The sequence below is a fragment of the Spermophilus citellus genome (genome assembly GCF_964194105.1).
Source record: "Spermophilus citellus genome assembly, chromosome: 18".
NCBI classification, from domain to species: domain Eukaryota; kingdom Metazoa; phylum Chordata; class Mammalia; order Rodentia; family Sciuridae; genus Spermophilus; species Spermophilus citellus.
In genome coordinates this window covers 33,936,980-34,992,034 of record NC_138200.1, presented here as the reverse complement: position 1 = coordinate 34,992,034, position 1,055,055 = coordinate 33,936,980, and the positions used below count along the sequence as shown (strand labels likewise).

The 1,055,055-nt window shown below is 37.3% G+C and overlaps 5 protein-coding genes and 2 pseudogenes across 10 annotated transcripts; 5 read left to right on the top strand and 2 right to left on the bottom strand.

The window, feature by feature from the left end:
- Positions 1-380,436: 380,436 nt before the first annotated feature.
- PHKB (phosphorylase kinase regulatory subunit beta) lies at positions 380,437-603,951 on the bottom strand. Of its 2 annotated transcripts, none has more exons than XM_081273845.1 (31): positions 603,795-603,951; positions 578,861-578,950; positions 576,623-576,761; positions 573,486-573,585; positions 567,623-567,730; positions 558,090-558,170; positions 527,454-527,569; positions 498,974-499,037; positions 483,187-483,282; positions 481,769-481,966; positions 477,772-477,829; positions 477,072-477,149; positions 474,941-475,099; positions 462,932-463,026; positions 430,196-430,251; positions 429,577-429,670; positions 425,069-425,152; positions 424,533-424,637; positions 423,132-423,214; positions 422,834-422,924; positions 419,242-419,303; positions 418,993-419,155; positions 417,798-417,879; positions 415,654-415,711; positions 413,385-413,475; positions 410,385-410,587; positions 399,133-399,267; positions 393,657-393,786; positions 384,121-384,228; positions 382,044-382,184; positions 380,437-381,435 (listed from the first exon to the last, which is right to left on the bottom strand). In XM_081273845.1, exons 1-31 carry the CDS (start codon positions 603,868-603,870, stop codon positions 381,298-381,300), a joined length of 3,282 nt encoding a protein of 1,093 aa, XP_081129971.1. In that variant the 5' UTR covers positions 603,871-603,951; the 3' UTR covers positions 380,437-381,297. The 2 variants fall into 2 exon arrangements, with proteins under 2 accessions (XP_081129971.1, XP_081129970.1); XM_081273844.1 differs by lacking the exon at positions 413,385-413,475 and adding an exon at positions 414,441-414,531 and having other exon boundaries at positions 380,438-381,435.
- Positions 603,952-603,967: 16 nt separating this feature from the next.
- ITFG1 (integrin alpha FG-GAP repeat containing 1) lies at positions 603,968-860,614 on the top strand. Of its 2 annotated transcripts, XM_081273851.1 has the most exons (18): positions 603,968-604,389; positions 606,075-606,147; positions 609,109-609,254; positions 610,672-610,729; positions 611,969-612,043; positions 641,830-641,924; positions 694,906-694,967; positions 701,579-701,660; positions 728,891-728,985; positions 731,164-731,336; positions 772,473-772,623; positions 774,344-774,452; positions 792,355-792,398; positions 802,492-802,570; positions 852,911-853,035; positions 853,695-853,777; positions 856,982-857,099; positions 859,191-860,614. In XM_081273851.1, exons 1-18 carry the CDS (start codon positions 604,182-604,184, stop codon positions 859,248-859,250), a joined length of 1,836 nt encoding a protein of 611 aa, XP_081129977.1. In that variant the 5' UTR covers positions 603,968-604,181; the 3' UTR covers positions 859,251-860,614. The 2 variants fall into 2 exon arrangements, with proteins under 2 accessions (XP_081129977.1, XP_081129976.1); XM_081273850.1 differs by lacking the exons at positions 852,911-853,035; positions 853,695-853,777; positions 856,982-857,099; positions 859,191-860,614 and adding an exon at positions 841,873-842,187 and having other exon boundaries at positions 604,049-604,389.
- A 9,750-nt stretch (positions 860,615-870,364) lies between these two features.
- NETO2 (neuropilin and tolloid like 2) lies at positions 870,365-937,440 on the top strand. 2 transcript variants are annotated; one of them, XM_081274693.1, is made up of 9 exons: positions 870,365-870,508; positions 888,625-888,681; positions 891,140-891,280; positions 891,916-892,164; positions 896,316-896,339; positions 896,444-896,571; positions 906,684-906,912; positions 934,157-934,270; positions 935,410-937,440. In XM_081274693.1, exons 1-9 carry the CDS (start codon positions 870,475-870,477, stop codon positions 935,988-935,990), a joined length of 1,557 nt encoding a protein of 518 aa, XP_081130819.1. In that variant the 5' UTR covers positions 870,365-870,474; the 3' UTR covers positions 935,991-937,440. The 2 variants fall into 2 exon arrangements, with proteins under 2 accessions (XP_081130819.1, XP_081130818.1); XM_081274692.1 differs by having other exon boundaries at positions 896,316-896,360.
- A 19,383-nt stretch (positions 937,441-956,823) lies between these two features.
- On the top strand, positions 956,824-958,006 carry LOC308638083 (magnesium transporter NIPA2-like; annotated as a pseudogene). Its single transcript has one exon. The product of its transcript is annotated as a magnesium transporter NIPA2-like (transcript).
- Positions 958,007-996,438: 38,432 nt separating this feature from the next.
- Positions 996,439-997,560, top strand: LOC308637872 (la-related protein 1B-like; annotated as a pseudogene). Its single transcript has 3 exons — positions 996,439-996,536; positions 996,684-996,831; positions 996,954-997,560. The product of its transcript is annotated as a la-related protein 1B-like (transcript).
- Positions 997,561-1,014,783: 17,223 nt separating this feature from the next.
- On the bottom strand, positions 1,014,784-1,015,076 carry LOC308637648 (small ribosomal subunit protein uS14-like). Its single transcript, XM_081274233.1, has one exon. The coding sequence runs from the start codon at positions 1,015,060-1,015,062 to the stop codon at positions 1,014,892-1,014,894; it is 171 nt and encodes a 56-aa protein (XP_081130359.1). The 5' UTR covers positions 1,015,063-1,015,076; the 3' UTR covers positions 1,014,784-1,014,891.
- A 15,793-nt stretch (positions 1,015,077-1,030,869) lies between these two features.
- On the top strand, positions 1,030,870-1,054,161 carry DNAJA2 (DnaJ heat shock protein family (Hsp40) member A2; the record flags this gene model as incomplete). Its single annotated transcript, XM_081274720.1, has 10 exons — positions 1,030,870-1,030,887; positions 1,037,275-1,037,595; positions 1,039,108-1,039,167; positions 1,039,481-1,039,704; positions 1,043,145-1,043,225; positions 1,043,461-1,043,594; positions 1,046,235-1,046,431; positions 1,050,480-1,050,624; positions 1,051,709-1,051,836; positions 1,052,393-1,054,161. The coding sequence occupies 10 exons, from the start codon at positions 1,030,870-1,030,872 to the stop codon at positions 1,052,582-1,052,584; spliced, it is 1,500 nt and encodes a 499-aa protein (XP_081130846.1). The 3' UTR covers positions 1,052,585-1,054,161.
- Positions 1,054,162-1,055,055: the final 894 nt, after the last annotated feature.

Genomic DNA, 1,055,055 nt, shown 5'->3' with positions numbered 1-1,055,055 from the left:
AGATATTCCAATTTCCACACTGTTTCTTCTCATAGATCTTCATTGTCTTCTCCCTTGACTCTGTAATACTCCTACACAATCATTCACCAAATGAAAGATTTTCTTTCCAACCTCAAGGTTTGCTATGATGGATGCAGGAAAGATGCATTCCCAGTAACCCAGGAGTGAGTTCTGTTAATTCATGGTGACATTTGGGGCGGGGGGATAAAAGTATAAAATCTATTGAACATTGTGTAATATTTGCCGAGGGGAACACCCCAGTTCTGGATAGTTCCATGCTGCACCCTTCATTCTGTTCCCCTTCTGAGTCTTCATAAGTGTTCTCTAGTCAGGGTTCTGTGGAGGAACAGAATTCACAGGAAGAGTATAATTATAAAAAGGGAATTTATTAGATTGGATTACATGACCAGAAGCTGGATAGTCCACAGTGGCCATCTGCAGTCTGGAGAGTTGGGGGAACCAGTAGCTGGGCAGTCCAAGAGGCTGAAGCCCTAGAACAAGAGGGATCAATAGTGCTACCCTAGTCCAAGCCCTAAGCCTTCTGGAGAATCACTGGCAGAGTCTGCTTTGTCAAGAGTGAAGAAGTGTCGGATATCCTCAGATGACCTCAGCAGCAATCAAGAATCCCTTCAAGAAGAGTGGAGTTGCATTTGCTGTTGCTTCCTGGTTCTTCCAATTTTTCATTCCATCCAAGCCACCATCCTACTGGATGGTGCTGCCCAGGCTTAGGGAGGGTCTCCATTTCAGTTGGCTATCGCACACTTCAATCATTCCTAGACACACCCTCATTGACACACCCATAAGCCTCTCAATCATCCGTGACTCTTAATCCAATCAAGTGAACAATTGAAATTGACCATTTTAGTCTCATACTTCCCCCATCCTTCCAAATGTGGAGGAAGGCAGTACCTGACACGTGAGCATTCAAGAAACACTCGTGGCAACCCAAATGGCAACACCTGATGAGCTCAAACACAAGCAGAGCCTGGTGGGTTCCCCTTCCAGGTACGTTTGCATGTTAAGGTTTAAAGGAGAAATGCTGAGATTTCTAGTAGATAAGAGCCAGGATGGTAAGGGGGGTTTAGGGGCTTATGTCCAACAGATCTTTCTCCAGTTTACCTCTGGCCAGGCCCTGAGCAGGTGAGGCCAGCACTCCTGGGCCCAGGCAGAGCTCCCAGTCTGGTGAGTGTGTTAAAGCTCCAGCTCAGGCAGTTCAGCATGTTGCGTGTGCTCTCAGGAAGGATGTGGCTGAAAAGGTCATGAGTAAGGGGGTTCCTTTTGTGGGCATCTCCAGGCCAAATGTGGACTCCCTGTAAAGTGGCACAGTGTAATTTTACACCATCAGAACTTCCCCCCATGATGTGTGACCCTGTTCTGAGGTCATCAAACCCACATCCCCAGGGCAGGCTGAGTGCAGCCAGCACCTTCTTGGATGTCCGGTGACCCACGTGATAAGTCTACTAGACCTGTTGGTCCCTGTCAGTCATGGGAATCCATACCAATTGTGTGGTGTGGGGGAGGATGCTTGATTTTGTACCAACCTGGCACCATCCAGGCAATCAGCCCCTGATTTCAAGGTGTATCCGTGAGGACAAAGGTAAGCTGCAATGATCCCTGTTGCTCATTCAGAAGCCTTGAGGGATGAATCACCTCCTACGGCTCCTTTCCTGCCCACTCTTTTGGCTGGTACTGGCAGGAAAGAATACTGATATCGATCCCGACATCTGCTGAGCCTTTGCAGTGTGCCAGACACCGTGATAAGCATTTTTTCATGAATCATTTCACTGAATCCTTACCTCACCCCATGAGATGGAAGCTAAGGTTCATTGAGGTTAGGAGCTTAGCTACAGGCATGCAGGAAGAAAGGCACAGACAGAGGATTTGAACCCATCCACTGGGACTCCAGGGGCCCTGCTCCTGACCCTCCACAATAGAGCCTCTCCTGTCCTTTCCCCTGGACCTGTCACAGGGATGGTGATGGCTGTCAGCATCACACGTGGGGGACAGTGACTTTTGGAGAGGTGGCTGTTTGCATGTAGACCATGGAACAGTTTTAGTGAACCCCCACCCTGACCCCGACCACAGCTTATCACTGCAAAGTCAGCCAGGGAGAGATGATGTCAAATAATAATAACCAAGATTTACCCAGGGCTCCTCAACAAACAGGCTCTCCTCACTCAATCCCTGCCACATCCCCAAAGTCCTTACCTACTAGGTCGGAATGTTGCTGTTCCTCACATGTTGAAACCCAAGCACCAGAGCAATAGTGTTGAGAGATGGCTTCTTTGGGAGTGGCTCACGTCATGAGTACAGAGCTTCATGAAAGAGGCTCAAAGGAGTTGTCTACCACTTCCACCCTGGGAGGACACATCCAAGGCACCATGTGTAAAGCAGAGCCCTCAATGGATGCCACCTTCCAGCTTCCAGAACTAAGAGCAATACATTTCTGTTTTCATAAATTACCTAATGTAGGGTGTTTTGTTATAGAAGCTCAAGTGGACTAAGCAGTACCAGTGTTATCTTCATACTACTGATGAAGAAACTGAGAAATAACATGTCAAGCTCACCTTGAAAGCCAGTGCTGTTAAATCCCATATAAAAATTGCTGGAAATCTGAGATTCTCCAGGTGAGAAAGAGCAGCATTCAGGGTCAGAAAGCCTATGTTTTGGTCAGAATGGGCCCAGCTCCACCGCAGTAACAAATGAACCCAGATCTCAGGGTTCAGCGATGGCTATGTTTCCTATCCTCTTCAGCTGTGGTTCAGGCTTAACATCTGTCTCTGGCCATCACCACTCTTGTGGGAGAGGGCAGACAGGGCATGGCAATCAGAAGTGACACATGCCAGCCAGGCATGGTGGTGCACACCTGTATTCCCAGAAACTCAGGAGGCTGAGGCAGGAGGTTCACAAGTTCTAGGCTAGTCTGGGCAACTTAGCAAGACCTGTCAAAAAAAAAAAAAAAAAAAAAAAGGAAGGGGATGTAGTTCAATGATAGAGCTACCTGGGTTCAATCCCAGTACTGAATTAAAAAAAGGAGGAGACATATATCACTTTGTCATATGTCACATTTCATGGGCAAAACAAGTCACATGGTCACTTCTGAGTTCAAGAGCATGTCAATATGTTTGTGGCAAGGGAGTTGTGTTTATATATGTCACCTGCAGGGAGGAACACGACACCCAAGAGCCACACTTCATCCTGCAGGAAATTGTATGATCCTTCTCTTTGGAAGGCCAGCAAATAGTCTGAACAATATTACAACCTACCAAAACCTGGGCTTGGGTCTTGGTTCTGCCACTTGAGTGACTATGTGATCTGGGAAAAGCAGTTTGCCTTCTCTGAGCTTCTGAATTCTCACCTGTAAATTTTGAGGTTTAGACTGAGTACCAAAGTCATTTCAGTCATAAATTTCATTTAGGAGAAACAAAAAGGAGGTAGAAGAACAATTTATAGAGCATTATGCTCTATAAATTGTTCTTCTACCTCCGTTTTGTTCAGAGGAATTACAGTGTCCCCTCAATGTAATTATTTTCTTAAATGTTAAATTTGTTAAGTTGAACAAAGTTTAGCCAAGTTCTGGGTCTTCCCTTACCATCGGCTTTGAGGATCAGGAAATAAGAAATTCTTTGGAAATTTCTTCTCATTTATTTTGCTGTGCTCTGACTTCCTCTGCCTTTTGGGTGATCCTGAGCTCAGTGTCATGAATTATAACCTCTTCAATATTCTTTATCTGCTGCCAACAGAGAATGGAGGAAGCCACTGACATTGTTGTTATAAATTAGTAACCAATGGCCTGTGACATGGTTCACAGTCATTGGATCCTGTGTTTGAGGGTAGCTGGTACGGAGCAAGGGTAAGTAAATGACAGCCCACGGGCCAGATCCAGGCAGCCACCTGTTTTTATAAAGTTTTATTGGAACGCAACCATGCTTGCTGACTCATTATCTATGACAGCTTCCACATTCCAAAGACAGAGTTAAGTGATTGTGACCAAATGTACAACCTCAAAGCCAAAAATGTTTGCTGTCCTAATCCTTTACAGAATGAGTATGTCAACTCCTAATTTCAGCCTTGGCACGTGATAGGAGTCACGTGGGAGGAGAGTCTGCTGGCTCACGGTCGTGGCTTCTGCTGAATAGCTTTGTTCTGTGGACTCTGAAGCTATGGCAGCCATCTTGTGCTATGAAGGAAGGGGACAGATGGGCGAAACAAGTTCTTCCTTATGACACTGAGTGGCTGAGTTGCCAAACCCATAGTCATCCTACCTCTTGCCTTGAGATGTTTCGAGAGGAAACATTTTCCTTAATGATTGAGCCAGCTTAACGTGGGCTTGCTGTTACTTGCAGCATCCTGCAAAGATGCTGACCTTGACCTGAGCTTCCTCAGAGCTACGATCCCCACCCGGGAGCCCAGGAGTTAAGTCATATTCCTCCAACTTAGATGGGGTCCAAACAATTATTAGTTCACATCCATTTCTCCTCATTCCATCTATGAATATTTTCCTTCCCTACAGCCCCAGATCAGAAGGACTCTAAATTCACACATTTTATTCTTGCAATAAATTTATTTGTTATTCAGAACAAATCTGAAATCAGCCGGGAATTGTTGGTAAAAACTGTTCTTTGCTAAGAAGCTGGAATGACTTTGGCCTGAATGGAATGATTTAAAATGAATTGAAAAAATGCAGGAGGTCAGTTTGGGGTCAGAGGGATGATCAAAGAAATCACTTTTCTTTGGGCCATGTATAGAAGGTCACCTCTGGGTGAGGCTAAATCGAGCACTAAAATCTTCAAATAAATGCTGATTTCCATGGAGAGGTCCTGCCTGACTTCATAATGTGCATGCTCCTGGCTCCTGCTGAAAAGTCGTGGCTCTGGTGGGACCAGCATTAAAGGGCCAGACCAACCCAGTTTCTTCCAGTTTACCATAAGGCACAGCTGAGCCAGGCTGATCTTTACCTTCAGCTCCAAGAGCATCTGGAGCTCTGGGCCTTCTTTACCTTGAAAGAAATACACCCAAAGGACCCTAAGTTTGAATTGTGGCAATTGTTTTGCATTTAAAAAAATCTATTTTATGGTAAAATATATATGACATGAAATTTATCATTTTAAGTGTGCAGTTTAATAGCTTTAACTACCTCGGCAGTGTCATGCACCACCACCATTATCCATCTCCAGAACTTTTTCATCTTCTCAGACTGAAACTCTGTATTCGTTAAACTCCCCATCCCTCTCGGCAAACTCCTGGCACTGTGGTTTAAATGTCCTGACCAAAACTCATGATGAAATGTTATCCCCATGGTGAGGAGGGACCGATGGGACTTGTAAGAAGTCCTAGGTCAGGAGATCTCCATCCTCATGAAAGGATCAGTTCATTCATGGATTAGTAGATTAATGGGTTCTCTCAGAGTGAGTCTGTTACAAAGTCAGTTTGATTTTGCCTCTTGTGGGTGTGCCTCTTACTATGTGATACCCTGAATTGCCCAGGGTCAGTGTGGAGTCCTTGCCACCCCTTGACTTTGGACCTCCTGGCCTGCAGAACTGTGAGCTGAATAAACCTCCATCCTTTATAAATTTCTTAGTCTCTAGTATCTTGTTACAGCTAGTTCGGTCTCAATAAACTTGAGTACTCTAGGTGCCTCATATAAGCGGAATCATATAATATTTGTCCTTTTGTGTCTGGCTTATTTCAGTTAGCATAACATCTTCAAGGTTCACCCAAGTGGCAGCACATATTAGAATTTCATTTCTTTCTAAGGCCTTCCTAATAAGTGTGAAGTGTTTCTCATTGTGATTTTGATTTGCATTTCCCTAACGACAAGTGGCATTGCATATCTCTCTGTGTGCTTATTGGTCTTGCACTTCTTTTAGAGAGAAATTTAATATAGCATTCTTGAAGGGACGTTCTCACTATGTCAATATGGGCAGGAACTTAGAGATTCTGTTAGCCATGGGCTTAGCACCTGGCAGACATCATATTGTTAAGTCCTTAAAACAACTCTTGAGATAGTAATGATCCTTCCTGTTTACTCAGGGAGATTGTGCACCTTCTCAAATTTACCCAGATCGTATGTAGAAGAACCTGAATTCTTACACCAGAGATGACTATCTTACTCCAGTCTCTTCACTTTACAGATCAGAAACTAAGGCATAGAAAGCCTCAAGTTTGTCCAACTTCATTCAAAGAGTGATGGGGGGAAGATTAGGATACAGAATTCCAATTTAGTGCTGTGCCCACAATGTTCCTTTGTATCAGACTGTTTGACCCAAGGCCTAACCGTAAAGGAAATAAAAGTAATAACCCTTTCACCCTAGGCAACCTCTGCTGTTATTAGAGAAATTACCCAAAAGTGTCAAAAAGCATGCAGTAAAATGCCAGAGTTTGGAGTGTAAGATTGGGGTTGAGCTCCTTCATTCATTCTTCCATCTCTTTGTTCATTCACTCATTCAGTATTTAACTTGACCATTGACCCTTTTGATTCTTCCTTCTACTTAGAAAGGGAGGGAATGGGGCCAAGGGTGGAGCTCAGTCATGGAGAGTTTTCCCTACATGCCTGAGGCCCTGGGTTTGATTCCTAGGAGCTCTAATAAGGGTTGGCGGGGAGAGGAATGAGTGAAAGTTGGAAGAAATGAGAAACCTTCTGGAAGCAACCAACATCCTTGTAGGACAAGTGGGAGCCAGAAGGTGATGAGTGTTGGGAATGGTGCTCCTGGATCCTAGTTGGGGAAAGCATCTGAACAAGACCGGAAGGGAAAATGAACCAGGTTGAGGGAGACAGGCAGTAACTGCCTAACTAGGACTGAGGAATATTTGGAAAATTTTCGGGTGCTTTGCTTTCTGGATCTCCAAACACAGTTGGTGACCACTGATGGCTTGGATACAATTGGTGATGGGAGAATAGTTTGTCGTGGACATAATTAGGGTAGGCGCTTGGGAGGAACCCATTAGCAACAAAGGGAGTCTGGCCAAGGAAAAGCCCAGACAATCCCCCTGCAGTAGAGCCAACTACGCTCCAGGGGAGAGAACTGGGGTCAGTTAGTTCCACCATATCACACCTCCCAGGACAGGAAGTGTATCCTGAGGGCAAATACTGATAGTGACATGCAGGGGTCCTGTTTGCCCATCCCTAATGGTACATTCTTCCCCTGTGAGCAGGAAGCTCTTTCCTGGGCTTGCAATGGACAAGACAGGAGAGCCAAGTTCCCTCTGGCACATCTATTTAAACTGTTTGCCTCTTTAGTTCTGCAATTGGTACATCAAAGATCATCTGCATAGCAGGATCATTTAGGAAATGGTGAGGCCACTCTGTGCAGAGAGCACATTTGGCTTGGCAACCAAATGGGTTCTTTGGTAAGTGGTCATAATGGCACTGCAACCCTTATCAAATTCCTCGGTTTTTCTCTGACATGGGGATTTTAGAGCCAAGTGTCCTCATTCTAAGCAAAGGCAACACGTTCATCTGGACTGACGAACTGCAGAGCTGGGAAGCGGGACATAAAGAAGAAACCATGGGCTTCGGGTTTCTAATAAACCCTGCCAACCATTCTCTGCCCAATCCCTCTATTGATGGCTGGTGTGTTTCAGTGTACTTCTGCTGTCCATGGTCACCACTTTAATTCTTCTCAGGCCTCCTGAAGCCAGAGTACCCCATACACAATGGATGGCAGCCATGCCTAGAAGTTTACATTCTTCCAGGGGAGCTCTGAGCAGATAGGCTCAGCTCCCTGAAGTATGATTGACACTTTCAGTTCCTCTGTGGGTTCAGGCTGAAGTTAGCCTTTGCAGGACTTTGTTGAAATTGTCCTTTTTCTCTTCTTTGACCTGTTTCTCTCTGGTCCTTCCAGATCTTCCCTGAGAGCACTTCCTTTTGATTAATCACAAGCCTATAAATCTTCATCTCAGGGTTTGTTTCTGGGAAATCTGCCCCATCATAGGGATATCAAAGAAATATGTACACCAACTCAAACCCGTCATTTCCAAGTCTCCAGCAACTCTTTGTGGGCCACCTCTCAACTATTCTTGGTCTAGAACCTGGGACATTCAGGTGAGGCTGACTCCCCTAATGCTGGGCTGGGGATCTAGACCATGTCAGTCAGGGTGTCACATCTCTGTGGTGCCTCAAGAGGTTTGGGCTGGACAAATGACCTAGAGTGGGCCAATAAGAGTCAAAAACAAGACTTGAGATACCATTAACCCAGTCAGTCCCAAGTTTTCAACTCTGCAAACATAATAATTATTTCAAAGTTATTATAAGTGGTGTATCTGTTGTTCAATTTAAGTTTTAATAGGTGTTCCAGGGCTGGGGATGTGGCTCAAGTGGTAGCGCGCTCGCCTGGCATGCGTGCGGCCCGGGTTCGATCCTCAGCACCACATACAAACAAAGATGTTGTGTCCGCCGAGAACTAAAAAATGAATATTAAAAATTCTCTCTTTCTCTCTCTCACTCTCTCTCCTCTCTCACTCTCTCTCCTCTCTCACTCTCTCTTTAAAAAAAAAAAAAAATAGGTGTTCCATATCTGGGATGGTGGGACAAGATGGATTCAAGGGGAATGCATTCTTCTTGAATGGTAGATAATTCAGACTCTTAAGTTTCAAGCTTCCAGATGTTATTTTTACTATCACAAGAAGAGAGATTGCCCAAGAATGAAGCCAACACAGAAGAAGCAGAGTTGACACGTGGATCTCACAGTATGCTCTGGGTACTCCCTCATTTCCTTCCTGACAGTATAGTCCTTATTGGTGGATGTATTAGTCAGCTTTCCACCATAATAACAAAATGCCAGAGACAATTTAGGAAGAGAAAAGTTTCATTTTGGATCACAGTTTTGGAGGTTCCAGTTCATGACTGGTTGGCCCTGTTGCTTTGGGCCTGTGGTAAGGCAGCATCTCATGGAGGGAGTACATGACAGAGCAAAATTCCTTGCAAGAATTTGGTCAGAAAACAAAGAGAGGAAGAAGAAAACAGGGTCCCACTATCCCTTTCAAGGGCATGTCCTGAGTGACCTAAGGAGTTCCCACTAGTCCCCTACCCCAAAGTCCCATCACATCCCAGTAGGATCACCCTGAGGGCAAAGGCTTTAAAACATGTGCCTTTGCAGGACATTCAAGGTCCATACATATAACAGTGGGCTTGCTGTTGATGGTATGCCCCAGGATGCTTTAGAGTTTCCTAAACCCCAAAGTACCAATATGCCCCACTGAGCCAGAGTCATGCTGAATTAGACTGAAGGACCCTCTAGTCCCAGCCCCTGGGGCCAGGCTGGGAACTAAATGCTATTTCAGACCCAGGCTTCCTCTGAGCAAAACTTCCTCCTGTCAATCAGTCCATGAGTCATAGCTTGGGCACAGGGAGTCCCCCTGCTACATTGCCCCATTAAAACTTAAATAATGAAACAGTTATTTGATGCTTGACATCATCAAGACACTATTTTAAGAGTTTTGCTTGGATTACCTCATTTAATTCTCCTAACAGCTCCAAGAATATGAGCTGCTGTTATCTGCTCTTTGCTGATGGAGACACTGAGTACTGTTGTGTGAATTAGGTTTTAAAATTAATATGTTGAAACTTAATCCCAAATGCCCTTATCTTATATTAACAGGTGGGGCCTTCAGGAGAGGACTATGTCATGAGGACAGAGCCCTCATTTATGGGATTAGTACCCTTATAAAGGAGGCCTGAAGGAGTTTGTTTTCTCTTTCTGTCATTTGAGGACACATAGGAAGCCCCATCTACGGGGACTTTGTCCTTGGCAGATGCCAGATCTTCTGGCATCCTGATCTTGGACTTCCCAGCCTCCAGAACTGTGAGCAATACATTTCTGTTGTTTATAAATTACCTAGATTTTATGATAGCAGCCTGAGCAGATGAAGACCCTGAGATAAAGGCAGGTTGGGTAACTTGCATTTTGAAAGTACCATTAAATATTTTCCACACTTTAACATCTTTGATCTCCTTTGATTATCACAATAATTTTTTGGAATTAATTTATAATTCAAAAAAATTCAAAGCATAAAATGTTGAAAGAAATCGTCCATGGATGAACCATGATTCTCAAGTCAGTGTTCATTCAGAGGAACACAGAAGCTCAGAGTCGGAGGAAATCGAAACCATGCAGTTCCAACTGCTTGTTTAGCTAGAGGAGAGACAGAGCCTTGAGGAAGAGACAGGTTTGCCTAAAAGTGAGTTGAGCAAGTCAAAGTCTGGGGTTTCCATCTTCTCAGTTCTTTTAGTCAGACATGTTTATTGAACAATGTATGATCCTCCCTCCCTCCCTCTCTGTCTACCTATCTATCACACACACACACACACACACACACACACACACACACACACACATCTCACCTCCTCCCTCACCACCCTAAGATGGTCTTCCTCTAAATTCATAGGAAACAGAGGATCCACACTAACTCCAGTTCCTCTAATAAGCTAGATAGTTTTGGGGTTCAAACCAAAATGGCTAGGAGTCTTCCAGGTTTCCCTGAAATTTTAAGGGAAGAAAAGTCAATGAGAGAGCCAAATATATGAACAAGAAGCCAACATTCCCAAGGAGTGATGGGGCTCCTCTGTCCCACAGGGCTGCCTGGAGGACTCTTGTCTATTTCTGCTCTGGATAGATTTGGAGGATCTTCGAGAGCAAAGCCAGAGGAGGATTAGAGTGGAGCGCTTTATCAGCCACAAGGACAGGCAGCTGAGCTGTCCAGCCAGCAGGTCCAGCAGGCCATCACTGGCACAGAAAAGACACAGTGACTGCTTGGAGAGAGAGTGCAGACAAGATGAGCTCGAGAGAGAGCGCAGACAAGGTGAGCTCGTAGGAGAAGGTCAGAAGGAGAAACCCAGGGAAATCAAGACTCTCCGCTGCTCTGGAGGAATAATAAGGTCAGCAGAGGTGATGCAAATTCCAGCCACTAAGGCAACCCCTCCCCTCTCCCTTCTGAAAAGCTAACACGTGGGGGTTGAGGCGCATCTCCTGAGTCAGTCTGCAGCACAAGTAGAATTAATGAAGGCAATAGCATTGAAATGCATTGTATTAATAGACGCAAGCAGAAAATAAGTTAAAATGACTTTCATAAATGAGTCCAAACTAGGATCATAAAGAAGATGCATTGAATAATAGGTGCAGGGGTGGTAGGGGGAGGAGGTGTCGGGGAGGGTGCGAAGACATTGAGAAATGATTACCCAAAGTTATTTATTTGAAGCCCAGGCGACAGCAACCCCAGAGATGAACTATCTGATTAAACTGAAACATGAAAACATGGCAGTAATTCAAGGGACTGGCACCAGAGAGAAGAATGAGACCAAAGGAAAATTTGAAAATCAAGAAAGTAAAGATTGTGCGTGCCGCTACCTAATGGTATTCTGCAGCCCTGTGCAAAGTGGAGTCGCCAGGGTCATGGTTCCACTGGGGAAGGTCAGTGATGGATGCAGTGTCAGAGAAGCACCGTCCAGTCAGCTTCTGGCACCTGTAATACAGATGGAAGTTTGACAGTGACAGTGACTCTAGAGGAAGAAAGCCAGGACCAGTCAGCCTGCTCTCAAAGAATTTGCAAGGAAATATGGATGTAACATGAGTCTTTCCTATGGCCCCAGGCTTCAGAGTTTCCCATGAATCAATTGGAGCCCAAGCAATGAAATCTCAGGCCAGATACTGTGGTTTGGTGGCTTTGCCACAGTTGTACCAGAAAAGGCAGGGGAAATGATGTTCCTATAGTAGCAGGTAGTGGTCTCACCAAACACTCCATCTCCTCTCCCCACCATTCCCAGCCCCCTTGCCATTGGGGAAGGGATTTTTGCAAGTACCTTATAATCTTGGTTAACAGATTTAAGTGGAAGTGACACACTGGCAGAGCTGATGCATGGGAAGGTCAGCATAAAACCCTCTAGATGTCTCTTCCCCTGCTTTAGCCACAGGGGGCATTTCAAATGGTAGAACCCCCATCATCCTGAGCTCCTGAGTAGGTATATGGAGAAAAAACCCCTTCCTCTCCTTATTCCTACCACTAGCTGACCTGAATAGAACAAGGTGATATGCATCAAAAATAAATCTATGATGTGTCAAATCTTTGTTGTGTTGAGATATTATTATAGCAGTGTGTTCCTACATATTCTGTCTAAAAACTCCACCTAACACTTACCAGTTACTATATAAGTTGATACCTGCAAAATAATTATGGCATCAGCAAGCTCTTTTAAGATTTGACTATTTAAGTTCAGTGATAATTTATCGAAAAGGTAATAAGTTCCAGGGATTATACTAACCCAGGACTATTGAGATGAATAAGATTCAGAACTTTTCCATCCAACTGTGAGGCAAGTTCATGGGTACATAATAATGATACATAGTGTGAGAAGTTTTACTGTATTGGGATCAAACATTCTATGGGGAAACCAAAGAGCTTAATTCCAGAAGTTTAAGGGGTAGGAAGAGGATCAGGAAGACTGTACAGAGGCAGCACTCTTTGAGCTGAGTTTTGGAGGATGTGTACAGATAAATGTATTGGGTAAAGAAGGTTTGATGTACATTTAAGTCAGAAGATAGAGGAAGATCTAATCATCTTCCTCTTGCTTCTCTTCTGAGCCTACTTACCTCCTATATATACTTTAAAATCATCACAGGGATCTGGGTGCAGTGACACACACTTGTAATCCCAATGACTCTGGAGGATGAGGCAGGAGGATTGCAAGTTGGAGGCTAGAATAAGCAATTTAGAGAGGCCCTAGGCAATTTAGTGAGACCCTGTCTAAAATTTTAAAAAAAGAAGAAAGAAAAAAGGGCTGGGGAATGTAGCTCAGCGGTAAAGTGCTTCCTGGGTTCAATGCCCACTCCCCACTCCCCTAATCCTTAACCTCTCACCCCAGCCAAAATCATCTCCGGCTTTTCCTGGAAGCCTTTCCCACCTCTGTGTCCCCTCTTCCAATGCCCAGGGTGGCGCATGCAAACTCCAAATCTCTACCTCTGCAACACCCAGCCCTCTGACCTAGCAATATTTTGTCATTCTGCCCAGGTTTCTCTGTCTTCCCCATTGTGTTGGAACCTCTTTATGGAAGAGACTGTCACTGTATTCCCAGTGCCCAGTAGAGGTCTTGGTCCACAGTGAAAAAAGTAAATAAAAACTGGAAAAATGAGAAATTCAACCCAAAACAACAAGATTTCATCACAGGCTTAAGGAATTTTGTTTTGTTTTGTTTTGTTTCAGCTTTTAGAAGTAATGAGGAGGAAAGTAATGGAGAGGGAGGGCTGCACAAAACAGACATCCAGGGGCAAAGAGAAAGTGCAGCCCAGTTGAGGAAAAAATCAGCTGAGCCAGAAGAAGACCGACCTTTACAAGTACAAGGAGGAACAGCAATTCAGTGAGGGAAGGTCATGGAGGCCCATGAGCTATTGACTTTGTTAAATCATTAGTGGATTGGCTATTGACCAGAAAATAGCATCTTTCTTCCTTATGATTTCTAATTTATCCAAGAGCCTCTCTGGCTTTCTGGAATTTCTGTTAACACATTTCAGTGTTTCAATGGTAAATTCCAAGTGTCAGAGTTTTTATTGACATTTCCCCCAGGCTGAGACCTAAAGCTGATCCTGTATCTAGCAATCAACAAATACTTGATGAGCCCTTGTTATGGACTAGATGTAGTGCTGCGAGTAGTGGGGTCTCTGTGATAGACAGCACACAGAGGAGGGCCCATCTGCCAGAGGAGACAGACAGACTACACTGTCTGATGACCCCCAGGAGGGGAGGAAGGGTGCAGAGCACACTCAGCTAACTCCAAGCATCAAGGAGACAGGGAGTGGAGTCGGGTGGTGCTGGTGAATTAACATAGGGGAGAAGAGATCTTAAGGATCAATAACAATGGAAGTCAAGCTCTGTCCTCAAGTCCAAAGAGGAAGTTCAGGGCCAGAAATTAGAGAACTGTCAAAAAGCCAGAAGTCAGAAAAGCCTGAGCAGAGTTGACAGTGAGGAACAATAGCAGGAGGAGAGAGATGACCTAAGACCGCTGTGAACTAGGCGGGGAGTCCCAGTGCCCAGTTGAATTGGCTGCTGCCATACATTTTGTGGGTGGGTGGATTTGTCTAAAGGCTCAGAATCTGGGTGTACATCTGTTTAACTTTTTAGGCCATGATCCACAAAACCCAGACCCAAGGTGGGTTTGAAGTCAAGATTGAGTCCAGTCCAGCAATCATGAGTAATTGCAAAAGCAAGCACTCCTGAACTTGGTGGACATTTTTCAAACACAAGGCGGGCCTACGTGGATATCAGCCAGGCTTAGCTCATTCCTGTTTTCTTTCTCATCCATTTTGCTCATCAGTTATTGCCATAGCTCTGAACATATTTTTCCCCAGCAAATGCTCTGAAAAACTTATCTTCCCAGCTCTGCTCTCCAGGCCTTTTGTATTTCTCTTCTGCCGCAGTCTGGCTGGGCACAATTCAGGAGCCACTTGTCAAAAGAAACGAACTTTATTTTTAGAACACACACACCAAACCACACAGCTCCTCAGGAAAAACCCTCAGAGCCCAACTGCCACCACCAGCTTCCCACAAGCCTCTCAACCTCCTCCACCCCTCCTGCTCTTGAGGCCAATTGGCTGGGTTGCATGGGCGGAGCCAAAAAAAGTCCCCCAATGAGGAGCTCCGTGGTCTGAAAGGGCAGGGAAACAGCCCAATGAGCATCACCGCAGAGGAGCCAATCAGTTGGCAGCTAGAAGTTTGCTGGCAGCTGGAAGTTTGCTGGGGCCCCTTCAGCTGTGGCTCTCAACACTCTTCCTTTCTCCAGATTCTGAATCTCAAGAGCTGGTTTGCCAAGCAGAGACCCTCTCAGAAGGTCAGAGGAAGCCCCAGAAAGGATGTTCTTTAGTGGGTCGGAAATCAGGAAAGACTGGAAACTTCCACCTTTTAAACATTTTATCCCATCCCATGTGGAACAGGTCACCAAATGCCAAACATGACAAAAACATGAGTGCTGTTCAGACATCAAGTATTGAATCTACTCAGGAAGAGCACAGCGCTGTCCTGGGACAGCACTAGGGGGTGTTGTTCCATGGGCAAGATCAAGTCTCCCAGTCCACGCAGCTGCCTCGTGTCTCTATGATTATCAGACTCCAAGTATAGGTTAGACCCAGGGTTTCAAGGTTGATTTCCTCCTCACTGATTCAACAGCTTCAACCAACCTTATTAAAAACCTCAGCTTTGATGGCAGGACACACGCTAGATTTTCCTCCTACAGAATGATCCTATTTTGGAACCTCACAGGCGCCGCGTTGCTTGAATACTTTCCAGGTTTGGAATCAATCCTGCTCGAGCCGGGTTGTCGAGAAAAAGGTCCCCAGCTATCTTCCATTCATTTCAGATGCTAAATTTCCTGACATAATGGCCCAATCCTGAGGTGACTCTGCCTCTGATTCACAGCTTGAGGAAATTGGCACCATTTCCTTACAGGCAGAAGCAGAGCAGAAGGGTAATGCCCTCACAGGCAGCTAAAGTATACATTTTTTTTTGTATGTATGAAGTATGAATCCACTAGAAATTAGTCCAATTCCCATGCCACACTTGAAATATGAGAACTAGAATTCAAAGCAGGCCCAGAACAGCAGATGAACCCGTCAAATGCCTATCAGTCACTTCCCAGCAGACTGGGTCTTTGAGAGGATGCTCCCCTGGGGAAGTCCCAACTCTGGGTATTTCTAGGTCCCTGGTCGATACTGTTCCTTCCTTGCACCCTGGTTATCCATCTCATCCTTGACTTCTTCCCTCTCAAGAACTCTGCAACAGGCTTGCGTCCCACCCAGGTATTAGGGAGTTCTAGCCCACCAAGAGGGACTATGAGAAAAGGCTGCTCAGTCAAACACAGTTGGGAAGGGCCTCGGTCTCCATTCTTGGAGACTTACAACTCAAGTTGGCTGTGTCTGAGTTTAAGTTCCCCAAGAGCATTTACTGAGACAAAAATTCCTGATCCCTGGAAGGTGTGGGAAATGAGAGAGGGAAGGAGAATCAGTCAAGAAAGGATTTCTTCTGTGGTCAGTTATCACTGTGAACTGAAGGTTAGTCTCACTGGGAAATCCTGGCAGCACCTCGGTATCATCCCACCCAAAGGGCAGTGGAAGGGGGCTGGGGTAGTTCACATCAGCTCCTGACCCTCTTTGGTTGAGAACTTCTCCAGAGAAGTGTTAATTTCCAGATGCTTCTTGCTTACCAAGGTGGGCCAGGGGGCAGGGGGAGCAAAGTGGGCTTCACAGGCCAGACAAAGCCCTTGGGAAAGAAATGCAGATGCTGATGGTGGGAATGGGGACACTGTGCAGTGCAGTGCCACCCACCCCTGACACACAGTCTCCTGGACAACCCACAACCCTTCCCAGGAGTGTGTGGGGGAGTGTGCGTAGGGGGCCTCCCTCTGCCCCTGGCAACCAGAAATCCTGGGCTGGTAGTGTGAGGTGTGGGGGGCTGACCTTGACTTCTACAGACATGTCTGAGGAGGGCAGATGCCCAATCCCTCCCCAGTCCCTCCCCAATAAATATTTCATTATGGGAGAGAAGAAGCAGTTGCTAGGCTCCCAGACAGCCTCTCTCTGCCGTCCGGCAATATGGATGGACACTGTCAAAGTTTATGAACCCAGCATTTTCAAAACATATTTGACCACAGGACTTTTTTTTTTTTCTCTTTTTCCAAAGCATGCCAATTTATATACTGTGACAAATGTTGGAGAAGTCTGGTTCAAATACTTAGTAGGCAGACACATAAACCAAAAGTTGAATGTGATGGATATGTTCTAAGAACTGGGAATTTTTAGCTGGGAGGAAAGAAGATTAAGAAGTCATGAGAGAGGAAGGAAAGTCTATGAAGTGTTATCAGGCAGGGGAGCAGTCTGTCTTGGCCTTGACCTTGAAAACCAGTGGACAGACCTGGTGAAAGGAAGAAGATGGTAATAATCAGTACAATGTGCCACAGTCTGGCTGGGCACAATTCACCAGCCACTTGTCAAGCAGAAACGAACTTTATTTTTAGAACACACAAGCTGCACCACAGGAGGTCTTCAGGAATTCCCTCAGAGCCCAACTGCCACCACCTCCTTCCTGCAAGCATCTCAACCCCCACTCCTCCAGCTCTTGAGGCCGATTGGCTGGGTCGTGTGGGTGGAGCCAAAAGAGTCCCCCAATGAGCAGCTCCGTGGTCTGAAAGGGCAGGGAAATAGCCCAATGAGCATCACTGCAGAGGAGCCAATCAGCTGGCAGCTGGAAGTTTTCTGGGGCCGCAGTGAGCCAATCAGCTGGAAGTTTGCTGGGGCCCCTTCGGCTATGGCTCTCAACAACAGTGAACTTTCCAGCTTTCAGGCATTTCAGCAGCTTAAGGACTTCTCCAGGTAAGTGGGAGGACATTCCAGTTCTGAGAGTGATTCTTCCTCCAGATGTGGGAGGGCAGGAAAGGAGGGGAAGCCAGGGTACTTCTTCCCTAATCTCTGTTTTCTTGGCATGGCTACCACTAGTTATGTCTCTTGACTCCCCACAGGAAGACTCTGCCATGATTAGCTTCTGATAAGGACCTCAGAGTCTGGACTTTAGGCAAAAGATGGAACACTTACCACAATTCACCAACTAAATATTTTATTTGCTCATCAGCAGAACTTGGTCCACAACTATACATTTGTTCATTGACTGAGGGGAGCTCTACCCTTTCCATAGAATTGGGGTAGGAGGAGGGGAAGGGGAAGTAGGCACCCAAGGTCCCAAAGTCTTCACCTGGTGTGGCAAAGACCATTCTCTACCATTATGGTAAAGTCCCACAAGAGACTCATCCTGCACTGAGCTCCCCAGCCCTGCCCCCAGCCTCCAGATTGCCAAGGAGGGAGGCAACTCTCCAGGCTTTTAATTCAAAATATTGTGTTCTTTTCCTCTTGATAAAAAGAATAGTTGTCTTTTGTTCAAAAAGTCAGAAAAATGGATTAGCCCCTTGGGTGCTTGCAGATTTGGTTTATATTAATCTTCCAAAGATGTGTTGAGAATGTGAAGAAAGCAAAATCCAGATAAATAATCAAAAGAAATCAGGCACTTGCCAGAAAAAATATTTTTTTTTTTCCAAAAGCAAGCAAATCAAATTCCCTGAATCCCAGCAGCATTTCCCTCCTGCTCTATCCCAGCAGAATGGCTGGATAGGCAGCATGGTTTCCAGGACCTTCTAATTCAGGTTACACAGTGCCTTCTGACACTTAGCAAGTGAGAACGCCCTTCTGCATTTTAATTCTCCCAATGAGACAATGATTGTCTTGGCTCCGGGGGAGACGGGTGTATTTCAGGAAGTGGGAAAGAAGCTCTGCGTGTCAATTACTTGTCTTTCTCTCAGATTCATTTTCATTCCCTGCATTCTCTGTTTCACTCATTGTCGCAGGAAACTACATTTCCCAGCCTCCCTTGCTCCTTGGGTGAGCTAAGAGGAGGAGAAAATCCAGAGTATTTCTTCCCATCTCTCTGAGCTTACTATGTCAGTGGCTGTGGCTGTGTCTCCTCCATGGCTTCTGCTTCCACTGGAAAGCCCCTTCTTGCATGGTCCTGGATTCTTCCCAGTTTTCACTCCGACCTGGATTGTGTGGTACCATCTCTTCCTAACTTCCCTCCAGTGAAGTGACTTCCTGCTGTTGCTAATTTCTGGCTCACCTCACGGTCCTCTGCCTGGCTTCTTGGCTCTTCAGGTCTTGTCATCACACATTCCCCATATTAAGCTGCTTCAGTTTGGAAGATCTGGAATAGTTTCTGCTTTCCTGACTGGATCCTGATTAATGTACTGGTCTGTCTTGTGAGACAGGCACACACACACACACACACAAAAACCAATCCCCATTACCCTCAATGAAAAGGCGATTTCCCCAAATAATGTGTGAAACAGAAGCCAGGCTGTGAGAAACAAGGATTTGGGACAACCTCATGACCATGCAAGAGTCACAGTAGACCTTCAATGCCACAATTCCCAGAATTTCCCTCTGCCCAGGGCTGGGGTTGTGGCTCAGTGGTACAGTACTTGCCTCATATGTGTGAGGCCCTGGGTTCGATCCTCAGCACCACATAAAAATAAATAAGCTAAACGAAGGTATTGTGTCCATCTACAACTAGGGAAAAAATTAAAAATAAATTCCCTCTGCACTAATCTAGAAAGTTCTAGGATTGTTACTATTACTTAGTATTATTATCCTATTTTACAAATATAGAAACCAAAGTTTGGAGGTGATACTTTCCCAAGGCACAGCTTAAGCTCAGGCTGTCTAACTCCAGGGCATCTACTCCTGGCCATTATACTATTTTGATCCCCTGACATGGTCTCCACGTGGTTCCCAAAATAAGAACTGACCAAGCCCCTCTATTCCAGATCTGTTCGGACCTGCCCTGGTTTCTTCTGGCTTTAAATAGAAATTGGGCTAAATAAGAAGAAAAGCACACTCCATTTTTGCATCTCAAATCTCATTTGACTTCGAACCAAAATAAGTCCTAAATCAGATCTGCTATAAAATTATAGAAACAGCCTCAAGTTTCTGAATGGTTAGACTGTAATTATGGGCCCCCCTTTCTAGATGAAGATGCAATCTCCAGTCCTCCCACTGGCTTCCCATGTGTATGTACTCAAGGCCTTTGCGAGATGCTGAGTGAGGGTAGGTTGGGGCCTGCCCAAGGAACAGAGCAAAGCTCATCATCACACCTCGAAGGAACAGGGCCATAACTTTAGCCTCAGTAGTCAGTGTCTCCAAACAACTGGTGACAACCATTGACCTAAACTCTCTTTCTTCCAAGAAGGTTTCAGGCCACAGACTAAAAAGACTGTGTCCCTGCCTGTTCCCTGTGAGCCAGACCTCATTAAGAAAAGAACCTCGTTGTGTCCGAATTTCCTCCAAATGACAAATTAACTAAGCTTTTTATAAACAGTGGCCTTGGGGATGAGGAGGAACTGGGTTATTCCCAGTGCATCTGCTCCTCTGATGCAGGAAGTCTGTGGTCTGTATGGAGGGACTGCAAAGGCTCCAGGTACCCATTATGGAAGAAAAGAATCTGCAAAGATTCAACTGGAGTTGACCTTATTTCTTGTTGGGGAACTTCTGCCTGGTGCTGAGATGAGCAATGTACAAAGGAATTTATTTCAGGTTTTTATCATCAGCAGCATCGTCATTATCAATATTAATTATTTTTGGTCCCAAACACTATTTTTTATCTGATGGGTTAGACACTTTCTTATGGTAGCCATATAGATTTGGAGCAATTAATATAAAATTTGGATCCACATCTGGATTCAAGTCAATCAGCCAAACATCCATCAACCCTCCTCTGGGTTTCTGTGATGTGGTAACCCACTGATTCTCAAGCCTGGCTGCACATTGGAATCATATAAAACATAGCAGTGTCTGGGCCTCACATCAGATCGACTAAATCCAAATCTCTGGTTGTGGAACCTATATTTTTAAAAAAATTTCCTCTGGAGATTCTAATGTCAGCCACAGTTGAGAAGAGCTATAATATAAACTGTACTAGGAACTATGGAGATTTTAGAAATCTTTTCTCATGACCTCTAGTTACTTACTGCCTCATTAGGGAAATAAGATGTAGTTAAATAACTAAATATAAATGTGTGTGTGTGTGTGTGTGTGTGTGTATAATATAATGGGTGAAGACAATTCAAAACAACAATTCAAATAAGACAATAATGCCTAAAAAAGCATGAGAGAGAGAGAGAGAGAGATATCAGAAATGGGGAGTTGAGGGTAGGTGAGAATATTAAGAGTATTAGAAAGAAAAGGAAATGGAGGAGGAACTTAGAGGGGAGGCAGAGAGCAGTTGAATCATTCCAGGTAGAACCATTTTCAATGGTTTTAGAAATGAACATTAAATCTGTTTTGTTTTGGAAGCAGCAGATAGACCAAGAATGTATTAACTAGTGCATCAATAAGGAGAAGATAAAAAAAAAGATATGTAAAAAAAATCTGGATATGTAAATATTCTTGACTGTAGTGACAGTTTCAATATATATATATCAAAACATTATGTTCTAATCTTAAATTTTTTTAAAAAGTAGGTTGGGCCACCTGCAAATGGCCTTGATTGCTACCCAAGATGCTTGACTTCTATTTTTGTAGGAAGAGCTATTGACTTTTGATTTCTGGGCAGAAAAGTGACAAGATGCAGAGGTTTTAAGTTTTTGTTCATTGGGGGATTTTCGATGTATGAAATGTAGTGCGGATTGGAGGAAGGGAAGGAACTGGGGAAAGAAAGGAGGTGAGAACGTGTATCAGCTCAAACAACATGGTTAAGCACAAAAGATATTCTGGATGCCACAAGGATGTCTTTCCCCTGGGATGGCTTCATTCTCAAACAATGGGAGTGGCCCTGAGGACCCCAACACTTCAATCTACCGCCTTGAAAATCGCAGCAGAATTGAGGACACATTCTTTCCAACAGGCCAAATCCCTTCCTCCTACCATCTTTTTTTTTGTATAAAAAATTATTGGCACACAGCCATGTCCACTTGTTTATGTATTGTCTATGGCTGCTTCTGAGTTACAGCCAGAGCTGTGGTTTCTACAGAGACCATATGGCCTGCAAAGCCTAAAATATTTACTATCTGGGCCTTTACAGAAAAAAGTTTGCCAACCCTAGCACAATGAGCTGCGTCCACAAGAGCAAAGCCTTTAGTTAGAGTCACTGTAATATTTCCAGGCCTGGAACAATGCCTGGTTGATGGTAGGCATCCAATAAATATTTTTGGAATGAATATTTTTTGGAATAAATAATAAAGGGGAATTATGTGATTTAAAGACCAGATGTAAGAATTTGAACCACTGAGAGCGTCAACACTTAGAGGGAATTGGCTTGAGGGACATTAGGAGGAAAGGAGAGTTGAGAAGAGGCCATGTCTCAGGAACTCAGTGACAGTGGCGGAGAAGGTCCAAGGCCAGGAAGTTCAAGAAGAGGTTTATAGATCTAGCTGTTGGGAGGACACTGGTGCACTTCCCAAGAGCCATTTCAGGAAATGCGGCCTGCAGAAGGACAAAGACATGGTAACAACTACCATGTGCTACATTTTGGGGCTTGGGCAAAGCAAAAGCTCAGCAAAGGTATAATGGGAAAGGGTGCCATCTTAAAATGCTTGGGTCTTTTGGGACCTTGGCTTGGAAGTTGACCCCTGAGTTCCCAGCCTGTTTGTTCTGATATCCATCCTTCAAATGGAGGAAAAGTGTGTGCCACACACATTCCAAGTTCACATATTGTTTAAAGGACCTGCTGATCCTTTATTGACTCACTCACATTTCACCTGCGCCCCCCCCCCCCCCCCCCCGACCCAGAGCTCCAGGCTTTCCCCGTGGGCTTAGCATCTTCTGAGGCTTGGATAATAAGCTCCAGGGGAATTGCTCTGTATGTTCTATGAGAGTTTAAAGCAAAAAGTGTAGGGCTAAATTTATTTATTTATTTATTTCTTCCGCTCTTTCTCTTCTGGGAGCTTAAATCAAAGTTCTCTTCTGCCAAGGTTATCAGAGTATATTAATTGATGCCCAAATTGCCCAGCTCAGTTTGAATGTGTGAATCAGTTCAAACCTTTGCAGAGTCAGCTAATGGCAGGATCAAGAGTTACAGTTCCATTCCTGGGTCAATTCCCTTCTAAAGGAATTATTTCCATGCTGGTTTTCTCCACATGAGTCTGAAGTGAGATAAGGTGCTAGGGTTTGAATGTCCCCACCAAAACTGTTGAAGCTTAATCCCTGCTGTGAGTATTAAGAGGTGGGACCAGTGGGACTTTGAATCATGAGGGATAGCTTCATGAATGGGAATCCCATTTGTGGATTAGGGAATTAATGGGTCATTTATTAAAGCCAGTTTGGCTCTGTCTCTTTTTTTTTTTTTAAATTGGTTGTTCAAAACCTTACAAAGCTCTTGACATATCATATTTCATGCATTAGCTACAAGTGAGTTATGAACTCCCATTTTTACCCCAAATACAGATTGCAGAATCACATCGGTTACACATCCACATTTTTACATAATGCGATACTAGTAACTGTTGTATTCTGCTACCTTTCCTATCCTCTACTATCCCCCCTTCCCTCCCCTCCCATCTTCTCTCTCTACCCCATCTACTGTAATTCATTTCTCTCCTTGTTTATTTTCCAATTCCCCTCACAACCTCTTATATGTAATTTTGTATAACAGTGAGGGTCTCTCTCCATTTCCATGCAATTCCCCTTTTCTCTCCCTTTCCCTCCCACCTCATGTCTCTGTTTAATGTTAATCTTTTCTTCCTGCTCTTCCTCCCTTCTCTATTCTTAGTTGCTCTCATTATATCAAAGAAGACATTTGGTATTTGTTTTTTAGGGATTGGCTAGCTTCACTAAGCATAATCTGCTCTAGTGCCATCCATTTCCCTGCGAATTCCATGATTTTGTCATTTTTTAGTGCTGCGTGGCTCTGTCTCTTGTATGCATTCCTCTTGCTACGTGACACCCTATATTACCTCAGAACTCTGAAAAGAGTCCTCATAAACAAGAAGGCCCTCATCAGATACAGCCTCCTAACCCTGTACTTTCCTGTTGCCAGAACTGTAAAGAATAAACTTCTTTTCTTTAGAAAGCACCTAGCCTCAGGTATTCTGTCATAGCAATGGAAAACAGACTAAGACAGCTTGGTGAGGGAATCATCTATCACAGTCTCAATGCTCAGAAGGTATTCAAAGATTTATTTCCCCTCTCTTCCCAGACTGTGAGGAGGCTGGTGCCTCCAACTATCCTTTGATTCTATGCTGGGGGATTGTGAGAGAGCTGACTATTTAGATTTTCTTTGAGGGAATGCAATTGTGGCATAAATTCATTACCTGAGCTTAGGTATAGGGAGATTCTCTAAGGATGTGGTTTCATTTAGGTTTTCTTTAAGAAGAGTTGCTCAAGCTGTCATAGAAATGAGGAGTATGAGGTTTTGTTAATTCATTCCTTGGAAAGAGAGAAGCCATTCTGCTGCTTAATAAAGGGCTTTCTCGAGGATGCTGTCCTGTTTCTCTCACCTTGGCTGGTGGTGACCACCTGTGAGGTGGTGGGGATAGAAGCAGAGGTGTGAGCCCCTGGGTGAGGCCACCCCTCACTCTCTGGCAGATAATTCTTCTGGATAAAGATTAAGTCAGAACTGGGCTCCAGTGGCATGGGGCACACTGGACCAGTAGACCTGGGAACTGGCTGAGAATAGCCCTCTCCCTGTCTACACCCCGTGTCTCCCCGACCCCCATTAGTGTCGAGGGTTTTGGAGGTGGGACGGTTTGAGGCTCCTATTAACGTCTGAAGACATATTTAGAATCTAAACCCTGAAGCCTTCCTCCTGGGATCCTGCTGCAGTGGTGACTGTTCAGCTTGTTTCCACTAGGGGCTGCTGTGGTCAGGGAGTGGCCCCAAGAGCCGAGCTGTTTACCAAGAGGGAAAAAGAAAAAGACAAAGAGAAATTATTTCAGTTCATGACTAATTTTGTGATTTCAGAAGATTTGGCTGGTGTGCTTGGCCCCTGCCCTCATTTTGCAAGTATGTGACTCCTTTCTTACACAATGGCCCTGCCAAGATGGCTTCATCAGAAGGTCCCTTATATTTGACCCGCAGGCCTTTTTGTTGACAGGTGCAGGCTTCTGTGGCTGATAGGAACTGGGCTCTATGCTTCATGTCCAACACAGTACTTAGGGAGAAATAGCTCTTCCTTCTGGGCAGCTCTTCTGAGGTTTCAGATGAGAATTGAATCTCAATGACGAGTCCGGAGTAACAGACAAAGAGGAGGACAAACTAGACGGGGGAGGCAAGGTGTCTTCAGCACATTCTCTGGATTCTGTAAATCTCCATCAGGCTAAGACTAAGAAAAGGAACTACTGGTGCTTTGATTGAATCCTAGTCAGAATTTATTGAGCACCTACTATGTGCAGAGTCCCTTACATCAGTTAACAGGATCTCCATAAGCTTTCTTTGGAAGAACTGGGTTAGAAATTTGGTGGAGGGGTAGAGGAAGAGTTGGGAGACTTTTGAAAGCGGGAATCACAGGAGCTAAGAGTGTAAGAAAAGCTTGTAGATTACAGCTATTTAATTTACCAGTAAATAGAAACTGGATGAGGGAAAGAGTGAATTAAAGGGTGGGATGCAATCCTTTCTTTATTTGCTGTGTCTAGAAAACATGAAAGCTGGAGAAATGAATCCCTGCTGAAGTGTGATTTCCTCCATGTTGCTAAAAGGTCACGGTGGCATTGTTATTCTTTATTATTTTTGTCATTCTTATCTTGGATATTTTTTGCTAGTATGAACAATTGACCACAAGGGACATGCATCATCGCTTATCAATTTAGCCCTTTTCAATCTGAAACAAGGCAAAACAACAACATAAACTATTCCTTGATGATGGAAAATAGACCTGAAATCAGTGGCATTAATAATTGGGCTTCATGCCTTAGTGTTTTGGCCTGGGCAGTGTGGCACTCTTGCGATTTGGCTCCAGGAGAGGATCTATAATTTTTGTGAGGACAGAATCCAGGCAGGACTTCTGCACTTGCTGTCTGTAGCTCTCTCCTGGGAACAGACAATGCTAGAGGAAAACAAAGCAAAATCAAAACAACCCAGAGTCATCATAACTCGATCTCCCTGTGCAGCTTCGATCTGGGCAAGCTTGGCCCCCAGGATTTCTGGACACAGAGGCAAGGTGGGACCTGTGAGTTGAAGGATATAGGACAGATTGGAAAATGCCTATGTCCATTAGGAAGCTTCTTTCTCTCTTTTGACCCTTCCTCTAATGGCAGGTGAATGGGCATTTAGGAAAAATATATAGAATGAGCACATAGTAGGTGCTCAAGAAATGCAATTCCCTCCTTCTCCTTTTCCTCTTTCTCTAACCACAGCTGTCAATTCAGTGATCTCTGGAGAGAAAGAACTGGCTTTCTACCTTACAACTCTTGCCCCTTGGTTAGGAAAGATAGTGTGCTCAGTTTATGTAGCTGGAGGACAATTTCCTTGGGCTTTTCAGGGTCAGGTGGGGGAACAGCATCAGAATGAATGTGGAAAATCTAGACAGAAAGCTGATCACCAGAGAAACAAACCTAATAGAGAAGCTATGGGAGTACAAAGACCTCATTTTACTGAGAGTAGCTCTGGGTGTTTTGTGGATTCTGCCTGAGTAATGTATTTCCTGCTTGTAAAGCATTTGACAGGTTTAAGATGCATCAAACTGAGCAGATTTGTTGTGAAATGCAGTACACATATGCTGAGTATTTTAGTAGACTCATAGGCACCAGGCATGCTTTTTCTTCTGGTGTGAGAATACAGAGACACATGACTCCCTTTCATTCCATCACAGTTCCCAGCAGAGATCTCTGCATTTACATAAATATAAAAATAAATGTGTATGCCTGGAAATCAGAGCCTACCAGATTTCTCAATGTTGTCTTTTTTTTTTTTTTAAATGGGAGGCTCAGCATTCATGAGTCTTTGATGGAAGTGACCCAAAATGATTATTGATGTTAACCTCTTCAATGATTTTTCTTGTACATCCTCCCTGCCCAAAGGGTGGTCCCCAAACATCAGGATCAGCATCACTTGGAAGCCCATTGACAGGGCAGAATATCAGCTCCACCCTAAACATGGTTCAGTGGTTTGAAGGTGTCCCCCCCAAAGCATGTGTTGGAAACCCAATTCCCCAATGCACCAGTGTTGGGAGCTGGGTCCTGGGGGGAGGTGTTTAGGTCAGGAGAACATCACCCTCATGGATGGATTAATGTTGATATAAGAGCTTGAGGTTGGGAGGTTGACCTCTTGCTTTCTCTCTTGCCCATGTGATGCCTTCTTAGAAGAGGCCCTCTCCAGATGTTCCCCAAGTCTCAAACTTCTTAGAACTATAAGAAATACATTTCTCTTATTTAAAATAAATAACCCTATCCATGGTGTTCTGCTATAGCAACACAAAATGGACCAAGACGTCTAATGAATCAGAATCTGCTTTTTATCCAGACTCCCAGGAGATTCAAGAGCACACTGAAATATGAGAAGCGCTCTTCTCCTTCAGCTCTGACAGATGCCACCCTCCTTCCCCAGAGACAGCCAGCTTTCTGAAACTTTCCTACTTATTAGCTATTATTGAGCTTTCTGGAGCAGCCTGTAATAAACTAGCCCTCTCTTCTCTAAGTAAGACAATTAATTCACTCACACAACAAATATTTGTGGCATGCCTGCTTGGAGCTAAGTTTTGGTGGGCAAGTAAAGACATATGGGAAGAGAGCGGCTCTGTGTCCCATCGCTATCCCTTCTCCAGGATTCCAACAAATCCATCCAGTTCTCAAATGACACAGCTCCCAGATCTCTCCATCATTCTTCCTCAGCTCATCCAAGTTGTCAAAGTAATTCTTTCAACATTAACTCATCCGGAAAGTATTTATTGAGTCTCTCTTAAAATCTGGCACTTAAACAAGACCATCTATTTCTAATGTAGCCTGAAAAATGAAGAGTTTAGGAGGAGTTTTACTTCTGTGGTCTGCACAGATTTGTCCGGAGGTCTCCAGTGTAAGTCCATCTCTATCTCTAACCAGCTGTGTGACATGGTGAGTAAGGAGGTTATTTTACTTCTCTGGACATCTTCAGCATGGAATAAGGCCATCAGCATACATTACCAAACTCCCTTAGGAACTGTATTTTATTCCCAGTGTCATGAAAGAGAAAAAAAGAAACATTACTACATCATAGCAGTGGTCCCTCTCACTCGCTTTCCCACCTTAGTTAGTGAGCCCCCAGCGCCGGGTTCACCCAGCAGTGACCACAGCATACTCAGCATCTGCTGCGTATCTTATGTTGCTGTGGCCTTACCCATTTTGTCTTTCTCATCTCTGTTTTGCAAGCAGCCTTTTTAAGAAGGAGGAAATGAATAGAGTCAAATAAAAACTTTTTTTCCACTTAACACCATAGCAACGAGCAACTCTCCTTCTCCACAGACAACTCTTCTTTCTCTCACAGCAAGAGGAGAAAGAGGAGGGAATCAGAAAATCCACAGCCTTGGGGAGGCTTCCTTGCCTTGCCCCGAGGGGGGCGGGGAGGGGACGACAGTCTGACTAGACAGGAGGACAGAGACTGCGAGGAAGTGGGCTCCCGGGTGTGGTTTACAGAGGCTGAGCGCCAGGCCACTCCGGTGAGGACGCTGGAAAAATTGGCAAAGGCATGTTTATGGGCAGCTCCGGGCATGGATGAGGCTCCTGCGCAGAATCCGAGGGTAAAGGCTTCAGCCTTGATTCCCAGATGTTTCCTAGACAGGTTCTTTTAAGCATTGCTTTGCCACAAGCAGCAGACATAATTAAAGGGTAGCCCTTCTGCAGGACACCTGCCGCTCTGTGGGTGCAGGGAATGTTTTGGGGGGGGGGAAGTGACACCTTCAACAAGCTTTGTGAGAGACAGGCTCTCTGGAATATTCTTACACAAAGCCTCTGTCTTTTTCCCTGAGGCAACCCCAGCTTAATGCAACTTTTAGACCCAGGATGTCCCTTGGGACAGGAACGCCTCTGCTTGGCTCCTGCTTGGTCTGTTCCTACTACTGTCATAAAATATCACAGACTGGGTGATTTATAAACAATAGAGATTTATTTCTCAAAGTTCTGGAAGTGAACAAATCCAAGATCAAGGTCCTGGAAGATTCAGGTTCCTATACCGTTCAGAGGGGATGAAAGCTGTGTCCTCACAGGGCAAAAGGGACTGAAGGGTTGGGCAGCTCTCTGGAGGGTACTAATTCCATTCAAAAAGATGGAGCTCTCTTGTCCTAATCATCTTCCAAAGGCCCCATCTCTTAATGCTGTCACCTTGGAGTTTAAGTTCTAACACGAATTTTGGAGGGACGTATATATTCAAGCCTTAGTGTTAGTAGCCAACAATCAATCACCCCAGACATCTAGGAGCTTTTCACTGTGATTTGATCATGAGTGCTAAGCATCTGCTGAATTCAAGATCTGCTCACCTATAGCTGCATGACCCAAGAAGGATCTGTTCCTCCCTTCTCTTTTGCTAATTCCTTGGATTTCTGATTAGGTCCTCTCTGACTAAGTATGAGACTGGAGTTTTGCAAAGATGATAAATTCTACCAACCACTTTGCATCAGGGTTCTGGACTGCATACAACAGAAAGCAACTTCGCTTTTTATATAAATGGAGATTTATTTTTAAAAAAGACACAACAGGCAGGACCTGTTACATCAGGTGTGGATGCCATGGCTACTTTCACCCCCACCATGATGAATGGCCTTCAACCACTGACATCTTTGCTTTCAGTACTTTATTAAGATTCGAAGTCTAGGGAAAGAGTGCTCTTCTCCAGGCCACCTGGCATGTTAGGATCCCTTAGTCTCGGAAGTAAGAGGTGGATCATCTGAAATTATTTTGCACCAAGACTACCCCCAGTAGGGAGAGGCAGAAGGTAATTCACCAGTAAGAAAGTGTCAGGCTATTGTGAAGGGCAGAGGTGCCAGGTAGAAGACATGATGGTGTCCATTACATGGATGGCCCCAGCCACCGTCTTGCCAAAGGCAAGCACAAGAAAAGTAAGTTGTTTAAACTTTCTGAGTTTTATCATCTTTGTCTTTTTTTCCCCCTTATTTCATTTGTCTGTTGACAATACCAGAGGCAGCATCACATAGAAAGTCCCCCTGGATTAACATGTGCCTCCAGCCTGCCATTTCCCAGCTTGGTGTCCTCTTCCATGAAATGAGCCTAGTTTTGTCAGCCCGGCAGGGTGGCTGTGAGGACTGAATGAGGGAACGGGTATGAGTGTTCTTGAAGAGCAGAGCACGTCTCGTAATTGAGAGATATTAAGCTTGCTCTGAATGGGCCAGCTGTGCTGATCATCAGCTTTTCATTTCCTCCCAGCCTCACCGTCCCCTTTCATTTGCTCTTGCTCTGATTTGTTTATTTAGTTAGTTGTACCCTGCTTTATTCCTCTGAGGGTTTGGCTTTCAGGTGGCAGAGTTTTCTCCCCAGTTTCCTGGCAGGCTGATTTTGGCTCACATCCTGGCCTCTGTCATTTCACCGGGCCCTTTGTCCTCTTCCTTTGGATTCCAAGTGCAGCTGATCCAAAAACAGGGACAGGTGCGGGTTGACTCTCTGCTGGGCAGCCTTTCCTCAATACCCACAAAGAACCCGGGGACATTTTCCTCCTGCAGAGGACCCTTCCTCTCCCCCACAACCCTCTCCTCTTCCTCCTCTTCCTAGTTCTCCTCCATCTGTCTGTATTTGGACCACTGTAGCCTCGCAGGCTGAGATACTGTCAGCAACTCTCCTCCTTTCTCAGGGTCTGGACGTAACATCCTTTCCTAACCTATTAGACGCCAACAAGATGTCATTCAGCTGTAGTGGTACAAAAAGAGACTCTCAACAGGAAAGCATTCTGAGAAAATAACGCCCCCCATCCTCTGCTGGGTCCCCTTGAAGAAAAAAACCCAACAACAAAATAAAACTGAGCAAGAGAGAATTCAAAATAAAGAATGAAGGGTAGAGAAGACATGGGAAAGTGAACACTGGAGTCACTTAAATATAAACCAGAACTAAATAAATTGGAAATTACAGTTATGGAATGGCTTGCCCATGTCATGAACCTTGGAAATTAAAAAATAAAAACAACAACAATTAAATTAAACAACAAAAGTACTAACAAAAATAGGAGGGAATATTTAGATAGCTAAAAACAAAGACTTCAACTTTTTTGTTTCTAAAAATTTGTGATTTTTTTATACCTTTAGTTTATTTATTTATTATTTATTATTTATACCTTTAGTTTATTTATTTATCTGTGGTGCTAAGGATCAAACCCAATGCCCCACACATGGTAGGCAAGCGCTCTATAACTGAGCTACAGCCCCAGCCCAAGACTTCAACTTTTAAAATTTAATTGTCATCACTATTTTGAACTAATAGGGCCCTCTGAAAATTAATACCTCTGGTGGTACAGAAACTTTTACTTGAAATTTATAAATTCTTTCAGTTTAAAGTCAACCTTCCCCATTTAATTCAAGTAAAATTAAATTTATTTAATTATTATTAAAATAGTATATATAGCATCATTCACTTCCTAAACATGTATTTTAATGGATTTATCTGGCCTTTCATCTGTATGTATTCAAAAGAGAGATGTTTGGAATTATATTTTGTAACTTTCAAAATATTCACATTATTTTAATGACATCTATTTTGGGGGGGTTAAGTTTGGGGTAATTCTTTTACTTTCTTTATAGATTTGGCATTACTTTAATTCTTTATGGTAAACTCAGACTAATTAGAAATTATAATCATTACTCTCAAAAACAGCGGCCTAAAGAACTCCAGGGGCAGAGGTTGTAGCTCAGCAGTAGAGCACTCGCCTCGAACATGTGAGGCCCTGGGTTCGATCCTCAGCACCACATAAAAATAAATCAATAAAATAAAGGTATTGTGTCAACTACAACTAAAAAATGTTTATATATATAAAAAAAGAACAATGTCTCCAGCACGGGCAGGATGGTGCACACCTGTAATCCCAGCAGCTCAAGGGCTGAGGCAGGAAGAAGTTCAAAGCCAACCTCAGCAACTGAGTGAGACCCTGTTTCTAAATAAAATATGAAAAGGGCTGGGGATGTGGCTCAGTGGTTAAGCACCCCAGGGCTCAATCCCAGTACAAAACAAAACAGAAAAACAAGGACTCTCAGTTAATTGGGAAAATATGCTGTAGGAACGAATAATTTAACATGTATTCTTAGGAGTAACAGACTCTATTATTCATATCTATATAGATTCTCTCTTTTTTTATATGTGTGTGTGTGTGTATCCTGCTGATTTAATTCAGAACAAGTTTTTAATTGTTTTATTACACAGAAAAATGGCCACTGTGATATTTCCATATGTGCCTACATCATGAATTGATTGTATCCATCCGCCTTTCTTGTACATTTACCCCAACTCCCAACCCCTTCCCAGTCCCCAACTAACCCTCTTCTACTTTCAGGTTGACTTTTTATTGATTAGCTTTCTTCTTTAGTTTTCACATGGGTCTGGCAACATGGTTCAGTGGCAGAGCACTTGCCCAGTTTCCACAAGACAGGCAACATGGGATATTTGTCTCTTTGGGGTCTGGCTTATTTTGCTTTATATTATGTCCTCCAGTTCCATCCACTTTGCTGAAAATGACACGATTTCCCTTTTCCTTATGGCTAAATAATAATTCATTTTTTACACACGCACACACACGCACACATGCATGCACACACATGATATTTTCTTTATCCATTCATCAGTTGGGGAGTACCTTGCGTGATTTCATGTCTCAGCTATCATGAAAAGTGCTTCAGTGAACAAGGGCATGCAGGTATCTCTTTTGTATTCTGATTTTATTTTCTTTGGATGTATATATTTATCCATGAATGGCATGGCTGGGTCATATGGTAGTTCTGTTTTACAGTTTTGAGGAAGCTCCATACTGTCTCCCATAGTGACTATGTACATTTCCACCAACAGTGTGTAGATTTTCCTCCCCTCTACTATATATATATATATATATATATATATATATATATAGATATATATATATATATATATATATATATAGATAGATATAGAGAGATATAGAGAGATATAGAGAGATATAGAGAGAGATATAGATATAGAGAGATATAGATATATATATAGATAGATAGATATAGTAGAGGGGAGGAAAATTAATATAAAATATATTAATATATATTATATATATTAATAATAGCCATATTTTCTTTTTGTACCAAGGATTGAACCTAGAGGCATTTAACCACTGAGCCACCCCCAGCCCTCTTTCTGTATTTAGAGAACATGGTCTTGGTGAGTTGCTCAGAGCCTTGCTAAGTTGCTAAGGCTGGCTTTGAACTTGTGATACTCCTGCCTCAGTCTCCCATGCCACTGTGATTATAAGTGTATGCCACCATGCCTGACCCTTATAATAGCCATTTTAACTATGACGTGGTATCTCATTTTTGTTTTGATTTTTATTACCCAGATGGCTAATGATATTGAACATTTTTTATAGATGTATTGGCTATTTGCATGTTTTGTTTTGAGAAGTATCTATTCATATTGTTTGCCCATTTTTATTGGATTATATTGTTGTAAACTTTTTTGCATCCTTAATTCTTTTTGGATATTAACCGTCTATCAGATGAAAAGCTGGCAATGTCATTCTCCCGTTCTATAAGTTTCTTCAGATTGTTTCTTTGCATTGCAGAAGCTTTTTAGTTTGATAGAATCCCATTTGTGAATTTTTGCTTTTGTTTCTTGGGTTTGGGGAGTCCAAAAATCTTTGCCTATACCAATCTCTTACAGCGTTTCCCCTTCCATTAGTTTCAGAGTTTCAGTCTTAAATTAAGGTCTTTGATCCATTGTTGAGTTGATTTCTGTACAAGGCAAAAGTTTGGGGTCTAGTTTTAATCTTCTACATGTGAATACATAGTTTTCCCAGGACCATTTTTTTGAAGAGGCTGTCTTTTCTCCAATGTATGTTTTTAGAAACTTGGCTGAGAATCAATTGGTTGTAGATGCACGAATTTATACATAGTTTCTCTATTCTGTTCCTTTAGACTTTGCAGATACATTGTATATGTTTATGTATTTGATGCATTTGAGATAGAGTCTTGCTATGTTGTCCAGGCTGGGCTTGAACTTCTGCCTCAGCCTCCTGAATCAGACACATGTTTTTTTAAGTTGAAAGATTTCCAATTTGGAAACTTCTCCACATATTATTGTGGGCTATGTTTTAGTTGAGGTATGACATCCAAGCTTTCTTAACCCAGGTTGGGGTGCAGAGTTGGTGATCAGATTTGGAATAGGGGATACAGAATGAACTTTCCGTGTTAAAGGCAAATTAATTTATTATGATCAATACTGTCAGCAAAGCAAAAAGAGAATACACAATGAATAAATGATGTAAAGGAAGGGCTGAAGGAAAGACTGCTGTCAGAGCTAGAGCAAGCTTAACACTGTGACTTAGGGCCCTGTTTATAATGCCTCGACCACTGCCAGTTTGGGCTTGATATAGTGACAGCCCCAAGCTTTAAGACTCTCTCTTGTTCAAGTTATTGTTCCCTGGGTGGCAATTTTTACGCTCTCAATTCAGGGACAGTGAGCTAAGAGGAAGTGAGTTGTGGGAGAAAGGCTAGGCCTTTGAAAAATCTTTGAAAAATCAGAGCGGTAATATGCTACTTTCCTGAATCCCCAGTCCCCACTAAGGAAAAACAGTGGGGACAATTGATAATGCAGGACCCACCATCAACATGGGTAGTTTAAAATTTTAATTGATCCAGGCAAATTGCATTTCTCCAAATCTATGCCAAATTCATTCTGACCTGAGCCCAGACTCTGCTAACACTAAAGCCCTAATATTTAGCCAGGGACTTTAAATTTATGCCAAAAAGCAAGGAACAAATGACCCATGTGCCCTGTCCATTTCTACTGAATCCATGGGAGATCAGATCGCTTGCTAAAAAAAACTCAGCGAAAATATACATTTGATTTACCCATGGAAAAATGCATGACTGTGTTTTCTGTATATTTTAATATAAATTGTATCACACTATATATGTGTACACAAGCACATATAAAAAGTCTAAAAATATGACTTCCTAACATTGATAACCTTAGGGAGAAAGGAGGGAGCCAAGGTTATTGGAGAACAAAGGGACTTTGACAAGGGGACATCTGTAATGTTCTCATCTCTTTATCTTCCTTTTGTTCTTCTTTTTTTATATCTTTTTTTATTGGTTGTTCAAAACATTACAAAGCTCATGACATATCATCTTTCATACATTTGATTCAAGTGAGTTATGAACTCCCATTTTTACCCCAAATACAAATTGCAGAATCACATCAGTTACACATTCACATTTTTACATAATGCCATATTAGTGACTGTTGTATTCTACTGCCTTTCCTATCCCCTACTATCCCCCCTCCTCTCCCCTCCCATCTTCCCTCTCTACCTCATCTGCTGTTGTTCAGTTCTCTCCCTTGTTTTTCCCCCCCTTTCCCCTCACAACTTCTTGTATGTGATTTTGTATAACATTGAGGGTTTCCTTCCGTTTCCATGCAATTTCCCTTCTCTCTCCCTTTCCCTCCCACCACTCGTCTCTGTTTAATGTTAATCTTTTCCTCATGCTCTTCCTCCCTGCTCAGTTCTTAGTTTCTCTCCTTAAATCAAAGAAGACATTTGGCATTTGTTTTTTAAGGATTGGCTAGCTTCACTTAGCATAATCTGCTCTAATGCCATCCATTTCCCTGCAAATTCCATGATTTTGTCATTTTTTTAGTGCTTCGTAATACTCCATTGTGTATAAATGCCACATTTTTTTTATCCAGTCATCTATTGAAGGGCATCTAGGTTGGTTCCACAGTCTAGCTATTGTGAATTGTGCTGCTATGATCATTGATGTGGCAATTATCCCTATAGTACGCTCTTTTAAGGTCTTCAGGGAATAGTCCGAGAAGGGTGATACCTGGGTCAAATGGTGGTTCCATTCCCAGCTTTGCCAGGAATCTCCATACTGCTTTCCAAATTGGCCGAACCAATTTGCAGTCCCACCAGCAATGTACAAGAGTACCCTTTTCCCCACATCCTCGCCAGCACTTGTTGTTGACTTCATAATGGCTGCCAATCTTACTGGAGTGAGATGGAATCTTAGGGTGGTTTTGATTTGCATTTCTCTGACTGCTAGAGATGGTGAGCATTTTTTCATGTACTTGTTGATTGATTGTAGGTCCTCCTCTGAGAAGTGTCTGTTCAGGTCCTTGGCCCATTTGTTGATTGGGTTATTTGTTATATTATTGTTTAATGTTTTGAGTTCTTTGTATACTCTGTATATTTATGGCTCTATCTGAAGTGTGAGGAGTAAAAATTTGTTCCCAGGATGTAGGCTCTGATTTGATATCAAGCTCTTTGATCCATTTTGAGTTAACCTTTGTGCATGGTGAGAGAAAGGGGTTCAGCTTCATTTTGTTGCATATGGATTTCCAGTTTTCCCAGCACCATTTGTTGAAGATGCTATCCTTCCTCCATTGCATGCTTTTAGCCCCTTTATCAAATATAAGAAAGTTGTAATTTTGTGGATTGGTCTCTGTGTCCTCTATTCTGTACCATTGGTCGACCTGCCTGTTTTGGTACCAGTACCATGCTGTTTTTGTTACTATTGCTCTGTAGTACAGTTTGAAATCTGGTATCGCTATACCTCTAGATTCACACTTCCTGCTTAGAATTGCTTTTGCTATTCTGGGTCTTTTGTTTTTACATAAGTATTTCATGATTGCTTTATCTATTTCTACAAGAAATGCCTTTGGGATTTTGATTGGCATTGCATTGAACCTGTAGAGAACTTTGGGTAATATCGCCATTTAGATGATGTTAGTTCTGCCTATTCATGAACAGGGTATATTTTTCCATCTTCTAAGATCTTCTATTTCTCTCTTTAGGGTTCTGTAGTTTTCATTGTATAAATCTTTCATCTCTTTTGTTAGGTTGATTCCCAAGTATTTTATTTTTTTTTGAGGATATTGTGAATGGAGTGGTTTTCCTCATTTCCATTTCAAAAGTTTTGTTGCTGATATACAGGAATGCCTTTGATTTATGCATGTTGATTTTAAATCCTGCCACTTTGCTGAATTCATTTATTAATTCTAGTAGTTTCTTTGTAGACCCTTTTGGATCTTCCAGGTATAGAATCATGTCGTCAGCAAATAGTGATAATTTAAGTTCTTTTTTTCCTATTTTTATGCCTTTAATTTCTTTTGTCTGTCTAATTGCTCTGGCTAGTATTTCAAGAACTAAATTGAATAGAAGTGGTGAGAGAGGGTATCCCTGTCTTGTTCCAGATTTTAGAGGGAATGCCTTCAGTTTTTCTCCATTTAGGATGATGCTAGCCTGAGGCTTAGCATATATAGCTTTTACAATGTTGAGGTAAGTTCCTGTTATCCCTAGTTTTTCTAATGTTTTGAACATAAAGGGATGCTGTACTTTGTCAAATGCTTTTTCTGCATCTGTCGAGATGATCATATGGTTCTTATCTTTAAGTCTATTGATGTGGTGAATAACATTTATTGATTTCCATATATTGAACCAGCCTTGCATCCCAGGGATGAATCCTACTTGATCATGGTGCACAATTTTTTTGATGTGCTTTTGTATTCGATTCGCCAGGATTTTATTGAGGATTTTTGCATCTAGGTTCATTAGAGATATTGGTCTGTAGTTTTCTTTCTTTGAAGTGTCTTTGTCTGGTTTCAGGATCAGGGTGATGTTGGCCTCATAGAATGAATTTGGAAGAGCTCCTTCTTTTTCTGTTTCTTGAAATAGCTTGAAAAGTATTGGTATTAATTCTTCTTTGAAGGTTTTGTAAAACTCCACTATATACCCATCCGGTCCAGGGCTTTTCTTGGTTGGTAGTCTTTTGATGGCTTCTTCTATTTCTTCCTTTGTTATTGGTCTGTTTAAATTGTGTGTGTCTTCCTGACTCAATCTGGGCAGATAATATGACTTAAGAAATGTATTGATATCTTCACTATCTTCTATTTTACTGGAATATAGGGTTTCAAAATACTTTCTAATTATCTTCTGTATTTCTGTAGTGTCTGTTGTGATATTGCCTTTTTCATCCCATATGTTAGTAATTTGAGTTCTCTCTCTTCTTCTCTTCATTAGCATGGCTAAGGGTCTGTCAATCTTATTTATTTTTTCAAAGAACCAACTTTTAGTTTTATCAATTTTTTCAATGGTTTTTTTTGTTTCGATTTCGTTGATTTCCGCTCTGGATTTTAATTATTTCTTGTCTTCTACTACATTTGCTGTTGTTTTGCTCTTCCTTTTCTAGGGTTTTGAGGTGTAGTGTGAGTTCATTTATTTGTCGTTTTTTTCTTTTTTTAAGGAATGAACTCCAGGAAATGAATTTCCCTCTTAAAACTGCTTTCATTGGGGCTGGGGATGTGGCTCAAGCGGTAGCGCGCTCGCCTGGCATGCGTGCGGCCCGGGTTCGATCCTCAGCACCACATACCAACAAAGATGTTGTGTCTGCCGAGAACTAAAAAAATAAATATTAAAAAAATTTCCTCTCTCTCTCTCTCTCCTTCTCCTCTTTCTTTAAAAAAAAAAAAAAAAAACTGCTTTCATTGTGTCCCATAGATTCCGGTATGTTGTGTCTGTATTGTCATTTATCTCTAAGAATTTTTTTATTTCCTCCTTTATGTCTTCTGTAACCCATTGATCATTCAGTAACATATTGTTCATTTTCCAGGTGATGTAGGATTTTCCCTTCCTTCTTTTATCATTGATTTCCAGTTTCATTCCATTATGATCAGATATGGTGCATGGCATTATCTCCACACCTTTATATTTACTAAGAGTAGCACTATGGCATAATATATGGTCTATCTTTGAGTAGGATCCATGTGCTGCTGAGAAGAACATTTATCCACTTGACGATGGTTGATATATTCTATATATGTCGGTTAAGTCTAGGATATTGATTGTGTTATTGAGTTCTATAGTTTCTTTATTCAGCTTTTGTCTAGAGGATCTGTCTAATGGCGAGAGCGGTGTGTTGAAGTCACCCATAATTATTGTGTTGTGGTCTATTTGACTCTTGAACTTGAGGAGAGTTTGTTTTATGAACGTTGCAGCACCATTGTTTGGTGCATACAAATTGATAAGTGTTATGTCTTGCTGGTGGATGGTTCCTTTTAACAGTATATAGTGTCCTTCTTTATCCCTTTTGATTAACTTAGGTTTGAAGTTGATTTTATTCGATATGAGTATAGCCACTCCTGCTTGCTTCTGAGGGCCATGTGAGTGGTATGATTTTTCCCAACCTTTCACCTTCAGCCTGTGTATGTCTTTTCCTATCATATGAGTCTCCTGAAGGCAGCATAATGTTGGATTTGTTTTTTTAATCCAGGTTACTAGCCTATGTCTCTTGATTGGTGAATTTAAGCCATTAACATTTAAGGTTACAATTGAAATATGGTTTGTACTTCCAGTCATGTTTATTTATTTATTTATTTTAGTTTGGCTAGTTTTTCCTCTTTGGTTATTTTTCTCCCCCTTTACTGAGATACCTCCCACTGTTAGTTTTGGGCACTATTTTTCAATTCCTCTTCTTGTAGTATTTTGCTCAAAATGCTTTGTAGTGCTGGTTTTCTGGCTGCGAATTCTTTTAGCTTTTGTTTATCATGAAATATTTTAATTTCATTGTCAAATCTGAAGCTTAATTTTGCTGGATACAGTATTCTTGGTTGGAATCCATTATTTTTCAGCGTTTGAAATACGTTGTTCCAGGATCTTCTCGCTTTCAAAGTCTGTGATGAAAAATCAGTCGTTAACCTAATTGGTTTACCCCTGAATGTAATCTGCCTCCTTTCTCTCGTAGCTTTTAATATTCTCTCCTTGTTCTGTATGTTGGCTATCTTCATAATTATATGTCTTGGAGTTGGTCTATTACGGTTTTGAATGTTTGGGGTCCTGTAGGCTTCCAGGATTTGGCAATCCATTCCATCTTTCATCTCTGGGAAGTTTTCTAGGATTGTTTCATTTAATAGGTTGCCCATTTCTTTGGTTTGAACCTCTATACCTTCTTCTATCCCAATGACTCTCAAGTTTGGTTTTTTTATGACATCCCATATCTCTTGGATAGATTGATCGTGAGATTTAAGCATCCTTTCTGTGTTGATTATATTCTTTTCAAGTTGATAAACTTTGTCTTCATTATCTGATGTTCTGACTTCTACTTGATCTAGTCTATTTGTAATATTCTCGTTTGAGTTTTTAATTTGCTTTATGGTTTCCTACATTTCTAGGATTACTGTTTGATTTTTTTAAAATATCTATCTCCTGGTAAAGCTTGTTCTTTGCCATTTGAATTTGTTTGTTTAATTCTTTTTCAAAATATACTTTCATTGCTTGGACTTGCTGTCTCATGTCTTCTCTAATATTCCGTTCCATCTGAGTTAGGTATGCCTTGAGTTCTTTCCCTGTCCATGTTTCTGATGCTTCTAGGTCCTCCTGTAGATTTAAGTTGTCCTGCATTGTTTGTAATCCTTTTTTCCCTTGTTTTTTCATGTTGTTCATGTTACTTTCCAGCTCTGTTTGACTGCTGTGTTTCTGCTTTCTCCTATAAATTTGTTTTGGTTTTGTATATCTCTGTTGTCTCTCCTTTGTGGTGGTAGACTATGCCTAGAAATGTTGGGCTTTATTGTACTTTAAAGTTGATTCATTCAATTCATAAAAGGCTTCCAGATTCTGTATGCATATAGTGATTTGTTGTTTGTTCTTAGGACTTTATGTTTAGGTTAGGTGCTATGATGGTATGAGGGTTAATATGTCTTGGCTACTTTAGAAGATTGCTCTACTGAAGGGGGATACTAACAGGAGATTGGATCACGGTGTTGGTAGTAGCTAGGTATTTAGGAGCCCAATAGACAGCCTCGAAACATTCACCTATTTGCATTTAGACAATTACACGTAATGGAAGACGTAATGCTTGGGATGAAAGTTGGGGGGGTAGGGGAAGGAAGGTGCTCTTAAAAAGAAAGAAGGAGAGAGAGAGAGATAGATTAGAGGAGAATGCAAAGAACAATAAAACTTGAAACGGGAAAGAAAGAAAGAAAGAAAGAAAGAAAGAAAGAAAGAAAGAAAGAAAGAAAGAGGGAGAAAAGAACAGAGAGAGAAGAAAAAAAAGAAAGAAGAAAAAATTGAAGTCTTAGAGATGCATTTTCTTCTCTTCCAGTAAGCGGAGCTGTGCCCTCTGAGGCAAGCTTCTGCCGTCTACCTGCCAATAGCAATTCCTGTAAGGCATCTCCTGGTAGTCTCTCAGACTTGTCAGTCCAGAGCCATTTCACTTCTCTGGCCCTTCCCCCCCCTTCCTCCTGTCAGCCAGCCAGGTCCTGTTCACCGGAAGCGGTTCCCCAAAGATCTAGTTACACTTGCAGCCCCTCTGCGCGTCCCATTTAAGCCCCAGTGCTGTGGTAAACTGGCGGCTAAGACCTTGGGAGTCGCCACTGGTGATATGGAGGGTTGGGGATCGGGACTCCCCTCTGCTTCCCTTCAGACACGCCCCTGGAGAGATCCCTGAGGTTTCCTGGCTGCTTGTATCTGGATGGGGTGGGAGTCACACACCTGCTAAAGTGGATTCCGCTGGGAAGGAATTCAGTCGGCCAAACTCCGGTGACGTCACCTCTCTGCTATGGCGGACCCCAGGCTCCTTGCCGGAGTGTCCTAAGGGAGGGGTGGGACTGGTCTGTCCCCGGTTGGCCTCAGCTCCCGGCTCACTATTTCATGATGGCTTGGCTAGAGACCTCTTCCTACCAAGCTGTGTCTCAGGAGGCTAGCCGCCCAGTCACCGTGGCTGCAGGCAGGTGGCCGCGCCATGTCTCGCGGATAGCAGCTGGCGGATCTGAACCTCTGTGTCTTGTGGTGGGGATTCACTCATCTGAGGCAAACTGTCACCTCCAAAAATCCTAGTAACTCCCGACCGGTCTCTCTTCAGTGGGATTTTGCTAGGAGATTCTCAGCAGGTAGAATCTAAGCGTATCTAAGCATTTCTATGCGTCTCTCTGACCCCATCACTGAGGGGGTACTGAAAGCACTGCCTCTCTGCCCGCCGCCATGTTGGATTGCCTTTTGTTCTTCTTTTTGATGAAATAGTCACACTTTACCTTCATGACTAGAAATGACTTTTAAGGATTTAGGAATAATGCTCTCCAGAAAAAAATCTAATAGAGCTCAGTGACCCATTTAATAATTGCCTCATCAAATTGCTTCTTCAGATGTTTTAAAAACAGTTTTTCACTTAGTAGCTATTTTGTGAAGCAGCTGATTTCTAAATGGTTCCTGGGATGAATGAAAACACCAAAGTTGGGTGGGCTTTGGTCTGATGTTTTCACCTGAAAAAATATTACTTGTAGCTAGGAAGAACAAGGGACATGTCTGTGAGTGGCACATAGTAACCACTCAACAAAATGTTGAGTGAATGAAATGGATGATGGGCAGGTGAGTGGATAGATGGATGAGAGATGGATGGACCCATTGGTGGATAGATGGGTGGTGAATGGATAAATGGGTGAATCTGATGTAAGAGACAATCAGTTGTTAGATTAAGGGTGACTTTTATCCCAGGTTATATAAATTTTGAATACACATGAAAATTTACACACATTCTCACTTCCTTTTGGCCAACAGCTAGATTTGATAGAGGCAGTGTTTCTTGTCTTTAAAAAAAATCATCAGATTGAGAGGTTGGTCTAATACTAAATTGAAGCTGAGAGTGTGTAGGGGTGCAACTAGGGAACAATGAACTGTTTTCTTCTCTCTCAAAGAAATGAAGGGAAAACAGACAAATAAGCAGTGAAATCATTTAGAAATGTAGCGGGGTAATTACACAAGTCACAGGGAGAACAATGGTGCCCAGAGGGGCAGCAAAGCAGTCAGGAAAACCGAGTCTCCTGCATAAATATGGGTTGTTATTCTGAAAGAGGCAGTGGAAGGAGACAGATGGCCACTGGCAGCCAAGTTTGCAGCCACCCCAAATATGATAATAGGACCAATAATCCTATTAAAAAGAAGCAAGAGGCTCATCTCCTGGTCAGCAGGTGAAATCAGAAGAGAAGCAGCCAGTTTGGCTTGACAAGAGTGACGTCTTTTCCTAAATGATCACCTACTTCCTTCAGTTTCCACTTCCCAGCTCAGGGTTACTGCCCTCTCCTCCCCACAGTGGCTCTTTATATATATATATATATATATATATATATATATATATATATATATATATATATATATATAAAATAGCTTCAGGTGGGTAGAAAAATAAAGATGGAATGAGAAGCATGAAATGTTCATTCTGGTTTTCTACTACCCACCGACCCCATCCCAGCCCCTCAGGCGCTGGGGGGGGGGACACCTTTTTTCTCTGTGTTCTAGAAGGTTTTCAGCAGGCATCTTGCCAGAAAACACCTCTGGATTTTTTTCAACAGAGAATTTTTGAGGCCACAGTTTGAAAAGTTTAGTGTCGTGGATGTGATGCCCCCGGGGCTTCTGGCTTTCCAGGAGTTGCTGAGGCTGGAAATGAGTGGAAACCAGAGGGAAGGGGGGCTGCCTGTTCCTACAACCATCTGAAGAGGGCAGACTGAGGCTCTGGGTGGAAACAAGGAGGAAAGAAATGAAGTGGCCCCACCCCACCCAGAGGCTGGCGGTGATTGACTTAGAAAGTGCCATATACGCGTCTCTGCTTAAAACACATTCTGTCAAACTTGTTTTTCTGCGCCTTGAAAAATTCTGTCAAATGCCATAAGCCATGCTGTCAGGAAAACTGTTTTTAACTGCCGGATCCTTGGCTTTGGCTTTTTCTTCTTTAGAGCATTAGCCCTCTTCTTTGGCTTTGGGCCAGGTAGGATGGAGGAAATGGATGCTCTAGTTTGTCATCACAATGATTAAATGTGCCATTTGGTGACACACTCAGTAAGTCATGGGCCTCAGACTCATGTGCCTGCAGGGGCCAGGCAGGTTACACAAATGAACAAAGCAGGTCTCAGGGGACTTCACAGAGGTGGATTGTCCTTGTCCCACCTGAGTGGGTAACCTGGTCCTCAGCTCCTGAAGACTGCTGACCAGTGTTGCCAGATCAGCAGATCTGTTCATCTGTGTCAAAAACAACAACTACCTCACCCTTTATAGTTTCCTGAGTTTTATTTCTTTGGGGTCTTTGTTCAACTTGCAGTAATCATCCTTGTGGTAAAGCTGTGTTATCCTCCATGTTTTAGAGAACTGTTTCTTTCTTTCTTTTTTAATTCTATGCTGTTAAATTTTGGGGGACCAAAGACTATATTATCTCACTCTCCACAATAACTTATCCAAAGATTGGCACTTAATTCAGGCAGAGCCAATCCTAGAATCCCCCTCTCCTGTCCACAGTGATTGGTCAGGGGCTGGGCATGTGACCCTTGTTGACCAATCAGCATGCTTTACAGTTCGTTCTTTATGTTTTTTTAATTAGTGCTTGGGAGCAAGAGAATTCTTTTTCATTGAAGCTGCAAGGATGACAACAGCTAAAGAATAATTGGTAAACTCAACACTAGCCCTACAGAAAAAGCCGGTCCAAGGCCACTATGGAAACACTCAGGAGATCACAGAGTCCTGAGGGGGCCAAATTCCCAGCCTCAGCCATCTCAGAGAATAGGCCCCTTCCTGCTGTTTTCAAGGACTTGTCTTGTGAGGAAAGAAACGCCTTTTTTTTTTGCCTAAGGATTTTGAATTGAGCTTCTATCACTTGTAACACAGGAAACCCTGACAGATAACTGGATTCCGACTGCTTGGGTTCAGACTGCACCTGGCGCCTGCTAACTGTGATATCTTGAGGAAAGCCCATTAACCTCTTTGCCGTAGTTTCCTCAGCTGAACAACAGGAAAGATCATAGAACCTCTCTCTTAGGGATATTGTGAAGATTAAAAGGGTCCATGTGTGTAACACAAACAGGACACAAGTGTTGTCATCCGAGTGTGGGCAAGTGTCAAAACATGATTAAATTCCTCAGAGAGAGGGTCCAATATGACTGAAGGGCCACTTTTGCCAAAAGACAATTTGAAACCCAAAAGATGATTTCTCTCATTTCAGATTCTCACTTTACCCAGAAGCATAGCAATTTTTCTGTGTAAGGAGAGGTTTCTCTTTTTTTTCTTCCCCGGAAAGAAAGAAGAGAGAGAGAGAGAGAGAGAGAGAGAGAGAACTTTATGCAATCAAATTCATGTTACATCAAGAAATTAGAAGACAAACTAGACAGGAGCTCTAGAACAAGGCAGAATTCATTAATATTCTGAGAGGGCTGGAAAGTCGAAGAGATAGTGGAGTCATTATAAGACATTAAAACACCCACCGCAAAGAGAAGTTACTAATGGGTGAGTGTAGGTATAATTTAATGCTTGCATTTATGAGAAAATCCAGGAAATGACAGGTCTGTAATTTTGACTTCAGTTAAGAAGAGGTAATGGAAGTGCTGTTCAGGCTTAGAGCAGCACAATGCTGTGAAAGTTATTATTTAATTAGGGACTGTAAGCACAGATTCAAATGAGGGAAGAGCTCTCATTTTGCATTCGGTAGGTTCATGGGCACAGCAAAGAAACGAAGAGGCAGCAGAGCAGTGAGCACTACCAACTTCTCCAAGAGAGCCTAGGTGAAACCCAGCTCAGAGTGAAAATCTGGGGCCTTGAGTCCAAGGAAACCTTCCTGTAACCTGCCTTCAACTTTGGGGGCTTGCTGCCAGTCTTATTTTCTAGAATAGGAAGGCGGAGAACACAGCTGAGCATATTTTAGGGACTGACCTGAAAGGGGAAGGAATTAAACGAATGTCAAAGGGGATTGCAGTTTTGATAAGAATCAGAAACTAATGGGAGATCATTGGGGGGAGGCTTTGGAGTCAGGGTGTGGTGTTTCCCCTGTTGGTGATTGCTACCCTGAAACAATTCCATAGCAGTGGGGTAGGCAGGCCATGTAGGTATGACTCTATGCCTCCTGGTTTCCCCCCAGCTACCTCCACAATACTACATTTCACTGTGAGTTATACTGGCATTAACAAACTGTCATGGAAGTTTTCGGTATTATAGTCCCTTAGGAATTTCATGACAAATTCATGATGCCCGGGAAGCCTTCTAAATTAAAATGATAAGGGAAAGCAGATAGAATACCCAGAAACTAAGGGCTATGTCTGACCACCATTTTTTCCTGGGATGGACTTAGAGAGTCAATCAGAATCTGACTGGGGGACATCGTGGGGAATGTGATCCATGGATGAGTCCCGTTGGTGCCTGACAACCTGGTCTGATTGCAAACTTCAAAGCCTTGTGCCCCAAAGTATTTCTAGGTTTCCCTTGAGGACATCAATCTTAATTCAGACCACAGAGTGTCTCTTTTGTAGTGCTTCTATCTTTGCATAATCGTCAATTTAATACTCAGGTTATCCCTGCAGGATGTGGTCAAGTGCAGACACGCAGAATTATCTGCACCAGATGACACGGATTCCTGTCCCAACCCCAGCCCTGATTCTGATGATCTTGGCAACTCACTTTTCACTCTCTAAGCCATATTCCTTACTTAAAAGAAGTGAAGGGTGGTAAGCCTGCAATGTCTCTTTTAGCTTTAAAGTTCTACAAAATAATTCCTTTCTGCAGGAGAAAGAGAAAGTATACAGTGTGAATTAGATGGAAATGTGTTTGGGGGAAGGCAGATTTAATAATGAATGAAATGTGGACCGAGAAGGCCAGGCAGTGAAACCAAGTCCAGGATGGTGGGAAGCCAGGAGGATGAGTAGAATGTGGTCCTGGGGAAGTTGGAGGCAGGGAAAGTGAGGAGCTCTGAGGAGGTAGAAGAAATGAAGCAAACAGGGATTCTATACTAAGCTGGCTTATTTTTCTAACCAAGGTTGTTTTTTTTTTTTTTTTTTTTTTTTTTTTGGTTTTGTTTTTGCTGTTTTTTAGTACTGGGGATTGAACCCAGGGGCACTTTACCACTGAGCTACATTCCCAGGCCTTTTAATATTTTATTTTGAGACAGGTTCTTGCTAAGTTGCTGAGGCTGGCCTCACCTTGTGATTCTCTTGCCGCAGCCTCCTGAGTTGCTGGGATTCATCTCCCTCCAGCATTCTGGACAGGTCCAGCTTCTCTCAGAACTCTCAGTGTCTCCTCACATCCTGGAGCATAAACTCTAAAATCCACACGGAGTTTCCAATCTTTCCAGACGTCTCGCTAACCTGCCTTTGGCAAAGGCTGAGTATGTTATTCTTTCTCTACTGTTCCTGAAACTTCTCCCATTATCCATTCTTCCTGGAAAATCCTTCATCTTCCTTTCTGTTGAGGAAAATATCCTTATTTATCGAGATCTATGATACCATCTCTGACTCTAGAATTATTTTATCCATCAGATCCTGCAGGGTTTTCAGGAGACGATGTTGGTAGACGAGATAGACCTAATCAGCTCCCAAACAGTAAAAGTACAAAATCAAAATAATATTTTTTTTAAAAAGTTCATTCAAATATTTTGAACAACAAAATGTTCTATTTAATACTGGAACTTGGAAATTTTAATATGACTGATGTGTCTTGGGGTGGGGTCTTCAAAGGGAAGAATATCTATGGCCTACCTGTCTCTCAGGAGAAGACCTTGCTGAGAGCCATAGTTAGAGGGTTCTCTCTCCTTGCTTCTCTAAAACAGAGAAGCTATTTCTGTCACACCACTAATTTCATTCTACTCTGTGTCAAATTGTCTACTGTTGCCTCCTAGACTATAAGCTTTGTGGGGGCTGGGCTGCCATTCTAGTGAGGGGTCCTGATTAGCATAGGGGCATAGGAGAACAACCATGTTTTTCAAATCAGATTCCAGGTTTCTATATTGTAATAATTCAGATGATCTGACTATATCAAAGCAGTATTACCTTTGCACCAGGAAATAGATGGGGGACCTGAGCCCTGTGCTCACCTCAATTATTTTAGCCACCTGGCAATTGCAGGCTCTCAGTCTGGGAAAACTCCTGTCTCTCACCTTTTGTAACTCCTCTTCCTCCTCTTCATACCTAGCAGTGTCTTGCAAAGTGCAAAGCTTTAACATGTATTTGTTGAGTAAACAAATCATTACAGGGTTTGGAGCTCGATGTCCCTACAATTCATTGTCATAATCAGACCTTGAGATGTGCAAAGGAAACTTTAGCCATTTACTAATGACACTATTTTCTCTCTCCAGCTGGCTGAGGGAAGGAACCTAATAACAAGCTATGTGGAGTATAATTGGATCATTTTACTGAAAATGATCACAGCAGTAGCAAATTATATCTGTATGATGGATCTTCAGCATTACCCATTTTTTTTAGTCAAATTCGTAGGCAAATTATTGTCTTAACTCCAAAACGATGTATCCAAAGATTTGTTAATGTGAGAGTCAGATGTAATGGAAAACTGTAATGAAACATAAACTGAAAGCAAGATGAATGTGGACCGTCTAGGGCTTCCCATTTTTTCTCTTTTATCAAACAAAATGAATCTTCACTCGTAAATTGATAAAAAGAAAAAAACCTTTGCAAGACAAGAAATTCAGCTGAAAGGAATACAGAGAAGCCTAAGCATGGTTGATTAGAGATTTAGAAGCCATTGTTTCTGAACTGACATTTTGAACTTGTTTCTGAGACCCAAGCTACAAAGGTCAGGTTTGAGATACATGTTCAAAAATATGCCACTCCACAGCCTCAGATGTGGAATTTAAGGTGATATTTTCAGCAAAATGGCTAGATTTTGTCAACATAGATGAGCATCTCAACTGTCCAGCCAGACTGCAAGCCACCACCAGCGGAGGGCAGGGGGCTGTCTCCCCATATGACTTCACTTCCTGCCATGGCACCTTGTGTATAAATTGCACCAGAATATTTATGATGACCTAGTTAGTAAGCACACTTATTTGCCCTTCAATGCAGCAAATTTTCATGCAACCCTCTTTCTAAGGGTTGCGACTTCGAACATCTGGACGGGCCACAGAATAATGAGTAGATATATAAGGAGAGACTTTGTCATTAATAATTCACACAGGGAGAAAATTATAATTGGAGAAAACTCAATCTCGATGGCATGAGTAAGTTTCTATAGAGAGGCAGTGGAAAGGCTGGTCATGGGAAATGAGCTGATGCCTCAAATCAAGTGTAGTTGTTCTGTTCCAGAGTTAGGATATGACCTGTGGAATACTCAAATCAAGGAAATAGTGAACTTGACTATATTAGATAACTGCTCTATCATTAGTTTACAAGTCAACAGTGTGCCCAGTAATTATCTTTTAAGCATGAAGTGTGCTTTTAGTTTTTGACAACACAGTCACTGAAACCAATAGTCATTGAGGTTTAGACCAATGAAGGGACATGGACATATTTTTTTAAATAATGTCCTCCCACCTGCATCCAGCAGTGTCCAGGGGAGGAGGGAACTTCCCCACCAGGGTCCTGTGGTTCTTCTGTTATAGTCCAATGTTCTTTTAAAAATCTTGCATTAGTGGTTGTTGTTAGAAGGTAACGTGGTCATTTATTCTCCGTCTGATCCTTGGGTTTTACTTCCTGTTTCCCACATCAGCCCTCATCAAGGGTCATTTCGGGAGCCTCAGTCAGTCGCCAACCTTCCAGGTCTCCTTCATTCAAAAATGTGTGCCTTGCACTGGGCTGTGGCTCACTGGTAGAGTGCTTGCCTTGCACATGTGAGCACTAGGTTCAGTCCTCAGCACCACATAAAATAAACAAAGGTGTTGCATTTATCTACAACTAAAAAAAAGTACGTTTTACCCAACTGTCATTCTGTGCTTTGCTTATGGGGTGGACAGGATCTCTGCTTTGTCCTCTGAGAGCTCAAGACCTCCCTGGGGGAAAAAAGCTCTAGCAGGAGATATTCCTTTAATAAGCAGGTATTTGTTGAGCATCTACTACATGCCAGCTCAATGCCTGATTCTGGAGATTCTGTGGCAAATGAAACAGAGGCTCATGGAGACATTTAGTCTAGAGCGGAGCTGGCTAAGAGAAAAGGAGGTGAGTCATGTATGTAATTTGAAGTTTGATAAGAAGTAAAAGCAAACAGGTGAATCGCCATCTAGCCTAACTGGAAGCCTAATACTGGGGTCACAAAATCTGACTCTTCCAATAACTTAAGAAAATGACAAAGAAAGCACACAAACACACAGAAGTACCTTTTCAAAATCCGTGACGGCTCTCTCCTTAAAGATCCATGGAAAGAGAGAGAGACACTAGAATTCTTTATTCTTATATGGGGATCCCACAAGGGGAGGTTCCATGGAACATTCTATCCCTAAAAGAGCAAAAGGGTAGGATTACAAAGGAGCAGGTGAGTGTAGCTCAACCCCAGCAGGTGACGCCTACACCTGGAGCCACGCCATGTTATCCGAGCTGGGGTAACACCCAAGTTACTGAAGAACACAATAATCATTCAGGACCCCAGGGCATCAGGACTTAAAGGCATGTTCATCCAGGGCCGCTCCCCACAAAATTAGTTTTAATAATCTCTTTTATTTAACCCAACATATTATCATTTCACCACATGACCAGGACTTTCACATTGATTTTTTTCACACTCTTTGAATTCCAGTATGTACTTTGCACTCTTGATTCAGACTGGCCACACTTCAAGTGTTTAGCAGCTACACATGGCCAGTGGCTACTACCTTGGACAGTGGAGATATAGAGAAATAAGTGACAGTGGGAGTAAGGGACCCACACCTGTGCAGAGGAACAAGGGCAAGGAAGCCTGCTTAGAGGTGAGCAGGGAGGCCGGGTGAGCCGGGCTTCAGGGCTGGGAGTTGAGAGATGGCATAAGCATCAGCAGATGGAACATCACTGTGGGGCCAGGAGTCAGCTCAGCCAGATTGATGGGGTTGTCGTATGGGGAAGAGGTGCTAGAATGCCACAAATCATCTCAGCCACAAGAAGCATTCTGAAAGGAGAAAAACAGCTGTAGGTTTAGAGGTGTGGCCTCTGACTACTGATTCATTTTTTTATTTATGCAAAAATATTTATTGCACATCTACTATGTTCCAGGAACTGTGAATGTGGGTGGTAGTAATGAATAAGATGTTTAAGGTCCCTTCCCCATAGAAACTGCACTATACTGAGGGAGCAGGGAATAAACAAGCCATAAATAAACAGTTTCTGATAATAGATGTATGATGGGTGGAGAAGAAGCAGGTTGAGGTGATAGGTTGATTGTGGGGGGGCATTCTCCATCTGCCCCTGTGCACCACTCCCCCTGTCTCTCTGCCCTGCAGAGCACCCTGGGAGGCTGAACTCAATGTAGCACAGATTATAGAGAAATAAAGAGACACAATGACTGAATGCCACGTGGTAGCCTGGATTGGATCATGGAATAGAGTAAAAATCCAAATAAAGTCTGGAGTTCAGTTAATAGCATTGCATCCATGTTCATTTCTTGGTTTTGATCATTGCAATGTGCTTATATAAGATGCAATGTTAGGAAGGTTGGATGGAAGTTATGTGGGAACTCCATCTTTGCAACTCATAAGGCTATAATTATTTTAAAATCAAAAAAGTTAAAAAAAAAACAACGTATGGTCCGTGATGAAAATACATGCAACAGCAAGAAATTTGCATTTAGCCACATCCACAAGAGAATAATACCAAACCACAGGAAAATTTTAATAGCATCATTTCTACACTGCGGGGTATTTTCTGTTTAAAATCCAGCTGTACTAGCAAGGCTGCTTTGGTGCAGGCATTGTTAAGTACCTCCTCAGAGCTCTCCTTCCTACCAAGACGCCCCTGGACACAAGGCAGGGGGATGAATCCACCCACCTGTGCCTCCCACTCTCTATATCACCCAGTGAGCTAAGGAGCTCAGGTTTTGCCTCTTGAGCCTCAGTGGTTCCATCTGTAAAATGGGGGGGGTTGGGCTGTGGAATCTCTTTGGCTCTTTGGGTTTAGATGTTGAGCTCTGAATGCAGATACACTGGATGATAATCATAACCCAAAGGCACTGGGGACCCAGCACAAACAGCAAGAAAGTTTCTTCTACTTCTTACCTTGGTGGATCCCCCTGGTAAGAGGCAATACTAATAACAACTATAGGACAGGTGACATCAACTAAACTCTTGCTGTGTGCTGGGCACTAGGCTAAGCACTTTCCTTGTATTAACTTACTGAATCCTCACCATGACTATCATTTGCATCATCCCCATTTTATAGATGAGAGAGCTGAGGCACAAGAAGGTGAAGGGGAGTGCTTGCAGTTCCATCATGACCTCCCTATTAATATACAATGAGCATGAGTTGTCCTGTGCCTGGAAGGAGCAGGGGCGAGGGGACTGGACAAGATGACGGAAATGGGAGGTGATCTAGAAGCTCACAAAGTGGGCCCCATGCCTGCCCCCTGGTGTTTTCCTGCTTTGTACCCAGAACCTAGGGGGTGCTTCATGCTCAGGCTGGATCTGGATCTGGCTCAGGAGCCCTTGGAGGAAGGAGCACTGTAGCAACTTCTCCAGAATCCCTTGCAGCTGCCGCCTCCCAGGGACTGAGGAGGCTATCCGTCTCCCACATGGATTCCCTCCTACCTCCTGGTGTCTCCTCCCCGCCTGGCTCTTTATGGATGGTGTGTGCTCGAGCGGGCACACAATTCATTTATTTTGTTTTCTCTATTGGTTTTACGAAAATTACAAAGTGATAAATGCTCATTATAAAAATAATTCAGAGTAGCACAGAAATGTATGATGGAAGAAGTGAAAGCCTCCCCACTCCTGCCCCTGTATCTCTATTCCCTGTTCCAAATCCCACTTTCTGGGGTAGTCACAGCAAGTAGGCATTTTCTGAGAATGTGGCACCAAGAAAAAAAAATTGTTTTTTTTACATCAAATATAGGCTCCACGAGAACAAGGACTGTGTCTGTCTGGCCCACGATTATAATCCCAGGAGTGGGTCTGACCTATAGTGAGTTGGCCAGTCGTGCTTTGAATGTAAACTGACTGGTGAATGAATGGTTTGCTTTGCAAATCCTCCTTCCCTCCCTCCCTCCCTCCCTCCCTCCCTTCCTTCCTTCCTTCCTTCCTTCCTTCCTTCCTTCCTTCCTTCCTTTCTTCCTTCCTTCTTTCCCATGAAACAAAATGGCTGTATCATGGGCATTACTTCGTATCAGAGCTACAGACCTACTTCAATCTTTATTAGGGGCTGCCAAGCACTCCATAATTCAGATATACAAATTGGACTGGCTCCTTATTAACAAACCCTTGGGTATTTTGCAGTATTTCTGTTACAAACATGGTGCAATGTACCCTCTTGCACATGTATTTTAATGCACCCAAGTGAGTCATGAAGATTCTCTGCAGGGGAGCTTCTGAGTAGGAAGGTACAATGGAACTTAAATTTGATGATGTTAAGGGACCTCTTAGGATCTGGGCAAGGGTCTGCAGGGCTTTGAGACCACAGCCTCTTTCTGAGAGGGTTAGTCCAGCATCTCTCTGTGCAGCTTGTGTTGGGGCTTACATGGAGAACCAGTTTCTTCTTTAGGAGTCCACCCTGATGATCAGCAGGAGGCTTTGGAGCCAGACAAGGGTCTTTCTACCTGGATATTTAGGACTCTTTCTAGTAACCTTTACTCCAAGTACTTGTGGTTTTCCAAATATCTTCACTTGCATTAGCTTCTTTGGATCTTACGAATCCTTGATATGCAGGCTGAAAAGCTAATCGTATCCCCATTTTACAGAAGAGGCCAATGACAGCCCAAGGTCACCCACTTGTCACATTTGTCCCTTTTCAGCAGGAGAGAAAGTAATTATGCTCAGTAACTGGTAGGAATATCATCAGAATCAGATAGTGCAATTTTTGTGTGAAAATATCTATAGTGTGTTTAAGAGGTAACTTGTCTTAGAACAAAAAGAAAGTAAAACCCATGTGGTCTTAAACATATAATAAGTTCCATGGGTCCCCAAACAGCTCCTCAGAAGAGACTGCACAGTTGGAGAAGAGATTTCAGCAAATGGAAACAAGGCTGCAGAAATCCCCATAAAACATGTTTTGGAGCCTTCTCAGCTTGAGACTTGGGACAACTAAAATATTATCTCATATAAAGAGACCAACATGGATTTGAAAATTAGTTGCCTTTGTTAAGATTGGTTTTCCATTCTGTTAAATTAGTTCATTTAATTATCCTGGTTAGAGGGCTTGAGAGCATCAGCAGCAATAACACCTAAACACAGAGGGGACACTATGTTTTACTGAGATCTCTTTGGGGAATCCCTCCCTCATTCTTCATCCAAAAGTCAACCCTAGGATTTTGCAGGAGCAAACAGCCCACTCGGGACTGCTGAGCTGGAAGTTAGTAATTCTGGAGCCACTGGCCACCCTCTGAAGCTCCCTGATAATGAGGACCTTGTCATGGAAAGTAGGCTGCACCTGCAGAAAGACAAAGCCCCTGTATCTAGCTGTTCCTGAAACCAAACTCTTTGGAATTTCCAGTCAAGAGAGTTAATAAATTTCTTTTTATCTTCATCATGAAAGGATTACTCATTAAGATGTTGTACTATAAAATGTTAAACATAAATAGAATAATAATTGGCTTTTGATGGTAATTTTTAAATGGAAGTATAATTTATATACACAATATTTATAGATCTTAGGGGTACAATTCATTAATGTTTGATGTACACCCCTGTCAAGACAGAAGGATTCCATCACCTCCAGGAAGATCCTGTGCGCACCTTCCGATTCAATCTCTTCTCATCTCCCACCTCACAGGCAACCACTGTTGATTAGTATTGCCTATTCTAGAACTTTCTATCAGTGAACTCATATGTACAATATGTTCTCATTTGTGTCAAACTTGTTTCACTCAGCATGTTCTGAAGTTGACCTACATACTTGTAAGTATATCTAACATTTTTTAATACTCCCGATGATGCAGGCACCATATTTGGGTTACATTCTTCAGATCTTTGTTATATTCCCAGGGAGTGTTGTTAATATCTCCATTTTGCAGATAGAAAAACTAAGGCTTAAATAGGTTAAGTAACTTGCTTAGGATCGTATTACTAGTGAGTCTGTCATAGTTGGAGTTCAGGTGTCTGATTCTAGAGACTGAGGCCCAATGATTCAGGGGTTCTGTCTCCTGTTCTGGGCAGGTCAGACACTGAGGGAGGTAATAGGTCATTAACCACCTCACTCACAACATGCTTGGCCCCCAACTTCTCCTTCTTGTTCTGTTTTTCATCTCCTTGCATCTGGGCTGAAATCTCATCTTCTATTCCACTCTGGAGGGAGGCACCTTCGCTGGTGCCCCAGATGAATCAGCTTAGGGGAGGGAGAACAGAGGGCACAGGGGGCTGTGACTGCCCACGGCCTGGTGAGTTACGGCTCCATCTTCCCTCTGAGTGATGACTGTGTGCAAAACCTGACTCATAAATATAGTTACATTTCTGGGCCTGTCTACAGAAAGAAAGATTATCTACAGCTGTAAAAAGGGTAAGGTGAAGTTTAAAAAAAAAACTGCCACCCAGATAACCCGAATTATACAAAAGCCTTTTCCATCTAAGTTGACACCTGATTCAAAACGGAATTTTTTCTGAAGGGCGCAGTGAAGCTATTAGTCATGACTTACAGAGACGTCCTAGAGCTGAGTCTAACTGCACCTTTGGCAAAGCCTATCAGATGCAGTTGACAGCAGCCCACAGGTCAAAGGGTGACCAGCATTACTCAGCAGTAATGAAGGATGGAACAACAGCAGCCATTTAGAAGGCAAAACCCCTGCTTCTGGTATCCAGGGCTCCTTCTACACCCTCTCCACCTACATCAGCCTAAACTCCTGGAGATTGGCACCAGGAAAAGACCCTTAGGGGTCTCCAGGAAAGGGGAGGTAGAGGGAAACAACAGGCAACTATGGACAAATGAAATCAAGGGGGTGACAGGGTAGGACAATAGCTCCTTTTTATGGCCTTGAAGGACATAGAATATTTCCTGGCTGTGTGATCAGGAGCAAGTTGCTTAATCTCTCTGTGGCCACTGTTGCTTTGGCTGTAAAATCGGCACAATGATGGCACCTATCAAGTTGTGAGGAATAACTGATTCAATAAATTACGTAGCACTCTTTCTGATAATAAGTACTCAACGCACGTTTACTGTTTTGCTATGACTTTTATTGCTGTCATTGGGACCGTGGGAGGAACATTTCAGTGTGGGAGCCTGTCGATGCAGATTCTCATCTCGACGCCACCACTAACTTGCTCTGTGTTCTTGAGCAACTCATTTCCTCTTTCTGGGTCTCAATTTTTCCCTATCTACAAAGCCCAAGTGCCCTTCCAGCTTGAGTACTTACTCCCTATACTTCTTGGAAGGAGAGCTTTCAAGAAAGACCTTCCAGCTCTCCTCCCTGCTCCGACTCACTTGTCCTCAACACCTGAAGCTGGGTGAAGATGTCAGCAACCCCCGCACATCAAAAATGAGAATCTGGGGCAGCTTGGAGCCTGGTTCAGAGGACCCTTTCTCCAAAATAGAAAGGCATTTGTTGCCTGCCTCCCTGAAGACGATGCTCTAAGTCATACTGTCCAAATCCTTGCTCAGGCACTGACTGAGTGCTTGACCTTGGTTGCTTAACCTCCAGGAGCTCCAGATTCCTCTTCTGCAAAGTGGGGGTAACAGTAACCACTAGCCCAGACAGTGATGAGAAGAGCAAGTATGATTTTCAATTAAAGAATTTTGTACCATGCCTGGCTCAAAATAAGTGGTTAGTCATGTTAATATTATTAAGATGATGATCTTCATGATGATTCTTTTTCTTTCTAATCCTGAGTCTCGGGCACAAGCGCACACAGTCTGGGAAAGCAGCTTCTTCCTTCACTGCTCCGGGGAGCGGTCTGGTTTAGCTGGTTCCTCGTGGGCACACGAACACACACACATTCATATGTGCATTCACACGTACTCTCAACATTCACGCCCCCTTTCCCAGACTGTTTGGCTCCAAGAAGCACCTGAACCGAGGCAAGGAGCTGGTGTCTGGCTTCTGGTTGGAACACAGTGAGTTGCAGGCCACGCTGGGCGATTGCTGCAGGTTCTCCAGCAATTTCAGCTGCTCAGTAAACACAGCCTGTGAGTCAGGAGTGGGTAAACTGTGAGCTCAGACCTGTGTTTAAGATCATCCTTGGACGGGAGTTGGCAGTCAGAGAACCAAGCATGTAATTTTCGATTAGTGCATCACAAGCCTCCAGGTTTGCCTAGGCCACGGCAGTCACGCCTGGAATTTGTTTTGCAACTGGCTGTAGTTTGAAAGCAAACAGGCCCTGGGCTTTATGCAAGGAAGGGAAATATGGGAGGATTTCTGAGGCCACCCACCTCTCTCTCCCTTTCCCTCTTTCTCTTTCATTCTGTTTTTCTTTTACACACACACACACACACACACACACACACACACACACATAACCATATGGTGGGAATAATTTCCCTTTCCTCACTGTACACTGGGATTCCTCGCCCCATGTAGGCTTCCTTTCTTCTTCTTTCAGGGCACATTCTCCTCTTTCTTTGGGCCTGGTTTTATTTCCACCTCTGCTTTATCTGGCCTTCAATCCTCAAATGATCACACCTGGGTGCACATGCCATTTCTATCAAAATGGCAGCGGTAATCATGAAGATAATTACCTGCAGTGGTCATGTCTATTTGCCAAGCATGAGCTGAGTTTCTTACCTGACATTATTTCACTGACTGTTCAAAGCAGTCCTTGGAGATTGGGTTCTACAAACATTATTCCTGCCTTGAAAATAAGGGAAAAAATCTGGATTAAGGAACTGAAGGAAATTAGTTAAACTTTCTACAGCAGTGGCTTGGAATGTGGGAGCTGGAAACATGCTAGTCTGACTCCAGAATCCAAGTTCTTAACCCCTGCGCTTCAGTGTCTTAAGGGATCACCTGTAATTTTTGACAATATTTTTGATCTTGGCTTTAAACTCATGAAATCATTTTAGTGTGTGTGAACACCCTTAAAAACAGCCTACACTAGACTACCATAGGGAATGTCAAAGTGCCTCATCCATGCTAAGGACAAGTATTATTTTAGGACAGTTTTCTTTCAGTTTGACATGTATGGGTTTACAACATAAAGTGTATTTTCCAAGTTTAATCATAATCAAAATCAGTTTGAAGGCCTCAAGTCTATGAGCTCCCTCTGGGGAAACAGACTGAATGTTCAAAGTTGAAATTCTGCCCATCTTCTTCCTTGCCTTCCCTAATTATAATAATACTAATGGCAATGAATGGTGTCTCATGGCTATGAGGGAGGTGAATCTGCTTATCACATCATAAAGTGTTGGGTCTGAATGAGTTCCAGGTTGATTTTAACTTTTGCTGAGTAGGTTTGTTAACATATTAGTGGGAGGGCAGAGAGGGAAGCTGGGTGTTCAGGGACCACCAACACAGCTCAGGGGGAGATTCCCATCTTTCTTTCCTGTGGCTGCTGCTGCCTGCCAGGCCCCAGGGTATCATTTCTTCCAATTAAAATCTCAGTGCCCAGAGGTTAACTGCTTAGGTGATAGAGATGGAAATGCTTGCAATCCTTGAGAGGATTTAGTCCTGTCAGCCTTTCCAAGACAAGGGAGGTCTAGCCTTGACCTCAATTCATCCCTCTCACGAGCTGGCTCTCAGCTTCCCAGGAGAGTTGGGATAAGTCTGCTGGCACAGACCCTTAGGATGTTGCACATCTGTACATTCATAGGTCAAAGAAGCTTTGGGTCTTATTCCCGAGACAATCTGTGGGACCGTACCACCAGTGCTAAGAATAGTGACAAACCTCTGAGGTTGCACAGGCCCTTTCTTCTAAAAAAATTCAAGGTAAAAATTGCTTCAGATGTTGGGCTCATTTCTTCCAAGGTCATGGTGCCGGGTCTTGATATTGGGGTGGGGTGAAATAATTGGAAAGTTCTGGCCCTGATTACCTGCAGACGAGTTGGGGTCAAATTTATCTTCTCCTTGGTTTCCTAAACCTTCTCATCTGATTTCTGACTTCCCAGCCCTGTTTTCATGACCACCTCCCCAAAGAGCCTTGTCAGACACTTTTTTCTCATTGCTTTCCACGCTCCTTCTTCCCATGAAATGTTAAGAGCTCAGATACATCGTCTGTCTATTCAAGTCCTATAGGTATCTGTTTTTATACATAAAGAGTAATGTTTTTTGCACTACCTCTACCAGGCCAAATTTTGCCCCCTTGGTGGTGACTTTATCCTGCTTGAGAATGCATGCTCCAGAGAAAGAAAGGGAACTGAGATCGCCCAGTTTCGGGCTTTCCAGCCTTCCAGGCCCCAGAGTGTCATTTCTTCCAATTAAAATCTCAATGCTCAGAGGTTAACTGCTTAGGTGATAGGAATGCAAATGCTTGCAATCCTTGTGAGGATTTAGAACCATCGTAGCACCTCCTTGGAAGGCAAGGCGGCTTATTGCAAGGGCATATTGCAAGTAAAGGGCTTAGCACACTGTTTGGCACAAATTAAGCCCTTGTAAGGACTATTGCATCATTATTTATGAGAATCACAGTAGTTAATGTTTGTTGGGGGGTTACTGTATGATGGGATTTAGAGCTTTTCATAAATTCAGTGACTTAATTCTCATAATGACCCTGTGAGTTAGGGACTGTTTTTGTCATCATTTTACCAGAAAAGAAAAATCAAGGCACGGCCAAGTTGACTTATCCAAAGTGGCACAGCCATTTAGTGGCCAAGCCAGAATTTGAATCCAGAGAGTTGTTCTCCTGAGTTATTACCCTTGATCATGATGTTATGTGTATTACTCACATAATACAATATTAGTATGAATTCTAGAATTAATACTTCAACCTTTTCAACAATGGCTAATGGCTAAAACTATGGCTTCAAATAAGTTCTAGCCTCTGTGAGCAATTGTTAGGATTTGGGAAATGAACAAATTCTTCCATCCCAGGCACAGTTGCCCCAACAACTGACAAGTGTCATTATTGAGGGTAAAATTTTTTGAGTTCTCACTTCCCAGCCTGAGTAAATTACTAAGGCCTCTGCAACAACCATTCCTCCTCTTTGGAATCAAGATGGCATGGAGCGTGGGATGCTGCTGTGGAGATGTGTGTTGCTATGGCAGCGGCTCATGCCTCTTTCCCACCCTCTCCGAGGTGCTCTGACACAGGCAGAGGTTTCTATGGTAACAAGGATAGTGGAGGGTCCATGAAGAAAGGACTTGTGTGTGTTCTGACATGGGAAGAATTAAAAATGAATTCAGGGCATTTGGAGGGCTACCCTACCATATGTCAAAGAGAATAATCCCAGCAAGTGGAGTATCCACCAACCCAGACTTTCTTAGCTGATTCTCCCTTAAAAGTTCACCTTTTGTCTTTTTTTTAATATATATATATATATATATATATATATAGGCTATTTAAGACTTCAGAAAATAAGATGAAGAGGTGGAAATCATAGCTGAGGGTGAATTGTCAGGGGTGCATAATTCAATTACTATGCAGGCAACAGACCTACAAATAACTTTAAACATGGTTCCAGATCTCTCAGAGAAGTGACAAAGGATGAAGGGATTGATGCTCTGTCCTGTTTGAAGCTGCTTAATGCCCAGTCGAGGAAAACCATTTCCACTGACTGACAGCTCTGCCCTGCAGGCTACTGGGCCCTCAAAGCCCTCAACTTTTCTGCTGCCAGGAAGGCTGGGATGCCCCCCTCAGCTCCCCCACAGGTCCATGGCTGGTGAAACCCAGAAATCTAAGTTCACATATCAACATTCACTTTGTCCTCTGCGTGCTTTAAAGGCAACAGGAAATGTGGAAAGAAAGCCCCATTTCTGTCAGCCCACTGTTTTAAGAGCAGGCTTAGTGGAATGACCTAGGCAGGGGTCACTGTGTTTCAGCTCCTCCTGGGTCCACCCATGGGACAAGAGATGGAATGTAATAGCTACTGCTTATTAAGAATTCACTATTTGTTAGACACAGTTCTAGGCAATTAGCTTATATTGATTCCCAACACCCTGAGGAGATAATACTATATTGTCCCCATTTTACAGGTGAGGAAACAGGCATAGAGAGCTTCAGCAACTTACTCAAAGCCTCCCACAGAGCTAGGATTCAAACCACACATCAGAATCCTGGACCAGGGCTGGATCCAGAAGAAGTCAAATGAGTATATGCACAGAAAGCTGGGCAGAAAGGGAACTCACAGCCAGAAGTGGGAACAGTATTAAGGCCCTTTCAGTGACAAAAACCCAACTCAGGCAGTCAGAAGGAACAAAAGTAATGTGGGGGCTCATGATACAGAGATGCCCACAGGCACATTTAACGTAAGTGGGTCCAGATCCTCAGTCCCTCAGCTCAGGTCAGCTCGGGCTCCTTCCTTTGTTTCATCCTTGCAATCTGCACAGGTGGTGGCAAAGGTGTCTCTGGCAGCTTCCGAGTGGCATTCTGCCAGGCTTAACTCCAGGAGAACAAGAAGACCCAGTTCCCTAGCTCCTCATCATTCCAGGCCAGTCTCAAAGTGGACAATGTTGGTATGTTTGGTTCTATTTGGGTCACATACTAATTTCATACCAACCATCTTGTTGATGCTGTATCCCGTCCGCCAAACCTGGGTCATGTGCCCAACTTAGCTTCCATAGGGGGACACTGAGCATTAATTAGGGGTGTCTCCAAGTGAAAATCAGAATGTCATGAGCAGAAGAAAAGGGCATGGGTGCTGGGCAAGGCAGAACCCGCAGCCATGGTTAACGCTTGCTTTCTGGTATATACAGAGAAATGGGGGGTGACTAGACACTGTTAGCCAAACCCTGCATGGATTGCTGCTTTCCCTTGGAGTCCTTAGCTTGCTAAGACACAGATATGAGCCAGTCTGTCTTCCCTAGGAGAGAGTCCAGACAGCGGGAGCTGTCCCACACTGGTCTCTCCCAGGCACTTCCCCCTTCTGCACTTGCTGAGACACCACCCTCATCTCTTGGTCCCTGCTCTCTCCCCCACCTGCACTGGCAGCCCCTCATTATGCTCACCCTCTGTATCTCTCACCCACCTCTTTTCACATTCACCTCACTCAGGCTCTTCCATTAGAGATGCCTCAAATCTTTCATCTTCCTTTTGCTGCCTGACCTTCTTCTGGCATTTTCCCTCTGTCATTAAAAACCAAAGCCCCGCTTCTCCTCTGACTTCTATGCTTTCTTTGTGGTCTTGGTCCAGGCACATGGGAGCCCAGCAGCTTTGCTTGATGGGTCTCTGAGCATTTTGAAGCATGTGTTTTAGAGAACTGAGATTCGGGGGAGATTAAACATCTCTCTGGGTTTTACAGCTGAGGGAACACAGTAGCAGAGCAGCCTTTAATGCCAAGTTTGTCTCTTTGCTCTCAGTCCATACTTTATTGAGTCTTTGTTTCTTTGAACTTCCACACAATCTCATGGATACTTTGCTGTCAGGACCTGTCTCCTCCTCTGATCCCTAGGGTCCTCAGGTAATGGGAATCAAGACACATTTGTTTGGTTGGAAGAATTATTGAAGGTTTTATTGTCCACAGGATCCTTCACTTAATGCGAATCAGAGTGTTCAGAAATGATGCTGACTCTGAAAGGCCACAGGACAGGAGGGGATTTCTATGGTCTCAATGTGTCTCCTAGGAAATTCAGACACTGGAGCCCTTGATGTGCTGATATTTAGAGCTGGGATCTGTGAAAGGTAGTTAGGTTTAGATGAGATCACGAGGATAGTGCCCTCATTGTGGGATTAGTTCCTCTTATAGGCAGAGGAAGACACAAGAACTCTTCCTTTCCATGAGCATACACTGAAGAAAGGATGTGTGAGCACACAGCGAGAAGGCGCCATCTAGGAACCAGGAATGGAGCCTCTACCAGACACGGATGTGCCAGCAGCTTATCTTGGATCCCTCAACCTCCAAAACTGTGAGAAATGAATATCTGTTGCTTAAGTCACCTGGTCCATGGTGTTTTATTGTGGTGGCCCTAACAGACTCAGACAGTTATTGGAAGAGACTTACCTTCCTTCTTTGTTCAGAGAGCTCAGGTGAGCCATGATCAAATCTCTTGGAGATTGATGCCAAACATTGAAGCCTTCAATTCTTTTTTTATTGTATTTTTAAATTTTTATTTGTTCTTTTAAAATATACACAACAGCAGAGTATATTTTGACATATTATACATACATGTAGCATAACTTATTCTAACGAGGATCCCATTCTTGTGGTTGTACACGATGTGGAGTTTTACTGGTGGTATCTTCATATAGGAGCATACTGTCTTTCCAAGCCTTCAGTTTTTTATTCCATGTACCAGATAAGGAGAATCATAAAAATTTTGCTTTTCTCATATAAGGTCATCATTAGAGCTGTTGAATAGACATTTTTCATTCTCCAGGTACAAATGTAGGGTTGCACTTCAGCATCCCATTGGAGTTAGGTGTGCATGGTGAGACTTTAACCAATTAAATGTGTATGATCTCTTCCGGGTGGAAGCTCTAAGAGCTGGTGTGTGATTGATTGTGTCCTCTCTTCCTCTTTTTCTCACAAGTGCCAGCATTAAGATGACAGCTGTTCATTCCATCAGCCTGGGTCTTGGAGTAAAGAGAGATGAAGCAGATCTTACCCCCTCACACATACCCTGCCTCTGATCTGCTTTGTGCCATGAATGTGATGGAAAGTTTTGTCATTATAAACCAGTGAGATTTGTAGTTGTTTATTTTTGTAGCATAACCCAGCCAATCCTAAATGATGGTCAAGTGGATCAAAGCCTGAAGGAAAATTTGCCCAATAGAGATTTCTCAACTTCATCAGCCTAGAAGATTCACCACCTCTTCAGATGACTCCACCCTAATCTTTTAGGCCCAGGGACTTTCTTTGACCAGAGCATGTTCAGAAGCCCCTCTCAAACACATCATACCTTCATCCTCCATAGAACTTGTCAAAATCTGATATAATCTTGCTTAATTTCTTCCTCTCTGGAGGCAAAGGTTGTGCACTACTGTATCATTAGGACTCAGGCTTCTGCCTAGTATCTGGGACTTCAATAAAGTTGGTTGAATGGATAAATAGCAAAGGCAGTCAGAAAGAAAACCTTTATGTATGTATGTGTCCATTCAGAGCCATTTGGTGGAAGATGATTCTAGAAGCAAATGGGAGGTTGGCAAAACTTGGAACTTCTCCCTTCTTCAAACTCATTTTTAGTACTATTTCGATATCAGACTCCATTAGAGTTCGAATACTGTATCTCACTAGTTCATTGCCCCAGTTCCTCCCCTCTGAAAACGTGTCCTGACCTCCAGTGGGCTTATTATTTGGATACCCACAAATCTCTGCTAGAGCTTGCACACTGCTTTGTGCTGAGTCACGTGTTTATGGCCCTTGGACAGCCAGATCCTAGAGGAAAGAGACTGACTGCACTTTCAGGGGCTCTCACTTTAAAGGTTCTGGTTGAAGGAGTGAACTGTCTCCTGTTGACGGTGATCATTTCCCCTGTGTGAGTTTGGTCACTCCAGAAAAATTAGAGGAAGGAGGCTTGGGGACAGTAGTTTGTTTTCTCCTTTTCCTGTGCCAAGCCTGTAGTAAATGTTTGATGAATATTGATTGATTTCCTTTTCCTTAGTCAGCACTCCCCATGATCTGCTTTTCTCATTGTACATGGAGGAAAGGAACTTGAAGTTGGTGGTCAACTTACTGTAAACTCCATGAGCAGGGTCTTGGGGCTTCTTAGAGGAAAAAGTGCATTACAAGTGTAGGTTACCACATATTGATAATACAGTGGCCTTATTCTCAAAATTTCTAAGTCCTGAATTACAACACTGTGTCTGAATAAAGATTTTGTGTTAAGTTCAAGTGTGCAAAGTCATTTTGGAGTTAAAGTTCACATGCCCAATAAACATTAGCCAAATGAGTAAAGGAATAAATGGAAAAATTAAATTTTTCCATCTCCTCTGCAAATGACATCAAGAAAATCAATTACACCCAGGATGGAATCTCTTAATTTTCTAAAACTCTTCTGGAACATCAAAATATTCTTCAAACAGAATCTGAAACAAACGGATTCTCTCCCTTGGTTTGAGATCTTGCTGTGAAGCTCTTATTAGAAATTCTCATAAAATGGCAGAAAGATCTTGGTCACTTCTGTCATGCACATAAATGGCACTCAGCACATGAGTGACTGGGGTCGGTTACCATCTTACCATTAATGTCTTCCTCACGAGTAGCTCTATGCTCTACACGGTGCAAACTTGTGCTTCAGGAGGCTTTCTTGTTGATATAATCCCTGCTCTCACTAAACCACTGGGGGAGAGAAACATGCAAATAAAGTACAGTGGATATCAAAGAGGAAATGACTAACTGCCTGGTTACAGTCAAACATGGATTTGAAAGGGATGTTTAAAACACAATAATGCATCATTTATACAACACTATTGGAGTATGAGGTATTCCATAAGTGAATTTTCCATGGAACTGAATTTACCACTGTTATTATATAAACTTTTAAAATGTTAACCATTTTGTATGGAAACATTCCCAAAGTGTATTATAGAATTTTTCTTTAAAGGTAAACTAACACATAACCTTTCTCTGAAGATTCATGGTTACCATTATTTTAATTTTATTTTATTTGAAGTACTGAGGGTCAAATTCAGGGCTTTGTGAGTGCTAGCAAAGTGCTGTACCACTGAGCTAATCTCCAGACCTTTTTATTTTTTTAATTTTTTTAGAGCTATTTTTTTATTGGATGTTCACAACATTACAAAGCTCATGACAAATCATATTTCATAGATTAGAATCAATTGGGTTATGAACTCCCATTTTTACCCCAAATACAGATTGCAGAATCACATCGGTTACACATCACATTTTTACATACTGCCATATTAGTGACTGTTGTATTCTGCTACCTTTTCTATCCTCTACTATCCCCCCTCCCCTCCCCTCCCATCTTCTCTCTCTACCCCATCTACTGTAATTCATTTCCCTCCATGTTTGTTATCCCATTCCCCTCGTAAACTCTTATATGTAATTTTGTATAACAATGAGGGTCTCCCTCCATTTCCATGTGATTTCCCTTTTTTCTCCCTTTCCCTCCCATCTCATGTCTCTGTTTAATGCTAATCTTTTCTTCCTGCTCATCCACCCTGTTCTGTTCTTAGTTGCTCTCATTATATCAAAGAAGACATTTGGTATTTGTTTTTTAGGGATTGGCTAGCTTCACTAAGCATAATCTGCTCTAGTGCCATCCATTTCCCTGCGAATTCCATGATTTTGTCATTTTTTAGTGCTGCATAATACTCCATGGTGTATAAATGCCACATTTTTTTTATCCGTTCATCTATTGAAGGGCATCTGGGTTGATTCCACAGTCTAGCAATTGTGAATTGTGCTGCTATGAACATCGATGTGGCAGTATCCCTGTAGTGTGCTCTTTTAAGGTCTTCAGGAAATAGTCCGAGTAGGGCAATAGCTGGGTCAAATGGTGGTTCCATTCCCAGCTTTCCTAGGAATCTCCATACTGTTTTCCAAATTGGCCGCACCCGTTTGAAGTCTCACCAGCAGTGTACAAGAGTACCCTTTTCCCCACATCCTCGCCAGCACTTGTTGTTGTTTGACTTCATCATGGCTGCCAATCTTACTGGGGTGAGGTGGTATCTTAGGGTGGTTTTGATTTGCATTTCCTTGACTGCTAGAGATGGTGAGCATTTTTTCATGTACTTGTTGATTGATTGTATGTCCTCCTCTGTGAAGTGTTTGTTCATGTCCTTGGCCCATTTGTTGATTGGGTTGTTTGTTTTCTTATTGTCTAATTTTTTGAGTTCTTTGTATACTCTGGATATTAGGGCTCCATCTGAAGTGTGAGGAGTAAAAATTTGTTCCCAGGATGTAGGCTCCCTATTTACCTCTCTTATTGTTTCCCTTGCTGAGAAAAAACTTTTCAAGGGGAACCTCCACTTCTGCAGACACACCTCTATTCCTCTGTAATGGAGGGTTTATACCTAGTTAGATTTAAGTGGGATAAGAGAAGAGTTTAAATCCACTCTTAGCTAGTAGTATAATCAGCCCTCAAGTCTCAAAGTATCCAGTTTTGTTTCTCTAATTTAATTCTAAGTGTCAGGTTGGTGTTAGATGCTGATCAAGGTAAATGGAGAGTTGCCCTACACATTTATTCACTTAAAGAAGAATTTTGTAGACTGCAAAATCTAGATGGCAATTGTATTCAAAACTTACTTGAAGCACAGTCTACTCACCCCTGACCTTTCATTTAGATTGGATGTGTTTTTCTAACAGAGAAGGAGATTCCAGAATGGATGAAATCTTTCTTTTTATAATCCTGGGGGTATAGCTGCAAGGCTCTGGTCATGCCATCTTATGCTGGACCCATTTGAAGGAGCCAAGTCAAAGTCAGGCAATTGTTAGTGGGATTCTACCCTTAGGGGAGATAACTTCTGAGAGTCATTAAAGTGTGTGGGAAACTAATGATTTGGTGGTGGTTCTTTTTCAGCTTTGGCTTAACTCTGATTCTACCACTCATTTTATGGTTAATTTAACACTTAAAAACTTCATATAATACAAGGGTAAATTTTGGTTCTGTGGAAAATTCACTTATGGAATACCTCATTCTCCAACTGTGTCATTTAAAACTGTGTCATTTTAATGATCTTATTTTACCATGAAAAAAAAAAGAAAAAAAAAAAGAAAGGGATGTTTAAACTGAATTTTGCATGAAGAACAGGGGAGCATATTTCAGTTAATTGAGATATGGCTGCAAGAACAGGGATGTGGAACAGCATAGTACTTTTGGGGGAATAGCATATGGTTCAACATTACTGGGGAACAGGGTATTTCCATGCTACCTTCAATCTGCTTTTCTTATAGTTTTTTCAGCATGAAGCACCAAACACATTTGCACATACTAAAAATTGTGCACACGCACACTTGATAGCATTGACCTAAAACATACATGATGCATTTCTAATGTTCCATGAAGTCTGTTTGAAAGGCTTTGGACTTACTTACAAATGTGCACACATGGGACCAATCTTGATGCTTATATTTGGCACCTCCATTCTGCCTGTGAAACTAAAGGAAGTATACCTGGATCTTGGTTCACAGAAATACTGGGAAAATACCTTGGCAAATAAAATGTCTGCCTTGTTTAAATCCAAGGCAGTTACCTTTGTTTTCAGCAAAACCATGAGCAGAAAAGCAAACTGGCCTGTTCTGGAGAAAAGAAAGCCAAATACTGAGATTTAAACTTAGTGGCAGCCTGAGGACAGAGATAGTGCCATGGCACCCGCCCTGAGCAACTTAGTGAGGCCCTGTCTTAAAATAAGGAAAAAAAATAGGTAAAAAATATAAAAAGGGCTGGGGACATAACTCAGGGGTTAAGTACCCTTGGGTTCAATTCCGGTAGCAGAAAAAAAAGAAAAGTAGGTTGTAACTGCATTACAGGTTTCTTTCCTTGAAAAGCAACCAAGTAGAGTTTGTTATCTAGTAACTCAACCGTTATAACCTGCTATTCCCTGAAAAAGAGAGGGATCTGAGGACTGAGATAGAAGGTTAGGAGAAGTTCCATAACTCAAAGGGAGCCAGGGACTATACCAGGGTGATCAGAGGAGGTTGATACCAACGAGACTTAGGAGCTAAGGTGACTATTTCATAATATTTCATAAGGTGTCTATTTCATAATTGTGTCCATGTCCATTTCAGAGGCATTTGTAAGGAGCCGTTCTAAACCTTAAATAACTTCTGCTGGAGGTATTGACCATCCTGAAAAGGTGAATCACATTTCCCCAGGGCTAGTAATAGATGAACTCCCATGAATGTAGAGTCTTTTGACAAGGAACAGGGGACAAGCAAGGGCAGGTTGGGGCTCGGCCAGGCCACCCTCAGCACTGGGAGTATGAGCAGAGTTGGCATCGGCAGGCCAACTGGTTCCAGCAGAGAGTGCTGGCAGTGTTATCAGAGAATCCGGATTGGAATGCTCAGAGAGAAACTATTTTAATTTTTTTTTCTGTGCTGTACAGTCTCATGAATCTCACCTTCTCTCAAAGTCCAGCAGCCCGCATTGGAGTGATGGTGATTTATTTCAATTCTGTTTTTATTAATAGCTTCTCATATTTGGTCAAATCAAATCATTTTTGGTGTTGCCCAGAATGTTAATATTTTTTTATTGGTTGTTCAAAACCTTACAAAGCTCTTGACATATCATAATTCATGCATTAGCTTCAAGTGAGTTATGAACTCCCATTTTTACCCCAAATACAGATTGCAGAATCACATCGGTTACGCGTCCGCATTTTTACATAATGCCATACTACTAACTGCTGTATTCTGCTACCTTTCCTATCCTCTACTATCCCCCCTCCCCTCTCCTCCCATATTCTCTTTCTATCCCATCTACTGTAATTCATTTCTCTCCTTGTTTGTTTTGCAATTCCCCTCACAACCTCTTATATGTAATTTTGTATAACAGTGAGGGTCTCTCTCCATTTCCATGCAATTCCCCTTTTCTCTCCCTTTCCCTCCCACCTCATGTCTCTGTTTAATGTTAATCTTTTCTTCCTGCTCTTCCTCCCTGCTCTATTCTTAGTTGATCTCATTATATCAAAGAAGACATTTGGTATTTGTTTTTTAGGGATTGGCTAGCTTCACTAAGCATAATCTGCTCTAGTGCCATCCATTTCCCTGTGAATTCCATGATTTTGTCATTTTTTAGTGCTGCGTAATACTCCATGGTGTATAGATGCCACATTTTTTAATCCATTCATCCATTGAAGGGCATATGGGTTGGTTCCACAGTCTAGCTATTGTGAATTATGCTGCTGTGAACATCGATGTGGCAGTATCCCTGTAGTACGCTCTTTTAAGGTCTTCAGGGAATAGTCCGAGAAGGGCAATAGCTGGGTCAAATGGTGGTTCCATTCCCAGCTTTCCCAGGAATCTCCATACTGCTTTCCAAATTGGCCGAACCAATTTGCAGTCCCACAAGCAATGTACAAGAGTATCCTTTTCCCCACATCCTCTCCAGCACTTGTTGTTGTTTGACTTCATAATGGCTGCCAATCTTACTGGAGTGAGATGGAATCTTAGGGTGGTTTTGATTTGCATTTCTCTGACTGCTAGCGATGGTGAGCATTTTTTCATGTACTTGTTGATTGATTGTATGTCCTCCTCTGAGAAGTGTCTGTTCAGGTCCTTGGCCCATTTGTTGATTGGGTTATTTGTTGTCTTATTCTCTAATATTTTGAGTTCTTTGTATACTCTGTATATTATGGCTCTATCTGAAGTGAGAGGAGTAAAAATTTGTTCCCATGATGTAGGCTCCCTATTTACCTCTCTTATTGTTTCTCTTGATGTGAAAAAACTTTATAGTTTAAGTAAGTCCCATTTGTTGATTCTAGTTATTAACTCTTGTGCTATGGGTGTCCTATTAAGGAATTTGGAGCCCGACACCACAATCTGTAGATCGGAGCCAACTTTTTCTTCTATCAGACGCAGAGTCTCTGATTTGATATCAAGGTCCTTGATCCATTTTGAGTTAACTTTTGTGCATGGTGAGAGGAGGGGATTCAGTTTCATTTTGTTGCATATGGATTTCCAGTTTTCCCAACACCATTTGTTGAAGATGCTATCCTTCCTCCATTGCATGCTTTTAGCCCCTTTATCAAATATAAGATAGTTGTAACTTTGTGGATTAGTCTCTGTGTCCTCTATTCTATACCATTGGTCCACCCGCCTGTTTTGGTACCAGTACCATGCTGTTTTTGTTACTATTGTTCTGTAATAAAGTTTGAAATCTGGTATCGCTATACCGCCTGATTCACACTTCCTGCTTAGAATTGCTTTTGCTATTCTGTGTCTTTTATTTTTCCATATGAATTTCATGATTGCTTTATCTATTTCTACAAGCAGTGCCATTGGGATTTTGATTGGCATTGCATTAAACCTATAGAGAACTTTTGGTAATATTGCCATTTTGATGATGTTAGTTCTGCCTATCCATGAACAGGGTATATTTTTCCATCTTCTAAGATCTTCTTCTACTTCTCTCTTTAGTTTTCTGTAGTTTTCATTGTATAAATCTTTCACCTCTTTTGTTAGGTTGATTCCCAAGTATTTTATTTTTTTTTTGAGGATATTGTGAATGGAGTGGTTTTCCTCATTTCCATTTCAGAAGTTTTGTCGCTGATATACAGAAATGCCTTTGATTTATGCGTGTTGATTTTATATCCTGCCACTTTGCTGAATTCATTTATTAGTTCTAGTAGTTTCTTTGTAGACCCTTTTGGGTCTTCTAGGTATAGAATCATGTCATCCACAAATAGTGATAATTTAAGTTCTTCTTTTCCAATTTTTATGCCTTTAATTTCTTTCGTCTGTCTAATTGCTCTGGCCAGTGTTTCAAGAACTATATTGAATAGAAGTGGTGATAGAGGGCATCCCTGTCTTGCTCCAGATTTTAGAGGGAATGCCTTCAATTTTTCTCCATTCAGAATGATGCTAGCCTGAGGTTTAGCATAGATAGCTTTTACAATGTCAAGGTAAATTCCTGTTATCCCTAGTTTTTCTAATGTTTTGAACATAAAGGGATGCTGTACTTTGTCGAATGCTTTTTCTGCATCTATTGAGATGATCATATGGTTCTTATCTTTAAGTCTATTGGTGTGTTGAATAACATTTATTGATTTCCATATATTGAACCATCCTTGCATCCCAGGGATGAATTCTACTTGATCATGGTGCACAATTTTTTTGATGTGCCTTTGTATCCGATTCGCCAGAATTTTATTGAGGATTTTTGCATCTAGGTTCATCAGAGATATTGGTCTGTAGTTTTCTTTCTTTGAGTTGTCTTTGTCTGGTTTCGGAATCAATGTGATGTTGGCCTCATAGAATGAATTTGGAAGAGCTCCCTCTTTTTCTATTTCCTGAAATAACTTGAAAAGTATTGGTATTAATTCTTCTTTAAAGGTTTTGTAAAACTCCACTGTGTACCCATCCGGTCCTGGGCTTTTCTTGGTTGGTAGTCTTTTGATGGCTTCTTCTATTTCATCCATTGATATTGGTCTGTTCAAATTGTGTGTATCCTCCTGACTCAGTCTGGGCAAATCATGTCTTAAGAGATTTATCGATATCTTCACTATCTTCTATTTTATTGGAATATAGGTTTTCAAAATAATTTCTAATTGTCTTCTGTATTTCTGTAGCATCTGTTGTGATATCGCCTTTTTCATCCCGTATGTTAGTAATTTGAGTTCTCTCTCTTCTTCTCTTCATTGGCATGGCTAAGGGTCTGTCAATCTTGTTTATTTTTTCGACGAACCAACTTTTAGTTTTGTTAATTTTTTCAATAGTTTCTTTTGTTTCAATTTCGTTGATTCCGCTCTGATTTTAATTATTTCTTTCCTTCTGCTGCATTTGCTGTTGTTTTGCTCTTCCTTTTCTAGGGCTTTGAGATGAAGTGTGAGCTCATTTAATTGTTGGTTTTTCCTTTTTTTGAGGAATGACCTCCAGGCGATGAATTTCCCTCTTAAAACTGCTTTCATTGTGTCCCATAGATTCCGATAAGTTGTGTCTGTATTTTGATTTATCTCTAAGAATTTTTTGATTTCCTCCTTTATGTCTTCTGTAACCCCTTGATCATTCAGTAACATTGTTCATTTTCCATGTGATATTGGATTTTCCCTTCCTTCTTTTATCATTGATTTCCAGTTTCATTCCATTATGATCAGATAAAATGCATGGTATTATCTCCACCCCTTTATATTTACTGAGGGTTGCCCTATGGCATAATATATGGTCTATTTTTGAGAAGGATCCATGTGCTGCTGAGAAAAAAGTATATCCACTTGATGATGGTTGATATATTCTATATATGTCAGTTACGTCTAGGTTATTGATTGTGATATTGAGTTCTATAGTTTCTTTATTCAACTTTTGTTTGGAGGATCTGTCCAATGGTGAGAGAGGTGTGTTGAAGTCACCCATAATTATTGTGTTGTGGTCTATTTGATTCTTGAACTTGAGGAGAATTTGTTTTATGAACTTCGTAGCACCATTATTTGGTGCATAAATATTGATAATTGTTATATCTTGTTGTTGAATGGTTCCTTTTAACAGTATATAATGTCCTTCCTTATCCCTTTGGATTAACTTAGTCTTGAAGTCGATTTTATTCGATATGAGGATGGCCACCCCTGCTTGCTTACGAGGACCATGTGCGTGGTATATTTTTTCCCATCCTTTAACCTTCAGCCTGTGTATGTCTTTTCCAGTCAGATGTGTCTCCTGGAGGCAGCATATTGTTGGATTTGTTTTTTTAATCCATGTTACCAGCCTATGTCGCTTTATTGGAGTGTTTAAACCAGTAACGTTTAGAGTTACTTTTGATATATGGTTTGTACTTCCAGCCATGTTTGATTATTTATCTCTTTTTTTTTAATTTAGTTTGTTTCTCCATGGTTAGCTTTCCCCCCTCCATCTGTCTTTACTGAGGTACTTCCCACTGTTGGCTTTTGTTATTGTTTTTCATTTCTTCCTCATTTAGTGTTTTGTTCAAGATGCTTTGTAATGCTGGTTTTCTGGCTGCAAATTCTTTTAGCTTTTGTTTATCATGAAAGATTTTTATTTTGTTGTCGTACCTGAAGCTTAATTTTGCTGGATACAGAATTCTTGGTTGGCATCCATTGTCTTTCAGTGTTTGAAATACGTTGTTGCAGGATCTTCTCGCTTTCAGCGTCTGTGATGAATAATCCGTTGTTAACCTTATTGGTTTACCCCTGAATGTAATCTGCCTCCTTTCTCTTGTAGCTTTTAATATTTTCTCTTTGTTCTGTATATTGGATATCTTCATAACAATGTGTCTTGGCGTTGGTCTACTGTGATTTTGTATGCTCGGGGTCCTGTATGCATCAACAATTTGTATATCCATTTCCTTTTTTATTTCTGGAAAGTTTTCTGTAATTATTTCATTTAGTAGGTTACTCATTCCCTTGGTTTGAATGTCTATCCCTTCCTCTATCCCGATGACTCGTAAATTTGGTTTTTTTTATGTTATCACATATCTCTTGGATGTTTCTCTCGTGATTTTTAACCAGCCTATCTGAGTTGGCTAGACTCTTTTCAATGATATATTTTGTCTTCATTATCTGATGTTCTGGCTTCTACTTGCTCCACTCTATTAGTGTTACTCTCATTTGAGATTTTAATTTGGTTTATAATTTCCTTCATTTCTAAGATTATTGTTTGATTCTTTTTTATAATCTCTATCTCCTGATAAAGATGCTTAACTTCTTCTTTTATCTGTTTATGTAATTCATTCTCAATGTGTTCTTTCGCTGCTTGAATTTGCTGTCTCGTATCCTCTTTAAGGTTCCATTCCATCTGTCTAAGGTATTCCTTGAGTTCTTTATATGGCCATTTTTCTGATGACTCTATATCCTCCTGAATATTTAGGCTGTCCTGCATTGTTTGTACTCCTTTTCTTCCTTGTTTTTTCATACTGCTCATGTTGCTTCTTGTTCTGTTTGACTGCTGAGTTACTGTTTACTCCTATAAATTTATTTGATGCTTGGGAGGAAAGGTATTAGCAGGGAAGGGAAGAAGTCACCAAAGAGAATGAGAGTAAGCAGGTAGAATTCAAGGAAGGGGGAATAAGAGAATTGAAAAGAAATAAAAAGACAGAAGAAAAGAAGAAAGAAAAAAATGAGAAAAAAATAGAAAATTAAAAAGAATTAAAAAAATAATAATAGTAGTAATAAAAATGAGAATTAAAATTAAAAAATAAAATAAAATAAAATAAAATGAATTAAAAATTTTTTTTTAAAAAACAACAACAACCAAAAAAAAAAAAATTAATAAATGCTGTCTTAGAGTTCGATTCACTATTCTTCCAGTAGGTGGAGCTGTGCCCACCAGGCTAAGCTTCTCCTCTCAGTAGGCGGGAGCCTGTCACTGTGCAGCAGCTCTTCCTCCCGGACTGGGCGGGTCTCCAATCCTGAGTGCCTAGGGCCTTCTCTTGTGTCTAGTCACTTCCCCACTTTTCCTCGAGCTAGGCCCTGCTCACCACAATACTGGCTACATGTAGGTCTGCTGCTCCTGTGAGCCCTGTTTTTATTAACACCTGGGCACACTCTCCCTGTTTGCCATTCCCTCGGACCCTAAGTTTGTAGAGCTTGGGTCTGAGAACCCCCAGCGAATTTGCTTGCCCTCTGGTAGCCACGCCCCTGGAAGCTGGTGCAAGAGACCTCAGTTGTCAGTGGGAGCGGTAGCTGGGAGTTCCGTGCCACTCCTGATTCCCCCGTGGGGGCAGGGCTGTTCAAAGAGCCGGGTGGGGGCCCGTTTGCCGTGTGGGCGGGGCCTTTTGCAGAGCCGGGTGGGCGGGGCCCGTTCACCGTGTGGGCGAGGCTTTTCGCAGAGCCCGGTGGGGGGGGTCGTCATTTGCAGTGCCGAACTGGCGGGGGGGGGTCGTTTGTAGCGCCGAACCGCCAGAGGCAGTTCACAGAGCCAGGCTGGCGGGGGCCCAGGCAGGCAGCGGCCGTTAGTACATTCGCTGCGACGCGTGGGCAGTGGCAGTTCGCCGGCGGCCAGCGGGATTGTGCCCCTGCTCCGCGTTGCTGAGATTCATTCGTCTGGGACAAACTGACCCCTCCAATAGACTTACTAATTCCCGGCAGGTCTCCTTTCAGCGGAATTTTGCTAGAAGTTTCTCAGCAGGTCGCATGTAGGTGTATTAATGGGTCTCTCTGATCCCATTACTGCGGAGGCATTGAAAGTGCTGCCTCCTCGCCGGCCGCCCAGAATGCATTCTTCCCAGAATGTTAATATGAAGCAAAAGCAGAGAAGCTGGCTTGTCAGGGACAGAGACACATATGCTTATATCTTAAAGTCAAAGGACTTTATAGAATTTACACTTTGCACTTTAAAACGTCTTCTGCATTTAGCTCTGGAAAAGAAATGTGTTGCTGTGAGCTGCTCTACTGCTCCCCCCACCCCACCGCCCCACTGCTTTTTCTACATCCCTTAAAACTCAAACTCACCTTTTCCACAATATTTTATTAAAATCTTTTTCTATTCACCTCTTTTGGGGGATTTTCCATCTCTACAAGTCAATTCCCTTTAAATAAGTCTCGAAGATTTGTATATTTTTAAATAGTATATTTGGAAAAGAAAGGGATTTGTCAGTTTATTGATAAGAGTATTATACACACAAACACAAAATATTTTGGGGTCTGGAAGACAAAGCTCTGCATTTGGTATTGCTAGATCTTTTCAACACAATCGGCAACTCAAGTTTTCTTTATTGAAATCCTGCCTTTGTGGATTGTGTTGCTTCTGGCTCAGCCCTTGGAAAGGGCTCACCAAAGCAGGAGATGATGTACTGCGGTATCTCCCTTATCACCCCCAGTCAGCCAGTGTGTTCAGGAGGCTGCAGTTGGAAGGGGATGTGTTGTATGGATCAGGACCAGATTGTGTCCATTAGAAGGTACTCCCTCGGATTGCAGCTACACAAAAGGATTTTTTAAATTGAGCTGTGATCAAAGCCTCTTTCCCTTGCTCTTAATGGGACCCAAGTCCAGACTGAAGGCCTCCCTCCCTCAAATGTACATCTGCTTAGGCAACTGTTCATTATCTCTGCTGGTTGAGGCCGGCAGCAGAGCCGAGGTCCCCACATCATTTATACATGACTTTGGAAGGAAGTGAATGAGTTTGGTTTTGATAGAGCCAATTTATTTTCTGGATTACTCGCCATTGCTGAACCTAATAGACTCCATGTTATTAAAATGAGGCCACACAGGCAGGGATGACCAACAAAGGGGTCTAGATGGGCAGGGAAGAGTCAGACTGGTGATAGAAAAGTTTCAAGTTCAGACACACAGCTGATGTGAAGAAAATAATTGACAGTGAACCCATAGCAAGTGGGGGAGATGTGTTTTTATTTTGTTCTTCTCAGAACACGCTTTTTTTAAAAAAAAATGTGGTAAAATGCACATAATATAAAATTTTCCATCTGAACCATTTTTAAGTGTATCATTCTGTAGCGCTAAGCACATCCACATTGCTATGCAACAAATCTCCAGAACTCTTCATCTTGTGACACTGAAACTCGGTGCCTATTAAACAACCCCTCACTCTCCTTCCCCGGATCCTGGCAACTATTTTTCTACTCTCTGTCTTCTCAGAGCATTTTATTCATGTATTTTATTAATTTGTTTTTCAGTGCTGGGTATCAAACCCAGGGCTTTGCACTTCTGAACAAACCCTCTTACCCCTGAGCTGCTTCCTTAGTCCCTAAGGGGTATTTTAAGTGCCTGTGCTATTTAGGGATTTTTCATAAGTAACAGAAGTCCTGGGAGTTGTTAATAAAGGGAATCCAAGGGAGGCTAAGCAGTCAGCCATAACAAAAGCAGGAATGGACCTCCTTGAGGAGGCCAGGCTTCAAATGCCATCAAACTCCTGCTTATCCTGTAACTTGTTTCTTTCTAGCATGGACTCCATCTCCCCCTTGGCAGAGGGGCTTCCTCTGCAGAGAACATGGAGATGAGCAGCTCCATATTAGCTTCATCCCCCAGAGAGACATTGAATTGACAAGCTCTTTGACTCTAATATAAATTCCTCAGGAAGGGACTCACTGAGTCCAGGGGATCAGAGGCCCAGACTTGGACCCATTAGCCATGATCAGAATGGTAAGGTTATTGTCGCTGGCCTAGCTTAAGTCAGGTGCCAATCAACTATGGCTAGGGGAGGAGGGACATGTAACATCATGGCTTCCATGGAAACCATATGGGTAAAGGGAGAAGCTGAAGGAGTTCCCAGCAAAAAAGGTCAGCGGTGCTGGTCAGATGTTACAGAAGGTATTATGCCTTTTACTTCCTCTTCCTCCATCACCTGACCACATATCTCAAAGCCACCTATGCACTGCTTTGCTCCCACCCTGTCATGTGACATCCTTCTCCAGGAGATGCCCCTTCTCTGGATATTGAAGACAATGAGGTCATCATCTTCATGAGGCTTGGCACATGTGCACGCTGCTCTCTCTCCCTCTGTCTCTCCAGCAAAAGATTATCTGTTAGGATTTTAAAGTGTGATTTTTCTGTAATGGTATCCTTGTGTTTTACAAAAGAGACAAAAGATCAAAAATTTTTAAAGGCTCTTGACCCCAAATTCACAGCTCACGGTGGAATTCGAGGCATCTGGTCACCTAATCTCCCTTCTCTGAGCCCGCCCAGCAGCGCTTCCCAGTTGGAGCAGACACGGAGTCATTGGCAAGAAGACAGAGGGAGGTTTTCTCCTCATTCTTGTTATTATCCTAATTCCCTTGTTTTGTGACATTTAACTAGGCGGGCTCCATCTGCGTTTTTATATCGGTCAGATTATCCTTCCCTTTAAAAAATTGTCTCAGCATTTGGGCTGAGCAGATTTACAGGCAGGCAAACACTTCATCTCCCCAGCATATTAGCTGAAAAGTAAAATCCAACTGTGTGCTGGGAGTCCTCCATTCCAGGCTGGCTAGGCTGTAAATCAGCTGCATCCGTGTCCCCATAGGGATCCCCAGAGAAACATTGTGTTCACCTGCCTCTCAAGGTAGATCAAAGGCCTACCAGGGTGTCTACATGAGAGCCTATGTAAAGGAGCACCAGGCTGGGTCAATCCCTCGTGCATTTTAAAGACTATTAGCCTCAACTGGTGTTTCCAAAGATGCTTTCAAGGTCTGCTGCTCAGTCTGAGGCTGTGAAGCACCATGCACAACTCTGCATAGAATAGTTTTTAAAAAGCACTTACACTGCCACAAGTATTGCCCCAGGCTTTCCTGTCTAAATAGGAAGAATCATAGCATCTAGTGTCAAGGAATATTTAATGAGTTAGGGTTGGTAATAGCCAGAATGAATGAAAAAAATCATTTATTGAGCACTTACTATGTACTCATAGTGCCAAAGAATGTGCTCAGAGAAGCACAAGATGTGATCTGCACTTCGAAGAGGCTCACGGTGTACCATAGTGGAGTAGTTAGCAGAGAAAAGATTTATTTTGGCTCACGGATACAGAAGTTTCCGGGTATAGGCGCCTGGCTCCATTGCTCTGGGCCCGAGGAGCAGCAGAACATTTTGGCAGAAGGGCATGGTGGAAGAAAACTGATTAGCTGATGGCAGCCAGAAAGTAGATAGAGAGAGAGAGTAAGGGCTGGGGACAAGAACAGACTTCCAGGGCCCACTCCCAGTGTCCTACTTCCTCAAGCTAGGCCCCACCTCCCAATAGCCCATTCAGCTCAATGGATTAACCCACTGATGAGGTCAGAGCCCTCAGGGTTCAATCACTTTTCAGAAACCTTGCCTTTGAACAGTGTTCATTGGGGACCAAGCTGCCTTCAACACATGAGTTTTAGGGGTATACTTCATATCTAAACCATGACACAGACTAGTCTGGGGGACTTAAACTTGCACCGCTACTATTAGGAAAGAGCCTTGTTCTTTGTGTTTGATTTTTAGTAGGTAATATGGTGGTCTAGAGTGTCTGGTGGCCACATGCTTCCCCATTTTACAGTTGATGGAGCTAAAGTACAGAGAAGTAATTTATGTAAGGTTACAGAGTTAGCTGGAGGAAGAGCTGGCATTCAAATCCAAATAGCCTGGTTCCAGAATCCATGCTCTCCTAGCACGCCTCCCAAATAATCCAGACACCTCTCATTATCTTCCAATAAGGTGCTCTTTACCTCCTCCTAGCTCTTGATTCCAGGAAAAGGCCCCTTTCCAGACAGTCTCCCAAATGCTTCTAGGAACAATTATCTCTGGCTTTGGTGCATACCTGGATTAATAGGGCTGATCTTTAGGTAAAGAACCCAAGCACCACAAAAATAGCAAATAGCCCATTAGAGTGTCTAAAAGGATTCTTAACCTTCTTGGGTTTATATACATGCAAGAGTCATATATGTCAAGGTTATTGTGACTGCAAATGACAGAAATCAATTCAAATGAGGGGAAATTATTGGGTCCTGTAACTGTGCTAAAAGCAAAGATGTTCTCCAACTCCATTCTACATCATGTACAACCAGAAGAATGAGAAATTATACTCCATTATATATGATGTATCAAAGAACATTCTACTTTCATGTATAACTAATTAAAACAAATAAGAATAGTAATTTTTTTAAAAACAAGGATGTAATTTTAATAGGCTCATGGGTAACTGGAACCAGGGACAAAGCCTTTCATTTCTGTATTGTTCTCTGCCTCTTTCCTTATGTAGGTTTCGTTATCTCTGACCCCTGGTAAGCAACATAGCTGAAATTAGGTGTCACTTGACTTGAGAAGCCCCATCTTTACTCCTGCTCCAACTCAAAATATCCTAGAGAGAGATTGTAATTGCTACAGATTGTGGGCATATGTAATGCCTATATACTCCATCATATATAATGGAGTATAATGTCTCCTTCTTCTGATTGTACATGACGTAGAATGGAGTTGGAGAACAGCTTTGCTTTTAACAAAGTTACAGGACCCAATATTTTCCCCTCATTGCTGCTTCTTTGACTACCCTTGTGGCCATAGAAGCAGAAAACTGAGATCAGCAATATTTACAGAGGAGGAAGCTGATGTCCTCAGAAGAAGGCAGTATGAGGGGCAGACACAGCAAAGATGACTCAATAGAGACCCAAGAGAAGACCCTGGACCTACAGACTAGAACTGCATCTAAATGTTGGAGAACTGAGGATCTTATGTCAATAATTCAAAACAACACTGGCCTCAGGCTCAATTATCTGAATAGTTCATGGGAAATGTTTTGACCCAGGTAACCTGGAATGTTGCCTCCAATTTTTCTTTCTTTGGCTAGGAGTTAGTAATATAGCCCGTATTCCCATGCCCTACCAAGGAGAAAATTACTTTAGAAAATAAAAATAAGATATGAATTTCCTACTGGGAAACATAGAGCTCTGTGAGCCTGAGGTTTCTTCTGTTTCTAAATTTTAAAAAAGAAATAAAACATTAGATCAGATTGGTCTAGTTTAGGCTTCCTATGTCTAATATTAATTGTGCAAAACAGAAAATGCTCAAGTGGGCTTTCTAAAGCTATCCCCAACTCCAATTAAGCTCCTTTCAATCTGTCCTCTGCATAGATGCCAGGCTAATTTGCTTAAAACACTACTTCATTATGATTCTCCATAAATTCCTAGTGCTCAAAACTACACATAATGGGGCTCTCCCTAAGCCATTCTCATCTCCGACTACTCCATCTGGGATTGCTTCCTCAACCCTTCAAAGCCTTATGCTTATTCTCACCTGCTAGGAGCCACAAGCATATATACGATGTATGGCACCTTTGGTTGTAAAGTGACGCCAGCTAGCCACTGAGATGATTATGTTAAAATTTACATTCATATGCAAACTGGACTCCCGCTGTTCACCTTGGCCTGCTACCGGACTCAAGTTACGGGACTTTACGGGACTGCTGGAGAGTTCCCATTGGTTGGGGAAGGATAGTAGGAGGGAATTCCGGAGGAGGTCGGAGGAGACGGGGGGTTCCGGGACGCGCGGTTCCGGTCAGACACCCTCGTGGGAGGACCGGTTTTTGACTCGCTGGCGCGGAGAGTGTTAGCGGCTTTTTCAAAATAAAGTTTTGTTCCTGCTTCAGTGGCTCGTGATTCTGTGCCCAGCCAAGACTGCGGCAGGTAAGTTCATCTAATAGGAGACAAGAGGCCAGAGAACATCTCCGAGGAGTGGAACCTGTGGTAGTAACTAGTTTCCTCCATGGTCATCTCAGTAGCCCTGTTTGGCTTCTCAGATCCTCTGATACCTTTGTACCTTTGTGATGAGTACTTCCCCTGCCATATTAACTTCCCTTTATTTAGCTGCCTGTATGGATTCATTTTTTCCTATGTGGCCCTATCTGAATATGGGACCATCTCTCTAATTGCTTTCTTCTCTGACTTCTTGTAATAGACAATGCATATATTCATTTTTTTCAATAATATTTCTTAACTTCAAGAAAAAGGATTACAAGGGCTGGGATTGTAGCTCAGTGATAGGGTGCTTGCCTAGCATGCCTGAAGCATGGGGCTCAATCCTCAGCATCACATAAAAATAAATAAATAATATTAAAGTAAAAGCTAAGAAAAGATGGCATTATGTTTTAAAAAAAGGTACAGTCTGTACTATTTCAAGTAATATAAAATAATGAGCAATAAAAAGAGAGTTTCCTTCTCATTCTAGATGCATAGTCCTCTGTTTAAACTAGAATTAATATATTGTTTATCCCCCTGGAAATTTATATGCATGTCTATTTGTATGTTTTGAGCAATGGGAACATACTAATCACACAGTTCTGCAGTTTCCTAGTTTCTTTTAATAATATATTTTGGAGCGCTATCCTTAAGGGTATATTGTAGATCTACTTCAGCCTTTTATCAGCTTCCTAGAAATTCCTTGTATGGAGAACTGGTTTATTTAACTGTTCCCTATTGGTAATATTTATGTTGCTCCGTATTTTTTGCCATTATAAACTATTCATGTATGTTGACTTTGTATATAGTAACAATCTCAGTACACTCTTAAAGGAATTGTTGAGGCAAAAGGTGTGTACATTTGTATATATTAGACATGGCCAAATTGTCTCTCAAAGAAGTTGTACTATTTCATATTCCCACCAAGATTATGTTTAAACACTGTACCCACAACCTTTATAAAAATGTCTTCTTAAAAGTTTTATATTTACTAATCCAGTAGGTGAAAAATGCTGCCTCATCTCCAATTACTCAAATGGGATATCTTTTTGAGTATTTCAAAGCTTTTGTTTATTTTAATAAATATTTATTTGCTATATATTATTGTTGTCATTACTAATAAGCACTCCCAATTTTTCAGACTCTATGTACCGAACCCTGTGCTATGAGCTTTACATATGTCTTCTCCAAATTCAGCATGACTACAGGAAGATCTTGTTCTTGCTTTATATAGGGAGAAAATAGAAGCTAAGAGAGACCCAAATTCAGGGATTTGTTCAAGACCTCATAGTTGGGAGGTGAAAGAGCTGGAACCCTAACATAGAAGAATTTCTGATCTTTACACCATGCTATGTAATTCACTGAATTACAATTGACCTGGGAATGTTAATCTCCTATTTTCAATATGGCTGTCAACCTTTTCAACATCTTTAAGTAGGACAATGTCTTATACTGTTTGGTAAATGAATAAAGTGCTAAATACTCAATTAAAATCTCTTAATCCAATAGAATGTTGTTAGATACTACTTACCCACAACAGTGTTTTAGGAATTGTTGAAATGCTTTATAAATCACTACTTTTCTTCCTGTGACTGCAACTAAAATATGTTGGTTGAAGAGATGCATAAATGACTTTTTGGCTGTGTTTAAGCAGCCTTTCTGTTCTGAAGATGACCAATGAACTAGAAGATTGAAAATATACATATCCCATGAAGTCACAGTTATCTCATTCTGGATTCTCCAAATTCATCATTTATTGAAATTCTTGGATTTCACCTAAATCAGGCAGAACTCAGATGTAGAATGTCCTGCTGGACAGCCCGGACAGGTGCAGGGGTAAAGGAGGCAGCAATATCACACAGGTGGGAACCATGGTCCCTCCAGTTCAGAGCTCAGGGTACCCAGACTGACTCTGGAAAAATATTTGCACCTCTGCTATGAGAGTGGGGTGACCCCATCAGGAACCCTTGCATCCCGTGTGAGTCAGCAAGAAGCTCCTCATCCATAGATCTACATAAGTTAAACAATATATTGTCAGCCTCAGCCTCTGCTCAAGAATAAGAATGTCATATATTTACCACCTGTGTGTTTACTACAAGTCTTTATTGAATCTTTTCCTGAAAGACTGGGTGTTCAGGCTTCTTAAGTCTATTTCTGAAGTGTCTTAACTCTAAAAAATATTTAAAATTTTTATTTTTATATGAACTATTAACCTTATACCATCAGTCAGCCAATGCTACCATTGAGCCCCTGAACAAACTTCCACACTGCAGCAAATGTGAAGAAAACCATAAACAGGTCTGATAAGTGTTAGGAGGAAGATAAAAGAGAGAAATGGGATAGAGAGTGACTTGTGGACCTGTTTTAGGCAGGTGATGAAATAAAGCTTCTTTATAAAGGAAGTAGCAATTATATTGAAGTACAAATATCCAGTTGGAATACGGAAGAAACCTGAACAAGAAACTCTAAAGATCTAAAGGTTTAGAGCTTCACTGTCTGAAGTGGTAGCCTCTCAATAACAAAATTAAGTTAATTAAATTAAAATTTTAAGTCGGATTTAGAATCCAGTTGTCATATTCACTTTTTAGGTGCTCCCTAGCCTCATGTGAGTGACTGCTGTGTTGGATCAGCAAAGACGTACAGCATTTCCATCATCCCAGAAAGTTCTGTTGGGCAGCACTGAAGGAGCAAAGTTCAGGCAGAAGAAAAAAGATGAAAGCAAAGGCTAAGGTGGGAATTAATTTGGCGCTGTACTGAATGAAAAGAACTACAGTGGACTGAAGGAGGGAGAAGAGGTTAGTGTTAAGGAGCAGGTGAAGCATGCTCCTGAAGGTTGGGAAAGAAATCTAGGTTTTTAAGCTGAAAAACCAGCCTCTACCTCAGAACAAAGCCTGTCCAAGGAAGGGACATGACCTTTGTCCTTGAGCACTCCTAGGCACATTCCCACCCTGCTAAGTTGTTTATCTACAAATAACAGGAGAGATCTGCTGTGCCAGGTGTCCCTGACTCAGTCAGGCTAGGTGGGGACCCATAGCAGCCCCTAGCAGCCACCAATCAGCATGAGACAGGGAAATACCTGGGATGCCAGATGACCCCCCAGTAATTTATGTTGTTGGGAAATCATGTAATTCAGCACGAGAACCCCTCTTGGCTTAAACCAATCAGTTCAAACGAATCCCCCTCTCTTAGTAACCAATCACCCCTACCCAACTTGTTCCCACCAGTGAATGTGCTAATCATGTTTTAGAGTTGTTGTTTGATTTTCCCGCGATGTGTGATGATTTGCTAAGAGATGCTATGATGTATGTGGGTGATACCGCTGTTGACCGGTGACGAGTCCTTGCTTCCCCGATGTTGAAGAATAACACCAAAGAAGCACGCCGAGGCAAGGTCAGAGTAGAAATTAGAAGTTTATTAAAGGACAGCAGAAAAGACTTCTCCCGGAGGAAGAAGGGGACCCAAGAGGTGGAATCCGAGGAAGGGCTGTTGTCTCCCCTTTTTATAGTTTTGGTGATGGAATGTAGGTTGAAAGGCCCGAGGGGTGGGACACTTCTTTGTGATGGGCTATCTTTAAGTTTGCTGGGGGCTGTTCATTAACACTTCTTTGAGGTGGACTTTAGCCTAGGGCCTTTTCGGGACTTCGTCATCATTCCATGAATTGTCCTGTGTTTTCCCTGAGTCATTCCCAGCATGGCCTCCATTTTAGATTTTACTCGGTATTAGACCCAATTTACCTAACTACACTGACTACCTAACTTTAAATCTGGCTTCATGGGGGTCCCTGCCTTCTCCAAAGAATGTATAAAACTGCTGCAAACCCTGGGCTTGGGGCCTCTCAGGGTCACCAGTTGCTGTGTGCGTGCAGAGGACCGAGCTAGCTCCCAATAAACACCTCTTTGCTGCTTACATCGATCTTGGGTCTCTGGTGGTCTTTGGGGGGTCCCAAATTCGAGCATAACAAAGCCTGGTTGCTGTGGAAATCTACTGAGGCAGTTTTAAGCAGGAGGTACATATTCTGATTGTAATTAAGAAAGCACTTTCTGAATGTTTGGTGTTTGTTTTGGTTTGGTTTGGTTTAGTTTATAGTACTGGAGATTGGGCCAAGGGATGCTCTACCACTGAACTGAACTATATCCTGCACCCCACCTCCCAGCCCTTTTGATTCTGGTCTCCTTAAATTGCACAGTCTGTCCTTGAACTTGCAATCTCCTGACTCAGCCTCTTGAGTAGCTGAGACGACTGGCATGTTTCTCTGTGCCTGGTTGTTAATGGTTAATTTGAATTGTTGACTTGATTGGATTAAGAGAACCTGATGATTAAGAGGTTTATGGGTGTGTCAGTGAGGGTGTGTCTAGGAATGATTGGCACCTGAGATAGCTAACTGAAATGGAGACCCTCCCTAAGCATGAGCAGCACCCACCAGTGGGATGATGGCTTGGCTGTAATAAAAGTTGTAAGAACAAGGAAGTAGCTGTGGATGCAAGCTCAATTTTTCTTGAAGGAGTTCTTGATTGCTGCTGTGATCCTCTGAGGATATCGGACTCTCCATTCTTCACTCTTACAAAGCAGACTCTGTCAGTGATTATCCAGAAGCCTTCAGTCTCAGACTAGGGCAGCTGATCCCTCTTGTTTGGGTGCTTCAGTCTCTTGGACTGCATAGCTACTGGTTCTTTCAGCTCTCCAGCCTGTAGACGTCCACTGCGGACTATCCAGCTTCTGGTTGTATAAGCCAACCTAATAAGTCCTCTTCTTATAATTATACTTCCTATTGATTCTGTTCCTCTAGAGAACCCTAATACACCTGGCTATTTCTGAAGGTTTTGAGATAAAGAGTTCACATACCATTAATCCCAAATAAGTTTTTTATTTCTCTTTGAACAAGAAAGATTTTTATTTTAAAGATTTTTTTTTCTCAAAGTGAGTTTTTATTTTTGAGGGTTTTTTTTTGGGGGGGATTGTAATTTCACTGACATATCTCTTTACTACACTATGGTTTGAAACTGTGACCTAAAAAGCTTATAGTTTTAATAATTAATAAGGCTTTTATTGTTTGTTGGTACCAAGTAATGGACCAATTTTTTAAAAAAATGGTTTGAAAGCATAGGAAGAAAAAAAGAGGAGGGGTATGTGCTCTCTATTTACAGGATTCCAAATGTATTGCAAGACTGTTGATTTTAATCATGTTATTCATTCCATTCATACCCTTTTTTATTTTATTTATTTATTTAATTTGGGGGGGGTATCAGGGATTGAACTTAATTTTTTTTTAATTTAGAGACAGGGTCTCACTGAGTTGCTTAGCACTTCACCATGAGAAACCAGCTCTACCTGAAACAAAGCCTGTCCAAGGAAGGGGGCGTGATCCTTGTCATTGGAAAGACCCACAGAGCACTCCTAGGCACTTACCCACCCTGCTGAGTTTGTACAGGAGAGATCTGCTGGAGCCAGATGTCCCTGACTCAGGCTAGGTGAGGACCCATAGCAACCCCCTAGCAACCACCAATCGGCATGAGACAGGGAAAATATCTGGGATGCCAGATGACCCCCCAGTAGTTTATGGTGGTTGAAAACATGTTGGAAAAACCATGTAGTTCTGTTATGCTCGAATTCAGGGCCCCCCAAAAGACCACCAGAGACCAAGAAGGATGTACGCAGCAAAGAGGCGTTTATTGCAGGCTAGCTCGCTCCTCTGCACGCACACAGCAACTGGTGACGCTGAGAGACCCCGAGCCCAGGGTTTGCAGCAGTTTTATACACTCTTTGGGGAAGGAAGGGACTATACATACATCATAGCATCTCTTAGCAAATCATCACACACCGCGGGAAAATCATAAACAACTTTAAAACATGATTAACACATTTACTGGCGGGAACAAGTTGAGCAAGGGTGATTGGTTAGTACAAGAGGGGGATTCATTTGAACTGATTGGTTTAGGCCACAAGGGGTGTACATGCTAAACCACAGGGTTTCCCAACATGTTATCAACCACCATAAACTACTGGGAGGGTCATCTGGCATCCCAGGTATTTCCCTATCTCATGCTGATTGGTGGTTGCTAGGGGGTTGCTATGGGTCCTCACCTAGCCTGACTGAGTCAGGGACACCTGGCACAGCAGATCTCTCCTGTTATTTGTAGATAAACAACTTAGAAGGGTGGGTATGTGCCTAGGAGTGCTCTGTGGATCTTTCCAAGGACAAGGGTCATGCCCCCTTTCTTGGACAGGCTTTGCACTGAGGTAGAGGCTGGTTTTTCAGTTCAGCACGTACACCCCTCATGGCTTAAACCAATCAGTTCAAATGAATCCCCCTCTTGTACTAACCAATCACCCTTAGCCAACTTGTTCCCGCCAGTGAATGTGCTAATCATGTTTTAGAGTTGTTTTATGATTTTCCCACGGTGTGTGATGATTTGCTAAGAGATGCTATGATGTATGTGAATTCCCTGCCTTCCCCAAAGAGTATATAGAACTGCTGCAAACCCTGAGCTCGGGGCCTCTTAGCGTCATCAGTTGCTGTGTGCTCTCGGGGGACCAAGCTAGCTCACAATAAACACCTTTTTGCTGCTTACATCCATCTTGGTCTCTGGTGGTCTTTTGGGGGTCCCAAATTTGAGCATAACAACCATTGCTGAAGTTGGCTTTGAAGCTGGCTTTGAACTCGTGATCCTCCTGTCTCAGCCTCTTTGGCAGCTGGGATTACAGGTGTGTGCCACCATGCCCAGCCTATTTATGTCTTTTTAATGTTTTACTTGATCTGTCAAAGTCTGATGGGACTATGTCAAAGTCACATACCAATACTGATATGGTTCTCTCAAAATGTTTTTTATTCCTAAGCATTTTGTATACATATTCTCCTGCTTAGTTATTTGTTGTATACGGATTCATAATTCTAATTTTCTTCTTTGTCTACTATATTTTTTGCTAATGAAAAATTCTATTGCTAAAAAAAAAAAAAAGCTAATTATCTACTCACAACATTTCCGACATCAAATGTGTGGGGTTTTCCCACACCCAGCAATCCTCCGGCTCTCTTTAGGTACCCAAGGAGTGTCCTATAATTTAATTCAATTCTGATCCTAACCACCTGGAGTTAGCACAGTCCCCACAGGATAAGGTCTCAGTCCTACAAGACTGCCCCTATTCAGACATTCAGATCCAGACCTTAAACCTGAACCTCCTGAAGTTCTGATCAACCAGATGCAAATCAAGAGTTCCAATAACACCCTTCTCTGGTTTAAAAATGTGCCAGAATGACTCACAGAATTCAGAAGTCACTACTTATCTTTGCTTATTTAGTATACAGGACACAACTAAGAAATAGTATGGCAAGCTATGAGGGAGGTGGGGTGTGGAGTTTCCATGTCCTGTCTGGGTACACCACCGTCCTAGCACCTTCATGCGCTCACCAGTTCAGCAGTGCACCAAATTTAATTGTTCTAGTTTTTATAGAGCTTAATCCCAAACATCACTAACTCCTTTCTAGAAGTCCAACAGGCCATTCCAAGACTATCTAGGAGCCCTACCCTAAACTATTTCCTTAACATAGACTGAGGTGTGGGCTATAGGAACTCCCTATGAGTAACAAAAGACACTCTTGCCACTCCAAAAATTTTAGGAGTTTTGTGCCAGGAGTAGAGAGCAAAGACCAAAGGTATTTCTTATTCTACCTCATTCCTTCCAGTGCTTTCTGCCTATTACAGTCTCTATATTGATTGCATATTCATAACATGGGCTACTGTATTTGTTTAATCTTTCCTCTATGGATAGATATTTCAATCATTTCCCCTTTTTGCCATCATTAACGATGTTCTTTATCCTAAACCTCTTTAGGCATATTACTTTCAATTCTGCTCTGTTGATGAAGATGAAGAGAAAACATAAACCAATTTGTCTGATGATATTATAAGATGTTTCTATTAGGATCCTAAGGGATACGTGCAAAGCTTTTTAAAAATCAAACTTATTTTCCCCCTTGTTGATTCACCTCTATAGTGCCTGACACTTAGGAATCAATTTTACTACCATATCATCAAAACTAAAAGCAACAACATAAATTATGTTAGAAATTTAATACTAGGGATAAATGTACAGAATGATTCACCAGATAACTCAGGGCAGAATCAGAACAGAAGAAATCTTGAGGCAAATATAAAGACCACTTTGACATTTAATCCAACAGCCTAAAACTGTATGAGATCAAAGGGACTTTGAAATTACAGTTCCATATGGCTGCTGTTAGAAAAATCACCAGGGACTGTTATCGAGTTTGTTGAACACTACTTATAATAAAAAATTATAATGACCCAAGGACAGAGGAAAAATTATTGATTGCAAAGGTAGACACTCCATTGCTATAATTCAAATGGAATGACTGGCACATTTGTCACCCTGTGGAGAATGCCATGTCCAGGCTTTTCCCACCGAATTATTACGGGGGATTGGAGATTATTTGATAAAAAGCTGACAGGGAAGTACTTGGAGCAAAATAAGTGTCAGTAACACTCAGGGAAGCAGGTGTTGATGAATAAAACATGGCGGGAGTGGAGTACAATGAGGTGTGGAGATGATTTGGACATGCAGGGTGTGTGGATTGATTTGAGTGACACAGCCCATTCTGGGTGAAGAAAACTAAAACAATTGTAGGCTTCAAAAAGGAGACTTCCTGCCAGGGAATCTATCAATGAGATTTTTATTTTTGAAATATGACATTTCTTTTATAGTGATTCTGTCTTTTGAGATTCAACTCAGGTCAATGAAAAATTCAAGATGAGCATAGAAGTGGAGAAAGTCTCTGGCTCTGGAGAAAGTATCCATCACCTTTTTATTCTCAGATAAAATTCTATTAGACTCTCCCTTTGCCTCAGAAATTTCCATGGGTCTCTATGCTCAGGAACTGCCATGCCTATCACACACCATTAGGTGAGGGAAGCGGTTCCCCCCCAAAAAAAACTAACAGAAAACATAAATTCCAACCAAACTGTCTAATGTCCAATGACTTTGATGGAAAGAAATTTCTCTGATTTGGTGAAATCCATGTCGTTTTCTCATTTACGAATGTAAATTGCCTCTTTTTCTTACATAATTGAGTGAGTGTTATGGTTTGGTTTTGAGGTGTCCCCCAAAAGTTTATGTGTGAGACAATGCAAGAAAGTTTAGGGGTGAAATGATTGGGTTCTGAGATCCTTAACCCAATCAATGAATTTATCCCCTGGTAGGGATTAACTGAGTTGTAACTAAAGGCAAATAGGGTGTGGCTGAAGTAGGTGGGTCCTTGGGGACGTGCCTTTGGGGATTATATTTTGTCCTGCTGAAGAGAACTCTCTCTCTCTCTCTCTCTCTCTCTCTCTCTCTCTCTCTCTCTCTCTCTGCTGGTGTGATATCAGGAACTGCTTCCCTCCACCACACTCTTCTACAATGATATTCAGCCTCACCTTGAGCTTCAAGGAATGGAGTCCACCTCTATGGACTGGGACCTCTAAAACTGTGAGCCTCAAAATAAACTTTTCCTCCTCTTTTCTTGTCTGGTCTTTTGGTCACATCAGCAAAAAAGCCGAGTAAGACAGTTAGCAATCATTTATTTGCAAGGGCTAGGTGGTGGAGATACACATTTAAATTGGGGACTACCACAGTGCATGGACCATTCCAATCCTCAGGTAGTTCCATCATCTTTTCCAGCTATGGCTCCCAGGTATAAAGGATGAGTGAACTGAATAGATTAAAGGATTTTGTGGATTTTATACTCCATAGTACTAAGAGGCTCCTCATTACATAAATAACCATTTCCTTCTGAACTCAACTTCTGGCTACTCTCAATGTTGAAAAATCTTGAGCTATTTTGGTCAAAAAGCCTCAGATTTATTCCCAAAGGTACAGTTATATACTTCTTTTCAGCAATGTCAACACTGTTGGATTTCCAAACAGAAATAGTAAAAACAATGTGAACAGTAACCCACTTTCTCATACATATTACATCACATGATCCTTACAATACTCTTTTTATCCCAAGTGTATAGATGAAGAAAGCTAGGTCTTAAGACTAAATAATATGTCTGAGATTATACCGCCAGGTGCAGAAACCAGAGTTTGAACCCAATTGAACTGTGAATCGTGGTATTTCCATGAGACCTCACCACTTATAAAAGAAGGTGGACCGGGGCTGCAATAGCAATTGCTAAGTTTTATTGAGGAGTTTCTAATATGTCAGAATCTGCTAAGAGTTCAATGCATCAATTTCTTACCAAAAACTTGTTAGGAAAGAAGTATCATTGGTTCCATTTTGCAGGGGAGAAAACACACTTGGAGAGCCAGAACTCTGAACTGAGGATCAAAACAGGCAAGTCCAGTTAGTGCTGGAGTATAGGGCATAGGCCTCAGCTACAGAGGTCCCCAAGGACTAGGTACTTTCACCCACCTGAAGCTGTCAATCAAAGAGACAGAAGTGAGGGAAGGAAAGGAACTTTAATCAGTAGAAGACTGAGAAGACACGGGGCCCAGTGTCCTCAGATCTGTCTTTGAAACCAACATGAGCTTCAGATTTAAATAGGGAAAGGAACATAACTAGTGGATGAGAAGTATGCATGGGTCAGCAGTCTTGGTCAAACTGTGGTCTGGTTAATCATTATCTCAGGATTAGTCAGGCAGGGCTATGTCAGTAATAAGAAAGTTGTTGCCTGGAGGGTAATTTTGACTCTTGGCACAAGATATTTATCCTTCAGAACTGTTGTCCTGGAATCCATGGTGACCACAAGAAAAAATGACTCAGAACAAAGGAAATATATATGAAATAGGGGCAGAGGTGATGAGCTTTTATTCTGCTTTCAGTTACCCATCCAGCATCTGCAAGTGAAGAATCAGGGCTTTTTGCAAAAGCAGCCTCTAAGTCCTTGTTACATGGTCACTGAACCATGGAGTCATGCTGCCTCCCTCCCAGTAAAACAGCTGATTTTTACTGAGGAGTTTCTAATATGTCAGGATCTGCTAAGAGTTCAATGCATCAATTTCTTTTTTTTTTCTTTTTTTTTTTATTGGTTGTTCACAACATTACAAAGCTCTTGACATATCATATTTCATACATTAGATTGAAGTGGGTTATGAACCCCCAATTTTACCCCAAATGCAGATTGCAGAATCACATCGGTTACACATCCACAATTTTACATAATGCCCTATCAATGCATCAATTTCTTACCAAAAACTTGTTAGGAAAGAAGAATCACTACAATGCATTACAATGCAAGAAAGTTCAGAGGAGAAATGATTGGGTTGGGGGAGGAAGTCAGTGGTTTAACCTGCTCTCCAAAACACCACAAGGCATAGTGTTTTTCATTAAATTCTTCCCCAAGGGAAACTGATCTTACTCTCATAGACAGTTTCCTAAAGTGATGGTATGTTGGCACTGGTCCTGATAACATAAGCCTCACTGGTGCTGAGAACACAAGGCTGATATGTCTGTCTTAGACCACAGCCCTGTGGATACAACACAATCCAGTTCACCATTCCTCAAGGCGAAAACACCACAGTGGAGTTTGAGAGTTTCTAGAGAACTACAGAAACAGAAAACCAAATGATTAAAGGTTATTGAAAAAGCCTGGTGCATAACAGACCTATGGGGTTGGGAACAAGGAAGGTGGAGAAGAGACGTGGCCATGCTGGATGATGAATATTGCCTTGGTGACCAAACCCTGTTATAAGATGTATGGAATTCTCCAAGGCCTTTGAAAGAAAGTCTTATTCTCTAGTCTTGCCCTTTTTAAGACACGAGTCATCTAGCTTTATACTCTGCAAACCTCTTTGCCACGCCCTCTGTTCCCTGGTCATTCCCAGCTTCGTATATGGATAACTCTGGTATTTGGCTCCAGTGGACTGTTATGGTTTGGATCTGAGGTTTCCTACCAAAAGCTCATATGTGAGACAATGCAAGAAGGTTCAGAGGAGAAATGTTTGGGTTGTGAGAGTCTTAACCCAACCAGTGAATTAATCACAATAGGTATTAATTGATTGGTAACTGAAGCGGTTATGGTGTGGCAGGAGGAGGTGGGAATTGAGGATGTGGCTTTGGAGTATATATTTGTATCTGGCAAGTGGAGACCTCTCTCTCTGCTTTCTGATCAACATGTGAGCTACTTCCCTGTGCCATACTCTTCCGCCATGATGTCCTGCCTCACCTCGAGCCTCAAGAAATGGAGCTAGATTGAGACCTCTAAAACCATGAGCCCTTAAATAAGCTTTTCCTCCTCTACAGTTGTTCTGGTCGGGTCTTTTAGTCACAGCAGCATAAAAGCTGACTAAAACATGGACCATCCTTTCCCATGGCTCACCCCATCAGATCAGTGGGTTGAATGAAGAGCTCTCTGACTGCCCATGAAATTCTACCTTTTAAGTAGTTCAGTCAGCAATCCTCCACCCCACCACACCAATTCTTCAACCTCATGGAGATCCCTGGCCACTGACCCCTATCTTCTTTCTCCCTCTCCATCAGTCTCCTCTTTTCACTTCTCTCCCTATGTTTGACAGACTCTTAGAGTTATAGCTAGCACCAATGCTTCCCTTCCCTTCTGTCCTACAGAAGCATCTCCCCGGACTTGAGTCTCAGATGAATTTAACATCTACTCCTTCTGTTATATTTTGGATCTAAAAATGTCCCCTAAAGAGCTCATGTGTTAGGCAATTTAGGAATTTCAGATATGAAAAGATAGGACTAGGATAGCAGTAGCTTTATCAAGAGATTACTCCATTATTAAACTTTAATGGATTACAGAGTAGTAACTATAGCAGATGGGGCATATCTGGGGGAAATTGGTCACTAGAGAGATGACCTTGGACTACATCTTGTCCGTGGCTCCTTTCTCTCTCCCCTCCTCCTCCCATTCCACCCCCCACTTCTTCTCCCATGCCCTTCTGCCATGATGTTCTTCCTCACCTCAAGCCCAGTGCTATGGAGTTGGCTGACCATAGGCTGAAATGATGAGTCCAAAATAAACTTTTCCTTCTCTAAATTGTCCTTGTCAGATATTTTGGTAAAAGGGACAAAAAGTTGACTAACACACTCTTCCTGGCTGCATGTAGACTGCTGAGTACCACTACAGAAAATTACATAGGTGGGTCCTGTTGTCCCTCAGAAAATGCTACCCTAAAGTATGGCACTTTGGCATCCTAAGTGCTAAACAAAAGAAGCAGCCTCCAGGTCTCTCTGACCTACCCCAACTCTTCATCTTCCCAAAGCACACAGAAGAGCTTTCTCTGAAGGAATGCAATTATTGATTCTTCCTGGAACCAGAGAAGATTAACTGGCAGAAAAAGAGATTGAAAATCAAATATCACCCCCAGAGTCCAGGAAAAGTTTGTCTGAGGTTATTGTCTGCTCTTCAGCCCTGTTTGTCTCCCCTGAAAGTCAATTACTCTTCCTCTAAAATTGTCTACATCCCCTTCTTCTCTCTTCCCTATGAAGAGGGTGCTTAAGCTTCTCTCCATCTGTCCCCTCTTTGAGTATCATACATTGTGTGACTCCCTTGTGCTTGCATGTTAATACATTTGTATTCCTTTTCTCCTGTTAATCTGCCTATTGTCTGTTTGTTTCAGCAGACTCTATTTTTTTCCACTTTTTTTTATTGGTGCATTATAGTTGTACATAATGGTAGGATTTGTTGTTACACATTTGTACATACACATAATATAACAATATGTTTTGGCCAGTATTATTCCCTGGAATTTCCCCCTTTCCCTCTTCTCCTCCCTCTCTCTGGTCCCTCTCCACTATTCCACTGATCACCTTTCAATTTTCATGAACACCCCTCCCCCCGCCATCTTTATTTTCTTTTTTCCTCTCTAGCTTCCTCATTAGAGAAAACAAATGACCCTTGACCTTTGAGTTTGGCTTATTTCGCTTTATGTTATGTTCTCAAGCTCCATTAGTTCTCCTGCAAATGACATAATTTCATTTTTCTTTATGGCTGAATAAAACTCCATGGTGTATATATAACACATTTCTTTATCCATTCATCTGTCAATGGACATGTAGGCTGTTCCTGTAGTTTGGCTATTGTGGATTGTGCTGCTACAGGCATGGATATGCACGTATCACTATTGAATGATGACTTTAATTCTTTAGGACAAATACTGAGGATTGTATAGCTGGGTCATGTGGTGGTTCCATTCCTAAGCAGATCCAGTTTTAGAACCTGCAGAGGGGATACAGGACATTCCCTTGATGCCACTAGAAACTCAAGGTCATCCACCTCAACTCTTCAGGAAACCTACTGTTTTCTCAAGAAGTTCACATTTCTATTATTTTTGCACCTTTCTCATGTTCATAAGTCTCATATTCTCTTACCTCCTCACTTATCGCTTATCCTTGAAACCAAATACACAAAAGCTTCTTTTCTGGTACTACAGCATCTTCTCTTACCCCCTTCCATCTCTGTTTCAGGTAGGGACTTCTCTGGAAGATTGTGCTTGACTCATAAAAGCTGCCTCACCCAGAGATGCCAGGAAGGTTATGCACCCAACCCCACTTTCAAGAGAGTCACCAGTGGCGAATGACTGTCTAATGCAGGGAAATGGAAATCAGCCCTCTTTCTTCAGGAACAGACAAACTTTTTGAAAGCAATTCACACTCCAGAACTCTCCAAGGAATCAGGTCAAAACTCGCTCTCAGAAACCACAACATCCTGCTTCCCATACTCTCTTATACTTTTCCGGAGAACATTCCTTCATCAATTATTTGCACAAAAATCTCCAAATTGGGCTCTGGCTTACCTTTTTTTCTCCCTCCTTCCCTCCTGTTGGAATGGAGTGACCTCTGCCTGTATTCACCAATGCCTCCTCCTGTGCTCTGCAGCTTATGCTGTTCTGTCTTCTCTTGAACAATTAACAATCGTTTTTATTTTTATTGGATCCTTTCCATCAGGATTGAAATATGCTCAAGTTTCCCCTATCTTTTTTTTTTTTTTTAGAATTCTTTTTTTTTTTTTGAGAGAGAGAGAGAATTTTTTTAATATTTATTTTTTAGTTCTCGGCGGACACAACATCTTTGTTGGTATGTGGTGCTGAGGATCAAACCCAGGCCGCACACATGCCAGGCAAGCGCACTACCGCTTGAGCCACATCCCCAGCCCAGTTTCTCCTATCTTAAAACACAAACTTCCTTTAACCCATTTTGCTTACTAGCTATGGCCCCCACCCCACCCCACCTCCATCTTCTGTTCCATAACCAAACTTTAACATTAAATTGTTGAAGTTTTTTAAAAAATTTTTTCATGGTTACATGTTTCTCTTATTTGCAGAATATAGAGTCCACATCATGAGATTAGAGATTTTGGAAGGACTCAAGATATGGCCAGAAAGGAGCCCTTTAAGGAAGAGCCTGCCACTCTTGCTGTTATTTTGAGTTTTTCTGGCATACGAGCTGGTGTATACTGCCCCATGGTGCTGTTTACATGTACCTCCTCCATTTCCTCACCTCCTACTCCTTTCCCAACCCACTCCAATCTGGTCTCTTCCCCTGCCACTTCCCCTCTGACCTCCATGTTGCTAAATCTAATGGACACCTTTCAGTTTGCATTCTCACTTGATTTCTCTCATTCATGCCTTGGCACTTTCTCTTTTCCTGGGTTTCTCTATCTTTGTATTTCTCTTGCCCTTCTAGAAGTTCCTTTTTGGCTTTCTTTTCAATTCCTCTTTCTTTAAATATCCATTAAATGTTGGTATCATTCTGAGGTCTGCCTGGACCCTAATGGTTCTCACTCTGCACGCACCCTAAACAATCTTATGCATTTTCCAATCCTTTAATCACTGTCTCTGTACAACGGATTCCCAAATATCCAGCCCAGGCCTTTCCTCTGAACTCCAGATTCATATTCATCAGTCTTTGCCACATCTTCATATACATACTTCAAATATATCTTAAACAGAATGTGGCTAGAATTAAATGCATGATATTTCTACCCAAACTGCTCCCAAACTGCTCCCACTTCAGTCTTGATAGTCGTAAGGAATGGCACCACCACCCACATAATTTCTCAAGTCAATAATTTATGAGTCAGGTGCTATTCCTTTCCAACCTCGAATTCAATCCATCACCAAGTCCCACTAATCCGTTTTCTTAAATATTCCTTTCTACTCGTTCCCCCATGACAGTTTGTTAGTCGAGGCCATCATTATTTTCTGTCTCAAGTATTTCAACAATCTCTATCTCAACTGGGGGCTAGTTGTGGGAAACAGAAATCATTTTAAGTCTTTTAAGTGTGAAGAGATTTAATACAGGAAAGAAGGAGCTTGCACCATCCTGGAAGGACTGAAAAGCTCTGTGGACTAAGCTTCCCCTAATAACATCCAGAACAAAGCCACAGAACAGGCCCAGCAATGAAATAGATACCCTACCAGGACAATGCTTTTAAAAGCACAAAATCGATCATAAAATTCTTTTAAAACTCACTGGTAGTTTCCAATTGCTTTAAAAATACAATCCAAATTCCTCATCACAACCTACAGGTAGTGTTTATCATGTGCTTAGGAGATGCCCACACACTGTGCTAAGTGATTTTTGTGGGTTATCTCACTAATTACTCAAAATAAGCCTAAGAGTCAGGTATGTTATATAGTCTTTCAGATGGGCCCATTATAATTTAGGGAGGTTGAGTAACTTGCCCAAAGGCACCCACTTTGAAAGCATGACAATCAGACTTCCTGGCTCCCTAGTCTAAGCATTTAGCACTGCTTTACCATTGTTTCTGCAAGATAGACACCGATGATGTCTCCACTTCATTTCTTTCCACAGTTGCTCTCATTCCCTGTACTCCTCCCATCCTGGCTACCCTCAAGCCCTAGAAGATGTGCTCTCTCTTGCCTCCAATTTTTTTTTTTGTTTCCTTCTCTTCCTCCTCATTTTTCCTAGCTCGTGTCTATTTATCATTTGGGGCTACTCAAGCAAATACCACTCCCTCTGAGAAAGCCTCTCCTTGAGCCCTCAGTGCATGCAGAGTCTCCTGAGGATCCCCTCTAGGGTACTTCTTCTCCACATCACTGAAGCACTTCACACATACAAAGTATGCACAACATTATCGAATCAATCACCTAATGTTTGTCTTTCCTAGAAAACTGCATCATGACAGCAATTGTGCCTGTGTACTCTCTCCTAGGGACCTAGAACTTTGCCGGCCACAAAGTGGGCCCTCAATAAATATTTAGCAAGTGAACTCAGTATTAAGGGGGAAAGCAATCTTTAAAACATTATCTGAAATGAGAGTGCAAAAATATAAAAATATCTCAGCAAAAAGTGTAGGTAAGTTCCCATAAGGGAAAAAAAAACAGGGGTGTAGGCAGATGGATGTGCCGGAGGAAATAGGAAGTAAGGAATATTTGCAGGACTTCATCAACCTCCTGAGTTTATTTAGTTGCACAACACAGGGAAAACTGAAAGGGGACTATGATATAACTAGATTCCCATGCATAGCCCTGGTTCTCACCTTCTGCCCATTTTGAAACAAGGCTCAGGAATTCCAAACACCTGAGAATTAGATCTGAATCCACAGTGATATACTACCAGGAGATCAGAAATTTACATTTCACACTATGAGAAATATTTCACAAATATTCCTCTTACATATCCTTTCTCTCTTTCTCCAAAATCCTGTCCTGATGCCAATCAGTGGTCCCTTTCATTCTTTCAGAGTGGCCCCTCCACAGCCTCAGCATCCCCAGCCATGTCACACATGACCTATTGGTCCACCAAAGGATACCTGGGTTCTGTGTGTCCCTCTCTTCCTTTATTTAGGTAGGGCAGTGAGGTTCACTTCTTCAGGGAGTATCCGCACACTCAGTCTTTGGTCAATAATAAAGTCTCCTCCTAGGGATCCACTTCTCCTGGAAGGCTGGGTAGATTGAGAATATACTTGGGATATAAACCAGCGTCACTTTTGTCATTGATAATCTTTTATTCCTAGTATCATCATGATGTTATGGTTTGGATATAATGTATCCCCTCAAAACTTCTGTGTTAACAGAGATGAAATAATTAGATTATGAGAGTTATAACCTAGTTGGCCCATCTTCATTTGAGTAGACTAACTGGATGGTAACTGTAGGCAGGTGGGGGGTGGCTGGAGGAAATAGGTCATTGGAGTAGTTCCCTGGATGGATTCACCTTCCCTGCAGCTCCTTCCCTCATCTATCTCTCTGCTTCCTACCCTTCCACCATGAAATTCTGCCTCACCTGGAGCACTGAACTGTGGAGTCCGCCAACCATGGATGAACCTCTCAAACTGTGAGCCAAATAAACTTTTCCTCGTCTAAGTTGTTCTTGTCAGGTATTTTAGTCACAGTGATGAAAAGCTGACTAACACAAATGAACTCCCACATAAAAGGATGTGGGAATGTGTACCATGCCTGAGGTCTGAGGCCATATCTTGGTTGTAGAATGCCTGCCTGGCAGGTGCTAGGCCCTGGGTTCCATCCCTAGAATTATTATCACTTATTTAAAAAAGACATGCTTGAGTGACTCAGATTCTTGTGTGATGTAGAAAGGACACTGCCCCCTTTGCTCTTAATACTGAATCATGAGACTTAGTGCTCTAAGAAATAGAGTGAGAACCTTCCAAAGAGAAAATATAAGATGAAATGCCCCTCTGATCATGATGAAATGTGGTGGGAAGAAGTCAGGTGAAAATGTCCAACATGTGTCCCCAAGTTCTCCCTCAACGAATGGGAACTTTGCTGAAGTTGACAGCTAATTGGGAGCCAATATCATTGTGGGGCTGGAACTGAACAGTAGCATACTTCAGTGGGCATAACCTGGTGGGGAACTACGTCACCATGGCCACATCCACTGCAGCAACCCAGGTCGATGATGCAGCATTTCAGAGTGAAGGGTTAGAAGGACACCCTGTGGCGTATTCCTGGCTTTCTCGGTACTATGGATGGCAGGGGACCCAGAAATTTCCATATGTTCCTGTGGAAAAGATAGGTACAAAGAGGATCATTGGTGTACCAGAAGCCTGGGTCTGGAAGAGGGGGCCATCAAAGTGGGACTTCAATGACGAAAGGCAATGTCAGTGGTACCTATACAAACAGTATTTCAGCCATCAGACCAGCTCAACCACTCAACAGCAAGCCCTGGAAGAGGATAACACATCAAAGTGTCATGACCTCCATGCCAGAAAGACTTAAAGTTTTCCCCATTGTCGCGACCCCCTTGCCCGCAAGGAAGACGCAACACCGGGAATCTTCTTACAGCTGTTTATTCAAGCTCTCGAGAGTTCTTCTAATCTCCCAGAAGCCCCTCCCAGCCTTAATAAAGTATCCAAACACCCAATGCGAAGCTGCCACGTGGAGCTTTCTCGTAGGGTGTCAAAGAACCATGTGCCAACTCTCCCAAAGAAGGAGTTGTTTATCACAGACCACCACAAGGCCAGCGCCATCTTGTAATGGCGACCACAGTCCGCAGAAGCGGCTCGCCACAGTTCCCCCTTTCGTTTACTAAAAACAAAACAGGCAAGAGTAGAGGTGAATCGCCATTACTCATACGAAGCCTTCAACCAGGAACCTCATCAGACCCAAGCAGGTCAGGACGTTCCCACATGACCGTTATTGGCTGAATATGAAAACAGACACCACAAAGCTGTTAAGGCCCTGTGAGCTGGCCTCCTTGACGTGCATACAAATCAGGGCTGGATCCAAGCCCTGGGGGCCGGGGGGAATCCACTGCCAGCAGTTTTTTCCTTCTGTTTATAGCACGTCAAAGGGAATCAAGTAGCCCCTGTCTTAGGTCGTTCACTGCCCTTACATTGCTTACCCGTCTTTGGGGAGGCCCCATTCCCCTGTCTTAGGTTGCAGTGCAAGCGTGAAAGTTGCCCGTCTCTGGGTACTACAAGATCAGCTCGTTGTTGCCAAGGCGTTTAATGGTATCTACTCAGCCAGTCATGATTAGGTCTCTGAGGCTGAACTGTGGCTGTATAGAAATACAACGACAAACAAGTTGGCAACACCCTAAAAGAAAGGCACGGGTCATAGAGCGATAGAAAAGTACTAGCGTGGAAACCCATCTGTGTGCAATGGCAGTAAAGCCGGCAGAGTGCAAGGGCTTTCCAACACTAGGAGAATAACAAGGAAGGACATGTCGTTCCCAGTGCAATGTCCGTAAAACTTGGGGTGCAACGACCATGTCAAAGGTTTACTGTTTAATTTGTGCAAGCCAAACTTGAGGTGAGTTGCCAGTTTCCAAAGCTGCAAGTGCTTGTATAATCATAGCTTTATCGCGAGCATTGCGGGCCTTAAGGCGGCAGAGAAACCACAAGCAGAGAACCATACCGAAGCAACACATTGCGCCAAAAATGCCTACCCCCACCCACTCTTTAAAAAAGGAAAAGGCAGAAGATATCCAATCAGTGAATTGACCCAACGTTATGGGATCAACGTGGGTACTATTCAAGACAGCTATCTGGGTTAGTTGAGACTGGATCATGTCTTCCGCTGCCATGGACCAATTTCCGGCCAAGTATTCTCCGATGATACGGGAGGCATTCCTGGAATCATTAAATCTGACAGAGGTTATGCATAAATGTGCACGTTGATCAACACAGCCCAAAAGCACCAAATCAGCCAATTCTTCTACCTGAGCTTGGAGTAAATCTATTCTTTGGTTGGCAGCTAAGATCCCTGACAAAATATGTTGATTAATCGCATTTTGGGACTCAAGTATCATAGAAGTTTGTTGAACAACTTGATTAACGGAGGCAGCAGTCTGCACTTGATTGGCCATGGCCACTCCGGCCGCGACCGCTGCAGCAGCAGATACCGCCACGGCTGTCACTATAGCAGCTGTGATTCCAAAATCCCTGCGGACTCTAAGTAGCTCAACAATGGGGAATTTATCAGGGTCCGCAATAACTGGGATTGGAACAAAGGTTGGAATTTTCATAACCACTGCTACAGCCGAAGAACCATCCCAACATTCAGATAAGAAACAATTAACATTAAAACAATCCAGCATTTCTGACGAGGTGTCATTAGCCAAAAGGAGTAAGAACGGAGATTGAACACAAACCGCTGCAGGGGGCAATGTGGCATTATCCAACAGAGAGTTGAACGAAACAGATGTGAGTCTACTACCTCGCTCACTCTCGTAAACAGTGCCAGAAACATTAGCCAACCAACTTTTGGCTCCCAGCAATTGAGCCAGTGCAGAAATATCAGCTGAAGCCCCCTTTGTGTTGGAAATCAGCCATTGAAACCAGGACCAACCCACTCCTGTAGAGGAGTTGGCACTGTTGCTAAAGTCATAAACATACCTCTTAAGAGAGGGGGAAAGGGAGAAACCTTTAGCAACTTGACGTTTCTCCCAAGAATAATCCTGACAAGGCGTGAATGTTGGGGGGAAACCAAGATTAGGGGTACAGTAAGGAGAAGCCTTAAAATGAGTGGCATAAGGAAGTCCACTAGAATATGGGGGCATTGGAATTAGTACCTCGGAGATACTAGCCAAGGTAGTTATGGTTAAAGCAGAGCTATTTACGGAGGTTCCTGAGCCTGATTGTTCCCCTGAGACTACTTGGCCCAATACAGTACTGAGAATGCTCCCTGAGACTTGACTGGACTGCAATGGATTGTCCCAGTTAGTCAAATTCTTGGTCTTAAGACGGATACAATGAGCGTTCCCAAGGCTAAAACAAAACACTCCTGTGAGATTAACTTGAGATTGATTGTAAATGCGTTCCACGTCCCCTCTAGGAGAGGCACAGGGCGCAGACATCTCACACGAGGTAGAGAAAAGAGTGGGAAGGACACTGGAATTACCGTGAACCGGCATCGGCATTGGCCAAGCCCGTGCCACCGCCCACCATTGCATTGGTGTCGTCTGTGTCATCGGCATCAGCACCAGAGCCAGAGCACTCAGCAGAATGAAGATCCTCATCACGGGATTGCTGTGGTAATTCTTGTTGCTGAGTAGCTGGCGTCAGGACTCTTCTTGTCAGGCGTTCAGGGACCCACAATGGTTCCGTGCGATCCTGGGGAAAAACACATACGGATCCTCGTGCCCATGTCAGCACGGGGTCGGGGCCGTTCCATTGGCCCGTAAGAACATCTTTCCACTTAACATAGCCAATCACAGAGGGCTGAGGGAACACATGTCTATCGGCCGCAGAGCGACCATGAATATCCAAATTCAAAAAATTAATAGTAAAGAGAGCTAAGGACAAGCATTCTTTAGGAGTATGTCCAGCTCCTATTCCCCCTTTTTGTTTTTGTAAAGTTTCCTTTAAGGTGCGATGAGCACGCTCAACAATGCCTTGTCCTTGAGGATTGTAAGGCAGACCATGAGTAAGTTGCACTCCCATAGTAGAACAAAAGGACGTGAATTGTCTGCCAGTATAAGCAGGTCCATTGTCAGTCTTAAGGGACGTGGGCGCACCCCACGCCGCCCAGGCTTCCAGGCAATGAGTGATGACATTACGTGCCTTTTCTCCTGATAACGCAGAAGCATGAATAACTCCAGAGCACGTATCAACAGAAACATGGACATACTTGAGGTTACCAAAGTCAGGTATATGTGTCACATCCATTTGCCAGACAACCAGTGGCTTCAACCCCCGTGGGTTCACTCCATAAGTAGGGGGATGAAGAAATGTGACACAATGGGGACAGTGCAATACTATCTGCCGAGCATCTGCTCTAGAAATGGAAAAACGCCTGCGCAGTGTTAAAGCATTAACATGGAAATTTTGGTGAAACAATTTAGCCTCTTCTAAGGAGGAAGCCAAACAGATCAACTGACCTCGAGTGGCTGAGTCCGCACAGGCATTACCCTGTGATAATGGACCAGGGAGAGAGGTGTGAGCCCGGATGTGCATTGGATAAAAGGGAGCAGTGCGGCTACAGATAAGCTGTCGAAGCTGATTAAAGTAAGCAGATACATTACGGGCATCACTAATAGCTCCCACAGCCTCTAGGATTTTTAGTGCTTGCACCACATAGATGGAGTCCGAAATGAGATTAAAAGGAAAAGAACACTGTTTAAACACCTCAATAACAATTTGCAGTTCTACCCATTGTGGATTTCCAGGAGCAAATTGATGCTGGACAGGGGGAGAATCATTAATGACATAAGCTCCCATTCCAGACTTGGAACCATCAGTAAAAATATTAACAGCCCCCGGAATTGGACTGGATGAAGTTACTTTAGGGAAAATAATAGGATGTTCCTTAACAAAATGGAGTAACGGATGAGAAGGGTAATGATTATCAATATCCCCTTGAAACGAACAACATAGAATAGCCCAGTTATCTAGAGTAGCACACAAAACATTAAGTTGAGCTTTAGTATAGGGTATAATAAGAGAAGAAGGTGATTGTCCGAAAAATTGAATGCTTTGTTGAATCCCTTTAAGTGCTAATGCTGCAACAGCATCAGGATAATATTCTAAGGATTTTCCTGGGGATACATGTGGGTGTATCCATAGCAAAGGTCCATCTTGCCATAGTACTCCAGTAGGCTGCCGCATAGTGGCAAGCACACATAATTGAAAAGGTTTATCACTCTGGAGCCTGCATAAAGTGGCATGTTGTATAGCTTCTTCTACTGTCATAAGGGCCGCTCTAGCCTCTTTGGTGAGGCTACGAGGGGAAGTAAGATCTGGATCACCTTTAAGAGTAGCATACAAAGGCTGTAGTACAACATTAGAAATATGTAAATATCCTCGTATCCAATTAATATCTCCCAGCAGTTTCTGAAAATCATTTAGAGTTTGAAGATCCTGAGTTCGTATGGTGATTTTTTGTGGTTGTAATTTGTCATACCCAATTGTTGCTCCCAAATACTTAATAGAATCTCCTGTTTGAACCTTTTCAGGTGCTATATGCAGCCCACATTGTGCTAACAACTTCACGAGGTCGTCATAGGCCTCATGAACTGTTTGTTCTGATTTAGCAGCCAATAATACATCATCCATATAATGAATGATCTTGATGGAGGAGTACTTTTGTCTGAGGGGCACAAGTGTCTTCCCTACATACATCTGACACATTGTGGGACTATTAGCCATTCCCTGCGGCAACACTATCCACTCAAACCTTTGATCTGGTTCCTCGTGGTTACACGAGGGAAGGGTAAAGGCAAAACGCTGCGAGTCCTTAGGATGTAAAGGAATAGAAAAGAAACAGTCTTTAATGTCAATAACAATAATGTGCCAGCCTTGAGGAACAGAAGAGAGCAGAGGCAGCCCTCTCTGAATGGGCCCCATAGGTTGCATTTGAGCATTAACCGCTCGTAGATCATGCAGTAGGCGCCACTTCCCTGATTTTTTCCTAATGACAAATATGGGAGTATTCCATGGAGAAGTAGAGGGTTGGATGTGACCCAAGTCAAGTTGTTCTTTAACTAGAGCATGGGCTGCTGCCAGTTTAACCGAGGGAAGAGGCCACTGAGGCACCCAAACAGGCTCCTCGGTGAGCCATGTTATGGGTATTTGAGCCTCAGCGGCCCCTAGGAAAAACCCAGACCAAATCTGTCAAGCTTTTGATGACCTTGTACAGGATGCTTACGTCCCTGTGAATGTTTTCCTAGTCCTAAACCTGGCCTATACCCCATATTGTGCATAATTTGTTGGGACACTGGGGAATAGTCATTACTAAGAGTGAACCCCATGTCTTTCATCAGGTCACGGCCCCATAAAGAGATAGGTAAATTAAGTACATAAGGCTGAAAAGTACCATGATGTCCTTCCGGGTCCTTCCAGGAAAGATGTCTACAGCTAACCTGAGGAGCCTGGGCATATCCAAGTCCTCTCAGAGATTGATCAGAAGTCTGCACTGGCCATCCCTTAGACCAGTCCTTAAGTGCAATGATGCTACGATCTGCACCTGTATCAAGTAAGCCCACAATTGATTTACCTTCTATGCTTAATTCCAAAGTAGGGCGATTACTCATATCTAGTGACAAATAAGCACAATTCCCTCCGGTGGTACCAATCTCATTCCCTGTCCGTGACTTTGAGTCTGCAGGGAAATGATCATGTAAACTAGGCAAAACCAGTAATTGAGCAATCCGATCTCCTGGGGAGATGGACACAATGCCTTTTGGAGCTTCCACCATAACCTTTACTATCCCTACAGTATCAGGACTTATGACTCCAGGGAAAACATGAAGACCTTGCAAAATGGAAGATGCACGTCCAATTAGCAAACCTACAGTGCCAGGTGGTAGAGGCCCTTTGAACTCAGTTTCCACCAATTGGACTCCCATCTTAGGTGTTAACACGAGTCTGGAGGTGGAACAGAGGTCCAATCCCGCGGCACCTGTAGTGGCTCTCCGCGTTTCATGGGATGGCGTAGAGATGGCCATGTCTCGGGTTCGGGTGTGACATTCTCCACTGCCCCATATATTTGCGGGCCCTGGGGTCGGGGGCCCCGTCGGCCGTTTTTTGGCCCAGCTGAAATAAGCTGTCCATGGATGTCCCTCACTGATGTACACTCTTTTGCCCAATGCTTCCCCCTTTTGCACCTTGGACACAATCCCGGTGATCGAAGGCCAGTGGAAGGGCCACCGTGAGGAGGTCCAGTAAAATTGACATTTTTGGGACACTCACGTCTGATATGACCGGGTTGACCACAATGGAAGCATGTTCTGGCGGCAGGATTGCCCCCTTTTGCAATCCGAAGGACAGCAGCTGCAAGACCTGCATTAGTTAAAGGCCCTCCAATCTCTCTACACACTTTCATCCATACTTCTATGCCTTTGTTCTTATAAGGAGCGATTGCTGCTTTACATTCCTTGGTGCATTGCTCAAAGACCAATTGCTTAACAAGGGGCATGGCTCTATCAGGATCCCCAAAAATCTTTCCAGCAGCATCCACCATCCTTGCTACGAAATCTGAAAAGGGTTCTGTAGGGCCTTGTAAAATCTTGGTCAAATTACCAGACACTTCTCCTCTATTTGGAAGTGACTTCCATGCCCGAATGCAAATGTTATTAATTTGATCATATACCTCAGGAGGGAATCCTGTCTGTTGATTAGCAAATCTACCTTGCCCCAAAAGCATGTCCTTATCCCAATGAGGATGTCCTGCTGCATGGTTTTGGGCGGCCTGCTCTATTGCGCCCTCTAGCATAAATGCTCTCCAGTCCAAATACTTGCCCGGAGAAACACAAGCCCGAACAAGGCTAGCCCAATCAGAGGGAGTCATACAGAATCTAGACAGACTCTCCACCTGAGTTAATGTGAAGGCGGCATCCACCCCATAAGTGCGTACAGACTCTGCCAGGGTCTTCACAATTTTGAAATCTAAAGGCTCCGAAAATCTTCCCCTATTCTCATCCTGAAAAACTGGATAGGCAAGACCCATCTCAGCGTTAACAGCCTTCCATGTTTGAGCATGGAAAGCTCTCCCCGAAACACCCCCACCATACGGCGGTGGGTCCGGAGGATCACATTTCTTGAGCCCCGGTCTATCTTCGTTCCCTTCTCCAGCAGCTAAACTCCCTAGCTGGCGAGACAGCCTCCCAAGCTCCTCCTCCTCATCCTCCTCTTCTTCTGACCCGCTTCCACATGGGGGTGTGCGCAGCGCACTGAGATCTGGATACAAGCGTTTCCTCCCCTGCTTCTCGCTCCGCACGCTCCCATCCTCCCAAGATACCTCACCTTTTGTCAGAGATAATCGTCTCCTCCCCTGTTTCACGCTCCGCACACTCCCATCCTCCTGAGATATCGCACTGCCTGCTGTCTCCGATTTCTCCTCATGTAACTTTTCTAAAACCTCCTGTCCTTTAGCAAGTGCGTCATGACATCTGCCATCTGTGAGGCAACTACGGACTATCTTCCAAAGGGGAGTCACCCCACCCTCCAATATGTCCTGCTCACAAGCAAAGTCAAGATCCTTGCCCAATTTATCCCAACAAGGCATAGTAAGGCTGCCCGAATATGCAAACCACGGTGCAGCAACATCTACTTTCTGCAAAAATCTCTGTAAGATACTATGTTTCACTTTCAGGCCTTTGGAACGTAACAGGCCGTCTAGTGCCAGAAGAAGCGGGCTTGAAGATGTGACACCCATGACACAGCAACAGAACAGATACAGAGGACAAAACGAAAGTACACAGAAACAAAAGAAAAGTACACAGTGCAGCTGCAATAAAATATGAGGCTCTCTCTGTCTTTGTAGAGGAGCTGACTCCGCTTTGATTGCGGGTCCCACTAACCGGGACTATCAGGTCCCGCCCACCGGGACTATCGTGTCCCACTCACCGGGACTGTCGGGTCCCACCCACGGGGACTATGGGGTCCCACTTACCGGGACTGTTCAGTGCACCACCTCTGACGACTTGCAAGTTTTGATTTTCCCGGGTTTCGGCACCACTTGTCGCGACCCCCTTGCCCGCAAGGAAGACGCAACACCGGGAATCTTCTTACAGCTGTTTATTCAAGCTCTCGAGAGTTCTTCTAATCTCCCAGAAGCCCCTCCCAGCCTTAATAAAGTATCCAAACACCCAATGCGAAGCTGCCACGTGGAGCTTTCTCGTAGGGTGTCAAAGAACCATGTGCCAACTCTCCCAAAGAAGGAGTTGTTTATCACAGACCACCACAAGGCCAGCGCCATCTTGTAATGGCGACCACAGTCCGCAGAAGCGGCTCGCCACACCCCATACCAAGAAGTCAGACAGGAGGAGGAGAAAAGAAGCAAAGGCTTTGAATTGACCAAATATTTACCCAATATACATTGTCCTAAGCTAAAAGAGATTCTTTAAATGACTATAGTTGGAAAGATCACTATTTTGCAAGTTGGTCTCTCCAGCCAGAGAGTGTGAGCTCAACTCAACAGAGAAGACTGCAGAGCTCTGGAGGTCTAGCAGCCCAGAGTAGCTGGGGTTGCTCGAAGAGACCTAGTCCTCAGGACCAGTGCCTAAGTCACTGTGATATATCTGAGTGTCTGCATCGTCTCAACAAGGGTTCCAAGGAAGGACATGATTGAACTCCCCTCCTGACTCTACCTGAATAATCTGGTTACTAACAAACAGCAGGCCTCTTCAAATCCTCCAGGATAATTGCTGCTGGAGCTGGAAGGCTGCTAAAAACATGACCGTATGATTGTTTTTAACAGCGATTCCCCTCACATCCCAGCAGGTGGGAAGAGAAGCAGTCAGCGGCTGGTTCACATGGAGAACACAGCCAGCCGAAGACACCCAGCAGGACGGACAAGTGTTTGAGAAAGCCCTCAGGTTGCAGCCTGTCTATCCACAAAGGAGAAAATGACATTGAGCAAGGAAAGCCAAGACAGAGTGAGGAACCCAGCTACAGGCTTGGTTTTAATGTCCTTGCTGGATCTCTTGGTGGGGTCTTTAAGAAATGGTGGGTGATGGTAGGCGAGAGAGTAGGTACAGTTAGGAAGGGCTGAGTTGGTGGAAGGACTAGCCTGCCAAGAGCGGCATCTTTGGAAGTGCCACTTCAGCTGTTTAAATGCTATGGTTGGTTGTACAAATGATTGTTATCTCGAGGCCTAAATTCTGCTGATTCAATTGCTCTTATTTGGATTTTCGAATTATTCCTGACAAGATAATAAGTCTCTTTCAAAACATTAAATCGGATAAATCTCCCGGCTGGAGGTCTCGAGTTCGATTTAATTTTCTGCAGATTTTCTAAGGATCTAATGAGAAATCAAAATGAAAGAGCTTAATTGGAATTCCTCTAATTCCCCAATATGAGGTCCTGTGTTACAGAGTGTGAACGTGGACACACAGCAGGACATTTCCTTTCTCTCTCTCCCTCTCTCTTGCTCTCTCCCTCCCAGTTTAGCTAAGTCCCACTCCTGACCTTTAGACTGTCTTGCTAAACTTCACAGTCTATAAAAGGCTGAGCATTAATTATAGAGCTTGATTTTTGCTTGTTTCTGTGGCCAATTTTAATGCACTCCTCAGTTTTCTTTAGGACTATTTAAGGCTGTATGTTACGTTTTCAGCTGAGCTACATGGACATAGCAAATCAGATGGGAATTTTCAGAGCTGCTGTTCTGCAGAATTTGGAGGGCAAAGAATTGAGCTTGTAAAGTCCCCCAGAAAATTGTCCACCAAGATTGACTCCTTCAATTCTCAGGAACTTCCCCAGAAAAGTGCATTGGGCATCATTACTATACATACTAGTTAACATCTACTACTCTTTATTGAGCATTTACTTTGTTCTAAGCACTTTGCTAAGCCTTTGATATGCACGTTTCATTTAATCCATCTCCACACAGCATCCCAGTTGGGTAGATGCTGATTTCCCCCCACTGTAGAGATGAGCAAGTAGTCTCAGGGAGATGTAATTTATTTGAAGCCATACACTTAGTGAATGGTGCCTGCATTGTGGGAGGGAGAAATCATTTGGCTCTTGACCTGTGTGCCTCCCAAACTCTCATCGCCACTAGAATAGTTAACTAAACAACAAAAATATCACATTTAATGAGGCTCCAGGAGAGCTTGATATACCTTGAGACAACAGCACCATCTTCATCAAACGCCCACTACACACACATCCATAGACACTAACTCTTCAATTGCTTTCAGGACTTTTTCAGAGATGGGCAATGAGGCAGAAGGAAGGGAGAATGCTTTTATTTCCTGGAAAATGGGGCACAATTTTCTCACCAAAGAAGCTACTGTCACCAGTTCTGGGAGAGAGACTGACATGACAGTAACTAGCTTCATGCTCCCAGTATTACGAGAGAAGACAGAGGAATGACCTTAGCAGTTCTTGGCAAAGATCTCACCTCATTAGAGGTGCTATAGGTCACTTCAATGGTCCTGGGACAAATGGAGAGAGACTGCCTCACTAGAGAATCAGGTCAGCAGTCAAGGCACACCTACTCCAGGGCTTTATTTTCTCCTCTGCTTGTTACCAGGGATGCCAGTTTCACCTCCCAGAAAACAGATGCTTCTGTCACCTGATACTAGTGGCCATCCAAGATTAATGGAACCAAGAGGACAAATACCAGCCAGCCACTGCTTTGAGTTGTAATTTCAAGTAGGAGTTAGCTCTTGCCCTGTTAACTCCCTGACTTTTATCACTGGTCATGATGACACTGCAAAAGAGAAGCTCTGGCCAGAACTGTCTTCTAGACTGGGTTTGCTCACAAAATTTCACTATAAATCTCTGCCCCTTGCTTTTAAATCCACAGGCAAAGAGAGCAGGGAACTTCAGTTTAGGAGACAGTGGCTTGTTTGGTAAATGGGTAATGAAACTCAGAGGGCTCAGCGTCAGGCATCTGGAGCTGTAAGATCTGCAGCTCTTTCCTTTTTCAGTCCCACACCCTGATTTTTGTCCTCCACTGGCACAGAAGGAAAGTGAGATGCAAATAAGTTAAAGGGAAGCTCCTTTAGAAGTTCAACTGGGGTCGGTCCCTGGAATTTAAACTCCACAGGGAGAGAAGAGTTTTTTTTCTAGTTTCAAGTGTCTACCCAAGGAGCAACCAGAGAAGAAATAATTCAGAATATCAGCAGAGCAGGCAGGGAAGACACTCAGAGGGACACTGTCCTTCATGCCTGCGCTAGGATGCTCTGGGTTGGGGCTTGATAGCTCTGGGATTCAGGTCATGTTTGGGTCAAACTCCTTATGAGTCATTTATTTACATCTCCTAATTTCCAAAAGACACAAGGTAGCTTCCAACAACAACAACAACATCAAAAAATAAAACAAATACAAATTAAAAACCCCCCAAAAAACCAATAGAACAAAACAATGACAACAGCAATGTATGATAAACTAATGAAAACAAGGCTTCCCTGATAATAAAGAGGCATTGAAAGGGGGCAAAACAGAAAATATTAGAGTAGAAACCTTGGCTCCAATAAGTGGAAAATATTTCTTTGAGTTTCTGACATTCAAGGAGAAAAAGAAACTCTGGCAGATGCATGCTCTACAACATCTAATATTAAAAGCATAGCAAATTTGTTACAACACGGGAACACATAGCTTTACTCTGTTCTATGGCTATCCTCTGCCCTCATGCCCTGAGCAGAGGTCGGACAAAATGAGGTCTTAAAAGATTTGTTGGGTAAACCCACCTGCCTTAAACAAAACTTAATGTAGCCAAAATATACCCTCTCTCAAACTATGGATTCTCTGGTCATTTCTCTCATGGGGATGATAGAACACGTGTTTATTTCTTGATAAGCCCTCAGTAGGCTGAGGGTAGATATTAATTAATTTCATCAAAATATCCCCTGCAGGAGCAGAGAAACAGTTGTAGCAATAGCTGAAGTTCCCCCACTTCTGAGAAAGGAGTGAGGAGAGGTTAGTTATTATTTTCAAAGGTCTGGTTACAAGGGGATGTGATGGTGTTCTAGAAAACACTGAGATAGGAATCAGAATCCCTGGATTCTTGTTCTAGCCAGACATCTAACCTGTGTAATGTTGGACAAGTTTCTTCCCCTCTCTGATCAGCACCTTCTCCCTCTGTACCACGTGAACTCTAAAGATTAGAGTGACCTAGAGGAGCTTTCAAACTTGCACAGGTGTGGCCTCCTCCACAGACAGGCCAGAGGGGGAGCCCAGGCCTCAGTCTTGTTACCTTAGAAGATTCTCAAGTGCAGCCAGGATTGAGATCCCAGGATGGGGTTGTGTCTAAAAGATCTCTACAAAACCAGGCTTCCATGGAGACATTCTTATTCTTAGGGGTACCTCAGTTAATGATTCTCCTAGGCCTGGAGCCCTTTCTTACAGAGTTGGCTAGGTTAAAAAGAACAAACCAGGAAGCTTCTTATAAATCATGCAGAACAAGCAGCCTGCTTATGCAGCTGCAAGACAAAAATACCTCAGTGCACACGTCTCCCCCCCTTCCTGTTGATGATAAACAGCACCCTCTAATGCTGGGCACGAGCCCATCATCTATGACCTCACTCTCCCTCTCTGGCTGCCTGTCTTCCCACGTGGGCTCCCTCACATCACTTCATGCCATAGGTCCTTCCCCAGTAGATACAGAACAGGAACCTAGAGCAGCTTGAGTTAAACCTCAAGGACTGGCTGACAACATGGATTAAAAACACTAAATAGTTACTTCCAGTTGCATTTTGAGTAAACATTAATTTAGCATCTGTGTGGCAGGGGCTGAGTTAGGCTTACTGTACCATTTTAAATATTCTATTGGTATTTTTAGAAAGGAGGGGATACTCCCTCCCCTTCTCTCTGTGCATCACCACAAGCAAGCAACAAACAAGGAACAGATTTAGGAGGAGACTAGGTCCAATATTTCAGGGGGGCTTCTCAAATGGCCCTCAGGAATAACATCTTCCTAGGGACTTGGTTGAGGATGGAGTCCTCGAGATGGTCCTCTCCAGGAACTTGGGCCGCCAATGGCATCTGCAGGTACCCAGCGCCCACTTTGCTACAGCTGTAGCTGACCAGTAGGCTTACTTCCAATCCTTCACCCACATTTCTCAAATAATTTAGTTAAATTCAACCCTAACCTTTCATTCATAGGTCGAAGACTTTTGCATTAGTACTTTGCATTTTTTGTAACATTTGAAATTACGTAAGTGATATCAATATCCAGACCCTCCTACCTACTATGCCTCCTCTCTCCCTTCCCTAAACACTAACACTCTAGAAAATGGGGAAGTGCTATTAAAAAACACTTCTAACAAGAATTCATTAACATAGAATAAACACTAAATTATTGAAAGGCTTGTGGTTCCAGTATAGAATATAAACATATCACACGTTGATAATTGAAAAACAGTATATAACCAACAAAAATTGGGAGGTAAGAGGAGAAAGGAAATAAAATCAAAAGCAGGATAATACATAGTGGGATAGGGAGAGGAGCATGGGAAGAATAGATGAACTCTAGATAGGGCAGAGGGGTTAAAGAGTAAGGAAAAAGCATGGGGTTATTAATGATGGTTGAATGTGATGATCCTTACTATCCAAAGTACAGGTATGAAGGCATGAACTGGTGTTGTATACAAAATGTGTATATTTTGTATACAACCAGAGTTATGAAAAATTGTGCTCTATATGTGTAATAAGAATTGTAACGCATTCCACTGTCATATATAAATAAATTTTTAAAAAGCAAGATAATAGACTCATCTACCCTGAGAAGAGTCAAAAGACACTTCTAAAATTGAAATAGAATTAACAGCAGAGTTGAGTCAATCCTGAAAGATTTTCTAATAGAGTTTCTTGACTTTTTGAGAATTATGAATACATATAATTTTAAAAATGTTAAATAGGAGTTCAGAAATTCCTTCAGTTTTTTTTAATCAGTTCTTTCCCTTCTGTTGGATTCATGCAAAATTAAATGTAAATATTTTCACTTTAAAAAATGCATATAATATAATGCCATCCTCAAAGGAGTATTTCTCTCTTTTGCTCCATGTTTATTCATTCGGAGATGTCTGGGAATGTGTTTACTGAGTATCAAATACTAGCTGTTTCTAGACAGTGAGAATTTCATTTGTAGTTTCAATATCTGTGCTTTTCTGTCTTATTTGCATTTTTCGCCATGAGCATGTACTATATTTATATATTAAAAATTTAAGTCAAGGACTAGAAGTGGTTTCAAGATGAACTCAGAAATTATTATATGTGTGTGTGTGTGTGCATGCACATTTTTCTGGAGAGTGTGTCATATTTTCCTCCAGATTATCAGAAATGTTTACAACTCCATCCTGTGGCTTTTCGTTTCTCTCACCTTCCGTTCTTAACCTTTTGGATAATAACGTAGCTGTCAACCAAGTGCCAGGTCTTGACCACGAGTTTTGTTGTATAACTGTGCGGTCCTCACACAGCCTCTTTTGCACATTATGGAGAAGTGAGGAGGCCACAGAGCAGAAGTAGATCTAGTAATCTGAACCCAGCTCATCTGGGTCCAGAGTTTGCATTTGGTCTACAGCATTCTTCTATCTCAACCAGTGGGTTACTGGAAGTGGTTTATCAGCCTTTGAGAACCCACAATGTGCTGGCCATGGTTCAGGTCCTAGGGTCCCGGCCATGAGGATGTGACAAAACCCTTGCTTTCCCTGAGCTGATATTTTATAAACGGGCTTGACCCAGTTTCACATTTTGTTTTGTTTTTTCTTCATTGCCCCTAGCCTCGCCTGATGCTGTTGGGCAAAATGAAATATTAAATTTTTCTTTACTCAGTCCCATTTTCCCATTCATATTCCTTCTCTCCAGTTCTGATGCTCCTAATTTGTCACCATGGTCCTCAATTTGCTCTCCATTGTTTAAACAACTGTTCTACCTGCTCTGTTTCTATCCCCAAAGATTAGACATCTATAATATTTGGCACATTATTTTGATGCTGTCATCGATTATAGAATACCCGAAGCATGTTGGGCATGGTGTCAAGTGTGAGGGGAGATATATATATCATTTATATATATATATATATATATATATATATATATATATATATATATATATAAAGACATTTATATATAAAGACACAAGCTCTTTTTCACTTTGTAGGGACCTATATTTACAATTTATAGTGGGATTTGTTAAGTAAGCATAGAAGACTCTAAGACCCAAAAAATGCATCTCCAATGGTGGATTTTCAGGTACTTTAAAAGTCACGTTATATTGGAATCACATAAACTATCCAGGGGCTTGCTATAAATGCATATTCCCAAGCTCTATCTTCAGATATTCTATAGTTCCCAAGTGGTGGCCACGAGACTGCATATTCAGCAAGTTTTTCAGGGTCTGTGGACAATTTTTGAAAAGCACTGGTATATTGTAAGAATTTATTGAACACCTATGATAGGAATCTCCATGTCAAGGCTGCATTCATGATGATTCTGTCGAAGCACTGTTATACCCTATTGTGATTGCCAGTCTACCACCAGACAGGGGACTCACTCCTATTCATCTTTGTAGCCCAACTTTCTGGCATACAGAAACTTGGGTTACAAAGACATTTAGTAAATGTGCATCAAAGACAGAAAAATTAGCCCAATTCTACATTAGTCTCATATACATGCATGTGTCCATACACACATACACATACACACACACACACACACACACACACACACACACTATACACACACACACATCATCATCATCATCATTGTCATTACCCCTCTGTACTCACATGGGGAAGGCTGATCCAGCTCTGCCCCATGATAGGGAGCTCACAATGAATACATGTTTGGGCAATATGACAAGAAAGAAGACTTTCTACAGCCTTAACTGACTTGGCAGCTGGATAAAAGTATATTGCAAGGAGAAAATTAAACTCCTGATGCATTCCCATATCCATCAAGCAAAGAGTGAAATAAAGTAAGGAATGAATGAAACCTATAACAATGAAATTGAGCATCTTGGTGAAGGTCATAGAGCAAGTTGCTCAAATCTGGGACTAGAATTATAATGTTCTGGTGTTCTGATCAACCCTAAAAATATCCGAAAAAACTTTGATCTTATGCCACTATAGTAAAAGTATAATGATATATTAGTAAAAACCTAATATTCTGTATTGTAGAACTACATTTTCTAATTCTGCATACCAATGGATTATCTCATGATCATGCCACTATGGGAATTTCAGGACTGAATCAGTACCTCTGCATTAAAACAGAAAAATCTTGTTTGGGAGTTAAAGAAAATAATGTCCAGCAATGATATGTGTAAATAAAAAAATGGAAGAATAGAAAAGAGAGATAAAGAGTAAAAAGCAAGAAGAGAAAGAGAGAATAGAAGAAGAGAAGGAGAAGGAACAAGAGGAAAGGCAAAGAAGGAGGGGGAAAGAGAAGCAAGAATGGGTGACTTCTGAAGCCACACAGAGCTTCTTATTGGAAGTCAACTGCATTGTATACACAAGGGGTCACTTTATGATATTCGAAATCACAGGCAACAGGCTTCCACTAGTCCAAGGAACATCAAGATCAGATTTTTACCACATTTCCCTTATTCTAATTTACAATTTAGTGACATTGGTAAGACATAGAGTAACAATGACCCATTTTTATGGATTGCCCTAGGCTTCTGAGAGCTCATGATATGTTAATAGCCTATATCTCTCCATTCCAGAAAGCAGCCTAGAAGCACTATTTGTTTTTCTTCAGTTTGCAAGGCTTGTTTGAGACTACAAAAGAAGGCGGCCCTGATAATAGAAGAGATAAGGTAATTATTATGTTTAAACTGAGATGATCCATTTGTGAGCATGCCAGAATTTGTCTTAATTGAACAAATAAGGTTGCCACTATTGTGAACCCAGAGCATCTCTACAAGTGTTCCAAGTGTTTGAAACATGTTGCTCTGTAATTTATGTATTTGGGGGAAATATTTAAACATCATCTGAATCAATCTTCAAGTTAGAAAACAAACTCACTTTATCTTTTGAAAGGACCTCAGTTTCTTCATCTGTAAAATGACAGTACTGAACAAGTCAAAGTACATGTTTCATTCTAGTTCCAACATATCATAAGTCAATAAGAATATCTAGAAAGAGCAGTAAGTAGTCACAGACTCTCTGGTGCCAGGTCACATGCATCAAGTAAGAAATGAGAAAAATGACTCTCTTCTTTCCTTCAAGTTATCAACTTACAAATGCCGACCTTAACTACAAGTGTTTAAAGGAAATGCAGTCTACTTGCAAAGATGTATCTAAAAGTAGAGCCATTCCATTTCTTTCAGAATGGTGAAGGGTTAATTATAGGCAATGATGAATGACCTTTTATTTCCATGACTTTATCTCACCTCTAACCAAACCGCCATCCTCAATGAAAGTGTCACAAGGGTAGTAAAGTTTCCCAAGCTAAAAAAAAAAAAAAAAAAAAAAGAGGGGCAGGTTTTCTCAGACTTCCACAAGTGCTAATTACTCATAATGACAAGTCATTACCCAAATCCATTTCTGGAAAGTCATAAGGACTCCAGAGGTCAAAGCAGAAATGTCATCTCAGGATTCAGCAGGAGACTCTTTCAAATTAACCCTCAGCATACTCATATTTGCTACTCTCTTTTTTCCAGGAAGAGAAAAACAAATATAGAGGAAGGTTCAACCCCTTGGAGAAAGGAAACCCATTGGAGATTCAAGGTATGCACATGGGTTGGTGAGGGAGTGGTTGAGTTCCAGTTGAGGGCTCATATTAAGGAAGCCCTGCAGCATAACCTAAATTCCATGACATAACTGTGGCCTTCTGGGGAGAGGGAGTTGGGCAGCGGGGGACAGGACTCTCACACAAACAGAAATGCAGCTATCCAGAATTTGAAGGTGGGGATTTGGGAACATCAGAGCAACATCTCTCTTGGGGAGAGATGGGAAGAGGTGAAGAGGTTTGGCTGCTGATAGCAATGGATCTTATAAACAAATAGTTTATAATCTGGTTCCAAGAAGATTCCTATTCGTAAATTCACTTTTAGTTTCATTTATGTTTTCAATCATGCACTCAGTCGACAAATATTTTTTGAGTATCAGTCTTTTGACAATCATTGTTCCAGGTTCTAAGAACACAGTGGTGAATGAAATAGTACTCGGCCTCATTGAATTTCCAAAAGGAAAACAAACAGTAACTAAATAATCATGCAAATAAGAAAATATAATTAAATGACACACATTATTAAATACGCCGAAGAGAATGAACAAGGAAAGAAGATACAAAGTGAATATAAATTGAATAGACAATTTGATCGAGTCAAGAAAAAGGATGTGGATAGAAGGCAGAGTCATTCAGGTAGGTGGGGGATAAGTAGCAGTCCAGGGCAAAGGTTCTGAGATAGACCTTTGGAAAAGAGGCAAGGGAAAGAAAGAACTAAAAGGAACTGGGAAGAAAGGGCATGTGGTTGGGACCCAGGGCAAGTGCAAAGAGTGAAGGAAGCAGAGCTTGGAGGGGTGGGTGGGCATCTCTGGATTACCAAGTTCAGTTAGGAACAGAAGAGAGAACAGAAGGTAGGAGGCTGCACCCTTCCAAGCAGAGCGGATCAAGACTGGCACAGAGAAGCAGATCCCTAGAGTATCAGAGGTTGTCTGAGAAAGTAAATACCTGAATATATTATGGAGAGCTTTGTCAATGAGGTTTGGACCCCCACCCCCAATCCACTGGGAGGCCACTGAAGTATTTCAGATGGAGAGCGATAGGATCTGATTGTTTTTAGAGAACACACTGGGGATAAGTGGTAGAAATAAAAGAACAAAAAACTACACATAATAACACGGGGTATCTTAGAGAGATAACAAATTTAAAAAGCAACCCTGAAGATTACATACTGTGAGATACCATCTTTATAAGACTAAAGAACAAGCAAAAGTAGGCAGTGCATTCTTTGGGGATATAGATGATAGGAAAAAAAATATTTTTAAAAAGGGAAATATAAACATGACATTTTATGATAATGGTTTTATGTGGAAAAAGAAAAGGGGGGAAGGGTGGGGAACAGGGAGTTAACAGGTTGTGTTTCCTTAAGTTAAATGTTGGATGGTGGGTTTCTGAGTGTTCACTTTATAAATATAAATATTATTCTACACATATACATATGTATATATGATCATATGTATCAAATATTTTATTTAAGAGAAAAATGGTCATTCTGGCTACTGTATAGTGAATGGATTATTTTGGTGAGACAAGTTAGGGGCTGTTTTAGTCTCCCACATGAGAGAAAACCAACTTTTAATTGTACATATTCCAAGAGGCTGGAGATGGAGCCCGTAGCCCACTAGTCATACCTGCCTAACACCTGGCACCACTCTGCATATGTAGTCAATGATCAATACAATTTTATTCAATAAAATCATGCATTTGCAGGTAGAAAGAGCCATTAGGTACATTAAAAGTCAAGACATAGGCTCATGATGGTTGTTGAACTACCAGCTCCATGGCACACTCATTATCTGTCCCACTACACCCCCTCTTCCTGATTCTAGAAGACCCATCCTCACATCCTACAGGAGGTAACATCAAGGCAAAGTTTGACTGGAATAGGAATGCTTCAAGTTGGCTAATTCTTTCACTCTAATGACTCTTAAATACCAAACATAACAAAATTATCCTTTAAACTCTGTAGTCTTAATAGTTTATTACATATCTATATATGGATACCTAAACATACATGTGTAAATACATTTATTATTTATTTTGCATACATATCCTCTACATGATTATCTAATTCTATATGCTTATCTCCAATAACTCCATCAGCTCTTTAAGGGAAGTATTTAAGAGCTCACTCTCTCTCTCTCTCTCTGTGCAATATATAAAGTGTTGAGGTGAGCATATTGAGGTGCTGACCCCTCACTGTATAGAACATCAGAATTGATCCATATCTGTAGAAGCTGGATAGGCCTCTTCTCAACTGCTCTAGGCTGTGTGCTCTGTTAAAGAGAAGGACTTTTCCATAGATGAGTTGACTGTTAGACAAAGCCATTCAAGACAATTCCTGTATTATAAATTCTGACAGAAGACACACAGTGGTTGATTAGTGAATTTTCCTCTGATTCAGAGGCAGCAATTCCCAGCTCACTTGTTGCTAAGACATCTGGCCTCTTCTTATAGTTGTCCTGGATTCCTGCCACAATCTTATTTATTATTATCTGGGATATAGTCTGCAAATAAGAATATCAGAAATTTATTGCTGAGTGGAGGAGCTAAGATACAAGTTTTAGTCCTATGTCCAGAAACAAAAACAAAATAATCAGGATGTAGAATGCTGAGTGGATAGATGTTAGGAGGAAGCGAGATCGCCCGCTTGAGACCTCAGCTTGGTTACCAAATCCAGGTGGGAGCCTGTTAGAGGAATAACAGGAAGAGTTGGGGAACTGTTAGGAAATACCACATTCCAAAGTTCACATGCTGAAACAGAATAAGATTGACAGACTTGCCCTTAAATCAATTCTTTTTTTTACTTTATTTTTATTTGTTCGTTTTAGTTATATATGACAGTAGAGTATATTTTGACATATTTATGCAAACATGGAGTACCTCTTATTCTAACTAGGATACCAGTCTTTTGATGGTACATGATGTGGAGATTCACTGTGGTGTATTCATACATGAACATAGGGAAGTTCAGTCAGATTTATTCCACTGTCTTTCCTATTCCTGTCCCCTCTCCCTTCCCTTTATTCCCCTTTGTCTAATCTACTGAACTTCTCTTCTTCCCTCCCCCTTGTTCTGTGTTAGCATCCACATATCAGAGAGAACATTCAACCCTTTGAGTTTTTTGGGGGGGATTAGCTTATTTCACTTAGCATGATAGTCTCCAGTTCCATCCATTTACCGGAAAATGCCGTATTTCATTCTTCTTTGTGGCTGAGTAATATTCCATTGTGTATACATGCCACATTTTCTGTATCCATTCATCTGTTGAAGGGCATTTAGTTTGTTTCCATAGTTTAGCTGTTGAGAATTGTGCTGCTATAAACATTGATGCGGTTGTGTCACTGTAGTGTGCTGATTTTCAGACCTTTGGGTATAAATCAAGGAGTGGGATGACTGAGTCAAATGGTGGGTCCATTCCTAGTTTTCTAAAAAATCTCCATACTGCTTTCCAGAGTGGTTGCACCAATTTGCAGTCCCTGGCAATGTATGAATGTATCCTTTTCCCCACATCTTTGCCAACATTTATTTGTACTTGTATTCTTTTTTTTATGTATAACTGTATTTTATTATAAGCCATAGTGAAAATACTCCATGTCAGTATATGTAATATTTAAATGTTTAGAAAATACTGTACAAAGATAATACTTGTTTCTTTTCCATGATTACTGAGAGGTGGTGACAACAATTTAGATTCCATCTGGTGACTAGGTATGGTGGCAAAAAGAGGTGATACTGTTATCCCCATTTTATAGATGAGAAAACTGGCTTGAACACATTAACAAGTCAGTTTAAGTTTCCACAGATGCAAGCCAGAGCTCCTTATTAAATTTCTTACTTCATATATTTCCCACTTAACATTGCCATTGTGAAAGCTCTAAAATATTATCCTGGGTTCACTATGAATTGATTTAGAAAAAAACTTAAAGTGTTTTTAGCTTTAATGGTATATTCTGTAAGCCATAGGATTAAAGTGACTGCAGTGTAGGGAATAATCTAGAAAATTGCTCAAATCCAACATGTGTGTGTAGATGGAGCTTTTTAGAGTTTTTTTTTTTCGATAACTACATTTGCCAAACTGCTTGTATGTTCTAAGATTACTTATAGCTTCTCATTAAGTTTTTACCTTACTGGAAGGTGGGTGGTGGTGGTCTAGAGTGAGGGAAGAGAGGATTGTCCCTCTTGCAAGAGAAAACCTAAGGCTTACTTATATAGCACTACCTTCGGATTTCATCTTCTCTCATTGTTTTACACAGGGCCAAGCCAGTGTCGCTGAACAGTCTTTGCAACTGGTACACATACCACTTTCATTAAAGCATGTATAAAATTTCCTTAAGGATATAAAAAAGCTTTCATATTATGTTGCTTAGGATATTAGTATTTAGTCTTGTTAGCATTTACCCTTTACAAAATATCCTCACAAATAGTAGTGATCTTTTACTGGCCTAAAACACTAACTTCACTGGTGGACAAAGAGTATAGTACATATAGATGTAATTTTAAATGTCTTAATAACCAAATTTCTGTAGCCTTTTCTAGGAATAAGTTGTGTTCAGCAGAATGGATCAAAGCCAGAGAATTGTGCATAAGCACAACTACTACTTATATGGTATTACACACTTAATATTCATTGACTTTACACTTCATTACAACCTTGAAATCTTGGCCTTTTTTTTGTTTCTATTTTCATATATAGGATTCTGAATTTCAGAGAGGTTAGGTAACTTGTTTGATCTCAAAGAGCTAGAAAATTATTGAGCTGTGATTTGAAGTCAAGTGTATTTTGTTCTTAAACCCATGGTTTTCCCTACAACAAATATATCCATAGGAGCATTCAATGTTCCCCTGAGGAAATACTTTTTTTTTTTTTATTGGATGTTCACAACTTTACAAAGCTCATGACAAATCATATTTCATAAATTAGAATCAGTTGGGTTATGAACTCCCATTTTTTCCCAAATACAGATTGCAGAATCACATCGGTTACACATCACATTTTTACATACTGCCATAATAGTGACTGTTGTATTCTGCTACTTTTCCTATCCTCTACTATCCCCCCTCCCCTCCCCTCCCATCTTCTCTCTCTACCCCATCTACTGTAATTCATTTCCCTCCATGTTTGTTATCCCATTCCCCTCGTGTACTTGTATTCTTGATGATTGCCATTCTGACTGGAGTGAGATAGAATCTCAATGTAGTTTTAATCTGCATTTCTCTAATGGCTAGAGATGTTGAACATTCTTTCATATATTTGTTGACCATTCATATTTCTTCTTCTGTGAAGTGCCTGGTTCAGTTCCTTTGCCCAGTTATTGATTGTGTTGTTTGGTTTATTTTATGTATTTATTTTTTAGTTCTTTATATATCGTGTTGATTAATGCTCTATCTGGTTTTGGGGGGTTAGCTTACTTCACTTAGCATGATAGTCTCCAATTCCATCCATTTACTGGAATGGATGGCAAAGATTTTCTTCCATTCTGTAGGCTCTCTCTTTGCACTTGTGATGCAATTCCTATTAAAATTCTAATGATGTTCTTTGTAGAAATGGAAAAAGCAGTCATAGAGCTGGGATTGTGGCCCAATGATGAAGTGCTTGCCTTGTGGATGTGAGGCACTGGGTTCAATCCTCAGTGCCTCATAAAAATAGATAAATAAAACAATGGTGTTTTGTCCATCTACAACTAAAAAACATTTTTTAAAAGAAAAAAACAACCATGAAATTCATTTGGAAAAATAAGAGGACCACAATAGGCAAAGGAATCCTTATGAGAAAACTAAAACAGGAAGCATCACAATACTAGACTTTAAATTATACAGCAGAGCTATAACAAAAATAGCATGATACTGATCCCAAAACAGACATGAAGATCAATGTAACAGAACAGAAGGTACAGAGACAAATCCACATAAATACAGTAATCTCATATAAGACAAAGGTATATATTGGAGAAAAGATAGCCTTTTCAACAAGTAGTGCTGAGAAAACTGGAAATATATATGTAGCAGAATTAAATTTAACCTCTATCTCTCACCCTGAACAAAACTCAACACAAAGTGGATCAAGGACATAGACATTATCAAGGACATAGACATTAGACCAGGAACTCTGTGCCTACTAGAAGAAAACATAGGCCCAACTCTCCAACATCTTGGCTCGGGAACCAACTTCTTCAACAAGACTCCTAAAGTGCAAGATGTAAAATCGAGAATTAATAAATGAGACGGTATCAAACTAAAAAACTTCTTCACAGCAAAAGAAATACTCAAAAGAGCAAAGAGAGAGCCTTAAGTGAATTCTTAAGGGGCAGGAGTCTTCTTGAAGACCTTAAACACCTCTGGATTTGTTGTGTTTGTTGTGTTTTTGTGTGTGTGTGGATTTGTTGTTGTTTCCAAAATAAAAATTTGCTAGAGCATCTCCTAAGCTTTACATGCCAAGTACCACCTTTACATGTGGAGTCTCATTTAATCTGCACCATATGTACATGGCCTACCATTATTTCCCCATTTTGCAAATGAGGAGAGTGAGACTTCAGGTGAAATTATTTACCCAAGGTCACATAATTATTGGGAGAAAGGATTGGCAGAGATGGAGACAAGTTGAGCTGGATTTAGACAGTCTCTCATAGGTAAACTTCCCAGAATATATCCCTGAGCTTAGCAGATAAGCCTGTACCAACCCTAAAGCTAAGAATGACTCTGAAACCTTTAGAGAGGTTTGGCTACTCCGCTGAACATAGGCTGCCTACCTCTGTTCCCACCAACGTAACTTGCCTCAGTCTGGCTGGGCACAGAATCACGAGCCACTCAAGCAGGAACAAAACTTTATTTTTGAAAAAGCCGCCAATACTCCGTACGCGCCGGCAAGCCAAAAAACCGGTCCAACCACGCGCGCGTCTACCGGAACCGGGGGCCCTGACCTCCCCCGGAATTCCCTCCTACTATCCTTCCCCAACCAATGGGAACTCTCCATGAGTCCCGTAACATGAGTCCCGTAGCAGGCCAAGGTGAACAGCAGGAGTCCAATTTCCATATGAATGTAAATCTTAACATAATCATATCATCTCAATGGCTAGCTGGCGTCACCTTACAACCGAAAGTGCCATGCATCATATTATTTGCTTGTGGCTCCTAGCATCTGCCCCCTTCTGTTTAATTAAGCAACAGGGAATGTGGCTAGGGACCGTGCCTATTAGGTATGTCCAATTCAACATATGGTTCTTACCCGTCATCGGAAAACTGACCTCTAGGCATCAGCCTCCTGTCTTAGGTTGATACCACTGCAACTGAATCATACCCGTCACTGACTACCGGTCCAGTATATAGCCATACCTGTGGATAGGCCTATGCACCAGTGGAGGGGTGAGGTTCTTTGTCTCACTTCTGTTGGCCCCCAAATTTGACCTTGGTGCCAGTGGGGGGGTGAAGTTCTTTGCCTCACCTCAGTTGGCCCCCAAAATTAGACCATCACTAGTAGAAGGGAGGAGGATACAGAAATGCCACAACATCAAGTCAATAGACGGCTCTTTAGGAAAAATTGCATCACTGGTGACACTACAGCAAAGATACGCCAGCACTACCATAATTCACTGCATCAACAGATAGAGCACAATGCATACAAGTGATACATAGTCCAGGCAAGTTTTGTAAGCAGTTCAAAGTGGAGGAATCTATCAATATGTCCATTTCCTCCCAAAATAAATTGACTCAGTGATTGAGCATTACTTGTTGAGTTATTATTCACTGATGCATCAGTTTATACAGTTTGTTGTGATAATTACTGAAGAAGTTGTAGTTTGGTTTCATCTTTGTCTTCACTGGCACTGGGATGAAAATAGGGATTGACAATGATGTTAAGAAAAGAGAAAAAAAATGTAACATTTCAACAGGTATTAAGAAAACAATTTTTAGAACAATTTACATTACCCTGAACAGAATTATTAAATATAATGAAAGGGAAAGGTGAAAGTAAACAAACAGATCTGTTAACCTGCTTATTTGTACACATATTAAAACAGTCTTCAACAGCTGTTTACCCAAATTAAATTAAACCATTAAAATCACGTGAATAATAAAAAAATTTGGGATCCATATTTTTATGAGTGCTCCTCATATATGATATATGGACATACGCACATACAGACATACAACACAAAACAGAAATGTGCACACGTAACATACAACATATAAGACAATAGTAAAGGCCTTGTAGATTACCTAGGTGAAATCTCCATTGCATTGTTTAAAAACTCCATAGTCAAAAAATAAAACTGATCAGAAAAACATTAATTTATGTCTGTATGAGCTCAAAATTAAAATGGAACTTTATGATGTGGGAAAAGCAATAATAAAATAGATATTGAAAAAAGCATCCTGGTTGATCACTGTCGAAGATGTAAGAATAGCCAAGCTGGAGTTCTGGATATCAGCTGTTATGGATTTGAGTCAAATCATCTTCTTTTTCTGTAGAAATTGTTTTGGTTAATCTCTCTGGAATCCAAATCGGCTGCTGTTCCTCCTGTGGAAAAACACAGACAGAGCCCCGACTCCAGACTATCACTGGATCCGGACCTTTCCATTGTCCTGTTAGAATATCTTTCCAAAGTACCTTAGGCTTATGTACATTTTTTGGATACAAATGTCTTTCCGCAGCACTAAGTCCCGATGAATCCAAATTTAAAAAGTTTAGAGTAAAAAAGGTTATTTTAAGTTTATCTTTGGAGGATATATACCCCTTTCCAATTCCCTCCTTTTTTTTTTGTATTCTTTTTTTTTTATTTTATTGTTGGTTGTTCAAAACATTATATAGTTCTTAATATACCATATTTCACAGATTGATTCAAGTGGGTTATGAACTCCCATTTTTACCCCGTATACAGATTGCTGTGTCACATCAGTTACATTTCCATTGATTTACAAATTGCCTTTCTAGTGACTGATGTATTCTGCTGTCTATCCCATTCTCCACTGTCCCCTCACCCCTCCCCTCCCCTCCCCTCCCCTTCTCTCTCTCCATCCCCTCTACTATAAATCGTTTCTTCCACTTATATAATTTTTCTCCTACTCCTCCTTTCCTCTTATATGTAATTGTGTATAACCCTGAGGCTCACCTTCCAATTCCATGCAATTTCCCTTAACTCTCACTTATGGGCCAAGGACCTGAACAGACACTTCTCAGAGGAGGACATACAATCAATCAACAAGTACATGAAAAAATGCTCAACATCGCTAGCAGTCAGAGAAATGCAAATCAAAACCACCCTAAGATACCATCTCACTCCAGTAAGATTGGCAGCCATTAAGAAGTCCAACAACAACAAGTGCTGGCGAGGATGCGGGGAAATGGGTACACTTGTTCATTGTTGGTGGGACTGCAAAATGGTGCAGCCAATTTGGAAAGCAGTATGGAGATTTTTTGGAAAGCTGGGAATGGAACCTCCTTTTGTTTTAATAAGTACATTTTAATAGTTTGATGAGCTCTTTCAACTATGCCTTGTCCTTGTGGATTGTATGGAATTCCTGTTATGTGAGTAATGCCAAATGATGAGCAAAATTGTTTAAAAGAGGTGGAAGTATAACCAGGACCATTGTCCGTTTTTAACTGTTTTGGAACACCCACAGTGGCAAAATTTTGTAAGCAATGAGCTATAACATCTTTAGTTTTTTCTCCGGCATGAAGGGAGCCCATCAAAAATCCGGAAGAAGTATCAACTGTAACATGTAAATATTTTAATTTTCCAAATTCTGGCAAGTGTGTGACGTCCATCTGCCAAATATGGTTAGGTATCAGTCCTCTAGGATTGACTCCAAGATTAACTTGTGGTAAAAATGTCACACAATTTTGACATTGTTTTATTATATGTCTGGCTTGTTCTTTAGTTATTTTAAAATGCTTTTGTAAAGTATTAGCATTGACATGGAACCTTTTATGAAAATTTATAGCTTCTTCTATTGTGGAGAAAATATGTATGTCATGTGTAGATTTATCTGCTAGTTCATTGCCCAAACCAAGGGCTCCAGGCAATCCTGTATGTGCCCTGATATGTCCTATAAAGAATGGATCTTTTCTGTCCCAGATTAGACTTTGTATAGCGGAAAACAAAGAGAAAACAGTAGAAGAAGGTGAAATCCTACCAGCATCTTCAAGGGATACTATAGCATTAACTACATACTGACTATCAGAAAATAAATTAAATACAGAATCTTTAAATATCATAAAAGCTTGTAATACTGCATTAAGCTCTACCTTTTGAGCTCATTGTTTGGGTACTAAAAATGTAAAAGTTTGATCAGGAGTAACTACTGCTGCTGTACCATTGTTTGACCCATCAGTGAATATATTTGGAGCATTTATTTTTTTTAATATTTATTTATTTATTTATTTTAGTTTTCAGCGGACACAACATCTTTGTTTGTATGTGGTGCTGAGGATCGAACCCGGGCTGCACGCATGCCAGGTGAGCGCGCTACCGCTTGAGCCACATCCCCAGCCCTGGAGCATTTATGATAGGGGTTTTTCTTGTCATTTTTGGAAAAACTACAGGATGCTTAGACCAAAAAGACAACAAAGGATTAGATGGTAAGTGATTATCAAATGAAACACTAGTTTTACACATGATTATTGCCCAAGTATTTAACTCATTAGCTAACTCATCAATTTGATCCATAGTATATGGAGTAATAATTTTATTGGGAGAAATTCCAAATATACTCCCTTTGTTGTTTTTATTCCTTTGAGTATTAATTGTCCTACAGCCTCAGGATATCTAGTAAGAATAGTGTTAGGATAATAAGATAAATGTATCCACAATAATGGACCTTCTTGCCAAAATACTCCTGTAGGAAAATTTTTTGTTGGTAGTACAATAAATAATAAAGGCAAACTTATATCAATTCTATCCAAATGCATATTTTCCATATATGTTTCAATGATTTTTAATGCTTTTCTTGCTTCAGGCGTTAACATTCGGGGTGAATTTGGATCTGATGGACCTTTTAGAATATCAAATAAAGGTCCTAACTCTCTTGTTGGTATGCCTAGATAAGGCCTTATCCAATTTATGTCTCCCAATAACTTTTAAAAGTCATTAAGTGATTTGAGTTGATCTACTTGTATTTGAATTTTTGGTGGACGGACCATGGTTGAGGATAATAGAACTCCTAAATAATTAATTGGAAGATTTAATTGTACTTTATCTATTGCTATCTCTAGATTATAATTTTTCAATAAGTTTGTAAGTGTGGCATAACATTCTAGCAATGTGTTTTTATCTTTATGTGCCAATAACACATCATCCATATAGTGAAATATTTGTAGTTCAGGATTTTGATTTCTAAGTGGCTGGATTGCTTTATTAACATAAATTTGACACATAGTTGGGCTGTTAGCCATCCCTTGAGGGAGTACTTTCCATTCATATCTCTGATCAGGACCTTCATGATTCAGTGCAGGGATAGTAAATGCAAAATGTGGACTATCCTCGGGATGAATTGGAATTGAAAAGAAACAATCTTTAATATCTATAGCTAAAACATGCCAGGTTTTTGGTAAAGCAGACAATTGGGGAATCACTGATTGAGCAGGTCCCATAATAACCATCTCATTATTAATGGCTCTTAAATCTTGTAATAATCTCCATTTACCAGATTTCTTTTTAATGACAAAAATGGGAGTATTATGGGGGGATACAGAAGGTTGTATATGTCCTTCTGCTAATTGTTGTCTGACCAAGTCATGGGCTACTTGTATCTTTTCTTTAGTCAGGGGCCACTGAGGAACCCACACTGGTCTTTCTGATTTCCAAGTAATTTTGATTGTCTCAGTGGCCCTTTCTGAAAACCCAATCCATGTCTATTTATTTCTTGATCTATTTGAATAGGTGCTGTCATACCTTGTTCTTGTTCTCTTAATCTTTTTTCTTTCCTAAAGCCTTGTTTAGCCCTAGTAGTGGGTGCATTAGGATTGATGTTATTTGTTAATGTCAATTCTAATTGATCTAGGACATCTCGTCCCCATAAATTTACGGGAAGATGATCCAATACATAGGGCTGTATAGTTCCTTCACATCCTTCAGGATCCCTCCAATCTAATACCATAGCACTTCTATGGGGATTTGTTGCCACTCCTAGGCCTCGAAGTGTTTGAGTGGCTTGTTGTAATGGCCAATGTTTTGGCCATTCTTGACAAGATATGATGCTGAGGTCAGCACCTGTGTCCAGCAGCCCATTAAAGTCATGTCCTTGAATATTTAATTTTAGCATTGGGCGAGAATCTAAATTTAAAGACAGCATAGCCCAACAATCTACACCTGTGGAGCCTAATCCCTTGGAACCTCTTTCTACATTACAACTGGAAAATTTATCATGCAGGCTGGGTATTATTAATAATTGTGCTATTCTATCTCCTGGTGAAATTACTGATATACCTCTGGGAGAACTAGCTATAATTTTTATTTCACCCTCATAATCGGGATCAATTACCCCAGGACTTATCATAAGTCCTTTTAGTGTAGAAGAACTGCGTCCCAATAATAAGCCTACTGTTCCCTGGGGAAGAGGTCCTTTTACTCCTGTGGGAATGATTTGAACTCCCATCTCTGGAGTTAGTACTGCTCTGTCAGAGGCGCAGATGTCCAACCCTGTGCTCCCTCTAGTTTGTCTGATGAGGGATTTAATGGATAATGCGTCCTGGGCACTATCTTGATGGTGCTGCTGGGTTCCTCCATTGCCCCGTATATTTGTGGTTTTGGGCCCCAGGGCATTGGGCCCTCTAGTCCGTTTTTTGGCAATGGAGCCTGATACCTTTCTCCACGATATTGTGGGTAAACACTTGGTCCTTGTCCGTTTTTTGCTAACGGAATACCCTCTATGGTGGTTTGAGAACGGCATTCATTAGCCCAATGTTTCCCTCTATGGCATCGTGGGCAAATACCCCGTATTCTATTCCTTTGATACCTAGTTTTGTTAAACCCTCCTCTTATGGGGCAACTCCTTTTAAAATGTCCTGTTTGATTACAATTATAGCATGTTTTTGGCCTGGCATCTAAAGCCTGTTGTACTGCTGCTAAGACTTGCCCTTGTTCATTAATGTCTCTACATAATTTAATATATGTGTTTAAATCTTCATGTCTCCATGGTCTAATGACCTCTCTGCAGCAATGATTTGCTTGGTCATAAGCCAGTTGTTTTATAAATGGCATTGCCTGTTCTGTATTTCCAAATATTCTAGAGGCTGTCTGAATAAGCCTATCTACAAATTCAGCGTAAGGTTCATTAGTTCCTTGTATTACCTTAGATAATTGACCTTGTAAATCTCCATGCCCCTGTAAAGTTTTCCATGCCCTAACTGCATCTACAGCAATTTGTGCGTATACGCCAGGGTCATATTCAATTTGCTGTCTTTGACCCTCATAAGGTCCCTTTCCTAATAACATATCTAGATTTCTTTGAGGGTAACCGGCTTCTGCATTTCGCCTAGCTGTCTCCATGCAAAATTCCTCATTGGCAACCTTCCATAACAAATATTGTCCTCCATTTAGCACAGATCGACACATGTTAGCCCAATCTGCTGGTGTCATGTCCAAGTTGGTAACAGATTCGACCATGCTTACCGTGAAGGGAGCTTGCGGCCCATAGGTTGTTACAGCCTCCTTTAATTGCTTTACTGTTTTGAAATCTAAAGCACAGTGAATTAATTGCCCTCCTGCCTGCTCAAGTACAGGGCATGCTAATCTTTGGGGTCCTGCCTCAGAATTCCGTCCATCAACTATGGGAGTTGAGGGCCACTCAGCTGTAGATGGAGCTGTTGGTTGAATTACGCCCTCTGGTGATAGAACGGAGTTAGTAGCAGCCTCCTGTTGTAATTCTCCACCTGATGGCTGTTTTTCCTCTAAGCTTTCTTTCTTTAAATTTTCCTCTGTCTGACTAGCTTGAGAGACCCTTCTCTTTTGCTTGACCTAGCATTTTTTCTACCATAGTTTGGACCTCTAACAATTTACTTAACAGTTTTTCGGTTTGTTTTTTACTAGATTCTAATCTACTATAAAGGTAACGTAACCCAATAAGATAGGATAAAACAAAGCCGAAGCAGAATGAAACAAAAACGGAGCAGAGAATGGTTATATCAATTTTCTCTTTCTCAGGGCCGAATAACTTCAAACCTTGAGCCAACCATTTTTCCCAGTTCGCCTGAGAAAATTCTAGGGCTAGGGAGCTTGAAATAAAAACAAAATAAATCAAAACAAGAACACATTGTTTTTTGAAATGGTCACCCATTCTGTCGCCTTCCCTCAGGGGCGAGCAATTTTACTCACCTCTAAGTTTCAGGCGTTCCCCGTCCGGGCCACCAATTGCCTCAGTCTGGCTGGGCACAGAATCACGAGCCACTCAAGCAGGAACAAAACTTTATTTTTGAAAAAGCCGCCAATACTCTGTACGGCCAGCAAGCCAAAAACCGGTCCACCCACTCGCGCGTCTACCAGAACCGGGGCCCCCCCCACCTCCCCTGGAATTCCCTCCTACTATCCTTCCCCAACCAATGGGAACTCTCCAGGAGTCCCGTAACATGAGTCCCATAGCAGGCCAAGGTGAACAGCAGGAGTCCAATTTCCATATGAATGTAAATCTTAACATAATCATATCATCTCAATGGCTAGCTGGCATCACCTTACAACCGAAAGTGCCATGCATCATATTATTTGGTTGTGGCTCCTAGCAGTAACTGGTAAGTAGAATGATGTGTGAATTTCTTTTGTTCTGTGGCTATAAAAGTTTATGTAAATTCTTCCACAGTGGAACATTTCTTTCAGGATAATTTTGAATGGTCACTTATATTTGGTTCAGAGTAAACTATTTTCTTATTTCCTTTAAAAAATAAATCTAAAATAATAAATCTAGACAGTCTCACCCTCAAGCTATCATCTTAGGCAACAATTGATACTACTTTCAGGTGAAGCTTTGTCTTCAGGTCCCTTTAAGACTTCTGGACAATGTTCATATAAAAACTTTTAAAAATGAGTTTATGCTCATTTGACTTTGAAAACTGAACATTTTTTAGATAACTGGAGAGAGCCCAGGATTAGAACTACTGCTTTGGGCATGTCAAGGTTCCTCCTCCCTGAGTCCTCTTTGTAGGATTCAACGTCTCTGCTATAACCCTGCCCTCACCACTGTCAGGCCCTGGAGCTTGAAAGAGGACATCAGTGGCAGGCCTAGAAGACAGGGGAGGACAAGTCGAGGCATGATAACTCTGATTCTAAAACCCAAGGCCCCATAAAAATTCTATTTCTAAAGATTTATATTTCCCTTAAAGCCATGAGGAGTTGAGGTAGCTAAAAAAAAAAATCTACTTGTAAAGCAAATAGGATTATTGGATTGTGAAATTGAGAGCCATAAAATTTAGAACAATTTTATATAAAACTTCAACTTTTTTTTTTTTTTGTATTTCAAAGTAAAAGAGTCAGACAGCATCAAGTCAATTTGAATCTCAAAGGAGAAGTGGAACAAGGGTTTCTCTTGGCTGAGCAACTGAAAACCCACCCTGAGTAGGGGGTGACTTAGGTAAAACACCTGCTCCGAGGCAGAAGGCTGAACTTGTCCCTGATTCTTGCTGTCTACGGGTGAAGAGTAAACCCACCGTCTCCTATTTCCTAAATCTCTCAATGTCTGAGGAAGCCTCCTCTTTGTTTCTCCTGTGAAAAGCCTCTTTTAATTTCTGTGCCTCCTTGGGCCTCTTCACCACATGGCTCCCCAACTTCACACTTCACAAGGCCTCCTCAAGTATGACCTTTCTATGTGGTTCCTTTGTATTCAATTTCCTTTTCCATTTGAAGAGTGAGGGTTTTTTTTTTTTTTTTTTTTTTTTTTTTTGGTACAAGGGCAATTCCGGGGCTTCTCGTGTTTTCCCTGGTCCTAAGTAAGCGGTAGCTTAATGCAGTGATTATGATTTGAGTTTGAATCCTGAATCTGTGTGATGCTGAATAGGTTACTTGTCCTTTTCTTCTTCTGTAAAATAAGGATTAAATGGGCACAAAGCACTTAACCCGGTACCTAGCACATACAGGTATTTATCACACAGGAGCATTATTCATTATTATCTCGTATTGATTGGGAGGAATGACTTCGGGCCTGACACACAGCTGGGGCACTCTAATGGATGAGATCCCCACCCAGCCTCTCTGGGTCTGTACCTACCATTCCTCCCTTTTCAAAATGAGAAACTGAATCTTTCTTGCAACCACCCCCACCCCCACCCCCACCACTACAGCTCCTCTCCATCTGATTTGAGTGTGTATTACCATCTCATCACGATGCCACTTAGACCAGGCCTTCTGAATGCGAAGCCGCAGAAGGGGCTGGGCGCAGGCTGGGGCAGGGGACTGCCCCATTAACATTCAATCCATAATAGAGACCATTATCTTGGCAGCAAAATACCCCAGCCTGTAATGATGGGAGGAAATGGGGGTGGGTTACCAGAGCAACAGAAAGACTTGAGCTGCACGGTTTCTATGGCAACAGAGAGCAGGCACGAGAGCACTCTCCTTGTTCAAAAGATGGTTAGGCTCACCAGCAGCACCCGTGACTCATCAGGTGGATGGCGATGCAGAGGGCAAATTGGTGAAAGGGGTCCTCTCAGAATTTAGGACAGAATGCAGCCCGTGAAAGACCCAGTAACCCTTCAAGCTGACACCCAGAGTCTCTATTAGGAATCAGCCTTCCCTCTTTGGCTGAATAATTCCTCCCTTTTCCCTCAATTTTTATTTTATTTTTAAAAAGTCAATGATTGTTTATACTAAAAACAATAGTCCCCTCCCATAGGACACCTCCTCCCTCCCCTGAGGTCTGGAGGCAACAATCACTTTTAGGAACTTTAGCTGTATGCCCTGTATTTACTTCCATATTTTAAGTATTTTCATATAAAACACAATTTCCTATTAAAGTAAGAGGATAAAGCTCTCTCATACACCACCTCCCTTAAATGCGGCCTCCTAATATGATGGTATCACAATTTCTGAATAAATCCATATATATGGATTATGCTCTAACATTAAGGGCAGGCAAATATTGGCTGGCTGCTGAGTCAATTATGGAACTTCAAAGACATGATTTTGCTTGGGCAGGGGGTTGGAGTCAGAGGCAGACTTTCTTTTTGTTAATATTTTATTTTTGTTTAACATGAGTTAATTGTACCTAGTAATGGGGTACAGTGTGATATTCTAATACAAGCTGACAGTGTGCCCTGATCAAATCCAGCCTCCCTTTATTTACCCCTCACTTTCCACCCCTACCATCACTACTTTATATTCAGGTCAACACTTTTATGTTTTCACCCATGAGAAAGGACATACAGTACTTGTCTTTCTGTAGCTGGCTTATTTTACTTGACATAATGCCCTTCGGTTTCATCCTTTTTCTGGAGATGACAGGATTCCTCTTCACTGCAGAATAATATTCTATTGTGTGTATACACCACATTTTCTTTATCCATTCATCTATTGATTGGCACCTAGGCTGATTTCATCTCTTAGCTATTGGGAAGTGCTACAATCAACATGGGCATGCAGGTATCTCTTTGGTATGCTGATTTTATTTCCTTTGGCTGTATAATCATATGTGAGATTATTGGATTATATGGTATATCTATTTTTAGTTGCTTGAGGATCCTCCATACTGCTCTGCATAATGACTGGACTAATTTAAATTGTGTATGAGAGTTCCTTTTTCTCCATATCCTCACCAACAATTGTATTTGTTTATTTTTGATAATAACCATTCCCTGGCATGAGATGACACCTCAATATAGGGTTTTGTGTGTGTGTGTGTGTGTGTGTGTGTGTGTGTGTGTGTGTGTGTGGTGTGGTGTATTTACCAGGGATTGAACCCAGGGATGCATAACCACTGAGAAACATCCCCAGCCCACTTGTATATTTTATTTAGAGACATAGTCTCCCAAGTTGCTTAGGACCTCACTAAGTTGCTGAGGCTGGCTTTGAACTCATTATCTCCTGCCTCAACCACCCCAGCCACTGGGATTATAGGCATGCACCACCATGCCTGGCTCACTATAGTTTTAATTTGCATTTCCCAGATGACTAATGATATGATAATGATTTTTTCATAGATTTGTTGGCCATTCGTATTTCTCCTTTTGAGAGTGTATATTCTTTTTAAAATTGGATTACTTTTTTGTTGGTGTTGTTTTTAAGGTTTTTGCATTTCTTAAATATTCTGGATATTAATCCTTTGTCAGTTGGCAAATGTTTTCTCCCATTCTGTAGAGTGTCTCCTCACTCTGTAGATTATTTCCTTCACAGCATTTTAGTTTGATACAATCCCACACTTATCAATTTTTGCTTTTGTTCCCTGTGCTTTTGGGGTCATATCCAAAAAAATCGTTACCTATACTAATGTCTTGATGTATTTTCTGCTAGTCCTTTCATAGTTTCTGTTGTTACATTCAGGTCTTTCATCCATTTTGAGTTGTTTTTTTTGTACAGGATGAGAGATAGGAGCCAAGTTTCAATGTTCTGCACATGCATGTCCAGTTTTCCCAGCACCATTTATTGAAGAATCTGTTCCTTCTCCGATGTGGGTTTTGGGTGTCTCTGTCAGCAGTCAGACTTCCATCATCTCCTGGGTCCTGTTCTGGCACACCAGCCTTCCTCTGGGCTTGATGTCCCCGTCTCTGGAATCTGTTCAATTTCTCTAGAGAATTATCTCCAGCTTTGCAGCAATAGCACTGGAGACTGGAGGACTCTGCCTTAGTCTTACACAGGCTTCCACTTGATGCCCTTATTTCCTGCCTGCTGCCTCTTGCTCCCCTTCAGCAGTAGCTGAAGCCTTGGATCCCGGGCCTCTCTTCAGACCCTGGGGCTCCACCTTTCTTCCCACTGCCCTCTGCTGAACAATGAAGTTCTGAATCCCAGATGTCTTTTTTTTTTGGTATCGGGGATTGAACACAGGGGCACTTAACCACTGAGCCACATCCCCAGCCCTTTTTTGCATTTTATTTAAAGACAGGTCTCGCTGAGCTGCTTAGGCCCTCGATAAGTTGCTGAGACCGGCTTTGAACTCACAATCCACCCGCTTCAGACTCCCAAGCTGCTGGAATTATAAGTGTGCACCACCGTACCTTGGCTATAGATGTCTTCTGGGGTTGTCTAAAATGGAGTTGTATGCCTGGCTCTTACGCCCTTATTACTTTGAAGTGATTTTAATTCACAAGGGCAAACACACCTTTTGCCTTCCTCAATCTGGACATTTTCTTGAAAACCTTGGTTGCCTGAGAGGTAGCTTCCTCCAGGATGATTTTGCAAAGTGGCTAAATTATATAAAATACCTGAAATTTTTTAAAATTACAGTACCATTATTTTAAATGTACAACCACCTAAACCTATCCAGAGAATAATTTGATTTGAAAAAAAAATATTTTTAAGGATTTTTTTTTCTTAAAAAAAATTCTCTCTGGTACATTACAGTCAAAGAGAGGTGACTTTTACCTTTTGATTGAGCTCATTTTTGAGACTATCCTAGCAAAATAATTCAAGACAAGCGTTAAATGAGATTGATCATTGCTATATCAAGTATAATTGTGAAAAATGAAAATTAATCTAAACGTCCAATGAGAAGCAAACTGTGATATGTGAATGCAGTGGAATAATCTGTGAAATAGGGAAAGCATGCCATCGTACCAAGCGAAAGAAACTGGATGCAAAGTTGGCTTTATGCTCTGGTATTTAATACAAGTATTTAACTATCCATTATGATCACTGCATTGCAAATCTTCAACTGTAAAAGTGGGAGAGTTCAGATATGATTACATCTGTCTTATGAAAGACAATATAGTAAAGACGACCCCTCAGAGTTATCATGAGGATTAAAGAACATTCTTTAAAGACTTAGCTCATGCCTAACATATAGTCACTGGGCAATAAATGTTAGCTATTATTCCTGCTGTTGTTTGTATGCACTACACAGGTATATGTATAAAAGATATGGAATTATGTGTCTTACATTCCCATTTTTCTTTTTCCAGTATTTTTTTTTCAAAAAATAATAATCGATACATACACACACAAATATCCTCTGTAACAATGAAGAAACATTTATATTATAACCAAATTTTTGTAATCTTTGAGGACCTCTGACTCTTAGTGTAGAGCAGTGATTTTCAAAGTGGGGTTCCAGGACCAGAAACATTAGCATCATCCACAAAGTTGTTAGAAATGTGAATTCTTGGGCCCCAGACCAGACCCTCTGGATCAGAAACTGGTATAGGGACCAACAATCTGTGTTTTGAACAAGCCTCCAATGGGTTCTGGCACATGTTGAATGGTTTTTATCTTTGGGTGTACTTTAGATTCATTTTAGGAGATAAAATTAATGAATCCTGCTCCCACCCAGATTAATTAAATCAAATTCCTGGGTTGATGCTCCAGGGTTGGTCATTGTAGAAGACCAAGGTACCCTCATGCACAACCTAGACTGAGAACCACAGATTTAGAGATATCAATCTAAAAGGCCAAGTTAGATGGGAGGACCGGTAGTCTTACAGGCATTCTTTTTAATTTTATTCCACCATCTTTGGTTTCTATAAGATGCTCTTGGGCCTATTCTTTATTTTTAATTTTATTTTTTTGTTTTTTTAGGAGGACACAATATATTTTATTTTTATGTGGTGCTGAGAATCGAACCCAATGCCTCACGCATGCTAGGCAAACGCGCTACCACTTGAGCCACATCCCCAGCCCATTGAGCCTATTCTTAATGGATTTTAAAGCCAAGGAGGAAGAGGAACAATTGGTAAGCCTCTTTTGAGCCTCCAGACATGAGTGGACATACCTTGGAGATTAGAAAAAAAGAGATTTTTCATTTCTAGAGAGAAAAACAGGAAGAGTTTAATATGGTAATATAAACCAGTATGTCATGATTCTCCCTACATTTGAGAAAACTCCCTCTTTGTAAAGTGAGGTCTGGATACATTGTTTCCAAGGAAAACCTGGTGTTTTCATACCAGCCAGACTGGAGACAGTCTCAAATCCCCTGTTTTCTATTTATGCCTCCCTTTCCCTTTGAGATTCAATGTCCCATCAAAAATCCAAGGAAGTCCCTATAAGAATAAGTTTCAGGTCTCAGCAGATTTGCTGGGTTTCATCTTAGTGATTTTCTGACAAATTTCTACCAGAAAATGTCACAGAGATAAACACCCCTGGTTTATTTTATTCTCCTTTCCCTCTCAATTCCTCACTGTTTGCTTTTATCCCACTGAATGTTACATATTTTTATAATCCTTCTCAAATCCTGTTATAGAATTCGTTTGGGTAAAATAAATAAGAAGCTATAAAAGCCAATCAGTTATATTCTACATTTTCTGGGTTTTTTATTGAATCCTTCATTTATTCAATCAGTAAGCATTTATTCCTTTCATTTTAAGAAATTTCTATTGAGAATCTCTAAGTGCACTGTGAAAGCTACAGAAGAACATGAACTATAATGCTTTTCCTTAAGAAATTTATTTACCATTGTTAGTAGATAAAAGAGAAACATCAGAAACAAATGGACAAAAAACAGTATGTGATAAAATTCTGAGCTAAATACAATCAGCTGTGAGGGGGAACTAAGATGTATCCAGTGCTTACTACAAACCAGGCAGCAGGCTAGATGTTTTCTATACATTATCCCATGTGTTACTGGCCCAGCCCTCTGAGTGGGTGAAAAGGGCAGTCCAGACTCAGGGCTCAGATCCTGGGCATTGTGCTTGACCTCTCTGTGCCTTCAGGGAAAGATATGGATAATCACAAATCAGGAGAAGCAAGTTCACGTGGAACTTATATTTCAATATTCACTTTATCTTAATGACTGAATATTGACTGGCACATAGAAGCCGTTTATCATTTTGGGATGACATTTACTTCCATTTTAAAGGTAAGAAAACTGAGTTTGAGAGAGATTGGTATCACGTTATCCTGGCACAGCCACACACCAAAACCTCTGTGCTTTCTTCTCTTTGCTTGTAAAATCAAGTGCTAAAATAGCAAGGGTACCAAATGATTTGCTATTTTGTTTGCATTATACAAATTCTTACCAAACTGGAGATGGAACTCTACAAGCTCAGTTTTATTTACTTCTTGATTTTTAATAAATGTTGTATTATAAGAAATATTCAATTCCTCCTTGGCTAACACACCTACCCACACTTGCCATGGTATGAATTCTAAGCTCCCATAGGGTCCACTCAGTGGGCCTCCTGTGTCATTCCCCTCCAGCCCAAGGCAGACTCTCCCTCTTCCTGCCTCTCCTCTATATCACAAAAATCCACCTCTTTCTCCTCTTCCTCCTGTTCTTCCACTTCCCTGTCTTACACCTTCCCATACACCTGGGTCCTTTTCCCTGGAACCCTATCTCCCTCCCCCACCTGCTCCTTTCCACCTCTCAGAGGCCACATAGCCTCTCTGAGGACCTGGAACTGTATGTAGCACCTCACCTGTGTTATCTCATTGAGTCCTCAAAACCATCTTGATTTTATGATCCTTGCTTTCCAGATGAAGAAACTTGGGCTCATGGGGCTTAAGAAATGTGTGAGATACCCCACATCTAGAAACTAGAAGAGCTGACTCTAAACCACGCCTTGTGCTCACTGTGAATTCAGTGAGCACAAGAATGGAATTGTGCAGAGCTCCACATTCAGTTACTAATAGAGAAATCCTTCTGACAGAATTCTATGCCCTGATGGAACTTTCCTGCCCATTGCAAACCCAGTTTATACAATCAAAGAAACCCCAGTAAGGAGAGACTGCCATTGTGGCTTCTACGAAGACACTGATTAATAAGGAACAGGGACCACAGTGTCTCCCATCCCCATGCCAAACTTTCTGAGTAAGCTATCCCTTTTCCTCTCTATTTAAATCTAGAATCTAAGGTTCCATGGAAGCTAGTCTGGTCTAAACCTTAAATGGCTTGAGTTTCTTTCAGACTTCCTTTTTTTTTTTTTAATTTAAAATCATTGAGCTGGGTGCAGTGGTGCACACCCATAATCCCAGCAGCTCAGGAAGCTGAGGCAGGAGGATCACGAGTTGAAAGTCATCCTCAACAACAACATTGAGGTGCTTAGCAACTCAGTGAGACCCTGTCTCTAAATAAAATACAAAATAAGGCTGGGGATGTGGCTCAGTGGTTGAGAGCCGCTGAGTTCAATTTCCTGGTATCAAAAAAAAATCTTCATGGAGCACCTTTGATGTGTATGGTCACTGTGCTAGGTTCTGTGCTAGGTGCTGCAACAAAGTGATGAGTGAAAAGAGAGGGGGTCCCCACCCTCATGGCATGGAGTTAGGTAATCAAAGAGTCCCAGACATCATTATGAGTGCTATGGTCAAGTAGCACATGGCACTCTGACAGCGCTCACATGTGGACTTGATCCGTCCGGGAGGTGAGGGAAAGCCTTCCTTGAGGAAATGATAAATTAGCAAAGATCTGAACAAGAATGAACATTATCTAACATAAGGGAAAGGGTGGAGAAGGAAGAACCCAAAAACACAGGCAGAGGGAAGGCAAGGTGGGAGGCGTGGTTGGAAAGGCAGGAGGGGCCAAACGATGAATGGCCTTGTGCACAAGTTAAGGGTTTGAGTTTATCTTAAAACCAACTGGAAAACTCCAAATGTTTGGGGGCAGAAGGGAAATAATAAGATTTATGTTTCAGAAAGCTTATAACATGGGCTGGGGATGTGGCTCAAGTGGTAGCGCGCTCGCCTGGCATGCGTGCGGCCCGGGTTCGATCCTCAGCACCACATACAAACAAAGATGTTGTGTCCGCCGAGAACTAAAAAATAAATATTAAAAATTCTCTCTCACTCTCTCTCTCACTCTCCTCTCTCACTCTCTCTTAAAAAAAAAAAAAAGAAAGCTTATAACATGGGAAACAAATTGGAGTCATGGACAAAGCTGATCAATCGTCTCAGCCAGAAAGATGATGTGGGCCATGGTGCTGATGATAAAACTCTAACTAGTGGACCAATCTGAGATATTCAGGAGATAAAACTGTAGTGATCAATGATGGAGCAGATGGGAGCTGGTGAGAGGAAGACCTGTCAAGGGAAACTTCATTTGTGGAAATGAGAATCCTGAAAGAGAAAAACTTTGGGGGGGAAATTGGGGGGTTCAGATTTTAATATGCTAAGTTTGAGAAGCCTTTGACACATTCTCAGGGAGATGTCAGGAAGGCAGTTGGGAATATGAATTTAAGATTCAGGGGACAGGTTTGGGCTCTTCTAAGTAGAGGTTTGTGAGTCATCTGCCTCTAGAAGATAACCAAAAGCAGGGCACAGAGGAAATTTCTGAGAATAACGAATGTGAACAAAATAGGAACTAAGACTAAGTCTTGAGATCCCTTAATATTTCATGGCCAAAAATAACCTATGTAAAAACAGATTAATGGTCAGAGTGGCAAAAAAATAAAATCAGGAGAAGGAAGGGGATATTTCAAGGATGGTTTCACAGCATGGAGTTCTCTGGAATCTTCACCTGAGCTTTGCAGTGGAGTGAAGCCAAGAGCAATAGAAATTGCATCTGTTGTCATCAGTGAATTTCATGGGCACAAATGCCAGAAACCCAATGTTGCAGCCCCTTCCAAACACTAATAACCTTGGTATTGATATCTGGGTTCAAGCCAAGCTGCTTGAGAGGAAATCCACTCATATCGGTCCAACTAGCATTGCAATCCAGCAGAAGGGAAAAGGACAGAAGAATATAAATTTGTTGATAATCTTTGATCAAAGGGTCAAGTCAAGAAAGGGAGTAATTATCTGCAGCTGAAATCAAATCTCTCTTTCAACCAAAGGCTGTGAATTCCCAGGTGGATGCCATGTGCACCTAATGAAAAGTCCATCTGTTACAAGATGAATTGTGGCAAAGCTCTGAGAGCATCACAGCAGCGTATGACAAGACCACTTTGTCCTTTCAAGCATGTTATAAAGACTTGGGAAAAGCTTCATTTTGCACCTGACATTAAAGCACCATTAAAGGATTCTGAATACCCTCTCAAAGCCATGCAATTCCGAGGATGGCAGGAGTCATGAACTCATCCCATTACTTTTAGAGGGAGAGAAAACATAAAGAAAAGAACAAAGTTCTGTTTAAAGAACAGAAAAGCCCGGGAATGAAAGAGGAGGAATGCAACTGCCTGTGGAATTGCAGCTTAAAAATAGCACACAGTGGGCCTGGCGTCCTGTGAGGTCGCCACAGCTGTGAGGGCATCTGTGCTCAAACATGTTGTCATGTGGATATGAGGCTTGAGCCCTTCTTTCCCAAACTCTGGGTGCAGGCAATTACTACCATGCTGGGGTGGGTGGGGGGGCTTTCTGTCAGTCATGCTTCCTTTCTAGTTTGTTCTGAGGTTCCACAGTTCACACCCAATTCACACAATAATTGGACCTAACACTGCTTCTTGCCTTTGGATAGTTAATAAGCTTATCTTCCATGATGGAGCAAGGATAGAGGTTCCATAGTGGCAGTGCAGAGGGGTGCGGAGGGAAGGGAGGAATATCTGTTGCTGCACCAATCATGAATAATGATACAATGGCCGCCATCTATTAAGGGTCTACTGTTGGCCAGAGACTACAAAGCACTGTAGGTATGTTATCTCTATTCCTCCCAAGAACCCTGAAAATTAGGTATATGGTTTACTTCCATGTTACAAATAAGGAAATTAAGTCTATTTAATAAAGATTAAAATTGTCCATGGTCATCCAACCAGTAGGTGATGCATCCAACTTCAAAGCCCATCCTTCTTGGACCCTAGATTCATTTCTGGTCATGGATGCAGATAATAGGGAAAGGTATTGGAAAGTAAACCCAGTGGAAGGGACATCCATTGTTGTCTTCTCATTCACATCTATTGTCCCTTTTAGTGTCCCACCCTAGGTTCAATTGTGCTGGAAAGGAAATCTAGGTGCCTTTCTACTGTGAAAGTTAGGGAAGCTCCCACTATCAGATTTCTCCTCCATTCCCCATAGACATAGGAGATAGAGGATTGGTTTCTCGCATAATCTCAGGCAACAACAGTCTTTCTCCTGAGTTACTGACTTCTACTGAGTTCTATGAACAGAAGTAACCATATTAAGTGACCTTGATGGGAGGGTGGACCAATAGTTATGGTGGAAATGACACCGGACTGGTTCTAAAAATTGCCTTTGACTGACTTGGAATCTTCTGTTTTTAGCAAAATGGATACTTCATTTTGTAACCTAGTCATAATTCCTGGAAAAGTCCAAGCCACATGGACTTTTCCATGGAAAAAAAGTCCAGTCAGCATCCCCAGCTGAGCTCTCAGCTGCCAATTAGCACCAAGTGCCCAATCAGGAGTGCACCATCTTGGATGTCCAGCAGAGTGAACCCTTCAGATGATTGTGCTTCCAGAGAGATCCTAAGTGAGAATCTCCCATTCTGCCTGCAGAAATGTGAGGAATAATAAATTGTTGTTTTTAGCTAGTAAGTTTTGAGATGGTATGTTTTATAGTAATACATGACTGACACAGGCTGCCTGGAATTATGGTTGCTGGATGGAAGGAAAAATATTCTTATAATTTTGATAGATATTGCCAAATTCTGTTCCCTGGGCGATATACCAATTCACATTTCCAGCAAGGGTAGATGATAATAAATATGATATTCTGTAGCCAAGCTCCTCATATTTTTCATAGCTATAAGAAATCAAGGGCAGTCATTTATCAACTCCTAGCATTCATGATTTTAAAACTGTGGTCAAGAAAAAAAATATGGAAGAAAAGAAGGACAGGTTGTTTGGAATTTCTTTTAACTTATTCAAATATATTTTTATCCCATTAATCAATATATTGTGAAACTTCTTGCTGGTCAATTGTACTAATATTGGTGATAAAGGTAACTAAGCAATGGCTTCTAATTAAATCTAATTAGTGCAACAAATACTTGAGAGGTAATACTCTGTGCAAAACACTGAGGGTCACAGAGATGCCTAGACAGGAAGAAGCAGAATTGACAGTGTTTCCTGAATAACTCAGGCCTGCTTCCTCTTTTCTGCAAAATCAGAGAAACCCAACATTGCCTCAGCACCTTATTCTGAAAACTGGGCCATCTTATGTATTGGAATCTTTATCGCCATTGTCTATTTGAGGAATCGTCTCCCTTTCTTTTAGCTTTATTTCCTACCTCCTTTACAACACAACTCTGCCAGAAGTACAGTCCTGCAGTTTCTTCACATCTCAGAACTCTCCCAGGAGGGTTTCACTATCATAGGACATGTGGCTTCCAGACGTTGAGTTTCCTACATCTCTGAAAGAAAGATGGAAATTGAAGAAGTTGGGGCAAGGAAGAGGGTGATATCAGGAGGAAGAAGACGGGAAATGACAGGAAAAGAGATGGTCCCCACATCAGGAAATAGATGGCTCCTTCACTTAACACCAGTTGAAAAGTCTTTCCTGTACTTAGTAACTAGAGAATGTTGCAGGACCCAGAAAATGACACTCTGTCCTTGACCCCTAACCGTTGGTGTCCACGTTCTTGGTCTTCCTTTAACAAGAACCCCATTAGGCCAGTATCATGGACTGAGTATTTGAGTGGCCTTCCTTCCCTTCCACCCAAAATCAACCTTCAGCGTGATGGTGCTTGAAGTTGGAATCTTTGGGGGGAAATTAAGGTTAGATATGATTATGAGGATGTGGCCCTCATGATGGGATTAGTGGCCTAGGAAGAAGAGGATTTCTGATTCTACCTATCTATCTCTGTTTCTGTCTCTCTTTCCCCCTTCCTTCCCTTCATTCACACACTGATGAAAGTCCACGCGAGGACAAACCAAGAAAGACAGCCAGCCTCCAAGCCAGGAAGAGCTCTCAGCTGAACCCGATCATACTGACGCCCTGATCTCAGGCTTCCAGCCTCCAGAACTAGGAGAAAATAAATTTCTGTTGTTTAAAACCACCTGGTCTACTATATTTTGTTATGAAGTCCCCAGGCTGACTAAGTTTATCAATAATGCCCCCTGATGGGGGGTGTCGAGACACCCTGTTAGTAACCTTCTATCTGCTGAGCCTGTTGCCCTGTTCCTTGGCCACAAATCCCTGCTTGTCCTTGCTGTGTTCTGAGTGGAGCTCAACTTTTCTCCCCTATTACAATATCCTGATTTCTATAGCCTTTAAAAAATCATTTTTAATTATTTTAACAGGTATTACATTTTTTTTTCCTTGTGTAAGTGCACATTAAGACTGTGGAAAATTCTTTGTCTCCTTACATTTGGCAAAGTGTCATCTATCTTTAAATTCCAGTGTTACATTGTGGTTGTTTTTACACAGTTATCTCCTCTGAGCTCCTGGAAAGAAGCCTTTGGCTCCAAGTCTTTGTGTCCCCAGAATCAGGCACAGTCCTGTCACACAAAAGAGAAAGTTCATTCCAAGACTAGGAAATTTTTTTTAAAAAAAGGATTGGGGATGCAGCTCGGTAGCTAAGCAACCCTGGGTTCAACCAGCGGTACCAACAAACAAAACTATTCAGCTTAAAGGCTTCACTATAGAGTGGAGTCCTTAGGTTCAAGCACAAGGAAACCTTTCTGGGCTGAGAAAGTCGGAGAGGCTCCATGGAGTCTGGAGAGAGCTGAGGAAAGCAGAAGACAATGAGGGGGACCCTGCTGAATTGGGAGCAGCATTTAAAAAACGGGACACAGTGAAATAGCAAGGAGTCAAAGTCTCATCAAGCATCATTTGGTGTCTAGAAACAGCAACCCACTCAAAATGCGAGCAGTTTACTGTAAATAAACCATAACTCAATAAGTGGGTTTATTCTAAACCGATCTGATATCCAAGTTAGGGAAACTTGGTTGGCTGTTAAGAATAAAGCAAGGATTGGAACGCTAGAAAGATCCCCAACAGATGCCGTCCATCTTCACTGCTGTCTCCATGCCCCACTTCTCTCAGACCACCTTCATGGGTTCAAGTGGTCCAGTCTGGATGCCCCCAAGTTACCCCTGCAGGCCCCCAAGTCCACAAGACCTTCCACCTTACCTCTATAAATAACCGGTATCTCTGTAAGATGCCGAAGGTCTTTCCCATCCCCATCAGCTGGGCTTGTGGGAAGGAGGATTTCTAAGACTATGGGGATCTACTCCCAAGGTAGTGGAGGAGTGCTTTTCAGAGACCTGTGCTAGACAGAAGGACATATTAAGGAGACAAGAATGAAGGGATTATTTTGAGAATAAGTGAGGATGGACTCAGGTCATTGAAGGCTCAGGAAGGCAATGCACAGGATCTTTTAGGCAAGAGAGTCTGTGCTATAGAAATGAATTCATATTGGGCTCCAGGTTCCCTATGGGTGCATCATGCACCTCTACTAGAAATATGTTCCTAAGGATGAGGCCCAGAGAGAGCAATGCAGGGCTCATCTGCAAAACCCTTTTCTATGCAAAGAAATGCTGTTGTGAGTGGTTTAATGACCTGCCTCCTCTCATTAGAGGCTGCCTTTCCTCTCCACCCAGAGGAGCAGAGACCTCCACATCACCTGACTGCAGTGGCAGGTACATATTGAGATTTCCGGGCCTCCAGATGGGGCTGCACCGATTGGCCCTAATTGCCATTTTGAGAAGTGGAAAAGACCTGTCCACTTCCCAGACCTCCCTGGCCCCCCTGGGAGGTGCAGTGTCTTGCGTGCACCCTGGCTGCCTCTCCTGGAGATGGAGCATTCAAACAGCACCAGGAGGGCATAAGTGTGCTGAAGGGGAGCTGGCAGGGTGGGTGTTTAGCTGTCATGCCATCTTGGGGAACCATTGCATAGGTTACAACTCTGGCTGTAATTAACAGAGGCTCACTAGAGCGGGCATTGGCAAAAAGGAGAAATACCGAGAAGAATAAAGAAGTGTCTTAAGTTATCCACTGGGGAAGGCGCTTAGGGGCTTTTCCCTCTGCTCCTTATCTCTGAGTCTATCAGTATCCCTATTTCATTGTTTCTTCACTCAACAGAAACAGCCAACTGCACTTCCTTGTCCCTAAGGTAGCGATGCAGTTGTAAACAGATACAGGGTTAACATGGCCTCCATTCAACAGACAGCCTGGTGGAGCCTGCCATTTCTTAGTTCCCCTCTGTGTCTAATAGGAAGTCACTTACTGGTCCAGCTAGTATTGGCCATAGTGGACCGACCATCACTTGGCCTTTGGGGTGTGGCCATGCTGTATGAACATGACCCTATCACCTTGAGAAAGAAGCTGGGGTTGGGGGAGTAGGTGGGGAGGGCACAGTTATCAGAGAAGGAGTAATCACACAGTGAACTTGGAGACAGCCCTGAGGTTGTTCCCTGTGAACTCCTATATATAGGTTCTCGGTACACAAAATTCCATTCCTTAATGTCACCAGATGATTCTTTTGTGTTCCCCAAGCTTCAGTCATTCACAAACTGTCTTGAAAATTCTTGCCATCTGCAAGAACCATCTCTAGTTATCGACATACTTTTATTTTTTTAAAAATCAACTCACTGGTTTTACTTAAGTCAAATCTGGCTCTCACTTAAGCAGTATTAATCATAAAATGTTGGGCTTGGTGATTTTTTTAAATTATAGCATAGATTATAATTTGTGCACACCAGTAAATAAAAAGGGTTTGCCCATGAATTCCTGAAATAATTTCACATCTCCCAGTAACGTGAACACTGCACTTTGGGGCTATTGCCCTCAAATGGCTTTTAGTAAAAAAGAGTAGCATGAGGCAGGAGGATTGTGAGTTCAAAGCCAGTCTCAGCAATTTAGCGAAGCCCTAAGCAACTCAGTGAGACCCTGTCTCTAAATAAAATCCAAAATATAGGGCTGGGGATGTGGCTCAGGGGTGGAGTGCCCCTGAGTTCAATCCCCCAGTACCAAAAAATAAATAAAAATAAAAATAAAAAAGTAGCAAAGGATGGTGGTTCTTGAAGACAGGCTGAACTGAGTTCCAATTCCCTCTCAAAGCTATTCAATCTTTGGCAAATCATAAAACTCAATTAGCCTCAGTTTTTGCATGTGTAAAGCAGGGACACACACTTATGGTTTGGATCTGGGAGATCCCCCCCCCCCGCCCGCCAAAAAAAAAAAAAAAAAAAAAGCTTTCTTGTTGAAAGCATTGTCCCCAAGGCAGCAAGGTTCCAAGGCCAGGCTTTTAGAAATGATTGCATTGTGAGGACAGTGATCTTACCAGTGGATTAACCCAGGTAATGGTTAATAATCTGAATGGACTAGTGGGTGGTAACTATAAGCAGGAGGGGCATGGCTCTGGAAAGTAGGTCACTGGGAGCATGACCTTGGGGACTGAATCTGTCCTGACCCCTTCCTCCCTCCCCTTCCCTGCCTCCTGGATGCCATGAGCTGGGCAGCTTTCCTCCTCCAAACAATTCTGCCATGATGTATTTCTACCTTGGATCTTGTCGACCATGGACTGTGACCTGTGAAACCAGGAGCCAAAATACACTTTTCCTCTCCTAAGTTCTTCTTGTTGACTATTTTGGTCATAGAGATGTCAACTTGCCTCCAGTAGAATGGAGTTGGCCCAATGTCAATGTTTCAGGGGTTCCAAACCACAGATGTTTTTCAAGGATTCCTGAACTATCTTCATTGCTACCCTGCTAGGGTTTGAGCTTGAATGTTCCCCCAAAGGTCCATGTGTTCAAGGTTTTGATCCCAGCATGGTACTCTTGGGGAGATGGTGGAATGTTTGAGAGATGGGACCTAGTAGAAGTCCTTAGGTCATTGGGGTGTGCCCTCAAAGGGGATTTGGGGCCCAGGGCCCCTGCCCTATCCTCTCTTTTTTTGCTTAGACATGAAATGATTGTACTTATTCCTTCCTAAAGCAGCACCCCCAATGACCCCATCACCTCTCCCACTAGTCTCTACTTCTTTTTTTTTCTCTCAATCATGTACTCCCACTATGATATGCGGCCCTACCCTAGGCCCAAAACAACAGGGTCAACTGATCATAGACTGGACCTTCCAAAACCATGAGCTAAAATAAACACTTTTGCTTTATGAACTGATTATCTCAGGTATTTTGTTATAGTAACAGGGAGCTGACTAACATATCCACACAATTCAAAAATCATCCCTTTATCCCTGAAGGGGAACCAGGCTTCTGGGTGAAATTCCCCCAAGACAGCACAGGAATAGCTGTCCAGTCTAGTGGTCAAAGGGTGGGATTGGGCAGAGCCTGTTTTAAATACTAGTTGTACCATTTACCGGCTGAGCAAGCTTGGAAAAGTGCCTTAACTTCTCTGAGTTTCTGTTTCTTCCTCTGTAAAAATAATGACGGCGATACCTACTCCCAAACGGTTTTTGTGAGGATGAAATGAAACGGAGCTGGGCCTCCACAGTCTTTCATCTGTCTTTGTTCGCTCCCAGCAGTGTAACTGCAGCAGTCACCTGCCATTAGCCACCGTGACTGTGACATTCTCATATAGGCCTTGAAAAGAGTTGCTATTTCAGGGATGTGACAAGCTGAGCTGGCGGCTGGAGAGGGACTCCGTGGGAAAACAGGCCCGACCATCAGCTCCATGAGTTCTGACAGTAATGTGTCTAGCAATGAAAACAGTCATCATTTCCCACAGCAAGGGGAAAAAAGCATCTCCCAAACCTTTGTAAATGAGAAATAATTCATGCATGAAGAAAGTCATTCCAGGGAGATATTATTAAAATTCTGCCCTTTCTTGCTATTAGAACAAAATAGGCAGAAAGGGAGGAATAGGGAGTGCTGTACCTTCCAAATAAATAAGAAATCATTTCTCTTTAAAATTTGACCCCATTTTCCTTCTCATTCAAGATCACTAGAGAAAGGAAGAGATAGAAGATTCTAATCTACGCATGGAGACGCATTTTTGCTCTTATTTCTAAAGCCACAGGTGTGGTGGAGAGTGGGGTGGGGAGCCTTCTTTTCTGTTGAAGTACAAAGCTGACCCTCGTGGATTTGGCTTGAGGCAAGGAGAAAGGGGGAAATCTCCAAAATGAAGACACCTTTGGGGGAGCCAGATGGGATGCTAGAAGGAAGCTCCTTGAAAGAACTCAGGATTGGAGCCTCACGTTTTAATCAGGGCTACAGACTTGAATGACAAGGAAGTTAGGCTGATGTCTAAGCCCATTTTTTTTTCATTGCTGTAACAAAATACCTGGTGCTGGACAATGTATAAAGAAAGGAGGTTTATTTAAATGGCAGTTTGGGAGGTCAAGACCCTGCAGTTTCATTTGTTTGGCCTCTGGAAGTGATCACATGATGAGACAGAGAGCCAAAGAGTGGAGGTGAAGCCAGCCTTGCCATTTAATCATGATCTTCTCTTGAGAACTTACCAGGGTCCCACAACTAATTCTTTCCTAAAGCAGCACCCCCAATGACCCCATCACCCCTCTCACTAGTCTCTACTTCTGAAAGGTTCCACCACCTCCCGGCATTTCCACACTTTCCACCAAGCATCCAACACGTGAACTTTTGGCAGACACACTCAAACCACATCTAAAACACAGAAGCCCGTGAGTTAAATGAGTAAAGAACATAGCTGTACAGTCCATGCTCCTAAAAGGGGGTAGCTGCTACTCAACTCAGCCAGCCCCATGCCCATGTTGGAAAATAGACCCAGAATCTCCAGATCTTTCCATTTTCCCAGAGACAGCAAAACTATAGCTTTTTATTTACAATTTCTTTTTAGTTTACAATTCAAATACCTTTTAAACACTAACCCAGCTAAAATCAAACACAAACACACACACACACACACACACACACACACACACAGACCATTGAGTCTAGAAGAAACCACTTTGTGACCTCTGCTTTGCCCTTTCTTGCCTGGTCCACTGTCTCTATTCTGGAATGGTTCCAGACTCTTCCAATAATGCAGTCACACTGTGTCTTTCGAGAGCCCTGTCTTGTGACCCACGGCACAGCCCTGAATGACTCCTGTCCCTGTATCAATGGAGGGAAGATTGACAGCCACACCTGCCCACCCATGCTCTAGAATCATTTTTCCTCAAAAACACTCAATTTTTTTTTTCAGGAGAAACATTTTTCAATCTCAGATGTGTTCTCAGCCAGAATGTTCTCTTCCACACCGGCATAATCTACTATGACATCGCCTGCTTGCTTGACAAATGAGGAGACAGGGAGTTGACAATTTGGCCAGATTCCCAGCTGCAGGCCTGGCCCACTGCTACCTGGAGGATCCCCCTGGGGACCCCGGGGAGCTTGGGCCACCTCTCCCACCCTTCACTGATGGCTTGATACACAGCTCTCTCCAAGATGAAATGGTTTGGCCTTTTACTATAAATCTAAGAGCTCTATTTTTTTCCGTTTTAGTCATTTAAACATGCAGTCTTGAGATGGTTGCAGCCTCCCAGGAGGACGATGTGTTTTGACACCCATATTTAGGGCTGACATTAGAAGTCTCCTGGAGAAAAGTCTCCTGGAGAAATAAGCCATGGCATGAGATCCCTTGTGACTGGATGACACGCATACGTAACTGCTCACTGGCTCCACTTCTTCTTTCTTTAACTGACAAACATATTTGTGATACACACACACATACACACACACACACACACATACACATACTTTGTAGACTGGCTAAATCAAGCTCACTGACATGCACGTACACATACTTTGTAGACTGGCTAAATCAAGCTCACTGACATGCACGTTACCTCATATTCTTTTTACGTGTGTGGTGAGAACAGTTAGTCTACTCCTGAACAATATTCAAGTATTCACTCTATGGTTATTAACTCTGGTCATTGTGTTGTAGAGTACATCTCCTGAACTTATTCCTCCTATCTGAAATGTTGGCACAGCTTTTTACGAGGACTATTACACTAACACTTATTTAATACTTTAAATAAGACTTGGGCATCTCATGAAATATAAACTATTTGAGAACCCAAAGTGCCTCAGTAACCTTGACAGTAAAATAGAGCTAATAATGCTTATTCTTAAAGTCCTTACTGGGATGAGCTGAGAAAATGCATATCTAATATGTAGTTTTACAAGAGAAGAACAAATGTTGGTTCTCTTCTGTTTTATCACTTAGAAAATTTTAGCCCTGAATCGGTAGACCAAAGAGGAAGCAAGGATTATATTTATTATATTTTAAACTTTTAACAATAAAAATTTTAATTTAAACTGTTTAAACTTTGTTACCAGATTTTGCAAAAATATCTTTTCCTACAATCAGGGTTATCTTGGATTTATCATTTTTCTTCACTGGGATCCCAAAGTTCTCATGCTATTTCATTTGTCCTCCTAGGGTAACAACTAAGAGGATGCCCTTGAAGATGTGGTTTTTCCTTCTCTTTGTTTGAGTTGCTTATCTGTGAACAGGGAGACTTCAATGCTCTAGTGCCCAGAATTGGTGTGGGAAGGAAAGTGTAATAAACTATGTAAACGCACTTTAAATAAATATGAAAATGATGTTCGAGAGATATAAGAAGTTTGATTTCCCAGATCATTTGATATTTCCCAGAAGTCCCTTGTCCTTTCCTGACACATCTGGTGTGACTTTCAGGGAAAGCTTCTCAGCAGCAGCAGAGGGAACGAGACTCTTAAGACACTGAATTCTTCTCAGTAATAAAGCAGACCAGCAGGTGGGCCCTGGAGTAGGGAGCAGATAGACTGTCCTTGGTCAACCCTTCCTTGGTTCTTCTCTTTCTCTTGCATCCCACCCAGTGTCTCTCAAACCTTGTTGGCTTCCCCTTCAAAATGAATCCCAACTTGACCATTACCTACCACCTCAGTAGTGCAAGCCACTGTCTTCCATAACAGTCTCTTTACTGGTCTCTTCTTCCCCCTCTCTCCATATAATCTATTCTCAATGAAACAACCAGAGACATTTTTTTCACAATGTAAAACAGACCAGCCCCTCTCCCCAACTGCCTGCTCAGTTCTCAGCCCTCGGTTCCTCCACCTTCCTAAGACCAAAAGCCGGGTCCTGTGTGGACCTCACAGACCTGCCTGCACTGACCCCTGGCTCTCTGTCCGTCTCACTCCTGCAGCCACACAGCCCACAGAGCACTTTGTGTTCAACCCTACAGCAGCCCCACGAGCAGCAGATGCAGATATTTTACATTTATAGTTAATTTTACAGACAGAAAACATGATTTAGAGAAGTAAAGAGACCTCTCTTACATCACACAATTACACGTGGTAGAGTCGGGATTGGAATTCAAGCATCCCTTTGCATTGACCTTACTTCTTTATATATATGCCTATGGGATCTGCATCAGCAGATTACACCGACTTCAGGGAAAAATTATGTAAAATTTTTTTTTCTGTATTGAACATGTACAGACATTTTTCCCCCTTGTCATTATTCCCTAGAAAATAATGTGTAACAATTGTGTTATGATTTGGGTATGAGGTGTCCCCCAAAGCTCCTATGTTAATGTAGAAATGTTTGGAAGGGAAATGATTGGGTTAGGGTACTGCAAACTAAACAATTCCTCCTGGTGCGAATGCACTGACTGGGTAGTAACTGAAGGCAGGTGGGGTGTGGTTGGAGGAGGTACATCACTAGGGGCCAGCCCTGTTTCTGACCCCAGCAGTTTTCCTTTGCTGGGCCCTTCTGCCATGAGGTCCTGCCTCAGTTTGGGCCCAGGGCAATGGACTGAGAACTTTGAAACCATGAGCCCCAGATAAATTTTTTCCTTCTCTAAAATTGTTTTATTCAGGTCTTTTGGTCACAGCGATGCAAAGCGGACTAACACAAACTATTAACATAGTATTTCCGTTGTGTTAGGTATTAAAAGTCATCTAGAGCTAATTTAAAGTACATAGGCGGATTCCTGAAGATGGCGGCGGCGAAGGGAGTGCATCACCCCAGTGCGCCGCGTCACTGTGCCGGAGAAAGACGAGGAGAAACAGCTGAAGGCTATCTTGTTGGGAATTTCCAGTGAAATTGAGGTGCTCCAGAATCTAGTGGACGGATTTCCATCGCGCGAGGTTCGACTGCGGGGGCTCGGTCGCGGGCGATTTCTCCGCACGGAGGGTCGCATTGCCTGATCTGCGGACCGCCCCACAGCTGGAGTCTGCGGCGCGCTGGGAAGCAGCGAGGTGCCAGAGCGGGAGTGCAGCGATGCAGATTCTGGGGGCTCCTGCCAGTGGTGCAATGGCCGTGCTTAGTGCTGAGTTCCGGCTTTGAGTCAGAGGAGAGAAGCAGTCCAGTTCGATTCTCGACACCGGTCGGACCACGGAGGAGGACAGCAGCCACCATCTTGGAGAGCTGATGTAATCATCCCTGTTTTCTACTGATCTCAGCTCATTCAGCTACGGAACAGGTGATTTCAGGCTGGTATTTGCCTGCGTCTCGCAGACAGATCACTCAGGCTCGGGGCTGGAGAACCTGTGGAGAATACTCCTTGGGGCTCGCTCCTGGCAAGGCGTGCGCCGGGCTCTGAGCGGCCGGATTCTGGTTCCCCGGGCTGCTTTGGCCCAGGGCTGGGGAACCCACGGGGGTCGCTCCTTGGAGCCTGCTCCTAGGGGAGCGTGAGCCGGGATCAGAGAGGCCGGGTTCTGGCTCCCGAAGCTGCTTTGGCCCAGGGCTGGGGAACCTGCGGTGTCTGCTTCTCGGTCCGGGTCCTGCTGGGTGCTGTGGGGATCAGGGGGGCAGAGTGGAGCTGCCGCCTGCGCCCAGGGCAGGCCAAGTGACCCGCCGGCGTGGTATCATGACACCCCAACTGCAGATGGGGCCGAAGAGAGTAGTCGCCCACGCCTGGAACAGGACCAGCGACCCCACGGCGCGGTAACCAAGTCACCCCATTCGGAGTAGGGGCTGTGCAGAGCTGCCGTCTGAGCCTGCAAGGTAAGCAGACCTGCAACCCACTGGCAGGACAGGCCCGGTAGCCTGCCAGCGTGGTGGACAAGTAGCACCGAGGCAGTCACGTCACACTGGTTGGAGTGGGGGTGGAGCAGAGCCGCCGCCCATGTCCGGAAAAGGCCCAGCAACCTGTTGGAGAGGCAGTCAGGTACCCCCATTGGGAGTGGGAGCTGAGCAGAACTGCCACCCGAGCCCGCAAGGTAGGCAGACCTGCGACCCACCTGCGGAACAGGCCTAGAGGCCTGCCAGCGTGGTAGACACGTCACACCAATTGGAGTAGGGGCCGAGCAGAGCCGCTGCCCACATCCGGATCAGGACCAACGACCCAAGGGCGTGGTAGTTATGTCACCACAATTGGAGTGGGGGCAGAGCAGAGTTGCCACCCGCGCCCGCAGGGTGGGCAGACCTGCGACCGACCAGCGTGGTAGACAGATCACCCTAATTAGAGGAGGAGCACAGCCACTACCCACCCTGCAAGGGAGATTTCCCAACTATACAAGAGCAATATAAATAAATAGGGGGAAAATTTCAAAAACACAACAGTTTCACCAAGCAGAAAGAAACGCGAGCAGTGTGAAAAGACAAGGAAAGAAAGGACCACAAGCAATGCAGGTCAACTCAACTTTAGAAGAGATAATAGCTGCAACAGATGTAATGTCAGATAAAGAGTTCAGGATATACATGCTTCAGATGATCTGGAGTCTCAAGGAAGACATGAGACAGCAAAATCAGACAATGAAAGATCACATTGACAAGGAACTATATAAACAAATCCAGGAAGTAAAAGATCAATTTCACAGGGAGATAGAGGTAATAAAAAACAAACAAATAGAAATCCTGGAAATGCAGGAAGCAATAAACCAACTTAAAAACTCAATTGAGAATACCAGCAGAGTAGATCACTTAGAAGATAGAACATCAGACAATGAAGACAAAGTATTTCAGCTTGAAAAGAACATAGACAGCTCAGCAAGTCTGCTAAGAAACCATGAGCAGAACATCCAAGAAATATGGGATAACATTAAAAGACCAAACTTAAGAGTCATTGGGATACAGGAAGGCACAGAGCTCCAAACCAAAGGAATAAACAATCTATTCAATGAAATAATACGAGAAAACTTCCCAGACTTGAAGAATGAAACAGAATCCCAAATCCTAGAAGCCTACAGGATGCCGAATGTGCAAAATCATAAGAGATCCACACCTAGACACATTATAATGAAGATGTCCAATATACAGAATAAGGAGAGAATTTTAAAAGCTACAAGAGAAAGGAAGCAGATTACATTTCAGGGTAAACCAATCAGGATAACAGCTGATCTCTCAACACAGACTCTGAAAGCTAGAAGATCCTGGAATAACATATTTCAAACACTGAAAGAAAATGGGTTCCAACCAAGAATCGTGTATCCGGCGAAATTAAGCTTCAGGATGGAAGATGAAATTAAAACCTTCCACGATAAACAAAAGTTAAAAGAATTTGCAGCTAGAAAACCATCTCTTCAAAAAATCCTTGGCAAAACATTACAGGAAGAGGAAATGGAAAATAACAATGAAAACCAACAGTGGGAGGTAGGACAGTAAAGGGGGGAAAGCAATAAAAGAGGAAAACAAATCAGGTTTAGTAACATTAATAAACAAATATGGCTGGAAGAACAAACCATATCTCAATAATAACCCTAAATGTTAATGGCTTAAACTCACCAATTAAGAGACACAGGCTAGTTGAATGGATCACAAAACAAGACCCAACAATATGCTGCCTACAGGAGACGCATTTGATAAGAAAAGATATACATAGACTGAAGGTGAAAGGTTGGGAAAAATCATACCACTCATACGGACTGCGGAAACAAGCAGGAGTGTCCATACTCATATCTAATAAAATGGATTTCAAGCCAGAGTTAATCAAAAGGGATAAAGAGGGACACTACATACTGCTCAAGGGAACCATACACCAACAAGACATAACAATCATAAATATATATGCCCCAAACAATGGTGCAGCTATGTTCATCAAGCAAACTCTTCTCAAGTTCAAGAGTCTAATAGACCACCATACAATAATCATGGGAGACTTCAACACACCTCTCTCACCACTGGACAGATCTTCCAAACAAAAGTTAAATAAGGAAACTATAGAACTCAATAACACAATTAACAACCTAGACTTAATTGACATATATAGAATATACCACCCAACATCAAGTAGTTACACTTTTTTCTCAGCAGCACATGGCTCCTTCTCAAAAATAGATCATATATTATGTCACAGGGCAACTCTTAGACAATATAAAGGAGTAGAGATAATACCATGCATCTTATCTGATCATAATGGAATGAAACTGAAAATCAACGATAAAAGAAGGAAGGAAAAATCATGCATCACTTGGAGAATGAACAATAGGTTACTGAATGATCAATGGGTTTTAGAAGACATCAAGGAGGAAATTAAAAACTTCTTAGAATTAAATGAAAACACAGACACAACATATCGGAATCTATGGGACACATTGAAAGCAGTTCTAAGAGGAAAATTCATTGCTTGGAGTTCATTCCTTAAAAAAAGAAAAAACCAACAAATAAATGATCTCATACTTCATCTCAAAATCCTAGAAAAAGAAGAGCAAAACAACAGCAAAAGAAGTAGAAGGCAAGAAATAATAAAAATCAGAGCTGAAATTAATGAAATCGAAACAAAAGAAACAATTGAAAAAATTGACAAAACTAAAAGTTGGTTCTTTGAAAAAATAAATAAAATCGACAGACCCTTAGCCATGCTAACGAAGAGAAGAAGAGAGAGAACTCAAATTACTAGCATACGGGATGAAAAAGGCAATATCACAACAGACACTTCAGAAATACAGAAGATAATCAGAAATTATTTTGAATCCTTATACTCCAATAAAATAGAAGATAGTGAAGGCATAGGTAAATTTCTTAAGTCATATGATCTGCCCAGATTGAGTCAGGAGGATATAGACAACCTAAACAGACCAATAACAATAGAGGAAATAGAAGAAACCATCAAAAGATTACCAACTAAGAAAAGCCCAGGACCGGATGGGTATACAGCAGAGTTTTACAAAACCTTTAAAGAGGAACTAACACCAAAACTTTCCAAGCTATTTCAGGAAATAGAAAAAGAGGGAGAACTTCCAAATACATTCTACCAGGCCAACATCACCCTGATGCCTAAACCAGACAAAGACACTTCAAAGAAAGAAAACTACAGACCAATATCTCTAATGAACCTAGATGCAAAAATCCTCAATGAAATTCTGGCGAATCGAATTCAAAATCATATCAAAAAAATTATACACCATGATCAAGTAGGATTCATCCCTGGGATGCAAGGCTGGTTCAATATACGGAAATCAATAAATGTTATTCACCACATCAATAGACTTAAAAATAAGAACCATATGATCATCTCGATAGATGCAGAAAAAGCATTTGACAAAGTACAGCATCCCTTTATGTTCAAAACTCTAGAAAAATTAGGGATAACAGGATCATACCTCAACATTGTAAAAGCAATCTATGATAAGCCACAGGCCAGCATCATTCTGAATGGAGAAAAATTGAAGGCATTCCCTCTAAGATCTGGTACAAGACAGGGATGCCCTCTCTCACCACTTCTGTTCAACATAGTCCTCGAAACACTGGCCAGAGCAATTAGACAGATGAAAGAAATTAAAGGCATAAAAATAGGAAAAGAAGAACTTAAATTATCACTATTTGCAGATGACATGATTCTATACCTAGCAGACCCAAAAGGGTCTACAAAGAAACTATTAGAGCTAATAAATGAATTCAGCAAAGTGGCAGGATATAAAATCAACACGCATAAATCAAATGCATTCCTGTATATCAGCGACAAATCCTCTGAAACGGAAATGAGGACAACTACTCCATTCACAATATCCTCAAAATAATAAAATACTTGGGAATCAACCTAACAAAAGAGGTGAAAGACTTATACAATGAAAACTACAGAACCCTAAAGAGAGATATAGAAGAAGACCTCAGAAGATGGAAAAATATACCCTGTTCATGGATAGGCAGAACTAACATCATCAAAATGGCGATATTACCAAAAGTTCTCTATAAGTTCAATGCAATGCCAATCAAAATCCCAACAGCATTTCTTGTAGAAATAGATAAAACAATCATGAAATTCATATGGAATAATAAAAGACCCAGAATAGCAAAAACAATGCTAAGCAGGAAGTGTGAATCAGGCGGTATAGCGATACCAGACTTCAAACTATACTACAGAGCAATAGTAACAAAAACAGCATGGTACTGGTACCAAAACAGGCGGGTGGACCAATGGTACAGAATAGAGGACACAGTAACCAATCCACAAAACTACAACTATCTTATATTTGATAAAGGGGCTAAAAGCATACAATGGAGGAAGGATAGCATCTTCAACAAATGGTGTTGGGAAAACTGGAAATCCATTTGCATCAAAATGAAACTGAATCCCTTTCTCTCGCCATGCACAAAAGTCAACTCAAAATGGATCAAGGAGCTTGATATTAAATCAGAGACACAGCGTCTGATAGAAGAAAAAGTTGGCTATGATCTACATACTGTGGGGTCGGGCTCCAAATTCCTCAATAGGACACCCATAGTGCAAGAGTTAACAACTAGAATCAACAAATGGGACTTACTCAAACTAAAAAGTTTTTTCTCAGCAAGAGAAACAATAAGAGAGATAAACAGGGAGCCTACATCCTGGGAACAAATCTTTACTCCTCACACTTCAGATAGAGCCCTAATATCCAGAGAATACAAAGAACTCAAAAAATTAGACAATAAGATAACAAATAACCCAATCAACAAATGGGCCAAGGACCTGAACAGACACTTCTCAGAGGAGGACATACAATCAATCAATAAGTACATGAAAAAATGCTCACCATCTCTAGCAGTCAGAGAAATGCAAATCAAAACCACCCTAAGATACCATCTCACGCCAGTAAGGTTGGCAGCCATTTTGAAGTCCAACAACAACAAGTGCTGGAGAGGATGCGGGGAAAAGGGTACACTTGTTCATTGTTGGTGGGACTGCAAATTGGTGCAGCCAATTTGGAAAGCAGTATGGAGATTTCTTGGAAAGCTGGGAATGGAACCACCATTTGACCCAGCTATTCCCCTTCTCGGTCTATTCCCTAAAGACCTAATAAGAGCATGCTACAGGGACACTGCTACATTGATGTTCATAGCAGCACAATTCACGATAGCAAGATTGTGGAACCAACCTAGATGCCCTTCAATAGATGAATGGATAAAAAAAATGTGGCATTTATACACAATGGAGTATTACTCTGCATTAAAAAATGACAAAATCATAGAATTTGGAGGGAAATGGATGGCATTAGAGCAGATTATGCTAAGTGAAGCTAGCCACTCCTTAAAAAAACAAATGCCAAATGACTTCTTTGATATAAGGGGAGTAACTAAGGACAGGGTAGGGAGGAAGAGTTTGAGAAGAAGATTAACATTAAACAGGGATGAGAGGTGGGAGGGAAAGGGAGTGAGAAGGGAAATCGCATGGAAATGGAAGGTGATCCTCAGGGTTATACAAAATTACATATAAGAGGAAAGGAGGGGTAAGAGAAGAATAATACAAGTGGAAGAAATGATTTACATTAGAGGGGGTAGAGAGAGAAAAGGGGAGGGGAGGGGAGGAGAGGGGGGATAGTAGAGAATAGGATAGACAGCAGAATACATCAGACACTAGAATGGCAATATGTAAATCAATGGAAGTTTAACTGATGTGATACAGCAATCTGTATACGGGGTAAAAATGGGAGTTCATAACCCACTTGAATCAAACTGTGAAATATATATTAAGAACTATGTAATGTTTTGAACGACCAACAATAAAAAAATAAAATATAATAAAATAAAATAAAGTACATAGGCACAGACAAATGCTATACTGTTTTACACAAAGGACTTGAGCGTATGCAGATTTGGGTATTTGCAGAGGGTACCGGAGTCAATTACCAAGGAACATAAAGGGATAACTATATTTTATAAATTACTTCAAATCCACTTTGGATTTGATAGGGAAGGTAGAGGAAAAGCCACACTTTGGGGCCCAGGACCAATCATGTCTCTAGACCAAGATTCTCTGAAGGCCAGAAAAAATATTCAATTTGCTCATAATCAAGCTGGTAAAATCAGTCTAACTTATGTAACCAGGGTTTACACAATGTTTCAGGAATTTGCAGAGACAAAAGGAGAGAAGGCATATTTATATTTCCACCAGTAGAAAAATTCTGGCTAACCAGGCCAGCATTCAAGTTAACGGCACAGAAAATGTAGTTGAGCCATCAGAAAATGGTTTTAATGTCCAGTGTTTCTGCTATTGTGCTGCCATTAACATGATGTTAATGAAATGTAATAAAATGTGGCTTGAAAAGGAAACCCATCTGCTCTGAAACTTCAATTAATATGATTAAGATATAGCTTTTACACAATAAACTTGCATCTGATGCACATTCTATGCTTTATAGATTATTACAGCAGAGCTAATGCAGTCAGATGAAGTCAAGTTGTGCCCAATTAACATTTGCAGCCAGCTCCATAGCCCAGAGCCTTGCTGAGAAGAGGGAGCAAAAGTGCCCTGGGCTCAATTCCCTCCCTGAGTGGCAGGTCATCTCTGCTCTCCATTACTCTGGGAAGAATAGCACCCCGCCTTCTCCATCTTCTGTTTTCCTCCAGTTCACAGCATCCAGCAACACAGGACAGGCAGGGAAGGTGGCCATGACAATATACTTGTCCAAGAGACTGTAGGGCTCTGGGATCCAAAGAGGAGCTTCCACCTTGCTTCCACAAGGAGGGAGTGAAAGCTGGTTGGCTGCCTTCCTTTGCTCTCCTCTTTCAATATTCTACCATCACATTCAACAATTCCTGCTGAGCATCAGCTATGTGCAAGACAATAGGGGGAAAAGGAATGGATGCAAAGAAGAAAAAAAGTCATCCTTCCTCCTCAGGAAGCAGGGCGAGGCTTTAGGAGCAACACTGAATCACTATGCAAAGACCTGATATGGGTCTTAAATTCCTTCTCCCTTTCATCAAATTCCAGCAGAGTTCAGCTGGGCCTGGGAAAGATGGCTGATAGAGGAAGCAGAGAAGGAAGGTCAGTCTTTTGTTTCCTTCAGTAGGATAAATACATCACCCAAAATGCAGAAAACTGAAATGGACATCTGCCCCAACCTCAGTCCTTACAATTGAGAGGGGTTGACCCCACCCTGTCTGCACCCTTGTTTTGCACAGACGTGGCCAATAAAGGGCAGTCCATACCTCTGACCACAGTGATTCACTCAGGGATGTGCCCATGATCAGTACCTGCTCTGGGAACTATCGTAGAGAAGTACTCTCCTGCCACTGTGACTGCTAAGGCAGAGAACATAGTCCTAGAGCTGGTGGGCCCTGTTTGCCATCATGCGGGGAGCTTGCTGAGAAAGAAGCCAATCAAGGAAGGCAAAGCCAAGCCATGGGGAAAGACAGAGAGTCCCAAAGACACAGTTTAAGCATCGAGGTCCAGCTATGTCTGAAGGCAGTTACCCCTTTTCTACCCACTTGTCATATTTATGAATTCATCTTTTTAAATCTAATTTTAAGTTGGTCCTTAACAGATGAAGAAGTTCTAGCTGGTATCAAAATGGATACTACATAGGTACCAGAATTTTCAGAGCCCTGGTGCTGCAGAAGGGGCTTCCACAAATCTCAGGAATGTTGCAAAACTGAGCTGGGGCCTCTCAGTGGCCAGCTGATTATTTTGTCAGTGGGGTTCAATCAGAGGCTACAGCTTCACATAGCCTTTGTCCCCATTCTTATTCCCCTACCTCCTCCTCCCTTTTTCTTAAATCTGCCCCGGGGAAATATCCCAGTGACCTTCAAAACCCTTGCAGGGACCTGGCTCCAGTAGATTCACATTTTGTGTTCCCATTTTGGCCTCTACTCTCTCACTCAGTGACATTTTCAGAAGGTTGGAAGCCTGTAAGCCCCAAACCAACCTGGGCTGCCTTCCTTCACTAAGTTTTGCCCCACTCATGGCCTAGTGTTCAGGTGCGATGGCAAAACCAGACCTGGTTGTGAAATGAAATTACAAAAGCGTTACGGTAAGAAACCAGTGCCTCATTAACTCTGAGTCCCTGCCTTTTGGATTGTAAATAACTGCCCTAAGAGTCTGACTACTACTCCCTCTTGAAAGATAAAGGATGCTTGTTAAAAGAGCCCTTTCTTCTCGGTTTCTGTGAGCATGCTTGATGTTAGAGACCCTGTACAAGGCCTTTAGCCACATAGATTAGGAATTTTTTTTTTTTTAAAGAGGAAAAAGCCTCAATGATAGGATGGGTCTAAGATGATGTCAAATAACCTATAAATATTGTAAGGAACTTTGGATCAGGGCTCAGAATTTGGAGTTTTTCTTTCCTCTGGGCTTGCTGGTATAAAATCAAGTGTAGAGTTCTCCACCTCTCTGAGTGCTGCTTGCTGCTTCTCACCCAGTCTGTTTTTCAAAACACAGGCACTATTTCAGAGTAGGATAAAAAGGTAGACACAGTTCCCTTCAGCTTACCAGCCTTGCTGTTAACAGAGTGAGTGGGGGTGGCTGGGGACCATGGGATCTTACCTGAGGTCTGTGTTCTGGATCTATGGTTTCTATGACTGCCTTTGATTTTCTTTCAAACTCACATTGATATCTCTCAAAACTGAGTTAAGTTGGAAAATGTAGAAATAATGAAGGGATGATAAAAATTTTAATATCAAATAGACCTGAAAGCAAAACCTAGTTTTGTCTTACAAGCAGTGTGGCCTTCACATGTTTAGTTATGTCTTCCTCACACCTAAGTTTCCACCTTGGCAAAATGGTGACATCTTTCCAAGGTCATTGTTAGGATTCCAGGAAATTTATCTTAGGGCCTGTCACATTCTCAGCTTTCTGTAAACTCAGTTTTCATACTCCAGACACCACGCTTGGAGCTCTTTTATTTCACTATCACAAAATCTCTGTAGATGGCGTTATTATTCTTGACTCATAGGCAGGGCTATGTCAGTCAGACTCTTGGTTGCAAAATACAGGAACAGATTTGCTCTCTTAGACAAAAAGGAAATATAATTAAAGACTAACAGGGATCAAAGAATCATTGAGAGGTCAGAGGACCAAGCTTTGGGTGGGTTATGAGGCAGGACCTGTCTGGATGGCCTATGCTCCCTACCACCAGGGACAGGGATCTGACTCCTGACTGGCCCTTCCAGCTATTACCAGTCATCAAGGTCACAGAATAGAGCAACTGATTGACTGAATTTATATCAAATTACTGTCCCGTGGCTAAGATGAAGGTGGAGGGAAGATGGAGGAAAGATTTGAACCTCTGAGCCTTCAAGGTAAGAGGTGGGTACAGGAGTTGTCCTTCAAATTGTACCATGGAGTACCTCCCAAAAGGAGAGAAGGGAGGTAATAGAATAAAGCGTGTTTGATTAAGACAATCTCGAAATCCAGAGGATCCCTCAAAGGAAATAGAGACGTTTCATGTCTTACTTATTAAACACATGTACACAACACACACACACACAGACACACACACACACACACACACTCGTAGCAGACAATGATTATTTAAATCCATATTTTGACCTTCTCATCCTTTTATCTTTTCTTCTAGGCCAAAGTGAGGGGAGGCATGGTGGGCAGAGGCACCAAAAGGGATGTGGACATTGAATAGGTCAGATAATCCTCACCATTATATCAAGGAAGAGCTGTGGCTGGTCAAACCAGCCCAACTAAGAAGAGGTGGGAGGCTTTGTGGGCTGGGCTAGGAGTGGGAGAGTGTCTTCTTAAAACAGTAGGGGAAAAAAAAGAAACAGAGAAGAAATGCTGGTAGTGACATGGGCACAGAGTAGGAAGCAGAGCATTCCTGGGGTCCCAGGTCTGGACATTGACGACAAAGGTATTCAGTGCCCAGCGGGAGCAGGCTGCTCTGGAGGTGCTGAGTCAGTACAGCCTAGGGCAGATGCTCCTTCAAACACAGGAGCTCGTAAATCACATCTGACAGGGTGGGGGCTCTCTGCTGTGCACTACCTTTGTTTCAGGGACAGATGGCCACTGGAATATGCATGTGGAATTTGTGTGATTAGAGAACTACATATGCATGGTAGAGTGGTTATTAAGCCAGAGAGCTGAAATAAACACAAAAAGAGGTCATTTCTGCACCAACCCCCCTTGGGTCCCAGCAGTGCTTCCCAAACACAAGCTTTAGAATACCAATTGTATTGTTATTTAATGAAGCTTTCCTTTTATTCAGACTCACTTTTTTAATCCAAATAGATATATTTTGAAAGGGGATTTTAGATTTTCTGTTATCCGTCTGGCATATATGGAGCTTAGAAGTCATCAGTCTGTCCCAACAACAAATAAAAAGCTAAAAAAAAAAAAAAGGTCTTGAAAAATCAAGACCTTTTCTTAGACCCATAATAGAAGTAAGGCTTGTGTCAAACCTCTGCTAACCAAGTTGAAAACAGGTGAATTCAGATAATTAAAACCCACTACAGAAGAAACCCATGAGCTAAAACTTCCATGGGAGAGGTGTTTGGTAGGAAAACCTGAATCGTAATTTGATAAACTGCTAGAAGCTCAGTGTGGACAAGTCTGAGAATTCATCCAGTGGAACCTAGTCATAGGGGCCCCCACATTTTGTGAGTTTTCCCTTTAACTGTTCTACAGTGAATGTTGAGGGAAAAAAAATCCCCTTGTCCTTCCACCAGGAACAGGGGACAGTTAATCATTTTGAAGTGTTTTAGAGCATTGGATTCTTCTTAAAAAGTTCTACCTTCAAAGAAACTATTTTATAAAACTATTTTTGAATTTTTTTCAGAGCCTAATTGAGATAGGGGAAAGGAAACAGCCAACTCCAAATCCCTTTGACTTTTCACATGACTGGCAAGTGCTCCAATTCTCTATCCATCCTCACACACCTCAGACTGGGAGGAAGGACTGAGAAGCACTTGCACAATCTACAGTTGGAACTCGAGGTGGGGAGAGGTCCTAATAGCAACCAGCTTAGTTAACACAGGGATCTCTCTTCCCAAATACCCTTCTCCACTAACCGATGCTTTGGAGAAAGGCCAACACTAGAGATGGCCAATACTAAAGAGCCAGGAGAATCTTATGCCAGAAAGAAAATGCTTAGAGAATGATGGGGATATGTCAAAAGAAGACAGAATAGAGAGGCTTTCACAGGTCAAATCTGGGACAATTTGAGCATTGAAATAAATAACAAGAGTAAGAAATTATAATTAACTGAACAAAATAGCAATCTGGGAGTCCATTCAGATATAAATAAATAAAGAGGAAAATGAGAAAGCTTTTTTTCTCCGCAGAATGAATGATAGAATGCTAGAATTAGACATTCATTTGGCAACCACGAGAGTAATGATTAATTCATCTAAGAAACATCAATAGATGTTAAAACTAGTCCTTAAATTTGATGAGAGACAGAATATTTACATAGTATCAAAGTTCCTCACTATGAAATGCTTATTAATTACCAAGGATGAAAGGGTAGTTTTTCTTCATGTGGAGAAACTTGGCAGACTTCACCTTCGTCGAGTAATCAGAGTTAACATTAGCAGCAATGGTTCAAATCAGTGTGGTGCCATTCAATAGGATGCAAGAAGAGGAGCATTGCTTCTGTGACATTTCACCAAAGATTCAAAATCTGAATCTAATCATGAAGAAAGGTCAGACAAATGAAAATTGAAGGCCTAAGTCATGAAAGTCAAGTAAAGACTGAGAAATTGTTCCAGACTAAAGATAACCCAAGAGCTAGAACAACTTAATACAATGACTAATCCCAGGCTGCATTATTGTACTAGCATTGATTTGTGTAATTGGTGCAACACAAATAGGGTTGGTGTCTTCAGTAGCAACTTCCTAATTTTGATGGTTGCATTGTGCTTGTGAAGAGAATGTCCCCTGTTGATAAGAACTACACAGTTAAGCATTCAGGGGTGATAGGCATCGTATCAGCAACTTACTCTCTTATTCTGTAAATTTCTTAAAATTTTCTGAAAATTTGAAGTGGATTCAAAAAATTCTTAAATTATCTTTAGCATTTAAAAAGAAAGTAACTATAGAATAAATATAATACAAGCAAAATAATGTTATTTATCTAGCTAGATTTCATTGCCTGCCTAGGAAATGTAGAGCTGTTCTCTGTTTGAAATGGAGCTTAGCAAATGTTTAGAAAGCAAGTATTTGCTTATAACACCCTGAGAATTTCTGCGTCATAAGAGAGGGAAAGAAATTATAAAAGGGAATAATCTCATATGTTTACATGTTGTTTAATGCTCTATTTGTATATACCCCAAATAATTCCATGTATCACTTGTTGTGTTTGATCTACACTGGGGAACACTGGAAAACAATTTCTAAAGGACTTGCTTAATAAATGCTTATGCCTGAATAGATGCACAAGGATGGCCTGCTTTTGCAATATTCCACTAATTATTTCAATGAGAAGAATATAGGCAGAAAGAACACTGTTACTTGAACACCCCAGCTTATCTCCAGAATTGACCCCATTTATCTCAAGTCTTTCACATCTGATCAATGTAATGCTTAGTCTTCTCTTGATGCGCAGTCTTGGAAGCCCAGAGTGTCCTCTGGATGTGTTCTGAGATCCAGACTCCAGTATTCAGCTCCCTATTGGCATCTGGGTGTGTAAGTCCCACTGGCTTCTAAGTGAAACATTTTCTCTTCCCAATCCCAGCTCTCAAATCTGCTCTTCTCCTCCTCATCCTGCCATGGCCTCTTCCATCAGTTTCTCAAATCAGAATCTTGGAGAGCATTCTTGAGTCCATTAACTTCCTTTTTCCTTCCCTGTGGTTCCTCTCTATAGTCAAGTCCTGTGATTCTACCTCAAAATGCATTTTTGATACATCCACATTTCCCCATATCCACTGTCTTCAATCCAGCTCAAGCTCCTACAGTAGTACTTCCACCATTATCCCTCCAAATCATTATCCAAACTATAGCTGCATTGATATCTTTAAAAAGAATAAATCTGATAGAGCACTAATCTTTAGGATACATAAAGCACTCAAAAACCTTAACACCAAAAAACAAATAACCCAATCAATAAATGAGCCAAGGAACTGAGCAGACACTTCTCAGAAGAGGATATACAATCAATCAACAAACATGAAAAAATGTTCAACATCTCTAGCAATTAGAGAAATGAAAATCAAAACTACCCTAAGATTTCATCTCACTCCAGTCAGAATAGCAGCTATCAAGAATACAAACAACAATAAGTGTTGGCGAGGATGTAGGGGGAAAGGCACACTCAAACATTGCTGGTGGGACTGCAAATTGGTGCAACCAATCTGGAAAGCAGGACGGAGATTCCTTGAAAAACAGGGAATGGAACCACCATTTGACCCAGCTATCCCTCTCCTCGGTTTATACCCAGAAGACTTAAAAACAGCATACTACAGGGACACAGCCATATCAATGTTTATAGCAGCACAATTCACAATAGCTAAATTGGGGAACCAATACAGATGCCCTTCAGTAGATGAATGGATAGGGAAACTTTGGTATATATACACAATGGAACTACTCAGCACTAAAAGAGAATAAAATCATGGCATTTGCAGATAAATGGATGGAGTTGGAGAATATAATGCTAAGTGAAGGCCAAAAACCAAAGGCGGAATGTTTTCTCTGATAGGAGGATACTGACTCATAATGGTGATGGAGGGGGAACATGGGAGGAATGGAGGAACTTTAGACAAGGCAAAGCAGGTGGAGAGGAAGGGAGGGTGGAAGCGGGTAGTAATGATGGTGGAATGAGTTAGATATCATTACCCTAAGTACATGTATGAAGACATGAATGATGTGACTCTACTTTGTGTATAACCAGAGATGAAAAATTGTGCTCTATATGTGTAATATGAAATGAATTGCATTCTGCCATTGTGTATAATTAATTAGAATAAATAGTATAAAAAGGATAAATGTGATCTTGAAATGTAAGGGTTCTAACTATGGAAATGTACAAGACAGTGAGTTCTCTCTGGTTGCACAGAGCGATAACAGACAATGGGAGAGCAGTGTCTGAGATTGGGGTCTCTGATGACTTAATGGCTGTGACATGTTCGGTGCCTGGGAGAGTTTCTGTGCAAAGGTGCAGGATGCCTAGCTGCCACGGCAATGTCCCTCTATGAGGAGGCTCTATGATAGAGTCCTATCAGCCTCTACCTTGATCTCAGGCACTCAGCTCCTAGTAATAAAGGAACTCTCTTGCTAGACAACCACAATGTTTCACCAAGCTCCACTGCTCCTGAACCTGTCCACATAACAGTAACTTTAAACAATGGACTTGCTTGAGAACTACACAAAGCTCCTAACACTGCACATGGTAACTGTAGTGTGTAACTGAGGAATAAGCTGCAAAATGTTGCTAACTCTGTAACCTGCCTAATGATACAGTGAACAATAATATACTAATGGTGCCAATGACCTAATGTAACCTAATGGTATAAATAAAGCTGCAGCTTAGATGAGCAGCCATTTTTGCCTCTGCATCTTGCCTCTGTCTCCTTTTGAGTTCTTTACATTGGAGCTCTCTTCCATTAAACTCTTCAAAACTATGCCAGTGCAATAGCCTATTAGCACTTGTGACTATTTCAATTAGTTAAAATTAGATAAAAGTGAACATTCAGCTCTTCCATTGCACTAGCCACATTTCAAATACTCAATAGTTATGTGGCTAGTGGCTGTCATATTGGACAGCAAAGATTATGGAATATAGAAATTATCAGTTGGTGTTGCTTCAAAGTTTCTCACTGCTAATAGATAAAATCTGAATTTCTTGAGGAGCTCTACAGGGCATGGATCAGCACCCTTTCCTGCATCTCCCTCCACCAATCACCACATTTCAGTAACTGGACTTTTCATTTCCTCAAATAGATTGAAACCTTTGCTACCTTAAAACTTTAATTAGAGTGTTCTGCCTGCCTGGAACATCTCTCCCATTCTCTGAATCCCTAATTTCCCTCATCCTTAGGGTTTCATCTTAAATATTTGTCCATCAAAGAGGCCTTTCTTAATTCCCCAAAGTAAATAATTAAGCTGTTCTACACTTTTGGCTCCATGTTTTTCTTCTTCTGTGTTATCTATCATATCACAATTGTGATTTGTTTATCTGTTAGTTTAATATCTGTCCCCCTATCTTTGAAAGGAAAGAGTCCCTAATTTGTTTTTGTTTTGTTTTGTTTTGGTACCAGTGATTGAACCAAGGGGCACTTAACCCCTGAGTCACAACCCTAGCCCATTTGGTATTTATTTAGAGTCAGGGTCTAACTCAGTTGCTTAGGGTCTCACTAAGTTGCTGAGGCTGGCTTTGAACTCATGATTGTCCTGCCTCAGCCTCCCGAGCTGCTAGGGTTACAAGCATGCTCCACCGCACCCAGCAAGAGTCCCTAACTTTGAGTCATCGCTTTCTCTCTGTTGACTCACACAGTGCCTGGTACATAAAATTCACTCAGAGATTGTTTGCTGAAGTCGAGAGTGATTTTGTAGCAAGAGAACACTATAATCTACAGGTCTATTTGGGTGTCAGTCTGGGTATGGTGCAGTTTTTTGACCATCTTTCTCTTCTTAACCATAGACCTTTGTCTTCAAGATAAATATTTTCCACTGAGCCTCCAGGACACTTTCTCTCTTCACTTGACTTCAAAATCCAGTAACAGTTCCTCATCTGTGAAATGGGGATAAATCTTCGCTGCCTGGTGTCTGGGGCTTCACAAGTAGATCCTTTGAGAGCCCTCCCTGCCCCAGATTATAATTGCATCAACTCTGTCTGGGAGGCTGGTTTCTCCCACTGGCAAATTTGGAACTAAGTAGCCTACTACAGAGGTTAATTGCACAGAAAATGTAATTCGCAGACCATCAACTTTTTACCCCTCATGTTTCTGCTATTAGGCTGCCATTAATGCTTAGTTTTAAAATGTCCTAAAAGTATCAGGAAGGAAAGGAAAACAATGAGAAACCTAATACCTGAAGCACCCACCCATAAACTGGATCTGCTGTCGTGAAAAAGGGAGCGATATTGATGCCACCAGAGAGAAAGGATTAAACGCAGTGCTTGCCACACAGCTCCACGAAACAAATATTCTCTCCAATCACAATGGCTACCCCATAGGAGAAATGGGACCCGGGCAGGTCTCTTGCCTGGATTCATAAAACAGCAGAGTTGGAGGGAACATTGTGATCCTCAGGTCCAAGGGTGGTTGCTCACAGTTGCAGAAGCAAGTCCCACCTGGGGTCCCCACACTTGCAGTCCAGAGCCTTGCACAGCGCCGGGTACCAAGGGGCTAGAACCCGTTTCCCACACTGTTTCCTTATTGCCTTCTCTTTCCAAGGTGGCCCCGTTAGGAGTGAATGGCTAGGTACATGTGATCTCAATGCATCATCAGGTGTCAGGGGAAATCTTCAATCGAAACCCACCCTGAAGGCCTGACATTGGAATCAAATCAGAGTCCGAAGTGCTCCGTTTTTAAACTACACGCCCACATCAAACCTCTCTCTCTCATCTTCCAGGACTGATTTGTTTCTGGCCCAAATGAGTGAAAGCCTAAGGTCCCCACTTGGTCACAAATCTCCTCCATCATGACATACTTAGTGCAGGGACCAACTCTTTCCATCTACGCCCTTAGGACTGAGCTTGAGGCAGGGGCCAGGGCAGGAAAGGGGCCCTCTCAGACCACCACATCCATCCAACAGCCTCCCTGGTCTCCCACTCAGAAACAGAGGCTAGACAAAGAACAGTTGGTTCTTTCCCTTCCTCTTCTGAGTGATGGGGTTAGACCCGGGGGCTGAGTAAGAATGCCCAGAACATGGGAAAACATATTGGAATAACTTCCCTGCTGAGATCTTATTCATACAGGAAGGAAAATCAGTAAAGTTCTAGAGTGTAAAAAATGCAGTTTGGGAATCAGAGTCAAATTAGTTCCTGAGAGGACCCTGGGTCAGAGACTCCACAGGTGAGAAGTCACTAGTGAACCATTCTGTCCTGACTCCCTCCATTCCTCTCTCTCTCCTCTGTATCTCTCTGTCTCCTCTCTGTGTATCTTCTACACACACACACACACATACACACACACACCACTCTCATGGTACACTAAAACCTAGAAAATGACTGCTCCATTGAAGAAATCTAACCATTCTCTCAAAATAAATATAGTAGGATGCTTGGGCTATTTAGAAGGAACCACAGTGTGGTCAACCTGAACTCCGTTCTACCTACCACAGTCACAGGCTATAGGCAGACAGCTAGAATCCTTCATTCTGCTACATAAATGGCGGCTTCTCAATGGATTTCCTGATGCTGGCTTCTGAAAGTCATTGCCTGGGCCACCAGCAGGGCTGCTAATTGAAGAGCTGGGCAGGTTCTTTTCCTAAAAGTCAGGATGACATGTTGAAACCAGGCATGTTGCCGTTGCTCCCCACACATTCCTTTTGGAAAGCTTGCTCTTCACATAATCGAAACTTGCAAGGCGCAGCAGACAGAAGGCTGAAGGTCAAACGATAAATTCTAAGAGCTAAGACACGCTTTACTAACTCAACCCTGTGCCTCTGCTTATATAAGGCAAAGCTCCAGGAGTAAAGAACAGGACTCACAGACTCCGAAAGAGCTGGAGAATTTGGGTCAGGATTGAGGGAAAAATGTTCTCTGGCTGGGAAGTAGTTACTATTTATTGAATATTTACCATGTGCCAGACAGATGGGGGATGGATGGATGGATGGATGGATGGATGGATGGATGGATAGATAGACAAATGATAGTTTCATACCATAATACATATACATATATATGTGTGTGTATATATGTATATTATAAATATATGCATGCATATCTAGGTAGATAGGTATATTTCCCCCTTACTGATGAAAGAAAACCAAAGTTTAAAAGTGAAAAATGTTTGATAATTATATCAGTTTGACCTAGAATAGAACTGAAGGTGAAAACTTCAGTGCAGGTACCCAGGGTGTAGGAAAAGTGATACAAGGAAGGAGGAAGAATTAACACAAAGCGTGCCCTGTCATTGATCTGATTATTGCTATGGGCAACTGTGCTCCATCCCACTGACCCTCTCAGGAAGAGTGTAAGATACGCCTCAGAAATCCCCCCTCGGAGGATCAGAATAGTTGAGTATTAATCTCTTCCACTTCAGAGCTGTACCTGTGTGACACAGTGACTTATAACAAGAAATCTATTACCTACCTACCTATGTATTGTATATGTATATATGCATATGTGTGTTTATATATGCATATGTGTGTTTATATATGTATATGTGTGTGTGTATGTATATATATATATATATATATATATATATATATATATATATACATACACACACACATATTTCCCTGATTCCTAGCACAGAGTTCCTAAAACCCATATAATTTCCTCCGAAGTTCTCTCTTAAAACTTGAGAACTCCTAGCATGGGAAAAATGTGGCATTGTCTCCATAAAGACTTGACATCTTCCCCAAGAGCCAGACCTGTGGGAATGAGCTATAGGACTAATACCTAGGAATGATCGAGTACAAAGAGCCATGGGCTTTGGGGTTGGGAAGCCCACTGTCACAAGTTTTGGTGGCTTGGCATCATTCTGCCTCAGCCTATCTGTGGTTTTAGGTATAGGAATGGTGTTCACACATGGAGACAATATTCCCTCAGGACAAGCTACACCTTAATCTATCAACTTTTTTGCCTCTGGTGTCCTCCCAAAGTGGGTACCCTCTATGAGCTCACAGGCAGGTTGTATAAGTGTATAGCTGGGGAAAAAACCATTTCCTCCTACTATATACTCAACACAGACTCTGTGGCCAGTTGAGTGAGATTTTTTTCCCTCATTGATCATTTATTCAATACCAGTTGGGTGTCTTGTAATTCGATTCAATCCTGATGTGTCCTCCCTGAAGGAACAGTCAGATTCCACAGGCTAAGGTCTCAGACTGCCCTCAATCCACTTCAGAGGCCAATCTCAGGACTGGGCCTGGACTTTGGTTATAGATTGGGGAGTCCCATGGCTCCCTCTTTGGGTTCAACAGTCATTTGCTAGAACAGCTCAGAGAACACATAGAAACATTATTGTTTACCAGTGTATTATCGAGGATATTGCAAAGAATACAGATGAACAGCCTGATTAAGGGGTACACGGGGCAAGGTTTGTGGAAAGAGGCATGATGTTGCCAAGCTCCTGCTTGTTCAGTAACATGGAAAATTCACTGATCTCCATAGTTCAGAGATTTTTATTAAGGCTTCATCCCATAGGAATGATCAGTTAACTCAATTTCCAGCCCTTTGCCCCTTTCCAGAGAATGGGATGGGAATTAAAAGTTCAATACTATCATGGCTTGGTCATGATCAATGATCAGTTCCCATGAAAAAACCAAGATCACATCATTAGAACAAAACACACTCCTATCACCCAAGAAATTCCAAAAGTGCACTGTGTCAGGAACCAGGATGAACAAATGATATACCTAGCACTAGCACTTTTGCTTAGGATAACAAGAGTTTTAGGAGCTCAGTTACAAATCACAACATGATCTCTTTTAAGACATATTTTGTACATAAGAAATGAGTTATTTATCAATAGAATGTTCCATAAGCCAAGGGTAAATGGAAGAAAGTCATCATGGAAATGTCTGCACCAGATGGTAAATTACACAATTACACTTTGATGCTAAAGGAAATTCTAAAGTCCTCAACAAAATGGATGATGCCCACCCACATCAGTGAGGGCAGTCTTCATCATTATCTTCTTCTTCTCTTTCTCTCTCTCTCTTTTTTGGTACAGGAGGTTGAACCCAGGGATGTGTTACCACTGAGATACACCCCCAGTCTTTTTTTTGAGACAAGATATCACTAGGTTGCCTAGGCTGGCCTGAACTTACCATCTCCTGCTTCAGTCTCCCGAACTTCTGGGATTACTTAATCAATTCAAATGTTAATCTTTCTTCCAAAAACACCCTCATAGACACACTCAGAAATGTTTTATCAGCTCTCTGGGCATACCTCAAGAAAAGGATGAGGTCTCATGAAATTAGAAGGGAGACCAGTGGAATGGAGAAAAAGGAGTTGGGGTAGGGAATTAGGAGGAGAGGAAAAGGGAAGGTACAAGGGAATTAAATTGACCAAGATATGTTATGTGCATGCACAAATATATCATAATAAATCCTATTATTATGTATAATTATAATGCATCAATAAAAAATTAATTAATAAAAAAGTCACAATATTAACTATCACAGTGACTGAAAACAACCACTTACTCAGCTCTGCAGTCTGACTATTTAAGATGGGCGTGGCTGGATGGTTCTCCTATCTTGGGGAAAGTCACTTAAGCAAGTTGTGCAGGATTAGCTCATCTCTATTCCACATGATCACTCACCCTCCAGCAGACTAGCCTGGGATTAGTCTCATGAAAGCTGGCAGGATTCTAAAATTCAGAAGGGAAATATGCAAGTTCTCTCAAAGCTTAGGCTTAGAACTCACACAATTGTCACTTCCATTAAAGCAAGTCCCAAGGCCACACCAGACATTTTCTCCTTGACCTTTTTAGGGGAGAAGCTACAAATACTTAATTTTAGAATTAACACACGTATGATTATCTTCTAGAATTCCCCCTTTTGTATAAATGAGATAATAAGATTCAGAGTGGAGGGATAACTTAATCAGGGTCACAAAGCTTGTTAGAGGAGATGCCCCTATTCCCTACAATAGACTGATCCAACTAGACAATGTGGCAAAGGAATAAAACCGGTAAGAGCTGGGCACAGTGGTGCATACCTGTAATCCCAGCATTTGAGGGAGACTGAGGCAAGAGAATTGCAAGTTTGAGGCCAGCCTCAGAAATTTACTGAAACCTTGTCTCAAAATAAAAAATAGAAAGGGCTGGGGATATGGCTCAGTGGTAAAGCACTCCTATGTTCAATCCCCAAAAAACAAAAAAACAATGAGACTATCCATCAAGAGGGCAGGCTGAGTCACTGCGTTCAGAAAATTAAAACCTGTTTCATCTGCTTGCCAAAAGTAACTCAAGAAAAACTGCCCAGTTCATTCTCCAAGCCACAAAACTGCAATACTCCCTCAGTGAGTCCTTTCTTCATTGAGAATTAAATGACTTACAGCACAAAGCCTGTCATTACAGGCATCTTTTAAAGATCTCTTTAAGATAAATAACACAGGTATTGAAACACTCTGCTGTGAGCCAATTTGGGTTTTTCAAAACAGGAAGGAGACACAAGAGAAAAAAAAAATTCAGTAATGTTGTCATTTTTAGTTAATATACTGAGAAGAAGGTGGCAATTCATTGCATGCAACTTATCTTTGTTCTTTTGTGTACATTTTGATGAGCTTTCTTAAACTCCCTTGGTAAATAGCAGATATTATGGGCTCTTTATTAAAACTTGGGAGCAACTAAGCATAAAATGAAATACGACCAGTTTCCAACAAGCCTCACATTGCCATTAGTAGGAATGTCTCAACAACACAGGTTGTACTTGTAGATTTTGCTGACTTACACTTTTATATTTCACAGTTTTGATTTGGGATAAGAAAAAATAAGCCACCCATTAGGCAGAGTACATAATTCACAGCAAGAAACAACAAGGATCCTTAATATATGCTGCTCTGCAGCGTCTACAACCCTTAGCCACTGTCTCGATCTAACCTCAGGGTTAAAAAGGAGTGTGTGAGCGGTTTACAATATGTGTTTGCCCTTTTTTAAGCTTAAAAATTAATGCCACAGAGCAGTAAGAATGAATATTATAAGTAACCTTCTTCCATACATTTTCACCCCATTCATCTCCAATGCCATTCACCTCCCTTGAGTTAAATCACTGTTCATTCTTTACACTGTTGTGTTTCAATTCACTTTTTTACATTTAATCATATATCTTAGAGATTTTTCCACGCTGTCATATATAGATCAAAATTTTTTTTTCACAGCTGCACAATATTTCTTAAAATGGCAGTATCATAATTTTTTATCCTCCCCTGTTAAGGGGGATTATTTCTGATTTTTTTCAAATTATTGTTCCTAGTGATGCTACAGTGAATATTGTGTGTGTGTGTGTGTGTGTGTGTGTGAGAGAGAGAGAGAGAGAGAGAGAGAGAGAGAGAGAGAGAGAGAGAGAGAGAGAGATTGGGCTACTGCTAGAGTATTTCTGTAGTATAAATTTTTGAACTGAAATTTCTGGGAAAAGAGAAAAAACATGTCAAATTTCAGTAAGTTCTGTACAGTTGTCTTCCAGAAAGGCTCTGCAAATTATGTGTTGTTTTCAGTGCCGACCAGATGGGTTTTGGAAAGCCCCGGAGTCAGACAGGCAGGATTGACATCAAGCCTCCATCTCTTCCTTTGTGGTGACTTGGGAAGTCACTGGATCTCTATGTCTTGGTTTCCTCACTACAGATATAGGACTCATGCATTTCTCTAAAGATGTGTGAAAGGTTGAAATCATAATGACTTAAAATGGTGAATGCCTAGGCCATGATGGGTACTCAGCTTTCCCAAACAGTAACAATCCAGTTTTTTTTAAATTCCAATTTGTCATATATGACAGCAGAATGCATTACATTTCATATTACACATATAGAACACAATTTTTCATATCTCTAGTGGTGTAAGACCATTCATATCTTCATATATGTACTTAGAGTAATGATATCTATCTCATTTCACCGTCTTTTCTACCCCATGCTTCTCCCTTCCCCTTCCACCCCTTTGCCCTATCTAGAGTTTGTCTAATACTCCCATGCTCCCCACAACACATCCCCATTATGAATCAGCCTCCTTATATCAGAGAAAACATTAGGCATTTGGTTTTGTGGGATTGGATAACTTCACTTAGCATTATCTTCTCTAACTCTATCCATTTACCTGCAAATGCCATGATTTTATTCTCTTTTATTATTGCTGAATAATATTCCATTGTGTATATATACCACAGTTTCTTTATCCATTCATCTATTGAAGGGCATCTGGGTTGGTTCCACAGTTTATCTATTGTGAATTGTGCTGCCATAAACATTGATGTGTCTGTTTCCCTGTAGTATGCTGTTTTTAAGTCCTTTGGGTATAAACCGAGGAGAGGGATAGCTGGGTCAAATGGTGGTTCCATTCCCAGTTTTCCAAGGAATCTCCATTCTGCTTTCTAGATTGGCTGCACCAATTTGCAGTTCTACAAACAATGTATGAGTGTACATTTTCCCCCACATCCTCACCAACACTTATTGTTGTTTGTATTCTTAATAGCTGCCATTCTGACTGAAGTGAGATAAAATCTTAGAGTAGTTTTGATTTTCATTTTTCTAATTGCTAAAGATGTTGACCATTTTTTCATATATTTGTTGATTGATTGTATATCCTCTTCTGAGAAGTGACTGTTCAGTTCCTTGGCCCATTTATTCCCACAGATAGTACACTAATCTCTAGGATATACAAAGAACTCAAAAATCTTAACACCAAAAAAAAATCTAGTTTTTTAACCTCAATATAAATAAAAATATTCTGTCTGCAATACATACTCTAGGTCAATACCCAAAAGATGTGTGTGGAGTGATCTGAAATATGGACCTGAATATTGCACTTTTTAGCAAGCCTGAAAAGAGGTTCTGGTCTCTCTCTCTCTCTCTCTCTTCTCTCTCTCTCTCTCTCTCTCTCAAAGTGCAAGGGACACAATACCTTTTTTAAATTTAGTTTTATGTGGTGCTGAGAATCAAACCCAGCGCCTCACATGCACTAGGCAAGTGCTCTGCCACTGAGCTACTAGCCTAGCCCTGTTATAGTCTTTAAGAATTGTGTCTTTACTAGACAAGTCCCAATTCACTGATGACTGCTTCCTGCTAAATGGAATTCCATGTGTAAATAGATGGAATCTAACTTTATTCCTAGCTGTCTGCCTCTGTCCTTTCCAATATAAGAATTAGAATGAGTCAATGGTAGGGATGGACATACCCATGGCACAATTCCTAAACCAGTCCTTGGAACTCCACGGACTTCAAAAAGCATTTTTTTTTCTTAAATTTGGAAACAGAGAAAATCGTACATAATGTTTATTTTGAAACAGAGAAAATTGTACACAAGTTTACAACAATAATAATTTCTCTCAGAAAGTAATGATCCTGTAGTCAGCTGAAAGAAATGCCCTATTTAATCAAATCTAAGATACTAAGGAAGGTAATTGCTGTCACTTATAAGACATCTTCTTACTAATCTGCCAGGATTCCAACATGGCGGCGGGCGCAGAGAGATGAAGTCTCTGACCTCTTCAGCTGTGCGGGCATAGGGAGTCGTAAACAACCTAAATCTGTTTGCTCAGGATCACTAGGCAATGCTGAGCTGACGTGGATCTGGGGCGAACAGTCTGGGCCTCTCAGAACACACACTGCGCCCGGATCGGCTGAATTCAAGCTCCCGTTCGCCTGCTTCCCGCAGACAAACAGCTGTGACTCAGCACTAATCCATCCGGCTGAAACAATTGGTCAGCCCTTCTCATCCTACGGAGGTAAATGCCTACCAAGCCTTCATAGGTAGAGGCCACAGGTTTGAAACGGGGCTTGGGAGAGACAGTAAGGACCCACCCGTTGCATTGGTCGCCCGGCAAAGGGAAACGAGCTGTCGCCATTTGCAAGAGACACCACCATGGCAGAGAACTGACGTCATCAGACTGCGGCAGAGGAGATAACTTCATTGAAACCTGCGGCTACAGGTGTGTAATTCCCTAGCCTTCCCTCTCTACACATCGGGGAAACCTTAAGGGCCCCTCCCAGCTCTCCCGTAAGGGCCCCTCCCAGCTCTCCCGTGAGCACGATAGCCAGCCCGAGGGAATTAGAGGTGGCACGGGACCCGCGGTGCGGAACTACCGCTCCCACCAGGGCTGACTGCTGAGGCCTCTTGCACCAGCTACCAGGGGCGTGGCTACCGGAGGGCAAGTAAAATTCGCTGAGGATTCTCAGCCCCAAGCTCTACAAACTTAGGGTCTGAGGGAATGGCAAACTGGAAGAGTGTGCCCAGTCGTTCATGAAAACAGGGCTCCCGGGAGCAGCAGACCTGGCGTGTAGACAGTCTTGTGGTGAGCGGCACCTGTGAGAGGGGCCTGGCTAGAGGAAAAGTGGGAAGTGACTAGACACAAGAGGAGGCCCTAGGCACTCAGGATTGGAGACTCGCCCAGTCTGGGAGGAGCTGCTGCACAGTGATTGGTTCCCGCGTATTGACAGGAGAAACTTGGCCTGGTGGGCACAGCGCCACCTACTGGAAGAGAAGTTAATCAAACTCTAAGACTGCATTTATTAGTTTTTTTTTTCTTTTCTCTTTTTTTTTTGATTTGGGTTTTTCTTTCATTTTCATTTTTTTCTTGTTGTTTTTTTAAATTTTTTTTACAATTTTTTAAAAATTTTTTTCTTCTAATTTTAATTTTAACTTTTTTATTTTTTTAAATTTTTTTCTTTTTTCTTTTCTATTTTTTTCTTCTTTTGTCTTTTCATTTCTCTTATCCCCCCTTCCTTGAATTCTACCTGCTTACTCTCATTCTCTTTAGTGACTTCTTCCCTTCCCTTCTAATACCTTTCCTCCCAAGCATCAAATAAATTTATAGGAGTAAACAGTAACTCAGCAGTCAAACAGAACAAGAAGTAACATGAGCAGCTTCAAAAAGCAAGGAAGAAAAGGAGTACAAACAATGCAGGACAGCCTAAATATTCAGGAGGACCTAGAGTCATCAGAAAAAATGGTCATATAAAGAACTCAGGGAACACCTTAGACAGATGGAATGGAACCTTAAAGAGGATACAAGACAGCAAATTCAAGCAGCGAAAGAACACATTGAGAATGAATTACATAAACAGATAAAAGAAGAAGTTAAGCATCTTTATCAGGAGATAGAGATTATAAAAAATAATCAAACAATAATTCTAGAAATGAAGAAAACGATAAACCAAATTAAAAACTCAATTGAGAGTATCACTAACAGAGTGGAGCAAGTAGAAGCCAGAACGTCAGATAATGAAGACAAAATATATCATCTTGAAAAGAGTCTAGCCAACTCAGAAAGGCTGGTAAAAAATCATGAGAAAAACATCCAAGAGTTATGGGATAACATAAAAAAACCAAACTTACGAGTCATCGGGATAGAAGAAGGTACAGAGATTCAAACCAAGGAAATGAGTAACCTGCTGAATGAAATAATTACAGAAAACTTTCCAGAAATAAAAATGGAAACAGATATACAAATTCAAGATGCATACAGGACACCGAGCACACAAAATCACAGTAGACCAATGCCAAGACACATTGTTATAAAGATATCCAATATACAGAACAAAGAGAAAATATTAAAAGCTACAAGAGAAAGGAGACAGATTACATTCAGGGGTAAACCAATAAGGTTAACAACAGATTTTTCATCACAGACACTGAAAGCAAGAAGGTCATGGAACAATGTATTTCAAACACTGAAAGACAATGGATGCCAACCAAGAATTCTGTATCCAGCAAAATTAAGCTTCAGGTATGACAACAAAATAAAAATCTTTCATGATAAACAGACCAATATCAATGGATGAAATTGAAGAAGCCATCAAAAGACTACCAACCAAGAAAAGCCCAGGACCGGATGGGTATACAGTGGAGTTTTACAAAACCTTTAAGAAGAATTAATACCAATACTTTTCAAGTTATTTCACGAAACAGAAAAAGAGGGAGCTCTTCCAAATTCATTCTATGAGGCCAACATCACCCTGATTCCGAAACCAGACAAAGACACCTCAAAGAAAGAAAACTACAGACCAATATCTCTAATGAACCTAGATGCAAAAATCCTCAATAAAATTCTGGCGAATCGAATACAAAAACACATCAAAAAAATTGTGCACCACGATCAAGTAGGATTCGTCCCTGGGATGCAAGGATGGTTCAATATACGGAAATCAGTAAATGTTATTCACCACATCAATAGACTTAAAGATAAGAACCATATGATCATCTCGATAGACGCAGAGAAAGCATTCGACAAAGTACAGCATCCCTTTATGTTCAAAACATTAGAAAAACTAGGGATAACAGGAACTTACCTTGACATTGTAAAAGCTATCTATGCTAAGCCTCAGGCTAGCATCATTCTGAATGGACAAAAGTTAAAGGCATTCCCTCTAAAATCCGGAACACGACAGGGATGCCCTCTATCACCACTTCTATTCAATATAGTTCTCGAAACACTGGCCAGAGCAATTAGACAGACGAAAGAAATTAAAGGCATAAAAATTGGAAAAGAAGAACTTAAATTATCACTATTTGCAGATGACGTGATTCTATACCTAGAAGACCCAAAAGGGTCTACAAAGAAACTACTAGAACTAATAAATGAATTCAGCAAAGTGGCAGGATATAAAATCAACACGCATAAATCAAAGGCATTTCTGTATATCAGCGACAAAACTTCTGAAATGGAACTGAGGAAAAACACTCCATTCACAATATCCTCAAAAAAAATAAAATACTTGGGAATCAACCTAACAAAAGAGGTGAAAGATTTATACAATGAAAACTACAGAACCCTAAAGAGAGAAGTAGAAGAAGATCTTAGAAGATGGAAAAATATACCCTGTTCATGGATAGGCAGAACTAACATTATCAAAATGGCAATATTACCAAAAGTTCTATATAGGTTTAATGCAATGCCAATCAAAATCCCAACAGCATTTCTTGTAGAAATAGATAAAGCAATCATGAAATTCATATGGAAAAATAAAAGACCCAGAATAGCAAAAGCAATTCTAAGCAGGAAGTGTGAATCAGGCGGTATAGCGATACCAGATTTCAAACTATATTACAGAGCAATAGTGACGAAAACAGCATGGTACTGGTACCAAAACAGGCGGGTGGACCAATGGTATAGAATAGAGGACACAGAGACTAATCCACAAAGTTACAACTATCTTATATTTGATAAAGGGGCTAAAAGCATGCAATGGAGGAAGGATAGCATCTTCAACAAATGGTGTTGGGAAAACTGGAAATCCATATGCAACAAAATGAAACTGAATCCCTTTCTCTCACCATGCACAAAAGTTAACTCAAAATGGATCAAAGAGCTTGATATCAAATCAGAGACTCTGCATCTGATAGAAGAAAAAGTTGGCTACGATCTACATATTGTGGGGTCGGGCTCCAAATTCCTTAATAGGACACCCATAGCACAAGAGTTAATAACAAGAATCAACAAATGGGACTTAATTAAACTAAAAAGTTTTTTCTCAGCAAGAGAAACAATAAGAGAGGTAAATAGGGAGCCTACATCCTGGGAACAAATTTTTACTCCTCACACTTCAGATAGAGCCCTAATATCCAGAGTATACAAAGAACTCAAAAAATTAGACAATAAGATAACAAATAACCCAATCAACAAATGGGCCAAGGACCTGAACAGACACTTCTCAGAGGAGGACATACAATCAATCAACAAGTGCATGAAAAAATGCTCACCATCGCTAGCAGTCAGAGAAATGCAAATCAAAACCACCCTAAGATACCATCTCACTCCAGTAAGATTGGCAGCCACTATGAAATCAAACAACAAGAAGTGCTGGCGAGGATGTGGAGAAAAGGGTACACTTGTACATTGCTGGTGGGACTGCAAATTGGTGCGGCCAATTTGGAAAGCAGTTTGGAGATTCCTGGGAAAGCTGGGAATGGAACCACCATTTGACCCAGCTATTGCCCTTCTCGGACTATTCCCTGAAGACCTTAAAAGAGCATGCTACAGGGATACTGCCACATCGATGTTCATAGCAGCACAATTCACAATAGCTAGACTGTGGAACCAACCCAGATGCCCTTCAATAGATGAATCGATAAAAAAAATGTGGCATCTATACACAATGGAGTACTATGCAGCAATAAAAAATGACAAAATCATAGAATTTGCAGGGAAATGGATGGCACTAGAGCAGATTATGCTTAGTGAAGCTAGCCAATCCCCGAAAAACAAATACCAAATGGTCTTCTTTGATATAATGAGAGCAACTATGAACAGAGCAGGGAGGAAGAGTAGGAAGAAAAGATTAACATTAAACAGAGACATGAGATGGGAGGGAAAGGGAGAGAAAAGGGAAATTGCGTGGAAATGAAGGGAGACCCTCATTGCTATACAAAATTACATATAAGAGGTTGTGAGGGGAATGGGAAAATAAACAAGGAGAGAAATGAATTACAGTAGATGGGGTAGAGAGAGAAGATGGGAGGGGAGGGGAGGGGGGATAGTAGGGGATAGGAAAGGTAGCAGAATACAACAATTACTAATAGGGCATTATGTAAAGTTGTGGATGTGTAACCAACATGATTCTGCAATCTGCATTTGGGGTAAAATTGGGGGTTCATAACCCACTTCAATCTAATGTATGAAATATGATATGTCAAGAGCTTTGTAATGTTGTGAACAACCAATAAAAAAATAAATAAATGATTAAAATAGTCAAAAAAAAGAACTAAAAAAAATAAGACATCTTCTTTTGTAAGTAGCATTCTAATTTCAAAGATCTCAAAATATGAGAAAATCTCTGTCTTAGAATAGTTGAAATACTAAGATTTGTAGATGATATTTGACACGCCAGGGGGGAAATCCAAAATCATGTCCAACTACAAAACATGTTCACCAGGCCATCTTGAAAATTCTTTTGCAAAGATGATTCTCCCTTGGTTTGCTGAGCACCTAGATGAGTGTGGGTATTTAAGTTGGGGTGGAGGGGAGAGGGTAGGCAGACTCACTGGGCTTTATGGAGGATGAAACATTGTGGATTTCTGGGAGGAATCTCAGGAGCAAGAGGAGAGACATGGATTCTGGGTGAAGCAAGATCCATTAAACGCATACACTCATGCACACTCATACATATTTACATAAGTTTATCACTCAAACATTTATGCTGAAGTTTAAAAAACTAGATTTTTTTTCTTGTTAGGATGTTCCTTAGATGTGAGAAGTTCAATAAAAAGCTTTCTTCTTCTCCTTAGCAGATCCTAGGTCAAGTTGGCTTCTTTACACCCTCTATGTGAGTGGATTCTTTGAGGTGAGCTTGGGTTTAGTGTCCATTCCAGTGTTAAACAAAGACAGAATAATCTCAAGCTGAAGGAACAGAAGGATAAAAAATAGCCACCAACTGGTTCCCAATACCAGCAGGGAAATGGCATCAGAAGTTTGAAGTAGCTCACCTGACATGATTCAAGGTGTCTGAAGCCCTGCTGGAGAGCAGGTGCTCTTGAGTCCCTTCTGCTTCCAGATCTTGGGTTCCTTCCAAAATGAGTTAATCCTTCTCTAAGCAACAACGAATGTTTTACTCATTAAAATTTTAGCTATGGGGTAGAAGTTTCTGGACTCCAAGGGACCAAGGACACTCAGTGAATTATTCTACCATCCATGTTCCTATGAAAACACTATTAAACAATTTTAGTCACTGGCACAATGATTGCAGTCTTCTGTGAGAGCTCTCCCCTTCCCCTTGAATGTCCAAACAGCTGTGCTACCCCTGACCCCGGCAAAAAAAAAAAAAAAAAAAAAAAAGATGTGTCATCATGGAAACACGTTTGCTCACAATTGAGTCTCTGCTACAAAGGTGAGGCATGTTGAGCTCTCTTCTGACCCCTCTTAGAGGAAAATTGACCTGACATCTCTGTGAGTGGACATATCACTGTAATTTAGATGCGCTGCAATTCCTGGCACTCTGGGTGCCTCCAATTTAAGACTCAAACCATCTTAATAGACAGAACCAGATCCACAGATACTAATATTGAGCATGATTCTCAGCAATCATCCCAAAGGAGCCAAGCCATCAAGAAAACCTGTGCTGCCTTTGCAAATTAAATGCAATGCTTAATAGTTCATAGGAGGAAAATACAAAACCTGTAAACAGCTCCTTCAGGTTTAACAAGCTGTGGACTTAGCTGAATGTTTTCTGCAACTTGACAATCAGAAGTGACAACCACACAATGGGGTGTCAGTCTTCTTAGCAGATCCATTCTTTTCTCCGCTAATAAATGTGGGTGTCACATAGAATCCATTTCTTGTTTAATTTGCTGCAGCATAATACAGAACTAAATCACAAGCACCCCAGCAAGTTTCCAACATGCTCCCACAGATGAATAGACTCTGCAAAAAGACATGGGCCTGTGCCGAGTCCATTTTCTTGCCAGGAAGACAGTAAAAGAAAGAGAGAATTTGCTTCTAAACAGTTACCTCTAGTGGATCCATGTCTGTTTGCCTGGGGTTGCTTAGTCGTTGTTCAACTCTATGCACACTCAAAAGATTGCGTATATTTTAAGTACTTGGGCCCATAACCGAGCATGTAACCAAAGCAATCAAAATACAGAACATCAATCACCCCATAAGGTTCCCTTCTGCCTTTTTTACAGTCAGCTCCTCCCAAATCCACAGCCATAGAATATCACTGGTGTGTTTCTGTCACTGCAAATCACATTTCCCTTTTTTTACAGTTTAAAAAAAAATCAAACCATGTCATATTCAGTCTTTCACGTCTGTCTTTTTCGCTCAGCATAATGTCTGTAAAGTGCAGCCTTGTCATTGTGTATATCAGGAGTTTGTTTTTTGCTGAGTGGGTTCCATAGCATGGGTGTATCACCATTTGTTTATCCATTCATTGAGTGAGGGACATTTGGACTGTCTCCACTTTGGGCTATTATAAACAAATCCTCCATGACTATTATGCATAACTCTTTGTGGGGATGTATGTCTTCATTTCTCTTGGAGTAATTAAAGGAAAGTAGAATTGCTGGGTCATATTGTAAATGTATGTTTAACTTTACAAAAGATTGTTTGTTTTCCAGGGTTGTTGTACCTCTTTAATGTTTCATAACCTCAAAAACTCTTGGGATTGTTATTATTTTCAGCACATTCAGTGGATTTGAAGAGAGATCTCAATGTTGTTTTAATTTATATTTCCCCGAAGACTAATGATATTAAGCATCTTTTCGTGTGCTTTTTGGTTATTACCATGTAGTGTTTATTCAAATACTTTGTCCACTTTTTACACCTTTTATTATGTTGAGTGTGTTTGTGTGGGTGTGCAGGTGTGTGCACACATGCATTCCTTATATTCTGAATGCAATTCCTTTTCCAGATTGGTTTTATACATTATATATATAATTATAATATACAATTATATTATTAGTACAAAATTATATTATAATATTATATAATATTACAATATAATATTATATATAATTGTATACGATTATATATAATATACACATATATTATATATATGTAATATATGTCAAATATACATATATGTATATGTATTTTCTCCCAGTTTGTGAATTATCTTTTAAAATTCTTAATGATGTCTATAGTTCTTGTTGTTTTATGAATGGGCAGGCATTTTTCATTATGATAAAAATCCAAGTGTCAAGTTTTTAAACAACTACATTATGTGTAAAAGCAAAACTTGTTTAAAAAACTTTTGCCTACCCCCCCAAGATCATGAAGCCCTTTTTCTATGTTTTCTCATAGAAGTCCTATAGTTTCAGCTCTTGTGTTTAAATCTATAATCCTTTTAGAATTAATATTTTATTATAATGTAAAATGAGGATAGAAATTTTTCTGGGCTGGGGTTGTAGCTCAGTGGTAGAGCACTAACCTAGCACATCAAGGCACTGGGTTTGATCTTCAGCCCCACATGGAAATAAATTAAAAAATAAAGGTTAAAAAAAAGAAAACTTTTAAAAATTATACAGGATTTACAGCACAAGTTTTGAAAGGACTATATATTTCTCATTGAATTTCCTTATCTTCTTTGTTAAAAAGCAGTTGGCCGTGTGGGGGGGTTTTTTCCTAGACTGTTCTGTTTCACTGATGATGTGTCTATCTTTATGCCAGTGCCACATTGTCCTAATCACTGTGGCTTTATAATAGACTCTGAGTCCCCTAGTGTGTCTTGCAACTTTATTCATTTGAAAAACAAATTGAAGTTAATAAATTGATGGTAACATCAAACACACAAAATGCTTAGGAATAAATTTGACAAAATATGTGCGAGACAGGTACAATAATAACAGAAACACATTTCTGAAAGAACTATAAGACCTAAAATGGAGAGATCCGTGTTGCTGTGGGTTGAGAGTCTCGATGGTTATAGGATATCCATTCTCTCCAAGATTGATGAGAGGTTTTAATCATATAGATGCTGCGTTTTATCAAATGCTTTTTTCTCCATCTATTAAAAAATTCTACAGTTTTCCTCTTCATTTTTGTTAACATAGTAAATTATAAGAGGATTGTAGAATTAATTGATAATGATATTATAAAACCAGCCTAGCATTCCTGGGATAAACCCAACTTTGCCATGGTGCATTTTCTTTAAAAAAAAAATATATATATATATATATATATATATATATATATATATATTATTGGAATGAGGCTCCATGTCTGAAGTGCCGTCGAGGAAGCTGTGTGCCCTTGGCTGCGTGGCGGTCTGGTGGTTGAGGCTAGCGTTGGGACTTGAGGAAACAGCGCCTCTACAGCACTGGGTTCACCAAGTGGCAACTGCAGGAGCCAGAGGAGTTTTTCATCTCATCTAATACCCTGACCTGTTTGTATGGGAGGATCTTGCAGGATGCCTGAATTTGACCAAAGCCGGAGTGCAGATTTGGTTTCAGAAAAGAAGGGTTAAGTGGAAATGGCATCAGAGGGCACAAACGTTCAGAAATATGGGTCTTTTTGTACTGGGCACCCCTAAGGGCGTAATCATCAATGGGCCCTATAGTGCTGTCCTTGTTCTGGAACCTGCTTGAAGATATGTCCCTGTGATGCCACAGCCCTATGGACCCCCTGTGTTGCCTCTGGGACCCTGGCCACCCATGCCTCCCAGGTCACCCATGCCACCCAGGCTGCCTATGCCACCCAGGCCACCCATGATGCCTATGCCTCCCAGGCCACCTATAGCTCCCATTGGTCTAGCCCCAGTAAGTGTGGCATGGACCCCTGTCATCAATGGTTATTTCATAGGTCTCGTTTTGTAAAGCATGGTCTTCATGACAATTTTTCCAAAGTATTTTGATTTTGATATAAATTGTGCATAGCACAGCACCAAGTGTAATTCAGATTAGTTCATCAGATAACTGTTAAAGTGAATTTCACAAATGAGCAAAGTTTAGTGCTATATGTGTGTGTGAGTGTGTGTGTGTGTGTGTGTGTGTGTGTGTGTGTGTGTGGTTAATGTGGTTAAGGGTGAAGAGAGCTGATCCTGGATTATCTGAGAGAGCCCAATATAATTATAGGAACCTTCAAAAGCAGAGAACCATCCCCAGCCATGACCAGTGACCAAAGAGGGCGTCACAGACATGCAGTACTGCCGACTCTGAGGCTGCAGGAAGAGGCTCTGCACTTAAGAAGAGGTCACCCTTCAAAACTAAAAAAGACCAGGCAGCAGACTCTCCCCAAGAGCCTCGTGAAATATATATAGATATAGATATAGATGATATAGATATAGATATAAAATATTAAATTGTTGGATTAAATAGATACTTCATAAAAGACAATACAGAAGAGCCACAAACCAAGTAGAAAGATACTCAACATCAATAGTCTTCAGGGAAATGCAAATTTAAGTTGCAGCACAATACCATTTCCTACCCAGTAGAATGACGAACAATAAAAAGAAGAAAAATACCAAGGGTTGGCAAGGACATAGAGCAACTGGAACTCTGACGTGATGCTGAGGCTGTGTGTACAATGCTGCAGACTTTGGAAGCTCCTTATAACGTCAAACATACGCTTTCTGTATGACCCAGACATTCCACTCCTAGATATTTATTCAATAAAAGTAAAAATATATGCAACTGAAAGACTTGACACAAATATATGTATATGGCACTATTATTCATAATAGCCAATAGCTGTAAATAACCCAAATGTTCATCAAGTGAAGTGGTAAAAAAATTATGGTATATCCTCATGTACACAGTTAACGATATAAAGAAATTACACGCAATAACATTGAAAAATCACACGGTTATTAGGTTGGGACAGAAATCACATACAAAAGATGGTATTATTCTATTTATATGAATAGGTAGTATATAAGTATTATTCTATTTATATTCCTATTTATATTCTTCCCATTTGCTAAATCTTGGGCATTGTAGGAAATAATATATTCTATTTATATCAAATTTGAGAGCAGGCAAATTAATCAGCAGTGATGAATAGGAGGTAGTATTGAGGTGGCTAGAAGCTAACTGGGGAGATACATGAAGAAACTTTCTGGAAGGGAAGTTCTATGTCTTAATTGGGATGGTGGTTAGATATGTCAAAAAGTACACTACACAGGTCAGTAGCTTTATACTGAAACCTGTGAATTTTATTGTGTATAATCATATCTCAATAACATCGACTTAAATTTGACACATTAAATTTTGTAATTATCTATGTATTTGGTTGAATATGTCTTAATATATCTTACTCCCCATCAAGCTCCACAAAGCCAAGGACCATGTCTGCATTGCTCATCTCCAATCCCCAGGGCCCAGAAGGCCCAGGATTCAGCAAATGGGTGGGAGGTACCCAAGGAATATCTGTTTAAAAAAAAAAAATGAACTGACCGAGTGCAAGGTTGAATTCACCAAGCAAAGGGGCAAGCAGAGTTCAGGAGAAGAGAAATAACTTTGTGTCCTAAAGCTGTTGACTAAGGCACTGTGAAATAAGTGAGTTTGAAAACATCCTAGAATTTGGAGAGCTGGAGGATGGGAGAGATGGAATTCCTGGTGGAGCAAACTTCATGAATACAGACATCTTATTCCCAGCAGATGCAAAGGAAAGGAGACCCACTCCTACGCTCACTCCTCTAGCTACATCTAACTCCAAATCTAACCCCCAAATCCAGACCACTCTCTGTCTCTGCTGACCTGGGCCATGCAAAGCCGCGGGCAGATGCTGTGATAGAACAGCCCACCCACGCTGACAGCGGGGTGACTTTGAATGTTCTCACGGATGCTTCAGGAGGTCCTGATGCTTAATGGAGGTCCCAGGCCTGGGGCCTGCCACAAATGGGCTTCCAAGGGAGCTTCTCAGGTCTTCTCAGCACCGCATGCACCAGAGATGGCAAATTACAAGCTGAAAATTCATTACAATTGTGGAAAACCTGAATTTATTTAGACAAAGGCAGATGGAGGGGATGGATAATCTCGTTACATTTCAGCACACTCTGCTTTATTCAAAAGAAATGAAACATAACGCGTTATGCCTTCCTTTCTTTCCATCTGCTTTCCCTTGCCCGAGTTCAGGTTTATTATTAATATAATGAATTCATCTTGCCTCCCTCTCGATTCCATTAGCCTGTACTCCTAATTAAGTTTTGTTAGCGTTGTCCTTTTTAACAGCTCAGAAACTCTTCCTTCGATGTCGCTCTTTTCCCCAGACCTCAAACCACTTACACAGATGAACTGCTGCCACCAGGCATATAAAATGTCTTCATCAAATGATAATTTTTTCTCAAATGTTAAAAAATTATCTGGGCCCTTCTGTTCCCTCAAACAGCTCTGACTTGAAGGACAGATCCCACAGAGAATTGGGATCGACTCTTAACTGGAATTTTGGGAAGAGAAGGCGGGAGTCACCATTCTCTGATTTCAAGACCTTGACCTTGGTCAGCTCACTAGGAGCCAGATCATTAGTTTTCCCTGCGTCCTCACCCACTAGCATTTTGCTTTTTCTCATTTCCCCATATGGATGGGATGAATACAGAAAGTATCGAAAGATAAGCTCAGGGCTGGGGATGTGACTCAGTGGTAGAGTTCTTGCGTGGTTTCCATTTCTACCACTGCAAAAAGAAAAGTCCAGACCTAAAAGTCGGTAAAGACAGAAGAAAATATTGTAAAAAATGTGCTTAGAGGAATACACTGACTCTCCCGCCATCACTATACTCAATTCCATCTTCAAAGAGTTTAGAATTTCTAACATTCTAACATTTCTGTTCTCAACTCAGGCAGCTCTGGGAAATCAGATCAAGTAGGTGGAATGGCCCTCAACCGCTCTGGCCTCAGGAGTCTGTGTGTGGTTGTTGCAATCACTTTTCAGACTTCTTGCAAAACTTGGACCAACATTTCTTTAAGTCACATGTGTCTGCTTGAGAGAGAAAATCCTTTGTGGTTACAAGAACATGCTGTGGAATTGGACTCCTGCAGTCTAATCTTAGTTCTGCCCTTACCTACTAGAGCCAACTTAGTCAAGCTAATTCATGCCTCGGTTTCCTCATCTATAAAACACGGCTAAGGGTTCAAACCTACTTTGTGAAGTTATTGTGAAGATTTGATGTGAGAAAGTATGAACATCAGTCAGCGTGGTGCCTAGCACAAGTACTCAAAACAATGACTGTCATGACTAATGACAATTATGATCACTCTGGTACCTTTCAGGGGAATCCTCAGGTCTCCAAAGTTTGACCCAAAGAACTAGGGAAAGCAGCCTCAAATTCATGCCAAATATTAAAACAGCCAACAATTCTCTCTTAGGTCAGTCTCATGGGGTCTTCAACTGAGGATCTATTCTGATGGGGTTACTGAAGGTTCAGAAGTTTCAGTCCATTGTCAGCTGACTCCATTGCCCTAGGCCTGAGGAGACACAGAACATCATAACAGAGGGGGGAAATGGCATCTGGGAAGGAGAGAGAGAGAGAGAGAGAGAGAGAGAGAGAGAAGAGATCAGAGACAAAATATAACCCCAAGAGGTATACCCCCCACCCCCGGGACCTTCTTCCTTCAGTCACACTCTGGCTGCCTATAGGTACCACCCAGTTAGTTCATTCAGATTTTTAATCCATTGAATGAATTAATCTACTTTCAAAATCTAATCATTTCACCTCTGATTATTCTGTATTGTCTCATCCATGAGCTTTCAGGGGACATCTCCTGTCCAAATCATAACAACGGAGATTTGAGCATCATCATGATGGCCCACCGAGAAAGAAAGGCCCCAAAGAGGTTGATCTCCACTACCTTATTTCAACCCTCCTGGATCATGGTTATGTTTTTATCTAGAATTTCCTTCTTGGGGCATTGTAATCCTTAGGCCAGTATCAGTGGGCAAGGCTGGGATCAGCTTTCAGCATGGGTCAAGGGAGTCTGCTATTGATTGGTATTTTGAAAATCAGCAGGTAAGATCCATCCACCTCCCTTACACTCCTAAGACTTGGATCACAGAGAAGACAACCCAGTCTCTGGCCTTTCATTATAACTGACGCTGCTGACCTCTGAAGACAACAAGCTGTGGCAGCTCAGTCATTGAAGCCCTGATTAATGAGCTTTTCTGGAGCTCTGTAGTTGCCACCTGTCTTGTACCTTGAGCAAGACACCTCTCTGACCAGGCATTGTTCTTCCTCAAAACAGGGCCAGAGCAAGCTGCCCAGCTGACCCCTGAGGCCAGCATCTTCGGCGAGCAGCAGAATCACTCCCACCTTTATTACTCACTTTGAAACCTTCTGGAATGAACTCACATAAACCACGACTTGCAGAACTGGCCAGCGAATTTTTTTTTTTTTTTTATGACTCTGCTTCTGGGCTCTAAGGAGAACGCACATTTTCTCAAACTTAAATCTTCTAAATTGGAGTTGCCACCTTTAAAGGGTAATTTGACCTAATGTCCTTGCCGATCAAAGAAACTTCTTCTAAATGCAGAAGAAAAATTAACACCTTCCTTTTCAGACACTGGATGAAAGAGGCCACAAATAGGTCAGAATATTAGCTCAAATCTAATTGTTGGAGTCTTTTCAGTTTATGTTTATGGATGGAAAAACTGCACAATATCAATACCTTCTACCTCCTCAGGCTGCTTGTTTTCTCACTTGTCAATCAAGTGGATGTGCCTGGGAACCTTGAAATCCTCCAGGCTGAGCCTGCCTGCCCACCTACACAGACATGGCTGGTCCTGCTGGTCCAGAGAAGCCTTACTCTTGCAGAAACATCAACTCCAGAGCAGTTGGAGAGCCACCATAAAGGCAGGACAAAGTGTCACTACTATGTCCACCTGCACGTGAGCCTTTCTGCCCTAGGCTGTGCACTCAGCCAGGTCAGCCTGTGGGAGACAGAATGGAAATAAAAGAACACCTCTGACCTGGGAGAGTGTGCTATCTGTTGGGGACCCAGGGGACAGTCCTAGGGAAATGACTTTCAGACAGTAATGGCAAAAGAACAGGAGATCTAGGAGCCCAGAGCCAGACTTCCTGGGTTCAAACCCTGTGTCTTCATGTTAATGGTGACACCTTGGGGAGTGGCATGCCTTCTCTGTCCCTAAAACCTCCTGGGGTAGTTACAAGGACTAGAAAGCAGAATGTGTAAAATATTTGGAACACTCTTGATTTAAATGTTCTTATTCAAATCTAACCATGCTGCATCACTGTCCCGCCACACCTTCCCATGCAGGGGAACGAGGTCCAACCTCCCCTCACATAGCCTGAACACCCACCTTACCTCTGTCCACAGCCTCAGTTTCCCCCACTCTCCTCCTTGCTCACTCAGCCTGTCACACCAGCCTTCTTGCTGCTCAGATGCAGGGAACGTCCTCCTGCCTTGCTCCTCGGCTTTTCTGTCTTCCACCCAGAACACTGTTCCCAGCCCCCGCCCTCTCTCCATTCTCTTGACATAAGCCTTAACCTTGTTAACCAACACCGACCTGACCACTTTATCTGAAATAAGAATGAACCATCCTTGCCATCTCTCCTCCTGCCTTGCTTTATCTTTTTTATAGAATACCTCCTCCTGGAATTACATCATCTATTTGTTTTGTACTGTTCGCTATAGTATCCCCAGAGCTCAGAAGAATAGAAGTGAAGGTTTGCTGATGAACAAAGGATGTACCGGAACTCAACAAGCATTACCTGCCTCCATGAGTATGGCAGGTGTCTGGCGTGTCCTGCCTCCCCTGGCCCAGCCCATTTCTGCTTTCACCCACAGCTGGGTGGAGGGTCCCACAACAGCCTCCACTCACCTGTAGCTGGCTTCCTCTCATCTTGAGCACTCACAGGATTTTCTCCAAAGCTCTAGGATTACACCGGACCTGAACCCAAGCATTGTCCCTGAGTGTGAGGTTGATGTCCCCAGGGGAAAACCACAACCCACAGAGGAAGGAGCTGCTGTTGCTCAGTCTGTCCAGACTTCAGGAAGACAACCATAGACATTTTGTGGGCTTCTTGGGAAGTCCTGATAGAATCCAGGCCTTAGTGCAAATGGCAGGGATCCCAAAACCACATCTTCTTAGTGTCTTTTCCTCATTCTCTTTCTCGCTCACCCCAGCCTCTCTCATCGGCTCCCTGTGATCACCTCCTAAATAAAGGACCACCCCCAAGTCCTTGGAAAACACTGAGTGCTGAATCTAAAAGCCACCTGGAGCCGGAGGAGGTGTCCAGAGCATGACCAGGCTGTGCTAGGTGAGCAGAGAGGCCTCCTGGAGGAAGCAAACTCTTAATTTCTTTTCTGAAGAGAGGGATCTGGAATGGCAAATCAGAAGAGCCCTCTGGGGGTAGGGGTTTTTGTGTCATGCACAGCCTAGTTATGCCAGGACAGTGGGGTTGGTTGCAGAAAGGCCAAAGAAAGTATCCAAAGACAGCGTGGCAGACATATGGTTTATCAGGGAAAGCTTACCAGAAATCCGTGATTGCTCCAAGAATAGTTTAGTGATGACTGGCTGACTGATAGCACTTTGATCCCTCACAGTGTTTTGTCCAGTGGTGGCCAGCTGGACAGAGGACACTTTGTATTTTCATAGTGCCCTCAATCCTACACCCGTCCTCACACAGGAGTTTTATATGTTAGGTTGCAGAAGCCGTGACATCATCAGCTAGCTTGCTTAGTTTTGCTTGTATGGCCAGCGTCCCAAGGAGCAGCTGTCCTGGTGTGCATGCAAGAAAGTAGCTTTCCACAGATAATACTAACTTGTCTCAGTTCCCAGTGTGCATGACACCAAGCCAGTGTCCTTCAAGACAATACACATCTACACTCTCCAGTCCAGACTTGCTCTCATTGTTCCTTACCCTGGTGAGGTTTGAGGCAACAGAAAGGACACATCCAGGGACATGATGTCTTGCAGTCCCCTTTGCTTTGGGAATGATACAAGTTTTCAGCTCCCAAAACAGCCCAGAAGCTGAGTCCACACCGACAAGGTTTTGCCCTGGTAAGATGGTGACTGTGGCTGCTGGTCTTCCTGCTTTCCATCCTCAGCCCTTCCTCAGAGAGACAGGATTTATAAGAATGTTTTTGCCTTCCTAATGAAAATTTAGCCTTTCAAGTCTTATTAACTCTAATGGGGAAAAAATACCTCCATTTCTTCTTTTTCTGGAGGTAAAGCAATAATATTAAATGATCCAATTTACCCATTTCTAATACCACTCTGGTCACTAATGAAGATGCATCTGCAGCATAATGCGTGGTTCACACACAGGGCACCACTACTCGGATGAACAGCATGCAGATAGCTTTGTGCAGCAAGAAAACGTCTCCCGCAAATTAAATTTTTGTGAATCAGATATTGCTCTCCTCTGGACTCACATGATTGTTTAAGAATCATAGTTTCTATCTGGAGGGCCTTGACAGAAGTTTCCCCCATGTTCCACCTCTCCTCACAGCCAGGTGACTGATGGGCCATAATGAGAGACAAGGGAGATCTCCTTTGTGAGGGAGAATGTATGGGCTCTGGGCAAATAAGAATTCTTAGTACTGTGTAAATAATTGCTAACTGTAATAGTAATTAGAAATATAATACTTGCTTTGCTGGTGGTATCTCATCTCCACCATTCTTTGAGGTAAGCAATGCTATTATTGTCATTTTTTTCTAACCGGGAAGCCTAAGGCTAAGAACATTGCCTAGGGTCATGCAGCCAGACAATCTGAATGTGTCACAGGAACTGCATGCACCGGTGCATATCCCATTTACAATTGGGTACTAAAGGAGTTTGTTGTTTATTTTATACTTTATGCTCATTAATTCATTCACCTAATAACATTTGAACAACTATGAAGTGCCAGGTGCCACACAGGCCTGGTCAATAATTCTTACCTTTGACTCACAGTCTTTGGGTGCCACTTTATGTATTTCTACCTTATTTCACAGTAACCTTATCCCCCCACTCTGCGGATGAAGAAACTGAGGTGGAGAAATGTTTAGTTCACAAGTCAAGTCACATAGTTGACAGCTGAGTAGCAGGCTTGGAACTCAGACAGGTAGACCTCAGAGTTCCCTTCCCCACGTGGATGCTGTACCACCTCCCAAAGAGAAATGGGGACACAATTAAACCTGAATAAAGAAAATGCAGCATATATACCCAATGGAATATTATTCAGCCATAAAGAAGTATGAAATTATTGCATTTCCTGGTAAATACATAAAACTGGAGACTATAGTGCTAAGTGAAATAAGCCAATCCCAAAAAACCATGCTAACACACAATAAACCGGAGGGAGGGAAGAACAGAAGTTCATTGGATTAGACAAAAGGGAATGAAGGGAAGGGAGGAGGATGGGAATAGGAAAGATAGTAGAATGAATCATACATAACTTTCTGATTTGTTCATATATGAATACATGACCAATGAAACTCCACATCATGTACAATCACATGAATGGGATCCTAAATAATTATACTTCATGTATGTATGTCAAAATATACTCTACTGTTATGTATATCTAAAAAGAACAAATAATTTTTTTTAATTTCAAACCTGAGTCCTCTGATTACAAAACCCATTTTTGCTACTATGTCACACAAGATTCACATTTACATTTGCTTATACAGATGGATACACTAGTGGGTGCATTAGTAGATGTTCAGGGCATATTAAAATGGTAACCCCAGTTTATTTTTTTGGATGTTGTTGTTGAAGTCTTCTATCTGGTTTAGTGCCTATCACAAATGAGAATTATGATCCATGTTCTCCTGTGGGGCCAGGGCTTATTATAATTATTAGCATCTATTTATTATTTAAACTAGTGGTTTTCATTGTAAGATTTCCCACATATGGATACAACAGGCTTTGATCATACCCACTCTCCCTATGGCCCTGTCTTAGCCCCTCCTCTCCTCTCCCTGGTCCCCTTCTCCTTCCCTGATGGCCCCCTATACTTTCATGTCATATTTACACCACCCCACACACAGATTTCACATGAGAGAAAGCATTCAAGATTTGTCTTTCTGAGTCTGGCTTATTTCATTTAATAGGATGTCCATCCCATACATTTTCCTGCAAATGACATGATTTTATTCTTCATTATGGCTGAATAATACTTCTGTGTGCATATTTACTACAACTTCGTTATCCCTTCATCCATTGATAAAGATGGCATCTAGGCTGATTTCATCACTTGGATGCTGTGAATAGTGCCATAGTAAACAAGGGTATACAGGTATCTCTTTTGTATGCTGACTTTAATTCCTTCTTCTTTATTCCCAGGAGTGGGATAGCTGGATTGTAGGGTTGTTCTATTTTTGGTGTTTGGTTTCTATAGTGGCTGTACTAATTTACAAGCCTACCAACAGTGTATACAGTTTACTTTTTTTCTCTCTACATCCTCACCAGCGTTTTTATTTTTATTTTGTTTTCTTTGGTAATAGTCATTTTGACTGGGGTGAGATAAAGTATCAATGTAGTTTTGACTTGCATTTTCCTGATGGCTAACGATGTGGAGCAATTTTTTCCTATATTTATTGACCATTTGTCCTTCTTTTGAGGAGTATCTGTTCAGCTCATTTGCTCATTTATTGATTGGATTACTTGTTCCTTTGGTGTTGACTTCTTTGGGTTCTTTATGTATTCTAGATATTAATCCTCTGTCTAATGAGTAGCTGGCAATGATTTTCTCCCTTTCTGTGGATTGACTTCACTCTGCCAATTGCTTCCTTTGCTTTTTAATTTGATGCCATTCCATTTGCCAAGTCTTGCTATTATTTCTTGAGCTATTGGAGTCCTATTCAGGAAATAGTTACCTGTACCAGTATCTTGAACTGCCTCCCCGTCCACAGAGACAGCTATGAAGAATGAGCTGCAGTTTCAAAGTTTCAGTTCTTTGATTCATTTTGAGTTGATTTTTGCACAGGGTGAGAGAGAGGGATCTAGTTTCAATCTTCTACAGGTGGAAAGACATTGTCTGCTCTCCAACATATGTTTCTGACTGAAGGTGCTTGGATTCATCCCTAGGTTCTGTGCTCTATTCCATAGATGACCCCATGTTTTTTATGAACCTTTTGTTCCATTCTCCCTGGAGGCATGCTGTATTACAGTGAAAATAATGGTTTCAACAGATATCTGGGGAGAAAAAAAACTAATCCACATCAGAGAGAGATGCAAACCCAAACTTTGACCTGTTGAGGAGTGAATCTATATCCCAAGAACAAGGCATGAGAAATGAGGTGGTTCATTGAACTCAAGCCCTGTGCACTTGACCTTGTTTTGGATAAATCTTGTCCTACGAGCTATCAACTGCCTTGGTCATCCGAATTTTGTTGGCAGGTCTGCACATATTCCTCTCTGATTCAGCATCTATTGTAAACTCCAAGTGAGCTCCATTTCAAATGCTAAGACGGGAGGTGAACAAATCAAAGATGAAAAATTCATCTCCAAATATATTTATTTGCAATGATCCATAAGTCTAGTGTTGAAGGGAAACAGTTCTCTAAAAAGAAAGCTACCCATCACGATGTGAGTTGTCAGGAGGCTAACTCAACAGCAGAAGAGACACAGGATTTTCTGCATATTAAATGCGCAATCAAAGAGCCATCTGCCCCAGATGATAATGATGGAAATTGACAGACAATTCCATTAAGTATAATCTTCAAATTGAGACTTTCAGGAACATCATGCAAGAAGAGGGTATGTTAAAGATTTATTATGCTTATGAACTATTTTAGTACAATTATTCAAAACAGACTGAGAGTAAATTATTTTCTAAAATGTACTTGAAATGAGTGTGTACATTTAGGCTTTTAAAGTGTATGCATTTATTAAAGAACTCCCAACATCCTGGCATTTTATCTGGCAGGCAATTTGTGTTTTAAAATGTCAGCACAGTATTTCTTTGTTTAGGGATATTTTTTAAGCATTTCTTTAAGAAATGGAAAACAAAACATGACTGGTAATTTTGTAAAATTACATCTGGAAGGACGTTGAACTTGGAGATATTTTCTACTTGCTTTATAAGCAGAGTTATATGAAGCAGTGTAGGCCCTTGGTGTATTTGAAATCTTGATGGGAAATAAGACAGATGGGTACTCATATCTTCATAAACGATTGATAATGCCCTAATCTCAGGCTTTAGCCACACTTTTGTGCCATAATTCAGGCTAAAATTCACTCTTTTTCAATCTGTCCTCCCAGAAGTCCTTTGTTTCTGCAGAGAGATCCGCACATCTCCCATTACCACCTTTGCTCCCTGACTTTGATCTTGTAGGACTTCAGAGTAATGCAGCCTATTTTTCCCTACTTCTGAAGAGCCAGCCCTAAAGCCTTTGGATTTAATATGTACAATTGTGCTATTGAATCTGGTCCATGTGCATGCCCTCCCTTCTGAAAGCCTGTCCCTTTTCTTAGGGGAGACTGGGACCAGGGGGAGGAGAAAGGGCTGTGTGCTGTTTCTGCTCTTTCAGCCAAAAACACTCAGGAGACTCTTGTGCCATCCCATCCACAGCTCCTGCACTGTCAAGGAAAGGAGAACCGCTCTCAGGAAGAGGCCTTTCTGCAAAACTTTGGGGGGGGGGGCTTCTCACTGGCTCTAAAAGAAACTGTCCTATCATCAAATATCAGCTTCACCAGGAGAATGAAGAGGAAAAGTAAATTAGAGGCAGTTGTATCACAGAGACGGATATGAAGAATGAGCTGGATTATTAATTTTTTTGTTTAATATTTAACAAACCAAGGCTCTCCCCTTGCCAAAACTGCTCCCCAGGTGTGAGTCTGGCCCAGATGGAATGGGAGGTTTCTTTTCCCCACTGCACCATCTGATTTTTATTGTTTTCTTTGCAATCCTTGAAATGGCCATACACTCCAAATTGACTCTCTTCTCTGTCAATCCCAGTATACCAAAACTCGGCCTGTCCTTCACTCTGCCCTTGAGTTAAGTGCATTCCCAGCCATTGAAATAGTTCAGAGCACTTCCCACGGAGTTAGCAAGTCTCCTGATGACTTCAGATGCAGGGAAGTGACACAGGCTTGTGACCAAATCAGAGAAAGCTAATGGACACAATGCAGAATTCAATTGTGGAAACTGAGGCCCAGGAAAAAAAGCAACTGAACCAAGGTCAAAAGGTCACCATGCAGTAGTTCTGAGGTCAGTCAGCATGAGGTGAGAACGTGAGCTCTGGGGTCAGGCTACCAAGGCTTCAAGACTGGCTCTATTACTTGCTAGCTGGGTGTCCTCTTGGAGTCTCAGTTTTCCCACCTACAAAGTGGGAATAGTAATTGATATCTGCTGTGAGAATTCTGTGGGATAATATGAAATAGGGAAATAAAAAAATTTGTAGGGTTTAAGAAAAGAAAACCTTTTTTCTCTATCCTCTCAGATTGTATCAACTGGGGTCATGCATATCAAACCTACAAAAGACAGAATAATAGGAGACTAGGCTTACAAATTATATTCCTATTATTATTTTAATGTTTATATGTACTTAGGGTCTCACAGAAAGAAATAAATGAAAATAAAGAAGGGAAAACCCAAAGAATTCATTAGGCCTGAGAGCTTCCATCCCATTCTAACAAAAAGTAATAAATTTGTGGAGAACTGACAAGACATAAAGAAAGTGTTTAGGCTTTTAGCGGAGGTAAATTGCAGAGAGTTAAATAATACAGGAGAAATTAATGGAAGATAAAGGTTATTTCAGTAAGGTTCAAATAGGTGCCACCTCTAATGCTACAGTCATCTCATCCCCAGGCGGGAGAGTTGTATCACAGAGACGGATAGGAACAGCAGCTCCCTTCTACAAAGGGAAATTTATGACCTTGGCAGGCGGAAGGAGGGCAGTAGAGGGCTTTTCTTTCTCCTGCTGTTTCTCAATTCTCTTCTGCTCAAAATAATCCTCATGCCATATTTTGGGGCATATTTTGGGCAGCACGCTCCAATCCCCTTCAGGGTTAATGATCACACTAACTGATTAATCACAGAGCGGCTATCCACTGTCTAAAAAATTCTCTTTACCCAAACGTTGCTACTACAGAACTCAATTTTCCCTTTCACCCACATGGGATTTAGAGCTATTCTATCTCTAAAATTTTTATTCCCCCTATTTAAATTTGAGAACAAATACAAGTGCTGCTGCCTTCCCTTCTTCCCTGAGTACTCTTGGAGACATCAAACGGGGGATTTTCTTTTGCCCTTGGTGAGTTGACACATAAATAAGGAAAGGGAGGGGAGGGGTCAAGGAAAGGGAGGGGAGGGGGTCAAATAAGAAATGAAAAAGGAAAAGAACTTGAAAGGAAAGACATCAGGAGCAAGGGGGGGGGTCCATATGATCAAGCATCCCCATCCAGACAGAACTTTAAAATACCATTGAATGCAACCCTGCTTGTTACATCTGGGGAGACAGGCACAGGAGGGACAGGCATGGGGACAGAGACAGGTTATGAGCCCAGGATCCTGTTTTCCCAACTGCCTTTCTCTCTGTCCAGAACGTTCTTCATTCTGATCCACCCTCCCACACACCCTCTTGCTAGTTAATGTCCGGTGATTTGGAAATCTGGACTCACACATTTCTTCCTCAGTGTTCCCTGACCTATATGCTTCCAGGTTCTCCTGAGCGCTCTCTCGGAGCACCTGCCAGAGTCTGGCTTCCCACCTCCTCATCCTCCACCGAGGCCCAGGCCACACCATCTGCACCCCAGAACACAAGAGTCAGCCCAGCAGGGCAAACAGAGCATGTGTTCCCATACATGGGAAGCTTTTCATTCTAGCAAAGAAGCATCTTCATATGACTCATTCATAAAGCAACGGACAGAAATAGTTTCCATTCATGCATCTTTCAATAGCAAGATTCATTAAAGGGAATTCTGTTAATTGTGATGTTCGCTCCTGCAGAGTCAATGTGGCTTCTTCTCTCTAGTGGGCTCCCTCTTTCAAGGCACGTGCCAGAGAGGACAGAACTAATAAGCAAATTCCATGAATGGTTCTTGCTCTTTATTTTTTTTAACACTTGCTCTTATCACCCCAGACATATTTTATGTGTAACAAATTGATTAAAACATAAAACGAGGATTCACTTTCTGTTAGGCTCCGTGGTGCACAGTTATTGGGATGTAAAAAGATCCAAGTGGCTTAACTAAATCCCCAAAAAAATCCATCTCACACTGTCTTATCTTCAGCTCTAAAGTTTAAGCTCCTTGCTGAGAAGGGTGAAGAAAGAGAACTGACATTTATTGAGTTCCTACCATATGCCAAGTACTAGGAGAAGCAACTTTCATCACCAAATAGTCGGCAGATATTTGAATACCAAGGAATGGGGGGGAGGCTGAAAAGAAAATAATAATAACAAACAACTATCTGTTGTTGTGGATTTTGCATTCCAAGAGGAGACAGACAGGAGGCAAATACTTATATCACATAATGTCAGATAGGAATTATGGCTGGTAAGAGAAACAAAATAGGCTAAAGAGGGGCTGGGGATGTGGCTCAAGCGGTAACGTGCTCGCCTGGCATGCATGGGGCGCAGGGTTCGATCCCTGGCATCACATAAAAAATGAAGATGTTGTGTCCACCGAAAACTAAAAAATAAATAAATAAATAAAAATAGGTTAAAGAAATAGGGGCAATGGGAAAGCCAGACATGGTGGCCCATACCTGTAATCCCAGTGACTTGAGAGGCTGAGACAGGAGGATCACAAATTTGAGGCCAGCCTCAGCAAGTTACTAAGACCCTGTCTCAAAATAAAATATTAAAAGGGGGATGGGGATGTAGCTCAGTGGTTAAGCACCCAGTGGTTCGATCCCTAGTACCAAAAACAAAGAGAAAGAACAAAGGAAGGAAGGAAAGAAGGAAGGAAGGAAGGAGAGAAATAAAGAGAAAGAGAAGGAGCAGGAAGGAAGGAAGAAAGAAGGGAGATATTTTAGGCTAGAGAGCAGGAAAGGAGGAAAGGGTTCTCTAGGGGTGGCCCTGGAACAGTGCCTGAATGATGTGCAAAAAGGCTTGTCACTTGGAGGAAATGTCCTCATCAGAGGAAGTAACTAGTACATAGGCCCTGGTGGGGGAAGGTTTGGGGGTGGAAGAAGAAGCCAGCATATTGGGAGTACAAGACAGAGGTAACAGAGATACGCAAGTGCCAGCCCATGGATGCTATGAATGCTTCCAAATTTTGTAACAGCTGTCTGGAAGGTTTGAGTAAATCTGATTTACTTTGTAATTGGTTGCATCTCACTTCATCTTCAAAAGTTCCTTACAGATGAGCAGCACTAATCCTACTTTCCAGATGTAGGGATCAGGCATTGGAGATATTAAGCGTCTTGCCCACATTGTGGAGTTTGTACTTGGCAGCTTTGTGACTCCAACTCAAGAGGTGCTAAATCCAGACGCCCCAATTTTTACACCAATCCATGCCATCCGAGGACAGGAACTGGGCCATGCATGATCCTGAAATACCATCACAGTAGCCAGCCCATGGCTGCTGCCTGGTGGCTATTTTGTATATGAATACAAACACAGAAGCTCAACTCTGACAAATTCCTGGGGTGTGTTGCGCATTTGGGTCATAGAGGAGGCAGAAATGGAGAGCAAAAAGATATTTTTAAATATTTAAATATTCTTATTAGTTTTTGATAGACATTTATTTATTTATTTATTTGTTTATTTATTTATTTATTTATATATGGTGCTGAGAATCGAACCCAGTGCCTCACACATGCTAGGCAAGCACTCTACCACTGAGCCACAACCCCAGCCCAGTAAAAGGCTTTTTTCACAATCAAAAAGAAAATGGAAAAGAGAATTCAGATATGTTGAACTGTGTTCTGTTTGAAGTATCCTTGCTGGAAGAGACATGATTATTTTCTGGCATTTCAATTTTTTTTTACATTTTTTTTATTGGTTGTTCACAACATTACAAAGCTCTTGACATATTATATTTCATACATTAGATTGAAGTGGGTTATGAACTCCCCATTTTACCCCAAATGCAGATTCCAGAATCACGTCAGTTACACATCCACAATTTTACATAATGCACTAATAGTAATTGTAGTATTCTGCTACCTTTCCTATCCCCTACTATCCCCCCTCCCCTCCCCTCCCATCTTCTCTCTCTACCCCATCTACTGTAATTCATTTCTCTCTTTGTTTATTTTCCCATTCCCCTCACAACCTCTTATATGTAATTTTGTTTAGCAATGAGTGTCTCCCTTCATTTCCATGCAATTTCCCTTTTCTCTCTCTTTCCCTCCCATCTCAAGTCTCTGTTTAATGTTACTCTTTTCTTCCTACTCTTCCTCCCTGCTCTGTTCATACTTGCTCTCATTATATCAAAGAAGACATTTGGTATCTGTTTTTTAGGGTTTGGCTAGCTTCACTAAGCATAATCTGCTCTAATGCCATCCATTTCCCTGAAAATTCTATGATTTTGTCATTTTTTATTGCTGCATAGTACTCCATTGTGTATAGATGCCACATTTTTTTTATCCATTCATCTATTGAAGGGCATCTGGGTTGGTTCCACAGTCTAGCTATTGTGAATTGTGCTGCTATGAACATCGATGTGGCAGTGTCCCTGTAGCATGCTCTTTTAAGGTCTTCAGGGAATAGTCCGAGAAGGGCAATAGCCGGGTCAAATGGTGGTTCCATTCCCAGCTTTCCCAGGAATCTCCAAACTGCTTTCCAAATTGGCCGCACCAATTTGCAGTCCCACCAGCAATGTACAAGTGTACCCTTTTCTCCACATCCTCGCCAGCACTTGTTGTTGTTTGACTTCATAGTGGCTGCCAATCTTACTGGAGTGAGATGGTATCTTAGGGTGGTTTTGATTTGCATTTCTCTGACTGCTAGAGATGGAGAGCATTTTTTCATGTACTTGTTGATTGATTGTATATCCTCCTCTGAGAAGTGTCTGTTCAGGTCCTTGGCCCATTTGTTGATTGAGTTATTTGTTATCTTATTGTCCAATTTTTTGAGTTCTTTGTATACTCTGGATATTAGGGCTCTATCTGAAGTGTGAGGCGTAAAAATTAGTTCCCAGGATGTAGGCTCCCTATTTACCTCTCTTATTGTTTCTCTTGCTGAGAAAAAACTTTTAAGTTTAATTAAGTCCCATTTGTTGATTCTAGTTGTTAACTCTTGTGCTATGGGTGTCCTATTAAGGAATTTGGAGCCCGACCCCACAATCTGTAGATCGGAGCCAACTTTATCTTCTATCAGACGCAGAGTTTCTGATTTGATATCAAGCTCCTTGATCCATTTTGAGTTAACTTTTGTGCATGGCGAGAGAAAGGGATTCAGTTTCATTTTGTTGCATATGGATTTCCAGTTTTCCCAACACTATTTGTTGAAGATGCTATCCTTCCTCCATTGCATGCTTATAGCCCCTTTATCAAATATAAGATAGTTGTAACTTTGTGGGTTAGTCTCTGTGTCCTCTATTTTATACCATTGGTCCACCCGCCTGTTTTGGTACCAGTACCATGCTGTTTTTGTCACTATTGCTCTGTAATATACTTTGAAATCTGGTATCACTATACCGCCTGATTCACACTTCCTGCTTAGAATTGCTTTTGCTATTCTGGGTCTTTTATTTTTCCATATGAATTTCATGATTGCTTTATCTATTTCTACAAGAAATGCCATTGGGATTTTGATTGGCATTGCATTAAATCTATAGAGAACTTTTGGTAATATCGCCATTTTGATGATGTTAGTTCTGCCTGTCCATGAACAGGGTATATTTTTCCATCTTCTAAGATCTTCTTCTACTTCTCTCTTTAGGGTTCTGTAGTTTTCATTGTATAAATCTTTCACCTCTTTTGTTAGGTTGATTCCCAAGTATCTTATTTTTTGGGGGGATATTGTGAATGGAGTGTTTTTCCTCATTTCCATTTCAGAAGTTTTGTCGCTGATATACAGAAATGCCTTTGATTTATGCATGTTGATTTTATATCCTGCCACTTTGCTGAATTCCTTTATTAGTTCTAGTAGTTTCTTTGTAGACCCTTTTGGGTCTTCTAGGTATAGAATCATGTCATCTGCAAATAGTGATAATTTAAGTTCTTCTTTTCCAATTTTTATGCCTTTAATTTCTTTCATCTGTCTAATTGCTCTGGCCAGTGTTTCGAGAACTATATTGAATAGAAGTGGAGATAGAGGGCATCCCTGTCTTGTTCCGGATTTTAGAGGGAATGCCTTCAACTTTTGTCCATTCAGAATGATGCTAGCCTGAGGCTTAGCATAGATAGCTTTTACAATGTCAAGGTAAGTTCCTGTTATCCCTAGTTTTTCTAATGTTTTGAACATAAAGGCATGCTGTACTTTGTCGAATGCTTTCTCTGCATCTATCGAGATGATCATATGGTTCTTATCTTTAAGTCTATTGATGTGGTGAATAACATTTATTGATTTCCGTATGTTGAACCATCCTTGCATCCCAGGGATGAATCCTACTTGATCATGGTGCACTATTTTTTTGATGTGTTTTTGTATTCGATTCGCCAGAATTTTATTGAGGATTTTTGCATCTAGGTTCATTAGAGATATTGGTCTGTAGTTTTCTTTCTTTGAGGTGTCTTTGTCTGGTTTCGGGATCAGGGTGATGTTGGCCTCATAGAATGAATTTGGAAGAGCTCCCTCTTTTTCTATTTCCTGAAATAACTTGAAAAGTATTGGTATTAATTCTTCTTTAAAGGTTTTGTAAAACTCCGCTGTATACCCATCCGGTCCTGGGCTTTTCTTGGTTGGTAGTCTTTTGATGGCTTCTTCAATTTCATCTATTGATATTGGTCTGTTCAGATTGTCTATATCCTCCTGACTCAGTCTGGGCAAATCATATGACTTAAGAAATTTATCGATGTCTTCACTATCCTCTATTTTATTGGAATATAGATTTTCAAAATAATTTCTAATTGTCTTCTGTATTTCTGTAGCATCTGTTGTGATATTGCCTTTTTCATCCCGTATGTTAGTAATTTGAGTTCTCTCTCTTCTTCTCTTCGTTAGCATGGCTAAAGGTCTGTCGATCTTATTTATTTTTTCGAAGAACCAACTTTTAGTTTTGTTAATTTTTTCAATAGTTTCCTTTGTTTCAATTTCATTAATTTCCGCTCTGATTTTAATTATTTCTTGCCTTCTGCTACATTTGCTGTTGTTTTGCTCTTCCTTTTCTAGGGCTTTGAGTTGGAGTGTGAGCTCATTTATTTGTTGGTTTCTTCTTTTTTGAGGAATTACCACCAGGCGATGAACTTTCCTCTTAAAACTGCTTTCATTGTGTCCCATAGATTCCGATATGTTGTGTCTGTATTTTCGTTTATCTCTAAGAATTTTTTGATTTCCTCCTTTATGTCTTCTGTAACCCATTGATCATTCAGTAACATATTGTTCATTTTCCATGTGATGTAGGATTTTTCCTTCCTTCTTTTATCATTGATTTCCAGTTTCATTCCATTATGATCAGATAAAATGCATGGTATTATCTCCACCCCTTTATATTTACTGAGGGTTGCCCTATGGCATAATATATGGTCTATTTTTGAGAAGGATCCATGTGCTGCTGAGAAGAAAGTTTATCCATTTGATGATGGTTGATATATTCTATATAAGTCAGTTAAGTCTAGGTTATTGATTGTGGTATTGAGTTCTATAGTTTCTTTATTTAACTTTTGTTTGGAGAATCTGTCCAATGGTGAGAGAGGTGTGTTGAAGTCTCCCATAATTATTGTGTTGTGGTCTATTTGATTCTTGAACTTGAGGAGAATTTGTTTTGTGAATGTCGCAGCACCATTATTTGGTGCGTAAATATTGATAATTGTTATGTCTTGTTGGTGAATGGTTCCTTTTAACAGTATATAATGACCTTCTTTATCCCTTTTGATTAACTTAGTCTTGAAGTCGATTTTATTCGATATGAGGATGGCCACCCCTGCTTGCTTACGAGGACCATGTGCGTGGTATATTTTTTCCCATCCTTTCACCTTCAGCCTGTGTATGTCTTTTCCCATCAGATGTGTCTCCTGGAGGCAGCATATTGTTGGATTTGTTTTTTTAATCCATGATACCAGCCTATGTCGCTTTATTGGAGAGTTTAAGCCATTAACATTCAGAGTTACTATTGATATGTGGTTTGAACTTCCATCCATGTTTGATTGTTTATCCTTCTTTTAAAAAAATTTAGTTTGTCTCTCCATGATTGTCTTTCCCCTTGCCCTCTGTCTTTACCGAGGCACTTCCCACTGATGGTTTTGGTTATTGTTTTTCATTTCTTCCTCATGTAGTGTTTTGCTCAAAATGCTTTGCAATGCTGGTTTTCTGGCTGCAAATTCTTTTAACTTTTGTTTATCATGAAAGATTTTTATTTCGTTGTCATACCTGAAGCTTAATTTTGCTGGATACAGAATTCTTGGTTGGCATCCATTGTCTTTCAGTGTTTGAAATACATTGTTCCATGACCTTCTTGCTTTCAGTGTCTGTGATGAAAAATCCGTGGTTAACCGTATTGGTTTACCCCTAAATGTAATCTGTCTCCTTTCTCTTGTAGCTTTTAATATTTTCTCTTTGTTCTGTATATTGGATATCTTCATAACAATGTGTCTTGGCGTTGGTCTACTGTGATTTTGTGTGCTCGTTGTCCTGTATGCATCTTCAATTTGTATATCTGTTTCCTTTTTTATTTCTGGAAAGTTTTCTGTAATTATTTCATTCAGCAAGTTTCTCATTCCCTTGGTTTGAATCTCTGTACCTTCTTCTATCCCGATGACTCGTAAGTTCGGTTTCTTAATGTTATCTCATAATTCTTGGATGTTTTTCTCGTGATTTTTTACCAGCCTTTCTGAGTTGGCTAGACTCTTTTCAAGATGGTATATTTTGTCTTCATTATCTGATGTTCTGGTTTCTACCTGCTCCACTCTGTTAGTGATACTCTCAATTGTGTTTTTAATTTGGTTTATCGTTTCCTTCATTTCTAGAATTATTGTTTGATTATTTTTTATAATCTCTATCTCCTGATAAAGATGCTTAACTTCTTCTTTTATCTGTTTGTGAAATGCATTCTCAATGTGTTCTTTCGCTGCTTGAATTTGCTGTCTTGTATCCTCTTTAAGGTTCCATTCCATCTGTCTTAGGTGTTCCTTGAGTTCTTTATATGACCATTTTTCTGATGACTCTAGGTCCTCCTGAATATTTAGGCTGTCCTGCGTTGTTTGTACTCCTTTTCTTCCTTGTTTTTTGAAGCTGCTCATGTTGCTTCTTGTTCTGTTTGACTGCTGAGTTACTGTTTACTCCTATAAATTAGTTTGATGCTTGGGAGGAAAGGTATTTGAAGGGAAGGGAAGAAGTCTCTAAAGAGAATGAGAGTAGGCAGGTAGAATTCAAGAAAAAAGGGGGGATAAGAAAAATGAGAAGACTAAAGAAGAAAAAGAATAGGAACTAAAAAAGAAAAAGATTAAAAAAACAATAATAATAATAATAATTAAAAAAATTTAAATTTAAATTAGTAGAAAAAAAATTAAAAAAATATTTTGTAAAAAAAAAATTAATAAAACAACAAGAAAGAAAAAAATGAAAATGAAAGAAAAACCTAAATCAAAAAAAAAAAAAAAAGGAGAAAAGAAAAAGAAAAAAAAAACCTAATAAATGCAGTCTTAGAGTTTGATTAACTTCTCTTCCAGTAGATGGCGCTGTGCCCACCAGGTCAAGTTTCTCCTGTCAATACGCGGGAACCAATCACTGTGCAGCAGCTCCTCCCAGACTGGGCGAGTCTCCAATCCTGAGTGTCTAGGGCCTCCTCTTGTGTCTAGTCACTTCCCACTTTTTCTCTAGCCAGGCCCCTCTCACCACAATACTGGCTACACGCCAAGTCTGCTGCTCCCGGGAGCCCTGTTTTCATGAACGACTGGGCACACTCTTCCAGTTTGCCATTCCCTCAGACCCTAAGCTTGTAGAGTTTGGGGCTGAGAATCCTCGGCGGCTTTTACTTGCCCTCTGGTATCCACTTCCCCGTAGGTGGTGCAAGAGACCTCAGCAGTCAGCCCTGGTGGGAGCGGTAGTTCCGGAGCGGTAGTTCCGCTTGCGAGACCCGCACCACCTCTGATTCCCTCGGGCTGGCTGAAGCACTCACAGGAGAGCTGGGAGGGGCCCTTACTGGAGAGCTGGGAGGGGCTCTTAGAGTTTTCCCGATGTGTGGAGAGGCAAGGCTATGGGATCACACACCTGTTTCAACGAAGTTATCTCCTCCGCAGCAGTCTGATGACACGGTTTCCCTTTGCCGGGAGACTAATTCAACGGGTGGGTCCTTCTCTCCCAAGCCCCGTTTCAAACCTGTGGCCACTACTTATGAAGGCTCGGTAGGCATTTACCTTCGTATGATGTGAAGGGCTGACCAGTTGTTTCAGCGGGATGAATTAATGCCGAGTCATAGCTGTTTGTCTGCGGGAAGCAGGTGACCGGGAGTTTGAATTCAGCGGGTCAGAGCTCAGTGCGTGTTCTCGGATCACTTGGATTTTAAATTGTCGCTCATCTTATCAGCTGTTTCATATAATTCGGCAGCTCATTCGCGCGGTGAAGAGTCTGCTCTATGGTGCTCCGCGGGAGGCGGCGGCAGCAGCGGCGGCGGCAGCGGCGGCAGCCTTCGGGACCCCCGGGGAGGGGGTGCGGGTTGGGGGAGGGGAGGCGGCGCCTCAGGGCCGCGCGGTCTGGGTACCGGACACGCAGGAGAGCGGGCGGGGTGGGGGAAAGAAGTTGAGATCTAAATTTAGAGACTGAGCTTGGGAGGAGAGTCGGCTGGGGAGAAAGAAGCAAGGCGGAAAGGCAGAGAGGAGAAGGAGAAGGGGCTGAGGGAGCCGGGCGGCTCGGGCTGCAGCCTTACTGCTCGCGCTGAAGTCGTGCTGTACTCCCTTCACCTTGGCTGGATTAGTGGCTGATTCACTCCACCTAGGCCCCTTTCTTGACACGGTGCTGGGTTTTTGTCGACAGATCTCCTTTAATGATCTTTACCTCATCTTTTCAGACGCCGCGGCGCGGGGCTCAGAGCGGCTTACTCACTTCCCGCCGCCATCTTCAAGCCTCCAGAATTTTATTTTTAGATGCCTCTGAGGAATCCATGATGACAAGGATCCAGATGACTCTCAGGCCCAAGATGCGGGGTCTTTTTCTTTGGGGTTGCTATGACTGCTCCTCTGACCTTAAGGGCCTTTTTCTTTGGGGTCGCTGTGACGGCTCCTCTGACCTTAAGGGTCCGCTAAAATGTAGGTTTTTCACCAGTAATACCAAGATAATTTTTCATGCTTTTGTTGGTGCATGTCAAAATGTGCTGATACTGGCTTCTGCTTCATAAGCCCATCTCCAGTATTTGCCTTTTAATATTTTTTTTCCCCAGTAACTGTCAGATCAGGCAGGGCAGGCAGCAGCCAAAGGAGGCAGATTTAAAAGGGCCGCTGAACAGGCTTTATTGAGATATCACTCCCAGGCGGAACTCGATCAGACCCACAGAGGGGACAGGGGAAGGGTCTGAGGAGAAACCGCCTGGCATTTCAATTTTTACCCCATTTTATATTTTAAATTAGACCTTCTACAGAGACATCTGCGTGCCTGAACACACATCGACTCTGAAACAACCAGTGTGCTCTTCAGTCCCAGGGTCTATTTGGAAATCACATCCATTAAAATTGAGCTGAGTTTTGAGTTTCCTAATGGCTACTCATGCACATGCATCATGTCCAGATAAGTAAACTACAAAAGGATCTTGTGGTCTTTCTCCTTCCCATGCCAAAAACCCCACCAGGGAGCAGCACCCTGCTTCCTCTTTTTCCCAAGGGTAAACCGAGAGAGAGAAAAGACCATTTTCAGGTCAGTGCATACTATGCCCCACTGCCAACTCTGCCCCAGCCCCACCCAGCACCCCAGGCTAGTCCCATGCAGTCTTTCATGGAATAATGGTGAATAAGCACAGATGCTCCCATGTGCCAGACTCTTTCCTTGGCCGGAGGTGCCATGGCCCCAGGAGCAAGACTTGCCAGGGAGCAAGACTGAACACATCCTCATACAACCTGAAATCATGGAAGGGCACCAAAGGAAACAAACTGGAAGTTCTCAGGAGCTTCTAGCTGTATCCTGCCCTAGTCTGGGGTACAGGCATGGAGCCTTCTCCAATGAATAACATGGAAGGACCAAATGGCATTAAGAGGAGGTGACAGAGGAGCGTGCCAGGCTAGGAGCTTTAGAGGGGTGCTGGGAGACCTGAAGGAGGCTAGTGTGACCCGGGCGCAGTAGTGAGAGGACAGTGGGTAGGAGGCAGGGACTTTCAGGGGATGTCCTGGGAATCTCCCATGACACCCCCAGACACCCACCAACACTCCCTGGCAACAGGAGTGTTGGCTCAGCCTCCAGAGCCGACATCACAACAAACAAGTGAAAACAGACTCAGGAAAGCCTAAAAGCTCCCCGGTGTCTAGACACACAGTTCTGGAATCCTGCTAGGTGACATTCTAATCCTGCCAAGAAAGCCATTAGCATCACCTCCCCCGGGGAGAGGAACTCCAGGTGAGGCTCGAGGTGAACCTGGCCCGGAGAAGAGCCGCTTACATCCTGGGGCTCTGGGAACCTCTGAAATGAGAAGCAGTCATTAGCACAGCGAGTGGCCCTCATCCCTCCTTCCCCATAATAACACAGTCAACCAGAGGACGGAAAATCACCCTGACGACTCTCTATCTCCAAATTGCACTTTAGAGACAGGCTGCGGGAGGCAGACAGCCCCCGACTAGTCTTGCCAGCCAAGGACTCATAAATAACCCTGAAATACACAGTCTGACGGCAGCTTTGCTCTGTGGCTGGTAGCTTCTGCCCTCAGAAGGACCATGAATCGCAGGGCCTGACAAATGGCATCAGGAAAGTGGTGTCTGCCCAGTGGGTCGAGGACCTGCAAATTAACCCCAGGATGGTGCCGGCTCAAGCCAAGTCTAACCTCCAAGAAAGGAGCAGGTCTGGAGGAGAGGCCTCCCCAGCATCCAAGAATCAACCTCAACCCACCAAGGCCAGAGAAGAGCCATCCAGCCTCCGAGGGAGCTCTGTGATTCACAGGATCCAAGAAGGCAAATGAGATTTTTCTTTTTTCAAGTGGTGATTGAAAATGCTCATTAGGAGCGAGAATGTGCAGTGTTAAGTGAGCCCAATTGAAAGGTGCGAAATGTTCATAGTCTGCATTTTTCTTTCTCAGTCAAGAAACACTCTGAGATTTGCCAAAGCACTTTTGCAATCATTTGTAAATTGGTCTGCCAGCGCGTCTATGAGAATGTTAAATGACGAGAAGAAGAAATCAATATCTCATCGCTGACACGGGGGTGGGCATCCATGTGAAAAACAAGATCCGAAGCACCGATGGAAGGATGCAAAGATGTCGATCTCCTGGGATGAAAAAATAGTTAAGCAAAAGGTGACAGATTCCCTGCTAGAAAGACTGATCTAAATAACTAATGCAAGTAAATCAGCATAAGGCAGCTATAGATGTGGGGGCTTGTTGTAAAATTCAGATCTTGTCAGGGACTACTGATAAGAATTACATCAAATGAGATTATCAAGATTAAATTAGTTCACTCTTCAACAATAGTTGCAAAAAGTTTTTTTAAAAATATTTTTATTTGTTCTCATTACATAATACATTATGATACATAACAGCAGAATGTATTTTGACACGTCATCCATAAAGGGAGTATAACTTCTCTTTCGTCTGGTTGTACATGATGTAAAGCTATATAGTCATGTAATCATGTATGTACATAAGGTAATAATGTCCAATTCATTCTACTATCATTCCTACCCCTTTGACCCCTCCCCTCCCTTCACTTCCTTCTGTCTAGTCCAAAATACCTCCATTCTCCACCTCCTGTTGTGAATTAGCATATAAGAGGAAACATTTGGCCTTTGGTTCTTTGGAATTGATTTATTTTGCTTAGCATAATATTCTCCAGTTCCATCCATTTACTGGCAAATGCTATAATTTTATTCTTCTTTAAGCCTGAGTAATATTACATTGTGTATATATACCACAGTTTCTTTATCCATTCACCTGTTGAAGGGCACCTAGGTTGATTCCATAGTTTAGATATTGTGTCTTGAGGCACTTAAATATTGATGTGTAGTATGCTGATTTATACCTTTGGGTATAAACCTAGGAGTGGGATGACTGAGTCAAGCAAAAAAAAAATTGATGTGAGCAATAAAGAACATATTTGTGACATGAATAATGCAGAAAACACATAAAAATTTTTGGAAATGGGACATTTGTAGAGTTTAGTACAAAACCTGTTGTTCTAGGAGAGGCACCACATATGAGGGTAGGCACCTGCTATATGGAGCCAATAATTGTTAGCAATTATCAGGTATGGACTGTGTGTGTGCCAGTTATGTTGTGAATAGTTTTGTTTTATTATTGTTGTTTGTGCATTCACTCAAAGATCCCTCTAAGTATGAAGACTGTAATTTTGTAGATGTGGTAACTGTGGCCCAGAGAAGTTAACTATCTTCTCCAAAGTCACACAGAAAATCAGAGATGGGATTCCAGTTTCAGTTTCAGAGTTATTGTTATTTGATTCTACTTTTATAACTGTCAATCAGTTTGGCCTGGAAGAAAGGGAATTTGGGGGTGGGATGACTTAGCTGATGTTTCCACTAGAACAAGAAAGAAATAGCTGGAGAGCTTTACCTCAGCAAACTCTTTTTCTGGGGAGAGAGAAAACGGTCATCGTTTGGGGAATGCCACCACCAGGACCATCTTTTTCCATTTCAGAGGCTTCAAGATTTTGACTGGAACTTCCAAGAGAATCCTGGATTTTCTCTAAATACAGTTATATTTAGCTAAATAAACAAATTGGATAGCAAGGGAAAGAACAATCAGTTTCACATGTTTTTCTCAAGAAAAGGAAATTCAGCTAAGGAGTCATTCGAAATATTTTAAAATAATTACACAGCAACAAGCCCCAAAGCCAAAACATTCTTTTCAGTATGTTCTGACGTGTTTTGTGTTTCTACCTCTTAGAATCACAAATCAACCATCCCCTTCTCTGTTAGAGAAGCACAAATACTCCTCATTCTTATGGCCCATCCCTCTTAGCAAGTGAAGTATTCCCTGAAATATTTTTCTCAAACATTGCAAAAACCAGTGATCAGGTCCTTAAGAATAAAACAGGACTCCCCACCCCCCGCACCCCACCCCCCTGCTTTTTGGCTTGGAGTCTTATACCAGTATTTCTTTTCCCTTCTGTATAAATACAGGAGTAGAAATCTCCTTCCAAATAACAAATAGATCATTTTTTCTTATTTCACTGGAGAAGAAAGTTCTGGAGTAATTGTTGATACAACTCAAGCCAAATGATTCCACCAGTAGATGCCAGCGGTCCTATTTTCTGTGTCCTTAATGGACATGTGGCTTTCTCTCTCTCTCTCTCTCTCTCTCTCTCTCTCTCTCTCTCTCTCTCTCTCTCTCTTTAGTGGCTCCTTTGTTATCCAAACCTGCTGGCAGAGGATGAGGGTATTAAGTCTGTTAATTGTGTTTGGATGCCACCGTCCTCATATGTTGTGAGCCAAAGGAGGATGGTAACTTGGCTGGAGGAAAGGGTCTCCGGCAGGGGAAGGAGGATTAGATAGTTTTATAGAAAGGCAGTGAAAGAGAGCTCGCTGCTCCAGGGGGCCAGGTGTGAGCGGACGGGTGGCACTGAGAAGGCAGACCTGCCAGCCCAGGTGACCTCGCTCAGGGGGCTCCAGCCCTGGGCCTCGTGAAATCAGGGCACACTCCCCGCTCCTCGGAGTCTTTCTCTTCCACTTCTCCTCAGTTTCCTTAGTCATTCAGAAAACCTTTCTCCCCTCCCTCTGCCCCTTCCCGTCTCCGTCTCCTCTGTCTCTGTCTCTTTCTCTTCCCTCTCCCTTTTGTCACTAATGTCTTCTAGGATGCACTCCATTTGGCTGGCATTTCCCCCCCAGGGAATTGATGTGCAATCTTTTGTTCTTTGAAGCTGTTTTTGTTTCCAAGAGACAAAATACCTACTTTGTGTCATGTTCTCTTGTGTGTGACTAATGATTACAGAACAGTTATGAGCTGTACATTTGTATTCTTAGAAAGCTCAAATTAGTACCATTTTTAATATAACAATTGCATTAGCATGCAATGTTTGCACTTAAATCATAACTTGTGAAAGCAAATTAAAGGGCTTAAATTATAGATGTCCATTGACCACTAAACCATTAGAAAACAGAGACGAGTAATTCTCATTGCAAAACACTGCACTATTTTTGTTGCCTGTGAGATTCTAAGATGGCTTCCTCTGCCTTCTTTTTTTAAAAAGATCTTTATTTTATTTATTTATTTTTATGTGATGCTGAGGATCAAACCCAGTGCCTTGCACGTGCTAAAAGAGTGCTCTACCACTGAGCCACAACCCCAGCCACCCCCCCACCCTGCCCCCACTTCATCTGCCTTCTAAGAACAAGAAATATCTGGATGGACAGAAACAGCAAATATCAAGGCCGATCATCTCACTTGATCCCATTTCTGATACATAATCTAATTAGGAAAAAAGACAATATATAAATAACACACATTTGGTAAAACATAGCATTACTTTCTATATTGATTCTCTTGACATTTTGATAAACCAATTAATATTAGTGTGTTAGCTTTCTGTCACTGTGACATAATACCCATGATAATCAACATAAAAAGAGGAAAGGTTTACTATGGCTTACACTTTCAGAGGTTTTAGTCCATAGTTGCTTTTGGACTTATGGTGAGGCAGCATCTCATGACAAGAGCACATAGAAGAGGAAACTGTTTACCTCTTGATGTCTGGGAAACAAAGAGAGAGAGGGGAAGGGGTTGGGGCTTCAGTGTTCCCTTCAAGGAGACCTACCCAGTGATCTAACTTCCTTCTACTAGGCCTCACCTCTTAAAAATTCTCCCACATCCCCGTAGCACCATAGGCTGATGACCAAATCTTTTAACGCTTGGGCCTTTGCCACACTTATCCAAACATGGTACACTTATCTAAACCATAGTAATTGATCATAAAATAAATGGATTTTAAAACTATATACTTTTCTGAGCATGTTAGCATGCATCTACAGGTACAGCTACTGGGGATGTTGAGACAAAAGGATCACTTGAATCCAAGAGTTCAAGGCCAGCATGGGCAGCATAGCAAGACTCCATCTCAAAAAGAAAGAGAGAGAGAGAGAGAGAGAGAGAGAGAGAGAATGGGTGGATATTGGATTGGTCCATCAATAAGTGGTAAGTGGAGGGCTAGATGATGGATAGAGGAAGGGATGATGGATAGATGGGTTGATGGAAGGTGGATATGAGCAGACTCTTGCAGTTAGATCATCTGAGCAACATCATCAATAGGTTTGCTCATTTCCAATTAAACTAGGGCCTGCTCTGTGCAAGGGCATAAAGATGGTGGATGTTTTGCAACAGAGACATAGAAGATGTGGCCCATGCCCTCAAAAAAGTCTCAATCTCATTAGGAAATTAGACAATATAGACAATATATAAATAACAGCACACATGTGGTGAAACATAAAATTATATGGCAGAGACTGTTCCGAGAAAAGGAATTCCAAGGAAGGAATGGAACACTCAGAGGAGAGCTTGTCGGGGAGACCTGACTCAACAAGAGTTTAAAGAACAGATTAGGTTGGATGAGTGGGGAGAAGAAGCTGTTTCCCGAAAGTAAAAACTGACATGGTGGCACCAAGCTCTTTCTCTCCTACTAGTGGCTCTCCATTGTGCTACAGCTTTCAGCAGGAGGCGCTGTGGCTTCGTGTTTCCTTTAACTGTACACCAGCCCCTAGCACAGAGTCTTGCACAAATGAGCAGCTCAATTAATAAAAAGTGGATGAAAAAGTGGAATAATGAATGAAGAGTTAGACCCAAAGTCCCCGTGTGTGGTCTCTCCTTGGGATTCTTGGCATAAAATGACGTTCAACTAGATCTTTACATAGATCACACCAGACTAGATTTTTTTTCTTAGATAAAAGAGCCCTGAGAGTGAGTTTATCGTATGGATTAGTAATAGGATGATGAAATAGAACTTATGCTTTGGCGATAATGAAGACAAAATCAGTTTCTTTGCACTTTCCAACCGGAATCCTTTCATATTTGAAATGAAAAGAAAAGGGCCAAGGGGGAGAAATGGAACCATGCTTTGACACAATCTAAATTAAATAGCTTCACTCCCAGCTTTTTGGAAAAAAATCAAACCTAATAATATTTTGCCCACGGATTGTTCTTCAAGAGGATAATAACAAATCACTCCACTGGCTTTAGCCTTGCAACCAGCAACGTGCAGTAATTTAATTAGTTGATGTGCCATGTCAGAGATTTAGAGACTGCAATTGACTAGTCTGTGAAGTTAGAGGAAGCTCGACTGCGAAGAAGTATGACAGCCTGGAAGGTGACTTGTCTCAGGCAATGGTGACAGGATAATGGGGGCAAAGGAAAAATGTTGTATGTAGTCTCTGAGAAGATCTTGGCTGCCTCGGGGCCTTTGAATTTGGTGCTCCCTCTATTTTGAAGGCTATGCCCTTAGTTGGCCAGCCTCCCCTTATCTCCTCACTTCCCCCAGGAGACCTGCCCAAATGTCATCCCAGGAGAATTTTCCAGATCATTCTAGCCACTTTACTATCCCCTCTCCCATCATGATCTCTTTTACTCTATATCCCTTTCTCTATTTTTATTTTCTCCAGTAGCACTTATTATCACATGAAATAAATTGTTATTTGTCACTTCCTGGAAAACTAGAGGGGGTAAGAATCTTATCACTTGTCCATCACATTTGCTATCACTCAGGGCTAGAACAGTGCCTGGCACAGAAGGCCCTCAATATTTCTTTAACGAATGAGGGAATTAATTTATTGGGGTGTTGTTTTGCATATTTAAACCTCCTTAAAGAGCTAAGCTGAAAGCAAGAGCTACAGTAAGACTTGAAGTTAACCTTTACTGAATACCTCCTGTGTGAGGCGATCTATTAATTACCTTACATTTGTCAATTCATGAAATTCTCACAAGAATATGAAGTAAATAGTATTATTGTCCCTTTTGTACGTGGGCAAACTAGTGAAGTCAGCCTACTCCCTGTTGCAGAAGGATTCCATACAAGGGGGAACTATATTTAGGATCATCCTCTTAGAAGCCTTTGATGAAAGTAAAGAATCCACTTGAGTGAGATGATGATGATGATGATGGTGGTGGTGGTGGTGATGGTGGTGTGATGGTGATAATGATGAGGGTGAGGGTGATGATGAGATGATGATAGTGATGAGGATGATGATGGTGATGGTGATGGTGGTGATGATGGTGCTGGTGGTGATGATGGTGATAAGCTGACATACAAAGTATTTAGCATGGGTTGGGGTCTGTTCTAAGTGCATTACCTGTGTTAATTCATTCAGTCCTCATCACAGATTTATAAGGTAGATACTGATAATATCTTCATTTTACAGAAAAAGGAAAATGAGCCAGAGAGAAGTTAAATAAGTTATTCAATATCTTGTAGCTATTCAGTATCAAAGTGCCGCAGTCTGGCTGGGCACAATTCAGGAGCCACTTGTCAAAAGAAACTAACTTTATTTTTAGAACTACAAACGCCAAACAAAACAGCTCCTCAGGAAAAAACCCTCAGAGCCCAACTGCCACCACCGGCTTCCCCAAGCCTCTCACCCCCACACAAACCTCACCACCTCCCACAATCCTCCTGCTCTTCAGGCTGATTGGCTGGGTTGCGTGGGCGGAGCCAAAGAAGTCCCCTAATGAGCAGCTCCGTGGAGGAGCCAATCAGCTAGATGTTGCTGGGGCCGCTGTGAGCCAATCATCAGCCGGCAGCTGGAAGTTTGCTGGCAGCTGGAAGTTTGCTGGGGCCCCTTTGGCTGTGGCTCTCAACATCTCCCCTTCTCTGTTTAAACAACAAGCATGTGGCTTAGGGACCGTGCCTGCCTTAGGTTGTCCAATACTACATATGGTCCTTACCCGTCTTCGGATGAGCTGACCTCAGGGCATTAGCCTCCTGTCTTAGGTTGGTACCATTGTAATTGGATCTTACCCGTCATTGACTACCGGTCCAGTATACAGCCACACCTGTGGAGAGGTCTTTGTCATGACAAGCAGAAGGGAGGAAGATACACCAAGCCAATTGACGGCTCTTGTTGGAAAAATTGTACAACCGATGACATCATCAGTAAAAATACCCCAACACTACCACAAGTCACTGCACCAACAGATAGTTCACAATGCATACAAGTGAGTTCACAATGCATACAAGTGACACATAGTTTAGGCAAGTTCTGCAAGCAGTTCAGTGATGGCTATTGCAGAAACTGTAGATTAGTTTTATCTTTGTCTTCACCGGCACTGGGAAGAAGATAGGAATTTTAGCAATAATGGCTAAAGAAAAAATTATGTAACATTCCAGAAGGCACTAAAAGAAAACAATTTTCTTAACAATTTACATTATCTTGAAGAGAAAAGAAAACAATTTTCTTAACAATTTACATTATCTTGAAGAGAATTATTAAATATAATGAAAAGGAAAGGTGAAAGTAAACAAACAGATCTGTTAACCTTTTTTGTTTACATATTAAAACAATTCTTAACAGTTATTTACCCAATTTAAATTAAACCATTTAAATCACGTGAATAAAAAAAATATTTGGATCCATTTTTTCATGAGCGCTCATCATATATGATATATGGACATACGTACATTCAAACATATAACACAAAACACAAGTGTGCACACATAATATAATACATACAACACATAACATAATAGTAAAGGCCTTATAACTTTTTACAGGTGAAATCTCCATTGCAATGTTTAAAAACTCTATAGTCAAAAAAAAATAGAACTGATCAGCAAAACATTAACCTAGGTCTGTATGAGCTCAAAAAACAAAATAGAACTTTATGATATGGGAAAGGGAAATAATAAAATAGATATTGAAAAAAGCATCCTGGTTCTGTCGCAGATGTAAGGATAGCCAAATTGGAGTTTTGGATATCAGCTGTTATGGATTTGAGCCAAATCATCTTCTTTTTGGTCTGTAGAAATCACTTTAGTTAATCTCTCTGGAATCCAAATCGGCTGCTGTTCTCCCTGTGGAAATATACAAACAGGCCCCCCGACTCCAGACAATCACTGGGTCAGGACTTTAGTTAATCTCTCCGGAATCCAAATTGGCTGCTGTTCTTCCTGTGGAAACACACAAACAGACCCCGGACTCCAGACAATTACTGGGTCAGGACCTTTCCATTGTCCTCTTAGAATATCTTTCCAAAGTACCTTGGGCTTATGTACATTTTTTGGACACATATGCCTTTCTGCAGCACTAAGTCCTGATGAATCCAAATTTAAAAAGTTTAGAGTAAAAAGGGTTATTTTAAGTTTATCTTTGGGGAATATATACCCCTTCCCAATTCCGTCTTTTTGCTTTAATAAGTACATTTTAATAGTTTGATGAGCTCTTTCAACTATGCCTTGTCCCTGTGGATTGTATGGGATTCCTGTTATATGAGTACTGCCAAATGATGAGCAAAATTGTTTAAAAGAGGTAGAAGTATAACCAGGGGCATTATCTGTTTTTAACTGTTTTGGAATGCCCACAGTGGCAAAATTTTGTAAGCAATGAGCTATAACATCTTTAGTTTTTTCTCCGACATGAAGGGAGCCCATCAAAAATCCAGAAGAAGTATCAACTGTAACATGCAAATATTTTAATTTTCCAAATTCTAGCAAGTGTGTGACGTCCATCTGCCAAATATGGTTAGGTATTAATCCTCTAGGATTGACTCCAAGATTAACTTGTGGTAAAAAGGTCACACAATTTCGACATTGTTTTATTATTTGTCTAGCTTGTTCCTTAGTTATTTTAAAATGCTTTTGTAAAGTATTAGCATTGACATGGAACCTTTTATGAAAATTTATAGCTTCTTCTAGTGTAGAGAAAATATGTATGTCATGCGTAGTTTTATCTGCTAAATCATTGCCCAAACTAAGGGCTCCAGGCAATCCTGTATGTGCCCTGATATGTCCTACAAAGAATGGATATTTTCTGTCCCAGATTAAACTTTGTATAGTGGAAAACAAAGAGAAAACAGTAGAAGAAGGGGAAATCCTACCAGCATCTTCAAGGGATACTATAGCATTAACTATATACTGACTATCAGAAAATAAATTAAATACAGAATCTTTAAACATCACAAAAGCTTGTAATACTGCATTAAGCTCTACCTTTTGAGCTGATTGTTTGGGTACTAAAAATGTAAAAGTTTGATCAGGTGTAACTATTGCTGCTGTACCATTATTTGACCCATCAGTGAATATATTTGGAGCATTTATGATAGGTGTTTTTCTTGTCATTTTTGGAAAAATTACAGGATGCAATGACCAAAAAGACAATAAAGGATTAGATGGTAAGTGGTTATCAAATGAAACATTAGATTTGCACATGATTATTGCCCAAGTATTTAACTCATTAGCTAATTCATCAATTTGATTCATAGTATATGGAGTAATAATTTTATTGGGAGAAATTCCAAATACTCCCTTTGCTGTTTTTATTCCTTTGAGTATTAATTGTCCTACAGCCTCAGGATACCTAGTAAGAATAGTGTTAGGAGAATAAGATAAATGTATCCATAATAATGGACCTTCTTGCCAAAATACTCCTATAGGAATATTTTTTGTTGGTAGTACAATAAATAACAAAGGCAAACTTATATCAATTCTATCCAAATGCATGTTTTCCATATATGTTTCAATGATTTTTAATGCCTTTCTTGCTTCAGGCATTAACATTCGGGGTGAATTTGGATCTGATGGACCTTTTAGGATATCAAATAAAGGTCCCAATTCTCCTGTTGAAATACCTAGATAAGGCCTTATCCAATTTATGTCTCCTAATAACTTTTGAAAGTCATTAAGTGATTTGAGTTGATCTACTCGTATTTGAATTTTTAGTGGACGGACCATGGTTGAGGATAATAGAACTCCTAAATAATTAATTGGAAAATTTAATTGTACTTTATCTATTGCTATCTCTAGATTATAATTTTTTAATAAATTTGTAAGTGTGGCATAACATTCTAGCAATGTGTTTTTAGCTTTGTGTGCTAATAATACATCATCCATATAGTGAAATATTTGCAGTTCAGGATTTTGATTTCCAAGTGGCTGGATTACTTTGTTAACATAAATTTGACACATAGTTGGGCTGTTAGCCATCCCTTGAGGGAGTACTTTCCATTCATATCTCTGATCAGGACCTTCATGATTTAGTGCAGGGATAGTAAATGCAAAACGTGGACTATCCTCTGGATGAATTGGAATTGAAAAAAAACAATCTTTAATATCTATAACTAAAACATACCAAGATTTTGGCAAAGCAGACAATTGAGGAATCCCCGATTGAGCAGGTCCCATAATGACCATTTCATTATTAATGGCTCTTAAATCTTGCAGTAATCTCCATTTACCAGATTTCTTTTTGATGACAAAAATGGGAGTATTATGGGGAGATACACAAGGTTGTATATGTCCTTCCGCTAATTGTTGTTTGACCAGATCATGGGCTACTTGTATCTTTTCTTTAGTCAAGGGCCACTGAGGAACCCATACTGGTCTTTCTGATTTCCATGTAATTTTTATTGTCTCAGTGGCCCTTTGTGAAAATCCAACCCATGTCTGTCTGTTCCTTGATCTATTTGTATTGGTGCTGCTATACCTTGTTCTTGTTTTTCTAATCTTTTTCCTTTCCTATAACCTTGTCTAGCCATAATAGTGGGTGCATTTTGATTGATATTATTTGTTAATGTCAAACCTAATTGATCTAAGACATCTCGTCCCCATAAATTTACGCGAAGATGATCCAATACATATGGCTGTATAGTTCCTTCACATCCTTCAGGATCCTTCCAATCTAATACCATTGCACTTCTATCGGGATTAGTCGCCACTCCTAGGCCTCGAAGCATTTGAGTGGCTTGTTGTAATGGCCAATGTTTTGGCCATTCTTGACGAGAGATGATGCTAAGGTCTGCACCTGTATCCAGTAGCCCATTAAATTCATGTCCTTGAATATTTAGTTTTAGCATGGGGCGAGAATCTAAATTTAAAGAAAGCATAACCCAATCTACACCTGTGGAGCCTAAACCCTTGGAACCTCTTTCTACAGCATGACTGGAAAATTTATCATGTAGGCTTGGTATTATTAGTAACTGTGCTATTCTATCTCCTGGTGAAATTACTGATATACCCTCTGGAGAACTGGCTATAATTTTTATTTCACCTTCATAATCAGGATCAATTACCCCAGGACTTATCAAAAGTCCTTTTAGAGTAGAAGAGCTGCATCCCAAAATAAGCCTACTGTTCCTTTGGGAAGAGGTCCTTTTACCCCTGTGGGAATGATTTGAACTCCCATCTCTGGAGTTAGTACTGATCTGGTGGAGGCGCAGATGTCCAACCCTGCGCTCCCTCTGGTTTGTCTGATGAGGGATCTGATGGACAATGTGTCCTGGTCACTACCCTGATGGGGTTGCTGGGTTCCTCCAGTGCTCCGTATATTTGTGGTTTGGGGCCCCGGAGCACTGGGGCCCCCTGTCCATTTTTTGGCAACGGAGCCCGATGCCTTTCTCCACAATATCGTGGATAAACACTTGGTCCTTGTTCGTTTTTTGATAATGGAGTACCCTCTATGGTGGTTTGAGAACGGCATTCATTAGCCCAATGTAATGGAGTACCCTCTATGGTGGTTTGAGAACGGCATTCATTAGCCCAATGTCTCCCTCTACGGCATCGTGGGCAAATACCCGGTATTCTACTCCTTTGATACCTAGTTTTGTTAAACCCTCCTCCTATGGGGCAATTCCTTTTAAAGTTTACCTCCAGGGTCATATATAAATCCCACTAAAGAAAAAAGGGTGGGGGAGAAGGAAGGAAGGAAGGAAGGAAGGAAGGAAGGAAGGAAGGAAGGAAGGAAGGAAAGAAGGAAAGAAGGAAGGAAGGAAGGGAGGAAGGGAGGAAGGGAGGGAGGGAGGAATTGAAAGCCTGAACAACAGATGGGTATTGGGGCTGGGGTTGTGGCTCAGTGGTAAAGCATTTGCCTCACAGGTGTGAGGCACCGGGCTCAATTCTCAGCATCGCATATAAATAAATGAATAAAATAAAATTCCATCAACAACTTAAAAATTATTTTTTAAAAAAAGAGAGAGATGGGGATTGGAATCCACACCAGCCTCACAGGTCACAAGTAAGACCTGTCATCAGGCTGGGCTACAAAGGATGCAAAGATAAGAGATTTACTTTTTCCTGAACAAGCTGACACAATATTTACAGAAAACTGCTCTTACCAGAGGGGATTTTTATACCTAATAATCACTAGATAAGTGAAAAAAATTCATGCTCCACAGAATTAAAAACACTCTCCTGGGGGTGAGGGATGGAACAAGCAGTCTCTAAAATTAAAAAAAAAAAAGCACATGCTGGATAATCATTATGCTAAATAATGTACATGGAAAAACAAACAAACAAAAATGTCATCTAGTCCCTTGCATTTAGCTAAAGAAATTTTTTTGTTGAATGAGGTTCTTTTCCTTGCATCTAAGCTATTTCTTTTTCCACTTGAACTGCCTCAAAAAGAGTGAGTCAAAAAGAAAAGTTGCTGGGAATGGAATTCAATAATATTTAGGGAGAAGTGAAATTAAATATTATTTGATGCCTCAGTTCCTGGTTGGCAACACAGAAGTTGCAGGCAGGGGACTCGCTTGCCTAAGCTTCGGGAAGCATGCTTAATGGGTTGTGAATACTCTAGGTACTCACATCCATGTGCACAATGTGAGTGAAGAGCTGGGATAGAAGGGAAATAACCCAAAAAAAATTCTTCCAAGTCCTCTTTTATTGTTTTGCAGCAGAATAACCAACATAAAACATAAAAACAAATATTCAACTGTGCAAGAAGAGCTAATACTTAAGAACAAATGGGAGGCATGGCTCTTCTGTTTTAAATATATACTTAAATACAACTCGGATCCTGCCCACTTGTGGACTCTAGGTCTGGGTAGTGGAGCTCCTTCACCAGTGGACCTGTAATAATGTTATTTTTAACGTCTCTCTCCAGTAATTAATACATGGAATTGAGGTGACCACTATTAAACATGATCACAGTAAGCCTCTTTTCTAGAGCCTTCCCCAGCCCTCTATAGATATGATCTGACCTAGACAAAGATGATTGGGATTTCTGGAAGGTCAATGGTTCAGAGCAGTTAAGTATTCTACAGGGGTCTCTTGGTCCCCGTTGCCATGGAGGGCAACAAATGTGGTGAGATGACTTTCTTCAGCTTGTAGAACAGGTCCACTGGGAAGGCTCCCCCAAGCCTCTGAGGACGCTGGACCTCTCATCCTTGATGAAAGCTTCACCCCTCTCTTCTTTGAAAATCTTCCCCCCATGTTTGTCACTGCTGGTGTGCTTGATGTCACCTCCTTTTCAATATTATCCACAGTCACACAGTGAGAGAGGGGTAGGAGAAGACACCAGTGACCACGTACCATTTGACTATACCTTACAGGCCAAAGTAGACTTCCCTGTAGATGACGATTCCCTGCACAGAGACCCGGATTCCCAGATAAAGAGCTTGGACGCTGTTGGACTCAGGGATCGTCACCAGACAGTCTCCCAGTCTACCCCACTGGAAGTCTATTTCCCAGCATCAGTGGTCAGTAGACTTCTGGCTAACCCACAGGGTAGACCAAGGAGAGGGAGGTGGATCTAGCTGCACCTTGGAGGTCAGGATGCTGTCAAAATCCCTCCAGAACATGACCCAGCTAGAACACTCCTCAGTATTTCTCCTAAAGAATAACAGTCATCAAACCAGAGTGATACATGCATACCCATGTTTATAGCAACACAATTCACAATAGCCAAACTATAGAAGCAGCCTAAATGTCCATCAGTGGATGAATGGATAAAGAAAGTGTGGTATATATGTACACAATAGAGCTTTATTCAGCCATAAAGAATAATGAAATGGGGGGGGGCTGGGGTTGTGGCTCAGCAATAGAGCGCTCGCCTAGCACAATGGAAGGCCCTAGGTTCAGTCCTCAGCACCACATAAAAATAAATAAATAAAATAAAGATATTGTGTCGACTACAACTAAAAAAAAATATTTTAAAAAAAGAATAATGAAATGAGTTCATTTGCAGTAAAATGAATGGGACTTGAGAACTAGAATCTTAATAATTTAAATACTTACTCTTTGTTGAGCACTTTCAATGAGCCCAGAACTATACAAAGTGCTTTCTGATTATTCTATCATTTAGATTCTCACCAGACCATGAAAGAACTGAAGGAATTAGGATTCCAAAGGTGACAGGGATTTGCTCCAGCCTCGTAATTAATAAAGGGTGTGTCTGGGATGTGAACTGTGGCAGATCTCACTCCAGAACCGGTGTCCTTGGTCACCCTTACTGGAGGGGTTAAGAATCCTTTTGGAGTAGCTTTGGCTCTAGAAAGAGCTGGATTCAAGTGCCGCCCCTACATCTTACAGAATGAGGCCAGTTAAGAAGTGATTCCTCCAAATGAAGAGGTGGAAGAGAAGAGGGAATGGTGGGAGAAAGAACAGGCCCATCCCAACAGCCTACGTTCACTCATGACAGGGATTTGTTAACACTGTCACTTGTCTCCTCACAGTCTGCTCTGAGATGAGGGGAGATTCACGGGTAGTCAATGGACACCAGATGTGACGGCATCCTGAGAGCCCTGCAAATTAGGAAGAATTGTTTCCTAGATTGAAGACCCGAAAGACAGCCACATGCTGTTCAATGATATCCAAGGCCACTCTGCACTGGGAAGAGTGATTTGTCTCCTGCCTTCTTGAGTGACATCAGAGACGTAACGTTGGCAAAGACTGGAATGGGAAATGCCAGGCAGGTCAAATCAACCACAAGGTCTTTCTCTCAATCCCCTGTTTGGATGGAGTCCAGCATACTGTCTTAAGTTGGAAACCCCCAGAAACAAATCCTGAGACAATGATTACAGTATAAGTTGCTTATTTAGAAGATGGTGCCAGGAAAACTAGAGAGAAAAGAGCCCATACAGAGAGTATTCCTGAGCAGCTTTCACTGTGGGTGAAAGAACGAACAAAGCTTGTGGAGCAAATGCCCCTTTATTGAGGAAGAGCTCTGTATATTTATAGAGCCAGGGGTGGTTTGACAGTTGGCATGGGGTGCTTTTTGATTGGAGGGTAAGGATCAGGTGAGCCAGCAGGGCTAGTCTGATTGGTGGGTAGGATCAGGTGAGCCAGCAGGGCTCTGATTGGTGGGTAAGGATCATGTGAGCCAGCAGGATGGCTCTTCTTGGGGGATGGGGAAGTTAGTCTTTGGAGCAGGGGCCCAAAGAAGTTAGTCTTTGGGCGACTCCCAACAGTGGGCAACTTCAGTTTTGCTGAGGACCTTTGTCTTAGCCTTCGCCTAGAGTCAAGACATTCATCCCACCAACCCCCATTCATCTCTCTTTGAGAGTCGTTTCCAGGGGCAACTCCCAACATTTCTGCCCATTTATGGGTGGGCTGAGAATGCTCAGGGGGCCAGAGAAAGCACCAGGGGAAAGAAGTACAGGTGAGTGGGCTGGGGTTGTGGCTCAGTGGCAGAGCGCTTGCCTAGCATGCATGAGGCACTGGGTTCGATCCCCAGAACCACATAAAAATAAACAAATAAAATGAAAGTATTGTGTCCATCTACAACTAAAAAAGAAGAAAAAGAAGTATAGGTGAGTGCAGGCTGATGTGTACAGGAAGTGACTGTGCCCAGAGGAGGTGGATCAGGCACCAACAATGTCTCCTTATCCATTAGAAACTGTAGCAGCTGCTTAGCTCTAACCAATTTGTTGGCTCTGCAAGAATGTGGATCCAGTGCTCAAGAAAAACTACAAAACAAAATCTGTTTGGAAATCTCTACATTTTCAAATACGTTGGTGACAAATTAAAAAGTTTGAAAACTGTGTGCCCTAAACAAAGCTCATGTGCTGGCCCTGGTTTGTAGCTTCTGGTATCACAGTACCAATGTCACTGGGTGGTTTGGTAAAGCCCTTGTTCCTTTCTTCAAGGGATTCTTCCACCTGTCAATTCACAAGCCTTTTTTCACATCTTGGGGAAAGCTCATTTAGAGGTGCTACTGCAATAGATGGCATTTCAGGATTATCCTGAGAGGCAGAATTCAAAATGAAAGGCTTTGTTGAAGGTCTCATGGCAGATACAGAGTTCTGCCACTTTCTTCATCTTTTGCACCAAGACAATGAGTAGTTTTGTGACATTAGTTACCACCTCCTATGGGGGGAGTCCTCAGCAGAGGTAGCTGACTTCTCAGGAGCTTTTGGAGGGACTGGTTTCCCTTGTCTCTTTCCCTCCCCCACCATACAAAGGTGGAAATTTCTCATGGGTAGATGGCAGCTGTTAGTTGATAGTTCTCTAATAACTCACACCAGAGAATTCTGTTCTCACAGCCTTTCAAAAGCATTCTAAAAAGAAGGGTTTAACAGTAGCCATGTGAACAATAAAAATCACTGTGGTGATAAAAGTTATCTCCACTTTCAACTTCCAGAGAGGCCAGGGTCAGGGAATGAGAACCAGACTTGTTCGTTCATTCATTCATTCAACAGATAATTACTATTGTCAGCTGTATGCTGAAGAAGCCTTCAAGTGGAAACTCATTTATCACTTATCTACCTCTTCAGCCTCTCCCAGGTGGGGAGGGACAATTGCATCTTCTGATCACAGGAGGAAGTGGTTAGGTGACATCTCCATTGTTTACCCAGAAGTTCAACCTGAGTGAGACACAACTTTCTCAGTGGTTAGAGAGAAAGGTCTCCCAGCCAGGGAGAGTCACTGTTTCACAGCAAAGTAAGGCATTTTACCTTAAACATTAGTGTTGTGGGGCTGGGGTTGTAGCTCAGTGGTAGTGTTTGCCTAGCATATATCACTGGGTTTGATCCTCAGCACTACATAAAAATAAATAAATAAAATAAAGGTATTGTGTCCAAATATAACTAAAAAAATTTTTTTTAATTAGTATTGTGTTAATAAAAATAATTTTGAAGTGTAAAAAATTAGTATTATGAGATCAATCAAAGCCTATGTTTGGATGTTTCTTACAAAGGTACACTCAACAAATATCCATGCTGTTCAAAGATGTGAGGCCCAGAAAGGGTTATCTCAGCCACCCTTCATTTTACCAATGGGAAAATTGAAGTCCAAAAAGAGGAAGTGGCTTGTTAGAGGTTACCCAGCTAAGAAGCAGAAGGGAAATCTAGGCCTTAGTCCAAAGCACTCTCCACAACAAATCACAAAATGACCTTTCATAGGAGTGCTCTAGTTCATTGAATACATTCCAGCTGAGCACCTTTAGATGCATGATCCTTGGGTAAGTGCTTGGAACAAGTGCTTTCTTCAGATAAGCTTCCCACGTGCTTGGGAGTGATCTGGCTCAGGAGTTCTGAACGGGGTCTGGGGAACCTACGTAATATGGCAAGTGCCCGTGGATTATTCAGGGAGGCAGGTGAGCTTGTGAAATACAAGCCTGAATGGGAAGTAGTTCTTAAACAAAGCTGAGCATAACAATCCCTGAGCACACGTGCCCAGACTTTGCCTCCAGTGATATTTTATAATCATTTTACTATGTTTACTAAAGATTTCCTGGGTGAGCCTGATGCAGGCCATGTGCTTGGGAACTCCTGACATCATTGTTAAGATCACTGCTACAGATGCCAGGACACAGCTGGGTTTAAATCCCAACTCCCCAATTTCTAGTTGTGTGGCCTGGGGAAAAGTCACTCATCTCCTTCAAAGCACAGAGGATAATGTCAGTACAAGCTACCCAAGAAGGCTGTTGTGGGGAATCTGCAACAGGAAACGATCCATGTGGAACCTTGAGCTCAGTGCCTGGTACACAGGTGCACAACAAATGTTAGCTATTGTTTCTATTTTATGTAGTCTGGAAACCTAAACTCATCTGATAGCCTAAAACTCTATGTGAAGCTAAGGCCTAATGAAGGCAAATAACATTGGAAGAGAGCATGTAAGCAAACATTTTGTACTAGGCAGAAAATAAATGTTAAGAGCCGTATCAACAAGATCTTCAATACTGAAACTTAACTGAAAGCCTTTACCGTCTTGTGAAAACTTCCCTTCCCTTCTCCACATTTGAACTCTTTCTATACATCCCCTGCAACTGAGGGGCATTTCCTAGTAACTAGCATTCCAGCAAAGGAACAACTTGGAGGTTCCTTTGTATTCAAACCGAAGCACACACTGCTGATTTCTCGGAAAATCCCCAAATCTTCCAAGGTTATCCAAGAACACTGTGGAACTGGCAGAGATGTTCTGAATCAGCCTGCTTTTTTAGCAACTGCCCTGATTAGGGGTTACCGTGAGCCATTCATTTTGGTGTTCTGCAAAGAGATTATCCCATTCCAGGGGATAAGACTATTTCAAAGGAGCTAAAAAAAATAAACATACTTTCCCTGCATTAAAGCCTCTGCCTTCTTTGAACTTCTCATTTTTAGAATCTTCACTGATAAGGACAAATGCAATTTTCACCATCAGTGGATCTGAACAGACAATTACATTAAGGCAAATAAGACAGGGTGAGGTCAATGATGTAAATCACATTGTGTGCATCTAATGTGCAAACAAAATCCACAAATAAAAATGAACATCTTCAAAAAAACAGTCGACTTTTTTTTTTGCATCTAATCAGGACTCAATTTGCATAAACATTTCTTTTCCCATCACCTACATAAAATTACTTGCTGGCATTTGGAGATCTGGGGAGGGGAGAATTTGGCTAATTTTCAAAACATTTTCCCTAAGGAAATTGTTCAACCCTTTTAGAAAGGGCTTACAGGTGCCTAGCAAAGATATTGTCCTTATCCTCAGTGCTATAGCTTATCAAGTTTACAAGGTGATCTCATGGTTGTTTTTTATTTGGTCCTCACCAAACAAGCTTGAAAATTAGCATCGTTTCTTAAGCTTATAATGGAGAGAAATCTGAAGTTGCAAGAGATCCCACAGGAAGTGGCAGGGCTGGAGTGGGGCTCTTACTTTCCCCTGGAGCAGGCTGCATTTGATTCCAAAGTCTACCCAGGTGATGAGTATTAGCCAAACCAGTTGATTCTCAATGGCTTGATATTGTTGTAACCTCTGAGCATGGAGCTGAACAATGATTTTGAGTTCTGCAACGAAACAAGAAACTTGGAAAAGGGCAGCAGAGACTGCATTCAACCCAGCTGAGATTTACATATTTGCAAGTGCTGTTTGAGCCAGCCTAGCGGGGGAAGCAAAAGGCTAGGGATGCAGAATGAATTCCGTGTTGAGCTTTTGTTTTCAGGAAAAAGGCAAAGAAAGGATATTCAGGAAAGGAGTGTCAGAGAAACCATGGGGAGGGTCAGAGGGTGTGAGGCATGAAGGTACATGCAGAGAAAGACAACAGCCTGCTCTTTAAAACCTCCCCAGTACTTGGCGTCAAAGGGAATAGAAACAGGGCCCATGGTGGCTCAAAGGGCATTATTTGCAGGCTTCATCACACACAGCATTCAACACTCGATGAGGGCTTTGGATATTATCCAACATCTGGGTACACACGTGTCACAAAGCTAAGCAGCTCTCAGCAGACCACCCTCCCTCCGCTGCTTGATCTTTGACATGTTTCTGCCTCCTAAGGTTACTGACACGGCAGGTGAAGGGCACTTACACCGATTCTCTGTGGAAGAGGACAAGCCTGGTACCAGATAGGAGGGACTCAGATAAAGGTTCCCAGCTCAGGTTTCAGGGAGGCTTTGGTTTTTTCAAAGAAATTAAGGGGGGATCAAGAGAAGGTACAGCCAGAGCAATAATGCTATTTCTACTTTGTGTGTCATTTCCAGCTAGCAAAAGATAATAATAAGGGAGAAAATAACAAAAGGGCATCACTGTTGCAGGGCAGGCATTACAAACCTTTGCCCAGATACATACAAGGGCCCCTTCCTGCTCTGAGGTTCTAGGATTCCCCTGTTTCTGGCAAAAATGAGTCTGTTTCACTTCTCTAGCCCAGTGTTTTCCTAGAGTGGGATAAATGTATTAGTAGGGTTTTGTATGGCACTTGGAAAACTCCACTTTGATGGTCATGCACTTATGGCAAAATATCATTTTAAGAGCAACTTACACTGGTTTTGTATTTTTAATAGTGAAGTTAAATGCCTTTTTAAAATCAGTACATAGTTATACCTTTAGAAACGGAGTTGCTTTCATTATTAAGCCATTGTTAAGTCATAGTCCTGTTGGACATAGCAATGGCAAAAACCATGACCTCAGACTGACAACAGCTTGGGACTTGTCATGTGGACCTAGTTGGTAATCAGCCAAGCACCCACATGGAAGTCAGTGGAAGCTGAGGACGTCCCCCAGACCCATCAATGCTTAGGACCAATCACTGGGAAAGAGTGGCCACCACATGAAAATTTACAACTGCATACCTCCCTGTTCCAGGGCTGAGGACAAGCTAAAGAAATAAGTTACAAGAGGAGATGGCATAGCCAGAAGTACTCACCACAAAGGGTAGAGTGGGGGAGGAATCCTGGAGGGAAGGAAGGGATAAGTACCCCTTATGAGCTTGTGTCCCAGACAAACTCTGCCCTTTGCCAGGCTAATCTGTCTTGTCCTGTACCCCTGATGTCGAATTTGCCCCCACATTTTTTATGTTTTGCATGCCTAAAATGACCTCTCCCCCCCCCCACAATATTCCCAGAGCTCAACCCCCTCCTTCTCCCCCACGCCTTCCCCTCTCACTCCCTCTGCACTTCCCATGCACTACCCCAAACTACTTCACCCTGTTTTCCCCAGAGCAGGAAATGTACCCCGCGGCTGATGTGGGAGGTGATTTAAGGGCAAGCTGACTCAGCCTTAAGTTGAATCACAGAGTGAAAAAGCTACTTTTTTCTTGCTTCTACATCAGTTCATCTGATTTAATCAAGAAAAAGTCTCAGCTTGAAACTAATATGTATTCAACAAGTATGGTACTTGCAGATCTTACCCTTTAACAAAGCAGAGTCCTGGATCGGAATCTTCATCATGCTAAATATCCAACTAGAGTAACATTATTTTTCTTTTATTATATGTATTTTCTTTAAATTGAATTTATTTTAATTGATATATAAAAAGCATAAAACTATACATATTAACAGGGTAAAATGTGATTTTTGACACATGTGTATATTGGGTAATGTTTAAATCGGGTTAAACATAACTATCTTCACATTTTTTCCTTCTTTATGACGAAAACTTTCAAAAACTAAAGTACATTACTGTTATCTATAGTCACCCTACTGTGGGATAACAGCACACAGGAACTTGCTGCTCCTCCTAGCTGTGTCTTAGTGCCTCCTGATCACCCTTTCCCCATAGCTCCCCTCAGTCTCTGGTCACCCCCACTCCATTCTTAACTTCTATGAGATGGACTTTTTTAGATTCCACATATGAATGAGACCATGAGGAACTTGTCTTATTTCATTTAACATAATGATCTCCAGTTCCAGCCATGATGGATATATACCAAACTCCTTGAAAATGACAGGATTTAATTCTTCCCATGACTGAACAGGATTCCCAAGACTGAACAGGATTGTGTATGTGGACCACATTTTCTTTATCCATTCATCAGTTGATGGATACTAAGATTATTTCCATTTCTTGACTACTGTGAATACCCTTGCAGTGCTGAGGTCTCCTCAAACATCCTGATTTCATTTCTTTTTGGATATATACCAAATAGCAGAATTGCTTGCTGGATCATGTGGTGGTTCTATTGTTAATTTTTTGAGGATACTTCAAACTGTTTCCCACCATGGCTGTGCAAATTTACAATCCCGCCATTCCTGCAGTGTGCAAGCATTCCTTTTGCTCCTCATCCTCACCAGCACTTGTTATCTTTAGTCCTTTTGATAGTAATCATTCTTATTAGGAGGAGATGCTCTCTCACTGTGGTTATTAGACTTAGTGAGCTATTCTGGTTTTGCATTTGAAATAGTCATTAAATCAATGTCTTTAAACCAAAATGCAGAAAAGTTAAAGAAAATATGCACATAATAATACAGTATAAAGTATGGTTTGTGGAAATGGCAAATATTAGGAAACTGTATGACTAAATGAAGTTTGGAAGAAAATGGCCGGCATGAAAACAACATTGATCATGTTGTACACCTCCATCAGCACTCTCAGGTGACCAGGGGCGTAGATGAACAGTAATATTTTGAAAGGAATCTTTTTTCTTGAGCAGTACGTCTCAACAGTTGGGCTTAAAATATTCAGGAAACAATGCTGTAAATAGATGTGCTTTCATCCAAGCTTTGTTTTTGCACTTACAGAGCAGAGACAGAGTATGTTTAGTGTAATTTTTCAGGGCCCTAGGATTCCTGAAATGGTAAATGAGCATTGACTTTAACTAAAATCACTAGCTGTGTTAACTCCTAACAAGAGTCGGGCAGTCCTTTGAAGCCAGGCATTGACTCCTCCTCTCTGCTTGTGAAAGTCCTAGATGGCATCTTCTTTCAATACAAAGGTGCTCCCTCTGCACTTAAAATCTGCTGTCTGGTGTAGCTGCCTTCATCAGTTACCTCAGCTAGATCTTCTGGATAACTTGCTGCAGCTTCAACACCCGCCCTTGTACTTCTATGTTTTGAGGTGGCTTCCTTCCTTACACCTCATGAGCCAACAGCTATTAGGTTCATACTTTTCTTCTGCAACTTCATCACCTCTCTCAGCCTTAATTTACTTGAGGAGAGCTAGGGCCTTGATCTGGATTAGGCTTTGTTAAGGCTGGTTTGTCTTCTGTGCAATGTTTTCTTCATATCAGCGACAAGGCTGTTTTGCTTTCGATCATTCATATGCTCATTAGAGAACTCTTTCCTTGGTATTCCCAACTTGGCTACCTGTTTGGTACAGGGGTCTCACTTTCACCTTGTCTTGGCTTTTGACATACTTTCCTCAGTAAGTTCGACTATTTGAAGTTAGAGATGTGTGACTCTCTCCCTTTCACTTGAACACTTAGAGGCCATTGTCAGGTCATTTATTGGCCTAATTTCCATGTTATTTTTTTCCCTGGGAAGAATGAAGCCCCAACAGGAAAAGAAGGATGGGGAATGGACAGTCAGTGGGGCAGTCAGAACACACAACATTTTACCCACTAAGTTCACCATCTTCCATGGGCATGGTCTGTGGTGCCCCCAAACAATTATAATTGTAACATCAAAGATCATTGATCACAGTGCTCATAACAATCACCATAACAGATAGAATAATAATGAGAATGTTTGGAATATTGTAAGAATTACCAAAAATGTGACCATGAAAAAAATGTGACATGAAGTAAACACATGCTGTTAGAAAAATGGCACTGGTGGACTGTCCAACACAGGGTTGCCACCAATCTTTAATTTGTAAAAGGATGCAATATCTGCAAACCATAAAAAAGCAAAGTGCAATGAAATAAAGGATGCCTATATTATGGAATATTATGTGAATGATTTTTTGTAACATTATGATAAGCTCATACAACAGCCCTACATAATTTTCTATAATCCTGAAGGTGTTATATATATATATATATATATATATATATATATATATATATATGTGTGTGTGTGTGTGTGTGTGTGTGTGTGTGTGTGTATATATACTTTATATTTATATATATATAAACATATATGCATGTTTATAAATATCCACATATGTGTATAGCATGGAAGTTTTCCATTACTTATTAAATTCACTGGACTAAATTACTTTTGGGATTACATCTTTGATTGCCTTTTTCATTTCTTTCATGGCTATTGGTCTCCTCGGGTACTTTTCTAAACTCTAGTCCATTTCATTTTTGATTAATTTGTTTTCTATGTCATTAACAAATGTTTTTATTAACTTTATGTAGACTTTTACTTTCTTTGGTTTATCTTTCTACCCTTTCCAGTTTCTTACATTAGAGATGGGTTTCTTAGTTCATTTTCTGTTGCTATCATGCAATACTACAGTCTAGGTAATGTATAAAAATAAAAGGTTTATTTAGCTCACAGATCTGGAGGCTCAGTCCAAGAGCATGATGCCAGCATCTGCTAAGGGCCTCATGCTGTTTCATAACATGGCAGAGAACGTCACATGGTGAAAGAGAACAAGAGAAAGCACGAGAGAGCAAGAGAGAGAAACATGAGCAAGACAAAACCAAGGAAGCTGAATTCACTTGTATAAAAATCCACTCTTGAAATAACAACTCCACTCTCACAAGAAGTAGCTCACTCCCTTGACAACGGCATTAATCCTTTCATGAGGGTTCAGCCCTTAGATCTAATCACCTCCTTAAAGACACCACCTCCCAGCACTACCACATTGGAGATTGAACTTGAATGTGAGTTTTAGCAAGAACATTCAACCCCCAACATTAATATTCAATACTTTTCTGTTTCCTGTGAATGCATATAAAACTATATATTTTACTCCAAATACAACTTGGGCCATCTTTCATTGGTTTTGATTTGAGTTTTTATTATCGTTCATTTGTAACATCAATTTGGCCACCTTAGATGGTAAGTCTTTTTTTTTAAACATTTTTCTCTTCCACATATAAAATAAACAAAACACCTTAAGTTTCCTATTGGGATTTTAGTTGAGATTTTATAATCGGAAGTTTATAGTTTCATAGGGGAGGATTCATATTAAATTCCCTAAAACATAATATGTATCTCCATTTATTAGGATCTCCTTTTATGTCCATCTGTAAATTTTAGTGGTGCTTTTACAAAGGTCTTTTGCATCTTATTAAGTTAGCAGGTTCCTTTTGCTATTGTTAATGGGATCCTTTCCCTTTTGTTTTCTAATTGGTTATTAATGACACATACAATACGTAACAATTTTATTTGTCACTTTCATATTTGACACATTCTGAAATGATAGCTACTTGGTTTATTCATTTAGATTTTCTAGGTAATCAAACTATCTGCATACTATAGTACAAAGTAGGCGCTCAATAAACTTGCTGAATAAATGTCAATGTCTTAGCTTCCAAGAAGTATAGACAATCTTGTCCAATTTACACATCCCTCAAGAACCTTGTCCTTCATAAATCTCTCAACTTTTCCAAATACATTCTAACTTTTGTCTATTAATTCTTTGTACCACTATGATTTATTTGCCCACATTATTCAGTTATGCTCTGGTCTTAAATAATTTAGAAGAACCCAAATGCAAAGAATTCAAGCATAGCATTATCACAAATATTAGGGACTCAATAACAGATACTCCCATGTTTCCCTAATGACTTCTACATTGAATCTAAGCATCTGGAGTGGAAGTCAGTCATCTTTCCACTTTGCAAAAGGGTGCTGTGGGAAATGTCCTGCTTTGCTCTCTAAAAGCACACACTGACCTTTTGGCTCTACAAGCCCTTTCACACCCAGACTCTTCCCTCAGAGATGAGCAGAGAAAAAGAAATGCTGAAATTTGCCCTGGTGGCAACACCCACCCGGGAGGACATGAAAGATTTGAGAAATGTGAGCTGTCCTTCCAGAAACAGATTTGCTTTTTCTATATTTGATTTAAGCAATCCAAACTTTAAAAAATAAAATAAAATCAATGAGTACTAGGGAGGAGATAGGAGGCAGGAAAATGAGCCCTTTGAAAATTCCTCTGGAGAGCCAACTGCAGCCTATTAATATTAACACATGGTGCCTCAACCCTTGGATGCTTTTGGAGATTCACAGGCTGGCTCTCAGGAACCCTACTGTGATGGTTCTTTTTGAATGTTAGAAATAAGATCCACAGCCTCTAAGTTAGGCAAAAAAAAAAAAAAGAAAAGAAAAGAAAATGTCCATTTTCTTTTGTGCACACACTTTCACAGGAAGCTGCCTCCGGCATAGAAAGAGGAAAACTGAAAATTCTTAACAGGCTGTTCCTTGGCAAGGAAAATCCTTATTTAAGAATCTTTACAAAGTAAAGGAAGAACAGGAAACAATGAAATGAAGCTCAAATTCATCTTTGAATAATATTTCTTTCGAGATAGACTCAGTTATTGGTATTGCTTGGGTGGTGACTTGCAACCATTTATACTCGACGTAGTATAGTAAAAGCAGTAGACAACCTTAGGTCTAAACAACGACTGGAAGGAAGGAAGACTTCAAAAATTAGAAGAAAGGAAAATAAGTGCCTCAGCTACTCCCTTAAACACATTAGACTTCTTTTTGGAAATTCAGACTTGACCTTGAATACTAAGAGATTCTCACCTTTGAATGGGGTAGAACTTTAGGAGCAATAACTTGCTCGGGCACACTGCCGCATGTTGAGTCTTCTGAGAAGCCTGCTTGTTCTCACATCCCTGTCTGCTGAGGCTTCCCATCTCCTCTTAACCTGTTAACCGTTCCCAGTCCTTTGAGTTAGTTGACATGTCACTTCTTCCAATTTTCCCTTAGTCTTCCAGACACTGCAACTATCTCTGTCGTAGTACATATCACACCCAATTATAAATGTCCACTTTGCTTCCATTCAGTTTTCTACCCTTTCCCACTAAACTTCATGTCAGCTAACATCGAAGGCTACACACCTGATACAGTTCCGGGTACCTGATAAGAACTCTGTAAATATTTCTTGAATGAAGGAACAGAGTATAGACCTTCCATGGGCAAGAAGCAACCTTCCTGCCCTACGGCTGCATTTCTGTTCAAACTGAAAGCATTTTCAAGGTTAAATATATTCTTGGAGCCACATCTAATTGGCCAGCTTCCCAAACACTAAATTATTTAGTTCCAGGAGAAAGATTTTTCTTTTCCCTTGGCAAATATTTTCTCTTTTAAAGAAAACTGGATGAGGTGACTGTTGGAAGAAAATGAAACATTACCATGTAGCTGCAGAGATGTCCAAACACTGCCAAAGCTGTCCCACAGGTTTGCCCACTTGGGGAATATCTATAAATATTTTCTTCAGTTAGGCTATTAAGGTACAATTATCTTGAAAACACTTTCTAAATGTGAAGTTCACAAATGTTTGCTAATAATTCAATACCCTTCCTTTCTGTCCTTTCCAACACAATTGGATATGAAGGGCGTCCTTCATTTAAGACTGCATTAGAAAATTTTGTCTTTCTCTAGTTCAACTTTAGAGTTTGGTCAAAAGGATCACTAACTCTTAAATCAGGTGTATTAGTTTTCCAGGGCTATCATAGCAAAAGTCCACAGACTGTGTGGCTTAACCAATAAAAATTCATTTCTTCACTGTTCTGGAAGCCAGAAGTCTGAGATCAAGGTGTGGACAGAGTGCGTTTCTTATGAGAACTTTCTCCTTGGCTTGTAGATGGCTGTCTTCTCCTTGGGTCTCCACATTTTCTTTTCTTGTATATGTCTGTGTCCAAATTTCCTTTTCTTATACAGACTCCAGTTATCTTGGATTAGAATCCACTCTAATGACCTCATTCTAACTTGTCTCTTTAGTTAGTTGGGGGGGGGGGGACTGGGGATGAAGCTCAGTGGAAGAGCACTTGTTAAGCATACAGGAGGTACTGTGTTCAATCCCCAGCACCACTACTCAAGACCCCTGTTTCCAAATGCAGTAACATTCTGAGATACTAGGGAGAAGACTTCAGCATATAAATTTGGGAGCAAACAGTCCATAACATGAGGATACAATGTATTTCCTCAAATATTGGTGGAAGGAAATGAAAGACACAGCATCATAAAATCAATGGCTACTTTTTAGAATTTTTTAAATTTGTTCTTTATACTTATTCATGACAGTAGAATGTATTTTGACATATCATACATACATGGAGTATATATTCCCATTCTTGTGATTGTACATGACGTGGAGTCACACTGGTCGTGTATTCATACATGAACATAGGAAAGCTATGTCTGATTCATCTGTCTTTCCTATTCCCCTCCCCCCTCCCTTCTCTTCACTCGCCTTTGTCTAATCCAGTGAATTTCTACTTCTTTCAAGAGTGAAAATCTGGGGCTGAGAAGAGTAGCTCAGTGGTAGAGCACTTGCCCGGCATGCATTAGGCCCTGGGTTCCATTCCCAGCACTCAAAAGAAAGAAAAGGAGTGAAATCTATAATCTTTCAAAAACCTACGAGAAATGGAATCTGCCCATTCAACACTGGACAATTTTTAGTGGAAAGTCCTATGATAAGAAAAGCAGTAAATATTATTCTGTGATTTAAATCCCCTCTTCCCATCTGAGCAGAAACAAAATAACTGTAGTTTTCTTGTATTTTTATTTTAGTTTACCCATTCCTTTATATTTCCAAAATACCTGGAGTCTGAGGGCAAGGGGTGAAGCTGTCAGGGTCAGGTAAGGGGTGAAGCTGTCAGGGTCAGGTAAGGGGTGAACCAGCCTCTTCCCCACCTTGGTTACCCCTACTAGTAGCACATCGCTTCCCTCCAGGACTCAGGGGGTGGCTCTCTCCAAGGCAGAGAAAACAGGATGAAAAGTGATTTGGGGATGTTACAAATCACATCTGCCCTGACTTTGGTTAAACATGCCACCGATTGCTTTTAGGAAATAAACAGTGTTTAATAAGATAGCCCAAACCTGCCATCACTCTTCACCCAGACATGAGGGCTTTTTGTTTTGTTTTGTTCTTTATTTTTAATTCTTTGAGCAGATGGGAAAGCAGGCTGTTGGGACCATCATTTACTCTCACTTGACAACAGCAGGAAGATGAGCAAAGAAACATCAGAGGTGAACAGGGTGTGGTCCGGCAGAGGAAGTCCCTGGACTTTGCTGTGCCCTGTCTCATCTCCACTTAGAACATTCTCAGAACATGCTCAGAACATTGCTCCTGTTCTTGCTACTGAGTTCCTGACTTTTCCTAAATCATTGGATTGTTTGGGGGGGGGGGGTGGATTTTTCCCCCAGAATGATGTTGGATACTGTGAACATTTTCAATCTCTTGCCCAGTTTCTTTCTCAAACTCAACTCATATGTTCTGCTCCCTATTGGACATCTTCATTTCAATATCTATAGATACCCCAAATTCCGAATCCGACCCCTGATCCCCACAACTTGCTCTTGTCACAGGTGTCCCCATCTCAGCAGATGGCAGTTGCATTCTTCCAGTTACTTGGGCCAAAAATCTTGAAGTCACCTCTGATTCTTGTCTTTTTCTCACATTCCACATGCAACCTGTCTAGAAATGCTACAGGCTGTCCTCTCAAACTATATTCAGAATCTGACCTCTTACCACCTCCTGGCTGCAAACATCTTTTGCAGGATTTACTTCAACTGCCTCAAAACTGGCATCTCTCATCTCTTCTCTCATCCACTCTCCAGCAGCCAGAGTGCATCCTCCAAAATGAAAATCAGAGCCCGTCACTTCTCTGTTCAGATGCTCTAGGTCTCCCATTTAATTCACAGTAAAATCCAAAATCCCAGTGACAGCCCAGAAGAGCCCCCATGATTTGGGGCCCCCTTTTACTTCTCTGGTCTGCTCTGTTGCCACTCTCCCTATCACCCTATCTGCTCCTGCACACTGCCCTCCCTGTGACTCCTGGCACATGCCAACATGTGTCTGCCATCAAGAACTCTGGAGGAAGGTTCTTCCCTCAGATATCAAATCAACATGGCTAACCACTCATCGGCCTTGCTTTCCCTTCTCAGTGTGGCCTGTCCTGACCACTTTGGCATCCCCGATATCTTTGTCTTGCTCGCTTCTATTTTCTTCTGTATCTTCACATAGCTCACACATCCCATACCTTATTTTTTTTCCTGTGTTATCTGTTGTTTATTTGCCCACCAAGGCTTTTCCTTACCCTTCCTCAACAAGAGTACAAGGATCTTTGTTTTGTACTCTGAGATATCCAGCACCTGGAATAGTGCCTGGCACATATTAGATACTCAATAAATAGTTGCTCAATGAATAGTAACAATGAAGCATGTATTGTATCTTTCCAATGAGCCTTGGAATGAGCCTACTCTTGCTCACAAACAAAGCACACCAACTGAGAGAGGGCCCTTCTCAGTACACCATGACTTCAAAGGAGAACCTGATATACTTTTCTGCCTTGGGAAAAAAATGATCAAAAACAGAAAGAAAAATATATAGAATTTCTGCTCAGCCACATATCAAATTCAATGAACAGTGTGGGTCATTTCTGCCTTCCATGTTACTAGAAGTCAGTGAGAAAAGTCACTGGACTTGGAGCCAGGAAACTCAGCTGAGCTTATGTGATATGGCCTTGGAAACACACTAAACTTTCTTGGGCCTCAGTTTCCTCATCTGTAAAGCAGAATGAATAATCCCTGTACCTCAGAGTTGTGAAGATTAAATGGGATCATGAGTGCGAGTTGCCCAGCACAGCCTGGGACTATGAGACAGACCCACACACTCATTACAGTCAGAGTAGCCCACTCTTGGGGGAAAAATCGGTGCTCCAGCTCAAGTAACCCAGTTCAACACCCCACCACTGCTTACTTCTGTGCAAACTTGAGCACATCACCTGGCCCCTCTGAGCCTCCATTGTCTCATCCTTAATATGGAGATAGAGTTGCCTCTCCCAGAAGACAAGCAAAGGGATACCTGGGTATGTGCCTGGTGCATACAAAGTGCTCAATAAATATTTGCTGCTGCCGCTACTGGTACTTAATAAATATCATTTTTCTTCCCTTGATGAAAGCTCCAGAACATGAGCCAGACCATTCATTTTTTTTTCTCCTTTGATGTCAATAATGACAACCTGCCCCCGAAGCCTGGTTCACTGGGAACATTCTGATGGGATAACAAAAATGTGTTTCTTGGCTTTTCTGCAGCTCTAGTCCTATGACTCCTGGCCTGGAACTGTCAAAATAATCCTGAAACTCAGGCTTCATGCCAAACTCTCCTGGAGAGGGAGAGATTTAGCATGCACTCCTTCCTTTCTCCCTGCAAGGTCCCCACTCCATCCAATCCAGTTCTGAGGCAGAGGCACACTGCGTCAGCTGTGCATGAGTGATTTGGTAAAACAGGGTTTATTTTTACGTTAGCTTCCTTTGGCAGAGCCCAGGGTGGTGCATGAAGAAGGCTGGAGGGTAGAGATGTGTAAAATTGCTTCAGAAATATCTATAAGATGCCATCCTATGAGATGTCTCCAGGGTGCTCAGGGCAAGGGTTATGGCTGTGATGCCCTTGTAACTAACTTTATGAAACCCTGCATGTTGATCAGGAATCAGAGCAGCTGAGGACAGACAAGGACAGCAGTCTACCTTGAATGAGGTCTTTCAGGGTGATACGAGATGCTAGGGACAGCAGTGGGCTGCCAAACCTTGTTGTAGAATCATCACAGCTCCTTTGTCACTTCTGATCTTGATATGAATCTTGTAAAACAGAGACCCTCCTGCTTCTTAAGGCCTTTGAGTCAGAAATCTGTGAAAACAACTTGGCCCCATGCTCATGCAAGCACACCCTTCCCCTGGCCTCTGCTTCCCTGTTCTGACTGCAAAAGCTGGACCCTCCACAGAGCTGAATTGGACTCCTTTGCAAATCAGTGTGTTCCATCCATAAATAATCAGATGGATGAATGTAGATCTCTGATTGACACAAAATCATTTGTCCAAATTCCCAACAAGGACAGACATTAAAAATAGCTCATTGTCCTCCTCAAGTCCCCTTCCTGGATTTTGAGAGGTTGATATTGGGGGTCTTGGGTACAAGTGAAAGAAAACCAACTGAAATTGACCCAATCAAGAAAGGAGCCAGGCATGGTGGTGCCTGCCTGTAATCCCAGTGGCTCAGGAGGCTGAAACATGAGGATCATGAATTCAAAGCCTCAGCAAGTCAGCAAGACCCTAAGCAACTCAGTGAGACCCTGTCTCTAAATAAAATACAAAATAGGGCTGGGGATGTGGCTCAGTGGTTAAGTGCCCCTGGGCTCAATCCCTAGTACCAAAGAGAGAGAGAGAGAGAGAGAGAGAGAGAGAGAGAGAGAGAGAGAGAAAATAAAAAAGAAAAAAGTTTTAAAAAGAAAGGAGATAAACGGGTCCTCATGACTGAGAAGTTTATGGCTAGTTCAGCTTCAGGCACAGCTAGGTCCAAATGTCAAAAGCTGTTGCCAATCATCAGTGCCGCTATTTAGGCTCTGCTTTCTTCCATGTCCACCTCTCTCCCAGATGGGCTATTCTTCTCTGCTGCCACATGAGACTCCCAGTGCCGCAGTCTGGCTGGGCACAAATCATGAGCCACTGAAGCAGGAACAAACTTTATTTCCGATCTCCACCAGCACACTCCACACACGCTCCCAGGGAACTCTCCCAAACGCCACGCATGTGGCTCCTTCAGGAACCACCAACCGGAAATCCCTCCTCCGGCACTTCTCCAACCAATGCGAACTCTTCAGGAATCCCCGCGAGAGCTCAACCAGAACTCAACAGGGAACTCCGCCAGAACTCAAAAGTCATCATCTTAATGGCTCGCTGGCGTCACCTCTCAACCACTACTTCTGGCAAAAATGCCATGCGTCATCCCGACTTGGCTGTGGCCCTCAACATCCCAGTAACTCCAGTTCCATGTCTACATCTTCCAGGGGAAAGAGGATTTTTTCGGGGGCCAATATTGCCAGCAAAAGTTATGTTAAAGGGCATCCATGGACCTAACTGGCCCTGATTTGGTCTCATGCTTACCCATGAACAACCACAGTAGCTAGAGGCATATAATGTCCTCACACAATCCCCATTCTAATAGTAGTTATTAATTGTTGTCTCTGTGCAATACTTTACCTATTTTATTGCTATTGTCACACAATAATTACATATATCTATTTATTCTCCCTATTCTTCAGGTGGTAAGATAGGATCAACAAGGTTCAATAACTTGCCCCGAGTTTATGTCCTGAAATGGTAAATCTAAAATTTAAAAATCTTCACCCAGTTCTCTACCAGAGGGTTGAAATGGTTCATCTCCCTGCTGCCCTACAAGAAATAAACTTGCTCAGAGAATGTGCATCCATCCTACAAATATTTATTAGGCACCTGTGGTATGCCAGGCACTGGGTTGAGAAATGGGTAATGACTGGAGGCTTCGTGAGGGCATTTGGGCTCTAAAGGAACACTTTCCACTAGCCCCACCAGCCCCTTCCAGAACCTGACTTTGTTACAGGAGGACCCTGTCATCTTGAGAGTCATCAGGTATTCCTGGGTAATAGGACCTTTCCTAAGAGGAAGAAGTCACAGTTTGCAAATGATACCATACCTGTTTCTCCCACCTCCAGGAGCCCACCATCTAGAAGAGATAAAAATGAAAAGAAGGTCACAAACATGTTTGGTCCCAGGCATAGTTTATTTGGTCCATTGGTATTGTTTTCTTTTGACAATATTGAAAAGACAGAACATTTCTCATTCAGAGCCACATTTCTGTCTTCCCCTAAACCTATCAGGTATAGCAGTACTGAGCCCATATGCCCCCGTGGCACAGTGGGTAAGAACTGAAAAGGGGACTGGTGGCTGCTTCTGGGGAGGGAGTGTGCTCTCCAGTTTGCCTATTCCTTACATTCCCTATTGCCTTACACCCAGACCACTTTATCCATGAAAAGTGCTGAAAAGTACAAACAAGAGGCTAGGGACATACCAAAAAAGAAGAAATTAATTCCCTGGGTGGAAAAGGAGAAATCAAAAAAGAGATTCCAAGAAGAGATCAAATTTGAGCCAGGCCTAAATGATGAGCAGAATTTTATTAAACACAAAAGTCCCGTCAATACGTAAGATGAATTTTCCCACTAGTGTTGGGAAGGGGTTTACCAAGGTGAATGAAGGAGATGGAGAAAGACACAGGCAGAATGTTCACTGATGCTCTGGGACCTCAGCCTGCACAGCTCACACCACGATGCACAAGAGAGATGAAGGACCAGGTGGACTGAATTCTGTAGCACACCTAACACACCCAACCAGCCTCACTACAATGCTTAATTTGAGTTGTCAACTTGATTGGATTAAGAGATGCCAAAAATTAAGGGGCTTTGGGGTGTGTCTGGGAATGATTGGCATGTGGAATAGCCAACTGAAGTGGAGACCCTCCCTAAGTATGGGCAGCACCATCCAATAGGATAGTGGCTTGGATGGAATAAAAGTTGGAAGAACAAGGAAACAGCAGCAGATGGAAGCTTGATTCTTCTTGAACCTCTTCTTGATTACTGCTCTGATCGCCTGAGGATTTCACAATCTTGCTTCTTCATTCTTCCAAAGTGGACTCTGCCAGTGATTCTCCAAGAAGCCTTGGGTCTCGGACTAGGGTAGCACCATTGGTCCCTTTTGTTCTGGGCTTCAGCCTCTTGGACTGTGCTGCTACTGGTTCTTCCAGCTCTCCAGCCTGCAGAAGGCCATTGTGGACTATGCAGCTGCTGATCATGTAAGCCAGCCTACTAAGTCCCCCCCCCTTTTTTTTAAGATAGAGTGAGAGGAGAGAGAGAGAGAGAGAGAGAGAGAGAGAGAGAGAGAGAGAGAGAGAGAGAGAATTTTTTTTAATATTTATTTTTTAAGTTATCGACGGACACAACATCTTTGTTTGTATGTGGTGCTGAGGATCCAACCCGGGCCGCACGCATGCCAGGCGAGCGCGCTACCGCTTGAGCCACATCCCCAGCCCCTAAGTCCCCTTTTTATAATCATACTTCCTGTTAATTCTGTCCCTGACTAATACACTCACTGAGGCCTCAGGACAGGCATGGGAGCTCGTGGGTCCAGCACTGCAGTGGAGCAGCAGGCCAACCTACCCTGTGGACCTCAGGCTAGGCGCCAGGCTGGAAGCTGTGCTCCAAACTCAGCGGCACCTCATAATTATGACCACAACCTTGCCAGGCCTCGGGGGTGACACACTCTCTGCTAAGATCAGGGCCTCTTGCTGCTTCTTCCAACTTCTTTCCCTGGCTATCTCTTGAACCTTCAATGCTCAGTCACCTGATCCTGGCCACCAGCCTCTTCTCAGAACAGGGAGAAGTCCCCTAGTTGATTCTGAGTTCCCAGGGCTCTGTATTATCCTCCTTAGGCTGGGGCCATTGAGGTGGAGAGAGGGAAGACGGAAGTGAATAACAATATGTCCAGCTACCCTTTAAAGGTACTATAATCATCCCAACTTTCCAAAGAAGAAAACTGAAGCTCAGAGAAATTGATGACTTCCATTTCATCCCCCATCTATTGAGAATCACTTATGAGTCTTCCAGGATTTTATGGAATTTAGAAATCATATATGAAGGGCTGGCCTGGTGCCTTGTTTGTATTCATTTGTTTAAATAATTAGTGGACATCTGCTACACCCCAGGCAAGGTGCTTGGCCCACGGTGACATCACTCAACAAAGTAGGCATGTTTCCTGCCCTAGCGATTGTGTGTGCACACACGCTTGTGTGAGTGTCAGGGTTGGAAAAGTGGGGAGAATAAGTAACCACGTACAACCAGTGAGCAATTGGGCATCAGGGGCTTTCGGGGTGGAAGCTCACCAGAGAGATGAAGATCTTCAAGTTCTGGAAGGATGTGCCATCTCAACATGAGACTTACAAAACAAAGATATTCAGTGGGAAATTTATTCTGGACCCAAAAAATGTGCCTGGGTGAAAGGTAAGAAAGGAGAATGAAGAGGGGCAAGGAGTCTGGGTGAGGCAGACCTTTCTCCATTGTGCTAAAGGGGTTATATTTCATCCTAAGGGCTCTCTGAAGTTAAGTGAGGTGGGGAGAAGAGAGGTGGAGAGAGATGGGGAGTTCCATGCAATAACCTTGCAAGTGGTCCTTTGCCCCACCCCCACAGCTTATCTCAATTTAGCAGGTAAAGCAATCCTGTTAAAAATGTCCGTCAGATCATGTTAGCCCTCTGCTCAGTACTGTGCAATTGCTCTGCCTTTACCTCTGCATGAAAGCCAAACTCCTCACCAGGCCCTGTGACCTTGGTGACCTGGCCTGTCACCTCCCTGCTCTTGTTGGATAACACCCCCACCCCAAAACCCTACTGGTAGGAAGAATCCAGCCACACTGACCTCACTGTTCCCAGAATGTTGTGCCTCCCTGGAGGTTCCCCTCCAGCTGATACCTCTGCCTGGGATTCTCTTTCTTCTCCCCTCATCACCTTCACATCATTTTTTAAATCTTCCCAGTAAAATTTAAGATTGAAAATTGGCCCCACAATACCTCTAATACCTACCCCCTTTTATTTATGCTTTGCTTTGCTTTTTCTGTAACACATATCTTCTTACATATTGTCAAGCCTTCTGGCCAAACACCACCAGGAACACCAGGTGTTATAAAACACGTTCACTTTATTACTGTCGGAACAAAGGAGATCATATACCAGAGAGACCCCTGGGGTATCTCCTTCCTTACAATGCACTACTACACCTGTGTTCCTGGTGGTCTTTGGCCAGAGGCTGTTAACAAATACTATTTTTTTGTGTGCTATTTTTTTCTGCCTCCTTCCTAGCTTCAAGGAGGTAGAGATGTTTTGATTAGTCTGTTAACTGACATATTCAAAGTCCCTTAGAGCCATGTCTAATGTACACTAGAAGCCCAATTTCTATTTATTGAAGGAATTGCTTATTAATCCACTTGTGAACAGGGCTTGATAAGGGAAGGGATGAGTTACAGATGCCCTGAGAGGACTGATTTTGGTAACAAGATGGGCAGATGTGTCCCTGACATGAAGTAAACAGGAGTGGGCAGGTTTGCAGGATGGGTGGACTCAGAGGGGCATTGAGCAGCTTTATTTATTTACAGTCACAGAATCATTAGCCCATCAACCTGAATCAGCCTCACCCACAGTGAAAGCGATCACAATCCTCTTGGCCTCCCAGGCAGGCCTAAGCCCCCAACTAGCCTCCTCTGTACAGAACCAATAATACCATTATACCATATACAAAACACTGTGTTAAACATTGGACACAGATGGCCTTACCCAGTTAACGTTCCTATGATTTTGAAGATGAGGGAACTGAGGCGCAGAGAGGAGGGATAAGGTTTCCATGGCTGAGCTGGAATTGGAGTACAGATTGATCAACTCCAGAATCTAGACCATTCACAACATGCAGCAGCCATGAAGCAGAAGCCCAGAAAGGTGGGACTGAGGAGGTACCCAGCAAAGGTGACCTTGTGATGAAGCAAATGAAAGCTGTTTTTGTTTCTGTCTGTGAGGGAGGAGCTATTTGCAGCAAACTCTGCTCTGCATCTCATGGGGAACCCCAAAGGCTGCCCGAAGCCCTCACAGCCCGCCAAATCCCATGAAGGCCTGTCATGCCCTATGGAGTTGGCCCTGCTGAGTTACATAACAAGGAGGGAGTGGTGCCTCTGACAGGAGGCATCAACTGGAAAGGCCACAAAGATTAAGAAGGGAACCAAGCCCATCCTCACCCCCCACCATCTCCAAAGGAGAGCAGCAGAGGTCTGAAAACAGTGTTATTAACTACACCAGGCATGGGAGTTGCCATGGATACCACTAACCCAGCATGATGTCTCCTCTGCCCTTAGTCCTGAAAGGCTTTGCTCTTGGCCCTGATTCAGGCTGGCAAAAGAGAGGTTTTTCTCTCCCACTTCTCCAAAACAGGTCCTAAAAGTACAAAAGGCATTTGAAGACTCAGAGCTGGGAGGGGGGAGCTCCTTCCATTCCATGTCATGTTTTTGATAATTATTTTCATTCAAACTTCTATTGTGCATCGAGTTAGCTGCATTCACATTAACATGATTTTTTTTTTTTTTGTATGAGGACAACTGTGCTCTCATAAAGCAGGGTCCATACTACGAGAAAAAATTAAGTGACTTGGAGGCAAGAAGAGAGCAAACTAATAGGCAAAGAAAGGAGTTCAGGTGTCTGTGTATCTGCCTATTGTAAAGGATGGTCATTGGTGATCCCTAGAGGCATGTTCAAATTATAGAAGACTATACTGTAAAATGAGGCCTAAACTTTGTCCCTCAAGTGAAGCTCCCAGGTTTCTCCAGTGCAAGAACAGTGAACAATCTCTGTGTCCTCAGGTGCTCAAAAAACAAAACAAACAAACAAAAAACTGTGCCTGTCACATTCCCAATAAACATTTATCAGATAAACATATTTGAGTGCTGCTTTTAACTTTTCAAATACTCCTTAGATCATTTAAGCCTCACAATTACACGAAATCAACAGTACCACTCTCCAATCCATCCAAAATGAGTAATATAAATGATAATCAATTAAAAGTGGTACAGTAAAAACTCACTTAAATCTGCAACCCAAGGCGGATTGATGGGCGGATAAAGGGATGATAGATGGAAAGATATGTGAACCAGCAAATAGAGCAGAACATCAATAGCAAAATTCCTGGGTTGGACAAATCTCAAAAGTGCTTTCATTCCCTCAAATTCTATGTTTTGTATTGATTTGTGAGCATTTCTCAGACATTTGTTATAAAATGAAGATAAGTTAACATTAGTCATCTAAAATCAATCCAAGATTAACCTTTGCAGCCACTGAGAATTGAGCCAGAGTTTATCACTCAGGAACCAGCATATGACGGGGTAGCAAGCACCGCCAGAACCTGGGGGCTTGACAGTACAAAGGTTTACCTCTTGCTCATGCTGTTAGTCCACAACAGGTTAGCTAGGGGCTTCGTGCCAGCAACACCTTTGACGTTGTCATCTTTGTTGTTTTCTCTCAGAGCCCAGTTGACAGCAAGCCACTGAGCATCACCTGAGGCAAGGAAGAGACTGTCAAAGCATGAAACGTGTTCAGGTTTCTTCACATTTCATTGGGTTAAAGGACGTGACAAGAGCCAAAGGAAGGAAGCAGATGCTGCTGAGCAGGTACATGGTCCTGCAGGTGACTCTCAGGCTGACGTGCATGTGTGTGCTCTTCTGTCCTTTCTCTCGTTTTTATTGTAAACAACTCAGTCTCTGTGGGTTTTCTCCCCTATTTATGCAAAAACTACAATGCCCAGAAATTTGCCGTCTCTCTTTCTGACATGATCAGTCCACATCTGCCATTGGTAATGATTGAACTTCTCATACCTGTACCCTCTGAGAAGAGAAGCTTTTTTCTACATGTGATACCCTTATTTTGCCAGCTCAATGATGAAATCCGATGGAAAGCATTCAAAGTGGGTCTTCAAACCCAAAGGACACATGACTTGTGTGTGTGTGTGTGTGTGTGTGTGTGTGTGTGTGCGCGCGCGCGCGCCCGGTGGAGACTGAGGCTTAGCAGCATGGCCACCTCCTCTGGAAGCTCTCTCAACCTGACACTTTGCTACTGTCCCATCACAGCAGGGAGAAGGGGAAAGGCAAATCATTTAAGGACCCTGGGGCTCCTGTGGAATTTCTGCAAGACAGAGGCGATAATAAAAACTCAATGGAGTGGGACAACTGGGAGGGAGAGCTATTAGCAGGCTGACTAGAAGGGGAAAAGGGCTTAAAAGAAAGCCTAAGGTTTGTTTTCAAAGCAAAGATCTCATCTTCTCATTGGAGCAGCCCCACCCACCACCATGTTCCTCCCCTCCACCTCGGCTGTCTTTGAGTCTACCTCTTGCAGTGATGTCTGAGGCCAAGTCCTCTCCCCAGAGGCTACAGAGCTAGATGATTCATGCTGTACAACCTAGTACATTCTAACACAGGCTTCTCTGAAAGGCAGCTTGGCTCTGAAGCTGTAAAGTACAAAGCCCTTCACAGCAACAGCCAAACAGGTACATAAATGAATCAATATTCCAGCACTCAGCACATTCGCGCATATTTACTACAGAAACATGCTGGCCCAGGCCCAATACCTGGGCTCCTAACTGTGCTAGTCAATATCACTCGTCAATTAAAAACTAAAAGGAGTTTTATCACTCCCCCTGACACCCCAGACTCCTGGCTCATAAAATGGATTTCAAGTCAGTGTAAATAGCCTGCTTTGCCCAGCAGCTGTGTTCCTGAAAAGTTTCTTATAAATCAAATCCTCTTTTAAAATGCATGAAACTTGATGTTTAAAAGGAATGCTGTGATTAATCCTTTTGTAAGGCAAAGAATCTTCCTATAATATAAAAACCACTACTACCTCCTGTCCCCATCTAGATGCTCTCCCCTGACCACCTCGTTCTTTCTCATTGTCACCTCTGCCTGCTCACTTCATTCTGTAAGGTCAGCTTTAGGCATAAATAACGTTATTAAGAGACCTCACATCTTTGAGGCTTGAAAGCAAATCAAAGATCCATCTTTTTAACATGTATCTTACAAACATCCTAGTGCAGAGAGGGCTGCAGAATACATTTTTCTTGTCTGCAGATACCACAATACACAATCACCAGAAATGCTGACAAGCTTCGCTGTGAAAGAACCAGCTGATGGGCTCTGTGAGAGAGGCTCATCATCCCCCTCTTGAAACAAAATCGAAGACAGCATCTTGGAAGACAGGTGGAGATGTGGTTAAGGATGCTTTTATTTCCTCTCTCCTGCTCACCCTCCCCTTCCTGCTAGCAAAGACCGAAAAGTAGAAGGAATTGTGGAAAATTCCATCCTTAAAATGTCATGAACACTTTTGCTCAAGGATGAGGCCAAAGATTAGCCCAGTGTCTCTCCATCTTCAGTCATGTGGGTTTTGGTCACATCTGTGTAATAGCTGTCGTTATTATTTATTTCTCTTAGTTAAGTTGGCTCATTGATTTTTACTTAGCCTCATGAAAAGCAACCCATAACACTGAAGTTTTGAGATGAAGTTGTAATTTTTCTAGACCCTGTTAAAATGCATTTGTAACTATTTTAAAATGTAGGTTAATCCAAGTGCCAACTAAAGTCATCCTATGAGCCACTATTGATAAGCATACCTCACTTGGCCAACACTAGATGAGGTGGCCTCAGCAAATCCAATTGAGCCATGACAGTCTCAGTTCCCACTTGGATGGATGAATGAAGTCTCCTGTAGGAGCAGAAGCATCCAACACAACACTTTGGATGGGCTCAGTAGGATGGATGAGATTGGCTCTGACAGAGGGAGTGAAGGAAAGCATTTAGGGAGGGTATATAGCCAGGTGCAAAGATTCAGGGGCCTGTGGCAGGAAGCATGTGGTCAGAAGGGGAACATGCTATGTGGCAGGAGAGGTAGAAATTTCTAAGCTCAAAGAGGAGGGTTTTTTTGTAGACTTAGTGAGAACAATTTTAAAAATCATCTATTTTGCAGCATGTAATAGGATTTCCTTTCCTTTTATGGATGCATATGATTCTATTATATGTTGTTATGGATTGAATTGTGTCTCCTCAAAAAATAATTTATAGAAATCCTAACTCCTAATGCTTTTGGAGACAGAGCCCTTGAAGAGGTAATTAAGGTTAAATGAGATCATAAGGGAGGGGTCCTAATCCAATACCTAGGACTCTTATTAGAAGAAGAGGCTATACCAGGGAGATACCAAGAGAGAAGACAGGGTGAGAGCACAGCAAGAAGGCAGCACTCTGAGAGCCAAAGGGGGAAGGAGAAGCCAGTCCTGCCAGCACCTTGATCTTGGATCTCCAGCCTCCAGAACAGTAAAGAAATAGTGAACATGAGCACACAAAAATCTCTTCAAAACTCTACTTTCAATCCTTTTGGCTGTGTATGCAGAAATGGAATTACTGGATTCTATGTTAATTTTATTTCAATTATTTTGAGAAAACTCAAAAAGAAGATGCACCAAACTTTTATATTTTTTTATAGTTTTAATTGGAGCTTCAATGCATGGGCATACATAATTAAGTCACTGGCCATGTGATTGAACTCAATCTCCAGCCCTCTTCCTCTCCCAGGAATTTGATCTGAACCAAAATCCCAACTCTTGAATCACCAGCTTGGTGATTCAGCCTTCATCCTGAAGCAATTAGGGTACACCACTGAGTCACCTTATTAGCATAACAAAGGTACTCCAATCTAACGTCCTTATCAAATTTTCCATAGTTGCTGCACCATTTTTAATTCCACCAACAGTGCGTAAGATCTCTTATTTCTCCACATTCTCACCCACACTTATTATTTTCAGTGTTTTTTAAGTAACTATGTTAACAGATGTGAAGTAGTATCTCACTGTAGCTTTTATTTTCTTTTTCTTAATGGTCAGTGTAATTAAGCATCTTTTCCTATGCTTACTGACTGCATGTAAATCTTTGGACATTCCATCTATTCAAGTCCTTTGCCTATTTTTGAATTATTGTTTGGTTTTGGTTGCTGAGTTTTAGGGGTTCTCTCTATATTCTGAATATTAATCTACATTCAGATATATGATTTGGAAATGTATCAGTCAGGGTTCTCTAGATGGACATCAACAGGAAGTATGATTATAAAAGGAATTTATTAGATTGGTTTATACAATCAGAAGCTGGATAGTCCACAGTGGCAGTCTGCAAGCTGGAGGGCTGGAGGAACAAGTAGCTGCACAATCCAAGAGGCTGAAGCCCCAGAATAAGAGGGATCAAGAATGCAACCGGGGTCTGAGACCAAAGGCTTCTGGGAACTCCCTGGAGAATCACTGGCAGAGTCCACTTTGGAAGAGTGAAGGAGCAAGAGTCTGATATCTTCAGGCAATCCAAGCAGCAGTCAAGAACCTATTCAAGAAGAATGAGCTTCAGTCTGTTGTTGCTTCCTTGTTCTTCCATCTTTATTCCAACCAAGCCACCATCCTATTGGATGGTACTGCCCATGCTTAGGGAGGGTATCCACTTCAGTTGGCTATGATACATGTCAATCATTCCTAGACACACCCTCATTGACACACCCAGAAACCCCTTAATCTTTGGCATTTCTTAATCCGGTCAAGTTGATAGTTCAAAATAACCCTTACAGGAAATATTTCTCCCATTCTCTTGATTGTTTTTTAAAAATTCTGTTTGTTATATTTTGATGCACAGATTTTTTTTCAGTTTTTATGAAGTTCAACTTGTGTATTGCTTCCTTTGTCACCTGTGTTTTTGGTATCTCATCCAAGAAATCATTGCCAAGTTTAATGTAAAATTTTATGCCCTCTTTTTTTTCTAAAAGCTTATTTTTTTGGTCTTACACTTAGGTTTTTTTTATCCATTCTGAATTAATGTTTGTATATGGTGTTAGGTAAATGACCAATTTCATTCTTTTTTATGTGGATATCCACTTTTCTCATCAAAGTTGACTGAAAAGACTGTTCTTTTCCCCATTGAGTGTTCTTGGCAACCTTTCAAAAATCACTTGACCACATATGCAGGGATTTATTTCTGAGCTTTCTATTTATTCCATTGGTTCACATAACTGCCTTTATACCAGTGCTACACTGTTTTGATTACTATAGTGTTATAGTAAGATCTAAAATCAGGAAGTGTAAGTCTTCAGCTGTGTTCATTTTCAAGATTGGCTAGTCATAGTCCCTTGATATTCCATGTGAATATTAGGATAGGTTTTATAGTCTTGAGGTTTAGAAAAAGATCACATTAAATCTATAGGTCACTTTGGGTTGTATCAACATCTTAATATTAAATCTTCCAGTCCATGAATATGGGATGTATTTCTGTTTTATTCTATTGTCAGTAGAATTAGTCTTATGATTTCCTTTTCATATTATTCATTGTTAATGTATTGTTCATTGTTAATGTTGACTTTGTGTCCTTTTACTTTCCTGAATTTGTTTATTAATTTAACAGAGTTTTTGTGGAAACTTTGGAGTTTCCTACATGTAAGATTATACCATCTGCAGTCAGAGATTTTAGTAATTCTTCCTTTCCAAATTATCTAATTTGGAATTATCCAATTTGTTTTTGATTACCTTTTCTTGCTTATTGCTCTGACTAGAACTTGTAAGACTTTGTTGAATAGAAATGGTAAAAGTGGATATTTTTGTCTTGTTTCTGAGTTCAGAGGAAGAACTCTCAGTCTTTTGTAATGGAGTTTGAAATTACCTGTGAATTTTTTTGAAGTAGTTTCCTTTTTCATCTAGTTTGATGAGTATGATTTATAACTATTTTTATGCTTTTGTCATTAAAAATATAAACAAGAATTAAAAGTTGATTTGTGCACCAAAATTACATTGATACAGGTTTGTCAATTTGTTTACCAGAAAACTTTATATTTTCATATGGCTTCACATTGCTAAGTAGTTAGCATCCTTTGGTTTCAACTTGGAGAATTTCCTTTAGCGCTTCTTGTAGGACAAGTCTAGAGGTAATGAACTCTTTCAGCTCTTGTTTATCAGGGAAAGTCTTCATTTCTCCTTCATTTTTGAAGGACATCCTTGCCATATGGATTATTCTCAGTTGACAATTTTTCTTCTTTCAGCAATTTTGAAGATATCATCCCACTACCTTCTGGCCTGTAGTTTCTGCTGAGAAATCTGCTGATAATATTACAGAAGGCTCCTTGTATGTTCTGAGGTTTTCTCTAATGCTCCTGTCAAGATTCTCCATGTGGGTCTTTTTTTTTTTTTCAAATATTTTTGGTTGTTGATGGACACAATACCTTTATTTAATTTATTTATTTTTATGTGGTGCTGAGGATCAAACTCAGTGCCTCACATGTGCCAGGCAAGCTCTCTGCCACAGAGCTACAGCCCCCAGCCCTCCATGTAGGTCTTTTAGATTTCGCCTAGTTGAACCTCTTAAATCTCTATAGCCCTTTATTTCTTCAACTCCGGGGAAATTTTAGCTATTATTTTTTCAAATAAATTTCTCCTCTTTCTCTTTCTCTTCTCCTTCTAGAACTCCCATGATTCCTAATTGGACCGCTTGATAGTCTCCTGTGAGTTCTCTTCATTTTTCTTCATTCTTTATTCTTTTGATCTTCTGATTGATAAGTTCAAATGACTTATCCTCAAACTTAGTAATCCTTTGTTCACTTGATTAAATCTGATAATGAACCTCTTAAATTCAATTATTATATTTTTCAACTCCAGAATTTGTTTGGTTCTTTTTTATAGTTTTCTTTGTTGCTATTCTTAGCCTATTCATGCATCATTCTCCTAATTTCATTGCTATTCTCTTTTATCTAACTGAGCATCTTGTGGGGGTTACTGGAGATTGATACCAGGGGCACTTTACCACTGAGTTACAGTCCCACTCTTTTTATTCTTTTATTTTGAGACAGGGTTTTGGTAAGTTGCTGAGAATCTTTCCAAGGCTGACCTCAAACGTCCTGTCTCAGCTTCTGGAGTCACTGGGATTACAGGAATGTACCACTGAAACTGTCCCCGACTGAGCTGTTATGGGCCAGGCTACATGGGCAATGACCAGATGGACTTGGTTTTACCCTGAGACTCCATATCATATAAGAAATGCTCCTTCCCTAGAAAAGCCCCACCTGTGAACCCATTAATAATCACCTAGCACAACATACTTGGCAACACAAAATAGAAATTCTTATACAATGTAAAATTGTTCTCTTTGGTTTTCACTTCTCTTGGGCAATGTACCTCATTGGAGATTGATTTTCTAGATGTTAGTAACCATTCTCTAACTTGTACTGAAATGGGGTCATTTTGACCCACTTCCCTTCTGCTTGCTTGCTGCCATGCCAACCTGGAAAGTCCCATGGGAAATACCAATGTACCCATTGCATTATCTCACTATCTGCCCAATTCAGCTTCTGTACCTGCTTGCTTGCAGCTACATCAACTCAGATGTGGATTTTGCAGTTTTTGCCTTTAAGTATCCTAAAATGCTCAGGCTCAGGGCTGTTCCTTGCAGAGACACTGGTCCGAGGAGTCACTGGTCGGCCAGCTAAATACTCTTCAATTTTTGCAAAACTGGGACTTGGTGTGTTTTTTGAGCAACCTGCCCCATAATAGAGGATCTTTTTTTTCTTCCCACGTTTTTTTTTAATTGGTGCATTATAGCTGTACATACTGATGGTATTTGTTGTTACATATTCTTGCGTGCACACAATACACAATATAACAACATAATTTGACCAATATCACTCCCTTGCACTTCCCCCCTCCGTCCCTATCTTCCACCCTAAGGCCTTTTTCTCTACTAATCTCCCCTTGCTTTTCATGCATTCACCCCTCACCTTGCTTTTCCTTTTTCCTCTCTGGCTTTGCATATGAGAAAAGAACATATTACCCTCAACCGTTGGAATTTGACTTATTTCACTTAATATAATGGCCTCTAGTTTCATCCGTTTTCCTACAAATGACATAATTTAATTTTTCTTTATGACTGAGTAAAACTCCATTGTGTATATATACCACATATTCTTTAACCACTCATCCATTAGCAGACACCTAGGCTAGTTCCATAGTTTAGCTACTGTGAATTGTGCTGCTATAAACATGGATATGCATGTATCACCGTAGTATGATTAGTTTTTTTTAATATTTATTTTTCAGTTTTTGGCAGATACAACATCTTTGTTTGTATGTGGTGCTGAGGATCGAACCCGGGCCGCATGCATGCCAGGCAAGCACGCTACCACTTGAGCCACATCCCCAGCCCTAATTAGTTTAACTCTTTAAGATAAATACAGAGGAGTGGTATATCTGGGTCATATGGTAGTTCCATGCCTAGTATTTTAAGGAATCCCATACTGATTTCCTCAGTGGTTAAATTAATTTATAATCCCACCAATAGTGTAAAAGTTTTGCTTTTCTCCATATCCTCTCTAGCATTTACTATCTTTTGTATTCTTGATGACTACCATTCTGATTGCTGTGAGATGAAATCTCAGTGTAGTTTTGATTTGCATTTCCCTAATTGCTAATTATATTGAACATTTTTTTCACATACTTTTTGGCCATTCGTATTTCTTCTTTTGAAAAGTGTTTGTTTAATTAATTTGCCCATTTATTAATTGGGTTATTTGATTTTTTTGGTGTAAAGTTTTTAGAGTTCTTTATATATTCTAGGTATTAATCCTCTGTGAGAGAGTAGCTAGCAAAGATTTTCTCCCATTCTGTAGGCTCTATTTTCTGTTTCTTTTTTTTTTTCTGTTCAGATCCTTTTAATTTGATGATATCTCATTTACAAACTCTTGGCATTGTTTCCTGAGCTTTAGGGGTACTATTGAGAAAGACATTGCCTGTGCCTATATGCTGGAGTGTTGACCCTATGTTTTCTTCTAGGAGTTGCATAGTTTCTGGTCTAATTTCAAAGTCTTTGATTCATTTTGAGTTGTTTTTTGTGCATGGTGAGAAATACGTTTAGTTTAGTTTCATCCTTCTACATATGGATAACCAGTTTTCCCAGCACCATTTGTTTAAAAGGCTGTATTTGTTTCCAATAGATGTTTTGGGCACCTTTGTCAAGGATCAGGTGACTGTAGATGTGTGGGTTTATCTTTGTGTCTTTTATTCTGTACCATTGGTCTATGTGTCTGTTTTTATGCCAGTACCATGCAGATTTTGTTACTACAGCTCTGTAGTATAACTTGAAGTCAGGTATTGTGATGCCTTGAGCATTGCTTTTTTGAATTATAATCGCTCTAGCTATTCTGGGACTTTTACTCTTCCAAATAAATTTAGGTCTGTTTTTTTTTTTTTTTTTTCAGTTCTCTGAAGACTCTGACTGAGCATTTTTAAAACAATCAACAGTTATTTTAAACTGTCAGTAATCTGGAGATTTGAATGTCTTTAGGGTCAGTTTCTGTTGACATATTGTTTCTTTGAGTGAGCCATATTTCCTTGTTTCTTTGTATGCCTTGTGGTCTTTTATTAAATAAATAGCCCTCTCCCACAGACTTTATGGACTGGCTTCATGCAGGAAAAGATCTTTACTGATCAGATGGTTAGAAGTTATTGGACCTCTCAAACATTTCTTAAGCGTGCATCTTCTCTGGGCTTGTAAATATGTTTTTCACCCCAATGTATTTGACTGATTTTAGTGATTTTTAATTTTTGTAAAGGCTTGTCTCTACTTCTTATTGGGAATTTTCAGATTCTATTTCTATTGTATTTCTTTCACCCATAATCTCTTGCTTCTCTGATGGCTGTCTATGGAATTGCAAACCCCTGCTATTAAAATGCCACAGTTCTTGCCTCTATTTTCAGTATGACCTCCAATCTGGTATTATCTATAAACCATAAAAGAAACATTTGATAAAACTGGACTCCATAAAAATTTAGAACTTCTGCTGTTCAAAAAAATTCTGTTAAATGGAAGAATCTTTCAACATGGTGAATTTTATGTTTTATATGTTTTAACACAATAAAAACTTAGAAGACAAGAAAAAGACAAGTCAAGTCATAGACTAAGAGAATATGTGCAAGACATATCTGCTGAAGGACTTTTTTTCAGAACATAAATAAAACCTCTCAAAACTCAATAATAAGGAAACATAGAACTCAAAGAAATATAAAATATTTGAACAAACAATTCACTAAGAAGATAAATTGAAAGCAAATAAACATATGAAAAGATAACCAATATCCTCAAGGAAATACAAACAAAAACCACAATGAGATACCACTTCATATTTATTAAAATGGTAGAATTTTTTAAAAGAATGAGGAATAAAGGGAATGCAAAGTAATTTAATCAATTTGGAAAATAGCGACACAGATTCTTTAATCTCACCTATTATATGGCCCAGTATATCCATTCTTAGCAAAATTGAAATGCATGGTTTAAATAAAAATGTGCACATAAATGTTATACTGACTATATTCATAAACATCAAAAACTTGAAATAACCCAAAAGTTTTTCAATAGGTAAATGGAGAACCAAAATGATTAATCCATATAATAACTCATTGATAAAATGAAATGATGACTGGTTCCTACAATATGTGTCAATCTCACGTGCATTATGCTAAGTGAACAAAAGCCAGACTCAAAGGAAATAGAATTCTCTTTCCATGATTCCATTTATATGACACAAACAGGCCAATATTTTCTGTACTTAAGTTTAGGGAGGGTAGACTATGAAGTGGCGTTTTGGTGGTTATATGACTATATGCATTTGTCAAAGCTCATAGAATTATACACTAAAAATGGTGAATTTTACTTTATGTAAATTATACCTCAGTAAACCTCACACACACACACACACACACACACACACACACACACACACACCATACATATAGACATTTACATATGTTAGAATTTTTTTACACCCTTGCCAGGACTTAGTAATATTGTTTTTAAAATTCTAGTTATTCTAATAAGTTTTCATTTTCCTAAGTACTAGTGATATGGATCATGTTTTTACATGCTTATACAGCTGCTTCTCAACTTACTATAGGTTATATGCCAACAAGCTAAAAATATAGTAAGTCGAAGATGCATTTAACACCCTTAACCAACCAAACATCATAGCTTAGTAACATGCAATACACTGTGGACTTTTGATTGTTTGCCCTCATGATTATATGACTGAATGGGAGCTGCAGCTCACTCATACTGCCCAGCATCATGAGAAAGTTCCATACTATATATTGCTAGCCTTGGGGAAAAAAATATATCCAAAATAAATATCACTTTTGCATCATTATACAGTTGAAAAATCATAGGTTGAATCATGATAGTCAAGGACTCATTGACCTATATGCTTATGTGCCTCATAGAACTGTCTTATGTAGTCCCTAGTGCATGTAACACTCAACAAATTGTATTGGGGTCTCAATCTGGGCAACTGGTCATGGCAGCCTGCATTGTAAGGGTTATGGAGACACAGTAGGCCTGACCTGAAACTTTCTGGCTACCAGGGTGCTGCTCTCTGTGCCAGCCTCTGTTGCTGTTCTCAACTCCTGACTTCATTCCTCCAAGAAGAAGAACTGCCGCAGTCTGGCTAGGCACAAAATCACGAGCCACTCAAGCAGAAACAAACTTTATTTTTGAAATTGCTGCCAATGCCCCAACACTCCCAGGAAGATTGCCGATCCATGCACGCGGCGTTTTCCAGGATCCCAAGAGGAAGTTCCTCCTCCGGAAATCCCTCCTACCGCACTTCCCCAACCAATGGGAACTCTCCAGGAGTCCCGTAGCAGGCCGAGGTGGACAGCAGGAGTCCAATATCCATACGAATGTAAATCTTAACATAATCATATCATCTCAATGGCTAGCTGGCGTCACCTTTCAACCAAAAATGCCATGCATCATATTACTTGGCTGTGGCTCTTAGCAAAGAACAAGCCCTACAAAATTTCATACAGAAAGAAAAGAAAAAGGAGAAAAAATGCTCCCATTCCAGAGTTGTATGCTGAAAGTTTCTTCGTGATAGTACAGTTGACCATGTTCCAGTGGAAAAAACCAACCAGTTTCTGGAGATTTGCTTCCAGAGATCGGGAGAAGGACTTGGAGCTACTTTTATCCTTATAAATATTATTAAATGGCAAGGTGTTGTAATTTGCTTTGAACTTTATGAGGCTTGAATCTACTAGATCCAAGTGGTCACATTAGAGAAATGACTGAATGGTAGCTTGCTATACTTACAAGATGCCCTGCCTGGGTTTAAATATGAAGCCAGGAGCCAAGAACTTCCTGTTAATAAGCTGAAAATAAAAATGAAAGCTAAGCCCTGGTCCAAAAGCTGGAAATGTCCAGATTTTAATTTTAAAGGAATCAGATTTGATCTTTATTTAACCGAAGAACAAATAAAAGAAGCTCAGAAGTGGAGTCAGCCATGGCCTGGATTTGCTATGATGAAGGAATATGATACTTTGGAGTGGCAATAAGGGAAGAAATTGAAGCATCAAAAAGTCCTGATTCTGAGAATGAAGTTGGTTACATGCAGAGGATGTATTGAATCTCAGAGGATTTATTTTAACACCAATTTAATTTCATTTATAAAACATAATCATTAAATGAACTAAGCATTTCTTACAAAATTGTATATGAATTTGGAGAGCATAGCAGTCAAGAAATTTTTCATAGAAAAGGCAACATTTGAGCTGAGACTATAAAGAAGACAGATGTTAGAGGTGTAAGAAATTGGGATGGTGTCATTAGAGTAGACAGGCTATGGGACTCCAGATCCAGAATCAAAATAGTATAAGGCACACAGGAGAATACTGAGGTACATTTGAAAAATGTCAGGTGGTCAGTTACAGGAGAACTATGGACAGTAAATAGTGATAAACATAATAAATTTGGCTTATACGAGGGAAGTCTTAAAGATTGAATTAAACATAGTGACTCTCTCCCAGAAGGTTTTCAAATAGTCTTTCATCTGAGAGTTTGTGAGCAGTAGCAATACACATTCAGAGCTTTGTTTTACACATGGAAAGAGATGAAGGGACACCACTTGAGACCATTCCCTTGGGGAAATGTGTAATATTCTAAGAGGGATGATGGAGAATCTCTCAGAGGGAAAGGCCAGTACAAGGTATCAGAGCTCAATTGGGATAAAAAGGGCACCCTCACAAAAGACATCTTGGCACAATGTGTTGGAGCCCAGGAGGGATGCAGTGAGCTCCCCTGTGGTTTGGGGGTGGGGCTAGTTAGCATGAAGTGATAGACTTTAGGCTGTATAAGGTTCATATCCACATGGGCAACAGCCCAGCATACAGGGTCAGCCCCAGGTGAGTGAAGCACCTGTCAGTAGGACACAGCAGGGCAGCAGCCTCATGTGCCCAGATACTGCAGGGGGGAGATATCCATGATGGTGGCAAGGATAGTAGTAATGGGAGATTGCGTTGATCAATATGTTGTACATATGATTATGATCATAGAAGACAAGTTTATTTTCAAAGGAAGGAGTGGAGTGACAAATGCAGAAAAGGAGAAAAGTATAAAGAACTAGTGATACTGGTCTGAACCTGTGGTTTTCCTTACATGCAGATATAAAAAATAAGTACAAATAGTGTATTCCCTAGGTCATCTGCTGAAAATATCCAGAGCACTGAAAATCTAGTAGTAATAAGCACACCTAGAATCCAGTTCTTGGTACCTAAATACCATTCTTTGATAAAAGGCACCAAGGGACCTTATGAAAGTGATTTCTTTCAGGGACATGGCAGGGCAAGTGTAAGATAAGCTTAGGTCTTGTGACAGAAAGTGAGGCCATGCTCAAGTGGTAATGGGTTATTGGTTCACGCCATAGGTACAGAACCAGCTTGAAGGGGCTCTGTTGATCAAAATCTATGGTGTGGTATAGTACAGATTATAACTAGTTGGCTAAAATAGGAATCCACAATTAAACACAGATATAAATAATAACTTGAAAGTTAAGGAGAAATAGAGTATTTACACAGTCCCAAATGATTAACCACCAAAAAGAAAACATCAATTATACAGGAAAGAAGCAAGACATCACCTTATTAAATAAAGTTAACATTAGTAATGGGACAAGTTACAATCAATGAGAAACATGCCTTATCACTTCTGTGACTTTCCTGCAAAATATGCATAATTTGTCAAACTATAAGAAAACAATAAACCAGACCAAACTGAGGAGCATTTTACAAAGTAAGAGGTATATGTAATATTCAACTTTGTCGAGGTTGTAAAAGTCAAGAAAAAACAGGCACTGTTAAAAGACTGAAAAATACTAACTAGACATGGCAATAAACTGTATCCTTCCACTGAAAAAGATATTGGAACAAGTGGGAAAATTTGCATGGACTCAGGAATAGATTGCAATCATGTATCAACTTTAACTTTCTGGATCTGATGGTTGTATTGTGATTATGGGGCATCATCTTGGCAACTTATTCTTAAATGAGTCAGAGGAGGAAAGGTTTTGTAATGTTTTTACAACCTTCTGTAAATTTGAAGTTGTTCCAAAAATGAAGGCTACCCCAGTGTTCTTGGATGAGCCTCCATGAAAACACAAACATGGAGTTATTGAAGCCCCGATCTAGGCAAAATGATGCTGATGAGATGGGCAAAACTGGAGACTGAATGAGGGGCAGCAATGGCAGGTGGAGCCTATATGATGTTCAGTCTTCAACCCTGGATGATTGAGAAGATAGTCACGTAGAAAACAAAGGGAAATAGAAATACATAAGTCACTAAGATGATTGAGCGAGAGCGAAAATTGGTTTGATTTTGGATATGTTGAAAACGTTGAACAAGCAATTCACAGTCTATTCAGATTCCAGGTGTCCACAGGGATTAGGATGAGACGCTAAACTGTGTGTGTGTGTGTGTGTGTGTGTGTGTGTGTGTGTGTGTGTTTAAGGAGACCCAAGCAATGATAGGCTTGGCTTCCTCTGGTTCCACTCCATTAACTGAATGTGCTGTATTTTCACCATGAATTAGCTTTTTTTTTTAAAAACTAGCACTCTGATTGTCCACACCTGTGGGGAATGAGCCTAAATATATAATTCATTATTCTTGGAAGGTCGCCAAAAGCAAAAGCAAAAGCCAGAAACTTCCCAAGCTGTCTCCAGAGTTTAATGTGTTTTCAGCTCACACAAATTCCCCATTGCCAAATGGTCTGTCAACAGCCTGGATAGTCAAAGAGACTAAGTGTGTTTTAGCTACACAGATGTGTCCTTTGATTGCCTTATTATTTAATCCCCCTCTATAAAAGGATCATATGGCCCCAATTCCTTATCTTGGCATTTGAGGCTCTCTCCAAACATAAATTTGTGGCCCCATTTCTTCTCATCTCCCACCTGAGTCCTCACTCCAGCCAGCCCTGTACCTTTGTAATGGACTGAGCTCACCATCCTCTTTCCTACCTTGGAGACCTCCCTCATCTCCTCTCATTCTGCCACCTGGGATCCAACTCAGTGTGCACAGGGAAAGCACATTCCAGGTGCTGTGGAGGCATTGAGTTGACGAAGACACAATTTCTATGCTCAAGGAAAATTGCAGTCCCATCAGAAATGGATAAACCTATAGGAGGGAGGAGGGTCTGCTTTATGACTGCAAATGTGGGTCAGGGGAGGGCATGTGCACCCTGAGATTGGACAGATGCCACTTTTACTTTTAAGACTTTCAGAAATCAAGTCAATTGGTCCCCAGATCTCCATTTACAACTCCTATTGCCTGACGAGGACACACTGTGTTTTGCCACCCTCATAGTCCCCCATTCTTTAGGCCTCAACTAAAAATAGTATTACCCTCAGAGTGGCCTTTGCTGACTCACTTGTACCACCATCTACAATACAATGAGAAAGTCTGAACTCCCAGTTCCTTTCTTTCTCATCTGGGAAAATAGCCAGCTATACTCCAAAGCTGACTAACACGGACATCATTTCCTTCAATAATTCAACCAAAGATTCAGAAGTTAGTCATATTGGCTCTGATTCACTTGCCTTGGTACATGGTACATATCTGAACCTATCATTGTAACCACTTGGATGGGTTAAGAATGGCTTTGGCCAAACAGGGCCTCACCCTAGAGCTGGTGCTAGAATCAGTTTACCAAAATCTCACAGCTCGGAAATGTTGGATTCTATTGTGAAGGTAAGAAGAAAATCGATGGTGGGAATACAATCCACAGAAGTTCACCATGGAAAGTTACCGGCAAAGTTAGAGCTAAAAGCCAGGTCTCCCGTCTCTAGCTCGATGTTAAATCACATTTTGGAAAAGCCAGCTAAGGTTTTGTTGGACCAAGATGTAGTCAATCAAGCTTTGCATTCTAACAATTCTGTCCTCGTTCTGGAGAGTCAGTCAATGCTAAATTTATCATCCCGCAGGCAGGGAGAGAGGAAGAATTCCAGATTCTGTATCTAGACAGAGATGGGGTACAAGAAGAGAGATTACTGGAGCAAGCTGTAGATCCAAATCAGGCATGAGAAGCAAAGAACCTGTGTAATAATTGTCCCACTTGTGTGGCCAATGGAATAGAATTAGCATAATTGATTTAATCTGCACAACGAGACAGGGCTTCTGAAAAACTGCCCATGAACATATTATAGCAAGACCCATAATTGGTATATTAAATAAAAATAAAGTAAGGATTAAAGATGGAGTTCTTCCAACCTACGTATCCAGAGCAGTCTAAACAAGAGACTGTCTGGTTGCAGCACAGCAGGAAGAAGGATAACTGGTGTTAGTTATTCCAAGGGAGCCATGGTTAGAGCTGGCTTCTTGAGGAATCTGTGTATTATACCTGTGTATATATTTAAAATATTCCCATAGAGGGCTGGGGATGTGGCTCAAGAGGTAGCGCGCTCGCCTGGCATGCGTGCGGCCCGGGTTCGATCCTCAGCACCACATACCAACAAAGATGTTGTGTCTGCCGAGAACTAAAAATAAATATTAAAAATTTAAAAAATAAAAAAATAAAAAATAAATAAAATATTCCCATAGAATACACTTTATTCCATTCCCATAGAATACACTTTATTCCAAACAACATACCATTGAAGATATGCCCATTTCTTGGTTTAACCATCCCCCAATTTTTCATCTGATAATCTTCTCGGCATTTTCCCCAGTTCCATAAGTATAGCTCTTCTTAGCACATAATACTGTCACCCAATAAGCAGAAATGACTCATGAGTATTTTGACAATCCCACCTCCATTCTTTTAAAATGTTCTCCTAGAGAAAATAGAGAGTTACAGAATGGTTCTAGTTTGTGAGGATCCCTTCTTGACAACGTGGTCCAGAAGAAGGAAAATTCAAATGCTTGGTGAGGTTCTCCATAACCTGGTTCTAGCCCATATTATAATTTCAGCATCTCATTTCTTCTGTTCAGTCCCCACTGCAAGAAACCTGGAACAAAATGGTTTTCCATATGATTTCCATGCTTGTCTGGTGTACTGCCTTACAAGTATTCCCCTTTGCCTTTCCACACATCCACGGGCTGGATTCGGATGTGACTTCTAGATTAGCCCTCGACTTTCTTGGTGAAACCTTTGATTCCCGACAACAGGAAATGACCCCCAGTCCCTTTATACCCTGCCTCATTTTGCTTCTCTCCTTTAGCCCACTCCCTCCACATCTTATCATGATTTGTGCATCTGTCTTACCCTTCAAATAAATCTCTGAATTTCCAAAGCAGAAATCATAGGGGATTTATGTCTCAGATTCCCATGATGCTTTGCCTAAATTGATTTGTTGATGAAAATTCATAGGGCAGGAGCTGAGTATATTTTATTAATATTGGCATCTTGAACAAGTGCAGTTAAATATCTCATAAAGGCTTTGAGGGTAAGAAAACACTTGGTATCCAAGGTTCATGAGACTCCCTAAAACCTTCCTTTCATTGCGCCAGCTCTGAGTCTTTCACTGTGGAGACCATTTGTCATCCTCAGCCCAGAGGATACTTCACTTATTGAATTACTGTGACCCTGGGCAGTTACTAATCTATGAGGCAATTTCAGGCCAACATTCTTGGTGGCACTAATCATGTGTAAAAGCATTTGTGAGGTGACCTCCAGCTAGTAACGTGCCCTGGATTGGGACAATCCCAGGAAAGTAATCTAGATTAGAAAAATAGACTCTGAGGCCACCAGTCATAGAATTAGGTTCTGATACTAATTATCACTTTGGGGGGGGCTATTTTGCTTCTATACCCTGTCACCCCAGGATTCTAACTCCCCAAACTACCCTACCCCTGTCCAACAGCATTGTAGATCTTCCAGAAGTCACTGGCACACAGGAAGATCTGAAGACAAAACTTATTAATAACTCATATGTGTCATTAAGGAACAAAGTTGAATGTGGTATCGTGTTAACTGCCAAGAATATGGATTCTAGAATTAGGATCCAAGATTTGAAAATGACCTCCTTGGTTAAGATATTTTGAACAAGTTTTCTGACCTCTCTGAGCCTCAATGAACTCATTTGTAAAGCAAATTAAAGCTGCCATGTCTATCACATAGAGTTGTCTTGAAAATGAAGTGAAATCATGCAAGAAAAGCTCCTAGCATGGTACCTGGCACATGGTAGCACTAAAAAATGTTAGCTGTTATTTTAATCAATTTTATCATCATTATTAGCAAAGTTTTGGGTGATAAAATTCCAAGATTTAACAGCTGAAAGGAGCCATGGCACAGACTGGACCTCCATCATTGGAACTCAAACACTCATAAGATATCAAGGCTCCTCTTCTGCCTGCAGGAATCTGTTCTCACACATCTTTTGGAAGAATGTTTGTCATCTAGATCTTTCTTTCATAAGTCCCAAGAATCACAGCTATAAAAACCAGCTGGAAAATATTGGGAGACTGGATTCAGATCAATGCAACAGAACTTTCTACAGGACTGTCTATGTGAGACAGGTTGTCTCTGGAGGTAGTGAACTACCCATCACAGGAGACATTCAGAGAAAAGCTGGATGAACACTTTTGGGGAATTTTGTGAAATAATCCAGGAATCATATTCAGGATTGAACCAGAAGAACTTTGAGTATTTGACTGACCCTAGGACTCCATGCTACTATTATCTCTTCTTTCTTTATTTTTAGCCCTTTCTTACAGAAAAAAATAATTTGGTAACATTGAAAAGTATCCAAAACAATCCCTGTGGCTGGAGACCCACTTTGCACAGCACAGAATTGGCAAAGCAGACATTCCTAAACTGCCATTTTTGGTTAATGGTAAAAGAATTTCTAACAAATATGCTATCAAAACATACAAAACTCATACTTGAGAAGTCAAAGCAAATTATAGTTGGTAAACTATTATTTTAAAAATACTTATGTGTACCTTGAGTTGAATTAAGTTCAGGAACAAAATGTATCAGAAAATGCCTGCTTCCCAGTTTTTGATACATCATATCATCTGGCTTTAGAATGTGTCATTTTCCTTCTAGGAAGGATAGACTCTCATTCTAGTCAAAGAGCACTTAATAGATGCTGTCTAATAAGAGAACTTGTCTGGTCTTTGTCCTGGGCTTCCAACAAGAAGATTCTAACATCCTTGGAATTCTTTGATTGACTGGAATACCTTTGTTATGCTAATAAGGTGACTCATGGTAGACCTTTAAATTTCTTCAGGATGAGAGCTGGTCACTAGAAACACCAACCAAGTGATTCAAGAATTGGGACTTTGGCTCAGACCAGCTTCTTGGGAGAGGAACAGGGCTGAAGAGTGAGTTCAATCACATGGCCAATGACTTATTAAATGTAGGTCTATGCAATGAAGCTCCAATAAAAACTCTGGGTTCAGTGCATCTTCTTGGTTGGTGAACCTATTGATGTGCCAGGAAATGACACATCTTTCTCTAGAAGAGGACATGTAAGCTCTTTATTTAAGGTTCTCCGTAGACTTGTGCTGTGTTATGTCCTTTATAATACAATTATAATCATAAATATAATGTTTTCCTGAGTTCTAGTGAATTACTAAAAACCTATTAGAGTCATGAAAAACCTATTAGAGTCATGAAAAACCCTGAATTTATAACCAGTTCTCTAGAAGTTCTGCTGGTATCTGAAATAAGTACAGTCTTGTAAAGGGTTGAGCCCTTAAACCTGTGGAAGCTAATTCTAATTCCAGAATAGAATCACAATATCCCAAGATGGGATTGAGATAGCAAACACCATAATGTAAGTTATTTCACTGAATAGGGTATATCTTGGCTCTTGTTTCTCAGTTTGGGCTACCAAATATTGACAAGGATATGGGAATACCAAGATTACAGGTCAGGAATTTAACTCTTGGAAGGTAATGGGTGCAATCATATGGGAAGAAAGTGTGCTATTGGAGGATTGTAGGGAGCCTGTAGGTTCTTGAGAGGACCCTTCACCAGAGGCAAGAGGACACAGGCAGCAAGATTAAGGTCTGTTCATGGAAATTCAGGAAGGAGTGGGAATATGGGCCAAGAGGGATACTTTTGGTCCTCTTTGAAATATCTTATAAATTTATCAGATAGTCATTGTTATTCTGCTTTTAAAGATGAGAAAAAAAAAATGAGATCCAAAGAGGTTGAGTAATAAGATAACTCTTGTAAGGGACAGAGCTAGGATTTTTTAAACTCACATCTTTTTTACTTTAAACCACTTGCCCTGTGCAATATATGCCATACTGCTCTTCACTGTAGGGGTCACTGATCACTCTGTAATGAGAAGCCTGAGCAGGAGACTGGAACAAGGCCCCTCAGCCAAGACTAGGGTACAGGTCTTCAGTGGTGAGAGAGTAGGGCCTGGGGGGAGATTTTCTGAAGAAACTGAAGCATATGGCATGGTTATAGCAAATGGAATTCATACATGAAGGTACAATGCTAGAGCTGGAAAGGAGGGAAGTCACAGAACCCAAGCCTCAAAAAAGCAAAGTCAAACCAACAGTTTCTCAGTAGTCTAGATATGGAACATTCTGAATTCCTCCTGTTAGAAATCAGCTCCATAGTCCTAGCCACGGGGCTGCAAGTCCATGGAGATGGGGAGGGGCCAGAAAATGAGGCCATTGGTCTAAAAGAAGCAGATAACATAAGGCAAGGAGTAGTAAGTCCTCTCATTGTGATAAAGCCTAAATGCAGCTTGATGAATAAGAAATCTTTTTTAAACTAAAGGGAATCCCCCCTGCAACTTCCCCCTGCAAAAAAGTTTTCATAGTTTACCAATGTGTCATCCCAGGATGAATGAGAAGTATATTCATTCAGGAAAAAGTAAAATTGAGCTGATTTTTTTACTTCAGAGATGTTCCGTTGTTTTCTAAATTCCAACAAGAAGCAAATGTACTGTCATTAAGATAGGAAAAAGACAGATAGGAATGGAAGACCAAGGGAAGTTATGAGAAGAAGACAAGAGACTGATCTAACTTTCCCTTGTTATTAACCTTTTAGTTTTATCAGATTCTAACATCACTTGATCCGGTTTTGCAACAACACTCATCATCATCAAAGAACTGTAAAGGGATTTTTACTTACCTGAATTTAAACTAAAGATTAAGTTGCCCTTATCCTTGGGGTTTCATAAAATTTGAATCTGGACATTTATCTGATAGATAGTAAAACTATGGACTCATTGGATTCCCTTCCAGTTCTATGATTCTCAACCTTATTTTTAAACTTTTAATTGTTTTTTAATTGTGGCATTTATTGCATATACACAAAAGCACACTACCAGATTTTCTAACTCTTCTTGTGTGAGTTTTAGTAAATGACCTTTGTTCAGGAACTTGTCTATTTTATCTATAAACATTTTTTTTGTCTGTAGGATTTGAAGTGATGCCTCCTTCCCTCATTCCTGATTATTTGGGCATTCCTGGTTTTACTGATCAGCCTCAGTATGGTATCAAATATTTTTTAATATTTTAATATTATTTCATTAATTTCTCTCATGTTTATTATTTCTCTTCTTTTACTTTCTTTTTAACTTAACTCTCAGTTTAACTTAACACTCTTATTCCAGTTCATGAGATGGATGTTTAACTCATTGGTTGTCAGTCTTTCTTCTTTTTTTTAATATTTGAAATTACCATTTTATCTCTAGACACAACTTCAGCAATATCTCACAGGCAAACTTTATCCACATTCCATAGACCAACTTTAATTTTCAGTCAGTTCAAAGAATTTCTAATTTCAAATGAGACATCTTCATTCATCCAAGATCAGCATTACCATAGGTATCATAGAAGTATATTTCTTAATTTCTTAATATATAAAAATACATGTTGAATCATTGTAATTAATTTACAACTGAGGTGTCTTGAGTCTCAGAACACATCCTCTATTATTTCAATGCTTTCAAATTTATCAACACTCGTTTGAAGGCCCATTAGTGCAAGCGAATTACTGAAAATGGCAAATTATTGCAAATGGTTCATGTGTAGTTGAAAAGAAAAAATATTCTGCTGTTATTGAGTGTGTGTTTTGCTCTTCATAAAACAAGGGTTACTAAAATATTTTATATTCTCATTGATTCTTTGCCTGCCTTTTCAAGCAGTCCCAGAAGGAAATTTCCCCATTATAATTGTAAATTTTCATTTCTTGTTGTAGCTCTGTTATTTTTGAGTTATACATTTTGAAGCAACATACTTAGGCGCATACAAATTTGGAACTGTGATATCTTTCTGGTGATTTGAAAATATTATCATGTTGAGGTACATCTCTAGTGCTTTTACTATGTCTTATTGCATGGTTTTTTGAAGTGACTGTTCAGGGATTACAGTAAATATACATTCTGTTTTTATTATTCATGGATTTTGTATTTATGAATTCACCTACTCATTAAAATTATTTTGTAACCATAAAATCAATACCTGTGGCACGTTTGTGGTCATTTGCAGATATACACGGGAAATTAAAAAGTTTGATTCACCCAATGTGCATGTTCCCAGCTGGGGTTGAACTTTCTTATTTCGACTTTCACAATAGAACCACATGTTCTTTTCACAGTCTATCTAGTGGCACATATTTCACATTTTTGTGCCTTCTGGGGCAAATTTAAAATGTTAAATGGCCCCTAAATATAATCCTAAAGTGATATCTAGTGTTCTTAAACATACACACACACACAAACACACACACACACACACACACACACACATACTGACACACACATACACAAGCTCTCATGTGTCTTAGAAAATGTGTTAATTAAGCTTCATTCACCAACAAGTTAAAATACTATTGGCTATGAGTTCAATGTCAGTGAATCAACAGTGTATATGAAATAAAATGTCTTTAAATAGAAACACACATAAAACAAGTATATTGGCCACTTGATAAAAATGTGGCCAGAGGCTCACAGGAACCTAACCCTGTATTTCCTCTAAGAGCATGGCTCTATATTTGCTATTTCAGTATTTGATGAGATTTTATAGAACAGAACCACTGTAAATAACAAGAATCGCCATACTTTCCACTGTTACTTAGAATTAATAGTTATCACTTCATTTGGAATATAGAAACTTTATCACCATGTAAGTCCCTTTGTTCTCTTTATCTTGTGATTGTCATAAGTAGTGTATTTGTGTGTGTGTGTGTGTGTGTGTGAAATTTTACTAGATGATGTTACAAGTTTTACTTTGAATCCTTATGCATATCTTATCTTAAAAACTTAAAGAGGAAAAAACAGCCTAGTATATTCGTTAACAAGACAAATTAAGCTTCCTTAACCTTGAATCTTGTTAAGCTTCTTTCAACCTTGAATTTCCAGTTTCCCTTTATCATTTCTCTTCCATTCAAGAAAACTTGTTTAAGCACATCGTTTACAGTAGGCATGCTGGCAGTAGAATATCTTCATTTTCCTTCACCCAACAATGCCCTTTTTTCATCTTGTTTTCATAAAAGTATTTTCACTAGATATGGAATTCTGGGTCTTAGAGCACTTTTAAAACGTTGTTCCACTGCCTTATGGCCTTCATAGATTCTGAAGAGAAATCTACATTCCACTTGCTTTCCTTTAAGTAATGTCTGTTTTTCTCTGTTTTCACAGCTTTTTCTTTGTCTTTGGTTTTCAGCAGTCTGACTGCGACGTGTTTGCATGTAGATTTCTTTGAGTTTATCTTGTTTGAAATTTGCTAAGGATCTTAAATCTGTAAGTTTACATCTTTTTCCAAATTTGGAAAGTTGTCAGCCATTATTTCTTCAAATATATTTCACACACATTTCTTCTCTTCTTCAGAAACCTCAGTGACATAAACATTAGGCTTTTTGATATTGCCTCATGGGTAATTTTATTTTTCAATATTTCTCGCTCTGCTTTTTAGATGTGCTAGTCTCGTCAAGTTCGCTGATCTGTCATCTCCATTCTGCTGAGGTTATTTTATTTGAGTTATTGTTTTTATTTGAATTATTGTTTTTCTAAATATTTATACACTTTTTCTAAATAGTTATAAAACTTCCATTTGTTTTTTTTTCTTTTATTTTTAACTGATACATAATTGATGTACATATTTATAAGATATAGTATAATATCATGATACAAGTATACATTGTATAATAATCTAATCAGATACAGCCATTTGGAAAAACAATATGAAGGTTTCTCAAATAATTAAAACTGGGACTACTGTATAGTCCAGCAATCCTACTATTAGGTCTATATCCAAAGAGAAAGAAATAACTATGTTGAAAATCTATCTACCCTTCCATTTTTATTGCAACATTATTCACAATAGCCAAGATACAGAATCAACCTAAGTGTTCATTAGTAAATGAATGGATTAAGAAAATGTGAGATACACACACACACACACACACACATATACACACACAATGGATTACTATCCAGCCATTAAAAAGAATGTGATCACTTCAGGTAACAGATACACCTGGAAGACATTGTGAGTGGAATAAGCCAGGCACAGAAAAACAAATGCTGCATCATCTTACTCTCATGTGGAGTCTAAAGAAGTCTTCTCTTTTCTTTAACAGCTGAAATTTTCCATTTATTTCCAGAGCCTTCCTCCTTACTTTGTAGTGCATGGTTTTAATAGCAGCTTTGAAGACTGTCTAATTCTAACATCAGCATCATCTTAGAGATTGTATCTTTGATTATCTTTCTCCTTGTATGTTGTTTTCATATTTCTGGTATTTTGAATACAAAATTATAGATAATCTTAGGTTGTATACTGGGCATTTTGAATATTATGTTAAGAGATCCCCCTGTCCTGTTTAAATCCTATGAGGAATGTTTATATGTTGTTTGTTCATGTTTAAGAAACAGTAAACCCAGTTAGGACTAAGCCACAAGTTTTGACTCACTTTCCATAGGCTGCAGTATCAGCACTAGTTTTGTTCTCAAATTCGTTCCAAGAGTCTTCAGATACATTCTGTTTGTGGGCCAGAATATATAGAGGCCAGAGACCAGATGGGGACCTAGGGGGGTGGTCTACCCCACAGTTCAGAGGGAAGAACTTGTGTTCCTCAAGTTTACAATTTCTATTGTCAGACTTCACATTTAAGGCTGGAAAGAGAATTAAAAAGTACAATTCCCCCCATTCTGTCTGGTATTCTGTCTCACTACTCTTCTGACCCAAAAGGGTGGGTTTCTCTTGGAGTTCATTTATCCACACCCATGGATAGAGCTTTTCCAGGAACCTGGTGCCTTTGAGCTAACAACAGAATATACAGAGCGGGGGAAATGCAGGAAATGGACTGCCATGTCAACCATGCTTCAAGTCCATATTTTTGTTCCTCATCTGTCTGATACCAATTACCTTTCAGAGTCTTCAGGTAATTGCCTTATATATTCTGTTTAAGGCTTTAAGTTGCACTCAATGGGAACAACAAAATGAAGAGTGCTTTCCCCATCATAATTGGAACTGGAAGTGATTTGTACATTTCTTAATTTTATGTAAGTATAGCATTCACTTAACTTAATATTTCCTATAGTTTTATACTATCTTATAGATCTAATAAACTCTTATATACTAACTGCTATATCTAGTCCCTTGATGATAAATATTGTGTGATTCCAAATTTTTACTATTACAATTCTTAGTGTTTAACTGTTACAAGTGATGTTGTAATGCACATCCTTGGATATGTTTCCCTGTTCCATGTGGGAGAGTTTCTTAGGATATATACTTAAAAGTGTCCTTCTTGGGGAAATAGATAGATATATCCTATGCATTACACAATCACTTTCTCAAGTAGTTGTGTCAATTAACACTTCTTCTGGAAATAGTTTAACAGTCTCTATTCCTTTCTCAAATTCTTGTAATCAGATAGTATTGTTGTATTTTAGAAAATATTTTCTACTCTGATGGATGTGAAATGGTGTCTTGTAATTCTTTTTTTTTTTACTTTTCACTTCTCTTTAACTTTCTGTGTATAAACAAATATATATGTGTTTATTATTTAATATACTTAGTATATACTAATGTAGAAATAAATGATATTAGGAAGAAATAAAGAAGAAGGAACAGGATTGTTGCAAAAATTCAATGCACCAAAACTAATACCAGTTATTACCTCAAAGGAGGAAAGGTGGTTAGGAATTGGCATGATGGTCAAAAAGGACTTAGCCCTAATTTTTTACATGCAAAATGTATTCATACATTTATTGTAACCAAATACCTAACTTTAAAATAAATTGTTTCTCTCATTATATTCATTTCCACTTTAATGCATTATTATATGTTTATGTTTGTATGTGATAACACAGATAATAGTAGACTATATTTGCAATATGAATCTTGATTGTTTACTAATTATCACATAAGGATTTCTTTATTTTAAAAATTGTGTAAAATCAGAGCAGAAATCAACGAAATTGAAACAAAAGAAACTATTGAAAAAATTAACAAAACTAAAAGTTGGTTCTTTGAAAAAATAAATAAGATCCACAGACCCCTAGCCATGCTAATGAAGAGAAGAAGAGAGAGAACTCAAATTACTAACATACGGGATGAAAAAGGCAATATCACAACAGACGCTACAGAAATACAGAAGACAATTAGAAATTATTTTGAAAACCTATACTCCAATAAAATAGAAGATAGTGAAGACATCGATAAATTCCTTAAGTCATATGATTTGCCCAGACTGAGTCAGGAGGATACTCACAACTTAAACAGACCAATATCAATAGACGAAATAGAAGAAGCAATCAAAAGACTTCCAACCAAGAAAAGCCCAGGACCAGATGGGTATACAGTGGAGTTTTACAAAACCTTTAAAGAAGAATTAATACCAATACTTTTCAAGTTATTTCAGGAAATAGAAGAAGAGGGAGCTCTGCCAAATTCATTCTATGAGGCCAACATCACCCTGATTCTGAAACCAGACAAAGACACCTCCAAGAAAGAAAACTACAGACCAATATCTCTGATGAACCTAGATGCAAAAATCCTCAATAAAATTCTGGCGAATCGGATACAAAGGCACATCAAAAAAATTGTACACCATGATCAAGTAGGTTTCATCCCTGGGATGCAAGGATGGTTCAATATATGGAAATCAATAAATGTTATTCACCACATCAATAGACTTAAAGATAAGAACCATATGATCATCTCAATAGATGCAAAAAAAGCATTCGACAAAGTACAGCATCTCTTTATGTTCAAAACACTAGAAAAACTAGGGATAACAGGAACTTACCTCGACATTGTAAAAGCTATCTATGCCAAGCCTTAGGCTAGCATCATTCTCAATGGAGAAAAATTGAAGGCATTCCCCCTAAAATCTGGAACAAGACAGGGATGCCCTCTATCACCACTTCTATTCAATATAGTTCTCGAAACACTGGCCAGAGCAATTAGACAGACGAAAGAAATTAAAGGCATAAAAATTGGAAAAGAAGAACTTAAATTATCACTATTTGCAGATGACATGATTCTATACCTAGAAGACCCAAAAGGGTCTACAAAAAAACTATTAGAACTAATAAATGAATTCAGCAAAGTGGCAGGATATAAAATCAACACGCATAAATCAAAGGCATTTCTGTATATCAGCAACAAAACTTCTGAAATGGAAATGAGGAAAAACACTCCATTCACAATATCCTCAAAAAAAATAAAATACTTGGGAATCAACCTAACAAAAGAGGTGAAAGATTTATACAACGAAAACTACAAAACCCTAAAAAGAGAAGTAGAAGAAGATCTTAGAAGATGGAAAAATATAAACTGTTCATGGATAGGCAGAACTAACATCATCAAAATGGCGATATTACCAAAAGTTCTCTATAGGTTTAATGCAATGCCAATCAAAATCCCAACAGCATTTCTTGTAGAAATAGATAAAGCAATCATGGAATTCATATGGAAAAATAAAAGACCCAGAATAGCAAAAGCAATTCTAAGCAGGAAGCGTGAATCAGGCGGTATAGCATTACCAGATTTCAAACTATATTACAGAGCAATAGTGACAAAAACAGCATGGTACTGGTACCAAAACAGGCGGGTGGACCAATGGTACAGAATAGAGGACACAGAGACTAATCCACAAAGTTACAACTATCTTATATTTGATAAAGGGGCTAAAAGCATGCAATGGAGGAAGGATAGCATCTTCAACAAATGGTGCTGAGAAAACTGGAAATCCATATGCAACAAAATGAAACTGAATCCCCTTCTCTCGCCATGCACAAAAATTAACTCAAAGTGGATCAAGGAGCTAGATATCAAATCAGAGACTCTGCGTCTGATAGAAGAAAAAGTTGGCTCCGATCTACATATTGTGGGGTCGGGCTCCAAATTCCTTAATAGGACACCCATAGCACAAGAGTTAATAACAAGAATCAACAAATGGGACTTACTTAAACTGAAAAGTTTTTTCTCAGCAAGAGAAACAATAAGAGAGGTAAATAGGGAGCCTACATCCTGGGAACAAGTTTTTACTCCTCACACTTCAGATAGAGCCCTAATATCCAGAGTATACAAAGAACTCAAAAAATTAAACAATAAGAAAACAAATAACCCAATCAACAAATGGGCCAAAGACCTGAACAGACACTTCTCAGAGGAGGACATACAATCAATCAACAAGTACATGAAAAAATGCTCACCATCTCTAGCAGTCAGAGAAATGCAAATCAAAACCACCCTAAGATACCATCTCACTCCAGTAAGATTGGCAGCCATTATGAAGTCAAACAACAACAAGTGCTGGCGAGGATGTGGGGAAAAGGGTACTCTTGCACATTGCTGGTGGGGCTGCAAATTGCTGCGGCCAATTTGGAAAGCAGTATGGAGATTCCAGGGAAAGCTGGGAATGGAACCACCATTCGACCCAGCTATTGCCCTTCTCGGACTATTCCCTGAAGACCTTAAAAGAGCGTACTACAGGGATACTGCCACATCGATGTTCATAGCAGCACAATTCACAATTGTTAGACTGTGGAACCAACCCAGATGCCCTTCAATAGATGAATGGATAAAAAAAAATGTGGCATTTATACACCATGGAATATTACACAGCACTAAAAAATGACAAAATCATGGAATTTGCAGGGAAATGGATGGCACTAGAGCAGATTATGCTTAGTGAAGCTAGCCAATCCCTAAAAAGAAATACCAAATGTCTTCTTTGATATAATGAGAACAACTAAGAACAGAGCAGGGAGGAAGAGCAGGAAGAAAAGATCAACATTAAACAGATACATTAGGTGGGAGGGAAAGGGAGAGAAAAGCGAAATTGCATGGTAATGGAGGGACACCCTCATTGTTATACAAAATTTCACATAAGAGGTTGTGAGGGGAATGGGAAAATAAACAAGGAGAGAAATGAATTACAGTAGATGGGGTAGAGAGAGAAAATGGGAGGGGAGGGGAGGGGGGATAGTAGAGGATAGGAAAGGTAGCAGAATACAACAGTTACTAATAGGGCATTATGTAAAATTGTGGATGTGTAACCGATGTGATTCTGCAATCTGCATTTGGGGTAAAAATGGGAGTTCATAACCAACTTGAATCTAATGTATGAAACATGATATGTCAAGAACTTTGTAATGTTTTGAACAACCAATTAAAAAAAACTTTGTAAACATCTTTAATGGTTGCATAAAACCTTCTGTATAAATATACTATAATTTGGTAAACTGTTCACTCCTTAAAGGCATTGGGGTTAGGTTCAATTTTTACTATTTTTATTTACTCCATAGATGGAAAAAATAACAGCTCATGAGACATCTTTGTCAACATTCTAGTTTACTTCCTCAGGATAAATTCCCAGAAGATGAACTAACAGATTGAAGGGTAGAAGCGTTACTAAGGCTCTTGATATGTTCCACTTTATTGTTCTTCAGAAATATTGGGTCATTTCAACCAGCAATACACAAGAGCACCTCATGAGTAGTTTAAAAATTTTTTAGCAACCCTCTATTTCTATTTCATGTTTCTCACAGAGAAATTCCATTTATTAAAATTCCTTTAATTTGTCCAAAATTTAGGTTTATTGTAGATAGAATAAAGGTGTGGTTATGTGTATGATGGGGGGGCAGGAAAGAGGTCACTCTACTCCCAGCTAAAATATGGCATTAAGCAATCACAGAAAGAGTCAGATTCTAGGAAAAATAAATAGAATCAGATTTTCTTCTGGTAGCAAACGTTTGGTTTTCAACCACCTGTTGCTGCAGTAGTCATATCACTTTTCCTGATCTTAGGAACACCTTCTGAGCCCCAGGCACGTGCAGGTGAGACAGCATAAGCCACTGGTGCCTCCACTTGCACTTGGCCTGCTCGCTCCATCTAGCAGGAGATGAAGGAAACCAGGAACTCTAGTCTTGCCCAGTAGAATTAACCCCTGCCCCTAATATACAGAATGCTCCTTCATTTCACAACAAGGCATTTTAGATCCCTTAGGAAAGGCTATTATTTGTTAAATGATTGAATTCAAAACATCACTTTATATTCATTGTATGTATATATAAACAGCTTTTGACCTATAAAACATACTTACGGTATTACTTCGAAATCTTTAAATCATGCAAAAAAATCAAACCCACACAGATTATAGTTGCATAAAACAATGCATAATGCTAGAAGCCAGTGTTAAACATTGAACATAGGACCACTTTGCAAAGATAAAAATATTCATGAATTTACTAAGACTCTTATTTGCAGTATTATGCCCAGTTTTTATTCATATTTTAAGTTCTTGAGATACTAGCATATAAACTTTTAAATGTTGATTTTTTTTACTTAACTCTCTAATGCAAGCATTTTCCCTGCCATTCATTACCCTCCATAACATTATCTTTAATACCTGTCCAATATACTATAATTTACTAATTGCCCTTAGTTACACCAGCTCTGTGCTAAGTGCTTTACATTCATAACCATATTTAACCCATATGGCAGTCCTTGGAGACAGGTACTATCATCAGCCCTATTGTATAAATAAGACTTTTATAAGAAGTCTGATATATTCTCTCAGGAATGAAAAAACTTATAATCTAAATAGTGGTCTTGATTGCTAGCTGATTTTTCACAGAAACTGAAAGACAATCCAAATAATCACTATTTTAAAACTTCAGTACCTGGGTTTTGCTGTGCTGGTGTCCATTTCCATGGAAACAGAAGTAATAGCAGCAGAGGAGGGAGAATTGCCTTTGGTGAGCATCAGAAACAATTGCTGCCTGAAAGCAGAACTGTCACTTCCTAAATCGCACCTGCCCAGCCCAAGGCGTAAAATACACAGCTGGAGTTTGTAGATTATTGACTTTGGAAAGTAAAAAGAAGAGCTCTGCTAGATTTGACACCCAACTCCCCAACTAAGCTAAGCCAGTACTTTTAAATAATTTAGGCAAAATTAGATTTCTTTAAAGCTCAAAGTTTACCGAAAGACTGTCTAATTATCTCCAATGTTTTAAAAAAATAATGCTAAGTATTCTCATTCATTCATAAGGAAAAGGCTTATTTGTACCAAAAGTAATTGCTGTTGTTGAATGAATATTGATTCCATACAAAGAATGTAGAGTACTAATTTTATAATTATGGTCTTACTTCTTTATTACATGTTATACAGAAATTACCACATAAAACTTCACACACAAATATTTTAATCTTTTACTGTGGAAAATTTGGAGCATCTACTAAACTAGACAGAATAAAGCTGAGTTGGAAAATTCTGTCCCATGGGCCAAATCTGGACTGCCACCTGCTTTTGAAAAGAAGTTTTAGCGAAACTCAACCACTGTTTATCCATTTACATATTTTCTATGGATGCTTTCACACTAACATGGTAGAGTTGGACAATTGTGACAAAGAACACATATCCTGCAAAGCCTAAAATACAGTCTGGCCTTTTAAAAAATAGTATACTGATCCCTGAACTAATGAACCCCCATATTCTCATCACTCGGCTTCAGTAATTATTAACTCAGGAGATGCCTACATTAGAAGGTAGGTTTTTTTAAGTCTCCCTTGGTGCCCCTTACAAACCATTCAATGATTTACAGGACGTAAATATAAACAGTTAAAAATTGTTTTAACTACAGGTGCAATAACTAAATCAAAATAAAATTTAGATAACACCATTGGATTGCTATCATTTCTTTCTTCTTCTCTTGACTTAGGCCACTCTGGACATTGTACGGAGGAAGAAATACGAGTGGCAGAGACAGAAACCAGGCTGAGAAAATGAAAAGAAGTGCTTCAGAAGTTGTGCAATAACTTCTAAGTGAAGGAACAACTGAAAACTGAAAAGGAAATCTCCAGGATCTTCTCTCTGTCCCCTACAGCCCCTGGGGCTTGCTCAGCACAAATCACAACACTGATTTCAAGATTGTATAGAGACTTAGTGTGATACTGTCTGGTATGTAGAAAAGAACCCAGGTATGACAGAGCCTGGCTCTGCTACTGTACTGTTGCAGAGCTGAGCACCTCATTCACCAGTTCTAGGCAAATGAGTCCATGGTAGACCAAATTAACCCAGAAATAAAAGGATATCGTCCCTGACTTACTTAGCTCACAGAATTCTGAAACTCAAGTGGAGAGATACGCATGGACCACTGTAGTTCACCTATGTCGGGGGAGCACGAGGATCACTTGGTGAGATCATACAAATGCCACTCAAGAATCTAGAGTAAAACCAACCACCACCAACAAAAAGACAAAAGAGGAAAAATCCTTGCTTTATTTTTTTCTGTATCTTTTAACTTTTTTCCATGGGATTTCAGATTTATCCATTTATTCCATCCTCAGAACTTGCCTTTAAGGTATGCGGGCAATTTATCTAAATCCACATTTTATAGATGAGAAATGCGAGGGACTGAGAGGTAAACACCATTTCTCAAAGCTGCAAGGAGGCATGCTAATGCTCAAAGCCAGACGGCAGGATCTAACCAATGAGGCTTAGATGTATGCCATCTCTTTCTCCCTGGGCAAATTTCTTAACCCTTTTCCCCCTCTTTTATCTCCATATAAAATGTGAATAATATTTAACAGATGCTTAACAAATATTTTTTCCTATAACATTTATTCTAGGAGGGGGAAAAACTTAACATGACTTTTATTTGTTTATGGCTTTTATAGGAGAAGTATGTGGGAGTAAGAGGAAAGTAGTGTTCTGCCCTGACTCTGGGTGAACATTAAATGGAGATGATCATTAAGAGTGGCAGGGGAGAAGGCCTATTCTTTGAGAAGAAGCAGTGCATCTACTATCTACTGTCTCGGATCTTGGGCATGCTTTTCCAAACAGCAGCTCTAAATGATAAAACTGCTTAGCTAAAGCTTTCAGCCTTGACTTTCAAAATACTAATCCTCACCAAAAACTTGAGGGAAATGACTTTTGGACTTGGTGAATAAAGGATCACCTCCATCCAAAAGTTACTAAGGCCTTGGGGACTCAAGGATACTTATGCTCACAGGTGATTGACAACTGAACCTTCCCACCTTTGGTGGCCTTTTCTTTTGGAAGCAGAGATTCTGTAGGTTCTGTCAGGAAGACACCCAATGCTAGCAAGGGCTAAGAGAGACATGCAACTGCTGTGATACAAAACTACCAGGGCTGCAGGCTGGCATATAAGTGCTAAACACATAAACATCAAAACCTTTCCCATCACCATCCTTGGAATCACGCCTCTGCATTCTGTTTGCTATGGTGAGATTTTTCTCCTCTTCAGCCTATTATACTAGCATTCATCTGTCCTGTCAACACATCATAAATTGTTTATAATGCATCGCTCCAGAACAGCACTGAAGTAATGAGGATAAATAGATCCTGATAGACATATTGCTACCCACTGAGATTGAACCATTAAATAGCTCATGAATATTTAGGAGGTGTGACTCACTTCTCACCCCATAAGGTGTCTGGGAAATTTTGCCATAAATGTTCACAAATGGGGGTTTGATGTTTGAGGAGCCATGAAGAAGCAATGAATAGAAAGAGTTGGGAGCAAGGCATGTTCTAAGCTCTTTCCCTAACTTTTACAACTGTCTGTGAGTTTTTTAGAAAGTCCCTTACACTCTCTGGGTTCTAATTTGCTTATCTGAAAAGTCTCTCAAAGATGTCTCTTAAGATGGAAATTCAGATTTTTTCTAAAAGAAGTAGAAACCTCCCCTATGATACTTCAGTTCTCTCAGCCTTATCTGGGTCTTGGGCCACTTGCTTCAGTCCTAGCTTGCATTGTGATCACCAGCTCAGCTTGAATCAGGCTTAGTTTCACGTGGATACAACCTGACAGTGTTTTGCTGAAGGCCTGCACCATCCTTCTCTGGCTTTCCTCTGGGGACATACTCATTTGACACTGAGACATGAATACCCACACTGCAAAATCCAAAGTTCAAGAGCATTTATTCCCAGTAGGTCAAAGGTTTGGCCATTGGGTGATGGGACCTGGCAGAAAATCATTATAAGGAGCATCTTTTTATGAGGGTTTGTAGAAGATGGTCCTATGACATAGAGTAATAGGTCACACTTACCAAGTGGTAGCCAACTGATCAAGGCTTTCCCTCTTCCTCTGTTTCACTCCCCTTGTCCCTGGGATTTACTCTCTAATTAAAAAGGTAGCATGTGAGCTTTGGCTCAGGTTTTGATTTCTAGAGAATCCAAACTAAGATACTGGTAATATTCATAAATCAAATTGGACCAGGTAAAATTCAATGGATAGTCTGTGATAAACACCCAAGTTTGATTGTTTTTAGAAAATAGAATGTCACTGGGCACTTATTGTGGCTGACTGTCCATCTGTCTGTCTAGATAAAAAGATACAATTCCTTTCAAAAATAATCTTCAAGTAAGCCAAGAGATGAGATATGGACACCCCTCTCTCATCACTGAGACATTTATCTACCTGTGGGGGAAAATAACCAGCATTCTGGTTTTCATGGCTGCCTTGCTTGGTTTGAACCCAGCAAGTTATAACAAGTTGATAACCCAGCACTGGTTTTCTGAGACTTTGATTGTCCCCACCATCACCGTTCATCTCCACCATTTTGATACTTACTTCCTTCTCTAAATAATTTTGCAGGAAATTATTCTGCATTTCTACATGGCCTGACTAGAAAATAAAGAGTTCCAATCATGACAGAAAACACAGCTCCAAGAGTGGAAAAGTGAATTCTAAAATTCTGTATAAAACAGTCTCACTTCAAAACGTTGGGTTTTTCTCTTAAGCCTTAAAGATACTCAAGTTTGCACAAAGTCATATTTGGACGGTTGGGAATTATTGTTGTCATCTGCCCAGCGTGCTCCCCGCTGCTCCTGCCCCCACCATCACAAACATTGCTCCCTAGGTGGGGTTGAGTATTTGATCCAGGATGGACCCATCTCAATACCTGTACTTACCCGTCAAGCCTGCAATGTGATGGTGGGGGTTGGGGGGTCTTGATCCCACTGAGGTCACCCACAGTTTTCACTGTCGTTTCTGTTTCCTTAAAAGACCAAGAAAGGGATTCTTTTTCCTTTGATAGAAGCTACAGAGATAGGACCCAGGTTTCCAGCTGTGAGGATCACTGCCACATGGAGAAGGCATACCAGCTTTACAAGAGAAGGAAGCCAAAATTGAGAGAAAAACACTGTCCAGAGATGGATAGAGATACAGAATCTTGGTGTAATCAAGTCGCCTATTCCAATCTCTGAACTTCACACATTCTTGCAGCTCATTTTTATTCTCTAAGGTAGCTCAGTATCTTACCAATAAATCCCCTCCTCTGCTTAAGCTGGCTGGAATTGGGTTTCTGTCACTTGCAATCAAAAGAATCCTGGTTAATATAGATGTGTAGAAAAAGCAAAGCCTTTGCTCCATTTTGATATGCCTTGCTATTCTTTTCTTTTTCTTCTCTGTCCAAAAATAAATAAATAAATAATGAATTTGGATGCAAAGATAAAAGAGGACTTTTCAGCTACCCTTGCACCAGTTAGTTATACTGGATTTATGGATCATCTTTAAACCCTAATCCATCCATCACTCCTTTTTTCATGCCATGGAGAGTTTTTATTTGGATAGCTGCACAAAGCAGAATAGGATGCCATTGCTTAAAATGACAGACTCAACCAAGCCAGTTAGGTTTGCTTGCTAATGTTAAATTTCATTCATGGGTACAGCACTAGTAGAAAATAAATGTCTAAATTTTTGTTTTTGTCAGATTTAGGCAGATTTTCAGGTAAGCAGAAACCTTGGGCTTATTCTTTGGCTGGAAGCTTTGCACCATGGACTTTCATGATCATTTATTTTCATATCTTCCAGAGACACAGAGAGCTGAGTAATTATGCAGCATGGAATACCTAATTGCATTCAATAATTACATGGGAAGCTGCATCGTGGAAAATAAAGAGTTACCAAAATAACACATTGTTTCCGACAAAATGAGACAAAAGTATAGTTCTGGTTCCAGCAGGAACAGCTGCTTGCCATGAGGGCTAGTGCCCAGCCTGCTCATCTGGGCAGCTCTGCCACCATGCCCACCGAGATGAAACAGCCTGAGACACTCCAAGGAACTGACTCTTGTGGCTGGGACATGTCTTTCTCCGAAGAGAATTATATGGGCTCCTTTCTTATTTGAAAAATAATGTGTTTCAAAAATCAATTCTCAGTACTTGTCATTCTAGCTTCTGAAATGTTTTCTTCAAAGATGTAAGCATGTCAGTGTGGGGCCTCGCAGCTACATATCCTGATGTCTTAGTTACCCAGCTTCGGCAGGCCATGCACTCTGGATTCTTGCAGGAGCCCATCTACTCCAATGAAGAGCAGGAAGTAAAAATCCTTTGCATTTCCACAGATCTTCTCAAAGTCCTTCCATTTTAAACTTGATTTCAACATTATTAAGTTTATAAGATGAGGATTATTATTATCATTTGAAGGATAAAAAAAAATCCCTGTGGACCATGGAAAGGTCTACAATGAGAATTGGCCCTGATTCCTATATATAGTATGACCTTCTTGTTGTTGTACATATGTAAACGCAGAACAGACAGACAGACAGACACACACACACCAGTGGGAACTATCAATCCCTAGTGATCATCTGCTGCATAATTATTTCCCCCTGGAGATGTGAGACCACTCTCACATCTCCAGGGGGAAACAAAATCATGAAAATATTGCAAAGCCCCAATATGACCTTCCTTGCCTTAGCAATGGTTAATCTACCACTAGATAAGAGTTAACTATATTAATAAAACTATGAAACTATCTGTGATCTCCTTCCTTTCTGCAATTATCAGCCAATTTGCAGTTGACTGGATCAATTCTCACATTTTTTCAAGAAAAAAATAATCCCAATGCTGTCGTACACTATTCTAACTCAAACCTCAGGATTCCAAGCATTGGTTGACTAACTCCACAAATATTAAAGTACAGGAAAAAAAAAAAAACCTTCAGAAAATTCTTCAAAAGATTACACAAAGAAAGACAAGGGAAATAAAGTAAGGGCACTAGATTGCCACTGAAATAAGCCATTCATTTCAATAGTTATTAAAAGAACAAAATATTGCAAAAATATTCTGTAAAAAAACGAAATCATGAAAACATTGCAAAGCCCCAATATGACCTTTCAAGTCATTTCAGGTCAATTCTATCAGGGAGAAAAATTAAGCAATGATGTCAGGGGAAGGCAAGCATCTAAGGTGATGGAGGAAAGTGCCCTAGAGATGTCTTGCTGTATCTTAGTGAACCTGTGCAATGTGAAATATCAGCACACACCAAGAGGCCTGGAGAAGTGAGGATTAGATGCATCCACACTGCTATGCAGAAGCAAGGATCCAATTTGGGCCCAAGATGATCTACCACATCAAGTCAGGGGGTCAAGGGATCTGTGGCAAACTGCATCCTGAACTCATCAGACTGAGCTGAGCTGGTTCTGCTCACTGTTCTATGACTTTCTGATAAACTGATTATTGTTCTTCTGGGAGCCAAGAGAACTTTTCTGAGAGGTGCTTAGTAATTCACTAACATCAGAGTAAAGTGACTCGAAGTAATTTTATAAAGAAAATAGAAAAACAGACTTTGAGCATAAAAGATAAAAATGGGAAAGAAAAAGAGAGGACTGCCTCTATTTTCTTTCTGGTTTTGGAGTTATACTGTGTATATGCAGATTGTCATAGTTGGTGTTTCAATTCCACCCATACTGAGAAAAACCAGTACTATGCATAGATGAAGTAGGTGGAAACCCACACAGCATGATTTAAGGGGTGGGCAGACTCCAGACCCTAAAATAGTTCTTTCCCTGGTTTGACAGGGCACATTATATAGTAATTGCCTGAGGTTCCTCTATTTAAATGCAAATAACTCTGGAAAAGAGAATACATTATGAGAGTCATTAAACATCAGTATGAGTGAGTTATCAGATCACTTTTCCAGGTAGACTCCTGAGAGATCCCAGTGCCAAGTTTACCTTGGCTTAGGTGCAGTTTGTGATCTTGAGGAAGTCCCCTAGCCCCAATATGTCTCTCTCCCTCTGTAAACATCATACTTTGCCCAATCTGCCTCTTAGGACATTATAAGCATTGAATGAGATGATGCATAATTAAAGTAGCAACATGCTATTTCTACCAATAAATTTTTTAAAATGTATTTTAAATAATAGTACTCAGAGTATAGAGGTGTTGAGGAAAGTGGGTACTGGTGGGAATACAAATGAGTCTATTTAGCCACACGGGTCAAAATATCTATTTAAGGTATTTGTGTGAATCAGAAATTTCAATTCCAAGAATTAACTTCAAGAAATAAATGAGGGGGCTGGGGATGTGGCTCAAGTGGTAGCGCGCTCGCCTGGTATTCGTGCGGCCCGGGTTCGATCCTCAGCACCACATACAAAGATGTTGTGTCCACCGGAAACTAAAAAATAAATATTAAAAAATTCTTTCATTAAAAAAAAGAAATAAATGAGAATACACATTAATATTTAGATACAAGTGTTATTTCTTACAGTTTTGCCTATACTCATAAAAATAATAAAATTATCTAAAAGATCAACCAAAAATTATCATAAATCATGGTATGAACCCACAATTACCTACTATTTCAATTTTGAAGTGTTATAGAAGTGTATTTATTAACATAGAAAAAGTACCTAATAATTTCATAAGCAAAAATTGTTGTAAACAATATACAGTTTTATTTCATGTATTTTCTATCTATATCAAGTGATATTTATTAAAATTCAATAGTTCTACATGTACATGAGACAAAAAAGCATTTTGGTTTTATTCTTCAGTCACCTATATTTCTAAAAGTTTCCACAATAACTTTGTTTACCCAGGTAAAGACAATATTTATTTTAAGAGATTCTGATAAGATTTTAGATTTTAACCAAGAATTTTTAATCCATGAAGTGTGAAGAGAGAGAACTACTTCCTTGCCTTGGCTGAAAAACTCTGAGGGGAAAAAAAGGCGTAAGATATGTGTGAAGAGAGTTTTGAAACCAATAAATCTCCCTGTAGCATCAAAGAAATGGAAGACCACAGAAATGTTATTTCCGCTCAATCGCTTGCTGAAAGAAAAATTGTTTCAGCAACCACAGAGAGCGAAGCCACCCAGTTGAGTTGAAAAACTCCCACCCGATGCAAAAAAGAGGAAAGAAGTTTAAATCAGCTTCAAAAAAGTGTGTTACTTAATAAAAGAACTTGCTGTTTTATTAAAGTGGCTGAAGTGATCATTCAATATATTAATTATTAAAATATTGCCCATAAATATCTGCTCTTCTGTGATGAGATTAGGTGACAGTTGGTACAAATATGCTATTGTATATTGCACTTGTACATGAATCACAGGGAACCTCAAAATCAGAAAGAACGGGTTGCAAGGAACTTATCCTCTCAACGGTAGCAAGCAAGTTTGTTCAAATATTAACTCCTCACCAAAATTTAGTGGCTTCACATCTACCTAAAATAATGAAGAGTTCCAGAACACAACACAACCACTGGAGTTGCAAAGCTCCACCCACTGAGCTCTTTCCTCCCGGTGCCTTGCAAAAAACAGCCACACACATGTATCAGCTCTCAGACTCCAAGCACAGCTTAAGATCAACAAAGGGTCCAGAACTAGAGGCAACAGAAAGCCAGCCCATCTATAGATGGGATGTTAGTCAGCTCAGCTTTCCATTGCTATGAAAAAAATACTTGAAAAAAAATAAGTTTAACGGAGAAAGATCTATTTGGTCCACAGTCAGCTGGTTCCATTGCTGTGGGCCTGTGGCAAGGTAGAACATCATGCCAGGAGCACATGGTAGAGCAAAGCTGCTCATCTTAGGGAAGCCAGGAAACAGAGACATAGAGGAAAAGATATACGTTTAAGAACATGCCCACAGTGACCTACTTTCTCCAAGGAGGCCTTACTTCCTAAAGTTTCCAACACCTCCCAATAGTGTCATAGGTTGGCAACCAAACCTTTAAGTATGTGGTTTAGGGAATATTATAGATTCATATGGAGAGGAGATGGGTTGCCTTCATACAGGTTCTCTGACATCCAAAGTCTCTCCCCACCCATAGCTACAAATACCCAGATTTTCCCTTTGAAGACATTTATTCATTTTACAGATACTTAGTGAACAGAATAGTGCCAGTCCCAGAATAGAATACATAGGGCATAATAGCCAGTGAATAAGGCAGATAAATAAGGTCCCTGCAATCATGGGGTGTGCATCGTGGGGAAAAGACAGACAATATACACAAAATATAAAATAATGCCAAGTTAATGAGTTTAGAATTAAAGGGAGAGTGGAGTGAGATGGAGCCATGAATGATGGCAAAGAGCAATCCAGTAGGACTTGGTAGGACTTAGTAGAACTTGAGTTGTACTCAGTGTGCAATGAGAGGCTAATTGGAGATTTTAAGACAAGGAATGACATTACCTTAACTATATTTCTCAAAGATCCCTCAGGCTACTCAGTGACCTATTTCAGGAATTTAAATGCTGTCTTTTTCAGGTTCTTCATTTAAAATGCAAACACCTCTGGTGGAAATAGCATCTTAATTGGAATCTATTGATAATACCCATTCACCGCCCACACCCCACTTTTGCATTCCCATTCAAACAGGTATGGTGAAAGCACTGGGTTTCTGAGTAGAGACTTTGAATACAGGCAAGAATGTACTGACATCCAAGGCCAAAGGAGGTTACCAAGGGCAGATCTTGAAACAGATCTTCCAGTACAGAGAGGAGATATTGTCAACTCCGAAATCAAACAGCACTAAATTAAAAATCTGATTCCCTACTCCCTGGCCTACTAACAGTGTGACCTTGGGCAATTTCCATTCTTAGAAAGTTGGTTACAAAAGCACATGGAACAAGAATTGCAGTACTTGGAAATGTATTAGAATTTATCTCAGTCATCCCTATGAATTCATGAATTGGCTACCATGCTACAGAAGCACATTAGAATTTAATCCAATATCATAACAACTGAGTTATTTACAATATGCCCAGAACTATGCTAGGTGCTGGGGTTTCAAAGATGAATCAGATAGTAATAATATCCACATGCCTCTATGCACATTATTTTTTTCTCAGAAAGCAATGAAATTTTGGGAGCAGAACTTGGCAAAGAAATCTTCTTAGTCTAAAAATAACAGGCAGAATGGATATCCCACCCTGCTCCAGTTTCCAAGCATTTTTAAACGGCTGTGTGACTTTCTCCCAGAATGAAAAAGTATACTGCTTTTTGTAAAATCTTCCTGTTCTGAATTAATTAGCAAGGTGAGTTGGAATCCACATCTAATTCTGAGGGAATTTGGCAAGGTAGTGTGGTTCTGCGGTGTAAATTGTTTACAACTGATGCTAATACCTGCTCATTTGATTTAATGGTTGGCATGCCATTCACTTGCTCAGGGGGAGGATGAGAGGAGGGAGGATTTCTCCTAATAGTCCTATCCCTGATTGCAACATCTGTCTGCCAAATGAATTCACAAATATCTTTTTAAATGTATAAAATAATGAATACGGTGAAAATGGAGAAATTGACACAACCTAAATGGGACATGAGTGCAAACACAGAAGTTGTAGGGATTACTAGAAAGAAGGGATCCTGACTCAGGGCCAAAAATGAGGATCAAGTTCCTCTTGGGTCCCCTTCTTCCTCCGGGAGAAGTCTTTTCTGCTGTCCTTTAATAAACTTCTAATTTCTACTCTGAAAAAAAAAAAAAGTTCCACAAAAGACCAGAGACAAAGGAATGGAAGTGAACTCTGAGAAGGAAAAGAAGGGAAGTTCTTATCTTCGGATAACATCTTCCAAGATTCCTCCCACAGATTCTATCTGCCTTCTGATGCAACACTGCAGCCACCTACAACCCCAAAGCAAGGGATGGAGACTTTGGGGAGGGACCATTCAGAAGCAAACATGAGGATGTTTGGAATCTCAGCCTTCTCTGTTTAAAATAAATAATTGGCACCCCACCCCTGAAGTAAAAGTCTCAATCAAATTGAAGCCACTTCTCCCAAATCATAGCCTTTCCTCTTTCTAACTCAACTAGCTAGGAATCAAAACACCTCTGGATCAAAGTCATTTTTTTTCCCTTTAAAAGTTAGAGTATTCCTTAGGAATTTCAAAAGTTGAAGTGTTCTTTAAAAAGTCAGCTGTAGAGGTACCAAAATGTCAGATGTTGCCACCTCCTCCTAACTCACTGCCAAATCTGTTTTATTTTAGGAGCTGTATATGATGAAATGTAATATAGCTCAAATAGCACCTTAGCAATCATTATAAAACAAAACCAAACAAACCAATCACTTAGGTCATAGATGGCAGTGAGGCATACCATTGATCTGTGACCTAGGGCCGCTAACAAAATTTCAAAATGACAAAAGGATCTTCAATATCTTCAATATAACTGTAGAGTGATAGCTGGGCCCAGTAGTGTTCATCTATAATCCCAGGCTGAGACAGGAGGGAGTTTGAGGCCTATCTCAACAAACAAACAAGCAAACAAATAAAAATCTGTGGAGTTAATCTTGATGGCTTTGTGCAAGGAAGTATTTTCCAGTCTAGTGAAAACACTGGGATAGAAACATAAACATTTGAAGCATCATTTTTTTTTTAGGTCAGTTCTCTGAGAATAGATTCTGAGAGATGATGTGCTAGAAGTCAATTAAAGAATAGCTTAGGAATTAGCACCTATTGGGGAGAGAAGGAAGTGGGAACAGGTAAGGGTGAAAGCTAAACTTCATTGCAGACACACACACACACACACACACACACACACACACACATGCCTCAACAGATCCCAGGTGGAGCTCTGTTGCTGGGATTGCTCTTTAGTTATCCAAGCTAATAGCAATATACAAGCTAACAGCAACTGGACTTTTATAAACTCTTCCATGACCAATCATGGGTTGGAGAATGTCCTCAGGAATGGAATGGATGAGGTGGCTTTCTTTGGCTGAGGAGATTTCCCAGAAAGTGACTCAGCTAAGAGACATTGCAGCTACAGGAATGGATACCTCAATCTTAAAGCAGATTTGGGCTGCAGAACACAGCACTCATATCACTGAAGGCCAGTGGTACCCCTGGTTGGTCAGACTGGAAGTGGGCCCACAGAGAACACCCTTGAATGTCTGAAATTTCCACCCTGCCTTCTGCCTTTGAATTAGATTCTCTCTTCTAATAGTAGTCTCTATCACTGACTCTACCTGCTATCCAAACTTGAGTTTCCTGTGTGCACTTCTGTACACACTATCTGAAGTTGTCATTGAGTAGGAAGAGTCTTCCTATTCCAGTGCATATTCTCCCATTTCCTCCATGCAAATAGCACCCATGGGGGGCCCCGGGTGCTCTTGGCATTGTACTCAGCCTGGGACTTGCAAAGATGAACAGGACACTAGCCTTTTTTGAGGCACTCAAAATCTATTCAAAGAAATAATGAAAACAAATCTCAAAACAATATATGGTAAGATCAATAATGAACAATTTTTTTTTTTGAGAAACTAAACATTTTGAGGAGAATATCAAAGGAAGTTTTCTTCTGGAAGAGGTGTTTGGTTTTGGCTTTGAAAGGGTGGTTAAGAGCTGCCAGATGGAGAGACAGAGGACAGACATGGTAGCAGGGGAAGTTTGAGCTAAGCTCCAAAGTTGTTTGAGGTTAGCATGGCTTGGACATAGGATGTGCTTGATCTGTTGTATCAGGTTAGTAATGAAAGGGTAAAGTTTCTAAGCTGCAAAGCCTGAGTTAAAATGTAAAGGACTAGGTATTGTAAAGTTTCTGAACTGCACAGAGAACCTGAAATTCCTGAGGCAGTTAAGACAATGCCCAGTACTGACCATTTAGTTGTTAAATAACCTGGACCCTGTGCAGTTTGGCACGTAGGCATTCAGGGCCCAAACCAATCAGTTTGAATGTACCCCCCTTCTTAGGACTGACCTATCACCCCCGCCTGACCTGTTCCTGCCAATGAATGTACTAATCATGTTTGAGAATTGTTGTTTGATTTTCCCACGGTGTATGGTGATTTGTTAAAGGAGACTGTGATGTATGTAAAGTCCCTGCCCTCCCTAAAAAAGTGTACTTAAGCACTGCTCAACCCCTGCTCGGGGCTCTTGGCTGCTCTCCCTTCTTGAGTGAACCTGGAGCTCCAGCGCGCTGGATTGGATTCTCAATAAACCCCCTTTTGCTGTTGCATGAGTCGGTCTCTTGGTGGTTTCTTCCTCCGACGTTCGCTGGACCCTTACAGTAAGTTAGGAGTTTAATCTGTAAGAGATGGGAAACCAACCTAGTAGAGGTTTTTAAGTAGAGAGTGACAGAATCCAGTTGATGATTAAAATATTTAGTAGAATTGTGGACAAAGAATAGGAATGAAAAAGTTCTTCCAGAAAGATGCCCAGACAAAAAACCTGAAACATTTTTATTATTAAATATTTCAAATACAGAGAATAATAGAATGGAATGAACACCTGGTGCGTACCACACAAATTCAATAAATCTTAACCTTTTGGATATTTGCTTCAGATCTTCTTTTAAAATAAGAAATAAAATAAGAAGTCCCTCTTGCATCCCCTCTCTTCACACTCTCCCTCTGTCTCATGCCACACTCCTCAAGTGAACAGCCTGAGAGAGGAAGCTCTGGAAAGGATTGAGAGGTGAGAAAATAAGGGATGGGTAAAATCAATGGCGATTAGAAGGAAGATGAGAGATTGGATTCCAGAGGCTTCCTCAGGTATAACAGACAAAATTTAAGGATGATAGATTAAATGAAGGAAAAAAGGAAGAAAAAATAAATTTGGGATAATTCCCAAGTTTTTAGCTTGTATTACAATTTGACCAGTGATACCATTAATGGAAGCAAAAAAAAAAAAAAAAAATTGTGAAAATGGATGTGGCTGTTATGCTCGAATTCAGGACCCCCAAAGACCACCAGAGACCCAAGATCGATGTAAGCAGCAAAGAGGTGTTTATTGCGAGCTAGCTCGGTCCTCCGCGCGCACACACAGCAACTGGTGACGCTGAGAGGCCCCGAGCCCAGGGTTTGCAGCATTTTTATACATTTTTTTGGAGAAGGCAGGGACTTCACATACATCATAGCAAATCATCACACACCGCGGGAAAATCAAATAACAACTCTAAAACATGATTAGCACATTCACTGGCGGGAACAAGTTGGGTAGGGGTGATTGGTCAGAACAAAAGGGGTATTGGTTTGAACTGATTGGTTTGAGCCAAGAGGGGTATACGTGCTGGAACTACATGGTTTCCCAATATGTTATCAACCACCATAAACTACTGGGAGGGTCATCTGGCATCCCAGGTATTTCCCTGTCTCATGCTGATTGGTGGCTGCTAGGGGGTTGCTATGGATCCCCACCTAGCCTGACTGAGTCAGGGACACCTGTGGCAGCAGATCTCTCCTGTTATTTGTAGATAAACAACTTAGCAGGGTGGGAATGTGCCTAGGAGTGCTCTGTGGGTTTTTCCAAGGACAAAGGTCATGTCCCTTTCTTGGACAGGCTTTGCTCTGAGGTAGAGGCTGGTTTTTCATGGCAAAGCAGATTTGGGAAAAACAATGGAGAGTTGGACTTGAGGCGTTCTGGAGCCTTGCAAGAAGTCGTGGTGGAGAGACCTTGCTGGTGTTCAAAGAGTGTGACATACTGAACTTAGGTCACCCTCAGCCTCTGCCTTCTTGTTGCTGATTTTTTTCTTTGTTGTAAACAAAGTCTGAGGGAATTGATTGCCAGAACTGGAATTACAGAGTTATGGAGAAAGAAGCATTTGGCATTCGGGATTTGAACATTCCCAAGGATGTCTTATAGCTCCCTCTTGCCAGAATCAGCTATTATCATTTTGACAAACATTTGCTAATCTGGTAGGCAAAGAATGGTTCCCTTACTGTTGTTTAAATTTGCATGTCTTTGATTATACTGGAAGCTAAACATTTTTCCATATGTTTGTTTACTGCTTTGCTTTTCTTATTTTGTGAATCATCTGTTCATGTCCTAGGCCCATTTATCTAGTTTGGCTTAAATGTTTTCATAATCAGTTTTAGGAGTTCTTCTTACAAGAAACCTATTAACCCAATGTCATGTGGCTGCGATAATTTTTCTCAGTGTGCTCATCTTTTCATTAGAGTTGTGGGTTTCATTTTTGTTTTATATTCATATTTTTTTATTGGTTGTTCAAAACATTACAAAGCTCTTGACATATCATATTTCATACTATTCATATGTTTTTTATACTTAATTGTTTTGCTTAAAATCTTTCTGCACTCCACTCCTAGACATGATATACAAGGTCCTTTCTTTAACCTGTCCTCTGTCAATTTCAACCCACAAAAATGCATGTTTTAGACATCCTCAACGACCTCTCTCTGCATGAATACAAGGAAAACTTTTCTCACATTTCTAATACTTAACACATCTTCCCCAAACACCTTGGTCAACGAGCATAACTTCTAGTCCATCAGGATCCATCTCAAGCTTCTTGTTTAAGTCAGTGTGATGGAGAGGTTCAGTGCATGGACCCTGGTGACCGGAGCTCTTGCTTGGGTCTCAGCTCTGCTGTTTGCTAGCTACTTTTGTCAGTTGACCTAAATCATCTGAGCTTCCCTTTTCTTGTCTGTTGAATTAGAATAAAAGTTTTTATTTCGGTTCCTTAAAATGTAAAACAGAGTTACCATAGGACTCAGAAACTCCCACTTAGGCAAAGAGAATGAAAATACCCTGTTGTAGTCTTAAAGTTTACATGTTGAAAGCTAGCCCCAGGGTGATGGGGTTCTGAGGTGGGGATCTGGGGAGATGATTAGATGATCGTTGAGATAAGTGGCCTGTTAAAAGAACTTCAGAGAGGTAGCGCCTCTGTGCCTGTGAAGATGCAGTAAAAAGGTGTCCTCTTTGAACCAGGAAATGAGCCCTCACCAGACACTAAATCTAGCAGCACTTTAATTTTTGCTTTCCAGACTATAGACATAAATTTCAATCACCCAGTTGGTGGCATTTTGTTATGGTAATAAAGAAGACTAATGCAATCATCAAGAGACTCTTGGATACCTGCTCAGAATTGCCCCCTGCTCAAGAAAGAGAAGGTGAATGCAAAGGGAGCGAGCCTTCTCCAGGCCTCCCCCATCTATTCTTTTCCTCTCATTTCCTGTCTTTGCCCACACCTCTGGCCTCCCTAGCTGCAAGAATGTTTCTCCAGCATGGTTTAAATGAAAAGTAGAATTGGCTCTATGAAGAGTTCAAATAAATAAGATGAAATATGACTGAAGGCGAAACCAATGTACTGGCTTATAATTCAGAGAAGCATCCTCCCTCCCCTGTCCCTGGGTGACCTTTTCCTATAAATTAACCCCATAAATGGTTTAAGATAGAGGCGCTGAATTAAATGGATCATTTTTCTATTGCAAATTCTCCTTACTGTCTTAGTTACTTTATATGCCTGAAATTATTTTATTTTTAGTTAACACATTTTTTAAAACAGAATAAAATGCAAATCCTTGCAGAGCTTGTCCGACTCCTGTAATGCTTAACTACATAAAATTTTCAATGTATTATTTATATCCAGATATGCTGCAGCTGACTTTCACATGTAAATGTTCAGAATTCCAAGTTCCTTACTGAAAAAAAGTTTTTTTCAATCTGTCTTCATCGCCACTTACTTTCTCCCATCTTTTATTAAAGAGTCTGTTAACACTTTAAAATGGGGCCCTCTTACACAACAGAGGCCCCAATCCAAGGTAACATCTCGCTGTAATTCACAAAAGAATGAATATCTAACACATGTGAAAAATATTCAACCTCTATGTAAACATCCTAAGTGGAGAAAAATCCATAAGAAATGTCCTGGGTCCTAAGTAAGTATTCCACTTGCATTGGGGTGAGGGGGGGGGCAAGAACAGCTTGGTTACTTCTAATAGCATCTATAATCTGCAAATGGGTACCCCTAAAATCAATTATTAAACTCCTGCATCTGTGCTGAGGCTCAGAAAGAAATCAGATCTGAGCCTCAAAATCTTCAGGCCAATTAAAAGTGTAGAAGCAGTGAAGCCAATGGGAAGCTGACCCAGTTCATAAAGCAGCAGCAGAATGCAGGGAAGGGAACATGCTGAGCTTCAAGCAGAGGCAGAGCCAGGTTCCTGCAACCAGCAAGCAAGACCGGGGTCAAGGAGGAGGAATTCAGGAAACCTCTTCCCCTGGAAACTGCCTTCTACAGGGTTTTCTTTGTTGGCCTGTTAATATTCCAATTGCATATCAGACAGAGTGACGCTTGCTTTCATAGTGCTAGAGAGAGGGAGCAGTTGGAAAGAAAAAAATCAAAGAACACCATATTTAAAGAATGGGCTTGCTCTGGGAGATTAAGGAGTCCTCTGGCACTGCTTCCTACCAGGAGGAAGGAAATTCAAGTCCTGTTCCCATTTCACTTTGAATAATTTCAAAAACAATAGGAGTATTTCAGTGAAAGTCAGTGATTATCTGAGATTCCTTGGGATTCTGAGTTCTCAGATCCTAAGAAATAACATTGGGGTTGTAGAACACTCTAGTAGGAAGAGGCCTAGGAGCCCCCACCCTCTCCAACCTAGTGACAGCATCCCCACAGGGCCCAGGGGTTCCAACTTCTGGAGGCAGCCTCCTCCCCAGCACAAGTAGAGGAGAAGAGTGAGTTAGGCTTGTAAGTAGGTTTATCTTGGGGACGCTTGTCATTGTGCTGTCAATGACTCAGAGAGCATTTCCTGGAGGAGGTGGATTGCAAGAGCAGGCAGCTGGAGAACTTTTGATAAGTGAATGGATAAAGTTGCAGAGCCTTGAGTTCTCAGGAGCCTAAGTGGCCAGTGATTTGTCTACAGGAAGTAGAAAGGCTAAGGAGGCAGACCCGAGATAGCAAGGGAGCCCCCTGAAGTCATTATACACACGCCAAGTGTAGGGTGCCCCAGATGGTGGGTTCACACAGCTGTACGTGTATGGCCAGGCTGGTGCAGAGCGGGGAGATTATACCCAAAGGGACGTTGAAGGCCTGGGCATCTCTCCCAAGGACTGGGAGTGCATGGGAGTAGTCTGGAGAAACGGTTTCCTGAGTTGTCAGGAATCATGACAAGGAGAGTGGAGAGACTCCATAACTACCAACATTACAGAGTAACATAACAGCTAGTGTCTGATAAGCCCTTATACTTGAAGCAACACACTAAGCCCTTCACATTGATCTCATTTAATCTGCACAACATTCCTAAGACATAGATATTATTATTGCATATTTTAGATGAGAACCAGGAAGCACAGAAGGATTAAGTAACTTGTCCAGGACAACACAGCTAAGAAACTGCCCAACAGGAGACTGTTTCTTCCAGAATCAGAGAGCTTGAAGGTTCACCTTTCCTGAAATCCCTGAAGCTGATCATTGTTGTTGCCTCTGCCTGAGCTCCCCCTCATAGAGTGTGTGGGTGTCCACCTTAAGAAACCAGAAGGTGGGAGCTAGGGAGGCACTGCCTCCAGGCAGCCTGATTTAGAGAGAGAACACCTGGGGCACATGAGGTGGTGAGGAAAGTCCTGGGGAGAGGAGCAGGGACGCTGGCCAGGAGGGTAGAGAAGCTACATGCACAGCACCTGTGCCTCAGGAGGAGTCTTCAGATAATGGCAGGAAATGCCTCTTGGGAATTTAAGGGTTAGAATAGTCTGGGTTTTTGTCTGAAAGGAACAAAAACCTGTTGAGTAAGTCAGGAGACTGGAATCTGTGGGAAAGAGCTAGAAACCAGCAAGCTTCCCCATGCCAAGAGATGGGCCTTCTCATACCTGGCGGCCAGGAGGCTCCAGCACCACTCGAGGAAGGGCTTCCAGGCACGTGTCTGTGAGTCCTCTTCTCAGTCTAGCCTCCCACCCCATCCAATCATGGTCCATCTGTCCTCCGCAAACTGGTGAGGTAATCAGGAGGAAGTCTCCATCCTCCGCGATTTCTACACCAGAGGCAGGACAGTAACAGACAAAAACTGGGGTGAGAGGAAGCGGAGATGGCAAATGCTGGGAGAGAGGAAGCTTCCCTGGAGGCACGTGGGTGTGCGTGCTGTTGGACAGGAGTGTGGGTTCCAGACAGTCAAAAGTGGGAAATGCACTCCCAGGTGTCAATGTGGGCAAGCCTGGGACAGGGAAGAGGAAGGGAAGGACAGCCCCCTCCTTCTCTGTCATCACCAACCACAAAAGCCCCCACAGAGCTTCCTGCCGGTGTCCAGAGCCTCTGGGACCCCAGAACATTCCCACCACCCAGATCACAGCAGGTTGGGAGAAATCAGGGAAGCTGCAGGCAGGTCCGATGGACCCAATGAAAGCTTACCAAGATGGAGTGAGTAAAGCTAGCCCAGTGGAACAGAGTGGCAAAAATAGATTCCCAAATTACCCATTACTTCACCAATGTAGAAGACCTGTTAGCTCTCCTGGCAGGGTGTCAGGCACAAGGACGCATCCATGAAGAGAACTTCAGGAAGCCAGGCTCCATCTTCCTCTATCTGCATACCTTTCTGTACCCCCTGGGGAAGCTGCCCACGTTTTTCCAAAGCTCGTTATAGTTCTGTTTTCACTCCCATTTGACCTCCCTCTGCCTTAATTTTTTCTTTCTGTCTACAAGGATGTTGGATTTAAAAGGCAAAGGAGAAGGGTTGCAGGCAGTCAGAACCCAAGGGTAACTGGAGGTGGATAAGGACAGTGAGGGTGATGGATAAGCTGCAAGAGTCTGGAAGCTTGGCCTCTATTTCCAGTAATAATAGTGACTCCCCACCCTGGGCACTGGACTGTCCCTATCCTCAAAGCCCCTAGGTATAAATCAGATGAAGGAGATCTTTCTCCAAGAGGTGAAACCCATGAACAGCTTGATAAATCTAGCACAGGCTCTGTGTCAGTTCTACTTGCCCATTTGCTGGATTTCTCATACAGTGACCAGCCTGCACTCTGTTCAGTCAAATCACATAACCTCTGTGCCTATTTCCCCATCTGCAAGAAAAGGGGGGGGGGGAATAATACCAACCGCTCTGCTTGAGTTGTGTTCTTTTACCTTTTTATTGTGAAATATAATGTACACAAAAAAAGTGATAAAATAAATGTACAAAGTTCCAAGGCCATTTCAAGGGAAAATGAAATGATATCAGAAGAGACTTTGGGGAGTAAAAGAATGAAGTCAACCTAACTGGTTATTGAGTCAGAGTCAATGACATTCACATCTTCAGCAGGAGAATCTAGATTGAGAGTTCGCTTCTTGTTCTGAACTGAGTCCCTTCTGGGCTCTCTTAGGGGATTCCTGAAGTTCCTGGGACACAGCAAAGGCTCAGAGCTGAGCTCTTGCAGTGATGCAAGCAAACAGCAGCTGAGGAGGTCAGGAAAGACTGTGGGGAGGGGAGATGGGGAGCAGTGAAGGAACTGACTTCCTCCCCCTCCCAGCCTCTGTTGCTGCTCTGTCGGGTAAAGAGCTGGCCTTCCTCCAACTACCTTCACAGCCAAGTAGGACCCACCCCGAGGAGGGGAAGCCTGAGTCACTCCCACATCCAGCAGCCTTAGTGCATCCGATAAGAACTAATTTGAGAGTCAAATTGCCTTCAAGCTGTGTGACCTGGGGCATGCTGATTACCTCTCAGAGCCCCAGTGTTCAATCTGAAAAACAGAGATAATAGGATCTATCTCTTAGGACTGTGTTGGTTTCTTCAGAAGTACAAGGGACTCTAGCAATCAATGTGATCATACAGGAATGAATTCGTGTATCTTGGGGACCAGCATTATTGCTTTCCCCGACTCTACACTGTACATCGTCTACTCTGAGGACTGGTTCTCATGCGGCTAGCTTGCCACCTTGCCTCTGGAAGAAAACCATAAAAGATGTTCTTCCTCCAGGTCCCAGTGATAATTTTGGAATCATCAATAGCTTGTGAAATTAGTTAGGTAGCCATGTGCAAAGTCTCTCTTGATCTTGGCCTCTTGGAAGAACCTCCTTTCCTTCCTGACACTGACTGACCTTGGGAAATATCTTTCCTTTTTATGAGGACAGGGAACAACAGTTCAGTAGAAATACCTGTGTTCAATATATATCCAGGATCTGGCAGAAATCATTCTCTTGGGAAAAAAATTGCTGAAGACTTTAGGGCTGCTGGCCCAGTCAACTCAAATCCCCTCATGCCTGTTATGTCAACCCCTTCTTGTAAGGATGTGGGCACAAAACCTTGTGCATGATAACTGCAAGGTGTAATTACCCATGGACAGCTGTGGCTGAATGTGCTCCACCACACAAAAAGAGAGGATTGCAAAGAATCCCCCAACCCCAGCCAGCTATGGGGACTTAGAGACTATTTAGATGAAGGTGTTCATGCAAGTCTGGGAGGGGGTTCATCCATGGATGGGTCTAGAGTGTTTCTAGGTACACTGATATTTTTCACAGAATTGTATGTGTATGTGGTAAGTGTATTGTTCTAGGAAGAGCATAGAGAGCTTGCATTGATTCTCAAGAGGATCCATACTTCTCAAAACACTAAGGACAAATGAGTAACAATCAGTAGTCAAGAGTACATATCCATATGCACCACAGAGATACTTACAAATGCATGAAGCAGGCAGATTGAGTATGAAAGATTTATTAGTCAGTCCTATTGTATCATTACTACAATGAGACAATCATAAAAAGTTTGACAATCTCTGGTTCTGGAGATGCCTGTGTAAGGCCAGGCAGTACCATAATGCTGGGCCTCTGGAGAGGGCGTGGTAGAGTAAACTGCTTACATCATAGGCAAGGAAGCAAAGAGGAGCTGAGACAGGGGGCCCCACAATCCTTCAAGGGCATGCCCACAGTGACATAGGAACTTCTACTGGGCTCCATATCTCAAAGTTTCTGCCACCTACCAATAGCACCACCCTGAGAACAAGCCTGTTACACCTGGACCTCTGGGGGACACTTACCCAAGCCATCGCAAGAGGAGCTACAATGATCTAGAAAGCACATTTGCACTTAAAAACAGGGATAGTAAAAACATTCTTTAGGATAAAATGAACACACCACCTACATACCTGGCCAGATCTGCTTCATTGATCACCAATGTAGAAGCCCAGCCAACAAAGAAGAGAAAGTCCCAGAGTCTGTCAGCTGATGGCCACACCACACCTGGACCCCTGACGCCCAGGCTGGGAAGAGGTGGGCTTTTGCACAACACCACCTGCTGCTCCTATCTACACAGAAGATGAGATGCAGGAGTAACAGAAGAGAGAAGAGTAACTGAAGACTGGGCCTGGATATGCACACCAACCAGAAAAGAAGTAGGAATCAGGGCAGCCCACAGAAGCCTCTTGTCAGAGGTGAGGCCTCAGCTGGATTTGGATGGAAAAACTATGTGACTAAGAGGAATGTGACTAAGACAGAGACCTACGAGGAATTGGCTGGTAGAGCTAAGAGCAAAGGTGTAATTTCATCAAAAATTTTCACTGAAATGCAAATCAAGTCTGCACTAAGATTTCCTCTCTAGTCAGAACGGCAGTGATCAAGAATACAAGCAACAAAACATGCTGGCAAGGTTGTGGGGAGAAAGGAACACTTGTACATTGTTGATGGGAGTGCAGACTAGTGCAACCACTCTGGAAAGCCATTTGGAGATTCCTCAAAAAACTAGGCATGGAACCACCATATGACTCAGTTATCCCACTCCTGGGTATTTTCCCCAAAGATCTCAAATCAACATACTACAGTGACACAGTCACACCAATGTATATAGCAGCACAATTCACAATAACTAAATTATGGAACCAACCTCGATGCCTGTCAGTAGATAAATGGGTAAGAAACTGCTGTATGTATGTACAATGGAGTTCTACTCAGCCATTAAAAAGAATGAAATTATGGCATTTGCTGGTAAATATTTGAAAATGGAGAATATCATGCTAAGTGAAATTAGCCAAACTCAGAAACTCAATGGCTGAATGTTTTCTGTCATATGTGGAAACTGGAGTAAAATAAAGAAATAGGGGAGGGAAGGATAACATTACATAAAGAACCAATCAAGGGCTGGGTTTGTGGCTCTGTGGCAGAGTGCTTGCATTGCACATTTGAGTCTCAATCATCAGCACCATATAAAAATAGTACATCTACAACTAAAAAAAAAATTAAAAAGAACCAATCAAATATAAAATAGATGAGCGAAAGGAAGATCTAGTAGTGTAGAGGAAGGAGAAGGTAAGAGAAGGACCGGAGAGAGAAGAGGGATCATGAACAGAAACTGATTTCCATGCATGTAGGAGTTTGTCAGGATGAACCCAACTACCATGTATAACCATAAAACTCTAATAAAAAAATGTTTAAACTTTCACTGAATTCTGTTCCTGAGTAATCAATAATGTACAGACAAGGAGAGGTTTCTTAAGGAAACAGACTTTTTGAACCAATAGTTCATCTGTGGGCATCAGTTGGGAGATTTAAGGCATATCTGGGTTTGGAAAATGTCCATCCAAGGACACCAGTAATTGACCCCTGCCTGTGCCAGATGGGCGGGCCACAGCCCAGGCTGAGTATTGGTTCCTATGTAGTCTAAGTTGAGAATATAAAGGTGGATTTTATCCACCTCACCAGCTGCTTATAGCAGAGGAGAATGAGAGGTCAACAAAATTCTGTCACAATGGAAATAGCCTTCCATGCCCCTCCAAGTGACTGAACTGGCTTGGGACAGAGGGAGGGGTGGCCTCAAGAGCAAGTGGCTGAAGCTGAAGACCACCATTGGGAAGGTAATATCCCATTTAGCCCAGCCTCCGTGAGGACAGGGAGAGAGGACTTTGCTCATGACTGCAAGGAATTTGTCATGGGTATGAGAGAGTTCCTACTTCTCTTCCTGTTGGTGGGCAGGGGTAATGGGGAGATGCTGATGTATCTGCTCCTCATACTTCCTTGGGACCAAGCAGGAAGACATGAATGTTCGAACAACCCAAACCACGATTACTCTTCAAAGTCATCCACAAATAACCATTCTCCTCTCTCTCTCCAGCCTCTCTAGGTTGTAGATCTCTCCTCTCCAGGTCTCCTCTCCCTGTGTGATCTGTGCTAAGAGGCTGATGTGAATGAGCCACATCAACAGGATTCCCTGTCCACTCAGCCAGCAGGAGACCAGAGAGAGGGAGGAATTGAGGTCAGGGTATTCACTCTACTTAAGTATTTACAATATATAGGAAATTACTCAGGAGGATTAAAAAATGGATGACAGTTAACTTTGAGGAGGTTGGTGAGCTTGGGTAAGGTAGAAGAACTTTTTTTCTTAAATATTTGAATTTTTATCATCACGTATCTGTGAATTCTTTTTGTAAGTTTAAGCAACTGTGTTAGACATTTGTGTGCTTTGGAATAACAAGGATCAGTTTTTCAACTTTCCAACTTCCTTCCAATTGCCTTTTGGGTGGGGCATTGTGGCTTGCTGAGACTCTTCTAATCACATTCTGGCACATCTTCCTATACTGCAGAGATTGGAGAGATCGAATACATTCCTTGCAGTTTAGGGTTCTAGATGTGGCTTGTGTTCTGTCAAATAAATGCATTCACTTGAGATCAATTCAAATCAGGGATTGTGTGGACATGGGTGAAGTTTAAAGGATCAAGGCACCTATTCATCCACCCAGGAGGCCGCAGCTATGGTGGTGGCTTCCTGCTTGCGGCAGAGCTAGCCTCTCCCTTGGTTGCCTGATGCTTCATCTTCAGAGTTATTAGAAGATCTGCCTAGATTCTCACATTGGTTAGGGGTTTTCCAGAGAAGCAAAGTCAATAGGAGAGAAGGACAGAGGGGGGAAGAGAAGGAGAGAGGCCTTTTATAAGGAGTTGGCTCATGTGATTACGGTGGCCAAGAGCTGCAGAGTGAGACAGCAAGCTGAAGATCAAGGAAGAGCTGATGGTTCAGTTCAAGTCCACAGGCAAGCAAATGCTGGTGACCCAGTCAGAGGGCAAGCAGGCAGGGAGAATTCTTACCAAGAAAAGGGCCAACCTTTTTGTTTTCTTCAGGTCTCTAATCAATAGGATGAGGCCCACCCATGCTGTGGGGCTAATCTGCTTTACTCAGCCTACTGATTTGAACATTAATCTGGTAAAAGAATCACACAGAAAAAGCCCAGAATAATATCTGACCAATTATCTGGGCTTCCAGTGGCTCATTCAAGTTGACACATAAAATTAACCATTATAGGTTTGTTCATTCAGCTTTCTGATTCATCCTGTGATCTATTTACAGCTATTAATAAGTTATTAAATTAATTTAATGTGACTAAGAATTTTACTCAGTAAAGTATACCACAATTGTTGTTGCTTCAAGACCCAAACTGGCTGACTCACATGGTTGGGTCTGAAGACAGCGAAGATCCAATGATAATCAGAAGGCTGTACCTAATCTTTGGCTCTCATGGTAAGTTATGTGGTACCTTGAAATCAAAGGTCTATTGGATCAGGCTTAGGAAGACAGAATGGTTGATGGGATACGTATTTGTGAGCTCATGAAGAATGAGGAATGTGAGGTATTTCTCACTGTATTAGTGAATTTAAAATTTAAAAAAAATATTATAGGCTCTGACTTAGACACCTTTAGCTCAAAGCACAAGAGAAAAACTATGGAGTTGTGTTTTAATAACTTACAAAAGGATATGGTTCTGTATATCCACAGGGTGGACATAAGTAAAATCAGAATAAAAAATCTGACCCTGTGGTTGCTGAATTCAAATTCTTTTCCAATGTTTTATTTCAAAATTAAGACATTGAATCAGGGGAAATGGTTCCTTGAGGACTGAAATGGCAATATTTGAGAGAACTTAATTGCCTCTGAGTGTTCTAAACCCCTGAGCCCTGCTGAAAACCTGTCTGCAGCAGAGACAGCCATTCCTCCTATATCTGAAGACGGTGAGGCTGCCTCTGTTGAAGAGCCCATAATGACCTTACCTGGGGTGGTAACATTCCCCCAAGGGACATTAATTCTCCTCATATCCCATACCCAATACCTTCCAGGGCTTTTAGGATGAACTCCAGATCACAGAGTCAGCTCAAACTCAAAGTCAAGCCCACAAGGAAAAAAGCCAAAACACTAAAAATAATTGCAAGATTTGCAGATTTCTTAGTAACAACCTGGGGAAACGTACGAAATGGATTCTGAAAGTGCCAAGCACAGAAGGCAGAAGCAGTTTTAGTTCAAGCTGCATCTTTCCATGTGAATTCGCTTCCAGAGACTGGATCCAGTGGGCTAGATAGAGCTCATTGCAGTTCTAAGAGTTTATTTATTTGGTTGAGCAAAACTGGACTCAATAAATGACTTGCAGTGAACCCAAATGCCAGAAATTCCTTTATACAAGACAGAAAGAGAAATTCACAGGGAGAAGGAGAGGAGGGTTGGGATGGATTTGTCATGTGTTGCCAATGTCTTGGCTGGGCACAAGATCACGAGCCACTCACAGCTTTGTAGATTCAAACAGCAATTCTTTATTCCCGAACTCACACCGGCCTCTACACACGTTCTGGGGAAATCCCAGTTCTGCTGCCGCCCAATTCACCTACTCCACGAGGCTTTACTTTCCAATACTTTCTGAATCTCACGAGAACTCAACGGGAACTCAGGCAGCAGGAACACCCTATTCCCAGCAGCAATAATCTTCAACCTGGAACTTCCCTAAAACCCATATTGTCTTAAACCTGGAACGCCTTAAACTTGTCTTAAACCAGGAACGCCCTAAACCCAAGGAGCGGGATACTTCCTCAAACCTGCAGGATACACCCTAATCCTGGATCCACCCTTGTCCTTGAGCAGGGTCACCTTTCTCAAACACACATGCAATGTCAACAGCGAAATTCCAAGGCAAGTCCATTTAACATGGGGTACGCTGGCAAGGAAATTTCAATGCGTCATTCCTACTTGGCAATGGCCCTCAGCAATGTGTGACTTACTCACCCAACCTTTATATTTCTCATGAGGACCTAAAGGACACAAGGGCATTGAGAAATACATTGCCAAATCCTGGAATGAGGCTCAACACCTCTTTTTGCTCTTATCCCACATTGACTCCATCAGCAAATCATGTTGACATTGCTTTCAAAATACACCCACAATCCAAACAAGTCACATCACAATCACTGCCATGTCTCTCCTGGGTTACTACACTAGGCTACTGACCTGTCTCCCTGTTTCTTCTCTTGTGGGTCCTCTTCATTCTTCCTTCCATCAAATAGCCAGAGTGACCCTTGTGTTGTGTCTTTTCCCCAGTAACGAGTTTTCCCATTTTATGATACCAACTGGGTTTCCTACAATTCAGTTCATTTCTGACATTATCCACCCAGAGTTAGCCCAGATCCCAAGTTAAGGGTTCAGCCCCACAAGACTGTCTCCACTTCAGAACTCAGCCACAACTGGGGTCCCCAGGCTCCCTGCCCTTTTCTACCTAGCCAATTACAAATTTGAGGGGTCCCATGACCCACTCTTTGCTCCTCAATTTTGATAATTTGCTACAGTGACTCACAGAACTCAGGTGAGTGCCATATATGCTATTATGATTTTATTATGAAGGACACATCTCAGGAAAAAAAAAACAAATGGAAGAGATGCATAGGACAAAGTATGGGGTTCAAGCCTCCCCTACCCTCTCCAGGGACTCTACCTCCCTGGCATGTCCGTGTGCTCACCAACCTGGAAGCTCCCCAGCCTAGTTGTTTTAGAGTTCCAGTAGAGGTTACATGACAGGCACAACTGGTGATTGACCTCAGTCTCTGGCTGGACTCCCCTCCCAGTGGCAGGGGTGAGGCTGGCAACTCTAACCCTCTAATCCTGGGTTGGTTTTTTTGGTGACCTGCCTCTGCCCTAGATCATTCCAGGGCTTCCTTAGCCCTCAGTCATCTCATTAGCATACAAAAGACACTCCTGTCACTGAACAAATGTCAATGGCTTTAGGAGTTCTGGGCCAATAACTGGGGACAAAGCTCAAATATATATTTTTATTGCACTACATTCTGCTAAACTCCAAGTCACATGGTGTCACAACTCTGCTCAAAACCCTCACTTCCTCTAGAGTAAAACAAAGTTACTACAATGATCCACAAAACTAGACATTGGGACCCTACTGCTCTTCCCCTAACTCCCCTCCAGCCACAAAGGCCTCAGATAACCCAGCAGGTACCCACTACGGGCTTCCGCACAGTGACTGCTTCCCCTGACCAGATGCTCAGCCCCTGGAACCAAGATGGCTCCTTCCCTCCCTCCTTTTCTCAGAGGTTGCTTATGTAAAATTTTATCTGACCTCCCCTATTTTTTTTTTGTCCCAGTGATTGAACCCACTGAGACATTCCCCCAGCCCATTTTTATATTTTATTTAGAGGCAGGGTCTTGCTGAGTTGCTTAGGGCCTTGCTAAGTTGCTGAGGCTGGCTTTGAACTCACGATCTTCCTGCCTCAGCCCCTCAAACTGCTGGGATGACAAACGTGTGCCACCAAAACCCACTGACCTCCCAATTTAAACTATGACTCTCTAACACATCACATTCCCCTAGCCTGTTTCTTTCCTTTCAAAATATATGGCACCTATTTGCCCATTCTGTTCCCCATTTTGTTTATTATCTGACTCCCGCTACATGGATCCACTAAAATGGTTCTGTTTCTCCTTACATTTCTATCAGTTTTTGCCTCAGGTATTATGGACTGTGTTGCTAGGAACATAGACATTAAAGATTGCTATATCATCATGTAGAATTGTCCCCTCTATCATTCCATAATCCATCTTATGATAATAATAGTTATTATTATTATATTTATAATAATAACAATAATAATAGTAATAATAATGATTTTCCTTTTTCTGAGGTGGGCTTTGTCTGAAATTAATACATCTATTCCCTCTTTCTATTGATGAGTGTTAGCAAGATACATCTTTCTACATTCCTTCACTTTTGTTTCCTTCTTTTTGATTATGGCAAAAACACAACTTGAAATTCAACATAGTAATCATTTAAAACTGCACAGTTCAGAGTGTTAAGTATGTGCACCTTGTTGTACTGAAATTCTATGCCAATGAAGCAGGGGATTCCCATTTCTCCCTCCACTTAGCCCTTGACACCTACCACTCTACTTTCTTTTTCCGTGAATTTTTCCATTTGTCTATTTTTTCTCTTATTTCCCTTGTTGCTTTTGGTGTCATATTCAAGAAATCCAATGTCATGAGACTTTTTCCTGTTTTCTTCCAGGGTTGTTACAATTTTAGGTCTTAAGCTTAGGTCCTTAATCCAAGTGTAATTTATTTCTCTATATGGTATAAAATAATAGTCCTACTTCATTCTTTTGCATATAAATGTCTAGTTTTCCTGACACCATTGTTGAAGACCATTGGGTGGTTGTTGAAATCCTTGTCCAAGGTAATTTGACCAACTGGGCATGGTGGCACATGCCTATAATCCCACTAATTCAGTAGGCTGAGTTAGAAGGATCCCAAGCTCCAGGTTAGTCTGGGCAACTTAGTGAAACATTGTTTCAAAATTTAAAAGCTTTTAAAAAGATTGAGATGTAACTCAGTAGTAAAGCATCCCTGAGTTCAATAACCAATACTGAAAAAAATTTTTTTTTCACCAAACCTATGAGGTTTTCTTTCTGGGCTGTCCATTTTATTCCATTGTTTTATATATCTTTCTCTATGCTGTACTACATTATCTTGACTACTATAGCTTTGTAATATGTTTTGAAAGAGGAAGTGTGTGAGACCTTCAACTTTGTTCTTTTTAAAAATATATTTTGGCTATTTGAGGTTCCTTGAGATTCTATGTGACTTTTTTCTATTTCTGCAAAAAGAAAAAGATGTATATGTGTGTGTGTGTGTACATATACATATATATGCCTACATATATGTGTATGCATATATATATATGTGTACATATATAGCATTTCAGTGCTATAAATTCCTCTATATATAGAGGGAGAGATTAAGAATTTTAATAGGGATTTTCTGAATCTACAGATTGCTTTAGGTAGTACTTAACAATACCAAATCTTTCAATCCATGAACACAGGATGACTTTTTATTTATTTGTATCTTTCATCTATTTCCATAAGCTGTTGTCATTTTCATTGTAAGAGTCTTTTGGTCCCTTGGATAGGTCCCCAATGACATTATTCTCCTTGACACAATTGTAAATGGAATTATTTTGTTAATTTCGTTTTCTAATTGCTCACTGTTTGTATATAGCTATCAACTAATTTTTGTGTGTTGATTGCATCCTGCAACTTTGTTGGATTTGCTTATTAGTTCTAAGAGGATTTATTGTGAAATTTTTAGGATTTCCTACATATATATGGCCATGGCATCTGTGAACAAAGAGAATTTTACTTCTTTCCAATTTGGACATATTTTTTTCTTTTTTCTCTACTATGTTGTGATGAAATGATGAAGGCAGCATCCTCAACTGGCTCCCAGTTTCACCACTGACGATATTAACTGTGGTTCTTCATATGTGGTCTATCCATTAACTTTTAATCTATCTGTGCCTTTAAATTTAAAGTGGGTTTCTTAGAACGTTGGGTCTTATTTTTTAATGTACTCTGATAGTCTTCGTCTTTTAATTGTTATATTTGTACTTTCATAAATGTCTAAATATAGCAATTAAACATACTTAAATTATTATTAATATAGTTTGACTGATACCTATGGTATTTATAACTATTTTCTGTTGATTATTCTGTCTTCCGTACTTTTATGCCTCTTATGGATTTAATTGAGCATTTTAGGGTTCCATTTTATCTCCTCTGTTAGCATATCAATTATGCTTCCTTTTACATATTTTTAGTGGTGGCTCTAGAGTTTGCAGTAAAAATTTATGACAAATCCAGGTCCAGTTTCAAATAATACTGTATCAGTTTGCAAGTAGTGGAAGTATCATATAATAAAGTATTCTTAATATTTTCTTGCCATCACTTGTATCATTGCTGTCATTCATTTAATTTACCTGTGAATTATAATCACTGAATACCTAATTTTGTTTTCTTTCCATTGACTGCATCATTTTGAGCAAACTGTTATCACTTCAATTAAGAATTTTTTTAAATGAAAATTTATTTTACCTCCATTTATTCCTTTTCTAATGCTCTTCCTCTTAGATCTGAGTGTCAACCTTTCTCATTTTTATTCTCTCTGAAGAACTTTCTTTAACATTTTTTGCATGGTAGGTCTCCTGGCAAAAAATTTCCTCAGTTTTCATTGTCTAAGAGGGTCTCTAGATCTCCTTCATTTTCAAAGCAAAATTTTTCTTGGTACAGAATTCTAAAATGGGGGTCTTTTCCCTTTGATCATTTTAAATATTTTAGTTCACTTTCTTCTTGCTCATATAACTTCTGAAGAGAGATGTTCAGTGGAATTCTTATCCTTGATCCTTTAGTGATACGATATTTTTTCCTCTGGCTTCTTTTAGGATTTTTTCCCCTCGAATTGGGTTTTCTGCCGTTTGGATATAATTTGCCTAGGTGTAGAGTTATGTGTTTTATATCCTGCCTGAAATTCCTTTATCTATGATCTGGTATCTGTCATTTGGTTTGAAAAATTCTCAACCAATATTGCTTGAAATATCTCTCCTGTTGTTCTTTTTCTGGTATTCACACTACATGCATCTTGTACCTTTTGTAATTGTCCAGCAGTTCTTTGATTTTCTACTCCATATTTTCATTTTTTTTCTGTTTGTGTTTTATTTTGAGGAATTCCTGTTGACATATCTCTATTTGTTCCTTTGTTCTGCTTGATTATTTTGTTCTTTTTGTGTGTTTGTTTTTCTAGGTTCTGCAAGGGGAATTTTGGATTATTGGTTTTAGAATTTTTCTTTTTTTCTCTCTATCAGCAATTTCTGAACTTTGTTACATAAATTTTGATACTTTGTATTTTATTTTTTTTTGTTCAATTCAAATATTATTTTATTTGCCTATGGACTTTCTCTTCTTAGATGTATGGTTGTTTAGAAGTGTGCTACTTAGTTTCCAAGTGCCTGGGAGTTTTTCCTGTTCTCTTTTTCATATCGATTTCTGTTGTGGTTAGAAAACAAAGTCTGTGTGATTTCAATTTTTAAAATTTTGTTGGCTTTTGTTTTATGTCTTAGAATGTAGCTTATGTTGGTATATGTTCTGCAGGCATTTGAGAAGAATGTGCATTTTGCTGCTGTGGATAGAGCCTTTTACAAATGTCTGTTAGATCCTGTTAGTCGATGGTGCTGTCCACTTGGAGATGCTCTGCTTTTCTGTCTAGTTTTTCTACCACTTGTTGAGAGGTGGCCTTTGAAGTAATTGTAATTGTAACTGTAATTGTGAAGTTGTGTATTTCTTCTTTCAGTTCTATACATTTTTGCTTCACATTTTTTTGCAACTCTGCTATTGGGTGCATAAAGAGTTACGATTGCTATGTTTTGTTGACAGGTACATCCTTTTATGATTATGTGATGTCCCTTCCTCTTTCTAGAGATTTTCTTTGCTCCGATATCTATTTTATCTGTTATTAATATAGCCATTACAACTTCAGCTTTCATTTGGCTAAGGTTTGCATGACCTATCTTTCTCCAACCTTTTTTACTTTGAATTTGCTTTGTCGTTCCACTTGAAGTGAGTTTCTGACAGATATCGTATAGTTGGGTCAAGTTTTTATGTATTCTTTGAATTTGTCTTTCATAAGAGTATTTAAACAATTTGCATTTTATGTGATCCTTGATATGTTATAGCCTAAGTCTCTTTAGTTTTTGTTCATTCTGTCCACTTTGTTGTCCCTGCCTTTCTGGAGATTATCTGAACACTATGTAGAATTCCACTTTGTTTTGCCTATAGAGCTATTCAGTGTATTGGGGTTGGGGCTCAGTGGTAGAGCACTCGCCTTGCATGTGCAAGGCCCTGGGTTCGATCCTCAGCACCACATAAAAATAAAATAAAAGGTATTGTGTCCAACTACAACTAAAAAAATAAATATTTAGAAAAAGAGAGAGAGATTCAGTGTATCTCTTATTAGAATTTATTTAATGGTTTCCCTAGGTGTTACATCACACACACACACACACACACATCATCATCATCATCATCATCATCATCATCATCATCTTATCAAGTTCATGGCTGCTGTTCTTTTACCAGTATGAGTAAAGTTTAGAAATCTTACCTCTTTTTGCTTTCTGTTACTGTCCCCCATATATAATATAATTATCTTAAGTATTTCCACATTTAGGACTCATACTTAGAACCACATCATGCAGTGTTATAATTTCTACTGCAAAAGTTAAAAATAATTTTGAAAACTTGAGAGAAAGAAAGTCTATTGTTGTGGGAGGCCATCCTCGCACGTGATTTGAGTTACCTCCCTGGCTGGGTGAGGGGTGCTTAGAAACGGGTGTGTTAGAACTTTCCCCACCCTTCTCCAGGTCCGAGGGCTTGTCCATGCAAAGGAGTGCCTGGCCACTGCCCTGAAGACCCAATCATCGCCCCTGACCTTGGGATGCTGCCCCCCTTAACCTTCATTGGATGGGATTTCCCGGGAATTTTTTGTTCCTCAATAAAAGTACACTCCCTGGCATGTTCTCTCTCTCTTGCTAGCCTCTTCAGTAAACCTCACTACCGCATTAGGTGGCTGGAGGCTGGAGCTAGGAGAAGCCATCCTGGAGCTGGTTTTAAAGGTATTTAGAGTCTTGTCTCTTTAATTTAAAACTCCCTAGCATTTTCTCACAATTCAAACCTTCTTTAATGAAGCCAGTGCTGGACGCTTGGCAGATATTGTCCTAACTATATTTTTGCTTACCGTGGTTCTTGCTTTCTTCCCGACATTACTAGATTCCTAATTCTTTTTCTGTCTAAAGAATTTCCTTGGGACTGGGGATACAGCTCATTGGTATACAGCACTTGCCTAACACATGAGTTCTTGGGTTCAATTCCGAGAGAGAGAGAGAGAGAGAGAGAGAGAGAGAGAGAGAGAGAGAGCCTCTAATAATACAAATATTTTGTAATAGTCTTTTTGTAACAGATCTTTGTAATAGTTTCGTATGTCTCTGAGGTTCTATACAATCTTCTCACTCCATTTTCTCTCTCTGGTTTAGACTAAGCAATTCCTATCATCCCATCGTCATTTATTCTTCTCTCTGTCCCTCCATTCTGCTGTTGATCCCACCCACGGAGATTAGTTTTGAGTCATTGTTATTTTTCAACTCTAAAATTCATGTTTGGCAGCCACATCAATGTTTATAGCAGCACAATTCACAATAGCTAAACTGTGAAACCAACCTAGATGCCCTTCAATAGATGATGTAACATGAAACTAAAAAATATCATTTTACACTTTTTTTGAGCTATAGGTTTCTGACACTGCTCTGGCAAGGGAGGTGGGGGACACTGCCTTGTTACTACCAGATGAAAGTAGAAATGCAAGTTCCCCTTTCAGCCTCCATGGACATCTGTATGGTAAGGGCTCCTCATTACTGCCAAGCAAAGGTGGGATTTCCAGCTCCCTGTGTGGCCCCATCACCACTAGGCTGTAGTGAAAGTCCCGACTCTTCACCAGTTCTGCTTTTTCACCCACGGCATGGGAGAGAAAGGGCACAGCAGTGGAAATAATGCATGCTCTCCACTGACTCCACAAGGCATGAAGCCCCGGCTCTCCCTGCTTGGCTTTCTCCAAAGTGCTTTATGATATCAGATTATTTTTTGCTTGTAGCATTCACATATGAAAGAAACATTTGACTCCTTGGACTTGGTCTGGGTGCCTTCTTACAGCCTCACAAGGATGGAAATCCAGGTTCCCCACGTGTTTTAATGGCATGTTTGGAGCCAAGGATTGGTTTGGGTTTGGTTTGGGTTTTTTGGTTTGGGGGGGGGTTGTTTGTTTGTTTTAGAGCATTATAGTTATAGAAGTTGGGTTCATTTTTACAAAATCATCCGTGGGTGCAATCTGATTTACTTCATCTCAGTTCCAATTGTCCCCTCTCCCTCCCCTCCCTCTCCCCCATTCCCCTTTCTCTACTCCACTGATCTTCCTTTTGTTTATTTATTTATTTACTTTTGATTGGTGCTTTTTACATAACATGATTTGTTGAATTCACTCCACATTCTCTCCCTTTTACCTTTCTTTCTCCTTCCCTCTTGATCTTGTTCTTCTACTCCAAAATGTTTTCTATATCTTTATGATATCAGATACCCCCATCTTCTTTCCCTTATTTTTTTTCTCTAGCTTCCACATATGAAAGAAGACATTCAACCTTTGATTTTCTCAGTTTGGCTTATTTCACTTAGCATGATGTCCTCCATTTCCATCCCTTTATTAGCAAATGTCATAATTTCATTCTTTTTTATGGTTGAGTAAAACTCCAAAGCGTGTGTGTGTGTGTGTGTGTGTGTGTGTGTATTTCATGATTGATCATACAAAGCAAGATCTCAAAAAAACTCAAAATACACACATACACACACACACGAAAAAAACCAAATAACCCCATCAATAAATGGATAAAAAAGCTAAACAGACTTTTCTCAACAGAAGAAACAAATGGTCAACAAATATATGAAGAAATTCAACATCTCTAGCAATCTGGGAAATGCAAATCAAAACCACATTAAGATTTCATCTCATTCCAGTCAGAATGGCAATTATGAAGAATACAAATAAAAACAAATTATATATATATATATATACACACACACACAAACACACACACACACACACTCACACACACACACAGCATTTTCTTAATCCAACAACATTTTCTTAATTCATTCATCTATTGATGGACATCTGGCCAGCTCCATAAGATAGCAGTGAATTGTTCTGCTGTAAACACTGAAGTGGCTGTCTTGCTATAGTATGGTGATTTTAGCTCTTTGGGGTAAATACAAAGGAGTGGGATAGCTGGGTCATATGGTTGTTCCATCCCCAGTTTTTTGGGAATTCTTTGTACTGCTTTCCAAAATGGTTGTACTAATTTGCAGTCCCACCAACAATGTATATTTAGTGGAACAGGATAGAGTCCAGAAAGCATACTCACATATATAAGGCCATTTAGTTTTTGACAAACAGTGCTGGAAGAATTAAATATCTTCATGGGTGGGGGCCGTTGACCCTTACCTCATACCATAAACAAACACAAAGTAAGGGATTATAACTCAAAATGAATTATAGACATCTAACAAAATGTTAAAGAAAATTTTAGTTATCTTTGGTTTGGGAAGATGTCTTAAATATGACATGAAAATTGCTCTTTTTAGTTGAACTTTACAATTAAAATCAATAATGTATGTGTGTACATTTCCCCCCACATCTTCGCCAGCATTGGTTTTTATTTGTATTCTTCATAATTGCCATTCTGACTGGAATGAGATGAAATCTTAATGTGGTTTTGATTTGCATTTCCCAGATTGCTAGAGATGTTGAATTTCTTCATATATTTGTTGACCATTTGTTTCTTCTGTTGAGAAAAGTCTGTTTAGCTTTTTGGTCCATTTATTGATGGGGCTATTTGTTTTTTTTCTTGTGTGTGTGTGTGTGTGTGTGTGTGTGTGTGTGCTGAGTTTTTTTTTTTTTTTTTTTTGAGATCTTGCTTTGTATGATCAAGCATGAAATGGGTCTGGCAAACAGAACTTATTTGAGTCACTAGGGGAAAAAAAAGTCTCATTCCATTATTCAAAGCGTAATTCAATTCCTAGATGCAAAAATCCCTGGAACAAGGGGGAGGCCAGGTAAGCAATGAGTTTGTATGTTGAGATAACACAAATGCATACTTCAAATATTCTTTCTTACCATGGTCAAGTTAACTTAAGAGACCAAGTTATCAAGATCATTGTATTGTCTCAAGCAACTAAAAAAAAGAAAAAGAGAGACCAAGATAACTGACCATCAGAAAATGCTAGGACAATAGGAAAATACAGAAATTACTGGATTCTGGCTGTGAGTCAACACCAATTCTTGGAAGAATTCCAGAATATTCTATGATCTACTGGTCAGAGGATGGACTTAGAAAATTTTCTTTCCATTTCTGTAACTTTTGACTTTGTTAATTTGAAGACTTTTGATTTTTTTTTTTAATTTCCACCAGGAAACTGGGACAATGAGCTGGACATTGAGTTGGAAGTTGAAAATTCCCCATGATTATTTTGGGATCTTCATACCACTGCATAAACAACCAATTACTCTTTGTGCAGCAATTGATCCTAATTTTCAAGAAGCAATAGGAGTGTTGCTTCATAATGAGAACAAGAAGGAATATTTCTGGATCCAGAGGATCCTTGAAAGTAACTCCTGACCAATATTGCACTGTGAGCAGTCTCAGTGAGAATGTAAATCCTGGTACATGAAGAAGTGCCAAAATCTTCCTTCCTGCCTCCCAATAGCTACTAAGGAGTTTATGCATGGTCTGCTCATCAGAAAATCAATCATTCTCCCTCCCTTCCCACCTTTCATCTTTTAGTGAAAGATACCAAGATGAAAGGAATGGTTGGAGGCCAGTCCTTCTGGCGGTGCTACCCTGCAGAGAAAACCTCTAGCTGTTCACTAATATTTATTCTCCTATCTTCCATAGTAAGCAAAGTTTCACCAACATTAGACCACACACTCTGGATTATTAGATGAAAAAAAGAAATCAGTGAATTTGTTCTTACAGTCACCAATTCAGAAAGTCTCTGTTTCAATTCTAATTCACACTCTAATAGCTCATTTCTGACTGATCTCAGATCTGGTGTTCCACCTTTCTGACAATTCAGTGATGTCTATAACCAATCGATTCAGTACAGTTTTAAATACTCTTGAGGAAATAAATGCTATAATCAAACTTCAGCCTTTGCAGGAACTGAAAGGAAATTAGTTGATAGTTCATCTTACAGAGCATTGCTTTGTGAGAGGTGATGCAAGATTTGCCAGGTTATTGCGCGCTTTGTCCTCCCCCTCTCCCACAATAATAGATCATCCACCTCTACTTTAATACATGACCAACCAGATTTCTTTGAAACCAGGTATATGACTAAGTCCTAGCCAAAGGGGTATAAACAGAAGTGATTTGTGCAGCTTTCAGATTGGACTTTTCAAAGATGAGAGAATGCCCTTCACTCCCTCTATCTAAAATACAAATGTGGTGTGAGAGGCCTGCTAGTGGATCAGAGTATCACAATAGATATAGCCAAAAAAAAAAAAAAAAAAAAAAAAACCACATAGACACTAGGTTTGTGACACCAGAAACAGCAGTGAAAGAAGGAAAATCTTCTATCTTATTTGAAATACTTTTTATTTACTTACTTACTTACTTAGTTATTTGTTTATTTTTGCAGAGGGCACAAGAGGAAAGGTCTCATTAGAATAATGTCTTAGTTCATTTTCTGTTGCTCTAACAGAATACCTAAGTCTGAGTACTTTATAAAGAAAAGAAGCCTATTTTGCTAACAGTTTTTTGGAGGTTGAAAGTCTAAAATCAGAGGCTCTATTTGTTCAGCTTCAGGTATAGACTTAATGGCAGATGACATCACAATGGTGGGACGTGACAGATCACATAGTTAGAAAACAAGTCAGAGAGATTCAGAGAGAGGTCAGACTTGCTCTTTGTGTAACAGTGCACTTTCGTGGGAACTAACCAGAGTCCTGAAAGAATGACACCAATCTCTTAGAGTGATGCTTCAATGATCTAATTACCTCCCACTAGGTTCTTCCTCTTAAAAGTTCCACCAGCTCCCAACACCCCCAATATCACCACACTGAAGACCATTCCAAGCACACAAACCTTTGGAGGATGCACTCAGAAGTATCCAGACCGTAGCAAACAGCCCAACCAATGTTCTAACTAGTGCACACAATTATGCTCCAAAAGTAAAACTGAGACACAGAAAAGGAAACTCAAATATGTGGATTGGGAGTCAGGGAAAGTCTCTGTCTTCATCGGGGCCACTAACTTGCTAGGTGACTGGCACAAGATCATTCACTTCTAACAGGTCTCAGCTTCTCTATCTGTAATCGCAGGCTGAATGGCCAACATTAAGATGAGATCATGCTGTGCCAGAAACAATGAAAAAGAAAAAGAATTAAGTAAATTTAGTCTTGTCGGAAGTGAATGTAATCCTAGGAAACCATTTTTTCAAAAAAATTCATTTGACGGGGAATTCATGCCCTTTTCTTTCTTTCTCCCTCCCCCACCCCCACCTCGCCTTGGTGTTATTCTCCAAGACATTTGTGTTTTTGAATAAATCTTACACTTTGAGTGCCAAAATTCCATCTGCATCCTCCCGCTGAGAAGTCATAATGCCATGTTTATGACACCAGCTTCTGTTTCCATGGGGATGATTGTGTCAATGTAATTCCAGCATTATGACTTCTGGGTATGTTTGAGAAAATGGGTGAAAGCAATGAAAAAATCTTCAAATATACACATTTGTTGTTATTCTGATAACTGACAGCTACAGAAATGATGCTGCTGAAAATAGAGTGTAGGAACCAGACAGATGCCCACCAGAGGCCCTACACCCTTCCTCCTTAAAGTTCTTTGTCTGTATCTTGTTTAATTTTTGTTAAAATTTTTAATAGAGCCTAATTTGCATGAGGCAACTGTAGGGCTTTTATCTGCTCCATTTCATTGCCTAAATCTTTCATTGGGTGGGGACTGCATAAAGCTTATCCTGAATAATGGCTTCTATTATTTAAATCCATTACTCAAATTCAATTTTGCTAAGAAGCTATCACTCCTACTCCATCTGCAAATATGGAAACTTAAATGTAGAGATTTCTCCTGAAATTTTCCACAGGGAGGAAAAAAAAAAAGTCATCCATTTAAATGTATGCTTTGACCACTGCAAATTCAGCAGGAACACAATTTGAAACAACCTGTTTCTATTTAAATAAAACTGGGATTTAAATTTTTTTTATTATAAAAATAATTCATGTTTACTGTAAAAAAGCAAATCAAACACTGAAGAAGCTAAAGTAGAAAGTAATGTTATATCCAAAATCACTGTGTCCTTACAGAAACATTATTTCATCTCTATACTTTTTCTAAATTTTTAAATCTACAGAAGCATGACTATTTACATAAATCAAAGCACATGATGCGGCAGCAGACTGAATTTTCCAAAGATGGCCACCCACGACAATATCCCTAAACTTGCATGCTCTTCCACAAGTTTCCTTTGCCACTCTTCTACAGGAAATGTTATTTCTCCACCCCCAGGAATCTGAGTAGACTTTTGGATTGCTTCACTCAAGAGAATAGAGGTAACCTCATGTTGTACCAGCTCTGTGTGTAGCTCATAACAGGCCTGGTGACTTCTACCAAAGACGTGCCATCCAGCAGAGGCCTTCTGGATTCCCCATCTATCAAAGCAGAAGTAGAATAAAATAGCTGCTTTAAACCCCTAAGTCTGGCATTGATGGTAACATCAACAGTAGATAACCAAAACATATGCTGTGAACTTTTCTTTTAATGTTAAAATAAATCCACCTCTTTTAGTGGGTCTCATGGTGTTCTATTCTACATGTTTAATATATGCCAATTAACTCACTCCTAAGAGTTGTGCTTTTAGACTATTTTCCCTTTTGTTATGCTGCAGTGGACATTTATTTACCTGCATCCATCTGACTGTTTTCAGGGATGAATTATTCTAAGTCATGTTACTGGGCTAAAAGAGAATTCAAGTTATGTTTTGATGTATTCAGTCTGACTATACTTCAGAAATGTATAAATTAAATCCCACACTGACAGAGCGTATGAGAGTTTCCCTTTCCCACATTTTCATCATCACTAGATTTTATCAACCTTTATAATCTTAGTCAATCTGCTGTGATATACATAATTTCATTTTTACTACTTATGTCTTACATTCGTTCAGTAAGTTGATTATTTGTAAAAAAAATAAACCACTTCAAAGTCACTTTAAAGTTATATAAATAAATAATTTAATGCATATTAATATTTTTATTATTATGTTATATATTATATAATATACTTAATATACATTATTATTGCACAACCAGTATTTTCATGCCTCCACCTCTTTAAGAGAAGAATAGGAAGAATGGACTTCCGTATTCTTTGAACTATATATGGCCATATGCCTTGCTTGAAAAATAAAAATTAAAAAGGAGCAAAAAATTGACAAGCGTGAATTTCTGGAGAAAATGTTTAATTCCAGGCACACGATTCCTATGTTATCTCTTCCCCTTCCACAGCAATCACGAAAACACATGTTGGTAGGAAGATTTCACAACACTTAAGTGGAAGTCTAGGACAATTCATTGAGAAATTTTGCCCCAAAAGGTCTACACCCTCAGAGTTTGTGTAAGAAATGAGTGTTTTGTTTTTTAATACTAATATCAAGTCACTGGGTTCTTTTGTGTGTGTATTTATTGATTTTATTATTTTTTATTTATATATGACACAGAATGCATTATAATTATTATTACATATATAGAGTACAATTTTTCATATCTCTGGTTGTATACATAGTATATTCACACTAATTCATGTCTTCATACGTGTACTTTGGATAGTAATGATCATCACCTTCTACCATCATTAATTGCCCCATGCCCCCTCCCTTCCCCGCCAACCCCTCTGCCCTATCTAGAGTTCTTCTATTCCTCCCATGCTCCCGCTCCCTATCCCACTATGAACCAAGTTGCTGGGTTCTTTACAGGTGAAGAATAACCTAACCTACCCTGACTGATACACCAGACATGTGATCAGAGACATGCTTTTCAAATGCTTATGCGCCTGTTTGATTGGTTTGTTTACTCATTGCTCAACTCCACCCTTGCCTACACATATATCAACACACATACCATGAGTCATCTTGGGTGAGAGTTTGAAAATCTGGCATGTATCTTCCCATATTTTTCCTTCATGCTCATAACACTCTACAAATATACATAGAATTATATGTACACAAAGTTTGACTTTAGTTTTTGTTTTATAAAAATGTAGACTATTTTACATCCTTTTCTGCATTTTGTATTTCTTACTCAATAAGCAGTAAAATAAAGTCATGTACTATAGCTCTAATGCACTTATTTGACGGATTGCTCAATGGAATGTCTTATGTATACAGTAGAATTTATTCAACCAATAGTCCCCACTTGATGGGCATCCACTTTGATCTAGTTTCATTCTATCAGAAACAACAGGGTAATGAATATTTTAGTGCATCTGCCTCTATTTCTGTTGGCATTCTCAGGTGAGGCCTAGGAAGGTTAAATGATACACAGTATGTATTTTTATTTTTCACAAGTGTTGTTAGATTTCTTCTGACAAAGGCCATGACACTACACCCTTCTACCAGGAACATAAGAGTATTTTCTTTCAATCCCTAAGAGTATTAGTGTTGTGGGTTTTTTTTTTTTTTTTCCTCATCACTGAAAACTGAGATCTTGTTGCTTTTTAAATTTGCATTCTCTTGACCATCAGTAAACTTAAGTATCTTTTCATATACCTCTGGCCATTTAAACTTGTTCTTCTGTGACTTTTCCTTAGTCAACTTGTTAATAGTATTCTATTTTTCCTGTCATCTTGGAGAAGCAGTTTGAACATATAGGCAGCTGACCCCTGTCCACCACTTACAATTCACTATTTTTCCTTGATCTATTGGTTCTTATTTAAGTTACTTCTTTAGCCACACAACGGCCATTATTATTTCTTTCAAAGCATCCAACTTTTCTTGTCTTAGTAAAGACCCTAAAGTATTTAGGACCCCAAATTTCCCAAAAGAGGTTTTTCTTGGTTTGTTTTATTTTGCTTTTTATACTTGATGAGAAAAACATTTTCCTTTTTTTTTGTTTTAAATTAAGGTATGATTTATATAAAATAATTACACCTATTTTAAGCATACAGTCTGATGAATTGTGGTAATTGTATAAGATCAAGTAATCATAATCAAGATATGGAATAGTTTCATCATTATAAAATGTTTTCCTTCGTGTGCTCCCTCCACTCTCCACCCCAAACCCAGAAAATCACTATAATCACTGAGTTTTCTGTTATAGTTTTGCAATTTTCTGAATCCCCCAGCCTATATTATACCTGTGTGTTTGAATCCTTTATCTTAGCATGTTTTTTTAGATTTATCCATGAGGTTGAATGCATTAATCTTCTGTTGCTTCTTAGTGAAATACAGAATTCCATAGTACATTTAAATCATGATTTATCCATTCCCTTATTTTTGTCAGTTATAAATTATTCTGCTACAAATTTTTTTATACACGTGTTTGTGGATGCATTTTTATTTCTCGTGGGTAAATATCTAAATATCTGGAACTTCAGAGTCATATGATAAGAGATGTCAGTTAGAGACAGTGTCTTACTGTTTTCTAGGATCCCAAATTACAAGTGACTGAACCTTTTTACTTTTTCACCAGCAATGAATAAGAGTTACAATTGTTCTATATCAATTGTCCTATAACCTTCTGACTATATTCATTGGGTTGCTTTGCTACATTTTCTTGAGTTGTAAGGGTTCTTTGTGTATTCTAGGTACAAATCTTTTATCTGATACACATTTTCCAAAACTTTTTCTCCCATCTGCGTTCTTAAAATCCAAAAGCTTTTAGTCTGAATGAAGCCTACTTTATCAATTTTTATTTTCATCTTATGCTTATTGGGTCCTATCCATAAATATTTTCTCCTATCTTTTCTTTCAGAGGTTTTTCATTTGAATTCATACATTTAGGTCTATGATTTACTGGAAGTTAATTTTTGCATAGTGTTAGGTAAAGGCATTAGTTCATTTTGTTTTGCTTTATTTGCAAAGGGATATACATTTTTGTTTCCAAAGGAGCAGGGGCAGAGGTCTGCACCGTTTGTTGAAAAAATAATAATCTTTCTCCATGGCCACAGTGTTCAATTGACAACATATGTAACTGTGGTTCTATTTCTAAACTCTATTCTGCTCCACTGGTCCATATGACTGTTCTTATTTCCTCTTGATTGCTACAGACTTTTAGTAAGTCTTTAAATCAGATAGTATAAATTTTCCAAATTGATTCTTCTTTTCAAGATTATGTTAGCTACTGTAAGCACTTTGCCCTCCTATATGAAGTTTTAAATCAGCTTGTCAATTTACTAAAAAATCCTTTTGATTTTCATCTTTTCAGAGCATCCTGGATGCAGAGCCCTGACCACGTGAGTGGCTACTAAGAAAGCTCAGAATAGATGGAGTAAGAGAGTAGACGGGGAGTAACAGGGAACAGATTTGCCTTCTTACCTGAAATAACTTAAAAAAAATGGGCAAAGTATATAAAAGAAAACTTCTCAAGACATCAGAATTTAGGACAGTGGTCCTTGAGAGAATATATATATATGAGGTGACCACTGCAATTGCCTTACCTATGGCCTGGACAGATTTTTCCAGACACAGAATAGGGCAAGGCAACCAGATAGAGCACAGCAGAATCTCCCTACCCTGAAGAGAAAGGGTGGCATTGGGGAAGGAGTAGGGGCTGAGGTGACTAGAATTCACAATGGTTACAGTGTCGCAAAGAATGAGAACTACAGACAGCTCCAGTCTTGGTAGTCTTCAGCACAGGCAGGTGAGAAAACCATCGATAGGATTAGAGGGAAAAATTCTTAAAATGGGCCAGAACAGTGCCTGTTCCCACAATCTGGAGTGGAAAAATCCTCATAATTATAAGCATGGGTAGAATCTTCAAAATAGTTTTGCTTCATAGTGGAGAAAATTTTGTCTTAAACTGAATGTTGCTCTGCTGCCTCCTAACAAACTTTAAATCAGACCCAACAGGATCAGACTCTTTTCAGGTAACTTAGATGCATTCCCAAAACTGAATCTCAAGTATATTTATGAGAAGACAATAATTTTCCAGCAGGGAAAATTTGACAGAATTTGGCGCACATTCAAAAATTATGAAGCATGCAAAGTAGGGCAAATACAAGCCATAATAAGGAGAAAAGTCAATCAATCAAGCTGACCCAGAAATGATACCTATAATAGAGTTAGACAAAAACATTAAATCATTATAACTGCCTTGCATGTGTTCAAGAAGCTTGACGAAGATGAAACATGATAAGAAGGGACATGGAAGATATTTTTAAAACAAAACACCCAACGCTGGCTTTTCTTTTTCTAATCCTTTCTCCTCATCGTTTTGTATAATATTTATCACCCTGTCTTCAAATTCACTTAACTTTATTCTGCCATATCCATTTGGATTTGAGGTCCATCTGTGAATTTTTAATTTCAGAAATTATAATTTTCAGTTCTAGCATTTCCATTTCTATTTTTCTGCTGTGATTTCCTTATTTATGTCAAGATTTTCATTCACTGAAAATATGTTTTATTTCAATAGGGAAAGTTAGAATTGTCACAGCCTATTGAGAATATGTTCTATTTTCTTAGGGGTGTGTGTGTGTGTGTGTGTGTGTGTGTGTGTGCGTGCGCGCGCATTATGTTATTTTGGGTTATATTCTGGACATTATGGTTATTAGGTTGTAAAAATTCTGGATTCTATTGTCTCTTGTGAGTGTTTTCTGATTTAGCTGATAATTTTCTTGCCTGCACTTGTCCTTCAAACTCTGTTTCCTGAGCGGTGGCTCTAGTCTCAGTTCCAAACTTCTGTCTTTAATTGAGCTTCTCTGCATATGTCTGGTATGAGGGTCAGATATGTGTGTACACAGACTTTCCCTTCACACACATTTTTTTTTAATGCTTACAGTATTCCAACTTCAATTTTCTGTTTGCCCATAAAGAAATCAGGTTTTTCCATATGCACCTATAGCTGCTATGAATTCTGTGTGGAGCCCTTAGAGATAGATGTAGAGCATCTCATCTCCCTTTCTCCAAGTAATTGGGCACTTTCTACTAAAATCTGTCTGCTTCTCTTCACTTTTCTATATTTTCAGGCATAATACTTTTGTGTTATGTCTAGATTTTATGTTTGTTTTCTGAGGTAGGAAAGAAGAGAGTGTGGGCAAATGTCTTAATCCATTTTTTTGTAGCTATCACAAAGCACCTGAGGCTGAGAACTTTATAAAGAAAAAAAATTAGCTCACAATTCTTTAGGGCAAAAGTCAGAGATCAGGCAACCTTATTGATTTCACCTGTGATGAAGTTTCCCCTAACCATGTCACAACATGGCAAGGAACATCACGGAAGTGTATGCAAAGGGAAAGATTAGATGGCATGACAGGAAGCCAGAATGATTCAGGGTCAAGCCCACTGTAGTTATAATAACTCACTTTCATAAGAACCAACTAGAGAACTACATTAACCCATTTCAAGGGCAATGACTTAGGTTTCTCACTCTAAGTCCCATCTCTTAAAAGTTCTATCACCTCTCCTTATATCACCACATGGGGGATCAGCTTCCAGCATATGACTCTTCTGGGGACACACTCAAATCATACTTATGCCACAGTCTTGGTTAACTAGTGTGGCCCTGACCTACCAGGAAACTTGGGGGAATCTGTGCAGAACTAATTTTTTTAAAAAAAGAATATCAGAATAAAGTCAGGAAGTCTAAGTGGCAAATAGTTCAAGTGGCAAACAATTACACAAACCATCTTTGCCACACATAATTAACCATTTTGTCATGTATCAAATTCTCAAGTATTGATATTTTTAGGTCTTTTTTCTATTGTCCTGATCATTCCATTCCCATATAACAAAGACATTGATTTACAAAGAGTAACTGCATGGTATAATCTTTAAAGACAAATTCTCCATCAGAGTTATTCTTCATAGTTTTCTAGGTTCTTCCTAGATATTTATTCTTTAATGTATATTCTAGGATTATTCATACATATTTTAAAAAGCATTTATGTTATGAGTTGGAAAGGCATGAGGTTCATGTATTCATTTAGAGAGAACTGACTCTTAAAATAAGTCTTCCCATTCAGGAACCAAGTTTCTTGGGAATAGCTTTCTATTATCAGTAAGATTTTATAATTATCTTCAAACACATCCTGTGCCTTTGAAATAAATTTGCATTTTACTGTGAACATTATATAATTTGTCTTTAATAAACAATGTTTAATATTTTATGTACTGATTTCTAGCAAAATATAATTTATTTTATGTTATTTATAATCTGCAAACTTTTCAAATTTGATGGTTTCTTTATAAGAAATTATTTAAAAACCCATATGACCTAACCTTTTAATTTTCTAAGTCTGCAGATAACCATTAGCAAAAAAAAAAAAACAAAAAACATAGTTGTTACTATTTCTTTTTTCCAACATTTAGACCAGTTTTATTTCATACTTTATATCATCGCTATTTGTTAGAGTCTGTAAACAAGTCTGGATGGCACCTGGAAAAATGCCAGAGGGAGTGGTTTGTGAAGTAACAAAAGCGAGCCATTAAGTGTGGAGATTCTTTATTGGTTGACTGCTGTATCTATTTTATGTTAATTAGATAAGCTGTGTGGAATGTATATATACCCCTCCTGTCCTATAATAAAGGGCTCCTACTCCTGCTCTATCAATGTACACAAGTTGTTCGTCACCCCCAGGTTATTTTGCTGCAGCCGGACTGCGGCAGCTATTTTTAGAGGATCAATAGTAAACAGTAGTTATACCTTTTATCCTGTATCTCTTGTCAGATTAATTAAAATCAGTTTACTTGATGTTTAAGTTCACTTTGTTATTGGTATTTTTGTTTTTTTGTTTTTTTTTAAAGAGAGAGTGAGAGAGGAAAGAGAGAGAGAGAGAGAGAGAGAGAGAGAGAGAGAGAGAGAGAGAGAATTTTTAATATTTATTTCTTAGTTCTCGGCAGACACAACATCTTTGTTGGTATGTGGTGCTGAGGATCGAACCCGGGCCGCACGCATGCCAGATGAGCACGCTACCGCCTGAGCCACATTCCCAGCCCCTGTTATTGGTATTTTTGAACAATGATTTATAATCACAATTCAAGTAGCTTCCTCTTATATTTATTTTACTCACAATTTTAATAGCTATGCATTTTATCAAATATATTTTATGCATCTGCCTTAGTCAGCCTTCCTTTGTTGTGACAAAATACCTGGGGAAAACAACTTTTAAAAGGAAAGATTTATTTTTGCTCATAGTTTCATAGGTTTCTGTCCATAGTCACTTGGCTTTTCAGTTTCTGGGCCTGTTGTGAGATAGAGCATCATGCGTAGAAGGCATGGTGGAGCAGAGCTTCATGGCATCTGGGAAGAAGAGAGAGAAAGAAGGAGCTACACCTCCAGTGACCTACTTCTTCTAACTAGGCCCCACAACACAAGGCTTCCTTCCTATCCCAGTGGTGCCACTAGGTGAGGACCAAGTTTTCAACACATGAACCTGCACCTAAAAGGCTTGTTCTTGTCTCACAATGCAAAATGCATTCATGTGTGAGCCCCTGTAGTCTTAACAGTTTCTCTGAGATTCAAGGCAGACTCTTTTTTTTATTTTATTTATTTTATTTTTTTTTTATTGGTTGTTCACAACATTACAAAGCTCTTGACATATCATATTTCATACATTAGATTGAAGTGGGTTATGAACTCCCAATTTTACCCCAAATGCAGATTGCAGAATCACGTCGGTTACACATCCACATTTTTGCATACTGCCATATTAGTGACTGTTGTATTCTGCTACCTTTCCTATCCCCTACTATCCCCCCTCCCCTTCCTTCACATCTTCTCTTTCTACCCCATCTACTGTAATTCATTTGTCTCCTTGTTAATTTTCCCATTCCCCTCACAACCTCTTATATGTAATTTTGTATAGCAATGAGGGTCTCCCTTCATTTCCATGCAATTTCCCTTTTCTCTCTCTTTCCCTCCTATCTCATGTCTCTGTTTAAAGTTAATCTTTTCTTCCTGCTCTTCCTCCCTACTCTGTTCATAGTTGCTCTCATTATATCAAAGAAGACATTTGGTATTTGTTTTTTAGGGATTGGCAAGCTTCACTAAGCATAATCTGCTCTAGTGCCATCCATTTCCCTGCAAATTCTATGATTTTGTCATTTTTTATTGCTGCATAGTACTCCATTGTGTATAGATGCCACATTTTTTTTTATCCATTCATCTATTGAAGGGCATCTGGGTTGGTTCCACAGTCTAGCTATTGTGAATTGTGCTGCTATGAACATCGATGTGGCAGTATCCCTGTAGCATGCTCTTTTAAGGTCTTCAGGGAATAGTCCAAGAAGGGCAATAGCAGGGTCAAATGGTGGTTCCATTCCCATCTTTCCCAGGAATCTCCATACTGCTTTCCAAATTGGCCGCACCAATTTGCAGTCCCACCAACAATGTACAAGTGTACCCTTTTCTCCACATCCTCGCCAGCACTTGTTGTTGTTTGACTTCATAGTGGCTCAAGGCAGACTCTTACTATGAGTTCTTGTAGAATTTTTTTTTAAAAGTTACATATCTCGGGCTGGGGATGTGGCTCAAGCGGTAGCGCGCTCACCTGGCATGCGTGCGGCCCGGGTTCGATCTTCAGCACCACATACAAACAAAGATGTTGTGTCCGCCGAGAACTAAAAAATAAATATTAAAATTCTCTCTCTCTCTTTCTCTCTCTCCCTCTCTCACTCTCTCTTTAAAAAAAAAAAAAAAGTTACATATCTCCAAGATATAATGGAACAGTGTAAACATTCCCATTCCAAAAGGGAGGATGGGAGAATAACAAGGAATCATTGTATTTAAGCAATATGGAAACCCAGCAGGGTAAACATTAAATCTTGTAGCTCTATGTCCAGCATCTGGAGCACACAGTGGTGGGATGTGTGCTCTAAAGGACTTGAGAAACCCCTCTTCTGAAGCCTTTCCATTTTCTCCCCACATGGTCACTCTCTTGGGCTGGCTCTGCTTGCTTCCTATGGCTTTCCTAAGCAGATGTTCCACATTCCTGGCATCTCCAACTTCCTGGAGTCTCCATTGCTTGTTTAGTTTCACTCTTACAGTTTCAAGCATCACTGCATCTGGGGGTTGCTGGTAGGGCTGCCAAATCTGCCATGCACTGCCCAGTTTCCAGGATTTCATTTGAAATCTCAGTGGAAACCTTCATGACCCCTTAACTCTTGCATTCTGCATGCCTGCAAAACCAGCATCACATGGATGACCCCAACATCTGCTACTGGCTTGAGCAGAACACAGGCCTATTCAGACCATGACCATAGTAGCCACTGAGTACCTTAATGAGTGAACAAGAAGAATCAAGTCACAGGAAACCAGTTCCCTAGGTGGTCTTGTGCAAGCAGGCTGCCCTGCACTATCTTCTCAAAGCAGTCTTTCAAACCTGTTTATGCTTTTATACCTTTGAGCCCATGATTCATGAGATGCCCTCAAGGCATTTTTTCTCTTATTCCAGTGCAAAGTACTTGGATTCTTTTTAATGGTGCTAATCCTTCTAGCAACTACACACAACTTTACATATACTACTTTTCTGACCAACTTGCAAGGTTTTTAAATCTTTCTGCTCTTTGATAATAATATTACTGTAAATTTGTCTAAAAGCAGCCAAAACAAATCTTTCCTTCTTTTCAATTGTTTATCTCGGGTATATTTGTCATGGCAATGGAAAGCTGACTAACACAGATGATGGGTATGGGTAGTGGGACCACTGCTGTGATTATAACTCACAATGTGGTCCAAAGATTTGGAATTGATTTGTGAGAGAAATTTGGAAAGGTTTGAAGACAGATTCAAGAGAATTCTAGATCAGTATAAGTGGAATTTAATAGATAGTTCTGGTGGAAACTCAGAAGACCAGATTGATGATAGAAATGTGGGCACTAAATTCTATGCTGATGAGGTTTCAGATGGAAATGAGAATTCTGCTGGAACTGGACTGAAGGACACTCATTAAATTCTGGCAAAGAACCTGTCTACCTTTTGTCTTTTCCCTGAGACTTTGTGTGAGCTGAGTTTACAGGTGACAGACTAATGGAGGAAATTTCAAGGCAGCACAGTATTCAAGCAGTGGCATGGGTTTTGCTGGATTCTTTGGGCAATATGTCAGTGAGAATCATGAGCAATAATCAAGGTGAAATAATTTTAAAACCTTGCAGTTTGGTGAGAAAGGAAGTATTTATAACGTTAGAGCTAAGGAGGATGTGGTTCCTGAAGTAATAGGGCCATTAAATAGAAGCCAAGTAATTTATACCAGGACAAGAAGAAATATACCTTGATGGCACCTAGGAATCAGCAGGACATCAACCATACCAGGTTCAAAAGTTGTAAAAGCATAAATTCCTTTCAACGAATTTCATCTGAGAATACAGCCCCAGGGCAACCTGATGGTTTGAGACCACTAGGAAATTGTTTCCACAGGATTCCTTTCCCCATGTTCACTCATCAACACACTCAGAATCTGCTGAATACATGGTCCAAGAAGGCCAAGGTATAGCTCATGCTCAACAGATTTTGTCATTCATCGTCTAGGTGACACTGATTTTGCAGGCAGGCAGAATGCAAGAGTTATGAGGTCAAGGCTTCCACTGAGGTTTCAGGAAATACTGGAAGAACACGCAGTGAATAAGCAGATTTGGAAGCCCTGCCAGCAACCCCTGACAGGGTAATGTGTGAAGCTGTGATAGGGAAACTAAATAGGCAGTGAAGACTCCAGGAAGCTGGAGGTGGCAGGAACATGGACTGCCTATCGACAAAAGCTGTAGGCAGTATGCAGAACCAGTCTAAGACACGGCCATGTGAGCTGAAGCCAGAAAAGCCACAGGGGTGGGCTTCCCCAAGCCCCTTGGAACTCCACGTGGCCCTCTGTGTCTAGATGCCAGAGGTAGACCTGTAAGATTTAATTTGACCCTGCTGGGTTCAGGTCTTATTTTGGTCTGATTCCTTAACATTTTTCGATTGCTACCTTTTAGAATGGAAATGCTTATTTTGTTCCCTTACACTTAGAAGTATGACATTTCTTTTTGATTGTTACAGGAGCTCACAGCTAAATTTCCCTTGATTATCAGAGGAGATGTTGGACATGAAATTACTAAAAATGCTAAAACAATTAAGAGTTTGAAGATTTTTGTAGATGAACCAAAGACATTTTGCACTATGAGATGGGTATGAGCCTTTGGGGTCTAGGGTAGAATGCTATAGTTTGGATCTAAAGTTTTCCCCAAAGTCTCACCTGTTACATATCCTGATTGCCAGTTGGTGGTACCATTAGGAGGTAGTGAAACTTTTAAGAGGTGGGGCCAGGTGAAAGGAAGTTAGAACATTGGGGGAGACTTCATGGATTGTGAAGGAGATAGTCACAGCCCAGCCTCTTTCCTTGTTGTGAGATTCCCATAGAAAGAGAGAGGGAACCAGGGCATTCAACAGGAAGCAGCATTTATTTGTGTCAGCACTGACCCAGCAGATTTCTATCCAAAGGCTGGGCACCAAATACAGGAAGTGTTGCCTTATATGCCTTTTGTTAATTCCTCTTTTACTTGCCAGCTCTTGGTCTCCCGTAGTAGGTAATACACATTATGATTGGACATTTTATTCCTATAGTATAGAGTGCAACAGTGTTACAACGGAGTTGTGGAATATACAAATCGATACTGACGGTGACATTATTTTTCCTTTGTTCTGAAACATTTCATACCGCATTCCCCCCATCTCTCTCTTCCTTTTCATCCACCATAAGTTAAGCAGCAGCGTGATGTACTGTGCTGCCACAGCCCCAGAGCAACAGCCAAGTGACCATGGACCGATGTGTGAGCCAAAATAAACCTTTCCTCCTTTTTTAGTTATTTTGATCTCAGGTACTTTTTACAGCAACGGAAAGCTGACTAACAAAGAGTTATACCCCAAAGGATAAAATAAATCACAATAATCCCATATTTTATACAGATGGAATTTTAAAATCAGGAGAAGATAGATAAATCACCTGTTCAGAATTCCAAATAATTGACATAGCAACTCTACCATCAAGACCATGGAGCCGAACTGCCCACTTCTTACGTGTGGGTTATTTCTTGTGACTTCCTTCCACAGAGTGCAGTATGGAAGGAGGAAAATTGGGAACATAACCTGACAGTGGAGAAACAGGACAGACACTACTTAACTCAGACACCAAGGTCAGCAACTGCATGGTCATTCAGACCAATAGTATGGCCTCTTGATAGTATGTAGTGGGAAAGACTCTTGTGGTGTTCCTCCCCAAAAGCACAACTCCCGTCAAACCATGAGGAAAATATCAGACAAATCTCACTGGAAGGGCTCTTCAAAATATCTGACAGTACTCCAAATTCTCAAAGTTGACACAGCAACAAAAACATCAGATTAAGGACCACCCAAAATTCTTCACCCATCAAAGCAATGAAAAAGTTGGACGGAAAAAAAAATGGTCAAAATCAACTCTACAAAACTCTGGAGGTTAATGAAGGGCTGTAAGCAGCTTTGGAAAGATGTAGCCCAAACAAACAAAGAGAAAGCCTGAAACTCTCTTAAATCAAGAAGCTTTGCAGCATTAACTTACTATGTTCTGTACCCCATCCCTCAGCACTGTGTAAGCCTTAAAATGTAACAACTGCATTACTGGTATAAAAAGCAGCAAAAGAAGGCTCAAACCCACTCTCAAAAACTCATTACCAACAAGAAGGTATTATTTGAGCATTCCAGTGTGTCTTTGACTTGTCTTTATTTGACCTCATCAGAATTATCCTAGTACTAAAAGCTTCTCTCTGAAATGCATTTGTCAGGTATTTTTAAATCGTGGCTGTTTTAGGTAATAAATAACAGTTGATCAAACAATAGACTAACCAAAAGCTTGAAAGAAAAAGCTGAGGAATGAGGTGCCCATAGTTGTTTTTTTTTTTTTAGAATTTTTTAATATTTATTTTTTAGTTATTGGCGGACACAACATCTTTGTTTGTATGTGGTGCTGAGGATCGAACCAGGGCCGCACGCATGCCAGGCGAGCGCGCTACCGCTTGAGCCACATCCCCAGCTCCCCGTAGTTGTTTAAAGGCCATAGTATAGGCAGGGTAAGCCTGTGCACCTACTCAAGAAAGACTCAAAATTTAAAAAAAAAAAATTTTTTTAAAGGGCTGGGGATGTAGCTCAGAGGTAAAGTACTCTTCACTTAAATTCCCAGTACCTACCTCCATCCCCCCCACAAGATATAATGTATACGTAAATAGGCAGAAGAAGGGATGAATGAATATTAAGATAGATCTGTTGAGATTATTCATTCTGAGGAATAGAAAGGAAAAAGAATGTAGAGAAATGAGTAGAGCCTCAAATACCTGTGGGACCTCATCAAGAATGACAACACAAGGAAAGTGAGAGTCTCAGAAGGAAGAGAGAGAGGGGAAGGGAGGGAGGGGCAGAAAGGATATTTGAAGAAACACTGGATAAAAATTTTCCATATTTAATAAGATATGGAATGTACACATCCAAGATGCCAATGACCTCCAAGTAAAACTCAGAGATCTACAGCATCATAATCAAATAGTCAAAAACCAAAGGCAAAGAATATTGAAAGTACCAGGGCTGGGGATGTGGCTCAAGTGGTAGCGCGCTCGCCTGGCATGCATGCGGCCCGGGTTGGATCCTCAGCACCACATACAAACAAAGATGTTGTGTCCATCAAAAACTGAAAAATAAATATTAAAAAAATTCTCTCTCTCTCTCTCTCAAAAAAAAAAAAAAAAAAAGAATATTGAAAGTACCAGGAGAAAAATGACTCTTCAAAAACAATAAATCCTTCTTCAACATTTTTAAATTGGTGCATTGTAATTGTACACAATGGTGAGATTTTGTTGTTACAAATGCATACATGCACACAATAGAACAATAGAATTTGGCTAATATTCCTCCCTAGTACTTCCCACTCCCTCCTCTCCTCCCTCTTCCCAGCCTCTTTCTTTCATTCTACTGTTCTCTGTTTGCTTTTCATGTAATCACCCCCCCTCCTTTCTCTTCCTTTTTCCTCTCTAGTTTTCACATATGAGAGAAAACATATGACCCTTGACGTGAGTTTGGCTTATTTTGCTTAACATAATATTCTCACATCCATTCATCTTCCAACGTATGACATATTTTATTTTTCTTTATGGCTGAATAAAACTCCATTGTGTGTGTGTGTGTGTGTGTGTTTGATATGTGATATATATATCACATTTCTTTATCCATTCATCTACTGACAGTCACCGAGGCTGGTTCCATAATTTGGCTATTGTGAATCGTGCTGTTACACACATGGGTATGCATGCATCACTATAGTATGATGACTTTAATTCGTTAGGAGAAATACCAAGGACTGATATAGCTAGGTCATATGGTAGTTCCAGGCCTAGTCTTTTAAGGAATTTCCATATTCTTCTTTAATGGTTGTACTAATTTACAATCCCACCAACAGTGTAAAAGAGTTCCTTTTACTCTACATCCTTTTCACCATTTATTATTGCTTGTATTCTTGATAACTGCCATTCTGATTGCAGTGAGATGAAATCTCAGTGTAGTTTTGATTTTTATTTCCCTAATTGCTAATGATGCTGAACATGTTTTCATATATTTGCCGGCCATTTGTATTTCTTCTTCTGAAAAGTATCTATTTAATTCATTTTACCTCTTATTAATTGGGTTACTTGTTGGTTTTGTTTCCTTTGTTTTGGCAGGATTTTTTTTTAGTTCTTTATATTTTCTAGATATTAATCTGTCAAAAGAGTAGCTATTAAAGATTTTCTCCCATTCTGTAATTTCTCCCTTCACATTCTTAATTATTTCCTATGCTGCAGAGCTCTTGAATTTGATGCCATCCCATTTATTAACTCTTAGCATTCTTTCCTGAGCTTTAGGGGTACTATGGAGAAAGTCATTTCAGTGTGTATATGCTGGAGTGTTGATGCTATATTTCCTTCTATGACTTTTGTAGTTTCTCATCTAATTCCTAGGTTTATGATCCATTTCAAATTGATTTTTTTTACATGGTGAGAGAAAAAGGTACAGTCTTATTATTCTATGTACAGTAACCAGTTTTCCCAGCTGGGGATATGGCTCAACCGGTAGTGCGCTCGCCTGGCATGCGTGCAGCCCCGGTTCGGTCCTCAGCACCGCATACAAAGATGTTGTGTCCGCTGAAAACTAAAAAATAAATATTAAAATTCTCTCTCTCTCTCTCTCTCTCTCTCTCTCTCTCTCTCTCTCTCTCTCTCTCTTAAAAAAAAAAAAAAAAGGTTATCTTCTCTCCAGGGCATGTTTTAGTATCCTTGTCAAGAATCAGATGAGGGGCTGGGGATGTGGCTCAAGCGGTAGTGCGCTGGCCTGGCATGCGTGCTGCCCCGGTTCGATCCTCAGCACCACATACAGACAAAGATGTTGTGTCCGCCGAAAACTAAAAAAATAAATATTAAAATTCTCTCTCTCTCTCTCTCTCTCTCTCTCTCTCTCATTTAAAAAAAATCAGATGAATATAGATGTAAGAGTGTGTCTCCATGTCTTCTATTCTGTATCATTGGCCTATATGTCTATTTTTTATGACAGGACTGTGCAGTTTTTGTTACTGTAGCTCTGTAGTATGGTTTGAAGTCAGGTATTATGACAACTCCAGTATTGCTTTTTTTTTTTTTTTTTTTTTGGTTTAGAATTCTTTGGCTATTCTGGGTCTTTTTCTTCTAAATCAATTTTAGGACTGTTTTTTCCTACTTCTGTGAAGAACGTCATTGGTATTTTGGTAGGGATTACATTGAATCTGTGTATTTCTTTTGGTAGTATGGCCATTTTAACAATATTAATTCTGCTTCTCCATGAACATGGGAAGTCTTTCCATTTTCTGAGGTCTTCTTCAATTTCTTTCTTCAATGTTCTATAGTTTTCATTTACAGAGATCTTTCACCCCCTTGGTTAAATTTATTCCTAGGGGTTTTGTTGTTGTTGTTGTTTTATTTTTATCTTATTTTATTTTATTTTATTCTGATTTCTTTCTCAGCAAACTCATTGTTGGTATACAAGGAAGCTATTGATTTTGTAACCTGCTATTTTACTGAATTTGTTTATTAATTCTAGTAGTAGTCTTTTGGTGGAGATTTTTGGATCTTCTGAGTATACAGTCATATAATCTGCAAACAGTAATGATTTGAATTCTTCCTTTCTTATTTGTATCCTTTTTATTTCTTTCTCTTGCCCAATTGCTCTGGCTAGAATTTCTAGCACTATATTAAATAGCAGTGGTGAGAGTGAGGATCTTTGTCTTGTTTAAGATTTTTAAAGGAAATTCTATGAGGTTGGCCTTGCTTGGCCTCTCATATTTAACCTTTCTGATGTTGACTTAGAATTATTTTATTCCTAGTATCTTCAGTGTTTTTAATCATGAATGAGTGATGAATTTTGTCAAAGGCTTTCTTTGCATATATTGAGATGACAAATGATTTTTGTCCTTAATTTTGTTTATGTGATGAATTGCATTTGTTGATTTTTGTATTGAAACATCCTTGCATCAGTGGGATAAAACCAACTTGGTCATGATGTTCAACATTTTTAATATGTTTTTGAATACAACTTGCTAATATTTTATTAAGGATATATTACCAATATTGAGTGTTAGTCTGCAGAGCAAGAAATTCTTAATAAGATTAAGAGTGGGTTTCTTACCAGATATGCTGGATATTAGTAGGCAATACAATGACATATTGAAAGTACTGAAAGAAAAACCTATTAACCAGTTCTGTATCCAGTAAAGCTATCTTTCAAAAAATGGAAAATTTTAGATATTTTCAGGTAAACAAAAGCTGAGAGTTCATCACTAGTAGACCTACTATATAAAAAATAATGAAAGGTGGTTATTCATGCTGTAATGAAAGGACACTCAGCAGTAACTCAAATCTACATGAAGAAATAAAGAACACCAGTAAAGTCAGCTACTTAGATAAATATAAATGACATTCCAAATGTATTTTTTTTCTTATAACTAAGAACATAATTGGATTTAAAGTGAAAGATTAAGAAAGATACACAGGCTGACCTTCCCTAATTCAAAAACAAAAAATCCAAAATGCTCCAAAATGAAAAATTTTGTGAGTACTGATTTTGATGCCATGAGTGGAAAATTCTACATGTGATATCATGTGATGCATCACTGTCAAAACACTGGTGCATTAAAAATATTATATAAAATTATCTTCATGCTGTGTGTGTAAGTAGTACACAAATATTGAAATGGCAAACATAAATCTACCATGTTTAGACTTGGGTCCTATCTCCAAAATGTCTCAGTGTATATATACAGATATTACAAAACCAAACAAGTCTAAAATCTGAAACATTTGTAGTAGATTTAGTTTGCTGGTACTTTGTAAGGAGACTTTGTTTCATAGACTTTCCAGTGAAGTTACTTCTCAAACCTGAATTACTTTGGTTGTGCAGATAGTATACAGTAATTTTACCTACAAGTTAAAGGTTATATGAAATAATCAGAGATATGGTCCTAACAGACTGGCAAGTCTATGAAACATATAAAAATTGAATTCACACCAATCCTTCATAAACTCTTCCAAAAAACTAGGTAAGAAGGGAAGATTCAGTACCCTAATTCGAAAATCAGACAAAGACATAATAATAATAATAAACTACTTGGAAATGGATACAAAACTCCTTAACAAAGTAACAGCAAACTAAATCTAGTAGCATATGAAAAGGTTGAACAGGTCACCATGACCATGTAGAATTTATCCCAGGAATTCAAGGTTGTTTCAGTATCTGAAAAACAAATATATCGGACCATATCAAAGAATAAATTTTAAAACCCATATAATCATCCCAATAGATGCAGAAAAATATTTGACAAAATCCAACACCCTTTCATAATAATCTATAATAGAAGGGATCATGCTCAAACTAATGAAGTGAGACCAAAAAAATAAACAAATGAACAATAACATCATCAAAAATCATAACTAACACAAAACTTAAAAGTGACAAGACTGAATTCTTTCCCTGCAGACCAGGAACAAGACACAGATGCCCACTCTCACCACTTCTATTCAATATTGTACTAGAAGTTCTAGTTAGGGAACAGATCAAAAACAAACAAACAAAAAAAAAAAAAACAAAAAACAAGGGACCAGAACCCCCCACCTCACTGGGAGCCAGGAACCACTGGGCCCCCATGCTGTGGTTTCCTATCCACCAATGTGTGACTGCACCCAAACCACCTCTATCTTGGGACACTGTAGCCACCATTGTAGCCCTTCCCACATGGTTATCTCCACTGTGGGACAACCGACAGGGCCAGGAGGCAGCTGTCCATGAAGCACAGCATGCCACAGTGTGCCATCACCAAAAAGGCTGCCCAACACCAATGCACAGTCCATCCTTCCAGCCCCACCTCTGAAAGCAGTTGCCTCCATCTTGGGACACCTCTATCACCATCTTGGGTTACCTCTGCTGCAACCTCCACCACCTTTAGTTGGAGCAGATTCCATCTTGGGACATTGACTGAGGCCTGGAAGCCCACAGCAAGATAACAACAGGCTTGACGCTACTGATGCCACCAACTAGGGACATGGCCGCTTCCATCTAAGGGCAACAACCGGGACCTAGAAGACCATCACCAAGGTCCCTGTGGGACCAATTGCACCAGAGGCATCCTGACTAGGTGTGCTTACAGTCACCATCCTGTTGCAGAGGCACCAGGGAGCCTTGCATGGGGTCACCTGTCTCCTCTTTTTTCTCTCCTGCTAACAACTAACTTTTGTTGCTTCTCCTTTCACTCATCCTATAATATAATACCTCTAAACATTCTCACATCCTACCTCCTAAACATCATATCCTACCCCTGCTCCTCTTTCTGTTCACCAGTAGAAATGGTGAACCCTTATGCAAACCTACTGGCTATATGGTAGATGATAACCATACTCATCATTTCTGTTTATAGAAGCAAAACTGTAAGTGTTTAAATAGAAGCTAATTGATTTATGGCTGCATATTATTAGTTGCATTGGGTGCTATACACATTGATGTCCCCCTTAAGAGTGAGGTATTCCTAACCTACAGGGACACTACAAGATTATAGGTAGAAACAGTAATATCTCAGATCCGCACTGCAAGAGAGGATGACACATAGACAACATGAAAAAACAGTGAAGGAAAATGCACCAAACAAACCAAGATACCATAATAGAATCCATTGACAGTGCAGTAGATGAAATGACAGAGAAGGAGTTCAGAATATACATGATTTTTAGAAAAATGATCTGTGAGGGCTGGGGTTGTGTCTCAGTGGTAGAGTGCTCGCCTAGCATGCATGAGGCACTGGGTTCGATCCTCAGCACCATATAAAATAAAGATATTGTGTCCACCTTAAACTAAAATAAATAAATAAATATTTTTAAAAAAAATTATCTGCAAATTAAAGAATTACTTAAGTGAGTAAATGCAGACAAAAATTAACTCCAACAAAAAAAATAAGAGAGCAAATACAGGTAGCAAAAGATTACTTCAAGAAAGAGATAAGAGATTTTGAAAAAGAAAAAAAAACCCAAAACACCAGAAATACTTGAAATGAAAGAAACAATAAACCAAGTATAAAATTGAATAGAAAGCATCACCAACAGACTAGATCACTTGGAAGACAGAACCTCAGACAATGAAGACAAAATATACAATCTGGAAAATAAAGTTGACAACACAGTGAAGATAGTAAGAAACCATGAACAGAACATCCAAGAATTCAAAAGACCAAATCTTCAAAAGACCAAATCTTAAAAAGACCAAAATCTAAAATTTATCTAAGTGGTCACCCCCTCTCCACTCCTCCCTCCTCTTTGCCCCATCAATGTTCCTCCTTTTTTCCCATATCCTCCCATTATGGATCAGCATCCATTTATCAGAGAGTACATTTGGCCTTTGTTTTTTTGGGATTGTCTTACTTCACTTAGCATGATATTTTCCAACTCCATCCATTTACCTGCAAACATTATAATTTTATTCTCTTTTAATGCTGAGTAATATTTCATTGTGTATATATGCCACATTTTCTTTATCCATTCATCTATTGAAGGCATCTAGGTTGGTTCCACAGTTTAGCTATTGTGAATTGAGCTGCTATAAACATTGATGTGGCTGTGTCCCTGCAGTATGCTGTTTTTAAGTCCTTTGGATATAGACTGAGGAGTGGGATAGCTGGGTTCCAAGTTTTCTAAGGAATCTCCATACTGCTTTCCATATTGGTTGCACCAATTTGCAGTCCCACCAGCAATGAATGAGTGTGCCTTTTCTCCCATATCCTTGCCAACGTTTATTGTTGTCTGTATTCTTGATAACTGCCATTCAGATGGGTGTGAAATGAAATCTTACAGTAGTTGTAATTTGCATTTCTCTAATTACTAGAGATGTTGAACATTTTTTCGTATATATGTTGATCAAATGTATATCATCTTCTTAGAAATGTCTGTTCAGCTCCTTGGCCCATTTATTGATTGGGTTGTTTCATTCTTTGGTGTTTTTTGAGTTCTCTATATAATCTGGAGATTAGTGCTCTATCTGATGCGTGGGTGGCAAAAATTTGTTCCCAAAATGTAGGCACTCTCTTCACTTCATTGATTTTTTTGTTGTTGTTGTTGTTTTGTTTGTTTGTTTTGCTGAGAAGAAGCTTTTTAGTTTGAGTGCATCCCATTTATTAATTCTTGATTATATTTCTTATGAAACTTAATATTATATTTCTTATTTGTCTTGTTAACAAAGTCAGGACCTAATCCAAAGTGATGAAGATTTAGGCCTATTTTTTCCTCTATTAGGCACAGGGTCTCAGGTCTAATTCCTAGGTCCTTGATCCACTTTGAGTTGCGATTTGTGCATTGTGAGAGATAGGGTTTTATTTTCATTTTGCTGCATATAAATTTCCAGTTCTCCCAGCACCATTTGTTGAAGAGGCTAACTTTTTTCCAGTTTATGTTTTTGGCACCTTTGTCTAATATGAGATAACTGTATTTATGTGGGTTTGTCTCTGTGTCTTCTATTCTGTACCATTGGTCTACAAGTCTATTTTGATGCCCATACCATGCTGTTTTTGTTACTATTGCTTTGTAGTATAGTTTAAGGTTTAGCAATACTCCTCAAATATTCCATGAAATAGAAAAGGAAGGAACCCTTCCAAACTCATTCTATGAAGCTAGTATCATACTGATCCCAAAACAAGGCAGAGACACATCAAGGAAAGAAAATTCCAGACCAATATCCCTGAAGAACATTGATGCAAAAATTCTCAATAAAATTCTAACATATCACATACAAAAATATATTTTAAAAATAGTGCACCATGATCCAGTGGGGTTCATTCCAGGGATACAAGGTTGGTTCAACATACGGAAATCAATAAATATAATTCATTACATCAATAAACTTAAAAATAAGAATCATATGATTATATCAATTGATGTAGAGAAAGCACTTGACAAAATATAGCAGCCTTTCATGTTCAAAGCATTAGAAAAACTAGGGATAGTAGGAACACACCTCAACATTGTAAAAGCCAACTATGCTAAATCCAAGACCAACATTATTCTAAATGGAGAGAAATTGGAAGCATTCCCTTTAAAAACTGGAACAAGACAGGATGCCCTCTTTTGCCACTTCTATTCAACACAGTCCTGGAAACTCTAGCCAGAGTTTAATGAAAGAAATTAAAGGGATATGAATAGGAAAAGAAGAACTCAAACTATCAAAATTTGCTGATGACATGATTCTATACTTAGAGGATCCAAAAAACTCCATCAAAATTCCACTAGAATTAATTAATAAACTCAGAAAAGTAGCAGGATATAAAATCAATACCCATAAATCAATATACATCAGTGATGAATCCTCTGAAAGAGAAATTAGAAAAAATATCCATCACAATAGCCTCAAAAAAAATAAAATACTTGGGAATCAACTTAACAAAAGAGGTGAAAGCCCTCTACAATGAAAACTACAGAACACTAAAGAAAGAAATTGAAGAAGACTTTAGACTTTATCCCATGCTCTTGGATAGGCAAAATTAATATTGTCAAAATGGCCATACTGCCCAAAGCGCTACACAGATTCAATGCAATTCCAACTAAAATACCATTGTAATTTCTTATAGAAATAGAAAAGGCAATCATGAAATTCATTTGGAAAAATAATAGACCCAGAATAGACAAAGCAATCCTTAGCCAGAAGAGTGAAGCAGGAGGCATCATAATACCAGAGATTCAAAAAAAATTGTAGTTGTAGATGGATACAATATTTATTTATTTTTATGTGGTGCTAAGGATCAAACCCGGTGCCTCACACATGTGAGGCAAGCGCTCTACCACCGAGCTATAGCCCCAGTCCTGCGTCCCACAGATTTTTATGTGTTGTGTTGCTATCCTCATTTACTTATAAGTATTTTTTTTTACTTCATCCCTGATTTCTTCTACTATCCATTGGTCATCCAATAGCGTGTTATTTAGTCTCCAGGTGTTTAAGTAGCTTGTATTTTTATTTTATCTTTTATTTCTAATTTCATTCCATTATGATCTGATAGAATGCAAGGTATTATCTCTATTTTTCTGTATTTGCTAAGAGTTGAAAAGCATCCATTTTGAAAAAGAACAAAACCATTATTCACAAAGGGCATGGTACTATGCCTAGAAAACTCTAAAGAACCCCCACACAAAACTATCAGAGTTAATGAATGAGTCCAACAGAACTGCAAGATAGAAGGCCAATATGCAAAAAAAATTGTCCTATTTTTATACATTTTCACTGAACAACTTGAAAATGAAATTGATAAAAGCAATTCCATGTCCAATAGCATAAAAATGAAGGAAATACTTAGGAACAAAGCCAACAAAATAAACACAAGAAGACTGTAAAATATTGTTGAAAGAAATTAGCATTATTCATCGTAGTCAAAAAGTAGAAACCAGCCAAATATCTATCAAATGATGTATAGATGTACAAAATGTGGGAAATACCCCTATACATATGTATATATGTTATAGAACATTAAGTGTGATGCATGCTACAACAGGAGCAAATATTTATGCAAAGTGAAGTCACAAAGGTCACAGATCATATGGTTCTACCTATAAAAAATTTTTTTAAATTGATTGAAATGTTCTTCAATTTATTGTGTTGATGGTTTCAATACTCTGAAGGTACACTAAAAAAACAGTGAACCATTCACTACAAATCGGGGGGATTCATGATATGTGACTTATATTTCAGTAATGTTGTTACCAAAAAATAAATAAGCAATGGTCAAGGTCTAGGTCAATCAAAACAAAGAAAGTCTCAGAAACTGATGCAGCTAAGCAGAGACATGATAACCAAATGTGATGTGGTGTCCTGCATGGGATCTTGGAATAGAAAAAAAAACTAAGGAAAGATGAAGTATCTATTTAGTTAAAATACATCAGTAATGGTCTATTAATTGTGATGAATGTGCTATAGTATTTTTTTAAAGAGAGAGGGAGAGAGAATTTTAATATTTTATTTTTTAGTTATTGGCGGACACAACATCTTTGTTGGTATGTGGTGCTGAGGATCGAACCTGGGCCGCACGCATGCCAGGCGAGCGCGCTACTGCTGAGCCACATCCCCAGCCCAATGTGCTATAGTATTTTAAGATAATAATGGTAGGAAAGATTGTGTAGGGGGCACATGGGAACTCTTATTATTTTTGCAATTTTTCTCTGAACTAAAATTATTCTAAAACTATAGTTTTTAAAAAATTTACAATTGGGAGAGGTGATTGAGATGCTTCTTTAAAAATTTTTTTAAATCAATTCTCCTTTGTTTTATGTATTTGGAGCTGTTAGTTTTGGTGTACACAGATTTTACTTACATTACTTACAAAGTGTAGTTCTTGTCATTATCTTCTAACTCTATTTAGTGCTTTCACCTTTAAATCACACATTAATTTTGTTAAAGAAAAATCTGTGATGAATTAAATTTAGTAAAATTTATCTGAGGAAGAAGAAGGTTTTAGAAACTGGGAGAGTTCCTGAAAGAAGTTGGTTCATAATGCCTGACTCTACCATATGTGCAGGTTATATTTATAGCCAGCGGAAAGGAAGTGACATGCAGAAACAACCTGATTGCCTGCAGTTGGCTTTTACCTTATATGGTCATAATTTGGCTGAGGGTTGGATTGCTGATTGGCTGAGGTTCAGCTGCTAGGGTGTGCACATAAGTTAGGTTACAACTTGCCAGCACATCCAGCTTCCCTTGCAGTTCACTACATAGAAAGGGAACGTTAGGCCAAGTTTATCATCCAAGTACTTAGGCCAAACTTAACAATTTAACAATTTTAACTTGGCCATTTTAGTGCATCCATGACACATGTGATTTCTACCACAGTAAAATGAGATCTTTCAAATATTTTGATCATCTTCCTCCCTTTGCACAGACCACTTCAAAGTCACGACTTCTGGAACTTTGCCTTCACCTGTGTCCCCATCTCTCCCAGTTGTACTTCCCCTCATCGACCTTCTGTTCCAAGAACATTGGACTTTGTGCTCTTACTTAATGAGGTCAATCTATCCATAGTTCACCCACACATCTTCTGTTATCTTTATGATGTCTCTGGCTTTCCCCAACTTGGGTTCTTTATTCTTTATGTTGGCGGGGCGTGGGGGAGGGGCATCAGTCTTTTCCTTAGTATTGTCTTCAATGGAGCATGTGAATGATATTCTCACTTTTGCATAAAAATAAATTTTTAGATCCATTTTTAAAGCATTCGCTGTTTTATAAACCAAAGGGATTCTGAAGTTTGTGAACAATATAGGAAGTTGTTAATGGAGAGAGACAAACTTTTCCTCTATCCCTTGATTTCTGCAGAAGGTTAGGAAGACTTAGTTCCTGTCTGGGGAAAGTGGCAGTTTTTCTCTTCCATGAGACAATCTCAGAAATCTCTAGGTGTGTGTAGAGCAATTGGAGGTTGCTAGAGTTCACCTGCCTGGAGCCACCAGAAAATGTATAATGCAAATGTTAGCACATTCAGCCTAACTGAGAGAGCAGCTTGGCCTGTAGGAAAGGGAGTGTTTAAGACAAATAGAGCAGAGAGTCTCAAGCTTCAACTCTGGGAAGGAGCCAGCCAAGCCAGCCCTGCTGATAAGAGGTGGCTGCAGTTGTCTTTTTGTCTCACTGGAGAGTTCTTACCAAGCAAGATTTGGTTTTCCAAATAGCCTTCCTCGTGGATAAAAGCCATGCCTCAATAAACGTAGATTCTCTTTCCGTTACCACTCAGACTTATTTTAATGCATTGTTCCAGGGCCTGATTCCACAGGAAAGCACTGGAAGGAAGAGGTCTGAGAAAGGAGCCAAGGAGTTTGTCTCTCTCTCCACATGATTCCACTAAAGCCTGCAGGAATCACCTGAGATGATTTAGAAGAATGTACCACCCTTCATTTTTTCGGAGAGAAAAGCTAGTGTCTATAAAGAAAACAGATCCAGGGAAAGATGAACAGATAAACTTTAGGAACTCTGAGAAGTTTAACTGAAGATTTTGCCCCAGGACAAGAGGGGTGAGTTACCTTGATATTTCCTCTCTACTTCTTATATGCATTCTCTAAGCCTTTGAAGGCCACATTCTAGTGTCTGGGTCCCAAGGACTTAATGTAATTTCAATACAATCACATTTTCTCAGATCTCAAGAAAAAGCCCTAAAGTACCGTTTTTAATTATAAGGTAGAATCAGCAGTTAGCCCCAGGTATAATGAAACATCTTGGCCAAAGTCAGACGTGGAGTCCTAGGACAGACAGGTGGGAGCCTTTGTAAAGTCTTGTATAAAGCACTTTAGTTCCCCCTATCCTCAAAACTGCTCTCACCTCAGCATTTGAATATACAACATCTGTGCCATTGTTCTCAATTTCACTCTCTGATGGGAAGCTGTATAACTTGATCTCTTGCACATTATATGTGTTTCATTAGGATTATCATTTAAAATGCAAAAAAAGGGCACACTCCAGGGTGCCACATATTAAACATTTTATTTCTTCTCTTTAAAACAATCAGAGCTAAATGTTTTTACAGGTAATCCCAGATCTCATTATAGGGGAGTAAATGCACACTCTTATGGACCACTCTTTCTCAATTACCTGGCTTATTAACATTTTCCTGTTCTCTTTTCACATTTAGCCTAGTTTCTTCACCTTTTGAAATTCAGCTGGAGCATCTCTGTCTTGTGTTGCTTTGGGTGTGTTCCCCTAACCTCAAAGGCAGAGATGCATTCCATGGGTTATTTACTTAATACCACCCACCAGTCATGCTCACAGCACACAAGTTTGCCTGTAGTGAGTGTCAGGACTTGATGTCTTCATGTAATTTCCATGCTTTGCATTGTATTTTGGAGAGGAAAGAAATCAATGCAGATAGTCCCTCTGCCCTGGTGTCACCTAGAGGTTTTATTATTTTATTGAGAAACAGGTAAGTCCAGTGAGTCCTTTCAAGGCAAAGATATTTCATGAGGCAAAAGAGTCTAGGGACTTGTTTATCCCCTTCCTCTGGGATGGGCTGGGGTTATTCTAGGTTTCCAGAGCATTTTTTCTGTCTGCATGAGGGTTCAACATCCATGCTCAGCTGCCCTAAGATTCCTTACTTTGGAAAAGCCATTCAGGTCATCCTCCTGCCTTGTCAGTGACATGGTAACACTGGTGTCCTCAACAGTATAAGCCCCTCTACTAGCCTGAGTCATCATGATCTCTTCCCCAGCAATATGGACTAAGACTGCACAGAAAGATCTCCAGCATGCAAACCTAGGTACTGCTGGTGACCATGGCTCCTACAGCATAGACTTGAGAACACATAATGACGAAGATGTGCAGAGAAGAGTTGAGATGAAGACAAAGAAATGGTTCTCCTTGTCAGCACTCACGTCCCTGGTCCCACCTTTTCTCAAACATTAGCTGCGTCATGGTCCTATGAGGCACCCTCATATACTTATAATAACTCCCTCTCACTTATTTTTTTTTCATTGAAGTATCTCAAGTAGTGTTCTGATGCAACCAATAAGGTCTTTACTAGTAAACATTTCTAAGTTTTAAAATTACAACATTCTGTCTCTTCTCTGGCCTTTTCCCACTTGTTCACTTAAGGTGACTTTGTGACTTTTGCAGGAGAGGCGCACGTGCACTTTATGTTGTATGTAGATATGCTCATCTATAATGGAAAAAATAAAAGGTGTACTTATCCTATTCATAAACAAGTGAAGAGAAGGGCATTACAGAGCCTCCTTGGGTGAGTCATCTGCTCCTCCACCTATGGGGCAGCCACTCTTCAGCACTAGTGGTGGCATTGCAGAGCTGTGATGATAGAATCTTTCAATTTTTTTTAAAAGAGAAGCCAGAGATGTGATTTTTATGAGAAATGTCTTAATTTTGAATTGTTGACTCAAATTGTGTTTAAAATCGCTGTAGACCAATCCCTCCCTCCTACCTACTCCAGAAAGAAATAAGAGGTTTGGAGGGCTTCTTGAGATACATATATATATATTTTTAAATTATTTTGTGCAGTGCTGGGGATAGAACCCAGGACTTCATGCACATTAGGCAAACTATAACCCCAACTTGAGATCTCCACTTTTGATTCTTGCTGTTCCTAGTATGGTCCAGCAGGATCAGAATCGCAGGCCCACTCTAGACCTGTAGGATCAGAATCTGTATTTTAACAAGGTCTCCGGGCCATCTGGCTCTCTATTAAAGACAAAGAAGCATTGGCTTCATTCCTTTGTTATACATTTGGCTTGTATACTGACATTACCTGAGGAACTTGAAAAGATACTGAGATCTGGGTCCCATGCCCAGAGATTCTATTTTAATATTTCTGAAACACAGCCAGACGATGACTAGAGATTTCTTTAAAGCTCCCCTGGTGACTGTAACATGAGTGAATGTCAAGACTGCTACTCTCCCATAGGGCCCACCCCTTCCTGTTGACTCCCAGATGATTTACCCAACAATTCACCTAGGCCTTATTTGTCTTGGCCTCTGGGTGGACAATACCTCATCTGGAGTTTCAAAGACTTTCACAGAAGTTACAAGTCCTTGGTCTACAAATTGGGAGTAGAGGTGGAGGAGGTGGGGGAGTATTGCAAAAAATTCTTCAAATTTTGTCCTAAATCGGGAGACAGGACTTTTGTAAATAAACAAAGAAATATTGAACATTGACATCTTAGGAAAATAAGCTATTAGAACCAAAAGGTACTCAATTACACGATACAAAGATTCCAAACACACAGGGCTAACACAGACCTGCATCTTGCATGATCTCAGACATCTGAAAATTCCAGTCTTTTGCATATGCGGCCAAATGAGAAGGGCAAGAGTGAAAATAGAAAACTAACCAAGGTTGAACCCTGAGAGCAAGGACATCTAAAATTAGAGTGTAGGAAAATTTATTTTTAAAAAATTCTGACACTTAATCTTGTCTCTCTGATCATTTTCCCTACGTTCCTGCAGCTAAAACAAGCTTTTTATTTGCATCTGTATGAATGTATGAAATTTTCCTAGTGTGATAAATTGCAAACTAAAACCAAGCCCACAATTCTTTATCCTCCCTATATCCATACCCTGTGCAATGCAAACTGGTGGCTTCTGCTCTCACCAGAGTCTGTTACTCCACCCTTATACCTGGGCTGACTTAGTTACTTCCTTTAGCCAATCGAATGGGCATAAGTGACATTGTGTTAGTTCTGAGCCTAAGTTGCAAAAGACCATGCATCCTGCTGCTCTCTGTCCTGTACCATTGCTACAGCAGTGTAAACAAGCTGGATTAGCTGGACTTGGAAAAGACTGAAGGCCTTCCCAGAGCAATTGATAGCCAGCACTCTCAACATTTGAGAATGGCCAGCAGCAGCATCAGAGTCACTTACCCAATCCACATTTAACCAAAGAAACATGAGCAAGCTCCATGAGACCAGAGGAATCCCCCAACTATCCCACAGCATCATGAGTTACATAAATACTTGATTTGTTTTGGAGTAGTTTATTACAATAAATAACTGGCCTACCCAGCCTAGGGATTTTCAACTTAGTCATTAAAATTCTAAATAACTAAAGTTCAAAGAAATAAATAACTTGTGGGGGAATGGGGGTAAGAGAGGGGGTATGGACATGGAAAAGACAGTAAAATGAGTCCAACATAACTTTCCTATGGGTATATATGAATACATGACCAGTATAATTCCATATCATGTACAACCACAAGCATGGAAATTATACCCCATATGGGTATGATATGTCAAAATACATTCTACTTTTAGTTATACACTAAAAAGAACAAATAAAAAAATTTAAAAAGAAATAAGCAACTAGAGAACAGTCAAGCTGAACCTGAGACTAAGGAAAGAATGACAAGGCCCTCTTGCCAATTTTTTTTTTCATTGGACCACTTTGGGACTCTTGTATTATCTTGCAAGGTCAAGTAGCAGTACACAAGGGCAAATTAGTTGAAAGTGAGACATACTCTGAGGATAACCCTAGTAAGTGATCCCTATCTACCTCCTGATACTGCCAACACTACAATTCCCTTTATATTTCTATCCCAGAGATATTGGTCTTCTTAATTTGAAGACCAAATTTAGATGTGAGTAATGTATACTTTCTGGAAAACACCAAATGCTATTATTTGAATCTGGAATGTCCTCCAGAGGAGGTTTGGTTCCTAGCCACTGGTGCGATTGTAAGGTGGTGAATCTTTCAGAGGTGGGCCTAATGGGAGGAAGTTAGATCACTAGAAGCATGGCCGTGAAGGAGATATTGAGACACCAATTCCTTCCGGTCTCTTTTTGCTTCCTGGCCACCATGAGGTAAGCAACTTTGCTCTATCATGTGCTACCCACCATGATGTACCTACTGCCTTAAGAACAACAGAGCCAACCAACCATGGACTGAAACCATGAGCCAAATAAACCTTTCATCTGCATAAGTTGTTCATTTTCAGGTATTTTCTCACAGTGATAGAAAACTGACTAATACCAAGAATAGAGATTCTTTACATAATTATGACTTAATATGATTTTGCAAAAGATATATTATATGTCCTAAGGTTCTCTGCAAACTTACTAAGAAAATCAAACAGTTCCAGAAGAAACTGTTTTCAGTATTCTTAGTAGTTCTAAAATTAATTTAAAATTTAGCTGACATGGCAAAAGAAAAAAAGGAAAAACAAAATAAGCATTTAAAAGATACCGCATGCATCAGAGATTCAGTCCTGTCTCTCCCCTAACAAATCAGCTTTGTTGGAGAGAGAATTATTCTGCTTCTCATAAGATGAAGACTGGATTTCTGCAAACCTCTTCTTGCCTTCATATATGACTTGAGTTTGCTAAGAACGGAACAAAAACAGCCACATAATCCCATTTTAAGGTCATTCATGGCTTTTGAGGGAAGTGGGTGGCTATGTGTGACAAAGGGGCAGTGCCAAAAAAAAAAAAAAAATTGTTTTGGGAAGCCAGATCTACTCCCAGGTAAATAGAAGTCTCATTTCCAGATAAGTGGAAGACTAATTAAGGAAATTGCTTTTTCCTCTTAATAGTGAAGCCCAGAGGCTGAGTGTACAGCATGTCAATGAGTCTTTGTCTAGTCATTCTGAAGAGTGAGGAAGCCATCTCCCATGGGTCGGGTTCTCAAGGAACTAACAGTCTGGTTGAGGAGACAACATGGGCATACCTGAGAACAGTTATGTGTAAATCAGCAGTTTCGAGAGATTAATTCCGATGGTCAGTGGTTTCAGTTACTGGAGTGAGAGGACATCAGAGCTTGCTGACATCCACCGAGTGAACTGGGTAAGTCAGGAAAAGCCATGGAAAAATCCAGAGACCAATAGAGAGACTGAAAGTGCTATGTATAAAATATTCCTAGAAGTGCCTCCTGGCTGGCTCTTTGTTCTCCCTCTCCCTCTTTCTCTCCCCCCTCCACACACCCCACAGTGATAGTGAACTTTATTTGTTTCATCAAACCATCCCTGTCTCCTAAGAGTCTCAGGAGAGACAGCTATGTAGTAGGGCATTATTGTCATTTCTTCACATTATCTTGAGCTAGAAGTCACCTGGGACAGGTACATTCCCAGAGAAAGAAATGGTCCCATGTGTTACCACTGAGACAAGAGCACACTAGACATGTGAATCAGAAACCCACAACAAAAGCCTCTTTCGGTAAGTCCCTGTGAATAGAAATTCTTAGAAAGCTTTCTGTGGATTGCCATCTGGATGCGTAACTACCACTATGATAAAATAGCACTTGCTTGCACTCTCACGTGCTGATCTTATAATTATCTATACTCCCAAGTTTTCTAAGCTTTCAGTTTTTTTAAATTAAGGAAAAAAAAACCTTTATCTTTGCAGAGTTGGTTTTCAATACAATTGTAGCCTATTTTCCAAAATGCCAAGTAATCTAAAAGTAATTTACATCCAAGCTAGGGTATTTTTCTTCTTACTTCCTGAATTGTTCTCTGACTAATTTCGTAGGAAAGTTAGTTAAGTATTCGACTATGCACAAACTGCATGATTAGAGAGGATAGCTCTGAGGCTGGAAGGAAACCAGACTGATTTAAAATTTATCAAGAGATCATTTAATTCTATGCAGAGAGTATTTCCTGCACTGCCAGAGAACTGATCGTCATTATTCATTAAGATACAAGGAACATGGAGCTAGATTAAGGAGCCATCATTCAGGAGGCTCGCTAGTTTTAAGTACAAATGCGATCCCACAGTCCTGACAACTCAGACCAACCTACAGATGGCAATTTCACCTTGCAGGTTATTAAAATGAGCCTCTGATCTTTGCTCAGCCGACGACTCCCTGGCCTCTCGAAATCAACCCGAAATGTGCTACACGTTGCGTCTCACTGCCTTAATTTAAGTACAACAATCATTCAATTACACCACGTGATTTCTCAGGCCCCTCTTGAAGTGAGCCCTTGGAAAACCAGGAGGAAAAATGAAATTGAAGAAGGAAGCCCCAGGACTTCAATAGGCTTTAACCACAAAGGCTTTGATTTTGCTCCTAGGTGTAAAAAGAGCAGAAATGAAACAAGGTTCATAATCTTCTGTGCAGTCTTCAACACAGGGGAGGCAACAGCTGAAGAAGGAAACCTTGAAGCAGCTCAGGTGGCATTGTTGGTCTCTCCCAATTTTTCTTCCCCTCTAGCCTGACCCAGCTGTGAGGACTTACCTAAGCTTCTAAACTATAAATCTTTGAGGCTAAACAGTTCACTTCTCTGAGTATATCAGTCACCACCAAGGCCATTCTCTGTATTTGAAAAAGTGACCTGTAAGAGGGATCTTTTGCAAAAGGTGTGCATCCAAATGTCTCTTTATGAGTAAGAACCAAGTATCTATGTATAGACTTCTCTTAAGAAATGCAACCAAGACTTTCTGGCACAACGCAAATCACTTGGTGCACATGAATTCACTTAATCTTAACCACCTTACTTGGGTAAATGTGCTCACAGGTGGGAGGTAAGAATCACAATAAGAAAATGCTGTTAGGCTGGGCAGAGTGGTGCATGCCTATAATTCCAGTGGCTCGGGAGGCTGAGACAGGAGGATCGCAGGTTCAAAGCCAGACTCAACAACAGGGAGGCGCTAAGCAACTTTTCAGTGAGACCTTCTCTCTAAATAAAATACAAAATAGGGCTGGGGATGTGGCTCAGTGGTGGAGTGTCCCTGAATTCAATTCCTAGTCCCACCAACCCCCCAAAAGAAAATGCTGTTAGACAATTTGAGAAAACAAGTCCAGGTTCCATCTACTTCTTTTCAGTAGACAGTGAGCCATGGTTGAGAATATAAACTCTGGGAGCAGACTGACTTAGGTTTGAATCCTAGCTTTACTGCTTTCTAGCTCTATGACCTGGACAAAGCCATTTGAACCCTGCTAAGCCTTGATATTCTTATCTTTAAGATGGAGATGCGCCCCTCTGCAGAGGATTAGATGAAGTCATAATGCATGCATGGTATCTGTCACAGGGTAAGTATTCAGTCAGTGCTGGCTGTTATTATTTCTTATACTATTTTCCTTGGCTTAATCTCTTTTCAATCCATGGTGAAGCAGCTTGAGATTTTTAGATAAGCAAGCTCCAACAGATGGACTTACAAAGTTAACTGTTGATAATTTGCCATGATGGTGATAAGCACTAATTAAATTGGAATTACCACCCAAACTGGACCAGGCAGGAGGGATCTGGTAGGAAGTCTGGTCTACTGGTTTCATCGCAGAGGAAGAGCTGTGATTTTGGTAATGCTGGAGCTGGAGGCAGAGGAATGTGGAGCTGAGAGGAAGTGGGGAGCCTCATCACCTATGGTTTTCACTTTGATTAAGACTGTTCTGTGTACCGCACCCTTGAATGAGATGAACCTTGAACACAGGGCGTGCTGCAAGAGACCCCATTTCAATCCCCTGGCTCCTAGGGCCAGCCATCTGCCATATTCAACTGGGGATCAGAGATGAAATTAAATTGCTGCAACGTAATTCTCCCACTCCCTAAGAAACCAGTGAAGGATGGCAAGCTGGCCGGCTGTGGCTGTTTACAGAGCAGACCATCCTGCATTAATGGAGCAGAAACAAGCAGAACAGCAGAACCGGGAGAGATGCATTTTTTGTTTTCTCTTGGAAGGACCTCAGGGAAAAACCACATCCCATAGCAAAAGGAATAAAAGAAACCAGGATCCTATGAGTGTGGTGACATCTCTATCAAGGTTTCCCAAACTAGAAGGAGTGTGAACAACCTTTTAAAAGGTTAGAAGAGCAACTAGGAATAAGAAAAAAAAAAAAAGGTCTTATATCTGAGTCTACTGCCAAAGCAAACAAGGAGCATGAGTTCCCCAGTGGGGAGATGAGAGGGGTCAGCTGGGATCTGAAGACCTCATGGGAACACGGACATGGTTGGACCAGGAGTAAAGGAAACTTCTATTCCCATCTAGAAGCACAATGGGGTCTGGTGCAGAGGGAAGAGATTGAGCATGCACTACCAAGGTGGTGCTTTTCTGGTCGATCCACTAATGGGCCTGTGAAAGCAAGACCACAACAGGTTGGGAGAAAAACAGTCTGAAGGTGGCATGTGCTTGTTACAGCTCTTTCCCCCAAACAGTGGGTGCCAGGTTAGTGCCTGCTTAAGCCTCCAGCCCCACCTCTGCTCTCAGCCAGCCATGAAACTCAGAGATTCATTTGCATCTACCAGCTGCAGTACTGCTGCCATTTTGCCTCTGGGAAATGTTATGGAATAGATTCATCTAGGGCTTCTACAGAAAGGATGTTGTCAGTGTGCTGTTCATCTCCACGGAGGCATGAACAAGAGGACAAATAAACCGAGGCTTGGGGAAATGAAGTGGGGAATCATCTTCTCCTCTTCCCCCATCATTTACAAGTGAGACAGGCATGGCCTGGAAAGAGTAACTCATTCCTTCCTGTAGGTTTGCACAACCAAGGTCAGAGATGAAATTCGAACGGGAACCTACACTGATTAGAGGAACAAAACTCTTTCAATAGGAAGTTAAATGCCGGAATGTGCTTGGATTAATGGGAATTTCCTTTATTGAAGTTATGAAAAAAAGGTACTGCTTTTCTTACAATTGCAACAGCTCACGAGAATCTTTCAAAGTCCTCCGCAGACCTAGGAGTCTACAAGCCTTAAAAATAACAATTAAAATAGTCAGGTAGACTCTGGACAACAGATACAATGTGATGAAAAGTAGGTGAGTCCTCTTAGAATTCAGCTGGGTTGAAATTTTACTGCAGCTCTTGGAGGGACCTCAAGCAGCTTTAAGCCGAGAAATGAGTATCCAATGTGCAAGGAGCCCTTCTGAGCACCCAGAGTTGTAATAAAAACCCACCAGAGGGGCATACAGAGGAAACGATGCAGCAGAGTGGGGACCACCTCTGGCGAGTATCACTTTCATAGAGCAAGCCACTGAGCTAAGCATTGTTTTCTCTATTGTTTTCTTTCTAAACAGAGAGGAACATCGGAGAAAGAGACAATGTGATGTGTTTGTGCATTCTTTTCCTACACCTCTTCAGAATTTAGCTGGAAATAGGTAAATTAATAGAGAAACTAGAACATGCTCATAAAAACAGATGCGTTGACAGATCTAAAAGTTGTAACATGGAAAAAGGAAATAAACATTCTTTGGTGTCTGCAGCATCACCATGTCCATATGCCCAGGGATGTGATACTTCCAAAGCACCTTTGCTCTGCTTCTGGACCAGAGAGGCTGTATGGCTGAGCATTAGCACAGAGCTAATGTGTTGCAGAGTACAAACTTGAGACTTTCCCAAGACACAGTTTTAGGAAGCGTGGACTTTATTCTATAAACAGTGAAGAGTCAAAAAAAAAAGTTTCTGAGTAGAAGAGGAGCTTGATTGGATACGACAGGTCTAGACTAAAAAGGCAAAACTCAGATTTGAAAAGCTTTCAAGGTTAAGAGGTAAGGAAGAGAGGTGATAAAAGTGGAAAGAGGAAAAGGAGAAAACTACCCATGGAAAGGAGGAGAAACTACCTACTTTAGATGGCTGGTATGACTGATCTGGGTAAGTGTATTTCTATGGCATGGGACCACTGGGCATGCGTTTCTCAAGAGTCTTCTGGAGAGGATGGCTTGGGGTCAAAGGGCTTGAGGTAAGGAAGGTATGCCTGCCTGTAGGGAACTGCATGAAGTCTTTCTGGAAGGAGAGGCACTGGAAGCTCTCAACCCCTGGCAAAACACCTCTTGCTTTGTTTCTAGTTGGGAGAGAAGCCCATAACCAGAGAGAATTTTTTTTTTTTTTTTTTAACCACAGACTCCAAATACTCCTGGGAAATGAAGAGAAAGGGGTATATGTTTTGCTGCTCTATCTCCTTAGTCCTTGTCCTTTCCCTTTCCTTTGTTCCATCTCCTCATCTGGAGATCCTGTTTAGCCTCCAAAGCCACTTTGCTGATTACCTGAAAAACAGGAAGTGTCCTGTCTTGCTCCTGTGGAACTATCATGAAAGCACTTTGATTGATTAACCATTTTTTAAAGTGCAGATGGACTTTAGAATCATCAGTCCTATTACCCAGCTCTACCTACTCCTGGACTTCACTCAATGCTAACACCATGCCCTACTTTCTCCATCTATCACAAGTGTAAAAGCGGTTTAAAGATCCATTTCCTCCTCCCGTCCCCACCCATTATTATAACTTTGGTTCTAGCTGTCAAGAAACGTTACTAAAGAAAAGAGTGCTATAATTCAGTATTAGCTTACCAAAAAACACTAGTGGGAGTTGAAATCACAAGTAGGCAAGAATAAAAGAGAGCCAAAATTCATCATGAAGTCATTTTCACCTCCCACACTCCGAGATGACCCAGACAATAACCCTCATTTGTGAAGAACATAAAGATTTGCTCCTGTACATCCTAGCAAAAACACTGTGATGGTTGGTTGCTGCTATTTTTTTAAGTGTCAGAATTTTCACTCCTCCTCTCGAAAAGAGCAATACACTTTAGAAATGCTCCCATCTCTTATCTTCAATCAGCAGAAAAATTTATAATTTAGCTCAGTTTGAGCAAATGATGTTTGGACTGGATTCCAAAAGTAGATGACGTGGATAATTGGCAATTCTCTGCCTTTAAGGACCGTGACAAATGTTGCAGGAGAGCCTTGGCCAGCACTTGGAGAAGAGGTCTCTTGGAATCCCTTAGAGGCCAGCCCGAGCCCTGATGGAAGACACAGAGGAAAGCAGCAATTGGAGGAGGCTGGCTGACTTCAGGCACCCAGCAGTCAGTGGCAGTAGTACTAAAGGTAGAAAGTGAAGTCTGCAAACGTGGTGGCCAACTCATCTTAATTAAGGCCAGAGCCTCTTTAATAAAACAAAATGGCACTTGAGTTCAGAAATCTAATCTAAGTTGTCACCCTCAATTGGAAAAAATGGAGGTCAATGGCTATATCCGCAGCTAACAGCACAAAGGATTTTTAGTTGCCTTTTCTTAAAGCTTGTCTCGAATGAAAAAGCCAAATAGCTAACTGGAGCCAAGAGAGGCAGTTTACTGAGTAACAGTGACTTGGGAACCTGGCCTAGAAACTGCACAGAACTCCATCAGGTTTGGCCTGAGCTGCAACTGTCCTCCTTTGTTTCTGACTCTGTGATGAGTCCCCATACCAAGATGCTTATGTAGACCATCCCCCCATACACACCCCTTAAAATCCTCCCATGTCTTCCCAATTACTGATGGCCAAACCTGTGGCACAGGCCTGCAGGGTTCCCACCTGCTGTCTCTCCTTTTCTGCCCTTAAAACTCACGTCTACCCAGTTGGTTTGGTTCACACCAGCTCGGTAGCTCTGGGCTTCTTTCTTCTCCAGACCTTTGCAGTTGGGTAGTTCTCTTTCTGGATCATTCTTCTCTCAAAGCATGGCCGGTTCCTTCCTCTCACTGAGTTCAAATATTACCTGCTCACGGAAGCTTTCTGGACCCACTTCATGTAGAATATCCCTTGCTTCCTCCACTACTATCTAATTGCTACTTTTTTTTTTTTTTTTTTTGCTTGCTCTGTGTGTGTGTTCAGCCTCTGACATTGCCTTATTTCTTTAGTTTCTTATTGCCTTGTCTCTCCAGGCTAGAATATAAGCTTTGTGGTAATAGAGACCTTGCCCGTCTTTTTACCTCTGGCTCCTCAGCATCTGTAACAGGGCTCAGTCAGTATTTCTGAGTGAGTGAATGAATGAATTTGTTAATAGATTCACTGCCACAAATAATTTAAATTCTAGAAATAAATCTTTAAAAGTCTTACAGCCATCAGGTGAGTATATGTGGGAATGTGACAATCTGGGTGGGTTTTAGAGAGAATTCTGCATGCATTTGGATCATAGCCACTGCTGAACCTGCAGCCACCCTGTGCCCCCAGCTGTTACTTGACAGAAGTAATTTGTAGAAAGTCATATAGAAAAACCAGGGGTCTTAGTTTTTACTCCCCAGAGCTATCTATATGCACTCATGGATATTTTTACCTACAGATGCATCCTGTAGCCAGCTCCATTAATATTGTACATAAACAAGCAACAAGGGCCATCAGTTGAAAGTCTTTAAAGTCTCATGCAGTCTGTGCACAGGCAGTAGTTTCAAAGCCAGAGTGATGCCTCTGCTTGGGAAAGAGGAGTCTGCCTTAAAAGAGAATGGAATCAGACCCTCCACTCACCTGCCCTCTTACATATCTATTTAGATATTGCCTTCGGCTTTCACACACCCAGGGAAGATGAAGATAAGGCAGCTTTCCCAGTTAGGATGCTTGCTGGAGCATGTTTTACTTCATCTTGATTCATTGATCTGAAAAGGAAAATAGAAGGAGATGGAACCAAAGGGGCCAAACACGTTGACTATGTTTGGTTCTCCTTAGAGCAATTCTAAAACAAACAAAGGTCAGCCAGGCACAGTGGCTTATGCCTGCAATTCCAGAGACTCTGGAGGCTGAGGCAGGAGGATCACCAAATTTGAAGCTAACCTCAGCAATTTAGTGAGACCTTCAGCAGCTTAGTAAGACCCTACCTCAAAATAAAAAATGAAAATGGCTGAGCACCCCTGGGTTCAATCCCCAGTACCTAAATAAACAAATAAATATCAGTGCTTTGTAGAAACAAGGGGACCGGATCAGGCTGAATTCTCTCCTGTGGCTCCCACCATGACTAACTAACTGATTTCTGTTGGTTACAGAATTTCATCAGTGGTGACACAGCTGTGGAGCCAAGCCAAACAACAAAGGAACTGTTCAGGGATGTAAAATAATCATAATGGCAATCATAATTCAGCTATCCACTTGCCACTGCTCATTTTCTTTCCTGGGAATTGCAGGTAATGACTCTGTGGAATGAAGCTGTGCGCAGACCTCTGATTATTGCCTCCGCATGAAGACTGACACTTGGTATCATTTGGCTGTTATCTGTAGGTGGAGAACTGGCCTGCTGATGCAGGAGGAAAGCTTTCAAAGGGAGGAAATTCCAGGGCTCAGTGCAGCTTGAAACCTCTAGACTGCACTGCCTCCCTCTGCAGCATGACAGAGGTCCAAGGGCATTTACATAAAAAGCATTAAAATAATAGGGTGGAATGCATCAAAGCCAACCTTTCCCCCCAAAATCTAAGAAAACACAAAGCATTTACAAGGCCAGACCTGCTCAGAAGGGCAGCCTTGTCCTTGTCCTCTTCATCAACATTCAGCCAATATTTAAGTAAAGATCATGTACAGGGCACAAAGTTGGGTACTAGGTATCCAGTGATAAAGGTAGACAGGTTCCCGCCTCTACTGGTCTTTTCCTCTAGAGGAAGGCTGTCTCTCCTTTGTTTTTAAGATTGCTTTGTTGAGATATAATTCTCATACTATATAATTCACTCATTTCAAGTTTACAATTCATTGACTTTTAATATATTCGTGGATTTGTTCAACTGTGACCACAATCAATTTTTAGAATATTTTTTGTTATCCTAAAAGGTAAGGTTTTAAGGAGCTCATCCTTTAAGTCAATTATTGAGTTACAATTGTGATCACCACTTCTACTTCTCACAAATGAGGCATGCAGCATGAGGAGCTCTGGTAAAGAGAGAGTCAGGTAAAGAGAGAAGGAGGTGGAGAAACATCCAGTCAGAGGCTCTGTGGGAAAACTGAGGAACCACGAAAAGGATTTTGAATGGTATCTTCAAACAATTGATGTTCTATTGTTATAAGGGTTAGGTATGGTGGTGCATCCCTATAATCCCAGCAACTGGGGAGGCTGAGGCAGGAGGATCTCAAGTTCAAGGCCAGCCTAAGCACAATTTGGTGAGATTCTGTCTCAAAATTTTTAAAAAGGGAAGTGGGGTGGGGATGTAGCTCAGTGATAGAGTACAGGGAAGAAGAAGAAGGAGAAGGAGAAGGAGAATTAAAAAGCATCTTGTCTACCTGTCCTTACTCCCCATAATAGTTAGATTTACATTTCAAAAGGCTACCTCCAGTTAATGGTTGAAGAATGGATTGGAAGAAGGCAAGGGTGGTGACAGGAGATCATCACAGAAGCCCAGGTAGGAAATAGTAGTGGCAGAAATCAGGATGGTAGAGTGGAAATGAGACCAGGCAGTTGATTCAAGATGTTTTAGGGGGCTGGGGTTATAGCTCAGCGGTAGAGCACTTGCCTCACACATGTGAGGCACTGGGTTCCATCCTTAGCACCACAAACAAATAAATAAAATAAAATAAAGATAAGCTAAATATGTATGTGTGTGTGTATATCTTTTTATCCTCAGCACCACATAAAAATAGATAAAATAAAATAAAGATCATATATATATATATATATATACACACACACACACATATATATACATACATATATATATATATATATATTTTTTTTTTTTTTATATATATAAAAAGATGTGTTAGGGACAGAATCAAAAGACCTGTGGTAGTGATATCCCCCAAATTCAATGCCTCCACAGCTCAATATGTGAGTGATGGGATGAAAACTGAAATAAAAGCAGAATTTTTAGAATTAGGAAAGAGATTATCATGAGCTCAATTTTGGACATATTGACAATGAAGTGCTATTGAACGAGCTGTCAAACAGGTACTGAATCTGGGTCTGATGTCGGCGGCAAGATCTGGGCTGAAGAGATAAATGTAGGAATCGATGTCATATAATAGGCATTTAGCTACTGATGTCGTGAGAGAAGGTGAGAACATCCAGCAGGATTCTGCAGAGCAGAGAAGGGGACTTGGGCCAAGCCAAGGAGAAATCCAGCTTTATGACTGTAGGATGCACTGGTAAAAGAAGCTGAGGAAGACCTGCCAGAGAGGAAGAGAGAAACCAGGAAAATACGGTGACCTGGAAGCCAAGGTAAGATGGTGTTTTAGGGAGAGAGGGGCTATTTGTTTAAATACTGCTGAGAAATGAGGCCTAAAAGAATGTCCTTTGCACTTGGTGACATGAAAACCATTAATGACCTTAGGAAGAGTCGTTTCAGTGAGAGAGCAGGTGGTGGAAAAAAAATAACAGAACATGTGCAGCCAGTCTTGTGAGAAATCTGGCAGGAAGTGGCAGGAGAAAAATGATGTGGATGAAGGGCCATGTGAGGTGAAGGAAGAAGGCTTGTTTTAAGATAGGAGAGGAATATGCAAATTTTAATGCTGGTAAGAAGGAGCTAGTGAAGAGTAGAGAAGAGGAGATGATGGATGGACAAGGTACCTAAGAAACTGGTGAGATGGCAGCCCAGCTGCAGGGGTGGCCTTGGTTGGAAGGGAAATCTGCTTCCACCTCGTGGAGCCCAAGGCAATCTTTGGAGTCGGCTATTGCCAGGGGTGAACCCGTGCCACACTGGTAGCAGGGGACATCCTCAAAACGCCTCACTGAGCATGGTTGCTTTTCCTAACACCGCTAGGGGTGGGTAGGAGGTTTTCTCCTTGTTCCCACCAAACACAGCTGCCTCTCTGTTTCTGTCTCTTATTAAACACATGTTTAGCAAACAGGAAATGAGAGGCATCCAGGAACCTCCAAGAGGGAGAATGCACTTGTACTTCCTGCTTAAGTAGTTTTCCTTGCACATCTGACACCTCACTTTATACTTCACACATCAGAATGCCCTTTCTTCATACCCCCTGATCCTCTGAGTTCAGATTTTCTGTCTTTCACTGTCTCAGGATGGTAATAAGTAGCCAAGACCCATGGCCACGTCTCAGGCCAATTGAGTAACAATAAACAGCAAAATGCAGGTCAGAAGGATCATATCCTTTTGGAGAGGTGGTGCTGGGGTCGCTCCAAGACATCATTTTCCCAAAGGCAACAAGATAGCCTCTAAAATGAACAGTGATAACAGAGGGAGCAGCTGCTGCCTGGCTCCCTGCCCCTTCTGTTCTGTAGAACTCGACAAGACTCAAGCCTGAAATGCAAGGGAGGCAGCTGCCCATCCCTCCCATCCCTACCCACCACTGGGCCCACTCTGTGCAGCACTAGCCACAGTTCAAGTGAAACGACTGTTAGTGCAGCTCCAGGGTGGTGGTGGGGGGGTAAGGGTTGAGCTGAGCATTGTGTTGTGACTCTAGGTCTTTGAACTTAGGTCCCAGAGCAGAAACTCAGGGTTGTAAGGATCAAAAGGGATAATGCCTCTGAATGGTCATTTAGCAGGTCACTAACATTATGGTGATTTATTAATGTTGGAGGGATTTGGCCAAGATTCATATGGACCTCCTTTTTTTCTTCACACAGTGTTTAAAATTTAAATTATTTTAAACCCCACAAAATAGACTATAAGTGTGTGTGTGTGTGTGTGTGTGTATTATAAATACATATTTATATATATTTATATTTTGTGTGTGTGTATTATAAATACATATTTATATATATTTATATTTCCACTTATATAAATATAAAGAAATGATAAATATTTGAAGAGATAGATATGTTTAACCTGATGTAAATATACATATTTCTACATATATATATTTATTCCCCTACCACCATGAACACTGGGCTTGTGCTCTGGGGAACCTGCCCCACTGTGGCATCAGGGGAGTAGGTTAATGCACTGGAATTCGTGGAATGTGGGAGGAGAGTCACTTGATTAAATTAGGAGTCCCCCAGGTCCTCATAGTACAAGTGTCTTCCCTTGAGATCCTGATATGTACTAGGAAGACACTTGTCACTCAGAAGCAGAGATGCTATTGAAGATAGAGAGTTGTCATGGGCCTGGGATGGCCCCCAAACCCAGCCTCAAAGATCAATGAGTCAGGTCCCCCAGGCTGCTGAGGCTGCTGGCATATCCATTAGGGTCAGATCCCAGGAAGTGTGCAGAAGGGCTCTGAACCAGGTCACCCTAGGGCCCCCCAGATGCTGCCAGGAGTTGCCTTTGGTAAGAGGGCAACAGGCTGGGGTGGGGTCCTTTCAAGCCACACGGGCTCCAGAGGCAGCAAAGAAGGTTGAAGGGGAAAGTGCAAGGTCCCAGGTGGGGTGGGGAGCTGGAAGGCCAGAAGGAACATGAGGACAGGGAAGGGCCTGCCAGGCCTGGGGGTGGAGGGAGGTTTGGTGGCCTGAGGGCAAGCCAGAGAAGCTAATGTTCTGGTGCAGTATGTGGGGGTGGTCAGGGACCACCAGGTCCTCAGTAGGGTTGTGAATGAAGTGGCTTTGTGTCACTGTAGGGGCAGCAGCCCTGGAGGTAGAACTTGTGGCTGAGTTCCATCTTGTACTTGGGGTGGCAGTTGGACTGGCATCGGTTACCCAGGTCACGGGCAAACTGGCATCTAGCCCCAGAGTGGCAGTGTCCATCTCTGAGAGGGTCTCAGCTCCGTCTCGTTGCCCTACATAGTAGTGTAGGTTACAGGAGGCAAGGTGGGCAAGGGTGACTGCTCAGAGCCCATGTGGGGAGCCAGGGGTGCAAAGCCAGGGGTGAAGGCACTCAGTAACAGCTACAGCCCTCCACCAAGCCAGTGGAGTGGCCAGGTGAGCAGGAGGTGACCCCAGACAGGGTGGAGTCAAATAAGTTCAAGCTCCAGAGTCAGTTCTTCTGTGGTCAAGTGACAGTCAAGGGCTTAGCAAAAATAAATAATGAATGAATGAATGAATGAATGAATGAATGAATGAATGAATGAGCAAGCAAGCAAGCAGTGAGATCCATGGGAGCACAGGTGGCCATAAAGGTGGACCAAAAGTCAGAGTACTCAAGTCAGGCTTTCATGTGGACTTCTGATGGGTGTAATGAGGTGGGCCAAAAGCTTGTACGGTCACTCTTCTTAACAGCATCATGGACATATTAAAGACAGGCTCCCATATGTACAACAATACAATGCCTGTGTGTGGTTAAAACTTCACTTTATACATGTGTAATGGGACAACGTCTATGCAGATCTGTCCTCTTATGCCAAGAAAACTTCAATAATTACCTAGCATGTATTAAAGTGGTATTATGATTTTCAGTGCTCTCTCATTTATTGCCCCATTTTTCTTCACAATGGCCCTCTGAGGTGTGCTGGGGTAGCTACTGGTTTTCCTCATACATCTGATGATGAAGAGGAGCTAAGAGGGACCCAGGAAGGAGCATCGATTTCCTCCAGCTCATGATAAGGCAAAGGTGAATGAAGGCTGAATTTTGTTGCAACTAATACTGCACACTGCTGCCCTGGGTTTCTTCTTAAAGAATCCAAGACACATTTCACTGATGTGATGTATTTTAACCAAACAGCTGCCAACTGAACTCCTATCAGGGATATGGGGCGCTGGGCCAAAAGAAGAAGGGATTCTGTGGGTATCATCCTCCTCCTCCACAACAGAGAAAATTAATGACACCATCTTTGATGCATTTGAGAGAACCACTTAACTAACCGCTGACTCTGCTAGTTCTAGTTATTTACTTCCCTGTTCAATAGAAGTTGAAAAATCACCTGTATTATTAATTTGCGTAAAATCTTCCAGCTTCAGAATGTGACTCCAAAGCTATTTTTACAAAGTTGAAATTCTCAGCTTTTGCTTTCAAATGACTAAAGTCATTCATCAGCTGTTCTCATAAACGTCAAGTTTACAATTTTTTTCCCTTCCATTTTCTAGATGAGATAAACTTGTACAGGCTTACTGAATTTCTCCAGCTGCACAGTCATATGTAAAACTACCCAAACAGCCCTTAGTCCCTTTCCTATTTTTGGATATAATTTTCAATTATGTCTTCCCTTGAGCAAATCCCCATTTATATTATTTATTGTTCACTCCCCTAGCCTTTTAAAAAATCAATCAGCAAGCATTTATTTAGCTTCTGCTTACATGTTCATTTGTAGTGGGTACTGGATGGAGACACCCAATTTACTGAGCCTTTATTGAGTCCTGGGCCTCAGAAGTCTTATGAAGTCACCTAAAGAAAAATTTGACCTTATGAAATAATGAAAGCACTAGTAGGTCACCGGAAGTCTATTATTGCATAGGATAATCATGGCATTCTTGGGCATATCAAGATAGAGATTGGGAGAACTTCAAGAGTCCTGGATGATTAGAGGACACAGGATGGAGAGACTGAGTGAGAGACAAGGACAGAAAGTGAACTTCAGACCACATCTGTGTCTTTGTTTTGAGGATCATGAATAGCCTGGGCTGAATCACAGAGGCAGACAACAGGCAGCCATTGAAGGTTCATTTACAAAATGAACAGTGTTTGTCGACGTTCTATTCTGTGGTGGTGAACACAGGAGCACTGATAGCAAGATTTGAGTCCTAAAAATGGATGGGCAGAGGGTATAGCATCTAGCAATGGGACATATCTGTTGGCAACAGAAAGTGAGCTTCTCATGTTTTGCCAGTGGAGAAGCCCAGGAAAAACAAAGAAACCCAAAAGACTACTTAGGATATGAGAGAGAATGGGGAGAAGCATATTAATTCGCAGCAATCTCAGTGTGGAAGCAGTTCTGCAGTTCAATTATGATTTCCTTTAAGTATTCTAGAGTCACCAGGATGGCATCATTTCTCTCCTAAGGCAAAGAAAATATCTTTACAAACCAGTCTAAATCACTTTTCTTTTTGATGGGATCTGGGAAGGGGAGGGACAGAGAGGTGGTGCAGTATATCTTGGACTCTAATGTGAAAAGGTGCCCTCTCCATGGAAGATGTTCATTTGGGTACTTGACCTCCAGGTTCAAAAGAACCATTTTGAATGCATACAACCCTCTGTCCTTCCAGGGCCTGGCTGTAGTCCCTGCTACCTCCCTCCCTTGACTCTCAGGGATTTCAGCTCCCTGTAGCTCCTCTTTGGGATCCAAGACAAGGTCCTGATTATGGCATACAAACTGCGTGGACCAAACCAATCCAGGGTTTGTTTTGAAACGATGGCTCTTTCAGGGTAGGAAGAGATATTTACAAGCCTTATTGTTCCTGTCAATCAAATGTTCCATGCTCACGGGAATCATGGCCCTGGGAAGAACTTACCCAAGAGACAACACCCCAAGAGAAAACCAAACCTCCTGGGTTTTAGGGAGAGATATCCTTAATTGAGCTGGCAGAACTCTGTTAAGAGGGAGGGAGAATGCAATGGAGCAGAAGCTGAGCCACAGGAATGGAAGACAGCTTCCATTCTGCCAGGTTTACACAAGGGGGATTCTCCCTCCACTGAGGACACTATCTCAGAATTACTTTCGGTTGGCAATTAAGAAAAGAAGAATAATGTAGGTGGTTTAAAATAACCATTGGTTTAAGACCATTATTTTTTACCATTATTAGATGATTAAGAAAGATAAGGCAAGTTAATGTAAGTTCAGAGCCCAGATCTGACATGATACAGAACTTGGTTTAAGCACTGGCCTTGTGCTGGCTGTTTAACCTCTCAGCTACAGAGTTTCCTCTTTTTAAAAATGGGAGTAATACTAGTGTTTTCCTCACCAAACTGGTGTTGTGTCTAAATGAGATAAATTATGCCAAGAGCTTAGCAGTGGGGGAGCTCAAACTCCTGATGGATCACGGTGTAGACTCCCCGGCAAGTCTATAGCCAGGCTCTGGGCCCCAACCCTGGCAACATTCTCTGAGTCCCTGGTTCTGTGGGTTTTCAGTCTCCCCTGGGGGCAGCAGACATCCTTTCTCCTGGGCTGAGAGCTGAGTCTCACACCATGTTTTCTTTGTCCCATTTGGGATTTTTGTGATTACAGTCAGACAGGTAAGCAAATCCCACTCCCAGTGTGGGGAACTTTATTCCAGTTCAAGCCATATATCAAATGAGCAGTTACAGAGGAATAAGGCACTTTGGGTCCTGGCAGTGGGAATAGAAAGGAGATGGCAGATTCCAAAGACAGAAGTAATAAGACAATGGGACTTGACAATTGATGAAGAGGGCCATTAAATATGACCGTAGGTTTGGGGATAATAGGATGCCATAGAGAAGAGATGTTGAAGTCTGAGTGCAGAACTGTCTATACTATACCAGGAGGAAAAAAGCATGTTCTACATAATTTGCACAAGAAAGATGCTTGATAAATGATAGTGGGACAGATAAGCAGAAATTTCCATTGGGCAAACAGAGATAAAGGCTAGATATATATACATGCATATAAATCTGTGTGTGTGTGTGTGTGTGTGTATGAGAGAGAAAGAGGGAGAGGGAGATGGAGACCGTTTTTTGTGTGTATTTAGGAGTTACCAGAATAGAAGTGGTATTTAAGACAAGAGAATGGAGGACTTCTTTGAGTGACAGATACATGGGAGTGGAATGTTTAAAGAAAAGGGATGTCCCACAGCTACATAAGTGGAAGATGAATTGATAAAATGATAGAGTTGGAAGGTACCTTGGCAAAAACGTAACGGATCTCATTAACTTGAAAGATAAAGAAACAAAGGTTCAGAGAGCGTCAGTGATTTGTCAAGTAGCCCACAACATTCAGAAAATGGGAGATTTGGGGTCTAAACTCAAGTTCTCAGACTCTCAGTTTTGTCCTTTCCAACAGTTATAAGCTGGAGATCAGGAAATGGCTATGTGTAAGGTGAATGTTAATTAACATTGGCCAACAGGATGAAATTGGCAATTGTGAACCTTTAAATTGGGATAAAATAAACTTATGAGCCAAGGAATCATAAATACTTAAAGAGTGTATAGGTTTTGTCCTTTAACATAGGTCAATACACACACACACACACACACACAAAATGAAACCAGAAAAATATCAAATTACATGGAATCTCTTTAGTTAAGGGTAGATTAATGATTTCAAAGGCTGGACAATCATTCCTCTAATTTTTTTTTTCAGGATAAGGAAGTGGCAGAACAAAATCAGATTCAAAACATTTTTTTTCTGCTTGGGTTCATCCTGCTTTCTTTTCAACTTAGAATCTTGCATGAAGTTGACCAGAAGAAAAACAATTTGTGCTGTCAAATTTCTGGGCCGTATGCTCTGCTTTCATAATTTTCGATGTCTCTATCTAAAAACAATTGATTCTGAAGAGTCAGAAACGTGTGTTGCATGAAAGATTTGTGATTACAGCAGCCACTCTCAAGCTCAAAAAAACAAACACTTCTCTAAATGATCCAAACCCCTTCTGAACCCATCATCTTTACTGGTGGCTCAGTTGGTATTTGTACCCAAATTGCCACTTAAACTTGCCCCTTTGATTCACTGTACTGATCACACAAGATTGGAGTTAATTATCCACCTCACGTTGTATTTCTCTCCCAAATACTAGAACATGGTAGGGTGGATGCTTGATGGAGAGTGACTGATGTTATTGAGTTTTTTCATTCTCATTTTATTGTAGGCTCAAAAAGAAAGTAAAATACACTCGTGCTGTGAACTTTTGAGCTTCTCGGCTATCCTTCAATGCTTCCCGCAAGATGGAACAGGGACCTGTCTTTTCTGTCAGCTATATTTCAGGTAATCGTTTTGAGAGGAAAGAGGAGGATTAAAAACCTGGCTTTAGAGCAAATGTGCTTCTCTCAAGGCTTCAAGTTTCCCAGCTTCCTCATTTAGGGAAACTGCTCCCCTTGTCCTGGTTCTGCTGTCTCTAGCACCCTCCACATCACAGAGGCCCAGTGCTGTTGGAATGTAGCCAAGCACTAGCTCTCAACAGGGGATTTTCCCACACTACCTCAGATTTTCCAATCTGGAAAAATAGATGTGTTTATTTCTTGTCAAAAGTTTGAGGGTTTTCTAATATCTGTATATGTGTCATTAACATTTAAAGTTTTCTCTGTAGCTCTGGTGACTTTCTGAGCTCTAATTTTGTGATCTGGAATCTGACTGTTCATGCATTTACGATTTGGGAGACCTTGGGAAAGATGTATAAACTCTGTGCTTCAGTTTTCTTACATGTAAGATAGGACAATCGTTCCTACCTCATAAAATAGAACTAATATACATAAAGCGTTAACTGCTCAATAAATATAATCTATTATTATTCTCCATTCTTATTCAATTGAAATGCTAACTGGCTGCATAGCTATCTAACATTTTCTTCAAAAAGCCAGTTCTTGGTGACTATAGTTCAAAATAATGTATTGTATATATACTTGAAAATTGGTAAGGGGGTAGATCTTATATGTCTTCACCACACAAAAAATGAGGTGATGGCTATGTTAGTTGGTTTGATTTAATCACTTAACCATGCAGACACATATCAAAACATTATATTTTATACCATAAATATATACTTTTTATTTGTCAGTTATATCTTAATAAAACTGGGGATGTCTCATCTTGGATTTATTCTATTTTTCTATTATTAAGTTCATTAATTTCTATTTCACTTTATCACTTTCATTCTTTTTTAATGTTTTTTATTTTTGGTACTGGGGATTAAATACAGGGACATTTAACCACTGAGCTATACCCTCAGCCTGTTTTGTTTTTTATTTTGAGACAGGTCCTCATTAAGTTGCTGAGGCTGGTTTTGAACTTGCAATCCTTCTGTCTTAGCCTCCTGAGCCTCTGGTATTACAGGTGTGCACTACCGTGTCTGAAATTTCAGTTTTGGTTTCAATTTGGAAAGGAATTTCAAAATTTACAAAAGGCTTATTTTTTTTCTTTTCTATTTTGGTTATTACATGGAAGTTTATTTTCTTTTGTTTGACATAAGAAAATACAATCTGCACTATTCCTTATTTTGAAGAGCATGGAAGATTTTTTTTGGCACCTAAAATACATTTGGTTTGAAGAAATGTTTCAGAGGAAATAGAAGATCCAATCTGTTTGGATAGGCAATTAAATATTTATATATTAGTAATATTTTTACCATTCTCTGTGCCATTATTTATGCTTGTAGATATCATTTATTATATTTGTCTCTGATTTTATTTCTTTTTCCCTTTTCAGTTACTTGCTATACATATTTCCCCTATCATATTCCAATAACTTAAAATTGCTTTTGTATTTTACATTGTAAACTTTAAAAGCCTTTTCATTTACTTGCCTTAAAAAATTGACGTGTATATTGCCTTTTTGCTGTGAAAGAGAAATTATCTCACTTTCACTTCTTTCTCAGTCTCCTACTGAGTTGTCAATAAGCTCTAGGGCTTTGTCCCAGTCCATTTAGTTGTACCATTTAAAAAATCTGAAGTTTGTCTTCCAAGTCATTTAATATAATTTTATGTAATTAAATCTCACTTTTAATTTTATATTTCAATATGTTCATGATTCATAAATAGTTCTTGTATATTAAACCTTCTCCATTCCATACTCTTCACAATGATTCTCTTGGTTGTCTGGATTTAGTCAAATATTTTCAAGGAAGGTTCGCAGTTGTTATAATGCCTGAGTCCTTGCATATTTAAGAATTCTTCATTGGCCTTCAGAAAGGTTGGAATAAAACAAATCTTAGGTCATGTTTATTGTGCAACATTGAACTATGTGGAGAATTTGCATACCAGAAGATGACTTGTTTTTTTTGGCTTGAACTTCTCCAAGGTATGTTCCAATGTTACTTATTCTCATCAGTTCTTTTTTTGGGACATGATGTCTTCTCTTTACATGAAGATTTATTTCTTTATTTTTAGAGACTTTTTATCTTTTAATTTTTATCTGTGCTGATTGCAGCCTTCTCTACCTACCAGTTTTATGTTGGATCAACCTTGTCTACCCTCCCTTCCTTCCTTTCATTTGCGCTCACAGTGATTATATCACAGATAAAATATCAGAGGCTCTCTGCAACCATAGGCAACCTAATAACCTGTGCATGGAGTCACAAAGTAAGAAATTCAAAATAGGACCTGTATTTGGAGTTTAAATAATCTCTGCAAGGTAGAGGGATGTGGGGGCTGCAGGCAATATTACAGGAAGAATAAGTGATTTTTACAGGAGATGAATGGCATGGAGGATAGACCGCAATCTGCTGCTTCTGGGCTCTGGGTGTGATGTCAACTCTCCTTTTTCTTTTTGTGGGTCAATCTTCTGGAGGATCTGACCTTTAGGGAAATTTCAGAGAAAGCCCCTTCCTGCACTTCAGGAGGAATACAAGAGTGACACTTGAGTGGGGGAGGTCAAAGAGACCTAGGTTTTCCTTCAAAGCATTTAGCATGCCAAAGCATTATAGCACTTATTGCTACTGGCTACTCCATGTCCCCAAACCAACTAGAACAGAAGCTCCCCCAGGAGAGGAAATCTTTTTTCCCCCACCACTGTGCCAACACAATGTTTGGCATATATAGTCGATGTCAATAAGTACTTGATTGAACTCTCCCCATGTGTCTGAAATTCAGCTTTAACTGTATATATATTGCTTTTTGCTGTTTCTAATTTACGAAGCTTGTTTCCTTAGCTCTAGTTTCCTATCTTATTGTGCTGCCTTAGTTCTCTTTTTTTCATTGATTCCTTGTCTTTAATTTATTTTAGGGTATAGGTTATTGGTTGTGGAGGATATTCTACTTCCTAAAGTTTCTTTCAGAATGGGTTCTGTGTCTTTTTAGTTTTCTGTATTTTTTTTTTTTTACCCAGTTCACAGGCAGTTTGTTTGTTTCTCATGACGGCACAGCAGCTTTGTGTGTGCCAGCAAGTGTGATCTTCTGAACCTCTTCACACCCGTTCTGAACTCCTTGGTCCTCTCCTAGCTTCTTCCAGCTAAGTCCTTCCTTCTCAGGCAGTAAGACACAAGTGAGGAGTAAGCAGCCCCCAGAATGACAGAAAAGATCAAAAAGTACTAGTATAAGAACCAGGCTAGGGATATAGCTCAGTGGAAGTGTGCTCTGAAGCCCTGGGTTTGATGCCCAGCCCTGCAAAACAACAAAAGGAAACAAAAAACCCAACTGAGCAGATGGGATATGGGCTGATGGAAAGTCCTACATTCACTTGCCCTCTCCCACTGAGGAGTAAGGGCCCAAAGTCATTTATTTCACAGCTTCCTGTATAGCTAGGAGAAGAGCAGGGGCAACTTCTGGGGAGAGTGAAAAACAGTGGGGATGGGGGTGGGATTTAACCCTAAGGCTATTCATTTCTGTCACAAGTGAAAAACCAAAGTTGACTCTGGTGGAACAACCCATACTGTAAGGCACTGTCCTTGGAAATAGGATATATGCCGTTGACTAGGGCAGAGTGAATTCAGGTCTAGTAATTTTAAACACATTACAGGAATAAAGGGGGGAGAAGGGTAGTCATCAAATCCAGTTGTCACTGCCTGTAAAGCCCACCCTTGCATGTAACAAGACAGAGATAGGTCTGGAGAACAAGCTCTGAGATCATCTTACTGTTCAGCATAACTGGTTCTGGGGGATGCTGGTCACTCTTGCCCCTCTTTTGCCTTCCTTCCAGCTGAAAAGGCAAAATGCCCACTTCCAAAAGCCTTTCCTCTTCTTGAGCAGGAGCAGGAGCTTGGCAGTTGTGGTTTGTATACTACATAAGGGTGCCTGGAGAGAGTGCAGCTGAGGGTTGGAATCCAGCTTACTCCTCATATGTCCTGGTATGAGGTTCCATCTGCTCAAAGAGGACACTTTCCTTTGTGCTCACTGAAGCCTGTGTCTACAGGGCTGAGATGCCCAGAGAGGGTACCTTTCTCTTTTGGGCTGGCAGTAGTAGCCCTGCTAGAGAATAAAGTGGGATAGTGGTAAGTGGTGTGGGAAGAGCTTCCACTCTGGAGGGCCAGTTCCCACCTTCCCTCCCTGGATACTGACTCCACACACATCTGATTCTCTCCTGATGCATTAGGTGTTTCAGACTTTGCCTACTCACCCTGTTCTCACTCTTGGACAGCTTCTGGGAGGACAGAATACAGAAGTCATATGTTACCTCCAGGGGATCTTCTGTTTTCTTGCTGCTTTTCAGAGTTTACTGTATAAAGCTGTGCACTTCCTGTGTTTGAATGCTGCTGGTGTTTTTGCGGATCCTTTCTCCCCCATTTTTTATTTGTGTTTTTAGTTTGAGATAGAGGATTTTTATGATCTGTTTGCTACTACTGTTACTTCCAACCTTTCCTTGATTTAAGTGGGGTTCTCCGTGCTGCTATAATTGTTTTCAAAATGTGTTGATTCCTGTACTTTCATATGCCATCTATTTAATATGCATGCTCACAGGGAGTGAACAGCATGTGTGAATCTATTCTTTAATAGTTCTGGTGAAAAGTTACATGTATTCAGGTGCTCAACAAATGTTTATTGGTGTCCATAAGGCACTAACAAGCTTATCACATATCAAAGATGACAGCAAGATGATCCCATGTTCTGATTTTTAAAAACTGAAATATGACTTTTTAGACTTAAATAAAATGGCACGAAATCTGGAAACATCATGTTTCTTAAAATGATGCTCTGGAAATATACTTGAGTTTGTTATTCAGTCAGGAGTTTCCAACAGACGTTGCTTGTACAATAAACTTACACAGTGAATCTGCCATTTTGATAGAGGAAGCTTTAAATCAGATTTAAATCTTGTCATTCCTGGGTAAATGTGCTAATATTTTCAGTCAGTCTCTAGTGCAGCTGTTAAAACATTTGGGCTCTACAGACCAAATGGCACTTCTAAATTTCATATGAGTTTTGTGTTCTAATTCTTATTATTTTTTGCTTTTCTAATTAGAAAACAGATATTGGCTTCTGATTAGATGAACATCAAGATTTACTGATCCAAACATATCTTTCAGAACAATAAAATTTGAATTTCATGAAAGCACAAAGTTGATACATATGTTACAGATTCTGTATGCTTTCAGTAGCAGAGGAAAACATCAAAATTTTGCATATCTAACAGTTAAACAGGAAGCTAACGTTTGTTCAGGAAACATACATTTGCAAATGATGTTTGATTTCAATGAAGACAGCAGTCTTCTGGAAACTTTGCTCAGCTAATAAAAAAATTAATTCTTAATATACAACAGAGTTTATTTTCTTTCAAATGTCAACAAATATTAAATAATTCAAGGTCCCCCCCTCATTTCTTTCATTTCCAGTTTCTTCAGTTATGAAGTGTCAGACCTCAAATCTCTCTCTATGGGCTTCACGCTTTTGTGGGTTTTTTTTAATGCTTAAGTTTTGTAAACTAGCTTCATAATCCAGGACCATCTTTTCAAAAATTCTCTTAACATATTGGTCAATAATTTAATTCTCTTTGGCAAAGATGACAAAGATGTCATCCCCTTAAGATGTTCTACAGGTCAGATTTTATATCATTCTTTTCCATTTTGCCAACTAATGTATATGCAATTTCTTATGGCATACCTAGGCACTGCCTTAGGTATTGTACCTCAAAGTTATGAGAAATGTAACCAACTCTTCAGATTTTCCCATGTGCTCACATACCCGATTATTTGATATCTACTGACTTGTTACAAAAACTACCTGTCTTTTCTTAATCTTTTCAATATTCTACAAATGGGTTGCATTTTTGATGTGACAAATATGATTTCTCAGGAGAAAACATCTAAGACTGATCAGAAAAATCTCTTTGGGACCAGAGTTCAAATTGGCTGCTGTGTAACATTATGGAAGGAAATAAATTCATAAAATTTCAACACTTCTTTTTTTATTAATGTTTGAGTAAGTAAATTTGGTAGCAAAACATATGTAATAGGTACCAAAGATCCTTTTTCATTCCATATTGAAAGTGTTTAAATGAAGATATTCAGAAGTATTAAATTCAATATTGTGAACCTGAACAAAAAATGTGCCCAGATACACTCATTAATTCAGAAATAAAATTTAATGACTTTTACAAGGCTGATAATTTTAAATTTAACATACCTTTGAACAATCCTACACATGTTCTATTTTTAACAGAAGCTCATAGAAATGTTTGATAAAGTATAGATTTATTACATAATGTTTTAGTTCAAATATATTTGTTTCAGCACAAATATAAAACTAGTCATGTTTACAGAGTAAAAATTGTACAATAGCTCTGCATACTGAAATATTAATATGCAGTTGCTGAAAATCATGTGTCAGCTGGATATTTTTGCTTTATTGATGTGTATTAACATCTTTTTCTAACATGACAAGGCCACATAGGAAATGTTCACCATTCTTCCAGTACATTTTGATTCCCAGTAAGCAGTACTAGTTGGCAGATTCATTTTAATGGCAGGAAGGTGAGAATTCAGTTGAAAGAGCAAATTTTCATTTTGATGACCTATTTGATCATAAAACGTGCAGTGTTACAATTCATAACTATATCTATCGTCGAGCGAAGATATCATTATAGTTGGCATAATTATGAAAACTTTTCTCTCACTTGATTAAAATCATTTCATATCATTAGATTGGCAATGACATGCAAAGGTCAAGGGTATGGCAATCACCTCACCAGCACCATCAGGTCAGACATTAATCACTACCTTTATTGAGCTGCAACACAAAGCTTAACACACTTCCAAAAAGTTTTCTCAGTAGAGCCTTTTACACCTTCCTCACTAGCTAACTAGACACGAGTCGTCATTGCTTGGCTTGACTTCTCCTTCCAGCAGCAAATTCATTACAACCTTTGTCAAATAGCTGCATGTTCCTCTTTTTCCCAGGGGGGCAGTGTTGTAAAAGGAAGTCATGTCATCCTACAAAGGAAAACAGTAAGCAAGTTGTTTGATTTTTTTTTTTTTTATGTGTAAAGAGTTGACAGGTAAAATGAGTGTCAGCCTACAGGGAAAAATAAATTCACTGGAAGATTTCCTCATGGAAAATATGAGTTTCCCAAGCTTTTCTTTCATTTTCCTGAGGCATCTTCTCAGCATATAAAATAGATATTTTTAGTATTCTCTACTTTGCTGACAATTTTTATTTACTTAGGGAACTGTTTCACAGATGAGCATAAAATAGTAAACAGAGAACCTAGAAGGGACTAAATTAGGCACCAATGTACCCTGTTCTGCATTCCCATCTTCTTCAGAAATTTCATTTTATAGTCTTCTGGAATCAATGGCTCCTCCCTGGTAAAACACATTTAATTGTCAACTATATAAAGAAAATTTATCTCTTTTTTGTCAGAACTTCATAGCTGAATTGACTAATAGTTAAAAAGTAACACTAATTCCTCAAATAAGTCAGATTGCCTCTCAAGTATTTACATTCTGTGAATCTGTTTTGTAAATTAAAAGATTAGGGATATTTTAAAGAATTGAGACAATTAAAATAGTCTTCAAAAAGCTACTTTTTCTTTACTTACTTGTTTTTCAATTTCTTTTAGCCGACTCTCATCTTTTTGAAATTCATGAAATGCTTCTTTCACCAGTCTGTCTAGATCTACTTTGTCTTGAAATTCCAGCTCAGGGTTTCTTTCCAGTACAATGGATACAACCATTAGTAACTAGAAGAGGCAGACATTGAGAGCCAATTACATGAACCATAATAATGACCAAGTCTGGACATGTTTTCACTCTTTAATCAGACTGTTGGATGATTCTAGTATTCCATAGTGTATTCTGGATGATAAATCAGAGGCATAAAGATCACCTATAGATAGAATCTTCTTAATTTTGAAAATTAGTGTAGTTCTATTTGGAAACTGGAAATTTTTTTCATCATATGTATTGTTGTAGATATATATGTATAGTCACTTAAATAAATCTAATAACTTCTAAAAAAAATGATGTTCCTAACCTAGTACATAATATGAGGGGCTCTATTTACCAAAAGTATCTGACCTCTTTTGGGCCTTTGGGCATAAATCCTTGTTGGCAAGACATCAAAACAATGTCCAATGGAGCAGGGCTACCAGGGAAGAGGTGGCAGGGAACAAAGCCAGAGAAGGCAGATGGGTTCAATGAAGACTCTGGAACTAGGTTTGGGATCAGATGACTTAGAACCCCCTACCTGAAAATGAGATTAAGTCTGGGATGCTAGGGTAGTTTTTTAGGGGATGGCCATATGTATGTTTGAAATACAATATTTTTAAAAAATACACCTAACTGATTTTTTTAATGACATAATTTCTGTATCTCAGTTTAATGCATCACCCTATTGTTTGGTCATCCCAGACATTTATCTCAAGAAGTTATGTTCATTTTAAATGTCAAACTCTTAAAATTTGCAAAATTCTAATGAAAAAATCAGTATGCAGTGACTGTTAAAGACTTCCTGATGGCTTTTATGGTACATACTTGGTACAATGAACAGGAAACAGACCCCTTAATTCTCAACTTGGGAATCTTACCGAGTGTATTTTATCTAAATATTTCCTAAGCAGAACCTGAAAGGACCAAAGGAAACACTTTCAGTTAAAATCCAGGGTCACATGTAGAAGACTAATGAGGCAGGGCTTCAGCCAGGAGAATATGAAGTTTTGCTACAGTTCTAAAGGAAAATTTCTTCTGCAAAGGGAATGATGTGACTCTGATCAATAAGAAGGACCTCTTTGTCCACTGTGTGTCCCAGATGCTGGTATTATACATGGAAGGTTAAAGTCACAGCACAGGGAAGGCATTCACCCTTCTAATACTCCATCTTTTCCTGACCCTAGTCTCTACCTCATTCTTGTATGATATGGAACTGATTGCTAATACTGCTCCATATTCTAGGAGATTTCACATCCCATGCATTTAACACTATTATCAGTAAGACATATTACCTACCTTCAAGAAACACAAGTCCCAGAAAAAGAGACAAAATGAGGATGAACTACATATTAAATCCATCACTTGGGAGATTCACTATGTATTTGATATAATGTTTTAAGGTGACAAAAGAGCACATGTATGCACATGTGTGCACATGCCTATGTATTTTAGCATTTTACTTTATATGAAACAATGATGCTACTGCATACAATTACATATCTTCATTTCACAGAGACGTGTGGGAAGTTGTTCTTCAAAAGATTAACAGCATCAATCTCTTGTTCACGGGCATGGGGGGATGTTTTTGTTTTCTTTTCTATAATTTTCTGAACTATTAAAATTTTCTATCATAGTAATGTATTATTTTTGTAAATAGAAAAAAATTGAAAACAAAATGTATAGGAAAAGATGACTTCCTCTACTTCTTTTATGACGTTGCTGATATGCTTGCTGTTGGGCGGGGAGGTGCAGTTGAAAGGCTGGGCTACCAGTCTTTCCACCCTGAAAGAGCCAGAGGTGTTTTGTGTGCCTCAGCTTGGATCAAGGATGACCATCTTCTTGATTCCATGGAGAAGTGTGGAGTTAGGTGAGGAATGAAATCCTTGGTCTTTGGGCAGTTTTCCTACACTGGTTTTCAGGGAGTAGAAGAAAGCACATTTTCAGCAACCTACATTTTTAAATACAAACCTCCACGATGATCTGTCTGTACTTTGGCTGGTCAATATTTCCCAACATGTCTTCAACAAGGAGAGAAAAATTCATCTCATACATGGTCATATCTGACAAGGTTGGTTGCTGAAAAAAACGACTCCACATTAATATGCTGAATGTTATACTCTGGTTCTCATTTAATAAAATAATTTCATTTTCTAATCAATAATCTTTTTCAGTTTTCTATACAACCTTAGAGAGCATTTTCAGCTCTGTGACTGAATTTTATATATGTCAGACTACTGAAGCCAACCAGCTGACTATTGTGATAAATTAAGCCTTCCATTTTCAGTAGCTGTCTTCACTATGTTAATGTTTTCAGGGGGAAAGGACTATATTAGAAAGCTACTTGAATATACAGAGGGAACAGCCAAAAATGAGGCAACAAATAGAGTACATATTGCTTTCAGAATTAACACAAGAAGTTATGTTTGCTGTCAGACTTCAGCATGTAAGTCACTTGCTATTGAATTTACATCATTTCTTTGCAGGTCCTTTCTGAGGTGGTGGCATAAAAATGCATATAAATAAGCAAAAACAATATGATGTGCAGAAATGGCAAGGAAATAGAAATAAAGCAAAACTAAATGATTTTCTCTACACTAACCTTTATCTTTTATTTAAAATAAGAATCCCATACAATATTCTATTCATGTTTCACAAAACAAATGAAAGCAGAAAATAAACTTAAATCCAAATCCAAATCTGGGCATGGTGGGTAAACTTCAAAGGATGGGATGGGAGGATCTAAATGTTAGCTATGTGTGGTACAAAACAGATGGAGTCACTAGAATTATTACCAGAGATGCAGAGAAGATGAGACATACCTATTCACTTTTACCTTAATGATGATTTATAATCAACTTAAACATAGCTTCAGAACAATGTGTTTCTACTTGATATTTAACATGGGGCTGAGGGACCCTGATTCTTCTCTTGCAATCAAGTGACAGCAAAATGATTTAGCTGTATATTCAATACATTCATCATACTCTAGAGTCAAAATAATCCAACATATTGTTAATATTAACAAGTAGTATTCAATATTGGAAAAATGAAGCCTGATTACCAAATATAGGTATTATAATTGTTTAGAGGTCTAACAATGGGATTAATACGAGTACAGAAGGAAAGGAAGATCTTTTCATGGTTTCACATTAATTTCCCCTTAATATATCTCATTTAAAAGCCAACTTGGCTACTATGCAACTACAATGAAGCATAGAAAAGAGATAATGGAGGTTTTCTTATTTTCTACTCTACTGAAAGGACTCAGGGAAAGTCAGGTAGCAGAGGAGTTAACAAAAAGGCTCAGAAGTCTGCCTGCCAGTGGTCACACCTCAAGTCAGCTACTTACTAGAGATGTGTGACCTTGGGAAACTCATTTAGCTGTGCTTCAGTTTCCTTATCTGTCAAACTGGAATAATATAATACATTTCTCACAAAATTGTCAGGATAAATGAGCATTTGCAAAGTGTCTGCAACATAAAATATTTAACTTGCACTTATTGTTGTTATTGTTAGCAAACAAAGGATATACTAAACACAAATGATCCAGGCTACCATGAAATCTGTTAAAGTAGTCTAGTAGGGATTGAGACAGGTTGCTGACAACAGGTTGCCATAGTGTACTGCCCAGGTGTGTAGAGAGGAGGCTTAGCAGAAGCAGCAGGATGCCAATAACAAAGACTTTGTCTCTGCTCCCAGGAAACAGTGCTGCCCAGAGCAGCAATCACAGGGCACCTCAGAAAGGGCTGAGACCCTTATACTGGCAATCAAATAAACAACTCACAGTCCTAAAATAGCATAACAATATTTTTTTAAAAAGCTTTTACTCATTTTTTGGAATAAGAAATGTGTGTTCATATAGTTAAAATTTTGAAAGATTAAAAGGGTTTCAGTGTGAGAACGGGGAGAGAAAGAATGAACCCTTTCTGGGTGTTTCAGGGCAAGCTTTCTGTTCCTTTGTAAGAAGGGGCAATAATGTAAAACAACTGGCCCAGAGGAGCACAGATTGACAAAATGGAAATGAAACAAGAAACAAGAGGCAGCAGTTTTGAAAGACCAGACTTGATCACTAGGCAATGCTGAGCTGACGTGGATCTGGGACCAACAGTCTGGGCCTCTCAGAACACACACTGAACCCGGATTGGCTGAATTCAAGCTCCAGTTCGCCTGCTTCCCGCAGACAAACAGCTGTGACTCAGCACTAATCCATCCTGCTGAAACAACTGGTCAGCCCTTCTCATCCTATGGAGGTAAATGCCTACCGAGCCTTCATAGGTAGTGGCCACAGGTTTGAAACGGGGCTTGGGAGAGACAGTAAGGACCCACCCATTACATTCGTCGCCCGGCAAAGGGAAACGAACTGTCGCCATTTGCAAGAGATACCACCATGGCAGAGAACTGACGTCATCAGACTGCGGCGGAGGAGATAACTTCATTGAAACCTGCGGCTACAGGTGTGTAATTCCCTAGCCTTCCCTCTCCACACATCGGGGAAACCTTAAGGGCCCCTCCCAGCTCTCCCGTGAGCGCGATAGCCAGCCCGAGGGAATCAGAGGTGGCGCGGGACCCGCGGCGCGGAACTACCGCTCCCACCAATGCTGACAGCTGAGGTCTCTTGCACCAGCTACCGGAGGCGTGGCTACCGGAGGGCAAGTAAAATTCGCTGAGGATTCTCAGCCCCAAGCTCTACAAACTTAGGGTCTGAGGGAATGGCAAACTGGAAGAGTGTGCCCAGTCGTTCATGAAAACAGGGCTCCCGGGAGCAGCAGACCTGGCATGTAGACAGTCTTGTGGTGAGCGGCACCCGTGAGAGGGGCCTGGCTAGAGGAAAAGTGGGAAGTGACTAGACACAAGAGGAGGCCCTAGGAACTCAGGATTGGAGACTCGCACAGTCTGGGAGGAGGAGCTGCTGCACAGTGATTGGTTCCCGCGTATTGAGAGGAGAAACTTGTCCTGGTGGGCACAGCGCCACATACTGGAAGAGAAGTTAATCAAACTCTAAGACTGCATTTATTAGGTTTTTTTTTTCTTTTCTCTTTTTTTTGATTTGGGTTTTTCTTTCATTTTTCTTTCTTGTTTTTTTTTAAATTTTTTTAAAATTTTTTTCTTTTTTTATTTCCTATTTTTTTCTTCTTTTGTCTTTTCATTTCTTTTCAATTATATTATCCCCCCCATTCCTTGAATTCTACCTGCTTAATCTCATTCTCTTTAGTGACTTCTTCCCTTCCCTTCTAATACCTTTCCTCCCAAGCATCTAATAAATTTATAGGAGTAAACAGTAACTCATCAGTCAAACAGAACAAGAAGTAACATGAGCAGCTTCAAAAAGCAAGGAAGAAAAGGAGTACAAACAATGCAGCGAAAGAACACATTGAGAATGAATTACATAAACAGATCAAAGAAGTAGTTAAGCATCTCTATCAGGAGATAGAGATTATAAAAAATAATCAAACAATAATTCTAGAAATGAAGGAAACGATAAACCAAATTAAAAACTCAATTGAGAGTATCACTAACAGAGTGGAGCAAGTAGAAGCCAGAACGTCAGATAATGAAGACAAAATGTATCATCTTGAAAAGAGTCTAGCCAACCCAGAAAGGCTGGTTAAAAATCACGAGAAAAACATCCAAGAGTTATGGGATAACATAAAAAAAACAAACTTACGAGTCATCGGGATAGAAGAAGGTACAGAGATTCAAACCAAGGGAATGAGTAACCTGCTGAATGAAATAATTACAGAAAACTTTCCAGAAATAAAAAAGGAAACAGATATACAAATTCAAGATGCATACAGGACACCGAGCACACAAAATCACAGTAGACCAACGCCAAGACACATTGTTATGAAGATATCCAATATACAGAACAAAGAGAAAATATTAAAAGCTACAAGAGAAAGGAGACAGATTACATTCAGGGGTAAACCAATAAGGTTAACAATGGATTTTTCATCACAGACACTGAAAGCAAGAAGGTCATGGAACAATGTATTTCAAACACTGAAAGACAATGAATGCCAACCAAGAATTCTGTATCCAGCAAAATTAAGCTTCAGGTATGACAACGAAATAAAAATCTTTCATGATAAACAAAAGTTAAAAGAATTTGCAGCCAGAAAACCAGCATTGCAAAGCATTTTGAGCAAAACACTACACGAGGAAGAAATGAAAAACAATAACCAAAACCATCAGTAGGAAGTGCCTCGGTAAAGACAGGGGGCAAGGGGAAAGATAATCATGGAGAAACAAACTAATTTTTTTAAAAAAGGATAAATAATCAAACATGGATGGAAGTACAAACCATATATCAATAGTAACTCTGAATGTTAATGGCTTAAACTCTCCAATAAAGCGACATAGGCTGGTATCATGGATTAAAAAAACAAATCCAACAATATGCTGCCTCCAGGAGACACATCTGATTGGAAAAGACATACACAGGCTGAAGGTGAAAGGATGGGAAAAAATATACCATGCACACGGTCCTCGTAAGCAAGCAGGGGTGGCCATCCTCATATCGAATAAAATCGACTTCAAGACTAAGTTAATCAAAAGGGATAAAGAAGGACATTATATTCTGTTAAAAGGAACCATTCACCAACAAGACATAACAATTATCAATATTTATGCACCAAATAAAGGTGCTGCGACATTCATAAAACAAATTCTCCTCAAGTTCAAGAATCAAATAGACCACAACACAATAATTATGGGTGACTTCAACACACCTCTCTCACCATTGGACAGATCCTCCAAACAAAAGTTGAATAAAGAAACTATAGAACTCAATATCACAATCAATAACCTAGACTTAACTGACATATATAGAATATATCAACCATCATCAAATGGATATACTTTTTTCTCAGCAGCACATGGATCCTTCTCAAAAATAGACCATATATTATGCCATAGGGCAACCCTCAGTAAATATAAAGGGGTGGAGATAATACCTTGCATTTTATCTGATCATAATGGAATGAAACTGGAAATCAATGATAAAAGAAGGAAGGAAAAATCCTACATCACATGGAAAATGAACAATATGTTACTGAATGATCAATGGGTTACAGAAAACATAAAGGAGGAAATTAAAAAATTCTTAGAGATAAATGAAAATACAGACACAACATATCGGAATCTATGGGACACAATGAAAGCAGTTTTAAGAGGAAAATTCATTGCCTGGTGGTCATTCCTCAAAAACAGAAAAAACCAACAAATAAATGAGCTCACACTTCATCTCAAAGCCCTAGAAAAGGAAGAGCAAAACAACAGCAAATGTAGAAGGCAAGAAATAATTAAAATCAGAGCGGAAATCAATGAAATTGAAACAAAAGAAACTATTGAAAAAATTAACAAAACTAAAAGTTGGTTCTTCGAAAAAATAAATAAGATCGACAGACCTTTAGCCATGCTAACGAAGAGAAGAAGAGAGAGAACTCAAATTACTAACATACGGGATGAAAAAGGCAATATCACAACAGATGCTACAGAAATACAGAAGACAATTAGAAATTATTTTGAAAACCTATATTCCAATAAAATAGAAGATAGTGAAGACATCAATAAATTTCTTAAGTCATATGATTTGCCCAGACTGAGTCAGGAGGATACACACAATTTGAACAGACCAATATCAATGGATGAAATTGAAGAAGCCATCAAAAGACTACCAACCAAGAAAAGCCCAGGACCGGATGGGTATACAGTGGAGTTTTACAAAACCTTTAAAGAAGAATTAATACCAATACTTTTCAAGTTATTTCAGGAAATAGAAAAAGAGAGAGCTCTTCCAAATTCATTCAATGAGGCCAACATCACCCTGATTCCGAAACCAGACAAAGACACCTCAAAGAAAGAAAACTACAGACCAATATCTCTAATGAACCTAGATGCAAAAATCCTCAATAAAATTCTGGCGAATCGGATACAAAGGCACATCAAAAAAATTGTACACCATGATCAAGTAGGATTCATCCCTGGGATGCAAGGATGGTTCAATATACGGAAATCAATAAATGTTATTCACCACATCAATAGACTTAAAGATAAGAACCATATGATCATCTCAATAGATGCAAAAAAAGCATTCGACAAAGTACAGCATCTCTTTATGTTCAAAACAATAGAAAAACTAGGGATAACAGGAACTTACCTCGACATTGTAAAAGCTATCTATGCCAAGCCTCAGGCTAGCATCATTCTCAATGGAGAAAAATTGAAGGCATTCCCCCTAAAATCTGGAACAAGACAGGGATGCCCTCTATCACCACTTCTATTCAATATAGTTCTCGAAACACTGGCCAGAGCAGTTAGACGAAAGAAATTAAAGGCATAAAAATAGGAAAAGAAGAACTTAAATTATCACTATTTGCAGATGACATGATTCTATACCTAGAAGACCCAAAAGGGTCTACAAAGAAACTACTAAAACTAATAAATGAATTCAGCAAAGTGGCAGGATATAAAATCAACATGCATAAATCAAAGGCATTCCTGTATATCAGCGACAAAACTTCTGAAACGGAAATGAGGAAAAAACACTCCATTCACAATATCCTCAAAAACAAAAAAATACTTGGGAATCAACCTAACAAAAGAGGTGAAATATTTATACAATGAAAACTACAGAACCCTAAAGAGAGAAGTAGAAGAAGATCTTAGAAGATGGAAAAATATACCCTGTTCATGGATAGGCAGAACTAACATCATCAAAATGGCGAGATTACCAAAAGTTCTCTATAGGTTTAATGCAATGCCAATCAAAATCCCAATGGCATTTCTTGTAGAAATAGATAAAGCAATCGTGAAATTCATATGGAAAAATAAAAGACACAGAATAGCAAAAGCAATTCTAAACAGGAAGTGTGAATCAGGCGGTATAGCGATACCAGATTTCAAACTATATTACAGAGGAATAGTGACAAAAACAGCATGGTACTGGTACCAAAACAGGCAGGTTGAACAATGGTATAGAATAGAGGACACAGAGACTAATCCACAAAGTTACATCTATCTTATATTTGATAAAGGAGCTAAAAACATGCAATGGAGGAAGGATAGCATCTTCAACAAATGGTGTTGGGAAAACTGGAAATCCATATGCAACAAAATGAAACTGAATCCCTTTCTCTCGCCATGCACAAAAGTTAACTCAAAATGGATCAAGGAGCTAGATATCAAATCAGAGACTCTGCGTCTGATAGAAGAAAAAGTTGGCTCCGATCTACATATTGTGGGGTCAGGCTCCAAATTCCTTAATAGGACACCCATAGCACAAGAGTTAATAACAAGAATCAACAAATGGGACTTTCTTAAACTAAAAAGTTTTTTCTCAGCAAGAGAAACAATAAGAGAGGTAAACAGGGAGCCTACATCCTGGGAACAAATTTTTACTCCTCACACTTCAGATAGAGAGCCCTAATATCCAGAGTATACAAAGAACTCAAAAAATTAGACAATAAGATAACAAATAATCCAATCAACAAATGGGCCAAGGACCTGAACAGACACTTCTCAGAGGAGGATATACAATCAATTAACAAGTACATGAAAAAATGCTCACCATCTCTAGCAGTCAGAGAAATGCAAATCAAAACCACCCTAAGATACCATCTCACTCCAGTAAGATTGGCAGCCACTATGAAGTCAAACAACAACAAGTGCTGGCGAGGATGTGGAGAAAAGGGTACACTTGTACATTGCTGGTTGGACTGCAAATTGGTGCGACCAATTTGGAAAGCAGTTTGGAGATTCCTGGGAAAGATGGGAATGGAACCACCATTTGACCCTGCTATTGCCCTTCTTGGACTATTCCCTGAAGACCTTAAAAGAGCATGCTACAGGGATACTGCCACATCGATGTTCATAGCAGCACAATTCACAATAGCTAGACTGTTCAACCAACCCAGATGCCTTTCAATAGATGAATGGATAAAAAAATGTGGCATCTATACACAATGGAGTACTATGCAGCAATAAAAAATGACAAAATCATAGAATTTGCAGGGAAATGGATGGCACTAGAGCAGATTATGCTTAGTGAAGCTTGCCAATCCCTAAAAAACAAATACCAAATGTCTTCTTTGATATAATTAGAGCAACTATGAACAGAGCAGGGAGGAAGAGCAGGAAGAAAAGATTAACATTAAACAGAGACATGAGATGGGAGGGAAAGGGAGAGAAAAGGGAAATTGCATGGAAATGAAGGGAGACCCTCATTGCTATACAAAATTACATATAAGAGGTTGTGAGGGGAATGGGAAAATAAACAAAGAGAGAAATGAATTACAGTAGATGGGGTAGAGAGAGAAGATGGGAGGGGAGGGGAGGGGGGATAGTACGGGATAGGAAAGGTAGCAGAATACAACAATTACTAATAGGGCATTATGTAAAATTGTGGATGTGTAACTGACGTGATTCTGCAATCTACATTTGGGGTAAAATTGGGGGTTCATAACCCACTTCAATCTAATGTATGAAATATGATATGTCAAGAGCTTTGTAATGTTGTGAATAACCAATTAAAAAAAAAAGGGTTTCAGTGCAAAGTATCTCCCTAAACACACAGTTCTACTTCCCAAAGAAAAGAATGCTACCAATTTCTTGTGAGTCCTTCCAGAGATACCCTAAAATGAGTGTGGGTGTATATTTGAGAAGACTTTTTTTTTTTAAAAAAAGAACTACATTATAACTAATTCAATTAAAATTTCAACAGTAAAAATAAATACAATATTTCTGCTTCTGTGTGTAAGAAAAATGATTTAGATGACAGGATAAAGTAAATAAAATAATCATATCAAAGAAGCAGACCAGTATATTAACTTGGGAAACCATATTCAGGAGAGGACATGCATTCATCTGGACCATACGTAAGTTACAACTCAAGTAAAATAAGTGGTTATCTGTTCAATGACCTAAAAAGTTACTGCATTTTTCACATTCCATGTAATGCCTAAGTAGTGTTTCCTTCTTAGGCCTGTTCTCTTTCAGCCTTTTCAATGTATGCTTTACTGTTTATGAGGTTCCCAGCACAGGCCAACCACCAGCTGGTGGTAATGGGATACTCCTACATAAAATAAAGTCAATACAAGAAACGCTAAGTTCATTATAAGTAATTAAAGGAAGGACAGCTTGCTCAGCAATAGGTTTGGTAATGTGCTATCTCTAAAGTCAGCCTCTTTGAAACAGGAAATATGACAATACAAAAAAATTTTAATTAAATACAACTTCTCAGCAATATATCTATTCGGTAAAGAAAACTTTTTTTATGATTAGAGGAATACTAAAATTGAAAAACAAAAGTAAATCAGAGTGGGGAAAATATTTCCATTCTAGCTGATTAGACTTCTTATTTTCTAATTTTCATCCCTCCAGTTATCTGGACATTCCTTCTTTGAATACTAGAACACAGAAAAGTAGAAGTTATTTGCCATGCAGAAAGGGAAAGAATCCTTATTTCTTTATATATCCTTTTTCCTGACAACACAGTGGGGCTTTACCTGTGGCAAATGCTTCCCAGCTACAATGATGCCATTGGGTGTGCGCTCCAAGATCTGCCACACTCGATCATAGAACCCGGGGGGAGTTCTATTCAAAGACCCATCAATCTGACGTCTGTTCAGCCAACACCTGTAGACCAAAGGAAATTGCTTCAAAGTTGAAAAACAAGCTTGTTGTGGTAGAACGCAGAGCTTTCCATATGGATTAACTGCTTCAATAGGGTGAGCAATAAAAGCCAAAACCCATCAATGATGCATATTTGCCATGTGTTACAGAGGTTAGTAAATATTTCATAGTGATAACAGAGCTTGCAGGAGAGGAGGAAATCTCCAAGATTTTAAAAAATTTAATAGGCAAAATGATATTCTCTAGTAAGCTATGAGATGCTCACTATATTATCAAATGATTTTCTAATACATAAAGCAGCTCCATTTAAAAACACAGCAAAGCAAAGCAAAACAAAATAGTAACAAACACAGGAGCAAGCACTTTCACAGTAACTTTATATGATTCTCACATAATGCAAAATGTAAACTCCATGAAGGCTGGGAAACATATAACTTGATCACTCCTACACATCTCTCAAAGAACTGTGCTTAATAAACACTTGATAAGCAAATGAATAAAGGATCAAAAATAGTATTATATGCATAATATTATATGCATAATTAATATGCATAATTAAAAATCTTATGAAGGTTTCTTATTTAAATATTTCAGTGCTGAAAAACCAGATATAAAATCTACGTGTCATAATAATCAGAATTCAGTGATAAGCTAAAACTCTAGATCTTTTATTTTCATGGATAAGTCTTAAGTCTTAAAGATACAGAATTCATAAGCTGCTAGATGTAGAATTTGTATAATTTCTAAAGAATACACAGTAGTGTATATTCTTTCAAAAGCTGAAGGCAGAAACAGGTCTGTGTGTGTGTGTGTGTGTGTGTGTGTGTGTATGTGTACATATATATATTACACATATACACATATATGTTTTTATATTTCGTATTTAAAAGTCATCAGAGTAAAATGTGTCATCAATTACATGGAAGGTGTGATTGACATTATTTCTAGGAATAAAAGTAGTAATGCAGGATATAGTAAATAGAAGTGGCTCTTGAAAAAGAGGTCCAGTAAAATTTGATTACATAAGTAAGAGAAGCACTGGGGTTTGTTTGAATGTATGAAGTTTCTTTTATTAGACCAGACTTCTTATATTGCTAGGTTTTCAGTGTTTTGCTAAAGTGAAGAAGCCCAAAGGTCTTAGGAGTCTCTTGGTGATGTTTTACTTCAAATAACCACCCTACACTGCATTTCCCCCCTTATTTCTTCTGTTAACAACAACAAAAAGGACATTTTCAGAGTTTTATGAAGTCATGATGAATATTTTAAAAAGGAGAGTTTGCTAGAATATAAAAAGAAATATGAAAATACAATGGAGGTGGAGAATTATTTTAGAAGACTTCTGCTGTATTTTTATTTTGGAAAAATTTTAGACTTAACAGAAGTCATAAAATATTTCATAAAGTTCCTCTATACTCTTCACTTAGCTTACTCTGCTCTAATTACCTTATATAACCACAGTACAATTATTGAAACCAGAAAATGAACAGCAACACAATATTAACTAATCTGTGGTACTTACTCAAATTTTTATCATGAATGTTCTTGCTTTGGTCCAGGATCCGATCTGGGACCTCTACATGGCATTTAGTTTCCATGTTCCTCAGGTACTTCTAATTTGTGGCCATATCCCAGCCTACCTGTATCTTTAATGACTTAAGAGGATATACCTCAATTTGGGTTTTTCTGATGTTTTCTTATGAACAGACTGAAATTACTCAATTTTGGCAGGAATATTCAGAAGTGATGTTCTGTCCTTTTCAATATATCATAGCAGGAGGTATGTGATATTGGTGTGTCTATTACTGGTGATACATTAATCATTTGGGTGGAGTCCACTGGGTTTCTCTACTGTAAAGCCACTGTTTCATTTTTCTTTTAATTAAATATGTAAATTTGCTATTCCCATACTGCTTCTATTCAATGATGGTTTTTGCCTAATGATGACTTTGTTTCCATCACTGTAATTAGAATTCTGCTAGAAGGAGGAGTCCCTTCTTTCCCATTTATTTATCATCATGTACTAATGGTTATCTATTCTATGGGTTAAGTCCAACACTATCATTATTTATTATCTTGCTCCAACTGTCCCAGCTGTGGTGATGGGGGCTCCTTTTGTTGCTTCCAGTGTCCACCTGACATATTTCTCTTGTATTTTGAGATTTCCTTACTTTCTGGCATAGGATGCTCTAGGCTAATCTTGTATTTTTCCTTCCTGCCCTGGATTCAACCATTTCTCCAAGGAATGCTGTTTCTTTTTATTAAAGAATGGTACTTAGAAAGTAATATCTGGGATCTGGTTTTGCTCACTACTGTTAGGGTTTCATTTTTTCTAGGTTACCTCAATAGACAGATCTAGGAAGTATATAGATACAAATATGCATGTACATATACATATACATATCCACATTTCTTTATCAGTCTGTGTAAAAACCATGATGACTTTGTCACAGATACACATATATTTTTATATTACCTTCTTTCTTACACTTACTGACACTATCAATTCCCATTCAACACCTACCCTTCCTTGTCTTCTCTATTTGTAACTATTGTTTCTAACTAAGAAATCTGGTTCTTATTATTCATAATGTACTTACTTATTTATTCAATCCTAATATATACATAAAGTAATTTCAGAATTGCCAATTCACACATCTGTGAGAAAAAATTATTAACTATATTACAATATTTGGGTGCAGGTTTTTTTTTTTTCTTTAGCCTTATAGTATCAAAGCAATATTTTCCAAAAGTACTTAATTATTTTCTTCCTCATTCTCTCAGTGTGGTAATAATAATCATTTGTAATATAGTTAGGCACATTTGTTATTGTCTGTATTATATTTTGGATTCATTTCACATCTGGACTAATTTTAATTATTTGTGCTTTGGGTATGTGAAATATTACCATTGTTTAAGTCAGAGCTAAACACAAGGTACACTAAGGGAAGAACTACTCTTTCTCTCATCCTCTACCTACTTTTCCATTTTTATTCTGCTCCTACCCATTCCCTGAAGGTAACCAATCACATTAGTTTCTGATTTATCTTCTCTACCTTTCTTCTGTACAATGAGCAGATACATATTTATTTTTATATTCCCTTCTTTCTTACATGAAGAGTAGACTATAAATATTCTTTTGTACTTTACTATTCCTATTCAACAATAAATTCTAGAAATAACTCCATCAAGTTCACAGAAACCATATTCATTTTTTTTCATAGGTATGGAGTACTGTTAAATGGACACACCACAGTTTATTCAAATAATTTCCTATGTGGGTGGGCAGTTATATTATTGGAATTCTAAAATTTTCAATTATAAACAATACTGGATTAACCCATTAATTCCTAAGTTTCCAATTCTGCAAATATTTTAACAAAATTGACAGAGGTACATTAAGATAGGTTCGAAATCACAATCTGGAGTTTATATATCCCTTAGATATATTTTTTATTGTTCTTTCTCTCTACATATATATGTGCAAATAGTCTAATTATTCAAATATTTTCTCAAAAGAACAGAACTCTAAAAACATACTATTTATTTCAAATTGACCATAAGTGTTATATTTGTTGCTCAATTTAAGTTCTTTGTAAGTGTCCTGTACATAGGATGGACATAAGGGGTTAATGAATAATCTTATGCACATTTTTTCATATTGTTTGAGGCATGGTTTCATGGTTTCAGAGAGATTCCTAAAATGTTTGCTGTGTCAAAGGACAAGTGCAAATATAGATTTTTTTTTAGATGTTGTTAAATTCTCACCCATAAGGGCTGTACCCATCAGTTACATATAAGAGTGCCTGTTTCCCACAGCCTCACCAAATATTTATTACAGTTTTTAACTTCTGCCAGTGTGAAAGATGAAAAATGGTTCAATGTTTTAATTTAAATTGATGTAATTATATGTTAGTTTTAATATATTCCCAAATACATAAAGGCCATTTTTCATATGTTTTAAATGAATTGATAAGTCTTTTTATTCCCCCATTTTTCTCCTTGGAGTTTTGGTTATCTCTCAATTTTTAAGAATTCATGACTATTCATTTTTTATAGCATATATATTTTTCCATTTTTTCAGCAGTCTTTTGACATTATTTCTTGCCATGGAAAATGTTCTTAATGTTTATATAGTTTTACAATTTTCTTTTTGATGCCCTTGGGTTGAGTCATAGTTAGAAAGTCTTTTCCACACCAAAGTTAAAAAGAAATTTACTGAGGTACTCCTTTAATATTTATATAATTTCCATTTTTACATTTAGATCTCTAATATGTTTGGAGTTGATTACTGTATATGGTATAAAGTACTTGATTTTACTTTTTGCAAATGACTATCTAGTTGTCTTAATGTTATTTATTTAAAAAGTCCATCCTTGATCCAGTGATTTGAGATGTCACATTTATCATGAATTAAAAGTCTAAACTGTACTTGGGGGGTCTATTTGTGGACTTTCTATTCTTTTCAACAGATCTTTATTTATTTATGTGGTGCTGAGGATTGAACTCAGTGCCCCACGCTTGCGAGCGCTTTACCACAGAGCCACAACACCAGCCCTCTCTTCAACCGATCTATTTGTGCATAAATATATATTTGTTTATAAGCAAATATAAATATATGCTTATATTTCTAAGCATTTAATAATATAACCTTGGAAAATGCTAGGCATTGATATGCTCAATAAATACTTGCCTAAATAATCACTAAAGTTCTTTCTGGAATAAAAAAATGTCTTAAGTCCAATGCAATCCACAAATATTTCTTTTGTTCTTATTCAAAGGCTAGTACAAGTTAAGAACATGAAAGGATTTAGCCCTGAAACTTACAGTTTTTTTAGGAAGACAGTTACAGGCAACATTTTTAAGTAATGTTACCAAACCCAATCCCTTCTGCCAAACTGTTGGGAAGAGACACTGAGTGCTATAAAGGTTCAGAAAGGGAATTGACTAAGGTGGTGAGAAGTGCTACATTTTGCACAGAATAAAAAAAAAATGAGGAAATACTTATACACTATATCCAAAAGAAGTATAAAGTTCAAATCAACACAAATCACTGACTGACATTAGTTTGTTTATCTAATCCATTTAGTAAGGTGGCCTCTGATACTCCGCTGCACTTTCTTTCTTTTTCTTTTTTTAAACAGTTTTTTATTTTTCGGTTGACACAGCATCTTTATTTTATTTTTATGTGGTGCTGAGGATCGAACCCAGCGCCCCATGCATGCCAGGCAAGCGCATTACTGCTTGAGCCACATCTAGCTTTCATTATTGTCACATATATCTATCAAATTAAAAACTAGACTATTGCTGTAAATCCAGAGTGTTCTGTATGTAATAAAGGGCCCTTGTTACCTTTCATTCTGTTGAGGCTGGAGAATATCTAACAGAAGTTGTTTAACTTCACTAGGTGACAGCTGATATAAGTCCATGGCTGGCTTGTCCCCACTTCGGATCTGAAGTTCATACTCCATAGCATGGATGATCCACCTAAAACAAAGCAGGGGAAGCAGGAATCAATAACTCTTGAAATAAAATCACCTTGTGAGCCTCTTAGTAATGCCCTTAATAGCACTGACCCATTCAAAGGTGAATGAAGAAAAAGCTATTTGAATTTCCTGAACCGTTGATATAATTACTTCCATCAAGATTGTGTGACATGATCAGACTGTTAAAAATGAGGCCTGCTCTTACACATGTAGTTACATTATAAAGCATAAAAATGGGTTTAAAGTACCTAGGTTCTTACAAAGTAAGATTTTTATCAGTGTAATATGATAGCATACTATACACAAATAGCTACCACATTGTTTTAACACTAGATATATGCAAAACATAAATGGGACATAAATAATGCATTTTAAGAAACAGGCTGAGATATGCTATTATATAAATATTCTTTCCCAAGGAATTTTAAAAATATAATTTCTTTTACTCTGCAGTTATTCTTTTGGGATAGAAAGGGACAGAGGAGAAATACCTGTCTTTGAAACAAAAGGATGCAATCAGTTATAACTTATACTACCATATTTGAGAATGTACTTTTACCAACAGATTTCAGAAAAGCTAAAATATTTAATTATTTTATGTGTAATTTTATTTTTTAATTTGGAATTTTTTAAAAAAACATTTCTGCAGTTTCATTTCATTTCTTTTATGTACTGTATTCTTATGAAAGAGAACTCAAATAAACTAGTTATGAAAACCAAAGAAACTCTAGAAATAATACTGTGCCTTAGGGAACCAGAATTCTATATACTATTAGGAAAAGCTGGGGAATTACTTTTACACAGCAGATTCCTATGCTTTACCATTAAATCCTTTGGTGAACAATGAATAACAGGGAATTAATCTGCTTTTCTTCTCCTATTTTGCTTGTCTCACAAAGGTGGGGCCACAAGCCAGCCCACCAGGGTAAATGATTATGTATAGCATGAAGATTTAGAGGGGTCATATTATTGCACACAGATGTAACATTATCTTTCTCTTGACATATTCCTTGAAAGATAAGCCCATAAGACAGGTATAGTAATGAAAAAGTTAGGTCCTTCTTTCTGCTAAGGCTGGTTTGAAAAATAATGGTGATGCATACTGATGAGATAACTTTAATGCCTGGGTGCAGCAGATGGAAGAAAAAAATGTTAAAATGTTCCCAGGGGAGCCAGAGAGGACCTCAACTAGACATATTGCTCTGCCTGCTGGACCAGTTCACAGTGTTTCAGTTCTGTGACTGTTTCAATCTCCACTGCCATAGGTGAAGACAACCTTCTATTCTTCCTATTTTCTTCCCTATTCGTTATTGTAAAACAGCATTAGATTTGAACTACTAGAATAGTTATCAGACACTCAGAGGAAGTAAATAATCAAGTGAGCAACACGGTTAAGAAAATCAAAGGCATTTTATCCATTTTTAGGGCTACTAATAAAAAAAGGCATGAAAAAAAAAATCCAACTTCTTACCCTCATTCCCATGAACAAGATTTGACAATTCTAGCATAAAAGTACTTAAATGCAAATATGGGGAAGGGAAGGAAAGAGAAAAGGGAAGAGAAAAGATGTGAAGGGAAGGGGAGGTGGATAGGAAGGAGAAAAGTCAAAAGAATGAAGGTTATTCTTTGACCAAAGTCCTATAAATCAGTCTGTCTAAAGAATCAGAGATAGGCTGTACTTGCCAATAAGCAAATGAGAAAGTGGCAGATACACCCGACTGACTAATTCAACCTTCATACATATCAAGGTTTGACAATGAATTCCTTAGGACTGCTAGCAAGGTGTAAAAAAGTGGACTAGTTCCAGGAATAAACTTGCCCTTCTAAAAACTCTTGTGAGGTTAGTAAGGATACTGTTTTATGTATTGGCATTTGTCTTTCTGACATGCCTAAATCAAGGAGTGAAATATAAAATAAAGTACATGGAAATCTGACTAGTGGTAAACCAGACAGCTGCATTTTCTGAAAAAATGCCATAAAGAATAGCATTGAGGGGCTGGTTGTGGCCCAGCAGTACAGTGCTTGCCTAGCATGTGCCTGGCCTTGGGCTCTATCCTCAGCACCACATAAAAATAAATAAATAAAATAAAAGGTATTGTGTCCATCTACAACTAAAAATTAAATATTAAAAAAAAAAGAATAGCATTCTCCTTGGTAAGAAACAATTCTGGGGCTGGGGTTGTAGTTCAGAGGTAGAGTGCCTGCCTAGCATATGTGAGGCACTGGGTTCAATTCTCAGCACCACATATAAATAAATAAATTAAATAAAGGTCTATTAACAACTAAACAATATATTTAAAAAAGAAAGAATTCTTTAACAATCATTCTGATATTATCTCCATAATAGGAAAGATTTGTGGTTTGCTGTTATACAAGTAAACATTTTACTCCATTCCAACATTTTATTAAGCCATATATTATGAACTAAACTGAGCTCCCCTTCCACTTCAATTCCTATGTTGAATCTGAACCTCAACAGGAGACAAGGTCATGAGGGTGGGGCCCTTATGACAGGATCAGTAACCAGAGCTCTTTCTCTCTTTACCATGGAAGGAAATAGCAAGAAAGTCTACAAGTCAGGAATACAGTCCTTACCAGAAACCAAATCATTTGGTAGCTTACCCTTGCACTTCCAAGCCTTCAGACTGTGGAAGAAGGAATTTTCTATTGTTGTTGTTTATAGTACTGGGGTTGAACCCAGGGGGGGTGCCCTACCACTGATCCATATTCCCAACCCTCTTTATTTTTTATTTGAGACAGGGTCTCACTAAGTTACCCTGGATGGCCTGGAACTTGCAATCCTCCTGTCTCAGCCTTCTGAGTAGCAGGATTACAGGCATGTGCAGCTATGCCTGGCTAAATTTCTTTTGTTTAAGCCATTTTATCTATGGTATTTTTTGTTACAGCAGCCCAAGATAACTAATATAAAACAAGAGACAGAAAAGTTACAAAGGACTTTTTTGCTTGATTCATAGTAATTTGGATAATAATAATAATTAGATGAGGCAAACTGGGCTTCTAGTTTGGAAACTGGAGAACAATGACTCTACCCTCCATCTAAGCATAACAGCATAGAATTAGGAGAGCTCTTACAATCCCATTTCCTTACCTTGTATTAAACTTTAAGTATCAGAACCACAGTAATGAACTTAGAGTTGTAATTACTTCTTTTTTCCTTTATTTGTATAAGCAGTGTTAAGAGTTGGAACCTTTGACACCAAGGGTCTCTAAACACGGAATATGTGATTCATAGATACTATTTGGGCATCAGAGGACAAGATATGTCTGGATCATAATTGCTTACAGAATGTCTTGGCAGTACGAAAAGTAGAGATGAAAAAGGCCTGATAAAATATATCCTCAGGGGTTATCTCCCACTGCAGCTTGACTGACAGACCTGTAGCAGAAAGCAGTTGATTGGAGGTCTTTACAGTAATGGGCCTGTCAGGAACTTGATCTATTTCAACATGAAAGCTGGTGCACAAATCAATAATGAGACAGCAAATCAAATCATTATCAGGCTAGAATACCATTCCTGTGAGCAGGTTAATTTTGTTCACAAGAGTGCCTGAGAGCATAAAGTTGAAGAAATTGCACTGGCAGGATTAACCTTGGAAATAGAGAAGAAACAGTGCTATTGGAGTACAAAGCAGCTGAGGCAGTGGATGATGAAATGCTTTGGGATCATTCCATTGAACACTAAAGGAGAATCAATCATGGTTGAAAGGAGCACATCTTCCATGGTGAACATATCCTGAGGGAGCACAGGTGGTTTTCATATGTAGGATCAGAAGATAATGGGGGGGGGTAGGTAGAGAGAAAGATAGAGATGTGTGTAGGTAGGAGTTGTTTCCTCCTATAGATTCTTGAGATTTATGGTACATAAAAAGAAATCTCCAGAGGAACTTTTCTCCAAAATCCCTAGAGAGGACCTCAATTTTCAAGTGCCACAGTGATAATGTTCACAGTTTAACCTTTGTAAAACATCTTCACATTCCTTACCCAGAATGGTCACAATTCAATGAAGAAGCCAAAGCAGGGGAAAGCCTCCCTGTTTTATAGATCAGAGAGATGGAGGGCAGGTTAGGCAATTAAGAACTCTGCAGTCATTCACACTAGTTTTAAAGCCCGATTCTTGGTCCTATGACTTGGGCAAGTTACTTAAATTTGCTGAATTTCAAATAGCCTGTCCTAAACTTATCTCATTTTAAAAAATTGGTTCTTTTTAGTTATACGTGCCAGTAGAATTCATTTTGACATAATTATAAAAGCATGGAATATATCTTGTTCTAATTCAATCCCCAGTACCTCTCCTTTCCTGTCCCTTCTCAACCCTCTGCTCCCTTCCCTCTATTGATCTTTCTGGCATTTACCTACAGTTATTTTTAAAAATTAATTTCTTGTGGATATACATATACATACACAGGAAAGTTATGTAAGATTCATTCCACTGTCTTTCCTTTTCCAAAGCATCCCTATTTCCTTCACTTCATTCCCCTTTGCCTACTCTACTGATAATTTCAATATATTCCAAAGAGCCAGAAAGTGGGCCCTCAGTAAACATTAAATCTCTTTCTGTGAGAATACACAAGGATAATTTATTTGCCCATGATAGTCACAGAATTTAGTAGCAGAAATGGTAATCAAAGTCAAGTTGTTCTCCTAAATGGCTCCAAGGGCCCAGTGGATGTTGACTAATTTACAACATTTTAGACTGGAACTTGGAACACAGGCATCAATCCTCTAATTACAAAGACTTAGTTCACAGGAAAGTATTACTTCCACTACAAATACTAACTGAAAAAAAATGACAAAAATAAATACTTTTGATCCAGCAACAAGCAGGAAGACTGATATTTTACAAAAAGGTGTGTGTGTGTGTGTGTGTGTGTGTGTGCGCGCGCGCGTGCGTGCACATGTTCAACATGATGAAACTCTCCACTTACTAGTGATAGCAATATTATAAGGAAGTAATGTTGATTTCTTACTAGTGGTAACAACATTACAAAGGAGCAAAAAGCTTGTTCTGTAACCTCTCTTTTAACTTTTCATAGCATCTTATATCTCTTGGGGCATATAAGAGAACCTTAGAATCAGTGTCAAGTCATCCCCCAATTTCTTGTTCTCATGTTAAACAAAGATGCAAAATCTTTTTTCTTAGGTTTTTAACCTTATAACCTCAAATAGTCCCTGACTTACAATGGGCTTGACTGGTTTTTCTTTTTTACTTTATGATGATATGAAAGTGATATGTATTTAGTAGAACACACTTCAAATTCTGAAGTGTGATCTTTTCCCAGGTTAGTGATATGTGGCACAATATTCTCTCATGATTCTGGGTAGCAGCAGCGAGCCACAGCTACCAGACAGATAGATGTATTAAATCTATTTTTTCATGTAATTTTTCAATTTACAACAGGTTTATTTGAATATAACCCATAAGTGGAGAAAAACCTGTATTCAAGTACCATGGTATGACTTACACCATAAAATGCTAAATAGTATTGATCCTAGATTGGAGGACTGACAGATAAAGGACAAAAAACATCAGGGGTCTATGGAACATCACAGTAATTCCATAAATACTTGAATACAACATAGATCATAAGTTAAAATCATGTAGGAGAGACTATAAAGGTCATAAGGTTTTAGAAATAAACAATAAAGCCCTTTTGCATGAGATGGCAATGATACAGATACTTAAGTGAAAACACACTCAGAGTACTTGAGACTGAACAACAGGAACTATGGAGTCAGGGTATAAATCCCAGTTCTTCCATTTACTGGTTAGACTAAGAGAGATCTTTTAAGCTCCTGAGTCTCAGATTCTTTACTATAAAGTGGGGGTCCTAAGTATCTACCAAAGTTGTTACAGGATTAAATCAGATAATATATGTGAAAAAAATGTTAGCACCCTACCTAGCTAATAAAAACTCAACAAATAATATTTGTGGTTATGGTGATGATACAAGAAGGGGAGGATGGTTTACTATAGTTATGTTTAGAGTGCAATGATCATGTACTATTCACACTTGTATACCCTTAGATCTTATGAAGAACATTGTTTAGAGATGTAAGACAACCTGTATTGTACAGATGTGATTTACTGTACCATTCTGTTAATAAGTAAATGGAGAAGAGTGCTACATCCTGATATCTTCTATAAGCATGACTGGACTTTCATATAAACTTGGTAATTTCCTAAATGACATGGTTAATTTTTTTAGTTGTATATGGACACAATACCTTTATTTTTATTTATTCATTTTTTATGTGGTGCTGAGGATCAAACCCAGTGCCTCATATGTACAAGGCAAGCGCTCTAGCACTGAACCACCACCCCAGCCCTAAATATTCTTTTATACTTAATTTCAACATCATGTGGCACAAACCAACTATATTTATCAAAATTAAAAGTCCTATTTTCTCTCTCTCCAATGAGCACAGAGGCATGGTCTCTTTTGTTTTAATTCCCTATCACTACCTCAAGGCAAACCATCTCACTCTGCTTATATCCTATATACTAAGCAATCAAATATTTATTGAGCATCTCCAATAAGCTAGATTGCAAGATAGGAAATAATATAAGTTCTATTCTCTAGCTTTAGAAGAAGTAAAATTCTTAAATAAATCCTTAAAACATAAATATCATAGTGACTAAGAGTTGAACCCATGAGACCTGTGTAAGAGAGAAATGTACATAATGAGCTGGGCAGGGACACTGTTAATACACTGGGAATATAATATCACGATGCCAGGATGGGTTTCAAGACAGTGAATAATTAATGTTTCATGGAAGTTTGTTCATGAAGTGTTTTGCTATTGTTTTATTTATTTATTTATTTTGATACCAGCGACTGAACCCAGGTACACTTACTTAACCACTGAGCTACATCCCCAGCCCTTTTTTATATTTTATTTTTGAGATAGGGTCTTGGTGAGTTGCTTAGGGCTTTTGCTGAGTTGCTGAGGCTGTCTTCAAACTCACACTCCTCCTGCCTCATTGCCTCCTGAGCTGCTGGGATTACAGGTATGTGCCACTGCACCTGGCTCTCTTATTTTTAAATACTACCACATGCTGTATCTTGACAACACATAGTTTAAGGTGTATGTTATTTCTCATGGAAGGCACTGAACACATAGAAGAGCAGATACAAAGACAGGAGGAAAATTATATTCAGAATAAACTAAATGCACTAAAAACAACAAATAAAAAATTTTAAAAAGAATAAACTAAATGCATATTCCTAGGAAGAGAGAGAAATTAGCTTCAGGTCAGATTTGAATTCAAGAAAGGAAATTACATGGGAGTTGTGAAAGAATGAAAGTTGGTCTAGAATAAATACTAAAGGAAAAACTATAAGAGACTGAAAAGACAGTCTTGTAAAATCCTGGGAAACTTAACAATTATTGTACGGCTTTGTTTAAATTTCTGCACGGATGGCTGTCATTTGAAGAGACTCTTGACTAGAACATTTATTATGCTTTGGAAAAGTTATAACCTATACTTCTCTATCTATCTTGGAGAAATGCCTGAGTCTATGATAACAGAGTACTTTCATACCCTGCACGGAGATAAAGAATCATATTTCTTCTCATTTAGAGTCAACTCAAATGAGAGACGCATATCTGTATCCTCATATGTTGTCAGACGTTGGAGTTGAAAATATTAGGGCAGACAGACTGAACAAATCAGGTTATGATGAGAGAGAGAGAGAGAGAGAGAGAGAGAGAGAGAGAGAGAGAGAGAATATTTTAATATTTATTTTTTAGTTTTCGGTGGACACAACATCTTTATCTTATTTGTATGTGGTGCTGAGGATCGAACCCAGCGCCTTGCGCATGCCGGACAAGTGCACTACGGCTTGAGCCACATCCCCAGCCCCTGATTCCAAATTCTTACAGTTGAAATACCTCTAAATGTTTGAAAGAAACAATTTTAGGGGATAAAAATGAATGTTAGGGTCTATGCAGATATAGCAATTTATTTTTAATCAAAGAGGAGATAAAGAATGAGAAATTCATGTAAAAATACTATAGTTGAAGTCAGGCAAATAGTTTAAAAATAATAAGCTAACAAAAAATAATTTAAATAATACCAAAAAAATATAACAGTAGGAATCTCCTAAAGAAAATAACTGACATTTATTTGATATACATTTTTTAGATATTTTTCCACATATATACTTTACACATATATGTATAATAGAATTATTATTGTTCTTTTTAAAGAATTTAAATAATACATTTGCAACTTATCTTTTCATTTAATCTGTCTTGGTCATTTATAAATGCAGCATGTAGAACTTTATCTTATTCCTTGAAATTGCTGCATCTCATTTTACTATATGGCCATAAAATAATTTATTTTAAATTCTTTCCTACTGATGAAGTCCTAGGTTGTTCCTAATGTTTCATTATTTCAAAAAGTGCTGAAATTAAGACTGCTATAAAATATGTCTTTATTATTCGTGTATTACTGTAAATTCCTAGGATAAAAATTAATGAATCAAGAGATATGTAGATATTGCTAAATAAGCAAGGAGATTTTATATGTAATTCTGAAGGAAAAAATGGGTAATCATCTTTCAGAAAAATGCTTCATATTCACATGTAAAATAAAATTAAGAAATGAAAGGTATATCAATCCAACAACAATAAACAGAAAAGGAAGAAAGTAACAAGAAATCATGGTAAATAGAAAACAAAATAAAATGCAAGAACAAGTAAATATATTTAAAAAAATGACATAAATGTCAAATATATATTTCTATTAAAAGATAAATATGCATTACCACTACTGAACAGTATACTTAAAAATGGTAAATTTTATGTTTTTTCATTATAAAAAGACACTCAGACTATCTCAAAAATAAATATGGAAGAAAGAACAACAGAGTAGAGGAAGGGGTTCTGGGGAAGAAAGAGGAAGTACTATAGATTGAAATGGAGAAAACTATCTTATATGCATTTATGAATGTCAAGATAGAATCCATTATTAAGTGCACTAATACAAAAAAACCAGCATAAATGTTGAGCATAAATAAATATATACATATACATATAGCTACATACACACAAAATTACAAAAGAACAATGAATGTAGAGAGATGGAAGATAGTATACCAAGCTAATAATGACAGTTAAAAAAAGCAGGCAGTGATATTCGACAAAATGTCAAATTATAATGCAGCTGTTATTTTTTATGCATCATGGTTTTATTTAGAAAAAGTATATATCTTTTACAAACTAAAGGATTTATATATTAGATGATAAGACGAATTTGCCTTAAAGAATTTAAAAGGGGGTTTGGGTGGGGTAGATAGAAGCTGGTAATATTATGGACATACATGGCTTTATTATATGTCTATATATTTTTGTAGATGTTTGAAATTTTAAACTGTTGAAAAGCAACAAATGATACAAAGGAGGATATGTTATTAAAAGCAATGAAGTAACATGTACAAAAATAAAATTTTAAAATATATAAAGCAAAGCTGATAAAGATTCTAGGTAGAAACTCGGAATATATTCTCAAGAGTAATGAGAAATTATGAAGACTTTTTATCAGCAATCATGGATCAAGTAGAACAGAAATAAGATACTGACAATGCAATTATATAGTTAACAAGCTATGTACACATATTCACATTCATACATATATTTGGACACAATAAACAGAAAATGTATATTCTTTTCAAACATTTTTTTGGAAAACTCCCCTCCTCCAATTGGCCATATGTTAGGTTATTTATATGCTCAGATGTCATCTGACTCTATTACAATTAGAACAGATTAACATAATACTTTATGTCATAAAACATATGACAACCTCATAAAGGATTTATGAAACATATTATCTCATTTCAGTCTCACATAAAACTGTGAAGCTGGTATGAAAGTGAGACTAGAGAGGTTTGGCCATTTATCCAAGGATACAGAGTTGATAAATGGCAGTCAGGACTTGAATTTAGATCTGCTGAAAACAGAGCCTGGTTGATTTTACATCAGCCTTCCTCACAAAACTCTCATTTTTTTGAAAATTTTTTATTTGTTTTTTAAATTATAGATGACAGTAGAATGTATTTTGACATATTACACATACATGGAGTATAACTTTCTTTTCTTGTGGTTGTACATGATGTGGAGCTACACTAGTCATGTATTCTACTCTCTTTCCTATTCCCGTCTCCCCACTCCCTTTCTTTCATTCTTCTTTGTCTAATCCAATGAACTTCTATTCTTCCCCCTACCTTCTTATTGTGGGTTAGCATCCACATATTAGAGAGAAGATTTGGCCTTTGGATTTTGGGGATTGGCTTATTTCATTTAACATGATGGTCTACAGTTCCATATTTACTGGCAAATGCCATAATTTCATTCTTCTTTATGGTTGAACAATATTCCATATTGTGTGTGTGTGTGTGTGTGTGTGTGTGTATATATCTATCTATCTATCTATCTATATATATATATATATATACCACATTTCTTTATCCATACATTTCTTTATCCATACATCTGTTGAAAAGCACCTAGGTTGGTTCCATAGCTTAGTTATTGCCTCACAATATTCACGATTAAGAAGATTCTAGGTTGTCAGACTCTTACTATCAATTTATTTTCCAAGCTTATGATATTAAAAATTAAGCATTAGATTTTAGTAGAAAGTGGATATAGAATATTCTTAAAAGGACCACATTTTTATCTGAGTGTGTCCTCCTGACACCCACTTTTACCAAAAATAATTTTTCCTTTAAGGCTTACCAACTCCATTATAGGTATTTTTACAATTATTGTGCTTAGTTTTTACATGATGCAGCTATTGAAATCCGTGGAATTTGATTTTACCAGAGAACAAAATTACTTCACTATATCTAATATAGGAAATAGATAAAATTTTACTATTTATATATTATAAATAAACATGATGATTCTTTTAGGCCCCTGGCATTATTTTTTCATACCACCAGATGCTGCCTCCACAGCTTAGGGCAAAAGTGCACTTCCCTAAATACCTACCAGATACCTAGAACATGACTTCATGTGGGAAGGCCAAGTCTTTTAGAGGACCCCTTGAATAATTCTCTTTATACAAATGCAAAGTGCTTTACTCACCCAATTCGAATTTTTAGCATCCCACGGAATAACTCAGGGTTATTGGATATGATCCAGCCAATATGGATGACCAGTTCTTGCTGAATGACGGCTTCCCTCTCATCGTGGGTATTACACTTATAATAGATGATGTTCTTAATCACTCTTGGTGACAAAGGATTAGAGATAACCTCTTCTTCATGGCCAAAGGCACCCAGAGTTACCTACAAGTGGCAGAATTTTATTGTAAAAATTTCCTAGATACTAAAAGATAACAGAAAAAAAGTTCAAGGCTCAGATGACTGGCAGACTGAAATTGCTCTATACAAGCTAGGGAATTAGGTAGAATAACTGTTCCGGCTATTTATTAAAATGGCTTTCAAAGCATGACTCTCACTAGCGTTCATAATGGTTCACAGTCTGGTCTAAAATATAAGGGCAGGTGAGGGTCTCAGGGGAATGAAGGTGAGTGGATATAAATAACTCTTAAGATAAAATTATTTGAAACAACTTTTGTATTAGAAATTCCCCAGAGAAACTGGAATATGTTGAATAGTTTTATTTTACTGCACAGTCTACACAATTTAGTATTTGAGAAATATACTTTTCCATTCTTTTACAGTTTCTCAGGCAGAACCTTTTGCCCTTTAACAACACTGTGACCTTTTCAAAGGCAGGTGCGAGGTCATACAGTTCTTGTGTAGCCCTCCCTCTATCTGGCATAATGCCAGGTGCCTAATGAGGGTGAAGATCCATGGTGAAAGATCTCTCACCTGTGGAAGTGAATGAATGACACTGCCCACAAGTCTGGGAAAGGAAAAAGCACAAAGGGAAATGGCAAAGAAAACTCAAAGCAGAAAGTGCTGCTGAAGCGGGAAAAAGAATATTCCAGTTTCCTTCACTCCTCTGCATTCTGCTTCCCAAAGGAGTCTGCAGCCTTTCTTCCTCCTCACCAGTGCTTTCTTTCTTCTGTATACAGTGCACAATTATAAGAGGCAGGAAAAAGAAGAGCATATCAAAGCCCCTGTGTTTTCAGAGATCAGGGGAGAAAGTAAACATGGGTTTTTTGCCCCAATATTGTAATGGAGTGAAATCCAAGAAGTACTTTATCATATCATAGTGATATTAACCAGTTAGTCTGAGTATGATTTATTAAAATGTCACTGTGCAAAGAAAAAAAACAGAAGGTGCATCATTGCCTCTGGAAGCAATAATGACTAAATCACTATTTCATTCCACAGAGCTTAAGGTGATCTACAAGTGCTTTGTAGAAACAAACTTCAGTTTTCAGGGTAGAATTTCATAAATGAGCTAATACAAACTTTGCTCCATTTTCATTTTTTTTTTGTAAAGGTTTATGAGGCAATCAATAAATGGACTTCAGGCACCTGGTCATGAAGCTGAGCTGCTGTCCTTCCATGCTTACTCAGTTCTAAAAATGACTATATTCCTGGGAGACTTAACGGTCCGTGGGGCAAAGGTCCACTCATAGCCTCAGGGCAGGCTCTGAAACTTCTCGGGTTTGGGAACAGGATTTCAGGAAACAGGCTGCAACCCCACTCTGGATATTATATACAACAGACATGACCAACCCAAACCCACCTCTCCTCCTAGTGTCAGGTACCAGTGATCTCAAAAATCTTCCAGAACTTTATGAATGCTCATATGTAGTGGAAGTAACTCTATTTTCAGATATACTATAGGGACCCCAAATCAAGGAAAAATAGTTTCCCAAAGACTGCTTAATTTTCTTTCACAGGTGAAATGGTCCAGGGTAAAAATATAATGCTTTGGCTGGAGGTGAGGCTTCTGGCAAGGTAAGGCACTGGACAAGCTACTTCCCGTATCTTGGTCTACTGACAAATGGGTTTAAAAGTCTCTTGAATAAATTTGGCAAGCACAGAGAAAACAACATATGTGAAAATAAACTCAACTTTTTCTCAGAAGTTTTAAAATTAATACTAATATTTTTAATTGTTATTAAATTAAAATTGTTACTTAAAATCATAGGAAGAAGTAAAATAGCTTATTATTCTAATATTCTAAAAGCTGGATATCAGTATAAAATAATTTTAATCTTAATTAAGAATCTTGCAATATGGTCAATGGGTTGTTTCTACTAAAGAGGGTTATAGCATTTCATATTCCTAAAGCATATTATATCCCTAGGTTAGCTATCAGGAAAACACAATAAAGCACATATATTTCTAAAGAGAAAACAAGCAAATAGATTTTCATTCTAATCAAAGAATGATTCAGCAAGGTAATTAGAGATTACTGAAAACGAAACAAAAAATGAGCAGTCACAAGCCATTCCATATCTTCATGCACAAACTCCCACATTTATCAAGTATCTATTCTATGCCAGATCCATGCTAGGCACACTGGGACATATACTAGACAAGATCTAGGCCTTGATTTCTGGGGGGCTCAAAGCCTACAATGAGGTAAGAGACACACATTCAAATGAATTGGGATTGTGGACAGGTTGTGGGAAGTGTCATAGGCCTGTTACGATAATACAAAGGAGAGAAGGGATCACTGCTAGGAGATGGCTCTGTGACAAGAAGGTAACAAAGTTAGCCTGGAAGGTGAAGGATCTAGGGAGCAGCACTGTCATGAAAACTTTGGTTCTGCTTGAATACCATCACCGATCTAAGGGGCAGGAGGAGCTAATGTGAAGTAGAAGGAGAAATGTGTCCTTTGCTATCCACTGCCTTTGCTCTGCTTATCCTAAACCTGTCTGGAGCACTTCAGTAAGTACTATTCCATTTTCTATGTCAGTGTCTGCATTGATCTCAACATAGAAGTTGAAAGTTACAGCTCTAAGGTGCGCAGGAAAAATGAATGTTCATAAAACAACTGAGTTTTTGAGATTGTGCATGTTTTTGCTCAGAGAAGGAGCTTTTTGAAAGAATGCCTGAGCACTGTTGATCTGTTTGTGAGAGGCCTTTGACACTGAGGTGTGCCAGAAACCTTTGTAACTGTGACTGAGTGAATATCTGAAAAGCAGATACTTACCTGTTTGCCCTGAACTAAAACATTAGTAATGGATGGGGCCAGGCTGTCCACTACTTTACTTAATAGACTTGCTGCACGACGTACAACCGACCTGGGGGCAAAGAAGAGAGCAGGCCAGATGTTCACAAGTCTAAAAGATGATGAATGAATGGGGTCCCGATTACAGATTTGTAAAAATACATATGGTTGAGTCCTCACATAAGTATTTGGAGGAAACACTGTGAGCCCAAGACATTAGAATTAACAGCTGAAACATTCCAGACTATTGGATCATCCAGAATAAGAAAGGGATGATCCTTCATCCTTACCTCTGCCACCAGGCTGTACCAAAGGCATTATCGGTATCATTATCAATTTTAAAAGAACAAGGAGCCTAAGTATTCCTTTAATTGGGGTGGAGGAAAGGAGTATGGGAAAGAATTAAGAGGGTATTCTGATTTTGCATTAACAAATTCACTATTAAGTCTGTCACTGATACATATGACCTATTCCTATAACCACTTTGTTTCTTTTCGTACCTCATAACCCAATCCCTGGATCAGAGGACTTAGTACTGAATTTTAGAAAGTGCTACAATGAAATACCAGCACTTTTTTTCTTGATAAAGCCAGAATGTTGGGGGAAGGAATTCACACTGCTATTTTTACATTCCTGAAAAAGTCTTAGAACATAGGGAGAACAGATTTTTTTTTTTTTAAAGTACAGCACATGCAATACATAAGACATTTTCTTACTCAAAGTAAAAATTCATGTGGAATATTCAGATGGAGAAAATGAAATAAAAATGTAGGTTTGAAATTAACTGCAATTTTTTTTAAAATTCAGGATATCCACAGAAACTGGCCTATAAAAAGCATTTATATTTCTTAATTTCAACATAAATGGGAGTAGTAGAAAATTAAGTCAAAAACTGATAGTTAGTGAAACAAACATGTCCTACTTTTATAGAAGCTTTCATCCACACACCATAAGACCAAAAGACATGTTTAAATCGTAGACTGCAAATAAGCCCACACATTTCAAGCAGCTTGAGTTTCCAAATTCTGTGCATGTTACCTGTTTCCCATGTACCAGAAAAGTAGTAATGTGTGGGGCTATAGAGGAAGAAAATTTCTGGGTAAATGCAGCCCCGTAGCGCACCGCCAACCTGGGTGTGTCAGTGGAAAGCCATAAAAGGGAAAATAGAATAAATAAAACTTCCAGGAGTTTGTTCTTTTAAACATAACATTCAGCATTCTAAATGTTTGCTAGTTAATGATTTAACCTAAGATACAAGCATAATACGTAAAGCAAGAATAGGTTTGCTTAGCCAAAAATAAGAATATAGATCATATTTGAAACTTACTGGGTAAAAAGCAATATTTATTGGCTTGTATGACTTACTGTACTGAGAATTTGAGATTTAATCACAGGATTACTCCATTATTTCTTCTGGGTAGAAATGATATATACTATAAAAATAAGAGTTGAAGTTCTATACATAGGTTATTTGGTATAGCCCCCTTATATTAGAGATTAGAAACCTGAGGCTTGACACTTATAAAAAATTAAATGAGTTATTTGACAAAAATGTACACACACACACACTCAATGTTTGTTAAGTTCTGCTAATAAGATGATTAGAACTGCATCAAAATGCAAAGGGTCATAATATAAGCATATCTTTCCCATTGTGAATTTAAACAACTTTATCTAAATTTTCCTAATTCTTTTTTAATCCCCAAGAAGTGACTACCTCTGTAGAACAAATGGGTTATTTTTCATGAAGCAACTATAATCACTGGGATTTATTCGATTTAAGTAATAAAGAGAACTGTCTTTTAAGTACCTTATTTATAATTAATTGTAATTAAATGAGCCAGTGGTCTCTCTTTGTGGCTTTCTATAAGTTTTTGAAAAACAAAAACTAAAGTACTTTGCTGAGACAGAGGAGGTACAGAGTAGGAAAGAGTCATTAGGATGTCATCCCAGGAAATACTCTCCAGGTTGAATCCCTATAGGTTTTTATTCTCAGACATTTTCTTTTTTAGAAAAATATTGGGATAGTCACGCTGCAATGAAATGTAGGCACATCCTTAGAAAGTAGATAGTCATGGTGTCATAACCTCAGAGTTTAAAGATAAAAATTAGGGTGAATAACCATCTTTAAGATTGATCCATTATCTTAAAGCTACTGAATATGACAACACACACACACACAAAACAAAACAAAACAAAACAAAACAAAACAAAACCACAAAACCCACAAGACAGGGACACTAATACAAACCAAAGCTTTTTGCTGCCAGCTCTTCTATAGAGTCTCTCAATGTGATCAGAAACGGTACCTAGACATTGGATAATAGAGTCTTTGATGAAGAAAGCTTTTAATTAAAGACGTAACATTTATTCCCCTTTAACAAATGACTCAAATTTTTCATTTTGTTTCTCTAGAGTTGATACATCCACCCATTAATGGTCTGAACTATTTGACAAGTAGAGTGTAAATGTCCCTAGCACTTGTTACTATTTAGTCTGAGTAAACAATTTTGGTGTTTTATTTCTTGAATTCTTACTGTTTTCTTAATTAATATGTAATCTAAGCTTTAAACAGATGCAAATACTATTTTAATTTACTGAAGAAAATAAAAAGCTATAATGAAGTAGCAAATTGAACAAATACCATAGACTTTTTTTGTTTTGTTTTTAGCTGAAGATGAACATACCTTTATTTTATTTGTTTATTTTTATGTGATACTGAGGATCAAACCCAGTGCCTCACGCATGAGCTACAATTCCAGCCCTACTATAGACTCTTAATGTAATGACTCTTTATTTATTTGTTTAATGAAAGTTAACTGAGGCCTTGTTAAGTGTATGGGGCTATGATCTTTCCAATATACAGTAGAGCTCAAAACACACCACTGGGCTTCATTATTTGGCCATAATTATATGTGGTCTGACCTTATGACAGGTTTCATTAGCAAAGAAACAATGTGACGACACCAAAAAGGAAACTGGGTAAAGAACAAGATTTTTAATATTTTAATAGCTTTGTAACAAATTAGATAAAATTATATTCAGATTCTGTAGATATTTGTGATTTTCAATTTATCTTAAGGATTTACAGATTTAAAACATTTAGAGTCTTTCAAGTTTCTAAGTAAAAGATGAATACTGTTTCCAACTTTACAATAAATGGTTTAAAAAGAATTCCCTCAGGATTTTCATTATCAATTATTTTATATAAATTTTATTTAAAAGCACTACAATAATGATCACTCTGAATTCTAGTTTCCTAAAAAAAGTTTGATTTTTAAAAATCCTACCTTTTTGTTTTTTAGCTAAAGTTCAGATGTCATTGATTGTCCTCAACCCAATTAAGATTTTGCTTATAGTTTTAGGACTAATTAGAAACATGAAGAATTTTGCTTGAAATTTGCTTAATAATACTCAAGAAGTTTATCTTTTAGCTACCATAATGCAAAAACTAAATAGACTTCATTTGAATAAAAAATTATGCTTAGTTCATTACTAAAACTATAAATATTATTAATTACATTGCTAGGACACTAACCCAACTTTCCATTCTAACTCAAATCAACATGTACTTATGAATAAAGAGTATTTCCAGATGAACCAAAATTTTTTGAGTAGCTGGATATTATGTACTTGAAATATATTCTGTATCATTCTACACTATAAAATGAGCAAAGCAGACTAGAATATAGAACTCAAGAATTCCTTACAGTAATGACCCAACATAGGAATGTGGATTATAGGATAACTGGATTTTTTCCTTAATGCAGAGTGCATATAGATGTCATTAGAAATGATTTATTCTTTTTTTACATATTTTTTTTAGTTGTTGATGGGCCTTTATTTTATTTATTTGTATGTGGTGCTGAGAATCGAACCCAGGGCCTCACGCATGCTAGGCAAGCACATTACCACTGAGCCACAACCATAGCCCTAGAAACGATTTATTCTTTTTACACATCTTCTGAGTACAATCCTATTATATGCTATGTTCATTCCAAATGGCTGCTGCAGACCATGAAGGAGCTAATTGTTGTAGACATAAACTATTCAATAATATTCTTAAAAAATTATAGGAAATAAAACTGGAAACAAAAACTATCAATAAATAACTATGGCATCATCAGAGGTTAACAGTCACAGGCAGAACCCAGGCTCCAATACTGTTCAATCAGAGAAACAATCAAGCATCATTGCATGAAAGCCATTTAGGAATTCATACATTGAACAGTATATTCCACTCTGGGGGTATGAATGCACATTCCTTTTAAAGGCGGAAAAAAACTTAATGGAGGACCAAATAACTTTTAGTGGATATTTTTATCCATATCTGATAGGTGTTCAAGAATAAAGAAGTCCTGTTATTTAAAATGTATCCAATACATGGACTCTTACCTTCCTTTGTGATGAAGTTGGGGCCTTCTCTTTTGAGCAGTATACCCAGCAGGATGGTTTGGCTAGCCAGACAACTACAATCCTAAAGATATAAATCAGTGTGAGGAACTAGAATGAAATAAATACAAGTGCTACCACAGTGGGCAACTAATCACAGAATTACATGATGCAGAGAGGATGTACTCTGTTATGGAATTCAGGAAAGATTAATTGTCACTGATATACCAAGCATAAGATGACATAATACAACTATTTATATTAGATACTTTGGAGATAGAGGGTAAACAACCCAGTTTCCTGGGGTAGCAGAATTTAATAATAAAAAATTTCAAGAAATAAACAATATAGAGAAAATATTTGTGTATGAGATTTATTCTGATTCTGCCATACTCTGAGATTTGGCCAAGGCATTTAACCATTCTCTTCTTGACTTCACTTATTCATAAATGGGAGAATAGGTTGCTATCAACCTATTGTTAAGAGATGCTTAGTAGGATGAGATTTGAAGAGTGCTGATCATATATTAGGGCAGTGAGCTATGAGTTTTATCACTATTGTATTCATGCTTAAGTGGATCTATATAACATAGATCAATAACAAGAACTGATGATGTCTGGAAAGATTTACATGTTGTCTACATGCTCACACTAGTATGCTCCAAATAAGATATCAATGTTTACAGTTCTACCAGAATTTCGATTCTTTCATTAAGTCCTACACCCTATCCCTACCTATCCTAATAAAAATGTGGAAAGATAAAATATTAAGTTGCTAAAATATTGAAATGCATGCAATCAGAGAACTATTTTCCTTAGTGACAGGATAGATTTAAAGCAAGCAGTAGACCTAAACACTGGGGCAGGATTGTTAAGATGGGGATGGGAAAGGAAGAGGAAGGGCACTGACAAAAACGTCTGGAGAACCCAGAAGCAACTATCTCTGACTTAAATTATTTAATGACTCATAATACTTTCATATCCAAGATGGTCCTATTCATTTGCACTCTCATTTAAAATAATTTATGCTAATTTTGTATCAACAGAACAACCTTTCATGTTTGCCCTGGGTGCAGACCAGCCATCCACTTCCAGATTAATTGCTACCTTCTGAGAGGACAAAGACACAGAGCCTGACTCTGGGAATTCCTGCTGTAGCAACCTCACTTAGGGCCATGAGGGAATTGCATCTTTCTCACATTCAATTTTTGAAGAATATCATGGGTGGATTTGTTTTTCCATTCAGTAATGGTAACATCTGGTTGTTGCTTCAGTTCAGGGGTATCGGGGGTGCTGCTTTGTCGTTTGACTTTTGAATGTTTGGGAAATTGTAATTCCTCAAAACTCTTAAATTCTGGAAGCCTGGAAATTAAAAGAAAGTGTCTTTAAATTCCTGCTTTCTAATGTAATCACAAGAAACAAAAATTAAATAACAAAAAGGGACTTACTTCTCTGTGTCACTGATTCGCAGGAAGTCAAGTTGTTCTACTACAGCTCCAGATATTAGTGTCTAGAATATGATGGGAAACTCTTAAATTCTTCAATCCATACTATTATGTTCTATGCACACACTTTTCTATAAGCAAGAAGTACTTTAAATGAAGTTTACTTAAATATATACAGTGTTATCAGTTATAGAAGGCAAGTACCACACTGTTTCAATGAATTTTCAATTTCAGCAATTTAAATTTTTCATCTAGAATTTCTTTTTTTTATAGTTTTTGCATCTCTAGTAAAATTCTCCAACTTGTTATCTAATTTCTTAAACATTAATCATAGTTATTTTAAAGTCTATTTCTAATAACGCCAATATCTGAACCAAATGTAATTCCATCTCCATAGTCTTTCCTCTTTGCTCTTTATTGTTTGAGCTTCTCTCCTAATTTACCTGGTAAATTAAATGCAAGACAGACATTGCATATAAGTCACTGCAGAAATATTTTGAGGGTCTGAATGATGTTATTTTCTACTTGCCCATCATTTATTCAAATCTTATATTTTCCATCAAAATTGTCTAATTTTTAAAGCATGATTCCATGTATTTCTTTTTTTTAAAATTTGTTTTAATTAGCTACACATGACAATACAATGATCTTGAGATATCATCCATTTGAATCAGATGGGGTATAATTTCTCATTTTTCTGAGTGTACAGGTTGCAGAATCACATTGGTCATGCAGTCACGTATATACATATGGCAATAATAAAGTCTATTTTATTCTGCTGTCCTTCCTTTCCCCCCTTCCCCTCCCCTCCCCTCCCATCACTTCTCTCTACCCAATCTAATGGGACACACTTTTTTTTCTTTTTCCTCACTTCGTCATACATGTATTCTGTATAACGATGAGGGTTTCCTTCCGTCTTCCGTGCAATTCCCCTTTGCCCTCCCTTTCCCTCCCATGTCTCTTCCCTATCTAGAGGTAATCTTCTTCTCATGCTCTTCCTCCCTACCCCATTTTGAGTCACCCCCCTTATATCAGAGAAGACATTCGGGATTTGTTTTTTAGGCATTGGCTAACTTCACTTAGCATAATCTGCTCTAATGCCATCCATTTCCCTGCAGATGCCATGATCTTTTTATTTTTTAAGTGCTGAGTAATATTCCATTGTGTATACATGCCACATTTTTTTAATCCATTCATTCATTGAAGGGCATCTAGGTTGGTTCCACAGTCTAGCTATTGTGAATTGTGCTGCTATAAAAATTGATTTGGCTGTGTCCTTGTAGTATGCTGTTTTTAGGTCTTTTGGGTATAGTCCATGTGTTTCTTATAAAAATTAAAAAATATCTATGTAGATGCTGGAATGCAAGAGACATTTACATATAAAAGCAAGAGTAGATTTATGTTTAATATGACCATCAGATATCTTTAACTCATATCTTTCTTTAAATCTCACTAAAATAATAGTAGAAAAATGTTTAAGGTGTAAACCCACTCAAGTATAAATTCATTAGGACAAAAAGTACAGAGAAGAGCCTCAGGACCTGGAGGCCCAGTATACTGTTGGAAGTAGGGGAGAGGGAGCTAAAAACAGTAGGATTTGGACATTATTATAAAGTGGCTGTAATTCAAAATTTCCACCTCCTTCCCTAAACAGCTAAGAATTTTGTATCACCCTAATTTTGGGGAAACAAGAAGATTTTTCTCTAATTTATTTATTTATTTATTTCAGTGCTGGTAATTAAACCCAGGGCCTCGTATATGCTAGGCAAGTACTTTACCACTGAGCTACAATCCTAGCCCTTTTTCTCTGGTTAATAGCTGTGTATCAAGAAAATAAAGTATAGTAGAAGGCAGAAAAAACAAGAATTAAAAATAGATGAGCTGACAGTTTACATACCTCCCAGTGGGACCTCTGTGTCCCTTCTCCTACCCTGTTCTCAGGACATTGAAGGAAAGTGTGTATCATTTAGTCATGACAGTTTGTTTTTTGGAGAAACTGAAGAGCCTTGGAGAAAAGACTTCCAGATATTGGCTCCTGAAGCTTCCCTCACAGAGGCTTTTGCCACCAGACCAATTTATAAGGACATTCATCAAGCCTTGAATCCTTTCTCCCCAAACATAGCTTCCTATAAAATTTTTACTCCTTTATTCTTACAAATGAATGGTAGCTAAAGATTACCAGATATATAAAAAATATCTTCAACATGAAAGACTGAGAAAAAGAAACCTGAAAGCATTAATGCAGGGGGTTGGGGATTTGACTCAGTGGTACAGTGATTGCCTAGCATGCAGATAGCCCTGGGTTCATTTGATCCTGAGCACCGCAGAAAAAGAAATAATAAAAAACAACACAAAACGTGACATCTATAAAACAAGAGCAGGCTACTATGAAAAGGAAAAATTAAAAACATAATAGGCAAAATGTAAAACTCAATAGAAGAGCTGCAAAATTAAAATCTAAGAAATTGCTCAGAAGCATTACAAAAAGACAAAGCAACAAAAGATAAGGCGAAAAATTATATTTAGGAAAAAATCATTAAGTATGCAAAATGCAACTACCAGGGCTGGGGTTGTGACTCAGTGGTAGAGTGCTTGCCTAGCCTGTGTGAGGCACTAGATTCAATTCTCAGCACACATGTAAATAAATGAATAAAATAAAGGTCCATCAACATCTAAAAAAATGTTTTAAAAAATGCAACTACCAGTGAATGGGTATATAAACACGTCATTTATAACACCACCTGCATAGGTCCTCCTTGTAAATTTTCCTTTCTTAAAATTGAGCACCTACTATGTGAAAGACCCTGTGGGATCATCACAATTATTTCCTAGAAAATAAGACATGTAAGTTCATGATGGACTACAATTCAAATAGTTAAGTTAAAGGTCATAAAAGTATGGTAAAGCAGAGAAGTGTCATTTCTAGTCTGGGTCATTTTGCAGAATTGGCCTTTAAAATTTCTAAGACTTCAAAATCCAGAGATCTTAAAAGGAAGAATATTCCCAGCACAAGAAACAGCATGAGCAGAGGGGTAGAACTCCACAAAACTCAGTGCACAGTAATTAATAGTATTGGCTGAAGCACAAAAAGTGTTTAGTAGAAGATAATGGTGGACAGAGAAGCTGCTATGACTATCAGGGAACAAAAGAGGGTTCATGTAATTTATGAGATGTGAAAATAATGCTGTGATGTTCAAATGGAATGAGGATTTCTACTACAAAATCCTGATTGATGTTGTAGTAGAAAAAGGAAAAGAGCACTGAATCAACAGTCAACTAACTTGTGCCTACAAGCCCAAGATTACGTAGCAGGTCACTTCTGTACTTCTAGACCCCAGCTTCCTCAAATGCAAAAATGAGGTTAAAGATGAGCTTCTCTGACCTTAACATTCTGCTTAGGAAACAACTACAAATGTTCAAGCAACTGACTGGTATAATCAATCAGATAAACTGGGATAGTGACAACAGGAATAGGAAGATAAATACATAATGAAACTTTAGGACAAAAACCTCAAATAGAACATATATTAAGAAATATCTGTACTTCAGATTAATTGTCCTAAAAACAGAAACACACTGAAATTCAAGAGACTACCTGTAGACGATCAACATGAACTTTGACTCCTCCAATCATCCCTTTTTTAAAAGCTGCCAGCATATCTAATATGGGGTTGAACCGGCTACCTCTAGAAATAAAAGATGCAAACAAATGAGCATATTAACAACATAATGGGAAATCAATAATCAAATACTAAGTGTATTTCATATATGCAAAACACTCTGCTACATGATTATAGAGGGATATAAAAAAATACAAGGAGGCCCTGCTTCCAAAAGGTTTACTGTGTTAATGACTGTAAGATACATGCATTTTACTTCTTTCAGCAACCTACCTTATATTGTCTTCCCGGATAAGAACAAGGAAAAGTGGACGTCCATGCATTTTCCAATATTGCTTAATGAACTGTAGTGCATTCTATCAAAATATGAGTAAGGTATGGTGTAATGGCACAGTATCTGAGCAAATTAAGATCCTTAATCATGTGAGGCAAAGAGCCAACAACACTCTTAAATATCAAAACAGTTCACAATTAAACCTTGAATAACTCAGACTACTTACAAGTACAGAAATCATTTTGATTTCAAAATTTGTTCTTACAAGTAATCATATATATCACCCACGTTTTAAGGCTTCCTTGCTCATACACATGTTTATTCTCTCTTTGCCTAAAAAAAATACAGTCTAGGAATGGTACCAGAAAGAAAACAAAGCCACCTGTTAACATTCAGAACATTAATTCTCACTCCATGTTACTGCAGATTTATATTACAACAGGTAGGAGAGACTGAATTGAATCAATTAAAACCATCAGCAAAGTGGAAGGAGTTCTTTAACTATATTTATGTACCTACTTATCATCATCATTATAATATCAAAGATTTATATAACACTTCATCCCATGCCAGGCACTATTCTAGATGCTTTACACATACTAACTCAATCTTCAGAACAACCCTATTATTATCCAGTTTTACAGATAAGGAAGCAGAGGTACAGAAGAGCTAAATAACTTGCCTAAGAACACACAGCTGATAAGTGATAGTCAACATTTTGACAAATGCAATTTGATTCCAGATTTCAGGCTCTGGACCATGATTCCAAGCTTCTCTACTTTACAAGTAGGAAAGGGAGTATAGAAGGTTTTAATTTACAGAGATATGAGTTAGTTGAGGTCTTTCTGGACATTCTTCATAATTATTCTGCCAATTTAATTTTTGTTCAAAAAGAGATAAAACTATTACTATCATAGAGTTTCAAATAGTTCTCTATCTGCTTTTACAAAACTTTATCTTTTATTCCATTTGTAGAAAAGTATAACAAGCAATGTCATACTATTTGATATAAGGCATACTCTATCTAATTATTCTTTTTTTTTTTTTTTTTTTTATTGGTTGTTCATAACATTACAAAGCTCTTGACATATGATATTTCATACATTAGATTGAAGTGGGTTATGAACCCCCAATTTTACCCCAAATGCAGATAGCAGAATCACGTCGGTTACACATCCACAATTTTACATAATGCCCTAATAGTAATTGTTGTATTCTGCTACCTTTCCTATCCCCTACTATACTGCAAGTAATCTAAACTCTTTCTCCAATGGTATTGCTTTACTTTCGTATTTTACACTGTGTTAATAGACACCCAGGAACACTCAATTTAACAACATGTGATAAAATCAGTGGAAACAATGTCATCCCATTTCAATCAAAAGGCAGTCTAAAGTTACCTTTATGTCATCTATCAGCAATAAAACATCTTGAGACATGTAGAAATCACTTAGGTCAAAGATGATAGGGTAACAAACCACAGTCTTTCCCAGAATACGGTAAATCTATAAGGAAAAAAAAAAACATACTAAAGGCAAAGGTGCAATATCTTAAGTATTATAGATACTAAATTGATGCTTAATTCTGAAAGCAAATGAATCATGTAAAAACCATATAATACTATTTTTTAAATGTCCTGATTGAATTAGTGTGTTAATAAAGTAAACCACCTTTATTAAGAAAAGTCTGTGTTTGAGTAAGTATTGTTATAAATTAAAGTATTTTACAAAGCTTAGAAATAATATAGCAGTGAGATTCCCAGAAAGCTCCTGTGACATGATGAAAAATAAATAAGATTTACTTGCAGAAAACAATAATCCAGATAATTAGCCCAAGTACATAGTGCAATATGACAATGGATGGATAACAGGTCACAAATAATTTCAGAGGCGGCATTACAATTGAAATACATCTATAAGAAAAAAATTGTGAGTACCTTTGATGTACCGAGGCAGCCAATGGGCCTATCTGGCCTTCCAGAAAGTCCTAACTTTTCATTGATGCCCAGGTGGAAATAAGCCTGTAACACACAGTTTGTGAAGTAGAATCAGGCAGGAATCAACACTTTTGTTTTTCCTATTTTCTTCCCCTTGACTATTATCCTGCTAATTTACGGTCTTTCTTGAGAAAAAGAGATCAGGGGAACCTCTTCGAAGGACTACAAGCCAGCAAAAGCTGTCAACCTACATTTTGGGTTACTGAGTTCTTAAGAACAAAACGTTTGCAGATCCACTAATGAACATTCTAAAATATGACACTGCTGTTGTCATAAATGTTAAACTTGAATGGCTCTATTTGATTTATAAAAGAACTCAAAGAGACAAATTACTCCTGTGTCATTAGAACAATTTGACTACTTTTAGTAAAAAAAAAACAAAGAAAAAATAAAACAGGATCATACATCTCCTGGGTGTCCACCTCCAAGTATTTCCCACCAAAATGGAATCTTTATTGATTTTCTGATAATATAAATATTATTTTTTTAAAAATATATTTTTTAGTTGTAGACGGACACAATACCTTTATTTATTTATTTTTATGTGGTGCTGAGGATCAAACCCAGTGCCTCACACTTACTAGGTAAGCTCTCTACCACTGAGACACAACCCCAACTCCAATATATATACTCTTTTAACCCCTTACACATTCATGTAATATACAATCTGTCTAGTATTCTAATTTTTAAACTTAATATTGTTTTGCTCCAATTTCAACATGGTAAAATTAGTCTATGCATTTTCTTTACATTTCAATGTTGAAATGACTAAAGAAATATAACAAATAAGAAGAAAAAGTCTGTAGAAATATAAGAAAAGAGGGTGCCACAGTGGAGTAGAAAGTTCTAGAATTTATATAAGGTAAAAATGAATAGTTAGAACGAATTAGGAGTTAATCAATGCCAGAGATGAGCATTTAATCCAACTAAGATACCCTTAATCCATTTAACATCCACCCCATCAATTTTTTGTTATTTTAAAAATAATTCAATTAACATCTCTGGACAGTAGGAAATTATGTATGCAGGATAATTTCCCAAACTAGTTTGATCAAAGAGAATGTACCATTTCTCTGAAACACAATGCCTGATTGGTTACCCTCTAAAATAATATGCCAATTTACATCGGCATTTATAGCACATAGGCTTTTTTTGTCATTCTCTTCGATCAAAATGATATTTCAAATTACTTTTGAACTAATATATTGAACTATTTTGTGGTTGAACATTTTCTGATATATTAAGTTACTTTTGAAAGTTATATAATTTTTCTCACTTGTTCTCTTTTCATCTGGATATCTGTCATTCTTTTTGATTTATAAGAGATGTTGAGGATATTACCCTTTGAGTATTCTACCAGTTTGCTCTTCTTCAATGTTGTTATGAAATGTGAGACTGACTGCATAGTAGGTCAAACATCATTTCAGCATGTGGTATTTAAATATAAACATTTTTCTACTAGAATGTTTCACAAGCCCCTTTGATGTACTAGGTTGTTTATGCTATATTTAGTTAAATTTTTCAGTTGTTTTCTGAGTGGCTTCCTGGCACTGGTACCATTCTAAGAATGGACTTCTCCTCCCAATAATCATATAAGTATTCTTTTTTTTTTTTATTCTGGTGATTTTATATTTAGATTACCTGAAAAATATTCAAAACTGTAATTTGTCTATAATTTATTTTTGTATTTGATGAGGTAAAAAAATCTAACCTAATTTTTTTTAAAAATGAAAAATCAAAGCAAGTGTATCTGCACAATCTGCTGATTGTGGTTTGAACTGATGCAAATAACAACTTCATCATATACAAAATTAATGTTTCCAGGTTCTTTATATAGTCTGTCATGTCACAGTTAGCTGTTTCTCTGTCTCCTTTGGCATTGTACATTCTTCAAGGATAGCATCCCCTGAGTTGGCTCTGTGCCTGGCAAATAGCTGGTACTCAGGAATACTTGATGGATGAATGAGGGAGCAACTGAATGTCCTCCTGAGCCACTGTGCTCTGAATATTGATTCTAGAATAGCACTGGTTTTAGACAAAGTCAACAGGCCAGGAAAAAAAAATACAATACTCTATTAGCATTATATTACATGGCTGCATTGAAACTACAGCAAGAACACAAGATGGAGTCCCCTTTTCTTTCAAATATTTTCAAAAATAAAAGTATGTCTAAACTATTTTAGATTTCATTTAGATAAGTGGTTAATCATGCACAAGTTAGGGTTCTCAACCCTACAAGATTGAGAACTCTCAAATAATACTCTTTAATACAGTAAAAGGATTCTCCTTAGCTTTCTAAACTATATTACAGCAGGTCTGTGACCATGTAGACAGTGCATTCTAGGGTACAGATAATGCTGTCCACCTTATATTCATTCACACCATTTAATACTGAAATATATAGTTGTCCAAACCACATAAAAATGCAAAAGTACTTCATACTAAGTCTGCACCATACAGCAGAACTCTGTGTTCAGACCACCATGAAGCAAATCACACCACAGTGGCCGCACTGTGAACATTAACCTCACACTATAGAAGTCCTGCCCTCAGCTCTTTGCCCTCACATCCTCTTCAGTGGGTTGAAAGAGGGTGTAGCTTCTTAGAAGAAAAGGATTAGTTACTGGAGTAGAGATGTGTGCATCAACTAAGATTGAGGAAATACCTTTACTTTCAAAAGGCAGACTTATATGGAGCAGTATGCTAAGCAATACATTTTAGTTGATAGAATCTCAAAGAGGAGTTAGTTTGGAACATAAAGGCTGCAGCCACAAAGAACAATCTTCCTTCTTAACACATGCATAGGGAAGCTGGGTTCTTGGTTACAAATCTGTCTTTTTAGCCATACCACACAACCAAATTGTAAATAATTTGTTAACACCCTCTTTAAAACAATGAAATATAAGCCTCTGTGATGCCACAGCACATTGTACAAACACTTATTATAGCAATTATCAAACAGACTATCATTAACTATTTTTTCCTTCCATATCAGTAGACTCAAAGGTCATTTAAGTGTCCTACAGAGCTGTGTATATAGCAAGTGTTTGCTTATAAATGAATAAAATGTCAAATTCAGATAATTTGCTAGCCATGTTGGCCTTTTACATCTTGACTGTATGTTATCTGGTAGACTCAGGTACCATAAAACAATTTTGCTATATTAATTAGACTTAAGAAAATGAATTTGGGCTAATTTACTTTAAGGGTATATTCATGAAAGACTAACCATTTGTCACCATTCTCTAGACCTTTCAGTGAACGACCATAAAAGTTTGTCATAAGGAACTATCTGTATAACCTTATTCAGATAAGGACACTGTGTGAGAGCTTTAGATTCGGGCATGCTTTTCTCCTGTTGCTTCCTATCCTTGCTTTGTAGTTCTTCATTTCCCTCTTGATCTCATGTATCATCTTCTACTTTAAAATATAGCTCCTCATCATTTACATCTTGGTATAACTTTAAAATGTTAGTTATTCATAGGAGTCTTATGTAGTAGGAAGACGATAAGACTCTAAGTTTGTTAGGAGGTATAAGGACCCTTTAAGAAGTGGTGTTCCTGGTGACCTGACAGCCAGATTCTGGGTTGTGTTGCCTACAGACAAGAAAGATCCAGCCTGATGACCAGAAATTATGGGGTCCTGCATTTTCCCATGTAATGTGCACCTCACTTCTCTATGCCTTCATTCTCTTGTAACATAAAGGCTTTGACCACAACCACTACATTATAAACAACTTAACCTTGATTACTTGACAGAAATTGTTACAAACACTTCTGCTGAACTCTAGGGAGTTTGTTACTGTATTGTTTTTAAAAATTACCAAATAAAAATGGTAGTTTATGAGTAAATATGAGTCAACAATTTCCTGTCTCTAATGAGTAAGAATAGTCATAAACACAGGCACTTTTTGGATCCAGCTGCAGAGCAAAAGCTACCTTTTAAGCTCATCCTAAATAGGCATATAACTACATCAAAAATAAATTCAAACATTATTTTATAATTTCTTTGAGACCCACCAAACCAAAGGAGTAGGAATTACTTCAGAGTCTAAGTTGTAAGACAAGAGAAAAAGGGAAATAGTGATTTAAAAAAAAATTTAGATGAGTTTAATGGTGAATAAAAATGGAAAAAAATCAAAATATAAAGGATAGTTTTACATATGACAACTAAAATTAAGACTAATTTAAGTGCTTAGTGTAAGTCGGTAATAGATTTTTGCAAGGAGTAAAATATCAGTAAGACCTATATAAAATGTTCACAATACAATGCATTAAATTAACAATACCCAATATAATGGACTTCTAACTCACTTTAAAACCTTGGTATTAATGATCATATCCCAGAATTAGATTTTAACAATGCATCTTGCTTATAAACTAAGTCCAATCACTATGCTCTATTTCCTTCACAAAGGAGCAAGAAAGCACAGAAGCAGAATCACTTACTTTCACAAGCTCTTGCTGAGGCCATATCTGAATGGGTTCTACCTGCTGAGGAGTTTGAGTTTGAATACCATATGTGTTAAGAAAAACTTGAAGGCTAAAGAACATAGGGGGAGGGAGGGAGAGAGAGAGATTTTTAAACAATGCATTTATAGTTTAGGAAATGGTGAATGAGGAAGATTAAATGGGATGGACTATGAACTACATTAACTTGGAACATATTATTCAGTTTGTTAAATCAGCAATATGCAATTTATACTGGAATCCAGAAGCCCTCCTAGATTTTTTCCAAAGCATCATATGTGCTTTGGAGGCTGGCAGGAAGGATGAGTACTGATTTTGGGAATCCTCATAATGTGTTTCACAAATTTCTTATAACTATGCCCCAGACATCAATGGCACTGGTCACAGATTTTAACATTCACATGAACTAAGATAAAATTATTTTTCAACATGAAAAGAATGTTGTTCTGGCACTTAAAATGATGTTAACAACATTCTTAAAACCCCGTGAAGAGGTCTATAAAATTAATCTCTACTATTATATCAATACAGTAAGCATAAAGCCATTATTCCCTTTCCCCTCCCCACAAAAGAAACACCACCCATCTGAATTTCATACCGTTGGCTTTCTGCTACAAGTGCTACGTGAACCACCAAATCATTTTCCAGTGGGCCCTGTAATACAGAATAAGGGAGGAGAAAACATTTTAAAAGATTTGGTCATCATCAGCTACAATGAGAATCAAGGACAATATTAACTATCTCTAAGCAGTTCATTAAAATGATGGACACCAGCTGGCTCTAAGCAGCAGCCTCTCTTTCCTTGCTTGCCACTGCCTACTAATCAATTTGATAGTGTAGACAGAGTAATGGAACACCAAGGAATGGAAAGCCATAAATCTCATCACCACCAGAGGGGCTAGTCTGTCAGGGCTATTTTGAATGATGCATAAGAGTAGTTTGGGGACTGAGAGTCATTTTCTATCATTTAACTCTGAAGGGAAGAGGAGGAACTAAAAATAAAAGTCCAATTTATGTATTCCTGTTTTAGAAAATGATTGTGGGTTAAAACTATCCATTTGACATCTTAACCACATATAAGGTTATTCTCTTTCTTTTTAGTCAATTTCCTTTGGTACTTCATACACTGAAATAGCTTTATTCTAGTATATAGTTCCTATGGTTGAGAATGAACTACCCAGTTGACTATATAATTAGCATTATGTTCATTAAATTCAAGCTGTTGGACTTAATAGTTCTAATCAAAGACAGCATTGGATATTTGCTGCTCTTTTTTTGTGTGTTGAAAAGATTCACTATAACATATATTATACATTGTTAAGATGAACCCAATTTTGAGCCTGTATATAATCAACAGAGAACATTAACAAGCACCAATAAATTACAGTACTAGGGAGCTCTGAAAATACTGATCAGATATAATTCCTTTATAGTAATGAATCCAACATTCCCAATAGTATGCTGTAAAGCATTTGATTTACAATCAGTCAGTTCCTCTCTATGGTACTCAATATGCCACTAGAATTTATGTATGGTGGCAGGAAAGAAACACCAGAATACATATATCAGTAGTAAATATCATACAATAAAAGGGATGGTTCCCAGAATCATTATGAAAGTACCATGATGATGAAAGTACCAGAATTCCATGTGATTTAAATGAATGTATAAGAGAAAATATGTTACAACCCAGCAAAACAAATACACATTAAAAATGTTATAAATTATATTTTTATTTGATAAAGAGCTCATAATTAAATGTTCCTCAAAAGTATGAGAAAAAATTATTCAGAGTCTGAGATTTCTAACAACAAATAAAAAAAAAAAACTAAGCCAATGAGACCTAGTATTTACTTCATCAAAAACAGGATTAACCTTAGAGTGGGCCATTATCTATAATCTTCAGGGTAATTATGGAATTCTTAAATGAAAAGCAAGTGAAAACATATACTAGAATACAGATGTTATTTCAGCAACAATAAATAAGGCAGTTTATAGATTCTAATTGGCAAATTAGTATCTTCTTTTTGAATCATAGGCCTGTTTAGAATAATGTTGTTTCCATTTGTATGACAGAGTACTCAGATCTAAAATGGCCCCTATACATGCTGAATCACAGTAAGCCTCTGGTTTGGGTTTATTAGATGGCTAAAGAACTCCTTAACTATAAAAGCCCAGCATTTCAGAAAGTTCTGATTCATGAACCATTTACCATAAAGGGGTTGGGCCTTCAATTTCCATCCAAGTAGGACAACTCACCCCATTCTCCACCCACAGAAACAATTCAGAACAGAAAATACCACCTCGATAACTTCCTCCCTTTCACCACAAAAGTTGGATCTTTTCTCTATTTTTATCATTTTCTTCCAACTACCAACATCGTTGTCTAAAACACATGATGTAACTTCCTAATATTAATTAGTATCACTTTTTAACTGAATGGTATTTTCTCTAATAATATTGCAATATTTTCGGCTTTTATATTCAGATGTACACACACAAATGCACATATAATACATGCACACACATACTTAAGCTCTGTATAGTGCCATCATTCTCCACTTTATAGCATTCATTCACTCATTCATTTGACCAAAAGCATAACAATATACAGGACTCCATGTTAGACCTTAACATTTATAGATGAATACAGTCTACTGTTCTTCTTTGAGGAGTTCAAAGTCTACTGGAAGAGATGAATAACAGATAAGTTTTCACATGTATATTATCACATAAAAGTTATTTCACTGGTATTTTTGGCAGATCTACCTCATTAGAAAAATGGCTTTAGGGCATTTTAATTATATGTATACACCATGTTTTATTTAATAAATGTTTATTTTATTGGACATTTAGGTGTTTTCTAATTTTCCATTTCTCCAAAGAATATAATTAATTGTCTTTAAGAGAATTATTGATGATTTAGAATGAGAACTAAGTACATTACTAAGATACTAAGATATAAGACAAATGAACATAATATCTGACACATAAAACAACTTTTAGGGTACTAATTCTTGCTGCAGTTGTACTTATTGTTATTTTCAAACCTACCAAAGGACAGTTGCTCGGTTCTTCTTTGTTGAGATGTTCTGTTAAAACCCATGTCACCCTAGATTGCATTGCCTTGTACCATTTTAAGACATGTGAACCATCCATTATCCTATTTTATATACAGGTTAGTTCTTCCCCAAAGAATTCTTGACATCTTTTAAAAGATGGTGGTTTTCCATCTTCCTTAATTCTGTGGTCTGAATATTTGGCTCCCCTACCCTCCAAATTCATATGTTGAAATTTTAACCCCGAGGTGATGGTATTAAAGGGTGAGTGCTTTAGGATATGATTAGGTCATGGGTGTGAAACCCTCACGAATGGGACTGATGCCCTTATAAGAGTGGCTGGGGAGTAACTCTTTCTACCATGTGAAGACATGAGAAGACACCATTGTGAACATCCACACCCAGACACTGAATCTGCCAGCTCCTTAAGCTTTTAGAACTTCTAGAAAACTTCTGTTGTTTATAAGCCACCCAATTTATGCATTTTGTTATAGCAGCCTGAACAAACTAAAACATTTACTACCCAATTCTTTCTACTTTCATTTCTAAAATATAAGACTATAAATATTTCCTTATCTTCCTTGCCTCTGCAACTCTGCCCTCTAACCTGCTTTGCCTTTAGAAATAGATAATACCTCACATTTAAGTCCTTGGTCATATATTCATACCACTTCTTTTTTTTTTTTTTTTTTTTTGTCCTCACACATATCTCATTCACTCTGGTAGCTTTAAATTATTATCTCTAAGGAGATAATAAAATGTTTGTTTATACTTTTAGTTTTAAATTTTACTTTGGTTCTGATTTTAAACTGCTTTTTAAATATTTTCTCTTGGCTTTTTCCAAAGTTAATTATAAAACTCAACTCTTTATCAACCCTATCTCCACACCAAATAGCTCTTATTCCTTACTTTGCCTAATGGGCCACTATATTATCAGAACCTCAGGATCACCTTTGATGACTCTCTTTTACACTCAAATTCAATTAGTCACTAAAATCCTATTAATCCCTCCTTCATAAAGTACCTTGAATCTTGTTTTCTATTTTTCATATCTATAGCGACCTTTAGTATGGAAAAATAACAACAGCAAACACTTAAAAAGCTTTGTACTTTAAGAAGATTGCAGTGATGCACACCTGTAACCCCAGCAACTCAGGGGGCTCGAGGAAGGAGGATCACAAGTTCAAGGCCAGCCTTGGTAACTTAGTAAGAACTTTGGCAACTTAGACTCTATCTCAAAATAAAAAATAAAAGGGACTGGGGATGTGGCTAAATGGTAAAGCATCCCTGGGTTAAATCCTCAGTTCTAAAACAACAACAACAAAACAACAACAAAACCAACTATATATTCTATGTGCCAGGAATTGTATTAAGTGCTTAAAAAAAAACTATTATTCTCACTTAACAGAAAACAAAAACTGAGCTCAGAAAGCTTCCAAGGACTTTGAACTGGCAAATGGCAGGGCTGGAATTCAGACCCAGTCAGCTTGACTGCAGAGTCTGGACTTGTAATCACTCATTTATCCTGCTTTTCAAAGTGTGGAAAGAGGGCAGGTTTTAGACTTGCAGGAGCCACATACAAATCCATTTTATCAATTCCTTTCAGCAATGATCCTGGTCATCTAATAGGTAGCTTAAAGTGAACTCATTCTCACTCTCCTCACCTTCAAAACATTCCTTATCCAGGTAAAGCACTGCACTATGAACCACTTCCTCTGGGGGAAAAAAAAAATGTGTAATACTCTTTGGTTCCTCTTTTTTCCCATAAACTTATTTCCCATAACTTATTTACTCATGAAATCACCTCATTTAGGTAGGTTACTATAATTATTCTCATTTACTGATGAGAAAACTGAGGCACAGAGTGGTTTAAAAGCTTATCCAGGGTTGGGGGTGTAGCTCAGTGGTACAGCACTTGCCCAGTATGTGGGAGGCCCCTGCTTCAATTCCTAGTTCTGAAAACAAACAAACAAACAAAAATATCTTATTCAGGGGCTGCAGGTGTAGCTCAGTGGTAAAGTGCTTTCATAGAAAGCATGAGGTTCTGGATTTGATCCTTAGCACACAAACACACAAAAAGAAAAACTAATAAGTGATAAGGTAGGGGTTGAACTCTATATAGTGTTACCGGCCAAACTACATGTGCCTTCACCAGACAAACTCCATTTTACCTGGACACTTCATTTCATATAAAAAATGTCTCTCCTGTGTGAAAACCCTGCCTATGTAACCCACCTCCTGCTAAGCACACCCTGTTTGACAATACATAACAGCTAAAAAATATTTCTGTTATTCCTATACAATGTAAGATGTTATCTTTTTAATTCCCATTTTTCTTGGGCAGAGTACTGTACCCAAACCTGGGTCATTCTGACCCACTTCCTACATTGTTATGGTTTTGACTTACTGGTAGCTTACGGTTTTTAGCTGTAAAAATGTACCCTACATTCTGCAAAGGGTCAAGGGTTGCTGTGGCAATTTGCTTGCTGCCCTTCCAAACTGCCATGGCAAATAAAGCTCCATGTCTTGCTTCAAGTCTGACCCGGTGGTTTATTTCAAACATGCCTTAACAATAGCTCTATTTTTATAGTATACTCTATAACTCTCTAATGTGTTACTGACACATCAGTAAGTTCCATTTCCTCTACCCCTTCAAAATATATCTCAAACATACCATTTCTCTTTACCTCCACTACTGCTACCACCCTACTCAAAGTCATCCTGATCTTTCATTTGGTCAACTGACTGGTCTATCTACCTTAGCCTTAAACCTCAACCATTCATAGCAGTCCATTCTGCAAGTAGTAATGAGGATACTGAAAGTATAAATCATATATCATCTCATCAGCACCCCACCCACCCCACCTATCACCCATGGAATAAGAACCAAACTACTTACCATCACCTATAAGGCCATTCATCATCTAGCTCCAGCTACACCCTTCTCTTCTTCACCATGTTTTAGTCACATTGAACTGAAACAACTGTGTTCCCATTATGGGGTTTTTGGACTGGCTGCACTTGTTTAAAATGTGTTTTTCCTCCAGATTGGTAAATGAATATCTTCTCACGATGAAGGTCTCAGTCATCATCCCTTCTTCTTAGAGACCTTCTCCCTTCATTGTGGCCAAAGCTGCTCTCAGGCATCCCCAGGCCCTTCTACTATGTTAACCTTATTTGTCTACCTCACAGTACCTGTCAGCTCCAGAAATTATATTTATTTATTATTATTCATCCTCTAGACAATCACTCCTTAGACCTTGATATACCTTGTCTTCTGCTCTGTCCCCAAAGCCTGGCACACAGTAGGTATCATTGCACACAGTAGGTATCATTACTATTTGATGAATGACTGCCCAGACAAGTTTCTCAATTCTGTGTTTATCTGTAAAATGGGAATAATAATATTTAGAATTCTTTCCACACATGGGAAGGATCAAACAAAAAAGGGCATGTGAAATGTTTAAACTCTGATCTGCTACACGAACGATATTTGTAGTATTATTTGTTGTGTGAATCTCTGTTACTTAACCTCAACAAGCCTTAGTTTGCTCACTTGCAAATGAGGAATACTAAAAATATCTACTCTGTGGAATTATGAAGATAACAGAGAACACAAATACACATATAAGAAGTGTTCAAAAATATTAGCTTTTTCATCAACTACAATAACAAACACAACATTGGTTTATACAATAGGTTTCCTTGGTTTTCTACCTCACATCTGCCTTTGTCCATCTTCTGTATTTCAATCAGGTTAATTTTCTTGTATCTGTGATTTTTATGAAGGAGGTGATAAAAAATATTTATTAAATGAGTGAAGGAAGAATGATGGGTGAGTAAACAGATATATCTGTCTAATATTTAGGACATTAGTTCTGTACTCCAAAACCAGTGTTTCCTAAATAAAGCCCAAATTTCCAAAGCACCTTTATAACTTACCTGCAACCTACTGTTCCCTGCCTGTCTCCCATCTGTTTAAGAAGACACTGGAGAAGAAAATAGCTCACTTATGTCCTCTCAAGATTTTGCTTACTGTCCTTCATGTCTGACTGGCCCATTTTTTCAATCTCCACTCCAAACTCCCCCAAACATCAGGGTGTTCTATAATTTTCTGTACCTACTAGCAAGAGCAGGTAATACACCAGTTACAGAACACTAGTGATGGACTACCATATGCCACCTATATGGAAGTGTTATTTAGCCTTTGGAATGCTTGTAAGTAGTTTATATAACTACAGAGTAAGCCCCTTGAGGGGCTCCCATGCTTGCTTTTATCATTGGGAATGTACACAGTATTTTGTACTAAAAGAAATGCAATTGATAATCATTTGATGAGCTGGAAAAGGAACTTTGGCAATACACAAATCTTCCCTTGAGCACACATGCCAAATATTTTCGAATATAAAACAAAGGGAGATAATCATAAATAAATGTATAACACATTTAAATAGCTATGAAAGAATGTAACAAATCATGCTAATTACAACTGAAGACGAACAATCTATAGTTGGAAATATTCTGGTTCAAATTTTTCATTTCTCTAATAAAGTCAGGTTATATTTTTGAATATTTTTCATTGTCATAGCAAAAACACATAAATAATAAATTCATCATATTAATTATTTTAAGTGTACAACAGAGGAGGAACTTTCAAAGCATAACGTGTTCATAAGATCACACTACTGGGGCTGGGGATGTGGCTCAAGCATAGCGCGCTCGCCTGGCATGCGTGTGGCCCGGATTCGATCCTCAGCACCACATACCAACAAAGATGTTGTGTCCGCTGATAACTAAAAGATAAATACTAAAAAATTCTCTCTCTCTCTTTAAAAAATAAAAAAAAGATCACACTACCTGTATTAAAACTGCAACTAATCCTGCTCAATATTTAAAACTATGGTAATTAAGACATTGCATGTACATCTGTCTAGATTCTAGTTTTTAAATTACTCAAATGAGGTCAAAGTAATAAGGCTAGGAGATTTGCACCTGGGAGCTATAAATAAAACAGTGTAAAAGACTTTCAAAGGGTATACAGAGAAACTTTAATGTGAATTTGCCCTCAGATTTTTTCTCCTTGTTCTATGTTTAATCTATTTTTTTTCAATAGATAATTCATTCATAAGGTTCCAAAATTATGAAGAAATTTTCAGTGAATCTATTCCACCTGGGCTCCCACCTCATCCATCCATTCCCCACCATCTAACAACCAGGTAATTGCTATAATTATTCATCCTCTTTCTCATATCTATAAAAACAAATGAGGATATATATTCTTACTTCTCACATTTATACACAAAAGGTAGAATATTCTTAGTATTTTTTCCCACTTAGAATCATATATCAAGGTGTTCTTCTTATGTATTAGTTCTTAGAACATGCCTCATATTTACTGTTTAATATTCCATTTTATAGATGTACCATAAGAATTAATGTCATATTTTTACATTTTTAATAATTTAAGGTTAGTCAACCTTTTGCACTGAAATGTTTGGAAACGGTTATGGTTAACAGAGTGGCACCATTAAACACCAGGTTTTAATTTTGCTTTTAAGAATGGAACAAGCACTCAACCTAAATCATTCAGAGGCACTACCACGGGTGCTTTTCAGTGATAGAGTGAAACTTGACTGTAGTTATGTCCGAGTCTGAAATGAATATGGCACATGCCATAATATATATTTCACAGGTTATCTACTGCTGCTACTGTGGTTTGTATTAGACAAGGCTCTTCAGAGAGACAGGACCAATTACATATTTAAACTTTTTATGTTTTTAAACAGATATCTATTGTTCTTTTCAGACCTTCAACTGATTGGATGAGGCCCATCTGCATAGTTTATTCAGATATATTCAGTATATTAATTCAGATATTAATCTCATCCAGAAACACCTTTATAAAAATATCCAGAGTAATGTTTGGCCAAATACCTGGTAACCCATGGTCCAGACAATTTGACACAGAAATGTGTTACAATGTAGGGAGGGCAGAAAGGCACAAAGTCCCACCAATATAGTCCAGTGCACATTTCGTCCACTTAAGATCAGGTTTTAAGACAACTCAACTCTAAGTGTTGTCTACAAATTGCCCATTTTCTTATCTACTTTTTGATAGAATATAATGCTTTAGTAATTGATGATTAAATTTAAAAATTGCCAACTCTTCTATTAAATCACCTATACAGTATGTAAGCACCTAATTCTTACTTTTGCAACACTGTACTAAGACCTGATCTAATTAGTTTCATTTTTAATATGCCCTATGCTGCATAAAATAATCTATTGTGGCTGGTTTATATAAGCCTCTTACTAAAAGAAAGGCAATGGAGGAAAAAGAGAAGGGAATGGAAAAAAGAAGCCAACAAATAAACAAGTCACACCTCATCCAAGGCTGGTCTTGCCCCAAGGGCAGTGCTTTTGAAACATTCTATGCCTCTGCTTTGGAGCCTTATAGAACATTCATTTATGCTCATTAGCCTTCATCAGTAGGTCCTGCCAACATTCAGCATTTTTTCATTGCACTCATTTTTCAGCAAAACCTCATTAGCTGAAGAAACCAGGCAGATGCTTTATATATCTCAATTCCAACTACAGACACTGCACCCGAAGCATTTCTCCAGTAGGAGCCAAGTAAGAGGTTATGCAGTTTGAACACAGTCACATCCTGACTGAGATGCACTGGCATCTTGTTCTGACATTTCCAACCAAGCCAAAGCAGCAACGTGGCAAAAATTAATAGGGAAGCAGAGGAAAGTTAAGTAGAAATATAAGAGGAATAACAACATCACGCATGGTTTCTTTTCTGGTTTGAAAATAGAGCTGGCCAGGGAGAAAATGTCCTTTAAGGTTCTGTGTATACTGGATTGGTGATTATACAGGCTTTCTATTTAAGAGTAAAACAAATGAAATGTAAAAAGTATTCCTAGAACTTAGACACACAGTTTCAAATGCCCAAATGAATACATCAGGCAATGCTTTCCGACAGCAGTTCTTTCAATGACTGCAATTATCTTGGAAGAGAATACTGAATTCTTTGTCACAATAAACTGATTTGTAAAACTGTTTTTGTACCTTTCTAAGCACTTGCTGTAACTAGGTACTTCTATATATTCATCTTAAAGAAATGACAATGCCAAAGGCCTTGCTTTCTTCCTGGAACAATAAAAATGACTACATGAGCCCAAGTAGAAGAACTCTGACCCATGGTATTCACATATCTATGATCACAACCAAGGAGAACAAATTATGAGAAACTTACAGAAACAGAGTGGGAAAGATGAGTAAAACAAAGGAGAAAGTAGAGGAAGATGGCAAAGTGTAGTTTCCAAAAATCTAGTCATTGTACCATTAGGGTTTTCTGTGTCATAAAAAGAGCCAAAGAAAACATTTTAATAGCCAGAAAAAAAGGAAACTAGGTTTTAGAATCATAGAGGAAAAAAGCAGCAACTACAACAAGCCAATTTGATTACTGGTTTTTCTCTTTGGGGGCTTCTACTGACTAGATCAGTCCTCTTATACCTGAGTTGAAAATGCCAGATGGAAGGGGGCATTTTTATCATTTGGTAGTAGATGTGGATGATGGCAGGTATTGGAAGAGGTGGAACAGGCCTGTGAAACAGATGAGATGGCAGGACTCCACTTCAGCCAGAACACCACAACTTTTAACTACTTTATATGATGAAACACCACCAAAGATTTTGTCTGAAAAATGGGTTTCCTTGATTAAATCAGTAATCCACTTGATGGATGAGGAGACTGAAACCTAAAGAAGGGAGATGGCCCAGGACTCATAATGAGCTGATGGTAGACACAGAAGCAAAATGCAGATTTCTGAACTGTCTTGGTCTACAACTCTAAGTCAGACTGTTGCATCTTACTGGCTACATAGAAACCATTCCAATTTACTAGAGAACTGCACCACTCCTCTTAGGAGTGGGATGAATGTAAAGGACACATGCAGTTATTACAGCGTGAAAGGCTAAGAAGAGTGGCCCTGATGGGGAAAGAGTTCTACTTTCTTTTTTGGCACTAGATAAACATCCCATGGACCAACCCCACACCCCCCAACCAAAAAAAACAAAACAAAACAAAACAACAACAACAACAACAAAAAAAACTGGGCTAGAAAGAGTACAAGGGCCAACTTGTATACAACTTGTTGACAAGATTTATAGCAACTGGATTAGACCAAACAACTAGAGAGGCACAGGCAGGCTCCTGAATCCAACAGGCCTTTTTAGCTGCAGAGCCACTGTCACTAGTTCAGGCCCAACTGGTTCTAGTGTGGATCTTCATAGGGGCCTGACTCTGGAGATACTAGACCATTAATCTTAGCAAGTGAACTTCAGGATTTTCTTTTTTCTTTTTTTTTTTTTTGCTTTTTAAAAATTTTTTAATTGGTTGTTCACAACATTACAAAGCTCTTGACATATCATATTTCATACATTAGATTGAAGTGGGTTATGAACCCCCAATTTTACCCCAAATGCAGATTGCAGAATCACGTCGGTTACACATCCACAATTTTACATAATGCCCTATTAGTAATTGTTGTATTCTGCTACCTTTCCTATCCCCTACTATCCCCCCACCCCTCCCCTCCCATCTTCTCTCTCTACCTCATCTACTGTAATGCATTTCTCTCCTTGTTTATTTTCCCATTCCCCTCACAACCTCTTATATGTAATTTTGTATAGCAATGAGGGTCTCCCTTCATTTCCATGCAATTTCCCTTTTCTCTCCCTTTCCCTCCCATCTCATGTCTCTGTTTAATGTTAATCTTTTCTTCCTATACTTCCTCCCTGCTCTGTTCATACTTGCTCTCATTATATCAAAGAAGACCATTTGGTATTTGTTTTTTAGGGATTGGCTAGCTTCACTAAGCACAATCTGCTTTAGTGCCGTCCATTTCCCTGCAAATTCTATGATTTTGTCATTTTTTATTGCTGCATAGTACTCCATTGTGTATAGATGCCACATTTTTTTTATCCATTCATCTATTGAAGGGCATCTGGGTTGGTTCTACGGTCTAGCTATTGTGAATTGTGCTGTTATGAACATCGATGTGGCAGTATCCCTGTAGCATGCTCTTTTAAGGTCTTCAGGGAATAATCCGAGAAGGGCAATAGCAGGGTCAACTGGTGGTTCCATTCCCAGCTTTCCCAGGAATCTCCAAACTGCTTTCCAAATTGGCTGCACCAATTTGCAGTTCCACCAGCAATGTACAAGTGTACCCTTTTCTCCACATCCTCGCCAGCACTTCTTGTTGTTTGACTTCATAGTGGCTGCCAATCTTACTGGAGTGAGATGGTATCTTAGGGTGGTTTTGATTTGCATTTCCTTGACTGCTAGAGATGGTGAGCATTTTTTCATGTACTTGTTGATTGATTGTATGTCCTCCTCTGTGAAGTGTCTGTTCAGGTCCTTGGCCCATTTGTTGATTGGGTTATTTGTTTTCTTATTGTCTAATTTTTTGAGTTCTTTGTATACTCTGGATATTAGGGCTCTATTTGAAGTGTGAGGAGTAAAAATTTGTTCCCAGGATGTAGGCTCCCTATTTACCTCTCTTATTGTTTCTCTTGATGTGAAAAAACTTTTCAGTTTAAGAAAGTCCCATTTGTTGATTCTTGTTATTAACTCTTGTGCTATGGGGGTCCTATTAAGGAATTTGGAGCCTGACCCCACAATATGTAGATCGGAGCCAACTTTTTCTTCTATCAGACGCAGAGTATCTGATTTGATATCAAGCTCCTTGATCCATTTTGAGTTAACTTTTGTGCATGGCGAGAGAAAGGGATTCAGTTTCATTTTGTTGCATATGGATTTCCAGTTTTCCCAACCCCATTTGTTGAAGATGCTATCCTTTCTCCATTGCATGCTTTTAGGCCGTTTATCAAATATAATATAGTTGTAACTTTGTGGATTAGTCTCTGTGTCCTCTATTCTATACAATTGGTCCACCCGCCTGTTTTGGTACAAGTATCATGCTGTTTTTGTCACTATTGCTCTGTAATATAGTTTGAAATCTGGTATCGCTATACCGCCTGATTCACACTTCCTGCTTAGAATTGCATTTGCTATTCTGGGTCTTTTATTTTTCCATATGAATTTCATGATTGCTTTATCTATTTCTACAAGAAATGCCGTTGGGATTTTGATTGGCATTGCATTAAACCTATAGAGAACTTTTGGTAATATCGCCATTTTGATAATGTTAGTTCTGCCTATCCATGAACAGGGTATATTTTTCCATCTTCTAAGATCTTCTTCTACTTCTCTCTTTAGGGTTCTGTAGTTTTCATTGTATAAATCTTTCACCTCTTTTGTTAGGTTGATTCCCAAGTATTTCATTTTTTTTGAGGATATTGTGAATGGAGTGTTTTTCCTCATTTCCGTTTCAGAAGTTTTGTCGCTGATATACAGAAATGCCTTTGATTCATGCGTGTTGATTTTATATCCTGCCACTTTGCTGAATTCATTTATTAGTTCTAGTAGTTTCTTTGTAGACCCTTTTGGGTCTTCTAGGTATAGAATCACGTCATCTGCAAATAGTGATAATTTAAGTTCTTCTTTTCCAATTTTTATGCCTTTAATTTCTTTCATCTGTCTAATTGCTCTGGCCAGTGTTTCGAGAACTATATTGAATAGAAGTGGTGATAGAGGGCATCCCTGTCTTGTTCCGGATTTTAGAGGGAATGCCTTTAACTTTTGTCCATTCAGAATGATGCTAGCCTGAGGCTTAGCATAGATAGCTTTTACAATGTCAACATAAGTTCCTGTTATCCCTAGTTTTTCTAATGTTTTGAACATAAAGGGATGCTGTACTTTGTCGAATGCTTTCTCTGCGTCTATCGAGATGATCATATGGTTCTTATCTTTAAGTCTATTGATGTGGTGAATAACATTTATTGATTTCCATATGTTGAACCATCCTTGCATCCCAAGGATGAATCCTACTTGATCATGGTGCACAATTTTTTTGATGTGTTTTTGTATTCGATTCGCCAGAATTTTATTGAGGATTTTTGCATCTAGGTTCATTAGAGATATTGGTCTGTAGTTTTCTTTCTTTGAGGTGTCTTTGTCTGGTTTCGGAATCAGGGTGATGTTGGCCACATAGAATGAATTTGGAAGAACTCCCTCTTTTTCTATTTCCTGAAATAACTTGAAAATTATTGGTATTAATTCTTCTTTAAAGGTTTTGTAAAACTCCGTTGTATACCCATCCGGTCCTGGGCTTTTCTTGGTTGGTAATCTTTTGATGGCTTCTTCAATTTCATCCATTGATATTGGTCTGTTCAAATTGTGTGTATCCTCCTGACTCAGTCTTGGCAAATCATATGACTTAAGAGATTTATCGATGTCTTCACTATCTTCTATTTTATTGGAATATAGGTTTTCAAAATAATTTCTAATTGTCTTCTGTATTTCTGTAGCATCTGTTGTGATATTGTCTTTTTCATCCCGTATGTTAGTAATTTGAGTTCTCTCTCTTCTTCTCTTCGTTAGCATGGCTAAAGGTCTGTCGATCTTATTTATTTTTTCGAAGAACCAACTTTTAGTTTTGTTAATTTTTTCAATAGTTTCTTTTGTTTCAATTTCATTGATTTCCGCTCTGATTTTAATTATTTCTTGCCTTCTACATTTGCTGTTGTTTTGCTCTTCCTTTTCTAGGGCTTTGAGATGAAGTGTGAGCTCATTTATTTGTTGGTTTTTTCTGTTTTTGAGGAATGACCACCAGGCAATGAATTTTCCTCTTAAAACTGCTTTCATTGTGTCCCATAGATTCCGATATGTTGTGTCTGTATTTTCATTTATCTCTAAGAATTTTTTGATTTCCTCCTTTATGTGTTCTGTAACCCATTGATCATTCAGTAACATATTGTTCATTTTCCATGTGATGTAGGATTTTTCCTTCCTTCTTTTATCATTGATTTCCAGTTTCATTCTATTATGATCAGATAAAATGCAAGGTATTATCTCCACCCCTTTATATTTACTGAGGGTTACCCTATGGCATAATATATGGTCTATTTTTGAGAAGGATCCATGTGCTGCTGAGAAAAAAGTATATCCATTTGATGATGGTTGATATATTCTATATATGTCAGTTAAGTCTAGGTTATTGATTGTGATATTGAGTTCTATAGTTTCTTTATTCAACTTTTGTTTGGAGGATCTGTCCAATGGTGAGAGAGGTGTGTTGAAGTCACCCATAATTATTGTGTTGTGGTCTATTTGATTCTTGAACTTGAGGAGAATTTGTTTTATGAATATCGCAGCACCATTATTTGGTGCATAAATATTGATAATTGTTATGTCTTGTTGGTGAATGGTTCCTTTTAACAGTATATAATGTCCTTCTTTATCCCTTTTGATTAACTTAGTCTTGAAGTCGATTTTATTCGATATGAGGATGGCCATCCCTGCTTGCTTACGAGGACCATGTGCATGGTATATTTTTTCCCATCCTTTCACCTTCAGCCTGTGTATGTCTTTTCCAATCAGATGTGTCTCCTGGAGGCAGCATATTGTTGGATTTGTTTTTTTAATCCATGATACCAGCCTATGTCGCTTTATTGGAGAGTTTAAGCCATTAACATTTAGAGTTACTGTTGATATATGGTTTGTACTTCCATCCATGTTTGATTACTTATCCTTTTTTTAAAAAAATTTAGTTTGTTTCTCCATGATTATCTTTCCCCTTGCCCTCTGTCTTTACTGAGGCACTTCCCACTGATGGTTTTGATTATTGTTTTTCATTTCTTCCTCGTGTAGTGTTTTGCTCAAAATGCTTTGCAATGCTGGTTTTCTGGCTGCAAATTCTTTTAACTTTGGTTTATCATGAAAGATTTTTATTTCGTCGTCATACCTGAAGCTTAATTTTGCTGGATACAGAATTCTTGGTTGGCATCCATTGTCTTTCAGTGTTTGAAATACATTGTTCCATGACCTTCTTGCTTTCAGTGTCTGTGATGAAAAATCCGTTGTTAACCTTTTTGGTTTACCCCTGAATGTAATCTGTCTCCTTTCTCTTGTAGCTTTTAATATTTTCTCTTTGTTCTGTATATTGGATATCTTCATAACAATGAAGCCCAACCCCACAATATGTAGATCGGAGCCAACTTTTTCTTCTATCAGACGCAGAGTCTCTGATTTGATATCAAGCTCTTTGATCCATTTTGAGTTAACTTTTGTGCATGGCGAGAGAAAGGGATTCAGTTTCATTTTGTTGCATATGGATTTCCAGTTTTCCCAGCACCATTTGTTGAAGATACTGTCCCCTTCCTCCATTGCATGCTTTTAGCCCCTTTATCAAATATAAGAAAGTTGTAATTCTGTGGATTGGTCTCTGTGTCCTCTATTCTGTACCACTGGTCCACCCGCCTGTTTTGGTACCAGTACCATGCTGTTTTTGTTACTATTGCCCTGTAGTATAGTTCGAAATCTGGTATCGCTATACCGCCTGACTCACACTTCCTGCTTAGAATTGCTTTTGCTATTCTGGGTCTTTTGTTTTTCCATATGAATTTCATAATTGCTTTATCTATTTCTACTAGAAATGCCCTTGGGATTTTGATTGGCACTGCATTAAACCTACAGAGAACTTTTGGTAATATTGCCATTTTGATGATGTTAGTTCTTCTTATCCATGAACAGGGTATATTTTTTTTCTCCATTCAGAATGATGCTAGAGAAAAAGTTGGCTCCGATCTACATATTGTGGGGTCGGGCTCCAAATTCCTTAATTGGACACCCATAGCACAAGAGTTAATAACTAGAATCAACAAATGGGACTTACTTAAACTAAAAAGTTTTTTCTCAGCAAGAGAAACAATAAGAGAGGTAAATAGGGAGCCTACATCCTGGGAACAAATTTTTACTCCTCACACTTCAGATAGAGCCCTAATATCCAGAGTATATAAGAACTTAAAAAAATTAAACAATAAGATAACAAATAACCCAATCAACAAATGGGCCAAGGACCTGAACAGACACTTCTCAGAGGAGGACATACAATCAATCAACAAGTACATGAAAAAATGCTCACCATCTCTAGCAGTCAGAGAAATGCAAATCAAAACCACCCTAACATACCATCTCACTCCAGTAAGATTTTTTTAAATTTTTTTAATTTTTTATTTTTCACTCCAGTAAGATTGGCAGCCATTATGAAGTCAAACAACAAGTGCTATGGAGGATGTGGGGAAAAGGGTACACTTGTACATTGCTGGTGGGGCTGCAAATTGGTGCGGCCAATTTGGAAAGCAGTATGGAGATTCCTGGGAAAGCTGGGAATGGAACCACCATTGGATCCAGCTATTGCCCTTCTCGGACAATTCCCTGAAGACCTTAAAAAAGCGTACTATAGGGATACTGCTACATCAATGTTTATAGCAGCACAATTCACAATAGCTAGACTGTGGAACCAACCTAGATGCCCTTCAATAGATGAATGGATAAAAAAAAATTGGCATTTATGCACAATGGGGTATTACTCTGCACTAAAAAATGACAAAATCATGGAATTTGCTGGGAAATGGATGGCACTAGAGAAGATTATGCTAAGTGAAGCTAGCCAATCCCTAAAAAACAAATGCCAAATGTCATCTTTGATATAGGGAGAGCAACTAAGAACAGAATAGGAAGGAAGAGCATGAGAAGAAGATCACCATTAAACAGGGTTGAGAGGGGGGAGGGAAAGAGAGAAGGTAAATTGCATGGTAAAGGAAGGAGACCCTCATCTAAAATCTAGAACAAGACAGGGATGCCCTCTCTCACCACTTCTATTCAATATAGTTCTTGAAACACTGGCCAGAGCAATTAGACAGACGAAAGAAATTAAAGGCATAAAAATAGGAAAAGAAGAACTTAAATTATCACTATTTGCGGATGACATGATTCTATACCTAGAAGACCCAAAAGGGTCTACAAAAAAACTACTAGAACTAATAAATGAATTCAGCAAAGTGGCAGGATATAAAATCAACACACATAAATCAAAGGCATTTCTGTATATCAGCGACAAAACTTCTGAAATGGAAATGAGGAAAAACACTCCATTCACAATATCCTCAAAAAAAATAAAATACTTGGGAATCAACCTAACAAAAGAGGTGAAAGACCTATACAATGAAAACTACAGAACCCTAAAGAGAGAAATAGAAGAGGATCTTAGAAGATGGAAAAATATACCTTGTTCATGGATAGGCAGAACTAACATCATCAAAATGGCGATATTACCAAAAGTTCTCTATAGGTTTAATGCAATGCCAATCAAAATCCCAATGGCATTTCTTGTAGAAATAGATAAAGCAATCGTGAAATTCATATGGAAAAATAAAAGACCCAGAATAGCAAAAACAATTCTAAGCAGGAAGTGTGAATCAGGTGGTATAGTGATACCAGATTTCAAACTATATTACAGAGCAATAGTAATAAAAACAGCATGGTACAGGTACCAGAACAGGCGGGTGGACCAATGGTACAGAATAGAGGACACAGAGACTAATCCACAAAGCTACAACTATCTTATATTTGATAAAGGAGCTAAAAACATGCAATGGAGGAAGGATAGCATCTTCAAAAAATGGTGTTGGGAAAACTGGAAATCCATATGCAACAAAATGAAACTGAATCCCCTCCTCTTGCCATGCACAAAAGTCAACTCAAAGTGGATCAAGCAGCTAGATATCAAATCAGAGACTCTCCGTCTGATAGAAGAAAAAGTTGGCTCCGATCTACATATTGTGGGGTCGGGCTCCAAATTCCTTAATAGGACACCCATAGCACAAGAGTTAATAACAAGAATCAACAAATGGGACTTTCTTAAACTGAAAAGTTTTTTCTCAGCAAGAGAAACAATAAGAGAGGTAAATAGGGAGCCTACATCCTGGGAACAAATTTTTACTCCTCACACTTCAGATAGAGCCCTAATATCCAGAGTATACAAAGAACTCAAAAAAATTAGACAATAAGAAAACAAATAACCCAATCAACAAATGGGCCAAGGACCTGAACAGACACTTCACAGAGGAGGACATACAATCAATCAACAAGTACATGAAAAAATGCTCACCATCTCTAGCAGTCAAGGAAATGCAAATCAAAACCACCCTAAGATACCACCTCACCCCAGTAAGATTGGCAGCCATGATGAAGTCAAACAACAATGAGTGCTGGCGAGGATGTGGGGAAAAGGGTACTCTTGTACACTGCTGGTGGGACTGCAAACGGGTGCGGCCAATTTGGAAAGCAGTATGGAGATTCCAGGGAAAGCTGGGAATGGAACCACCATTTGACCCAGCTATTGCCCTTCTCAGACTATTTCCTGAAGACCTTAAAAGAGCACACTACAGGGATACTGCCACATCAATGTTCATAGCAGCACAATTCACAATTGCCAGACTGTGGAATCAACCCAGATGCCCTTCAATAGATGAATGGATAAAAAATGTGGCATTTATACACCACGGAGTATTACGAAGCACTAAAAAATGACAAAATCACAGAATTTGCAGGGAAATGGATGGCACTAGAGCAGATTATGCTAAGTGAAGCTAGCCAATCCCTAAAAAACAAATACCAAATGTCTTCTTTGATATAATGAGAGCAACTAAGAACAGAACAGGGAGGAAGAGCAGGAAGAAAAGATTAACATTAAACAGAGACATGAGGTGGGAGGGAAAGGGAGAAAAAAAGGGAAATCGCATGGAAATGGAGGGAGACCCTCATTGTTATACAAAATTACATATAAGAGGTTATGAGGGGAATGGGATAACAAACATGGAGGGAAATGAATTACAGTAGATGGGGTAGAGAGAGAAGATGTGAGGGGAGGGGAGGGGGGATAGTAGAGGATAGGAAAGGTAGCAGAATACAACAGTCACTAATATGGCAGTATGTAAAAATGTGATGTGTAACCGATGTGTTTCTGCAATCTGTATTTGGGGTAAAAATGGGAGTTCATAACCCACTTGATTCTAATGTATGAAATATGATATGCCAAGAGCTTTGTAATGTTGTGAACAACCAATAAAAAAAAAGAATACAAACAACAATAATGTTGGAGAGGATAATGTGGGACTGCAAATTGGTGTAACCAATATAGAAAGCAATATGGAGATTTCTTGGAAAACTTAGAATAGAACCACCATTTGACCCAGCTATCCTACTCCTTGGTTTATACCCAAAGGACTTAAAAAGCAGCATACTACAGGGACAAGCCACAACAATGTTTAGAGCAGCACAATTCACAATAGCTAAACTGTGGAACCAACCTAGATTCAATAGATGAATGGATAAAAAAATGTGGCATATATACATAATTGAATATTACTCATCATCAAAAGAGAATAAAATCATGGCATTTGCAGGTAAATGGATGGAGTTAGAAAATGTTATGCTAAGTGAAGTAAGGTAATCCTAAAAAAACAAATGCTCAATGGTTTCTCTGATATGAGGATGCTGATCCACAATGGGGATGCAGGGGAGCATGGGAGGAATGGAGGAACGTTAGACAGGGCATGGGGAGGGAGTGGAAAGGAGGGAGTAGGGGGTCGGAAAGACAGTGGAATGAAATGAACATCATTACCCCAGATACATGTATGAAGACACGAATAGTGTGACTCTACTTTGTATACAACCAGAGACATGAAAAATTGTGCTCTATATGTGTACTATGAATTGAAATGCATTCTGCTGTCATATGGAACAATAAAGAAAAAAGTTAACTGTTCATGGTGAAATGGAATCCAAACAACTAAAAAGAGAGGTTTTTCTTAACCTTTGGAGATTCAAAAGAAAAAAATCCAGTCACAATTAGAGGAAAGGATCTTAGCATTAGTACAGTTTTAATTTTATTTTTTATAAATTCTGTTAAGAACTCAAATCTGTATCTCCTACTTTCAACACTTTTGACTTTAATAAGTACAAGAAGGACTCACGCTGTGCTACATTGGATTAGTCTTATTTCATTCTCACATTTAACTCGTATTCTTGGGCTAACGTTATATTTCTTCATCCTCTGATTAATGAAATGATTAGAAATGTCATAATTAGTGCCCAGTATGGGACCATGCCACAGTATTTTCAATTCATATCATGAGGAATCTAGATCTATAAACTGTAGGTTCCCATGATGTAAGCAGTTTTAAATAAGCCTCGGGAAACAGTATAATGCTCACACAAAAATAGTAAGTTAATAAAATAAACTATGAATGTATGCTCATATATCATCAAACAAGTGACATTATCAAAATTATTATCACATGAATTATATGAATATATGGCTTTCTAGTTTCTGTAAATGATTTTCAAAAGATAATATTTCTTAAGATATTATTATGTTCTGATGTTTCTAGTTCAATGTTTTTTTTTTTCTTTTTTTTCTGGGTACTGGGGACTGAACCCAGGGGTACTCAACCACTGAGCCACATCTTCACCCCTTTTTATATTTTATTTAGAGACAGGGTCTCGATGACTTGCTTAGGCCCTTGCAAAGTTGCTGAGGCTGGCTTTGAACTTCAGATCCTCCTGCCTCAGCTTCCCAAGCACTGCTATTAGAGGTATGCACCACCACATCCATCCTCTTCTAGTTCCTCAAGGAAGAAAGTTAAGTTACTGGTTGGAGATCTATGCCATTCTTCAGAATACATGAGAATAGGCAAGAGACAATTAAGTTTTATCTACACTAAATACTAACAATCAATATACAGAGTTAGTATGTTAGTGGAACTAAATTTTAAAAAAATATCTGCCCAAATTAAAACAATGGCTTGGATGTGTAAGGAATAGTCTTAATTAGAGACACATAAGAAAGAAAAGAAATTTAACAGGTGAAGTATTGAACATTTCATTTTTTTTCTCTGTTGATTATAAGCTAAAATTTCATAATGGAATGGCTCTCTATTTAATAAGGCTATTACTTCTTGGATATCCTACAAAATTCTTCACAAATTCAAAACTTAACTTGTTATTTTTAAAACAGACCAAGTATAATGTTTAACCTATGGAAATTATAAAAGGGTATACAAGAAATAACATGTAGATTATCAATAAGGTTAAACTCCTTGAGTACTCAGAAAACAAAAATAACTGGGAAATTTTCCAGCATATGAAAAAGACACAGGAGTGACAGAAAATGCACAGTGGTTTCATATTCTTATTGGTAGGTATTGATTGATAAATAAATATTTGACAGGTAGCTACAGAAGCACTGTGTTGGTATGGGAGATGCAATAATGTAAAACATGCTTTGTATGACTCATCTAGCTTGGTGATGACTAAGGGATGACAGGAATACAAAAATGCCATTAATAATGTAAGCCTCATCAGCAATGCACACTTTTCACCACACTGTGTATCACCATGATTCACTAGTCCCCACATAAGGATACCCAGGCTCCAGACTTGGATCTGCACCTGTGTGACCTTGGACATATTACTTCTTTTTGAATTTCAGTTTCCTGATCTATAAAATGAAGCTAAAAAGATGTTTTTAATAATCATAATATTCTTTCATATATTTGAGATGCAGGCAATAATCTTAAGAGAATGGCAAATGATTTATGAAGTTTCTTAGTGAAACACAAACACACAAAATAAGACATTTAATCAAAAAAGGCAACATTCCCTAATCTGGGATAAGGTCTATTGATTAAGTCGGTCTTGAGGAAAGAAAGTTTTTAGAAAGTAATTTTATTTTCATAATTTTTATATAAGTATAAATTTAAGTTTAATTATAATCTCTTGCTTTGTTTTCATTAGCTAAGCAACAATATGGAGTAGAAGATGATTCACTTAGGAATATAAAAGAATTGAGTAAATAAAGGCCTTTAAATAAAAAACAATTAAGCAACATCAATTGTTTTTAAAATGTCAGTACCCAAAGAAACATCAAACATTGATTGGTTATTATATGATAAATTTGTAGAACAGAAAATATTATGGTAAATGATGTATGATAAAGGAAACTTTGATACAGTCAAATGAAGAAGACCTATATGAACATTTAAAATAATATTTTAGGGGCTGGGGTTGAAGCTCAATGTAAGCACTTGCCTAGCATGTGTGAGGCACTAGATTCTATTCTCAGTACCACATTTAAATAAATAAAATAAAGGCCCATCAATAAAAATACTATTTTATAGGAATAATATGAGAAATAACTAAGTATAAGTATTAATAAATATAAAACTGAATATCTGATAAGACTATAATCATCTAATAAGAAAGCCTACATATAATAATAGACCAAATGTTGGAAAGATAACATTTTCCTATAGGCTTTCAGGATTTTTCCTCAACTTTTAAATAAAAATGTAATATTATTGATTTGAGAAATTATTTGAAATAAAATAAAAACAGAAATATTTATTTAGCTCTTACAATTCATTGAAACATCATGTATTAGGAATTATTACCCCAATTTAATAAATGAAGAAAAGGAGGCTTAAAGAAATTAATTGTTCAAGGTCACACAGTTATCAGTGGAAAAGACACAGGGTCTCTTTATAGTTAGGCTTGTGTAATGCAAAGACACTACACAATATCACCTCCTTCAAAACACAAAACTATTACATATATATGGCATTATTTAGCCTTCAGGCTAATAATTCATGCAAAAATTTATGCATCTGTATTTTAAGAAAACAAAGCATTAAACTGCCTCTTCCCCATTTATTTGAAAAATAAGAGAACAAGTGTATATGTTTTTAGCTCAGATCCATAAAATATGTACATGATTTAGTAAATATATACTGACTTTTAGCTTAAATTTGGAACTTTACAGCCTTGGAAAATAAGCCCTTATGACTAAAAAACATTCCTTTCATATTGGCCTTTGCTCCAAAGCCTGTCAAAACAGATCAATCCATTTTAATTGGCACATTAAATGCGCTAGCCTATTTCTTAGATTTAAAGCTTGAGTGTCAATGAATGTGAAACTGAATTCTCTCAAGGGTGCATCAACACACATGATCTGCTCTATCATGATAATTATGCAATTAATGTAAAATATTGCCTCAAGGAACTGATCAGAAATATTCATATTCTATTCACCAGAATGATGACAAAAACATTTGGAACTCTCAAGGCCACACAAGAGAAAATCATTCAGAGAAATGGGGGCTCCCAAAAGCCCAATCCTTTGCTTTCAAAGACAGAAACACCATAAAATATGGATTATTAAATAAGCAGCGTTAGAATAGGTACAACTGATAGGTTTTTCTTCAAAGATTAATTTAATAACTTTAACTAGGTAAGTTCTAGTTTAATAAGTTTATTCATACTTATGAATAAGTATTTTTTTTCTCAGAGTAAAATACCAAGAATATAAGCTGGGTGCTGTGGTCATACCTGTGATCCTAGCAGCTTGGGAGGCTGACGCAGGAGAATCCTGAGTTCAAAGCAGGGCTCAGCAATTTAGCAAGGCCCTAAGCAACTCAGTGAGACCCTGTCTCAAAATAAAATATAAAAAAAGTTGGGAATGTGGCTAAAGGGTTGAACGCCCCTGGGTTCGGTTCCCAGTACCAAACAAAACAAAACCATACAAATGAATAAGTATGTATGTAAAAAAACAGGAATATAGATTCATCAAAACAATACTAGATTAATATTCCTGTACATCTTTATTATGATTCTTACTTGAATCTATTTTTTCCCCTTTGACACTTTAGCAATGACTAAGTCTTCATTGTGTATATCAAATATTTCATTATATTTCATGCCTATTACTGGAACTTTTAATTTGAATACGTTCAGTGGGTTAATTAGAATGATCTTAATAAATGTGTTTAAACTCTTCTCTTTTAACTCTCAATTCAACTTTACTCAGTTCTGGATTTCGTGATCAAGGCATTTAATTTTAATTGGCTCTGGTATAAATACCAATTGATAAGAGAATCTCATTTCCTTCAAAGACTTCAGGCAGTATTACCTGAGAATATTCTCTGTGTAGCTGTGGCATGTTCAGGCTGGGCTTTCAGAAGAATTTTTGATGGCTGGACTATTTTATTCTGTTTTATTAAGAAAATCATAAGAATTTCTGTTTAGTACTCAATTTCATTCCCATACTTATAAATAAAATTGGCTTTTTGGTCCCACACAAACACTTTCTTTCTTTGCCAGGCTAGAGAAGTTTTTTTTTTTTTAATTCTTTAATAAGTTTTTTTTTTTAATTCTTTAATGTCTCAAACAGCTTAAACCATTTGAAAGCATTAGGATGAACTGAACCAAATAAAACTTAACCACATGCAAAATTTCCCTAAATCACCTAAGATTAATACACCTTTAAAAACTGAATAGATTTGAAATAAAAACTTTAAAACAAGGGAAACAGTTATATGTCTATATTGTAGGAATGCTATATAATGCATCTACTAAATTTGCAGGGGGTGGGGCATACAACCTCTTTTGGATGGAAATAAAGTCAACAACTTCTGAAGAGATGGTCTTCCATCATCTGATTGCTCTTCAACTCCCTAAAATCTGCCTTCTGGGCATCCCACTCCACAAAAACTACTCAAAGGTTACCAATAACCTAGATCATGAGAGTCAGCAACAGAGATACTAAGAGGGAATTTATGAATCAATCTTCGCCAAATAATTTTATAGATTAAAGAACTACACTCCAGAGGTGTCAGGACACCTTCCCTAGATTACATTGAAGATGAACCATGCAGGATCTAAAGACCAGCATCTGGATTTCAGCCAGTGCTTTGCTGCTCCTCCCAGCTAGGTAGTCAGCCATCCTGAACCAGTCTCTAACTTTCGTATCTATGACACTGTTTTCATCTTCTTGCTATATTCCTCTGTCCCGCTGTCACAGAACACACTTTACTCCACCATCAGCACTACCCTGGCAAAGAACTAAGCCTGCAAGATGGCCTTCCATGAAGTGTCTGCTCTGTGATTCAGCTTTCTCATGAGTTGTGCTCAACAGCAATGTGATCTTGCACATCTTGTTTTCATAACTACCGGTACATCATTTAAGTACTATGTCTGCATTGGAACTATCAAAATACAAATAATAATAAGTAACATTTATTGATGTTGAAGTATAAGCCAGGAGCTTTTCTAAGCTCTTTATTAACTCACTTAATTCTGACAACAATTTTATGAGATACTGAGTTAGAAAAACAGGAAAAAAAATCTCTGTTAAAATATAGAACAAACAACTCATAAACAATTCCTGAGCTGGACACAAAAGAGCCTAAGGGACAGAAAAGAACCAAAATGTAAGGATGCACTAAACAGCCCATAAATTATTTTATAACTTTCCAGATCCTTATACATTTTTTTGGAATGCAGTAAAACAGTAAAAAAGGCCTTGATAGAAAAGAGACCATTAACCTTGTGATCTAGGGGCTAATGTTTGATTGGACCACAAACCTCTAACTACCCGGTGACCACCAAAGATGTTGATGTATGCTCAAACACACATACCAGACCACGTGGCCTAATGGAGGAACACAATCCTGCTGTATATTTCCCAGCTGTGAGAGAAGCTCAGTCCCCATGCTTTGGATCATACATATTTCATGTAAGTATGCACCCTAATTAATACTCATGCATTGGCAGCATATCTCACTTTTGAGATTGCCTGTTCTAAAAGAGTGTCTTTGCCTTTTGCTTTTTAATAAAGCTCTTTCTCTGTATACTAAAATATGACTCATCCTTAAATTGTTTTCTGCAATGAAGGGAAGGAACTGGAAGGTCCAAGTAGAGGCGTCCTTCAGACCTCAGATACCCTCATGTGACAGTATTATTTTAGTTTTATATGTGAGGAAATTAAGGCACACAGAGGTTGATATATTTGTCCAAGCTTGGATTCAAAAGTGTGCTGTGTGCCTCTAGAGACTGAGTTCATAACATTTTGATAGGCAGAATATCCAAAAATATGAAAGTTCTCCTATTGATAGTCTTGAATATTAAAATAACTTTTTTAGAGGGGTATCAGTGATCAAATCCAGGGGTGCTTAACCACTGAGCCATATCCCCAGCCCTTTTAAAAATTTTGTTTATTTTGACAAAGCTAAGTCGATAAGTCACTATGACTAACCTTGAACTTGCAATCTTCCTGCCCAGCAGACCAACATTTTTATATCAGTATTTTTTCTATGACTGTTCTTTTGATATTAAAATGTCTTATTCATGGAAAAATTCTATGGAATTTACTACTTATTTCAAGAAACAAATCAATTTTCCCCAAACTTACTTATGAACAGAAAAAAAAATCTGGTTCTTGCCTATTAAAATATTGTAGTCTCAAGTCAGAATTCCACAAATATTTAAAAAGGTTATAATACGTATTTTTCTTTCTAATAAGGAATATCCTGTATTCTAATGAGGATAATACACACTTCAAAACAAAGATATTTGCTGAATTCCAGAAACCCACCCTCCTGTTACTATAAATGGATGTTCTCTATAGGGTCACCTCATCCCCAGTGGCAATGAAAAAATACAATGAATCAGTGAAATACACATCGTCAGCTGCTTACAATTTCTGCTGTAACCAGACCTCTTCCAAGAATGAGAGTAGCAAAGGCTAGAAACAATTTTCAAGTGACCATTATCTCATATTAATATGGCAGAGGTGGTGTACTATGAACAATGATTCTCTTTCACAGATAATCAGTGAACACCCAGTATCAGAATTACCTAGGCAACAGAAAGTGATGGGGCCCCTATAAGGAACAAGTTGGGGTGAATGCAAAGGGAGTAAACACTTAAAGAAGCTTCTAGCCTTGTGAAAGGGGCTTCCTTTGATGAAGAAAGAAATCCCTTATAAAATTACTGACTGTTAGATCTGTGTACTTGGCCTCAACCTTGCACTCACAGCAGGAAAGAAGGCAGATGGAAATAATTAGACCGTTTTAACATGATAAATGTTATATATAATGATCCCAGCATACATTTTGTACTAATGTACAACATCTTGGCATTTAATTTTTCAGATCACTTCTACAGGTCTCTCAGTGTCCTAAGGCACCACAGGTGAAAAGGAAAACTGTTTTCCTCTGATGTGATACTGAGTCAATCTTTTGAGGAAATAAGCCACTTCTTTTGTTAACTCCTTCACACCTTTAAGAAAATCACTGCCTTCAGATGCTTTTGATGCTTTGCTTTTCCTCTTCAGTGAACAACTTCATATTGGTTCTGCCACATGATAACTGTGTGATTTTGGAGAAATTAATAAACCTCACTGAGACTCACAGTATCTATAATGGGTACAGTAATATTTAGAAAAAGTGTTAAAATCAGACACAATGCATATAAAATGGCATGCATAATGTCTATAAATAGTAGGAGCACAAATATGGTTATTTTTGTATCTCTCACTTCCATTCTCATGCCCTGTCACATACCCTGTCTCATACTTGTCTCATGCTCTTCACATAAGAGAAGATAAAGAATAAGACATATTCTGTACTCTGAGGACCTCCGTCAGGGAGTCAGGAATACAACCAACTGCAACAGCATGACAAGTATTGTAACATGGTATGCAAAGGGTTTTAAGAAAGCAGGTTTAATAGTACAACTTCCAAACCCAAATGACACGTTTCCAGAGAGTAATTTATAGGATGGAATAATGGGGTTTTTTGTATTTTTCCCAAATCAAAGGTGATATAGGAAAGTAGGGTAGAGGAGCAGACATTGTTACCTTACTTAGAAGATAAAGGACAGACAAATTAAGAGTATAAATTATTTTTTTTAAAATGTTACTTTACCAGACAACATAAATAATTGAAGTTTACTTACTTAACTTGGTTTGCATCCATGCAGGAGTGGGATGGCATCACAACTGTTTAATAATACCATCTCTGCTCAATTAAGTGTTAGGTTTATTTAGGACAGTAGTAGCTCTTCAACTGAATTGATCAATTTGCCTATTAAAACAGCTTCAAAGTTCTACTGTGTCTACCCAAGTTCTGCTTCACAATCAGAGCAGGAAGCCTCAGCAAGCTGTCATGACCCTACAGTCCTCTAAAACTTAGGCACCTAAGGGTAGTGCAATTCACCTGAGTGGCTTTGAAACAGTGATAAGTCTAGATAACCCTTGCTCCACACTGGAGACACCAGAAAATGGTCAGATTCACCCACATTACATGAGCCTGGTGTCTCTTGGCCCACTACCCAGTGGTATAAAGAGACTCAGGCCAAAGAGAAATAGTGCATCACCTATAGTGGAACACAAACTTGAATTGACAGGGAATTTATTGTCTGAAATTATGAAGACAACAGAAAGTAGCATAATATTTCTTATTGCTGAAAGCTAACAACTGTCAACCAGAAATCCTATATCTAAAAAAACTACCCTTTAGGAATGAAGATACTCTCAGACAAAGGAAAACTAAGAAGTTTCTTGCTGGCAGACTCACTCATAAATAACATATAAAAGGTCTCCAAACAGAAAATAACAGAAGAAGGCTGGGACATTCAGAAAGCAAAGAATAATGGAATGGTAAAAATTGAGGTAAGCACAATAGACTATCTTTTACCTCAATGAATTTCTTTGATCAAATTTTATGGTTGAATGTACTAATGAAAACCACACAGATTTTTCACTCCTCACCAAAATTTTATGGTTGAAACAAAAATTTTCACATAATTTAACATGCTGCTCAATGAACATAGAGGAAATAGTTAAATGTTCATATACTTCACAGGACATACCTGTCCTTCAGAAGGTAGCTTTTTTGGATATACAGTTCCTAGTTGACAGTTGTTTTCTTTCAACACTAAGAAATATTGTGCAACTCACTTCCTATGGCCTCCATAATTTCGGATAAGAAATTCTATCAATACAAACTATAGTACAGCCATATCCTGCTATATGGCTATATTAACTCAGAAATAAAAAGGAATAAACTACAGATACAAAAAAACAACTTGTATGAATCTTACAGAAATTATATTGAGGAAAAAAAACCCAATCCCCCCAAATTAGGTATAGTTCCACTCAGATAAGACTCTTGAAATGACAAAATTATATGTAGTTTTCAGGGGCTAAAAGGACTGAAGCGAAAGGAGGTTATAAAAAGGTAACAGAAAAATGTGGTGTGGTATGGTGGTAAAAGTGTAACAGAAGGATGTTTTATGGTAATAGAGTAATAGTACAATTAAATAACTTGATTGTGGTGTTAGTCACACAAAGCTATATGTGATAAAAATACATAGATACATAAACACAAATGTGTGCTATATAATGAGTAAAATCTAAATAAAATCTGTGGATTATACCGATGTTAATTTTCTTTTTTTTTTCATATTGTACTATAATTACATAAAATGTTCACATATGGGAGACTGAGGGAAGGGTTCATAGGCACTCCCTACACTTTCCTTTGCAATTTCTTGTGGATATGTATTTCTTTCAAAATAAAAAGTTAGAATAATTGTTATTCAACTGACATCTCTAAATTTTTGTTTTTACCCCTTGCCTTTTAAATTATTATGACAATTAGTATTAAAAAAAAATCCCAGGAAACTATGACAAGAAAAATCAGAGAATAAAAGTGAAGTAATAGAAATTAAAATATGACAAAAATTCAACAAAGGAGCTGGAACAAAAAGTCAACATAGATTCTCTGAATGTTAGTATTTGTAACACTAATATATATTACAGTAAATGACAATGATTAAAATTATGATTTTAATTTAAATATAATTATAAAAATATTAAATAGAAAACATTTGAGAAAATGTAAGAGACTTGCAGGATAAGAGTGTTTTTGCATACTCGAGGCTTCGGACCACAATACAAGTTTGCCAAGATAGGTTGTGCTAAAAAATGTGATTATGACAAACACTCAGTTTTTCTCTGGAGAGCAGGTGTATAAATAACTGAGGTCACTCATGTAGGTGATGCATGCCTGCCTGACCCTTAATAAAAACCATGAACAACCAAGCTTGAGCAAGCATCTTTGTTTGATAACCCTTTCTAAGTACTGTCACACATTACTGTTGGGGTAATTAAATATATCTCATCTGTTTCTACTGGAAAGAGAGTCTTGGAAGTTTGTGCCTAGTTTCCACAGGACTTGTTCAATATGCCTTTTCCTTTTGCTGATTTTAATCTGTATCCTTTCACTGGAATAAGCCTTTAGTGTAAGAACATCATCTTCCAAGTTCTGTGGGCCCTCCAGTGAATCCTCAAGGTCAAGGGGCCTTCTGAAATACTTTCCCTTGAAGGCAGGGATTTCTCTCATTTTCAGGAATTGTCTGGATTTTACTACTCTCTACTTACTTTCCCAACGTTTGTCAGAGTTTAAAGCATCAGGACAACTCCATAGATCTGTTAATCCCAAAATCTGACTTGGCCAATGATGACACAGTGACCACTGGAACAAACATTTCAAGCAGAGAGCTGCACATCTGGGGATATGTGTGGCCCCTGTATTCCATCAGTCTACTTCATCCAGACTCCGTAATATATCTGAGCATGCCCAACTTATCTACAGTTTAAAATGGTTGAGAAAGTGGTAAGGGAATCTTATCATTTATATATCACCACAATTAAGCTGCCAACCAAGTAGGGGAACAGTAGCTTGCAACAGTTTTCTATTGCACATCTTTCCATCACCTTCCTTTCAGAAACTCTATACAGTGCTACACAGATATTATCTACCACATGCATGCAGGGGACAAGCCTCAATTCATACCCTTAGAGCACTGCTCTTAGTGAGGATGTGGTTCCACCTGAAAGGCATGTTATAGATAGATATTTTAGTAGCAACATTAGAAATCAGTTTAATATAAAAAATGTAGAATGAATTCTCTATAAAATTAACTTCCACTCGGTTGTACTTTGAGAAGCATTCTTGAATGGGAAAGAAAAAGATGCCAGTAAACTATATGGTGAAAATTACACGTAACCAACAACCTGCCTTATGTGTGTCAAGCATGAAACAAGTTTAAATTCATGATTTTTGTCGGCCATGTATCCACAAAATGTTTTAATGTCCTCTATTTCCTACTCCTATATCTCAAATCTATGACCTATTATTTAATTTTCTAAGAAAAGGCTTTGAGGTTTCATCACCCTAGAGAAATGGGTCAAGCATGTAAAATGCTACATAAATAATACATGATAGTCTTAAAATAGCTCAGAGTCACAGCACTGGGTAATACGAAGTTAAATATATTCCCTGTTTTATCATTTCTTAAAGTAAAACTGAATATCTCAAATTAGTAGAGATTGTACATTTGTACCACATGGTATACTAGCCGAAAAGAAATGCCAAATTCCCATTGTATAGGAGCTAACAGGCCAGTGAAAAATTTGTCACATATCAACAGTCACATATCAACACAGAGATTTTATATTTTGGGGAAAATCTTAATATTTTATTTACAAGTCTCTCAAATAGCTTCGCATCTATAAATCACTCAAAGTAATCACGTTTTGTTGAAGACCAGCAAGAGTCAAAGACATAGTACAATAGAACCTAATGGAGCTGTTTGCTCTGCCTTTCCCTCATTAAAACAAATATTTATCATGTATGTGTATTTGTGTGTGTGTGTGTGTGCACGCACACACATATATAAATAAAATAAGGGAACATTTCAATCTGTAAGCTTAGTGTCTGTGAGTGCTGATGCCATTCTTATTAAATGCATGTTAACTGCTTAGAATCCCAGGCACACATTCAGGTTCATTTCCTTTCTCCTCAGGCAGTTTCCACAATCCACAACATTTTCATTTTAACAGTCCTCATTACTGGTATCATTTAATACTTGAGGGTTTGCTCAAGTCAACATCAATCTTGCTGATTCTGCAAACACTTATTTTGTTGACACAACATAGTCTAAATCCATAGCTACTAAATGTAAAAATTTAAAAACTATTCCTTCCCCTGACAAGTCACCAAGTGCTAAGAACAACTCTATCAGTCACTCACTCCTGTCACAGAGCATAGAAGAGACCTTAAACACAGGGCCTTTTATGGGAACCCACTCTCTTCAATAATATGTCATCTGTCCCAATGCCACCCATATGCACTGCACCTTCTCAAAACACTTCCCATCTTAAGTTCAATCATTCTGAAGATGCAAATATTTCCCTGAAAGATGACTTGCTGGACACATCTGACTCCTACATCTTCATTAACAGCCCTTTACCACTAACAAATCTTAACTAACCAGAACAAAGAGAAGCTGATCCCTCAGAAGAAACAAGAAAAACTCATTCAGAATAAAATTTCCTCTTTAATTAAGCTTTAAATATCTATGCATGTGTCTAAATTAAGAAAAAAATATATCTTTACCTGATTGGAGTATCTCATGCTCACATTACGTTGATTTTGTTGTGGGATATAACGCTGAATAGGATCAATGTCTTTAGGACTGATTAATTCATCAGCTAAGGAAAAAAAATGACATAATCAAATAAACACTTACACAACATTATAAACCAACAAAACTTAAGAGAGATCAATAGACCATTTTGCTCAAGAGCAAAATATCCATTTTTTCAAGGCACATGGAACATCCTTTAGGACATAACATATGGTAGGTCATGAAATAAGCCTCAATAACTATAAAAACTTGAGTATAACCTGTCACCATAATGAAATGATAAATCAATAACAAATTTCTGAAACTCAAAATGTGTGGAGGGCTGGGGATATGGCTCAGTTGGTAGAGTGCTTGCCTAGCATGCACAAGATCCTGGGTTCAATCCCTAGCACCAAAACAAACAAACAAACAAACAAACAAAAAATCAGCTTTGGGCTGGGGTTGTGGCTCAGCAGTAGAGCACTTGCCTAGCAGGTGCGAGGCCCTGGGTTCGATCCTCAGCACTACATAAAAATAAATCAATAAAATAAAAGTATTATGTCCAACTACAACTAAAAAATAAATATTTTAAAAAATTTATGGAGTATAATATTCCTAAACAACCAATGAGGCAAATAAGAAATCAAAAAGGAAATCAGAAAATACTTTGGGAGAATAGCTCAGTGGTATAGTACCTACCTTACGATGTGCTCAACCCTGGGTTTGATTCCCAGCATCACAGAAAAAAGGAAAACAAAAAGCAACAACAAAAAGAAAGAAATATACTTTCTAGTGTAATTTTGATGAGATGAATGAAAATGAACATATAATATATGAAAATGTGGAGCTGTAGATAAGCAATGCCCATTAGGAGAATTTATAGCTACAAATTCCCACATTAAATAAAAGGAAAATTTCAAATCAATAATCTATTGTTCTACCTTAAGACGTGAACAAAAAAAAAAAAAAAACTAAATCAAAAGCAGAAAGAAAAATAGAGTGAAAATTTATGATTATAGTATACACAAATAATGGAGAATATCAATGAAATAAAAAATACATTCTTGAAAAGCCCAACAATGGTCAAGACTTTTAGCTAGGCTGACCAACACAAACAAGAGGGGAAAAGATGAAAGATGGGGGAGAGAAAAGAAGAGAAAATATTCAAATTATTAAATCAGGAATGAAAGAAGAAAAAAAAATCACCGTTGATCCTAAGGATTATAATAGAATAATATCAAAAAACGCATGCCAACAAATTAGATAACCTAGAAGAAATGGACATATTCCTGAAAAGACCAAACTACCAAAACTGAATCAAAAAAAATAAAAAGTTTGAACAGATTTTTAAAAAGCAAAGTGATTGAAACTCTCACATACAAACCCCAACCTCAGTGATCACTGAGCTATACCCCAGACCTGCTAATGAATACAGACACAAAAATTCTCAACATGATATCAGTAAACTAAATCTGGTAACATATAAAAACATATCAATAGAATAAAGGACAAAAAAGCTCTAGGATCTCTTTAATAGACACAGAAAAAGATTTACTTAAAAACGAACATTTTTTTTCATGATACAAAGCAAATAAACTAGGAATATGATATACTTTGGATAAGAGGTATTACTCAAATATTAGATAATGCAATAATGTCCAGGGGTGAAATGATCAGATTATAGGAGCTTAACCTTATCAGGGGATTCCATTTGATGCACCAATTTGAATGAACTATAAGTACTGGGTAGTAACTATAGGGAGGTAGGGTGTGGCTAGAAAGTAGGTCGCTGTGGGTGTGTCCTTGGGGATTATATATCTTGTGAATTATATTTTGTCCTTGACTCCTCAATCAGTCTCTCTCTGCTTCCTAGGTGCCATGAGCTGGTCAGCTTTCCCCTACCGTGCCCTTCCATCATGTTGCCTCAGGCCGAGAACAAGAAAGTTGGCAAACAGTGGACTAAAACCTCTGAAACTGTGAGCCCCAAATAAATTTCTCCTCCTCTAAGTTTTTCTTGTCAGGCATTTTGGCCACAGTGACAAAAGGCTGATTAAGACAAGATAGAAGGGAACTTCCCCAACCTGATAAAAGGCATATCTATGAAAAATCTACAGCTAAAATCATGTTCAGTGGTGAAAGAATGACTACTGTTCCCCAGAAATCATAAACAGAAAAGAATGTTCACTTCTAGTCTCCATTGAAGAAAGGGTTCTAGTTGGGAAAGAAAAAGTAACAAATGCACTCAGACTGGGAAGTAATTAAAACAACATGGTACTGGAATAAGAATAGATATATAGATCAATGAAATAGAACTGTGAGTCCAAAAATAAACTATTACATTTATGGTTAACTGGTTTTTATAGGAGGCCAAAATGTTTCAGTAAATAGAAGAATATACTCTTTTTTTTTTTTTTTTTTTCTCAACACATAGTGCCAGGAGGACTAAATATCTAAAAGCAAAATAATGAAAGTGGACCTCTTTCTACATTTGGAGAATAGTAGTAATAATAATAATAATAATAAAAAACAGATAAAAGCAAGTGTTAGCAAGAATGTAGAGAATCTGGAACCCTCATATATGTTGGTGGGAAAGCAAAATGATGTAGCTGCTTTGAAAAACTGCTTGGAAATTGTTTAAAATGTTAAACCTAAGAGTTAGCATATGAGGTAGCAAATCCTTAACAGACATTTACCCAAGAAAAATTTAAAAATGTCAAATAATAATTTATACTGAAAGCTCACAGAAACATTATTCTGAAGAGTCAAAAAACAGCAACAACCCTAGGCGGGTGCAGCACATGCCTGTAATCCCAGCAGTTTGGGAAGGCTGAGATAGGAGGATTGTGAGTTCAAAGTCAGCCTCAGCAACGGTGGGTGAGGCGCTAAGCAACTCAGTGAGACCCTGTCTCTAAATAAAATACAAAATAAGGCTGGGGATGTGGGTCAGTGGTTGAGTGCCCCTGAGTTCAATCTCCCGTACCGCCCCCCCCCCCCCCAAAGCAACAACCCAAATGTCCATTCAAATGAATGGATTAAGAAAATCAGTTATATGCATACAATGTAATGCTATCATATAAAAAAAAAGAAAGAAGGGCTAATACAGGCTATAACATAAAGAAAATATGAAGCCAAGTGAAGCTAAGACACAAAACGCCACATATTATATGATTTAGGGTGTATGAAAGGTTCAAAATAGGTAACAGAAAGTAGATTAGATTGCCTAGTGTTGATGGGCACTATGGAAGTGACTAGAGGGAAATGAGGAATGACTGCTAAAGGGTAGGAAGTTCTTTTGAAGTAGTTCTTTTGAAGTATGATAAAAACCTTGTGAAATTGTGGTCATGGCTGCACAACTCAGCAAATAAATTAAAAAGAATTAAATTGTAAACTTTAGTGAGTTACACTGTTATGCTTGAATTCGGGACCCCCAAAGACCACCAGAGACCCAAGATCAATGTAAGCAGCAAAGAGGTGTTTATTGTGAGCTAGCTCAGTCCTCCGCGCACACACACAACAACTGGTGATGCTGAGAGGCCCCGAGCCCAGGGTTTGCAGCAGTTTTATACATTCTTTGGAGACCGCAGGGACCCCCACATACATCATAGCATCTCTTAGCAAATCATCACACACCTCGGGAAAATCAAACAACAACTCTAAAACATGATTAGCACATTCACTGGCAGGAACAAGTTGGGTAGGGGTGATTGGTCAGTACAAAAGGGGTATTCATTTGAACTGATTGGTTTAAGCCAAGAGGGGTGTACATGCTGAACTACATGTTTTCCCAACTTGTTATCAACCACCATAAACTACTGGGAGGGTCATCTGGCATCCCAGGTATTTCCCTGTCTCATGCTGATTGGTGGCTGCTAGGGGGCTGCTATGGATCCCCACCTAGCCTGACTGAGTCAGGGACACCTGGCTCAGCAGATCTCTCTTGTTATTTGTAGATAAACAACTTAGCAGGGTGGGAATGTGCCTAGGAGTGCTCTGTGGGTTTTTCCAAGGACAAAGGCATGTCCCTTCCTTGGACAGGCTTTGCTCTGAGATAGAGGCTGGTTTTTCAATATCAATAAAGCTGCTTTTAAAATATTACACTTGTATTGTCAAAGAAGGAAACTAGTTTGTTAGGACAGACATGGTTCTTGATAATAAATCATAAAAGAGATTTCTGAGATGGAGAATTTCTTAGGGTAATGTCCTCAATGGCTGTCATACTGTAAACAAGGAAGCTCTTTTCATCTGGTAGTTCCCTACAGCAATTTTGGATAAAAAATCCAAAGATATAATAAAGAAGGCAATTTAGACTGGGAAGGAAGGAGGTAGATGACGGCCCTTTTATCTCTAATGTCTTCTCTCACACACACAAGTGATGCCCATCATCCACACATGAGGCTGTAGCTGAGTTCCTGCACGGACCTTGAAGGGAATACACGAGGGAAGAGATGGTTGTGGAAAAGGCCCCTAAAATGTAATTCTGCATAAACTCCTTTGAGTCCAAGTTGGCAGTATCTATGCAAATATATAGTGAAAATACTCTTTAAACCAGTAATTCCACATCTTATAAAATTATCTCAGTTATGCTCACACATGTGTAAATTAATGCAAAATAACAAAAAATGAATCCAATTTCTACTAAAATAAGATGGTTCCCTTCTATATTTTTACTACACCTAAGTTATAAAAATATATTAATTTCATTCTTGATTTTCAGTTCTAAACTGTTTATATGAAAACCACACCATCTCATTTCTTCATAAATGTATGTGTGTATAATCTTTATTTAAAAAATTACAACTCATTTTCTATAGATTTTTAGGTACTGCTTTTAAGCAATTAACTCCGAAAAATAGACCAGGGAGTCAATGATTGAAAATTTCTTTCCAGGTTTGGGAACATTTCTACATTATATTTCTATTCTGGGGTACCTCCCAGGCACATCTGTAATATTATTCAACAAACAAAATCACCAAAGTGTGCTTTAGTAATTCTTGGAGGATCTCCTCAATAATAATAAAAATAATACTAAAAGTAAAATAACAAGAAAAAGGAGGAGGAAGGGCAGCAGGCATCACAGCATTTGGATTTTGCTTACCAAGCTCCTGGCATTGTTTAAGAAATTCATGTACATTAATCCTCACAACTTGATCATTTTATAGAAAACAGCAAAGAGGCATATTGTGTTTAAACAACTTGTTATGGCTAGTGAAGCCAGATTTAAAGATAGGTAGTTAGTGTAGTTAGATAAATCTGGTCTAATATTGAGTAAAATCGAAAATGAAGGCCATGTTGAGAATGGAGCCCAGGAAAGCAGAGCAGCTCTTGGGAAATTGAAATGTTAATGTTCCAAGGCCCACAGCCCATCCCAAGGAAATGTTAATGAAGCAGCTCCCAGCAAACTGGTAGATGCTAATCCAAAAGTCCTTCCTGCCCAGATTACCCCTTTGGCCCACCTGTACCCCACCCTTTGGGCCTTCCCACCTACATTCTATCACTGAAAGATAAAGAACACAGGACAGGAATTCTACAGGAATGAGGGAAAGTTGAAAGAAGACCTTAGCTATAAAAAGGGGAAGACATCCACCCTTCCATGGATTCCACCTCTTGGGTCCCCTTCTTCCTCGGGAGAAGTCTTTTTTGCTGTCCTTTAATAAAGCTTCTACTTTCCACTCTAAACTTGCCTCGGCATGTGCTTCTCTGGTGTTATACTTCAGCATTGGGGAAGCAAGGACTCTTCACCAGTAAACAATGGTAACACTAGTATGAGACAATTTTTTTTTTCTGTGAGGGGAAAAAAAACCGCTTTTGCCAAATTTAAACCAAATCAATATAGGTTCAATTGTAGTAGATATTGATATGTAACTTTGATTTATTAATTTAGGTTTAGCTCATGATGCAAGTTTTATTAGTACTCCGATATTCTAAATAAGCAGCAAATTATTTCCCTAGCTCATTTTGTAAAGGTAAAATTTCTAAGCTGTTTCTAAGCCGCAAAGCCTGAGTTAAAATGTAAAAGACTAGGTATTGTTAAGTTCCTCTGCTACACCCAGAACCTGAAATTCCTGAGATAGTTAAGACAATGCCCTACTGGCCATTTAGCCTAGGGCCCTGTGCAGTTTGTCACAGGGCCCGAACCAATCAGTTTGAATGTGTACCCTGCTTAGGAGTGACCAATCACCCCTGCCCAGCCTGTTCCCGCCAATGAATGTACTAATCATGTATCAGAGTTGTTGTTCAATTTTCCCGAGCCTCATGGTGATTTGTTCTGATGTATGCAAAGCCCCCCACCCCCACCCCCGCCCTCCCCAAAAAGTGTTCTTAAGCTCTGTTTGACCACTGCTCTGGGCTCTGGGCTGCTCTATCTTCCTGAGTGAGCCTGGAACCTCAGCATGCTGAATCAATAAATCCCCTTATGCCAGTTGCATGAAGCCAGTCTCTTGTGTGGTCTCTTCCTCCGACGCTTCGCCAGACCCTTACAATTTGTATGATCACTGAGGTATGAAAAATTTCCACAACCAACAAGCATGTTACATAATTAATATTTCACTATTATTCTATAGAAGTAAAATTCTCTTTATCTTGTTATTTATAACTGATGACACACAAATTAAGAAATTTTATATCCTTAGAAAGCAAAATGCTAGGGGGCTGGGGATGTGGCTCAAGCGGTAGCACGCTCGCCTGACATGCGTAAGGCCCGGGTTCGATCCTCAGCACCACATACCAACAAAGATGTTGTGTCCGCCGAGAACTAAAAAATAAATATTAAAAATTCTCTCTCTTTCTCTCTCTTTAAAAAAAAAAGAAAGCAAAATGCTAATCTATTAAAACTGATAAGAATCAAATGGCTAGCCAAGTGCTTTGAAAGCTTGCTTCTTTGCATTTCCTTCCCATTTCTCCTAGTACCACACTTCCACATCTAGCATGATTTTTCAGCTTACACCACGTACTCATCAATAACCCTGTAGGCTGTATGCTTCTTATTCATGGCTGTGCCCCAGCACCTAGCATGGCAACTGACAGAGTGGAATCTTAATAGACTGACCTAATAAATACAACAAAAATTGGTGGCTTTAACAAAATATAGAAAAACTAATTGCCATAATCATTAATTTCCATACTGATTAAAAAAAAGTAACAAAAGGTCAAGTTAATAGATATGTTTTTCCTTTCAGCACTAATTTTTATCATTCAGGAGGCAAAGAAAGAGGTCCTCATTGAGCCAATGCAATGACATTAACTTTCTGATGAAGGGTGACAGGCCCGAAAGAACTTATACCTGACCACTTATAGAATATTTAAAACAAAAATAAAAGAACAAGAATAAAAAAGCAATGGCTCTTTATCCCCCCCAAAATGTGTACAATTTTATATGTCAATTTAAAAATAAAAAGATTAAAAAGGGAAATATTAGGAAGCATTTGTTTCTTCCATGAAACAAGTTAAAGGATATTTAACAAAACAAGTAATTTTTTTCATCATGACATTAAAATCACAAAATCAAATAGAACACACTAAAATAGGCTAAGCAGATTATTTACAGGGTAAATCATGTACTTCAAAGCATATTATGTACTTCAAAGCTGTGATGACACATATTAGTAACACATTTTACTGAGATAGGAATAAGAAAAAGAAAGACACACTGATTCTCCAAAGAGAAGGTCCATTAAGTCCATGGAATGCAGAAAACACCCATGAGCCTTTGAAATGCAAAACAAGCAACTGAGAGCAACCCTGCCCAAGTTCTTAGCCCAAGAACTTGGCCCATGTCCTGGTCTGCAAAAATTAACATCATGCAGGCAATACCTAAGTACAAAGAAAAACTGATGCAAAACTTCACCGACTTCACCTCTTGTCCAGCCCCCAGCAACTGTCTCCCTAAAAATAGCTCACAACAAGTTGTTGCTCTCTCCCTTTGTAGGTGGTCCACATCTACTGTTGAGATATTTCTAATTCTCAAGATGGTCTGCATTCTCCTTTGAATGTTTATTCCTTGCTTTACTAAATAGATCTCTATGCCTCACTGATGTGCTGAAGTTATTTCCATTTAGCTTCCCACTTGTCCTGAGTCAAGTTCCTCCCTTCTTTGAGAATTCCTTGGGACCCTGTAGCAGAGATATTTCTTCTCTGTTTGTTGCCTCCTTGTCCCTGATGCCAATCCAATAACAAGGTCATGGTTTGGAGAAAAAGGGAAAAGAAGGTCTATTGCTTTGCTAGCAAAGGAGAAATACAGGAGACTACTCTCCCAGAGGCAAAGTAGAAATAGGGGGCTTTTATACAGGTGATTCAAAAAAATAAATAAATAAATAAAGATGCAAGCCTGCACTTCTTTTAAAAAGGAGCACAATATATGCATGTATGGAATGACATAGTAAAATCAATTAATTTATACCATTAATATGATTGAATAATAATAATAATAATAATAATAATAATAATAAAGAACTCATAGTAGGAACAGAAAGATATAGCACATGAACTTAATTGTGTATGTGGAACCTAAATAAGTTGAAGTAGGGAATAGAATCACCTTTATTAGTGGTTTGCAGGGGGCTGATAATGTGAAGTTGTTGGTCAAAAGATAAAAAGTTTCAGTAGACAGGAGCAATAAGTTTTTGAGATCTAAAGGATGACAAGGTGACAATAGATAATAATATTGTATTAAGTAGTCAAAATTTCCAACAACGTTCTTACCACAAAAAATGTTATATGAAGTATAGAAGTGATGGATATGTTAATTAGCTTGAATTAACCATTTCAGTGTGTGTGTGTGTGTAGAAACATCACACTGGATCTCATAACTACGTACAATTATTATTTGCTAATTAAAATATTTTTAAAAGAAAAAAGTCTCCTATTAGTGCTCAAGGGAAATTAAAAAATACTCATCTCCAAAAGACAATGATCATTCACAAAATTCAAGAAAATTTTCATTTACCTGAATAGTTTGGGAGTTTATATGAACTATAGAAAAACTTGTAAGTAGTTAAGATTGCAAATAATTCAAACCTAACCAAAAAACATGTCTTGTTTTCACCCTTAATATTTATTAATGTTTTCAAAATATCCATTCTAAAAAAATTCCTCTATTCACTTCCTTAAGTTATATAATATGTAAAGTTCTACTCTTTAATGATTGAGGATCTTCTAATAGTACTTGAATGAAGGTAAGATTGTGATATTTGGGGTAAGAAAATTTAGCTGCCTCAGGGAAGTTTTAAAGTAGATTAACTTTGTTATATTTCCTTAGTTTTCTAAAGTTTCTAAAGTTTGTTATATTTCTTTAGTATTTCAGACAAAGATCATGATTTTCAAGTGACTTTTTACATTGATAAATACTTTTAGGGTTTTACAAAGAGGTCAAAAAGATACTCCGCTTTCTCTGGACTGATTTTACATGAACAATGTCTAAACTATCAAATTTAAATAATAGTTGAAGATACAACAAATGATCATTTTATTTTAAGGCAAATTAAATATTACATAATAAAATATGTCATGTGGTTTAAAATAAATATTTATAATTTAATTTACCTATTATATAATAATCATTGATTTCCTAAATGCAAATTTCCTAAGAAAAAAGGAAAGACTATAAAAAAATAACCATTTAATAAAAATAGAGTGGGAGTTCAAGCTTTGTTTAGAAAATAGCATACTATATATCTTCTTTCTCTATCAATGCCATAGAAGCCACACAGTTTTGTTGTAAAATTATTCACTTACACATAGATAAAGTATTCCTATTAGATTTCAGCAGAATACGAAACTGGCCTGAATTAGTGAGAGTTATATATACAGAATGCTTTTAAAGATTCACTATTCTATTATTTTTATGAAAAAAGAGTAACTCCAAATTAACTGAGTACAAAAGGTTGCCAAGCAGATATTCAACTGAGATTCCTTTAATGAATAAGTAATACTTGTTAGTAAATGTGGTATCTGGAATCTTAATGAAAATCCATAGAAGTCTGATGGCTCTTAACAATAGTTAACAGCAACTAAATGATGTAGTCTTCTGAAATCTTACTCATCTTACTAGTGATCTGTTAACAGATGACACATGGCTAGGCCAGAGTGCTAATGGATATGCAGCATTTTTTTTTTTTTTTTTTTTTGCATCAGGAAATCAGGATACAGTTTCATATTACACAACATACCTTTTACATGTTCTTTACTGTTTTTTGGAAGCCCAACAGGGAAAAGAGAAATTGACTCTTTCTTTTAAGGCAGCCCTGCAGTAGCTTTTCTTCATTTGGGTCATGAAACAGAAATAGAGGCATGACCTATACTCTTCACATTCACTCTGGTCTTATCATGAGAAAATACTGCCTACATTCAAGATGTGTCTACATTTGTCACATTTATTTTGGAATAAGGATAATCCAATACTTTTCTATTGATTGATACTATTCTCAGACTTTTGATTTTTTAAAGCTCAATTTGCTTAAGAAGGGTGTGGTCAACTCTGCATTTCCATCTCATCAGCTTTGTCAATTTTATACTTTGCCCCCAAAATAATTTTTCTCATTGTAACAACCCCAGGCTGGAGATTTACCAAGAGAAAGAAAGAAAAAGGTTTAGACTTTAAATTTTCTGTCACAGGGTTCAGTTTTCAGTCTCAGAATTATAGAACAGTTTCATCATGTACATTTATAATTTCTAAGTATATAGAAAATTGTGATTCTAGTTAAAATTACTGTCTTTACCCAGGTTAACTACTACTCTACTAAAATGTTTTATTTAACCCTATCAAAAAGCTTTTTTGTATTTATGCTAATGAGATGGAAATAACATTCTAACCAGAGATAACCTTTCTTGACTTGGCTTGATTCTACAAAAATTACTTCATGTGTATTCCATTCCTCCTTTGGAAAATCAAAAAAACAAAGCCTTTATAAATAATATTAACTCCTTGTCAAAAAGCTGTCCCTTTAAAGAAAGAAAAATTTTCTACATGTTCTTAAATTAGCATTCAGTATATAAAGAGACACAGAAAATAGAGTTAGGAAAGGAGCAAATTGAAAACAGCATTAACTTAATTTTCTCCTCTTTGGTTAGTTTCTGTCTGCTCTTACACATCATTTGAGTAAGGCTAAAATTGGAAATCTGACTTTTGAAATATTCTTCCCTAATGGACTGTTAAAAAAAAAAAAAAAGGAACCAAAGATGATTACTCTTGCAGGATGAACTAATTTAGCATTTATACAGAAATGCTAGAAAAAACAAAGACAATAAGAGTATTTCATATAGTAAGCAGGCTTTTTAAAGTACAAGTACAGAATTTATAATTAGCTTATTTAATAATTCATCATAAAGAAATTCTGACATTGAAATGATAGCCCTTTGGTGGACATGCTGGCAATATTTGAAATTTTAGCAAGGAGTGGTGCAAAAAGATGCATAATAGTTTTTTTTTTTTGTGTGTGTGTATGTGCTTATCAAATTTGCCTTTGTTTCAGTGTGCCCAAAGACTACTCTGATTCAGCTTTTTTGCAGGAGAAGCCAAAAAGTAATTAAGAATTATGAATAAATAGTCCCAGTAAGCCTATAACTAGCCCTGAAAATTACTAACATGTATTTATTGGTAAAGAGAGAATTTTCAAAGATGACCAATTCCTTATGGCATATATTTTACTAAAGCACTGTTCAAACACAACTGCTACATTTAATCGTAAACTTTATTATATCACATAAAAGTAACACAAAGTTCTCAAAGCATTCTGCTAGAAACCTATTTACTAAGCTGAATTCAGCCCCCTAAATGATCATAATGGTACCCATAACTATTTGACTTTCTTCCTGGAAATTGTCCCTCATCGTTCAGTAACGTAAATACATTAATATTCCTTTACACACTAAGAAACTCCCCAAAGACCTCTAAAAAGTATGAAATATCACCCAAATCCAAGAAAAACATCACCAAATACATACTTATTTCTTACAGTTTGATAACAAGTAAAGAAAAAATGTTGACCATCTTTTCCTATACTTACCCAGCAGTTTTGCGATGATATATAGGGCTTGTCCCCAAAGAAACAGTTTTCCATCACGGCCACAGTTGCTAGGAAATCGCTTTTGACTACCAGGATTTCTTTTTTCACATTCTACAAAGTCAGCTGGCACATAATAGTACTTTGGAACTACAGGATATCCTACAGTTTAAAAATAAGGGTATTAAAATGTAACAAAGTAATGCCCTTCCCCAAATGTCCTTTAAGAGTCTGTAATGACTAGAAAGCAAGGAAAGAGAAAGACTGTCCAGGAGATAGATCTGATAAGCTACAGAAATGGGATATTCTCATTCCTTTCAGATTTTACCAGTTAAAAACACGCAAAAAAGCCTGTTGACTCTAAGTCAACAGCATACTATTATGCTTTAGCCAAAGTTGTGTACACACTTCCTTTAACAACATTTAATTTTAACACCTTTAAATGAATCAAATAAACAGTATGCAAATATTTAGAGCCATAGAGGAAGCTATTTTTAATAGGATTAGTCTGTGGAAGCTTCACAAATGAGATACTGTGTAATCTTAAATGAAGAATTATAACCCTGAGCCACTGCTTAGAGCAAAGAAATCCCTATTTAAATATTAAGCCCATTATCTACCATTCAGTATCACTGAAGAGGAAAAAAAATCCATCTTTTCCTGTGACCAACCCATTTAAAAATATTCCTTGCAGAAATTACAATTATTATTTAAAGAGTAGGGTCTTTGTAGAGTGCTATAGAAAACTTTTTGCAACATGAACCTGCAGTAAATTTTTCTAATAAAATTACACATATTTCCCTAAAATAGTGTTTCCTTCTTCAATCACTATTGATCAATCACTATTGATATATGTGTCTAAAACCAGGAAAAAAAAATTCTATGATATATAGAGAGTAAACATCACCCTGGGCATGATGAAGCCTAAAGTGGAGTATATTCAACAATCACCTCAATGCATTAATGATCTGCTACTGAAGATCTGATTCAATAGATTTCAAATATTACATTCATTACATAATTCCTCATGTTCATCCAATAATCCTTACAAAGTGATTATTCATAGCATAAATACAAAAATAACTTTTTTGTAAAAATTAGTATTTATCATTCAACGTTTAGCAAGAAACCTTCTATAATTTTAAAAATCACAAGCATTTTAAAGGGTGTGGATAGAAAATGAAGCATTTATTCTGAGATATTTGAGGAAAAACTCCAAAGAGTAATCATAGACTCTTTGTGGGATAGGAATGAGGACCAGTACTGTAAATGACATTTTATACATCTTTATGAATAACCTAAATTAATCTCTATCAGGTCCATAAGACCACATACTTTTTTTTACCAGTACACCATAATTTTTAACTTATGTATAAATGTTTTCAAAACTGTTCTCAGATGAGAATATATTCTTATTCTATTTATACTTCCAAATTCCAAAGATATCTAGACCTTTATGTTTGAAATTCCTTGGAGAATTAGTTTTCCAATAATATAGAAAAGTCAATTATGTTCTTTAATGGTCCCTGGTGGTGTTTGATTGAAATCAATATATTCCCACTCATAAAACTGGGCATTTTGACCATTTTTAACATATTAAATACATCAGTGAAAAATGACGTTTAAACATATAAAATACATTCAAAGCACAATGCTAAAGGCCCTAGAAGCAACTACAAAGAGGACAGAATGTTCCTGGTAACCCTAGTGCCTTTAGAGAAGAGCAGAGCATCTCCAAGGAGCCTTCTGGGTCTGGAGTGGGAGCAGCACTCACCAATCATACAATTTTTGGTGACATGGATAAAAATAAGTCACTTAATACTACACAGAGTAAAGGAATTACATAATTTAGTAACAGATGAAAAAGATCTGTCCACATTCACACTACCTTGGCATTAGTATTGCCATGACTATCTAAATTCTTCTGCATTCCTGTATTGACCAATGAATTCCTTATGTAAAAACACATGTATTATAATAAATTAATAGACTATTCTCTATGATTTCATATAAAGCTCAATTCATTTTTTCAATTTAATATACATTATTGTATTTTATAAAAGACTCACTTATACATTTCAAAGGAACACTAAGGAAATGATAATAGGAAGAATTCTTGAAAAAACAACTATACCTTCTGTGGTCTGATGAAGCACTGGAGTTAAAAGATCCTGATATTCCTTGACTTGTTTGGGATTGCCTCTAAAAACTCCTAAAATGTAAAATATAAAATATAATTGCAGGTTTACTGAATACGTATCATAAAAATTTTACCTTAGAAAACTTACTGGTCCTTTTAAAATTATTGTGATAATTTTTTATGTAAATGATAAAAATATAATTTAAAAAGTAATGCAAATTGCATGATTTTTTTCAAAGAAATTTAGAAAGTCATATTAGCACTTAGAAGTGAAAACTGAATTTTAATTAAAATTTCTCTCTGATTAAGCATAAATGTTATATATCATGATTATAGTATTCATGTTTTATATTAATCAAAAACCTTTCTTTGTAAATACAAATAATATATTAGTATCATTTTAAAATCAAAGTAGTTTTTAAAAATTTTTTATACAACTTTATTTATATTTATTTATTTATTTTTTAGTTTTAGTTGGACACAATACTTTTATTTATTTGCATGTAGTTTTAAAAATTATGTATATGATTTAACATCAACTCAGAAAGCAGAAGAGTAGTACATAAAAATTCAGAGCAGTTAACATCACCCAAGTACAGTCTATTTGCTAGATGAAAGGAGTCATATTTCATTTCTGCTCTTCTTTAAACCACTTATATCCTATAGCTTACATTTCAGGAAAAAGCTCACTTACCATCAATCATCATATAAAGGAAAAATATGGGAAATTCACATTCAATGTCATCAAACAGCTAAAACAGAAAATAAAAGATTAAAAATTTTAACAACAAACTGTAACAACTGTATTTAGGCTAAAAAGGTAAAATATTAATTTATAGTAATAACTTAAAGTTGTATTGATTTTTATAATAGTCAATTATTTTTTAAAAATTTATCAGGACTCTTATTATTGAAAACCTCATTTATTCAATCCATCAAAAGCAATCATCCAATAAATATTTACCAAGTATTTACTAAAAAGCTAATACCTGGCACCAACTAGACCAAGAAATATGAAGACACAAAAGAGATACAACTTCCCCAAGAAGTTTACAACCTACTGGGAAAGCTAGCACACAAATAAACAGCTATAGTACAGTACAAAATGTCTCTACATGATACATTAGGAAAGCAGTGAATGAATCATGTTAGTCTCCCTGAGGGTCAGGGAAGGGTTTATAGGACAAGAGATGATGGGCTTCATTGGAGAGATGAGCTAAAGGAAGTCCACACAGAGGAAGCAAAAATATAAACTATAGATACATAGAAACACAAAGTATGGATAGAAAAAGCTGGTAATTCTTTGATCCTAGGATAAGCAAGGAAAAAGTAATAGTAAAAACAGAACCACAATGTGTTGCCTAGGCCAGTCAAACGAAGAAGAGCCTCACAGCTCATGCTCAGAGACTGTGACTTTGACCTGGAACAGGGAACCAATGATGACTTATCAATACATTTACTTGCTAAATTGGGCAATTGGCAGTACTAAATAGAGATACAGGGTAAGAAAAAAGGAAAGCAGGTAGGAGGCTGCTAGAGCAATACAAAGATAAAAGATTAGCCTAAACCAGGGCACTTCAACTTCAGGGCTACTGACATTTGGGTCAAATAGCTCTCCATTGTAGGGGTTGTCCTGTGCAAAGCAGGAATTTTAAAATAACAAAGGTCTCCTGAGGGACACAATTTCCCCAGGTTATAAATCAGTAGCTTATATCAAGAAGTAATAGAGAAATAGGAACATAATATTAAGATTTTTAAGAAAGCCAAATCAGCCAGCTTTTGTGACTGACAAAGGTAGTTGAGTGGGAAGAAGCTAGAATGATTTTGTTTGGGGCTTGAGCAGAGGAGTTAGAACTGAGTACAAGGAGACTATAGGGCATCTAAGTAGAGATGTTCAAAAGACAGTTGCATTAAGTTGGACATGGTAGTGCATCCCTATAATCCCAGTGACTCAGGAGGCTAAGGCAGGAGGATTGCAAGTTCAAGGCCAGTCTTGGCAATTTAGCAAGACCCTAAATAACTTAGTGAGATCCTGCCCTGTTTCAAAATGGAAGATTAAAAAGGGCTGGGATGTGGCCCAGCACCAAAACAAACAAACAAACAAAATGATAGTTGCATAAATGAGTAAAGAAATTGGGATGAAGAAGTATGAGATAAAGAGCATTATTGATAAGGTGTGACAGCATGGGTAGAATGAAAAGCAAATAGGACTGAGGATGGACCAAAAAGAGCAATGTTTAAGAGGACAGAAAAAGAGAAACCTGCAAAGGAGATTAAAGAGAACAGTGAGAGAAGGAAGTAGAAAACTAGAAAAACAGAGTTATGACAAATAGAGAAGCAGCTTCCAAGAAGAAAGACTCATTTAAAGTATGCAAATTCTAAGGAGAGGTTTAATGAAATAAGGTCAGAAAAGCAATCCATTATGATGTAGTGACCAAAAGTGACTGACATCAATATAGCTACTGAGGAGTGTTAGGGAGAAAAGACAGATTATACAGGCCCAAAGAAAGTGGGAGGCAAACAAGGTCTATATACCACTTTTATACCATGATTTTCAGAAGTGTTGCTCCAAAGAGAAAGAGGATGAAAGGCAGATATGAATATAGGTTGAGGGAGGCTTTTGCTTTTTTTTTTTTTTAATGATAAACATCAATGGGTTTATGTTGAGGAAAAGAAATTGATTGAATTTGGGGAAACAGAACAGAGGGAAGGTGTAGAAGTGGGAAAGATGAGTGTAAGAAGGGAGAAATGTTCATCAGTCATTAAGAAAAGAAAACTTTCAGTTAGAGAACTAAGAAAATAAATGAGAACAAGATGAAATGTATATATGTGTAGTGAGCTAAGAAGAGAGAGTGCCTTTTATGAGACAGGAGAGAGAGAGACAAGTATGATGAAGAGATTCACTGGAGAAGGCCACACCAAAATGAAAGACTCTCAGTAGAAAATAAGAAATCAAAGGCTGGAAACTTGAGTACAAATGGAAAAAGGCCAGAAAAGCTTCCAAGAAGAGGTCCTGGCAGGGTCACACAGTACAACTGACAAGAAGAGGTGAAAACAGTGATAAGGACTGACCAACAAGGATATCCTGAATTAGAGGAGGTATTTATTCACATAGTGCTCATAGCTTTCCTTGGTGGTGCTCAGCAGTAAGTACATAAGTAGAGAAGGCCTGCCAGACTGATCCAAAGTTCAAAGTATGCAAGGTGGTAGGTGCAGATGGTTCAATTCAAATGTAAGTGAGGTAAATCAGCTCAGGAAATGAATTAAATAGAAATAAAACATTTGAAGGCATTTAAATGATAAACTGATTAATTTAACAAATTTTGACACTACAAAATTTCAACAGCTATAAAAATTCAATACCATACACAATAAATGGTTCCTCAAGCTCTCAAATGATACATTGACTATGAAATTTAACACATTCATGAATAATTTGTCAACTTGTCCTGCAAAACTAAGTTTATATTGAAGTTTAAGAGTAGTATGTTAATTGCCAAACAATTACAAAGTCTAATATTGTTGAGACATACCCCATATTACAAATCTATTTTATGGGTCTTCAGTGGGTGAGTCAAAGTGATAAGCATGCTTTAAAAAGTAATTTTCAGGGCTGGGTTTGTAGCTCAGTGAAAGAGCACTTGTAAAGTATGTGTGAGGAACTAGGTTCCATTCTCAGCACCACATATAAATAAATAAAATAAAGGTCCATTGACAACTAAAAAATATTAAAAGAAAAAAAAAGAGGGGCTGGGGTTGTGGCTCAGCAGCAGAGTGCTCACCTAGGTGTCATCTGTGAGACCTTGGGTTCAATCCTCAGCACCACATAAAAGTAAATTAATAAAAAATAGGTATTGTGTCCAACTACAACAAAAAAATAAAATATTAGGAAAAAAGAGTAATTTTCAATGTACCCAGTAAAGCAAAGTCTTCAGCAATGTGAGGGGATGCTTACTTTTTTGGAGTATTAAGAATATTCTATATGGCTTAAAAGCAGCTAGTACAAAATTATACATAGTGGTTTGAAATAAATAATATTTAAAAACTAATATTCAGAGAAGTATATTGTAATGAGAAGTGTCTAAATGAAACAAAAGTGACAGAGGGAGTAGTATCAGTTTGAATAACAGCATTTGCTTAATAGACTACAAGCTAGATCACAAATAGAAACTTTATATTATATAAGACAACCAGGCAAAGGACTGAAAATGCAAGAGAAAATTGTTTGACCAGTGCATCAACATGGCCTACTATGAGCAAACAGACCTCTCAGAATAAGAGCTAATATTTATTGAGCACTTGCCATGTGTCAAGCACTGTTCTAAACATTTTAAACGATTTAATTCTTAAAAAAAAAAAAAAAAAAAACCTCATGAGGGGCTGGGATTGTGGCTCCGCGGTAGAGCGCTCACCTCTACGGGCAGGACCTGGGTTCAATCCTCAGCACCACATAAAAATTAAAAAAAAAGCATTGTGCTGTGTCCATCTACACCAAAAATAAATATTAAAAAAACCTCATGATATAGCTAGTATTATTATTTTACCAATGAATAATATTAAACATAGAGTTCAATTAACTTATCCAAGACCACATAGCTATTAAAGAGCTGGAACTTTAACCCAAGGAGTCAGCCTCTGGAATTTGTGATTTTGACCATATTCATGTACTAATGCACAATATTTTTTGATACCTTAATTTCAGCTGGTTTGTAGTAGCGTCTGTTTGGATCCTCCAGTGAGGTTCTATATCCATCTCTCAAGAAACGTTTAAAACCATATTTTCCTTTTAATTTTCTAACTACTTTATCAAGTGTCTGGTTAAACAGAACTTCATCATCCAGGGCAAATGCAGGATAACTGATGCAGGGCAGCAGGGCAGCATCTGTGTTCTGGGGTCAAAAAGAAAAACAAATTGTGTCTACAGTGATATGATCAACAAAGCCTAAGGAGAATCATGGATATGAAAAGTCAAATAGATTATCCAACCAACAGTGAGCTTGCTCAGAAGAGCAGGCAAGTATTTCTATGGCATGCTGCAGTGGACCTTACAGAAGAGTTAAAACTTTGTTTATTAATAAAGAGAATTGTCAAAGTGCAACATGAGCTCAAACATTAAAATATTAATTAGAGCAATATGTAAAAATTTAATACCAATAGCCATCACAATTTAGTTTGCCATAGCAATTTGCTTATAATATTGAAAAAGATGAAACAAGTTAAAGGTCCATCAATTAGCAGCAATTAAAATTTATATTCTAAGAGAAATTAAAATTTATATTATAGAAATGTATTTCTACATTTAGGATAACAATGACTGTGACCAATACTGTTCTATTTTGTAAAGTAAAAATATTATACATGTGCATAAAAATATATGGAAACATGTATATGATACCACCTAAGAGTATATTCGAGTGATAGAATAAATGGATATTATATTATTAAATAGCAAATAATGCTTATTTGTGAGTTTTGATTTCTTTTACTATAATCTTACATTACATATATGTAAGTTATTTTTAAATAATTATATTATTATGTTTGGATTTTTTAAAGAATAGAATCACAAATAATATCTAGAAAAATGTACAATTTGGTATAATAAGCCATTCAGGAAGCTAAGGCAGGAGAATCTCAAGTTCAAAGCCTGCCACAGCAATGGCAAGGCACTAATAAGCAACTCAGTGAGACCCTGTCTCAAAATACAAAAAGAAGTGGGGTGGCTCAGTGGTTGAGTGGCCCTGAGTTCAATCCATAGTAGGCCCTTCCTAAAAAAAAAAATATTGAAATATATTTTTCTAATATTCCATGACAAAAAGTAATTCATTTTGGCCTAATGTTGCTAACTCCACCAAAAGAAAAATAATGTCTTTTTTTTTTTTTTATAAATATTGCCTTACAAAAGATCCAAAGGACACAGAAACTTTGTCCACAACTATTTTCTTCCTAAGTCAGCTTTCCAAAGGCCAGAGGAGTGAGGGGCAATATTAATTATGTTTTCTTATGGACAACCTCTAACATTTTAAGAGTACTTTCTTGGAAAAGAAGTTAAAATGACATAAAAATCATAAATGACAGTTCATTTTAATTTATGCTAAAAATATCTCACATGAGATCTTGATTCTCTGGGTAACAGTGAGCACAAAGTTTGCCTGTTGCGGTTGTGAGCATCAAGATCCACGAAAATAACTGACCAAGAACAGCCCTAGAAAGAGAAAAAGAAAAAAATTTCAAGAACTTATCAAACATTTGGCATTGTTACTGTGGGAAATTTCACAAAAAAATATTAACACTGACTGTCTAAGTATGGGATTACTAAAGATCTTACGATTTTTTAAATACTTTCCATATTTCTCAAATTCCTTGCAGTAAATATATTAAACAGTCATAAAATATATTTACAGTTGAAATTTTTTACCTTTTTTATAAATCAGAATGTACTGATTACAAGATAGCCAATTAATAACATTTACTTTAATGAAAATACAAGTAGTTAAGCTAATATGACAAGGAATAAAACTAGAAATAATTTTAACTCATAAAATCTGAGCTTTGTACATTCCTTATAAGGAATGTTAATTATATGATCAAACTAAATAAATTTATATAAAATCAAGAATTGTGGATATAAAAACATCTGATTAAAATATGAAGATAGCAGAATTTCCAATAATAATACTGAAAATAACAGTAGCTATTATTTAAATATGTTAGCATAATGCTTTATGTTTCACATGGCTTATGTCACTAAATAGCCACATATAGATATTATTATCCCCATTTTACTGAAAAGGACTCTAAGCCTTAGTTCAATAGAGCAAGGGTATATAATCAAGTCTGACATAGAAGCCCATGCCTTAATCACTTAGTTTTACAATTTCCCACACTAAAAAACAACAACAACAACAACAAAAAACCAAGCAAAAACCAAAACAACTATCTTTCACGTAAGAACAACAACAACAAAACCTGAATTAAATGATAGGTATACTATAAAATGTTAACTGGTCTTCTAAAACATTAAAATTTTTGTTTACCATTTGGCCATTAGTTCATTCCATATTAAACAGCACAATTTTAAGTCAACATGACATTCTTTTACTGTGGAGCTAAATATTTGAAAACTAATGAAATGGGAATTCAAAGACTGCTTTCATTATAAGAGAACACTGAAAAAATATATGTGGGGAAAACAGAACTATCACGCATTTCATGTTGCTTCAATATTACTTTCTAAATCTCATCTCAATTCTCACAAACTTCAAAGATACACTCAATGGAAATGAAAACACCTTGAATCAATCATATAGCACTAGATCCAAATATTATTAGACTTACTAGATATGTAATTCTCCTCTTAACCCATGTTAATAAAAGAATATCAGCTTGTAAAATAGAATAGTTTTTCATTCAAAACATAATTTTTTAAAAATATTTCACTTTGGCAAGTGAATTAATGAATGAACAGGGAATGAGTTAGGCTGTCTCTCAACAACCAGGCTAATATTAAACTGTTCTGTTATTTGAAGAGTTCCAATCTCCCATCTCTACTCATGTATTAATTCAACAAAATGTCATGTAATAGGTACTGTTGGCAGAGTACTATGCACTCTGCTTTGAGGAAAACAAACAAGGTTGAATTTGACCTGTGCTCTCAAGGAACTGACCTAGTGATAGACAGTCCTGCACAAGACAATTATGAAAGGAACCAAAAGACCACACATGGCAATACATGGCAAAGTATCATGCACAGGGCTTAATGAAAGAATTATAATTATAGTAAGTCACCACAGCAAAGTACCATGAACATGGTTTATATGGAAGAATAATAATTATATAGTTGCCTAAGGAAGTAGGAGAAGATAAGGACCAAAGCTAGGATCTGAATTCTGGAGGAAAAAGAAGCAACTAGATTAGTAAGAATAAAACAGCAAGAAATAAAGGGTATAATATGTTAGGAACCTGTGAATACACAAAATAATAGGAGCTATAATTTGTCCTTAGGCCAATAATTAATAAAGTTAATTGCATGCCAAACTGCCTGGAATTAAATTTTTAAAAGATACAACCAAAATAGGATAATTTATTTTGAAATGAAAAATTTGGTAATTCTCTCCATTATTTAATAATGAAAACAGTCAACTTCTATTTTCTGACCACAAAAGATAGCTTATTTATCTAAGTTCATCAAATATTTGTTTGGGTTTCAATTTTCCTCTACCAGTCTCTAAGAAATATGCCCAAAGGGAAATAAAATCTCACAATTTTATCAGATTTTAACACTGAGAGCATAGGTTAACAATACTGTTTTTGTTCTCTTACAAAATATACAATAGTTTATGCATTAAGGTCCATATTTCCAGGAGGGTAAAATCACCCAAGGTCATGGGCAATTATTCCCCAAAGCAAGACTTTTAAAAAGTCATCAAGGAGAGTCCTCAAGTGGAATTAATTATCACCTACTTTAAATCATCAGACGCTTAATTTTAGTCCTGCAAATTTCAAAGCAAGCTACATGTCTGCATTGCTTTGAACACTTTGCATAACATGAGCAATCTTTCTAGTTGTCCCTTTTAGATTCTGGCCTCAGCTCATTTGTCAGTATCTTGACTTCCCCAATTAAAAGCAAGAATATGAAAAATGTTTTATGTGTATATGTCACTTCAGAGTATCTTATTAACTTTGGATATTTGATTTTCATCTTCCATTTCCTGAAATCATCAGAACTCTGTCGTAATATCCTGATTCCACATAGAGAGCATTTTTTTTTTTTTACAACAGAGAGTTCAAACTTCTTTAAAAAACATTTTTTTTTAGTTGTAGATGGACACAGTATCTTTATTTTTATTTATTTATTTTTATGTGGTACTATGGATCGAACCCAGGGCCCCACACAGGAAAGACAAGCACTCCCCCACTGAGCTACAACCCCAGAGAGCTCAAACTTTATTCTGAGTTTCTGCAATTATTTTAATTCTAGTAAATGCACTAAATGATTCTACCTGACAATGTCATGGGGGGCATGGTTTCAATGATGGGAAAGGGCTGTACTGATCCATCTACCTGTCCCCTCAATTCTCATGACAAGAATAAACACTTTTGAGATGGTTCCTAAGGCCCATGGTACCATATGTATCACATCATACTGTTAATATCAATGATCTCGGTTAAAAGAGAAATGATTTGGAGAATTGTCTGGCCCTCTCTCTCTTCCATTTTAATCACTTCTCTAAGTCTGAGCTACTAGAATTGCTACTCTTATCTAGAATCAAAAAATAAAATAAGGTGAAATTATTTAGTGGGGATCTACTACACATGATCTCTTCTATTCTTCTTTTGGAAGCAAAATCAAACAACAAAGCTACAATCAGGTGTTTTTTCTTCTCTAATTCAGTATCAGGCTTCCCTTAGCAGAGTCCAGAGAGGAGTACTCTTTCAGAAAGTAATGTTGACAGACTGGAATTCCCCCTCTACACCATTGTAATGGCAATAGGTGTATAAACGGTCAATTTTGCTTCCTGCTCCAAGAGTTTTTTCCCCTTTCAAAATATAGCCTTCTCTTCTTTACAGAAGATGCTGCTCACATTCTAGTAAAGGAATTTTCAAAGTAAAGAGGAGGATAAATCTGATCATTAATTCTCAGAACAGCAAAGCTGAGACTCAAAATCAGGAGTCACAAAACTGTTGCTTACTATGTCCATGACATTTGATAATATATTCTGACTTGTTTATTAAATATGATTATTTGAACACTGCCAAATATGACTTAAAATATTTAAATATATTTGTCACTGTTTTTATTAAGAACATATTTGAGACCCTGATGAAGTATCCCTAATGGAGGATTACATTAGTATGTATCTAAATGTAGCTGACCCCAAATCAGCTTTTATTACAAATTCATCATTATAGAAATTAGGTTTGAAGGATATGGACAGTAGGCCCCAGGGAACTTCCCTTATCTAAAACTGTTCCCCCAACCCCCTTTCCTGCCAGGTTTGTAGGGGGATGTCTGTGGTAAATTGGAGCTTTTGTCATTGCAGTGGGATAAAATAAAAGCCTAGGCCTTAGTCATAGTAGGAAAGGTAGGAAGGGAAAATGGGGAGAACACAGAAGGGACTTGCACCTGGCCCCCACCTATACCTGAACTGGCTGTCCCTGGTACAACAGGCCTCAAGGAACTTCCCTTATCTATGACTGTGTAAGGGACCCGTGAAACGTCGGAGGAAGAGACCACAGGAGACTGGCTTCATGCAATAAGCAGACGGGGATTTTTATTGAGGATCCAATTCAGCGCGCTGAGGCTCTAGGCTCACTCAGGAAGGGAAAACAGCCCAGAGCCCAGAGCCAGGGTTGAACAATGCTTAAGTACACTTTTTGGGGAGGGCAGGGGCTTTGCATACATCATAGTCTCCTTTAACAAATCACCATACACCGCGGGAAAATCAAACAACAACTCCTAGACTTGATTAGTACATTCATTGGCGGGAACAGGGCGAGCTGGAGTGATAGGTCATTCCTAAGGAGGGGGTTACATTTAAACTGATTGGTTCGGGCCCTGTATGTCTACCTGACAAGCAGCACAGGGTCTTGAATGCTTACGTGAGGAGTTACACAGGATCCCAGGCCATAAATCAGCTAAATGTCCAGTAGGGCCTTGTCTTAACTGCCTCAGGAATTTAACCCATGCTTTGCAGTTTAGGAGCAGGTTTACAATGCCTGGTCCTTTACATTTTAACTCAGGCTTTGCAGCTTAGAAACTTTACCCTTTCAACTGTTCCCCTACCAGCCCTAAATGAGCCTACAACCGAAATTCCTCCTGTGACCTGGCCCTGCTAAACCCTATAAAACTCAGTCAACTTGCTGTAGCCATTGCCATTTTCTCTCTCGAAAATGTGCCCCTCGGTTACTTAATAAAGCTCTGCTGATCGTTGAGGTCTGTCTCCATTTCTTTTTCTTTTTGTATTCTTCATTTCCTTTCTTTAAAAAAATATTTATTTATTTATTTTAGTTTTTTAGGTGGACACAATATCTTTATTTTATTTTTATGTGGTGCTAAGAATCGAACCCAGTGCCTCGCGCATGCTACCACTTAAACCACATCCCCAGCCCCTTCATTTGCTTTTAAGGTCCTCTTATCACATTTGATTCCTAGATAGTGACTCAAAGAAAAATAACTTTTGAAAATGTAACAGTGGTCCACTTAACCTTTTGAATACAGTCCTCCTTGCTCTGAGGCTTATTTTTAAAAGGATAAGTATTTTCTCTCTTCTCCCCTCTCCCTACTCTCTAACAAGATTAGGGAGATAGTGCTATCTTTCTGCCACTAGTTAATTATCCTTGAACAACATCCACCACAGGTAGGAACTATCTGACAGAGAACCTAAGAAGTGAATATCCAATATACCATCAGGGCACCCAGAGCACACCTGGAAGGCAACCCTTGAAGAGTTTGTTGGGCAAAATCACAGCCTCTGGGACAGGAGTCCCTTGTGTTTTTTCTTTGCTAGCAAAGCTATAAACCTTCTTTTTCCTTTTTTTCAAAACCATGCCCTCATTATTAAATTGGTATAAATTGGCATTGGGGATGAGGACCAAGATTTGGTAGCAAACATAGTTGGACAATGTAGATTTAAATAGTGTTGTTGTTTTTTTCCTTGAATAATAAGGAAAGTGATTATTGGGGGGAAAAAAACAAACAACAACTAAAAGTTTTTTAAAAATAAGAGTTCTCAAAGAAAACACAGGGGAGGATTTCAAGATGGAGGAACAGAGGAGGTTGCTTACCTGGCTGCTCTGTGGAGTGAAACCAAGAAAGCAGACAGGCAGCTTCTCAGCAAGGTGGGTGAACATTAAACAAACAAACAAAAAAGCAGGAGGACTTTACTGGAATTTAAAACTGGACATTAAAGTAGATCAGGGACTCAGTAGGTTGGATATAATAAAATAAGGACGAAATCCCCAGGGACACAGCCAATGTCACAATCAGGCCAGAAGCCCCCACCAGAGCAGTCCCTCTATGAACATGGTGGAGGGATAAGGGAATGAAAGGAACCCGCATTTTAGGGAGGCCTGAGGTGTGTCTAGGTACGGAGCATTTAGAGATCAAGGACACTGCCTCATAAACATGAAAGATGTGCTGCATAATATCCATGTGCAGGGATAGAAGCCACCATCTCTCCAGGTGGCAGGCAGGAGACAAAGGCAGGAACCATTTTGCAGCCACTGTGCAGAGGCCAGCAGCTGAGAGGGCTAATTCCTGGCAAACTTAAGATGGCCCTAAATACAGGCCCAGTAAACACACAAAGCATGACACAGAGTGTGCTTAAGTGACCAGGAAAAAAAATCAAACATGGAGAAAGGTTTACACAGGGAACAACTGGTTGTGGAAACCCATCCGTTCTATCCCACTCCTCAAATTCGAATGCTTGCAGGTTCCACTGGTAGAGACACTTCTGGCCTGGAATTTGGAAGGGTGGGGGGTAGGAGAGATTGGAGACTAAACCCAAAAGGGATCTGAAAGAGACATAGGGGACTAAAAATTGGGCCTCCCAACACATGAGTGGAACCCAGGGCAGATCTGTGGGGTACAGTCTTCTACTGTGGATCAAAAAGTACTGGCCCCTGGAGGTAAGCTGTTTAAAATCTCCAGAACTGGCATTCAGCAAAGAGGCTGGAGCCCTTCTATCCAGAGGGTGAAGCATCATGATCCAGTCAACCCTACCTAAAACTGCTGAGAAGAAAAACTGAGACTCTTTTGAACTCCAACGGAAATTCTATCAGAACTTTAACTTTTATCAAGATTTTAAAAAAATTATCTTCTCTGTTTAATTCTTACCTTAATATGGTAAATGAACATTTATACATATTTATATTTTTTCCTCATTTCTAGCATTTTTTAAGCCAGTTATTTTTCTTTTTTTTAAAGAGAGAATGAGAGAGAGAGAGAGAGAGAGAGAGAGAGAGAGAGAGAGAGAGAATGAGAATTTTAATATTTATTTTTTAGTTATTGGCGGACACAACATCTTTGTATGTGGTGCTGAGGATCGAACCCGGGCTGCACGCATGCCAGGCGAGCGCGCTACCACTTGAGCCACATCCCCAGCCCAAGCCAGTTATTTTTCATGGATTATTTTTTTTGTGAACTAGAATGTTAGAATAATATATTTTAGTTTTGTTTTCTATTATTTTATTTTTATTTGTAATTTCTTTAAATTTTACTTTACATATTTTTTTCCTGTTTCCATTGACTCTCTCATTTTTTCTGTTAACAGCCAATCTCAATTGTTCTCTCTCTCACACTTCCTTTTTTATTTCTTCTTCTCTCTTCCTCCCTCATAATCATCACATCTTTTATCTCTTCTTTTTTCTCCCTGTCTGCCATTTGAAATTATAATCATAACTTCCTGTTTTTATAGTGGACAACAACTGATCATATCACTTCTGTTTATTGTGATAATTAATATTGTAGACATCATAGTAGAAGCTATTTGGTTTAATACTGTATATTGTTTGCATTGGTTGTTATTATTATTTGTCTCCCCCTAAATAATGAGGTACTGGAAACCTTCAGGGACACTATAAGTCCACAAGGTAGAAACTCTACTGCCTCATAACCACACTGTTAGATGAGTAAAGACAAAAACACGAAAAAGCAAAAGAACAAATTGCCCCAAACAAATCAATGTACATAGAATGTACATAGTTGAACTGATCTGTGAAGTAAAGGACAGTATAAGAAATGAGAGGTGGGGCTGGGGTTGTGGCTCAGAGGTCGAGCACTCGCCTAACATGTGTGAGGCACTGGGTTTGATCCTCAGCACCACATAAAATAAATAAATAAATAAATAAAGGTATTATGTCCATCTACAACTAAAAAAATAAAAATAAAAATAATTTAAAAATATAAGAGGAAGTAAAACATCACTTCAATAAAGAGGCAGAGATTCTGACCAAAACAAAACAAAACAAAACAAAACACACACACACGAAGAAATTCTCAAAATTAAGGAAAAAATAAGCCAAATTAAATTAAAAATTCAATAGAAAGCATCACCAACAGACTAGATCACTTGGAAGAGATAACCTCAGGCAATGAAGAGAAAATATATAATCTTGAAAACAGAGTTGACCAAAGAAAGAAGATGGTAAGAAACCATGAGCAAAAATTCCAAGAACTATGGGATAACATGAAATGACCAAATTTAAGATTTATTGAAATTGATTCAGGTTCAGAGATGCAAACCAAAGAAGTGTACAACCTTTTCAATGACATAATATCAGAAAATTTTTCCAAACCTAAAGAATGAAATGGAAAATCAATACAGGATCCAAATGCATCAAATTAGAACGATATTATAATGAAAACGCTTATGGTACAGAATACAGATTGAATTTTAAAGGCTACAAGAGAAAAATATCAGATTATGTATGTGGGGAACCAATTCAGATCTTAGCTGATTTGTCAGCCCAGGCCCTCAAAGCTAGATCCTGGAATAACATACACCAAGCTCTGAAAGAATATGGATGCTAAGCAGGAATCCTATATCCAGCAAAATTAAGCTCCAGATTTGAAGATTAAATAAAAACATTCCTTGAGTAAGGAAAGTTAAAAGAATCTGTAGCTAGAAAGTCTATACTACAGAACATTCTCAACAAAATATTCCATGAAGACAAAAAAAAAAAAAAAAAAAGTGAAAACCAGCAATTCAAGAAACTATACTAAAGGAATAGTCCATCAAAGTAAACTAATTAAAATTAAAAGCTAGAAATAAGCCCAAGTGACCAGGAATACAAATCATATCTCAATGATAACCTTGAGCAGTAATGGCCTAAACTCATGGATGAAAAGACATAGATTGGCAGATTGGATTAGAAAACAGTACTCAACAATATGCTATCTCCAAGAAACTCATCTCTTTCTGTTACAAGTACTTTAAGACATCCACAGACTAAAGGTGAAAGGATGGGATAAAATATATTACTCACATGGATTGCATAAACAAGCAGCAGTTTCTATCCTCCTATCAGATAAAGTGGACTTTAAACCAAAGATAATCAGAAGGGACAAAGAAGGCTACCATTTCATTCAGCTTAACAGAATTATATTATACATCAACAAGACATAACAATTATAAACAATTATACCCCAAACAATGGAGTATCTACATACATCAAACAAACCCTTCAAGAATCAAATAGGCCACAACACAATAACACTTGGTAACTTTTTTTTTTGGTGGTCATGCTGGGGATTGAATCCAGGGCTTTCTGCATGCTAGGCAAGCACTCTGTACCAACTGAGCCTATATCCCCAGACCAATACTTGATAACTTTAACATGCCTCTGCACCACTGGATTTTGTTTTCCTCCAAACAAAAACTAAATAAAAAAATCTTTAGAAATACATATCCATACAATCTGAAATCCTCCAAGATGTGAGGAGGTTACATTGGGTTTTCACTTAAAAATATTTATTGGCAGTTCTTATCCCAGTAACTAATTTTTAATGAGAGCACAGCTCTTTTACATACATTAAACAACATTATAAAATGATTAAACACTCAAAAAAATCCCATGCAGTATTAAATGTGCTACTATTTAGCAGGCACATTATTATTTTAACAATGTAAAAGTGGAAATACTAAGATTTTCAAAATCAGGTTCCTGCTAGGATCCCTATCAGAAAAAAGGATGAAATGGAATTCATAAAACTAGGACACTGATACTATCCTATAAAAATGAAAGATGAAGAAGCTCTACTTTGCAACATGCAGTCACTAAAAGAATAAGACATTTTCTATATTTCCATCCAAAATTATCAAAGGGTCATTCATTTACCAAACACTTGGTGCACAGACACATTGGAAAATGACATGACCTAAAGAAGATAAAAAATTAACATTGATTAGAGCACTTGTTCTCATCCTTGGATGCACTTTAGAATTCCTGAGCAGATTTGAAAAACCCTAGTGTCACTGCCTCCTCCTACACCTAAATCAGTATGTCTGGGTATAGGAAACAGTATTGCTTTTTAAATTTCTCAGGATTCCAATGTGAAGTCAACTCTGAGAAACTGGCTGTGAAACAATAATGATATTAAATTTTTAACTCATAATCACAATGACTAATAAAGCCTTCAGTTCTTTTAGAATTATAAGTAAATAACATATGAAAACTTCCTGGGAAAAGTAAAGTTTTTAAAGCTAGGTAGAATATGCACCAACATCACATCATGCAATTTCATCAAAGAAAAAAAATACTAAACATAAAGGAGAGACAGGCCTCAATACAAGACTAGTGGATGGATTCAATACTCTATTCTGACCAATAAATCTCATTCAGGGGGGAAAAAAGTGAACAAAGAAATATCAGAGTTAAATACACTATAGATGAAATGGTTTTAACAGACATCTACAGAATATTCCATCCAATGTTTGACGATCGATCATCAGCTCATGGAACTTTTTCCAAAATAGACCACATATTTCAACAGTAAGCAAATTTTAAAAAAAATTCAAAAAACTGAAATAATTTCACTCCATTTTGATCAGATAAGATACAAGAAAGTAGAAATTAACAGCAAGGGATATAACAGAAATCATACAAATACATGAATACTGAATAACACACTTGAAAGATAGTGGGTTACTGAAAAAAATAGGGTGGGGATAAAAAATTCCAAGAATCAACCAAAAATAGAAACAAAACATACCTATGGGATAAAGTGAAAGCAGTACTAAGAGGGAAATTTATAACAATGAGTGCTGACATTAAAAACAAAATAATAAAGAATCAGGTATAGGGGCACATGCCTGTAATCCCAGCTGCTCAGGAGTCTGAGGCAGAAGGATCTCAAGTTGAAAGCCAGCCCTCAGCAACATAGCAAAGCCCTAAGCAACTCAGTGAGAACCTGTCTCTAAAATACACACACACACATACACACACACACACACACACACACGCGCGCACACACACACTCAAAAGAAGCTGGGGATATATATACCTCAGTGATTGAGCACACCTGTGTTCAATCCCTACAACCAAAAAAAAAAAAAAAAAAGATAGAGATCTCAAATAAATAAACTAATAATACATTTCAAGATCTTACAAAAATAAGAACAAACCAAACATCAAATAAGTAGAAGGAAAGAAATAATAAAGATCAGAGATAAAATAAAGATGAAAAGAATACAAAGAATCCACAGAATAAAGAGATGGTTCTTTGAAAAAATAAATAAAATTGACAAAGCTTTAGTTAAATTAACCAAAGGAAAGATAGAGAATACTCAAATAAGTAAAATTAGAGGTGAAAAAGAAGTTAATACAATATAGATACCAATGAAATTCAAAAGCTTATTAAGGGACATTTTGAAAAATTGCATGTCAATAAACTGGACTATCTAGAAAAAAAATAGAAAGACTTCTGGACATATATTAAGAAAATTAAACCAAGAGAATATAAAAATCCTAAATAAAGCAAAAGAAGTAATGAGATAGAAGTGGTAATAAAAAGTCTCTCAATAAAGAAAGCCCAGAACCAGAAAGATTCACTACTGAATTTTACCAGAATTTTAAACACCAATGCACCTCAACTATTTCATAAGACAGAAAGGGAATGAATTTTCTCAAACTCATTCTATAAAGACAGTATTAACCTGCTACAAAATCTGATAGCAACACAACAAAAAAGGAAAACTATACACCAATATCTTTGATAAATTAAGATCCAAATCTCCTCAATAAAATTATTGCAAGATGAATTCAATAGCACATTAAAAAGATAATGCAGCATGATCAAGCTGTATTCCAGGGATGCAAGGATGCTTTGTCATGAAAAAACCAATAAACATAATTCATCACCTAAACAGAATCAAAGATAGAAGCATTACATAATCATCTCCAATAAATACAGGAAATAGCATTTAATAAAATTCAACATCCCTTCATGATAAAAGCCCTTGAATAAATTAGGCCTAGAAGGGCCATATCTCAACATAAAGTTTATTCATGATAAACCCATGGCAAATATCATACAGAATGGGGAAACACTGAGTTCCTCTAAGATCAAGAGACAAGGGTGTCCACTGTAACTACTCTGATTCAATATACTTCTGGAAATTTTAGCCAGAACAATCAGGAAAGAGAAAGAAATCAATGGCATATAAATTGACTGTTGGTTGACAATATGATTCTGTACTTAGAAAACCCTACAGATTCCACCAAGACTCTTAGAACTCATGAACAAGTTCAGCCAAGTAGCAGGATACAAAATCTTGGGCTGGGATTGTGGCTCTGTGGTAGAGTGCTTGCCTCACATGTGTGAGGCACTGGGTGTGATTCTCAGCATCACATATAAATAAATGATTAAAATAAAGGTCCATCTACAACTAAAAATAATTTGTTTTAAAGTGTCTTTTCTATATACCAGTAATGAACTTGCTGAATAAAAAAATCAAGAAAATAAATCCCATTTACAATAGCCTCAAAACAAAAACAAAAACAAACCTCCAAGGAATAAGCCTGATCAAGGAAGTAAAATATCATTACAATGAAAATTATAAAATATTAAAGAAAGAAAATGTAGAAAAAACTAGAAGGTGGAAAGAACTGCCATGTTCATGTATTCTGATAATTAATATTTTTTAAAAAGTCCGACTATTCAAAGTGATCTACACATTCAATGCAATCTCTATTCAAATACCAATGACATTCTTCACAGAACCAGACCACACAATCCTAAAATTTATGTGAGAACATGAAAGAGCCCAAAGGCCAAAGCACTCTTGAGCAAAAAGAGTAAAGCTGAAGGCATCACAATGTGAGATTTCAACATGTACTATAGAACCATAGTAACAAAAACAACATGGTATCAGCATAAAAAGAGACATGTAGACCAACAGAAAGAACAGTGGATCCAGAAAAAAAATCCCTGTATCTTCAGTCAATCGATTCTCCATACAGGTTTTAAGAACATGTTGGACAAAAGATAGTCTCTCAACAAATGGTGCTGGGAAAACTGGATACCCACATGCAGACATTGCAACTAAACCCCAATCTCTGATTCCATACAAAAATCAACTCAAAGTGAATAAAAAAATCTTAATATTAAGATGTGAAACTCTAAAACTACCAAAAGAAAAATGGGAAAAACACTTCAAGATAATGGCACCAGCATCGATTTCCTGTCTGGACTTCTATAAGCACAAAAAACAAAAACAAAAATTGATAAATGTGATACATCAGATTAAAAAATTTCTACACAGCAAAAGAAACAGTGAAGAGACAAAGAGTGAAGAGACACATACTGGGACAAAATCTTTGCCTGGTAGGTCCTTATCTGAGAGTCGATTAACAAGCAGAATATATAAAATACTGAAAAGAAAAAAAAAAAAAGAAAACAAGTAATTCAATAAAAAATGGGAAAAAAATCTGAATTGGTACTTCTCAAAAGAAAAACTACAAATGACCATAAATATATGAAAAACTGCTCAATATTTTTAGCCATCAGGAAAATGCAAATCAAAACTTGATGGAGATTCAATCTCACTCCAATCAGAATGGCTAATGTTAAAATAATAAAAAATGAATACTGGTAAGGATGTGGGGCTAAAGGAACCCTTATATACTGTTGGTCAGAATATAAATTAGTATAGCTACTATGGAAAACCATATGAAAGTTTCTCAACAAACTAAAACAACTATAATATGATCCAGCTATCCCACCTCTGGGTATATACAGGAAGGAAATGACTCAGAATGCAAAGAAATACTTGTACTATTACAATAGCTAAGATATGGAATCAGCTTAGGTGCCTATCAATACATGAATGGATAAAGAAAATATGGCACATATACATAGTAGAATATTATGCAGGTATAAAGAAGAAAGAAATTCTTTAATCTGCAAGAAAATGGATGGAATTGGAGGACATCACGTTAAGCAAAATAAGCCAGACAGAGAAAGATAAGTATTGTATGTTTTCAATCATATGTGAAAACAATATTTAAAAGACAGACTATTAGGGAACAGGACAGGGACCTGGAGAAAGGTGGAAGATGGAAGGACATAATTAACGCACAATTTATACATGTATGGAAATGTCACAGTAAAACTTTGTTAATTTGTATAAATAATATGTCTTATTTAAAAAGCCAGATAGAGTTAGTAAAGCTACCTTATATGTATGTATACAGATGTGTATAAACAACCTGAAGATTCAGGTACTTCAAAGAAAGGAAATAATTTAAAAAAAAGAGTTGGCCATTCCTGGTTCACAGCAGTTTACTATTTGCTATGCCATGGAAAGCAGTCAAGCAAGACCTACATATATATTTTTTTTTTCAGAATGCTGCTAGTCCACCTCTGATTTGATACATGACTTTTTTCAGTACACTTGAAATACTCTATAGGACTTTCAATCAGATCTCTTCATTTCCTTTGTTTAGTATTATTAATGAACTGTAGTTCATTAATAATAGCAATAAGAGATAACTGTTATTGAGGGTTTATCAGAGCTAAAGTTAATAGCTAATAGCTAAGTTAACTATTATTTGCATGTAAACCTTCTGAAATAGATCCTATTATCATATCTCTTACCTTTTTAGTTACAAAGAATACAGTAATGCCGTCTCGTAATTCTAATATAATGCTATTCTTTAATGTCATTATCTAGCCATCTGTCTATCCATCCATGTGAGAAGGAAACCCTGGGTCACCTCTTGGGCACAGACTATGTACCATTCTCCCAAATCTGTCTTTAGTAATTCCTCATACACTAGATATAACTACATCTCATTTTCCAGAGAAAGTTGGGGTGAAAAGAAAGCTTATATATATATATCAAGGGAAGAGAAGACAGGTAGTTGTGTTACCATACTATGACTTGAAACTTTCTTAAATTCAAGACTGGAGATTCATAATTGCTGTAACAAAACCCAAGGTGACTCTTTGGCACATCTTTATTAACTTCCTAAAATATATTTTCGCTAACGTAGCATTTCAATAACTTAGACTTAATTATATCAGTTGGAAACTTCAGATGGCCTCGTCATTTTGCAAATCTTTATAAAAACTGCTAAAGAAAATTAGCCATTTCTTGATCTGGAATAGTAACGTTTATCTCTTTTTTTTTTTTTTTTAAAGAGAGAGAGAGAGATAATTTTTTAATATTTATTTTTCAGTACTTGGCGGACACAACATCTTTGTTTGTATGTGGTGCTGAGGATCGAACCCGGGCCGCACGCATGCCAGGCAAGCGTGCTACCGCTTCAGCCACATCCCCAGCCCAGTAACGTTTATCTCTATATTTTATTCCCTTCCATTGACAACTGAATCTGTGGTCAGTTGATTAGTTTTATGGTGCATAACTGGCTAAAGATCTTATGATCTAAGGTGACACTCAAGGATTCTCTTTAATCCCTAGACAAAATGAGATATTATAGGCAGATGAAGGTGAAACTAGTATCAAAACTGCTTATTCTATGGCTGCATACATTACACATATTCCCCTCTGCATGAGAAATACATTTATATGCATTAAATTGAAACCTACAATGAGAACTGACATGAAAAATAAGTAATACATAATGCCAGAAATATTTTTAAAATGTGAAATCCCTAAGAAATGTCTAAGAGACTTGAGGAAAGCTATTGACACTAAACCAAGAAAATGAGAGAATTAATTTATCAAGAAATTTTTTAAAAATAAGGAATGGATTTTAGTGAGAAAACTAAAACTTAACTGGCAAATAATTTTCAAAGTAAAAACTTTTCAAGCATGGGCTGGTACATAAATTTCATATATTCATTGATTATAAGGAAATGACTTAAGGAATAGCCAAATTAATTAAACATACAATTCAAATAATCAAAGACTTCTTATTATTTTTTTTACCTGGTTGCCAAAAAGGTTGAATCCATTAATTGCTTCTAGAGCTGCTTTTGCTAAACCAACAGAGCTAAAAGAGAAAAGGAAATACTTCATTACTCTGAAAAGTCTGGCTACAAAATAAGAACCATTACCTGATGAATATTCACAAGCAAGTTTCTTTATTAACAATTATAACAACTTCCATAAGAGAACAATGTCTAAGAGACACCTTTCTGACATTTCACTATTTTAACTTTTCTTTTTTATAGTTAGTGATCATCTGGGAAAAATATTTCTGGGTTCACCTTGACACAGACTATAGGCCATACTATTTATGGAACTAGTTTAATTCTGGTTTCATTTCTATTCAAGAACTTGAAAAAAAGTGGTGAACTTTAGAGGAAGGTGTATTATGATGATATGTGCTGTAATTACCAGGTTGGGCATCATTAGTTCAGATCAATGTTATAGAGCTTTTCTAATGTCAATTCTAAACCTTAAAAAAGATTTTGCATGTCATACACTTGTTACAGATTATGGTTTAATGTATTCCTTCAAATACTCATTTTCTAGGATCTAATAAGTCAGGCATTATTTTATGCTTATAGAATAAATGATCTCTCTACCTCTCATTTTTTGCTATTCTTCTCCTTGTAATAAAATAAGTACTATTTCCCTCAGTATCCTACTCCTTTGGCCTCTCAAATGCCACATACAATAGTGATAAAAAAATAGGAAGACCCATTTCATTTAAAATATAATACTGTCATCTTATAAATATCTATCTTTAAAATTTTTAGATCAGCTGAGCACAATGGTGTTCACCTGTAATCCCAGAGGCTCGGGAGGCTGAGGCAAGAGGATCATGAGTTCAAAGCCAGCCTCAGCAAAAGTGAGGTGCTAAGCAACTCTGAGATCCTGTTCCTAAATACAATACAAAATAGGGCTCAGGTTGTGGCTCAGTGGTCGAGTGCCACTGAGTTAAATCCACTGGTACTCCCCACCCCCCTAAAAAAAACCCTTTAGACCTCATGTCCAATTTATTTTACTTATTGCAAAATTTTATTGGTTTCAAAGTGACTGCATATGTCATTAATATCACTGAAAGTTAATGATGTCATTAATTCAGCATTTCTCTAAAGTAGTGATTATCAAACTGTGGTCTCCAGAGCAGCAAGAGCAGCATTACGTGGAACTTGTTAAAATGCCAACTCTTGTTCCTCCCTGGGAGTAGGGCTCAACAATAAGTGTTTTTAAAGCCTTCTAGGTATTTGAATGTAATTTAAATTTCATATACATTGGCTGAGGTTATAGTTCAGTGATAGAGTGTTTGCCTTGTATGTGCATGATCATAGGTTCCATCCCTATCACCAAACCAAAAGTTAGATAAATAAATAAAAATCACTGTTCTAAGCTATTCATGAGATCATGATCTACATTTTTGGATGGCTGTTTACATGAACCGTATTCAGGAAAACATTACTTTTATTATGGGAAAATAAATAGGTCAGACACTTATTATAAAAATACATGGATGGAAAAATGGAATAGGTACAATTTTCTCTATCCTAAGCTCAAGTAAAAATCTTGGACATTACATATACACAAATATAAGTAGGCTCAGAAAGGTAGACTGACTATGAACTTCAGAAGTCTAGGAACAACACTGTGATAATTCCCTGGATTGCTTTTTTGTCTCATATATACCAGACTGAGCTAAAGAATAACCACAAAATGCTGGCAGGGATCAATGAAACCTTGCTCTCTCTAGTTAAGGACTAGCAAAAGGGCAGACTTAAGAGCAAACACATCAATAAATATGTTTAACATAAAAGTTCTAAAAACACCAATTAAGAGATCAGCAAACTTAAAACATGATTCAACTGAATACTGTCTGTAAGAAACTCATTTCAAAGATAATAATATAGGTAGGATAAATAAAAGTATGGTAAAAGATATTTCATGAAAACACTAAATTGTAAGAGAACAGGAGTCAATCTATGAATAACAGACTTTATAACAAAGAAAATGACTAGAAACAGAAAGAAATTACATAATGATAAAAGAATTAGTGCAAGAAGAAAACACAGAAATATATGTATATGTACCAAACAACAGAGCTGCAAAAAATGTGAAGCAAAGCCGACAGAACTGAAAGGACAAATAAACCACAGTCACAGTTGGAAGCTTCAATTATATTCTCTCCACAGTATCAACACCTAATAGAAGAACTGGGCGAAGACTTAGCAAGAATATAGAACAATTTAATGCTATCAATTAACAGTAACTGATATTTTTAAAATGTTAAACAACAGTAAAATACATGTTTTGTTTTGAAGTGCATACCAACTTATATGAAGATTGATCCTGTCTGTAAATAAAACCTCAAAAAATCCCCAGCCCACCAAAAAAACCCAAACAAATAAACAATAAAAAACCTCAAAAAAATATAAAAGAACTGAAGTCATACTGTTTCTCTGACCATAGTGGAATCAAGCTAAAATCAATAACAGAAAGATAACAGAAAAATCATTTAATAATACCTTTAAATAAAATAATATACATTTACATAATCCACATGGGTCAAAGAGAAAGTGTCAAGTGAAATAAAAGTATATTGAGGACTGTGGAAATAGATGAGTTAGTAGAGTGCTTTCCTTGCATGCACCAATCCGTGTGTTCAAACCCCAGCACCACAAAAAAAAAAAAAAAAAAAAAAAAAAAAAAATTACATTGAGCTAAATGAAAATGAAGTTAAAACAATGCTGAGAAATTTATATCCCTAAGAGTGTTTATTAGAAAAAAAATCCTCATACCAATTATCTAAACCCTCATCTTAAAAACCTAGAAAAGAGCAAATTCAACCCAAATCAAACAGAAGGTAATAACATTGATAAGAGAAGGACTCAATGAAATTTAAGACATAAAAACAACAGAAAAAAGTAATAAACAAAGAATTTATTGTATTTTTAATTCTTGTAGTAGTGGGGACTGAACCCTGGGCCTCACACATGTTGGACAAATGCTCTATCACTGAGATACACCCCCAGCTTCAAAGAACTAATATTTTAAAAAAGAAATCATTAAAACTTGGCAAATCTCTAGCAAGATTGGAAAAAAATAAAACAAATGACACAAATGACTAAAATTAGAAATGAATCAGAAGATATCACTATAGGTGCTGTAGACATGCAAAAGATAAACAAACAAACAAACAAAAAACACTACAGAGAATTCTAAACAAATAAATTTGACAACTTAGAAATGAATCAATTCCTGGAAAAGCAGAAAAACACAAACTACCACTACTTATTCACTATGAAGTCAATAAATTGGATTTATTAAATATAACTACTGAGAAAACTGCAATTTAAAGAAGGTCAAAACAAAATCTTCACACCTAGATGATTTCATTAGAGACTTCTTCCAAACATTTTAAAAATAACTAAACCATTATATGCAGTACCTTTTATAGAAGAAACATTTAGAATTCAGTTTATAAAGTACTACCTGATACACTCTGGTTTAATAACCAAAAATAGTCAATATAATTTTCCATATCAACAGGGTAAGAAGAAAAATCATAAGATTATATCTATCAATGCAGAAAAAACAAATTCAACATTCATCTCAGAGAAATAGAAATAAAAGGAAATTATATAATTTGATCCCCAAAACCACTACAGATAACCTTACACTTTATGGTGAAAGAAAAATTGAACACTTTCTCCTTAAAATTGTGAAAAAGCCAGATGTCTTCTCTCATTTCCACCATTTAACACAGTACTAGAAGTTCTAGGAAGCTTTATATGGCAAGAAAAGGAAATAAAAAGAATATAGTTTGGGAAGGGAGAAATAAAACTGTCCATATTTGCATATGACATAATTATATATGAATAAAATCCTAGGAAGTCTATTAAAAAACACAACTTCTTAAACTAGTGAGTACAGCAAGATCACAAGATTTATGATAAGCATTTAAAAACAAACTACATTTCTACATATTAGCAATGAACACATGGAAGCCAAATTTAAAAATACAATTCCATTTCAATCTACCAAGAAAGAAAAGAAAAATAGTTATGTGTGAATTTACCAAAACATGTACCTGAGAATTATGCTGAAAATTATACAATGCTGATAAAAGAAATCAAAGGTGATCTAAATAAATAGAGAGAAATACTGTGTTCGTGGACTCTAAAGACTCAATAAAGATATCAAATCCTATCAAAATCCGAGCAAGACTTTTTTTAAGTACAAGACTATTTTAAAATGTATATGGAAAAATCAAAAGAAAATTACAATAGTTAAAACAATTTTGAAAAACAAAGGATGAAGTCGGAGCAATTAGTTTATCCAACTTCAAGACTTACATTACTATACTAATCAAGTCTGTGTGGTTTTGGTAGAGTGCTAGACATATAGAACCCAGAAACAGATGACACGTAAATGCCTGCTACTGTATTTTTAAGAGGGTCAAAAAGTATTTCAGTGGAAGAAATAGTCTTTTAATAAATGGTGCTGGAGACTGCATACCCACAGACAAAAGGGAAAATAAAAGCTTCAACTTCAACCAAAGTCTCACACCTTATACAAAATTAACTGAAAATTGATCATAACAAAACAAAATAGAAGACAATCTTTAGGATCAAAGACTAGGTAAAGAGTTACCAAATTTGACACCAAAAGTATATTTATAAAGGGAAAAAATTGATAAATTTGACTTCATTAGAATTAAAAACTTTCACTCTGTGAAGACGAAAACACAAGGTATAGATGAGAGAAATTAGTTGCAAAACACATATCAGACAAAGGGTTAATATGTCAAAGATATAAAGAACTCTCAAAAATTAACAATATGCAGAGAGTTGTGCCCAACTACAACTAAAACAAAATGACAATGAGATATCACTACAACCCAGTCAGAGTGACTAAAATAAAAAAATAGGAGATAAAATACATCATTTATGCACTGATGATGGGATAGGTATTCTGGAGAATAGTTTTACAGTTTCTTAGGAATTAAGGATACAACTATGATATGACCCACCTACTGCATGTACTATTGGCCATTTATCCTAGAGGAAAAAAAATAAGTTCTGTTCATATAAAAGTGTTAAACTATCTTTGTAAAAATATTTTCCTAAAAAAATGCCTGTTCTTCTGTTGATGTGATTATAAATTAGTACCACCATTAGGGAAATCAATATGGAGGTTCAAGGACAGGCATGGAACCACCATATGACCCAGCTATGCCACATCTCAGTATTTATACTGAAAAATTAAAGTCACCTTACTACACTGACACATGCTATCCATGTTTATAGCAGCGTAACTATGGAACCAGCCAAACTATGGAACCAGCCTAGGTGTCCATCAACAGATGAATGGATAAAGAAAATGTGGTCTATATACATGATGCAATTTTATTTAGCCATAAATAAAAATGAAATTGTAATTTGCAGGAAAATGGGTGAAACTAGAGATCATCATGGAAAGTGAAATAAGTCAAACTCAGAAGGTTAAAGGTCATATTTTTTTGCTTTCATGCAGAAACTGGAGAGGAAAAAAAGAAAAAGAAAGGTGGGGGTGGATCTCCTAAAAATCAAAGGGAGATCAGTAGAGGAAAGGAGTCAAAGAGTGAGAGGTGGGGAGGGAGAGGAGAAGTGCTGGGGAGTAATATAGCCAAATTATATTTTATATTGTGTGCATGTACAAATAATGTAACAACAAATCCAATCATTATGTACTACTATAATGCACAAATAAAAATGTGGGAAAAAAAGCTTATTCTTCAGATGTTGCATCTTTGAAATCATTGTCTAATCTAAGGTCATGATGATTTATAACTATGTTTTCTCCTCAGAGTTCTATGATTTTATTTTACATGTAGATATTTAATCTATTTCAGGCTGATTTTTTGTATATAGTTCAAATTCATTTGTTTCCATGTGAACGTTCAGAATCATCTATGAAAAACTACTTTTTCCTCAATGAACTGTTTGTACTTCTATCAAAATTAATTGAGGGCTGGGGTTGTAGCTAAGTGTTAGAGCACTTGCCTAGGCTGTGTGAGGCACTGGGTTCGATCCTGCACACATAAAAGTAAATAAATAAAATAAAGGTCTTAAAAAAATTAGTTGACCATGGATATATGGGTTTATTTCTGGACTGTTAATTCTATACCATTTATGTTTATCCATATGTCAGAACCACATTATGTTAATTACTGTAGCTAATTTTAAAATTGAAAATTTTGTTATTTGTCAAGGTTGTTTTGGTTAGCCTGGGTTCCTTGCTTTTCCTTGTAAATTTTAGGATCAGCTCCTCAAGCTCTATAAAAAAGACAGTTGGATTTTAAAGCACTGACTGAACAGGATGTCCCTCCATTTAGTTAGATTAGTTAGTTAATCGCTTTCAACATTCTAAAAAATAGTTTTCAATGCACAAGTCTATACTTCTCTTATTATTGCCCTCTACACTTAAGATAGGGTCACTATAGCCAAGAAATGTTAAAGTATAATTATCAAATCTATCCTTTGTTTCCTGGTGAAAACCTTTTCCATACTAGAATCTATGCTGACCAAATTCACCCTAATTTTCCAGAACAACTGAACTAATAATATGGATTTAAGATACTGCTCTACTGGTTTGAAATCTGTAGTCCAGCATTTCACTGCCAAGGAAGACTTCCTGGTAGTGACAGAAGTACTTGATGTTTCCACAGATGAAATAACTTCTATGACAATTCATAAGGTACTGCTTACTCAAAAAAAGGTAAGTGATCTCTTTATAGATCCAAAGTTGTTTTTAGAGTGAAATGACAAGCAATAGAACCTGAAGGAATAAAATCCATGAAAAGAACATGTAGTGGTTTCAAGAATATCTGCAAATTCTTCAACATTCCTCCTCTTTTGAAGTGGAGTCTAAGATCTATTACTAGAATATTGAGTTCTTAATGACTCGAACAAGTAAAAGGCAGTAGAATTTGTATCATGTACCTTCTGAGGCAGTCATAAAAGGCAAAACTGTCTTGGGATGCTGGGCCTAGAAACCTACATACTTCACTATTATGAAATCTATATTAAAAAAACTCCATCTATGCCTTCCAACAGATATCTCCTACCAAGGCCTAGTCAACACTGCAAGACCTGAATGAGGGAGTCTTCAAAGTAACACTAGTCCCAGCCATAATTGACAAAAAGCATATAAGAGACGCTGATTTATGAACTACCAGGCTTAATAGAATCAACCATCAGAAAATTGAGACAATAATAAAGGGCTGTTCTTTTATTTAATTGTACTTTTTATTAAATTTGGAATGTTTATTGCAATGATGGTAACAAAACAAACAAACACACAAACAAACAAACAAAAAAAACCAGAGCCTAATTGTGTACCCAGAACAACTGGACTAACCATACTAACCTTTCATATTTCAAATTGTAAACAAATGACTGCCTGAACAAAAATTCAAGACTCTTAGAACCTAAGGAGGTCATATGCTGTCACCACATAACAACATTCATTGTCAACTGGTTTTCTTAAGAATGTGATCCTGATGATATCCTGAACTTCTAATGCACAAACATTTACATTCAGTTAACTCAGTAATACCAGAAAACTGAAAGTAGTAAGAAAATAAGTTATTCAAAATGCAAATAGGTAAGAAATTATATAATTGAGGACATATATAATGTGTCCAGTCCAAGTTTAGAAAATGGTGCCAAAAGATAGCTATCCAAAGTGCATCCAAAAGTGGCATTCTTCTGTGATCCTAGATACTCAGAAGTCTGAGGCAGGAGGATCATTTGAGCCCAGGAGTTTGAGACCTGCCTGGACTACATAGCAAGACATCATCTTAAAAAACAAACAATCAAACAAACCACAACAAAAAGTAAATAAATAAAATAATCAGGGAAGAGGATGAGGAGAAGGAAGAAAAGGAAAAATAACAAGAAAAAAATTTAAAAAGGGAAAGCTATGGAATGAATTTGAATTTGGACACTGTTTTTGAAATACAGCATTAAAATAGAAACATTGTACCTGAACTGAAGTAAATGTTGTTGAATTCTTTACATTTTAATTTTATTTTATAAAAAAATAGTTAAACAGATATTATAAATTCACAAATACATTGATTTATTGTCCACTAGTTATTAAATCTTTGCCAACAACAGTTTATTTAGAAACTCAAATACATTCTTGATATGATCTTACATTTTGCTAGAAAATACGGTATATATTACTGTAAAAGTTAAGAAATGTTTAAATGGTACAAGACATTCTCAGAATGTTAAATTATTCTATTATTATTGAGTACATTAATATTAGGTGACTATGTTCAATAGAACATATACTGATCTAATTTTTGCAAGGTGATACCTCAAGGTCTTTTGTTCTAACATTAATTTAAGAAGGCTGGAATATAGCAACACTTGCCTGCAATAGAGTTTATAATAAGGTGATTTATTACATAATCAAGGCTTTTCTAGAAAAGATGATGGGGTTTGGACAGGGTTATTTATAACCCATCATGGAATCCACAAAAGTAACTCACAGGCATGAGAACTAAATTCACATTGTCCTATTCATAACACTACATTTTAACTCCCTAAGCTACCCAATCATTTCCTGAAAGAACAAGGACTTTACAGCACTATGGTTTTAATGGATGTTCACGAATTATTCAGTATGGCAAAAATACATAAAGTGAATCAGACGGATGGACAAAAGCCTTTATCACAGTTCAATGACTGGAACATCAAAAATGACTTAAGAAGACTAAGCAATTACTTTAAATAATAAGCGTTGTATGGAATAAAATGATCACTAAACACATGTTACTTAGATCTAATATTATAGTGATGGTTTTCCTTATTAGAGAAAATTAGGGAATAGAACATTAAACTGTTTTTAAAAACCTTAAAAATCAGATTCAAATTATTTTTGCTTCAAACATCATCTTTATATCATAAACACAAAACTTAAAGAGGAAATTGTTGAATGTAAAGTTCTACAAAGGAGTAAAAAAAAATTTCAAAAACTTTTCTTCCCATTTGGAAATATATCCACCTTAAACTATTAAGTACAGTTTTCCTTTTTGTTTTTCAATAGCCAAAAAATTCAAAGTTAGGGCTTGGGATTCTATTCACATTTCATAAGAAAAATTTGTTTCTTCACCAAAACAAAGAAGTATGGGTTCAAAGGAAGCCCCAAGGAGCAGGAATATGCAAATTTACATTATGAGGAGGAAGAAATTTAAAGATTAAAGTATGTGAATTAAATTTGAAGAAGCTGACAAAGTCAACTATCACATGTTTTCACTCACATATGGAAACTGAAAAAAAAAAATGAAGATGAGCCAAATAAAGAAGATGAACTATTATGGAAGGTGAGAGGAAAAGGGGGGAGGGGAGGAAGAGAAGAAAGAAAAAGAGGGTAACAGGAAAGGTGGATATGAATGAAGCACAATATATGCATGAAAAGAAGTATCAAAATGACACCTATTAATCTGAACAATTAATATGAATTAATAATAATAAAAAATAGACCTGGAGAGCCTGATAAGTTCACCTGGATATGTAATTCTACCTGGATATGTAATTCTGAGTATTAAGAATTAGTGCTACAATAAATAGGTACTGAAATGAAATACAGAGGGAAATATAATTCAATCTAATAATACAGGATTAAAAGATGCATGGGCATTTATTAAAATACTTAGAAGAGAAAGGAAAAACATTATCTGATAGAGTTCCAGATATCCTGGGAGAAACTGAAAGGGGCCAGTTGCTTTAGGAAAGTAAAATCAACAGAAAAATCAAGACTGCAGTGAATGGTTGCTTAGGAAACATTTCAAAAGAATCGGTGAGCTTAGACCAATAGGCCCTTTTACAAAAGCCCTGGGAAAGGGTAAAGTTGCTGCTAGAATGGGGTTCTGATAAATGAAAGAAATGTCTGTTTAGAAAAAAAAATTGGGGGATTCAATAAAAAAAAAAACTAAATAATTCAAGAATTTGGACTAAAGATACCAGCAAACCTGGGGTAAGAACAGCAGATCAAGAAGAATCTGACCAACACATTAAGATGAATCAAGGTATACGATTGTCAAAGATAACCTTGAAATTTATCCCAGTTTTATCAAGAATTTATGCCCAATTATTTATTCTAATTTCAGAAAAAACTTTTCAACACATTAAAATAGGCATGCAGAGGAGGAGAGCGACCATGCTGTGCTCCCCCATCTACCAATGTGTGGTTCTCCTGGCCCACTTCAATCTTGGGACACTGCAGCCACCTTCACAGCCCCTCCCCCCCACGTTAGCCTACACCTTGGGACAAAAGACAGGGCCTGGAGGCAGTAGCCCAAAGTAGCACTGCGCCCACAGCACTGCATCTCTGAACAGGCTGCCCAGCCACCGCCTGGCCTGCCCTCTCAGCCCCATCTCTGAAAGCAGTCACCTCCATCTTTGGACACCTCCATCGTCATCTTGGATTACCTCCACTGCCACTACCACCATCTGTTGTTGGTGCATCTTCCATCTTAGGACATCAGCAAGGGCCTGGAAGCCTAACATCAAGGCTACCTACAGGTTTGACGCTGCTGCCACTACCAACAAGAGACATACCCACTTTCATCTTGAGATAATAGCTAGGACCTAGAAGACCATCACCAAGGTCCTTGCAGGCTTGGTTACACCACAGGTATCCCTGCTAGCCTTCTTCTCTTGATTCCTTTCACTTTTCCTGTGATCTAATATATTCTCACCTCGTACCTCAAAACATTAAAATAAATGACATCCTCCAACTTCAGAAGAGTACAAGTACACATTTTGGGGGACTCCAGAACATAAATCTTTAATATAAAGGTACAACTCAAAAGGGTTGTATCTAGCATAGCAAGGGAATGAAGAGCCAGTCACTTTTGTACCAAGGCAAGAGTCAGACTGTGCTGTGCTCTTGCTCTACCTTCTTCTAAGGAGAAACCTTAGAGCACAAAAATAGCTGGAGAGAGAAAAAGAGTCAAAAGGCAATGAAAAGTATAAGTACTTACAGCAAAAATTACAACAGACAGTTTGCATGATTTTTTGACATTACAATGGTACAAAACTGATCATCACTGTATTTCAAATTACGATTTTCCCTCTAAGATAGTAGTATGTGGTATGATACTCTCCAGTGATGCAGGCAGCAGTACTGAGCACTAGCTCCCAGTCAGCTCAGCATTCACAAGGGTAAACAACTGATACTCCAGTGTACTGTGTTGCTAAGTTATAGATTAAGTGTATTAAGTGCATTTTTTACTTATGTTATCTACAAACTACAATGGGTTTATTGGGAAGTAAACCCATCCAATTTGAAAGCCTCTGTATTTATTAATCCATTAACTCCCAAGTTTACAATTCTGCAAAAATTTCAATGAAACTGACACAGGTACATGAAAATAGGTTGGAATCATAATCTAGAGCTCATATATCCTTTGTATATGTTCTTATATGTGCATATTTTTTCAAATGATTTAATTATTCACCTATTACTTTTCTCAAAAGAAAGGAACTATAAAAACATAGTACACAAGGGGTATATTTGTTGCTCAATTTAAGTTTTTACATGTCTCACATTTGGGATTATGGGACATAATGGGGTTAATTCAAGCAGTCTTAAATTATGAGAACAGCTTAAGGATATAGCAAGATTACTGCACTAATTAGTAACAAACAGATTCAAGGAGGCCCAGACAATCTGAAGAGGTATCCTACAGTAGCAAAAAAAAAAAAAAAAAAAGAAAAGAAAAAACAGTTGTGACTTGATCCCTGTTAGCAGCTCCACATATAATTACAGAAGCCAAAGTACAGAAATACTGGCCTCCCAGGACCAATGCCATCACTGTGTTTATAAGCAGCATCAAAATACACCCTTTTGGCAGCAGAAGTGATACATGCGAAAGAGACTTGTTGAAATGTGCACTCGAAAACATTTTTTAAAAAGATGTTTAAAGTTCTTTTTGGGAATTACAAATTGTTAGATTATAAACAATTACAAGATTAATGTTAAATGTATAAAATCCACTGTCTAAATTTAAATGATAAACTTAATTTCCCATCCATTTGAATAAAATTAGCCTGCTACAATTAAGATTAATTCTGCATGCAAAAGATGGCAAAGAACATCACATGGGCTGGGGTTCTGGCTCAGTGGTATAGCACTAGCCTAGCATGTGTGAGGTACTGGGTTCAATCCTCAGCACCACATAAAATAAATAAAATAAAGGTATTGTGTCCATCTACAACTAAAAAAATATATTTTTTTTTAAAAAAGAATATCACATAATGATTTTCCAAATCTTGAAATAAAATCTTTAATGATTTAATGACTGGTACCTCAGTTATAGAACAAATTGGATTCTCTGTTTTTTTCACTAAGGGACCTTGCAACATCCTCATTTGCTGGGGTTAATGGTAACTTTTACCCAATGGTCTTTGAGTTTACTATAGACTTTATAAACAGAAAAAATTTCTAGTCCAAATATTGTATAATGAAAATAATAGCAGTGGAATCAGATTGGTATATTATTAAGTGATTATTAAAGGGCTAGGGCTGTAGCTCAATGACAGAGCACTTACCTACCATGTGTGAGGCAATGGTTTGATCCTCAGCACCACATTAAAAATAAATTAATAAACAAGGATATTGTGTGCTCTTCTACAACTAAAATAATATTTTAAAAAAAGAAAAATCAAGGAAAAGACCTGATGAACCTAAGAACTGAAACAGGAAAATTTTTAACATCATCTTTTCTAATCATATCCACTTCCTTTCTTGTAATTTAATTGATAATCTCAAATGATGATAACTTAATTTGGAAGTTGGTTGGAATATAACATTATCTTATCATTTGTCTGAATGTTTAATTTCTGAACTGACACAAAATTTTCTATACTTCACTGAATTCTTCATTGAGTGCTACTATTCTGCTTTATATGTAAAAATGCCTAACATGAACTGTAAAACTATAGAAAAAGGTATGTATGTTTTCCCAGGATTAATTTGACAGTCATTTATATTTCAATTTTTGTTATTAAAATGTTTGCAAATGTGTCAGCACACTAGTATTTATTTATTTATTTATTTATTTATTTTTTTATTGATTATTTATCGCATTACATAGTTCATGATATATCATCTTTCATACATTAGACTCAAATTGTGCTTTGAACTCCCATTTTCACCCCAAATACAGATTGCAGAATCACATCTGTTACATATTCGCATTTTTACATAATGGCATATTAGTGACTGTTGTATTTAGCATTCCCTTCCTATCTCTCTGCCCTATCTAGAGTTTGTGTATTCCTCCAATGCTTCCCCTCCTCACCCTATGAATCAGCCTCCTTATATCAGAGAAAACATTTGGCATTTGTTTTTTGTTTTGTTGTTGTTGTTTTTGGAATTGGCTTACTTCACTTACAATGATATTCTCCAACTCCTGCAAATGCCATGATTTTATTCTTTTAATGCTGAGTAACATTCTATTGTGTACATATATATCAGTTTCTTTATCCATTCATCTATTGAAGGTCATCTAGGTTACTTCCACACTTGGGTTATTGTGAATTGTGCTGGTATAAACATTAATGTGGCTACCTCACTGTATTAAGCTGAAGTCCTTTGGTATAGACCAAGAAGTGGGATAGTTGGGTCAAATAGTGGTTCCATTCCAAATTTTTCAAGGAATCTCCATACTGCTTTTCATATTGGTTGCACCAATTTGCAGTCCCACCAGCAATGTATGAGTGTGCCTTTCCCCCACATCCTCGCCAACATTTATTGTTGTTTCTATTCTTTTTTTTTTTTTTTAATTTTAATTTTTTTTTTTTTTAGTTCTTGGCGGACACAACATCTTTGTTGGTATGTGGTGCTGAGGATCGAACCGGGGGCGCACGCATGCCAGTCGAGCGCGCTACCGCTTGAGCCACATCCCCAGCCCCTGTTGTTTCTATTCTTAATAGCTGCCATTCTGACTGAAGTGAGATGAAGTCTTAGAGTAGTTTTGATTTGCATTTCTCTAATTGCTAGAGATGATGAACAATTTTTCATATATTATCATCTCCTGAGAAGTGACTGTTCAGGCCTTTGGCCCATTTATTGATTGGGTTATTTGGGTTTTTTTGGTGTTTAGCTTTTTGCATTCTTTATATATACTAGATATTAGTGCTCTATCTGATGTATAAGGGGGAAAATTTTGCTCCCAAGATATAGGCTCTCTATTCACCTCACTGATTGTTTCATTTTCTGAGAAGAAAGTTTTTAGTTTGAATTCATCACTTTATTGATTCTTAATTTTAATTCTGTGCTATAGTAGTCTTATTAAGGAAGCTGGGGCCTAATCCTACATGATGGAGATTAGGAACTACTTTTTCTTTTATTAGATGCAGGGTTTCTGGCTTAATTCCTAGGTTCTTGATCCACTTTGAGTTGATTTTTGTGCATGGTGAAAGATAGTGCATTTTGTGTTTTTTTTTTAGTTAGTTAGTTTGTTTTTTGAGAGAGAGAGAGAGAGAGACAGAGAGAGAGAGAGAGAGAGAGAGAGAGAGAGAGAATTTTTTAATATTTATTTTTTAGTTTTCGGCGGACATAACATTTTTGTTTGTATGCGGTGCTAAGGGTCGAACCCGGACTGCACGCATGCCAGGCAAGCGCGCTACCACTTGAGCCACATCCCCAGCCCGATAGTGCATTTTGTTGCATGTGGATTTCCAGTTTTCCTAGCAACATTTGTTGAAGAGGCTATCTTTTCTTTTTCTTTTTATTTTTTTTTATTAGTTGTTCAAAACATTACATACTTCTTGATATATCATATTTCACACTTTGATTCAAGTGGGTTATGAACTCCCATTTTTACCCCGTATACAGATTGTAGAATCACATCAGTTACACTTCCACTGATTTACATATTGACATACTCATGTCTGTTGTATTCTGCTGCATTTCCTATCCTCTACTATCCCCCTTCCCCTCCCCTCCCCTCTTCTCTCTCTACCCCCTCTACTGTAATTCATCTCTCCCCCTTGTATTATTTTTCCCTTTCCCCTCACTTCCTCTTGTATGTAATTTTGTATGTTTTTGGCAACTTTGTCTAATATAAGATAACTGTAATTTGGTCTCTGTGTCCTCTATTCTGTACCATTGGTCTACCAGTCTATTTTGGTGCCAATACCATGCTGTTTTTGTTACTATTGCTCTGTAGTGTAGTTTAAGGTCTGGTATAGTGATGCTACTGGCTTACTCTTCTTGATAAGAATCGCTTTAGCTATTCTGGGTCTCATATTTTTACAAATGAATTTCATGACTGCTCTTTCCATTTCTATGAGGAATGCCTTTGGGATTTTGACTGGAATTGCACTAGATCTCTATACTGCTTTTGATAATATGGTCATTTTGATAATATTAATTCTGCCATTCTAAGAGCAAGGTAGGTCTTTCCATCTTCTAAGGTCTTCTTTGATTTCTTTCTTTAGCATTCTATAGTTTTCATCATAGAGGTCTTTCACCTCTTTTGCTGATTCCCAAGCATTTTTTTTTTTTTTGAGGCTATTGCAAATGGGCTAATTTTCCTCATTTCCCTTTCAGAGGATTTGTCACTGATGTACAGAAATGCCTTTGATTTATGGGTGTTGATTTTATATACTGCTACTTTGCTGAATTCATTTGCTAGTTTTATAAGTATTTGAGTGGAACTTTTTGGGTCTTCTAGGTATAGAATCATATCATCAGCAAATAGTGCCAATTTGAGTTCTTCTTTTCCTATGTGTATCCCTTTACTTTCTTTTGTCTCTCTAATTGCTATGGCCAGTTTTTCAAGAACTATGTTAAATAGAAGTGGTGAAAGTGGGCATTCCTGTCTTATTTCAGTTTTTAGAGGGAATGTCTTCAATTCTTCTCCATTTAGAATGATGTTAGCCTGGGGCTTAGCATAGACAGCCTTTAGGATATTGAGATATGTTCCTGTTGTCCTTAATTTGTATACTGTTTTGAACATAAAAGGTGCTATATTTTGTAGAATGCTTTTTCTGCATTTATTGAGATGATCATATGATTCTTATCTTTAAGTGTATTAATGTGATGAATTACATTTATTAATTTTCAAATGTTGAACCCACCTTGCATCCCTGGGATGAATCCCACTTGATTGAGGTGCACTGTCTTTTTAGTATGCTTTTGTATTCAATTCACCAGAATTTTATTGAGAATTTTTGCATCTATGTTCATTAGAGATATTTGTCTAAAGTTTTGTTTCTTTGATGTGTCTTTGCCTGGTTTTGGGATCAGGGTGATATTTGCCTAATTGGAAGTGCTCCCTATTTTTCTATTTCATGAAATAAATTGGAGAGTATTGGTATTAGTTCTTCTTTAAAGGTCTTGTAAGAACTTGGCTGTGTATAAATCCAGTTCTGAGCTTTTCTTGGTTGGTAGACTTGTGATGGCATCTTGTATCTCATCGCTTGATATTGGTCTTTTTAAATTGTATATATCATCCTGATTCAATTTGGGCAAATCATATGACTTAAGAAACTTGTTGCACCTTCAATATTTCCTATTTTATTGGAGTACAAGTTTTCAAATACTTTAGTAATATGAGTTGTCTCTCTCCTTTCTCTTCATTAGTGTAGCTAAGGGTCTGTCAATTTTATTTTTTCAAAGAACCAACTTTTTGTTTTGTCAATTTTTCAATTGTTTCTTTTGTTTCAATTTCATTGATTTCAACTCTAATTTTAATTAGTTCCTGTCTTCTACTGCTTTTGATGTTGATTTGTTCTTCTTTTTCTAGGGCTTAGAGATGTAATGTTAGGCCATTTATTTGTTGGCTTTTTTTTTTTAAGGAATGAATTTCACGCAATGAACTTTCCTCTTAATATTGCTTTCATAGTGTCCCAGAGATTTAAATATGTTGTGTCAGTATTCTCATTTACCTCCAAAAAACTTGTGATTTCCTTGATGTCCTTTGCAACCCCCTGTTCATTCATTAGCATATTATTTAGTCTCCAGGTGTTGAAGTAATCTTTTTTATTTATTTTGTCATTGATTTCTATTTTCAGTCCATTATGATCTAATAGAATGCAGGGTATTATCTCTACTCTTTTGTATTTGCTAAGAGTTGGTTTATGGTATATTATATGGTCTATTTTAGAGAAGAATCCATGTGCTGCTAAGAGAGTGTACTCGCTTGTTGAAGGATGAAATATTCTATATATGTCAGTTAAGTCTAAGTTATTGATAGTATTATTAGGTTATATAGTTTTTTTGTTCAGCTTTTGTTTGGAAGATCGATCCAATGTTGAAAGAAGTGTGTTAAAAGTCACCCGAGATTATTGTGTTGACTCTTGAACTTGAGAAGAATTTTGGTTGATGAACATAGATGCTCCACTGTTTGGACATATATATTTATAATTGTTATGTTTTGTTAGTATATGGTTCTCTTGAGCAATATGAAATGTTCTTATTTATTGCCTCAAGATAATTAACTTTAGGTTGAAGTCTACTTTATATAATACAAGGATGGAAACCCCTGCTTGCTTCCACAGTCCATGTGAGTGGTATGATTTTTCCCAAACTTTCACCTTCAGTCTGTGTATGTCTTTTCTTATCAAATGAGTCTCCTGGAGGCAGCATATTGTTGGGTCTTTTTTTAAATCCAATCTGCTAGTCTACGTCTTTTGATTGGTGAGTTTAGGCTATTCTATTATTGAGATATGATTTGTATTCCCAGTCACTTTTGTTTGTTATTTAACTTGACTTGGTTTCTTCTTTGGTTAGTTTTTAATTTAGTGTAATACCTCCCTCTGCTGATTTTCATTGTTGTTTTCCATTTCCTCTTCATGGAATATTGTGCCAAGTATGTTTTGTAGTGCCAGTTTTCCAGCTATAAATTCTTTTAACTGTTGTTTATCATGGAAGGTTTTTATTTTATCATCAAATCTAAAGCTTAGTTTTGCTGGATACAAGATTCTTGGTTGGCATCTATTTTCCTTCAGAGTTTGATATATGTTGTTCCAGGATCTTTCAGCTTTCAGGGTCTGGGTTCAAAAGTCTGCAGTTTTCCTTACTGCAGACTTTTCAACCTGATTCCTTTCTTTTGTGGCTTTTAAGATTCTCTCTTTATTCTGTATGTTGGGCATTTTCATTATAATGTGCCTTGGTATGGATCTGTTGTGATTTTGTACATTTGGCATCCTTCTTGAATTTGGTTTTCCAATTGATTTTTCATGTTTGGAAAGTTTTCTGATATTATTTCATTGAATAAATTGTTCATTCCTTTGGTTTGCAACTCTGTGCCCTCCTTTATCCCAATAACTCTTAAACTTGGTCTTTTTAAGATATCCCATATTTCTTGAATGTTCTGTACCATATTACCTGTGTAGTCTACATTCTACTAACCTTCTTCATTAGAAGAATAAATATATAGGGTAAAGATGATAATGCCTAGGACACACAGCACTAGAAGGGAAGACACACGAACAACATGAAAAGACAAGGGAAGAAAGTGCCCCAAACAAATCAAGATACCACATTATTAGAATCCATGGCCAGCATGGCAGAAGAAATTATAGAGAAGGAGTTTAAGATGTACATGATTAAAATGTTTTGTGAATTAAAGGATGATATAAGAGAGCAAATACAGGCAGTAAAAGATCATTTCCACAAAGAGCTACATAAACAAATACAGGCAGCAAAAGATTACTTCAATAGGGAGACAAAGGTTCTAAAAAACAAACAGGAATCCTTGAAATGAAAGAAACAATAAACCAAATTAAAAGTTCAATTGAAAGCATCACCAACAGAGTAGACCACTTGGAAGACAGGACCTCAGACAATGAAGACAAAATATATTCTTATTGTGGTCCTGTAGGGTTCCAATACCTCTCCTTTGTGAGGAAGAACAATGTTAAAAGATCCCAATGTAAACAATATACCACCTATAAACAACTTGTTGCTATTGGGACATTTATACTTTGGTCACAATGTACAGAAATGTTGAATTTGATTATTATCTATAATATAATCAGTAAGTTTGTAAAAGGGTTTACAGTTTCTGATGATGGAGAATGAACTGGGAGTGAGGCGTAGGATGATGTGCTGGGAGGCAGGATGTGAGGATATAGATCTAGTATATCTTAGGAAGAGTGAAATAAATCTAATGAAGAAAGTTAGTAGCAGGGGAATAGACAAGAGTAATTTTGGGTAGACAAGTGTGTGGAAAGACAGTGGAGTACATAAAAGAAACACACATATGTATTAAGAAAAATAAAGGGAGAGGGGGATCCAACATGGCCGCCGGCGAGGAAGCAGCGATTCCAATGTCTCCACATTAACGGGATCAGAAAGACCCATTGGAACAGCGGCAGTTTACCTACTGAGGAACTTCTAGCAAAATTCCGTGAAGAGGAGACCTGCTGGGAATTGGTAGGTTTATTAGAAGTGTCAGTTTATCCCAGACAAGTGGATCTTGGCCGGCCACGCGGGCGCGGAGGTCCAGTCTCGCAGCCACCAGCCGCTTCAGAAAGCGGACGGAGGCCCCGAGCGGCGCGGCCCGCCGGAACCCGCAGACGGCACCCGCCACCTCGCTGTCCTGAGAGGCCCCACTCTCGCTCAGCGAACGGCCACTCCACCTGCCCGGATCTTAGCCACGCGGCCGCAGCTGCCCGGCTCTACCGGCAGCCCGGCGCAGCGAGAAGTGTCCCCGCCTGGCCCAGCAGACAGCCCATGTCCTCCTGGCTCTACTAACAGCCCCGCCCACCCGGCGAACGGCTCCCCCCCCGAGACAGCGTGAAGGGAATCTAACCAACCCTTTACGAAATAGCGAACTGGGAACTAAAACCAGAGATTGTGTCAGACCAGAGACAAGCCAGTTCCACCCGTCCCTTCGGACACTCCGGCAAGGAGCCAGGGGCCCGCCATAGCAGAGAGGGGAAGTCACCAAAGTTCGGCCAAAGAGATTCCTTCCCAGCGGAATCTACTTTAGCAGGTGTGTGACTCCCACCCACATCAGATACAAACAACCGGAAAACTTCAAAATCTCTCCGTGGGCGTGACCCTAAGGGCCAAAGGACTCTCGACCCCCAATTCCCCCTACTGCCAGTGACGAGGGCGTTACTGTAGGGGCAGAGGGAAGCAGAGAAGATTCCCCACCCCCAAATCCCCCAACCGCGAACTGAGAGGGTGTGACGGTAGGGGCGGAAGGAAACAGAGGACACTCCAGACCCCCAACTCCTCCTACCGCCAGCAGTGTGGTTGTGACTGTAGGGGCTGAGGGAAGTAGAGGGGATCCTAGACCCCCAACTCCTATTACCACCAGCAGCGACACCAACGGTCTTAGCTGCCAGATTACGAAGGTGTGCCCACCAAAGGGGTCCGGAAAAATTAAACAATTGACTCCCAGACTACAGCTCCACAGCACTGGGGCTTAGATGAATGACAACGAGAGTGCTCAGTAGTTAGGGAAATAGAGCACTCGGTGGGGCTGAAAGTGTAACCAAATCCTTGGGGAACTGCCTCCGGTGACCAGGACACCTGGCTGGCTGGCAGGAGGAAGGGAAGGAGGGGCCGTAGAAGTGAAACGGCTCTGGACCAACAGGATTGAGAGACTCCCAGAAACCGCCTTACAGGGATTGCTGTTGACACATTGAGGGCAAAACTCAGCCCGGAGGGCACAGCTTTGCCTACGGGAAGAGAAGAAAATGGATCTCTAAGACCTAATTTTATTTCCTATTTCATTTTAACTTTTTCTCTCCCTTTTCCCTCTCTCTCTCCCCTTCCAAGTTTTACGGCTCTTTCCATTCTCCTCTATGCTATCTATCTCCCTCTCCTTCTTTCTTTTCAAGAGCACCTACCTTCCCCTTCTCCCCAACTTTCATCCCAAGCATTACATCCTACATTTCGCGTAACTGCCTAAATACAAATAGGTGTGCGCCCTTCCCCCGCGCCTGCAAGGTAGCCGGACCTGCAACCCACCAGCAGGTCAGGCCCAGCAACCTGGGAGTGGCAGAGCCGCCCCACGCGCCTGCAAGGTAGGCGCACCTGCTACCAACCAGCAGAACAGGCCCAGCGGCCTGCCGATGTGGTAGACACATCGCCCCAATTGGAGGAGGAGCAGAGCCCCTGCCCGCCTGTGCAGGAGACATTGCAACTATACAAGAGTAATACAAATATATAGGGGGAAAATTCAACAACACAACAGTCTCAGTAAGCAGAAAGAAACGCGAACAGTATGAAGAGACAAGGAAAGAAAGGACCACAAGCAATGCAGGTCAACTCAACGTTAGAAGAGGTAATTACTGCAGCAGATGGAATGTCAGATAAAGAATTCAGGAGATACATGCTTCAGATGATCTGGAGTCTCAAGGAAAACATTAGACAGCAAAATCAGACAATGAAAGATCTCTTCAACAATGAAATACATAAACAAATCCAGGAAGCAAAAGACCAAACTATACAGGGAGATAGAAGTTATAAAAAACAAACCAACAGAAATCCTAGAAAGGCAGGAAGTAATAAACCAACTTAAAAACTCAATTGAGAATACTACCAGCAGAGTAGAACACTTAGAAGATAGAACGTCAGACAATGAAGACAAAGTATTTCAACTTGAAAAGAACATAGACAGCTCAGCAAGACAGTTAAGAAACCATGAGCAGAACATCCAAGAGATATGGGATAACATAAAGAGACCAAACTTAAGAGTCATTGGGATACAGGAAGGCACAGAGCTCCAAACCAAAGGAATGAGCAATCTATTCAATGAAATAATACGAGAAAACTTCCCAGACTTGAAGAATGAGACAGAATCCCAAATCCTAGAAGCCTACAGGACGCCGAATGTGCATAATCATAAGAGATCCACACCTAGACACATTATAATGAAGATGCCCAACATACAGAATAAGGAGAGAATTTTAAAAGCTACAAGAGAAAGGAAACAGATACATTTAGGGGTAAACCAATCAGGATAACAGCTGATCTCTCAACACAGACTTTGAAAGCTAGAAGATCCTGGAATAACATATTTCAAACACTGAAAGAAAATGGGTTCCAACCAAGAACTGTGTATCCAGCAAAATTGAGCTTCAAGATGGAAGATGAAATTAAAACCTTCCACGATAAACAAAAGTTAAAAGAATTTGCAGCTAGAAAACCATCTCTCCAAAAAATCCTCAGCAAAATATTACAGGAAGAGGAAATGGAAAATAACAATGAAAACCAACAGTGGGAGGTAGGACAGTAAAGGGGGGAAAATAATCAAAGAGGAAAACAAACCATATTCAGTAACATAAATAAACAAATATGGCTGGAAGGATAACCCACATCTCAATAATAACCCTAAATGTTAATGGCTTAAACTCACCAATTAAGAGACACAGGCTAGTAGAATGGATCACAAAACATGACCCAACAATATGCTGCCTACAGGAGACGCATTTGATAGGAAAAGACATACATAGACTGAAGGTGAAAGGTTGGGAAAAATCATATCACTCATATGGACTTCGGAAACAAGCAGGAGTGTCCATACTCATATCAAATAAAACAGATTTCAAGCCAAAGTTAATCAAAAGGGATAAAGAGGGACACTACATACTGCTCAAGGGAACCATACAGCAACAAGACATAACAATCATAAATATATATGCCCCAAACAATGGTGCAGCTATGTTCATCAAACAAACTCTTCTCAAGTTCAAGAGTCTAATAGACCACCATACAATAATCATGGGAGACTTCAACACACCTCTCTCACCACTGGACAGATCTTCCAAACAAAAGTTGAATAAGGAAACTATAGAACTCAATAACACAATTAACAACCTAGACTTAATTGACATATATAGAATATACCACCCAACATCAAGCAGTTACACTGTTTTCTCAGCAGCACATGGATCCTTCTCAAAAATAGATCATATATTATGTCACAGGGCAACTCTTAGACAATATAAAGGAGTAGAGATAATACCATGCATCTTATCTGACCATAATGGAATGAAACTGAAAATCAACAATAAAAGAAGGAAGGAAAAATCATGCATCACTTGGAGAATGAACAACAGGTTACTGAATGATCAATGGGTTATAGAAGACATTAAGGAGGAAATTAAAAAATTCTTAGAGATAAATGAAAACACAGACACAACATATCGGAATCTATGGGACACATTGAAAGCAGTTCTAAGAGGAAAATTCATTGCATGGAGTTCATTCCTTAAAAAAAGAAAAAACCAACAAATAAATGATCTCATACTTCATTTCAAAATCCTAGAAAAAGAAGAGCAAAATAACAGCAAAAGAAGTAGAAGGCAAGAAATAATTAAAATCAGAGCTGAAATTAATGAAATCGAAACAAAAGAAACAATTGAAAAAATTGATAAAACTAAAAGTTGGTTCTTTGAAAAAATAAATAAGATCGACAGACCCTTAGCCATGCTAACGAAGAGAAGAAGAGAGAGAACTCAAATTACTAGCATACAGGATGAAAAAGGCAATATCACAACAGACACTTCAGAAATACAGAAGATAATCAGAAATTATTTTGAATCCTTATACTCCAATAAAATAGAAGATAGTGAAAGCATCGATAAATTTCTTAAGTCATATGATCTGCCCAGATTGAGTCAGGAGGATATAGACAACCTAAACAGACCAATATCAATTGAGGAAATAGAAGAAACCATCAAAAGATTACCAACTAAGAAAAGCCCAGGACCGGATGGGTATACAGCAGAGTTTTACAAAACCTTTAAAGAGGAACTAATACCAATACTTTTCAAGCTATTTCAGGAAATAGAAAAAGAGGGAGAACTTCCAAATTCATTCTACGAGGCCAACATCACCCTGATTCCTAAACCAGACAAAGACACTTCAAAGAAAGAAAACTACAGACCTAGATCTCTAATGAACCTAGACGCAAAAATCCTCAATAAACTTCTGGCGAATCGGATACAAAATCATATCAAAAAAATTGTACACCATGATCAAGTAGGATTCATCCCTGGGATGCAAGGCTGGTTCAATATACGGAAATCAATAAATGTTATCCACCACATCAATAGACTTAAAAATAAGAACCATATGATCATCTCGATAGATGCAGAAAAAGCATTCGACAAAGTACAGCATCCCTTTTTGTTCAAAACTCACAAAAAAATAGGGATAACAGGAACATACCTCAACATTGTAAAAGCAATCTACGCTAAGCCCCAGGGTAGCATCATTCTGAATGGAGAAAAATTGAAGGCATTCCCATTAAAATCTGGAACAAGACAGGGATGCCCTCTCTCACCACTTCTGTTCAACATAGTTCTCGAAACACTGGCCAGAGCAATTAGACGAAAGAAATTAAAGGCATAAAAATAGGAAAAGAAGAACTTAAATTATCACTATTTGCAGATGACATGATTCTATACCTAGCAGACCCAAAAGGGTCTACAAAGAAACTATTAGAGCTAATAAATGAATTCAGCAAAGTGGCAGGATATAAAATCAACACGCATAAATCAAAGGTATTCCTGTATATCAGCGACAAACCCTCTGAAATGGAAATGAGGATAACCACTCCATTCACAATATCCTCAAAAACAATAAAACACTTGGGAATCAACCTAACAAAAGAGGTAAAATACTTATACAATGAAAACTACAGAACCCTAAAGAGAGAAGTAGAAGAAGATCTTAGAAGATGGAAAAATATACCCTGTTCATGGATAGGCAGAACTAACATCATCAAAATGGCGATATTACCAAAAGTTCTCTATAGGTTTAATGCAATGCCAATCAAAATCCCAATGGCATTTCTTGTAGAAATAGAGAAAGCAATCATGAAATTCATATGGAAAAATAAAAGACCCAGAATAGCAAAAACAATGCTAAGCAGGAAGTGTGAATCAGGTGGTATAGCGATACCAGACTTCAAACTATACTACAGAGCAATAGTAACAAAAACAGCATGGTATTGGTACCAAAACAGGCAGGTGGACCAATGGTACAGAATAGAGGACACAGAAACCAACCCACAAAACTACAACTTTCTTATATTTGATAAAGGGGCTAAAAGCATGCAATGGAGGAAGGATAGCATCTTCAACAAATGGTGCTGGGAAAACTGGAAATCCATATGCAACAAAATGAAACTGAATCCCTTTCTCTCGCCATGCACAAAAGTTAAATCAAAATGGATCAAGCAGCTTGATATCAAACCAGAGACAAGGCATCTGATAGAAGAAAAAGTTGGCTACGACCTACACACTGTGGGGTTGGGCTCCAAATTCCTCAATAGGACACCCATAGCACAAGAATTAATATCTAGAATCAACAAATGGGACTTGCTCAAACTAAAATGTTTTTTCTCAGCAAAAGAAACAATAAGAGAGGTAAATAGGGAGCCAACATCATGGGAACAAATTTTTACTCATCACACTTCAGACAGAGCCCTAATTTCCAGAGTATACAAAGAACTCAAAAAATTAGACAATAAGATAACAAATAACCCAATCAACAAATGGGCCAAGGACCTAAACAGACACTTCTCAGAGGAGGACATACAATCAATCAGCAAGTACATGAAAAAATGCTCACCATCGCTAGAAGTCAGAGAAATGCAAATCAAAACCACCCTAAGATATCATCTCACTCCAGTAAGATTGGCAGCCATTAAGAAGTCAAACAACAACAAGTGCTGGCGAGGATGTGGGGAAAAGGGTACACTTGTACATTGTTGCAACCAATTTGGAAAGCAGTATGGAGATTTCTTGGAAAGCTGGGAATGGAACCACCATTTCAGCTATTCCCCTTCTGGGTCTATTCCCTAAAGACCTAAAAACAGCATGCTACAGGCACACTGCTACATCGATGTTCATAGCAGTACAATTCACAATAGCAAGACTGTGGAAGCAACCTAGATGCCCTTCAATATACGAATGGATAAAAAAAAAAATGTGGCATTTATACACAATGGAGTATTACTCTGCATTAAAAAATGACAAAATTATAGAATTTGGAGGGAAATGGATGGCATTAGAGCAGATTATGCTAAGTGAAGCTAGCCAATCCCTAAAAAACAAATGCCAAATGTCCTCTTTGATATAAGGAGAGTAACTAAGAACAGAGTAGGGAAGAAGAGCATGAGAAGATGACTAACATTAAACAGGGATGAGAGGTGGGAGGGACAGGGAGAGAGAAGGGAAATTGCTTGGAAATGGAAGGAGACCCTCAGTTTATACAAAATTATATACAAGAGGAAGTGAGGGGAAAGGGAAAAATAATACAAGGGGGAGAAATGAATTACAGTAGAGGGGGTAGAGAGAGAAGAGGGGAGGGGAGGGGAGGGAGGATAGTAGAGGATAGAAAAGGCAGCAGAATACAACAGACACTAGTATGGCAATATGTAAATCAGTGGAAGTGTAACTGATGTGACTCTGCAATCTGTATACGGGGTAAAAATGGGAGTTCATAACCCATTTGAATCAAAGTGTGAAATACGATATATCAAGAACTATGTAATGTTTTGAACAACCAATAAAAAAATTAAAAAAAAAGAAAAATAAAGGATGTTAAAATAGTAAAAATTGGAAGAAAAAAGAACGTAAAAGAAAAAAAAAAGGCATGTACAGCACAACTATAAAATGCTATTCAGATGTCCCAGTCCTCAAAATCCTAATTCATGCAAAGTACTTGGTTTCATATATGTTGGGGATGTGAGGGCATGAGAACAGAGGGGGTAAAGAAAGAGAGAAAAAAAAATCTCAAAGGAAGAAACCAGGATTGTTAATTGTTTTGGTTGGAGATCAGTATGTTTCTACTTCCCTTCTCATCCAATAGCTGGAACTGTCTGTTGTTAGCTGGTATCTCTGCCCTCAAGATGGTGAAGGTCACCAGGGTGGGAAGGCTGGTCCTGGTGCAGGGTACCTGAAATGACGTATAGCACCCACCAGTCCCTGAAGGAGACTGCACCTCAAGGGTCTCTTTTTGAGTCCACTTGTATGACTTGAAGGCCCTGTCCTATCTCCCTATCTTGCCTAAAGATTTACCAGTTCCTGGTCTCTCTGTTAGTCTCCAAACTGTTGCACCCTCTCTCTTACTAATTCCCAATTAAGGGACCTCTCTCTCTGGAGCTCCCATGGGTGATGCCCTGGTCCCACTGCATACCCATCCCACTGAGAGCTGTTTTGTGTTGTATTGTTACTGTTCTGGGTTACCATCTGCTGGGGAGAGTGGGGAGTTGGAAACCAGGTACCTGGCCAGCTAGAGTTCAAATCTGGGCATTGTTCCCACCAAAGATGGTAAGGAAGGTGACCCAAGATGGAGGCAGGCTGCTTCCAGCTGGGGTATCAGGTCGGGTAGGGGGAGCCAGGTGATGGCTGTTGTGCAATATTTTCAGAAATGAGCTCTGTGGTGTGTAGTGTTGTGGCCTTTGGCTGTCTTCAGAGCTTGTGTGATGTCCTCAGGTGTAGGCAGATTACTGTGCATAGGGGACTATGGCAGTAGCTGCAGAATCACAAGATGGAGGTGACGGGGGAGCCCCCCTCAGTTGGTAAATGGGGGTCAACAGGGGAGTGGCAGCCAGAGTTCTGTGGGTGGGTATCAGCTGAGTGTCCTGTATGGGAGAAGAGCAGTGTCTGGGAGTTCTGCTCAGGTGCTGATATGGTGATCCTGCTAAGGCACTCAGGAGTCCTGCATGGGTTAGTAGTCAGGAATTGGGTATCGGGAATCGGAAGTCCTGCTTTAATGCAGATGCCCAGAACCCTGCGCCTGGGCACAGCACTGGTGATTTCTGTGCAACAGCAGCTGTGTAGGGGTCTTTTATCACTCTCAGAGAAGCAGTATTCCCACTAGTTGAGACCTGGATTATGGAGCAACACAGAATGCTGTCTCCCCCTGGCCCACTATCTTGGATCCTCTAGAGCTACTTCTTAACACTATTAAGTAAATAAACTACTATTATTATTAATAGTAAATAAACTACCTAACATGAGTTGTCAGCAACTGCTTACTCAAACATACTAAACTATAGTTCAAGGTGTTGATCAGAACTCTTATAGAAGACACTGAATAAGATTTACTGAAGGGTATAAGAATCTGTGGTTAGAATGAAATTCAGGTTTTTAACACAAAAGGGAATTTCAAATGCAATGTGCATGTATCTGGTGTTTGAAAACTTTAATATATTTGACATTTCATGTAACATAATTTCAAAGACAATAAAATGACTTGGTTGAACAAAAAGGCAAGCTGTGGATTAAGAGTAAATGCTGAAATGCATGGACTAACACATTGGAAGGTTGGGAAAGGTGCCCTGCTCCTTTCTTGAAATTCATTAATGGGACTCTAATTTACACAGAATCTACAGCTTAAATCCATTGCTTTGATTTTTACTCATATTCAATTTCCATATATCTAAACAACAAAAACAAGCAAACAACAACAATAAAAAACACCCTCAGAATTGGGAAATTACCTTGAATGTAGCTCTGTGCTGCCATTATTATATTTGCTTCCTCTTTCCCAAATACCAAAGTCAGGAACACGGTAAACTCTTTCTACACAAAATACAAGGTTTTGAATAAAAGAGACCTAAAAGAAAACAAATGAAATATAAGGACACATGCAATAACAGGATCTTTAGATACTGACAAGAATAATTAAGATACCATTTGAAATTTAAATACATACCTGCTCCCAACATATTTTTTTTTTTTTAAGAGAGAGTGGGAGAGAGTGGGAGAGAGAGAGAGAATTTTTTTTTTAATATTTATTTTTTAGTTCTCGGCGGACACAACATCTTTGTTTGTATGTGGTGCTGAGGATTGAACCCGGGCCGCACGCATGCCAGGCGAGCGCGCTACCGCTTGAGCCACATCCCCAGCTCCCCCAACATATTTTTTAACATGCTGAAATTCTTGAGAGTATTACATTACTATGTATCCTCTAGTATACTTGGTTTTTCTAACATAAAGCTTACATTCAGTGAGAACCTAATATTAACAACACAGAAATAAAATATAAGTACTTTCAATGCTCCAACTGTAATTCTTTAATGATTTATCTATTATTGCTTATGAGGACTGTGTATCTTAAGAACTAGGTAAAATATAAAGCATTGTTTTTATACTAGAGAATATTTGAAGTCTAATATGTCCATATTAAATGTTAAATACATTGAAAACTTTGTTGTATTCCATTGTTGTACAAAATGCTAGTACCTCCTTGGATCAACTTGGAGTCTTGAGTCTATTGATTCTCCTAGAGTCTAATCTTCCTGCTTTTTCTATAGCTGCAAGTACTTTTGGTTATAAACTAAAAGCTCCCATATAGATTTCAGATATCAGCTTAAGTTTATACTCTCAAAACTAACTATGAAATGAAGATTATGGTCAGTTCTTATTTAATAAAGGTTTATTCATTTTAATAAAGCCAATTTCTTAAGTGGGCTATGGGTTCTAACCACAGGGTTTTAAATTTGGTTTCCATGTATATGGTTCAATACGACAAACTGAATAAATGCACCTGTCTTTCATCACAAGATCCTTTTGAGGTGGCAATATACACCTCCAACCTCCACATACATAATTAATATAATGTATATACTTTAAGAATGAAACAATAATAAATCTCAAAACCAAGACAAGGATCCACCAGCAGTCGAGAAGCTTTGAGAAATCACAGGAAGAAGGAAAACAGATGGGAAGGAATCAGTAGAGAAATTAGAGCAGAGGAAAGCACAGCCACTCAAAAATAATTCTTCCTTGTTCTCTAGGTCCTCCAAAAAATCTCTAAACTCAGAGTCAAAAAAACACATTAATCAAGAGTTGATAAGGCTGGGCACAGCGGCGCACACCTATAATCCCAGCAATTTGGGATTTTGAGGCAGTAGGGTCCTAAGTTCAAAGCCAGCCTCAGCAACTTAGCAAGGCCCTAAGCAACTCAGTGAGAACTTGTCTCAAAATAAAAAATTTAAAAAAGGGCTGCAGATGTGACTCAGGGTTAAGCATCCCTGGGTTCAATATCTGGTACCAAAAAAAAAAAAAAAAAAGTTGATAAGGAAGTAGTCCCCATTTCCTCAGCTACCGACATCACATTCTCCAGTTGTTTCCCATCTTCCTGACTCCAACTCTTCTTGCTTTCATCCATACCAGTGGGCATTCTTCAAAGCTGTCTTGTCCCTCTTCTTTCCATATACAAATGTACCTCTCCCTGAAGTAAACTCAGTCATTATCAAGGTTTCAACTAATGATAGTGGTATAAGAATCAAAATTTACAGCATAAACACAGAGGCAAGAACAGTGATGTGGACGACCTAGTTCACTCTCAGTTATACAATGGCCTCTCTGGGTGACATATGGTAAACTAACCTCACTCAGTTCTGGTTTCTATAAAATTAAATAAACGATTGTATGTATTTAATGCATATTTACAATTTATCAATTTTCCCATTCTAGTCCTGAATATTTATAATACATACATTTGCTTCTATCTCCAATTATGAAGTTTTTCTCCCTAGATGTCTTACTAAAACAACATGTCCTGAACTCTTCCATTTGGAAGTATTTCTCAATTTTGCTTTTCTCCATAAGACTGCTTGCTTTCCAGGCTCTCAGTCTAGAAATCTTGATCTATTAAAAAAAAATTTATAAGAGATCACTCATTTGGACTGAGGTCCTACAGTAGGCCCAAAATACCAGCCCAAACAAGAATGAAGTCACTTTTTCCAACTGCTACCTTATCAAAGTAAACTCTTAGACCAGTTTTAAAGCACCAAAACCAACCAACCAACCACCAACAACAACAAAAGGCAGAAAACATGAGATTCAAACCAACCAACAGAAGAGGCCCTGTTTACCGGAATTGGCCTGATAAGGAAATCTCCTGTTTTAATCTTACAACTAACTTTGAAACACAATCTGATACTTTTGCTTTCTTCAATGCTTTTATGCCTATAAAGCCAACCTGCTCTGTTGAGTTCAGGAAGCACTTTTTCTAAATCTTTGGAAGAGATACTCTCCAATTTGTGAATCATTAATGAAAGCCAATTAGATCTTTAACTGAATTTGTATTTTTTTTTAACAAACTATGTATCCTTTCATCCCTGTATTCACCCAGCAACAAAGGTCTAATATATTTTCTATCACCTCTTCTGTCAAAAAGCTTCATGAATCTTTTTTTTTAAAGAATTTTTTAATATTTATTTTTTAGTTTTCGTCGGACACAACATCTTTGTTTGTATGTGGTGCTGAGGATCGAACCCAGGCCACACGCATGCCAGGTGAGCACGCTACTGCTTGAGCCACATCCCCAGCCCAGCTTCATGAATCTTGACAGTGTAATGACATTCACATGACATTAATAATGCTCCATAATCTGTCCACCCTGACATCCTATGCCTCTATTTATTTCATTATCCTCTGACAGATAGTCTGGATTCCATTTGGGTTGGTTGGCATTAATTTTGCTCATTTCTAACCTTGAATTATTTTTCTATGAATTTTCCTTCAATCCTAGTTCAAGAGGAGGGAGTTATATTAACACTCATTCTTCTTAGAGCAATACTATAGCTCTTATTTTTATTTCAGTATTCCCCCTCACCTCTCAGGTCAAAATATTAATGTGCAGATTATGGGGTTCTGACAAAAACCCTGCTTGGATTATTACATAATATATTTAAACAATATTACCTTTCTTTTCTTTTTTCTCTAACAGTATTACCTTTCTTTTTTCTTTTTTTCTCTAACAGTATTACCTTTCTTTTCTCTCTCTCTCTCTCTCTTGGTACTATGGATCAATCCACAGGGCATTTTACTACTGAGCTACACCTCGAATCCTTCATTTTTATTTTTTATTTTGAGACAGGGTATCATTAGGCTGCCCAAGCTGGCCTTGAACCCGCAATCCTTCTACTTTTCAGACTACCAACTAGCTGGAATTATGGATGGGTGTGTGCCATGGTACACAAGCACATACATCACATTTTTCAATTTAAAAAAATGAAATCTAAAAAAAAATCTAAAATGAAATCTAAAAAGTAGCAAAGGTTTTTACAAATAGGAAACTGTAGACCCATAATTTCCAAATTTAGAAATGAAAATTTCTTGTATATTCAACAAAAAGAATACCATGTTTCATTATGGACCTGCAGAAATTTAAGATTACTGTTTGTACTTATGTCTTGTTGTAGAAAGCCTTCCCTATCTGGAAGTCAGAAAGATATTATATAGTCTACTCTATAATAGTCATTTTCAAGGTATGATACAGAAACCATAGGGCCCATAACCTCAAAATTATTAATTATCATTCTCTCACAAATGGAAAGTGAGTTTTCTAGAGGCTACACGGTATGTGATATTGCAAAAGACTGAAGGCAAAAGTAGATTATGAGATCCACATCTTCTAGTGAGTCAGAAATGAGAGATTTCCAAAAATGTAGAGCAATAACTCTCTTTTCACTCAATTACTTTTACTTTGGAAAACAGCTATTTTCATAAAAACATAGTATTTTACAGTAGCATGTAATGGATTATTTTAAAATTTACAAAAATAATGAATCCTTAATTTCTAATACAGTAACTATTAATAAATATAAATATACACAAAACAAAAATAAGCATATAGGAACAAACTAAAGCTTGATGGGGTTCTCGAAATATTAAGAATATTAGGGGATCCTGAGATCACAAAGTTTCAATACCATTATTCTAAAAGTATAAACTTTTACCTCTCAAAATCCAAACTTTCTATGTAAAAAGAAGCATTTGATGTCATTTAAAAAAAAATGGAGCACCATTTATTGCAGTCTATCTTACTGCTCTTAAAAGCTTACACTATCATAAATCAAGCTTCATATATGTATGTAGTGGAATGTATGTGCACATATTAACTGTTTCTGGACCCTAAATTCTATTCCACTCTATGTTTATCACTGTACAAATATTACATTGTTTCATTTCATTTACTGTTGACATGTGGTAGGTTTTATATCTGGTAAAGTGAGTTTCCTTTCATTTCCTTCATATTTTTACTTCTCCAAAATGGTCTTGTGTATTTCACAGTACACTCTTCTATACAAAGTTAAAGATCATTTTGTCAAGTTCCATTAAAATTTAGAATTTCTATGGACATTTTATTGAAGTTTGATATAAATATGAAGAGAACTGACATTTTCAAAACATTATACCATCCTGAATATTAACATGATTTACACTAATATATATATTTTGGTTTTCTTTTTTATAATTCTGTCCATTTGCTAGTAAGGTTCATATATACTGGGTAGAATATTTAAAATTATAATTAATTTTTAATTGGTAATTGCCACTGAACTCCACATATTGATCATGTATCATTGCAGTTGAACTTGTTAAAATTAGTTTATCTGAGAATCAACTTGGATTTAGTGTGTAAGCAATATCATCACTAGAAATTATAACATTCATTTCTGCTGTTCCTGTCTAGGTTATCTGTACTATATTAAACATAAATTTATATAATTTGTCCTTTTCCTGATCCGGGAATTTAAAAAGTCTGCTTCTTATAACTGTTGTAGACTTTTTTATAGGTACACATTTTGAGATTAAGTAAATTTCACCTTATTCTCAAATATTCAAGAATACTTTTCATGAAGTGAGAATGGATTTTCATTAAACAGTCAGGTGTGGTGGTGCATGCCTGTAATCCCAGTGACTCAAGAGCTTCAGGATTGCAAGGTCAAAGCCAGGCTAAGCAATTTAGTGAGGCCCTAAGCAACTTAGTGAGACCCTGTCCCAAAACAAAATAAAATAAATAATAAAAGGGCTGGGTATATGGCTCAGTGGCTAGTTGCCCCTAGGTTCAGTCCATGGTACCAAAAAAAAAAAAAAAAAAAAAAGAAAGTTTTCATCACACACCTTTTTTGTAACTAATAAGGTGATCATATGGTTTTTCTCCCTTAATTTGTTACAGTGATAAATTATAGTAATGGGTTTTCTCACTTTAAATAAGCCTTACATTTCTAGACTAAAATACTTGGTTTTGGCACATGATACTAGTGATTGATCACCAATATCCCACTATGTTTCTTACTAATAGAAGCCTGATTTTAACTTTACAAGAATCCACAGCAGCAGGAATGGTTATGTGACTTAAGTTCTGAAACTGATGAGAAGTCAGTAAGAAGTCAATGGATCAAGTTTCTAGGAATGTTTTATGAGCCTCTTCTTCTTTCTTAGTTCTTACTTATCAGTGTAGACATGATACCTAGAGGAACAGTAGCTATTATAAAATTATTTGAATAAATATCTCATGTTAAAGACAGTGGAGCAAGAGAAGAGGATTCTCTATTCTTGGTGGCACTGATTACTTGCTATTTAAGCCCAGGACTTCCCACTTCCAGAATTTTGGGTGAATGAAATAAAATCTTTACTTGCTGAAGTTACAATTGTTAGGGTTTCTTTTATTTGTAGCCATATGCAATGTTAAGTGACACTTCAACCATGACTCATTCAGATTTTCAATGTCATCCCCTTCTTCTGTTAGATTCAGTTTGCAAAAAAATTAAGGATCTTAACATTTTCCATCCAATCAATCAAAAGCAATTTGTCATTCTCTATAACATCATGTATTTGAATTTACTGCACTGAATCTATTCATTTTTCTATTTAGAAGTCAGGGCTTTTGTCAACTTCCCCTACTACAATAAAATTTCTAGAAGGCAGGGATCTTTGTCTTCATCAGTCTTTTTCTCTAGTATCTAGAACAGTAATTTCCACACGGCAGAGGCTAAGTAAGTTTGTTAAATGAGCAAAGGAATACATAAAAATGATAAAAAAGAATATAAGTGAGATTGGTATAAAACTTGACGTTTTCATACTAAATATGTCAAGTTTTATAAAACTATATTAAGCTCATAAAATTTATTGTTGCACTTTCTCTGTTTAATGAAGTAGGAGCTACCTGTTCCTTTAAGCATTGATAAAATTTGCCTAGAAAAAAAGCTGGAATTGTTCTTTTTTTCTTTAAAGAAAATTATGATGAAGGGGAGGCCTAAGATTTTTCGACTAATGTGTTACTTTTTGACTAAAGATTCTTTTTTTTTTTTAAAGAGAGAGAGAGAGAGAGAGAGAGAGAGAGAGAGAGAATGAATTTTATTTATTTTTTAGTTTTTTCGGCGGACACAACATCTTTGTTTGTATGTGGTGCTGAGGATCGAACCCGGGCCGCACGCATGCCAGGCGAGCGCGCTACCGCTTGAGCCATATCTCCAGCCAGACTAAAGATTCTTAATGGGATAAAAACTGGTTCTTGGGGTGGTAAAGGAAGGAACAACAAAAACAAACAACAAAAATGAGTGAGACATTACAATCACATACAGCTTTCCAAAGTTCTGACAAAATCTTTGATCTGATAAAATCTTATTCCTTATACTTTGCCGCAGTCTGGCTGGGGCCCCTTTGGCTGTGGCTGTCAACAATACTTAATTTGACAAATTAAAATGTGAATTTAAATAGTTTTCTCCTCCTTGGTACCTATAATAACAAAAAGGTTTAAAAAACTATTATAGCTCTATGTCATTTTCTTCAAATATTTATTTTCTAGTTGTAGGTGGACACAATACCTTCATTTTTATGTGGTGCTGAGGACTGAACCCAGTGCCCCACGTGTGCTAGGCAAGTGTTCCACCACTGAGCCACAACTCCAGCCCTATGTCATTTTAAAAATTTCTTCATATATCAGTTTTGGTAACTCCATTAGTTTGCTTGAGATGCCATATGATATATCATGGAGTGGGTGGCTTAAATGACAGAATTGATTGTCTCACAGTTCTTAAATTCAGATGTCCAAGACATAGTGTCAACAGGTTTAATTTTTTTCTAAAGCCTCTCTCCTTAGCTTAAGGATGGTTATCCTCTTCCTACTTTGTCCTCACAAGATTACCCTTCTATGACCAAATGCCTCTATATCTTCTTCCCATGTCCAAGGACACCAGTCAGATTATATTAGCTCTCATCCAAGGACCTTATTTTAATCTTCTTATCTCTTTAAAGGCCCTACTTTACAAACTACATCTGTATCTAAATACAGTCATCTTTTGCAGTCTTCAACATAAAAACATTGGGGGTAAATAATTCAGTCTGTAATGGAATTTATGTTTTTTTTTCTAGAACATTTGAATAGTTTTAAAACTTACTGTGGCATAATTTATGTTTATTAAATTCTACCTATTTGAATTAATTTTTAGTTATGTTCTTCTTTTCCTTGATATTTATCTATTTAATTATTACTTTTCTGCTTGTCAACTCTTTAAAGAAGTTGGTATGTATTATTAACTTTTAAACTTTATATTTTATGACATTATTCCTAGTTTTTATTTTTATTACTTCCTTTTACTTGCTTTATGTTTACTAAAGTTATAATATACTCATTGAAAAAAAAGCTGCCCTAAACCAAATTTTTTTTTTAATATTTATTTTTTAGTTCTCGGCGGACACAACATCTTTGTTTATATGTGGTGCTGAGGATCGAACCCGGGCCGCACGCACGCCAGGCGAGCGCACTACCGCTTGAGCCACATCCCCAGCCCCCCTAAACCAAATTTGAGGCCTGGTTTAAGAGGCTCCTCTTCTTCAACAATGAATCAATACCCCAATTCCCTTATCATCTCCCACACTATGGACTTCTACCTTAATTACCTCAGGGCCAAATACCTTATAACTTGGGACAGTCCAATACACTGAATCTCAAAATAAGCATTTAAATTAGCTAACCACAGGAAGAACAAAAACCTTGCTCGCCCCACCCTCCTCTCACACACAAACCATTCCCCATAGCTGCAGCTCCTTACTCACTATTTAACCTGTCCTCTGATAAATTCCCTGGGTAGCCATATAAGATGGCTTTGTCTCATTCAGAACTGTAAATAACAAAGAATTGTGCATTTAATCTAATGATGATAACTATACAGTTTATCACTGTTTTTGTTTCCAGCTATCAAAAAAATCCCTTAAATATTATAAAGCACAGATGCATCAAATTAATTCCATCAGGTTATTAGGGACCTATGCACCTTTCATCTAGCTTTATATGGATTTTTTTTTGTGGTATCATTTTTTATCTATTCTGCAAGAAACTTATTTTCTTCAATTCAGATTGTCAGTCATCATCTCTCCAAATAGAGCCTTTTCCAAATTCCATGTATTCTGAAATTGGTGTGTATATATTTATACATCTGACAGAATGTTTTGACATTATTGAATGCTTTGATATTATTGAAGAAAATGCCACCCCTATCCTGAAACAATGAAAATTTGCAGGCATAAACCCTAGGGATGTTAAAATCAAACAATGCATCTTTTCTCAGCTAAAATGTACCTTGACTTCTTCTAAAAACAGTAAATTAGTTTGTCCATAGGGAGGAGTTATTCTTCTACTTCTGCTATACTGCAGCACATAACAAATTTTTGTATTCAATACTAAAGAACTTTCATCCAGGGATTAAGAATTCAGGAAAAATATGGAGAATTTATGTCTTCCTACTAAATAATTACAAACTTTGCCATATCCAAGATACTTCAACTAATTGATAATACTAGCTTCTTTTTTACTGTGGTGGTGGCTCAGTGGTAGATCACTTGCCTAGCATGTGTGAGGCACTGGGTTCAATTCTCAGCACTGTATACAAATAAATAAAATAAAGACCCATTGACAACTAAAAAAAAAGTATTAAAATAAATAACATTGGACACCAAAAAAAAAAAAAAACTAAAGTAACATGTGGATATTCAATAATAAAAAAAGTTTAGAAAAGAAAATATTCTCAATGATTATTGGTAACCAAGCAAATGTTTGAATACCAACTTTGGCACTTAATCTTTTCAGTGACTTCATTCCCACAGCAGTTGAGAATTTGCAGTTAACATAGTAACAGAGTCAAAAATACATGGATGATACAGAGAAATGACTAAGGAACGATTAAAGAGATAACTTCGGTCACTAGAAATACTTTTCTGTCATTCTGGAATATTAATGGTTCTCTTCTGTTTCATTCTTAACAAAAAATACAGAAGACATATAAGAACCACTTAATTAGGAAAGGCAATTGTTCAAAATTTTAGTTACTTGCAGAAGTTCCTGCTTTCCTCTTACATTAATTTGGAATAATTATGAAAGTCAAATTTAATCCTATAATTAGAGAATGATAGCTCAAAATTTGCTTTGAAGCTAAAGGTAACAATATATATTGGTTTGACCAAGACAAATAAATTCTGCTTCACAAGTCACTTTACTGTCTAACTATGTCTAAGTGCAAATATAATGGTAACATAAATGCATTATTATGAACAGTTACTAATACTGTATTCATTCCTTATCACTTGTTACACACACAGGTGAACTCATACAAAGCAATGAGCATTTTATGTATTTTAAATAACTATTTCAGCTATAAGAGAAGTGGCCATTCCAAGCTTACTATGTGTCTCATGAAATTATAAATTTTCCTATCTGTTTTATTCAGTAATAATTAATTTTTTAGAAGATGGCTGACACTATTTTTTAAAAACATCTATAACCAACATACTGCAGGCTCAATTTTTCTTAACTCTTTCAGTTATAATATTAACCTGAAAGCAGACACCAATGTGACAACAATTAAAAACTAGGAGTAAATATTTATGTGTAGAAAACATTTTTATTTGGTTAACAAAAATAGAATAAGTTGTAATTTTTTTAAATTCATAAAATGGATTGGAAAACTGCTCAAAAGATTATCTGTACCAATCGTATCTTTATATGTGTGAGCATTTTTAGGTACATTCTTATTCATTTAAACTGATTATCTTCAAAGCCCAATGTTTTTAATACAAAAATATCTAAATCCTCTCTGATGTCCATAAATCACAAATTATTGCAGCCCAAGCTAGATGCAATATTACAAAAAATGTTGACTACTAGTGAGTAATGGTTTATATATAAATTTTTCAATAACATCTTCACCATAATACCACTTCAACAACAATGTAATATACTCTTATATGCAATTTAAAGAAAGTAAAAATTTCAAGAGAGATGAAAAGGGACACAGAATGGTAGCAATGGTTAGACAATAAATTTGGTGACACGATTGACTGCCTAGAGAACAACAGACTTGAAACGAATTAACATTTTACCTGTTTGTTTAAAAAATGCGTATTGGTATGTACATAAATAAATGGCTTAGGAGACACTAAATCTCTTAAGAGGCACTACCACCAACACAACAAAGTGAAGCAGGCTTTCTCTCAAGAGAAAGGAGGAATAAATGGGGTAATATTTCAGGGAAAAATTTCCTAATTCCTGGACATTTGCAATATGAAACTTTAGTATACTATATATGAAGGGTAAAGAAAGCAAATAACTGTGAATAGTAAATCAAGTAGCCATTAGCTTCTGAGCACTTGCCATGTGGCTACTCAGAATTGAGTTGGGTTTTCACTGCAAAATACATACCAGATTTTGAAGAGTTAGCACAAAATTAGGAAAAGCAAATTATCTCTTGAATAATCTTTTATATTAATTAATGTTGAAGCATCATTATAAATACATTGCAATATATTAAATATATTATTAAAAATAATTGCATCTTTTAAAAACGTAGCTACTAGAAAAATTTAAATTACATACGTGGCTCACATTTTATTTCTCTTAGTCTTGTTGAGACTGGAAAAGAAACACACACTTTCCCAGCCTCCCTGCTCAACTTCAGGTGGCCTCATAATAGCTCTGGTCAATAAGGCATGAGATGAAGTCTGCTGGGGACTTTTGATATTTCTGATAAAAAGGGTTTCTTTTAATCAAAAGTAGCTAACAATGCTCTCACCCTTTAATCAATCTTTCCTTTCTGATTACATTTTTTGGGAGTGGGAGGTTACTAAGGATTGAAAGCAGGTGTGCTTTACCACTGAGCTACATTCCTAATCCTTTTTTTTTTTTTTTTTTTAGTTATTGGTCCTTCTTAGTTATACATGACAGAATCCATTTTGATAAAATTATACAAGCACAGGCTATATATCTTATTCTACTTAGGACCCCATTTTGGTGGGGTTCACTTAGGTAATTGCATATGTATACATAGGAAAATTATGTTAGATTTATTCTACTGTCTTCCCTATTCCTATACCCCCCACACTCCCTTCCTTTTGTTCCCCTTTGTGTAATCTATTGAACTTCCCTTCTTCCTCTTCCTCCCCCCTTTATTGTACTTTCCCTTCTACATATCAGCAATTTTGCTCTTTGAGATAAGTTCTCACTAAATTGCTGAGGGTCTCACTTAGCTGCCAAGGTGGCTTTGGACATGTAGTCCTCTTGCCTAAGCTTCCAAAGTTGCTAGGATTATAGGCATATAGCACTACAATCAGCTTTTTTCTTTTTATAACCAGCGATTTTGAGGTAATAAAGAAAAGGGAAACTGACAAAGCAGATTGTTACACATCTCTATACATCTCGTTAAATGAGAAAAATAAGCACCTGTTCATTTAAGACACTGTAGTCATCCCAAACAGAGGATGAATTAATATATTATAACGAAGCATAATTATGGAAGAGCTAGATTGGAATATAAATTCCAGATAATCACAGAACAATTTTTTTACAAATATGATAAACCTAAGTTTATTCAATAACAGCTATATATACATACAACAAAACTTCCAAAATTATTTTCTATATAAATACTTGAGTTTGATCTTAGTTAAAAAAAATCAGAGATATTAATTTGAACCTAAGTATAAGTTCAGTGCCTGATTATTAAATCAATAAAGTAACAGGAATCTCAAGTTAATAGATGAATTCTAAGAACTTCTTAAATACGTTGCTCAAAAATGGGTATGAATATTCAGGATATTAAAACAGCATTTGTATTAGAATAGTATAGCAAGGTTAAATGTCCCAAGCAAAGGCCTGGCATAAAACAGATACTCACTCAATTCCTGAAGATGGACAGTAGAGATTTAGTTGCCTTGTTCTTACATGGTACTGTCTCTCAGGCAGCTATAAAGCTATAAAGCTGTGCACCGACTATGAGAGCTGTCAAGTAGTATCCCCCAAACAGAGGACCTCTACAAAGTCTTAGAGACTTGTAGATTCAAAGTATTTGAATAAATCTTGGTTCAATCATTTATCACTTAGCTACCTGAGCAAAGACTTCAAAGGTCATATGTGACAAACTTATGAATTCACAGAAATTTTTTCAGGAAAGCTATTAAACAAACAGATAAGACCACCAATACAAACATTAATACCACCATATACTGGGGAGGAGGGCCACATCTTGAAAAAAAAAAAAAAAGAACAGAAACTGTTCCTAATGAAGCTCAAACACTGGACTTGCTAAGTAAAGACTTTAACTATTTCAATCAATCAAAGAGATAAAGGAAAGTATATATAAGGAACTAAAGGAACCCTTAAGAAAGATATCTTATCAAACTGACAAAATCAATAAAGAGAAATAAATTATTAAAGGCAATAAAAATAAAATTTTGAGTAGATAGCAATAATAAGAATAATCATTCAATAATTTTATAGAATAATAATTTTCTAATAATAAAATAATTTTATAGAAATTAAGTATGGCACTATGGGATGAAATAAAAAATAACAGAGGGAAATATGGAAGGTTCACAACTACATGAGAATTAAAAAAGAAACTACTAAATACCAATGGGTCAAAGAAGTCACAAGAGAAATTAGAAAATGCACTGAGATGAATGAACACAAAATCAAAATACATCGAAACTAGCAGAATGTACATAAACAATAAACAGAAGGCAATTTATAGCTTTAAATTAGTTTTTTCAAAAGAAGAAATATTTAAAATCAATAATCTTAACTTTCTACCTGAAGAAACTAGAAAAATACCAACAAAATGAACCCAAATTCAACAGAAAAACAGAAATAATAAAGTCTAGAAGACAAATAAAATACAGAATAGAAAAATTAATAAAACCAAAAGTTGATTCTTTGAAAAGATCAACAAAATTGATGAACTTTTGGCAAGGGTTCACCAAGGAAAAAAAGGAATAAGACTCAAATTATTAAAATCAGAAATGAAAGAGGAGACAAAGCTTAGAGAAAAAAAATTAAAGTCAATAGTACGAACAATTGTATGCCAACAATTTAGATAACAGATAAAAAGGACAAATTCCTAGAAGAACACAAACTTCAGAAACTAATTCAAGAAGTAATAGAAAACATGTATATGATAAGAAATTGAAAAAATAATCAAAATTCTTCCCATTAAGCCCAGACGTAGCTAACTTTACTGATAAATGTTACTAATCATTCAAAGTAGAATGAATACCAACACTTCACAAATTCTTCCAGAAAACAGAAGAGGGAAAACACTTCCTAATTCATTCTATGAGGTCATTAGCATTATACCATAGCCAGATAGACAAGTCTGTCTCTCACACATACACACTATATACCAATATCTGAGAATTAGTGAAAACTCCTCAAAACAAATATGAAAAAAATCTAGTAACATATAAAAAGAATTATACATCAAGTAGAATTTATTCCACATATTTTAAGTTAGTTCAAAATAAGTCAACTAAAGAAATAACTCAGATGAACAGATTAAAAAAAATCTTTTCAACAGATACAGAAGTATCTGAAAGAATCCAACAACTTTTCAAGATGAAAATACTCAAGAAACTACGAATATAAGAAAACTTTCTCAATCTGGTGAAAGGTATCTACAAACTCACATGTAACATCATAGTAAATAGTAAATGATGAGATTTCCCTCTAAGATCAGAAACTAGACTAGAATCTTCACTTTTACCACTTGTATTCAACTACTGGAGGGTTATATTGATCAGCTTTTTATCTTTGGAACAAATCATTATGGAGGAAAGATTTATTTTAGCTCAAAATTTCAGAAATTTCAGTCCACGTTCAGATGGCTCCATTCTTTCTATACCTGTGGTGAGGGATATCATGGTGCAAGGATGTGATAAAATAAAGCTGCTAACCTCCCTGTAGCCTGGAGGCAGAGAGAGGGGAAGGAGCTAGGCTGGAGACAAAATCCCTGATGGCCCACCTCAGGGATGCATTCTCTTCAACTAGATCTAACCTCTTAAAATTTCTAATTTTCTAAAAACAATTTTTCCAATTATGCATTCAGCTATGAATCCTTCAATGATTCAATTCATTGATGAGGTCACAGCTCTCATGATCCAATTACCTCCCCAAATCCCCACCTCTGAACATTGCTGAACTGGGGACCAAGTCTTCAATTTTGAGCCTTTAGGGAATATTCCAGATCTAAACCATAACAAGGCTCTTGCTAAGAAAACCAAGAAGTAGAAGATTTGAAGACCAACACTACTAGAAATGAACAGGTAAACTTTCACTATTTGCAAATGACATGATATTCTTCATAGAATAAGGAATTTTTAAAAACTGTTAAACAAATACAAAGTTGCAGGATATAAGATCAAGATGCAAAACTCTACTGCATTTCTATATACTAGCAAAGAATATTCTGAAAATGAAATTTTAAAACTCCATTTACAATAGCATACAAAGTAAAATATTCAGAAATAAAATTTAAAATGGATAAAGGACATATATTGAAAACTACAAAACCTCACTGGAAGATATTTAAAATACCTATGACACAAAGCATAAGTAACAAAAGAAAATTTTGATAAATTGGATTCTATTAAAGTAAAGTGACTTTTTTTCCTTAAAATACAATTTCAAGAAAATCCACAGAATAGGAGAAAATGTTTACAAATCACATATCAGAAAAGAGTTAGTTCCCAGGTTACAGAAGAACTCATAATTCAATAATTAAAGGACAAATAATGGAATTTAAAAGGGGCAAATGAAAGGTGGGGATGTAGCTCAGTTGGTAAAGTATTTGTTCAATTCATACTCAAAAAAAAAAAAAAAGCCAGGATCATGAACAGATGTTTCTTCAACAACAATAAACCAACGACCAATAAAAGACTACCTAAAAGACGCTGAACATCATTATTAACTCAAGAAATGCAAATCAAAATCACAATGAAATACTGCTTCAGACCAATAAGAATGGTGACACAAGAAAACAAGAAGTAATTGGCAGGGTGTTATGAAACCACATCCTCTTTTACTGATGAGACTGTTAAATGATGTGTTAACTTTGAAAAACCATTTAGTAGTTCCTCAAAAAGTTGAACATTAAGTTATCATGTGGCCTAGTGATTCTACTTCTAGGTATATGCCCAGGAAAATGAATGTATGCCTACACATGAACACTTGTATACATCAAGGAAAATTTAAGACAAATCTACAAAAACTTGTACATGAATTTTATAAACAGAATTATTTGTAATAGTAAAAAAGTAGAAATCACCAAAATACTCAGCAACTAATGAATGGATAAAAAATATATGCTGGCCATAGTGGAACATGCCTCAAATCCCAGTGCCTTGGGAGACTGAGGCAAGAAGACTGCAAGTTTGAGCAACTTTGCAAGGCATTAAGTAACTTATTGAGACTCAAAATGAAAAATAAAGTTGGGCGTTGTTGCTCATGCCTGTAATCCCAGCGACTCAGGAGGCTGAGGTAGGAGGACTGTGAGTTCAAAGCCAGCCTCAGCAAAAAGGAAGATGCTAAGCAACTCGGTGATACCCTGTTTCTAAATAAAATGTAAAACAAGGCTGGGGATGTGGCTCAGTGGTTGACTGCCCCTGAGTTCTTTCCCCAGTAGCCCCAAGAAATAAAAAAAGAAAAAGAAAAAGGACTGGGGATATAGCTCAGTGACAAAGCATGCCTGTGTTAATTCTCTAGTATATATATAAAGTGATACACACACACACACACACACACACACACACACACACACACTCTGAAACATATTCAGTCATTAAAGTGAATGACATACTGAATCATGTTACAATACAAATTGAATATAAATGTCTGAAAATGCAGTAAATGAAAAAGGCTATACAAAAAAGCCACATACTGTTTGACTCCATTAATACATTAGCAAATAAACAAATCCAAAGTGAAAGAAAGAAGAATAGTGATTCTCAAGGGAAGTGGGGAAGGAGAAATGGAGAATGATGGTTATTGGGTTCCAGGATACTTCATGGGGTGATGACAATGTTAAAAATGTGATTATGGGGATAGTTTCACAACTCTGAATATAGCAAAAGCACAGAATTTAAAAATAAAAGTTACCAGGTACAAGAGGCATGAAAGAAGACAACATCAAATCAAAAAATGATACAAAAAACAGATCACATTAACAAATCCCCAGATAATCCATACATTGAAGTAATTAAGCACAGAACATAAAATTATAATAATAGTAAAGTTCAAAAAAATATATTTAAAAATGGGAATTTCTTAGAAGATATCAATATAAAACACTCAAGTGAAAATTATTTGTATATTTGTTTATGATTCAAGCATAAATTTCAAAATTGAAAAGCAGAATGCCTAAAATATAAAATTCATTTGATGGGCTTAATAGACAGTTACACATACTGGAACATATAAGCTGGAGAATTAGAAGATAAACCAGCAAAAAAATTCCAAATCAAAGTAAAATGGATAGTGAAAAGCATACAAAAAAGTAGTTAAAAGACAATGGAACAAGATGCAAGGAAATTACAGATAAGTGAATGTAACAGGAAAATAAAAAATGGAGCATATGCAATATTTGAGTAGATAATATCTGAAAATTTTGAAACTTATGAAAGACATAAAGCTCCAGATTAAAAAACTTCTATAAACCCAAGGACAAATACAACCCCCCACATCTTAGTAAAACTAATAAAAATCAATGATAAAGACAAAATATTTAAAAGCAGCCAAACATAATGTTTTCATATAGGCAATAATAGAACTGAAGCAGATTTCTTCTTAAAAGCAACTGAAGCCAGAAGACAATGTAATGACATATTTAAAGTTTTGGAAAAAAAATAAACATGAACCTAAAGTATCTTTCAAAATTTAAAATTAAACCAAGACATATTTAGAAAAACAATAACTAAGGAATGGACAATAATCCCAGGTAGACTATCCTAGGAAAGAAAAATAAACATCAGAAATGTACATGTGAAGACATTTGTGTATATAAACCAATACATCTATATTGTTGTATATAGAAATGATATTAATGCTTTACGGAGTTTGAAATATATGCACAATTAAAATAAATATTAAATGGCACAATGGCAAGTAGATGCTAAAAGGTTAAGGTGTACATTGTGACTTCTAAAGTAATTTGTATAAGAGTAATAAAAGAAAGTCTAATTAATAAGCTAAAGGAAGGGAGATGTAATGATATGAATATTTGATTAGTCCAAAGGACCTATAAAATAGGACAAAAAAAGGGTATAAAAACACAAAACTGATAATAATAACAAATAATAAAATCATGAATGATTTAACCTAAATTACCAATATTTATATTAAATATAAATTCACAAATTCACAAATTGCCAAGCTGGTTTTAAAAACAAAGTGATGTTTACAAAATATAAAGCATACAAATAAGAATTTAGAAAATTTAAAAAGACATACCATAAAATATTAATCAACAGAAATGGTTTAGACAAAGTATAAGAAAGAAATTTTAAGGGACTTGAACTGGGACACTTCCATGTCTATAAAAAAGTATAACAATCCCAAATCATATGCATTAATTGCATATGCTTTCAAACACACATATTCATATATACATACATACATAATACTTAAATCATAAAGTTCTAAAATGGAGAAATAAAAAATTACATAGAGAATGACTAATGCAGAAGACAGAAAATTCAATAGCATATAAAAGACATGAATAGTATGCCACAGTTTACCTTATTAATATTACAAGGAACAATGAACACAACAGAATGCTTGTCAGGTTTATCTAAAATATTTAATAATAATAACCATATGCTAAGCAAATCTCAACAAGTCTGAAAGGAGTAAAACATATGGAGTATGTTTCTCCTAGCAGTGTAGATAAAAACAAGAAATCAATATTTTAAAAATATAATACACTCAAATGTTTAGAAATCAAGAAATACATTTAGAAACAAACAGGCGGCCAAAAATAATAATAATGATGGCTAAAAGATATTTTTAACTGAATGGTAATAAAAATAAGAAAAATTTAGACTGTAACTAAAAAGTAGAGAAAATATAAAGCCTTAAGTGCATATATGTATCAAAAGAAAAAACAAAAAATTCAATGATAAAAAAGTTTCTAAATTAAAAAGTTGTGGGCTGGGGTTGTGGCTCAGTGAAAGAGTGCTTGCCTAGAACAGGTGAGGCACTGGGTTATGTGAGAACCACATAAAATAAATAAATAAATAAATAGATAGATAGATAAATAAGTAAATAAATAAATAAGTTATTATGTCAATCTACAACTAAAATAAAGTATTTTAAAAAACTTTAAAGGGATAAATTAAACATAAAGGTATGGACAGAAATGAATGAACAAAAACTATAGAAAATTCAACAAAGCTGAAAACTGGTTCTTTTTTAAGCTTAATTAATTAATTTGTAATAATTTTTTTATACACGACAGTAGAATGCATTTAAGTTTATACTGCACACATGGAGCACAATTTTTCATTTCTCTGGTTGTACATGAAGTAGAGACAAATCATTTGTGTCTTCATACATGTACCTAGGGAAATGATGTCCATCTCATCCTACAATCTTTCCTATCTCCATGCTTCCTCCCTCCCCCTCCCTCCCCACTGCCCTATCCAAAGTTTCTCCATTCCTCCCATACCCCCCACCCAACCCATTATGGATTAGCATCCACATATCAGAGAACACATCTGGCCTTTGGTTTGGGGGAATTGGCTTACTTCACTTAGCATGTTATTCTCCAATTCCATTCATTTACCTGCAAATGACATGATTTTATTCTCTTTTAATGCTGTGTAATATTCCATCATGTAAATATACCATAGTTTCTTTATCCATTGAAGGGCATCTAGGTTGATTCCACAGTTTAGCTATTGTGAATTGTGCTGCTATAATCATTGATGTGGCTACTTCACTGTAGTATGCTGTCCTCTGGGTATAGACCGAGGAGTGGGATAGCTGGGTCAAAAGGTGATTTCATTCCCACTTTTCCAAGGAATCTCCATATTGCTTTCCATACTGGCGGCACCAATTTGCAGTCCCACCCACAATATATGAGTGTGCTTTTCAACTCACATCCTCGCCAACACTTATTATTGCTTTTTTCTTAAAAATTGCCATTCTGAATGGAGCATTTTTCTAATTGCTAGAGATGTTGAATATTTTTTCATATATTTATTGATCGATTGTTTATCTTCTTCTGAGAAGTGTCTGTTCAGCTCCTTAGCCTGTTTATTGATGGGGTTGTTTGTTTTTTAGTGTTTAGTTTTTTTAGTTCTTTATATATCCTCTAGATCAGTGTTCTATATGATGTGGGTGTGGTAAAAATTTGCTTCCATTTTGTAGACTTTCTCTTCACCTCACTGATTGTTTCTTTTGCTGAGAAGAAACGTTTCAGTTTGAATCTATCCCATTTATTGATTCTTGATTTTATTTTTTGAGCTATAGGAGTCTTGTTAAGGAAGGAGGGGCCTAATCCCACATGATAAAGATTTGGGTCTACTTTTTCTTCTATTAGGTACTGGGTCTCTGGTCTAATTCCTAGGTCCTTGAGCCATTTGAGTTCAGTTTTGTGCATGGTGATAGATAGGGACTTTATTTCATTTTGCTGCATATGGATTTCCAGTTTTCCCAGCACCATTTGTTGAAGAGGCTATCCTTTCTCCAATGCATGTTTTTGGCATTTTTGTCTAGTATGAGATTACTGTATTTATGTGGATTTTTCTCTGTGTCCTCTATTTTGTACCAGTGGTCTACAAGTCTATATTGGCACTGCTGTGCCAAATACCATGCCGTTTTTGTTATTATAGCTTTGTAAGTATAGTTTAAGGTCTGGTATTGTGATGCCGCCTGCTTCACTCTTCTTGCTAAGAATTACTTTGGCTATTCTGGATGTCTTGTTTTTCCAAATGAATTTCATGATTGTTTTTCTATTTCTATGAGGAATGTCATGGGGATTTTGATTGGAATTGCATTAAATCTGTATAGTGCTTTTGGTAGTATGGTCACTTTGGCAATTTAATTCTGCCTATCTAAGAACAAGGGAGATATTTCCATCTTCTAAGGTCTTTTTAATTTATTTCTTTAATGTTCTGTAGTTTCATTGTAGAGGTCTTTCATCTCTTTTGTTAAGTTGATTCCCAAGTTTTTTGTTTTGTTTTGTTTTTTGTTTTGAGGCTATTGTGAATGGGGAAGTTGAAAACTGGTTCTTTAAGCAGTCTAATTAAACTGTAAAGCCATTAAGAAAGACTAGTCATGAAAAACAAGTTGCCACAAAATATCAACTTAGGGAAGGGGAAGTCATTATAGAACCTAAAGATATAAAAGAATATTCAAAAGAACTTTATATCAAATATTAGAGGCTGTAGAGTGAAAAATACAATCCAAAAATCTAACAAAAAAATACATAGTGGATTATTAATAAGTGGGATCTGAGATTCATAAAATAAATACTTAATCATACTTGGAAGTTTACAGTTCTTTGAATATTCATATAAATCATAAACTGTGAGTTAATACATAGTTTTCTTTAAAATATGTAATAAAGGTTAGAGAAACAAAGATGAAAAATTAATACAAATTTATGAAGCATAATTTATTTTAAAATTCAGTTAAATGAAACAATATCACTAAAGTTTTGCTAACAACACCTTGAAGATCTGAAAGCCAAGATGCCTGAGAATGGTGAATATCTAAAAAATAATAAAAGTCTCTGAAACAATAAATGGCTTCATAGTAAACTTGATACAGTTACATTGTCTCATTTGATGTTCAGCATTGAAGAATACTGGAATTCTCACAAATATTTAACATTGCTCATATACAAGGGGTTACTGGGTTAATCTTCATATATAATTTTACCACTGGGGTTTTAATAAACAAATGGTAACACATACTCTGATTTGTGTTAGGAACTGTTTTACTTCCTGATTAGCCTTAATAGAATAGCCAAAATGCTCAAAAGAGGATAACATCTAAAATAGTTTTTACCATTTATGTACATAGCTATGAAATTCTGTAATTAAGATAATGTATAATAAAATATCCTTTCATAAACAGGACTAAGGAATAATTAATAAGCTACAATTGTGGTTTAATGTACCTGAACTGTTAATGCAAACAATACTTTGGCATAAACAGATGTTATGACGAAGAACTGCTTTCCTTCTAGGAGTCTGAAACGTGGTTCATCCTAAGCAGACGGTGTGTAAGTGACCAGCCCCCAATGAAATCTTCAGCAACATGTCTCTAAGGAGCTTACACAGTAGACAGCATTTTACATGTGTTATCACAATTCATGCTGAGGAATTAAGCATGTTCTGTATGAATATATGAAGAAAAGACTGTTGGAAGTTTGCACTAGAATTCCTCTGGGCCTTGTTCCATGCATCTTTTTCCATGGTTGATTTTCCTTTGTATCCTCCTCAGGGCAATAAATGACTATAATCACGTGCCAGATACAAAATATACACCCCAAAGCTAGACCCAAATTCTTTGTGAGTTCTCTTAGAGAATCATTGAACCTAGGATTGGTCTTTTAGACTCACCATATAGAATTATTCGTTTATTCTTCCAAAACACAGAAGTCAAATTTCAAATAATTATGTACATAGGGAGTTAAGAATATGCAACAAATGATATATAATGAACCCAGCTCAAAGTTGTCACACATTGATGCCTTCTATGCAACATTTCAGATGAATACCCTAAGAGAGCTCTAGATATTAAATCATTCCCAAATCATTAGTTTGGGTTAAACAGTTCTTGCCACAAAATTTCAAGAATTAGTAACTCAAGTCAAGTCTTCAATCATATAGCATGGTATGACAGAAATTAGTTATCAAAAATGGTTCTTAGCTCATGTGAATATTCACCCCTTCTTCAACCTCTTGCACACTTGGTTTCCTGAGGCCCCTTTTCATGTTTACCTGATATCCTTGCTTCCTATTTCAGCAAGCTAATAGAAACAATCAGAATAAGATCAACCTTTATATATATTATCATGCAAATACACATTTAGGTTATATTCACATTCCTTCCTTGTTACATTGTCTGAATCATTAGGGATCCTAGCTAAAAACAACCCTTCCACTAATGCAAAATATCCAATCATACCTTGCCTATTCAAAAACTTTGCTCTTTCACTTGTCCTTTCTTTTTTTCTGTCCAAACCAACAAATTTTACATGTATACTGGATCTTTCCCATCAGCCTAACATCTACTCCAAACACAATCCTCCCCTGACTCTGCACACTCCTCTAGCTAGTATCCCAATTCTGTGACCCCGTACCAAGAAAATTGCTAAAAAAGTTATTTCTTTGTTTCTCCTCTATTTTCTCCCAAAGTTGCTATTCCCACAAGAAGCCTTTTGCACAAGTTCACCAATGACTCAAGTGATACTGTTTGCACAATTCTGATTTACATCTAGTATCCTGAAAACATTACTAATAGTACCCCCTTTTCACTTTCAAAAGTATTCTGGTTTGCAGATGAATGATATGGTCACCCTACACTAACAACAGTACTTACAGACAACACTCAATTTTCAGTCCTTACCTTTTTCCATTATTAATTATTCCCTCTTTCTTAAGGTACTTCCATTCGCTTCTAGTTTACTCCATTCTCTTTTGTCTGACCTTTCCTCTTCAATTCCCTTGGGTGGATATTTGCTCTTTTTTTGTCATGCTGATGTGCCCAGTTTTCAGTCCCTCCCTTTTCCAGCTATATTCACCTTCCAAGTACTGTCACCTAGTTCTAGGGATTTAAATATAATCTTGTGCGAGTAACTCCAAAATTCATATCTCCAGCCCAGTCCTCACTTCTAAACTGACAAGGTACCCAACTATCTATAAGACTGCTTTCCTTCAATGTCGAATAAACATTACAAAGTTAACATTTTCAAAAATAAACTCTCACTGCTATCCATTTTACCTCTATACAGTCTAAGTTATAATCATTCTTCTTCTTGAGTATTAAAACAACTGAACTGATCCCTTTATCTCAATCTTGTCCTCCTAGGTTTATTCTCCACAAAGCAAAGTTATCTCTTTAAAAAATAACTCAAGTTTTAACACACTTCTATCTCAAAATCCCAGATGGCTTTCCATCAAACTTGGAATAAAATCCCAGATTCTAAATATTCATCAACTTTTTTTTATTCCACTATAATAATGTGGATTTCATAACTTTAAAGACAATCTCTTTTCTCAATTCTCTATTCTGTTTGGTCCATAGAAACTCAAAAAATATTTACCAAACGATTGCAAGATTCACACAAAGATGCATGAATGGATGCAGGCATCCAACATGAATAAATATGTAAACCTCAGATCTCCCTGGCTTGAACATAGTGTTGTAACATGATGTTTTAGTCAGCTTTTTCACTGCTGTGACTAAAAGACCCAACCAGAAGAAATTCAGGGCAGGAAAAGTTTATCTGGGGGCTCAGGTTTCAGAGGTCTCAATCCACAGAGGCTCCATTCCTCAAGGCTTGAGGTGAGGCAGAACATCATGGCAGAAGAGTGTAGTGGAAGGAAGCAGCTCACATGATGATCCAGAAGCAGAGAGAGTGGTCTCCACTTGCCAGATACAAAATATACCCCAAAGCTAGACCCAAATTCTCACCTCCTCCAGCGACACCCTACCACTCAGTTAATCCCTATCAGAGGATGAATTCACTGTGTAAACTGGGCATGGTGGTGCATGCCTGTAATCTCAGCAGCTGGGGAGGCTGAGGCAGGAAGATCAAGAGTTCAAAGCCAGCCTCAGCAGAAGCGAGGTGCTAAGCAACTCAGTGAGATCCTGTCCCAAAATAAAATACAAAACAGGGATAAGGATGTAGTTCAGTGGTTAAGTGTCCCTGAGTTTTATCCCTGTTTATCAGCCTCATACCCCAAAATCAAGTGTGCATTAAAAAAAAAAATTCAACCACAACCTACTGCTAAATATAGTAGTCTGAATCCCAACCACACCTATAGTTTCTATTATTTAAGATCTTGTAAGTTTCTTTCGATACCAAATAGGACTAAAATATGTAATTAAGTAAGAAATTATAAAGTGATGGAGTGTGACTTCAGAGGCTAGGTCATGAAACACAGTATTTGCATCTTGCTCTCTTGGATCACTTGTTCTACAGAATGCACATTCCACAATGTGAGGACACTGAAGTAGCTCTATAGAGACAAACCCTGCTAACAGTCAGGGGGAAACTAAGGTCTCCTAGCAACAGCCACATGAGTGAGCCATTTTATTTACTTTTTAAAATTAATTAACTTATTTATTTTACACTAGAGTGCATTTTGACATATACTACACAAATGGAATACAAGTTCTTATTCATCTGCTGTACATAGTTCAGAGTCACTCCAGTAATGTAATCATACATGTACATAGAATAATATCTGTCTCTTTCTACTGTCCATCCCATCCCCACAACCCCACCCCTCTCTTCACTCCCTCTACACAAACCAAAGTTCCTTCATTCTTCCTTATCCCCCACCCCACTACGAATCAGCATTTGCTTATCAGAGAAAACATTCGGCTTTCAGTTTTTTGGAATTGGCTTATTTCATTTAGTATGATATTCTCTAGTTACATCCATTTACATGCAAATGCCATAATTTCATTATTCTTTAGGGCTGAGTAATATTCCATAGTGTGTGTATACATTTTCTTTATCCATTCATCTGTTGAAGGGCATCTAGGTTGGTTCCATAGTTTAGCTATTGTGAATTGACCTACTATAAATGTTAATGTGGCTGTATCACTATAGTATGCTATTTTTAAGTCCTTTGGGTATAGACCAAGGAATGGGATAGCTGGGTCAAATAGTGGATACATTCCAAGTTTCTGAGGAATCTCTATACTGCTTTCCATAGTGGCTGCACCAATTTGCAGTGCCACCACCAATGTATGAGTGTACCTTTTTCCCCACATCCTCGTCAACACTTATTATTGCTTGTATTCTTGATAATTGCCATTCTGACTGGAGTAAGATGAAATCTTAGGGTAGTTTTGATTTGCATTTCTCTAATTGCTAGAGATGATGAACATTTTGTGTGAGCCATTTTAGAAGCAGGTCTTCCAGCCTGAGTAAAGCCTTCAGATGACTGTAGGCCCAGCTGATAGCTATTTCCAATTTCTGACTCACATACTTTGAGATAACATTTATTTACTACTTTTTGGGACAGCACAGGTACTGAGGACTCAGTGCAGTACCAAATTACTTGAGCTCAGTAGCTTAAAAAAAAATAAACAATTAGCCCTACATGATGGCACACAGCTAATCTCAATGACTTGGGAAGATGAAGCAAAAAAACCACCAAGTACAAGACCAGCCCCGGCAAGACCCTGTCAAAAATATAAAGAGCTGGGGATGTAGAATAGGGGTAAAGTGCCTCTGGGTTAAATCCCAATTCCAAGTAAACAAACAAACAAACCTTCTTTTAAAGAACTAAAAAGAAAAATGAAAATACCAGGACATTCCTCAATAAACAAACTTTTATCCAAGGAAGCAACACTTGGGTTTATTTATCTAAGGGAACAAGAATATGTAGGTCAATTAGACAAACTTCTGTTAATACAATGGCTCAATAGACCACCTTCCAATTATTAGCCTCACTCAATGCTTTTTCCACTTAAAATTCAAGTTCATAAAAAAAATAATCAAGAGTGATGTTTTTTCTAAAATGACATGACACTGTGAGACCAATCATTAAAAGGCATCAAAATTGGAGTCATATAACAGCAAAATCATGAGGAAGAACCATTAAACGACTTTAAGGTTGTATCTATGCTCCCATGTGTAAAGGTTTAGCTGATAGAACTTAATGAAGAGACACACAATTAGAGGTTTTAAAACTTTCATTAAAAATAAAAAGAAGCCAGACATGGTGGCGCACACCTATAATCCCAGGGGCTTAGGAGGCTGGAGCAGGAGTCTTCAGAGTTCAAAGCCAGCTTTAGCAAGGTGCTAAGCAACTCAGTATGACCCTGTCTCTAAATAAAATACAAAACAGGGTTGAGGAAGTAGCTCAGTGGTTAGGTGCCCCTGAGTTCAATCCCTGGTATGCCTCCCCCAAAATAAAAATAAATAAATAAATATAAAAACAAATCCAAAATGTAGAAAGGGAAGACAAATTTTAACCTTACAAATATTTACTTTCAGAGTATTTTTGAACTCTATAGTTGTAGACTCAAAGTCTAGAAAGTTCCTTCTATAAAAGAATTATGTCTTTTCATATAATAATGCTTTCTATAAAAGGCAAGAAAAATTATTCTAAAGGAAAAACAAACAGTATTTACATAAATTCAGGGTAGTTCTTTGAACCATTTCTAAATGATGAAATGGGACACAGAGTGCCAAGTTCACTACTTTGCCCTCTCCAACAGATATAAATGAGTTATCTCCATTAGTGGAGATAAAGACTGCATTATGGGGGCTGGGGATGTGGCAGCCATTATGAAGTCAAACAACAACAAGTGCTGGCGAGGATGTGGGGAAACATTGCTGGTGGGACTGCAAATTGGTGCGGCCAATTTGGAAAGCAGTATGGAGATTTCCTGGAAAGCTGGGAATGGAACCACCATTTGACCCAGCTATTCCCCTTCTCAGTCTATTCCCTAAAGACCTAAAAAGAGCATACTACAGGGACAGTACTACATCGATGTTCATAGCAGCACAATTCACAATAGAAAGACTGTGGAAGCAACCTAGATGCCCTTCAATAGACGAATGGATTAAAAAAATGTGGCATTTATACACAATGGAGTATTACTCTGCATTAAAAAATGACAAAACCATGGAATTTGCAGGGAAATGGATGGCACTAGAGCAGATTATGCTAAGTGAAGCTAGCCAATCCCTAAAAAACAAATGCCAAATGTCTTCTTTGATATAAGGAGAGTAACTAAGAACAGAGTAGGGAGGAAGAGCATGAGAAGAAGATTAACATTAAACAGGGATGAGAGGTGGGAGGGAAAGGGAGAGAGAAGGGAAACTGCATGGAAATAGAAGGAGACCTTCATGGTTATACAAAATTACATACAAGAGGAAGTGAGGGGAAAGGGAAAAAAAAACAAGGGGGAGAAATGAATTATAGTAGATGGGGTAGAGAGAGAAGATGGGAGGGGAGGGGAGGGGAGGGAGGATAGTAGAGGATAGGAAAGGCAGCAGAATACAACAGACACTAGTATGGCAATATGTAAATCAGTGGATGTGTAACCAATGTGATTCTGCAATCTGTATACGGGGTAAAAATGGGAGTTCATAACCCACTTGAATCAAAGTGTGAAATATGATATGTCAAGAACTATGTAATGTTTTGAACAACCAACAATAAAAATTTTAAAAAAAATCTGTAAATGTCTACTGCAAGACTGACAGATACCAATGAAGACTAAGATCCCAGGATACATGACACATCTGTGTGGGCTATGAAAGATGTTAGAAAATTAGCACACACACTGACTTAAAAATAATCTGACTTAAAAATAATCTCTAATACAACTTATCACCACAAACATTGGAAATCAGTGTGTTCACAGAACCTCAGTAAGAGTACACAAGATCCTTAAGAAAATGAACCTCTCCTTAAAGAACTACCCTGTGGATGCAAAGTTTGTAACAACAAAAGAATCAATAAGGATATGATAATGACTTACAAAAAGAAGGAAAATAGTGTATTAGAAAAACAAAAGTGAGCTGGGAGCAGTGGCATTCACCTTTAATCCCAGCAACTCCAGAGATTGAGGAAGGAGGATCTCAAGCTTGAGGCCAGTATGGGAAACTTAAGGAGATCCTGTCTAAAAATAAAAACAAATGGCTGGACATATAATCAGTGGTAGTTGTTTAATCCCTAGTGTTGAAAAAAAATACAGACATTGTAATGTATATGTTGCATATACATTATATTGTGCATGTATGTATACATGAATGTATATCCCCAAATTTTTCAATACTAAGACAAAGAAGAATTTTAGCAAACTTAAAATTTGATAGTAAACATAAAAAGAGGGGCTGGGGTTGTGGCTCAGTGGTGGAGCTCTCACCTAGCATGTGCAAGGCCCTGGCTTTGATCCTTAGCACCACATAAAAATAAATAAATAAAACAAAGGTATTGTTTCCAACTTCAACTAAAAAATAAATATTTAAAAAAAAAAACATGAAAGGAAATAAGTGGCAGCCTCACAGTCTTCAAGGTCCACGGATTGCCCTAAATCTGAATGTACCTAGGAATTGAAGAAGAGATAGAGCACTTTCCAATCCAGGGCATAAGGTACAATCAGAAAAGATAATAGTCATCTTTACCACCTTTCAAAGGATTAAATTCTCTAAAATAGAAAAAGGAGCTTCATTCACCAAAAAATTCTGTGCAGGTCAATTTATTGCCTATAACCCCTATGATCCCTGAATATCAAGGAAATCTCAAGGAAAAAGATGGTGAGCAGCAATGATACATTTTATTATTCTAGGATTCTTATTCTTTATTGTGTATACAATAAAGACTATTGATATTACTATATAGCAATTTTATATGCTCCAGATAAAAATTATAAGGCCAAGAAAAAAATTTAAAAATTTTAAGAAAGAAATATTAAAAATTACTTAAGTATACATAAGCTATATAAAAGACAATGAAAAAGTTAAAACTATCATATTTATGAAAAATGGCAGTTGACACATTAAGATTTAAATAATTAAAGTAGATGTTGACAAAGCAACACATAATTTAAAAGTAAACTGAAATATCAAGCAAAACAAAGCCAGTGCTAACTAACACAATTTCACCACTAACATTTTGCCACAAGTAATATCAGTATGAAATCACTTGCCACAACGATGTTAGTTGCTGGTTATTGTAAATGATTATCATACTGTGTTCTACTGGAACCTGGAATATGTCTCCTAGTGCTTTGAAACGTCTATGGGTGAAAAAAATGAAAAGCTAAACAAGCTGGTTGTAGAAACCCTTTTCTCTTTAGTCAGAGTCACACCTCTTTTATTTATTTTATATTTTAGGATGCTCATTAAGATTGAAATGAGTCTTCAGCTCCAGCTCCACTCAAAATGTTTGAATAGCATTATATGCAGTATTATAAAAACTAATAAGTATTTGAATAAAACAAAACCCAGAGTTGTGTGATGAATTAAATAAAAGATAACCAAAATATAAGAAAGCACAATAGGCTATTATTATTTCTTTGTCATTATTTACCTTCACATTTTAATAGTCTTTACTTACTTTACAAAAATATGAACTACTAAAGAACAGAATTACTTCTACCTATTTCAAAACACCCTCAGCATAGTCCAATTATTATTTTGGTGTTTAGTATACACAATAATTATTCTTCCCTGCCCAGATGACAGGAGGAATAACAAGTATATATAGAATCCCTACTCTATCGAGTTCTCATTGTATGTACCCACTAGAATAACAAAAAGCTTTTTTGCTGCCACTCTGGCACATTTCATAGTGTGTCAGCATGTATGCCTGAGTATTCAGGCATCAGTGCCTATGAAAGAAAAGTTTCTCAACTTCGGGATATAAATCCTTTTCAATTTTCCTAGTAAGAAAAAGAACCTGGTATTTGTCTTTTGAAAAACATGAAGAACCCTACTGAGGTCCTACAAATACAAATAATATGATAAAAGTATCTTTCCACTTTTAAATGGATGTTATAAAAAGCCTTGGTGTGAAAAGACATAATAACTGAGAAAATCTGGAACCTTTATTTCACTTTCATTGTTACTAAAATTTTTTGAAAGTTGTACATTTTATTTCAGAATACCTGAAATAGAACCTTTATGGGAGTTAAGTTTACCATCTTAAATATTGTGCTCATTTAAAAAATGTATTGTGCATTGAAAATACAGACCTTTTGATACACTATCCAAATTCATTATCTGATTTAAGAATAACCCATTTTTATGTAAAACAAAAAATACTTTCAGAGATAAAATTTAATAGTAAAGAATTGGGGGAAATCATACCTCATCAGTGTTATAGATAATCTGGAGTCCTGAGGAAATCATTTCCACAAGGTAAAGAAGATAGAGTGATACTGCATTTATCTGAAAATAATCAGCAACAGTAAAAGGTTAAAGGAAACAACAAAATATTAAGTTATGAAAATAAATAGAAAAGCAATGATTAAAAGTCATTTGCTCTGATAGTGTCATATAAAATCATTTCCTTTTGTATTGTGAAACAAAGGTGATGTGGATTTAGTTCATAATAAAATCTCAGGTTTGTAGGTAAAATTCTAAAATCCTCAAATTCAACGTGATAGGTTAGATTTATTTTCAGACTCTGAGACTTCTACTTTGGAATAGTTTTGCCCCAGAGGATGCCATGTAATATCAATTTATCTGAAATACATGTAAATGACAAATTTATTGGCAGGCAAAACATTGAAACTATGCTAGGACACTACACTCTTATTTTCAGACAATTCAAAAATTTATGTAAATGACTGCAGAAATATGTTCATTTTAACCAATGGTATAACATCATTTAAAACATTTATGAACAAATTAGTTCTATAAAGAAATGAGATATTCTTTTTGATTATTAATCTATTTAAGTAGTCAATATATGGTCAAAAAAAAAGACAATAATACACACTCTAACAAAAAAAATTGTCATAAATCCTGAATAGTATTTGTAATCTGCCTCACATAAAAGTAGGAAAGATACATGTTACAATATGGACAAATCTTATATGATGGTTAATTTGGGGTGTCAACTTCACTAGATAAAAGATACCTATAAAACTAATAATACATTATTTCTGGGTATTTCTGCAAGGGCATTTCTGGTGGACACTGGCATGTGTATCAGTGGACTGAGTGGAGAAGATCTGCCCTCAATGCAGGTGGGCACTCTCTAATCTGCTAAAGGTCCAGATGAAACCAAAAGGTGGAGTTAGGGCAAATTCTTGTTTTCTCTTCCTCTTTTGCCCTTGAATGTGAGAACTCAAGGTTCCTTGGCTTTTGGGTTCCAGAACTAACATCAATGCCCCTTCCCCTCAGCACTCAGTTCTCTAGTCTCCATCAGAGAGTTATACCTTCAGCTTCTCTGGTTCTGAGGCTTTCAAACTAGGACTGGGTCATGCTACCAGCATCATCACAATAGATGATCTATTGTAGGACTTAATCACAATAATTCATGTGAGCCAATTCTCCTAAAGAAGCCCTTCTCAAATATCTATTGATCTATCTATCTCCTAATAGTTCTGTCAATATAGAAAACTCAGGGCACTCTACCACTGAGCCTCATCCCCATCCTTTTTCTTATATTTTATTTTGAGAAAGGATCCTGCTAAGTTGCCAAGTTTGACCTCAAACTTGTGATGCTCCTGCCTTTTCCTCCCAAGCCATTGGGATTATAGATATGCACCACTATGTCCAGCTTGAGTAATACATCTTGAATGAAAGAAGCCAGTCACAAAGATCATACATTGTATGATTGCATTTATATGAAAAGTCAAGAATAGGGAAATCCACACAGCCAGAAAGGAAATTGGTATTTGCTTAGGGATGGAGAGCTTTGGGGGGAAAATAGGGAGTGGCTGCTCATGGGTACAAGGTTTCTTTTTGAGGCAAAGAAAACGTTTTTAAAATGACTGTGATAATTGTTACACGAGTCTGAAAATACTAAACATCTCTGAATTGTACACTTTACCAGGTGAACTATATGCTATGTGTATTATATCTCAATAAAGTTATTAAATAACTTTTAAGTGAAAATTTTTAGTTGAAGTAAAGAAACTATAAATTTGTGTCAAAAACAAAGAGAAAGCAAAGTATAAGTTTGTTCACATACAATTCTAATGGGAAAGATTATTAACCTCTAATGGGCTTAGTGGCTTATGTTTCCTTTAACTTTTCACTAACCTTATCGAGAGAAAGACAAAAAGTGGGGGCAGAAAATTATTGGTGCTCTCAAAGCCTTGGACAAAACTGTCCTTCTGCAACCAGGGCCCAGCACCACTAGTGGCACTCTTAGGAACCAGACCTATTCTGGATGCCTCCTGACTTCCTAGCACTCAGGCCATTGGGTATCAGGGTCATGTCACCATCCAAGTGTTCCATAGGAACAAGGAGTCTTCAGATTTTATAGCAACAAAAATATTTGAGTGACCTTCCTTAGAAGATGGCAGAGAAGAATTTCACCTCACTGGGAGGCTCATTCAAATATCTTCTAGCATTGACACTGGCCTACTGAAAATTATTTTAAAGAAATTTAATTCCTGTGGACAAATCGGTTACACAAATTTAGAAGAAAGACAGAAAAGCTCTCTGCTGTAACATTTATTTAATGCTTATATGTGCCAGGCACTGACCTTAAATTCTGTGATACAAAAAAAAAAAAAAAAAAATGAGCTGGAGCCAGGCACAGTGATATGTACCTATAGTCCCAGCACTTAGAAGACTGAGCCCATGGAGTCTGGGACCAATCTGGACAACAAAACAAGACCCCATCTATTAAATTAAAAAGAAAAACAAAGGAAAAAATGCATAAGCTGTATGGAATGTGTATAAAAATAGGTACAGGGTTGGAGATGTAGCTCAGTGGTAGAGAGCTTGACTAGCATACAAGAGGCCGTGGATTCAATCCCCAGCACAAAAATAAAACAAACAAAAAATCGGCACAAAGACCAATGGAACAAATTAAAAAACCCAGAATTTTTTTTTTATTTTTTATCCAACTTATTTTCAACAAAGGCAGTAAGAAAATAAAGTTTCTTCAATAAATGGTGCTGAAAAAAATGGATATTTACATGCAAAAGAAAGAAACAAGATCGCTTTCATACAAAAATCAGCTCAAAAGATATCAAAGACTTCACTTGGAGATCTGAAATTAAAATTACTAAATGAAAATGTAGGGGAAATGCTTCAGGATATTAGTCTAGGCAAAGATTTTTTGTGTATCACCACAAAAGTAAAAGCAACAAAAGCAAAAATGGACAAGCGAGTACATCAAACTAAAAAGTTTCTACAGAGCAAAATAAACAATCAACAGAATGAAGAGACAATCTACAGAACAGAAAAAAAAGCTGCAAGCTATTCATCCTAGAAGAGATTAATTTTCACAATATATATACAAGGAACTCAATAGCAACAAAATAATCTTGATTTAAAAATGGGCAAATGACCCAAAGAAAGAGAATGTACAAATAGCCAACAAGTATATGAAAAATGTTCAACATCACTAAACATGAGAGAAATACAAATAAAAACAATAATGAGATATCATTTTAGCCATGTTATAATAGCTAGTATCAGTAAGACAAAAATAAAAAATGCTGGAAAGGATGTAGAGAGAGAGGAATCTCATATACTATTATTAGAAATGTAAACTAGTATAGCCATTATGAAAAATAGTATGGAGGGGCTGGGGCTGGGGCTCAATGGTAGAGTGCTCGCCTAGCATGCATGAGGCACTGGATTTGATCCACAGCACCACATAAAAATAAAAAATAAATATATTGTGTCCACCTAAAACTAAAAAATAAATATTAAAAAAAAGAAAACAGTATGGAGGGTCTTCAAAAAACTAGAAATAGAACTAACAAATGATGTAGCAATCCTACTAAAGGATATATATCCAAAAGAACTAAAATAAATCAGTTAGACATCTGTACTCATATATTTATTGCAGCACTATTCACAATAACAAAAGCACAGAATGAACATAAAGTGTCTATTGGTGGATAAATGGATTAAGAAAATGTGGTATAAAAAGAGTGCAATATATTTTAGCCATGAAAAAGAAATACTGTCTTTTGCAGCAACATGGATGGAGCTCAAGGACAGTATGTTATGTGAAATAAATCAGGCACAGAAAGACATACTGCAGGCTTTTCCTTACATGCACAAACAAAAAAGTTGGTTTCAAAGAAGTAGAGAGTAAAATAGTTGTTACCAAAGCCTGGGAAGGATCGGGAGCACGGATACAGACAGGATGGTTAACAGAAATAGGGAACACTTGGATAGGAGGAATGACTTAAAATGTGCTACACCACAGTAGGATAACTACCATTGACAACAATTAATGGAATATTTCCAAATAGCTAGAAGGAGGATTTTGAATGTTCTCAACACAAAGAAACTATAAACATCTGAAGTGAAAATTATGCCAATTATCCTGATCTGATCATTACACAAGTATATATATATATATATATATATATATATGAATGTAAGTATTGTATATAGACACTTATATGTGCATACATACATATGTCTGTCACAATGTAACCCATGAATATGTACACATATTGTGTCAAACATAAAAATATAAAAAAAAGTTCGTGCACCAAGATCAAGTGGGATTCATCCCAGGGATGCAAGGTAGGTTCAACCTACAGAAATCAATAAATTTAATTCATCACATAAATAGACTTAAAGACAAGAATCATACAATCATCTCAATAGATGCAGAAAAAGCATTTGACAAACTACAGCATCCCTTTATGTTTAAAACACTAGAAAAATTAGAAATAACAGGAACATATCTCAACATTATACAGGCTATCTATGCTAAGCCCCAGGCCAACATCATTCTAAATGGAGAAAACGTGAAGGCATTCCCTTTAAAAACTAAAACAAGACAGGGATGCCCTCTTTCACCACTTCTATTTAACATAGTTCTTGAAACACTGGCCAGAGCAATTAGAGAGACAAAAAAATTAAAGGGATACACATAGGAAAAGAAGAACTCAAATTGGCACTATTTGCTGATGATATGATTCCATACCTAGAAGACCCTAAAAGTTCCACGAGAAACTGTCTAGAACTAGTAAATTAATTCAGCAAAGTAGCAGGATATAAATCAACACCCATAAATCAAAGGCATTTCTGTATATCAGTGACAAATCCTCTGAAAGGGAAATGAGGAAAACTACCCCATTCACAAACCTCAAAAAAAGTGAAATACTTGGGAATCAACTTAACAAAAGAGGTGAAAGATCTAAATAATGAAAATACAGAACCCTATAAGAAGACCTTAGAAGATGGAAAGATCTATCTTGCTCTTGGATAGGCAGAATATTATCAAAATGACCATACTTCCAAAAGCACTATATAGATTCAATACAATTCTGATCAAAATCCCAATGACATTCCTCATAGAAAGAGAAAGCAATCATGAAATTCATCTGGAAAAATAGAGACCCAGAATAGCTAAAGCAATCCTTAGCAGGAAGAATGAAGCAGATGGCATCACTATACCAAACCTTAAACTATACTACAGAGCAATAGTAACAAAAACAGTATGGTATTGGCAGCAAAACAGACTGGCAGACCAATGGTACAGAATAGAGGACACAGAGACTAACCCACAAAATTACAATTATCTTATATTAGACAAAGGTGCCAAAAACATACATTGGAGAAAAGACTGCCTCTTCAACAAATGATGCTAGAAAAACTGGAAATACATATGCAACAAAATGAAATTAAACTCCTATCTCTCACCATGCACAAAACTCAACTCAAAATGGATCAAGAACTTAGGAATACAACCAGAGACCCTGCATCTAATAGAAGAAAAAGTAGGTCCTAATCTCCATAATGTGGGATTAGGCACCAACTTCCATAATAAGACTCCTTTGTTGCAAGAATTAAAATCAAGAATCAATAAATGGGATGGAATCAAACTAAAAAGTTTCTTCTCCGCAAAAGAAACAATCTGTGAGATGAATAGAGAGCCTACATCTTGGGAGCAAATCTTTATCCCTCACACATTAGATATAGCACTCAAAAAGTTAAACACCAAAACAACAAATAACCCAATCAATAAATGGGCCAAGGACCTGAACAGACACTTCTCAGATGATGATATACAATCAATCAACAAATATATGAAAAAATGTTCATCATCACTAGTGATTAGAGAAATGCAAATCAAAACTTCTCTAAGATTTCATCTCACTCCAGTCAGAATGGCAGCTATTATGAATACAAGCAACAATAAGTGGATGTGGCGAAAATGGTACACTCATACACTGCTGGTGGGACTATAAATTGGTGCAACCAATCTGGAAAGCTGTATGGAGATTCCTTGGAAAATTGAGAATGGAACCACCATTTGATCCAGCTACCCTCTCCTCAGACTTAAAAGGATTTAAAAACATCATACTACAGGGACACAGCCACATCAATGTTTACAGCAACACAATTCACAATAGCTAAAATGTGGAACCAACCTAGATGCACTTCAATAGATGAATGAATAAAAAAAATGTGGCATATATTCACAATGGAATATTATTCAGAATAAAAAAGAATAAAATCATGGCATTTGCATGCAGGTAAATGGATGGAGTTAAAAAAGATAATGCTAAGTAAAGTTAGCCAATGCAATCAAATTGGCACTATTTCCTGATGATGACGAATGTTTTCTCTGATATAAAGAGGCTGATACGTGGTGGGATAGGGAGAGGGAGCATGGGAGAAATAGACAAACTCTGGATAGGGCAGAGGGGTTGGAGGGGAAGGGAGAGGGTATGGGGTTAGAAATGATGGTGGAAAACTATGTGAATGAAGACACGAATTGGTGTGAATAAACTTTGTATACAACCAGAGATACAAAATATTGTGCTGTAGATGTATAATAAGAATTGTATTGCATTTCACTGTCATATATAAATTTAAAACTATAGTAAAATTTTCAGTTATATAGTATTCACTCATAAAAGAATTAGAAAAAAATGGTGAAAAAAAAGTAACACGTAATCCCACTCTCCGGAAAAGACTATGTTAATCTTTTGATAAAAGCCCTTTTATTGTATTTAGTGCCTTTTTATAAATATCATCATGTAAATGTTTATTGTAAAAATATTGTCAAGCCTGGTGTGGTAGAACATGCCAGTAATCCCAGCCATTTAGGAGGTTGAGGCAGAAAAATCACAAGTTTGATGCCAGTCTCAGCAATTAGTGAGACCCTGTTGGGAAAACTGGAAATCCATATGCAACAAAATGAAACTGAATACCCTCCCTCTCGCCATGCACAAAAGTTAACTCAAAGTGGATCAAGGAGCTAGGTATCAAATCAGAGACTCTGCGTCTGATAGAAGAAAAAGTTGGCTCCGATCTACATATTGTGGGGTCGGGCTCCAAATTCCTTAATAGGACACCCATAACACAAGAGTTAATAACAAGAATCAACAAATGGGGCTTTCTTAAACTGAAAAGTTTTTTCTCAGAAAGAGAAACAATAGGAGAGGTAAATAGGGAGCCTACATCATGGGAACAAATTTTTACTCCTCACACTTCAGATAGAGCCCTAATATCCAGAGTATACAAAGAACTCAAAAAATTAGACAATAAGATAACAAATAACCCAATCAACAAATGGGCCAAGGACCTGAACAGACACTTCATAGAGGAGGACATACAATCAATCAACAAGTACATGAAAAAATGCTCACCATCTCTAGCAGTCAGGGAAATGCAAATCAAAACCACCCTAAGATACCATCTCACTCCAGTAAGATTGGCAGCCATTATGAAGTCAAACAACAAGTGCTGGCGAGGATGTGGGGAAAAGGGTACTCTTGTACATTGCTGGTAGGACAGCAAACTGGTGCGGCCAATTTGGAAAGCAGTATGGAGATTCCTGGGAAAGATGGGAATGGAACCACCATTTGACCCAGCTATTGCCCTTCTTGGACTATTCCCTGAAGACCTTAAAAGAGCGTACTACAGGGATACTGCCACATCGATGTTCATAGCAGCACAATTCACAATAGCTAGACTGTGGAACCAACCCAGATGCCCTTCAATAGATGAATGGATAAAAAAATGTGGCATTTATACACCATGGAGTATTGCACAGCACTAAAAAATGACAAAATCATGGAATTTGCAGGGAAATGGATGGCACTAGAGCAGATTATGCTTAGTGAAGCTAGCCAATCCCTAAAAAACAAATACCAAATGTCTTCTTTGATATAATGAGAGCAACTAAGAACAGAGCAGGGAGGAAGAGCAGGAAGAAAAGATTAACATTAAACAGAGACATGAGGTGGTAGGGAAAGGGAGAGAAAAGAGAAATTGCATGGGAATGGAGGGAGACCCTCATTGTTATACAAAATTACATATTAGAGGTTGTGAGGGGAATGGGATAATAAATAAGGAGGGAAATGAATTACAGTAGATGGGGTAGAGAGAGAAGATGGGAGGGGAGGGGAGGGGGGATAGTAGAGGATAGGAAAGGTAGCAGAATACAACAGTTACTAATATGGCATTATGTAAAAATGTGGATGTGTAACCGATGTGATTCTGCAATCTGTATATGGGGTAAAAATGGGACTTCATAACCCACTTGAATCTAATGTAAGAAATATGATAAGTCAAGAGCTGTGTAATGTTTTGAACAACCAATAAAAAAAATAAAAACTAAAAAATAGAAAAGACTAGGAAGTAGCTCAGTGGTAGAGTGTCCCTGGGTTCATGCTCAATTATCAAAAATAAATAAATAAATAATATTTAAACGTCAGATAATGTTTTATAATTTGCATTTCAAATTTAATAATCCAGTGTAAACATTTAGTTTTAAAAAATGCAGTGATATTTATTGACCAAAAATGCACTGTTATATTCTGAAAATGCTATTTCAATAGTAAACATATTTGTCAAAGCAAAAGACATGTAAAATCTAATTATACTACAGTTACCAGGTTAAGTTTGAGAAACCATATATTTGAATAACACTAATTCTCCAAGGAACTGTTTACAAACAATTACAAAAATTTCTCCTGTAAGAAAGGGGGACATTATGCTTTCTGTGTTTGGAGAAAACATCAAAGTAACATATTTCAGATCTCTATAGAGAGGGGCACTATAAAAAAGAGAATCTCCCTTTTAAGAAAGGAGTGTGTAAATAATAAATATTCCATACTAAAGACAGCAGAAAGAAATGATGAGCAGGAAGACAAACCCATTAAAGATAAACAGTATATATAATATTTGTATCCTAGAAACAAGGATGCAGGATGTCTAGTTAAAAACAATATAGGAATGTGAAAGAAAAAATTAAAAACAAAACATAAATCCTACAATATATTCTTAGCATAGGAATAAAATTTTGGCATTTCAATTATATATTTTTTAAAGGTTGAAATACTAAAAAAAATCTGCTGCATAACAAAAACTCCTGATTAGCTGTTACACAACTGTTAACTGTCTTTTATTTCTAAATATTTTAGTTTCTAAATATTGAAGTTCTACCAAATCTGAAAACAAGTAAAAGCTTTTGTCACCAAAAGAATGGTATGCTTGCTTCTTCAAGACAGAAAGATTATATGCCATCCAGTTTCTCCAGATTCAGTGTGCAATTACAGTAATTACTTTAGCCCTGGTGGTTAGCAGTTCATCTTCTCCTCCATTTTATTCATTTTATACCTTTATCTTAAGAAATTAATGAATATACTTTTAAAAACTTCAAACAGCCTCAAATATTCTATAATGTATCCTATAAACAGAGAAGACAAATTTCATGAACTTTTTTTTTTTACCTGAAGATGACCATATTCCTCATAGGAGAGTAATTCATCCCCTGTATGCACATTGAAAATAGAGTGAAGACATGTTGTTGGACGAGGATCCTGCTTAAACTGCTGGACCTAGAATCAAACATAAAAACTAAATAATGCTAGTAATTCACATACCCATCTAAGACTAAAGATTAAGAGTAGTTTTGAACTTTTTGATGACAAAAGCTAAGTAAGGCTCCTGTGTTCAAGGGATCCTCCCATTTCAGCCTCTTGCCACTGCCACTCCCCCTCACATGCCACTGTGCCCAGCTTAACCAGTTTAGAAATACAAGTATAAATGCTAAATGATCTGACAGACAAATTCCAAGCAAACATTACCTTTTCTAAAGAAGTGATAGACATAAAGATCATAACAACTAACCTACTAAAGCTTAAATGATTGTTAATTGATATTTCACAAGCAAAGTAATAAAAGAGTAGTAGGGTGTATGTTAAGATAATAGCAATAGCTTTTGCAATGTTTTACATTCGTATTTCAGAATAAAATACTAGTTTACTTTGCAAGACAAGATTTCAGCAATTGTATTCCTCTGTATTTGGAAATACTTCTGTGACATTCATAATGAAAAAGTATTTGGGGTCACATACTAATGCAATAAATGTTCAAACTTCAAATTGAGGTAGTGTGAAGTTCAAAGTCCGGCCCTCTAATCACTTGTTTGGTTCTTCCAGCAACCAGTCTCCCATGCTGAAGCTATCTCAGGATATATTCAAGAGGCATAAACTCAGGCAATATGGAACTTTTCTATCATCATAGAACAAACACAGTCCTTCCTGTTATTGAATAACCTGATCACCAAACCAAAATCAGGACTTACTGACAAGTAATCAAGGCTGAGGGAATCAGGGTACAGTTAGGGATGTATGTTCTCTACTTAGAAACTGACCTAGGCATCCAGTTTTAACCCAGATGAGTTATCCTCTCAATATATGAAACTATGAGCAATAGCTTGAAACTACACAAATAGAAATCACGGAGGTTACTCCTTTCACATTACTCAAAGTTTTCAACATTATTCTAGGCTTCTATACAAAAATATGGCTAAACTGAAAAAAAATATAATTTCCCCACTTGATGGGAATCTAAAAGAATACAGTTTTATAAGTTTAACAAAATCACTGCTGTAGTTGACAAGATGGCGCTTGTCATTTGTCTTCTAGACATGCAAGAACCCAGCAGGAGAATTTATATTCAATCACTATGTCAGGGGAAAAGCAACTACTAAATGATTAAAGATGTTCAAATGGGGAATTACATAACTATGCCTTGAGTTTTAAAGCTGCTGCAAGACAAATAATTTTAAATATCACTAAAAACAAGATCCAAACTCTATAAGCCTTTAAGATTAATGGGGCATGGTGTATGTCAACTATAAACAAAAAGAACTCTTGAAAACAGTAGTAAAATAAAAGGACATTAATTAGTATTTTATATGCTATCTGGCATCTGGCAAGTAAAAATAAAGATAAAAGCAAAATTTTCTTAACTAAAATAAATCTAGAATAATGTTTTTTCCTACCTGTATTTTACTTATATTTTTCCAGAAAAAAACTTTTAGTATTGTAAATAAACAATGTATCATGAGAAGAGATAATTGAGTGTTTTGTCATCCATTCTTAATTTACAGTTTTAAAATATGCACTTAGAGGAAAATAATCATCTCATAAGGGATTTCTAGAAGAATAAATTTTATAAAATCCCAGTGATTTCTCATTAACTAGAAACTACTTAGCAACATCTTAAACACATTTTTAAGTAGATAATTAGGCACAGTAATATTCATAGCCTATTGTAAAGCAAATCTCTGCCCTCCAAACTACTAACTGCAGATTGAATCAATTCTGAAAAACGTTGAATGCTTCTCCTTAATGAGTATTAGGAGAATAAACAGGAGAATACATATGTGAATATTAGGAAGTAAAACATACCTGAGATTAGTAAGTAGGCATTAAGACTAGTGTCAGGACAATAAAACACAGAAATCAGACTGCTTTACATTTTATGAATCAAGGACAATTCCAGTTACTCAATTTCTTAATAAATTTTAAATATCTCTTTTAGCTGGATATTATTAAAAACACAAGGAGCATATTTTACAATGAAAAAATTCAATAAAAGTGGGGGAGTCTTAAACTTTTTAGGTCATGATTTTACTGCAGAAAACAAAGATGAGGCTTGAGGTCAAACAACAAATATACTTCACTTTAATTTTAAGGAAAGGCCAAAACACGAACATTTCACATTTTAAGCATTATGTTCATATTCTCTATTGCTTTAGAATCATGAAGAGAATGGCAAGGCTGGAGCACCAGTGAGAACCAGTAAGAGGCACTGAGCTGAATGCATGGTTCAGTCTCTCTCTTAGCTCCTCACATTCACATGTGTATTATAGTAATATTCCCTTTTCCTAAAAGGTTATGAGCATGAAGGAAGGAGGAGAAGGAGGAAACGAAGAAGAAAGGGGTGGGGGAGAGAAAGAGGAGGAGGAGGAGGAGGAGGAAGACGACTTTAAAATTTGTAAAGCATTATCTTCTCTAACTCCATCTAAGTTAGCCAATCCCAAAAAACCAAATGCCGATGTTTTCTGATATAAGGAAGCTGATTCATAGTGGGATAGGGAGAGGGAGCATGGGAGGAATAGACAAACTCTAGATAGTACAGAGAGGTGGTAGGGTACAGAAGGGGGCATGGAGTAATTAATGATGGTTGAATGTGATGATCAATATTACTCAAAGTACATGTATGAAGACATGAATTGGTGTGAGTATAGTATGTATACAACCAGATATGAAAAATTGAGCTCTATATATGTAATAAAAATTATAATGTATTCTGGTGTTATATATAAATAAAAAATAGTAAAAAACAAAAAATAAAATTTATAAAGCATCTTTTACTCCTATGAATATTAAAATCCTGTATTTGTGGTACATATAAATACTCAATATGACCTAGATGCTCTGAAAACTCAACATTATTTTAATGCTCTATACTTATAGATACATGATGAAAGAAATGCTAATTCTTTGTAACTTGAGGGATTTCAAGCAGCTTAAGTCACACTCAAGCTCTATTTAACAGGGAACATTATTTTATAATTGGTTAGTATAACTGAATAATATTTAGAAAAGGCCATTACCAATTGGCTAATCATGCCACCAGGAAAAAAAGACATCACGTCATTGCCTTCCTTCTGATAAACAATTCTAATTTAAGTCTCTCAGCTTGTTTAGCAAACACCTGAAATTCATGGTTCTTAAGATGTTACCTAGAAAGAAAAGTTGAATTCAAAAAACCATTTGGCTTTCATGAAATAATACATAGGAAATAAACAGAAAAAAGTAACTTTATAATCATAAAAATATCACTACAACTCACGGCATATTAATTCCAGTATGTCAATCTATGACATACTACTTGGTGTACTACTTTATTTCAAGCATCTAAAAACCTTTCCAATAATGACCCACAAAGTCAAATCTTAGGAAACAAATTACAGGTTTATCCAATAACATATGTAATACAGATTTATTACCAGCTGAGAAATGAATTTACTTTTTCTGACAACTAACACTTTCTTGTTGCCATATTCTGGTGGTAGAATATAACTTTTTTTTTTAAATTTTGCTGTTTCAAGATCTGCTCTCTCAGCCAGGCGTGATGGCGCATGCCTATAATCTCAGCAGCTCAGGAGGCTGAGCCAGGAGGATTGAGAATTCAAAGTCAGCCTCAGCAAAAGCAAGGAGCTTAGCAACTCAATAAGACCCTGTCTCTAAATAAAACACAAAATAAGGCTGGTGATGTGGACTCAGTGGCCGAGTGCTCCTGAGTTCAATCCCTGGTACCTATCCCCCCAAGAAAAAGATCTACTATCACATTTAAAAAATTATTTTCCAGGATAAATTAAAACAACACAGTCTTATGACTAAAAACGTACAAAATAGTAAGTGTTGAAAAGTGTCTACATAGTTACTGATATGTATCTTTGCACAAATGTAGAAGTTAGAAACACATCTGAAACACATGGGCTAGAAGGCATGGGAAAAAATACTGATAAAAACTACATAAATGTATTGTATGTTCACCTGGTACCATTCATTCTAGGTGCTTTCTATACATTATTTTATTATTCTTACAAGAACTCTATGAGGGAGATACTACTAGTACCTATATTTTAGTTTTTTAAAAAATGAGGCACTCCAAAGTTAAATAATTTGTCTATCATTACTTAGCTAGTAAGTAATTGGTTTGTACATCTAATAATTTATTTACAACACTGCGTTAGTTTGCATTGATGGTCCAGAATAGAGTTAACATAGCAGGCCTGAGACTGCTAATCTTGGAAAAGACTGCTTAGAAAGAGAAGACACTGGGGAATGATACTGACTAAATTATATTGCAATGTTGTGTGCATGTAGGAATATGTAACAATGAATCCCAGTGCTAAGAATAATTATAATGAACCAATAAAAATAAGGAAAAAAAGACTACTTATAAAAATAACCTTTGGCTGATATGTGAGAAGTTGAATTTGGAGAGGATTCTTAGCTCTCATAAGAGCAGATCACTGTTTATACTATGCAGTTTATGCTAAAAACCTGGTTTCCTTCTGGGAGTCTGGAATGTTGGTTAGTACTAGACAGAGAGTATCTATATAAAAAACCACCAATAAAAATCTTGAGAAATAAAAACTTTGAAACTATAGTAAGCTTCTTTGGTAGAAAACATTTTACATGTACTGTCACAATAAGTTCATGGGGACATTAAGTGCTGGGTCACTCCAAAGAGCTCTTACAAGCTGGCATCTTGTTGCCTCAAAACTGTATCCCAGCTACCTTTTCATTTTGCTCATTATACTTTGTCTCCATTTGCTGTAATAAACCATAGACATGACTATGACTATTTTCTGAGTCAAGTGAGTCTTTCTAGTGAATCATAAAATGGGCAGTGGTCTTGTAAACTCACAATGCACTGATGCTCATATATGAACACTTACTATGTAAGGACTTGAGGACATACAGAAGAAAGTAAGTAGAGGAAAGAACACCTTAGATTTGTAGAAAACTTTACAGCTTAATAAAAAAAAAGAAAACAGATGCTATATGGATGTGGTACAGTGGGTCCCAACATTGGGTGTATCCATGGGACACTAATTTAAAAAAACGTAAACCGTAAATGGATTGAAGAGGGATTGATAGAGTAGAGGGGTGGGGGCAGGAGTGCTGGGGACTGAATTAGAGCAGGTTATGTTCCATGCTTTTGTGATTATATCAGGGTATATCCTGGTATTATATATAACTAAAAAGTATTTTTTAAAATCTGCTATATTATTTTAAATTACAAAAACATAACCCTATAAAATTCAATTTTCTAAGCTGGTAATTCCTAGCCTCTTTGCATGTAAATAAACGAAGTAGTACATTTTTAAAGAAAAATCCACTTAAGCCTAAGCAATTCACATATTCAGAAATAATTCTGACAAAGATTTTCTTTCAGTAATGTAATACTGGTTAGAATTATGAATATTTCTAAAGTTCCTGAGAAACTTGGTATTTGATCAAACAAGACACCAGATGCAAAACAAAAAAAAGTCAAGGCTAAATAACATTTCTCAATCACCTCCCACTGAAGTTATTTCTTCAATTTCAGCATTTCAAAACCCTGGACTGAGAAAGCAAAGGCTATTTTAAACTATCTACTCTGCCCTAGGATATGGTTTTACCTTTTTAAAGTAACATTCTTCTTCAGAAAACCTAGTGCAATACTGGTTAAATTAATCTTTCAGAATATGTGAGAATTCCAGTCCTCATCACAGTGTTTTACCTTATCGGCCTGACGCATATAGCAGTAGAGAATTCCTCTCATACATTTTATAGCCGAGTGCTCCAGCTCATGGGTCCTTCCCTTGTCATCATCAATGCGCCTGGGTGAGAGAGATAACTCATGAAACAAATTGGAAATGCATGTGAAAAGGAAGCAGAGCTTTTGATAATTAAGTATTTAACTATCTGGCTAATCCTGTGTTCTGGTGACGTCTGCTAATTCTGTCACAGTGAGACTCCATTTTCCCAGCAGATGTAAAAATGCTGCAATTAAAAAAATAAAAATCCTGTGATGAAACTTATGCAGATTTTTCCTTTTTTTAAGGAAGTAAGCCAATTCCTTTTTAAAATGGCACACAATATTTTCTACCATGATGTGGCTAAAACTTTAAAGGATATTTCTGTAGTGGAAAAGCTCCAACAGATTTTTAAAATTCACTGTTCAAGAATAAAAGCAATTTTTAATACTCATTCCTTTAGATTACATAATGGTCACCAGGATATAAAGAAGCACAAGTTACAAAAGGCACAAGTCTTCTTTGCTCTACCATGTTCTAAATAATGCCAGGGTAGACACTTTAGTTACAGTAAAGAATTGTCCTCAACTAAGTACAGGATCACTGGGACATGATATTTTTCTGGCATAAAGTTTTATATTCTCAGGTCTTAATTTAAAATCAATTCACCATACCTTATATCTTTAGGTTTTTAAAAATAAAGAGCAATTAAAGTCTAATTATTCAAGTAGGATAAACTTTTCTTTGTATATGGTGCTGTTTTATTATAGATCACGACTTTTGGGGCTGGGGTTATAGATCAGTGGTAGAACACTTGTCTAACACAGAGAGGCACTGGGTTCGATCCTCAGTATTACATAAAAGCAAAGAAAAATAAATCATGACTTTTATAGATTAGTACTTTAAAAGGAGGATGAGAATTACCCACTACTGAAACAATAAAAACAACTTACTGTTTCATTTTATTTTAATTAAAATATCTGATAATATCTGATATCTGAACTGAATGCCGATAAAAAGTATTGCATGCCCCTTACATTATAATTAACTTCTACTCTGGTAGATTTCATATACCACTACAGGAAAGAATGACTATCATTTTAACATAGTATGGTAAATGTCAGGAAAAAAAATTCATCACTAGCATATCATTTCTCTTATTTTATTGAAGGCACTGCAGTAAAACTAGCGTAAATTTGCACTGTATCCTATTTTTCCCCTACTATCAGACATAAGTGTTTTAATAAAAGCAAATTTTACATATATAAGGTGCCCAACAAACTAAGGGCTTTCAATTTTCTATAAATGATTAAAGCCTTTCAGGAAAAAATCACAACCAACTTTAGTACATATGTACTCCATTTTTAAACCAATTTTTATCATGTTTTAGAAAAATTTCAAATTTGCAAAACATTAAAAGGATGCTACAACGAATAAATCTTTTATTCTTCTCCTGGACTCACCAGTTGTTATCACCAGCTTGTATCTAACTATCATTTTTTTCTTCACTATTTGAAAGTAAGCCACAAATATTATGACCCTTTCCCTTCATAAGTCTCTCTGAAAAAGCAAGGACATTTTCCTATATATATAATACCATTATTACTCCAAGAATTTAAAAACTGATACAACATTATCTAATATATAATCTGCACTCAAAATATTATTTCTACAATTTTTTTTAAACACCTGACAGTCAAGAATAATTTATTGCATTTGGTGGTCTTATTTCTTTAGTCTCAATATAGCCATGCTCATACTAATCTAGAGCACTTATTTCCTTCTTCTATGATATCTATTCAGATGTTTAGTCTCAATTGTCAAGTTGACTGCATTGACAGATGCCCAGAAAACTGGTAAAACACATTTTGGTATGTTTGTGAGGGTGTTTCCAGAGTTTATTGGTGTGTGGAAAAGGGAACTGAGCAACTACTGATTCCTCCAGCTGTTTAGACTACAGATGGCTATTATGGGACTCTCTGGTCTTTTATCATGTATGCCAATCTAACAAAATCCCTTTTATAATTATATTACATTCTATTGGTTATGTTCCTATAACCAATACATCTAAAGGAAACATTAACCAATACATCTAAATTTTTTAAGCATCCAAGAAAGTTGTCTTATAACAATCAACTATCCAGCTTTGGTTGATTATTTATGCATGTCTAGACTCATGTTAGACATTTTAGTAAGAAGTTAGCATGGGTGACATTCATCTGTCTCATTACTGGCTTATACTCCATAATGTTACAGTGATACTTCCTATACCTCTAAGAGCAGTAGTAGCTTTACATTTAATAATCCTAAACTGTATTTATACAGAATATGTTAGGAAATATTTTTAGTGTTACTACCATAGCACATGCAAGTGTGCTAATAAAAACTACTTCATACTATCTTGATATTTGATCTTCTTTTAAAAATTCAACATATCAATGATTTATGACAGAGGAACCATGTTCATGTAGATGCTACAATTTTCAGAAATATGTAGGTCACTTTCAGAAAATTTACATTCAGAAACTTAATAACTTTAATAATAGTTAAAATGTACTACTGACTATGTCATCCACACTTGGTGCTTACAATAAAATAAAGTAAGAAAAAAATTCTGTATTGTGAAATGATATATTTTTACTTTATAAAATCATCATTCAACTTACAATTGACTTACAGCCAGATTTAACAACCTAAATGAAGTGTGGTGGGAAAAACACTAAACTGGAAAAAGAAGAAGAAAAAAAGAGTCCTGGTTCTGGTGTTATCATTAACTAATTGTGTAATTAAAACAAATCTATTAACTACTATGGGGTTCCATCACCATCAATTCCTTCTATCACTGAAACAAATCAAGACAATGAGAATGGGTAGGTAGTTCATTCTGCCAAAGACTAATGAAGACTGAGAAACCTAAAATTAAAAAATGTTTGATCTTACAATATTTTAACTGGTCTTGTATAAGCCTGCATAAATTAAAAGGGTTTATAGGAAGGGACTTGAGCAACAAGAAGTCACAGAGTGAATCAGCAACAGAGCAGAAAGAGAGCAGCCACTCAATTGTTTTGGTCCCACAAAACTCTATCAGCTTGTCTTTTTAGAAGACCACACGCCAGCTCACCTGTATGCTAGAGCCAAAGCCCAGGCACCAGCAGCACAGTAGAGACTGTCCTGGATCTTGGCCTTCTGATCACCACCACAGGTTTTAGATGGAAAGAGACCTGTGGTTGGACTTTGATATAACAGCAATGTTGACTTGACTAGAATGGAAGATAAGGCAAAGGATGAATTATACAGTCAACCATTTTCCTTGGGCTAAATGTCTTAATCCTTTTTGGTTTCCTTACACCATTTCTGAAGGTTTTGTTGCTACTAAATTTAGTTAGAGTATCAAAATTTTGAAGATACTGAAATTACTTCATGGCATTCTAGCCATGTGGTAATTCACACTATATGAAGGGGTCCTTATAGTTTTGAGAAAAGGACTCAGCCGAGTCAACTTAAAAAGCCTTTAACATACCTTAGTTAATGTTAATACATAATACATGTCATATTAAGACAGGCATAGAAAAAAAATCAATGACAAAAAACTAAACAATATTTTTTTTAAATCAGTTTAAATGTACATCAAAGAATATCATGCATGGCTAAATCTCAAAGCCAATTTGATTACTTTCAGTAAATTATCAGTAATTTAAGAAGTATGAGAAAAGACCACAGAGCATTAGTCTTCATGAAACACAGAATTTTATATTTTAATTACTAATTAATGACTACTTACTAATATAACAAAATATATAATATATTATATATTATTATATTATAAATTATATCTCATATATTACTAATAACATAAAATATATTACTAATTAGTCATTATATATTATATATTTTATTATATATTTTATATTATGTTACTAATTAGTCATTACACACTAATCATCAATGAAACTTCATTGATGACTAATATAATGAAATAAGACATATATTTTATGTTATTAAACCCATCAAATTCAGTCATTTTTCACTCAGATTTCATTGATGACTAATGTGTAATGACTAATTACTAATATAATAAGTAAAGTTACTTTTTATATGCTACAAATTAGAGACACGTTTGACTTTCAAAACTGAATCCAATATTTAAATAGCATGAAGATAGCAGCAAGTAAATAACTCTTTGTGAACATTTTACTTAAATAAAACAAGCCTGAAATTAAATCTTTTATAAGAGTTCTAAAATAGGAAAGCAAAGACACTAAAATTATATTTCTTAAGAACAACTTTACTCCTAACTATAAAAATATGAATAATGCTTTTTCATAAACACATTAATATAATCTAAATTGACACATGTTGACTACCTTTTTAAAATAGTTTTTTTTCAGTGAAGAATGGTGGAGCATGCCTATAATCCCAGCAGTTCAGGAGGATCACGAGTTCAAAGCGAGCCTCAGTAATAGCAACGTGCTAAGCAACTCATTGAGATCCTCTCTCTAAATAAAATACAAAATAGGGCTGGGGATGTGGCTTAGTGGTTGAGTGCCCCTGAGTTCAATCCTTGGTACTCAAAAAAAAAAAAAAAAAAAAAAAAGATAGTTTTTTTCAAACATCTGAAATACTCTAGTCTTTCACAGGGACTTAAGAATTGAAATTTGTTTTTCTAAAACTAAACTGATCTTATTATGAAAATTTCTTTAAGAGTACTAATTTATTTATTATTTTCACAAAATAAATTATTGGTTCTCAAACGCTAAATAATTTGTTTCCTTTTAAAATATTATTAGTTCTCTTTAGCCAGGTAATGCTACAAAGATAACAAAAAAAGTCAAAATAAGAATGCATCCCATCTTTACCAAAAATAAGTGGAAATAAAGTCTACATAAGGTTGAAATGGAAGAAAAAAATTTCATATCTCTGGAGTAACCAAATTTTATATTATCTGCCATTATAGTAACTGAGATTACCTCTTGTATCTCAGTGAATTAGAAATGGATACAAAGAATTTAGGATTATCTGAGTACCTTGTATAGGTAAGTAAGTAAGTTAATGCTTATATGAAATATTAATGTATTCTCAAAAAACACTCAAATTTTCAAATCTGGTTATGCTTAGGAAGATTAAAAACCACAGAAGATACTGCTAACAGTTGTAAACTTATTCAAGGGCCAGGTACAATCTGAATGATTCCTTTTATAATTCCTGTATAGATGTGCAACTAGACTGCATTGCTGTCTAAGAACTTGAAATGATCCAATATCCAAATTATAGAACACCATCATTCACATAATATACACAATCTAACTAGGGTACAGTGAATACTAATCACAGCTACCATGTTTCCCTCAGGTTTGCTCACCAATTCTGTAATAATGATCCAATTTATCCCACAGAGTTTCATTATCAGGTCTTGGAAGATTAATGCTTTTCAGAGGTTCATAAACTGAGCCTAGAAGAAAAATGAAAACCTATCAAATTAGGTCATTTTCACTCATATAAACAAAAGTTATAAACAAATAATTTTCATTTTTATTCATGAACTACCATCTCATACTACTGGTAAAACTTTTGGTAAGAGAAGAAGAGAAAAACAAGCATTCTAAATATCACAGGACACTCTCACCCTCATTGACCCAACTATCTGATGTGTATACTGGTGCTAACAGCTCAAATATCACAAATACTCATGCAATAGCCACTAGCTCAATAATTTCTCATTATTGAGAAATACATCTAATTATATACCTTTAAATCCAAACCTGATTCCTTATGCCAATGTTTCACCAGGAAATTTTCTGTCAAATGATCATACACCAAGAACCTCAAGAAAAATGTTCTAAAGTCTCATGCACTCCATAATTTCATAATGAAATTCTTAAGCCTCCACTTTCTCCCACATACATAATAGTCTCACCTTATTATCTGGACTTTAAGCAGAGATCTACTTTCTACCTCTCAGCCATGAAAACTACTTTAAGGCATTAGCAGAACATACTACTCAAAAGCTACAGAATACACAATAATCATGAATAATTTGCCACAAAATGGGTACAGAAAATTGTTCACTTGACTAGTGTACTTTCTCAACTGCTGACTGAAAGAAAGATATCTGAACCTTCAACCATCAGATAAGCACTACCTCCATTCTGGATAAAAGCACTCAGAAATCATCACCATCTCAAGGTCACAATTAAATCACCTCTGGGTTCAGATAATGCATACCATATAGTATGATAACACAGCAGAAAAAATATTTTATAATTTACCTGGGGAGACAGGGAAACAAATGATGTCAACATGTGTTAAAATTCTGATGTTAAAGAAAATTAAAACATTTATGTTCATAAAATTGTTGTTTAAAGACAGATTATTAGGAATCCCTTAACTTTAGGCAAACAGTCCACATAATGAAGGAAGTAAAGAAAGAACCTATACATTCAAGCGACAATCCCATTATCTTCTGTTGAAAAAAGATGATTTATAGATAAAAACAGATGATTTTATAGATAAAAACAAGGAAGAGGAAATGATTTCTCTGAGTGAAGACATTTTCTAATGGCACTAACCAGAATGTCTCTATAGTAAAGAATGGAAAGACATAACAACATAGGAGATTATCAGGACCCCTTGCCTCCTCTTACACAGGAACCAAGGGCCCAGGTATGTTGCCTTCTTGTATCCAGTCAGCTCAAGGTAGGTATGAGTGTATGAGCAGCCTGGAGTTTGAAAGGAATAACAGAGCAACTACTAGCTAGTAAAGTACTAAGCTCTGGAAGACTATACACTCCAGTAAAGCTAATCCACTGAGGAAAAAAGTAATATCAGGTACAAAATAATCACAAATTATAAATTATGTGTGTATAAAAAATTAAAAGGGGACTGAGGATGTGGCTCAAGCCGTAGCGCGCTCGCCTGGTATGCGCGAGGCACTGGGTTCGATCCTCAGCACCACATACAAATAAAATAAAGATGTTGTGTCCTCCTAAAACTAAAAAATAAATATTAAAAAAATTCTCTCTCTCTCTCTCTCTCTCAAAAAAAAAAAAATTTAAAGGGGACACTTTTGCAGGAGAGAAGGATTGTGAGTGAATAACACTATTGTTTTTATTTTAAATCTCTATTAGCAGACATAGTATTTTGCCTTACATATGAAAAATACAGTCATCAAATTGAATATATACTTTCATTATAGTTAGGTAAATAATATGGATTATGGATAATACATGTTCATATGAAATCAAATAATCAAAATTAAAATCAATCTGCATTACCACCATAGGTGAATTGAATTTGAATGATAGTTTTAATTTTATATCATGCTTTTAGATTGAAAAAATATTTGTTACTAGTGCTATTACATCTAAGACTAAATGGAGTAAAATATTTTTTAAATATTTATTTTTTTTTAGGTGCAGATGGACACAACACAATGCCCTTGCTAGGCAAGCACTCTACCACTGAGCCACGATCCCAGCCCAAGACTAAAATATTTTAAAGCTGATAAAATTTGATTTCTAGATTCTTGGCTCTCAGTTCCCATGGGTTCTTGAGCATATCTTGTTAAGTCACAGTTTCAGAAATACTTCCAAAAATAAACTAGAGAAATTTTATCCCATTTGATATTCACAAAGAAGGTGATGGTTAATGTAAGTTTCTTAAATATGAAGAGAGAGAGTGAAGAGGTAACTATGATGGGAAGAGTGAACAACAGTTGTACATGACAGCAATCATCTCTTGACAGCATGTATTATGGCAAGAGCTTCTCCTCATGCTACCACTATAGGGCATGACCTCTTCTAACAAGGTAAGCATTCCAGTATGGCTGGACAGTATTGTATTATTATTGGGAAGTCACTTGGAAGGAAGAGGAAATAAGAAATTAGCTTTGAAGGAGTTTGAATGTATATTAAACCAGTCTGTCAAGTACTTTTCAATCTCTTCCCCCACCATCCATACATACCCTTTATTGAATAAAGTCTCATTTAGATGACAAATATCTAAGTTGAGGAGATGTTCAAGAGCTTTCTAGCGTTCCGAGAAACACTATCTGAAACCATGCTCTAAGTATGGGAAATCACCAGATCTCTTTTTAAGAAAGATAGTCAGCAGCTCTCCAGAGAAAGAATGAAGAGCCAATGGAAGCTATGATGATGAGAATAAGGAAGAGGGGCAGATGAATGGTCAGGGTAGGGACAGTGTGATGTCATGACTTTTTTTTTTTAACTGACTTCTTATCTGTAGGGTGAGGGAAGTCAGAAAACCAACTTTGTCTCCTGCTTTCTAATCAGTTTAGATTAAGAAGTTCTAGACAACATTAGGAAAGAGAACTGCTGCTCCCTTGCTCAGAGCCAGGACCATCATGCTAAATTTGTAGAGGGAAAGTACATGACAAATGTACTTCGTCCAAGGAAGTGTGATGATTGAACATCTTGAATAAAATACAATCCTATTTTCCCATTAACCAAAAATAAGTTCCCAAATAAGGACTCAAGATGAAGGATTCTAACATCCTAATATTGGAAAGAGCGGCAAGGACATGTTCAGTAGAACTACAATGATTCTGTCATCTAATTTTCCTAAAGAAAAAAAAATTACCAATGGATTTTTTTAAATAGATAACAATAACAAACAAATAGAAAATCATACTTCTCAAGAAAAATACCTATTCAGTAAGAGGTAAGAGGGCTAGAGATATAATTCGGTGATAAGGTAACTGCCTAGCATGTACTAGGCCTTGGTTTAATCCCCACCACTCAGGAAAAAAAAAAGGAGGTGGGTGGGAGGGGGATGTACAAAGTAGAGCAGAAAGTATAAAATTAAAATCATCCGATTCACTGAAAATTACGATTATCTTTACATCTCCCTAATATTCAAAGAACGACCATGCTGAGTTAAGAATAGCTTGGTTAGGGCTGGGGATGTGGCTCAAGCGGTAGCCTGGCATGCGTGCGGTCCGGGTTCGATCCTCAGCATCACATACAAAGATGTTGTGTCCGCCAAAAACTAAAAAATAAATATTAAAATTCTCTCTCTCTCTCTCTCTCTCTCTCTCTCTCTCTCTCTCTCTCTCTCTCTTTTAAAAAAGAATAGTTTGGTTAAATAGATGTTAACATTTTAGTGATCACCACTGTACTGCTTCTTCAGTAACTACATGAAATTAAGCAAAGATGTTCCATGCCACTTACAGTGAACATCACCAAAAATCTGTTATCAAATAATAAGTAATTAATGGTATCAATTGTATATAAGAATTCAACATCTAGGAAGTTTCAATACAAATAAAAACATGAAGAAGAAAGCACTGCACTGCCAACAAAAATTTAAAAAATAAAAACCCACAGGAAATTATAATAAATGATCTAGGTTTAAAATGAAATAAATATTTTATGTGTACATTTCATTGCTATTCTTTTTCTACTTTAATTATGTCTATATTCAAACAGAACAAAGTAAAAAAAACTTATTAATTAACAAGTTTTAAAAATGAATTTCAACATTTCAATATGATTTTTTACCTATTAACTGCCTTTGTATTAGAATAATATAACCTGTATAATATTCATTTAACAACACACTATTATCAAGGAGATATAAGAGAGAAATTGGAAAAAAACAATAGGCAGAAGTTGCAGAGAAGTATTACAGCTTTATTTTGAAGTAGGGAAGAGTTATTTACTAACAAGCAGATTAAAGAAGTTCTTTCCTAAGACATTTCTATGACCCCCTAAGAACATTAAGGAAGAGTATAAACTAAAAAAAGCATAAACTTTGTGAATCTGTACTATGAAACACAAAGAAGGTTGCTAAGAATTATGAAGTAGTTCTTCAGAAGTCACAAATTGCACTGGTAATTCAAACAATAAATATTAAAAGATAAAAAAAGATTTTTTAAGAAGAAATCTTCTAAAAGAAAACTGTTGAGCAAACTACTATGAAAGCAATAGTCTATTATTTTGGCATCATACTTTCTATTATATGATTCAAAGCTGTTTAACACATTCAAAAATGTTTATTCATCAAGAGTTTTATGATCCTTGGAGTAGCTTTATTGTTTCTCCATATATAGTAAAAAGACAAATATCATTTTACTTATTCATTCAATTAATTTATACATATTCATAAGATTCTGGATCATATATGTGTCAAGGATACTAAGGTTTATAGGGGAAAGGCAGGCTAAGGTTTTGAGTAAAAATAGAAGAAGGTAGAGAGTTAGAATATTTTAAAATATAAATGACAAGAAAATTCAGTTCCCCTGTAGGGCTCAATATTGGACACTGCCATTTGAAATTAAAATACCAACAATATGTTTTCACATTTGTTTGGGTCTTGGGTTCTAGCAGAAAAATATACAAACTTTTTGAATGTAGAAGGATATGAGCTCAAAGAAAAAAAAATCAACCAGAATCTCCTATATGTGTTTTATTAAAGATTATCTAGCTTTGAGAACAGAGTAAGTTGAAATTCACCAATTCTAATGATTCCAACTTTAGACTCTTCTCCATTACCTAATGGGAGTATGCCTACTGCACAGGATTAAATAGTCCCATAATTTCATGGAATTATATATTCCGTGTACTCACATATGAATAAAGAACGGTAAAGAGGAAAGGAAGGGTATAGACAAAGTAGGTATGGGTATAGACAAGAGTAGGCATGAAAAGCAAAAGAAACAAAGCTTGACATATAAACATAAAAATATAGTATATATACAAACCATATCTTAGCTTATCAATAAATTATTAAAATGCTAATTTTTGAGCCTCGAAGATAGCAAGGGTTCGCAAAGAACAATAATTGCAATAATTGTTTATCCGATATATCTAAATATTATGTATTTTCAAGCAACTTTGAAATTTAAATTATTTCACTAACTTCAGAGGAGCAGTTCATTTTAAAATTCTCCTTTGTTCTTCCACTGATATAAACTAGAAGAACATTGCAAGAGAAGGAACAAATTACTACATCCTCAAATTTGTATCCCTAATGCTGGCACATATTAAGTTCAGAAGGAATATTTATTAAATTGAGAGAGTTACATGATTATGGGGAGGTCTTCTTGAAATCCCACAATCATCTGTATTCTAAAAACTTTTAGTAAATACCTTAATGACAGCTCTTCTCACAATACATTTGATTTTCACTATTAGCTTAGTGTGTTATCTGCATGCTGCATTGGAAGCTGATTAATAACATGTGTATTCAGTAACACTGTAGGTGACCTTAAACCTTTGGTAGGAAAGAGGGAAAAGGAGAGAAGCTAACAAAAATACACTACGAGAACTTGATATCCTGTTTATAAATTTATTCTCAGAAGTTACGTCCTGTCCTCCTACTTCTCCACTGACATCTCTGATTTAATGATGAAGTACATCTCCTCAGCAAGATTTCTACAATTAGACAAATTAGAAAACTCATCTTATTTACTTTACAATGAAAGCATGTTAACTTTTAGAGTTAAATAATTTCAATATACTACAGATGACTTGAGAAAAAAAGCTTAAACTCATTTTCTTTTCTATTTAATTCCACCATGCACAGAAATTTAAAACAATAAAGAGCTTTTCTTCAATAGGGGAATAATAAATCATTATACTTCTCTCTTCAATGAAGTACCATAAAATGGCTAAAGGAATGAAATAGATGTATATGTAATATCATGAAAGATCAAAAAACTGAAAATGTATAATATTATAGAGTAAGATATGTACAGCTTGGCCCCATGTGTTGCAAAACTAAGCAATAATAACTCTGTATAATGTTTGCAAATGCACAGATAACTAAGTACATTCAACAGCCCAGAAGGATACACAAAAAATTGTTAAAAATGATTATCACTAAAATCTATTTAAGGATATTAAATCCACTAGAGTTAATTTGAGCCTTCAAGATTTCAATTGCATGTTGTCTATAGAAGAGAATAAGCTGGGTAAGAAACATTTTAAACATAAAGTATGAACTGGCAAATATGAATAACACAATTTTATAAAAAGGAAGTAAAATTTGCCAATTCAACTTATCCAAATAAGATGTGAAAAGGCCATTCCACCATTCCCATGATGTTTCACATATTGATCTTATGAATATCAATCACTCAATTAGCTATTTCATTTTTTTCTCTTATTTATAGTCCAGTAGAGTACCTCCCCATAATGTATTATGATTTTGCGCAATTTCTGTAGAAAATGTTATTTAAGAAGAGTGGGATTTTTACTCCATATATTTATATTTAAATATTATATAATAAGATATTTATCAATACTTGAGTAATTTTTAAAAATGGGAAATCTCATGCCTATCCACCATATATTATACAAGATATTTTATACACATGATCCCATTTCAAAATTCTTACCAAGCTCTGAGATTGTTATTAGCTTGAGGCACACAGAAGTTAATAAATGGCAGTCTAAATTTGAACACAGGGCTCTCTAAAGAGAACTGTTGGAGTGTTTCTTTCCTTATACTATAAAGCATCACAAAAAAAAAAAAATGCTTTACTGAGAAGAGTTAAGAGTCCTTAATTCATGCTTTCATTTTCTGCCTTAAACAGCAGACTGCTCCAAAATATGTATATGTGTATATACTCACATACCTTCTTCTACTTACTTAATGACTCTATTATTAGAGTTAATTTGAGCCTTCAAGATTTTATTGTATGTTCTCTATGGAAGACAATAAGCTGGGTAAGAAACATTTTAAACATAAAGTATGAACTGACAAATATGAATAACACAATTTTATAAAAAGGAAGTAAAATTTGCCAATTCAACTTATCCAAATAAGATGTGAAAAGGCCGTTCCACCATTCCCATTTTATTTTTAATAAAAAGGTATTAAGTTCTTACAGTGACCTTTAGAGAAGGAGCATGGCCCATAAAATCTATTTAAGGATATTAAATCCAGTTGATGTTTCACGTGTTGACCTTATGAATACCAATCACTCAATTAGCTATTTCATTTTCTTCTCTTATTTATAGTCCAATAGAGTACCTCCCCATAATGTATTATGATTTTGCATGATTTCTGTGAGGTCAAAGTCATATTCCAACAACTTTAATCTTCCAAAAGTTTTTAGAACTCCTTTTGAGGAAAAAAATGCATTCAGAAGTATAAAAAGTTATTTAATGTTCTCAATCATGATTGTTTTATTTATTGTATTAACCCTGGTGCCAAAAGGGGCTGGCACACAGTGAGTGCTTAACAAATATTTATTGAACAAATGAAATTACCATCCTCTAATGTCTGAACATTGCCAAAAGTTTCTAAGAATCAGCTGCAATGAATAAGCTGATTAGTCAAGGCAGAAGAAGTAAGACTCTCATTAATAAGTAAACTGTGACAATAAATTCAACTTATTCTCTTCTATTCATCTATCCTATTCTGTTTTTCTATTGCTTATAAAAAGGGATATGAGTGAAATCACAAAAGGAGATGATTAAAAAATGATTTGAACAATGGCACCATCACTAGAATATACACATGTAGCCTTATAAGTGGATTGCTTTATAAAGAATAATGAAATCTGCACATATAAGATTTTGCAAGAGAAACTAAAGGTCATTATTTCATACTTATAGGTGAATAATTTAAATTCCAAACTTCTAAGACTTAAATGATAGTCTTAGTTCACTATTAACTGAATTACATGGAAAGGAAAAGAACTTTACTATAAAGCATCCTCAATCTTTATAAGAACTATTTAATTTTATTATGTCTTCTGTTATCGTAGTGATAAAACTGTGATGAAGGCATTTTGCTGTGTCCTATTTTATTCCACAGAAATAACACTTTCAAGTCATTTGGCACTTCAAAAAAATGGACTTGAACCATTTCCATTTATCATTTATACTTTGATGATGCCTATTCTATATTCTTGTCTTGGCAAAATTCAACAGTGCATTAAATATGAATGGTATTACTACTAATTAAAAATTGTCCTGATATATTATAGAGTAGATATGATAAGAGGAAGCCTTGAATACTAATATTTAGAAAAAACACTATAAGCTATGAATTAGCAAAATAGTTTAGGTTCACTTGTACTGTATAATAAACTGGCCATAAATTAAAATGTTCATAAACAAAATAAAAGTAGAAATACTTCTGAAAGACAGTAAAAAGTTTGTAGGTTTATCAATCAAGTTTCTGTTGCTGTATTAAAAGCCTGACATAATCAATCAGTTTAAAAGAAGGAAAGGTTTATTTTGGCTTTCAATCAAGGTACAATTGACCCTGTTGCTTTGGGCCTGTGCTGGCACAGGACATAATGGAGGGGGCATATAACTAAGGAGGCCTGTTCACCTCCTGATGGGCAGGAAGCAAAGACTGAGGAAGATATCAGTGTCCTAACATCCTCTTCAAGGGCAGTTTCCTAATGACCCAACTTCCTTCCACTAGGTTCAACCTACCAAAGGTTATATCTCCCAACAGCACCACAGGCTGGTGACCAAGCCTTTTAATACATGGGCCTTTGAGGGAAATTCCAGATCCAAACTATAGGTAACTAATAGCTAGTTAATTTTCCTCACCTCGAAATACAGTGAAGTAGAACACAGACCAAACAAAGCAGGGAAGAGATGGCATTCATCTTTCCTAGACTCTACTTCTATTTAACCTTTAGTCTTTAACAATTTGTTCCAATGCTGTGCTGAAGGTCTATTATAAGGAACTGCCTTTTTCAAAAACCCACTTACCACACAATCATTAGCTATTTCAAGCTTTCTTCTACAGAACCAAAGTCACATATTTTACAAGCCAATTTTCACTTTTAGGTGAATAAGATTATTCTAAGTTTCAATCAAGTAAATTTCAATCACAAATTCCTTGAGGAAGATTGTCTTAATACCTACCAGGCTATGGAAAGAACATTTTGAGTTTTGAAAAGAAAAAAAAAAAAAAAACTGGGCTACAATCACAGCCAAATCATTTAGTAACTTTCAGGACCTTGGCTCTACGTAAGCGAGGACTTCTCAACTGAAAAGTAGGGGGAAATTATATAACCTCATGGGGTAGGTGTGAAAGTTAAAATATTTTAAGTAAAACATTTATTTAAAAGAGCATGCATATCAAATACTAACTGTCCTTCCTTCCCCACCTTATACTCTGTCATCTCTCACACTCAGGACAAGATGGGGCACAAAATTGGAAATCAAGAACTCTTTGATTAATTAGCTTTGTCAAGTTAACATCAGATTCTTTTTGTTCAGTGCAAGGATGGATGGCCCACATAATGATTCTTAAATTAGCAAATCAAATAACTGGTAATTTTTAAGAAAGAGAAAAAGATAATTAAGTGGAATAAATGTGATATTAAAGCAGCCTGGGTTAGTATAGGAGCTATAAGCACTTTGTCTAACACTCACAGAAGCATGAAAGAGGGAGGAAAGTTCCACTAAAATATGACCCTGTACTACACAGGGATGATACTAACAGATCTTCAAGCAAAATTTATAACCAAAATGATTTCTGAAGAATGATTATTCAGAGCTAACCTTAATTTCACTAACAAGTTACTAACATCCTCTAAATCTAGCTACAGCCAACAGTCAACAGAAAAGGAAGACACAAAGCAAAGTCAAGATTTTGGCAAGTGAAATCAAGTCTCTCATTAAGAAGTGCAGAATGACTGAAACATCACATGGTACTGAGAATATGCAAAATTTTTATGTTTTAATGTCTCAATTAAAAATTTTTAAAATTATTAAATAAATAAGTTTAAAGAGAGAAATGTAACTAGTCTGCTGTGACCATTACACATTGTATAATGCAGATATTAAAATGTAAATTAATTCACTTTTTATACATACATTTAAAATTAGAGAACTAGAATACTAAAATAGACATTCTTTAAGTTCTAATTCATCACATAATACACTATTCAGAGGATCTAGTTTGGCTTAAATGTTTCATGTCTCTTCTGTGTGTAGCTTAACTCTGCCATATTTTTATGGACTATTAGTTTTTTATGCAATATAAAACTGCAAGAATGTGATTCCCAGCAGAATCTGCCCTAATCCCAGAGCTGCCCTATTCACGGAGCAGTGTCACCTTTAAACCATTCCCTCTGGCAAAATGCTAGTCATTCCGATTTAACTGTGGCTCTCAACAAGATTTTAGGTGTGCATTTTATCCTTTAGATAATGGAGAGCCAATGGGATGTCATATAATACAAACTTTAGAAAGATTAAGTCTGCACTAGTAAAGGATTCTCAGAAAGGATCTGAGCCCTAGGCACAAGATTCCAATTTTGGTCAATATAATCATTTTTGGCACTGATTTAAGACAATAATTGCAGGGATGCCAAAGGAAGAAATAGTCAAGAAACATTTCAAATATAGCATAAAAACGAAAGGCTTAAATTTAGTCTAGATTTAGGTACAAATGTCAATATCATACAGTAAAATAGAAGGAAAAGTCCACTGATAAATTCTAATCCTCAGTTTTTTATTCCTTCAAATTAAAATAATTAAGTTTACATCTGGATAGGACTTTTTTTATCCTTTCGGTCACTGAGCAGATGATTATCATCAAAGCTACAAGTCTAGTGAGAACTGGAATTAAGTGGGTATAACAAATTAATTGGGCTTCATTGGGCATTTCCATGAAAACAAGATAACATAACCAAACAAGAGGATCTCTGAACTGATATAAACAACAGATAAAAACTCATATAAAAAGATTTTACAAAGCAAAGATAATTACCCTACAAATATATAATTTTTTTAAAAAGATCTTTTTAAAAATGACTATATTGAAAATATTTAGCATGGAAACTCCCTTGTTATCAGCAGACCACTCAAAAACTGTTTAACACAAGTGAAAGTTAAATTAACATACATATATAAGCAGTATTTTTAAAGGTTTTTAATTTAATTTCAATTTTCTTTCATTTGAATGGAAAAAATTCCCATCAAAGCAGGAAAAACATAATAGAAAATGATTAATGGTCTCTAACAGTACTTGCAACAATATCAAATACAATTATGTTTGGACAAGATTTTTAAATAACATTTAAAAAAATGATACATTTATAAATGTTATTTGAAAACATGAAAGTTTGCTGAGTTCAGAAAAAGGCCAGCTAGTGGAGCAAGGCTCTATTCCTACATGTGGCAAAAGTTTTTCACTACATATTTCCACATGAGGCCACTTAATCAAATCCTTAGCACCAAACTAGTCCGAGTCTAACAGTGGTAGGTTTGGGAATCATTTGGCCATAGAATGCTCTGCTGTTCAACATGTTTAAAACATATTATTTTTGCTCAAGAAAGAAGGAAATAATAAGGTAACCTACATTAAGATAGCAAGATCTATTAGACAGCAAAGATCTGATTAACTATTGGGAGAAAATGAAAATGTAATAAGAATACACGAGAAAGGCAAACACACAGAGACTAGTAGAGAGAGAATATTACTTGAAATATGTCAAAATTTTCATCTTCAAAATACATCAGTAAATACTTAACAGTGCAACACTTACACTGGGTATGGTGATACATGCCTATAACTCCAGTTACTCGGGAACCTGGGGCATTGAGTTACAAACTCAAGGGCAACCTTGGGCAACTTTCAAGACCCTATCTCAAAATATAAACAAACAGGACTGAGGTAGAGCACTTGCCAGGCCCAGGGCTCAATCCCATTACCTCAAAACAAATAAACAAAACAAAACAAAAAAAATTTAAATCAAAGGTCACAGTAAATTTAGAGGCTTAGTTTCTTGCCCTTCATTTTCATTTTCGAAGAGTCAGAACTCCACAAATGTCATTTATTTGCACAGATGAAAATTCATAAAGGGAACATATAGAAGACAGAGAAAATATTTTAAAAGATGAAATAAGATCATCCTAATCAGATGACATTAAAATTTTGGATGTAAATTTTATTTATATATATATATATATATTGCCCTGTAAGATCAAAACTCTGTAGAAAAAACAAGTCTCCCAAATGAGGCCATGAGAAGCCAACTTTCTTGACATATTAAATAATGTGTACCAATCATCAGTTATTTACAACAAACTTAAAGGTTCATGTTAACCAGGCGCTGGAGTTGTGGCTCAGCAGTAAATATATAAATAAAGCATGTGATAGGAATATGTTTTCAAAACATACCAGGAAGCTAAAATATACATGATAAAGGACTTTCAAAATCTCAACTGTTCAACCCCAGAATCTGTGCCTGTCTTTCCCAGTTCCCATTCACATCTTTACCAATAAGAATTGATCTATAATCCAAATAATAGTATGAATGTTCATCTCCATGATTAGGGCCTAAATACTTGCAAACTTCAGTTATGAGTCATTAAAACTTGGATCTCTTTTCTTTCCTTTCCCCCTCACTTCCTCCCTCTTCTTTCTTTCCTTCCTTCTTTTTTATTTTTACTTTTGTGTGTGTGAGGGGGAAATTGGAGGGGTGTGCTGCGAATTGACTCCAGAGCCTCATGCTTCTTTGGTAACTTCTTTGTCACATCTCCAGGCCAAACAACTGACTTTAAAAATGGCTAGAAAGGAGAGCCATATAAATGGCATAAGGTTCCTGACAACAAAGTGAAACACTTTTAAAACTTTTTAAATTTTATATATAAAATTCCTAAAGAAAATACTTGCAAATTGAATTAAATGGCACATTATAAAGATAATACAACATGATCAAGTTGACTTCATTCCAGGAATGTGAAGATGGTTGGTTCCACTTACACAAATAATAAATGCAATATAGCACATAATAGAACCATGGATAAAAGTCATGTGATCATCTCAATAAACAAATACAAACCCTTTGATAAAATTCAACATCTCTTCATAATAAAAGCTCTGAATAAATTAGGCCTTGAAGGATCATGCCTCAACATAATAAAAGTATATATTACAAACCCATAGCCCATACCATATTGAATGAGGAAAAACCAAAAACATTTCCTCTAAGATCAGGAATAAAACAAAACAAGGGTATACATTCTCACTATTCTCATAATGTACTAATAGAAATTTTAGCCAGAACAATTAGGCAAGAGAAAGAAGTACAGGCACATAAATGGAAAAGGAGAAAGTTGGTCTGGGGATGTGGCTCAGTGGTACAGTGCTTGCCTGGCATGCATGAGGTCAAATCACCTGTATGGCAAAAACAACAACAACAACAGGAGGAGGAGGAAGTAAAATTATCTGTTTGCATATATTATTATACACATGGAGAAACCTAAAAAATTTAATCAGAAGACTCTTTGACTCTGTAAAGTGGCAGGATACAAAATCAGTATATGAAAATCAGTAGCTTTTCTATATACTAATAATGACACCCTGCAAAGAAATAAACACTCTAATTTACAACAGCCACTTAAAAAATAAAATATCTAGAAATAAAACTAAGAGTATAAAAAAATCTCTAAAATGAAAATTATAAAATGCTGGAGAAATTGAAAAAGATACTAAAAAGATGGAAAGATCACCCATGTTCATGGATTGACAGAATTAATATCACTAAAATGGCCATGCTACCCAAAAAAATCCTCAGATTCAATGCATTCTCCATCAAAATAACAATGACCTCCCTCACAGAACTAGAAAAAAATTCCTAAAATTTACATGGAAACAAAAGACCCCCAAAAGCCAAAACAATAATGAGTAAAAAGAGTAAAGCTGAAGATGTCACAATATGAGATTTCAAGATATACTACAAAGCCACTGTGACCAAAACAACATGATGTTGACATAAAAGAGATACACAGACCAAAAGAATACAATAGAGGTACCAGAAATAAATCCCTGTATTTTATCTTCAGGCAACTGATTCTCCATGAAGAATGGGATGGCACTAAGTTAAAAAGCTTCTGTATAAAAAAGGAAACAATTAAGTGTATGAAAAGAGAGCCTATAGAAGGGGATAAAATTTTTGCCAGCTACTGTTCCAAGAGAGGATCAATAATCAGAATATATAAAAAAAATTCAAAAAACACAAAAAAAGTCCTAAGAACTCAATTCATAAATGGGCAAATAAAAAAGAAAGAAATAGGCAATTCTTCAGAGAAGATATATAAATAGCCAACAAAAAAATACATGACAAAATGTCCAACATCTTTAGTAATCTGGGAAATGCAAACTGAAACTACATTAAGATTTCATCTCACTCCATGTTGAATCATCAGTACAAATAATAATAAATGCTGGTAAGTATGCAAGAAAAAAGAAATTCTTATATACTCTTGGCGGGACTGTAAGTTACTTCAACCACTATGTAAATCAGTATGGACGTTTATCAACTAGGTTTGAAACCACTATATGACCCACCTCTATCACTCCTCAGTACTTATCCAGAGGAACTAACATTAGCATTTTATAGAAATACATGCATACCCAAGTAGCAGCAGAATTCACAGAAGCCAAATATGGAATCAATTTCATTCACCATTACTTATCTTTTTTTTTTTTTAGAGAGAGAGAGAGAGAGAGAGAGAGAGAGAGAGAGAGAGAATTTTTTTTTTAATATTTATTTTTTAGTTTTCGGCAGACACAAAATCTTTGTTTGTATGTGGTGCTGAGGATCGAACCCTGGCCGCATGCATGCCAGGGGAGCGCGCTACCATTACTTATCTTTCCCCTCACCTAACCTCTCTCTCTAATCTCCTTCCTCTACTTGAATGGCATCCCTTCTATTTTTTAAGTGACTGTCAAACATTATTCTTTTTTTTCTAAAATGTTTTTTAGTTGTTGCTGGATCATCTATAGATGAAATCAGCCAGTCTCAGAAAGTCAAGGGTTGTATGTTGTATGTTTTCTCTCATATGTCAAAGCTAGAGGGGAAAAAAAGTGAGAGAAAAAGGTCTCTCATAAAAATAGAAGAAACAGGGCTAGGCTTGTAGCTCAGTAGTAGAGTGCTTGCCTAGCATGTGTGAGAGACTGGGTTAGTTTCTCAGCACCACATATAAATAAATAAAGGTCCAGCGACAACTAAAAAACATTTTGAAAAAAAAAAAGAATAATGCTTGACAGTCACTTAAAATAAAATAGAAGGGATGCCATTCAAGTAAAGGAAGGAGACTAGATGGGGCTGGGAATGTGGCTCAGGCGGTAGCGCGCTCGTCTGGCATGTGTGCGGCCCGGGTTCGATCCTCAGCACCACATACAAACAAAGATGTTGTGTCCGCCGAGAACTAAAAAATAAATATTAAAAATTCTCTCTCTCCTCTCTCACTCTCTCTTTAAAAAAAAAAAAAAAGTAAAGGAAGGATTCTAGAAAGGGGAGGTGAGGGTAAAGGAAGTAATATGGTCAAAGACCAAATTATGTTGTGTACAGGTACAAATATATCACAAGGAATCCTATTTTTTTCTATAATTAAAGTACACCAATAAAAATTTTTTTTTTAAAAGTATGGACAAGGATTACTACAATTATAGAAAAATAGTTAACTAAGAGTTTACAGAAAACCTTCCTATGTTAAATGGGCTGCATTCTAAAAGTTATGTTATAAATGGGAAATAGGGTCATGTGCATAACCAATGTCACATTTTCTGAATCACTGTCAATATCTGCATCTTCATTATGCCCTTCATTATCAAGAATGGACAGAGTATCGCCATATGCCAGCACTGTGCACTGCATTACATGTTCATCATAAACATATTTAAGAAATGGTTTCTGTCATAAGTCTGCTCCCTGTCTTCTCACCACCTTCTAGTCCATTTTTTACATAGTAGCCAGATAATTTTCATAAATATTAATCAGATCATTCAACTCCACTTATAATAAAACCTAAATATCTTCAAGATTCCCAAGGCCCTGCTCTTTACAATCCCTGCTCTCTTACCCATTCTTTGCCCACAACAGTTGTTTAGCTTCAACATCCTATCCTAGAACACTCATCTCCTCTTCTCCCTTCATTCATTTCCTCCTTCAGCTGAAATGTCATTTGCAGAGTGACCTTCCTTAAAGTTCCCAACCCAATCCTGCAAGAAACAGGAAGTTGATGAGTGGTGTTAATCAAGGAAATAACAGGGTCAGTTCTTCATTTTAGAAAGAAACAGGCAGCAACTTATAGGTTGTGTTAACTAGAGAGGTGGTCCAGTGGGAGGTAATGACTATAGGCAGGAAACAACTGAAGGAATCCAGGGCAAAAAGAAACTGCATGTAAAGAAAAATACCAGTCTTTGATGGAGCAAGATGGTTGACTAGAGGTACTAGAGTACACTTCTCTCCACAACAAATGAACAACAAATGAACAACAAATGACCAAAACAAATGAACAACTACTATTCCCCTAGAGGGTTTAAAGTGGAGTGCCAAAGTTCCACAGGGATATCCTGGAGACTTCAAGGAGCAGGGAGACTCGCACTGGTCTTACAAACAAAACTAAATACATCTCATTTCTCCAGGTGAGAGGGAACCAAAAGGGAATTTCACTGTGGGGAAAGATAAGCAGGAGGCCCCCAGCAATCCTTACTAATGTCAGGGAAATCCTGAAGTATTTGCTGTTGGAGAAGCCTACTGCCATCACAGTAGGCAGTCTGGGGAACTGCCAGGGAATACACACCACTACATTGCCCCAGGGAAAAAAAAAAAACAGACCATGTTGTCCCCTCCCCCACTTAGGTTCCTGCTGCACAACTTTAAAGCAGGCCCATCCCAAGATCAGGTAAAGCAGCAGGGCAGCTATTCCAAACCACTCAGCTGTCAAAGCCCTCCTGGTCTTGCAAACCAACACAGTGGAGGCATCAACCCACTAGTAACCACAATGAGGATGCCAAGTAGTCCCGTCCACCCTAATATGAACACTAAAGGTTGCCTGGTGGACTCTTCCACCCTATGAAACTAGCCCTGGCCCCACAAAACAGCCTTGTGTCTACACTTGGTCACCTATGCTTGGTCCCAGAAAGCAGCGTGGCAATCTACCCTGAGTAACATCACCTGCCATTGCCTCAGAAGACAGTTAGCCACCCTCCTGCAGCCACAAAATAGAATGAAATCCTGTCGACTGTAGTAACATGGATGGATCTGGAGGACATTATGTTAAGTAAAATAAGTGAGGCACAGAGAGATAGTGCATGTTCTTATGTAGAAGCTTAAAAAAGGATGATTTCATAGAAACAGAAAAAAATAGTGGTCACTAGATGCTACAAAGAGTAGATGGTAGAAGACTAGATGGAGATAGGATAATTAGTTCCAAAATACAGTTAGATAGGAGAAATAAGTTCTAATGTTCTATAGCATAGTAGGGTGACTATAGTTCATAACAATTTACAAAGAAAGAGATAAGATGTACAACATTTTCAATTTACAATGAGTTTATGAGAATATAACACCATTGTAAATTGAGGAGAACCTATAGTGCAAAATTTCTATGAGATCTGAGAGGTCTAATAATCCTAGCTAATCTGAAATGAATGAGAAAACAGTGAACATTACCAAGAGCAAGCAGTAATCACTGCCATTTTTTATGAAGTACTGGGCATGATCAAAGATGAAGAGAGAAAAGGCAGGAGTGGTTAGAAGCAGAGTCTCTTTCAGAGTTTGTATCCTAGCTCTACTACTCATGTTAAAAGAGCTACATTACTCCTCCATGTGTTGATTTTTTTTTTCAAAAGCAGACAGCAGTATTACCTACAGCACAGAATTGTTGTGAGATTTAAGTGTAAAACACTTAAAATACTGTTTGTCATATATTAAGTACTTAATAAATATTAGCTGCTTAAGTGGTTGTCACAGCTATTATCAACACAACAATCATTATTGCCATTATTAGTACCAGTAGCACTACCAGCAAATACTTCATAGACATTATTTCATCTTTACAAAAGAACTACGTGTTTATTTACAGTGTATAATGAGGAAAATTAGGTGCAAAAACACCTTTACACTTTTTTGTATATATCAGTACTGATACTTGAGCCCAGTGATCTAAAGTCTACCTACTAATCACCTTGTGACATTGTCTTTCAAAAAGGGCAGTAGGAACTCAGGCATGATAATAAGAACTTCTGATTTAATGAACATTAATTATGTTTCAAGTACTCTTCTGTCCTTTAGGGATACAGCAGGGAACAAAAATGATGACATCTCTGCTCTCTTACAGTTTATATTCTAGTGGACAGAAAATTTAAGAAAGAAAAAAATATCAAAACAGCAAGAAGTATACTGCAGAGGAACGTCTGGACATAGATTGGAAAGGAAAGATCCTTCTGAGGACCTAAAAGACAAAAAGAAGGAATAAGTTACCCAAATAGCAGAAGAGAAAACTCACCAGACAGAGAAAATAGCTACTACAATGAGCTAAAAGGAAAATGAGACTGTAAATTAAGGATGAGAATCAGTTGAAGTGGAAAGAATTAGGGAAAGAGTTAGGTCACTTGGGACTCTGCCATCTAAGGGAAGGGATTATGGATTTTATGCTAAGAAGATAAGATTTTAAAAAGAAAATGACATGATGTGACTTAAATTTTTTAAGAGCCTTCTTACTTCTGGGTTTAAGCATAGACTTTAATGAGGCAAGAATGCGGATATAGGAAAACAAGATATTTTTATAGTATACACCAGACATGAGAGAGGCCTGGACTATGAAGGTTGGAGAAAATGGAAAGATTTGGTACACATTTTAGAGATGAAGTTGAAAAGATTTCCTGGTGAACTGAACAAATTAGGTGAAGAAAAGAGAGAACTAATTCTTACATATTTATCTTGAGCAGCTGGAAAAATAATGGTTTAGTTTAACAAGACAGAAAACATTTAATAAGAAATGTGGTTGGGAAAATAGTCCTGTTTTGGCCAGGTTATATTTGAGATACTCAGCATATGCCCACTTGGAAATGCTCATTGGGCACCTGGATCTGAATCAGGAATTCTGGAGATTTCTTCTCTTTCTCTGATTTCACAGAAGACTGAAGAAAAAAAAAAAAGAAAAAAAAAACAGCAAGAGGAAAATAGCTTTTAGAATACCCAATGTGAGTAGGTAACAATCTAAAACAGTGAGACAGGCTGTTGTGCTCTTCATGTAACCGTTTCACTTATGAAATCTGAAGTATCATCTTTGCTGAGCATAATGACACAGAAAGAGTAAGCTTTAAGGTCAATGAGATTCATGCCAAGGGAGTTAAGCGATATCATATGGTTTCCATTTCCTAAATCTTATAAGATTACAGGGCAAGACCTAGTAAGAAGAAATCAGAGCTCCCAGTAGAATAAAATTTATAAGTACTTCTGAAAATTCCACCCTACATGAAGGGAGCTCATTACATACTCCACATAAGACAAAAATCTTCTGACTATATATAAAATAACAACTGCTCTACTTGCTATCTAACAGGAATTTCTATAGAAATTGTCAGAAACAATGTTTTTAGAGTCATAGTGGATTGACAAAAATGACATGGACTCAGAATTTCTAAGATGGAATGATCCATTAAATAACACAGCTCTATCAATTCTGGGTAACCTGATTCAAGCTAATTATAATTTAGCAAGACAGGTTTTCTTAATCAAATGGCTAATTTAAGAGTAAATCTCAAAATGAGAAAGAGATAAGTAACCATGTCTATGTGTAAGACCTTACTCTTAAAATTTAAAAAAAAAGCAATATTGTAAAAGACATAGTTTTAGGAAAGAAAAAAACTAAAATGTATGAGCAGCTACTAAATATCAAAATGCTTTGCATTTAATATCTTCTTTAATCCTCACAATAATCTCTCCAGGTGGGTTTTATTATCCCGTTTTTTTGTTTGTTTGTTTAGAAAATAATAAAGTGAACTGAGTCTCCAAAGATTAAAGTAACTTGCTCAAGATCAAACAGGTAGTAAACAGCAGAGCCAGAAACCATATACTCTTTCATTAGGACTTCATTAGAGGGCTCTAATCCACCGGATTCCAGAAGTCTCAAACCTGTTTTCAAGTCACATTGAAACCCGCTTATTGGATGGCGATACACTCAGCAAGACATAGAAAAGGTGATGATTCATTTCACAAAGCAATAATTTATTAGGTTATTTTCTCATAAATTACTAAAGAAAAAATAACAAGCTGTTTCATTTCTCTTCAGACTATGGTATCATCACTATTATAATCACCTGTAGCAAAGCCAAAGTGATTGCTACAGCTGACCAACTCAGTTAAAGTAATACACTGAATACTGTAGTAGCCACTGAAGAAATGGAAGCAATCTGGGGTATTGGATACCATATTCCTTCCCTAATAATTATTTAATTTATTTTGGCTTTTGCATTTCTTTATGAATTCATTGTCTTGTACATTTTTTTTCAAATGTTCTTTATTTTTTCCCCCAAGCTTCTTTAGAGAAAACCCTGGATATCAAGATCTCTCTTTCGTTTTAAGCAGTCAAAACAAATTACATTCAACCACTAGACATACTAATGCATTAGAAGTCAGAGCATAACTCTTATATGCACACATAGAAATAAAAATGCAGAATTCACACTAAATTCCATAAAAAGTAGAAACAGGCAGGCATCGTGGCACACGCCTGTAATCCCAGTGGCTCGAGAGGCTGAGACAGGAGGATTGCGAGTTCAAAGCCAGCCTCAGCAAAAGTGAGGTGCTAAGCAACTCAGTAAGACCCTGTCTCTAATAAAATATAAAACAGGGCTGGGGATGTGGCTCAATCCCCAGTATCTCCAAAAGAAAAAAGAGTAGAAACATATCCAGAAAGAATAAGGAAGGTTAAAATACATGAAATAATCAGCTACATTATTGTGTCCACCTACAACTAAAAAAAAAAAATTATAAAAAAAAGCTTATTAGATGAAAACATGCAATAAAACAATCTCCTATAATTATAATGTCCAAGGTACAATAAGGGAAAGCAAATCATTTCCAATATAAATGCAGTATTTATAAATAAGTAAATAATTATATATAAGTGTTCAGATATATCATTTATTAACAGATAAAATTTTTAAGTATTTATAGTCTTACTATATTAATGATTCTTTAACATGGATTATAACACTGAAGTTTGCTATTTTCTATTTTGTTTCTTAGTGCATTCAATTTAAATTTCATAAGATGGTACTGGAAAAGCTTCTTCTATACTGCCTTCAAACACTCTATGTAATGTCAAAGAATAATTCTTGATTATAAGAACTATTGCTGTACAAAAGCATATCTTTAGCATTCTGTTTCCCCTTGACTTTGCTAATGCCGAAAACCTAACTATTAGAGGGAAAGCCAAGATGGAAAACAACCTGGTACTTAAAAAGAAAAGTAAAGTAAGATTGCCAGCATCCAAAGGACTAGGTTCCTAATCAGAATCCATATGTATTCACTCCTGGGGCCATAAGTTACCTTAAAATTGTTTTCAAAATCATATGCACTCATCTGGGAAGCTGATTCTGCAGCTTTCAATCAGCTCTCAGCACAACACTCTAAGAAGCCACTGTACCAACAACTCCTCTAGCCCTTACACCAAGAAACCATGGAATGGAGTGCAAAGCATAATTCTGAAACAATAGTCTCAGGACAAATCACTTCCTATCTGTGATAAGATCTATGAAATAAAAATACCTACTTCATAGGGAGTTGATAATGAGTAGACATATGTGGGGTGTTGATCCAAAATTTCTGATTTATGAAAGTTGCTTTCATTATGTAAGAAGACAAAAAGTCATTTAAGAAGTTATACTATGTACCCATTTGACTATTGAGGTTCCCAGGCACTAAGGAACTGCCCTTAGACAAAGAGCTTGCCCAGTGTCAGGGCAGGGCTTCTACTCTGCCCTTCTCAAGCCCTACAGCACAAAACCACAACAGGCCTCATTTAAAACAATGCTAACATGAGCCTAAGCCTAGCTGAAATGGTGCTTAGGTTTGGGCCCACCAAAGAGGAAATAAAACCAAAATGATATATGATGACAACAACCTTTAAAAATAAAGGTATTTAAAATTACCAAATGACCCTTTCAGGGTCTACACACTTACCAGACCTTAAGAAAGCTGGTGGAGAAGAGACGACTGCACCAGGTGAGTTGGCCATTTCAAATTGTTGACTCTAATAATAAGTGTCGCAGGCTACATTACAGCAATTTTAAAACTGTTTAGTGAAGGTTAGAAGCAATCAGCATTAGATTAATTGAAAGCAGTGTGAGCAGTTATTAACATGATGCAGTGCACAACAAAAGGCAATAATTGAGGATCATTATATAATTTTATTTTCTCTTTTATGACTTGAAAATTTTATTTCCTTTGTTTGATGAATTACATTTGCTTACAAAGATGAGGCAGGAAAAATAATATTCATTTATTACACATTACATAAGAGTAGCATGCTTAATTGTGCAGTAAAATAATTATGCTACTATGTAACAATGCTTAGAATTCTGCAGAGCAGTCTATACCAGAAGCAGATTAGTTCAACTTTCAAATAAAACTATTTATATATTCTTCTAAAAGTCCACAATCAAGTTGTTTTTAACAACCCAAGAAGTGATTCACTGAGAAGTTTTATCATCTATACTTCATACAGTTAAAAGAATATAAAACTTAAAACAGCTAATTTGGAGGACTAGTTTCAACTGTTTTCTCTTTTAACTCAACCAAGTAAACGTGTAGGAACATCCAAAATTAATACTATATACTTAACTACTTTCTACATGAAACTGGATTTAAGCAACTGCATTCAACAAGTTACATAAAACAAATTTTCTTCTCATTTAAAAGAAAAATAAGGTTTTCAAAGCTTATTGTTATAACATGTATTTAAGAGAAAACAAAGTAAAGACTAAAGAAAATAAACTCCATGTGCTTATTAAAAGAAAAGAAAAATACTGCAAAAATAAATGCTGGGGGCAATGCTCGATTCCCTGTGAGAAAACTCTGATTATTCTTTGTCCAGACATAACCAATTAGTCAACACTTCTTATAGCCCAGATAATCATATAGTTAATAGCCAACTCAGTATTTCCACATGACATTAAAAAAAAAAAAACACTTAAAGAAACATGAAACAAAAATACTTTAGACTACTTCAAATTATTGTATTGACTCTAAAATGTACTGGCGACTCCTTTTCTAAAAATTCTCTCATACCTTGTGAGTTTTCTTATAACCTTAAGTAAATAAATGTACAAATTAACATTTTAAAACAATTTAATTGGCAACGAAGATGGTTGATGAAATAAAACACTTTCTATGTGTTTTAAAGGAAAAAAAAGTCAGGGTACACAACAGATAACTAAGAACTTCATTAAATGAGCAAAGTTCAAAACATAATATGGAGGAAAAAACAAAACAAACAAACAAAAAACCCAAGAAAACCCTGCTTAATATTAATGCAAATGCAGATTTAATTTTCCTGGACAATATCTTTTCCATCCCTCAATAATGATACATAGTTTCCTTAGTGGAAGACTCGCCATCCACCAATTCTCCAGCTTTAAGGGTGCACTTTTTGATCAAGACTATATCTAGGGCTGGGGATATAGCTCAGTTGGTAGAGTGCTTGTCTCATGTGCAAAAAGGCTCGGAGTTCAATCCCCAGCAACGTTAAAAAAAATAATAATAATAAGACATTTAAAAAAATATTACATTTAGTCAGTGAGAAATTTGCTAAGTTTCATTCTCAGATCTTGGAGAAGCGATCAGCCACAAGTGCTAATTTAAAGTCCTGACTTTGCAATTTGAACAAGTCAGTTCAGGACACATGCACTGTTGGCATCCTCTGACCTCTACAGCCTCGGGTTCCCAAAACCATGAAAGGAAAGTACAGGTCCTAAAGTCCACTTGTCCAGGGAAGGGGCTCACTTCATTCTGGGCCCTAAGTATGCTCAATATGACTTACTTTGTGGCCCCAGCCACCGAGTCCATCAATATCTGTCACACAGATATCTGGCTACAGCTTAAAATTAATGGGAATATAAAAGGGAAGTATGAAATAAAGCAACGAGCAGTCGCCACCTTTTTTAGGGTCAAAATCTAAAACTGAAGCTCTTTGACTTTTGTGGATAGAATACACATAGGGAAGCCACAGTCCCTTTCCCAGTTATGTGTCGCCGCCTGATTTCTAGGGGCAAGACTCCATGAGAAGTCGTGTAGCCGCTACTTTCTGAGGGGAAATACGGAATAGATCTGGAGAGAAACAAAACTAGACGGGAGGGCCACCACCTGTTTTTTTCTTTTTTGCTGGGGGCGGGGTGCACATCAGGAGCAAAGGCAGGGCCGCCGCCGACTTTCTAAGGAGAAATACACATCCAACAGGTTCAATCCCAGGACCCCCACCTCCCAGCCGCCCAAGGTGCTTAAGGGGAGGCACCACCCACTGTGCGGGGGTAGGGAGCGGCGCCCCAGCCAGCCAAACCTGAGCGCTTGGCCCGGGCTCTTCGCTCCAAGACTTTCCAGCTCACATCGGCCATGAGCCCTGCCGCCCCGGCCATCGCGCTGCGGCCACTGAATTGGCAAAAGCCCTGGGGGACGCCTGTGTGCACCACCCGCCCGGCCCCGCCCCCCCGCGCGACACTGTCGAGAGGCGCGCCGGCCGGAAGTGAGCGCGGAGGCGCGCTTCACCCCAGCTCCGCGCTTCCCTATCGTCAGAGGGGCAGCCCTTGTCGCGAGAAGGCGTGGAGAGTCGACTGCGGCTCGAAAGCGCCTCAAGGCTGCGTGCTTTCTGTCTTGGTCGGCCGCGCGGTGCTTTGCGGCTGCCGTCAAGCGCGGCGCTGGGCCGGCGGGCGGGGGCCAAGGGGCTGCCATGGCGGCGGCGGGCCGGCTGCCGAGCTCCTGGGCGCTGCTGGCGCCGCTCCTTGCGGGGCTCGCACTGCTGGGAGTCGGGCCGGTCCCGGCACGAGCGCTGCACAACGTCACGGCCGAACTCTTTGGGGCTGAGGCCTGGGGCACCCTGGCGGCCTTCGGGGACCTCAACTCCGACAAGCAGACGGACCTCTTCGTGCTGCGGGAAAGTCAGTGCTTGCCGGGCCCTCCCTCTGTCCGCTGTCCGTGTGCCCTCCCGGTGTTCTCCACATCCCCTCTTCCCATAGCCGGTCCTCTTGCATTACCCAGTCCTTCTCTCCTAGCCCTGTGGCCCTCCCTTTATCTCCAGCATCCTTGACAGCTTGTCCTTTTTCTCCATTTTTCCAACCCCGGGTTCTGTCCCGGTCACTCCACGTTTTGATCTGCCCCTCAAAGCCCTGGCAACACCCCATATTTTTCCTGAGAAGCCCGCGGCCTTCACCCACGCATCCCACTCGTCCCCGTGGAATCACCTGCCTCTCAGAGTACTTCCTGATTCCCAAGAGTCTTTGTAGCTGGCCTCTCCGTCTGTTCTTAAGGCCTCTTTATTTGCTTTGGCTTTACTTCAGGTTTCCCTTTGATGAACAGAAGATGCAACTTGACAGTTTCTTCTCATAGAGGACTCATCTTTGCCTCCCCATTTAACTAATCCTTCCCCCTATGTCAGGGTTTCAGTTTTCTCTGAAGCTACTGTAACCTCTTAAGGCCCCAAACACTCCATCCCTTTCACAAACGTTGTGCAAGGACCACTAATAAGCCCAGAGCTTTATTGAGAAACTCTTCACAAACTACAAACTCTTCTACCTCATGAACTGCCTAGTAGTTAGTGCACAACTGACTCTTTCTCATTACCTTCACCACCCTAATCTTCCAAATCTGCGCTTTTTTTTTTTTTTTTTTTTGGCCAACTTTGTGGTTCTTGGAAGTTATTTGCTTTAACCATCACAAAGACCTTTTTTTTTTCCCCCCAAAATCTTGATGCTGACAGTGGGCATTAGAAGGGATCTTAACATTCTTGAGTACCAACAAAAGCAGGTATTGCATAAAGGTCAAGGCCATAAAGAAAGTGAGGAGCTAGTGCAGAGCCTGACTGACAGGATCCTGACCTCTTATGGGCTCTGGATATTTTTCCTGTCTTTAATTACTCCCCATTTTGCAAGAAGTGTTTATGCTGTCAAACATGTAACTACTTAATCCAATCTTGGTAGATGGTAGTTGGCCTGTCCTTTCTTAAATGGTTTAAAAAGTCTATCTCATTGAATGCTAATTGAATTCCAAGAATGCATCAACCAGAGCAGAAGGGTCTTGGAGGATTCAGTTTTTGCTGCTTAAATGTTTTATTATGTCCATGTTGTCAAATATCTACAACAAGAGTTAAAGTTCTGTGATGAGCGAAATGACCTTTTAAAAGAACAACATAATGGACGTGGGGAGCACCGGGATTGATATATAGTATGGTATAATATAGGGTTTTTTGTGGTTTTGTTTTTGCTGTGAATTAAATTCAGAGTCTCATTGTTACACAATAGTACACTTTTAAGGGATGTTCTTTGTAGTTTTTTTTTCTTTTTAATGTCAGCCCATCTGACTCTTGGCAGAATCCACTGACTTTGGTTTGTCTTGATCCAACTATGTATTTTTATGGTTATCCTTCCTCTGCTTCTTTGAATATTAAACTTATGATATACTGTTAAGTTTCCATCCCATTAGATCAATAGGGCTATCTTTGAAAGTGTACATGAACTGGAATAGAGTAAGTTTTCTTGTTGACAACAGTGCCCAGAAAGTTTATAACCATTGGATGAATATTTTACCAGGAAACATTTTTCTAACATCATATATTTTCTTCTTTTAGAAAATGATTTAATCGTCTTTTTGGCAGACCAGAATGCACCCTATTTTAAACCCAAAGTAAAGATATCCTTCAAGTAAGTACAAAATTATACATTTTTTTAAACATTAGTCATTAGCAAAATTATTGATATGGATTACCTGGTTGGGTTGTTTATGAACTCACTCTTACCTGTGATGTGACACAAAACTACTAGTTAAAAGGTATGAGTAGTAAGTAATTTGTCAAGAAAGATAATGAAAGTACTAAAGTTTAAAATAATTTCCTCTTTAAAAAATAAATAAAATAAAAAGAAATAAAGTTGAGTGGACTGAGATCTGTACCTATGTGAACATTTTTCATTCCTTTGCAGTCTAACAGGCTTTCTTGGATGTATTAGATATTGTTCCTCATCCAGAGCATGCCTGTGGGAGTAGATTAATTATATGAGGCTCTTCAGGTTAACATTGTTTTGCATGGGAAACAGGGAGTGTAATTTGCAGATCAATGACTTCTGTCTTAACTTTTTAATTGACTAATAGTTGATTAGTTATTAAGGTAGATTCTGAAGGAGTTCAATTCAGTCTTTTGAAATGAAATTATCTGAATTTTGAAAAAGTATCTAATCTTATTTTCATGGTTGACATTGTATGAAACAGTGTCCCCCACCACAAATGATAGTGAGCCAACACAATTTTGAAATTATAGGAAATGAGGAATTGTGTATTTGAGGGGAAAGAGATGGCTCATTGCAGGCCAAAGTAGCACCTCCAGAGAGTCACTGAATTCTAGCTTGACTATAATATGAGTAAATTTAGGTGAGGATGTTCAAGTTTAGGGACACTGCCTTTAAAAGAATTATATTGTTATATTGTGTACATATATGAATATGTAGAAATAAATATCATCAACATTTATAGCTATAATGCTCTCCCTAATGCTTTCTTCCAATAAAAAACATTGTGGGCTGGGGTTGTGGTTCAGTGATTGAGTGCTTGCTTGCCTAGCATGTATGCGGCACTGGATTTGATTCTCAGCACCACATAAAGAAATAAAATGTGTGTCTACAACATAAAACAATTAAAAAAAATAGTAAGAATCTTTTAAGAAAGAGAAAGAGATGGTAGTAAAGACAACATGTTATGAAGAAGAGTTTAAAAAAAAAAAAATTTGCCTGACAGAACAGGATGGTACACTTTGGAGAGTCATAGTCTAGGAAGCTGGAATCAGAGCAGAGTAGGAGCTATCATAAATAGCATAGAGTTTAAACTCAGTTCCATGAGGAGAATCTTAGCTTCATGGGTTCTTTTAAAATCTAGTCCTATTGTTTATCCTAATCCTTCAAATGTCACTTGTATATTTTGGAAGCTATAGAGTCTCTTCTTTATCCCTTTTGCTCTAATTTCTTGGTGATGTTTTTAGATACAGATTGTTTTTCATTTGCTCTGTTGGGCATAGGTGGGCCCCTGTTGTTCATTAAGAAATTCTTACCAGTTGGTTATTGATTTGCTCAATTCATCCCAGTTCCTTTATCTTTTTGTTTGTTTTTACTTTGGTCATCTTGGTTTTTATTTGTTTTGTTTTCTGAGAGGGGGTTCTGTACTTTATCATCTAAGACTTCCATATGTTAGTTGTCTTATTTTTTTATTTCCGAAGTTTTCTTTCTTCTCTTTCTGTTTTTATCCCTTAGCACCTTAGCATGATGGGTTTTTGTTTGTTTGTTTGTTTGTTTTCATGATCATACTTTTCTTTTCTGGCTTCAACTGTAATTTTGAAGTTTTCTTTGGTTCCCTTTATTAGCTCTGTTTTCTTCAAGTTCTTTCACATTGCTATTTATTTTTGCTTTCTTTAATATTCATAGTCTATTATTCATCTTTGATTAAGTCATTAAAGAGCTAATTGAAAATTCTTTGCATGATGGGACTTCTGTACTCTATCTTGTCCTTTATATATTTTCCTCTTTGGCTGGCATGCCAGGGGTGGAGGTAGGGGCAATGATCAGACTGGTTTTGTTTTGTTTTGTTTAGTTTGTGAACTTTCTATTAACTCCCTGTTTTTAACTTAAGGCCAAAACCTTACCTTCTGCTATTACTTAAATCCTTAACGTCTGAAACTTTCTAGAAATACACCTATTGATTCTTACCTTGGTGATTGAGAGGGAGAAGGACATGCATATAAAAAATAGTTATACATCATCTAATTGGAAGTTTGTTGTGTTGCTATTTGCTCTAAGTAGAATTAAATATAAATTTAATTTAAGCCCTATTTTTTGGTTTATCATTCAGACAACATTTTGAGAAGACTCCAGGATGTTAAGTGTTCAAGGTTAATATAAATAGTTTTAGAATTATTTTATTAAAAATATAAAATTAGATATATATGTTTGGATAGCGAACTATCAGATTTCATAAAACTTTGTTTTCCCTTGTGAATTCAGACTAGCTTTCAAAAGGGGCCAGGGTTGTGGCTCAGTGTAGAGCGCTTGCCTAGCATGCATGAAGTGCTGGGTTTGATCACACCACATAGAAATAGAAACAAACAAAATAAAGGTATTGGGTCCATCAACAACTAAAAAAAATATAAAAATGAAAAATAAAATCCTTAATTTTATTATAAGTTTTGAATGTACATTAAAATCCAAGTTAAATGTCTTACAAATATCTTAATTGATAGGTCACACTGATATTCTTTGTTGCTTTAGCTGTTATGCTCCTCCTCTTATTACAAACACTATCCAAATATCTTAGTATTTTTGACAAAAGGACTAACTAAAATGACTGTATTAGCCAATGTTTAATATTGGCAGGTACAGAGATAGATAGGTTTTCTCTTAGTATGTTTCAGATCTATTGTTTTGTAGGACTGCTCTGCGTTCATTCTCAATTCTTATAGAACAAAGTAGTCTACATACAGAAGGAGTGATAATAAAGAAAAGAATAAGATTAATCAGTTCTGTGATATTTTCAGTTTGGCATTGAAAATATTTTATGGTAGAAATATAAAGGTGTCCTTTACTGTTGTAACTTCTCTAATATTTTAAAATGTTTATTTCTTTTAGGAATCACAGTGCATTGATAACAAGTGTAGTTCCTGGGGATTATGATGGTGATTCACAAATGGATGTCCTTCTAACATATTTTCCCCAAAATCATGCCAACAATGAATTAGGAGCTGTTATCTTCTGGGGAAAAAATCAAACATTAGGTGAATGTGTTTTAAGAATTTTTAATATTTATGATTGGAAAGATGTGGGAAAATATGCCTGATAGTCTTAGGAAAATATAGCAAAAATATTGTTCTGAAATTAGTTCAAAATGCTGTTCTTGGGTGTTAATAATTGTAAAAAATTTTTAGAAGTTCTAATTATTCTTTTTCAACTCAGAAGCAACCTGGGGTCAATTTCAAAGAACAAAGTTCATTCTTATTAGTTTAAGGAAGCAAGATTTATCAAAAGGTTTTAATGTCTTGTGAGATTGTTGAGATAGCTAAAGAACAAACTCTGGGTTAAATACTCAGGAACAGTTCTCAGTGCCATTAAGAAAGCTATAATCAGAAATGGCCAGTTGCAAAATAGCTGTCACAGTGATGCAGTGCTTTCCATGATTCTTGTCAGCAAAGTGGATGCTACACATGACCTCTTAAAACTTTCAAATAAGTGAACAGATACAGAGATAGAACTCACAGTGTAAGTGATTGACAAGGCTTAACTTAATTCAATATCTTAGATGCAAGGATATCTAGGAAGTACTATTTTTGGTTGTTACTCCCCAGTACAGGAAAGCACAAAAAAGTTGAAGTAGAGATTGAGAGTTGTCTAACCATATCCACCCATGAACCTTCAAGTCTTATCTGAAAAGGAAATAATGATTGAAACTTTGTTCATGGAGCCAGATTTCAAGGAAGGCAAATGCAGTTGTGTTTTGTCACATTTGGAACTATAGACAATAATCTCAATCAATGCTTTATAATCATCCATTTGTTACTATGAAGTATTTAAAGGAGTACTGTATGCAAAGCATGGCTTCTCAGTGAGCATAGATGAAGCAGAGTTAGATAGTGTTGCATATATTGGCTTCTGTGCACCAATACCTTGTTCATTGTAAACTACTTTAATGCTAAATTGTATACAAAGGAGAATTGGCAGATAGTTAGAAGGAATCTTAAACAAAACTCATCATGCTGGTTTTCGTTTTTTTTTTTTTTTTTTTTTTTTTTACCTGTCTGAGATTTTATTAGCAGGACTGTAGCAGCCAGTCGCAAAGAGAAGGGGGTTGAGAGAGAGAGAGAGAGAGAGAGAGAGAGAGAGAGGAGGAGAGAGAAAAGAAAGGAGAGGGGGAAGAGAGAGAAGAGAGGGGGAGAGTGAGGAAGAGAGGGGGAGAGTAAGAAAGGGAGAGAGTAAGAGAGAGGGGGAGAGTAAGAGAGTAAGAGCCTGGTTTTCACTATAGGGTGAACTCTGTCAATGTTTTATCCTGAAATTAGATTTACAATGTCTCATTAATGATAATAGTTGGAATGAATTAGAAACAAATCTTGCAAAGAATAAAACAATATTTTCCCTAACTGTAAATATCAAAAATAATATATAAATGCCCACTAATTTACGTGTATTCTCTCTTTATAGATCCTAACAATATGACCATACTCAATAGGACTTTTCAAGATCAGCCACTAATTATGGAGTAAGTATGTACTCTGCTTCCCTGGGAATGGTTTTAAATTTACAAATATAATCTTTTATGACAGAAGCTACTTTGCTAAGTAGTATTGACATTAAATTAGTTTCTTAAAGCTAATAGAGGGCTATATTATTGATTGTATGCTGGTGGTTTGCCATTATGGAGGAGAGAAAAATGAAGTTTATTATTTTGAAAAAAGGAAGATCTGTGCTTTTATAGCTTCATATGTATCCATAATGGACCGATGTTAGTAGTTAAGTCATTATTCAAAGAACTAAGAGAGTAGTTTTTGATTAAAATTGTTTATGCCCGATTGACAGATATGAAGAATATAGGGTTTCCTCTAGAAATATAGAAAGATTCTTACATTAAAGAGAAATTTTGCCCTTTTTGCAGCTCTTCCTTTGTGTTATATTTGTCTTCAAAATAGTCTCACGTACTAGGGTAATTTATTCCAAATTTCTGACAGGGTGTTTTGATAATACAGTAGCAATCATTCTTGGAGCTACAGCTACAAATGGCCATCTTCTTCCATTAAGAACTTTCTTATACTTGTTAGAACCCTATCAGTAGGTCAGTGACCATGTGAAGCATGACTGATAAATCCATGGGTTAATCTTCTTAAAGGTGTTCACCTTGATTTCTTTCATGCTTGTGTTTTTTTCATTGCTGTTACAAGAGTCAACAACTAGTATGGAATTTTATATCATGTGAGCATTGTTATCACGTGAGCATGTGAGGACTTATAGCCTCTAAATAAATCCATCTAAATAAACAAGTTGGGTCATGGCTCAGAAATAAATTTCTAGGAATCGAAACCATCTCTTTATCCCTCAGGAATAGGCTAGATTATGTAGAAGTTACAGCAATCCCAAAAATCTCACAACAAACTTTATTTATTTTTTTTTTGTTCACTCTACAATGTGTCCACTGTAGGTCAGCAGTAGGCTCTGCTGTGACATTGCTCAGAAAGGTAGGCTATCAGAGACCCCACTACCTTTGTAGCTAAACCATCCAAAATGCATGTTCTTAAATTATTGTAACATGCTTAGTAAGGGTTGTAGCAAGCAACAATGACTAAACACTGGCTTGGAAGTGATATGTGTTACTTCTGCCAACATTTTATTGACTATAAGTAGACACTGGTGAACATTGTGATGTCTACTAGACCTCCCAGAGTTTTGTTTTTTCTTCTTTTTTAATAAAATAGCTATTTAATGTTTTTTATGATTTTTTTTACAGCTTCAATGGTGATCTAATTCCTGATATATTTGGTATCACAAATGAATCCAGCCAACCACAGATACTATTAGGAGGGTGAGTAAATATGATTAAAGCCATATAATTAATTGTATGTGTTGTTGTTGCTGCAGAAATTACATATCTCTATGAACTAATTGCTTTAACAATTGGGAAAAAACAGCTGATTGGAAATCCTTGTTTTCAAAAAAAATTTTAAAGACCATTTGGTCAACATATTGGCTTTTTCAAAGAATTTAGACTTATGTAACTGCTTTCTGTATAGAACTTGCTTAGTTCTTCTATCCCCTTGAGAATTAGAGTTGCAAACTTTATAGATCCTTATTTAAATATTGGTTCATTAGGTTTTTTTAGAAATAGGACACTTTGATTTAAATAGGATGGACAGCTATAGTCTTAATTGGAGTTTACCTTGGTCATGAAATGTGATTCACAGGCACGTAGATGTGAAAATTATCAAAGTTTAAGGTATTCTGAGGGGAAAATGTCAAATTTCTTTTCACTTTTTCTGAAGGTTTTCCATAAAGAATATAGTGTTTCAAGGCTGATCATAGTAAATTTTGAAAGAATTATTATGGATCTTGAATGAGAAACTTTCTCCCACATACTTGGCAAAATATTTGACAAACTAAGTCCTGCTTTAAAGATGAATTGGAAACAGATCTTAATTTGCCTGTGTGGCCATGTCTAGGAGGTACTGAGTACAGGTGAAAAGAGGTGAAGACATAGGCCCCTCCATTCTGATCATAGCAGGTTGGGACAGTAAAGGAAGCTGCTTGTCTTTGTTTTCTTCAAATGGACACATGTGATTGAAAATGTGATGGTTTTCTGGCCAGGTTCATTTCATGGTAATCACCATTTTAATCAGACATCATTGGAATATCCTTAATGTGTTATAGTTTGAACCTTAGAAATTAAAACTTGTGAAACAACTGTTTTAATAACTCAAAAAGTAAAATTCTACTATCATTATGATTTAGAATATCATGTGATAGTGTCGTAGCTTATTTGTTCTGAATTTTATATTTTATCTAATACTTATTCAAAATGCATAGCTTTTAAAGGTTATTCTGTTTAAAAACAAGTTCACTTGCACTTTTTTTTTTTTTAAGAGAGAGTGAGAGAGGAGAGAGAAAGAGAGAGAGAGAGAATTTTTTTTTTTACTATTTATTTTTTAGTTCTCTGCGGACACAACATCTTTGTTGGTATGTGGTACTGAGGATCGAACCCGGGCTGCACGCATGCCAGGCGAGCGCGCTACCGCTTGAGCCACATCCTCAGCCTCACTTGCACTTTTTATACATTTTATTCCAGTTCTATATACTGGAATAATATTCTATTATAATAGCTCTCATTTAAACTTCAGGTACATATTAAATAATAGTTACTAAACTTACTCTGAGAGACAAATTTCAATGTAAGTTTTGTCTTGATACTAATTTAAAGAATGAATTATATGAGCTCAAAGAAAAGACTGTGTCTCAGGGCTATGTGTTTAGTTAAGTGATAGAACAAGTGCTTAACATGCACAGACTAGGATATACTGGTTGAATCCCCTGCACCAAAAAAATAAATAAATAAATTCTGTCTGTAGCATTGTTAGGTTGACAACATACTAGCAAAAGCTGAATATGTCCTTGTGAAGGCAATTTCTAAAATAAGAAAATGACATTTAGGTCATTTTTTAGCTTTCTATTACTATGACAAAACATAAAAGGGGAAAATTTGGGGGCTGGGGTTGTGGCTCAGTGGGAGAGTGCTTGCTTAGCACTTGAGGCCCTGGGTTCAATCCTCAGCACCACATAAAAATAAATAAAGGTACTGTGTCCAACTACAACTAAAAAATAAATATTTAAAAAAGGGGGGGAACGGTATTGTGGCTCACAGCTTCAGAGGTTTCATTCAGTTGTCAGTTGGCATCATGGTTTCTGGGTCTGTGTTAAGGTGAGGAATATGTGGCAGAGAAGATCTGTTCACCTCATAGCCACCAAGTTGCAGAGTGAGAGACAGACAGACACACCAAGGCTCAAATATCTCCTTTAAGAACACTCTGCGCCAACTTTCATCTAGAAGGCCCAACCTCCTAAAGGCTATAACCACTCCCCTAATAGTGCCTCAGGCTCTTCAACAAATCTTCAGAGAACATTTAATGTCCAAACCATAACAGTATCAGTTTTACAAACAGTAGACATATATGTATAGCTATATAAGTAAAAAAGCCATCAGCATCGACACTCTAAAAACTCAGAAGACCTTGGTTGTTAACCCAATGTTATTGATCAAGAAGTGTAAACTTGCCTGATTTATTAAGTAACCTAATTTACCTTTTTCAACTTAAATAGTACGCTTTATGCAACTTAAATACTATGTCAAACCGAAGTTAAATTTGTTAAATTTAATTAGTTAAATTTGGCCAGCAATTTAGCTTTATGGGAACTCTATAAAGCTCTTTAAGCAGAGTGCCCCCATAAGATTAGGCTGGAACACATGCACATGCCTATAACCTGACCCAGTACATGCTTGGAAATAGGAGACTACCCACAAATAAAACTTTGGAAACACTTTAGCTGGAATAAACTTCAATACAGTCAGACTAAGAAGGCAGTGGTAATAAGTAGAAGGATCTAAAGGTAATGGGTACAGTGGGGTTCTCTGGCAGGAATAGGAAGGGTGGTGAAGCTACCTTAGTATGGTATGTTAGATAATCAAAGGCAAAGCTTTTCTTTGCACCTCAAATTCACTTGAAATCATGTAGTAATGTGCCACATTACTTAGGTATAACACCTTCCTATTAAATGTTAGAGAAGCTTCTGCAGTGATGAGAGGTTATCATTAATTAGAATTTTAAGTAAAAGGATATTTAAAACTGATGTTGCAGAAGCATTCAGAATATTGTTTTTAATATTAACATGCAAACACCTGTACCTATGATTTTTATTAAAGGAAAATATAACGTTCTGTCACATATTATTCATCTTCAAACAATAATGTGATATTGAGCCATTAACATCTATTATTTAGAAAAAACTGAAAATTACTTTGGGAATTATGGCACAAAATAAAACCAAATGATAATCCTTAAGAAATGTTTTAATTTTATAGTCCACATTAGTACTCAGAATCATAATCAAAAAGGTAGCTTGGGGATGATTCATGGTTTTTTATGATTCCCCTGGCAACCTCTACACTTCTCAACCTACATACCACTTATATTTTTTAACATTGTTAGTAAAAGCAACTTATTAGAATTTCAGAAATCAGATATTTGTCAGTATTTCCGTGAAAATATGACATCCATTTGCTAACTTTTTTCTTTTCCTAAACTTTGCTATTTGTGATAAATTCATTTGTTTCCCCACTGTCACCCAAATATTTTTATTTCAAAATCAAACAACAAGGCTGGGGTTATAGGTCAGTGGTAGAGCACTTGCCCTCGAGAGGGGCACTGGTTTCAATCCTCAGCCTCACATGAAAATATATAAATTAAATGTATTGTGTCCATCTATAATTTTAAAAAAATTATTAAGAAATAATGAAAAACTTTAGCAGATGACTTTTAATTTTATATTCTGTGATTACTTTAATGGTATGTCATAGTTATTTTTTAATTTATTTATTCTAATTTGTTATACATGACAGCAGAATGCATTTCAATTTGTAGTACCCATGTAGAGCACAATTTTTCATGTCTCTGCTTGTACACAAAGTAGAATCACACCATTTCTATCTTCATACCTCTACCTAGTGTAAAGATGTTTGTCTCTAAAGATTTCTTTCTTACCCCCATACCTCTCTCTCCCCCTCCCTCCCCTTTGCCCTACCTAAAGTTCCTCCATTCCTCCCATGCTCTACCCAGTCCCCATTGTGGATGAGCATCTATGTATCAGAGAACACATTTGGCATTTGTTTTTTTGGGACTAGCTTACTTAGAATGATTTTCTCCAACTCCTGCAAATGCCATAATTTTATTCTCTTTTAAGGCTGAGTAACATTCCATTTTGTATATATACCACAGTTTTCTTATCCATTCATCTATTGAAGGTCATCTAGGTTACTTCTGCAGTTGGTGTTATGAATTGTGTTGCTATGAACATTGATGTGGCTGCATCACTGAAGTAAGCTGTTTTTAAGTCCTTTTGGTATAGACCGAGGAGTGGAATAGCTGGGTCAAGTGATGCTTCCATTCCCAGCTTTCCAAGGAATCTCCATACTGCTTTCCAGATTGGTTGCACCAATTTGCAGTCCTACCAGCAATATATGAGTGTGCCTTTTTCCCCAGTCCTTGCCAACACTTATTGTTGTTTGTATTCTTTAAAAGCTGCCATTCTGCCTGGAGTGAGATGAAATTTTAGAGTAGTTTTGATTTGCATTTCTTTAATTGTTAGAGATACTGAACATTTTTTCATACATTTGTTGATTGATTGTATATCATCTCTGAGAAATGTCTGTTCATTTTGTTAGCCCATTTGTGAATTGGGTTATTTATTTTGGGGGTGTTAATTTTTCTAAGTTATTTATATATCCTAGAGATTAGTGCTATATCTGATGTGCTTGTGGTAAAAACTTGGTCCCATTCTATAGGCTCTCTCTTCGCCTCACTAATTGTTTCTTTTGCTGAGAAGAAGCTTTTCAGTTTCAATCTATCCCATTTATTGATTCTTGATTTTATTTCTTGCACTATAGGAGTCTTACTAAGGAAGTCGGGGCCTAATCTAACATGAAGAAGATTTGGGATTATTTTTTCCTCCATTAGACAGAGGGTCAAAATGCATTATATCTATATAGTGCTTTTGGTAGTATGGTCATTTTGACAATATTAATACTGCCTATCCAAGAACAAAGGAGATCTTTCCATCTTCTTTAATTTCTTTCCTCAGTGTTCTGTAGTTTTCATTGTAGAGGTCTTTCACCTCTTTCGTTAAGTTGATTCCCAAGTATTTAATTTTGGTTTTTTTTTTTTGTTTTTTTTTTGAGGCTGTTGTAAATGGGGTAGTTTTCCTAGTTTCAGAGGATTTGTCACTGATTTAAAGAAATGCCTTAGATTAATGGGTGTTGATTTTATGTGCGGCTGCTTTGGTAAATTTATTTATTAGTTGTAGACGTTTTCTGTTGGAATTTTTTGGATCCTCTAAGTATAGAATCATGTCTTCTGCAAATAGTGGTAGTTCGAGTTCTTCTTTTCCTATCCATATCCCTTTAGTTTCATTCATCTGTCTAATTACTCTGGCTAGAGTTTAAATAGAAATGGTAAAAGAGGGCATTCCTGTCTGGTTCCAGTAGTTAGAGGGAATGCTTTCAATTTTTTTTCCATTTAGAAAAATGTTGACCTTGGGCTTAGCATGGATAGCTTTTACAACATTGAGTTATGTTCCTATTATCCCGACTTTTTCTAGTGTTTTGTACATGAAGGAGTGCTATATTTTGCTGAATGCTTTTTCTGCGCCTATTGAAATGATAATATGATTCTTATCTTTAAGTCTATTGATGTGATGAATTACATTTATTGATTTTTGTATGTTCATCCCTGGGATGAACCTCACTTGACTGTGGTGCACTCTTTTTAATATGTTTTTGTATTCAATTTTCCAGAATTTTATTGAAATTTTTACATCTATGTTCATTATGGATATTGGTCTTAAGTTTTCTTTCTTTGATGTGCCTTCGTTTTGTTTTGGAATCAGGGTGATATTGGCCTTGTAGAATGAATTTGGAAGTGTTCCCTCTTTTTCTATTTCATGGAATAATTTGAGGACTATTGGTATTAGTTCTTCTTTATATGTCTTGTAGAACTCAGTGGTAAATCCATCTGGTCCTGGGCTTTTCTTGTTTGATAGATTTTATTCAAGTTCATTGCTTGAAATTGATCTGCTTAACTTGTGTATGTTATTCTGATTGAACAAATCATAGGACTCTAGAAATTTGTCCATGCCTTCAATATTTTGTATTTTATTTGAATACAATTTTTCAAAGTAATTTCTAATTATCTTCTGTATTTCTGTAGTGTCCGTTGTGATATTTCCGTTTTCATCATGGATGTTAGTATTTGGATTTTTCTCTCTCCCTCTCCTTTTTTAGCATGGCTAAGGGTTTATCAATTTTATTTGTTTTTCAAGGAACCAGCATTTATTTTGGTCAGTTTTTTCAATTGTTTTTGTTTGTTTGTTTGTTTCAATTTCGTTGATTTCAGCTCTGCTTTTAATTGTTGCCTGTTTTATACTGCTTTTGGTGTTGATTTGTTCTTTTTTTTCTAGGGCTTTGAGATGCAGTGTTATATCATTTATTGACTTTTTCTTCTTTTAATTAATGAACTCCATGCAACGAACTTTTCTCTTAGTATTGCCTTCATAGTGTCCCAGAGATTTCAATATGTTGTTATCAGTGTTCTCATTTACTTCTAAGAATTTTTAATCTCTTTGATGTCTTCTGAAATCCATTGTTCTTTCAGTAACATATTATTTAGTCTCCTGGTGTTGGAGTAGCTTCTGTTTTTTATTTTAATCATTGATTTCTAATTTCATTCCATTATTATCTGATAAAAGGCAGGTAGTATCTCTACGTTTTTGTATTTGCAAAGAATTGCGTTTGTCATAATATGTGGTCTGTTTTAGAGAAGGATCCATGTGCTAGTGAGAAGAAAGTGTATTCATTCATTGATGGATGAAATATTCTATATACATTCATCCAGTCTGTTATTGATAGTATTGTTGAGTTCTCTAGTTTCTTTGTTTAGTTTTTGTTTGGAAAATATATTCAATGGTGCAAAAGTGTGTTAAAAGTCACCCAGAATTGTTGTGTTGGAATCTATTTGACTCTTGAATTTGAGAAGAGTTTGTCTCATAAACAGAGATGCTTCATTGTTTGGGGCATACATATTTATAATTATTATGTCTTGTTGCTGTATGGTTCCCTTAAACGGTATGTAATATCCTTCTTTATCCCTTTTGATTAACTTTGGCTTGAAGTGTACTTTATTTGATATGGGGGTGGAAACCCCTGCTCGTTTCTGCAGTGCATGTGAGTGGTATATTTTTGCCCAACCTTTCACCTTCAGTCAGTGCATGTCTTTTCCTATTGGATGAGTCTCTTGAAGGCAGCATATTGTTGGGTCTTTTTTTAAAATCCATTCTGCCAGCCTATGTCTTTTGATTGGTGAGTTTAGGCCACTAACATTCAGAGTTATTATCGAGCCATGATTTGTATTCCTGGTCATAATTCTTTATTTTTGGTATTTAACTTGACTTGGTTTCCTTTAGTGTAGTACCTGACTTTGCTGATAACTTTGTTTATTATGGATAATGTTTTTATTTTGTCATCAAATCTAAAGCTTAATTTCGGTGATTTTAAGATTTTGGGTTAGCATTCATTTTCTTTCAGAGCTTGGTGTATGTTATTCCAGGATCTAGCCTTCAGGGTCTGGGTTGAAAAATTACAGATATCCTAATTGGTTTTCCCCTATATGTAATCTGGTTTCTTTCTCTTTGGCTTTTAAAATTCTCTCCCTGTCCATTATGTTAGACATTTTCACTATAATGTTCCTTGGTGTGGATCTATTGTGATTTTGTATATTTGGTGTCCGGTAAGCCTCTTATATTTGATTTTCCAATTCATTCTTCTTGTTTGGAAAATTTTCTGGTATTATATCATTGAATAGATTGTCACCATCTTTAATTGGGGCAACTCCCAGCTTGGGACACTGGCTGGGACCTAGAAGCAATATCAAGGTACCTATATTCCCCAATTCCTCTCTCTCCCCTGCAGCCACTAACCCAAGACAGTGCTTGCAATCATGTGGCCTGCCCATAGCTCGCAAAGCCTGGTCCTGTAGTACCCAATACAAAACACCTCTCTTTGACAAGTGTGCAGGCCCCAGAGTACAGCCCAGAAGACCTCTGGGGATAGAGTTTCCTGATTGGGAAGTAGAAAGGGATGGGTAAGTGAGGTACTGTTTCCAGACTAAATTAGAGACCATGAATTGTGAGGTCTACAGGCAACATAAGGAGAAAAAACCAGGCGCCCACTTCACATGAGCAAGCCCAAAAGGAATTCCTTGGGGGTGCAGTCTCCCTTCCAGGACTGGCAAGTGCTATACCACACCTCCAGGAGCATCACCCACAAGACCAACCCTCCCACCCTAATAACCTTCACATCCTGAGGGTGGAGATACCAGCAAACAACAGACAACCCCACCTATTGGATGAGATGGGAAAGAGGAAAGATACTGAACTCCAACAAAAACAATCCTTAAATTTTCCTTAGATTTTTTTTTCTTTTTTCTTTTTCTTCTCTCTCTCCCTCCCTCCCTCCCTCCAACCCTCCCTCTCTACTCCCACCCTCATATCACATTTGTGAAACCAAGTACTTTTTATGAATTAGGCTACTGAGGACTGGGACATCTGAGTAATATATTACAGTTGTGTTGTATATTCTTTTATCTCCTATTTTTACATTTTCATTGTTTTAATTTGTATGTTTGTTTTTTATACTCTATTTTGTTCCCACTTACTTTTCTCTCCAGAATCACTTTCCTCTTTTCTCCTGCTACTAGTCAACTTCTTTAGATTCCTCTTTTATGCATCCTAAGATCTAATAATTCTATATCCTCCTCTCCTACCTCCTTAACATCTCATCCTACACACTATACCTGCTTCTCTGTTTGTCTACCATCAGAAAGTGCAGGTCCTTTTGCAAACCTACTGTTTATATCGTAGATAATAATTAAACTCAACATTTCTATATATCGTGACAAAACCATAAACATCTTAATAACAGCTATTTGATTTAAAGCTGTATATTGTTTGTATTGGGATCTGTTAATATTGTTTTCCCCCTTAAAAGAGAGGTATTAGAACCCTGCGGGGACACTGTCAGCCTACAGGGTAAAATCTATAACACCTTGGATCTGCAGTACTAGAAAGGAAGACACACAAACAACATGAAAAAACAAGGGAAGAAAGTGCTCCATACAAAACAAGATACTATATTATTAGAATCCATGGCCAGCACAGCAGAAGAAATTGCAGAGAAGGGGTTCAGAATATACATAATTAAAATGTTCTTTGAATTAACAGTTGATAAAAGAGATCAAATAGATGCACCAAAAGATCATTTCAATAAAGAGCTACATAAGCAAATATAGGAAGCAAAATATGACTTCAATAAGGAGATGGAGGTTCTGCAAAACAAACAAACAAACAAACAAAAAAAAACCCAGAAATCTTTGAAATGAAGGGAACAATAAACCAAATTAAAAACTCAATAGAAAGCACCATCAGGAGATTAGATCACTTAGAAGACAGAATCTCAGACAATGAAGACAAAATATGTACTCTTGAAAATAAAGTTGACCACACAATGAAGATGGTAAGAAACCATGAGCAGAACAGTCAAGAATTAAAGGATAACATAAAAAGACCAAATTTAAGAATTATTGGGTTAGAGAAAGGCATAGAGTTACAAACCAAAGGAATGAACAATCTATTCAATGAAATAATGTTATAGTTATTTAAGGATACATAATTATATTATATTTTCTGGAGATTTGCTAGACACTTTAGATGGGCCAATTAAATTCCCTGATGATTTATCACATGGCTTTGTTTGATTTTGGTGGATATTTAAGGGGATTTTTTAAATTCTAAATGAATGCCTTAAGATATTGTTTTCACAATGTATTCACCATTTATTTATTCATTTATTTTAGAGTAGAGAGGTTATTATTTATTTTAAAACATACTTTCAATACATACTATTTTTTATTAGTTCTCGTTACATACACATGGCAGTAGAGTGTATTTTCACATATTATGCATACATGGATATAACTTATTCTTATTAGAAGCCCATTTTTCTGCTTGTACCTGATGTGGAATTTAAGTGGTGGTATATGCATATATAAACATAGAAAAGTTATGTCTGATTCAGTCTGCTGCTGTCTTTCCTATTCTTGTCATCCCCTCCCATCCCTCCATTCTCCTTTGTCTAATCCACTGAACTTCTGTTCTCCCACCCCTCCCCCACTTTATTGTTGTTAGCAACTATGTCTCAGAATATTCAGCCTTTGGAGTTTTGAATTGGCTAATTAATAGCATGTTAGTCTTCAGATCTATCCATTTACTGGCATAAGTCACAAGGTCATTGTTTTTTATACATGAATAATATTTCATTATGTGTATATACCATAATTTCTTTATTCATTCATCTGATGGAGGGCACCTAGTTTGGTTTCATATCTTGTCTATTGTGGCTGTGTCATTGTACTATGCTAATTTTAAGTTCTTGGGGTACCATACCTAGGAGTAGGATAATAGGATCAATTGGTAGATCCGTTCCAAGTTTTCTGAGGAATCTTCACACTGCTTTCTATAGTGGTTGCACCAATTTGCAGTCCTACCAGAAGTGTATGAGTGTACCTTTTTCCTCACATCTGCATCAACATTTATTGTATCTGTATTTTTGATTGCTTCCATTCTGACTGGAGTGAGATGGAATCTCAGTGTAGCTTTAATTTGTATTTCTCTAATTGCTAAAGACATTGAACATTTTTTCATATATTTGTTGACCATTTGTATTTCTTCTTCTATGAAGTGCCTGTTCAATTTCTTTCCCCTTTCATTGATTGGATTATGTAAGGTTTTTTGTTTTGTTTTGCCTCTTTGGTGTTTTCTGAGTTCTTTATATATCATGGAGATTAATGCTGTATCAGAGGTCCAAGTGGCAAAGATTTTCTACTGTTCTATAGTTTCCCTCTTGTTTTCTTTGCTGTGAAGATTATTTTAGTTGTATATCATCCCATTTGTTCATTCTTGAATTGCCTTCTTGCACTTTAGCAGTCTTATTGAGGAAATTGGTTCCTAAACCAATCTGATGGAAAATTGAGCCTAAATGTTCTTCTAGTAAGCACAGGGTCTCTGGTCTAATGCCTAGGTCCTTGATCTACTTTGACTTATGTTTTGTGCAGGGTGACAGATAGGGTTTCAATTTCATTCTGCTACATGTGGATTTCCAGTTTTCCCTGCACCATTTGTTGAAGATGCTTTAATTTCATTTTTCTGACACCTTTGTCTAGTATGAGGTAGCTGTACTTATGTGGGTTTGTCTCTGCCTTCTAGTCTTTCCATTGGACTTCATGTCTGTTTCGATACCAATAGTATCCTGTTTTTCATGTTATAGCTCTGTACCGTAATTGAAAACCTCTGTAGCATAATTGAAAACGTGGTATTGAGATGCCTTCTGCTTCACTTTTCTCGCAAAGGATTGACTTAGTTATCCTGGGCCTTTGAATTTCAGGACTGCCTTTTCTATTTCTATGAAGAACATCATTGGAATTTTAATAAGAGTTGCATTAAATGTGTATAGTGCTTTTGGTAGTATTGACAATATTAATTCTGCCTATCCAAGAACATGGGAGATCTTCCCATCTTCTAAGGTCTTCTTCAATTTCTTTCTTTAGTGTTCTGTAGTTTTTATTGGAGATGTCTTTCACCTCTTTTGTTAGATTGGTTCCCAAGTTTTTTGTTTTGGTTTGATTTGATTTGATTTCTTTTGTTGAAGCTACTATGAATGGAATAGTTTTCTTAATTTCTCTTTCAGTTGCTTCATCATTGCTGTATAGGAACACAATTGCTTTATGGGTGTTAGTTTTATATCCTGCTACTTTGCTGAATTCATTTATGAGTTCTAGAAGTTTTCTGATGGAGTTTTTCTGGGGGGGGGTCTTCTAAATATAGAATGATGTAGTCATTAAATAGTTATAGTTTCAGCTTTTCTTTTCCTATTTAAATTCCTTTAATGTCATTCTTTTGTGTAATTATTCTAGCTAGAGGTTCAAGGACTATGTGGAATTCAAGTGGTGAAAGAGAACATCCCTATTTGTTCTAGTTTTTAGAGGGAACACTGTCAGGTTTTCTCCACTTAGATTGATGTTGACCTCAGGTTTAACGTACATAGGTTTTATAATGTTGAGATATGTACCTACTCTCCGTAGTTTTTCTAGGGTTTTGAACACAAATGGATGATGCATTTTGTCAATTTTTTTCTCATCTATTTAGATAATCATATGATTCTTGTCTTTAAGTCTGTTGATTTTTGTATGTGGAACCAAACTTGCATACCTGGAAAGAAACCATATCATCATGGTGCACTATCTTTTCAAAATGTTTTGTATGCAGCTTACCAGTATTTTATTGAGAATTTTTGCATTTATGTTCATCAGGGATATTGGTCTGAAGTTTTCTTTCCTTGATGTGTCTTTGAATGGTTTTGGTATCAGGGTGATAATAGCTTCATAGAATGAGTTTTACTCTATTTCATGGAGTAATTTGAGGAGGATTGGTATGCTTTGAAGTTCTGATAGCACTTGGCTGAGAACTTTTGATTCATATTCTTCCCTTTTTTTGTTATTTTTTGATATACATAACACTAGAGTGTGTTTTGACATATATACATGGAATATAGCTTATTCTAATTAGGATCCCATTCTTGCTGGTAGAGTTTGGATGTCATCTTCAATAAGATTGCTTGAAATTGATCTGTTTAAATTTTCTATGTCCTGTTTCGATTTGATTAAGTAATATTTGTTAGGTAAAATTTGTTGATGTCTTCAAGGTTTTCTATTGTTTTGGAGTATATGTTTTCAAAAATAGTTTCTGATTAACCTCTATATTTCAGTAATGTCCTTGAATTTCCTTTTTTATCACAGATTTTAGTAACTTGAGTTTTTTCCCCTCTTCCTCTTGGGAAGCTTGCCCAAGGACATATTGATTTTACTCATATTTTAAGAAAACCAGTTTTTGTTTTGTTGATTTTTTTTGAATTTTTTTAAATTTCAATTTCATTGATTTTGGCTCTGATTTTTATTATTTCCTGTCTCTTAATGCTTTTCAGGTTGATTTGTTCTTCTTTTCCTAAAGTTTGAGATGTAATATCATACTATTTTTTTGGTGACTTTCTCTTCTTTTAATCAATGAGCTTGATTCAATGAACGTACCTCTTAAAACTGCCTTAGTAGTTTCACTATTCTCACTTACCTCTCATTTCTTCTGCTATCCATTGATGATTCAAGAGTATATTTAGTCTCCAGATTTTAGAGTAATTTCTGTTTTATGTTATCATTGATTTCTAATTTTATTCCATTATAATCTGATAAAATGCAAGATATTTTCAGTTTTTTTTGTATTTGCTGAGAGTTACTTTATGATCTAAGATGTGTGTATTTTAGGGAAGTATCCTTTGGTGCTAAGAAGGAAGTATATATTGTTGGACACAATATTCAATATATGTCTGTTCAGTGTAATTTATTGATTGTATTTTTTAGGTCTATTGCTTCTTTATTGAGTTTTTGTTTGTAGGATCTATTCAGTGATGAGAAAAGTTTGTTCAAATCACTCAGTATTATTATGTTGTGGTCTATTTGATACTTTTTTTTTTAGTTATAAATGGATCTTTTATTTTATTTATTTATATGCGGTGCTGAGGATCAAACCCAGGGCCTCACACATGCCAGGCAACTTCTCTACCACTGAGCCACAACTCCAACCCCTTGATTCTTGATATTGAGAACAGTTTGATGAATATAGATACTCCATTGTTTGGGGCATATGTATTTGTAATTGTTGCCTTATAGATGTATAATTCCCTCCAGCCATATGAAATGTTCTTCTTTTTCCCTTTTGATTAACTTTGGCTTGAAGTCCACTTTATCTGATATGAGATTAGAAACTCCTGCTTGTTTAAGATGTCAATGTTAATGATATATATATTTTTCCCATCCTTTCATCTTTAGTCTGTGGATGTCATTGCTTATGGGTGAGTCTCTTGGAGATAGCACATTGTTGGTTCTTTCCAGTTTGCTAGTCTGTGTATTTTGATTGATAGCGTGGGCCATTTGCACTCAATGTTGTTATTGAGAATTGATTTTTATTCTGTGTCATTTTGATTTATTTCTGGCTTTTAATTTGAATTAGTTTTTCCTTTGATTGACTGTACTTCTAGTGTAGTTCCTCCCTTTGCTGGTTTTCACTTTTACTTTTCATTCTATATGGAATATTGAGTACATTTTGTATTGTAGGCTTTCTAGTTGTGATTTTTTATCCTGAAAGGTTTTTATTTCATCATCAGTTCTTAAGCTTTATTTTGCTGGGTGTAGTATTCTTGGTAGATATTTATATTCTTTTACAACTTTGTATATACTATTGCAAGATCACCTTGTTTTTAGGGTCTGAATTGAGAAATCAGCTGAGATCCAGATTAGTTTTCCGCTAAATGTTATTTTTCTCTGAAATCCTTTAGTGCCACAGTCTGGCTGGGCACAAAATAACCGAGCTGCCACACAGCCTTGTAGGTTCAAACAGCAACCTTTATTCCCGAACTCTACACACACTTCCCGGGAACACACTGCCTCCACGGGGCTATGCGCGCCAATTCTCTCAGAGTCCCGGGAGAACTCAATGGGAAGTCCCAAGTAGCAGGAGTAGCAGGATCCGCCCTAATCCCAGCAGGATCCACCCTAATCCTGGAGCAGGGTCACCTTTCAACCATTCCCTCTGGCAAAAATGCCAGGCATCATTCTGATTAAACTGTGGCTCTCAACACTTTAGTATTCTATTCTTGTTCTGTTTTTGGTTTTGCTTTTTTTTTTTTTTTTTCCCTAATCCTTATTCTGTATGTTAGGCATTTTCACAATAGTGTGTGTTGGTGTTGGTCTGTTGTAAGTTTGAATATTTGGGATTCAATAAGCGTCTTATATGTGATTTTCCATTTCATTTTAAGGTTTGGGAAATTTTCTAATATTATTTTGTTGAAAAAACTGCATTCCTTTGGCTTGTATCCCCAAGCCTTTACCAATCTGACTAACTCTTAAATTTGGTCTTTTCATGATATCCCATGTATCTTGGAAGTTCTCTTCATGGTTTCTTCACATCTTTTCTCCATGGTCAACATTATTTTCCAGATTATATATTTTTGCCTTTATTGCTTGAAATTCTGTCTTCCATATGGTCTAGTGTGCTAGAGATACTTTTCATTGAATTTTTAATTTAGTTTATTGATTCCTTCATTTTGAGGATTTCTTCATTTTGAGGATTCCTTCATTTTGAGGATTTCTTCTCGATATTTTTTAGTTCAGCTTTTATTTCTTTCTTTCTCTCTTGTTTTTTGTTTGTTTGTTTGTTTTTGTTGTTGTTGTTGTTTTGTTTTTGTACCAGGGATTAAACTCAGGGGCACTCAACACTGAGCCACATCCCAGCCCTATTTTGTATTTTATTTAGAGACAAGGTCTCACTGAGTTGTTTAGAGCCTCACCATTGCTAAGACTGGCTTTGAACTCATGTTTCTCATGCCTCAACCTCCTCAGCTTCTGGGATTACAGGCATGTGCCACTGCACCTGGACTTTTGTTCAGAATTTCTCTCTTTATTGAAGTGATTATTCATTTACTATATTTTCTTTCATTCTTTTTTCTTTGCAGGGAGAGTAATCAGGGATTGAACTTGGGGCACTTAACCACTGAGCAAAATCTCCTTGCTATTTTGTATTTTATTTAGAGACAGGGTCTCACTGAGTTGCTTTGCACCTCATCATTGCTAAGGCTTGCTTTGAACTTGTGATCCTTCTGCCTCAGCCTCTCGAGCTGCTGAGATTGGAGGCATGCACCACCATGCCCAGCTAAATCCTGTATTTTCTTTTTTTTTTTTTTAACAAACAAAAAATGTATAATACTCAAGATGGAAATTTCAAGAAAATAAAAGTATCACTGGACGAAATAGAATGATAGAACATTTAGAATGCTAAAAGTGGGCACTCAGAGGAAATCTTATTTAATTGAAAAAAATTTAGCCCATTATACACACTTTAAAAATTACATTCAAGTAGCAAATCTTAAAGATTTTGCATTTGATGCTTTCTTTATAGTAAAACATACATTATTCTGCCCATAAAACACTAAAATATATTTTATGTATATTTTTTTTAAATTATTTTATTGTTGGTTGTTCAAAACATTACATAGTTCTTAATATACCATATTTCACAGATTGATTCAAGTGGGTTATGAACTCCCATTGTATTTTCTTTTTGATTTCATTATTACCTTGTCCTTTACTTAGCAGATCAGTTGAACTATGAATTTTCTAAGCTACTTCTCTAACATTTCTTGCACTACTATGTCAATGGATTCTCTTATTGAATTATCTTGCTTTGTTTGGTGTGATTTGTTCTTTGCTTTTTCATGTTGGTCATGTTTCTACCCATCTAACAGTACGGATCTGAGCCAGTAGATTTCTACCCTGTGGACTTACAGTGTACTGGAAAGTTTCCAGTAAGTACTTCACCATTTGGGGGAAACAAATATTAACAACAACCCATACAAACAGTGTACAGCATTGTCCCAAATAGTTTCTGCTAGGACATCTGCAGTGTCACAATAAACTGAAATGATATGATCAGTTATTGCCCACAGTAAAAGAAGTATGTGTGCAAAAGGTTTACAATTTCAAATTTTGGACAGGGAGAGAAGAGAAGTGATGGAGGACGTGATGATAATGGGGGAAGAAAGAAAAAATAGAAGTAAAAAATTAAAGGATGAGTGAAAGAGAGAACAATAGAGATTGGCTAGTAGCAGAAAAAGAGAAAGGCAGTCAAGGAAAATAGATACATGAGAGGAAAAATACATAAAATAAATTTTTTAAAAAAATAAAAAACTTTAAAACAATAAAAAAATTTCTAATATATTCTTTTTTTAAAAAATAAGAATATAAAACAAAGCCAATATATACTAATCAAGCATCCTAGTCCTTAAAATACTGATTCATGAACAATAACTGCCTTCAAAAAATGCTAGAAATTGAAAAAAGAAACAAATATGAATATGTATAAAAATTGAAATACAAAAGACAATTTGAGATGGGAAATAATGTTTTCGTCCTTGCAAACACAACATAGTAGGCTATGTTTATTTATCTTACAATAACTATACTGGCAAAAGAGTATTCAAGCACAGATCATTCTATGAAAATCACCTTCTAGATGTGTACATTTCATAATTGCTTTTAACTAAAATTGTTGTATCTAACCATGTACTTGTTTTCACTATAACTTCTTCCTCCTTTACATAAAGATTCCATATTTCTTACCCTTCATAAATCTTACTAATGCTTCATTTCCTGTGGGATGAAAACCTAGAAGTTCCAAAAGCAGGAGAAACCTCCTTTTAATCAAGATCTGCTAAACTAAGAGAGTTTCTAGTTTTCTTTCTTATATGTATTTCTTTTGAGATAAAGCTTGTTTACGAAAGCAGACATTTTTGTGTACATAGACATATTCTGAATTCAGATTCCCCAGGGTGAATTTGCAACATTAATGATAATTTTAATAACTCTGCTTCTTTTATCCCTGACAATTAACAAGGAATTAATTATTGTTGAGAGAGATCCTTGTAAGAACAAAACAAAGACAGCATCCTTAGGAAATACCAAATTTCAAAAAGTAGAACATTCAGCTACTCTGAGTACTCTATTGCTAGGGTACATCATTAACTGGAAAGATTCATTTTATGCCAAAGTCATTTGGGATAATGACAGTGATGGTTTCAGGTGTAACTAGAAGGCTATCTAGGACTACCAAATTCAAGGACAAAATTTTCACATAATTTTTTTCATATTTGACAAGTACTTTTCTATAATACAGCATTATATCTTAGCAAATCATATCAAGAGAATACTATTTAAAATCAAGCCTCTTTTTTTTCTGATGAAGTTTTCATGTTAGCTATTTTCTGTATCCTATTGATAACAAATAAATTTGCATGCTACCTTGTGAGCCAATTTCTCTGCAGTATATATGTTTGTTGTATTAATATCAAAGGAAAAGTTGGTTGTAATTAATAAAATGAAAAAGAAATGTTATTTCATTTTTATACTCTTATTTTTATTTAAGTATATTCAAAAAGTCAAATACAAGTTCAGTGTGCACGCATATTTATTGAAGGACAATTTAAAATCATGTTTCTTATGGATTATTTTTATCCGTATAACATTGAATTGCATTGCTTTAAATTAAACAATGATAAATAGCATGTTACGTTGCTGTTTTGTTTTTAATGTACTATTTTATAAAAAATAAGTATCAGAACTGTATTGTTTTAATCATGACTCCTTTTAGAAAGGTCTTACAAAATATATTCTGTAATTTATCAACAGTTTTTATAATATTCCTTAAATGACATATTAACACATTTATTTGAATTGGAAACATGAGATTTATTTCTGGCAGAAATAACTTTCATTGAAACATTGATTTAACAGCAAGGACTGACTTTTCTAATTGGGTTATATGGCCTTTTCCCTATACTGAATGAACTAAATCAGCACCTCGAAATTTGTTTTATTTTTAATTGTTCACTATGAAAAACTTCAAATATTTGTAAAGGTAGGATAAGAGAATGAATTTGATTATAATGGAACTGTCATCCAATTTCAAAATTTAATGGCCAATTATTATTTTATCCACACCTTTTTGTTCCATTTCTCTTTCTGTACATCACCTCAAAAACATTTAATCTATAAATATTTAAATATACATATTTACAAGATAAGGATTTTTATTTGAAAAAACCCTTAATTGCAACTCACTTGTTACACCTAAAAATTTAAGGATAATTTCTTAACATTATATTTTCAGTGAGAGTTTTGAAAATTGATTTAAATCATATAATAATTTATGAATACTTTATTTAACTATATATTGGCAATGCAATGAAAAGTTTTCCCAAAATCTTAGTATGTCTGGTTAAATGAGGTACTTTTAAATGAAGAGTAATTGTATAATCGATAGTAATTTGATAAATCTTGGTAATGTTAGACTTTTTAAAAAATGAGAAAGGAAATGGCTCTAATGAATGGGTTACACATATTTTGGCAGTCAGAGACCAATTATTTGCTTTCAATCACTTTAAATGAACACCTAAATGATAGAACATTAAAAAATTATTTTCAGTGATAGGTAGATATATGTTTTTTGACATGACTACACAGGAATTCAGGGCATTGAGAGTCATAGCTATAATAAATGTCCTTTCTTTGCAATCTTTCTATGTATATGAGGGAGATTTCTTAACATTCATATCTACAAAAATGAAAAGTAGACATAGATTTTATATTGAGTTATCTCATTCTAGCAATAAGACATTATTTTAAGGATAAATTAATATATTTTAAAGCTCAATCTCTTTTATTTTTTTTCTTTTATTTATTTATTTATTTTTTATTGGTTGTTCACAACATTACAAGGCTCTTGACATATCATATTTCATACATTAGATTGAAGTGGGTTATGAACCCCCAATTTTACCCCAAATGCAGATTGCAGAATCACGTCGGTTACACATCCACAATTTTACATAATGCCCTATTAGTAATTGTTGTATTCTGCTACCTTTCCTATCCCCTACTATCCCCCCTCCCCTCCCCTCCCATCTTCTCTCTCTACCCCATCTACTGTAATTCATTTCTCTCCTTGTTTATTTTCCCATTCCCCTCACAACCTCTTATATGTAATTTTGTATAGCAATGAGGATCTCCCTTCATTTCCATGCAATTTCCCTTTTCTCTCCCTTTCCCTCCCTTCTCATGTCTCTGTTTAATGTTACTCTTTTCTTCCTACTCTTCCTCCCTGCTCTGTTCATAGTTGCTCTCATTATATCAAAGAAGACATTTGGTATTTGTTTTTTAGGGATTGGCTAGCTTCACTAAGCATAATCTGCTGTAGTGCCATCCATTTCCCTGCAAATTCTATGATTTTGTCATTTTTTATTGCTGCATAGTACTCCATTGTGTATAGATGCCACATTTTTTTTATCCATTCATCTATTGAAGGGCATCTGGGTTGGTAGCTCAATCTCTTTTAAACATTCATTTCCAACCAATAACGTTTTACCTTTGGTTTAATAAGGTATCAAACTATAACAATATGTGTCCTCAATTGTATACTGGTAGTGGAAATAATTTCATCTGAGACATTGTTTTTTAAAACAGTAGGATTCATAAACAACCTATTTAAACAATTTTTAGATTACTTCATAGACATTATTTTTGAGAATTATGCTAGTGTCATCACTAAAAAGGCTTACAAGTTTTTAAAACATTTTATATCACAATAAAGTAAAGTGAAAGTATAAGTTCAAGTATAAAAGGGTAAGATGTATAATTTCTGACTATTAAGGAAGACCTTATTCAAGCTTTTTTTGTTTTTTAATTTGTATGGGTGTAAATAGTGATGGATAAAGATTTAGTATTTCATTTATATCTCACTAGATACATTTTTAAAGTAATCTTTTTTTAAAGTTCAATAAATATTATAGATTTAAAGATGACTTATTTTGCAGCAATGTAAGCTGACAAAACCATATTATTTTTTGAAAATAGACTTAAATGTGTTACTAGGTACATAGTTTTTCATAATTCTTTTAAAGCATATCTAAGCAAAAATGTTTGAACAACACAGGACTAGAAGCATATTCTTCTTTGAAAATTAGGTAGATTAGCAGTCATTTCAACAGGCAGTTACCATAGGCAACCAAAAGATACAGTGGACATTAATTATCTTTAAATTCATTCTTTGAAAAATGTTGTTCTTTGAGATTAAGGGTGACAGTATCCACAAATTGGAGCACATTCACATAATTATATTTTCTGGGAAGGAAAGCTAATAATTGAAATTTTCTAGAGTAAAGAAACATCAGTGAATAGGCTTAATATGACTTAGAACTACCAACTTTTTCACCTGTACAATTTCTACCTTGTAATCAGAGCAAATTGTATTTGTAACCATAGTCTTTAAGAAGGGTTGAAGCCATATGCGACAAGATTATAGTTTACCTGAATCCAATTGTCTGAAAAATGTTATCTGCTTCTTTCTTACTGCCTACACAAAGAGCAATTTAAAAGATAAGCAAATGATTTTTTTATTCAATTGTAAATTTTAAACAACATAATTCTGATAGACATCTGTATGTGTGTGCTTATGTATAACATACTGTTCTCAGTCATCTTCAATGCCCTGCCAAATGAAACTACAACCTTCCCTTCCAATCCTCCACCTTTAGTAAACATCAGAGGGGTAAATGGACATTGTGTATAAAATTCAACTATTGAGTCAGCTGGTGCCTTTCAAATGAAGTAAATGTAAATTAGCAAACCTAGGCAACAATATAAAACTTAAAGTATTATGAAGAACTTGAATATTGATTTGAAATGTTCAAGAAAATTCTACCTATAACTTATTTCCAAGTAAATTTCTTAAAAATTTTATAGGGAATGAGATCGCCAACTACTCAGATGATAATTCAACAAAGAGCAACATGATTAGCCTCCTTGAGCTGAATTTTATAGTGTGTGTGTGTGTGTGTGTGTGTGTGTGTGTGTAACACATGCATATATGTATGTGTATACACACACACACAAACACACACACACTCACACATATATTCTCCCTAATTGTTGCAATCTTGTATTATGGGCTTTTGGTTAAAATAATAAAATTAAATTCTGTGGATACTGCTTGATTTTCTTGTTTAGGTTGAAGTGTATTTAGACCCAGTATATGCTAGGGTAAGTTAGAAAAATATTGTTGAAGAGGTTGCTGTTTGTAAAACACAGATATTATATAGAGATAGTTTTCTCTTGATGAATGCTTATCTTCTTCCCAGATTCCACCTGCCAAGAACAAATTAGTCCATTGTGTCTCTGCTTTCCAAAGACATCAGAATCAATCCATGAATAAAATTTTGTTTGCCATCCAGTCAGTTGAATACTGTGTTGACCATTATGTTGGACTTAAATAGCATCAAATTTGTTTTTAGAGATAGCCTGTGTATGTTTCCATATTGAACTCAAACACAGTATTATGAAAAAATACTTCTGACTGAAGTAGAAAAGAATAGGAAATATCAATTATCTGCTGACCATTTCCTGGAGTCAGATCCTGGTAAAGCATTGTTGATACAAATGAGTCATGGTTTCTGCAGAAACTTTATAGCATCAAAGGGAAAGTTATACAAGTAACATTAATAAAAACAAAAGCCTTATTAGTAAAGTATGTTAGGAAAACTGTAAAAAAAAAAGAACTTTTAGAATAAACTGATTTTGAGTATGGTCTTTATAAATAGGAATGCCTTTGATACTAGGTTGTTCTCTACTGATGAGAAATTGTAGGGAAGTGGTTTAAATTTGCTTTTACTTTTCTAGTTGACTTAGTCTACCGGTATTATGTTCTACTTTTGATAATTATACTCTGGTTATATTAAATGTTAACACTAGGGGAAACTGAATGAGGAATATAAGTAAACATAGGATAAATTTTCTAAATGAAGTAATGTTCACATAATATAAAACTAATAATCATGCTTGTCATAAAATCTCTACTTGTATGAGTTATTTAGTATGTTTTTTTTTAAATATGCATCCATCACTTCTAACTAGTTCCAATGCCTTTTCTATGCTATATAAGGAAACCTTGTACCATTAAGCAATTGGTCTCTTGCTCCTCAACCCCTTATAACAAGTAATCTTTTTTTTGCAATATATTTTCCTATTATGAATATCTCATGTAAACTGAATTATAAAGAACATTACTGTATTTTTAGTCATCTATATTGTACTGGATATCAGTACTTCAGTGCATTTTCTAGGATACTAAAATCCAAGAAAGCTCAACCCCTTTACATGAAATGGCATAATATTTGTACATCCTCCCATATAGTTTAAATCATCTGCAGATTACATATAATACCCAATACAATACAAATGCTACATAAGTAGTTGTTGTACGGTATTGTTTTGGGATTAATGGCAATAAAAAATGTCTGTACATACAGTTTCTCTCCCCCAACCACCAATATTTTCAGTTAGCAGCTGTTCAAATCCAAAGATTGATGGTAGGGAGCAAAAGTCAATGACATTCTGTCCATTCATGCAGTGACATTCATTTGTGTTATTTTCACCTTTGAAATATTGTGAATAACATTGTTAAGAGCATTCTTGTACAAGTATATGAATATCTATTTTTCTTTTTTTTTTTTAACGTATATACCTCAGTGTAGAAATAGAAGGTTCTATGGTAGTTTTTTTTTTTAACTTTTCAAAATTGATATCTTCACAACTACACCATTTTACATTCCCCATGGTAATGTATAAAGGATCCTGCTTCTCTGTTATTATAGTGAAGCAGAGACAAATGGGCCAAGGACCTGAAGATACACTTCTCAGAAGATGATGTACAATCAATAAACAAACACATGAAAAAATGTTCATCATCACTAGCAATTAGAGACATGCAAATCAAAACCACTCTAAGATTTCATCTTATTCCAGTCAGAATGGCAACTATTATGCATACAAACAATAAGTGTTGGCAAGGATGTGGGGGAATAGGTACATTCATACACTGCTGGTGGGACTGCAAATTGGTGCAGCCAATCTGGAAAGCAGTATGGAGATTTCTTGGAAAATTGGAAAACGAACCACCATTTGACCCAGCTATTCCTCTCCTTGGTCTATACACAAAGAACTTAAAAATAGCATAGTACAGGGACACAGCCACATCAATGTTTATAGCAGCACAATTCACAATTGCTAAATTGTGGAACCAACCTAGATGTCCTGCAATAGATAAATGGATAAAAACAAAAAAGGTGTGGCATGTATACACAATGGAAAATTACTCAGCAATAAAAGAGAATAAAATCATGGCATTTGCAGGTAAGTGGATAGAGTTTGAGAAGATAATGCTAAGTGAAATTATCTAATTCCAAAAATCCAAGTGCTGAATGATTTTCTTTGACATAAGGAGGCTGATTCATAGTGGGATAGGGAGAGGGAGCATGAGAGGAATAGAGGAATTCTATATAGGGCAGAGGGGTGAGAGGGTAATGAAGGGGGCATGGGGTAATTAATGATGGTTGAATGTGATGATCATTATTATCCAAAGTACATGTATGAAGACACTAATTGGTGTGAATATATTATGTACACAACCAGAGATATGAAAAATTGTGCTTTATATATGTAATAAGAATTGTAATGTATTCCACTGTTATATATAAATTTTTAAAAATAAATAAATAAATAAAAAGAATCCTGCTTCTCCAACATCCTAAGACTTGTTATTTTCTACTTTTAGATTATTGCCATCTTGGTGGTGACAAAATGCTGTCACATATGGTTTAGATTTGCATTTTGTAATTACAAATTATATTGAACATCTCTTGATGTGCTTAATGGCCAGTTGTAAATTTTCTTTGGAAAAGTGTCCAATCCTTGCCCATTTTTATTTATTTTGTTTTTAAATCCCATATTTTTAATGGTGCATGATAATTATACATAATATGAAGATTCATTTTTATATATTTGTATTCAATATAATTTGGCCAATATAATTCTATAATAATTTCCTGTTTCCTCTCTTCCTCCCTCCACCTGATCCATTTCCTCTATTCGATTGATTTCTCTTTGATTTTCATGGGCTCACCCTTCACCTTTCTTTTTCTTGTCCTCTCTTTCTTTCATATATAGGAGAAAACATACTACCCTTTTCTTTCTGAGATTGCTTTATTTCACTTAACATATTATTCTCAAGTTCCATTAATTTTCCTGCAAGCAACATAATTTCATTCTTCTTTGTGGCTGAAAAAAAACTCCATTGTATATACTTATACCATATTTTCTTTATCCATTCATCAATTAATGGACCCTAGACTAGTTCCATAGTTTGGCTACTATGAATTGCGCTGCTATAGTACATGGGTCTGCATATATCTCTATAAAATGCTGACTTTAATTCTTTAGGATAAATACTGAGAAGGGGTATAGTGGATCTTATGGTAGTTTCATTCCTAACCTTGATAGGAATCTCCATAGTGATTTCCATAGTGGTTGTAATAATTTACAATTCCACCAACAGTGTAAAAATGTTTCTTTTTCTCCACATTCTCTTCTTCATTTATTATTATTTGTATTTTTTAATATCTTTATTTCATTTATATGTTATGCTAAGGATTGAACCCAGTGCTTCATGCATGCTGGATGAGCACTCTGCCACCTAGCCACAATCCCAACCCTTATTGTGTTTCTGATAACTGCCACACAGACTATTGTGAGATGAAATCTTAGTTTTGATTTGCATTTCTTTACTTGCTAATGATGATGAGTATATTTTTATATATTTGTCATCCATTAGTATTTATTCTTTTGAGAAGTATCTGTTTAATCCATTTGCCCAGTTATTAATTAGATTGTTTGTTATTTTAACAACACTTTCTTGCTGGGGTTTTTTTTGTTAGTTCTTTATATATTCTTGATATCAATCCTTTGTCAGAAAAGTAGCTACCAAAGATTTTCTCTCATTCCATGGGTTCCCTCTTCACATTCTTAACTGTATCCTTTGCTGAACAGAAGCCTTTTAATTTCACGTCATCTCATTTATTAATTCTTGGTATTATTTCCTGAGTTTTAGTGCTATTGAGGAAGTCATTTTGCTTGTGCCTGTATGTTGGATTTTTGATCTTATGTTTCTTTCTAAGAATTGCATAGCTTCTGGTGACATTCCTAGACCTTTGATCCATTTTCATATCATTTTTGTGCAGAATGAGAAATATGGATCTAGTGTCTCTCTCTCTCTCTCTCTCTCTCTCTCTCTCTCTCTCTCTATATATATATATATATATATATATATATATATATATATATATATATATAACCATTTGTTAAAAGCTTTTAACAAATGGTGCTAGAAAAATGGGATGTTAAAAGCGTGTCTTTTTCCTCCTTTTTCAAGGATGGATATGGTTATGTGTGTTTGTCTCTGTGTCTTCTGTTCTGTTTCACTGGTCTGTGTGTCTGTTTTTATGCCAGTACCATGCAGTTTTTGTTACTGTAGCATTGTAGTATAATTTGCATTCAGGTATTGTGATGCTTCCATTGCTTTTTTGACTAGAATTGCATTAAATATTCTGGATCTTTTATTCTTCCAAATGAATTTTAGGCCTTTTTTAAAATTTATTTTTTATACTTCTAATCAGTTATACATGATAGCAGAAAACTTTTCAATTCATTGTACACAAATGGATCACAACTATATTAAAACAAATGAATGATAACAATTTAACAAACATATGGAGATATTAACACCCACTTACATTGCTTGCAGGAATCTCAGATAGTGAAACCACTTTGGAAAAGTGTTCAAAAAGTCAAACATACAGTTAGTTGCCTTATAGCCCAGGCATTCCATTCCTGATACTGAAAAGACTTGAAATCATATATCTCCATGAATACTTGTACATGAACGTTAATAGCAGAAAAATAGTGGAATCAAGCCAATGTCCTTTGACACATGAATGAATAAACATATGCAGATAATCATACAATATTGTCCAACATAAAAGGACTGACACATATTTCAACACTGATGAACTTGAAAACATTATTCTAAATGAGAGAAGCCAGACACAAAATGCCATGTTGTATCATTTACTTATATGAAATATCCCAAATAGGGAAATGCATAGAAATAAAAAGCAGATTAGTGGTTGTCAGGAGCTAGAAGAAAGGAAAACAGAGAGTACATAAAGTGTAGAAGGTTTCTTTTGGAGGTGATGAAAATGTTTTTAAATTAGAGAGTAATATAGTGAATATGTTAAAAACCACTGACTTGTATACTTTAAAAGAACAAAAAGTTTATATATGAAATATATATATTTTAGTTACCTTTGTGACTACTGGGACTGAAAAACCCAACCAGAACAACTTATAGAGGAGGAAAGGTTCATTTAGGGTCTTTATTTAGGGTTCAGAGGTCTCAGTCCAAAAGTGGCTGGCTCCATTCCTTGGGGCTCAAGGTAACACAGGACATCATAGCAGGAAGTGTATGGCAAAGGAAAGCAGCTCACATGATGATCACAAGATTTCAAGCAGGTGAAATCTTGACTTGCCAAAGACAAATATATTACCCAAGCCATACCCCCAATGCCCCACCTCCTCTAGCCACACACACCCTGCCTTCTTTTAGGTTTACAAACTGGTAACCCAATTATTTCCTCCCTGAACCTTCTTCCACTATCTTATATGTGAGCTTTTGACATATCACTTCCAAACCATAACATTCCGCCACTGGCCACCAAAAGCTCATTCTTATCTGACTTTGCAAAATACATTTAGTCCATTCCCAAGAGTCCCTATAGTCTAAACTGTTCCAAGATTGCTCAAATTTCAAGTCCAAAGACTTCTCTGATGTGCAAGGAAATCTTACAATGTGAACTCCTGTAAAATTAAAAACAGTTTACAAGTATCCAATGTATAATGGCACAGAAAAAAATTCCCATTCAGAAAAATAGGGCATAGAAAGAATGCATAGGACCAAAACAAGACTGAAATCCAGCTGGGCAAACATATCTGTGTCTGGCATCTGAAGCACACGGCCTCATGATGTTCTCTCCAAAGGGTTTGTGTAGATTCGCCCATGTGGCTTTACTGGTTGCATTCAAAGTGGCCTTTTTGTTGGCTTGTCTCTGCTCAAATCCTGAAACTTTCCTAGGATGGTGTCCCTCACCACTGGCATTTCTTAATCTCGGGTCTGCACTGCAGCTTCAGCTTCCTCCACATCTCCATATGTTGCCCTCTCAGGGGTGCCCCCAGGGACTCTGACCCTGCTGTGCTTTGTCTGGCCTTGAAATCATGGTAGAAGCCTCCATGACCCCCTAAGTCCAGCATCCTGCATTCCTGAAGAATCAGCATCACCTGGTTGATGCTAAGATCTGCCACAATTTGGAGCAGTTTCCAAGCTTCTGGGGACTCTAGTTACAGAGCCTCTCAGTACCTAGGTAGCTGAACTTGTTGAAAAAACTTCCTAGGCACTCTTGTGCAAGAAGTGCGCCCCACTGATCTCTTCTCAAGAGAATTTTTACTTTTATTCCCTTGAGCTTGAAATGCGTATTGTCTTGCCAACTCCTGAGATGCCCTCAAACCATCTTTCTTATTGTATCTGGGCAGTCTTTAGCATTCCTTTAGTAGCAGTAATGTCTTTAACAACTGCAACTTCCTTAGCCCAATTTTTTAAAATATTTTTTTTAGTTGCAGGTGGACATGATATATTCTTTATTTTTCATTGATTTTTTTAAAAAATGACCGTGGAATGCATTACAATTCTTATTACACATATAGAACACAATTTTTCTTATCTCTGTTTGTATATAAAGTATGTTGACACCAATTTGTGTCCTCATACATGTACTTTGAATAATGATGTCTATTACATTCCACCATCCTTGTTAAGCCCCTGCCCCCTCCCTTAACCTCCCACCCCTCTGCCCTATCTAGAGTTCATCTATTCCTCCCATGCTCCCCCTTCCTACCCCACTATGAATCAGCCTCCTTATATCAGAGAAAACATTCAGCATTTGTTTTTTTGGTGTTGGCTAACTTCACTTAGCATTATCTTCTCCAATGCCATCCATATACCTGCAAATGCCATAACAGAACCACACATCAAAAAGACAACAATTATAAATATTACATATACACAAACAATGGAGCATCTACATTCATCAAACAAACTCTTCACAAGTTCAAAAGTCAAATTGACCATAACACAAGTAATCTTGGGTGACTTTAACATACCTCTCTCACCACTGGATAGATCTTCCAAACAAATATTTATTTTTTTAATGTGTTGCTGCTGATTGAATCCAGGGGCTCACACATATGAGGCAAGCGCTCTACCACTAAGCTATAACCCCAGCCCCTGAGTCCCAGTTTTATTCCCACATTTCAAGTCCAAGTTTTTCAAATATTTCTGCTTTGCTTTCTGCTCCTGATTATTACAATAAATTTGGCTTATACCCACCAGCAATATCCATATCACCGCCTGAATGCTATGCTATCTAGAAATTACTTTCACCAGATTAAGAAGTCCTTCACTTTCAAAATTATCCTCACATAAACTCTCAAATCATGGGCAAAATGCAGACAGTTTTTCAGCCAGAACATAACACAAATGGCCTCTATTCCAAATTCCAGTGGAGGTCTTCTATGAACCCTCTTGAGCCCTGTTTTCACTGCTCACTATCCCATTGGCAGTCTGGTCTTCTGAGCTCCCATGATAATCAGCCATTAAACTTTGCTTACAACAGTCTAAAGCATTTCCAGCTTGCCTTGTTAAACACCTCAAAATTCCTCCAACCAATTTCAAAATGCTCCAAAAGCTTATGAGCTACATGGTCAGGATGGTCACATCAACAACCAATATCTGGTGCCAATTTCTGTTTTAGTTAGCTTTTTTGCTGCTGTGACTAAAAGGACCCAACTAGAAAGACTGTAGAGGTGGGAAAGTTTATTTGAGGGTTCACAGTTTCAGAGGTCTCAATCCATAGACAAGAGACTCCATTCCTTGGAGGCTCAAGGTGAGGCTGAATATCATGGCAGAAAAATGTAGCAGAGAGAAGCAAATCACATGGTAGACTCCCCTGGCCAGATACAAAATATATACCCCAAAGCCACACCCCCCAATGCTCTACCTCCTCCTGCAACAACTCACCTTCCTTCTTTTACCATTCAATTAATCCTATAAGGTGATGAATTCACCAGTTCGGTTAGGACTCTCAGAATCCAATCATTTCTTCTCTGAGCCTACTTGCATTGTGCCACATGTAAGCTTTGGGAGGACACCTCCCATCCAAACAATAACAATATCTCAATAAAAACAAATAATCTTAAAATGTTTGGCATGCAGGGAGAGTTTTCTACTTGAGCAATACTCATTTGATGTTTACCTTAAAAAAGTTATTTTTATTTTATATTTTAGAAATTTATCATGGCATCCTGCTTTGACCACTAAAAGTAAAATGCGAATTCCACATTCTCATGCATTTATTGATCTGACTGAAGATTTTACAGCAGGTAAGTTGCACATAAATGTGAAATATGTAATTTAAATTGCCTAAGAATTACAGATTTTACTTATTCTTGTATTCACTTCTTCGTGGACTGAATGTTAAGACCTGACTGTTAAAAGTTTATAAGAAATCATTTGAAACTTAAAAACAGTACTGAATATAATAAATAAGTTTATAGTTATTTTATTGTTGTTGTTTGTTATCCACCTCAAAATTTGAATTCTCCCATTTTATGAATTCATGATAATTTTGTCATGTTGCCTGATGTTTCTTTCCTTTATTTTTAAAAGTCTTTGACTAATGCTAAAGAAAAATATTTAGTTTATGTACTCCAAAACGATTTTTTTTAAAAACTTTTTAATATGGAAAAAATTTAACATAGAATAGTAGGCAAAATAATATAAATATATGCACACTTAATTCCCTAGCTTAGTTATAAATGATATCTTAGTTATGAATGCCAGTCATGTTTCATTTCTGTACCCATCCACACAAGTCTCTCCACCCCAGATAATTTTAAACAAAATCCAAACATATAATTTCATTTATACATACTTCACTCTCTGTATCTCTGTAGCCACCAAAAAAATAATTTTGAAACCTAAAAAATTAAATAATAAAGTTGAGTATCATCAAATATCCTGTCATTATTCAAAATATCTCACTTGTTTTTATCAAACCAGGAGCTAAACAAGACTCAACAACAGACAAAAAAAAAAAATTATCTGTGTCTGGATTTTCCTCATTGTATCCCCATGATATTAGCATGTTACTCTGGCTTCTGTTCTTAGTGTTTAGATTTAGAACCTTAACCAGAATCCAGCTTTGTAGGATCAACAGGCAGGAGTAGTGGTCAGGAATACTTCCAGTGCGTTGCTGTGTGTTTCAGCTCATTATGGAGACTGATCATTTAACTTTTCTTTTATAGTGTAAAATTGTTCTCTAGCTTAGGGTTTGCTCAGCATGGGTCGTCTACTATACTGCTCCTTAATGGTTTTAGCAGCTATGATAATTGTTCTCAGGTCCATTATTTCAACAGGAATTGCAAAATTGTGGCACACTAGATATGTCACTTTTCTGTATATATTATTAGTTGGTGTTTCCTATTTAAAAAAAAAAAAAAAAAGAAAAAACTACCACCATGATCTTCAGTCAGTGTACATATATAGTGTACAGTGTGACAGGCAAAGATAAATCCTTTATTTTTTCTTCTCCCCATTTTTTGTCTCCAGTTTTCAAAGGCTTATGATCTGATTTTGCTATGACATTTTTAGTCACTGAACTAATTGCAAATGAACAAAAAAGGCCTGATGGCTGCTAAAAGTAATAAAATTTAAGAAAGAAAAGACAACTAAAATTATGTTCTTTAAGCCTTTTATTAACTCTAAATTTGTTATGAATTTTGCTAGCACATTTTTATGAATACAATTTGAACAGTTAAGAAATTAGCACCCAAATGTACTCTGAATTTTACTGATTTAAAACAAACAAAGCCAGTCCTTTACATAGTAAGCTCTTTATGGTTCTGAGTTGTTTGGTTTCAAATGTACACTTACAATGGAAAAATAAGAGGGAATTGAACAAGGAAAACAGAGGTTATTTTTAGTTTGGCTTATCTGGCACACTAAATCATATGAAACTGTCAGTAGTAATGGTATGAGTACTTCTTGCCATGGAAGTGGTCTTAACAACTCATTTTTCAAGATGAGGAAATTCTATAGTTGTAAGCTAATTTTTCTGTTACCTCACTGACATTACACATACACATACTTTTCCCCACATAATTTTTTTTTTTTTAGGAAAATTCTGTCATGATGTTTTAAAAATTTACTTTGAGTTCAATAATATTAGACTTTCTTAAAAATATTGACTTTGCATTTAAATAATTTCTAAAGAATTCTTGGGTATTTTTACACAATCAACAAAATCTGCCTTATGAAATTCTGACATAAAATGACGCAATTGTGTTTACAGGAGGTATGAGTTTTAAGTAAACAATCTATTATATAAAATGAAAAAAAATTCTGATAATCACTTTTAAGAAGTTAAAATATATTAAGGAAATATTAAAAATTTATAATTATTAGAGTTGTGACATTCAAATTGCTATCTCCTTTAAAGTTATGTCAGCATTCATTGAGTACTTGTTCTATGTAAAGCCCTCTGTAATCATTTGTGAGTTATAAAGATGGCAAGAAGTGCCTTCAGCTGTCAAAGATCATTTAGTTAGTCTGGAAGAAGCAGACTAACTAAATTTAGCCATAATATGTGGAAGAATGAAGTAAATCTTTATTAGTTAGACAAACTGTTCTTAATGACAAAGGAAATCATCACACAAGGCTTAGGACTATGGAACCCTACAAAATTGATCAAAGAATTTGACCAAATTTTAAACTATGGTGAGCTTCTCATTGTCCAGAGTGTACTCATTCCTTAGGATATAGAAAACTTTCTGAAGAATAAGCCTTTGAAGAAAAAAAAAAAACAAAAATAATTTTTTTTTTTTGGCATTACTGGGGATTGAACTTATTACCTTTTTAAATTATCGTCAATTTAAAGGATGGAAAATAATGGTATTTAATTATGATTTTAGTATGCATTTCTCAGATTATTATTGAAGTACATTTTCTTTGCTTTTGCAAGTTGACCATTTCTTAGTTTTCACTATGGATTGCTGTGTTTTCCTTTTCAGATCACTGTTTCTTCCTTATGTTTTTATTTTGGTTTAAGTTTTGTTACTCTGTCAGGCAAAGACTTATTTATAACCACTGGCAATTCTGATTCATGACTACTACAGCTTTTTAAATAGACTTCAAGTGTTCAAGTTACTTAATACTGTGAACTATTCTATATAGTGATCTGATCAAATTATTCTCATCATCTCATTTACATCAGTAATACATCTCAAGAAAATCAAATCTGGCTATTAATTCTTCAGGCTACCCCTCCATTCATAACAGCAATGACCATTAATCAGCTAGAGCAGATCCTGAAACACTCCTTTTCTTCTGCAAATGAAAATCAGCCTTACTGTCTGTTTAGCTCATTTGATAACTAAAGAATAAGTATCTACCTTCAAAAAAAAAAAAAAAGAGAAAGAAAATATCAGAATTCAGGTCCTTGTCCAATATGTAGACCATTACTTTCTCTTAATATTCTTTATTTGGGATAATTTGATTTTCAATAAAAAGTATTTGTGCCTACATGTAGATGTCCATTGTCAGTTTGATCCCAGAGCTAGAGAAGAAGGTCTAGATCATAACCTGAAGTTTAGGAGTCTTCAGTATTTTTAAGGCCATGGATAGACAGAGGGCTACAAACTTTGTTTGCTTTTGAATTATTTTAAAGTAGCATGGTTATGGTAAGAAATTTTAAATAGTTCAAATGTATATTCAGTTTCTTCTAGCTGATGCATCCTGTGCAGGTCTACACACAATTTTGTGTTTGGTCCAAGTTGAATTAGTGTGTAGATAATTGTCATTCTGTCTTAATTCATATATATTAGCATATCAGTATATGCTAATATAAAATTGACCTTTTATAGATTCATATCATTCCATTATATAGAGGTGCTATAATTTACTTAATATTCACCTCTTGGTGGACAGTTAGATATATTTCTTGTTTGTTTGCAACAGTGTTCCAGTAAATATTTTTGTACGTATATCTCTCTGTTCTTATGCAAACATAAGTATATTAGCTATTATCAGAAGTTTATTAAGGTTGTAATTATGTGTATTTTCCCTTAAATAATGTTTTTCGGAAAAGTGGATAAAGAATAAACAAATAATCACAACTTTCATTTTTTTTTGTTTTTTTTTTTTTAGAGAGAGAGGGAGAGAGAGAGGGAGAGAGAGAGAGAATTTTTAATATTTATTTTTTAGTTCTCGGCGAACACAACATCTTTGTTGATACGTGGTGCTGAGGATCGAACCCAGGCCGCACGCATGCCAGGCGAGCGCGCTACTGCTTAAGCCACATCCCCAGCCCACAACTTTCATTTTGAATTCTAATAAATATTGTAGTTTCCCTTCAGAGTTTATACCAAATAAACCTTCCTACAAAAAGTATATGAAAGTAGTCATTCTTACCAAATTTGGTATTTTATTTTATATTGTAAAATATATAATTATTAATTATGAGTTATTTCAGGCATACCAAAAAATATATATATGACTTTTGGTATTTTCCATTTTTTTGTCAGTTTCACAGGGGAAAATTGCATCTTGTTTTGATTTGCATTTCTTGAGTTATATCATTAATGTCAAACAGCTTTACATACACTTACTGACCATTTATAATTCTTTATTTTGGAATTGCCTATTCAAGTATTTACCCATTTTTCTGTTAGAGTTTTTCCTTTTCTTTTTTTAAAGTTTATTTTAAAAAGTTTTTTTTTTTACCTTAAGAAAATTATTTCTGCTTTTTGGTACATTATAAATGTATGTTGCGTGTTTTACTTTGTAGAAATTCCTTTTTTCTTTCAATCATATATAACTGTTAAATATTTATTAATCAAATTTGTCTTTTCTTTCATGGTATCTTTGTTTTGTGTCATGCTTGGAAAATGCCACTTGGATGTAATATTTTGGGTAACAAACAAGTTTTTAATTATTTTTGGTGCTTTTATGCTTTTGCATTTAAATCTTTGACACAGTTAAATTTTCTCATTGATATTTTAGTTATATATTTAGATATTCACTTCTCCATTTTAATTGTCATCAGTATTGTCTATTCAACAGCACAGACCATGTAAGTCCTGCCTTGCTATGGAGGAATTAATTTCTTCACTTATTGTTTACTTGCATTCTCCCTTATAGACTATGTTGGTATATTATTCTTCTGGAAGTTTTCCTTAAGTAAAAGAAATAGTGAGATGATTGATCATTTAAATAAGAGATTTATTACATTTAAATAAAAAGGGTTACTTTAAAATGTTATGTTGTAACATTAAAATTTTACCAATTTATAATATGTGTATATAGGAAAGGTAACCTGTTTGTTTTCTAAAATTGATAGAAGGCTGAATGCCTTACCTTGGGTAATTTATTTTTTACCCAAGGAAATTTAAACTTGTCAATTAAATTTATCTTTAGGCTGGATGTACTTTGCAGTGTTAGTGAGCTTGCCCTGGGTTTGATCCCCAGCATATCTGTCTCACACACATACACAAAAGGTGTAGGGTGGAATTATCTGAGTGTTTAACCTTTTAGTCTTTTGAGAGTTAAGTTTTAGTTTTTCTGTATCTTTTCACATTCTTTCTTCCCCTAGCAAAAATAGGAGCTGGTTAGAACCTAAGAATAGGCTTATATGTTAAAGGATTAGAAGGAGACCTTTGTGTTGCCCTTAGATCTTTGTGCCTTTACTTTGGTGGCCCTTATGTATTAAGTGCCCTGCTAGCATTTGCTCCCTAAGTTTGCAGTTGGGCACCAAGAGTTCCTGACCTCTTTTCCTGACACAAAGGCTAATAATTCACTTTAGCAGACTTAATTCTGCTTCTTATGTATTCCTTTGAAACTCCATCGCATCATATATCTATAATTGACTGTCTATGGCCCCATCTTTTGCCATATGATTCATTTTCCTTGTACTATATTAGTCCCTTTGAAGGTCCATTGACTCTCAAATTGGCTACCTTTTATGTTCACCACAGGTGATTTTGAATTCCTTCTCTACAAATAAAAGTTAAGGTCAGTTTGAAAATACTAGGTTGGTCCCTTCTACACAGTCTAGAAAAGACACTTAGGAGAACCACTATAAGTACCTCTTATTCTAAAAGAAAGGCTCCTGCTTGAATTCCAATAGGAAGCAGGGTCTAGTTCCCATTAATTTGTATGTTTTGGGAACTATGCCTCTACAAGTTGGACACTAAAACTGGTCAAGGGAAGTGATATCAGATCTCCTCTTGTCCTTCTGACTTTCACTAGCTCCAAACCTTCTTATGTAGCCTGGCATCCTGACTTGAGTGTTTTCTACCTGTCATTTAAAGTAAAACTTTTTCAGACCCTCAAGTTTTCCATTAAATATGAAAATTAGAATATTAAAATCTTCTCCTCTCAATAAAGTATTCTTTTCTCTGTTTTTAAATTTTCTTTTATTTATTTATTTTGGTGCTGGTGATTGAACCCAGGAGCATTAAACCACTGAGCCACATCTCCAGCACTTTTTATTTTTCATTTTGAGACAGGGTCTCACTAAGTTGCTTAGAGCCTTGCTAAGTTACAGAGGTTGGTCTCAAACTTGGGATCTTCCTGCCTTAGCCTCCTGAGTCACTGGGATTATAGGTGTGTGCCACCACACACCACCGACTTATTTTTTAACTATTCAAAAACTGGTATTTAGGATGTCAAAAGCTGAATGTTGACTCTTTTGCAGTTCTGCTGTAATAACCTAATCTTTGCTTAGGCCTGCAATTTCCATCATACAGTTTAGATATCCCGTACATTCACAAAGACTCTGTCAGAGGGTCCATGGAGTGAAAGTGATTTAAATTTTATAAACAAAAATTCTTTCAGGTGCTCTGTAATTTCTAAAAGTGTAAAGAGGTCCTGAAAACAAAAACCTTGAGAACTCTTACCCTCATCAAATTCATGCCTTTTGCTCATTGAGAGTCACAAAGTAATACAGTGATCCTTGCTGCCTCTTCCCATCACACCCACATCAAGTCTATTAGGAAAATCTTGTTCAGCCTTCAAAATATATCTTCAACCTGATCACTTCTTCCCCTCATTACTGAGACTATCCTCATACAAACATTGTCATTTCTTACCCGAGTTATTCCAGTTATTACTGGTATCCTTCTCTTACCCTTTTTTCATCTACAATCTCTTTTCAACACATGAGCTGCCCTGATCTTTCAAAATGTAAATCAGATAATGCCCTTTTTCTTAAAATCTTCCAGTAGCTTCTTCATTTAGCAAACTAGCCAAAGTCCTTAAAATGGCCTTCTAGAGCCCACATACTTTGGCTCAAGATTAGTTCTCTGACCTTCTGTTCATCTGTTATCCCACTCTGGTGCCTTGCACATATAGCACCTTGTTGTTCCAGCAATACTACAAGACATGATTTGGGTTAGGTAGCTATTTTTTCAATCTAGAATATTATTCCTCCAGACATCTGTATCATTTCACTGAAGTTACTTCATTAAATATATTTAATCTTCTTCACATCTTTACTTAGCTGTTGTCTGATTTCTTTAGTGAGCCTCCTGTATTCAAAATTGCAACTTTCAACCACTCCTTTTTGCCCTTGTAACAGCTTCAGTTTTCCCAGGGCCCTATACCCTGCTAAAATATTATATACTTATTGTTTTTATTATTTCATCCCATAGGAGAATATAAACTCCATAAAGACAGAGATTTTTGTTGATTCTATTCACTGCTGTTTCTCCAATGCTTGAAACAGTACTTAGCACTAAATAGGTGCTGTTGAATAGTCATGTTTGGGGCATCAGAACAGAGCATAAAACTGCTATAACATTTTTCATTGCTCAAACTATACCTAAATGAGGAAGAGATGTCTTCAGCCAAAGATTTTACAGCTAACAAAGAGAACTTTTGATGAAATCAGTGTTCATTTGCAGAAGTTTAGACATACATAGTCTCTCAGAAATTTCACAAGGGATTTCTCAGAAGTATATACAAAGTTTAGAAACTTCAGCTCTGGAAATTTTATCTAAGTAGATATAAAAATAATGGAGATCTTCTTCAAGAATTTGGTTCATTTTTCTAAAATAAAAATAAAATCACTTCAACCTTAAGATATCATAAGGTTATCTATCCTATGAATCACTTCTAAATACATTTAGTTTGAACTGATTCAAATTCTGTTCTAAATAATAGCTGATCTTTATCAGCGAAGATGAAGAGACCTGTTTGCTAAAAACAGCAGTTGTTTCTGATAGTATCATTTATGTTCTCTCATAAGAATGGGGCACCAGAGAAAGAAAATAATAGGAAATATTTTATTGCACCTATGCTGTAACTTCCCTGAGACTGACACGTTTATTACTAGAGAAAACACTTCAAAGAAAAACTTTACACAGGTTTTTCTGTTGTAGCACTCTTCTACTTGCTTATTTTATAACTGTGAGGACCTATTAATAAGTAGCACCAGGGCTTGATTAAGGGGTATTTACTGCACACTCTTCCCCCAAAAAAACAATATTGGATCTCTTTATTTTTTTTTTTTTTAGTCTTCATCTGAAATATAGTTTAAAAATAGTGACTACCACATTTTTTCAAGCACTTAGATGACCCTCGACCCTTTTCTAAATACTTGACATGTATTTGCTTATTTTTTAAAACAACTTTATAGAATAAAGAGGTTTTTTAATTAATCTTATTATACATATTGTAAAACTAACCGAGAGATTATGTAAATTCCCCAAAGTTACCTTGAGAATGTCAAGAAGCTTTCTGCCTCTAAAAATTTAGTTCACTAAATATTTCATATAACCTACAGCTGTGTTGTTAACATTTTGTGGTCCCATATCCCTTTGAGAATCTATAGATAAAGTTATAGATCCTCTTCCAAGAAAAATTCCCGTAAAAATAAAGTTTTATGTTCATGAACATCCATAGAAGTTTCCTTGGTTAATAACAAACTAATACTTGCTACTTTAAATATTCAAAAATTATAGACATAGATGGTATAGAAAGCAAAACTCGTAATCCAAAATATTTGCATGGCTATTGATTTGATGTGTGTTTATTAGATTTTTTAAAGCATATTCACTTCATGCAAGAAAATATATGTTTTTTGCTGGATATAGTGGGTCATACTTGTAATCGTAGCAACTAGAGACGCTGAGCTGGAAGATCTCAAGCTTGAAGCCAGCTTGGACAACTTAATGAGACCCTGTCTCAAAACAAAGAGCTGGGAATGTAGCTCAGGGCTTATCTAGCATATAAGAGTGCCTGGGTACAATCTCTTGGGCCGCCAAAAAATGTATATGTATGCATGTGTGTTTAGTTTTATGAGTTTTCTTTTTTGTTTTATTATGTAAGAACTATATGAAAATGTAAAACCTATATTCATCTGAAGATATCATTAAAGTGAAAGACAAGCCACAAGTAGGAAGAAGATTTTTGTAACATATGTAATCAACCATGATTTGATTTCCAAAACTGAAAACTGCAGTAAACTAGATACATATCAACATACGTGAAGCTCAGAAACAAGGTTCGGCAAAAAATTGTCTGAGAAGAGTGATACCATGTAAGTAAAGTGAGTCCTATCATACACACCATTTTATAACTGCCTTTTTCACTTAATTTCTTAGAAACAATTGTTCTCAATACTTAGATCTACCTCATTTATATCATAGCTAAATTACATTCTCTTATTTGGATATATATTTATTTTAACATACTAAAATCTTGCTATTAAAAAACAGATTAGAATGTCCCCAGCAATAAATACTATTCACTGTCATCCAGTTTATGAAGCGACTCTGTGTCCATGAGGACTTTACATGTTATTTCTATAGATTCCAGCATCAGAGTATCTATATATATGTTTATGTGTTTGATATGCATAAAAAGTGATAAATCAAAATCTATTTTTGTTTCCCTGAACCATTTAAAACTATGGACATCTTGACACTTCATGATCAAATACTTAAGCATGCATCTCTAAAGAATAAATATGTTTTGCATGAACATAATGGCATTGTCACATCTACCACGCGGCCTGCGCAGTGGTTTCATTAATGAGGTTCTAGGCATAAAGTTAGTTAGAAGAGATCGAAATAAAACACACAAACCAGTTACCTTATTTATATTGCTAGGTCCGAGACGGCTCACCTCCCTGGTTCCCGCCTCCAGGTATTTCAGTAGAAAGACAGACTCTCTGTAACTTTCTTCCTAATTTCTCCCAAGTAAGTAAATTTGGAGACTCTTGGTCACAAAACCAAGGACAATATTCTCCTACAATCTTTAAGAATTGTAATAACTGAGTTTTCTTTATCTGTTTTCCTTTCTGATTAATTATACTGTCTAAAATAGTCAGATACATTTCCTTATCCGTAGAAGTAGAATTTCCCATTTTAAGTAATTTAACGTCTCTTTCCTTCAACATCTCCAGGTACTTTTGTGACCCAACTGTCACCTCTTCCTTTATCTTTATTTTTATTCCTTATCTTCCTTTATCTTTATTTTTATTCCTTATCTTCCTTTATTTTTTTTCCTTATCTTTATAGCGCGCTCCCACTCAATCTAACTAATCTAGAATGCCCCCCTCTTGGGCGCCAATTCTACCACGCGGCCTGCGCGGTGGTTTCATTAATGAGGTTCTAGGCATAAAGTTAGTTAGAAGAGATCGAAATAAAACACACAAACCAGTTACCTTATTTATATTGCTAGGTCCGAGATGGCTCACCTCCCTGGTTCCCGCCTCCAGCCGCCCAGCAGGGCAGCGAGGATTACTCTGAGCTAGCAGGAGAGAGAGAGAGAGAGCAAACACGCCTGGGAGTAGCCTTTTATTTGCGGAACAAGAGATTCAGGGGAGAATTCCATCCAATGAAGGTTGAGGGGGAGCTGCACTCCAAGGTCAGGGTCAGTGATTAGGTCTCCGGGGTCAGTGGTCACGCACACCCCCACACGGATGGGCTCTCTCATCAGGAAAGGGTCGGGAAAGCTCCGACACAGCCAGAGCGCCTCAGGCCCTTAACGGGAGTCACCCAATCACGTGTCAGAATGGCTCCCCACAGTCACATCTAAAAAAATTAATAGTAATTCCTTAATGTCATCTTTATGAACCCATTCAGATATTCCCAGTTGTCCTAAGAATTATATTTTATTATTGCTTTTCTTTCCTTTTTAGAATCCACATGCATATGTAAGAATTTACATATGCATTTAGTGCTATTTCTTCACAGTCTCTCTTAGTCTAGGTATATTCTTGCCTTTGTTGTTGTTATTGTTTTTGTTGTTTTTATAATATTAAATTTTTGAAGAGTCAAGGCCACTTGTATTCTAATGTTGTACACTGGATTTATCTAGTTGTTGCCATATGGAGTTTAACTTAGGGGCACTGACTTCTTACAGATAAAAGAAAAAATAAAAGAAATCCAGTAAACTCATTGTTGCCTTGAGGTATTTTAACAAAATAAATGAGCTAGTTTGTTGTTGTTATTGACATTGTTGTTTTTATGAAGAAAGGGAAAGAGCAAATGCTATAAATACTCTAAATATGATCTTTTTTTAAATAGAAGTATCAAATACATTGTTTATTATATTATAATAAATTGTATTTCTACAGAGAAATTAATATGTTGACCATAAGCAGTTACAAAGACTTTTAGGTATTTTAAAAAGCATCAGATACTAGTTTTTCTTGTTAAAATAGTACATGATGCTAGATATTGTACAGAAATAACAACATGAAATTTCTTCCTTTGGTTAAAATAGGTTATGGTATTTGTGTGTATGAAGTATAATTTTTGTCCCTTTATTAAGAACTCAAGTAATTTTAGCATGTCCGATGATAATATGTTGCATATCTATTCTGTCATCTCTTAAATATTCATTTATTCGTTATAGTTCTAGAAATAAAAGTCTTCTTATTTTGATGATCAATTTGGTCATCTAAATAACTACCCAATAAATTCTATCTATTAAATAGGTTGTGATCAGAAAAAATTAATTGTAGTCAACTAGGCATTTGTTGCCAAATGAAAATATTTTCCAGATTTATAATGACAGAAGTATAAGGGAACATCATATAACTATCATACGCATTTGCCCTGATGATCAGAAGCAGACCCTAATTTGGAGCAATGGCTGTAGCATCCAAACAGGTTGGGCTTTGTGTTCTTCCCCTCTCAGGCTAGGTTTTGAGCAAACCCCCTTTTGTTCGTGAGACTCTGTTTCATCTGTAAAAATGAAGATAATATCATGTAACTTGATGTGGTGATGGCTTTAGAATGTTTCTGACTGAGAAATGGTAAGAAAATATTTCATACCACAACATGTGCACACATAGTTATACCATTTGAACAGACATATATAGGTAAACACTTTTACATTTAAAAGGTTTACTCATTCTGTGTGTGGTATATTTCATTTTAAAATTTTGACACAGAATTGATTTCAGGACACACTAAAGGGTAATGGCCTCCGTCTGAAAAAAAAAATAAAGATTCAATTAGTTTCAGATTCTGCTATAAAAAATAGCTGCTTTGGTCATTCACTCACCAAACACTCATTAATCAGTTATATGCCCATGTGAACAAAACTTTCTCTTCTTATCCCTATAAAGTTTACATTCCTTAGGGAAAGAGAAAATGAACAAAAAAATGTGCAGATGTGGAGTTTCTTCCAAGTCATGAAGAAACACATAGGTGAGGTACTATATGAGAGAATTCCAAGGAGGATCATCTAGAATGAGCATGGATCAATAATTATTTTTTAATGAAATAATTATAATTTACCACGTAAACAATACTTTGTATGGATTATTTTCACAAATGGTTTCATCTTTGTTCCTTTTAATTATTATCCCTGTGGTTCATCACCCCACCACGTTTCAGGAGCCCATTTCCATGAATACATATCCCAAAACTTCTGACTATAACCTCCTCTCCTCGTAGCTTCTTATTTAACCTCTAGGCAGCATGTATCTGATTCTTAGTACTTTTATGTCCTTGTAATACTTGTTTTCTCTGATCACTATGAAATCCAATTTTCTTTCTTTTCAGAATCCTCTGTGGGTCCCTTTTCTTCTCTCTGTCTCATAGATGTGCCTAAAGCTCAGGAGTTTATACTCAGCCCTCTTCCTCTTCACACATGTCACTCTTCTTGGACACTTCAGTGACTTACCTATTTTTCTAGCTTACATCAATCACATTAGTTGTGCCACTGACTCTCATATTTATATCTCCTATCCCAGCTATCTCATGAATTTCACCATTCCTGTACTCCATAGGCTCCAAGAGTCATTCTTGATCACCCTCTTTCTAACTCCTCACAACCAAATCTTCATGATTCCACCTCCTAAAATTTTTGTAAACTGCATTCCATTGCAGCTACCCAGGTTTATTATATCATTATCACTAGCTTACTTTATTGGAACAGTGTTATTATTGGAAGAGACTTCTAGGCTTCTTCCTTTTTAATCCAGTCTATACATGGCATCTTAACATCAAAATTGGAGAAATGAGCCAGGTGTGGTGGCACAGCCTATAATCCCAGTGACTCTGGAGGCTGAGGCAGGAGGATCGTGAGCTCAGTGCGCGCCTTTAGTGAGGCCCTCTCTCTAAATAAAATATTTAAAAGAGTGGAGATGTGGCACAGTAGTTAACCACTCTTGGTACCAAAAACGTACCCCTCCGCAAAAAAAAAAAAAAAAAAAAAAAAAAAAAAAAGTGGAGAACTGATCTTATTAAAATCTCTATATGGTGCCTCATTACCAACAGAATTTCATACTCCTTATCCTGACACACAGGCCTTTCTTTGACCAGTTCCTGACCAGTGCTTCAGCCTTAATCACTTTCTCTGCCCCATCTCTTTCTCTGTGTTCCTACCACCTAGACCTTACGTGCATTTTCTCTGCCGGAGATACTCTCATCTCCCCCACATCCCTTGACCAGGCTTCCATTTATATATTCTTCAGGTCTCAAATGAGACCTCCCATTTCTGGGAAACTTTTCTGGACCCCCAATGCAATGGCCACAAAGTGACTTGTTTGCTTATTTTTGTCACCTGGTAGAATAATAGCCCTTGAACAGAGTGATTGCTCTCCTCACTATTTAGCTTCATCTCCTGACACAATGCTGCTGCCTAGGCATATATTTGGAAGGAAGGGAGGAGTAGCCAATTGCAAGACAATGGGCCACTGTGGTTAATAATATAGGCTGGATCCAGTGGACCCAGGTGTCCATCCTGGTTTTTGTCACTGACCAACTGGACAAATTATTTAGCCTGTCAAGCACTTCATCTGTAAAAATGGGAATGTTAATAGTTCCTACCTTCCAGGATAAGAAATCAAATGAGAGAACACATGTAAAATGTCCAGCATAGTTCTGGGAGCATAATAAGCATACTATAGAGATTATTCTATAATTCCATTCTGATATATGAAAAGATAGAATGAATATACCATCCAATTTTTGCTATGTTTATTTTGATAGTAAAACATACATACTGCCAGGCATGGTGTCATGCATCTGTTATCCCAGTCACTTAGGAGGCTGAGGATTACAAGTTCGAGGCCAGCCTCAGCAACTTAACAAGACCCTCTCTCAAAAAATAAAAACAAGGGGAATGTAACTGTGGTAACATGCCCCTGAGTTTAATCCCCAGTACATACACACACACACACATGCATATGTGTGTGTGTGTCTGTGTATTTAAGTCAGCTGTTTCGCTGCTGTGACTAAAGGATCTGACCAGAACAATTTTAGGGAAGAAAAGTTTATTTGAGCGCTCATGGTTTTGGAGGTCTTAGTCCATAGAAGGCAAGCTCCATTCCTCAAGGCTCAAAGTGAGGCAGAAAATCATGGCAGAAGAGTGTGGCAGAGGGAACCAGCTTACATGATGATCAGAAAGCAGAGAGAGGCTAGAGATGTGGCTCAAGCGGTAGCGGGCTCACCTGGCATATGTGCGGCCCGGGTTTGATCCTCAGCATCACATACAAACGAAGATGTTGTGTCCGCCGAAAACTAAAATAAATTTAAAAAAAGAAAGAAAGCAGAGAGGGAGACTCCACTCACCAGAAACAAAATATATGTCCCATAGGCATATCCCCAATGAACACTTCCTCCAGTTACACCCCACCTGCTTCCAGTTACCACTTACTTAATCCCATTAGAGATTGATTCACTGATTAGGTTAAGGCTATAAACCAATTATTTCTCCTTCAAAGCTTCTTACATAGTCTCATACATGAGCTTTTCACCAAATCTAAACCATAACATTATGTATACACACACACACACATATAAAATGTGTGAGTATATGTGTGTGTGTGTATACACATACACACACTATATGTATATATCACATACACATATACACACGCACTATATATATTTATATAAATATAGTATATGATAAACTTGCTGTACAGTTAAGTTCATTTTATCATGTTTTTGTCATATATTTATTATATACATAGATATATATTCCTATAACTTCACTGGCAGAAATTACTTAATTAAAATCTAGAAACACAAGACATTATTATGTGTGGACTTTAATCCCTGAAAACATTAGCAAAAGTTGACTAACTTCCCTGTTGGATAAAAGCTTAATTATCGTATGATATAAATGAAATCTTTTCTTGCTATAGGGATCCATTGGGCTAACTACAGTATATTATAAATGTAGTTTATAAATATATGCTGCATAATTTGAGGTTTCGGAACTTTCCTAACAAACTACTATATACAAAGGTGTGTCTCTTCAAGTGTTCCTAGAAGGTAAACAAAGTGTAGTTCTCTGTTACAATTTATTTAATAGAATTGCTTCATTTACCTTTTATCTCATTTTCTCTGAATTTATTATCTATTAATATGTAACACCAATTAATTAATTCATTTGTACATTGATAACATTTCTTTTACTCTCTGCAGTCTAAGTACCACAAGCTCTCTAAATTTGATCTGTGAAGAGAGGGAGTCTCTTCTTTGAGCTTATTAAAAAACAAGAAGTATTCTCTTTCCTTCCTAATGTGGAAGGTTTTTACTATTATGCATTTTATCTACCCTGGTCCATGCATATGTTTTGGAGAATTGGGCTTCTCTCTCTCCCTCTCTCTCTCTGATAAATGTTCACTGAAATATTTTCTGATAAATAAGCTTTCCTTGAGTGTAAACAGAGGGATGTTGAAATACTGTTAGCTCTTTAATGTCACTAGGGCTCCATTTAGTACATTGGTGAAGGAATAAATGACACTTTGGCATTGTGGTTATCATTCTCCATAGAATGCCTGCTAGCAGATTAAATTGTGTACCTGTCAGAAAGGATCTGATTCATCTGGGGGTATTATTGTCTTAGTGACCTTGTTTGGTGTCTAATTTATTTTTAGGGAGAGGAGCAGAAAGGATAACTTAAATATTTTCTTCTTAGGAACAGATTGCCTTGATTATATTCACGCTTTTATAAATTACCATCATTACAGAAAGTAGCTTCTGACTGAAATGAGCCAAATGAACTTATAGAACAGCTAAAAAAAAAAAAAAAAAAAAAAGAAAAGAAAGAAAGAAAAATGGTACATATTCCTTGAGTTGTTAATAATGATTCTCTCTTGAAGAGGAAGAGTGAAAATGAATCAAGAAGTTTGTTGACCTGTGTTTTAGCTTTAATGAAGATTTCCAAAATCTTACAGTATAGTTTAATTTCGTTTTTTTCAGGAGGCATTTACATACCTCTTTTATTAATTCATACATTTTTTTTTAATTTCTCTGCCTTGTGCTTCCTGCCACTTCATTCATTGTTCCTTCACACCTTGAAATAGACACCAGGAATGAATAGAGAGGAAATTAAAGTTTTTCATATTTTCTCTATTTTTAGTAGATAAAAGGAGTGTATGACAGGCTGTTAAAAATGAAAAGGCAACCTACAGATTAGGGAAAAATATTTGCAAACCACAAATCTGATAAGGGGTTAATATTCGAAATTCATAAGGAATTCATACAACTCAATAACAAAGGACATAATGCAATTAAAAAATGGCCAAAGGGGGTCAAGGTTGTGGCTCAGCAGTAAAGCGTTTCCCTAGTATGTCTGAGGCACTGTGTTTAATACCTGACACCACAAAAAAATTAACAAAAAATAAAGGTATTGTGTTCATCTACAACTTAAAAAAAAATAGCCAAAGGACCTGAGTGCACATTTTCCCAAAGACAACAGAAAAATGACTAAAAGATATATGAAAAGGTACTCAACATCTCTAATCTTCAAGGATTTAGTTGTAGATGGACACAATACTTTTATTTTATTTATTAAGTTTTATGTGGTCTTGAGGATCGAACTCAGTGCTTCATACTTGCGAGGCAAGAGCTCTACCACTGAGCCACAACCCAGCCCAAAACTTACTTTTTCAACAGTGATCTAACTTCAGACTTGAATTTCAGGGTAGTCTTTACGAGCATGGACAGTTTTCTCTCCCCTAGGGCCTTGCTGTGCAGTTAAGGAAGTGAGACATCAATAAAGTATCTAGCAGCAGGCTGAGGCAGAAGGATCTAGAGGTCAAAGGTAGCCTTAGCAAAAGCGAGGTGCTAAGCAACTCAGTGAGACCCTGTCTTTAAAAACAGATGTGGCTCAGTGGTTGAATACCCCTGAGATCAATCCATGGCACCAAAATAAATGAATGAATGAATGAATGAATGAATCTCAAAGGGTGATCATACCTAAAAGTGCTTATATACTGAAAAGACAAATTATCAATAAAACTCCAGTCATATGATATGTAGTATTTATTTGCTCAAAGACCTTCAGTGATTCTTCTTTATCTTTTAAAATAGGTTCTAGTTCTTTTGTCTGCAAACATTGTGGTCTCCTAACCTCAATTCCAGCTTTATCTCTTGTTCCCCAGCTTGTAGCCTCTGTTTCTACTGAACTAAAATCTGCTTTTTACTGACTGTCCTCTCACTTTCTTCATTGCTATACCTTTGCTGTTTTCTCTGCCTCGTAACTTCTCACTTGTGGCACTACTGACATTTTGAATTACATACTTTTTTTTTCCCCCTCATGGGGAACCATTCTGTGCATTGTAGATTTTTAGAAGCATCCTTAACCTGTACCTTCTAAATACCAGTAGCAACCAAAAATGTCTGTAGACGTTGCCCAGAGTCTCATAAAGGGCAAAATAGCCAATTGAGAACTATTGCTGTACCAAGTGAACTAATAAGCTCTACATCATACTCTTTTTGTCAAGCTTTATCTCAAATACTGTTTCCTTAAAGACATGTTAATATTTTCTCTGTGCTTGCCTATTTCCAGTCTTTGTAATAACTGTATTTCCAGTACCTGGTAAGGATAACCACCCGCCTTTATCTCTGTAAGTCTCCTGACTTAACCATCCTTGACCCACAGTCTCCCTCCCAGTACTTCTCTCTTATGGAACACCAGCCTCATAGTCAACTTCTTTTCACAGTGTTTTCTTTTAGCCATCTAAAACGTAATATGCTGCATCTCTCTTTTTTTTTATTGGTTGTTCAAAACATTACAAAGCTCTTGACATATCATATTTCATACATTAGATTCAAGTGGGTTATGAACTTCCATTTTTACCCCAAATACAGACTGCAGAATCACATCGGTTACACATCCACATTTTTACATAATGCCATATTAGTAACTGTTGTATTCTGCTACCTTTCCTATCCTCTACTATCCCCCCTCCCCTCCCCTCCCATCTTCTCTCTCTACCCCATCTACTGTAATTCATTTCTCTCTTGTTTTTTTTTCCCATTCCTCTGACAACCTATTATATGTAATTTTGTATAACAATGAGGGTCTCCTTCCATTTCCATGCAATTTCCCTTTTCTCTCCCTTTCCCTCCCACCTCATGTCTCTGTTTAATGTTAATCTTTTCCTCCTGCTCTTCCTCCCTGCTCTGTTCTTAGTTGCTCTCATTATATCAAAGAAGACATTTGCATTTGTTTTTTAGGGATTGGCTAGCTTCACTTAGCATAATCTGCTCTAGTGCCATCCATTTCCCTGCAAATTCCATGATTTTGTCATTTTTTAGTGCAGAGTAATACTCCATTGTGTATAAATGCCACATTTTTTTTATCCATTCATCTATTGAAGGGCATCTGGGTTGGTTCCACAGTCTAGCTATTGTGAATTGTGCTGCTATGAACATCGATGTGGCAGTATCCCTGTAGTACGCTCTTTTAAGGTCTTCAGGGAATAGTCTAAGAAGGGCAATAGCTGGGTCAAATGGTGGTTCCATTCCCAGCTTTCCCAGGAATCTCCATATTGCTTTCCAAATTGGCCGCACCAATTTGCAGTCCCACTAGCAATGTACCAGTGTACCCTTTTCCCCACATCCTCACCAGCACTTGTTGTTGTTTGACTTCATAATGGCTGCCAATCTAACTGCAGTGAGATGGTATCTTAGGGTGGTTTTGATTTGCATTTCCTTGACTGCTAGAGATGGTGAGCATTTTTTCATGCACTTGTTGATTGATTGTATGTCCTCCTCTGTGAAGTGTTTGTTCATGTCCTTGGCCCATTTGTTGATTGGGTTATTTGTTTTCTTATTGTCTAATTTTTTGAGTTCTTTGTATACTCTGGATATTAGGGCTCTATCTGAAGTGTGAGGAGTAAAAATTTGTTCCCAGGATGTACGCTCCCTATTTACCTCTCTTATTGTTTCTCTTGCTGAGAAAAAACTTTTTAGTTTAAGTAAGTCCCATTTGTTTATTCTTGTTATTAACTCTTGGGCTATGGGTGTCCTATTAAGGAATTTGGAGCCCGACCCCACAATATGTAGATCGGAGCCAACTTTTTCTTCTATCAGACGCAGAGTCTCTGATTTGATATCAAGCTCCTTGATCCATTTTGAGTTAACTTTTGTGCATGGTGAGAGGAGGGGATTCAGTTTCATTTTGTTGCATATGGATTTCCAGTTTTCCCAGCACCATTTGTTGAAGATGCTATCCTTCCTCCATTGCATGCTTTTAGCCCCTTTATCAAATATAAGACAGTTGTAACTTTGTGGATTAGTCTCTTTGGTCCACCCGCCTGTTTTGGTACCAGTACCATGCTGTTTTTGTTACTATTGCTCTGTAATATAGTTTGAAATCTGGTATCGCTATACCGCCTGATTCACACTTCCTGCTTAGAGTTGCTTTTGCTATTTTGGGTCTTTTATTTTTCCATGTGAATTTCACGATTGCTTCATCTATTTCTACAAGAAATGCCGTTGGGATTTTGATTGGCATTGCATTAAACCTATAGAGAACTTTTGGTAATATCGCCATTTTGATGATGTTAGTTCTGCCTATCCATGAACAGGGTATATTTTTCCATCTTCTAAGATCTTCTTTTATTTCTCTCTTTAGGGTTCTGTAGTTTTCATTGTATAAATCTTTCACCTCTTTTGTTAGGTTGATTCCCAAGTATTTTTTTTTTTTTTTGAGGATATTGTGAATGGGGTGGTTGTCCTCATTTCCGTTTCAGAAGTTTTGTCACTGATATACAGAAATGCCTTTGATTTATGCATGTTGATTTTATATCCTGCCTCTCTGCTGAATTAATTTATTAGTTCTAGTAGTTTTTTTGTAGACCCTTTTGGGTCTTCTAGGTATAGAATCATGTCATCCGCAAATAGTGATAATTTAAGTTCTTCTTTTCCTATTTTTATGCCTTTAATTTCTTTCATCTGGCTAATTGCTCTGGACAGTGTTTCGAGAACTGTATTGAATAGAAGTGGTGATAGAGGGCATCCCTGTCTTGTTCCAGATTTTAGAGGGAATGTCTTCAATTTTTCTCCATTCAGAATGATGCTAGCCTGAGGCTTAGCATAGATAGCTTTTACAATGTTGAGGTAAGTTCCTGTTATCCCTAGTTTTTCTAATGTTTTTAACATAAAGGGATGCTGTACTTTGTCGAATGCTTTTTCTGCATCTATTGAGATGATCGTATGGTTCTTATCTTTAAGTCTATTGATGTGGTGAATAGCATTTATTGATTTCCGTATATTGAACCATCCTTGCATCCCAGGGATGAATCCTACTTGATCATGGTGCACAATTTTTTTGATGTGTTTTTGTATCCAATGCTACATGTCTCTTATTTTGGTGTTATTTAATGAATGTCTATAAGCCTTAGTACCAGTTACAAGTCATTTCAGCTTTTTATGCAAATCTACTCCTCTGGAAGCTTCTGCCACCTACCTACGTGATCATTATATCCCCTTTTCATCACTACTATCTCCTGGTTCCATGGAGACATAACACCTCCTGAATATTTGTTCAACTTTTGCCATTATTTTAGGTGACTTCAGTGTCCACAAGTGATGAGCCCAGCCCAACTCCATGACTTCCTCACTTCAACCTCAGTTCACACCCTATACCTTGTAGGTAGGAGAAAATATAATGTTCCCCAAATCAAATATCCTACCTCCACCTTCAGCCTTCTAAGCTTATTTCTGAAGTGCCTACCTTGCCATGCTTTTTTTGGATATCTCTCAGATCTCCATTCCATTAGTGGATCCTGTGTCTTTATATTCACCTTCCAGCCCTTAATTCCTTCCCTATTCATCATACATACTGTGTTACAAATACATTTATCTTTTCTCAGGTTCCGGCATGACTATCCAGGCACCTATATGTCTCTAAGAAAAATATAATCATTGAGTTGGGAGGTGGTCCCTGATTTCTGTTTCACATTATAAATTCAATCCCTTACTTTATTCTTCTTCATAGTTCCTGAACATTTCCTTCACTTTTATCACAGTTTGAATTTGAAGTCTCCTTTCTGTCTTGATATATGCCAGCTGATCTGTCTCATTCTCCCTTCTCTTCTTCCTTCCCCCTTTCTGCTGCCCTTGAAGAAGAAATCAATGCACACATTTTGGCCATAGCTAACAGCTGTATCTGGTCCATTTTGGCATTTAACAATGTATTTGCTCTGAGAGGTGCCGATTAACATTTCTTCTGAGGCAAATGTACACCCCCACACACACACAGAATACATAAGAAAATGAAAAGGGACAGTTGAGCATTTTCTGCTCATATCAGGTAGGTACAAAGTAAAGAAATGCCCTTTGGATAACTGAGTAGATTTAATTGGGTCATCAGATATCTAAAACATTAGGCAGTCTTTTACCAAGAGACTGATATGACATTTAGTAGCAGATTGTGTTGCATGGTTTGATATTTCTTCACACCTGCTTTCTGAATATAGATGTGTTCTGAATCTGATATCTCATATTGCATACTGCTGACGATAAACAGAAGACAATAATACTATATTTTCTACATAAATGAATAGAAATCTTTGAAATCCAGCTTTTTTGATACTATGGAATTGCATATTTTCATTAATTGAATTTTACAATAAAATTCCAATTTAAAACAGTATATGCTACCCTTAGCTACTCAACTCTTACTATAATGAGAAACACTTCTCTTTTTTTAATGTCAAAATAGAATTGAGTAGTTTATTTCTATTGGACAGTATTTTCCCTTGTATTAATGTACTCCACACAGTTATTCTCAGTCACCTGAAGATTGCTTTTAATCATAATTGGCAAATTTATACTGATATTTTAACTCTTCTACCTAGGTTTTTGTGGGTTATTACAAAAGCTCTTTGCCTAGGCACTTCACCAGAATTATGTTGTATGGCCTGCCAGCTAACATAAATGATACTGATTGATAAGATACTATTTAATTGGCTGTGTATATTTTGACCAGAATGTCATAATTTACTACCCAAATGCAATGAATTTATATTTGAGTAGCTTAAATTGTTTGAATTGTTACCTAGACACATTCAAAATGAACTAAGTAATTACTATCCAGTAGTTGGTTTACTATGAACTAAAAGTCTGTCAAACTTAATGTTCTGGACTTTAAGACGCTTATATTTGTCTGGTTAAGGAAAATTTAAATTAGCACTGGTGCAGTGGTGCACAACCACAATTCCAGCAACTTGAGAGGGTAAGGCAAGAGTATCACAAGTTCAAGGCCAACCTCATCAACTTAGCAAGACTGTCTCAAAATTAAAATTTTTTACAAAGGCTGAGGATATAGCTCAGTGGTAGAGTGTCCCTGAGCTCAATCTGCAGTAACACACACAAATCATATATATATATATATATATATATATATATATATATATATATATATATATATATATATATAATCTATTATGTACACCAACACATACATACACATATATTAGCATTTAACTAAGTCATTTAAGAGTGTTTTGGTCAAGAAGTTCACATTTCTCTTTGCAGAAATTGGACACAATCAGAAAAGGCTCTTATTTCATGATATACATTTACATGAAAAACAAAAAGGAATAAATATTGGCTGCACTGTTCCTGATGAAGTTTGTTATACATTTTCTTGTATTTAATGTCTTAACTTTGTATTTATAATAACATATAGTCACACTTAACTATATAAAAACAATCCTGGAAGCACTATAGAAAACCCAAATTTGCATGTCTTATTTTATCCGCTTATAGGGGATTTTTTTGAAAGCCAGAGATTTTCTGAACTCCCAGGACTTTGCAACATCAATAGTCTCTTGAAAATTGTATTTCTACACTGTCTCATGGCATATCACTGCTGCTTATTTACTTATACTGGAGGAGTAGAGACTTGGGCATTCTTGCATAAGATGTTGTCAAAAGAGAAGCACATACTTTAGGAAGGGGTGTCCTTGGCTCTTATTACAGAACCAAAAAAGTGATGGGGACCATATGACCTTTCTTAACCTCTTCCTGAACAACTAAGCTCCAGTTGTACTAAAATGTCAATTCCAACTCTTTTCTACCTTTGCATCTCCTTATGCAGTTTTTTTTTTCTCCTCCCTCTACTAGGTAGTCAATCTTTCTGTATTTTTCTATTTAAAATTTTGGCCTAGCAAATCATTATTACTTATCTTTTGCATAGCTTTTACACTCAGCCTCTTCTTGAGTTACCTGCCTGTTGTGGATAAACCATATTGGATTAAGGCACCTGTGAGCAAGTCAGTGCCTTCCTTCCTGTGACTGAATGATGTTTCTATGACCTATGTTTAGGCTGCTAGATATTTTGTCACTGAGGACCTTGTAAATTCTCTGAGACTAGGGTCAGGTATTGTTCAACTCTATACCTATGAGTGACAGCATCTCTTAAGATTTGCTAACACCTCAGGGCAGAGCAATGGGTTAGACACAATTAATGTACCTGACTTAACTAGTTCCAAAATTTTGTGTTCTTTGCACTCTGCCCACAATGGTAAACTCAAGTCCTTACAGTGGACTTCAGTGACACCCCCCACAACACCTATCTGGCTTGATCTTCTCTTGCTTTATTATCCTTCCCCACCCCCACAGACCTTCACAATATGTACTCCTCAGAGAGGCCTCCTTGCTGAGTACTCTGAGCAAGGCTCTTCCAGGTAACTACATGGCTCACCCTCTTATCTCCTTCAGATCTTTACTCTTTTACTTTTGTTTTATATGTCTCATATCTTGTATGTTTCTATATTCCTATTTTACAGGTTTCTTTTATATTTAGTGATTATTTTCTAGTGTAGCATCTTAATTCCTTAAAGAGATTTTTCTTTTCTTTTTTAAACTGGTTGCTATAGGGCTTACCACATACATTTAATCAGAATCTACTTCAGATGTATACTAATTTAATTGGAGTGAGATATGAAAATGTTGTGTTATATAGATCTATTAACTTTACTCTTTATATGTATTATATCTGTATGTGTTACAACTCCAACCATGTATTATTATAATTATTACTTTATATACCTTTATGTCTCTTAAAGAAGCTTAGAGAAGAAAGTTGAACAGTTATACAATCATAGTATTTGTTACACTAACCTTATTAGGCACCATTTCTTTTTCTCTTGGTTTATTCCTGTGACTTCAAGTCATCATCGGGTGTCATTTCCTTAGTGCAATGTAACTTTTATCCTACTCATCTTAGTGCTCTTATTGCCAAAATATATTTCTATGTATTATAAACTCAGTAGTACAATCATATACATTTTTTACACAAATACATGTATAAGTTACTCAAAACAGAGAAATATGCATTTATACTATCTTTGAGTTGGGGATGTAACTCCATGGAAGAATGTGTACCTGGTATATGCAAGGCCCTGGGTTCAATCCCTAACACCACCAAAAATGAAAAATGAACAAATTCATGCTATGTTTTACAATTAATTATTTACTAGTGCCTGTTTTCTCAAGTACATTTGAATTATGCTCAGAGGTTATTTCCCTTCTGTCTTAATAGCTTTCATTAGTATTTCACAATAAGGCAAGTCTGTTTATGATGAATTTTCTGATTTTTAATTACCTAGAAATGTCTTTATTTTACCTTAATTTTTGAAAATTGGTTTTCCTAAATATGGGATTCTTGTTTGATAGGCTTTTTCTTTTATCACTTTAAATAAGTTATCCTACTGCCTTCTGTTCTTCATTCTTTCCAATGAGAAGTCTGTGTTAAACATATTGGGATTCCATTGTACATGACAAGCAATTATTTTCTTGCTCCTTTCAAGACTTTTTCTTTGATTTTCAACATTTTTCCTATTATCTGTGATTTACTATGATTTTTACTATGTGGCTCTCTTTCCTTATTTATTTGTTTGGTGACTGGCTACATACAATACTTCTGTGAAGATATTTTCCCCATATACCCAGTCATTCTGGGATTGCATTGATTTTTATCAGGGCTCTCTTTCTTTGATCACACTGAGCTGTTAGGCTCCACTAGTTGCCAGCTGATTATTCTATTGTTATTCACAATGTTTTGGGGACATAAAGTGTTCCGTAGTCTTAATAATTGAGTTCAGATCCCTTTGTGGGTTTACTTTTTTAGGTTATTGTTGTAGATTTGTTCAGACCTTATAAAGGCTCTTGCTAGTTCTTTCCCTGATTCTCTTTGGTTTACTAGCAAGTCTGTGGTTTGAGTTGTATCTTTCATGAAGCTGACAGCCTCCTCTTAATTTCTTTCCACCAAATCTACATTGGTTTTGAACATGCCCTTAAGTTTTAACTTGCCCATTTGCCATTTCAAATAAAGGAAGTTCCTTAGAGGAGAGCTTTGTAGCTGTATTATAGCCTATCTCTCTTCTTGGGGAAAAGTTCTTGAGCTATCTCCCCAGAGCAGAGGCATTGATGATTCCTTCTGAGTGCTAACCTTATTTTAGGAGCTGAGTGCTCGATTGAAGTGGTAGCTTCTGATCTTGACTTGCCTCCCCAGGAAACACGTGCTCCAGCAGATCTGTAGAGCTCTGTATGGTGTGATTCCAGAACCTTTGCATATGGTAGGCATTCACTTACCTAAAATTGGTCAATATAATGTCATATAACATTAGGAAAATTGTTGTTCACTTTTTATGAGGCAACTTTTTTTAGGATTTGTAACAGGTGCTGGGTGAGATTATTCTGCCATATTACAGATTACTGTGTAAATGTGTAAATTTAACATGACAATTTTATAAAACAGCATTAGAATTTTTCTTTCTTAACAAGCCATTCCTTATTTTTGGTGCAGCATTTTAATTAAGTTGTCAGTTGTAAATAGGAAAAATTCCAGTTCTCCTGTACGGCCTTTTGATACTTAAAAATTAAAAAAAAAAAAAAGCTAAATCTCTTCTTGTTGAAGAGATTAGGTCTCTTAACCTAGTATTATAAATAGTACTCTATTATAAATAGTATTCCATTATAATCTAACAGGCAGAGAAGGCTGAGAAAAAAGTTAATTGGAAGTGTAAGTCACTGTAAGGTTTACTATTTGCATTGCAACTATCTACTTTCCATATCATTAAAGATATACTGTTAGAGTTAACATTGTTTCATAAATTATTTCTTGTAGCTATTTGAAAGGACATAATGATCTGATTTTAACTTATTCTGTATATTAAAAGCCCTATGGATGAAAAAATGTTATATTTTAGTGCTCTCAGCATTTCACTGGTGTGAGTATAATAAATATGCAGCAGAGTAGATCTATTAAGTTTCTGACTAGTGTACATATCACCTCTTCAGTAATGCTCCCCACAACTCATCTGTGCAATGAGTACTTCTGCCAGCTCTGTTTCCATTGTACATGTTCATAATTCTAATAGAACCATTACCACATGATATTTGTCTGTTTCCGTTACATCTGTCTCTTCTAGGGACAAAAAGTTTGTCAAAAGCACACTTCATTTTATTTCTCTCTCTGATGTCTATTTGAGTGTCAAGTGTATGGAGATACTTAAAAGATGTTGAATGAGTGGATGGATGTGATATAAAAAAAAAATCTTAGACCATTTAATCTAACCACATCACTTTATAGGGAAGGAAATGGACAACCTAGAGAGATTAATACATTGTTTTACTTTTCCATAGTGATTAGAATTTATTATACTTCAAAAATTTTATCACACTGCTCTAGATTTAGCAAAAATATTCCCTGCTAGTATTTTCCAGAAATTATATGTGGAAATTTATAGAGAAGAGGTATTTCCAAAGAAGGATCCAAGGAGTTCCCAGAGTGAAAGGAGAACTCAGTTTAGGACCAGCCTCATTCTTGGCATATGTAATGGAAAAGAATTTCAGCACATGCTAGTCAACGAACCAGACAGAGGTTTATTTAGAAAAGCAGATTCATAATCAGGGAAGAATGGGGCAATCTCAAGAAAGAGACACCATTGGGAATAAAACAAGAAATATACATTCAAGGTAGAATAAGAGCCTCTTGACAGTGAGAGATACCTTTTGGGGGTTCCTGACTCTTAATGGAAACTTGGTGAGGGGTGGGTATCACAAGGTAGGTAAGAATAATATCAGTCTCATTATCTCAAGATGGTTTCTGATGTACTAGTAATTCTCAGGCTCCTCAGGCTGATGTGGTCTCTGTTATTTGATAATAGACAGTGCCAGAAAGTCCCCTAAGTAATACATTCCTCAAAACATCATTTCTCTCTTTGCTTTATCTTTTTTTTTTTTTTGGGGGGGGGCTATGTAACTAACAATGCTAAAGTAGATTTATAGATTTCTTAAGGATTTGGGAGCCTAACAGGCCTAGAAGAGAGATTGGCTTAGAAAAGGACAGACTTGAAAAGTATGCAAAACTTACGAATTAAAATCTTTTTCCTTTATCCTTCCTTTATATTTCCTACTATTTCTTATTTCTTCTATCCTACCTCAGAAACCATATAGCTATCTCAATAAGTCAACTACTATGTTTTTTATTTTATTTTTTAATTTGTTCTAATTAGTTATACAAGACAGCAGAATGCATTTTGACACATTGTGCACAAATGGAGCACAACTTCTCTTTCCTCTTGCTAAACATGGTGCAGAGTCACACCGGTAGTGTAATCATACGTATATGTAGGCTTATACTATCCATCTCATTCTACCATCCTGTCCATCCCCACACCACCTTCCCTCCCCTCATTTCCCTATGTATAATCCAAAGATCCTTCATTCTTCCCTACCCACCCCCCCCCCACCATTGTGGATTAGCATCCAATTATGAGAGAAAACATTCAGCCTTTGGTTTATTGGGTTTGATTCTATCCATTTACCTGCAAGTACCCTAATTTTATTCTTCTTTGAGGCTAAGTAATATTCCTTTGTGTATATGTACCACATTTTCTTTATCTGTTCATTTTTGAAGGGCATCTAAGTGGGTTCCATAGTTTAGCTATTGTGAATGGAGCTGCTATAAACATTGATGTGTCTGCATTACTCAATAAGTCCACTATTATCTTGGTTGTGCAGTTAAGTTCCTCTCTGTTATATATAAAGGGGAACCAAGAACAGTTGGGAAGATAGTAAACAAGTAAAGAGTTCTGGACTGGATGGGGCACAACTAAGGTTTTGATTTTTAGTGACGAAATTTAAATAATTTTAAATAACTCATTTTGTATTGCTAACTATCCTGTCCTTGGATTTTCTAGACGAATAAACTGCTACACCTCAGCTGAACGTCTGTACTGTGTTTTGTAATTGTCTGATAAAGCAGTTATTAGAGAAATCAACAGTTTCTACCCATGACCAAATTTCTACCCATAGTTTTAGAGCACTCATCACCTTGATTAAATTGGGCCACGTCAGAAATATATTTTTCAGGTTGAATTTGATTTTAAATATCTGGCCACTGGGGGCTGGGGTTGTGGCTCAGTGGTAGAGCACTCATCTAGCACATGCAAGGCACTGGGTTCTATCCTCAGAACCCCATAAAAATAAATAAATAAAAATAAAGGGTTTGTATCCAACTACAACTAAAAATACACATACAAAAAATATCTGGCCACTGTTTTGTAGGCAACATTAAGGTTTGGTAGTTTTGTTTTCTAACTAAATCCCAGATGTAAGAACCCACAATATAGTGAGAATTTAAATTTCTGTTAAAAATGAAATAGAAAATTAAAGTACATTCCAATAAGCATTTTTTGATTGTGCTTATCAACAGGAACCTAATACAGTCTTTTCATTCAGAGGAAATAAGTACTAAGAAATCCAACAACCCATGTTTCGGCTGTCAAAACAAAACATTTTCAGATAGTAGTGCTTGCATATGTAGCTATAGAATGATTAGCAAGTATAAAGTCTCATTTATTTCTAAATGGCGAACAGGTGGACATGATAAGAAAGGATCAGGATTTTAGTATGAACAGTACTAATGAAAGTAGATATCTTTACTACATAAACCAAATGTGTGCAGGCTGACTAAATTGCCCTAAGGAAAAAAACATCAACCATATATAATTCTAAAATTTGCATTAAAAAATTCCTTTATTCAAGTAAATAAATACCTAGTTGAGAATTGATAGAAAGTGAGACAATCTTTGTAATAATGTCAAGATTCTATTCTCTAATTCTTTCTTTCCATCCTTGAGAGTTTTTCATCATCTGGAACATAAAGGACCTTTCTAGAAGGTGGAAGGTTTTCATATTGGAATTTTGAATTAACATCTGTTAACACATATAAATGTTCCACAATTGAAATTATTGAATCTGACATATGGAGGGTGGTTTGTCTGCCACTACAGCCAGGCTGCAGATCAGCTCTGTCATCCCAAGATGGCTGCATTGTCCCTTTGTGGCAACACCGCCCCCTTCCTGCCCCTCTGATGCTGTCACCCCCAGGGAGCGATGGTCTAGTTTTCATTTATATATGTGGTGATTTCAAGAGCAATACTGAATACACATGGTGTGTGCTTTCTTCTCACAAGGGACTAGATTTAATTCTGAGTCAGAGGTGCCCTCATGCCAGAGCCTTGGACCCTCAGGATCTGAGGCCACCCAGTGAAGAAGCCCCGCAGGGACCACAGCCTTTGGCTGGTGTAAGTGGGCAGTGCCTGGCCTGCTCCCCCATTTAAAAATGACCCAGGACTGCCATTGCTGCTGCCTCTAATTCCACTGCTGCCAGCCAGAGGTCAGCTGGAGGTTTTCTTTCTGGGGTGCTGCACAAGCTGCTGCCATGACCAGAGGTCTCTTCTCTCTGGTACCTCAAGCATGAATTCCAGCGCTACCTCTGTGGTCACTGCTGCTGAACCAGAAGTCTCCTGTCAGTCTACCATAGCCCGCATTGCTACCGCCATTGGTGTGGCCCCTGACTTTGCTGCTGCAAGCCTGAGATTGCCTGGAGGTCTTCTTTCTGGGTGCTGCTGCCACAGAACAAACCGGTATGCAACTGAAGCTGACACTGCTCCTGACCCCCAGAGTAGCTGCAGCTGCCATTGCAGCCATTACTGCTGCCAACCACCAGCACCACTGTCGCTGCTACCTGGGGCCCAGAAGACTGCTTTGGGGGAGACTCCAGGTTTGATTGCACATGGCTACATCCATTTTCAGACACAAGCCAGGGCCTGGAGCCTGGGTGCCAACAGGTTTACCACCATAAGAGCCTCTGGGTACTCCAGCTGGGACCTGCAGGTCCAGTGTGGTGGTGCCTGTGGATTTGGAGGAGCTTAGGGTCTTCCTGCTGTGTTGGTGGCCCTTGTTTTACTGCTGCATCTCAGGGTTGCTCCTTTCCATCAGTGTATCCCTGGTAGTCTCTCTGCAATAGGAGCAGCATTGAGATCTTGGGACTACAGCATGGCCAAGCCTGAAGTATCTAAAGCCCAGATCAGTGTGACAGAGACTGGGTTTCTGAGGGCTGATTTGGGTTTGGTGATTGCTGAGAGATATCAGAAACAGGGCTGAAAAACTGTTGAACACTGACATAGAGGGTTCGACTTTCCAGCAAGATTTATTTTATTTTATTTTATTTTTTGGTTCACTAATCTCTCTACCATATTTAGAATAGGATTTTTTTTTTTTGCATCAGTGAGTGGAGGACGATGATATATGAATGATGTTTTGCATTTTTGTTATAGTCTTAAATCCTTAATTTTTTCTCTTTGTTTGTATGCTTCCTCTCTCCTGTCTATTTTCTCGGATTTTCTTTCCAACTTTTCTCCAACCAATAGCCAATCTCTGTCAGCTCCTCTTTCACTCTTCCTGTGAATTTCTACTTCTAGTTCTCTCTTCCTCCATCACAGATATTACATACTTCACTACCTCTGTTCTCTCATCCACCATTTGAAATTCTAAATAGTTTTAACAAATATTCTGTTTGTACTGTAGATAGTTATTGAACTCATCATTTTGGTTTAATGCGAGAAAGTAGTAGATGACTTAGTGAGCACCCCATGAAGTTAGGTTTAAGGCTATATATTGTGTACACTGGGTACTGCTGTTGATACTGGTCTCACCAGTAAAGGCAAAGTGCTGGAAACCTTCAGAGACACTATAGATGTACAGGGTAGAACTTACCCTGCCTTAGAGCTATAATTTTAGATGGGAAAACACCCTAACAACATGAAAAAAAAAAAAAAAGGGAATGAAGTGCCCCAAACAAACCAAGATGCTTCAACAACAGAAGGCACTGATAACACTGTAAAAGAAATGTCCAAGAAGGGATAAGCTGGACATAAGAATTATAAATATTTATGCCCAAACCATGGAGCATCTAGTTAATCATAGTTAAACTGATATGTGAAGTAAGGATAGTATAAGGAGTAAAATCAAAGAAAAAATACAGGAAGTGAAAGACCACTTCGATAATTAGAGATTGTGAAAAAAAAAAACAAACAGAAATCCTTAAAACGAAGAAATCAGTAAACCAAATTATAAATTCAATAGAAAGCATCACCAACAGACTAGACCATTTGGAAGACAGAACCTCAGAAAATGAAGACAAAATATATAATCTTGAAAGTGGAGTTGAACATCAACAGAACATCCAAGAATTATGGGATAACATGAAAAGACCAAATTTAAGAGTTATCAAAATAGATAAAGGAGCAGAGATACAAACCAAAGGAATATACAATCTTTTTAGTGATATAATAGAAAATTTCCCAAATCTAAAGAATGGAATGGAAAATCAAATTACAAGAGACTTAGAGGACCCCAAATGTACAAAATTATAGCAGTCCTACACCAAGACACATTATGAAGAGAATAACTAACACAGAGAATAAAGATAAAATCTTAAAGGCTATGAGAGAAAAAATCAAATTATGAATAGGGGGAAACCAATTCAGATCTCAACTGATTTTTCAACCCAGACCCTTAAGCTAGGAGGTCCTGGAATAATATATTTCAGGCTCAGAAAGAAAATGGATGCCAATCAAGAATTTTATATCTAGCAAAATTAAGTTTGAGGTTTGAAGATGAAATTAAAACATTCCATGATAAAAAAAAATATAGAAATCCTACACTACAGAGCATTCTCAACAAAATATTCCTTGAAGATAAAGTGAAAAAAAAAAAGTGAAAATCAGCAAAGGGAGGATCTACACTAAAGGGATATTCAACCAAAAGACAAACTAAAACAAATCCAACACCAGAAGTAAATCAAAATGATAGGGAATACAAGTCATATCTCAGTAATAATCTTGAATGTTAACAGCCTATGTCATCAATCAAAAGACATAGACTGGCAGATTGGATTGAAAAACAACATCCAATAATATGCTGTCTTAAAGAGATTCACCTCATGGGCAAAGAGATCTATAATCTGAAAGTGAAAGAATGGGAAAAAACTTATCACTCATATGGATTGCATAAACAAGCAAGGGTTTCCATTCTCATTTAAGATAAAGTAGACTTCAAACTAAAGTTAATCAGAAGAGACAAAAAAGGACATTTCATACTTCTTAAGGGAAGTATATATAAGCTGGACATAAGAATTATAAATACAACTAATAAAAAAGAAATAAATAAAATAAAAAGAGTTATAAATATTTATGCCCAAACCATGGAGCATCTATGTATATCAAACAAACTCTTCTCAATATCAGAAGTCAAATAGACCACGATACAATAATACTTGGTGACTTTAACACCTCTCACTCATTACTAGACAGGTCTTTCAAACAAAAACTAAATAAGGGACTATAGAATTAAATAATACAATCAATAATTTAGACTTACCAGACATATATAGAATATTTCATTCATCAATGAACAAATGTACTTTTTTCTCATCAGTACATGGCTGCTTCTCTAAAATAGACCATATCTTTTTTTTGTTGTTGGTCGTTCAAAACATTACATAGTTCTTAATATATCATATTTCACAGTTTGATTCAAGTGACTTATGAACTCCCATTTTTACCCCATATACCGATTGCTGTATCACATCAGTTACACTTCCATTGATTTACATATTGCCATTCGAGTGACTGATGTATTCTGCTGTCTATCCTATTCTCTACTATCCTCCTTTCCCTCCCCTCCCCTCCCCTTTTCTCTCACTACCCCCTCTACTGTAAATCATTTCTTCCACTTGTATTATTTTTCTCTTACCCCTCCTTTCCTCTTATATGTAATTATGTATAACCCTGAGGATCACCTTCCAATTCCATGCAATTTCCCTTCTCTCTCCCTTTCCCTCCCACCTATCATCGCTGTTTAATGTTAATCTTCTTCTCAAGCTCTTCGTCCCTATCCTGTCCTTGGTTACTCCCCTTATATCAAAGAAGTCATTTGGCATTTGTTTTTTAAGGATTGGGTAGCTTCGCTTAGCATAATCTGCTCTAATGCCATCCATTTCCCTCCAAATTCTATGATAAAATAGACTATATCTTATGCCACAAAGCAACTCTTAGTAAATACAAAAAAACAGAGATAATACCCTGCATTCTATCAGAACACTATGGAATAAAATTAGAAATCAGTGATTAAAAAAAATAGAAGCTATTTTAACAAATGGAGACTAAATAATACACAATTGAGTAATGAATGGACAGTATAAGGAATCTGGCTCAACACTAGAAAGCTAACCTAGCACCTGCAAGGCCCTGCATTCGATCCTCAGTACCACATGAAATAAATAAATAAAATAAAGGTATAAAAAACCCGAGACCATTATAAAAAAAAAAAAAAAAAGAAATCTTATCATTCTTGGAGGTAAAAGAGAGACCCGATACAACGTATCAAAATCTCTGGGACTCTATGAAGGCAGTAGTAAGAGGAAAGTGTATCGCATTGAGTGCTTTCATTAAAAGAATAAAAAGTCAAAAAGTAAATGATCTAACACTACATCTTAAAGCCCTAGAAAAAGAAGAAGAAATCAACACCAAAAGCAGTAGAAGATAGGAAATAATTAAAATCAGACCTGAAATTAATGAAATCAAAACAAACACTTGAAAAAATTAACAAAACAAAAAGTTGGTTCTTTGGAAAAAAATAAAGTAAATAGATAAACCCTGGCCATGCTAACAAAGAGAACAGAGAGAAAACTCAAATTACTAAAATATAAGATGAAGAAGGAAATATCACAGTACACACATCTGAAATGCAGAAGATAATGAGAAACTATTTTAAAATTTATGCTCCAGTAAGATAGAAAAATATTGAAGACATCGACAAATTTCTAGAGACAAATGACCTACCCAAAATGAATGAGGAGGTCATACATGATTTAAACAGATCAATTTCAAGTAATAAAATAGAAAACACCATCAAAAGCCTACCATCCAAGAAAAGCCCAGGACCAGATGGATTCTCAGCCGAGTTCTACAAGACTTTCAAAGAAGTATTAATATCAATATTCCTCAAAGTATTCCATGAAATAGAAAAGGAGGGAACCCTTTCAAACTCATTCTATGAGGTTAATATCACCCTGATACCAAAATCAGACAAAGAACCATCAAGGAAAGAAAACTTTAGACCAATATCCCTGATGAACATAGATGCAAAAATTCTCAATAAAATTCTGATAAATTGAATACAAAAACATATTAAAAACATAGTGCACCATGATCAAGTGGGATTCATCCCTGAGATGCAGGGTGGTTCACCATATGGAAATCAATAAGCATAATTCATCATATTAATAGACATAAAAACAAGAATCATATGATCATCTCAGTAGATGCAAAAATAAAAACATTTTACAAAATGCAGCATACCTTCATGTTCAGAACACTAGAAAAACTAGGAAGGAACATACCTCAACATTGTAAAAGCTATATAATGCTAAACCCAAGGCCATCATCATTCTAAATAGAGAAAAATTGAAAGCCTTCCTGGTAGAAACTGGAATAAGACAAGGATGTCCTCTTTCACCACTTCTGTTCAACATCATCTAGCCAGAGCAATTAGACAGAATAAAGAAATTAAAGGGATACAAATAGGTAAAGAAGAATTCAAACTATCACTATTTGTGGATGGCATGATTCTATATCTAGAATATCCAAAAAAAATTCCACCAAAAAACTTCTAGAACTAATAAATGAATTCAGCAAAGTAGCAGGATATAAAATCTATACCCATAAATCAAACACATTCCTATACTTTAGCAATCAATCCACTGAAAGAGAAGTTGGGAAAACTACTCCATTCACAATAGCCTCAAAAGAGAAAGAAAGAGAGAGAGAAGAAGAAAATACATGGGAATCAATCTAACAAAAGAGGAGAGAGACCTCTACAATGAAAACTACAGAACACTAAAGAAAGAAATTAAAGAAAATCTCAGAAGATGGAAAGATCTCCCATGCTCCTGGATAGGCAAAATTAATATTGTCAAAATTACCATACTACTGGGCTTGGGTTGTGGCTCAGTGGTAGAACACTTGCCTGGCATGTGTGAGGCACTGGATTCTATCCTTAGCACTGCATATAAACAAATATTGATCAACAACTATTAAATTTTTTTTAAAATGGCCATACTACCAAAAGCATTCTACAGAGTTAATGCAATTCCTATTAAAATCTCAATGATATTCTTCATAGAAATAGAAAAAGCAATCATGAAATTTACTTGGAAAAATAAGAAACCCAGAATAGCTAAAGCAATCCTTCTAGCAAGAAAAGTGAAGCAGATGGCATCACAATACCAGACCTTAAACTATACTACAGAGCTATAGTAACAAAACTGGTATGGTATTGGCACCAAAATAAACTTGTAGACCAATGGTGCAGAATAGAGGACACAGAGACAAACCCATATAAATACAGTTATCTCATACTAGTAAAGGGTACCAAAAATATTCACTGGAGAAAAGATAGCCTATTCAACAAATGGTGCTGGGAAACTGGCAATCCATATGCAGCAAAATGAAGTTAAGCCTCTATCTCTCACCCTGCCCAAAAGTCAACTCAAAGTACAACAAAGACTTAGGCTCTAGAACAGAGACTCTGGGCCTAATAGAATTAAAAATAGACCCAAATCTTCATGTCGGCCTACTATTTGACTTCCTTAACAAGACTTCTCAAGCGCAAGTAGTAAAATCAAGAATCAGTAAATGGGATGGATTCAAATTAAAAAGCTTCTTCTCGGTGAAGTAAACAATAACGTGAGGAAAAAGCCTACATATTGGGAGAAAATCTTTACCACATGTACCTTTGATAAAGCATTAATCTTATCTTACCCAAAAAACAATAAATTGGCTAAGGAACTGAAAAGACATTTTACAGAAGAAGAAATATAATTGATTAAAAAATATATGAAAAAGTATTCAACATCTCTAGCAATTAGAGCAGTGCAGATTAAAACTAAGATTTCATCCCCTGTCAGAATGGTAATGATCAAGAATACAGGCAACAATAAATGTTGGCGAGCATGTGGGGGAAAAGGTACACTTTTACATTGCCAGAGGGGCTGCAAATTGGTGCAACTACTATGGAAAGCAGTATGGAGATGCCTCAAAAAACTGGAGATGGAACCACCATTTGACCCAGCTATCCCACTCCTTGGTTTATACCCAAAGGACTTAAAATCAGCATACTATAATGATGCAGCCACTTCAGTGTTTATAGTAGTTCAATTCACCATAATTAGACTATGGAACCAAACTAGGTGTCACTCAATACATGAACGGATAAAGAAAATGTGGTATATATATTACTCGGCTTTAAAGAAGAATGAAATTATGGAATTTGCCAGTAAATGGTTGGAGTTGGAGAATATCATACTAAGTGAAAAAAGCCAATCCCACAAAACCAAAGGCCGAATGTTTTTCTGTAATATTCGGATGCTAATTCACAATAAGGCAGGTGGGGACTAGGGAAGAGTAGTGTTACCTTAGATTAGGTAGAGGGAAGTGACAGGAGGGGAGGGGATGGAATGTGGGGATAGGAAACATTCTAGAATGAAACATATTATTTCTGTATGTGTATATGTGTCTACATGACCAATATGATTATGCAACACATACAATCAAAAAAATGAAATTATATCCCGTCTACATATGACATATCAAAGTGCATAAATGCATTCTACTGTCATGTATAACTAATTAAAACAAAAAATGTAAAAAAGAAAATTGAATCTATAAAATCTAGTAGAGAAAATATGTAACATCAGTTAAGATATACAGATAACAATTGAATTCAAAGTAGTGCCAAGTATTTGAATATCTTTAACTTACCATAATTTCCTTGATTATGTTTCTCTTAACAGTTCAGTGTACAAATTATGAAGAATAAATCCCCTACAATAAAAATGTATTAATTAGGATTTATACTTGTATACTTTTTAATTGTTAATATTGTTAATAACCCTCATCAATATTATAATCTCCTTAGACATTCTATTTCAGGGCAGTTAATAGGTTCTATCATTATTTGCTTCCAACTACATGCTACTTGGAGTTTATTTGTTTTAGCTAAGAATTTCATGTTCATATACAATCTGAAATAAATGAATCCAACTTTTCCCCACCCCCTAAAATTAAAGTACTTCTGTTTTATTCCAGTTTTTAGAAGGAATGCTTTCAGTTTTTCTCCATTTAGAATGATGTTGGCCCTAGGTTTAAAATATATAGCTTTTACAGTGTGGAGGTATGTTTCTACTATTCCTACTTTGTCTAGAGTTTTGAACATCAGTGGATGCTATATTTCGTCAACTGCTTTTCTGCATCTATTGAGATAATCATGCAATTCTTGTCTTTATGTCTATTGATGTGATGAATTACATATGTTCATTTCCATATGTTGAACCAACCTTGCATCCCTGGGATGAACCCCACTGATTAAGGTACACTATCTTTTATGGGTTTTTTAGTGCAATTTGCCAGTATTTTATTTAAAATGTTTGCATCTATGTTCAGAATGCATATTGATCTGAAGTTTTCTTTCTTCCATAGGACTTTGTCTGGTTTTGATATTAGAGTGATGCTACCTTCATAGAATGAATTTGGAAGTGTTCCCTCCTTTTCTATTTTGTGGAATACTTTGAGGAGAATTGATGTTAGTTCTTCTTTGATGGTCTGGTAGAACTTACTGAGAATCCATCTGGTCCTAGTCTTTTATTTCTTCATAGGCTCTTTTTTTAACTTATCAATCCTTTTTATTCTTTTGTTTTATTCTATTTGTTTCTTTTGTTGTTGTTCTTTTTAGATATACATGACAGTAGCATGTATTATGACATATTTTACATACTGGGAATATAACTTATTCTAATTAGTATCCCATTCTTGTTGGTAGGCTTTGGATAGCATCCTCAATTTCATTGCTTAAAATGATCAGTATAAATTTTCTATGACTTTCTGATTCAATCTGGGTAGATAAAATGTCTGTAGGAATTGGTCAATGACCTCATGATTTTTTATTTTATTGGAGTCTAAATTTTCAAAATAGATTCTGATTATCCTCTGTATTTCAGTAGTGTCTTTGTTGATATTTCCTTTTTCATCACAAATTTTAATAATTTGAGTTTTCCCTCTTGGTTAGCTTATTAATTTTGTTAACTTATTAACTTTTCATTTTGTTAATTTTTTTATTTTTTATTTCAGTTTCATTGATTTTTGCTGATTTCAGTTAATTCCTCTCTTTTACTATTTTGGGTATTGATTTGCTCTTTTTCTAATACTTTGAGATGTAATGTAATGTTAGGTTATTTTTTTGGTGACTCTCTATTCTTTTCCTGAATGAGCTCACGTCAATGAACCTTCCTCTTAGAACTACTTTCATAGTGTTCCAGAAGTTTTGATGTGTCACTATTCTTATTTACCTCTAGTTATTTAATTTTATCCCTGATGCTTCTGCTATCCTTTTATCATTCAATAGTGTATTATTTAGACTTAATAGTTAGAGCAGATTCTATATTTTATTTCATTGTCAATTTATTATTTCATTCCATTATAATCTGATAGAATGCAAGGTACTATCTCTATAATTTTGTATTTGCTATGAGTTATTTTGTGCTTATGATATGGTCTAGTTTAGAAAAATGATCTGTGTGCTGCTGAAAAGATAGTGTATTCAGTCATTGATGGATAAAATAGTCTACATATGTCTGTTAAGTCTAAATTATTGATTTTTTTTTAATTCTATAGCTTCTTTGTCTTGTTTTTGTTTCAAAGATCTATCAGTGATGAGAGAAGTATGAAAGTCACCCAGTAATGTTGTGTTGTGGTCTATTTGATTCTTGAAATTGAGAAGGGTTGAAATTGATGTATGTATATGCTCCACTGTTTGGGGCATAAATATTTATGATTGTGATTTTTTGTTGTTGTATAATTCCCTTAAGCAGTACAAACTGTCCTTCTTTTTCTCTTCTGATTATCTTTGGAGTAAAGTCCACTTTATCTGATATGAGGATAGAAACCCCTGCTTGTTTATGAGATCCACGTGTGTGATGTGTTTCTTCCCATCCTTTCACCTTCAATCTATGGATGTCTTTGCCTATAAAGTGAGTCTCTTAGCAATAGCATATTGTTGGCTTTTTTTTAATCCAGTCTGCTAGTCTGAGTCTTAATTGAAGAGTTTAGGCCCATTTACATTCTCTTTAAAAACTGGAACAGGACAGGGATGTACTGTTTCATCACTTCTATTCAACATAGTCCTTGAAACTCTAGCCAGAACAATTAGGCAAAACAAAGAAATTAAAGGGATACAAATAGGGGAGGGGGAAGAGCTCAAAATGTCTCTATTTGCGGACCACATCATTCTATATTTAGAAGACCCAAAAAACTCCACCAGAAAACTTCTAGGACTCATAAAGAAATTGAGCAAAGTAGCAGGGTATAAAACTAATATCCATAAATCAATTGTATCCCTATACACCAATGATAAATCAGCTGAAAGAGAAATTAGGAAAACTATCCCATTCACAGTAGCCTTAAAAAAAAAAAAAGACCCTTGGAAATCAATCTAACAAAAGAGATGAAAGACCTCTATGATGAAAACTACAGAACACTAAAGAAAGAGATTGAAAAAGACCTTAGAAGATGGAAAGATCTCTCGGGTTCTTTAATAGGCAGAATTAATACCATCAAAATGGACATATTCCCAAGAGCACTCTACAGATTTAATGTAATTCTTTTTAAAATTCCAGTGATGTTCTTCATAGAAATAGAAAAACAGTCCTAAAATTCATTTAGAAGAATAAGAAGCCCAGAATAACCAAAGCAATCCTTATTGAGAAAAACGAAGTAGGAGGAATCACAATAATAAATCTTAAGAGCAATAGTAACAAAAATAGCATATTATTGGCACCAAAACTGACATGAAGACCAACGGAGCAGAATAGAAGACAGAGACAAACCCATATAAATACAGCTTTCCAATACTAGACAAAGGCACCATAAACATATATGGAGAAAAGTTAGTCTCTTCAACAAGTGGTTCTGGGAAAACTGGAAATCAGTAGGTAGCAGAATGAAACTGAATGCCTGTCTCTCACCCTGCACAAAACTCAAAGTGGATCAAAGACCTAGGCATTACACCAGAAACCCTGCAACTAGGAGTATAGTCCCCACACTCCTTTTTTTTTTTTTTAATAGAGTGAGAGAGGAGAGAGAGAGAGAGAGAGATTTTTTTTTTAATATTTATTTTTTAGTTATCGGCGGACACAACATCCTTGTTTGTATGTGGTGCTGAGGATCAAACCCGGGCCGCACGCATGCCAATGGTGGTTTGAGCGCGCTACCGCTTGAGCCACTTCCCCAGCCCCCCACACTCCTTTATGTCAATTTAGAAACCAAATTCCTCAACACGACTCCTAAAGCACAAGAGGTAAAATCAAGAATCAATAAATGGGATGGTATAAAACTAAAATCATCTTCACAGGAATGCCAACAATCAAGAGCATGATGAGAGCCTACAGAATGGGAAAAACGTTTTGCCACCTACACCTTAGATTAGTGCATAGTGCATTTATCTCCAGGATATATAAAGAACTCAAAAAACTTAACACCAAAAAAATATAACAATAACAAATAATCCAATTACTAAATGGGCAATGGAACTGAACAGGAACTTCAAAGAAGAAGAAATAGGAATGGTCAACAAATATATGAAAATGTTCATCATCTAAAGGAATTAAAGAAATGCAAATTAAACTACATTGAAATTTTATCACACTCTAGTCAGAATGGCAACAATCAAGAATACAAGTAACAATAAATGCTAATGAGAATGTGGGGAAAAGGGTACACTCATACATTGATGGTGGACCTGCAAATTGATGCAATCACACTGAAAAGCAGCTCAGAGATTCCTCAAAAAACTAGGAATGGAACCACCATTTGACCTAGTTTTACCACTCTTGGATATATACTCAAAGAAGTTAAAATCTGCATACTATAATGACACAGCCACATCAGTGTTTATAACACCTAAATTTACAATAGACAAGATATGCAGCCAACCAAGATGCCATTCATCAGATGAATATATTATGAAAATGTGGAGTATTACTCAGTCATCAAAAATAATGACTTTATGACATTTTCTAGTAAATGGATGGATCTGGAGAGCTTTAATCCATGTTTATATAAATATGTCAAATATACTCTGCTATCAGGTATATCTAAAAATAACAAATAACATTTTTTAGAAATAAAAGTACTTCTGGTCATGATTTAACTAATGAGGTAAGATAGGATGGGAATATGTTTATTGTTTACTCAGCATGAACAGTTTTTATTCTTGAAATAACTCATGCAGTGGGGAAGAGGGGGTTGTGGCAGCTGGGTGAACACAGGAAAGCTAATTAACACTCCAAGCCTCCCTTTCCCCATCTGGGAAATGGAGTTAACAACAGGCCTACTTTATAAGGTCACTGTGAGCAGGAAATGAACTAATGCTTATAAGACACGAAGAAGCTGGTGGAATGGTGGTTTGAGCACTCCATAGATTATATCTGCCTCCCTGCTTTAGCATACAGGGTGAGGCTGGGATTGAGCTGAGAAGAGGGGGCTTTGACTAGGACAGCCATGGATGAGGGATCAGGCAGAGAACAGGCAGATCTGGTGTGGCAGGGGACATGCACATGTTCCTGTGTGTGTCCAGGGAGAGGAAGCAGTTCAATGGGACTGCAAAGCAGAGGTCTTGATATAACAGGGATTCACTTGATGCTTTGACTGTATCCCTTGTTGCTTTGAAACTCACACATTTTTGTCTTTTTCCCAAACTTTTTCTCCATGACTTTCTCCTCCCTTTCTTCTGTCTCTCCTCCCTAATCTCATTTTCTCTGTATCACCTCTGTGAAAGCCCCCTGTTCCTGCGGCTGGGCCAGAATCACAAATCAATAAACAACCATCTTTTTCCTTTTCTCAAAAAAAAAAAAAAAAGAAGAAGAAGAAGAAGAAGAAGAAGAAGAAGAAAGAACTCATGCCTACAGGGCATAGTGTCTGAGCCTGTCTGTCTTGTTAGAGGTATGTTTCTGGGGAAATAAAGAGGAAAAGTCTAGGTAGAAGATTAAGAACTTCAGGAATTAAATTTTAAAATGTTCGCTAGAAATTTAGACTTCTTCCTAAGCATAGTAACTTGTGAATGAGGACTTATTCAAATAGACTCCTCATAATCTTATTAAATGAGTGCATCTGTAAAGAGTATCATTTGTCAGAATTATTTGATACAGAGAAATATAGGGTTAGCTCTCATGTGCAGAGAGTATGCAACTATAGCCATAATCTCTGTCAAAAGTTTCAAACTAGTACTTACAGCCCAACATCAGTCCTCAGACATGATTTTTTTTTTACTGATACTGTATTAAAAAATATTTTGGATTAAAATTCTAGTACCTTAAAAATATAATATTCGTATTTAAAAAGTTATATTTCAGGGTTGCTTAGCATGTGTGGAGCACTAGTTTCAATCCTGAACACTGCTTACAAATAAATAAAGGTATTGTGACCATCTTAAACTGAAAAAAACATTTTTAAAATTATATTTCTATAACAACATTTGGCCGAAGCCAATTTACTTCTGTCCCCTTGTGTTGAGGATGGACTGGTTCATTTAAGCCCTCTACTTCCTCATCTCTCCATCCCAAGAACCCCCAGTGCCTGTTTTTACTATTTTATCATCTTGTTTGTACCCTCTTAAGTTAGCACCTTATGCCTGACAACATTTGAATTGATGACCTCTGAGCTACAGAATGCACTTAAATTGCTAAAAGGAGTGAGAGTTGTTGGCATTCACTTGTTTGTCATAGTAAAGTCATATGGTTTTCTGTGTTCTTTTTTTATAAATGAATGGAAAAAAATGATATTTAAAGAATATTTTTATTCTAAACAATTATTCTTCCCTTCCACTAATATAATTGGTCCTAAGAGGAACTGTGTGGTATTTATGGAATAGATATTAATATGAGCTTGGCATAACCTCTAGTTAAACAGTATAGGTTGTAGTACTGTTTTCAGGCATTCTTTATGGGAATGTCTGAGGTTTCTAGAAAATACTATAATTGTTTTGTTAACTGTGTGTTTCAAAAATGAATTGGAATATTACTTTAATGGGAATATAGTAATTTATCATCTGAGGAGAATTTCTTCATTCAGGAACTGTAGTGACATTATGAATACTTATAAACATTTCCATTGGATTATTCGACTTAAAATGTCAAGACTTCACACTGAAAGGATAGAGTACCAGAATCATAATTTTTAACTTATTCTTTCGTATCATACTATTCCAAGTAACTTGACAAATTAATAACACACTATGAGCACGACATTAATCATTTAGCTTTGTTTTGATTTTCCCCAGTGTGATTTAATTCACATCATATTTCTGTTAACAATTTCTAAAACTCCTGAAGTTTTTTGTCTAGGTTTGTACTTTATAAAGAAAAGAGGTTTATTTAGGTCACAGTTTTCAAGGTTCAAGAGCATGACAGTTCTCTGCTCACCTCTAGAGAAGGCCTTCTGGCTGATGGCATCACATGTGGCAGAGATTACACAAGGAGACAAAAAGAGACTGGGGAGGGACCAGGCTCACTATTTTTATAGCAATCTACTTTGGGCAGAACAGCTACTCTAGGAGACCAGCATTAATCCCTTTTAAGGACAGTGGCCTGTGACCTATCTACCTTCCACTGGGTCCCACCTCTTAAAGGTTGCACCACCACACTGGGACCAATCTTTCAGCATATGAACCTTTGGGGGATATACCAAACCATCAAAAATTTAAATGCCAATTTTAAACAGAGGGCTTTTTATTTGAAGGGAACACTGTGCTGATCTGGACAAAGATTATTAGTTTATTTCTTTTGAGCCATGAATGGAGATAATTGACTATGCGATTGTCATTTGAGGAGAACAAAATGCATATGCATTGAATTTTTTTTTAAAGAAAGAGAATTTTTTTAATATTTATTTTTCAGTTTTCGGTGGACACAAACATCTTTATTTTTTATGTGGTGCTGAGGATCAAACCCAGCACCCCACACATGCCAGGCGAGCGTGTTACCACTTAAGCCACATCCCCAGCCCGCATTGAATATTTTCACAATTTTGTTAGATAAATCTAATGAAAAGATATTTAATTTGACTTGAGATTTATATTCCGAATTTTCAGTAAATCATGGTATGATTTTTTTCTTCAAAGAGTATTTCTTCACGTCAACACTGTGATTTCAGCTATCATCATGGTGTTCCTATTAGCATTTTATTTTATTTTTAAATTGCTTTTATTTTTTAAATACACGACAGCAGAATGCATCACAATTCTTATTACACATATAGAACACAATTTTTCATATCTCTGTTTGTATATAAAATATGTTCACACCAATTCATGTCTTCATACATGTAAAGCTGCTTTTTCCTTTTTTTTTTTTGATAGAATGCTAGAATTCAATCTATATTAAGAAAAATCTGGATTACAGAGGTAACTCTCATCCTCTTAAATCAATAACTTATCATTATTTTTTTTTGTTGGTCGTTCAAAACATTGCATAGTTCTTGATATATCATATTTCACCGTTTGATTCAAGTGGGTTATGAACTCCCATTTTTACCCCGTATACAGATTGCTGAATCACATCATTTACACTTCCATTGATTTACACATTGCCATTCTAGTGTCTGTTGTATTCTGTTGCCTTTCCTATCCTCTACTATCCCCCCTCCCCTCCCCCCTCCCCTCCCCTCTTCTCTCTCTACCCCCTCTACTGTAAATCATTTCTTCCACTTGTATTATTCTTCCCTTACCCCTCACTTCCTCTTGTATGTAATTTTGTATAACCCTGAGGATCACCTTCCATTTCCATGCAATTTCCCTTCTCTCTCCCTTTCCCTCCCACCTCTCATCCCCGTTTAATGTTAATCTTCTTCTCATGCTCTTTGTCCCTACTCTGTCCTTAGTTACTCCCCTTATATCAAAGAAGACATTTGGCATTTGTTTTTTAGGGATTGGCTACCTATTAGCATTTTAAATGTTAGTCTTCAAGAGAAGAAACACGAACCCACTTCCAGAGTATATATCTATTTCTGTGCAAGAAATTGGGGCTCAATTCCAGGGTTGAAGGAGTCTAATGTAATCACTGTGTCCCTAAATTTTTATTCTGTCCTGAATCCCTCATTCCCCTGTTCCACACTCCACCTCCTCACTGTCTACCCCCACCTTGAGTATAGTCTCATGCATACTCTTATTCTTCTCATTTAACTAGGTCTTGCACTTAATTTATGGTATTTTCCCTTACATGTTTAGCACATCCCTAACAAGTCACTTAACTCCACTCTTTTGATCTACTAGTCAGGAGAAAAGGAAGGGCAGACCATGGGAACTTGGGAGTATGCTGTCTAATGATGACAGAAACTTCTCCATCATCTTAAATGGGAAAACACTGACAGTGAATAGTAGAACACTCCTATAGACTCTATAGAGTTTTTAATGTATCTGGGGATTTAAGAAATTCAGACTCATCAACCCAGATGTCTTTATTCCATAGGTCCAATGTCTTTGTTTTCCACCTATGTTCCAAAATTTGACATAGCAGACCTGTTTATGTTGAAATTTTATCTTTGGAACTTATCTCCATTTAATAGTCAAAATCCTCCTGCTATAGGAGATGAGAACCTTGCTATGTTTGGTGCCTTCATAAAATATATAAGTTATTGTCAACTATTGTCACCTTACTATGCTTAGAACAATAGAACTTATTCCTCTTATCTATTTTGATATCCATTACCCAAACTCTTTCTATCCCCTCTCCCCACTACCCTTCCTAACTTCTAGTAGTTAGGATTCTCCCTTCAAATTGAATTTTTTAGCTTTAGTGTATGAGAGAGAATATGCAATACCTGTCTCTCTAGGTTAATCACTTAATAAAGCAAGTCCTCTTGCTTCAGCCATGTTGCTGTAAATGAGAGCACTTCTTTTAAAAAAAATTGCTAAATAACATTTCATTATGTGTATTCTCTACATATTCTTTACCTATTATTCATCCATCCATGGACACCTACATTGAATCCATTGCCTGCCTATTGTGATTAAGGCTGCAATGTTCATGTAAGTACAGCTGTCTCTCTTTGATATACAGAATTTATTGCCCAGGAATGGGAAAGCTGAATCATATTATAGATCTATTTTTAACTTTTTGAAGAAGCTTCACACTATTCCCTTATAATGACTCCACTAATTTACATTGACACCAGCAGTGTACAAGTATGTCTCCTTTTCTCTACATCCTCTCTGGTGTTTTTTATTTTTGTCTGTTATAATTCTTCTAACACTGTTAATTTGTTTTATTGTTTCAGGTTTTACATTTAGGCTTTGAAGTATTTTCAGGTGATTTTTGTATAGGGTGACAGGGGTCAAGTTTCAGTCTTCTACATATGGATAACCATTTTCTCAGCACTATACGTTGAAGAGGCTCTCCTTTTGCCAACATATGTTTTTGACACATTTGCTAAGAATCAATTGATTGTAGATGTGTGGATTTATTGTGGGATTTCTATCCTGTTCCTAATCTTTGTGTTTTTATGCTAGTACTATGCTGTCTTATTACTGTAACATTGGAGCATGTCTTCGGAACAAGGATTGTACCTCTATCTTTGTCCCTTTGCTAAAGACTACCATGGTTATTCAGGGTTATTTGTATTCCATGTGAATTTCAGGATTATATTTTCTCATTCTGAGAAGAATGCATTGGTATTTTGATGGGAATTGCATTGAATTTATAAATTGCTTTGGGTAGTATGAACATTTTGTTAATATTGTTAATTAATATTCGTCCAATCCACGAACATAAGAGGTCTATCAATTTTTGTGTGCTTTCTTCAATTTCTTTCTTCAGTGTTTTGGAACTTCAGTTGTAAAAGTCTTTCATTTCCTTGATTAAATTTTTTCATATTTTTTAATTATTTTGTTTTGTGGCTATTGTAAATGGCATTGCTCTCCTCTTTTCTGTCTCAGCAAGTTTGTTATTGTTTTTTTTTTAACTGTTCGTTGTTCAAAACATTACATAGTTCTTGACATATCATATTTCACACTTTGATTCAAGTGGGTTATGAACTCCCATTTTTACCCCGTATACAGATTGCAGCATCACATCGGTTACACAACCACTGTTTTACATATTGCTATACTAGTGTCTGTTGTATTCTGCTGCCTTTCCTATAAGTTTGTTATTGTTGTGTAAAAAGGCAAGCTACTGATTTTAGTGTTTGGGGTTTTTTTATCTGGTAATTTTGCTCTCTCTCTATACACACACGCACGCACCCACACAAGTGTGTGTATACATTTTACATGTGCCTTTTATTTAGGTCTCCTGCCTAATTACTCTAATACTTTCAACAGTATATTGAATAAGAATGGTAAAAGTGAACATCCTTGTCTTGTTTTGTATCTTAAATAAAATGCTTTCAGCTTTTCCCTGTTTGCTTTTATGTTGAATGTGGTTTGTTTTATACAGCCGTTATTATGTTAAAGTAGATTCCTCTATACCTAATTTGTTCAGAATTTCATTATGAAGCATTCTTGAATTTTATAAAATGTTTTTTCTGCATCTCTTGAGATTTTTGTCCTTCATTCTGTTGGTGTGATATTTTAGTTTCTTGACATATATATAGAAACATCCTTGCATTCCTGGGATAAATCCCACTTGATCTTGGTGAATGAACTTATGTTTTTATACTGTTTCTTTCATTTCAATGATATTTGTCCATCTGCCAAATCAATTGTCTTTACCAACTTAATAAGGTGATTTTCACAGTAGAAAATTTTCTCTTTAAAATGTGTATTAGGGTGTTAGTTTGTTGGGTAGCTTTGGCTTAATTCCCAACTAGGCACCATAGTATTAGTCGCTCTACAGCTTGTTCAGCTGTAATTGGTGGTTTTAGTCAGGATGCTTACCAGGGTCAGAGAGCCTGCCTCTGCCTAAGGGCTGCAATAGGAGTAGGGGCACTTTAGTGTCCCATGTAAGTGTGGTGCAAACTGGGGCACCCACTGCATGGGAACTCCTTTAGCAGAGGCATCAGGAGCATGGAGATGGGGAGATGTGTCCATAGAACCTATAAGAGCAAGTACCACTGGTTGTAGGGGCTTCTAGCAACAGCAGTAATGTCTGTGGTGTTGTAGTACACGATAGACATGTCCTGAGACTCCACTCGGGTGAATGCGACTTACACTGGAGGCCTCTGGTGGCTATGGGGTTAGCAGGGGCTCTGGAGTAAGGACCAGAATAGACCCATTCTCAGGCCCTGTAGAGGCAAGTACCACTGGAAGCAGCCCAGTGAAGGAATCCTTATTGTCAGTTACTTGTTACATGTGATTTAAAATCTTATCTTGGTGCCTGCTTCCTTAGATCATTGATACCAAGTGTCATTGTTTGGGTTCCTTGGGAAACAGGTTCTAAAACTGAGATTCATATGCAAAAGTTTCATTTTCAGGTATGTCCTTATAATCAATGCCAGTGGGCAGGAATGGAAGGAAGCAGACAGAGTTGGACTTTGAATGAGTCAGTGCACAAAACTTCAATTCCAGGGGAGCTCTGAAAAGTGGAATGACCCTGCAGGGTTGTCCCGAGTTTTGGATATGAGCTCCCCAAAAGCTGCTCCAGAGAGCACAGACTACTTAGGGCTATCTACTACTTCCAAAAGCCAAGAGAATAAGTCCTTTATTCCTAATTAGTGCTCTGGGTAGAATGTCATTTCCTTTAATTTTGTTGTATGAATTACTCTTAGCCATGTGGGTGAGAATGTTATTACATTGTTGAATAAAATTTTTCTCTAGCAGTTATTTCATTCTCATTTTGTTCGAAGTCTGAAGCATGATTCTTCATAATGAATTATTAATAATTGTCTCTATTTTTATTTCTCTGTGTAATGAATCATTCATATTTCTATAACCTCTTTACATAATTGAATAGTGAATCTATTTTACTGGGTGTTTTCAATTCATCATTTACTATAAGTGATTCTCATAGTTTTAATAAATAGCTAGCAAAACTATGAAAATAGAATCAACATTGTGTTAATAGAGTTCTTAAATTTTCTAAATATGCATAAAACAACGAGAAGCTCATAATTTATCATCTTTTATGCATACATATATTGCTTTAGTTAGCTTTTGGGTCATTGTGACCAAATACCCTATCAGAACAACTTAGAGAAGAAAAAGTTTATTTGTGGTTCACTGTTTCAGAGGTCTCAGTCCATAGGTGGTAGATTCCTTTGCTCTGGGCCCATGATGAGTCAGTACATCATGGAGGTTGTGTCCAGCATGGGAAAGCTATTCCCCTTATAGCAGAAAGGAAGTTGGGGGTTGGGGAGAATGGAGAGGAAGGGGCAGCAAGAAGACTAACCCTTCCAGGGCACAATCCAATGACCCTCTTCCTCCAGCCATTCAGCCATGACCCCTGCTTACAGTCCATCACCCACTCACTCCATTCAGACTAGGATAGTTTGTTATTTTATAGTTTTCATAATCTAATCATTTCACCTCTCAATATTTCTGCCTTAACAGGACCTTGGTGGGGACACCATATTTCCAACCCTTAACATATATTGAGACGAATACAATACCAATAGAAAAGAATTGTTGAATCGTTTTTCTAGGAATAGCAATAGATTCCTAGTACTCATTCACCACTCGCTCTAACTGTGCCTGCTTAGCCTTGTGTGATAACAGAATAGATCTAATCCCGTGAAGCTAACTGCCTTAAACAGGATCAGAGTTTGATATATTCAATTTGAACAAATGCAGCCTGTGTTGAATTATTATAGAACAAAGTAATTGCCCCCGTTTGGGTTTTACTTACAGATAGCTCAGGGCTTGCATTGACATGACTTCCTTAGTGATTCTAAGAACCACTAAAAAAAATCTCTGGACTGTTAATCCCTAATCACTTTCTTATGCTAACTATCTACATTTTTAGATAATTAAAAAATCTATAATAGCTTTTAAACATTATTTCATCAATAGTTCCTATGGTCAGTCATACTTATTTTTAATAAAATTATTTAACACAAAGCCCTCCTTTTTTCAAGCAAATTTGTGTGACCTGCACCAAATATAAGTGTAAGTAGTATGTGTTCATATATATAAATAATATTGCCTCTCTTAGTTATTCTATAATCATTTGAACACATATTGCTTCCAACCACAGAGAAGCTACAAACATATAAAAATCAATTAAACAAAACTTGTAGCCTCAAGAAGCTACAGAAGGACAAATGTGAAGCCAGAATATCATAGTGCATTATAATAATCATCACTGTGATGAGAGGCACCACAGTGGAATAACAATGGGGATATGCTTAGGGAGAGTTAAAGTCTGCAAAAAGAAGGAGACATTTAAGCCTATTTTAAATAATTAATTCACATGGTGGCTATGAGGTAGAAGGGCAATATGGAAAAAAAAGGAATGGCATGTACAGAGGCAAATATATGTGAAAGAATATGATAAAATCTAGTGACAACTTTGTTCTATCTGGAATACACCCTTCTTGTAGAGGAGTAATAGGAAATGTGCCTGTAAACATAGATAACATAGTCTTCATCTGACACACAGTATGAAGAGTTTGCTGCCCTAGTTCTGAAGAAAATGAGTGTGATCTAATTCGTTCTTTTGCTTGTAAATAATTTGAGGGCAATGTGGAGAATCTTTAGAATGAAAGGAACTGGTATAGGTATATCATCTTACAAGTCTCAGATTATACTTGAGATTTTCCGAGATGAATAAGGAAGTAAACATTTCATTGGGAGTACATGTATGACACTAATGAAACCTGTCATCTTTATAAAAGACTATAATTCTGTATCCAAAGGCAGAGCATACCCAGAGTAGTGGAAATGAATGCAGAGATATTTGATATGAGCACATAAGAATGATTGTCTCTGGAATTGGGAGTTTCCAAGTTTATTAATTATAAAAATGAAAAAATTACTTAATTTGGGGGGATTCTATGTAAATCTTCATAATTATAATAACATAAATTAACTTCATAAATTTGTAAAAACATTACACAGAACATTTAAATGTGAATCAGTTTTACTAAGCATACTTAATGTAAGGAAAATAAATTTGGAATAGTCATGGTCTTCACATTACTATGAATGATTAAGAAGTCATTTAAATCCATTTTTTAAAATGGATTTTTTAAATTTTTTTGGTAGTTAATGGACATAATACCTGTATTTATTCATTTTTATGTGGTGCTGAGAATTGAACACACTGCCTCACATGCTAGGCAAGTGCTCTATCACTGAGCCACATCCCCAGCCCCATTATTTAAATCATAAAAAAGTTATATCATTATAATATGGCTGTGAGTCCCTTCATAAGTTTAAAACCTTTAATGATCACTAATTGCCATTATGCAAACATTATACTAAATGACAATACTAGAAGCGATGTAGGGAACAACTGGCCTTTGCATTAGGATATTTGATTCGACTGTCAACCTTGTTTTTTAAAGATGTTTTATTGAAATTCTTACACTTTCCAATAAACCATACTTTCTTTACTTGGAATTCATGAAGACAATTTTTCTAATACTTAAAATTTGAAATAATATATTGCTCATTTAGTATGAGTGCTAAAAATTCTGGATGCTGAGATGCCTATTTAAAATGATGCTGAAACCTGCCTATGACATAGACAAGTGTTGCTTTTAGGGTACAAATGTAAAATGTGATTATGATAATAATATCACCTCATACTTTGAAAAACAAGAAAGATTATTTAAAATATATATTTTGTGAGGCTAAGGATATAGTTCAGTGATAGAACACTTGCCTAGCATTGAGACCCTGAGTTAAATATCCAGCACCACACACGCAGTCTTGCGCGCGCGCGCACGCACACACACACACACACACACACACACACACACTACAAATAATTATTTTTAAAATAAAAAAATTTTTTGAAGGACCAATACCAAAATCTTCTTTTAAATACATTTCCCTTAATTGTACTAATACAAGGTCGTCATCTTCTTACCCACCCCACTCTTCTCTCCTTTTTTCTTTAGAGAATCAAACTTTTAAAAATATGTTTCTGTAGAATTGCATTAATAATTGTTTTTATGTATTCATTTGTTCCTGCCTTCAAATGTACACATCAGTATAACTGCAGAAATTTACATTTCTATTATTTTTCTTCCAGATTTATTCCTCACAACATTGTCTGCCTCTAGTTCCTTCCAGTTTGAGATATGGGAAAATTTGGTAAGAAATCTTTTCTTTGAAGCATTTTTAAATGATGGTTTTCAGTAAAGGCACACAATTTAGAAAATAAAATCAAAGTAATCACTTGGTTGGGTTGGTTTCAACAATAAATAGAACAACTTTAAGAACCTTTTGGTTGCATTGCTGCATTCAAACTGCTGAATATTACTGAAGGAAATGATTCATTCAGCATCAGTTCCTCTGCAGGTTTTTAGGCATGACTGCCAATTAAACCAATCAGTCTACCCTAATGTGCATGTTAACAGGACCCCTGCTAGGCTGTCAGCTGTTGAAAGAAGTTACTGTCATTTAATTTTTCAGCATGGTGGTTTATGAAGAAAATCCTTTTTAAAAGACTTATTTTTCCTCTTTGCCTTTAGGGTTTATATAAAGAAATAAGAACAACAGACACTAAACTTACTGCCAAGTTGAGTAGGATTAAGGAGTCTTTCCCAATAGGTTTTTACTTTTTTAAATTGTCAATGAAAGATTCCCAAACTGATGTGGCGTGATTTTATTTTTAGTTTGATGTAGATTAAATATTCCCAAACTGATGTGGAATGATTTTATTTATTTTATTTATTCACCAAAATCTTAACATTTAATTTTAGACTGCACAATAGAAGACAGGAATTAAGGCCAATTAAAATGGGCTAACTCAGTGACATTTGTCACATATTGGTCAAGTATGATAACCTTCCTTTGTTCTATCAAAAAATCTGCTGCATAGAATGTTTGTGAAAATAAATGAAACATGTAGTATGTAAATGTATAAGTATATGTAAAGTACCCAGCACACAGTAGTCACTAATCAAATTTTAGTTTTAGATCTCTTAATTTCTCACCTAATTACTCCTGATTATCATTTATTTCATCCAAATTAAACTCATGGATTTTATGAAAACGCTGATAAAAATAATCAGTTCCAACAAAGATAAAACATAGACTGTAGAAGGACATTGATCATTAGCCAACTCTTAGAGCCTGGTCAGTGGGGTTGGTCATGACTTACATTTCTTCATGGGCAGAAACCAAGATGGGATTTGAAATTTATTTAGACAAGATCAGAACTTTTAACTGCTTCTAAACTAAGTAATAGATCCTTTTTTTAATTTTAAACATGGCAAGGAAAAGTAAGAAAGACATCTAAACCTAAAAAGATTGTCTTTATTTAATGTACTGCTTTTAAAAAATGTACTTATATTTGTGTTTCTGATTATAGAAATATGGTTATTATTTTCTTCATGATTGTTACATTAAGACTCCTCTGCTGGGGGATATTTGTTTACAGATGGTCTTTTATTTCTACTTCAAATGAATCTTGAGATATTAGAAAGTGAGATATATATTTAATTAATTTGTACCTGGGGGGAAGGGCCTCTTTATAAATAAGTAGAATATGTATATAAAATTATGAAGCACTTTTAAATATCTGATTTAAAATTTCAGCCTAGACTCATCTTAAAGGTAATCAAGTGAAGCAACTCATTAGGAAAACAATCTTCATGAAGTGAATACATTTTGATTGGGATATTTTTTTCCTTTAATATTGTTTTTAAAGAAAATTAATAAATTGGCTATTGGATAATAGGACTAAGAATTGTTCTTTCTGTAATGTGTCTGAGTCAATGAATAATTGTTAAGGAAAATATTATTCAGATGCTTGTTGAAGATGGGAAGGGAGATTTTATTCAAGAGGACTGCTTATAATGGGGTTTGGTATTTACAAATACAACAAGAACAACAAAAACACTTTCTGTCCCAGGAGCAGAGATTACAAATTTTTGTGAGAGTGGCATAATTTCTTTGCTAAACTCCCCTAGCAGAATTCTAGCTGAAAATAGGCCAGAATGTTTAGATTTTAACTAGGGTATTCTAACTAAATTGACTTAGTAGCATCCTTGCTAAAACTAAACTTTACAAGGATAGATATGGAAGCCTAAGTTTGGGCTGAAAATAGATCTCAGAAGAAACTATCAAAAGTTGGGGCAAAGATAGAATCTATGTCAATACCCCAATTAACAATAATCAAGTCAGTAAAGATCTTATATGACCATTTTTAATGAGAAACTGGTCAAACTCTGTACAATAGCATTCCAACTGACCAAAAAGAACTCAAACCTATAAAACTATATTGGTTAGTAGAAGTATAAGAGTTGCAAGAAATCTCTTGTAGAGTGTCAACTGTGTGCAAAGCCACATGGTACTGCTGTTCTGGAAGACACAGAAGTAAACAGAGCCTATGAGATAAGAGTATGAAGACTGGTATAAGAAGTACAAACCTTATGCTATAGGAGTAACACAGAAGGGATGTCCTTCTGACTTCCCTAGGATTATCAGTGAAGGCTTCAAAAAGGATATGGCATTTGCAATGGCTAGTACAAAGGAATAGGATTTTAGTGATGGGAAATAAGAAGAAAGAGGAAGAGATAGGCAAGAAAGTGCACATAGAGTAGCAAGTGGCTGATTTGGGCCTCAATATGAAAGAGATGTTGGAAGTTAAGATTAGAAAAATTTATTTAAACAAAACATTAAAAGCCCAATTTCTAAACTAAGTAATTTGGTCTTTTAAGAAACTATTAAATAATTTAAGAATGAGGGTCAGATAAATGGAGCTTTCATTATTTCAATTAACCTTGAAACTTCATATCAAATCAGTTGTCATGGAATGTCTGGAGGTAGGGAGATAACTCAGGTGGGATTCACAATAACCTGGGAAAGAAGTGAGTGATTAAAGTGTTGGGAATGGTGAAGAAAGGGCAGATAGGAGAAGAAAGGATGACCAATAACACAGTGATAACTTGTGTTTTGTTCTGATGACTTATAAAAATATAAAAAGTAAAAGAAGTGTCTAATTTGGGGTAGGAACAAATATTTTAGAATAGAAACATGTCAAGCAAGTAGTTCAAAATGTGAAAATGAAATTCAAGGAAAAATGTAGATAAGTGTCATAGGAAAAGAATTAAGAACAATGGCCAAGCCAGAGTCTTTAACATCTGTTATGTTCAGAATTTTTCAACTTTGACATTATTGCAACTTTGTCATGGAAAGGTAGCCTTTACATTGTAGGTTGTCTGGTAGTATCCCTGAACTCTACTCACTAGATGTTAATAGCCTTCCCCAGTTGTAACAATAAAAAATATCTGCAGACATTGACAAATGTTTTTCAGAGAGGGAGGTGGGGGTAAAATCACACTGGTTGAGAACCACTGCTTTACGTGAATAAAGATAGGGATACATAGTAGTTAATACATTTTGCTTCCTGATCATTTTTTAATATTATGAATATAGCAGTTTTAACACTAAATGCTAAAATATTCAGGCCAGAACACTGACAGTCATCAATGAAAAGGATACTTGTTACAGCGTAGCACTTATGGTTGGAATGCAAGCTGAAAATGGCAGAATGTGTTCCTTATCAACAGCAGTGGGTTAGCTTCTTCAGTGGTGGTGACAGTTATGGTAGCAGAATATTTCCACTACTAATATCAGTTTATGTTGACTAAATACATTTTGTATGATAGCAACTTTAGATGGATGATCTCATTTGACCCCTGAGATGGTAGGGAGAAAACTTGTAAAAATACATTGAGGAGTTAAGTCAACTGATGCTTATAGAAGAATGAACTTTTTCAGGCCTCAAGTCTAACAAGGAGTAGAACTAGGAGTTGAAGTAGGAAATGTGTCTCTAAAACATCCATCCTGAAATTGTTGCATAATAATTTCAGAAACTAAATAGACAAAAGAAAAAAATAAGGATATAGCTTTAGGAGAACCGCTAGTGAGTTGGCCCAATTTTAGACTGCAGTAAAGGCCAGTGGGAACACCATAGCAAAGAATGAGGCAAACCACAGAGTAGGTGAGTCCGTGAAAAAAAATGTCTGTCAGATCATAAGTATAGGACTGCTATTATAAAAATAACTTCCGGTTGTGTGATATATTTTTTAATGCTTCCTTTTCTGTTGTTAATTTGGCCCTGTCTAGAGTCCTGCAATTAGACAGCACATATATCCCATTCTGATAATGAGGAAACAAAACACAGATTAGTAAATGTCCATCCCAGAGTGTTATAATAACATATCAATGAAAGCAAGACTGGAACCCCATATCATCTAAACTCAAGTCTAATGCTCTTTCGACCATATTATTCTGTTTTCAATATAGGTTCAGAATGAAAAAGAAACCTTATGTTTGTCTTCCTACATTAAATAGCTATGGCAGTTTCATCTTTGAAATTAAGTATAGTCATGCTCCACTTTGAAATGTGTTATCTAATGAGGGCAATAACATATGGATGAAACAGTTTATTAAATCATTTTCATCAAATAATAAATAAGTAATTGACACTAATCTGGATGGATTCAGTTATAGATTTTCACTGGCAACTGGAATGAAGAAAAATAGTGGTTGTGACAGAAAATTCATCTAAATTAAATTATTGTCTTTTCCCCAACTATGTCAATATATAATGTGTTCTGCATATACTTAACTTTGGACAGTATGTGTTCTCTTTCTCCATTAATTAGAAGCAAGTATTGCTTTTCTTATATCAATGCTCACTGCGAATATGGCATGTTAGACATAGGATCCTATTACTTGATAATTGTCATTGTTTCTCAATAGAGATGAATCATGAGGATATACTCACAAAATTTCACAGACCTTCACTAGAGTAATTCATTCACTTATCAATATATTCAATTGATATTCATATTTCATATAATGCTAATTTTTTAAGAGAGTTGTTTTCAGCCTTTCAAGAAATATTTTATCCACACAGTACACAATGCTGTGATCTTTCTAAAATGCAAGAGCAATTAATACACCAGTCAGAAATTTAGCAACTTTTGGGCTAGGGATGTGGCTCAAACGATAACGCGCTCACCTGGCATGTGCAGGGCTCTGGGTTCGATCCTCGGCACCACATAAAAATAAAATAAAGGTGTTGTGTCCACCGAAAACTAAAAAATAAATATTTTTAAAAAATCTCTCTCTCCCTCCCTCCCTCCCTGTCTCTCCCCCCCTCTAAAAAAAGAAAAAGAAAGAAAGAAATTTAGCAACTTTAACACAATATCCCTAATGCAGTCTTAGGATGTAGTAAGGACTAGAGGGGAAACCTGAAGTTTATACACCTCTGTAAATAAAATGTCTACAGAAAAATCATTTTAAAAGTATAGTAGATATTTAGATAAAGGTGGGATAAACATGTTTCTGTATATTGATAATGGAGTTTTAAAATAATTGGAAGATTGCCTGGCACAGGACAAATCTTACTCCTTCTGCTCAAGCATTTGATTTTCATGTTTTCATTATACCAGTATCTTTCTCTGTAAAGGTCAGAAATGATTTCTTAACAAACTGACTTTCAGATTTATAATATCCTTAGAGGAATAAAGAAGAAAAAAACTTTCAAATATATAGACGTCCTATGTATGATTTAGAAATCAGAGTCAATATATCAGTGAATGGAGATTTTTAGTGGTAAGAGAACTCTTTATAAAATTAAGAGCTCAATCAGGCACCTTGGTACTGAAGCAGCTCAGAAGGCTGAAGCAGCAGGATTGCAAGTTTGAGGCCAGACTCTAGAACTTAGTGAGACCCTGTCTCAAAATTTGAAAATAAAAGTAAAAAAAGGCCTGGTGATGTAGCTCCATAATAAAGCACCCCAAAGTTCAATCCTAGTACCTAAAGGCAGGGGAAAAAAGGGGGGGGGAAGCTCAGAATTCCAAATTGAATGTTTTGTTAAAAACAAAACAATAGAAGGGAAAGGAAATAATTTTTTAAATATTCTTTTTTAGTTGTATTTGGACACAATAAGTTTATTTTATTTATTTATTTATTTATTTGTATGTGGTGCTGAGGATCGTACCCAGTGCTTCTCATGTGCTAGGCAAGCACCTACTGCTGAGTCACAACCCCAGCCCCAGGAAACAATTTTTAATGCATATTATGTTTGGAAGTCAGATGTGTACCATTTCATTTTGGAAAAAGTCATTGAAACAAAGGGTCTCTAGTGAGTTCTGTTTACTATAGGTGACAGCATAGTACAATGTCAGGTGTTGTAATACTTTTCATTATTACATAAACTTAAGTTGATCTTGGATTGGCCCATTATGGATCAATAGAATTCTTCTCTCATCTGAACAGCTTTTCTTAAGTATACCTGACTGAATTTTATTACCATAAATTCTGTAAAATAGATTTTAAAATTTCCTGTTTCCTTCTACCACTATGTTACCTTTAGAAATTCTTTATCTGACTTACATCAGTCTCCTAACTGGTAGTTTTATGCTTATATATATTTTTAATGCCTTCCACAGTACTTGAAATTAGAATACACTCATTATGTTTGAAATTATGATGATTATTTGGTAAAGGGTATTATACCAGAATTGATAGCAAAAAAACGTAATCCAGATTCATACTTTCTTATAATGGTTCTTTTGTTTCGTAATAAGTGATAAAAGTGGACAGGAGATTGTTGATTGATTTTAGTGTAATATGACAGAAGTCTTAGCTTTTTTCGCTGCTTTAATTTAAAATGCTTTGTTTCACCCTTGACAGTTGAGTGTATTATGATGATCTAATTCAAAGTTTTCTGACTTTCACAGGGTGGGAACTTCTCTGTCCATAATATACTTACAAAACCTCAAAATATGGTGGTAGTTGGACAGTCAGCATTCGCAGACTTTGGTAAGATTGTTTTTGCCTTTCAGATTTCCCCCCCTATTTCTGACTTAGTCATGTTATTCCTTATAACAGCAAATAACTTCAGTTTTTTCTAGAACTATTGTAGATTTAAAAGATACCTATTCTAAAGTACAGTATGACATATGGTTACTTCCTTGATAATGAGGAATTTTTGGCTTATGTGTTTTTAAAATAGTTTGAACTTGATCTTCTTTATAGGAATGACATGCAAAATAAGAAAATATACTGAAACTTTTCTAAAGAATAATTAGAAATTACTATAATTAGGAATAGGAATTATGAATTTTCATATACACATTGAGTATTCCTTATTCCAAATGCTTAGGACAAGGAATGTTTCATATTTTTGGATTTTTTCATATTTTAGAATATTTACACATGCATAATGACATATCTTGAGAATGGGGCCTCAGTGAAAATAAAGTTCATTTCTATTTCATATATACCTCATGTATATAGCCTAGAAATAATTTTATAGAATGCAACTAGTGTGCCTGCATTTTGATGCCAACCCATGACATGAATTCATGCGTGGAATTTTCTACTTGTGTCATCATGTTGGCACTCAAGAAGTTTCAGATTGTGGAGCATTTCAGATTTTCAGTTTACAGATATTCAACCTCTATATCCATAATATGAAACAAACAAAATTAAGTTAACCTGAACTATTAAAACTTGAATATTTAAAAACACTTTTAGTTACATATTAATTCTAAGGAATAACAATTTCTAAGATTTCAGGTTTCATAAGATTCTATGTAGTTAATCAAGTTCACATTGATTGGGAACTTCTGAAACATATGATTCCTTTCATCATTTGTTAGAGTTACTGTAAAGGATTTTTGTATTAAATGGGAAAGACTTCTACATGACCAACACCTAAAAAGTGTCCCTTGCTCACTCTCATCCTGTTGTTCCTTCAGTTTGCTAATAAACACCACAGCCTGTTCCTCAAAAGAGGAACCATGTCACCATCCCAGAGACCTCAGTTTCCTCACTTATAGTATGAGAATAACAATGATATCCACCTTCAAGTCTATTGTAAATAACACAGTATGAGTAAAGCTCATAGCACGAGTATAAGAAATTTTAATCTTTTTATTGGATTTACCTATCTTTTGTTGCTGCTACTTGAATGATTAAATCGATTTGATGTTCAGTGTCATGGAAATACACTGAACCACTGAACAAGGCAGCTTAAGCAGGAGGTTTGACAATGTTATGTAGTGGATATTTCCATAGGATGAAAATGATGAACTGTATTTTAGCTGTATTTCATTGAGTATTACTTTAGTTTGGAGTAAATTTCTTGAGCCTGGTTTATGGTTTTTATTGAAAATAGTCAATAAAATAGTCAATAAAACAATGAAATTATTGTTTTTAAAGTTTACTGATTAATTTGGTTAGCTTTATTAATAACAGATGCCTTTGAGAGTGATCCTCTATGAAAAAATAAAAAGCATATATGTACTATATAATTCTCTAGGATTTCACAGACCTCCTTGACCCCCTAATCCCCTACTTAAAAACCTCCAAATTAAACTTGTATGTATTATGATTGTGTTTATATCATAAATTGTTCTGCTTGTAACAAAAATTATGAGTAGGTTCAATTTAAATTTTTTGTTTTGATAATCATAAATGTGGACATTTACATATTACTATTAAGACATGCGGAACATAGGACATAGTCAAAGTAAAAAACCTAAATATTTCTTCCCTCTTTTCAAAAACTTTATGTATCAGTAAACCTTTAATAACTACTTGACAATGCCTTTTAAAGGTGTGTTTTTAGTTGGAGATTGCCAAAAAATACTACTAATGAGTCCAAAAAAGCAGATGGCATTGAATACGGTTATGAATATTAATATATTGAAATATGCATTTTCCTATGAAAAGTATGTTTGAATACATCTGTGAATTTCATTCTGCCCTTCATCTTCTACTACACCCACTCCCTTTAAAACAAGCTGAGGGAAAGGACTGACAGCCAAGAAGTCAACATGATTTCAGAAATTCTCATGTTTGAATGAATGATATAGGTGACAGGAAGAAGCCTGGATCAAAGAAGAGTATTCCAAGTATTTCCATTCAAACAATGATTTCAAGATTACTTGTCTTTTTAAAAAAAGGGGGAGAGGATATATAAACAGTGGGTTATATTACTTTTACTCCCTGTTTTCCCTATTTTCTGTTGTTGCATTAATAGTAAAGTAGTAAATTACAGAAGAGTAATAGTTAAGAGTGGTAATAAAGAAACCAAAATAGGTATTTATTACCCTGTAAATTTTTAAATGTTAGAATTTTTATAAGAGATTTTCTAAACTCATGTTAAATTGTTTCTATCTTCTGATTTCCATTAACAACTCCTTTAGAAAAAGTTGTGTAGTTTCTCAAGGTCATCAACTCCTGCAAGTAAGATTACAAAAATTGGGCCTCTATTATGCTTTAAATATTCTACTGAACACCATGCAAGGAAGCTGATATTTTTAAGTTAAGGTCCTTGCCTTTAAGAATTTATAATCTAAGAGGTGAAGGCGATCTAGCTGTGTCTTCTGTCACCTCCGTGGATGGCCAGAGTTGATTTGGCTTATCTGGCTGGCTAGGCAGGTGACCTCTTCCTCCCTCACTTCTCCATGTGTGTCCCTTCCAAAGTTACACGCACTGTCAAAGAAGATGACCTTCCCCCATAAAGGAGGATCATTCTTTGGTCAAGAGTATACGAGTAGCTGTGCTCCTCTGCTAGAATCTCCAAATAAGATCTCAAGAAATTTATAATCTAGTTGGGAAGATAAAAGAAAAATATGTACAAAAATAAGAAGCTGAGGCAAAAGGATTTGAAATTCAAGGTCAGCCTCAGCAACTGAGTGAGGCCCTAAGTAACTTAGCAAGACCCTGTCTCAAAATAAAAAGGGTTGGGAATGTAGTTCAGTTGTCAAGGGCTCTTGAGTTTAATCCCTAGAATAAGAAAGAGAGAAAGTGAGTGTGGGTGGGTAGGGAGGCAGGGAAGGAGGGAGGACGGGAGGGAGGGCCGGATATATATAAGAGGAAAAAAAAGACTGTATTTCATTGTTAATTATGAAATTAATGCCACAGGAAAAATTCAACCCAAGTATGTGGTAATATAGATCATTCTAGACTGAGAAAGAATAGGAAAGCCTCATGAAATAATTTTGGACTGGACTTGAAAGCATCTCTAAGGTTTGTCTAAATTTATAGTGATGTGAAATGGCATGGTTAGTAAATGCTAAAAACATTTTGGCTTGAATAGAGTTTCTATAAAAATGTAGAAAGATACAAATGAACTGTGAACACATTTGGATTATCAGGTAAGTAACAGGTAAACAAATGTTGATTTTATTCGGTAGAAGTAATGAGAAGTAGTAACAATTTCAAACAGCTCTTTGTTAATAACTTTTTTTTTATTAACTTCAGGAAATAAAGTTGAGTTGAGATCTTTTGATCTGGAGGGAATATGCATAAAGTAATGTTTCTTGGGTATGAAATTAGAGTTCAAGGAAGATTATAAAAATCTCTGAGGTGCCTTTTATTTCAAAAGAGAGTCAGGTTGAAACAATTTTAAGATACAGTTTTAAGATATTTTCTAGGATGGAAACCAGTCAGGAGACAGGTCAGGGAATGAGGTGGTGAGAGCTTGAGCCACAACTACATCAATAAATAGACTGATAGGCATAAGAAACTTAACAAAGTAATCAGTAAATTTGGGGATTGGTTTGACCCTAGAGAGGATAAAAAAGAAAACACTGTGTGAATAATTAAGAGAATGATTATACTATTCATAAAGACAGGTAAATCAGGACTATTCATAAAGACAGGTAAATCAGGGGAGAAAGCTAGATTGGATATTAAGATTGTTATCATATTAATCATGATGATAAGACAACAGAGCTGGAAGACTATATAGCCAAACTAAATGGAATAAAACCAAAGCAGGTTGGAGAATCCTCCAAGAGTCTAGCGGTCAAGACCTGCATGAGCCCTCCAAAAAAGGAAATATATATGAGAGGGCTAAGGATAGTAAAAAGGAATGCTAAAGAGGTAGTCAGAAACCATTGACAGATACTAAAATGTGGTACAAGATGATGACACTGAGGGCCTGCTAAACCAACAGTTTAGCAGGCCCTCAGTGTCACAAAAGTCACAAAATTTCATTCCACTGCTAACTCATGTATCAGATCATCACAAGATCTGATACTTTCTTCTACCATTTACAGAAGTTGGAGAAGTCCTTGAGCCAGAGAAGTCACCCAATAAATAGCAGCTCTTACTGGCTACTAGACAAAGTGCTAGGTTCTTATCCTCATGCTTGGAAGATCTGCAACACATAAATGCTTCTGTTAGCTAAGAGGTCATTAAGGAGTGTATATCTTTGTTTTATGTCTCTTCCCTTTACACAATATATTAGGGTCAGAATATCAAATTCAAAAATTTATTTTAATCAGTTGTCTGTCATAAATTATATAGGACAAAAATCAATAGAATTAAGATGTATTTTTCTGTTAAAAAAAAAAAGGTACATAAGACCAAACTTGGAGAAAATATGTTGACTTTTTTTTTTTGTTTTTTTTTTGTTTTTTGTTTTTTTAGATACTTTTTTAGTTGCAGATGGACACAATATGTTTATTTATTTTGATATGGTACTGAGGATCGAACCTAGTACCTCACACATGCAAGGCAAGCACTCTATCACTGAGTTACAACCTCAGCCCCATGTGTTGATGTTTTTTACTATTTGCAATCCCACGTATAGTTGGGGGGTGGGAACCCTTCCAAACTACAGGAAAATCAAACATTATACAGGATGTTAGGATTATCTATAGATTAGATCATTTGAAATATAATGTTTAAATTTATATATTCCATTCCAGTGCTAACTGATGTATCAGATCATCACAAGATCTGATATTTTCTTCTTCAAGAAAGAGTACCAGGCATGATACTAGAGACTCAGAATTGTCAATCAGATCTATAAACAGTACTGTGATGAACAGTGGAGCTAATGAAAACAGAAAAATTTGTCATCCATCAAATTTATTAATATATTGGAGGATATGAAAGGACTTAAAGGCATTGTCATTGATGGTTGAGAGCAAATCTAATTCAGTTGTGCATAGCACAGTAAATAATCAATGAAGTTATGTTATGAAGTCTTCATAATGCCTGGTACAAATTTAAATGTTAATTTCAAATTAACCATGAAATGTTTACTTCAAAACAATACTTTATAGCAGTTATACTCCCTTTATTTTAAATTAGGTATACTGAATAACAGTCTGATAAATTGTTTCTTAATATCTCTTGATCTAGAAGTAAAAGTAAATCAAATAAGCCATATACTAGGATTTAAATTTTATATTTAGTCTGTATGCTAATTGGATCTGAATGTTAATATTCTGTCTTACAAATTAAAAATCAAATACTTTCAATTAGATGAGTGATATTATATCTAAAAAAGCTATATAGGGGAAAGGTCTAGATGTTATGCTTTCTGGATTCGGTCTTATGTCAGTCATTTATGGTTGCTTTTTATTCCAAAGTCCTAAATTAATAGTGGGCTTTTACTTACTTATTTTGTATAGTTGAAAATTGACTGTTTTGTTAAGTGCCCTTATCATTTTTTATTATTGTTTTTGCTTTAAAAGGACACTAAACTCCAGTTAGAATCATCAATAAAACAAAACAAAAAAAAATGTGTGGAGTTTCAGGTACTCTCTCTTAAATGTACTATCATAAAACTTTTACCACCAGTCAGAATTTATCAAGTAAACACAAATGCAGACTATTTAGTATGTGAAATATGAACAAATGGTATATAGGGATTAGGTTCAAGGAATCTGAAATATAATACTTTTGCCATCTTTGAATGAATTGTGTGGTACAGACATCAATTCAATTAGAGTTCAATGTATATATTCTTTAAAATAGTATTTCTGTCAGTTTTTCTTCCATTTAGTTTTCTTCCTGTTTTGTAATGAAATGCTATATATAAGTATTCAAAAAATAATTTTTGAGTGCCTATTATTTGGACAAGCCCTGTTTTAGATGTTTGGCATATAGCTAAACTCTTTCATGGAGTTTAAATTCTATAGAAGGAGAAAAGACAAAAACAAGCAAATTAGTAAGGGATTTTTAGAAAGTGTTAAGAGCTTTCAGGAAATAAAGCAATGCCCTGCGATAGAAAGTTGATAAGAATTTATGTAGCTGGTTGAAGGTCACATTTGACCAGAAAGTTGAGCTTTCAGCTATTACACAAGATCTTAGGGGGGAGGATGCTCCATGCAGAGGGAACACCCTAAGGGAAGGTTCTGAGGACAAATATTCAATGGGGAAAAAAAATGAAAGCAGCCCCTTAGTAAGACCTTTTATGACTTTGAGAACCAAGGTAGGGAGTTTAGATTTCATCTAAATGTAATTGGAAGTTTGGAGGAGGTTAATTAAGAGAACTTGCAATTAACCAGACAAAGACTATGAATAAGTTAGACCAGGGCAATTATCAGGAAATGGAGAGAAGCAGTCTTATTTAGGTATAATGAAGACAGAATTGCCAGGACATGTTGAAGGATTTGATGTTGGAAGAGTAAAAGAAAAATCAAAGATGACCTAGATTTTGATTGTTCTTGATTGACTATCTAGATGGCATCACCTTTCAATAAGGTATAAAAGGAGTAGAAAGAAGGATTTTATAGTTCTAATAAATAATAGTTTTGAACAGTTAGCTTGGAGATGTTTGTTAGATACCAAAACAAGATACAAGCAGGAGAGAAGCTCTGGAGTGACAGTTCTGGTACCAGCATATCCTTCTTTAACTACCTTTTAGAAGATTGACAATAAATACTGGATAAATAAAAGAAAGAGTATAATTCAAAGCATCTTATTTTTTTTACTAAAGTAACTCTTCAGCCACACTGACCTTTTTGGTGTTCTTCAAATAGTTCCTTTTTGAGGCATTTGCCATTGCTCATCCCTCCACATAGAATCCTGTCCTCCAAGTATTCCTCATGGCTTACTCCCTCACCACCTTCTCATTTTGTTAAAATGTCACTCTCTCCTGGAGGCCTTTCTTGGCTGCTTTGTTAAAATTGTAAGCCCTACCATCAGGACTCTTTACTCCTTTTCCCTCATTTTCTTTATAACATTTATCACCATCTGACATAGTATGCATTCTTCTCATGTACCCTCGATAGAATGTATTCCATTGGTGTACTTTCTTTATTATTCTCTCTCAAGCACAGAGTAGTGCCAGTTACACTGTACATACTGACCAAATAATTTTGAATGAACTATTTAATTAAATGGGGGAAAACCTTCTCATTGATATAAATCATTGGTTTTTGAAAACAGAAACCAAATTTAGTACATCTTAAGTACCTTCAAATAGAATCCTAAATGAAAACTTCTGTCATTCACGTGATGAAGACTAATATATTGAGACTTTTGCTTATTTTGATTGAAGTTAAGTGATTAAACTAAAAATTGTTCTGAATCTCACTAAAGTAGATGGATGCTGATTTCAGTAGAAAATATCCTGGAGCCTTAAAACATATAACTCTCATCTTTATATTTTCTTTTTTATTTTTCCTAGTTCTTGAATTCTGACCAGTGAACAACAGCATGTATTACCTACAGTATGTTATCATTTAACATTTAAGTAAACAACTAGTTAAACAGTTTCTTAATATCCTTTTGTATCCTTATAGTGCCAATTTTATTTTCACATGAAAAAAATTAAAGGTAACCAGTTTAGACACTTATCTTTGTGCCACCAAGAAAAAACATTTTTGGTAAAATTGAAATATTTTAAGTGCATACAGTTCTGTATAACACTTAAATTGATTAGATGTTCTTAGAGTGTTCTACTAACATTCACAGTGCTCTTTCAAACAAATAATAAATCCAATTTATGAGTATTCCCTTTCCATTCCTCGTCATTGTGATTATTACAAAATAATGGTTGTCATGGCAAAAGTCCCTGAGTTTCTATTTTGTAGCAGAGACACAGGTGAGGCATTTATCATGGTGACTCATGAATGTAAGATGTGATAAATTCTTTGAATACTTTTTGATTGGAAATAGTAATTTATAAAAAAAATTATAAAATTGCTACTGAAGAGTCTTGATTATATACATATTCAGCATTTAACATCACCTTTTAAAGTACATAAATATGAGGAAAAACTAGAACCATAGGTCCCTGAACCCTTTATGTATATAGTGAATTATTGCTTGTCTTGATGAGAGTGTTCTTTTTGTAAAGCTATACCTCTGACATTGTAGTTTCAAAACTGTACTGTGCATTTAATTTTTAATGATGCATTGCATTATGAATGTGTAATTAGCCCTTTCAATATTTAAAGTACATAAAAACTCCATAGGATAATGTTATATATTATATTGTTACATTATTGTATTTTAATGGGTGACATTTTCAGTACTTTCTAATAGAATCTATGACTTAATTGGGACTTTTGTCATTCTAAGTCTAATTAGTAGAATGGATCTGTGATAAGTGGAGCTTCCCATAAAACTTCCCTATTAACTTCCCATGCATATCTCTTCGTTATTTGATTGCCACAGTACTGTGGAAGTGATTGTTTCAGATACCTTGCCTATTCATAGATCTTACAGATACATATATCTGGAAAGTTAGCGAAATTTATTTCTCTCCGGCACATGCACCTAAGGGGAATTCTCTGCTATCAGTCAGAAGCCTGAGAATACATTATGAAGAGCCTTTTCTAAATATCCTCTATTTTTCAAACAACTCTGGCTTCCATTTTGACCCCTTTTCTTTCATCTATAGCTCTGCATTTTTCCTCCTGGGTAAATACCCCATCAATTGAAAATCACAGTTGTATTTCTTGTATGTAAATAGGTGTATAGCTCCTCTGTGCTTAATCTTCACTCCCTAAAGAGTTAAGTGATGAATTAGGTAAGTAGATGGGGGTTAGATAGATGATACATAATGAATGGAGGATGAATGGATGAAAGTGAATGTCTTTTGTCCAGAGTAATCCTTTCCTTAGCAACTTTCACAAAGTAATTCCATTTCCTGTTCTGTAACAGACAGTTCCCTTTTATTCCCACAGAGTCAAATGGACATTGTCTGTACTTAACCTCCTGTCATCACATTACCCCATCTAACTAACATATTTTTAATTTCATCAAGAGGAAGGTTTAGGTCTTTTTATATCAATAACATCAAAAGGATTTAGGGGATTAGTATATTGCAAATATTTGTTTACTTCAGATTACTTTAAAATACTTGTTTTATGTCAAGAACCATTTTATAAGAGGTATTTTGCTTAACCAAGCATAGTGGTGGACATCAATAGTCCCAGCCACTATAGGCTGAGGTAGGAGATTCACTTGAGCTGCAAAATTCAAGACCAGCCTGGGCAACATAATAAGGAAAAAAATTGAAAATATTGTATATTTTTATCAAGTATCCTTCAAGGCCTCTCTGAGATGAACAATATTATTTATTCTCATTTTTCAATGGAGTAAAAGGGATTCAGAGAGGTTAAGAAACTTGCCCAAGGTCATACAGCTTGGAAAGAATTGGTAGAGGTGGGAAATGACCTTGGGCCCTGTCTCATAAGCTGTATTCTTAAATGCTGTGTACCCCTTCTTCTACATTACTTATTAAAATGCATGACCATCCTCGTCGATTGCACCATTTCACTTAATTTTAAACCATATAATATTTTGATAGTAAATCTTTTCATTCTACTCCTTACATTTTCTGATGGCTTTTCTCTTATTATTTTTAGAATTTTTATACTATGTAACCATTCTCCCAAGTCATCCATTCCAAAAAACAATTATGTGTATGTGTAATTCTGTATCTACAAATTCTAGAGAAAAATCAAAGCCAAGCGGTGGTGACTCGATGCCAGCTCTCCTACCATTGCTTCCTTCCCTTCTCCTCTGAAATTGTCTATTTTATTTTTTGTGATACTATTTTTTATTTTCATTATAGTATTTTATATATTTTTAATAATAAAATTTGATGTTGACTTATGAAAAAACAAGCAATGATGATTTTAATACAAAATTCACTAAATATTGATGTATCTTTAGGTTAGATAAAGTAGTGTTTGCAGAATATGCCTTTATCGAGTATAATAAATTTCAAGTTATTACAAGAGTAAAATCACTCAACTATTATGTTCAGATGAGAGGCATTTCTTAGAAATAAGCTCCTGGATCTCTCTTTGTGGATTTCAATTTTCCCCCTACTCCAGTTGTTTAGAATTATAGCCACATATTAGTATTTTTCAGTCAGTTTTCAAAGCTGTGATCATTTCTAAATTGTGATCCATCATTTGGGACCAGGACCTTTCTGTAGTCAAATACTTTCTTTATTAAGTATTCAGGAATAAATATAAAAGTTCTTCATGTCCACTCCCACTTCATATTTCTTAAATTTTAAAAAATGATCTCACTACACTATTGATTTCTTTTCCATTTTTCTCCTTTGATTTAGGAGTCTGCATATGAAGAATTTTATTTTCTCCATCCTGTATGTCAATTAAGTGCTTTTTTCATTTCTTATGGTCTTTTCAAAATAAACCCAAAGTTATTAAAGCAGTGACATAATTTATGGTTTTAAAGATAATAGAGAATATGAATTTAGTAGATCACACCTTAAGACACTTCAAAATAAACCACCAACCTATTAAAAGTTTTTGAGGGCTTGTAAAATATATTTTTTTTTTATTTTAAAGAATAACACATTTTATTTTAAATCTATTACCAATGAAGCATAGGAGTTAGTACTGTTTTCTTAAAGATTTGTCATATGCTTTTGATTCATATAGATCCAGATTGAAATTCTAGCTCTCCTAGAATTTCAATTATTATTATTAATGAAGCTTATATTTATTCAGCATGGATTAAGTATGAGGCATTCAAGCACCTAAATATAATTGTATTTTATATTCACCAAATCCAAGTTATAACAACTCCATGTTGTACATGAGAAAAGAATCAGTTAGAACATGCCTTGTGGTGTGTTGTTCTAAACTGGACATAAAAGTATTATAATGTAGTAACTGTAGAAATCAGATTCTCACCCTTGCCCAAGATTTTTTACTTTTTGATTATTTGTGGTACTCCATTTATTTACTAATATTCAAAAATGTTTTTACATAGACTGCACTACTTGTCATGTACATTCCCTGAAGTATGATTCTTTATCCCATAGCTAATGTTTTGGCAGAGATTTTATTGAATATCAGGAATTAAAACAAACAGATAAACAAACAACCACCTCTTCCACTCTTTACAGACTAGCTTTGTGATAAGGCACTCTTAAGCGCTTGCCCTAAATCGAGGGAGCAGCCCAAGAGGAAAGCTTAGGATTTTTTCGCGTCTATTTTGAGCATGCATCTCACCTAGATGTGCATGTGTTTATCTAAATCCTTCCCACCATATATAGGAGCTTTTTTTTTTCATAATTGAGATTTTACTGGTTGTGGATGATTAGAACATAAACATTTCATTTTGTATACAGTTCTTAAGTACGTTATGAAAATTTGCAAAGCTATGTGTTATGATTCTTTTTAAACAATTATTCTGGTTAATTTCCAGCTAGAATTTGGAGGCAAATTTTTCTTAAGTGTCTTCAACTTTGATAAGCATTTGCTTAAACATCCTAATATACCAAAGAATCTCTCTCAATTTTTCCTGTAGTGCCTTCAATGGCCACTTGAATGTTTTAATTCCTAAATCTTTTGCTCAAGCATCTGCAGGCCTTGCAGGGTTTTTTCATAGACTAAGTTCAAAGTTAAGGTGAAATAGACAGCACCTTGAGTCCGTTGTCAAGATAGTCCCTAGACAGGCTAGAACAGACATATACTATTACTTGTGAATAAGGTCGGCTTTTTTGCCTCAGAATCCAATGACTTGGGAAGTTACTGCTTTAACACTGCTACCACATCAGAAGTAGGCACAGGGGCAAGGGCAAGTAAAAAAGCTACACAAATTTCACATGTGTGATGTATATGTTTGTGTCTGTGAATAGGAGTGTGTGTTTGGTTTGCCAGACTAGAACCCAGTCCTCACACATTTGAGTCCTATACATGCTGAGTTTTCATTTTCAAGTTGCCTTTTTTCTTGAGGCAGAATTTGATTGGTTGCTGTCAACCTTTGGCAGTGTCCAGAGTTATGACAAAGTTGTTTTATGTCATTTTCTGCTTGTTTATTCAATGTGCCTGTGAGGGAACCAGAGCCTGGAGCTACCTATTCTACAATTTTGCTGACATCATTTGATCCACTTTTTGTCTCTGTAGTTTTCCCAATTTTAGAAGTTTTATATAAACAGAATCATATAACACTTCTGCCTTGTAGCTAGCATCATGTTTTTAAGGTTCATTCATGTTGTAATGTGTATTAGTAATTTTTTTCTTTTTATTGCTGAACAGTGTTCCATTATATGAGAATACCACATTTTATTTATCTGTCATCCATTTATGGCTGTTTTAGACTATTTCCAGTTTGAGACTATTATGAATAATTCTGCTATGAATAAGTGCTTAAAAGCGTTTTTTGGGAGCTGGGGATGTGGCTCAAGCGGTAGCGCGCTCGCCTGGCATGCGCGGGGCGCTGGGTTCGATCCTCAGCACCACATAAAGATAAAGATGTTATGTCCACCGAAAACTAAAAAAATATATATATAAAAAAAGTTTTTAAAAAAGGGGTTTTTTTTGTTTATTCTTCTGTAATAACTGGGAATGGAATTATCAGATCCATATGATAGGTGTATACTTACTTTTTATAAAGCTGCTAAACTATTTTCCACAGTGACTATATCATGTTATGTTACTATCAGTAATATATATGGATTCTACTTTTTCTACATCCTTGTCAACAATGATATTATCATTCTATTGGATGTGTAGTGGTATGTTTCTGTTCCTGTTATTTGCATCTTCCTTATGATTTATAATACTGAGCATTTTTTCTTATGTTTTTTCAAATGCTTTGTCATTTGTAGAAATTCTGTAGTGAAATTTCTATTCTTTGTCCATTTTTTTAAAAATTCATTGGTTGTCATCTTATTAACTCGAAGAACTTCATATATTCTCAATACAAATCCTGTAGCATGTATATGATTTTTAAATATTCTATTCCAGTCTGTGGCTTGTCTTTTCATTTTAATTTGTTATATATGACAACAGAATGCATTACAATTCATATTACACATATAGAGCACAATTTTTCATATTTCTGGTTGTACCATACACAAAATAGAGTCACACCATTTGTGTCTTCATACATGTTCTTAGAGTAATGATGTCCATTTCATTCCACTGTCTTTCCTATTTCCCATGCCTCCTTCCTCTCCCTCCCCTTTGCCCTATCTAGAGTTCATCTAATCCTCTCATTATGAACTGACCCCATTATGAATCAGCATCCTTAAATCAGAGGAAACAGTCAGCATTTGGTTTTTTGGGATTAGCTAACTTCACTTAGCATTATATTCTCCAACTCCATTTATTTACCTGCAAGTGCCATGATTTTATTCTCCTTTAGTGCTGAATAATATTCCATTGTGTATATATACCACATTTTCTTTATCCATTCATCTACTGAAGAGCATCTACGTTGGTTCCACAGTTTAGCAATTGTGAATTGTGCTGTAGTAAACATTGATGTGGCTGTAGTATGCTATTTGTAAGTCCTTTGGTTATAGACCAAGGAGTAGGATAGCTGGGTCAATTGGTGGTTCCATTCCCAGTTTTCCAAGGATTCTCCATAAAGCAGAAATATCCAATTTTCAAGAAGTCATGTTTATCAAATTTTGCTTTTGTAAATATATATATACATATATATAATATATTTATGTGTATTATATATGTATATATTACATGATACATACATACATATATATATATATATATATATATATATATATATATATATATATATATATATATATTTATACCAGGGATTGAACTCAGGGGTACTCAACCACTGAGCCAAATCTCCATCCCGTTTTTATATTTTGTTTAGAGTTTACTTACAATCCTCTTGCCTCACCCTTTCAAGCCACTGGGATTCCAAGTGTGCCATCGCACCTGGCTGTAACGCTATAAATTATGTTTTCAATTTTATATCTAAGAAATCTTTGCCCACCAACTTAAGAATAGGAAGATTTATTCCTATTTTTTTTTCTAATTTTTAGCTTCTTAGGTCTATAATCTGTTTTGCATTAATTTTAAGTATGTTCTTGATAATTATGTGTTATCAAAAAGATTTTTTATACTCAGCCACTGAATTAGAGCATTTATCATCTTAATTATCTGTGTGTACTGATAGTAATATCATAAAATTTGACCTAAGAAATTAGATTTACAATAACTGATAATGGTTTGCTATACCTTTAAATAAAGCACAAAAATTTCTTGATTGTCAGAGTTGAAATTATATAATCCTAAGTGTCAGTATTATAACCTAACTGCTAGTTCTATGCTCACCACATAAAGATACTAAGTTTTGCCTTAGAAGATTATAGATTCAAATATTTACAGAGATGTAGACATTGAATTACTTGCCCTAAGATTTTTTTAAGGTTCTTTGCACCTAGATTTAAGTGTTTGTTTAGTACAACCTGACATACATTCTATAACTTTAACTCATCCTATTGGAAAATAACATCATTTTATCAAGAAACTAACAAAATTCACTCCTGTATTAAGGACAAAATATTAGTAAGTTTCCTTATACTTAGCAAAATCAGTGATTAAGTAAATCAAATGGAATACAACTGACAATTTTTTCACCTACTATTTCACTACATTCCTACTGATGAACCAGTATAACAATATGTTAAGTGATATATTTTAAATGCTTTTGTGCATATTAGTAAGATATTTTTTAATGTACAATGAAGTCAAGTATAGGTTGATACCACAATTCACTAAATTCCCACTGTTGTATTTTTCACTACATTCCTACTGATGAACCAGTATAACAATATGTTAAGTGATGTATTTTAAATGCTTTTGTGCATATTAGTAAGATATTTTTTAATGTACAATGAAGTCAAGTATAGGTTGATACCACAATTCACTAAATTCCCACTGTTGTATTTTTCAACATTTAATATTGCTTAATAAACACCTATTTGGTGTTAAAGAATACATATTTGCTTTCCTGCTTGATGACCAAGGTAGAAGAAGATCAATTTCTTACAGCAAGAAAGAGGCCTTGTATCCTTGCTCCTTTTTTTGTGTATTAGAAGACTGACCATAATGAATTACAGCAGCTTGTGTGTTGTTCTGAAGCCAGATAGTTCTTGGCATGCCTTCTATCTCTACCATCTACTAACTTCTATCTCTATTACCTACTAACTTTCTGAAATTATTTATGAAAAGTACTTGACAATTTATATTATGGATTATTCGGTACTAATAAACTTTCTTAACTGAAAAATTTTACAGCAAATGTTTACTCTTTTTATACCTGATCTGATTAACTCAAAATGAGGTTAAAAGTCATATTTCAGGATGTATTGTCCAGTAGTGACCATTCCCTTTCAAGCCAGAGAAGAGTCATATTCCGTAGCTATTTGATTAGATCTCTAATTCTGGAAAAACCCTTCAGAAATGCTTGTCGATTTCAGTCATGGAAGGAGTCAGCTTTGGATAGTGAAATCACTCTTTTGCCTGCCCCTTAATGGCTTTTTGCCAGGTGGTTAATATTACCAAACTTTAATGTCCTTATCTTTCAAATAAGAATATTATTTGCTTTATTGTTTTCATAAAATTAAATACAATTGCATATACAAAGGAACCTCTGCCAAGAATTAGTGGTTGTTCGGGAATTACTGATTGCCTTCCCCTATCCCAGCATGTGTATATCTAAATAGGAAAAAATTTATAATCGCAGCATTAAGCATTGTATATTTATTAACATAAAGGTAACTGTATGTCTAGGGCTGGGGTTGTGGCTCAGCAGTAGAGCACTCACCTAGCACGTGTGAGGCCCTGGGTTCGATCCTCAGCACTACATAAAAATAAAATAAAGGTATTCTGTCTAACTAAAACTAAAAATAAATATTTTTTAAAAAAGATAACTGCATGTCTAGATGTTTCCCCCTTTTTTAATTCAGTGCTTGCTTATGAACACAATTAAAATGTTTCTAAATATTATACTAAATGATGTTTCAATTATTTTATAAATGAATAACCCCTTAAATTGCTCTTGTACCTTTCAATAAACTGCTGCTCTAATGCAGAAGTTAGTTCAAAAGGCTGACATCAGTAATTCTAATGTTGTGCTGTGATTTATGCCTACCTAATTGAATAATTACTTGGTTCTGGCCATCTCTAAATAAAGCTTGCCTGGTTGAATGAACAGCTAGCTAGTCTTGATTCTCCCTCTTTATGAGATCCTGAGCCAATGGTTTAACTTTTCTGGGCCTCAGTATTCTCTTCTATAAAATGATAAATGACATTATTTCTTAGGCCCTTTATAGTTCAAACATTATATCATTTGATATTAGTGAGAAATTAACCTAGTTATTGCTGATTATTAAATCCTGTTAACTGATTATTTAAAATAGATCAGTAACTAGAAAAGTATGAATAAAACAAGTGCATTAAAAAAACATTTGAGAAGGATTATTAGTTAGAACATTTACCTTTAGGAGCTAGGAAATTTAGAAGTCACAGAAAATTCATAGAATTTCCTGGGCATCTTGCTTGTGAATATAGCAACTTCATTATGTTCCCCATTTGTCTTTTGAAAAGGATCGATAATAAAGTTTTTAATCATGAAAATGTATACATTATGAGATAAATGGACTATTATTATTAGCTGTTTTATCATTCCCAACCTTCTGACAAAAAGTTCACAACCACTCAGAGGAAAAAGAATTTAGCCTGAGCTCATAAAAGGCAACATTGAGCCAGACATAAGGGTCTTTGTTAACATTATGAAGAAAGAAACCTACTTCTTAAAGACAAGATGCTTTCTTTCCTATTCCCATCTCCCACTTCCCTTCATTCCCCTTTGTCTAATCCAATGAACTTCTATGCTTATACCCAAAGAACTTAAAATCATCATACTGCAGTGACAAAGCCACACCTATGTTTTTAGCAGCTCAATTTACAATAGCCAAGTTAAGGAAACAACAATGGAATGTTACTCTGCTATAAAGAAGAATGAAATTATGATATTTGTTGGTTAAGTTGAGAGAACTGGAGACTATCATGCTATATGCATTAAGCCAATCCCCCCCCCAAAAAAAAGGCAAATGTTCTCTATGATATGTGGATGCTAACCCATAACAAGGAAGGAAGGGTAGGGAGGGGAAATAGAAGTTCATCGGATGGTAACTTGTCTATATTTACATATGAATACACAACCAGTGTAACTCCACATCATGTTCAACCACAAGAATGGGATCAAAATTGTAATTGGTTGCACCTCATGTATGTATAATGTGTCAAAATATGCCCTACTGTCATGTATATCTAAATATAACTAATTTTTTAAAAGATACTTTGAAACAAACAAAAAGTCAAGGTATTAAGAAATGCGAATTTGATATCCTAATAACTTACAGCGTATTGAAAAAATTATGCATTTGGTTTCATAGTTGATCTAAAATACCTGCAAGTGCAAATAACTGCAATTGTGAAGTGATTTTAAAATATCTGTATTCTGAGAAAAAATGCTAATTAACTCATTCATTGTACAACCAAACTAAAAACATCTAAAATACTTATACAAATTTTACAAAATCATAAGCAAAGTGCTCATTTAGTTTTCAAAATAATATTTTAAACTATTTTTTATAATTTCTGAAATTTGCTACTTTTTTAATACTTTTAAATTAGCCTATGTTCATGCAAATATTGCTGGATATTAAAGGATCTCAAAGGTGTCTCCCAAAGATAGGCATTTCAATAATAGTTGAGTACAGGCAGAAACTTTAGGATAACCTTGTTCACAGTTATTATTAACATCCATTTTAATGAGAGCCATTTTGGGCTTTCTTTGCTGGTAACACTCTCCTTTTTTCTGTGGACAAGAAACTTAAGAGGCTGTAGCTCAGCTCTGCTTGTTTGGAGTGGTGACTCCCTTATGTTTAAGCAATTGTCTTTGGAGCTGGGGATATAGCTCAGTTGGTAGAGTGCTTGCTTAGCATGCTCAAGGCCCTGGGTTTAATCCCCAGCACCATCAAAAAAAAAAAAAAAAAAAAAAAAAGCAACTGTCTTTGACATTGTATAAGCATTTGACATCTTTTAAGTATTCATCATCCTAACAACAAAGTACTGGTTATTAAACTCTTAGGTACCAAGAACTATGAAAAGGACGGTGACTGAGAATATGGGAAACAAGTTGCCTAAGGTTGTATTCTGATTCTGCCTTTGACTAACTCTGGGGTTATGGGCAAGGTACTTAACCTCTTTTTACCTCTGTTTCTTTAGATAAATGCAGATGATAGTATCAGATGATAACACAAAAAAAGTTATTGTGAAGATTAAAGAAGATAATGCAACTAAAAAACTTATGAAGTGTTTTCCACATAGTAAATACATAAAGAGTACTTACTCATATCCTACTCATCATCATCATCATTTAATCTTTACAAGAAAATATTGAGATACTTGTGAACTTTACAAGTAAAAGAAACTGAGGCTAGAATAGTAAATACCTTGCCTAATCCCATACTGCAAGCAAATAATAGCTCATATTTGCATTCAGGTCCTTCTGATGCACGTAAGCCCATGCTCTTAAAATATACCATGACCTTTTTGGAAGTAGAATCTTGATAGCATTTTAGAATGTCATACATGGAATCTATACTTCTCATTTTGTGGATGGAAAAACTGAATTAGCCCAGCACCCTAGTTATAAAGCAATCCTGAAAGCAAAATCTTTCCCAGTGTCCTTTTTATTACACCAAGCATGTCTGCATTTCTTGAGAATTCTTTGAAACAGCTTAAATGACACACGTTTTGATTCTCTTCTTCTGCCCAGATATAAAATACTAGATTATTGGCATTTAATTAAGGCTTTGTATAAAGATTTCATCCTTAAAAATACTAATTTTACTTGGACTGTTATTTTTTACTTTCTCATCCTTGTCAAAATAAGAGTTTGAGCCATTATGCTGCCCATTTGCTTACATGTGGATTTTCATGCTTAAATATATTTCTGTTCTTTTCATCTTTGGCCTTATTTTGGATGTAGGATTTTATGAATGGAGACTATTAGTCCCCTTTCCCTCCTCTACAGAGTAGGTATGAATAAATATGTAAAGCAAAAAAAAATGGATTTTGTTTTAGTTTGTTTCTTTGTAGAATTCAGATTATGGGTTTGAGTTAGCTAGTAATTTGGTTATAATAGGTTATTTAATAGTAGGATTAGAAACCTTTGAGAGGAAAAATTCTAATCTCTTTTACTTAAGTGAGCTAATCTTAAAATGATCCCCCAGAATTTCCTTTTAAATTGAGAGTACTCCAAAATAAATAGGTAAAATAATACTATTTAAATAGCTCTCTGCTCTGTGGAAAAAAGGAACATTTAAAGTAAACTAATCAGTAGTATAAAAGTACATTTATTACTGAGATATATCCCCAGCCCTTTTTATTTTATTTTGATACAAGGATCTTCTGTCTTAGCCTCCTAAGTGACTGGGCATGAGCCACCAGACCTAGCTACAAGTTTAAGAATATTCTTAAATTTTCTCTGCTCTTTACCAATATGATAAATGTATGTAGATGTTCAAACCTGGGGCTGCAAACACTTCCGCATTCTGCTTACCAATTCCAAAGTAGTTGGAGGACTCAGTGGAGAAGCTTTGTACATTTTATAGCTCCTGTGCTCCTGCGTGATATTGCAGGCCAGGACAATATGAAGAGTTGAACCTACATTCAAGAGAAACAGGATCATTTGTATGCCCACTATGCAGATGGATTTCTTCAGATGTTTTCTTTGTGTAGTCTGTTACATTACAGCCAAGGCTGTGCTGCTTTAATCCCAACCTAAAGATTGGAGACAAGGGAAGTGGCCAATGCCCACTTCTCCATTTCCTTTTTTTTTTTTTCTTTTTTCCCCAACCTGTATTGAATCCAGAGTCACTCAATCAGTGGGTCACTCAATGAGCCACATCCCCACTTTTTTCTTATACTGTTTATTTTGAGATAGGGTCTTGATAAGTTGCTTAGAGCTTCACTAAGTTCTTGAGACTGGCTTTGAACTTGTGATCCTCCTGCCTCAGCCTCCTGAGCCACTAGGAGCCATTGTGGGCATGGCTCACCACATGGGACATTGTGCCCTGCTCCATTTCCTTGTAGAAGTTCTTACAACCAAGAAAAGAACAGTATTCTTCCTAGACACTGACTGATGTTTACCTCAATAGTAGGAAATTTAACCTGTATAGTTTCCTATTTCCCAACTATCACATTAACTATTAAATGGTTAAATAATGTATAGCTTAACTTTTAAAGATAAATTAAAATATTTTAAAACCCTATCAATAGAATATTCCCTTTGTTTTTTATGATATCTAAATATTATAGAAAAGTATATTGTATCTGTGTATCAATGAATAATCAGTTTTTTTGATAAGGAAAGCTAAAGGAATATTTTTTAGATTTAATTATAGGAATCTTTAGAATAATCTAGTCCAGCTTCCTCTCCTCACCTTCTTTCCAGTTTCAGAAACTAAAATAAACAAAGCTATTGCCATATACAATGTTTAGAGGTTTATACCATCATGTACTTAGGGCTGGAACCAGGCCTCATTCCACCCCATTAGCACCTAAGCAGTGCTTTACCTCTATTCACACATAAGTGAAAGCAAAGCCAGAACAGTAAGTAAAACAGGTCATGACTTTGCTTTGTGTAACTCTGAGAGGAAAAAATTGTGAAAGAATATGTTCAGCAAAACAGAAAAGCAGTAGCAGTTAAGTATCTTGGAGACATTATTAAATCTTGACATATTTTGTGATTAAAATGAGTAGAGAAAAAGTGGTTTTGTTTTTGTTGTTTGGTACTGGGGATTGAACCCAGGGGCACTCAACCACTGAGCCACATCCCCACCCCTTTTTTTAATATTTTATTTAGAGACAGGGTCTTCCTAATTTGCTTAGGGCCTCATTAAGTTGCTGAGGAAGGCTTTGAACTCATGATTCTCTTGCCTCAGCCTCCCAAGCTGCTGGGATTAGAAGCCTGTGTCACCATACCCAGCTGGAAGAGTTTTTTATCATTTGAATCTGAAAAATTGTCAGCAGGCTAGTTACAAAGTTTAATATTATATTAACATATATAAACTTATCACAACATGATGACTACAATTAATAACAATGTATTACATAATGGGAAATTGGTAAAAGAACAGATTTAAATTGTTTGTAACAGAAAACATGTTAAGTATGTGAGGTAATGACATGCTAATAAGCTCAATTTAGACATTCCACAACAGGTACATATTTTAAAACATTGTACTCCATAAATATATGCATTTTCATCAATTAAAAATAAATAATGTTCTTTTTAAAACATTAAAGCAAATAAACAATAATCTGAGTATTTTCATGCATGCCATCTATTTTAATGCTGTTCATTGCTTATTTAAAAATTGTATATTTTCATAAAAGCATCTAATCTGGTTATTATAAAAAATTTTTTATCATATTCAGTGCATTTCTGTGCTCTTCTAAGAAATATAAAATTATATTATTCATATATTCTGGTAGAAGAAGAAATGGATGTTTGGAACTTTTTTTTTCATTTAGTACATGTATTTCCAGCTTTATATTAATGATGAGTCACAAGAAAATGTAGGGGTCTATCTTTATTTTATTTATTTATTTTTATATGGTGCTGAGTATCGAACCCAGGGCCTCACACATGTTAGGCGAGTGCTCTATCGCTGAGCCACAATCCTAGCCCAGAAAATGTAGTTTTATATGTGATAACATATCTACTTTGTCTCTTGACAAATGGTATGGGAAAGCTGTTATTTCTACCTATAATCAGGTTTTATTTTAGCCAGAAATGGAGATTTAGAAACTCAAGATAGAAATCTTTCATTCTTAAGTCCTACTTATTGAAAGCTAAGGAAACTTTGAATTCTGTTTAAAACCTTCTACCATTAATAGTCATATGACTTTATTATTTATATCTCATGGATTCTGTAGTCATCAACGAGTAAATTTTCCAGATGGAGAAAGGTGACATTTTGATTTATTGCCTTTAAGCTGTCATGCTATATCCTTACTAAAAAAATCATTAATTTATTTTTGTAATTTAACTCAGAATTCCTCATTACAGATCAAAATACAAAAGACTGAATCTCTTTCTTTCTGTTTGTGTGTGTGTGTGTGTGTGTGTGTGTGTGTGTGTGTTTTGGCTGTGCTGAGGATCATACCCAGGGCCTCACATATGCATGCAACTATTCTACCACTGAGACGCATCCCCAACCATTTTGACCTCCCTTTCTGAAAACTGTATTAAATAATTTTTTTCATTCAATAGTTCTTGGTTTGAGACAACTAGATTTTTATTTAGAAACTATAATTGGATCATGACTGAAGTTTTATACCAAAGTAAATTTCAGGGGCTTAAAAGTAAAACTAATACCCAAACATACTAGAACAAAAAGAATGGGGGTAGGCTAATAGTCACCACTGTTGTGTGGTAGGCCTTTATAAGTTATAAGCAAAACTTAGAAACCATAAAAGAAAGTATCAGCAGGGCACAGTGGCCCATGACAATTTTCCTAGCAACTCAGGAGGCTTAGGCAGCAGGATCACAAGTTTGAGGCCAGTCTTCTCAACTGCGAGATATTCAGCACCTTAGTGAGACCATGTATCAAAATTAAAATAAAAAGAGCTAGGATATGGCTCAGAGGTAGATTGCCTTTGGCTTTGATCTCCAGAACAGAAAGGCGGGGGAGGGGGAGGAAGGGAACATATTAATACACCACAGACAAAAGCATACTTTTGTTAATATGGGAAGGGCTTCTATGAATTGGCAATTGAAAGGAGAACACTATAATAGAAAAACTAAAATTCACAAAATAACATTTTCACAGATCAGACTGGCAAAAATTAAAACATGTAATAGTTCAGTTCTTGGTGCAACCTCTCTGCCAATAATTTTCAAACTGTGCTCCAAAATATTGGCCTGTATGAGAGGCCCTACAACTATTTCAGGGAGTCCACAAGGTCAACTATTTTCATAACATGTAAATTATTTTTTGCCTTTTTCACTGTGTTGACATTTATATTGTCAATGGCGGGTAAAGCTGCTTTCATTTTAGCACAAATCAAAGAGGTAACACCAGCTATCCAAGTATTCCTTGTATTCTTCTCTCACCTATACTTACACTATTAAAACAGCAGAAGGAAGAAAATGAGACACATAGTTTTACTAAAGAATGTTTTTGTTGAAATAGCAAACAATAATTTTTATAAATATCAATATTCCATGTATATCTTTTTAATATTCTATGTTGGGTTTTTTGTTTTATTTTTGGTTCTAGAGATTAAACTCAGAGGTGCTTTACCACTGAGCTACATCCACAGCCCTTTTTTTTTTTAATATGTATTTTTCACTTGTGGGTGAACCTTTATATGTGGTGCCGAGAACAGAACCTAGTGCCTCATATATGCTAGGCAAACACCTTACCACTGAGCCCAAGCTCCAGCCCCCAGCCCTTTTTGCTTTTTATTTTGAGACAGTGTCTCGCTGAGTTGCTGAGTGTCTCACTAAGTAGCTAAGGCTAGCTTTGAATTTGCAGTCCTCCTTGATGAAAGCTCCCTAGTTACTGGGATTCCAGGCATATGTCTCCACACCCAGCAAAACTGTTCTATACATCAAATATGATGGTTGTCAAGGCAAAAAAGCACTGGTGTGATTAGATTTGAAATCTCACTGAAATCCTCCATGACCCCCTATCTCTAGAATTCTGCATTCCTACAGAACCAATACCAAGTGGATGATTTCAAGGTCTGCTGCTAGCTCAAGCAATAGCCATGCCCCCTTGGACCATGACTGCAGTTGACTTCTCAGTACTTAAGCAGCTGAGCAAGGTGAAATGAACCTTGAGAGAACAACTTCCTAGCCATCCCTATGTGAGCAGGGTGCTCCCATTGTTGTCTCTGAAATGAGTTTTTGCTTTTTTTGCCCTTGAGCCTGCCATGGGTGTGGTCTTGCTTATTTCTGAGATGCCCTGTTTGAATATTATGCTGCCTTGAAATTTTCTGAACCAGATTAATTTGTCCATCACTTTTAATTTCAACCTCACAGAAGTCTCAAGCATGGGCAAAATATAGACAAGTTCCTTTGCAGGACATAATATGAATGGCTTCTAGTCTAATTCCCAGTTGAGTACTCATTGTCATCTTTACTGTCTACATTCTTAGCATTCTGGTCTTCTGAGTTTCTACCACAGTCATCCAGTATGTTGTTGTCTGTAAACAGTATTCTAAGTTTTCTTCTGCAAACCAGAACTTTTTTTTTTTTGAGAATCTTTCTATTGTTTATCACCTTAATAAATTGCTTAATAAATAATAGCCTTAAACTTGGAATCCTTCTGCCTCAGCCTCCTAAATTGCTGGGATTACAGGGGTTCACCACCATGCCCATCTCCAAAACCTTTTGGATCAAATGGTTAGGTTAGTCATAACAAAGACTCCCACTCTTAGTACTAATTCCTGTGTTAGTCAGCTTTTCATTAATGTGACCATGATATCTGACAAGAACAACTTAAAGGAAGAAAAGTTTATTTGGGGCTCACAGTTTCAGAGGTTTTAGTACATGGTTGGCCAACCCCTTTACTCCGGGCCTAAGGTGACACAGAACATCATGTAGAAGGACATGGTGGAAGAAAGCTGTCCTGTTGGTGTCAGTAAAAAGTTGGGGGGAGCTAGAGACAAAGTATAATCCCCAGTGGCACGCCCCCAGTGACCTACTCCTCGAACCATGCCCACATGCCTATAGTTACCACCCAGAAATCCATTCATATAGGTACAGCTCTCATAGCCTGTTTTATCTCTGAACAGTCCTGCATTGCCTAACTCATGAGCTTTTAATGGGACACTTCATATCCAAACCGTAACATTTTTTCACACTGTATTTCATTAATTTTGGCTCCCATCTCAATTATCTCCTTCCATCTACTGGTTTCAGAATTGGTTTGCACTTTTTTTTCTAAGATTTTGATATCCATCAAGTTGTTTACTAGGAATCTTCTGATTTTTTTATGTATGCCCAAAGAAATGTAAAGTTTGCTCTTATAAACACCTTCATATTGTCCCAGAGATTCAGTATGTTGTGTATCTATCTCCTTTGCATCTAGGAAATTTTAAATTGATCCTCTGACTTCATTTATGATCCATTCATTATTTAAAACTGTATTATTCAATCTCCATGTGTTTATATACTTTCTATTTCTTTTCTTATTGTTGATTTCTAATTTTATTCCATTATGATCTAATAAAAGTCAAGGGATTATACTGATTTTTTAAAGTATTTGCTAAGACTTGCTTTGTGATCTAAAATATAGATGAGTGGGTTTTAATTAACACTAGGAAATTTTCATTGGCATTACTGTAGATTCTTCTTTGCAAGTAACCTTTTAAGAAATTATCACTTGTTGCATTTTGGTAGTACCATGAATAATATCCAGAGTTTTCTGAAAAGGCTATTAAGGCTGCAGATTTTCACATTTATCAACCATACTGTAATAAGTGGCAACATACTGTAATAAGTGGCATGTGAAAGCAGTGTAAAAATTCAATATTATTTTTTGTTAAGACAGATATTGAAGCCAGGCAATTCCAGTCTTCTCACAAAAGCTATTTGTTTTGGAAAATAGTTATTTTTCATGAAAATATTATTTTACATGCAATATTTTTACATTTGTTATTTTTTACTTAATTTTTAAAGCTACAAATAACCATAGATGTAACCCACTTAAAGTTCTTTGATTTCCTCAGTTCTTAGGGTATCTATAAGTTTGAGACTCATTCTTCTGTGGACATTAAATAAAAATTTGAATTTTATAAATGATCTAACCAATAATTATCATTTTAGAAATGTATACTACTTTTGCTAATTTATACTCACTTTTAAGGTTACTAATTTATACTTATTTCTGTAAGACTGTATAAAAGATTATATAAATTTATTCATTTTTAGATTATTTAGACGACCAAAAGATTACAAATAGCCCAGTGTTTGCACATAATAGAAAATTGATTATATTGAAATATATTCATACAATATAATACTGTACTGTAAATCAGGCAGATGTAAATTTACCAATATGAAACCATCTCAGAGATATATTAAATCAAAAATTTATGGTACAAAAAATATAGTACACTATACTATTTGTGCAAAATTATATATGGCATATATATATACACTGACTGTTTTTGGAAAGATATGGTACTTAGGAATGAGCATAAAAAGAACTGAATCCAGGTTCCTCCATACTCTCACCTCTAGAGATGTTTGTAGAACAATGTAAAAACAATGTAAAAACTGTAAAAACACTGGGATTGTGGCTCAGCAGTAGAACGCTCGCCTAGTGTGAGCAGGACCCAGGTTCGATCCTCAGCACCACATAAAAATAAAGGCATTGTGTTGTGTTCATCTACACCTAAAAAAAATAATAATAATTTTTTAAAAAACACTTATAAAGAAATTTAATGGTGCTTATTTAGAAGCCAGAGTGCTGAAAACATTTTAGCTCTTTGATTGAAGTCCATCTTAAAATAAAGGTACTTAAAAGTATGTATAAAAGAAAGATTAGCCTCACATTTACAATAGGATGTATAATAATATGTTACTATTGGCGTGCTGCTTATTTTTCTTTTGTGGCAGTAGTGATAATTATATAAATAAATCAAAAGCAACTTTTTAAAAATTAATGATTTTAACATTAAAACCTGAAAAGACCTTTTTACAACCCTGGATAAACATTTAACCAAAGAAAAGTTTGCGATTTAGAACAAGACAAAGTTCAAATATTAAGTACTAAGGGCCAAGTGATTTGATTTTAATTGAGACACATTTATTATAAAACCATATGTCAACTAATTCTTTCGATTTTATCCAGATTGATGGAGACTTAGAACAAATAGGAACTTTAATCTGCCATACACACACATTTTATTTTGTGACTGTTAATGGACTCTTAAAGTTTCTTTTGGCAGATGGAGACGGACAAATGGATCATTTACTTCCAGGCTGTGAAGATCAAAACTGCCAGAGAAGCACAATCTACTTACTGAGATCTGGAACAAAACAGGTATATCAGTTTTGTTTTGTTTTGTTTTGTTTAACACAACAGAGTTATGTGTTTTAAAACAAAAACCTTGGGGCTGCGGTAGTGGCTCAGCGGGAGAGAGCTTGCCTAGCATATACAAGGCCCTGGGTTCGATCCTCAGCACCACATAAATATAAATAAAATAAAGGTATTGTGTCCAACTACAACTAAAAAATAAATATTAAAAAAAATCTTCAAAGGTTAGAATAGACATCTGAAGAATCAGAACAAAGAGAAATACAGAATTAAGTTATTGTGTTCCTCATGTTAAATTTAAATTCATTTTATTCATTTATTGAAGCAGAAAGCACTACTACAATCATTTCTGATTAAAAAAACCCATTTTGAATCCTATAATTAAATGAACTATTAGCATTTTTATATGCCAGAAGAAATGGTAAAACACTATAATAAAGATACGTTGTAGAAGAATAATAGAATATCATATCTATTTTCAAAGTTAACCTTGTTTATGTCTGTGGTATCTAGATCTGTTTCATTTTGTCATGCTGACTTTTTACCTATAGCTTGTGGGTAAACAGTTTGAAATCTGAGAATCATATTGGATAATTAATATGGGAATGATAGGTTGTGACAACAGAATTAATGAGCTTTATTTTCTTTTGTAGGGTAATAAACAGTAAAATACCACATTGACTTTTATATCCCTATGAACATCACATTTTATATTAAAACATTAAAACAAATCATTCACTCAGCATTCTCAAACCATTTAACTGTTACACCTGTATATTTTATTACCTTAAAACTTTTTTAGTTTTGAATCAGTTAACATGTTAAGTAAAGTAACACTTCATCACTGTTTCATAGGTATGAACAAACCTAGTAATTATAGCATATATTCAAATCACAGATTACTATGAGAATATTTTCAAATTATAAAGTCATTTCTCCTTAGGAAGGAATACAGTACATAGGAAGGAGCATAAAGGTCACAGTTCTTTGTTTGACTATTATGTCTACCACATTAAGTGAAAAATCTTAACTCTTTTGGAGCATAATACAATTGTTTTAATGGAAATACTTCTGATGATAAGTAAAATAATACTTTTTTGCCTGAAGAAAAATGTAAAAACTAATTAAAGCTGCAGAACAGTATTTTTTTAAAATCTCACTTTCTGAAAATATGTCTTTATCATTATTTTTTTTATTTTTCCTTGGCAAGTTATACTTTCTTTAGAAAACCTATGACATAACTTGCTAAATCCTTTTCAAGAAGCCATTTTTAATACACTTTAGCTTGCAACCATAAAAATGAATCACCTGTTTATAAGGCCAAAAAGTTCTGTAGGCATGTTTATCCTGCCGTATCCAGTCAGCTGTTCCAACTTTGGTTCACATTATCTCCAAGTTATATGACAACATCCATACTCTCAGCACATTGTGGGCACACCTCTAATTTTAATTGCATGATTTCCACTTTTAGCTTTATATTAGTTAATCAAAAAATGAATATTTGTGTACTCAGAAGAGAAAGGAATTCTAAACTCTTTTAGAAATCAACCTTTCTTTCTCTTCTATTACCAATATAAAAATAAAGACAAGCAGTAAAAATTTAACTTATAGCTATTTTTGTGTCAGTTCATTTTCTTTTTCTGAAAAGTACCTATCAGTTACAGATAGAGCTTGTCAGACCTGATGGTGTTTGGAAAGCCTTGTGAGCTGCTTGGCTTGAGGTGATAACTAGTCCTCTTTGTGTAATAAAGCGTAGCAGATCAAGGGAGACTCATCATGTTCTAACTTCCTTCCTAAGTTGGGCCTCCTGAAAGTTCACTAGCATTAGATAATGTTATAGTCTGCTTTACTTCTTTAAAATACTCATTGTATTTTAAAGAAGTAAAGTTTTATTTCTACTTTACACTAATTTTAAATTGAGCAATATGACTATATGCATATTGATATCCATTTAATCCCAAGGTTCTATGATTTTGTGAAAAAAGCAAAGGTGACTACTGATAAATTCTAAAGGAGACAACTTATTCATCAAAATAAATCATAATACCCTACCATACTATGGAGATGAAGAAGATAAATAAAATATGCTTATATTCAGAACTTTTTATGGATCATTTATTTGGCAAATTGTAATTTTTTTCCCAAGGTAATTATGAAGTCTAATCTTTTTCTCTAAATCTACAGTGGGTTCCAGTCCTACAGGATTTCAACTATAAGGGTACACTCTGGGGCTTTGTACCATTTGTGCATGAAGAAAGACCAACTGAAATACCAATTCCAATTACCCTTCATATTGGAGACTACAACATGGATGGCTATCCGGATGCTCTCGCCATACTAAAGAACACTTCTGGAAGGTAGGGAAATTAAATCAACTGAGAAATATTTATAGGATATCTTCACTATGGCAATTTATAACTGAACAGCACCTAAATATCATAGTCTTGTAGGTATAGATCATGTTGCTCAGTTCTTATTTTCTTATTTGGTCCCCCAAACTTCCCGGCTACTTAAAGTACCTATTCTTTTTCACAGATTCTTTTTTTTTTTTTTTTAAGAACAAAATAGATTAACTAATCTAAAGGAAAAACCTGGTTTTCATTCAATAAAACTTGATTTTTTAAAAGATACCAAAAAATTTACAAATTGCCATATATATATATATATACTTTTTTTTCTTTTTGAGAGAGAGAGAATTTTTTAATATTTATTTTTTAGTTTTCAGTGGACGCAATATCTTTATTTTATTTTGATGTGGTGCTGAGGTTCGAACCCAGCGCCCAGGAGAGTGCACTACCACTTGAGCCACATCCCCAGCCCGCCCAATAATATTTTGAAACTGAATACCATGGTAGGTAAAAGCAGAATAACTACCATGGTTTCAGTATCAGTCCAACTACTTACTATCTGTGTGATCTTGGACAGATTACTTAAACTCCTCAACTGTAAAATTCTACCTCTGGCACAACTGAGGTAAAAGAAAAGTAAACAAATCATTTAGTAGGATACTCTGCACATACTAATATTATTTTGCAATAGGTGTTACCTATTTTTTCTTTTTTTTTTTTTCTTTTTAGTTGTCAGTGGACCTTTTATTTATTTAAATGTGGTACTTCAAATCCAGGCAAGCACTCTACCATGAGCTATAACCCCAGCCCACCTTATTGTTTCTTATTTGGCAATGGCATTGAAAATCCAGTATGATTATTGATATTATTTGTATATATAGAAGTTAGTGGATTTTTATCACCAATGATTTTGAATGCTACAGTCACTTTTTTTCTTTTAAGTAAACATATCATGTGGTTGAATCCATAATTAGCCTGAATCTTGATAGATACCATAAATGCCTATCGTAAATCTTAATATACTTTATTCTTTTATTTATCTTATAATAAGTTGTGTTCCCTGGCTCTTTTTATTTCGTGCCTCCCGTCATTTATCTCTTTATAGTTTGTTTTGAGCATTAATTAATTTGATGACCCCAGAATCAGTAATAACTCAGCTCCACATTCACTACCAAGCTCCTGTTGTAATACAGTGCCCCAGGAAAAAAAATCACACTTATTATTGCTTTCAATACCAGATAACATTGTCTAGAAATCCAGTTTTTAAAGAAACATATATTATAAATAAATATCCCTAAAATTTATATAGATTATGAGGAATAGAAAAGATATGATACATATTAGAACTCTTTCTTACATGAATTTGCTTTAATCAAAAAATAGTTTTTAATTTTTGACTGATTTCAAGACTGCTGTATTGCTGATAATTAGTGCTGGGTTGATGTTTCTAATTTGAGGTGTTGCTACCTAGAGAAGTCTGTCTCCTTTTACAGATTTTGAAAATCAGTTAGAGAGCAACTATGTAGATGAAAACAAAACCTATAACATCTGTAAAAAGAGTATAAAAGAAATTAGGAAACCATGTTTAACTTTTTTTTTGATTTTTATTACTTTAAGAAGATGGCTGTTTGGATTTCTATTTGTTTTCACTTTAATCTAAAGGCCTAATATGTCTTAAGATAACCTTTAAAATAATGTTACATTTAAAAGATCTTTATTAATGACAGTTTATGGAAGAAACAAGCATGATCAGAGATCCCCTGTTTTTCCTCTATTTCACCACAAACCAAAAGCTCTGGTTTCTTTCACCCTAGCTGTCCCATTGCTGCTCAGTTGCCTTTGCTTACCATTGTATTCTATGCATAGTCATGTTGTTATTCTCTGAGTATATATTTTAAGAATGACTTCTGATTTACTTTACTATTCCATTACACCTTCATCAGATACAACCAGGATGTTAGTATATTTAAGAAGTGTTATTGATATCAATAAATTGTCATTCAGAGGATAAAATTGTACAGCAAACTTTATCTTCTAGTAGGTTTTATTAGATAGCCAAACCTAGAAGCATCTTTTTAAAAAAGAAAAAAAAAATCTTACCAGCAAAGAAGCAGTCTGATTATATCCAAAACCTCTTAAACATCAAGTAAATAAATGGCCAAATACAGCATATTACCTATTATTTAATGCTGGGAAGAAAACAACTATAATTTTAATGTGATTTTATTATGTATAAGTTTTATAGGGTAGTATTATCTTTATATTAAAATATGAAAATAAACAAATCAGAAAACTGCTAATAGTACCTGGTAGTAACCTTGTAGTCAGGACTCTAAAGTTTCAAAGTCCAAATCCTTTACCTTTCTTTGTAATAAAAATTTTGTAAGGAAGAGAATGCTGGATAAGCAAAAAGAACACATTTTTTTGCAGAGATTACAAATGACAGTATGGACGGTTAGTTACTCTGACAAAAGGAAAGGAGTAACTGAAAGACAAAATACAGAAGTTCTGTGAGCCTTGTAAAGGACAAAGCAAACATCTCTCCCTATATGATATAGCAGAAATTCCTCATTGAAACTGCTTTTTAGCCCAGTAGATTATTTGCAAGCATATAGACTTTCATGTTATTTATTCAGAAACCAGAGGTTATATTTGAATATATTAGTGAGACACATTCGGGCCATTATATAAGAAGATGGAAAATGATCAGAATTAAACTGAGATTTTTTTATTGATTTTTTTAAAAAAAATAAATGACAGTGGAATGCATTACAATTCTTATTACACTTATATAGCACAATATTTCATATCTCTGGTTCTTTATAAAATAGGTTGACACCAATTCTTGTCTTCATACATGTACTTTGGATAATGATGTCTATCACATTTCACCATCCTTGCTGATCCCCTGCCTCCTCCCTTTCCTTCCCACCTCTCTGCCCTATCTAGAATTCATCTATTCCTCCCATGCTCCCCCTCCCTACACCAATATGAGTCAGCCTCCTTATATCAAAGAAAACATTTAGCATTTGATTTTTTGGGATTGGCTGACTTCACTTAGCATTATGTTCTCCAATGCCATCCATTTACCTGCAAATGCCATGATTTTATTCTCTTTTATTGCTGAGTAAAATTCCATTGTGTATATATGCCACATTTTTTTTATCCATTCATCCACGGAAGGGCATCTTTGTTGGCTCCACAGTTTAGCAATTGTGTATTGTCGCTGCTGTAAACATTGATGTGGCTGTGTCCCTGCAGTATGCTGTTTTTACGTTTTTTGGGTATAGATTGAGGAGAGGGATATAGCTGGGTCAAATGGTGGTTCCATTCCCAGCTTTCCAAGGAATCTCCATACTGCTTTCCATATTGGCTGCACCACCAGCAATATATGAGTGTACTTTTCCCCATATCCTCTCCAGTTTTTCATATATTTGTTGATTGATTGTATATCCTCTTCTGAGAAATGTCTGTTCAGTTCCTTGGCCCATTTGTTGAGTGGGTTATTTATTTATTTATTTATTTATTTATTTATTTATTTATTTATTTATTTATTTATTTTGGTGCTTAGCTTTTTCAGTTATTTTCTATACCCTAGAGTTATTTTCTATACCCTGATGTGTGAGGAGTAAAAGTTTGCTCCCAGGATGGAGACTCTGTTCACTTTCACAGATTGTTTCTTTTGCTGAAAAGAAATATTTTAGTTTGATTCCATCCTATTTATTGATTCTTGGTTTTAATTCTTGTGACAAGGGAGTCTTATTAAGGGAGTTGGGGCCTAATCCCACATGATGAAGATTAGGACCTACTTTTTCTTCTATGAGATGCAGAGTCTCTGGTTTCAAACTCCAAGATCCTTGATTCACTTTGAGTTGAGTTTTGTGCATGGTGAGAGATAGGGGTTTAATTTCATTTTGTTACATATGGATTTCCAGTTTTCCCAGCACCATTTGTGGAAGAGGCTATCTTTTCTCCAATGCATGTTTTTGGCACCTTTGTCTAATATAAGATAATTGTAATTTTGTGGGTTAGTCTCCTCTATTCTGTACCATTGGTCTACCAGTCTGTTTTGGTTCCAGTATCATACTGTTTTTGTTACTATTGCTCTCTAGTATAGTTTAAGGACTGGTATAGTGATGCACCCTGCTTCACTCTTCCTGCTAAGGATTGCTTTAGCTATTCTGGGTCTCTTATTTTTCCAGATGAATTTCATGATTGCTTTTTCTGTTTCTATGAGGAATGCCATTGGGATTTTGATAAGAATTGCATTAAATCTGTATAGTGCTTTTGGTAGTACGGTCATTTTGATAGTATTAATTCTGCCTATTCAAGGGCAATGTAGATCTTTCCGTCTTCTAAGGTCTTCTTTAATTTCTTTCTTTAGAGTTCTGTAGTTTTCATTGTATAAATCTTTCACCTCTTTCCTTGATTCCCAAGTATCTTTCTTTTTTTCCTGAGGTCATTGTAAATGGAATAGTTTTTTCCTTCTCAGAGGATTTGTCACTGATATACAGAAATTCCTTTTCATTTCCTTGCATGCACAAGGCCCTGGGTTCAATCCCCAGCACCACCAAAAAAAAAAAAAAAATTCTTTTCATTTATGGGTGTTGACTTTATATCCTGCTACTTTGCTGAATTCATTTACTAGTTCTAGAAGTTTTCTGGTGGAGCTTTTTGGATCTTGTAGGTATAGAATCATATCGTCAGCAAATAGTGCTAATATAAGTTCTTCTTTTCCTATACACATCCCTTTAATTTCTTTCATCTGTCTAATTGCTCTGGCCAGTGTTTCAAGAACTATGTTGAATAGAAGTGGTGAAAGAGGGCATCCCTGTCTTGTTCCAGTTTTTAGAGGGAATGCCTTTAATTTTTCTTCATTTATGTTGATGTTGGCCTGAGACTTCACATAGATAGCCTTTACAATGTTGAGATATGTTCCCGTTTTTTCTAGTTTTTCTAGTATTTTGAACATGAAAGGTTGCTGTATTTTGTCAAATGCTTTTTTTCTGCATCTATTGAGATGATCATATGATTCTGTTGATGTGATGAGTCTATTGATATGTCTATTGATATGTCTGTTACATTTATTGATTTCCATATGTTGAACCAACCTTGCATCCCTGAGATGACTCCCACTTGATCATGGTGCACAGTCTTTTTGATATGTTTTTGTATTTGATTTGCCAGAATTTTTATTGAGAATTTTTGCATCTATGTTCATTAGAAATATTGGTCTGAAGTTTTTTTTCTTTGATGTGTCTTTGCCTGGTTTGGGGATCCGGGTGATATTGGCCTCATAGAATGAGTTTGGAAGTGTTGCCTCTTTTTCTATTTCCTGAAATAAATTGTAGAGTATTGGTATTAGTTCTTCTTTAAAGAGCTTGTAGAATTCTGCTGTTACCATCCCATCCTGGGCTTTTCTTAGTTGGTAAGCTTCTGATGGTGTCTTCAGTTTCATCACTTGATATTGGTATGTTTAAATTGTGTATATCTTCCTGATTCAATCTGGACAGATCGCTTATGACTTAAGAAATTTGTCAGTGCCTCCAATGTCTTATATTTTATTGGAGTATAAGTTTTCAAGATAATTTCTAATTATCCTCTGTATTTCTGTAGTGTCTATTGTGACATTACCTTTTTCATCAATATGCTGGTAATTTGAGTTTTCTCTCTCCTTCTCTTCATTAGCATAGCTAACAGTCTGTCAGTTTCATTTATGTTTCTCAAACAACTAACTTTTTGTTTTGTCAAATTTTTTCAATTTTTTCTTTTATTTCGATTTCATTGACTTCAGTTCTAATTTTAATTATTTCTTGCCCTCTACTGCTTTTGCTGCTGATTTGTTCTTCTTTTTCTAGGGCTTTGAGATGTAGTGTGAGGTCATTTATTTGTTACCTTTTTCTTCTTTTAAGGAATGAACTCCATGTAATGAATTTTCCCTCTTAGTACTGCTTTCATAGTGTACCAGAGATTTTTATGTATTGTGTCTGTGTTCTTACTTTTTTAATTTCCTCCTTGATGTCTTCTGTAACCCATTGTTCATTCAGTAACATATTGTTTAGTCTCCATGTAATGTAGGAATTTTTCTTCCTTATTTTATCATTGATTTCCAATTTGGAAATTTGGTCTCTTTATGCTATTACATATTTCTTGAATGTTCTGCTCATGGTTTCTTACCATTATCACTGTGTGGTCTCTGTTCTTTTCAAGATCATATATTTTATCTTTATTGTCTGATGTCATGACTTCCAAGTGCCTACTCTGTTGGTGATGCTTTCATTTAAGCTTTTAATTTGGTTTATTGGTTCTTTCATTTCAAGGATTTCTTTTTTTTTTTTTTTTTTTTTTAAGAACCTCTATCTCCCTGTTGAGGTGGTCTTTTGCTTCTTGGATTTGTTTCTGTAGCTCCTTGTCAAAGTAATCTTGCACTGCTTGTGTTTGTGTTCTTATATCTTCCTTGAGTTCACAGAACATTTTAACCATGTATATCCTGACCTCTTTCTCTGTCATTGTTTTCTGCTATGGCTGCCAATGATTCTAATGATGTGGTGTCTTCATTTGTTTGTGATTCTTTCTTCCCTTGTCTTTTTATGTTTCTTGTGTCTTCCTTCCTAGCTCTGTGGGACTTGGGTGTTAATGTTTTTACTCTATAGGTTTGTAGTGCTCTTGTAGGGTTCCAAGATTCGTCCTTGGTGGGGAAAGACAATGTTAACTGATCCCAATATTCATAATATATCACCTGTGAACAATTTGTTGTTATTAAGACATTTACAGTTTAATCTCAATGTACATAAATGTTGGATTCAATTACTATCTAAAATATTATCAGTAGTTTCTTAAAAAGGTTTACAGTTTCTGATGGTGGACAATGAACTGTGTGGGGGGCATAGGACCATATGTTGATGGGGAAAGATGTGAGGGTATAGTTATTATATCTTAGGAAATATGAAAGAGAAATCTAATGAAGACAGTAACAAGAGAATGAACAGGAAGTAATTTAGGGTAGACAAGTATGTGGGAAGAGAGTAGAATACATAAAACAAACACACATATGTATTTAGAAAAATACTGGATGTTAAAATAGTAAAAAATTTGGAGGGGGAAAGAACAATGAAAGAAGAAAAAAGAGAAAAAAAATGAAAAAAAGGTGAGGCATATACAACACCTCTATATTATATTATTCAGATGACTCAGTCCTCAAAATCCTATTTCATGCAAAGTTCTTGGTTCACATATGTTGGGGATGTGAGGGCCAGAGGATAGAGGGGTAGAAGAGAAAGAGGAAAAAAGAAACCAGGGTTGTTGCTAGTTTTAGAGATACATTTCGTTTCTGTTTCTCTTCTCATCTAATAAGTGGGGTTGTCTGTTTTAAGCTGTTGTCTCTGCCCTCAGGATGGTGTAGGTAACCAGAGTCGGAAGACTGATCCTGATGTAGGTCGTCTGGAAGTGGGGAGTGCCACCTGCCAGTCCCTGCAGGGAGACTACACCTCACAGGTCTCTGTTTGGGACGGCTCATCTGACTTGAGCACCCAATATTATCTCCCTCTCTTGCCTGGAGATTTCCCAGCTCCAGGTCTCTCTCTTTGGCTCCAAACTTTAGTCCCATCCCCTCTCACTTAGCCGTTCCCACCTGTAGGACCTCTCACACTCAGGTTCACACCAGGTGGGCAGCGCCCTGGTCCCACTGCACACCTGCCAAACTGGGAGCTGTTTTTGTATTGAGTGGTTGCTGTGCCCAGTTATCGCCAGTGGGGGGGCGGGAGATACTTGATACCTGGCCAGATGGAGATGAGATCTGAGAGCTATCCCCACCAAATATGGCGATAAAGGTTATCCAAGATGGAGTCGGTCTGATTTCAGCGCTGGGATGTCTGATGAGGTGGGGGGGAGCCAGGCGATGGCGTTGTACTGTGGGTAGATAGTAACCGAGTTACCTGTGTGGGAGCGGAATGCACTCTGGAGTTCTACAGAGGTGCTAATAAGTGATTCTGCTAAGGTGCTTGCAAGCCATGCATAGGCTAGAACTGCCGGCTTTGGGTTTTGGCTGGCTGCCAGGGCCCTGAGTCCTACTCCAAAGCTGAGGCCCCAGGGGGGTCACAGCACTGGTGATTTTTTTGCGGGAATAAGCTGTATAGGGATCCTCTTACACTCTCTGAGAATGCAGTATTCCAACTAGGTAAGACCTGGATCACAGAGCGACACAAGATGCTGCCTCCCTCTGGCCCACAATCTTGGAATCCCACAAACTGAGATTTGAGATTTTTCCAGAAAGTAATTGCTGGGCACTTCAACAGAAGTTACTTAATTGCCCGTTCAGTTATAATCTACATTTTCATATGCATTCTTGGCTTCATAATAATCACTTGCTTTACACTAATAACCCTGACTCAGCAAGAGAAGGTTACAGTATGATCTAGGTATTTTACTTTAAAGGTCAGGTAATATATAGTATACTGGCCTAGATCTATATGAACATTTCTAGCCAATTACTCTTCATTTTCACTATGAAATATACTAAAATAGTCTTCATTATCTCACTGATTTTACATTTTATACCTTAAGTAGTTCATCATAATTTGAAATAACATTATTTGCCAACTTTTTCATAGAGGAGAAAAATGTAACTAGCAACAAAAGTAAAATATTGTCCATGCATATTCTGCCTAGGAATGTTTGCTGTTAGTTTCGCCAAGAAAATCTTGGTTTGCTCTCATATTCGATATTAGCATTTCCACATGTTCAGACATTACTAAGGATAGGCTAATTTTCACCTAACAACCTACCTCATTAAATCATTAACTTATCTTCAGTTAATAAGTAACTCTGAGTAAGTATATTAGCTGCAATCACAAGTTATAGAAGACTAGGGAGTGTTTTAATATTTTTGCTCATAAAATTACAGGTGGGGGTATAGAATATTTTTCTCAAATGTTTTCTTCTCAGAATTAAAATGAAAATCATATTCATTTCATCATTGGGTTTAACAATGCTTTACTGCTTCCTGAGCAGTTATTATGAAGCTTACAGAAATATTCAATATGTTATTTTCTTTTAAATCAGTTTTTACAATGTAGAGCGTCTTTAAGGCTATTGACTTGATTTTACACTACTTCTGATTATATTATCTTATTCAGTAGCTTCTGAACCTCAAATGAGGAAGGATACTAAATTAATAATTGAAAAAAGGCAATTTCACCACTATGATAACAAAAACACTGACATGAATGAAATAAGTCTTTATCAAGTCTGATGAAAGAAATAAAAAAAGCAAACAATATTAGAAACATGAAGGAGTTATAACTATAGATTCAGAGAAAATTGAAGAAAGCAGCTATATGGCAGAAAATTTAGCGTATATGAATAATTATCAATAGTTTGATTATAGATGGATTGCTGGCAGGCTATATTAGTGTTCAATACTAATTGCTGATAGAATAAATAAATGTTCACTATATCTCCTTTGGAATTTATAGACTCCTGCCAATGTTTTAGCTCACTGGAGTTTTCCCCTCATAACTAATGAGGGGATTATTTTTTATTTTAATAAAGAATTAAGAATTTTAGTATACAATTTATTAGGGTAAAAGAATAGGCATTCTTATTGTACAAAAAAATTATCCATAAATTCCAACTACTATTGATGCTGGAGTTGTTAATAAGTGAAGGTTAGCCAGTATAAGTTCTTCAATGATGAAACAGAATGAGTTATACAGGCTAACATTTCAAAACATATATCACCTTTATTTTCAATGATAAGATAAATTTTTCTATGGCTATTTTATGGTTTTTATATTTAATTTCTTCCTATTTGCTTGCCTGAGGTATTTTCTTTTTTCTTTGTTTTGCATCCCTAGGATGAAACCCCACTTGATCGTGGTGCACTATCTTTTTGATATGTTTTTGTATTCAATTTGCCAGAATTTTATTGAGGATTTTTGTGTCTATGTTCATTAGAGATGTTGGTCTGAAGTTTTCTTTCCTTGATGTGTCTTTATCTGGCTTTGGAGTCAGGGTGATATTAGCCTCACAGAATGAGTTTGGAAATGTTCTCTCTTTTTCTATTTCATGGAATAATTTGAGGAGTATTGGTATTAGTTCTTCTTTATATGGAACTCAGCTGTGTATCCATTTGGTCCTGGGATTTTCTTGCTTGGTAGGCTTCTGATGGCATCTTCTATTCATTTCTTGAAATTGATCTGTTTAGGCGCTGGGGTTGTATACAGCTCATAGTTAGAGCACTTGCCTCGGAAAAAAAAGAAATTTATCTGTTTAACATGTGTATATCATCCTCATTTCCGTTTGGGCAAACCATATGACTCCAGAAATTTGTTCATGCCTTCAATATTTTCTATTTTATTGGAATACAAATTTTCAAAATAATTTCTCATTATCTTCTGTATTTCTGTAGTGTCCGTTCTCTTTGTTAGCATGACTAAAGAACCAACTTCTTGTCAACTTTTTCAATTGTTTCTTTTGTTTCAATTTCATTGATTTCAGCTCTAATTTTAATTATTTCCAGTGTTCTGCTGCTTTTGGTTTTTATTTGTTCTTCTTTTTCTAGGACTTTAAGATGTAATGTTATTCATTTATTTGTTGACTTTTTCTTCTCTTAAGGAAAGAACTCCATGCAATGACCTCTTAGTGTCTCACAGTGTCCTTGAGATTTTGATATGTTGATAGATCCCAATACTCAGCCAAGTTAACATTCAGACTATAGAAAAATATATGAATTGTCAGACATGTATGATCTTTGAATTTATAGACCCTGTTAAAATTACTCAAAAACTTATCCTGAACAAACACATATAAATTTAATAAAGAAGGAAAGACAAGGTGTTCAATGTTAATCAAAGAAACTAGCAAATCCTGTAGCTAAACAAAAAACTGTAGTATCAAAATGTGAAAATCAGTTAATCAATCAACTGATGATACTGAATGGGAAGTGACAGAAGCTGAGAGAAAGAGAACTGAAAGTGTGCTACAACTGTTGTTTCAGATTAAATTTGGTAGTTCATCACAAATAAATTTCAGGCATATGTGATAAACATTGAAATATAACCACTATAACAAAAATGGATAATATATAAACTCCCTTAGTAATTATAAAGGGGGAAAAAAGGTAGAAACAACTCTAAATTGCAAAAAGCAATGCATATGTTTGTTAAAAACAGCCTAACCATGAAAGTAAAATTTTTCTTCAAGCATATGTTGTATAGACAGAACAGAAGTAAAGGTGGAATTGGTTGACACTTGAAGAGCAAAATCAGTAACTCTAAAAGGGAGAATTAAAAAGCATCAGCAAAAAGTTCTCTTCATCTGATGATTTCAAGAAGTAACTTGAAATTTCCAAGTCTTTCTACATCTTCTCTTTGTAACCCTTTTGCCCTGTAGTTAATAGATTAATGTCATAATACATAACTATTTTCAGTGTTCTGTACATGAATATTTTTTGGAAAACATAGTAGATCCATGATAGCAAAATGTATCACATTACATAAGCACGTAATTTTTACTCTATTATGAGCAAACAGAAGGAGATAATAATAAAGAACATAACATATGTAAAGAAAATTGCATGAGAAGGGCAATTCTCAATACCAGAATATATATGATGAAAATATAAACCAGGTTTTCTTCTTGATCACTAAGTTTAAATAGAAAGTTTAAGAGATGGACTGTTTTTGAATACAGGAGGCTTGATTCAGACTATTCTAAGTGTTTTCTTTATCCCAGTATACAAATGTACCAAATGTAAAACAAGGCAACATGTCATAGAGGTGTGAGAATTAGATTTGCATAAAAAGATTTGCCAGAAAAGTAGAAATTAGTTTCCTTCTATATGGAATGAAACATTTTACCTACCAAAATAAGTTTTTACAGTGTTTAAATTTGTGATGTTTAGAGAGTATAGTACTCTAAGAGTGTAGACTTAACATTTTCACCATTAACATTGCTGAAAAGAAGTCCAAAATGGCCATAGCTAAAGAGTTCTGTATCTTGTCAGCACTTATGTTAACCAAAATGTGTGCAAGCAATGTTTATGTTTTATTTTAAAAAACAAAATTCAAATTTCTCTGGCATTAAAAATATGAACACAAACTTTGATGATTAAAAGTTAGGGTTAATACTTCCAGTAATAGAAAAATTAATATCATTTCATATAGAGTAAAAATCATAAAGATCCAGAATGTTACCCTATTTTAACAGAGATTGCTTTTTCTTATTTATTTTTGCATTTCTTTTCAAATTTACTATACCACATTATTACTTCTGTAATCAGAAATGATTTTGTTTTTTCTTTTGAAGAGTCACTGAGCAAGGTCACATCTATATGGTTGGCTGTCTCTTCTGCAGTTGGCATTCATGTGAAAATATTTAATGAAGTGAGTTAGAAGGCAATTCTGAGTTTATCAGGTATTATAATCTAACAATAAAAAAATCTTCCTGGTTTTGATCAATGAGACCTATTAAATTAAATTTTTAACTGAGATCTCTGAATAGTTTGTTAAAAATATACACCAGATAAAGATAAAATTGTTTTCTAAGTGATATTCTGCAAAAATCAGTCAGTTAGTCTCTATATTATCAATATAGTCCCTATATTATCACCTATATTTAATGATATTATTTATCATGAAATCATGTATTTAGCTAGAAAAATTGGATATGTTAGTAGTCCAAACTTGAATTTATTTTTGCCCTAAATCACACACCCACTAAGGCATTTACAGGTTTGACCTTACTATATTCTTATGCATTAACCTCTATTTTGTCTAGTTTTTATTCCACTATATCTCAATAAAAATGTGCACCAAGAATATCTTTGTTGATATGTGGAGGACGGTTATCTAATAGCCATTGATTTGTTTGTCAGTGTATTTTGTTCTCATTTGGTAAGTCTCTCTAGTAATGAATTTTATTTACTCATGTTTGTAAAGGCACATAGAGTTCTGTGTTCTAAAACTTTCTTTTAATTTAGACTTGAGTTTTTTGGAAAATTTAAAAAATTGAGTTTTTCGGAAATTTAAAATCACATGGTGTATTTCTTTTTCTTATGAATTAATTAGGGCTTAGAAAGGTTAAATGACTTATCTAAGTTCACTCAATTACTAGTAGACTTGTGAATCAAACAGTAGTGGATGCAGTTCATTGTGCTTTCATTGTATTATACTGATTATTTATTCATTTAAGAGTTTGCCTGCGCTTGGAAAGGAGCATTATGCTAGGATCTGAAAATACAGAAATGAGCAAGATATAAATATCCTTCTTATGGCTTCTTTGAGGAAGAGCTGTCAATAGTCGAAGTTCTAACATATCTATGACACTGTACACAAAAGAAGGTATATTAATACTGGCCATGCATTTTAACAGAAGAGGTTAATGCTCACTTTTTTTGTTTGTCTGGTTTTTGGTTTGGTTTGGTTTGACTTTGTTTGTTGGTATTAGGGATTGAACCCAGGGGCACTCTATCACTGAGCCATATCTCCAGCCCTTTTTTGTATTTTATTAGAAACCGGGTCTCACTGAGTTGCGTAGGGCCTTACTAAGTTGCTGAGGCTGGCTTTTAATTTGTGAACCTCTTGCCTCAGGCTTCCCAGCCCTTGGGATTACAGGCGTGCATCACTGCACCTGGCTAATGTTCACTTTTAACCTTGGAAACAAACTGGACAGATGATACAGAAATGGCCAAAAGGTACTTAAAAAGCTACTCTACAAATTTAATCAATAATGAAATACAAATCAAACCATAATAAGGTACCACTTCACACTGGCAAGAAATTAAAATCAGAAATTTACATTTAACAAGTATAGCCTCAGTTGTATAGAAATTGGAAACTTTATATGTTGCTACTAAAGTCATACATCCACTTTTGAAAACTCTGACAATTTCTTAAAAATGGAACATACAATGACCATGTGACACATCAGTCCCAATCCTAGATGTATACTTGAGAGAACTGGAACCATATATTCACAAGAAAACTTTTATTCATAAGAATCCAAAGTAGATACAATCCAAATATCCATCAACAAGTGAATGGATAAACATATAATGGAACTTTTGCTGATAAATGGATGGATCTGGAGACTAAAACATATAGTGGAACTTTTTCTGATAAATGGATGGATCTGGAGATTATCATGCTAAGTAAAATAAGCCAATCCCCCCCCCCCAAAAAAAAAAAGTTAAATGTTCTCTTTGATATGTGGATGCTAACACACAAGAAGGGAGGAGAATTCAGTGGATTAGACAAAGGAGAATGAAGGGAAGGGAAGGGGGGATGAAAATAGGAATGACAGTGGAATAAATCGGACATAACTATTCTATGTTTGTATATGAATACAACACAGTAAAACTCCACATCATGTACAACCACAAGAACTGGAGCTGAATTAAAATAAGTAATACTCCACCTGTGTATACTATGTCAAAATACACTCTACTATTATCTACATCTAAAAAGAACAAATACCAAAAAAAAAAAAAAATACAATGGAATATTATTCAACCCAAGAAAGGAATGAAATCGTTAAATAAAACTTTAAAATTCAGTTCATCAATTGTAGTAACCACATTTCAGAAGCCACTACAAAAATATAGAGTATCATCATGGGATTAGGAATGACAGTGGAATAAATCAGACATAACTTTCCTATGTTCATATATGAATATACCACCAGTGAAACTCCACAAATGTGAATAGTATGAAATTATATGATTGCAGAAAGAACACAGACTTTGGACATTAATCCCATTGTCAGGTGTATCTTCTGTCAGCCACAGTTGTGTCTTGATACTAACAGGGATAGTAATTCATACTTTATAAGATTCTGAATTGAGTAATGTACCAACATTCCATACCTAACACCTAATATATAAACAATATGTTGATGCTGTATTGTGTTATCAACTGTTAGAACTCTCTGGGAATTATCTTTATCTCATCTAGTGACTGGTCAATAAAAGACCTATCAGCCACACCCTAATGGACTACAACTCCAAGACTACATTGCTGTCAGAATTCTTCCTCTTCCTATTCTTCTTCCTTGTCTTCCCCATAGGTGCTGATGCTGAGTTCAGCCTAACCTAATAAAATTATTGTCTCCCTAATCTCTCTTTCCAGTCTCTTGCCCTGGGAACCCAACTTGCGGTGATCAGTAATGTTAGTACCTTCTATTCAGCACCATGCTAGGTGCTTGAAATTCATGTGAAATGACATGACTCCTTCCTTATATAGCCTGCAATGTGGGTTAGAGGGTCCACAAAGTCTTTTGAGAGAAACATTTAAACTGAGTATCAAAGGAATTAGAAACAACTTGCCAGTGAGTAAGGGGGGTGGGGCAGGAATAAATGCTTTGCAGGAAGAGTTGCATTTGCCAAGACACAGATCATCTGAAGCAAAAGATATAGCAAAGAAAGCAATTTTTTTAACATATCTAAAATTCTATGAATTGGCCCCCACTGTTTTCTGTGGCTCCTTTGAAATAGAATAATGATAATACGGAGACCTTCAATGATACACAAAATTATAAGAGGTTGTGAGGGGCAAGGGGGAGGGGAAAAAGGGGAGAGAATTGAACAACAGCAGAGGAGGTAGAGAGGGAAGATGGGAGGGGAGGGGAGAGGAGGGGGGATAGTAGTTTCTATTACATATAATTTCAACAGTTTTTAATCTTTTAAATGCTCCAAATAAATATTGCACTGTAAATTTTAATAAAATATATGTATGAGTCAAGAAGAATCTTATAATCTGGGTGTTCATCTGTAACTTCAGAATAATTCATTGAAGCATTTTGTTTATTGGTGAGAAGCTAAAACAGCTGTATAAATTCAGAAACAAGATTATCCTTGTATGAATTATACTAATAAGCACATGGATATATTTTTTAAATATATGTATTTTAAAATGGCACTTTCATTTGTTCCCTTGACTATAGGGAGCACAGAGAACAATTTCAATGAGTGGTTCTGGGAAAGATAAACATACTTTACTTCTCACTTATGGACTAATCTTACAGATGTTTGAAGAAAGTATTGAAATCTCTTAGTTATTGCTTTGTTTTAAGGAAAAACTATTATGAAAAAAAATTGTATCTATTTAATTGATAGTTGCACTGTATATTGTAGCATATATTCATGACTAGAAGAATGTGATATATCTTACTGGTGCCCTTTACTTTGTTTTTTAATACTTTTGTTCTATGAATATTTTTAAAATATATAATTGTTTAGCACCTTTATTGAGATAAAATACACATATCATAAAATTTTGCATTGAAAGTATACAGCTTAAAAACTTCAGAGTTTTGCATCCATCCCAACATTCAATTTAGAACATTATCCCCGAAAGTATACCCGGTATCTCTAAGGTATGACCTCCCCAGAAGTTGGCAATGCTAGTTAATTTTTTGCCTCTGTGTCTTTGCTGTTTTGGTCATTTTACATATATGGAATCATAAAAATGATTCTTTATGATTGGCTTCTTTTATTTGCCATAGTGTATTCAAGATTTACTCATATCATAATATATATCAGTATTTCTTTTTTTTTTAATTGCCAAATAATCTTCCATAGTATAGGTGTTCCAGATGTTATTTATCCATTCATGACTTTCAACGGGTGATACAATATTGTAGAAAGGTGTCAAGAATAGCATTGGATTGTATGTTTGCTAATGCCTTACTAATAAATTGCAACACATAATGTGTTTTTAAAAATGCAACTTTATTCAGTTACAATCTGGAAGTCAGAGATCTAAAATTAGTTTCACTGAGATAAAGTCAGAGTGTTAACACTGCTGGTTTTCCTGGAGGCTACAGGAAGGAATCCATTTTCTTGCCTGGTCAAGTTTTTCAAGGTTGCCAACATCCCTTGACTCATGGCCCCTTCATCCATTTTCAAAGTCAGTATTGTAATATCTTTGTATTAGTCTTGGTTCTCCAGAATATAGAACCATTATAAAGGATAAAGAAAGAAATTTATTGTAAGGAATTGGCTAATGTTATTAAGGAGGCTTAGTATTCCTTAGACCTGTAATCAACAAGATGGAGATCCAGGAGATCTGATGTGTAGTTCTAGTCCAAAGACCAGAGAGTGAGGAAAGTCAGTGGTGTAAATTCCAATCCAAAATCAGCAGGCTCTAAAACCAAGAAAAACTAATATTCAGGCCAAGGATGAAGACCATAAAAGAACAGTATCCCCAGCTCAAGGTGATCAAGAGGAGTTCCCTCTTAATCGGCATTTTTGTCTCATTTGATTCTTTAATTGAATAAATTGAAACCCACTGACATTAAAGAGGGCAGTCTGCTTTTCTCGGTCTAGGAAGTCAAATATAAACTGCATTCACAAACATCCTCCCAGACACACCAGAAATAATGTTTGACCAAATGTTGTGGTATCCCATGGACCAAATTGACACACAAATTAATCCTCACAATCTTATCTACTTTCTGAACTCTTCTGCTCTTTCTCATTCTCATACTTGCTTTTTATTAAGGACCCTTGTGACCAGCAGTAGGGGAATATTATTCAGTCTACTACCACCTTCTGGCTTCCTGAAGATTAGTTCTTGTCCTACATGCAAAATATATCTATTCTATGTAAACATTCCCAAAATTCTCAAACCATTACATCAACTGAATTACAGGATGTCACTGAAGACTCATTGGTTCAAAAGTCCTAAATCTCATTATCTAAATTATCCAAATTGGGCCTAAGTAAGACTCTCACTCTAATTAGAGCTCTCAATATATCATACCATCATAAGGCACAGTTCTTCTCCATCTGTGAACCTGTGAAACTAGTAAATTAGCTATTTATCCCCAAAAATATCACAGGAGGGTGGGGGCAAAGAATGAGATAATTGCCATTAGCATTCCCCTTCAGAAAGGTAAAAAATTAAAGGAAAAAAATAGGGGTACTGATTGTTGTGTTAGTCTTATATGCTGCTACTTTGCTGAAATTGTTTATTGATTTAGAAGTTTTCTGGTGGATATTTTCGGTGCTTTAGGTATAGAGTAATGTCATCAGCAAATAAAGATTATTTGGCTTCTTTTTCCTATTTGTATCCCTTTATTTGTCTTCTCTTACCTGCTTGTTCTGATTACAACATCAAGAACTATGTTGATCATGTACAACCCCAAGAATGGCAGGTTATACTCTATGTATGTATAATATGTCAAAATACATTCTACTACCATGTATAACTAAAAATAAATAATTTTTTAAAAGAATATTATCAAAATAAAACAAAATATAGTCCATTCTTAAAAAAATAAAATATAAGTTTAATTGAAGTACTTGGAACACCATTTTCTGAGAGCTTATCTATCTGTTTCCCTTTCCCATTTGATAGGTTATCATAGTCACAATAGGCTTTCTTGTGTTCTGTCTTCCTTTCTTCAAAGTCCAGTGACTTTGTTTGGACACTGGTTTCATAAAATGTGTTTGTGAGTGTTCCCTCCCTTTCTATTTTGTGGAATAATGAGAAGGTGATTAGCATTACTTCTTTAAAGGTCTGGCAAAACTGAACTGAGAATCCATCTTGTTCTGGACTTTTCTTTGTCAGAAAATTTATTATTACTGCTTGAATCTTGTTGCTTGATATGATTTGATTAAGTTCTCTGTGTCCTCTTGGTTCCATTTGGGTGGGTCATGTCTGTCTAGAAATTTGTTATACCTTTTAGATCTTCTCATTATTGGAATATGAATTTTTTATATTCCAATAATGAATATGCCAACAAAGAAATCAAGAAAATTACTCTATTCACAATAATCTGAAAAAAAAACTTTAGGAATAAATCTAAATAGGTAAAAGACACGTATAATAATAAATCAAATACTGAAGAAAGATACTGAAGAAGACCTTAGAAGATGGAAAGACTTACCATGCTCATGGATAGGTAGAATTAAAATGGGCAAAATGGTTATATTACCAAAAGCAATCTATAGATTCCATGCAATCCCCACCAAAATACCAAACATACTCTTCCCAGAACTAGAAAAACTAGTCCTAAAATTTATGTGGAAAAATAAATAACCCAAAATAGACAAAGCAGTTCTGAGGAACAAGAGCAAGGCTGGCCCTCAGTAATGAATGCATAAAGAAAATGTGGTATATATACACAATGGAATATTACTCGGCAATAAAAGAAAATAAAATCATGGCATTTGCAGGTAAATGGATGGAGTTGGAGAATATAATCCTAAGTGAAGTTAGCCAATCCCAAAAAACCAAATGCCATATGTTTTCTCGGATATAAGGAGGCTGATTCATAGTGGGGTTGGGAGGGAGAGCATGGGAGGAATAGAGGAACTCTAGATAGGACAAAGGGGTGGGGGGGTAGGGAAGAGTGAGTGGGGTAAAAAAGATGGTAGAATGAGATGGATATCATTATATGTATGAAGATGCAAATGATGTGAATATACTTTATATACAACCATAGATATGAAAAATTATGCTCTATATGTTTAATATGAATTGGAATGCATTCTACTGAAATATATAACAAATTAGAATAAAACACTAAATTTTAAAAACAGAGCAAGGCTAGAGGCATTACAATACCTGGCCTCAAATTATACTATAGAGCAATAGTAACAAAAAATAGTATGATATTGACATTAAAAATGGAAATGAAGACCAGCGGAATAGACTAGAAGCCATAGAGACAAAGCTCCCTAAATATAGCCATCTAATTCTTGAGAAAGGTGCCCAAAGCATACCATTGGAGAATACACAGCTTTTTTACCAAATAGTGTTGGGGAAATTGAATATCCATATGCAGAAGAATAAAACCAGATCCCTACCCCTGACCCTTCATAAAAATAAATTCAACATAGATCATAGACCTAGGAATTATACCAGAAACAGTGAAACTTCTAGAAGAAAACATAGAAGCAGTTTGCCAACACATTGGTGCAGGCCCTGGCTTTCTTAATAAAATTCCTGAAGCTCAAGAAATAAAAACAAGAATCAACAGGTGGGATAGCACAAAATTTAAAAGCTGCTTCACAGCAAAGGAAACTATAAAGAGCTTGAAGAGAACCTACAGAATGGAAGAACATTTTTACCAACTATTCTTCTTTTTTTTTTTTTAAATATTTATTTTTTAGTTCTCGGCGGACACAACATCTTTGTTTGTATGTGGTGCTGAGGATCGAACCCGGGCCACACGCATGCCAGGCGAGCGCACTACTGCTTGAGCCACATCCCCAGCCCCCCAATTATTCTTCTGATAGGGGATTAATAACCAGAATATACAAAGAATTCAAAATTCCTAACACCAAAAAACTAACAAACCACTTAATAACTGGGCAAAAGATCTAAAGAAACATTTCTCAAAAGTATAAATATAAATAGCCAACAAATGTATGAAAAGTTGTTAAACATCCTTAGCAATCAAGAAAATCCAAATCAAAACTACACTATCTTATCTCACTCTGGTTAGAATGGAGAATACAAATAACTGCTGGCAAGGATGTAGGGGGGAAATGTACATTATACATTGTCTGTGCGACTACATACTAATACAAACTTTGGAAAGCAGTATGGCGATTTCTCAAAAGAATGGGAGTGGAACCACTATATAATCCAGTTATCCTATTCCTTGGTATTTATCCAAAAAGAACTAAAATCAGCATACTATAGTGAGGCATGCATACCAATTTTTACAGCAGCACAATCCACAATATTGATGTTATGGAACCAGCCTAGGTGCCCATCAATAGATGAATGAAGATAATGTGGTTTATGTACACAATGAAGTTCTACTCATCCATAAAGAAGAATGCGTTTAAGTCATTTGTTGGTAAATGGATGCAGTTGTAGAGCATCGTGTTAAGTGAAGGAGGCCAGACTCAGAAAATCAAGGACTGAATATTTCTATCAAATGTGGAAGCTAGAAGAAAAACTGGGTATAAAATTAAGATCTCATGAAAATAGAAGGGAAATTAGTAGAGTAGAAGTAGAAAACTAAGGTGGAGAGAGGAGGGTTGGGAAAGGCATAGAACTGGGAAATGAAGTTGACCAAATTATATAGGTACATGTATGAATATGCCACAATGAATTTTATAGTTTTATAGATAACTATAATGCATCAATTTTTAAATTAGTAAATAAATAGAAGGAAGACCAATACAGTAGAGCAAAGGAATCAAGGGAGGGACAAGGGAGACAAAGGGGCAGTACTGTGGATTGAAATGAAGAGAACTATGTTATATGCATTTATTAATATGTCAAAATGAACACTATAATTTGTATCTGAAAAAGGTTTTAAAAATAAGATTTCCTGTAGCAAGTAATATCAAATTCGATTAAAAAATTATGACCCACTGAATGCAGTCTGTAATAAAATCACTTGAAATATACTTTTATAGGTAGGTTCACATTAAAAGGGAGGGAAAGGTACCATGCCAACCCTAATCAAAAGTAGACTATATAGTATGGAGATTTTTTAGAAAACTTGGAATGGAACCCCTATTTGACCCAGTTGTCTCACTTCTTGGTGAAAACTTAAAATCAGCATAATGTAGTGACCCAGCCACATCAATGTTTATAGAAGCTCAATTCACAATAGCTAAGCTTTGGAACCAACTCAAGTACCCTTCAACACATGAGTGTATAAAGAAAATGTTGTATACATACACAATTAAATATTACTCAGCCATAAAGAAGAATGAGGTATGGCGTTTGCTAGTAAACAGAAAAAATTGGAGATTATCATGTTAAATGAAATAAACCAATCCCTCCAAAAATAGAGGCCAAATGTTCTCTCTGGTATGTGGATGTTAACACACAATAAGCAGTGGGAGAGGAGAATAGAAGTTCAGTGGATTAGACAAAGGAGAATGAAGGGGAGGGAGGGAAGGTGGAAATAGGAAAGACAGTAGAATGAATCAGACATAACTTTTCTATGTTCATATATGAATGCACAGCCAGTATAACTCCACATCATGTACAACCACAAGAATGTGAATTTAGGGCCGGGCATGGTGGCATAGGTCTGTAATCCCAGCAGCTCTGGAGGCTAAGGTAGGAAGATTACGAATTTGAAGCCAACAACTCAGTGAGACCCTGTCTCTAAATAAAATACAAAATAGGGATAGGAATGTGGCTCATTGGTTGTGCCCCTGAGTTCAATCCCTGATACCAAAAAAAAAAAAAGAATGGGAATTTATATATCAAAATACACTCTACTGGCTTTTATATCTAAAAATAATACATTTTTAATAAGTAAGTTGTAGTAGCCATTTTAATATGAGTAAAATAATCTTCAAAGCAAAGACAAATACCAGACATGAAGATTAATATTACATTATTGGTTAGAACACTAATTTGACTTTCTGGCAACCAAACTGCATCCTAAAACTCCATCCTAAAGCTAATTTGGGGCCTGTGTCCGTAATGTATAAAGAACTGTACACTCAATAATAATAAAAGAAGGTTCAATGCAGCCTGATTCCTCATTTTACATGTGGATTACACTTTGAATGAACAAGAAATATAGGAATTCCAAGCCTTTCATAAGTATTTACCATTCCTTAAGTTATAGTCTTATCACTGATTATACATGACTGTGCTTTCAGCTGATGGAAATCACTGTTTCTATTATATTTACTTGGTTATTTTCACCTCAAATAGTATCTCTCTACCTTCCTCCCCATTGCTACTACTGGTTTGTCCTGCAGTAGCAACATCAGGAATTCAAAAATAGCAATTTCACAATTTATTTTTCTATGCAAGAAATAATGTTTATCTAATCCTGAATATCATAGTTTGAATAGTGGGATTGGCAGTCCATGCAGGATTAAGAAAAAGCAAGAACAAGTCTTGTCTCCTTCTCCTCCCCGGCCCTTTTTTTTTTTTTTTTTTTTTTTTTTTTTTTTGCTTAATCTCTCTCCCATTCCCATTCTGCTTGGACTGTGGACACTTGTACATAACACTCTGTCTTCTAAAATGTAGAGCATGGTAGCAGTAGCTGCTTCTTCTGTTCTATGCCAGACTTTACTAAACCCGAGCCCTGGTATCTAGATAAAAACTGCATTTGTAAATGACCTCTTCTGTTTTCCTTGCAAGTCCCACCACTCAGAGAAATTCTAACTTTTTGTGACAACTACTTCAGATTATTCAGATTATAACTGAGAACTCTGTGAATCTTGTGTTTCCCCCACTCTTTGTGTCTTTTTTATTTACATGAAAACATGTATTAAACATTGATACTCATGCACAGACCCTCCATTTGTAATCTCTTAAGTAAGACTCTGCTTTAAATGAAAAGGAAACAAACCTCAGTACCCATGAATGGATATAAACTTGAGCTTCCCTTTAGAGTGTAGAGTATCAGGAACAATATTTACTTTTATTTCATCAGCAAAGCTTTAGAGTTTTGCTTTTCATATAATCTACCTAAAATTAATTTTGTTGCTATAGCATCATAGAGATCTAATTTTATTCTTTTCCACTTAGATAACCAGTTGTCCCCAAGTTTGATGAGTAGTGTTCTTTGTCCACTGACATAAAATGATACCTTTGTCATTTATCAAGTTTCTCTGTATGTAGTTCTGTTTTTGTGTCTTCTATTCTGGTTTCTTACCTTGTTTATCAGTCTGCACTGATTCCTTATTATGTTAATTATTGTAGCTCTTAAACAGTGTTTTGTATCTGGTGAAGAAAAATCTTCCAAGGGCTGAGGATATACCTCAGTGGTACAGTGCTTGCTTAATCTGTGTGAGGACCTGGGATCAATCTCCAGTTCCAAAAAAAAAAAAAAAAAAAAAAAAAAAATGGCGGGGGAAGGAAGGTAGGATCTTCCAGTGTAGTTTTCCTTTAGAATTATCTTGACTGTTCTTGTGCCCTTGCTCCATCCACATAAATTTGGAGTTACTGTTTTTATTTGACCAAAAGAACTCTATTGGAAGACACAAGGACAGATGGAATAGAGTAGAAGACACAGAGACAAACCCACATAGATATAGTCATCAGATCCTTGACAAAGGCACTAAAAACATACATTGGAGAAATCATGCTGGGAGAACTGGATATCTATATGCAGAAGAATGAAACTACATCTTTCTCTCCCCTGCACAAAAGGCAACTCTAAGTAGACCAAAGACCTAAAGAGTTAGACCAGAAACTTAGCAAATACTAGAATACATAGGTTCAACACTCCAATATACAGGTATAGGCAACAACTTCCTCAATAGGACTACTAAAGTTTAGGAAATAAAACCAAGAATTACTACATTGATAGCATGAAATGAAAAAGTTTCTGCACAGCAAAGAAAACCATTAAGAACGTAAAGACAGAGCCTACAAAATAGAAGAAAATCTTTGCCAGCTACTCTTCTAACAGTGGTTTAATATCCAGAACTAGAAAACATGTAACACCAAGATAAATACCCATTTCAATAAGTGAGCAAATGAAAAGAAACAGACATTTCTCAAAAGAAGAAATACAGATAACCAACAAATATATGAAAAAATGTTCAACATCCTTAGCAATCAAGAAAATGCAAATTAAAGGTACAATGAGATTTCATCTCCTTCAATTTACAAAGGAAATCATCAGGAATACAAATAATAATAAATTATGGTGAGAATGTGAAGGAAAGGAACACTTTTATGAACTATTGATGGAATTGTAAATTAATACAACCACTATGTAAATCAGCATGGAGGTTCCTGAGCAGATTAGGAATGGAACCACCATATGAGACAGCTTTTCTATTCCTCAGTATTTATCCTAAAGAATTAAAGTCAGCCTACTATAGTTATATGCACATAATGTTCACAGCAGAGCAATTTGCAATAACCAAGTTATAGAACTGGCCTCAGTGTCCATCAATACTTAATTGGATGGACACTATACACAGTGGTGTTTTAGTCAGCTCTAAAAACGAGTAAAATTATGTCACTTGCAGGAAAATGAATGGAACTGGAAGATATCATGTTAAATGAATCTTATGAAAATAGAAGAGACTAATCAATAGGGTAGAGAAAAGGGGGACAGAAGAAGGGGAAGAAAGAGAGAGATTCTGGAGATGAAACTGATCAAATTATATTATTATAGGTACAAATATGTCACTGTGAATTCCACTATTATATATAATTATTATGCAACAATACAAATATTTTAAAATAAAATTAAAAATTTTAGGCTTTTGATTGATTTTTATTACATTTTATTTAAAGATTAACTTGGGATGAACTGGCATATTTCTGACATTAACTCTTCAAGGCCATAACATTTATTCACATTTTCTTTCAATATCCTTTAGTAATGTCTTGTCACTATCTTCATAAAACTCCTATACTGTTTTTCTTATATTGATTCCTAGAGACATCATTATTACTGTAAAGAGATTTTTTTCTATTAACTTTCTGGTGATTATTATTCATATGTAAGAAACCTGTTGATTTTAATATGTGAATTTTATATTCACCAATCTTGCTTTATTCTCTTATTCTCATAATTTGTATGTTCTCATAAATTTCCTTTGCAGACAGTTTCATTTGAAAATAAGAATTTTTTTTTTGTTTAGTTGGTTGGGTTTTGTTTATTGTTGTTTTGGTGCTGGAGATTGAACCCAGGGCTTGTGTGTGGTGACACACATTCTACCACTGAGCTACACTCCCAATCCCATACAGTATTTTTATTGTACATATTTTTCTAACAAATGATAGAAGTATAGGAGGTACAAATAAATGTAAATTTAATTGTCTATAATTACATTACCAAATGATGATCACTATTTTTAAATATTTTTCATTGATGCATTAAAATTATATATAAAAGTTGTATTCATTATGACATATTTGTACATGCACACAATTTGATTAATCTCATTCCTCCATACCTCCCTTTCCTTACCCCCTCCCTTCCTGTGACCTCCTTGCTCCACTCTATTATTTCTATTATTATTATTTTAAATTAGTACATTATAGTTATTTTTCATATAGGAAAGAATAATAAATAAGGTTTTAAAATTAATCTAAAAATGGCAATATTACTCTTATACATTCAATCATTCATAAGTTAAAAATATATATATATATATATATATATATATATATATGTCCATTTGTGTGCTCTTCCCTTTACTGTGATATGAAATAAAGACTGCATAATGAAAATACAATTTTTAGCCTTTTTACTATACTTTTTCAGTTATGAATAACAGGTTATATATTATTTTCTTAGAGTGTTCCAAGCATTACACATTAGTTAGATTTAGGATATTAGTGTATATGGATTAACTCTAGAATATACATGGTTTTTACCTTACCTGAAAAACCTATGCTGTGTAAGATGCACCTCAATTAAAATGTACTGTATTTTTATAACTATATTTTGTAAATACCTATTATTGTGTCTTTACTCACTAGCATTTTTGTTTAGCCCCATAATTGACATTTTAAAAATAGTGTCCTTTGTAATACAAAAGCAGTCAAAGGAATGTAATATAATATAACAAGGGGTGGGGACTGGAATTCTCAAATTCTGAGAAAATATTCATTCTTGAGGTTAACCAATGTCCACTAAACATATTGGAATAACAGATTCATACATTCTCAGGAACATGTAGAAACATAACAAAAAAGAAAAAATGAGCATTTAAAAAAAAAACTCTGATTATGTTAGTCAAAGCTTTTTAAATGTTAATGAGTTTTAGAGTTTCTTCCCTCCCTTTTATTCCTATAAGTGAACATCAGAAACCAAGTAGAATACCAAAGTGAGAATAGGCTATAAATTGTCATTTTCCACATACTGAAGATTTTGAAATAGAATTCTAAAGAAGTAAAGGTAGAATCATGGTACTGCCTGAAAACTCCTTTTGCAAGGTAGGGTTTCAAAACAGACTTACTCATCTTTTTTCCCTCAGCGCATAAATTTGACTCAGTATTTCCTAACATAGTTCCTTGTCCTATATCTTCAACTTATTTGTTGGCATGAATATCCTAATATAGATGTCAATTTCTTAATGGTATTTTCTATAGGTTTTCTTTATCATAGGTATGCCATTACTTGGCAGTTTTAATGCCATCGTTATCCCAAAATAGAGAATTTTATCTCATCTTTGACTAATGGTAAAAAGAAACTTAGCATGCTGAATTTCAAATTTAAACTGGGTCACTTGGGGGTCATCCAGTGCCAACAAATACTTGCCAAGGAAAAAATTTTCAATATTTTACAAGGTTTAATTGTTACATCTTTTTTTTTCCTTTTAGCCCAAGTTTTAGTTCATTATCTAAATGTTTTGTCCTCTGCTTAATAAAGGGTTTAATATGATTATGTGTACATTCCTGGCTTAATCTTATTTTAATGCATTTTCAATGGTGGACTAATGCCCTTTTTTAAGGTACATCATTATCTTAACTCAGCATGTCATCAGGCTATTTCAAAAAAGATAAGATTAAATCTTAAATGTGGTTAGTTCTTGGGTCTCACAAGTATTAAGGTACATAGATTTCATACCTTTTGTGAGCTCGTTAGTATTCATAGAAGTTGTATGTGATGTAAACACAAAATACAATTGATAACAAAAGAATAGTTTCCTTGGTTAAATTTCATTGGTATCCCCAACTATAAAAGAATATGACTAATATTTATCTAGAAATAATATATACATATGTATCCATTGTCCTTTAGAGGTGTCTCCTGGGTAGAATAAACATTTCCTCAATAATATTTAAACATTTTAGAAATTTTAAGAATTGCTTTCTTGTTTTGTTTTGTTTTTTCATCATTAATGTTTATATTTTTTTTTAAAGAGAGAGTGAGAGAGGAGAGAGAGAGAGAGAGAATTTTTTTTAATATTTTTTTTTAGTTCTCGATGGACACAACATCTTTGTTGGTATGTGGTGCTGAGGATCGAACCCGGGCCGCACGCATGCCAGACGAGCATGCTACCGCCTGAGCTACATTCCCAGCCCCAATGTTTATATTTTAATATCCATAAAAAATATGGAATGCTTCACAAAATTTGCGTGTCATCCTTGCGCAGGGGCCATGTTAATCTTCTCTGTATCATTCCAATTTTAGTATATGTGCTGCCAAAGCAAGCACTTAAGAATTACTGATAAGGGGAATGACTGCAAACAGGATAGGATTCCATACGGGAATGAATATACTGAAAAACACTAAATTATATACTTTAAAATGGTGATGTTTATGGTATATGAGTTATATCTCCATAAAAATAATTCAGTTAAAGAGTCAGACTCAGGGGCTGGGATTGTGGCTCAGTGGTAGAGTGCTTGCCTAGCATGTATGAGGCATTGAGTTCCATTCTCAGTACCACATATAAATAAATAAGTAAATAAATATCCATCAACAATTAATAAAAATGTTTTTAAAAAAAAGACTGAGATGAATCTTACTACTTTACATGTACTTTGATTTTGTACAAATACTATTCTAACCAACTGTTTAAAGTTAAATTTAGGCACATTGAAATTTTATTTGAGCAGACAGATATTCATGAATTGAATTTCTAGACAACAAGCTGTAACTGGGCTTTATGAAGGGGTTCTGAGAAGCCTTTTTTAGGGTGAATGTCCAAACAAGCCCCCCCCACACCAAAAAAAAATGAGTTTTTAAAGTGGAGCAGTAGCAGTCTTTGGATCATTCCTATAGAAAAGTCCCTAGTTCTAGTTTGGTTGGTGCATTTTACTAGGTATTAAGTTCCCTTTGCCTTTAACACTAACTTAGATTTCTGTTTGTTTAAATAGGAAGTAAGTGCAGTGGAGCTGCCTCAGTCTAATGTCTTACCAATTAATTATTTTAGCACAACCTATTAACCGACCTTAACATTTAACACTTCAATCATACTACCACTCCTATCGATGATTTACCATCACTGAGGATGTTAGAAGAGTAAATTACTTCTGAAGGCATGCTCAAAGAGGAAGCACAAAAATGTGAACAATGACACTGAAATATGTAAAGAGATCTATAGGGAACTTACTTGGAGAACACAAGGGGTGTGGGTGGGTGTGTGTGTGTGTACATGTGCTGAGATTATTATTTTATAGAAGTCATTCATATCAACTGGTCACATTCCATGTTTTCTGCTGTAGCAGTCTAAGTCTACAATGGACTTAGACAGCCCAGAGAAATGTTTGACCATCCACAATGGATGTAGATGAAGTTCCTATTAGCCACACTCCCTCTTCACCATTTTGTTGTTGTTGATACTAAGATATTCAGTCACCTCACAAAGAGGAATTGAGGAGACAGATAACTGTGCTTAAAGATAAATTAATCTTTAGTGTTTATTTTTCTTCTTAAAAAAGACTTACCTGCTTTTTTTTTCAACTCTCCAACAATTTATTAATTCTCAATTTTTCCTCTTTGATAAGTACATTTAGAGCTATAAAATTTTATATATTTATATATATTTATCTATATGTCACAAATTTTTCTCCATGTAACATTTTATATCTTCATTAGAATTTATTTCCTGTCAAATGAAATCACCTACTTTTTTTAATATTTATTTTTAGTTGTAGTTGGACACAATGCCTTTATTTTATTTATTTATATGTAGGTTATATAACAATTGTACAATGTGAATAGAATAAAATAAATGCATATAAATTAAAAAAAATCTATCTAATCAAGTGTTAAGTGTTAAGGATCAACAAGCACACTTGCATGTACTAGGCGAGTACTGTACTGCTGAGCCACAACCCCAGACCCTCACTTGCTAACTTTTGAAATACTGAGTACCTGTTCTATTGAAACAAAGCTACAGGTACTAGGTAGACAAGTGTGAATAAAACACAAAAGTTTGGGAAGGTAGATGGTAAACAACAAATAACAAATAAGGAAACCATAAGGCAGTTCTGAAAATGTAGTGAATTAAAATAGGTGAAGTAAGAGTAACTGGTGGCTACAACATACTAAAGAAATATGCATACAAATGAAAAGAAGTAAAGTAAAACCTGTCCAAAAGAGACAGTCACCATTAATCATGTTTGTGTATTCCTGCTTTACCTCATTGTGTTCATGAGTTTGTGTGTATGTGACATTTGTTTGCATTGTAACACAAGATTATGCCATTCATACTGTTTTGTGGCCCACTTTCTTCACTTAACATCTTATGAATACTTTTACATATCCTTCTGCCTATATACTTTATGAGTTGTAGCATACCCACAAATTGATGTACATAATTTGTGGCATATTGCTTGTGTCTACCATGCACAAAGCCCTGGGTTCAATCCCTAGACTGGAAAAAAAATAAAAAGTTGAATATTCTGTTTATTTATTTATGTGCTTATTTATCCAACCAAGAAAATTACAATTGTGTTTCATATTTTACAATAAGATACACAAATGTATCACACCTAGAAAGAAAATATTGTAATGACCACCAAATTAACAAATATAAGGAATATCATTGAATAAAGATAAATGGAAACATGGCAAAATGTTTTCAAACCATTCGTTTGATGGGAACTTCTAGGCATTCTGTCTTAGATTCCATATATTGACATTGCTTTACAAAAGTTACTTGCTTTCTTTCATTCATGAAACACTTATTGTATACCCAATGAATCTCATATCTGACACACTGGAGAATAAATATATTGCTTTTTCCCAGAGCTCAAATGAACTTTTTTTCCAAATATCATATTTTAAAACTTTATCTGAACATTTCTAATTATCAATAGTCTATATTACAAAACACTTCAATAAATTTTAGTATTTCAAAGTAGACGTTTTATGTTAGCTTAACTGAGTATTCTGCATTTACCAATAGCAGACAGCATGGATTCAGAGCAGCAATGCAAAAAAAAAAATATATTTTTTTGTTTCAGTTTTAAATTCCTAATAGACTTGTATTTCTTCTTAATTTGTTTCTCTTCTGCATGTAAACTGCCTTTCCTAAGGTTTACCTGGAAAGATAAACATTTCCGAAAATTCAAGCTCTTTTCCATCTACGTGAGCCTAGGCAGATAATGAAATTGGGGAATTAACAGGAAGAAAGTTAAGAACAATCTAGAAAAGCAGAACCCACTGAAGGTAGAAATGACTAAAATGGACACAAGAGCAGCCAGGGAGACAGTCAGACTTCAAGTTAAATGATCCATCAACTGCCTTTCTTAATGAGAAATAAGACAGATGCACACGGCACATTAAGAATCTAGAATAACCTAAACTTTGTCAAGGGGTGGTGTATTGAGAAACAACAGTGATTTTATGGTCTTTGAAGAGAAATTAAAAACAGTCTCAAAAGACTGCAAACTAAATGTATAAATATCAGCCTGTTCAGAGAAGGGGCATTTGATATGTGCATTTTACATGTTATACAACTTAAATATTCCTGTTTTTATGGGTTAAAATTTTCTATAATAACTTTTTAAATTTTGCTTATTGAAATATAATTCACACACCTTACAATTCACCCATTTAGTATATATACAATTCTGTGACTTAGTATATTCACAGAGTTGTGCATCCATCATCACAATCAATTTTAGGACATTTTCACTATCATACAAAGATGCCCACTCAGCTTATCACTTTCCAGTCCTCTAATATTCCTTCAACAACTTCCACTAGCCCTAGGAAAACACTAATCTACTTTCTTTTTGTCTATACACTTTTACTTATTCTGGATATTTCATATAAATGCAGTTATACAGTATATGATACTTTGTCTTATTTCATTTACCATAATGTTTTCAGTGTTTGCTCATGTGGTAGCTTGTAGCACATCTTTCTGTTGTCCATTTTATGAGTGTGTCATGTATGTTAGTTGATACATTTTTACATATATGTACATCTATGAAAATACCACCCTAATCAAAATAATGAACATGTCCACCACACACAGAGTTCCCTCTAAACCTTTATAACCTTCCCTTCTCTTTCTGCCACTATAATTTAGATTGCATTTTCTAATATTTTATATAATTGGAATTCTCTCTAATGTCTGGGTTCTTCCACTCATCATCATAATATTGAGATTCTATACAAGGGAATATTCAAATCAAAATAGTCAATGAACTAGGGATACATGGAAGACTCTCAATATTATATTCTAAAATAAGCCCTTTATTATTAAATAAATATGTTGTTAGAAAACCATGTGCAGTGGCACACACCTGAAATTCCAGCACCTAAAGAGGCTGAAGCAGGAGCATCATAAATTAGAGGCCAGCGTCAGCAATTTATCAAGGCTTTTAACCTTGATTACTTAATGAGAACCTGTCTCCAAATGAAAAACAAAAAGAGCTGGGCTGTAGCTCAGTGGTAGACTGCCCCTGGATTTAATCTCCAGTATCACCACCACCTCCCCCCCAAAAATTATTCATTTGCAACCAGGTGCAGTGGCACATGCATATAATCCCAGCAGCTCAGGAGGCTGAGCAATAGCGAGGCACTAAGTAACTCAATGAGACCCTGTCTCTAAATAAAATACAAAATAGGGTTGGGAATGTGGCTTAGTAGTTGAATGCCCCTTTGTTCAATCCCTGATACTAAAAAAAGGAAAAGTCATTTGCAAATATTTTCTCTCAATCTCTAGATTTTTATTCTCTGAACAGTCTCTTTCAAAGGGCAGAAGCACTGAATTTTGAGGAATGCAGTATTTGAATTTTTCTTTTATAGATTGTGATTTTAATGTCATTACTAAGAAATCATTACCTAACACAAAGATTTCCTACTCTTTTGCTCTAAACATTGTATAGTTTTAAGTTTTCCATTTATGTTTGTGATCCATTTTGAATTAATGTTTGAATATGGTACAAGGTATGAATCCAAATTCTTTTTTTTTTTTTGTAAATTGTCCCAGTACAACTTATTGAAAAGACTTCCTTTTTCTGCTCAGTTATCTTTGATTGTTGATGAAAACCAACTGACAATATCTGTATGAGTACATTTATTCTTGTTTCAGTTATCTATCATCCAACTTTGCAACAGTATCATACTATTTTGATGACATTTGATTAAAATAAATAGCAAATTCAAATGGCTTTAGTCTTCCAACTTTACTCTTTTTTTCCAGTTATTTTAACTCTTCTAGATCCTTTGCATTTTCTATAAATTTTAGTAACCATTTCTACAGTTTAAAAAAATCTGCAGAAATTTTGATTGGGATTATTCTGAAGATGTAAATTCGGCGTTAATTTACATTTTAATAATACCAAGTCCTCTGGCCATGAATATGGTGTGTTTGTGTGTGTGTGTGTGTGTGTTTTATTTTAGATCTATAATTTTCTCATTAGTGTGTTCTAGGTTTTAATATAGAGGTCTTATGCATTCTAGGTATTTCTTTTGTTTGATGCATATGACTGGAACATTTTCATTTTAATTTCTGATTCTTCTTTGGTGATATATAGAAATACAGTTAACTATTGTGTTTGTATTTTCCACCCAGCTAAACGTCCTTTCTAGTTCTAAAAATTTTTGCATGTTTCATAGGATTTTCTAAATAAGTTGTCAATATAATTTATAAATAAAAACAGTTTTAATTCTTCCTCTCCAATCTGGTTGCATTTTTTTTTTTGGTGATTTGTTTTGTTTTGTTTTTAGGACTTTTTTCTTTTTGCAATGGCAAGAACCTGTATTACATTTTTTGAAATGTGAGAGCAGGCATTCTCGTTTTTTAGGAAAAAATATCTTAGGAGGAAAATATTTTCAGTTTTCTACCATTAGTATGAAGTTCACTATAGGTTTTCTGTAAATGTCCTTCATAAAGTTGAGAAATTATTTAACTGTATGATTTGCTTTATGTCCAACTATTGAATCAAACTGATTTATTTTCAAATATTAAAGCAATTCTGCATTCCTGCAATAAGCTCAACTACTCATGATTTTTCTCTTTTTCATATACCTCTAGCCCTCACTTTGCAAGGTACTGTGTTCATTGAAACATGTCCATTATCAGAACTATGTCCTCTTGTCTGCGCAGTTCTGTGGTAATCATAAAGCAGAAGATTGTTTTCAAAATGCTGAAGTTGCAATGAACAGTGAGTGTACTGTGCAAAGCAAGATCTGGCTGTACTCTGAAGTTTACTTACTAGAATTTTGGTTAAAATTTTTGCACCTGTGTTCATGAATGCTGTTGGTCTATAGTTCTTTTGTTATGTCTTTGCTGATCTGGTGTATGATGCTGATTCATAGAATGAGTTGGGAAATATGTCTTTCTCATCTGTTTACTTAACAGTTTTTGTATAATTGGTGGGGGAGGTTCCCTCTGAATATTTGGTAGAATTCGTCAGTGAAGTCATCTCAGTATGAAATTTTCTCTTTTGAACTACACTTTAATTTTTTTTTCAATCTACTCTTGAGTGAGCTTTGGTACTTCCAAGAAATTCACCCATTTTATAATATTCCTTTGGTGGCTTTAAATACCAATAAAATCTATAGTGATATCACCTCTCTCATTCCTGATATTAGCATTTTGTATCTTTATTTTTTTAAATGACCATTTTAGCTGGAAGTTTATTAACTTTATTAATCTTGGCAAGAAAAAAGACAGCTTTTGTTTTAATTAATTATTGTCCTGTACTTCATTTATCTTCTATGATATTTCCCTTTTCTGCTTATTTCACATTAAACTGACTCTTCTATTTCTAGTTTCTTAAGAAAGAAACTGAGATCACTGAATTGAGACTTTTCTTTACTAATATAGGTGTTTACTAATATAGGATGCTGTAAGTATCCTCTAAATACTATATTAATGACGTCCCGCAAATCTTGATATTCATCATCTTCATTTTCATTCAGTTCAAAGTACTTTCTATTTTTCCTTTTTACTCCTGGATTATTTGGCAGTGTTTTAAGTAATTTCCAAATATCTGGAGATTTTCCAAATATCTATTATTGCTTTCTAATCTAATTCCATTATGACCAGAGAACATACTTTCTATGACTTTAGTTCCTTTATATTTATTGAGACTTATTTTATGATCAGTATATCCTCTATCTTGACAAATATAATTTACACCTCAAAAGATGTCAGCCAGTTTAAAATGGATGATAATCTTGTTCAAGTCTTCTTTATCCTCACTGAATTTATGTCTTTTTAATCTCCCAGTAATTGGAAGAAGCATATTGAAATCTTTGAACACAGTTGTAAATTTGTCTTTTTCACCTTGTAGCTCTTTCAGTTTTTTGTTTCATATAATTTTAAGCTCTGTTACTAGGTGCATAAACATTTAGGATTCTTATGTTGTCTAGAAGAACTGACACCTTTCTATTATGAAATTACTGACTTGATCTGGTGATTTTCTTTGTTCTGAAGTCTACCTTGTCTTTTATCAATGTAGTCAATCGAGTCTTCTAATTTACCTTAGACTGGTATATCACTTTTAAAACATATATAATAGCATTATTAGAATATGATCACTTACAATATAATTCACTTAATATGTACAAATCAGTGGTTTTTCAAATACAGTTATATAACTGTCCTGCAAGGTTAGAACCTTGTCATTATCTCAAAAGAAACCTCTACCAACATTACCAGTCTTGCTTTTTTCTTCCCAATTCCTTCAGCCCTAGGGAACTGTTAGTATACTTTTTCTCACTATAGATTTGCCTGTTTTGGACATTTCACATAAATGGAATCATACACTTTCTAGCTTCTTTCACTTAGCATATTTTCAAGGATCATCCATGTATTGGTGTAATATGTTCCTTTTAATGATCAAGTCTACCACGCGGCCTGCACAGTGGTTTCATTAATGAGGTTCTAGGCATAAAGTTAGTTAGAAGAGATCGAAATAAAACACACAGACCAGTTACCTTATTTATATTGCTAGGTCCGAGACGGCTCACCTCTCTGGTTCCCACCTCTAGCCGCCCGGCAGCGCAGCGAGGATTACTCAGGGCTAGCAGGAGAGAGAGAGAGCGAACACGCCTGGGAGTAGCCCTTTATTGGGGAACAAGAGATTCAGGGGAGAATTCCATCCAATGAAGGTTGAGGGGGGGCTGCACTCCACGGTCAGGGTCAGTGATTGGGTCCCCGGGGTCAGTGGTCAGGCACACCCCCACACGGATGGGCTCTCTCATCAGGAAAGGGTCGGGAAAGCTTCGACAGAGCCAAAGCGCCTCAGGCCCTTAACGGGAGTCACCCAATCACGTGTTAGAATGGCTTTCCACAATCAAGTAATATTTCATTGTATACTATATTTTGTTTGTCCATTCATTAGTTGATGGATATTTGTATACTTTTCACTTTTGACTTTTACAAATAATACTACTATGAACAATTATCCATACATATTTTTGTATGAATGTATGTTTTATTTCTTTTGGGTATACCTAGGGATGAAATCCGAGGTCAAACAGTAACTTTGTTTAACCTTTTCAGTAATTTCCAAAGCAGCTGCACCAGTTTATAAGCCTCCCATCAATGTATGTGGTCCAAATTTCTCTATATTCTCTCCAACACTAGCTATTATCTTCCTCTCTCTCTCTCTTTCTCCCCCTACCCCCACACCTCACTCTAACTCAATCTTTCTTTCTAAGGGACAGTGTTTTGCTTTGTTGCCCAGACTGGCCCCAAACTGCTTCCCCCAAGCAATCTTACTGCTTCAACTTCTCAAATAGCTGGGATTACAGGCACACGCAATGCTTCCTTGCTAGCTCTGTCTCTTTTTATTACAGCCATGCTACTAGATGTTAATTGGTGTCTTATTATGATTTTGATTTGGACTTCTCTGATAGCTCATTTTGTTGACTATCCTTTTTTGTGCATAATGACTTTTTTATTGCTTGGAAAAATAATATCTATTCAAATCCTTTAGGGTTAGGGTTAGGGTTACAACAGTCACTTGAGGCAATGTGCTATTATTACTACTATTTTATGAATGAGGATATAAGAATAACAGGTAAGGGGCTAATGTCCCTAACAATCAGAGATCTAAAAGTGAATTCTTAAAAATGAATCATTTGTCTTTTTACTATTCTGTGGATTGACGTTCTGCTTTTTTAATAGCTGTCTTTTTGCCTGTTTGTGTCTTTATGTTTCAAGTAAATTTCTTATAGGCAATCTTATAGGTTGAATGTTAGTTTTTTCATTCAAAGAGTCTGTCTTTTCTTTTTAATTTGTGTATTTAAACTTTATATTTCCTGCCAGTATTAACATGGCTAGGTATAAATCTACCATCATGTTATTTATTTATTTTTTCCTTTTTGTTTTCCTCTTTCAGCTTTCATTTGAATTAGTTTTAGTTTTGTACTTTTTATGATTTTATCATTTTTGTTGGCTTATTTTAAATCTTGATATTTCAGTGATTCCTTTAGGATTTAAAGATTATTTGCTTAACTTATTTCTATACCAATTATATTATTTCATCTGTAGTTTCAGAAACTTAAAAGAATATATTTTTATTTCTCCTGATCTTGGTTCTATTTTTATCACACACTTTATCTCTTCTTGTATTTTTTTAAATATTTTTTAGTAGTAGATGGACACAATACATTTATTTTATTTATTTATTTTTATGTGCTAAAGATGGAACCCAATGCCTCACACATGTGAGGCAGGTGCTGTACCACTGAGCCACAACCCCACCCCCTATTCTTGTATTCTTAATAACAAGGGATAATGTGTTGTTGAATTTTATTCAGTTCTCCTTAAAGAAGTTTAAATAAGAAAAAATATTTTATTAACATTTTCAGTGCTTTTCATTCCTTTGTGTGGAACTAGATTATCGTATGGTGTCAATTTCTGATCTGCATAATGGACTTTCTTTAACATTTCTTAAAGTGCCATAAGGAAAGAATACTGACATAAATTATTATGTAAATATTATGAACCTTTTAGTGAAGAAAATAAACAAAATTTAGAAAATAAAGACTTGGAACAAATGTTTGCAGAATATCAAATAATAACAATGGCAGCATATAATAATAATAGCAGTTGTTGAACATGTCTGTGTTATGTACCAGGCACTATACTAAACACTGTACCATGCATTTTCTCATTCAGTTCTTTCAACAGTCACTTGAGGCAATGTGCTGTTATTACTACTATTTTATGAATGAGGATATAAGAATAACAGGTAAGGGGCTAATGTCCCTAACAATCAGAGATCTAAAAATCAGTTAGAAAAAATTTTAGTGGCAATTCACAGAAGAAAAAGGACTGATGAACCTGAAAGTAATAGTTTCTCATAATCAGAAAAAAAATAAATCATTTGTAAGCAATTTAACTGGCAAGAGTAGGAAGCAATGCTACTATTATTGCCAAGACATGAAAGACACACTCATATTAAATAGGAACTGTAAATTGGTACATTTTTAAATACACATATCTTTTGGCCAGGTGATTATCATCTGAAAATCCTTGTAGAAGTTCCCAAAGAAAAATAAAAGAGGAACATCTGGCAATAACCTGATCATCAATAATAGAATATTAAAATGAATGGTAGCTTATCCATACAATAGAGTTGCCACTGGGGAGAATGAGACCAGGGAAATAGATAATTTGGTGGGCTATTGGTGAAAGATATGCAACTTCTCCAAAGGAAATTTTCAAAATAGTGTCAGAAGTCTTGATAATTTAGTATCCCTTTCCCATAGCAGAACCCAGTTTGGTTTGAAGGTTTTCTTGGTTTCATTTTTGTTTATAAGGATATGGGTTCTTACATACATGAGTAGCCTAGGAGAAAGTTTGGAGAGATACATACCAAATTATTAACAATGTTTATCGCAGGAAAGGAAGGGTTTTGACTTTTTAAATGTCTCTGTTATTTGAATTTTGTGATAATTTTTGTAATCATTTTGAAAAACGATTTTTTAAACAATGCATTCATTGCAATTGCCAAAAATACAGAAAATCTGACTCAAAGAGGCAAAACCATTCTCCCGCAAGGGTTTCAAAACCAAATAGAGCAAGACTATGTCTTTAGATTTCACCAGAATTTAAAAGAACTGAGCTTTTAAAGACCCCAAGTTGCACAGTATAACACCAGTATAACTAGTGAGACATTCATTATTTTACAAACATGTATCAAAAATTAAGAATGGTGCAAGGCATGGTGGGACACACCTGTAATCCCAGCAGCTCAGGAAGCTGAGGCAGGAGGATAATGAGTTCAAAGCCAGCCTCAGCAACCAGAGTCACTAAGCAACTCATTGAGGCCCTGTCTCTAAATAAAATACAAAATAGGCTGGGGATTGTGGCTCAGTGGCTGGTTGATGCCCCTGAGTTCAAACCCTGGTACCCCCCACAAAAAAAAAAAAAAATTAAGAATGGAATTTTAAATTATACAATTACAATAAAGATTGTTTACATGAAACTGACCAGAGTTGTTATAATGAAATCCATGCAGTGGCTTTGAAAAGAGAAATGAAATACATGCAGAAGGCTGATGAATGTGATACAGTGATCACAAAATATAGTAGAAAGCTGCTTTTATCACACATTTTCATATTTAAACATACTCTCTAATGAGAAGCTAGAATATGCTGCATCTCTGTGAAATTTATAGTAAAATGGTTTAGCTTAAAAAGTAGGATACATAAGTTACCTGAGGGAAAAAATATTGCAAATCAGAATTTAAAAATCAATTATTAGATAAGAGACAAAGAAAAATCATTTGTTCTTTGTAATGAGAATACTGTTACATGTTATATCTTGAGCAAAGGTCACCTCAAAGTTTTCCAAGTAAATGTTATGGTCTGAGAAAGCTTTCATTGATTAAATAATTGTTCTAATGAACTATTTGTTCTGGAAATTTTTTTAGTCTTGGAAAAATAAGCAATCATGTATTAGTACTTCATACAAATTGAATATTTTGTACATAGGTTTCAAATATGTGTTTGAAATGTTAGAAATGTTCCTTTCTTATAATTCTTTTTTTTTTCCCCTAAATCACTGAAACTCAAACATTTTTATGTGGAAAAAAAGAAGAAATCTCCACTAATTTAGTTAAAATGATTATTAGAGAAAAATTGAGCATTAATAAAATTTAAGCACTATACAGTAGCAACCTGTTATTTTCTATGAGCATAGGGGGAAGTGGAAGGTTATGTATGGGATATGCCTATAAACAAGAGCATTACATAAAATCATATACAAACATTTCTTTTATATCTAATGAAAAGATTTTTATATGGAACTGTGTCATACTTTATAAGAATGATGGTAATATAAGCTCTTTCATGGAATACTAACTGGAAGCCAGGAATTGTCTCAAGTACTTTCCCTTCAGTATTTTATTCCTCTTCACAGTAACCCCATGCTATAAGTACTTTAATCACCCAGTTTACAATTCAGGATGTGAATATTAGAGAAGTTAAACATCTTGCTCAAAGTCATATATCTGCTAAATGATCGTGTCAGGATTGGAATCTAGTAGTCACGCTCCAAAATCTAAGCTGATAACCACTCTGCCTGTGTAGTCAAATTCAAGAGAGTGGACTTTATGGCTACACAAAGTATGATGTGTTTGTTATCTGAGAGGTTCCTGACAGGTCAGCTGTTTTAGATTCACTGCTTTGGGTTTACAGGACTTGGGGATATCAGGGTCTCCAGTTAAAATTTAAATATTTCTTAAAGAATAATATAGGTCTTGGGTTGGGGATGTGGCTCAAGTGGTAACACGCTCGCCTGGCATGCGCGGGGCACTGGGTTCGATCCTCAGCACTACATAAAAATAAAATAAAGATGTTGTGTCTGCCGAAAACTAAAAATAAATATTTAAAAAAATTCATTTTCTTTCTCTCTCTCTCTCTCTCCCTCTCCCCCCCCCCTTCTCTCTCTCAAAAAAAAAAAAAAAGAATATAGGTCTAAATGGTAATGACTGGTCCAGGAACTCAGTTACAGAACACAAGGTATATAGATAATAGAATAACAAGAGAGCACCAGAGGGATGTATGTAGAAACTCTATATAAAGAAGAAAAAGGCGAGCAACTGACTTGCCTCAAAAAGTCAGACAATTTTTATCAAAGACTGAAAAGAAGTGACAACAATTTTAGTTCGTTGTTTTGTTGTTGTTGTTGTTGTTGTTTTTAATGTCACAGTAAGCAATCATAATTGATTGCTGGATTTGGGGGGGGGTTAGTATAATTTCACTGTATATATTTATTTTTTGATTCTAGAAAAATACATTACACCTGTTGTTGCACAGTTTTGAGAAGTCATATTAACTAAATGCCTTTTGTTTATTATACAGCAACCAACAAGCCTTTTTATTGGAAAATGTCCCTTGTAATAACGTAAGCTGTGAGGAGGCACATCGGATGTTTAAAGTCTACTGGGAGCTGACAGACCTAAATCAAATCAGAGATGCCATGGTTGCCACCTTTTTTGACATTTATGAAGATGTGAGTTCAGAGCTGTCCTAAGTGTTTGGGGTTTAATTTCCATCTACTTCATCTCCCTTTAGCTTTATACTCTTTTTGACTAGAAAATGTGGACGACATAATGAAAGCAAATGAATTAAAGAAAGCATCTTTTAATGTTAAATGACAGAAAACAAATTTATCACTACAGTCAAATATGAAAATGCCCTTATGTAATTATTTGGATTAAACCACTGCTTTGAGACTGGTAAATGTGCATGGTCAACAGTAGACAAAAGCAGAGTCAATAGATAACTGACTCTTAAACATTTACTACATTGCAAAAGAAAAGTTATGTACTCACTTTTATCCTTGTGAACTAGAAGTAGCATCTATTGCTACAGATTATTTGGTTACCAGGTTAACTTATGAAAGGCTTGGGTTTTTCTCCAAGGAGGAACGTCAGTTTACCACTCAGAAAAATAAATTTTAGGAAAAAAAATAATAAACTTGTTAAATTTCAAAGTATCCAAGCATATCCTTGCAAGATAATTTACTTTAAAAAGTCAGGTGCTCATCAGGACGTGTATATCTTCTTCATCCCTGTTTTGGGTTTATTTTGTTTTTATAAGAGGCTATTTCCAATTAGAGTAATGCAGGAACTTGTTTTCTTCTGTTCTCCTCCTACCAAATCTCATTCAATTTTAGAAATTTCCAAGCAGAAAAATAATTGGCAGAAATATCACAAGAGGAGAAAAAAATCACAAGAATTGACTATGAATCAATTTTAATTTCTCTACATCAAAACATCATAAATGAAATCTAAAATTATTTTTTTCAATCTGGGTGACAAATTTTCTATGAATGAGTGAAATAATTAATGTCCTAATACAAAAGGATTTAGACAAACTGATATGTCACCTAAAACTCTTTGGAAAAAATAGCACATAGTCCATTTACAGGAAGAAAAATTTGCTAACATACATAAAAAATATGATAGATGAATAGCCTCATGAGCCTCGATAGAGTCAGTTTAAATTGAGTACACTCTATTTTAATATAATTAGCAAAGCTTCCCCCTTTTTTACGGAAAAAAAGAAAAATGACACCTTGAGGTGGCAAGGGCAGATAAAAGGTCCTCTCTCTGATTATTGGAAAAGATCTGGTGATCACTGTCACAGGCTCTAAAAATTCATGCATATATGGCCAGAAGGAAATACACCAAAATGCTAACAATTCTTTTCAAAGACTAAAACTAGATTTTTTCATTTTATTTTATTATTCAACTTCAACTTGAGTAAATAAATTTTGCACTTAAGTGGTCAATATACAGTGTAACCTTTCTGTCACTGTGACAAAATACCTGAAATAACTTAAAAGGAAGGAAGGCTTATTTTGGCCTCAGTTTGAGAGATTTTAGTATACAATCAGTTGGCCCTGTTGGTTTGGGCCTTTGGCAGGATAGAGTATCGTGGCAGGAGTTCATGGTTGGAGGAGGCTACTCACCTCATGGCAGTTGGAAGCATCTAGGCCCAAGTATCCCCTTCAAGAGTATACCCCCAATAACTGAACTTTCTTCCACTAGGCCTCAGCTCCTAAGAGTTTTACCACATCTCAGTAGTTCCACAGGCTGTCAACCAAACCTTTAACCCAGAGGCCTCTGGAGGACACTTATCCAAACTGTAACACACACCATACTTTTTAATGGTCATTTTCTTTTTTTAGTTCATCTAATAGTTTGTTCTTAACTGTTTTTTTCCAGGGAATCTTGGACATTGTAGTACTAAGTAAAGGATATTCAAAGAATGATTTTGCCATCCATACACTAAAAAATAACTTTGAAGCAGATGCTTATTTTGTTAAAGTCATTGGTGAGTATTCTAAATAATTTTGTTCCTATCCCCTATCCTTTCTACTTCTTCATCTTTGTTCTTCTTTCTCTCCCTCCCGCCCCATATTCCAAAGAACAAGGATATTGCCCTGTGTACCAAACACAACCCTCTAAGTCAGGGAATAACTTCAGTATCATCTATATCTATGCATAGACCCCATTCATATTTTATCACCTACCCCAAAAATAACATTCTTTTCCTGATCCAGAATTCTGTCAAGAAAATCTGATGCAGAAGTCACATCTTTTTAGATTTCTTCAATATGCAACAGTTCCTTAGTCTTTTCTGTTTCATGTCCTGACCATATCCATTTTAAAAGTATGAGATAATGCTGTTTCCCCATTTCGTAACTCAGATCATAAATGCTTTGCAGAAATTCCACTGCGAAGAAATGCAGAACTGATCCTGTGCACTTCTCAGTTCATCTCATTAGGAAGTACATGGTGGTGACCTGGTCTGCCATTGTCATGTTAACATTGCTCACCTAGTCTTTTTGATGACTACTGATTTCATCCAACCAGTTCACTGTTTTCCCCTTTTAATTTGATTAGTATTTTATGGGGACATATTCTGCTATTACTTAAATATCCTTTTCTCATCAGACCTCCACCTGCTACCCTTATACTCCATTGAACACACTACTTGAGTCAGCCTTCTTTGTGAAATAATGATTATCTCCTTTCCTTCTGCATTATTTTAGATTGGAATCTTATACTTCCCTGTCCAAGCCTTGAGTCAGACATTTCATTAAGGAGATCTGGTTCCTTTTGGCAGAGTGTGTTGTTTAAAAGCCAGGTTCTGAATGCTCAATATACATCTGTTCATATTTGTATATACAATGTAAAACCATAAGTCATATCAATATCTAGATTTCTAACCCAACACAGTGCTTCAAGGTTCTTTCTGATAATATCTGTATTTGTAACTATCTTCTCTAGCAGTGAGAATCTGGGCTCTTGTTTTCCTCAGTGCTATTTTCACTGTAACCAATTCATGGCCATGCAAACGTCTCCATCTGATGTTGATGTTCATCATAAAAACCCTCTGTGTTTTATTAAGTATTTGCATAATTATTTTATTTTTTATGGAAAGACTATAGATGTTGTATTTTTAAGCTTGGTTTCCACATGTTTGTTTTTAGCATATGGAAATTGATTTTTGATCTTGATATAAGCAAGATTATAATCTCAGTCACTATTGATTATTGGAGGGTTTTTTTTTTTTTAGATTCCTTGGGATATTCTGCATAGACAGACATCATCTTAAAAGAAAGTTTTATTTCCATCTTTCTCTATACCTTTTATGCTGTCTCTTATGCTATCTTAAAAGAATGTTAAGAGTAGAAACCCTTGCATTGTTTCCAAACTTAAGAAAAAACAGTCCATCTTTCACCATTAAATATTATTAGTTATAGGGGATTTTTTGTAGATACTCTGTATCATATTAAAGAAGTTTACTCTCTTCCTAGTTTACTGGGAGTTTTATGATGAATTCATGTTGGAAAATGACTATTGTGTTTCTATTGTTATAGTCAACATCAAGACAATCATATCAATTCATTTGTTAATGAAATGCCTCATATACTTTGCAGAAATACTAGTTTTGAAATGAACATAAATAGCTGAACACAAAAAAGCAACAGTGTAATGAATGTGTTGAAAGATTTGAGAGATGAAAATGACAAAATATGTAACCTCTTTCTAAACAGCAAATCCAGTCTTATTATGATGAACTAACACTGGATCCCATTTCATTAATATTATAGCCTTAAAATACTGACAGATGGGTTTTAACCATTTCTATACTTTTTATCATCCACTTGAGCACATTCCCTCCTTTATCATTTTCAAGAGATTTTTTTTTTACTATTTTAGAGCTAAAAATATTAAAATATCCTATAATGTGTATCTGGTATGCTGTTAACTTACATAATCTGGAATTTTTTTCCTCAGTGGTTTTCCTTCAACTTTAATTTAAATCTCAAGATGAGACAAGGAATCCTTAAAACATTTTCTGACTGTCATGTGTATAATTATAATAATGTATTTCAGTTAACAGAACCAAAGGGCTATTGAAGTAAAAATCTAGGATTTGATACCATAGGGATAAACTACTAAATCCAACTATTAATTCCAATTTAGCCATTTGACTACTGACACAAACTCTGGTTCCAAAAGGGAGATTGAAAAAAAGTCATATCATCATTAGGAAGAAAACATCTCAAAAAAAATTTGTCCTTTGGCCTTAAATCACTAGAATCATCCTCCTTTATGAAGAGCAACACACCATTAGTCTCCATTTATTTTAACATATATATTTAATAACATTATTAAATAACACATTTAATAATACATTCTCTCCCTTCATTCCAGGATGTTTGAGAAACACTCTAAAATTAAGATTATTTGTGCCATTTGTATTAGAATCTCTCTGTCCTAGTTAGTATATTGTGATAGTTGAAGCAACTCAAGGGGTAGTGTCTGTCTTATTGTCTTTGATTCCCTAGTGCCTAACACGGGATCTGTAACATAGAGGCATTTGGGAAATTTATGACAAATGAACAGCCAGCTACCTTTTGAGGTTGGCTTGACTGTCTTAAGAATATACTTTTCTCCTCTAGTATCCAAGCAGCATGTAATGCCTCAAATCATGTATTCTGTCTCAAGAAAGCATTCTACCAACCTACCTTTTGAGGTTGGCTTAGCTATCTTGATTTAAGAATATTCCTTTTTCCTCTAGTACCCAAACAGCTTGTGATGCCTCTGCTCCTGTATTCTGTCTTTAGAAAGCATTCTACCAACCTATGAAACTCCTATTCATGGAAGATCTCCACCTTTACCCATTTTCTGTTATCAGGAGCACAACTTTTTAAAAGTTTATTTCTTGAAAAAGAAGGTCAAAATACCCTGTTCTAGTTCTCAGAACTACACAGCTTTTTAGATTCTCTGTCACCATAAACTCTAACTTAATTCCAGGTTTACACCAGAACTGCACAGAAAGAATAATATAAAATGAGAGAAGGAGTTTCTATCTCATTACCTTAATGAGATGCTATAAAAATAACCCTTTGCTCCAAACTTAAATAAATGTTATTTACTTCAAAAATATATATTAAATTCTAGTTAATAGTACTTTATTTCAAAGTACTGTTTTCTTTGTTTAATGAGATAGCTATAGGATTTGTGTCTTTCATTTGAGTTTTACCACTATAAAGAAACTAGTTTCTCAAATTTTGTGCACTCTTATTACTTAGTTCATCTGAGTGTGATATGTTCATGTGTATGCCTAGAAGGAGTAAAGGTTAATGCTTTCTAGAACAGATGTTAGACATTGAGTAGTAAGGAAAAATTCAACTGAAAAAGGTATTAATTTGTATATTGTTAGGTCAAATTATGTTCTCCCTGCACTCAGTTCTTTTAACCTAGCTTTAGAACCACAAATTTCTCTTTTGTGCTTTCAAAAAGGAATATGAGGGAATTTTCTACATTTGTAACAAATTTGCTAACTACTGTGAGGGCATCTCATGCCATTTTTTTCCATGCTTGAGTCTGTAGACTCCTTCCTACAGATGTTCTGTCATGTGGTACAGAAGTAAATCAGAGCATAGTTTATCTAACACTGATGAGAGTTACAAATTCTTAGTTATAGTAATAAAATACTAAAGAGAAAACGCAGTTCTCAATATGAAACAGAAAAAAGGAGTGACATTTTTTAACATTGATAAATATATTAATTTAATATCCTGAGCCCCTCCTTGATGTTTACTCATTTATATTCTTAAAAATTACAGATGGGAAAGGCCTCCTATGCAATCTTTTTCAAGGCCAGCCTAATGCAGCATCTCAGTTGTTTTTTTCTTGGATGCCTTGCAGAGAAGTCTTAAGACTGGAGTCATAAAATAACATGAACTTCTTATAGGAGACAGCTAAAACAAAATTTATTCTATCTCAAGTCACAATTATTGTGTGTTTTATCCTTAAAACAGATTGTAAATGAAAACTGTAGTAACTGAAGACCTATATGCACATCATGGACTTGCTCAGGAAAAAATGAACTTCTGTAAATAATTAAGTACCACAAACTTCTTGTTTTGACATGGTTTTCTTTTGTTTTTTAAATTCGCCATTTGCCTTTAATCAGAAATCTCTTTTGTTTTTATTAATTTATTTATTTCAGTTAGGTATATATGACAGCAGAATACATTTTGATTCATTGTACACAATTGCAGCACAATTTTTCATTTCTCTGGTTGTACATGGTGTAGTGACATACCATATGTGCAGTCATACATGTATCTAGGGTAATGATGCCCATCTCATGCCACCATCTTTCCTGCCCCCATGCTTTCTTCCCGCCCCCTCCCCTTTGCCTCATCAAAGTTCCTGCATTTTTCCCATGCCGCTCCCCATTTTATATCAGCATCCACTTATTAGAATATTCAGCCTTTGGTTTTTTTGAGATTGGCTTACTTTGATTAGCATGGTATTCTCCAACTCCATCCATTTACCTGCAAATTCCATATTTTATTCTCTTTTAATGGTGAGTAATATTATATTATGTATATATACCACAGGGTTTTTTCCATTCATTTATTGAAGAGCATCTAGGTTGGTTCCACAGTTTATCTATTGTGAATTGAGCTGTTATAAACATTGATGTAGCTGCTTTACTGTAGTATGCTGCTTTTAAGTCCTTTGGGTATAGACTAAAGAGTGGGATAGCTGAGTGGTGGTTTTATTTCAAGTTTTCTAAGGAATCTCCATACTGCTTTCCATATTGGTTGCACCAGTTTACAGTCCCACCAGCAATGTATGAATGTGCCCTTTTCCCCACATCCTTGTCAACATTTATTGTTGTCTGTATTCTTGATAACTGCCATTCTGACTGGTGTGAGATGAAATCTTAATTTTTGCCACACACATGTCATATAGAGTATTAATCTCCAGGATATATAAAGAACTCAAAAAACTTAACACCAAAAAAATTAACCCAATCAATAATGGACTCAGGAGCTGAACAGACATTTCTCAGAAGAAGATAATACATTTGATCACCAAATATATGAAAAAATGTTCAACATCTGTAGTAATTAGAGAAATGCAAATCAAAGCATAAGATTTCATCTTATGCCAGTCAAAATAGTAGTTCTCAAGAATACAGACAACAGTAATGTTTTGTTTTTTAAGTTATCCAAGAAGTGGAATGTAGCCAATTCTTGTTGACAATTTTTGAAGTCATGTGAGATGTGTTGTGTAGGGTTCATTATATTATTTTTTTAATTTTGTATGTGCTTGAAATTTTGTTTGAAAACCCATGATCAAAAGTATTTATAAAAATACATAACTAGGTTAGGGATATAGCTCAGCTGGTAGAGTGTTTGCCTTGTATGCACAAGGCCCTGGGTTCGATCCCCAGTACCACAAAAAAAATAAAATAAAATAATAATAATACATAATTTCAAGTGATTCTTGACAGTCTCTGGCCTGTGACCTCCCTAACTCAAGATAAGTACCATTTACTGCCATCTAACTAACTTTCCTGAGAAAAGAGAGTTCTCCACACATCTCCAACGTAAAGCCCAGAAATAGCCAATTTGGTGCAGGTTTTAGTTTTAGAAAGCTGAGTAATTTTGCATTAAGGACATTAACATAAATATTAATAACATGCTTTACAGAAAGGTCACAGGAAATGAGATACCAATTTAAAGCAATCATTTGAAAAAAACATAACCTTCTAGTCATTTTGATATGCCCTTCCTCTCTTTCCTTTTATTATTAGTTGTTTGCCTTAAGTCAGCCAGCTATTAGTATATAATTACCCTTTCAAAACCATGTATAATGTCCAGAGTTGATTTTGCTCTAAAATTATTCTGTAACTCTGATGCTCAAACCAGCCTATACTAAATATCATTGTTTTCCAATTAAGGAAATTTAAATAAATAAATATATATATTATTTGAATTTATATGTGGCTACGGAAAGGTAAAACTGTCCTGCCTATCCATTTGCTGGCTGCTGGTTCATACAACAGCACAAGTCCATACAACAGCACAAAATTATTCTGTAACTCTGATGCTCAAACCAGCCTATACTAAATATCATTGTTTTCCAATTAAGGAAATTTAAATAAATAAATATATATATTATTTGAATTTATATGTGGCTACGGAAAGGTAAAACTGTCCTGCCTATCCATTTGCTGGCTGCTGGTTCATACAACAGCACAAGTCCACAGCATTTATATGAAGACAACAGACTCTGTGTACTGAAGAATTATGAGTTTCCATAGTGTTCCTAAATCAAGACTAATTCCTAGCTCCAAGTTTTTTCTCTTATTACTGTCAGCTACATTTGGAAGTTCCAAATCCTAATTCTTTTCTGCTAGAACTTAACTCAAATTTCTAACAATCATGAACCTGTTTTTCCCTAGCACTTTTAAAGTCATCACCGTTTCTGTACCTTTAATTACCAAACAACATGAGACCTTTCCTTTAGAAAGCTTTTATTCCCCCACCTGTTTCCAGATTTTGTTAAATATGTAAGTTTATTTCTGGATGATTAATTTTGTTTTACCTTTTATGTTTTCTATTTTACAAATCCTTTCTTGTTATGAAACCATATTACATCTATATTATCAATAATTATTTAAACAACAGGTTTCACCAGATTTATTGCCATTGTGTGTGTGTGTGTGTATTATAAAATTGTGTGTGAATTATAAAATGTAATAATAAATCTATGGAATTTTATAATATGATTATAAATAATAATATATAATTTTAAAAGTTTATGAAACGGTTAAAAATTTTTTTTAATTTTTTTTTAGAGAGAGTGAGAGAGGGGAGAGAGAGAGAGAGAGAGAGAGAGAGAGAGAATGAGAGAATTTTTAATATTTATTTTTTAGTTCTCGGCGGACACAACATCTTTGTTGGTATGTGGTGCTGAGGATCGAACCCGGGCCGCACGTATGCCAGGCGAGCGCGCTACCGCTTGAGCCACATCCCCTGCCCCACAGTTAAAATTTTTTGAACCTCTTACTATGCTTTAGCCATAGTCAAGCTGGTTAGAAAATATTGATACTTGATCAATACAGTGATACTTAAAAACCAACCAATTGGAAATAGTCCTTGCCTTCGAGAAACTCACAGTAGCAAACAACACAAAGAGCAGGAATTATATACAGGTGTCTGTCCTATTAAAATTTCCTTTCCCATAGCCCTTTATGTATTTTATCATACCAAGGATATTATAGTTGCTTAAGAAAATTTTTACTTCACTCATAACTATATACTTTATATCAACAAACATAACTCCCATTTTGGAAGGTAGGCTTTTTCTGTAGTCACAGTAAATTTTTTCTTGTAACGTTTAGATGTTTATTATATTGGAATTTTTTCTCCTACCAAATGATGAAATTTCAATCCTGATATAACTGGGGATATTACATTCTTGAAGTCATTTAATAAACTGCTAGTACCTTTTTACTTGATCATAAAGTCTTAAAATTATAATTTCAGGGGGACATTGTAGAAACAACATCAAAATCTACCCTTTCACTGTTTCAATTATACAGTACAACTGTGAATCATTATTTTTATTGGTAAAGTTTTGGGTTGGTATTTATTTTGTTTTATTTTCTGACTGCAAAAGTAAGACAGCCTCTTTTAAAACATTTAGAAAGTCTAGAAAAGCATTTTTTTAAGGTTATACTCTTTGCCACTTCATAGATATGACTACCATGAATATGGAACCCTCTCTGTTTCCTTCTGTTGGTTGCTGAAATTTCAAGCACACCAAAAGAAACGGTAGCAATGAAAGCTGATTCAAAATCTGGAATTATATAATCTTTAATTTGTTTTAAAAAGAAAGCAACACTAGCAAATATTTATTGTTTATCATGCACCATAACTTCTGCCAAGTGTTTTACAAGGTTGTACCATGTTAGCATCCTCTATATGATAATTTTAAATGAAAATACATGATAATATATACCTTTATAAAATAGTATAATGCTATATATTATGTAAAGAAAGAAAACAGAAATTAGCTTACCAAGTACCATATTGTAGCCCTCATTTTTCTTTGCATTTCTTACTTTAGAGAGGATGTATCATCCATGATTCATTCAGACCCCAGCTTTTCAAGGCTCTCCCTCTTATAGATAATTTTGTTATATGTGAGCAACCTTACACAAAAGGCCCTTTAAACCCAGACTACTTCCTGCTGTACTAGGGCACAGTATTAAACACCTGAAACTAACTAATATCAATGTAGACTGCATTTAGGATTCATAGAATTTAGGAGTTTTTGTAAACTTTATAAATTATTTTATCCAGCTATATTACTTTGAAGATTTTTCTAAAACCATAAGGAGAACACAGTGAAGTGATTGGCTAATGACTACACATCCCATTAGCTAACACAGCAAGAAATCCTCACTTGATGAAATTTCATGTACAGCACGAGTAGGATGCCTGAAGGGACCAGAGCATTTAGCCAGTGTTGATATCAGATATTCACTTCAAAATGTGCTCTTATCAGCACTCACAACCTACAGACACTATAATTAATCTGGCATGAATAGAAACTAAGGGGTAGGGGACCTAACTATTCATAAGATAAACTACTAACATATATAGAACTTATACTGTATTTTATTTCCCAGCAGGATTTAATTCAGTTCAGTTCTTTTCTTTTTTGAAGAACTTATGTCCAATTTTAATAAACTACTATTTAAATCATATTCCTGATAAGTCTGTCAGATTAATATACTGAAAAATAAAAGGCAAGAAGAATTAAAATGTTCTTTATATGCTCATAAATTTCAAGAAACCTAATATTTTTCAGAAAGTATTTATTTCATTAACTCAAGAGGGGAAGAAGAAAATAACACAAAGGATGTGAAAGTGTGTCCCTTTTTTTCCTAAGATGATGGCTCACCAGAGGATGTTAGTGATAAGGGCCAAAGTTTAAAGTAAAATTTCATTAGCAGTGTAATTACTGACAGTGGCTAAAACATAATTTTTTTCTACCTATGTCGGATATACAAAGCTAGAAAAACCCAGAAGCTATATAGTGTAAGTCTACCTTATCTGCTGGGGCGGCATGCACATGTCCCTAGAAAAGGATGAAGACGTACTATAGGTGAAATAGTTTCAGATTTAGATCAGGTTGACCTTTGTATTGGTAATGATGGGAGTTTTGAGTCCCTAATTCAATAGTATTAAACAAGCTGCGTATTATGAAGCTATAATAATTATTATAATTAAGCTCAAGGATTAGTATTGTTCCTTCTTGAATCTGTGGTTGTAAAAACTAAGTAAATGCATATCTCATTTGTAGTATGTAGGCATCTTTTTGTAACATGTATGTGATGTACATGTAGTACATCTAGGTATATATTCATGTTTAATAACATCTACTTTGACTTTTATCATATACAATTTTTAGTAGAGAAAAATCTCTAAGATGTGAAAGTTAAGATTATATCAACTAACGTTTTGATTCTAACAAGGTGAACATCAAACTTGAAAGCAAATCTTGTTTTAAAAAAAAAACTAGATGCAAGAACTACATTTTTAGTTTATTATGTACAAAATGAAAGAGACTAATATGTAATTTTGATTAAATACTTTTGACTATGCTAAACAAGACACATTTTACGTTATATAGAAAATAAAATCATTCACCAATTGCCATATCCCATCCAAGTACTAACGAGTCCCATCCCTGCTTAACTTCCAAGGTCTAACAAGATTGAACGCATTCAGGGTGGTCATAGAAATAGGAATATATGTTCTTTAAAGGACTTACTGTTTTGTTGAAGGCTGTGTCCATATGATCTTACAAAAGAGATGTATTCACTTTGTGACCTTGAGTTATATTTATGTGGAATTTTTAAGTTTCCTCTTCTGAAAAACAAAGGAAGAGATGGGGAAAAACTAAACTAATTTCATGTTTTCATATGAGGATTGAAGTAAAAGCATTTCTAAAAGTAAATTCATGTTCTGAGCTTGATACTTCTTGGAAGATCAATGAATGTTTGCCAAAAAGGTGTTTGATAACCCTTTTGGAGGATGATAATTTCATCTATATATTAAAGTGTTCAAGATTGCACCCAGAAATTCTATTTCTATGAATTTATCCCCAAGGTAAAGGTCTGAGATATGTCAAAGATCTTTGCAAGAATGAACTATAACAGCAACAATTATCTTCCCAATAGTGTTTTGGCTGTTTTTTGGTTTTGGTTTTGGTACTAGGGATTGAACCCAGAGGCACTAGCTCTTTTTATATTTTGAGTCAGAGTCTCACTAAGTTGCTCAGGGCCTCGCTAAATAACTGAAACTGGCTTTGAACTCGTGATCCTCCTGCCTCAGCCTCACAAGCCACTGGATTATAGGCAGTTGCCACCGCACCCAGCCCCAATAGTGTTTTAAGAGAAAAAGTTGGCTTCTGAGGTAGGGAAGACCTGAAAGTTCTAGTAAGAAGAAAGGGTAAATCATAAACACATACATAATGGAATACCATGCAATTATGTGGAGAAAGTTTAGGTTTAATTAACTACCCCCCAACAAAGCAAATTACAAAGTAGCGCGTACTATGATTTTGTTTATGTGATTTTTTTAATAAAACTATATGTGGTATCAGTCTTCTTGGGCTTCTATAACAATACCACAAGCTGTGTAACTTAAACAACAGTAATTTCTTTCTCTCAGTTTTGAAGCCTAAAAATCTAAAATCAGTGTTCTGGCAAGTTAGATTTTATTCTAAGGCCTCTTGGGTCTAAACATGACCTCTGTGTATATGGGTGAGGAGGTGTCAGGGAGGCCCACACACATGCACATAGAAATAACAAGTTCTTCCTTTTCTTATAAGACACTAATCTTATCAGACATCATGAACTCATTTAACCCAAAGCCTGTCTCCAAATACTGCCGCACATCAGGTTAGGACTTCAACATATGAATTTGAGGGGATAATGTGATACTATAGAGACAGGGAAAAATCAAACTTTCTTTTATCAAACATTCTGATGCCTTGAAATGGTGTCAGATACCACAGATTGATGTTTTACCACCACACTGCTGCCCCCACTTCAGATGTCAGTTGCAAGTCTCGGGTTGTAACGTGTACTTCTGAGTGACTTTTGGATGATTGGAATGTATGTGGGGTTTTTTGTACTTCTGTTTAAAAATTCTTTCTATAATAAATGAGCATAGAAACAGTAAATTAGTAGATGCTTAGAGCTGGGGGGGGGGAATGAGAGGATTAAAACATGATAGCTAAAGGGCACAAGGTTTCTTCCTGAGAAGATGAGTATGTTCTAAAATTGCAGTAATGGTTGCATAATTCTGGGACTATAGTAAAAGAAAAGTGAATAATACATTTTAAACAAATAAATTATATGATAGATGAATTATATCTCATCATTATTAAAAATGTATGTGTGTATCTGAGGTTTTGGAAATAACACTGGCAAAGATGGAATGTGCTCTCCCACACTGCACATTTCTGTCTTATATTTTGACTGTTACTCAGTTTTTTCAGTGAGGATTTCTCCATTTACATGGCACGCATTTTTTTTACTATCAACAGGAATGTACATATATACAAAATAACTACAGAACAGTGGAAAGTACTTTCTGTTGAGTGGAATTATACATGCTATAAAATTATTAAGGTCAAAGAATGCTCCGCGAAGATAACAGATAAGAACTTTGATCCATAGGATGGTTAAAATTTGGATAACCAAAATAGGAAGCCATAATCACTGTAAGAGAATGAACAAGGAGAAAGACTAGCTGTCCTTCTTGCATGCTATTGAAGGTTTGTAAGAGAGCATACTGACATATGAACTGATGAGTAGACATCTATGACAAAGATAATATTTTTGTTAGTGACCCAATAATTAGATACTTAATAGGGTTCTTCAAACACAGCCAATTTTTGTGTGCGTGTGCGCGTGTGAAAAAAATTATTGTAAGGAATTGGCTTGTTCGGTTTATAGAGCTGGCAAGTCTAAAACCTGCAGAGTGAATATCCCATTAAACAGGAGAATTCTCTTCCTAGAGGGAGGCTCATTCTTTGATTCTAATCAGACCTTCAACTAATTGGATGATGCTCATTCACATTGTGTAAAGCAATCTGTTTTCCTTAGTTTATCAATTTAAATATTTATCTCATCCACTAGTATTAATATTTTTGCTATTGGGGATAGAAACCAGGGCTACTCTACCACTGAGCTTAATCCCCAGATTAAGACTGGGGCTCACCGAGTTGCCAAGGAGTTCACTAAGTTACAGAGGCTGGCCTCAAACTTACCTCCCATCTGAGAGCCTTTTGACCCAGTCAAATTGACAAAGAAAATAAACTATCATACTTAGTATTTAAATTCTTCATCAAAGAGAGGCTATGATAAAATCTGTGGCCTAAGAAGATGAATGTTTCAACCATGTTCAGAAGTTTAAAATAGATGGAATCAAGAGGACAGAACCATGAGGACCAGCTTGGAATAGTCGTCTAGATGTGAGGTAAGACTATAATATAAAGAAGATTGTAGCGATAGGTATTGACAGAGGAAATAAGGTAATAATGATGAATATAGTTTGATGAATCTTTACATAGTTAAAAATTATATAAATTATAGCCATACCCATTCTGAAATAAAATATATACATTTATCTCAGAATTCCCCCAACTCAGTCAGTAACCCCTCCATAGATGTAGCCACTATTACTTATGTAGCCACTAAACTGTCACCATCAATTAGCTTTCCCTGTTTCTGAACAGAATATAAATGAAATCATACAGTATGTACATATTTGTTTGGCTTCTTTCACTCAGCACTGTGCCTGTGAGATTCATCTAACACGTGTTTAAACATAATCTTACTAAACATTTGCCTGCGTCTTTGTTTATTACCTTAAGGTCAGAACTTAGCCTCCCTCATCCTAATAGCTCCATATTATTTCATATTATGGATATTTATTACTTTATTTAGCTTTTTCTCAGAGGATATTTAGGTGGTTTTCAATATCTCATGGACATGAAATAGAGTAGGAGGGACTGCAATTTTAATATTAATAATTACCAAAATACCAAAAATGCATTTGTATTTATTAGCACCAGCATATGATATTGTCCAGTTTACCACATACTCCTCTGAGAGTTCTAAAATAAATTATTTATTTTATAAGAAATAAGTAATACATCCAAATGGTTTAAAAAAAAAAAAAAGAGGAGAAAGAAGAAAATACTAATACTATGTGGTGAAAAGTTAGTGTTTCTTTCACTCTGTCTCTTCCCGGAAAAAAACCTATTTGTGTCTGCCCAGAATATTTTATGCATATACAAATATATATAATACACAGACAAACACACACATATCATACTTTTGTATTACATAAATAATAGCTCCAGACTTTACTTTCTATGCTTAACAATATATCATGGAAAGTATATAACAGCAGTATAATCTAGAGCTGCCTCATTATTTTAGCTGCTAAATAGTATCACATAGTAAGAGTACACCATAATTTAATGAGTTCCTTACTAACAGATACAATTATATTTATATAATTATAAATAATGCTGCAACAAATATCCTGTGGATAAATCCCCCAAAACTAGAATTGTTAAAAGAATATATATATGTATATGTGCTTATATATGTATATATACACACACACATTTTTAAAATAAACTTTATTGAAATATACAGAAAAGCATACATAAATATTCAGTTCTATAAATTTTCCAGAGTAAAAGCACTGATGTAATTATTCCCAGATGAAGAAACAGATATTATCAACATTCCTAACTCTCTTTATCCCCCCAGTTCACATAAGGAGAACCACTACTTTGATTTCTAACACAATAGATTACTTTTGCCAGATTTGAAAGTTTATATTGTAGTCTTTTATTTTAATAGCTATCCTTTTGCATAAATTTTATCAAACTTATGTAGGAAAATGCATATATCTAGCACCTTTACCTGTCCAGGGACTTTATAAATGACAATTTCAAAAGTTTAATAAGTGAATTAAATATTATGTAATTTTTATTTTGCCTCTTATAATGAGTGAAGGCAAGAATCTTTTCATATGCAGTAGAATCTTCTTATCTGGAGAGAATATATTTCATGACCCCCAGATAACCTCAAATACTCCTGAGCTCTATGTATACTGTTTTTTCTTATACATACGTATGATAAAGTTTAATTTATAAGTTAAGCCTAAGAGATTAGTAATAATAATTGAATAGTTTATTTAACAATATACTGTAATAAGTTGTGTGAGTTGGGTCTCTTTCTCTCCTTCCCCCACTCTGTATTTCTTTATATATCTTATTATATTGTTCTGACCTCATTGACCACTAATGAGTAGGGTAGAGTGTCTCAATTTTTTTTTATTTTCATTTTCTGTTCTGGATATTACTTCTGAAATTCTTTATTTTCTCTTAGGTTATTTTATAACTAATATCTATAAATCTTTTTAATATATATTACAAAAATGTTCATCCCCTTTGTCACTAGTCTTTTAAATTTTTATGGCATCTTTTTTATTTTGTAACAGTTTTAATAAGATCTAATTCACATATCATACCATTAACCATCTGAAGTATACAATTCAGTGGCTATACCATATTCAGAGTTGTGCATCCCTCACTGCAATCATTTTTAAATATTTTCATTACTTCAAAAGAAACCCCCAGCCCCACAACCCTTAGGTAACCTCTTCTCTGACTATTCTGGACATTTTATATAATTAGAGAATCATATAATATGTAGTCTTGTGTTACTGGCTTCTTTCACTTAATATAATGTCTCCAAGGCTCATTCATATTGTAATATATGTATTGTACTTTATTCCTTTCAATTGCTAAATTATATCCCATTATATGTGTATACCACATTATCTTTATCCATTCATCTGTTGATGGATATGTATATTGTTTTCACCTTTTTGCCAAAATGAATAATGCAGTTGTGAATATTTGTGTACAAGTCATTGTATGAATATTTCTTTCCTCTTGGGATATAGCTGCAGTGAATCACTTGGTCAAATAAGAGCTCTTAATTAACCTTTTAAGGACTGGCTAAACTTTTTTCCAAAGCACACACCATTCCACATCCCCCCAACATCAGTGTATGAGGGGTTCCAATATATTCACATCTTCAATAACATTTATTTTCATCTGACTTAATTATACTTGCACTTGACTATGAAATGTTAAATCATTGTGGGTTGGGGGTTTTTTGTGTGTGTGTGTGAGTGTGTGTGTATGTCTGTGTTAGGGTGGGTTCTTTTTAACTCTCTCAAAATTTTAATTGTGGTTAAAAAAAAAATGTTACATAAAATGTGTCATCTTAAACACTTTTTAAGGTATAGTTCATAGTGTAGGTATATTCACATTGTTGTAAAACACATCTCCAGAACTTTTTCATCTTGTAAAACTGAACCCATTGAACAATAACTCTCCTTTTTAACTTAACCCAAGCCCCTGGTAACCACTATGTAGAATAGTGTCTGTCTGTGAACCTGACTCTTCAGATATCTCATTAAGTGAAATCATACAGTACAATCATCCTTTGGTGTCTGCAGGTATTTGGTTCCAGGAATACCAACTTCCTCTGCAGATAACAAAATCCAAGGGCTCAAGTCCTTATTAAAATAGCATAGTATTTGCATATAAACTATGCATATCCTCCCCTATACTTTTAATGATCTCTAGATTATTCATAATATCTAATACAACTTAAGTACTATGTAAATAGTTATTATTATTGATTAGGTAATAATCACAGGTAAAGTATCTGCATGTTCAGTATAGATGGACTTTTTTTTTTTTTGAACATTTGCAGTCCTCAGTTGCTTGAATCCTCAGGTATTGAACCTGCAGATACAAAGGGCCAGCTGTCTTTGTCTTTATGACTTTGTTCACTTACTGTCTTCAAGGACCATCAATGTTGTAACACGTGATTCTATTTCCTTCATTTTTAAGACTGATTAATATGTATTTAGCACATCTTATTCATTCATCCATGGATATTTGGGTTGCTTTTACCTCTTGGTTGTTATAATTCTACTATAAACATAGCAGTGTTCATATACTGTTCCCTAATGAGCATTTTTTCCTGAGCTTATTGATTATGTCATCTCTGGAAAAGTGTCTATTCAGATTCTTTGCCTATCAGATCAGTTGTCTTTTTATTAATAAAGTATAAGAATTATTTTATTATTAGGTATCTGCCAGATTATAATTTTTGTTCTGAGTTAAAATCTAAGCTTTATTTTTCTTCAACTAGCAATTATCCAGTTCATTTAATAAATAATCCATCTTTTCTCATCCTTTAAAAAATATTTATTGAAGAAATATATGGTATTAGATACTGGGGAAAATAAGCATAATATGGTGCAGAGCTAACATCCAGGTACAAAGACAGATGTATGAGTAAAGGATTACTATTGAGCAAGATAATGGTTTAAATAAAGGTTTGTGAAAAATATCTGGGGGCCATTGGAAAAGTATCATTATCTACTTAGGATAAAAAAAAAACTAAGAAGAGAAGTTATGACAAGGAAACTTTCAGAGTAAAATAGCAAGAACCATGCACTGTGCCGAAGTAGAAAATCTAATATTAAAAACCCATTTTGCAAGTGTAAAATATTTTCTCACTCTTTCCTCAAGTTGAAGTTAATGTAAATATACTTCAGATATCTTTTGTGATGCTCATTTCTTGGTGCCTGTGTACTTTACCTATTCTATGTTCTGGTTTGTTTGGGCTGCTATAACAAAATACCTTAGATAAGGTAATTTATACACAATATCAATTTGTTGCTTATAATTCTTAATGCTGGAAAGTCCAAAATCAAGGTAAGGATCACTCTTCTTCAGATGGTGCCTTGTTGTGTCCTCACATGATAGAAGGGAGCAAGGGAGTTGGCTCAACTTTCTTTTATCAGGGTACTAATCCCATTCATGAAAGTAGAGCCTTCATGATTTAATTTCTTTCCACAAGCCCTCATCTCTTAATCTTGTCATTGATTGTTAGGTTCTAACATATGAATTTTAAAGAGACACCAACATTTCTAATATAGTGATTATTATTTTACATTTATGTAATATGAATAAACATAAGAAGCCATAGTCTTACAAATATTTTTAATCCACAGATATTCATAATTTAATTAAAATAATTTATGCTTACTGAGCAGAACTGTCAATAATTCTTTTATTTATAACACATAAAGTGTTTAATAGCACACAATACCTGCTTTCTTAAAAAGGTATCACTTCACCAAAAGTGATCAAACTATAGTTCTATTTCAAAACTCACGTTACTTATATAAACGTTGTACAGATATTGTAATCTTTTTTTCTTTTTTTGGTGATCATAGAATAAATTTATCACTAAATTATTTCTGTATATTTATACCCAAACTTTTTGACAAGATAAATGAAAAAAAAAGTTTTGTTTGAGATATAAAGTGTTAAATGCTCTATTTGTTTTTTCAGTATACATTTTAATTGGTTTGCATTTAGCACCTCTCTGACAGATTCTAAGTCATCCTTGGAATTTAACTAACCAAGTGGAAAATAGAAATGACAGTAGGTACAGTATAATATAGCCATAATTAATTATCTCACCTATATAGTATACAAAACAGCACCATTTTGACAGCATAGTAAAGGTTTTTGAAATATTATAAAGTAAATAGCAGAAATTTAATTGGTTCAGATCCAAAGAAATTAAAAGGGTTTCTGCTTGTGGTCATCAATCAATTGGTGTATTAATGGGTTATGGGAGGAAATTAAAACTCATTTTCAATATAAGCTTACATTATAACAGGAATAATAGCCTGTTCTTTATTTTTCCACAGTTCTTAGTGGTCTGTGTTCTAATGACTGTCCTCGTAAGATAACAGTAAGTAAACTTAATTCTTGTTCATAAATATTTCTATGAAAAGTCTCTGCCTTGTAAATAGATACACACAAAATAGTGGTTACATGTTATAATTAAAATTGTCATTACTAGTTACTCAAAAAACTTTTCTGGAATTTATTATCTTTCCTAAAGGTATTTTTCAGAGTAAGGATCACCTCGTTTATGAAGCATTTTCTGGTATCCTACCATCATTTCTGGACATTTTGGCATTTATAATATTTGATCACTCATAACATTTTTTAGATTAGATGCCTCTCTATACTAGACTGTAAGCTCTTAAGGTCAAGAACCTTGCCATTGATCCTTGCATACCTGAAATAGAGCAAGGGTCAAATACATACTAGGCAATAGATGATTTTTTCTGCATGGCCTTAATATTGGCCTTCTGTCTAATGGAACAGTTCAGTAAAATAATTTTTTTAAAAAAAGGAAAGAAAGAAAGTAATCAAGTTTACTCTTCTAAGTAGCTTTTTCATGTAAAATGTAATGAGGATATTACATTATATGAGAAGGCATGTGCAGGGCTATGGATATATCTCAGTTGGTTGAGTGCTTGCCTCGAATGCACAAGGCCCTGGGTTCAATCCCCAGCAGCACAGAGAGAAAGAGAGAGAGAGAGAGAAGGCATGTTCATACATATATGTGTGTTTATTCATGGACCTGCTTGGGTCTCTCAATCGCCCTTATTTCATAAAAAAAAAAATTATCCCCCATTTAAACACAAGAAAACAGGCCTAGTCATAAAGTTGTTTAATAGTAGAATTGCAACATAAAATTAGGTGTTGTGATTATAGTTTCATATTCTTTCTATCCCATTAAAGCACTATATTCCCAATATTATATATATAATTGGGAAACTTCTATATTTAAAACATGTGGAAACAGATCCTGACCCAGAGATTTAATCTGAACTGGACTTGGGAGCAATACCTCTGAAGTAGTGAGGACTGGCAGGGGCAGAAAGATTCCTCTAAAATGCTTTGGGATCTCTGAAGCTATGGTGATGGCTCTAGTTGGGGCAAAGGGGTCTGACCTTTGTACTCCTTTGTACTCCTTCATTGCACTCAGACAATACCAGGAGTAGATTATAATATCTATGACATCACTCCTCTTTTGCTGAGAACAAGTTCCAGGTAGGACCCAGCTGTGAGAAAATAGCAGCTAACACTTCAGAAAGCCCACAGAACAAGTGTCAGAGTTCTGGAAAGATCTGGATGATGTATCACTATATCCTCTACTGACACCAAAGCATTTACTGCAAGGAAAGGATTGTTATACTGAAATAGATTTTATATTGTTATATTTAATCAATTAATATAAATCATAAAATAAAAGATTTTAATTTTATAGATATTAATGTCCATTAATATTAACAGATGTTAGTATTTTGTAATTTTTTTAGTTGTAAAATGAACAGACTATCTTTATTTTATTTATTTATTTATTTTTATGTGGTGCTGAGGATCCAACCCAGTGCCTCATGCATGCAAGACAAGTGCTCTACCACTGACCCATAACCCCAGCCCCCAGATGTTAGTATTAATAATAGATATTAATTTAAATAGATTTTATGCTATAATATTTAATTGCTATATTGAAATAGATTTAGACTGAAAAACATAATGATTAATGTAGAGGTCTTTGTCTGCCAAAAAAGAAACTGCTGTGATATATCCAGCTCAAGTGAAAGACTTAAATAGAGAGAAAGGAAACCATCCAAAGTAATTCTTTCATTATAATGAAACTGGGATCTTCTAGAAGGTGCCAGCTAGAACCTACATTCCTAAAAGTGCAAAGAATGATCCAGGGCATAAAACATGGAAGGGTACTTTGGTACTGCATGGCAACACTGCAGGCTACATGAGAAAACATGCCAGGCGTAGTATTCAAAGCAAAGAACCATGGACTCTCAAAAACAAATTATATTTTGAGAGTAAGAGAGAGAGAAAGCCACATTCACATAACTTTTATTAGAGCATATTGTTATAATTGTTCGATTTAAATTAAACTTTATTATACTTAGCACTTTTGCTATCTATGGTTTTAGGCATCCACTGGGGGTCTTATCCCCTTGAGGATAAGAGGGTTCTAATGTACCTTACACATAGTTGTTCCATCCTTACTATAATCCTATTATATAGATACTCTGACCATCCCTAATTAAAAGTGAGGAAAGTGAAACTCAGAGAAATAAAAATAACTTGCCCAACGTCACACAGTTTTAGAAAAGAAGAAATTTGAACCCAGAATGTGTGTGTGTATAATGACTACATTATTATTTTCAGAATTTGTAAAGAAAATATTTAAAATATTCTCAGAATATGAAATATATAGTAAGAACCCACAGGCTTTGGGTTGTTGTATTAGCTAATGCTTCCATAACAAAATATTAGAAACTGGGTAATTTAAACATCAGATAATTATTTTCTCACAGATCTGGAGAATGGAAGTCCAAGATCATAGTGCCAGGCATGCTGATATTCTCATAGGTTGAGCTCCTTGTATATTAACTTTTTAGGTTTCACATCAAGGAATAACTGGAAAATTAGTATTTCTTTTTTTCTTTCTTTCTTTCTTAGAAAATTAGTCTTTCTTTCTTTCTTTTTTTTTTTTTTTTTTTTTTTGGTACTATAGACTAAACTCAAAGATGGTTTGCCACTCAGCTATATCCCTAGCTCTTTTTTTTTTTTTTGTTCCTCCACATTTTTTATTGGTGCATTATATTTGTACATAATGATGGGATTTATTGTTATATTGTGTATACGTACAAATATGTAACAGTATAATTTGGCCAATATCACTCCCCAGTACTTTCCCCCTCCCTCTCCATCTCCCACCACTTCAGCCCTTTCTTCTGCTGATCTCCCTATGATTTTCATGAGATTAGCTCCACATTTCTTTCCTTTTTTCCTCTCTAGCTTCTGTATATAAGAGAAAACATTATAACCCTTGACCTTCTGAGTTTGATATTTTGCTTAATGTGATAATCTAGTTCCATCCATTTTCCCACATTTTTCTTAATGGCTGAATAAAACTCCATTGTGTATATGTACCACCTTGTATTTATCCATTCATCCATTGATGGATACCTAGGCTGGTTCCATAGTTTGGCTATTGTGAATTGTGCTTCTATGAACATGGATATGCATGTACTTCTATAGTATGATGCCTTTAATTCTTCAGGATAAGTACCAAGTAGTAGTATAGTTAGTTGGGTATAGCCTAGTCTTTTGAGGAACCTCCATACTGATTTGTATAGTGATTGAACTAATTTATAGTCCCACCACCAGTGTACAAGTGTTCTTTTTTCCCACATCCTCTCCAGCATTTATTATTTGTATTCTTGATGACTGCCATTCTGACTAGTGTGAGATAAAATCTCAGGGTAGTTTTAATTTGCATTTCCCTAATTGTTAATAATGTTGAACATTTTTTCATGTTTGTTGCCCATTGGTATTTCTTTGAGAAGTTCCTTGTTAATCCATTTGCCCATTTGTTAATTGAGTTATTTGGGTTTTTCTGTAAAGTTTTTTGAGTTCTTTATATATTCTGATGTTAATCCTCTTTCAGAAAAGTAACTAGCAAAGATTTTCTTTTTTTTAATATTTATTTGTTAGTTTTCGGTGGACACAACATCTTTGTTTGTATGTGGTGCTGAGGATCGAACCCAGGCTGCATGCATGCCAGGCGAGCGCACTACCGCTTGAGCCACATCCCCAGCCCCTCCCATTCTGTAGGTTCTCTCTTCACACTCATAGGCAGGAGGATCTCAAGTTCAAGGCCAGCCTGGGCAACTTATCAAGATAACTCCATCTCAAAATTTACAAAACAGGAAGGACACTAGTGCTATAACTCAGTGGAAAATGCCCCTGAGTTCTATCCCAGTACAAAAAATAATAATAAACCAGGTATGCATATGCCTGTAGTCCCAGCAGTTCAGGTGGCTAAGACAGAAGGATCACAAGTTCAACGCCAGCCTTCACAAAAGCAAGGCACTAAGCAACTCAGTGAGACTCTGTCTCTAAATAAAATACAAAACAAGTCTGGGGATATGGCTCATTGGTCAAGTGTTCAATCCCCACTTCCCGCTCCCCCACCCCCAAAAAAATAATAATAATAACATATTGTGTTAATATAGCCTGTATATTATGAAAAATATATTTTCCAAATACCAAAGAGATCATCATCCTTTGTATAATTTGAATACTTTTAACATTTATTATAGCTTGTTTTTAGTTCTGGTATTAGGCCTTTCCTGGAGAAAATTGTTTAATCCTTTTTGAAAGTGAGCAGTAGTGTCTCCAATTATTATTGAATTATCTATTTCTCCCTTCAGTTCTTAATATATTTTGGGACTCTATTGATAAAGTGTATGTGCGCTTAAAATTGTTATATCTTCTTGATGGACTGACCCTTTTTTCATGTCCTTTTTTGTCTCTAGTAAAATTTGTATATTAAAATCTATTTTATAGCCACTCCAGTTCTCATTGTTTTCTGTTTACATGGTGTATTTTTCAATGGGTTTCATACAGTATAATCTTTGAATTTACAAAAGTGTCTTTTTATAAAAAGTATATAATTGGATCATACTGTTATTAATTATTCTGTAATTAATCTGTATCTTTTGTTAAGGGCATTTAATTCACTTACATTTATTTTATCTATTGATAAGGCAGTATTTATGTATATCTTTTTTTCTGTTTGTTTTCTTTTGTCTTGAATTTTCTCATTCCTCTATTGCATTCGTACTACTTTATTTTAGAATATTCTCTAGGTTATCTCTATATTTTTTAAGTTATTTTCTTAGTAATTGCTCAGAATTACAATTAACATTTTATCTCTGAAACAGTCTGGTTCATATTTCACTTGTCTACAAAAACTGTATTCCATTATACATTTTTACTACCCCCTTTTTTGTGCTTTTATTGTCATACAAGTAACATCTTCAAACATTTTGAGCCCAGGAACTTTATATTATTGCTTTATGTGTAGATTCAATTTACTTTCTAGGGTCCTTTTAGTTCATTCAACTAGAAGTCCCTTCAGTATTCCTGTAAGTTAGGTGTACCAATAAAATCTTCTCTGTTTTTATCTGGCAATGTGTTAATTTCCTTTTCATTTCTGATGGACAGTTGTACTATATTGATTATATTGTACTATATTGACTTTTTGATTAATAGTCATGTTCTTTCATACTTCAAATGTATCATTCTGCTACCTTCTGGCCTCATGGGTTTATAATGAGGAATCATCCATTAATCTTATTGAGGATCCCTTGTACATAATGAATGAATTCTCCTCCCTTACTGCTTTCAAGATTCCCTCTATTTCGTTTCCAAATTTCACTATGAGGGCTGAGGTGGTAGAGCACTTGCCTAGCACTTGCCCCATGACCACAAAAAAAATTTTTTTTTACTATGATTGTTAGTATTTGTCTGTAATGTTATGCTGTGGATCTCTGTGGTTCATCCTACCGGGTAGTCACTGGGATTTTTACATGTGAATATTAACATACTTCATTAAATTTGGGCAATCTCGGCCATTATTGATTCATATATTGTTTCTCCCCTTCTCTACTCTCTTTCTAGAACTCCCATTATAGTTAATATTCTTAATGGTACCCCATAGGTCTCTGTAGCTCTCTTCATTTTCTGAATTGACATATCTTTAATTATTTTTTCTGCCAATGTAAATCTACTGAGCCAATGTACTGAATTTTTCATTTCAGTCATTGTACTCCAGAAATTAGTTTTGGTTCTGTTTTGTGATTTCTGCCTCTTTATTCATATTCTTTTTTGGTGAGACACTGTTTTCTATGATTTCTGTAAGTTCTTTCATCATGATTTCCTTTAGTTCTTTGGATATATTTATTAGAGCTGATTTAAAATCTTTGGTAAATCAGCCATCTAAGCTTCCTTGGGGGCAGTTTCTATTGACTATCCCCCGTCCCCAGTATATGAGCCATACTTTCTTGGTTTTTTTGTGTGTGTGCCATACTTTCTTGTTATTGTTGAAAATGTGTATGTTAAAATATGTATCAACTCTGGATATCAGATATTCCCCACCTACCCTGAGTTTTTTGTTATTGCTTGTTGTCATATGATTCACCTGGATAAATTCTATAAAGCCTCTACTCCTTATGCATGTGGCTACTAAAGTTTGCTCCCCTCAGCTTAATGGTCATCTTGGATGATCAGATAGTGCCTTAAATGATAGATGAGATCCTTCTCAGGGCTTTTGGGGCATGAACATAGTACTACTCATGTATGTGACCTTCTGATTTCCCAAAAATATATCAAAGCTTCTCAAATCCCCCTACTGACATCTTCTTTCTATCTTTCCTTTTAAGGTTTTGTCAGCGTCTCATTAACCCCAGTTGATATCACTGCCTCAGACAGCTGTAGTCGTAAACCTCTGATGATGATTATTTTAAACAAGCATTCCAGTGATAGGGCTGTTCATACAAGCAAATTCTCAGTCTCCTAAACAAAGACAAATCCTGAGAATGGAGATTTCCTGGGAGCTTCTGGATAAGTCAAATAATGAATTCTCTGGAAATGGGGCTTTTAGGAGTTCTAAACCTTATTCTGCCCCCTCCAGTAACTATAAGGCTATTTATTTTCATAGCTACCTTAGTTGCAAAGCTATAGATTTTTCTTTTTTTCAATATTGTAGACATTGATGGACCTTTATTTTATTCATTTATTTATATGTGGTGCTGAAAATCAAACCCAGTGCCTCACACATGCTAGGTAAGTGCTCTACCACTGAGCCACAAACCTAGCCCCCCAAAGCTGTAGGTTTTTCAATATTACATTAGAGTTAACATAAGGGTAATGGAAGTCGGGCAAATTAATATACAACAAAGGTCACTATTCACAAGATTCAGGTGTTTTTCTTGAATAATTGCTGCTTAGATTCTTCGAAGTTTTGAAAAGGTGATGTTGACAATATTTTGCCAAAGTTCTCATTGCTTTTTTATGAAGAAGCAGAATTTTGGAGGTCCTTACTATACCACTTCAGAAGTGATAGACCTAACTTGGCTTATTAAAATCTATTGGTTTGCCTAGTGCTGTGGCCCATACCTGGCAATCCCAGCAGCTGGGGAGGCTGAAGCAAGGGAATAGCAAGTTCAAAGCCAGCCTCAGCAAAAGCAAAGTACTAAGCAACTCACTGACACCTTGTCTCTCAATAAAATACAAAATAGGGCTGGAAATGTGGCTCAGTGGTCAAGTGCCCCTGAGTTCAATCCTAGTACCAAAAAAAAAAAAAAAAAAAAAAAAAAATCTATTGGTTCAACTTCAACTACAAATGGTTTTACATATGCATGGTTTTGTAACATTATGCATTGTTCATTTGGAAAATTTTGGAATACTGAGTTACACAGATCATTCTGATGTTGACACATTTCATAGTATAATATTTTGAATTAACATCACCATTAATTACATCAGAAAAGCTTTTAAATATTGGGAAGATGTCAGATTACAGTAGCAATTTTCTAGATTCTAGTTTTCACTTGGAAGCTCAAATTTTTTTATTATCAACAAATACTGTCAGACTCTATTTCTCCATTTCCAGAAAAGCATTGACTAATAACCAAGTCTAAATACCCATTTTTGGTGCTACTGCTAATTAACCACCTTTGCTTTTGTGTCATTAGTATAGTTGTTGACAGAGTGTAAAATACAAAGGCATCTTAGAATTACTATTAAAATAGTAATGTGATTTTTACCTAATGTGATCTGCTCTGAGTGTGTCGGGAGCCCTAGGAGCTTTTATGCTATACTTTTAGAAACACTGTGTAGAGGAATTGAACCTGGATTTCTGGAAATTGTCTTTCAATATCAGAATGATTAGCTCATGATGTGGTGAACTTTTACTCTCTAATTCAGAGATGTGCTGACCTAATTTTTTAATTGAATATGGGTGGGAAAGAGAAAAATGCCCACATAACCTGTAAAAATAAGATACTACGTATAGTAATATGAAATATGCCAGGTGAATTAGTACAAATATTCAAGAATATAATTGGAAATATTCACTGAGAATTCTTATAACCCAAGATAGCTGTTCCAGTGTCTACACTACACTATAACAAATTAAATTTGAAGTCATTATCACAGTGGACATTGTGACCTCATAAGTATCTCCAGGTCTCCCGGGAATAAGATAGATTTAAAGTATGAAAGGTCATACCCTGTTCTAAAGAAACACATACAAAGAAAAATTTATTTTAAGAAGTATGTACTGCATTCACAATGTTAAGTACATAAACCAGTAGTATCTCTTATATGCTGCTGATAGGAATATAAAGGTAATACCAGTTCATATATAAGAATGCTATGTTTATTACTGCAAAATCAATGGGAAACTGTGAACAATAAGAAAAACATGTTATATGATGGAGTATCCTAAAGCACCAGAAATGTACTACAGCCATATGCTTAATTATGAATGAGTCTCAAAATAATGTACTTTTCAAAGCACATAATGAATTTACATATATAAAATTATAAAGAAAAAGAAAAATTGCATGAAGAAGATAATTTCTTACCTTAACTTTTGTTCACTTATCTGTGGTTAAGTGATATGGTAATTTGACCCTGTAATCCCAGTAACTCAGGAAGCTGGGACAGGAGGATTTCAAATTCAAGGCCAGTCTCAAAATAAAAGGCTGGGAAGGTAGTGCAATGATAAAACACCCCTGCATTCAATCTGTGCTATACTTAAAAAACAAAAAACTATCTGTGGTTGGCCTCAAAACTGGATATTAAAAGATAATGCTTTTCCTTTCCTGTCTACAAAATAAGAATATATACGTATATGGAATTTCATTAACTCTTTCATGAAACTGTACTTAATACAAAGTATATGCTTTATTTGTGTGATATTATTCACATATTTTATTCAACTTAACTAAATAAATAAATAAATTCTGATGAGTAATTATTCCATTCTTATAGCAATCTAGTTTCTCATGGCCTTTGGAAGCACATGAAAGTCTAAGGTTCTTAAAAATATCAATCAGGCAATTGTGGTATTAATGAAATTAATTATTTCTTGCCTATCCTGGAGGAAAATCATTTTCAGAGCATCAATAGACTATCTAAATGTTATTATTAACTTTCCCCTACTTTATTGGAAAGATAAATACAATTTCATTTTTGTGACAATATTCAAGAGTTTAAAGCATTTCTTAAACTTTTTGTCATCTCTTTATAGGAAAATCCATTGCAGCCATTAGTTTCATTATTGTCCTGTTTAATTTGTAAAGAAAATAAATATATCATCTTTCATTCAAAGTTTGAAAAATAATTCTAGTATAAGAAGCAATATACAAGTTGAAGATAAACTTTACCATTGTAAATTAGGCCTTGTCAGTCTGTCAGATTTTTCTTAAGTGGAATATAATTTATTCTTCTAATGAGCAGAGAGTTAAAATTGATAAAAACTAATTATTAATCTTTTTTCATCAACTGTAATTATTATAGATGAATTTTATTTACTTTGATATTTTAGTGAGAGAATGTATACATTACCCATCACTGTAGGAAATAAAGCAATGCTATATTCAACAGAAATATTATATAATAAAACTATTGATTTGGGGGTTTTTTTGTTTTAGGTTTTGTTTGTTTTTTTTTTTGTTTTTTTTTTTTTTTTTTTTTTTTTTTGTAGTGCTAAGGGTTGAACCCAGGATCTCATGCATGCAAAGCAAGCACTCAACCACTGAGCTACATCCATCCCAAAACTGTTGTAGTTCTATTCTAGGTAAAATCGAAAGTAGTGAATAAAATTTTGCTTAAAAAATATTTGTCCTTATATAGAAAAACAATATTAAATATTGTAAATACTCAGTTTGAACTATATAAATGTAACTATCAAGTCATTTACAAAGTTAAGAATTTTCTACTAACCAAGTTTTATTTTGAAGTATTATAGAAGTGCTAAGTAACTCTTATCCATATAAGAATTACATATAAGAATTTTTTACTGTGTTCATGATAGATTTGCATGAAATTTGAAATCACTCACTCACATTTCAAAACTATTTCTTGTCTTATTGCAGCCTTTTGGAGTGAATCAGCCTGGACCATATATCATGTATACAGCTGTAGATGCAAATGGGTATCTGAAAAATGGCTCAGGTAAGGCCAGATATAATGTGCATAATGTATAGAAGCACCTTTATTCAATATATTGGCAAGGTAAACTGATGACACAAATTGGTTTCATACCCCCTAATAATTTTTTTATTAATCTTTAGGCTTATACCAATAAATTATAAAAAGATTCTCAAGGCAAAATATTAACATTTAATTCTTCATTTATCACCATTGTGATAGACCCAAGTCCTTTCTTATTTTTTTTTTCAGTTGAACTAAGAGAGAAATTTGAAGAAATTAGACTTATTTTAAAGAGTAAAATAGTAAATTATTTAAATTAAGCTCATTTTAGAAGAAGTAAAAATTAGAATCCAATTAATACTATAATCTAAATTAATCCTAGATTTTAATATGTGAAATAGAAGCTGGAAAATATTGAGAGGTTTTTTTGAGTTGTGAGTATGAAGAAAAAATCTAGTTATACATTCAGATAAATAATAAAGGGAAATACAATTAAGTCAAAAAAGGAAATAAGACTAAGCAAAGAAAGTACATTTGACATAAGATTAGATCCAAATTACAATAAATACATGGTAATCATTTATATTATCTAAATAAGAAAAGGGATCCTAATACATTAATATACTTCTTAGTGTCTCCAAGTCTTACCCATGAAGAAATATAAGCAGACCTGCTATGTTCCTACTTTTTTTGGATTTAAAAAAAAAAAAAGCTCATAATATGACCATTCTCATGTTATTTGATAGTCATACATAATAATGAGTGTACTTTTTAGCTAATTATACACAGTTAAAACTCATAATTGCAGTTTCAGCATAGAAACATTCATAAAACAAAAACTACTTTAAAAATTCCAAGAAAGATTGTCAGTTATAGTCAAATACTTTAATATACCACTGTCTGTCAAAAAATGAAAATAATTAAGGTTATAAGATGACTTGAACAAATTATTTTTAATTTATGTACATACTATAATTTGTACCAAAAAAAGGGCTCTAGGATCAGCTAGTTTTATCTTCTATTTCACTACTATGTAAAATGTTCCAGAATACAGAAAAATAAAATGAAGCTATTCATTTCATTTCACAAACCTAGTAAATTCAGGCAAACCCAACATACCTAAAACCAAAAACTTAGAAGTTTAAAACTAACAATTTAAATCCATCCACATTTCAAAAAATGCACCAACCGGGTGATTACATTTTATTTTACTATACTGAGCATATGTTAAATTTTAATATTATGAAAAGTTTTTAAAAATATTATAAGCATATGGTGTATTTCAGGCATAAATATATTTTCTAAACTGGAAAGTGATTATTTAATTGATTTAGGGAATATAATCATGAAACCCTGCCCCAAATTTTAATGTTAAACATTATTATGTGGTGAAGCTATAACCCTCCCCACATTCCATCCTGCCTTATCAGTAGATAATTCTCTGTAGGGATGTAGGGATGACTACATTTATGTATTTTAGAAATTGTACTCCTGGCTTTCTCATAGAGCAACTGAGGGTCACTACCCATTAGTGAATCATGAAATTTATTTTTTCTTTTTTTTTTTTATTGGTTGTTCAAAACATTACAAAGCTCATGACATATCATCTTTCATACATTTGATTCAAGTGGGTTATGAACTCCCATTTTTACCCCAAATACAAATTGCAGAATCACATCGGTTACACATCCACATTTTTACATAATGCCATATTAGTGACTGTTGTATTCTGCTATCTTTCCTATCCCCTACTATCCCCCCTCCCCTCCCCTCCCATCTTCCCTCTCTACGCCATCTGCTGTTGTTCAATTCTCTCCCTTGTTTCCCCCCCCCCTTTTCCCTCACAATGTCTTATATGTAATTTTGTGTAACAATGAGGGTCTCGTTCTATTTCCATACAATTTCCCTTCTCTCTCCCTTTCCCTCCCACCACTCATCTCTGTTTAATGTTAATCTTTTCCTTATGCTCATCTCTGTTTAATGTTAATCTTTTCCTCATGCTCTTCCTCACTGCTCTGTTCTTAGTTGCTCAGAAGACATTTGGCATTTGTTTTTTAAGGATTGGCTAGCTTCACTTAGCATAATCTGCTCTAATGCCATCCATTTCCCTGCAAATTCCATGAATCATGAAATTAATTGAGTGGCTATTAGAAGTTTTTATTTAACAAAATAAATGAAAACCCTAGGAAATATGAAAGTATATCACAGAAAAGTTAAGTATTATTTTACGATATTTTTTAATTTTAGGAATGTGTATGTCTGTTCATACTTGGTGATGACATAAAATGTGGTTTTTATTGTAGACTATAGTTTAAAAAGTTTGAAAACCAGAGAGAGATAATAACATACATAATATTACTCAGCATAGGCCTGGCCTAATTTTCTTTTTGCTTATACCTACATCTTATCATTCTTATACAATATTCTGTGGTTTTTACTTTCTAGCAAAGCCTGAAAGGCCAAATGTTGTTGGAGAGTTACATTACAGAAGACTCATTAATTTTGCAAATAAACCAAAGTTCCTATGGGAGAAAAAAAAAACATAAAACTACATTTATTATGAACATTTTAGAAGCTAAACAACTCTAGGTTTGAATGTAGGACTTTGTGCACTGCTCTTATAAGTTAGCCAAAAATCTGCAATAGGGACCTAAATTCCCTAACTAATATTTTGCCAAGAACTTAGTCGGTTGGATCATATTGGCAAAATTTGGTGGGCCAATGGGTTATTAGTCATTTATGAATAATAATATTATGAGACCAAGAATTTTTCTCTCCCTCTTAAATTACTTACTTTTCTTTTGAGTTAATTATTTGTTAACATAGCTGAGGAAAGAAACCCAAGTAACCCCTACCTTCTGTGTTCTCTTGGTTGGTCTATTCTAAAAGTGGTATTAAGCAGACAACTGTTTTTTTCTCTTGTTCACACTCAACAAAGAATACATCTGTAACCAGGTATGTGTGTTTTTCCCACACCAACTGATTCTCCAATATCAAGTGTGTTATTATTCTACTCATTTCTGTCACTATCACAAGAATGCCCTATACTTTAGACATCAGATGCAGTGCTGTCCAGGTATCCAGTACTTCTTTAAATTGGTATTTCCCATGGCTGTATCCTTAGGTTCAGTCAGTTCCTAAAATGGCTCAAAGAACTGAAAAAAATTTACATTTACTGGTTTCTTATAAACGATACAGATAGCCAGAAGAACAAATACATAAGACAAGAGCTTGAGGTGTGCCACTTTACCAAAACATTGATATGTTCACCAGTCTGGAAACTTTCCAACCTTTTCCTCTTGGGTTTTATGGAAGCCTCCTAGGTAGGCATAATTGATTAAATCATTAGCCACTGGTGATCAACTCAACCTTCAGCCCTCTCCTTTTCCTAGAAAGGAAGTAGGGGCTGAAAGTTTCTAACCTATTCTTACATGGATAGTTAGTTACCCTTGCAACCAGCCCCTATCCTGAGATTCTCCAGGAGCTCCTAGCCATATTATTACCATACAAAAAAGATACCATTTCAGAGATTCCAAGGAGTCATGTACCTGGAAAATAAAATATTCATTTATTTTTCTTTTTATTTTTATAGTCTAAGGAATGGGATTCAGGGGCTCAAGCATGGAAGACAAACCCTCTACCACTGTGCTATATCCCCAGCCCAATATATTTCTTATTATACATTACAGTATCACATATACCTCATATTTTAGAGCAATTAAAATGTATTGCAGACTCATCATGTCTGAAAAGCAAAGAAAATTTTGGTTTAAAATATGGTAAAATGAATATGGCTGATAAACAGATTATTAAGGAAAATTATTGGTTGTAACACATGGATATTGTCTTTATATAATTTTAATTATAACCATTCTGATTTCTACACTTTAATCAATAATTATTCATTACATTTTTCAGTACCTAAAACTTTTGATACTTGTTTTGATTATAATTATTAACATAAACTAATTGTACAAATTAATGGTGTTCACTGTGACATTTACATATATATATATATATCCTTCCTTGATTATGTCCACCCTCCCTTCATCTAAGTCTCTTATACATTCAGGTAGTTTTTTGTTTTGTTTTGTTTTGTGTTGCTTTGCTTTTGGTTCTACACATGAGAGTAAACCTGATATTTGTCTGTATCTCACTTATTTCACTTAACATAACTTTCTCCAGTTCCATCAATTTTTCTCCAAATGAAATTATTTTTAATAGTAATTCATGTGTATGTACAGACTATATTTTCTTTATCTACTTTTTATCAGAATCCTAGGCCAGATGCCTACCTCTAGGGATCCCAAATAACCAGGTCCAGCCACTCATCACAAAAAAACAAAAGAAAAAGTAATGATAAAAGTAGGAACAGAACTTTAATCATTATGACCATGGGAAGGCAAGGTGAGATGCAGCATTTCAGCCCTGTCAGTTTAAATGGAGCATGAATTGGGCAGGGGTGAGAGGTATGCATAATTAAGTAGTCTTTGTCAAATTGTGGACTAGTTGATGAACATTTCAGATATGGCTTGGGGTGGTATCTCAGGATACTTTCTATTTAGGATATTTATCTATCAGATCTGTGATCCTGGAAAGGAGCATTTCAGTTCCTAAGAAATGATTGTTCCTGCTTAGGAGATAGTCCTATCAAAGGGTGATATACCCTTCATTCTGATGTTCCTGGAAGGAGTAGGACTAAAAATTTCTATGTGCCACCCCAGGGATCTGAAACAGGATGCTACGAATTTTGCCTCAGTCTTGAGTAGGATGAGATAGGTTAGTAAATTGTATCACCAGTTTTTAGATGAACTTTTTAAATGATTAACATGCACATAAGTGCAGAGCTAAGGAGGGACCTGAAGATGAATACAAAATAAAGGTAGAGATTCTAAGTCCTTGTTATACATTTATCTGTTAACTTGATCTGAGCTGATTCCTTTTCTTAGCTATTATGAATACTGTTAACTTGATCTGAGCCGATTCCTTTTCTTAGCTATTATGAATACTGTTAAAATAAACATAGATATATGGATATCTCTTTTGAATGTTGGCATCATTTCCTTTGGATATTATACTCAAGAGTGGAATAACTAGATCATATGGTAGTTCTATTTTTAGTTTTTTAGCAACCTTCATAGTATTTTCCATAGTGGATGTACCAATTTACATTTCCACGAATAGTGTATAAGGTTCCTTTAACTCCACATTCTAGCCACCATTTATTATTTTGTTTTGTTTTGTTTTTTAAGCTATTCCAACTGGGGTGAGATACAATATCAGTGAAGTTTTGATTTGCATTTCCCTATTAGCTAAAGATATTAAGCATTTTTTCATATACTCATTGACCATTTATATTTCTTCAAAAGAAGTATATGTTCAAATCATTTTCCAATTTTTATTAGATTAATTGTCCATTTTTGTTAAATGTACGGAGTTTTTTATAAGTTCTGGCCATTAATCCTCAGTCAGATGAATAGTCGGCAGATTTTTCTCCCATTCTACAGGTTCCCAATTCACTCTGTTGATTGTTGTACAGAAGCTTTTTAATTTTATGCAATCCCACTTCTCAATTGTTTTTGTTCCTGAACTATTGGAGTTCTATTCAGGTGCCTGTACCAGTAGCCTGGACTGTTTCCCCTATGTTTTCATCTAGTAGTTTCAAAGTTTTAGGACTTTGATCCATTTTGAGTTGATTTTTATACAGGATAGAAGATAGAGCCCTACTTTCAATCCTCTACACATTGATAGCCAATTTTCCCAGCAACATTTGACATCACTGGGCCAGCTTTTAGTACCTTTGTCAACAGTCTGTTGGCTGTGGGTGTCGTGGGTTTATTTCTGAATCCTCCATTCTGTACTATTGGTCTATATGTCTATTCTTATGTTAATACCATTCTTTTTTTGTTACTGTGACCGTATAGTATATTTTGAAATAGATAATGATCTCTCCAGTATTGCTTTTGAAAAATTTGTTGTAATTAGTTACACATGACAGTAGAATACATCTTGACATATCATACATAAATGGAGTATAGCTTCTCATTCTTCTGGTTGTACATGTTATAGGATTACACTGGTCACATAGTCATATATGCACATAGGGTAATAATGTTTGATTCATTCCACTAACCTTCCCACCTCCATACCCCCTCCCTTCACTCCCCTTTGTCTAATCTAAAATACCTCTATTTGTTCCTAACCCCTCCCCTTATTGTGAATTAGCATCCACATTATCAGAGAAAACATTCGACCTTTGGTTCCTTGGGAATTGGGTATTTTGCTTAGTATGATATTCTCCAGCTTTATCCATTTCCTGGCAAATGCCATGATTTCATTCTTCTTTAAGGTTGAGTAATATTCTATTGTATATATAAACCACAGTTTCTTTATCCATTCATTTGTTGAAGGGCACCTAGGTTGGTTCCATGGCTTAGCTACTTTATGAATTGAGCCGCTATAAACATTGATGTGACTGCATCACTGTAGTTTGTTGATTTTAAGTCCTTTGGGTATAAACCAAGGAGTGGAATAATTTGGTCATATGATGGTTCCATTGAAAGTTTTCTGAGGAATCTCCATACTGCTTTCCATAGTGATTACGCCAGTTTGCTCTGATAGAATTATGATATATGCAATGTATGAGTGTACCCTTTTTCCCCACATCCTCAGCAACATTTATTGTTTTTTGTATTCTTGACAATTGCCATTCTCAATTTAGTTTTGATTTGTATTTCTCTAATTGCTAGAGATGTTGAACATTTTTTCATATATTTGTTGACCAATTGTATTTTTTCTCCTGTGAAGTGTCTTTTCTGTTCCTTAACTCAATTATTGATTGGGTTATTTTTTTTTCCCTGGTGTTAAGTTTTTTTGAGTTCTTTATATATCCTGCAGAGTAATTCTCTAAGTGAGATGTATGCGGTAAAGATTTTCTCCCATTCTGTAGGCTCCTCTGTTCACATTATTGTTTCTTTTGCTATGAAGAAGCTTTTTAGTTTGATTCCATGCCATTTATTGATTCTTGATTTTATTTCTTGTTCTTTAGGGGTCTTGTAAAAGTCAGTTCCTAAGCTGACATGGTGGAGATTTGGGCCTACTTTTTCTTCTATTAGGCACAGAGTCTCTGTTCTACTGCCTAATCCTTTGATCTACTTTGAGTTCAGTTTTGTGCAGGGTGAGAAAAAGGAGTTTAATTTTATTCTGCTTTACATATGGGTTTCCAGTTTTCCCAGAACCATTTGTTGAAGACGATATCTTTTCTCCAATGTATGTTTTTGGTGCCTTTGTCTAGTATGAGATAACTTTATATGGATTTGTCTATGTGTCTTCTATTTTGTACCATTGATTTAGTGTCTGTTTTGGTGCCTGTACTATGCCATTTTTGTTGCTATGGCTCTGTAGTATAATTTAAGGTCTGGTATTATGTTGCCTCCTGCTTCACTTTTCTTGCTAAGGATTGCGTTGGCTATTCTGCTCTTATTTTTCCAAATGAATTTCATGATTGCCTTTTCTATTTCTATGAAGAATGTCATTGGGATTGTAATAGGAATTGCATTAAATCTGTATAACAGTTTTGGTAGAATGGCCATTTTGACATAATTAATTCTAGTATTGCTTTTTGCTCAGCTATTTGGGTTTTTTTTTTTCTTCCATATGAATTTTTGTATTTTTGTTTCCTGGGAATGTCACTGGCATTTTGATGGGAATTGCAATAAATCTAGATATCTCTTTGGGTAGTATGGCCATTTTAACAATATTAATTCTGCCTACCCAAGAACATGGGAGGTCATTCCATCTTCTATACTGTCTTCTTCAATTAGTACCTTCAATGTTTTGTAAATTTTCATTATAGCGGTTTTTCACCTCCTTGGTCAGTTCATTCATAGGGTGTTTTGTTATTGCTATTTTTTGTTTTGTAGGGCTGTTGTAAATGGGATTGCTTTCTGAATTCTTTCTCAGCAAGTATTTACATAGAAAAGTCCCTGGTTTTTATATGTTGATTTTGTGTCCTTTTATTTTGCTGAGTTTATCAGCTCTGAGAGTCTTTGGTGAAGTTATTAGGGTTTTCTAAGTAGATTCATATGATCCAAAAACAAAAAAAAACTTGTTCTTTTCTTATTTTTATCTCTTTTCTTTCTTTTTCTTGCACAATTTGCTCTGGCTATAATTTCTAGTATTATATTGAATAAAAATGATGAAACGTGAACACTCTTGTCTTATTCCTTATCTTAGAAGAAATGCTTTCGTTTTTCCTCATTTACTATGATGTTGGTTATGTGTTTTTAATATATATAAACTTCATTATGTTGAGGTATGATCCTCTAATTTATTCAGGGCTTTTATCATGAAGGGATGCTGAATTTTATGAGGCCTTTTCTGCATCTATTGAGATAAACTGCATGATTATTATCCTTGATCCTATTTATGTGCTATATTACAGTTGTTAGTTTTGTATATGTTGAACCATCCTTATATACCTGGAATGAAAACAACTTGATCATGGTTATATGATCTTTTTAAGATTGTGTTAAATTTGATTTGTAAATATATTGTTTAGGATTTCTACATCTATATTCATTAACAGAAATAAATGAAATAAAGACTAAAAGAACAATACAGAGGATCAGTGAAACAGTTGGTTTCTTTGAAAAGATTAGCAAAATTGAAAAACCTTTAGCTAAACTAACCAGAAGAAAGAAGATCCAAATAAATAAAATTATAGATGAAAATAGAAACATTAAAAATATTTCTACACCTATGTTCATTAGGTATATAATTTTCTTTGTTTCTTTTAAAAGCAGGATAACTTTGGCTTCATAAAATTAGTTTGGAACAATTTCTTCCCTTTATTTTATGAAATGGTTTGGGGAAGGATTGTTGTGTTTCTTTAAAAACTCTGATAAAATTCAGCAGTAAATCCATCCAGACTTGAGGTTTTCTTTGTTGGGAGACCAAATTACTGCTTCAGTCTCATTACTTGTTACTAACATATTTAAATGTTTTTTTATCCTCCTTATTCAATTTCTTAGATTATCATGTGCACCGAAGTTTGTCTATTTCTAGATTTTCCAGTTCATATATGGGTCTTCAAAGTATTTAAATGTTTCTATTTTCATCTCTAATTTCTGATATGCTATGTTTATATTTTTATTTGATTATATAGAAATTTTATTTTCCCCCTACTTGCTTCAGTGACCCCACTGTACATTCAATAGTATGTTGGTCAATCTCCATATGTTTGTATAATTTCTCTAATTTCTCTTGCTATGGATTTCTAGTTTGAGTCCATTCTGGTTTAATAAGATACAAAAGAGACTGCAAATTGGTGCAGCCAATTTGGAAAGCAGTATGGAGATTCCTTGGAAAACTGGGTATGGAACTACCATTTACCCAGCTATTCCTCTCCTCAGACTATACCCAAAGGACTTAAAAACAGCATACTACAGGGACACAGCCACATCGATGTTTATAGCAGCACAATTCACAATAGCTAAACTGTGGAGCCAACCTAGATGTCCTTCAGTGGATGAATGGATAAAAAAATGTGGCATATATACACAATGGAATTTTACTCCGCATTAAAAAAAGAACAAAACCATGGCATTTGCAGGTAAATGGATGGAGTTGGAGAAGATAATGCTAAGTGAAGTCAGCCAATCCCAAAAAAACAAATACCGAATGTTTTCTCTGATATAAGGAGGTTGACTCATAGTGGGGTTGGGAGGGAGAGCATGGGAGGACATGAATTCTAGATAGGGAAGAGGGGTGGGAGGTAAAGGGAGGGGTCAGGGGATTAGCAAGGATGGTGGAATGTGATGGACAACATTATACACAGTACATGCATGAAGACTTGAATTGAGTGTCAACATACTTTATATACAGAGATAAAAAATGTTGTGGTATATATGTGTATTAAAATTGTAATGCAAAAAAAAATTACCTTAGATTAGGTAGAAGGAAGTGTAAGGAGGGGAAGGCAGGGGATGTGGAGATAAGAAAGATAGTAGAATGAAACAGACATTATTACTTTATGTATGTATGTGACTGTATGACCAATGTGATTCTACAATATTCTAAGAGAACTGAGAAATTATATCCCATCTATGTATGATATGTCAAAGTATATAAGTGCATTCTGTCATGTATAACTAATTAAAACAAATACAAAATTTTTTGAAAAAAAAAGGTGCAATGAGATTACTTCAGTTTAATTGAATTCCTTAACACTTATTTTATGATATATAATCTAATTTGGGAAAAGATCCATGTGCTGATGAACAGAATATGCATTCTGTAGCTATTGGATGAAATAGTCTGTAGATGACTGTTAAGTCCCTTTGAATTTTTGCCTGGATGATATGTGAAAACAGGGTATTGAAGTCACCCACTATTATTGTATTGTATGGGGGCCTGTCCCTTTTTATGGCTAGTATTATTTTATAAAATTCAGTGCCCCAGACTTTCAGTGCATAAGTATTTATAATCATTATATCTTTTTCATGATACACTTTCTTTGTCTCTTCTAATTTGGCTATTTTGTTGGATAGAAGTATAGCTACTCTTGCTTGCTTTGGGGTTTCATTTACTTAGAATATCAATTTTCCATTCTTTTAGTCTGTATATGTCTTTGCAGGTGAGATGTGTTTTTTAAGATAGCGTATTGTTGGTCTTGTTTTAATCTGTATTTTAATTGGAGAATTAAGACTATTTATATTCAGGGTTATTACTGAAAGGTATATAATTGTTCTTGTCATTTTACAGATTTTTGACTTGTTTTGAATATTTTGCATTCATTTCATCCTGTCCTATTGATCTTGAGATTTTGATTGGTCACTATATTGATAATATTTGAGTCTTTACTATTTTTTTTTGCTTGTCTACTCTTCTAATGCAATTTGTTCTTTCCCATGATCTTATGATTGTGCTAATCTTTCCTCCTCTTCTGAGTGACAGGTTCCCTTAAGTATCTTCTGTAATGGTTTTCTAGTGGTTATGAATTCCTGGAGTTTATGCTTATCTTGGAAGACCTTCATTCAAATCTGAAGAATAAAATTGACTTGAAATACATCATTCCATGCCCTCCTACCCTGCTATTATTCTGATGGATTTCCCTCTAAATGTGACTTGGTGTTTCTCTCTTGCAGCTTTTTATATTCTTTCTTTCTTCTGTACTTTTGGAAACTTATAATATGGCACAAGGTATGGTGGTGTGTGCCTGTCAAGTTCTTGGGATTCTGAGGCAGGAGGATCACAAAGTTCAAAGTCAGCCTAGGGAAGACAGTAAGACCCTCTCTCAAAATAAAATAAACGGAGTTGGGGATGGAACTCAGTGGTAAATTATTTGCCTAGCATGCACAAGGCCATGGGTTCAATTCCCAGTACTGAGGGGCAGGAGATAAGGTATGTCATGAAGAAGTTCTTTTATTGCTGTCAGAATGTACTGTTATGACAGAGTTGTCTTTAATCTCTTATATTCTTTCTTCTGCTATATCTTCCATTTAATTACTCATCACCCTTATCTATTTCTATTCCCTTTATAAACTCCACACATATCCAGCTTGACTTCCGGTATATCTAGCTTTTCCACCTCCACGTTCCATGCCATTTTTAATCTCTCCCTCTTCCCCTATCTCATAACTTCAGCATTTCTACAACTTAGAAAAATAGCACTGTCCCATCAATCCTTTATTAACCTCACTCTCCAAACTAGAAATAAATTCATCCTACCAAATGTCAATAGAACTGTCTCTTGTGCCTCTTATCTAAGTTGGCCTGGAGACTCTTTGAGAACTGGTTCTATGTGTTTTACCCATTCTATAGGATATCCAAGTATTTGTTAAACAAATGCTTGCTTAAAATTAGTTCAAAGGCATTCATATTTTAAAAATAAAACTTAAGGCAGAAAACTTGAAGAGTGCTTAACTAAAACATATCATAGTTATAGTTCATTTCTGGTTGTAAGATTACTTAGTCTAATATAAAGTAATGGAAATTATTCATAAAAATTAAATGCAAACCAACAAATTTGTAATTGTAAAGCACCTACATGTGCTAGGAGCTATTTCAGATCCTGGATATTATTTCATTGAATTTTACAGTATCTCTGCGTGGTAGCTCCTATTATCACCATTCTACAGCTGAGGAAACTGAGGCTCTGAAAGCTCAAATTACTGATCTTAAGCTTTCAGAGCCTCAGGTTTTTCAGGTGTAGAATATCTTTTAAACTCAAGACTATCTAACAACAAAAATTATACATTTTAAAACTACATCATTATTTGTAGATGTCATCTTGCAAAAAGCTTGAGGTTTATTCCTGAGAGATCTCTTTCATAACCTAGGACTTAGGAGCTACTTCTAAGTAATAATAATGGCTAAAATTCATTAGAAATTACTTTTTACCAGTTAGTACAATGCTAAGTACTTCACATGATGTTCTTATTTAATAGTATTAGCTGTGAGACTTCTGTCAGGAAATCTATTGATGGATAAGGAAAAAGAAAAAATTCCCCAGTATAGTAAGTCCAAATTATTATCCTGATATTCTGCTCTTGCAATGGTTTAAGAAAGATAGATTTCCATTTTTCTAACACATTCTGAAGAAGAAAACAGATTAACTTTCTGATATTTATAACATTCAAGACCAGAAAAGTTACATTTTCAACTATTCAACTGTAATTAAACTCAGTCATTTTAATCAAAGAACCTGGTCATATTTATAGATAAAATAATGTATCATTATAACTGCCTTACTTTAGTATGTAAGCCTTTTCCATACACACAGATCTACTTTTTAAAACTTTTCAATAATACATAGTATTGGTGGTTTGATTGAATAAACAAAAATAACAGTTTATTTATATTCACAAGTTAGAAAATGTAGTACTAACTTACAGACTGAATACTAGAAACCAAATAGTGCTCTCAGGCAAATATAAGGTTATTGACATTCTTTTATGTCAAACTAGATAATAGAAGCACTTATTCTGTAATCAATAAATATTTCATCATTTTTAGTGACTTCTGAATAATAGATGAGATGGGGTAGGTGGTCATTATTAAGATGCAAATTATCTCTTTTACCTAGGAAGATACTATTTAATACACTCAAATAGTTTAGAAATGGAGACAGTGGTGGTCTGATAAACATCTTACCATTAAAACAGAATTGTTCCACAACATTGGCAAACTCAGGCCTCAGTTTTATATTACACAACTAAATTTCAGGAACAAAAATTTTATAGGTAAAACTTTAAAACTTTCCCTTAAAATATCTGCCATTCCTTCACCCACATACACAAATCACTTTTTTTTTTTTTTTTTTTTTTGGTGTTCCTGGGATTTAACCCAGGGGTACTCTACCACTGAATTACATCTTCAGCCCTTAATTTTTGACACAGGGTCTCACTAATTTGCTGATACTGGCCTTGAACTTGTAATCCTCCTGCCTCAGCTTCCCCCATGTAGCTGGGATTATAAACATGTACCACCTAGCCCAACCTAATCAGTATTCTTTAATGTTATCCTGTAATGTTCTCCTTTTCATAGTCCACCCTATGAAGGAGTAATTATTTTGAAAGGCTACTATTAGTTTTGAGTATTCAAAAATAAACAAAGAAAAGCCACTTTAGATAAAAGTGTTGCCTCAAGAAGAATCTTAAAATATATGGGGTACTCAACAATAAAATGTTGTAATGGGCATAAATCTTGAATAGACATTTATCTAGGGAAGATATTCAAATAGCCAGTAAACACATGAAAAGATGCTCAACATCATCAGTCATTAGGAAAATGCAAAAAGATTCTACCCAACAGAATGACTACTATCTATTTTTTTAAAAAAAGAAAGAAAATAACACAAGGATGAAGAAAAATAACTGTACAGCCACTATGGATTAATATGGTGTTTCCCTGTTTAAAACATATCTGCAACTGTGCCTTAGTCATTAAGCTATTCAAAGGGCTGACCCAGCTCCTTGTTAAACTATCAAAAAATAAGAGAAAAGGAGCCCCAGACCATATGGATATGCCTTTCTTGTCTTCCCCCTTGAAACAAAAGTTCCTCATCTTGCAGATCTTTGCCTAATTCAGCTTTCTGTTTGCATTGCCATAAAATACCTAGCAAATAGTATTACCATTGAGATAAGTAGAAAGAAGGAAATCCAAATATCCACAGAAAGGGATGGGAAAGTAACTCAGTGGTAACGTGCTTGCCAAACATGCTCGAGGCCTTGGGTTTAATCCCTAGCAGTGCAAAAAAGTAAATAAGCAAATATCCACAGAAAATTAGAGTCAACTGAATATTCATGAATTTATAAAGTTTTATTGTTGAGACTTATAACCTATATAAGAATTTTTCAAGTCAGCATTATTGACTTGGGCTAAATTTTTGTTGTGGGTTATTTTATTTACTGTTGGATTCTTAGCAGCCTTCCTGGCCTCTAACCACTATAGTCCAATAGCACTCTCCAGTTTTGACAACCAAAAATGTCTTCAGATATTTTTAGATGTCTCCTGAGAGTATAAATCACCTTTGATTAAGAACTAGTCTAAAGGCAATTATTACTCAGATTCTTCCTGCACTAGACGATATGTTTCTGAATAAGGATTGAGGAAAAAAGGGGTGCTGGGGTTGTGGCTCAGCAGTAGAGCGCTTGCTTAGCATGTGCAAGGCCCTGGGTTTGATCCTCAATACCACATAAAGAGGAATAAATAAATAAAATAAAAGTATAAAAATGGGGAAGGGGGTACTTCATATTCTGTATAATCAATTTAGAGGAGGAAGAAGGGATTATTTTTATTTATCCGTGTTTTCTATGCTATATTATTAGTTTAATATTCTAATAAAGTTATTAGTTTCCAGCCTTTTGAAGAGATCTTCAGTGAGAGAGCTATGTGCTTTAACAGACTTCATCCTAGGAACAAATACAGAGATTCAGCACTGATTCCAATTATATCATCAGTGTACAACAATCAGTTTAATCAATCAGGACTATAGTGTGTACTCATTTTCCAAAAACTTGATCTCTCCAGTTGGATCTAAAGAACATGTGATTAACCACCTTTCTTGTAAGAGATAGCTACCTAGTATCTATTACTCCAGCCCAAAATCCCATGATTCTTTTCAGATATAATTCACATACCACAAAATTCACCATTTAACATGTACAGTTCAGTGGTTTTTGGTTTATGTATAAAGTTTTGCAGACATGACACTTCCTAATTTCAGAACATTTTCATCAACCTTAAAATAAAACCCTATACCCATTAGTATTCATGCCTCATTACCCTTTCCCTCCAGCCCCTAGCAACCATCATCTTTCTCTATGAATTCTCCTATTCGGAAAACTGCATATAAATGGGATCATACCATAAAAATGTCCTTTTGTGGCAAGCTTTTTTCATTTTGCATAATGTTTTCAAAGTTTTTCCTCAGATTTTTTTTAAATTAACACGTAAAAATTGTCCATACTTACATTCAACTTAGGGTAATCATATTTATCTATTTAAACATCATTTCTTTCTGCTGAAAACATTCAGTATCTCAGATTCCTTCTTGATTACCTCCTACCTTCACAACCTCCATATTAGTCCATGAAAAAATCTAGTTGATCCTACCTTCATAACATATCCCCTACCCTGTTGATTTCCTTCCATCACTGCTTCAACCTGCAAGTACATGCTACCGTCTTGAGCCTAAAATGCTTGCCATATTTTTACCTGTATTCCCATCATTCGCAAACTGATCTTACATGTTTTCTTCCTAAAGAGGCCTTCTCTGACTAACCAAAAGTAAGCCTTGAACCACTCTATATCACATCAACCTGTTTTTATTTGTATTATTCATTTATTCAACAAATATCTATTCAGTTTTATGCTAGTATTACTCTACATGCTGGGGTTATAGAAGAGAACAAAGCAAAGATCCTTCTCACATGAACTTATAAAAATATAAGTGGTAAGTACTTGGGAATAGTGACGGTGGGAAGTGGTTTTTTATTAAAAGGTGATCAGAGAAGTGCTTGGTGAGGTGACATTTGAACAAAGATATTAAGGAAGTGAGCCACTGAGATATCAGAAGGATGGGTTGTCCCAGGGAGGGGGAACCAAAAGTAAAATGGCTCTGAGATGGGAATGTTCTTAGTGAAATCATGGCATTAAGGAGGCCTATATAACAGATGCAGAGTGAGCATGAGAGTAGAAATAGATGTTGTAAGATAATAGAGATTCATATAAGATAATAGAGATTCAGACTGTGCCAGGCCCCAGGGATGATAGCAGTTATCAATAAGATCATTTTCTTATTTTCTTTATCCAAACCCTCCCACCCCTTCCACAAAACTTAAATGACTTGAGAGCAATACCTGGCTTGTTCAACACTATATACTTATTCCGCCAAGAATTATGCCTGACACAGATTAATGCATTCACATAATAAACATTTATTGAATGATTGGTGTATTTATTGAAGAAATGACTAAGTACCAAATGTCATGTATGCTTTTAATATATAAAATGTCATGTTATAATTATTTGTTTTATAAATGAGATAACTGTACTTTGAAGAGGTTAAATAACTTGCCTGATATAACACAAGAGATTAGAAAAGCCAAAACTTGAAATCAGGAGGACTTACTCAGAAACCTTATCTATGCTTTAAAATCTTTCTTAGATCAGATTATTTATAATAATAGGTAGTTAATACTAGAGACCCTGCCAGACATGACACACACCTGTAATCCTAGGGGCTTAGGAGGCTCAGGTGGGAGGATCTCAAGTCAGCCTCAGCAACTTAGCAAGACCCTAAACAACTTAGCAAAATCCTGTCTCAAAATAAAAAATGAGGGCTAGGTTTGTGGCTAGAGCGCTTGCCTATTATGTATGAGGCACTGGGTTTAATTCTCAGTACCACATAAAAAATGAGTGAATAAAAAAGGTATTGAATCCATATACAACTAAAAAGAAAATAATAATAATAAATAATAAAAAGAGCTGGTGATGTGGCTTAGTGGTCCACTAGGTTCCCCTCCTTAAAAGTTCTACCTCCTCCCAGTAGCACTATAGGCTAATGACCAAGCCTTTAACACATAGGCCTTTTGGTGATACTTCCAAACAATAGCAGGAATCTAGCTCCATTCATTTGCATATAGATAGCCTCTTCAATAAAAGGTGCAGAGAAAACTGGATGTCTTTTCTCCAGTTTTTGGTGCCTCTATCAGAAATCAGTTGACTCTATGTGCAATGGATTAATTTCTGAGTTCTCTATTCTATTTCATTGGTCTTTGTGCTGGTTTTTATGCCAGTCTCACGCTATTTGGTTGCTATAGCTTTGCAATGTTTTTTTAAATATATATATTTTTAGTTATAGATGGACACAATTACTTTTATTTTTATGTTGTGCTGAGGATCGAACCCAGTACTTCACACATGCTAAGCAAGCACTCTACCGCTTAGCTACAACCCCAGTCATATAATATGTTTTGAAGTCAGGTATTATATAATGCCTCCAGCTTTGTTATTTTTGCTCAGGATTGCTTTGACTTTTCAGGATCTTTTGTGGTTCCATAGAAACTTTAATAGGAGTTTTTGTATTTCTATAAAAACTCTCATTGGTATTTTCATAGGGAATTTATTTCATTATTCATCTGTGTATTGCTTTGTGTATTATGGGCATTTTAACAATATTATTTCTCCAGTATATGAATATGATCTACCTTTCCTTTTTTGCATGTCCTCTTTAATGTTTTTAATCAGACATTTTAGTTTTTATGGTAGAGTTCTTTTAGCTACTTGGATAAATTTATTCTGAGCTTGGGGCTGGGGTCATGGCTCAGTGTTAGAGCGCTTGCCTAGCATGTGTGAGGCACTGGGTTCAATCCTCAGCACCACATAAAAGTAAATAAATAAAAGTATTTAAAAAAACAATTATTCCTAGCCTTTGTTTGTTTGATTTGATTTGGTTTGTTTGTTTTGATTTAGTAGCTGTTGTAAATGGAATTGCTTTCTTGATTTCTTCCTCAGCTAGTTCATTGTTAGTATATAAGAACATGACTGGTTTTTATATATTGATCTTGTATCCTGCAATTTTACTGAATTCATTTATCAGTTCTACAGTGTTTAGATGGGACTTTGTCTTGTTTTCTTTTTGGTTTGGTTTTGCAGTGCTGGAGCCTTATACATGCTAGACACATGTTCTATAACTGAATTACATATCCATCCCAGGTTTTTTTTATATATATAAAATCATGTCTGCAAAAAGGGATAATATGACTTTCTCATTTCCAATTCAAATGCCTTTTTCTTCCGTTATTGCTCTGGATAAAACTTTCAGTACTGTGTTGTGTAAAAGTGATGAAATTGGGTATCCTTGAATTGTTCTAGATCTAAAAGTTAACAATTGTGACTATTTCCTGTTCAATATATTAGTTGTGGGTTTGGTTTGCCATATAAGGAGGACTTAATTGTATTGTTTATTTCTTTTATTACCTAATTTGTTGAGTATTTTTATCATGAAGGGACATGATTTTTATCAAATGCTTTTTCTGTGTTTTACTGAGATAATCATTTGAGTTATCCTTTATTATGTCAAAATATTTAATTATTCATTAAAAATATTTAATATATCACAGTTATTGATTTGCGTATGTTGCATCATCTTTATATCCCTAGGATAAGTCCCACTTGGTCATGGTGTATAATCTTTTTGTTGTGCTGTTAGATTCAGTTTGGTAGTACTTTGTTAAGAATTTTTGCATTTATTTTCCACAGAATATACTGGTATGTTATTTCCTATTTTTTGTTGTATCTTTCTCTGGTTTTCATATCAAAGAAATGCTGGTCTCATAGAATAAGGAAGGATTTCCTACCTTTCCAATTTTTGGAATGGTGTGAGAAGAAGAGTTGGTGTTACTTCTTTAAAAGTTTAGTAGAGCTGGGTGCAGTAGTGCACACCTATAATCCCAAGCAGTTCAGGAGGCCCAGGCAGGAGGATAGTGAGTTCAAAACCAGCCTCAGCAACAGTGAGGCACTAAGCAATTCAGTGTGACCCTATCTCTAAATTAAATACAAAATAGGACTGAGGATGTAGCTCCGTGGTCAAGTGCCCCTGAGTACTATCCTCAGTATCAAAAAGAAAAGTTTAGTAGAAGGCTGGGATTGTGGCTCAATGGTAAAACACTTGCCTGGCATTATAAGGCACTGGATTCAATACTCAGCACTACGTGTGAATTAATTAATTAATAATAAGGGTTCTTTGACAACTAAAAAACAAAAAGTTTAGTAGAATTTAGCAAATGAAGCCATCCAGTTCTGGGCTTTTCTTTGTTAGAAGTTTTTTGTTTTTTTTTAATTACCAATTCAAATTCATTGCTCAGCATTGGTCATTTAGTTTTCTATTTCTTTATAGTTTAATCTTGGACAAGTTGTATGTGTACAGGAACTTATTCATTTCTTGTTGTCCCAAATGATCTTTTGTATTACTGTGGCATCAGATGTAATGAATCCTTCCGAATCTCTAACTTTATTTATTTGTGTCTTTATCTAACCAGTCAGTCTTAAAATATTTGCTGATTTTCTTCATCTTTTCAAAAAAAAAAAAAAACAACTTTGTTTCTCTGGTCTTTGGTAATTTTTTTAGTCGTAGTTCTTCAAGTTACATTGTTAGGTTAATGACTTGAAATATTTCTACTTCATGATATGTTTATTACTATAAACTTCCCTCGTAATCCTGATTTTGCTATATCACATAGGTTTATTTTTATTTATTTATATAATTTTGTGCTTCCATTTTCATTTAAGAAATGTTTTTCTTTTTCATTTATTCATTGATCATTCTGCAGCATTTTTAATTTCCATGTACTTGTGCTATTTCCACAATTCCTCTTGTTCATTTCTAATTTCCATTGTGCTCATATTATTTTGATTTTTTTTTTTTTGAGACTTATTTTATGACCTAACAAACAGTCTATCCTGGAGAATATTCCATGTGGTGATGAAAAGAATGTATATTCTACACCTATTGGATGAAATGTTCTGTAAATATCAATGTCCATAATATAGTTTAACTCTGATATTTCTTTTTTTTATTATTTTATTTTTTGGTTATCGGCGGACACAACATCTTTGTTTGTATGTGGTGCTGAGGATCGAACCCGGGCCGCACGCATGCCAGGCGAGCGCGCTACCACTTGAGCCACATCCCCAGCCCTGATATTTCTTTATTGATTTTCTTCTGTATGAACTGTTGATTTAAACTGGGCTGTCAGATTCTCTAACTAATACTGTATTAGAATCTCTCTTCCTTTAGATCTGTTAATATTTATGTTACATATTTTAGTGGTTTGCTATTGGGTGGATATATATTTACAAATGTTATATGTACTTTTGCTAAAGTTATATGTTTATATGTTCTATTGTGATATAATGACTAACCATCCATTTTATTTTGCATGAGTATAGCTACTTCTACTCATTTCTGGCTTCAATTTGTTAGAAATAATGTTTTTCCATCCCTTCACTTTTTTTTATTGGTTCTAGTTTTTTAAATACATGACAGCGGAATGCATCACAATTCTTATTACACATGTAGAACAATTTTTTATATCTCTGTTTGTATATAAAGTATGTTTACACCTTCACTTTTGGTCTGTGTGACTACAGGGGAGGTATGTTAGGTATTGGTTTTTCATTTTTATTTGGTTTTGTTTTGTTATTTTTAATGCACTCAGCTAGTTTGTAGCTTTTTGTTTTTCCTGCCAAGGCCAGCCTCTACTGGGTTCAAGCGATCCTTGTGCCAGCATACCTGGCTTCTGTCTTTTAATTGAGGAATTCAATCCATTTACATCATTCAAGGGTAGATTAAAAACCTGCTCCTGTTTCTTGTTGTTTTGTACACTTTTGTTCCTCTCCTCTGCTCTTACCCTGAATCTTTGTGATCTGGTGATTCCTATCGTGATAAAGATTTATTCATTCCTCTTCATTCTTTGTGTGGCTACTCTATCACAGAGCTTTATACTTTCACATGTTTTCATGGTGGTAATTATCATTTTGCTTCTAGGTGTGTGACTCCTTTATCCATTTTTACTTGTCTGCAAAATACTTTATTTCTTCTCAATTTCTAAAGGATAACTTTAGTGGGTATAATATTCTTGGCAGGCAGTATTTTTCTTTTCAGCACTCTGAATGTTAATAAGTTCCCATTCTCTCCTGTCCTGCAAGGTTTCTGCTGAATAATCTTTTTTCTAATCGAAATTCACTTCTTAGAAACTTGACATTTTTCTTGTACTGCACCTTTTTGGTGGGTAAGGACCAGGCTTTTTTTTTTTTTTTTTTAAGACAGGGTCTCATCTCAGCCTGCCTCAACCTCCTGAGTTGCTGTCCTTTACTTTTATTACCTTGATTATAATTTGCCTCTTTGAGTCTAACTGAAGTTCTTTGATCTTCATGGAAATTTCCCTAGACTTGGGAAATTTTCAACTACAATTTCATTAAATAGGCTTCCTGTGCCTTTTTCTGTGTCCTTCCTTATTCTCATAATGGGATTATTTGTTCATTTAATGGTGTCCCATAGATTCAACAGTCTTCCTTCATTCTTATTCCTTTTATTTTTATTTTATTTCTCCAACTGGATCTGTCTTAAAGTTCAGAATTCTTTCATTCTGCTTGATCTAATCATATGGCTGGCTATCAATTTTTTTTTTCTGGTAATTGTTTCTCTGTTGAATTTCTTCTTCATATAATGAATTGTTTTCCAGATTTCATTTAGGTGTTTATATTCTCTTGTATCTCTCTGAGCTTCCTTAAGACGACTGTTTAGAATTGTTTTTTTAGGCATTTGGTAAATTTCCTTTTCTTTATAGTTATCTCTAGGGGTGTATCATGTTTCCTTGCTTTTTCATGGTGTTTTTGTTTTGTTTTGTTTTGTTTTTAGCTGTAGATGGATACAGTACCTTTGTTTCATTTATTCATTTTTATGTAGTACTGAGAATCAAACCCAGTGCCTCACACGTGCTAGGCAAGTGTTCTACCACTGAGCTACAACCCCAGCCCTTTTTCATGTTTCTTATGCATCCGGTGTAACAGTTACCTTTTTTTTAAATATATTTTAGTTGTTGATGGACCTTTATTTATTTGTATGTGGTGCTGAGAATTGAACCCAGTGCCTCATGCATGCTAGGCAAGCAGTGTACCACAGAGCCACAACTCCAGCCCCTTAAAGCTACCTTTTTGAATTTAACAAAGTTGTTTTATTTGAGGGTGGATCCTAAGGAGACACATCTAAGCTTTAATTCTGGATGAATTCAGCAGTGTGATCTTGACAGTTTCTTTAGCTTTATTCTTCAACAGGCACAGATCAAGGATGGGGGCATATTTTTGTGCGCATCCAGAAATTCATCAATTATATTTCATGTCTTCCTACACCAGCACTGGTTCCAATGGCAGTTTTAGAACAAGGGTATCTGCTCTGATAAATTATGACAGTCTGTGCCCCTATCTGTCTCTACAATTTGAAGAGCAGCAGTTTGCCCCATGTCCTTACTTTAGCACAGATCTAAGAATTATTGGTTTTTTAGTTTGCTCAGATTTTTACTTATTGTTTCAACAGATTGGTAACTTCCTGATCCCTTATATGTGGAACCAGAAACTGAAAGTTCCATCCTTTTATTTTTACTCTGCTTATATCATTATAATTGAAGTAATTTTCTTGTGGATAGCTTATAGCTGAGTAATATTTTTTAATTTGCTCTGCCATTTGGATCAATTATGCTTAATGTAATAAGTTATTGAAAAATAATGGCATAGTCTACCTTTTTAGTTTTTGCTGTTTTTTGTTTTTATTTTATTTTCTTCCCCATCTTACAACTTACCATTTTGAACTATCATTAGTGTTTTAGTATTTCTTTGCTAAGATTTTATAGTGATTGTTCCAGGTTTGACAGAGTACTGGCATCATCAGTTTACCAATTTGATATGAAAATCTTACCTTGGTAATATTCCTTTAACCATACATATATAAAATATAATTGTCATATGCTTCCTGTACACACATCAGTTATAGTTTGTACATCAGTTATAGTAACTCTACATCAGTTACAGTTTTTACTTCAACCATACATATAATTACTTCAATTAAACATAACTGGGAAAATTCAAGAGTTAGAAAGCCTATTGTGTTTACATACATTGTTGCTTATAGCCTTCTTTCCTCATGTTTCAAGATTTCTTTTTGTAACATTTCCTTTTATTGTTTCTCCTCATTACTTCCAGATAGGAGTGGCAGGCAAGGCACCCATGTGGTCTCCACTACCACCACAGTAGAAGGGGAGGATCATAAATGGTTATGAAGGTGAAAGTCACAGCTCCCTATTTGGCATTTACTGCATTTGCTAGCATCAGCAGAGGTGATGTCATGGTATTTTCTGTGCTATTTGGTTTTAGTAGATGAGTTGTTGCCTAAAAATTTTCTTTCTTGCTAAGCTGCTCTTTTCCTGGTCCTTTTGCTAAAGATAACAGGATTTTGTTGACACTGTTTTTATATACATCTATGGGCATTTGTGAAGTTGCTGGCTTCTGTAGATCAAATTGTAAGATATACAATGCCAAAGGGAAACCCAGAGAACTCACCACCATTTCATTCCTTAAGTCCCAAGATCATTTGCTGGCCTGTCTTCTCTCCATCTATTCTCCAGGAGTTTTAGTTATACTTAAGCAGGAGGAATAGGGAAAAGTACATCTACTATATAGCATGTTTCCAGAAATGGAAGTTCAGCCTCAGTGATTTTGATTCTGAAGAAAAACTGATGGGGAAAATTTTTGCCTGTAAGTTTTATGCTTCACAGTTTGACCTTCCCAGTCCCTGTTATCACAGTTGAGGCTAAGCTTCTCAAACAAAAAACTGGCAGACTGTGTGTGCACATGTGTGTGTGTGTATTGGGGATGGGGACAGCTTCAAACTTGTGTGTCTTGCATTACTAAAACACTATTTATTCCACAATTTTAGGATGATTCAATTGAATCAATATTCAAAAATATCTCATTCCACTATCTTTCCTGCCCCATTCACCCTCCCCCTACACTCCTTCCCCTTCACCCAATCAGAGTTCCTTCATTTTTCCCATGCCTCTCCCCTCCCCATCATGAATCAGCATGCATATATGGTGTGATGCTACATTGAAATGTATGTAAAGTTGTGCTGCAGTTGTGTACAATGTATCAAAATGCATTCTGCTGTCATATATAACTAATTAAAATAAATTTTTTTAAAATTCAAAATATATTTTTTAAAAAATCTTTAAAACCTTATCTTCATAACATAGCAGCTTTGATTTCTATAACATTCTTCCATATAAAAAAATACAAAATAAAAATAAATCCCCTATGTAGTAAAACTTAATTTATGCGGTTCTACCAAAAAATTTATGTAGTCACTCATTTGTGTGAAAAAGTGATCACTATAATATACATGAATGATGTATCATGCAGCCAAAAATGTACTCAGGTTGTATAGTACTCACAATTCATTCTGAAATCCACTGATTGGTGTGGGTTAGCACTGTGTTCAACTCATTTTATTATGAACAGTAATTAAAAATGTGAGTGATTTATATTTTAGCATAGCTATTCCTATGTAATTATTTTGAAAAACAAAGATTTTCATTTCCATATTTCTATCCATTTATTTTTAAGATTGACCCCTAATTAAATGAGAAAATAATGGTATAGTAAATTCTTAGGAGTAATCATTTTACCAATTAAAATGCAAAAGTGGAATGTCTACATGAAAAACACCTACAATAAAATATGTACTATTTTGATGTTAGGCATGTATCAGGCATAAAAATATACTGTTACCCTATTTACAGTAACTAGTCGTTGCTCAAAAAAAATCATATTTTTTTAAGATCAAACAAAATCTCTTTAAGGCACATTACTAATATGTAAATTCCTGCCATTTCTATTGGTTTTTAGCATAATGATTGAAGGATTGATGCTATAATTTACATTGTAAATCAGAACCACACGATAAAAATCTATCAATCCTCTCTATATCTGAATATAAAATTGTTAAAATCCAACAATGCATCCTGAAAAAAAATGCCACCATCGCCAAGCTATAAACATTACAGGATCACTTTGAACTTCGTTGTTTCTGTGCATATTTTTAATTACTAACTCTACATTCGTAGTCTTGTGCAATATCCCTGTTGTGTAGTTTCTATTGACATTTGTATAATTTGAAACCATTATCAGAATAGATGATAATATGAATAATTATAAATAACATATACTGAGCACTCATATAAACTAAGTTTAGGGAACTTTATTCATTTATTTACTGACTTAGAGCTTCACTGAGGTAGTAATTCATGGATCCTCACTTCACTCTACCATACTGTTTGGCACTTAATTCGTGTTATCTTACATAAATAAACTGTTAAGAATCTTCTGATACAAAGATGAATTCAGTTAGAATACTTCTAGTTTTAAGTTAATATATAAAATGAAAATTCATACTAAGTGCAATATTAATATTCTCTTCCTTCTCAAGTTTTAATAATTTTAGAAAATATATTCTGTTTGAGTTTCACTGTCAAATATTCAGTATAGCTAGCTGTGGTTTAATCTATAGAAAACAAATATTCTCTCTATTGTAGTGGTTCCAAAAAAACATTTTTAAAATTGTTGACATTCATTGTTACTATCCTGTTGGCTTTTAAAACATTATAAAGAAAATGAACTGGGAATTTAGTAAATTGTTATATATTATAGCTGTTCTCTGTTTAATACCATGTTAAATTTTTTAATTAGAATAATGATTCTCAGATTTTACATGCTAAATACATATTTCTGGGACCCACACTGAACTTTCAACTCAGTAGGTCTGGTGTGAGAGATTAGAATTTGCCTTTATAGCAACTTCTGAAGGGTAGTTAGGAAATCCAGTGACCACATCTTTAGAACTCACTTATATAAGGATTTTTTAACTAAAAATATACCCAATGTTTGAAGTGTAAGTATTCCATTTTTTCCTTTTCCCTTTTACAAGGTTTTATAGATATGTAGAACAATTGATTTGAATGACCTATAATAACTAATTCAGCTTCTCCATTTGCCCATAAATTAACTTTATATGTTAAGTATAATGACATTTAAATATATAAGGTGGTAAATAAACATATTAATCACTGTCATTATTACTTTCATTATTATTTCTTTGTGGGGGGGGGCCCACTAGGGATTAAACTCAGGCATACTCAACCACTGAGCCACATCCCCAGGCTTATTTTTTTGTATTTTTAGAGATAGGGTCTCACTGAGTTGCTTAGCACCTCGACATTGCTGAGGCTGCTTTGAACTCACAATCCTCCTGGCTCAGCCTTCTGAGTGGTTCGGATTACAGACATGTGCCACCATGCCCAACTCATTAATATTTCTTTATATAATTTTTGGAAAGAAAGCATTATAGAATAGTTATTATATATTTTAGTGTTTGAGTTTCACTATGTAGAAATGTAGAATGTGCTATGTAGAAATGTACAAATGAACAATCAGCAATGCCCCCCCATACATTTGAAATATTATTTAAACTTTTCATGTGGTAAATATGAAACTTTCAAGTAATTTGGTGAGGCAATCCAATACACTCGTAAATTTAAGCTCAATTTACTCATCCTATAACTATTTCAGGTAAAGACAGTTTAAAAGTTTTGTGGTTGATGGCTGAATAATTTTACTATTTTCTTTATGATTTCATTGGGATAGACCCAATATTTCATGTTTTCTTAAAGTTCAGTCAACAACCATCTGATTATACTATCTACCAAAATGTAATCTCTGTAAAAGCTCTATTAGAAGAAACTATACTATTGAACTTATGATAATATATTGAATTCCACTATTTTGACATACAAAATCCATGGAGCAAATGTGCTGTAGTAAAAACAGAGAAATTTATTTTGTCATATATTTATTAAGAGTGGCCCCCACACTTTCATGAGTTTTACCCCTCTACGTGCTTCTCATTATGGAAATCCAAAAAAGATTCCCTAATGTTTCCGCTTCACACGGGACAGTTACCATTTTGAATTATGCCCAGAGCATAACAAAAGCCTACTCTCCAAGGAAAAAGATTTTACAGGGGTATAAATTTACCTGGCTCCAGCAGACAGCAGTCTCAGGTAGGTAGGTGTGGAGGTTACAGAAATACTAAGAAACACTTATGAAACTCACTAACCAGGAATACAAACCTTCTAAAAGACTGCTTTAATCATAAGATTACAGAATACTTTCCATCCCTACGACCTTATTGCTACACCACCATATCAACAATGCTTAATGTGATAGCAATGAATTACAGCTGAAAGAGCTACCAGGCCGCCTCTATGAGGAGCTCATAAAGAAGCCCTAGATTAAAAGGAGGAACAAAAACAAGGACACTAAAAGAATTTGAAGGCTCTGGCACATACACCTATATCAAACATTAAACAAACACAGCCTAAATTGGAGCAAAATTAACATAAAACTAAACACTAAAGGCCTGTTTACCTAATTTCCTTTAATACCTGATCCAATACATCATAACAACTTATCAACGAAGTTACAAATCAAGAAAATATAGTCTGAACAAAGCAAACATCAGAACCAGACTCAGATATTTTGCAAAGTTTGGAATTATGATGTAGAGAATTATGAATAATTATTAATAAAAACTGTGAATGAGATAATAATAGAAAAGTGATCATTTAAGAACAGATAAGCAATCAAAGGGGAATTCTAGAAATCAAAAGCACTGTACAGAAATAAATAATGTTTTTTGATGGGCTTATCAGTAGACTGGACACTGTCAAAGACATTCCCCCAAATGAAAAGCAAAGACAAAAAAAAAAAAAAAAAAGAATAGGAAGGGGAAATAAAACAGAACATCCAAAAACTGGAATATTTTAAAAGTGTGAGAAATGTGTTTAATTGGAGTATCAGAAAGAAAAAAAAGAATAAAGAAGTGTTTGAAGTGATTAATAGTCAAAAGAGTTTTCCAAAATTAATGACACATACAAAACCATGGATCCAAAAAAGCTCAGAAAACACCAAGCAGGATAAATACCAAAACTATCTTTACCTAAGAAATAAGCCAAAAGAAAATATCTTACCTATAGCAGAACAAAATCATGCAAACAAAAAAAGAATAAAGTGAAATATTTAAAGCATTTAAGTACTAAAAGAACAAACTACCAATCTGGAGTTATACATCCAGCAAAATTGTTTTTAAAATGAAGGAAGAATAAAAACTATCAGACAAAACCTGAGGGAACTCTCACATGTAGATCTGCTCCCTAAAGAAATGTTAAAAGATATTCCTCAGGGATAATTTCTGGTAGATCTGAAATTCACATCTAGTTAAGAAGAGTCAAGTCTTAGAAGGAATGAACAGAGATAAAGCAAGATCTTTTTTTTTTCTTCTTTTAATCTGAAAAATAGCAGTTTAAAGTAATAATACTACTAGGTAATTGTGGCCTATGGTAAGTACTGTGAATAACAATACCATAAGAAATGAGAAATGGGAATTGGGCATACTCTTATTAAAATTTGCCCTTTCCTTCCCACCAGCTGTTAGCAGCGACCTCTCCCAATGAATTAGTAGTGGGCTAAAACCTTGAATACATTATGTCTTCAAAGATGAGTGACTTCGGCTGGGGATGTGGCTCAAGCGGTAGCCCGCTCAACTGGCATGCGTGCGGCCCGGGTTCGATTCTCAGCACCACATACCAGCAAAGATGTTGTATCCGCCAAGAACTAAAAAATAAATATTAAAAAAATTCTCATTCTCTCTCTCCCCCCCCCTCTCGCTCTCTCTTTAAAAAAAAAAAAAAAAAAAAAAAAAGAGTGACGCATCACTTTTCCCACATATATTTATAAAGAAGTAGAGAAGAGATGAGGTAAGGTAAGGGATACTGTTTTAGTCAGCTGACCAAAAGACACAACAAGAACGATAAGGAAGAGGGAAAGTTTATTTTGGCTCATGGTTTCAGAGGTTCATTGCATGGTCAGCCAACTCCATACCTTTCGCCACAGCGGAGGCAGACCATAAAGGCAGAAGGACATGGCTGAGGAAAGCTGCTCAGTCCAAGACAGCCAGGAAGCAGAGTGAATTCAGCTCAGAGATAGAATATAAACCCCAAAGAAATGCCCCCAGTGACCACCTTCTAGCCATACCCCGTTTGCCCACAAGTTACCACACAATCCATAAGTGAATCAATTCACTGATTAGTTTACGGATCTTATATTTAATCTTTTCACCCCTGAACATTCTTGCATTATATTACACATGAACTTCTGAGGGTTACCACATGTCAAAACCATAACAGTAAGAATTTTTGTTTTATTTCTCCCTTTTGAGAAAGATACTTACAAGGATATATTTATAAAATAAGCATGATCAAGTTATTTTTATAAAAGCAAGAAAATAAAAATTTAAGAGAAATTGAATGTTGACAAATGAAAAATATAAAAGCACTTAGAATCATATATAATGTGTGTTTTCTGGATATTGGGGTGCATGTACACAGTAAACTCTATAGTGACAGTGGATTAATCTATAAAATTGGTTTTGTTTTGCAATACTAGGGATCCAGCCCAGGGCCTCCCACATGCTAGGCAAGCATTCACAAAGCCAAACCCCCATTCCTACAGATTTATATGATAAATTATTATTATTAAAAAAGTACTGAGCATCTACTAAGTACAAACTATAATCCTGGGAATGTTAAAAAGAAAAATAACATGTATTCATTATTCTCAAAAAGTCTGCAGTATATATTTACAGAGAAATAACAAGAAAAAAAGATAGCCTGAGCCACTAGTAAAATTTTGTTAGAATAAAATGATTGACTTCACTAGTCAGTGGTTTCTTCTACAATATCTAGATGTCTAGAGTGGAATCTTTAAAGAACTAGGATTCCATATCCTACAAGATTTCCTTGATATTTGATACTTTTCATCTTTCCCTGGACAACTGAGCATGACACTTTTCCAGGAAGTATAAATGTGGGAAAATATTAAGATTATTGCCATCAAAAATTTTATAAATTAGGGGCTAAACATTTACATTTTTAAATATCTCCTTAATCAAATGTCAAATTAGTGGTAACAATATGTGCAACAGAAACTGAAAGAACATTGAAGGATTGAAATGTATAAAGAAAAAGTAAACAAGAAATACAGTTGTGGAATTAGCTAAGTCAAAATGATGCAAAATGCAATTTATTAGGAGAATACAAAAAATAATTTGACAATCAACAAAGAAAAAATTTGTTCCAGTGTTTTAAATCTATAGTAGACATAAACATATATCTTTGTGTGGGTGTGTATGTGTGTACACTTGCACTTGCACACCCATGCTGCACTGGAGATCGAACCCAGGGCTTCACACATGCTAGTCCAGTGTTCTACCACTAAGCTATACTTCACCTCTGAGGATTTTATTTTTATTTTCCTAATCTTGTTGAGAAAAACTGATGTCCTAGACACGTTTCTATTGGTTTAATTTGTTCGATCTAGTATTTTTTCATAACTTGGCAAATAGCCTGAAATCTCATGTATTCACTGATTTTTATATACAGAATATTATTTTTAAATATTTCTAAAATAAAACTTAGTAAGGAATTTACTAGCAATTATATTACTTATTGCTTTCATTACATATATTCACAAAAAGTAATGAAAAAATAAGTCTTTCTTAGGTTATTTCAACATTTCACATTTTAAGAAATCAATACACAATCTAAAATAGGTGATTGTCTATTTCTTAAAATATGTTTAAGGCCAGATATAATGGCGCACACCTGTAATCCCAGCATCTTGGGAGACTGGGGCAGGAGGATCACGAGTTCAAAACCAGTCTCAGCAATAGTGAGGCTTGAGCAACTCAGACCTTGTCTCTAAATAAAATACAACATAGGGCTGGGGATGTGGCTCAGTGGTTAGGCGCCCCTGACTTCAATCCCTGGTACCAAAAACAGAAATAAAATACGTTTTAAAAGACTAAAGAGAGAGAGGGAGAGCTCTCCTGTTAACTAGAATAGTTTCGAGGACTTTGGTTTCTCATCCAACATGTAAAGAACTTGAAAGTCCAATCCTCAACAAAAAAGAAAGAGAAAAGATGAGCAATCTGAAAATCAACAGCTCCTCTTAGATACTCAGAGAGGGAAGACGCAGGAAAAACCATGGCCCCCAAACTGGAAATGTCACCAGAGTCCTAGGCCAGAGCCCTGACTGGGATCCTAACAATACACATCTAGCCACTTGCTTCAAAAAAACAAGACATGGTGTAGGAACCAACTTCCTCAACAAGACTCCTAAAGTGCAAGAAATAAAATCAAGAATCAATAAATGAGATGGTATCAAATTAAAAACCTTCTTCACAGCAAAGGAAACAATCAAGGACATGAAGAGAGAGACTATAGAATGGTAGAAAACCTTTGCCACCTGTACCTCAGAGAGAGCATTACTCTCTAAGATTTATAAATAACTCAAAAAAATACCAAAAATAAAAATAACCCAGTCAATAAGTGGGCAAAGGAACTGAACAGACACTTCACTAAAGAATAAATAAGAATGGTCAATAAATATATGAAAAAATGTTCACATCTCTAGCAATTAGAGAAATTCAAATCAAAGCTACACAGAGATTCCATCTCACTCCAGTCAGAATGGCAATTATCAAGAATACAAGTAACAATGTTGCCAAGGGTGTGTGAAAAAGGTACACCCATACAACTGCTGGTGGGACTACAAACTGGTGCAACCACTCTGGAAAGCAGTATGGAGAGTCTTCAGAAAACCTGAATGGAACCACCATTTGATCAAGTTATACCACTCCTCAGCATATACCCAAAGGACTTAAAATCATCATACTATAGCAACATGGCCACATGAATGTTTATAGCAGCTCAACTCACAATACCTAAGCTATGGAACCAGCCCAGGTGCCCTTTAACAGATGAATGGATAAAGAAAATGTGGCATATATACACAATAGAATGTTACTCAGCCATAAAGAAAGATAGAATTATGGCATTTGCCAGTAAATAGATGGAACTAGAGACTATCATGCTAAGTGAAATAAGCCAGTCCCCAAAAACCAAAAGCCAAATGTTCTCTCTTATATATGGATGCTAAACACTCAATTTGGTGGGTGGGGGCAGATGTTCAGTGGATTAGACAAAGGGGAATGAAGCAAAGGGAGGAAGGTTGGGAATAGGAAAGATTGTAGAATGAATCCAACATAACTTTCCTATATCCATATATGAATATACGACCATTGTAATTCCACATCATGTACAACCACAAGAATGGGATCCTAATTAGGATAAGTTATACCCTCTGTATATATGTCAAAATACACTGTACTGTCATATATATCTTTAAAATGTACAAATTTTTTAAAATAATCTTTTTCATAGTAAAAAGCAGAGAAGGAACTTGAAATCAATATGGCCTTATTGGGAGGGCAAGTGAGATGAAGTGTCTCAACCCTGTCTTCAAGAATACTGACATGAGCTTTAGAATTGAGCTGAGGAAAAACTGGGTTAGGGGTGAGAGGTATGCATAATTAAGCAGTCTTTGTTCAAAGTATATTCTGGTTGATCAGTTTCTCATTTATGGTTCTGTGAGGAGGCTCCAGAATAGTACTTATGGTTATGGAAGCAATCTCCATTTGCTTCACAGAGTAATCCTGGAAGGGGACAATTTCATTCCCATGAGACAATTTCCCTTGTTTTGAGGAAGGGGAGCCTCTGCTGTTTCTGGAAGGTGTAAGGCAATGATTTAAGACTTCTGGGAGCCACAAAAGCTGGCTGTTGGATGTCCCTGCAAATCTTAAGTTTTTCTTATCTTGGTGTCTTGAGTCTTGAAGGGAGCAGAATAATGTTACAGATGAACATGTGCCTCAAGCTGAGCAGGAATCTGATCCATTTCAGATAATAATGGAGTCACATACAACATGAAGGCAAGAGATGCTAAGCTTTATTCTGCTTTTAGTTACCCATCAGGCATCTGCAGGTCCAGGTGAAGTCAGTGTTTTTTAGCAAAGGCAGTCTAAATCCCTGTTATAGAAAGACAAGCAAATACAGGGAATCACATTTTACTGGAAGCAAAAGCCGCAACTGGAACCAACTGATAGGACCACTTCAAGGGTAATTGACTAAATGCTGAAGATTTGTTTGATTAAAACCTCCTAGAGGTCCAACTCTAAGGGACCACACTCTTTCATCAGTCTTCCTCCAGGAGCCCCACTACATTGTCCAGGCCACAATATGAGAAATAATCCTCTTATGCTTTTATATGTGTGTAGCAGGAGGGGAGTAGACATTTTTAAGACTACTAACAGAGCTACTGTTCTCCTTAATGAATACCTGCCATCAAGGGAAATTATTTTACCAAATCTTGTAACCTTGGTAAAACCTGCTTATTATTGGTAAAACCCAGTTATCTGACTGACTTGAGAGAAATGAAATACTTAACTGCAGCCCCCACCAAACTTCTGTCTCACCTAAGAGGGCAGTAGGGACTGAATGGAGAAGTCTGTGACCCCATTATAGAATACTTACCCTCTCAAAACTTAACAGCAACATCAATCAGTCTCCTGTAAAATAATAATCAAGGAGGGCTGGACTATATCTCAATGGTATAGTGCTTGCCTATCATGCAGAAGACCCTGGGGTTCAGTTGCCAGCACTCCAAAAAGAAAAAGAAAGAAAAAAGAGAGGTAAACAAAGTTAAGGCCCGCTGTGATTTTATTTATTTATTTATTTATTTTTTGCAGTGCTGGAGATCAAACCCAGGGCCTTACACATGCTAGGCAAGCATTCTAACACTGAGCTACACCCAGACCCCTTCAGGCCCTATTTAAAAAGGAATCTCTAAGAGAACCCAAAGCCTACAGAGGAGGCAAAAACAAGCATGAAACGCATTTTAGCCTCTGACATTTAGCTACAACAACCAGTAAACACAGCCTAACTCATGGCCTAATGTAAAACTTCATACTAACAGCTTATTTATATTACTTCCTTTTACTAAGTACATCAATCACGTCCAGCTTTCAACAAAAAATTATAAGGCATGCTAAAAGGCAAAAACAGAAAACCGGTCTGAACAGACAAAGCAGAGAGTTTTGGAATTTAAAATAACTGTAATTAATATACTCTAATGGAAAAAATAAATGTTGGAAATAAAAAACAAATGAATGCCTGTGATGGGCTCACTAGTAGATTGGACATGGCCTAGGAAAGAATGAATTACCTTGAAGATATGTTAATTGAAATTTCCCAAACTGAAAAGATATGAGAGAAAAATAATAAAAAAAAAAAATTTAACCAGGCCTGGTGGCAACAAAGATCACTTAAGTAGAGGAGTTTGAAGCCAGCCTCACCAACATGAATTTATTAGTTTACAAAACAAAGTTTCAGTTTTATTTTAAAGAACATTCAGGTATAAATGAATTCATTAATTTACAAAACAAAGCTTCAGTTGTATTTTAATAAACATTCAAGTATAAAGTGCTATACTTATCCTCCCTACCTCACATCTGTAATTAAGCCCCTCCCAGCTTGATTCTGCTTAGTCGAGGAGACATCATGAACCTTCAGTGGAACTTGCTTTCCTAGTATGTTGCCCTGAGGCTGTATGTGAAGAAGTCCAGTCCAGTCTCCTTGAGGATGCAAGACCATAAAGAGAAAGGTCCACCCAGTCATCAGCAGCTTAATGCAGCCACTTAAGTGAGCCCAGGCAATACCAGCAGATACTGCCCAGCTCTCCACAGAATCCTGAGAAATAAAATGGTTAGAGTTGTAAGCCACTAAATTTGGGCTTAGTTTATTACACAGCAACAAATAATTATGAAAAAGAATGTATTCTCTTGAGAGCCAAATATGAAAGAATTTACAAAGGTTAAAATCAGTTTTTAAAAATGGACAGTACAGACTTGAGTGGCTAGTAAAGGGAAAGAAATGTAGAGAAGCAGAAGGTAAGAATTCGGGAGTTAAAAATAATATGGTTACTGATATTCACAATTTAATCATGTCCTCTTTAAAGAAGGCACATGTGAAAGAAATTACTTTGCAAAAGAAAAAAACTATACGGTATTTTTGCATTTTATGGCTATTGATACCTAGTAGTTGCCTCCAGGTCTCTCCAAGTTGAGTAGCATGTAACAGCTTCCTTAATCTAGTGAACATTTATTTTTAAAATTACATGTTTCAGTAAAAATAACAACTTGCAATTTGAAACTTAAAAAAAAAAAATCTCACCTTTGGTTGGTAGTTACACATCTTTTTTCCCTGTCTCAGAACTAAGCAGTTTTAGGTTGCTACTTAAAAAAGACCTGTTACAGCAAAATGACCACTGGTTTGCCTCTCAGAGGTATAAATCTCCTCCATAGAAAATAAAGTACACTAAAGCATAAGGAAAGCTTTCCCATTAAGTTCATTTATAAGACATTGTCCACTTAAGAAGCCAGAGTTTTGTTTTGTTTTAATCAGAGAATGACAACTGAAACATAATTGCACATAACCTCAGAAAAGTTTACTCCCTAATGCAACTCAAAAGGAACACTAACCATTAAATTGGAACACCACAGGTAATAACACCTAATGCAATTTGGTTTTATGAGAGCTGTGGATTTCTTTTATTGTTTCCCTTTGCATTTTTCACAAGCATTGGCAATGGCTTTTTACAATTCCTTCATTAGATGTGTATGTGTGCACTGGGTTGTAGAAAAGCAGTTATCAACTCAGGCTACTCAGTTCCTCAAAAAATTAAAGTTAGCATGGAACCCCCATTAATTACATTCCTAGGTGTATTCCCAAGAGGAATTAAATAAAACATGTCTACTCAAAAACTTGCATATGAATGTTTACAGTAGCATTATTCATAATAGCCAAAAAGTAGAAACTAACCAAATGTCTACTAACTGATGGATGGATAAACCAAACGTATTCATATACTGTAATATCATTTAGCCATAAAAATATGAAACATGCTACAACACAGAAGAAGAAACCAGATACAAAAGGCCACATATATTTATGATTGCATATTTATGAAAGATCTAGAATAGGTAGGTACATCCTTAAAGCTAGAAAGAAGAGATAAGTGGTTATCAGGGCTGGAAGGAGAAATGGGAAGTAATGCTAATGGATAGAATATTTTTGTGAGATAGTAGAAATACTCTGGAATAAATGGTGACAGTTGTACAACCTCATAAACATGACTGCATTTTATACTTTAATTGGTAGGTTTTGTGGCATGTGAATTATATATCAATTTAACAAAAAAAGAAGAGACAAAAAAAAACCATTCGCATTCTAAATGTATAACTGGGAAGCAGGTTGACAAATACAGCTTGAATCAGAGTTTCAAGCTTCTTAGTTCATGCCAAAATTTTAATTAGAAAAACTTCCATTAAAAACTGTCAATTGTGCCAGGAATGGTGGCACATGCCTATCATCCCAGTGGCTTGGGAGGCTGAGGCAGGAGGATTGCCAGTTCAAAGCCAGCCTCAGCAAAAGCAAATACAAAATAGGGTTGGGGATGTGATTCAGTGGTCAAGTGCCCGTGAGTTCAATCTCCAGAAACCTCCCCCCCCAAAAAAAAAAAAAACTTAATTTTTATACTGTTTTTCAGGAACTAACACTTACATAGTGCTTGACAGTTTATAAAGCACTTTTATATACATTAAAATTTATGTACTGCTATAATTACCTCTCCAAATCCAGTAGGTGGTATTGTTATTCTAATTTTACAAATGTGGAAATAATATTTTTCTGTTGTTTGAATCCTTAAGAATCTCCAGGTAAAGGTTTGTGTATTTTTCATCTCTGTATAAAAGGCATTCAGTAAATGTTTAGGTGAACGAATACACAAATTAATTAAGGCTTAGGAAGGACAAGAGACCAAACAAAGCAGTGTCAGAATATATATCTTTGGCATTCAAATCCTATGTGTTTTCAATAATATATTAAAAGTCTCCTATTTCTCTGCACAGTTATTCAGGTAAACTTGTATCATGTTATTGTATGTCTCAACAGCAGTCATTGATATGACATATTATAAGGCCTCAGGGGAAACTAAAGTGAAACAATTATACAAATTAGACTTGTTATTTATACCAAACCTTCAGTTTATACATCAGACATTTATTAAATGCTGTCATGTAACAGCCAATATGCTGTGCCCTAAGAAGAGAAGCATCTAGGCACCTCTTTTTATGGAGCTACTTTCAGTCTAGTAGAAAGTCTTACCATGTAACTAAGTTCAGATATAATATAAAATATTCCAAAGGAAAAACAAAGTCAGTGGTTCCTTTATTCTTCATTTTAAGCCACACATCAACTATCAGAGCCAACCATTGTTATAAGAAGTTGTCCATAAAGTTCTCAACTTCTAAAATCTATGAATTTAGCATTTAAGCATATAGCACCACAGATTCCTCATATGTGTAGGATACTTTGGGACTTTTTTCTTCTGGAGCCACATTCTAGAGTCTCCAGAAAAGTGCTCCCTTTAGCACTCATTTAAAAGGTTTGACCATTTTCTCTTCATGGATTATCCCTTTCTTTGAGGACAGCCTCCTCCTCCTTGTTCTTAAATTGATCACTAATTAGACTGTTTAAAACCCAGGAATATTTATATAGTGACATTAAATTAACACAGGTCTTAGATTTGTATTTTTATCACTAGTGATTAAGGTATTCCTCTACTCAATAGAATGCCTGATTTATGGAAGGTGCTTAACTTCTATCGAATGAACAGACTAATTAAACACAAACTTAGTGATTAGTGAGGATCCACTCACATTGGAAACTAGATTTACTCAGTCCAAGTTAAATGATGTACCTTAGTCACATAAGTCATAGAGACCATTTATTCTTTTTTCCTATGTGGGTAACCATTCATTTAACTGAAATCTATTTTAAAACAGAAAAGATAATAAAAAGCTGATGATTTAGCAAAGTTTTTAAATATCAAGTAACTATGGCCTAGAAAGTTTACAAATTTTAAAATAAAATGCCTCTTTTTTTTAATACTGTCAAAATTGACTTCTTACCTTCTATATCTATTTTGTCCTTTTTTTTCCTCCACAAACCTGAATTCTAGAATCATGTATAATATTCATATAGGTCAATTTAGCCTGTTGACAACTAATATTCTTTTAGCAATTACTGTGTTTTACATGTAAGAATTAGGAATATCTCCCTTTAGCTGGCTAAACACTTATCAAAAAACTCCAAATGTTGAATGAGATGGACATCATTATCCTAAGTACATGTATGAAGACACAAACTGTGTGACTCTACTTTGTGTACAACCAAAGATATGAAACATTGTGCTCTATATGTGTTATATGAATTGTAATACATTCTGTCATACATAACAAATTTTAAAAAAATTTAACTCCAAATGTTAAAAATCACCACACTTGTAACACATTTTCTTTTTTGCTTTCTTTGGGCACTGTTCTTGCTTAGTTGATAATTTTCTTAATTAAAAAAGTGAGCTGGCTGCTGTGGTGCACATCTGTAATCCCAGCCGCTTGGGAGGCTGAGGCAGGAGGATCACAAGTTCAGAGCCAGCCTCAGAATGGCAAGTCTAAGCAACTCAGTGAGACCCTGTCTCTAAATAAAATATTTTAAAAAAGGGCTGGGGATGTGGCACAGTGATCAAGAAATTTTCCTAAGATAACAATTATGAAATTCTGTTCTATCCAGAATATGTAGGGCTCTGAGGTCTCAGGTCAGATCTTTTTGACAAGAAGTCACTAAAAATCACCTTCGATTTTTTAATTGATTCCAGTAGAATTAAAGTATATTTGTGTAGCATTTAACATATAGATTCATTTAAATTTGGAATGCTTTCTTAAAATTATTTTAAAATATCAGGGAAAGAACTGCATTATCAGAATAGACAATAAATACCAATATATTTGCCAGACCTTTTTTTAAAATCTACTTTGATGTACATTTACAGTGAGCTTTGTCACATTAAGTAATACAAAATTATTACTCCAGGTTTGCATTTATGAACAAGGGAACATGATAATTGTTATCATGTTAAGATTTCTATACATCTTTCAGAAACTTATCCTGTTATCAATTAAAACAGAATATCAGCAAGGAAAATGTTTTAATTTTTAATTTCATCTTTTATGAAAAAAGCCTTGAACCGTTGATTTTAATAGAATCCTAATTACTCTGAATAAGACTAGTATAAGAAACAAATATATCAGTATCTGGAACACAGTCTCTTTCTCCATCCCTTTTTACCCTTCCCAGTCAGAAGAATCATAAATCAGTCACCTTTTAATAAAGAACATGCTAATGAAGAGAACTTTTGTCACTTACACTTGAAAAACTCAAGGCAGATATGACGGTACAACAAAAGCATGAAAATCACCAGCGGGCCATTAAAGAAGGAGTACAATTTGGGTAGGTCATATGAATGGAATCACAGTTGTAATGGGTTGCACCCAACGTATGTAAAATATGTCAAATACACCCTACTGTCATGTATATCTAAAAACAACAAATACAACAAAAAGGAGCACATGCCCATTAGTAACAGGAAACGCTATTAGCCAAATCATTTGTATGTTAGTCTTTGTATAGTGAAATATATGTAATATTAAAGCTTGAATAATATTTTTCTTTCAAAGTCTTAGTTTCATATTCATTACCTTCTACCATTCATGTTATATATCCCACTTTCCATTCTCAAAATTTAAAAAAATTCTCCTTACAGAAAACTATTATCCTCTTTCATTTTCTTATAGAAAAATGTAATTTAACATTCATACATATAAACCAAAATGTGTTATTTCTCTTAGCATCCCCCTCCCATATAAGCAGTGAGAATCTCTGCCAAATATAACTCTTAATCATCTGAAATGAGCCAGAGGACCTAAGCCTATTCCAGGGTAGTTGGTGTACAGTCCATATCCAGAACACTTGACTTTTTCATCATCTTTTCCAGCAGGAATATAATTGGGTTAAACTCTTAAAGGCAAATTGGTGCCTTTCCATGAAGATCCACAAGATTAACCACTTTATCCCAAAGAAGGAAGGCTAAATAAGCCCAGGCTTTGGGTATAGAATGGGAATATCACAAAGCCTAAGACATGCTCAACAACCTCAAACACTACAAAAATTAAGTGTAGCTGATAGCCTAGAATTACAAAAATCAACAAATGTCATGCTAACTAGAATCCTCAACTGGGTATAAAATTTTATAGATTCCCAAATAACAGGATAGCACCCCATGCATATTATAGAGAAACAAATAGTAAAAGAAAGGAGCTGACATTGGAAAAAGTTATTTTATATCATAAGAAGTCCTTTTTATAGTGCAGTAGACAAATATCACACTTCTTTTTCAGCTGTAGACAAGATCTCAGGTGATGATAAAGGGTGTGGGATTTGGAATTAAGCTGCTGAAATTAAATCTCAGTTCTACCATTTAGTAGCTATATATATTTTTTTCAATCAAATTGCTTAACTCTCAATTTCCTGAATATAAAGAAGTAATAGTATTACCTTTGACACAATTATTGTTAAGAAACATTAAATACACAAGAAGCTGTGCCACAGTTTTTGGCACACCTAAAGCTAATGCCTGTTAATTCCTTTATTATTGCTTACAGAATGTATTTTTTTAATTTTCATATTTTGTCATCTTTTGGTGTTCTTTGTCTCAATTTTAATCAATGGCAACATAGTATTGTTTGAGTATCAACTTGAGATTAACAGATACAAAAGTTTTCTCTTCCAAATTTAAACAAAACATTGGTTATTTGGGGATTCCACCTCTTGGGTCCCCTTCTTCCTCCGGGAGAAGTCTTTTCTGCTGTCCTTTAATAAACTTCTAATTTCTACTCTGAAAAAAAAAAAACATTGGTTATTTGCATGTGTCCTTTCATTTCATTTTTATAGAGATGCTTAAAAGCTAGGTCAGTGCCAGAGTGAGTTACAAATAATGCAGTTAATATGAAAATTCCTTGTGGTTTAAAATCTTGCAAGGAAAAAGAATTCAATGTTCTTTTGAACACGTTTGTTCACATAAAATAATGACTTTTTCTTTGGCTAATATATTTTCCCTGTATGTTTTTCCTACCTCTTAGGTCAGCATATTGGTATTATTAAGTTTTATTTTTGACAAATAGATGTCAGAGCTAAAGTTGTGATAGGGTGTCCTATCTAATATTCATAATTTGGGTGCAATAGCTTGCTTAAAAATAGAGTGTAACAAAATTATTACAATGTACTTTTTCTCCTATATTGCCTGATTCTTTAATTCAAGATTATAAATTAAAACATAACCTGCTTTAGAATGACATTAACCAGTCAAAACTGCATGTCAGTATAGTGTTCTCCAGGAAAATAAGAATGAATCAATCTTAAAAACTTATTTTTTAATTGCATAATGTATACTTGAACTATTCTGGAAAGTCAGACTATGTCACAGACAGAAGTCACAGACAGAAGGACACAAGCATTTGAATCTGGTGGTTGGGGTGTCTGATACTGCAAATATTTTTTATGTATTCATTAAAAATTATTCAAAATTCTTATTTGTCATTGATGCTTTACCTCTATGTAGACTATATATTTGTATTTATGCTGTACAAATTGATACAGTATTTTTCTGTTGTCCAATACCATATTTCAACTGGAAAATATTACAAGTCTCAGGTCTGACACATTTGGAGGATTAAGAGTTTTTTCACATACTCATTCTTTCAACAAATATGTATTGAGCAGCTAATATGTGCCAGGGCCAGGGCTGGGCCTATTTTATTCTCTTAAAATATAGAGGTGAATAGAGCAGACTAAAATCTCAGCTCTCATGAAAATGAAATCCTTGTAGGGGAATACGAGCAATGAGTAAATTATGTAATATTATGTAATTGTGAGGAAGTGACAAGTAGTGTGGGGCAGGGGAGCAAAGGTATAGGGGGAGACAGGGAAAGCTGAGTAAGGGGAATAGTGATTGCCACAGGAAGGTATTCACATCAACGTTATTTCATATTGGGCCTTTCTGAGAAAGTGTCATTTAAACAAAGATTTGAAAGAGGTGAAGGAGTTAGACAAGTAATTATCTTTGGAAGAACATTCCAGACAAAGGAGACAGCCAGCGCATGAACTCCTGAGCTGTAAGCATTCCTGGAATCTCCATGGCAAAAAGAATAATATATTGGAAGTTCTGAAACAGAAGAGTTAAACGATAGAAGATGAAGTCACAAGTTAAAATGTGGGGTGAGAAGTGTAAACTAGGTAGGACCCAGGACAGGCTTTTATTCTGAGTAAAACAGTGCACTGTAAAAGAAATAACAGAGGAGGGAAGCCAAATAGAAGTACATTAAAGTAATTCAGGCAAGAGATAATGATGGTTTGGACCAAGAGGACAGCAGTGGAAACAGAAATAAGTGCTTAGATTATGGATATGTTTTTATTCTGATTATATATTTGATTCTTTGGAAGATTTGAGAAAAAGAGAGTACTATAACTATAGGGTCGCTGGCCTGACCAAATGGAAAGATGGTGTTGCTAAAACTGAGATGGAACAGAAATGGGGGTAAAATTAAGGATTCTGTTTTGAATTCATTGTATGTACTGTAATATCTCTTAGAGAAAAAGTGATGCTGAGTTTGCTATTGGAAATGAGCCTAGAATTCAGGGATTGGAATTCTACAATGGAGTTACAAATTTGAAGAAATGTTAAGAACTGATTCAAGTCAATTTGGTCATATATGACTCTCATATTCTTTTAGCAAGGGGGGGACTTATACTTCCCAAGCTCAAAACCTCCTATAGGAAATCAACATTGTAGTACTAGAATAAAGACAGACTAAATCACGTAGAATTTAGAGGCAAGAAATAAATTCAAACACCTATGGCCAATTAATTTTAACAAAGATGGCAAGACTATTCAAAGGGGAAAGAATAGCCTCTTCAACAAACCAGTGTGCTGGGATATCTGTATACAGACATGCAACAGAATGAAGTTGTACTCCACATTTAAAAAAAAAAAAATTAACTCAGAATGGGTCAGTCACATAAATGTAAGAACTAAAATTATTACAAGTCTTAGGAAAAAAACAGAAGTAAATCTACATTTCATCAGATTTGGCGGCAGTGGATTCTTAAATTTGACACTAAAAGCATTAGTAACAATTTTTTTAAAAACTAGATGGAATTTCCTAAAAATTTAAAAATTTTGTGCAAAAATTAATCAAGAAAATGAAAAGATAGCCCCATGGAATGTTGGGAAAAAATATTTAGAAATCTCACCACTGATATTGCTGTTGTATCCATAACACATAATGAACCTTTGCAGCAAACAGCAAAAATGCATATAGCCCAGTTTAAGAATGGTCTAGATGTTTCTCCAGAGAGCCCAAAATCTCAGAGTTATCCTACATCATTCATCGTGAGATATAAATCAAAACTACAGATGAGTTAACACTTTACAACCATAATGATAACTTTAATTAAAAAGACAAAAAAATAAGTATAAGCAATCATGTGAAGAATAGAAACCCTCCTATATTGTTGGTGAGAAGGTAAAATGGTGCAAATGCTATGAAAAACAATATGGCAATTCCTCAAAAAATTAAACCTAGAGTTACTATATGATCAGCAGTTACAATTCTGAGTATATAATCCAAAGAGTTGAAAGCAGAGTCTTTTTTTTTTTTTTTTTTTTTTTTTTTTTTTTTCTTTTTTTTTTTTTTATTGGATGTTCACAACATTACAAAGCTCATGACAAATCATATTTCATAGATTAGAATCAATTGGGTTATGAACTCCCATTTTTACCCCAAATACAGATTGCAGAATCACATCGGCTACACATCACATTTTTACATACTGCCTTATTAGTGACTGTTGTATTCTGCTACCTTTACTATCCTCTAATATCCCCCCTCCCCTTCCCTCCCATCTTCTCTCTCTACCCCATCTATTGAAAGCAGAGTCTTAAAGAAATAATTATACATCTGTGTTTACTGCAGCATCAATAACAGCCAAAGAACAAAAACAACTCCAATTTTCATCATTAGTAGGATAGATAAACAAAGTGTATTCATAAAATGTAGTATCATTCCATATAAAGGAAGGAAGTATTGATACTTGCTACAACTTATATGACCCTTGTGAACATTATGCTAAGTGAAAGAAGCCAGGCACAAACGGTCAATTTTTATGATTCTTTTTATATGATGTATCTAGAATAGACAAATCCATAGGGATTGAAAGCTTGAATATTATGGATGATGGGTACAAGGTGTGTTTATTGAATGATGGATGAAAACTAGAAACAACAGAGAATTGGTGGCTGCAAAACATTTTGAAAATACTTAAGATGCTGTAATTGTATTCTTTAAAATGGCTAATTTTATGTTATGTGAATTTCACCTTAATTAAAGAAAAATTAAATTGAAATGGGAGCTTTTGTTGAAAACTAATGGAAATGTGTAAAATGGCACAACCTCTTCTTAGAAAACAAGTTTTCCATATTTAAAAATAAGTTTTAAACTTTTTACTCCTTAATTGAATGTTCATTATCTAGGAATTTAAGAAAATAATCTGGATACAAACAATTACTGATAATACAGAGATGTTCTCTAAAGAACTGATAGATGAGGAAAATTTCTTCATATCTAACATTAGAGGGTTAGTTTTAAATGATAAGAGGATATTATGAAGAAAGAATTGTATAATATCTGCAGAGATATTTTAGAAAAATAGCTGTTAACATATATAATAGTATGTTTTACACTGCATTACCTTTGGTTTTCCCTCAATTAATAGAATTTTGATATTTCAATAATCTTTCTACTCATCTGTTTTTAAAGATTCTCAACAATTAGTGAGTATTCACAAAATAATATCAAGTGAAAATAATACTAAACTATCTTAAAAGAGAAAAATTGTATTAATGTCTAATAATGTATAAAATTTTATTTATTTAACAATAATATCACAGAAGAAAAGAAGGGAATGGAGCTACACTGGAGGAAAGTTTTTAGATGCACTTTGAATTAAATTGGTATTAATCTGAACTAGATTTTTTTAAGGTAAGATATTAATTGAAATCCCCATGGCAATCATTAAGATAGTAACTCTAAAAAAATATATAGTAAAAGAAATACCAAAGGAATTTAAATGGTATATAGAAAAGACTTAACAAAAGAAAGCAGGAACAGAGAAATAAAAGAATTTTATAGACATCAGACATAGAAAACAAATAGCAAATGATAGACATAAATATTGCCTTGTCAGTTAATTATTTTAAATGTAAATTAAATAAATACTTCTATCAAAACATAGACTGGCAGAATAAATAAAGGAAATATACTGTCTTCAGTATATGGTAAACATTAAGATAAAAACTATTTAGTAATAATAATAATAATAATATTGTAAGACAAAGATATTTTATTAACCAGAGACCTAAGATAGATATAACAACTCTAAAGATGCATGCAGCTAACAGAGCCCCCAAATACATGAAGAATTAAAAAGAGAAATTGATAGTTCAAGTATAAATAATGAAAACGTGGGCTGGGGATGTGGCTCAAGCGGTAGCGCGCTCGCCTGGCATGAATGCGGCCCGGGTTCGATCCTCAGCACCACATACCAACAAAGATGTTGTGTCCGCGGAGAACTAAAAAATAAACATTTAAAATTCTCTCTCTCTCTCTCTCTCTCTCTCTCTCTCTCTCTCTCTCTCTCTCTCTCTCCTCTCTCACTCTCTCTTTAAAAAAAAATAATGAAAACGTTAATATCTCACTTTCAGAATTGATCAAACTACTAACTAAGATCAATGAGAAAGAATCTGAAAACTATAAACCATCTAAACCTAAAAGATGTGTATAGTACACTTTAACCAACAATGGCAGAATATGCACTTTTTTCCAGGATCACACTGAACAGTCTCTAGGATAGACCATACATATCCTATGTCATAAAACAAACCTGAATAAAGAAATTTAAAAGGATTGAAGTCATACCATGTATATTCTCTGACCATAATGGAATGACATTAAAAATCACAGAACACTGGAAATTCATAAATGTGTGGAAATCAAACAATACACTCCAAAATAAACAATGAGGCAAAGAAAAAATCATAAGGCATCAGAAAACATTTTGAGATAAAACACACACACACACACACACACACACACACACACACACACCATACCAAAATCAATGGAATGAAGCGAAAACAGTTCATATAGGGTAATTTACCACTGTAAATACCTTTGTTGAAAATCAGAACAATCCCCAATAAGTAGCATAAGCCTAATCTTCCACTTTCAGAAACTAGAAAAAGTAAAGCCAACAGTTAAAGCAAGCAGAAGATGGCAAATAATAAAGAAAATAAATAATACAGAAACAGTAAACTGAACACTATTTCTTTTAATACTAACAAAATTGACCAACCTTTAAATAGAAATATCAGGAAAAAAAGAAGATTCTCTTTTTGTTATTTTTTTTTAGTTATACATGACATTAGAATGTATTTTGACATATTATATATGCATGGTGTATACTTTCCCATTCTTATGGTTATACATGATGTCGAGTTACTCTGGTCAGGTATTCATGTATGAACATAGGAGTGTTATATCTGATTCATTCTACTGTTTTTCCTATTTCCATCCCCTCCCTCCGTTCCCTTCATTCCCTTTTGTCTAATCCAGGAAACTTCTGGTTCTTCCCTCCACTCCCCTCTTATTGTTCACATCCATATATCAGAGAGAATATTTGGCCTTTGATTTGGGGGACTGGCTTATTTCACTTAGCATGATAGTCTCTAGTTCCATTCATTTACTGGGAAATACCATAATTTCATTCTTCTTTATGGTTAAGTTATATTTCACTGTGTATATATACTACATTTTCTTTATCCATTCATGTGTTGAGGGGCACCTAGGCTGGTTCCATAGCTTAGATATTGTGAATTGAGCTGCTATAAACACTCATGTGCCTGGATCACTACAGTATGATGATTTTTAAGTACTTTGGGTATATGTAGAGGAGTGGTATAACTTGGTCAAATGGCGGTTCCATTCCATATTTTCTGAAGAATCTCCATATGGCTTTCCAGAGTAGTTGCACTAATTTGCAGTCCCACCAGCAATGTATGAGTGTACCTTTTTCCCACACCCTTGCCAACATTTATAGTTACTTGTATTCTTTATAATTGCCATTCTGACTGGAATAAGAGGAAATCTGTGTGGTTTTAATTTGCATTTCTCTAATTTTGAGAGATGTTGAACATTTTTTTCATATATTTATTGACCATTTGTATTTCTTTTTCTGCAACATGCCTGTTCAGTTCCTTAGCCCATTTATTAATTGGGTTATTTGGGTTTGTTATTTTTTGGTGTTAAGTTTTTTGAGTTCTTTATAAATCCTGGAGATTAACATTCTGAGGTGCAGATGGCAAAGATTTTCTACCATTCTGTAGGCACTGTCTTCATGTTCATGATTAAGGAGTTTCCTTTGCTGTGAAGAAGGTTTTTAGTTTGATCTCATTTATTCCTTTTTATTATTATTTTAGTTGTAGATGGACACAATACCTTTTTTTTTTTAATGTGGCACTGAGGATCGAATCTATTGCCTTACATGTGTTAGGCAAGCACTCTACCACTAAGCTAAAAATCCCAGCTCCCATTTATTGATTCTTGATTTTACTTCTTGCACTTTAGGAATCTTATTAAAGAAGTTAGTTCCTAAGCTGACATGATGGAGATCTGGACCTACTTTTTCTTCTAGTAGGCAGCAGGGTCTCTGGTCAAATACCTAGGTCCTTGATCTACTTTGAGTTTTGTGCAGGGTAAGAGAGAAGGGTTTAATTTCATTTTGCTGCATATGGATTTCCAGTTTTCCCAGCACAATTTGTTGAAGAGGCTATCTTTTCTCCAATGTATGTTTATGGCACCTTTGTCTAGTATGAAATAACTCTATTTATGTGGGTTTGCTGTGTGTCTTCTGTTTTCAACCATTGGTCTTCATGTCTGTTTTGGTGACAATACCATGCTGTTTTGTTACTATAGCTCTGCAGTATAATTTAAGGTCTGATATTGTGATGCCTTCTGTTTCACTTTTCTTGCTGAGAATTGCTTTGGCTATTCTGGGCCTCATTTTTCCAAGTGAATTTCATGACTGCTTTTTCTGTTTCTATGAAGAACATCATTGGAATTTTAATAAGAATTGCATTAAATCTGTATAGCACTTTTGGTAGTATAGCCATTTTGGCAATATTTATTCTGCCTCTCCAAGAACATGAGAGATCTTTCCATCTTCTAAGGTTTCTTTCTTTAGTGTTCTGTAGTTTTCATTGTAGTTGTTAGATTGATTCCCAAATATTTTTTTTTGAGACTACTCTGAATGGAATAGTCTTCTTAATTTCTCTCTCTGTTGATTAATTACTAATGTATAGGAACACAATTGATTTATGGGTGTTAATTTTATATTTTGTTACTTTGCTGAATTCATGTATGAGCTCTAGAAGCTATCTGGTGGAGTAGCTTGGGTCTTGTAAATATACAGTCATGACTTCGGCAAATAGGGATAGTTTGAGTTCTTCTTTTTCTATTCATATCCCTTTAGTTTTTTTTCTTCTAATTGCTCTGGCTAGAGTTTCAAGGACTATGTTGAATAGAAGTGGTGAAAGAGGGCATCCTTGTCTTATTCCAATTTTTTGAGGGAATGCTTTCAATTTTTCTCCATTTAGATTGATATTGGCCTTGGGTTTAACATATATAGCTTTTACAATGTTGAAGTATATTCCTACTATCCCTAGTTTTTCTAGTTTGAACATGAATGGATGCTGTATTTTGTCAAATGCTTTTTCTGCATCTGAGATAATCATGTGATTCCTGTCTTTAAGTCTATTAATGTGATGAATTGTTTATTGATTTCCATATGTTGAACCACTTGATCATCTTTTGAATGTTTTTGCATGCAATTTGCCAGTATTTTTTAAAGGATTTTTGTGTCTGTTTTCATCAGGGATATTGGTCTGAAGTTTTCAGTAAAAAGAGAAGATTCTAATTAACTAAAATCCAGAATGCAAAAGGAAGCTACTAGTAACCTTACAGAAATATAAATGAAGATAAACAAATAACAAATAAGCACATGAAAAAAAGCATAATATCATTAGTCACTAGGAAAAAGCACATAAAAACCCCAGTGAGATGCCACTTTACAACCTTGAAAATGGTTATAGTCAAAAAAAAAAAATACAGAAAAAATGTTATCAAGGATGTAGAAAAATTGAAACCTTCATACATTGCTGGCAAGAATATCTAAAGGTACAACTACTTTTTATAAATGTATATATATTTTAATTGACATAATAATTATATATGTTTGTGGAATACAGTTTGACATTTCAGTACATATATACAACATGTAATGATCAAATGAGGGTAATGGGCGTAGCCATCACCCCAGAACATTATTATTCTTCAGAATCCTCTCTACCATTTTGAAATATACAATTGTTGTCAACTATAATTATCCTGCTGTACTACAGAACATTAAAAGTTATTTATCCTATCAAACTTCAGTAAAGCTACTTTGGAAAATAGTTTGTAGTTCCTAAAGATGTAAAACACTCTTAGATGTTAATTAAAAGACAGGAAAATGTAAGGAGATTCCAAAAATTGTATACTAATGTCCACAGCAGTATTTTTCATGATAGCAAAAAAGGGGAAATCACTCAAATATCCATTAAGTAATAAATGAAATAAAATGATAGTATACATCACTTAATACAACATTATTTGGCAATTAATTATTGAAACAAAATGAAAGAAGCCAGTGACAATAAACCATATATATTGTTTGTTTGTATTTATGTGAAGTCTTCAGAATAGGTAAATCTGTAGAGACAGAAAACAGATTAGAGATTTCCTTCGGTGGGAAGTATGGGAGTTGAAACAAGAATGCCCCTAAGTAGATATGGAGTTTCTTTTTCAAGTATTGGAAATGTCCTAAAATTATATTGTGGTAATGGCTAAACTCTTCGAATATACTCAAAACCACTTAAATGTATACTTTAAATGGGTGATATATATGGTATGTGAATCAAATTTGTAAATCAGCTTTGAGAATCACATCTGTTTTCTGTAAAAAGTAAATCATTAATATCAATGAACTGGATGTTAATTTCAAATTTTTTATACTTATGTATAAGTTTTATTACCTGAATGTTTACATTTTTCTCATTTTATCATTTGATGGGAATAATGTTTCCAAAGATGTTTTTTGTTTTGCATTGTTTTAAAAAAAAATCTAGCTGGACAACTCAGCCAATCAGCACATTTAGCTCTCCAACTACCATACAACGTACTTGGTTTAGGTCGAAGTGCAAATTTTCTTGACCATCTTTATGTTGGTATTCCCCGTCCTTCTGGAGAGACAGTAAGTAAAAATTTAGTTGTTTACAATTCTGACCTTAAATATTCAATGTTTAAATATTTCAATTCGATAATTGGATACAAATCATTTGAATATTGTTATTCCCTTAAAAGAATAAGAAAAACTGATTGATGGTGACCTATCTAAGCTTATCTTACTAAGTAGTACATCATGATCTGAAAATATTGTGTAGTTTTTCCATCTCACTCCCCGTAAATTTTATGACTTCCTATTCTTTCCTGCTTATTCTTAACAGTTTTCACCACCTAACATTTAATATTTTACTGACATAAGCACAATAATATATAAGTATAATACATAAAAATACAATATGTAATAGTAATATTTTACTTGTGTTAGTAAATAACATCTTATTCTTTTTGTCCCCTCAATGTGCATTTGTACACAGCACCTGCTAAATATTTTTGCCCAATAAATATTTGTTGGGTGAATAAATTCATAAGATACATGTATAATATAAAACATAAGAAAATTTTTCAAACAGAGGATACAGAAGCCCTATATATGTAAATTTAGTTTTAATTCATACCTGGTATTTCATCATCTCACATTACTTGAAATTTTTCCTTGTTTACTTAGAATTAAAATAATTGTGTTCTTTATACCCTAGATGTTAAATGTTCTTAAATTCTTTTTTTCAGTCTATACGAAAACAAGAGTGGACTGCAATCATTCCAAATTCCCAGCTAATTGTCATTCCATACCCTCACAATGTCCCTCGAAGGTAATGTTCCTGTTTGACTGAATTGAGTAAAGATACTGCCAACTCTGTATGATAGATATAGTAATGTCTTTAAAATTTTCTTATTCTTTTTTTAATTATTTTAATTTTTGGTTATAGTTGGACACAATACCTTTATTTTATTTATTTTTTATGTGATGCTGAGGATCAAACACAGGGCCTCTCACATGCTAGGCAAGTGCTCTACCACTGAGCCACACCCAGCCCCTAAAATTTTCTTATTCTCAAGGTCCTAGGTTTGATCCCTAGCACTGTACACATATAAACACACACAGAGACACACACATTCCTGCAATGTTCCTAAGAATGCTCATCACTTAATTTGCTTACAGCAAATTTTAAATGACTGAACATACCTACAGCAAAAGGTCTCTGACATTTTTCATGAAGAACAAATCCAATTCTATTAGAAAAATAGCAGGTTAATTAGTTAAGGATATATATATATTCTGCTTAAATAAATTACTCTTTGATTTACTACTCATAAATTCTAATGTTTCAGGATGTTAAATTGTTTTGGCTTTGTTTTTGTTTTGAGTGTCAGGGATCAGATCTAGACCTGTTAGGCAACACTCTACCACTGAGTTATATGACTTCAGCCTTAAGATGGTTCATTTTTTAATAAGTACTGATCTAAATTCTTTGAAAAGTAGTATACATCCCAAGAAATTGGGCACACAAATTTCAGAGCCAAACAGACCTAGACTAGAAAAACTCAGCTCCACTGATGTCCTGTGAGATTGGGAGCTAATATTTTGTGCTCTCTATGGCCCAAATTTTGTGTCTATAGAATGGGAGATAGAACATCTATCTTAAGAGGATAAGGATGAGAAATAGTTAACACAGTGCCAAGCACATAGTAGGTAAATGTTTTTATTCTTATTATCAGCATGTATTCCTTTCTTGAGATAGCATTTAACTTTAAATCCTTAATTTATCCGTTAATTTTTTAATTACATTGATTCTGTTCTTTCAGTGAGATCCTGCTTATTACATTTATTCTCAAAATATAGGCATTTTTGTCTTCCCCCAACTCCTGCTCCAGCCCCTGGGCTGGGACTGAACCCAGGGCCTTGTGTACATTCTACCACAAAGCTACACTCTCAGCCTTTTTCTTTATTAAGTTTTTGGATGAGATGTATTATTGTGGTGTGCTAGACCAGCTCATGACACCTCAACAACTGTGTGCATCTTTTTCCATTTCTATTCAGTGAAGTCACATTAAAATTAGTTATTGTAGGAGAATTTACTCTGAAAACTGGCAAATGCCATAAATCAGTTCTATTTCCCCCTACCCTGCAGAGAACAAGTTTACCAGCACATTTATACGTAATTTTATGCCAGATATATGGCCTTTAGAACCAAAATGTTGGAGAAAACAAACTTTATTACAGCATTATGCTTCAACATCAATAGAAACTGTTTCACTGGAAACTTGGTTCCATTTTGTTTTGTTTTGTTTTGTTTTGAGTCAGAGTTGCCTAGGCTGGTCTTGAACTCAAGGATTCAAGTTACCCTCCCATTTTATTGAGACTACAGACATGCACTACCATACATACCTAGGCCTGGTTCATGTTTTCTAAATGAGCCTATATTGTATATTTATATTAGTTTTCAATACATGAAATTTATAAAAAAATTAGAAAATAGATAATAAGCAGGAAACTATATATAGGTATTTCTATGTAGTACAATATCATGACTCATTTTTACTACCATGGAATGGTAAGGGAAAAAAAGAATGCAAAAAAGTATGTGTAATCAGCAACCACTGTGATCTAAAAGGTATCTATGTATATATGTTCATGTATGCAGGATAGGTACAAGCAACTGCCTTGAGGATTTACCTTGTGTCTGTTACTGACTTTTAAAAAATATATATTTAAAAAGCAAAACCCAAAATATCTCATGAAAGAACTGTTTTTTAAAATATGAGCAAGCTACAGAGTTCCTCAACTAATTTATCTTGCTCTTTCTGAAGAAATGTTCTTTTCAAATTTATGTACATAATAAAAATCTAATTGATTTTAGTTTGAGGTATATTTTAATATTTATTGACTAGAATCTAACTTCTGGATCAATAAATTTTAATTATCCCAAAATATATCAAAAGCTATTTGCTATTCTTCAGAATGATCTTACCTTTATTAAACTTTTAAAATGAAAATAAATGCTCTATTTATATAACCTCCTGCAGTGTTGGTAATAAAGATCTTGGCTTTAAGCTTTGGGAGGTTTATAAGTTGTGCTGTATATACTGTTTCAGGCAAGAAGAACTAGTTCTGTTTATGTTGATGACCTTTAACCTGTTTGTTGACATTAACATTGAAGGAATGAAGGTGATTTTATCATTTTTCTCAATATAAAAATCATTACAGTAATGTAAACCCTCTAACCAAGACACAGAAATGGGGCGAGTCCTGCACATGTCTATGTATACAGTTGTTTCAGTTGGTCATACTGCATGTGTAGGCAAGGGTCAAAAAAAAAATGATACAGAAACTTTATTGAAGTCATGACCACATATCTTTAGGAGTTCAGGTTTCAAATTTAGCAGGTCAGTCAAAATGTGAAAACGATGTCTTTGCTCATCCAAAGTACCCTTGATAATACTTCTTAGCTGGGTACAGTGGCAGATACTCCAAAGGATGAGGCAGGAGAACCACAAGTTCAAGGCCAGCCTTCTTAACTTTGCATGACTATCTCTACAAAGTAAATTAAATAAATAAAAACAGCTGGGGGTGTAGCTCAGTGGTAGAGCACTCCTAGGTTCAATCCCTGATACCACAAAAATTAATAACAATTTTTAGAGGGTCAAACTTGGAAAAAGAAAAATATCAAAATATCTCATCAAAATTTCTACTTCAGGTAGCTGGGGGTGTAGCTCAATGGTAAAGTACTTGCCTAGCATGCATGAGGCCCTGGGTTCAATCCCTAGCATCAGACCAAAAAAAAAAAAAAAAATTCCACCTAGCTTCTAACAAAAATATGAACTCTGCAGGAGTCATAGTCTTAGCACTCTTCTAAATTTAATTGCTTTTGTTTTACTTATAGTTAATGAATAGGTGGGTGAGTGATTTAATGGCTCATTTTATCACTTAATAAGCTATTTTGCTTTTTGATCTCAGTTTAAGCTTATCTTTAAGTTAACATTTGTAATTTTAATTTTTCTGTTTTTATTTACAGCTGGAGTGCCAAACTATATCTTACACCAAGTAATATTGTGCTACTTACCGCTATAGCTCTCATTGGTGTCTGTGTCTTCATCTTGGCTATAATTGGCATTTTACATTGGCAAGAAAAGGTTTGTTTATTTAAATGAAACATTAACTTTGGTTAATTTATTATATGTATTGATTGCTCTTTAAAATTATCATTAAAGAGCTGAGAATGTAGCTTAATAGTAAAGTGCATATCTAGCATATATGAGGCCATCAGTTCAACCCCAGCACCACAAAAACAAAAAAGTATTAAATACATAACTAATAATTTCATCCCAATAATGCCCCCAATAAAAGGGCTTCTTTGTGTCACAAAAGAGAAACACTTCGTTGTTACACCTACTCTCTTTGGATTATCATGTCAATCATAATCATTTTTGCTAACTAAAAGTACTGTTTTTTTCTTAGCTTCTCTTTCAACTTACAAAAAAGAGAACATGATAATTTTTCTAATAAGTATTCATAGATTTATCATTTGAAAATAAAGTCACTCTTTACATATCAAAAATAGTAACATAAAATTACATATTTAGTTAACTTTAAGACTGCAGCTTGAGGTAAGACCAATGATCATCCTGTGTACCTTGACCAGAATTATCAGAACATAGTCTAAAATTTTAAGACAGCTCTTGACCTATAAAAGAAAGGAAATTAATTTCATCAATTTCTCAGGACATCTGATTGTGGGCTTACAGCAATTATAATGTTGTGGCAAAAAATAGATACACAGTATCATTGGTGGCACTGTAGTTCTGCTTCTTTGACCAACTTTTCACCTAGGCTGGCTGCTGCCTTCTCCCTTTCTCTCAAGGCAGGCTTTCCACAGTATCTGCCCTAAGCCCTCTTTCTACACTTCCCCTGCCAATTTCATCTAATAATAGCTTCAGTTATTAACTCGAAATATTCCCAACCCTCACCTCTCTCTAAAGGTCTCTTCCCATCTTACAAGCACCTCAAAATCAGTATTCTAAAGCTTCATATCTTCTCTTTTTTTTACTTACAAGATTTAATCTATTGCCCTATTGATTCTGCCTCCACTAAGAATCTCATCAGGCCAAGCACAGTGGCACATGCCTATAATCCCCCAGTGACTTAGAAGACTGAGGCAGGAGGATCTCCAGGATGACCAGCCCATGCAGCAAAGCAAGACCCTGTCTCCAAAAAAAGGAAATAAAAGAGTTGGGGGTGTAGCTTGGAGATGAAACACTTCAGTATAGGTCCCCCCCCAAAAAAAATTTTTTTGTTGCTCTGCATTCCTACTACCACTTCTTCATTTCAGCCCCTTATTATATCCCGCCTGGTCTCTCCAATTTCATTCTCTTCCTTTTCCACTTATCAAACTGCAACCTGATTGTTCTTCATTAAGTTTAGCCTTAATTATAACACTATCTTGCTAAAAAACCTCAGGAGACTATCCACTGCCTAAAATGTGTAAATTCCTTAACCTGGCTTTCATATTACTTCCAATATACCTTTTCCAACCTTATTCTTTTCATACATTCCATTTTCCTTCTAGACTTCTCATGATCACTCATGTTGTACTCCCCTTCCTAAAACTCATTTCCAAAAATGCTGTCTTTTCAAAGCATTCCCTTTCATCACTCAAACCCAGAAGTAATCTCTCTCTTAGAAGTAACATTGTTCACCTTATATCCTGAAGTACAATATGTTTTGCTTCTTTTTCCTGAGGCTTTAAGTTCCTGGAGAACAAAATACAAAACTGAGGGGTTTTTAACTTCAAAATACCGAGCATAATACATTGCTGGGAGCAGAAGGTCTATAAATATCTGCTAAATCCATAGGCCAAACAAAAAAACAAAAACTAATATACTTTAATGTAATTAGTTTAGTTCATTTATTAATATCAGTGTTGAATTGGAGATAAATAGAATAGTTGATTCTATCCTTATAGAATCAAGTGTTAACTTTTATTTTCAAACAAACAACAAACTAAGTATCATTTTTGTTTTTAAATTTAATTAGATCGTTAATTATAAAATAGCTACTATAAACTACAAAAATATTTCATAAGATTATTGTATTATAAAATCACAACCATTATCTACTAATTGCTGAGGGAGGGCTTTTTAAGAAATTAATCACTTCTATTTCAGAAATGAGTCTTCTTAACGTTTTCTTATCATTTATAAACTAATTTAAAATTCTTTTTTCAGAAAGCAGATGATAGAGAAAAACGACAAGAGGCCCATCGGTTTCATTTTGATGCTATGTGACTTGGCTTTAATATTACATAATGGAATGACTATTCATTTGATTAGCTAAAATACTAAATCCTGGCCTATAGAAGAAAATAGGGGATTTTGAATATTATTTATAAATGATGCATCTCTTGGTAATTATTGGAAGATATTAAAATAAATACAGTCTGAATGTCTCACAAAGTCTTTTTTTTAAAGCACTTTGTAAACAGTAATTTAAATTATTTACTCAGTACTACTGTGCATTTTTGTTCTTTTGTGGAATGTGTTGCATGTACTTTGGTGTTTATGTATTTATAATCTTATTGGGGTAATCATAGAAAAAATATGTGTAAATAAAAATATTTAAATAAGCAGGATTTTTCTTTGTTCCCCTTGAATTGATCTTGTTTCTTATTCTAATGGTGCAAACTCTACTTTTGCAAATGTATCACAGATTAAAGTTATTAAGCATTCACCTTCAACACAGCAGTTCAGGGGGCTCAATGATGGCATACAATATAATTGAGTACTCTTGCTTTGGAATCACAGTAAGACTTGCCTTAAATTCCTGATTCCACAGCTTACAAAGTGATTGTTTGAATTTGGCTATTGCTTAAACTCTGTAAGCCTAGGTTTGTTTATACATTGGGACTAATATACTTACTCGCTTAAGTTATTGAAAAGACTAAGTGGGATAATGTACATAAAGTGTTTAAGCTCAGTGCCTAGCACAGAGTAAAGTGCTCAATAAATAGTAGCTGGCATTGTTACTATTTTAGGTGATTTTATTAGACTTCTACAAATAATTATAAAAATATATAGAATTGATAGAATTTTACTTTAAGCATGAAGAAATCACATTCTTTGGAAAACTAAAATTCTTGGTGGTTCATATCTTACATAAAATTTTCTTGATCATATTAACTAAAAATTATAGTATTACCCAAGAATAAATATGTCCTAAAATTTTTTATTTGAAAAACTAATCATCATGTGACAATGAAGAACATTTTATTTCTTCAAAGGAACCTCCTATAGACAGCATCTAGGAATACAAATTTTCAATCGAATTTCTATTCTCAAGGCTTGCAACAGTTGATAATTTACATTCAGACTTGAATGCAAATTTTACCCTATGAATTTCCTTTTGACAAAATTAATGTAAAAGACTTAAATTTAGATTGAGAAAAAAGTTCATATATTAAGGATAATAATTTCCTAATGTGCACATGGACATGTAATAGCTCCAAAATATAAAATCTCTCTGAAAACAATTTCGTTCTTCATGTTATTTTTTTTCTTTATCCTTCACTGAGAGTGGCATGTATTAAATTAGTTTACTTTGTATCTGAGCTTGTGAATGTGTCTTCTTAATAAATATTCCTCATTGAAGCAAAGTGTTGTGATGAGTTTTAAAATAATTATTTTGGAACATGAAGAGTCCTCAAGGGTTAAGTGAACATAAATCACTTGTCTGGACCATGAGACCAAGATAAGGTGACTTTCCCATTACCACTTTGTGAGTCAGGGACAAGGCAGGATTCTCCTGACAATACTTATAGTCACTATAAACCCATAATGCTATAACCATGCACTGTTTTACATTTCCAAGGATAATAAACTTCATATCTATCAACTAATAAAGCATGAGTCTTAAAACTGTTTGGAATCAGGGTCTACAAAGAATAGCATGACAGACAAAATGTTAATGACAAAAATATAGTCTATGATAATAATACTATTTCTGTGTCTCCAAACACAACTTTTAATATTATTTATTAAGAGAGCAAGGGGCTGGGGATGTGGCTCAAGCGGTAGCGCGCTCGCCTGGCATGCATGCGACCCGGGTTCGATCCTCAGCACCACATACCAACAAAGATGTTGTGTCTGCCGAGAACTAAAAAAAATAAATATTAAAAATTCTCTCTCTCTCTCTCCTCTCTTACTCTTTAAAAAAAGAGAGAGCAAGTAAAAAATTGCCACAACACTGAGAATCAGTACTAAAGATGTTTATATTAATTTTGAATACTGTAGTGCAAAGAAAACAAGATTTTGAGGTCAGACAAAACTGAATTCAGAGCCCAACTGCCCCATTTTATGACTTTGAATCAATTACTGTAGCTCTTCAAATTTGGGTTTCTTCATCTGTAAACTAGGATAGTTAAGTGTGATACCTACCTTAAAGGAGAGGTTAGAGTTCAAAATGATGGTTTGTACATAAAAGGACCAAGGGCAAGGATGTCCCCTGTCACTAATACTTTCTAAAATACTACTGGAAATCTTAACCAGAATTAAAAAGCCAAGAAAGGAAAATAAAAGACAAACAGATTGGAATGGAAGAATCGAAATGTTCCTATTAGCAGATGAGATGATGGTATACAGAAAAATCTCAAGAAATCTACATACACATGTGGGGACAGGTGCTCGGAGTACTGCCTATGTGGCCTACCTTAAGCATGCCTGAGTGGCAAAACTACTCTCCTCCTTCTAGGCACTTGAGCTGCAAACCTCTCCTTCTAGGCACTTGAGCTGCAAACCTCCCCAAAGGCAGAGCTCTGGTATTGCAGTCACAGCGCTTGCTCGATGGCCCACTCCTTGATTGGTTGCTACAAAGACAGTTGGCAAATAATTGTATCCATGGCTGCCTATAATCTACTTAGCTATTTCCTGAGTATATATTCATGGTAACTACGCAATCAAATCAGATCGGCTTCCAGCTTGGTATCCTGCGGTCTTGATTCGTGACTCCTCAGCCACACTCTCCTCTATCCTGTTTTGTGGATCTCCTCCCTGGACGAGAGAGAGCCCACACATACATACAAATACAAATGAGCCAGGCACAAACAAACAAATGAACTAGTAAATGAGTTCACTAAGGTTGCAGGATACAAAGGTCAATGCGTGCGTGAGCACACACACACACACAAATTATCTAAAAGCGAGTAATTGAATATATTAAAAATGTCATTCAAAATAAGATCCAAACAATGAGTGTCTTAGGTAGAAATATAACAAAGCATGCAAGGGATCCATTTGTTTAACTACAAACTACAAGATAATAATGGAAGAATCAAGGAAGACTTAAATGGAAAGACACTATTCAGAGATGGGAAAATCCAACATAATAAAGATGTAAACACTTGCTGAGATGATTTATAGATATCACCCCATCCCTATCAAAATCCCAGCAGTATTTTTTGTAGACAAAAAAAAAACAAGAATACTGTACAATTTATATGAAAGACAAAAGGAGCTAGAATATCTTAACACAATTTGGAAAAAGAAGATGAAGTTGAAGGAATCTAACTACCAGACTTCTTGTTAATTATAAAACTATACTCATCAAGCTAGACACATAGATCAATGGAATAAAATAGAGTCCAGAATAGACCCACACAAAGATAACTATACAATATTTGACAAAGCTATAAAAATGATTCAATGAAAGGCATTTTCAACAAATTGTCAGAACAATTGATATCTATATGCAAAGGGAAGAAAGAAAATTGAATTCATACCTTGTATTAACTTGAAACAGCTTGTAAACCTTACATAAAATGTAAAGCTACAAAACTTTTAGAGGGAAACAGAATATCTTCATGACCTGGGGTTAAGCAGAGTTCTTAGAAATGATACTAAAAGCATGATCCACAAAAGAAAAAATTAATAAATTTGATCTCATCTAAATTAAAGATATTTGCTTTGCCAAATATACTTTCAAGAGAATGAATATTCAAACTAAATGGGCAAAGAAAATATTTGCAAATCACATATCCAACAACAAACTTATATCCAGAATGTATAAATAACTTTTAAAACTCAACAATACAAAAACAACCCAATTTAAGAGTGGGTCAGAATTTAATGACACTTCACCCAAAATGATATATGGATAGAAAATAAACACATAAAAATGCCCATGAAGAAAATGCACATTAAAGTCATGAAAGGATGCCACTACACACGTCTATCATAATGGCTAAAACAGAGAATAAGAATTCAAGTGCCAACAAGGATGAGGAACAACAGGAATTCTCATACATTATTAGTGGGAATACAAAATGGTAAAGCCACTCTGGAAAAAAGTTTTGAGAGTTTATTTCTATCAAATCTATTTTTATATACCAGCATACCCAGTAACAAAATGAGATTTTAAAACAGATAACAACAATATCAAAAAAAAGTCAATGACGTAAGATATAAACACATTTCTTTGAAGTAAATTATCAAACTTCTCTGAAAAACACTAAAAGAAATCCTCAACAAATGCACATCTGTACCAGGTTCATGGATAGGAATACTCAAAATTATAAAAGATGTTAAATCCTTCCCAACTCTACTAATATCCCACTGACTTTGTTACTGTTGTTGTTAATGCTGAACTTAATAACCTACTTGTAAAGTATATATGGAAATACAAAGAGCCAAGAGTAGCCTAAATAATCTTGAAAAAGAACAAGAACTAGTCCTACCAGATATTAAAACTTCATATGAACTTACAATTAATAGAGTGTGGTACTGATGAATGGACAAATAGGCCAACAGAATGTATTAGACAGTTCAGACACAGACTTACATACAGGTGTAACACCTTAGAAAAGAATAAAAAGCACAACTTTTTAACAATAAATGAGGTTGAGAACATTAATAAGAGAACTAAAATTAGATGTACCCTAACACAGAAAAATCAATTCCAGATAGATTGAAACTAGATGTGAAATGCAAATTTATAAGCTTTTAGTACTTAATATAAGTAAATAACTTTGCAATCCTGAAGAGAGGTTGGACTTCTTATTCAGATCACAAAAAGCACAAATACATAAAGGAATTTTTTTCTAAGGCAGGAGGATCACAATTTCAATGAGCTTCTGCAACTTAGCAAGATAATATCTTAAAATAAAAAATGAAAATGGCTGGGGATGTGACTCAGTGGTTAAGTACCCCAGGCTCATCCCTGGTACCAAAAAATTAAAAAGTTCATAGCAACATTCATAAGGGCCAAAAGATATAAACTGCTTAAATGTCTGTTTACATGGACTTTTATACAATGAAACATTATTCAGCCATGACATTTAAAGAACTACAACTGCATACAATACAGATTTATCTCAAAGTTAAGCCAGTTGAACAAGACTGAAGCATACATACAGCAATTATTCTATTTAAATAAGTTCAAAAATAGAAAAAAATATATTGTTTAAAGATGCATTTACAGGTATCAAATCATAAAGAAAAGGTAGGAAATGATTAAATTCAGAATAGTGATGAACTCTAGGGAACTGGGAGATTATCATCAGGCAGAGGCACAAGGAATATTTCAGAGTATGGATGGTACTTCATTTCTGTTTTAATTTTTCTTTTTTTCTCACAGTTCTTAGCCTAGAATCCAGAACTAGCCAAGCTCTGTACCCCTGAGCTATATCCCCAGGCCCAATGCTTCATTTCTTGATACATGCATACATACTTCTTTTAGACACATTTCTAAATATATATTTAGTAATTTACATTTCTAATATTTATTTAGTAACTTTTTTAAATCTTGTAAAATTTTTCAAAGATCCCTTTGTAGATCACATATCTAGAAATGAGTTTCTTTATAAATCTTAAATTATGTATTTCATAGCACAAGTTTGAGCTTCGTTCCTAATATTATAATTTGGATATACATTCCTTACAAATAAATTATAAGAACTGAATAACAATATGTAGAATATATGCCTTCTAATCAAACCAATATTAAATAGCATATGTATATCAACTAGTACTTACAGTTCATCAAGCCATTAAGTTGAACTTATAAAAAATTTCTATTGTCATCTACTATCATTCCCAGACATCTACATTAAAATTTATATACTTTAAGACTACAGTTTCATGTTACACTAATAAATCAGTATTTATTTCAACTAAATAGATCTAAGCATGAAGTAAACAGATGTCCTTTCAAAATGGGATTTTGGCTTTTAAGAAAAAGCCAAACTTTTACCAATTTCATTACAAGAAACATAATTAGGGCCTTAGTTTTTCACAATGAAATGAAAATAACTGATGAAAATTTACCTGACCATTTGACATATGCCTGATAAGATTGAAAAATTTTAGTAAAAATTTTAGTTTATTTGACAGTATTACTAAAATAACTCTTTTTGATTCCCTAGCAGGAGCTCTTCTTCAATATCATTAACAGAGAAAGATAATTTTGTTTTGTGTATTTTATGGTCTCAATCATGCACTCCCCAAAATTCATATGTTGAAGCACTAACCTCCTATATGACTGTATTTGATGATAAGGACTCTAAGGAGATGACATTAAGGTTGAATGAGATCGTGGCAGTGGAGACCTAAACCAATAGGAATGATGTCGTTAAAATAAGCAAAAGATACACAAGAGTACACATACAAAGTAAAATCCACATGAAGACAATGCAGTAGTGGTAATCAGCAAGCCAGGAAAAAGCCCTCAATAGAAATGAAGACTGCATAAAAAAGCAGTATGGAGATTTCCTGGAAAACTTAGAATGGAACGATTTGACCCAGCTATCCCACTTCCTGGCTTATACCCAAAGGACTTAAAAAACAGCATACTACAGGGACACAGCCATATCAATGTTTATAGCAGCACAATTCACAATAGCTAAATTGTGAAACCAACCCAGATGCCCTTCAGTAGATGAATGGATAGGAAAACTTTGATGTGTATATATACATATATATACATGTGTATATATACACATACATATATATATATATACATACATACATACATAAATACAATGGAACATTACTCAGCATTAAAAGAGAATAAAATCATGGCATTTGCAGGTAATTGGATGCAGTTGAGAATGTACTGCTAAATTAGCCAATCCCAAAAAACAAAAGGCCCAATGTTTTCTTTGATATAAGGATGCTGACTCACAATGGCAATGCGGGGGAACATGGGAGGAGTGGAGAAACTTTAGATAGGGCAAAGGGGAGAGGAAAGGGGGTAATGGGCAAGGGGGTAGGAATGATGGTAGATGAGTTAGACATCACTACCCTAAGTATATGTATGAAGACACGAATGGTGTGAAAATATTTTGTGAACAATTTGTGACTTGAAAATTGTGCTCTATATGTGTAATATGAAATGAATTCCATTCTGCCATCATGTATAACAAATCAGAATAAATAATTTAATAAGAAAAAAAGAAATGAAGTCTGCAGGCACATTGATCTCAGCCTTCCAGCCTCCATAACTCTGAGAAAACAACAATCTTTTATTTAAGCCACCCATGACATGGTATTCTGTCATGGCTGCCCAAGCAGACCAATACAGTGCCTTTTTATAATCTTCCTCTTTCCTTTGCTTAAACAAAAACTCTACGGTTGTATAATAAACAATGAAATCTTTATACACCAAGACCATATTGGATCTTTGGCTTTCACTAAATTTCACCATCACTGTAGCCATAAATTGTACAATATCAGTAAAGCAGTTTGAAACCCATGTTGTGATTTACTAAAAATAGTTTTCTGTATATCAAATTTTGGCTGATAGTAAATTCCTTTGTCTTCCTTAGTTATACCCCTATTATCACCTTGGGCTGACACACAAAATACTATAGACTTAAATGATGGACTATATTTTCTCACAGTTCTGGAGGCTGGAAATTCCAGATCAAGGCACCAGGCAATTCAGTTTCTGATGGGGGTTCTCTTTCTGGCTTGCAGATGGTTGGCTACCTTGTCCCTATGTCCTTACATGGCCTTTCTTTGTGCCTGCACATTCACAGAACAAGCGCTCTGGATTCTCTTTTGATAAAGATGCTAATTCTATCAGAGCAGCCCTACACTTATGACCTCAATTAACCCAATTACTTCCTTAGATGTAATTAGATGGCCTCCTAACTCCAAAAGCAGCCCCACTCCAGGTTAGGACTTCAACATGTGAACTTTGAGGAAACACAAACATTCAGTCAGTAAGAATCTCTAAACATAGAGATAGCTTTTGTAGGTTATCTTCAAACTGCCAAAGTATAGCAAAAAAAGAAAGAAAACAAAAATCTATTAAGTACATAACCATTGAGATAAAAAGCTTTTTAAAAATGACTCATTCTAATAAGTCATTCACCATTCAAGTGCTACATGGGATTTAGTCAGGGAAAACCACATTTAAACTATAGGCATGAATCTGTGACAAGTTGCAAAGGCTAGCTTGAAGCCTGGACGATGGGGCAGGGTGCAATGAAAGCAGAGTTCCCAGTCACCTGAAAACTGGCAAGTAATGTGGGAACAGACTGGGTGCTACCGGGCGGTCTTCCTACAAAATAATAATTCAGATACAGAACTCCCCAGCTGAGAGAGATGCAAACTGCTTTCCTTTTGATTTAGCTAACATATGGCCACACAGTAGTCTCAGCTATGATCTGTGCTTTACTACATTCCTCAAAAAGTCTACTACAATTATACCAGTACGGCTAAGAGATAGGTGCCTGAAAAGGGAGCCACAAAATGAACATTCCCAATTGAAATCTACTCCCAAGCCCACATGCTAGAAAAGACTTTTTAGATTTTATAAAAATGAAACTATTAATAAAAGCTACTAAGCTAAATGAAGAAATACTATGTACCTACTGTTTGAATTTCTATGGTTTCTCTTATTTGTCATCCTCAACTGAACTGCCAGATTAATTTTTTTCTGGAACTCTACTATTCCACTATTAAAAGCTATTCCTATGGTCTTGTGAATCAAGTACAAACTCCTCGCCTAGCATTCAAGTAAATACAGTCAGCCCTCTGAATCTTGAGGGCTCTGTATCCAAGGTTTCAACCAGCAGCTGACTAAAAAACAATTTTTTAAAAATCGTTTCTGTAGGACTGTGGCTGTGGCTCAGTGGTAGAGTGCTTGCCTAGCACATGCCGGGCCCTGCATTCAATCCTCAGCATCATATAAAAATAAATAAATAAAAGTATTGTGTCCAACTACAGCTAAAAAATAAATATTAAAAAAATCGTGTCTGTACTGAATATGTATAGGCTTTTTCCCCCTTGCCATTATTCCCTAATCGATACAGTTTAACAACTATTTACATAGCATTTACACTCTTAGGTATTGGAAGTAATGTAGAGATGTTTAAATCATGAGAGAATACATGTAGTTTATGTGCAAATTCTACACCACTTTCACATTCACAGATTTTAGTATCCATGGGAGATTGGGGGTTGGGACAGTGTCCTGGATACTCAAGGCCAACTACATCTCTTATAGTCAACCTTATCTTTACTACCAAAAATAAAACTGCTCACCCCTGCGGTTGCCTGTTGTGCTCTTCCATCCTCTCCTCTCCACTTGCCATCTAAAGCTTTCCCATTCTTTGTGTGTCACCTTCTTCATGAAACATTCTCTGATGACATCACACATGCTGATTTTTCCTTCAGTCATCAACTATGCATTAAGAACCTTTTATTGTTCCAGATGTTCAAAGGGCCCCTTCCTCTCAATTTTTTTCTACCCAATGGCCTTATTTTTTATTGTGCTAGTTTACCAAAATGCCACCTACTGCATTTGTAGAAAGGGGTCTTAATTGCTTTATTTACTGGTTGGTTCTTGTGTACAATCTTAACTGTGATTGTCCTTAGAAACCCAAACTTAGACACAGCTTATAAAAACCCAACACAGCACACAGCAAAGGGTCAAACACCTTCATATTCATTGGTGTTGAATATGTTTTCACTTGTAAATCTTGTGAATTACTTGCAGTTTTGTGCTTTTCTTGGACGGATACAAGGAAAGAGAGAAGGCCTTGACAATCTTGGAATATTTCTTTCGGTAGCCTGACATTGTCCTTAGCAATAATTTGTTAGACAACAGGTCCTGCTGTGTGTCAGATACAGGTACAAACGATCTATTTGTATGGTAAGGTCTGACTCAAGGTTGTTTCCCCAGCACCAGACATTGTTTTCTCCCCAATAAGTTTGTGTTGAGTGAAATAAGAAACATAGCCTCCCTGCCCTCAATCAGCTTCTATTTTAATGGGATAGGGGTTAGCGAGATACAAGAGATAAGTAAATAAGCAAGGTAATTTCAGAGCATAAGTGCTATAGAGAATATAAAAGAGGATAACACCACAAACGACAGTCATTGGCAAATCTGGAGATTTTTATCAGTCGAGTTAACCACCCATCAGCAGGGCTTAGTAAGAGGGCATTATGGAGGAGGCAGATACCCGGGATTTACACTTCTGCCTGCCTCGCTCACTGGCTCTGGACAAATGGTTTCACCTCTCCTGTCCGGATCTTCCCATCCTCTGAGGGTGGGAAGATTTAAAGTGTGGATAAGGAAAGTGCGTGGTGCTGTGTCCGGCAACCTAGTAAGCGTTCAGGAACTGTCAGTAATTATTACCCTTGGTCCGCTTAACTCACCTGGCGCTAAGGACTCTGAGAGCCTCCCCTCTGCCCGGACCCTCGCCTCCCTGACCCGGGCAGGTGGTCCAGCAGAGCTGAGCAAAGTTTTCACCTTGAATTGTGCTGCTAGGGGACCGAAGGGTTGGAAGCCTGCGAGGGAGCAAGAAGACCCGGCAGGTGGGTGAGGGCGGGAGACACAGAGGACTCCTTCTGCTCCCCCCGGCGCTCTGCGGCGGCGGAGGTATGGGCTGCGCTGGACCCTCCACGCCCGCCCACTGGAGCGGCGGTCCACCCCCAGCCTCCGCCAGGCGGCGGCCCGGCCTGGCCTCACCCCGCCCCCACCCCAACGGTCACCGGCAGAGCGCGACGCCATCCCAGGGCGCGAGGCCGCGGGCGGGCTCGCGAGGCGATTGGCGGGGAGGGGCGCGAGGGGCACGCGGGCGGGGGAGGGGGCGGGCACATGCGCACAGGCAGCGCGGCCGGCACGCGGCGCTCGCGCTCGCTGCTTAAATGAGCCTGGGCTCCCGGCGCCCGCCACTTCAGTGGAGCCCGTGCCGCGGCTGCGGGTGGAGCGGCCGTATTGTCCCGCGCCACGCGTTAGCGCTCCTCTGCTCCCAGGCAGTCGATGGGACGGAGCGCCGCGGAGCAGGAGGCAGTGCCCGTCGGGGGGCTCGGGCAGTGCGGGAGTCCTCCAGGGGACTCGGGCATGCCGGGCCGCAGGACCTGAGCCGTGCTCAGCGGAGAGGCAGCCCTGTGATCGACGATGGGGACAGAGTGGGGCTGCCATCGCGCCGGGCCGTGAGTCGCGCGCCTCCGCCTCCGCCTCCGCCTCGGCCCACTCAGCCCCTCGAGAAGCGCCTGGCCGCTCGGGAACATGGCCCTGGAGCAGCTCTGCTCGGTCCTCAAAGGTAAGCACTCGGGGCCGTGGACGGCGCCCCCTGCGGGCTGAGGCCGACGTGCGACCGGCCCGCGTCTTCGCGTCCCTTCCCTGCGCCTGGCACCCCGACGCGCCTCTTTGTCTGGCGGCGCTCGCGGCGGCTTAGCGGATCGCGGAGCTCTCGCGTCCTGCCCGGAGCGGGTGCTTTCCCAGCGCGCCTCCCCTCCAACCCCTGCGTGTCTGGCAGCTCTGGTGGGGTACAATCGGGAAGCGGCTGCCGGGGAGGTGCCCCAGCGGCCCGGCGGGGCCCTCCGATCTGTGCGCTCGCGCCTCTAACGGACATTGCTTTGCAAAGTTGTGGGTCCGTATCAATGGAGCTAAGGCCGGTCTTTCTCCGAACGTAATACGGAAAAGTAATTCCTCGCAAACAATAAAAGCCGGATCCGAGACGTCGCGGAGCGTTTTTCGAAAAGCCCAGCGGCGTCCACACGGGGACAGAACGGGCCTCCGGACCGGCCGGTTCCCACCTGCTGCGGCCGAGGAGGCTGCGGCACCACTGCGGGCTCCGGGGGCGGCGCGTGTGCGCCGCGGACCCGACTTAGTTCGGCCCCGGGGGAGCGCGGCTGCTTGGGGCTGTGCCCCAGGCTCTTCCCTGGAAGCGCTGCTCCCTAGAACGTCACTCCTCCAGCTCCTTTCTGCATATCCCAAAATACGCTCCGCTGGTGTTTGCTTCTTATTTGTTGTTCGGAGAATTAAAACAGTCGGCTTACCAAGTGCACAAAGCTCTGAAACATGCTCTAGCGGGTTTGCATTTCCTGGGAGGTATTATTTTAGAAAAAAAAATATACATAATCTAGCTTGCGACACAAAGTTCATTCTGAAACTCTTAACTGAATAAATTCTTTTATCCATTCTCAGAGAAAACACCGTCACAACTCAGTGAAAGACTTCCTCCCCCTCACCACCACCTATTTAATTGGGAATTGAATATATGAATTCTTGCAATTGTTAGGGGGAAAAAAAACCGTTTATATTGAGGGGAAAGTTAAAGGCAAGTCTAGTTCTTTACTACCTTAATATTCTACAATGACAAATTTGTTTTTTCTTACTCCATATTAACACTTTTTTCCAAATTTGTTTTATTAGAAAGTTTGCTGTGATCCTGCTTCCAATTTGAATTGGATGTACTGTTTTGGACAAATTTACTTTTTTTTAAATTTCAAGTTTACGTTTTAATTGGACAAAAAGTCCTAAATTCTTGAGATTTATTTGATTTAAAATATTGAACTACCCAAGTATATATTTATATATTCAGCTTGTACTAAGGGAACCTAGGACTTTTCTAATTGGTGACTATTTATTTCACAGTCCATAAATTCTTAATGATTCCTTTATTATAATAAAAAATAACTGAAATTTTGTAGTTATCTGTAAACTCTTGATTATTATAGAGTCATTCCTTGGAAGTTAAGATTTGGTTTTTAAAATAAACCACATGTATAGTAGGATATCTGGTAGTGTTACTTAGCTGAATTTTCTTCCAGTCGCACTGACTGTGCACACACCTTCTTATGGTTATCAGGGCACATCTGAGAGTATCATCTCTCCCCCGACTCACACCCAGAAGAAATCACACGGTTTTGTTTACCCAGCTTTACCTGCAGAACTTGGAAAACTGAGCTGCCTTGAGCAGAGTCTCATTACCTTAGCTGCTGTTCCTATGGTGAAGGGGTTTGCAGCTAATCTGCCTTTCCGTTTACAGTTGGTACACACTGCCCTCTCTGGCCACCGCGAAGCATTTAGTTGTTGCACCTTTCAGGGAAGGATTCTATGGTGATGGCAAAGCTACAGTGAAAACAATGTAGTATCTGGCTTTTCTTTTTTTAATGTTACTCAACCTACACTATTTTTATATGCTAGAATGTTTTTGAAGCTCAAGCTAAATTTTTGTTTTAAGCTTACTAGAAAGAAGACAAACTGTTTTTAGGTCTTCTGTGGTATATGCATGTAAATGCTAGAAATTGGTTTGGAAAGATTTTTAAAAATTAACAAAAATTGATCCTGAGAGGGGAATCTGGGGGACTGAAAGATTAGTGAAGGGAGGACTTGCATTTTACTGCACAACCATTTGTGTGACTTGATTTTTTTAACCCAATAGCTGTATTATCTATATATTAATTAGTATTTTAATTTAAAAATTGACTTTTAAAAACAAATTAGTCTGAAGTAACTATTAAACATTTGCGTATTGGTAGATGCTATCTAAGTCTTGTTGGAATATTACAGTTTCTACTACAACAACCATAATGAGCATACGAGTTTTTAAGTAGAATTTTAGTTTTTTAAGACTCCATTTATTCTTTTTGTCTTACTTTCAGCAGTGAGTACAAAAGGATAACTTTACTAGGTTTGTTTTAACCCTTCCATGTACAGTATTATTGAAAATAAATAATATACTTTTAGTTGTTCATTACCACTGTGGGTCTTAAAAAATTTGAGTTAACATTCTGTCTTTAGTTTTATGAAAACCTTAAATGGGGATTATAAACCCATTTTTTTTGTTGTTGTTCTTATTCATGCTGCACACTTGCTGCAGAAGAATTCTGTTAGACTCAGTGATATTTAAAGTATATAAACTGTGGTTAAATCTATAGTGTAACAAAGCATAAATATCCCTTGGTAACACCTTTTAAAACTCTTGTCTAAGTCTACATGAACTCCTATTCTTCAGTCTTGGGCCTCATCAAAGAACATGAACTAACTATGAAAAAATAATTATACTGAAAAACTAATCCTTGAATAGTAAACTTTTTTTAATAACTTTTTAAAAAATAACTTCTTGGCTTTTCTCCCAAGGGCTTGGAAAAGCTGTTTTTTAACATTGTCAATTGAAAGGTCTTATTAAGCAGTGGTTTTATTATAATAAATCTTCAACTGGAAGGTAGTTTACATTTTGAGACCAAATTCTCCTTTTAGGAAAATATGTTTATGTTACAAAGAAAGCTCAAATCAAAAATACTTCCAGTCCTTTTTTGGAGTAAGAAAGAAAAATAATAGACTACAAATGATGAAGTCCATATCTACAATTTTAAAACAACAATCTAAGTTCTACTTTTGGTACTACCCATTCAGCACAGTCTCCTACATTTTTCTGTTTATGCTTCTGCATAATAATTATTGATGTTAAAAAAAAAATCTATGTCCCTGCATCACTTTGAGTTCCCTATTATTATGTTCTTTCAGTTGGAAAAGAGGATCCTGAGAGGTAATCTACTTTAGGGGTTTCCAAACTTCCCTTAATAACAGAACTCCTTCAAAGTCACTTTTATAAGAAAGTACTTCAAAACAAGAACAGGTAAGAGCAAGGTTGCTATGATTGGTGGGAGGCCTTGCTCTCTTCTATCACCTCTAACCTCTGGGTGACTTTTCAACATATTTGTTGTACACAAAATTACAGAGTGCAGTATGCTAATCTGAAAGTTCAGTTGTTTTCTAATCAATGATATTAAAATGTATTCATTTAAATTTGCATAGAGTAACATATTGGAAACTACAGCACAAAGAAGATATCAAGTCCTCTTTCAGACATGACCTGATCATGATAAAACTTGATGACAGTGCTATGGATGTTGAAAGGGACTCCTTTAATCAAAGTAGAGCATACAAAACTGCCATCTCAGAGCATTTTTACTAACAAAAAGTTTGTCAAATTCTGTAGAAAATATAAAAAGCACTTCTGCTACAGCTACTCCTAGAAAAGTGATTGGCAAGGTGATTAGCATATGTAGGCGGGAGTAATCTTAAGGCTCACTATCCATCTTTTTTCTTAACAAAGTAAAATTGAGTCTGATTATATTGGGGTGCTTTTTTGTTCTTTGTAGTTTATCAAAAACAAATTACTGCTGTGTCAAGTAGTATGTGAACTCTAATTGCACTCCATTTCTGCTTTCATTATAGAAAATACTAATGAGCAGGGAGACCAGTTATATGGTTGTTGCAGTCTGGCATCTTGTGTTAGATTTAATAAACCTATGTTTACCACTTAAATGCTTACAACAGGAAGGCTTAGAGGCGTGTTTAATTACTAACAAAGGTAAATGGAGCCAGCCTGAGAAAAATAAGAAAGGGAGAAAAATCTCAATTCTTTTCTCATCCCCTGATTTATGCTCACACAAAAACACTGAGTCATATATGTGGCTACTGTTAAACTGATATGTGTGTTCATCACTTGGCACAGGGCTCTCTACGTACTATGTGTAATCAGGATCGTTCTTAGTTGCCTCATATATTCATCTAATTTATACAGTGTGCTGTGTGGGTCATGCGGTCTTCTAGGCACTAGAGACGCATCAGTGAATTGAGATAGACAAGACCTCTCTTTCTAATAAGAAAAGATGACAATAACAAATTCCTAAAACACCAAGTGGTATTAGTAATAATGAAAATAAAGCAAGATGGAAAAAATGTAGAGCTTATTTAGAAATTGGGAAAGCCTCACAAGAACTGAATGAAACGAAGCAGTCAGTCATGCAGAGAGACTGATTCTAGACTGAAGGCATATTTTAGTCCATAAGGCAGGAGTTAACTTGGTGTATTGAAGTAATGGGCAGGCCTGTATAGCCATAGATAGAACTAGGGAGATCAGAGAGGTAGTTGGGTACCAGATCACATAGGACCTCACAAGCCAGACTTAGGAGAAGGGATTTATTCTAAATTTAATGGGGATGTTTTGCAAGATTTTATGAAAGGCTATGAGGTGATCTGATTTATATTTTTAAAAGGTAACTGGTTGCTCTGTACACAGTAGGCTTAGAGAACTGTGGCAGAAACTTCTGGTTGTCTCCAAATATCCACTTTACCCTTCATTGATTTTCTGAATTTTAGGTAAGTAGACAGCTTACCTTAGGGTTGGGCCACGTGACTATGTGTAGCTAGTTAGATGTTAGGTAGAGAATAGTGCATGCAACTTACAGGAAGTGTTATTTTGTTATTTAAACTCTTTATCTTTAAATAATTGCAGATTCTGGGCAAGTGTTTTTCAAGGAAGAGGGGTGCCTTATGTCTCTATTCTTGCCAACAAGGATGCAGGCATGGTAACTGAAAGGAAGGTTATAATGGCTGGCCCTACAGCATCCATGTTGAATCATAAACTAACCTTGGAAATGAAAGTCACACACAGCTGAATAATAAGATAGAAGGCACATATGTGCCTGGTAATGATGTAGCCTTCACTCTGGCACTTGACTGTTTATCTGTAGTTTGTATATGTGTCAAAAATATTTATACTTCTATCTTGTTTGAAATGTTAGTTTAGTATTTTTATTAGGCTAGTTCTAGTGCTGATATTATAGTCAGGTGGACAATAAATAAAAGTAACAAAACCAGACTCAGAGCTGGTGAGCAGTCACAGAAATGAGAACTGAATGCTGTCAAATAAAATTAATCTGGAAAAGCTTGCTAGAAAAAGTAAGTCTTAGACAATGTAAAGGTAATTTTCTAGATGCAAAAAGAGGTCCATGGCAAATGCACATGATCAGAAACAAGTGTCTGTATGACTGTCATCATCCAATTGCAGTGGTCCTCAAAGTGGACCAGGTTCCAGGTCCTGCAGCTTCACTAGAGATTTTGTTAAAATGCAGATTCTCAAGCCCTGACCTAGGCCTGTTAGATCAGAATTATCTGAAAGCGAACATGCCCTGCCCCCTCCCATCTGTGATTTCTTGAGCCCTCAGTGATGATGATGCGTATGAAAGTTTGGGAAGTACTGTTCTGAGTCTGGGAATGTAGCTCAGTGGTAGAATACCTGCCTAGCTTGTGCAATGCCCAGCACTGTACACACACACACACACACACACACACACACACAGGGAAATGATACTAGAATGATCATTTCACGTAGAGGGAAATGATACTAGAATGATACACACACAAAAGAAAGGACAGTGCAAACCACTGTCCACAAAATTCCATTCCCAAACCTGGAAATAGAATTACTGGGTAGAATTTGCAAATTTTAAGTCTTAATACATATTACCAGATTAACCTTCAAAAAGTTGTGCCAGTTTATTATTCTGTGGCAGAATATAAATATATCAGTTTTTCAGAGCCTGATCCAAACTAGTGTGAACTTTAAGAAAAGCTGACTATTGAAGAAGGATTATAAGTGGCTAACTGGATGTAAATTCAAAGTGGAATCTGATAGCCATTTGCTAATTGGGGGTCACACACATTCTCTGTTTCTGGAAGAACCAAAAACTGAACTTTTGGATCCTTCCTTGGGTATGTTCCTATTTAAACTGTCAAGGTAAATAGCCTCTGGAAAGTCCTATTTTGCCCAGACCTGACCAATGAGCTGTGACCTGCAGTCAAATTAAAATAACAACCATTCAGGACTGAGCATTGCATGCTGACATTCCTTGTTGACATGGTGGACTGGAGTGGGAACTTGGTCGAGAACTTTATATAAGCCAGCCCCTTTCTTTGTTCCTTCCGGTCACACTTTGGGTTTGAACTAAAGGCACTTTTTCCCAAAATTTGCAAACTGTTTGTTGAAAGAAAGCCTCCCTTTTTTGTCTTAAAGTCATTCCTGGTGAATTTTTATTGACATTCTTTGGTGTCAGAAGTTGGATCCAAAGGGACCTTCTAGTTATTCTTAGCATTGTTCTGGACCAACACCCCGGTTTCTGCAAGAGCCCCAAGTTCTGTTATCTTTCTGATGGCCCCTTGGCATATTGGATGAGTCCTCTTGAAATCCAGACCTCCCATGTTCCAGGTAGAGGTCTTAGAGACTATTCCAAGTAGGAGGGCAGGCCTTCATTTAGGTATCAGGACTCAGTCTATAAAGGTTACAATTATGGAGACTCCCATAATTGTCAAATTGCACAAAGCTAATCAGTTATCACCTGACTTTCCAGCTTCTTTCATAACTAAAAATTATGGTTTGGAAAAGTATGATTGGTTAAGTTTCTGGACCCATATAACCCAGGATGGTCTAAAACTTTGCTGGTCGAAAGGGGGTTTTTCGAATTCTAAAACTTTCTATTTGCATGCACCACAGGTATAACCAATAAAATACCAAACCTCTGAGAGGCATTGTTCTAAGTCTGGTTTTGAACTCACGATCTTCCTGGCTCAGCCTCCCCATCCGCTGGGATTACAGGCATGCACCTGCCATACTCGCTCTGCCCTTCTATTTTATTGGGAGTCCTAGGGAAGTTTCCAGAGAGTCCCACCCAGGTCCACCTCTTGACTTCTGACTGATATCAGGAACACATGAGACTTTCAAGACCCCACTGCATGTAGTCTTACCCATAGAGGGGAGATTTTACTATTACAATGACATGCTGAAGATCCCAGGCAACTGAGTCATCTTGGCCTGTTCTGCCCAATTCTAACTGGAACTTGTTCTTAAAGATTTTATAGTTAGGAACTTTGCTTTTAATTGGTCTATATCCCCAAGTTCTGGAATCTGGTCTGCATAAAGATCACAAAAGTGTCCCCACCCCACATTTCAGGGTAACTTGAGTTCTTATGGGCAGGAAGGAGTGTTTGGGCCTGTGTTGCTCCTGCAGACAACAGGTTTGCTTAGGAGTGTAAAACATCCTGTTGGCTTAAACTAGGACAGGGCCTCTTTTTAAAAGAAAGCATGTGGGGGGTCAGCACCATGGGCCCAGTTTATAGGATCGTTCCTTTAATATCATGTTACTGCTTTTCACATCTGTCTGTTACCAGTCACTGTCTCAGGAAATCACTGCTGCCTACTCATCCCATCAGCCCACATAAAACGTTTTTGGGATGGATTTTCTGGGAGTGTATCAAACCCATGTCTCTTTGTTCCAAAAGAGGGAAAATGATACTGGAATTAACCCCACCAAAAAGCCCTGACCTTACAGTACCTACTGAGGTATAACAATCTACCCTACCAGCCCTCCCCCTCTTGTCTTCCAGAAATTACCCAAGAGCCTCTAGTTATCTTCCAACACAGATATTAGTCATATCCATTCAGTACCTCCAGGTAAAATCCAGGTGTGTCAGAAGCCTCTACTCACTATCAAGCAGTATACCCTAAATCCCTTGGCTGGCATCCAGCCCTTCATATATGGCTTTATACATAAGAAACTTGTTTCCTATACCAGTCCTTGCGGTACTCCCACCTACCTGTTCATAAACTTAATGGAAAAGGATGGAGAGTTGTGTGGGATCTCAGAACCATTAACATGGTTCTCAATCCTCAGTAGTCCCCAGCCTTCGTACATCATTGTGCAATGTTCCCCCTAAGAGCAAATACTTTAAAGCTATTGGCTTCTACATTGTTTTATTCAAGATGCCCAGTATCTAGTACCTCTTTATCTTTACCTGAAAGGGCCGATTATATACCTAGACATTCCTTCCCCAAGGATATTCTGAAAGCCCCACCTACTTGGACTGACTTAACTGTTGTCTCCTTCCAATATGGTGCAACTTTACTTTGATATGTAAATGCTTTCGTGTACACTAGCCTTAGTAATAGCATCCACTTGCACCATAACCTGTCATAAGCTCTCAAATGACAAGAAACATGACAGAAGTAGATAGCTTCACCCAAGAATTGGGACCAGTCCAGTGTAACCTCAAAATGAACCAGCAATCAATTGAAATCTTGGGGATTTTCTTTGCCCTTTTCTCCCTTATTGCTATTTTTTTCATCATCTTTTTCTGTTGTCTCTGAAAACCAGTATGTCTTTACATATCAATTCACTACTGCCCCCCAACCTAGTTCTTTTAATTACTGTCTTACTAAAACTTGTCTCAGGAGATCATCATTACCTAGGCCAATTTGACCAACTCTTAGAAAAATTCCCTAACAACCTGTAGTACCTCCTTGATCCTTTCATCTTCCCCATTCACTAGACTCCCTTTTAAATCTAATAATGATTCCTATTGTTGTCCTGTCTATCCTAGCCATTCCTTTTGCTCTCTACAGACAAAAGAGAAAAGGCGGATAAAAATCATCCTTTACTTCCAGATTTGGGCCATCACTGGAAACCTAATAAAATGTTGGGTTTACCACTATACCCCACCTACAGCCTTGATATCCATAACCCACCTTTTGGGTACAAATCTACTTAACAAGACCTGTGCCCTGCTTCTAAGTTACTGCCCACCCCTACCCCCACATTGTAGGCTCCCCAAAAATATACACTTACCTCACCCTCTGAAAACGACACAACTGTTTTCCTGCCTCTCTTAACTTTGCCTTAACTTTGTATCTTGATCAAATCTGCAAAAGTGCTTCTCATGAAGCCTGAACATGAACCTTGCAACATGGATACTTCAAGTGGGAAACCTGCTGCTTTCCATCAATGCCTAATGAATCATTTCGCTCTGCCTTGGTCTCTTCCTCTTACGGACAGGACAGCCTTTCCCACTAACAATTCTCTTAACCTCCAAACATTTCAAGGATCCTTTATGTCCCTGTTTATTTTCATCTGTGGCTACCAGAACAGCTCTTGGACCTTGACTGCCTACCTCTTTGGATATTCAGCCTTGACTTCTATCATATTACAATTAGACAATTATCCCAACCCAAATCACACAGTAGAGAGAAAGGGATTCTTTCTGTTATCAATGATTATCCTGCTGACAACCCCTCTGATTATGAAATGACAGCTGTGGGCTTTCCTAAGGATATGATTTACCAGAGGGCTGATCCTGGCAGTTAAGCTATATTTGGAAGAATAGTAGGATACTGGCTAGGAGTTGACACCTCTTAGAATGAATATATGGTCAGAAACCTTTCCTGCACTGTTAATAGAATCATTTATCCCACTGTTCAGGCCTCTAGAGCTCAACAGAGATCTTTGGATTCCCTTGGTTACATAGTCCTGAATAGCTGCATTGTGTTAGGTTACATCCTTGCTGCGCAGGGAGGTGCCTGTGCTGTTGCAAAGACATAATATTGTATGTGGACAAATACTTAGAGCTAGGTTGAGTTGGAAACTTCCAAAAATCTTAAAAATGGCCAAATTCCTAAAGGGTCTCTCAAAGGCTCCTCATACCTGGTTAAGATATTTTCAGCTGGCTACCTTCTGATAATGGTTCCCTCTTGCATTTTGCCCTACAGTTTTAAATATTGTCGTGTTAAAGCCTGAACATTTGACTTCTCTTTAAGATCACCGTAGCCTCTTTTAACAGATATCTTCAAGAAACCCCCACCAGAATCAGATTAGCCCCTTCAAAACTCTGGATATACTCTAGCCAGAAACCAGAACCAACTTAACCAAAGATACTTTGATTCAGATATAACAGGTATCTAGGTGCCCTTAATGAACAAATGGCTTCAGCTGTTCAGCTGATCACCACCTAGTCACCAGGATCCCAATGTAGGACTGGTTGAACCCAGAGCAGATAGCCAACCATTCTGATGCTGTGATGGAACATAATTGTCTCAATAGATCATCAGCACTTTCTGCTAATGAGTTTGGATCAAATGGGGGAAATGTGAACTTAGGATCTTTCATGGAAACTTGGCGTTTTTCTAAGCAGCTAACTAGACCCAAATTCAAAATGGGTCATAGCCATTGACTGGATCACACACATTCTCTGTTCCTGGATGAACCACACATGGAACTTTTTGATTCTTCCCTAGAATGTTCCTGTTTAAACTATCAAGATAAATAACCTCTGGCAAGACCTATTTTGTCTCTCATACCTGACCAGTGAATTGTGACTTGCATTCGGATTTAACCAGTTAGGACTGAGCACTTCCTGCATGCTGGTGTTGCTTATTCACATTGGCAGACTGCAGTGGGAATCTAAGCAGAAACTTTATAAGCCAGCCCCTCTGTTATTTTAGGTCATACTTTTTATTTGTACCTATGGTCAAGTCTGTCCCACAAAACTCTTGTGAAATGTCCCTTTTTGTCTTAAAATCTTTCCCAGTTAATTTTTGTTGACACCAAAATCTGCTTTTTTAAATATTGGGCTAAATTTCTTTGGTTTTGTTTATTGGCAAGTATTTCTTGTTGTATAATAATTTTCCTCTTGTTAATTGTTATATGTAAATTGTACATTGTACATATTAATAAACTATGTAAAAATTTTGTTTCTATCTTTAGTAAACAAATTCCTTTACCCAAAGAAATATACATAATTCTCTCACACACACAAACACACACACCAAACAACAGAGCCTGGCATTTATTTTTGTGTTTAGCTTGAAATAGGGCTCTGCTTTTTTCCAAGTTATTAAAATATTATTGAAGAAATCTTTATTAATTTCATATTTTCACCAAGGGTTTCCAATAACTCATATATCATCATGAATGCTTGGGGGTACTTGTCTGTTTCTGAGCTTTTTCTTTTCTTTCTTTTCATTATCTATAAGCTACTAGATAGTAACGACTCAGTCTGCTTGGTTCATTGCTCCCCAGCAACTGACTTGCTACCTGCTGCACAATGGGTGCTCTGTGTGTTTGTTAGAGATCATCTGTTTCTTCTATATCATTGCTACGTGTTTTAATTACTATAGCTTTACAATAAATACATATTGCTTTATTTTTCTGCATTTTATGTTATTTCTAATTTTCCCTTGGCCAATATAAAAAGGCCTCAATTTGAGCGTGAGCATCAGAAAAAAATTATTTAAAGTTAAAAAAAAAAGACTACAACTCTGATTAAAATATCAATAAACCTGTGACATACTAGACCTTTACTACTTTGTTTTAGTATTCAGAAACATGTTACTTCCGCGTTTTATTCAGTTTATTTATTAACTTGATTATTTTCAACCTATTTTAATGTACTTCTGTCAATCTTATTGAAATATTTGTGGAATTGAAAACGTGGGATTTAATGGGCTAAACTGGAAGGACTGAAGACAAGATCCTCTGCTTGGAGCCACTTCAGGTTTAAAAGAGGAGGAATAAAGGAATAACTTTGAGGATTTGTGTTCCACACCTCAACAGTACCTGTCTTCTTCATCTAAGTGACATCATCTTAAGTGAGGTCCGTACATAGATTATTATAGGCCTAAATTGACAGCAAAACCAGAAGTAAGGGCATAAATGGTAGGTACTACTTTTTCAAAGCATCAAATCATAAAAAGTTCTCTTCATAATTCAATTGCATGATTACAGAGTTTAGAATTTTTATTTTGGTGTGAATTTCTGCCTCAAAGAATTAATGTCTTCCTGTATACATTATATTTTAGTTCAAAGTATTAAAATATTTCTGGATTTGAGAAATTATTTGTCATTTTGGTAAGAGGAAGAAAGAACAGTCGCATATAATTTGGACCAGAGATAGAACAAAGCACACAGTTGCTTCATGTACTAAAGAATTTTAGTGTTTGGCATTAGTGAAATTTGTTTTAATATGAACCTGATTATAACTCAAGCAATGTACAAAGATCCTATGATACCAATCAGGAAACTGTCTAGTATGATGTGTGATTTAGAATGATTGAGTGCTGTATCACCAAAAACTGTCTCAGTAAATATTTCTATCCCAAATTGCAGTGCATATTTGTTCTTTATATGTTGTTATATGTTGTTTTTGTGTCCTGTGGCACATCTCATTTGGCTGATTGAATTATGAATAGTTAGTAATTTTATTTGGGGAAAAAAGAAAATGGTGAGCAGCCCTCTAAATAAAGTAGAAAAGAATATAATATATAATGCAACTTTATTTTCAGTATGACTCTTCTACCTTGCTTTTATATTCTATTACAAGTTTCATAAATCTTATTTTATATGGACAGACTTTTATTGATCATCATGTATTTTAATTTTTTTTGTGATAGTTGCCCTCCTGGTTTCTGTTGATTTTTTTTTTTTTACCTTGTATGCTAGTTTTGTGATTATTTGCTTTAAAACTGAGTTATAAGTGTAAAAATTGATATAAGTATAAAAACTGTTGTGCCTTTGATTCAGGAGGGAAAACTGTATTGAGCACAAAATTTTGATCACTTGTTTGTCATCTAAATGATATGCTTTGGGAGATAGTATCCTCTAATAAGTTAAATTGATATTTGTGTTATTTGCTGGATTATCAAATATATATTACTCTGGATTTTTTTATCATAAATCTTGTGTTTAAAAAAATGTTTCAGGACCCCATTCCTCTTACTCAATTACAGTATACAGATGTGAAGAGTTTGAAGGAAGGATTGTTTCTACCTAATATAAGATCTTCAACACTACCAGTAACCAAAGAAAAGGAAAGGGGCAAAGTTGCACAGAGACAAAGGTCAGCAAGGATGCAAGAAACCAAAGACAAAGAAGTCAAATACTTAGATTTTTAAGATATAAACTGAATGGCAAGAACTGTTTGTACATTGACTACTTTGGTTAGTAGATGTTTAGAATGTGCTATAGAGTTAGCAATGGTATAACTGTCTGCCAATTACTTGACAAACTCTCTAGTATTTCCATTTCCCTTACCCCTAACATCTTGTGAGTTACCAGTTACAGTTGACTCTACATCTGAATCATGTCATTAATTTCCTATTCCTTTTGCCACCACTGTGCTTCAGCATATCGTCTTTGCTTCCTAAATCATTTCTTTTCATAAGTTCAGACTCCACACAGCCATCAGGATTGTTAGTCTGAAAGTCAGATATTATGATGTCACTCACTACTTTAAAAACCTACCATGGTTTCTAATTATAATCAAAAGTCGAAAACTCTTTCGCATAGCATTCAAGGTTTTTATAACCAGATTTCATCCTACTTTTTTCTACCCTGCTATATACCGCCATTTCCTTTCACATGCTAACAGTATTATACTGCTCAGAGCTCCCTAACACCCAATCAGACTCATGCCTCTGTTTTTTTTTTTCCTTTTCTTTTTCTTTTTCTTTCTTTCTTTCTTTCTTTTTTTTTTTTAATTATTTTATTGTTGGTTGTTCAAAACATTACATAGTTCTTATTATACCATATTTCACAGATTGATTCAAGTGGGTTATGAACTCCCATTTTTACCCCGTATACAGATTGCTGTGATGCCTCTGTTTTGAATTAAGCCATTTCTTTCTTTGGGCTCAAGTCCCATAAGGTCCAACTAGAATGTACCTTCTTTTTCTGAAGTTTTCCTCATTGATTTCTTTTAGTCCCCACTGGAATGAATGGTTCCCCTCTCTGTGCTTCCGTTATGCTGTCTACCTCCTGTTAAATCCCTTTTCACCTTGTAGATTGCCTTTGACAATGATTGACTCCATGCAGATGCTAATTTGTTCTAATATCTATTATTTATTTAGCAGAATGCCTGGCACAGAAGATCTGCATATCTTATTTAATCTTCACAGCCACCAGTAAAGTTGGTGTTACAATACTATACATCATCCCAGTTTTATAAATAAGGCCTCACAACTGATCCAACGCAAAGCTTGAACCCCACCCTAAATCGATGTATTGTCTAAAGTCCTTACTCTTAGCCATTTTGCTGTTTTCTTTCTTCACACTTTTGATTCCTCGGTGCCTGCTCTTCAGTAGGTACTCTCTATACAAGCTTATTGACTGAATATAACTCCAATTCACACAGTAGTTTGTGGCAGGCTGGTAGTATCATCTTCAGTGAAAGGGAAAGTGCACCATTCATAAAGATAAAATGTTTTTCAATATCTTCAAATTCCATGTATTGCTTATTGGGTCACAGAAGTGTTCAGCTTGGGGTTGGAATGGTTTATACGTATGTCCAGCTTTTGTGTAACAAACACAGCATAGTAATGCACAACTATAAAACAGTTTAAATTGATTTCTAGAGACTACTGCCCACTTAATTCTGTATTATAAATGTCCTTAAAAGTCAGATCATCTAAGTGAACTTTCACTGGCATAGCACATTACATTTAAACTCTGAGATAGTATACAGTAAATGGAAGAATAGTTAGGATCAACAAAGGAATAGTTGTCTCTAAACACAAAATTGTGGGGGTTTTTAATTAGTTTATTTATTTATTTGTTCTAATTTGTTACACATGACAGCAGAATGCATTTCGATTCATAGTACACAAATGGAGCACAGCTTTTCATTTCTCTGGTTGTACACAAAGTAGAGTCACATCATTCATGTCTACATACATGTAATGATGTCCATCTCAATCTACTATCTTTCCTACCCCTTTGCCCCCTTCCTTGCCCTCCCTCCCCTTTACCCTATCCACAGTTCTTCCATTCCTCCCATGCTCCCCACCCCACCCCCACTATGGACCAGCATCCACTTTTCAGAGAAAACATTTGGCCTTTGGTTTTGGGGAGTTGGCTTACTTCACTTAGCCAACTCCATCCATTTACCTGCAGATGTCATGATCTTATTCTCTTTTAATTCTGAGTAATAATCCATTTTGCATATATACCACAGGGGTTTTTTTTATCTATCCATATGTTGAAGAACATCTAGATTGGTTCCACAATTTAGCTATTGTGAATTGTGGTGCTATAAACATTAATGTGGCTGCATCCCTGCAGTATGCTGTTTTTGGGTCCTTTGGTTCTAAACCAAGGAGTGAGATAGTTGGGTCAAATGGTGGTTCCATTTCAAGTTTTCTAAGGAATCTCCATACTGCTTTAGATAGTGGTTGCACCAATTTGCAGTGTCACCAGCAATGTCTGATTAGTTTTGATTTACATTTCTCTAATTACTAGAGATGTTGAACATTTTTTCATGTTTGTTGATTGGCTGTTTATCTTCTTCTGAGAAGTGTCTGTTCAGTTCCTTAGCCTATTTATTGATTGGGTTATTTGGTTCTTTTCATGTTTTTTGAGTTCTTTATCCTGGAGATTAGTGCTCTGACTGAGGGTGTGTGTGATAAAAAGTTGCTCCCATTCTGTAGGCTCTCTCTTCACTGATTGTTTATTTTGCTGAGAATAAGCTTTTCAATTTGAATCCATCCCATTTATTGATTCTTGATTTTATTTTTTGCGCTAAGACTTGTTAAGGAAGTTGGGACCTAATCTGACATGATGAAGATTTGTGCCTACTTTTTCTTCTGTTAGGCACAGGGTCTCTGGTCTAATTCCTCAGTCCTTATTGCACTTTGAGTGAGAGATACGGGCTTAATTTCATGTTTCTGCATGTGGATTTCCAGTTTTCCCAGCACCATTTGTTGAAGAGGCTATCTTTTCTCCAATATGTTTTTGGCGCCTTTGTCTAGGTATGAGATGACTGTATTTATGTGGGTTTGTCTCTGTGTCCTCTATTCTGGATCATTGGTCTACAAGTGTATTTTGGTGCCAATACCATGTTGTTTTTGTTACTATTGCTCTGTAGTGTAGTTTAAGGTCTGGTATTGTGATGCCACCTGTTTCACTCTTTTTGCTAAAGATTACTTTGGCTATTCTGGGTCTCTTATTTTTCCAGATGAATTTTATGATTGCTTTTTCTATTTCTATGAGGAATGTCATTGGGATTTTGATTGGAATTGCATTAAACTTGTATAGTATTTTTGGTAGTATGGTCATTTTGACAATTATTAATTCTGCCTATCCAAGAACAAGGGAGATCTTTGTTTAGTATGAGATCTTTCCATCTTCTAAGGACTTCTCTAATTTCTTTTTTGGTGTTCTGTAGTTTTCATTGTAGAGATCTTTTACTTCTTTCACTAAGTTGATTCCCAAGTATTTTTTCCCCCTGAGGCTATTGTTAAGGGGGTAGTTTTCCTAATTTCTCTTCAGAGGATTCATCACTGCTGTACAGAAATGCGTTTGATTTATGGGTGTTGATTTTATGTCCAGCTACTTTGCTGAATTCATTTATTAGTTCTAGAAGTTTTCTGGTAGAATTTTTTAGATCCTCTAAGTATAGATCCTGTTGTCAGCAAATAGTGATAGTTTGAGTTCTTCTTTTCCTGTGTATATCCCTTTAATTTCTTTCACCTGTCTAATTGCTCTGGCTAGAGTTTCAAGAACTATGTTAAATAGAAGTGGTGAAAGAGGGCATCCTTGTCTTGTTCCTGTTTTTAAAGAGAATGCTTTCAATTTTTGTCCGTTTAGAATGATGTTGGCCTGGGGCTCAGCATATACAGCTTTTACAATGTTGAAGTATGTTCCTTTTATCCCTAATTTTTCTAGTGTTTTGAATATGAAGAGGTGCAGTATTTTGTCAAATGCTTTTTATGCATCTATTGACATGATCATATGATTCTTATCTTTAAATCTATTGATGTGATGAATTACATTTATTGTTTTTCATATGTTGAACCAACCTTGCATCCCTGGGATGAAACCCAACTTGATTATGTTGTACTATCTTTTAATATGTTTTTGTATTCAATTTGCCAGAACTTTATTGAGAATATTTGCATCTATGTTCATTAGAGATATTGGTGTGAAGTTTTCTGTCCTTGATGTGTCTTTGTCTGATTTTGGAATCAGAGTGATATTGGCCTCATAGAATGAGTTTGGAAATCTTCCTTCTTTTTCTATTTCATGGAATAATTTGAGGAGTATTGGTATTCTTCTTTGAAGGTCTTGTAGAACTCAGCTGTGAATCTGTCTGGTCCTGGGGTTTTCTTGGGTAGTAGGCTTTTGATGGTATCTTCTATTTCATTTCTTGAAATTGATCTGTTTAATTTGTGTATGTCATCCTGATTCAATTTGGGTAAATCATATGACTCTAGAAATTTGTCCATGCCTGTGATGTTTTCTATTTTATTGGAGTACACATTTTCAAAAAATAGTTTCTAATTATCTTCTGTATTTCTGTAGAGTCTGTGTGATATTTCCTCTTTCATCATGGATTTTAGTAATTTGAGTTTTCTCTCTTTTCTCTCTCCTTCTCTTCCTTAACGTGGCTATGTGTTTATCAGTTTTATTTGTTTTTTTCAAAGAAACAACTTTCCATTTTGTCAGTTTTTTCAGTTGTTTCATTTGTTTCAATTTCATTCATTTCAGCTCTGATTTTAATTATTTCCTTCCTGTCTTCTACTACTTCTGGTGTTAATTTGTTCTGACTTTTCTAGGGCTTTGAGGTTTTTAAATTATTTTTTAAAATACCAAGTTGAAAAATAAATGACATCTATTAGTGTTAACACTTTAAAATCTTGAGAATGAACATTGTTAGTAAGAAATAGTGAGTTAATCTTTTATTATCATCTGATACTCCTTGTAGACTTAGTAAAATGTCATAAAAATGCATTTTTTTAACTTTACTTTTCTGTTATTTCTCTAGTGTTATTGATAACAATACTTGTAGTGGAAGGGATCGCTGTGGCCCAAAAGACCCAAGGTAAAGTACTTACAATGATAACTTACTACTTGTCCAGAACAGTGGGATGGCTTAATTGAAAGGACTGAAAAAAAAAATTGAGTACTATTTCTATAATCCTTCTGCATATTCCAATAACCTATCAGCCTCATTTAACTGGATATAACTTGTTAACTAGACTAAATCATCAACAAAAACCTTCTCCTGGTAAATTAAAATTTTTTGGCATCACTACTAGTTCCTAGCACACTGGATTATGTGTAAAATTTTAATGATATTCATACTTTATCACTAAGCAAGAATTTTTAAAAATCCCTTGTTCCAGTGAAAACAAATGAAACATTTCTCAATACCTTATTGAAGCTCTTTGGTCCTATTCTAAGTATCCTGATGTAGAAAAAAAGATTAGTGTGTTTTTTGAGCCAGAATTTCATGTCATAGTTGGGTACATTTCCTTATAACCCTAATTGTTCTTTATTTTTGTCAGTTATACATGTACATGATAAAAATCCAAGTGTACTAAATAGGAAAAAAACAGTCCTCCTCCTAACCTACCCCAACCACCTTCTTGCTCAATATAAATAACTATTTTTTTTAAAACTGATTGTTTGGAATTTTCTCTCATATCTTTAAGTAACATGCTGTTCTTCTATTTCTTGATTATTTCAATTTTAAACATCTGATACTGATTTCTCACCATGGAAGGTGAATAATTTAGCTCTTTGACACACCTACTGTTCACCCCCATCCACAATGTTCTCTTCCATTTTTACCACCCTTCTCAATATAGCTATATTCTGGTTAAATCAGTATTCAGGGTTTATATTAAGTTACTCATCAAGTTTTTTCAATATGAATTTTGCATTTGGTTTTGGAAATTTGGGGGTTTTGTTAAATTTTTCAAAATCTCTCTCCTCCCTCCATTTTCTCCGTTCTCTCTCTTTAGGAATGCCATTATTTAGTTATGGCTCTATTGTTGTTTGTTTGTTTTTTTTTCCATCTGTCTTTTTGTTCCACGTGCTGGGTGACTTCCTCGGCTTTATTCTGTAGACCAAGAATTAGGAAACTTTTTCTGTAAACATTCAGATAATAAGTATTTAAGACCATACAGTCTCTGGCACACCTACTCAGCTCTGCTGTTGGTGTGAAAGCAGCCACAGACAATACATATACATGATGGGCATGCATATATTCAGTAAAACTTTATGCACAACCACAGGCAGAGGTCAGATTGGCCCAAAACTTTTTCTAATATTTTCATTTCTTCTGTTTTTGGATGCATTCTTGGTTTTATACATATGCTTTTTAAAAGAATGTCCTTGTTCTTGTTTTATTCATGTATTTGCTTTTCTCTTTCTCAGATTAAAGTTTTATGTTGTTACTGTCTTTAAAAAAAATATTTTTCTTGCAGTCTTTGTTTCCTTAGAGTTGCTTTTTCTCTCTTTGTTTGGGTCTGATTTTCAAATTAGTGGCTTTAAATATTCAGTGATTACTGAACATCTGTTCAGATTTTAAGAGGGGCACTGAAAAACTGCTCATTAGCAGTCTGCAGGTGTAAGTAAGGATTATCTGCTGTGGCCCTCACTGTGGAATGCCCTGACATTGGGTATCTCCTAGGTCTGCATCATTGAATCTTTAGGAATGATTAGATTTCCCAGGAAAGGATCTTTGCATTTCCCATTTAGAGACTCCATAACTCACTGAGGCCTTTGGTGAGCCCAGTAGGAGAAGCCCGGGAGTGTCATTCAGTGTGTTAGCACTCACTAATCAGTCCATGGGCATTTTTATCCTCAGCTACACCTGAGGTCTCCTATTCCATTATCTGTTTTACCTTCTCCAAAGAAATAATATATGAGCAGCAGCTGCCTAGATTTGTGGAGAAGCTAAAGTATATGAAACAATTCATATACAGACTATGTATATGTAAACAGTCATATTATTAAAATTACCAGTTTCACATAACCCCTCACTCTACTTCTAGAACTACCAGTTATTTCTTTTGTATCTACCTCCTTGTACTTACAAGTTTATGCCCTTAAAAAAAAATCCTTTTACTGCTTTTTAAGTGGAACTTGAGGAGTCAGCAGAACTGAATACTTGTGTTCAACTACAGTCTTTAAAATCTTTCTGTAATCTTTGAATCTTATTTGACTTTTGTGTTAAACTAAATACAAGGATGCCAGAGATAACTCCATAGATCCTTTATTAAATTTTACTGATTTATCAGATTCTCTTATGGTTTTTCTATATTCTCTACATGGCAAACTTATCCTCCAGCACAAAGTTCCTCTAGCAAGCACAGCATACACAATCTTACTTCATTCTGTGCTCAGTTTGTTGAACTAAATTTGGCAGTGGTTCTTACAAAATTTTATATATATATTACAGAGTGGGCAATTGTTTGGAAAGTTGTTGGGGAAAAAGAAGAATGCTATTCTGCTTTATTCTAATTATGTTTAAATGCTATTTTTTCCCTAAGATGGACAAAATATTGGAATCAAACACATTCCTGTAACCCAGTGTGGCATTTGGGTTCGAACCAGTAATGGAGGTCATTTTGCTTCACCAAATTATCCTGAGTCATATCCACCAAACAAGGAGTGTATCTACATTTTGGAAGGTATTTGATCAATTTTTTTTATTGGATGAATTTTCTACTTTGTTGCAAAATTAACTGCATTGGTAAAAATACCATGTTTAAGCCAATTTGAACAAAATTTATATTTGAATTAAACTCTAGTAATGATTAGTATTTCTAAATATTGAATACATTAACAAAATGATAATTGAAATTTCATGAGAATTTTGAATCTCCTAAATTATGATTCAGTTAAGTGCATCAGTATGTATGAGAAATTCCTCTGATAAAAACCTAATCTTACGGGCATTTTTTATTAGTCTTCATGCAAATTTATGTCCAAATTAGTGAATTATCTTCATTTCTTCTGTTTATTTTGTGTGTCATGATACATTTTATCTCATGAAATAAGTAACCAATAACTTTTCGAAGCTTCGATTTTAATCAGTCATATACATTTAATTTAATAAACAGCATTTGCCAAAGAGAAGGTTACAATAGTTCTATAGAGTACATTATTAGTATTGTAAAATATGACATTTATTGTGACCTATAAAAATTCTCATTATGATCCTTATCTATGAAGCATTAGAGTGATTGTTCTGTTTTTCTCATTTGTTTGTACATTTATATATTTCCATTTCTGTTGCCCTGATTTGCTTGCTTTTGTTTTATAGCTGCTCCACGTCAAAGAATAGAGTTGACCTTTGATGAACATTATTATATAGAGCCATCATTTGAATGTCGGTTTGATCACTTGGAAGTTCGAGATGGGCCATTTGGTTTCTCTCCTCTTATAGATCGTTACTGTGGCATGAAAAGCCCTCCATTAATCAGGTCAACAGGGAGATTCATGTGGATTAAGTTTAGTTCTGATGAAGAACTTGAAGGACTGGGATTTCGAGCAAAATACTCATTTATTCCAGGTAAAGAATAATCTTTTCAGTGGTTGAGTATCTCACCCTGATTGCAGAATCCTAAGGCTAGAAAAGAGATAATTTGGTCAAGTTAATAAGATCAAGACTTTAAAGGGATTCTCAAGGTGAAAAGGAAATTAGTCTATGAACAAATAAACCTTAATAAAACTTGGAACTAGAACCATATCATTTGAATTTTGAGGCATAATACAGATGATATCACATTTTCTTATTTTTCTTGTGTTTTATAAAACACATACTTAAGGTCCACAATATCAAAATAAATGTATTTTTAAATAATTTCAACATATTGTTTGGTTTTCACAATCCCCACAAAAATTTTGGCAGGTTTTTTATTGGACTGATTTGACTTAGCCGCTCATTTGAATAAATGCTCTTGAAAATAATGAGCAATAGAAAAAATACTGTTCTGCACTTGTAGGTAAAAGATCTGGGTTTGAGTCTTTTTTCTGTCACCTAATAGCTGTAAGACCTAAGCACAGAGTTGTACCTGATATTTGCCATTGGTGAAAGGGGTAATACCTACTGTATTAGTTTCCTGAGATTGACATAATTAATCACTACAAATTTGGACACTTAAACAATAAAAAATATATCCTCATAGTTCGGAGATCAAAAGTTCAATCTACCAGGACCTTACTCCATCTAGGAACTCTAGGGGAAAATCTATTCTTTGTTTCTTCTAGCTTCTGGTAGCTGCTCCAACACTTCTGGTATCATAGCCATATTGCTCCAATCTCGATCTCCATCTTCACATCTCTTTCTCCTCTTAAAGTCTTAATTATATCTTTCATCTTGTTATATTTGCTTTTTAAAAAATATAAGGTTATACAGGTTATGGGGATTCTGATGTAGATGTATTGGGAGGGGGCACTGTCCAACCTATTATAGGGTCTTACCTACCTCTGGTTCCTAAGAATGCTGTGAGAACAGTCAGAACATTATTTGTTTGCCCAAAAAATAAAAATAACTTATGTCAGTAAATGTTATGGAAATTTTAAAGTTTTGCCTTAATATTTATTTGCCTACTGCTAAAATGACAACATTCCAAAAAAGTAAAATTTGTCTTATAATCTTTATTTTTTTAAGAATAGTTTTAGGTTCATAGTAGGAAGTATATATCATACACCTCTTGCCTCTCATTACCACTTTGCAGCAGAGTGGTTCATTTGTTAAAATCAATGAACCAACATTGACACATCATTATCATCCAAAATCATAATTTAGAGTTCATTCTTGGTTTTGTATGTTCTTTGAGTTTTGACAAATGTATATTGACATGTATATTATAGTCGTATACAGAACAGGTTCATTGCCCTGAACATTCCATGGGGGTCCTCCTATTCATTCTTCTCTCCCCCTATACCACTGGCAAATAGTGATCTCTTTACTATCTCCATAGTTTTGTCCTTTCCAGAATGCCACATATAATTGAAATCATAAGTAGGTGACCTTTTCAGATTGGCTTTTTGCTCATTGAGCCATATGCACATAAGGTTCCTCCATGTCTGTTTATGGCTTGACTGCTCTTTCTTTCATTTTTTTTTTTTTTTTTTTAGCACTGAATGAAACTTTATTATCAGATGTACCACAGTTTATCCATTCTATTAAAGGATGTTTTGATTGCTTCCAAGTTTTAGTAGTTGGGAGTAAAACTGCTGTAAACATCATGTGTAGGTTTTTGTGAGGATGTAAGTTAACTGGTTTGGGTAAATTGTGATATATATTACAACATGGATAAAATTTGATACATGCTAAAAATAAAATTAGCCAGAAACAAAAGGATCAGTGCTATGTGGGTTCACTTATGTAACATATCTAAAGTGGTCACATTCATACAAACAGAAAGTAGAATTTAATTGCCAGTGACTTAAGAAGGGTAGAATGAGGAATTAGTGTTTAATGGATATAGACTTCCAGCTTGGGATGATAAGGAAAAGTTCTGGAAATGAAGAGTGGTGGTAATTACACAAGTTAAAGGCCAACCTTGACAACTTAGGAAGACCCAGTCTCAAAATATAGTTTTAGAAAGTGCTGGGGGTATAGCTCAGTGTTAGAGCACTCGGTCTACCAAAACACTGGGTTCCAGTGCCCGAAAAAATTATAAAAGCTGGCTTAGTTAAAAATTGGTCAGGTATTCGATTTCTATTAACTGAAGACACTATAATAAAAATAATCTTACATATGATTTATCAGTAGCAAAAACACTACTCTTATTTGAGTAATGTTTTAAGATATTTTTAAAAGAATCACCTTGTATATTAAGATGCTTAATTTGGACAAAAGAAGCTCTTTTTCCTCTATTTTTATATATTATTAGAGAAGCTTTATATGGATTATAGTTAAAATATAGACAAATTATGAAATTCATAGGATTTTTAGATTTTTTTGACCTTTCATTTGCACTTTATGGTGCTTCAGAGTTGCTACAGACATTATATTTAATTGTATTCAAATGACAATAATGTCAGGAAGATTGTGTTTTATAGATGAGGAAACTTAGAGATGAAGATTTTCTTGTAGATGGCAAATATAAGAGTAGGAGCTGGGGTTGTGGCTCAGTGGTAGAGCATTTGCCTAGCATGTATGAGGCACTGGGTTTGATTCTCAGCACCACATATAAATAAATGGATAAAATAAAGGTCCTTCAACAACTAAAAAATTTTTTTTTTTTTAATCCAGGACTAAATTCTAATTCTCTAAGCAACTTTTTCTTTTTTTGTTGCCTTTGTGATATAAGTAAAGATTCTGCAGTTTCATTGTTAGAAGAAAGGAAGATGTTCCATGTCAAAATAAATAGGCAATGCCCAGTTTGCTAAAATGCGGCTATATTTGCTGTTATTAAAAGTCATGTTTATAAGATAAATTTTTTGTTATTATTTTATTATCATTTTTATTTGTTCCACTTAATTGTACATGATAGAATGCATTTCAATTCATCATACACAAATGGAGCACAACATTTTGATTCTCTAGTTGTACATGATGTAGAGACGCCCCATTCATGCAATTAAGGGTAATGATGTTCATCTCATTCCACCATCTTTTCTACCCCTATAATATAAAATAAATTTTGTCTAGGGAGTGGTAAATCTAAAAGAAAACTATTAACAGTTGTAAGAAATTATTGTCTTTTAATGAAATTCTCTAATGTTAAGATAGAGGCTCTCAATCAATATTACTTCCTGGATTTAACTAGATAATTGTGAGAATTTTAAAACAATAAGGATAAAACCTTAAAATTCTTTCCTTCATATGAAAAATTCTGATTAGCTTGCCAGTTAGCTCCTGACTTTTTCACCCAGTACCACTTAGGATTTAAATTTACTTTTGACATTTTTCTACAAAAGGGCTGTAGTGTCCTATTAGTTGTCGCCTTTTAGCAAGGATGAGTTTAAATTTAAAAAGGACAGTCCCTGAGACATATTCTAAATAAAGCTCCTAGTTTATTTCCACTTTTTTCCAATTTGTAGTTTAATAACTTTCTAAAGTGTCTGGAATTAAAGACAGTTTTAACAAGAATTGAGCATCCCATTACATAAAATAAACTATGTATGAAATAGGTTTTCCAAGATAAGGATTCTGAGACATTTTTGACTCTCCAGCAGTTTTTTTTATTCTAGTATTTTGGTGAATGCAGGTCATATCTGAACTTTAAGGTAGTATTTAAAGAAACCCCTGTCTGTAATTTTTAAAAATTTCTTGTGGTAAAATGTACATAGCATAAAATTTACTCTTTAACCATTCATAAATCTCCAATTTGGTGGCATTATGTACATTCACAATGTTTTGCAACTATCGCCACTACTCTTACTATGCAAAAAAATTTATTAAGACAAATTTTAATGTGATTCAGCCAAAATAACTTTCATTTATTTTTAAAGGTTGCACTAATAATCCCTTGTGTTACCACATTTTGTTTATTCCTTCATTGGTCAACAGACTACTACTTTTGGTAATTGATGTGAGTTTTCAAGCAGCATAAGTTATTAATTCATGATGGGATCAAAAATATGAACATCATCATTAAATAAATATTGATTCTGTAAGTGAGTTCATAAATGGACTGTTGAGGTAAACTAATATTTAAGCCTTAAAGTAATTCAATACGAATAACTTTCTTCTTTTTTCTGTTACAGATCCAGACTTTACTTACCTAGGAGGTATTTTAAATCCCATCCCAGGTTTAGTATATTACCTCTTTTTCCCCAAGGCATTTTTGATCAGTCTTGTTTTCCTTTGAACGTCATTCATTTATTCTCTCTAGATTGCCAGTTCGAGCTCTCAGGAGCAGATGGAATAGTACGTTCTAGTCAGGTAGAACAAGAAGAAAAAACAAAACCTGGCCAAGCAGTTGATTGCATATGGACAATTAAAGCTACTCCAAAAGCTAAGGTATTATTATGTATTGAGTCACTTCAGGGAAGAACATAAGATGTGATTTGTATAAATTGTTGCTTTTGTTCATGCAAATATTTGTTGATTATATAAACTGATACTACAACACTACAACTTTAAAAAAAAACTTTAATTTTACTTCACTTACTTTATTGGGCACCAGCACTGTTAGAGTTAAATAAACAAATATAAATTTCAGGAAGTTTACACATACATTAAGGTTCTTAATTTTAAAAGTCTAAGATTCCAAAAATCTAGTTGGACTTGGTGTCGTATATCTGTATTCCCACCTACCATGAAGGTTGAGACAGGAGGATAGCAAGTCCAGCCCAGGCAATATAGCAAGACCTCATTTAAAAAAAAAAAAAAAAAAAAAAGATCTTAAAATCTGTAGGTTCCTAATGGTGAGTACAAATATTGATCAGTTTATCATTCAAAATATTTTGTTTGGTTAAGAAAATTAGGCTGCAAGAGGTGAGAGTCTTCTTGGAGGTCTCAGAGTTGGTTATACTAACCAGTGTAAAATATGTTGAATTCTGTGTTCTTACACATCAGCTGTCCTCTACTAATTATGTAGAGCTTTCATTTAGAAGTACCTCAGAGAAGAATGTTGTAAATAACTCTAACAGGTTGAAATTGATTGCTAATTAAGGAATATCAACAGAGTCAAAAATTAGATTTAATATATGTTTATGAAGAGAGACGGGGTGGGAGAACATACCTTTAAAAGAATTATGAAAATCAGATTTACAGCTGGGCATGGTGATACACGCCTCTAATCACAATGGCTGGGGAGGCTGAGGCAGGGGAATTGTAAGTTCAAAGCCAACCTCAGCAACTTAGTGTGGCCCTAAGTAGCTTAGAACTAGAACTCTTAGAGGGAGATGACTGATGTGAAAGGGTAAATTTAAAAAAATATATCTACTGGGGCTGGGGTTGTGGCTCAATGGTTGAGTGCTTACTTACATGTGTGAGGCACTGGTTTCAATCCTCAGCACAACATAAAAATAAACAAACAAAATAAAGGTTTTTGTTCATATACAACTCTAAAATTTGTTTTAATTAAAAAATATATCAATAAATAAAATAAACTAAAATAATAAAAAATATATCTACTGGCACATGTCAGTGACAAAGAATGTATTTTTATGGGCTTGTTCTTAGAATGGGGTTGGAGGTAAGGCTGGGTTCCCCTAGGACTCTCACTAGAAATGTGTGTTTGGTTTTGGGATATGAGTTTACATTCCCTGCTCAATCCAGGAACCATGGAGCCCCAAAATTAACAAAATGGTCCTAGGCTCATAAAACCTTTTGAGGCATCTAGCAAAAAATAAGTCCAGAATAACCAATAAGGCTACAGAGTTGCCATTCATAAACCACCATTTTATGAATGATAATCTCACACATCCAAAAGAAAACACCTATGCTCACAACCTACCCTTGAGATAAGAGTAGACAAAACAATCAGGTTGTCTCCAAAAGGATGCTATTTAGATTGTCACTAGCACCATCGATAGCAAAACAGAGCTCAACAACAACAGAATAATATCTTCAAAATTTTGAGAGGAAAAATAATGACTTGACAACCTCCATTTCCATATTAAATTTTATGATTCAAAAATGAGGGCAATATTGAGGTAATTCTAGGCAAAAATAATAAATGAAGCAAATGCTATAGTTAAAATCCAAATATATCTTGCTTACAGGAAAATTTGAAAATGGAAAATTAAAAAATAACAGGCAAATACCCAAAGAGAATGGATGGAACTATAAAAATAAAAATCAAGAAGGTCACCAATTCACAAAGAAGTTAAAATAATGTAAAATTATTACAAATTAATGTAGCCTCAGAATGTTTAAGCTACAGATTCATCATTGTCAGGGGAAAAGTAAGAAATCCAAAGTTACAATGGGAACATTTTTTTCTTCTTAATGATTAATTGACCAAATGTACAAAAAAGTTATTAAGGCTCAAAAGATTTAAACAACACAAGTATACCTAATCGACATGTATCTTGCAGAGAACATTCATTCTCTACGTGTGAAGCATTTATCAAAACTAGTCTTTAGAGTTGGCTAATAAAGGAAATTTGAACATACACCAGTGCTTGGGATTATGCAGAGCTTTCTTTGAAAAAAATACAATTAAACTAGGAATCGGCAACCAAGAAATTACTTTACAGCCTTATATATTTGGCAGTTTGTTCATATATTTGGAAACTGAATAATATTCTACTTATTCATAGATCAGAAGAAATCAGGATAGAAATCTGAAAACATTTAAAACTCAATAAAAGAAATACCACATGTCAAAAAGTTGTAGGGGGCGTGGGCTGGGGCTCAGTGGTAGCATGCTTGCCTAGCATGTGTGAGGCACTGGGTTTGATGCTCAGCACCACATAAAAGATAAACAAAGGTATTGTGTCCATTTATTTTAAAAAAAAAAAGTTGTAGGATGCAGCTATACACCAGTATTTTGAGAACTTTTACAACCATACACACTTCCATTAGAAGAAAAAAAGCTTGAAATTTTTTAATGAGCTAAGATTCAACTGAAGACATTTAAAAATGACAAATCTGAAGAAAGATAATGATTTTAAAAGCAGAAATAAATTCTTTAAAAATCAACAAAACCAAAATTAGCTCTTTGTGAAGGATAACAATAAGCAATTCACTGGCAAAATTAATCTAGAAAAAAAGACACATCCACATAAAATCAGAATTGGAAAATGTCATAAATAAACTACAGCAAAGGTTAAAAACTATAAACCTTTCTCAAAAGAAGATACACAAATTACCACCAAGTATATGAGAAAATGCTTAGCATCGCTAATTATCAGGGAAATGCAAATCAAAAACTACAGTAAGATATCTTAGTGTTACAATAGCCATTATAAAATACCAAAATCAACAAATGTTGAGGAGGAAGTAGAGAAAGGAATTTTTATACATCATTAGTGGGAATGTAAATTAGTTACCACTATTACAGAAATAGTGACATTTTCTCAGAATAAAAGTAAGAATAGTTTTGATATGATATATGATCCACCAATTCTGCTACATAGCACATATCCAAAGGAAGAGAAATCAGTATGTCACACAGATAATTGCACCTTTATATTTTTGCAGCATTATTTACAATAGTCAAGATATGGGATCAACCAGTACAACAAATTATAAATGGCAGGGAGGAGCTAATGATATTAAGAGACAATTAGAAGTTCAAACACTGTTTGATATTAAGAAATTGGCTGGTTTGATAATAGTGTAGAGGTTACTTTTTAAGTGACTTTAACACTACATAATGGAACTATTTATAGATTAAATGGGATTAGTCTAATAGGTAAGGGGCAGAAGTGAGGAGAGACACAGATAAAGTTTAAATAAGATTGAAATGATAATTGTTAAACTTAGGATAAGTAGGTATATAATTTATTCTGTCTGCTTTTTTTGTTAATAAGTGTTTTAGATTATAAGAGAATATCATAAACAGTTCTTTACTAGTATAAAAGAATGAAGTATACAAGCAAAAGAGAAATATATCTGAAGTTTTTAGAAATACTTATTATATGTAATTTCTATCAGAATGGAGGTGATAAGACAGTCAGTTAAAAGATAACTTGTTAGAAATTGTCCAATCTGAAATACAAAAAAAAAAAAATATTGAGAACCAATTTAGAAGCCTGTATGACAATTTCACTAAGCCTAACATATCATTTTAAATTCTAGAAGGAACAGAGATTAGTAAAGAACAAATACTTCAAGAAATACTTGCTAAAAGGTTCCAAATTTAGTGAAAGACATGAATTTTTAGATGTAAGAAGGTCAGTGAATACCAAAGAGGATAAAAAAGTTAGAAATAAAATTTAAGTAAACCAAGGCCTACACACATCAAAACCAAATTATTTGAAACCAAAGATTGAGATCTTAAAATCAGCCAGACAAGAATGGTGCTTTCTAAGGAAGCAGTGATGATAATGATTGGGTTTATCTGTAGAAAATCATGAAAACCAAAGATGATAGTTCAAAATCTTTTTGAGTGCTAGGAGAAGAAAAAAAAAACTGGAATGAGGGCAAAATGAAGGCACACTCTGGTGAAGAGTGACGAAGAAAATTTGTTGTCTATAGGCCTGTTATAAAAGAAATTACTAAATGAAGTTCTTTAGAAAAAAGAGAAATAATACTAGAAAGAATGATGGAGTTAGGATGCATTGGCACACTCCTATAAGTCTGGGGCTGTGAGGAAGAAGGATAATAAGTTTGAGGCTAGCCTCAACAACTTAGTGGGACGCTAAGCAAAATAGCAAAACCCTGTCTCAAAAATGCTGTGGAGCCTAATGTGGTGGGAGACACCCTGGGGATGCCAAGGCAGGAGGATCGAAAGTTTAAGATAATCCTCAGCAACTTCGTGTTTCAAAAAGGGCTGGGGATGATTTAATCTACAATACCCAGAGGGGACAGGTGGAGGGTTGGAGCCTCATGGAACTTCATGAATGAAAGTTAATGAACAACAAATGTCTGGGCAAATATAAACCATCTTACCAATATCAAGAATGAAAGGCTATCATTCTACCCATTAAAAAATAATAATAAAATATAGTACAACTCTGCTCAAACATCACATGACTGAATGTAGTCAAATTCCTTAAAAATCTACATGCTACCAAAAGTATCCAATAACTATGTGAAGTAAATCATCCCATATTTATTCAAATATTGAATTCATAAATTAAAATCTAACAAAACCCAAGCCTAGATGGATTTGCCAGCAAATTGTACCAAACATCTAAGAAAGATAATGATGCCTGTTCTTTACAATCGCTTCCAAGAAATGAAAGAGGAGGGTACAATGTAAACTAATTTTATAAAACACAGTACTCTGATATCACCAGAGATGCAAGGAAACTACTTATCAATTCATTAAGAAAACGATGCCAAAACCCTCAACAAAAGATTAGTAAATCTGATATAGCAATGTATAAAAAGTATACTATATCACAGTGAAGAGTGGTTTATCCTATAAATGCAAGACTGATTCAGCATCTGAAAAAAAATATAATTCACCATAAAAGAGCTAAAATTGACCTTAAAAAAAGGATACAGACATCTCCATTTGTTAGAATTCAGTACCCATTCGCAATAAAAATAAATCTCAAAAAAGTTTGCATAACCTGATTAAGGATATCTACAAAAGCCTCCTGCTAATATCACATTTAATGGTGAAAACTTGAATACTTGTCCCTTTGAAATTTGTAACTAACTCTCCTATTCAACACCATACTAGAAATTGTAGCCAGTGCAAAAAGGAAAAATATACTGTCTTTGTAGATTTACGTGATTGATTATCTGTATAAAAAATTCCATTAACTCTACCAAAAAAAAATTTAAATTCCTGAAACAAAAATGAGTTTAGCAAGTTTGCAGGATATAAAACCAATATACAAAATATACTAAGTCTATCTTATTATTTACTACTAATACCAGTCAGTTGAAAATTAAGAAAACAGTACCGTTTCTAAAAAGCTTCTTACAAGTATATGCACCATCCATAAACTGAAAATGTGTAGAACACTGATTAAAATATTAAGAGACCTAAATGAAGAGATGCACTGTGTATATATATTAATAGACTCTGTAACAGTAAAATATCAGTTCTTCAGAATTGATTTGTGTAGCTGAACACAATTCCCATCAAAATCCCAGTCGTACTTTTGTAAATATTAAGAAACTAATTCTAGAACTTAATGGTAAGTAAATAATACTGTTAAAGAATGAAGATGGAAGATGGAGACTTACTGTAAAACTTCAGTAATCAAGATAATGTGATATTGACAAATTGGTACAGGTCAATGGAACAAAATAAATAGCCCAAGAGATTAGATTTGTGTAAACATGGTTAATTGCTCTGACATATACACAGCAGTTAGTGGAGTTAGGGTAGTCTTCAGCAGATGGGGATGGAACAATATAAGTCTGTAGTTTTAAAAAATGCACTTTGACATTTATAAAGTACCTCACACAAAACCTAAATATATATTATAACCATAAACGTTAAATTGTAAGTATCTAGGAGAAAATCTTTTCTTCCTTTTCCCCCAATGCTGGGGATCTAACTTGACCTGCTCTGTGCTAGCTAGGTATCTACCACTGAGCTTTACCCCAAGCTCCAGAAAAAAATGACTTTGGGTTAGACAGTTCTTAGATAGGACACCAAAGAACTATCCATAAGTGAAAAATGTGTGTATGTGTGTGCGCGCATAAATTGGATCCATCAAAATAAAAAGCTTTTCCCTGTGAAGGATGTTATTGAGTGAAAAGCCACTGGGTGGGAAAAGGCTTTGGCAAATCACCGTTTTTTCTGGAAGACTTCTTTTTTCCAGAACTCAAACTCAATAGTATGCACACAACCCAATTCTTTAAAAATATTTTTTAGTTGTAGATGAACACAACACCTTTATTTATTTTTATGTGGTGCTGAGGATTGAACCCAGTGCTTCACACATGCAAGGCAAGTGCTCAACCACTAAGCCACAGCCCTAGCCCCAACAACATAATTTAAAAAAATTTTTTTATTCTAATTTGTTATACATGACAGCAGAATACATTACAATTCATATTCCACATATAGAGCACATTTTTCCATATTTCTGGTCAACAACCCAATTTTTAAGTGGGAAAATTTTATCAGACAATTCAAATAACATTTAGTCATTACAAAAATGCAAATTAAGACCACAGTGAGATAGTAGTATATCACAATGATATACCGCCATTAAAACTGGTTACTTAAAAAAAATAATACAAAACCAGACTTGGTGGCTCTGGAGGTTGAGGCAGGAGGCTTGCTTTAAGAATTAAAGACTAATCTTGGAAACAGTGACACCACCTTCCACCAAAAAAAAAAAGAAAAGAAAAAATGCTGAATCCTGGAAACCTAAAGAGTAACTGAAACTCTGATACATTCCTCGTGGGAATGCAAAATGATATACCACTCTGGAAAACATCATGGTAATTTCCTATAAAATTGCCATGTGACTCTGTTTTTTTCTGAATGTGTACCCAGGAGAAATGAAAGTGGTTCATATAATAAACATGCAAATATTTATAGCAGTTTTGTTCATAATAATCAAAAGCAAAGAAAGGTTCAGGTTTCTTCCACTGTTAAAAGAATAGACTCGGGCATATCCAGACAGTATAATCTTTTCAGCATTAAAAAGGGACATTCTATTGACAAATGCAATACTCTCAAACAAATCATGCTAAAAAAGCTATGTACTATATGACTTTATATAAAGTTCTGGGAAAAGTCACACTATAGGACAGACACCTGCAAAGTAGCAAGCAACTTGACAGATTTTCCCTGGAGGCAGGTGTGGTTCAGGGAACATTTCTTGAGATGTTAGCAAGAAGTGAGTAATGGAAACTCCTAATCTGCTTTAGGAGCATAAATTGCTATAGTCATTTGTCGGCATACTCTGTTAAAGCTGAAAGGTGATATGTTAAAACATAGTAAGTACAATTCTGGATAGATACCCAAATGAAATCATCATTTATATGTGTAATGAGAATACAAGAATATTTGCAGCAGTATTAATAAATTTTAAAAGTGAAAGCAACTAGAATCCCATAAAAAGATGGAAAGTGGTTTATAAGTGATAAAAAGTTTTAAAATAATACTATATATTTTTTAGATTCATAAACATTAAAATATAATTAAAAATCAAACTAAAGATACATAGGAAGGGTAATGGGAACACAGGCTTTAATCGAATCAGCAATACTTTTTTTATATTTGACAATATTTAATATTTAGATATTTATTTCCATGAAATTAAATGATATGTTTTAGAACTCCATACTCCTCTTTATTGAAACATTTTGTGAAAGATAATTCCATATTCACAGATATTTTAGGAGTGTTATCTGGATGATTGACTAGTAGAGATTGTGTTACTTTTCATTAATTTTTAAGTAAAAAAGTTATACACAGTTATAAAAAATGACTTCAATCCTTTTTTAAAAATTGTTAAACATGGCGCGGTGGGGGGCTGGAGTTGTGGCTCAGTGGTAGAGCACTTGCCTACTGCATGTGAGGCACTATTTTCGATACTCAGTACCACATAAAAAAGCAAAGGTATTGTGTCCATCTACAATTTAAAAAAAAATTTTTTTTAATTGTTAAACACAGGGCTGGGGCTGTAGCTCAATGGCAGAGCGCTTGGCTAACACATGTGAGGCACTGGGTTCAATCCTTAGCACCACATGAAATAAATAAATATGTTGTCCATCTACAAATACAAATAATAAAAATAAATAAAATGTTATATCAGACATTAAAAAGCAATGTTAAACACAATGAGCAAACACCTGGTTTTATTTAAGAAATTTAAAGAAAAAAGGCCATCATAACCACTGAATATTTGAAATAGTATAAACTAGTTAATGAGTGATATTTAAGAAAAATATGCCACTTAAGATTATATTTTACTAAAAGTACAATGTAAATAATTCAGACATCTTGGTAATTTAGCTGATATTTAGCTTTGCCAGTTCATAATTACACAAAGCTAACTAACTTACTACCTGCTCTGAGCGAGTTATATTGAATATAACTGAGCATATGGTCCTCTGATCAGAAGACCTTAAAATCTAAAGGAGGAGATAATTATAGTATTAGGGATACCCACCACCATGGAACTATGAGCAGGGTGATTTGGTTATATAAATAATGGTGAAATCTATAAGATCCATTGATAACTTTTAAGAAAATGCAATTTATATGTTAAAATACATGCATGAAAATAAGTTTTAGAATGGAAAACCTATTTCATAACTAAATGTCTGACATTCTCATGGAAGTGGCAAACTGGTCATTTCAAATAAACCAAACTTGGTCAAAATTTGAGCTATATTTTATTTCTGCTTTTAAATTTCATGCCCTCAAAGTAGTTTAAAAGGTAAAAAATATGTGGCAAAACTTTTTGTTTTATTAAGCCTTTTAAATAAAAGGGTAGGGGTGACTTACCACAACCTCAGGAATAATAACTAGAAAATGTGTACTCATTAGGTATCTTCAGTGGAAATTTAGGGGAAATCTTTATTCTTCACTCATTGAATTTTTATTTTAATTTTAGAGTGACACATGAGTATCTACAGTCAAGAGGGTGAGAAGAGTGTGGGTGTGTATGTGCGGGTATGTGTGTGTGCACGTGTGCACATACACATGTGTGAAGCAACCTATGAAGTGAGAAGAAGACACTTTACACTTAGACTAACCTGGGTTCAAATCCTTGCTCTAAATAACCCTGGGCAAGTTCCTGAGTCTCTTCATAAATAATGATACCTACTTCATGAACCTCTTCTAAAGATTAATGCTTTGCCTTTTTAAGCCAAAGATGTAAAAGAAATATTCAAACAAGAATGAGCCAAGTGTATTTTAAGAAAACTTGGTGACAGTTTTCAAACTCCCTGTAAAATTTTAATAAAGAAGATGCTAAAGATGTTTACTTTGAAAACACAGTTAATATCATTCAGTCCAAAAAATATAGAGCGTTTTAAGGAGTGGAATGTTAAAACATCAATTAAGTGTGCAACAGTAGAGTAGTGGGTAAGTGAATGGTAATACATTGTAGGAATGAGCATTGTTTTCAAGAGTGTAGATGATATTCTGATGGGTTATAACAAAACTAAGATACATATATCTTCCATTTCCTGTGATTAAACTTAAGTATTAAAATGTACAGGAAAACCAGAAGAAAAATATTAATCACATTTTTAGAAAAATATAACCTTTGAGTGATTTATTTCCTCTACCTATCAGTACCATGAGATTGTTTTATAATGAGGAAACTCTAACACAGTTAAAGCCTCTTGTTGCAAAACTTAACTTTGTAGAGAAAACAAACTTCAGTTTCCTTAATGCTTGGTTCTATTATTAACACAACCAGAGTAACAGACCATTCGTCTTAGACTTTTCAATTAGCTATTAGCCTTATATCTATTTTTCTGTCAACTGTCATAATTCAGTCTAACATGTTGACTGTGGATAAAAGAAGTAGAAAAAAATACTATTTTTAAAGCAGTTTTTTTCCTTTGTTTTAATGTTACAGATTTATTTGCGGTTCCTAGATTATCAAATGGAGCACTCAAATGAATGCAAGAGAAACTTTGTTGCAGTGTACGATGGAAGCAGTGCTATTGAAAATCTGAAGGCCAAGTTTTGCAGCACTGTGGCCAATGATGTAATGCTTAAAACAGGAGTTGGAGTGATAAGAATGTGGGCAGATGAAGGTAGTCGGCTTAGCAGATTTAGAATGCTGTTTACTTCCTTTGTGGAACGTAAGTAAATAATTCCTATAGCATTGAGATCTTTTACGTATTTTTCACTTGTTCATGTGACACTATTTTTACTATTTTTCACTTGTTCATGCGGCATTTACTTTTGAAAGTGTGTAGAAATGATTATCTCAGTCCCTATTCTCAAGAAATAGACCATTATGGGTAAAAATACTATGTTCATATATAAATTACAACACTATCTCACTATAAAGTTGTAAAAACTATAGGGATTGCAGAAAGTATAGACTTTCCTTTCTCTCAAGAAAAATCTCAGTAGCCAAACTATGGAACCAACCTAGGTAGGTGTCCATCAGTTGATGAATGGATAAAGAAAATGTAGTATTTATACACAATTAAGTTTTATGCAGCTGTAAAGAAGAATGACATTATGTCATTTGCTTGAAAATGGATGAAACTTGAGAACATTGTGTTAAATTTCTTTAACATTATGTTAAATGAAATATGCCACAAGTAGAAGTTTTCTTTCATATGTGGAAGCCACAGAGGAAAAAGGAAGAGAAAAGTAGGGTTGGGGGAGATAAAATCTCATGAAAATCTAAGGGAAATCAGAAGAGTAGAGGAAAGAGACCAGGGGAAGGAAGGAGGGCAGGGAAAGAGCAAATACTGGGGAGTGATGTTGGCCAAATTATTGTTATATTGTGTGCATGCACAAATATATAACATCCCACTGTTATGCACAACTACAATGCACCAATTAAAAATATGGAAAGAAAAAAAGACTTGAACTTTAAAAATAATTGTCAGTAGAATTAATTCAGCTTAGGAACTACTTATGATCTATCAAAGACCCTGGTCATCAAAGATTCAGATATGGTGTTAATGTTTTCTTTTATTATTTTTAAGAGCTTTATAGTTAAACACAATGATTGGGTTAACCCCTGCAATCTCATACATGCATGGAAATCAGTATCAGTTCATGGTCCCCCTTATCCTTCCCGCTCTCCCATTCACCCTCTTCTCTAATAGATTTCCTTTTGTTCATCAATTAATTTGTATTTGATTGGTTCTTCTTTTTTTTTTTAAAGAGAGAGAGGGAGAGAGAGAGAGAGAGAGAATTTTAATATTTATTTTTTAGTATTTAGCGGACACAACATCTTTGTTTGTATGTGGTGCTGAGTATCGAACCTGGGCCACACGCATGCCAGGCGAGCACACTACCGCTTGAGCCACATCCCCAGCCCTTGATTGGTTCTTTATGTTACCTTTCTTCCCCTTTTCCTTTATTTTACTCAAGCTTCTGTATCTGAGAGAAAATATTTGACCTTTGAGTTTCTGAGTTTGGCTAATTTCACTTAGCATGATGTTCTCCATTTCCATCCATTTATCAGCAAATGCCATATTTTCATTCTTTTTTATGGCTGAGAAAACACCATTTTGTATGAGTATCACAATTTCTTAATCCATTCATTTATTGACAGGCAACTGGGTTGATTCCATAATTTAGCTATTGCAAACTGTGCTGCTGTAAACATTGCTGTGGCTGTGTCACTGTAGTATACCAATTTTAGATCTTTGGGGAAAATACCCTGGAGTGGGATAGCTGGGTTACATGGTGGTTCCATCCCTAGTTTTTTGAGGAATCTCCATACTACTTTCCAGATTGGTTGTAGTAGTCTATAGTCCTACCAGTATGTACAAGTGTACCTTTTTCCCCACAATCTCATCAGCATTTTCTACTGTTTATATTTTTGTTCATTGCCATTCTAACTGGAGTGAAATGAAATCTTAGTGTGGTTTTGATTTGCACTTCCTTGATTGCAGGAGATGTTGAGTATTTTCTCATATATTTATTGGCCATATATTTGTGTTTCTTTTGAGAAGTTTCTTTTTAGTTCTTTGACTCATGTATTGATTGGGTTATTTGATTTTGTTGTTGTTGTTGTTGGTAAGTATTTTGAGTTCTTTGTATATTCTGGATATTAATCCCCTATTGGAGCAGTAGCTGGCTAAGATTTTCTCCTGATCTGAAGGCTTTTTCTTCCCATTCTTAATTATTTCCTTTGTTGTGCAGAAGCTTTTCAGTCTGGCATCCCACTTGTTGATTCATGATTTTATTTCTTATACTTTGTGGTTCTATATATTGGAGTACTGACCCTATGTTTTCTTCTAAAGTTGTAAAATTTCTGGTCTAATTTCCATGTCTTTGATCCAGTTCAGTTTGTGAGTTTTGCGCAGAGTAAGAAGGGTCTAATTTCATTTTGCTACATACAGCTATTGGTTTTCCTAGCTCCCCTTGTTAAAAATGCTGTCTTTTCTCCAAGATATATTTTGACACCATTGCAAATATCAGACAGCCATAGGTATGTGGATTTGTCTGTGTGTCTTCTATTCCATTCAGTGTCATGTCTGTTTGGATACCAATACCATGCTGTTTTTTTTCCTATAGCTCTGTGGTATAATTTCAAATCAGGTATTGTGATGCCTCCTACTTCACTTTTCTTGCTTAGTATTGCTTTGGATATTCTTGATCTCTTCCAAATGAATTTGAGAATTGTTTTTTCTAATTGTATGAAAATATGTCATTGGTATTTTGATGGGGATTGCATTGAATTTGTATATTGCTTTTGGTAGTATGCCCATTTTGACAATATTAATTCTGCCTGTCCAAGAACATAGGATGTCTTTCCATCTTCTAAGGTCTTTTCAATTTCTTTCTTCAGCATTGTATAGTTTTCATTGTAGAGCTCTTTTACCTCCTTGGTTAGATTAATTCCCAAGTATTTAAAGTTTTTAGAGGTTTTTGTGAATGATTTCTTCCTCTGCTAAATCATTGTTGAATTATTGGAAAGCTATTGATCTTGTATCTTGCTTGTTTGCTAATAAACTCATTTATAAGCTCTGAAGTCTTCTGGCAGAGTTTTTTAAGTTTCCTTGTGTTTAAGTCAGCTTTTTAACTGCTGTGACTAAAGGATCTGACCAACACAACTGTAGGGGAGGAAAAGTTTATTTGAGGACTCATGGTTTCAGAGGTCTTAGTTCAGAGAAAGCTGACTTCATTCCTCGGGGCTCAATGTGAGGCTGAACATCATGGCAGGAGAGGGTGGTGGAATAAAGCAGCTCACATCATAGTGATCACGAAGCAGAGATCACAAATATATACGCCAAAACCACATCCCAATTCCCACCTCCTCCAGCCACACCCTACCACCTCAGTTAATCCCATTCAGGATTAACTCACTGATTAGGATAAGGCTATAACCCAATCATTTCTCCTCCAAACCTTCTTACATTGTCTCACGTGAGCTTTCCAAAGACACTACATCTGAACCATAATACCTAGATATAGGATCATGTTTTTGGCAAACAGAGACAGTTTGACTTCTTTTCCTATTTGTATCCCCTTGATTTCCTTTTTTTTTGCCTGTTCACTCTGGCCAGTGTTTTGAGGACCATATTGAATAGGAGTGACAAGAGCAGACACCTTGTCTTGCTCCTGAATTTAAAGGAAATGCTTTTAGTTCTTCTCCATTTAGTATCATGTTGGCTTTGGCTTTGTCATAAATGGCCTTTACAATGTTAAGGTGGTAGGTTCATTGAGTCCCTAGCTTCTCCAGCATTTTTAACATGAATAAGTGTTGGATTTTATCAGAGGCATTTTCTGCATCTGTTGAGATGATGTGTGATTTTTGTCCTTAATTCTGCTTAAGTTATGAATTACATTTGATGAATTACATTTATTGATGTATATGTTGAACCAACCTTGCATTTCTAAAATGAAACACACTTGGTCATTTTTTTATATTTATTTAGTTGTAGATGAACACACAGTATCTTTATTTTTATGTAGTGCTGAGGATCAAACCAGTGCCTCACACATGTGAGGCAAGCACTTCACCACTGAGCTACAGCCCCAGCCCCACATTTGGTCATTTTGATGTGTACTGAATGGGGTTTGTTAACATTTTCTTAAAGATTTTTGCACCTGCATTCATTAGGTTATTGGTTTGTAGTTTTCTTTCGTTGCTGTGTCTTTGTCTGATTTTTGTATTAGGGTTATACTGACTGGCTTCATAAAGTGTTCATTTGCTTTGAATTTTGTGGAATAATTTAAGAAAAACTGATGTTCATTCTTCTGTAAAGGTCTGGAAGAACTCAGCTGAGAGTTTATCAGATCCCGGGCTTTTCTTTTTTGGAAAGCTTTTAATTGATGTTTCAATTTCATTACTTGATATTGGTCTGTTTAGGTTTTCTATATCTTCCTGATTCCTTTTGGGCAGCTCATATATGTGTTGAAATTTGTCAGTGTCTTCCAGATTTTCCAATTTATTGGAATATAAAATTTTTTAAATAGTTTCTGATAATCTTCTGGATTTCAGAGGGGTCTGGTCATATCTCCTTTTGTCATCTCTGATCTTATTGATTTGCATCTTCCCACTCTTTCTTTTGGTTAGTGTGGCTAAGTGTCAATCTTATTTATCTTTTCAAAGAATCAACTCTTCATTGTACTGTTTTCTTATTCTCAATTTCATTAATTCTGACTCTCATCTTAATTATTTCCTGTCTTCTACTGGTTTGGGGATTATTCATTCTTCTTCTAAGGTCTTGAAATGGAGCATAAGCTTATTTGAGATCTCTCTGATTTTTTAACTTTAGGCACTCAGTGCTACAGGTTTTACTGTTAGAATAGCTTTCATACTGTCCCAGAGATTTTTGATATGTTTCTCACCTTTTGTTTCTAAGAATTTCTTGATTTCTATTCTCATTTCTTCTTTCATCCATTCTTCATTTAAGAAAGTATTGTTCATGTGCTTATGTGGTTTCTATTATTTTTACTGTTGATTTCTAGCTTCATTCCATTATAGGACACATGGGTTCATATCAGGGTTTTATTGTTGTTATATTTGCTAAGATTTGCTTTGTGGCCTACAGTATATTCTATTTTGTAAAAAGTTCCATGCACAGTTGCAAGGGTAAGTTCAGCTGTTTAGGGGTGGAATATCCTGTAGATATCTGATAGGTTAATTTAATTTGTAGTGTTGTTTATGTTGGAGATATCTTTATTGATTTTATGTTTTGATGACCTGTTGATGATAAGGGTGTATTGAAATCATTCAGTAGTATTGTGTTGGAGTCCATGTGGGATTTAATGTATAGGCGTTTATTATCATTATATCGTTTTTTGGATTGTTCCTTTTACTAGGATGTACTGACCTTCTTTGTCTCTTCTGATTAATTTTTGCTTGAAATCTGCTTTGTCAAATATGAGTATAGCTACTCCTACTTGGTTGTTGTTTTTTTGGTTGTGGTTTTTTTTTTTTTTTTTTTTTTTGCACCATATGCCTGAAATATTTTTCGCCACTCTTTTATCTTCTGCCTGTGGATGTCTTTGCCTATGAGTCTCTTGTAAAACAGTTTTTAATTAAAATCTATTTTTGTCTGAGAATTATATCAGTACTTCCTGTTTTAATAGCTATTTGTGTGGAATCTTTTTCCATACTTCCGCTCATTTGTATCTTTAGATCCAAAGTGATCTTACAGATAGCAGATAATTGGACCTTGTTTTGGGGAGGATGTGGATACCAGGGAATGAACACTGAGTCGCATCCCCAGCCCTATTTTGTATTTTGTTTAGAGCCAGGCTCTCACCTAGTTGCTTAGCACCTCGCTTTTGCTGCAGCTGGCTTTGAATTCACCACCCTCCTGCCTCAGCCTCCTGAGCCGCTCGGATTGCAGGCATGCACCACTGCACCTGACTTGGACCTTATTTTTTGAATTCCTTCTACCAATCTCTGTATTACTATTGGAGAGTTTAATTCATTACATTATAAATAATTACCAACAAGGAAGGATTGGTACAATTTGCCATTTGTTCTATATGTCCTAGAAGGCAGTCATCTATTACTGCCTTTTTGAAATGAAGTTTTGATTCCCTTTTCACTTCCTTTTGTACATATTCTGTCAATAAGTTCCTTGTGGTTACTATGTAGATCATATCTTTTTATAAATTGCTTTTATTTTTAAAAGTTGGCCGTACTATTTGGAAATCTTTTTAAATTAAAGGTTATTATAGCTCATGTACAAACAATTGGCTTAGGAGTGGAGAAAAGTAGATGGGGCGGGGTGGAGGGTGTAGCTCCATGGCAGCCCTGGGTTCAGTCCCCAGCATCACAAAACAAAATTTAATCTGGAGAAATTCTGAGGATAGATTTTGGAATTTATCCTTTAGATTCCTGATAATTCAGATGAGTAAATCTCCACCATGAAAAATTGGTTCTGCTATATTTCTTTGCCTTATTATCTCCTAAAAATTCAAGTGCTGTGTCAATACTCTCTAATATTTATTTTACTTATCATAAGAGCAAGTCATATTACATTATATTTTTATTTTAGTACAGTGAATTGCTTTCATCTCATAGTAGCTTAGATTTGATTAAAGTGCTGATTAAACCATCTTTTCTAGACATTTTATATGTATGTGTAAAATGAAGGGGAGCTGACAACCTCTTTGTTCCTGGCCTCCATCTGCATTGTTTATATGACTTGTCTGCATATCACAGAATATAGGAAGGTGGAGGAAATTTATCTTGCTAGGAAATTGCGAGAATGGAACATGGAACGTCAGGTGAACAGCTGGGGTGTCTCTCCATTACTCCAGGTTCTCATCTTTACTTGTCCAGTGCTGTGCTAGGCACCAAAGATACAGATCCATTAAGGTTGATCTCTACTCTAAAGGAACTCAAAAGTATAGGGACAGTTTTGAAATCCAGGACTTAGGAGTCCTGGGACAGAATCCAACATAGACCAACTTGAGAAAAGGGGAATTTAAGGAACCAGCCTAGATGTCCATCAGCAGATGAATGGATTTTTTAAAATGTGGCATACTTACACAACAGAATTCTATCCAGTCATAAAGAAAAATTAAATTATATCATTTTCAGGAAAATGGATGGAATTAGAGACCATTGTGTTAAATAAGTCAAACTCAGAAGGTTAAGGGCCATATCCTTTCTCTTATATGTGGAAACTAGAGAGGAAAAAGAAAAAGAAAGTTGGGAGACCATCTCCTAAAAATCAAAGGGAGACTATTATAGGAAAGGAACCAAGGAGTGGGAGGAAGGGGTGAAGTGCTGGAAATTGATATTAGTCAAATTGTATTGTTATATTCTGTGCATGTACAAATATGTAACAACAAATTACATCATTATGTACAGCTCTAATGAGCCAAAAGAGAAAAAAATGCAATTAGGAAAAAAAGAAGAAAAGAGGAGTTTATAAGAAGACTCATAAAACATTGTACATTATATTTTGACAAGAATCAACTTTCCAAAATGCCATCATTTTTTACTTGTTTTTCATTATATTTGGATCTGGAATGTCCCCCACAAGCTCAGGATTGGCCCCCAATATAGCAATGTCCAGAAGTGGGATTTTGAGGAAATAATTGGATCATGAAGGCTCTAACATCATCAGTGGACTAATAATCTGAATGGACTATTAGGAGCTGGTGGAAACTGTGAACCGGGGTCGGGGGGGGGGGGGTATGGTTGGACAAAGTATGTCACTGGAGGCCTGCTCTTGGGGACTATATTTTGTCCTTGCCCCTTCCTTCTCTCCCTCTCTTCTCCTTTTCTCCTTTCCTCCTTTTCTTGTCTCCTTCTCTCCCTCTCTTCCTCTTTTTTCCTCTCTTCTTCCCTCTTCCTCTCTGCTTTTCAACTTCCATATCCTTCCACCATAATATTCTGTCTCACCTCAGGCCTAGAGCAATGAAGGTGGCCAACCGTGGACTAAAAACTTAAACCAGACTACACCTTCCCTTCTCCAAGTTGTTGAGTGAGGTATTTAGGTCCCAGTGATAAAAAAAACACACAGTTTTAAATGGCCCTTGACTTTAGTTCAGGGATAGGCAAGGTTGATTAGCTTCTCTGATGGCCCCTTTCCTCAGATTCATCTCCTGTGTGAAGAAAATTACCATTTAAAGACACATTTAAACTGCCCAGGTATAGTTGAGTGTGTATGTTCATTTCACATATATTCTAAAAATAAGTATTATATCTTACCTAAGATTATGCTCATGAAACAGAATTTTACCTTTTATACCCTGGCTGATAAATATGGTGCAGTGATAAGCAGTACAGTTTGTAAAAATTCCAAGTTTATAAGTACAAAGGTGTAATAGTAAGATATTATCAGATATTTTTCTTGAGAAATTCAAAAACTTATTTCCTTTACATATAATTTCAAGATATTATTTTATGATATAGATTCTATGTTAAAAATCATGATTGATATTTATCCAGGCTATATTATGGCCATACTCTTAAAATTCTTTAAAGAATTTTAAAGAGGTTGGCACCAAATGGTTAGGTTATGAAGCCAATTTGGCCAACCAGTTTTCTAATAAAACTTTCCATTCACTTAACATTTATCATTCAAGGTAGTGTCTTTGTTGCTGTGAAGTATAGGAATGGATAAAGTAGTTTCTGTCCTGAAAGATCTTACAGTCACTTAGTTGAGGTGACATACATGCAAATAATGACAATGCAGACTTTTTTACCATTTAAAAATTTTTTGTGGGCTGGCATTGTGGCTCAGTGGTAGAGCATTTGTCTAGCATGGGCGGGACCCGACTTTGATCCTCAGCACCACATAAAAATAAAGGCATTGTGTTGTGTCCATCTACACCTAAAAAATAAATATTAAAAAAATCATACTTTTTTAGTTATACATGACAGTAGAATGTATTTTTTAAAATACTTTTAGTTGTAGATGTGCACAATACCTTTATTTTATATATTTATTTTTATGTGGTGCTGAAGATCAAACCTAGTACCTTACACATAGTAGGCAAGCGCTCTGCCACTGAGCCACAGCCCCAGCCCCAGTAGAATGTATTTTGACATATCATACACAAAGGGAATATAACTTCCCATTCTTGAGGTTGTACATGATGTGGAGTTACACTGGTCATGTATTCATATATGAACATAGGAATGTTGTATCCAATTCATTCTACTGTCTTTCCCACTCCCATCCCACCTCCCTTCACCCGTCCTGTCCCGTGCCCCCCACCCCAATCCAGTGAATATCTTCCCCTCCCTCTGCCCCACCTATTGGGAGTCAGCATCTGCATATCAGAGAGAACATTTGGCCTTTGGTTTTTTGAGATTGGCTTATTTCATTTATCATGATAGTCTCCAGTTCCATCCATTTACTGGCAAATGCCATAATTTCATTTTTCTTTATGGCTCAGTAATATTCCATTGTGTATATATACCATAGTTTCTTTATCTATTCATCTATTGAAGGGCACCTAGGTTGGTTCAATAGCTTAGCTGCTGTGAGTTGAACTGCTGTAAACATTGATTTGCCTGTGTCACTATAGGATGCTCATTTTAAATCCTTTGGGTATATGCGGAGGAGTGGGATACCTGGGTCAAATGGTGGTTCCATTCCAAGTTTAATGAGGAATCTCCATATTGCCTTCCAGAGTGATTGCAGCAATTTTCATTCCAACAGCAATGTATCAGTGAATCTTGTTCCCCACATTTTCCTTGCCAGCATTTATTGTTACTAGTATTCTTGATAGTTGCCATTCAGACTTGACTGAGATGAAATCTCAGTGTAGTTGGAATTTGTATTTCTCTAACTGCTGGAGATATTGAACATTTTTTCATATATTTGTTGGCAGATCATATTTCTTCATCATCTGTTCGGTTCCTTAGCCCATTTATTGATTGGGTTATTTGTTTTTTTGGTATTAAGTTCTTTGAGTTCTTTATATGTCGTAGAGATTAATGTTCTATATGGGGTGCAGGTGACAAAGATTTTCTCCCATTCTGTAGGCTCTCTCGTCTCATTCTTGATTGTTTCCTTTATTGTGAAGAAGCTTTTTAGTTGGATAACCATCCCGTTTATTGATTCTTAATTTTACTTGTAAAATTTTTCTTCTTTAGGAGTCTTGTTGAGGAAGTCGGTTCCTAAGCCAACATGGTAGAAAGTTGGGCCTACTTTTTCTTCTAGCAGGCACAGGGTCTCTGGTTTAATGCCTAGGTCCTTAATCCACTTAGAGTTGAGTTTTGTGCAAGGTGAGAGATAGGAGTTTAATTTTATATTGCTGCATACGGATTTGACAAAGACAATTTGAGACATGTGACACAGTGCTTTCCTGTTAAATAGCCCCATTACTTCAGGCAGGTGGCATCGGTTATGGAGCAAGTGGCCCTTGAATGTAGGTTCTTTGAGTTTATTCTTGAAAGTAGATATACTTTAGAAGGTAAAAACATTAATTGATGTTGTTAATTCTAAATAGAAACCATAGAATGTACATAGGCATTGAACCAGAGCTAATTCAGATCATAAGTAGTGTTATAGAAGAAAAATGAGCCAGGTAATGTCATTTAAAGCTACAATGTAAATGCTTTGAAATTAAAGATTAAATTTAGACTTTATAGATATCTGGGAATTTTGTACTGCAAAATAACATAATCAGGGTTAGGTTAGGTTAGGTTGTGGCTCAGTGGTGGAACACTTGTGGGTTCTATCCTCAGCATCAGATAAATTAAATAAAGGTATTGCATTTATCTACAAATTTTAAAAAGTATTAAAAAATAACAATCAAAGCTGTGCTTTACATGATGCATGGAGACTCGTTAGAAGTTACTTCTGTAGTCAAGGTAGGAAGTCATGAAGGTCTGAAGAAAGCTGGAACATTGAGAATAAAGAAGAGTTACAGAGACAGAGTCAACATGATTTGATGACCAATGAAGAGTGAAAGGACAGCAAAAGTGAGTCAATAGATACTTACCACTTTTTGTTGGCTGTCTTGGAAAGTAAAAACTGAGCAGATAAAAGGGCGCAGGGTTCTGTTGTTTGGACATTGTGAGTTCCTCGGCCAGTTACAGATGTCTGGAATCAGCCGTGGTATTTGCCATGAGCTAATTGTGCTACTGCTGCTTTTTGTACGGTGGATATAATCTGAGTTTATTTCTGAAAATATGTTTTTAATTTGATAACTTTCAAAATTAAAAAATATAAAGCAGCTGTACAGAGGTTATTTCTCTAGTTCAGATAGGTACAAATCAGTGCTTTATACAAAGACAAATTTAACAAAATCTTTTAGCCTTCTTACTTTTCTCCTTAGTTTATTTATTACTCCAGACAACTCTATCTTTGCTGTTCAGTGTACTGTCTGTCCTTTAGCCACATGTAGCTAGCTGTTGAGCTCTTGTAATGTGACCAATATAAATAGGTATTGCTACAATTATAAAAATATATCCTAGATTTCAAAGATTTGGAATGAAGTAAAGTATGTAAAGTATCACATTAATGATACTTTGATTTATTACATGTTAAAATGAAAATATTTTGAACACTGTTTCAAAGCTTCCCAATACCATATATTTGTACTCACAGCTCAGAATGATTAGAGAAATGATGTATAATAGGTCTTCAAGGGAAGAAGATTTTGTGTCTTGAGTCTGGAAAACCTTGCACAGGCTTCTTATGATTGCTGCCTTCTAGAAGAGACATCAGAGCATGTTGTTTCTCAAGAAACCAAGATGCAGGGCTGGGGTTGTGGATCAGTGGTAGAGTACTTGCCTAGCACGTGTGAGGCACTGGGTTCGATCCTCAGCACCCCATACAAATAAATAAATGAATAATATTGTGTCCATATACAACTAAAAAAAAATCTTTTTTTTTTTTTTTTAAAGATGCAGTAACATGGATACAGTGTTTCTGCTTAGACAGCACCCAGTGTTTTTATTGGAGTCTGGTCATATAGGCACCTTCAGGCTTGCATGTACCAAAAGTCCTAGCATACAGATTGAAAGCAAGTGTTTGGACATAAATAACATTGTTCAAGCAAACTGTAAGCATTGTGAACTGCCTTTATCTGTTAGGGAAAGGAGAAAAGCCAAATTCAGAGGTGGCAGCGAAGGGCCAACCTTGCAAGCAGTTTTCTAAAGGAGCAGCCTCAGGCTGCTATATTAACTACTCTGCAAAGATATGTTGGTTTAAATAAACTAGATTAGTAATGTTCATTTTACTTTTTTACTCTCTAATGTGGCTACTTGCTCACATTTTTTGGATCACATATTTCTGGGCAATGCTAATCTAAATCTTACATGAGAAAATGTTTTTAAATCTATTTTAGTTTTGTCCACATACACTAATGATTTCTATTAGTATGATTCTGATATATTAAACAGGGGAAAGTCTCCCTCAAATGATATCTTTATATTCACTAATCTAAGATTGAATCATATGCTTCAGTAGACACAGCTCCACATTCTCAAATTTAGTTTCATTACCTAAGAACAAGAGGAAACCCCCCCTCCAAAAATAATGTGATCAAAATAAAGGATTTCACAACTGTTATAAAAACAAATCCTAGTCTGAAAAGCTCCACTTGATAAGCACATTAGAGCTCAAGACAGTAAGACTTACCATCAATTCAAATTGTTGAACTACTTCTTTTGTTCTTCTCTAAGCTGTTAATAATTTGTAATTGTTATGAATCCATCCATGAAAACAATATTTGAGAAGAGGTTTATATAAATGGGCTAATTTTGCTTGAGAAGTTCACTTCCTGCTTACCCATGGGAGATGGGAGATGTGGCTAAAATAGTAAAACTTTGCTAAGATAGATGATATAGAATAGCAATCAGGATATGTTTAACTTCTTCCCAGGCACTGAATACTAATATGTACTTCACTCTTTAAGAAAGGATATGGTTTTAGGAAAATAATTTCTAGGACTAGAACTGTGAAAGCAGCAGAGGATATTTTTGTTAAACTAAATTCAGAATGTGATTTTCAGTGACATATTGCCTGCAGGTCCCCTGCAGGCCTAGTTGAAGGACAGAACCATCGTTCAGCATCACTGCCACATCTCATCAAAAGTCGAGTGGAGCTGAAACCCTAACCCTCCTCTTCTGTCCGTGACCTACTCATGAGTGAAGGCAGAAAAGAGTCCTCAGGCTATAAGTAAAGAGCAGTTCATAACTAGCACTATTATTATTTGTCCATTACCCATAAAGACCTACAGTTCAGCCATTTTATTATCTTTTGGAATTGAAGGAGTTCATTAGCATTCTATATCAATAACTGGCACCATGACTCATTTTAAAAGCTTTGCTGATCCAATGAAAAATCATAAAGCTTAACATATTTGTAATTTTAAAATTTTTACAAAACAAAATCTAATAATATCAATGCTGCTTTCTAATTATGTTAAATAGTATGGAGAGCAGTTAGAAAGAATCTTTAATAAAATCTGAAGTTATTTTCTTCTCATTGTTCAAACAGTAAGGAACATGGAGCAAAAAACCTTGTAGGTGGCCTGGGGATATGGCTCAAGCGGAAATGCGCTCGCCTGGCATGCGTGGGGCGCTGCGTTCGATCCTTAGCACCACATAAAAATAAAGATGTTGTGTCCACCAAAAACTGAAAAATAAATATTAAAAAAATTCTCTCTCTCTCTCTTTAAAAAAGTTAAAAAGAGCCATAAAATTGAGGTTACATAATATTCTGAGAATGTTATTAATCAGAATACCAAGAATCTACAGTGTTTTTTTGTTTGTTTGTTTGTTTTGAGACATGGTCTTGCTAAGTTACCCAGGCTGGCTGGGATCCTCCTACATCACCTTTCCAAATAACTGGGATAACAGGTGTGCACCACCACACATACCCAGCCACAGTGCTACTTATAACCTCATTCAGCTTGTCTTGAAAATGGCTTATCTTCCCTGCATCCCTAGTTGTGAACTAGATTAAATAGGTTGTAGAATTATAATAGCAAGTATAATAGAATTATGGTGAAAATAAAAACAGAACTGCAGTTTGTGGAAATGAGGAACTCAAAATTGCTGGGTTTTTTTCTAGGCTATTTTTTATATTTTAAAGTGCACTCATTTGTATAATATGGTTTTATGATATCTCTGACACAGCTGAAATAGTACACTAGCAGATTTTCCAAAGTAAATAAAATACCACCTTACATTTTCATTGACTTTCCTGCCCTCATCTAATCACTTAATTGTATAACTAATACCTGTTGTCTTTGTGATGGGCTTTAAAACTATCTGGTATTTTTTAAGAATCATGAAATATTTGTTGTTTTGTTTTTAATTTTTTTGTAGTTTCAGATGGACAGAATGCCTTTATTTTATTTGTTTATTTTTATGTGGTGCTGAGGATCGAACCCAGTGCCTCATGCGTGCTACTGCTGAGCTACAGCTCCAGCCTGGAATATTTGTTGTTTTTTTTTCTTAAATTTTTTATTTGTTTTAATTAGTGATACATGACAGTAGTGCATTCATGCACTTTGATATATCATACATAGATGGGATATAATTTCTCATTTTTCTGAGTATACATGTTGCAGAATCATATTGGTCAGGTAGTCACATATACACATACAGTAATAATGTCTGTTTCATTCTACTATCTTTCCTATCCCCACATTTCCTCCTCTCCCCTCTCATCACTTCCCTCTACCTAATTTAAGGTAACTCTATTCTTCCCTAGTGCCCCCCATCTTATTGTGAATTAGCATCCGCATATTAGAGAAAACATTCGGCCTTTGTTTTTTTGGGATTGGCTTATTTTTCTTAGCATGATATTCTCCAGCTCCAACCATTTACTGGCAAATTCCATAATTTTACTCTTCTTTAAACCTGAGTATTATTCCATTAGGTTTATATACCACATTTTCTTTATCCATTTATCTATTGAGGGACTCCTAGGTTGGTTTCATAGTCTAGCTATTGTGAATTGAGCTGCTATAAACATTGATGTGGCTGCATCACTATAGTATGCTGATTTTAAGTCCTTTGGGTATGAACCAGGAGTGGGATAGCTGGGTCAAATGGTGGTTCCATTCCCAGTTTTCTGAGGAATCTCTATAATGCTTTCCATAGTGGTTGCACTAATTTGCAGTCCCATCAGCAATGTGTGAGTGTACTTATTTCATCACATGCTAGCCAGCATTTATTGTTGCCTGTCATTCTTAATGATTGCCATTCTGACAGGAGTGAGATGAAATCGTAGAGTAGTTTTGATTTGCATTTCTCTAATTGCTAGAGATGTTGAACACTTTTTCATATATCTGTTGATCAGTTGTATTTTTTCTTCTGTGAAGTGTCTGTTCAGTTCCTTAGCCCATTTATTGATTGGGCTATTGGCTTTTTGTGTGTGTTAAGTTTTTTGAGTTCTTTATGTATCCTAGAGATTAATGCTTTATTGGAATTGGTTGTAGTAAAGACTTTCTCCCAAACTGTAGGCTCTCTCCTCACTTTTATTAATTGTTTCCTTTGCTGAGAAAAAGCTTTTTAATTTGAATCTATCCCATTTAACTCTTGATTTTACTTCTTGAGCTTTAGGAGTCTTATTAATGAAGTCAAATCCTAGGCCAATGTGGTAAAATTTTGGGCCTCTTTTTTCTTCTGTTAGGCACAGGGTCTCTGTTGTAGTGCCTAAGTCTTTGGTCCACTTTGAGTTGATTTTTGTGCAGGGTGAGAGATAGAGGTTTAATTTCATTATGGTACATATGGATTTCCAGTTTTGCCAGCACCATTTATTGAATAGACTATCTTTTCTCCAGTGCATGTTTTTTGGCACTTTTGTCTAGTATGACATAACCATATTTTATGTGGGGTTGTCTCTGTGTCCTCTATTCTGTTCCATTGGTCTACATGTCTAATTACATGTCTATTTTGGTACCAATACCATGCCATTTTTATTACTATAGCTCTGTAGTATAGTTTAAGGTCTGGTATTATGATGCTTCCTGCTTCACCTTTCTTGTTAAGAAGTGCTAAAAGCTATTCTGGGTCTCTTATTTTTCTAAATAAATTTCATGATTGCTTTTTCTAATTCTGTGAAGAATGTCATTTGGATTTTAATAGGAATTACATTAAATCTGTATTTGGTAGTATGGCCATTTAAACTATATTAATTCTGCCTATCCAGGAGCATAGGAGATCTTTCCATCTTCTGAGGTTTTCTTCAATTTCTTTCTTTAGTGTTCTGTAGTTTTCACTGTGAATGGAGTAGTTTTCCTAATTTCTCTTTCAGTGGATTCTTCGCTGATGTATAGGAATGAGTTTGATTAATGGGTGTTGATTTTATATCCTGCTACTTTGCTGAATTTATTTATTAATTCTAGAAATTTTCTGGTGGGATTTTTTTGGATCTTATAGAATCATGTTTTCAGCAAATAGTGATAGTTTGAGTTCTTCTTTACCTATTTGTATCCCTTTAATTTCTTTCTTCTGTCTAATTGCTCTGGCTAGAGTTTCAAGGATGATGTTGAATAGAATTGGTGAAAGAGGACATCCTTGTCTTATTCCAGTTTTAAGTGGAAATGCTTTCAATTTTTCTCCACTTAGAATGATGCTGGTCTTGGGTTTAGCATATATAGCTTTTACAATGTTGACGTATGTTCCTACCATCCCTAGTTTTTCTAGTGTTTTGAACATGTAGGTGTGCTATATTTTGTCAGATGCTTTTTCTGCATCTATTGAGATGGTGTTGTTTTGAGATCTTGTTTTAAATCTATTAATATGATGTATTACATTTATTGATTTCCGTATGTTGAATTAACCCTGCATCACTGGGATGAATCCCACTTGATCATGGTGCACTGTCTTTTTAATGTTTTTGTATATGATTTGTCATTGAGAATTTCTGCATCTGTGTTCATCAGGGTTATTGGTCTAAAGTATTCTTTCCTTGATGGGTCTTTGTCTGGTTTTGCTATCAGGGTGATATCAGCCTCACAGAATGAGTTTGGAAGGGTTCCCTCCTTTTCTGTTTCATGGAGTACTTTGAAGCATATTGGTGTTAATTCTTTTTTTTTTAATTTACTTATTTTTTTATTGGTTGTTCAAAACATTACATAGTTCTTGATATATCATATTTCACACTTTGATTCAAGTGGGTTATGAACTCCCATTTTTACCCCGTATACAGATTGCAGAGTCACATCAGTTACACTTCCACTAATATACATATTGACATACTCATGTCTGTTGTATTCTGCTGCCTTTCCTATCCTCTACTATCCCCCCTCCCCACCCCTCCCCTCCCCTCTTCTCTCTCTACCCCCTCTACTGTAATTCATTTCTCCCCCTTGTATTATTTTTCCCTTTCCCCTCACTTCCTCTTGTATGTAATTTTGTATAACCCTAAGGGTCTCCTTCCATTTCCAAGCAATTTCCCTCCACTCTCCCTGTCCCTCCCACCTCTCATCCTTGTTTAACGTTAGTCATCTTCTCATGCTCTTCTTCCCTACTCTGTTCTTAGTTATTCTCCTTATATCAAAGAAGACATTTGGCATTTGTTTTTTAGGGATTGGCTAGCTTCACTAAGCATAATCTGCTCTAGTGCCATCCATTTCCCTGCAAATTCCATGATTTTGTCATTTTTTAGTGCTGCGTAATATTCCATGGTGTATAAATGCCACATTTTTTTTTTTTATCCATTCATCTATTGAAGGGCATCTGGGTTGGTTCCACAGTCTAGCTATTGTGAATTGTGCTGCTATGAACATCGATGTAGCAGTATCCCTGTAGTACGCTCTTTTAAGGTCTTCAGGGAATAGTCCGAGAAGGGCAATAGCTGGGTCGAATGGTGGTTCCATTCCCAGCTTTCCCAGTAATCTCCATACTGCTTTCCAAATTGGCCGCACCAGTTTGCAGCCCCACCAGCAATGTGCAAGAGTACCCTTTTCCCCACATCCTCGCCAGCACTTGTTGTTGTTTGACTTCATAATGGCTGCCAATCTTACTGGAGTGAGATGGTATCTTAGGGTGGTTTTGATTTGCATTTCTCTGACTGCTAGCGATGGTGAGCATTTTTTCATGTACTTGTTGATTGATTGTATGTCCTCCTCTGAGAAGTGTCTGTTCAGGTCTTTGGCCCATTTGTTGATTGGGTTATTTGTTTTCTTATTGTTTAATTTTTTGAGTTCTTTGTATACTCTGGATATTAGGGCTCTGTCTGAAGTGTGAGGAGTAAAAATTTGTTCCCATGATGTAGGCTCCCTATTTACCTCTCTTATTGTTTCTCTTGCTAAGAAAAAACTTTTCAGTTTAAGTAAGTCCCATTTGTTGATTCTTGTTATTAACTCTTGTGCTATGGGTGTCCTATTAAGGAATTTGGAGCCCGACCCCACAATATGTAGATCGGAGCCAACTTTTTCTTCTATCAGACGCAGAGTCTCTGATTTGATATCTAGCTCCTTGATCCACTTTGAGTTAACTTTTGTGCATGGCGAGAGGAGGGGATTCAGTTTCATTTTGTTGCATATGGATTTCCAGTTTTCCCAGCATCATTTGTTGAACATGCTATCTTTCCTCCATTGCATGCTTTTAGCTCCTTTATCAAATATAAGATAGTTGTAGCTTTGTGGATTAGTCTCTGTGTCCTCTGTTCTGTACCATTGGTCCACCCGCCTGTTTTGGTACCAGTACCATGCTGTCTTTGTTACTATTGCTCTGTAATATAGTTTGAAATGGGGAGGCAATCTTAGGGTGGTTTTGATTTGCATTTCTCTGACTGCTAGCGATGGTGAGCATTTTTTCATGTACTTGTTGATTGATTGTATGTCCTCCTCTGAGAAGTGTCTGTTTAGGTCCTTGGCCCATTTGTTGATTGGGTTATTTGTTATCTTATTGTCTAATTTTTTGAGTTCTTTATATACTCTGGATATTAGGGCTCTATCTGAAGTGTGAGGAGTAAAGATTTGTTCCCATGATGTAGGCTCCCTATTTACCTCTCTTATTGTTTCTTTTGCTGAGAAAAAACTTTTTAGTTTGAGCAAGTCCCATTTGTTGATTCTAGATATTAATTCTTGTGCTATGGGTGTCCTATTGAGGAATTTGGAGCCCGACCCCACAGTATGTAGGTCGTAGCCAACTTTTTCTTCTATCAGATGCCTTGTCTCTGGTTTGATATCAAGCTCCTTGATCCATTTTGAGTTAACTTTTGTGCATGGCGAGAGAAAGGGATTCAGTTTCATTTTGTTGCATATGGATTTCCAGTTTTCCCAGCACCATTTGTTGAAGATGCTATCCTTCCTCCATTGCATGCTTTTAGCCCCTTTATCAAATATAAGAAAGTTGTAGTTTTGTGGGTTGGTTTCTGTGTCCTGTATTCTGTACCATTGGTCCACCCGCCTGTTTTGGTACCAGTACCATGCTGTTTTTGTTACTATTGCTCTGTAGTATAGTTTGAAGTCTGGTATCGCTATACCACCTGATTCACACTTCCTGCTTAGCATTGTTTTTGCTATTCTGGGTCTTTTATTTTTCCATATGAATTTCATGATTGCTTTCTCTATTTCTACAAGAAATGCCATTGGGATTTTGATTGGCATTGCATTAAACCTATAGAGAACTTTTGGTAATATCGCCATTTTGATGATGTTAGTTCTGCCTATCCATGAACAGGGTATATTTTTCCATCTTCTAAGATCTTCTTCTACTTCTCTCTTTAGGGTTCTGTAGTTTTCATTGTATAAGTCTTTTACCTCTTTTGTTAGGTTGATTCCCAAGTATTTTATTATTTTTGAGGATATTGTGAATGGAGTGGTTGTCCTCATTTCCATTTCAGAGGGTTTGTCGCTGATATACAGGAATGCCTTTGATTTATGCATGTTGATTTTATATCCTGCCACTTTACTGAATTCATTTATTAGCTCTAATAGTTTCTTTGTAGACCCTTTTGGGTCTGCTAGGTATAGAATCATGTCATCTGCAAATAGTGATAATTTAAGTTCTTCTTTTCCTATTTTTATGCCTTTAATTTCTTTCGTCTAATTGCTCTGGCCAGTGTTTCGAGAACTATGTTGAACAGAAGTGGTGAGAGAGGGCATCCCTGTCTTGTTCCAGATTTTAGAGGGAATGCCTTCAATTTTTCTCCATTCAGAATGATGCTAGCCTGGGGCTTAGCATGGGTTGCTTTTACAATGTTGAGGTATGTTCCTGTTATCCCTATTTTTTCGAGAGTTTTGAACAAAAAGAGATGCTGTACTTTGTCAAATGCTTTTTCCGCATCTATCGAGATGATCATATGGTTCTTATCTTTAAGTCTATTGATGTGGTGGATAACATTTATTGATTTCCGTATATTGAACCAGCCTTGCATCCCAGGGATGAATCCTGCTTGATCATGGTGTACAATTTTTTTGATGTGCCTTTGTATCCGATTCGCCAGAATTTTATTGAGGATTTTTGCATCTAGGTTCATTAGAGATATAGGTCTGTAGTTTTCTTTCTTTGAAGTGTCTTTGTCTGGTTTAGGAATCAGGGTGATTTTGGCCTCGTAGAATGAATTTGGAAGTTCTCCCTCTTTTTCTATTTCCTGAAATAGCTTGAAAAGTATTGGTATTAGTTCCTCTTTAAAGGTTTTGTAAAACTCTGCTGTATACCCATCCGGTCCTGGGCTTTTCTTAGTTGGTAATCTTTTGATGGTTTCTTCTATTTCCTCAATTGATATTGGTCTGTTTAGGTTGTCTATATCCTCCTGTCTCAATCTGGGCAGATCATATGACTAAAGAAATTTATCGATGCCTTCACTATCTTCTCTTTTATTGGAGTATAAGGATTCAAAATAATTTCTAATTGTCTTCTGTATTTCTGTAGCGTCTGTTGTGATATCGCCTTTTTCATCCTGTATGCTAGTAATTTGAGTTCTCTCTCTTCTTCTCTTCGTTAGCATGGCTAAGGGTCTGTCGATCTTATTTATTTTTTCAAAGAACCAACTTTTAGTTTTATCAATTTTTTCAATTGTTTCTTTTGTTTCGATTTCATTAATTTCAGCTCTGATTTTAATTATTTCTTGCCTTCTACTTCTTTTGCTGTTATTTTGCTCTTCTTTTTCTAGGATTTTGAGATGAAGTATGAGATCATTTCTTTGTTGGTTTTTTTCTTTTTTTAAGGAATGAACTCCAAGCAATGAATTTTCCTCTTAGAACTGCTTTCAATGTGTCCCATCGATTCCGATATGTTGTGTCTGTGTTTTCATTTATCTCTAAGAAGTTTTTAATTTCCTCCTTAATGTCTTCTATAACCCATTGATCATTCAGTAACCTATTGTTCATTCTCCAAGTGATGCATGATTTTTCCTTCCTTCTTTTATCGTTGATTTTCAGTTTCATTCCATTATGCTCAGATAAGATGCATGGTATTATCTCTACTCCTTTATATTGTCTAAGAGTTGCCCTGTGACATAATATATGATCTATTTTTGAGAAGGATCCATGTGCTGCTGAGAAAAAAGTGTAATTGCTTGATGTTGGGTGGTATATTCTATATATGTCAATTAAGTCTAGGTTGTTAATTGTGTTATTGAGTTCTATAGTTTCCTTATTCAACTTTTGTTTGGAAGATCTGTCCAGTGGTGAGAGAGGTGTGTTGAAGTCTCCCATGATTATTGTATGGTGGTCTATTAGACTCTTGAACTTGAGAAGAGTTTGTTTGATGAACATAGCTGCACCATTGTTTGGGGCATATATATTTATGATTGTTATGTCTTGTTGGTGTATGGTTCCCTTGAGCAGTATGTAGTGTCCCTCTTTATCCCTTTTGATTAACTTTGGCTTGAAATCTATTTTATTTGATATGAGTATGGACACTCCTGCTTGTTTCCGAAGTCCATATGAGTGATATGATTTTTCCCAACCTTTCACCTTCAGTCTATGTATGTCTTTTCCTATCAAATGTGTCTCCTGTAGGCAGCATATTGTTGGGTCATGTTTTGTGATCCATTCTACTAGCCTGTGTCTCTTAATTGGTGAGTTTAAGCCATTAACATTTAGGGTTATTATTGAGATATGGGTTATCCTTCCAGCCATATTTGTTTATTTATGTTACTGAATATGGTTTGTTTTCCTCTTTGATTTTTTCCCCCCTTTACTGTCCTACCTCCCACTGTTGGTTTTCATTGTTATTTTCCATTTCCTCTTCCTGTAATGTTTTGCTGAGGATTTTTTGGAGAGATGGTTTTCTAGCTGCAAATTCTTTTAACTTTTGTTTATCGTGGAAGGTTTTAATTTCATCTTCCATCTTGAAGCTTAATTTTGCTGGATACATAATTCTTGGTTGGAACCCATTTTCTTTCAGTGTTTGAAATATGTTATTCCAGGATCTTCTAGCTTTCAAAGTCTGTGTTGAGAGATCAGCTGTTATCCTGATTGGTTTACCCCTAAATGTAATCTGCTTCCTTTCTCTTGTAGCTTTTAAAATTGTCTCCTTATTCTGTATGTTGGGCATCTTCATTATAATGTGTCTAGGTGTGGATCTCTTATGATTATGCACATTCGGCGTCCTGTAGGCTTCTAGGATTTGGGATTCTATCTCGTTCTTCAAGTCTGGGAAGTTTTCTCGAATTATTTCATTGAATAGATTGCTCATTCCTTTGGTTTGGAGCTCTGTGCCTTCCTGTATCCCAATGACTCTTAAGTTTGGTCTTTTAATGTTATCCCATATTTCTTGGATGTTCTGCTCATGGTTTCTTAACAGTCTTGCTGAGCTGTCTATGTTCTTTTCAAGTTGAAATACTTTGTCTTCATTGTCTGATGTTCTATCTTCTAAGTGTTCTACTCTGCTGGTAGTATTCTCAATTGAATTTTTAAGTTGGTTTATTGCTTCCTGCCTTTCTAGGATTTCTGTTTGTTTGTTTTTTATAACCTCTATCTCCCTGTATAGTTGATCTTTTGCTTCCTGGATTTGTTTATGTATTTCATTGTTGAAGAGATCTTTCATTGTCTGATTTTGCTGTCTAATGTCTTCCTTGAGACTCCAGATCATCTGAAGCATGTATCTCCTGAATTCTTTATCTGACATTCCATCTGCTGCAGATATTCCCTCTTCTAACGTTGAGTTGACCTGCATTGCTTGTGGTCCTTTCTTCCCTTGTCTCTTCATACTGTTCACGTTTCTTTCTGCTTACTGAGACTGTTGTGTTGTTGAATTTTCCCCCTATATATTTGTATTACTCTTGTATAGTTGCAAAGTCTCCCGCGCAGGCGCAGGCAGGGGCTCTGCTCCTCCTCCAATTGGGGCACTGTGCCTACCACATCGGCAGGCCGCTTGGCCTGTTCTGCTGGTTGGTAGCAGGTGCGCCTACCTTGCAGGCGCGTGGGGCGGCTCTGCCACTCCCAGGTTGCTGGGCCTGACCTGCTGGTGGGTTGCAGGTCCGGCTACCTTGCAGGCGCGGGGGGAGGGTGCACACCTATTTGTATTTAGACAGTTACGCGGAATGGAGGACGTAATGCTTGGGATGAAAGTTGGGGGGAAGGGGAAGGTAGGTGCTCTTGAAAAGAAAGAAGGAGAGGGAGATAGATAGCATAGAGGAGAATGGAAAGAGCAGTAAATCTTGGAAGGGGAGAGAGAGAGAGGGAAAAGGGAGAGAAAAAATTAAAATGAAATAGGAAATAAAATTAGGTCTTAGAGATCCATTTTCTTCTCTTCCCGTAGGCAAAGCTGTGCCCTCCGGGCTGAGTTTTGCCCTCAATGTGTCAACAGCAATCCCTGTAAGGCGGTTCCTGGGAGTCTCTCAATCCTGTTGTTCCAGGGCCGTTTCACTTCTACGGCCCCTCCTCCCCTTCCTCCTGCCAGCCAGCCAGGTCCTGCTCACCGGAGGCAGTTCCCCAAGGATTTGGTTACACTTTCAGCCCCACCGAGTGCTCTATTTCCCTAACTACTGAGCACTCTCGCTGTCATTCATCTAAGCCCCAGTGCTGTGGAGCTGTGGTCTGGAAGTCAATTGTTTAATTTTTTCAGACCCCTTTGGTGGGCACACCTTTGGAATCTGGCAGCTAAGACCATTGGTGTCACTGTTGGTGGTAATAGGAGTTGGGGGTCGAGGATCCCCTCTACTTCCCTCCGCCCCTACCGTCACACCCTCTCAGTTCGTGGTTGGGGGAGTTGGGGGTGGGGAGTCTTCTCTGCTTCCCTCTGCCCCTACAGTTACGCCCTCGTCACTGGCAGTAGGGGGAGTTGGGGGTCGAGAGTCCTTTGGCCCTTACGGTCACGCCCAGGGAGAGATTTTGAAGTTTCCCGGTTGTTTGTATCTGATGTGGGTGGGAGTCACACACCTGCTAAAGTAGACTCTGCTGGGAAGGAATGTCTTTTGCCGAACTTTGGTGACTTCCCCTCTCTGCTATGGCGGGCCCCTGGCTCCTTGCCGGAGTGTCCGAAGGGGGGGTGGAACTGGCTTGTCTCTGGTCTGACACAATCTCTGGTTTTAGTTCCCAGTTCGCTATTTCGTAAAGGGTTGGTTAGATTCCCTTCACACTGTCTCAGGGGGGGAGCCGTTCGCCGGGTGGGCGGGGCTGTTGGTAGAGCCGGGAGGGCACGGGCTGTCTGCTGGGCCAGGCCGGGACACTTCTCGCTGCGCCGGGCCGCCAGGGGCTGCCTGTAGAGCCGGGAAGCTGCGGCCGCGTGGCTAAGATCCGGGCGGGTGGGGTGGCCGTTCGCTCAGCGAGAGCGGGACGGCGAGAGCGGGACGGCGAGATGGCAGGTGCCGTCTGCGGGTTCGGGCGGGCCACGCCGCTCTGGGCCGCTGGCTGCTTGCAGAAGCAGCTGGTGGCTGCGGGACTGGACCTCCGCGCTTGCGTGGCCGGCCAAGATCCACTTGTCTGGGACAAACTGACACTTCTAATAAACCTACCAATTCCCGGCAGGTCCCCTCTTAACGTAATTTTGCTAGAAGTTCCTCAGTAGGTAGACTGCCGCTGTTCCAATGGGTCTTTCTGATCCCGTTAATGTGGAGACATTGGAATCGCTGCTTCCTCGCTGGTGGCCATGTTGGATCCCCGGTGTTAATTCTTGTTCGAAAGTCTTGTAGAATTCAGCTGAGAATCCATCTATTCCTGGGCTTTTTTTGGTTGGTAGGCTTTTGATGGCGTTTTCTATTTCATTACTTGAAATTAATCTACTTAAATCAGAAATATTTGTTTTAATGATGCTATTTTGACAAGTTAACAGTCTCTAAATAAATTATTGTATACTTTTTTTGCACTTAAATTAAGAACCAAAGTACAGACTAAGACCACTAATTTTATAGTCTGATCAAGTCTTAGAACCAGAAATCTAAGACACACTGTACACTCTTCTATTCATTTTAAAGGAGAAAGTAGAGGCACAGGGAGAGAATCTCTAATAGCAAAGCAGTTTGGGATGTTCTCTCTTCAACTATCAGATTTTGTTTAGGGTGTTCTGAGGACCCAATACATGCCTAATTTTCCAGCCTATATTCAGAGCCAGTTGAGAAAGACAAAGGAGATGTGGCAAGTGAATACCAAAATACTCAATTTTATTATTGTTAATATACTGCAGTAGGAGTCAGGTATTTCAAAACTTCCTAAAACTATACCCTAAAGAGAGAGTCTTCTCGTTCGAGGAAAAAATTTTTAAACTCATGGCTATATTTTCATGAGGTTCATTGTATATTTATTAAGACAGTAATGTTTATAGAAAACAATCATTGTCCAGTAAAATTTTAGGTGTTTTTTTTTTAATCATGAGAAGGAATGTTTAAAACAATGTCTTAAAAATGTTTCTTCCTTGATAAAGCATGTATTTTCTGAAAATCAAAAATGGAGTCTTTAGGCATGAAATACATTTTGTCCAATTATAATTTTAGAAGACTTGTGAAGGCTTTGGGCTGCTTTTGTACCTCTACAATCTTGTTTACTATAGGAAAATATTAAGCTGCTTCAAGATTTTTGTGTGTGTGCATCCTTCATTGAGGTGCTTTATACTACCATATTAGATTTTTATCTCCAGTGGAGAGCTTTGTTTTATAACAAACGTAAACACATAATCCATTATTACAAATGTTTACATATGCAAGAAGTGCCAAGTAGAATAGGTGAAGTATGACAGAACACACAGGAGTGACCAGCCACCTGGGAGAATTAAGGGGATTTTTCAGAGTGGGTCACATTTGAGATCATCTTTAGGAATGAGTAGGTGGTCATCATGAAGGGGATGGCATTCAGGGATGAAAGAACAACTTATACAAAATATGAAATCACATGGCACATATATTAGTGTCTTTATATTGTTTGGAAGTAGGTGTGTTCTCGGTGTTGGAGCACGGACGAAGGATGCACTCGCCTAGCATGTGTGAGGCACTGGGTTCAATTCTCAGCACCGCATATAAATAAATGAATAAAATAAAACTTCATCAACATCTAAAAACTTTTTTTTAAAGCCCTAGGTTTTATCTCCCAGCACCTCAAAAATAATAAAAAAAATTTATCAGAGAGGGCACTTTCTTCCATTTTTGCTATAATTAAACATTCATAGCATAAAATTTACAATTTTAAGTGAATTATCAGTGGCATTAAGTACATTCACATTGCTGCACAGTCATTGCCACTATTTTGTGAACTTTCTCATCACTCCAAACTGAAATTCTGTACCCATTAAATATTAATCCCCCATTCTCCTTTTTCCTCAGCCCCTGTTAACTTCTGTTGTACTTTCTATGAATTTGCCTCTCTAGGTACCTCTTAAAAGGAGAATCATACATGTTTGTCATAAAATAAATGATCATACAAATAATTATGCAAAATGAAATATTTCACTTATTTCACTTAGCATGTTTTCAAACTTTTTTCATGTCATAGCATGTGACACAATTGCATTTATTTGCATGACTGAGTAATGTTGTCTATGTATACCACATTTTATTTATCCATTCATTTGTCTGTGGACATACCTGTTGGCTGGTATGAGTAATGCTGCTGTGAACACTGATGTGGAAGTATCTTCTTGAGATACTGCTTTTAATCATTATAGTTACATAACCTTGTAGAATTGCTAGATCATAAGGTATTTCTGTGTTTGCCTTTTGGAGGAATTACCAGACAGTTTGAACCATGTCAGCTGCACCACTTTGCATTCCCACCAGCAACACATGTAGGGTGTCAAAGACTCCACATCCTTGCAAACATTGTAGTTTAAAGTTTTTTTAAAAAATTTACTAAACCGCATAGAAGTTCTGTAAGAACTAAAGACTGTTCATACAGTCTTTACACTAAAAATGACCTTTAGATGGTCAGCATTAGAAAAAGTTTGCATGAGCCAGCATCAGAGAATATTGACCTTTCTCTTATTGTTTGTGTAGCAGAATGCGTTCATGGAAAAGCCTTTGAAATATGAAAATACTTTTATAAAGTCAAATTCTCAAGCATAAAACAAATCGAGGTGGATTTGTAATCTGCATGTCTCTGCTCTTAACAAAACAGTTTTCTTTCTTCCTACAGCTCCCTGTACAGGCAGCACTTTCTTTTGCCATAGCAACATGTGCATCAATAATTCTTTAGTCTGTAATGGTGTTCAAAACTGTGCATACCCTTGGGATGAAAATCATTGTAAAGGTGAGTCCAAGGCAAAAGCCAACTGTTTTGAGAAAAGAGTGACTGTTGCCTTTCATTAAGGAAGACTTAAAATGTTCTTTTTGTACAACAGTGCTTAGTATAACTACTTGCAGAAATGGAGACTTTTTTTCATGGATAATAGACCTCTGGGATGTGGTAAAAGCAAAGAAAAACACTTATTCTCAACAAAAGCAGTTTTTTGTTTAGAGTATGTTTTTATCTTGAATTGTTCAAAAGTTGTCATATTTCTTGCCCTTGTTTTATTTTCTTATTGTGGTTGAAATCTGTCATTTGTGTTCTAAAGATACCTAAATTAATTGTGAAAATAATTTAGAGGACAGCCTTTTATTCTTTTTTAAGTTATATGGAAACACTATAATAAAAATCAACTAATAGATTCAGGTTTACAATATAAGAGCAGACCCATTCGAAGAACTGCTTTTAATTTCATCAAATCTGCTTTGCTATATTTCCAATCTATATACTCTGAAAGATAAATATGGCTTGTGATAACTGTTGAATGTTTGCCAGTTGGTTGTCAAAGCAGTATGTCAGAACTAAGATTTATCTACCTTTCGTCCTCCCAAGTGTTCAATAAATATCTATGAAAAGGTGATATAATGTGACATGGCTGTATTAAGTACTTGGCATGAAATATTTTCAGGTAATCATTCAAAAACAGTAGACCATGATAACATTTTGTGGCTAGTTAGATCTTATTTGTTCTCTTTTCCTGGTGGTCATCAGTATAAATCTTGTTGATATGCTTGAACATAGCAGTTGGTCAAACCTACCATATAGCAGAAAGTTAAACTTGATAAAATAAGAATATTTATTTCGTCATTTTCTATATTAATGCATCCAATTTGATTTGCAAGTTGTAAGCTTTTCTATACCTTTCAGCAAAGTAACCAAGTACTTTTTTTGTAATCTGTCTAGTCATATTGTGATTAGTTACTTTGCCCAGAGATCAGGACACTAGGGTTGTTGTGTTTGTTTAAAAGCTTAACTTTCAGTTGCATTGTCTGTGATATATTTGACCTATATTCTGCTTTTCCTAAAAATCCTTTACCAGTTTGTTCCAGGACTTCTATTAACGAATTTTGAAAAGCTTAATGTTTCTCTTTCTCTTTCTGCAGAAAAGAAAAAAGCTGGACTATTTGAACAGATCACTAAAACTCATGGGACAATTATTGGCATTACATCAGGAATTGTCTTGGTTCTTCTCATTATTTCTATTTTAGTACAAGTGAAACAGCCCCGAAAAAAGGTCATGGCTTGTAAAACTGCTTTTAATAAAACTGGGTTCCAAGAAGTGTTTGATCCTCCTCATTATGAACTATTTTCACTAAGGGACAAAGAGATTTCTGCAGACCTGGCAGATTTGTCAGAAGAATTGGACAACTACCAGAAGATGCGGCGCTCCTCCACTGCCTCCCGGTGCATTCATGACCATCACTGTGGATCGCAAGCATCCAGTGTCAAACAAAGCAGGACCAACCTCAGTTCCATGGAACTTCCTTTCCGAAATGATTTTGCACAACCACAGCCAATGAAAACGTTTAATAGCACCTTCAAAAAAAGTAGTTACACTTTCAAACAGGCACATGAGTGCCCTGAACAGGCCCTAGAAGACAGAGTAATGGAGGAGATTCCTTGTGAAATTTATGTCAGGGGGCGAGAAGATTCTGCACAAGCATCCATATCCATCGACTTTTAATCTTCTACTAAAGGTGATATTATTAAGTATGTATGTATGCAACCTACAGAGCAGCCATTCTGATTTCAGTAACCAACTCTATTTTCCTGTCAAACTAGGAAGACCTTCATTTGCCATTTCCCTATCACATTGATGACATTTTTATCATCTCAGGCAGTCTCTATGTTAAGCCAAATAAAGGAACTTAATACATTTGGTAGGAAAAAAAATAATCATCATATGTTGCTTGATGTCATATTAACAAAATCATCACCAGTTACATAGCAGGTGAAGAGGGGCATTGGTGGTATTGGGCCAGGCTCAGGCTGCCTGTTAGTTTTAGCATCAGAAATACTGCTCTTGACTGACAAAGCTCTGCCAATATTTTGAACCCATAATAAACTTAAAAATAAGGTTTGTCTTTATATTCCTCTTATTTTTCTTTTCTATTATTTGTTTTATATGCCTATAGTTTTGCCATTACTGTATCCTAATAAGTGGTTAATACACCACTTACCTCAACACAGGCATTTGTTGTTAAACTTGTCAAAATACAGCTAATTTAGTTCTGTTTTTCTACACTAATTTTTACACTACTGCCTTTTAATTACTAGATTGTTAGTCCTTATTTTCTATGAGAAATAGATGATATAATTTTCGCCTTTAAATCATACCTTATCTCTGTTGTATTATACTAGTAAACTTCATGATCCTGAGATATATGCACCTTACCAGTTATGACTAAAAATTTAAGACAAAAATGTCTAGCAAATCTTTGAAATCGCCTACATTTGGTCACATTCGGTGACAGCCCATTCATTCCAGTAGACAGTCATTTAATTCACTTGTGGGGAGATCTATAATTGTGTTTATTTATAGTGTTTCTCATCCCCAAAACTACATTTCCTATTATTTTTGTAAGAAGATTACTTCCTTTGTATTGGTTTATCTTTTGACATTTGGTAACCCAAGATTCTGTGAGAGTTAAAGGAAAATTCCTAAGAAACTGTGAAAGCCTTTTGATTGCTTCTTTCTTAGGACAGCACATTTTTCTAACTCTTATCAAGAATACCAATTTCAACTTTTTTTTAAACTGCACTTTTGACCTTATTTTTTTTATGGTATATAAAACAATAATTTATAAACATGATATAACTCATTTGTGTTTTTTTAGACTTTTTTGATATTATTTGATACTGTACAAACTATTAAGTCAAGATGAAAGACCTACATGAAGATTTCTTTCAGTGTTCACATTAGCAGCTTTGTATACAAACATGCTTTGTTGGAACTGTACACCCATAATTTATTATAAAGACCTTGGTAATGTGTACATAGGCTTTCTCTTTCCTTTTGTTGCTGTATTTAGTTTGTGATAAATCTTTCACTGTATGATATTTATTGCTCTAAATCACTACACATCTTATTAAAATATGCATTGTTACATGATCATTCAATCATGTTATTTATGGCACTGATATTTTGGGTCTTAAGATATATGTGGAATGAAGTCCATTTATTGAATTGTAACTAATAGAGAGACATGTCATTTATAAGAGGTAAATTCTCGTTTTTTACATTTCTTGTAGTAAATTCTCAATGAAATGAGAAGTTGAGGTTTCACTGGTTTCATTCATTCATTCTTTTACATAGATATGTTCTTTCAGATTAGTGAATGCTGTGACACAATACTGCCTCAGTGTTTCCTGTATCACATTTTTTTTATTTTTAAAAAAGCATTTTATATCGAGAAGATAACTTACACATAGTATATTCATGATTTAATTTTTTTAAGTCATCATAATTTCCTCTCTTAAAAATACAACTCGGAAGACTTAATGAGGGGCTGGGGCTCAGCAGTAGTGCACGTGCCTGGCATGTGTGGGGCACTGGGTTCGATTCTCAGCACCACATATAAATACATAAAATAAAGGTCTATCAACAATTTAAAAATAAAAGACTTTCAATGAACTAATACCAGAGAAATTGGATAACTTGTTTCACGAGCTGAGTAGGCCTTTTGATTTTAGTAGGTAACTTAGACCAGCCAATATTTGAACAATGTAGTAAATAAATTCTTGTTAATACAATAACTGTGATCTTGTTAGGATGATGAGAGAGATTAGCATATTTTCTACATGAAATTTTATTCATTATACAATAGCTGGTAAATTCATCCTTAACCTTAGATTAGAGTAGGAAATGCTTAACTATATTATTGATGGTCGCTTGTAACTTTTTTTTTTTGTATTTTTTTAGTTGTAGATGGACATAATACCTTTATATTTTATTTATTTATTTTTATGTGGTGCTGAGGATCGAACCCAGTGCCTCATAGGTGCAAGGCAAGCACTCTGCCACTGAGCCACAATACCAGCCCCTATGTTTTTATTTTTGGAATTTGTATCCTGTTTTGAAAGGACTTAAAGAGATCTACAAAATAGAGAGCCTTTGAAGAAGACATTGAATGTTGCTGAGACTGGCTCCAAACTTGCAGTCCTCCTGTCTCAGTCTCCCAAGTCACTGAAATTATAGGTATGCATCATCACACCCATATGACATTGAGTATTAAAACAGAATAGAAATACATGGTTTCACACAACTTAGTAAAGCTTGAACAGTAAATATGATTCTAAATTTTCTGGCTGCTAAAATGAAAAAGGTTTTCTTTTTTTCAGTAGGCTAGTTTCTGTAGGACTTGAGTATCTTTTAAAAGGACATTTCCTCAACATTTAAGAAAGATAAAAAGTGCAAGAATAGGTTGTAAAGGCACAACTTTAATGTGATCTAGTAACATTGTTTTCTGTTTGCAGAGATAGAACTAAAGAACCAAGTGATCAATAGCTTAAACTGTATTATATGCCTTCATTGAACTATAGGCAAGCCTTGGATCTCATTTCTGAGTCAAACATTTTATCTATTAAGACGAGAGTGGAACTAATATTTTAGGCATCATTATCAGAATAATGCTAATGCTTGCTACTCCCCCCCCCCCCGTGTGTGTGTATTGGTGTGTGTGTGTGCGTGTGATTTTTACTCTTTGAGATCATTGGGAAAACTTTACAAATTATTTACTATAGTGAAAGCCATAGGTTTTAGTAATAAAAGACATAAAATTTTGGCATCTAATGGAAGTTATTTCAGCCCTTCATAGTACTCCAGTGTTAAACACATCTTCTAAAAGAACACAAAATGGATGGAGGAAATTTCTTCAATTCAGGAACACTACTCAAGTATACCTATGTGATATTGTCATTATCTTGCATCCCAAATTTAACACAAGAAATCAATCCCCACATGCCCACAAATTGGAAGAAACCTATTCATCCCAACCTCTCAAGTATATAGGAATAAAACAGTGTTTTCTGGGAGGAAAATAATCTAGAGGTTTAACAAAAAGCAAAAGATTTTCACATTTCACATGACAAAGACATGAAAAGTCTCCTTTAACTTTGACTTAACCAATTTCAATGTCAGAATCTTTATCATGTTTCATATAATTATTGGGCATTAAAAGAACATCTTAAGGCCTGGGGCTGTAGCACGTGCCTTGCAGGTGTGAGGCACTGGGTTCGATGCTTAGCACCACATAAAAATAAACAAAAGCATTGTGTCCATCTACAACTACAAAGAATTTTTTAAAAAGAACTTCATAAATGTCACTTGGGCTGGGGATGTGGCTCAAGCGGTAGTGTGCTCGCCTGGCATGCGTGCGGCCCGGGTTCAATCCTCAGCACCACATACAAACAAAGATGTTGTGTCCACCAAAAACTAAAAAATAAATATTAAAAAGCTCTCTCGCTCTCTCTCTCTCTCGATCTCTCTCTCAAAAAAAAAAATTCACTATATCTTTAAAAAAAATAAAAAAATAAATGTCTGCCACTAAATATTTTTATAGTTATTGTCTGATGAGAAAGATGCTTTCTTATTTCAGGAGTGTATCAACTGATGTAACAGAATGGAGAAAGCCTGGTTGTAATTTAGGAATAATTCTCAAGGGTATTATGCTTTCATTGCAAAATATATATGTCTGCAGTATTGCTCATGTTACTTTATTACAAGTACTAAAGACAATATGCCTTGAATTGTACCGATTAGATCCAGAAGGAATTTGGGGTTTTAGTGTTTTTAAAGATCTAAGAAAGATTATCTGATCCAGATTCGTTAATATAAAACTGAAGCCCAAAGAAGTGGAGTGAGTACCCACATCTCCCAACCCTATCCAGTGCTCTTTTCTTGTGCCTTCCTAGCCCTGTTTTTGCTGGCTGGAAGTTTTAAAAGTCTAGCAGTTCTAAACAGCAGCCCAAGTATTCCATGTATAGCTTGTCAATCATTCTGATTTAAAATGTAATTTTTTAAAACACATTTTCCTTGTTTTTATTTATGTAACAGTGTTATTCTTCGGGTTTGTTACCATGATTCCTTGACACCTGCAAACTCTGCAAGCAATTACTGTGACTTCTCAATGAACAATTGTTAACATGGGCTTGATCAGACAGAAAGAGCTTCAGTGTGATTGCTTTTATGATTTTTCAAAATCCAAAGAAAGCAATGTATATTGTAGAAATTAAACATTTTGCGTGCTATATCACTTGAGTTTTGGAGAATGATTTGAATCTGAGCCACTGTAAATGACAAATTGACCTTGGATTTTTTTTTCTAACTTTCCTGCAAAATTAATTATCTGTGTTTTATATGCATGTATTAATAATTTGCTCTCCTTTACTCACTTTTTCATACACTTTATATGTTTCTGCAATTGGTTTAATGATTACAAAAGCCCAAGAAGATAATATTAGGGTGCATGTTTAGTTTATACACTTAATCTCCAACTTAGCACTTTATAGTAAGGAATTTTAACCCTTGAACTAAAATAAAAACTTGTGTTTTGATTTCCTTGTTTGCTTTTGTTTCTAAAATCTCTAGAAGTGGCAGAGAATGTAGGCCACTTCAGGCAGTAGAATTTGTACTTCTAGGGCAAAGTTAGCATTTCCTATCTAATAGCTTCCCAAGTTAAATAATCATAGTTGTGAAGTTTTTAAAAAGCAACCTTGGTCTATCACTTAGAAACCATTTTATGCTTTCAAATTAATCTTCAAGAGAAGATGAACTTTAAAATTTTCAGCTGCTGCCAGGACCCACTCTGCTACATCTAGTCACTGAGGTGGCAATGAGAACTTGCAGAGTGAGTATTAAGAACCAAGCTGTCCTCTTGAGGTGAGCAATCCCTTGGTCACAGCCATCACTTTGTAAAGATGAATGAGTAGGCCTCAAGACCTTACATAGAGAGGAAAGCAAAGGAAGGTTCAAACTCCTGACTTTTACAATCATCAGGTCCAGATCAAGGAGCAAATAAAAAAGAAACAAAAAATAGTGCCACTGTCTTTACAAGTAGTTAAAGAGCAGTTTTACTTTGTGCATTATTTACCATCAAGAAATTGGTTGTATTTAAAAGAGCTCTCATCTTTAAAGCTTTGTCATACTCTAAAACATCTGATGCCTTTGGACATCTGAGCCAATAAATAAATATTTTGTTGAAAAGTTTGGAGTAGCTGCTGATTGCTAGATGAAATTTTCATCAGAAATCTAGGTATTGAACCAAGATGGAATTTTTTTGTTTGGTTTTGGTTTTGGTTTGGTACTGGGAATTGAACCCAGGGGTACTTAACCACTGAGCTACATTCCCAGCACTTGTTATTGGTTTTCAGACAGGGTCTTGCTAAGTTGCTGAAGCTAGATTTGACCTGTGATCTTCCTGCCTCAGCCTCCCAAGTCGCTAGGATTACAGAGATGCACTACCATACCTGGGATAAGCCATTGTTTTTAAATTGTTTTATTCTTCCAACAATAACATTGTCCTGTTGAATTCAGAAGTTCCTACAAACCCTTCCAAACTCTATAAAGGTAGTATCACCCTGATACCTAAGCCAGACAAAGACATATCGAGGAAAGAAAACTTCAGATCAGTATCACTGATGAACAGAGATGCAAAAATTCTCAATAAAATTCTGGCAAATTGAATAAAAAAAATTAAAAGGATAGTGTGCCATGATCAAGTAGGGTTCATCCCAGGGATGCAAGGTTGGTTCAACATTTGGAAATCAATAATGTAATTCATCATGTCAATATATTAAAGATAAAAATTATATGATCATGTCAATAGATGCAGAAAAACATTTGACAAAATACAACATCCTTTCTTGTTCAGAACACTAGAAAAACTAGGGATAGTAGGAATATACCTCAAACATTATAAAAGCTGTCTATGCTAAACCCAAGGCCAATATCATTCTAAATGGAGAAAAATTGAAAGCATTCCCTCTAAGAACTGGAATAAGACAGGGATGCCCTCTCTCACCATTTTGATTCAACATAGTCCTTGAAACTCTAGCCAGAGCAATTAGAGGAAAGAAATTAAAGGGATATGAATAAGAAAAGAAGAACTCAAACTATCACTACTTGCCAACGACATGATTCTACGAGGATCCAAAAAACTCCACCAGAAAGCTTCTAGAACTAGTAAATGAATTCAGCAAAGTAGCAGGACATAAAGTCAACACCCATAAATCAAATGTATTTCTATACATCAGTAATGAACCCTAGAGAAATCCAGAAAACTACCCCATTCACAATAGCCTCAAAAAAAATATTTGGGAATCAATCTAACAAAAGATGTGAAAGACCTCTACAATGAAAACTACAGAATACTAAACAACTATGAACAGAGCAGGGAGGAAGAGTAGGAAGAAAAGAGTAACATTAAACAGAGACATGAGATGGGAGGGAAAGGGAGAGAAAAGGGAAATTGCATGGAAATGAAGGGAGACCCTCATTGCTATACAAAATTACATATAAGAGGTTGTGAGGGGAATGGGAAAATAAACAAGGAGAGAAATGAATTACAGTAGATGGGGTAGAGAGAGAAGAGGGGAGGGGAGGGGGGATAGTAGGGGATAGGAAAGGTAGCAGAATACAACAATTACTAATAGGGCATTATGTAAAATTGTGGATGTGTAACTGACGTGATTCTGCAATCTGCATTTGGGGTAAAATTGGGGGTTCATAACCCACTTTAATCTAATGTATGAAATATGATATGTCAAGAGCTTTGTAATGTTGTGAACAACCAATAAAAAAAAAGAATGAAATTGAAGAAGACCTCAGAAGATGGAAAGATCTCCCATGCTCTTGGATAGGCAGAATTAATATGGTGAAAGTGGCCATACTACCAAAACTGTTATACAGATTTAATGCAATTCCTATTTAATGCAATTCTCAATGACATTCTTCATAGAACTAGAAAAAGTAATCATGAAATTCATTTGGAAAAATAAGAGACCCAGTATAGCTAAAGCAATCCTTAGCAAAAAGAGTGAAGCAGGTGGCATCACAATACCAGACCTTAAACTATAATACAGAGCAATAGTAACAAAAATAGAATGGTATTGGTACGAAAATAGACAAAATAGAAGACACAGAGAGAAAAACCACATAAATATGGTTATCTCATACTAGACAAAAGTGCCAAAAATATACATTAGGAAAAAAATAGCCTCTTCAACAAATGGTGCTGGGAAAACTGGAAACCCTTATATAGCAGAATGAAATTGAACCTCTATCTCTCACCCTGCACAAATATCAAAGTAGATCAAAGAAAGACACTAGAACAGAGACCCTGCACCTAATAGAAGAAAAAGTAGGCCCAAATCTTCATCATGTTGGCTTAGGACCTGACTTCCTGAACAAAACTCCTAAAGCACAAGAAGTAAAATCAAGAATCAATAAGTGGGATGGATTCAAACTAAAAAAGCTTCTTCACAGCAAAGGAAACAATCAAGAACATAATGAGAAAGCCCACAGAATGGGAAAAATCTTTACCCAATGCACCTCAGAGCACTATCTCCAGGATATATAAAGAACTCAAAAAACACCAAAAAAAAAGTAACCCTATCAATAAATGGGCTAAGGAACTGAACAGACACTTTTTACAGAAGACGAAATACAGTCAATCAACAAACATGAAAAAATGTTCATCATCTCTAGCAATTAGAGAAATGCAAATTGAAACTATGATTTCATCTCTAGTCAGAATGGCAATTATCAAGAATACAAACAATAATAACTGTTGGCGAGGATGTGGGAAAAGGTACACTTATACATTGCTGGTGGCACTGCAAATTGGTGCAACCACTATGAAAAGCAATATGGAGATTCCTTAGAAAATTTGGAAAGGAACCACCATTTGATCCAACTGTCTCACTCCTTGCTCTATACCCAAAGGTCTTAAAATAAACATACTGCCATGACACAGCCACATCAATGTTCACAGCAGCTCCATTCACAATAGCTAAATTGTGGAACCAACCTAGATGCCCTTCAACAGATTAATGGATAAAGAAACTGTAGTATATATATACACAATATAATATTACTAAGCATTAAAAGAGAATAAAATTATAGCATTTGCAGGTAAATGGGTGGAGTTGGAGAATATCATACTAAGCAAAGTAAGCCACTCCCCAAAATCAAAGACGGAGTGTTCTCTCTGATAAGGGGATGCTGATCCATAATGGGGGTGGGGGGATGGGGAAATAATAGAGGAATTTTGACTGGGTAAAGGGGAGAGAGGGGTGGGGAGAGGGGATTAGGGTAGGAAAGATAGTGTAATGAGATGAACATCATTACCCTAGGTACATGTATGGCTGCACATATGGTGCAACTCTGCATTGTGTACAACCAGAGAATGAAAAGTTGTGCTCCATTTGTGTACAATGAATTGAAATGCACTCTGCAGTCATGTATATAGCTAATTAGAACAAATTTTAAAATAATATATATATATATATATATATATATATATATATATATATATATATATATATCAAATGTAAAATAACTACTTTAATGTATTACATTTATAATTTTGTAAAGCAACTTTGAATGGCAGTAGTTGATGTTTATATATTTTATATATAGACTCCAGACTGCTTAGAGAAAAATTTCCAGCAATTTAGAACAAAATAAAATCAGGAGCTTAATGCAAATTCTGACTCAAGACAACACTTTATTCTGCATGCGTGCACTGCTATGAGTCATTATAAACATTGTTCCATCTACAAACATTAACTGATTCCATTTTTGTGCCAGTCGTTGTGCTTAAAAGTACTAAAATACTAAGACCATGGTGATGGAACATATTCCAGACCTAAAAGAACCACAAAGCAACAGTCCAGTGGTGACATTGGACAAGGAAATCAATCACATTTTAATATGGTTATAAAGAAAGGAGCCAGATGCAATGGGAGTACAGAGAAAGAACATACGACCTGACCTGAAAAGGGGTCAGGGAGGGCTTCTCACAGAGGCTGGCACCTCAACTCTCTTGATGGCTCAGATGAAGTAAAGGCGTCTGAAAAGATGAAATGTGTTTGTAGTTGTTTGGTGGTTCTAAGTAACAGCAGCTCTGTGAACATGCTATAACCAGATGCATGCTAATACAAGTTCAATTTGGTGATTTCAAAAATCAAGAAGATAACTGTTGGTTATTTTAATAGTTTTAATAACTTCCATATGTCCTCTAGTCTTCATTTTTACATAGAGAAATCCCTTCATATAAAATATTTAATAAATATTTTTTAAATCACCAGCAAAAAAAAAAAAATAGGCACAAATCTTGAACCAAAAACAGTGATGGGAAGTAGAGGAGTTCTCTTTCCCCGTAAGTTATTGTATCACTTGAATATGTGTATGCCTTGTAAGACAATTTAACTCTGAAAAAGAGCACAAGGAACAACGAGCTTACTTACCACAACTGGCTCAGACACATAGCAACCTTAACCTCCTTAGTCATTAGCTTTTTTTTTTTTTCCTGTTTTTACGTTTCAGTTTGTTTTATTTTGCATGTGCTGGAGATCAAACCCAGGACTTTGCACATGTCAGACAGGTGCTCTAACACTGAGCTATATTCTCAGCCTGTCATTCGCCTTTTTGGTTTTTTGTTTGTTTGTTTTGGTACTGGGGATTGAATCCCTATGCTCTCAACCACTGAGTCACATCCTCAACCATTTTTAAGATTTTATTTTGAGACAGAGTCTCACTAAGTTGCTTAAGGCCTTGCTAAATTGCTGAGGCTGGCTTTGAACTCACAATCCTCCTGCCTCCGCCTCCTGAGTCGCTGGGATTATAGGTGTGCACCAACACACGTGGCTCATTAGCTTTTAATATAAATTTAAAAACAACACTTGTGGTAGGCAGCTCTTTAAATGGCTCCCAGTGATCCCTGCATGCAGGTGTTCATCACATAATCCCCTTGTCTTTGAATGTGAGCTGGACCTAGTTACCTATGGACCTAGTTACCTGCTTTTACCTTTTTCTATGGCAAAAGCAACAGATGTCACTCCTGAGTCTAGGAAACAGACTGACTTCTGTCTGCCTTGCCCACTCTCACTCTTGTGCTTTTCTTGCTCATGGAAGCCACTTTCCATGATCTGAGATACTCTGTGGAGAGGCCCATGTGACAAGAAATGGAGATTTCTGTTGCACAATTAACACAGAACTGAGACCTTCGTGCCAACAGCCTGCAAATAACTGAACCCTGCCAACAATATGAGTTTGGAAGGGGGTCCTTGGCAGTGGAGTCTTGAGATGAATACATCAGTATTTTGCTTGCAGCCTTATATGAGGCCTTGAACCACAGCCAGATGGCTCAGAGAATCAAGGAGTTTATTGTTCAGCCTGCTAAATTTGGAAGCATTATTTTTTATGCAGCTATAGGTAACTAATACAAAGCTGGAAAAGGAATAATGATATATCCCATCTCCACTCCTGGAGTGAAAGTTAGTTGAGGAAAATCCAACATCATTTTTTAATGTTTGCAGAAAATCCCAGTGGGCACATCATCTTCATGATCTGACAGCACCAAAGAACCAGAATAAGGACAGCTGGTCTTCCTCCTGCCTGATCACCTGTCAGCTAACTTAGCTTCCTCAGCGCCTCAAGTAAAAACACTTAGCCTATCATGGAATGTTTTAATTTCATCTTCAAATCTGAAACTTAATTTTGCTGGATATAAAATTCTTGGTTGGCATCTGTTTTCTTTCAGAGCCTGAAATATATTATTCCAGGACCTCCTAGCTTTAAGGGTCTGGGTTGAGAAGTCACTTGAGATCTGAATTGATTTCCCCCTATATGTAATTTGATTTTTTTTCCTCTCACAGCCTTTAAGATTTTATCTTTCTTCTATGTGTTCGTTATTCTCATTATAATATGTCTTGGTGTGGGTCTGCTGTAATTTTGTACATTTGGGGTCTGTAAGCCTCTTGTATTTGATTTTTCCATTTCATTCTTTAGGTTTGGGAAGTTTTCTTCTTTTTTTTTTTAAAGAGAGTGAGAGAGGAGAGAGAGAGAGAGAGAGAGAGAGAGAATTTTCCAACATTTATTTTCTTTGTTGGTATGTGGTGCTAAGTGTTGAACCCGCCAGGCGAGCGCGCTACCACTTGAGCCACATCCCCAGCTCAGGTTTGGGAAGTTTTCTGCTATTATGTCATTGAAAAGATTGTGCATTCCTTTGGTTTTTATCTCTGCTCCTCCATCTATTCTGATTACTCTTAAATTTGGTCTTTTCATGTTATCCCATAATTCTTGGATGTTCTGTTTATGGTTTCTTACCATCTTCTCCACATTCAACTCTACTTTCAAGATTACATATTTTGTCTTCATTGTCTGAGTTTCTGTCTTCCAAGTGGTCTAGTTTGTTGATGATGCTTTCTATTGATTATAATTATAAATAATTTGGCTTACTGATTCTTTCATTTTGAGGATTTCTGCTTGTTTGTTTTTTTTTTCATTGAAGTGCTCTTTCACTTCCTGGATTTTTTATTTTATTTCACTCCTTATATTATCCTTTAATTCACATATCAATTTAACTATATACAATATGAACTCCTTCTTGGACATTTCTTCTACTGTGTTGAAGCATCTTGGTTTCTTTGGGGCACTTTATTCCTTTGTTTTTGTTTTTTTATGTTGTTATTGTGTTTTACCACCTAAAAGTATGGCTCTAAGGCAGGATAAATTCTACCCTGTAGACCTATAGTGTCCCTAAAGGTTTCCAGCGATTCACATTTACTGTGAGACCAATAACAACAGCACCCAGTGTACACAATATATACCCTCAAACCTAATAGCTCCATCAAGGCATCTACTTCTTTCTTGCATTAAACCAAAATGATAAGTTCAATAACTATCTATGGTACAAACAGGATATTTGTTAAAACAATTTACAATTTCAAATAGTGGATGAGAGAATAGAGGTATTCGCATGAGAGGAAAAGAGAAGCTAGAAGTTAAAATTCACAGGAAGAGTGGAAGAGGAGCTGACAGAGATTGGCTGTTAGTTGGAGAAAAGTGGGAAAGAAAATAGACAAGAGAGAGGAAGAATACAAACAAAGAGAAAAGAAGTTAAAGACATAAGAATACAACAAAATTGCAAAAACCCCATTCATGTATCATTGTCCTCCACACACCGATGCATAAAAAACATCCTTTTCCAAATGTGGTAGAGAAATTAGTGAATCAAAAAATAAAATAAATCTTGCTGGAAAGTCAAACTGTCTCTGTCAGTGTTCAACAGTTTCTCAGCCCTGTCTCTGACATCTCTTGGGATCACCAAAACCAGATCAGCCTTGCAAACCCAGTCTCTATCCCATCGATCGGTTGCTGGTGGAACTGCAAATTGGTGCAACCACTGTGGAAAGCAGTATGGAGATCCCTCAGAAAATTGGGAATGGAACCACCATTTGACCCAGCTATTCCACTCCTTGGTTTATAACCAAAGGACTTAAAATCAGCATACTATAGTGATGCAGCTACATCGATGTTTGCAGCTCAATTCACAATAGCTAGACTATGGAACCAAACTGGGTGTCCCTCAATAGGTGGATGGATAAAGAAAATGTGGTATATATACTCAATGGAATATTAATTAGCTTTAAAGATGAGTGAAATTATGGCATTTGCCAGTAAATGGAGTTGGAGAATACCATGTTAAGCAAAATAAGCCAATCCCACAAAACCAAAGGCTGAATGTTTTCTCTAATATGTAGATACTAATTCACAATAAGTTAGAGGGCACTAGGGAAGAATAGTGTTACCTTAGATTAGGTAGAGGGAAGTGATGAGAGGGGAGAGGAGGGAATGTGAGGATAGGAAAGATAGTAGAATGAAACAGACATTATTACTGTATGTGTATATGTGACTACATGACCAGTATGATCCTGCAACATGTATACTTAGAAAAATGAGAAATTATATCCCATCTATGTATGATATATATCAAAGTGCATAAATGCATTCTACTATCATGTATAACTAATTAAAACAAATTTTAAAAAACACTTAGTCAAATTCATTCTTGCCCTCAAGAATAGCAAAAATAGTGAAATTTGATTATTCTTCATTTTAAATGCAAATTATATTACAATTAAATCCTCACTCTTGAATCGTGTACTTTTTAAATTGTCTATCAATTCTCCTTTGAGAAAATGAAATTATCTAAAGATGTGAGGTTTAGGGGTTGGGATTTAGTGCTGGGAATCAAACCCAGGGTCTTGTGCACACAAGGAAAGCACTCTACTAACTGAGCTATATCCCCAGCCCCTGAAATTATCTAAAAATGAATAAAGGATACAGTTTAGTTCAGATTCTATAAGGGAATTCCCTTAATTCAGCCAACATCCTTATGTATTTCCAATCACATTAACACTCGGTTTCCTAGACGGCGTGTCTAGATGATTCTTGGAACACCTGCTCTTGGAAACAATGGGCAAACAAAAACAAAAATAGTGAAGGATACTATGGTAACTGAAGAAAAAAATGCAATCCTTTCCTATGCAAAACCCATGTTACCCCCAAAATGAGAAATGTAACCAAAACATATCTATAGAAATTTTTCTGTTGTGATGAAAAATTTCTTATAAGAGAATAAATTTTTTTGCTTCACTTTGGCCAAAATGATAATCAAAATATCATATCAGCAAAGTTTTATGTCTGTAATCATTTTCAGTAGCTGGTTGAGAGTCAGAGCTACTTACTCAAAAGATAAAATTACATCCTTAATTGTATCTGTGGATAAATTTTTCCTTTGAATTTGGAGCTACTGTTGCTGACATAGTTTTACCCTGTGGGTATAATTATGTCCTAAATCCTTTTCTAATACCAAGCTATTACATCTTGACTTCTAAAATCAGGATAGTGCCTGTTATCTGGAAATATTGAAGCTGTACCTTATACTCTGATCTCCACAAGGAGGTACCAAATAAAGGTCTATTCTGATCTCCCCACCACCACCTTTTTTTTTTTCTCCCTCTTGAGCTGGGGACGGAACCCAGAGCCTGGCCCATTCTAGGCGAGTGCTCTACCACTGAGCTATACTCCTAGTGCCCACCTTGCCTTTTTAAATTGCTGTATGGCAGTGACTGTCCTTGTTGAAGGACTTCCTGAGCTGCTTGTCTTCTGCAAGGTTGAAAGCAGCACCTACCTTTCCTCTAAGAGCCTTGTAAATATCCTCTCCACACCTTTTAATGAGAATCTCCATACTTACACCTTAAATTCAACCTGCCTGCTACCAGTAATTCCTATACCCACAAATCCTTACAGATTTCTCTTTCTTAAGGTAAATACAACCACATCAAATATGTTCTCTAAAAAAGAATTTCTCCGGTTTGTCAGTGGAAATTATGGAACTTCCCTGAATTAGGGAGAGGTCAACAGTAGACTGACAGATATACAGAGAAACTGTCTTTATTTAAAAAAAAAAAAAGCATATCTTGCCAGGTGCAGTGGCACATGCCTATGATTCCAGCTACTCGGGAGGCTGGCAGGAGTATTCCAAGTTTGCAATCAACCTGGGTAGCTTAGCAAGACCCTGTCTCAAAAAAAAAAAAAAAAAAAAAAGGTTGGGGATGTAGTGCCCCTGGGTTCAATCCCCAGTATACACACACACACACACACACACACACACACACACACACAATATCTTAAAGGTTGTGCTAAGGAATGTTTCTATTTTAAGCTGACATTCTCACCTCTCCACCCTAGAAAAAAAAATAGCTTGCCTCTCTTCTCCTCATCAGGTAGGAAAGGAAAGTGATTGCACACTGTTTTTAATTGCAGGTTTACATAAACCCACAATTCCAGAGCATTGATTTGTTGGACTGTAATCTACACTTTAACACACTGAGCTGCATTTAGGCAGCATGCCAGATGTGTAAAGTTGGAATTTAATGACATTTCAGTAGCGGCCCCAGAATTTAGTACAGGACCACTGTCGAATACTAATGTGCAACTAACAAGAAAACAGAAGCAACTTCTTTTTCAGTTACCTTGTTTGTCCCTTTCCTGAAGATGGGGAGGCAGAAAGTAATTAGTCATTTCATGGAAACTTCATTTTTTAACAGAAGCACCCAGATTTTGGACATGCCAGTCTTCATAACCATGTGAGCCAATTCCTCAAATAAACCTAGATACATTTAAAAAAAGAAAAAGAAAAGAAAAACTCCAAGCAGAAGCAGCCATGATAGTGGCAGCTTTGTGCCTGACACTTAACAGTCAATCAAAGTTCAATTTTTAATGCTTTAAAAAATTATGCTGCCCATTGGTGTCTTTCCTGATGATTTGATCAAGCATTTTGCTTTCTGTGAATGATCATGTACATAAGAGATATTGTAAACAAAATAGCTTTGTGATAACTTTAATTCTCCATTTCTTTTTAAGTAAAAGAAAAAGAAGAAAATCTAATTGGGGGGGGGGCGGGGAAATCAGTTTTTGTATCCTAAAGAACAGTTTCTCAAGCTCAGCACTATTGATGCTTTGGATCAGGTACTACTTTGCAGTAAGGAAACCAATCTGTGCATTGTAAGATGTGGCAACACCCAGGCTAGGTGCTGGTACACCACCCAAGAGTAACAACCAAAAATAGCTGGGGACCCTTGGCAGCAGGGGAGGGGATGCAATGGAAAACAGACCCCAGTTGAGAACCACCTCTAAAGAAAGATTAAAGCAAAGTTTTTTTTTTAAATGAATGTTGTTGCATTCTGTATTTTAAAAATATTCCAGACTTACAAAAAAGCATGAAGACAATGAGCACCCACATACTGAGAAGCCTGCCTAAGAAATAATCATCTAGGCGGGCATTGTGACACATCTTGTAATCACAGCTAGGACTGCAAATTTGAAGCCAGCCTCAGCAACTTAGCAAGACCCTGTCACAAAAGATAAAAAGGGCCTGGGATGTAGCTCAGTGGCAGGGTGCTCTTGGTTTCAGTCCCCAATACCACCCACAGATAATTAATAATAATAATAATAATAATAATAATAATAATAATAATAATAGAATATTCTAAAAACACAATTGAATTCTACTGTGAACTCCTCACATTTCATTTTCCTTTCCACCCATCCTTCAAAGGGCCTGATTTTGGTGTTTGGTCAGTGCCATGTATGTATGGTTAGAAGTTATATACAGTTTCACTAACTTTTGTACCTGGTCTTCAGAGTTTCTCATGCCTACACAAGCCTAAATTTGGATTTCCACCACCTTTCTTAACAAGAATGGTATAATGCCTTAGTTCTAGTCACCACTCTTCCACTTTGGATATTTTTTTTTCACTATCTCAATCTATCTGGGTTTTATGGTAAATACTTATATTTTTGTTTTTATGGTAACTATTCATATTTTTCCCTGTGCTCCTCAATTCATTTGCCATGCATACCTTCTGCATCACACCTTATGTTTGGGATCACTTTCCTTTAGAAATTATTTGTTGACTCTTTGATAATCTATTCAATTTCTGCTTTTCTGAAAAAAATCTCTATTTCCTTCTTATTTTATGATGGCTTATCCTGGGTCTGAATGCCTGCATTGAGAGTTACGTTCCCTCAGTGCTTATCCCATGACCATCTGGCTTCTTTTATAAATTCCCATGTCTATAATCTGTCTTTTCCCTGTTACTTGGTTTTAAAATATTCTATTTAACCATATTATTATAATATGCATGAATGTAGGTTTATTTTCATATTAGTCTTGTGACTCCATGTTTCTGAAATCTAAAGATATATCTTTTATCAATTCTGGAAAATTCTTTCATAACTCTTAGTCTTTTTTCGATCTCTTCATTTTATCACTATGATGCATATTCTCTTAGCAATGTCTACACTTCCCTTCCACTGTGCAGTGAATGCTTAATTGGAATGACCATATTGCTTGTTTCTAGAAATTTTATTTAGTTCTTTTTTATTGTCTTGCTCTTTCTCAATATTATCTTCTTCTTTTTCCGTGTTACTGATTTTCTCTTTTCTCTTTAACCATTTTATATTCTGTATTCCAAAATTCTATTACCTAAGTTCCTTCAGAGTTCAATTCTTTTACGTGTAGTTGTAGCTGTGATCAAAATACTGACAAGATAAACTCAGAGAAGAAACAGTTTATTTGGGGCTCATGGTTTCAGAGGTAGTCAGCAGACTCCATGGATCTGGACCCCAGGGGATGGCAAGACTTCATGGTGCAGGGGCTTGGCAAAGGAGAACGTCTCAGCTCACACCAGACAAGAAGGAGAGGGGGCGGGGAGAGAGAAGCTAGGGACAAGCTATAATCTCCAAGGGCCTGCTGCCGGTGACCTACATCCTCCAGTCAAGCGCCAGCTGCCCAGAGTTACCACCCGGGAGTCCATTTATTTATTTTTTTTGTTTTTTTTTTTATTATTGGTTGTTCACCACATTACAAAGCTCTTGACATATCATATTTCATACATTAGATTGAAGTGGGTTATGAACCCCCAATTTTACCCCAAATGCAGATTGCAGAATCACGTCGGTTACACATCCACAATTTTACATAATGCCCTATTAGTAACTGTTGTATTCTGCTACCTTTCCTATCCCCTACTATCCCCCCTCCCCTCCCCTCCCATCTTCCCTCTCTACCTCATCTACTGTAATTCATTTCTCTCTGTTTATTTTCCCATTCCCCTCACAACCTCTTATATGTAATTTTGTATAGCAATGAGGGTCTCCCTTCATTTCCATGCAATTTCCCTTTTCTCTCCCTTTCCCTCCCATCTCATGTCTCTGTTTAATGTTACTCTTTTCTTCCTACTCTTCCTCCCTGCTCTGTTCATAGTTGCTCTCATTATATCAAAGAAGACATTTGGTATTTGTTTTTTAGGGATTGGCTAGCTTCACTAAGCATAATCTGCTCTAGTGCCATCCATTTCCCTGCAAATTCTATGATTTTGTCATTTCTTATTGCTGCATAGTACTCCATTGTGTATAGATGCCACATTTTTTTTATCCATTCATCTATTGAAGGGCATCTGGGTTGGTTCCACAGTCTAGCTATTGTGAATTGTGCTGCTATGAACATCGATGTGGCAGTATCCCTGTAGCATGCTCTTTTAAGGTCTTCAGGGAATAGTCCGAGAAGGGCAATAGCAGGGTCAAATGGTGGTTCCATTCCCAGCTTTCCCAGGAATCTCCAAACTGCTTTCCAAATTGGCCGCACCAATTTGCAGTCCCACCAGCAATGTACAAGTGTACCCTTTTCTCCACATCCTCGCCAGCACTTGTTGTTGTTTGACTTGATAGTGGCTGCCAATCTTACTGGAGTGAGATGGTATCTTAGGGTGGTTTTGATTTGCATTTCTCTGACTGCTAGAGATGGTGAGCATTTTTTCATGTACTTGTTGATTGATTATATGTCCTCCTCTGAGAAGTGTCTGTTCAGGTCCTTGGCCCATTTAAAATAGAAGATAGTGAAGACATCGATAAATTTCTTAAGTCATATGATTTGCCCAGACTGAGTCAGGAGGATACACACAATTTGAACAGACCAATATCAATGGATGAAATTGAAGAAGCCATCAAAAGACTACCAACCAAGAAAAGCCCAGGACCAGATGGGTATACAGCGGAGTTTTACAAAACCTTTAAAGAAGAATTAATACCAATACTTTTCAAGTTATTTCAGGAAATAGAAAAAGAGGGAGCTCTTCCAAATTCATTCTATGAGGCCAACATCACCCTGATTCCGAAACCAGACAAAGACACCTCAAAGAAAGAAAACTACAGACCAATATCTCTAATGAACCTAGATGCAAAAATCCTCAATAAAATTCTGGCGAATCGAATACAAAAACACATCAAAAAAATTGTGCACCATGATCAAGTAGGATTCATCCCTGGGATGCAAGGATGGTTCAACATACGGAAATCAATAAATGTTATTCACCACATCAATAGACTTAAAGATAAGAACCATATGATCATCTCGATAGATGCAGAGAAAGCATTCGACAAAGTACAGCATCCCTTTATGTTCAAAACATTAGAAAAACTAGGGATAACAGGAACTTACCTTGACATTGTAAAAGCTATCTATGCTAAGCCTCAGGCTAGCATCATTCTGAATGGACAAAAGTTAAAGGCATTCCCTCTAAAATCCGGAACACGACAGGGATGCCCTCTATCACCACTTCTATTCAATATAGTTCTCGAAACACTGGCCAGAGCAATTAGACAGACGAAAGAAATTAAAGGCATAAAAATTGGAAAAGAAGAACTTAAATTATCACTATTTGCAGATGACGTGATTCTATACCTAGAAGACCCAAAAGGGTCTACAAAGAAACTACTAGAACTAATAAATGAATTCAGCAAAGTGGCAGGATATAAAATCAACACGCATGAATCAAAGGCATTTCTGTATATCAGCGACAAAACTTTTGAAACGGAAATGAGGAAAAACAGTCCATTCACAATATCCTCAAAAAAAAAAAAATAAAATACTTGGGAATCAACCTAACAAAAGAGGTGAAAGATTTATACAATGAAAACTACAGAACCCTAAAGAGAGAAGTAGAAGAAGATCTTAGAAGATGGAAAAATATACCCTGTTCATGGATAGGCAGAACTAACATCATCAAAATGGCAATATTACCAAAAGTTCTCTATAGGTTTAATGCAATGCCAATCAAAATCCCAGCGGCATTTCTTGTAGAAATAGATAAAGCAATCATGAAATTCATATGGAAAAATAAAAGACCCAGAATAGCAAAAGCAATTCTAAGCAGGAAGTGTGAATCAGGCGGCATAGCGATACCAGATTTCAAACTATATTACAGAGCAATAGTGACAAAACCAGCATGGTACTGGTATCCGGGAGTCCATTTAAATTATCGCATTTCATTGTCCCCCACCGTTCTGGCGGCGGTGGGGCTGGAGATCGTCCTGGGTAGGTTTATCTCGATGCTTCCATGGAGAAGACGACTTCCACAGATGCTCGCACTTACCCCTGCGACGGAGGCGGTGGCCCAGCGAGCGTTGGAGGGAGCTGCCGATGTGGGGGTGTGAGCCAAGGTTCCGGGGGTCGCATTTGCAGCCTGGGGTGAGGTCGCTGCTCCTCCTTTTGAAGCACGCTCGAAGGGGCTGACTTGCGGGCCAGCCTGCCGGTCTCCGGTCGGGGGACAGCCCCCTCCGGGGCTACTTGCTTTTACACGTGTTCTGAGATGGACGCGGCTCTCCTAGTAATCCGCAGCGGGGAAATCCACCGCGCATCCGATGCCATTCAATCCCACGGAAATCCGGCTCGTTGGCCTGGTCGGTGGCGCGTGTGCAATAAGTTCTTTCGAGTAGTTTTGTCTTGGCTGGAACAGTAAAGTTAAAAACTTTAAAATAAAGGGTAGTATGTACAAGAAAATGAGGATGAATAAATCATCCCTGGTTTTCAAAAGAGAGACCACATTAAACTTACATCTCTCAAAAGAGAGACCACGTTAAACTTATGTGAAGGCTGCATCCCCTGCCTTCAGTGCCAGCAGGTTCTCTGTTCTGTAATCAGTGTGATTCACAGGAGCTTCTTCAGTGACAAACGAAATGAGCCCAGGGAGTGGAAAATATGATTTCTATATTGGTTTGGGATTGGCTGTGACCTCCAGCATTTTCATAGGAGGGAGTTTCATTTTGGGGAAAAAAAAAAAAAAAGGCCTTCTGCGACTTGCCAGAAAAGGATCCATGAGAGCAGGTCAAGGTGGCCATGCATATCTTAAAGAATGGTTGTGGTGGGCTGGACTACTGTCAGTGGGGGAATGGGGGCAGGCCAGGTGGCCAACTTCGCTGCATATGCCTTTGCACCAGCCGCGCTAGTGACTCCACTGGGAGCTCTCAGCGTCCTCGTAAGTGCCGTTCTTTCTGCATACTTTCTAAATGAAAGTCTTAATCTTCATGGGAAAATTGGATGTTTGCTAAGCATTCTAGGATCTACAGTTATGCTCATCCATGCTCCAAAGGAAGAGGAGGTTGAGACGTGAAATGAAATGTCACACAAGTTAGGTGATCCAGGTTTTGTGGTATTTGCAACAATTGTGGTCTTTGTGCCCTTGATATTAATCTTTGTGGTGGGACCTCGCAAAGGACAGACAAATATTCTTGTGTACATAACAATCTGCTCTGTGATTGGAGCGTTTTTCAGTGTCCTGTGCAAAGGGTTTGGGCATCACCATCAAAGAACTGTTATCTGGAAAGCCTGTGCTGTGGCATCCCCTGGCCTGGATTCTGCTGCTGAGCCTCGTCATCTGTGTGAGCACACAGATCAATTACCTAAACCCGGCCCTGGTCATATTCAACCCTTTCCTTGTAACACCAATATATTACGTTTTCTTTACAACCTCAGTTTTAACTCGTTCAGCTATTCTTTTTAAGGAGTGGCAAGATATGCCTGCTGATGATATCATTGGGACTCTGAGTGGCTTCTTCATAATCATTGTGTTGCATGCCTTTAAAGATGTTAGCTTTAGTCTAGCAAGTCTGCCTGTGTCTTTTCGAAAAGATGATAAAGCAATGAATGGCAATCTCCCTACTATGTATGAAGTTCTTAATAATAATGAAGAAAGCTTATCCTGTGGAATTGAACAACACACTGGTGAGAATATCTCACGGAGAAATGGAAATCTGACAGGTTTTTAAGATGCGATATAAAGGTTAATCCATAATTATGTTATAGTGATTTTGAATATCAGAATCTGTCTGAAAAAGCATTGTCCTCAAATAATGTTCTCTAAAGACGATCTTTTTTAAGATTTCATTAATTTGGACCAAGAAGTTACTTTTCTTATATTTAAACAATGGTGGCTCACTAAAAATGGCCTCAGTATGTGGCCAATTTCTATTAACATTGTATTATTGTAGAGGTATTTTACATTTTGATTCTTTCTTCAAAATCTAAATGCACTAATGACAAGTTTTAAGTCTATAAAAATGCTTTATTTTTTCATTATTGATGAAAGTCTGAAATGTACATTTGTCATTCCCACTCCCGTCAATCCCTGATTGGCTTTTTGATTGTAAACAAGAACAAAACTACCCCAATACATTATCCTCTGATTTATCTTACCTATAAAAATGGCTCCTGTTCGGATGAATTATTTTGATGTTTAAATGTTATAGGGAATCCTAAGTTACTAAATGAAGGAAACTCACAGACCAAAAAAAAAAAAAAATGGTTGGAATCATGCCAAGGAAATATTTCTTAGGCTATGGCTTGTCACCACACATGTGGTTTACTGTGTGCATTTGATGGTATTCTTAGAACCCTATTAAACCAGCACATCGTGCATCAGCTGGGCTGGGCTCTGCTTTGTACCTTGGCTGGATTTATTCTTCAGTTACTTGAATTCCATGGGAACCTTTATGACCATTTTATATCAGCTCTTGTACTTTTCGGTTTATTTTCATAATAAGTTAATTGTTATTTAGACCCTTTAATGGGCTGGGGATGTGGCTCAAGCGGTAGCGCGCTCGCCTGGCATGCGTGCGGCCCGGGTTCGATCCTCAGCACCACATACCAACGAAGATGTTGTGTCCGCCGAGAACTAAAAAATAAATATTAAAAATTCTCTCTCTCTCTCTCTCTCTCCTCTCTCACTCTCTCTTTAAAAAAAAAAATAAATAAAAAAAATAAATAAATAGACCCTTTAATAAGTGGGAAATAAAATCAGAAGAAAAGAAAAAAATTATTAACATGTTAAATGGATTAATCCACTGATGAGGTTACAACTCACATCACTGCCTAAAATGCCCCCTCTGAACCTTTCTGTAACAGAGACCATGAGCTTCCAAACTATGAGCATTTCAGAGGACACTTCATATTCAAACCATAAAAGTAGTCTTTGTTGACCCATGCTCATAGTTTTCTAAGTTGGCTGCTACTTTTCTTTCTCTTGTGAATATATCTGTGAAAGGCTTTTTATCCGTGGGCATCTGATGAAGCTTGGTATACTCTCTACAAACAAGATTTGAATGTGCTACTCTAAGATGCTCCATCATATTCAAGATAGGAAAATTTTCATCACTTCTAAAATTTACTTTGTGCCTTTTCCCCTAACACCTAGCAAACACTAGTTTGCTTCGCTAGCATTGAATAGATTTGTGGGTTCTATAAAAATTCATATAAATGGAAATAATAGATGTTATGTACTCTTTTGTGTCTAGCGTCTCTCAATATATTTTCCATTAATCCATGTTGTGGGCAGATAGTGCATATCTTTTTACTAAGTAAGATTTCATAGTTGAGAATACCACAATTTGTCTTTTCTTTTGTTAATGAACTTGTTTTCTACAATTACAATGCCTTTATTTATTCTTATGTGGTGCTGAGGATTAAACCCCCAGTGCCTCGCACATGCTAGGCAAGTATTCTACCACTGAGCTACAACCGCAGCCCCAGTTTTTTAAGATTACAAAGAATGCTATGTACATTCATGTACAAGTCTTTGTGAAGACTGTATATATCTCAAGTAAATATTAAGAAGTGAAATTTTAGATCATATAGAAATTCATCTTGAACATTTTAAGAAATGCTAAATTGTACCAGCAATTTTGTTCTACATGCTTGTTATGATTAGTTGCTTTAATGATAATCACACAAATGAAAGTGCTATCAGTATTGTTTTTCTCTGTGGTTTTGTTTTTTTGTGGGGGTCTTTTGTTGGTGGGGTATCTTGGTTTTGGATTTGGGTTTTTTTGTTGTTATTGTTGTTTTTGGTACAAATGGTGATGGGGATTGAACCTAGGGCCCAATGCATACTAGGCAGTATTATTCTAATTTGTATTTCCTTGAATGAAATGCAGGTCAAATTTTTGTACAAATTTGGTCAAATCTGGTCGATGTGACAAAAAAAAAACACTTTGGTCAAGTTTTTGTACTATTTTTATTTTTTGACCAATTTTTAAAAAATTGGATTTGCTTATTCTTGATTAGTAGTACTTATATATTTTGAATAAGAGTCCTTGTTAGATATATGTATTGGGAAATTTTCTTGGTTTTAGCATTTTATATTCTGTATTCAAAAATCTCATTATCTAAATTGGTGTCTAATTCTGCTGTGTACTCTTTCACTCTCGCTTCACTCATGTAGCTAGTTTGCCTGGATGTGGCTTGCCTTACCTTTCCCCCCAATGCTGGGAATTGAACCCTGGGCTTCACGCATGCTAGACAAGTGCTCTACCATTCAGCTACATCCCTATTTCTCCATTTTCTTAACTGGGTCTTTCAGGTAGCAGATAAAATTCAACTTTGTCTCTCATGGTTAGTGATTTGGGTCATTTCCAAGAAATCTTTGTCCATCCCCAAAATGAAAAGATTTTCTTCTTAAGTTTTTCCTCTAGAAGCATTAAGGTTTTACTCTTTATATTTAAATCTATGATTCATTTCAAAGTAGTTTTTGTATGTGGTGTGAAGTAAGGGTCTCCATAGGGATATCCACTTGTTCCAACACATTTGTTGAAAAGACTCAGTTTTCTTTATTGAATTTGTCAAGAATCAATCAAGGTTGGAGATATACCTCCTGGTACAGTGCTTGCCCCACATTTGTGAGACCATAGATTTGATCCCCAGCAATACAAGAAAAAAAAATCAAGAGATCACACAGGCATGGGTATATTTATGGACCCTACTATTGTACCTTTTTATTAAGTCCTGAAATCAAATCAGGTAAGTCCTCCCAGCTTATTCTTTTTCAAAATTGATTTGACTATATTGAGTTCTTTGCATTGCCATATAAATTTTAGAATCAGTTTTTCACTGTCTGCAAAAAAAAAATGTTGTGGGAATTTTGTTTGGAGTCTCATTAAATCTATACATCTGTAGGGGATTTACTTTTTAATTTTTTCACTTTATACTGGGGATTAAACCCAGGAGCATTCTACCTGTCAGCTATATCCCCAGCCCTTTGTATTTTCTGTTTTGAGACAAGGTGTCACTAACTTGCCCAGACAATTCTCTAACTTGAGATCTTCCTGTCTCAGACTCCCAAATAGCTGAGATTGAGAATTTATATCTTTTTTTATTTGTCTAATTAGTTACACATGGCAGCAGAATGATACTTTGATTCATTGAACACAAATGGAGTGCAACTTTTTATTTCTCTGGTTGTACATGATGTAGAGTCCCACCATATGTGCAGTCATACATGAACCTAGGGTAATGATTTCCATCTCAGTCCACCATCTTTCCTGCCCCCATGTTCCCTCCTCTCCCTTCCTCCACTTTTCCCAATCAAAGTTCCTCCATTCTACCCATGCCCCATGCCCCCAATATGGATGCTGATCCACTTATCAGAGAGAACATTTGGCCTTTCATTTTTGGGATTGACTTACTTCACTTAGCATGATATTCTCCAAATCTATCCATTTACCTGAAAATGCCATAATTTTATTCTCTTTTCATGCTGAGTAATATTACATTGTGAAAATATATCACAGTTTCTTTATCCATTCATCTGTTGATGGGCATCTAGGTTGGTTCCATAGTTTAGCTATTGTAAATGGAGCTGCTATGAACACCGATGTGGCTGTGTCACTCTAATATGCTGATTTTAAGACCTTTGAGTATAGACTGAGGAGTGAGATAGTTGGGTCAAATGGTGGTTCCATTCCAAGTTTTCTAAGGAATCTCCATACTGCTTTCCATAGTGGTTTCACCAATTTCAGTGCCACCAGCAATGTATGAGTGTACCTTTTTCCCCACATCCTCGCCAACACTTATTTTTTGTATTCTTGATAATTGCCATTCTGACTGGAGTGAGATGAAATCCTAGAGTAGTTCTGATTTGCGTTTCTCTAATTACCAGAGAAGTTGATCATTTTTTCATATATTTGTTGATCAATTGTATATCTCCTGAGAAGTGTCTGTTTAGTTCCTTAGCTCATTTATTGATTATTATTGTGATTTTTTTTGTGTGGGGGTGGTGTTAAGTGTTTTTAATTCTTTATATATATATCCTGGAAATTGGTGCTCTGATGTGCATGTAGTAAAGATGTTCTCCCAGGGGCTGGGGCTATAGCTCAGTGGTAGAGTGTTTGCTTAGCACATGTGAGGCCCTGGGTTCGATCCTCAGCACCACATACAAATGAACAAATAGAATAAAGGTATTTTTTTAAAAAAAAAAAGATGTTCTCCCACACTCTGTGGGCTCTGTATTCACATTATTGTTTCATTTGCAGAGAAGAAGCTTTTTATTTTGAATCCGTCCCATTTAGAGAATTTATATGTTAACAGGGGTTTGTTTTCTGATCCATAATCATGATGTGTGTTAGTTCATTCCTGCTGCTATAACAAAATACCTTAGACTAGATAATTTATAAAGAACAGAAATTTATTTCTCAAAGTTCTGGAGGCTGGGAAGTTTAGGATCAAGAAGCAGGTAAGGGCTGAGGGGATAGCAGTTGAGCCCTTGCCTAATACATATGAGCTACTGGGTTTGATCCTCAGCACTGGAGAGAGAGAGAGAGAGAGAGAGAGAGAGAGAGAGAGAGAGAGAGAGAGAGAGGAGACAGATTCAGTGTCTGGTGAGGGCTATTGTCTGTGTGTTTCTAAGGCGGTACCTTCTTGCTGCAACCTGACATAGTAGAAGAGGCATAAGCATCAAACACTGTATCCTTGCATGACCTAAAGAAATGGAAGGGTCAGGTGATTCTGTGAAGCCTCTTTTATAAGGGTAGTAATCCCAAACAGGAGGGGAGAACCCTCATGGCCTGCGTCCCTCTCAGGTTCCACCACCTTTTAATGTTGTCACCTTGGGGTTTAAGTTTCATTGTCTGAATTTTGAAGAGACACAATATATTCAAGACATAGCATGGTGTATCTCTTTAGCTATTTAGATTATTAACTTCTCCCAACAATGTGTTGTAGTTTCATACAGGCCTTGCATGTATTTTGTTAAATTTATTCCCATGTGTTTATTTTATTTTTTTAATAATTCAATTTAATGCTGAATAATAGAATGCAGTCTATTTTGCATACTGATTTGCTAAATTCGGTTTTCTAGTAACATTCTGTATATTCTTATGATTTTCTGTGTATCTGATCATGACATCTGTAAACAGAGGCAGCTCTGTGTTATACATACACTTCATTCCTCTTCTGTATCTGATTGTGCCAGCTAGGATGATTATAAGTGTGGAGAGTACATATCCTTTTATTGTTCTTGATCTCAGAGGAGAAAACATTATGTCTTTTGCAATTTAGTATTGTTAGATATACATTTTTTAAAGATCCTTTTTAAAAATTTCCCTTTTAGGTTCTGAGAGGATGGTTCAGCAGTAGAGCACTTGTCTTGCATACCCTCTCTTTAGTCGAAGAGAGTGTCTTTGTTACCAAGAACAGCAGACCACATTCTTCTCAAGTGTATAAAAAAACACTCACTAGGCAGAACCACATGTTAGGGCACAAAATAAGTCAGGGGAATTAAAGAAGATTGAAATCATATAGAGTATTTTTTCCAACCATAATATAATGAAACTGTAAGTCAATAGCTAGAGGGAAACTGGAAAATACCCCTTATTGCTGGGGATACATTCCAAGACCCCAGTAGGAGCCTGAAATCACAAATAGGACCAAACCCTAAATAAACCATATTTTCCCTCTAAATCAGCAGCATTGCAATATCAGAGTTAATCTGTCCTTCCATATTTTAGGCTCTGGTGCCTCCTCTGCATCACCACTTTTACACTTTGGCAGCATTATTGACCCATATTTTAGGGTTACTTGAGCTCAAGCACTGGGATAACTGCAACAGTAGATTTGGTAAGTTAGATGGCTAGTGATTAACAAGAGGGTAGCTTATAGAGTCCAGATACACTGGACAATAGGATGATTCGTGTGCTTCATGTCCTGGGAAGGGACACTACCCAGAATGATGCATGATTTAAGATTTATAAATTGTTTATTTCTAGAATTTTCCATTTGATATCCTCAGACTGTGGTTGGCCATAGATAACTAAAAGTGCAGAAAGTGAAACTGCAGGTAAAGAGGGACTATTGTGTGGGGGATATTAAACAGCATACTCTTAACCAATGGGTTAAAGAAGAAATCACAAGGGAAAATGGAAAATATCTGAGGACATAGGAAAATGAAAACAGCATACCAAATATGAGAAGCAGCAAAATCAGTGCTGAGAGGGAAGTTTATAGTGATAAACACATTTAAAAAGAACAAAGATCTCAAATAAATTAACTTTATACCTAAATGAACTAGAAAAAAGAATAACCAATTAAACCCAACATCAGCAGAAAAAAGGAAATAATAAACATTTCAGAAGAGATAAACTACACAGAGGATAGAAAAGAACATCCTATTTTATATCTTTTTATGAATTTCATGAAATGAAAACCCAAAGTGGGTCACAGCTCTTTCAGCTTTTCTACCTTAGAAGCACATACCACAAAGTACTTTCCTCCCAGTTTTATTCTTTTATATGACGATGAAACTTTGGACATGCCCTACCATCCATTAAGCCCTTATCCCCATTATTTTCTATGATGTTCTTAAAGGAAACCCGGGTATACACTGTTCTTATCTCCAAATAATATATAGTACATTGGGGGCCCAAAGAAATGGAAGGGCACATGTAAGAAACAACAAATGATGGGTTTACTAGCACTAAAAGAAATCGAGCAAGGCTTCCTGAAGTATTCTGAGCACTTTCTGAAGGAGGAGAGGGACAAGCTGATGAGAAGGTGGGCAGACTCCCAAACAATGGCAACACGGATTTTGGGGGGATTCCTCAGGCCGGCAATCAGCTGGTCACTCAATGTTACCAGCCTTCTTCCTGTGCCTCCACCGGGCAGGGAGGACTGTAGTATAAGCCTTCCCTGGGGATAAGCCCAGTCACCTAGTCCTGTTTTGTTGTTGTTTTTTTTTTTTTAACTGCAGTGATAAAGGGAGTAGCACACAGGTGTCACATGATTAATTCTGATTGCTCAGAACATGCCCCTATACTTCATACACACCCAGACTCCAGATCTCATGCCATTACACCTTTTCAGAGTGCTGAGTTGGAGATGAAAGGAAATAGAACAAACTCCAAGGAAAGCAGACGAGATGAAAGGACCACAGCTTTTTCAAATAACTCCAAAGACTTGAGAGATTCAAATTCTGCTTGATGGAGTGAACACTGCACATCCTATCAGCAATCATTATGACAGAATGCAACTCCAGAGAGTCCAAAGAAATCATCAAGCCCTAGCCCAACGGTATCAGGGTTCCCTTGATCTTGGTCAGCGTGCTGGGAGTATTTTCCACTTGGGGATAATATTCCTTCTCATCAGAGGCAGAATGGACAGTATCACAAAGGATTACACAATCACGTCCCTCCTTTAAAACAAAGTATTTGTATTAGTCAAGACTCTGACTTAAAAAATTAGCAGCCTTACAACTCAGTTTAGGCAAAAAAAAAAAATTGTTGTTTTAAAGGACATTTATGTGGTTCCCATGACTGAGAACTGCACTGGGTAAACTATACAGAAGTTTACACTGACAGGCCTGGACACAAAGGGGGATGCCTGTAATCCCAACACCTTGGGAGGCTGAGGCAAGAGGATCACAAGTTCAACATCAGTCTCAGCAATTTAGCAAGGCCCTAAGCAACTTAGTAAGAACTTGTCTAAATAAAATGTAAAAAGGGGCTAGGGATGTGGCTCAGTGCTTAAGAGCCCCTGTATTCAATCCCTGGTACCAAAAGAGGAAAAGAAAAATAGTTCTTCAAGGACCAGGACTTCTGGGCTAGAACTTGGGAATTGATACTTTCAGGGTCATCTCTGCCTGTGTCTGCTTCTCGTGGTGTTGATTTCATTCTCTATTCCTGTGGGTAAATATATGTGCACATACTTTTACCACCTTGCCTCCAAAGACAAAAGGAGCTCCAAAAGAAATCCACTGGACCCTCCTGAGATCACTTGACCATATGGACTCCTGAGTTGGGATACTCTGTTTGACTAAACCTGGATGGTTTAGAAGAGGCAGGGCCAGGTAATCAGGAAATGTAATTGACAGCACCATTCAAATCACCTAGAGTAGGTGAAGATGTTCCCAAAGGAAAAAGGAGTGAGGGTTCTGTCACTAGAAGGGGAGAATAGACATGATTGAACTGCGATGGTCCAACACGATGCTTAATCTGTGCTCGGGACACACTTTGTCTTCTATCTTCCCCACACTTCCTACCCAAATTGCTCAGTACTGACTCCCAGGTGTTGACTGTTTTAGGGCATTCCCCAAATTAGTGGATAGCACCCCTGAAGCCTGGAATTGAGAAAATTGCCTAAGGAGATAGATCAGGAAAAGAGCTGGACAGGCAGCAAGGTAGTGTGAGATGACCCACGATGTTACTAAAAGTTATTATTCATTGAGCACTTATCAACATTTTTAAAATACTGCATAAGAGACAGTGCCATAACTTTCCTTAACAATACCATTATTTTATAAATGATAACTGTAGCTTAGTTTAGGCAACATTTCCAGGGACACGTGGCTCCTATCTGCCAGGCTCAGCCCATTCTCTCTACCAATTTGCTGTAATGCCTCCCCACTAAACTAGAAATCCAAAGATGTGAGTTTCAAATGTAAATGGTGGATTTATTTGGGTGGGCACTCTCTATTTTTCACTTAAATGTGTTTTCTAGAGTTGCTTTCATGAAAAAAAGAAGCTTGGGCCATGACCCTGAATCTATCCTTAACTCACTCACAGACCCTGAACAAGTTTCTTTTGCCCTGGGCCTGAGAGTGCCAGATCACATGTATGATTGCTGACAGCTGAGATTTCCTCGTCTGCCCTCTCCTCCCAAGTAAGCAGGGGGACCATTTCAGGAACTAAAAGTGGAAAAGCTAGATCTATCGATACCTAATGCAAAGTAGGGAAATCAGATGAGAATGGTAGAGGAAGCCAGAATTCCCAGTATCTAGTCCAAGGCATAAAAGGACAACTCAATGCAAAGGAAGAGTTGAGTACAGACGCCAGGCAAGACAGCCCAGGCAGGGCCGCGAAGACTCCCGTCTACTCACTGCAGAGGCCGGGAGTGATGAATGTGTAGACTTTGCCCTCCCACCACCTACACTCCTGTCCTGTGGAGGATTCCCCCTGTGTATTACATGTAGTCTTGGTGTAACTGTCAATCAAGGAATCTCTGAGCAGGGTGTCAGAAGGACAAACCTCCCCTACTGGGACACCGAGAAGAAACCCTCACTGTTTCAGATGCCTGGATTCCAGAGCTGGTTCCTGTCTATCCCAAACCTGCTTCTTCCACTTTGCCTTCAGGTAAGCATTTGCTTAAGTTTCTCCTGTTTGTAATGAGAAAGTCCTAATAGATACATCTCTCTCTTTGGTTGAATACTACAATTTTGCTTTTTGGATTTTAGGGTTGGTTTGGTTTTTTTTTTTTTAATCTTATTTTGGGGGGGGGTTCTTTTTTTATCTTTTTTGGAACTGGGGGTCGAACCCAGGGCTTTGCGTATGCAAGGCAGACGCTTTGCCACTGAGCTACATCCCAGCCCGCTTTTTGGATTTTAAGATCAATAATCATTTATTGAATCCTGCTGTGTGCCAAGATCTGTGCCGAGCTCTTCCACACTCGAGAGAAATCCATGCGGGGTTAGTAATCGCTCTGTATCGCTTTTCACACTGTACTCATGTAACTTCTGAATGCCTGACTAAGTGCTTGACAGTGGGAAGGACAGGGTCCAGCTGGACTCTGCCTCTAGGCTGGCCAGCTTATCAGCTTATGGTTTGTCTTTGATACAATCAGGCCCCAGCACCCTGACTTACCCACAGTGTATGACCCTTCAAACCATGGTTGCCTGGCATCACCTTCCAGCCTGTACCTGACTGTGGCTCCCTGTCCCACATTTGCTCTCTGGCTTGTGGCCTTGGACCTGAGCTTGAGGCAGGTGCTCTTGGACTGATTCCTTTGCTCTTCAATTGTTACTTGAATTTTCATTCCATTATTCCTTCCACAAATATTTATTGAGTATTACCAACTGCCAAACATAAAGAATATCCCAATACTATACAAAGGCAGACCTTATCCCTGTCCACATAAACTTAGATAATGTATTGATCTATTTTTCCTTACTCTAGTAGAATACCTGAAGTAGGCTAACTTTATCCAGAAAAGAGTTTTATTTAACGCAAAGTTTTGGAGATTCAAGGACATGGCACCAGATTGTCTTGGCCCTGATGAGGATCTCAGGGCAGACAGCAGAAGCACATATGGGAGGAAGAGATCACATCTAAAAACAGGAAGCCAGAGAGAGACTGAGGTCACACAGTCACTTCTGAGGGTACACCCCCAATTGACTAAGGACCTCCCACTAGCCCCACCTCTTAAAGGTCCCACTTCCCAACAACAGACTAAGGACCCAGCTCCCAACACATAAATCTTTGGGAGACAAAAACATCCAACACACAGAGGAGGTTCTTACAGAATCTTACAGAAAGCTGATGTTAAACAAGCAATTAAAACAAAATATGATGAGTGATAGCAAAGAATTAGAAGACCTGCGGGAATATGTGGCTGGACTAGTAAGGCCTCCAGGAATGGAAGTTAGTTTGGAGAACAAGTGATAAGTTCAAAGTGGAACTCATTGAGCATGCAGGTGACTGTCATGCTTTGGATTGTGTGGGCTTCTGCTGCTCTGGACAAGTAGCCTCGGACTCAGACTTGACCCAACACCCAGGATCCCAGTCAAAATAGTCCTAAAAGTCCCCATTATTCTCACAGTTCAACTTGAATGTGAAGCAAACCCATCCAGGTTTGTCATCCAGAATATTCCAGACCAGCTAAAGAGATAAGAGAGGTCCCTGTGAAGTAAGAAACTTATCAATAACTACATGCTATGCTTGGGGTTCCATGGAGTGTCAGAAAGGACCACCCCGAGTATTCAAAGCTTCGTTCTAGCACCCAGTGATGAATAAGAAGCAAAAAAAATGTTTGCTGATTGACAATCTTGAACCACAGTAACAGAAAGTGTCCTAAGTCAGGCAGGCTTAACACAAGGCAGGCCTGCCACAGGCAGCAAGACTGTGGGGCTGGAGAGGACACTCTCTTGACAACTCAGCTTGGAGAAGTTTCCCACTCCCATCCCCTCCCAGGCCTGGCTTCAACTCTCCTTCATCCAATGTCACTCGTCTTTTTTGTTACCTCTCCTCCCTCAAACTTTGCTCCTCTTAATGACAGTTCTGATTCTCCATTCTCCTGGTTCCCTTGAAGAGCCTCTCCTAGTATGGCCCAGTCCTTGGTGAGCTCTACCTTTTAGTGTGGCGCCATCACCAGGCTCACCTGAGACCTCCAGGTGGGCCTCAAACCACAGGTGGGATTTTCCGAAGAAGTCCTTAAGTTTCCTGCTGTCCGGATGCTCACATTGGGAGCACTTAAATGTAGTCTTCCCTTTAAACTGAATATTGCTGAGAAATATTTTTCAGACTGGAAGCAATGTGATAAAAGGGAAAAGGTTTTTTAAAAAAAGGTTTACGAAAACATTAGAACTGCTAGATGCACAATGATACTCAAGAGGGGTAGGACAATTCCATTTTAGATATAACTCAGGGCAATATTATGTCTTCTCCACACCAACACAGGTGGAAATTGAGACTAGCATATGGCCATGACCACAGACAGAGCTGTTGGTGCCCAACCCAGCCAGCACCTTCTATAGCAGCCCGGCCTCATTGGTTACCCACTGCATAACCACCAGCAATTTTCTCAAGCCAGTACCAGTTCATGCTGAAGCTGATATAGGAAGTGACACTACTGGGTTTGAGAGTTGGCTCTCTCTATGCCATCCTGTATTAGGGGAAAGTCCACCTTCTCCTCTGCTTTAGGCCTTTGTTAATTATTTTAATAATCATTCTTGCTCAATCAATACATGTGAAATTTAGAAAATAAGTAAAAATAATACTTTTCCATCTGGGAGCAGTGTTGTAATTACAGTGCCTGTAATCCCAGAGGCTTGGGAGGCTGAGGCAGGAGGATCACGAGTTCAAAGCGAGCCTCAGCAACTTAGTGAGGTGTTAAGCAACTCAGTGAGACCCTGTCTCTAAATAAGGGATGTGGCTCAGTGGTCGAGTGCCCCGACTAAGTTCAATCCCTGGTACCCAAAATAATAATAATAATAATAATAATAATAATAATAATAATAATAATACTTTTCCAGCCACTCAGAGATTGGGTTGGATATAATCTTCCAGATTTTTCTATGTGTAAATAGGTGTGAGGTCACAATACACATACAGATATTTTTCTCTCAACATTTATTTTGAAAATTTTCAAACCTACCATAAATGGGAAAAATAATATAATGAGCATCTATAAATAATTCACCTGGATTTATGAATTGGTACCTTTGTTTGTCTGTATGCCTGTCTCTGTCCCCAAGAGGTACATAGATTTCTATATTTTCATGTCTAGATATAGGCATCTATATATCTATATGCAGATATAAAGATCCCTATATAAAGAGATCTATATAGACAGATACAGCAATAGCCATATAGAGAAATACATTAACCAGGACGTCACCTATACCACACGATCACCACATTCAAAAAATATAACACTGGTACAATATCATTAACATTAATATAGCCCATATTCCAAGTTCCCCAATTGCCCAATACTGGCCTTTTCAGTTGGCTTCAAACGTTGGGTTCTCTGGAAGTTCACACAGAGGTGGAGTTTGGGGTGCAAAATGTTGATCAGTACATATGCATGTGAAAGGAAGGAGGATTGGACAGAGGAAGGAGCTGAACTGCCACACCAGCCTGACAAAGCCTCAGTTTGCCCAATGGGGAGCAAGAATTGCCCAGCAGATTGTACTACACAGAGCCAGACGGGACTTGATAGCCCCTCCTGGGTCAGTTACCTGGAGCAGGCTGCTCTCTGCCTAAAGCAGATCCTGAAGAGCGGACAGCTGGAGGCTGCCCGCCAGCCACATTCTCCCCACTGGGCAGCAGCAGGTCTTGAGGGGAGATATGGGTGGCACACTTCCATACTTTCTGGATCCAATCAGTGGTCACTTGTTGCATTACATTGTCATGTCTCTCCAGACTTCTTTAAATGATAGCATTTCTGGCTTCATCTGTTTTGGCTGTTATAACAAAATAGCATAAACTCGGTGTCTATAAACAACAAAAATTTGGTTCACCAACAGATTTGGTGTCTGGTGAGAGTCTGCTGTCCTTCCTAGATGGCTCTTTCCATCGTAGCCTCACGTGGCAAAAGGGGTGAGGAATCCCACTGGGACCTCTTGCAAGGCTACAGATCCCATTTATAAGGACTCCACTCTCATGACCCAATCACCTTCCAAACTCCACACTTCCAAATATGCTCACAGTGGGGTATGTTTCAGCATATAAGATTGGGAGCAGGGGACATAAACATTCCCTCTATAGCAACTTCTCCTGCCTTTTTTTATCCTTATAATACTAATATTTTTGAATGGGCCAATCAATTATTTGGGAGAATGTCCTTCAATGTAAGTTTGTCTGATTATTTTCCAACCTACTCTGTTAAGTTTCCCTTCCATGTAAAATACCTAAATGACAATCAGATTTTCCTATTACAGCCACTTTGTCGAGGCCAGTGTCTGATCTAGTTCCACAGATTGCATCTGATAGATACATTCCTTAGGTGTCTTTTAATCTAGTATGTTATTCCTCTTATGTGATAAATTTGGTGGAGAGACTGGGCACCATCTCTCTACCCCATCTTATGCTTGCTTTGGGCCCTCTACTTGATGAATTCAAGTTGAACACTTTGTCTAGAATACAAATAAGCAGTAGTGCATTCTCTGTGAAACGCATTATCTGACCCAGGTACACTGTACACCTTGAGACAGGGGTCTATTACTGAGTTTCAAATGTTCCCTGCTCCCTGTTTCACAGCTCACTAGTTTAATAAAAGGCAATGTGCCTACTCATAGCCCTGTGTTCCCCAACAGGAGAGCATCACAGGGTTGTGGGACACTCAGGTGGAATGAGAGGTAGAGGACAATAAGGAAAGCCACAGAAACCTGTGTTCTCATCCTGACTCTGTCCTTGCCTCTCGGTGTACCTTTAAATAAGCCCTTGATCTCTCTTCTTGAACCTAAAGCACAAATAGAACTTTTTTTGTCCTGCCAAGTTTGGGAGCAGTGAACAGGATCCCATGGAGTGTAGATGTAGAAGTACTTGACAAACTGGAACACACAAGGTGTGAGGGATGCTTCATACCAGGAGTGCAGGGTGGGGTTAGCTCATCCCCATCCTGTGATGGTGGTGGTGGTGGGAACTGGGTTGGTCATGGAGGATTACCAGCCTACAACAGCCAGACCAGAGGGCATATAAGCCATACTTGCATCCCCATCCCTGATGTTTGTGATTTTCACTGTGCCAAGGGATGGGCATTCCATTCAGTCTTCCCAGCAATGCTGGAATGTAGTAAGCCAAGTCTCAGAAAAGGACATACAAGTGTGTTTCAGGGACACCTGCCCAAGTAGACCTCCCTTCAGCAGCAGACGTGAGATCAAAAGGCAGGATTCCCCAGGACTGAGCTCCAGGAATCTGAGCTGGAAACTGTCATCAGCAGAGTAGCCTGGGTTTGAGGTCACACCAGGCCACTTTGGATTGAACGGGGATCCCCCGGGTCAGAAGAAGCAACTGACCCATGCCAAGTATCCCACACAGACCGGAAGCAACCACTGCTCACCTGCTCTGCCTCAGGGAAGGAGGCCCAGAAAGAAACACAGCCAGAGTCCCTCCAGGCAAGTGACTGCTTATATATAGACTGGGAACAAAATGACACAGAGAAAGTAGCAGCATCAAGCCTTGGGACCCAGGAAAAAGTTCATTCCTCACTCTGCCCAGAGTTTTAGGTAGTGGTGAGGATTGAAGGGAAGTTACTGGTATCGCCAACCATGCCTTCCAGTGGTGAAATAGCATGAACAGGCTTCTAGAGGTTACAAACTGGTGGCCCCCGTGGCCTGGTCAAACCTGTTTCTCACAGCCATTTTAATAGTGTGGCTGCTTTCGTGTGGGCCTTCTCTAGTATGCTGAGGGTCAGTTTCACTATCTGCCACAGCTCCAGGAGGAAGTATTATTGCAGAGGTGGGCAACCTAAAAATGACATGGTGGTTGTGACCAGCTCCCATTTTAACTTCTGCCTTTCAGGTCAGCAGGAGTCATGGCCCCACTGGGAGAGCTGAAACTCTGGTCCCCAGTCAGGAGCTGCCTGCTCAGCATCTGTGCCTCTCAGCTGTACTGCTAATGAGGTTCCAGGCAAATTCCTTTGAGAAAGGGGGCATATTACCTCACTAGCAGCCAATGCTAGTTGGTTAATCAAATATCAGAAAAGAGAAAGGAGTATGAGGGTATGGCTCAGTGGTAGAGCACTTGCCTGGTGAGCAAGAGGTCCTGGGTTTGATGCCCGGCACAGGAAGAGGGAGGGAGAGAGAGAGAAGGAAAGGAAGGAAATTGGCCTCTATTCAAGCCTGCTCTGAGCCAGGCACAGTGGTACACACTTGTAATCCCAGAGACTTGGGAGGCTGAGGCAGGAGGATCTCAAGTTCAAGGCCAGCCTGTACAATTTGCAAGACCCTCAGCAACTTAGCGAGATCCTGTCTCAAGATTCACAGTACTGGTGATGCAGCTCATTGGTAAATGTCCTGGGTTCAATTTCCAGTACCAAAAGAAAAAAAGAGAAATCTACTCTAAGCTGAGTTACTGGATATATCATCTGTTTAAATGCCCCAACATCATTGTAGTTGTAGGGTAGATGGCACCCCATTGTGCTAAATGGAAAGCCAAGATTATTTAGCTTCCCTTGAGTTGCACAGACAGTAAAACAATAGCTAGTTTTTCAACTCAGACCTGAATGTGAAGCTGTGTCCTCTATCCACACTGGTTCATCTGGAGCACCTATGATGTGCCTGGTACAGGACTAAACACAGCCTCTGCCCTCATCCAGTTCCCAGCTTGAAAAAGAGTTAGCATATGCACATGTGTACACTCCTGCCTCTTTTCTCTCCCAAAATTCAAACTGCTTTTCAAAGAGTTGCAGCTACTAATAGCAGGATGTGAGATGATTTTAGGTGAAATGTAAAAATGAACTATTTTTTTCAGTGTGTGTGTGTGTGTGTGTGTGTATCTCATAAAAATAGAGTTAGTTATAATTCCAGCAGCTCAAGAGGTTGAGGCAGGAAGATTACAAGTTCAAAGCCAGCCTCAGGAACTTAGTGAAGCCCTAAGCAATTTAGTGAGACCCTGTCTCTAAATAAAATATTGAAAAAAAAAAGGCTGGGGATGTGGCACAGTTGTTAAGTGCTCCTGGGTTCAATCCTCAGTACAAAAAAAATGAGCTAGTTCATAAAATATATGGTTTCATAGATATAAGAGATGATTATTTTAGTCTTTGTCCCCAGCTCCTGGCATAGAGCTCCTAAAACTTCATAATTTCCTGAGCAATAGGATATATCTTCTGTTATAATATTTGATCTTTGACCCTCAGAATTCCTGACACAGAACTTCTAATCCCTTGGAATTTCCTGAGTAATAGGACTGTCTTTTGTTCCAACAAAGAACAAAACTCTTGATGTCTTGATGGATTCCTGAACGGCAACTGGTCAGAAGAACTACATCATGGTTAGAAGCTTAGAACCTTTGGCCCTATACCCAGTCCCCTGGGAAGAGGGACAGGAGATTGAGTCAATACTGACCACGGTTACATGATGAAGCTTCCATAAAAATTCCTATTGGGTTTGGAGAGTTTCTCACTTGGTGAACACATGTATGTACCAGAAAGGTGGCACACCTCAGCTCCATGGGACCAGAAGCCCCAGCATTCAAAATCCTTCCAGATCTCACCCTATGTACCTCTTCATGTGGTTATTCAGCTATATCCTTTATACCAGTTAAGCCAGTGTGCATAAGCAAGTAAGAATTCTGTGAGCTATTCCAACAAATTATGGAACCTGAGGACTGGGTTATGGGAACCTCCAGTTTATAGTCAGAAGAGTAGGTAGGAGAAAGAAGTTGTCAGAAACCTGACGACCCTTCCCTTGTAATCAGCATCTAAATCGGGGACCAATCTTGTGGGCATTATTCCTTAACTTTGGTGTCTGTACTAAATCCAGATAGTGTCAGAACTAAATTGAGTTATAGGACATCCAGCTGTAGGACACCCAAACAAAGAATTGAAGAATTGCTTGATATAAGAAAAAAACCCACATATCTGGAGCCCAGAAGTTTTGCCAAAGTAGCAGAAAAATGAAGTTTTTCATCTACACAGACATTCCATCAATGAGGCTGCAGGAGGTGGCCATGTGAGTAAAGGCCAGGAGACAGGAAATGACACTGTAAAGGAGCTGGGCCACCCTGGTCCTTCTGGGCATGAGCCCACTCCATGTCTCTGGGCACCTACTGCCAACCTTCTTGCCCCTTCTGGTATTGCTGAAAACAAGACCTGCAGCTGGCCTTTCTCAAGCCCAAGGCACTTCTGCCTCACTTTTGGCCAAAGCTGGTGACCTCACCATGTTTCAGGTCAGGGTCCAGCAAGGAGGGTCCAGCAAGGAGGCCAGGATTCAGGTACCAATTCAGACACAGCACAGAAGCCAAGGGTGAGTGAGGGCATTGTAGGATCCAGTCCTTCTTTTACTCTATCCAATAAAATGCAGGCTTTAAGAAGTCACCAAGCGCCGGGGCCCAGTGACACATGCCTGTAATCCCAGAGGCTCAGGAGGCTGAGGCAGGAGGATTGAGAGTTCAAAGCCAGCCTCAGCAAAAGCGAGGCACTAAGCAATTCAGTGAGAACCTGTCTCTAAATAAAATACAAAATTGGGCTGGAGGGGCTGGGGTTGTGCCTCAGAGGAAGAGTGCTTACCTAGCATGCATGAGGCACTGGGTTTGAACCTTAGCACCACATAAAAATAAAATGAAGGTACTGTGTCCACCTACAACTAAAAATTAAATGTTAAAAAAATGGGCTGGGGATGTGGCTCAGTGTTTGAGTGCCCCTGGGTTGAATCCCCAGTACCTCCCAACAGAAAAAGAAGTCACCAAAGTGGATGCAATGGCTCACACCTGTAATTCCAGAGGCTTGGGAGGCTGAAGCAGAAGGATTGCAAATTTGAAGCCAGCTTGGACAATTTAGCAAGACTCTGAATCAAAATAAAAAGTTTTAAAGGGCTGGGGATGTAACTCAGTACTAGAATGCATGCCTTGCATGTGAGGGGCCTTGAGTTCAATCTCTAGCACTACAGTGGGGGAAAAAGTCACTAAGAACCCTCTACGCTCAGTCCTGGGAAACCCATTCAGCATACACATGCAAGCCCCCACTATCATTACCTTCTCATGAGCCACAATACAATACAATTAGGGCAACATTCCGAGAATTAAACACTCATTAGAAAGGAAAATAGCTATAAGTGATTGAGAGCAATTTTCTTGACAAGAACTCATTAGGAGGCAAAGATTTCAGTTAATTAAATAGAAGAAAGTGGAGCCTTCTCTGGACTGGAGCATCACTGCCCAAGCCAGACCCAGTGCCCCATAGTGAGATGCCCAAAGCCCTTTGTAGGCACTTCCTTCCTGGGAGGAAGAGCTGTGCTCCCAAGGAGCCTGACAAGAGCGGGAAGTAAGTATGAAAGACAGAGAGACAGCAAACAGAGAGGCGCCTCTTAAAGAGTCAGTTCAGAGGAGAGGCTAAGTATTACCAAGAAGAGCTGATGGGGGTGTGGGATGGCTCAGCAGTAGAGCACGTGCGTACCTTTTGCATGGCCCTGGGTTCATTCTCCAGCATCTGCTCCCACACCAACAAAGAGCACCAACCCTGTTCTAAGCCCTATACCACAACACTGCAGGGTAGATTTTGGTATTTTCCATCCCCATTTGACAGACAAAGGAATGGAGGCTCAGAAGGGATAGAGTCTTTGCCCTGGGTCTCACCTGGTCGGGGAGAGATTCTTGTTAACATATTGGAAGGTTCATGCTCACTTCTGCTGAAGCTGCACCATTAGGAAGCCCATTCCTTTACCTTAACGCATCCTAAACAACCTACTAAAATGCAAACATTAACCCCATTTTCATCCCTTATGACCTCCATGCTGAGTGTTGGGTGGATTAAGGATATGAAAGCAAGAAGAACCCACAGTATTCAGAGATACCACAAAATCCTGGGACCTCACATTACCCAGGGAGAATAGCTGAGAAAGTGATTCCAGGGAGGACACCCAAAGGGAAAGGGAGCCGAAGGACCCTGAATCCTGGGATAGCACAGCTGCGGCTCTCAATGACATCACCCAGAGTTGCAGGAGCCCTTTCCCGCCAGCTCCAGTCATGGCTCCCTTTGGACATCTGTACCCTTGCAAGAAAACAATATGGAAGAGACCTCTAAAAGTATAGTGTACAAAAAGTATAGAGATCGGCTGGCTCTCAAAGCTTAGGAAAGGGGAAACCAGCAGCAGGGTGGACCATACCTTCCAAAGCAGGGTCCAGAGTAAACGGGGCCCCGTCTCCATTAATTAGAAGAAGAAATGCTTGAGCTAAAAGTTCTGGAGTAAGGCAGGATCACACTGGAGGTTAGGGGACTGCCTTTAATCCTCACTTCCCAATGCACAAATCACTGGAATCCCTAAATGATGCTTTGTCATCTGTGCCCACCATGGACCCATCTTAAACCAGGCCTGCCACCTCGCTGGCCAGCAGGGAGGAGGTGCTGGTCAAGCACACAAATCTCTGGTCTGCCTGGTAGTTATCATTCTCACTGGTGATGGATCAGTGGATGAATCATGCTGCCTCAGTCTCGGAGGATTTGGAGATGTGAGTCAGCTTCCCCAAGTCCTGTGTGCTATGAGATGCGGACCAGGTGGATCTCCTGAAGGTTGGAACAGGACTGCAGTGACTCAGTCCACCTAGGGCAGAACCCTTATGAATCAGCCTCCTCCCTCAGGGTTTGCGTGCGCTTTCCACTTAGAAACTTCTACCCAAAGTAGGTGCTTTGTGTTGGATAGAAGATGAGTGGACAGATGGATAGACAGATGAACAGAAGTAAGACTGCAGAGTCTAATCTCCTGACTTCTAGAGCTGAAACTCACCTACCATACTGGACCATCTTTTTGGCTATATCTTCATCTTTTGTTTCCCTGTTAAGGGGGGGCTCATGGCCAATACCTGCTCACCAAGTTCTTGCTGACCATCTGAACTGGACTCCAGCAGCAGGGATGGATCCAATGGACTTCATACTATGGGGGAGGGGCTCCTTCCTCCTGGATGATGGAGGTGGGGACTAACTTCACCCCTTTCCAGTTTCAGTGAGTAGGATGGAATGGGGTGGGGGTGAGTTCCTAAGGACAGTGCCCAGCTGAAAGCCACCTTCGACAGTCAAGCTGTTCTGGTGACACGAGGAGATGGGAATGTTTTAGGAGTTTTTTGTCTGTCTTAATGAACAGTGTAAAGAAATCTCCACCAGGCTCTGGGCGTTGGCCAATCACTTGTCACTAAGGATGAGCACACAGCCTATAAGCAATTCCTACTCACAGTGGTTCTCAGTGTGTCTTGATGAGACACCTTGTTCAGGGCATCCCAGGACCAAGTGGCAGAAGACCAAACTGTGATCACTTTTGTGCTGTATCCAGGGGCCTTCCCATATGATGTCCCAGACCCTTCCTTCTGACCCCTCATTGGTCCTGAGACTGTTCTAGTAATAAAAGGAACTGGGGCTTTGGAATTCAGAGGCCAGGATTCATGTCCAGACCAGGCTTACCAGGTACAGTCGGTTGCCTTCTGTCCCCAAATATCTAGCAAAAGGGGTTCAGCCTCCAGCTGTGCATGTGCAGGACTGAGTCCATGAAGGTACCATATGGGTTATCAGGGGCCCGGTCAAGGTCCTGCCATTACTCAACCACATGTGCTTGGGAAAGTCATGGTCTCTTCTCCAAGACTTGGTTTTCTTACCTGTAGAAGGGAAGTAATGTGATGTTTGTTCTACTTACCTTGCAGGTGTATGTTGGGGTCAACAACTTGTAGGACCCAGCAGTGCTTTGTGGACACAGGGAAGTAGTACCCCATTGACCCACTTGGGGACAATACATTTGACCTCCTAGCATGCCAGGGCCACCATCCTGCTCTCTCCTGGGAGCTGGTGATGCTTTAGAATTCCTTCCCAGCTGTATTTATTCTTCTCTTGTCCTTTTATTTCTCCTTTAAGACCTCTTTCCAGAGTGCTGTTAAATTTTCCTTATTGATTTTTAAGTTATTGTAAAGGTAATCAATTATTCTGGTTTAAAAAAAAAAGAAATCAAAGAGATCTTTGACGCAGAAAATGAAAGGGAGGGGTTCACCGTCCTGAAGCATCCACTTCCTTCGGATGGCAGCAGAGTCTTCAGCCCTGCATTCTGGAGTCTGGTTCTTTGTTCTTTCCAAGCAACCCATGATGACAAAGACATCTGGGGGCCCACCCCATCCTATTCATGAATATTAACTTGCATGCACACCCTTTAGGGAGCAATGTCAACTTGACTGGAATGTTTGTAGGTCAGGAGGGAGATCCCACCACACACCCCTCAGCTAATAACATCCACCATTGGGCAGCATGATCTCTTCCCCACCCACATCCCACCTCCAAAGGATTGGTTCTAGGGTGGTGGAGGCTCCTGGAGCCTGTGCTTTTGAGAAGGAAAGAGCTGACTAGGGAGGGTTGTCAGCTTTTCCTGAAATGCCAATAAATCATAAGTTTCTGCCTGAATTACTTAAAAAACTAGGACACTCAGAAATACATCACCTCCTGCCCAGCACCATTCCCTTCCCATGGCAGCTGCCAAACATGAAGCACAGGACTTGGGCACCCTCCATGCACCAGCAAGCCCTTGGCCGTGGGGGTGGGCATGTGGCAGGATGTGGAGTTGGAATGAGTGTTCCTGGGTCTTTCGAGGAGGTAAACCAGTGGTTGGTGGGGGGAAGGCTGACTTCTGGTTCCAGCCACGTCCTAATGTACAAAGTGATCTCGGCAAATCACTTCCTGTCTTTCCTGCCCCCCATCTTTGCTGATCTGTATTTGCTGAATCCACTGAGCTCGGCACTTCACTTGTAATGTCCTGGTGATCATGCCATAAGGCAGCTCCCTCCATCTTCTCTGTTATGGTCTTAGAATCATGAGGTGTGCAGAGGTTAAAGAGCACACCAAAGGTCACAGGTGAGGCCTGGGCCTGGGCAGTCTAGCTCCAGCCCTGCATACTCACTACCATGTCAGGGGCACCGACTGCACTCTCCAGAGGCTGGACTGGGGATCTCTGGCACAGTGAGAACCTGTGCCTTCTTTCTACAGGGCCTTGAGAGATAGAAAGAAGGTGGGGGTCCCGAAAGTGAATCCTGACCACTCAGGAGAGGGGCCAGAGAGTAGGAAGAAGGCAGGGGCCTCTCATGCTAACTCATAAGATGAGCTAGTGACAGCTTCAGGGGCATTCAGAGTCCAGCCACAGGTGAGGTCTCAGGACAAGGACCAGGGAGCTCATGGACACCTTCACCTTCCTGACTCTTCCAACCTCAGGTAGCCTCCTCTCCTTCAAAAACACAAAGCCCCAAATGTCCATTTCTGCCAGCCCTGCCCAGAGAAAAAGGGTGACATGAGTGAGCCTTGTGTCACACTAGTGCTGTGACTTGGGGGTTTAGCTGAGGACTTGGCCTCAGCACCATCTGCCCCTCACTGGGACCCTTTGCAGGGCATAGGACCAACAGTCACCACAGCCAGGGGGACACTAAGAACTAGAATACTGATCCAGCTGTCCCTGTGCCCTCAGACACGCCTGAGTGACCAGAAGATCCTAGAAGCCATGGCAGAGAGGGAAAAAGACTCCAGTCCCTGCTGCACCACACACTTCCTAGGGGAGCCCATGCAAAGTCCAAGCTTAGGGCTCACAGTTCCAAGTAACAGAAACCCAAATCCAACTGATTCAAAAATGGAGGGTGGGGGTTGTTAAAGGATTCTGGGAACTTTTCATCACCCATGTGCTCAGGAGCAAATAAAATGAAGACTGAAATACCATAGGATGCTACTCACCCCTCTGCCCTGTCTCAGCATGTTTGCGGCCTGGCTTCCTCCACATGGGAAAAACAGGGCGGCCATGGTACCAACCATCATCAGAGCAATACTGCTTCCCTTGCCTTAGATCCAGCCTGATGAAACCAAAAATAGAGGTTTTCATGGGCCAAACTGGGGTCAGTAGCAAGGGGGAAGAGTCATAGGACATGTCATGTGAGAAAGGGATAGCTACTAGGGCTATAATGTATCCATATCATACTTAGAAAAGGAGACTCACCAGGGACCAGGAAGCCACTCCAGTTGGTTATCTATCATGCTTCTCTGAGCCTTCGTTTCTCCACAGTGAAATAAGATGATATTGACACAGCTGTGAGTTTTTGATGAGACTGTGTATAACATGTCCAGTGGCTGGAAATGTTCCACAAATATTTGCATATTCATTTTTACTTGTTGTTACTATTGTTGTCGCTGCTGTCGGTAGAAGGGCTTGCTCAGTCAAGTGAGGACCAAGGTGCACACCAGGAGGCCATGGGCCGAGCAGAGCCTTGGTCATGGGTGCTGCCTGAGTTCGTGTTCTCACAAGGCCACTGAGTGCAACCTCACATGGACGTACCCAGGACCTACAGTGAGGGTGGTGGGAGAAGGTGGCCTCTAAGACAGCTCCCTGCCCAGGTCTCAGCCCATCCAAAGGGAGAACAGTCCAGATCTGCTTCCTCTTCTCCAGTCGTGAGGAACAAGCAAGAGAATGTGAATGGAAGGGAAAACTGTAAAGTCTTATTAGCAGTTTATTGTTGTTATTAATTATCATCTCAGAAAACTGCTGGGATTATGAGTCTGAGTTTCCTCACGTTTTCTCTAATGGCTATTACCATGAGGGGAGCCAAGCAGACTTAATTTGCTAATGCCAACAACTTAATTATGCAAAACCAGATCTGCTAATGAATTTCTCCCACTCTGGCTGCTGTAGCTGATTAGTTTTGCAGGCACCTTTATTGGAGGGAGAGGGAGGGCAGGAGCCTGGGTGTTTGGCTGTCCCTCCTCTATGCCCAGAAGCCACCCACTCGCGCACACACACACACCCTGGACCAGGGCCACCTAAGATATGAATCACCAGCTCTGAGAGGCATCAAGATGGTTGAATAGATTATTTGGTGATTTAAGGTGGGTTTTTTTTCCCCCCACTGAGAACAGAATCAAATAGCTTGTCTCAGAAGGCAGAAAAAGGCCACTATTGAATTAAATGGAAGCTACAAATTACTTTTTTCCTTTCTCCTCCTCTCTCTGCTCTATTTCTGATGGCTATTTATAGACCCGAGTCTTCTTGTTGCAAATGAGGGACATTCTCTTCCCCCATCCTCCACTATTCTGCCCCATATCCTTGAGGATGGTGGTCTTTGGAGGATCTCAGGATTAGACTTTGGGCACTGGTAGCCCAGGCCCCTTCTTGGCCCTCCTGTACCCTCTTATCAGCTCCTTCAGGGGGCAGCTGCCCCATCCTTCTCCCCCTATGAGCTTCTCCAGGAGCAGGACCAGTCTGCCTGCTCAGGGCCAGATGGAGGCTGGGGACAGTGAAGACCCCAATCATGTCATAGTATTTCAGTGACAGACTAAGAAACCCCTCTGGCTTAGTGAGGCCAAAGAAGATAATTTATCAGAAGAATCCAAACACCTCACAGATGAAAAGGAAGGGGGAATAAACTTTCATAGCCTTGGGGAGGGCACGATTCAGGACGGCCTGGGGACCTGGGGATGCTGTACTTTTAGGGCACAAATATTTTCCAGGTGTTTTAACAACAAATAATTCAAATCCCACTGTACTATACTCACTGCGTGACCTTGAATAAGTTTCTTAACCTCTTTGGGGCTAATTTATCTGTCATAGGATCATAAATCCTTCCACCCCATCTCTCACAGTTTGTTGTGAGTATAACCCAGATGCCGGCTGCAGTCCTGCTGTTCTTTGAAATTTAAATGAAATTGGCTGGGACCCCAGATCGCTTGTCAATGGAAATCCAATATCCTCCCCCAAGATTTCTGTGAATACTTGGGGATGGTTGCACTCAGGGGCACCTCTTGTCCTGTGGGCATCTCCAGCTCATTGGTATTGTTGCGGAGGGAAACCTAAACAAACTCTCTAACTTCATTTATTCTTTGTTGACTTCAAAAAAAAAATCACTTGGGAGGCTGGGACAGGAGGATCACAAGTTCAAAGTCAGCCTGGGTGACTTAGCAAGACGCTGTCTGAAAATAAAAAGTGAATTTAAAAAGAGGTGGGGATGTAGCTCCGTGGTAGAGTGCTTGTCTAGCCTGTGCAAGGCTCTGGGTTCAGTCCCCAGTACTGTACACACACAGAAAAACAAAATCACTAGTTTGGGAAGTCACAAACTGGGTCTTGCATTAGTAGTCTCCCCTTAGCCCTGCTGTAGATGACTTCTCCAAATGAAGGCAACTCACAGGTTAAAACTTTTCTTCTGTGAGCAGCTGCATTTCCCTATCTTTCCCAGCATAAAGTTGCTATTCTCTTATCTTTCCCTTTTCTCTGGTGAAAGATGCTTTTTTGTATCCTAATGGCTAATGGCTGAGTTAGCTATTCCTGGAAAAGGAATTAAAATGACATGAGTTATAAGACCTTCTAATCAGGAAATTTTCTTTAGACTTAAGATCCAAGGACTTCCAGTGGTCTGCAGATGACTGCAGTCCAGGCATTAGAAAAGCAGACCACCCGAAACTTGTGACTACTCGAAACCTGTGATGTCCGTTGTCAGATATGCCTCCCCACCGCTCCCTCTGGAAGCCTTGCACCTACAAGCCCTAAGTGAGGTGGTCTTTGTTGGCAAGAGCTTCCATCTTCTTTGATTTGCTAGCTTTCTAAATAAATCCTGGTCCTTGTCCCAACAATGTATCCTCAAGTCCTTGGCCTTCTCAAGTGGCACGCCATGAACTTGGGTTCATGGTCACAGCAGCCCACATCCATGGCTGTTTGTGTCTCTGCAATTCAGCCTCCCTTCTTGATTTCCCCAAAGGAACATTTATGTTGTGATCTGGAACAAGCAAACTTCACTTCCCCACAAAACGGAGGATTTAATATTTTTGTATGGAATGTGCTTGTGCATTGGTGAATGATCATAAGATAGTACCTGTCGGGTTTTAGCCCCCCCCCCCATGCCCCCCCTTCCCTCCTGACCTGCGGGAGAGATGGGAAGAGCACGCCCCGACCAGGACGAGCCAAGAAAGGAGAGCCCCGACCAGGACGAGCCAAGAAAGGAGAGGGCCAGCACCCAGCCGTCCCTCCCTCCCTCCCTGAGGACAATCAGATGCTTCAGGGAGACCAGTCAAAGCAGGATCTCATTTATTGAGAAAACACACACAGCTAATATAATGTACAGGAGCCAATCAGGATAAAGGTCAGCAGGGTGGGGAGAGTTCACGTGTACACCCATCCTACAGGCAGTAATGGGAGACACTAGCTGTCCGTGAGGGCAGAAGAGTTCTGAGCCTATATTAGAGGTGGTCCGATTTTTTGTCACAATGACTTCTGGCTAATCGCCAGGCACCGTCTTAGCCACATGTGGCCCCAGGACTGGGAAGCGGGTAGCAGACAGAAAGTTAGGTTTCCTCTTATCTGATGCAACATGCCCCACATGTTACATCATGCCCTACAAGTACCCACTACAGTTACTATATAAAAGTTACTTTCATTGTTAAGAAATTAGCCCTCTGCCATCTTGCCCAAGACTGCCTACCCACTTCTCTCTCCTCTGCACTACCCCGCCTCCACCCAAAATCCTCTTGCATTTCTTATGTTGAGCACTGGATGATCCCTTTGCTTCACTGTCACCTTCCAGAATATTACCTTCCACCTGCAAATTGGCCTATCAAGGAATTTCCTAAAGATGGTGCCTTCTTTAAAAGCATCATCCATTAAAATAATAATTTTCCATACTCAATACATGAAGATCAGTTAAGTATGAAAGTGCTTTGAAAACCACAAAGTACAGTCCACATGTGAATGGTTATTAAGTCTGTTTCTCTTAGTCACTGGACAAAGCTTCTTGGAATGAATCTAAGCTCTTTTTGCTTGCATCCATCTCTCTGCCTTGTGAAAAGTATAGGATCTAATGGATTTTCCTGAAACAACCATTTTCAGGCTCCAGAGAAACCTAGCCTCATTATCTTGAATTAAACATATCCATCCCAAACATCCATTTCCACTTTTTAAATTTTTTATTGGAAAATAATTTACATACAGAGAGACAAATCATGAATTTTTACATCTGTATAACCAGCACTCAGCTCAAGACAGAGAAAATGACTAGCTCTAGAAGCCTCCCTTGGGTTTCCTTCCAATCACTGCCCCCAAAGTTGACCTCTACTTGTTCCTGGTCACATGTGTACCAGTGGTAGAGCAGGGATTTGAGCCTGTGCAGCCTGAGCTCTTATCTCCGCTGCTTTCCTGTGTTTCTGAGAACACAGGCTAATAATAGACCATAGAAAGCGATTGCAATGGAAACCTCCAAAAAATGAAGCCTAAGTTTAGGGGAACAGAATATTTTATAATGAGCAGTAGGCATAGCTGCCCTTTGCTCCAGAAGGAAACAGTATCATGCACTTTTAAGGATACTTGATGTATAAACATCCTAGGGAGCAGAGGCAGCCAGTCCCTCTGCTCATGAGCTGCATAGAAATATGAGAACCCCATGAAGAAATGTGTCCTAACAGCTGCTCTGGCCTAGCCACCTTCCACATCTGCTGCCTCGTCATCAGCAGAGATGCTGGAGCTGCCCACAGAACCCAAGGACTTGAAAGGTTGGCCTGAAAGGGAGACTATCATGCCGTCTGGAGGTGGCCCCTGAGCAGCTGTGAGCCTAATCCATGTCAGGCCCGCTGGCCCTGGTGAGGTTGTGGGCTCTGAGGACACCAGCTGCTGGGCTCATGCTCAGACCTCCTGGGCACACCCCCATTCTCTCCTCTGCCCTCTGCCTCCTCACACCTTCTCTGCCTCTCCTAAACCTCCTCACTTCATTTTATTCTCTATTCATCATTTTTTCTTTTGTTCTGGCTCTTCCTGTATCTCTTCCTCTCTTGATGATTTTATATATGGGGCTGACTATATCACCATGAATGTGATAAAAGAAGGAATTGTCACTTACTCATAAGCTCTGCACCCAGAGATAACCACAGGGAACATTTTGGACACATTCTCCCAAAGTTTTCTCTACACGTGTCCAAATATACCAACATGCTTACCACCAAATTGAGATTCCACCCAAATGGCTCTCAGACTCTCTAAGCTGCTCCAGAGGAGAAGGCAAGAGGAAGAAGCCTTTCTTCCCTGCCTTCCCCTACAGAAAGGGAATGACAAAAACCTGGGACCTTTGCTGGCTGCCCAGGGTATTGGTTTTCCGGGACACCAGCTGAACCTGAGTACCCCTTCCTAACCCATTCCCAGCAGCAGGGTCAAGTCTAGGGGAAATCTCAACTACGAGGGGTCCTCAGGAATGGAGGCTGGGATGATCACATCTGTTCTCATCCCTGAGCAGATCCCAACCAGGAGGAAAGGAAGCTTCTATGCACACAGAAGAACCTGCGGATTGTAGAGCAGAGGCCAGAGTGAAGTGTTGGGGGGACTTTTATACTTGTATCCAAGTATGCCCACACACCCATACCGACTTTTAGCTCCAGTCCCAGCAAACATTGTGGGGAAGGGTATGAACCTGCCTTGGCCACACAACTAGCTTTCCTTTGACTTAAATCGAGATTGATTCTCATTTTGGATGTGCAAGAGCCCTCAATCACCCCTCCCCCATGAGCTGGGAAGACAGCCTGGCTGGACAGCCTGGTAAGGACGTATGGGTGGAAGGAGCATTTGGGTGGCTTTTAAGTTTTCACTATGATCAACAATGCATTTCCTCTGTTCTTAAAGGTTTATTACAGGAAATTCAGACAACAGCCAAGATTGTATAATTATGTTAGAAGTTTTCCCTCAACCTGTCACCACTCCCCACAAAGATGACCACTGAAAATTGGTTAGTACCTTCTCAGAATTATTCTTGTACATAGACAAAAATATGAGCACATATGAAGTTTTGTTTTTTAACACATACAGAAACTTCCTTTTCTCACTCATTTACTTAACAAGCCTTCAGGAGCCTTTCTTTTGCCAGCTCAGTGCAGAGGGAGCTGCTACATTAGGAAGAAGATTTCTTGGAGAAGAGAACCACGTTGGTGTAAGACGACTTGGCAGAATGAGAATCCATTCAGCCTTCCCACAAACATTCTCCATCACCTATGTGTGCTGAACAGACCTGCAGTTAGAGAGACCCAGGCTCAGAGCCGACCAGCACACTGCCCAGCTCTGTGAAGGTCATGGAACCTTCCTGAGTACTTACCTCATTGTGAAGATTACGTGAGAAAGTATGTCAAAAGTTTGGCAGGGACCCAATGCATAGAGGGTGCCATGATGTCTCAAAACCTGAACAAGCTGGGCTTGGGGGTGTGGCTCATGGTAGTGTTGCTCAGCATATGTGAGGCCCTGGGTTTGATCCCCAGCACTGAAAATCAAGAACCAGACACAGAAATAGCTTCATGGCCCTCTATGGTCAGGGTGTATTGGGTGACTTTTTTTTTTTTTATCACTCCACTGAAGAGCAGTTTGCTCATTTATTTGACAGACAAGATCATTTCTTCCAGTTATGTTTTTCAAATCCTTACATGAACCTTTTGTAAAGAGACTGTTATGACCCCTCATTACTAAGTCACCTTGAGCAAAAACTTGACGTCTCTGAACACTTTCTGTCTCTAAAATGGAGAAGAGTTAAATTAATCCTGTCTCTGCCCCTGCCCAAGGCCACCTAGAGGACAATTAGAATACTGCCATAAAAATACTTTTGTCAACCCTACAGCAGTGTAGACACGTGTGGGAATTCGGAAGTGTCCAGGGCAGTGGCCCCACTAGAAAATACATTCCTGGGAGGGCAAAAATGGACTCAGCAAACACTTGTCAAATAATGAATGATACTTCTTGGTTGAAAAATAGGAGAATGCAAGTCCTGGGAGGTCTTTAGAAAGCTTACCAAGGGGGGAGGAGCGAGGAGGAAGGCAGATCACATCAGAGTGTGGTCTTCTTTCCTCCCTCCCTCTCTGCCTTCTTTCTGTCCTTTCTTTCTTTCATTCATTCAACATATTCACTCCCCTGATTTGTTTAAGGGGAGGAAAAAGAGTGGCAATGACACTGACAGTAGCTCATTGTTTCACACACACTTCCCAGTCTACAGTGCACCATCACAGGATCACGCCTATTTTTTTCATTTGTCCCTTGAAGTAGAAAGTGCACTTCCACATTAAAGATGTAGAGACGGAGGCTCAAAAAAGTTATACAATCTCTCCAAAGTCACAGGATACAGTTGGGAATCAATGTACCACTCCTCCTGACCACATTCACCATCTCACTCTCTTTCTGAAGGATCAACCTTACTTCCCGCTCCTCCAAACACTTCCTTTCCCAGGTTTTACTCTGGACCAACCAGGCATCAATACAACAAATGTCTGGAAGGAAAGGGCTCTAAGTGCTTTCCCTTCCTGGGGGGCCATGCATTCAATTAGTGTTTATTGAGCCTTGGGTTGGATGCTCCTTCTTCCTCCCTTCTTCTCTGTCCTTACTTACTGAGCACCCTTCAAGTATAGGGTCTTTCGGTAGATGTTGGAAAGACACCTGTGATCCAAAACGGAGCCGTCCTTGTTCTTATGGGGTTTCATAAAAACTCTCAGCTGTCAGAGAGGAGGGGCTGCATCCAAGATTTTCTCTCCTCTTTGACCGGGTTCTAATGGAATCTCCATCCAGCAAGAACAGTCTTGTTTTCCTCCCGGTAATGGAGGAAAATTATTTCACAAACCAGCGCGCCCTCTGGTGGCCAGAGTTGGGGACTGTTTGTTTCTGCTTGGGAACCCTTTTCCTGGAACCATGCTCAGGGAAGCTGTTTCTGCAGTCTTTGCGTCAGAGGCCCACCACTCACCTGAGCCCAGCCCCATAGCATCCTTCGCTGTCCCTGACCACCAGGTGCTACCCTCCCTCAAGGTCCCCCTCCAAGCCACTTGTCCTGCAACTTTTCACCCCAGTTTCCATCAACTCTTGACAGTACTTGATATTTCTCTGTTTGCACCAGTGTTGCTAAGGGGTGTGTCCCCTCTCTCCTACTGAACAGAGGGGGGCTTCCCGAGACTGGAAGAGAACCCAGAGCCTTTTCATGGTGGGTGCTCAGGCCATTTCTGAAGAATGCACAAAGGAATTTTAGACAAACCAGAAAGAGCCTCACTGGGAGAGCCCTGGGCGTGCTGAGGACGGAGTACTGAGTTGCCAGATGAAATACAGAACAACTTAGCTAAATCTGAATATCAGTTAGACAACAAGTAATCTTTTTTAGTCTAGGTATGTCCCAAATATTGCATGGTACCTACTTATACTGATTTTTTTTTCATTGTTTAACTGAAATTTGAATTTAATCAACATCCTCTATTTTTATTTGCTAAATCTGGTGACCGTGGCTGAGTAGAGTAAGGGCCATCAGGAGGCCCATGTGGCCATGGTGGGGAGCAAGGTAGGGAGAGGCTGGGTGAGTAGGTTTCCAGAGTGGTTGGGGAAGACCAGAAGGTCTGGTATAAATCCAGCTTGTGGCCAGAGAAGACAGCAGTAATGCAAACTTACTTACCTGGAACTTACAACCATATCATCTGGGGGAACAGAGCCTTGGGAAACAAGGACAAACTTACCTGTTTCCCAAGGGTCTGCTCAGATGTCCCTTCCCCAGCCTTTTCCATCTGTCCAACCACTAAAGGCCCTTCTCCATTATCTTCAAACTGATGTCTACAGGACACACCCAGAACGTGGAGTGTTTTTCTCCAAGTTAATCACTCCAACCCTTCCCTTAAGAGCAGAAGCTGAGTCTCCTTCTCCTAAGACACCTAGAAAGAATCAGTCATTGATATAAAACAAATGGATTTCAAGATGAAAATTCCCAAATCTTTACAGTCCACCTGTGCTGTATAATGTTGGGCCAGTTCTACAGCCTCTCCCTGTTTCAGTTTTCCTCATCAGTAAAACAACCAAACATACTTTATAAGGTAGTCACTGTAAAGTACCTGAAACAAGCCTGGCACATAATAAGTGCTCAATAAATATTAGCTCTTAACCTTTACTACTATTGCTCACACAGTGCTTGCTGAGATAAGTATCTCCCACTGATTTTTTTCTCCTAGAATGCTATTGCACTCTAGTTCTTTCCTACACTCCGTGGCAGGTAGGATGGCTTGGGGAGATTTCCTTCAACCTGAGCAAAGTGCAGGCTGTGCAGGTGATGAGATATCACATTCCCTCAGTGAAACAATCTTTTGGCACGAGTTCCCGGTGACCATGGCTATGCATCTATGTTTCTAGCAATATTACAGCCCATTTATAATGATTTATGGTAATTATACTGGACAAGAGTTTGATGGCTATTAGGCCTCTTTATTTGGCTGGAAAATATGTGAAGCATGAAGCTGTGTGAGACAATTAGCACCAGCACCATTACGAAAACATCCTTGTATTTGGAACCAATTTGGACTGTCATTTTTAATATCACAGATTATTCATCTTCAGATTCCAAGCCCTTGGTACCTCTATTCTGCTGCTTCAGTATCCAGAGGACGTCGAGTAGCAACGGGCCTGTCCTGGGAGTGGGCAGCCAAGCAGGCATCAGCCCCCAGGGACTGATTCACAGCGGATGCCAGATCCTCCCAACACAGCTTATCCCCAGCATCATCTCATCTCCCCTTTTACGGAAAGACACTACCGCAAGGGACATTCTCTGAAAGTACTGCCTCAATGTCCCCTCTTCTTCCTTCTCCTGAAGAGGGAACAGAATCATTGGGGCTGTCCTCTAGCCAACACACACCATGAATTTATATTGGCTGTTTGGGGCTGGCATACATGCTGAACCCAATGTTCAAATTGAATATCACCCCTGAATAAAGCAGTCATGAAATTATAATAAATAGGAATTTCTCAAGCTGTGCCTTTGCCTTGCCAAAAATAGCTGGATTAAAAATTTTTAAAAATTAATTAACAGGCCAGATGTTTAATTTTCCACAATGACAAATACAACATTCATCTATATTTCCTCTACTTTCCATCTAAATATTTCAGAGTAACATAGACAAGCACTCTGGCTCTGTTTCAGATTACTCCAACCTGCCCAGGTTTCATATATGAACGTTATTTTTTTATTAATATTTTAGTTGTAGATGGACACAATACCTTTATTTATTTTTTTGTTTATTTGTTTATTTTTGTGGTGCTGAGGATCGAATCCAGTGTCTCACACATGCTAGGCAAATGTTCTACCATTGAGCTATACCCCCAGCCCCTTGTATAGGTACATTCTTTACAAGCACAAGAAAGTAGAAAGACTCTGCCCAGGAAGACCTGAATTAAGGTCATAAAAGCATAAAGTCAACCCATGGCCCGTGTTTGTGCCCAGATGCCCCTGCAGTGGGCTCCTAGGCCCCTCCACAGTCTCCAGGGACCGCTGGAAAGATTTCTCTCCCCAAAAGCAAGTTGCCATAGGATTCCTTTGACCTTCAATTTAATGAGAAAGAACAATGAAGCAATTACTGGGCAAGGGTTCCAGAGCTACCTGGACTTGGCAGGTCCGATTCATTTAACCTCTTCTTTGTTTGGAAACTCAGATTGACTTTAATGATGTAAAATAAAGTGGCTTCCAGGAGCATCTCTTGACACTAATGGAGCCTGGATGCCCTTTTTTGAAAATAGACATTGAAATATATAAGAACACCCATGTCACCGGGACGCCCACTTACCAAGTTTTGGCCACCTTAACTACTCCTGGTAATTAGACTCTGGAAAACTGCAGCCATTTCACTTGTCTCCATTCGGGAAGAAAATTCATTGTTTTAATATCCACTGGTAAACTTAGAATTCTATTTGCCCAGAGAAAACTCAAGAAACAAGCTGGAGATAAGAACAGGAAAAACAACTGTGATGTTGGCACAGGTGATTGGAGAACCTGCCTCTCCCTCTCCTTGACCCCTACCCTGGGCACAGGCGGGTGCATAGGGAGGCAGCACAGGTCGGCCTGACACTGATGGTTTTAGACTATCTGCTCTCTGCTCCTCCCAAGGCCAGGTCATGATTGGGGCAGCTGTATATCAGAAGGTCATTTACAGGAGGAGCCTGGGGAGTGCCAGAAATGACTCCAGCCTTCCTTCCACCGAGGGATGGCACAAACCTGGAGGGCCTTACAGGGCGGGTGACCACATGGCTTGCTGGGGCCCGGGGAGCAGCTTTCTACCTTAATTAACTAAGGCCCACAGTGCTGACTGGTGGCCTAGCCCGGACTATGGACAGTGAACAGCAGGCATCTCAGAGCCCACTGCATGCCTTTCCCATTCACTTTCCTATGAGCCTAAGACCCAAAGCTCAAACGGCCATCTTGACATCTCTAGGTGGAAGAGTCAAGCTCAACACATTCAAGCCACACTTAGATGCTTCCTCCCCCCATATCCCTACCTGCTCCCCTTCCCACACCCCCTGTCTCAAGAAGGACCCTCCAACCTTCCAGCACAAAACTCAGAAGCCTTAAAGTCACCTCCCTTGTCCTCAGCCCTGATAGCAGAGGTTCTTGGTGCCTGGCCCACGTAGGGACACTGACACATGCCAACTTCTAGAATCTACAAAAGGAAGCCCGGGAAACCATCTTTCCTCAGAAGGAGGTCTGGAAGTGTCAGGAAGCTGGAACTCTCCAGGAGCAGCCTTTGAGCAATGATGCAAAACTCCCTCATTCCTCTGAGATGTATGTTCCACACTGTGTGACCAAGTCTCCCGGTAAATTTAAACTCCAATTGCCCAACAGCAGGACCCACTTCACGGACATGCTACATGGGCAGCTAGCTGCAGGATCCCCATGCTTAGAAGGGCCCTGTGCTGGGCTGTGTGCTCTGCCACCAGCACTTTGAAATTCTTAACAACTTATGAGCAAGAGGCCTCCAATTTTCACTCTGTATTGGGCCCTGCAAAGGATGTAGCTTGTTCTGCCCAAGCTGACTTGAGAAGGTCTTGGCTACCTGCCTTCTTCTCTCCCCGTCTCTCTTCCCTGCTTCCTGGTCAATATTTTCTGGCTTCTCAACTAAACAGCTTGCACTCCAATCCTTGACCCTTCTGAGAAAAGCCAAACCAAGACCCCTTCACATCCATTTCTTGGGAATCTTCCTGCTACCCTCCCTCCATCTGCACCTTACCTTGGTGCTCATTCTTGCCTGGTCACTGCAGTGGCTCCACTATGCTCCCTCCTTCTCAGAAGCCACAGGGTTTCTTTGTCATGGTAACAAAGCTCCTCCTGTCATCTTCTCTCTTGCAGTGGTTGACACTGGGTGATGTACATAAAGGCCTGTTACCTCATGTTCTATTTGGGAGCATACTTTTTAAATCCCATAATAAAAGTTAAATTAAAAGCAAAAATTAAATTACTTCCCATTGCTCTTCTCACAATAGCACAAATCACTGTGGCCTCTAAGAAACTGCAGGATCTGACAGCCCTTGGTTTCTTTCTCGGTAGACCAGCCTTTCTTTTCCTCAAGCTGGGTTTATTTCCTTCTCAGGGCTTTTGCACATGCTATGCCTTCTGTCAGGAATGCCCTCTTTCCTCATATTTCTCATTCCTCTCTAATTCTTCTTTGCTTAGATACTTAACCTCTCTGCTTCTTGGTTTTTCTTCATCTGTAAAGCAAGAATTATCTTGCCTAGCACGTGCAAGGTCCTGAGTAGATTTTCAGCACCAAAAACAACAACAACAAAGGATGATAATAGTTCTTACCTCCCAGTATTTTCTTATAAGATTGTTATTAGAATAAAAGTGCCAGGCACGAAGCAAACACTTCATAAACACCCAGCTACTATCAGTGTAAGTACAATGCCATTCCTTCTTGGCTTTAAGTAAAATCATCATTCCATGAATCTCAGTCATGTTTATCCTGTGGCTTCAAATGACCCCAAATTCCCTCTAGTTGTACGTTCAGAAGATGGAAGAGCAATGCCAGGCCAGCAAAGTGTTGTCTGGGGACAGCGCCAGCAGGCCATCCCCCAATTATGGTGACAATCAAGTGAACCCCAAAGATATCGAGGGCCTTTAAGCACAAAGCATGATTATCACATGCAGGACCCAGGGCTACAGCCAGCCCTCAGTGAATCAGAAGCCCCAAGGCCTGCACTGGCCTGTTCAACTGGTTCCATCAACTGTTGCTGGCCTTTGATTGGATGTTCACACATTTAATCAGATTCAACCTGAGGTTATCAGTAATAGCCAGGATGCCAAAACTTCCTCTCTCTGAGTTAGCCAACTTCATGACTTACTATCTGGTGATCTGATTCAGGTTTAATTGGCTACCTGCGTGTCCATAGAAATCCCCAGAGCAGCAGTTTCAGGGGCATCATTTTCTAGAGTTAGGAAGGGGAGAGCATCCCATAATTACCATATGCCAAATTAGTGTCCAGCCTCTGTGCCAAACTTTAAGGCCCCTACCATGTGCTATCTCACTGATCCATCCCGAAGTTACTCTTCTTTGAGGTTCTGGAGCTCGGGAGAGTGAAGAAACTTGCTTGAGAGCACCCTGGCAAGATTCAAAACCAGGTCTGTCTGGCCCTGAGACTGAATCCTTTCTCCAAATTCCATCAGCGTTTCCCAGATCCAGGATTCCTGGGCTCCATCCCCTCACCTCTGATTCAGAAAATGTGGGGGTGGGCCTGAGAATATTTTAAAAGTTTCCTAGGAAGCCCCAAAGATGTAGATTTAAGAACAATTTACAGAGTTAGGCAAGATGACACATGCCTGTAATCCCAGCGACTCTGGAGGCTGAGGCAGGAGGATCTGGAGTTCAAAAAGCCAACCTCAGCATAAACAAGGTGCTAAGCAAGTCAGTGAGGCCCTGTCTCTAAACAAAATAGAAAATAGGGCTGGAGATTGTGGCTCAGTGGTCGAGTGTCCCTGAGTTCAATCCCTTGTACCAAAACAACAACAACAAAACAACAACAAAAACAACATTTACAGGAAGCAACTCTTTCCTCAGATCCAAACAAAATAGCCTCATGAGGTTTAGTTTGTGATTTTGGTTCAGTTTAACCACTGGCTTTAAACTATAAACTAATCAACCTGAGTTTATTTTAAATTATACCTGATCTTATTTCAAATCAGACTTTTAGCCTCTCGATATAGCTTTTTATTTACTGACTAAGCCTCTATTCCAAGGAAGCATTTATTCCATGACCGTGCACACTCAGCCCCCCCCCCCACACCCACCATGCTCTTCTCACATTGTAAGCTCTTAGAGGAAGAAATTGGGTACCTATCACTTCACCGCACACAGAAAGACATTTAATCTGTTTCTTAGCCCAGCACACGTGGCTTGATAGCAAAAGGCATTTTCCTTGTCGCCTTCTCATATTACAGCAACAATTTTGGCTCCTGGAGTTCTGTAGACTCCTTTTTGGCAGGAAGATTAGACCAAGAGCTGCATTAAAGATACAGTCCTGTACCCTCCAAGGTATTAATAGACAGGAATCATGTCGGAGCTTCTTAGAGCAGAACCATCTCTGCAGTCGGAGCTGTGAGTCTGAACCAATTCAGGAGAAGTTGCTGCTTATGAAAAGAAGACTCCCTGAGCTTATAAATGGATTTTTTTTTTATGAACTTCTTGCCCTGCTTCTGATTTCAGCACTGGAGCATCCTGGATCATGCTTCTAACAAATGTGTTTCCCAATTCAAAACTTGGGCTTCTGATAAGAACCACTTTGACTAAGTCCTGAAGTCTATCTAAATAGTAGCCTATTTCATATGGACCATATTTCTATTAAAACACTATAACCCTCTTGTGTTCCTCTACCACTTGCAGAAAGACTTAAGGAGTAATAACTAATTTAATAGCTATAATAAATGCTTAAATCCATTGTAGAATCAGCCGCCAAGTCCCGTTCCCCTAAAATTATAAAAGCAGGAACTGAAGACAAGGAAATCCAATAAGGCCAGTGATTTCAGTGATATGGCAAACAGGCCAACACCAGGAGGGTTAGTAAGCACCGGAAAAAAACCTTTTGCAGTCTCAGAGTGTCATCAACCAAGGAAATAAGGAGCCACAAATTAGGGGGAAAAAAGAAGAAGAAGAAGAAAGAAGAAAGAAGAAAGAAGAAAGAAGAAAGAAGAAAGAAGAAGAAGAAGAAGAAGAAGAAGAAGAAGAAGAAGAAGAAGAAGAAGAAGAAGAAGGAGAAGAAGAAGGAGAAGAAGAAGAAGAGGAGGAGGAGGAGAAGGGTGAAAAGAGGAATAACAGTGAGAGCAAAGAAAACCAGGAAACAAAATTAGACAAGCCTGTTGAAAATGTCAGCAAGGATGAGGCCCAGTCAGGTAGTCAACGAAAGAGAGCTAATAAACACAGTGGGTACCACTGCACTTAGATGATTCTAAGACCGGAGAGTCAGGAGAGACCTGGATCCGCAACAGTTTTCAGTGTTAACCTGAAGCAAATAAATCACCCCATAACAGGAGAAATGACACATGAAGTTGGAGGCAAGACAGACAAAAAAGAGATGATCACGATGAAGCGTCCAGTGTAAGGAGTAAGGAGGGTAATATCCAAAGTTCCTTAAAAGGCTGAGGGAGAGGACGAGGACAGGGAAGAGGAGGAGGCAGAACTTTGATTATTTGTATGATTTCATGGTGAAAAGACAGACCAACCATTTCAAATAGAAATTAACACCATTATGATGGATTACTATGACGATGGTACGGGTGTACAGGAGTATCCTGTGGAAGAAGCATTGCTTAAGGAGTATATTAAACATCAAATTGAACATCATTACTTCAGTATAGAAAACTTAGAACATGACTTCTTTCTTCAGAGAAAGATGGATGAGCAAGGTTTCTTGCCTATTTCCCTGATTGCTGGATTTCACCGTGTGCAGACTCTCACTACAAACCTTAATCTCATTTTAGAGGCCCTGAAGGACAGAACAGAAGTAGAAGTTGTGGATGAAAAAAAATGAGGAAAAAGATAGAACCAGAAAAATAGCCAATCCTGGGCCCTCCTCCCAGAAGTGTGCCACAAACAGACTTCTGTCTGCTGATCCATTGTCCAGAGTTCGTGCCAGGCCAAACCCAGTCAGGGTGATGATCTACTGATAGCCTGGATGTCATCTGATGGGCATGTGCAGTGGAACAGGTGACTCTCTGAAATGCACTGTAAATACTGGAACAAACCGTGCTGCAGAGATAGATGGAAGCCACCAGAGTGCCTTCTGTGTGACAGTGTCTACTGCCGACCCCCGGGCAACATGACAGTGGAGGTGACCAACTCTGCCACAACAGGAGACAGAGACAGAGATGGCCGCTGGCATTCCAGGAGCTGCCTGACCTTTTCCATGTGACTGGACTTAGGCCACGTGGCTACTTTTATTTACAGGGGAAGCTAATTATTATCACTGTGGAAATACTGCAAGGTTCAGTCTTTTGTTCCCAGGAATATGTACTTGTATCCAGGTCACTAAAGCAGAGAAAGAGAAGACTGTGTAGCGTTTCCCAGCGTGCCAGGCCCTGGCTCTTGATCTGCTCTTTGCCATGGTGAACACTGGGTAACTCACGTGTTAAGATGTTTCACGTGAGTCAAGTGTGGTGGCTCACACCTCTAATCGTAGCAGCTCAAGAGGCTGAGACAGGATTATGAGTTCAAAGCCAGCCTCAGCAACTTAGCAAGGCGCTAAATAAAATACAAAATAGGGCTGAGGATGTGGCTCAGTGGTTGAGTGCCCAAAAAAAAAAAAAAAAAAAAAAAGATGTTTCACGTGGACTGTAAGATTTATTAATATAGACATTTAAGGGGTAAGAAATTGAAGAAATAAACAAGTGTATTTTTTCCATTATTCTTCAAGATGTATTTTTTGACACATCAGTATAAGTCCTGCCTATCAGAAAAGTATTAATGATGGACAGTTTCACAAGAAATTTTTATCTTATATTTCTTTGTCATCCCTGTGCTTCTAATCCGATGCAAGCAACTTGGGCAAGTGTTTTAAAAGTTGAAGAAATGCAACATTATTAGTTTGCTTGTTTTTTAAAGATATAATATCTGATTGTAAAAGTTAGATTTACTTATTGTATAAACTTGGTCCAAGATGACATTTTTAACCAGCTTATGAACAATCATTGGTAATTGTATAATATAGAAAATACTTTTTCCACAAGATATTTAATTTAGGTCAGTCAAGTTGGTGATATCTGTCCATTATGCAATTATGCATTATAAATAAAATTAAAAGAAAAAATCATAAAAAAATTCATTGTAAAAAAATAGTAATAGGGCTGGGGATGTGGCTCAAGCGGTAGCGCGCTTGCCTGGCATGCGTGCAGCCCGGGTTCGATCCTCAGCACCACATACAAACAAAGATGTTGTGTCTGCCGAGATCTAAAAATTAAATATTAAAAATTCTCTTTCTCTTGCTCTCTCTTTAAAAAAAATAATTAAAAAAAATAGTAATAATAGCACAGCCATACTTAAGCATTTAAATATATATTGCTGGCTCTCCTAATGAATCTCTTTCCTGCAGACTTGGTCCGAAAAGATATTTTAGATGTCCCACAGAATTTTTTTTTAATATAGGAAACTCAGAATAAATGACAGTCTACATGGTGCCAAAACATTTGGATGAAGTGAAAAACTTTCAGTCAACTAAGTCTTATCTATACAACATCAAGAAATCTCTTTGAACCAGGCATGGTGGCACAGGCCTATAATCCAAGCTACTCTGGAGGCTGAGGCAGGAGGACCCCAAGCTTGAGGACAATACAGCAAGACCCTTCCTCAAAATAAAACAAAAAGGGCTGAGGACGAAGCTCAGTGAAAGAGTGCTTACTCAGGAGAGCAAGGCCAAAGAGGGTGGTAGTGCGTGCTTTTGGGAGTTGTTCAGAGATTGGTGCCATGCTGGAGGCCCACAGGCAAAGCCATCAGGTCACACAAACAAATGGACTACTTGGACAAATACAAGAACAAGGAGCTCAAGTACTGGCATGTCATGCTGCCCAAGGACATAGCAGAACTCCTCTCTAAAACCCATTTGATGCTGAATCTGAATGGAGGAATCTTGGCTTTCAGCAGAGTCAGGATGGGTTTATCATACAATCCCTGAACTAGAAACTCACATCTCCTTGTTCTGACAGCCACTACCCAAGAAGCCGAAGAAATGAAGCTGGCAAGCCACTTTTCAGCCTCAAGCTTTACACAGCTGTTCTTACTTGTTAACATCTTTCTAATAACATGATTATGTTGGCTTCTTGTTTTCCACTTTGATCTTTAAATGACGTTCAGTGCACTGCTTGAATGTGCTGGTAACTAGCAATAGAGCCTCCACCACCATTGCCCTGTCAGATGAGTTCTCTGGGGACCCAGCCTCAGCTGGTTGTGACCCCAGAAGCCACAGTGTGCTTATATCCAGCAGAACACACTTGGCAAATGAAGCATCTGAGAATCAGACCGCAGTTGTTACAGGGATTGTGTAAACTTGCTGTTTTGTTTTATTCTGCTGGGTGTTGTATGAAGGGTGACTTGTGGATTTATGTTTCAATGTATTGGAAACTTTCCATTTTATTTCTGAAATCTGTTCCATACTAAAACCTTGATTAAAGAGGAAGTTTTTATAATATAAAAAAAAGAAAAAGGGGGCTGGGGTTGTGGTTTAGCAGTAGAATGCTTGCCTAGTATGTGCGATGCCCTGGGTTGGATCCACAGCACCACATAAAAATAAATGAAATAAAGGTATTGCATCCATCTACAACTAAAAAATAAATATTAAAGAAAAAAAATGAGCCAGGTGCGATGGCGCACCCAACAGTTCAGGAGGCTGAGATTGGTGGATCATGTCCAAAGCCAGCCTCAGCAACAGCAAGGCACTAAGCAATTGAGTGAGACTCTATCTCTTAATAAAATACAAAATAGGGCTGGGATGTGGTTCAGCAGTTGAGTGTCCCTGAGTTCAGTCCCTGGTACTTCCCTCCAAAAAACTTGTGAGGTACTGGGTATGATCCCCAGCACACAAGAAGGAGGAAGAGGAGGAAGAAGAAGAGAAGGAGAGGGAGGAGGAGAAAGGAACCACCTGTTTGATCATTTCCTACTGTGTGTGGTTTTTCTTAATATTGATATATGATATGCCTGGTTGGCATCAAGGATATGTGTGTATCAGCTTCTGCTATGCAATCAACTTGACACCTGCACATGTCATACTGATTGGATAACATTTGGGGTGGGGTAACTTTGCTCTTCTGAACATCCCCTTCCTGAGACCCTGTCTGGGTACCCTCTGCTGATGCTGGGGACCAAAAACATGCAAGGTAATTGCCCAGTGATTGAGTCACTCTGCCACTCTTGTCTGTACAGACATATGGACATAGTAAAGGCACACTGAGGAAGGGCACAACCAAGTCTGGAATGGAGACAGTGGGGAGGTTTAAGAGGGGACTTGGCACACATCTTGAAGAAGGAAAAAGAGAAATGGCAGGTTGTATGGTCTCCAGGAACCAAATTAGCAGCCAATTGTTGCACAGCCACTTCGCACATGCTGCATGGCCTATATTGAGAGTCCTCTCTCCTTGCAAATGTGCTCTCCTCTTGAGGAAGATGTTCCTGGCAGGAGGTTTTCCCAGCACACAATGTTAACTTTCCATTCCTCCGTTTTAGCAACAGCCTTTGTCAACCTGGTAGACCAGTCTGTGCAGCCGTTCGGTGGCAGGGGTGACAAGAAGTGCCTCTCTCCCCTGTGTTATGGTGACCCATCAGTTGTCAGCTGCAGGAACTGAGGCAGCTGTCTTGTCGGCTCCGTCTGTCATCCAGCTCAGTACTCATTTTCAATTCCTTTAATCTTTCCTCCTATGTCAACCCACTAACCTTTTAATCCGACAGGCACAGACCAGGCAGAGAAGACATGCAGTGGGCCACCAATGTATGGGAGACAGGGACTGTGAGAGATTCCTGAGGGTAAAAGAGTTTCGGTGGCCTGAGTCCTTGCCCAGGAATTTGGACACTTTTTGTGTGTGGTAGAACCACCCTGCCTTAAGAATACTCGGTTTATGAAAATCTAAATTGACAAAACCAATACCACCAGGGTTGGTTTTTACTTATCCTGCTCAGCATTCAGGGAACTTCTATAATCAAGATTTATCTACTTCATCAAATCTCTTTCTTCCTTTCTGCAGGGTCACTTTTCATGTTGTTTAATTATCTCAAGTTCTCAGGGGCACTCATTCTTTTGATGCTGTGTCTGCTAATCTTCTCTAATGGTGTATCCACTCCTCATTTGAGTTCATTTAGCTCAGGCGTGTGTGTGTGTGTGTGTGTGTGTGTGTGTGTGTGTGTGTGTGAGAGAGAGAGAGAGAGAGAGAGAGAGAGAGAGAGAGAGAGAGAGCATATAGGATGCATTCTGTGAGTTCTGGTATGTGGAAATAGCCCCACACATCAGTTCTGAGTTTGGCTCTGCTAAGAGCCCCAATATTGCACATGACTGTGATTAGTTTTTATGTTAACTTATTGTCTCTGAATTGTCCCAATTAGGAAGAACAAATTTGGATTCTGTGACTTTGTATGTGCAGGATTAGGACTTTGGCTTTTCAAGGAGGTCCTGTTTTCCCAATCACAGAGTCCTGACAAAACAAAATTCCATGCTTGGGGAGGTGGACAATGTTTCTTGATTTTTCTGGATGTAGGGGTACAGCCATTCTGGACAATGGGTTAATACAGGCATCAGCTCCCACACCCTGCCACTTGAGAGTTGGAGGCTATGTCTCCTATCCATTGTGGCCAATAAACTGTTTGGGCTCATATCAAGGTCCACTATCTCCCTGGGCCACCATGGCAGCAACTTGCATGGGCACAACTCTTGTGTGAAGTCCCCTTAATGGTTGGCACCTGGGAAGTACTCAATTCTCTTTTTTCAGCTGGACCTTAGATTTCATTTTTTCCTCTTTCTTTCTTTCTTTCATAGATTTCATTTTTCCCTTTCCTTCCTTCTTTCCTTCCTTCCTTCTTTCTTTCTTTTTTAAGACAGGGTCCCAAGCTGGCCCTGAACACCTAGGCTTCAGTGACACTCCTGCTTCAGCCTCCCTAGTAGCTGGGTGTCCTAGCAGTGTATCACCATGCTTGGCTTCAACTTTTTAAAGGGAGGGGACAGTAACCATGGACTGAACTCAGGGGCACTCAACCACTGAGCTACATCCCCAGCCCTATTTTGTATTTTATTTAGAGACAGGGTCTCAATAAGTTGCTTACTGCCTTGCTTTTTCCTGAGGCTGGCTTTGAACTCACAATCCTCCTGTCTCTTCCTCCCAAGCTGCTGGGATTACAGGCATGCACCATTGTGCCCAGCTTCAACTTTTTAAAAAATATTTTAATCTACTTTTTGCAGAATGAGGGGAGTTCACATTAGTTCATTATATCATATTGTGAAACATAAACCAGGGTTAGTATTTTTTAAGAAAGATAAATCAGAATAGATATTTGCTATATTATTTTGCCTGAGAGCTAAAATGAAATGGATTATATACAAGGCATTTGTCAGAAAAAAAGAAGATGAAAATGTTATCAAATATAAGAAAAACTTAGTTTTTACCTTAATAAAATTAAGCCCTGATTTTTCACTATTGGAAATGGAGGAAGAATCTCTACCTGGGGAAGAGTAGCCAGATCCTAATATTCTAAATTGGTGTATAATGTTTATAGTTCTTTCTTAATATAAAATTAATAGCTACTCATTGTTGAAAATATGACAACACCAGATAATAAAAAAAAGTAAAACTCTCAGTTACTGGGCATTCAATAAATATAGCCTTAGTTTGTAGCATCTGCGTGCATCTGCAGGACACTTAGAATCAATTTATAGAATTTTACCATTAAGGTGTCTCCTGAAACCTCAAAGAAAGATGAAACTTTTCTGGGGGTGGAGTGGAGTGGACTCTGGCATCAGGCTGATCTGCCACTTAACTTTAGGCAAGTTAACTTCTCTGTACTTCAGTTTCCCTGTCTGTAAAACTGTAATAAAAGCAGTACCTATTTGAAATTAATAAGCTAATAAATGAAAAGTTTCAGTCACATAATAAGTGCTATACAAAGATTTGCTATTCCTCAGAAATAATTTTAAGGCTATAGTCTGCTTTTTGGAAGTTTGATAATACAAAAGAGTCATATCTGAGAACTCACTTATCTAATAGAATTTATTATGCAGGATGCTTCTTCTCTTGATCATGTGTTCTAGTAAGCTTTTTCACTGCTGTGACCAAAAATCTGAAAAGAACAACATACAGAAGGAAACGTTTATATTGGCTCATGGTTTCAGAGCTTCAGTCCATGGTCAGTCAATATCACAGCTTTGGGTCTGATGTCAGGCAGAATATCATTTTAGAAGGACTTGGCATAGAAAAGAAGCTCAGAATATATCAACCAGGAAGCAGAGAGAGAGAGAGAGCTCCAGTTGCCAGAAATAAAATATAAATCCTGAAGGCACACCCCCAGGGACCAATTTCCCCCAGCCACACCCTATCTACCCACAGTTGTTATCCAGTTAATCATATCAGTGAATTAATCCACTGATTAGGTTAAGTCTCTCATAACCTGATCATTTCACCTCTGAACATTCTTGCATTGTATCACACATAATTTTTAAAATATATTTTTAGTTGTAGATGGACACAATACCTTTATTTTATTTTATTCATTTTAGTTGTTAATGGACCTTTATTTTTTATTTATATGTGGTGCTGAGAATAGAACCCAGTGCCTCATACATTCAAGGCAAGTGTTCTACCACTGAGCCACAACCCCAGCCCCATTACCTTTATTTTATTTGTTTATTTTTTTATGTGGTGCCAGAGATCAAACCCAGTGCCTCACACATGCTAGGCAAGTGCTCTACCACTGAGCCACAACCCCAGCCCATCACATAAATTTGGGGGGACACCTCATATTCAAACCATAACACAATGTCTACTGTTCTAGAGGGACAGATTAAAAAGCATGGTTAACATGAGTATAAACTCATGTTCAGTTTAGTATAGAAACAGATGCAAAGATACAGTATAATTAGACATTCATGTGCATATATGGGTTAGTAGTCAGAAATATTTTCCCTAGTTTTGCCCGCTGAGAGGACTGCAGTAGCCATGAGTATATCCAATATCACAGCATCTGAGTGCTTAGGTTAGGTTAACTATCTTATTTCTTTCATAAAGTTATTTTGTAACTCTACTGGAAATAACCATATTACTCTTCTCCCATGTTGAAGGTCATTAGTCTTAATGTTTGTTACATACCCATCATCTTGTAGATGATTTATTATTTTATTTTTAAAAAGCAGGAAGTGGAAATCAGAATCCCTTATTTATTTGTTCTTAAAGAACAATAGAGATGATTATAAAGCAACTACAACTTTAAGGTATGATGAAAGGACTAAAAGGTCATGCTTTCTTTTCTTTTATTGCTTTAATTAATTTATTTATTTATTTTGGCACTGGGGACTGAACCCAGGGGTGCTTTGTCACTAAGCTACCTTCCCACTCCTTTTTATTTTTATTTTGAGACAGGATTCCCTAAGTTGGTGAGCCTGGCCTCAAACTTGTGATCCTCCATCCTCAACCTCCCAAGCAACTAGGATTACAGGTCTGTGCCACCATACCTGGCTCCAGATCATATTTTCTAAACTCTATTCTCCAAACAAAAGGAAACAGGAATCCTTGAAAAAAAATGGCTGATTGTGGTTAGAGTTGAGAAAGTAAGATAAGTCTGAAGATCTTGTAATGCCAGAAAGTAAGAAGTGCTAAAAAAGAAAAAAAAAAGTTGGGGAGGGGATGAAACTTTGCAAAGGGAAACAGAAGCCAACCTGAAAGAATGCCAGTGGAAAAAATTGGAAAAATCTGAGCAACAAAATAAATAAATGATAACACTGAGACATCTGAGTTTTTAGGTTAGGTTAATTACCTTATTTCTTTCATAAACTTATTTTGTAACTCTACTGGAAATAACCATATTACTCTTCTCCCATGGTTGAAGCTCATTAGTCTTAATGTTTGTTACAAACCCATCATCTTCTAGATGATTTATTACCTTATTTTTTAAAAGCAGGAAGTGGACATCAGAATCTCTTATTTATTCATTCTTAAAGAACAATAGAGATTATTATGAAGCAACTACAACTTTAAGGTATGATGAAAGGACTAATAATAAATCAACATGGCACTGCTTATTTGCCAAGATTTGGAGTGGAAATTATAAAGGGAAAAATGTAAAATTCCCATTAGCACCCTTGGAGGCAGTGCCTCTGCACTGAGTGGCTGGAATGTATTTGGGTTTTTCGAGGGCTTCTTTAACAGCTTTTGTCAAATCCTTTTCTCAAAGCAAATTCCCTCATTGCAAATTTTTGCTGTATCCAAATTCTCTGAAGAAAGGTGTCAGTAGTGCTACCAATTGGAAGGAGTTTTGATTTCTCACTCTCTTTTCTGGATTAAAAATAATTTCTCTGCTGTCTGTATCTGTTGGATGTATGCTGGCAAAAGTTGCCTATAGAGTTCTGTGGTTTCATTTGTATATCAAAAGGAGTATAAATCAAAAAGTCTGAACTAATTAGGTATGGTGGCACAAGCCTGGAATTCTAGCAACTTGGGAGGCTGAAGGAAGAGGATGGCAAGTTTGAGGCCAGCCTGGGCAATTTATCGAGATCCTTGGCAATTTAGCAAGACCCTGTCTCAAAATGAAAAAAAACAACATAAAAAGGACTAGAGATGTAGCTCAGTGGTAAAGTGCTCCTGGGTTCAATCCCTAGAACAAAAAAAAAAAAAAAAAAAAAAAAAAAAACCACCAAAAACTAGAATTTGCAACCTGGCAACCCCCAGATCAAATCTGACATATAAGTTTTTTGGGTAGGTCCCATAGAATTAAAAATAAATAAATAAATAAAAATTAAGGGCTGGGGATATGGCTCTAGTGGTAGGTAGCATGCTCGCCTGGCATGCGTGCGGCCCGGGTTCGATCCTCAGCACCACATACAGACAAAGATGTTGTGTTCGCCAAATACTGAAAAATAAATATTAAAAAATTCTCTCTCTCTCTCCCTCTCTCTCACTCTTTAAAAAAAATTAAACAAGTTCAAATAAAAATCTGGATATCCATATTCTCTTGAAATAGTAGTTCTGGCAATACAGGGCCCATATTTTCACATGGCTACAATTAGTTGGGTCTGAAAGGGGGCTTCCTAATTGAACTAACAGGAGTCCTCCTCAATGCAGCAATGCTCTTCAATCCAAATTGTATGACACCTAGTTTGCCCTGTCCATGCCTCTGCAGCTCATTTGATTTCCAAGTCATGATGTAGAATATCAAATACTTTCTTGGTCTAAATGATTTTCTTCAAAGTGTCATACAAATGAGAAAAAATAAAGATAGAAAGCAAAAGAAACCCTGTACAAACTTTGTATAAACTAGCTTCAAATCATGATTTTGCCAGGAGTGGTAGCACACACCTTAACCCCAGCAACTTGGGAGGCTGAGGCAGGAGAACTGCAAATTTGAGGCCAGCCTCAGCAACTTAGTGAGACCCTGTCTCAAAATAAAACATAAAAAGGACTGGAGATGGAACTCAATGGTAAAGCACTCCCTGGGTTCAATTCCCAGTACAAAAGAAAATGCCATGATTTTGTGCATTTTTAGAATAAAGTAAAAAAAAAAAAGATCAACAATACTTTATCAGAAGTGGATCACTTTTAGAATAATACTCTCAAAGCTTTCAGCTAAAATTTGGGGTTCTTAGTAAAACACTACTCATGGCAAGAAACAAAAGTCACCTCCTAATCAGTGCCCCCATTCCTGTTGCCATGGGATTTTATGCAGTCTTGGTGACTGACTTTCAGTTACATGGTGAATGATTTTAACTTGAAGTGTGTGGTGGTTAATTTTACATGTCAACCTGACTGGATTTAGGAATGCCCAGGAACCTGTTATAGCATTATTTTCGGTGTGTCTGTACAGAGTAGACTAACATGTGAATCTGAGTGGGCTAGGTGGGGAGGATCCACCTTCGATGTGGGCAGGCACCATCCAATCTGGGGGTCAGGGAACTAACAAAGGAGGTGAATCAGTCTCTTCTCCAAGGGCTGGGATAGGTTCTTTTTTTTTTTTTTTTTTTATGAACAAAGAACAGAATTCACTGTGTTCTGGTTCAGCTGGCCAAATGCCCAGCCCCTCCTAACCCTGTGAAGTGAGATGGTAAGAAGATTTAAATAAATAGAATCCACTGGGAAATTAAATGTGGGCCAGATAGTGCATTTCTAATGGATTTTCCTTTACATGATGAAGCAGAAAGGGACTGGTTCACTGGTTAAAACTGGGTACCAGCCAGTAGTTCCCAGAGCAGAAACTGCTATAGTTTGGATCTGGAATGTTCTCCAAAAGCCCATGTGTTCAAAGTTTGTTGGAAGGTGGTAGAAATTTTTAAGAGGAGGGGCCTACTGGGATGTCTTTAGGTGTGTGAAGAAACTGGGACTTCAGTCACTTTTGTTATCTCATTCTTTTCCCTTCCAGGTCATCAAGAAGTGAACAGACTTCTTCCACAATGTGTTTCCACTGTGATATGCTAGGCTGTCACAGCCCCAAAGAAACAGGGCAACTCAATCATGGGCTGAAAATGCCCATATAAATGAATACAGACCTTTCTTTATAAATTGATTATCTTGGGTATTTGTAACAGTAATGGAAAGCTGACTAACATAAACCTAAAAGAAATTCTCAGAGATTGATAACACTGTCACAAAATAATGTCCCCTTTATCCCTTAACTTTTCACTACCCCTTTCCTCCATCTATCCCAGACTAACACAAAAGACACCTTGATTGCAGGCTGGTAGATCAGGTGAGAAGAAAAAAAGAGAGATGGAGAAAACATGATGAATAAGGATAAAGGAGACCAAGGCTATCCTGAGGACAGTATGGAAGAAAACACATTGAAACTCAAGGATCTGAGACCACAGTGGGCTTGTGATCCCCTAGGTGGGAAAGTTGCAAAACCCCAGAAAGGAAATGACTACAGAGTAGTCTCTGTGGATGTGGTCAAAGAGGGTGACAGTTACTTCTCAATCCTGAGCACAGTGACAGAAGCAGAAGAATAATCCTGATCCATTCACAACAGTGTGGACCAACCCACCACACCCGAAGGCAGATGAGGGGGAAGGATAGCTCTGTGGATACTCGGTAGGCAGCATAGAGGTCAAACCCCAAGTTCCTGGTATTATCAAGGCACTTAGAGCTAGACAAAACTGCAGAAAGGGAGGAACTCCGGCTTCCTCCAATTTGATCAACTCGGGGTCTGTGGTAGAAGTAGAGTTACAGAATAGACAAGGTTCTAGCTCCTGCACACTTCACTCGTATAGCCATTACAAAACGCAGATTGATCTGGTTTGGGCCAAAGACAACAGCACTGTGAATCTGAAATCATAAAATATTCCTGACCACACACAACCACAGTCAGTGTTTCTGAATATGAATAATGCATGGCTGAACACTACTTATTGGGAATCTGTGATTTATTTCATAATCTAAATTTAAAACCCTTTAATATGCCACCCAAGGGCTCATCTAATTTGGAAAATGAAAAAGGAAAACTAAAGAATGAGTAAGGCTACAGATAAAACAGAAATTATTGAATTTTTTTTCTAATGTGAAAGCTCTGCTTTGGCCAAGGAAGGTAAATTAATAAACTCACCTGCTTCTGGTACAATTTTTATTAAAATTTGGTGAAATTAAAGCCATACATTGAAGGTCCTTATTTGTGCATAAAATAGGAGTCTATGCACTTATATGTGCATAAAAAAATGTTTGAGATGATGCCCAAGAGACTAATAGTAACAGAAATTGCTACCTGGGGAAGAGAGAACAGGAGATGTGGAGAAAAATATAATTTTTTTAAAAATTCATGCATGTATTACTTTGATTTTAAAAGCAACATCAGGAATTAGAAAAAAAAAAAGCCAAAGCTATTTGTAAGTCAAAGCTCTAAGAGGAGTAGAGGAAGCAAATGAGCAAAAAGAGGACAGAGCGGGACACCAACACAGGAGGCACGCAGCCCCCAGAGTTCTAGTGCTGGGTTCCTGATGGTGTGTCTCAGTCCACTCAAGCTGTGATGAAAAAACTCCAGAAACCAAGCAGCTTATCAGCAATAGAAATTTGCTTCTCACAGTTCTGGGGGCTGGGGCATCTGAAATCAAGACACCAGTAGATTTGGAGTTAAATGAGAGCCGTTTCTGATTTATGGATGGCATCTTCTGGCAGTGTCCTCACATGGTGGAAAAAGTAAATGAGCTTCCTGTTTTATAAGAACACTGATCACCTCCCAAAAGGCTTAATCTTCTAATGCCATCAATTTGGGAGTTAGAATTTCAACGTAAGAATTTTGGCAGGATGCACTTAGACATAGTCATTCCTAGTGTGGGATCCCAGGGATCAAATCCTGGAAATCCTTATATTAAAAACTGATTAAGTAAACACAAGGGAACCTTTGTTCCTAGCCAACCAAAGAGCCCTGCTATACACTGTATCTGGAGTGTCCTTTAAAGGCCCACATGCTAACAGCTTGGACCCCGCCTGTAGCACCATTGGGAAGTGGTGAGACCTTTAAGAGGTGGGGCCTAGCTGGAGGAAGTTAGGATATCAGTGGTGTAACCTTTAAGAGGTTATTGACATCTTCCTTTCTCTCTCTCTCTGCTTCCTGGCTACCATGAGATGATAGCTTTTTTCTATCACAGGCTCCACACCTTGATGTTCCACCTTGTTATAGGCCCTAAAATAACAGAGTCAAGTGACCATGGACTGAAACCTCAGAACTATGAGCCAAAATAAATCTTTCCTCTTTTTAAGTTGATGATGTCAGGAATTTTGTCATAACAATGCAAAGCTGATTGATACAAGCTCTAACTGCAATCAAGATCTTTTGTGAAAGAAGGCGCATTTGAGAACAAAATGTCTAGACCAGTCACTTCCATCCAGCTCATCTACTTTTCCCATTAGCAATGAAAAGAGTTTGGTTCACACTTTTTAAAATCTGTGTTTTTACCTTTACGGCTGGGCAACAGAGATGTCTCTTGTTTGCCTTCTCTTGGCAACAGGTCTTATGGTTTGGTTGTGAGGGGTCCCCTCAAAGCTCGTGTGTTATTGCAGGACTATTCATAAGTGTGATGATTAGATTGTGAGAGCTGTAACCTAATCTGTCCACCCTCCTTTGAACAGACTAACTGAGTGGTAACTGTAGGCAGGTGGGCTGTTGCTAGAGGAGGTGGATCACTGAAGGCATGCCCTGGAAGGATTGATCTTCCCTATAGCCCCTTCCCCTCTTTCTTTCTCTGCTTCCTGGCTACCTTGAGTGAAAAAGTACTCCTCCACCACGCCCTTCTGCCTCAACATCTTGTCTCAGCTTGGACCCAGAGCAGTGGAGTCAGCCAACATGAACTGAACCTGTGAAACCATGAACCAAAGTAAACATTTCCTCCTCTAAGTTGTTCTTGTCACATTTTTTGATCACCACAATGAAAAGCTAACATAGCAAATACAGTCTGTTTTGCAGATCTTCATAGTTATTAATATTAGGGTACATTTTATGTATTAATATATTTGAGAGGTTGGCAGACATTTTCTGTAAAAGATCAAATATTAAATCCTTTAGGCAGTATAATCCTTTGGTCTCTGTCACAACGACTTAACTCTGATGATATGTAAATAAATAGTCATGGCTATATTCCAATAAAACTTTATTTACAAAAACAGACTGTATTTGGCCTATAGATTGTAATTTGCTAACCTCTGGTATATTTTATTATAAACACAATATAAATCCCCCCAAATGACAGCAAGAATCAGATTCATAAGAAACTAATGGACTATCAATGGCTAAATGTAGGCTTTGGAATATTAAAGTACATTATCTGAAAACCTCATCACAGTCACTTTTGGATGGTCATTGAAATCCTTAAATACATACCAAGCTTTTTGAACTAGAAGAATGTATTTATACAGATGATTTTGGATATATGTAATATGTCTCCACATCAGCCATAATGGGTGGATTGTTTGCATCAAGTGTTTCTACCTGGTTAGTTCTAGAACATTTTGCTCTTTCCTCTTTTTGCCATTCTTCGTCAGTGTTCTTGCTCAGCCACTGTTTTGCTCCATAGGCCATTCCATATCTCCTCTACATTTCTTCTAGGGTTTCTGCTGAGAGCCATAGCCAAGTAGGAATGAAGCATGGCATTTTTGGTTGAAAGGTGACGCCAGCAAGCCATTGAGATGATAATGATTATGTTAAGATGTGCATTCAATTGGAGATTAGACCCCTGCTGTCCGCCTCAGCCTGCTACTTTGGAGCTCTCGACTCCTGGAGAGTTCCCATTGGTTGGGGAAGTGCGGTAGGAGAGAATTCCGGAGGAGGGATTTCCTGTTGGTGGAGTGTGTCCCGGGAGAAGACCGCATGCGTGGCATTCCTGGGAGTTTGGGAAATAAAGTTTGTTCCTGCTTGAGTGGCTCGTGATTTTGTGCCCAGCCAGACTGCGGCAGGTTTCTAAGAGTTCTTACATGACATTCTATTTTTTTTTTTTGTAACTTCTTAACATTTCTAAACCTTTTATAAAAATCATAAAATCTCAGAATACATCACTTACAAATGCTCTTTTAAACTATATTAATTACATAATCAATATTTATTAAGCATCAAAAATTGTTCCAAGGAATTAACCTGCATTGATATTCTCTTGAGAAGTTCTACATGGTTTCCCCATTTCATAAACAGGGGAACCAAGAAATGGAACACCTAGGTCACATGGCTAGTAAATGGTGCTGGGCTTTGAACTCTGGAGCCTGGGCTCCAGAGCCCTTGTAATAACCGCTGTGCTGTGCTGCCTGTGCTTTGCCTGGCTACACTGCAGCAGGCAGAGTTCCAAGATGCCCTCAAGATTCCCCCCATTTTTGTACACACATGTGAATGAGCTTGTGAATATGGTGTGATATCACACCCAATGATTAAGTTTCTTTACATAGCAAGAGGGCTTCTGCAGATACAGGTGCTCCTCAACTTACAATGGGGTTATATCCCAATAAGCCCACGGTGAATTGAAAATATTGCTTGGAAATATGGTAAGTAGAAAATGAATTTAATCTACCTTACCTATGAAATATTATAGCTCTACCTCACACATGGAAGAATATTTTTTTAAAGATAGAGTGAGTGAGAGAGAGAGAATTTTTTAATATTTATTTTTTAGTTTTTGGCGGACACAACATCTTTGTTTGTACGTGGTGCTGAGGATCGAACCCGGGCCGCACACATGCCAGGAGAGCGCGCTACTGCTTGAGCCACATCCCCAGCCCTGGAAGAATATTTTAACAGCAGCTTGCAGTTGGAAAAATCATAGAACAAAAACATTTTATAATAAAGTGGTTTTTTGTTTGTTTGTTTTCTGAAGTTCTTTTTTCTGGTACTAGGGATTGAACCTAGGGATGCTTAACCACTGAGCCACATCCTTAGTGGCCACCCCCTCCCCTTTTTTAAAAAATTTGAAATAGGTTCTCACTAAGTTGCTTAGGGCCTTGCTAAGTTGCTGAGACTGGCCTCAAACTTGTGATCCCCCTGCTTCAGCCTCCCAAGTTGCTGGGATTACAGGCATGCACTACTATGTCTGGCTTCTTAAGTGTTGAACATCTCATGTAGCTTATTGAACACTGTACTGAAAGTGAAAAACAAAATGATAATGTGGCACAGAAGAAACATGGGTGTTTTTATATATGATGGTATTTGAAACATAAGATGCAATATCCAGTGAGCTAGGATTGTAGCTCTGTGGTAGAGTACTTACCTAGCATGTGTGAGACACTGGGTTCAATTCTCAGCACCACATATAAATAAATAAAAGTCTATCAACAACTAAATTTTTTTTTTTGAAAAAAGGATGCAATATCCAAAACCCACTTACAAATGCAGTACACCATACAATATCAGTTGTTACCCTTCTAATTGTGTGATTGCCTGGGAGTTGATGCTTCTGTCATTATTCAGTTTACTGCATGTTGCTATCCCATGAAAAGGTCAAAATGCAAAAAGTACAGGTTTCACTTAATGCATATTGCTTTCACACCATTGCAAAGTCAAAAACGTGTAAGTTGGAGAACTATAAAGGAGGTCATCCATATAATAGTTGACTTTGAGTTAATCAAAAGTGAAAATATCCTAGGTGAACATGACCTAATCAAGTGACCAACTGAAAGTACTGAACCCTTTTTGAGGTGAGAGTTTTAAAGTGTGAGAGAAGACCATATTGCAAGTACTTCAGCGTGACCTCTGGGACCTGAAAATGATCCCCAGTCAATAGTTAGCAAGACCATGGGACCTCAATTCTACAGTTACAAGGATGAGGTCTGGCAACAGCCTGAAGGATCTTCAGAGGGGATCCTCCCTTGATTGAGCCTCCAGATGAAGATAGCTTCCTGACACTGTTTCAGCTGTGTGAGACCCTGAGCAGAAAAACCAGATGCACTGTGCCCTGCTTCCTGAGCTACAGAACAAGCTGTTAAATTTGTGGTAATTTGTTGTGCAGCCTTAAAAAAAATAATTATTGAGTTCACGAAGTGATGAAAAACATAAATTTTAGATTTAAATTAAGAATCCTTTAAGAAATGTACACTTTTTAAAACAGAAAATGTTAGTCAAAAGTCTTAATTGGTAGTAACTATTAGGAAATGGAGAAAGCAGTAAAGAAAGGGGGACATTCTGGAGGGCAGAGATGCAGAGTTATTACTTCCAGCATTAATGGTTACAAAATAGCATAGATAGCTTCCAACTAGATGATTGAAATCATCCTGAGTGGGCCTGACCTAATCAGGTGAATCCATAAAAGGTACTAAACAGACCCAGTTGAACTTGGAGAAATTCACACACACTTTCCTCATACAGTGTCACTGCCTTTTATTTCAGGGTTTATCACACATGTGAGTCAAAAAAAAAAATATCCCTCTGACTTCATTGCCCCTGAACACAACTGGATCCTTCTTATGCCTGTCATCACTTGATGACTTAGAACCCCTCTCTGCCTTTATTCATTTACTGTTTTCATCCATCAAACACATAATAGATATTTATCAAATGATTATAAGAAATTGGAAGTGAACCAGAAACTTCTTAAAAAAAATAATTAGGGAAATTCCCTTATGGAAAGTCAAATGACTTCCTCCAGTGTTATTACTTTATGCTTTTAGACATTCTGCTAAGATTTCTCCAAATAAAATATCCCACATGAGCACAAATTAAAGCAAAACTCATGTCTTGACAGCTTCTCTATTTTTTTTTTTTTGGAAGTTTTTTAGAACTTTTATTTTATGTACAAAGAGTGAGCATGTTCTCCTTCACTGGATGGCTGTCTTGGGTAATCCATTCAAGGACGATCACTTAGTCCAACTTAATGAAGCCTGCATCCTCCGCGTACTGACAGAAACACTGCCGGCACATGTTGAGGCCGTATTTCCAGATCAGACCGTGCCCGTTTGAACACAGGCGGCAAGAGCGAGAACCCTGGCCAAATTTTTGCAGGTGGCTCCAATAGAGCTGTTGGTGACCCATCTTGCTTTCAAGGGTGCAACTTGACAGCTTCTCTACTTTGGCCAATTGAATCAATAGTCACAGGCATGGTGGGTTCTCAGATTCACTCTATCAGCATCCCTGCAATTCACAGTAGTTTAAGTAAGCAAAATCCCAATGCAAAAGCCACAAAGGAAAAGAGAAAGAGACTTGACCACATAAAGCTTCTAAACGTGAAAAAATTAAAAGAGACTGGGGATATAGCTTAGTGGTAGAGTATTTGCCTAGTATGTGCAAAGCCCTGGGTTTGATTCCCAGTACCTCCTCTCCTTGGCCCCCGCCACACATACAACCATTACCACCACCACCACTACCATCATCATAACAGAAACAAAATGAAAAGGGAAGCAATAAACAGAGAAAGAAACTGAATGTATCTGAACACACTTTGGGGTGAATACTTTAATTATGTATGAAAGCTTTTTAGAATCTATAAAAAAAAAAAAAAACTAAGGGAGCCAGGCATGTTGGTACACACCTATAATCCCGGTGACAATGGAAGCTGAGGCAAAAGGATCTCAAGGATCTGCTTAAGCAACTTAGTAAGGCCCTGTCTCAAAATAAAAAATAAAAAGGATTATGATGTAGATCAGTGGTAGAATGCTTGCCTAGCATGTACAAGGCTCTGGGTTCAGTTTCCAACAATGAAAAAAAAAAAACAGTTACATTAAAACAATAAAATGCCATTTTCACTTACCAAATTAATCAAGATTTGAAAAACATATATACTACCAAGTGTCCCTGGGGTTCTGGGAAATGGCATCTTTCTATACTGCTAGTGGTGGCATAAATCATCCCACTTATAAGAACAATCTGGTGAAACTTAAATTTTTTTATTATTTATTTTTTAGTTTTCGGTGGACACAACATCTTTTATTTTATTTTTAATGTGGTGCTGAGGATCGAACCCAGTGTCCCGCACATGCCAGGCGAGCACGCTACCGCTTGAGCCACATCCCCAGCCCCTTAAATTTTAAGTTAGAACGTATTTTAACTCTTGGAGTCATTACTAGACATTTATCCTAAGGAAATAATCATGTATATGTACAAATATTTGAATAAAATGATGTTTATAATAGTACTAACTATACTAGGAAAATAAACACAAAAGCAATAAAGAATTTGTTAAATAAATGATGGATTATCCCTATAAGGAAACATAACCCAAAAAAACAAAACAAGTGGGCTGGGGTTGTAGCTCAGTGGTAGAGCACTCACCTAATATGTGTGGGGCCCTGGGTTTGATCCTCAGCACCACATAAAGATAAATAAGTAAAGGTATTGTGTACATCTACAACTAAAAAATATTAAAAAAAAAAAAACAAGGAAACACATCCTGTGTTCAGATATGGGAAGAGTTCCAAAGTATATTAAGTTCAAAAAAGGAAAGTACAAAACAAGATTTATGGTATTTACCTTTCATAAAAAAAAAAAAAAAAAGGAGGGGCTGGGGCTGGGACTGAGCTGTAGCGCACTTGCCTCGCATGTGAGGCATTGGGTTCAATTCTCAGTACCGCATATAAATAAATAAAATAGAGATCAATTAACAACTGAAATGGATATTTTTAAAGGAAAAATCAGAATATAAATATTCTTTTTTTTAAGAATATAAATATTCTTATTTTCTTGTATATGCATAAAGAAATTTGGAAGGAATACAATGTATTAGAAGTGGGGTAGAGTAGGGTGGAGTGGGGAATCAGGGTGAGTGTGGTGTTTCATGGTGTATCTTTTCATATATTTTAAATTCTAAAATATGTAAGTGTATTGCCTGTTCAAAATAATAGAAGTATATCTATTCATACAGAAAAATATTCACTACCCATTAAGCAAAAATTCAAGCTACAAAATACAAACACAGGAGTGTGACGATGTAATTTATTTTTGGTTTCTAAAAACCTATTTGTATTTTTCAATTTTTACAAAGTAATAAATATTACTTTTATAAAACCATAGACATATGTATATATTTGGCAATACTTATGTACACTTTTACATCAGACTTCTATGAAGCTAATTTTTATTACCCTCTGAGGGAAAAAAAAAATGCAAAACAGCTTTGCTCTACAGTGGAAAAAAGGAAATGAATGAAGGCTTTGGTTGGAGTTTCCAAATAACTTTGCCAACTGCTGTGGTCGTAATATGCTCCCCTAGACTTCATGTGTTGAAACTTAAAAGACCAGCAGGGCACAGTGTTGTCTGACACCTGTTGTCCCAGTTACTTGGGAGGCTGAGGCAGGAGGATCCCAAGTTCAAGGCCTGCCTCAGCAACTTAATGAGACTTTGTTTCTAAATTAAAAATAAAAATGGCTTGGGGGTGCTGTGGTTAGCTTTGTGGTAGAATGTCCCTGGGTTCAATCCTCAGTACCAAAAAGAAAAAGCAAAATAATACTTAATAACCAATGTAACAGTATAAGAGGTAGGACCTTTGGAGGTGATTAAGTCACAAGGGCAGACTCTTCTGGATGCCCTCCTACGGCCTTTAAAATAGGGTTTGAGGGGAAAGGCTCACTCTTATCTGCTCTTCTGCCATGTGAGGATAGTTTCAGCCCCCTTTCCTTTGCCTTTACATCACTTCCACCATACAAGGATGCAGCAAGAAGACCTTCACCAGACGCCCAAATGCTGGCATCTCAGCATTGGACTTCCCAGCCTCCAGAATTGCAAGAAATGAATTTCTGTTCTTTGTAAATTACCCAGACAGCAATGTTTGTTCAGCAGTACAAACAGCCTAACATACTGACTTTCATTCTCCTTGCAGAACGCTCCACCATCAGCCCAAAAGACTATGAGGAAGCAGGATGAATGTGACAAGGGGAGCAGGGAGGGGGAGTAGCAGGGACTGACCTCAGGGATACTTGGCCACTGAGCCACATCCCCAGTCCTATTTTGTATTTTATTTAGAGACAGGGTCTCACTGAGTTGCTTAGCCCCTTGCTTTTGCTAAGGCTGGCTTTGAACTTGAGATGTTCCTGTCTCAGCCTCCGGAGCTGCTGGGATTATAGGCTTGTGCCACAGCACCTGGCTCAGCCTGATTTTTTTTAAACAAAACTTATTCAAGACAAGTTTGTGGTGTGCTGATTATCTATTGCTGCATAACAAACCATTCCAAAACAAAAACAACATATTTAGGGCAAGATTCTGTGAGTAGGCAATTTGGGCTGGGCTGAACCAAGTGGTTCTTCTGGTTTTGTCAGGACTCACCCATAAATCCTCAGTCAGTTGTTAATCTGTTGGTGACTAGACTGAAAGCAGGCCTCACTGACATAGATGCCTGGCAATTGACTCGTCTTTAATTGAGATGATGGAGTGACAGACCATGAGTCTCTTGTGATTTCATAGGCTAGCCTGGCTTTGTTTACACAGCAGCTCAGCAGGTTCCAAATGAGAAAGCAGAAGCACACCAAGGCTGATTAAGACTCCCACTTGGAACTGGAAGATCACTCTGCCATATTCTATTGGCCAAAGCAACACACAAGTCCAGCCCAGATTCCAGGAATGAAAACAAAAATACACCCAAAATTTCGACAAGAGGAACTGCAAAGTCACATTGCAAAAGGGCATAAATATGGGGAGGGGTGGGAAATTGTGGCTATTGTTACAAACTAAAACAGGCATAGTTGAATTGAATTATACTTAACATGGGTTTTTTTGTCTGATGGCTTGTTTTTGAGGCACTGGGGATTGCAGCCAGGGGTGCTCTTCCACTGAGCTACATCCCCAGTCCTTTTTTATTTTTTATTTTGAGAAACGGGGTTTACCTAAGTTGTCCAAGCTGGCTTTAAACTTGTAATCCTTCAACACTTGAACCTTTGGGGGACATTCTAGATCCAAACTGTAACACAAGAGACACATGGTTTAAAACAATAGAAGACAGCCAGATACTGTAGCACACACCTGTAATCCCAGCAGCTTGGGAACCTGATAAAGAAGGATCACAAGTTTGAGGCCAACTTCGGCAATTTAGCAAGGCCCTAAGAAACTTCATGAGACCCAGTCTCAAAAAAAAAAAAAAAAATAATAATAATAAAGGGCTGGGGATATAACTCAGTAGTAAATTGCCCCTGATTTAATCAGAGTTTAACTGGTTTAATCTGTAGTACCCCCACACACAAAAAGAAAAAAAAAATGATAGATTGAATGAGACTACAATGACTAGATGTTGAAAAGAGGACACATAGATGGGTCTTACAAAATTCCTAGACATTGCTCATAGACTTTTCTGTGTACCTGAGATAAATTGCTTTCCTATATAAATGACACAAAGGCAAATCAAATGGCTGTAGGTTAGGAGGAAAGCTAAGCTTGGCAAGCATAGATTTTACCCTCATACATAGTGTCCACCATCCAGAAGGCAGTGCTAATGCCTCATGGGCTGTGTTCCTAAACCAGATTTGAATCCCCTGCATGCTGAGTGATCTGGGGCACAGTTCTTATTTAGCTTTTCATGGTAAAGGTAGCTGAGATTCTCTACCACACAGCTGATGTTGTAAAGATTAATAATATACGAGTGACCCATTTTTTTGGTGTGGATTTTGTATCCTGCAATTTTCTTGAATTCTTTTTTTAATGTTTTTATTAGTGTATTATAGTCATACGTAATATTGAGGTTCATTTTGACATAATCACACATTCATGGAATATAATTTGTTCTACTTCCCAGTGCTTCCTCTTTCCCTCCCTTTCTCTGTCCCCCTGTTGTCCTTCCTCTATGCTACTGGTCTTCCTTCCCTTTATTTATAGTTTTTTTTTTCAAATGGTATTTTAAAGTTATACCTAAAAGTAGAATTCACTGTGGTATATTCATACGTGTACATAGCATAATTTGGTTAATTTCATTCCGTAGATCCTCCCTTTCCTTGTCCCTCTTCCCTCTCCATCTAGCATTTTCCTCTAATCCACTAATCTCTCTTCTATTTCCATGAGACCCCCCACCTTCTTTTTTTCTTATTTTGCTCTCACTTCTGCATATGAGAAAAAACATTTGACCCTTGATTTTTTAATCTGGCCTTCTTTATTCAGCATACTGTTCTCTAGTTCCATCCATTTACCAGCAAATGCCATATTTTCATTCTTCTTTATGGCTGAGTAAAACTCCATTGTGCGGTCCACTAAAGAAATTAATAGTTTTTAATTTTGGTAAACAGAACATTTTACTGCACTGTTATCCTTGGGTTAGGTTTTTTTTGCTGTTTTTGTGGATGCAGAGTGGCAAATACTTGTTCTCTGGTCCCATTTCTCAGTGGGTTGGATCACCCATGTGTTTTGAGTGTGCTATGAGACTTGATATGCCTTTCTGCATGGACAGAGCCTGCCTGGTTCTGGAAGTCTTTCTGCACTTGGGGATTATTTTCCAGATGGCAAATGTACGTGTGTACGTGTGTGTGTGTGTGTGTGTGTGTGTGCGCGCGCGCTACTGGCAAGCACTTTCATACTGAACTACATCCCCAGCCCTTTTTATTTGAGACAGAATATTGATAATTTGCCCAGGCTGGTCTCAAACTTGCAATTCTCCTGCCTCAGTCTCCAGAATAGTTGGGATTATAGGCAGATGGTTATACTTTAACACTAGTCAGCTTTCAAGATTTTTTTCAAAGTATTAATACTGTTATTTCACATCTAACTTTAGAAGCTCCACTATCTACAAATGAATTAATCCGAAAAAAAATGTGCCATAGAGTTTTTCTTCTGGGGAATTACATCTAATGCCTGGTAGCTATTAAGACAGATCTAGTTTATTTAAATATAGTTTTGTATTTTTTTCTGAAATAGTTAAAGCCCACCTTTAGCTTCCCTAAGTGAGGGTTCTGTCAGATACCAGGGAGACAAAAATATATGAGAGTGTCCATCTGCCTAATATCAATTCTTAGCAGTCCTTCTCAATATTGCTTACAGTAAAGTCATGTTAAGAGTAAGCCTGAAACAGTCAGTTATTTCCAAGGAAATAAAATACATCAAGTAACAGGGAAGAAAAGAAAAAAAGAGTAGATGGGCACTAAATGACATGAGTGGATGGAAATAAAAAAGCAAAATTCAGAGTAAAACCAAAGAGAAGTTGCTTGTGGTGGGAGCAAATGGAAAGATGCTAGCCTTATGGTGCACAAATGGAAGAGCTGGGGCAATGCAGCTGGGTGTGGTAAGTGCCATTTTTGTAATTCACAAACTTCCTAAAACAGGTAGAACATGAAAATTCTATTAAGAGAATCAAACTTATTACAAAACAAATCTTCAAATGCCCAATTTAAAATTGACAGAGTATATTGATAATATAATTCAATAGAAATCAAGGGAAATTATCAAATTATAACATGTACAAAGCTCAAGCCAGCTGCAGTGACATACTTTGTTATGGTTTAGATACGAGGTGTTCCCCAAAAGCTCATATATGAGACAATGCAAGATGAAATGCTTGGGTTTATGAGAGCCTTAACACAATCAGTGAATTAATTCCTTGACAGGGATTAAATGAGTGGTTACTGAAAGCAGGTTGGGTGTGGCTGGAGGAGGTGGGTCATTGGGGGTGTGACTTTAGAGTTTATAGTTTGTCCTGGTGAGGAGAGCGCTCTACTTTGGGGGGGGCGGGGGGAAGTTGAGGTATACAGGGATTAAACTCAGAGGCACTCAACCATTGAGACACATCCCCAGGCCTATTTTCTATTTTATTTAGAGACAAGGTCTTACTTAGTTGCTTAGCACCTTGCTTTTGCTGAGGCTGGCTTTGAACTTATAATCCTCCTGTCTTGTCTCGACATCCTGAGCCACTGCACCCCACCAAGTGCTCTACTTCTTGGTGCAATGCCTTGAGCCACTTTCTTCCACCACACTCTTCTACCATGATGTTCTGTCCTGCCTCAAACCCAAGAATGAAGTCAGCTTCCATGGAATGAGACCTCTAAAACTGTGAATGTCCCAGAAAACTTGTCCTCCTCTAATTGTTCTTGTCAGGTCTTTTGTTGGTCACAGTAGTGAAAAAGCTGACTAAACCACACCTGTAATCCTAGCATCTCAGGAGGCTCAGGTAAGAGGATCTCAAGTTTGAGGCCAGCCTAAGCAATTTAGTGAGACTCTGTCTCAAAAAATAAATTAAAAAGGGCTGAGGATGTAGCTCAGTGGTAGAGCACCTCTGGGTTTGATTCCCAATATGTTGGGGGTGAGGGGCAGGAAGCAGATGTTTCTGAGCAAAACCCTAGTATCACTTGCAATGCCTACGTTTCTTATTTTGTTTTATTTACACAGCACTGGGAATTGAATCCAAGGATGCTCTTCCAGTCAGCTTCATCCCCAGCCCTTTTTATTTTATTTTTTAAGATAGGCTCTTATTAACTTGCTGAGGCTGGCATCATACTTATGATCCTCCTGCCTCAGCCTTCCGAGTGGCTGGGATTACAGGTGCGTACCACTGCACCCAGCATTGTGTATTTTTTTAACATAAAAATACTGTGTTTTAAAAACAAAAAGATTTTAAAATAAATTGATAAAGAAAATGCTTGGGAACATAATACACTCAGAAATTTTTATTTGTTGAACAAACATGTATTCAGTGTTCTGTGCCAGTTACTTTACTGGGAAATAAAGAAATTAGACAAAAACCACAAATCCTATCCATAAGGAGCCTAAAGTTTACTGGGCTACACATTCAAATTCTATCTAATCTAGTGCAGGAGTGCTAAGCATGCACAAATAGGAAAATCAGAAAATTCTTGGGGGCATACTATTGTGCATCACCCTTACACATGTGAATAGTGTTTCTATATAATAAGCTGCACGTTTGCAGATGCAGCTCAATATCAACTGGAAATGCATTTACCCAAACTGGTCTTCACCTTTCACTCCTGTTTCTTTCACATCTTACATCAGCTTTATAACCATTACTTTCTGTGCTGCCTTCAAAATGGTTCCAGAATCCAGCCAATGCTAAACATCTGGTACCACTAAAATTATGAATATCTCTTACCTGGATTCTTGCAATTATCTCCTAATTTCTCCACTTAATGCTCTTCAATCTATTCTCAGTGCAGGAGTCAGGAAATCCTTTGAAAATGTCCATTTCATCCAATTGTTTCCCATCTCACCCTGGATAAAAGCAGAAGTCCATACAATGAATGTAAGGTACCATGTGACTTGTCTCACCTTACCTTACCATTCTGACCTAAATCCCATTCTGCCCACAAGAAGCACACTCCTGCCTCAGGGTCTATACACCTGCTACTGCTTCAATGTGGACTGGAATGCTCTTCCCCCTCCAGGGCCTTACTCAAATGCCACTGAACAGTGGTCTACTTTATGCTTTGAACATAGCCCTTGCTGCTCTGCCACTGCAACTTTTTTGTTGTTGTTGTTGTTCCAGGGATTGAACTCAGGGGCACTCAACCACTGAGAACTCCTGTATTTTATTTAGAGACAGGGTCTCACTGAGTTGCTTAGAACCTTGCTTTTTGCTGAGGCAATCTCTGAACTCATGATTCTCCTGTGTTAGCCTCCCAAGGAGCTGCTGGGGTTACAGGCATGTGCCACCATGCCAGGCACTTCAACTTATTTTTAAAATGGACATGTTCCTTTCTCTTCCTTTCTTTCTGCTCTTCCCTAATCTCTTCCACTCCTTAACCTGGGGGGGGGGGGGAACAGGATTACCCTTCTAGTCCATTTTAAGCAGATTTGTCTGTCCTTGAGTACACATACCCCCCCCCCATAGGAACAAAGTAATCCAGATGGTACCAGAAGATATCAGAAATGACTATCTCCCAAATTAACAAGTGAATTACAACTTCAACAGAGAATACATGGAATATAGCCTTTAAAGTACCTCTTTAAAAAGCTCCTTGTTCCTGGGCTAGGGATACAACTCAGTTGGTACAGCGCTTCCCTTCCGTGCACCAGGCCCTAGGTTCAATCCCCAGCACCACAAAAAAAAAACAAAAAAACAACTCCCTGTCCTGCTGATGGGCAGAATCACAGCCTGTGTTTCTCCTTTGCTAGCAAAGCACTAAAACTTCTTTCCTTTTTCTCAAAACCATGTCCTCTTTACTGGGTTGGCACTGGGGACAAGGACCAAGCTTTCAGTAATATTACCACCACAGGAAGTCTTCTCTGGCCCTCATACCTAAAATTTCAACACTATATCCCTCTCCCAACATTTCTTATTCTCCTTTCCTTTCTGCAATTTTTTTCTCCTTAGCATTGATCACTATCCCCCTTATTACATATCTTATTTAATATTTATGAGAAAGTTAGTTCCATGAGGGCACACAGATGTTCTTCATTCAAGTGCCTAGAACAATATATATATATATATATACACGTATGTTTCACTTAATTAATATTTGTAGAGCTAGGCACAGTGTTACATCCCTGTAATCCAACCTAATGGGGAGGCCAATGCAGGAGGATCGAAAGTTCAAGGCCAGCCTCAGCAATTTAGTGAGGCTTTATCTCAAAAACTTTTTAAAGGGGAGGGCCTTCTGGGGATGTATCTCAGTGGTAGAGCACCACTGGATTCAATCCCAAGTACCTCAAAAATAAATAAATACTTATGGGAAAGAACAAATGGATTAACACAAATATTTCAGACAAAGAATTCATGCATTCAATCCACAGACATTTCTTGACTCAAAATACAAAGCTTTCTTTGGGGGCTGGGAAGGGGGTTTACTGAAGACTAAATCACTTCACCACTGAGCTACACCCCCAGTCCTGTTTTTTTTTTTTTTTTTTTAATTTTGAGACCAAGCCTCACTAAGTTGCTTAGGGCCTTGATAAATTGCTGAGGCTGGAGTTGTACCTGCAATCCTCCTATCTGAGCCTCCGGAGCGACTGAGATTACAGGTCTGTGCCACCATGCCCAGTTACAAAGCATTTTTTAAAGCAAAGGAAATAAAATGAGAAATAGTTCCTGCTCTCATAAAACTTAAGAGAAAAGTGAAAATAAATCCTTAAATAATTTTCACACTCAGAAAACTTAAGAACAACAGGACATAACCATGATTCTTGCTCTGTTGAACAAATCTATAGATGACATTCCCTTTATCCTAAAAGATCTTCCTGGACTCTAACAATCATAGAAGTATCTTCATCTCCAAAGACCAAAGGAATCCTTCATATCAGTAAGCCACATTCAATTCTCAATGAACACCCAATTCTGGATTCCAATTGCTGGAAAACACAGGCAGTGTTGAAAGCAGTCTTCACAGTGTATGAGACTCTGAAGGAAAAGGTCGTGCCCATTCTACAATACCAAGCAAAGAGGGAGTATTCAACACATTTTAGTTGTTGTAACTGATGACCCCCCTCAGAAAAGGAGAACAGTCACAATATGTAGCCTTCCGCAGAGCAACATTTAGAGGTCACAACAAATATTTAGCATTTCATTAATCCTGCTGAGAAGAAAGATAAAAGAACTCTTTTTTTTTAAGTTTTTTTTTTTTTAGAGAGAGAGAGAGAGAGAGAGAGAGAGAATTTAATATTTATTTACTTATTTTTAGTTCTCCGCGGACACAACATCTTTGTTGGTATGTGGTGCTGATTGGGCCGCACGCATGCCAAGCGAGCGCGCTACCGCTGAGCCACATCCCCAGCCCCATAAAAGAACTCTTAAGGAATTCTTGCACAGGTTAAGGCAAGATACTTTCCTTAAGGTGACCTTCAAATGATGGCCCTCCAAATAAGGAGAACTATTCATTCCTGACTCTAGTCAGTCCACTAATTCAGCAAGAGACTATTTAAATGGATTATCTTTGGGAGCCAGGTGAGTGGCTCAAGTCATGGTGACTGGGAAAACTAAGGCAGAAGGATGGCAAATTTCAAGGCAACTTAGGGAGACTCTATCTCAAATAAAAAAGGACTGGGGATGTAACTCAGTGGTAAAGAACCCCTGGCCAAAATTAATCAATCAATCTTTGGTTTGCTGAAACAAAATTTCAAAGTGGGATCTGTTTTTCAAGAAGAGAAAGACTTAAAAACCACAATTATTTCGAATGTGTTTCATCTCCTAAAGAGATCCCTCTAAAGAGTATTTTATAGTGCTTTATTTTAGAGAAAAATAAGGCTTCCACTGCCAAGGCTAATAATCTTCTATGGTTCTTCTGTGGATTTACCCCAGTTGGACCCGAGTAACTTGTTTCTTTAGTATGGAAAAATGCCAGCCAAGTTCACAGCTAAACCAGAGCTAAAGTAATGTGTCACTTACTTTGACCTAGAAATTGTAATTCAAAGCTACTGTTCTTACAATTTCGAGGTATTTTTCCCTGAATCATGGAAGAAAGCTAATGAATTTGAGCTGAAATGACAAATGTTGATGCTGATGGCCACTGGCTTGCTTCAGTTCCCCAGGAACTCTTTAATTATAGGATATTTTTGTTTCAAAAAAAATTTGACATTTTGATTAAAGAAACTTCCTTTTAAAATTGAACTATCGACAATTAAGCTCTATTTAAAAAAAGAAAAAATAATAAACTATCAAAATTAAATTGAGAACTTGATTCAGCTTTGTAGAATGCCCCAAAGAATTTCTAAAAGTTGAGAGGTAAAAAATAACTTCTGGCCTGGGGTTGTGGTTCAGTGATAGAGTGCTTGCCTAGCATGTATGATGAGGCAGTAGGTTCAATCGTTAGCACCACATATAAATAAATAAAATAAAGGCCCATCAACAACTAAAAAAAGTAAAAAAAAAAAAAGAAGAAGAACTTATACATTGGCCGTGATGGTGCACTCCTGTAATCTCAGTTACTAGGAAGGCTGAGGCAGAAGAATCAAAAGTTTGCGACCAGCTTCAGCAACTTAGCAAGACCTCTCTCAAAATAAAAAATTTTAAAAGGGCTGGAGATGTGGCTTATTGGTAAAGCACCCCTGGGTTCAATTCTTAGTACTGGGGGGGGGGGGAGAAGAATTTCTAAGGCATTTTCATCTCTCGAATAAAAATATTATCTTAATCACCAAATAATGAGCTAAGAACTAATTAAATAAATCATGGTACATCCTCACAATGTACATTGCTACAAAACAAGAAGAGAAAAGTCTCTATGTACTGATGTGGAAAGATTTTTAGGATCTTCAAGTAAACAAAGACAGTGTAGGGCAGTGCATAACCGTATGCTACTTTTTTTTTATCAAGGATAAGAATATAAATTTTATTTTCTTGAACTTGTAAAAGGAAACAATGAAATAATATGTAATAAATATAGGGAGATGGCTTGAGAGAAAACAGGTTGGAGAAGATAAAGATATGAGCAAGATTTCTCTTCATGTGGTTTTTATATATAGTTTAGATTTTTTTTTCTTTTTTTAACTAGAGATCGAACCCAAAGGCACTTTACCACTGAGGTACATCACCAGCCCTTTTTTATTGTTTTGTTTGAGACAGTTCTCACCAAGTTGTTTAAGGCCTTTCTTGCCAAGTTGCTGACACTGGCCTGGAACTTGCAGTCCTTCTGTCTCAGCTTCCAGAGTAGTTGAGACTTTTGAATCACATAAATGTTAACAGAAATAATGTGTAGTATCTTAATTTCCTCTGGAAGCAAGATGTCTAGATTCTCACTTGAGACTCATAGGTCTAAGAAATATTCAAGTTGAGATAAAACTATAGGTTGATTCAGAAAGTCATTTACATTGTTGTAAGCTAGTTCAAATCAAGGTCTTTTGTCTGTCCACTTTCCTTTTTCATTTAAGAAACTGATCAATTCTTCAAATTCAGAAGTTTGGAGAGAAAGCATTGGAGACATCTTGATTAGGGTAGAAGTTTTTATTTATTTATTTATTTATTTATTTATTTTTTAAAGAGAGAGGAAAGGGGGGGAGAGAGAGAGAGAGAGAGAGAGAGAGAGAGAGAGAGAGAGAGAGAGAGAGAGAGAGAGAATTTATTTATTTATTTATTTTAGTTCTCCGCGGACACAACATCTTCATTGTATGTGGTGCTGAGGATCGAACTCGGGCCGCACGCATGCCAGGCGAGCGCGCTACCGCTTGAGCCACATCCCCAGCCCCAGAAGTTTTTAAATATCAGATATATTTCGATATACAGTTCTGTGATAAGCCATCTTTAGTATTTTAGCCAGAACACAGCAGATTTGAAACTGTGTCACAAAAAGCATTGGCTTGGACTAAGTGAAGTTAGTTTCATTGAACTGGGTCCATGCTTATCATAAGCCTGAAAATCTTCCTCTGTGCCTCTGGAAGCACTGTCTGTCAAAATCTCAGCAGCCTCAATGCCTCTGAACAGTTCCTTTGACTTCTTGTTCAAATGGAAACCTGCAGCCTTTTCAACTTGTGGCTGGTTTTCCTCCATACGAGGAAGATGACTTCAACTAGTCCCCAAACTTTGCCACCATAGTATGACTACTGCAAAACTCTCCCACTCCTCACCTTTTCCCCAGGCTCCAAGTGATTGGGTCCAAACCTGGAGTCTACCTCTCTACTGGTAACTGGAATTTCAAATTTAACTCTACCAAAATAGAATTCTTGATTCACACAACCATCAAATCTTCTCCCCCAGTCTATTTATTCTCTATCAATGACTCTATCATGGCTTAGTGTTTCATGTAGAAAAATCTGGAGGGCATCTTGACTTTTTCTTTAATTTTCCTACACCCACATTAAAATCAACCAGCAGTCCTAAAGGACCAGGATCCATAATCCATCAATGGTACCACATTCTCAACAAATTCTCACTCTCAATCACTATCAAACTCTTATCTTTCTTCCATTCTCACCATTGGCCTCCTTTGTAATAAATCCCTTTGTGATATAGTCAAAGGATTGTTGGAGTCAGGGTATTAGAGGGAGCAGAAAGATAAGTTAGTAGTCAGAAAATGGAATTAAGAGGGGTTTGTCAATCATAAAGTCATTCGGCCCTGGTAATGAATAGCTTGAGTAGACAGGATCATTGGATCTGAGTTCAAAGAACTGAGAGGGCAGGGTGTAAGAACTATATTGAAATATCCAAGAATTGAGAAAAAATTGGAACTGGATAAACAACCAGGAACTGAAATTTTTTAAAAAATAGGGAAGAGTCAGGGGCTAGGTTTGTGGCTCAGTGGAAGAGCGCTTGCCTAGCATGTGTGAGACACTGGGTTTGATTCTCAGCACCACATATAAATAAATGAATAAAATAAAGGTCCATCAACATCTAAAAAGAATATTTTTTAAAATAGGGAAGAGTGATTTTAAGGGTGGATAAATTGATAACCTAACAAGGGTAGTAGGTGATAACAGTCTGATGACTTCAGAATAAAAGCTTTGTGCTTTTAGGAATATGAAAGGGAGAAACACTTGAAAACACCAATAAAGACCAAGTATCTATTACATTTCTAGGTTTTACTTCATCTCCCGACCCTTTTTTACTGTTCCCATCATAGTCCAAGTTGTCTACCTTCATCTCTCTTAATTGAGCTTCCTAGTTGGTTTCCTTGTTCATTGATTTACCAACATTTTATTTTGCTCAGGGGCACTTAACCACTGAGCCACACCCCCAGCCCTTTTTATTTTATTTTTTTATTTAGAGACAGGGTCTTGCTAACTTGCTTAATGCTTCACTAAATTGCTGAGGCTGGCCTTGAACTTGTAATTTTCCTGCCTCAGCTTCCTGAGTTGCTGGGAAAACAGGTGTGCGCCATTGCATCTGGCTCTATTTTGTGTGTCTTTGATACTATAATTTGTTTTAAGCCTGATGAAATTCACTAAGGAGAAATTACCTGACAAGAAAATTAAACTGAATTCCAGATTGTGACCACCTTGATGACTAAGACAATATCTAATGTTCTTTCTGTATTGAATTTTTCTTAGCTATGCTTTTTCTTTCTTTTTCTGATCAAACAATGTTGAAACCTCTTGGCATTCTAAGAGAAAGATTTGGCAATTAAAATGTCACTGCAGATTTTAGATGACTGTTCTCATGATTAAGGCATGGAAATTTCAATAAGCAAATTCATTCTGACTTTAGAACAAACATTTTTGACTATATACAGGAACAAATTCTGTGTTCTTCATGTGTGAAATTGATAAAAATAAAGATATAAGCAATATTCTAGAATTGTAGCCCATGGCAGCAACTAAGAATTACACAAAATTTAGACTATACATGGCAATATATAGAAGTATTGTTCACAGTGTTAAAAGTGAAAACAATCTACATGTTCATAAACGGAATCACCTTAGACCATTTAAAAAAATACAGTGCTGTCACCCTACCTCAGCTCTTTAGTCAGTACCTTTGGGAGGAGAGACCCATGTGTTGGCATTTTTAGAAAGTTCTATCATGCATTTCCAATGTGCAGTAAAAGTGAACGCTCCTTGATCTCATCTCTTTATATACCATCACTACATTGATGGGCCTCAAATTTATCTCTTCAGTCTGCTTAAATCAATATTCCTCCTTGAGAAATGCAAATTGAAACCACAATGAGGGGATGGGTTATAGCTCAGTGGTAGAGTGCTTGCCTAGCCCTGGGGCTCAATCTCCAGCACCTCAAAAAAATGAGATTATCACCTCAGACACATTAGAATGGCTATTAATCAAAAAGACAAAAGCTAAAAAGGGTCGGCGAGGATGTGGAGAAAAAGGAAATCTTACACCTTGTTAGAACATAAGTTTGTACAGTGGTACAGTCATTATGGAGAACAATGTGTCTGTTCCTCAAAAAAACTAAAAATAGAATTCCCATATGATTCAGCCATCCCACTTCTGATATATTCCCAAAAGGACTGAAATCAGTTTTTCGAAGAGATGACTGCACTCATTCTCACTGCATTATTCATAATAGTCAAGATATGGAATCAATCTAAACATCCATCAGGGGATGAATGGCTGAAGAAAATGTGGTATGTATACATATCCAATAGAATACTATTCAACCATTAAAAAGAAGGAAATTCTGTCATGTGACAATAGGGATAAATCTAGAGAATATTATGCTAAGTGAAAACCAGGCACACAAAAACAAATACCACATGATCTCATATGTGGAATCTAAAAAAGCTTAAGTAGGAAGTAGAAAGGTAATTACCAGAGACTGGAGAAAGGAGAGGCCAAAGGGTATAATTTTAGCAAGATAGGAATATCAGTTTTCAAGACCTATTGTACAACACTGTCACCATAGTCAACAATAATATATTGTAGTTGGGCGCATAAGTGCATGCCTGTAATCCCAGCAGCTCAGGAGGCTGAGGCAGGAGAATCGTGAGTTCAAAGCCAGACTCAACAACTTAGCTAGGCCCTAAGGAACTCAGTGAGACCCTGTCTCCAAGTAAAATACAAAAAAGTGCTGGGGATGTGGCTCAGTGGTTGAGTGCCCCTGAGTTCAATCCCTGGTATAAAATGATGATGATGATGACGACGACAACAATGACAATAATGCAGTATTATGTAGTTCAAAATTGCTAAAAATATTTTAAGTTTTTATTTATTTATTTTATTGATACTGAGGATTGAACCCAGGGTCTCACACATGCTAAACACAAGAATAGATTTTAAATGCATTATTACCAAAAAAGGTTATGTAAGGTGTTCAATATACTAGTTAGTGTGATAAAATCATTTCATGATACATACATTTACCAAGACATCACATTGTACTCTATACATATGTATATAATTATTGTCAATTAAAATAAGGATTTTAAAATATTTATTTTCAATGCTGGGAATCAAACACAGGGCCTTATGCAAACTAGGAAAGCACTCTATTCCTGAGCTACACCTACAGCCCCCCAATTTTTTAAAATATATCTTTTAATTAAATTCAAAATCATTCCTTCTTGAAATCTACTGGCATATTTACTTTTTTTTCTTTTGAAACTAGGGACTGAATTCAGGAGTGGGTTTTTCATTTTTGAGACAAGATTTGATAAGTTGCCAAGGATGACCTTGAATTTATAGTCCTTCCAATGTCAACCTCCCAAGTCACTGGAAGTCCTGTGCCACCATGCTTGGCCCAAATGTTTATAATTTAACTAAACTTTTTTCACTTCATCCTTATTTCTACTCAACATTTAATTCTATCAGCTCAACATTCAAAATATATCCAGATTCCAACCATTCCTCACCAATCTACCATGAATGTCTTGGCCCACACTATCTATAACCTGGGTTTTATTATAATAGTTCCTTAACAAAACAATCACCTGGCCTGTGTAAACTCAGTGGTTCAGGAGGCTGAGACAGGAGGGTATCAAGTTCAAAGCCAACCTCAGCAAAGGTGAGGCTCTAAGCTATTCAGTGAGACCCTGTCTCTAAATAAAATACAAACTAGGGCTGGGGGTGTAGCTCAGTGGTTGAATACCCCTGAATTCAATCCCCAGTACCAAAAGAAAAAATAGGAAAAAAAAAAGACAGCAAACAAGAATGATGAGTTTAAAATGCAATTTTTCTCTCCTCTAACTAGAACCCTTTAATGGCTTCCTGTCTCCTCAGAGTAAAAGTCAGTCTTTATGAATGACTAGTGCCCCCACAATCTACCTGCTTTGTTTCCCAGTCATACTGGTCCCCTTCCTGTAACTAGCCAGTTTATGTTCAACTGTAGAGCTTTTACAGTGTCACTCACTGCTTGGAAAAATTCTCTTCTCAAACATCCTCTGGGTACAGTGGTACATGCCTATAAATCCTAGCAACTCAGGAGGCTGAGGCAGGAGGATCAAGTTCAAAGCCAGCCTCAGCAACTTAGCGAGGCACGAAGAAACTTAGCAAGGTACTAAACAACTTAGCAAGACCATCTCAAAATAAAAAATACAAGGGGCTGGGGATGTGGCTCAGTGGTAAAGAGCCCCTGGCACCAAAAAATAAATAAAATAAAATCCCCAGTACCAAAAAAAAAAAAAAAAAAAAGTCCTTGTTGCAGCTGGATACCATGGTGCACACTACTCAGGAGGATGAGGCAGGAAGAAAAAAAAAGTAAAAAAGGTTAGGGATGTAGCTCATTATTTGTCTAACATCTGCTAGGCTCTAGGTACTATCTTTAGTGCAGCCAAAAAAAGAAAAATTCTTCATGCCTAACTGCCTCATCTCCTTAAGATCAATACAAATGTCACCTTATCAATTAGGCCTATTGCCCTTCTTTTTCTCCAGAGCACACATTATCATCAAATATACTATTTATTTACTTATTCATTGTCTGGCTTCCCTACAAGCAGGTAATTCTATAAAGGCAAGGATCTTGTTTTGTTTACAGCTATACCCCTAACACTGTAACAGTGCCTTGCACACAGTTGGTCTACAATATGTATTTGTTAAGTGAATGAATATGTATACATATCTTCTCCACCATTTTTTCTGATGCATAAATAGTTAGATATCTAAACTTACCCAGTCACCTTCTCTGCTTATTACACCATTATAGTGATATAAGAAAACTGAACCTGGGGCTGGAGTTGTAGCTCAGAGGAAAAACACTTGCCTAGCATGTATGAGACACTGGGTTCAATTCGGAGCATCACAATGTAAATAAATATATTAAAGATCCATCGACAACTAAAAAATATATTTTTAAAAGCAAATATGCAAAAAATTGATTTTAAAAAACTGAACCTTTACAACATGCTATGGCAGGGCTTGAAATGCTAGTGGTGGGGCTAGAATACCATATACAACTGTGTAGCTCCATCAATGAAAAAATCTAGCTTAGATACTACAAGGAATTTAGATATTTTCCAATAATATAAATCCCACAATTCTTTCTTCCCAGAGTACCAGCATCAACTCTGTGGTCCTGCCACCCTTATAACAAGAACCATTAGCACTTTCTTCTATATCCCTGAGAAATATTTTAACTTGCATCACCTACTCTGTACATTCAAAACTATTTAAAGTTAGTAAGAAAAGCTACTTTCTGAATTGCTGAATGATGCACATATACAGCATTGTCTAAAGTAATGGATTACATATTTCTGTATTTAATTACTTGTGAACAGTATAAATGGCCTTTAAGAATACAGTACTGTAGTTCATACACTCCCTCCTAATCCCAATCGGCCTTCACCCCACACCAGCCCCACAATTTCACAAGCATACTGAATCAAAATAAAAGAACTGAACAACAATGTAAGCCTGGCAGAATCTGAAATCACTCCCGCCTCAAACTTTAAATCATCTGCCTAGTGAGAGCAGCCCTCAGATGCACTGTGACTCAGCATTTTATGGTTCTTGAGACACAGGATGAGATACAGGTCTTTTCTCCTTTATGGCATTAGCTAAATAATGGAGCTAAAATATATAAGGTACCTCAGAAAAACACTCAGTGACTGAAATGTTACAATGGTCACACTGACAGAGGTTTAACCCAAGTCCATGAGGACAGGCAGGAGAGCTTGTATCAGTTGAAGTATGCTGATCTGAAATAATATGTTCACCTATAAAATCAGCAATTAACAATTCTGACTATAAGTCACACTCAGAAATGGGTAAAATATTATAAATAAATGAATCAAGAATTTAAGATCAGGAAGTATGGAGCAAAGGAGGAATTTACCCAGGTATTGTTCACTAGAATATCAGAAGCTAATACTGAATCATAACCATTTTTCCCCCTTGCAAAAAAGACTAAAAGTGAAACAAAGAGGAAAGTCCAGCTCTTTTTAACTGTTCATGGCATAAAGAAAGATAAAAAATAAGATAAACTATATGAAGGTTGCAATAAAGTTCATATTCTTCAGTTCATATTCTCATGTGAAGCAAAAACTTATGGAGAAATCAGGAAAGAAAAATGGTAATTAGCAAGCAGGGAAATCTAGTGAGATACTATGGTTAAAAAAAAAAAAAAAAAAAGGAGGGGCATTCCACATAGGTAATGGAGGAAGTTGGGGAATTCCACTAGAGAAGCCTGGAATTGAAATGAATAGAGAGGTAGCCTGTGAGCTAACAGAACCAAAACAATATTAAATATCTAATACTTCATTGCCCTAATTCCTGGTTCTAAGTACTCTGTATATATTCTGTGATCATCCAACAAGTCAATGATATATTTCCTCTTTTACACAGAGGAAATATGCTCAGAAAAGTTAGGTAAAACTTGCTGAAGTTCCCATTATTAATAAATGGCAGAGAAAGGTTACCAACCTACATATACAATCTAACTTCACAACTTTATACTACCTCTTATAACAGTGGTTCACTTTATGCTTTGAATATAGCCCTTGCTGCACTGTCACTGAACATTTTTTTTAAGAGAGAGTGAGAGAGGAGAGAGAGAGAGAGAGAGAGAGAGAGAGAATTTTTAATATTTATTTTTTAGTTCTCGGCGGACACAACATCTTTGTTGGTATGTGGTGCTGAGTATCGAACCCGGGCCGCACGCATGCCAGGCGAGCGCGCTACCGCTTGAGCCACATCCCCAGCCCTCACTGAACATGTTTTATACTTATTTTTTAGTTGTAGTTGACCACAATATCTTTATTTTGTTTATTTATTTTTATGTGGTACTGAGGATCGAACCCAGCGTCTCCCACGTGCTAGGCTGAACCACAACCCCACCCCTGCAACTTATTTTTTAAATGGGACAAGTTTCTTTGTCTTCCTTTCTCCCTGCTCCTCCCTAATATCTCCCCCTTCCCTAATCTCAGGGGAAGATTATCCTTCTTCCCGATTTTAGGCAGATTTATCTGTCCTTGAGTATACCCCCCCCCCCCATAAGAACAAAGAAATCCAGACTTTGGGGATGGCACCAGATCTCAGAAATGATTATCGCCCAAATTAACAAGTGAATTACAACTCCAATGGAGAATACATGGAATGTAGCCTTTGAATTACCTTTTTAAAAGACCACTGCTCCTGCTGATGGGCAGAATCATAGCCTTTGGGACCAGGGTCTCCAGGTTCTCCTTTGCTAGCAAAGCAATAAAACCTTTTCCTTTTTCTCAAAACCACGTCCTTGTTACTGAATTGGCACTGGGGTCGAGAACCAAGCTTTCAGTAACTTATTGAGATCCTGCTCGCTAAATAAATAAATAAATAAATAAATAATAGTGCTGGGGATGTTGCTCAGTGGTAGAGCATCCCTGGGTTCAATCCCCAGTATTGTTTAAAAGGGGGGGGGTCCTCCTGTAAGGAACCTCCAGCCTATTTAAAGAGTTCAGACTCACATTCCAGAATAGCATTTATGTCAACATCATATCTGTCCACAAAAAACAAAAACAAACAAACAAACAAAAAACCCAAGGGTAATGGGAACTTAAATGAGACAGCAGTGTTCACCAGTTTATGGAATCAAGAAAAACTTCAGAGGGAGTAGCACTTCCAATGGCATTTCAGGAAGAGGGAGACTTTGATGGAAGGGGCATCTTAATTTCTCAAGAATCTCGAGGTTTCCAGTTCTTGGCTGCCACTCAGGGCCCTCCACAACTAGGACAGGGGGCATGTCCAGGAAGAAAGATTACCCTGAATGATATGCTTATGCTGTCTTTGTTACCAGTTCACTTTCCAATTGTCCAAAAATGTTTACTATCACCATAAAGTGTAAATGGCTACATATCCTACCACGTGGTAGAGGCTAAACTAAAGCAAATGTAAATCAATAGGCCTCAATCACCTCATTGGCAGCGCACGCAGCAGCAGTCACTTAAACCTTTTGATGTTGGCTAGAGACTGGTGTTGGTAAAGGACTTTTAACACATGGCCCAGACAACGGGAAGACCTTGGTTTGGAAATGGATGCCATAAACCAATTATTGTTAATTTCATCAAATGTGATGATGTTGATTATGCCTTAAAAGTTATCTTGTTATTAATGAAATGGTTTCATTTTAAAACCTGGAGTGGGGTAAAATAGATGGAATAATTTGGTAAAAACGTAGCTAATTATATTGAGAAGTGTAATATACTACCTTTGGTAAATGTTTGAGAATTCCCAAAACACACACACATACATACACACACACACCCCACGTGCTGTTTTTCATCTAAGGTCACACACACACATACACACACACACCCCACGTGCTGTTTTTCATCTAAGGTCACACACACACACACACACACGCACCCCACGTGCTGTTTTTCATCTAAGGTCCCCAGGGAACCAGACCCAGAAGACGACCTCTGCTAGCCTCCAGCAGAAACCCAGATGGACTTTCTTTCCTGCCAATCTCGAAGTTAACCGAGCCTCCTCATCCCCACAGCGCTCACGGCGTTAAAAACGCGGTCCCGCAATAAACGAATTGCTAAAGAACGCCCTGCAGAGTTCTTCCTCATTTTCTACGTCGGACCGGCCTCGCGGCCTAGACCCTGGGTACAAGAGAGCACACGGTCCACTTAGCAGCACCCAACCGCACCGGTCGGAGCACGAGGGGGCGGGCTCTGCGAAGCGACGTCACGGCGCGCCGTGCGCCGGGTCAAAGTTTGGCCCCGCCTCGCCTCCCCCTCGCTGTCTCCCTCGGCCTGCGCCGCCGCCGACGCCACTCGTGGGCCCGGCTCCGCTTCGTTCGCTTCGCCGCTTGCCTCCCCGAGTGCTGCCCGCAGGCCGCCATGGCTAACGTGGCCGACACGAAACTGTACGACATCCTGGGCGTTCCGCCCGGCGCCAGTGAGAATGAGCTGAAGAAGGTATTGGGAAGCGGGCCGGTCGGGCACGGTGTGTGGGGCGCGGGGCCTGCGCGTCCGGGGCGGCCAGGCCGCGCTACGGGACGGCCCGTGAGCCGGCGCTGGCTGCAGCGAGCCTAGGCTGAGGGGTGGCGGCGGGACCGGCTTCGCCGTGGGCTGCACACCCCAGCCCCGGCTGACCTTGGGCCGCCGGCCCCGCCCGCCTGCAGATGCAGCAAATAAAACTCACCCCTGCGCAAACAGGACGAAAACCTTTCCTTCCTCCCTTTGCGGGCTAGCGCCAGAGGCCGGGCGCTCCTGGGAGGCAGCAGCCCGTCGGGCTCTCCACGCTCACCACCCCGAAAAAACAGATTGGATCGAGGTGCCCTTAGCATCCCGGCACCGGGAGAGAAGCTGTCCACGCCGCGGACGTCGGCGCCGGGTGTAGGGCGCCGCGAGGCGGAGCGGCAGGAGGGTCTTAGCCACCTCCGCCGGTGCCTCCGGGCTATTGGGTTTGTTTCCTGGGTGCAGCGGCTGCGGGCCTCAGCTCCTCCCTCTGTTCCTCCCTCGCCCTTACAGCCTGAGGTAGCGTGGGTCCCTGTTTGGATGCATTGTTCTATGGGCAGGTAATCTCCATGGCCTGTGCCCGCTTTAGGAATGAGCCATGGGTCCCAGCCAAACACCTGAGTGTACACTGACTAAAAATAAACAGGTCGTATTATCGCCCTTTGCAATACTACAGAATCTTTCATCTTAGAATTTCAAAGCATTTGTGACATTTAATTAATCCCCACAGCATCCTTCTGGGCTTAGGGTATCCGGATTTGAAAGCTGAGAAAAACGAGAATGCTCCTTAAGCAGTAGGACCGGTACAATCGAAAGAGTAAAATGGACTTCCTGTTACCCTACCGGAAATGCTAGTCTGTATTATATAATTCATGAGTCTGTGTGAATGAAGACTTAAATGTTGTATATCCAGACCACTTAATTGAGAGTATATGCAACTTTACGATAGAGGCCACAGTAGATCCCAGTCACCCACTTGTGCAAATAAAACACGTAAAAGACACCTTGTAGGAGTATCTCTTGGCTTTTTCTTAGTGTTACAGTTAAAAGGAAGACAAGGAGCCATCATAGACAGGGATCTGTAGCTTGATTCATACTAATATTTTGCCTTTGTACACCTTAATTTTTTCTCTCAGATTATTGGGGTTATCTTGATCTGTTTACTGGCCATAAAAACATTTGACAGTAAAAACAAATAATATATTTCAAATATATTTTTTTCTTTTGTAGCATTCATTGTTTGTATCTGGGTTTTTCTCAGTATAATCTATTTTCAAGTATAACTATCGACTCTATTATAGTAAACTGTTGAATAAACAATTTTGAGATGGAAAAATACTAACCAGTCGTGATAATGACATTTTTGGAAGGTTATGACTTTAAAACATTCCTTCTTAGGAAAGTGGGTATTGTTGCAAATCTTGAAACTGATGTTTGTGTATAACCCTTTTTTAAAAATCTTTTTTGAAGGCATACAGAAAGTTAGCCAAGGAATACCATCCAGATAAGAATCCAAATGCTGGAGACAAAGTAAGTTATTTGAAACTTTTTGGTGTTCTTGGGTTTTGGTTTTAAATTTAATTGCCCTCTTTGAAAGGAGGAATATTGTAGAAAAAATCCATCTATTGACCCTAAAAGCCAAATATTTACATTAAGAATCTTTTACTTTTGTATTGCGAATACTAACATTTGAGCAGTAGTTAGGGATAAATAGGACCAGAATCAAACCAAAGATAACTGACAGCTTTTATTGGAGTTAAGTGGATTCTGGTTTTCTATAACTGTTCCCCACTCTTGTATTTGAAAATCCAATTGTTTTCTTTTTTTACTTTATTCTTTATAGTTTAAAGAAATCAGTTTTGCATATGAAGTATTATCAAATCCAGAAAAGCGTGAGCTATATGACAGATATGGAGAACAAGGTCTTCGGGAAGGTAGCGGTGGAGGTGGTGGCATGGATGATATTTTCTCTCACATTTTTGGTGGAGGATTGTTCGGCTTCATGGGCAATCAGAGTAGAAGTCGAAATGGCAGAAGAAGAGGAGAGGACATGATGCATCCGCTAAAGTGAGTATCTTTTTTTGTCTTCTTTTTAGTAAATATTGTGTACTTTCTTCAAGTGGTAATACTCCGATAGAAATATCATAGAATATTCTTCATTTGAAAACAAAAAAAAAAGTCATTCCTAGCGACTTTGGAGGCTGAGGCAGGAAGACTATAACTTCAAAGGCAACCTCACTCAGCAAAAGCAAGGCCCTTGGCAACTCAGTGAGACCCTGTCTCTAAATAAAATATAAAAAAGAATTGGGAATATGGCTCAGTGGTCAAGCACCCCTGGATTCTTCCACGGTACCAAAAAAAAAAAAATCGTGTCTTCCTGTGTTCGTTAAGTGGCTAAATGAATTTAATAACTGGATGTTTGTATTTTGCTTTAGATCATAAAAGGATAATTAATGTTGTTTACTGAGTAGGAAGATGGATTTTTCAAGTGTGGGATTATTTTCTCTGAAACATTTAAATCTTTCAAGTTATCTTTTATTTTTAAAAAATTACATAGTGATTGACCAGTCTGTTTACATGTTAAAGTCACTCATTACTTAATCTTCAGTGTGAACTCTCCAAAAATGGTTTCCATGGAGCTTGCTGGCTTCCAGCCTGGCATTAACCTGCCAGCATCTGAATGGTGTCGACCTTGATCTTAGACTGGGAATCCACAACCCCTTTATAATATGAAAGTAGATATTTCATTATTTGAAATTTGTGAGGTCTTTTATCCAGTGATTTTTTTTTTCCATGAGCTACTAAAGTTTTCACTAGCAAATGCCAGAGATAAGTTCATACTTTACGTGTATATTTCATTACTTAAACAAATATATCTTGTTTAATATTTGAATAAATTGTAGGAATTCATGTGGAGTCATCCTTAAATTTATGTGTTTTGAAAGAATTTGCCCTTAGAAATAAATTCTCATTTGGATACTATTCCAATAGTAATATTTTGTGCAGGGGGAGTTGGTTCTTCCATATTTTTCTTGGATATAGAAATGTTCTAAAAAATAAATGGACTTTTTAAAAAAGGTAAACAGTGAAGCATGTTGGTGCATATGTGTAATCCCAGCAACTTGGGAGGCCAAAGTAGGAGGATTAAAGTTGGAGGCCAGTCTCAGCAACTTAGTGAAGCCTTATCTTAAAATAAAAAGGGCTAGGCATGTAGTATCCCTGGGTTCAAACCTGAGTACAAAAAAAAGAAAAAGACTCCAGTATTTCCTGTGCCTTTTAAAAAATTTTTTATACTTTACAGCAAATGCATTTTTTGCTGTTTTAATATTACTTATTATTTCTACTTATTGCATTTTCTTTTGTGTGGCTTTATAATATTTCCTTTTGTGATACATTTACTCATTCATCTTTTTTATTTTTTTAATATTTAATTTTAGTTGTAGTTGGGCACAATACCTTTATTTTCATGTGGTGCAGAGGATAGAATTCAGGGCCTCACACATGCTAGGTGAGCACTCTACCACTGAGCCACAATCCCAGCCCTCATTTATCTTTTATATAGGATATTATTACTTTTTTTTTTCTGTAATAGTGTTGCTATGGGTATTTTTATGTACAGTTTTGTGTCTCTCTTGGCAGGCATCACTGTTTGAGACTGATATATATAAATGAATTGCCTTATGAAGGGATTGTACCAGTTTAGGCCGTGATAGGGAGTGTTAACTTTGCTTGATCATTACTCCCATTTTCCCTTTCTTGGCCCTGTTTGTTAAAATGTGGATTTTTCTGGCTTCTGAGATAGTGGTTTTTGCATACTAGTTGTAATTTTGTATATATGTGTGTGTGTGTGTGTGTGAGAGAGAGAGAGAGAGAGAGAGAGAGAGAGAGAGAGAAATGGACTACCCATTTGGATAAAGGTTCTTAGTGGGAGAAAAAAATAGTTGGCGACGAATAAGTTTAAGACTTGAGATGTAGATGTGTCATCTGGAATTGTTGGTACTGTTGTGTCCATAAATGTTATTTTTATACAATCTGCAGTGTATGAAAGTTTTAGCTTAAAGAATGGTTTTGAGAAAGTTTGAATACCACAGAATAGTATAGGTGCCTTTTAAAGTATTTCTTCATTTCTTCAATTCCAGGTTTTTTTTTGTTTTGTTTTAAATATTTACTTTTTAGTTGTAATTGGACACAATACTTTTATTTTATTTATTTTTATGTGGTGCTGAGGATGAAACCCAGGGTTTCACACATGCTAGGCGAACGCTCTACTGCGCTGAGCCATAACCCCAGCCCCTTAACTCCCAGTTTTTTAAAAGTAAATCATTAATAATACTAAAGGAGGTTTAGGGGCTGGGGATATAGTTCAGTGGTAGAACACACTTACCTAGCATGGGTGAGGCCCTGGATTTGATTCCCAACTCTGGGGGGAAAAGAGATAAGATTGAAAGACAACAAGAATGGTAAAACTAAAAATATTAAAGGCTTTGCTGCCAAGTCCTAAATGAATAGTATTGGTGAGACTTTTGCTGTATATAGTTTTGGATGTAGTTGGTTGTTTTGTAGTATTGGGGATTGAATCCAGGAGTTTTGGTTTTTGTTTAGTTTTTAAGGCTGGTATGGAAATTGGTACTGTGATTCAAATGTACTATTATGAATAAAAGTGAATTAAATTTTAGCAGTTGTATTTTTTTTAATAAGCTTTTTCTCCTTATGCCATTTTACCATATACACCTTTATGAGTGGATAACAGGCTTTTCAGTTAAACTTCTGAAAATTTTGACTCCTTTGAAAATTTGGTAAAGGTTGTTCAGTGTTGCTTATGATAAAATGGAATCTTCAGACACTCTAAAACTTGGAGACATTCTGTTGAAAACCTATTTTTCCCCCTCCTTTCTGTCACAGTGTAGGTAAATTTACTTTGTTCTTTTGCAATACTGGGACCTGAACCCGGGGCCCAAATGCAAGCCAGGCAGGTGTTCTACCACCAAAATACATTTCTTAGCCCAAGGCCACTTTTTTGAGACACAGTCTAAACACCTCCCTTAAGCTGTAACATAACTTTTTGTAGTCCTTGTAATGGGTAGGTGGGGGGCACAGCCTTGTCTTGGACAAGTTACTTAGCTTCTCTGTAAAATGGGGATAACTACCTCAGAAGGTTGTGATTAAGAATTACTTGGATGGAGGGCTCGTGCCTGAGGCCAGGAAAAGGTTTTAATGACTGAGTTTGTGCAGTTATCAGCTCTATCTGAAATTGTGCCACAATGAATTGTTGGTGTGATGCTGTAGATTCTGACTTTGAGCACCATTTACATTGTCTGTAGTCTTAAAATCTTTCTATAAATTTGAGCTACAAAATAAGATGTGTCCATCGAACTGATTTAATGGGGGTCTTTTTTAATTTTTGTTTTAAAAAATTACCATGGAATTTGCTGTATCAGCTATTTATATCTTATATTTAAGAAATTTGGCAAAATTTTAGTTGAATTTGATTTTTTTTTCCTTCCCAGAGTATCTTTAGAAGATCTCTATAATGGCAAGACAACCAAACTACAACTTAGCAAGAATGTACTCTGTAGTGCATGCAGTGGGTAAGTGTGTATTTGTTTTATGCAATATTATTTTCCTCTTTAGTGGCAGGCTGAAAGTTTGTATTGGATAAAAATTGTTTATGATTTTAAACTTACTACCAAACAGAACATTTCTGATACCTCTTAAGGTCAGTTTAAATATTAATAGTGGGGGATTAACAGCACAATTTCTGGTTGAATGGCATATTGGAATGGTCTGTGGGTAAAAATCTAATTTATACTTTGCTCTCTTTAGCCAAGGCGGGAAGTCTGGAGCTGTTCAGAAGTGTAGTGCTTGTCGGGGTCGAGGTGTACGCATCATGATCAGACAGCTGGCTCCTGGAATGGTACAACAGATGCAGTCTGTGTGCTCTGATTGTAATGGAGAAGGTATACATGCCAGTATTTCTTTGCTTTTATGTTGGAATGAATTGGGAATGCAGATATTAAAGGGTTATAATTTTTCTTTTTCAATGTATATTTGTATAGAGGTCTAAAAGTGAAAATAATTATTCCATTATGGATAGGCTCAATGAACACAGTTAAGTAGTAAATTTGTGTTTATGTCCAATGAAAATGAGTGTTGTTTCGCTTTTGGTTGTTGAAAATTGAACCCAGGACCTTGCTTGTGCTAAGCATACTGTGTACCACCACTAAGCTATACCCTCAGCCCCAAGTTAAGTCAGTCTTTTTTTTATTTGAAAAAGATGGGTAAAATGATTATTTGTCCCTTTGTATTTTACTTGTTTTGTAATGGGGGTTGAATGCAGGGGTGCTTAACCACTGAGCAACATTCCCTTTTTTATATTTTATCTAGAGACAGGGTCTCAGTGAGTTGCTAAGTGCCTTGCTAATCTGCTGGGGCTGGCTTTGAACTCTCAGTCCTCTTGCCTCAGGGCCTCAGTAGTTGCAGGGATTACAGGTGTGTACCACTGTCTTTACTATAATTTTTAGTTAGCTTTTGAGGAAAGATACTAGAATGGAAGTTGTTCTCACAGAAGTTAATATTTTGGTTTTGTGGGACAAATAGTTCATCACATCTGCTTACCTCTGTCCTTTTGGTGCCCTTTTTTTTTTTTTAAATTGGTTGTTCACAACATTACAAAGCTCTTGACATATCATATTTCATACATTAGATTGAAGTGGGTTATGAACTCCCAATTTTACCCCAAGTGCAGATTGCAGAATCATGTCGGTTACACATCCACAATTTTACATAATGCCCTATTAGTAATTGTTGTATTCTGCTACCTTTCCTATCCCCTACTATCCCCCCTCCCCTCCCCTTCCATCTTCTCTCTCTACCCCATCTACTGTAATTCATTTCTCTCCTTGTTTATTTTCCCATTCCCCTCACAACCTCTTATATGTAATTTTGTATAGCAATGAGGGTCTCCCTTCATTTCCATGCAATTTCCCTTTTCTCACCCTTTCCCTCCCATCTCATGTCTGTTTAATGTTAATCTTTTCTTCCTGCTCTTCCTCCCTGCTCTGTTCATAGTTGCTCTCCTTTTGGTGCTTTTATAGCCATTGACAGTATGTACACAAATGGGCATGGCTGTGTTCTAAAGACTGATTAAAAAAAAAAAGAAGCCTTCCGAATTTGACCTGTGAGGTATTTCTGTTCTAGAGTACTACTCCACCAGCGCCTCACGCGTGCCAGGCGAGTTCTCCACCTCTGAGCCACAACCCCAGCCTGATAAAAATTTATCTGCAGTCTCATACAGGTGACCATTAATCACCTGTAGCAGTGCTTGAAATGTGGCTAGTAGGTAATAGGAGTGTGGCTCAGTAGTAGAACAATTGTGATGTATATTTAAGGCCCTGGGGTCATTCCCCAGGGACTACAACAACAAAACAAAAAGAAAAAGAAGCTAGTGTGACTGAGGAACTGGATTTTTTTTTAATTACCTAGTAGATTTTTTTGAGGGGGTGGAAAAGTCTGCATTTTTCCTAGATAATCTTACGCTTTTAACATTATTGAAATTGCTAACAATTTGCTATCAAGAAATCGTAAAGTCGGGCTCAGTGGTAGGGCACTTGCCTAGCCATGTGAAGCACCGAGTTCGATCCTCAGCACCACATAAAATTAATTAAAGGTATTGTGTCATCTATAATTTTTAAAAAAAGGAAACCAAAGTCAATTGGAATCCTTTCCCATGTACCATTACTATTTTGAGGAATTGGTATTTTACAAGTACTGCTCTAGAAACAGTCCATGAAGTTATTATATAAATCTTCTAACAATTAAAATATGTCAACAACCAGGCATTAGAAAGCCATGCTGTTCTTCACATTGTACTGTGTAATGTAGTTTTATGTTATTATACCATAATTAGATTATTTCAGAAGAATATATGGAAAAGCCATGGTATCTTAAAACATGATACAGAGGAATTCATTGCCAGCTAAAACTCTCAAGACATCTCTAATTGATTTTGAAAAGTCAGTGATAGTAAATATTAGTTTAGGGTTGGGGATATAGTTCTGTGGTAGAGCTCATAAGACCCTGGATTTTATCCCCAACACCAAAATGGGGAAAGTTTTTTAAAATAAAAGAACATCTGCAGACACCTGAACAAGATTTTGTCTATGAAATAAACTCCAGTACCCAACTATCTAATAATAAGGCATAGATATTTAAATTTTTATTTTGGTTATTTCTGTCCATTGTTAAACTTATGGAACTGAAAACATTTGCTAAAGAAGCAGTTAAAGCTCCAGCATCTCACCACCTAAATGTTTTCCTTGATTTTTAGACATCACGTTAACTTTAGGAAGTAGAATCAGGAGCAAAGAAAGTGTAAGATACATTACATTCTGAAATTGTGTATAGCTGTGTCTTTCAGACGATTGCAGTAAGATGTGAGTTTTGGTCATTCAGAATGATACTTTAGACAGAAATATAGGTAGAAATTAGAAGTAATTCAGAACATGTATTTAATGAATTAAGGGCATTTTTGAGACATCTTACTTGAAAAGGCAGTAGATAGTACTCTTGCTGAAAGTTTGAATGTCCTCTCTTTTCAGGAGAGGTAATTAATGAAAAGGACCGCTGTAAAAAATGTGAAGGAAAGAAGGTGATTAAAGAAGTCAAGATTCTTGAAGTTCATGTAGACAAAGGAATGAAACATGGACAGAGAATTACATTCACTGGGGAAGCAGACCAGGCCCCAGGAGTGGAACCAGGAGACATTGTTCTTTTGCTACAGGAGAAAGAACATGAGGTAATTTCCTTTTTATTTAATTTTGTTTTATTCAGAAATTGGTCTTGCTTAAGAAATATGATAGATCCCCAGAGTAACACTGAACATAGGTGAAGTTGTTTCAGTGAGCATGGCTTGCTTACGCAAGAACTGACCAACAAAGCAGGTACATTGTAGGAGTTACTATAGTTTCAGTCTCAACTTTGCCATAGACAAGCACTATAACCTTAAGTAATCCTGTTATCTTTTCACCTCAGTTTCCTTTTTATGAAAATAGGGCAGTGGGTCAGATGATTTGAGGCAGCTTATTTTTCATTGTGAAACTCCTTTGATGAGTGAGTGGATAGGGCTTTACACACTGCTCTGATTTGTTTTACTCTACTCATTATGTAGCCAGATGAGTGTTCCTTGAAAGTACAGGTTGTGGAACTTGTCTAACAATATGGTCTAGTGTGTATTAATTTGATTATACCATTGTGCACATATGTATTCATACACACATGAACACATATGTATATATTTGGGGGTGAGGGGGGAGAGAGGGTTTTAAAAAATTAAAATCAAGAATCCAATGGATTCTCTTGATATACAGATGCTAAGTCACAATGGTGGAGGTAGACGAGAGGAGTAAAAGGAGGAGGGAGGGTAAGAGGATAAGAATCATAATAAAATGAATTGGACATTATTACCCTATGTACATACATGATTATATCATGTACAACCAGAAGAATGAGAAGTTACACTTCATATATGTATGATGTGTAGAACTGCATTCTACTTTCATGTATAACTAATTAGAACAAAAAATTTTAAAAAATCCAAAGATAACAACATCAAGGCCATTACTGAGAAGCAGATTTCTGGGAATTTGTATTTCCTCACAAGGTTGTGGCTCACTTCCCTGGACTATCCTTTTTTAGGGTACACTGATTTTTGTTAGAGTTCATGCTTCAGTAAAACTGTAATTTACTATATGTTTCAGCTCTTCCTGGATATGCCCAAACCTACAAATGATAAGCATTTTTTTTTAAGTTGTGGGTGGGACACAATATCCTTTTTGTTTATTTATTTAAGGACACATTATCTTTAGTTTTTATTATTATGTAGTGCTGAGTATCGAACCCAGTACCTCACATGTGCAAGGCAAGTGCTCTACCACTGAGCCACATTCCCAGCCCTATTTTGTATTTTATTTAGAGACAGGGTCTCCACTGAGTTGATTAGCTCCTCGATGTTGCTAAGGCTGGCTTTGAACTGGTAATCCTCCTGTCTCAGCCTCCCAAGCCTCTGGGATCACAGGTGTATGCCACCATACCTGGCATTTTAACTACTTCCTCATTTGTTCCCTCTTGCTTGCTGGACAGCCATACAAAAACAACACCATACAAAGCATAAGAGGTGGGAGGCTGATTGAGATGTCTGCTTTTGTGTAGATGATATTGAATGATGGTACAAATATCCCCAGAATATTTTTATTGATAGAATCATTGGAGTAGTTTGAGATTATCAAATGATGTCTGGCAGTGCAGCAATATGAGAATAGTGAGAAAGTTAAGTAACAGTTACTTGGAGGAGAGGAGAAATAAATGATGTTTTTCAGTTTAGGGTTTGTCAAACTAATGGAAAAATCTTTTTATACTCAAGTTTTGCTATAATATTGCTTTATAATTAAATTTTAAAAGTAGATTGCTGGATTGGAGACAAGGAACTTAAGTTCTGACCCCCATTTAGTTACCTGCATTGTCCTCCCCAGGCCTTGCTTACCAAAAACAAAGATAGTCTTCCCTCAGGAAGCATATTGTAGAGAATTGCATGAGATTATGAATAAGCTGCTTTCTTGAGGGTGTGAGAAAGTGTTTTAGAAATAAGAAACCTTAAAATTGTTGGCATCAGTAGAATTGCTTGGAATTTCCAACGGAAAGCAAAGTAACTGATTGTCTAAGGTAGGAAATAGAATCTGGTAAAGATTAGAATGGAAATTCACCTAGTTCCTTCTTTATTATGGCCAGTAAAGTAAAAGATTAGTTTTAGGAATCTTGGTTAGTTCATACAACTGAAAATATTTTGATCTCCTGAAGAAAGTAAGACATGAAGCTAACTGTTCAAGAAAATCTTTCCCACTCCTACTCCCATCACTTCCACTAAAGAAATTGGGGCCATAATGAAATGAAGATTGGTGCTATAGTTTAAACAACATAAATCTGATCAAAGGTCATTGGGAATGCTATCTCATGTGTGTTCAGATTCTTGCTATACTGTGTGTGTGTGTATGTATGTATATTGTGGTCTGGCTACAAAAGTGCATTTGTACAGCATAGAAAAACAGTTTCTGAAGATGTTAGTCCCTTCTTTGTAATCTTTCTAAGTATTATTTCTCAGAAACTGTTAAGGCTTTTATGTGCTTTGCTGTTTAGTATTTATTAGGCCCTTATTCATTTTGCTTTTTAAAAATTTTCTGGCAACAAAAAAAAATTTGATGGCATTTTTGCTTATTTTTTGTGTTTGAACATTAGCATCAAATTGTCTTAATCCCAACATACTAAAAAAATAGCAGTGATTCTGTGTTTCTTTTGTTGTTGTTTTTATTTTGTTTTGGCTTTCAGACAGGGTCTTGCCAAGTTACTGAGACTAGTTTCTAACTTAAGATCCCCCTACTTCAGCCTCCCTACTCACTGGGATTATAGGCATGCACCACCACCATTCCTAGCTTTTGTTAGGAATACCTCATACTTTTCACTGGAGTTACTTTAAGTTGAACTCTCCCATATAAGAACAGATATCTCTTCCTGCTCCCTATTTCTAACAAGCTATAACCAAAGAATTGTTGGCAAAAGGTGTTTCTTAGAATATTGGTATTTGGAAACACTGACATTTTAAGAACAATGTAGCATTTTAAAAGCATTGAAAAGTTCTGCCTTATTAGTTAAAGAAGGCTTATTGGTTCCATTGTGAAAAACACTCAAGTAAATGTCATAGTTAATATACATTCATTGGTTCTCAAACCTAAGCATTGCTTTAGAATCTCCTGAAGGGGTTATGAAAACTGTAGATTGCTAAGGCCCACCTCTTATTTTCTAGCATTAGGTGTGGAATGGGGCCCAAGAATGTGTGTTCCCAACAAATTTCCTCCTGCTGTTGATTTTTAGGCTGCCCAACCAGAATCACCCTTAAGAGAATCACTGCTTAAGATAACAGTTTATTTCATGGGAAAATTTAGGAGAATATTTTAGGAAAAGAGCCTATCTTTTGGATAGAACCAGCCAAGATTGCTCTTTAGAAGAGAGCCTGTTATACTAAAAACAAAAAACAACAACAAAGAAACTAGGTGACCTTTCACTGCAGTTAATTTTGTTTCATCTCAAATTTCAAAAGTTAAGTATAGATATTTGCAAATTCTCCCAAGTAAAAATTACATGTTAAATATATGTGAAATTGAATTTATTTTTACTAAACATTGAAATCCTAGAGATATTCTTTGTGTCTATTTGGTAACCTTTGTATTACCTAGTCCATAGGCTTATGGTATTGGATTGAATAAGCCAACTTTATCATTTGTTTAATTAACATTCTTCTAAGCAGGTTTTCAATTTTAAATGAGATAAAATTTGTTTGTGCATATGTGAAGCACTGAATTGAGCCTCTTCACTTTAATGTCTGAGCCTTCCTGGTAAAGCTTTTTAGTGTTGATCTTAAACCTTCTTCGCTTGTTAGGATCAAATCTGGGGAGCATTCCAGATTGAGCCTGTTCAATAGAAGCCTGCTGGTCTTTCTGTACCTTTCTGCCCAGAGACAGAATTAGAAAGTAATTGGAAAATATACTTGGTTCTAGGTTTTGGTGCCTCGGCTCTGTTCTTGTGCCAATGTTTTCCTGGTTGGTTCATTGCCTTCCTAATACAAGTTTTTAGCATACTCCCTGGGAATTACTAGCTTTTCTAATATAAATTTAGGAAACTAGGGACAGTGACACACAAGCTTTTAAAGCAGTGATACAGTTAAGATTTTGAAGGAATGTAGTACAGGGTATGGATCTGTAATTTTTTAAAGTGTTTTTTGTGTGCTTTATTTAAAGGTGTTCCAGAGAGATGGCAATGATTTGCACATGACATATAAGATAGGACTTGTTGAAGCTCTATGTGGGTTTCAGTTCACATTTAAGCACCTTGATGGACGTCAAATTGTGGTGAAATACCCTCCTGGCAAAGTAATTGAACCAGGTAAATCTTGATTTTATCTGGTATAGGTTTTGGGGGAAGAGACTGGTTTGGTTTTATAATGGTGATTGAACTCAGAGACACTTTACTACTGAGTCCTTTTCATTTTTTATTTTGAGGCAGGGTCTCACCAAGTTGCCTAGGGCCTTGGTAAGTTGCTAAGGCTGGCCTTAAACTTGCAATACTCCTTCCTCAGGCCCCGAGTTGCTGGGATCATAGATTTCTGCCATTGTGCCTAGCTTGTATATTCTTAAACATAATTTTTTCATAGTGGGTAACTCAAAGGAATGTTTCTACATACCTTTCTTTAAAGACAATAATAAAATAGCTTATTCCAGGAATACAGATTCAAGTTATTCTAAAAGATATCTTCCATTACGGAAGAGGTTACATGAATTTTTATAGTCATAGGGAAAAAAGAAAGCCATAAATCAGTATATTTACCAATTAGATTGATAGGAACATCAGGCTACAGGAAGGCAGAGAAATCTCTAGTTTTAGTTTTCCATGTACCTTTATTTATATTGTGGTGCTGAAATTGAACCCAGTGCTTCACACATGCTAGGTAAGCGTTCTACCACTGAACTACAATCCCAGACCCTCTTTTTTTTTTTTTTTTAAACAAGTACCAGATGTTATCTTATACAATTAGTAGTCTAGAGGTCTGCTAAACTTAGGGATGCATTGTGAAAAGCTTATCTATTAGTTATGAGAATATTAGTTCAAATACAAAAGTTAAGGTGAAAGGCTATTAAGAACATAGGACTGGGCTGGGGTTGTGGCTCAGTAGTAGAGCACTCACCTAGCACATATGAGGCACTGGGGTCGATCCTCAGCACTATGTAAAAATAAATAAAATAACAGTATTGTGTTCAACTACAACTAAGAAAAAAAATATTTTAAAAAAAGCATAGGACAAGGGTGTGGCTCAGTGGTAGAACACCAGCCTAGCATTGCCAGTTTGATCCCCCACACCACAGAAGCAATTGGGGCATTGTTGATCAGCCAAGTTCAAGCAGTCTGCAGGATCTTTGATGTAGATACAGCTTCAAAGAACTTCACAATTTCCTCTTTACTTAAATAATAGGATGTGTTCGTGTAGTTCGAGGTGAAGGAATGCCACAGTATCGTAATCCCTTTGAAAAAGGTGATCTTTATATAAAGTTTGATGTGCAGTTTCCTGAAAACAACTGGATCAACCCAGATAAGCTTTCTGTAAGTGATCTTTAAATTTAGGCAACTCAAAGTTTCTTAATCATAGTACTTTGTTACCTTCAATTTTGTTTTGTTTTTGTTTTCTCCAATTTGCTTTTACTAAGATCAGGCAAATTTTTATTTTGTTAATATTGTGCTATTGATGGGTTTTCGTAATGGATGTGAAAGCAAGGATTGGGGCCTAACAAGGGAATCATAAGAAATAAAACAGACTGAGTCTGAGGTGGTGGTGGGAATCCTGGTAGCCTAGGGGAACACATTCCTCACCTGAAGAGAGCTGTGGTACAGGAAAGTATGTCTGCTGTGAAATTTTCCAGTGCTTAAATGTTAATAGCTAATTACATTTTTTGGTTGTTGTTTTTAACTTAAGCAGTAGATGGGCTGCACAAAGGATATCTGCAGTTTGGGCCTGAGGGTCATTACTTTGTGATCTCTCAATTTATAGTGCAAACCAGTCACTTTGCTATTTTAACTCCCAAAGAAGTACATAGCTGGACTGTATTAAAGGGAAGTTGAAAACATTACAGTTAACCCATTTTTATTTATTCTAATGAAGGAACTAGAAGATCTTCTGCCATCTAGACCAGAAGTACCTAATGTAATTGGAGAAACAGAGGAGGTAGAGCTTCAGGAATTTGATAGCACTCGAGGCTCAGGAGGTGGTCAGAGGCGTGAAGCATATAATGATAGCTCTGATGAAGAAAGCAGCAGCCATCATGGACCTGGAGTACAGTGTGCCCATCAGTAACTCTGCAAACAAATTGCACAGGTGGATTTTCTTTCCACATTTGCCTGATTTGTTCTCAGCGAGCCAGCTGGAGTGTCTGATCAATCCAGATGAACTGATGGACATCTGTTGGTCTATGTGTAACTTTTAAAATTGGTATAGTATCTACAGAGTGTATAATTTAAACTAACCACAAAGCTTTACATCTTCATTTCGACTGTTCTGTAGCAGTTAAAGCACTTGAAAGGAAACAAGACTCCCTTTCACACATCGGTTATGAGTTTCAGTCTTTATCTGTGCTTGATTTTTATCAGTTTTGTGTAGATTTTATGTTTCATATTTTAAATTCAAATCCCACATTGTAAAGTTTGTACAATTTGTCCTGAAGCTTTGTGTTTGGCTGCACCTGCATAAGCTGCTACAAATAGAATAAAGAATTTCATAGCCTGTATCTATCATTTAGATGCATGGAAAATGGGCTTTGCACAAAATGGGTTTGGAGCTGACTGGGAACAATGGAAAAAATTACATTAGCAGTGGTTGTATAAGTTTTTTTGGGCCCCCCCCCTTTCTTATCCCCCCCCCTTTTTTTTAAACCATCTTATGGAAGGTTTCTGAAACTTGATAATAAAAAGCGGTTGGTGTAAATTATTCTTTGTGTCACATTTTTAGAAGGAAGAACACATTTTGAACTGCAAAATGCATCCTTAAACTGAAGAATGTATCCTTAGTTCTGGTTTTTAAACAGCCCTTAAAAACCCATTGGCTTGAAGCTTAGGCCTCAGGCACCTGCCCATTTTACAGTTGAGACAAAGGTTGGTAGAAACAGGCTTTATTGACTTCCAACTGATGCTTTGTAGAGTCAAGGACTTCTAAGTTATGTAATTCCTAAGTTATGATCCTGAACACTGGGGCTAGCCCAGGCCTCTGTATCTCCCCCCCACCACCCTCTTTTAAAAATAAGGTAACGGCAAATCAATAATAGAACCATGTTTGCATAGAACCTGTTAAAATGCTCTGTTTTCATTAAATGTTAAGTTAAAATATGCTCTGTCTCCATTAAGTTGAATATTTGACATTGGGGGAAGCATTGACTATTTGATTTTCTATAATGTTTTATAGAAAAGAAAGACATAGGCTGATAAGAGAAAAATCAGGTAAAACAACTTTAAAAAGGATGTTGTATTCCTCTTCTTTCCATCTTTTCTATTCACTCCTAGAGTTGATAGAGAACATGCTTGAGGGAAAAGAAACATTTACATTTGTAAAGAAACAAGTGGGGAAACTAAAACTAAAATTTTAAAATGTATTTTGCCATCCCTGAGCCTAAATATAGCACTTATAGTTTATTTCTAGATCTGTTAGAACCTGAGTGAAAAAGAAAAAGTGTCCTGACACTAATCAAGGCCTGAGGTTTAAATTATTGCTCTATCCACTCTACCTCCATTGTACAAAAAAATATTTTACAAGAAGCCTGGGCAAGATTCAACAGCATAGTAGTTTTGTATTCAGGGTTGCTTCCCCACAACACTAAGCATAAGAAATGCAGTGGCAATATAAAGTTTGTAGCCTTTCCAATAAAGGTTTATAAAACAGTTGTTCAGTGTAGTCTTTCTTTCAGTTCTTCTATACCTCAGCTGTTTTGACTAGAACAAACAAAACTGTTTGGAAGAGGGGTAAACTTTAATGTTTAAGTTCACTCAGACTTGATCTGCTTAGTATTGCACCTGTCTTTAAAAACAACAGCAAAAAAAAAAAAAAAAGAAAAGTCACCAGTGGATTTTTCTGTAACACCTTTATTGAGAATTTACATAAACTAATTTTCCAAAGTTTCATCACTGCATTAGTAGTCACTGCAATCATTAATGACTAATTCTATTTCCAAATATTTGTATATTTGGACATTTTGTATAAATGGAGTCATAACAATACATGGCCTTTTGTGATGCATTTAGCATAGTGTTTTCAAGTTCTATTTATGTGTGTAGCCTGCGTCAATATTTAATTTTTATTACCATATAATACTTCATTATGTAGCTGTACTTATACATTTATCCACTGGTGGACATTCAGGTGTTACCTTGTGTTTTCCATTTGGGGACTTAGAGTAATGCTGCTTATATTGATGTGAAGTCTGTGAACATGTTTTCATTTAGTGAAACAAAGTGGTTCCCACTGTCTTCCATTTACTTAATAGTTCATTTCCAGTATACAACTGCTCCTGGATATCTGGTGGGATTACATCCTGATAAGCCCATTGTAAACTGAAAATATTGTGAGTAGGAAATATATTTAATATACCTAACCTAAATGTGCTCACATACTAAGCCTGTGTCTGAGCAAAATTATATAAAGCCTTATAAAATTATACAAAGCCTTATAAAATGTTCAATATACCATGTACTTTATTGAATACACATCCAGAAAACACTGAACAACAGCACACTGTAGAGGAGGAGTAGTTCACTAGGGTATCATACCACAAATTGGTA

Excerpts from the sequence above, each read along its gene's own strand:
- PHKB (XM_081273845.1), bottom strand. The coding sequence starts at position 603,870 with ATGGCCGGGGCGGCAGGGCTCATGGCCGATGTGAGCTGGAAAGTCTTG. Across the intron at positions 429,671-430,195 it reads CTTGTAGCAGAAAGCCAACG|CCTTCAAGTTTTTCTTAACA; the intron begins GTATGAAATTCA and ends TATGTTCTTTAG. Across the intron at positions 413,476-415,653 it reads GCTGGCAGCAAAAAGCTTTG|GTCGGTTGTACGTCGTGCAG; the intron begins GTTTGTATTAGT and ends CTTTGCCCCCAG.
- ITFG1 (XM_081273851.1), top strand. The coding sequence starts at position 604,182 with ATGGCGGCGGCGGGCCGGCTGCCGAGCTCCTGGGCGCTGCTGGCGCCG. Across the intron at positions 694,968-701,578 it reads TTGAGATATGGGAAAATTTG|GGTGGGAACTTCTCTGTCCA; the intron begins GTAAGAAATCTT and ends TGACTTTCACAG. Across the intron at positions 792,399-802,491 it reads ACTGTCCTCGTAAGATAACA|CCTTTTGGAGTGAATCAGCC; the intron begins GTAAGTAAACTT and ends GTCTTATTGCAG.
- NETO2 (XM_081274692.1), top strand. The coding sequence starts at position 870,475 with ATGGCCCTGGAGCAGCTCTGCTCGGTCCTCAAAG. Across the intron at positions 891,281-891,915 it reads GTGTATCTACATTTTGGAAG|CTGCTCCACGTCAAAGAATA; the intron begins GTATTTGATCAA and ends TTTGTTTTATAG. Across the intron at positions 892,165-896,315 it reads AAAATACTCATTTATTCCAG|ATCCAGACTTTACTTACCTA; the intron begins GTAAAGAATAAT and ends TTTCTGTTACAG.
- LOC308637648 (XM_081274233.1), bottom strand. The coding sequence starts at position 1,015,062 with ATGGGTCACCAACAGCTCTATTGGAGCCACCTGCAAAAATTTGGCCAG.